The sequence below is a fragment of the Triturus cristatus genome, chromosome 4_1, assembly GCF_964204655.1.
Source record: "Triturus cristatus chromosome 4_1, aTriCri1.1, whole genome shotgun sequence".
Taxonomy (NCBI): domain Eukaryota; kingdom Metazoa; phylum Chordata; class Amphibia; order Caudata; family Salamandridae; genus Triturus; species Triturus cristatus.
Genome location: NC_140585.1, coordinates 1,019,192,834 through 1,020,333,663, shown reverse-complemented (window position 1 = coordinate 1,020,333,663; position 1,140,830 = coordinate 1,019,192,834). Strand labels below are relative to the sequence as shown.

The following is a 1,140,830-nucleotide window of genomic DNA, read 5'->3' as shown; positions in this document are numbered from 1 at the left end:
CCGAATCGAGTATATGCAGCGCATCATCGATCACTCGCAGCAGGGCTGTTTCAGTGCTGCAATTTTGAATAAAGCCAGACTGGCACACGTCAAGGAGATTATTGTCCATAATGTGTTGGGAAAGTTGTTTTGCAACACATTTTTCTGTGATCTTTGAAAGAAAAGGGAGATTGGTGATGGGGCAGAAGTTATTGAGGTTGTTCGCATCTGCGGAGGTTTTTTTTAGAAGAGGGGTAACCTGTCCTATTTTGAGGACAGCTGGGAGGGATCCTTGACTGAGGAAGGGATTAACTAGCCTGGTCCAATAAGAGAGAGTATTGGTATAGAAATCAATGGCGATGACACTATTATGGGGTCGGAAGAATGGTTGGAGGGTTTGGTTTCGAGGATGCATTTGAAGAGGTCATCTTCCGAGATGGCGGCAAAGTTCTGCCAAGTGACTAAGGATTTTCGCTCCTCAATGGGGGTGGGGTGGGTGACCTGATCCACCAGTGATTTGACCTTTTTATCAAAGAATATAGCGAATTCCGTTGCTTTCTTTGAAGCATCCTCAGGTTTGATGGTTTGGGGAGAACAGTTTGGGTTTTTGATGAGGTCGAAAAGTTTTTGGGGTCTGTTTTTAGCTGAGTCGAGGAGGGATGTGAAATGTGATGCTTTTTCATGGAAGATGTGCTTGTGGTATTTGGATCTTGCTGAATGTAAAAGAGAGAGATTGGAGGTGGATGGAGATTGTCTCCAATGTTTCTCCAAGATTCTAAGGTTTTTCCTTTCGTCATAGAGAGCTTTATTGAACCAAGGTGCTGAGGGGGTGGGTCTTTTCCTTTTGCTTTGGAGTGGAGAGACATTGTCGATTTCGACTGCAAGGATTGAGAGGCAATGGGGAGTGAGATCATTGAGATCCGCGTTAGGGTCTAGACTAGGAAGTGAACGCATAGCAGAAGCACGCAGAGTCTCAAGATCAATGTTTTTAGTGTTGCGGAACCAGGTAGAAGCCCTTTTAGGTTGGCCGAGAGTTATAATGTGCGAGAGGTGAAAACAGAAGGGAATGAGGAAATGGTCTGACCAGTCTACATGGATAGGGGGGGCAATGGTAAGCTGGTCTGGTTTAGAAATAACAAGGTCCAGAATTTAGCCCTTGGCGTGTGTATTTTCCGAGCAGTGTTGGACAAGATCTTTAGCTGAGAGAAAGGTTACAAGCTTGTTGGCAGCCGAGTCTTCCACGGAGCCCCAGTGGAGATTGAAGTCACCTAGGAAGATCTGCCTGTCACTTTGTGAATATTGGTCACTAATGAAGTCGGTGAGTTCCTCCATGAAGAAAGAGCAGTTACCGGGAGGGTGGTAGATGGCATGGAACCTGAAGGGTGAGCCGTGATGAACTTGAAGTTCTAGGGATAGGCATTCGAATGTGCGGAAGAAGATGGTGGGAAAGGCTTTGATTTGAAGGGAGTTTCTGAAGATAATCGCAACACCTCCCCGATCTTGTCTGTTCTGTCGTTTCTGGGGATAGAGTAGTCGGTAGGTATCAGAAGATCAAACAAGGTATGAGAGGAGTCATTAAACCAGGTCTCAGTGAGAAAGAGCATGTCGAGATTGTGGTGGGTGATAGTGTCAGAGATTTCCAGTTTGTGTTTGGTTGCAGATTGTTAGACCTGGCACCTTGGCGTGAGTTTCCCTTCCACTTTTTGATGATGTGCCTCGACTGTTTTGCTGGTGTTGTCCGCTCAGGGCACTGCGCCACGGCTAATCCGTGCCGCAGTGCAAGTGCTCCCTAAGTAAAGTGTACCTGTAATTGATGTTCATGATTGGTTTGTTGGATTCACTGTCAGTCCCCAGTAGAGTGCACCAGGGGTGCCAGGGCTTGTGAATGCCAATGCTGCTGGTGGGCTTGCAGCGCTGGTTGCGCCACCCCCAGAAAGCAGCCGTGTAAAATGTGTCTAGGGTCTGCCACCGCAGACCCTGTGCGCGGTCCGGGACCATCGCGCTGACTGCGCAAGTGCCCCCACTTGCCAGTCCCTAACCCTTCCCTTACCTACATATTAGCCACCCCTCTGGTAGGCCCAAGGGCAGGGTGCAATGTAGGCATAAGGTAGGACATGCCCTGATGTGTGTGGCATGTCTTAGTAGTGAATTACAGCCATTTTCGTTCTTCACTATTGAAGGCTACCTGCTCTCCATAGGCCAGAATGGGCTGCTGGGATCACGCCAACGCTGTGACCCCAGTGGACTCAGAGAGCATGGTAGAGTGTCAAGTTTAGTATGCCTGAACTCAGAATAATAAAATACTTCTTGTAGTCAAGTTTATTTTAATATCCTGGGTTTGTAAATACTACTTTTAGAAAGTTAGTATTTACTGACCTGACCATCTCAGTCCGCCTCTGCTGTGTGTGTGTGTGTGTTCTGCCTAGCAACAGTAAGGAGCAAGGTGGGGGGATCCCCAGAGACAGGTTGGCTGCCAGGTGGTGGGTAGAGAGATTACACCAGGATGGGTGGGAGGAGTACACCTTGACTCTTGAATAGACCTGTGCTCTGCCACCACAAAGCCGGCGCCGCCCCCTGTGGGGCGGCTGATGTCTCTGCCCTGCTGCTGAAAGGAAAAAGCAGAGTCACCATAACAAAGTGCTCCAGAACTGGACTGAGCCAGGCCTAGGCCCCCTGGCGCTAAAGAACAAAAGACTCATGGTATAAAAGTAGGAGCCTGGCTCCTAAGAAATCAGAATCCTGTTTTACCACAAAGAACCTCTGCCCGACTAGAAGGAGAAGAAGGCACCGGAGGAGCTGGCCTGCTGCTTGCCTTGCTGAGAAAGGAGAGGAAGAGACTACTGAAAAGACTTTGCTACTTTGTGCTTTAAACATTCTCCAAGGGCTTGATCTGAGCTTGCCCCCTGAACTGAACCCCAGGACCAGTGGGTTCTCTGTGCTTTTGCTCGTCCTCCGATTCGAGCCGTGTGTGCATCCCGCTGGAAAGAGACTGCGCCCCTCATCGCCCCTCCTAGGGCCGTGACACTCAGAAGCTTGCCTGCCTCAACCCGTGAGAGCCCCGCTCCGTCCGGAGCCGCTCTCTGTCCCCGGGCTAGGTTGCCTGCATCCCTGTCACCGCCTGCCACTGGAGCGCGCTGACCGCGCTATCACCCCTCCCGCCGGAAACCGTCCGACGACTGTGATCTACGCCGGGTCATCCAGCTGCACTGACCGTGCCCTGCGACCCCGCTTCGCTCTCCCCGGACATCTCAGGCCGCGCCGCCCCCGTTGTGGAGACCCCCCTGCACCGCCGTGCTGAGGGTCGCTGGCCGCGCCTGCCTACCTGCCCACACCCGCTGATCGAGGACCCAAGACCACTTCCCAAGCTGAGAGTCGCACCGACCTGTGCCGACTCTCCACATCACGAAAGAAGTTCCAGTATCGGGCTCGGGGCCCGCAACGCCTTATTTCCCCGTTCGCGGGAGCCGATCTCTGTGAGTACTGGAACCACAAGTAACATTTGCAAGAGACTACAAAGTGTCCATTTGAACCTACGAACAAAGAACATTTGCCTGCTTTACAACCTGGTGGCATAGCGAAAACGTTATTGGTCTTGTGATAAGTCTGCTGAGATATATATACCTATTTTTACATAAAGAAGCGTATTTTTCTACATATCCAAGTCTGGTGTCCGTTTCTGGGGGGATTGATGTATTTACTGTGTGTGTGATTGTAAGTGCTTAACCAACAACGCCTGAGGAATTGCCTTGGCTGCTCACGCCACGCACCTAGAGGGTGAGCAAGGGTCATTCAAAAGGGGTTATCCTGCGCCCTGACGTAGAGGAGAGGGTTCCTGTTTGACACGAGGGCAACCTTGCGCCAACCAGAGACCCCCAAGTCTAACATTGTTGGCAGCGGCTGGGATTTCGGATTTGCACTTGTAATTTGCATACAGTGAATTATTAATCACCAGATAGTGAGAGCAGACCAAATAACGCAGCCACAGGTTTTTAATTTTGGAACTTTGTTGAGACATCTGCCATTACTGCAACCATGCCTAGCTCACTCTCCGCTGGGAGAGCACTCTCTGTGATTTCTGGAATAGATGAGGTGGATTGGGAGAGACTGGAAGGCTACACGATGGAGCAATTGAAAGGCTACAGTGTAAAATTCAGAGTCCCCCATGCTGGATTCAAGAGGAAGACCCAGTACACCAAGGCGTTGAGAGCCTGGAAGGAGTCAAGAGACCCACGGAATGCGGGGGACATCGTTCCACCCGACAACCTTGAGGAGCCCAGCAGAGTCCGGTCGCCAGAGGAGCTGGCAGACAGGGCGCATGCAATGGAGATGGCAAAGTTGGCAGGACAAATGGAAATGGAAAAGCAGAAGTTGGCCCTGGAGGCACAACAACGCCAAATGGATCATGATATCAGATTGAAGGAGTTGGAGCTGAAGGCGAAAAGTTTGGATACCGCTCCTTCTGGTGGCAGCACTCCACCAGTGCAGGTAGAGTCCAAGGTGTACATCCCCAAAGATGTAGTAAAGGAGTATTTTAGAAAGGATGACATAGGGCAGTGGTTTAGAGCCTACGAGGTGGCCATGTCTTCACACCGGGTCCCTGAGAAAGACTGGGGAGCGGGGTTGTGGGGAAGGTTCCTTGCTGAAGGGCGTGACACACTGTTAGATTTACCCTTAGATCTCCAAGCCTCATACCCCCATATGAAGGAAGCTTTAATGAACAGGTATGGGTTAACTCCGGAGCTATATAGGCAGCGGTTCAGGGAGACGAAGAAGATCCCTGAGAGTACGTATGTGGAGTATGTGACCTTTTTCTGCAGAGCGCTGGATGGTTGGGTGAAGGGTAGCAAAGTGAATGATTATCAAGGGCTGCTTGATTTAATTGCATGGGAGCACTTGTCCAGTCAATGTTTTCCTGAGCTACGCCAGCACCTGATTGATAGCAAGCTGTCCAACCCGAGGAAGCTTGCTGAGGAGGCGGACCGCTGGCTCAGCACCAGGGTCCACAAGGGTCAAGTGGGAGACTCCGCCAAAGGTGGGCAGGGTCCCCAGCAGAAGAGTGGGGGGGACAGGGGTAAACAGAAGGGGTTCCAAAAAGGCCCCCAAAGTAATTCCCAAGGGAACCAGCAGAAGGGTTCTCAGCCTCCCCCACCCCCGCAGCAGAACGGGGCCCCGACAGGTAGACCTGTTCCAAAGGGGCCCTTCAATTGTTATAGGTGTGGTGACCCGGGTCACATTGCCTCTGATCCTAAGTGTCGCCTGTTTGGTAAGACCGCACCCACTGGTGCTCCACCCCGGCAAGTAGCTAGTGTTAACTTTGGGGAGGAGGTAGCAGTCCAGGAGGGTGGGGGTCCCGGGCAGATGACCCTAGTCTCGCTAGGAGACAGTGAGATGGTCCCTGAAACCTACTTACCCTCTAACACTAAGAAATATGGGCAAGTAGTGACCATCAATGGAAGGAAGGTTGAGGCTCTTAGAGATACAGGAGCCAGCGTGACCTCGGTGAGGCAACACCTGGTGTCTCAAGAGCAGATTGTACCCAATGCCTACTGTAGGGTTGTCAATGCTGACAACATAGAGAGTCGTTGTCCAATGGCTCAAGTTCCCTTTGAGTGGGGGGAGGTCTCTGGTACTCTACAAGTCGCTGTGAGAACTGACATGCCTGTAGACTGTCTGCTAGGGAACGACCTGGAGAGCTCCCCTTGGGAAAAGGTGGAGAAGACCACGCATCTGAGGATGGTGGGTCTACCCGACTGGGCGTGCGTGACCACCCGGTCCATGGCAGCCAGTAGGGGTGTTGAGAGGGTCCTGGAGCCTGAGGGAGAGGTCCAGGAACCGGCCTTAGGGAGAAGGCGCAGGAGGCGCGGGAAACCGGCCCCCGAAGTTCCCACGGCCCAGGAGGAAGTAGACCCTGAGGGGGATGCTCTGGAGCCTACCGGGGAACAGATTGCCGAACTGGGAGACCTGCCTGAGCTGACCCATTGGCAGCAAGAAGGAGGTCCCTCCAGGGAGGAATTCTGCAGGGAGCAGAAAGAATGCCCTTCTCTCGTGGGTATGCGGCAACAGGCTGCAGACCAGGCCAATGGTGTTCAGGCCAAAACACACTACGTGTACTGGGAGAGTGACCTCCTGTATTCCGAGCCTAAGGCTGCTGAACCTGGGTCAGCCCGTGTGCTGGTGGTACCCCAGAAGTTCAGAACCTTCCTACTGGGGCTGGCTCATGATGTGCCTTTAGCAGGACATTTGGGGATGGACAAGACCTATGACAGGCTTGTCACCCACTTTTACTGGCCCCAAATGCATAAGAATTCAGATTCCTACTGCAGAACCTGTCAGACTTGCCAGGCAAGCGGTAAGAGCGGAGGGAAGCATAAGGCTCCTCTGCAACCTTTCCCTGTGGTCGGTACGCCATTCCAACGAGTGGGTATTGATATTGTGGGGCCTCTGGACCCCAAGACAGCCCTGGGCAACAGGTTCATCCTGGTCTTGGTGGACCATGCCACCCGGTACCCTGAAGCCATCCCTCTGAGGACAGTGACGGCCCCCGTGGTGGGACGGGCACTGATGGGAATTTTCTCCCGAGTGGGATTCCCTCTAGAGGTGGTGAGCGACAGGGGGACCAATTTCATATCCACGTATATGAAATCCCTGTGGAAGGAGTGTGGGGTAACTTACAAGTTCACCACTCCTTACCACCCCCAAGGAAATGGGTTTGTTGAGAGATTCAACCGAACCCTCAAAGGCATGATCATGGGCCTGGACGGTCCAATGAGGTGTAAGTGGGACGTCCTCTTGCCATGCCTGCTCTTCGCTTACCGAGAGGTGCCACAGAAGTCTCTAGGGTTCAGCCCCTTTGAGCTTCTGTATGGTCACCCGGTAAGAGGACCTCTGAGTTTGGTGAAGGAAGGCTGGGAGCAATCTCCCAGGAAACCTCCCCAGAATGTATATAGTTACATGCTGGCCTTCCGAAACCAGACTAGGCGTTTCAGGCAACTTGCTGAGGCAAATCTGGAAGCCAGCCAGTAGGAGATGAAGCGGTGGTACGACCGGAATGCCACTCTGGTAGAGCTTCAACCTGGACAAAAGGTGTGGGTCTTGGCCCCAGTGGAGCCTTGTGCACTTCAGGATAAGTGGACAGGTCCATTTGAGGTTGTGGAGCGCAAAAGTCCTATCACCTACTTGGTGGACATGCGGTCTCCCAGGAACCCTTTGAGGGTCCTACATGTTAACCGCCTTAAGCCCCACTTAGAGAGGACCGAAGTGGGCATGCTGCTGGCCACTGATGATGGAATGGAAGAGGAGACCGAGCCTCTTCCTGACCTCTTAGTGGCCTCTGAGAAAGATGGGTCAGTGGATGGAGTTAACCTCTCACCCACCCTGACGCCCGAACAACAGGAAGATTGCCGCCACTTGCTGGGGCAGTTTCCCGATAGGTTCTCCCTGGTTCCTGGTGTCACAGATTGGTGCGTCCATGATGTGGACACAGGAGACAGCTTACCTGTGAAGCACAAGGCTTACAGGGTAACTGACAGGGTCAGAGCTTGCATCAAGGAGGAGGTCTCCAAGATGCTTGCGCTAGGGGTGGTTGAGTCCTCCAGCAGTCCTTGGTCCAGCCCCGTGGTCTTGGTCCCCAAAGCTGCTGCGCCGGGAGCCACACCTGAACTCCGGTTCTGTGTGGACTACAGAGGACTCAATTCAGTCATGAAGACTGACGCGCACCCCATCCCCAGAGCTGATGAGCTCATTGATCGGCTGGGGGCTGCCCGGTTCCTCAGCACGTTTGATTTAACGTCTGGCTACTGGCAGATCGCCTTGACCGATGGGGCCAAAGAGAGGTCAGCATTCTCTACACCAGATGGGCACTTCCAGTTCCGAGTCATGCCATTTGGGATGAAGAATGCCCCTGCCACCTTTCAGAGGTTGGTCAACCAGGTACTGGTTGGGCTGGATGCGTTCAGTGCCGCCTACCTGGATGACATCGCAGTGTTCAGTGCCACCTGGCCCGAACACCTGCGCCACCTCTGGGAAGTGTTGATGGCTCTGCGCCGAGCAGGCCTCACGATCAAGGCAAGCAAGTGCCAGATCGGGCAGGGTTCCGTGGTGTACTTGGGACACCAAGTGGGGAGTGGCAAGGTGGCACCCTTGCAACCCAAAATTGAAACCATCCTGGCTTGGGAACCCCCCAAGACGCAGACCGCAGTGAGGGCCTTCCTGGGGCTCACTGGGTACTACAGGAGGTTTGTCAAGGGCTATGGAACGATTGTTGCCCCCTTGACAGAGCTGACTTCCAAAAAGCAGCCGAGGAAAGCTGAGCGCCGCTGCTGAGGCGCTGACTGCATTATTTGCACATATTTGCTCACTATTTTTAAAATTTTAAACTGTTACTCACTCGTTGCTTGCTGCTGGAGACGCCCTGCACCCTGGTCCGTCACGGCTTGTGCCGATTGCACGGAGGGTGGACCTAGGGCCTGACTCCTCCCCCTCCCCCCACCACTTCCGGGGCATTGGGGTTTAAATTCAACGGCCTGGCGTGAGCGCTGCGGACAAAGCTGAGCGCCGCTGCTGAGGCGCTGACTGCATTATTTGCACATATTTGCTCACTATTTTTAAAATTTTAAACTGTTACTCACTCGTTGCTTGCTGCTGGAGACGCCCTGCACCCTGGTCCGTCACGGCTTGTGCCGATTGCACGGAGGGTGGACCTAGGGCCTGACTCCTCCCCCTCCCCCCACCACTTCCGGGGCATTGGGGTTTAAATTCAACGGCCTGGCGTGAGCGCTGCGGACAAAGCTGAGCGCCGCTGCTCAGGCGCTGACTGCATTATTTGCACATATTTGCTCACTATTTTTAAAATTTTAAACTGTTACTCACTCGTTGCTTGCTGCTGGAGACGCCCTGCACCCTGGTCCGTCACGGCTTGTGCCGATTGCACGGAGGGTGGACCTAGGGCCTGACTCCTCCCCCTCCCCCCACCACTTCCGGGGCATTGGGGTTTAAATTCAACGGCCTGGCGTGAGCGCTGCGGACAAAGCTGAGCACCGCTGCTGAGGCGCTGACTGCATTATTTGCACATATTTGCTAACTATTTTTAAAATTTTAAACTGTTACTCACTCGTTGCTTGCTGCTGGAGACGCCCTGCACCCTGGTCCGTCACGGCTTGTGCCGATTGCACGGAGGGCGGACCTAGGGCCTGACTCCTCCCCCTCCCCCCACCACTTCCGGGGCATTGGGGTTTAAATTCAACGGCCTGGCGTGAGCGCTGCGGACAAAGCTGAGCGCCGCTGCTGAGGCGCTGACTGCATTATTTGCACATATTTGCTCACTATTTTTAAAATTTTAAACTGTTACTCACTCGTTGCTTGCTGCTGGAGACGCCCTGCACCCTGGTCCGTCACGGCTTGTGCCGATTGCACGGAGGGTGGACCTAGGGCCTGACTCCTCCCCCTCCCCCCACCACTTCCGGGGCATTGGGGTTTAAATTCAACGGCCTGGCGTGAGCGCTGCGGACAAAGCTGAGCGCCGCTGCTGAGGCGCTGACTGCATTATTTGCACATATTTGCTCACTATTTTTAAAATTTTAAACTGTTACTCACTCGTTGCTTGCTGCTGGAGACGCCCTGCACCCTGGTCCGTCACGGCTTGTGCCGATTGCACGGAGGGTGGACCTAGGGCCTGACTCCTCCCCCTCCCCCCACCACTTCCGGGGCATTGGGGTTTAAATTCAATGGCCTGGCGAACGCGCAGCGGACGAGCGCAGCGGGCGCGCCGGCGGCGCGCCGAAGGCGCGCCAAAGGCAAGCCCGTCTGCGCCCGTCCGCGCCAGGACGCTGCCAGTGGCCAGTACCCCTACAATTGCTACCTTGGAACCTCATGTAAAGACTCCGGTACGCATAAAATATTCCAGGTCTGATCTCATAGCCATCAGAAATCAGAGCCATCAAAGGAACCCTCATAAACTTATATGTGGGTTCCCAGTTGTCCTTGATGGTCCCGTCTCCTGCAGACACTGCAGATTTCAATGCTTAACTCATAAGAGCATCGATCCGAAGATACCACCCTCCCAACCAAAGCCTCCTAATGCGATACCTAAACCTATTCTAACCTGGAATTGCTTCCTGGCCAATGTACGTTCACTACCCAAACACGCCATTAATATTTGGGATTTGTTGGCCTCTAATCACCCCCACGTGGGATTCTTAACTGAGACGTGGATGAAGCCTCATTCCAATCCTGATATTGCTATCGCTCTCCCTGAGGGCTATAGCATTCTAAGGCAAGACAGGCCCATCAGAGCAGGCGGAGGCCTAGCTCTTATATTTCAGGACCCTATTAAAATAACTATTATAGAACAGCATTGCACTAATCTGATGGAGATTATGATCTTCAGAATTGACCTACACTCACAACTCTGCTGGAAAGGCGCCTTGGTCTATCGACCACCTGGACCTTTAACTAATTTCTCTTGTCGATTATTGGAAATAATCTCTCCGCATGCAATTTCTACGAAGAATTTTCTATTACTTGGGGACTTTAATGTCCAGGGAGAAAACACGAACAATAAGGAAACTCTCTCCTTATTAGCAGACCTATCTACTCTTAGTTTGAGCATTATAAATACAAATATCACTCACCAGGCCGGGCATATGCTCGACCTTATTTTAACCAATTCCTCGGACATCCGCTACAATGCGACGACTCCTCTTGAGTGGTCTGACCATTATTTGGTGGACTTCTCAATCTTAAGCAAACATGATTTAGGAGGACATGAAATCAGACTCCCCAGAGTCTATAGACAGTGGCGCAGAGTTACTCCTCAATCTTTTCAGGACCTTTTTAACCCGCCATGCTTCAATGAGTTGGATGATATTAATGACCATGTATCAGCTCTGAATGCCAACCTCGAAGCAGCTATTAACCAATTAGCTCCATCTAAATCTCAACTGAACCCTCTTAAACGCGTGCAAGCTCCATGGTATACGCCTACTCTGAAAACAGAGAAATCCCGTTGCAGAAAGCTAGAGCGAACCTGGCGCCTCTCACACAATCAAAATGATAAAGCCGTATTCAAAAATGCTCTAACAGCCTATCACAAAAATTTGCGGCTTGCCCGTAAAATGCATATTGCGGTTGAGATTGACAATGCGGAAAATTCTTCTCGTACCCTCTACCAAATATTAAATTCGTTTACAAATCCCAAGGCTTGTAACACAAATGCTGCACCTTCACAATACCTCTGTGACAATATTGCAAATTATTTGTCTCAGAAAATTGAAAATATATATCAAAAAATTACTTCGACTAGTAGGCCCTGCCCCAGTCTGCCCTCAAACTCCATCCCCGTCAAAGAGATATTGCACACCCTTGACACCTTCCCTGCATGCACGGTACTGGAAGTTGCTGCTCTTCTAAAAAGTACCAAATCCGGCTCACCACTTGACCCTATGCCTGCCAAAATCACAGCCACTTTGTCAGATTCGCTCGCCAATCCTATTTGTGCCATCCTCAATAAGTCACTAAAGGATGGCGTTCTTGCGGCAGAGTGGAAGGCAGCCCAGGTCATTCCCATTAAGAAAAATGCGAAACTGTCACCGGAGGACTATACCAATTACAGACCCATCTCACTGCTCCCCCTTCACAGTAAACTCCTGGAAAAACACATTAACAAACATCTTTCCGCGTTTATTGAATCTTCCAAGTGCTTAGACGAATCACAATCCGGTTTCCGTCCAAAACACAGTACGGAGACCACATTAGTGGAGGTCATAGACAACATCAGAATGGCAGCAGATAAGGGTCAGGCAGTGTTATTGGTCCTGCTTGACCTATCTGCTGCCTTCGACACCATTTCTCATCAGGTCCTTACCACCAGACTTGAGGAGATGGGTGTAAGAGGTAAAGCGCTTGATTGGCTGACTGATTTTCTGACCAACAGGACGCAAACTGTCAACCTAGGTCCTTTTAGCTCGTCCACCACCAGGATCAGCAAGGGGGTTCCTCAGGGCTCTTGTTTGAGCCCTACACTGTTCAATGTTTATGTAGCCCCCTTGGCAGGACACCTTAGACGGCTTGGGTTTGACCCCATATCCTATGCCGATGACACGCAACTTTTGATGTCTTTCGACAAAACTAGTCCGCTTACCCGAGACTTGTTTTCCGAGGGCATGAAAGGAGTTGCGCAGTGGATGAGGGAAAATTATTTACAGTTAAACTCTGACAAATCAGAAATCATGCTGTTTGGAGAGGCAAAACTGAGATGGTCCCCTAGTTGGTGGCCTGAGGAATTGGGCTCTGCCCCGTCCCCCAAAGATGTTGTAAAAGATCTGGGTGTACGCCTGGATAGTGATCTTACTTTAGAAGAACATGTTAACAGTACCGCCAACACCTGCTTTCATACCCTCCGCATGTTGCGTAAGGTCTGTCCCTTCCTCCCTTTATCTACCCGTAAATCTTTGGTTCAGTCATTGATTATCAGTAGATTGGACTACTGCAATGCCCTGTTAATTGCAGCAAAAGAAAAATCTCTATGCAAACTACAAGTGGTCCAGAACACTGCTGCCCGATTAGTAAATAACGCACTTCCCATGACCCCCTCTGCTCCTTTACTCCACGACCTCCATTGGCTCCCCATAAAAAAAGAGGGTCAGATTCAAAATCTGCTGCATGGTTTTTAAATCCTTGCACAACTTGGGTCCTGGCTACTTTGCTCGGAAACTGGTCAGGTACACTCCGACTAGATTACTGAGATCCAGCCAACTTGCATATCTGCAAATCCCTCGCATAAAACTATCCCGGATGGGTGGTAAAGCGTTCTCATATCTGGCACCCCGTTACTGGAATCTCCTCCCATTACATCTTCGCCAATGTCCCAATTTGGGGGTCTTCCGGAAATTACTGAAAACGCATCTTTTCTAATCAGTCTCCCTCAGTGGCCAATCAGCAGTCTACAGCGCAGAGATACCCCGTATGGGGTGATTCGGGCGCTATACAAAACCCATAAATAAATAAATAAATAAATAAACGTGATTTGGACTGACACCAGTCAGAAAGCTTTCGACACCCTGAAGACTGCCATGTGCACGGCGCCCGTGCTCTTGGCCCCTGACTTCTCCAAGGAATTCCTAGTACAGACAGACGCTTCAGAGCATGGTGTAGGGGCTGTTCTCTCACAGATGACTGAGGAGGGCTGGGACCAACCCGTAGCCTTCATCAGTAGGAGGTTACTTCCACGGAAAAGTAGGTGGAGTGCAATTGAGCGAGAAGCATTTGCTGTGGTCTGGGCGCTGAAGAAGCTAAGACCCTACTTGTTTGGGTCTCACTTCCGGGTTCAGACGGACCACAGGCCCCTCAGATGGTTGATGCAAATGAGGGGTGAGAACCCGAAGCTGTTGAGGTGGTCCATCTCCCTACAGGGTATGGACTTTACGGTGGAACACCGTCCTGGTACAGATCACGCCAACGCTGACGGTCTGTCCAGGTATTTCCGCCTTAGTGACGAGGAACCCCCTGGGCAAGGGTAGTTCTCCCCACATTTCAGCTGGAGGGGACACGTGTTAGACCTGGCACCTTGGCGTGAGTTTCCCTTCCACTTTTTGATGATGTGCCTCGACTGTTTTGCTGGTGTTGTCCGCTCAGGGCACTGCGCCACGGCTAATCCGTGCCGCAGTGCAAGTGCTCCCTAAGTAAAGTGTACCTGTAATTGATGTTCATGATTGGTTTGTTGGATTCACTGTCAGTCCCCAGTAGAGTGCACCAGGGGTGCCAGGGCTTGTGAATGCCAATGCTGCTGGTGGGCTTGCAGCGCTGGTTGCGCCACCCCCAGAAAGCAGCCGTGTAAAATGTGTCTAGGGTCTGCCACCGCAGACCCTGTGCGCGGTCCGGGACCGTCGCGCTGACTGCGCAAGTGCCCCCACTTGCCAGTCCCTAACCCTTCCCTTACCTACATATTAGCCACCCCTCTGGTAGGCCCAAGGGCAGGGTGCAATGTAGGCATAAGGTAGGACATGCCCTGATGTGTGTGGCATGTCTTAGTAGTGAATTACAGCCATTTTCGTTCTTCACTATTGAAGGCTACCTGCTCTCCATAGGCCAGAATGGGCTGCTGGGATCACGCCAACGCTGTGACCCCAGTGGACTCAGAGAGCATGGTAGAGTGTCAAGTTTAGTATGCCTGAACTCAGAATAATAAAATACTTCTTGTAGTCAAGTTTATTTTAATATCCTGGGTTTGTAAATACTACTTTTAGAAAGTTAGTATTTACTGACCTGACCATCTCAGTCCGCCTCTGCTGTGTGTGTGTGTGTGTTCTGCCTAGCAACAGTAAGGAGCAGGGTGGGGGGATCCCCAGAGACAGGTTGGCTGCCAGGTGGTGGGTAGAGAGATTACACCAGGATGGGTGGGAGGAGTACACCTTGACTCTTGAATAGACCTGTGCTCTGCCACCACAAAGCCGGCGCCGCCCCCTGTGGGGCGGCTGATGTCTCTGCCCTGCTGCTGAAAGGAAAAAGCAGAGTCACCATAACAAAGTGCTCCAGAACTGGACTGAGCCAGGCCTAGGCCCCCTGGCGCTAAAGAACAAAAGACTCCTGGTATAAAAGTAGGAGCCTGGCTCCTAAGAAATCAGAATCCTGTTTTACCACAAAGAACCTCTGCCCGACTAGAAGGAGAAGAAGGCACCGGAGGAGCTGGCCTGCTGCTTGCCTTGCTGAGAAAGGAGAGGAAGAGACTACTGAAAAGACTTTGCTACTTTGTGCGTTAAACATTCTCCAAGGGCTTGATCTGAGCTTGCCCCCTGAACTGAACCCCAGGACCAGTGGGTTCTCTGTGCTTTTGCTCGTCCTCCGATTCGAGCCGTGTGTGCATCCCGCTGGAAAGAGACTGCGCCCCTCATCGCCCCTCCTAGGGCCGTGACACTCAGAAGCTTGCCTGCCTCAACCCCGTGAGAGCCCCGCTCCGTCCGGAGCCGCTCTCTGTCCCCGGGCTAGGTTGCCTGCATCCCTGTCACCGCCTGCCACTGGAGCGTGCTGACCGCGCTATCACCCCTCCCGCCGGAAACCGTCTGACGACTGTGATCTACGCCGGGTCATCCAGCTGCACTGACCGTGCCCTGCGACCCCGCTTCGCTATCCCCGGACATCTCAGGCCGCGCCGCCCCCGTTGTGGAGACCCCCCTGCACCGCCGTGCTGAGGGTCGCTGGCCGCGCCTGCCTACCTGCCCACACCCGCTGATCGAGGACCCAAGACCACTTCCCAAGCTGAGAGTCGCACCGACCTGTGCCGACTCTCCACATCACGAAAGAAGTTCCAGTATCGGGCTCGGGGCCCGCAACGCCTTATTTCCCCGTTCGCGGGAGCCGATCTCTGTGAGTACTGGAACCACAAGTAACATTTGCAAGAGACTACAAAGTGTCCATTTGAACCTACGAACAAAGAACATTTGCCTGCTTTACAACCTGGTGGCATAGCGAAAACGTTATTGGTCTTGTGATAAGTCTGCTGAGATATATATACCTATTTTTACATAAAGAAGCGTATTTTTCTACATATCCAAGTCTGGTGTCCGTTTCTGGGGGGATTGATGTATTTACTGTGTGTGTGATTGTAAGTGCTTAACCAACAACGCCTGAGGAATCGCCTTGGCTGCTCACGCCACGCACCTAGAGGGTGAGCAAGGGTCATTCAAAAGGGGTTATCCTGCGCCCTGACGTAGAGGAGAGGGTTCCTGCTTGACACGAGGGCAACCTTGCGCCAACCAGAGACCCCCAAGTCTAACACAGATCTGCAGTTGTGGAGCATACAATGTAGCTCTGACGCAACTGTTTTGGTGATGGGACTGTTTGGGCTGATAAGGGGGATAGGGATTAGATACTTGAATGAGGGTGGCCCTTGGGAGGGAGGCTGGTAAGTTCTGACGGAAGAGATGGTCTGAATGGTGAATTGAGTAGAGTTGTTAGGAGAGGAGAGTGGAGGGGGATTGACGTTGGTAGTCTTGTAGCTAGCCAGTAAGTTGGTGATGTTTGTGGAGGACAGACTGTGGTTGGCTTTATTGAGGCGCGGGATTAGGGAACTCCTCGGGATATTAGGGGAGGGGTATATCTTAGCACTTAAGAGTGAAATGGACGCTTCAAGCTGGGAAATGGAAGAGATGAGAGAATCAAGTTTAGTTTCCAGGGATAGGTGGGCTGAGCACAGAGTGTTGGGAGGCTCAATGGTTAAGGGAGGGAGTGGAGTAGGTGAAGGAGGACAGGGGGATATGGGGGACCGGGGAGAGTGTTGGGGTGCGAGGGTCAAAGGTGGGGGAGGGAGTGAAGTAGGCAAAGGAGGACAGGGGGATGAGGGGGACTTGGGAGAGTGTTGGGGTGTAAGGGTCGAAGGTGGGGGAGGGATTGAAGTAGGCGAAGTAGGACAGGGGGATGAGGGGGACTGGGGAGAGTGTTGGGGTGTAAGGGTCGAAGGTGGGGGAGGGATTGAAGTAGGCGAAGTAGGACAGGGGGATGAGGGGGACTGGGGAGAGTGTTGGGGTATAAGGGTCGAAGGTGGTGAAAGATGGTGGTAGAAAGGAGTGGATGGAGTTACAGTGATATTTTTACTGGTGTTGAGCAGAGGTGAAGAATAGAGATCATAAGTAGGAGGAGAAAATTGAGAAGTAGAAAGGGAGGGCGAGAGGTGGAGGGGGAGAGGAGGGGGGGTTAAGGGAAGGCCAGGGATACGGTAAGATGAGAGGAGAAGGGGCTGTACAGGGAGGGGAGTGAGGGAGGTCAATGGAAGGCCAGAGGAATGGGGAGAAGAGAGAGGGTGCAGGCCAGGTACCATGGGCTAAGAAAGGTGAATGTAGGGGGACAGGCACTAGGCAGAGTGGGGGGGGGTTGGGCTAAATGGTAGTTGTGGGAGGAGTGAGGGACTGTGAGGTCAAAGGGAGGGAAGAGGGCGGAATTACCAAGAGGGGAAACAGGGTTGTGAAGCATAGGAGGAAGGACTGTAAGGTCAGAGGGAGGGAAGAGGGTGGAATTACAAAGAGGGGAGGCAGGGATGTGAGGCATAGGAGGGGGGAGTGTAGGTTGTAGAGAGATGGGTGGTGTAAGAACAGAATTGAAGGTACGAGGGAAGGGGAAGGGCGGAAAGGGATGAGGAGAAAGGGGAGGAAAGGGGAGGAACGGGGAAGGGGAAGGCAAGTTGATCGGAAGTTCAGGTTGTAAGAAAGGTGGATTAAGTAGGGGGAAATGGGTAGGAATAGGGATGTTAGGGGGCGGGAGATGGGATTGGAGTATTGGGGAGATGCAGGGTGGGGAGGGGAAGCGGGAGGTAAAGCAGACGAGGTAAGGGGGGATCAAGTTGGGAAGGGGGCAGAATGGGAGGGGAGGGAGCAAGAGAAGGGGGAGATAAAGGGTAGACCTGTGACTCCCAGGAGAGCGGTCTTAAGGAATGTATGGGGGTCATGGGGGAGAAAGGGAGAAAGAAGACAAGCAAGAAGAAGAAGAAGAAGAATCGAGAGTGATCGTAGTCGCAGGGGTGGGACGAAGGGAGTGGAAGAGGTCGTCAAAGAGAGAGAGACAGGAGTCTGTAGCTTGGATCATGACAGTGCAATTATTATAAAGTGTAATGGTGGGAGAGCCATTAAAGTATCAGAGGGAGACATTTTTAACCGCTTCCCATGTGTGAAAGAAGAGGAGGAGGAGACGTTGAAGGAATTGAACAAGCTGGAGGACCAGGAAGCAATGTCGTGAGTGAAGAAAATTAAGTAATTTTTGATCTTCCCTAGACACCCATTATGGAATTGGTCAACAAAGAGGTAATCTGGAAATTGTTCAATGGTGTTATGCTTGAACTTTTTTGCTGCTGCTTTGGACAGATTAGGGGGATAAATTACTTTGAAGCAGTTAATTCCAGACTTAATTCGAATGGAAGCCATGATAAGGAGATGAGGTGATGGCGTGGTGTGGGGGGTAGAAAAAGGGGCCACTAGGGTAGAGATAGCGCAAAGAAGTATAATAAGAGGGGGGCGCATATTCCGGAAATCGAGTGAAAATAAACCAACAGGAGTGAGGTCAGATCAGGACCAAAAGCAGATACCTAACGAGGCTAAAAACAGGCAGGAAGGTAGAGGGGAGAAGCAGCATCTGAATATTTTAGGGGAAACCAGTGGTCAGTGGGATGTAGAAAATAGGATTAGCGTCATGATTTCTGCGAATATAGTGAGGCAGGGTGACGGGGAGTCTGTTCCCTATTACATAAACAGGGAGCTCAAAGGGTTTTGTACAAAGATGGCCGTTCAATTCTTATCTCTTGAGGTAGGGTCAAAGTCCTTCTTTGATTACCGCTGAAACCATGTAAAAGTAGAGCCAGGGTCCTTCTTTAGTTTCAAGTGGTTTTATTTGTGGTTGAGTCTTTTGTTTATTTCTCGATAGCAAAAAGGCAGAGTGAAGTTACATAGGCTCTCCAGATAATGAGCCTGCCGTCGCAATACTCATTGGAACAGCCTCCTCTGACTCCGCAGGCTCCTCCAATGCTGTTGATCTCCGTAGGTGCACTGTCAGGGTCGGCCAGTTTCCGGACCAATCTGTGGTACTCCGAAGAGGGTCGATCTCCGGCCGCCATTTTAGGTCCAGGCAGTTTTAGGTCTAGGCATTTTCATATGAGGGTCATGAAGTGGCAGAGTTAACATGGTGAAGTAATCTAAATTGCCCACCTCTTGTTGAGGCATCAAGCTGGGCTGAATGTCTATCAGCACATCACTTGGAAGGTTAAGGTCGCTGTTGTGGGGGTTGAATGCCAGCCGCCAATTTAGGTCCAGGCATTTTTCAGTGAGCGCGAACATTTTCATAACACTTAACTGTGGCACCAAGAGGTGTGAGGCAGCTAACAGTGCATCGATTACAAGACTGAGGCACTAAATGGCAATATAAACATGGATTGCATGTGAGGGTCTCTGCTGCGGGGATGATTGCCGGCTGCCATTTTAGGTCCGTTGTCTATTTTTAGTGTCTGTTGTTAAAACTGTGACATAAAAATAATAATTTTCATAGTTTTTTTTTTGTTGCAGTAATCCACATTAATGCGTTAGGTTTCCAAAGTAGTGAGATCGAGTGGTTTTGGAGGTTTGTTTTTGGTCCATTGATACCAATGGGTTGAGACTATTTCGAGGGTGTTGCATGTTTTCAGGACAGTGCAGTGGACCTAGGGGCGAGGGAGTGTTTCAGCCCTCTCTCTGTCCCACACCCCACATAACCTTAACGTTAGTTTTGAAGATTAACAGTAAAGACGCCTTTGCGTGTTGGTTTTGCAACAGTTAATGCTTTCTCCAAGATATGCCGTTAAGTGTCAGATAAAGGTCCTGGCTAGCTGTTGAAAGTTATTTTAACATAGTGTTTACTTTTTATTTTGCTGACTCAAAAGTGTGAAGGCATATTTTTTTACTTGTTCCAATTTACACTATTGCTGGAGTGCAACAGGAGAGTGTGAAAGAAGGCTGAAACATTTTACAGCAAACATGAAAAAAAAAGTTTTTGGTTTATCAACTCTACCCTTTTACAGTATTTAAAAAAATAACAGCAACATTGAACTCCATGGGGCGCATTACGAGGCCCACGGTATGGAGGAGGCAATACATAATCCAGCAAATTCAGCTGTGGTTCTGTATTTGCCAGGTGTGCTATTCTGGCAAATACAGAGATTTGAGTTCTACGTCTTGTAATGAGGGATAGCATGTTATTTACAGGGTTACATGTTTTGATGTAAACATTCAGCCAGGTCTATCCTGGCAAAGTTTGTGCTGGGGAAAAAATGCTTTCATTTTTGCGTTTTTGTATCCCAATTTAAGCCCTGATTCAAGCACAGATTTCGGGACAACAATTTTCATTTAATATTTCAGCCCATTTTTTATATAATACATTTTAAAATTAATTATTGAACTAAGCACTCTCCCAACCCCTGCACTAATAGGAACCGCCATACTGACAGTGGTGGTTTGACTGCGGTGAGCTCAGCGGTCCCACCAATGTATTACAAGTTGGGTGGATTGCGTTTCCGAAGACCGTGGCTGAACCACAGAGACTGCCAGGTCTGTAGTTTGGGCAAGGCAGCTGCCGTAAGGCAGTCCTGAAGAGCTCCACCACCGTCTTTATTACGAGTTGACTTTCTGACAAGCCAACTGTGGTGGTCTGACTGCCATCTTCGAGACGGCAGGAAAGAAGGAATTGGAGTGCATACTCACACCTCTCCTGTTCTTCTAGGCAGAGTTCGACGTGGATAAAAAATTAGCTAGCATTCGCAACAAGAATTTTCAATTCTATTAAGGACACGGAGGCGAGGATTATGCTTCTCTTTCTTTTTATTTGCCACTCACAGCAGCCAATGAAAACTTTTGTATGCAAATAAAAACTACATTTCCCATGATGCTTGGTATACATCACATCCTGCATGACCCTATAAGAGCCACCATATCCTGTTGCTGAGCCTCTTTCTTTTCTGCACACGCGGGAGATAAGTTGATAAAAAATTTTATTACAACTTGAATTGCGATTTATTTCCGCTGCCAAAGTTAATTTATGCATTCTTGTGTGATCGCACGTCACGGGCTGAGTGATTTGAATCTCCTACTGGGAGCTTTGTATGCTGCTTCTTACGCCCGCTCGGGCTTAATTGCTTTCATGCTGCCGCTGGGAGGTTTACAGGCTGGTGTGTGCACCCGTTGGGCTTCATTGATATTCACGCTCCCTCTGGGACCTTTGCATGTTGTTTGGCCGCCTGCTCGGGCTTTATTGATTTTAACGCACCCGCTGGGAGCGCAGAGTACTGCGCTGCTCTCGGCAGAGTTTGAAAGGAATGATTGATGCGCGCACATCGGGCTGACCGCGGTGGCTTTCCCGAATGTGCTGGGCAGTCTCCTTGAGAGCTTTACTCGCTCTGATGTGCGTAGCCCAATTGAGCTACTTTATAGTAACTTTTGGGCTTCACACGTCTCGCGCGTCCTCTATTCGTTCCAAGGCTTATTAGCCTCGAGGAATTTTCGTTATACTGACGCCTGATTTGGCTACAAGAGTCGTCTGGCCCTGGAGTGAGCACACACTCCATAGATCATTGAATTTGCTCTCCCTACTCCCTGTGGGTTGCAAGAATATTTATACAGCACTTGCTGAGGAGCTAGGTGCTTGGTTTCTGTTGTGTGCATTGGGTTGGCTCCCCCTTTTACTCATCTCAGTATCTATACCAGCAGTACATCATGGATGACTGGGTCAGATATGAGGAGGATGGTATATATGAAGAGGAAATGGGAAATGTAGTTTTTATTTGCATACAGAAGTTTTCATTGGCTGCTGTGAGTGGCAAATAAAAAGAAAGAGAAGCATAATCAGAAGCCTCCGGTCCTGTAATAGAATTCCTTTCACTAGGTCTCCCCTTCACAGCAGTATCTTCACACCGAAGAATACGACCCTGTTTGAAGCGATCTACAGGTGAGTCCTTTTTGTGCCATATACCCATCGCCTGGACTCCCCACATATGGACCTGACTCCAGCAGTGAGTAGGTGGTATTTTTTCACTTGTATCTTGCATATGTGTGCATTCAACACATATGCAGTTGAAATGTACACACAAGCATCTATACATATGGAAAAGTAATCCTCGAAGCCACACCACGGGCTCTGCAGTCAACTCATAATATGGCGGTCTAAAGACTGCTATCGCTGCGGGCTACTGGCGGGCGTGGATGCGATCTTTGGACCGCCAAACTCGTAATAAGCCTTTAACTATTTACTTAGCAATTGATTTTTTCATAGCCCTATGTCTTTAGAATGTTGATAGCCCTACCCGGCAACCCCACTCTCAAAACTATTCCCGCACCATTGGATGGATGACCCCTTTCAAATGCATGGTAGCTATTGTGCCCGTTTGGAAGGTGAGGAAGAGGCCAAAGTGAGGTCCGCACTGTAAATAAGGAAGAATTTTGAAAAGGACTCGTCGCAGTTCTTTCCTTCACAAATGTCTTTCTGTCAAATGAGGTACCACCAAAGCAGAAGACTTGCCGAAAAGATGGATGGGGACACCCACAGATGGATCTGGTAGTGGGTGTCCAGGTGGTCACCTTGGACGATGATGGTAGCAATAAGGAGGGGCAATTGCATCTTGAGCTTGAACAGTTGCAGGCAACAGGCACTTCACTTGAGATGCTGGAGCTGGCTCGTGTGACAGTGCAGGCCCATGCCTAGGAGGTGTGTGGGGGCCGGATGCACAGCTGGAGCAAGTTGGTGGGCATCAGAAGGTGCAGGTGAAAGCTTGACCTTTACCCATAACACCACCTCAATGTTGGTGATCTGCAGGACTTCAATTGCAATTAATTTGTATTGTTTGATTATTTAAAATCATACAATATATACTTGTTAGAAATGGGGATCTCTAGTTGGCAGAGGTAGGTACCTTTGTCCAAATAGGGACTATTCTTCCTAGTCAGGATAAGGGAGTTACACTCCTAAAATAACCCCTGCTCACCCCCTTGGTAGCTTGGCACGAGCAGTCAGGCTTATCTTAGAGGCAGTGTGTAAAGCATTTGCACATAACCAACAGTAATACAGTGTAAGTACTACAAAAGGACACCACACCAGTTTAGAAAAATATCCAATATTTTCATATATTAAAGACAAGACCAAAAATGATAAAAAATCCACAATACAGTACTAAAAAATCTTCAGTTATCAAAATATGCTTGAAAAACAGTTTCTTGATGTCGATAGCTCCGTCCAGGGCTATCATGGCGTCGTGAGCAAACAAATCCAAACAGTTCTGGCTGACCGCGCCGTCACGGGCCAGGTACGGTGTCGGGAAGACCCATAAACAGTACCTTTTGGAAATGCAGGGCGTCGGCGACCTCTCGTTGAGCTTCCAAAAGCATGGCGTCCGCAGGCGTCAGTTCCGGAGGTCAGTGCAGGAGTCGTTGGTCACGGTGCAGCATTGCGGCGGTACACCCTCTGTGGTGCCTTCAGGACACAGAGTCGGCAGCGGCGTCGTAGATGGCGTCAGGTTGCTTTTTCTTCTGTTGCAGCACAAAACACACAGTTCCCAGTGCTGAGGGCAGAAGAGCTTGACGTCTTTGCTGTTCCTGAGACTTCTTGAACAGGGGGCAAGCTCTACCTCAAGCCCTTGGAGAAACTCACAAAAGTAGATTGCAGAAAGTTCAGTCCAGTCCTTTCACTGCACAAGACAGAAGCAGCCACTGCAGGCCAACACAGCAAAGTGGTAGTTGCTCTTCACAGGTTCTCCAGCTCTTCTTCTTGGCAGTCTTCTTTGTCCAAAAGAGTTCTAAAGTTCAGGGGTCTGGGCACCAATACTTATATCCCCAAATCCTTTGATCTCTTAGGCAGAGAGTGTCTGTGCCCAGCCAAAACCAGTTCTGCCTTTTCTGGTGTGGCTTCCTGGCAGGAGGTGGAGATGGCATTGTCAGGGGTCAGACCAGACCCATTCAGGTGCAAGGAAATCTCCTTCCCCTACTCTAAATGCAGCCCAGGTCTATTCAGCTCTTTCCTGACCCACCTAGACTATCCGGAGCCACTCCTGCTCCCCAGACGGTCAATCAAGAAACCCAGCAGAGGCACACTGGATGGTTAGGCAAGAAAAGACCTACTTTCTAAAAGTGGTATTTTCAAACACAGAATGTAAAAATCACCTTCACTAAAACATGCATCTTTAAATTCTGAGTTCAGGCATACCAAACTTCATTTTCCTACGTAGTTCCCAGGGCCAGTTTGGTTTATAAAATGTTATAAACAAACTCCCCATTCTGTCCTATGGGGAACAGGTAGCCTTGCAATAGTGAAAAAAACGAAATTGGGAGCAAGTCACTATCTGGACATGCCACACACACCAGGGAATGTCCTACCTTTCACATACACTGCACCCTGCCCACAGCCCACAGGGGTACCTTGGGCCTACCTTAGGGGTGACTGACATGTAAGAAAAGGGAAGGTTAGGGCCTGGCAAGTGGGTGCACTTGCCAAGTCGACATGGCAGTACCAGACTGCACGTAGGCTCTACAATGGCAGGCCGGAGGTACATTTACGGGCTGTTTGGGTGGGTGGCACAATCCAGTGTTGCAGCCCACCAACAGCATTTGATTTACAGGCCCTGGCACACACAGTGCACTTTACTAGGGACTGACACATAAATCAAACAGGAGAACCATGGAAACACCAATCCACAACACATTTTACCACTGGAGCACTTGCACTTTACTACTGATCAGCAATGAGAAAAGTGCGCGGACACACTAAGCTAGCACAAACAGAGTCAAAACCGGGAGGTCAGAAAGCAAAAACTCAGGAAAAACACGCCAAAAGATGCCAAGTCTAACACTCTTCACTAAGGCGGAAGAACCTGGACAGACCATCTGCATTGGCGTGTTCTGTGCCAGGACGTTGTTCCACTGTAAAGTCAATTCCCTGTAGGGAGATGGACCACCTCAGCAGTTTTGGATTCTCACCCCCCATTTGTTTTAACCATCTGAGGGGCCTGTGGTCTGTCTGAACCAGGAAGTGAGTCCCAAACAGGTAGGGCCTCAGCTTCTTCAGTACCCAGACCACAGCGAAAGCTTCCCTTTCTATGGTACTCCGCCTCTGTTCCCTGGGGAGAAGTCTCCTACTAAGGAAGACTACAGGCTGGTCTAGGCCCTCTTCGTTCAGTTGTGAGAGCACTGCTCCCACACCATGCTCTGAAGCGCCAGTCTGCACGACGAATTCCTTGGAGAAGTCGGGTGCCTTGAGTATGGGTGCCGTACATATGGCAGCCTTCAGGGCATCAAAAGCCTTCTGGCAGGACTCAGTCCAGATCACCTTCTTGGGATGCTTCCTGGAAGTCAGCTCTGTCAAGGGGGCAACAATGCCATAGCCCTTAACAAACCTCCTGTAGTACCTGGTGAGACCTAAGAAGGCTCTCACCTCTGCATGGGTCTTGGGGGGCTCCCGAGCCACAATGGTGTCAATCTTGGGCTGTAGGGGTGCCACCTGGCCACTGCCCACCTGGTGTCCCAAGTACACCACAGAACCCTGCCTGATCTGGCACTTACTGGCCTTGATCGTGAGGCCTTCCCTCTGCAGTGCCCTTAACCCTTCCCGGAGGTGCTACAAGTAATCTTCCCAGCTGGAACTGAACACTGCGATGTCATCCAGGTAGGCAGCAATGAAATCCTCCAGTCCAGCCAACACCTGGTTGACCAACCTCTGAAAGGTGGCAGGGGCATTCTTCATCACAAAGGGCATCACCCGGAACTGATAATGTCCTTCTGGGGTTGAGAATGCTGACCTCTCTTTGGCCCCATCGGTTAAGGCAATCTGCTAGTACCCAGACGTTAAATCAAACGTGCTGAGGAACTTGGCAGCTCCCAACCGATCAATGAGCTCATCCACTCTGGGGATGGGGTGCACGTCAGTCCTGGTGACAGCATTGAGCCCCCGGCAGTCCACACAAAACCGCAGTTCTGGAGTGGCACCGGTTGCAGCAGCCTTTGGGACCAAGACCACTGGGCTGGCCCAAGGACTGTTGGAGGGCTCAATCACCCCTAACACCAATATCTTAGAGATCTCCTTTTTGATGCTGGCCCTGACCCGGTCAGTCAACCTGTAAATCTTGTTCTTCACAGGAGGGCTGTCACCGGTGTCCACGTTATGGGTACACCAGGTGAGTAACACCTGGGGTCAGAGAGAACAGTGGGGCAAACTGACCCAGCAACTGGGGACAGTCGATCTGCTGCTCTGGGGTCAGAGTAGGGGAGAGGATCACACCTTCCACTGACCCATCGTGCTTCTTGGTAGACAGGAGGTTCACTCTCCTCTTCCACCCCATCATCTGTCGCCAAGAGCATGCTCACTTCAGACCTCTCGAAGTGGGGCTTGAGGCGGTTTATGTGGGGGACCCTCAAAGGGTTTCTTGGAGCCTGTAAATCCACCAGGTAGGTGACATCACTTTAGCGCTCCACCACCTCAAAGGGCCTAGTCCACTTGTCCTGCAAGACACAAGGTTCCACTGGGGCCATGACCCACACTTTCTGCCCAGGTTGAAATTCGACCGGAGTGGCATTCTGGTCATACCACTTCTACATTTCTTCCTGGCTTGCTTCTAGGTTCGCCTGAGCGAGTTTCCTGAAGCGGGCAGTCTGGTTTCTGAAGGCCAGCATGTAACTGAACACATCCTGGGGAGTTTTCCTGGGAGCTGCCTCCCAACCTTCCTTCACTAAACTCACAGGTCCTCTAACAAGGTGATCATAGAGAAGCTCAAAAGGACTGAACCCAAGTGACTTCTGTGGCACCTCCGTGTACACAAAGAGAAGGCATGGCAAGAGGACGTCCCACTTACGCCTCATGGGTTTGGTTAGACCCTTACCAGACCGTTACCTTGTGGGTGGTAAGGAGTGGTGAACTTGTAGGTTACACCACATTCCTTCTAGAGCAATGTCATATACCTTGATTTGAAATTGGTCCCCCTGCCTGAAACCACCTCTCTGGGGAACCCCACGTGGGAAAAGATCCCCATTAACGCCCGACCCACCACTGGCGCCGTCGTTGTTCTGAAAGGGATTGCCTCCGGGTACCTGGTGGCATGTTCCACCAAGACCAGGATGTACCTGTTGCCCATTGCTGTTGTGGGATCCAGTGGCCCCACAATGTCCATCCCTACCCTTTCAAAGGGTGTTCCAACAATTAGAAAAGGTTGGAGAGGAGCTTTGACCTTCCTCCCACTCTTACCTCTTGCCTGGCAAGTTTGGCAAGATCTGCAATGTCCATCTGACTGCCTTCGCCTTTGGGGCCAAAAGAAGTGGGTGACAAGCCTGTCAAAGATCTTGTCCTGCCCCAAATGTCCTGCCAAAAGGCACGTCATGAACCAGACCCAGTAGGGGGGGGGGCGTGGCCATGCACCCAAGATGGCGGATGCGTCATGCTAACGCTCCGTGCTGAATCCCCTGTTTATCTTGAGCATCCCCCTTTTAATTGCCTGCAAAGATCGGCGAATCCGATATTGCCCTCCTGGGCCCTGACGACAGTCTGCGTAGGCCCTGGGCGGTGCGGCCTGTGCCTTGGAAGGGGCCTGGTTCCGACGGGGCACACAAGGCAGACACGTAACTCCTGCTGCTACCGCGACCCGCAGCGGTCCCTGTGAGGCCCTCGGGACTGTCACGCGCTACTGCCCTCCGAATCGGCGAGGACCTGGAGAGGGCAGGGCATGCTGTCGGTGGTGGCCTGAGGGGAGTCGGAGGCCGCGCCGGAGCCTGCCACGAATGGTGCCTACCGCGAAGACCCGAACTGCTGCTTAGAGGCCTGTCCCCGCCAGCTGCCTGGTGATGGTTGATGGAGCCTCGGCGGCTAAGGTAGGCCTCTGATCTGTGACTGCGGCATCTGCTCGGCACCGGGGGGCCAACGGGGGTCGGTCAGGCCTAGGGCCCCCCGCCTGGATACAGCACGAAGGCTGGCAAGTTTGGCAAGATCTGCAATGTCCATCTGACTGCCTTCGCCTTTGGGGCCAAAAGAAGTGGGTGACAAGCCTGTCAAAGATCTTGTCCTGCCCCAAATGTCCTGCCAAAAGGCACGTCATGAACCAGACCCAGTCGGGGGGGGGCATGGCCATGCACCCAAGATGGCGGATGCGTCATGCTAACGCTCCGTGCTGAATCCCCTGTTTATCTTGAGCATCCCCCTTTTAATTGGCAATTTTACCTGCCTCGATGAACGTCTACCGTGCCTGTAAAGATCGGCGAATCCGATATTGCCCTCCTGGGCCCTGACGACAGTCTGAGTAGGCCCTGGGCGGTGCGGCCTGTGCCTTGGCAGGGGCCTGGTTCCGACGGGGCACACAAGGCAGACACGTAACTCCTGCTGCTACCGCGACCCGCAGCGGTCCCTGTGAGGCCCTCGGGACTGTCACGCGCTACTGCCCTCTGAATCGGCGAGGACCTGGAGAGGGCAGGGCATGCTGTCGGCGGTGGCCTGAGGGGAGTCGGAGGCCGCGCTGGAGCCTGCCACGAATGGTGCCTACCGCGAAGACCTGAACTGCTGCTCAGAGGCCTGTCCCCGCCAGCTGCCTGGTGACGGTTGATGGAGCCTCGGCGGCTAAGGTAGGCCTCTGATCTGTGACTGCGGCATCTGCTCGGCACCGGGGGGGCAACGGGGGTCGGTCAGGCCTAGGGCCCCCCGCCTGGATACAGCACGAAGGCTGCAGCGTTGTCGCTGAGGCGTGCTCTGGGGCTGATGCTGCAGCACTTTACGGTGGGTGGCCATGGGCGTCGATCAGGCCTGGGGCCCCCGCCGGGGTGCTGCACTGGGATTGTTGGGAGCCTGTTGTGGCATGCCGCGGGCTAAGCCTGCTGCTTCTGCGCTGTGGTGGGGGGCCACGGGGGTCGGTCGGGCCTAGGGCCCCCACCTGGACTTAGTAAGAGATTTGCGGCATGGCTGCTGTGACGAGCGTATGGGCGGTGGCTGCGGCATTTGCCCTGGTGTAGGGGGCCACGGGGGTCGATCGGACCTAGGGCCCTCTACCGGGCTCTGGCCGGGGCACACCGCTCCAATTTTCGAGACTTCTGGTCTGTCTACTGCGGCCCTCCTTAGGGGCCTGGTTCTACAGGGCATCGGAGGGTGCTGGCCACGGCGCACCCAGAGTGCAGGATACCAGACTGGGGATGACCCATGCAGCGGCCAGGTCTGGCTGCGCGTGGGGCTCCTTCTCAGCATGGCGCTGATGCCCTCTCCTGAACCGCTATAGCGGGTGCCCCGGTCATTGTGGTTGCCACCTACCTGCTCCTGTTGAGGGGCCTACTGCTGTGGAGGGCCTGTGTGATGCAGCTGCGGTGTTCACTCTGTTGGTGGGGGCCACGGGGGTCGGTCGGGCCCAAGGCCCCCACTTGCTTGCAGTGGCGGTGGGCCGGCACGGCTCAGTGAGGGCCAGGCCTCCTCTCATGGTGGGGTCCCTGCGATCGTTGGCCTCCCCACCTTAGGGCCCATTCGGGAGAACGGTCTCCCCCTCTCAACCCATCGGGCGGGATATCGCCTGGGGGACGAATGCGCATTGCAGGGCTCTGCCTGAGACTTTCCTCGCTACGGCTGCGCCAACCAGTCCCCAGTTATACTTCCTGAGATCGGGACACGCGCGTCCGAGCTGCCTACCTTTGAGAGCGGGGAGCCTCCCGCCTGCGTTTCAACTGCCACTGTTTGCCGGCCCTCCGGGCCTTCAGCTGGGGAACCGTCCGGAGGCCTCGCGGGGGCTTGAGTGGGGTGCACTGGGTGGCTGTAATTCTCTGTGCTGCCTGCTGCAGAGAGGGGGTGCCCAGCTTGGGGGCTGCGCCTGCCCCATGCAATTGGTGATCGGACTGGAGAGACACTGAACCACGGGTTAAGCGACTAACATAGTCCTTGACAAAACCGCATCCAGTGCGTCTACAGTAGAGTGATCTTGCAGAGGTAGAGGGGCTCAGGGGTCGGTCGGGCCTAGGCCCCCTTATCCTCCCCCCGGCAGGGGGTGCACCAGAAGGAACTGCCTATATTTGCTGGTGTGGAGACCGGTGCAGGGGCCAATTCAGACCACAGCCCCTACCCTTGCTACCCTTGAAGTGGCCCTCTGATTGCTGCGACCACGGTAGGTCACATCGTTGATTGCAATGCTACCACCTCATGGCGGATAGGGTCCTGAGCGTGGACGCAAACACTGAGTGGGGAAATCACAGTGGTCTGACATCCTGGCCTCGCTCCCTATGAGAAGCGCTCAGCAAATCGTCATGGGCCGCCTATGTAACAACACCCCCCGCGATGTGCCCCTTGGGGGCAAGGCTGGAACAGTACTCACGACCCCCCGGATCAACAGCTGCAATGAATACGCCCGACATTGCCACCAAACTAGACTCTGTACTGGCGGCTGTTGAGCGCATCGGCAGTGCCCTGGATTTGACCCGCACCTCCTTGGAGGACTGAATGGACACTATCACCTCGGACTTCACGCTCCTCCGGGCCGATCAACACAAACTTTCAGACCGGGTTTGTGACGCAGAGGCCACACTAGCAGACCTCCAACCCCGATCCCGGAATTAGTCCTCCGCACTTCAAGGTCTACTGGACCGGGTTTGCACCCTGGAGAAGGTGGATGACACGGAGGGTCGTTCACACTGGAATAATGTGCGAGTGGTCAGACTCCCTGAAGGGGTGGAGGGACAGGATCCGGAGACCTTCACGGAAGCCTAGATGAAAGAGCTCATGCCCCCGGATCCCTCTCCCCACAATTTGTAGTGGAACGGGCCCACCGAATACCTGCTCACAGCCCACCCCCCCGGGCTCGTCCTCGCCCCTTCCTATTTCGAGTCATGAACTTCAGAGACAGAGACGCTATTCTACGGGAGCTGGGCAAACACCCCGGCCCTAAGGTACAAAATGTCACCATCTCTCTCTTTCCTGATTACACGGCTCTGGTACAAAGGAGACGAGCCACCTTCTCCACAGTAAAGAGACAGCTCCATGATCTGGACCTCTGCTACTCCTTACTCTTCCTGGCCCGCCTGCGAGTTATCAGAGATGGCAATACGAAGTACTTTGACTCCCCCGCGGAGACATGGGACTGGCTCGAGGAACAGGGGTTGGCGAAGGTATCCAAATCGTCAGATGAGTCCTGACCTCGTGAGCGCCCCCGCAGAGGTCGACGCAGGGGGAGAAAAGCCAGAAGTGTGGGACCTACAGTGGCCATCCCCAGTCCTGACCAAATCAGATTGGAATGTCAAGGGGCCCTGCGGGCAATGGCGGCTCTCCAGCCCTCCAGATCCCCGTCCCCAGTTGACTCTGCTGCCTCTCCACCCAAGTCCGGAGCTTCCGAATCCACGCCGGAATGGTCCTTAGATGCGAACTTTCCCCCACTCCGGGGTGTCACCCCACAAACTGCAGATGGCATTTTTTGACATTTAATTTGTGTTTATATCAAAACATCACATTGCTTCAGGGCATGTTTTCTTTTGATACTTTTGTGATGTTCTTTCTCCTGCTCTTTTGGGGTAATTGAAGGGGACAGTCTTTACATTGACTCCTCCCTCTCATTGGTCCAATTCCCCCCCGAAGTCCTACAACGACACTAGTTCAGTAGCCAAGATTTGGCGTAATTGTTTGGGCAGTTTCTCATGTTGGGGTTCCGCTCTTTCCCTGTTGCCTTGTTTCCTACAATTCCACCTTATTATTTTTCTCCCCCTGTATGAGTCGCCACCCCAACAGACCTGCTGCCTCTACATCCTTCCCATCCAAGGAGGTCCACCGCAAATGGGGCCCCACAGCACACGGGCAGGGCCCACTATTCTCACTTGTTCCGATGATAGACCTTAACGTCATGACCTGGAATGTCAGGGGTATCCAAACACCTTCTAAGCGATACGTCATTTACGCCTATTTGCAGCCTCACAAGACGAGTGTTGCGCTCTTACAGGAGACGCACCTGAGAGCCATTGAAGCTATCCGCTTACGCCGCCGATGGCGTGGCCAGGTATACAGTACTAACTACTCGTCCATGGCTAGAGGGGTGATGATATGGGTTAAGGCGGGGGTTCCATTGGAGGAGATGGAAGTCCTGACAGACCCGATGGGGCGCTACATCCTGATAAGTGGCGGACTTATATGCCCCCAATATAGAACAGGGTACCTTTCTGAATGAGCTCTCAGAGATACTTCTCCGGTGGAGGATGTCCCGTGGCTCCTGGGCAGTGATTTTAACGCGGTACTTGACGTCTCTCTTGACCGCTTCTTCCCTCCTCTCACTAGTACTACAGCTTCCTCTAATGCTCACCTTTTCAAAACCTGGCTGGGTAACTGAGCTCTTTTGGACATCTGGCGGGAACGTCATCCTCACTCCAGAGTATACTCATTTTATTCCTCGGTCCATAAGTTACATGTATGCCTCGACCATATACTTGCATCCGCAGCCCTCCTCCCCTTGATACAGACGACTAATTATCTTGGTCGGACACACTTGGATCATAATCCCTTGGTGATGCGCCTGGTCTTGGAGGTGCAACACCCTCCAATTCTGGCCTGGCGCCTGCAGACCGCGGCTCTGGAGGACCTCCTCTTCCGAAGCTCGCTGGAAGCAGCAATAGCTAGTTATTTTGCAATTAATACCGGTTCCATGGACTCGGTTCTCACTGAATGGGAGGCCTTTAATGTGGTAGTTAGGGGTCACTGTCTAGGACAGACTTGGAGTATTTGCAGACAATTGGACACCTCGCTGGTCCACATTGAGGGAAGGCTGCTCTTACTCGAGATGCAGGTTTCCGCCAACCCAGCGCGACAGCGGCACCTCGATGCTACCCATGCCAAACAGGACGCACTTCTGGACGGCCTGAGGTGCCATAATTATTTGCAGCATTCAATTCGCTCATACTCCACTGCGGACAAAGCCGGGAGACTACTGGCTTATTTGATCAGACAAGAACATCCCCAACGCCCCATACATTTCTTAATTGATGATCTTGGTCGGGAGCGCAGCACCCAAAGAGATATTCATGCACTGATGACTGAACACTACACTCACTTGTACGAGACCCTCCTGACGGGCAACACCCAGGACGTAGGATCCTTCCTAGACATGGTGGAGTTGCCCACCCAATCCCTAGAGCTGGACTCTCCTATAACTGAAGACGAAGTACGAGAAGCATTGCGTATCTTGTCCTCTGGTAAAACCCCGATGGCCCGACAGCCTACCTACAGAGGTTTTTAAAACCTACGTGGAATACTTGGTACCGCACCTCCACTCGATGTACCTAGAGGCAATCTTGGAGGGAACTCTGCCCCCAACCATACGTACCGCTAATGTGGTATCTTTGTTGAAGCCTGGTAAGGACCCTGCGTCTCCCGGCTGCTATCGACCGATCGCAATATTGAACTTGGATTATAAGATCCTGGCAAAGGTCTTGGCCAACCGGCTGGGTCCACTGGTCCCTGATCTCGTACACTCAGACCAGAATGGCTTTGTTCCGGAGCGTAGTACAGGCCTGAACCTAAGCTGCTACTTTCGGGTGGCAGAATATGCCCCGATCGACTGGCCGCGCTCTGGTTGCATGGTATTGGACCTTGAGAAGGCCTTCGATTCACTGGCCTGGAACTTCCTTTTTGCTGTTCTGGCTCGTTTGGGGTTGGCCCCTCCTTCCTTGGTTTGGTGCAACTACTATATCATAAACCGTCGGTTCGGGTTTGAACAGGCCCATATATTTTGAATCCGATTTGGGTGCGACGGGGAACCCGACAGGGATGCCCGTTGTCCCTGCTTCTGTTTGCATTGGCGGTGGAGCTGCTGGCGGCCGACATACGCGCACATGTTGATATGGGGATTGAGCTAGGAGATGGCATACATACCATCTCGCTTTACGCAGATGATCTGTTACTATATGCTCGGGACCTTCAAGACATTCCCCCCTCCCTTGACCGAGCCCTTAGCCATTTTGCGCGTGCCTCGGGGCTACAAGTTAACCCGACAAAATCCATACTTTCTCCGTTCTAAGGAGATACGCTTGATCCGGGCAACACGCTTGGGGGAGCGCCTGTGGCCTGGTGCATTGAACCTTTTCGCTATTTGGGGGTCCGAGTGTATCGCACCAAAGCTGACTTCTTCGACGGGAATGTCATCCGGGCTGCCACGGCAATTCGATCCCAGATGGGTTTCTGGAAGTCTCTCCCATTGGCGATATCTGGTCGAATCGCCCTTGTCAAAATGGTGGATCTTACCCCCCTTCTCTATTACTTTACCCCTAATCATCTCTCCCCCCTTCTTCAAACAATGGGAAAGGGTGGTGCGAGATTTCATATGGGGAACATCGCGTCATAGAGTGTTCATGGGAAAGCTTTATCTGCCTACTGAGCTAGGGGGCCTTGCGGTACCCAATTTCGAACATTACTACCTGGCCTCCCAGCTGCAATGGATCGCCCGATGGATGTCCTCCTGGTACTTATCGGACACGGCCTCTCTGTGGCCTCTGCTGCTACTGAAACCATTTTACAAATTTTCCACCCTTGCTCCAAGCTTAGGCCTCCCGATATTCTTCTTCTTACTGTAGCATACAAATGCTTCCGTAGGTGTCTTTTCCTCACTAGAACCACCGTCCCCTATGCGCTCGCTATCCTGCTGTTGGGAACCCCAAGGGGGGACGCCTACACGACGGCAGCGGAGTTACATCAATGGGCTTCGGAAGGGATCAAGGATATGGGGTACCTTTTTCAGGAGGGTACTCTTATTCTGTTCCAGGAACTCATAGCGGATGAGAACCTACACCCTGGGAAGTTTCTATTACACAGAACACTCATAGCTTCGCTAGCGTCCAAATGGGGTACACTCGCCCAGGAACCTCCCACACACCACACTTTGCAGTACCTTCACGTGATGGGGAAAGGGAGACACCTCACGCGCTGGTTCGCATCTTCACTTCGACAACACACGGAGATAGATTTTACCCGACTTCGACTTCATTGGGAGGAGACCCTGGGGAGGGCGTTTACTGATAGGGAGTGGTTGGCAGCCCAAGGCAGTCCGACCTGCATCCCTCGTAACCAGCGATTCAAACAGATACAATTTTTCATATTGTATCAGGCCTATCTTACCCCAGCCCAAATCAACAGGTACTTCCTCCGCATAGATGCGGCTTGCCCCCGTTACCGGCAAATAGATGCCGACATGCTTCATATGCTTTGGGGTTGTTCGGTTCTGACTGACTATTGGAGCGCAGTGACGGTCACCCTCACAACTTGCACCTCACGCACCATTCCCCCGACTTGGGGGGCCCATGTACTGCACCTCGTCAGCAGAAACAAGAAATATAGGGCTGCCACACAATTTATAGACCTGGGTCTCATAACAGCCAAGCGTTTGATCACCAAGCGGTGGAAATCTCCCCTGTCACCCCACCCGCTTGCTTGGCGCCAATCCCTGCTTAACTGGGCAAAAGTGGAGGGTGCAGCACTACGCAGGGAGGACCTACTGGGCATTCAAATGTTTCCCCTGGCACCTCAATGGGATACAATGGTCTCCAAACTCTTGGGGGTGGACACAGACACAGGTACCCCGACTACAACACAAAGAGTTGTCAATCAGGATATATCCCCCAATGGCGTGAATGCAGTCTAACACCGACACCCTCACTGCTTCAACCCCTCTGTCTCAGATCCCCACTGTCACTAAGTCTTGGCTGTTTTTGACACCCCAGCTACATTGGATGCGGCAGCAGGTCTTGAGCGACTCTCCCCTAACCTTCCTTCACTTTAGTTGTCCTCATTTGGTTGTGCCCTATGTCCCCGGTTGAATTTGAACTGCACCGCACCTGCATTATTCGCATGCTACCTGGTGCCGTGATTTGTCAGCACTGCCGTGTCCTTTTTGAGATATTGCCACACGATCTGCTGTACTCATCATACCCTGTATATCTAGTTTTCCTGTTGCTAATAGTTATTGTGCCCCGTGCCACAGGCAATCAATTTTCTTTCTTTTCCACCGATGACATGAGCGCAGTTCTGACTGTATGCTTTATTGATAATGTCCAACACAAACAGAAAAGGTTAATAAAAACGATTTAAACAAAAATGAACCAGACCCAGTAGGAAGGTCCTGAAGCACTGGGGTACCACCAGCACACAGGCTGACCCAGGCTCAGCAACCGTAGGCTCACTGTACACGAGACCATTCTCCCAGGAGATCCAATGTGATCCGAACTGATCACCAGCTGCCTGGTCTGCAGCCTGCCCCTGCAGACCCTCTAGAGAAGGGCACTCTTTCTGCTCCTTGCAGAATTCCTCCCTGGTGGCACCCCCTTCTTGCTGCCAATGGGTGAGCTCAGAGATGTCCCCCAATTCAGCTACCTGCTCCCCTGTAGGCACAGGGGCATCCCCCTCAAGGTCCGCCTCCTCCCAGTCCGTGGAAATGTCAGGGGACGGTTTCCCACGCCCCTTGCCCTTTCTCTTGGCAGGGACTTGGGCCACTGTTTCAGGCTCCAAGTCCTCTTGATCACCCCTTCTGGCCACCATTGACCGAGTGGACACGCATGCCCACTCCAAGTCAGACCTTCGCTCAACATCCTGCCAGAAGGACTGCTCCAGGTCGTTACCTAACAGACAATCTACAGGCATGGAAGGGCTCACAACCACCCTCAAGGGACCTGAGACCCCCCCCCCCACTTGAAGGGAACCTGCGCCACCATACACTGGCTCTCTGAATTGTCCACAGAAATTACTTGGTGGAATGCCCCTGGGACTACCTACCCTTCAGAGACTAGGTGACACTGGACTGAGATCACACTGGCTCCAGTATCTCCAAGAGCCTCCACACTTGTCCCATTGATGGTCACCCAGGCGCTGTATTTCTTTGTGTTAGGGGCACCTGGTTTACCGGGACCATCTCACTGTCCCCTAGTGAGACGAGGGTCATTTCTGCGGGATCCCCACCCTCTTGTGGGTTCTCCTCCTCCCCAAGCACTACACTAGCTAACACCATGGGCTGCCCAACGATGGATGGCTGTGCCCCTTAGGGAGCCTGGGTCCCCCTTCATGTGACCCACTTGGTCACATGCAAAACACTTGCTGGGGCCGGGCTCAGCAGGCTTTCCTGAAGAGACCCCTTGTTTCTTATCTCTGGGGGGATGGGAACCTTTACCCTGGGTGTTAGTTTGGGGCCTTTTAGAGAACTCCTGTGCTTTACCTTGTCCCCCCACTTTTTTGCTAGGGAACCTCCCGCCTTTGGCTGAGTCTCCCCCAAAGGCTTTCTTGTGGACCCTGGTACTCACCCAGCGGTCAGCCTCCATAGCAAGCTTCCTGGGGTCAGTCAGCTTACTATCAGCTAGGTGCTGGCACAGATCTGCAAAACATAGTCTAGATAAGGGCTCCCATGCAATCAAATTGTAGAGCCCCTGAAAATCTGTCACATTACTGCCCTTCACCCAGCCATCCAGTGACCTGCAAAACACATCTACACATTCCAACCAAGTGTTGGCATCAGACGTCTTACTGGACCTGAACTAATCCCTGTATTTTTCAGGAGTGAAACCATACTTAGTGAGAAGAGTGTCCTTCATGTCAGCGTAGGTGAGGTTATACCCCTTACCCAAAGCTTATTAAAGTATCCCTTGCTTCTTCTGGAAACAGAGGCCACAATCCTGCTCCCCAATTCTTCTCAGGGACCCCATTCATGTGTATCAATGCCTCGTAACCCTGAAACCACCTTTGTATGTCATCCCCCTTCTTGAATTCCTTGCCCACATTTTTAGGGATGTGCACAATCCTGTCTGCCTGTCCTGACGGGTTGCTGCCACCATCTGAGCTGGCTCTACTCCTCTGATCCAGCTCCTTTATCCTGATCTCATGATCTAACATCATCCTTTTCTCCTCCATGGCTAACTTCAGCTTCTCCAGTTCTACTGCAACTCTCCTTGCTTCCCGCTCGTCCTCCAGCTTCTCTGGGGACAGGCCGATGCTGCCTGTCCTGGAGGGTTCCCCCCTCCCAAAAGCACATCCACCCTAGGAGCTGGCTCCTCCGTCTCTTGACCGAGATCACCAGACTGCTCGCTGTCATGTCTGGCTGCTACCCTGGCCCTCAGTGCCTTTTGTAGCTCCTCCTTTCTAGTGAGGCCCCTGACTTGGACTTTTAGGTTTATGCAAATCGCTTTCAGTTCCCTAACACTGTAAGATTCCAACCTATCCTTCTCAAAGGCAACTTCCAGGGATACAACAGATGATGCTCTTGATTCCGGCATGATGAAGTAGCAAGTACAAACTGGCAAGATCAAAAATAGGCCAGAAAGAAAAAGAACCAGTATGTGGCACGTAATGGTCTGCGATATGGTAGTAGTGCACACCAATCAATGTAAGTCAAGTGCAAACACAAGTCCTATCCTCACCGCTGAAAACCAATGTTCTTCCTAGTCAGGATAAGGGAGTTACACTCCTAAAATCAACCCTGCTCACCCCCTTGGTAGCTTGGCACGAGCAGTCAGGCTTATCTTAGAGGCAGTGTGTAAAGCATTTGCACATAACCAACAGTAATTACAGTGTAAGCCCTACAAAAGGACACCACACAAGTTTAGAAAAATATCCAATATTTTTATATACTTAAGACAAGACCAAAAACGATAAAAATCGACAATACAGTTCTTAAAAATCTTCAGTAATCAAAATATACTTTAAAAACAGTTCCTTGGTGTCAAGAGCTCCGTCCGGGGCTATCACGGCGTCATGAGCAAACAAATCCAAACATTTCTGGCTGACCGCGGCGTCACGGGCCAGCTACGGTGTCGGTAAGACCCGCAAACAGTGTCTTTTAGAAATGCAGGGCGTCGGCGACCTCTCGTTGAGCTTCCAAAAGCATGGCGTCTGCAGGCGTCGGTTCCAGAGGTCAGTGCAGGAGTCGTCGGGGCCCTCGAAGTCACATGCGTTGCAGATCAAACTCATCTCTGTTGAAGTCAGGAGCGCTTGTGTCGGCAGGCTTCGAGTGCTGTGGTGCGAAGTGCAGCGGTGTGGCATGCGGTGCCCTCAGGTCGCGGTGCGGGCAGTGGCGGCGTCAGATGGCATCGTCGGTGAGACCGGGGCCACGGTGCGAATTGAGAGGAGTTGGTCTAACGGCTAGGGCGGTCGACCTCGAATCTGGGGAGCCGGGTCTAGTCTCTGCAATGACGCTCAACATCCTGTGATTCTGGGCAAATCACTTAATCTCCCCGTGCCTAACAAAAAAATGAATGTGTCCTTATGTAACGCAACTGGTGCTATGTAAAGTGCTCTGATACCTGATACCTGGTCAAGTTTGCGTTATATAAAACTCAGTTAAAAAACAAAAAAGAATGCAGTGCTCGTCGCGGTGCTGGTTGGTCGCGTTGCAAGCAGCGGCATAGTTGTTGCTGAAGCGCTGTCTTCGGTTGACAAACTGGAGTCTCTGGCGCCGGCGTCGGTAGGCCAAGGCTGCGGTGCGGGTTGAGGGCGGTGTGTCGTGTAACTTTACGAGCACTGCCCTCAAACCACGGTGTAAGCAGCGGCGTTGATTTTGGCATGGAGAGGCATCGTTGGGGAGACCAAGGCGTAATCGTGAAGCGAAGCGGTGTGGAGTGCGGTGCCCACAGGTCGCATTGCGAGCCACGGCTCAGTGGCGGCCTCAGCAGGCATCGTCTGTGAGACCAGGGTCATGGTGCAGCATTGCGGCTGTGCCCTCTGCGGTGCCTTCAGGACACGGAGTCGGCAGCAGCGTCGTAGATGGTGTTGGGTTGCTTTTTCTTCTGTTGCAGCACAAAACACACAGTTCCCAGTGCTGAGAGCAGAAGAGCATGAAGTCTTTGCTATTCTCTAGACTTCTTGAACTGGGGGCAAGCTCTACCTCAAGCTCTTGGAGAAACTCACAAAAGTAGATTGCAGAAAGTTCAGTTCAGTCCTTTCACTGCCCAAGACAGAAGCAGCCACTTCAGGCCAACACAGCAAAGCACACAGCAAAGTGGTAGTTGCTCCTCACAACTTCTCCAGCTCTTCTTCTTGGCAGTCTTCCTTATCCAAAAGAGTTCTAAAGTACAGGGGTCTGGGCCCCAATATTTCTATCCCAAAATCATTTGATCTCTTAGGCAGAGAGTGTATGTGTCCAGCCAAAACCAGTTCTGCCTTCTCTGGTGTGGGTTCCTGGCAGGAGGTGGAGACGGCATTGTCAGGGGCAGACCAGACCCATTCAGGTGCAAGGAAATCTCCTCACCCTACTCTAAATGCAGTCCAGATCTATTCAGCCCATTCCTGACCCACCTATACTATCCAGAGCCACTCCTGCTCCCCAGCTCCTGTCATCCACAACCAAGACAGTCAATCCACAAACTCAGCAAAGGCATACTGGCTGCTTAGGCAAGAAATTACCTACTTTCTAAAAGTGGTATTTTCAAACACAGAATGTAAAAATCACCTTCGCTAAAAGATGCATCTTTAGATTCTGAGTTCAGGTATACTAAACTTCATTTTCCTACCTAGTTCCCTGGGCTAGTTATCTTTATAAGATGTTATTAACAAACTCCCCATTCTGTCCTATGGGGAATAGGTAGCCTTGCAATAGTGAAAAACAAAATTGGCAGTAAGTCACCATAAGGACATGCCACACACACCAGGGCATGTCCTTCCTTTCACATACACTGCACCCTGCCCACAGGGGTACCTTGGACCTACCTTAGGGGTGACTGACATGTAAGAAAAGGGAAGGTTAGGGCCTGGCAAGTGGGTGCACTTGCCAAGTCGACATGGCAGTACCAGACTGCACACAGGCCCCAAAATGGCAGGCCAGAGTTACATTTACGGGCTGTTTGGGTGGGTGGCACAATCTAGTGCTGCAGCCCACCAACAGCATTTGATTTACAGGCCCTGGCACACGCAGTGCACTTTACTAGGGACTGACACATAAATCAAACAGGCCAATCTTGGAAACACCAATCCACAATACATTTTCCCACAGGAGCACATGCATTTTACCACTGATCAGCAGTGAGAAAAGTGCGCACAAAAACTAAGCCAGCACAAATAGTCAAAACCGGGAGGTCAGAAAGCAAAAACTCAGGGGAAACACGCCAAAAGATGCCAAGTCTAACAATACTTATAAAAGTAACTAGTCCATATTTAAAAAAATTGCATTTAGGGATCAAAACATATACTTATTATTTGGGTTGGAGATTCCACATTTTAAAAAGGTAACAGATCGTCACATCTCTGATTAAATCCCACTTATGAACTGTAACTTCCCTTTCACTGATACCTGGCAAGTGCAAATCTTATTATGCAATTTCACTATTATACATGTCCCATTTGTACTCTTTAATAATAGTTCTTCGAGTTTCACTGCAGTATTGCTGACGTATAATCACCGGAGTCCGATTTCTTTTTTATCATTAATATAAATTTCAGTACTATATCAGTTGATTTAAGACATCTTATTTATTTATTTATTATTTATTTAAGAGTTTTATATAGCGCTGGGTAGACCCGAAGGTATCAGACAGCTTTATAACATTTATTGTGATGCAATCGAACACAGTATTTCAATGAACAGCATTGTCTTGTGTCAAATCCTGTTCCGGGTTGGGGGGACAAGGGAGCGAGTCAAAAGGCAGGTGATGTAAATGCTTTCATAATGAAGTGTCTATATTCTGTGCTGGGCAAGATTCCTGTGACAAAGAAACTCTCTCTGGTTGGGCGGCAGCTATCCATTCAGATGAGTTTGGTTGAGGAAGAGGTCTTTGAGTTGACTTTTGAAGTTTATGAAGAAGGAGTTAGTCCTGATATGGACTGAAATGGAGTTCCAAATTTTTGGCGCATTTCCAGAGAAGGAGCGTGATAAGGTTTTTTGTTTGCGAGTTTTCGGGGAAATGAGAAGTAGAGTGTTAGTACTCCTGAGATTCCTTTTCTGGCCTGCCTTATTGAGTTTGGAAGCTAGGTAGGCAGGTTTACCAGTGTGAAGAGCTTTGTGTGTGAGACGAGCAGTTCTAAAGTTGGAACGCATTTCTATTGGGAGCCATTTTAGTTCTCTTAGGGAGGGAGATATTTGGTCGTATTTCTTTACACCAGTGACCATCCTGGCAGCTGCATTTAGAGTTGATCTAAGGGGAGTTAAGTTTAAGTGAGATTTTTGCCGTGCTTGTGAGGGTTGCATTCACGTAGTCCAATCTGGCCAGAATCAGCGATTCTGTGGCCTGTTTAAGGTCATTGGGAGGGATGAAGGGTTTTATTTTGTTGGATAGTTTTAGGTTGAAGAATGCACTCTTTGCATGTCTTATAAGTGCTTGTCTACATGATAGAATTCTGCAAGTGTTAAAATGCCTCTTAAGTGTCACTCTTCTTTCTTCCTTCAACTCTGGAAATATACAAAGCAAATGGATAATGTTTTCTTCTCCTTTTTTGTGTAATCGACAAAGCCTCGGTTCTGTTGTGCGCAGCCATGGCATTGCGTGAGATGATCCTGGGAGTAGGCCAAATCATGCTTTAAAAAAAGTATTTTTTAGTTTTGTGTACCAAGAATTTTCTAAATAGGTTTGTGGCTTGGCCATTTTGTACTCGTTCATGGTTTTCCATGCATGCAATCTTTTTGCGAGGTATTCTTTGTCTTTATGCATTAATCGTTGTTTTTTTATTTTATTGATAGTCTTTTTAAAAGATTCTGCCATTATCAGCATATCCAAAATAGCATGTGCTGGGTACTCATCTAAGGCAGCTTGTAAATACTTCCAAAATTGAGATTTCTGGTTTATTTGTATTTCAAAACCAAAGGGGCTGATGGACGGAGTGTTGAAGATTGCAAGCACTCACCCCCAGTCATCTGATCTGGGTTTAATCCATCATCATTCTTTAGCTCACTCCGCCACCTTAGTTCAGACATGGCAATATGCCAATCAGTCTGATCCTGTGCCTCATGGGAACAGTCCATCCCGAACTGCCAAGCCATGTCTTCCCTGGACCAGAAACAAGCATCCTGGGACCGGTTTCTGGCTAATCAGCCGTCATCAGCCAGGCTAGCAAAATCAAAGTGGATGATGGACGGAGTGTTGAACATTGCAAGCACTCACCCCCAGTCAACTGATCTGGGTTTAATCGTGCGTGCTGATGAAGTCGGCGATGGAGTCGCTGAACTGGGGGCGGGGTCCGGGGGGGCGGTAGACGAGGGTGCCTCTGAGAGTGGGGGTCTGTGTGGATCTGGAAGTGCATGTGTTCGGCGGTGCTGAGCGCGTCGTCGGTGGTGGTCGCGACCCTGATGCTGTTCTTGTGGACGATGGCGATTCCTCCTCCGACTCCGTTGGTGCGGTCTGTGCGGGTGATCTTGTAGCCGTCTGGGATGGCTATGGCAATGTCGGGTGCGGAGGAGTTGTTCAACCAGGTCAGGAAGGCGACGTCCGAGGATGTTGTGTCGAGCAGGTCCCAGAGCTCGATGGCGTGTTTGCGCGCGGAGCGGGTGTTCAGTAGTATGCATCGCAGCTGGGTGCGGTCATTCTTGGTGGGTGGTTCGTCGGTTCTGAGGCTGGTGTAGCTGCAGTTCCGGCAGGTGAAGGGACCGTGTGTGTGTTTCGGGGCGGCCTTGAAGCAGGTGTGGGTCCATCCGGGGTTGAGAGCGTGGAGTGTGCTGGCATCATAGCAAAAACCAAAGGAAATGATGGACGGAGTGTTGAACATTGCAAGCACTCACCCCGAGTCAACTGATCTGGGTTTAATCCATCAGCGTTCCTTAGCCCACTCTGCCACCCCAGTTCAGACATGGCCATATGCAAATCAGTCTGACCCTGTGCCTCATGGGAACAGTCCATCCCGAACTGCCAAGCCATGTCTTCCCTGGACCGGAAACAAGCTTCCTAGGACCGGTTTCTGGCATTTCAGCCGTCTTCAGCCAGGACTGCTTGAATCCAGTGGCAAAGTGAGCAAGGGACTCACGTCTGAGCATATCCTGCCAACTTATGGCGAACAAGGCAAAAACCAAAGGAAATGATGGACGGAGTGTTGAACATTGCAAGCACTCACCCCCAGTCAACTGATCTGGGTTTAATCCATCACCGTTCTTTAGCCCACTCTGCCACCCCAGTTCAGACATGGCTATATGCAAATCAGTCTGACCCCTTGCTCACTTTGCCACTGGATTCAAGCAAGCCTGGCTGAAGACGGCTGAAATGCCAGAAACCGGTCCTAGGAAGCTTGTTTCCGGTCCAGGGAAGACATGGCTTGGCAGTTCGGGCTGGACTGTTCCCATGAGGCACAGGGTCAGACTGATTTGCATATGGCCATGTCTGAACGGGGGTGGCAGAGTGGGCTAAAGAACAGTGATGGATTAAACCCAGATCAGTTGACTGGGGGTGAGTGCTTGCAATGTTCAACACTCCGTCCATCATTCCCTTGGTTTTGGCATCATAGCAGCGGCAGTCCTCGTGGTGGGAGCGGGAGCCAGGGGTTCTGGCACTGGGCGCGGTCCAGGCGCGGATGGGCGCAGATGGGCTTGCCTTAGGCGCGGCGCGGTCGTGCAGTGGCCGGCATATATGGTGAGGTGGGAGGGGGGAACAGCTGGGAGGCGGGTCAGCGAATGGGCACTGGGCAGTCAGGAGGGCGGGGCCGCAGGGGACACAGCGGTAGGAGCGGTGAGGGACGACAGAGGGAACAAAAGGAAAAAGGGCACATAATAGGACAAAAGGGCACAAAATTCAGTAGAAAACGAGTGGCACAGAAGGCAAAAAGGGGCACAAAAACGAGGGGGAACGAGTGGCACAGGAGGCAAAAGGGACACAGAATCAGTAAAACGAGTGGCACAGAAGGCAAAAGGGACACAAAAATATGGGGCAGCTGGGAAACAGAAGGCGAAGTGGGCAGAGAGGCACGGGGGCAGCGAGGGGAACAGAAGGGAAACCAAGCAGAGGGACACGGGCAGTGAGTGGTACAGAAAGTAAACCGGGCAGAGATACGAGGGTAGCGAGGGGTACAGAAGGAGAGAAACAGGCAAGGACTACGTGCAGGCAGCGGGGGAAACAGAAACAACGGTCACAGATACAACAGAGAGAATACAGGCAATACAGTGATGCAGTAGGCGGGAGATGAGCAAACTTACGATTCCTCGGCAGCAGCAGCTGGGGCGGGACACACAGGCGGAGCTGTGCGGAGGGGCAGCAACCTACCTGGAGGTGTCAAGGGTCGCTGGAGGGGTCAAGGGTCCTGTTGTAATATTGCATCATCTCTGGTTTATGGCCATAGCAGATTCATATTAAAGGCGCCCAAAAAGTAATTTCGGTATGTAGATCTTCATTCAATTGTTGTAATACAATGCTGGTAAGGTTAGAAGCCATAATCTTCCTAATTCTTGCGTCAGGATGTATATATATGTCTATAAGTAATAATAGTAATTTTTTTGCCTTCTGGTCTAATTGTACTATTAAGATATTATTGTCATTTGTGACTAATGTTCGTGCTCCAATTTTAAGTCTATTGCTATAAAAGTTGCTAGACCCCACACTGGGATGCCCATATTTGCTTAATTTAATTGCCGGTAGGAAATACCCTGCGAAAGCTTCTAACATCAGAGATTGGTTTGCCCAGGTTTCTTGCAGGAGTATAATCTGAATGTTACTTGACAGAGAAGTTAGGTGATCATTTTGTATTTTGGCTCCTACCCCATTTATATTCCAAGAACATAATCTTATTGTTTCCCTTTGAATAGATGAGTTCTCCTTAACACTCATAGGCTTTTCCTGTCAGGGTTGTATTACCCCATGAAGGGCCGCTGTCAACCATGCTGATATTTTTTCCCCAGTTTAGAAAGGTTTCATATTCATGGAGGATTAGTTCTTATAGCCTGGTAGAAGTCAATGTTACAAATGTCAGTTCTTGGTTGTTTTCTTTATTTGGTAGAAATTCAATGGCTTCTATGTTTTCACTTGTGATTTTTTCAAGCAATGGGATTGCTTTAAAAAGTCTTAAAATCTTTCCCCTATTCAGAGTTTTGTGTTATGTTATGTTATGTTAAAGGACTTTTATATAGCACAGATTCACCAACTGGTCTCTTCGCGCTTTGGAGAGGAAGATAGCGTCCTAGTACCGTGCAATAACATAAGAAAAAGTGAGGTGTTATTCTAATGACTCTCTAAACAGGGTAGTTTTAAGAAGTTTCCTGAATTTCAAAAGAACGGGCTCCTTGCGCAGGTGTTCCAGCAGGTTATTCCAGAGATGTGGAAGAAGAGTCGAACAAGCCCTGCCCCCCTTGGAGGTGAGTTTAAACCGAGGGGGGACTAAAAGACCCGCCTCCGAGGACCGCAGAATACGTCTCGGGGTATATATTTGAAAGCGCTCCTTAATGTATGCAGGTGCCTGGCCGTATAGGGCTTTATGAGTGATGCAGAGCCCTTTGAAGATGGCGCTTTGCTTCATCGGCAGCCAGTGCAGTTTGGTAAGGAGGTCAGAGGCATGCGCCCTTCTGGGCAGGCCAAAAATCAGACGGGCTGCATCATTCTGCACCACCTGCAATTTCCTGATCAAGTTTAATGGCAGGCCAATGTACAAGGCGTTGCCATAATCCAGCCTTGAAATAATGGTAGCAGACACAATCATCTGCAATGAGGTCGTAGACAGGAGGGGCACAAGTTTACGTAATTGCCTCAGGAGGCCAATGCATGTCCCCACAACTGATGTAACTTGCCTAGCCATGGTGAGATCAGAGTCTATTTTAATACCTAAACTTTTCACCACAGGGACTGGGGAGGGGGCAGACCCCAGCTCCCGTGGCCAAAAAAGTTCACACCACGGGCTTTTTTTTGGGGGGACAGTCAGGACCTCTGTCTTGTCTGGATTGATCTTAAGCGAGTTGGCAGACATCCACTTTACGGTAAACCGTAATATATTCTGAACTCTTTCCTGAGCTAGTCTCGAGTTATCAAGTTGTACCAAAAGTTGTGTATCGTCGGCGTAGTTAAAAACTTGACAATCCATGTGTGCCAGGCTCTCCACCAGTGGTTGGAGGTATAGATTGAAAAGGAGAGGGGACAAAGCAGAACCCTGAGGGACTCCGCAGGTCAGAGAGCCCTTGTCTGATATCTGTGTGCCCAGTGGACCCGCTGGGTACGCCCCGACAGAAAGGACTCCAGCCATTGGTATGCTAGTCCCTTAATACCTGCATCCGTAAGACGGGTCAGTAAAATTTTGTGGCTAACCGTATCGAATGCCGCTGATAGATCAAGTAAAATCAGGGCATTCGAAGTTTTCCTATCGGCAGCAATTCTCAGCTCATCCAGGACAGACAGCATCACCAGCTCTGTGCTGTGATGGGCTCTAAAGCCCGCCTGTCTGACCCGGAGCAGCTTATGGTCCTCTAAAAATGTTGAAAGAGTTTTGAGGACATGTTGTTCCAAAAGCTTTGATACAAAGGGGAGCTAAGAAATCGGCCTGTAGTTTTTCAGGTCAGTCACATCCGCTCCCATCTTTTTCAACAAAGGTGTAACCCTGGCTTCTTTTAGGTCAGCTGGTACATAACCTGTTTCCAGCGAGAAAGTTAGGAGACAGAGAGTCTGTTTCTCCATGCCCGTGATAGCCATACGAAAGATATCCGGGGAGCAAGGGTCTGCCGGAGAACCCGATTTTACCCTGTTTACCAAATGTTTTAAGGCTAGGGCATCAAGACAAGGGAAATGGGTGAGTTGAACACCCAGCGGAGCTGGGAGTGACTGAACTCTAACCGGCATCAGGGAGCTTCGACCGAGATCAGTCTCTTCGATCTCTAAGAGGATGTCCTTAACTTTACGAAGAAAGAACAATTGGTAAGCGTTACAATCACTGGGGGCGTCTTGGGATATACGTGTCGTTTTTTGGCTCAGCTCTTTCAGGATTCTAAACGTTTCCTTCTGTTTGTTAAGAGGCTCTGAAATCCTATTCTCATAAAACTCCGCCTTCCTTACGAGGATCGCTTGTTTATATGAGGTCAATAGCTTTTTATATGAGACAAGTTGAAAAGGATCATAGGTTTTTTCGCCATCGTTTCTCAGCCTGACGAAGATTCTGCTTACTCACTCTAAGCGCTTCATTGAACCAAGGCGCCCCCTGGCTTCTGTCTCTTACTTTGATCTTCCGCTCTGGCGCCAATTGGTCAAAGGCTTTACAAAGGGTGGCCTTAAAGAGATCATAGACTTGATCTAAGCTACCGCCAGTGGTGTTAGAAGTGGAACAGGTGAGGAGTGCCATTAACTGCGCTGTCTCTATTTTTTTCCAGTCTCGTATCCACTTCCATACCGGCGGATGCTGAAGGAATGGGCTCTCGATCGGAACCCAACAGCTAACTATTGAATGGTCCGACCAGGCACAGGGGCTAATACTGGTTAAAACTGCCAGTGGCTGTGAGGTCCAGACGAGATCTAAAATATGGCCTTTAATATGGGTAGGTTTATCAACTAATTGAACAAGATTAAAGGATTGTAATACCGCTTCTAGCTGGCTGGCAGCGGGCACTTTTTGTGACTTATCCCACTGGAAATTGAAATCACCTACCAGTAGACAACGTTTATACCTAGAGCATAAGTCTGAAACGACTTCCAAAAAAAAGTCAATAAACTTAGGGGAAGTCTGTGGGGGGTGGTAGGTTACCATTAATAGAACATACGAGTTTTTAAAGGTAACCTTAATTCCCCGTAAGTCTGCGCCCTCGATATTTTCGGCCAACACCTTAGTTACCGTTAGGTGTTTTTTGAAGAGGAGGGCCACCCCTCCTCCTCTCAAATCCCCTGTCCGATTATGCCAGAGAGCATCAAAGTCCTCAGGCAGTGCCGCAATTATATCGGGAATGTAGGAGTCATGTAGCCAGGTCTCCGTAAGGGCGAGTACATCTATATCACTCTCCTGGAAGAGGGAAAAAACTTCCAGATGATGTTTCTGGAGTGAACGGGTGTTGAGGAGTATTATTTTTAGTCTCGGTGATTTATTCGAGACTACAATGTCGTGGCCCGGGTGCGTAGAGGCCAACAAAAGGTCCGCCTTGTTTTCCCGTAGAAGATTTTCCTGATGTTATCTCTTTAAAATGTGCCTTTCTAGGGTGTGACGCCCTGTGTCAAGTGCCATCAATTCTACAGTCGAGTAGAGCTTCGAAAGACTAAGGGGACTGGCCCCTGGGCCCGGCCGGGCGAGGACGGGTGCAGACGGGCCCGCCTCTGGCGCGCCTCCGCCGCGCCATCGACGTGCCTGCTGCGCGCTCGCATCTGCAGAGTTTAATTAGCAGATGCAGGCTACAAAAACTAGAGCGCTAACAAAAATGGCGCTAGGTCTGTGTCCTCAGCAAAACTGAAGAGGGACAACCGGCGCAGAACAGCCTAAAGAACAGAGCCCAACTAAGCACAGTAAAAGACAAATAAAATGTCAGTAGCAGCAGATATTTGTTCCTTTATTTTAAAAACGATTATTTTAAGCCAAATATTTAAAAGAAAGAGGGTGCAATGTGCAAAATGCAGTGTAAGGGACAATCGGTTCCCTTCAAGATTTTAAATGCGGGTAAGTGGACAGAAAATACAGGCAAGGTAACTGACAGCAATTAAGAATGGTAACATGGAATTTCACAGCCTCAATCTCTCCTAAGTCTACCACTGGGCCGATATTCTGCTTTAAAGATAAGTTGGATCTTACCATCATTATGATTGTTGATTGTTCTCTTCCTTTCATCTACTGAGATGGTTGTATATTCTTTTTTTGACAAACTTATCTGCAGGTTTGTTGACTCTAACAGCCAAATTGGTTCCACATGTGTGTCCACTATAGTTTTCCTATAACAATGTTTTGGAATTTGTTGACCCTTAATTGGTCTTTGTATTGGGTGTTTAATAGTATATCAGTCTTTATCCTCACACTGTACCTCCTTAATTTTTTGCTGGTATTTCAATCTTTTTAGTTTATTCAATTGAATAGGTGTATCCTGATTCTTGCGGACGGCCCCATCTCGTATTGGTCTATGGGCTTTTACAACAGGGCTTTTCTCTTCAATCCACTGATGTTCATCCTTTCTGTGGCCGGTTTGAGTCTATAGCATTATATTTCGATTTTATGTTTTTCCGGTGATTCATGTACTTGTTGTTCAACTTGCGCACTCATTTCTTTGAATTCCTTGGTGGGAATATTTTCACTCTGCTCTTTGTAAAATAGTGGGTAATGCTTTTTATTATTTCCTGATCAGCAGAGCTTGATAGTGCCCCTTCTAGCATGGCTTCTGAGAGGACTTTTACCCAGCTTCAAATCATGGCAGATTTCTGTCGGACATTCGGACAGGGGTGGGCTTGCTCCCTTTTTTAGGTCTCGCCTGGCGTTAGCAGCGCGCATGCGCTGACCTCTCGTCATGCGAGGGCTTTTTGTAATCAATACGCTTTTGGACGGGGACTTGAAGCCCCGCCCATCTTTTTAATTGGGTAGCGTCATCTTCCATGCGAAACACTGGCTTCTGATTGTAAAGGAGACTTCGTAGTCCCTCCTTGTTGCCACCTTGTCCACATTTGGCCCCGCCCACCGGGACTGGATCGTTTACTTGCGGCGGTACACGCTGTCTTTTAATTCCTGGGTAAGCACTTTTTTTTTAACCATTAGTGTATGGTCTTTTAACATTGCGGTAGCTTCAATAGGCATAATGGCCGCCATGGTATTTTGTCACTTTTTTTCTTTGGCTCATTGTTCTTGTCTGATTGGCAGGTAGGATTTTGTGTTTATTTCCCCCTGAACAGAACTAGAAACAAAAGGGCGGGTCCTGCGCACCACAGGGAAGTTTGGTCTTGATCCCAATAAACAGCTCTCGCTCGTTTTCCGTTATGTTATCAGGTTAGCTGCGAGTAGTTTTCTCGGCGCTCTGTTGTTTTTTGTGTGTACCTGACCTTGGAATACCCTATTTCTAATGTGAGAGCATTACAACTGCATGTATCATAGATAGCGCAATGAATAAACACCGGACTGGAGGAACTACCCTCACCTGAGGTGGCACAACGTTTGCTCTCTGGTGTTTGTGAAGGGCCCCTGGAGGACGCATCAGGCCCTTTCTGAGCCGATGCTGGCCCGCCGCTGTAAATCTCTCACAATTTAATAAGGTTAAGGGAAGGGGGTGAGACACAGAGCAGTCTCCGAATAATGGCATTATATCACCGGGCAGGGAGCAGGGCAGAGTTTAAGGCTCTGATGAGAAAAGCGCACAGAACATAATTAATTCCAATGCCTGTGGCAGGCAGGCCCCTGCGCCGGAGTTAGAGGGGCCTCTGTGACTTTGGGCAGACTCCTCTCAAGCCCCGCTCCAGTGACTCACAAGCAGGAAAGAGCCCGCAGCCACGGTTTTAAAAGCAGTCTGGAGCACGGGCCGTAGAGACAGGATAGGAGGCAGAGAGCACCTCCTTTATCATCACATGTTTGTGGTGGGGCATAAGGGAGAGTCTCTAAAAATGCTTTTCCAAGGGGAATCTTATCTAGCATGAATTATATCGTGAACCCCTTGAAAAAGGATGTGCATCTGGTTATAGCGCTGCCTTTTATTGCCGTGTGAGACGAAGCCACTCCCACCAGGATAGTATTTTGGGGTGGTCCCAGCGTTTTTCTTTTGCCCTGGGGAGGTGGGGGCTGGGAATCTTTTGAAATGTGTGTTTTGGCTCTTGCACCATGTTGTGAGCACGATTACAGCAGAGGGAGCATTTGGTGACAAGGTGGGACCCCTCTTCCTGATGGAATTAGCAGGTCTGGGAGGCAGCAGCTGCCCCTGGGGGTGCGGAGCGAGTGCTTGACACATGGGTGTAAAAACTGTTCTGGGTGTACCCCCTTCCCCCCCTTCTGGACTGCAAGGTAGGACTGTTCTTCCCGTTTCAGTCTCGGACCCTCTACAGCTGATCGCTTTCCCACTTGTGCAGTCGTGTGGGTAAATCAGCTACCCTGTTCTGTGATGCAATGTCCGTATGTGCAGCAGTCACTGGTGTGTGTAATGTGAATGGTGCTGGTTGTATGCAGGGGCAGATATTTGGTGTTATTTGATATGTCTCTGTTCAGTGTGATCAGGGACTCTGCTGAAATGCTGCTGGCTGCACACTGATGGTTATCTCGGCGTGCCTGGGAATGCCGCTGCCCGCGTCCCACGCAGTGGGACATCAGCAGGGCAGCTCTCTAGTGGCCGCCCGTCGCAGCCTTCCCCCTTCTTCTGCCTCGCGCGCGAGGCCGCGCCCAGGGAGGAGATCTCCCAATGAGTGTGCAGGTGGAGGTGGGCCGTTAGGGGGGCGAGGCTAGCCCCCCCTACATAGGCGTCCCTCTCGCCCAGTTCCTCCTCTGCTTCCTGCGCGCCGCTCCTGCCCGGACACGCGTATTGCGCCGCTCCTCCTGGCCACGTTCCGACCTGCGACGCTCTCCGGGCCTTCGGGATCTTTTTGAACAACGCAATGGTGAGTCTTGCGCAACCCCTCCCACCCCGGCCCTGTCCCTGGGCAGTACCAGGTTGACGGGGCCCTGTGGCTCGATGTCCACGGGTGGGGGGGGCGCAAGTGGCGTGATGCGCGTCGGTAGGACGCCTTGGTCGGTTTCGTGGCGGGAGGAACAGAGCGTGGCGGGCTTGCAGGACAGCGCGATTTCTAGCGCCAGTAGACGGGACTGTGTGCTCGGAGGTTAGACGTCTGGACTCCAACATGGTGAGTCGCCGCGGAGCATAGCTCAGGGGTTAGAGCACTGGTCTAGTTACCAGCGGTCACGAGTTCAAACCGCGCTCGGCCCTGTGATATTTTCAGAAGATCGGGGGGGAGTCCCTGTGTCATGGGGTGCATTTCGTTGAAATGCGGGATGGGGATGCTTGAGAGCAACCCCCCCGACGGCGCCTGCCGCGTGGGGCCCTCGTGCGGATCGCGTGAAAACTCTCTCCACCCCTAAACGACCCCCGCCACCGATCTCGGTGGCTTTGCAAGCCCCGGTGCCCCCAGGCCTGTGTCCGGGTCTCGAAAGAAGTTAGTTTGTTTAAATGACTGCCACGCGAGAACGTACTGTTCTAAATTCGATTTTTGGGCAATTGGCATGTGGATCCTTGCGTTGCTGCCTTTAAGGCTTATGAGCAAGGCCCCCCCCTCGTGTTCGCAACACCCTCTTCCGTGGTAGGTCACGTGGTCCCCTATTCCTGGCAGCGGACACAATGGGGGCCGTCCGAAAGGAGGGGATGGGTACATGTGTACGGGCGGTCGGAGCACTGGTTTGGAAGCGTACGTGTCGATTTGGGAGTTTTGAGCCCGGGCATCCCGCCATCTTTTGCTCCGGGAACAGCATTCTATCTCCCCGTGCCTACGCAAAAGATTCTGCCCCGATTGGGTCCTTGTGCCACGCAATAGACTGTGGCTACGTGATGCTTTTGAAGCCGCAAGTTTGGTAGTTGTTGTTTCTCATCTTGCGTGAGGGGGAGTTTCGCTTGGCAAGGAAGGGCTCGATGTGCATAGCTGCCGCGGGTTTCCGGTTGAGCAGTTGCAGATTTTCGGAATTCATGGCGGTTTCGTGTGCTAGTTCACTGTCTCGCAGGGAGAATGTTCAATAATACTGTTGTTATTCTTATTGATTGGTTCTTCGCGTCAAATGATTTGTAGTCTGCTTTTACTTGATGACTATAAGTTTTGTAGTTCAGAGTGTTACTCTGGTACTTCACAAGTTGCTTATATGGACGTTATACCACATTTGAATTATATACGTGAATTAACATGAAACTATTGCAACTGAAACAAAATCGTTATGTTGTGCTTTAATGTGTTTTTTGGCTTAGACTAAACTAGGCCTCAGCTATGCCTCGTTTCCATCTTTAATAAATATGGCTGCCATTTCATAATGTTCATTGTGTGTTTATATTTCTCGCTTGGCCAGCACGCAGCAAAATGTGCATTGTTTGATAATGGTATACTGTTGAGGAAAAACTACAGAGGAAGCCTATTTGTTACTTTCATGGCTCTTCCTGCTCTTTCGCTTAGGCCCTTACAATTGTGGTTGTTTTGAACGCGATTGCCAGCGGTGTGTGATGTTGTCACGGTCCGATGTGAATCTCTGGGTTACTAACGTTGGCGCGTTTGGTGCGTCCTGGGGCGGTTCGGCGGAGTCGCGCTCTATACATGGCGGTCGGGCCCGTGTATGAATCGGGGAGGGGATGTGGAGCTCCGGCTAGCCTGCCGACTGTGGGGCTGGGTGCCGGAGTTCGAGTCTCGGGGTCGCTTCCGCTTCTTGTGATTCTGTGCTCATGTGAGGCGCTCCGCTGCCTTCGGGTCGAGTTCGCGCTGTATGGGTGCGCAGCGGTTTCGGCCGTTGAGCGCCGATGATGCCTGCTTTCGCCGCGGGCCACTGTGCTTCGGTGTGGTTAGTGCGGAGAGTGGTGTGCCTGCTGCAGAGAACGTGTGCCGAGCGGATTACAGAGTGCGTATTATGTAAATAGGTCAGCAGGTTCTTATGTTCAAAAGAGGCATCCTTTGTTACTTGCAAGGGATATCTGAAAGCCCTAATAGTCAACAGTGCGCTCGAACGCTCATCCTAGAGCTGGGAATGGGAAAGAGTCTCGGGAATGACGCTGAGCATCCTGTGATCCTGCAATTCACCCTATCTACCCCTGCCTAACACGGGCTGGCATTTGCAAGGCAATAGGTCTCGCTTTTCCCCGGAGCCGGCGGCAAATCGGCGCCTGGAGGCCCTGACGGGTGATTGTTCGCGCTTTACAGGTGTGGATTTCGTGTTTGTGCGTGGCGCCGCTACACGAGGGCAGTTTGTCTCGTTTGTTGTGCCCAGTTGTCTGCACACCGTCTCGCCGGCAGCCCCGTGGCCATAAGCCGTTGAGGGGGGGGGGGCTCACAGTCGGTGCTTGGGGCCAAAAATGAAAGGTGGCTGAACTGCCCGCATTCCCAGAACAAGGAACCTGGGCCCTACGTGCAGCAACGGATGTGTTATGCCCCTGGTCCCATCTTTGCACGAGGTTATCCCCCATGGAAATAATAGACGTTTTAGTGTTCTGGCAGCCTTGATAGGTGCAGAATGTAGACCATCCAGGAGGGAACTTTGAAATATGGGAAACTGGGTTGCAGCGATCCTCTAGGCCCCCAACCTTGGCGGCCACACAGCCTGAGGCCCAGCCTCCTTATAACTCCATTCTCCGGTCTAGACTCTGGGAGTGCGGCCAAACAGCCTATCTGCATTGGGTAAGCCCAGCACATTACTAGTGAGTTGAAGCCTACTAAGGCAGGTGTCTTGGAAATACTTGCAATTATGCACTCATATCATGAAACTTCCTACATTGATAAATATGAGTATTTAAATTGTAAGGCATTGACCTTCATGTAAACCAATTATTAGGTTTAGAATAAATAAAATCACACATAAACACCAAAGTACCAGACTGACCCAAATAATATTACAAACATAAGCAACCAATTGCAAAGCCGATATGCCTGGCTAGCATTCATTTTGTATCCTAACTACAAAACGTAAAAGGCAGAGAAAATAAAGCAATAACGATTGATCACTCTATTTGATGCATCTATGAGGAAAACAAAAGTGTGATGATTTATTGTACTTTAGAGATGTTAAGTAGTCCCTGATACTTTCAATGAAAGCATTCACTTGGAGGTGGAATAATCCACCAAGCAGCCAGTAACATGATGTGAGTAACGCTGCTCTGGGGAACCCACATTCTACCCCATTTCGATTTTAAAGCATTTGTAGCTATAATGTCTTAAGAAAAATGCCCTGTCAAGCCAGATATCAAAAGGGTAAGAACCTGGGGAGGTCAAAGAACATATTGGCCTTGAGCATATAGTATAATAAATCTACCCGCATTTATTCGTAATTTCTTCCGTGTGAACCCCTTAACATATATTTTCTCGTGTTTGGAAATAGGGGACATATTTACTTTCTAACTTTCATAACTGTCACAACTCCTACAACAAATGCCCCTTCTCAAATAAGTTCACTTACTCTAGATGTGTTTTAAACACAAGTGGCGCTTGGAAAACCCATAATATCTAATCATATATAAGCGTGTTTTCATTACGTAGGAAATGCAATCAAAACACCTCTGGTGTGATGCCTCAAGACAACTGTAGATTTACAAAAGAAGAGAGAAGTCTCAGCGCCTTATCAATATGCAATGATTCTGGGAAATTCACTTAATCTCCCCATGCCTAATAAGAAAAGAGTGTGTCCCTGGTGTAGCGTTAGTGGGTGCGCAGGTAAAGCGCGCAAACACTCGATACCTTGCTGGTCGTGCAGCACTACCATACACTTAAAATTTAACTTGAAGGCTGTTTCATTCCTGAAAGCGGTGAACCAGATGCCACCATCACTATTCACACTATCGCCCCCAAGCTTTCCTTCGATTCCGGGCTTCATGTTGAACATGCATGTCTTTGATATTTCTAACGTACCCCTTGCCAGCCACTCGCGATTTTATTAAGGAAGTAGGCCTGGCTGATGGTGAATAAGATAGTCACATGAGATCAGATATTGGTTAAATGTTTGGTTTCGGAATACGGATTTATTATTGTGAGTTCCACGCTTAGGTCAAGAGATGCTGCTGCCTTTCATCTTTAGCCTTGCTATTCGGAAACAGCTGGTGTAATGTTTCAGCTTAGTCTATACAGGACAGTCAGCAGCCTGAGCTGTTTTAAGACAAGCGGAAGGCCTGGGTTTGTGTGTCATACATACCATCCGTAAAGTTATTCTCACGAAGTGACGAAGTTATGGGTCCCGAGTGGGGCAACAGGATAAGGGAGGGTATGTATGTATATATATATATATATATATATATATATGTTATCTTGGTAGCAGGAGTACAAATGACAAAGGTATTTAGTAAGCACAAGGAGCACGGGGGGCGTTTCTAGCTCTACAAGGATAGTTGAGACAGCCAAGTTAAGTTCAGTGCAAGGCTACATCTGGTGGGGCAATTCCAGGCGTAAGCATTAAGCCAGACAGCCCTAGGAATTAGGCAGGCGTACGATGAGCTACGATTCGTTCAGACTGAGGGAGAGCATATCGACCACAATTAAATGTGGAACCAGAAAAAGCTTTACAAAGCAATGCTGTAGATTTCCGGTTGAATGCTGTAGGGATAGGCTTCAGTGATAAGGCCATGACCTTTCTGGAACGGGCATTCTTCTTCGACCTGTGTCGAACTGGGAAAGGAAGTAAGGCGGGGTCTATAACTCTTTATTCTACCTGCGTTGGCACGTCTTGCCAGGAGTTAGTGTCGAAGTTTTTGCCTTCAGCCAGCCTAGGTTACCACCCATCCACTCCAAGCTAATTGTTCATGGTGATATTGGGCCGCAGTTACACAGCCCAGTATTTAGCCCCTGGGGTTGTCAGTGTCGTGAATTACTAAATTTCACTGAAATGAAGGTATGGCCGGGGTGTTACACTAACAGAAGTTTGGGAGTGCAAGCCTCCACCTAGGGGGTGGCTGGCTGAATTTGATGAAATACTTCAAACGTTTCACATCACTGCACGTGGGAGAGTGTCAATGACCTGTGCATACTTCAACCAGACACCCCAGAATGAGTGTCAATTACCTGTGCATACTTCAACCAGACACCCGTGTATGGCATGCCCCCATCTACATGGTAATAATTGAGAGGGCAGAGAGCGACCATACCTCTTGAATTTTGCACTTAACACCCAGAGATGTGCTGCTCTCCACTGATATTTGACAGGTTAATGGGCAAGGCTAGCGGAAAAACCAGATGTATTGTCATCATTTAAGGCGGACGTGACCCAGGTATTGGCTAGATAGAGACACTGCCAACTATGAGGATATGAACGAAATCTCAACTGGGGCTCACAACAAATTATTTGATAAAATGAGAAGTTTCCTTGTCAAGCCACGATGTCGGTGCCGCGACTTACCTATAGCACAGCAACACCGGTATAACAAGGACTGTAGGCAACCTATTAACTCCTTTCAGCAGCAATAAAGTCCAAAGCTAGCTTCTATTCAACAAGCAAGGAAATTGGATACGCTGTCCCAGTGGAGAGTAAGAAAAGTTTGGGATATACAGCGGGACCAGTATAAGACTCTATCGTCCAATTTAATGTAAACTAATTTGCTACAAGAAAGGCTAAAACGAGGAGGTGTTGCTAAGATATGGGCCAGTTTGTAGTAAACAATAGGATAATACAATGTGAAAGGAAGCAAACTTAGGAAGTTAAGGGCCGAAAAAGGTAAACATGGCAGAGTTGGCAGTTTTTAGGTGGGACTGTCTCAGCGAATCACCTGCCAACAATGCTGTCTGTTGGGAACACAATTCTAAGCCAGGAAGGCCCCATATTTGGCCAATCGAAAATTCTTAACAGGATTGCAGGTCCATAAGCGCCTAGTTCACCAATGCCTTGTTACCCATGCCATATTTTCCAGCCTGAGAAACAGATTTAGGTGTTGCTCTTCTCGCTCAGCCTTTCCTTGGAGCCAGGGAGTTGGGAAACGTTCACAAATTTGGGTCCTCGTGCTGAGAGATGTATGCTTTGGCAGCTCAGTCAGTCATATTGGCTTTATCCGGAGCCTTGATAAGAGGCGTCCACACAGCAGTTACGTCCAATGTTTTGCCCTGCCGAGAAATCAGGCAATCCTCGCAGCAGCAGCAATTCGGGAACCATGACGCTAGCTATCCACATTGTAGACAAAGTAGGAAATGAGACCTTCTTCCTGCTAAGATATGAAGGGAATCGATGGAATGAGGAATTCAGCCATGTTTCTTTCTGACTCCATATGTAGGTGCTAGGTCTTCCCATGATTACGTTAGGAAGATCAGCAGTGGCATCGCTAAGAAAGTTAGGAACACCATTCACGTCCAAGCTGAACGGCAGTGGGCCAAAAGACATCCTTTGTCAGTCTGCCCTGGGCTCCTGAGTAATGTTGCAAATTAATGCCGTCAGTTACGGGTTTCAGAACAGGACCCATAATTTGGCCCACTAAAAGCTGGCTCGCAGGGGCAGGGCACCTATACCAGCGAAGGGAGAAAGGTGTTGCTCTTCTCGCTCAGCCTTTCCTGGAGCCAGGGAGTTGGGAAACATTCACATATTTGGGTCCCCGAGCTGAGAGATGTATTCTTCGGCAGCTCAGTCAGTCATATTGGGAGTCATGATATTGGCGTCCGATTAGCAGTTGCGTTAAAAAGGTTTTGCCCAGCCGAGAAATCCTGCAATCCTCGCAGTAGCCGCAGCAACTCAGGAACCATGACGCTATCAATACATCACCTTTGTAGATAGAGTGGAAATTAAAACCTTCGTGCTAGGATATGAAGGGAATCGATGGATTTAAGAATTCAGCTATGGTTCATTTCTGGCTCCATATGCAGGTGCTAGATCTTCCCATAATTACGTTAGGTTGATCTGCTGTGGCATCGCATAGAAGGTTAGGAACACCAGTCACGTCTAAGCTTACGGCAGTGGGGCCAACAGACATCCTTTGTTCGTCGGCCCTGGGCTTCTGAGTAATGTTGCAAGTTAATGCCGTCTTTTACGGGTTACAGAACAGGACCCCTAATTTAGCCCTTTATAAGCTGGCTCGCAGGGGCAGGGCACATATAACAGCAAAGGGAGGAAGGGGGGCTCTGGCAGCGACGGTAGCCTCCCCAGAGCTGTGGCGGAGTTACAGGGCGATCTGGAGGCAGACGGGTACAGTAAGGGTACCTCTGCGACAGGCGGTACAGTAAGGGTACCCCTGTCCGGCACAGTGAGGGTGCCCGAGCCAAGGTCCACGAGCCGAAGGGGGTTCTGGGAAGACCGCGACGTCGCCCCGTTAGTCCTTCGGGCGGTTGGGGGGCCTGACCAACCGGGGGTGTGCCACAACACGCTCCGCCCCTGTCAGAAGGGGCGGGAGTAGGAAACAGATCAGTTGACCCAGTGGATGATCTGAAAATAAATATGTGCCGCACTGCCGGGCATCGACCCACCGTGCGTGCCGGCTCACCAGGCGGGCGGAGCAGCGAGGGGCTGCTTGCCCTGGATCGCCCGTAAGATAACCCATTTATCGTCATACTTATGTTGTATGAAATAAACCTGCAGCAGTTCTTCACCCACAATGAAATTGTCAGTGTAATCCTTGGGTGACGTCTGTGCATGCGTGTTGAATGAAGCGGATGACGGTGTGGTCACTATGCCGCTGCCCGCGTCCCACGCAGTGGGACATCAGCAGGGCAGCTCTCTAGTGGCCGCCCGTCGCAGCTTTCCCCCTTCTTCTGCCTCGCGCGCGAGGCCGCGCCCAGTGAGGAGATCTCCCAATGAGTGTGCAGGTGGAGGTGGGCCGTTAGGGGGGCGAGGCTAGCCCCCCCTACATAGGCGTCCCTCTCGCCCAGTTCCTCCTCTGCTTCCTGCGCGCCGCTCCTGCCCGGACACGCGTATTCCCACCCTTTCCGCTTACCCTGCGTGGCAGAGACAGCGCGTTATTGGAATGTTTTAATGTTTTTCTTTTGCGTTGCAGGCGGAGTTACAGGGCGATCTGGAGGCAGACGGGTACAGTAAGGGTACCTCTGCGACAGGCGGTACAGTAAGGGTACCCCTGTCCGGCACAGTAAGGGTGCCCGAGCCAAGGTCCACGAGCCGAAGGGGGTTCTGGGAAGACCGCGACGGCGCCCCGTTAGTCCTTCGGGCGGTTGGGGGGCCTGACCAACCGGGGGTGTGCCACAACATGCTCCGCCCCTGTCAGAAGGGGCGGGAGTAGGAAACAGATCACGTGACCCAGTGGATGATCTGAAAATAAATATGTGCCGCACTGCCGGGCATCGACCCACCGTGCGTGCCGGCTCACCAGGCGGGCGGAGCAGCGAGGGGCTGCTTGCCCTGGATCGCCCGTAAGATAACCCATTTATCGTCATACTTATGTTGTATGAAATAAACCTGCAGCAGTTCTTCACCCACAATGAAATTGTCAGTGTAATCCTTGGGTGACGTCTGTGCATGCGTGTTGAATGAAGCGGATGACGGTGTGGTCACTATGCAGGCAGGAGACTGGGCTGGGAGCTGGGAGACCGGGCTGTGTAGAGGCAGGACCTGCTTTACAGTCGGGGAGACCGGACGTGTTTCTCATCCGCGTTCTCCGTGTCCGATTAAGCAGATGGGGAGACCAGGCCTCGGTTATCGGGTGTGTAGCGAGTAACCCCAACACGCTCTCAAAACAGAGGTTTTGTTTTAGGGGGGGCGTACTTTGCTATTCGCTGTTTAAGACCTATACCTAGGGGACTGCACTGGTCCCGAAAGGGTGGCTGTAAGGCCTCTATCGGGGTTTACGTTGGAAGAGACAAATTTAAAGAGTAACGGGGAGATCTGGGCTGTATGCTATGACTTGTTTAGGGGAAGAGTCGGAGAGACTACAATAGGACGAGAGGGGCATGGCTGTATTCTAAAGTCAATGCCCCCCTCTAGTCTGGAAACTGGCGGGAGCTGAAAGTAGATTTCTTTTTAAGTGGGTTTTGCTGCAGTGTTAGCTTATTGTGCTGTAAGTCTGTGCCCTAAAAGACAAATAGCCATTCTGACGTTAAGAAATTGAGGCTTTCAAGCATCTCCTGTTTCTGCCCAGTGAAGGTGCTTGAAGAAAGCACCAAACAAAGGAAAGGGTGAAAAGCCTGAGGCTTCAAGTACCCTGCGGACCCTCACAACTCCTCCACAAGGGCCTCTTTAGTACTCTGTGGTGCATCGCTCCTCGCTCGGACGTCACCCAACTCCTCACCATCCGTTTGACCCGCCCACCCCGTGCCTCTCCCTTTAGGCGCCTCTTCTATACACATCTCCCCTTTGACTCAGCCTGACTCGTCTCTGCTTGGGGGACTCTCCCTCTCTCCCCCCGTCTCTCCACCATGTGACGCTTCATAACTGCACATATGACGTTCTGCCGTTAAGTTGTACGACTCTCCCGTTCCTTTGTGAAGTTTCCCACTCGCCGACCTGCTTTTGTATCTCCATCTTTAATGTCCATAATCCATATACTCTGCTGTTTTGTCCTCCCTTTGATTGCCTGTTTGATTACCTGTTCTTCTTTCTATTTAGATCAATAGGTAACTGCCTTGTTTTTGTGCCCCTCTTTCCAACCCCTTCTACTGCAATCTCCCCATTCTCTGCTAAGCACCCCCCACCACTACCACCACCATTTTCTCTTCTCTTTCTGACTGCACTTTTTAGCTGCACGCGAGGACAATTCACCTAGCATGTAATCAGTTTACCTCGCTTGTAAGCAGCAGGCTGCTCCGTGATCTCAGCGATGCTTCTGTGTATACGTACATGACTTGCAGCCTGATATTCCACTGACCGGAGGCTCCCTTTGCACAGATGTTTCTGCGGTCTGCTTGTTCCAACGAGTGACACGCAATCTGCCTGTACACAGAACAAAAGAGAACGTGTACTTCACAACTTTGACCGATATAGGACTCACATGTGTACAAACAACTGACCTTACTGGCTGTGGAGCCTGGCCTCTGCTTCCACTTTTCTCTTCGGAGCACAACCTCTCTGCTTTCTTCCATCACACTGCTGCACAGCCTCTTTCTTACCACACTTTCAGCCTAGCTTAGCAACTTCATGCAGGCTACACAGCCCGGCACCGTGTCACACCAGCAGCGGATCGTACACTCAGTTGGGGTACTTCTACCATACTGACTTCACCGGCTGGCCTCTTGGCCTCCGCCTGTCACACTCATGGCAGAGTCTGACGTCAGGGGCCCTGCTACACCGGTTGTGCAGCCAGGTTTCTCCCATACTGACTGCCGCATAATTCAGACCTGTCACGCTGATCACGGGGCCTGGCCTCCTGTCACACTGGCTGGCTCTTAGCCTCTGCTCTGTCACACCCGACTCCCTGTGGGCCCTCATGGTCTGTCATTATTAAAGAAGCTCTGAAGCATCCTGCGTCCGTGGATATGACATAATCCCTGTATTTATAATAATGCCCAGACGCCGTCCAATTTAATAAAGAGTTGAAGACGCACCTCTTTAACACTTCACAATGCAATAACCAGCTCCTTGCCACATCTGGACTGTCCTTGCCTCTAACCCTATCCTGTTCCCCCCTGCCTACTTGGCTCAGTTCATACTATAGACTATTAACATACAAAATACTGCTACATAAGCGTGTCCTGGCACTGAGATTGAAAACAATGGTTTGGGGGTCCCAACAAATTCATTAACAAGCATTAAAAATGCAGTAGGTCTCGCCTTTCACTAAGTTAAAGCCATTTGCTTTGTTATACAATACCATTACATTACCATTAGCAAAGCAAATGGCTTTAACTTAATCAAAGGCGAGACCTATTGCATTTTCAATGCTTGTTCTTTGTTGTGAGCCTGACAGGAGACATGACAATAGTTCTGTGCAAAAGAAAGAAATAAGGGTGTATGCCAGTTGGCTGCTGCAGCACTAATCTTGCCATCCATCTAACATGGGCAAAGCCATGATACAATCGAGCTAGGTTGGGGAGCTAGAATTTCAGAGCAACCACTCTGCTGATGCTGTCCTAACACACTTCCTTGGAGTCCCTTTTGCAGTTCTGCTTGATCTACATCTGTTTTTATGCACTGAAAACCAGTTCCTGTAAAGCAGACACATCTTTGAATGTAAGGACAGGAAATACACCAGTTTGTAATGCATCCATGTTATTTCCATTAGGGAGTAATGTAGCTGCTTGCAACAGTAACGCATTTCCCTGATGCATTTCACCTGAGGGAGATTGGTGTGCAGCACATTTTACAACTGCTTTCTGCTGTGCGAGCAAGAGGGTATTTAACATTGCTTTCTCTACATCCACAGAAGCACAAAGCTGTAGCCAATTCCAAAAGCTTATCTGGAGTATGAACAGTAGCGGCCCCTCACATTGTAAAGTGGGGGTGAGGGGGAATACAAAAACCACGGAAAACAACAAATATATAAAATTGCACTTACCTGCTCCGACGGCTGCCGCCTTCCTCTCGATCCTCGCCTCTGTCCAGGAACTGCTGCACACTGCGCAGACTCCCAGGTGCCAATCCCGGTATCAGTGCCAGTACTTGTATTTCCAGCATGAGCGCAGCACTGGGATTGGTCTGAGTGCCATGGTTCGGCTATTGGGAGCCTGTGTTGGGTCTCCACCTGGCTATACAACACAGCTCGGGTTGGAGAAAGGCTAAGTGTGCAATTTAGCAGTGCAACCACCCCCCCTCCTACCTGGTGCTCCAGTGTCAGTATGGATGACCCGCCCCTCCCTCAACTCGCAGCCTGCAGGCGGAAAAATAAATTGATAATAAAAATGTTTTATTATTATTTTATTTTTCCCAGCAGGTGGGAGTCACTCTTCTGCCATAACGGTGGAGCCGTCCTGGGTTATGAATACATCATGTTCAGCCACTTCAACTAAATGGATTAGGGGTTTATGTTGGCTTTCAGCAACGCTGTGCAATGTACATGCAGCAATACCAGCTTCAAGTGTTGTGTAACTATTTGTTAGACATGAACCATCCACAAAATAGACACAATCGCAGTTGGGTATTGGTTCATTTGATCGATCGGTCTGGGGTTTTGTCAGATGGGCTGTAACCAGAAGGCGATCATGTGGCTCATTGTCTGGAGAAGTGGGCATCAAGGAAGCTAGACTAAGGGCAGGACAACAAATCAATGCACTGTGAAAAGTCAGTAGCAATAGCCTCTCATAATAGAACAATTTAGTGGTGGAAATATCCTGGGTTTCAGTGGTGAACAAAAGGGAAGCAGATAACCCGGGGGCATAGTTGTTACCCTGATAGTAACTGTACCACTGTTGAATAGCGTAATCCTATGTGCTCCTTATGGACTGAAGGTCGTAATGTAATGCTGAAATCTTGTATAACTTTGCCAAAGATGTCTAAATAATGTTTTTATTGCTGCAGTTTGTTCCTAATAAAAACATTTTTTTTTTTTTAAAGGGAAGCAAATAAATGCGGGACAGCAACGATCAGGGTAGACCCAAGCACCATGTTTTCTGATGTCTTTAATAGGTGGGTAGCCGCTGCGTCAGAGCGCAGAGAAGGAGAGAGACCCACAGACATCCGATCAAGAGAGGTAGGAATAGGTTATGTAATGGGATTTTTCTGGTTCCCATGATCCTGCACCGATGTTCCAAGAGCCTATCTATCGCATTCATGACAATACAGGATAAATGGTTTGTTACGGTTGGGAATCCCCAATGCAGGTGCAGAGCTTAACATTTGCCTCACATGCACAAAGGCTCCCTCCTTCTCCTTAGTACACTACAAGTGTTCTGGGGTAATATGCTACCTTAGTTTTTGAATGGGCGAATCATAGCATTGAGGCCTAATTCCTACAGTATACCATCATTTCAAAAAAGACGGTCATGGGACGGGGCAACGTATGGATGGCTTAAAGCCAATTGGCACACATGTGACACTCTCCAGCAGAGATTCCATGAGCTAAATATCATACTTATGGGAAACAAAATGGTAATTTCTCTATGGAACCGGTTTGTCTCTTCTTAGCGTGCTTGGTGAGCAGACACAGGGAGAATGTATCTTCCATTGTTATAAAGTGGCAGAGGCAAACAAAAGATAGTCATCATACTAAACCAGTGTAGATGTTTCTCGCAAGACCAAGATGTTCAAATCTCACTTAAGGGTTTGGTAGTGCCTGAAAGGAGAATCTATGAAACTCAGTGGTGCTAGCTCAGCTCCAACAAACTTAAAGGCAAAAAGGCGCAGACTCTCTTCAGGGATGGGGACGGAAAAGAAGTCAGAGGACAGATATGCTGCTGTGAACTATCAGACAGTGACTGGGATGCAAGAGAGGTTGGTGTCAGGGTTGGGCACTGCTAAGAAACTGGGAATCCCCACACTATGGACTGTGCAGTTGTTTTTAACAAAATCGGTGCACATTGTTCTTTACTGCTTCTTTTAACAGGATAAATGTGCATTGCAAATGTTGTTAGTAGGCTGTAGAACTTCTTTTGCGAGATCAGCAATAACAGGCCCCTTTCCAAGCCTCAGTGCATAAGTACATTTTAATGCATAATAACTTTCTCCTTGCATTAAATTTAACCTTAACTTTAACTGGTTCATTCAATATTGTGATCAATGATATACAACCACGGTTAGCATGTGAATAACACAAAGTAGAGGGCACTTATAAATTTCAGACGCTTCAGAAACACACATTCCATTTTGTTGATTTGACTCACAAAGTACGGCCACCATGTTATCCTTTTTAGGTCTCGCCTGAGACAGCGCTCTAGCGCTGCTCTCGCGCGAGCTTTTGTAAATGGGGGATCTGGAAGTGCAAACGAGTGCTTTCAGGCCTCCAAATACAGTGCATGTGCGCCGTGCACGCGCACCATTTGGCAGCCTGCACACCGTTTTCTTTCACTTTCGCGGCCGCTTTGATGTGTGATCGCGATCGCGATCACTTTCACACAGTGCATGTGCGCCGGGGGCGCGCACCATTTGGCAGCCTGCGTGTACATTTCGTGGGCGCTTTGATGTTCTCAGTGAGCCGCGCGGCTACTGCGAACATCAAAGCGTCCGCGAAATGTACACGCCATTTGCCACCCCCTCTCTTATCCCACTTCCTGCTTGTCTTGGTTGCATTGCCAGCGGCAAAGGCTGGGACAGCGCGCCTGTACCTCAATTATTCAAGACCATATTCCTGGCGGCGGCAGGGTGTTACCCTTCTACGTTGCGCCCACTTTTAAATTATGGTATTGGTCTGGTAGGGGGTAGCCTCCCTCTTGCTCCTGTCATTATCTTCGTCATGCTTATTGTCCCCACTGTCCGGTCCACCCGGGCATCTCTTTGCCTCTCGCGGGGACACCCCTGCCTTTGTCCTCCAGTATAATCCGCACTCCCTTCTCAGGTAACACCTCACCTCCCTCTTGAGAGGCGCAGCCTCACCTGGGGCTCAAGTAAGCATTCGGAAGCAACCGGAAGACAACACACAGTGACATTTAAAACACCCAGCTGTACACATTTCCTTCTTTACTAAGACAGGTGTGTATACAACTACCGAAATGAAATAAAAACTTTGAACTGTTACCTCTTTAAACACCGAGACGAGTTTGGAAAACGCAATAATCACATGATACTTTGAAGGGAAGGTCGCAATGTATGTGGACACCGCTCTCTCTATATACAGAGCATGCCTCTTTCCTGAGGAAAACCCCAACTTCTCTCCCCAAGTGTAACTGTAGCTCGCGCCCAGGTATACCTCTACCTTCTTATCTACCTGCTGAAATATAATCTTACCTTATTTCTCAGATTTACTGTCAAGTTGGACCTTTCTCTACGGTTATCCTACACCCCCCCCCCTCCCCCCCCACACACACACAAAGACTCACCACTGTCCCAAAGACTCAGCAGTGCACACACAACAGCGGCAAGCTCAGTTTAGGAATGGCCAATACCAGCACTTCGCCCGAAAATATACACACCTGTCACCTCCAAGTATATTCCTGCGGCCCGGCCTCTAAGAACACCCACAGCCCCGATACAGGCTCACATCTGCCGCGCTCATGTAAAGGACCCAATGTAGACCCCCCGCCCCCCAGTATGCTTGTCCCGGCGATTGCTCCCACATGTCCACTGTGTGTATTATCCTACTGCGCCCTCGCTGCCCCCTCAGAAAATGACACCGCGTCCCTCCACTCTTTGATTTTACATTTCCTCAGGTGTGCTCTCAACTGTCCTCTGAAGGTGTGCCCATCCCCGTGACTACTCTGAACCCTTGTTGCAGGTATACCTCTCCTTGGGTGAACGCTCATCTGTAGCCCCTCACAGGTTTATCCCTCCCCTACTGTAATCAAAGCTGCACCCACCGTCCTGCAATAGGTCTCGCAGTTACACGAGTTAAAGCTATTGGCATTGTAAATGACAATGCCAATAGGCATTGTTATTTGCAATGTCGATAGCTCAAACACGCGTAAATGCGAGACCTCTTGCATTGCAAATGCTTGTTGACTTGTGGAACATTCAGGAAGTCTCTGTCGCTGCTGCAGAAAGTGATGCTGTTATGCCTGTTAAGTAGATCTATACCTGTTAGAAATGGGGGTCTGTAATTGGCAGAAGTAGGTACCTTTGTCCAAGTAGGATCTCTTCTTCCTAGTCAGGGTAAGGGGGATATACTTCTAAAATAACCCCTGCTCACCACCTTGGTAGCTTGGCACGAGCAGACAAGCTTATCTCAAAGGCAGTATGTAAAGCATTTGTGAACACATACAGTATACAGTGAAAACACTACAAATGGACATCACACCAGTTTAGAAAAATAAGCAATCTTTATCTTAACCAAAACAAGACCAAACGACAAAAATCCACAATACAGTACTAAAAATATGATTCTTAAACAGTAGAACCAGTTCTGTTTCAAGAAAATGTTGGATGCGGCTCTTTTATACAAAGTACCTCAGATGCGTTGAAAAATGCAACCAAAAAGTGTCGCAGGGAAGGTGATGCGTCAGCTCTTTACACTCAGAGAAGGTGATGTTCGGTTCCTTGCTCCGGGGCAGGTGATGTGTCGGTTCCTTACTGCTGCGCAGGGGAGGTGATGCGTCAGTTCTTTCCCGGAGAGGAGTTGCGTCAGTTTCTTACTGCGTGGGGAGGTGATGCGTCGTTTTTTTACTGCATCCTTCAACGATGTGACAAACTTGACGCTTCGATGCGATGCGTGACAATCCAGTACGATGCGATGCGTGAAGACCCAGTATGCGCTGTGATGATTTCAACAGCGTCCCCTCGATGCGTGGGTTCTTCTCTAACAGGGCCTGCGTCAGAATCGATGCGAGGATCTCGGACGTCGGGGATCGGTGCACAAGATTCATCACAAAGCAGACACTTCAGCTGCGAGCAGGCGCTACGTCGATTCTTTGGCAGCGGCGATGCGGCGGAAAATTCTTCTTGCACCGTCTACGATGCGTCAAAAACAGGTGATGTGTCGATTTTGTAAACTCACTACACAGAGAAGTACTAAAATCAACAAAAATACTACTATTAAAAGTAAAGATTTCAAAAGTGTGGGACAATTTGCCACAACGCTCAATGGCAATTGAAAAGAAGAGGAAGAGATCTACAACAAGAAAGACAACAAATGTCTTAATACTGCCCTCACACACTTTGCAGTGTCATGCTTCATCATAGGGCCGCATCATACGTCCAGGTGCAGACCAACACACTGGACGGAGCACAACATTTTTTGTATATAAGAAGAATAGTGGTGAGGTTACAGAAAATGTGAAGAAATCATACATCCACAAAACATATAGAATAAAGAGAAGAGTGTTCTCCTTAAGTGGGACCAAAAGAGTGCAGACATATACTACTACCATCATATTGTTTTATTCTTGAGGCCCCTAGGTAGGATTAAAAACTCAAAAAGGTCAGGAAATTTAGGGGAGGTAAAGAGCTCCTATCTCCCTTCTGCCAAAACCAACATGTTTTTGCAAATCATACACGCCCAAAAGAGTCGTTCTGGCTTTCGTCAGGGTACTGGTCCCTCGTTCTCTGGTCTTGAAACCCTATTTGGGGAGTGTTACCAGTGGCGTAGCTAGAGCTTGTGGCGCCCGGGGCTATCCCTGAGATTGCCGCCCCCCCCCGGGGGGGGGGGGGGCATGCACTTCAAAGAGGTCCGAGAGACACGTAGTATAGCCGCTAATAGTTACCTTGATCATGCAAGTTACATGCACATACATGACACGGTCCAAGGCTACACAGTTAAAAACACCGGTGACTGGCAGTACAAAAGAGAACACACAGACTGCATGATCCATCTGGGGACTCAGAAAAACTGCATGTGACATCCATCAGAGAGCTGCGTGAACAATTACCTGGTAATCCCCTCAACACAATGCAAACATGCACATTCATGACACTGTTCATGTAACCTTCATCTACAGCTGACATTAAATGACCATTCATCATGGTCCCCCCCCATTAAAGCAGTGGGGACCTGCACAAACGTGATGTGCTCTGTGGACCCAAAACCAACTTAACAGTGTCGAAGCCTGTGATTCTTTATCTTTCAAAAACAGCAAATTAATTATTCACAGGAAATGACTCACTGTGTGCCCTTAAAACTAAACGCAGCACAAAGAGGTCAGTCAGCTCCACCTTGCCAACACAGACCGGATACAAAGCCAACTCTGGTGGCCCAAAGGCAACAACCAGGGGTCGCTCCCTGTCATTACTTCGAAGCAGCAGCAACCAACTCCCTGGGAATGAAAAGACATGTGCTCTTGGTACCCAAAACCAGCTTGTAATAGTGCATCTCTTCTTCACAGCAGCCTCAGCACACACATGGTGCACAGCCTGCCTGGGGGCCCAAAGCTAAAATACAGGGAGGGGCGACACATTATGATCACAATCCTTAAACACAGTTGTGGGGGCCATGGGAACTTGTTCAACTCTATCCAAGACCCGGGACAAACTGTTCCGGCGCTGCGGCACTCCTTGAATATTCAGAAGAAACCAGAAAAATAGGACCAGTAAAACTCACTCTTTTCCAAATCTCTTTCTAAATATTATCACTTTCCATGTAATGTTCCTTTGATGGGAAGAGGAGGTTTCTGAGGTGGGAGTATCAGGCAAGTGATACTACTCAGGCTCCCTCTGTGCGGGCCTTCAGGGAGAATCCCTCTTCATTACTACCTCCACCTGACCCCGGACTCGGCAACGCTCTCCCTTACAGGTTCCCTCTGTGCAAGCCTTCAGGGAGAATCCCTCTTCATTACTACCTCCACTTGACCCCGGACTCGGCAACGCTCTCCCTTACAGGGTCCCTCTGTGCGAGCCTTCAGGGAGAATCCCTCTTCATTACTACCTCCACTTGACCCCGGACTCGGCAACGCTCTCCCTTACAGGTTCCCTCTGTGCGAGCCTTCAGGGAGAATCCCTCTTCATTACTACCTCCACCTGACCCCGGACTCGGCAACGCTCTCCCTTACAGGCTTGATTATCCACTACTCCTCTCTCCAGTGCACCTTATCTCACAGCTGACCTTGGGCCCCCAGCCCCATATCAGGCCCCATCGGGCTCCACTTTGCTTTTTCCCGGTAAAAACATTAGTAAAATCACCTTCAAACTTAAAACATTGAATATAGCAGTAAATATAATTAGCATGCACTTTAAAGTATGTTCCACAGTAGCCCTTATGACCCGACTGCTAATTAAATAAACAAAAACAGAAAGGCCATAACAGGGCCGGCTTTAGCGCTGATGCGAAAGTCTTTTTTGGCGCCACACTAATAACCTCTTTCTCCATAAATACCTATACTACCACCTTCCAACAGTGCCCCTCATCCCTCCATGGCCCCCCTAGTGATCTCCTCCTCAGATTCCCTCACTGCCTCACGCCACAAGTGCCCCTCTTCTCCCCATAGCCCCTCCCCCTCATGACCTCCTCCTTGGACTCCCTCACTGCCACCATCCACCAGTGCCCCTTATCTCTCTGTAGCCTCTCCCCCTCATGACCTCCTCCTCAGACTCCCTCACTACCACCCTCCACCAGTGCTCCTCATCTCACCCTAGCTCCCCCTCCACACCATGACCTCTTCCTCGGATTCCCTCACTGTCACCCAGGGCACAAGTCCTAAAAAAAGAAGTGGGGGGACGCTGACGTCACAACAGCAAGTGATGTCACGAAAGGTGGCTTGCACCATCAGACTCATTGCCTCCCCTCGCTCACCCCTTAGATGCCATTGCATCAGAGAAGCCAGCGCGTGAGCAGCGTTCTGAATGAGCTCCGATCTCACCCCAGAGAGGCCAAAGAGTAAATGTGTGGCTCCAGTAATCGAGCTCCCGTGAAAATAAGTGAGGGGACGCCATCCACCCGCCTGGTACCCCGACTCGAGCCCTGCAGTCACCCTCCACCAGTGCCCCTCATCGCTGCACAGCCCCTCCAACTACCTCCTCCTCAGATTACCTCACTGCCACCCTCCACCTGTGCCCCTCATCGCTCCGTAGCCCCACTCTCATATGCATTTGTTGTTTAGCGCTACTCATATCAGTGTAGTGTGTCTGCACTTTACACCACGAACACATTATACAGAGACAATGAATCATACAAGTATGTAAATCAGTCTACAGGGAATGTCACATAAGCCAATGAGGATTACAAGGTGTAGGAATCTGCTGCATACGTAGAAAGAGGACACAACAACCATAAATAAAGATATTTCTCCCCGTTGTGCCTCTGGTGGGGAGGCGTACAATTCTGATACATTCCCAGGTCTACTAATGTTGGTGAATCTGGGAATGTGTCAGAATCCATGGTTAAATGTGCTGGAACACCTACTCTCCACCTGAGGCATGCCTCCCTGCTGCAGATTAACGCAAGGCAGCGATTGCGCTGCCTTGTGTTACTCTAGATTCCTCAAACCAAGGTGGCCTTGCGGGACTACATAAATCTCATTTAGGTTTTGTGACGCCGTTTTGTGCCCTTGTGACGACGCAAAACCTGATAAATATGCCCCTGTTTGTCTTTTCTTGTCTCTGCAAAGCGCTCACATTTCAATTCATCCACACCCTCTTTCATCTTGTTTCATTGCTACAGATACAATGATTTCGTTGTAATGTTAGCAAAATGGAATTAAACATGCCGAGGAGGGAAGCAAAAGTGTGATTTGTTATGAAAGGTCTCTAAAAACCTCCCCAATAAAAGATTATTCGCAGCAAAACACTCCAAGTGTTGCTTTATGTGTATGCTATTTCAACTGCACACACTCCTGCTTGCTGCAAAAACCTAATAGCATTACCGGTAGCCTTTGCTGCACTGTATTCAAAGTAGGTCCGTGTCATCCATACTGGTGGGCAGTATATTTTTAGAGGGTTTGGTCTGGGGAAACACAACCTTAGGATTTAAAAGAGTATTCCATGGGGGTCAGCTTTACTGATAAAAAATGTATCTCTGCCCAAACATACTCATTTTAGCAACATTAGAATGATGAAAGACTGAGGAAGTTCTAACTATATCACAAAACAAATCTATACCATTCACGTTTGTATGCAGCTCTTTGGTGACAGACTCAGTTCATTGGTCACTGTCCTATGTTAGGATTGTAACTTCTGAACTGCAAGTAACACAAGGATCTCTGTGGCAAAGGCAGCAACCCACTGAGCTTCCACACAAAATACAGTTCATCTGCATTTAAAAACTACTAACAGACAAATAATTGCTCTCAAGCGAATCATTAATCACCAGCGTTATTGGGGCATCTTTTATTGTCTTATTGTTGTCCTGCATCGGCCATGATAATGATAAAAACTTCAGTATCAACTATATGACTTGTTGCCCCCCTCTTTTCGCTCCATGAGATGGTATCCATTCTTTGTTCACAAGGAGTATAAAATAAACAGTACACCCCCCCCCCGTGATAGAGAATGGAGATTCCTAGCCAAACAGGCATATAAGGATAAAGTGGTCAACTGTGTCTTTCATGTGAAATGTGATGCGAGACACAAGCTGCTCATCAAGATGCTGAAAGCGCCTAGAGGCAGCCATCCCATCTGAGGCAGGTGTTTGCAGGGTCGTCCTACAAAAACATATAATTACCTGACGCCTCCTTTTCTCATGGCCTTCAGCCGATCATGCATCCCGGCCGCTTTTCCAGTACCAGGTCAATGACAGCAGGTCTTTGTGACACTGCACACTGGCATCCTGGAAATAGTAATGTGGCTGGACACAGAGCTTTATACTAAACCTAGAACTGGCAGGAACCCCGCAGGAAAAATACAGACATGACATGACGTACATCTGCAACCTCATTGACAGGGTTCGAGGTTCAGAGCGCATAGACCCAGGCACCACGTCATTGCCACAGTAAAGTTTGAACCCTTGCCTTGTTTACTCTGTAACACACAAAAGTATTTTAATACCAGGGCATGCTGAGCCAGGTAATCACTGCTTGAAAGAAGGACTATAGGGAACAACGCATCCTACCCAAGAGTAGGCTCGAGCGAGATTTCAGTTATGGTCAATTTCACTTTATACACGGAATCCTTCACAATCCTTAAGGAAACCTTCTGAACTGCAAGTAACACAAGGATCTCTGTGGCAAAGGCAGCAACCCACTGAGCATCCACACAAAATACAGTTCATCTGCATGTAAAAACTACTGACAGACAAATAATTGCTCTCAAGCGAATCATTAATCACCAGCGTTATTGGGGCATATTTTATTGTCTTGCATCGGCCATGATAATGATTAAAAACTGTTTAAATGAAGCGCACACGAAGTACGTGTCCTGCTGGACCTGCGCATATTTTGAAAAAGAAAAGAAACACACTCTCTTACCTACTACTGCAGTCTGCACTAAAACGAATTATCCACGCAGCAGGCAGACTGCCCCAGGCCACAAGGTCCTCACGAGAGTGCGTAGTGGTGAAGCGCGTGACGCGTCACCGCTACGTTCTCATCGCGAGGGCCGGGCAAAAATGTAGCCCAGGGCCGTCATTGGTAGCGCTGGCGCGCGCTCTCCAAGATTGACGGCCCTGGAGCAGGCTGGGATGGGCGGCGCCGCGGGCAAAGAGATTAACGGTCATCATGGTGGCGCACTCATAGCACTACAGGTTAGTGCGCGCTGCTTGCCCGGCCGCGGCGGACTTTATAATTTATTTAGTGACACTGTGTCCCTAAATAAATTAAAAGGCCGCCGCCGCCCTAAATATAGTGCCGCCTGGGGCGGTCCGCCCCCACCGCCCCCCCCTAGCTACGCGCCTGAGTGTTACCTTATTTCGTCAGGTCAAACTGTACCTGAACATCGCCTACTCTGGATTAATTTCCGAGTGGGAACATTTATAAGAGTTTACTAGTAATTCTCTAAACCCGGGACCTTTGTGGGACCGTGGTCTTGTAGTCACACTTACTCCAAAGTACTACCAAGTCTGTGGTTCCACACGCCAGTCGGCCGGAGTTTTCTAACAGGGAGACATGCAACTTGTCTTCAACTTTATTGTTTTAGCAAATTATTTTAGTCTGTTGGTTGGTGCAGACTCCCTTCCCCTTGGACCTTTGCCTTTACAACTGTGTTGTTCCATCCGGTGTTAGTGGTATGGGCACAAGTAAGTCTAACACTGTATTAATGGGCCATTCCGGTCTATGTGAATCAAGGTATTATTGGTGCAGTTGGCATCTCCAAGGCTGCCCTAGTAAGATGGATACTCGTTTTGAACAAGCTGTGTGAAATTGGGAGAGCTGGGTTCTGAGGGGACACCTGAGATTATGGCAGACTGTCTTTCAATCTCCCAATTGCCCAACATTGAAGCATGATCATCCTCGAGATATTTGATCACCTCTACCCCTTCCATTCAGTGAACATGCCCATTCTCCACTTTGTACCCTTTCCCCTCACTTTTATTGTTTGCTTGATTTGCTGCATCTGCAAAGACATCAATTTTTATTAATCTGATTCCTTCTGTCCTGTATGGTGAAGCCGTGGTTGGCCACTCATAAAAATGGGGGTCTCTAGTTGGCAAGGGCTTGCACCTGTGTCCAAATAGGGACCCTTCTTCCTAGTCAGGATAAGGGAGTTACACTCCTAAAATAACCCCTGCTCACCCCCTTGGTAGCTTGGCACGAGCAGTCAGGCTTATCTTAGAGGCAGTGTGTAAAGCATTTGCACATAACCAACAGTAATGCAGTGTAAGCACTACAAAAGGACACCACACCAGTTTAGAAAAATATCCAATATTTTTATATACAAGACCAAAAACGATAAAAATCCACAATACAGTACTTAAAAATCTACAGTTATCAAAAAATGCTTTAAAAACAGATCCTTGATGTCGATAGCTCCTTCCGGAGCTATCACAGCGTTGTGAGCACACAAATCCAAACAGTTCTGTCTGACCACAGCGTCGTGGGCCAGCTACGGTGTCGGAAAGACCCGCAAACAGTACCTATTAGAAATGCAGGGCGCCGGCGACCTCTCGTTGAGTTTCCGAAAACACGGCGTCCACCAGCGTCGGTTCCGGAGTTTGGTGCAGGAGTCGTCAGGGCCCTTGAAGTTACACGCGTTGCAGGTCGATCTCCTCTCTGTTGGAGTCCGGAGCGCTGGCGTAGGCAGGCGTCGGGTGCTGCGGTGCGAAGTGCAGCGGTGCAGCGTGCGGTGCCCTCAGGCCGTGGATCAAGCAGCGGCTCGGTGGCGGCGTCAGATGGCGTCATCGGTGAGACTAGGGTCGTTGTGCGAGATGAAGGCGGTGCTCGTCACGGTGCTAGCAGGTCACGGTGCAAGCAGCGGCGTCGTCATTGCTGAAGGGCTGTCGTCGGCTGACTAACTGGAGTCGATAGCACCGGCATCGGTAGGCCAAGGCTGCGGTGTGGGATGAGGGCGGTGCGTCGTGTAACTTTACGAGCAGTGCCCTTGAACCACGGTGCAAGCAGCGGTGTCGATTTCGGCGTGGAGCATCGTTAACGGGGATACCAAGGCGTCGTCGTGAAGCGAGGCGGTGCGGAGTGCGTTGCCCACAGGTCGCGGTGCAAGCAACAGCTCGGTGGCGGCATCAGCAGGCATCGTTGGTGAGACCAGGGTCGCGGTGCAGTGTTGCGGCAGTGCCCTCTGCGGTGCAAAGGCATAGGCGTGAAGTAGGGCGGTGCGGAGTGCAGTGCCCACAGTTCGCGGTGCGAGCAGCGGCTCAGTTGCCGCGTCAGCAGGTGTCGTGGGTGAGACCAAGGTCGCGGTGCGGCGATGCGATGGTGCCCTCTGCGGTGCCGTCAGGACACGGAGTCGGCAGCGGCGTCGTAGACGTCGTCGAGTTGCTTTTGCTCTGTTACAGCACAAAACACACAGTCCCCAGTGCTGCAGGCAGATGAGCTTGAAGTCTTTGTTGTTCCTGAGACTTCTTGAACGTGGGGCAAGCTCTACCTCAAGCCCTTGGAGAATCTCACTAAGCAGATTGCAGAAAGTTCAGTCCAGTCCTTTCACTGCCCAAGACAGAAGCAGCCGCTGTAGGCCAACACAGCAAAGCACACAGCAAAGTGGTAGGTCCTCCTCACAGCTTCTCCAGCTCTTGGCAGTCTTCTTGATCCAAAGGAGTTCTTAAGTTCAGGGGTCTAAGCCCCAATATTTATATCCTAAATCCTTTTATCTCTTAGACAGAGAGTGTCTGTGCCCACCCAGAACCAGGTCTGCCTTCTCTGGTGTGAATTCCTAGCAGGAGGTGGAGACGGCATTGTCAGAGACAGACCAGGCCCTTTGAGGTGCAAGGAAATCTCTTCCCCCATCGCAGCCCAGGTCTATTCAGCCCTTTCCTGACCTGCTTAGACTATCTGGAGCCACTCCTGCTCCCCAGCCTTCTGTCATCCAAAACCCAGACACGCAATCCACATTCCAACAGAGGCACACGGGACGACTGAGCAAGAAAATACCTACTTTCTAAAAGTGGTATTTTCAAACACAGAATGTAAAAATCACCTTCACTAAAAGATGCATCTTTAGATTCTGAGTTCAGGCATACTAAATTTTATTTTCCTACCTAGTTCCCAGGGCCAGTTATGTTTATAAGATACTATAAACAAACTTTCCATTCTGTCCTATGGGGAACAGGCAGCCTTACACTAGTAAAAAACGAAATGGGCTGTAATTCACTATCAGGACATGCCACACACACCAGGGCATGTCCTACCTTTCACATACACTGCACCCTGCCAACAGGGGTACCTTGGGCCTTCCTTAGGGGTGCCTGACATGTAAGAAAAGGGAAGGTTAGGGACTGGCCAGTGTGTGCACTGGCCAAGTCGACATGGCAGTTACCAATTGCTTGCAGACTCTGCAATAGCAGGTCTGAGTTACCTTTTTAAGGCTACTCACGTGGGTGGCCTAATCAGTGCTGCAGGCCCACTAGTAGCATTTGATTTACAGGCCCTGGCACACTCAGTGCATTTTACTAACATGGACTAACATGTAAATCAAATATTCAATCATGGAAACACCAATCCATAACACAATTTACCACAGAAGCACTTGCACTTTACCACTGATCAGCAGTGGGAAAAGTGCGCAGAAACACTACGCCAGCAAAACCAGAGTCAAAACTGGGAGGGCAGGAAGCAAAAACTCAGGGGAAACACGCCAAAAGATGCCAAGTCTAACAGCCACTGTGATCAGTTTGGTTAAATTCTTAGTTTGCCACCTGACACAAAGAGAACGTAATGGGTTTTGAACATTTGGGAACAACCCCTGTGCAAAGTCAACCCCACATCTTCTTGTGTAGCTTCTGTTGGACAATCTGTACCTGAATATCGCACAAATACCTCTTTCAGTCTGTCTACGAAGTCCCCTGGGGACTTCCCCTTGTCCTGTTAGCAGTTAGAGATTTGGGTCGAATCTTTCTTGACGAAACACACTTTTAGTACCCTATACAATAACCTGTCCTTTCCTGCTGCTAAAGCGCCATCATGCACAGGATCCTGCCTTGGCCACTCGCTCTGTTCTGTCAGTCCATCTCCTACTTCACTCAGCACCACCAATCTCAACACCACTTGTTATACTGAATTTTGCTAGGTTTTCACATGTGGTTTTTAATATAATTTAAACAAGCTAGGGGCCAGGGGAAGTGAATGATAATTCTACCTGTAGTGCCAGGGTAGTTAGTCCTTTGGGGGAAGAGTACTCTGAGTAGCTGTAAGAGACTCTCATCTTGAGCATCACTAGAAGGTAGGGTGGGCTGATCATCCTGGTCATGCTGATTTTGGGCTTTAGCCCTATGTTCTGCAGTGCATTTCAGATTCTCTTGAGTTATAGTTGGGCTGCTGTCCTGGTATGTTTGCACCACTTGGCGACCAAAAAACGAAAACTGGGTTGGGAGAGGAATGGTTATGTGGTAGCGCTAGTCTCTTGTTGTACGCCATACTCTAGTGGTGCATTATGTGTCGCTATGCCTGCTGTACTTGCTGAAGCCGATACGCATTATCTCTCCCTGCCCCTCTTTTTGGCTGTGTTGCTTACACTGCCCTATTTCCAGGCACTGCTGCAGATATGCCCCATCAAGTCCTGCTGGAGTGGGGAAACTCAAGAGGTACAGACCACCTATTCTGCTATTGGAGTTTCTTATGAGGAGTCAGCTTCATGCCACTGACTTCTAACTCACACTCATGTTTTTTTCTGCATCCTAATTTGAAAGTGCTGGCCCTTGTTCTACATCAGTCATATTTTTAGGGTTCTTTTAAACATTTTCTTTGATTGATCAAATGTTCTATATCAAATGTATCCAATTATGGAACGTTTTTCTTTCCATCATCTTTAGTAATTCCCTCCCACTGCTTCAAATACTTGCACATGTTTTTCCTGCACTGGTGGTACATAGTATGGTCAAGACTTCATTTAGGACTCTTCAGATTTCGTACCATCCATTGTTCTGTCACATTCACATTCCAGAACACAAGAAGGAGTCTCCAGCCCTTGTGATGTGGAGGGAGGGATGTATCTATTACACATGGTCACTGACCCCCACGCACTCACCTGATTGTCAGTTAACACTGAAAGGCGATAAAGAAGCCAGGGTGACAGAATCAATGGAGGGATGTGTCTTTTACACATGGTCACTGACCCTCATGCGCTCGGCTGATTGTCAGTTAACACTGAAAGGCGATAAAGAAGCCAGGGTGACAGAATCAGTGTGCCACTTTCACATGTACATTCGTCTTTAAAGGGCCTGTGCTAGACTCCTGCCGCTCCTGCCTCTCTTCCCCATTCCACACCTTTTCTAGGGCCTGCTTCCTCTTTCCGTGGGATGCACACACACCAGTGTTTCTGTCAGGGACTCCTCCATTATACCAACCCAACCACTTTAAACCCACTGCCTCCTGACCTGACGAATCATGCCTATTTTAGGACAGACAAAGCAACAGAAAAATTCGACTCCACCTTCTAATTCAACAGTGCTAATGCAGTCTGACCTGAATAGCAGGTCAATTGCTTCGTCACGCTCCACCACAGTTCACCTGGAGAAATCTCTCTCTTACCTTTTTGGTTGTCACGCAGAGCCTAGTACAGCTCTTTTCACATCTCAGACAAAGAGTAGGCAGTTACCTGTCCAATGCACCATCTTCTAAAATCAATATTTAGTAAGACAAAATAGTAAAACTGTCAAAATAAGCAGTCAGACAGCACTCCGCCTACAGAAATAGTGAGAACTGCAATGCTAACTCATACCACAATGTACTCTCTTTTTTTAAGTCCTAAGCTGTAATGGAAGACACACATGACAAAAGCCTAAACTCAAGACAGTGGGAATTCAGCAGGTGCCAGCCTTTATCATGAGAAGGACAGAGAAGACTTTGAAAAGATACAAATAATATACATTTATTAGTCGCTGATGTGAAAACAAGGCTGAATAAGATAGAAAAGCAAATATAGACCAGGTGCAAGTTTAATATGGACAAGCAAAAATACTAAATGGTTAGGAATAAACAGCATGAGAATATATCCATATCCATTTTAGCTTCAAGACCTTAGGTTGACATCTCTTTCTCGTGGTGCTTTTTGCAACACTTTCTGCTAATGCATGAATGTGCTATATGCCCATCTCTGGAGGGCACTGACGCCCTGTAGTCTGTACAGTTAGTTCCAAGGTTGTACCTCAAGAGCTCTATGCCAACACACAAGCTACCAATTCTTTGTTCTTCAAAAATCTATGCTTCTATAGGTAGTGATAATTTGGGAAGCAGGCCTGTTAAGACACAATTTAAAACTAAATCTGAATTAGATACCTCCAAGCAGACTCCGGAGTCTTCTAAACAATGCGGGATAAAAATAATAAAATGAAAATCAGACAACATGGAGTGGATCTCCCCAACAGGAGTTTACTGCAAAAACGCTATAAGTTATGTAATCATGACAGAATTGAATAGCCTGATAGGTATCAGTATTCTGATATATGTCCCTCTCAGGACACTTCAGAAAGACTGTCATAGAGAGTGGGACGAGGTCAATGCAGACAGGAAGAGCACATGAAACTATAAAGGGACTCACAGTGCTCCTCTGATGTCATCATAAAAAAGGAAAAGAAACTTCCACAACAAAAAACACACTTTAAAAAGCAGAAAGTGGCAGGAATTTCCGTTAAATATGCCGCAAATACTCAGGACACTTCTGAACAAGACATGGGCAAAAACACTGCTTAGACAGCGCAGCAGAGGTCACAATAGTTCACCAGATTCTTCAAGAGTTTCTGGTGGCAAGATCGAGAAGTGACTATATTCAGGTTGAAACTTCAGATCAGCTACTCAGCCCTCCTGAGAGACTTTATGATTTGTACATCCAAATTGAGGGTGATGTATCGCGTACTATTAAAGTAATATTCGGGTAGAATTTGACAAATTCATATGGCATTCTCATGACTGAATTAAATTGTCCGCCTGAGTTTGTTAGAAAAGTCCCACAAGGGGAGGAGTTAATAATATCATCCTTTTTCGTTCTTGTTCTATAGGAAGTTAAAGAAGTGTATGCCACAGAATGGGCTCTTGCACATGCCCCTGCATTATATAGCAAACAAGTAGGCTGACTCTGACCTCCATCCTGCTAAGTAAGATAACCTGTGCACTGCAACCGGCTTCCTGTCACCTAAGACCAAGGTAAGGGGGTTAGGCTATCCCAATTGATCTGGAATAGGGTACTCCTGCTATGCTCTCTTTAGTATAGTATTAGATGCAGATAGGAGTAAGCAAACACTATCAACAATTAACATGTTTTAATTATTCATATTGTTTGCCATTCTAATAAAGTGGATTACAATAGCATGTCTCATCTTCTAATAAAATCGCAGCTCATGCTCTCTTTAGAAGAATACCATCATTTCAAAAAATGTTTGAAAATGCATTGTTGTATACTTATTGTGTTTACCTTGGACATGCAAGAGTAACTAAAAAATAGGGTTAGATCTGTTTCCACTGAGAATCAGAGTGTAGTGTTCAATATTTCTGATAAAATGTTACCCTGATCAATTTGGGGGTTAGATGTGGGACTTTGAGCTAGCCGAAACCCACCAACACGTACTGATGATATATGCGGACTGAGTCCCTATATTATGAAGTTTGTGTTGGTTTTTTACATATTCCTGCAATATTTGTAGGAACCTTATGGAAAGCAGGAAAAATAACTGATTAGAACTCATTAGAAAACAGAAATTAGCAATTACTGGAATGAAGGTCACTTAAAAGACAACAACATTATTGGATGAAATAACTTTTATTTATTTTTTTAAATCAAAGGCAGGTAGTATGTTGATAAAAAAGACCTCGCTGGTCAAGGAAGTGTTTGGTAAAAAGAAAATGCATGTGTAGTCAAATCTAGCACCAAAGGAGAAGTGTTGTTGTGAATACATGAAAAATCCTTCTGTTAATGGGAATTCATTGCATGAAAAAGTCAAATTGAATGATGATCCACATGAAAATACATACTCGTGTTTCCCCAACAACGATTTATTACTGTAAGTCAAGGCAAGAAAACTTGAAAAAATGGGCAGAAAAATGCAAGAAGCATGTCCACCTCACTGTTCCTTCTTGCAGGGGACTGTAGCAGTGGATATACCAGCTGAATTAGAACTGCTTGAAGACAATGATATATAAATCCTACCAAAAAAAGGAAAACATTGTCAACATAGCAATGGAATTATTATTAGTGAACCTGATGCACACATGCAATATGAAATGGTCAAATGGGAGAGCAAATAAGGATTCTTATCAGTGGAAGTAGTAGGAGAGGAAATAAATAGTGACCACAGTTCAATATTTTGTAGTATCATTTTGAAAGCTGAAAAGAGACCAGAAACAACAAAGCAGTAGGAAGTTAACAGAACAATGAGATCTGTACAAATTTGAACACCAGCAAATATTGAACAATTTGATCCTCACTTACAGAGGCACAAACATGAAACGGATATAAGATCTGTTCATTTTTTTTTTTAACAAAGAAACGGCTAGCCAACACGTCACATGCCTCAACACTGAGAACAGGTAAGCAGCCATTACCACAAATCTTTATCCCACATACCATCACCCCACATACCATGACAACGCACATACCATAACTCCGCAATGCCATTACAATGCATGGCATTACATTTTATATGCTTTTACCATGCATGAAATTCGTTGTAAATGCATGAATGGTAAAAGCATATGTTTTTTAATGTAAGTATAAGGTAAGTATAAGGTTTGGGCTTGGGGTGTAGGGGTATATGTTATGGGGGTTCAGGGGTAATTTTAGGGTTATGTGCATGATTGGGTTTTGGGGTGCTGGGGTATTTTTAGGGTTTAGGGTGGGTTTAGATTTTGGGGTGCTGAGGTAATTTTAGGGGTCAGGGTGGGTTAGGATCTTAGGGTGCAGAGGGTAATTTTAGGGTTCAGGGTGCGTTTAGGTTTTGGGGTACTGGGGTATTTTTAGGGGTAAGGGTGGGTTAGGGTTTTGGGGTGTAGGGGGTATATTTAGGGTCCAGGGTGCGTTTAAGGTTTTGGGGTGCTAGGGTATTTTTGGGGTTCAGGGTGCGTTTAGGTTTTGGGGTGCTGGGGTAATTTTAGGGGTCAGGGTGGGTTAGGGTTTTGGGGTGTAGGGGGTACTTTTAGGGTTCAGGGTGCGTTTAGGTTTTGGGGTACTGGTGTATTTTATGGGGTCAGGGTGGGTTAGGGTTTTGGGGTGTAGGGGGAATTTTTACGGTTAAGGGTGCGTTTAATGTTTTGGGGTGCAGGGTGCGTTTAGGTTTTGGGGTGCTGGGGTTTTGTTAGGGGTAAGGGTGGGTTAGGCTTTTGGGGTGTAGGGGGAATTTTTAGGGTTCAGGGTGCGTTTAAGGTTTTGGGGTGCAGGGGTATTTTTGGGGTTCAGTGTGCGTTTAGGTTTTGGGGTGCTGGGGTAATTTATGGCGTTAGGGTGGGTTAGGGTTTTGGGGTGTAGGGGGCTAATTTTAGGGATCAGGGTGGGTTTTGTTTTTGGGGTGAATACATAAAAAAATATACATATATAAATATATATATATATATGAGGAAACACACACATATATATATATATATATATATATATTTATAGGTAAAGCACTTTTACACAGTTTATGACTTCACCACGCATGCGTTTGCGTTGTAAAGGCATGCGTGGCAAAGTGATATTAGGAGTGAAAGTTTGCGGGGTAATGATATTGCGGAGCAATTGTATTTTCGTAATGAAAAATGTGGAGTCTGGTATGCGGGATGAAAGTATGCGAGATAACATCGTATATTCCTGAGAACAATGTGATGAGCAATATAATAAATGTGCTCGCAGATAACACATTGTTAATTGATTCTTAACAAGCAATGGCCACAGCCAATACTAGTCTACAAGAAAAAGTTATAATATCTGAATGACTAATTTATTATACCTGCTGCAAATCAGTTTTTTAAAATACTAAAAAAATAAGTACAAAAGCCTTGATGAAGCAACAACTCAAATTTAATTTGTAGTAAAACATGGCCAGCTGTTTGGAAATCGTGATTTGATCCAGTTTGCATCATTCTTTCAAAATAATTTTTACAATAAAAACTTCATTTTGACTAGAAAAATGTTTTCTTAAGCCTCTAATCAGTTTTTTATGCCTAGATTGGTATAGATTGGAACGGTCTCTACATCCCTGATGCTGTTGAGCGGGTCTTGTAGGGTCTCCTTTCCCATCTGGCTTTGCACAAGACCCTCTTTATTGTGGTTTTGCCAGAGGTCCTGAAATGCACTAAGGAAGAACATGAAGCTTCCCTAGGTGTACATTTAGAGATGAAATTGATTAGGAGCTTTGAAACAATGTCTTAAAGTGATACGAGTAACAATAGAGTGATGCAGTTCTTCTCTTTTCAGTACACCAGCATTTCCATGCTACACAGCATGACCAGAAAGAGTTAGAGCTACCAAAATGATATTGGAAATCTACACATCTATGGGCACAGATTTACTTGGTGCGTGCTCACCAATCCCAACACAAACTAAAAGCTGAGATAGAGGGTACCCTAAGAGGGAGACACATCTTGGACTGAATCACCACAACTGCAACCATTGGATTTTTATCATTGATATTTAAAGGATGTGGGTGAGGAGATACCTATTCAGGGACCTTTACGCACTTGAAGGCTCCCCATATGTGTCAGCAGTCAGAGGATCGTTTTTACTGTTATCTTCGGGAGGCGGGCGATAGCTGTCACTCAGACACAGACAGCAAATCTGAAAAGAGAAGCTGCCCGATTGATTATGAGAGTAAAGAGGGTTGCTTCCGAAACAAAAAGTTTGATCAACTGCAGTCCAACTACTGTATCTCTGATCAGAGTGGTAAACTCAATAAGAAAAGTGGGTTCAAAAGGACTCACTTCACCCCAGTGAAGTGGCTGACTAGGCATTAAGAGACAGCAACATGCTCAAAAAAGAAGGGGAAGGGTGGTCCTATTGAACAGAACAGGGGCAATGGTTCTGCAATACAGTTGTTAAGGCCCCACTAGTTTGCCAGCGTTTTCAGGAGCTTCTGGCCATGACACCCACTGATGAGTACATTCAAGTTGAGACTCCTGAATAAGGGGTCTCTGTGCTGGAAGACATGATCCTTTCCAAATTGCTAAATAGAACCTTTTGATATAATTTCTCTTGACCAAATCAGGCCATTGCTGCCAGTCAAGTAGAACAAATGGTTTCTGCTTTTGGTCGATCTATGTTCTCGATTCCTGTGGGTGTAGATACAAATGATTCCAGCTGCTCAGGTGATCATAAAATACGTGAAGGTACAGGTGCAACAGCCCAGCATTCATCACAAAAGTATTTGGTATCACCATATCTGCTTTGGAATTACGGTCACTGTCCTCATACCCCTCCCATGCACAATCAAACAGGATCATCGAAAGGGGCAACAGTGTCCTCAACCAAGTTTTGTCTTAGCTACCAAGGTGATGGCTACAAAATTGTGGTGGTTCCTTGATTTATATTGTGTTTAAAAAGCATTTAGGAATATGTTGAGAGGTATCTTACAGAACTGAGGGGCACATGCATCAATCCCACATTTTGCGATTTCTAAATAGATAATTTTACCGATTCGCTATTTAGAAATCGCAAAATGCAATGCATATAGGAATCGCAAAAAAAATGTGATTCCTTGAAATAAGGATTGATTCTCATTCATTCCTATGGGCCTAGAGGCCCATAGGAATCAATAGGAATTGCATGCGTAATTTGCGAGTACTCCATAGGTACTCGCAGATTGCGCATGCAATTTCAAGGGTGCAAGGGTGGCAAAAGGATACCCTGTTGCAACCCTGAAATTCCAATTTTTACATATGTCGCCCACAAACATGCCCCAAGTGCATGTGCATTTTTCAAAGAAATCACAAATGACCATCAACTTTAGTTTGATGGTAATTTGCAGTTCCTAATAGCAAAATCGCATTGCATATAAGGAATCACAATTTGCGATTCCTTAAATGCAATAGCAATTAAGGTAATCACAATTTTAGCGATTCCTTAAGATGCGATTTTTGCAATTGGGATGATGCATCCCAAATGCAAAAATTGCAGTCGCAAAGGGGAAGGTTCTGCGAATCTGCCCCTTCGCAACCGCAAAAAGCAATGATGGATGTGCCCCTGAATGCCTTATGAAATGTCAATTGGTATTAAAATCTGTATGCAAGATCTACTTCTTTCCTATTGAGATGGAGTCACAACTTGAATCATTTGTTGATCTTTTTCAGACCCTTTAGGAAACAAAACCAAACACCACCCAGAGAGTCACTTCTGAAGCTTTCTCTGAAAATTCAGCTATTGATGGGGGAGTTTCTAGATCACAGGAACCTGATAGAGGAGAGGATCCCTGATAAAGCTTTATTTCAACCATAATTCAGCCCTCCTGTAAATGTATTGGGCAGCATTGCTACCACAATGTGATATTACCTCCACTCATGGTTCATGGAAGAATTGGCAAGTATAAATAGATCTTACCAAGCATCATCATGTGTCTTTTTCTGTTCAGCATCCTAGCACTGACTTCTCAAGGCCTCCAATTTAGTCCACAAAGTACCTGCATTATCATATTTCACTAAACTAGCTTTTTAAAACTAATTTCCTATGGTTGATACAAACGTGTTCATGACATGCATATCTTACACAGATGAAATGTATTGTATAGGCACCATTGGTTAATATATGAAGCCCCTGTCACCCTCATCATCTCTTCTTGCAAGATCCCTTTGGGTTATTCTTTACAGTGCAATTCCATTTGAGTTCACATGCCTAGTCTTGCTTGCAAATTAATGGCCACACTTTCTCTTACTTTGTCTCCTACCATAATAACATGGTATCATAGGAAATGAAAGTTGCCTTCTGAGACCAAGTTCCTCCTGCTGTGAGATGCATTAGGGTTTTTTTTGTGTTGATTAACATTAAAAATGCCTGTGAAGGGTTGTAGTGTTTTATTCATTCCATCTCCTCACAAAGCATCGGACCACCCACTGTTTATGAATGGTATCCTTGCATGTAACTTGATTATGTGGTTAAATCATTCTTATTTGAACTGAGTTATTAGCCTTAAACTTTGACGGCTTCATTTTGTTTCTTACAGACCGTCCATTTTGTAGACAAAGGTGCTCATTAGGATGGCGTAACGATTGCCACAGATCGTTACGCCATCCCAATGTGAAATACCACCCGCCATATTATGATGGCGGTGGGTATCGTGGCACACGCCAAGACCGTCCGCTGCTTTTCCGCCGGTCGGCAATCGTTACGATTGCCTGCTTGGCGGAGCTGGGCCACTAATATGGTGGCGGTGCCTAGTAGGTACCGCCAGCCATATTAGGATGTGGGTGATTTAAAGGCCTTTCCATGGCGGCGATGCCGCCATAGAAATGCTGGCGGGTATTGGCTTTGGGGGCCTGTTGTGGGCCCTCTAGGGAGGGGGTGGGGGATGCACTTGGGGGGTACCCATGGTACCCCCTGCAGTTCCCTCCACCAAGTGTCAGGCACTGCGTGGTGCCTGCCTCTTGCCTGCCACTAGGAGCAGGGAAATGCTGTGCATGCCCTTTTACCATTGCGGACGGTGCTGTAGCCAGCAGCACCGTCCGCAATAGTAAAGGCCAGGATGCACCCGCCTGTGTGGCAGAGACGATGGGACTACTGCACGTCTGGTGGTCGGTCCCATCACCGTTATGATGGCGGGCGGACATCATAATGAGCCCCAAAGTTTTCTGCTACATGAATTCTCATTATCCAGCACATTTTGAGGAATTGCTTGCTGCTGTTTTCCAGGCTTCCAACATGATTGTCATTGCTTCTGCCTTTTAAAACATTGGTTCGTGGTTTATCTTCTGTGCTTTCTTTATTGCTATACAATTATTTTGGGCTCTTCCATGTTCCACCTGTTCTCTGAAATCCTTCCTGTGATCATAATCACAGGTGCTATTTCTTCTCAACATTCAGCAATCACTCCATCAAACAAACAGCAATGTCCCAACATTCTGGCTTCATCCCACTAGTTAGATGCTCTTACAAGTATCTTTCAGAACTATATTTTTACTTTCAAAAGCTGCTGAATCTGGAGCCCACATACATTTGCTATGTCATCAATATTTTGACACTATCCTACTCAGTAGTTCTTCCATTCTCCACAGTTTAGTATTTCAGTTTTGGATTAGTTCAGCTTAAAGTTTTTAATCAACATCCCTTGGTTAATGGTACAAAATCGGATGCCTCCTTCAACCCGATTTCTGCTCATGGATCGCAGAGTCACTGCCATGCATGAGCAGGAATCACACTGTAGATCTTGACTTTTGGGGATGTCAGCTTGCCCAGGCATGGTTCAACCCACCCCCCACTTCGTGTGGTGATATATTATTTTCGGAATATTCGCTTCTTGAGGGTGGGTGCCAGGCCCCCGAGGGAAGTGCGATCAGCCACCCCATGGAAGGGGAAATGTGACATCCATTTTTTTATGTCGAAGAGCTGGGTGATTTTCTGGCACTTCCCGGGCACCAAAATGTGGCTGGGGGCAGTCCTCCTTGGCAATGGTCGACCCCTTTCAATGAAGGTACAGAATGATTGAAAGATTTTCCCTTCACTGAGGTGGCTGACTGGGCCCTTAAGGGGTGTAGCTGCCTCAGAGAAGGCTATCTGATGACCATTTTTTAGGTCTCGTGAGCCAAAGGCTCGAAGAGACATTTTATATGTGGGATTTTCAAAGTGCTACCCACAATTTTGGCTGGCCTAAACCTTGAGTGCACGATCACATGCACGTGCACAGCTGCTCCTCTGCTCATTGCATTCCCCCCTCCCTTCTCACCCAGCCCTTTGATGCTCTGCTCGATTACTTTTACTTTTGCTGCTTTGACCCTTGCATTCCCCCCTCCCTTCTCACCCAGCCCTTTGATGCTCTGCTCGCATCTCCCTCCTCCCTGGGCGTGAAGTGGAGACAGAGCCATCCTGCTTGATTAATGGCTTGTTCCCGTAGTAAACATGCCCGAGGCGCCAGCCGAGCACAAGGCTCACGGAGACATTCTCTTTACCCTCGTCCCACTTTTAATGACAGTATTGAATAATGATATTTAGCTGGAGACTAAAAGGAAACATATTCAAATACTTACGAGAGAATCTATCTATAGAGAGTATCAAGTGACTTCAATCTGCACACGGTGGCATGGAATTGCATCATTACTTTGAATCCAATCCCTGAAGTTTGGGCTAAGTGTATTTCAGAAAAGGGGTCCATTCTGTGTGTTGTTTGGGAGATTTCTGGAGTAAGACCTGGCCATAAGTTTCCAGATATGCTATTATTACATATTTTGTCTGATTCTTATATTCTTTAAAGAATCGTGACACCCTAGAGGGTATATTATATTACAATTTAACAGATACCTTCGCACAGACTCTTTTTCCCCTCAGACAATAGAGACGCGTGAGCTATATGTAGAATGCAGTTAGAATGTGTCCGGGTACCCGTTATAAATGTTTCTGTCATCACTTCACTTTCAAGTGTCACTCAGGAAGCTGTGGAGGGCCAGACCTTTACAAAAACACAAAGGAATGCTGGAGACGGACATTGCGTCACAAGGCCCGCCTCCTGCGAACAGCTCCAAGCATGGCTGAAAACCGAGAATCACGTCTATCAATGCTACGTCATTTAGTGACAGGCTGATATACGTTCTAAGAAACAGACGTAGTACGTGGAAAGACGCGGCATCGAGCCCAGCTGCCATGTCTCTTAGGGCCATCTTAAACAAACCTATTCGTAATTTTACTGCTAAATATCCTGACGTTGGGTTATATTCACTGTCCGTTAGCTTAAAATATTCATAAAAGTGCTATTCCAAAACAAACTGTGATTGCGTGCCCTTTTGAAACATATCTCATATCGTGGCTCAATTTTGCTTGTTTTCTCATGCTTTTGTTAAACACATTCACCGATGCCTTTTCAATGTTTTCGTCCCCTTCTCAGTTCTCTCCCTGACTTCAGTCTCCCTCAGGCCCCTCAGTTTACAGCTTCTCTCCAGCTCACCAACACTCGTCTTATTCTCTTTCACTAACCCCTTCATCTCTCTCTGAACTCTTTCATGGCGCTACTTTTGACTCTCCCCTAGTCCCGTCTAAATTTCCTCACTGCTCTTTCAACTAAATTTAACTCCATCAAACTCACTTCAGCGACGCCTTATTGTCAAAATTTGTGTTGCCAAAACGCGAATAAATCATTGGTATTGCATTTTCTTTGTCTAGCATTAGCTAAGAACTTTTGCTTTTAAACATGCATCTGTATACTGTACAATTGAACATACACCTGCACATTAAACATACACAGTCTTTCAGTAGACTCTCTCCATCCATTGGTCTACTGTAGTGGTATTCACATTGTGCATCGACCTATCAGAGCATACAGTGTAGACCCCCACCTCCCATTGGCTGTATGTGATGGTATTCTGCTCAGCACAATAATAGTCCCTTCAATGAGAGGGATATGGGTGCAGTGTGTGCTTATATATTTATGCAGACCGGGTTTTAGACAATGCTTTGTTTCATACGCTTGCTTGTTTTAATGCAGTGCGTGCATTAACATAAAAACTATCCACAAAAAATAGGCAATGACAAAGCCAAAAGGTCAGCAGCCCCCTTGACCTATTGGCTTTGTTAATGTTGCTTGAATCGGTTTTTATCTAAGCTACTGAGCATGTCAGACACTTTTCATAAGTCTGTTATTTTTAATGCATGTGATATCTCACAACATCTTTAGGATCTCCTGCTTGTGTTACACCTTTAAAAAATTAGCATTCTCGTGAGTAAAATTTAGAGATGTGTTCATTATGACTCTTGGGTTGTCTGCTGAAATCCACATATTTTGTCTTTTGAGGAAAAGTTTGTCTTCAGAAAAGTTTTCCAACTTCACCAAAAGAGAAGTTTTGCATAACCTTATTGTGCATTCAACATATTGGAACTCTTGCATAATTCCCGTAGCCTTTACTGCTACTCAAAGGAACCCTTTTCAGCAGCCTTAAAATAATGTCAGAATAAGAAAAAAAAATATTATTCCCTGTGATTTGCTAGGAACAGAAAGATCTCTGCAGAAGGTGCTTTATCCACATAAGCACTTAACCACGTAACTACTTACAACACAAACAGCACAGTACATAAATCACAACACATGCAGCCTTTGTAACCAATTAAGCCAGAGCAGGTTGACTCTCATTTTTAAGTCGAGCCTAGGCAGCGTGCATGCCTAGAGGGTTTCCGTCCCTTAAACCCAGGCTTCCCTCCTCTTCCAAGGATGTCTTCTGTGTAGACAGGTCCTTCCTCTTTATGAGTCTGTGGCCTACTCTCCCCTTATTTCTCTCTCTCTCACACTCTCCTTCTGCTCCACTGTCTCGAGTTTATTCAACACTTCGTGCACAAACAATCTATCCCTCTCAGTCTTCCTTTCTATCTATTCTGTGCAGCTCTCACCCCTATCTGTTCACCATGCCACATAATTCCACTACACAAACCCACTCCACACGATTCCTCCCAACACAATTCAACAACGAACAATTCCATTACAACCCACATAATTCCACTCCACACCACATATATCCACTTCACTCCAAAACAAAACACATAGGTAAAATACATTGTCATTTACAAGGGCAATAGCTCTAACGCTCCCAAAAGCGAGACCTATTGCATTGCAAATGCTTGTTATATTGATATGCTCGGGGCTTTTCTGATGCTCCACAGGCACTACAGTTTGGGGGGTCGGCCCACTTTCGCATGGGTCACACCCCCACATACGGGCACACAATATTTTAGAGCTTTTTCCATCCCTGAAGTACTGATTGTCCCCAAGGGGGACAGGGAAGGGAAAATGTTTGGATTTTTTTTATTGTGAATGTGCCTGGAGCTTATCTGATGCTCCATGGACTACAGAAATGATGCAGGGTCGGGAGAGGGATGACTGTCTGCCCCCTTGGGATGGTACAAGCCCCCCTAGTGGGCCAATTGCCCCCCTCCTCAAGGAAGGGAAAATGACATGGCAATGTTGTTTTCTAACTGCTTCTGCTCCAGGGCCTTCCAGGCCCCCACTCCCCAGACAGCAATGTCAGCCCACTTCAGGCGCTGATTATTTATTGTGCCATTCACATTTTACTTCCACCTACGACAGCATACATCATGGTGCAATGTTTGGGTCCACTTCAGCAATTGATCAGTTATTCAGCCATTCACATTTTGCTATGCCGTCAGTATTTAGGAGCCTGTGGTAGGTGGGAGCATAATGTGAATGGCTAAATAATATGTGAGTGACTGGAGAACATTCACCTATTTCCCCATAACATATTCCATGCTGGGTAGAAGTAAAATATGAATGGCACAATAAATGATCAGTGACTGAAGTGGACAAGTGCACAAGATCCCTGCCCTGTCTCAAGACTCACTACGGGGGGGGTGCAGCTCTGTGTGTGGGGACAGGCACAGCCCTTATCAGATGCAAGTGTCAGCTCCTCCCTCCCATCCTGCCCAGGATGGCTTATCAGCCTGGTGATGGCCTATCAGGATGTGGATTGCCCATAAGGCACACCTAAGCTCCCTTTGTGTGTGGCTGTGTAGAGGGAATGCACAAAGCCCAGCTGTCACCCAACCGAGACGTGTATTCATAAACAGGCAGAGGCACTGAATGGTTAAAGTAGGGAAAGGTCAACTTTCTAAAAGTGCTGCAGCAACAAATGATGGACGGTATTCTGAATAAATCAAACTTTCACCCCAGTCAAGAAATCTGAGTTAAATCCATCCTTCTTTTACTTACTATGCCACCCCCGTTTTGACCCAGCCATATGCAAATTAGCCTTGACCCTGTTCCTCATGTGAACAGTCCAGCCCGAACTGCCAAGCTGGTTTCGGGGTATCACCCCTCATCAGCGAGCCTAGCTTGAATCCAGTAGCAACTTTCTAAACGTTGCTTTTTCGGACTTACAACTTAAAATCCAGCGTACCATAAGCTGGGATTTTAAATTGTGAGTCCAGACACCAATCTCGAAATATCTATCTTTTTCCAATTGAAAATTACACTTATAAAATGCAATAAGGTAATCCCAATGTTAACCAAAGGCCTTGTAGTAGTGAAAAACAAATTAATCGTTTTTCACTACCAGGACATGTAAAACTTAAAAGTGTATGTCCAACATTTTAAATACACTGCACTTTACCCTTGGAGCTGTCCAGGGCCTAGCTTAGGGATGACTTGTATATATTGAAACAGAAGGTTTGGGCCTGGCAAGAAGGTTAACTTGCCAGGTCGAAATGACTGTTTAAAACTGCACACACAGGCTTTGCCGCGGCAGGGCTGAGACATGTTTAAAGGGCTTCTTGAGTGGGCGGCACAATCAGAGCTGCAGGCCCACTAGTAACATTTAATGTGCAGGCCCTGGGCACATTTTGTGCTCTTTACTAGGGATTTATAAGTAAATTAAATATTCCAATTGTGGATATGCCAGTGTTACCATGTTTTAGGGAAGAGCACAGGCACTGTAGCACTGGTTAGCAGTGGTAAAGTACCCAGAATACTAAGGCCAGCACAAATTGAGTCAGCAAAACAGGAGGACAGAAGGCAAAAAAGTGAGGGGAAACCACGCCAAGGATGCCTGGTCTAAAACATGTGTCCCCCCAGCTGAAAGTGGGGACAGCTACCCAACCTCTTGGGAGTTCTCTTCACTAAGGTGGAAGAACCTGGAGAGACCAACAGCATTGGCATGGTCTGTTTCAGGATGGTGTTCCACCACACTGTTTGAGATTTTCACCCCTCATCTGCATTAATGATCTAAGGTCTGTCTGAACCAGGAAGTGAGTGCTAAACGAGTATGACCACAACTTCTTCGGTGCCCAGACCACCCCATAGGCTTCTCTTTCTATTGCGCTCCACATCTGTTCCTTCGGTAGTAGCCTCCTACTGATGAAGCCTATAGGCTGATCCAGGCCCTCTACATTCAGCTGTGAGAGCACCGCCCCTACACTATGCTCTGAGGCGTCTGTCTGAACACTGAATTCTTGGGAGAAGGCATGGGCCTTGACCACAGGTGCCGTGCATATAGCCTCCTTCAGGGTGTCAAAAGCGTTCTGGCACGCTTCTGTCCAGATCACCTGACTTGGCTGCTTCCTGGAAATTACCTCTGTTGAGGGGGTAACAATGCTGCCATACCCCTTGACAAATCTCCTGTAATAATGAGTGAGACCTAAGAAGGCTCTCACTTCTGTCTGTGTCTTGGTGGGGGGTGGATCCTAAGCCAGAATGGTCTCAATTTTGGCCTGGGTGGGCTGCACCTTGCCACCTCCCACTGGGTGACCCACGTAGACCACAGAACCCTACCCTATCTGACACTTACTGGACTTGATAGTCAAGCCTGCACTCTGCAGAGCCTGAAGCACTTTCCCTGAGGTGGCACAAGTGGACCTGCCAGCTAGAGCAGAAGACCACAATGTCACCTAGATAGCCAGCCCTGAATTTCTCCAACCCGGCCTGAACCTGGTTGAAGGTGGCAGGGGCGTTCTTTAACCTAAAGGGCATGGTGTGGAGAACGCTCTACTTTGCCCCCTCTGTCAAGACAATTCGCCAGTACCCAGACATTAAATTCAACGTGCCTAGGAACTTGGGAGCTCAAATTCGATCGATGAGCTCATCAAATCTGAGGATAGATTGCATATCAGTCTTGGTGACTGAATGTCTTGCTTCACCTTTCAGATAATACAGAATCTCCCACACGGTGGCTCAAACCCACGGCGAAGCAGGAGACATAACACAACACCTTTAGAAAAGGGTTTTATTTTACAAAATGCAGAGTTTCTTTTCAGAATAATGCTTGGGGTTTTATTTTACACAATGCTCTCTAACAGAAAAGGCTTTCCCGGATGCCAAATGCAGAACATTCAAATACACAAGAAGATATATATGTTTATATGCAAGCAATAATAACACACTTGGTAAATGAAACAGTTAAATGCATGAATAATACCATGAATAAACAAGCAGCAAATAATATGAGATAAGACTCAAGCAGATATGGGACGTCCTGCAAGAGATCAGAAAGATATATACACACTAGATAAATCAAATGATTACTTTGAATGTGCACCTCACTCAGTCACAGGTCACAAAGAAAACACCTCAAATGATCAAAGCCACTGGCTACACATCACAATGACAATAATCAAAACTCAAACACCTCGAATGATCAAAGCCACTGGCCACCCATCACAATGGCAATAATCAAAGCTCAAACACCTCAAATAACCACAGCCACTGGAACCACGCATCACAATGGTACTAGTCAGAGACAAGTCACCTCCCCCGATCGTTCACTCGACATCCTTGTGAATGCATGACATTGTTCAGCATTCTGTCCATCAATTGATCTTTTTGCATTTGTCACCCCGAGTGGGTCGGGTATGCCCAGACATGGGTCCCATGCTCTCCATGCCACTGGAGTCAAGCTATCCTGGCTGATGAGGGCTGAAAGCCTGAAACCGGTCCTAGGATCCTTGTTTCCAGTGCAGGAAGGATCTGGCCTGGCAGTTCGGGCTGGACTGTTCCCATTGGGCGCAGGGTCAAGACTGATTTGCACATGACTGGGTCCAAACTGGAATGGCATGGTGGGCAAAAAAACACTGGATTTAGGCCCAGATCTCTGTACTGGGGAGAATGCATGACATTGTTTTGCATTCTGTCCATCAATTGTTCTTATTGCACTGGAAAAGAAACAAGCATCACTCTTCTTGCAAAAAATATTTTTCAAAAAGCGCATGTTTTCCTTTTTCTGTTTTGGGTCTGATGGCAAAATATTATCATTCCTGTCTGCATGGTTCTCTGCTGACTCTGGAAAATTATCTGAGAATTCTACCCACACTATGGCCTCTGAATTCTTGGTATAGGAGTGAAACTCTCCTTTTCCCTGCACAGTAAGAAGGGCTGGGGAAGTCTCCTTCCTGACTATTTTTCCACTCACTGCTGAATTTGTGCACCCTTTATCAATTGGCATAAGCCCAAGGCAATCCTTCTGCCCTGTGTGCTCTGGTAATTTTCCTTTCTTCAACTCGCCCCTTACCTTCTGTGGGACTGGTCTGCGCTCTGCATATTGACACATAAGAATCACAGTTCTAAGTAAGTCTAGGGGATATGCATCCCTTTATTCTCTGCCCACCTGTCTGTATGGTCTTTCTCTCCTAGGTCCTTGCACTTAGTCATGCACACCAAATCAGAATCGTGTGTCACCACCTCTATGTCCAAGATTTTAGCCTTTTCATCTGTAAGGGAATTAAAGGTTCTGTCTAGTGAATGTATAGGACCATGAGCATACACAGTAGCTGTGCTTTGAAGTAAAATTTGACACTTCACTTGGGAATCCTGTCTCAGACACCTCAAGCACCACCCCTGGGCTTTCTATAGGGACCTGCACCCACTGTTCATGCAAAACTGCAGTTTCAGTCTGTAGGTAACATTTGATTACATTTGTTTCCTGCCATTGCATTTGAGAAAATTTTAAAGTTAAAATCTCATTATGTCTTATTGTCATCTGCCCAGTGTTTTTCACAGTGCAAGCAAAATATTCTCCAGCATTTGAAAATGTTTCAGTCCACAAGTCTAAAAGCATACTCTTCTTTCCCTGTTTTTCACAATTACTAAAAGTAGCACACTGCTCCTGAACTGTCACACAAACTACCCTGTCTCCTTTCTGAATTGACCACACGTTTAAAACACTCTGCCCAGTCTGTTGTGCAGATGCAAAAGCACACTGCTGCATTTCTTTTTTCAAAATAGAATCTCTACAAATAAAACAAGGTTTGTCATTCACTGACATGTCTGATTTATAACTGCAACCAACGATCGCTAATTCTAACAGGCTGTTTTTTTTATTTTCCTGCACGTTTACATTTGCTCGGTTCAAATTCATTTCTGACTGAGGAACGTCCTCAAAAGAATCAATTAAAACCTCCTGTGAAACCTGCAGATCAACTGGCAGCATCTCTAAGTTCACATTTTTCATGAATGACTCACCTTGGCTATCTGAACAGCCTGGCAAACAAACGGCTTTCAAAGAGTTGAGAGTTGTTTTCAAACTGAGCGTCAGCTAACTCTCTTTTTAGTTAACACATTCTTTTTCTAATTGTTCACATTTTTGATACATGCTAAGCAATGCATTAAAAATGACACCACTATTTCTGTCTGAAATACCAAGTTGTTTTCCCTCTTTAAAAGAGGCAATCTCCCTCTCAAATAACTCAGTTGGCATCTGGGACTCTGCCTTCATTTTCCTGGAAAACATTTTTCTTTCCCTTTTTGATTTTCTTTTCGCATCCTGTTCGTGACTCCAAATGTCTTGCTTCACCTTTCAGATAATACAGAATCTCCCACATGGTAGCTCAAACCCACAGCAAAGTAGGAGACATAACACAACACCTTTAGAAAAGGGTTTTATTTTACAAATTGCAAAGACTCTCTTTCTAGAATAAGGCTTGGGGTTTTATTTTACACAATGCTCTTTAACAGAAAGGCTTTCCCAGATGCCAAATGCAGAACATTCAAATAAATTTATATATATATATAGATATGTTTGTATGCATGCAATAATAACACACTTGGTAAATGCAACAGTTAAATGCATGAATAATACTATGAATAAACAAGCAACAAATAATATGAGATAAGACTCAAGCAAATATAATATCCTGGATGTCCTGCAAGAGATCAGAAAGATATATATACACACTAGATTAGGGGTGGGTGGAATTTGCGTAGTCGCGCTACGCAAAGCTCCGCAAAACGGTAAAAAATCTCCACGAACACGCAGAAATCCTGCGAACACACGGAATTGCTTGTTCGCGATGCTTTTTTAGGTCTCGCTTAGCGGTGCAGCGCATACGAGGTATACACTATAGGTGAGGGAAACCCCGCCCACTCTCCTGCCCACTTTTTCATTGGCTTGTGGCTTTGTTTTTTCTAAATGCTGCCTTCTGATTGGTTTAGAGGCTGCTAGTCCCGCCTTATGACGGCCATGTCTCCTTCCACGGCTATTGGCCCCTTTACTGCGTGTTTGCTGAGCACTACTTTGTTCCCGTGCCACCCCTCCCACTGTCCGAGCCTTCTCTCCCGCCTCCCCACACATCTTATCGTGAGATTACCGCCACGTGCCCGGGGGATCGCCTCTGCTTCTGACTGTGTGGGAACTGTAAGGGCACTGCATGTTATCACCACCGCGGGCTTGTGTTCATGCCATTTAAACTTGCCCCGAGATCACTGCCACGGACCTGAGCTAAAGCGACACCCCAATCGCTCCTGGGATCACCGACGCCAGATCAGGAGCCTCGGGAACCCTGTGCGCAGCACCGCTGACTTCAGGGAAGATCCGCGCTGGGATTGGTGCCCGCACGGGGGTTGCCCGGCAACAAGTGGCTCGTCCCAGAGAGGAGCTGCGGTGAATTCCAGGAAGAGCAAGGCATCGCCAAGCAACACGACCTCGTCCCCCATTCAACTGCTGCCTGCCAGGAGGAACGGAAGAGACCGCACTTCCCTGGTAAACGCCCGTACCGGAGTCCAGGGAGCGGCAGTGTGTGATCGCCTGGGGTGGGGGCAAGAGTCTGGTTGAGTTGGCTCTCAGACATTGGCAGTGAGAGCCGGCTCGCAGGAGCTTGCTTTGCTTTGGGGGCATTATCTTTCAAGAGCGGGACCGCCGGGGTCTATGTGGCATTGCCCGGAACCCTTTTTTTAAAAATCCTAAGCGCCTTGCCAATCTGCATTGTTTTTATGTTACCTCGTTGGGGAACTGTCTTCCTGCCAGCCGGCTGCGGGGATTGTTGACCTGAACTTGTGCTGCTCAGGGGCATCCGGAAGCGTAATCTCCTCACCGAGCCGAGTTGGTTGCGACAGAGGGGGGCACAATTCAAACAGTATAAAAACAACGCGCATTCGGCAGTGTGAAAGTGACTTGCATTTCACCCACTACGAGCGAGGAGCCATTCTGCCTTAATGTTGTCCAACTAATAGACAGTTCCTCCCAAGCCATGGGTAACAGCCTTCCTGGAACTCGCTGAGTAAGCACAATGAACATGTGCTAGTAAAAGAAGTAAAAGTTCTTAAAAGCAAAAACAGTCCGCCCGAACTCTGTGACTGGTTTACCCTACCGCATGTAACTGCAGATTTACAGACTCACCAAGCTCATTCTTATCTCGTTGTAATCGCGTTCTCAAAAGACACATTTCTAAAAACCTCTGATTATATATGATGGATTCTTGCCGATTTTGACCTTACTGGATCTTAGATAAAAATACCTTTATTTTTATAAAGACCGGTGTAGTGTTCTTTTGTGGGTGTTTTACTGTGTTACTGCTGGTTGTTTTAGTTCCAGGTATAAGGGCTCGCTGCAGCGGCGTTCACTGTAACGAAACAGGACAGGCGGCTGCTATTATTTTAGAACCAATCGTAGGCTATAATGGACGGCCCAGAGCTCTCGCCCCACCTAGCATTGGTCACAGCCAACACAAAGTAGCTCTCTCATTGGCTATAGTGCCAATATCGGCAACCGTTATCACAGCACACATCAGTACATAATCATAATAAAACACACGACACTGAATGTAAGTGGAGAAATATTGCTGCAGGTTTATTAGCATAATAAATATGCAAACACGGTGGGTTATCTTACGGGCGATCCCAGGGCAGGCCAGCCCCATGCCGCCTGCCCGTCTGATAAGCCTAGAGTCACCATGGCAACGCCAATTGGTGTATACCAAATGTTGGGAGGGTCCCCCCCTCCCATCCGTGGACCTCCAGTCCACATGCTTCACACGCCCCCCCGTGATGGGTGGGCGGAGCATACATGGCAGCCCCCGGTTGCTCAGACCCACAACCGCCTGTCGGTTAGCGGGGCGCCGTAGGTCTTCCAGTGGACACGCTAAAGATCCCTGGGTATCCTGGCTTAGCACCACACGGTGCTGCTGCATGCTATACCCCTTGGTATGTGCAGACCCTGGATCGCCCTGTAACTCCTCCTGCAACACAAAGTGAAAATTGTTAGAAAAACCTGCCCCCCCCTTTGTCCCTCCGGATGCCGGGTAAGCGGATGGGCGGGCAAGGCGAACGAGCGGACAAGAGGGCGAGGAGGGGGCGGAGACAGAATATGTACCCCCCCTTTGCTCCTCCCCGCCGGGAGCAGCTACCTGTCTGGGGTCTCCCTTGGTCAAACCCAGGGACACGACCTCCCACCCCTGTGCCTTCCTGTGGCACTAAGGCGGCCGCCCTCAAAGGGGCGGGCCGCTGCGCAACCCCCCCCCGGGCAGCCTTACATAGTGCCAATATCGGCAACCGTTATCACAGCACATATCAGTACATAATCATAATAAAACACACGACACTGAATGTAAGTGGAGAAATATTGCTGCAGGTTTATTAGCATAATAAATATGCAAACACGGTGGGTTATCTTACGGGCGATCCCAGGGCAGGCCAGCCCCATGCCGCCTGCCCGTCTGATAAGCCTAGAGTCACCATGGCAACGCCAATTGGTGTATACCAAATGTTGGGAGGGTCCCCCCCTCCCATCCGTGGACCTCCAGTCCACATGCTTCACACGCCCCCCCGTGATGGGTGGGCGGAGCATACATGGCAGCCCCCGGTTGCTCAGACCCACAACCGCCTGTCGGTTAGCGGGGCGCCGTAGGTCTTCCAGTGGACACGCTAAAGATCCCTGGGTATCCTGGCTTAGCACCACACGGTGCTGCTGCATGCTATACCCCTTGGTATGTGCAGACCCTGGATCGCCCTGTAACTCCTCCACAGCCTTGGGAGTGGCCACCGTCACTACCAGGGCCCCCCCACCAAGGTAGCCTATTTCCTTACAACCTGCTGCAGCCAAAGCTTCCCCTCGGTCCACAGGAAAGGATCCATGCCTAAACTAGAGAGGTGCACCCCATTTCCCTCCAAACACCCTGTGGACTCGGCGTGTATAAGACCATGCCTGATGAAGCCAGAAACCACTTATTGCCGGGCTTCTCCCAGGTCCAGACAAAACAAGTCTTAACCAATACCCTGCCAGAGGCCATCATGCCCCAACACGACATGTGCCCCCATCCATTCTAAACTCCCCATGGATTTATGACCGAATATACCTGCCTAAAGATAGGCGACGGTCCAAAGATACATTTGCCTGGCTGAAGAACAAGACCTATTCCAAGCTCCTCCAGCCAGGAAGTGCCCATGCGAGTGTGGTTAAGAGTTGACAAGCCCACTCTACCTCCTCTTACCTCACATGGCTGAATCTAGCACTAGCCGGAGTACAACCATCACCTTCCGACAGTCATCACCCTAAGTGAAGCCTTGCCCTCCCAGACTTCTGCTCGCATACCAGGGAGCAGACAGGACAGCGTGACCCAGGGGGGAACCAGAGCGTAAATACCTCTCTCCGTTGAATACTGGGAATGCCCGTAGTTCTCCTGCTACTTAGTAGCCCAAACTGTTTCCCAGGAGTTTCCCCCAATCCTATGGACCAACGCCCTTGTTGGAAGGCCACTTCCACAAACTGCATAGCTGCCAGCCAGTGCTGGAGGGCGGAAGAAGTTGCCCTTTACCGTTACTCCCATCAATGGTACCTGTTTCGTCTAACTCAAGGACGCGCTGCTAAGTGGGCTTGCCAGGCTCCGCCCTTGAAATAGTGGTCAAACCCAAGCCCATCGAAGTTCTGCTGCTTCACCTGCCCGTTAACCGAATAACTGGAGCAACTGAACCACTTATCGCCGTGTACATGTCCACCTGGACAGGTGCACGGGTACCTGTCCAAGCAACCAAACGCAACCAGACAGGGTAATATCACTGATCTGGTCTGAGATATGTATGCGCTACCTCAGGGATCTATCTCAAGATTCGCCTATCTGTCAGACACCGATCACTCATCCTGTGCTTTGTGTGATCTTGGCCCACTTTGGTGTGAGCAGATCCCTGTGAAGTATTTCTTGGCTTGTAGGCCAATAATGCACAAGTGGTAGGTGAAAGATGAAACCATACTTGCCGACCCCAGGCCAAAACTGACAACCATTTTACCATCTGTCAACAGTAGAACATGCCTCAATAAGACATTGATAAGGGCCACCTGCATACCTCCTGGTGGCCAAAGGCCTTGTTGGCCAAGCAGCGAAATCTTCGCTCAAAGCAAAATACGAAAAAGACTTCTTGCGGCGCCCGCCACCCATGCGCCGGACAGGACACCGAGGATTCACCGAAAAAACCCCAGATTACCACAAGCCAAACCATTGTCAGTCGATACTTTTATTTCCATAAGGTAACTAGGCCACAATTAAAGCGACGTAACAAGCCAGGCGAGGGCCCGCCGCCTACATCCCTAGCTGCCAAGGTTTCATATTGCTATGTATGACATTTTCATAATGACCGCGCCCCTGTGGGTGACATTCCAAGACTATAAATTACACTAAAGTAGGAGGGAAATCCGTCAATGATACGGCGCATGTCCAACCTACCCATGCACATTTACTGAAACATGTTAGGGCGGCGGGACCTGTGATGCTGACTGCCGGTATAGTTCAAATTGTCTCGCTGGCTCCAGAAGTCAACCCCATCATGGGAAAGAACTCTCCCTCAGTCTGTGCCCCTAGCTGTATTTGCATTGAGTGGTCCTATAATGAAATTAATCAAATTGTGTGCTTGTGTGAGGCGTCTGCGAAGCATGGCTCATGTCGTGGCTGCTCAAACACGTGACGTAACTTGTGCTGACCTCGACACTGTGGGACTGTTGTTCAATGGACATGCTCATCTATGGCCTAATATTGGTCAAACAGTGCAGCACACGACAACGGAAATAAATTCCACTGTATCACACCACACTTACTTTAGGCAGTGCATAATTTAAAATAACTGTCAGGCCAGGGCACCCGTCAAGAACCACTCCAGCTTCCTTCACCTATTCCCAGTGCCAACGCTGCCAAGTACCTGTGTGTAAGTGCGACTATTCGAGGTCTTCAGAAACCCCCAATTAATACAAACATCATGGGCAGTGGTCAGCCCGGTAGCCACTGGACCAGTATGTGGTACCTTCAGTGAGCTAGAGCTATCATCTATCTTCAGCAACGAACCGTGACCTGCAGCGCAGAGTGGTTGAGGTTCTGCTCCGTTACTCTTTGTCAACTGTGGAAGTCTGACCTGATGAATTCTGAAATTAGTGAACTCAGCTTGGAGCAAGGCATTACGACAGAATTGGGACCTCTGTGGAAGGGAAGGGGACGTGAGACCAAACATTTGCTCTAACACTAATGCATCCCGCCTATCAACTGCACACCACATAATGCACCTACCGTCTGTGCGTTATTAAATATCGCAGTAAAGCAGAGGTACGTGTGGCTACTGTACCCAGGGCTGTAATGTGCCCGTAAATAAGAAACCATCAACGATTAATGGCCCACACCATGTCCCGGGGACCAGTTCCCGAACCTGACCTCCCTCACCATTTCTGCAAAAACTTCTCAGACATCCCCCACAGACTGCTGCAGATAGAACAATTATACTGCTGTATGACCAGTAGGCAAAGATTGGGTGCTATGCAGTAGCCGCATCAGCCAAACCTACACAGATGATCTGGGTTCAAAAACACATTGAACAAAGCAGCCAAAGTTTAGACTGCTATGTGTGACCGTCCCCTAAGTCAGTGTAATTCGTGAGAATGCACCTATGAGTGACACTTTATCACGAGCGTAATCCAAACAAGACGACGGCGAAAAAATTCTCAGCACTTGCATCAGTTTGAGAAACAAAACCCCTAGAGGATCGCACCCCTGCCGCAAGGCACCCGAAGCAGGAGGGCCCTTGGTGCGAAAAGTTTGCTGTTTGAAAGGGCAGACTGACTGTGGTATGTGATCAGCCGCATGGCACGACATTCCTTTTAGATACCATTTTAATCACACCTTTAATGAAGCTGCCACTGTAACTGGAAAATTATCCTCACAAGAGACACAAACTCCATCTCTCAATTGTGCCAGTATCGCAGCACATCTTCAAGCTCAGAATTGGGCCAACTATCCCTACGCATTATCAATACTCATCTCCTTAAACCGAATGAAAGCCGATTCTGTGTGAGACCCAGGGCATTTTCCCTTGCAGTTAGAGGCGGACACTCGTTCCCACACATACAGCAAAGTACCTCGGCTGAAATTGTTTCCTCAAATCACTCTGCCTCCCAGGCCTGCGCGGGGCCGGGCACCGGCCCGCCGAGATTAATGCAGCGTTACTTAGACTATAAAGAAGAGTTAGAAATTTTGCCAATTTATGATACTATGACAGCTTTTGCGGAACTCAAACCCTTGTCCTGTGTGGCCCGTTCCAACCACCGGTACAAGACGTACCATTGAGCAATAGCTCCTGGTAAAGCGCGAAGCCATATACCTTTGCTCGTGTTGCCAGCAAGCGCCACGCTCGATTCCCCGTAAATGCACCTCACGTGCGGGGCGGCCATTGCTGCGAACAAGCACATCCGTTGAAGGATAAAAGTAACGGGTGGCAATTTGGATCTGGTCATGCAACATAACTACCCGATTATAGGTCACAAAATTAGTTGCTTGCCAAAATCTGTCCCTAAGGGACCCCAACCTTAAGGAAGGGTACCGCACATCTGGTGGTGCGGCACCTGGGGGAGGTAATGAAAGCATGAGAAATGAGTGGCTAGGGGGGGGACGGCGCGCGCGAGGAATGGGCGGCAGGTCTACTGAAGGTGACTGGAGGATGTACGAATATTGTATGTCTCCCACTACGTCGTGCCGTCCCAACTGGCAATAAGTTCAAGAACTGCATCAACCAGGAGCTCTGCCCATGTGACTGCGCCCATACTTCGAGACCCGGGCATGAAGGACTGTGACCGCCCCAATCTCCTTGCCCTAACACCGGCCCAGCTGTGTCCAAAAGACCTCACAATTCAGCGCGTAAAGGCTTAACTCGTATAAAACTCTGTCATGGCTGACACTAGGCGGCCCATTATCTTGCGCCATACATACTCCCGCCGTGCTGCCTTTATTAAAGCACTCTACTAGCTAAACATAGTGACGTTACACTCCCAGCATGCCCTACAGGGTGTGGTAAATAAAATACCGGACTGAATTTCATACGGAATCCTAAAATAAAGTAAATAGCTCAAAATAACAAGAGGCAGAATCCGTGGTATAAGAGGTTTTCTAAATGGGCTTTATTCCATTCAAAATGGCCGACTCGAGTCGCGGCCTTCAGGTTCCGTCACCACGAGGGTTCAGGAAGTGAAGTACAATAATTTATTGACAGACATGTATTTTTATAATAAGTGCATTACAATGAAACGAATGTAGAAGGCGTAACATTTGATAAGAAAAAATGACGTGACAGTGATATAATCGAAACTAGGCGTAATAAGGAATAAAAGAAACATGATTGGTTAGGATTATCAGACATAGGTGGATCTATAAGATAATACTTGGCATAGATGCGCGCGCGGCAGCATGACGTGTAATTGACGTGCAACTAGGGGGTGAAGGGGACTTGACATTTAGCTCTACATGTGGAGACGAGAAGTCTGGGGGGTCAAGTCAACCTAATCCCAAATCATATCTAACATCCTATGTTTGGAGAACTATGTTATCCACAAGGAAGGACTCTCGGACAGAATCTATTCTATACTAACTGTGTGTGCGTGTACAAGCGTCTAAGTGTCTATATGAGATGCGAGAGGCAGAAAACTTTCCATGACAGCAGGGCTATGAATCACTTGCAGGAGGACGGAAAGGCTGAGTCCTTGCTTGTGAGCTAAGGAAATGTTTACCTAAATCACCAGACAGGAATGAATCGGCTGAAGAGCAAAATAGATAATTCGAAGGTGAAATACAACTTCTTGGCAAGCATGCGAAAACTGGCCGAGGCAGGCACCGTTAGCTGCACAGGGAGTAGGACAAAGTTCATGGATACAGATGCGAGCTCAAGCTGAAGCTGTCAGAGACAGAGAGCAGGGAAAGGCTTTGAGGACAGAATCGGGCCTACTTGCCTGAACTGTAAAAATGGAGTAACTTAGCCATATAAAGTCGGTGGCCTTTCATGCTTAGGAATCGAATATCCAGCCCATTGATGGCGGATCTGACAGAGAACATGTCGACGGTAGACACACATATGTTTGCGTCTTAGAAACTGGAACTGGAGGGAACATACATGTACTTGTAACATGCATATAGAACCGTTGGGGTCCAAGATAGGGGACATAACTGATCAGGAAAATCCACATTTCCACATTCCCTCCTTGTCCCCTTCTTGCCCTTCAAGAGATATCAATCTTCATTATTCCATCGATTTGCTCATGGAGCATCATTTCTTCTTCCTTCTTCTTCCGGTATTTTGAACGAGACCTTGGTGGTGGAATACACGATGTGGCACACAGACCACAAATCGCTGGTCCACATTGTAGACATAGACAACAACTGAAGAGCATAAGAAGGCCAATACCTAGGAAGGATAGAACTCTCCATCCCCAGGCTGATATCACACTCCAAAACCACCCGGACCATGTCCAAGTGCCTGGATTTTCGTGTATCTGGCTCACAATCTTATGAAGGCGTGTTATAGCTTTATATACAGATGGCGAATTTTCTGGTATGAATATGCAGCAGCTGGATCCGATGACCCTGCAAGCTCCGCCCCTATCGGCCAGGATGACGTCAAGGACAAGACGATTCTGGAGAACAACAATTCTCATCACTGATTGTTCCTCTGTCAGATTGCCTAGGGCGGCTATAGTCTCGTTTACTACAGCTTCAAGAGTCTTGGTTAGTCTACGTATCAGCTTACTATTTGATATTGTACCTATATAGGGAAAGATACCTTTATTGAAATCTACATACTTGTCCCATGCCGTCTCAGTATAATCGACAACTGGGAGATCTCTTCGCTCTCTATTGTGTACTAAATGAACATTTCGATAATAATCAGGGGGAGCTAGGAAAACAGGTGGCAGAAGGAATGCTATGTAACAGGTACCATCCCAATCTAGAGGCAGACGCATATATGCCGTCTGGCCACATATAAAGTAAGAATGGCGAGAAGCTCTAAATGAAGATTTACCTTGATCACGATATTCTACTGTAGCAACGCATTGGCTATGGCCCATATGTATGGAACCAACTTTTCTCACACATAATTCACCCTTAACTGGAAATACTGACATAGTGGGCAGAATTAGTTCAACTTCGGATTTGACATTCAAAATCATAAGATTAGGCGTAAAATTACCTAATTTATACACTTCATTTTCTAAATCAGTTCCTGTTCTACTGGGGTGACCCTCCTTATTAGGGTGACAGACTTTGAATAAAACTATATTCAGATTTCCCCATATCCAGTGTTGTTGATAAACTGCTGTGTCTGGGTCTATGGAATTTAATAAACTAAACCATGCTCCACAGGAGCCATTGTGTGTGAACGGATGTGGAAAGAAAGGCAGAACTCCTTTGGTATTCTGATAGGGAGGGAGTCGGCCACACACCCAACAATTGGTGGTATTACTAGTCTGATGGGAATGATGTAACATACTAATGAATGTGTTATTGCGCAGCGCAAGTCTATAAGATAATTCATGTGGGGGTAAGTCACTAAAAGAATGTTCATCAGTTATATTGAAAGCACGTTTAGAAACAGGATAATACATATGCAACAATATACTTGCAGTAACTATTAAAAAACTCAAGAAAAACAAAATTAATAAAGTCACAATACAGTGGCTACGCAGTGATTTACAATAAGCATGTCGTTTCATTATGATTCTGGACTCTACATGATTCAGACCTAAGGGACACATGTCGGGACAGATTCAACCGCTTCACCTTGGAGAGGACTTAAACAATCAAATCGTCCGACAGTTTAGATCTGGACCTGAGTTTCTGTTTATAGAGTTCGGTGCTACTGGCCTCAGCCAAAGGTAGCTTTGAGTCAATGGGGGAAGACACACGGGGAGTACTGTTTGTGTCAGGAGGAAGTCCATGAAATTTTTTGAGATGGCTGGAATGCACCCATCCTTTCCTCCCTTCGATCTTCACAGCTGTTCTGGTCGTCAGCAGGACCAACTTAGGAAGCCTCCACCTTGGCTCCAGTTGGGTTTTCCGATCAAAATTTCTGATGAGAACATAATCACCGGGAATTACGTCATGAGGTTTCACCTCGGTGTTGTCGGGAAAAGCTGCGACTACCTGTGAACGACAAGATTGTAGTGCAGACATCAAGGAAGCCAGGTAATCTGTCAGCATATTACAGTCAACATCAGTTATTTTACGGGGTATAGGCGTCCCCCACATATTCGGTGGTCTACCAAAGATCACTTCATAAGGGGATAGCCCTGTTCGAGAGTGTGCTACCATTCTCATGTAGAATAGCGCAACTGGTAAGGCTACTATCCAGTCCACACCTTTTTCCTGACATATTTTAGACAATCTGATTTTTAAAAGTTGATTATGTCGTTCCACGAGACCTGCTGCCTCGGGGTGTCGGACACAGTGGAATTTCCACTGATATCCCAACAAGAGTGAGACATGTTTCATTAATTCGGATGAAAAAGGCTGACCGTTATCTGAATATACAACACGTGGTAAACCGTACCGTGGGAAGAATTCTCGAACTAGCTGCTTGGCAGTAGTCGGGGCAGTGTAATCTGATACGGGATACGCCTCTGTCCAACGGGAGAGAGCGCAGACAACTACGAGAACATATTTGAATCCTCGACAACGTTCCATCTGAATATAATCCATCTGGAGGACTTCAAAAGGATGGTCAGGAGGCTGAAATCCACCCTGCTCTACGGGAACACTTTTTCCTGGATTAAACTGACAACATATCATACAGGTACGAACTTTTTGTTTAGCTGCTGCTCGTAAATGTTTATTGAACCAAATGTGCTGAATGCTGTCTAGCATAGCCTTCTCTCCTAAATGTGCTGGACTGTGAACTGTAGCTATAATGGCTTGAACCATGGAGTCAGGGAGAAACCATACAGATTTCTCCTTCGTCATCCATCCTTGATCTGTCTGGATCCCTCCTAGTTCAGTCCACTTCTTTATTTCTTCTGCTGTGGCATGTGTCTGTATGTCAATTACGTCAAGTGCGGGATCCTTAATTGTCATACACTGTGTTGGTGTCTGAACTATTGGCTTTGTCATGTCTAATGTGCGATTCTGAGCAGTCTGTTTAGCTGTTTTGTCAGCTAAATCATTGCCTTGAGAAATGGTATCAGTAACCTTCGTGTGTGCTTTACATTTCATAATCGATATAGCAGTGGGTAAATGTATTGCGTCTAACAAAGCATGAATGAGGGGTCCGTGCTGAATGTGGGCACCATGGGACGTTAAATAACCTCTCTCTCGCCACAGCACGCCGAAGTCGTGTACAACTCCGAATGCATAACGTGAGTCAGTGTATACATTAACTTTCTTATTTGTGGCTTGAATACAGGCTTGTGTTAGAGCAATAAGTTCTGCTGCTTGGGCTGACAAAATATCTATACAATTTGTTTCAATAACTTCAGTGTCTGTTGTGACTGCATACGCGGCCACTAAATCTCCTGTACTTGTTCTCATGCACGATCCGTCTACATACAACGTCAGGTCTGGATCTAACAATGGAACGTCTGTCAAGTCTTGTCTAGGTTTCGTCTTTATTTCAATGATTTCAACACAATCATGAGCTAGTGGGTCTGTTCCAATTACAGGTAATAGTGTAGCAGGATTCAATGTATTACACCGTCGGATCTCTATGTGTGGTTGAAACAATGTCAGTTCATAACCGGTAAGTCTTGCTATGGTCAAGTGTTGTGTTTGTGTTCGGTTCACAAGAACCTCTACTGCATGTGGTACTTGTACTGTCAATGGGTGTCCTAATACTATGGCATCGCTTTGTCTGATTGCTAAAGCTGTCGCTGCCACTGATTTCAGGCATGCAGGCAAAGCCTGAGCTACGGGATCTAATGTACTGGAAAAATAAGCACATGGCTTGCGTGATCCTGCTTGATCCTGAGTGAGTACTGACAAGGCAGTACCTTCGCGTTCTGTAACAAAGAGTGTAAAATGTTTGCTATAACATGGTGTTGCTAAAACAGGTGCTTGACATAAAGCTTCCTTTAAGCTTTCAAAAGCTTGTGTATGTTCCTGAGTCCAAGGGAGAACAGTCGATGTGGCTGCCTCCTGTGTGGTTAACTGAATGAGTGGTTTTGCTAGAAAAGCGTACTGAGGGATCCACTGCCTACAATATGAAGTGAGGCCTATGAAAGCCCGCACCTCCTTCTGTGTCTGGGGTATTGACATGTTAGCAATTAACTGGATGCGATCTGGTGTAAGCTGCCTTCCCTCCTTGGACAGCGAGTGACCAAGATAAATAACTCGCTGAACACAGAATTGCAGCTTAGAAGGAGACACCTTGTGCCCCTTGTCGGCTAGGAAATGTAAAACTGTCAGAGAAGCTTTTTCACATTCTGGCTCGCTTCTTGCGGTGATCAGCAGATCATCGACATATTGAAGCAGTGCAGTATTGACTGGCATGTGGATACTGTCAAGTTCTCGTTTCAGTGCTTGGCTGTAGATGCTGGGGCTTTCTGTAAATCCTTGGGGAGCGCGTGAGAATTTAAAGCTGCGCCCATTTAAACTGAATCCGAACAAGTATTGGCTTTCCGGATCTATTGGGACGCTGAAAAAGGCATTCTTGAGATCGATTACAGTAAAGAATGTTGCTTCGGAATCAATTGCTGTCAACAATGATGATATATCAGGGACCACAGGGAATTGTGGTACAATACACTTGTTTAGTTCACGCAAATCAATAACCAATCGGTATACTGGTGGAGCAGTAGGATCAGTTCGTTTAAGAATCGGAATTATCGGTGAATTACATACATTGGAGTCTGTTTCTACAACTACTCCCTGGGCAATCAGCTCATCAATGATTTTCAGCAAAGCCACTACAGCATCATGCGGTAACTTGTATTGTCGCATTCGTGGTAGTACCACTCCAGCTTTCAATGTGACTCGATAGGGTGTAATGTTCATGCAGCCAACATCCGTAGGGCCTTGTGCCCATAGATGTACTGGTAAAGTCTGTAGTCGGGGATCCATGTCTCTAGACACATAGTGACCTTTAAAATCACGTAAAAACAACCTTACTCCTTCCGGAGAACAACATATTATGGCTCCTAGTGCTTTCAGAGTTTTAATTCCTAACAAATTTTCTGGGCATGATTTAGTGAGCAATAAATCTGTAGTTCGTGTCAAAGGTCCTATCGTAAGTGGTAGAGGCTGTGATACTTCATTAACAATAGGTTTTCCCGAAAAACCAAGGGAAACATTTTGAGAGCCTGAGAGGGGTGCCCCTGGAACTTCACTACGTTTTATGGTTGTTCGACTTGCCCCTGTATCGAGTAAGAATTTTCTATCTTGACCTAATAATTCACTATGTACATAAGGTCCTTCTTGATCTACAGGAATCTCGATAAGCGGTAAGTCAACTTCCCTCTCTAGGCTGGTTCATGCGTAATGCTGATATTCAGGGTATTCGTACTGTGCAGTCTGGTACATTTGTCGTGTTGTTGTTTGTGTGGCAGTAGCAGGCAACGGTGGTGCAGCTGGCACAAACTGTATGGGTTGCTGTGAGGCTGGCATGGACTGTTGCTGAACTGGCATGGACTGTCCATGCTGCATAGCTCCTTGTTCATTCTGATCTTGTCTAACTAATCGTGGTCTCTCCTTTGCAATACCTGTAGCTATATTACGTTTCAGGACTGGACAATCGTGTACATAATGGCCTAGTTGTTTACAGTAATTGCAGGTTCCTTTTACAGGAACTGCAGAATCACCAGAATGTGTCACACCCTTTTTGTGACCATCTGCTGGTACTGTCTGAGAAACTAGCATTTTCATTTTTGTATCCTTCATGCGTCTATGCTCGTGTTCTTGTTCATCCCTAATTCTATTGTGATGATACTGTAACATTTGTAGCATTTGCGACGGAGTGTTACTTTGCCAGGTACTCTCGAATTTCAATATTCTATTCTTCACTGGAGGCAATGCATTTTCCACTAATTTTGTCACAAATAGATGTGGATATGAGTCACTACTTGCTTTTATACCACTATTTATACCAAAACATTTTTCAAATCGAGCATAATAATCGCTTGTGTCTTCATCTTGCTTTTGTTTGCAGGCTGTGATTGCACCCCAATCTTCCTTTTTTGTAGTTAATAAACGTGGCAGTACCTGTACTAGTAAACCTGGTAACAGTTTAACTTTATCCCCGAGCCCCGAACCTGCAGTTCGGCCCCTTTCTTCCTCTGCTAATGCTGTCCAGTCTATCTTTTGGTCACCCACTTCCCACTCTTTTTCTTTCAGTTTTTCATAAATGCCAGCAGGCAAAAGCACCTTTAATATCGTCATAATATCAGGAAAGGTGTACTCTCCCATCAGTAACATGTCTTTAATTTCTCGGTGGAAACCCGCTGGGTCTTTGTCATGACTAGGTACTACTTTCTTCATTTCTAATAATTCCATTTTTGATATGGGTGTGTAAACAAATACACGGTGAAACTCATTGTCTTCGCCTTTTATTGGGTGCACTTCTCGTAAAGGATTTTGTCTATCCATATGGTACGGTGCTCTTTCTCTGCGGGGCAGGGAGAGAGAATCCGGACTTACAAAAAGGACATACTGCTTACGTGACACTAATATCTCTTTAATTAGCTTGTTACTAGAACCTCTCCATCTGTTTGTGAGTAGTTCCGTTAATATATCAGGTAAAGGACCAGGGTCAGCATGTTGGCTCTTATATAATATGAGGAGTTGCTGAATCATATAGATTCCAGCTAAACGTTGTTCATCTGTACTGAGGTTGAGAAACGTGTGTGCTACGGTCTCATCACCGTATTTTTCAGGACTAACAATCCAGTGAACGGCTGATCTAGCTAATTCTTGCTCATCCATGGAATCGAGGAGGTGGTAACCCCTTCGTTCTCGTAGTATCTTATCTGCGGCTTGAAACGAATGTTCAGGAGACTTCAGATTTATTATAGGCGTCGGATACGTTCTGCTATTATTTGGGCATACAGAGTGTATGGGATCAGAAAAACATCTAGTATTTTCACAGGATCTTCCTCTGCCTACATAAGCTATGGTCTCTGACTGTCTTGCGGAATTCCCTGATTCGGACATTTCATCTTGCTCAAACTCGTCTGTTCCCAATCTTTCTTCATGAATACGCTCTATTTCTTTACGGATTTTTCGGCACATGGCTATTATACAATTTTGCTTATCGTGTCTCCCTTCTGATATATTCTGACTCCATCTTGTAAGAATAAGCATTGTATTCGGGTCTACCCCCGGACGATCTTGATTTCTGATCACACAGTTTATGAGGAAACGTAACAGCTCCCCCTGTATCTCTACCTTCTGGAATTCCATAGCTCTGTTAATACATCCTGGATCTCGTCCTGTTTGAACAAAATGATATATGTTGTCTAGATGCGTAGTCATCCCTGGTAACCTCGCTAAATACTGTGCGGCTCGCCTGATACGTAATGATGCCAGGACCATTTCGTCCTCTTTACCAACCACCGGGTCATATCTACAATTTACAAGGAGTTCTTTAAGCGTACGTTCACTTACGAATTTAGGTGTACGTGAATGTGCTGATTCTTGAAAGACAAGTTTATTTATTCTAGGTGGTGTAAAAGTACTGCTAGCACCTCCCGTGGCCCTATCTGGGGCGTCGGGTGTGAATGGGTTCGTTGAACGTGACACAGCAACTATGGGTGTCGATACCTCTGTAGAGTCGACTGCGGAGACAGATGCGGAACCAGATGTGCTTGCCGACGCTTGTGTCGGAACTTGCTGTTGCACGGGGACAGATACCTGATCCTGACGTTGAACCCCTCCGCCAGACGGTCTATGTGGTGCGGCGTTAGCATACTCGGGAGCTGCGTCGTCTAGATATGAGGAAAGAAAAACATCTTCTGCGGTTCTGGGATGCCCTTTTGGATGTACCTTAATTGGAAATAATGGGGGTGGCAAATCTTTTGGCATCTCTGGAGCAGCCTTAGGTAGTCCTTCGGCTAGAAGGGGATACATACCATTCATAAGAGCATTTCTTTGTCTATTTACTTGTTCTGATCTCACTCGGATACCTTCCTCAATTAATAGATTTTCTTGAACTTTATTTGAACTTTCTTTACTCCTCTCTTCTTGTCTACGTGCTTTTTCTGTTCGTCTATGAGATTCTTTACGCCATAACTCAACAGCGTCTTTCTGTGACTGTCTGACCTTTCTTTTCCATAACTCTTCCTCCACTTTCATGATGCACTCTGCATCCCAGGTTCCCGCTATGGGCCACCTTTGACTTTCCGGTAATCCCTTGGTATAATCTACCCATAGATCAAGAAACAATATGGCATCTAAGCCATGTTTATGGTACATAAAATGCCCTGGGGTGTCCCTAGGAGGAATAGGAACTGCTTCTTCAAGCACCCCTTTTCTGGTAGTAATCTGTCTTAACTTCGAGAAGAGCGGCATATTTACAACTGATCTGATACTTACTCTTGAATTTTCTTAATACGAAAAACACAATAAATGAACAGTGAACAATGAACAGTCATTCATACTACAATACTTGAACACTTTAAACATTAAACATTAAACATTGTAACAATGATCGACAATGATGACAGTCTGCCTAACTAATCACCACGCTGAATTCTTGACAATAACTGAATTCTTCGGAATACTTGATATACTGCTAAACAGTACATATACACTGCTAAACAGTGCAGACCGGATTTGTGTACCCAAATCCGTCTTGACCGGCACAACCTATGTGCGCGTCAACACGCCTCCCCGGCGATGGTACTCACCGAGTAGCTCCTTGAAACGGAAGGCCTCAGAGAATAGACAGGACTCGATGACTGCGGACAGCGGACCCTCGGGACATCGGGATTTCGGAAAACCTGGTGGGCCTCTGTATACCTCGGATCTTGCTCTCTCAGCTAGGCTCTGGTCGGGATACTTCGCACTTCTCACCGCCTCGTCTGGGTTGATCGCAGCCTCAGTCGCCCCCGCTTGACCGGAGGGAGCTTACAGGAAATCCTGCTGGTACGCGTTTATGGTCCGTCCAGCTGTGGCAGGAGACCGGGCCTGCAACGCACCGCCGGCGCGTGAGATGAGAAAGTGTCCCTGTTCGGGCGCCATTATGTGGTAAATAAAATACCGGACTGAATTTCATACGGAATCCTAAAATAAAGTAAATAGCTCAAATTAACAAGAGGCAGAATCCGTGGTATAAGAGGTTTTCTAAATGGGCTTTATTCCATTCAAAATGGCCGACTCGAGTCGCGGCCTTCAGGTTCCGTCACCACGAGGGTTCAGGAAGTGAAGTACAATAATTTATTGACAGACATGTATTTTTATAATAAGTGCATTACAATGAAACGAATGTAGAAGGCGTAACATTTGATAAGAAAAAATGACGTGACAGTGATATAATCGAAACTAGGCGTAATAAGGAATAAAAGAAACATGATTGGTTAGGATTATCAGACATAGGTGGATCTATAAGATAATACTTGGCATAGATGCGCGCGCGGCAGCATGACGTGTAATTGACGTGCAACTAGGGGGTGAAGGGGACTTGACATTTAGCTCTACATGTGGAGACGAGAAGTCTGGGGGGTCAAGTCAACCTAATCCCAAATCATATCTAACATCCTATGTTTGGAGAACTATGTTATCCACAAGGAAGGACTCTCGGACAGAATCTATTCTATACTAACTGTGTGTGCGTGTACAAGCGTCTAAGTGTCTATATGAGATGCGAGAGGCAGAAAACTTTCCATGACAGCAGGGCTATGAATCACTTGCAGGAGGACGGAAAGGCTGAGTCCTTGCTTGTGAGCTAAGGAAATGTTTACCTAAATCACCAGACAGGAATGAATCGGCTGAAGAGCAAAATAGATAATTCGAAGGTGAAATACAACTTCTTGGCAAGCATGCGAAAACTGGCCGAGGCAGGCACCGTTAGCTGCACAGGGAGTAGGACAAAGTTCATGGATACAGATGCGAGCTCAAGCTGAAGCTGTCAGAGACAGAGAGCAGGGAAAGGCTTTGAGGACAGAATCGGGCCTACTTGCCTGAACTGTAAAAATGGAGTAACTTAGCCATATAAAGTCGGTGGCCTTTCATGCTTAGGAATCGAATATCCAGCCCATTGATGGCGGATCTGACAGAGAACATGTCGACGGTAGACACACATATGTTTGCGTCTTAGAAACTGGAACTGGAGGGAACATACATGTACTTGTAACATGCATATAGAACCGTTGGGGTCCAAGATAGGGGACATAACTGATCAGGAAAATCCACATTTCCACATATAGCTACACCTAGGATGGTAGTGTCCAATGCTAGAGTGAAATGTGCAAAGATTAAGAAACGCTTAAGATATCCGTCCAGTACCGAGCGAGACCCACCGGTCTGCCGGACACCTGGCACGATCCAAGAGAGAAGCGAGAGGTTAAAACAGTTTTTTTTTTTTTTTTAAATCCGATAATGGAAAGCAGCCGCCAGCTGGCGGTGTGCACCTAGTGCTGGCAAGTGCGGGCCCGGGGAGATAGAGTGATTTGCCCAGGGACACAGCGCGAATGCGAAGGTGTTGGAGCGCTGTACAAAAGCACCATACTTACATGCATATTCGGGCACTGGGTTAAAGTGATTTGCCCAGGGACACTGCACGACTCGAACCGAAGGTGTTGGAGCGCTGTACATAAGCACCGTCTGTACATGAATATCTGCCGCGGGGAGGTAAGTGATTTGCCCTTGAGATACAGCGCGAACACGACCCGAAGATACTGGAGCGCAAAATGAGCACCAAATTCCGCACAAGTACGGGCGCAGGGAGAGAGTATACACCGCACGAACGCGACCCGAACTGAGTAGGAGCGCTGAGCCTGAGCGCCGTATTAAGTACAATTCGCGCACTGGGAGAAATTGAATCACCGCACGAACCCGCCCCGAAAGAAGTCGGAGCACTGTCCGGCAGCGAGCGAGTTCGTCTGGTACGCCTAACCCTTGGCACGATCTGGAGGGAGAAAGGAGAGGGTTGTTAACCAACAAAAGAATTTTTTTTTTTTTTTTTTTTTGAAACTTCCTTGCTTTGTAACCTGCATGCATGCCCCCAAAAACAAAACCTGCGCTGAAAGTGGATGGGGGGGGGGCGCCAGCGGTGCGGTAAGAAGGGTTGAAATTGCCAACTTGTGACCCTTAAGGCACTTGCAATTGGCCACCGACAGCCATTCATTGATTTCACATGGGGATCCCAGGGCAGGCGATTAAGAAAATTTGCCCAGAATCACAGAATGTTAGAAACATTCCTACAAACTCCCGAACCCAACGCCAGCAACAGGCTCAGGTGCACTAGCCGTTAAGTCACATCCGCTCCCCCGCTGGAGATGAACCACGGTAGAGTCTGCGGGGAGGGCGCGCACGCCGCGTAAAAGCCACCCGCGTGGCGTAAACGCCCCGAACACGAAAAGCCACGAGCCAAATGCCGGAAGAGGGGGGGGGAAACTGACTGCGAGGCTTATTTCTCCCCGGGAAGCTCACAGTGCTCGACGGGGCTAGCGCAGCCATGCGCTTGACAACCCGCACCAACAGCGCCCCTGAAGCGGAGAAGCGCACAGGAAAGGAGCATGAAATTCCCATTAATAATAATTTATTTATTAATTTTTTTTAAATTGCAGCCCCGACTCAGCATACCCTTCCCGCCCGGGGTACCCGGCTGATGCACAAAGAAAAAACCCGGACGCGAGTAGGGACATCGCGGTAGGTGCTGGCTTGCACGTTAGGCGGGGGGGGGGGGGGCAGGGGCGGCGGGGCGCCCTTGAGCGAGCGCGCACCGGGAGAATATCGAAGCCCCTCCAGGACTTGCAACCGAGGCGCGCACCCCCGTAGCTATTGCCGCCGGCAGGGAGGAAGGACAAACTACAAACTTGCTCCGGGCGTGCTTCGAACACGCAACCTGCTGAGCTAGCGTCAAACGCGATACCGTTCCGGGCCCTGGAAACCCCCGACTCAAAATACGCACTGATACGAGTCAAGGTTTTAAAGACATGTTGTTGCCATTCAGCAAGCTAGCCGGGTAACTGATCCTGTGGTTGCAGGGGCACGAGGAGTCGCTTGCTACCAAGATCACACAGTTGCGCCTTAGTTTCCAAATGCTCCATGTAAATCCTGGGGCAAGATGTTATAATGCTGAAACGAAAACGAAGCAGGCTTCTGTGAGGCCAACAGGGCCACCATGAGCATCGGAGGGTGGATACTGTACATGTCCGTGTTCATTTAAAACAAGCACTGCGAAAGCCAGTAGGTCTGGCATTGGCTTCGTGTGTCCCACATAGTTCTTGGGAACAATGGGCAGGATGCAGGATTACAGGCACAGAGGGGTCGCTGGGATCTGCCCGCAGCCGCGGCCTGATACTGACGTGAGATGTAGGTGTTCTAGAAGGAGTACGCCTTCCACTGTCTCCTAAACTGGAGCATGGCTGAGGCACACCGGGGCAACATTCCCGACTCTGGGCTCTTTAAGACTGGGGAGCGCGCGCGGCAGAGTCTGCCTGAACCTTCGTTCCAAGGCTCGAAACCGTGGGCCCGACCGCCATGCCACCCTACATAAACTCCATTTCGCAGCGAGGCCATCCTTACTTAGCTGTCCAGCCGCCTCAACGATCCCCATGACCCGCCCGAGGCCACCACTGGCCGGGAGTCAACAATGCGAAGGGTGGGGGGGGGGGTTAAACATACCTAAACACAACATACCGACGCTCAACAGCAGTGAGCAGTAAAGATTATGCCACCCCCCAACGCCGATATCCTCCGGTCCCTGCAAGTAGCGATGAGGGAGGGGGGGGGGGGGTGGCGGTGAGCGCGAGCGGGAAGCAGAGGTCGCGTACCCTTTAACGAGAGCGAAGCGAGAGATGGGCTCCCGTACCACTGAGCCACAGATTGTGGCCTTACCGTGAGCCACAGCTTGTGGCCTTACCGTGCCTAACCGCCGTGGTGTCCCGCTCACGCACCCACCAGATATGTCTACGCTGGCATTCCCCCCTTTGCTGTCGCCTCAAGTTCGCCCAGCGGCCCCTTCCCCCACCACGCACACGGTCCCGTGCCCCGCCACAACCTCGAACCCCGCGCACGGCCCGCCCCCCCGCCCGTGGTACGCCGACCACAGGGCCCCGTCTCCTGGTACTGCCCAGGGACAAGGCCGGGCGAGAGGGAAGTAACCGGCAGACTCACCACGAAAGGCTGCAGCGGCGAGCGACACGACGGAGCACGACAAACTGCTGGCAAGGCGAACGAGCGGACAAGAGGGCGAGGAGGGGGCGGAGACAGAATATGTACCCCCCCTTTGCTCCTCCCCGCCGGGAGCAGCTACCTGTCTGGGGTCTCCCTTGGTCAAACCCAGGGATACGACCTCCCACCCCTGTGCCTTCCTGTGGCACTAAGGCGGCCGCCCTCAAAGGGGCGGGCCGCTGCGCAACCCCCCCCCGGGCAGCCTTACATTGTTGCTTTCGAATAAGACAGCGAAAGAAAAGCGGAAGCAATAAGATTTTAAAGAACCTTCTTTGGAAACCGGTAGAATAGCTCCGCATTTAGAGGTTTACTCCCCCATCTGATCCTGCTTCAGACGAAGGTTGGCATGTACGCTCACTACAATACCCCTTTACTAGGAAAAGTCAGGCTCTCAGTCAGAATGTCATCATGCACTGGGGGCCCTGTCCAGAGGGGATCCTGTATTGGAGGAGTCCTGAAAGGCTTCCAGGAGAAAGAGACTGCTGAGCGGCAAAGATTAAAGGGGTTGCTGGCAGAGCAGCTCTCAGGAGACATGCTCAGGTATTTTCTTTCTCTCGTGCTCGTTGTACTAAATCAATCCTGGACAAGTCCCCCGCATGTCTTCCAGCTGTAACGTTTCATACTGAGGGTTCAGAAAGTGTTGATCCCCCAAAGGTTGTCTTTTCCATGTCTCAAAGTTTAAGTACTTTAGTTATGAGCAGTTGATGTAAAGATTAATCTAAGAACTCCTAAAAGACTGTGTGTATAGATAACTTGCACACTCAGCTCTAAGGCATCACATGCAGAAAGGACAATACACACCTAAAGGCATCTGTGCATGCCTAATCAAGCAGGTTTATCCCAAGCAACGGTTGAAGTCCATAAAGAAAATATGGGAAATATGAGGCTAAGTGCAATGGGGGCGGAGTCAAAAATGTGGTTATAACGAATAAAATATTCTGTAACTATGTTGTTGGTCTTTTATCTTTTTTGTTTCGCATGCGCGCGATACCTCTGGGGCTGCACCTGTGCGAACACACCGTATTCCATTACTTGTGAGAAGACCCGGGAGGAGAGCGTTATCAGCGCATTAGTGCAACTTAGCATAACGAGAGGAGGTGGCGAAAAACTAAGAGCGGCCAACTTGTTCCTGCTGCTGCCTGAAAGCGGCTAGTAATATTTAGAAACCATCTATTGCTGGCAAATAGCGCCGTATCCCTCCCACTTTCTGCACATTAAAAGCTGTTTGTGTGTTTCAGCTCGCTCGTATTCTCTGCTGCCTCCTCCTTTCTCCTGCTTATTAGTGCAGGGAACATACCTTTAAACCTCGAGCAGCAAATTCACACTGCTGCCGATCACTTTTCCTCTCGAATGCCTCCTTCTCCTCCAGTATGTTCCTTCAGTTTTAGCTACGTGAGAACCGATTTTATTCATGTTACATAGAAAACATCACACATCTAATGCGCCTTTTAAAAACACTTGAGCAGTGCTTGCACACAGCTGCCGCTGGCTCATCTGCTCGGGTGCCTCCTCCTCCCCCGGTATGTCCCACATACGGGAGCAACCTAGCCTGCTGGCATATAACTTGCAGCCAATAAGGGAGAGTCTTATTTTATGCACACCTATTGAGCATGCAACCGAGGAGACAAGCCAGCGGAAGTTGTGTGCAAGCACTGCTTGTGTGTTGTGAAAAGGCACGTTAGAGGAGTGATGACTTGAGGTGGTGAATAGCCACTGATAGCAGCATTAAATTCCGAAATTCATGTAACAGGTAGCACTTTACAAACCCTAACCTAGATCAATATTTTGTATTGTTTTAGCCAGGCCTGCTTTTTACAGTTGTTCAGTGTTATGTCTGCCGTTTCTGTTGATGCTGCAGCTGAAATTCAAATGTCTTGCACAGTGCAACGCTGTCACAAAACATACAAACATCTCGCCTGCAGCTGTGTGCCTCATGTGTTTGTTAGATGTGACAGACACACGTCCCATCCTGCGGCCCTCAGCCTGTTTTATCCGGATAGATTCTGAGAAGACCTGAGTGCTGTATCAAATTGACTGTTTTTAATAACAACGTGTTTTAAAGCTTGACTTCTGTCTGAGCTTCTGTTAGTCGCCCCTTAGCTTCCCCTTTGATATGCCCTTCATTTAAGTGTTCGTTTTTTTCCCTTCTAAAATATTGTCATATATGTCCATGCATGTAAAGTGCTGTTGGATAAATATTCAGGAAAAGCTAGCGGTACTGCTGATGACATTAAATTAATCGGCAACTTTAAATACATTTCCTAAAGCGCGCAATAGTACTCCTCTAAAGGGAGGAAAATGGGGATATTATTTTTAGTCTTCGTTTAATAACAATTGTTCACGAGAACAAAAGTAACTGGGAAGTGGCTTGCACAATGTCATGACTAGGGTGGAAGGAACCTGGAATGGTTTGAGTGTCTCATGGAAGTGGAGAGGATGTGGCGTAGCAACCAGAGCTGCTGAATCAAGAGCTGTGTGACACTTTCAGTCAGTCCTGTCTCTGGAGCCGTGCTGAAATTAGGGCTCATAGTTTCACTTTATCGCAGTAAAGATAAGCTAAAAAATTCCATAATGGAGCTTGCTTCTGGCATCATGCTACATGGCAATGGGTTTTAACTGAAAAATGAGTGCAGGTGGTCCCATGGATAATGTAGTGCATAGCTAAATACTTGTAAGGTCCCAAAGGCGAGACCGATTGCATTGCAAATGCTTGTTCCTGTTGGCGATCGCTGTTTGCATGCTCGGGGGGAAATATCTCGCAAACGCGAGTTTTGAGAACATGAACAAGCAAAGAATTCTGCGAAGCCGCAGAACACCGAATTTTGGGCAATTCCGCGTTCTCCGCAGAAAGCGAAATTACCCAAATTCCGCGAGTGGAACGGAATTTACCGCCCAAACCTACACTAGATACATCAAATGATCACTGTGGATGTGCACCTCACTCAGTCACACATCATAAAGAAAACACCTCAAATGATCAAAGCCACTGGCCCCACATCACAATGGCAATAATCAAAGCTCAACCATCTCAAATGACCACAGCCACTGGAACCACGCATCACAATGGCACTAGTCAGAAACAAGTCACCTCACCCGATCGTTCACTCGAAATCCTTGCCAATTCTCGCTGGGGTGCCCGTTCACAGCTGGCTTGGACTCTCGACCGGGAATCAAGTTCTGTTTGTCTTACAGCAGTACGTCTACTCTGTAACTGAGCACCCAAACTCAGCTGTCAACAAACCCTAGCTTTATAGTCTCAAAACTCGCATTAGAAGGTTCGACAAACCTTCCCCCGTGCCAAAGGAATCTTACTGGGACTGGCCGGCTTCCAAGCAAGCATTCCATGGCAGGAAGGAGTTCCCACGTTTGCCTTTATCTTGTCGAAGCTCACGAAAGCCTTCCAGGGTACATTAAACAATCTCTCACAAAAACAATCCTTGAACGTGATTACCCCAAACAACTTGCAAGCTTGGCTGTGCACGTAGATAAAGCTCAAGCCAGGCAGAGTCAGATTTCAGGATGACATGAGGCCATGTCAAAGCCAATAGTAAGAACTTAATAATACTACCAATGTACAACACAATGCACATTTGTGCCCCACTAATATAGCATCACATACTTCATCTCTCAATGTACAACACAGAGCACATTTGTGCACTACTGCTCATAACACTGCACTTCGAAACCAAAAAGTAAATTCCATACCTCACTCTCTCTCTCATGCTTTCAAATGCACATCCCACACGTTCTGTTCTTGGCAAGGCTTTTCTACTCCATGACAGCTCCCACTGAAAGACTGCAAGATTATAAGAAATAAACCTTTAAGAGAAGCAAGGCATATGCAGGACGTTGTACATTCAGGCTAGGATAAAATAACACACCAAAGTCAGTTAAAATAATGGTAGTCAAAGGTCATCACAGCATGTCAGACCACAAGAGTGCCTCTAGCACTACATTGAATTAAGCCCGCAGTAGTCCACGCTGAACCTAAGTTCAGGTGTGACACCTGAGGGGCAGCCTTGGGGACCAAACCACTGGACTGGATCTGGTTGAGTGTTCAATTACCCTTAACATTAGCATCTTGGAGACCTCCTCCTTACTGCTAGCCCTCACTTTTTCAGACAATCTGTAAGTTTGTTTTTTCACAGGTGTGCTGTCCCCAGTTTCAAGGTAATGGTTGCACCATGTATTGAGTCCTGAGGTAAGTGAGAATAGCACAGCAAAGTGCCCCAACAACTGGAGGCAGTCCCTCTGTTGATCTAGGGTCAGTGTAGGGGAGAGGCTGACACCCTCCACTGACCCATCCTGCTCCTTGGAAGATAGGCGGTCGGGGAGAGCTGCATTCTCCTCCTCCACCCCATCATCAGTCACCATTAGCATGGTAATCTCAGATCTCTCAAAGTGGGGCTTAAGGCGATTAACATGCAGGACCCTCAATGGGTTCCTAGGAGTTTTGGGGTCCACCAGGCAGGTGACATCGCTCTTACGCTGCTTCACCTCATAGTGCCCAAATCAGCGGTCTTGCAGAGCTTGGGGCTCCGCCTGACTTGCAGAGCTTGGGGCTCCATGGTCTCCATCACCCACACTTTTTGGACAGGCTGTAACTCAACCAGAGTGGCATTCTGGTCATACCAGTGTTTCATGCTATCCTGGCTAGTTTGCAGATTTTCCTGGGTGAGGTTCCAGAAGTCGGCTGTTTGGTTGTGAAGGGCCAGCAGGTTGCTGTCCATATCCTGGGGTGCTCTCCTGGGAAATTGCTCCAAGCCCTCTTTCACCAAACTCACAGGGTACCCATACAGAAGTTCAAGGGGCTGAAGCCAGTCTCCTGTGGCCGCTCACTGTATGCAAACAAAAGACACAGCAGGAGGGCGTCCCACTTACACCTCATAGATTCTGGTAGACCCATAATCATGATACCACATCCTTGGGGAAACCCACATGGGTAAAGATACCCATCATTGCCCTGGCCACAGCGGGTGCAGTCACCTTCCCCAGAGGGATAGCTTCTGGGTACCTGGTGGCATGGTCCAGCAGACCAGATAAATCTGTTGCACATGGCTGTCTTGCAGTCCAGAGGCCCTATGATGTTGATACCCACCTTCTCAAAAGGGGAGCTAATGACAGGAAAAGGTTGTAGGTGGGGCCTTACACTTCCCCCCTGTCTTGCCACTCACCTGGCAGGTAGGACAGGACCTACAGTATGCATCTGAGGCCTTCCTCATTTGAGGCCAATAAAAGTGGGTGACAAGCCGGTCAAAGGTCTTGTCTTGCCCTAAATGACCTGTGCGTGGCATATCATGAGCCAGACTAAGTAGGAAGGTCCTGCAGTAGTGGGGGACCACCAACACATCTATTGCATGAGGCACAGTAGTTTTAGGCTCGCTATACAGGAAACCAATCCCCCAGTAAATCAGGCGCTTGCCAGAAGCGTCACCAGCTGCCTGGGTCTCAGTCTGTAGCCGCAGACCCACAAGAGTAGGGCATTCCCTTTTTGCATTGCAGAATTCCTCCCTGGTGGGATGCCACCTTACTGCTGCCAGTTTAACAGCTCAGGCAGATCCCGCAGTTCGGCTACTTCCCCCTCAGGTTCAGCCTCCTACCAGACCGTGGGCATGTGAGGAGTGGGTTTCTCGTGCCCCCTTTCCTTCTTCTTTTTGGCAGGCACCTGGGACATTCTTCCAGGATCTAGGTCCTCTTGACCACCCTGTCAGGCTGCCATGGAATGTGTGGTCAGGCACATCCACTTGAGAAACCCTAAAATCTCCATGTGGTACCTGAGCTCCACCGCCTTCCAGGCAGTATGCTCCAGGTTGTTAGACCTGGCACCTTGGCGTGGGTCTCCCTTCCATTTTTGCTGTTGCCTCATGTGTTTTTGCTGGTGTTAGATGCTTTGGGCACTGTGCCACTGCTGTCCAGTGCCACAGTGCAAGTGCCCCTTACTGTAATTGGTTTGGTTTACCTGTCAGACCCTAGTACAGTGCACCAGGAGTGCCCAGGGCTGGTAATCCAAATACTGCTGGTGGGCTTGCAGCACTGGTTGTGCCACCCACAGACGCAGCCTGTAAAAGTGTGTCTAAGGCCTGCCATTGCAGAGCCTGCGTGCAGTCTGGTACTCTCATGCTGACTGGGCAAGTGCACCCACTTGCCAGTCCCTAGACCTTCCCATTTCTTCATATCAGACACCCTTATGGTAGGCCCAAGGGCAGGGTGCATTGTAAGCATAAGGTAGAACATGCCCTGGTGTGTGTGGCATGTTCTAATAGTGAATTACAGCCATATTCGTTTTTCACTATTGCAAGGCTACCTGTTGTCCATAGGCCAGAATGGGCAGTTTGATTATTACATCTTATAATCCTAACTGACTTAGGGAACATGGTAGAAATCCGAATTTATTATGCCTGAACTCAGAATGATAAAATACATCTTTTAGTGAAGTTGGTTTTAACATTCTGTGTTTGAAAATACCACTTTTAGAAAGTAAGTATTTTCTTGTCTAACCATCCAAACCTGCCTCTGCTAGGCTGTGTATTCCTTGTCTGGAGTTTAAGTGACAGGGGCTTGGGCTGTGGGATTCCAGGAAACAGGGTGAGTCAGCACAGGGCTGAATAGAGAGATCTGCATCTAGATGGGTGGGAGGAGTTGCACCTGGGACCTGAATAGGGCTGTGCCTTCCCTCCACAACTCTGGCTCCACCTCCTATGGTGTGTCTGATGTCTCTGCCCTACACTCTGAAAGGAAAGAAGGAGTCATGTAAACAAAGTGCTCCAGGACTGATCAGAACTGGTTTGGACTAGGCAAAGGCCTCTGTGCCTTCAGATAACAAAGAGAAACTTAGTATAAATAGTGGGACCCAAACCCAAGAACTTTAGATCACTTTGGGAAACAAGAAGAAACCTTTGCTGAGGAGTGGAAACAGAAGAAACTGAGGAGAGACTATCCCTAAGCTGAAGTGCTGCTTGGGGGATTGGCCTGCAGTGGTTGCCTGACTGCCAAAGAAAGGAGAAAGGACTTTGTGTGCATTTTCATTCAACTTGTGAAGGATCTCCAAGGGACAACAGACTTCACCCACCAGCTCCCCAAGAGTTCTCTTAAAGTGCCTGCAGTTGTGCTGGACTTTTTAAGGACTTGCGCATCGCAAGGAGTTGGAAGCGCGCCTCAAGAACAGGAAGCGTGTCGCCGAACTGCCGCTGCCGCTTCACAACACGAAGCACCTCGCATTGCCAGAGAAGAAGATCGACGTCGCAGCAGACTCCGCCACATCACCGGGAAGCGTGTCGCAGAAGAATCGTTGAGTCATCGCAGGTCTACCGAAGTGCCTCACATCGCCAGGAGAAGAGGATCGACGTCGCAGCAGACGCCGCCCGCCGCCGCATCACTGGGTAGCGTGTAGCAGGGCCTGTCACTGCTCATCGCAGGAGGCGAGGATCGACGTCGCAGCAGATGCCGCTGCATCACCAGGAAGAGTGTCGCAGGGCTTGTCGCGGCTCGCATCATAAGGAAACATCTCGCATTACTGGAGAAGAGGATCGTCGTTGCATCAGGCGCCGCCGCATCACCAGGAAGCGTGTTGCATCAAGAAGAAATCGCCATCTTTGTTTATTTGCACCGGATCTTCAGCGCATCACCGTCCTTGCAACACTTTAATTGCCCTGCGTGTCGCTTCTAAGGTACATTGAACTCCGAGTGTCGCATTTACCATCTTAAGAGAACTAAGCTAAATTCTACCATTTTAAAGTTAGTGTTGTGGATTTTTGTCGTTTTTTGTCTTGTGATAAATCTATATAAAGAATACTTATTTTTGATATAAAACTTGTGTGGTGTCCATCTGTAGGGTGGTCACTTGATTACTGTATGTGTTCACAAATGCTTTACACACTGCCTCTGAGATAAGCCTGTCTGCTCATGCCAAGCTACCAAGGGGTTGAGCAGGGGTTATTTTAGGAGTGTACCTCTTTACCCTGACTAGACGCAAGGGTTCCTATTTGTCACAGGTACCTACCTATGCCAACTGGAGACCCCCAAATCTAACACAGGTCATTACCCAGCAGACAATCAACAGGCAGGGATGGACTCAAGGCTACCCTCAAGGAACCTGAGACCCCCCACCCAGTCAAAGGGAACTTCACAGTCGTGAGCAGCAACCTTTTGGTGGAACACATTAGGGACTACCAGCGTGGAAGACAACAGATGACACCTGATAGGTGTCATGCTGGTTTCTGTATCTCCCAGAGCCTCCACCCTCTGCCCATTTATGGTGACCCACAGACTGTACTTTCTAGTATTGTCAGACACGTGGGTTTTCTGCATCATGTCTCCGTCACCAGGTACACTAGGGTAAACTTTACACTGTCTCCAAAACAATCTGGAACAATCTCCTCCCCAAGCATTACACTAGCCAACCCCAGTGACTGCCCACTGGTGGGGGGTGGGGGCTGTGTCTGCTTGGTACACTTGGCATCTCCCTTGAAGTGCCCATCCTACTGACAATCAAAGCACTTCAGGGATGCCTTCCCTGCAGACCTACTGTCAGGGAAAGATGCCATACGAAAATATAAAGCAGAGATCTCTAGAGCTAAAGTGGAGTACTATTCTAGCGCTATCTAGGCTGCACCCAACCACGCTAAAAGTGTATTCAAAATAATGCAAGAACTGTCTAAACAAGAGTGTATACAAAATCATGTTCCTGCCTCTCAAGATCTCTGTGACAATTTGGCAATATTTTTCATGGAAAAAATTACCAAAATTATAGATGGACTTAAAACCATCTCACCGACCCTGAGCTCGCCGGGTTGTCATGTGTTTGAAGGTGACATCCTTCCTACATGCTCCTACTTGTGATACTGCTCACTTGGGGCACATACATTTATTAGAACACTTCGAGAATTTAACAGAGGACAGCTTCAGAGATTTGGCCATGATGATATCATCTGGATCTCCTCAGGAACCTTTACTTCACCAGATCTGGAAGAAATTGGAGAGTGAACTCTTCCCACAGCAATGGCAAATTTGCTGCCAATCCTTGACGAGCGGAGTGGTTCCAACACCTTGGAAAAGATCAATAGTTACTCCGCCTTTGAAAAAGCCATCCTTAAATCACATGTCTCCAAGTAAATATAGGCCACTATCTCTTTTACCATATCTGGTGACAATCCTAGGACGCTCTGTTAGTAAAACACTCTCTCACTTTCCAGATACCAACTAATTTTGGAGAACAAGCAGTTTGGGTTCCATCCAGGTCACGGAACTGAAACTGCTCTGCTCATAGTCATGGATGAACTCAGAATTCGAGCAGATGAGGGTCACACAGTAGTGCTGGTCTTGTGAGATCTGTCTGCTGCTTTGATTGAGACAACCATGGCATCCTCCTGAGCAGGCTTTCCTCAATTGGAATCAGGGGCACGGTGGCAAAATGGCTGCATTCTTACCTGTCGGATAGACAGCAGGCTGTAGCTCTCCCTCCTTTTTTTCTGAATATAGGGACATCAAACATGGTGTCCCACAAGGGTCGTCATTTAGTCCCAAACTTTTTAACATCTATATGAGTTCATTGATCTTACTCATCAAATCGTACAAGGTTAATTTGGTTAACTACGTCGATGGTACCCAACTGATCCTGTCCTTTAAAGGAGATCAAACACTGCCATTGGACACATTTCACTAGTGTATGCAAATGATCCCAGCTTGGCTCAAGTCCAACACGTTGCAATTCAATGGAGACAAAACAGAGGTTTTATTCTGTCTAGCGTCCAAAGTCCCAACCCCTCTTCTACCCAACTTCTAGCCTGTGTCTTCGGACAAGACTCTGGTGCCCTCAGAGACGGTCCGAAATGTGGGTGTAACATTTGATAGGAAGCTCAGCTTGAAAGCTCATATCAACAAGACGGCTGGAATACGCTTTTCCCAAATCCGAGCACTGCATAAGAAACTACCTTTGCTTCCTATTTCAACTAGAGCACTAGTAGTACGCAGTGTGATTCGGAGTAGGTTGGATTATTGGAATGCCCTGCTGTTAGGAGCCCCGAATAACCTAATTAGGCGACTTCAGAGAGTCCAAATACTGGCAGCCAAACTAGGCTTGAAGAGGCAGAGCCAGCCAGGTCCTCCCTGGACCAGAAACAAGTATCCTGGGACCGGTTTCAGGGTGACTGAGGGTGAACGTTTGACTTTTTTAGCATTCCATCCATCATCTGTACTTTTAGCATTTGTTGCCATAAGAGAGATTGGTATGCCCAGACGTGGGTCCCTTGGTCCCTACTCCGCCACATTCAACCTAGCCTGGCTGATGAGGGGTGATACTCCGAGACTGGTCCCATGATGCTTGTTTCTGGTCCAGGGAGGACCTGGCCTGGCAGTTCGGGCTGAACTGTTCCCATGGGGGGGGGGGGGTCAAGACTGACTCCAAGGGCTTGCTGGCTTGCCTCCCATTCTGAAGTTTCTGAGCCATCGAAGACTTCCTTCAACCCTGCAACAGCACCTGGACTTTGCCATCTGTGACTCCTGTCCTTCCAATTGGAGAGAGGATATTGTCTGGCGGCTAAAGCGGTCAACCTCCAAACTGGGGAACTGGGTTTGAGTCTCAGCAGAGACGCACACCATCCTGTGATTTTGGGCAAATCACTTAATCTCTTTGTGCCTATCAAAAACGAATTTGTCTGTCTGTAAAACAACTGGTGCTCATGTAAAGTGCTCTAATACCTTCGGGTCGAGTTTGCACTATATAAAACTCCACCCCCCAAAAAAAGTGGTGCCAATCCAGTCCTGGGCCCTTGAAAGGTGACTTCTGCTGTGCAGAAACATCAAAATTGATGCAGTGACATCTTTGCTCTGATCGGAAGCGATGCATTGCCCTTCAATGCTGCAGGAGCTGATTGACTGCATCACTTAGACGGACTGCATAGCTCGACGAATATGGATAGCGCAGCTCGACGAGACAGTACCTGCATCATAAAGGGGTTCACCGGTGAAGCAGTCATTGCCTGCGCGGATTGGAACCGACACATTGAGTCTTTGCGTCTACGCTTGCTCCATCTAAGGTACTTTTTCAGTGGGGTATGCTCGAGTCCTGTAGCTGGCCTGCTCTCCTTCACAATCAGCCTGAACTTTGTATTTACCCCGGTCCTAGGCAATCCCAAGTAACCCCGAAGCGCTATTTGCTTCTAAGCACTATCTTTTGATTTATTCTTTAAAAATTCATAACTCCAGTTCTACTTATTAGATTTTTGTCTTTTCAGCCGTGTGTTAGACATACAAATATAGTCTATTTTTCTAACCCTGTGTGGAGTATTTTTGTGGTGTTTTCATTTTGTTACTCTGTGTGTGTGTGTGTGTTGCACAAATACTTTACACATTGCCTCTTTAGATAAGCCTGACTGTTCTGTGCCAAGCTACCAGAGGGTGGGTCGAGGTTATCTTTTAGTGTGTATCTAGCTTACCCTGACTAGACTAGTGGTTCCTGTTTGGACAGGGTGCATTCCTGTGCCACTCAAAACCCCATCTCTGATCGCAACTTTCCTCCTTAAATCCCCATGCTACCTATTTCTCCAAGGAGAAACCAGGTCTTAGAACATATACACAAGTCCATGCTGGTTCACCTTGGTGTGAACAAACCTAGACATCCTTCAGAACTGCAAAGACAATCTCCCGAACTTGTGCCTTACTCTTCCCTTTAATGCAAAAGTGGCATAAAAGCAGTGACATGTTACCCTCTACAAAGCAAAGAAATGCATACATCAGTATCCCTGCTATTTGAGTGGTTGCTACACACCTCCTCCATTAACAAACACAAAACCTGGCCTATAACCATCTAGCTCCAGATGTGACTTCCACCAGAAACGTATGGTCAGATCAGAATAGTAAGGCATATTGTGTAAATATTTAAACAATATGATCGAAACAATGAAGTGTCAAATATGGAATATTTACCGTGCAACTTTCATTCATTACCACCAGAGGGGGATCATGTCTTTCTTTAGAAATACAGCCCGTTCTCGACGTTCACGTTGTGAAACGCATCTTGAACCTCGAGTGCAAATATGTATATAGGAGCACATTGGACTTTACTTCAGACATTGTACAATGCGTTGACACATTTTACACCGGCTTGAACCTTCTAAGTATGTCTAACTATTCTATAACTTTCTGAGCACATGTGAATGCACACTTATTGTACATCATTTAATACTGTTGTTATTATTTTGTGTGTTTTCTAAACCGCAGATGCTGCTTCTAAGGGACTTTGGGTCCATATCAAAAAGCCTTTTATCGTCGTGAACATTAGACTGCATATAGCTGAATAGACGCCTGCCAGGATGCCACAAACAATACGTGTCTCATGTACATGATTTTACCGCTGAGCAGTTGTGTGCCACAACCATACAACTGCATCCTATTAGAGGGAGTTGGAGGATCAAGCCGTGGTTTGCCTTGAGAGTTTGTGGCCACCCAAAACGTGTGAGTTTGTGCCTTTCAGAAAGTCCTTTTCTCATTGTTTAAATGGTTTCAAATGTACTGCTACAAAGATCTGGAGTGACTCCCCTTCAAGGTAGGAATGTGACCGAACACCCGCAAACTTCCGGGAGGCGCAGGAGAAAAGGGTATCTGTGGGGAAAATAGTTTCCAATAAAAAAAAGCATAATACAATGTGGCTCTCCACAATGCAGAGTTACAACTCTGCTTAGGGGAAATAGCAGAAATCATAAAGTATTAGGACGCCTGGAGAGATGCAACTGGCGCAGCTTTCCATGTGTACAAATGGGAGTATTTGTGAACTGTAGGAAGTCAGGTTTACACCCGAGTGAACAGCATGAGTAAGTGGGGACATGTGCAGACATTCTGTGTGAATCAACACCTTCGTGTTTGTGGGAGAAGCGTGGGTGTGAAGAGGATCAAGGGAGATGACATTGTAGGATCCAAAGAACAAGTGATATATTCTAGGAGAGGCATATCTTTCTAGAACATTTCTCCTGTAGCTATCGGTAGGAAAACTCAGCTGACGCGTTCTGAAGAAAAAGACTTGTATGTCCCTGGATAAAGCAACGTTGGTGCGGATAGCGCAAATATCGGCATCTTGTGCCCCTTCTTGAAGAACAAAACTTGAATTTTGAGCTACAGTTTACACTAATGAATTTTTAATCCTACAGTTTCAGATTCTCCCATTGCCCTCGGGGGCACTCAAAATTAGGGCTAACACATTTTGTATTGCCCCTCACCATTGCATTTTTTATTTTGTACAACAGAGTGTGTTAGAGATGCACACATAATTTATTTATAAACATACAAGAGGTGGCAATTATTAATTTTTTTTACATCATAAAACCTCTTTTACATTGGCAACACATCTGTGATGAATCATATAATTTTAGAAGGTGCAAACATGTTAGTATCTCTGTCAATGTTTGGCTCATAGATTTATTTTTACAATGGCCTTACCCAGGACAACAGGATTTTGTATGACTCACACCTGAAACAGATGAATGCAGAACATTTTGCAACTACGCAGCTTGAATATCTGTACTGCTGCATTTATTGGGTGAGATGTCTCTTTTAGACTCTGAGAAACCTGTTGTGTATTATAACACTAAATATTTTCATACGTCTACCCCGGCAACTGTCTCTACGTTGCCAGACTCCAGAGAATCAGTGGGCAAACAGATTTAGTCTTTATCTTTCGATAGTTTCTCTTTTTGTTTTATGTTCTTTGTTAGAACTATGGGAAAGAAAGAAATAATGTACCGTCATTCATCTTTTTAAATAAGAAGTGAAATTTTTTTCATTTATCGAGTTTCGCCGAGATTTGGCAATTTGTTTCTTAGAGTTGGTGCATTACTCACCTGAAGTGATTGCCTATTCATATTCAAAGTGGGTTTCATCTTATCTCCTAGCAAATTAGCATAACAGCTACTGTTGCTACTTTCTTTCAGTACGAGTTATGTGAAATGCTAAAAGCATACAGCTTACAAAGAGGTATTTCAATGTGTAGATTTATTAGATTCCTTGAAATACAGGGAGCTACACCGCTTCACATCAAACACGCAGCAGCAGCTATACAACCCCCTTACCATACCATGACCTCGCACAAAGCATCTCATGCGACAAAGATTAAAACCTGGATTTTAGCATTAGAAATAATTTATTCTTCCAGGAAGTAATTTAAGTGTATTGTGCCTTTCTCGGAAGTTGGGTTAACAGGGTTGACCTAACTCTCTCAATGCAACAAACCAGCACGTAACCAAGCAAGCACTGTCTCTCTGAGATCACTGTGTTTGGCTCTGGTAACATTTACACAAGACAGTGGACTTTTTCCAGGGCTGGTGTACTAAGAATGCTACCAGCACCAATACGAAATTTGCATTAAGAATTCAAGTCAAGTCAAGTCAAAATTAACTTTATTCGGCTGATTTATAGCCATAAAAGTACAGATAACAAAAGAGGACAGATCAGTCTACAAACATATAATACATTGATGTAAAGTCAGTTAAGATTCCCCGTTTTGTAATCCATAAACAGACATAAAAAGTAAAAAGAATCATAGGACAATTAATGATCAGTAGAGTCCTACTCAACACGAAATTAATTATCTGCCGCTCCCGTAAGGAACAATAGAATAAAATACACGCCATCGAGTAATATGACAATTCATGCAAAAATGAGCACACCTCAGGGATCCATAACAGGGAAAATGACGACATAAATGAGAATACAGCCCACCATCACAAAATTAGGCCTGGGAGTAAGTAAATAAATAAGATAAAATTAGCCCAACTTACACTTGTTCATATTTACATTTAAAAACAAGAAATTCATATCAAATAAAACTAGCACATACCAAAAAAAGAATTTTACATAACATGATTCAAAACCGTGTCCACAGAACAGCTCATAAGTGACCTATTCCTATACCTAATTGCTCCTATTAGGAAACATGCTACCCCAAAGCAGACCATAGGTGACGCTAGCATTTGTAAGTACACCAGCACCGGCCTAACTTGTTCAAAATTACAACCTTTAAGCAAAGGGAGGATACATTTTCTGCGCAGTGAATTGTAATATGCACATAAAAATATTGAAGAGTGTCCTGGTCCCAAAAAGTTGTCACAAGGGCAGGGATTTAATGTTCCTTCTTTAAAATACCTTTTAGGGAAAGCAAGAAGCCAGGGAACCATATTCATCCTAAATCTCGTCAAAACGAAGAGATGATACAGTTTATTTATGTAAAGTAAATAAGGTTGCATCTGTTGACCCAGGCTCAGTGTGGCAAATCTTCTCACCATAGGTTTTTTCAATTCGTTCTCCTCCCTTAATACTCTTCGTCTATCTAAAAACTGCTGCTTGAAGTCTCTAATGGCCAGTTTACCCAATACTGTAGGGCTCAAGAATAAATCGGGGCAGCCCAGGGTTTCTATCTGATCCTTAATGTATCTTATCCACGGAATGTCTAACACATTTTCCAAGGTGAGACAGACTTGGATGATCAATTGGTTTAGGTTTGGAGTTGGAAGTGCCCAAATTCACAACCAACGCAGTAAAGGGGCAACCGCAATCTGATCAGAAATAAAACCTGCTCCTAATTCCTCGTGTATGTTAAAAATTGGCGTGGATGCAGGGACCGAGAGCAGTTTAAGCATAAAAATGTTTTAGGCCCCTTGGATTTCTGTGACATCTGTATAACCCCAGATGTCGCTCCCATAAGTCGCCATAGAAAGACATTTGGCATTGTAAATCTTCATAAGTGCAGGGAGTGGTTTTGATCCTATTCTTTTTGCAAATTCAAAAGTGACCCCCGATGCTCTAGCTAATACATTCTTTTTATGTGCACGCTGCGTGCACCATGAGTGATGGTCATCAAAAAGAACCCCTAAATAGGGAAAGCGGGGACTTTTACTAACTCAACTCCCTTACAATGAAATGTAACCTTCGCTGCCCTCCTTGAACCTATGGACATGGCATGCGACTTTTAAAAATTAGTTATTAAGTCCAATGACTCCATAAAATCTATAAAACAATTTAAAAGCATTTGCAGCCCCCTTGCAGTCCTGGCCACCAACACCGCATCTTCAGCGTACAAAACTGCGGGAATCATTTTAGTACCGGCTCTAGGAATGTCTTTACAACAAGAAATCAGAGAATCCCCTAACTTATTAATATAGATACACCCCTGCCGGACCCCTCTTTTTACTGCCCATGAATCACTCAGGCTACCATCTTCATTAAAACGCACTGCCGCTGTTGTATTTTCATGGATGGCTGCCAGAAACGAAATCAAGTCAGCGTCTAGCCCTATATCTTGAAGGATCAACCAGAGCTTTGACCTATTAACAAGGTCAAAAGCCGAGGTTAAATCCATAAAGGCCAGATGGAGGTCCCCACGCTTTGCAACTGTATACTTCCCTATCACCAAATGGAGATTTAGGCATTGGTCCAGCGTACCTTTCCCCTGCCTAAAACCATATTGGAGATCGGAAACTATACTTGCTTGATCGAGCCACTTTGTTACGTGTGCCAAAACAGCTTTCCCCATAATGTTGGCCGCGGAGTCAAGGAGCGAGATGGGCCTATAACAAGCCGGGTCATTCCTTGCTTCCTTTTTAAAGATCGGTATGATTATTATGAAATCTGTTTATTGACATTTTGTAAATACAAATAAATTACATGGTACAATTGAGCAACCTGATGGCTAATGATCAAGATAATTCTAATAGTACATCTCTAGTCATGAGTATAGTAACGAACAGGATCAAGTGCTACACCCGCTTTCTAGGAAAGATTAACATTATGGGCCTCTCAGCCAGCTCCATTATCTCAACATCCCCCTTTGCTTTCACGTCACTGGGAGGTTTCCCCCGAAGGAGCCACTCAGAATCCGCCCGCACTTCCCCATTGTATTCTTCTAAACAGTTCACTAAACAGCAAGGAAAGGGGGGCAGAACAACAAGTGCCCCAACCAAAACAACAGGAGCAATTCCGGCCTTCACTGTAACATCCCCATATTCTGTCCCCCAGCCCAACCCCCCCCCCCCACCAACCCTGTGTCCCCTTGTGCAGACAGCTCTATTGATAGCCTCTCCGTTCCCCGGTACCTCACCTAGACAGCTAAAGCCTTAGCGACGCTTTTCATGTCTGACTCCCAATCTGACCGTCGCCCCCCTCCTCGTCAGCAAGGGTATCCCCAGCATGCACCTCACAGGGTCTCAGGGTGTCCCCATCTAGGTGTGTCAGGATCTGCAAGAGTGTGTTCCACTGGTTCGGTATTGGTAAAGATCGGTATGATGACTGCCTTAGCCCAAGACGGGGGAAAACCAGACAGGCAGGCTGAGTTAAAAACATGAGTTAAAATCTTTGCCCATAGCTTAGAATCTGCCTTATAAAGATCAGCCGGTACTCCATCGGGACCTGGAGCTTTCCCCCCCCTGAGGTTGATGTAATCACCTTGTTGACTTCATCAATTGTAAAGACAAGCGGGTGGCATACCGAATCAATAACTGGCTTCCCTGCAAAAATCCCGGAGGTCACGTCACTATACACTTTCCCAAAATTGTTGCACCCATCTCTCAGCAGGAACTAAACAATCTTTACTGGAGTTTGGTGAATCATCAAACAATGGACTATTTACGACAGACCAGAATCTAGAACTATTGGCCAACACAAACCATCTCCCTCAATTGCCTTTTCCGACTCTCCACTGCAAGTTTATATGCCCTCCTTATGTTTTTAACCCGTAAAGCTACCCAGGGTTTTTGCTTAAGTTCCTGCATGACTTCCTTATGGGTAGTCATATAGGTTTCATCAAACCATTTTTTAAATTTTGGGGGCCTTGGTCTACAAGATATAGTTAAATTAGAGGCAACCTGCTTTACGATTCGGTCAAAGGCATTAAGAACGGATAATGGTTGGGAGTCCTGGTCTGAGCAAATCCCAAACTCCTGGGTGCAATTAGTAATTAAACTATCAATGAAACTGTCAGGTGTGATCCTTTCCCACCTCATTCTACGTGCTTGATCTATGGGTGTAATATTAACATTAGTAAGTTGGTTCATGGTCCTTCCCTTATTTACAGCATGTATATTAAGGTCCAGTGTTAGTGGATTGTGAACACTAAAGCAATTTTTTGTTGCACTTAGTGTGTCTATTGTTGACAACAACGAAGAGGAAACCAAAATCTAATCAATTTTGCTGTGACGGCCATGACCGACATATGTAGGTATGGGAACTATCCTGTCCGACTGCACGGGGCAAATCAAGTTATGGGTTGATAAAAAACTTTCTAAAAAAAGCCGGACAAGGTATGTTCAAAATGGGTTAGCCCCTGAGGGCTATAATCCTCCTCCAGCCTTGCTGAACAATTAATAGGGCAAACATGAATATTAAAATCTCCCAGGACTAATATGTCATAATGTGTTTCTGTGCTGTCACCGTAATCACCCAAAAAAGCAGTGAGAGCTCTAAGGTGCTCTAACTCATCATTTCTAGTGAAAGAATTATAAAAAATAACCACTAGAAGGGTTGGTAAATTCTTCCCTGTCAATTCTACTCCTAAAATATGGGGAGAACATGATTCAATCAACTTTACATTATAAGACAACTTAAGGTTAATCATCAATAATAGCCCCCCCCTTGCTCTGCCCATACTGGATGGTATAGCGAGTTTACAAAAAGATATAAACCCATCCAGGTGGAAGTTTTCGTTACCCTCCCATGTTTCCTGAAGGGCTATAATGTGATGTGTGGCAAGAAAAAGTTCCCAGGATGCATCACACTTTTTTGCCCTTAAACCAGCAATATTCCATGTTAAAACTTTCATTATACCTCCATCAATTGTTGTTAGGATAGTACTGGGTTCTACTATAACAACTGATGAGATCTGTTGGTTCAAGGGACAGGACGGAATAAAATTCGGTGAGCTAACCATGGGAACATGTATTACTTCATCCGGTGTTTCAACTAAATTATCTAAAATAACAGGTACTACTTTACTAACAGGTAGTCAATCTTGAGCATCTAAACCGGAAAGTGCCTGAAACCTGTTAGACAAGGAAATGTAGGGAGCCGCCGCCGACAAAGTTCTTAGAGAAGGCTTGTAAAAATATCCCAATGGCAACGTCTAGATGGAAGTGACGGACTTAGGGCAAGGATCCTGTGCTCTTAATATCGTCTGAACAACCATGGGGTTTCGGAAATTAATGACCACACAGTCCCCCTCGAAGTTTTTTGGTGATTGTCCCACCCACCCAACTCTGCGTACCATAATATTATTATTGCTCATGGGTACCCTAAAACCTTTATGTTTAGATAACCAATCTACGGTTTTATTACGAAATTGGGTCCACGATTCAGTTTGGTCTGATCTAAGCGGTAGGACAGCAGCCAGAACCAAAAAATAAGGACATGCGGCCGGGGGTAGGTCTAGTACATCTCCAGAACACTTAGCATTCAAAGGGTTCAGTACAATGGGACCATCTCTGTGATGATTACTAGCTCTAGTAATAAACTTGGCCTGGTCAATAGATAATGATCTTGGAGGTCCCACAAGCTGATCAGAAGGACAAAAAGAATTAACCATACCACCTGTCCCCAGACCTCCCAGACCCAGATGTGCGATATTCCCCCCAGGGCCGGATGCCATGCATGATGGTCAAGGTGTGGCAGGACTCACATTACCAGTGTTCACATTTACTGCTCTGTGAGACAATTCCCTATTGTTAACCCCCACAGGCCGATAACTTCTGGCATTGCCGGGGCCACAGGTGCTTTAACTGCCCCTCGTGCCACACAATGGCACCCACATGCCTCATGATTAATTGGCTCATTGCTAGATTTTAAAAAGTGTGACAATTTTTCCTCAATCGCCCCTGGTTTACATAAAAAAGGCGCTAAAAGGACAGTTATTAAAGTCTCCAGGTGCTTTCAGTGGTCAAGATCACTTCCAATGTCCACCATGGTGTGGAGGTCAGTACTTGAAAGAAGAGGCGTACCACCATTAAGTTAGGGGGTCTGATTCACGCATATCTCTAACACTTGATGTTTAGGTTTAGCGTTGGTCTTGTTCCTCAATGCCACACTTCCCCTTGTACGTTTTGCAGGCGGCTCACCATTCCCTCCCTCACCATTCCCTCCTAACCTGGATTTAGCAGAGCATGCCACGCTTTCCTTTTGCCTTGCAGCTCTTTTGGATCTAGTAGCAGGATCACCTTAGGCTACACAGGTCGTTATTGAGGTATGCGCTAGAGTTAGAACAGGGGGTGCAGGCGGATCTATTTTCTCCGCAAATAAATTAACCAGCGATTCCTGAGCTAAGCTCATTGTTGGGTTTTGAGCAAGTTCCAAAATGCTTAAATGATCCACCTCCAGTACCCCCAATTTGGAAGCTAAACAATCAACTTGGTCCCCAACAGGACTTACAACTGGTGCATCCAAGCTTAAGCGGTCCAATTTTTGCAGAGCGCCCAGCGGAGATTTGGCCAAAGTTGTAGCCCCCAGGGATGACCATTTTTGCCCTGCATAAGTGTCCAGAGAGAGCTGTTTTTCGGTGAGCTGTATTTCATGTGTCAATACTGTCTCAGCCCTTGTTAAAAGCGTATCCAATGTACCCACAACCCCCCCCACCAGCCCGCAATCCTGTAGCCTTACGTTTGGTCGTCATAACCAGTGCCTAAATATATGACACCGCCTTCTAGACAGACAGATATATCAGGGAAAATATAACAGTAAAATGACCTTATGCTTCGTCTAGAGTTCAAGGTGTCTTGCGCAGCTAAGGGGGGTGGCCCAGCCCTGCCTCCTCCTGGCACGGCCCGTGTTGCGGGAGCCCGGCAGGCCTTTTAAGTGCCTCCTGGCGCTCCAAGTCAGCGGCGTACACGCCGCGGGGGGTGCAGGGAGGCATAGTTCGCCACTCCCCCATCACTCCCCCATCCTCCACGAATGGCGTTATGGCAGCAGTGACTCTCGTGGCGGTGGCGGCCCCCAAAACCAATAGACCAGCAGGCAAGTTAATTCTTTACGAGCTCCTGCGCTGGGGGAGCCCGGCAGGCCCTTTAAGCGCCTCCTGGCGCTCCTAGTCAGCGTCAGCAGCGTGCACGCCGCGGGGGGTGCAGGGAGGCGTAGTTCATAACTCTCCCGTCCTCCATGAATGGCGTTATAGCGGCAGTGACTCTCGTGGCGGTGGCGGCACCCAAAACCAAGAGACCAGCAGGCAAGTGAATTCTTTACGAGCGATTCAATTTTTCTACTTAAAGAGCCACAGCCTCCCTCCCAGCTCTAGGCTGCCTCTTGCCCAGTCAAGCCAGAGGGCTTGGATGAGATTCGTATTCATATTCTTATTAAAACCTTTATTACTTAGTTAATGAAAACCATTACAATTAAATAAAATCAGCTAAGAAGACAGTTAAAGTATTTAAAGTGCAATATGCTTCACTAAGTCAGCTACTAAAGTAGCGAACCAACCACTAAGAACCAGGGTCTTACGGTAGCACCCGACCTGACTTGATGGGTTTCGGCCTGTTCGTATAAAAATGCCTTAAGATCCTTAGTCCCCCAAGATAAAAGTCAGTCAGAAATATTGAAAGTGCAACGTAAATAAGACCAGTGTGCAGTCGGTGATATACTAAGGGAGTTGGTAGTTAAAAATAGCGAACCAGTCAGCAGGGACAGAGTCATGCAATAGGACCCAACCTTACTTGCTGGAATGCAGCCAGTTCATGTCAAAGTGCATTACGATTGTTTTGACCCTGTTGGACCAGGCCCTTATTGCAAGTTTATCCCCTGACTTTTTGCATTTTGCCTCTTATTTTTCTGACCCTGTTTTTGTTAGCATTAGTACTCTGGGCACTTTACCACTGCTGATCAGTGCTAAAGTGCATATGCTCCCTTTGTAAATTATAATTCTCCATGATTGGAATATTTGATTTACTGGTAAGTCCATATTAAAGTTCACTTGGTGTGCCCAGGGCTTGTAAATCAAATGCTACTTGTGGGCCTGCACCACTGGTTGTGCCACCCACACGAGTAGCCCTGTAGACATGTCTCAGGACTGCCATTGCAGTGGCTGTGAGTACAGTTTTCAACTTCAATGTCGACCTGGGAAGTGTACCCACGTGCCAGGCCCAAACCTTCACTTTTAATACATGTAAGGCGCCCCTAAGGTAGGCCCAAGGCACCCTCATGGGCTGGGTGCAGTGTATGTGAAAAGTAGGGCATGTACAGCTGTGTTTTACATGTCCTATTAGTGAATTACTACCAAGTTCGTTTTTCCCTATTGCAAGGTCTGTCTCTTACATAGGTTATCATTGGAGCTGCCTTGTAACATCTTACAAGTGTAACATTTAATTGGGAAGAGATGGAGATTTGGAGTTTGGGTTCCCTGAGTACTAAATGTAAAAATACATCTTTTAGTGAAGTTGTCTTTTAAATTATTTGTTTGAAAATGCCACTTTAAGAAAGTGGTCATTTTCTTACTTTACCTTTGGGTGCCTCTGCCTGCCTATGGAATCAGCGTCTGGTTTAGACTGACAGGGGCCTGTTTATGCATTCACTCTAGACAGTCACACAAAGGGAGCTGAGGTGTGTCCTGCATATCCTGATGAGCCATCGCCACGCTGATGGGTCTTCCTGAGCTAGAATGGTGAGAGAAGCAGTCATTGACACCTGAGCATGGCTGTGTCTGTCCTCTCACAATGCTGTCTCCACCCCCTGGAATGTGTCTGTAGTCGGGCAAGACAAGAACTTGTAAACAACAAAGACTTTCTTTAGAAATATGCCTACTTCAAAGGCAAAAAGGGGAATAAATATTGGACCTAAAAACCCAGACCTTTAGAACACATCTGGATTAGAGAACCCTGCCAAGAAGAAGAGCTGCCAGGATTAGTACTGCCCCTTTGCGGTGTGTTGCTTTGCTGGGTTGGCCTGCAGCTGCTGCTTATGTCTGTGGGCAATGGAAAGGAGTGAACTTTTACTTTGCTTTGGTATCCTGCTTAAGAATATTCTCCTAGGGCTTGATGTAGGGCTTGCTTCCTGTTTTGAAATCTCAGGGACATAAAGACTTGACTTTCAGCATCCCTGAACTCCACTGATGGTAGTTCCGACCTGCCTTGTGATGCCAATTCCAGTTGTGGGCCCTTGGGGCTTGTTTTGCTGCTAAAAACCATCAAAATCAACACATCGACGTAGCGCCTTCTCCATGGCCCGAAAAACCGCAGCACACCGAGTTCAGCAAACTGACTCCGAAGTCTGAGATCACCTTCTTGCCTCTGATGCAGGCCCTGCTGTGCAACTGTCAAGAACTACACATCCTGGGACCACGGCTAAAGAAACTGAGGCAGCGCTCGTTTTTTGACGCTGTTTCGATCTCCAGTGAAGGAAAGACTACATGCCGAGTCTAAAAAATGGGCACACAAAAAGGGGGAGCTGCATGTGATAATGAAAATACGACCATAATTAATGATCGTGTTGATACTGAGTGTTAGACCTGGCATCATTGGCATGAGTCTCTCCTCCATTTTTTTCTGTTTGCCTCCTCTGTTTACGATGTTTTTGCTGGTTTATTGCTTTGGGCACTGTGCCACTGCTGATCAGTGCCACAGTGCAAGTGCTCCCTATGTTAAATTGTTACATTGATTGGTGTTACCATGATTGGCTTGGTTGACTTACTGTTCAGTCCCTAGTCTAGTGCACTGCGTGTGCCAAGGGCATGTAAGTTAACTGCTGCTGGTGGGCTTGCAGCACTGGTTGTGCCACCCACAGAAGCAGCTTGCAAAATGTGTCTCAGGCCTGCCACCGCAGCGCCTGCGTGCAGTCCCTGACTGCCATGTCGACTTGGCAAGGAAACCTACTTGCCAGTCTCTAAACCTTCACTTTGCCACATTTCAGACACCTCTATGGTAGGCCCTAGGGCAGGGTGCATTGTTGGTAAAAGGTAGGTCATGCCCTGATGTGTGTGGCATGACCTAATAGTGAATTACAGCCATTTTCGTTTTTCACTATTGAAGGGCTACCTGCCTCCAATAGGCCAGACTGGGCAGACTGATTATTAACTCCATTATAATCTATCTGACTCAGGGAGCATGGTAGCATGTCGAGTTTAGTATCCCTGAACTCAGAATTTAATAACACACCCTTTAGGATGGATGGTTTTTAGATTCTGTGTTTGAAAATAGCCCTTTTAGAAAGTGGCTATTTTCTTGTCCAACTATCCACCGGTCTCTGCTGGTTTGGTGTGTGTGTCAGGGGCTGGGTGGCTGCAGAGGTCTGAATAAGTCAGTGTGGGGTGAATGAGGCATTTACACATAGAGTGAGGGAAGAGTAGCCTGCCCTGCCTGACACAATACTGGCTCCACCTCCTGCTGGGCGACTGATAGCCCTGCTCCTGCCAGTGACAATACTGGCTCCGCCTCCTGCTGGGCGGCTGAGGACTCTGCCCTGCCCAGTGAATAGGCCAGGTGCCTCTGCCTGGCAACACCCACAACGAACCTGAGATGGGGGGAATTTCCCTGCTTGGACAAAGGGAACAAAGGAGAAATGGGGTATAAGAGAAGGACCCCTGAACCAAGAACTCAGATCACTTCTGACAAGGAAACCTGTACCAAGGACAAGAAGCCTGCTGATCTAAGGACTTGCCTCCCCTTTCTGCCAGAGTGCTGTTTTGCTGTGGAGGAACCTGAAAGCTGCTCCTTTATTTTTGCCAAGGAACAAGGAGAGAGGAACTTGGTGTGTACTCTCTGGACACTTGCTAGGAAATCTCCAAGGACTGGAAGAGTGCCAGTCTCCTGTTGAAGTCACAGGGCCAAAGGACTTCACCATCTGCTGAATTGCTGGAAAGTGGTGTTTCAAGTACACAAGGGAAAATCTGCAGTCTCGACGCCGCCGACGCCGCCGAATCCAGCTCGACATCGTGAGTAACGGCTCCAGTGTCCCGAGCCTTCGACGCCGGCCGCCGGGCCCGATCGACGCCAGCAGCAACGCTAGTGAGCAGTGGGTATCGGCCCCGGCTCCAAGTGACCCCGTCTCGACGCCGGTATCGACGCCAGTGAGGAGTGAGTATCGGCTCCACCTCCAAGCGACCCCGTCCCGACGCCGCTGCTGATCGCATCGACTCGACGTCCTTCTCGACGCCGTGAGCGCTGCTCCGGCCCGACATCCCTCGACGCCGCTGCGGATTGACCCGACTCCGAGGCACGATCGACGCCGACATCTCGACGCCGTGCCCTGCCCTTGGGGCTATCCTGGGCCTACCTTAGGAGTGCATTAAAAAGGAATATTTGGGTCTGGCAAGAAGGTTAACTTATGATCAAAAGGAGGGACGTGGAGCCAAGTTTTTGTCGAAGTCCTGCTCAGTAGGCCCCAAAGGAACAGTAAATAAAGAATGAGCAGTTCCTGGGGGTGCTATCTAGGATAGGGAAAAAGGGGAGAAGGGGAAGCACAGGTGTTTCTTCGTAATGCCCTCACACACCCCAAGGGATGTCATGCTTCATCACATGGGCATTTGCCCCTCGTCTGGCCGGCGCTGCAATGCCTGACGGGCTCCCGAAACCGGGGCTCTTTGTCGGGGATCTTTTGAAGAAGCCGTATGGGTGCGTGTGGGTGTGAGGGCGAGTAGGTGCACGAGGGGTGAGGTGGATAAAAAAGGTTAATGAGCAATCCTGCCAATTACAATTTTAATTCATGAGGTAGCTCCAACCTTGTTAAAATTGTGAAGAAGCCCTGTGTAGGAAATAATGTTCTCTAAGGGCTAAACTTAAGTGAGTGTGGTCAACATGTTTCGTGCCCCATCTGCCCCAGAAGGGGTCAATGGCACTTCGTCAGGACCGTTAGATTGAGATGAGAGTGCACCGCCGTATCGCAGAGGTTTGCTGGTACCGGCAGAAGGAGGTAAGTGAAGAAAAGGTACGTTGGGTGTACCAAAACCTGTGGGAGAAAGGACAAAAATAAAGAGGGGGGGGGGAATAAATTAAGATAAGACCAGCAGTTATGCCTGCCAACACACACTAGGTGTACAGGTACTGAGGTGCAGAACACGTTGTGAACTACAAGTGGCTAAAAAGGCTCCAACCTGACTATGTAGTGATGGTAGACTGGGTTAATGAGTCGTGAGGGAACCAGTGTTTGATAATCCTCGATTGTCGAACGGAATTAATTAGCACATATATATAAAACAAGGGGAGAAAGGCGAGTGACCAGTGTGGTGAGCGATCTAAAGTGGTTCAAGGGGACGGAGAGCTTGACTAGTTATAGCGTAAGCCAGTCACGAGCGTCTAAACAAGCCAATACATTTATCACTTGACCACAACGATAGACCGAGATTTCGCCGGATAATGAGATAAAAACAGTGAAAATAACTCGTAGTTAAAACAAGGACCGAACTGATTAACAAGAAACATGCATGGTGTGAAAACTGCTATTAAAAACGGAGACAGGCATCAGTTGGAAACTCACCCCCAATGGCCTAATTCGGGCTGACGGGGAAGTACAGAGCACTACAGTTGCTCCGGAGTCTGAGGGCAAGGTAAACAAAGGAAACAAATCCTGTCACAGTAATGTAATTGAAAGCGGTGTACAGAACAGGCTTACCGTATTTGTAGAAAGGACCATTAGTAGTACTCACGGTGGTAGACTAGCAACTTCGCCGGTGTCCTACCCTCGCTCTGGGCCCCGTAAGGAAACGCTAGCGTGGACGTGCTTAAGTAGCGTTTTCTGGTGACCGTACTTGAACGTGGCGGCCATCTTGGGATGGGCTTGTAAGGCGAAAACAACAGGGATCAGTTACCGGAAGTGTTCTCCGCAATTGTATCGCAGTGGCCATATTGGAGTGTGACAGATACGAAGTGTAACCTGTCAAGTCTCGTGTTAACCCTTAATCCTACATCTGTTAGTGTGTCAATCGTACCCAGATGTTGTTGCGATGTGGTGCGTCATGTGGTGGGAAGTTGAATGACATCAGGTGCTCGTGGAGTGTGGATTGCCTGGAGGGTCCACCTCGAGGTATGTGTTTAGCAGCTAAAAACAACCATCATGGGCATGTTATTCTGGTGAATGCAGCTAAAAGGTATAGTCTTAAAACCAGGGGGTGTCATAAAATGATAAGAGATGACATGTGGCCAGTGTAACCCTGAAATCTCTAATTATTATTTAGTTCTGCCCAGGGTATATCATCATTCAAACCCCTGAGATGAGAGCCCAATTTAAAAACCCAGCGTTGTTCTTTCCTAAACAGGGCTTCTTTCGTGATGTTTGGGAATGCCTCTAGAATAGTCCAATTTAGATCATTGGGCGTGTGGTTGTTTTCTGCAAAATGTGAACACATTTTGGTGTTGATCTTTTTGCAACGTACGTTGCTTCTGTGTTCTGTTAGTCTAGTTTTGACTTGACGGGTGGTCATCCCAATGTATTGTAGGAGACAAGGACATGTGATCAGATAGATGCAATTACGGGTGTTACAATTGGTATGTCTTTTTTGGGTCCAACTCCAGGTGTTAGTCAGTTGTATCGTTTTGGAGGCTCGAGTTAGAGGACAAACCACACATTGGCCGCACGGGTAGTGACCACAGACCGGAGGTAGGTTCCATAAGGTGGTTGGAACTGCAGGGTTTGTCTTTTTTGGTCTGGTGTTAATAAGGAGATCCTTAAGGTTTGATGTACGTTTAAAGGCAAATCTCGGTTTTGGAATATTCAATTCACCTGAGTCTAGGATACGCCAATGTTTATTGATGACCCTTTTTAGCATGTTGGATTCAGTAGTAAAAGTAGTGACACACGTGATAAGATCTGATTCAGATTTTGTTCTTGACTCCAAAAGGGTCGCTCTGTGAGTATTGCGTGCACGTTTCTGTGCATTGTCTACGATGCGGGTGGGGTATTGTCTCTGAGCTAAGCTCATACTGAGTTCAGAAGCCTGTCTCTTATAGTTTTCCATTTGGCTGCAGTTCCTGCGGACCTGCCAGGTTAACTTGCCAGGTCGAAATGGCAGTTTAAAACTGCACACACAGGCTCTGTAGTGGCAGGCCTGAGACATGTTTAAAGCGCTACTTGAGTGGGTGGCACAATCAGTGCTGCAGGCCCACTTGTAGCATTTAATTTACGAGTGCAGAGATATCCACAACCATAAATTTAAATCAAGAGGTGGGAAATGGGCTTTTCAAAGTGTGGTTTGCCTTGAAAGTTTGGGAGTTTATTGTCATTCCCAAATTACAATCTAACCTTTTCCTACCCTGCAAATGATTGGAAATGTACTGTATCACAGGGCTGGTGAAACTCTCCTGGGGTGTAAAAGGGAAAAGATCATTCCCACATTTGGTTGGGGTGCAGGGAAAGGCTTTCTGCAAAGGGAAAATATTTTCCTTTGGGAGATTATTTTTTTGTTTGTTTATAAAATTGCAAGTTTTCCTCACCAGAAAAATCTGTACTGATGGAATGGAAGCAACAGTTACGATTCATGTGATTCCCAATGAAATCTGCTCAGAAAAAAACATTATTTTGACAAGTTAATTTAAATTGACATCACACAGTAGTTATTGGCCTTCCTGAAGGCAAACAACAATTTCCATGATTGTTATTCAACTTAAACCTGCTACAGGCATGGATTTAGTGCCGACAGATGTCATGGAAGACCTGTGGCACCGATTCTACTTCTTGGAATACATACAGCAGATTAAGAATGCATCTTTAAATTTAGCAACCAATAAATTCATCTGTGAAGTCCCATAAGGTTTAGCACTAGCACTGCTCCTATTTAGCATTTCTGTTTCTCTCTGGCACGGGTCATTTTACTGATGAGATTCAGTACTATATAATACTAAAATCTACCATAGGACTTTACCCGTAAACGATCAAATAGAATCACAGAGTGACTTTGTTCCCTCTGCTTCCATCAGAAGCGCCACCTGTACCTAAGAGGTCCACACTGAAGTTATCTGGATAAACAAATAAGGACAGCTTTGCTTTTGACTGATCACAGCATCTTTGGGAGAAGCAGCAACATGAATGGTGCAACATCTAGATTTCTCATTCAACTTTAATATCACACACAAAAGGTCATCAGAGGAATGCTTGCAAACAGTCTAAACCACTATCAACTGGTCTGTGTAGCATTGCAACCTATTGTTTTCCTCCCAGGGTGCCCTCCCTTTCAGCAGAAGCTAGCTACACAGTGCATATTGGGATGGCAAATTAATTCTTACAACAGCCAATCATTACACAAGTCAAATTCAGATGAAAAAGTAAATGGGTAAAACCATCTGTTATATTTGTCATCTTTAGGGCAGTCTTCCCCCAGACCTTTTGCCTGCTTACCTCCTCTTTTTGCTGTATCTTTTTGTTGGCCTTAGGACTCTTAGCACTTTATCAATTCTGACCAGTGCTGAAGTGCATGCGCTTCTCCCCTAAACATGATGACATTGGTGTATACTCAATTGACATATTTAGTTTACTTGTAAGTCCGCTGTAAAGTGGTATACCATATACCTAGGGCATGTAATCTAAATGCTACTAGTGGGCCTGCAGCACTGATTGTGCCACCCACACAAGTCGCCTTTCAAATCTGTCTCAGGCCTGCCATTACAATGCCTGCATGTCCTGTTTACTGCCACTTTGACCTGGCATTTAAACCCACATGCCGACCTAAAATTCCCCATGTATTACACATGTCACCCCCTAGGAAGAGAGGCCCTAATTAGCCCTAAGGCAGGGTGCTGTGTAAGTAAAATGTAGGACATGTAGTCTTAAGATTCACATGTCCAGGTAGTGACCAACACCCGCATTTTGTTTTTGTGAGGGCTCCTCCTGTCATAGGCTAGCATTGGAAATTACTTCATACACTTTTAAGCTGTAATCCCTGATTAGAATGGAGTAGCTGCATCATATTTCACATCTTTGAAATGGTAATGATAAATCCTCTTTACTGGTAAAGTGGGATTTAACATTACCATTTTAGAAATGCCACTTTTAGAAAGTGGGAATTTCTCTGCCCTTACTGCTCTGTGTGCCCAGCAGCCTGTTTTCAATAGACGCCTGGGGTGGTTGACAGCTACATTTTGTGAATTTCCTCTAGACAGCCACATACACAGGAAGAGTGGGTGTGACAGAGAACTCATCTGCATTCTGATAGCTCTTCCTAGGAAGGAAGAGAGAGGGGGAGCTGACACACCTGAACAGGCAGTGTCCTGTTTTCCACACAAAGGGCTGAATACCCACTAATGATAATCTGGAGTCATGGCTGAGAAGAAAGGGGAACCTGTGCACTTCAAGGGCTTGCTTTGAAGTCACCCCCACTTCAAAGGCACAACTGGGTATAGGTACTGGGCCTCTGACCCTAACAAGAGTGTACCCTACTGGACCTGTGAAGTACTCTGCCGGCAGTAAAGAAGGCATTGCTAAAAGGATTGCCTCTCTGCTTGACTGCTGCTCTGGAATAACTGCTTTTCAGCTTTACTGTGCTGCCCTGCTGTCTGCTGATCTCTTCCCTGCTGACGACAAGGACTGGACCCATCTCACTCGAATACAGACTGACTCCAAGGGCCTGCTGGCTTGCCTCCCATTCTGAAGTCTCTGGGCCATCAAAGACTTCCTTCAACTCTGCAACAGCACCTGGACTTTGCCATCTGTGACTCCTGTCCTTCCAAGTGGAGAGAGGATATGGTCTGGCGGCTAGAGCAGTCAACCTCCAAGCTGGGAAACTGGGTTTGAGTCTCAGCAGAGACGCTCAACATCCTGTGATTTTGGGCAAATCCCTTAATCTCTTTGTGCCTATCAAAAACGAATTTGTCTGTCTGTAAAACAACTGGTGCTCATGTAAAGTGCTCTGATACCTTCGGGTCGAGTTTGCACTATATAAAACTCCACCCCCCAAAAAAAGTGGTGCCAATCCAGTTGTGGGCCCTTGAAAGGTGACTCTGCTGTGCAGAAACATCAAAATCGATGCTGTGACAACTTTGCTCCGATCGGAAGCGATGCATTGCCATTCAACGCTGCAGGAGCTGATTGACTGCATCACTTAGATGGACTGCATGGCTCGACGAATATGGATAGCGCGGCTCGACGAGACAGCGCCTGCATCATAAAGGGGTTCACCGGTGAAGCAGTCATTGCCTGCGCACATTTGAATCGACGCATTGAGTGTTTGCATCTATGTTTGCTCCATCTAAGGTACTTTTTCAGTGGGTATGCTCGAGTCCTGTAGCTGGCCTGCTCTCCTTCACAGTCAGCCTGAACTTTGGATTTACCCCGGTCCGAGGCAATCCCAAGTAACCCCGAAGCGCTATTTGCTTCAAAGCACTATCTTTTGATTTATTGTTTAAAAATTAATAACTCCAGTTCTACTTATTAGATTTTTGTCTTGTCAGCCTTGTGTTACACATACAAATATAGTCTATTTTTCTAACCCTGTGTGGAGTATTTTTTTGGTGTTTCATTGTGTTACTCTTTGTGTGTGTGTGTGTTGCACAAATACTTTACACATTGCCTCTTTAGATAAGCCTGACTGTTCTGTGCCAAGCTACCAGAGGGTGGGTCCAGGTTATCCTTTAGCGTGTATCTAGCTTACCAAGACTAGACTGGTGGTTCCTGCTTGGAAAGGGTGCATTCCTGTGCCACTCAAACCCCCATTTCTAACACCATCCAGACACAGTGGGTGTACCTTCCTTTGGAATGCCGTGAATCCTCACCTAGGTCTCTCAAGCATCTTCCCCTTCAAGTCATTATAGTAGTCACCCTCGTGGTGCCTATCTCTGGACGCAACTTTCCTCCTTAAATCCCCATGCTACCTATTTCTCCAAGGAGAAACCAGGTCTTAGAACATATACACGAGTCCATGCCAGTTCACCTTGGTGAGAACAAACCTAGACAACCTTCAGAACTGCAAAGACAATCTCCCGAACTTTTGCATTACTCTTCCCTTTATTGCAAAAGTGGCCTAAAAGCAGTGACATGTTACCCTCTACAAAGCAAAGAAATGCATACATCAGTATCCCTGCTATTTGAGTGGTTGCTACACACCTCCTCCATTAACAAACACAAAACCTGCCCTATAACCATCTAGTTCCAGATGTGACTTCCACCAGAAACGTATGGTCAGATCAGAATAGTAAGGCATATTGTGTAAATATTTAAACAATATGATCGAAACAAAGGAGTGTCAAATATGGAATATTTACCGTGCAATTTTCATTCATTACCACTAGAGGGGGATCATGTCTTTCTTTAGAAATACAGATGTTCTCGACGTTCACGTTGTGAAACGCATCTTGTACCTCGAGTGCAAATATGTATATAGGAGCACATTGGACTTTACTTCAGACATTGTACAATGCGTTGACACATTTTACACCGGCTTGAACCGTCTAAGTAGGTCTAACTATTCTATAACTTTCTGAGCACATGTGAATGCACACTTATTGTACATCATTTAATGCTGTTGTTATTATTTTGTTTGTTTTCTAAACCGCAGATGCTGCTTCTAAGGGACTTTGGGTCCATATCAAAAAGCCTTTTATCGTCGTGAACATTAGACTGCATATAGCTGAATAGACGCCTGCCAGGATGCCACAAACAATACGTGTCTCATGTACATGATTTTACCGCTGAGCAGTTGTGTGCCACAACCATACAACTGCATCCTATTAGAGGGAGTTGGAGGATCAAGCCGTGGTTTGCCTTGAGAGTTTGTGGCCACCCAAAACGTGTGAGTTTGTGCCTTTCAGAAAGTCCTTTTCTCATTGTTTAAATGGTTTCAAATGTACTGCTACAAAGATCTGGAGTGACTCCCCTTCAAGGTAGGAATGTGACCGAACACCCGCAAACTTCCGGGAGGCGCAGGAGAAAAGGGTGTCTGTGGGGAAAATAGTTTCCAATAAAAAAAAGCATAATACAATGTGGCTCTCCACAATGCAGAGTTACAACTCTGCTTAGGGGAAATAGCAGAAATCATAAAGTATTAGGACGCCTGGAGAGATGCAACTGGCGCAGCTTTCCATGTGTACAAATGGGAGTATTTGTGAACTGTAGGAAGTCAGGTTTACACCCGAGTGAACAGCATGAGTAAGTGGGGACATGTGCAGACATTCTGTGTGAATCAGCACCTTCGTGTTTGTGGGAGAAGCGTGGGTGTGAAGAGGATCAAGGGAGATGACATTGTAGGATCCAAAGAACAAGTGATATATTCTAGGAGAGGCATATCTTTCTAGAACATTTCTCCTGTAGCTATCGGTAGGAAAACTCAGCTGACGCGTTCTGAAGAAAAAGACTTGTATGTCCCTGGATAAAGCAACGTTGGTGCGGATAGCGCAAATATCGGCATCTTGTGCCCCTTCTTGAAGAACAAAACTTGAATTTTGAGCTACAGTTTACACTAATGAATTTTTAATCCTACAGTTTCAGATTCTCCCATTGCCCTCGGGGGCACTCAAAATTAGGGCTAACACATTTTGTATTGCCCCTCACCATTGCATTTTTTATTTTGTACAACAGAGTGTGTTAGAGATGCACACATAATTTATTTATAAACATACAAGAGGTGGCAATTATTAATTTTTTTTACATCATAAAACCTCTTTTACATTGGCAACACATCTGTGATGAATCATATAATTTTAGAAGGTGCAAACATGTTAGTATCTCTGTCAATGTTTGGCTCATAGATTTATTTTTACAATGGCCTTACCCAGGACAACAGGATTTTGTATGACTCACACCTGAAACAGATGAATGCAGAACATTTTGCAACTACGCAGCTTGAATATCTGTACTGCTGCATTTATTGGGTGAGATGTCTCTTTTAGACTCTGAGAAACCTGTTGTGTATTATAACACTAAATATTTTCATACGTCTACCCCGGCAACTGTCTCTACGTTGGCAGACTCCAGAGAATCAGTGGGCAAACAGATTTAGTCTTTATCTTTCGATAGTTTCTCTTTTTGTTTTATGTTCTTTGTTAGAACTATGGGAAAGAAAGAAATAATGTACCGTCATTCATCTTTTTAAATAAGAAGTGAAATATTTTTCATTTATCGAGTTTCGCCGAGATTTGGCAATTTGTTTCTTAGAGTTGGTGCATTACTCACCTGAAGTGATTGCCTATTCATATTCAAAGTGGGTTTCATCTTATCTCCTAGCAAATTAGCATAACAGCTACTGTTGCTACTTTCTTTCAGTACGAGTTATGTGAAATGCTAAAAGCATACAGCTTACAAAGAGGTATTTCAATGTGTAGATTTATTAGATTCCTTGAAATACAGGGAGCTACACCGCTTCACATCAAACACGCAGCAGCAGCTATACAACCCCCTTACCACACCATGACCTCGCACACTGCATCTCATGCGCCAAAGATTAAAACCTGGATTTTAGCATTAGAAATAATTTATTTTTCCAGGAAGTAATTTAAGTGTATTGTGCCTTTCTCGGAAGTTGGGTTAACAGGGTTGACCTAACTCTCTCAATGCAACAAACCAGCACGTAACCAAGCAAGCACTGTCTCTCTGAGATCACTGTGTTTGGCTCTGGTAACATTTACACAAGACAGTGGACTTTTTCCAGGGCTGGTGTACTAAGAATGCTACCAGCACCAATACGAAATTTGCATTAAGAATTCAAGTCAAGTCAAGTCAAAATTAACTTTATTCGGCTGATTTATAGCCATAAAAGTACAGATAACAAAAGAGGACAGATCAGTCTACAAACATATAATACATTGATGTAAAGTCAGTTAAGATTCCCCGTTTTGTAATCCATAAACAGACATAAACAGTAAAAAGAATCATAGGACAATTAATGATCAGTAGAGTCCTACTCAACACGAAATTAATTATCTGCCGCTCCCGTAAGGAACAATAGAATAAAATACACGCCATCGAGTAATATGACAATTCATGCAAAAATGAGCACACCTCAGGGATCCATAACAGGGAAAATGACGACATAAATGAGAATACAGCCCACCATCACAAAATTAGGCCTGGGAGTAAGTAAATAAATAAGATAAAATTAGCCCAACTTACACTTGTTCATATTTACATTTAAAAACAAGAAATTCATATCAAATAAAACTAGCACATACCAAAAAAAGAATTTTACATAACATGATTCAAAACCGTGTCCACAGAACAGCTCATAAGTGACCTATTCCTATACCTAATTGCTCCTATTAGGAAACATGCTACCCCAAAGCAGACCATAGGTGACGCTAGCATTTGTAAGTACACCAGCACCGGCCTAACTTGTTCAAAATTACAACCTTTAAGCAAAGGGAGGATACATTTTCTGCGCAGTGAATTGTAATATGCACATAAAAATATTGAAGAGTGTCCTGGTCCCAAAAAGTTGTCACAAGGGCAGGGATTTAATGTTCCTTCTTTAAAATACCTTTTAGGGAAAGCAAGAAGCCAGGGAACCATATTCATCCTAAATCTCGTCAAAACGAAGAGATGATACAGTTTATTTATGTAAAGTAAATAAGGTTGCATCTGTTGACCCAGGCTCAGTGTGGCAAATCTTCTCACCATAGGTTTTTTCAATTCGTTCTCCTCCCTTAATACTCTTCGTCTATCTAAAAACTGCTGCTTGAAGTCTCTAATGGCCAGTTTACCCAATACTGTAGGGCTCAAGAATAAATCGGGGCAGCCCAGGGTTTCTATCTGATCCTTAATGTATCTTATCCACGGAATGTCTAACACATTTTCCAAGGTGAGACAGACTTGGATGATCAATTGGTTTAGGTTTGGAGTTGGAAGTGCCCAAATTCACAACCAACGCAGTAAAGGGGCAACCGCAATCTGATCAGAAATAAAACCTGCTCCTAATTCCTCGTGTATGTTAAAAATTGGCGTGGATGCAGGGACCGAGAGCAGTTTAAGCATAAAAATGTTTTAGGCCCCTTGGATTTCTGTGACATCTGTATAACCCCAGATGTCGCTCCCATAAGTCGCCATAGAAAGACATTTGGCATTGTAAATCTTCATAAGTGCAGGGAGTGGTTTTGATCCTATTCTTTTTGCAAATTCAAAAGTGACCCCCGATGCTCTAGCTAATACATTCTTTTTATGTGCACGCTGCGTGCACCATGAGTGATGGTCATCAAAAAGAACCCCTAAATAGGGAAAGCGGGGACTTTTACTAACTCAACTCCCTTACAATGAAATGTAACCTTCGCTGCCCTCCTTGAACCTATGGACATGGCATGCGACTTTTAAAAATTAGTTATTAAGTCCAATGACTCCATAAAATCTATAAAACAATTTAAAAGCATTTGCAGCCCCCTTGCAGTCCTGGCCACCAACACCGCATCTTCAGCGTACAAAACTGCGGGAATCATTTTAGTACCGGCTCTAGGAATGTCTTTACAACAAGAAATCAGAGAATCCCCTAACTTATTAATATAGATACACCCCTGCCGGACCCCTCTTTTTACTGCCCATGAATCACTCAGGCTACCATCTTCATTAAAACGCACTGCCGCTGTTGTATTTTCATGGATGGCTGCCAGAAACGAAATCAAGTCAGCGTCTAGCCCTATATCTTGAAGGATCAACCAGAGCTTTGACCTATTAACAAGGTCAAAAGCCGAGGTTAAATCCATAAAGGCCAGATGGAGGTCCCCACGCTTTGCAACTGTATACTTCCCTATCACCAAATGGAGATTTAGGCATTGGTCCAGCGTACCTTTCCCCTGCCTAAAACCATATTGGAGATCGGAAACTATACTTGCTTGATCGAGCCACTTTGTTACGTGTGCCAAAACAGCTTTCCCCATAATGTTGGCCGCGGAGTCAAGGAGCGAGATGGGCCTATAACAAGCCGGGTCATTCCTTGCTTCCTTTTTAAAGATCGGTATGATTATTATGAAATCTGTTTATTGACATTTTGTAAATACAAATAAATTACATGGTACAATTGAGCAACCTGATGGCTAATGATCGAGATAATTCTAATAGTACATCTCTAGTCATGAGTATAGTAACGAACAGGATCAAGTGCTACACCCGCTTTCTAGGAAAGATTAACATTATGGGCCTCTCAGCCAGCTCCATTATCTCAACATCCCCCTTTGCTTTCACGTCACTGGGAGGTTTCCCCCGAAGGAGCCACTCAGAATCCGCCCGCACTTCCCCATTGTATTCTTCTAAACAGTTCACTAAACAGCAAGGAAAGGGGGGCAGAACAACAAGTGCCCCAACCAAAACAACAGGAGCAATTCCGGCCTTCACTGTAACATCCTCATATTCTGTCCCCCAGCCCAACCCCCCCCCCCCACCAACCCTGTGTCCCCTTGTGCAGACAGCTCTATTGATAGCCTCTCCGTTCCCCGGTACCTCACCTAGACAGCTAAAGCCTTAGCGACGCTTTTCATGTCTGACTCCCAATCTGACTGTCGCCCCCCTCCTCGTCAGCAAGGGTATCCCCAGCATGCACCTCACAGGGTCTCAGGGTGTCCCCATCTAGGTGTGTCAGGATCTGCAAGAGTGTGTTCCACTGGTTCGGTATTGGTAAAGATCGGTATGATGACCGCCTTAGCCCAAGACGGGGGAAAACCAGACAGGCAGGCTGCGTTAAAAACATGAGTTAAAATCTTTGCCCATAGCTTAGAATCTGCCTTATAAAGATCAGCCGGTACTCCATCGGGACCTGGAGCTTTCCCCCCCCTGAGGTTGATGTAATCACCTTGTTGACTTCATCAATTGTAAAGACAAGCGGGTGGCATACCGAATCAATAACTGGCTTCCCTGCAAAAATCCCGGAGGTCACGTCACTATACACTTTCCCAAAATTGTTGCACCCATCTCTCAGCAGGAACTAAACAATCTTTACTGGAGTTTGGTGAATCATCAAACAATGGACTATTTACGACAGACCAGAATCTAGAACTATTGGCCAACACAAACCATCTCCCTCAATTGCCTTTTCCGACTCTCCACTGCAAGTTTATATGCCCTCCTTATGTTTTTAACCCGTAAAGCTACCCAGGGTTTTTGCTTAAGTTCCTGCATGACTTCCTTATGGGTAGTCATATAGGTTTCATCAAACCATTTTTTAAATTTTGGGGGCCTTGGTCTACAAGATATAGTTAAATTAGAGGCAACCTGCTTTACGATTCGGTCAAAGGCATTAAGAACGGATAATGGTTGGGAGTCCTGGTCTGAGCAAATCCCAAACTCCTGGGTGCAATTAGTAATTAAACTATCAATGAAACTGTCAGGTGTGATCCTTTCCCACCTCATTCTACGTGCTTGATCTATGGGTGCAATATTAACATTAGTAAGTTGGTTCATGGTCCTTCCCTTATTTACAGCATGTCTATTAAGGTCCAGTGTTAGTGGATTGTGAACACTAAAGCAATTTTTTGTTGCACTTAATGTGTCTATTGTTGACAACAACGAAGAGGAAACCAAAATATAATCAATTATGCTGTGACGGCCATGACCGACATATGTAGGTTTGGGAACTATCCTGTCCGACTGCACGGGGCAAATCAAGTTATGGGTTGATAAAAAACTTTCTAAAAAAAGCCGGACAAGGTATGTTCAAAATGGGTTAGCCCCTGAGGGCCATAATCCTCCTCCAGCCTTGCTGAACAATTAATAGGGCAAACATGAATATTAAAATCTCCCAGGACTAATATGTCATAATGTGTTTCTGTGCTGTCACCATAATCACCCAAAAAAGCAGTGAGAGCTCTAAGGTGCTCTAACTCATCATTTCTAGTGAAAGAATTATAAAAAATAACCACTGGAAGGGTTGGTAAATTCTTCCCTGTCAATTCTACTCCTAAAATATGGGGAGAACATGATTCAATCAACTTTACATTATAAGACAACTTAAGGTTAATCATCAATAATAGCCCCCCCCCTTGCTCTGCCCATACTGGATGGTATAGCGAGTTTACAAAAAGATATAAACCCATCCAGGTGGAAGTTTTCGTTACCCTCCCATGTTTCCTGAAGGGCTATAATGTGATGTGTGGCAAGAAAAAGTTCCCAGGATGCATCACACTTTTTTGCCCTTAAACCAGCAATATTCCATGTTAAAACTTTCATTATACCTCCATCAATTGTTGTTAGGATAGTACTGGGTTCTACTATAACAACTGATGAGATCTGTTGGTTCAAGGGACAGGACGGAATAAAATTCGGTGAGTTAACCATGGGAACATGTATTACTTCATCCGGTGTTTCAACTAAATTATCTAAAATAGCAGGTACTACTTTACTAACAGGTAGTCAATCTTGAGCATCTAAACCGGAAAGTGCCTGAAACCTGTTAGACAAGGAAATGTAGGGAGCCGCCGCCGACAAAGTTCTTAGAGAAGGCTTGTAAAAATATCCCAATGGCAACGTCTAGATGGAAGTGACGGACTTAGGGCAAGGATCCTGTGCTCTTAATATCGTCTGAACAACCATGGGGTTTCGGAAATTAATGACCACACAGTCCCCCTCGAAGTTTTTTGGTGATTGTCCCACCCACCCAACTCTGCGTACCATAATAATATTATTGCTCATGGGTACCCTTAAACCTTTATGTTTAGATAACCAATCTACGGTTTTATTACGAAATTGGGTCCACGATTCAGTTTGGTCTGATCTAAGCGGTAGGACAGCAGCCAGAACCAAAAAATAAGGACATGCGGCCGGGGGTAGGTCTAGTACATCTCCAGAACACTTAGCATTCAAAGGGTTCAGTACAATGGGACCATCTCTGTGATGATTACTAGCTCTAGTAATAAACTTGGCCTGGTCAATAGATAATGATCTTGGAGGTCCCACAAGCTGATCAGAAGGACAAAAAGAATTAACCATACCACCTGTCCCCAGACCTCCCAGACCCAGATGTGCGATATTCCCCCCAGGGCCGGATGCCATGCGTGATGGTCAAGGTGTGGCAGGACTCACATTACCAGTGTTCACATTTACTGCTCTGTGAGACAATTCCCTATTGTTAACCCCCACGGGCCGATAACTTCTGGCATTGCCGGGGCCACAGGTGCTTTAACTGCCCCTCGTGCCACACAATGGCACCCACATGCCTCATGATTAATTGGCTCATTGCTAGATTTTAAAAAGTGTGACAATTTTTCCTCAATCGCCCCTGGTTTACATAAAAAAGGCGCTAAAAGGACAGTTATTAAAGTCTCCAGGTGCTTTCAGTGGTCAAGATCACTTCCAATGTCCACCATGGTGTGGGGGTCAGTACTTGAAAGAAGAGGCGTACCACCATTAAGTTTGGGGGTCTGATTCTCGCATATCTCTAACACTTGATGTTTAGGTTTAGCGTTGGTCTTGTTCCTCAATGCCACACTTCCCCTTGTACGTTTTGCAGGCGGCTCACCATTCCCTCCCTCACCATTCCCTCCTAACCTGGATTTAGCAGAGCATGCCACGCTTTCCTTTTGCCTTGCAGCTCTTTTGGATCTAGTAGCAGGATCACCTTAGGCTACACAGGTCGTTATTGAGGTATGCGCTAGAGTTAGAACAGGGGGTGCAGGCGGATTTATTTTCTCCGCAAATAAATTAACCAACGATTCCTGAGCTAAGCTCATTGTTGGGTTTTGAGCAAGTTCCAAAATGCTTAAATGATCCACCTCCAGTACCCCCAATTTGGAAGCTAAACAATCAACTTGGTCCCCAACAGGACTTACAACTGGTGCATCCAAGCTTAAGCGGTCCAATTTTTGCAGAGCGCCCAGCGGAGATTTGGCCAAAGTTGTAGCCCCCAGGGATGACCATTTTTGCCCTGCATAAGTGTCCAGAGAGAGCTGTTTTTCGGTGAGCTGTATTTCATGTGTCAATACTGTCTCAGCCCTTGTTAAAAGCGTATCCAATGTACCCACAACCCCCCCCCCCAGCCCGCAATCCTGTAGCCTTACGTTTGGTCGTCATAACCAGTGCCTAAATATATGACACCGCCTTCTAGACAGACAGATGTATCAGGGAAAATATAACAGTAAAATGACCTTATGCTTCGTCTAGAGTTCAAGGTGTCTTGCGCAGCTAAGGGGGGTGGCCCAGCCCTGCCTCCTCCTGGCACGGCCCGTGTTGCGGGAGCCCGGCAGGCCTTTTAAGTGCCTCCTGGCGCTCCAAGTCAGCGGCGTACACGCCGCGGGGGGTGCAAGGAGGCATAGTTCGCCACTCCCCCATCACTCCCCCATCCTCCACGAATGGCGTTATGGCAGCAGTGACTCTCGTGGCGGTGGCGGCCCCCAAAACCAATAGACCAGCAGGCAAGTTAATTCTTTACGAGCTCCTGCGCTGGGGGAGCCCGGCAGGCCCTTTAAGCGCCTCCTGGCGCTCCTAGTCAGCGTCAGCAGCGTGCACGCCGCGGGGGGTGCAGGGAGGCGTAGTTCATAACTCTCCCGTCCTCCATGAATGGCGTTATAGCGGCAGTGACTCTCGTGGCGGTGGCGGCACCCAAAACCAAGAGACCAGCAGGCAAGTGAATTCTTTACGAGCGATTCAATTTTTCTACTTAAAGAGCCACAGCCTCCCTCCCAGCTCTAGGCTGCCTCTTGCCCAGTCAAGCCAGAGGGCTTGGATGAGATTCGTATTCATATTCTTATTAAAACCTTTATTACTTAGTTAATGAAAACCATTACAATTAAATAAAATCAGCTAAGAAAACAGTTAAAGTATTTAAAGTGCAATACGCTTCACTAAGTCAGCTACTAAAGTAGCGAACCAACCACTAAGAACCAGGGTCTTACGGTAGCACCCGACCTGACTTGATGGGTTTCGGCCTGTTCGTATAAAAATGCCTTAAGATCCTTAGTCCCCCAAGATAAAAGTCAGTCAGAAATATTGAAAGTGCAACGTAAATAAGACCAGTGTGCAGTCGGTGATATACTAAGGGAGTTGGTAGTTAAAAATAGCGAACCAGTCAGCAGGGACAGAGTCATGCAATAGGACCCAACCTTACTTGCTGGAATGCAGCCAGTTCATGTCAAAGTGCATTACGATTGTTTTGACCCTGTTGGACCAGGCCCTTATTGCAAGTTTATCCCCTGACTTTTTGCATTTTGCCTCTTATTTTTCTGACCCTGTTTTTGTTAGCATTAGTACTCTGGGCACTTTACCACTGCTGATCAGTGCTAAAGTGCATATGCTCCCTTTGTAAATTATAATTCTCCATGATTGGAATATTTGATTTACTGGTAAGTCCATATTAAAGTTCACTTGGTGTGCACAGGGCTTGTAAATCAAATGCTACTTGTGGGCCTGCACCACTGGTTGTGCCACCCACACGAGTAGCCCTGTAGACATGTCTCAGGACTGCCATTGCAGTGGCTGTGAGTACAGTTTTCAACTTCAATGTCGACTTGGGAAGTGTACCCACGTGCCAGGCCCAAACCTTCACTTTTAATACATGTAAGGCGCCCCTAAGGTAGGCCCAAGGCACCCTCATGGGCTGGGTGCAGTGTATGTGAAAAGTAGGGCATGTACAGCTGTGTTTTACATGTCCTATTAGTGAATTACTACCAAGTTCGTTTTTCCCTATTGCAAGGTCTGTCTCTTACATAGGTTATCATTGGAGCTGCCTTGTAACATCTTACAAGTGTAACATTTAATTGGGAAGAGATGGAGATTTGGAGTTTGGGTTCCCTGTGTACTAAATGTAAAAATACATCTTTTAGTGAAGTTGTCTTTTAAATTATTTGTTTGAAAATGCCACTTTAAGAAAGTGGCCATTTTCTTACTTTACCTTTGGGTGCCTCTGCCTGCCTATGGAATCAGCGTCTGGTTTAGACTGACAGGGGCCTGTTTATGCATTCACTCTAGACAGTCACACAAAGGGAGCTGAGGTGTGTCCTGCATATCCTGATGAGCCATCGCCACGCTGATGGGTCTTCCTGAGCTAGAATGGTGAGAGAAGCAGTCATTGACACCTGAGCATGGCTGTGTCTGTCCTCTCACAATGCTGTCTCCACCCCCTGGAATGTGTCTGTAGTCGGGCAAGACAAGAACTTGTAAACAACAAAGACTTTCTTTAGAAATATGCCTACTTCAAAGGCAAAAAGGGGAATAAATATTGGACCTAAAAACCCAGACCTTTAGAACACATCTGGATTAGAGAACCCTGCCAAGAAGAAGAGCTGCCAGGATGAGTACTGCCCCTTTGCGGTGTGTTGCTTTGCTGGGTTGGCCTGCAGCTGCTGCTTATGTCTGTGGGCAATGGAAAGGAGTGAACTTTTACTTTGCTTTGGTATCCTGCTTAAGAATATTCTCCTAGGGCTTGATGTAGGGCTTACTTCCTGTTTTGAAATCTCAGGGACATAAAGACTTGCCTTGCAGCATCCCTGAACTCCACTGATGGTAGTTCCGACCTGCCTTGTGATGCCAATTCCAGTTGTGGGCCCTTGGGGCTTGTTTTACTGCTAAAAACCATCAAAATCAACACATCGACGTAGCGCCTTCTCCATGGCCCGAAAAACCGCAGCACACCGAGTTCAGCAAACTGACTCCGAAGTCTGAGATCACCTTCTTGCCTCTGATGCAGGCCCTGCTGTGCAACTGTCAAGAACTACACATCCTGGGACCACGGCTAAAGAAACTGAGGCAGCGCTCGTTTTTTGACGCTGTTTCGATCTCCAGTGAAGGAAAGACTACATGCCGAGTCTAAAAAATGGGCACACAAAAAGGGGGAGCTGCATGTGATAATGAAAATACGACCATAATTAATGATCGGGTTGATACTGAGTGTTAGACCTGGCATCATTGGCATGAGTCTCTCCTCCATTTTTTTCTGTTTGCCTCCTCTGTTTACGATGTTTTTGCTGGTTTATTGCTTTGGGCACTGTGCCACTGCTGATCAGTGCCACAGTGCAAGTGCTCCCTATGTTAAATTGTTACATTGATTGGTGTTACCATGATTGGCTTGGTTGACTTACTGTTCAGTCCCTAGTCTAGTGCACTGCGTGTGCCAAGGGCATGTAAGTTAACTGCTGCTGGTGGGCTTGCAGCACTGGTTGTGCCACCCACAGAAGCAGCTTGCAAAATGTGTCTCAGACCTGCCACCGCAGCGCCTGCGTGCAGTCCCTGACTGCCATGTCGACTTGGCAAGGAAACCTACTTGCCAGTCTCTAAACCTTCACTTTGCCACATTTCAGACACCTCTATGGTAGGCCCTAGGGCAGGGTGCATTGTTGGTAAAAGGTAGGTCATGCCCTGATGTGTGTGGCATGACCTAATAGTGAATTACAGCCATTTTCGTTTTTCACTATTGAAGGGCTACCTGCCTCCAATAGGCCAGACTGGGCAGACTGATTATTAACTCCATTATAATCTATCTGACTCAGGGAGCATGGTAGCATGTCGAGTTTAGTATCCCTGAACTCAGAATTTAATAACACACCCTTTAGGATGGATGGTTTTTAGATTCTGTGTTTGAAAATAGCCCTTTTAGAAAGTGGCTATTTTCTTGTCCAACTATCTACCGGTCTCTGCTGGTTTGGTGTGTGTGTCAGGGGCTGGGTGGCTGCAGAGGTCTGAATAAGTCAGTGTGGGGTGAATGAGGCATTTACACATAGAGTGAGGGAAGAGTAGCCTGCCCTGCCTGACACAATACTGGCTCCACCTCCTGCTGGGCGACTGATAGCCCTGCTCCTGCCAGTGACAATACTGGCTCCGCCTCCTGCTGGGCGGCTGAGGACTCTGCCCTGCCCAGTGAATAGGCCAGGTGCCTCTGCCTGGCAACACCCACAACGAACCTGAGATGGGGGGAATTTCCCTGCTTGGACAAAGGGAACAAAGGAGAAATGGGGTATAAGACAAGGACCCCTGAACCAAGAACTCAGATCACTTCTGACAAGGAAACCTGTACCAAGGACAAGAAGCCTGCTGATCTAAGGACTTGCCTTCCCTTTCTGCCAGAGTGCTGTTTTGCTGTGGAGGAACCTGAAAGCTGCTCCTTTATTTTTGCCAAGGAACAAGGAGAGAGGAACTTGGTGTGTACTCTCTGGACACTTGCTAGGAAATCTCCAAGGACTGGAAGAGTGCCAGTCTCCTGTTGAAGTCACAGGGCCAAAGGACTTCACCATCTGCTGAATTGCTGCAAAGTGTTGTTTCCAGTACACAAGGGAAAATCTGCAGTCTCGACGCCGCCGACGCCGCCGAATCCAGCTCGACATCGTGAGTAACGGCTCCAGTGTCCCGAGCCTTCGACGCCGGCCACCGGGCCCGATCGACGCCAGCAGCAACGCCAGTGAGCAGTGGGTATCGGCCCCGGCTCCAAGTGACCCCGTCTCGACGCCGGTATCGACGCCAGTGAGGAGTGAGTATCGGCTCCACCTCCAAGCGACCCCGTCCCAACACCGCTGCTGATCGCATCGACTCGACGTCCTTCTCGACGCCGTGAGCGCTGCTCCGGCCCGACATCCCTCGACGCCGCTGCGGATTGACCCGACTCCGAGGCACGATCGACGCCGACATCTCGACGCCGTGGATCATCGTTTTCTTCGTTTCTCAAGGTACTGTACTTGTGGGGTCTGTTGCAATTCCAGGCCTGACGTAGCGCTCCTCGCGGTCGACGCCGAACCTTGGGAATCTTGTAGACTCGACGTCGTGTGACTCCTGTGGGGGTTACATTGTTGCCAAAGAACTGTGCTCAGAAGAATACTTTGCTAAAGAACTATTTGCCAAGAAGAAACCTTACTTGAACTATTATTTTTCCTTCCAAAGAGTATTTATTAAGACTGTGGTATATTTTTGTCGTTATTTGGTCTTGTGCTAAGCCTTATATAAAAATACTATTTTTATAATAACTTCTGTGTCGTGTCCATCTGTAGTGTATTCACTTTATTACTGTATGTGGTCATGAATGCTTAACACACTGCCTCTGAGATAAGCCTGCCTGCTCTGCCAAGCTACCAAGGGGGTAGCAGGGGTTATCTGAGTGTGTAATCCCCTTGCCCTGACTAGAGTTGGTTGGTCCCTATTTGTCAGAAGTGTAGACCTCTGCCAACTAGAGACCGCCGGTTCAAACATTGGTGGTCAGCGGTGGGATTGAACTTTGCATTTATGACTCATGTGCAGTGATTAGTGTACGCTACATAGTGAAAGCAGACCATAACGCAGCCACAATCTGTTTTTGGTAGGATATTCTATTTTTGTTCTCCGCTTTCCTGGAACTTATTTTCTTAAACACTGCCAGTTTGACCATGGAGAATGCCAGAGCTGCTACACCTGTGGAGATTGTTGTGGGGGAATTTGATAAGGAGAAGATAGATTCCTACGTGCTAAAGGATCTAAAAGGATTTTGCAAGCAGTTTAAAGTTCCTACGACAGGTCTCACAAGGAAAGACGACTTCCTCAAAGCGCTGAAGGCCTTGTTAGAGGCCAGAAATCCCTCTGATCCGGTGGTGGTACCGGAAGAGGAAGAAGAAGAGGAAGAGGAAGAGCCCACAGGTGGGCCAGTGTCATCTCCAGGCAGTAGTGCGTCCTCTAGGAGCCTTTCCCCTGAAGAATTAGAAGACAGGGAGAGGGAGAGGGGGTACAAGTTAGAAATGGCAAAACTTAAATTAGGAGGGCAGTTGGAATTAGAAAAAGCCAAGAGCCTGAGAGAAGCTGAAATGGAGAGCAAAAGATTAGAGTTTGAGAGAGAGAAGTTAGCATTTGAACGTGAGAAGATGTTGAGGGAGATGGAACTTAAAGAAAAAAGTTTAGACTTGAATCCCTCTGGTGGCAGCGCTCCATCTGTGCCTGCAGAAAGTAGGTTTTATTTTCCTAAAGATGTGATCAAAGATTACAGTAAGAATGAAGATATTAGCCAATGGTTTAAAGCGTATGAGTTAGCATTGTTGGCCCACCGGGTCCCTGAGAAAGATTGGGGAACAGGGTTGTGGAGCCGCTTTACAAATGAAGGGAGAGATACCTTGTTGAGCATGCCTGAAGAGGAAAGGGCGTCTTATACTCATATGAAAAATGCTTTAATGCTGAGATATGGCTTAACCCCAGAAAAGTACAGACAAACCTTTAGAGAATGTAAGAAGTTGCCTGGTACTACGTGGGTTGAATATGTGTCTTTTTTTTGCAGAGCCATGGATGGTTGGATAAAGGGTAGCAAGGTTGATAGTTATGATGCTCTTTATGATTTGTTTGCTAGGGAGCACTTGTCTAATAACTGTTTTCCAGAGCTACGCCAGCACCTTGTTGATAGCAAGATATCTAACCCTAGAAAACTTGCTGAGGAGGCGGACCGCTGCGTCAGTACCAGGGTCCACAAGGGTCCAGTGGGAGACTCAGCCAAAGGTGGGCAGGGTCCCCAGCAGAAGAGTGGGGGGGGGCAGGGGTAAACAGAAGGAGTTTCAGAAAGGGCCCCAAAGTAATCCCCAAGGGAACCAAGGGAAGGGTTCCCAGCCTCCCCCTGTAAAGAAGCCAGAGGCCCCGACAGGTAAACCTGTTCCAAGGGGCCCCATGACCTGCTACGCTTGTAAGCAGGTGGGACACCGTTATTATGATCCCCAGTGTCCCATGAAGGATTCCAATGCACCACCACGTGCACCCCCTCGTCAGGTGACGAATGTAGCCCTGGGAGGGAATGAGATGGGTGCCCCCGGTGGGTGGGGTCCCACAGAAATGTCCCTGGTCTCTTTAGGAGACGTGGAAATGGTCCCTCCAACCCCTCTGCCTAATAACACTAAAAAAATATAGGCAGTGGGTGACCATTAATGGCCATAGGGTGTGACAGCTGTCAAGTGTCACTTGGTGTCCAGAGAGCAGGTGGTCCCTCATGCATTCTACCCCGTTGTAGCTGCTGACAACTCACAGAGTCAAGCTCAAGTTCCTTTTGAGTGGGGGGGGTCTCAGGTACTCTTCAGGTTGCTGTGAGGCCCGCCATGCCTGTTGATTGTCTCCTGGGCAATGATTTGGAGGACTCCCCTTGGGCTAAGGTGGAGAGAAAATCGCATCTGGAAATGTTGGGTCTGCCTGAGTGGGTGTGTGCGACCACCCGGTCCATGTCAGTTAGTAAGGGTGTTGATGGGGCCCTGGAGCCTGAAAGTATGGCCCAGGTCCCAACCGTGAAGAGAAGAGGCAGGGGGCGCGGGAAACCGTCCCCCATCGTTCCCGCGGTCCAGGAGGGAGCAGACCCTGAGGGGGATGCCCTGGAACCGACAGGAGAACAAGTGGCCGAACTGGGAGACCTGCCCGAGCTGACCCATTGGCAGCAGGATGGTGGTCCCTCCAGGGAGGAATTTTGTGCTGAGCAGAAAGTGTGCCCTTCTCTTGTGGGTATGAGGCAGCAGGCCTCAGCCCAAACGACAGGTGATCAGTCAGGATCATATTGGATCTACTGGGAGAACGACCTCCTGTATAGCGAGCCTAAGGCTGCTGAGCCTGGGTCAGCCCGTGTGCTGGTGGTACCCCAGCACTTCAGAGCCTTCCTACTGGGGTTGGCTCATGACGTTCCGTTAGCTGGACATCTGGGGCAGGACAAGACCTATGACAGGCTTGTCACCCATTTTTATTGGCCCCAGATGAGAAGGGATTCAGATATCCATTGTAGGACCTGTCAAACTTGCCAGGCAAGTGGGAAAAGTGGGCGGAAGCAGAAGGCTCCCCTCCAACCTTTTCCCGTCGTCAGTACCCCCTTTGAGCGAGTGGGAATTGACATTGTGGGGCCACTGGACCCCAAGACAGCCATGGGCAACAGGTTTATCCTGGTCTTGGTGGACCATGCCACCCGGTACCCGGAAGCCATCCCTCTCCGCACAGTGACGGCCCCCGTGGTGGGACGGGCACTGATGGGTGTTTTCTCCCGCATGGGGTTCCCCAGAGAGGTGGTGTCAGACCGGGGCACCAACTTCATTTCGAATTATATGAAGTCTCTGTGGAAGGAGTGTGGGGTAACCTACAAGTTTACCACTCCTTACCACCCTCAAGGTAATGGGCTGGTTGAGAGATTCAACCGGACCCTAAAAGGCATGATCATGGGTCTTGAAGAACCAATGAGGCGTAAATGGGACGTCCTCTTGCCATGCCTGCTGTTCGCTTACCGTGAGGTGCCACAGAAGTCTCTAGGGTTCAGCCCTCTTGAGCTTTTGTATGGTCACCCGGTAAGAGGACCTTTGAGTCTGGTTAAAGAAGGCTGGGAGCAATCTCCCAGGAAACCTCCCCAGGATGTATATAGTTACATGCTGGCCTTTAGGAACCAGACTCGGCGCTTCAGAGATCTTGCTCAGGCAAATCTGGAGGCCAGCCAGGAAGAGATGAAGCGGTGGTACGATCAGAATGCCACTCTGGTTGAGCTTCAACCTGGTCAGAAAGTTTGGGTCATGGCCCCTGTGGAACCTTGTGCCCTCAAGGACAGGTGGACTGGACCATTTGAGGTTGTGGAGAAAAAGAGCGATGTCACCTACTTGGTGGACTTGAAGTCTCCCAGGAACCCCTTAAGGGTCCTACATGTCAACCGGTTAAAGCCCCACTTAGAAAGGTCCGAAGTGGGCATGCTTCTTGCCACAGATGCTGGGATGGAGGAGGAGAGTGAGCCTCTTCCTGACCTCCTGTGTGCAAAAGAGAAAGATGGGTCAGTGGATGGTGTTGTCCTCTCTGACACACTGACCCCTGAGCAGCAGCAAGATTGTCGCCATCTGTTGGTACAATTCCCTGATCTGTTCTCCTTAATCCCTGGTGTCACTCAGTGGTGTGTCCATGATGTGGACACTGGGGACAGCACTCCTGTGAGGCACAAGGCCTACAGGGTGACTGAAAAGGTCAGAGCATATATCAAGGAGGAGGTCTCCAAGATGTTTGCCTTAGGGGTGGTTGAGTCCTCTAGCAGTCCTTGGGCCAGCCCAGTGGTCTTGGTCCCAAAGGCTGCAGCGCCTGGTGCTTCACCAGAACTTCGGTTCTGTGTGGATTACCGAGGACTCAATTCAGTCACCAAGACTGACGCGCACCCCATCCCCAGAGCTGATGAGCTCATCGATCGGTTGGGGGCTGCCCGGTACCTTAGTACGTTTGATCTAACATCGGGGTACTGGCAGATCGCCTTGACTGATGGGGCAAAAGAGAGGTCTGCATTCTCCACACCAGATGGGCACTACCAGTTCCGGGTGATGCCCTTTGGGATGAAGAATGCCCCTGCCACATTCCAGAGGTTGGTTAACCAGGTATTGGCCGGGCTGGAAGATTTCAGCGCCGCCTACCTGGACGATATAGCAGTGTTCAGCGCCAGCTGGGAGGAACACTTGCGCCACCTCCAGGAAGTGTTGTTGGCCCTGCGCAGAGCAGGCCTCACAATCAAGGCCAGTAAGTGCCAGATTGGGCAAGGTTCAGTGGTGTACTTGGGGCACCAAGTAGGGAGCGGCAAGGTGGCCCCCCTGCAACCCAAGATAGATACCATCCTGGCTTGGGAACCGCCCAAAACCCAGACTCAGGTGAGAGCCTTCTTGGGTCTCACGGGTTACTACAGGAGGTTTGTCAAGGGGTATGGCAACATTGTGCACCCCTTGACCTCGCTGACTTCCAGGAAGCAGCCGAGACTTGTGATCTTGACTGACGCCTGTCAGAACGCCTTTGACACCCTGAAAACTGCAATGTGTACAGCACCGGTCCTCCAGGCACCCGACTTTTCAAAAGAATTCATTGTCCAGACAGACGCTTCAGAGCATGGTGTGGGGGCTGTTCTAGCACAGATGAATGAGGAGGGCCGAGACTTACCTGTAGCCTTCATCAGCCGGAGGTTACTTCCCAGGGAACAGAGGTGGAGTGCGATAGAGCGTGAGGCATTTGCTGTGGTCTGGGCGCTGAAGAAGCTAAGACCCTACCTGTTTGGGACTCACTTCCGGGTTCAGACAGACCACAGGCCCCTCAGATGGTTAATGCAGATGAGGGGTGAGAACCCAAAGCTGTTGAGGTGGTCCATTTCCCTACAGGGGATGGACTTTACGGTGGAACACCGCCCTGGTACAGATCACGCCAATGCTGATGGTCTGTCCAGATTTTTCCGCCTTAGTGATGAGGACTCCCTGGGTGAAGGGTAGTTCTCCCCACATTTCAGCTGGAGGGGACACGTGTTAGACCTGGCATCATTGGCATGAGTCTCTCCTCCATTTCTTTCTGTTTGCCTCCTCTGTTTACGATGTTTTTGCTGGTTTATTGCTTTGGGCACTGTGCCACTGCTGATCAGTGCCACAGTGCAAGTGCTCCCTATGTTAAATTGTTACATTGATTGGTGTTACCATGATTGGCTTGGTTGACTTACTGTTCAGTCCCTAGTCTAGTGCACTGCGTGTGCCAAGGGCATGTAAGTTAACTGCTGCTGGTGGGCTTGCAGCACTGGTTGTGCCACCCACAGAAGCAGCTTGCAAAATGTGTCTCAGGCCTGCCACCGCAGCGCCTGCGTGCAGTCCCTGACTGCCATGTCGACTTGGCAAGGAAACCTACTTGCCAGTCTCTAAACCTTCACTTTGCCACATTTCAGACACCTCTATGGTAGGCCCTAGGGCAGGGTGCATTGTTGGTAAAAGGTAGGTCATGCCCTGATGTGTGTGGCATGACCTAATAGTGAATTACAGCCATTTTCGTTTTTCACTATTGAAGGGCTACCTGCCTCCAATAGGCCAGACTGGGCAGACTGATTATTAACTCCATTATAATCTATCTGACTCAGGGAGCATGGTAGCATGTCGAGTTTAGTATCCCTGAACTCAGAATTTAATAACACACCCTTTAGGATGGATGGTTTTTAGATTCTGTGTTTGAAAATAGCCCTTTTAGAAAGTGGCTATTTTCTTGTCCAACTATCCACCGGTCTCTGCTGGTTTGGTGTGTGTGTCAGGGGCTGGGTGGCTGCAGAGGTCTGAATGAGTCAGTGTGGGGTGAATGAGGCATTTACACATAGAGTGAGGGAAGAGTAGCCTGCCCTGCCTGACACAATACTGGCTCCACCTCCTGCTGGGTGACTGATAGCCCTGCTCCTGCCAGTGACAATACTGGCTCCGCCTCCTGCTGGGCGGCTGAGGACTCTGCCCTGCCCAGTGAATAGGCCAGGTGCCTCTGCCTGGCAACACCCACAACGAACCTGAGATGGGGGGAATTTCCCTGCTTGGACAAAGGGAACAAAGGAGAAATGGGGTATAACAGAAGGACCCCTGAACCAAGAACTCAGATCACTTCTGACAAGGAAACCTGTACCAAGGACAAGAAGCCTGCTGATCTAAGGACTTGTCTCCCATTTCTGCCAGAGTGCTGTTTTGCTTTGGAGGAACCTGAAAGCTGCTTCTTTATTTTTGCCAAGGAACAAGGAGAGAGGAACTTGGTGTGTACTCTCTGGACACTTGCTAGGAAATCTCCAAGGACTGGAAGAGTGCCAGTCTCCTGTTGAAGTCACAGGGCCAAAGGACTTCACCATCTGCTGAATTGCTGGAAAGTGTTGTTTCCAGTACACAAGGGAAAATCTGCAGTCTCGACGCCGCCGACGCCGCCGAATCCAGCTCGACATCGTGAGTAACGGCTCCAGTGTCCCGAGCCTTCGACGCCGGCTGCCGGGCCCGATCGACGCCAGCAGCAACGCCAGTGAGCAGTGGGTATCGGCCCCGGCTCCAAGTGACCCCGTCTCGACGCCGGTATCGACGCCAGTGAGGAGTGAGTATCGGCTCCACCTCCAAGCGACCCCGTCCCGACGCCGCTGCTGATCGCATCGACTCGACGTCCTTCTCGACGCCGTGAGCGCTGCTCCGGCCCGACATCCCTCGATGCCGCTGCGGATTGACCCGACTCCGAGGCACGATCGACGCCGACATCTCGACGCCGTGGATCATCGTTTTCTTCGTTTCTCAAGGTACTGTACTTGTGGGGTCTGTTGCAACTCCAGGCCTGACGTAGCGCTCCTCGCGGTCGATGCCAAACCTTGGGAACCTTGTAGACTCGACGTCGTGTGACTCCTGTGGGGGTTACATTGTTGCCAAAGAACTGTGCTCAGAAGAATACTTTGCTAAAGAACTATTTGCCAAGAAGAAACCTTACTTGAACTATTATTTTTCCTTCCAAAGAGTATTTATTAAGACTGTGGTATATTTTTGTCGTTATTTGGTCTTGTGCTAAGCCTTATATAAAAATACTATTTTTATAATAACTTCTGTGTCGTGTCCATCTGTAGTGTATTCACTTTATTACTGTATGTGGTCATAAATGCTTAACACACTGCCTCTGAGATAAGCCTGTCTGCTCTGCCAAGCTACCAAGGGGGTAGCAGGGGTTATCTGAGTGTGTAATCCCCTTGCCCTGACTAGAGTTGGTTGGTCCCTATTTGTCAGAAGTGTAGACCTCTGCCAACTAGAGACCGCCGGTTCTAACACTGAGTGTAAATGATTTTTAACCAAAGTCCAAGGATAATTGACAACGCTCAAGAAAACCATAAAAGACAGTGTCTGTTAGTGGTATTGTAGGTGTCTATATGGGCATGTAGTCTTTCCTTCACTTAGTCAGGCCTCGCTCGTTGGGACAAAATGGCACCCCCACGTGACCCCTCGCGAGAGCTCAGCGCTTCGCTCCGTTTCAACTACCCGGGCGGACCACAGTTGCGGCAATATGCAGGTGAGGACCAGACTCACGGTTACAGAGACGTGCCTGCACCCACACTAGGGTAAGTTGATTACAATTCCCTCTATCGCATTGCCATCTCCCTTCTAACCACGCCGCTACCGCGGGTAGCTGAGCCCGTGCATGTTGTTAATGTTTTTATTTCCCGCACGTCCTTTCCTGAGCGGTACCTTTTACTTCTCGCCCGTCCTTTCCTGAGCGGTACGTTTGTCTTTCAATGCACCACATGTACTTAACATAGACACCCAAATCCTGTACACCACAGGATGGTACACCCACCCTCATGCATGCCACCGAGGAACGCGTTTTTAAGTACGGAGCTTCACGCCGGGGCTGTCTTACAATATAGTACACTGTAATACGATTACCAGTTATGTCGCCCCTCATCTCGGCACTTGTCCACATCACCACGTATTTTTAATATAACCGTCCTTTACAGATACGCCCGTTCACCTCACCAGCACGGTTCTCTCTGCGCACCTCTACTACGGTATCAACCGCCGGTGACACACCTTGGAGTAGAGATGTTATCTTCTTATGAGTTTATTATAAGTTTGCAGCACCACCGTCCGAGTTAGGCTGTTAGACTGGGTGTCGTGAGGCACTAGCAAGGACTCTAGTCTCACCCACCTTGATTGCGGAACCCATACTCACTATATGTTGGTACACATCTCGGCCCACGACAACCTACATCTATGTTTAGGCGGACCTTCACATCAGTGCATGGTGCCACCCTTATTCTCCCACTGGTTGCATGCATACACATTTGTAATGTCCCTCTCCCCCTTCTCATTCAGTGGGCCCGTTCCAGTGGTCGGGTCGTCTGTTCTTCATCTCTGAGGCCTCCAGTCCTACTTTATTGAGGTAAGACCTTGCCTACTAGTCTTCCCTGACTAATCCTCTCACAGACTACGATAGGGGTATACCTCATGAGCTCTAATGGACTGTTTTATCTCTTACTCCTACATGAGTTCTAATAGACTGTTTTATCTCTTACTCTCACGTTAGTTCAGATATATATTTTTATATTTTAATTTCCCCCAACTGTCTATATACCAAACTAGAGACCTCCGCTTCTAGCATTGGCCTGAATGTTGGATAGGTTTACCTCCACCAGTTGTTGATGGTATTTCTTTGTTCCCTCTTGCCCTCTTTTCTTCTCTTTTTTGTCTCCATTTATTTAGGTGGAGAACCTCTATGAAAACCCTGAATTAGGGCTTGTATTTATTTTGGGGTAGATCCCATCCCCTAACCGACCGACAGAGGTCGTTAGACATTTAGATCTACCTTCGGTCCTGATGAAGTGTTGCTCTATCTCGGAGCAACATAGACATGAAACATGTTGACCCCAGTCAACGATAGGCTACCCAGATACCTTGACTCATTGCAGTAGCCCCACTGATTTTACTCAGTCCCAGCCCTGATACCTTTATTAAAGAATTAACAAGGTCAGGGCCTATTTCATTCACCTTCATACTTAAAACTAGGAGCCACTGACCTCCTCCACTCACAGACAAAATTCACAAACGGCGTTCTCAGATCAGAAGATCTCCGCTAAAGATGCCACCAGGCCCGTTGGACACTGCAGCGCAGGGCCGACGAGGAGCGCCCAATGATGAAGCATGACACCCTAACAGGTATGTAGGGCATTAAGATCTGAAATACAGATCCCCCCGAGTCCACAATATTACAGGCGGATAGTAATTAATTCATTGACAGAAACAAAACACTCCCTAAAATCAGCTTCTTGACTCCATAACAAATAGGCATTGACCTTGCAATGCACAAAAAGTTAAAAATGAGCTTGCCATTTAAATAGATAAAATAATATAAAACCATTTAATCCACCCCCTCAATTAGATGATACATACAATCAATCAATCTTGCTAACAAGAAGAAAAGGCCATATGATGCAGAAAGTTCATTTACCCACCTCCTTTGTAGCTTTAACCACAGCAGCAATATATCTATACATTGTGAAACACACTTGGTCAGTTTGTAGCAATTGAGAGGAATTAAAATCAGAATTCTCTGCCCTTGGTACAGTCCACAAAAAACACCATATGTGTTAGAAATGGGGGTCTCTAGTTGGCAGAAGTGGGACCCTTGCTTCTAGTCAGGGAAAGGGAAATACACACTTTAGATAACCCCTGCTCATCCCCTTAGTAGCTTGGCATGAGCAGACAGGCGTATCCCAAAGGCAATGTGTATAGTATTTGTACACTCACAGTAACACAGTGAAAACACCACAAAAGGACACAACACCAGTTTAGAAAAATAAAGTATCTTTATCTAAACTAAATAAGACAAAAACAACAAAAATCCAACATACACAGTTAAAAAATATGACTTTAAAAAGGTTTCTAGAACTTACCATAGAAAACTATGGATGCGTGACTTTTCACCAAAGTACTTGTAGATGCGTAAAAGTTCACACGCCAAACAGCCACAGAGTCGGAAAACAAAGAGATGCGACACTCCTGAGACCTTAGGGAGGCGATGCGACAGTCCCGCTGCATGCAGAGGAAGGTTTGCATCGAATCCGGTCTGTATGGGGAGTGATGCGTCGATTCTTCATGTCGGTTCCGGTCTGCAGGTGATGCGTCAGAAGAACTTGCCACACAGGTACGATGCGTGGAATTCCTTGGACGCATCAGCAATCAATGCGGAGGCGTCAAGCCGTGCCGCGTCGGTCTACTTCAGCTGTGAACCCTCAATGCGTGGATTCTTGCTGCGGCGATAGGTGCTGCGGCGGTTTCTGCAGCGGCGCAGCGATGCGTGGAAATTCTTCTCGCTTCGTGGGTCGGGAAAATAGCCGCAAGAAGAGCTATGGGTGGATTTCTGTAGTTCTTTGAGTTTCTTCTTTCCTCCAGCTCCCAAACTGCAACAGCAACCTCCAGAGGCCCAACACTGGCACAGGCACCTCTTGGCAGGCCAGAACTTACAGCAGCAGAGTTCAGGGGAGCTGGGGGAGAAATCTCTGTGTTCCTGAAACTTCAGAACAGGAGGCCAGCACACACAGGCCCTTGGAGTTCTCCTTCAAGCAGGGGACACAGCACACAGCAAGGTCCTTCTCCTTTCCTTGGCAGAAACAGCAACTGCAGGCCAACCCCACACAGCACACAGCAAAGGGGCAGTACTTTCCCTCAGTCTCTCCAGCTCTTTTCCTTGGCAAAGGGTCCTCCTGAATTCCAGGAATGATCTAAAGTCTGGGTTTGTGGGTCTGATACTTATACCCCAAAATGTCTTTGCTATCTTTGTGCAGGGGGCTCTGAGCCCAGTTCAAATCAGTTCTGCCTTCACTGGTGCAGCATGACCACAGGAGGTGGAGACAGCGTTGTGCAAGGGAGACGGGCTCCATTCAGGTGCAAGGTAAATCTCTTCCCACCAGTCTATGTGCAGCCAGGGTCTATTCAGCTCAGGGCTGAGTCATCCAGGAAGGGCCAGGCACACCTCAACCCCTACCAGAGGCTGTCTACAGGGAATGCACAGCCTCTGTCAATGTCACACTGAAATCAGACAGTCAATCCACAAACAGGCAGAGGCACACAGGATGATTGAACAGGAAAATAGCCACTTTCTAAAAGTGCTATTTTCAAACACACAAAACCATCACTACTAAAAGATGTGTTATTAAATCCTGAGTTCAGGGAAACCAAACTCCATTTTTCAATCTTATCCCTATGGGAAGATATGCTTGTAACATGTTACAAAGCATGCCCCATGCTGTCTTATGGGGCAAGATAGCCTTTCAATTATGAAAAACGAAATTGGCAGTATTTCACTATCAGGACATGTTACACACACCAGTACATGTCCTACCTTTTACATACATTGCACCCTGCCCCGGGGGGGTACCTTGGGCCTACCATAGGGGTGTCCTAAGTATAAGAAAAGGGAAGGTTAGGGCCTGGCAAGTGGGTGCACTTGCCTAGTCGACATGGCAGTTAACAAACTGTGCATAGGCACCGCAGTGGCAGGCCTGAGACACCTTTTCAGGGCTACACATGTGGGTGGCACAATCAGTGCTGCGGGCCCACTAGTAGCATTTGATTTACCAGCTCTGGCACACTCAGTGCACTTTACTAGGGACCTACTGGTAAATCAAATATGCCAATTTGGGAGAATTAATCTCAATACCAATTTACACAGGGAGCACTTGCACTTTGACACTGATCAGCAGTGGCAAAGTGGCCAAAGTATCTAAGCCAGTGTTGGACGTGGCCCTTTTTGCAGGGTCATCCCTGGACTTTTTGCCTTCCTCTTAGTATTTTGTCTGACCTGGTGTTGGTGGTTTTAGGACTCTGGACACTTTATCACTGCTGTCCAGTGTGAAGTGCATGTGCTCTCTTTGGTAAAATGTGGTAAGATTGGTCCACACCTGTTTGGCTAATTTAATTTACCTATCAGTCCCCAGTAATGTGGTATCTCATATACCCTGGGCCAGTAAATTATATGCTACTGGTGGGCCTGCAGCGCTGATTGTGCCACCCACCAAAGTAGCCTTTCAAACCTGCCTCAGGCCTCTGCCATTACAGGATCTGCGCGCACAGTTTACTGCCGCTGCGAGATGGCCCATAAAGTGGGTGCCACGTCGGTGACTCCCCTTTTACTACATATCAGTCACACCTAAGGTAGGCCCTAGCTAGCCCTATGGGAAGGGTGCATTGTAGCTAAAAGGTAGTACATGTGCCTTAACTGTATGGCATGTCCTGGTAGTGGCAAACAGCCATTTTGGTTTCTCACTACTGTGAGGCTGCCCTCTCATAGGAATGCATTGCAGATTCCCTGATAACTGTTTCAGTGGTAATTCCTGACCTGAGAGGAGTAGAATGGTCAAGTTTGGTATGTTTTGAACAGTGGTAATAAATGCTGCGTAATGGGGTGCGCAGATTTATTATCACTATTTTAGAAATGCCACTTTTAGAAGTGGGCATTTCTGTGTGCTATGTGTCTTTGTGCCTGCCTGATGTGTATTGCATGTCTGGCTCTGGAGTGACAGGGGCTGGGTGAGTCACTGCTAGGCTGAATAGGCTTCATTTGGAGTGGTGGGAGAAGTAGCACCTGGGACTGAATGGGACTGTGTCTGCGTTCCACAATGCTGGCTCCACCCCCCTGTGGTGTGTCTGGGGCCAGAGCCTACACTGACAAAGGAGGTGGTGGTGCACCTTTACAGAAAGGTGTGAGTGCCCCCAGAACTGGTTTGGACCGGGCGCAGAGCCCTGGGCAAGGGGGAGAACAAAGACATTTGAGGTATAAGTATTGGGGCTGTGACCCCATGAAGGGGTGCTGTTGTTGGACCTGCTTGGAGCTGAGGAGGAACCGCCGTGGGACCCAGCTGCTGTCTCCTGTGGGTCCCTACGTGCTGGCCTGCCTGTGCCCAGTTCTGCACCCCCTGGACTTTGGGCCTGGTAGTTTGCCCTAGCTGAGAAGTACCAGTGCAGGTTTGGCACTGTGTTGTTGCCCTCCTATCTTTGCAAAGCCGCACAGGGTGAGTGCTGGAGGTTCTGGCCCTCTGCCCTGGAGTACGTAGAACGCTGGTGGTTGCCGTGCAGCGCTTGGGCTGCATATCCTCATTGTGGCAGTTGATTCGCAAGAGGGGAGAGCTACCAGAGCAGACGGGCAGGTCCCGCTACCACAAATGTATTTTTTTTTTGGTGCAGCCAGGGCGCTGCTACACGGCCCGGACTGCTCAACGACAGAGAGAGCGCGGATTCCTGTGCCGGAAAGTCCTCTGCATTGCCTAGCAACGCCAATGTCATTGTGGGCGGGGCCCGGCAGTGAAAGGGAGACACAGCCCAGAAGGTAGGGGAGACGCCGCAGAAGCCAACCTTCAAGCGGGAGCCTACCCAGCGTCGCCGTGTCCAAAGGAGTTCCCCAAGTCTCACAGTCCGGGAGGAGCCTGTATTGGAAGGAAGTTGCGGCCTGGAAGCGGGACACGGAGCCTCTGGAAGTCAGGCAAAGCCAGCCTGACAGTGGGTGGGGCTACCCCGTGCGAGGAAGCCTGGCAGGAGCTACGCCTGGTTGTGGAGGGGGCCCCCTTGTCGACATAGGGCCGCGTGGAGAAGAGAAGGATGCTTGCTGGGATCAGAAGACCAAAAAAAAAGCCAGCACAAGAACCTCTTGGGCCCCTACGAACCGGCATCTGTGAAAGTCTGTGAGTGGGGCCTGCGAGACATACTGTGGGTGCCTAATTGTGTCACTGCTGCGCCACCAGATTGTGGGCAGCTGCAACAAGGAGGTTTTTATTTTCTCTGACGGAAACCAACAGGTGAGTTGCACCCTCGCTGTAGTACGGGCCTGTTGGGGCCATTGTTCGGTTGCATCTGCAGCTAAGGGAGGCTAAAAGAAGCCCCGTGAAGGGACACGCAGTGGGGAAAGCCCTTCCTTTGGGACAAGGGCATTTTGGGGCCAGCCCTGGATGGGCCCTCGCACAGTACTTTGGAAGCTGCCTAACATGACAGGGAGGACAGCTGCCAGATCCGCACATAGTAATATGTACACCCTGTAAGGGTTGGATAATGGTGTACTGTTGATCATGCTCAGGGTAGGTGCATAGGCACCCTGCATTCATGTGTAATGTTTTTTAGGCTGAGTTGGTAGTATGTGCACGCTACTAGTGGGTACTCAGGTGCACTGCTGAGGTATGTATGAAATATGGTACCTGTGCCCTACTGTAAAGCTTTTGCCTAATGTGAGCCCTGGAAGTGGTCTCATGTGCATGTGTGGTGCCCTTTGGAAGCGGGTACTTTGGGTGCACTATTGCTACTGATAATGTGCTATGCTGATGATTAGGATTCATGCCTAATGCTTTGCGCTAGGTGCAGTTACAGTAATGATGGGACCTGCTGATAATGTGCAGTGATGGTGCATTGGCACCCAGATGTATTGGCATAGTTTGTTATACGGTGTGATGTGGTGATTTTCATGCCCAATACTTTGCGCTAAGTGCAGTTATGATTATGCCTAGGAGGGGCATGATGTGTTATGGGTCTGATGCACTGCTAATTATATTTGATGTCTAATGCTGTTGTGATAAGTGTACCCTCACCATTAGCTACTGGTTGTTTCACTACTTGTGTAATGGTTATGACAGTGGCCCGATTGGCCTTGTAATGAATGTATATAATCCCCTGTAGAGTAATACCTAGTGCAAGGCGGCACAGTGTATATATGTGATTGCATTCTAATGTGTTTTATGAGTAATTCAAAGGCTTTTTTTAATGTAACCTTGTGTGGAGTTTCTTCTGTGGTGTGCCTAGTGTGTCGCTGCTGTGTGAGTGTGTTGTGCAAACGTTTTATACATTGCCCTCGGGATAAGCCTGATTGCCCCGGCAAGCTACCAAGGGGGTGAGCAGGGGTTATCTTTGGTGTGTAACTCCCTTGCCCTGACTAGAGGGGTGGTTTCTGCCTGGCTTAGGCGCTTGCCCTAGCCAACTAGAAATCCCATTTCTAACAGCCAGCAAAAACAAAATCCAGCACAGCATCAAAAACATAGGAGGTAGTGGCAAAACGTCAGGGAAAACCACGCTAAGGATGCCAGGACTAACACGCCTCCCCTCCAGCTGAAAGGTGGAGAGAACTACCCACCATCTTAGGAGTTCCCATCACTAAGGTGAAAGAATCTTGACAGACCATCAGCATTGGCGTGTTCTGTACCAGGGCGGTGTTCCACCGTAAAGTCCATTCCCTGAAGGGAGATGGACCACCTCAACAGTTTTGGATTCTCATCTGCATCAACCATCTGAGAAGCCTGTGGTCTGTCTGAACCTGGAAGTGAGTCCCAAACAAGTCCAATTACCTTGGAGCGCACAAGGCTCTACTGGTGCAATGACCCACACTTTCTGGCCAGGTTGAAATTCGACCAGAGTAGCATTCTGGTTGTACCATCTTTTCATTTCTCCCTGGCTAGCTTCCAGGTTTGCCTCAGCGAATTTCCTGAAGCTTTGAGTCTGGTTTCTGAAGGCCAGCATATAGCTGAACACATTTTGTGGGGTCTTACCAGGAGTTCTTTCCCACCCCTCCTTCACCAGACTCAGAGGTCCTCTCACAGGGTGACCAAACAGCAGTTCAAAGGGACTGAACCCTAAGGACTTCTGCGGTACCACCCTGTATGCAAACAACAGGCATGGCAAAAAGACATCCCACTTCCGTCTCATGGGTTCTGCAAGACCCTCTATCATGTCCTTCAGGATTCTCAAATAACCCATTCCCTTGAGGACGGGAAGGAGTGGTGAACATTTATGCCACACCGCACTCCTCCCACAAAGATGTCATGTACTTCGAAATTAAGTTTGTACCACCTCTCTGGGGAACCCCACACGGGAAAAGATCCCCATAAATGCACTGCCCACCACGGGGGCTGTGATTGTCCGGAGAGGGACAGCTTCCGGCTACCAGGTGGCATGGTCCACCAAGACCAAGATAAACTTGTGCCTAAGGCTATCTTGGGTTCCAGGGGCCCACAATGTCAATGCCCACTGCTCAAAAGGGGTGCTCACCACAGGAAATGCATGACCTACAGTGTGTACCCCCGTGCCTTCTCATTTGGGGCCAGTAAAAGTGGGTGACAAGACTCTGAAAGGTCTTGTTGCACCCCAAATTTACTGCTAGAGGCACGTCATGATCCAGACCCAGTAGGAAGGTCCTGAAGCGCTTGAGTACCACCAGCACATGGGCTGCACCGGGCTTAGCGACCTTAGGCTCACTCTACAACAATCCATCTTCCCAGTAAATCAGATGTGATCCAGACTGATCACCTGCTACCTGGTTTGCAGCCTGTTTCCGCAAACCAATAGGAGTAGGGCACTCCATCTGCGCTGTGCAGAACTCCTCTCTGGAGAGACTCCCTTCCTGCTGCCAATGGGTCAGCTCCGGTAGGTCTCTCAGTTTGGCTACCTGCTCCCAGGTGGGCTCCAGGGCATCCGCCTCAGGGTCTGCTCCTTACTGTACCACGGGAACTTCTGGGACTGGGTTATCACGCCCCCTGCCCCTCCTCTTCCTGGCTGGCACCTGGGCCACTGTTTCAGTCTCCAGGTCCTCTTGATTACCCCTACTGGCTGCCATTGACCGAGTGGTCACACAGACCCACTCAGGCAGATCCAACATCTCCAAATGAGCCTCGCGCTCCACCTCCTTCCATGGGGAGCTCTCCAGATCATTGCCAAGCAGACAGTCAACAGGCATGGTTGGACTAACAACGACCTTCAGGAACCTGAGACCCCCCCCACTCAAAGAGAACTAGCGCCTCCTTACACAGGTGCTCAGAGTTGTCTGCTGCAACTACAGGGTGAATTACATTGGGAATAACCTGCTCTTCAGACACCCATTGACACCTGACAGATGCCACACTGGCTCCTGTATCTCTAAGAGCCTCCACCCTCCTCTCATTGATGGTCACCCACTACCTGTATTTCTTTTTTTTTTTTTTTTTTTTTAATTAAAAAACTCCGTACCAGATATTACAATACAGCACAGCATGGAATCCATCAATTAATAGCAAACAAAAAACAATAAAGAGAACAACTAAGAAGATCACATATTATAAGTAAGTAGCTTCAATGATACCTCATAGAACTTTCTTTTAGATAAGGTAATCCAAACAACATGACATAACAAAATATTTACCCCATTTGATCTTTCCATCTCCATATTGGATCCCAAATTCTCAAACCAAGTTGTCTCCCCTTTCGTCCTTTCCGTTCATAAATCCCTTTTTCTAAGTTATAGACTGACAAAAGATTAGACAACCATTGATTCCTTGTGGGAGGTACCTTATCAAGCCATGCTCTTGCTATCACCAGCCGAAATACTGCCATAGCGACAAAACCAAACTCTCGATTAGTAGCCTCACTCTCTGTTGTTATTCCCAAAAGAACCACAGTAGGTGTAATTGTAATTCGGATTCCTACGTTTCTTACCAGAAATCCCTCCACCTCCCTAATCATAGTAGAGAGTTGAGGACAGGTAGCGAAAATATGAATTAAATCCGCTTGTGAGTGATTGCACCGTGGACAATTTGTCCCTAAAGTACCGCTCCATTGTGCTGTTCTCGCTGGTGTATAATACAGACAGTATAAAGTTTTATAATGCTGTGATTGTAATGGTGCCGAACATAGCACTGTACGACCCAAATCCAATGATTCCTGGAACCAAGCGGGCTCAATACCCAGCTTCATGGCCCATTTGTTACGATATTTATCAAGATCATCTTTTTTACCAGCTAAAAGGCATGCGTAGAAGCTGCGTATATTACAGTCTCCCCCCCTTCTCGATCTTATCCCATATTTCATTATTCTTACACCCTATAATCCCTCCTTGTTTAGCATTCAGGAAGCTTCTCACCTGCAAATATTTAAAGAAACTCCTACTGTCTATTTGAAATTTAGTTACTAAATCCGAAAATTGCACCATACCCTCCAACCCAAGAATATCCCCTATCCTTCTAATCCCATTGTGTTCCCAAGATGCAAAGATCGAGTCTGCAAATATGTCCCTTGGCCAAGACTTATTCTTAAACAGCCGAGTATATCTGTTATATCTACCCATCCCAGATTTTTTCAGGAAGGCTGTCCAGATATTTACGGCGGCAATAACTGTCTTAAACCTCGTTCTTTTGAAATAAGCAAAATCCGTGCAGTTTAAAAAGCAATTCTCAGCCTCTGCCCCCAAGACTATAGCATAGACCTCGGTTGACATTCTAGAAATTCTAGGATGAGCCCCGCCGCCAATTAATCCCTGCATGTATTGCAGCGCTGTAGCCAGATAGTATAACCTAAAATCGGGGGCTCCCCACCCTCCTCTTTCTCTTGGAAGAGTCATAAATCTATATGCTCTCCTAGTCTTACCATGAGCCCGTATAAATCTATTTAATAAGAGTTCCAGAGCCTGAAACCATTTTGCCTCAAAAAACAAGGGTATTGCACGAAATAAATAGAGAAATTTGGGCAGTATAATCATTTTAATAACATTTGTGCATCCTAGTAAAGTAAGATGTAGATTATTCATTCTATCAAGATCTAGTTTTACTTTCGCCATTAGAGGGGTTATGTTCTGGTCGACTACTTTCTCCAGCTCTGCCGATAATTGTATGCCTAGATATACTGCCCAACTAACTACCCTATTATCAGTGCATGCTACATATGAGTTCTTTACGATCTGTGTTTTTGTTTTATTGAGACAATAGCCTGCTACCTGACCAAAATTCTGGGCTTCCAATTCTACTGCACTCATAGCGAGGGTGGGATTGGCTGTAATAATAGCGACGTCATCCGCATATGCCTGTACCTTAATCTCCAAGTTATTAACTATTATCAGTGGGATATTAACATTACCTTCTAATCTGCGCAGAAAGGGATCCATATACAACGCGAACAAGAGGGGGGAAGATGGACACCCTTGTCTAGTCCCTCTTTCTATTTGCACCATAGCTGAATGGCCTCTGTTAACTCTAATTCTAGCCGAGGGTTTATTATATAGGGTCTGAATTGCTCTAATGTAATTCTCGCCGAAGCCGTACCACCTCAAAGCAGACCATAAGAATTCCCAGGAGACCCTATCAAACGCTTTTTCGGCGTCCAGAAGTAGCACCGCCATAGGATCTCCTGGGATCTCAACGGCGTCAAAAAGCATAAACACCTGTCTAATATGCTGCGTCGTGCCCTTACCCGGAATAAAACCATGTTGAATAGGACTAACAAGGGTCTCGATTATAGTTGCCAATCTCTTCGCAAGTATTTTAGAATAAACCTTGACGTCTGAATTCATTAGGGTGATGGGCCTATATGAGGATGCTGCCAATGGATTTTTTCCTTTTTTTCAAAATAACAACAATACCGGCTCCTCCCCCATGAATTAGGAATAGAAACCCCTTTCTGTGCCAGAAGCATAGTAAATAGCAGTTCATCACCTATTACATCCTTAAATACTTTATAAAATTCAACTGGGATCATATCCGGACCCGTAGCTTTACCAGCAGGGAGATCATTTAATGCACCCACCATTTCTTCCAAATTGAGTGGTCCTTCTAGAAGATCTCTATCCTCTTCGGAGAGAAGCATTGGCCTAATATTGTTAAGATAGTTTAAGATTTCCCCCGAGGCTAAATCCTTATCTAATCTATATAGGTCCTCGTAAAACTGTCTAAACACTTCTCTTACCCCCTCAGATTCCGTAACCATATTGCTCTGAGCATCCGTAATCTTTTTAATCTCTGCGGCTGAAGCTTTTTGTCTAGAACGAATAGCCAATATATACCCCACTCTCTCGCTCAACTCATAGGCTTCCTCTCTCTTTAATAAGTATCTGGCTGCTGCTTTACTAGCAATATTCTCACATACCCTCGCTTTTAAGCTGATTATTATTAAACTCTGCTGCTCCACAGACTTTTGAGCCTGTATTGCTAAGTATAATTCTTCCTCCGCTTTAGCTAGTTCCAAAATTGCTTCATTATGCCTTGCCCTCTCCTTTTTCTGTTTATACAATGAAAAACTCAACGTTTCACCGCGTATGCCTGCCTTAAAAGCATCCCACACCATTCCGGAATCTGCCGTCCCCCTATTCATTTCCCAGAAATTCCTAATCCAAGACTTCATATGAAGAATATATGCTTCCTCCTTTAGGAGAGTCCTTTCAAATGTCCAAACAGAATCCTTCCCCCGCAGGTGGCCCATTTTAACGGTTAGAGTCAGGGGATTATGGTCGGATACGATCCGAGGATGCTTCTCTACTTGTGATCTGTTGACCAAGGAATTAGAAATAAAAAAATAATCTAGTCTAACCAAGACCCTGTGTGGGGCAGAAAAAAATGTACTGCCATCTTTCAAAGGATAAACAGCGGCCCAAAGGTCTGTCAATGAATTGTGTTCTGTCAAGTCTGCTAATGCCCTATAGGATTTTTTTTTCCTACCAGTATATCCCGTTGCCCCAACCTGACAATGAATGTTGAAATCCCCACAGCAAATAACAGGTTCAGGCCACAAAGCTAATTCTGTATCTAAGAATTGGAGCATTTCAGGATCATCTTCAGTAGAGCCATAGACTGAGACCAGCGTGAACCTTTCCCCTCTGAATACAATTTCCAATATCACCCACCTACCCCACTGATCTTCTTTTTTTCTGATTATTATCATGTCCCTATTTTTACCCAACACTGCAACACCCCTAGTTTTAGTCCCCTGCTTAGTATTAGCCAATAAAGAAAACCCCAACTGCTCCAGCAGGAATCCTCTGGCTCCCTCTATATGTCTCTCCTGGAGACATACTAAGTCCAAATTCATTGTTTTCAATAGGACCGATACTCGTAATCTTTTATGAGCGTCATTGAGGCCACATACGTTAATTGAAGCTATTTTAGATGTCATTAGAATACACCATGTGTTAATCTTATCTTAACCACTAATGAAATAATCGAACCAAAAATAAAACAACTTATGCTGTGCTGAAAGAATCCAAATATGCTATATTTTTCGGGTGCCCTCCCCTCCCAACCCCCCACCCTCCATCCTGTCCTCCCCCTGTCCCCCCTCCCCCCCTACAGGCAAATAGGTCAGACATGACCTATGTGTGATCGCCTAGGTGTGCAGTTGTCGCCTCCTCCTCCCAGTGTGAACAATCCTGTCCTCCTGAACTAACCCCTTTTTTTTTTCCTTCCCCCTTTAGTGATCCCCCCTATCCTTGTACCCCAACACCTCTACCATATATTCTTTCGCTTTTATTTCAGAGAAAAACATTTTGATCTGGCCTTTGGTAATTATCTTTAGTTTAGCGGGATAAAGCAAGTAAGCTTCTGAGCCTAAGGCTTGTATTGGTGTTATCAACTGCCTCAACCTCCATCTTCTTTCTACAGTGACGTGACAAAAGTCAGGTCTTGCGAAAAAAGATATACCATCGAATGTGCGCTTAGAGTCTGGCTTAGCTCTATCCAAAACCTGTTGTCTTAGTAAGAAATTACCTACATATAAAAGTATAGCTCTAGGTCTAGAGTCCTGTCGTGAGTTGTAGTCTTTCCTAGTCCCTAAAGGAAACCGATGAGCTCTCTGGATTTCGGTTTCCCATTGCCATTCAGAAAGCTCTGGGAATGCGCCCTTTAGCAAATTGACGACATACATCCTGACATCTTGGCCTTCAATCCCCTCTTCCACTCCCAGAAGTCTTATATTATTACGGCGCTGTCGATTTTCATAGCCCTCCTGCTTCCACTGCATGTCCTCAGAGACTTTACTTTGCTCTTCTTTGAATCTCCGTATACTGCTTAAGTCGTCTTCGAGCCTCCCCGTTCTTTCTTCTACCTGAGTAACTCTCTCGGAAACCTCCTCGTACAGCTTATTCATTTTCCTTAACGAGTTGTGTATTTTATTCAGTCCTTGCCTCGACCTCCGAGCCTCAGTCCTTGCCTCATTCTGCATACTTTTAAGAGTGCTAAATAACAAATCCATTGAAGTTTCTTGTGATTTTGATTGAATTGGTTCCTCCCCTCCAGAAGGGATAGCCATATTTGTAGCCTCCTGGTATGACTGTGAGGTATCTGAATAGTCCCATGATAATTTTTTCGTGGGGTCAGGAGGGCTTCCTGGGGAGTTCGGCTTCCTACGTGATCTCCGTTTCTTTAAAGTACATTTTTGGGGGGCAGAACTGGTTTCTGAGGCGGAGGACTCATCAAAGCTATCCTCGCTTTGTGTTATAGGCTCTGAATCCTCATTAACCGAAAAAAATAGTCTGGTGAAACACATCCCCCAGCTGGTTCCCTAGTTAGCGAGGATACTGAGGTATTCTCCTCCAGGGATATCTCAGATTCAGAGTCAGCGCCCGCTTCCTGTCTAGTAGCTTGTTTAGCCCCCAACTCACCATGACTTTGCATTGCAGGATTCACCACTGCCTCCAGAAGCTGACTCGATTTACTATTAACCTCTGTTAATAGAGTTACAGACTCCAAGTTGGGTTTTTCCAAAGAAACAATTTCTGACTGCTCCACTTCGTTAGAGCCGCCCAGAGCAGTGCGTGTCAGCTCCAATACCGGCGCTTGGTCTAGTTGCCTAGCAACCTCCGTTTCGCGGGGATTCCGCGGCCCAACGCCACTCTCTTTGCCTCGTTTCCCGGCGTCTCCTCGCTCCAGGCGACCCGTACTTTTCACCGGGAAGCTCTCTGATACTGAGGGCTGCCTCAGAAGCATTTCTCTTCTCCCCGCCTTATTGGATCGCAGAGATCTTGAATCTCGAGGATCGCTATGAACAGATGACCCATCGGAAATCTTTTGCAGCTCGCTAGTGCAATGCACCTCGTCAGCCATTTTTCCAGTTAATCTCCTCGTGGTAAGTACGTTGCTGGCTCGCGAAGCTGCCCCAGAAGTTAGTTTTACCTCCTGTTTGTCCCGGTTAAACTGCTCTTTTGTTGTATTGTCTTTGCCTCCATCATTCCCTTTGATTATGCGGGGAGGCATTTTGTATCGCTCCAAGGCTGACGCTGTCACTGCCAAAGACTTCTCCCAGAATAGTTATGTTATGTTATGTTATGTTAATTTATTTCTTCTATAGCGCACGGCTACTCCCAGGAGCGTCCCGGCGCTTTGCTGAAGAACATTGGCAGACAAAAACAAAACATAGCGACTGCAAAAAAGAGACAGAAAAGAGACTCAGGTTATCTAGAAAAACTTAATTAGTGAAGAGCCACGTTTTAAGCTCCTTTCTAAAGGCAAGTTGAATTATCCTCCAGGGTGATCCGCTCACAACGTACTTTCTGATCAAAGCCAAAGTGTTCTTGAGATCTACTCCTCCCAAACGATACCCAACTTTCATTCCGTTATTTGGGAGGATTTATCACATCTCTGCTGCAGTCAGGAGGAGGAGTGGGATGCGACTGCTTACTGCAAACCACCAGTGGCCATCTTGCCTCCGAGCATAGGTTACAGTGGATCAGCACTAATCATACTTTCTGCTACCTGTATTTCTTAGTGTTCTCAGGCAGATAGGATCCCTGGACCATCTCTCTGTCTCCTAATGAGACACAGGTAATAACTACTGGCTCCCCCACTTCACTAGGAACCAGTTCCTCTCCCAGCGCTACACTCACTAACCCGGGAGACAGTGCACCAGTGGGTGCTGGTGGTGCGTTGGGGCTCTTGGGATCTCTTGCAATGTGGCCCACCTGACCACATGAATAACACCGAGGGGGGCCCAGTTGTCGTGCCTGCCCTCAGGGGGCCAGGCCTCTTTACGCTTGGGGGGCTGAGATTCCTTACCCTGGGAACTGTTTTGGGGTCCTTTAGAGAACTCCTTTTGGTTACCCTTGCCCTTCCACACTTATGCTGGGGACCCTGCCCACCCTTGGCTGGGTTACCCACAATCCTGTTGTGGACCCTGGTACTAGTCCAGCAGTCCGCCTCCTTCGTAAGCTCCCTGGGGTCAGTTAGCTTACTATCCAATAGATGCTGGCGCAGCTCTGGAACACACAGACTACTCAAGTGCTCCCAATCAGTCAAGTTGTACAACCCCTGATAATCACTTACCTTGCTGCCCTTTATCCAACCATCCAGTGCACTGTTATACACATTCACACATTCAACCCAAGTATGAGAATCAAGCTTCCTAAATTTCCTGAACTTCTTTCTGTACTGCTCTGGTGTGAGCCCATACCTGAGGTATAAAGCCTCCTTCATGTGGGGATAGGTCAGGTTACCCGCCTGCTCCAAAGGTGGCAGGGTGTCCCTCCCAGTGGCCTCAAAGTGTTTCCACAGACCCGCCCCCCAACACGTCTCAGTAACCTCATTCATTCTCAAGACTGCCTCATACGTCGTAAACCATGCATAAATATCTGCACCCCTCTGGTAATTCTCCACTAGGTCTTTGGGTATGTAAACCTTACCCCCTTGCACTGACTGTGCACTGCCACCATTTGACCTGGACTCCAACTGCTTAGCTTTAATGTCCAGTTCCATCATGCTCAACTCATGAGCCAGAAGCAATTTATTTTCCTCCAAGGCATGAGCATTCTTGCTCTCCTCTGCCATCTTTTCTTTCTCCATTTCCAATTGTTTCATCTTGAGCCTTGTGACTTCTAACTCATGATCTCTAACCCTTTGGTTCTCCTCCAGCTCCTTTGGGGAAAAATGTCTAGCAGAATGGTTGCTGCCAGCCCTGGAGGCTACTCTTGATACAGGCAGATCCTGTGACCTGAAACCATTCCCTAGTGCATCCTCATCCACCTCTGCATCACCTATCTCCCCAGCCTCTTTGGACTCCCACCAGGCCCTTAAGACCTTCTGTAGCTCCTCCTTCCTGGAGCTACTCTTCATGGGACATCCAAAATCTTTGCAAAATTGCTTGAGCTGATCTACTCTGTAGGTATGCAACATTTCAATATCAAACTCCAATTCTGCCATCTCACTTGCTGGTTTACCCTTCTGAGACATGATGCGTGGATACTTTAAGGGTTTCTCAAAAATAGAACCAAAAACAAAACACAGTAGGTGGTTGCGTAGTGGTCTGCACTAAACTAGTGATGCACACCAATCACTGTGGGTCAAGTACAAATACCAGTTCAAATACTCACCGCTGACCACCAATATTAGAAATGGGGGTCTCTAGTTGGCAGAGGTAGGTATCTTTGTCCAAATAGGGACCCTTGCTTCTAGTCGGGGTAAGGGGGATACACACTTTAGGTAACCCTTGCTTACCCCCTGGGTAGCTTGTCACGAGCAGACAGACTTATCCCAAAGTCAATATGTAAAGTATTTCTACTCAAAACACACAGTAATACAGTGACAACACCACAAATGAACACCACACCAGTTTAGAAAAATAAAGTATATTTATCTAAACTCAACGAGACCAAAACAACATACATATATAAGAATATGACTTTTCAAAGGTTTCAAGTAATTGGGTCCTTAGAAAACTATGGATGCGTGATTCTACACAACGGCGATTTCTTCAGTTCTTCGGTTTTCTTCCAGCTCCTAACAGCAGGAACAACCTCCAGAGGCCCAGAACTGGAACAGGCACCTCCTGGGAGGTCGGTACTCTCAGCAGCAGAGTTCAGGCGAGCTGGGGGTGAAGTCTTGGTGTCCCTAAGACTTCTGAACAGGAGGCCAGCACACACAAGCCCTTGGAGATTCTTCTTCAAGCAGGTTCATAGCAAAGTTCCAGTCTTTGTCCTTTCCTTGGCAGAAACAGCAACTGCAGGCCAACCCCACACAGCACACAGCAAAGGGGCAGTACTCCTCCTCACTGCTCTTCAGCTCTTTTACTTGGCAAAGGTTCCTTTTGAGTCCAGAAGTGATCTAAAGTTCTGGTTTTAAGGTCTACTACTCATATCTGATGTTGTCTTTGTTCTCTTTGTGCAAGAGTCCCTGAGCCCAGTCCAAACCAGTGATGTCCTCACTGGCGCATTATAATCACAGAGGGTGGAAACAGCATTGTGCAAGGGAGACAGGACCTATTGAGGTACAAGGAAATCTCCTCCTTCTACTCTAAATGCAGTCAAGACCCATTCAGCTCAGCTCTGAGTCATCCAGGAAGGGCCAGCCACACCTCACCCCCCCCCGCCAAGTGGCTGTCTACAGTGAATGCACATCCCGAGCCCCTGTCACTCTAAAACCAGACAGTCAATCCACGAACAGACAGAGGCACACAATGGTTAAACAAGAAAATGCCTACTTTGTAATAGTCTAAGAACAAGAAGTGTCCTAGCCGCCATATTTCAAATGCTGCTACATTAATTTAACAGACTATGAACCAACAATTCAATTGATATTGGCTAGAGGCATTTATTTACTGCTCATTTTTATGTACTTCACTCCACATTCGAATCATGGGTCAGAGAAGTTAGATATGTTTCAGTCTAGAACAAATTACACTTATTTATGCCACAGATCAAACAAAAACATACAAACTTTGTGGTGAAGCAGTGTGATGTAAAAAACAATACATGAACAAGTGATACACAACAACAAATTCTACAAACATTATGGGCCTGATTCACAGAACTAACTTAAGACAAAATCCTAAACTTACTACCATTTACTCATTTTGGTATTCACAGAAGGCACTTACTCATTTTGGTATTCACAGAAGGCACTTACTCATTGATAAGTAAGTGCCTTCTGTGAATACCAAAATGAGTAAGTGCCTTCTGTGAATACCAAAATGGTAGTAAGTATAGGATTTTGTCTTAAGTTAGTTCTGTGAACCGGGCCCTGAGTCACCAGTCTTAATTCACAAACAAAGCAGCTACTTAGATATCCTTTAACATCCACATTGTATAACGGAGTTAAGTAGCTGCTATCACAGGGAACAAAACAATCAAACCCACTAGTGAGACAATTCATCATTTCCACTGGGCGGAAAACTTTAATCAAATACAACAATCCCTGTGTTGTGTAATGGCGATGCGTTTCGATTCCCAGGGTGGCTTATGGGATTCTCTTCATGGCTTGGACTGGTTTATCTAAAAAACAAAGGGGGCATAAGTTGACCCTGTGAAGGGGCTCTACACTTCCAATTTACTCAAACTACAAAATAATGTTTTATAAGTACCTGATCGATTTGAGTAAGCAATTTGCATGTTGCAGGCGAAAATATGCAAGTTAAAATGTAAGTATCACAACCTAAAATAAGAAGGGCTCTACCATCAGTCACATGTTGGGTTTTAGTGGTTTTCATTATTTTATGACTGGAAGGAAAAAAGAAGGGGCACTTAATTGCGGCAATCGGGCGATACTTCTACCAATAAGGAGTATATCGCTTGTAAAATTTCGGAGAGTGACAACTCCCCCAAAACGATTTTCTCCCTTCTTAAAGTTATGAAAGGTGCAAACTTGAAAGTTAACTCACCTGTCACTTCTAACAATCAGTGCGACAAATTGGCTGGATACTTTGTACACAAGGTGGATAAAATGTATAAAAGCTTTCCCCTGGTCACTACCAATACTGACCAGAGGGAAGGGCATAAGGACAGGTGACCCATCACGGATAAAACACTGTGTTCCTTCCCCCAACTATCCCTTATTGAGACTGAGTCTCTCTGTTCGAAAATCAAATCAGCTGATTCTTGGAGACCTGCTCAATTCTGTCAATTTCATCACCCCATTTTACCAGTGGCCAGAGCACTGATTAATCTATCTCTGACCTCAGCGCTTTTACCATCAGCCTGGAAGCACGCTAAAGTGATACTTCTTTTGAAGAAAGTATTGTTAGATCCATCTGAACCAGGTAATTATCGCCCCATTTCTCGTGAGAAATGCGCATGCGTGGGCGTCCGTGCATGCGCATTTGCGTGAAGAAGTTACCGTCCAGCAAGAAGAGGGAGCCCCGGGACGCCACACTGAAGGTAAGGTGGTTTATTTACCTTTAACCTTCTTTAAATTATTTTAAAATGAGGGCTGGTGGGAGGCGGGTGGCGGGTGGCGGGCAGCTCTGCTTCGCTGCGGCGTGTGCGTAGCGCTGCCTGCTACGCCTACTTCGTAAACGGCGAAGCAGGCAGCGCTACGTGCACTCCGTGGGCGAAGTGGAGCACGACGCCCAGGGTTAGTTATTAGCCCATGTGGAAACATGGGCTAATGATAATAGCATACGCTCAAGAACCCAATGAGGCTTTAGACATGGCCGAGGAAGCAGTGCCTAAATTTAGCTTTAATGGTTAGCAAATGCACCAAGTCCATGAAGTGCTCATTACATCTGCCCTTCATGGACTTATTGTCTGCTTTTGACTCTGTAAATCGTGATAAGCCCTGAAGCATGATGAGGGGAATGGGGGTGGAGGAGCCCTTGGTTATCCTCCTTAGGAGGCTACATTAGAATACTTTGCTGAAAATCCGTTATGGCCCTTAAGGAGAAACCACTGATCCCACATGCTCAGTTCAGGTAGTACGCCAGGGGTGTATCCTGAACCCCTTTTTGTTTCTTGTATACATTAATGGATTGGAGGCTTTTTAACAGCAGAAGAAGTTAGATTGTCCTAAGGCTGGCGATTTTTTCATCTTTTCACATTTTTATGCTGATGATACCATCCTCCTAGCGAGGACAGCAAATAGCTTACAGAAAGCCCTTGACACTTTTGCAGTTTTTTTTAATCTTTAGGCTTGAAAGTAAATCTAAAAAAATAGTTTATATTGGCTTGTGGCCCAAAATCAACAAAAACAAAAACTTTCTATCTGCAAAAAACACCGTTGGACAAAGTCACAAATTTCTCTTATCTACGGATCCTTTTTAATAATTTACTGAAATGGAACCCCCTCATTTCATTAAGAGTGCAGCAAGTCAATAGGCTGATGGAAGCACTTGTTTGATTTGAAACCAAGCTGGGCCTGAAGCCCGTTAGGGAAATGTTGCCTTTATACAGAGTTCTAAGCTTCAACTTGTTGAGAATGCCTTCCTTAGGAGGCTTCTCATTGTCTCCCCAGGAATCTCATCCTTTTTCTGTCACTCTGAAATTGGCTTGCACTATGGGTCAAAGTGTGGTCTACAGATGAATTAAATTTTCTAGGCCAATTCTTCTGACTGTTTATCTACCTATAATGTTGAGAAGATCCCATGGTTAAGATATGTTAGTTGTGCAGAGAAGGAGGTCTATAAAATGCGAGGCTACCCTAAGAAATGGGATAGGAAATGGGGAGGATGGAACGCGTTTTGGGGCGATATTTGTATATCACCAACAGAAGGTATGGCAATGCGCAGAAGAACAGAACAGTAAAAACTCCCGGCTGTTCACATTATGTAGCATGTAATTATAGATACATTGTACCTCCTTGTTGATACGCACTGTGATTTTGCAATGATGACTCTGTGATTTGATTTAATAAAATGTTAATAAAATGTTAAAATAAAAAAAAAAAGATATGGTAGCTGTGCATTTAGCAATTTGGGCCTTGCTTCTTTCTTTGAAGATCCAGTTCATATTTTACCTTCAGCTAAAGCTCAAGTTAAGGAAACTTACTAGGAAAAGATCTTAGCCAGTCATTCAAGATTGGCCCCTAAGCAACTGTTACGCAATTAATTTAATGTAATTAGTTGCACTCCAGTGATGCAATTCTACTTGACACTTGTTTTAAACTCTCAGTATAGATATTATTTGTCTCGATTTCACGTTGGCACTGGGCACTTTTTAGTGGCATTTCCACTACAATGTGATTGGGTGCAAAATTTCCAGCCATGTGCTTGCAACGACACGTCAATTCAATCTACTGTACATCTTTTACTGTTTTACCCTTTATATCAATCTGTAAGATCACATTTTTGTATTCCCTTATTAAGACCAGAAAGGCCAATTTCATATCAAGATACTTTCAGGTTTTTGCACTCATTGGAATCTCTTGAAATGTGTTATGCAGTTCTCAATTTTATAAGGGGGGCAATTTCAATAAGAAAACATTATGGCTAACAGTTGTTAAAAGATTGATAAGGAAACCTGATAAAACGTCCATTGCATTTCGCAAGTTGTTAAAATGCACATCGCACCTTTTAAGGCTGCCTTTGATGATAAACATCCTGAGCTCCTAATGATAACTATTGTGATTTTAGTTGATGAATTTTAAGCAGCTCTGTCTTGTTGTATTTTTATGTATATACAGTATGCTTTTAGGATTTCTTGAAATTGAATAAAGTTTTATGACTGACTGACTGGATGGAAAAACTACTACTGCCACGTGCATAGTTCCTGTAGCTCATTCTATGTTGATAGAAGAAACCCAGCGGGACTGGCTGGATTATTTGAAAGAGTTCTTGCTGGTTCCCAAACCTCTCCAGGATAAACCCCACCATATGTGGGTCATGAAAGTTGACCACAATGCAGTCACTGTACCGTATTTTGCAAATTTCCCAGCCATTGGGCCCTCCGTACACCAATTATGCCATTTGAGATTGCATCACTACCAATGCTTTTAAGAGTTTTAGCAAACCAATGGCTCACCTTAAGTTTTCTTTGGTAGTCTAATTCCTTTAAAGACAGATCCAGAGGTGGGACATTTTTTAGAATGACTACATATGAGGAGCACTCTGGGGGAAGCTGTGCGGTTTGCAGGTTGCATCTCTTGTAAGTATTTAGCAAGCTAGGTTTAAAAGTTGTTGAGCTGTGTGAAGTTGGGGGATAGGCCTTTCACTAAATCTTATAGTGGGGGAGGGGGGTACTGCCGGGGCTTGTCTTGTGTTATTGCGATAACCTCTGGATGGACCCTTTATTCAACACCCCCAAACACTATTATGATCATTAACTCAGTTCTAGCAGACCAGATGTGTCCCTCTTTCCGTCCCATTATTTCAGGCAGTTTGGTTTTAACTTGGGCGATGACCACTTTCAGGGATTTGTCAATACCCTTCAATGGCATGGCCAAGGGGGACAGTGCTGTCTCAAGTACACCCTGGTCACAGGAATCCCCTCTGTCCTTTACTGTAGCTGTCTTTCCCACTGGCACGACTGACAACCAGGATTGGCCTTTGTTTTCAGAAGCCCCCTCCATATTAGAAGGTCTAACCAGCTCAGCGCACTTTTTCCCAATAGTGTTTATGGCACCCATGGGTGCAGGCCCGCTTTATTTCTTTTGCTGGGGGAAACAGTGTCACACGGATACAAATTGTTCTTGGCTTAAGGTAGGGGTTGAGAATACAGCGGCAGCTAGGCAGGTTCGCTGCCTGGCTGCCTCCTGGTGGGAGTATGCAGTGGGATGTCTAGATCTCGTGGTCCCCGGGGGCACCGTCAGTGCAGTCCCACACTGCGAAGGTGCCTCTCCCCTATAGTACACCACAATGGTCAAAGGATCGCTGCCTGGCTGGTATGCAGCAGGGACTTCTAGATCTCGTGGTCCCCTGGTTCACGATCAGTGCAGTGTAGTGCTAGCGTGTCCCCTATGTTATGTTATGTTATTTATGGTATTTGTAGCATGCGACTGTTACTTCAAGAAGTGTCCTGGCGCTGATGCATAAGGAGGGGTTAACCGAAGGAGAAGGAAAATAAGGACTTAGGGCCTCATGTAGGTAAATAAAAATTACTGATTCTTAAATACCGAACCGTACCGAATCGGTATTTAAGAATCAGTAAGTTATATGTAGGTAATAATTCGGTAATATTTACCGAATCGGTAACATTCGGTAATCAAGAATCGGAATTTACTGAATCGGTAAATACTGAATCGGGAAAAAAAAATCACATGACTGGATGAAACAGCCAATCCTGTGCAACCACACCCCACCCAACCAGGAAGTGGCCACACCCAGGCAGGTGCACACAATTAACAGACTCTGGAGAGGCTTGGAGTGCAGAGGAGAGGCAGGGAGCCAGTGCCTGTTTGTGCAGCACAAACACATCATGTCGACGCAGAGGACAGTGAGAGATGGAGGGGAAAGGAGGAGGAAGATGAAATTCAGCCCCAAGGAACTCCAGGTGCTGGTGGAGGAGGTGGTGAAGCAGCACCAGAAGCTGTTTGGGAGGCAGTCCCTGCAGGTGCCTGAGGCAGAAGGAGGCCAGCCAGACTGGAGGTGGAACCAACAGGGCACCTGCCCTCACCGAACTGGAGGAGCTGGTGAAGGCCACAATCGAGCAAGAGAGCGTTGTGGGCCTTGGGGATGCCGACAGCTCTGCCAGAGCCGCCACCCAACAAGGTAAGACGAATGCACAGCAATGTAGCCCCCCCTACCCCTATCCCACATCCCCCATTGTGAAATGAGTATCCCACTCCAGTCCATGTGTTAGTGCAGATAGGCAATGCATTCTGGGAGATGTAGTCAGGGAAACCCCAACCATGAAGTAAATAGCACAGGACAACAAGGCATGTTACACACATTAGCCACAAGCAGGCAGAGGACAATGTGAGAGTGTAACATGATTTTATTATGATGCTTGCAATGCAGCCCTTCAGGTACACTGAGCCGATGTTGCATTTCTGTCCACAGATGTGACATCGCGCAGGACAGGACATGCTGCAGGAGAGAGGGCACACCGGCCACACAGATCAGCTCTGGCCAGCACAAGTTCAGCCCAGGGAGCAGTGCCACAGGCAGCCGCACCACTAACACAGGCAGCCTCACCTCAACCAGAGCCAGCCTCACCTCAACCAGAGCCAGCCTCACCTCAACCAGAGCCAGCATCACCTCACCCAGAGCCAGCATCGCCACTCATGTTTGAGTCACCGGCCACATCACCGCCTGCATGTGTGAGAATGAGGAGGCATGCTGCCGCCAGGCTGCGAGCCTTAGACACCTCGTCTGACGACAGCAGGGGCCCTGAGCAAATTACTATGCCCCAGGATGGGAGCCATGCCACTGTGCCCTACACCTCACAGGCAGAACAGACGGGTGCAAGAGGGTGCCGCAGGTCGCGTGTGCAGAGTCCACCAGCAAACATTGACAGCCATGGTGTCTTCTCGGGGCTCGAGGGCAACATGTTAAAACAACAGCGCCTGCAAACAAAGGCAGTCATGTCAGTCCAGAGGCATATACGGTGCATGAAATCAACATTTGTCAACATGGACAAGAACATCAGCACAATGGCAGTGGGGATGGGTGAAATGGCAGCGGGCATTCGGGACATGTCCCAGTCAATCCAGCAGTTGTGCAGCAAATTAGATGCTGACATAGATGCACGGCGCCGGGAACGGCAGAGGAGGGACACTAACACCAGGGCACTCAACCGTCTGGCAACTGCCACTTCTCTACTCTGCCGGCGCTCTGTGTCGATGCAGGAGGGCCTGACACACTGCTGCAGCGACGTGTCTCGGGGGATGGTGCAGGTCACAAGTGCACTTGAGGTGCTATTAACAAGTCAGGCGGCCACAACTGCTGCAGGGGATGCTGCGGAGAGCATCGACTCCAGCAGCAGGAGCAGCATCACACCCCCCGTCCCAGAAGCACGCAGGAGCAGCAGGCGGCTTGGGGTTGGCAGTAGTGAGGATGCTCAATCTGTGCCATCCCACACTGCAGCGCGTGTGCGCAAACATTGATGCAGCCCTGCGTAGCCAATTCCCAATGGGTGACGTAACCCTGGACTTACCCCTTGTAAATATGCTATGTTGCCAGATTGGCTTGATCTTGTTGTAATGGCGTAGTGCCGCATTAAAACTACGTCATGACATACCACAACTGGCTGTGTCCCCTTACTTACTCAGAAATAGTTGCATGTGATCTCTGCCCGTCTCTCTCTCCCATCTATTGCAGTTGGCACTCCAGCTGCGTTGCCCTCTGGCTGGCCTGACTCATCCTCGTTGTCCTCAAAATCTGTTAGTTCCACCTCTGTACCTCTCTTCGTGGCAAGGTTGTGCAGCATTGCACAAGTCGCAATGATCTTGCAGCAGTTGATCGGTGTGTACTGGCGTGCGCCTCCGCTCTTGTGGAGGCAGCGGAACCTGCTTTTCAGTAGTCCAAACGTGCGCTCCACCACATTGCGTGTAGATTTATGTGCCACGTTATATCGTCTCTCACTCTGGGTTGATGGGTGTAGGTAGGGAGTGAGGATGAATGACCGGCAGGCATATGCACTGTCGCCTAGGTGAGTAAAAGGGAACCATCAGTCACATGCCTCTATACACTATGATTTGCAGGTTTCATGGGGCGTCACTGTTACTTACCTAGCAGGTATCCCTCTCCAAATTCTCCGGCAAGCAGTTGTGTGTAGATCCCACTGTTCTGGAAGATGTAAGAGTCGTGGGTGCTCCCAGGAAACTTCGCTACAATATCAGTGATGATGTTCCCTGCATCACAGATTACCTGCACATTGATGGAGTGGGTGGACTTTCTGTTCCTGTAGATGTGCTCAGTGTCAGCTGGTGGGCAGATTGGGATGTGTGTGCCATCAATACAGCCAATGACATGGGGGAACTGTGCCATGTGATAAAAGTCTGTTTTAGTTTTCTGCAGTTCAGCCTGTGTGTTTGGGAAGCTGATGTAGTGGTGCATTCTCTGCATCATGGCATCCAGGAACTTCCTGAAGAAACGGGACAGGCAACTCTGGGATACACCGCCCACCGCAGCTATCACCCCCTGGTAACTGCCAGATGCCAGTAGATGTAGGCTGCAGAGCACCTGCACATGTGGTGGTATGGCATGCGCCCTTCTTGTTGGCTGGTCCAGGAGTGGGTGCAGGTCCCTTATCAGGTCCATGATGGTTTGGGGGTGTAGCCTGTACCTTTCATGTATCTCTGCGTCAGTCAGTTGGAAGAGTGTGATGCGCTGTCTGTAGATGCGTTCCTCCCGTCTCCATATCCTCAGACCTGCTGCCTGTAGACGTAGGCGCCTTGCAATGACATACAGAGCGGCCATGTTGTCCAAGCTGTTGCATTTTGGGATTGCTTATATGCTCTGTTGATGGTTACCACCTGCTTTCACTCAGTGTTAATTACTGACTCTTAATTACCGAATTTCATGGATTTCTTCATTACCGAATTTTCCTACATGTCTTTTTCAGTTTTACCACTTCATATTTACCACTTCATATTTACTGATTCATATTTACCACTTCATATTTACAGATTCGGTAAATATGTATTCGGTAAATATGAATCGGTATTTTAGAATTCGGTAATTATGAATCGGTATTTACCGCTTCATATTTACCGAAAACTGGTTTTTGGCCTCCTACATCTCACTTGTCTAAATACCGGTCGGTAACGGCATATTTACCGAATTTCGGCCGTTACCGACCGGTATTTAGCTACCTACATGAGGCCCTTAGTGTTTAGTTTAAAAAAGTCACATTTTTAGGGGTTTTTTTCAGAAGGAGGGGGGTATCCTTGATGCCTCTGAGTTCCAGAGGAAGTTTATTCCAGAGAGATGAGCCCAGGACAGAGAAGGATCTGCCCCCTGACCTTGCCTTCCTAAGCCTCGGAACTTTGGCAAGACATAGGTTGACAGAGCACAGGTTTTTAGGGGGCACATAGAACTCAATTCTTGCATGCAGGTAGCATGGGCTAGTTCCGTATAATGCTTTCTAGGTAAGAAGCAAGATCTTGAAGCTGATTCTCTTCCTGATCGGAAGCCAGTGAAGGCCAAGAAGAAGCCGTGATAAGCGGGAATTACAGGGTAGCCCAAAAATCAGTTGCGCAGCTGCGTTCTGGACAAACTGTAGTCTATCAATCAGATAGTCCGGTAGGTTTAAGTAGAGTCCATTCCCGTAATCCAATCGTGCTGTGATCAGGGCTTGGACCACTTGTTGGCTTGCTACAAAGGACAGGAAATGCAGAAACCTTCGCAACATACGCAGTAAGGTGAAACTGGTGCCCACCACTGTGTTAACCCAAGCTGTCCATCAAATTTAATGCCTACGTTTTTCACTGTGGAGTTCTGAGTAAGCAGTGGTGAGGCATCAGTTGGCCCAAAAAACTGCCCAGATACCTCTGCTTCATGACCAACGAAGAGGAGCTCAGTCTTTCCAGCATTGCATTTAAGTTGGTTTAGAGAGAGACAGCAAAAAACTGCGCTATGGCAAATTCGGATTATCTCACCCAGAAACATCTCCTATTTCTTCCAGGAAAACAGCAGTTTGGTGTCATCTGCAATTAATTAAGGTCCTGACCTGGAATGTCTGTGGTCCTAAAGGTAGGCGCAAGCTGCGGCATATCGTTGCATATTTGCAGAGACTATCTGGATATTTGCTTCCTACAGGAACTGCACCTCACGGAGAGCTTGCTGGTGAGGCTACGGTTGGGATGGGTGGGGAAATGACATGCAGCTGATTACTCAAACTATGATCGCGGGGTAGCCATAGTTATTAGAAAGGGAGTGGCATGGCACCACCGTTGGGCGATATGTGACCTGCAGGGGGATTATATTCTAATATCTGGAGTCTTGCATGGTCATCCGGTTAAGCCTGTCATCGTGTATCGCCCTAACGTTGAGGACCCCCAGTTTTTTCCGGAGGATAGTCAGTTTTGTGGGCCCTGGTGCGATTCTGTGAGGGAGAGATTTCAACATGCTTTAGATCTGGTGGTGGATCGGTCTGGCGACTCCAGACACTTGCATCCTCGGGCAGCCGTGCAGCTGCGCATGCTTATGGATGACTATGAGTTGATTGACTTGTGGTGCTCAAGACACTCAAATTATCCTGAGGGAATGTGCCTTGTAAAGGTGCGTTCCTCATGACCGTGCATTGAATATTGGTTAGTGTTGCATGATGTGGACGCCTAGACCCTATGCGTCTCCCACTTGCTGCAGACGCTGTCCGATCATGCTCTGGTTTAGCTTGAACTGGCGCTCCCAGACAGTCCCTCGCGTGCCTCCGCCCAAAGGTTTCTAGCCAGTGCCTTGTGTGATCAAGTGTTCAGAGAAGAAATTAGAGCTGCTGTAGTGGAGTACTTTGAGCATAATAATAGTCCTGGCATGTTGAGATCCTCCCTCTGGGAGGCCTTCAAGTTATTTATAAGAGGTGTATGCATAGCAAAGCAGACTGGGGTGCTGCGAGCTTTGTGTGGTGAGTTGTGCAATTGTAGACGGATATCAGGGAACTAGAACTTCAGTACCATGCGGACTGGAGTACAGCCATGCTGGTGTCTATCAGGAGCAAATCGACAAAGTATGAAGAGAACTGAGCAGAGGGAGGTGAACTACCGTGGCAAGGAGACCCACGCTGGGCGATATGGGGAGGGTGAGAGAGCGGGCAGAATCTTGGACCATATGTTGCGTAGGCCCTGGGCGAGCGACTATATAGTGCAATTGCAAGATGACAATGCCAACGTATGTATGGGTACAGACGCTATCCAAAGTGCCAGGATTGATGTTTTTTTCCTCACTCAATCTGCGCATGGAGCCCCCCTCTGACTTCAACGCCTAATACGACACTGTACAATTAGTGTGGCTAGATGATGGCCAAAGAAAATACCTTGACAAACCGTTCTGTTAAGGAGGTTTTCCAGGTTAATGCTGGTATGCTAGCTGACAAGGCAGAAGGATTGGACGGCTTCACAGCTGCATTTTATAAAGAATATGCTCATTTTCTAGCCCTCCACCTTCTTGCCGTGTACGAGGAGTCTGTCTCTGCCGGTGCTCTGCCTCCTTCACTGCGAGAGGGGCTAATAGGTATGATTTTAAACCTGGCAAAACCTGCCCAGTGCTGCAAATCATATCACCCTCTATCCATGGTTAATATGGACAATAACATTTTTCCGATATTCATTGCTTCACGACTCTTGCTCCTAATGCCAATTATAGCATGGCCGGATCAATCTGGGTTTGGTTAGGGTAGATTAGCATTGCATACTTCGCGTACCTTTTTCGCTCTATGTCATACAATTGAGCCATCACTGAGCATGGCGGCAGTGTTTTTAGATGGCACTAAGGCATTTGATTCGCTTGCTTGACTTACTTATTTGCCTTGCGGATATGCCTCTGCATGAGTTCTCGGTTCTTATGCTTGATAAGGCGCTTGTAGAGTCAGCCGGTGGCCTGGTTGCGGATCAATGGTTGGATCACTGCTCCCTTTGCGGTGTTCAGGAGAACCCCTCAGGGATGCCCCTTGTCCACCCTTCCATTTGCAGTTGCTATGGAGCCGCTCATGGCTCGGCTCAGACGACATCATACACCCCAAGGTGTAGAATTTATGCACCGTAGGATTGTTGTGTTAATGTATTCAGATGATGTCACCCTATATGCCACAGACCCCCAACCAACCTAGACCCACTGATAAGGGAATTAACTGATAAGGGGGGACTGTCGGGGTTACCATTAATTGGGCAAAGTCTGTCCTGTTCCCTTTCACAACTGTAACAATGCTGTTTTCCCCAGAAATTCAGATCGAATGGGCTGACGAGCACGTCAAATAACTGGGGATTTGGCTTAGTACAGATATAGACATCTTATGGAGGGACAACTACAGGCGACTAAAGATATGGCGGAATGAACATGTGGAGAGCTGGCAGCAGCATCCACTGCCCTTAAAGGTGGGGCTAGCCATTGCGAAAATGGTGATCCTTCTTAAGTTCCTCTGTTGGTTCATTTATTTGCCACTGCCACTATTGCAGCATTTCTGCCAGCGGCTTTAGTCATGTTTGATATCCCTTGCATGGGTGAGCAGACAACTTTGGAACTCTTGAGAAAAACCTAAGTGAACAGGAGGCCTCGGGGGCCCGGATATGGAACTTTATTACTACAGTGCTCAAGCACAGTTTGCATCCCACTGGCTTTTCCCTACACATTTTCAGGCCCTTACAGCGCCTGAACATGTTTCAGTCCTCCATGCTGGCACTTCTTCTACCTCCGAGTCAGACATGTGTGCAGGTTAACACAGTGGTGTGTAAAGTTTGGGTGTGGAGGGAGCTACGGAAGTGAGCTCATCTGCAGTAAGTATTTATACGACCCATCGATGCCGCTCATAGGACACAACTTATATTCCATTTCTTCGAATACAGGTACCTGCAATAGGTTGCGCAAGATAAGACTGACTACTATGGAGTCGGTATACCCAGACGGCAATTTTATATCACCTCAACAGGCATTGCAGGTTCCTGGTGTCACACTCCTAGATACCTTGATGTACAACCAAATGTGTGCAGCTGTCCGAGCCACTCATAACTCTTTCCCAGAGGCTCCGCCCATTTGTTCTGCTTTGGAAGCAGCCTTGACCTCTCCTTCTACTCGCTGATTGATTACCCGCCTATATGCCAGAATACAGGAGACTACGCCGTTGTGCACACCCACTAGCTGCAGTATCTGGGACATGCACATAATACCTCCTCTCACAGATGATCAATGGTGGCACTGCTGTTCCCAGTCACGGGCACTTCCCCTAATTATACATTGTGTTTGATTTATTTTAAATATTTGCACATGCTATATCGCACTCCAGAGGTGAGCACATACAATGGGCCTTAATTGACGATGCACGTTGTGTGCAATGTGCAACATCCTGTAGTAATTTGTGCATTTGGCCTGGGATTGTCCTGGTGTGCAGCAATATTGCGGCAAGATATTTGACACGCTTGGAGTGATTACTGGTTATTCAATGGAACGATCCCTATGAGTGGCGCTCCTGGGATACGTGCGAAATGTGCCACCAGAGGGACACAAGTTGACTGCACTCCCGTTCCTGTTTGCGAAGCGCTGTGTGGCGATGCAATTGGGGTGGCGCATGACACCACACATGAAGGATTGGCTCAAGGATTCAGCATATTGCTAAGATCAAATGAGCGCATACTGGGAGTTGATTCAGGTGCCCGCGCATCCTATAGATATTGTTACCCACTAGAGGAGTATCTTTTGGCCCTACTGGATTCACGGGAGGCTGCATCTGCTGAAGAGGTAACGGCCCCCATAGACCCTATTGATGCAGGACGCCAAACCTCACCGGCAGCCGTGCCTACCCCCGGTGAAATATAATCGACTATCAAGTGCTCTGCAAGAGTATTAGAATGCAAGTACCACAGCTATTCCCCTTAGCTAGCTGAGGGGCCCACACTCCCCTCCACCTTCTCCTTCTTGTCCCCTTCTAGTTCTACTAGTTTGGTATGGTTCAGTGAATATTGAGTGTGTTGTGGATAATGCAAGATTGTAACTTCTATGAACCGCATTTGCTGTAACCTGTGCATTATTGTTGTGGCTGAAAATCAATAAACAAATACATTATTTTAAAACCCTGGTCTGTCCTTATTTAAAACAAAGAGTAGGGCCATAATCATGCATTGATGGGAGAAACTGATGAATCAAGTAATACTATTAACAAATTCTTAGAATAGCAGGTTTTGTTTTCATAAGTCTATCACTAGTTCATTTAAAGTAGTCCTCAAACTAGTTAAATACATAGGTTCCTGAGATTGAGAGTCACCTGTTGTGGACAGAATGGACAGTGCATGCAGGGGCAAAAAAAGCCCCTGCGGGGAAAAGTGGGGAGGCGGCACCCAGCGACTGGCAGGGAACAGGGGTGGAGGGGCAAAGTACAAAAAAAACACTTCCTTCCTCACAGCCGAGGTACTGTCTCGCAACCTTTGTCTCTCTGCTTCTCCGGTGAGTCTTGGAAGCAGGAAACACACAGGCTCCACTAAGCCAATCACAGCGCTGCAGTGCACGATTGTGATTTGTCTGAGTGCCGTGGTTCGGCACTCAGACGGTGACAGGAAGCTTGTGCATGTTCCCCACCAAGCTATGCATTACAGCCTGGTGGGGAATATGCAAAGTGCGCATGACGGTTTGGCCAGCCCAAGACGGCCGACCAAACTGTCATGCCACTAGGAGTGTGCAAACCACAACTCCCCCTGTGCTACCAGCCTCTGCCCGCCCTAACCCAGCCGAAGCCTACGAAATGATAATAACAACGTTATTTTCATTTTATTTTTCCTGCTTTGAGAGCAGTAGGGTGACGCTCCTCCACCTTAGCGGAGGAGCCACCCCTTGGGGCACCCCCTCAGAGGGCCCCCATTCAAGCCAAGGTCAATGAATATCTGTGAGGTTTACAAAACTCAGGGGCTCCTCATCACATTGTGCAGGGTACCCCCATAATTTTGCGTTGCACGACTGAGCGCAAGGCAATATAAACAATCTAAACCAAAAGATCAGAGATTATATGGACAATATTTCATCCACCAAAAGAAACATGAAATCATTTAAGTCTTAATGTCATCTTGGGAGGCAACCATATGACTGTGTGCCATGCTAAATATGCAAAATTACTTCCAGGAGAACATATTGCAGAGTAATAGATAAAACTGGAAAGTAGAACATGTAATCAGATTGGTAGTCCACCAAGACTAGAGGCTTTTGAAAAGTTTTGAGAGAACTAGAATAAAGAGTTTAATGTCTTAGTCACAGAAAAGCAGTCTGTTTCACTTTCAGACCATAGGTATAATCACGACTGGCGGATGTATTCAACGGAAGATATGCTATAGTGTATACTGGAGTGAGACCCATATATACAAACCTCAAATTATTGAAACTTGAATGTGTCGGATGAGTAATAAACAACTGAATGTAACCTCACACATTTTTTTTTTGTAATGAGGCCTCACAATGATGGCAGGGAAAACATTTTTGAGGCTATGCTTTGTTGCTGAACGTGACTTCAAAATTTGCCTTAGAATGTTGCTGTTCGAAGACCTTAAGTAATTTAAGAAGTGCAAATTCATCAAGTTATGTATCAAAACAATGATAAAGAAAAAGCAATGTTGGCAATGACAAAAATGTAAAATAGAGGATTGGGATGAAACAGTTTCAAAGACTGCTATAACATAAAGGGCCAAATTTCAATTGAGACTGAAGCAGCATTTACTTTATAAGATGTGGAAAATACTTATGTTGAAGCTAATACTTCATGCGTTTTGGTTAGTTCTTGGGCAATATATCTACAGGGAAGAAGGAAAATGGAACAAGAGTGAATGCATGGTACTTGTTTAGGGTAATTTTATGTTTTGGAGCTAACACAGCTCTCAAACCTTTCTCATGCTCACATTCGTCCTTGCCATGAATTAATATGTTGTCTTGGAAGAAGAGGACATTAGCTAAACGGTAAGCACCCAAGGGGGTCACTAAGGAGGTAAAATGTCTTGAATCTCGATGCAATTTCATCTGGTGATACGCTGATGAGAGATCCAAAACACTCAAAATGTTAACTCTCTTTAGCATGCGGATAGATTCTGAAATGTTGGGGAGCGGTTGTCTGTCTATCCAGATCCATTGATTGAGACCACACAAGTCTACACACATTCTGATAGCTTTACTCCGGTGCTTAGGTGCCAAAACCACTGGCGCCAACCACTCAAATGTCTCAATTTCCTCTATTACTTCCATGTCTAAGAGTCTTCTCAGTTCCTCTTTCAATGGTTCAATCATCATGTTAGGTACTTTCCGCACTTTATGTACACATGGTTAAGCTACACTTTTCAAGGTAATCCGGTGTTCAAAATCCGTGAGCAGACCTAACTTGTCACAAAACGCCTCAAGAAACTCTGAAAATGGGGGAGGAGCCTAGTGCGCAACCAAGATGGCCGCGTAGGCACAGGGCTCCCGCGGGCCTCCACAACTTCCCACGTCTATCCTGAATATATCCTGATTCTATCGACGGGCTTCTACAGGCGAACCTATGAGGAGGTGATACCTGTTGTCCAATTTCAAATCGGACTTCAGGAACCTGGATAGCATCGACTTCAAGTTGGCGGCCTACTCCTGACCTTGCCCCGGACTCGAGTTGGCATGGTGCCCGGGCAGAAAGTGAACAACAACGGCATGCAGGACCCGGGCCGGTGCGCACCCCATACTTTCACTTTCGGTTTCGGGTCTCCTCCCTGAAACTGACTGAGGGGCCCTGGATTGTCAGCACGCATTCATAGTGGGAAGATCGGGTATCCTGCCTGGATACTGGACACTAGTCTGGACTACCTATCGTGATCGCCGAGGCTCCCTAGATCGGCTCTCCGGGGATTGCTAATCGTGTTGGTGAACGACAACCTTGGCGACCATCAGACAATGGCGGCTAGATTGGATGGAGATAAAAAAAAATCCAAGACGACTAGGCGGGGAGCTCATACCCAAGCTAATAACATGGACCGCTATACCCAGTCAAAAGGATCCCCTAGTGGCCTGCATAAGTCACCGGAGAGATCCAAGGATGGCCCGGGAGCATCTACGGAGTTAACATTGCAGGACGTCATGGGTGCCATCGACGAGATGAAAGCAGCGGTCGGCCAGCAATTCGACACCTTGGCCCATAAATTGGACACGGTTTTGATCGACGTTAAACTAGTCAGAGCGGACCTTTCACAAACGAATGAAAAGATCAAATCCTTGGGTCTGACAACGTCGAGTCTGGTAACGGACGTGTCTGGTCTGCAAACCGAGGTCCGTAATCTGCGGACGTCTAATGATTTGTCTGTCCGTCGGCTGGAGGATTTTGAAAGTAGGGCTCGGCGGAATAATGTGCGCATAATAGGGGTACCGGAGAAATCGGAGATCCCTGCGGCTGACCTCTTCGTGGAAGACCTCGTGATCAACCATCTCGCACCCAAAGGATTGAGTAAATTCTTTGCGGTCAAGCGGGCCCAAAGAGTTCCGGGTGGTAAGCCGAAACCGGGCGCTCCCCCGCGGCCCATCATTGCCAGAATTTTTCATTTCAGGGACAGGGACGCTATCCTGCAGGCCTCGAGGGTGAGTGGGACGACGAAGTTTGAGAACACTAATATAAGTTTCTACCCGGACTTCACACAATCGGTCCAAAAGCAGCGACAGGGGTTCATGGGTGTTAAACGGCGACTGAGAGACATGGACCTGAAATATGCGATGCTCTTTCCGGCCAGGTTGCGTGTTGAGTTTGAGGATCGGACACATTTCTTCGATAGGCCGGAGGAGGTTGTAGATTGGCTTGATACCCTGCCCCAGCGACGAAGTCGAGATGGATCGACCGAGGAGAACGGAGTGGACTTGGCTGGACAGGAATAGACTTTTGGTTCCCGGTGACTGAACATTGCGATGACACTTCCATATTTTGGTTCGATGTTTCTATTCAGTGCCTTATCCTTTAATGCCCGGGGGTTGTGGGGTGCTCAGTGAGGCTCTTTCCTCCTCTGGGGTTTCTTTTTTGTAGATTAGTAAATGCTAGGGCGACAGGCACACTGCAAGTTGGGGGGGCTACATGGGCTCACGCAGGGGTGCAGGGAGGGGGGAGTTGTAACGGAAATGTTGGTGGGGAGGGGGGGAGTTGGGGAATGTTTGAATGTTCTACAAGGCAACGTAACTCTATATGACTGGTGGTCGGGGTCGTGTTCTCTGGGGGGAGGGAGTTGTGCGCGGGGTTGGGATGGGGGGTAGGGGACTGAGAGTACTCTCATGGAATGTGAATGGCTTGGGGGATAGGATTAAACGTGGAGTAGTGCTGCAGTTTTTGAAACGGCTGTCGCCGGATATTGTCTTTCTGCAGGAAACGCATCTAATTGGGAATTCTTGCCATGCTATGAATAGGCGGGGATATCGTCTCGTTGTTCATTCTGGTTTCACTTCTGGCTCGCGGGGGGTGGGCATCTTGATTAGAGCCTCTCTCCCGTTGGAGGTAGACGATCTGATTCATGATGACAGAGGGCGGTATGCTGCACTTGTAGGCCGATGGGAGGGCAGAACCGTCTCGCTCGTTTCTGTTTATGTCCCACCAGGATTGCAGACCGTAACTTTCGCTGATTTGGGGCGAATGGTCTTGGGACTCCCGGGGGGGGTTCTGGTGATGGGGGGCGATTTTAATTCTGTCGTATCCGGTAGAGCGGATCGTCACCCTCCCAGGGATCTCCCTGGGGCACAGGCCTGGCTGAGTGGGTTTATAGATACCCTTGGACTGATAGACTGCTGGAGATTAATGCACCCGGGGCAGGCGCAATACACTTTCCACTCAGGGGCTCATGGAAGTTTATCGAGACTTGATTATGTCCTCATGCCAGCGGCCCAGGCAGTGATGGTTGGGGAAGTAAGACATCTGGCCCGGGGTATTTCCGATCACTCCCCGCTACTGTTGCGCATTGAGGTCACCCCCGGGACTGAGGGGAGGGTAGCACCGATTAACCCTTGGTACCTGCGTAATCCTAAAATCCGGGCGGACCTGGTCAAGTCTCTTGTGCGCTATTTCAATGAAAATGTGGGGTCAGTATCATCTGCTGTCTCGTTATGGGAAGCTTTTAAAACAGTGATCCGTGGGCAAGCTCTTTCTCTAATTTCCCACTCCAAGAAAAGCAAGACTGAAGAGGTGGTTCGCCTTGAAAACGAAATAGCCAAGTTGGAGGGGGACCTGGAGCTGGGTGTTACGAATGATAAGTTGCATGTTCTCAGTGTCAAGCAGCTTGACTATAGAGCGTTGGTTACTGATGCTGCCAAAGTGATGAGTATAGAGCAACAAGGGCGCTTATACGATGTGGGGGATAAGGCTGGAAAATTGATTGCATGGTTGGACAAGAAAGAGAGAGCGAGTCGAGTGGTGCCGGTTATTGAGAGAACGGATGGCGTGCGTGTGACTGACCCTGTGGAAATTGTTGAATGTTTCGCGACTTACTTCCGTGAAGTATATTCCCCAGTCTCGGATTGCCTTGAGGATGACTCTCATCTGTTGCTGAGAGATATTGCGTTGCCGTCTTTGTCAGAGGCGGATAGGGTACTGATGGATGTGACGTTGTCGCCTGATGAGATTGCTTTGGCTATTCGCTCGGTCGCTTCTGGCAAGGCCATGGGTCCCAATGGCCTTCCCATCGAACTGTATAAATTGCGTCCGGACCAGATGGCGCCTCATCTCTGCGGAATGTTTCTTGAAGCACGTGACATGGGCTCCCTCTCCTATGATCAGCGTCTCGCTACAATAGTCGTGATTCACAAGGAGGGGAAGCCGCGGGATCGGTGTATTTCTTACAGGCCCATCTCACTCTTAAATGCTGAGCCCAAAATTCTGGCTAAGGTTTTAGCTAATCGTCTGGTTAGGGTTGTTGGCGACTTGATCCATCCGGACCAGTCCGGTTTCACACCTCACCGTAATACGGCTCTGAACCTGAGGCATCTTCATGGAGTGCTCGCCAGAGCGGCGTACATACGTGAACCGGCCGTTTTGGCGTCCTTGGATGCCACAATGGCGTTTGATACTCTAGAATGGCCGTATCTTTGGGCGGCGCTCGCGAAATTTGGTTTTGGCCCCGGGTTTATCGGTTGGGTGAAGTTGTTGTATGAGGCCCCGTTGGCTCAGGTAGTGGTGAATGGCAGAGTGTCGACACCCTTCGCGTTGGGAAGGGGCACGCGGCAGGGTTGTCCGTTGTCGCCCCTCCTCCTCGCACTTGCCTTGGAACCTCTGGCTGCCTGGTTACGATGGGAGCCCTCATTGCGCGGCATTAGGTGGACGCCTGAATTTGAGGACCGCATCTCTCTTTATGCGGACGACATTCTCCTGTACCTCACATCTCCCCGGCAGTCTTTAATGGTACTAGTGGACGTTCTGAACTCATTTGGTCGCAACTCCGGCTTGGTCATTAACTGGGCCAAGTCATGCGTCTATGTTCTCTCAGGGGATGCTCCTCTCCTTCCGCGTGGGTGCCCTATCCAGATTTCGCAGTCAGGGTTTAAATACCTGGGAGTATTCATAACATTAGACCCTGTGGCCCGTTATGAGCGGAACTTACTCCCCCCACTCCAACGACTGAGGGCCGACGTCTCGGGGTGGCGACGACTTCCGCTTTCGCCGCTCGGACGTGCGGCGTTGTTTAAAATGATGCCGCTACCGAGATTCCTGTATGCACTGCAAAATACACTCGACGTCATACCGGCCCGCTATTTCCGTGAGGTGGAGAGCTTGCAGAGGCAGTTGTTTTGGGACGGGCGATCGCGAATCGCTCTCACAAAATTGACACTCCCTTGGTATGATGGGGGTATTGCACTCCCCGATATCAAGGGATACTACTGGGCGTCCCAATTGGCGGCGGTGAACCACGGGATGTACGGACCGGCCCTGAACCCGGCGTTCGAGATGGATAAAATGCTATTGCCTGGGGGGACTATAATAGAGCACTCTATTCGAAGTCTCCTGGTGTGCAGTTGACAGGCCCAACGAAGATAGCGGTACGTGTGTGGCATGCTGCTAATGCTGCGATGGGTTGGAAGGACCGCCTGACTCGAGCGACTCCACTGTATGCTTCAGAAAGGCTGGGCTGTTTGTGGAAAACTAAAGGATTTGAGAAATGGGATATGATTGGCATATGTAAGGTGAGTGATCTTTGGGTGAAAGGGAAGTTTAAAACGTTTGAAACGCTGAAAGCGGAAAATAAGCTGAACGATAGGGAGTACTTCCGGTATACTCATGTCCGTCATGCGTTGTGCTCGGTTTTCCCTGATGCTACCGCTATCCCGGAAAATTCCCCACTGGAGGACAGGGTGCTCGATGGCCACATGCCTGACAGCACAATCTACTTGATCTATAAAAAGCTTATCAACGACCGGGCGGACCTGTTGACCCACTTGAGGGAGCTCTGGGTGGCTGACGGTTTGGAATTAGATGATGAGGACTGGGTCTCGGCAATAGCCTCCCAGAGGGAGGTGGCAATTCCGGCTCGCCTTCGGTTCGTACAACTAAAGATACTCCATAGAGTGTATGTCACTGGTCCCCACCTGATGCGCATGGGTTTCTCCGCGGATGGGATGTGTAAGCGTGGCTGTGGTTCGCTGGGTACTTTCCTTCACATCATATGGGAATGCCCTGAGGTGTCTCGCTTTTGGCGTCGGGTGCATGCTGTAATGGAAGAGGTCACTCATGTTGCTCTGTTTACAGAAGCTAGGAGATGTCTGCTGAACGTGTGGGAGCCAAAGGATTATAATGTGGCGCAGACGCAGTGGGTGACTTTGGGAAATATTGTGGCTAAACGCAACATCGCACAGTTATGGGGTTCCCAGAGGCCGCCCACGGTCTCGGTGTGGAAGGAGAATATGGATTGGTGCATGTTTAGAGAAAAGACGGTGTATGTGGCGAGAGGCAAGCCTAGGAAATGGACTGGGGTGTGAGGTCCGTGGAATTCTTATCGCGGAGACATCTGTGCCCCTCCTCTGGCTATTGTGTTGGATGTTCCTTTGTCCCCCTAGCTGGACATTCCTCATCTATTAGGTTATGAGTAGGTCACAGTCTGATTTTTCCTCTGTTCCCGGGTCCCCCCTCCCTTCTATGCCGCAGGTCATTGATTTCCTACCCCGGGGAGCGCGCCCTGATATTCACAATGCCTATTGCCTTGTTTGTGTGTAATGTTTATTAGTTTTAAATTGAAAGATGAAACCGTATTTAATATTGTCATTCAACTACTGCTTCTGCCTTCACTGGGAGTGCTGATGGGCTGACGGGATCCTTTGATTGACAAATCCGTAGGACGGTGAAATGACACGTCTCATACTAATTAGCGGCCGGCCCAAGGGGTTGTAGGCCCATGTCTGTAACTCTTTGAAGTCAAATAAAGGTTTCTTTTAAAAAAAAAGAAACTCTGAAAATAAAATCCCCATCACTCGAGTTGTCACTTAGTCCCTTGGATTGCAAGCACTGGGATTTAAAATGATTCTCAAATCACTTTGTTGCTTCTACCCCAAAAGATTGTCACCTCTCTCTGCTACATAAACCTTCCCAATGGTTAGTCTAGCCTTAAACTTAACCTGCATGACTACATAACCTAACCTATTGATGCGCAAACCCCCATAGATAACTGGATTATTACCAGGAGGCTCTAAGTTTCTTAACATTTCTTCATTAGTAAACTTTTCAGCCCATTGTTTGTTTCCAATCATGGTGATAGGTGAACCTGAGTCTGCAAGCACTACAAAAGTCTTTCAACCAACAGCAATTTCACATTCTAGCGTGACTATTGTTCTAGCATCCACCTCTCCATTGTCCTCACTTACACTCAGAATCACAGTTCACACATTCTCAAACACATTTTCCATGGTCTTCACCTTCTCTGCGGATCTACACACATGTGCATAATTCCCGTTGGTACCACACTTATGACACACTTTCCATCTGGCATACCAATTTGGGCTATTTGAATAGTGTGTACAACTGCCACATTTGAAACATTTGATTTTCGGCATTCCTGGGAGGTTTCTCAACTTTTTACTAGAAGACACTTTTAAAAGATTTCCACCGCTAGCCAATAACTTCATTAATGCTGCTCTGTACACAATGTTTGTTCATTGCCAAGACGTTACTCCTCATCTCCTTCACCTACCCTGATGTGTTCTCCATATCTTCCACAATAGCATTGGCTTCCTTGATTGGCGGATTCCTGGACAATAGTTTTTCCTGCCCCCAGTTGCTATTGGTGCATCTCACCAATTGATCTCCTACGAGAAATTCAGTTAACTCCCCAAAGTCACATGTACGAGTTAAAGTCTTTAAGGATGCAACATAACTTTCCACTTTCTCATTAGGCTACTGTAATCTGGTGAAGAACTTGTGGTGTTCCAACACTATATTTATACGTGGCCCAAAGTACTGTTCAAGCATTCTCATGGACATTTCAAAAACGTCTGATGGTTCTCCGTCATTACCCACAGGCAACTCATCAATGCTGTCATAAATATTGCGTCTTTCAAAACCAAGATTATGAATTAGAATGGCTTGTTTTATGTGAGCAGAAAATGTCTCCTCCACCCCCAATGGCCACTAGATAGGACACAAACAGATTTCTCCACAGTTATCAAGGTAGAAGAGGTTACCTCTTTTCTGAGGGAAAAGCTGGGGTTTGAGACATGCTAGTGCTAGTCATGGTGGCAGATGTACACATGTATTGCACAAACATTAAATTGAACTTACTAAAACCTCACTAAAATCAAGTTCCAGACTTCTCAGTGGCATAACAGGGCAGCACATCCAACGAAAATAAAATGCCACAAGGATCGCTTGTAATTTAGCATGATGATAAATGATTCCAGTCATCGGTAGTGACAATAGATGATTTGCCCAAATAAATATGGCGGTATATGTATCCGTGCATGTGACAACATATGATTCAGTACCTGCCTTGAGAACAGAGCTATGTGTGTGACCTCATCACGCTGACGGCTTGATTGCTCCCATTGCCGCTGTTCTAAGCAGCCGCTATCCACGAGAATGAAGAATTAAAAATTTGCAAACATTCGTGACAAGAATTTTCAATTCTATTAAGGACACGGAGGCGAGGATTATGCTTCTCATTTTCTTTACTGAAAATCTCAGCAGCCAATCAGAAAGTAAAAAACACAAATATGTACTACAATACCCATAAACCTAGTGGGTATCACGTGACAACCATAGAGTAGACCCCTATATAAGGAGCATAAGAGAATACTACATCCTCTTTCTTTGTGTGAAAACAGGTAAGTCAAAATATAGTCACAATCTGGAATCAGAGAAAAACTGTAAAGAATCCATTCAACCGAAGGAATCCAAAGGCCAACGGCAGCAACGAGAAAACTTGAAGTCAGCTTCAATGTAACAGCATGTCCTGGAAGACGACGAAAGAACCTTCTTTAAAGGTGAAAAAGGCAGCATACTTCACTTGAGATCAGAACCTGAAATAGAAATATAAAGCCGTAATACCACACTCCCAGGAAGAGATATAGCAAAAGGGAAGGGAAAAACATCAGCATAAATATACATTGCATTATAAAGCATTTCAAATCAGACAGTACAGAACCGATTATGGGTGGGATAATCCTCGCCTCCGTGTTCTTAATAGAATTGAAAATTCTTGTCACGAATGTTTGCAAATTTTTTATTCTATGTCAGGACCGGAGGCTCCGATTATGCTTGTTCAAAGCTGCGCCGCCACAACAGATGCAACATTTACAATAGGTTTATAATAAAAAGTTTTAAATGTTGAGTCAGAGGACCAATCAGCTGCATTCATAATGTCCAATAAACTGACTCCCATAGAAAAAGCCTTGGATGCCATAGCACCACGAGCAGAATGAGCACCAAATTTGGAGACATCAATACCAGCTTCGCTCATGAGCCAACGCACCCATCTTGCCAGTGTAGCTGGGGTCACTGGACGAAAAGGTCTCTGTAGAGCAATCAAAAATTGACCTGTCATACCTTGACGAAAACCTGAAGTACTTACCTCATAATCCCGGATACATTATACCACACACAGTTTTGGATTGTCAGGAAACGCAGGATAAGTGACAGAAGTGGTGTTACTTTTAGTGCGTCTGGTGACCAAAAAAGTAACATCCTCAGGACGGAATCTGCGACCCGCTAGATCGAGGGCGCGGATACCAAACAAAGTAGCATAGCTAGCTTGGCAGAAAGCTGTTTGCGAGACAAACCTTGATTTACAGGCCATGAATCCAAGAAACGTAAGATAATGGAGACATCCCAGAGCTCGGAATATTTAAGACACGGTGGTTTTACCAATCGGATACCCCTAAGTAATTCACACACTAAAGGATGGTCACCAAGTGGTTTGCCCTCAATGGCCACGTGACCTGCCGAGATGGCTGATCGAAAATTATTGACAGTGTGATAAGCAAGACCTGAAGCGGCTAAGGACGCTAAAAAGTTCACTACAAAGGAGACATCTGCTGCAGCGGGATCCACCTCCCATGGAGAGCACCAATCACACCATCGTTTCCATGCTGTAGCAGAACGTTTGTGTGTGTTGGGCGACCAAGCCTCATTGATAAATCTGGTAGCGTCTCTCGAAAGGCCTGGGACTTTCCAATGATCCCCGAAATTCGCCAAGCGACCAGCCGTAGTTGACCTGATGTTATTAACGGATGCGGAGATTGGACAGGGTCTAACAACAGATTCCACCGAAGGTGAAGAAGAACCGGAACCGCACATAACATTTCTAGTAGTACTGGGAACCACGCTTGAGCCCTCCAAAGGGGAGTGATCAGAATCAATTCCGAGCGATAACATTTGGTTCGGGCTAGGACCCTTGGAATCATTACAAACGGAGGGAACGCATAACAAAGCACTGGAGGCCATATTTGCAGAAAAGCATCCGTGGCTAGAGCCTCTGGATCCGGACGCCAGGTGAAGAACTCCGGAATTTGTTTGTTGAGTCTGGAGGCAAACAGATCGATCCAACAAGGGCCCCACATGTTCAACAATCGGACCATTCGAAGCCGCCAATCACTGAAATATCGGAGATGTCTGGAATTCCAATCCGCAACTTGGAAGATACTCCGCCACTACAAAGAGACTGTTCTGAAGGCAAAAGTGCCAAAAGTCTTTGGCAATCTCTGCTACAAGTCGGGACCGAGTCCCACCCAACTTGTTGACATACCGAACCGTTGTCCATGCGGAGAAGGATGCAACAATTTGTCTGACGGGGCGAGAGGCAACAAATCACAAAGGAGCCCGCCAGAAGCTCCAGGCAATTGATGTGAAGATTCAACTCCTCTGGAGACCAACGGCCGCCAGTGGACACTTGACCGCACCGGGCTCCCAACCCCACCAACTGGCATCGGATTCGATCACTACCTCCGGGGTGGTGCCGAATAGGGCTCGACCGTTCCACGACTCCATATGTTCCAGCCACCACAACATCTCCCACCTCGCCTCCTCTGAAAGAGGGATCTTATCGGAATACCTGAGGCCTTTCTGGAGATGGCGGATTTTGAGGCGTTGAAGCGCTCGGTAATGAAGGGGACCTGGAAAGATCGCTTGTATAGAAGAAGCTAACAACCCTACGACCCAGGCTACAGACCTCAAGGACACAGTCTGCTTGTTCAAAATCAACCTCAACTCTCTCTTGATAGATCTGATCTTCTGCTGGGGCAAGAGGAGTTGACAAGTGAGGGAGTTGACTAGAAAGCCCAGAAACTCCACTGATTCAGATGGAATCAACACTGATTTTTGAGGGTTGATCAAGAATCCCAGATTCTGGAAGAGATCCGTGGTCCAGGCAAGATGTTGCAAAACAAGACGAGGACACTGACCCATGATGGGACTGTCGTCCAGATAAATGATGAGGCGAACGCCTCTGGCACAAAGAAAGTCTACCACAGGCCTCAGAAGCTTTGTGAAGCACAAGGTGCTGACGAGAGGCCGAAAGGAAGGACTTTGTACTCGTACCACATTCCCTGCCATTGGAATTGAAGAAAACAACAATGAGGTCCATAAATGGGCACCGACAGATAAGCATCTTTCAGATCTAGGCGGACCATCCAGTCCCCTTCCTGAAGAAGATCATGAAGAGACAATATACAACCCATCCATTGAACTCCTTGAGATTTAAAACAAGCCTGGATCCACCCCCCTTCATCTGAACTAGGAAGACGTTGCTGACAAAGCCCTGAGGATGACGAACCGTCCGCTCTATGGCCCCTTTTTAGAGAAGCAAATCTATCTCGCTGGAAATGAAAACCTGATCCAGATGGGAAAAAACCATTGGTCGCGGGGAAAGACTCTGAGAGGGAGAATGAAGAAACTCTATTCTGTAACCCTGTACCGTATCCAGAATCCACGCATCCTGCGAGATCTCTTGCCATTTGTGGAGAAAATACTGGAGACGGCCCCCCAATTGAATCTCTAAAAAGGGAATTAAGCTCACCTGAAGGAGTGGCATCGCGTTGACCTCCATGGTTGCCTCCATAGCGTCCCTTTTTGTTGTAATTACGGGATCCACGTGTGGGGTAGAAATTGGCGGAAGAAGTGGACTCCTGATATTTTCCACGTTGGGAATCATAGCCTCGCTGGGTGCCTCTTTGGTAACCTCGGCCGAACGGCCGCCCCCTATGTCATCCGGCCCGTCCAAAAACCGGGCAAAAAGCCCGCTTTAAGGAACACTGTGCTTTATCAAGGCCACTGAAGGTTGCGACAAACTTAGTTAATTCCTTTAAAAAAGGTTGACCAAAGAGGAGACCCTGAGCCAAAGGGCCGGACTCCAAAGAAGATAACTCTGCTAACTTTGGATCGAGTTTTAAAAGAATAGAGCGGCGGCGCTCACTAGACATGGCACAGTTTGCATTGCCTAATAAACATATTGCACGTTGAGCCCAGCCAATTAAATCATCTGGATTGATAATCTGCCCTGAGGCTTTGGATATGTAACCCAAATCCAAAATCTTTGTAAGGGGGCCGGACAAATCAAGCCACTTATCCTGGCAGGATCTCCATGCACGATCTAGACCCTTCTTTGAATCCTTCGTATATTATTGTGAACATGGAAGGATCCACATCAGGAGTATCCGCCACTTTGTCCGCGAGGTCCGGACGTGGGCATTCAGAACGCAAACGCGCTCTAACATCCTTATCAAAAGGTTGACGTAAGTGGGGATGGACATAGGTCGCAACTTCAGCTGAGGGGAGCCATGAGGAAGAATTAGGATGGACAATTATAGAAGGCTCAAAGGTCAATAAAGTGGGATGTGAGGGGACATCCACAAATCGCTCTTTACGTGATTTCTTTGCGGGAGGAGGTGAAGGTTCCGACTCCGATGTCATACCAGAGGAGGTATTACCATCATCTCTGGCAGGAGAGCTAGAAGGAGTATCCTTGGACGTAGATCCATAAGAATGGTCCGACGCCAAGGTTTTTGCGAGTTTCGCAAAATCTGAAGAGTGTGGATTTTGGGAACGTTTAACACCAGATGAAGTCCGGCACGTTGAGGCTGGAAGCCAGCCTTTGCTGTAAGGCATAATTACATAAATGGCGCTTCAAGGGTTCAATAGCCCTGACCATAGCTTTGTTAACGGAGTGCTGAACTCCCACTTCTAGAGCTTCGACGAGCTCATACTCCAAAGACCCAGATGGTTCCTCCTCAAAATAGTCTGCCTCATCATAATAAAATTCAGACATTGTAGGCACTTAGCAGTGACAATATATACCCACAGGAGGAAATATTATTGGAGTTAATATGCACTGTCAGAGGTGAAACAACTTAAAGGGTAACGATAGTGATAAATAAGGGGAGTGGCTAAACCCCAGGCAAGCCAAGCAACACAGGAATGTAGCATTCCAAGTGTATAAATATGCAAATATTTAAATGTGGAGGGAGGGCTTGCCTAGCAATGTCACTTTAGGCAGAGCCTATGCAAATGATACAGCCCAAGCCCTACTGTAGACCTGGACATCACTGGGGAGGCTGGCAAGCTTGTGGGTATAGAGCCAAGAAAAAACGCTGCTCCTGCGTTCTAAAATACCGGTGAAAGCTGAGGAGAAATGCCGGTATGCAAATATGGCCGCCGCGCATGCGCGGACGACCGAAACAAACCAGAAAGAGGACAGCGCGTGCTGAGCGCCCTCACTCCCCGTCTCCCACTCCACTGAAAGGCTAGACGGGCTCAAAGCTCCCGTAACCGGGAGGCGATACGTGCTCCCACGCACGTGGTGCCCTGGAAACGGAGCGGCACCTGAAGGGAAAACAATGCGGAAAGCCCAGACTCTATAAACCAACAATGCGTGATAGAATGCGGAGCCGATATGAGCGGCAGCGCCGAAAGCGCGCACAGGGAAAAGACGACAATGCGAGCAGCGCACACAACAGTCCTACAATCAGACACTGAAACTGTAAGTAAATAACATTAAGCAAGCATGCATATAGTAGGAAAGGTGAAAAAAACACTTAACTGGCTGCGGAGCAGCAAAGAAAGAGGATGTAGTATTCTCTTATGCTCCTTATATAGGGGTCTACTCTATGGTTGTCACGTGATACACACTATGTTTATGGGTATTGTAGTACATATTTGTGTTTTTTACTTTCTGATTGGCTGCTGAGATTTTCAGTAATGAAAATGAGAAGCATAATCGGAGCCTCCGGTCCTAACATAGAATCACCCGGGCATCTGTACCCACAGCTCCTTGCAATGCTGCTTGGCAGCGGCTGTCAGCGAGGCTGGACAACTCGAGCCGATGTACAGTCACAGGAGGCTTGAGCCCAGTTAAAGGTTCAGCAAAAACAGGGGCATCCAACGTCCCAGTTCATTGCATTTGACTCACCGCAAATATACGTTTCCCGATAAGAGTGTTGGATCTTTCTTCTTTCTTGAATGTAGATTAAATATATAAAAAGTCTTCACAAAGCATTAGTTCAAAAAGGGGAGTTGGTCGTGTAGCATGCCTGTCTCCCATAAAGCGCAACTCATAGCCAGTATTTAAACGCCAGTCTTTATGTAGTGAAGGTCATTTATTGTTCTGAACTCAGCACCACCAACATCGACAGCATGCCAGTTCAGGGACAGAGAAAGGAAGATTACAACAACATCATCAGAGAATAATTGTCTACTTCCTCGAAGCCTATTTCAAAAAGCTGTTAAAAGGTAGCATCGGAATGTTTCATTTTCAATTTAGATGGAATTAGCTACCAGTAAACTGCATAGAGTATTGTATTTAACTATAAAAGATACATTAAATCCTCCAAATTTTTTCTTTGGAGTTTTATATAGCATAACCGGAAGGTATCCGAGCACTTTACATGAGCACCAGTTGCGTTACAGACGGACACGTTCATTTTTGTTAGGCACAGGGAGATTAAGTGGTCACAGGATGTTGATCTTCCCTGCCGAGACTCGAACCCAGTTCCCTAACTTCGAGGTCGATCACTCTAGCCGTTAGGCCACATCGTTTTTTTTCAAAGTATACTAATATATAGAACTGAGGTGATTTTGAGAATAGTTTGATTTTAAACAAAACAAAGTAAAGCTGCTTGACTTCATATCCTGGCTGCTTCAAGCGAACGGACCCCTTTGAGTGAGAGAAATAATTGAAGAGCATCAGTTGAACTCGTGTCCTGATGGCTGTGTCTACTTTTGCAGTGGTACACGCAAAGTCTCAATCTTGAAGCCAGTAATCCAAAACAAGTCCCGCTAATCGAAGCGGAAAAAGACAGAGAAAGTAAAGAAGGAACTGATCTGTTAGACTAAGACGAATCTCTTTTTGCAGTCAAGACTCTCTACGATCCTGGCAGTCCCCTTTTGATTTATAACGAGTGGCAACTGCGACATTTGTGTGGACATCTGTCCCATCACCTACAACCTAGGCTGTTATACACCTCCTGTGTCCTGAAGAAGACCTGATTTGACTGTTTACAACGACTGGTTGATGTAGGGTCGAAACGTTGACGGTTCCAGAGTCCTTTACCAATTGGAATTCCTTGTTTATAACAAAAAAAGATAGTACATGTGCCTTACAAGGTTTATTATATACCCATAAGGAAGTTGAGGACTTTTTCATAACAAAAAGATTTTGTATATTTTGGTTTTATTTAAGCAATACGTGCATATACTGTAAATACCTACACTTTCACTTTTTGCACTGAGTCACTTTATTCACTTTGTCACTGCGTCGTTTCTCAAAAATACTGTATATACAGCCTTTTCATTCTTTGTATAGGATTTTTGCTTATATTCGAATGAGTTGATACCTAATTGAAAAGATAAAGAATAAATTGTTTTCTCTTAAATTGTAATCCATTGTTTAATATTGATTATTTGATTGATTTACTAATGCTGTGTTTTTTGTGATTTTTTTGTGATTTTTGTTGTTTGATTTATTGCAATTGAAATTAACTGTTTCCCTATGGAACCATTGTTTATATTATGTTGACTTCATATCCTGGCAAACCGGTGTCTCAGCTGGCTTTCTGGGCAAATGAGATGGGGAGCATGTGCTTTCAAACTGTACCAAAGGAATATTTATAAGGGAATGGTTTTCAAATATTTTTTTTTAATAATGCAGATACCAAAACTGGATGTGGTGCTTGAATGACATGCCTTAAGGACAAACTAACTAAATAAATTGAGGGTTGGGCCAATATTAAAATACAGTGCTCTTATTAGCCATGGCGAGAGTTGATTAATTTGTACAAGGCATCACAACAAATGGTAATAGTTACAATGTCAGATAAATTATAATTGTGTGAGGTAGGCTATCCACTCTTAGGTCTAGGTTTTGTCAGCACAGCTATCAGACCTACTCCTAACAACATAAAAAATGGGAGCTTTAGTCTGCCCCTTTGTCAGTCACGTCTTGACTCTGCCCAGTGAAGTAGTCATCTCTCACCTGATGCTATCGGATGTTTGTGCATCCTTCTATTTAACTGTCCTCCGCTCTAGTGCTCCCATTGAGATCAGAACCCTGTGCATATGTGTTTCTATTCTAGATGTCCATTCTGACAAATATGATTGTGGATTCCAATGTGAATTATTTTTACAATTTATTTAACTATAGGATATTTTCTAGATATAAAAACTGTATTTCAGTATATGTCAAATAATGTTTTGTGGCTGTAAATAATTGTAAATAATATAATCCTCATACTTGAGATGTCTTCTTGAACTGCAGCACCTAGTGGTCTGCATGCCTGCTCCCCTGCTGCTGTGTAGTTTGTTCGTGTTATTTGCCTCAATGTCTCTCTCATTCACCCTGAGTTGTACTGTATTCTGCTGCTGTTGTTAATTTTTCTATCATCCATTTCCGTTGTGCTTAATTTTTTTTTAATTATTTGGTGAGGACTTACAAAATAAAAATTCATATACATTTCATACATAAATTAGCCTTCAGCATCCAATTAGGCGAGAGCTTATAACTCCATATTTCATATATGTTTACAATGTAGAGACAGAAAACGAAAGAATTACACACAGAGAGGAGTACATGAGAGATATATAAACAAATGATAGCAGAATCTGGAGAATAACATTTCTATACACATCAATTCCAGTCCATCTCGTGATCCGGAGACCATTACCACTTATTTTGTTTATACACTAATTTGTCTAATAATCAATTTTTCCAATGGTGCCCAAATTTCTCTACCTCGCTTGCGAGCACCCCGACCTTTGCATTTATATAAAGATTCTCCAGATGATATATAGCCAACAAACTACTAATCCGTGCTTGAAATTGAGGAGGAACTGGGTCTTTCCAATGGGTAGCAATGAGAAGTCGTATTACGGCAATAGCAATAAAAACAAATTTGCTCTTGCTGTAATCACATTGTATCTTCTCATCACACCCTAACAACATTAATGTTGTAGATATTTTAATAGGGTTCTCTACAGCTGATGTCAAGAACGTTTCTATTTGTTTTATTAGTGGATCTAATTTCACGCAACTATAAAACATATGAATTGTGTCTGCAGGTCTTTGATCACACCTAGGACATTTATCATCCTCCCTTTTCCCTCAGCGATGTAGTTTCTCAGGAGTAAAATAAAGATCATAAATTGTATAATAGTGCTGGACGTTTAAATTAGTAGCAAGAAATATCTCGTTAGATAAGGTCAGGGAACGATATATATCAGTATCCCGGTTTCCAGTTTTCATGACCCAGTTGGCTTCTACCACCTCCAAATCATCCGGAAATGTACCCATTAAAATTCTATATATGTTTTTTATTCTAGTCTGAGACTGAAAGATGATTTCTATTAGGGCATTCCTTTGCAGAGAGAATCCCTTTTTCTTCATTTTGTACAAATAACTCGTAAACTGTCTGTATTAAAAACAATGTTCTATCCAATATATCATATTTCTGCTGAAGCTCCAAAAACGACAATCTTTGTTCAAATAAAGATCCCCCACCCTCAGAATTCCCTTCTCCTCCCAGTGGATAGCCAGCTTATCATACATTGATATAGGAAAAAGGAAGGATCGCCACAATGGAGTACATCTGTTATATATAGGGATGTTCATAAGGGCCGTCATCTTTTTCCAAATTTTCCAAATTGCTATCATTATCTTAAATTTAGTTTTTTTATAATAGCTTGGCTCGATTTGCCGGAGGAGGACCCCTTGAGCATATATTCCCATGGCTAGTTCGTATATTGAAGTAAGATTCCCGGCTATATTATATTGTCTATTTCCTATACCTGCCGAAATTACAAAAGCCATCTGCTGTAAAAAACATGCATAATAATAATACCTAATATTAGGGGCGGACCATCCTCCTCAATCTTGTGGCAATGTTAGCATTTTTAGCAGTTTTGCCTGGAAATATTCCAAAATCCGGCAATCCTTTAAATTTCTATCTATTTTCTTTAGGAAATGATCCTCGATTTCCACTGGAATAGATCTAAACATATATAGAATTTTAGGAAACATAACCATTTTTAAAATGTTACAGTGCCCTATGAGTGACAAGTGAAGTCTATCTAATCGTTGAAGATCTTTACTTATCTTATTAATTATTGGTGTCATGTTTATCTTCCATATAGTTTCTATATTGCTAGTGATCTTGATACCTAAATAAGTTACCTCAGTGGATCTTCGAGGATCACTACACAGGGTTTTGGTATTACATAAAATCTGATTTTTCCCTGTGTTTAGCAGATATCCTGATTTTCGACCATATTCATCAGCCAGTTTCTGGATTTGTTTGATTGCTTTCTCTGGGTCCCCTGTTACTATTGCCAGGTCATCGGCATAAGCGAGTATTTTTGTCTCATAGTCGTTACACTTAACCGGGGTGATAATCTGATCTTGAAAAATTTGCTCTATAAAGATGTCAATATATAGAGCAAACAATATGTCTCGTCCCCCTTGCAATCTCTATAGAGATTGATTCTTGCCCCATTATATTTAATCTAGCGTATGGCCGATAGTACATTGCTTGTATAGCTATTAAAATACTGGGCCCAAAGCCTCTCTGTATCATTGTTGTCCAAAGATATTGCCATGCCATCCGATCAAACGCCTTCTCCGCATCCAGGAGGATCATAGCTATCTTCTCGCCAGTTGTCTCTGTAATATCTAATAAGGCTATAGCACGTCTAATATGGTCTGTTGTGCCTCTCGTTGGTATAAAACCATGCTGCCATGGGGAGACAAGATGAGCTATGATCCTCCCTAACCTGGTGGCTAGAATTTTTTAATACAGTTTTGTATCGGCATTCATGAGGGATATAGGTCTGTATGAAGCAGGGTTATCAGCAAGTTTCCCCTTTTTTATAAAAAAATCACGATATCCGCTCTTTGCCAGGACTCAGGCGGGGTCCCACTATACTGTATCCCCAGAAACAGATCTAACAGTATGGAAGCTATTTCTTCTTGGATTGCCTTATATAGCGCCAGTGGGATACTATCTGGGCCTGCTGCCTTCCCTAAAGCCATAGATTGAAGGGCGGAAAGAAACTCTTCCTTAGTTATTTCCTTGTCCAGTTCTTGCGGCATTTCTTCGCTGAGCCTTCGTTAATTACCGAAAATATGCTCAGTGTCATTAGCCGGCATAGGATCGATATTACCCTGCTGATATAGATCTTGATAACATTTCTCAAAGACTTTAATAATATGCTTTTTTTCTGTATATACTACCCCATCACATCCCTTAATTTCCAATATGTTGTTTCTGGCTATCTTTGGCTTGGTCCGTAGAGCAAGGACCTTACCGACGGTCTCACGGTATTCATATCCCTCAGACTTATGTGCTTGATAAATAGCTGCCCCCTTCCTGGTATAGTAATTATTTATTTCACCTTTAATAATCGCTATCTTTTGACGTAGTATTGTTTCTTCGCCGTCTTGATTTTGTTTAACTACTTCTGTATATTCTTTTTCAAGCTCTCCTAATTCGATTATCAGCATGTTAATTTCCCTCTTCTCTTGTTTTCTGGCTTTTCCCACAAAACTGATAGTTTCCCCCCGAAGACCAGATTTAAAACTATCCCAAACTACATTGCGTGAAGAGCTATATTGATTAATCTCATAGTATTCTATAACCCATTTCTTAATATATTCAATATAAACATCGTTAAGTAATAGTGATCTGTCAAACGTCCATTTTGTTTGAGGATGATCTAACTTTGAAAGTATCAGATCCATACTTAAAGGGTTGTGATCTGAAAATAGTTTGGGTAGTTTTTTTATGTCTACATTAGGAATCAAACAGGATGACACCAAAAGATAATCAAGCCTAAAAAAGTTCTTGTGGAGATTTGAATAGTATGTATAACCAGGATCTGCTGGATGTTTCATTCCCAAAACATCTCCCAAGTCATAGCTAATTCGAAAAGCCAAAAGTGCTTGATGTACACGGGGTTTTCTCCCTTGAAATTTCTGAGTGCTACCACATTCCTTCTCATAATGAATATTTAGGTCCCAGCAGAATATAAACGGGCCCGGCCATGATGCTGCCTCAACTTCTATATTATTAAAAATCTGTGGGTCGTCTGCATTTGATCCATATATTGTACAGACTGTCAATCCCATAGGGAGTTGCGCAATAGCCCATCTCCCTGATTTATCTCCCAATGCACGCATGGCTGATCCAAAATGACTTTTCAAGTGACTTGTAGTCCCTCTAATAGTTGAAGTTTGTGTAGAACAAGCTACGAGATTGTATCCTCCTATAGCAAGCATATCACGGTTCCCCCAGGGAATATGTGTCTCTTGTTGACATATTATATCGGGATTTAAACTTCTTAATATTTCCACAACTCTAATACGTTTTAGACTCTCGTTAAGCCCACCTACATTGACCGAGCAGATAGTAATCTTAGCCATTTAAACTATTTAGTTTCCTCTGCCTTGATTGCCCTTGCCACCTGTAAGCTGTAGTTTCAAATTTCTTTTCTATTGCATATCCCCCTTTTCCCATGACCCTTCCACCCTAGACCCTTTCCCCTCCCTTCCCTTACCCACCCCGCAACTGTGCCCATACACCCCCCTAATTACCCCAATCCATCCTTCCCGTATGGAAAGGCATTCAGACTGCTATCATTCTGCTTGTGATGGTTGATGCCCCCTGACTCAAAAATTAAACTAACTGGCAATTAGGACAGATAAGAATTTGAAAACATATACCATAAAAGCATAGACCTTATAGCATAATGTCCAGAAATAAACAAAGAAAAAGAGTAATTGAATAGCCTAGAGCTTAATCTCTGAATTAATCAATCTATGGTTTCTCATCCCATTTCTCCAAGTATTCTTTCACTTTAATTTCTGAGGTAAAAAAGTGAACATGTTCGCCTTTTATTATTTTTAGATGAGCTGGATGTAGTAAATATGCCTGTCCCCCTCGATCCTGCACTGGTTTTATCATTTCTCGGAGACGCCATCGTCTTTCCACCTTAAAATGGCAGAAATCCGGTTGAACAAAAAAAAATAGTCCCCACCACTGCGTTTTGTTGTTGGTTTCGCTTTATCATAAATAGCCTGTCTAAGTAAAAAATTGCCGAAATAGACAAGTATAGCGCACGGTTTTGTATCGGGCTTTACAGGCATCTTGAGATTAAAAGGGACACGATGGGCTCTTTGAACTTCCATTTCCCAATTCCATCCCTCCAGGTCTGGGAATGCCTTGGTTAGGATGTCAACCATATACTTCCAAATATTTGCCCCTTCTTTCCCTCCGGCACGCCTACTACTCGTAAATTATTTCGACGTTGCCTGTTTTCATAGTACTCAAGTTTCCACTGTATATCGATTAGCTGCGCGTCATGTGTCGTAGTGTTTGTTAGCGTAGCTGCAACATCGATTTCCAGTGCTTCAGTCCGATCTTCAAGAGTTGTAAGACATTCGTTAATAACCACACATGATTTTGCAACTTTGCTGACTGCCCCTTGAATCTTTCGCATTGTATTCTGCGCACGTTTAATGTCCTGGCGCGTTTCTTCCCGATGAGAAAGTATACATTGAACAACTGTGTCCAGCGTCGGTGGTACAGGAAGGGGTACATTCTCCCCTTTAAGTGATGACGATGCGCTTGCATTAAGCAAATCTGCTCCCAAATAGTCCCATCTCAAGCTTTTTTTTCTGTGGGCTAGGACGGATTGTCTTTCTTGCAGCTTTGCGCATTGTAGCAGTCATATCTCTTTTCCCTATATCTGAGTTTTCTTCACTAGAGTCCTCAAGTGACTCAGAGCCTGAGCCAGATATTGACCAAATGCCATCGGAAAGGGAATAGAAGTCTTGCTCGCTATGATTAGAGGATGTAGTATGTTTATGACCCATGGCCATAGCGATTCCACTGGTGTTAGTAAGAGTAATGGGGTCTGATATGGCATAATTTTCTTGAAGTCCTGGCCCTGATATTACATCTGCATCATTAAAAGCTCGTATCTCTGGTTGCAGGCGGGGGGGGGGTACTTGGTGGAGGTGGAAGTTGGATATGTAGATTAGATTTGTGTGCTTCAATGTTAACACCTGTGTTTTCAGTCCGATTTTCATCTAATGCTAGACGATTTAAACCATCCACCTCCCCAGCTCCATCCCTTCTATCCGTGTCCCCCACCTGGTACTGCTCACCTGCTGAGTTCTCTTGCTGCTGTACATGCTTCAACCCTTGTGTTGCTCGCAGCAGCTCCAAAACAGTAGGTTCGGAAGCCGGCAGTATTCCATTCAGGTTTTTCTTTTTGTCCAATTTCAGCTGGGCACTTATTGCGCTAGAACTTTACTTCTTTGTCCCTGGCTTGAGGTGAAAATCTGTAGACGTAGTCGCCTTACTGGAGACACCAGCGCTTACTCCTGAGCGCGTCTTCCCCCTTTTCCCTGTCACAACGGGAATCTTCGGGTCCATAATTGCAAAACACGCCTGATGGAAATCCGAGCACCACAAGCGATGATCCCTCTCGGCTCCGTCAGACGCGAAAACCACCAAACACGCTGAGAGAGTGGGGCCAGGACAAAATCCAAGGTATGAGAACGCTGCATCCATTCCCGTCCGCCCGCCACTTTGTTTGTTTGTTTCTCTTTCCTATTCTTCTGTTTTTTTCCGTTTTTTCCTGTAAATAGCTGCTTCCGTCTGCTATAAGCGCCATATGACTTATCCGTCCTTGTAGCTGCAATTCTACTTCTATCGATAGTTCATGGTCAGAGAGCAGCAAAGGGCCATATTAGTCAGCCGCCATCTTGCCCAGAGAGACTCTCCGTTGTGCAAGCCCGTCTGCGCCTGGACTGTGCCTAGCCAGAAACGTGACCCAAAGATACACTGCATTGAGACCCAAGTCCTGGATCCTGGACTACGCAACAACAACTGCTGCCACACCTCTCCCTGATTCATGGTCAGACCTTTCACCTGCCGGCACTGCCTCTTCTCCTGCAACACCGAGCACCAGCATGCATGGCGATCACCACCATGCCTACCACAACCACTACAGGCCATCTCCACTGCCTCCTACACAACACACAATTCCTCTGCAAGCATGCTACTGAGATTTGGGACACCATCAACTCCTTGTTCTATGGATGCTGCAGAATTAAGCACGCATAGAAAGAGGAAAAGAAATTGAAGAAATTAATACATTTCCACTTGTTGAGCCTCCCTATGCCTCTCGTAAATCTGGAAATGTGTCAGGTTCCTTGGGTGTTGCCTGGAAACACTCAGAGCAACACCCATGGAATGCCCCTTTCACGCAAAGTGCTGCATGTAAATGGGCCGCAGGGTGGCCTTTCGTGTCCTTGTAAATATGGGGCAGCAAAATGCACCGCCGGTGCGTCACTAAAAGTGATGCACTGGTGGTGCAAGGGGCTTGTAAATAAGCCCCCAAATTCTTATCACTGCTCCAGCGAAATGGACTGTTTTATGCAGAACCATATTTAATGAAAAAATGTGCGTGTCCTGGTGCAGACATCTTGTTAGCCTTAATAAGTATATATGCAACATAAATTGTAGGAAAAATATGATTCTTGTGAAAATGTAGCAAAGAGAAAAACTTTGTACATTTTGTGAAGTTGCAAAGAATTCCTTAGACCTTTGCGAACGTTGTGAAAAAAACTTTGCACACCCTGTGGCAAGTCCAGTATAAATTTGCCACAAGTTGCCATAAGGTGCTTGTCTTATGAAATTAGCAGAACTCCCCGTTTCATTCTTAAATGGCTCTGCAGTAGTTTTTAATACATTTAGAATCATACAAATATAATCATTCTGCGGAATCTAGTACCTGTGCGAAAAATACTTATAGAGGAGTGAAAATATTTCTTGCACCTTTGCCTCTCAGCAACTGTCTCCATGATCCCTCAGCGCCCCAGGTTGTCGATTCCTTTTCTTGCAGCATTTCCTCACGAGAAATATTTTACATTATGGCTTCTAGATTAAGACTGTGGGCAACGACAGTCATCAAATATACAGTGTGTGGAACTAATATGCATGAAAATGATGTACAGGTAAGCTATATTTCAGCAACTCAGGTAATTCTTTATTTTCCCAGCTATTCTGAATGCAATAGAGGACATGGTAATCTGGTCACTGAAGTTTCATTAGGTATCTATCAGTAGACAAAAGATTTATATCTATTCAAGTTAATTTCTATATTCATTATGCAAATGTTATGGCACTCTTCGTTTAACATTATTCAGCTATATATGCAAAGCCTGTGTGTGTGTGTGTGTGTGTGTGTGTGGGTGTGTGTGTGTGTGTGTGTGCGCACGCTAGGCTACGGCTTCACAGGGATTTTCCCAGGGTCAAAAAATCATTGTGTTCATTTAGCCCAACAACTTCCCAAAATTATTTTCCTTCAGCTATTCCTGTACTCTCTGTTCTACAGTCAATGGGCCACATGTATCAAGCAATTTTGAATTTGTAAACAGGCCGATTCACGGAATTTCCTATGTATCAACCCTATTTTGCAATTCATTGACCTGTTACCAAATCTCAAAATGGGTTTTGGAAGGAGCATGTTTAGGGTCCCTTCCAAATACCGAATCGTAATGGTATGTATGAATGTTTTGTGACTGTGAATGTGGTCGCAAAACATTTGCATTTTACCAACTTGAAGTTGGTGGTAACCCATTCACAAATGGGAAGGGGTCCCCAAGGGACCCCTTCCCCTTTGTGAATGTTTGCAAAAACCTTTTTTAAGGGCAGGCAATGGTGCCACAGCACAGCGGCAAATAAAGCGGCTACTGCTATTGGTTAGCTCCCAATGTAGCACGTTAGAGATTTTTGTGTCGTGGTCTCTTGGCCCACCCACACAAGTGGGGTACCATTCTTATTGAGAGACATGTGGTAAACTCAGGGTGGTAGGAAATTTGTGGCTCCCCGCAGGTTCCAGATGTTTCCAAGTAGAAATGTGTACACAATGTGTGCTTTTAATAGAATTCTGAAGTTTGCACAGGCTTCTGAGTAAAAATACCTGGTAAAAACCACACAGGTCATGCACCCCTGCACTCATCTGGCTTTCTAGTTTTTAAAAATTGGCAGGTTTTCTAGATTTGCCTAGATCCCAGCTGAGTTAGGGCTCAAAATATACAGCTACCTACTTTACCTACTTTGGATAAAAAAGTCAGTTTTGAGTCGAAAAATTTGATATATCTATGTTGCGTAATGGCCTACCCAAACAAGTGAGGTACCATTTATATCAGGAGACCTAGGGGGAATGCTAGGTGGAAGGAAGTTTGTGGGTCCCCGCAGATTCCAGAACTTTCAATCACAGTCGTGTGAGGAAAATGTGTTTTCTTGTCAAAATTTGAGGTTTGAAAGGGATTCTGGGTATAGAGAAAACCTGGTGAAAGCCATACTAGACACCCTATCCTGGATTGCCCCGGCAAGTTTGCTAGGATTCCCTGGGTGACGGGTGAGCTACGACCCAAAATCCACAGCTACCCACTTTGCAACAAAGGGTCAGTTTTGTGTGGAAAAATGTGATGTATCCATAGTGCATTGAGGGCTGTTTTTGGCTGGTTCGTGTCATGGGCAGTAGGCCTTTTCAAACAACATGAAGTATTAGTTTTGTCGCAAGACTTGGAGAAATGGTTGTGGAAGAAAGTATGTGGCTCCCCACAGATCCCAGAACTTTCCTTCATAGAAATGTGAGGAAAATGTCAAAGTTTGAGGTTCGACGGAGATTCTGGGAAAAGAAACCTGGTGAACTCCACCCTGCATTTCCCCAGGTGTCTAGTCTTCAAAAATGTGCAAGTTTGCTATGTTTGCCTAGATGCTGGTTGAGCAAAGGCCCACAACCCACAGCTACCCAATTTGCAAAAAAGGGTCAGTTTTGAGTCGGAAAATGTGATGTATTCTTGTTACATTTTGGGTTGTTTTGTTTTGAAGGCACTAGGACTACCCACACAAGTGAGGTACCATTTTTATCAGGAGACTTGGTGGTATGCTGGGTGGAAGGACGTTTGTTGCTACCCACAGATTGCAGAACTTTTCATCAGAGAAATGTGAGGAAAATGCCTTTTTTTAGTCAATGTTTGAAGTTTGCAAGGGATTATGGGTAAAACAAACTTGGAGAGCCATGCAGATCACCCCACTCTGGATTCCCCCAGGTTTCTAGCTCAAAAATGTGCATGTTTGCTAGGTTTCTTTGGGTGCCAGTTGAGCTAGGGCCCAAAATCCACAGCTGCCACTTTGCAAAAAGGATACGTTGTGAGTGGGAAAATGTGATGTATTCTTGTTATCCATGTTTCATTTTGGTTCGTTTTTTGTCGAGGGCACTAAGCCTACCCAAACTAGTGAGGCACCGTTTGTATCGGGAGACTTGGGGAATGCTGGGTAAAAGGAAGTTAGTGGCTCGCTGTAGATGTCAGAACTTGCCATCACAGATATTTGAGGAAAATGTGTGTTTTTAGACAAAGTTTGAATTTTGCAAGGGATTCTGGAAAAAAAAACTATGGCGAGAGTCATGCAAGTTACCCCATCCTGTAATCCCCTATATGTCTAGTTTAAAAAAATGTACAGGTTTGCTAGGTTTTCCCATGTGCAGGGTAAGCTAGGGTCCATAATCCACAGCAACCACATTAGAAAAAAAGGTAAGTTTTCAGTGGAATAAATTTGATGAGTCCAGGTGCGTTATGGCCTGTTTCCTGTCATAGGCAATAGGCCTATCCACACAAGTGAGGTGTCATTTTTATTGGAAGACACATGGAAGCATAGAATAGTAGAACATTTATTATTACCAACTGTAAGCCAGTGTGTAAAAACAAAACATTTAGAAAAATACCCCTTAAGCTAATAAGGGGACAAATTCAGAGATGCATAAATAACCACTGATCCTAAACCCCATATATTGTGCCAATTTCAGAAATTCATAGGTTTCCTTGATACCCATTTTTCACTCATATTTTACCAGACGAATTGGTCTATACTCGGTACACAATGACAAAATATTGTACAGTGCAGCTCAGCTGTTGGCTCCTGATATCTTGGGTTTTTAGGGAATGTACAAACCATATATAACCCCGCAACCAGTAGGTATATTGATTTTGTAAACCGGCCATAGTGACAAAAAGTTACTGATAAAAGTGTTGTCCCAAATTCCTGTTTTTTTAGACTCATTTTCAATTTCTTTTTATTTCAACAGTTAGTATCTTTGTGAAAGCCATGCGGGCTCCAGACATATGACCCCTTGCTGAATTTGCAATTGTGCTTACCTTTTAGAAATCCATAGCATTCCTGGATCACCCATGGGTTTTTCATTGGCTTCCACCACAAACTGGAACCTGGGAATAGGTTGAGAGCACCAAAAATAGGAAAAATGGGCTACCTCTTTAAAAATGCCAAAACTGTGGTGATAAATTAGGTTTTTTAATTCAACTCTGCATGTTCCTGAAAGGTGGGAAGATATTGACTTTAGTACAGGAAACCGTTCATTGATACAATTTTTAGGAGAAAGAAAACAGACACTTTTATCCGGAGCACTTTTTTCCTATTTTTCCTAGAAAAAACTAGAAATCTAGCTATATTTTGCCTATTTTTCAGGCCCCCCCTCCATGGGAATACACAAACACTCAGTACCCTTAAAATCCCCAAGAAGTTGGAAAAAGGACGCAAATTTGGCACGGATATGATATATAGAAAAAAGTTATGGAGTCCTAAGTGCAAACTACCCCAAATAGACAAAAAATCGCTCAGCACCTGTGGTGGCAAGAGGGTTTGGGGGTGGCGGGGACAGCAGTTCAGGCATTAAATGCAAACAAACCACAACAGTACTTCTGAGTATATGTAGAAAGAAAGTGGTTTATTTGTTGCATGTAATGTTGAAACAATGACATTTATAAAAGTGGTGCACGGTCATTTACCTTCATTTCATGGAATGGATTTTTCAAGCATGCACCATTTTTAAGCTATTGTAAAAATGGTCAAAAAGTGATACTATAATGCATCAGTTAGTAAATGCTTAATTACACTCACTGAAATCTCAGTATGTCACAAGATTCAGTCAGACTGAATAAAGACTGCTAACCCTTAAACAAACCTTCTAAATTACAAATACATTGTGTGGATAGACTGTGGAACATGATGTACCGGAAACCCCATTTGTCTCATTACTCATTATCACAAAAATAAGAACCATTAACAGTGTAATCCGCTCCCAAAGAAAGTCTTGCATTCTGAACATTAAATGGACACGCTCATATCTGTTTGAGACCAACATGTTTTATATATACATACACCATCAGACCATCCTGTCACTTCCCATATTGAAAGTAAAAGAGGACTATTTTCATTGGGTGAGCCACACAATTGGAAGACTGCAGAAATTAAGCTACTGATTGTGGTACTAGGAAATGTTGGACAGTAGCACAGTACACCTTTTGAAATGCACTGCTGTCACCAGCTGTGATGACTCCTCACTTGCTTTATTTTCCTATGGAACATTAAGTGAAATGTATTTAACACACTCTTCATTAAACTGGAAATAAACCCTCATCTACCTTCTGTGTAGATTATGATTGCGTATAACCTTGAGTGTTTTAAGTTGAGACTGAGTTGCTTTAGACTACTTGGGTGCAGTTTACTACGAGAAATATTGACCTTATTCTGGTTGAATCAGGAAGTACTTGCAGGGTTCTGCTCCACTGGCATAACTGTCAACTCATCTCTATTTGGCAATAAATCTATTCTCCTGCCTGAAAAATTAAATGCCTCTCTAGACGTTTTAAACCTGTATCACACTCCAAAAAAAGTGTTCATTCTCCATTCACCCTAATGGCATCACCCTCTTAGATTCCTTGCTTCACCTGCATTTTTGAGTCAAGAGGTTGGCAGGTGTGCACTGAGAGCTGGCAAACAAGGACATTTGTTGTTAATGGTTGTTCGTAGATCCTCTATATGAGACTCATAGTCAATTGAGCTGTCCGAAGCGATATTTACTAAATTGCTGTTCTTTCTTCACTGTATTGAAAAGAAAGGAACAATATTATCAGTACAAGAGCTACCATGCAGGATGAATTTTGAGATGAAGCTATTGATTGCTCTGGTAGGGTTTGTTTGGCCACTGCTCTGTCTCTGCAGAACAACTAATGCGTAAGACAGTTACCACACTTTTAAAAACATTGCACATTGCATCAAGCAGAGACTCTAACCTAACCAGCTGATCTATTATAGAGAACATTCATCTGCAGGCTGGCTAAATAATCCTAGATACAGTCTGCATACAATTTCCCCCAGTTCACTCCAATATTGCACTGATCAATTAGTACAAGAAATAACATATACATTGACTGACCGACTGATCCTCAGAGTTTTTGGACTCTCATAGAGCCATATGATAGTGAGCCGAAAACATTGAGCATTGGTATGCAATGAGTACCAGTGGCAGAATCAGCTACCTTTTTTTGACGGCACTCCTAATGCTTTTAACTATATTTAGTTTGTGGTACTTCTAGTCATAGCACCGTGAAATTAAAAAGCAAGTGCTTCCCCTTGGAAAACTGTTTCTCGCAAGCATCAAAAAGGTTTGCACAAGCAGACATATATAGAGGCAAGCAAAGAGCCAGAGCAGACGTATGGATCATAAGACTCAGTCATTAAATGTTGAACAGAAAGCCTGTGCCCTTCTTCTAGTCCCAGCTCATCTTTCCTGAACAAAGAATTGTCACACTCATTTCACAGTGAGACCTTCTTTATTAGGTACCAGGCACAATTATCTAGGGAGGAGGGATTGACGTCCAGTCTCAGATGAGCAATGTGTGATCTAAAGATAGTTGTTTTTCCCACAAGAAATTCTCCCAACTGTTGTGACTCTTTTTCTAAAATTCACATTGAAACAATTGTTTTAGTAGACCGTGGAACTAACTTGTGGCAATGCTTGGAAATCAAAGAACCAAATCAGTTCTTGAAATATCAATAAGAAACTGTCTCAACAGAACTGTGGGCCCTGGCCTAGATGCAATATCGACCAGAAAAATAACTATGCTTGACACGTATTTGAAAAGCAACAAATCAAAGTGGTGTACATCCAGGCATAAAGGTCAGGGTTACTGAAATCATGTTCTGAACAGATGCTCTTACTAACATGAATGAATTGCATACATTCTAACAACTTGAGCACTTACAAAGAACCAGAAAGCACAATTGAGTCTACAGCTGTCCTCCAAATTATGGCACAACAGTGATGCAATTACCCAATAATGGGGTAACCCAAATGACCATAGGACCTGGGTAAAGTTTAGCACAGTTTAGCACAAACAAGAAAACGGTCCAGATGGGACTGCAAAATATTTTTGAAAAGAGTAACACATTCTCCCAAGGCAAAGGAATGTTATTTATCGTATGCTGATCGCTAAGGGAAATATTAAGGGAAAACAGACAACACACAACACCAGAGCCAAAAATATGCAAAATATCACCTATATTCACATTTTTGTAGTATATACAAATTATTCAAAGCATGATAATAGTTGCTCTATTGGGTGAAAAAGTGCAAAAGAGGTGTCCGTGCAAAGTCACAAGTGATCAATATTTACAAATAAAAAGATTGAATAGAAATTGTAGTGCATGCAAACAACTGCATACAGCCTGTCTGATCTGAAAATACCTATCCTTAAAGAGGAATCTGAGTCATTAAAACATTTCTTCTGCCAAAAGGATATTAATTAGGATAGACATTTTCAGCTCAGACAAGCTGTTTACATTAGCTTGCATGCACTGCAATTCATATTACATCTTCTTATAAATATTGCTAACTTGTCACTTTGCACAAGCACCTCTTTTTCACCCAATGGAGCAACCATTATCATACTTTGAAACATTTGTATATACTACAAAAACTTGAATATAGATGATATTTTGCATATTATATTTTTGGCTCTGATGCTGTTTGTCCTGTGTTCTTTCTTTTTATTCCGCATAGAGGTCAGCATGCGATAAATGACATTCTGTGTGTTGTGAGAATTTGTTTCTCTTTTCAAAATAATTTTGTAGTCCCGTCTGGACCATTTTGTGATTTGTGCACAACCATGATGCAGGTAGATACATGTATCTATTGATGGATATAAAAAGGCAGAAAATCTTGGTGGTCAGAAGCCTGTATTTTGGCAGCTACCTCCCATGATATCCTAAATCATTTAAAAGCAGAAGAAACGTAGTATTATGGTCATGTACTACAGTTTACTACTCCTTAGTCGAATGCATTCACAGTGGTGTCTTACATTGGTCCACAGGGTTGGGTCCATGTCAGATTTTCAGGATATCCACAGAAGATCCACAGAAGATAAATTTGCACATGATTAATCTAGATGGAAATCATTTATAAAGTTGGTGTTTGTCGTCAACAACTACCAGGGATCTATCCAGCATGGTCCAACTGTAGAATATATCAAGGCAATTATGTTTTGAGAGTACATTCTTTCAAAGAGAGTAACAAATGGGTTTTGAAGAATTTGTAAGTCAAGTAACTGGAATTGCATCAATCATTTAGAATAATGGTACTTTGTGTTGTATGAGAACATCAGAGATTCAAGCCGACATCCACTGAAATAGTTTCATTTTCAAGAGACCTGTTTCAATTTCCTGAAGATCTTTTAACAAGTACAGAAAAGCTGCGGACGTCTGCTCACGGAAATCATAGATTCTGTAGACATGTAGTGAGAATTGTCAATATAATTTGGCCGATACCCTGCTCCTGTACATTGCACGGACAGTAGTGCACTGCATACATGGTAGTAAACAACTGCAATACACGACAGGTGTTTAACATCAACACCATTAGAGAACTTTACAGCCTGCTTTCAAGAGAGACCAAACCAGACAGATGTTATTGCAAGAAGGAGAAACATAGGTACCAGAATCTTTAAGTTCACTCCTCTGTCCGTTTTTTATATATATATGTATTATAAAGAAAACTTTCCAATTTACTGTTTTCTATAAGTCATCTGACATAACATAATCAAAAGCTCTTGCATGTAGAAACTGACCCTTTACCCTCATACATCTTGATGCATGTGGGAAGGATAGTCTTCTCTTCATCTTATAGCTATTGTGGAAACATGTCTTCATTAATAAATATTTTAAAAGGTGATTCAGGAACTACTTTTAGAGCAATTCATAATACTGTTCTTACATTTTCTTACTCAGAATTAATTCTGATTTGGTGAGAATTAGAACATCTTCTACATTTAGCATAAATGTATGAATTGTCATGATAACAAATTTAAAAGACTCATGGCTACAATTGCTGTGTGATGTTAATAGGGACCAAATCATATCTCAATAGAACTACAGATAATAAGTCATCTGTCAGCGCAGAGCAAAAGTTGGTCACTTGGCGTCAGGAAGGCAACTAAACAATGAAAGTTCTTTTGAAAGGAGGAGTGGGTTATGGTGCTTTCTTCTGATCAGTTGTGGATTTACTAATCTTAGTCAATACTTGGTTTCTGGTCTGTTTGGAAATTTCAATGAAAGCATAAGAAACGTTGATTAACAAAATGAATCATTATGACCCTGCCCTACTATACGCTACATACTACCTGCCAAAAACAGTGAATGAAAGAAGTTAATAATAATGAAATGATGCCAGACTATGTCTTGATTGATCACACTATTTAAGGGGATATCACATCACAGTGTGATAGCAAGAATTTAATCCATACATTTTTCCACACAGAATAGGAGCAAGAGGAAGGCTTAAATTTGGCTTCTGGTCGGTTAAATAGAAAAAGTACAACTATACAAATAATAAAGATGCAAGGTTTTAGCCCAAATTCTGGTAACTTTAGCACACAGCTTAAGATAATCAATACTAACCCCACATGCTAAAAGCAAATATTTAACATAGGAAACAGAAACCTCACATTTCAGATGAGAATTGCATTCTTCCTTCTGCTAGAAAGATAACATCTAAAGCAAAGTCTAACAGAGAGAAAGAGAAGGTAAGAGGCAGAGACTTCTGTGCTCTAGTGTCTGTCGACAGAGATCATGAAAAAAAGTTGTTCCCCAGATTTTTCTCAAAAGGGAGGACCTAGGAATTGAGATATACTTATTGACAGTTACATATTCCATGAAATCAATTGTATTAAGAAAATATTATACTATTTGAATGTTGAGAGCTCCACTGAAGGCAATCATGTGGCTTAGGGCTCATAATGGCTGGCATTGACCTTCTGTTTGAACTTTCCATTGCATATATTTTGGTTTTGCCTGTTTATTTTGGAATATTCTACTCTCAGTGGGTAAAATGTTCTAATATTATTATGGCCCATCTGCCTCAGGCTACCAGTTGTTAAAGGCCCTCTTCCTCGTTGTAACTTTGCTTTGGGCTTTTAATGACCATTACAGCCATATGTCGCTGACTATAACACTTAACTGTATTTGTATGTAAGACTTATGAAACAATAAGAAGATGGTTCTCTAAGTTTGCAAGACACGAATGTTGCCCAGTCTTTTCATTGTGAGAACGGTTAGCTGCCAGTAAGAGGGAAGTGCAGAAAGTGTCATGTGATATATTTACATATACCTAGAGCAGAAACATTATTTCTATTAAATGTTCAGAATGCTATCAATATGTTTCCTTCTGGTACTACAAACGATGTAATAGTTTTCAACTGTAGTGATAGGGATAGGAAACATCAAATCTATATAAAGGCTCACTTGCAAGCGTGTCTTTGAAGGTGACTGCATGCTTGCTGACTAGCACTGCAGATAACATTTTAAAGTTGCAATTACTTTTTTTTTGGCAGGTGGACAACACTATACATTGAGTCATAATCCGATACAGCATATGTACAAACCTTTATGATTTGCAAGGGTGAACAGGAAGCCTATTGGTACCTGCAAATGGTGAGAAGATGTTGGGAGCTGTGTTTCCAGTTATCCCAATTACAATCAACGTCATGTCTGAGAAAAGCATAAAATGTTCTTCATTGTAAAATGTTATAAAATTTCCTAAACACATTCTATTGGTATTTAAACACCACCCATAACCTAAATGCACAGGGACAGTATTTTCAGCACATAATATATCCTGACACATTTATTGACCTGAAAATGTAAATGTACAATTTTTACACACTGAGAAAAACAGAAAGGGGAGATCAGGAGATGTTCACATTAAAACAGAGAAAGAGCCTTTTTTTTATATTTGACAACCAACACTTATGATTTTACATAGTTGTTTACACACTATTAGTATTAGTACTGTTTATAATGTGCTAACACAGTCTGCCTAACTTGCTTTGTAATCACTTCCTATGCACATGTCGTAATTTAGAAATGGCTTTTGTGTAGTGATTTTTTTAACCATGTAGGATCTTGGGACTATCCTAAAATGTATTAGCCTATGCTAATATTACTGTTCTGTTTTACATTTCTGAATTAAAAGCCACTCCAGTAACAAAATGATTACCTCATCACAATGACTAAAAACCTCTCAGTCTAAACGGACAGGTTCTATAAGACACACAATTCACATAGGTCCAGTTTCTCTTGCAGATGAAATACAGTTCATCTGAAGAAGCGTTCAGATTGAGCTGCTTAAAGCAATTCATTACAATAGAACGCAAGAATTCTTAAATTACATACTTCAAAATATTCTTGGAGCTGTGCAAAATGTATAACTTTGATGGCTGGTGGGACATGCAAAAACAACAGTTGATGGACAGAATGCAGAACAATGTGTCCACCTCCACTGCCAAAATGTCTCAGTTAGTTAAACATTCACTTTTGGCATCTGATGTGGTCTGTGAGTCCCAAAGTTTAAATCCCAGAAAGATCAACCCAGCCTTTCATCCTCCTGATTTTTCAAACTGAAGATTGCGTTTTGAGTTTGTTACAACTGTTATTTACAATGCTTAGAAATGGCACAAGATTGTTATGGAGCACAACATAAAACAAAGTATTATTATCTAACTGCAATATGGTAATAATAAAACAGTTCTATACCATACTGATGCTTGTAACCCTACAGCCTGACACTTTCACTTTGGACATTTCAATTCTGATAGGACTTTTAGTAAGTTGTATTTTTTTTAGTAAGTTGTATTTTATATTGCAGTCCTGAACTGATCAAGATCTCTTTGATGAACAGTTTGTTAGCTAAATCTGAATGTTGGGATCTATTTTAATGGGAAGACCAGCAGAAAACCACTTGTTGAACTCAGTCGTGGCTTGGGCAAATATATGGTTTTAATTTTGTCAGGGTTCTCCGCTTCATTGTTTAAGTTGTGTATTCATAATCTTTACTTTTCACCTGGTCCAACATGCCAAACTTGACAAGTTAGAACTTTAGTAACCAATTCTTTTTTTCCATCGTGCTAACATATATCATATAAAATCTTTATTCTGTCTAGTTTCCCAGTCATCAGTATTTGAATGTGTGGAGATAATTCATCTACATCCCCAAATATATTCATAAGCGTTCACATTATATCAGTGTTTGGATTAGTGTGATGTGGAAGTCTATGATATGATATGTTTTATAAGTAACCACATGATTGTGGCGATGAGCCTCTCCTCTCTCCTGTCTTAATGCTTTTAGCGATATGTTTTAAGCCAGCGATACCAATTATTGGTTGTGATGGCTGTACCATATCAAATTTTCCCAGTAACTTCAGACTGAACTACATTTTCTATTGAATAAACTATGTGATGGAATTCTATATATGTACATAATATACTACATAATGATTTCTATCCATGTACATTGTATGTACATCAATGTTATGTGGATATCCTGAATGTCTGGCATGAATTTGGCATTTTTGATTTACATTGGGCAAGCCTGATCTTGGTAATGCTAAATGCTGGTTGAGAGCAAAGACATCTTTTGATATTTTGATCATGTTATAATCTATAACCTCAAAGAAATAAAAAAATAAAATCCTACCTCATTGCAGTAATTGCATTGAAGGACAGAGGAGAAAAGTGGGCATTTGTCTAAAGAACTCACTAGGTGAAGGTAGAAGACATTAGAAGAGCTAAAGCAACTCCGTTACAATGCAAAATTCCTTTGGCTTGGGTCATCATCCTGCACCAAAAATGTACATTGAAAATGACCTTCTTAGACTAATCCCTTCACCCATCACATATTGTCTGACAGCAGGTATTATCTGTCGCCATACTTTATTTTACACAAAACACCAACTAGGATCTCTTTACTAGACTAACCAAATGTAATATATCTCAAAATGTCATGACAGCCTAGTCATTACTTCATGGATGAATCTGTGCCCATATTCTTTATAGAATTCCTCATAGCTCCATGCAAACTCACTTAAAAGAAGGTTAACGTAACATGCAAAAAAATGTTGGTGATGAAATGTCTAATTGTTCACCTTCATTTCCCTTGCACAGATTCATATTTGTCATCCGTGGCTCAAAAATTCAGCATATTCTGTGACGAGTTCTGCATTACTTTAAAGATTAGAATAAGAACTTGCAACAAACTCACTACTTGGATAGTCTGCGTTTCTCTTTGCATCCTATCCTCCGTAAGAGGTACCTGTGCATCCGGTGAAATCTCAATCACTTCTGGTGAAATCTCAGTCACTTTTAGGACATCTATAAATCTTTTGGAAATGTCTGTAATAGTAGAAAACTTCTTGTGTGATTCACTGTGTTGGCATAGCACATAAAATTGACAACACGTAGTTTATACAGTATTATTCTAGACTGTGTTTATTGTGTAGATGTGTTTAAATATATAATTGGCATTAGTAATTGGCTAGTTTGTTTCTTGTACAACATAGTATTTCTTGGAATGCTACTAAACGTTTCTTTAAAAAGTGTATTTGTATAGTAGTAAAGACTTCTCCGTAGTGTATCAGTGTAATGTGTATTTCATGAAGGTTATACTTATTAACTTGGCACTTTGTAACCCATAACTCACCATTCTGAGTGTCACAATATTGTGTCATCTTATATGCCTTCCACACAGGACCGGTATTTATAACCGCAGATAGGTTTGCCCCTGGACAGGATAAACATGGGAATTGAAGAACGCTAAAAAGCTTCATTATATACATAGGAAATACTGGAAGTGCAAATGTCTTGCAATGAAATTCGCATATATAAGGTGAACACATTCAGTGTCATTACATGATAGGTAACCCTTGTTATCTTTTGAAGGTGACATAGATTCAGTCCCCTTACTACTGGCTCAGGAACAATCCTAAATGAATAGCATCACTAATGTCACAAATTTAAAGCTTCTTTTTAAAATCAATAAAAAATGAAAGTTTACAAATTTCTTGAATACACATACATATTATGCTTGGCTATTCTTCAAAGCACGTATATTAGTTTCCGTCAAACGTGCATCCTTTCAATGCCTTATTCATAGTCCATTTCTAATCAGCAGATGTTTTAACCCCTTGCGTAGTTTTGCTGAGAAAACACACACATCCAGTTTTGCACATCTTATCCATAATGTAGTTCTGAGCTCATATTCTTCATTGTTGGAAACGTGTTTCTTTTATTCGCTTCACATGATGGTGTTGTACAAAAACTGTTCCTCGTTTTGTGCTCACGCTGCAAACATTTAACTTAGCAAACCTGAAAGAAAAAAAAGGAACTGAGTGAACATCTTTCAGTGGTAGAGAAATATTTCACTTTTTATGGCGTGCCATATGTCAGAACACAAAAACACACTCTTAATGATGTCATATATGTTAATTTCTCCTGGTTTCTCCTATTACTTTCAAATGACTTGTGGAAAAAAGCATCTGTTAAACGTTGGGAACTGGCAGAAATAGTCATAAATGTATTAGCTATTAATAGTAGTTAAGATAACTAGTTTAAACTACAAGAAGGAGCAGCTGACCTGCTCAAAGTAACTTTTTACAAATCGTATTTAATGTACATTTCTGAGTGTTTTCTAAGGACGATTTACATTTACAAAAAATACATTCTGTTTTAAGGTGTTTCTAAAAAAAACTTGCAAATGTGTGCTGATCTCAACCTTCTCCTACAGGATCAATAAATGGCAATGCCAATAGACCTGGCTTTAAATGAATATTGCATGGTAATGTGAAGCATTGCATGCATAGCATATGTATTTGTGTGGAAGTAAAGAACTGCCAGATAATATTGGGCAGGTGACAGTACCACTGTAAAGCCAGACCTAAAAACCCATGCAATTAATGACTGCCCTTCTTCCATCTGTGCTGCTGCCAGAGAAAGGCAAACACCATAAATTATCTTTTTATTTAAGACACTTTTAAAGCTTTACAGTGTCATACCCGTGCCCCTGAAAGCTCAGGCTCAGTCAGCTGGATAAATAAACAAAATGAGGCAGCTGGTGGAGAGCAAGCTCTTTTTTGTATGAAACTACACAACTTCTGCCCAATCAAAGCTTCCCAATCAAAATATGTACTCCTGGCTCCCAACATGTGGACGGAGCCAATGCCCCTCTCTAGTGGTACTCACAAAAGTGTCTGGTGGCAGCTGCACTGTCTAGGCAGTAAGCCTGGATGGGGTTTGTGGAGTTCTGCTACATGGAACTCCGTGAAAAGCCAAAATGACTCTGCTGCACTACACGGAGTTCCACAAGCGGCAGAGTGCAGTGCGTCACACTGCTCATGCTGATTTTTAGTGCCAGGGGATGGTCAGCGCAAACAGCAGTATGCAGCATTCCAGATGGCGCTGCTTCTTTCTGCCGCTCAAATAGATATTCTACTCAAGCAGCAGCTTTCTCAGCGCGATCTGCAGATTTCTCAACATGAGCAGTCACTACCTACTGCAACCGCCCACGGGGAGAAATCTCGGCAGGAGGAGGTCTAGTGTGTGATTTTTCTCTCTCATCAACTTAACATTCACGAGCCGCACAAGAGAAAAAACTCCACGTCGCTTTCTGGAGTTTTTCGGAAGTCTGCGCGTAGTGGGCAAAACTCTGCAAACTCCACCGGCAGAGCAGAATTCTTCGCCCACCCCTACTAGACAGACCACTGAACTTTCTAATAAAGAAATTCTAGTTGGTCAAAGGCATGTAGGGTCTCTGAAAGAGGGCTCTGGAGACAGAGAATCAGGCCCAAAATATAAAAGAAATGTGGTACATTACGTAAACATTTAACCAATGAAGTTCGATTTGACACTAACATTAGTATCAACCAACCACTGCAGAAAAATACATATACATCGACAAGTGCAAAATTACATTTGTACAACAGTTAATAGGTGCCAAAGCTGTTTTGTTTACTCATCAACCTGTGGAAATGTTGGCATAAAATTACACTGCACAGTATAAATCACATAGACCAGGGTGCATGGTGTTAAAAAGCAGGACATGTGTATTTAAGTCTTACATGTCCTGACCGTGAAAAACTCCTAAAGGTGTTTTTCACTGTAGCAAGGCTATCTTCCATAGACTCACACAGAGTTACCTTATTACCCTTAATAAGTGATCACTTCAGTTTGGGAACAGATAAAGAAATGCTTCTTCTACTGATGTAAATTGTAATTTATAATCCTCTTTAATGGTGAAGTCAGATTTTTAGTTACTATTCTGAAAATGCCACTTTTAGAACGTTTGCATTTTTCTGCCTAAACATGCCTGTTATGTGGCTCTCCTGCAGTGTGTTGTGTATTCCTTCCAGACATCGGGATAAAAGGGGCCTTGGATGTAGAGGCAGTGGTTCTTCCAGAAAGGATGGCTGGGGAGTAGATATGCCTTGTCCTGATTACACTTCAAAGGACCCTGCATGAAGCACAGACAAATTAACCTGACATCAGGCCTGCCCTTGCCTTTTTCACCCTATACAGTTTGGAGCCAAACCCAGGGGAATAACTGACGAGAACCAGTTTAGCACTTGGTATAAATGTAGTGAAAAATATTGGGCAACCTTGTATTCCTCAGACTCTAGATTCGTAAATCTGTTATGCAAAACAGTGGATCTTACAGATGCATTTAAAAAGATACTTTCAATACTTGAAGACTACTGAAGGAGTGGAAAAAAACTCCTCCCTCTTGTATCAGTCATGTTATTTGGAAATGGACAAATTAAATTGAACAATATATTTGAGAGGGACAATATATATATCTTTAAAATATACATATTGAAAGCACCCCTTCATAGGTTCCTCCAGCAAAACATATTCTGGATTGCTTTGTGTTTGAAATCGAAGGTACAATTTTACAGATGAAAAATTGGTAGACAGGAAGTGCACATATCTTCCTAAAAGGTATAATATCCCCAATAAACTGTCTGTCACGTCTCACCGCTCTCTGTGTAAACACCGATCAGTACACTTACATCTTAACTTTGAAGGGGTGCTTTAAATTTCACCCTCATAGCATTCCAGAACTTGTTTTCCTGGTTTATATGCAGAACTGAGTAATCACTTGTCACAATGGTTCCCTTTTCGCACATGAGTTTATTCTGTGCTCAGATGTAGCATATGTTGTGCTTTTCTCCCTAGCTTTGTCAGGCATACAACGGTTAATTTCTTCTAACTGGGTTTCTTCTATTGGCCTCATAAGTTGCCACCTAATTGAGTTACTGGACTGTTTGGGCAGGCTTCCCCATTACTTGGTGCATCTTTGCCTTCATCCTGAAGAAGACTTCACAAACTCAGCTCACCACTACAGGTCGAAACATTTACTGAGTTATTTTTTTAATTTATTTTCAACACACCGTGGAGAGGAATAGCTAATCTATGTCTCAGCGGGAGAACCATCAACAGCCATCACATTGCTAGTGGATCCAAGAATCATTTTCTGCTATTCTTTATTTCACTCACTATTAGCACCCCACTTTCTTTCACTAACACTTCTTTTACGAGCATCCTGTCATCAGAAGCTATTCTTTATTAGCATGTAAAGTTGTTATATGTTGGATTATATCTATATAGATTATAAAGGTATACATATATTGTCCCTTTGAAAAACATTGATCCATTTCAGTTGTTCATTTCCAAATAGCATGACTGATATGAGCGAGAGGAGGTTTGTTTTACTCCTTCGGGAGTATTCAAGTATTGAAACTATCTTTTTGAATGTGTCTGTAAGAACCTCTCATTAGAACACTCCTGGACCTGTGGAAGATTCAGAAGAATGACTACCCTGCTGTCTGAACAAGGCAGGCTGGACCTGCCTGCCTTGAACCCAGGATCCCCAAAAGTGACCCCAAAGGTCAGTTGGCTGCTCTCCTGTCTGAGAAACAGAGACACAACAAATTTCCTGAGGCCTTCCCTGCAACGGCCCAGTTGGCCAGAACAACCTGGACCTTCCTGAGCCCTGCTGCTGGCCTCTGCTGGAGTGTGTCTTGATCCCCCATAGGTGTTCCCCAGGTCCTGGGCCCTTGGATGGCATCTGAGTGTACTCCTGTTGCCTCAAAACCAAGCTACAAGTGCAAATTAAGACTTTTGGTGCTCTTTGACCGCTAACAGACTCCTCACATCAACAATGGTCATCGCATTGCCCAGAAATGCAAAGTTCAGATAGCGACCTGCTCTTTGCACCAAATGGCTACCACCGGCGTGTCCTGCCAACACAGAGCTCCTGAAATGACTGCTCCAAACGCAAACATCAACCTCCTCGCGGTACCTGCTCGCGCGAAGATTCAGTTGAGGCTCCTTGCTTAGACTTGGACTTTGAGAAGGTAAATTTTGCACCAGGACAAAATTGTCCCTGTATCTGACACGCGCTCCATCTTGGTCAGACTGAACTTTTGACTTTGACCTGCCCCAGCGTGACCAGATATATGTGAGTGGCGCTTTGTGGCACTATTTTCACCTAAAACTTTAAAATTCATAATTCCGTTCTACTTATTGGGTTTTTGTCATTTGTGGTAGCAATTGGTGTTGCAGATGGCCTTGAGTAAGTTCAGAGAATGCACAGATGTTAACGGTAGAGGTAATATGAATGTCATTATCATGTTGTTAAAGTGGGCTCTGATGAAGTGGGTTGATGTAGTAATGTATACCCACACTACTGATTCGGTTGAGATAGGGAGAGGGAACAGGCATGCCCTACTGCTGACTACTGTTCCAATTTGTCTGTGTTTGCAGAGAAGCTTGTATGGCTGCTGCCCTTTTTTGTACCTGGCATGCTGCAGCCAGGACTCTATCTATTCTGAGCGAAGGATAGTTTACAATATTGCTTCTTAGTGCTGTTTAGGTTATGTGTTTTAGAGAAACTTGTACTACTGCTGCTTAGTGTTGATGCTCAGTGTTGTGCCTGAGTGCTACACTTGTTCTAATTGTTTGCCTAGGCTTGTACAGCTGCTGCCCAATAATCTACCAGCTCCTTGTCTTTGGTGGTAGCAAACATTACTGCTGCCTAGTGATGTAGTTGTTTTGTATGTTTGAGGGTATCCAGCTGGGCAACGTGGAAAGGTTAATGGCAGTGTTGTTTTTTTATTGTGGGAGAATATGGAATATGCCGGCTATTATTCTTAATTGAGGCAATGTGAACATGGAAATGCAATAGCAGTCTACATACTGGGCAAAAGTTGAAAAGGTGGTCCTATACCTATGGGGCCAGAGTAGAGATGTAGTGATGCAGATTTGTGCCCACAATGGTGCCTGATACATTGCTACAAAGTGGAAATGTTCATGCAATGTTTCTATACAGAATAGGGTGATGTGGAAAAATGAATTCAGTAGTGCAGTACCTACTGAGGCAATGGAGAAATGTGCATGCCAGGCATGATGCTTTATGTGCTGGGCACTATGAAAATATGGAAGTGCACTTGCTCTTTACATTTTGTAGCCAGCATGGAAAAATTCATGCTGTCATGCTTTTCACACTCAAGCTGTGTGGAAATTGACTTATAATAGTACCTGACATAAAAGGGTCAATATAGATTTAGGGTTAGAAATGTCTTCTTTACATACTTGGGTGTCATAAAGCAGAGTAATTTGCCTTTCTGTGAGAGGCACGCCCGTTTGTGAAGGTCTTTGTCTTCATGGACCCAGCAGAGCATTTCATGCAGAATTTACAAATCTGAGGATCGTTTCGATGAAAGTGCTTGTGAATACCTGGCAAGAGTCCTTCATCCAAAATTGAATGCCAGGGCCGTATCCATTTGATGGCAGCACACTCACCATTATTTTTTTTTTATAGAAACAAATTTCCAAACCAGGTTTATATACCTCTGAAATAACAGAAATATCTCTGACATTACTGGAGTTTCATACCTTGTGTTATAGCGGCCCCAGGCAGGAAAAATGAATTTAAGAAGGCCTGAGAGGCAGATATTACATGAGTCATAGGTTTACAATGGTGGAGCCTGTTGAGGCTGGCTCACCCGTCGAAAATCTTGTGTTTCCCCACCTTTAAATGAGGCAGGAGAATTGTGAGTTTGAGGGGTTGTAATCCTTGACAAATTTCAAAGGGGTACCCACTCCACCAACCTTTAAAGGACCCTAATGGTATTTGCAATCTGATCTCCTACACTAATGCCTGAGCCCAAGGAAGCACGTCGTTAATATAGATGCAAGAATATCGTTGCACATAAATATCGTCTCAACAATATCATGATGACAAGAATATCATGGGACAGAATATTGCGGGTAAGAATATCCTTTTTTAGTGTTTAATATAATTTTATTTGATATTGTTATATTTAGAATTGATGTTTAATTATTTTGTAATGTTTTATTATGTGTTATAAGTTGTTAATATTTTATTGATAGATATATTTTTTATAGTAGTGGTTTGTTTTGCTTTGGTGATATATTAAAAAAAACTATTTTTTACTTTATTTTATTTTTTTATCTATTAGTGGGTTGTTGGGTTGTAGAGAAATAGGGGGGAGTTTGCTTATATTTCATAAGTTTCTATATATTTTATTCAATTTTTAAATGAATTGGGTAAATATATTATTATGTAAATGATTTATTTGTTTTAACTGGTCAATTAATTTAAACATAGCATTTAAAAAAATATTTAGGGATCCATTAGGATGGCGGGCGGACTACAGTCCGCCCCCCACCCTCGCGGTGCTGGGACCGGCCGCCAGTGGTGCGGTGGTCCTGCACCTCCAATTAGGATGTGACCGCCACCGTGGCAGTTGCATCCCATATATAGAACATTGTGGCGGGGGGTGCTGTGAGCAGCACCCGCCACAATGTAGTAAATGCATGTTGTGCATTGGCATGCACAACGTGACAGGCAGCGCGCGGTGCCTGCCACCCTGTGTATGCCACTGTAGGGAGGTACCATGGGTACCCCCCAAGTGCATTCCCCCACACCCCTGGAGACCCACAAAGGGCCCCCAAAGGGATTCCCGCATTCCTTTCCATGGCGGAATCTCCGCCATGGAAAGGCATTAAACTGCCAACATCATAATATGTATGGCGGTGCCTGCAAGGCACCGCCACCATATTGCAGGCTTTTTCCACCCGGTAGGCAATCGTGACGATTGCCTACCGGTGGAAAAGTGGCAGACGGTCTTTCCGTCCGCCGCGGTACCACCGCCATGCTAATGTGGCAGGGGGGTAAAAGGCCGTCCGGCAGGGTGTTTTGGCGGGTGGATCGCCACCGCCTGTCGGGGGGTGGCGATCCGCCTGCCATGCTAATGGGCCCCTTAGTATTTTTATTGTAATTGTGTATATTTGTTTAGTATTATTTTAAATATTTTCTGCAGGTTGTTGGGTTTGCAAGGGTCTAGAAGGAAGTGTTTTAGATATTTTTATTGTTAATAATGGCAATAATTTTAATTAGGTTATTATATTGTTTGAGCAAATTGTTTAAGTAAATGGAATAAATATTTTTTTGTTTACAAAATGGTAAATGCTTATTTGTAAATATTATTGTAATATAATAATATAAATTATATTGTGTTTCTTATGTTTGCTACATTTTAATACTGATTTCATTTTTTAGGTAAGCAGTATTTATATAAATTTACAGTGAATTACTTTTTCATTGATTAAGCATTGTATTAATTTTGTATATTTTTTTTCAATATTTTATATTTAGTTTATGTATTTTGTTTCATTTGGTTTATTTGATCAAATATGAGGTATTTATAAATGTCATGCTGTCTTTATGCTTTGTATTGTTAATTGTTAATTAATGAAGTACTTTTTGGTTAAACGGTATATTCATCTTAATATAAAGTGTTTAAATGTTGTATATTTAGTTTATATATTTTGTTTCCTCTGATATATTTAAAAAAATATATATACTTTTATTAGAAACATTGGGCATCACCAATTCGCATGATCTATACAAAATTATCCTCTAGCAGCACCAGTACATTTTTAAAACTTGTGAAATCAGTACTTGTACATGACTCCAAGAACAATCCCAGCAACATTACAACATACCAACCCATCCAATCCTTTTATATATTTGATAAAATATGAAGTATTTGTAAATATCATGTTTTTTTTATGTTGTGTAGTGTTAGTTTGTTAATTTTATGTGTTTTTTAAAAGTTTTTTGAAATATATATTTTTATGATAATATTTGTATTTATGATATTATTTGTTAATATTTTGATTATTGCATATTTGTAAATTAATGTATATTTAACATGATATTAGTTGAAACAAATGTTTATGTATACTTTCTTTCCTATACATTTAGTTAGTGAGATTATCTTTTTTTTAGGATTGGAAAGACTAAATCCAAACCCTAGAAGTCCAACACTTTCCCTAATGTTGGTTAGGTTTTAGTAGGTATAGTAAATCTGACCTCTCCAACGTCCAACGCTTTCCCTGTTGTTGCTTAGGTTGGAGTGGAACTACTAAAGTTGACATCTTCAAAGTCCAACACTTTCCTTACTGTCAGTTAGGTTGGCGTTTAAATATTAAATATGATGCTTCCAATGTTAATCGCATTCCTTACTGTTGTTTAGGTTGGTGTTAAAATTGGAATTATTATTTAAGTTTTTTCAAATATATGTGTCTGTATACATTGTATTATTAAATAATATTATTGCTAATTACTGCTTTTCCATCATCTATATATTGTGTACAATAAAGTGATGCTTATATATTGTTTTATTATATTTTCGTTTCAATTTATTTTTACGTTTATTTCTTTTATTTCGTTAAACAATTATTCTGTGTATTTTTTTACCTATCTATACTTTACATGATATAGTTCCTAAAGTTAAATAATTGTTTTAAAGTTATTAGAATTTAAACTATCTGTAATTTTATTTTTGTCCACTGTATTTTTGTACTCAATATTATTGTTGTTTACATTGTAAGTATTTACAGTAGATCATTTTGTCTATGATATTTTTGCAACTGTATTTTTGTATTGAGATATCTGTGATCTTGAGGTTACATCATAAAAGCAGGCCTGAGTAAGTGTAATCACTAACCTGAGGGAAATGAGAAACCTATTCTAGTCCTAGCACTTTGAGGAACAGCTCTCGTGCTCTGGATTACTTCTCACTTTGATAGAGAAATTGTAACCAACTACATACCACTGCTCCTTACAAGAAGCTGCCTAATGATCCTACTCCATCTATCCGTAAAGAAATTTACAAATTAACCCAAATATGTTTGAATGAAATTTTGGCTTAGTGATAAAACACTTCAGTCAAAATACAGACAAATTGCACTAAATCTCCTGGCAGACCTATCATAGCTGGTTGTCAATCAATTGTATATCCTCTTGCTGAGCATGTTGATTTCTTTACAAAATCGTATGTTGATTTGAAAAAACTCATATACTAGAAATGGCGTGTGAATTATCTATAAGATAGAATGATTCATACTAAATAATTTGCTAGACCTACTGGTAACCTTGGGCATAGAAAGACTATACACAAGTATTTCTCAAACTAAAGCACTTACAGTTTTACACTCAATACTAGAAAATCACATTCGACCGCATGAGAGACCTATCTAATGTATTATTGACTGTCCTACGTTCACTCTCAAACAGAAATACCTCATTTTTAGTGATGCTTTTTTTGAATGGATGGATCACAGGAGTTGCAATAGAAGCCATTTGTGCCCATGAAAAACTTATATGTGGCAGCTTTAGAGGAAAGCTTATGAATCATATATAAGAAAATGTCTAAGATGTATAAGCAGTGCATTCATAATGGAGAGGCTCCTGGTCAAGTTTAGAATAGTTGCATGAGTTGCTTTAACCAGCCAGTCAGTACAGTGGTGCTTACTAGCAGCAAAATATTAATCTAGTCCTGCTTCTGTCTATTACTTGTTTGTCTCCTCTTATTGGATTTTTCGCCTTAGTGCATCTTTTTTTATTAGCCCTTATGCACATGGTTTCACTGCATACTTCTGTGATGAAGAATTTCTCTGTAGTGTCTATGATATTTGATGTTCAAATGCTCTGATTCTCGCTGTTGCTGAGCATTATTTGATGCTTGCCTAGTTAATAGGCATAGCTCATTAGATCTAGCACCTAGCGCCTCTTCCTCTAGTAGCCTGTCGATATGTCTGAAGTTGCACATATGTCTCCCAAGAGAGAGTGTTTCCATGCCTTAAATTAGGTGATAAACAGCATTTCTATATGATAAAGTTTTGAAAGAATATCTGCATATTTTGAGACAGCCTAGTACTATAATATATATTTTTGTGCCTTTTTACTGGTCTCTTTTAATGCATTGATAGCTGTACCCGTATCAAATGAATATGCGATGTTACATCACATGCGGTACAACGCATGTGATTACAATGCAGTCATTACAACAACCACGTTGTCACAACTCATACCATTACATTGCAATTCGTTTCTATGACTTGCTGTAGGGGGCGCGCTGGACATAGAAATAGTATCATTTACTATTCCAAATCCAGCCTGCGCAACAGTAGGGAAGGTGTTGGTATAGTAAATTATACTATTCCTTAGTTTAGAGTGCCCCCTACAGCAAAACGTAGAAATGACTTGCGTTGTATTGGTGCAATGAGCGCGTTGTAATCGCATGCATTGTACAGCATGCGATGTAAACACTGCAACCCGTAGTGTGTGTGTATTACCTTATTCCCACATGGCAATACATTTTTGTGACTGTCTTGTTGATATTAGCAGTATGCAAGCTTTTCAGGCAGACACGTGTTATTTGATTATCACTGACCTTACAGGACTACTGAGATTTCTGGGTCCCCTAATCCCTTTCCAAGATGGTGGATATTTTGTTTTACCACTTGTAATGGCTGAACTAGGATTGCTACCTTTTAAATTAGTCATTCTCGAGTCGGTCAGCAGAGTGGAATACTCATGTGTGGTATATAATAAGACTTCTCTATATTTTTTGATTTGTGTCACAAAACTAGCTTACTTTCCTTATAGGATTCTTGTGCCAAACACCAATTGATACATTTGCATTGGTAAGATTATTTTTGCTAATACACAAATGTACAACAGAGAGTCCCTTTTTGAGTGATTTGTAGCTGGCTGAGCTATATTGTTGTTAGGTGTTTTTACAAAATTTGGTGTGCTTCTCACTCATCCTTTAATTCAGGGACGGATTGTTCTTTATGGCAAGCAGAAGGCCGGTCTGACAAAGTCAGTAGGGCAGTAGCGTCTGCTACTGGTCTGAGCTCCATGGTTAGGCACTTAGATGGGGACAGGGAGCCTGGGCATGTTCCTCACCAGGCTGTGTAATGCAGCCTGTTGGGGAACATGCACAGTGTGCATGACTGTTTGGCCGGCCTAAGAGTGCCGGCCAAACCGTCATGAGCATGTAGGGAGTGCAAACCACTCCTCCCCCTGCTTAATCCAGCTAAAAAAAAAATGATAATAATGTTACGTTATTATCATTTTATTTTTTCTTTTGACCAGTGTAGCGACTCTCCCCGGCCTTAGCGAAGGACCTGCCAGTGCAATTGGGACAGTTTTTGGCTGTTTGGGTGCCTGTTTTACCAGCTTCTTGGCACTTTTTGTTGCTGTTCATTTCCCTTTTATTACAACATTGCCTGAAGCAAGCACAAGTGCATGTAGACTCCCGTAGCTTGTGAGACATCTATACAGCTTGTCTTTACAAGTTAAAAAATGCCCTGATTTGCTGCTGTGGGTCACTTTCTTTAGCTATCTAGTTTGCTAATGGGCACTACTATTACTTTGGAGCCTAGGACTATTTGCTCTCCCAGTCCAACCGTGCTCCAGTCGTAGACACTGACACTCACACAGACACAGCCAAGCCGGTGCATCCAGACTGCAGGTTGGATTTCTCGCCGCCAGCACAGTGCCACCAGGTAGATTTTTCAATGTTTATACCAGGTAATCCTTGTAAGAGATAGTCCTATTTTACTTAATCTTGTATTCTGTATGGATATGTTCTTTTACCAGATGAGTTTCTGTAGTTTATTTCCATTCAATATGTGGCTCTTGTAGACTTTTAGTGTGTAACTCTTGTAGACGTTTAGTGCATAAGATTTGAACTGAGTTGCTTCTGTATTTCTGTGTAAGTTCATGCTATGGGTGGTGTGCATTATGGAGCATGAATGAAAGCTCTAGGGTGAGGATTAAGGCAGTGTGAGCTTCTCACAGTGCCTGCTAGTGCTTCATTAAGGTGTTCAGATCACATGTTTATCCAATCATTGGGCTCTTTAAGGAGTGCACAGAAAGACGGTAAACCTTTTCCTTCCATTAATCCATGTCAGTGACGCACTGTCTGACTCCTGTATAGTACACACTGTGAAAAGTGCCTCTAGGTAACTGGGTAAGTTCAGGTTAAAGGTGGGTGTGCATGAAGGTGCACAATTGATTGCTCTGGAGTTGAGGCTGAAGTCATTCAAAGTTTTTCACAGGACATCTTGATGGGTCACAAAGTTGTTTCAACTACACGACTATCCAATTTGTACCCATTGTAATGACCATTTTGTGGGAAGGAAGTATACAGCTGTTGAAATACTGCTGTATTTAAAGGTGAGGCAAGAGTTTATGTGTGTATGTATGTGCATGTGCACGTGTGTGTGTGTGAGAGATATCAGTGAATGGTGTAACACAAGGAAGTAATGCAGAAAGACAGAGTGAAAAGACAGTGGAGAAGGAAAAGGAGATGACATATGAGATATCCAAATGGAACATTTCTGAAAGATGTGAGGATAAAGAGCTCATGTGGCTTATAGAGCAGGAAACTGCACATTAAAGTGGTATAAAGGAAAGAACAAGAGTGCCTTAGACACTCTGGAAGACCTATATCCTAGCCACAGTCCTAGCAGTTTTCAATTCACAGTCTAAAATTCTCAAAATTCAAAGATTTTTAACTATAATTATTCACAACACAATCATTGTTTCTAGTGATAGATCTGATACTGCTTACAAGTATTAGCACTGCCAATTGGACTGGCTAGTTTTAGGCATTTGTTAATTGCTGTGTAATGTCTCCATACAGGAGCAGAAAATTCACAGTCACTCAAATACTGGTTGTTGCTTTAATTGACTTCAGCGAAAGTGTCACTCGAATTGTCACAAATTTGACATTACATATCGGCATTGAAACCGGAGAAATGTCACAAATCAGCAATCTAAAAAATTGGCAGCTAAATGATAATGTGGCCTGCATTAGTGTGTGCTATTGCTTTTGGTCTTTTACTGATATTTCACCACCATGTATTATTTAGTGTTGAAAACTGATTGTTTGGATAAGCTGTCTATTTGTATTATTACCTACACAGAGTATGCAGTTGAATTTGCATAAGCTGACATCCATTTTGAATCCTCAATGTGTACTTAATTAACTTTTGGGATGGATTCAACTCCAGTTAATCACAAAATATTTTATTTACTCTTTCTAGTACTACTAATTAAGAAGTTTCTCACTATATTTGCAGAGTTACTTCTGCCACCGTGAGCAGGTTCATAGCACAAAGAAAAGCATTAGTGATAGTAGTTGACAGGCAGATCTATCATATTTCTTCGTCACAGATAGCTGGACTGTTAATTATCTGATTATCGTATTAATAAGCAAAAGCGGAACAAATAATAATAGCAACTTGAAACATTTCAGAAGCATTTGTATATATTTTGAGTGTGTATTTCATGTGATAGAAGCCCTCAATACTTTGTCATTAGTTTTGATGGTGTGTTGTTTTCTACTTTGGCAGTGAAAGTTTGATCTGCTGATAACTAGCATATGAATAGTGCTGGGCACTAACTCCAAGCTCAATATTTAAAACTAGTGTTATTTTGCCTCACATAGTATTTTCAGTTGTCTTGTTTTTGTGAGATACTATGCATCTAATATACATTTATTTCCCTATGGTACAATGTATTTGCCTGCTCTATGACTTTCTTCCAGACTCATACACGATTACCTGCTCTTGAGAAATAATAGTAATGTAATTTAGACCCTGGTGTGACAGAGGTCGCTTACTTCCACCCATTCAGCAGAGGAGTCATTCCATTATTAGAGATCTCCACAATGACGGCGCAGATCTCTTTGTTAGTTATTCTTTTACAACTATGTATAGAATCTCTGCATTGTACTTAGACTTATGAACAGTGTTTTATTTGTTGTTTATTTGTTGAAGCATCTGCAAAGCAATCCAATCACATACCACCAAGAATACAGGAGTGTGCACCTAATGCTAGTGGGGGAAATAAGGTGGCTGTCTTGAGTACAATAATACCAGTGAAAGGAGTGACAACAGAGAGGACGGAGGTCTTTGACCAGAATGAGAAGCCACTTTTTCTTGTTAGCAGTAAGAACTATGGCAAACTGACTAGACCACCATAGAGGTTTTGTCTAAGGCTTGAAATATTGAGAGTTTGAAAGCATTTATATACCTCTGTAACAAAACCTACTCCCATAAAAACGTAAGAACACTTTTTCTCCAAAATGGACTGACTGCTTCAATTTAGGGCAGCTTTAGCTGACTCCTGCACCGTGTAAATTTGCATTTGCTTGATTTTCAAAGGAATCCAAATAGCCAGGAGTACGTGGAATTGTCTTCCATCCTCTGTACCAGCCTTGTCCTACATGGAGCAGACTATCCGCAACTCCAGGACCATTTAGTGCTGGTTTCAAGTTGAATTTTATAGAGGGGGAACCACTTTTTTAATCAAGGCTATCTCCACTTCTTGACTCTGAAAGTCCTTTAGAACTTGATGGGATTGGCGAACCACCGCAAATAAGACACTTGCCAATACCATAAAGCTTTCAATTCCCCTACCTCTTTAGAGGTGGGGGAGCATCTGATTGACTGCTGGTGGAACCATCACCAGCTTTCCTGGTGGGCAATCAAAGGCAGCAACACATCCGTCATATGGTCACTGCCTTTTGTGCATCAGGACATCTGCCCTACTTAGGACAGTTATCTTGATGCCTTGATTCCCTCCCTTGGTCCTCCACGTGAAGCATGACTGCTCTGGCATGCAGTGAGATTTTATCTCACTGCATGGGTTTAAAACCTTCTGTTCAGGATTTACTACTTGTTTTGGATCTAGGAGGAACATCAATAAGAAAAGTCAAAAACCTTTTTTAATCCCTCGGGGAGAAATACAGTGCATCAAGACCATTTTGTTTTGTTTTTTATTAATCTCTATGAAAAAAGAACTTAGGTGGAGACCTAAGAGCATAGTGCCTACAATTAATACAAATGTTTTTTGGCCTTTTCTGAGCCACTTCCCTTTGGACCAACTTTGTTCACCTTCCATTGAAGCACCCTGTTCCATATTTCACTAAGTGGGTAGGATTACACAGCTCTCATTTTGCAGAATCAATAGTAGGGAAATCAAATAAGTATCTAGACCGCACAGAAGAAGTATTGGAAATGATGATTCAGACTTGTGAATAATATTGCAATAAAGCTGCTAACACATCTGACAAACAAAGCAAAAGAAAAATGAATAGCAAGGAGCAACTTTCCCAAAATAATGCCGATTCCCCAAAAGTTTAAAGAAAAAGGCCTCTTGACATAGATAATATAAATCAGACCTTGAAGAGTGCAGACTACATTTTTAGCAGCCCAATTAATGAATCTCTTCTAGTGAGTTAATATTTTAAAAACAATTTAGTCATATTGCACAATGTACAGCTAAATGGCCTTCCTTCCTGTATGTGGTATTAGTAAATATGTATTTATTGCTTGTCCAATTGTAAATGTCCCTTGGTACTTGGGTAAGAAACATTGGGTCAGATGCACCAAACACTGGTTTCAAAATAATGGTAGCAATTTGTGAACAGTATTTCTGCCATCAGTGTGGTGTGGAGGCTATCATAGGGATGGTGGCCTGCCAGAGTCAACAGATCACCATGCCTGTGATTGCTTTTTAATAAAGCAACGTTTTTTAATGCAGCCCATTTCCCTTAAAGAGAACAGGACTGTGTTTAAAAAGAGAAGTTTCTTTTTTTATTTTAAGGGGGGGGCGTGGCCCAATGCACCAATGCCTACTCTTAAACTTATTTTGTACAATCCCAAATGTGAAGAGGTCCCAAGGGACCCCTTTTCCTTTTGCAAATGGGTTGCAACCTTCTTTGAGTTGTCTGTAAAATATCATTGTTATGTAACCAGATTTCATTTGGAAAATATTGATACATGGCATATGCATCCGGTATTTGGAAGGGACTCCTACAACGCACCCCTTCAGAATACCGAATTGTTATCCATTTCTAAACTCATGTAACAATTCTGAAACACTTTTCTGAATGGTTATATTAGTTTAATACCTAGGAAAAAGGGTGCTAGAATTCGCAAATCCTTTGATTTACTGATTTGAAGGGTTTGCAAAACCTAAAATTTGTTGTACATTTGGACCATTATCAACAACCCAATCTGTAAAGAGCGGAGTCTTCAAAGATTTTCTGAAAATCAAGAAGTGAAGTAATAATACATAGGTTTGGATGCAACTAGTTGCAAAGAGAAGGACCCAGCATGGACAAATAAATGTCCAAGCATGCACTGTTAAATTTAGCAGCAGAAAGTAAAAGGGAGGAAAAAAGATCTTTGCGATCTTTCAGAAGTGTGGGCACAGACATGATTCTGAGTGAAAGCTGCTGAAGTGTGGTAAATAGTAGGATGAATGGCTTATGAAACATTGACATAAACACAGTCTTTTATAGGAAGTCGATGAATGGCTGAAAGAAGATGTCTGATGTGATTGAAACAGTGTCACCAGTCAAAAAGTTTGGCTTCGAAGTGAAAATAGACGATGTAACAGGTAATTAGATTGGCCCAAATAGATAGAATTAGTAAAGTCTCTTGGGGGGCAATGATGGCTCAAGCAGCAAAGCGCTTACTGTTATCATTGAAGGGAGGCACCTTCCTCAAATTCCAAAATGGAAAAAACATCTAGTAATCACACCAGAGATTTGAAGTCAAAGTTCCCTTTGCCAGTAGATGTCCAAACAAATGTATGTGCACCATATCCTCCACTATCCCCTCAGTTGACCAATGGCTGTCCATCGAAACCTGACCCACCTCATACAACTTTGGAACACGGATGTCACCACATAATATTAAATGCGCACATCACAATACCTTAATTGTATTGTATAATGCACAATTTTCCCCTACTCATTTTCAATCACCTTCTCTAAATTTCTACCCAGAAATATGGTGGAATATCTTGGATTGACATATACAGAAGAAGTGAATTCAGTCTTAGCAGGTCCTCCCCTCCCTAATGCTAGTTATATAGCACAGAATTGGCAGAGATAGAGAATTGGGATTCCTTAAGTGACTTAAAAAGAACTGTTCTCCATGGACCAAATACAAAACTGGATAATAATGACAGAATATCTACGGGCAAGTGACACACTAAGAGGTCTGCTAGCGAGCAATGAACTTTAGCTATTCCTAGATGATCTAACATCGAGAAAATATTGGACACTCATTAAATGGCACTGCATGTGATAATGGCTAATCTTAATCATAAAAACTGCTAAAAGATTGTCAGTAACCCTCCTGATGGTTATACAAACATGTGAGAATGAGTTAAAAACAACAGTTATGATCTTTCAAAAAACGATTAGAAGAAAGCATTAAGGAAATGACTGACTACAAAGATTTTCTTCACAATCGAAACTACAAAAATTACCAAATTCTTGGTAGAAAGTGTACCCCTATTCAAAAGCAGATTGAATAGTGCAAGGGATGGAGCAGCAAGGGACCAGACCAGGCAAACAATCTTCTGATGGCTGGTCTTCGGATTCAAACACATGGAGCAGCGGTAGTGGCGAGACATTAATTAACAAAATACAAGGGAGATTTAGGGGCAGACTTTGAGGACATCTGTGAGGCAATTACAATTCATCACCTCCAGTTTATCCTTTTTCCACAACGCCCCCCATAACATCAAGCACAACTGTATTTAGGGTGCATGATCCCTTTTAATAAATATGAAACATCAAGATTCAGTGCAAACGTTAGACCTTCTTTTTTAGGGCACAGTCAGGGAAAACAAAATGACAGGAATGAAAAAGAGACTCATGTTCAAGGGCAAGACAGCAGCGGCCCACAGTGAGTACTAAGAAGGAGCATGTCCAGGGATGCAACCCCAGGAGCAAGTACAACCCGACCCTAGTGGTCAACCTAACTAACATAATGTTCGGATTCCTACCAATGAGAGTCTTAAAATGGGGACTAAGCATTGTCTCAACTCCTTCCCTAAAAATTCTAAATCAAATGTGAATTGTCAGAGATCCTCAGAAAAATCAAGCTCAGGGACGTATTTAAAGAAGAAATCATACAAGATGGCATAATCAGTGATACTGGCCTCAGGAAGAAATCTTCCTTCATACCCCCTATTACATCAATACCCACAGCGATTCAAACTTTTGAACGAGCAGTCTAAATTGAGGTTGACAAACTAGAGGTGACCAAACTAAAACCATTTCACAATAGGTCCCATACTGAAAGAAGGGCCCAAGAATATTTAAAATCAGACAAAGACTTGACAATAAAACCTGCAGAAAAAGTGGGAAGTATAGTGGTACAAACAATGGCTGCCTGTAGATAAGAATCCCAATAATTGTTAGCAGATGGAAAAAACTACAGGATCCTTGATCATGACCCGACACAGGCTCTTGCAAGAAAGATTACCTTTATGACTGAAGAAATGTTAGCTTGTGGCTGGTTTTCAGAGAGGGAAGAATACTTTTTTAAAAGCACAGGACCAGTTACCCCATATTTTTATACACTTCCTAAAATTCACAAGAACAAGACCCCTCTGCCAGGGCTCCCCATTGTCTCAGGCATAGGCTCGGTTTTTTAGAACCACTCTCATAATTTTGTAAATTTTTGTTTGTCTGAGCTCCCAAGATAAAACATTAAATTCACACACAATGTAGACAAAAAAGATATCACATTCCTCTGCATTAGGATCTTTCCAGAACGTGATGGTCTGAGTGCAAAAACATACACAAAAATTGACAAAAACAACCTGTTAAGTTTTGAGAGTTCGAATCCCAGGCTCCTGAAGGAGTACCTACCCTATGGCCAGTTCTTAGGAATAAGGAAGAGGTGCACTAACCTCCAAGCCTATAATAAGCAAGCATTGACCCTAGCAAATAAATTGAGAGACAGGAGAGACCCTGAAAAAAATTACAGAAAATGCTATGAGGCAGGCAAGAAATAACAACAGAGAGGCCCTTCTGGGAAACAGAATACACAAAACTAAGTTTGAAAGATTAATTTGTTTGATGACATGCAAGCATAGCTTCCGAATGCATCAAGAAAATAATTAATAAAAACCTGGTAAATACTTACTACAGGTAGCCTTAAACTTGAAACACCTATCTTTTCCTGCAAAAGAGGCTGTTTGGGTAGCACCAGACCTCATAGGGATGAACTGAAAACCAACATCCTTAACGAGTATGTGGGGACTCCAAAGTGTGGTCAGCCACTTTCCCTATGGTAATTACAGCATATGCTCTCTTACAGAAAATAAAAAGACTTTCGACTTGGTTCTAGAAAAACATGGGATCCTACGGAAACATACCAATTGTAACTCAGAACAGGTCATATATATGATAGCCTGCACTTGTGGACTGAGATACCCTGTAATGGCTTGTTGGAAAATAAAGACACAAATATGTGGGCAACGCAATAACCTATGAAGTGTAACACCACACAAATGATAAACCACTACATTTCAAAGGAACATAGTGTAAATGATTTACATCGGGTAATCCTGGAGAAGATTAACAACACAACAAATAATGTGGAACATGTCCTGTATGAGAAGGAACAACAATGGGTTTATCAGCTAGTCAGAAATAAGATTGGACTCAATGACAACTTCCCATGAGGCCATTTTGATAATATTTGACATCATCACTCTCGCATCACACACAAAAAACTCCCCAGAACCAACATGACCATGAGATGAGTCTATTTCAGTTCGTAAGAGTGACAGGTTCCATTACAGCTTAGTATCAACTCCTTTGTCTCGACATGGTAAGGGATGTCTTTGTGCACCAGATAAACAACTTATTCATTTGAGGCATACCTTCTGATTATTCCCCACACTTGCCTTTAGCATTGAGTATTGCTGATTTCAGGTCACATACAAATGAGAAGATGCAATGGGAGAGTAAGGTGCTGGACAGGGATGCAAATGTATATGTGAAGAATAATTCAACAACCTACTCCACAGTTTTTGCAAAGATAGGGACATTAAAAAATACATGTATAGCTAACTGTATGTATAGATCTCCACTTTAATGCCAAAAATGTATCTGGCTAATTACAAAGTAAGGTTTTTAACTATATTATCGTCCTCAAACACTGCAAAGAAAATGTTTATGGACAAGAGAAACAACTTCAGACTCTCCATCTCCTTTAGAAAAACACATGAATACCCACATAATGACATGGCTAGCCACAAGAGCTAACTGCATGACGGGACACATTACATCATTACGCAGATGCCTTCATGTGACACCGGCATGACCATCAAACACTAAAGGAACCCTTCGCGATAATCCATTCACCTCCCAGGGGCTGGAGATGGTAACTAGGTGGAACAAATGGTGGGAACCTTAGACAAAGTGAGTAAAAGAATCCAGTGACTAGTTTTCTTTGTTTTATAGATTTCTTTCAACAGCATATTAATCGATCTGCTTCCATAATTTTTGGTATTTAGATAAAATATCACAAACAGAAATATAGTGGACCAAAGTATCGTGTCAAGAATATCAAGGACCCAAATGTCGTGAAGGTAAGTTTATATTTGTAAGCAATGTTTACTATATATGACTCCACATATATGTACCTTGACGATATATATATATATCTTTAGGGTACATAGATGTGAAATTAAGAATAGTAAATCTATACTCACCTATTTGCACTTACCTTCTCGATATTTTGGTCCTCGATATTTTTCAACATGATATTATGTTCACACAATGTTTCTGTTTACGATATTCTGTCAGTGATCCATCATTTCTATTGCCCTCACAGTGTGTGACTAAAAGGCATTTTCACCTCCAGTATCCTAAGGGGCAAGTTAAATATATCAATTGTGTAGACTCTACTTTCATTTATATACATGGAGAGATTGTGAAAGTGATTTGCTTCTGCCCGACTATTTGATTACTGAGTGTGTACGCAAATATTTACTATCTTTTAGAAGTATCACAAGTTATGATTATGAAGGTGTAGACAATAAGGGAAATGGGATAGGGGTGTGCAACATCCTTCTGACATGCATAATTGCCTGGTTTTGAAACTTGGAATTAATGTGCAATTCTAAAAGCAAAAAAGAAGAGAATTGTAATGAACTTACAACGTATTTGATTTTTTTATCTCCCTTTACTACCAGCAGAAATTGAGTAGTCCTCTTGGAACGGTTTGTATGAATGATCTGAATGAGTGTGATTGGGTGGAATGCTCTCTGACAAACAGATTGTAATTTACAATAATTGGAGAAGTTCAGGAGTTTAAATTGGTCCAGAGGAAAGCTGCAAGACCAGTCTTCTGGAATTGTAGGTGACTGAGACATGTAGACCAGACCAAAGATGCTTGAGTGAAAAAAAACTTAGAAAGCTTTACTTTTAGTTTATAACCTGGCCAAACATACTTACATTAAAGTCAAATACCAGGGTTAACACATAGGTAATTTAAACGTTTAGAACCCCCCCATCACATCAGTACTCCCTCAAGGGTCATGGTTAGAAGCATGCTCCAATACAGTGTTTATCGTCGAGAACTCTATGATGAAGCATGACACTATAAATACTAGTGGGTGAAAATTATTTTATAAAAGGAAAGCTTTTTCCAGGGGGATTTAAGGGGGTTCTTATCATTGGGCTAAGTGGCTCTTTTTTATATATTTCCTTATTGCCATTTTGTAATAACCAACATCCAACAACAACTAAAAGGCCAGTTGCTTCACATTGTCACATGAACTAGCTTTGCGTAAATTGATCTTGATTCAAAATGATGAAGGCCAAACCATTTAGCAGTAGTTTGCAACAGGAAAGCTACAATATATGCTTATTGAGTGGCTAATATAAGACTGAACTTTAAAAAACAAAATACAGATGTCGTAGCACATAACCAATCGAAAAACAAACCTGCTGGGTATAGGAAAGTTTAGTTTTTGGCAAGGTCACCCCCACTTTTTGTCTGTAATTCGATACAATGTTGACTGGAAGTTCACTGGGCTCTTGATAACCAGGTCCCCAGTGCCTGATCTCTTTTCTAAAAGGTACAAGTGGTTCCCCAGTTGGCCATGCATATAACTCTCTCTGTAAGCCCCCAGTAAATGGTATCCCTGGCAACTAGGGCAAGGAAGTTAAAGAGGGTCCTTAAGGGCTGCAGCATGTATTGTGCCACTCTAAGGGACCCCTCACCAAACACATACAGACTGCCACTGCAGGCTGAGTGTCTTGGTGCAGACAAAAGTGAAAACATGACATGGCACACCTCCCTGTGTGCCAAGCCCACAGACACTGCATGCAGCCTGGGTAAGTCACCCCTACAGCAGGCCTTATGCCATACTGCATTTGTGGACATATCTGTCTGAGCAGCTATGTCCCTGTGCTGGTCAGTTCCATTGCTGCCAGTAAAAGTGACCAGCGAAGCCATTTTAGGTATATGTGCTTGATATTGGTGAAAACAAGTCCTCCAGCTACATGATGGCTTTGCTGAAACCCAAGATGTTTGGTATCAAACATCACAAATTAATAAAACCACAATGATTCCAGTAATGGATTTATGAATACATGCACCAAAATGGCACCCTAGAAGTGCTCCCTGAAAACCTGCCAACTATTAGTGTACTGACTGACTCGTCCTAGACAGCCTGCCACTACAGGCGGGTTTCTGACCCCAAGGGGTGAGGGCCTTTGCTCTCAGGATGTCAGAAACAAAGCCTACATGGACAGAGGGTGTTTACACCCCCTCCCACAAGATGACCTGCAAATTAGCATTACAAGGCAGGGAGATTCAAAGAGCCCACTGTAAATCTGGATTCCCACTCAGGCGAGAATGCTGACTTCCCCCTGTCCAGGGCCCATTTGGCCCCTGGACAGGGGAGAAAATTAGTCAGATAGGTGTGTTTGCCCTCAAGCTATTTCCACCCCTAAGGTGGGATACCTGATGTGAACATGAAACTTTGGAGTCTGCCATCCTTGTAACGGCAGAATTAGAATCTCTGGGACAGGGTTATGCCCACTTTCCACAGTAAGTGGTCATTAAGGTGGCCTAATGAACCAGGGGTAAGTAGCCCTTTGGCTGCTACCCTACACTCCTCTAACACTCCTAAATCTAGTATTTAGGGGAGCCCTTGGCACCAGGAAATGAGATCCTGCTGACCTAAAAGAAGAAAAAGGACCTAAGAGCTGTGAAAAGCAAGAACTGTGGAAGAAGCAACTGACTTGGCACCAACCCTGCTGGCCTGTTCGCTGTTTCCGACAATTGCGCCAACGTTGACTCACCCTGCACGCTGCTGTGCCTCCAAAAGCCTGGGAGGACTGCCAGCACTTCTGCCAAGACTCAAGAACTCCTATGGAGCAGCAGGGCTGTTTCCCAGCATCCTGCAGGTACCAACGTAAGAACTGTGAGGACTCCAGACCGTCAAAAACCTGACACCAGAAAGCACCACTGCACCCGAGCCGCCTACCCAGAGCTGAAGTGGGCCAACCATTCAAGTGTGGCCCCCAGACACTCCAGACTAGAAGCCCAACTTGGGTTTCCCACCTGTGGACTTCCCAACGCCACCTGCAGCCCCTCTACCGCAAGTGTTTCTGGGGACGAAAACCTGATACCTCAAGACACCTTTGCACCCGTCGCCCCTTGCCCAAGCAGAAGTGGACCGAAAGTTTCCCCATGTCCCCGAGCATAATGAGGCTTGAGCCCCCATGTTGCTTCAGACTGACTGGCATCCCAGTCCAACCCTGCAGCCTCTTTGTGACCGGACCGATCCCCCATTGAATAACATTTAGCACCCGATGCTTTATTACACCACTGCACCCGGCCGTCCTAGTGCTGCTGGAGATTACCTGCTGGTGCTGCCAATGACCTTGCTCTGTAATCACCTTAAGTCCTGAGAATTTCTCTCGAAAGTCGCTGTAAAGAATTTGTATGCAGTATTTGTTTTTTCTCTATAGGAGAACATTGCCACCCATGAAAACTGCACTGTATCAACTTTTGAAAGCACTATATAATTTTCTCAAAAAATGTACTTACCTGATTGTATCGATTCTGGTGCCAAATATTCCATAAAAATATGTGTTATTTTGATAAATTGGTGTGGAACTCCTTATTGAGTCGTGTGTATCACTTATTAACTGTGTGTGTATTTGCAGATGACTAACACTCCTCTCTGATAAGCATAAGGTTGCTCAACCACACTAACCCCTAAAAGAGCTCCTTTGGATTGCTAGAGCTGGACCCTGTCTACTTATAAGGGAATACCTGGACTGTTTACACAATATACCTCTTTTTGGTATACTATATAAAGAGCCAGCTCTCTACATTGGTGGTGCAGCGGTGGGATACAAGACTTGACATTTGCTGTATCAGGTGGTTAATAGATGATTCCACTATGGAATCCAAAATTGTCTTTAACTAAAAATATTTTTTGTCTATTTCAATAATTTTTCTGAATTGTTTAAAATAACTCATAGGACCTTGCGCTAAGTCCCCCAGTCCAAACTGTTTAACATTTTAAAGTATTTCATTTAGTTATACCCTTTAGAAAGTGTATTTAGAATTGTTTGTAATTTTTAAAAATTACCCAACTAATTTAAAATCATAACTAAGGTAGCAGGAGCTCAACCTGGGCCCCTACAAAAACCTTTTGATGTCCAACCTCTGCCAAGCATGGAACCTTGCCAAGGGGCCTAGACCCACTAAAGCACATCTGCAAAAGTTGCTTACAAGAAATGCTAGGACCCTGGCGGGGGAAGGAACTTCTCATGGAGAAGGGGAGGTGGATGATGAAGTGGATGAGGAAGTAGACCATAATTCCAGCTCAATCCTACTGATAGCAACACTGGGAGTACTGATATTACCTCAGGAGACAGTAGCAGATGCAGATCTGCAAAAGCTAGCAAAAAGAAGAGAACTAGAGGCCAAACTCTTGGCCATGGAAAAAGAGAGAGCTGAGGTGGGCGTAGGACCGATCTCTGGTGGCAGCGAAGTTTTAAATAGGGAGAAGGTTTAACCATTCGACCCTAAAACCCCCACATGGATTGTCCACAAATATGTAGAGGTTGATGATATCACCAAATGGATTACAGCGTTTGAGAGGGCCTATAAAATGAGGAAACTCAGCAAAAAGTATTGGGGCTCTCTACTGTGGGAGCTTTTTCAGGAAAGTGCAGGGATAGGCTCCTGACACTGAATGAGACAGATGCTTAATCCTATGGCGTCATGAAGGGCTTTGGACTCACCAATGAGGAGTACAGGATCAGGTTCAGGGAAACTCGCAAAAGCCCAAGTCAGACCTGTTGACTTCTCAGTCAAGATACTAGGCTGGGTAAAAGGATTTATAATCTTATTATGAAAGAGCATCTGTTGAGTAACTGTGTTCCCGAAACGTTTTATCAGTACCTGGTAAACCTAGGTCCACTTTCTCCCCAGACCACTGAGTCAATGCAAACGCTATAAGATGATGGACAGAGCGCTGAAACTTTTCAAACACTCACTCCCAGTCACTATTAGATCTGGGTTAAATCCATAATCATTATTTAGCTCACTTCACCACCCCAGTTCAGACCCAGCCATATGCAAATCAGTCTTGACGTTGTTCCTCATGGGAACAGTCCAGCCCGAACTGCCAAACCAGGTCTTCCCTGGACCAGAAACAAACATCCTATGGCCACTGGGTCAAGACAAGGGTAAGCATGGAAACTTATAGTGGGGGTGACCAAAAGAAAGGGGTTGCTAAATCTAACCATGAAATCAGATTATATCTATCTAAAAGAAGAAGAAGAAGGAACAAAGAGCCCCAAAAAGGAAGAACTGGTGAAGAAGCAACTGACTTGGCACCAACCCTGCAGGCCTGTTTGCTGTTCCCGATAATTTCGCCAAAGAGGACTCACCCTGCAAGCTGCTGTTCCTCCAAGAGACTGGGAGGACTTCTGCCAAGATTCAGGAACTCCTGTGGAGCAGCAGAGCTGTTCCTCTGCATCCTGCAGGTACCAAAGAAAGAACTGTGAGGACTCCTGACTCCCAAAAACATGACACCCCGAAAGCACCACTGCACCCGAGCCACCTAGCCCAAGTTGAAATGGGTCAATGGTGTCAGAGTGGTTCCCAGACCCTCCAGACTCAACGCCAACCTAGGGTTTCCCACCTGTGCAATTCTGGATGCCACCTGCAGCTTCTATGTGCACCCCCTCTACTGTGGGTATCTCCTGTGAAGAAAACTCGATGCCTCAAGACACCTCTGTACCCGTGACCCCAGGCTCTAGTAGAAAGTCAGCCGAAGGTATCCCCAGATCCAAAAACATCATGAGGCCTGAGCCCCCCAGTTGGTTCAGACCGACTGGCCTCCCAGTCTAACTAAGCAGCCTCTTTGTGACCATGGACTAACATTGGGCACCCAACGCTGTTTTGCACCACTGCACCCGGCTGCCCTAGTGCCGCTGGAGGTGACCTGATTGTGCTGTCTTGTACCTTCCCCTTTGTTCACCTTAACTCCTGAGGATTGGCCTTGTAAGTCGCTGGTAAGAACTTGTATGCAGTATTTGTTTTTCCTCAATTGGATAACATTGCCGCCCTTGAAAATTACACTGGCAACTTTGGAAAACTCTATATAATTTTGTCTAAAAGTGTACTTACCTGAATGTATTGATTTTGGTGCCAAATATTCTATAAAAATATGTGTTCTTTTTGGAAAATTGTGTGGATCTCCTTATTGAGTTGTGTGTATCTTTTGTTGACTGTGTGTGTATTTGGAGATGTCTAACACTCCTCTCTGATAAGCCTATGGCTGGTCGACCTCACTGCCCCCTAAGAGAGCACCTTGAGATTGATAGAGCAGCCCCTGTCCACTTATAAGGTAATACCTGGACTCTTTGTACAGTATACCCCTTTTTCATATACTATATAAAGAGCCAATTTCCTAACTCTGGATTTTAGGGTGTGTTTATAGTCAAGGAGCTCCTATTGGAATTAAGAACCCTATTTAAAAGCTGAACCTGGCTGAGGTCATCAGAAGGCTTAGAATGGCTTCCACTAGATTGTGTTGCTCAGTCCAGTGAGAAGTTTTGTGGGGTCAAGAACAAAAAGCTGTTGTGGGCCTTGTCCCAAGAAACCAGCTATCCACACCCAACCACGTCCCCTTTGTACGGAGGCATCTTTAACAGACAGACACAGTGGACCCAATTCACAGAGATATTTTCAACTGAAAATACCTACAATTTGCCCGCCAAGAATTTAAAGAAGATTTTCTGACTGGTGTAAATACATTTTTAAACTGCACATCTCTACGCTGTGAGCACAGAGAAATCCGCAGTCGTACATCCCCCTCAAGGTATGCGAAGGGGAGGTTGCAAGGTCTGGTTTGCCTTATAAGTTTGTGGATGCCCACTGGGGAGACGAGTTGGCCTAACGGCTAGGGCGGTCGACCTCAAATCTGGGGAACCGGGTTTGAGTCTCGGCAAGGACGCGCAACATCCTGTGATTCTGGGCAAAATCACTTAATCTCCCCGTGCCTAACAAAAATGAATGTGCCCTCATGTAATGCAACTGGTGCTCGTGTAAAGCGCTCTGATACCCGATACCTTCGGGCCAAGTTCGCGCTATATAAAACTCCATTAAAAAAAAAGAAAACATGTACATTTGTGGACATTCTAAAACAAAACTTTGTTCCTTTCCAAACCTGGAAAGAGTTGGACAGTATCTCCCCTTCCAAAATATAGGAAGGACAGCTGAGTTATACATAGTTTTCTGTAGGTGTAAGCAGAGGGCTTTCTCCATTGAGAAACATGTTTTCCCATAGAGAAAAAAAAGTAAAAGAAAAGGTGCATTAGCAGCTCATTCAGCTGCCTTTTGTATTATGTGGAATACTCTGTAGAATTCAGCCTTAAGTAAGCCATGTGACAGGTGTACTAGTACATCTGGAATTCTCTGCTGTTGTGGCTTTCCAGGCACAATATTACACCTGTCTTGCAAATAGCAAAAACGGAGTCGTGGAACTTCACTTGCTCTTTTACTGTACTTTTCAACCTTTTTTGGCGTATCAAGCTATGTAAGTCTGTTGCGGGTGTTTATGAAGTTATTCTGCACAACATGTTTGTTCTTCCATTGAAGTAAAGAAATGAGACTCAAGATTAAATAATGTAATTATTAAAACTAATCAAGAACGCAAAGATCAATACGCTTTTGTCTTTATAAAGTGGTAATGGGACGTTTTTTCTGTGACTTTGTCATGCTAATTTGTGTTTCAAAGTTTGCTGTGACTGGCACTGGCATGTATTTTGGAATGGATGCTAGAACACTGCAATTAATCGCAGACTGGGTGTGGGAGCCTCTTCGTGGAGCTGGGCCTGGGTACGATGCCCCAGATGCCCTCACCTTGTGACGGCCGGGGGTTCGATGCATTCCGTGTTCAGTGAAAGTTTGAAGCAAACCTGGAAGCAGACGGGGCATTTGGGTTGCTGATCTGCCTGGAGGGAGCGACTAATAATCGTACTGCCCGCATGATTCCAGTTTTTAACAGTTTAATATTTCGGAAGGACTTCTGATTAAGGGCCTTATTTACCATCGATAGATGCATTTATTTCTGTTGGGATGGTAAAAAACATTACATCCACCATTTCAATGGTGCTCCAACCGGAAATGTTAGAGATGACCACTGGTCCTGGCCTCCAGGTTTTTCCTGGTGGTGACACATAGGACAAAAGGACATTAACCATCCAACCTAAAATCCTGCATATGTCGTAATGTTTTTCCTCTGACAGCCCCAAATCCAAGAACCATATGAGGAAGTAACTAAATGAGGTGGGCGGACCAGGAGTTTTTCATGCAAATTACTCCACTGCATTTGTGACAGAGTACCCTGTCCGCAAAGTCTAATTTAAGCCCTAAATTCCCAAATTCAACTCTAATCTAAAATATCCACTACTGCTGAGACTCTACTCCTCCTCCATCACTTCACTATGCTTATGCACCTGTACGTGCATTCAAATACATGATGTCTATAAACGTTTCCACTATTATTCCTTTTGTTGAAGTGCTACCAGTTGCCATATTTTTAATCAATGTCTTGATTCAGCCATCCGATTTTTGCACAGTTTAAGAATATTTCATCCTTACTCTGTCCTCTATTTTGGTAACTGACAACAGCTCCTAAACAGGAAACTGTATGAGAGGAGGCCAAGCAGTACAGTCTGCAGGTTCATTTACAGAGTAAAAGCACAAAGTAACACGCATTTGCAATGCAATAGGTCTCACATTTGTAAGGTAGAGCTATTGGGCGTGGTATGTTTTTTACGTATGTGTTTTGTTTTGGAGTGTAGTGGATGCATATGGTGTGGAGTGGAATTATGTGGGTTGTATTGGAATTGTTAGTTCTGTAATTGTGTGTTGAGTAGACCAGTTGTGGAATTATGTGGCATGGTGACTAAAAAGTAGTGAGCGCTGCAGAAGATAAAGAGAAAGGAAGAATGAGAGGGATAGGTAGTTTGTGTATAAAGTGGCTGTTGAACTTGAGACAGCAGAGCAGATATAGTGTGTGAGAAGGAAAGGGAGAGCAGGCCAAAGACGCAGAAAGAGGGAGGTTTTGTGTATGCAGAAGACACCATAAGAAGAGTAGGAGAGTGTAGAGTTGAGGGACGGTAATGTTCAAAAGTTACGGCATAGAAACTGTGCTTGAAGACCTGAAGTCAACTACATGAGAGAGGTAGGAATAGCGCATGAGAGATGGGTGAGATAGAGTTAGAGGGACAAGTGGAAGGGGCACCTAGAGGGGGGAAGGTGAGAGGTGAACTAATGCACAGTGTAAGGAGGTAAAGGAAGGTAGTATGTATGAGTAGGAAGTAGAGAGAGGACAGAGGTAGGGAGGGATGAGAGAGGATGGTGGCATTGTGAGTTGAGAGTGTATAGTTGGAGTGTGGGAGAGATGAGAGGGGAAGTGGGTTAACCAACAATCGGCCAGCCTGGGCTAAACTGCTCAAGAGTGTACCTCACGCAGATTTCTAGAATTATTAAAGCACTTTAGAGTGCCAATTCATGCAGCACTGTGTACGAAAAGGAGAAGAATGTGCCATAAGTGCCTCGTAGTCTAGCAATGGTAATGTCTGTAGACAGCACTGGGAGGTGCCATGCCCCTGCCTCCTTCCTCTTCCTGAGCTGGGTTCTCAGGCAGCTGCAATGCAATGCTGGGAGCGAGACAGCAGCAGAGACACATGGAAGATTAATAGGATTCCCTTCCTGACATTCTTTTTTTAATCAAAATAAAACCAAAAAACAGACACATGGAGAGGGGGCTGTGGGGAGGGAGGAGTGGTTTAATTAACCACATTTGTATTGTGGTGAATAATGGACTCAGTTCCACTTTTTTTTACAGCAAGGCAGCTCAGTGGAACTTTTAAGTGAGAAACAGATTTCTACATTCCAAAACCGGAGTACTTTGACCTTCCCCCAGGGAGACAACAAACTGATGCTTATTTTTATGTGAACCAAAATCGCAAAACGCACCGCATCGGAACTTGGGTTAGTGTGAATAAATAATATATTTTTGTGAAAAGGCTGTGAGAAAAAGAAAGCCAACTATATTTTGGGCTTAACATGTTTTAAAAAACCTGCAGGGAAATGTAATGTTGATTTTTGCCAGAGAGAGCACGCTTTACCTTTCACTCCTATGACCAGCACTGCGCAGTGCCAGTCTTCACTTATTCACGTAACCCTTGTGTGGCATTCTTAGCTAAATAATGATTGTGAAGAACGGCGGCATGTGGCCACTGTTACATGTTTAAATTTTAAATGCGGAATGCTATCACCGCCTATGGAACACCTTCCGTTTCCCTAGAGACAGGCCGAGGGATAAGCGACACGAAAGCTGAAGATTTCTAAAGATGGATAATGTTGATGTCTGTCTCTCACAGCACTCCTAGGTCTTCCCCGCACTCTCCTGCTCCAGGGTGAGGTCAGAGGGAACAAGCATTTGCAATGCAATAGGTCTCGCATTTACGCGGGTTTAAGCAATTGGCATTGTAAATGACAATGCGTTTTATTTATGTTTTGAAAATCAAAACATAAATAATGCGCAATGTCATTTACAATGCCAATAGCTCAAACTGCATAAATGCGAGACCTATTGCATTGCAAATGCTTGTTCAAAACTTGGGGTCGACCATCGTAGCCATTGGGCCTGTGACCTGGAGAAGCCCCATGACCAATTAACGCCAGCACTCACACCACACGCAGTTTAGAGTTTCATGAAATCACCCCCACCCACCCCTCCGACAAACCGAGTTTGACGAGCGAGCACCCAAGAGCAGCGGGAGGTACAGCGCCCAGGTCTTACGAAAAACGCACCTGGGCAGCCACCACCAGTGTGCAGCGCAGGAATCTTATGCTGGAGACGGAAGACAGGGGGGGCCTTATCCTCCTGATGAGGCTACACCCTGCGGAACATAGCAGAGAGGGACTCTGCCCCACGGGACTTCTGTAGCACTGCGAAACTGCACAAAAACTGCTAACTACACATGCCCGCATGACTTTTTGTGAAATCACTGCACAGATTTCCTGCTGAGTGTGAGAAAATCAGTAAAAAGATCGCTGCCCCGGGGTTTTCAGATGTTATGCTGTTCACCACCATGTGATGAATCACTGCCACCCCCACACACACACACCCCTCAGTCACAACAGCGGGCGGTAAACAGGTCCTCTTCAATTCTAGCAGGCACTTTACTCCTTCAGTCCGGCAGTATGTTCAGTGTGGAATATGCAATTGTAATTATACAGCACTCACTACCCCTGTTGAAGCGCTTTTTGGCGAGTTGTAAATGATTAGAGGTGAATTCTCTGTTAAAGCGAGCACATTTAATACCAGCCACATCTGCAATTGTGTCTTACTGGCCTCTAAAGTCATTCTTGACACACAAATGCACTTGTAAGTTATGTCTTTCAAACTACAAAGTACCTGAAACCCTTACGGCTCCACACACAGAAACCAGCCCCGGAAGGACTAACCGTGTGTGTCATATTTCATTATAGCCCAGGTCACTGAATAATGGACCAGAACCTGTGATGTTTTGGCAGAAAACCTGCCACGCATGTACCTTGGAAAAAGGCGCGTGGGTTCATCCATGTACCAACTTAGGACAGCGAAAACAGGAGCGCCTAAAATGCAGACTCTAGCAGGAGATTTAAGAACACCAGGGATGCCACAGAAGTCACGGAGAACAAGGGCAGTGCGCCCTGAAGCTACAGTGCCGGGACAGCTTGTGACGCAGCATTTTCTCTCTGACTTAAAAAAATTTGCAATGTGAACGTCTACTGCTCCCGAAAAACTACAGTCATGATGGGTTTTGCCTAGTCCTTTGCCTTTTACAAGTTGTACAGCATATATAATTTAAAAACAACAGGGCACATTTAGCATCTATAACAAACGGTGCAGAGAATTGAAGCGAGGAGGTGTCTCAACATATAGCGCTGCCGTCTTTGGAGCTGGAGAACAGGGTCCGAGCCTCGGGTGGGCTGTATCACGTAATCACATATAAATAAACAGAGATCTCGGAGGGGATTAGGGAGAGACAAATAAAACAAGGGTCGGTCACAAAGAGTGCATTACCACTCCATCACGCGGCTCCTTTGCCAAAGAGTGCACAACGGAGGGCTCCTCTGCAGAGCGTTGCCATTGTTCTAATACAAGAATAAAGTGCTTAGCGGCTAATTAAGAGACACCATGTCATGCCGCAAGTAAAAGATCCAGTCCAGGTGGGTGGGGCCAAAAGGAGACAGGGCGGTAACAAGGAGGGACTATAAAGCCTCACTGACAATGGATCCAGGGTTTAGCATGTACCATGACGCAAGCCAATGGAATGAAGGGGCGGAGCCTAGACTCCACTTCTGAAATTGGCTTGAGTACAAGAAGCCTCGCAGAGCGAGCAACGCATGCACGCTGCAACGCTAGGCGAGACCTAAAAGAGGAGCTGGACCAGCTGTGTGCAGCAAAGAGATTCCACAACGTCAAATTAAAGCAAGATAATTAGATAGAAAACAAGAGAAACGCGGGTCCCCCATATTACAAGATACAGCTCAGCATGCTGGGCTGCAACAATTAGTAGAAGGGGCTGAAACGCCTCCTGCGATCGGCAGCACTCCATAGAAACCTATCTCTATGTAACTGCTGATCAAAGAAGCGCAAAGCGACTCACAATACGAGCGTGAGTGTTCCAAGCATAAACAAATGTTAAAAAAGAGTGCGCTTCAAGTAGGAATTGGCCTAAAGCTAACTGACCCATGCAACAGGGCCAGTCGCCATGGGCGTGAGAAACATACCCAAAGGAGGGACAAATGACATCAATTGATCATACAAAGGAAAGGCACTTGGAAAGGCACAAAAATGAACCAATCAAAAGTGGTGGGCTTGGCCAAACCACACAGCCGGAGTACTGCATGCCTCGCAGAGCAGTGCATGCGAGCTGACTCTAGGCTGGACCTAAAAAGGGTGCATTTCCTTTAGTGCCTATCAAAAGCTTCACATGTCTCTTAATCCCACTGACTCACCCTCACAGCACTATGTTCAACAAGCCTGTCCACTGAGCCCCTCAGAGAGTGGTATGCCATGCAGTGTGTCCCCCAAATCCATTATGATTTACTACGCCTTATATCCTTGCTACCAATGCAACTCATATATTGACTAATACGACTAATGCAATTGATTCTACTACGCCTTTGTACATCTTGTTTTTACATAGCTTCATTCAACAGATTTTGCAGTTTCTAATCAATTAACCATTATTACTGTTGCACTATCCAATTGTGCCCAATTTTGCAACTTCCGAAAGATCGAAGGCTGCACTGGCTCTGTTGGAATTCGTATTTATGTCCTTCAAGGAGCCATCTTGCAGTGGTATAAAAATACTACTTGACTGGCTGGTCCTGCTGTGTCTACACTTTTACTCTGATAAGAATAGCAAAATCATCAGTACTTCCAGCATGAATATTAGTATTAGTAGTACTATATATAGCAGTCTTAGGATTGGTATTAGTAGGGCCATTTAGTATTAGTAGAACCAGTAACAGAGAAAGTAACAGGACTACAGGTACCAATGGCGGATGTAGTGCCAGTGGTATTAGTACTGGTATTCCAGAAAACAGCAAAGTACTAATAAAAGTAGCAGTACTAGTATTTAACACGTTACTCATTGGGTGTGCATGAAAGATAGTAAAGTCTTTGGTCAAACTTTATTAAAGGATTTGGACTTCATTCTTTATAAGTGATATTGACCACAATAAAGCCAGAAGCCCCATGGAATCTAACGCTGAGTCAACCAACTTGCCTATTTATCTGGTGGGCTAGCCAGCGTATATTCTACATTTAGGAATCCCCTTTGCCTTTTCTCATTTTGGAGCAGAACACCTTTGTTCATGGTTCTTCAGAAAGGTTTACATTCTCATATAAAACGTAGGGCTGTCGGTCGTTTCCATGGATAACAAAGATCCTATGCACAAGAAGACAAATAGAAACTTGACAAAACTAGCGTAGTTGCAGAGCTTATCTGCTTGTGATTCAATATTCTCAAATGTAGATTTAATTGGTAAAGTAATTTATCCGTTTTTTGCCAAGACAAAATGTGATTTGTGTACTCAAATAATAAAATAGTGTCATTGCTCTGACTGTGACCATTAAGCTCAATGCTACCTGTGCTGTCTTTTCATAATTTATCATACATCTCAAGATTGGCGACAATGAGTAGCCTGGCCCAGGCATTGTAATTACACTTAATGACCCTTGCATCTTTTTCATAACCGTAAAATTTGTGTTAATTTGTGTTAATTATCCAAATGCATGTTTCACAATACCCGGTAACCTATCTGTGATATTATACCTTGCAGCCATATTGATGTGGATTGGAGCTCTTCAGTGAAAACTGAGAGTACATTAAGGAAGGAATAAAAAATGGTGGCAGGAAAGAGAAAAAACTTTCAAAAAGCCCTGTGAGATAGAGAGCGGTAGATAAATCCCCACTCCAATACATGATATATTCTTGGGGCACCATTCCTGACTTATACAAATGGGTTTTTAAGATGGGTATTCACAAAATTATTTCAGTGTTGAATGCATCCTTAATAATCCGGTTTACTGACCTTGCCAAGCACTGGGTCATGTGTCTGTAAACATTCTGGAGTCTGAGGCCCTGATTCACAAAGAGCCTCCGCCTTCACACTGCTCTTGGCGAATCAGGGTCTGAATTTGGAAGTGATAGCCAGTTAATATTCCTTTAGGCGTTTGAACTGAGAATGATTGGTTTGTACAATGGAGGAGGCTGTATTGGTGGGAGGGGAGAGCTTGGCAGGATATTAAATAACTGTCAAACAAGGGAGGATGCTCAGGGGTGGGCCAGCTCACATTTGGTAGGTTTTGGGTACTAGATTCATGACAAGAAGTTGAATTTACGTTATGACTGCCAAATATTGTTTTTTCATCCCGTATGGGATTTTACCAGATGTATCAAAATGATGTATAATGAACATTAAATTGGAGATAATAATTATTAAAAGCAAGCTAAAAAAAAGTAAAACTAAAAAATAAGTAAAAGTGATATGGAAACATGATTATATACAAAGCTGTAGGTAACTCCAAAGTAAAAAGAGTATTACAAACTTTTTCTTCCTATGCCCATGATCTACTTCTTCAGAACTTTGATAAATGATCAATACTTTGAACATTTTTATGGCGTACCAGTATGGACTTGTATATGGTGGCTGAGAAAACAACATACACAGCCAGGGGATGTCCCAAAAAGTGTACAAAAATGTGGCATGCCATGGCTAAAATACTATAATCTAGAGATGGAGGGGACTGGGATTTATTAATGCACACCCCCACGTGCATGATCTATAAATTGTTTTTTGGACTACCTCATTTTCAAAGAATGTGTAAACGGGGAGGGCCATGTCTAATTCAGAGAGAGGGAGGGGGAGGGGCATTGGAGAATGAACTCCCATAGTGTAATCTCTGTATGCCTGAAAGTGACAATTGGGTGTAACAATGTCAAATCAAATGTGTATAAGGCTCACCTGCTGATGTTTTGGCTGATGTTTAAAAATAAAAACAGTAAAAAAAATACTTTGATTATTTTAATACACTGTGAACAAAGTAATTGCTAGTTTTATGGAAGCCTGGTCTTAGCCTTGGTCACAGCAAAATGGAGTAGGTTAACGGTGTCTTTAAATAGCCAGGAATGTATATAGTTTAAAACATTGAAACAAGTTCAAGATAAGTTTTGTATTCTAATCTTTTTTAAATCTGAGTAGTTTGGTTCTAATTGAAAGTGATAATATGCCACAGAAATGGGCTAGAGTTTTAAATACTGGAATACTCATATAGCTCAACATTTATGATGATTGCTGCTATTCCTATAACGTCCAGTTTAAGGTGTATGCATCTAAATTGTATTTTTAACAGTTTTGAATATAAAAAAAAGTATTTCCAGAAGCAGACAACATTTGGTGTTACAATGCTGAAGGTAAATTGGCTATTTATGCTTGCTTGCCACTCAGTCACTTTTACCTACCCGGTGTCCTTATCTTGCCAGTGGTATTTGCAACTTACTCAAATGTAGACTCCAAGTGGGCACCAAGGGCAGCAGCGTAGTTAGAGGGAGCGGGGCATCCGGGAAGCCTGTTTCTCCGACAGGAAGGGATATTTTCAGACATGCATTCATGAAAGGCATGTGCAGCAGTGCATGCTGCAGGCACACACACTCTGCACTTAATAAGGCAAGGGATGCCTTTGTAAGCACATTAGGTCACTTACCTTGGTCAGAACATCTTAGGAATTAACAACTGTTTTATGGAGGTGGCAAAAACGCTTAGCCTGCGGCTGCTGCTGCAATCAGAAGCCTTAAAATCCTATAAATGTTTGACTCATCTCACTGGCCTCCGGTGTTTACAGCACTGGTGCAGTTAGGGGGGATGTGCAATTGCAAAGTGAAACCCGTCTTGCATTATGTTGCTGGGATGAATAAGACAATCCGTGTGTGAGAAAGAGAGCAAGCAAGTGAAGTAGAGCGAAAGGGTAAAAGAGAGATGAAGAAAAAGAAGGCAAGCTGAGTGCAAGAAATTGTGCAAAAAGGCATAGCATCCCAGTACTATGCAAGAACTGTGGTTCAGATATACAAACGTGGTCACAAAATACTAGTCGCAAATTGCAACCAGTATTTTTGCGCCTAGTAAAGAAATTTGAAAACCGAGCTACTTACTGATAAGCTGGTTCTTAAGATTCTGAGTCGTAGTGGGTCTTAATCTGACCGACCTCATGAATATTAATTAGGAAGGAAACAAATTGCAACTCACTACGATTGGAGGACAGCAAAGGAATGGTGACCTGCTGGGGTCAGCAGACCACTATGTCTCTGATTGCTTCTAAGTGGAAGAGATGTGGTGCGGCGGCCAGGGTCCCTGACTCCGGACCACAGGGTTCACAGTTTGATCCCCGGTGTCGATGCCAGGTTAGCCCAGCACCATGTGACTCTGGGCAATAGCTGGCTTAATCTTCCCAACTGCCTCCAGCGCCGGGACATCTCTCCGGAGGTAGCTGTGCGCTTTACAAATGCTGGTATTTCATTTCAAGTAATTCCAATTTTGGGAAAATGTAACCCATTTTCCATAAATGAAATGGGCTGCATTAAAAAAAGTTTCTGTTTTTTTAAAGTTTGTGTAAGAGTTGGTAGTGGTTCATTTTTGAGGGGCCCTGCACAAAAACTTAATGGCTGACGTACATGTCAGTATGTGGCGCCATCTAGCACCATCTAGTGGTGTAAACCATGATATCTGCTATGTATACACAGGGCAGGCTTGCTTCAAATTTTGCAGAGTCCTGTGTTAGGCCTGGGAATAATGTCTTGTCTGACTTTGTCTTTTGAATAACCTGGCTGGGGAGAAGGCAGACAGGCAGATTAGGTGTTGCACTTCAACTGAAGAGTTCTCACCTCCTTCCTGACACTCCGTGTGATAGTGGATAATTTACTTGGTAGAGCCATGCTTTGTTTAGTCAATTCTTTAATAGTAGCAGTTCCACCTGGCAGGTCTACCTGCTGTCTAAGATTTAAGACTGTCAGGTTTATACATCCCGTGAGATATCCTGTGCTTTCAGGTTCAACATCACCTGAGGGATAACTCTGCAATGTGGTGCTACAAACTGTACATTAGCTTTATACATCGCCCTGCTTTCTACATCCAAAATCTTTAACTTCTGCCACCTAAAGGCTAGAAGTTCAGATTAATGCAAACGTCTGCAGGATTTGTGTAACCTGTGAGATAACCTACTGTCGAAATCTGGACCCTGTACAGCACTTTCCTGGCAGTGATACTGTTTGTCTAGTCTGAGAGGCCTGAGCATATAATGTCTGTGAAACTCGGAGTACAAATCTAAAAGCTAATGGTTTGTAGGGTATTTGTCACCAGGGGTTGTGCTGTATGATAAGTTACCCCCTACATTCTCTGTCAACTGGTGGACAGTTTTACAGTCTGAAGGTGCACTGTGAGGTGAATCTTTTGTGTGAAATGTGAGGCTCTGAACTCTTTGTCACCATATTCATCAATTGTTTGAAAATTATCTAGGTGGAGAACAAAACCCTACTTATAGCCTGATCCCCAATGAATATATTTTCTATAATTTATTGCATATTTGACCCTGCCCCCCCAATATCCCCCATTTTTGGAAATCAGGGGCTCGCCCGTGTGTAAGTGCATTATTTACCACTACACGTTTCTGGGGGAAATTCTTTTGAGAGAACCATACACAACAAACGCAATAGCGACATGCGTAACCTAATGCTCTTGCAGATGTACCATGTCCCATATTTCTCTCACACCTCCCACTCTCGTATGCCTGCTCGGCCCTTGCTGAGTACAGTGGGTGCAGCGTTACATAACTTGCATGCCTGCTCCTGACATGCAGGCAACATCAATGCAAAAAGGTAAGACAAATGTGAAGTTACATCTATATCAAGCCATTGAAATGATAACAATCCAAGCAATAGAGGCAATGTAAATGAAGTTAAGACCCACAAAGCACAGGTTAACGCCCACAAACAAGAGTCTGATACATACAAAGGCAATGTTAACACACACATAGGAGGGGATAACATCCACAAAAGAGAAGTTATCACCCACAGACCAGAGAATAACACCCACAAAGGAGAGAATAATTCCCACAAAGGAAGGGATTATACCCACAAAGGAGGGGAAAACACCCACAAAGGAGGAGATAATACCCACAAAGGAGGGGATAACACCCCCAAAGGAGGCGATAATACCCACAAAGGAGGGGATAAAACCCACAAAGGAGGAGATAATACCCACAAAGGAGGGGATAATACCCACAAAGGAGGAGATAATACCCACAAAGGAGGAGATAAAACCCACAAAGGAGGCGCTAATACCCACAAAGGAGGGGATAATACCCACAAAGGAGGGGATAACACCCACAAAAGAGGCGATAATACCCCCAAAGGAGGGGATAAAACCCACAAAGGAGGGGATAATTCCCACAAAGAAGGGAATAACACCCACACAGGAGGGGATAATGCCCACAAAGGAGGGGCTAACACCCACACAGGAGGGAAGACACAAAGATGAGGATAACACCTTCTCAGTCAAAGTGCAGTTTACATAAAATGACTATGGATATTTTTGTTCCCAAGCACATTCTCATGCACAACTTTGCATGACAAAACTTGAGATTGGAAAAGGTGGCATTTATGTCTCCGGCCCAATGTGTTATCCGTTTCATCAGGCATGCACGTCATTTCTTGAAACATGGAGGGAGAAACACCCACAAAGATGAGGATAACAGCCTTCAAAGGAGAGGTTAACACTCCCAAAGGAGAGGTTAATCCCCACAACAGAGAGGATGATTCCCACAAAGGAGGAGATAGCACCAACACAATAGGGGGTAACACCCACAAAGAAGGGGATAACACGCACAGAGGCGGGGATACCACCCACAAAGGAGAGGAAAACACCCACAAAGTTGAGGATAGCACTTACAAAGGAGAGGTTAATATCCACAAAGGAGAGTTTAACACCCACAAAAGAGCAATTCCAGCGTGAAGATTTGTTGATTTGCAAGTGTTAAAAAAAGGATAAACTCAAATTACTTATTGCTCCTCAATGCATCAAGTTCGAGTGCTCACAAGAGAAGCTGTGGTTACCTAACTCTAGTATCACATATAACAGGGACCCTTTATGTTCAAGGAAAATAAGTTAGTACGGCAAATTGTACAAAGCGTTTGCAATGGTCACACCCACGTCCTTGTCTGCGTGCACAAGAAGAGCCATGTGCAAGTTGTGAATGTGCCCTCTTTCATTCATCACAACACTTATGTGTGCATCTCAGTCAAAGAGCAGATTACATCAAATGACCGTGCACATTTTTGTTCCCAAGCACATTCTCAGACACAACTTCAGCATGACAAAACTTGAGATTGGAAAAGGTGGCATTTATGTATCTGGCCCTATGTGTTATCCGTTTAATCAGGCATGCACGTGATTTATTGAAACACTCATGTTTGTATTATCGTTATCAACTCGAAGGGTTGACCAAGTCACTGCTATGAAGGTGACATATGTGGTAACCGACCCCAAAAATGCCTTGAGGAGCAATTCCATCTAGCAGAGGACTGTCTGTAGCTATTAGATTTCACAAGCCCTTTTGCTGCGTCTTAACCACACTTTAGCCAAATTAAAACAGGTTGAGGAAAGAAAGTCAAGGTTTCTTTGCAAATCATTCATTGAACTGCCCCCGCCATTGTCTACCACAAAGGAGTCCACAAAAGGGAAGGAATGGGAAAGGATGGCGGAAAGTGACTCTAGTGAAACCAAATGCCGACATAAAACCAAATTAATCATCGTCACAACATTTAACCAATGTAATTCAGATTGATTATTCTTAGTATTTCTTTTTGTGGATTTTTGTCCAAGGAGGGGCAATAAAATCGGAAGTTAGATTTGGGGCGTACTAATGAAATGAGGAAATAATACCAAAGTGAGCAGTAACGTCAATACAACTTGACTAAGATGCAAGTGTTTGTGATGGATGAATGAGGAACAGTTGCCTTCAGGCACATTCACAAATTGCACACAGTTCACCCTGAGCACGCATAACATGACATAGGTGTGACCATTGTTAAAGTTTTGTCATATTACAATTTTCCCAAAACATCAAAGGCATGCTGTTGAATGTAATACTAGAGTCGGTTAGCCACAGCTTCTCGTTTTCACTGGTTCTCTGTGGCAGACAACTGAGTAGGCGTTCGTGTCATCTGGCCCTGTAAACTTTCAGGGTCTCTTTATGAGACTTATGTTAGGATTTTTATTTGGTGGAGATAGGTGCATCAATGGAACAGTCCAACATTTGAGTGGAGAGATGTAGGGAAAGATGATGAAGGGGTCAATGGGAGCTCAACAATCGGAGGGATACACTTTAGGGTACAGGGTGGAGCGCCTTTCTGAACATTCTGGATTCTCGTAATGGTCCTTTTGCCAAGGTGGTTTCTTGTAGAAAGATTGGTTTGTTGAGTTTGCATCTCTGTGCCTTGAATTGGAATACCTTCAGGTATAACCTCCTCTCAATCATTGAAAAGAATGATTTGCAATTACCACATGTGGATAATTTCAAAGTTATCTTGTCCTTAAATTTAACCATGGAACCTCCCCTTGCTGTGATCTTTGGACCTCATTGAGGCCATCTTGTTATTCAACTACCACAATTGAGTAGGTTGATACCTGTTTGCCTATTCAGAAGTTTTTGAGTTAATTTAATTGAGTTAAAAAACATTTTGTCGACACTTCCACTTTGCATCCTAGAGTGAATGTTATCTGGAGGCACAAGTTTCCATGTCAATGTATTATTTTTTGTCCTTACACATCCTCCTCTACCTCCACAGGCTCCCATTTACAATGTATAAATTTGCAGAGCTAAGAAGATGTAGTGGATTAGCAGACTATGGACCAGATGTAGGTAGTGATTTAGAGATCGCAAACGCTAAATTCCCACGTTTGCGATCACTAAAACCCCATGTGTAATGTAGAGGCAGAAACACCGAATAGCAAAATAAGGAATCGCTAAAACCAATGGAATGAGCCTAGCGATTCCTTATTTAGCGAATATGCCACACCGACTCACTATTTACCGAATCGCAAAATAAGGAATCGCTAAATAAACTCGCAGAACAATGTACCTAAAATCGCTGATACCGATTCCATGAAAAATCGCTAAATAAGAGTCGCTAATTACCACTAACTCAAAGCAGGTGGAAACCAGGGGCACAGCATATAAACAGCCCCAGAATACATCTACGTGAACACAATGGCGGCCCTCTATGTCATTGCAAGGCAGATACGGATACAAGCTGCAGCTCAAAGGATCTGGAGACGACAGGAACGCATATACAGACTGCGCATCACACTATTCCAACTCACAGAGGCAGAAATCCTTGAGAGGTACAGGCTTCACCCAACCAACATCCTGGACCTGATACGTGACCTGCACCCAGTCCTGGAGCACCAGACACCAAGTGCGCACGCAATACCTCCACATGTGCAGGTCCTCTGTTGCCTGCACCTACTAGCATCCGGCAGTTACCAGGGGGTAATAGCTGTGGCTGGTGGTGTTTCACAGAGTTGCCTGTCGCGTTTTGTCCACAAATTCCTGGATGCCATGATACAAAGGAGGTACCACTACATCCGGTTCCCCAGCACACAGGCGGAACTGCACAAGACAAAGATGGACTTTTATCAGAAGGCCCAGTTCCCACATGTAATAGGGTGCATTGACGGGACCCACATACCAATCTCCTCCCCCGCTCCTACAGAGTACATCTACCGTAACCGCAAATCAACCCATTCAATCAACGTACAGGTCATCTGTGATGCGTCCCACATCATAACCGACATCGTAGCAAAATTTCCAGGGAGCACGCATGATTCCTACATCTTCAGGAACAGTGGGATCTATACCCGACTAGCTGGGGGTGAATTCGGAGAAGGATACCTGCTAGGTAAATATATGTGACAAACCCTGATGTCTTCCTTTGATGTATCTATTGCTGTCTGCGAATAATCTTTCTCCCTTTAACACCTAGGTGAAAGCGCATATGCGGCGCAAGCATTCAATCTGACTCCACAACTCAACCCATCTACCCCAAGTGAAAGGCGATTCAATGTTGCACATAAATCAACAAGGAATGTGGTGGAGCGTACATTCAGACTCCTCAAAAGCAGATTCCATTGCCTGCACAAAAGTGGAGGTGCAAGGCAGTACCGCCCTGTGACCTGCTACAAAATAATAGCAACATGTGCCATGCTGCATAACCTGGCTACAAGGAAAGGGACACCCGTGGAACTGACTGAATCAGAGGAAGAGGAAGAGGATTGTCCACAGCCACAGCACAGAGCAGCAGGAGTCGCAGCAGCACCAGATGGGAGACACAGACGGGCTGAGATCACACACAACTATTTCTGAGTAAGTAATGAGACAAAGCGAGTAACTGCAATAGCGTGATGTTGTTTAATTGACCTTCAGTCAGGCAATAGGACAGCACAACGCCACACCATGATGGCCTCATAGTGCCTCAACAACCCCAACATGGCATAGATACTCCCCATGCAATGTTCACAATCCCATCATTGTGTCAGATGGGATACATCACCCATCTGCCAATGCCAGGCGATGCCTGGTGTATCTTCTGTGCCCACGTGCAGCACTGCTTCATTCACTAGGCACACTGTCCTCCCTAGCAGTCTGTTCTGCGGCTGGCCCGTGCCTCCCAGTGCACCTCCTGGACTCCTGTAATGGGGGAGTGATGCTGCTGCGGCTTGTTGCTTCCTCACTTTCACCCCCATCCCCCAATCCTGTGGCAGCGATTTGCGAGGTCTGCACCACCTCCAGGGCACTGGTGACTGTGACCAATCCCCTCATGATGTCACGGCTGCACTTGGCCATCTCCAGCTGCATGGATACCGAGCGCCTGCTGAGTACATGGGTGGCAGTGCATAGTCGGTTCACTGCCTTGGTGTACCCATCCATCCTCTGTCTGACCCTGCGCCTTGCCCCACGTTCGCTTTCCATCTTGACAGCCTCTGACATGTCCCGCATGCCCTCAGCCACAGCGTTGTTGAGGCAGTATATGGCCTCCTTCATGTTGCGCATGTGTTTGTTGTTCGCCACCATCTGACGTTGCATTGTCCTCATTGTTTTGCCTTGCAGGCTCTGCACTTTCAGCATCTTCCCCTCAAGACCTGCGAAGACACTGGACTCCTCTACCTTAAGGACTGTGTGCCCTTGGTCAGCATCTTCGGGCACCTGTGTTGCCAAGCTCCATGGGGGACTGTGTTCTTGCTGTGTGTCCATCCTTATCCTGTGGTGTCTGTTGGGCTCCCATGCTTTCTTCCTCTGAACCCTCCATCTCCTGGAGGCTAGCCACTGTGTGCCTCCTGGCTCTCGGTGGTGGTGGTGTTGGTGATGGTGGTGGTGGTGATGGTGGTGGTGGTGGTGGTGGTGATGGTGGTGGTGGTGGTGGTGATGTGACCTCAGCAGGTGACAGGACATCCTCCTACAGTGTGTTGGGCTCCCTGGTTGCCTCATCTGTCTCCCCTCCTGCAGCCTGGCACGATGACTCGCCTGTGGATACAGAATGTCCATTTACTCACTTGTGTAGCAGCATTTGACTCACAATAAATTAATGACTGCTAATCTAACTGTCTGGCCCCCGCTTGCTTATCTACTGATGTGTATGAAATGCATTTGGGTTCAGTGGACTGACTGCTATGCTATTAGTTGATTGGGACTACATCTCCTATGATGCATTGCTGGATATTGGCAAAGCATGGACTGGAGTTGGATTCTTGCAGGTTAATTGTGGATTGGGGTTAGGGAGGGGCGCACAGCATGCTGTGCATGCTTCTTACCTTGTCTGTTGGCTCCTGTAGCCAAACTGTCCACGTCTCCAATGTCACTGATGCTCTTCGGCTGGACTCCACCATTTGTTCCAAAGCAGTCGCTACAGGCTCTGTTGATGTTCCAACATCTGTTTTTCTGGCGTGTTTGAGCCTGTCAGCCACCCTCTCCGTGGCATGTTTCCTGAGATCGTACCAGCGCTTTTTAAGTTCCTCAATCGAGCGCTGGGTCACGCCGATGGCATTGATTTTCTGCTGGATCATGAGCCATATTTTCCTTTTTTGGGATTCGGGAATATGCAGTGATTTTTTCCCAAAGAGCTGGTCGTGATCCTTCACCACCTCCTCAATCAGTACCTCCAACTGCCTCTCACTGAACTTATGTTTCCTCTTCCTCTCTCCAGCATCCTTTCCCTTCTCCTGTGTGTCCATGGTCTCTTTGGTGGGTCAGCAAGGTGAGGCAGGGTCTATTTTTATCATATAGTACCCCAGGCCCGTTCTGCCCACACCTGAAGTATGAAACCCTTGGATAGGCCCTGCCAGCCTAATTTGTAGGCCGTGTTAAATTGAGCAGAGGGTCCAATTTTACTGTATAACAAATGCCCTGGGCTATCCTTGTCACTCTGCCAGTATGAACCCCTACGTAGGCCCTGCCAGCCTAATCTGTAGGCCTTTGTTAAATTGACCAGAGTTCTGCACACATTTTTCTGAACAGCAGGCTCTACGTCTGTCTGACTAAAAATCACAGCCAGCTTCTCTCTGCGAGGCCTCCTGCTCCAAACTATAGAGCCCCCACCCTACCCGTGTGTGCAGAGTTCACTGGCGCAAAGTTCACTGGCTCTCTCTACCCTGTCGACATATAGCCCACCACATCCTGGGAAGGTCTGGTTATGAGAACAGAGAAGTTCCCACTGCAACAACGTCAGACCATGGTGATGGATGTGGCAACCAAGACATTGCTATATATTTTATTCCTTACATTACATATTTTCTGCTTGCCCTATGCAATTTTACGATGAGCGCTTAGCCTGAGAATATAACCTTTCACCTAGTCTATGTTCCGTATTTAGTAGGATAGGCGCTAGTCATCTGATAAATGTGAGAACCATGGTGTAATTGACGTAGGTAGGACTGGCATGAGATGACGTTGCTGTAGGCACTTCTCACTGTCTTGAAGGGTATAAAAGGGAGGCCCAAAGGTTTCTCGTCGGACTACCTCACCCGTCTGTTGGTAGATGGCAGGCGGGTATGGGTGCTCCCCAAGAGCTCTTGTTTTTTGTTTTTAAGATACAATTTAACTTGCCAATATATTTGTTGTATATGCTATGTATGCTATTTATTCTCTAAACTGGTGTTTTCTTATTGAGAATTTAATGCTTATATTACACTTGCAAGGCTGTTTTCTTTTAGGTGTAAAACGTGAGTATGTGAAATGTATTTTGTATTCTGAGAATATTCTCCTTGGTTTAAATCATGCTTTTCATAGTGCATTATAAATGTGTCTTTTAGGTTTTTACTCTGCACATCTTATGTCAAACAATTTCAATGCTTCCATGTAAAAGTGCCTTCTGATTTGTGTGACACTCTGTGAATGCGAGGTCACTATAGATTGTATTTTGCATTTTAAATGCCTTTCTCTTGAAGTTGTGCCTTCTAAATAAATCTGTTAAACCTTTTGGCTTAGTTTCCATGACGCACACATCTGTTTCCTTCATTTGAGAGTGAGCATTCCCGTGCACCCCGGCGCAAGTTAAGGTGCCCCTTAGCCCCTAAATCTCTACCCCGCTCATTCGGTAAAGGTCCCCTGTGCCCCATAAAACGCTCCCTGTAACAAAGGTGGTTGCTGTGCAGCTCCTGGTGTTTAGCTTCAGCTCCCTGCCTCTCCCACAGCTTCAGGATCAGTGGAACTGCATGGGTGTGGCCACTTCCTGGCTGTGAGGTCATCAGGAAGCACAGGATTGGCTGATTCACAGATTTGCGATTTTTTTGAAACACCGGATTACCTATATGCCGATTTGGTAATAAGGAATCGTTAATGCAGAATCTGTAATACGGATTCGGTATTTATTTTAGCGGATATTACCGAATCGCTAACTTTTAGCGATTTTTTAGCTACATCTGTAATTGCAAATTCTTAATAGCGATTCGGTAAAATTCGCTATTAAGAAGTCGCAATTTGGGTTTCACCTACATCTGGCCCTAAGCTGTCAGGGCCATGACCAGTGTGGAGGTCTCTTCTCCTACCCCCGTAAATGGACCAGACAACTTTGTGGCTGCCACATTCAAAGGCAATAGGGAGCTAGCTGGAGTCTGGTGAGGTACGATTCTCAAAGAAGAGGATCCTGTGCTGCCTGTGTATTCTTTAGGGATCCAAGTGAACTCAGTTGCGACCCCTGGCTTGCCACTTGAGACCCCCATGCACTTCCTTTGCTTCCCATGGCCTCAGAGGTAGCAAAATCAGTGCCAAGAGAACAGTGTATTAGTGTAATAAAAAACTGAACACACTTAGCTGGAAGGAGAGCTTTGGTGACAGCTGTGATAAGCAACAATGGTTTTAAATGTTTGTTGTGTGCATGCGTGCAGGGGAGAGGGTGTATATGTGAGAGAGAGAGCGTGTGTTTGTATGTGTAAATAAGTGTGTGAGTGAAAGTGAATAAGAATCATTGACAGGTAGTGAGGGAGATTGTGTGACTATTTAAAGTATACTGCATTTTTATCTCCTCTTGTACTTGCACACTTTTGGCAGCAATGCCCCAACACACAGACCCATGCGCCATATTGCAAAGGTGTGTGTGTTCTCTAAATAATAGGCTTTGTACAGGGTGTCTCTTCAAATACAAAAATTATGCTTTAAGGCTTTCCTCACTTTGTATGTGTGCTGTACAATGCATCATACATCTAAAGTTGGACTAATGAGGGGAAAAGAAATCAATTTTCCTCATAATGCCTGCTGCGAGGAGGCATATGATTTTGGTGCATATTCCTGTCAACCAAATTTTATAGACAGGGATTTGCATCAATCCTATGGGTGGTTGCATTGGAATGTCCGTGCACCACCCAAGGAACACCCCCTTGACACAAAGTAATGCAGAGCAACGCATAGCACAACTTTGCGTTACTTTGGGATACTATACAAAGCAAGTCCTGATTTGCATTGCGTTAGACCTGTCTGCCTTAGGGAGGGTATCACACAAACTTTTGCCATACCCCTCCATTTTTGCTCATCTTATTTTTGTTGGCCTCAATACTGTGCATTTTACCACTGCTAACTAGTGCTAAAGTATGTGTGCTCTTTCCCTAAAACATGAAAAAATTGGCTTACAACCTAATGAAGAGAATTGGGAGCAGAACACCACCCCCATCCGGGTGCACAGCTTTAATTTCCATCGCATAATGTAAATGCCACGAACTTCCCCATATTTTCCGTTTTTTTTTTTTTGGGGCAATTGTAAACCAGTGTTTATCATTTCTTCAAGTTTTTCGTGTCACAAAAGAGACGCTTACATCTTCACTAAAATCTTAATGATGCAGAAATGCCAATCCAGGCCTTCTCCTGCACCACGACAGTGTACGTAAGTTCATCTACGAACGTAGTTCTCATACACCCAATGCATTTCGAGCCTAAATTCTGGCTCTTTGTCAGGGGTTAGTTTCTATAAATGCAAACTACATCTGTTAGACTTTCTGTGTAACCCAGTGACATCCATTAATTGTTACACATCCACTTCCCGGCGTTTGCCCGTACCAACGTTTTCCCGCTGAAAATGCACAACCTGATGTTGCCGTTTTTAGATAAGTACCCCTGCTTTCTACACTTCTCCCCTTGTTTACCTGGACAGATACAAATTCTCTTGCATTACACTGCCCCATCCTAATGGCACATTTAATTTGTTTGTAAGTCCCTAGTAAAATGGTACTACGTGTACCAAGGGCCTGTAACTTAAATTCTACAAATGGGCCTGCAGCCTTTTGCCAGGCCCAAACTTCCTTTTTAATACAAATACTGCCCCCAGGGTAGGCCCTAAACAGCCCTAGAAAGAAAGAAATCAGGGTCACGGGTGATATGATAGCACTTCCTATGATGTCACTAAGGTCAAAGGGTATGTGAAGTCACCTCTGCTTCCACTGGCATTTTGGTGAATCTACTTCCATGACTGAGCAGCTTCAATAAACGTCAAGAGAATCCTTTTCTGTTCATACATAAGTGGGCCTTTTGGCAAGGACTGGGGGCCCATTACCTCTACCTCCAACTGACTTGCTCTAAAATTTGAAATAATTTGTAAGCAATGAAAATGAGTTAAACAGAAAGAAATATGATGAAATAAGACTAAGACCCCAATAACCATCGCAATATTTATCTCATCGATATTTTACGACACCGCGGGGATCAGATTTTATTGATGTAATAAATAGCACCAGATTATGAATACTGTCCTCAAATATTTGAATAACAAGCAGATTTTACAGCTTAGCACATCAAAATCCGTGTGTCATGCTGTTGGCCAGGCATTTTTATCCTGGTGAATTACGGAAAATTTGACCTGCCGAAATTTACCTGGAGAAAAATAGAGTGATGTGGCGCATGTCACACAACTTGTAATTGAGATATGTGCAGTAACCGGAGTCACCACACATATCACAATTGATTGGGTGACCCATAATCAGAGTCTTAGTGGTGACATTATGTATAGGTTGAGGAATACTAGGAGGTTCACAATATTTGCAGTAAGCAGAAGTAGTGGACATGGGCTACTTGACTTTCATTCACAAAATAAAACGTCCTTCTCTACAGTCACAATCGTTCAAGCGCCATAGCTGTCAGTTTTACTCATAAACCGTCTCGAGTGAACTCTGAGGTGTATTCATCCACTCGGTCTTCATTCTGAATTTCCTATGATATTGCCATCCATTGTGAAACTGTAAAATTGCATGGATTTTGCCACAGATGCACACCATCTGCCATATCTCCATACAGGCTTTGGCCATAATGAAGTTGATTCTGATGACAGTATGGCAGATAGCAAACAGATGGCGCTCAATAATGGGTGGCCCGACCCCTCAAGCAACTACACCTTCCCACCACACGAGGCACATCCAAACAGAGGGGTGATACCTACCATCAGTGCAAAGATCAAGTAACACCCAACAGCATTTGTCCCTGCCTATTTTGGCTCACAAGGCGCATCACTAGTGCATGCGTGGCTAACCATGCCACATACCCTGAACTGCAGCTACTAAAAGAAAGTTATGATGATTCTGCAACAGGTGTACATGTTGCAAAAATGCATTTACACTTGAAAACATTTTTCTTTAAACTTGTAATAAACCCTGTAAACCCTCATCAAAATGTGAATTGTTCCCTCTATATTTCTAGTCTGTCTCGAGCAGTAGTACATTAATAATCATTTTCAGGATTCGACTCTACCTGTAAAAGTTGGTAAACACCTACAAACTCACAGGTTTTGGGTATTCACAGATATATGCAGGTGGACCTACTAAGAAACACCCATAAGCCTGCGCCCAGCAGTAGATTTGCTCACACAGAAATGCCATAATATTTAGAGTAATGGCCACGATTATATGATCTGTGAATCGGTGTCGAATTTTGTTCATCACTAATTATGTTTTTGCACCCTCAACTGTATTTAAATGTTCAAAACCATTTGTGGATTGGGACTCATAAAATCACAGGTCCCTCAAAAGAAAATAATGCCTTCAGAGAATCCACGTAGTGCTAGCATTAATGTTTAGGAAGTGACCTGAACAGTCACTCGCACACTCCCTTGCTGCCTTTTATCTCATCCTGTCACTTTCTCAGTATTGTCCCAGTGTGTAGTCTAATATAAGTGGTTGTGATGTTTTACATAGTCAAGCTCCAAGACTTTCTGGCCATTGCACATTAACTTTTTGCAAGAAGTTGTAAACCGCCTGACCAATCAATATTTTAAGGGGCAGGAATTGGCTTGCGACTTACTGTGAAAGTAGCCAATATTGGCACTAAGGCCTGCATGGTAGAGTAGATTCTATCCCAGCATACACATTTGAAATGTGACGGCATTGTGACCCCTGTCCTTTACAGGAGTTACAATGCCCAAAAAACAATGGCACATTGAGAATTTCATGCAGAGGAGTGGAAACCGTGGCCCAGAGGGCCCAATACCAAGCCCGCCAATGCCTACTGCCTGCAGCAGTCAGCAATCGTTCCATGTCCTGAGACTGCAAATGCAGACGGAATGCATTTGTGCATGCCATTGCAAGGGAACGTAATGTGTGCAGTTTGATTGATAGTGGCATAGCAGATTTGTGCAGTGCACACTGGGACTTTGTATCCACAAGGCCAGTTGCACCGGCCTTCGAAGTCTATTGTCAGTAGTGGCCGATCGCCTGCCAAATTGGTGGGAGGGCCAGAGGAGGGAGCTGGGAAGGGGCGGGGGGGATTCAGGGGCCAAAATAAATAATATATATATTTTTTTTAACTTACCTGATCGCCGCCGCCGTCCGCTGCGTCTCGTTCTTCCAGGCACCGGCTCCCAGAAAGCACTGCGGCCAATCCTGACTCTGCATGAAAGCAGCGTCAGGATTGGCCTGAGTGCTGGGACCTCGCGCTCCCAGGCAGAGTGGGAGCCTGTGGCTGCTCTCTCCAGCCCCAGCAGTGCAGCCGGGGCTGGAGAAAGCTTCACTGAGCATGACGGTTTGGCCGGCCTGAAACAGCCGGCCAAACCCTCATGTGCAGAGAAGGGACAAGGGAGTGCACTACCACACCCCCACCACAGTGTCATCTCCCTGGACCTGCCCCCAAGACTCGTCAGGAGTCCAGGGGACGGGTCCAAGGGGATTAAAATAAAAAGATAACAAAACGGGTTTAAAACCTGTTTTATTATTGTTTTATTCACAGGTAGCAGCGGGGGCGGCGCTCCTGCCCTAACGGGGGACTGCCGCTGTCGGTTATACATCAAGCGTTATGTGTTTTTAAAGCTGGGCTGTGTATTACCGCTCCTGCGCTACAGCTCCTTTCTGTCCCTCTCAGGTCTGGGATTCCCAGTCTGCTCCTGTAGGCACTATATGAATATGTTAATTCATTTTTGCAGCTTCGTTCTTAGCAAACAGACGCATGTGCTCCAAATATTAAATCACATGCAGAAGGCAGCTATAGCACTGCATAGTATAATTTGGCTGATTATTTATTTAGGTGTGAGTCTGAGAGTGCGGTGTACAAACAGCGTCTGTAAAGACATAAACTGTACCCTCCAACTACAAGATGAACAGGTTGAAAGGTCTTGATGTAATCAGAGATGCTGGGTAATACGTCTTAGACAGTAAGCTTACTTTAGAATGAAGCATGATTAAACTGTATTTGTGCCGGGATATTTCTTTATCCCTTAGCTACAGCTGTCGGCGCGGTGCTGGCAGCCACACTCTGTGAATGCCTGTGTTTTCTATAGTCCCCAAATCCCATGGCATCCCTTGACCACACCTATCAGCATTATGCCAGTGATGGGGGCCATACTTACCATGCAATGTGCATGCCTGATCCAGTCGAAAGAACATGTTGGTAGACATCTTTACCTTATTCATTGAGGTGAAGAACAATGAAACAATCTACTATATACAGGAGTAAGCGTCATTTCCAGCAGCAACAGCCTTAATTAATCTTTGGGGTCAGAAACCTCTAATGACTAGGTGTGAGAAAGCGGATTACTAGTTGGGGTGGATGGTAGGGCACCACAAGTAGTAAAGTCACTATTCCTGTTAGGTCTTGTAAGGGTTTCAGTAATTTTAACCTGAGCTCTCCCCCCACCCCCTTATCTATGGCACAGAGCAGACGGGCTTAACAAAATGTGTAAAGCATTTAGAAACACCAAAACAGTTAAACAGTAGAAAACACAGCACAATAAAAGATGAGGTTCTTCTCCGTCAGAAGTTTGACCAATTCACTTTGGGCCAGAGGCATCAAGCATTTTTCTCCTCGCAAATGGACAAATTCACAGAATTGGCCCGTTTGCAATCGCAAAAAATGCTTTTGCGATGCATCAAACCCAATTTTGAGATTCAGTAACCAGTTACCGAATCGTAAAATGTGTTTGCGATTCGCTATTTGCAATTGGGGTGTTTAGGGCGTCTCTTCCAAAAAGCGAATCCTAACAGTATGCATGAATGTTTTGTGACTGTAAATGCGGTCGCAAAACATTTGCATATTACCACCTACTTCAAGTAGGTGGTAAGACATTTGCGAATGGGAAGGGGTCCCCAAGGGACCCCTTCCTCTTTGTGAATGTTTGTAAAAGCATTTTTAAGAGCAAGCAGTCGCCCCACGGACCACTGCCTGCTCTTAAAATATGAAAAGAAAACTTCTAATTTTTCTTTTTGAAAAGCATCTCATTTTCCTTTAAGTAAAATGGGCTGCTTTACAAAAAAAAAATGATTGCTTTATTTAAAAGCAATCACAGACGTGGTGGTTTGCTGATCTCAGCAGGCCACCATCCCTGTGATTTTGGCTATTCCTAGGGGGTCGCAAATTGCGACCTACCTCATTAATATTCATGAGGTAGGTCATTTGCGACCCCTTAGGAATCGCAAAAAGTGTACTGCCAAATTCATGCATGGAGTTTCGCGATGCCCTAATTCAATCACAAAGATTCACAATTAGGGAATCGCAAAACATTTATTTGATGCATCTGGCCCTTTGTCTCTAAAATGGAAGTCAAAAAAGCTCAGTGGGGCAAGGCAGCAAACTGCAGCCGAGATAGGATCCACAAGGCTACCTAGAAATGGGATGAAGTCCCGGTTAAGCCGTTAACTTTTGTTGGGAAAGTTCAGAATTGGAGAAATTCAAAATTAGCACCCAAGGAAGGTTGCTCACTGGCCAAATACTTTTATACGGCAAGGATTTCTACCTTTGCACTGGTCAATTTTGTGGAGCTTGGATTCATCCAGCAGGGCGACTGTGAGCTGTGCCTGAACAGGGCTCCATGAGGCCAGATACCTTCTCTGTGATATCCCACTGAAAAGGATTTGCTTCTACAGAAAAGCCCTGAGCTGGGGCAATCTGAATCTTCAGCCCAGCGGAAACGCACCTACGATGGATTGACTTTGCAGGTCAGTCAGAACCTTTAGTCAGTTCTGCAAGCAACAAATCCTTAAAAAAAATGTAAGTCCCATCTTTTAGGTTTAGCCAAGAGAAGTACACTTTGACACTTAGTTAAGGGCTCCAGGACCTTAGGGACACCCCTTAGAGGTCAGGACTCACTCCAAGAGAAGCCACCAGCAGGGTCCAGAGCAGGTCCTGTTGTAACAGGTTAGCTGAGCTCCTCAGGATAGTGGGATTCTTGGAGCTTTAGGCTTAACAAAAGGTATATTTTGCTAACTTGTAATGGGTGTTTTAAAACTGCCGACCCAGGCTGCAGGGGCAGGCCTGGAGACATGCTTTGTAGTGCCCTTTTAGTGATGGCACAATATGTGCTGCAGTGCACCACTGACATTTAACTTACAAGACTTGGGTGCAATTGGTACCATATATTAGCGTGTGTAGCCAATTTCAACATAGGGGTCAGAGCACTTGAACTGGGGTCCGGTTAGCTGTGCCCCACTGTGCAGAGTCAAAAAACTATCAGCATGAGTTCAGGAAAATGGGGGTGACCATACAAAAGAGGCATTTTCTAATGGTACTGGAAGTATTTGAGAGACAAAAGAAGGGCGGGTTTTTCAACAACATAAAATGTTCAAAATTGAACCTAGATCAAAGCATTTCAAATTTCAGGTGCTGATGTGGGTCACTGTGCACTAGGCAGAGCTAGAGATGTTTTGCCCTGGATCTGCAGAACACCTCTTGGCCTTACTCGTTCATACATTTTGTAGGACATTTGCTTAAAAAAGAAATATTGGTTAAAACCAATGAGTGCAATCAGTTTTATAAAACAAAATCCAAAATCCTTGAAAGTTGTAAAAATGATCCTAGAATGTCATGAAACTTTCAGTAACAAAGTCTTACCAGACGAATTGTTACTGGAAATGCTTTAAAAACCTTACTGTACTACCTGCGAACAAATTCCGAGAATTGTGTAGACACAGACATTCAAATACATCATCCATGCATGTTTGTGATTGTTTTCGTGCCAACAAAGGTTACTTACCTGAAGTAAATATGTATGTGAAAATGTTAATTTATCCTAGATCTAACATCACTCTCTAAGACACACTCAAAGCACAATTTGATGTGTTTTAACTGTTCAAATTGATGGTAATTTTTTAAGATTCCATATATCCCTGAAAATGCATCAATCCTAGCAGAATTTTAAACTTTGTTAAAGTTGACAGTCTTGGTTCTTGTGACCGACTAGGAGTTCATGTTATGCCTATTTGGCTCATAATCGGACCTCAAGGTCTCTTGTCTCCTCCCTGCATTTGAAAAGTGATTTGAAGCTTTCTTTAGACAGAGCTAGCAATATAAGCAATATACATAAACACATAAAATAATTGAAAAAAGAATCCGTATTTTCAAGGAATGTTTGTTTTTTGTTTCGATTCCAACTGATATCAATAGTTCTCACTATGCCTGTCATAATAAGTCACGTGCATTTTCTTAAGTGTACCCGTTGTCTAAGAGAAGTTCTACAAAACTAATTTATGCTCAGTGGCTTCTAGTCCCAATATGCCTAGTTTGTAGTGAGAGGATATATACACCGTGTAAATCATAATACGAATCTTGCATTAAGCCCTTATAACACAACATGACCCTTTCTATTAAAACTTCAATTCATTTATATTCTACCTTAGGTTATATATTGTATATTTATATTTTAAAGCTATTTTAAGATTTTAAAACCTTCTAACATTTTGTGTCTGCTAATCTCTTTTGTTATTAATGTTTTCAGAAATCAGTATAGTTAAAAATGCCAATCTTGTCAGAAGCTTACACATTTTATAGCGTATTTACCATGTATTTATGGTGCACTGTTTTCATGCATCACACCTGTTACTGCACATTTGCTGGTTCAAAAACTCCTGCTTTAGAAGTTTATTATTGAAAAATAATTAAATGTGGCAAGGTTTGACGGCCAGCTGTCCATCATGTCTGACAGAGCCATTGTCAACCGTTTCCTACCCTGACAGGAACTGCCACGATGGTGGTTCCTGCCAACGTACAAAGATGTCCACAAGGCTGGCAGACATCTCTAAATTTGGTGTGTAGAGAAAAGGCAGGGTGGCTGACATGAAGTCCTTCCCAATCCTGTTTGACAAACCCTAAATCAGGCCCTGTGTTTTAGTGTGGCACAGTGGGTGAACAACAATAGTGTAGAATGCTATGTTAATTGATTGCCAGTGATTAGACCATTTGCAAGCATCTGTCCCATCATCGTCCCATAGCCTTTTGCATGTTTGATTATCCCTAGTATGCCTGGAAACCTAAGGCTGGCGCAGCTTTCCAAGCCTACTACTGCCAATGTTTGTCAAGTCCAAGCGAGTGGTACATGTGCACCAACACAAGGATTAGTGCAGATATACTACTTCTGTGGTAAACAAGACACTTTTGATATGTTTAAGCTCCTGGTCCAATAAATGAACACGTGAAAACCCCTGGTGAAATCAGGATGATGAGAAAAACTACCACAGGCATAGCAGACCCGATTCCGACCCCCCAGACCTAACTGCCATGCCAGTAATGCATTTATTAGGGGATGTTTCCCCCTCCCCCAAAAGCTATGCTCCTGACTTCCTCTTACAAGTTCTTTGCATCTAGCTTCAAACTGTTTTTGCATATCAACTCATTGCTTGCACTTAAAGAGGTTCTCTATCTCCTGGTAGTTGTATTTCACACGTTGATCTCCCAGTCCTGCATAAAACATTTCACCGTGTGAGGAGGGGGCATGACCATAAAAGGGGCAGGGCCTTGTGGCGAGAAATACCTCTGCCACAGCAGAAACATCATTGAGCAAGGCTACTAGATTTGTTCTCTCCAATATTGGATTCTTGATTCTTGATTCTTATCTAGGAGTACGTGTGACGCAGACTGTATGTGTCCCACTGCCATCTTCTGCAAACAATTCAAAGTCCAAGTGCCAAAAGACTTTGTGAATTGGGTAAAAAGAGAGGCTATCTTAAAATGATATTCCTTTCCCACCAATACCTAGAGGGTGTCAAAATCTGACCCACTGGGAGATTCATGTTTCATATGTGTAATACCACCCTCAATCCTCAGTGTAAAATTGGTAAATCAAGGAACGCCTTGAAGCTTATTGTCTTCCTCCTCTGCAACACACATGACAGCCTGTAACTCCTAAAACAAACAAATAGAATATAGAACACATGTGTGCTGGGGCTGCTGCTGCCAATGTCCTGGGGGGTTTTCACACTACAAAATGGACATCCTCTGATCAGTCCCTCCAAAAACAGCTGAAATCCACTACTGTGAAGTTGTTTCTCGCTGGTTTCCCAACCACTGTGTGATATCGGCTGCTCACTGGGTGACCGTGTGAAGGAAGCCGATATCCTGTGACACACAAGGTGCTATTGCATGAGTTGGCAGGTTTGAACTTCATAAGGTCGATGCTTTGTTGAGTGTTTTACTTTTCAGTTCTTGGAATATGCAATAGGATGGTCAATTAGGTGAGCGTAGCATGAGATAGAGTTGTGCAAAGTTGTAACTATTTTTGTAAACCACCTTTTTAAAGATTTATTTGCAGAGACATATGTGGGCTTTACAGGGAAATATCTAGGCAAAAACATTTTGTAAAACATCTCAGTTTTAAGCCTGGCATCGACAATTCTGTCTTCCATCTTTCTAAGGTGAGTGATTTGTATGCCATTAAATCAGATAATAGTAACATCTGGTATTTACAGAGTGTAATATGAAGTTGTGCTATTCAAAACAAGCTGTTACTGTTATGCTTTAGATGAGGGCGATGCCACTTAGTTTTGTTCCCATACCATAGGTTTGAATGGTGCAATAAAAAGGTTTTTCACTCCGGCTAGAGGAAACCATCATTCTACACAGACAGAGCGAACAAAACAATGCAACAGTCAATGATCACTGTGAACTAATTTTCAACAAACTTTATTTGATCCATGCATTTAGACTTAATCAATAGTATTGCCAAGTCAACACAGATTAATCAAATTATGAAATGTACAACTTTATTCAAATATTTGATCTCAACTGCTGTTACAATAATGCTAGTGGCCCATTCTACCCGATAAAAAGCCATGGTAATTCTATAATAATGAAAAACTAAACCAAATATATTGATTTATTGGTTTACAAATAAATATTACCTGGGGAAGAATACCTCGTGAAGAATATAATTTACATGTTTTTCAGAAATAACTCTTTTTTGATTCTAAAACTAATATACTTTGAAAAGAAGAACCATACTATCGCTCTCTTAAGGGCATTCCATTTTAATATTTAATCCCATGGAACTTTTAAAATTTTGTAGAATCTTTTACTCTAACTTGTTAATCCATATCAATTCAATTTTCTGACACATTTTCCTATAAGTTGCCTTTGCTGGCTTTGTTTATATAAGTGACGGAGGCAAATATATTCTCAGCAGAATGTGTTCTCTCTGAGTTTTGCTGATCTTTCCGGGAAACATCGTTTACATCGCGGTGATTACACCGCAATGCATTTAGAACGCTGCCATTACAACGCAAGCGTTACATCGACTTGCACTGGAGGGCGCTATAACCTAAGGAATAGTAAGATTTATTATTCCAACACCTTCCCTACGGTACGTAGACTGGTGTTGGAATAGTAAATCTTACTACTCCTAAGTCCAGCGCCCTCCAGCGCAAGTCGTTGTAAAAACTGCGATGTTACATACCGCGATCATTTTGATCGTGTTGTAGCATCACATATTCATCTTTCCTTATAAAATCATCCTCTGTACCTGTAGTACTTGGGAGAGCTGCAGCCAGCGTGGTTCATACTCAGTGCACAGGACAGCTGGCACACAGCACTGTTCCTCCTCATTGTGCATAGACTGGGGCTCATTTAGCATTAGGTGGTTGGATCATACCTCCCCTCTCCCGTAGTGGTACCTCAACCATACTGGAAGACAACAGTATTTTTAAGTTTGATGTGGGTCATTGGGAAACCTACCAGTGGTGTCCATTCCACAATGCCTGTCTGGCGGAGATAAATTGTCGCCATGAATGTGGATCCTGCAACGTAACCCCAGTGTGGGGAGCATTTTAGTACCCACACTAAAATGTTGCTGACACTGTACACGTTTTTCCAGACTGTCCCATAATTTTCGCCGACTCTCAGAAACATGTTTGGTGCTTTATATGGAAGATCACAACGAATTATAAACTGCTCTTTCACAGAAATGCTGATACTGAAAATCACTACTGATTAGCTACTTAAATTGGGGCAGCTGCATCAGCATGTCAAACAGCATCATTGCTATCAGATGTTGTTCCAGAGGGCAGGATAGGGGGCGGCTAAAACATCTAGAACACTGCTTCTTTACCCTTTGTTTTTAACTCTTTGATCCTTTGATTGCAGTAGTCAGTCAATGGCCGACAACCGCACTACCTCCCCAGTGCATCTGTCGGCCATTGGTTAACACTGGGGAGGTATATAAAGGCCCCTTGTTCTCTGTACCAGAGGGAGTCATTTATTTTATTTTTAGCTTGGCCCTTAGGCAAGGACTTGTGCTCCCCCCAGGATTAAACTAAAATGTCAGTCTTTCTGCCCCCCCCGGACTAATGTGGGTAGTTACCCACTAGACACCAGTGTTGGGAGCTGTCACACTATGGGCATGGCCATGTCCCAACCCCTAAAAAAATAAGGCAACCGTTTTTCTGCCCCCCATGGAGGGCAGATGAGGGTGACTGCCCTCAATCAGCCCCTGGTGGGGCAGAAAACCCAATAGACACCAAGGAATGTCCTTTTTTGAAACACATATAGGTGTGGGTGCTGCCCACCATGGGAAGGGCCACTCCCCGAACCCCAACAAGAGGACAGATAGTCTTTCTGCTCCCCAGGAGACGGATAGGGGTAGGTACTCCCAATAAGCTGCCCAGGGCCAGAAATCCACCAGACACAAGGGTGTATGAAAAAAAGAGTCGGTCTGCCCCACAGAAGGGCAGATGGGGGTGACTTCCCACAATCTGCCCCTTGTGGGGCAGAAAGCTCACTACACACAAGGAAAGGCCCTTTTTTAAAACAAATATAGGGGTGGGGTCTGCCTTCCATGAGCATGGCCGCGCCCCCATCCCAACCCCAACAGGAGGACCAACAGGCTCTCTGCACCCCTTTGGGGGCAGACAGCCCACTAGACACCAGACTCAATAAAAAGAATAATGTAGGGCTGGGGACTAACTGTGGGCATGGCAATGTCACATCCCTAAAACAAATATGTTGACAGCCTTTCTGCCCTCAAGGAGGGCAGATGGGGGTGATTGCGCCCAATGTGTCATTGTCTCTTGGCTCACCCACACAAGTGGGGCACCCTGCTTATTGGGGGACATGTGGGAAGTCAGGATAGTAGGAAATGTGTGGCTCCCAGCAGACTGCAGAACTTTTGGGCAGAGAAATGTGAGAAAAATGTGTGTTTGTTTTAACCAAAGTTTCACTTTAGCACAGGTTTATGGGTACAATTTCCAAGTGAGAGCTTAGCAAGTCATGCACCCATGAAACACCCTAGTTGTCTAGTTTTAAAAATGGGCAAGTTTGCTAGATTTCCCTAGTGGCTGGCTGAGTTGAGACCTAAAAACCACAGCTACCCACTTTGCAAAAAAAGTCAGTTTTGAGTGGAAAATATGATGTACCCATGTTGTGTTATGGGTCATTTCCTGCTGCGGGCACTAGACCTACTCACACAAGTGAGGTGCAATTTTTATCAGTAGACTTCGGGGAATGCTAGGTGGAAGAAAGTTTGTGGCTCCCAGCAGATTCCAGAACTTTTCATCACAGAAATGTGAGTAAATTATGTTTTTTTGAGTCAAACTTTGAGGTTTGCAAGGGATTATGGGTAAAAAAAACCCTGGTGAGAAACATGCAAGTCATACCACCCTGGTTTTCCCCAGGTGTCTAGTCTTCAAAAATGTGCACGTTTGCTAGGTTTCCCTAGGTGCTGCTGAGCTCAGGGCCCAAAATTTACAGGAGTGAAAATGCAAAGCTATCCACAATGGCAAAAAAGGTCAGTTGTCAATGGAAAAATGTGTTGTACATGTTATGTTGTGGGCCATTTCCTGTCACAGCCACTAGGCCTATCCATGCAAGTGAGGTACCATTTTTATTGGAACACGTTGGAGCATAACATAGTAGAAGAATTATTATTACCTATTGGATTTTGCTGCATTTACGCCTTCCAAATGTAAACCAGTGTGTAATAAAGAAGATATTTTGAATACTACCCTCTACATCATATGCTAGTAGGTGAACCCACAAATTTAGAGATGTAAAAATACCCACTGCTCCTGAACTCCATATTGTGTGCCCATTTCAGAAATACGTAGGTTTCCTTGATACTCACATTTCACTCTACATATTTCACCATATGAAATGGTCTATTTTCAGTAGAGAATGAAAACCCATTTTTGGTGCAGTTCAGTTGTTGGCTCTGGGTACCTTGGGTTCTTGGAGAACCTACAAACCCTCTATATCCCAGCAACCAGAAGGGTATAGCTGAAGTAATGGTATATTGATCTTGTAAAGCGACAATCGTGACCAAAAGTAAAATTTGGCACCATTTTACATTTTTTCCTACTCATGTTCAATATTTCTTTATTTCAACACTTAGGAGCCTATTATGATGTTGGGTGGGCGACCATAGGTTGGCGGTTCCGCACCCCCTATTACGATGCAGCCGCACTCCCATTTCTCTATGGGAGCTTGTGCTGTGGTGAAAACCGGTCGCAGCACAAGCTCCCATTGAGAAATGGGAGTTTCTGTGAATCCATGCACCGCATGGCAGGGATGGCCCCCAACCCGGAGGCCGCTGAGGGATGGGAGCCCTGCTAGGGCCCCCTAAGTCACTTTCCGACAGGCTTTTCATGTCGGAAAGCCCAACATGGTAAGCCTGTCTGAAACCGACAATATAATCCATGCCGCAAAAACGCTATTCTATAGGGATTATGAGCGGCCTGCGACTGGCCGTTGAGCTCCTTGAGCCCGTCGGAAGCCAGCCGGAATGACTGGCCGGTTTAAACTCCAACCGCCTCCTTTGTAATTAGGCGGTAAGAGTTTAAACCAAAGATGTCGGTAGAAAAGCCTCCGACTTGTGGTTGGAGGCTTTCCGACTGACATCCTAATTGGCCCCATAGTTTCTTTGAGAAACCTTTGAAGGATCTACACATTTGACACCTTGCAGAATTTGGAATTGTGTCCATCTTTTAGAAATCTATAGCTTTCCTGGATCCCCCATGGGTTTTACACTGATTCCCACCACAAACTACAAGTAGGTTGAGGGCCCAAAAAATAGGAAAAATGGGCCACCTATATATCGTTTTTTTATATACAGCTCTGCATGTTCCTGAAAGCTGGGAAGATGATGACTGTAGCACAGCAAACTATTTGTTGATGCCATTTTTAGGGAAAAAACTGACACTTTTATCCGGAGCACTTTTTTCATATTTTACCCCCAAAAATCTGAATTTAGCTATATTTTGGCTATTTTCTCGACCCTCCCCCCCCCGCCAGAGGAATCTACAAACCTTGTGTACCTTTAGAATACCCAGTATGTTGGAAAAAAGTACTTAGCTTTCACGTGGGTAGCTAATGTGGAAAAAATATTATGGAGCTCTAAGCGTGTTTTACCCCAAAAATGCCAAAAAAGGACTCAGCACTGGGGGGGGGGGGACGTTCCAGCAATTTAAGGGTTATTCAGTGTGACTAATCATAACTTACTCTGTTGCCATGATATATTGACAATCTTCTTGTGCAAAATGCTTAGTTTAATATCCAGGATGGTAGCTTTGTTAGAACAAGTAATGTGCATCAAAATTCTATATTCACTCATTTTTCTGAGAGTCTACTCTAGAAAATGTTGGAAAACAACCATCTTCTTTCAGCAAATCATAGAAGGCATCATTCGTAGTCTAGTGCAGTAGGGAAGTCCTGTGAGCTCTCAGTTTGTGTTTAGAGGTCCGTTTGCTAGCTTTGTTTTGAAGACCTTGTATTCTTGCTACCATAGTCCAGTCTGCACTCCTCTCATGGTCTGCACTCCTCTCACGGCTACGTTAGATGTAATCTATTTGCAGAGCATAAGTTGATGGTTACAGCTTTGTAATAATATGTGAAAATGTCTGACTTACCTACCAGAGTTTGGAGAGTCTGTTAGTAAGACTATGTAAATAGGATGATATACTGAATACTCTAGCCGACATTCCTCCTGTTTAATATTAGACAGTTCTGCAGTGTCCACACAAAAAGTTCTAGCCGGCACATTATTTATTGAGCGACACTTATTTTATGGTCTCTTGCCTATGCGCCTGTTAATAGAATTACCACTTGAGAGCTGTTACCATAAATGTGAAATTTTAAGTTATATATCCAAACCACCTATCCAAGGTGTCTCACTTAAATAGTGAAAAAGAGGAATATGCCCTTTCCAATGAGATTCCATAGCAGACCTCTTCAGCGGACATTGGCCCCTGCTGGTTTACATGGTTCTAGTCTAAACCATTGAAGTCAATCTGACAGCAATGGTCTAATTCGAAACACTGTCTTACCTGTAACCCCAAGCCAAGATTTTGTGTCTATAATCAAGATATTATAATTTGTAGAACCCAACGAACAAGCAGAGCTCTATACACAGTGCAGTGGCATATGGTGTTCAGAACCCCATTTACCCATAGTAAGCCCACTATTTCCCCTGAATTTTGTTGTTTATCTGTGGGCATCCTTTGCCCATGTAGAGAGGTTCCTCTAGTTCAGAGCGCCAGTCCGTTGCCGCTCAACATGTGGCCAGTTTCAGGAGAGATGCTTAAGTCCAAGGTTTAGTAATATCTCTCCAAGTCATCAAGAATACCTAAAAGTGCCACTCAGGGTTACATATCCCTGGACTCCCCCAAAACTCCCGACAGGACATTGAACATTTTCCTCCAGTAGGTCGCAATGACAGGACATGTCGAGATCATGTGGAAGAAATCTCCTTGTTCCTCTGAACAACAGAAACAGTGCTGGAAAGGGCGTGCCACAAATAGGTTGTTGTGAAGTAGAATACGTGTAAATAGTTCATCTGAATTAGCTTAAACCTGAAGGAAATAACCAGCACCATCGGGGTCATACATGCATGCCTCCAGTCACTATCACCCAAGGTTCCCACGCAACCCTCCCATTTCTCCCTCAACACCGAAACTGGTCCAACGAATGTATTATCAGGATTTTGGCTTCCAGTGGGTTATATTCGGGCTTCTAGGGAGTCACTGTGAGATCTAAGGGTATGCCGCAGTTGCAGATATGGGATTTAAGAAGAGCAAATTCCTGTTGCAACTCTGTATGAGATTGCATGAACATCCTGTACCAGAAATTTCCAAGTTTAGATATACATATATATCTCTCTATATATATGTGTGTTTATATCTATATCTCTATATCTATATCTATATAAATATATATGCATCTCTCTCTCTCTGTCTCTCTCTCTCTCTATATATATATATACATATATATATGTGTATATATATATGTGTATATGTATATATATATATATATATATATATATATATATATATTCACTGAAAAAACCATAGGTTTCACACATGTTATAGTTAGCGGAAATTTTACTGATAAAAAACCAATGAAATTGCCCCGTTATAGTTAGTGCTGGCAACTATAACTCACGCGACCGCAATCCTCTGCTGATGCTAATACTGTATTTAGACACTTATTTGCCCATGTCTTCTTCCATACATTTTTAGCTATACATATATTACAAATATTTTTTTTTATAAAGACACATATGTCATCAGCAGAAGATTGCGGTCGCGTGAGTTATAGTTGCCAGCACTAACTATAACGGGGCAATTTCATTGGTTTTTTATCAGTAAAATTTCCGCTAACTATAACATGTGTGAAACCTATGGTTTTTTCAGTGAATTTGCAAGGTTTTTTAAATGCTAATTCCTAACTATAACGTGTGTGAAACCTATGGTTTTTTCAGTGAATTTGTACGGTTTTTTAAATGCTAAGTTACTTTACGCCATTCGAGGCGTGCGCGCCCACTTAACGCAGTTCGTTCCGTGCACGGTTTTTAGCAACTTTAATAAGCCCTGTACATTTGGTGGCCTTCGGCCACCAAAAGCACAGGGGGTGGGGTCAATGTGGATAGTGTTTTTTTTATTTCGATTTTATAATTTCATGTTGCCAAAATTTAGTTTTTTTTCACAGGTCTAATAAGCCCTGTACATTTGGTGGCCAGCGGCCACCAAAAGCACAGGGGGTGGGGTAAGTGTGGATAGTGTTTTTTTTTTTTTTTTTTTAACCATACGCGTACGGTAAGCGTACGGTAAGCGTACTCGCCGAAATTGCCGAAAAAAAAAAAAAAACGTTTTTGCTCTTGGGGGATGTTTGGGGACTCCCTCAACATGACTGTGTGGGAGGGAGTTGTCAAAACAGCCCCGTAACATGTTTTTGGGCATCATGTTTGATAAATAACACTCAGTGCGAGAGACAAAATGGCGGACGCCGCTTCCTGGTTTCGGCCGATTCGAATGTTTACTAAGATCTAAGAGCCAATCAGAATCGCGCTCGCGCACGCCACCGTACGCGTACGGTAAGCGTACGGTAAGCGTACCGTAAGCGGGCTCAGATATATATATTGATTTAAAGGCTATTTTCTCAGAATCTACTGAACAGATTTACACCAAACCTACAAAAGGCACTTCCTTGACCTAGGGACTACCTCTCTGCCAAATTTCTAGTAATTCTGTTCAGCCGTTCGGGCTGTAGCTCTGTCTAAAGGTCCTATGGAAAAATGCATGGGAAAAACGCGTTTTGGGACCCCCCTTTTATCTCAGCCCCCGCTTGACGAATCCCCCCGAGACTTTCAGGGTAGGAGCGGAGCGTAGCGCCCCACCTATTTTGAGAAATTCGCGAGGATTCATCGACCGGCGCCAAAGTTATTCAAAATAGAATGTTGCGGATTTCCTATGGAAAAGGGGTCCTAACTATAACTACCTACTGGCGACCGCCAGTAGGTAATATATATATATATATATATATATATAGCCGCCGTGCTTGTATTCTACATTGTGTAAATTGTCCTATGTTTATTTCTCTTTTGGAACGTGACTAACTTTGTCAGAGTGTGATTCTGACAGCACCTCACACGTGAACAAGGCTGTTGCCGAAACGCGTCGTGTGCATTAAACTGGAGATTGGGAATTCTGTGTTTGCCTTTCCTTCCTGAGAGCGTATTTACGAGACTTTCGATTCTTTGGATTGCTTTTCCGGATCGCTCCACCGGAGCATACGCCACCCTTCGAGGGTCCCAGCGTTCCAGTAGGAGCTGTTTCTGCTTTTGTATATATATATGTATATATATATATGGTCCCAAGATCAAGATCCCCGCAGGGAGGAAGTGTGTCTCAGCCAGTTACTATGCCATAGGGGAGTTCCTTCGTAGGTCTCCTGTCCCACCCTATGCAGCGTAACACCGATTGCAATGACAACAAGATCACCATAGTCGCTTCAGGGAGGGTGCAGGGGATGGGGTACACATATAACATTCCCAGCATGGCCTCCTGGCCAAGTTGGGCCACCTACAGGCGAAAGGCCAGGTCATATCACCCTCCCATTCATCCACTCATTGACTACGAGGATCTTGGAGGATCAATAGTCAAGACGAATATATGCCATTCCTATGACGTCGTCATATAATGACTGCACACATTTGCCGAATACCATTCGGGGAGGTCTTTTGCGAATCTTCCCTGACAGGTTAGTGAACCATATCCGGGAGATGAGGAGGGGGATGCTCTGAAAGACATAGAGAAACCTGGGCAGTGTCATCATCTTGAAGTGGGCCACCCTTCCCAGGACATTAAGGGACAGTTTAGCCCATTTGAGAAGGACAACTGTTGTTTTATGCATATGGGTTGGAGGTTCAAGGCCCTGGTCAAGTGTGGGTAAAGTGCAATGTGGAGGCCCAAGAACTGAAAACTGAGATGCCGGCTCGGTATCCATGTCGGCCAGTCAGTAGTGTCTCTGTCACCTTGAAGAGAAGTCAGGAGGGATTTGGACCAATTGCCCAGACGCCTATACCATAGAAGGTGAGCATGTGAGCCAGGCAGGGCCCTGTGAGGGTAGGCTGTGAGAAACAAAGTAATATATGTCATCTGCATATAGGGCTATGCGATCCTCTGTGCCGCCCCCTCAGTTAAAGCCCCAAATCTGAGCATCGCACCAGAATCAGACTGCCAGTGGCTCAATAGCTAATGCAAATAGGAGGGGTGGACAGTGCACACCACTGTCTGATGCCCCTACCGATCTGAAAGTGAGGAGAGAGCCCCTTTAACCAGGACGTATGCCCAGGGATTGTTGTACAGAAGACTGATGTAGCTCCAGACTTTTTGCCCACATCCCATTCTTTGTAGGATGCCATCTAGGATATGACCTAACAACCTAATGCCTTCTCAAAATCAATCAGCATGAGGGCACTTTAGCCCCTCAACTGATCCACATGTGCCAGGGTCATGTGGACCCTGCAAATTAAATGTGTCCTGGGCCGAGATTGTAATCGCTGTTCCAGGTTAATTTCGCAGACTACACTTAACAAAGACACTAGTTCAAGGAGAACCTGGTTTGCTGGTACATTCTAGTTAAGCACTATTTGATGTGCAGCAGGGCAAATGGTGTAATTTGATTAGATCCATTTACCTGCAAGGGCTGATTTCCTTGTATGTTTGTTGTTGTCTGATTATTAGGCTACAATTTAGCCTGTTTCACAATGGCAGGCTTGATACAGGCATATAATTAGTCAGGTTAATTGAGAGAATGGTCTTTAATTGGTGGAATTACCAATGACTGTTTAATTTACTTGAATAATTGTCTTTCACTAAATGCAAATGGCCACAGCCCTGAGACTGTAGACAGATCCAGTGTGGTGGAGTACATATCAAGCACATTAGTGCCCAGCATGTACTTCTTTACATATTAACTGGAGTTGTGCTGCTGTTCATGCAGGAAATTCACAGGATGTGTCAAGGTGGTATTAAGCACACACAAGCATCTAGGTATGGGCATACACAGTAGCAATGAGTTGTTGACTCAAAATCATTGTGCTCACCCACAAGCCTGTCAGTGCTGGTCCTAAAGATTCTTTTAGTCTTAAGAACGGTGTCAGAGCAGTCATATCTATCCAACTCCATTTGCAGTCATAGTGATTCTGCCAGAGAGTGTAATGCAGGAAATCCCACTAAAAAGTGTAATGCAGGAAACCCCACTAAAAAGTGAGGTCAATGCAAGAAAAAGGTAGGAAGTGTTAAGAAAGGTGAACAATGCTGTTCATGAACCTGGGGTCATTGTCTCTACTTCTCATATTAAATCATTCTTTTTGCTTCACTTGGCTCAATCAGCTGTGGACAGTATGTCAGCCAGAAATTAATGTGCCAGAAGGTTGCATGGGTATTTGGCAACGTATCATATTTTATGTAAAAAATATATATATATATTATGCAATGGACCTTCTTCTTTAGAACTTACAAAAATATGTACTATTATAGATCATTAAAAACACATACAGCAATATCAACCTTGACGTAAAGGATAGTGATTGAAATGCGCTTGTTCAATAGGGTGACTACATAACTCCAGATGGCTGTAGACTCACCATTCATGATGTGGTCTGCATTCCATGTTGACAAGGTTGCAATTTCACAATGCTTTGGGGTACCTCAGTGGACAAGGGTTCCTTGATCTTTACATTTGCATCCTGGAGATATGTGGTCATCCTAACTAGGTCACGGACATGCTACCTAATGGTATGACACACAAAACCACATCATAAAGCCATGCAAAATGACTAGGCAGAAGAAGAGACACACACATCACAGCTGTCCTCACTGAGCGCCATGCATACATGATGGCTGACACTCTACATACCTCATTTACTTTAAGCATTTCCATCATCTGTAGAGAAGGCAAAAACAGTCTGGTTAAGTTGTGCTAGGCTTCTATTACCATATAAATTATCTTCACTTCTAGTCGAATGGGGTGTCAGATAAGTGTGTCAACACGTGTCGACACGCATGAAGATACAGTGTTACTGTTCATATGTTTATGTAAGAAATATAGCGATAATGGGTGACATTATTATGTGTTCACCTCCAGATCTAGACCACAATGAACCACTTCATCACCAAAAATACACCTAATGGGACACATCACCACTCCCATTCACAGTTCCCTACACATTGGAATGGAGACACTTACCAGCATTAAGGAGGCTGTAAGGAAAGCTGCGACTGAACTAGCTACCATTGTTTTGGTGATCAATCTGAATGTGCTGCAGCGGGTCTAGCTTTCGTGCAAAGTGAGCACAAGTCTATGTCACAAATGTACCTTATCATGATTGCTGCCATTTGAAACTGGCCAAAAATGTAAAGTACATTGAAGATGTTGCGATGATCACTAGAAGAGGTGTTAGGGAACAACTTAGTGGAAACATAAAGTTAAGTTGTCCATAATCGCTCTACATACATTGACATTTGAATGAATCAAGCACCTAAATGACAGCCCTGGCAAGGTCACACAATGAACATAGAAATGCCTATTTTGGGCAGTGTGTGATTAAAAATAAATACCTAAATAAATAAGTGTAGCAGCCCAAATGTACTCTAAGGAGTCAACCATGATGCTTCTAAACGCTGACATTGCTGCTGAATACCAAGGCTACCTAGTCTTGAGTCCACCACAAGCCTTATTCTATCACTACTTACACTTTCTTGCCCCTTTACCTCACTCTTGCAGGTTTTTTATGATTTTGCTTTTGCCCTTCGTCACTGTTTTGTTATCTTTTTCTGCCTCTTTTTTCCCTTTTCTGTCTATCTCCCTTTTTCTCAAAGTCTGGTGATAAGAAATAGTCCCCATTCCCAAAATCTAGTGCTGGTGTAAGCCACCTGCAAATACTTTCAAAAGGTAACCACTGATGTGGTACATATTCATGAGACCGGTGTACTATCGCCAGTTTCTTCAGTGCACAGGTGGTCTTGCAGATGTGTTGTTGGTCGTTTGCAGAAGGCACTGATGTTGCAGTAGACAGTGGGTGTCTTTTCCACATTTGGATTTATTTTTCTGCCTCATGTGTGTTTCACATTGGTCCACTACCTAAACCTTCTTGGGTTTTATAACATATTTTGCCCAGTACCTGCCATCTGTGGCAACCTTGAGAATGTTGCCACAGAAGAAAAGACGAAAATAGGGTTTCCGGCGACAGCCTTTGGCTTGAAGCCAGACAAGTTCATACACAACTCGGCTTGAGCACAAAGGGAGTCTGAAACTACATTGCACTTTTCCTCACTTCCGTATATGCTCATATGGACACCTCTGGACTATTTGCGACAGTTAAGGCTGCCTTTGACTGTCATGAAAACGTTTAATAGTATTTTTCTAGATTTTTCGTTTTGATTATGGGAATACCCCATTCCTAATAAAGCCTGTAGTTTTTCTTAGGGAACAATAACTAACACAAAATGCTTCATTATGGGTGATAAGTGGGATTTAGTCCTGTGAGGATTCCCTATCCCCTGCGGGAAACAGTGTTTTCAACGCTGCTGTTACCACGCAGGTAGCTAACAACACGGTAGTTACAACGCAAGTCATTTCTACGACTTGCGCTAGGTGGCGTGCAACACCAGGTAATGTGTTGGATTTTAAGTCCAACAGATTTCCTGCTGTTGCGCTAACTGGAGTAGGAATAGTAATTTATACTATTCCTAAGTCCAGCACGCCATCCAGCGCAAGTCGTAGAAACGAGTTGCGATGTAAAGCCACGCGTGTTAACAACGCGGTCGTTGTTACGACTGCATTGTAACCTACCGCGTAGTAATAGCTGGCGTAGTAACGTCATACATTCGTTCCTCTTCAAGAATAGGAGAATTGAGCAACATGACCTTTAGGTTCAAGCTCTATCCCTATGGAGCTTTCTGTCACTGAATATTTGCTATGTGCCAGCTTGCAATACCTTTAGAATTTCTCTTTGACTTAAGGTACTTCACACATGCTGACCATCTGCCCTCGCACCAAGGCTTCCATGCGGTTTATAAGACCAAGACCATGTTAAGATCTTATACACAGTAACGTTTTCTTCTATATTCCAGTCATGTCTGCGCCTTTCATCCTTTCTGGTGAGCTTCACTTGCTTTCCTCACTTCATATGACCTAATAGGCGTCTCCTGAAAAAACACTTTTATGTTTTAATGTAATTTGCTGGAGGAATGAAAAATGTGCTGCATTTAAAACGAGCATGCTACAGTTCTATAGGGTATTTTCATCATACATCTAACAGCATAGTTGAGAAACTGGGTAAATTCGCATAACTCGTGGTGGTGCACCAGTGCTGGTTCACACCTCTTTATCCAATTGGCTACAGAACTAATCTCTTCAGCAAAACATTCACCCTCTAAGCGTACATCCCCTGCTCCAGAAAGAGGGCTCCCCTCTCTGCTTTACTCTCTCCAATCATCCTCTCCCTGTCCCTTCACCATCCACTCTGTTCTTTATCTGTCAGTGTGACACCTGCTTGAGGACCGCGACCTTCACACAAACACCATGGGAAGCATTTTGTTGTGCTTTTTGTGATGAATCTTTATTAAGTTACTTCTGCACAAACGTAGATTTTTAGTACAAACACTAGTACTGTCAAAATGTGTGGCCAGACAAACACTATCCATAATGCACTTTTAACTTGGTATGCATGAAATTGTACTTCATGTGAAGGTCAGATTTTGCACTGTTTTCCTCTTTTGGTGTCTTTAACAGTGTAAATGTGGAACCCATGGTTTACTGTTACATTGTCATTGTTTTACCATCTAGATAACGGAATCTAAAAAGTTCTGGCCGTTGACAAGGACGGTTTTTGGTTGTGGGGGTGCGTTAAAAGTGGGGACATTTCACAAATGTTATGAAGCTTCAAAGTCTTTCAATTGGGGAATTCGTCCCCCATAAGTGTGAGATCACAGGTATGAAAATGCGCATATGTGTGTTTAGCAAGGCAGATCAACCCAGCTGAAGAATAAACCACACAAGATGCAGTTAACAGATGTTTGCATGGAGGCTGCAGGTACTTTTGGTGCATCCTCCCAGAAACCCTTTGGCATGAGAAGTGTTGGTCTTTATTGCTCTCTTGCTAGCAAAGAATAAAATGAAATAGAATTAAGAGAGAATGTAATATAAACGATTAATTTAAATTATTTGCATTCACAGAATGCTGATATTCCAGAAGTCTCAACACCTATGTGTACATGTGTTGTACATATTTAGTCCTATTTTATACAAACCTAGCTGGAAAGCAACAGAGCTATGTACATAGTAGGGGTGGGAAGACAATATGAGACCGTTTGCATAGTGGAGTGGGTACATAGACCTTTTCACCACTGATGAAACAAATATGTTTGCCATGACCATAAAACCAAACCTTGGTCAAGTCACTTTAGTCATTTAAGCATATGGCATCAGTTTAATTCTATTGACTTGCCTGATTTGCATTTGTATTACAGTTTCATGTTTCTGGTTGTATGACAGTGGTATCTGCAGCAATGCTTGCCATTAATGCTACAATAATTGCCCTATTAGTAGTAATACAAAACGATCACAATCCATTTCCTGTGCTGATAGCTCAGCCTGAGGAAAGTCATTCTTAAGCAGATGACCTAGGTCGCCCTCTTCCCTCACACAGCTGGTGCAACCACTGTACTTGGCAAGACATTTCAGAAGACAAAACTCCTTGCCCAGAACTATGTTACTGCATGAAGACAACCCCCTTGAGTCTGATGGATTTGTATGGCCTTTGCTATTGCAGTTAGTTGTTGGCAGGGACTCCACAAATGGTGTCAGCAGATGGATAGTAATGGCTCAAAATGTTAACCTTGCACTGTTTGTGTCAGTAATGTAACAGCTTTGATATTGCTTATGACACCACTTTGCTAGTGGTCCTCTCCTTTTTAGTTTTATGTGCTCATACAATTCTGTTTTACCAATTTGAGTGCTAGAGGACAGCAGTTAAAAGGAACATTTGAAATTGATAGTGTCAAATGGAGACATAAATAAAACCTGATCTTCTCGCTTGGAAGAAGCCCATCTAATTTAGAGATAAGAAAAATGTCAACCCCTGATAAGGTAACCACCTTGTGCATCACTCAATCTTTCAGGAAACCATATTTCCAATCGTGCTTTTCTGTTGCAGTATGCATTAGGTGTTCAGATGAAAGACAATGACTGGCGGTATAGTGCGTTGCTTGCTTATAGTATGATAGTAAGTCTAGGCTTAACTGCACCCTGTTCAAACTCAAGGAGATCAGTATCGTTGAAACTGACACCTTCCTAGATGTTAACAATTAATTCCATAGGCTGTATCAGAGATTGTAGGTAGGCATTAGTCAGAGGTGGACAGGCCAAGAGGCAACTCAGGATCCTTCCTGAGAGGTCTGTGCCGCATTAGGGGTCTCTGTGCAGAAGGCAAGAAACCAGATGCGGTCAGAAAGAAATCAACTCTTCCCATAGGATCTCTTTCTACAATGCAGGCAGAAGAGACAGCAACCCTCCCTGCCTGGATTTGCACCCTCGCATTGATTTTGCTGGGGAAGTGAAACTGACTAGGTGCTGCACAGCCTGGGTGTAGTATAATTGCTTTTTTTGAAAGGATAAGCTAGGCTGCCTACCCCCAGATACAATCATGGTGTCACCAATGCATGACACCACATAACTGTGAAACTGAAGTTTGGCACTCTGCTATTGATTTCAAATGTCTGGCACCTTCAGTGTTTTCCCAAATACCATGTGTGTCAGCGCCAATGATTAGGTTGTATCCCCAAACGAAATAGGCCCAACTCTCTAGCTGAGAATTTATGTCATGGGTAGAAAAGGAATGTTGGTACAAACAATAACTTCCCTAGTTTCTTTGACTTGACTGATGAACATTTTGACTGGCTGTTATACTTTTAACATTGATATTATTAAACAATTTTTTAAGAGGTACGGCAAACTAGTTTTTTCTATGCACTGAAATAATAGTTAATATTAAAATCTAACTCAATGTTACTAATTGCATCTTCCTTGCAAAAAGGAAAGACTGATTTGCCATTCCATTAATACAATCTGTGACTTATAGTTCAACTGGTGGTCACTCAACCCTAGAGCTCTTGAAACAGTTGTTGGGTTTGAATCCAAGGCAAATTATGTTTGCAATATACCTCAATTTGTAGATCAGCCAGCAGAGGATGGGGAAGTTGCTTGCTCAGAAACAGACATATTTCTGCCTCTCAACTAAGTAATATGTATGAGATCAAGAAATCATGCGGCATACATTTATTTGACGTTGTAGCTTATAAAGTATAAATATGTTTATCAGGCCTCGACTTAGAGCACTAAATGTAACCAATATTTTAGCTAATCCACCTCTCGAATTATCTTGCTCATAGCAGCATCTCACCAAATGAATATTCTCTTTGACTTGGTACCTTTCTTGTCACAGAGAACTTCCTGCCTGAACAGCCATGTTTGCACACGCGTGCAAACCTTGGGATGAATTGGCGAACCTCTCCCACAGATAATTACCGCCATGTGCGTGCTGCATTTTAGAGTTAAATCTTTGATTTGGTAAACAAAGTCACACAAACATATCAACCACCGTAAGCAATGAAAAGACATCTGAACCATCCCATACATAAATATCACAATTTCCAAGTTTACTATTAGGAACTGCCATATTTGAAATACTTCAGGGTTGAATGAAGTATGCCAGGAAGGAAAGACAAAGAGCAAAGTAGGGAAGCAAGAAAAGCTCAACAGGTCAGTGAAGGATAAAAAACAGCATCTCTGCCGCTTCCTGCAGGGAGAAGCCCCCAGCCCTTATTGAAGTTACCAAGAGTCCTTCTGCCTCCAACACCAGCCCCCACACAGCAATACTATCATGATTATTAATTTTACCCAGCACTCGGGTTCAGGCTCACTACAATTAGTAGCTTTTACTTGAATAAAGGGCATTTCTTCTCGTGGTGTGTGTCTTTCAGTCTCACAGGAAAGCTCACAAAGCTGTTAGACCCTTAGACACGAGAGATCTGGGGATCACCAGGAGTATTCTCTTTCTTGATAACATTATGTTACTCAAAACAGGATACAACGGAAGTCAACTCCGACCTAATATGACAACATTTGTGCTGTTGGCCTCATTGAGCACCTACCCATTCCCTCTACTCCATAGATTGCCATCATGGTACCCACACCTGGCTCCCCATCTCCAATGTTCTTGATGGGAAGTCTGTATACAATCTTAACCAGTCACGCATTTCCTTACATTTATGATTCGATTAGCCCCTTTAACATTCCAGTTATCCCTTAAAAAAGTGACTTCTCTGAGATAAGTGTGGTTGCTCCCTAAAACCTGAAAACGTATCCTGTCCTGCATCCTAAAGTGGCTCTCAATAGCACACTTTCAAGAGTAGGACATCCCTTGTCAGGCCTCATGAGTCTCTTTCACCTGACCCTCAAGAACCAGAACCTTGACCTTCTGGTCAGGAGGCCTTGCCCCTGCTTAATTTAGCGAACTCTGCCTGATAATGGCTCAACCCTCTCCTCGATGTCTTTCCCCAATTTCTCCACATCTCATTTTGCTGCCACACGTTTATAGATTTCTGGACTGTCATCTTGCCGGACATGAGGCTCTCAGTTTCTATCACTTCCTTTGCTATCTCTTGAGACCCCATTTTCTTTGAACCTCCATGTGACTTGAATATATCCTCCTTGCAATGTTTTTCCACAGACATGTTCATTCTTCAAAGATGCAGCCCACCAAAGGCTTTCTGCCTGCAGCAAACAGTCAAAAGCACCTCTCAGTCAGGGTCACCAGACATACGCTGCATTAGGGTAGAGCGTAAAAGACCAGCAATCCAAGGTCAAGGAGCAACATTCATTGGTATTCCGGCCCAAATAACTGCTAGGGTGATCTTCACCCACTGAGGGCTGAATATTTTTCTAGATATCACTCCATGCCATGTCGGACCTCTGCCTCTCTTAATTGTCCCAATGGGCCTTGTGACTCTCCATACTGATTGCCTTTCTCGAGCAGCCCTCGGATCTTCACACACTACAGTGGTGCTCCTATCACCTGCTGCTCCCGCTTGGGTGATGGCCCAATGGGGATCGCCATGACCGGTGACATCTGACCATGCTTGATATGCATTACTCGCAGTGGATACGGAGCAGTTCAAGTGAACCTGCAACAAAACAGTTGGAAAGGGACTGGTTGAATTTACCCCAATAGCAGCTTGGTATCGTACTTTCTGCTTATGATCGCCATTGCTGCTCAGAGAAACGCTGGCAGCTGAGAAATGGAGTCTTCACTCAGGAACTATAAAGCTCTACGACCACCTTGTGCTCCTGCCAGCCCCTATACTTCATTTTAAAGACACAGTCACTACTAATGTATTCTTTAGGCAGCCAGTACTCTTATTTTGCCTTAGCAGCTCATAGGTTATTCCCACCAAAAAGAGAATGAGAACCTGTATGGCACATTTTCATGACTTCTGCAGCATAGATGTATGACGTTATCATGTATACCTTTACCATGCTTACCATACCACGCATGTAATACAATGCGTTGACCATTATAAAGCACAAAGCACTATATGAAATTGTGGATCTTAACCACACATTTAGGTGGTAAGCTCCTTACCTCCCTTTATCCCTACCCTCCTCTGAACCCTAAAACTCCCCATCTCTGTTTACCTCTACCCAGCCAAACCCTTATATCCAGACATAGGAATCATGAAACTGAACATGTATATTTATTCTCTTAGAAAACTGCTTAAAGAGTCCCTCGTTGGTAGCATTTCACCTTCCCTCACAAAGGTTCCAATTACTCCTCTGGCTTACTATCCAATAAAAAAAATAATAATAAAGCGAGTACCGATAGCAAAAATAAATGCTTGCACCAGTCAAAAACTGAAAAAGCCCTCAGTGAAAAACAAAAAAGGAAAATATAGCAAAAAACACGCACAAAAACCTTAAATTCAGTCCACCACCAACTGACTCCTTTATGTTGTTGAATGTCTCAAAAAGGCAACCAACTGATTTAGACAACCCAAATCAACAACCACAAATCATAATTCATATAACAAGGCTTTTCAATTCAGTCAATCCTAAAAATAGGCTACCAGATCAAACTGATCCTTAGGTGTGCACTGAATTGGTAGGGTTGTCTCATGGGATATCTCTGGACAATAACTCTATACTTAGCATTGAGCTTAATTCTAAGGCAAAAGAATATACATTATTAGCTACCTATACATTTTGGTTAAGAATCACAAAGACTGGGGTTGTTGGTTGAACTATTATGAATTGGATGTGTTGGAGGATGAAAATAGGACCCATGTTGCCTAGTTTCAATGATCAGATTGATGCTCGTACTTGTACCTATCTGTTCTTTATTGCTTGCCTGCCTGTACTCAAGTCGTTACCATTGAGATTTGTACAGACTGATGTTGTGCCAATGCTCTGCCGCTCTGTTTATTGATAAGTTGTTAAAGCGTTGGTGCGCTCTTTTTGTTCTTTCATCATAATCCAAAATATTTTTTTTTAAATCACAAAGGCTACAACAATTTAAGATCCCAGCTTCTGTAGAATGCCATTAACTTTAGACTTAATTTCCATTTGACAATCAAAATATTTTTTTAACAGATAATTTGTGTTCAGTTTTTGGTAAGAAATTGCAGAATTAAAAATGGTCAATGGGATATTTTCCAAATGGAGGAGTTGATGTTATGCCAATTTCATTCCATCAAAAGGTGTTGCTCTAAATCCTCAAAGGAAATGATTTGTATGATTTATATGGCAGTAACTGTATTCCCTCTGAGGGTACAAAAGATACATTAATTTCTGTGCAGCTATGAGGAAGGTCTCTATCAATCATGCAGCAAAATTAACAATAATGTAGCTCCATCATTTTTTAGATGATCTGACACATTGGGATTGACTTGCCAGGGCTCTCCATCACAATCTAAGTTGGGTCAGATGAAAAATTCCAGAGTTTAACACAGATATATGTGGCCTCTCCTGGAATATGATAAGATATTTCACAGATACTCAAAAATGTGTTTTCTAAGATTTTTTTTTAAAGCACACATCATTTGTTTGCAAGATACTTGGCCCATAGCCATTTTATGATGATATAATAATTTTGCTCTCAGTTTTCCAGACAAAACTTACAGAATTGGACATGCCAGCAAAGGAATTGCAATTTTACTATACTTAAAGAATTTATGGCCCTCCTTTCTCTTTAATCACTCAGCATTGTGTGAAAATAACTAGAACACCACCTGATAGTTCATATAAATCTTCCTGCCTCCCAATTAATGTTTATATGGCCCCAGGTCCAAAAACCTGTATTTGATCAAATCAATACTGGTTGCTTTTTTAACTAAAATCATTGCGTTAAAAAAATTAAATTTTATACTTTTGGCTGGAGACATTAATCCTAAAGTTTCCAATCAAGCATTAAAAAACGTACCTGACAAATACAGAGAAGAAGCTCTGACTATTCCCTCATCTGTATTCCTCCAGTTTACAGGTTGATGACAATGGTTTAATAATCTTTAGATTTTTGGAGTAAACATGAATGTGTTATAATAATTGACTGACTGAAAAAATATTCCTGAAAATTACACACAATCCATTATCAGGGGTTATCTGATTTAGACTACCTAATTTCTTCATATTCTTCTTTTGGTCTTCCATCTCATCTACATGTAATAGACAACACCTAAATTGCCCATAGAATACTATATTATAGTGTCACTGTCTCATGAAATATGAAGGGTGACATTGTGTATCTTCGACAATCCAATGGATGAAACCATTGAAATGCTAATAAAATTGTGAACTTGCATTGCTTGTTACAAAAAACAACTGATGGCATAACCAATTCAACAAAAACTCTATTTGAAGAATACAAATATTACATGAGGACTTTTATAGATGTTAGACCTCAAACTTGTAAGTTATTGAAGCTCAAGATAACTTGAATGAGTAGCCAGCTTGAATGTAATCACTCCAAAGAAATCAAGACCAGTTTGAAGGCAGTTTACTTTTTTCCCCAGTTAAAGGGAGAATAATATGTGCCATGAAAAGGAGAGCAATGCATAAAACCTCTTATAAAAGACTTCAGGCACAGCATCTCTGGATTGACCTGCGTGAAGCAGCAGTCTTCAAAAATACACAAAGATACTGGAATATAATTGTGGTTCTGCATTCCGTCCATCAATTTGCTCATTAGCAACAAAGAGTGGGTGGACTATATTTCAACTTTGTATGATTCTAACACTCCCAATAACCCTGAGATTCTTTTGTCTAATAACCTCCCTCCTAATAATGAATATAGGCAAATTCAGCAAAACAAATTGAAGTTTTATTTTGAGAGCAAGATCATCCAGGGCTATGGGTCCTGATGAAATCCCATAACATTATAAAAATGGGGGCTATCCTCTGGTCCCTATTTCTTTTTCTGCTATTATCTATTGTTAGCACTCTGGAGAAATTCCACCTTCCTGGACCAGAAATATTATAAAGAGGGGCTATTACTGTCTCTCTAGTAATTATAGGCTTATAGCACTATTAGATGAAGTAGGGAAAATATTTTATAACGCCTCCAATGCTGAGCAACTGATACTAATATAATACCAATAGAGCAATCAGGTTTTAAAGTAAACAGTTCTGCATTAGATTATGTTGCTATACTACAGTCAGTTGCAATCACTTTGAAGCAGGCGTTGAAATAAGAAATACTTTTATTTCTCCTCATTTTTCCTTCTACATTCCATGTGCACTGCACCGGACAGCACACATCCAATATGGGAAAAGTTTTTTAAAGTTTATCTAGGCATAGTATTTTGCACTAAAAGGGTAACATTTAGTACAAAATCTATGCTAGACACCATGCACATACCCTTGCACAATGGTGCTAAGGTGTGTGCATGGTGCTGAGCAGCACGATTGTGAGCCAGCGAGAGAGAAGGATAGTGCCGTATCTCTGTAGCTATGGTGCTTTCCTGCTCCCACCATGTCACACAAAGCAGCGCAGCAAATTTGGGTTCTGTGCTGTATTGTGTTGACATCTTTCTAAGTCTGGGTCTACACGTTGATCATTTTTTAAACCCCCTTTCAAAAATGTTGGTAGGTGTTCTGTAGAAAGGCTCCATTATTCATTATTCCCTCAAAATGACAATATAAGTTTTAAAATGTTTAGATTTTTTATATCTTTATAGTGAAGATATTATTGTGATTGTATTGATGTAATGACTGTGTATATTCTTTTTATTTCTTGTTGATCTTTGTGGAGTTCCAGATCAAAAAATGAAAAAAATACCTGCTACTCAGTTCTTATATCAACAAGACCCTCTATTGGGCCTATTACTTTTTGTCTCAATCAAAGGCTGGAACTCCTTGCTAATTTCTATTCACTCTACCACTAATTTATATGATTTTCATTTTCATTCAGAAAGGACAGAGTTTTGTCATACTCCTTTTGTCACATGTAAACAGCTCCTCTTTTGCTTCTCACCAATTTAGGCTTCATCTGATCAATGCATATGCGCTGTCAGCAAAATTTACTGTTAACAAAAAAAAATTAAATCGGGCTTAGAGATGGGACATTACTTATCATTACTTACCATTGGTTGACTTCAACGTCACTCAAGTTTCCTTGCTTGATATTGGTTCCTCCCCATTTCTGGCTTCCTCCTGGGGCTTCATGTTTGTCCCTGCCGTGGAGCATAGACAAGTACAGTTTCCTGTATGTCTTTCCACTGGCTGCAGGCTTCTGCAGGAACTTTTTATAAACTTTTTTGCATGCATTCTTAGAGTGCATGTGTCTGCAGCCATCTCACTCGTCCCGCCCTTCTTCCCCTGTTGTTGCTCCTTCCTTCATGTTTCTTCCCCGCCCTCTTCCTGCTGCCCATTGTTTCTCCCCGTCTTCCTCTGCCCGTTGTTTCTTTTCCACCCCGCCCTCCTCCCACTGTCTGTTGTTCCTTTCCCAACCCCCATCCTCCTCCCCTTGTCTGTTGTTTCTTTCCCACCGCCCCACCCACTTCCTGTTGTCCCTTGTGTCTTTTGCCCTTTCCTTGCTTAGGTGAAACCTATTGGATTTCCAATGATTGTGGTTATCTGTGTTCAGCTCTATGGAGAAAACTCTTTACAAGTTCAATAAAAATAAACAAGCAGATGATTTTTAGTGTCCTAATCTATTTTTAGGCCTACTTTTCAACTCTTCATGGCTTATGCAAACTTGGTTGAGGTGTGAGCAGTATGATTTATCCAGTCATGTAATTTTGATAGCCTAGACGTCTGATTATTCAGGCTGTAATGATGGTTCATCTTAAATGGCATTGTTCATTTCTTTTTTTCATTTGCAGATGCAGCATTAACTATTTTAGCACACACTACCATTGACATGATTCTGCTAGTGATCTTAAATGTAATCACAATATATTTGGAAAGTGTATTGAAAAATAATGAAGCTATTGTCCAGATGGTTAGTCTGCTGCAAATATTTGGATTGCATGGCTAATAATAAACAAAATCACAAAACAATTATGTGGATGGTAATGGCATTCATCCTTAATGTGAAACTGTTGTTTAACCAACATAAATCGTACATAAAACATTATTTTCAAACTGTATCATCATTGGTATGTATTTACATTTACCTACAACAGAATAGGGAGAGATGTTTTAATGATTCCTTGTATGGTAAAGAAGAACATAACATATACCCATTGAATGCACTTGTTGCCAGCTCAGTGGCAATATCCCATCATAATTTCACATAATAATGGGGTTGAGTAAACTAGAATCCTGGTCAGTGGTTCCACATCATGTGATATAATTAAAAAACAAACTTCTCTCAAGTGTTAAAGTGTTTTCTTTTTCCTATAATTCTAACACTCACTTAAAGTTTACAAAAGCTCAGATAAGACAGACTCGACCACTACATCTGACACTGGCTAGGTGGAAGATACTAGAGCAAGAACCCAGTACTGAGATGCATCTTGCAGAGGAAGCCAATGGGTTACATCACCAACACAATGGTTTGATTAACGGGTCATAAGACCCACATAAGTACGGAGCATAGTCAAGGGAAAAAGCCTTCGCACACAGACTCTGCCAGGACTGGGCTTTGGATGCCCTCGTGGGAGACCATCCAAGGAAAAACCCACAATTGCAGGCCCTTTGTCTGCAATATCAATATTAGAAATTGGGTCTCTAGTTGGCAGAGGTATGCACCCTGTCCAAGAAGGAACCACAATCCTAGTCAGGGTAAGTCAATCACACACCATAAGTTATCCTGTGCTCACCCTTTGGTAGCTTGGAACTGAGAAGACAGGCTTAAGCTAGGAGGCAATGTATAAAGTATTTGTGAAAAACAACACAGTAACACAATGAAAACACCACAAAGAGAATCCACAACAGGTTAGAAAAATGGGGAAAAAATTATAACTAAAACAAGACCAGAAGGAGAAAAAGCCAATGAGTAGAAGTCGAGAAAATAATTTTTTGAATAAAAGTAAAAATTCAATAGGCATCTATGGGAGTTATCTGATCACGCTTGACTTGGGCAAAGTCAAGAGTTCAGGCCAACCACGATGGAGCGTGGGCCAGATACAAGAGCCACGCAGGACTGCTGAACACAGTACCTTGATCCTGGTCACCGCAACAGCAAGACGAGGAGTGCAGCCAAGCGATGTGTCTGTGTCGATCCCGCAGTTGAGGTGATGCATTGATTTTACTTTCACGCAGTGGTGGCGATGCTTCGGTTCAGAAGACGATGCGCTGAGCCTTGAGGAGCTGGTTTCGTAGATGAATCGCCGGGTTTCTTCATGCTATCAAAGGAACGCATTGATCGTCCCCTCTGCAGCGGCGGCGATGAGTTGGCTCTGATGCGTTGGCTCTTAAGCTCTGGTTTCGACTGCGATGCCCTGATCCTGCTCCCACAACAGGGCCAATGTGCCAGTTTTGCTAAATGCAGACTAGCGATTTATCCATTTCACTGGAGCAAGCACCTGGGTCCACTTCCAATGGATCAGGCAGAGGATCAGGTGATGAGACTGGGAACTGTTTTGTTTGTGAAGTGAAAGTGCTGTAAAATGGATTCAAGGCCTCTTCCCCCATGGGGTACTTAATAGTAGGGGCCTTGGTCAAGTTTAAAAACAGTGGTGGATATCTCTAAGATATTAGTAGTCTACTGTATTCGCAATCATGGTCAACATGTTTACTCAGTGCCCCTGTGGGTGAATATGGCTTTCATCAGGACCAAATGAAACAACGCATGCATGCTAAGACATGCAGAGTGAGCTTGACTTCAAACTTACAGAGGAGTGGTCACTTCTTGCGACAAATTTGGTTGTGTAGGAATTTTCCACAACATGGGTTGTTTTGAGGGGTGGACCCTGTCGTCACACTTTCATCAAAGCGTCTCACCCTCCGATTCACCTTGTACTCCTCTTCGTGAGCAACCCATGTTGTGGAGAATTCCTGCACAACCTAATCTAGAGGTAATGCAAAAAGTCAAGCTGCCACCCATCCTAGACATGTATTGGGGACAGGCTGCAGGCACACAGAGCTTTAAGAGCAAAGAAATGCCCAGTTTCTAAAAGTGGAACTTCTAAAATAGTAATGTCAAATCCAACTTTACCAGTAAAGAGGATTTGTCATTACCACTCTAAAGATATAAAACATGACAGAGCTACTTCTTTCTAATCAGGAAATACAGCTTAAAAGTGTAATAAGGAATTCGCAATGTCAATCTATGAGAGCAGCAGGCATCAGAGTAATGAAAAAATAATTTAAGGGTTTTTCACTACCAGGACATGCAACACTTTTACTGACACATCGTCCTGCCCTATGGGCTACCTAGAGCCTACCTTAGGGGTGACTTATATGTATTAAGAAGAAAGGTTTGGGCCTGGAAAAAGGGTTATCTTGCCAGGTCAAAATGGTAGTTTAGAACTGCAGACACATGCTGCAATGGCAGCCCTGTGACATATTTAATTTACAGGCCCTGGGTGAATGTAATACCACTTACTAGGGACTTATGATTAATTTAAATATACCAAATGGCTGTAAGCCAATGTAACAATGTTTAAAGGTGAGAGCTCGAGCACTTTAACACTGGTTAGGAGTGGTAGAGCGTGCAGAGTCCTAAAGCCAGGAAAAAAGAAGTTGCAAAACAGGGGCCTGGGAGGCCAAACGTTGGGGGAAATCCATGCCAAGAAATTCAGGTCCAACACCAATATATACTTCACAATATTCGGATAGCCGATAGTTTTGCATAATATTATGTCAGGTCAATATTTTTGGCCTTGTTAACAATATCAAAAGCCCATACTTGCTTCACAACATAAACAGCTTCCTATCTACGAGTGTCTTCTCTGACTGCATTTAAACTGGACAAATAAAGTCTCTTCTTAAAAATAATCTCTGAGCAGGCATTGGTGAATTCAACCATTTGATACCCATAATCATATTGCCTTTCCTAGGCAATGCATGACAAATGATAGCCAATACTCAATTGAAAGAACACAGTGGCAAAAGCAATCTGCTTTATGCCAACAAATTCAGGTCCATAAAACGATATAGCACAGAAACAATCACTCTAACGCCGACTGATAACACCCATAGGATCTTAAATAATGGTGAATCCTATATTTTGGGTCCGCCAAACTTACAGCAGCCTTTGCCATTGTCAGTTATGAGACTCTAATGAATAAAATGCGTAACAGCAAGGGACCCAGCAGTAACTTTCTAAATTGATTTCTGTTTTACTTCCATGATAAACCCAACATACTTAGGGCAATTTATCGCACTTCCGATCTCATCCTATCTCCATAATAAGTGCCGCAAGGATCTTTTTTGGTCTGACACATTTGAAGTCGTGGTAAACCACTGATTGAAGAACTAAGGGACATTGCCCTGCTCCCACACACCAAACTCCTCTGCTGGATTTGTAATCCGGGTGGGGGTCCTGCGGTGGCTGTCCCACAGCACTCATAGGAGAGACTTGAAAAGGCAGCTCTGTGGAACCACCACGGCACGTTCCAGCACTGCATGAACTGTAAAGTCCATGCCGTGAAGAAACTGGGGGTGCAGAAAGATGGGGGACACACCATGTACCCCTCTTCATGCACCCCTGTGCACTGAGGCACAAGCTAGTTTCCTCACCGCTACCCTTTTCATGGTGGGCTCACCACTATGAAATGGAGGGCGGTGAAGAAACTCATAATATGCTTGGCGGTGCAGCAGCGGTCGGGATCCGACCGGCTTGCGGCCGGCGGTTCCTCCCGGCCGATTACGATGCTTTCGAACATCATTCTGAAGGACTGCCATTGACTTTTAAGGGAGCCTGTGTTCCGACCGACAACACAGGCTACTATGGGGAAAAGGGGTGTCTGTGGAAAACCTTGCACCCTGTGACGGGCACCCCATGGTGCCTGTCACACAGTGCATGGTATTACAGGGGGGTACCTTGGGTACCCACGCGGCCCCCAACCAAAGGCCTCAGACTGAATGGGGACCTGCTAGGGGCCCCCAAAGTCAGTTTCTGACAGCCTTTTCGTGCCGGACAGACGGAGTCGGAAAGGCTGTGAGAATCTAACATCGTAATCGGTCGGTCAGAAACCCTGTCGGTAGAGCTGTACGGATCGCTTCCGACCGACTCGGATTCTCCGATTGCCGGTCGAGACTGATTTGGAATGACCAAATGGTTCCCCTTCCGACCACGAGCATCATAATCGGTTAGGCGGATTGGATTCCGATCGACTCGGTGGATGGGTTCCGTCACAGTCTATGGGAATCCAACTGTTGGTTGGAGGCTTTCCGCCCGACATCGTAATGAGGCCCTAAATCCCTGATTTTATCCTCAGTAACAAACTTTTCCTTGAAAGCCATATAAACTCATCAAAAATGTCAATTTCTTCGTACCTGAGCAAGAATTATTTACATTAGTAAATTCACTAGTATTATTGAGCACTAATTAGAGAATTGCCTCACTCACTGGATAACTTCTTAGTGTGAAAGCATTTTATGTTATTCTGATTCCATAGTAGCTGTTTAATTTATGAGGTAGGATGTATTCTTACTGCCTTTAGTGCAGGATGAATATATATTAGGGCTTTATTCTGAATGCTACTTTATGTAGTAATAAATTCACTCTCTTTTTATGTTGCTAAGAAAAATATTTAAATATATGTTTGAAAGCATCTTGAAACTGCTGCATGGTGTAAGCTAGGACACACAACTCTGAATTGCCTCATGTCTGTGGATAAGGAGTTTGATAACTCCAGTAATAAACGTTGCAATCTTTTAGCTTTGCTTTGTTGAATATCTGCACCACTATATTAAGGCGCATGTGATTCTAAGGCACAATTTATGTTTTGAGATGTTTGTAGCTCATTAGTAAGAAGCCAGCTCTTGGAAATGCCATTTAGAAGAAGAAAGGACAAAGTCCTATACTTAACCCATCAGGTTTATTTTTAATCACTATTGGTGTGAGTTTATATTTTTTAATAACATATGTATGCATACTTTGCAATATCTTTTTGCTGGTTTGTGATACATTTTTGTTTCTGGCAGCTTATTATTTTTTCAAGTTGTAGTGTTTTCTTTTCAGAAGTTCATGTAAAGAGATAGAAGTTGGAGAGGTTTTAATAATTAGTTTCTATTTTACATTTTGACACTTACTTACAGGTTTTAGTTTAAATATTTGTTTTACTTACTTGGGAAGCTGGTTGCTGAGATGTATATACATATTCTTTAAAGGTCTGGTCAGAGAATCCGGTAGAGTTTCCTCGTTTTGCAGCATTTGTCGTTTTTTAAGTAGTTAATTAGATTAATATGCCAATGTTGATCTGATTTTTTGGCTAAAGTTGTTTATAGTCTGATTTTATTGGTTAGTTTTGTTTTAGTTTGAATTTTTGGGATCATTTATGTCCTCCTATAGCAAATATTAAATTGAAGGTTTTATTTTAATATTAATTAATATTTCGGTTGTGGTTTAAATGTTTGTAGTTAATGCTATTATTTTTGGGGTTGTATTGTCATGATTTTAGTTATACATTTTATTGGGATGAATTGTTCATATTTTGGTGATGCAATATATTTATATTTAATTTAAACATGTGTATGGAAGATTTTAGGTTTATTTCAAACAATTTTTTACATAAAAAGTGTTTTTTTTAAATATTTTTTAATGATCATGACATTGTATGGCAATATATTTGTCGTCGATATTGTGTGTATCAATACTTTTGACATATTATAGGTTTATTTAAAGGTGACAATATTTTTGTTTCTGACATGTTTGTTTTCAATATAAGTAAAAATCTATATTTTTAACAATGATTATTGTATTTGTAGTTTCACTAGTTAAGTATAGGAAGCCGATATGTTTGTGAACAATATTCATTTTCGGATATTTTTGTGTTTTGATATTGTATGCATGGGTATTATGTCAGTGATTCAATCTAGGGGTCCAAAAATTATATTAGATTTAATAATTAGAACCTTTGGATGCTTCAGGTCTATCCATAGAGCTGACAAAGTTTTTTTATATGTAAAGGACCTTGTCTTCACTTGTGCAAACAGAAGAAAAATCAAGCCTCAAGTAAGAATGAAGCGAGACGGTGAGGAAATAGGGCAACCTAAAAATCTGCTTACCAAAATGTTACCAATTTTGTTTAAAAGCCAATTTTAAAATAAAGCAAGGCAGGAATTAATTGACTGAACTTCAAATACAAAGATCGTTTGGTTCTTTGTTCTATACAAAATGCATAATGCTGCATGCATGTTGATGCTTTTTGTATCACTTTAGTTGCATGATTACATCATGGGGAATGTAATCTTTGGATTACAAATGGATTTACTCTCACATGTCCAAGACGGTCCCTGTGCGCAGACAGCATGATAAGGTATTGATTTTGATAAAAACAAGTTTGAATGAAACCAATGACTGAAATTTTTAGCATGATTAAATTGTCTAAGCATGATGGATATAAACTAGGATGAACTGGATGGCATTGATGCATAGCAATTTGTGAGCAACATATTTTCTAAATTTACGTGACCCCCAATAGATCTACCTCAATGTCCTCTATTTCATTAAACATTTCTCTGAAATGTTTCCCTTAACTTGAAATGCACTGTCTTACTATCTAATACTGTATTCTGCACCCCACTGTTCTATGAAGTATTTCGAAGCATTGCACATTTTATATCTAACTCAAATGAAGTAAAAAGAGCAAATAAAGTTTGAGGCTCACTGTTTCATTAGAGGAAGTCTCTGCCAGCTAACATCTACACCAGTAAAGTTATCCTTAGGCAAAACAACTAACAAGGCTGGGTAGAAATAGTATAACCTGCACATCTTCAGGAGGGACCTCAAGACCTTGCTCTTCGACTAAGTGGAGCGGCCAACTCCCTGCCCCCCCCCCCCCCAGCACCTTGAGACCCTCACAGATGAGTAGCGCACTTTATAAACCCCTGATTGATTGATTGATTGATTGATAACTAGGGCCTGGACAGGTAATCATTCTAAAAGTGGAAAATACCTAGTTCCAGCATATTTCATATCAATGTGCATACTTTCCTCGAGTAGAAGGAAGCCTTAAAGAATGGATTTTAAAGAAAATGCACAGGCATTTACCTGCTCGAGGAGAGCTTTAGGAATTTACCTATTCCAGTCTGTACTAGCATGTAGAGAATGCATGTGATTGCAGGCATTAGACAATTTTCACTTACTGTCTGACTAAAGGTTTTCACAATCATATTCTAACATAAATTAAAAGCAATAGCATGGACGTTTGTTCATGAAACCAAGTCTCATTTACATTCAGAAAATTAAAACTGATCGGCAACAACAAGCTTATGCAAATGGCTAGGATGCTTGACTGGTGACAGGACATGTATGTGTCATGTTGCTGCCAGTAAAAGCTTTGGACGTCTCTTAGAACATCAATGGGTTTGTATCTGAGTTGCTTCAGGGAGTTATAGGAGGGTTGTTTCCCCCTTGAGGATTCAGAAACCATGTGAACCCTCTCTCCCTTAGATATGATTTAAGAGAGTTTCTGTCAGATGAATCTTTGTCAGCAGAGTCTAATCTCAGAAGTCAATTAACAAGGGATTCAAAAGCTAATGTAAGTTCGGCCTCTGAAAAAGGCTCCATAGGAGTGCTGAAAAGAGTTCGAGGCTGGAGGGTCAGAAAAGGCGTCTGGTGACTCAGTGGGCGCAATAGTGAACGTTCTACAATCCACTAAGGCTGTCACTGCTGTTGCCAAATGTGATACCTGCGTGAAGGAGCATTTAAAAATACTGCTGCCATCGAAAAATATGAAAAACAGTCTACACATGACTGTACTGTGGGAAAGTGCACACAATAAAAGTGCGCCTAAAATCCCTATGACAAGGAATTCACACAGACGATAGAAAAGGGCACAATGCAGAAAATAATCTGTGGTACCATTAGAGGGAAAGGGTTACTCATTGCCTGATATTACAGCATACATTAACAAAACCAGAACATCTGACCGGATGATGGTCCTGGTTTTCCTTAGAATAGCAGAGGAAATGCCTAGTGCTTTCTGACCTGCTACTAGTAGGGTGTGTCAAGGCAACTGTCCAGCGCCCAAACAGGTTAAAGGGATATTTGACCCCATTTAGAGTTTGGTGGATCGAAATCAGTGGTCCTCCTACCCTGCCAAACTTTTGGATGCCTTCTCTCCATTTGAGGAAGGGCTGAGGTCACACCGATGAAGCCTCATCTGGCCCTGGTAGTGCAACCCACTGATCTGACCGCTGACCACCAGGTGACAATGACGGTCATGCTGTGCTATTGAGGGTGGGCTTATTTCCGTTTCCTGTGAACATGGGCACGGGACATAAAGAATGGACCTCAAGGGCGGGGAGACAACTCCTTGCATGTCTTGGCCATTTGTTTTTTGTATTCAGAAAATAAACTCTTCTTTGGAATTTTATTTTCTCAGACCATACTTCAACTCTGGCACCCACTTGGCAAACCTTCGGTCCCATTAAGGAAGCCATCGCAGCAGTGGTGCCCTTGACAGCACACAGATCCCAGGCAGACGGGATCTCTAAGTAGGGTGGATGGTCTTCAGCCCCCGAAAAGTCAGTGGACCATTCACCAGATTGCAAATTGCCCCACAATATTTGTGCTTTAGTGCTTTCACCTAACTTTCTCAGAAAACCGTCATTGCTTTGCAACATGTGAGGGATCCCTGGTGAAACCTACTCTTCCAGGCAACTCTCTTAGCACAATGTGCAGGATTAACTGGATTTTGATATCTACCAGTTGGTATGAAGTTTATTTATCATTTAAATATTTTTGCAAACATAGCAGTACTACCGAAGAATAAATAAAACCTTTAGTGAGCCTTACAACCTAAAAGATGACCAAGGAGTGCAAGCCAAGGTCACGCGCCTTCGGAAAAAAAAAAAAGGAAATCTACACATTCTAATCCTTCTGAACAGAAACGTTATCGTCACCAAGCTACACAACCGCAAAATAACAGCAGAACGGAACTCCTACATACTCATTGTTATGCATACTTAAATTGCAAATGATTATGTGTTTATAATTGTTTACAACTATCTTCTCAAGGTTCTGTCATAACATTTCATCTCCTTTGTCGAAGAGGGCTCTACCAATGAGCTTCATGAATCCACAAGGTTAAAATTCCAACTTCCATTCATGCAATGTAGAATCAGCAATGTGGCACTCCCTGGGCTGGAGGTTTACGTGGTTCCCGCAGCATATCCCTATATCATGTCACAACACTAGGGGAGCAGTTAATAGCCAACTTAACAAGGGGAGCCACAAAGGAAATGCTAGCTCTGCTTTGCAATGGGTGAGTGATCAGTACATTAAGCTGGCAAGAACATATGTCAGTCAATGACTACACCTGAAACATGTCAGCCATTCTGGCAGCCAGTAAAAATGTACCTCACCAGCACTGACGAATCATGGTCAGTTACTGCAGATAGCAAAGCAGGACAGTTAGTAAACAGGTTTCCTAACCTGGTATGATTAAAATATATGGCCTTTCTATCACCTTTTCTTTCTTTGTTGTAGCTGTAGTCCAGTAAGAATGTATTGTCTTATTTTCTCATTGAAGCTACATTTCCACCACAAAGGCAGTACAGAATGTCAGTGTGGTGTCTTAGCTTCAAGGTGGTGGTTACAATGGCCTTGTTGGGAGTAACTAATGAAGAATGGACAACACAACGCCATTACATTAAGTATGATATCAAAGATTTTATTTTTCTAATACAAGATACAATACAGATTGCTGCATTTCGAAGTCGGGAGTTGGACTAGAGTGGTCTTTGTCAGGGGAGGCTGGTCTAGAAGGTTCTCGAGACTCAAGTGATCAGTCTCAATGACAGACTTGAATGTGGGGAATGGAGATTGAAAGTTAGCAGGAAAATTGAGGGGAGCTAGTGACTCAAAATACTTCATACTTGTGGTAGGTATCCCTGAGTCATCCCAAAAAAATGAGATTGCACCCAAACAATATACTGTTCAACCACAAGTGTGGGCTTTCCACAATGTCTCCGATGCCTTATGTGGGAAGAGACGTGCATGGATTCACCAGGGGGGATATTACCAATAAAGTGCGATAATTATCGCAAAGCGCGCCTAGCGCTTTTTTTTTATTGCCGGCTATCGCTGGATTTCATCTCGGAGATAACGCGTTATTATCAACGCTTATCTCCAAGGCGATAGAAAATCCAGCGATAGCGGCGAAACCCAGCAATAGCGCGAGAAAACCAGCGATAAATTCTACACGCTAATGAAAAGCTTGCTAATAGGCAGGTGAGGACTTAACCTTACAAGCCACCCCCCCTTCACCCCCCCCCATTGACTACAATGGTTAATTCAGGTTTTTAGCAGGTGTTAGATTCCAGCGATATTCGCGGTTAGAGTGAATTTTTTTATCGCTTCGCGACTGTTTTCAGCCGCTTTAAGTCGGGAACGCCTACTTTGCATGTCATTAGCGATATATATCATGCAAGGCGGCACCAAAACGGACGCTTTCGCCATAAAGATGTCGCTAACAGCTGTTAGCAACAACTTGCTAATAGGGCGATAAAAATATCGCTGCTTTAGCGGCAAAAAGTGCCGCTAAAGAGGCGATAAGGCCCTTGCTAATATCCCCCCAGATTTATTCTCTCAAGTATCATAAGTTTGAAAGCTAAACGGAGACTCTTGAAGTTAGGCTAAACCACTTGGCCTATCTTCAAGGGCCTTTTTTGAAATTACATTTGAAAATACAAATTTAGTATTCTCTGTTAGTTTCCTTATTCTTTGAGTTAAACAAAATCATAAGTCTTCGTGTGCCTTCGTCTAGGATCTTCTTCATCCAGCGGTTTCAGAGGATCGAAGTCAACTCTCCCACAAGCAAAAGAAGGTGGCACAAGTAACTGCTCTATCCACACTTAACTCATTTTATTCTAGGGGAAGAGAGTGAGGGGGTTCGCCCACTAATCTATAACCGTCACTAGTGCAAATCAGGTGTTTTAGCAGAAAGTCTTTTAAGTTGAGTTAGTCCCTTTATGATTTATTAACAGGCTTCATTCAAATGACAGTACATACTACAACGCACTTCAGTCTTCAAGGTTGCCGGTTCAGGTTTCTCCGCCGATACCCTCTCTCCTCCCGATCTTTCCCAGAGACGTGCGCACACCTCTGTGAGACAAGCTCCTCCTGGAGCGTGGCGCAATGACTTGTGGGTGGTTTGGTCCATTGGTGCCCTGGGACTTGGCTCTCCCCACTCTTCAGCACGGCTGCTGATTCGTCTGACCCATGCAGCTGGTTTGCGATGTCCCACGAAGACTGCCTCTTGCTTGTTGCCTCTAGCTGTCTCATTTTTCTCGGGTTCAGCGTTTTGCTCCTCTCGGCTCCCGTCATCCTGCCCTGACGAGCAGCCCCCCTCATATTGTTCGTACGGCACTGATGACATCATTGTGAAAACACGGTGACTTCTGAGGCTCTCTCTGTTTAAAGGAGCCATGCTGATCAAATATTGGAGATGGCAAAGGGAATGGATACTGTTCTCCACTACTCGTGTCTCTCAGGTTGGGCTGGAAACAAAGCAAAAGGTCGGTTTGGTGAGGTACACACCAGTACTCCCTCTCAGTTTCCCCACTTTCAGAGTCTAGAGGGGGTTCTGCTTGACACCATTCCCCATCTGGATTACCGGGTTTCTCTCTGACTCTCCTTAAGGTACACTTCTTCACACATACACAAAATAGCACACCACCTATCATCGATATCTCTTCTTCTTCCTTAGGGTCCAGTCTTTTTTGTTCAGCACTCCGTTGCTTCCTAGCTAATTTCACGCTATGCACATACCCATACATACATACAATGTTAGGATATACTTTTGATGCATTAAACAACAAGTTAATTCATATTTTTTATTTCTATCATTTAGCATTATCGCCTACAGCTTTGCCTGGTAAGCCTGCTTTGCCTGTCCTCTTCTCCCACTGATAGTCTGCTTCAAAAAATTGCACTTACATTCTCAGTTTCTGCCACCAGTGCGGAAATAAAAGTGAATGAGATGGAACAAGTCAGTACATGGGTCGCGCTTCCTCTTCTAGGTTATTGAGTTTTGCATTCACGTTAAATATCGCAGGAATCCAATTTGCCAGACGTGGCTGCTAGTGAAGTGGAATTAGTAGCCTCATGTTTATTTCTTGCAGTTGTTCCTAGTTAATGGGAATCTATTACATTCTCACTCATTTATATTTCTCACCTGTTATTTCTTTTCAATGTTTTAGTCACTGCTTGACTATTTCCTTTGTATGAGGGATTGTTGTCCCTTAATACATTCACACTTTACTTATCTGCAGATGGACCAATAGATGTCAAGTCCTCAAAATGCCTGGGGTAGTGGAAGTGACTTCACATGCTCTTTGACCACTATACGCCATCACAGGAAGTGACATTATACGACCTCTATCCTGGTGACATCATAGGATTTGACATCATGTGACATTTGACCGGGAATATTTCAGAAAGTGAGATTTCATCACCTTTGACCTGATGACTGTACAGGTAGCGGCATCATGTGACCTTTGATAACCCAGCTAACTTACGTTTGCGGGCAAACTCTGATCTAATTGCCGTAGGGCAGGTCTACAGATAGGCTGGCCTATGGCAGCGGCAAGACAGAGCAAGTGCTGTGACCATTTGTCCATTAATTGAATTCCTTCTGCTGCTGTCACTGTGTGCTCATCTCTCTGCTCCCTTGTGCTATTCTTTCCCCGTGAACCCATTTTCTTAGCCGGTAAAGCCTCTAGCATCTGCAGTGTGGGTCTGTTTTTGAACCAAGCTCTTCCAGGCTGTGGCACAAATAAACTCTTTTATTAGTGAGTGTTACCTTGTGCTACTAATTCAATGAATCATGCCAGAGCAATTTACATCACAAGCATATTATCCAGAGACAATGAGTTATACAAGTGTGTAAAACAATTCATAGGAAATGTTTCTTAAAACAATGAGGATTACAAGGTGTAGGAGCCAGGGCTGGAATTGGGACCCAAGGCAGCCCCAGCTAATTTTCTCAGACCAGACCCATTATGGTGAATAGTGAGTGAAGCGAGTAAGCCTGACCACTAAAAGGAGGGTTTGGGGGATTCTCCCTCCAAGAAAGTGTGGACAATAATGGCGCATTCTACAACATATTTTTCATTACATATTCAATTGTATTAACTTTTACAGCAGTAAATGATGACCTTACAGTGCACCAAGATTCAATAATCTTTGTTGGAGCCTTTCAATGATTCCCTTGCTATCACCCTCCACCAGTGCCCCTCATCGCTCCCCAGCCGCTCTCTCACATGTATTTCATTAGTTTTTTGTCCCTTTCATGCCAGTGTTGGGTGTCAGAGCACTTTGCATCACTCACAAATAATATAAAAATGAATCATACATGTGTCAATCAGTGTATAAAAATGTTACATATAACAAAGGGGGCTACCATGTGTACGATGCATGTCATCCATACTGGTAGGCATTTTTTAGTGCTTGATCTGGAGAAGCGCAAACCCAGGATTCAGAATGTAACACAGTGGTTAGGGTTGGCTTCACTAATAATAATTTATTTCTACTCAAACAAACCCTTTTTAGCAGCATTAGGATAATGAAAGACTCAAATAAAAAACATAACTTTCGAACCTGTATCATGAAGTTTGCATGCAGCTCTTTGATGACACTTGATAGCTCATTGGGCTAGATTATGATTGTAACATATGAACTGCACATAACACAATGGTCTCTGTGATAAAAGCAGTAACCCACTAAACTATGCGCATAAAATAAAGTTCTGTGATCTGCAGGGAACACGTCCTTTGCAGCAGGCATATTAACCCTCTGTGCTACCTAAGTTGAGTCAAAACTGCCACTAGTCAAAACTTTGATCTCTCTCCAGCAGGTTTATTAATCACCAGAGTTATCTTGACACTTTTATTGTTGCCTGAAAACTATTGGATATGCAAGGAACTCTGCAGCGGGTGTTTTGAAAATTGCTGCACTGCTACAAAAATGGCCTCCAGTAGCAAAACTAAACCTCAACCCTTCCAGCCTCCCGGGGAAATGCCCGATGCCTGGTACTGCCAGTCTGGCTTGGTAGCAGCTATACTGGTAGCCATTAAATGTTAAGAGTGCTTGGCCTTGAGAAACAAAGGAGTGATTCACTATGTTTTCACGGAGTACATTAACCACAGATGCTGTGCTGCGTTATGTGAAAAGGAGAGAGCACAACAGCACCATATCTACTTAGACCTGATGCTATTGCTCTCTCCTGTAGTGCTGACATACTGGAAGCTGCTTTGCGCCAAAGCATACACATTTGCATTGAGGTGCAACAGTATGTGCTTGATGTCAATCATAGGGTTTATACTGAAAGGGTACCCTTCCATCACAAAATTAAATGGTTTGCAAAGTTTAACACTTAACCACCTTGTAAATGTGTTCTACAGTGAATAAACACATGCAAAGTTGGAAAGGTTTGGAGAAAAGAAATCTTTTTACCAAAGTTAGTAGATAGGGATTACCATCAAAATCCATGGGTGGGTGCATGGAAATGTACATGTACCACCCAAGATGCGCTTCCGTGAAGCAAAGCAGAGCATGGAAACCCCAAAACAACACTTTGCATCTGGTTTTGTATCACATTTGTAATGCAAATCAAACACAACGTATTAGTAAATATGCACTATAAACTCAGAAAGTGAAACGCAATACAATGATTGGGGGTGTCATCCTAATAATATTGTTTTACTTCCCAAAGGAACTATTTTTAGCAATCTTAGAATTAACGAAAGATTGAGGCAAATATCAATAAGCTTAGAACCCCATACCTTGCAATTTGCATGCAGCACTTTGATACAGGTTTGTAGCTCGATGTGCTATATTAGAAGGATTGTAACTTATGAACTCCAACTAAGAAAGGACCCCTCTGACAAAAGCTGTAACCCACAGAGCTATCAACATAAAACACAAATATGTGATCTGCATGTTACATCTTGTGCTTTACAATGGAAACATTAACCCTCAATGCTAATTTATTATGAGTTCAAACTGTCTAGACAAATCACAGACCTCTTTATCAAGTACATTAACCACCAGAGATATCATGCCATTGTTATTATTCCCTGAAAAATGCAAGAAACACAAAAATGTCTGTAGGCTGCTCATATCTCACTTCAACCTGTCATGCAACGGCGTTCTTTGGAGAATTGCGGCCAGGGCAGCTGCACCGGTCGCACCTCCCTAAAGTTAGCACAGCTGCTTAACCCCTATTTAAGCAGTATTAACATACCTATAAATGTACATAAACGCTATCCATTTTCCATTAAAACTATTATTTTAATTTCGGGTCATAGTTAAACAGTGCGCTCAATCATGTCATTTAGAGACTTTTTGTCTCTTCTGTTTTTTTGAGTACCATGCAACTTGCATTACTGAAGCATACAAAAGTAGTGAGAACAGTACACAGCAGCCTAGTTGCCTCAGATGAGACGTGACACCTTTAGACAAGGCTTACATTGTAGTATAATGTAGTCCGGAATTTTTAGTTTCCTCCTGAACATCATAACCATAAGCATAAAAATGCCACCATGCACAATGCAATTGGCTAAAAAGGCTCACATGGCTCATGTTCTCGTCCATGACATGTGGCTATTTGAAGCTATTTGGGCATAATTAAGTGCACTTATGTAATACTTTATTGTAGCTCTGTATGTCAAATGTGCAGATCTTTGGCTGCTTAACTAATACATGAAGAATGTCACTCTTACTTGCTGGTAGCTTATTCATTCTCTGCCTGAACGTTCTGCTGCTTGCCTTTAGGTAATGCACTGAGTAGTGGCTAGTCATTCTTCTCAACTAGTACATTTCATATGGAAAGTGTTTCAATATCATGCGCTCCGGATCATCCAGAAATTAAGCTGTGATTCTGGAGTTTGGACCTCGCGCACCTCCCCTTCAACTATAATGGAGAAACAGCATGGATGTTGATTCACCAAAATGCCAGGGGTAGTGGAAGTGACATCACATGCCCTTTCCCCCTAGTGTCGTCACAGGAGGTGACATCATGAGACCTTTGCCTCTGGTGATGTCCAAGGAGTGATGTCATACAACCAGTGCCCCTGGTATCATAATGAAAGTCATCGACATTTTGAACAAAACTACAGTTACTGATAATGGAAAACAACTAAAGTGTACTAAAGTAGATAAAAGTGTACTTTAGTTATTAGTCACATGTTGACGGGGCTGCTATAATGATGTTTCAGGGAACAACCGTAAAAACTCATCAGCATGGACTAGGAAACAGCCATAATTTATCAGCTGCAGTCATCACCCTCTTAAACATAACTTCAAATGCTCAGGCATAGGCTCATATTCCCAAGTCTCAGCCATCGTATGCCAATCATAATGTGCCTAGGCACAACCATAACATGCCTAGACGTAGACTCAAAGACCAAAATTCTGCTTCAAAAGACCAGACGGAATCTCCACATTTGAAGGTAAATAAAGCCAGTAGATGTCTGGCATAACTGAATATGCCTGTGGAGATTCATGATAGCATAATCATTAATCAAAGGCTGACCTTTTAGGAGTCGATCTGCACACAGTTGGCATCTACTGAGCCACATGTGCACATACAAAATGGAGTCACTCTGGTCATACACAATTTCCAGACTTTTGTGTTTTTTTCCAATCACAACTGTCTTCATGCACACGAAATGTGCGTGCCTGTTATGGGAAGAATATTTCAGTATAAACACTTTTTGTGTAACATATACCTACCTTTGAATGATTAAAATGAAATTTGTTACAAACGGAGAGGCCAATATAAGTCAATATTTTCAGGATAACCAGTGATTCTGTAACTGAGTTGCACTTAGAATAATTCCATTGAAATGTATTGTATGTGGTGTTAAAAATCCAGGCTTCCTTGACCTGCTTAGGGCACCCGTGACGTCCATGAATTGTCAGCCGTGTATGTATAGTGAATCACGCTCCTCGATATTTAAGCCATGTGTTTTTCGTTATGGAACTGGTGACGGCTTTCCACATTAGCAAAATAATAAAGCAGAGTGGAATTTGAAATGAATACTGATGCTGTGTTTCGGTCCAACTTACTTTCCTGAGCAGCCGAATTTAGGCAGATCCTTAATTTGGTTGATTGCAGCTTTTTAGAGGTGGTTTTGAAACTAGAGAAAACAAATACCTTGCAGCGACATCTTCAGACAGCCCTGTTCCTTAGCCAAACACCATCTAAGTGGCATTTGTCTCACTTTGTACACATGCGCAGATGCCCTGCGTTGCCAGAAAACCAGCATGTTTGTACTCCGGGGTTGAGGATGTGCACGCCCAAGTGGGAGAAGCTTCATTGTTGCCAGTTCCTGATACAGGACTGTGGCTTCTGGCAGAACTGGCACCTGCACACAACTACAGCGAATGAAGCCTGACTCACAGTTTTAGTGTGATTAACTGGCACATGCATCAACGTAGGCTTTTGCTATTCCTTAATTGCGATTATTAAGGAATCGCAATTAAGGAATTGCAAAAGCCTATGCATGTAGGAATCGCTATAAAAATAGCGATTCCTACACATTCCTTAATTGCGAGTCGCAAATTGCGAGTCGCAATTAAGGAATGCCATCCCATTCATTCCTATGGGCCTCCTGGCCCATAGGAATGAATTGGAGATTGCATGAGCAATTTGCGAGTACCAGTAGGTACTCGCAAATAGCTCATGCAATTCAAAGGGTGTCAAAATGACACCCTATTGCACCCCTGAAATTGATCTGTGCACATATGTTGCACACACACATGCCCTAAGGGCGTGTGTGTGCGCAACATGAAACTTTGAAAAATGCACAAAAGTGCATTTTTCAAAGTTTTTGCAAATTACCATGAAGTTCAACTTCATGGTAATTTGCTCCCCCTATTAGCGAAATCGCTATTTTTTTTTACTTTAATGCATTGCATTTAAGGAATCTCAATTTGGGATTCCTTAAATGCAATTGCAATTTAAGTAATCGCAATTGAGAGATTCCTTAAATTGCGATTTTTGCATTTGGGATGATACATCCCAAATGCAAAAATACCGGTCGCAAAGGGGCAGATTCTGAGAATCTGCCCGTTTGCGACCGTTTTTTTCTTTGATGCATGTGCCTGTAAATAGCGTAATGAAGTTGTGTTTCTCTTAATCGCAGTTTCACCACGGGAACAAGGAGATTAAAGAAAGTTTGGTTTCATTAGGAAGGTAGGGGTCGCATGAAACCCTCCAGGGGTCGCAAGCTGCAGTCTGTAAGTCGCATCAGGTCCATGAGAAGCAGCAGAGAGGCTTTGCCATGACATCATTTTATTAAAATAACAATGCACAGGTATTGATTCCAGGTCTGATCATTTTGTGACAGAGAGGAATTCCACCAGCAAGACTCAAAATCAGTCTGTGGGGTTTTTCGTTTTGCTTTGTATTTTAAAAATATAAAAGGCCTCGGATGGCGCGGTAGGCTTACGCGGGCCACCCCATTGTGGCAGGGTACCCTGCTCAAGGAGACGGCAAGTTTGGCGGGCTTTCGGTATTGGGACATAATAGGGATTTCCACGCTGGGGGACGTCAGGAAGGGGGTGTCGCTCAAATCATTCCAGATGTTGCAGGCTGAATTTAAGCTGCATAAATCCCAGTTTCACAGATACCTTCAATTGCGACATGCCCTCACACCTAGCATCCAACATCTAGACACTCTGCCGGAGTTCCACCCGCTAGAAGGCAGGCTTTTGATGGGGGACCTCGGGGATCACAAAATCCGAAAGCTTTATCAGACGCTGACAACATTCATGCACACCACCCTAGATAATACCAAGGAGGCGTGGCAGCGAGATATCCCCACACTCACGGAGGATGATTGGGCGGAAGCTATTGCGGGTCCGCGATATGCGGCGGTGGCCACCAAATACCGATTTATACAATTTAAATATTTGCATAGGGCATATTACACTCGGCACCGCCTTTGGTGCATGCACTTGATTGAGTCCCCCACGTGTCTCCGATGCAGTGACGGTGACGGCACATTTATACACACGGTGTGGGATTGTGGGCGGCTGCGCCCGTTCTGGGAGGCGGTTCTGTCATGCTTGCGGGGGGTGCTGGGTTGGGAGCTACCCCCCGATCCCCGCTTAACACTGTTGCACTGTACCGAGGAAATAGGGGGCAATATCTATAAGCGACACCTCCTGTTTCTGGGTTTGACTCTGGCCAAACGAGATATTGCCCAGCATTGGAAGTCCTCTACCCCGCCCCCGGTTCAGGCCTGGAAGAAGGCGTTGGATCGTTGCATGTCCGCGGAAGAGGCGGTATTCTTGGCAAGGGGTTGTCCGAGCAAGCATGGTAAAGTCTGGAAGAGATGGGCGCGATATCGGGGCATCGTATTGTCCGTACAGGAGGGTGCAGTGACATTGGACCCCATAGAGAGACTGATTAGAGCCCCGGTGGCTTCCCCTCCGAGGCCCCATGACCGGTGAGCCGGAGGAGGGTAACCAGAATATGGAGCAATCGCTGATAGGAAATGTTGCATATCCATGTTGGACTGTGGGTTGGTGTGCTGTGCGGGAGGGGGGGAGGGTTTGTGGGTCTGATGTTCTGCAGACCAGGGGGGGGCTGAACAGGGATGCCAATTCTCACTGTTCTTCTGTCTGCATTGGTACCATGTATGGGGGCGAGTTCCCCGGTGTCCTTCAAAATGCCAATAAAGTTTGTTGTAAAAAATAAATATATAAATGGCCGTAGGTTATGGACATAAGCTTATTATGAACGGGTGGCAATCTCCGAGGCACCATATATCATTTAGCGTGGTATGTGATCAGAGCACAGATGAAGAGATTCAATAAACATGGAAAAGAAGTTGGTGACTGGAGGGAAAATTTACTGAATGTTACTAGGGAAAAATGTCAAAGTAAGAGTATACAAAATATTGACAACTAAAATGCATCTTCTCAGTGGTGATATAAGCTATTCTTCCTGCAATTGGACCCAGATCCTGCTTTCTAACAGTCCAGGCTTTCATTGTAGAAATATCAGTCAGTGGTGTTCATAGCTGGGACTGTTCAATTTTATGATTTCAGAATCCTCCTGCTATACTACCGAATCCTGCTGAGCGTTAATAGACGTGTTGGTATTTAATGGTCTCTTCATCATTTTGTTTTTCGGCCACTGTCTGCTGCTTCTGCAACTAACCCTTCATCGATTTGACGTGCCCTCTGTTGGTGTTCCTCTCAGAAATTCGTAAACTTTTTGATTGAGAACCATTTTAGGAGACAGCACATCATAATTGGAATCTCCTGCACAGCTGATAAAGCAGGCTGAGAAAAAAAGAAAAAGGACATTCAGAAAGATGTGTGCCTCCCTCCCCAATGTGAATTGTTCCCTCCAAATATGCTACCGTCAACAACTAAAGGGTGTGTATTGGACCTACTGGCACATTCTGAGGCATCTGCAAATCCCACAGAATAAATCATGAAGATGTGATAACATCACACATCGGTATTTTCTCCAGATTTAGGGTTAGCTTGGACAAGGTTTGCTTTTGCTTAAACATAGGACTCTAAATACTTTAATTATTTACCAGTAATCCCAATACTGCAATTCTATTTCCTTGACATAAGATGTGTCACACCCTGGATAAGACATCTGGCTGTCTACCTGAAAGAAAAATCCAAATGTAAAGTCTCCTACTCCAAGTGTGCCTGTAAAGGACCATGTCTACCCGAAAATGTCCTAAGCCGTCTACCAAGGCATCCCAGTAGACTGCAATTGAAACCAGGCACACAGCCAGTGTAGGCGCCTACGCTAAGGCGGAGGAGAGTCGCCCCACTGCTTTTTGCAGTGTAAAAAAAGGATAAATAAAATGATAACCCAAGGTTTTGTATCATTTTAGTTTTCGCTGTTGCTGCGTATTTGTGGGGCGAAGTTTCCCTCAGAGCAGGAGGAGGAGTGGTTTGCACTCCCCATGTGAAAATGAGTGCTTGGCCGGCCCTCTCGGGCCACCCAAAACAGTCATGCGCACATAATGTGCTCTCCATGCAGGCTGCACTACAGCCTGCATGGAGAACATGCACACCCCCCAGCCTCTGGCTGAGCGCTGTGTCATGGTGCTCAGACCAATCACAATGCCCTGGGAGCCCGCGTGCTTCCTGCTTCCTGTCTCCCTCTACCAAGAAGCCAGGAAGAGGACGTAGAAGAGGCGGCCGTCAGCCAGTGGCAGGAAAGTGATTTATTCCCCCCACCCCGCCCCACTGCTGCTAACAGGTAGCAGCAGTCGCTGTACACAGCTTGAAGGGTGACAGTCAGAGAAATAGGATTACCAGTAAGTAATCGAAGCATTACCACCTCAACACTTCGACATACCATTCCTTACATCAGGACGCTATACCAAAGCAGGCAGGGCCCGAATTGATTGCCCACCAAGATAACTATCCAGCAGGGGAAAGTCCAGAGATAAAGAAGAAATACTGAACAAAGCCCCAGCTGCCAGTGCCAAAGCAAGGAAAGAAACACATGAAGCTCAAAAGCAGAAGGCACAATGTTTGCTCCCAGAGGAGTAAGGGCTCAAATTATGAAACACCAACAATAGCGACCCACAGAAAAGCTCGAAATTATGAAAATCCTACAATATCGACCCACAGGAAGCAAAAGGAGAGGCATGGTAACTAAGCCTGTGCAGAGTTTGTGGAGTTCCACTACGCGGAACTCCGCAAATGACAAAAAAACTCTGCCTCGCTATGCAGAGCTCCGCAAGCGGCGGAGTGATTTAGAAAAAATGCAGTTTGCTGTCATTTTCAGCACGAGGTGTTCGTCCGTGCTGTGAAATTATCGCGAACGGCACCATGCACAGCGCAAGCAGGCGCTGCTTCCTTTCCTCCGCTCAAGTACATTTTCTTCTCAAGCGGCAGCTTTCTCAGCGCGAATGGACTGTTTCTCAATGTGAGCCGCATTGAGAAATCCGACTGCTCGCGTTGAGAAATCACGCCGGGAAGTTGATTTCCCTTGCTTGCCAACTTGACATAGACGACCTTGAGCTGAGTTTTTCGGAACTCCGCGAACTCCACGTAACATGGAGTGTGGAAAACTCCACAAACTCCACGAGCGGAGTGGAGTTCACTGCCCAGACTTAATTGTAACCAAAGATAGCAGCAATAACCCACAAACTGCAATGTAATGAGGAAGTCAGAAGGGACCGGAGGACACCCGCATTAAGACCCTCCCATATAGCAGGCACTGCCCAGCTCATAAAAAAAGGAAAGCCAATGGAAGCGAATGTTCCCAAATTCCCACGCTGGAGAGAGGCAGGAACAGTAAGGCTAAACAAGAAGGCCCAAATCTGAGAAAAAATTAGATAGAGGCTCCCAAAACAAACCCAACCACCCTTGAATACACTGGGGAACAATCACTTCACAACACCCAAAACAGGCACAAGCAAGTTACTAAATGCAAACCACAGGGGAGGCCAGAAGCAGTTCCAGCTGTCACCAATAAGGCAAAAGATCAGTGTCCAACACACAGATGAAAAAGACGTAGCCTACAGAAACACGCACATCAGGCTACAAAGAAAAGCACTAGAAGGCCTTAGGGAAATTATATCTTGACTAAAGACTGTGGCCAAACATGCCACTGAAGGAGATAAGCCCAGAAGACGAAACACATTTGTGCCATGCACCAATATGTGCTACCCTAACCAGAACAAATGTGAGAGCTGGCAAGTGCAGGACCTCCAGAATACAAGGCAGGCAATTGGTTGGAAACACCCCATAAAACCTGAAGCAAGAAACTGAACAGCCACAGCCAAGAAAAAATGCATTGTCTGCCCACTAGCTAACCAGGAGCACCAGGCGTGGCATGAGACTAGATCTCATACCAAAAAAGGGGGAAACCCAATAACCCAACAAGAAGGCATACAACAGTAGGTATGCCAGGCCTTGGGAATGTGGGATTATCGTCAAAAAAGGGGGATCAACCAGCAGAATTCAGAGCAAGCCAACCCAAAAAGAAATAGCACAGCAACCAGAAGTACTTCCAGGACATCCACATCTTAAGTTCAAAGATGTTACAGGCAGCCAGGCATTAGAGCCACTAGGGGATAAAAAAGGGCACATGAGAATGAGAATAACATATATTTGTAAAGCGCACGTACACCCATGGACATGTTGGTGTTGAATAACAGATGTTTGTTGTTATCCAACTCAATGGTTCTGATTTTATCAAACTCAGAGGGATGAAAGACTGAGTGGACCCACTGGGATTTAAACCTGTGACCATGAGATCAAACACGGCCCCTACCATGGACATATTAGTCCACGAAGCCACCAAACCTGGCTTATAGTAGAGCACCAAAGAAAGCCCCCCCATAGCAGCAAAGGCAAGCAAGCACCTCAGATCTACACAGGCAAGACAATCAAAGAAGGCACCCACATCACAGCATAAGGATACTGAAGTGGGCGGTCCACAAAGGTAACAAACCCTAGACAAGGGGCAAGCAAGAACCACACAATTGTTTCAAAAGAACCCAACTCGCAAGATGGAGGAAATGTTAAAGGAGCAGTAGGAAAAAGGCCACGACACAGCAGTCCCATGCATCCAGAGGCAAATAGCACAGAGAAATAGATGGGGGCCACCAAGGAGCGAGAACAAGCCATGGCATCCAAAGGGACAAAGACCTAACCTAACCTCCAGACCTGAATGTAAGGGCTCAGCACTCTAAGGGAGCAAGTATCCAAATGACAATGAAGCAAGCACCCAATGCCAAGAATGAGGACACCCAACCACAGACCCTCCTAGAGCAAGGTTAGAGACCATGCATGAACCCCACAGCAAAGACCCAGACAATGCCCTGTAAGAAAGTTAGGGTCACACAAGAAGTTTGCAAAACCCCAATTGCCACAAGGGTAGCAAATATCCTGGAGTAAAAACTGCCAAAGGGGACACAAGATCAGTCATCCAAATAAGGAGCATGGTGAAGTCAAACAATAAGAAAACGAATTCAAATGAACTAACATTGGATTTAATAATTCCCAAACTGCAAATCTTAATATTCCACATACTTTGGGAATTGGAAATCTTTTTGTACAAACCCTGTAAAACCACTTTCAGTGATTTCTTCAATGTCAAAATCTCTGTTTACACTTCACAAAATTCGATTTCTCAGGATTCGCATTTTGTAAATGATTAATCACAAATTGGGAATGTCGCATTGGAAGCGATAATAGCCATGGAGCACACTGCATGTGAAGGAGAGAGCTGAGAGATAGAAAAGTACAGGAGTAGAAGTCCGCTTGTGAATAACAATCTAGGCCCTTCATGGAAACCAGGAGTCCCAGAAAGCTGATGGAGGAAGACAAAGAAATGTTGAATTGGAGACTTTGGTGGAGGTATGTATCTTCAATAATATTACATTATTTGGTTAGTTACACAGCATACGTATGTGTAAAATGGTACAGCATGAGGTATCGTACTCAAAAACACATTGCTGCCAGGAAAAAAAGAAACAGGTAGAACAGGAGGTGGCCCTATTCCGAACCCCCTCCAAAAGCTACGGAGGTGATGGCAGAAACCACCGTGCAGCCACAGGCACTGGTAGACGTCAGTTCCATTGATACCTCATCCTAGCAAACAGTAACCATAGGCCAGTGAATACCCCCAATGCAATTTAAAAGTCAGCACTTTAGGAATCAATACAAACATTCCACCTTAATATATTAGTAAATGTATTGCTAACATGCACATCACATATACCATTCAACAATGAACTAGTACACATGAGACATTTTGAATGCATTCTGGGACATGCAGTCCATTGACTGACATGCAGTAGATAGTGAAACAAGAGCAGTGTATTTAAAGTGTTTGTACACATTTCACCCTGAGGAAGAGGAAGGTGTATGGAGTCAGAAGACAAGGAAGAAGGCATTGGAAACACCAGCGTATCTAGATCCGTGATATGCCATTCTGGCCAGTCAGCTGTACAAAATATCAGCAGCGGCTCCTCCGCTATGGCGGAGGAGCGTCAATCTCCCAAAATCAGCAGGACAGGAAAAATAAAACAATAATTTACACTTGTTTTATTTTTCCTTTCCTGCTGATTTGGGTGTGGGACCTGAGAGTAACAGGCATTAAGGGTATCGGTAGTGCACTCCCATCACTGCGCATGATGGTTTGGCTAGCCGTCTCAGGCCGGCCAAACCGTCATGCACAGTGAAAGGTCTCTCCAACCCAGCAACACAGCTGGGTTGGAGAGAGCAGGCACAGCCTCACAGGCTGTCTGGGAGCACGAATCAAGGGTGCACAGGCCAATCTTGAAGCTGCCTTCATGCGTTGTATCAGCTTCAGGATTGACCGCAAGGTATTCTGGGAGCCTGTGCCTTCCTGCCGTAATGAGGAGCAGAAGAGCGCTTTGGGATGGATGAAGAGCAGAAGAGTGCAACGGGAAGGGCTGCAGGAAAGTTTTTTTTCCGTTTTGTTCTGTTTCACCTACGACCCTTATATCCCCCTACCCCCACGACCCCAACCCTCGCCCACCCTACAACTCGTCAAGCACACCGGCCGCTACTGCCAAATATTCGTTCTTTAAAAAACAGGCCCATATTCAGTGAACAAATGCAACATCCTAGAACAACACATACACAAACACCTGTGTACAGAAATCTCTTCTGCCAGAAACAGATAAAGAGACAGGGAATTCCTATTAGGCCACAGGAGACACGTGGGGAAGATGTAGAAGGAGGTATACCAACAGCCAGAGCCTTTTCATGTGTTTTAGAAACAGCAACACCAGACCATTCCACTCTGGGGAAGATAACAGTGGACCTAAATAAAACAATCCAGTCTGGTTTTAAGGCCATGAATGAGTCACAAAACTCCCTGGTGACCCAAGCGCAGGTAATTTCCGAGGACATGACTGCACCTTGTACATGTTTTCATGATGAAACAGTCTTACAGAGACACAGATATCAGCTGATTTTGGAATATAGGGGTTCAATAGATTAGTAGTTAGGTTAGGAAATGCTACAGGATTACTCTCTTTCACACTGTTAATCTAGAAGTAGAGATGGGGCAGTATAGTTGTGATATTGCCAAGGGTCTGGCACAATTAACAACCACCTTGGAGGGGATGCATACAGCTCAAATTGCCACTGCTGGCTGAGCAGACAGCTGCTCCAGAAAGGGAAGATGTATCCAGCACAAGTAGCATCTCTATAACAGTGATACATGGAGGATGACGTACCAGGAGCCACAGTACAGGAGGAGATGGGGATGGTGAATGAACAGATGGCGAAAGATCTGGAGTAGTGAGAGGGAGAAAAAAACACATATAAATGGTTATACTTGTGTGACTACAACCTTCAATTTGCTGTAACACTTATTTGTTCTATAATACCTCTTATTTAATATTTCAACTTTGAAATTTATTGATGATTTCACAATCTTTACTTTATATCCAGTGATGATTCTATGAATAAACACAAACAAACTGTGAAAAGGAAACCGTCTATGTTTCTTTTTTTGGTATAAATAATGAACTGTATTTAATTGGAAAATGTTTTTTGTAACATATCTCTGCCATAGCCTTCATTCAGCTGCTTCTGTGGCATATGGACCTGTATGCACATGTCAAGGGGGCTATTGTCATCATCAGAGTCCTCATCCTGTGTTTCTGTTAGTAATTCACTCCATGCTGCAATGATGAGAAGTATTGCACTGCACCCTAATATCTTTCAGGAAGTACTCCTGCATTTTTTGTACAGCACTTGAAATATACTTTTCAGCAGACCAGAGGTATTGCCCACAACTGACTGTGCCTTTCTTGGGCAAGCCATACCTTCTCTCCCTTGCTGACTTTGGATGCAGGTCTGATGTCAAGATATAGGGACTGATTACAAACGAACTGTCACCTACAACACATTACTTTGCTTGCAAGCAGGTCTGTGAAGCTGACAACATTAGTGATATATGTGTGTATCAACATGCTGCTTACCTGATATCTATCCATTTCCAAGGCCACCTTTTGTAAGTCTATTCTATGATGCACTTTGTCTAAGCATGTACAAATCATGGTTAGTGCCAGAATACCTTCATATAAGGTCACCGGTGTGTTTGAGAAAGGCTGACATTTTCTGTTCATGTACAGGTATGTACCTATTGGTGGGCATATCAATATATGCCAACAAAGCCTATTAGTTGTGAGAATTATGCTATCTGATAGAAAACCACCATTATTTCCTTCAGCATTTCCTGATTTGTGGAAATGATATATGAGCATGTAGCCTACAGAAAAGTGCATCCAGGGATGAAATTAATGACCTAGAGAGTGTACTTTGGGATAGCCCACCAGGGACAGCAATTATGTCTTGGTAACTGGCTGGTGCCTGCAGTTGTAGGGAGCACAAGACCAGCACATGTGTATTAATGGCTTTGGTGTGCTGAGTTTTTTTTTTACAATAGTGGATCCAGTACATTATTCTGGTCAAATAAGGGTAACCTGCTTAATCTATATTTTGCCTGTATTATTTCTTCTTCCTGTGTGACTCGTGTGACTCACTTCATAAAAATCTGCTAATTTCTCCTTCTCTTCGCTGGGCTGACAAAATCTTCATTCTCCTCTCAATTGCATAGAATGCTGCCATTTTGAAAGAGGGTGTTTACACCATCTTACCACGTGCTTCCAGTTGTTGTTAAATTACACGTGTAAAATGCTCATTTTGTGACCAGTAGCAATCTACATATGAGTCATACTTATGATATGCAAGCTGCTATTCATGAACCGCCATTTAGTTAGTGTTTGGCAACTTTTCGGATCGATATGCAAAACATTTTTTTTTTCAGAACATTGTACTTCTTTATTTCTGAAAACATTTCACGATTAACGCAAAACGTTAGTACATTAGGCCCTGTAACTTTTATCTGCACATTATAACAAGCTACATTCAGGTAAACAAAAGAGTGTAGAAGACGCCATGTTGCATTCTAGTGGTTCATCTTATTCTTTTTATCCTCCAACGCACATTTGAGCTACAGTGCTGCATTCCCCTCATTCAAATGAAATAGTCCGAAAAAAGGGGAGTCTGTTGAACATCAGAAGCAACGTGTCAGGAACTTAACCCAGAGGTGTTGAATTTATTAAAATATCTACTTGTCAATGGGGCAGGTTGCTTCATAAATCTACTTGTCCTATAACAAAATCCAATTGTCCCTTTGGGGCCATGTAGTGCAGCGACAAATTATGGCAGCAATCTCATTATATAAGAGCTCTGATTTAGCCTCTCTGATTATGCCAGGGCTCATACCATAGTAGTGTTTGAATACTTGCAATCCCTTATGTTGCCACATTTCTGCAGATCTACATACTGGGGCTGAAGGTAGCGGTAAGCAATAGTTCCAGGGTTAGAATGCCCTTTTGAGTCTGTGCAAACCTACTAACTTGCATGTTTTAAGGGTTTCCAACAACGCTTCTCTAATCTTTTTCCATTCTGAGAAATGTTGGAAATTTACTGCTGACAACTTCTTCCAGAGTTGGGAAAAAAGTGGTTGGAGGAAAAGTGAACTTGCAAACACTCAGATGTTCGCATTAGCAAATCTACACATGCATATTTGCTCATGCTAAAATGCATTTCACAAATATTTTTTAGGAGTACTATTTCTTGTCCTACTTCCGTAAATTATTGGGAATTCTCGAAAGCCATGTAGCTGCACTTAATGCAAGGACATATACCATGGGGGCATTTTTGAGACGTTCTTTAATAATTGGGCCCCTAATTTCATCTGGCTTTGACCATGAACTTTTGCGTTTATTGAAATTCTGTCTCTCTCTCTCTGTATTGGCTGGCTTCACTGTAAGTGACAGCATTCTTCTCTTTCACAAGCTGCATAAGGCACACAAATTAGTTTTGCTCAGTGCCAGTAACTACTGTGGCAGTGTGTGCTTTTTGAGACCAAAAACAATTTTTGCTTTTGCCAATCTTTGCTATAATGGTGAGGGCCTGGAAGCTCCCACACCAATATGGCTTTACAAAAACCATGCCAAAACAAGTCACACATTGACAAAACTAAAAAGCTGACCACCAATTTCAGACATCCTGGCTTTGCCAATGCTTGTTTATTTTTGTTTCCCATAATCTTATTGAAACTGGTTACACTAATTTTCCATTATGAATACTTTTGGGAAATACTAGCACTCATCAACACATTATTAAATGATGTTGCAAAGAAATGGTACCTGACATTTTACAGTAGTTTAGCTAAATGTGTTTTTCCCTGCTTTCATTTTTTTATGAACATTTTATTTTGAAAGCAAAGAATCATCAATCTTGCTTTCAAGCTTCCACAAATATTTGCATCAAATCAGAGAGCTTTCTTGCAGCATTATACATAGCCTCATTTTGCTAAACTTTGAAAACGTGTGTACACATTTTTATACTGGAACCACTGTCAGTAGTGCAGCCAGAGCTTACAACATTTACCTAGAGCGCTCACCCTAATAATAAAGGCTTTCAATTAATGAACATAAATACAAGTTTGAAAGGCATTAACATATGGACAAAAAAATAACCTTAACTGCAGACAGTGCCCTTCTCTGATCCATAATGTGGTACTGCAAACTGGCAGCCAAAGGGTTTGTGCTGCAGGGGAGTGAGCCTACTTGTCCAAAGGACAAAATATACATGAAAAGGTGTTGTGCTTGACCCCAAACAATATGTCCTGGGTGTCAGGCGATAGGAATTCTACATCCCTATTTACCCACTTAAGGATTTCAGAAGGTTGAAAGCAGAACATGTACCAAGAGTGATATGCAGGTATTTTCTGCTGTACAAAAATTAGCTTTCAGGAACAAATGTCTGGTTGTTCTCTGATACGGGTTGGAAAGCAATTTCTAAAATTGCATTTATATCGATATTGAAGGTACATTTGAGTTCTAAATTAAAATCTCATAAGTACAAACACTAATATAATACAATATTGTATTAAGGCAGCACTCCTACTTGAAAGAGCTACAAAAATCTAATTTACAAACGATGAAAATTTGAAAACTATTCCATCATTCAATTTTTAAAGCTTCTTCAATAACGAATGAACTTTGAAAGTTGCATTAAAAGTAAGAATGAAATATTTTGAAATAAATTAAATTGGGAACTATGTCTTTAGAGTGCTTTTACCACTAGAGTTTATTCTCCCTATGGGCCAAATTTTGACAACTGATTATTAAATTATTGAACAGTAAGATGTCCTTTCATATTTTATTGGGATAAGGAAGGAGATCAAAAGCAAAAGATTTAGCTCTCAACGCATTCAGTTGGGTTGCAACAGCATGTTTGCTATAGTTATTAGCTAATCATCGATGCATTGTCTATGGGTTTGAATCTTGCATGAATACTCTATCCTAGGGATGCTGTTTTCAGAGTCCCACATAATGTCTTGTCCTCCTCAGTAACAACAAATGTGGGCACTGTGTTTCATCACAAAATTGACCAGTGTTACATTTTGTAGACAAAATTGTACAACTGACTATCGACCCCTAGAATATCATGGTACAAGAATATCAAGGACAGAATATGGAGGGGCAAAATATCGAAAGGTAGGTTCAAATAGGGAAGTATAGATTTACTATTCCTAACTCCATCTCTGCGTACCTTGAAGATGTATGTACCATGTAGGTACATATATGTGGAGTTAGGTTAAAAACGCTAGACTTATTTACCTGTCAATATTTATTTTGTTATTTTGTCCACGACACTGCGTCCCATCATTATCATGGCATCAACATTTAGGAGGCACTCCCATAGTCACATAACCTACATCTGGCTGACTATGTGTATCTCATATGGGGTACTCATTACCTGTAGTGCATTTAGACTATATTCTTGACATTACACACAGGAGTTACTTCATACTTTTGTATTATTAGGCACAGTCTCCTAAATGTTCTTGCCAAACTTATATAGAGGAAGGTGCTCGGGTGTCTGCCATTTAACTTCTGTGCTCACAGTCTTTCTCTTCATAGCCGGACTAGGTACTGCCCTTATCCAAGTGGTTACTGCTGCTACGTCTAATAATGTGGAAAGGCATATAGTGGCTGCCTGGGGCTCCTATGCAGTTGTAACAAGTGCCTGCATCTCACACAGTTGCCCTGGGATATTTTCATCTGGGTCCTGGTCTTTCCTTTTGGCAGGAGACAATGTAGTTTTGTTGAGGTGTTTACCACCAATGTCAATGTCATGAAATAAGTCTAGGAAATCCATTGAAGTGCCAAAACTCAATTTTGTTCCTGGTGTTGGGTACCATGGCCTGATGCTCTTTGGTATCTCAAAAACAAAAATGCATTGATAAAAACAAAAAACATATTGACAATAGCACAATGCAAATAAAAACAGAAAAAGTACAGTGAGAGGAGGGAGAGAGAGAGAGAGAGAGAGAGAGAGAGAGAGAGAATCAGTCATTTAATAACTACAAGTTTATTTGTGCAGACCAAGTCTCATTGTCCTTATATCTTGCGGGCTGTGCTCCCAGTGTGCTGTGCTCCCAGTTCTAGTTAGAGCCTAATCTCTGTGCACTAAATTGCTGCAAGCATCCTCAAAATGATGGGATGATACACTTTATCTTCCATAAATTCTGCTCTCAATGGAGATAGAAATAAAAACTGCAAAAGTAACTGTGAACAGAGTGTCCAATCATATGATAGATATATAATGCAGGGCGAGAAAAGATAAAGGAAGGAGCAAAATGAACGATCCCACCTTGCAATGTGTGACCCTTTTGCACGCTGTCACTGCTCCTGTAAAATTGCTTCTAGCCAACTTTCCTCATTACAGAGCACTATGATTCTTATGTCCCTATCAGTAAATAGTCACTGCTTTATTTTACTTATCAAGCCTTTTAGTCTCTCACAGAAAAGAAAGAAATAGAAAGAGAAATAGAGGGACAGACTAAAATAAATAAAAGAAAGTGTCTGAGACAGAATAAAACGTTTTCTCATTTGGGAGATTGCAGACATGTTTTGTCTGTTCTTTTTCACCACTTCATTCCTTTCCAGGCATCCCTTCCCACATTACAAAGCTGCTTGGGACTATGAGACAAAGAGTGTTGGCAATCCACATTTTCTAAGTAGTCACATTGGATATTTCACCTTTAAAAAAAAATATATTTTTATTAACATTCATCGACATAAAATACACAATTCAGAGGAATCAGTACAATCGTATTATGAAGACATCGAGCAACAGTTCTTTGCCACATTACATTATGAGGGTGAATCATGGGGTAGGGGAATCATCCTGATCAATACTACATGGTGGGCTACATATATTCCCTCGGTAGGAGTTCCACGGGCTTCAGATTCGGGACCATTTTTTGGGGCAACTCCGGGCTGCATAAACCGTCTTTTCTCTATACATGCACCAGTCGAGGTCTTTATACCAGGCCTCTGTTGCAGGTGGTTGCGCAGCTCCCCATAGTTGTGCAATATTTCTCTTTGCCAACATGAATCCCAGTGTAGCTCACTGTGTTTGGTAACTATTCAAATCAGTAGGTTCCCATATATTCAGGAGGCACCTACGAGCTTCAGGGAGAAGGGCTAAGGCAAGTACGTCACTTAGGATGTCATGCACTTTTCGCCAATAGGATTGTATATGTACTCATCCCCATATTATGTGCATGAATGTGCCTACTTGGCCGCACCGGCGCCTACATTCTCCTCCCTCAAACCTTCCTATTTGTACGAGTCGAGGCCCTGTAATATACACTCTGTGAAGAATTTTGAGTTGCACTAGCCTGAGCCGAGCAGAGATTGCCACCACCCTTGGGGAAGATACCGCCTCTTGCCATTCTTCCTCATCCAATTCAATGCCATCCCTTACCCATTTCTCCCGCAGTAACTGGAGGGGATCTGCCATATTATTGATCAATTTCTTATATGTTAATGAAATAGTTTTCTCGGGCAGATGATCTTCTAGCAATCTATCTTTATAACGGGGAGGATTTGGTGGGGGAGGAGCCTTTCAGAAGGTGGGATTGCAGTGCATGGCGGACTTGTGTGTATTGAAAGCGCTCTGTGTCTGCTAACTCATACTGTTGTTGTAGAGAAGTAAATGTCTTCACAGCTCCCTTCTCCCACATATATTTAATTTGCGAGATTCCAATGAGCTCTCACCTGTCTAACCTCTTTGACCTCCATAGATCCCCCAGCTTTTCGGAGTTGCTAACGTAAGCTTCTGTTCCCATCCTAGGGTTCTGGTGGCAGCATGCCAGATGTGAAGTGAGTGTTGCGTTGGGCCCGTCAGTGGGTATCGGTTAGGTAACGAATAGAGTGCCCTGTTATAAGTCCCTCCCGTGAGGAGCCACCTGTCCATGATATAACCATGATCGTCGGGGCGACCATAGGTACCATGATTGATGGCCGCCAGATGTGCTGCCCAGTAGTATTTTTTTATATCTGAGAGGCCAATTCCCCCATCATACCAGTTCAGTGTGAGCTTGGTCAGTGCAATGCGAGGCTTTCCATCCCATAACAAATCCTTCTGGAGGCCCTCGATTTCTTTAAAATATGTAATCGGGACTGGATCCAGTGAGTTCTACAAGGCATATAAAAGACAGGGCAGGGACATCATCTTAAAGAGGGCCGCCTTGCCTAGCAGCGAGAGAGGAAGCGTTTTCCAAATGGCTATATCTCGTTTGAGCCTTTGTAGCGGGGGGAGGAGATTGTGATTGAAACAGAGTGTTTGGTACAATGTGACAAAGATCCCCAGATATTTGAAGCCCACCAAACTAATTTGTATTGGGCAGTCTTGTGGAGGAGAGGGAGGGTCCCCCTTAAGGACATATAGAAGTGACTTGTTCCAATTGATGGAGAACCTAGAGTATCTACCAAAGCTTGTCAGGATGTCCAGGACCACTATGAGTGACTTCCTGGGGGAGGCCAAATACAAAAATATGTCATCCGATTAAAGTGAGATGCGGTCCTCCCAATCAGGGGACCAATGCACCCTCGTACTACTGGGTCTCTTCTAATCCATGCTGCCAGTGGTTCCAAAGCTAGGGCAAACAGGTGAGGGGAAAGCGGTCACCGCTGATGGGTTCCACGACTCAGTTCAAACTCATCTGATTTTTTATTGTTAACCACGACTTGCGCCATGGGTTCAAAGTACAAGAGGCGTACCCACTGAGTGAAGCCCGGACCAAACCCCATTTTTGCGAGCACCGCAAAGAGATATGGCATTCGACGGTATCAAATGCCATGGTCGCATCCAAGCATACAATCACAGCAGGTTCTTGGATCATAGCTGCTCTTCCCAGAACCCCATGGAATCTGCGCAAGTTCAGAGCTGTGTTACGGTGTGGCATGAAGCCTGACTGATCAGGGTGCACGAGACCCCCAACTATTTTGACAAGGCGTTTGGCAAGGAGCTTGGCTAGTATTTTGGGCTTCGCGTTTAGGAGTGAGATCAGTCTGTATGAGGCACAGTCAGTTTTGGGTTTACCCTCTTTATGGATAGTGCCTAGTGTAACCACCCTTTTGTCCTTTGGCAATTTTCCCAGCTCTTTGCTTTCATAACACATGGCTTTTAAATATGGGGCTAATTGTCAGGTCTGAGTTTGTACAATTCGATAGGTATGCCATTGAGACCAAGGGCCTTACCTGAGTTCAATGATCTAATGGCCTGCGCTATTTCCTCCGTCGTCAAATCACTTTCCAAAAAGTTATGGTCTTCTTCAGATAATGTTGGGAGCACTATGTTTCGGAGCAGCTAGTGGAAATCATCTTCAGTGTAAGGCGCAACGGTCGTGTACACAGTCTTGAAGTGACTGGGAAACCGGTTTGCAATATCCTGTGGGTCAGTTAAGGAAATACTATCCATATCTCTGAGTTCTGGAACCAGCCTATTCGCCCACTCCTTTTTATCCAACCAAGCGATTAGTTTCCCCGACTTGTCTCTCAGGTCGTATAGTCTACCCAGTTTTTCCCTCCGCAGAATTTTGGCCCTTTTGGTCACTAGTGCCTTATAGTCATCCTGTTTGAGTCTCAGGGAGTGTAGCGCCCCTGGTGGGATCTCAGTCTTCAATTCCCTTTCCAGCCGATAGATTTCTGCCTTAGCTTCTGAGATATCCTTCTGTCTATCTTTCTTCCGCCCAGTTATGAGGGACAGGGCTTGGCCCCGTATTACTGACTTAAAGGCTTCCCACAGAGTCTGGGAGGAGTCCACTGTCCCCTCGTTTTCCTGAAAGTAGTTATCTATGGCTTTGATTAGGTCTTTATGGATTAACGGATCCCGGAGATACCATGGACTAATGGGAGCAATTTTCCCGACCCTTACTTGGCCTTGGACTATGTGCACCCACACCGGGGAATGGTCGGAGATACCCCAGGCTAAGTGTCTGACTACTCAGATGTGAGCGATTTGCGAGGCGGGGACTAGGATATAATCTATGCGGGAAAGGCTTCGGTGGGCCCCTGAGTAGAAAGTGTGTTGGATTTTTTCTGGTTTGTATGTTCTCCACCCGTCAGCTAGCCCCAGAGCCTCAAGGAAGTCTGGCAGCCAGCAAGAGGATGGTCTTATCTCACGTCGAGGATGGCAGTCTAACGTGCCCGAGACCACCAAGTTGAAGTCGCCTCCAAGCACTAGAAGACCTTCTGGTAGTGAGAGTAAGATAGCGCCCAGGTCCTTAAACGTGGTATCCTGCAGGCCAGGAGGTACGTATACTGACATGAGCATCATCGTGTGACCTTCCCATAAACCTGTGATTTCTCTATACCTACCCCGGTCATCCGTCTATGTGAACTCACATAGAGGGGGAATGTGTTTCCCATCATAATGCCAACGCCTCACGAGCTAGTTATAAACCCCGCGTGTGCCACCATTTTGAATCCCCATCTATGCATCGCCTTACAGGAGTTTCCAACCAGGTGCGTTTCCTGAAGCATGACAATGTCAGGGGCCTGTCGTTTAATATACTGCACAACGACACTGCGTTTGATTTTGTCCCCAAGCCCATTGACATTCCAGCTCAGTAATTTAGCACTTTTGTCCCACTGTGTACTCATTAGGGCAGATTTACAAGCCCCTTGTGCCACTTTTGCGTCACTTTTCCCATGTTAAAAGTGACACAAAATGGGGCGAAAGGGGCTTGTATATCTGCCCCATTGAGTCTAGAATAAGTCTATGCATCCTCTGTATCGATGTCAATGTGTCTTGTCGATACTAAAACCATAACATTATACAACCCAAAACCCCCATCCTAACTACCTCCCTCCCTGCTTCCCTGCACTCTTGGCGTGGAACTGCCCATTTTCAAACTTGCAGAGTGCCTGTCGCCCTGTCAGTGAACTAATAGAAGAAATATATGGGGCATACTACTCCGTCCCTCTGCCCCCCCACCCGAAACTTCAATGTATTTCCTAATATGAGTCACACCCTACTGGTCTAAAGTTTAAAATACTAGGAGGAGACCCTCATCAGAGGTCGGCAATTATGAGTCCCCGGTACCTGCCCCAATGCAGTTGAGGACGCAGTTCGGTGAGAAGCGGCCCTATCTTCTTCTTAGGCCTCCTCATCCCTTTAGCGGTGAGTCTGACTTGTCTCCACGATCCCGACGATTATAGTCTTGATCTGTCTGGCTCTCCAGCCAGTCGGAGGCAGCTTCCGGTTGTTCAAAGAACCAGGCTCGTCCCTCAGCCTCCACGCGAAGATGCGCCGGGAGCAGCATTGCATATTTTAACCCTTTCTCTCTCAGCTTCTTTTTGACCGTCAGGAAAGTCCTCCTCTGCCTCTGTACCATCTGTGTGAAGTCTGGGAAAAAGGTGATTTCGGCATTATCGTAGCGGATTGGGGGAGCTGTTCTGGCGTTCTGAAGGATCACATCTCTGTCCCTGAAATTCAACACTCTTGCTAGCATCAGGCGTGGAGGGGCCCCCGGCTTTGGACGTCCTCCCGGGACCCTGGGAGTCCTTTCTACGACAAAAAATGTGCTAAGGCCTTTGGGCTGCAAATGGTTCAGGATAAGATCTTCCACAAAGAGGTCTGGTGCTTGCCCCTCTGTCCTCTCCGGCACCCCCAATATGCATATGTTACTTCGCTGAAGGCGTCCCTTATATTCATCCAGCTTATGTTCGGCGAACTAGCGGAAGGTTTGCAGGTCTTGGATATCCCCTTGAATTTCCGTCACGTCATCCACTAGGCTCACTGTAGTGATTTCTACTTGTTTGACCTTTTCATTAATTTTGGTGACGTCAGCTCGAATGAGGTTCACTTCGATCGAGAGGGAGTCCATCTTATGCTCCAAGCGAGGACTTGACCGCCGTTATCGCCTCCATGACGTCTTTCAAAGTCAGTTCCTGGCTCTCTCCTCCCGATTCGCCGAGGGATTTGACTTTGGCAGACAGCTCGAGCAAAGCGTCTTTAGAGATGGTGTAGCGGTCTAGTTTGTTGGTTTGGACAGTTTTAGAGCCCTTCATCCCTGTTGTTTTGGTCTTGTCCATAGTTGCCTCCCGTTAGGCTCAGGACGCTGCAGTGTAGCCTCTCTGACTCGCCAACTCTTCTAAAGCGCCGTGTGGTGTGGAGTCGAACCCCTACCCCTGGCAGATACAAGCATGCAGGGCAGCTGGTTGAAGGAGTGGGGGGAGAGGGAGTGTCAGCGACCAGCCCCCAGGCGCGTGCCTTTTGGTTTATGGATAGTCCAGGGCAGTGAGTGCGGTCTCTCACCGCAGGGCGATGTGGGTATAAACGGTGAGGCCTTATGGTGTCGCACCCCCGAGGGTTCCAGGTCTGGGCCACCCAGTGGGATCCAAGTCTCCCACAATCACCCACCAGGGCCTCTCAGCTGATACGGGCCCTGTCACTCTCAGGTGGGTGTCTGCATCTTGGGGGGGAGTCCGTCACCAGCTCTTTGCCGCTTTTAAATGTGGGGTTTTGTCTCGATCCCCGGCCCAGACACCGACACTTTGCCCCTCCTCACTGCCTCTCACGTTTGCCAATTCACCCGGAGGCTCAAGCACCGTCTAGCCGAGACACTGGCTCTTCTCCCTCTGTATTTGTTGGCCTGGTACAGGCCGGGCTCCACTCATGGCGCCGTCCCTGCCACTCCGCCAGCCATCTTGGCGTGTCTCGGGTCTGCCGAGTGTCACCAGCCTTGATAACGTCGCTGACGAGTGCATAGGCCAGGACCCGGGGCTCGTGTCAGATCTGGGCCGCATGCGATGGTACAGGCCTCAGGCGAACAGGACTCTTAACTCCCTTGGGTGGCGGATATGTGGGTCGGATAGACGTGGGGGATATTTCACCTTTTAATGAACCCCAATGTTGCTTGTATTGTGGCTGTGTGCACTGTGACACTGCCATTTGGCATCAGAGTGTGAGTGTTCTTTTCCTAAAACTGTATTTAAAAACAATTGTAGTCATCATATATGACATAAGATGGAAATCTAAGGTGGGAGCGACCTGAAGTGCAACAGTACCAATGATAGCTCAATCTCCTATTAAAGCCTCCTTCAAACCATTTGTGGAGGAGATTGTCTCAGTTTTTGCCAACCTCCTCAACTGTTAGAGTTTGTCCTAATCCCTGGACTGGAATTATCAGGCCCATAACCATACCGGGAGCCTACAGAGCTAGCCACCCATCATGCTGCCTTTTAACATCTCCTAAAATTTACAACTATTGGGTCCCACATTTTTATCCTTTTAGCAGAACCATTAGCGCGGTCCAGTCTACCAATGTGCTTAGCATGGACCACCCATTCAGAAATAGAGGGTACTATGGGAGAGACCCACTTTATGCATATTTCCCTTTGTGCAAATATTATCAAGAGGTTGGGGAAAGTAAATGATTGATATAGATGCTATTCAATAATTTGGTAAAGTACAGCACAAGCACTTCCTTTAGAACTGTATATAGCTCATTCGGAATGCCATCTGGACCTGCTGCTTTCCCTCTCTTTAAGTGTTTGATTGATTTTTCTACCTTCAGAGCAGTAATTTCCTGATTGAGAGATGTTTGTTGCCTCATATCTAATCTGGGGAGACTGTCCTGTTGTAGTCACTCCTTCACTTCTATCTGAGTAGATTTTATATCATCAATATACAGATTTTGAAAGAAGTCATTAAATGCCCTTCCAATACTGTGATCTTCCAAGCAATGCTCTTGAGTAGAGCCAATCTGTACCTCTTTAATCTCATTCCAGATTAGGTCTGCCGTGTTTGCCAGGCTAATAATTTCCCACATCCTTCCCCATACTCATAATGAGCCAATTTACTGGCATCCCACCTCTCCTTCACACTTCTTTCCAAAAAATCAGCTAAGCCTTCCTTGGTTTCTATCAGTTTCCTATGGAGCTCAGTTTTTAAATTAACATATTTACAGTCTGCAAGGTCCTTCTGAGCCTTACCAATTCTAAATTCATATTCTCTTAGCTTCCCTTTCCCTTTTTTCTTTTATGCGCTGCATAGCTTATTATTCTACCACGAATAGATGCCTTAAAACTATCCCATACAATGTGTGCAAGGGCAGACGTTTAATTGATCTCAAAGAAGTCTGCTGTGTCCTTTTTTAATGCAAAAGCAACAGTTGATGGACGGAATGCAGAACAATGTCATACATTCACCCCAGTACAAAGATCTGGGCCTAAATCCATCGTTTTTTTGCTCACCATGCCATTCCAGTTTGAACCCAGCCATATGCAAATCAGTCTTGACCCTGTGCCTCATGGGAACAGTCCAGCCCGAACTGCCAAGCCAGGTCCTCCCTGGACTGGAAACAAGCATCCTAGGACCGGTTTCGGAGTTTCACCCCTCTTCAGCCAGGACAGCTTGATTCCAGTGGCATAGAGAGCACGGGACTCACGTCTGAGCATACCCGTCCCACTCGGGTGAAAAATGCAAAAACAACAGTTGATGGACAGAATGCAGAACAATGTCATATATTCACCCCAGTACAAAGATCTGGGCCTAAATCCATCGTTTTTTTGCTCACCATGCCATTCCAGTTTGAACCCAGCCACATGCAAATCAGTCTTGACCCTGTGCCTCATGGAAACAGTCCAGCCCGAACTGCCATTCCAGGTCCTCCCTGGACTGGAAACAAGCATCCTAGGACCGGTTTCAGGGTTTCACCCCTCTTCAGCCAGGATAGCTTGATTCCAGTGGCATGGAGAGCACGGGACTCACGTCTGAGCATACCCGTCCCATTCAGGGTGACAAATGCAAAAACAACAGTTGATGGACAGAATGCAGAACAATGTCATACATTCACCCCAGTACAAAGATCTGGCCTAAATCCATCGTTTTTTTGCTCACTATGCCATTCCAGTTTGAACCCAGCCATATGCAAATCCGTCTTGACCCTGTGCCTCATGGGAACAGTCCAGCCCGAACTGCCAAGCCAGGTCCTCCCTGGACTGGAAACAAGCATCCTAGGACCGGTTTCGGGGTTTCACCCCTCTTCAGCCAGGATAGCTTGATTCCAGTGGCATGGAGAGCACAGGACTCACGTCTGAGCATACCCGTCCCACTCGGGGTGACAAATGCAAAAACAACAGTTGATGGACAGAATGCAGAACAATGTCATACATTCACCCCAGTACAAAGATCTGGGCCTAAATCCATCGTTTTTTTGCTCACCATGCCATTCCAGTTTGAAAGTTTTAAAGCACTTACAGCCTCTTGATTTCCTAAGAGACTTCTGTCTAGGGTCCACCTAGACTCAGTTTGGTGGCTCTCCCAGATATTAATAATTTTACTGTTGTGTGATCCGAAAGATGTCCTGGTTGTTGCAAGCCTGTCAAAATATGTTTGCTTAGCCTTATATCGACCAGGAAGAAATCTATCCTGAAGGCATGAGAGTATTTTGTATTCTGGTGGGTAAACTCTTTTCTAAGACCTGCCTTTAATCTCCAAACTTCTATTATACCCAGATTCTTGATTAGCTGCTGTGCAGCCTCCCTCATATGAGGGTGTTTACTGTTGGTCTTACCATGGATTTATCAAGAGCAGGATTCAACAATATATTGAACCCCCCCCCCCCCTATGATAATATGGTGCCTCGTGTCAACTAAGTGTTTATATAGTTCCCTAAGTGGAGACAGATCGTCTATGTTTGGACCATAATAGCCCACCAATGTGTATCCTAAGCTGTCTATTTTTACATTGCATATTACCCATCTACCCCCTATATCCACAATTGAACTTTCTAGCTTAACTTGTGCAGCTTTTTTTTAATAATATAGCTACTCCTTTCAAGTTGCACAATTGATTAGTGCATTCCAATTGCACTGTCATCTATTTGTCTTAAGAATCTTGTCCCATTCCTCGCAGAGCAGGTGCGTTTCTTGTAATATTATTATGCCATTATTGGAGAGTTTTAATAATTCCAAAATCTTCCTCCTTCTAGTATGCACCCTAAGACCATTCACATTCCAGGATAATATTCTTATTTCATGTGGGTCATGTGCCTGCCTGCTTTGTCATACTCCCTTTTTTTATTGTTCCCATCAAGGTCACCTCTTTTTAGGGCACTACCTAATGTCACATGAGAGGACCATTTTTTCCCCTAATGCTACCCACCAAGTGCTCATAATCACAGATATATGTGTGTTGCCCCACTTTCCTCCACCCACCCCAACCTCCCCTGGGGAACCCTCCATTTATTCAGATGGGGTAGTACATTTCACCACTAGAGCTCTTGCTTATATGTTCCTATAAATTCTTTTGCGCTTTAATCTTGCTAATAAAACCCTCAACCTCAGTAACCTCCTTTATATTATACATTTTGTTATTCCACATGACCCTTAATGTCGCGGGAAACTTCAGCTGTGCATTTACCCCCAGCAATTTCAAGGTTGGGATATGTTTCCCTAGCTCCCACTGGTGATCTTGGGTAATCTTCGCAATGTCTGACCTTATAGTGTAAGATCAGTCACCTTTTTGACAAATTTGTACTTTAAGAGCTGCTACGAGAATTGCTTCTTTAAGTACGAAAATTTACAAAGATTTTTCTTGGTTTATCCCTTTTTGGTTTTCTGCTAAATGGGTCCCTATGTACTCTCTGAATATCCTGTTCTAGGTCCCAGACAAGAATTTCTTTTTAAGCAAATCTATTTTGAAGCCTTTCAAATCTCCCCCTTCTACTGCCTCAGGAATATTTAAAAGCCTTAGATTATTTCTTCTGGAATCATTCTCTAATGACTCTAATTTGTCCCCAATCTCTTTTTCACCAGTTTTTATGGAATGAATTTCTATATGATTAGACTTGACCTCCTCCTGTACTACTCCAAGCAACGTTTCCATTGTTGATAATCTTGCTGTAATATCTGCCATTTTAGCTTTCAGGTTCTCACCAGTTTCCTGTTTTTTTTTTTTCAGAGATATCACATTTTTCCTTTATATCTCTTGAAAGTGAGAGCAATAAGGTACTTGTGTCTGGAACCTTCATGTTGTTGACTGAGGTTGCATCTTCAATGCAAGAAGGTGATTACGCCCGTCTCCCTTCCATGTTATCTTCAAGTAATGCAAATAATCTGTTGGAAGTGGGGAGATCTATAACTTTGACCAGCTGTGGGTGGAAGACCTGTGAAGGCTTAGTTACAGCCACCTTCTCCATAGGGGTTAAAACATTTGACAAAGGCATGTTACCCTGGAGTTCTGTCTCCCTTACTTTGAAGTAGGACCTCAGGGATGGTTGGACTTAAATTTTGCCCCCAAGAATTCCAGTAATCCTCACAGTCCCCCGCCCCGTCTCTCAGCTTGATTTGCTGACTCTATGGCGGCCTTTGTCTTTACTGATAAGGGTGGAGAAATAACTGTTGTATTTGTCCTTTGATTTGTGTTAGACTCCCCCAACCCCTGGCCTAGCAAATGCCTAAGCTCAGAATTCCTTAGAGAATATCTATTTTTACCTGCGACCGTGGGAGCTTCTACAGTAATTGTTTCAGGCAAATTCATCAGCGCCACCTTCTTCTTCCTGTGTCCACCGATCTGTCCTGGAGTAGCTGGATTCCCTGCAATGTGGGTGCTCTGCTACTTCCTGGTGCCACCCCTAGTACCTCTCTTAGGGTTCATAAGTGTGCAGGCCATATCCACTGCCTCAGTGTGCTAGAGCGTTTGAGTGTGTGCCAATACGATAGGCAAGGGACCTGCTCCTCGTGTCCCCCACTGCCTCCTCCTCACCTCCAGGCACAAGCTGTGGGTCCCGTTGACTTTAGCTAGAGCTGCCTGCCGCAGCAGCTGCCGAAACCCGGAAGCCACTACGGGCCGGTGCCCAGTGATCCAGCCGCAAATGACTTTTGCAAGAAACAATGGGGAGCCCGAAGAGCACAAAATGCCCGGAGTTGCCAGCGAAAGAATTCCGTGGTATCAATGCATGGAGCCATACACACAGGTGTGCTTTGCTGCTTTAGATTGAGGTTGAGAGTTATTCCAACAAAGAGATGCTCATGTTAAGCACCGTGAAGTTGACTAATGTGCATGCCCGGCCGACTTGCTAGCTGTCCGCCATGTTCCCCTCTCAACCCTCCATCCGCAAAACTTCCTAAAACTGTATTGTATTGTGTCAACCAACTGATTTATTTAACTCTCCAGTAAGGCCATTATAAGTTTGCTCATAAATGTCAGTGGTAGCATGGAAGTTAAATGTCATATATGGGCTGCCATATGTATTTGGACCACCTACATATATGACAAAAAGTATGGCTCCAGAAGTCACTGTTGTACTCTGGTTGCACTGCATTTTGAATGTACTGAATTGGTACATAGCAAGGAAAAGTATGTTTGCCATGTAGAAAAAGACTACTTTTATATATTAGCTAAGTCACCCTTAAAGTGTACTTTACAAGACCACAAAGCTGGCTGCTTAACATTTAAGTGTGGCATACTAGATATTGGAAAAAGTGTGCCCCCTCAGTGGTTAGCTCCATAACGCTGTTTGTTACCCCTACCCTTGTGATGAAACAGCCTTGGTAGCTGAAATTCATCTTTATTTTGCCCGGAGCTTCTGGCTAATAACTGAAGGCTTCAGTGTGAGCTGTATGTTGCAGTTGGAGTACTTAGAGATCCAAAAAGTAGACAAAGTCAGTAAAACCTTTGAGCGGTGCTTACCACTTACCTTTCTCAACCTCTGCTTCATCACGGTGCGCTGAAATCTTTCCTAGTTTATGGTCAAATGGGCACTGTAACGTCTGATTCGCGTTTTGTCTTTGCTTGGTGCTTTTTGCCTCTAAACATATATGATTTCGAATGTTTTTGAGCCCTTTTGCTCATTAAACTTTTCTTGATTTTCATAATTTCATTTGGGAATTTTATTATGTTGTTTTCTTTACTTCAGAATTGTTATGAACTGCTTGAATTTAACACACTTTTATCTTGAAAATTACCAAGGTTTGTGCCATTGCAACCATGGGTAAAGCAGGGATTTTATTTTTTTTAAACTGTGCTTTGATCTAATTAGATTGTGTTTATTAAGTGCGTTGGGGAACCCCCTTCAAGTCTTTAACCATGAAAAGCATCTGGCCCCATGGTTACTAGAAATAAAAGACATGAATATTTTTGCAACAGAGTGCAAAGAAAAGAGAGAGACATGTATGCAGCAAAGAAGTGAAAAGCAAAGAGACAGGCAAGGGCAGGGGAAAGAAAAAGGCAGTAGGTCAGAGGGAAAAAGTGTAAATAGTGAGAGTATTGAAGAGAGACTTTTAGAGAGATTGTGAAGAGAGCAAAAGGAGTTTTCATTCAGCAGTGTCTAGGTTTGATCCTGTCAGATGGTATCATCAAACGTTTGGTTAGGACACCTTGTCAAGAAGATGGCAATGTTTCTTTTCTCCCATAAACCAAGGGATCGCTGAGTTTTTCTTTTTACTTTCTGTTCCTTCCTCTAGTTCCAATGCAGTACTACTGGACAGTCACCCTCATTTATTAGAGGGAAACCTGTTCCAGTTTAGCACACATAAAATAGTGTGGAGCCCCAAACAAGTCATTCATTTGCTGGCCTCCAGTAGTATGAGCCACATTAGTCACTGTTTGTTGAACTAGGCTTTAGAATTAAATGTCAGAAAGGCGTGTTAAAGAGATGTCAGGAATTTTTCTTGTCATGTCAGAAAAATGTTCCCTCCAGCAGCACTGAAATCCAGTTACTTTTAAATACCTCTTGGCAAAAATGTGAAAGCACCATTATAAATATTCAAAAAAGGTAGGCTGGGCATGGTTTCAGCACAGCTCAAGATGGCAGTGCTACTTTGAGCTCCGGGACGAGCAGGAGTTTTATCAACAAATGGCCCTCATTGAACAGACATTGAATGTGGAAAACATCATCAGCTCCTCTAGAGAGGCTGGTGAATCACTTGGACCGCCTTCTTCCTGCCATCTCTTCCTGTTTTTTGTCTAAAACCAGCCCTGGGGATTTCCTGCTTCAATATTGATGGCTGTGCCTGGCATTTCTTTTGGCGTCTCTCGCATGCCTCTTATGAAGAGGCTTTCAACACGGACAAACCTGAAATTATCCCCACATCTTATTAATCTCTTTAATAGGCCCCGGGGACCTATTTCTTATTTATGAGAGATTGCACTCGCCTTTCTGTGAGTTGTTTTCTGCGCGTGTATCTCACAAAGGCGGAAATACATAAATACCATTAAAATCACCTCACTTGCCTCTTGTTTTTACAGCTGCCCAGTAATTAATTTCTGGCCACATAAGACTATGTCAGATATTTTACAAAGTTTCATATATGTCTTTTACTGACATTGTTTACCTCAAGCAGAATTCTTTGATGATGCTACATTTTTCCAATACATGCAGCTTAATATAAGGACTACTCTTCTTTAATATATGCGACATTCTGTGCAGCTTCCACTCCAATGTTGTCCTTTTATGCAATATATTATTACATACTAAATCTCTTGTATGTATTACTTTTTGTCTCATGCTTTACAGATATGGAACAGACTCCTTATTACTAGTTGTAGTCTGTACTTTCTGAGGTCTTACTTTTCATCACTTTTTGAATACTCCTTTGTCAGACAGTGTTATATGGGAAAAAACAGGAAAACTTAAACTTATTGGTCTGCAAGCTACCTTTCTACTCCAAGACTCAGACTGTGCTCTACAGGATAAAGAGGATACTATCATACAGAAATCTGATACTGTCACTGCAATGATTTGAAAGATCCCGGCATTCAGCAGAACACCACTAGGAACTAATAAAAGACCTAAGAAGGATTTTCCATCTCTGGTTAAATCAACTTTAATATCAATGGAAGTGACGCTTGATTAAATTTGTGCCTTAAAACCTTGTATGGAGCAAACTTATAGCATCCTACAAAATCTAGACAATAAATGATCTTCTCTGGACACATGAGTTTCAATGGTAGAACAAAGGATTGATGATCTACAAGAACACCCTCACATATAGTGTATTTGAAATCAGAGATCTCAACACTTAAAAAATACACTAAGGACCTTGAGAACCTCACCTGAAGAATAATCTGCGAATTAATGGCCTTCCCGAAGGTATTGTAGGCTCTGATCCTATCGTTAACTTCTAATCCTTTCTTCCAAAGCTTCTAGCTATACCTTCCACTACTCATTTCTACATTCAAAGACCACACAGACTTGGTCCAAGAATGTCGATGATACCAATAGGAGTTATTCTATTCTTCTTGCAACATACTGATCTTCTCAAAATAATGACTGCTGTCAAAACCAAAAAAACAAATAATATGATCAGGATGTAGGCTCTATTTCTTTCAGGATGTAGCAAAGTTGATGGCAGATAATTGAAAGCAGTTTGTGGGCATGCAACCTGCTCTGAGAGCCAGGAATGCCCAATATGGTCTTCTTCACCCCGGTTTGTTTAAGGTGACTTATAAGGATAAAAATACTACTTATGATGACCCCGCACTCTCAAGAAATTTCTTCAGCAACATCGAGGAGAAGAGATGGAGACCTCAAGATTTATATAATTGTTTATAGACTCAAATGCTTTTTCTCATAGTAACATTTTTCTATTAGCGTTTCATCAGTAGTATGTAATGAGTAGTCTCATCCTATGTGATTTATTCCACTTACATTTTCTTTTTTTTCCTAGACACGTTTTTTATCTTTTTGTCTCATTTTCCTATGGTCCTATACCATTTGGTACTCTATCCAACATCCTAGCTACCCTGTACAACTTCTGTAATAGAGTTATTGTCACCATCATCTTCTGGTTTTGCCAGACCCCTCTTCATGCTATTCGAATTTGTAGATAGGTTTCTTAGTCATCATTTGTATGATATGTAGTGTCTCTATTTCCTCTTTTTTGTGATATTCTTCTCTTTGAATAATTTCTTTTCTTATCCTACCTTCCTTTTTCCCTTTACCTTTTCACATGCCATTCTTCTTCTCTTTTTCTTCCTCCCTTCATCCAATCCTTATCTGCATAGCTGGTTGAGTCATCGTTTATTTCTATATTTCAAATCAGCTTTATCATTTGTTCTTGTAGATATATATATTGTTCATGCTTTTATTTTGCTTATACAATCCGAGTTACGTCAATATATATGAAGGGTTTTGGTAACTTGTAAGAAACAAATGGTCATATCCCATTTAGCTAAGCTTACAACAGATTTCGCACTACTTCAAGAGTCACATCTGTTTGAACTAGAAGCTAATACATTGAAAGAAAATTTGGGTTGGTAATGGATTTGTTTATGGGAAAAAAGAATGATGTTCTAATCTTATCATAAAAAGCTACAAATCTCAGTCATAAGTCAAGAACATGACCAGAAGGCAGATGGATTATAGTTAAATTGCTAATCAATAACATTCCAAATATAATTTCCAATGTGTAAGGTCCAGTGTCTGTTGAAAATGTATTCTGGACTAACATTTATAACAAACTACATCACCACAATGATAACTACATTATCCTTGGGGGTGACTGTAATCAGGTTACAGATCCTATATTAGATAGAAGCCCTAAAGTTACATTTGTCCACACCAAGATGCATACACATTTCAGGACTGCTATTGAAAGTAAATCTCTAGTTAATGTTTGGAGATTGTGTCACCCGGATCTTCATCGATACATCTTTTATCCTTCACCTCGTCATTCTCAATCTCATATAGATTATCTCTTTTTTGTGAAATTCTCATTCAACACACTTCCCATTCTGATATAGGATCCATTTTGATCTCGGAGCATGCCCCAGTGTATGCAGATTTAGATCTTCTACCTTTTTCACCACACTCAGGTAGATGGCGCATTATTATTAGATTCGAAATTTGTCTATTTGAAGAATCTGTTTCAAGAATTCTTCATTTTTAATAACATGAATGACTCTTCCTTTCCAATGAAATGTGATTCCTTAAAAGCAGCAGCCCGTGGTTTTATCATTATTTTTGTATCTCATAACTTATAGAAGCCCAATCAAAACACCTTCTAGATAAAATTAAAAAATGTAAATATACATATCACAACTCAAATAATGAGGTCTCTTTACGAGAACTAGTAGATGCTAACTAACTTTTAATTGTTTAACCACTAATGCTGCCTCTTTATATTTATTAAAAGCGAGTGCAATGTTTTATGGAGGCTAAAATAAGATGGGAAAGCTGCTTGCCAATTATTTAAAAGTCACGAAAGATAAAACAAAAATGTAATCTTTGATTAAGGATGGCAACGCCTTTTTTAAAGATAAAGATAGCTTGAATTAATTTGTTAATTTTTACACAAATTTATACACATTTATACACTCCATAACCAAATCCTTCCACATTAGATATATATATATATATTTTCTATTGAATCCGTCAAGCCTGACACGTTTACTTTACCTAGTTTGGAAAAGGATTTTTTGAAAACCGAAATCACTCAGACAGCATCTTTTATAAAGAGATGGAAAGACCCTGGACCTGATGGGTTTACAATTGAATTTTATAGTCACTTTGCAAAAATTCTTCTTGCCAATCTTCTACTTTTATTTAGTTTTTTCATCTAAAATGAAGCCTCTCAAGGCACTTTTTTTAGGAAGTGATAATTTATCTAAGTCCAAAAAAGAATAGACATCATAAATAATGTAAGAAATATTGCCCCATATCCTTAAATGACACTGATTAAAAAAGTTTTGCAAAAATACTAGTTCTATGTATTGATCCTATTTTACCAGACCTCATTGTGGCAGAGCAATCTGGTTTTGTTAGGGGTTTACTGATCTCTGATAATGCTTGTGTCTTTTTCAACGTCCTAGGCAATGCCTCTAGGCTAGACTACCCTTTGGCTGCTATTGCTTTGGAAGCTGAGAAAGTTTTTGACAGGATTGAATGGGATTTCATTTTTGAAGCACTAAAATTGGTTTTCCCCGTAAAATATGTTGGTTTATTTCTTTACTATATACTGCTTCTAAAGCTGGCATCTTTGTTAATGGTATCATATTGGACAATTTTCCTTTGTTTAGGGGAGAACTTCAAGGCTGTCCCTTATCCCTCTTTTATTTATCATTACATTGGAACCCTTTCTGACGCCAACATTTCAGAATTTCAAACTGCAGGAAAGCACATAAAAATGACTATTAATGCTGACATTTTTCTATACTGCTGTCACCCAACCAAATCTATTCCAACTTTCTCATACATGTTTCTGTTTTCTCTCAATTGTCAGGTTATTGATTAAACACTGACAAATCTGTAATACTACATTAAAATATTCCTTGTACCAAACATCTCTTTGACTCTGTAGATTGTATATTTTACTTGTCAACCTGTTAAAATAAAATCTCTTGGACCATGATTCACGGAGAGAATTAAAGATACAATCAAATAAAATGTTTGAAGGAACTGCGCCACAGCCTTCCTTGGTGCATCCCACCCACCCCTGACATAGTGCCTGGTGGCACCGGCTTTAAAATGCCATTGGTACTCTCACAGTGTGGGAAGGGAAGCACCCAGACTCCAGGCTCCAAACTGCTTTAAGGTATCCCTCCCACCCCTGATTTCACGGCCAGAGGCACAGGCTTTAAAAAGTCATTGGCGCCACCGCAGTGTGGGATGAGTGCAGGACACTCAAGCCCAAGAACAGGTGTGTTCTTGGGCCAAGACCGGGCCAGTCATTGCCCAAAAGAAGCTGGGCTCCAGTCTTTGGTTCCTATTCTGGCGGCACCCTACTTGTATTCTATAGACTTTGATTCTTTCCTTAAACATGGGCAAGCATAAAATGGATGCAGGGAAGAATACTGCACCCACTAATCCTCATACCGGTACCACACTAGATTCCTTTCTGGTCTGAGCCGTAATCGTGGTTTGAAATGAAATCGAATTGGAAGAAAGATGGCTGTTGCTTGAGTTAGGGGAAAGTCCTAGTTTTGTTACTTCAAGCCTAAGTCACCCACAGTCTGACCCCCTCAAATGCAGCTCTGCAAAGCGGCCTAAATCAATCAAACTCTGAGGCCACAAGTTATGTTCCTGCAGGGCCTGTGGAGAGGGAGATGGTCTTAGATCGGACCGGAATAGGCACCCAATCAAAGAAAATAACTACAGACAAGAATCCAGAGCAATGGCGCTGGCTAGCATCTGCTATACATGCCCCAAAGAAGGATAATGTGCTACCCCTAGTAATGTTATTCAATATGTATGCGCACCCCAATGCTCAAAGGAAGACATTAACATTCGAGAAATTAATCAATGAGCTGACGGAAATAAGATTCATGAATCCTACTTGTCACATACTAGTGACAAGTGACTTCAATACCAACCTGATAAACACACAGGATACAGACGAACATTTGGCAGCCGAAAACGCTATCTGGGTGGGCCTCCCACAGGCTAGCCAACCTCAAAAATGATGTGACTGCATCGGGAAAGATCTGGTCTCTGCCCTGGAGCATCTGAGCTTAAAGGTAGTTAATGGTAGCACTCAAGATGACAACCCTCTTAGTTTTACATATTACGGAGCAACCTCAGGATGGTAAACATTGTTTACCATGAAACCTTTTCCCCGCGGGGAACTACAATGCGGTCGTTACAATGACCTCATTGTAGCCACGCATACCATTACCCTGCAAGTTGGAACAACGACTTGCGGAGGGGGCAGAAGGTGTTGGATTTAAAATCCAACACCTTCCCTACAGTTGCACATACTGGAGTTGGAATAGTAAATTTTACTATTCCAACATCCAGTGCCTCCCCTGCAAGTCGTTGTTATGACTTGCGGGGTAATGGTATGCGTGGTTACAACGAGGTGGTTGTAACAACCGCGTTGTAATTCCCTGCGGGGAAAAAGCATGCATTAAAAAAAGGTATATAGAAAGAACTGAGACGGGCAATTAGGAAGCTCAGAAAACTCTGCGCTACAACTGTCATATGGCAGAACATGAAACATCCGAAGAAGCAATATAAAAATCAACTCTGGTCAGAGCAGAAAATGAAACCTGATGAGTTCTGGGCAAAGCTTCTTTTCAACTCTAAACAAAACAACACAAGAGCCTTTTGGGAAACCATCAACAGGATTGGTAGAGAAGCAAGAATAATAAGCAGCTCAAGTGTCTCCGAAAGCGATTGGGTAGCTGATTTGTTGAGGACCTTTTCGGAACAAAGATTTAATCTAGAGCAAGAGCAAAGCAATGATGCTGGGCAAAAGATGTAAAAGACATCGTTACACCTATAAGAAGGGTGTTGCGCCAGCCATTGGTACTAGCGAATAAATTCCATATAATGGCAAGAGTGACCATGGCAGGACCAAGTGAAGGAGCACCAGGCCCAAATGGCATCCCACAGGCAATTTATAAGTTAGATCCAGAATATTTGGACAGTCCTCTAACTGCGCTATTTAATGAGGTGAAGTCAACTCGTCTAATTCCCAGCAGCTGGAGAGGGTCTATTATGAACCTAATCTTCAAAGGAGGGGATCTATCAAACCTGCCGAACTGCAGACTCTTCGTGCTCATTGACTCAGAAGCCAAAAACAATGCTACATTAATTCTAGAGGACCTAGTCGAGTGGTCTAACAGCAACAATCTGGTTCTCCTTAACCAAACAGGGTTCTGGAAAGGTAACAGAACCACCGTCAACATATTAGGGGTAACAACAATTGCTGAAAATGCAACAGCTTAAAGAAGAAACTGCATCAATGTTTCATAGATTTTAAAGCTGCGTTTGATCGGGTGGATCGAGCTCTCCTGTGAGGAAAACTAAGATGGTGGGCCTCCATGAAAAAACACTGCGAGCCATCAAGCAATTGTATACAAATATGTGGATACAAATCAAGCCGGGAGACGGGTCAAGACTGTCCAGGAGAATACCCACAGCTATCGGCCTCGAACAAGGCTGCGTTCTGGCCCCTTACCTCTTTAACATTTTTATGGCCAATCATCTATCCCCCAGGCTCCATCAGGCCCTGAAATTAGGATCATTAATCCTTACTGACTTCTTTTACGTGGATGATATTGTTTTACTGAGCCATACAATAGTGGGCCTACAGTGATCGTTTACAGAATTAACAGAATTTGCAGCAGCTAACAAATTTGAAATTAACTCAACAAAGATGAAAACAATCTCTATTTGGAGAGGTGCTGGCTCCCCCTTAAAATCAAGTCCGGTGATGTACATCGGGAAGAAGTCAGTAACTACAAATATCTGGGTCTCTACATCAATAAGAAACTGAATTTCCTGGTGCAGAAACAGTACAAGGTTAAGAAAAGCAAATTACTGACATACGCCTTTTGTGCTCCCACCATTACTGGCTGTTATTACTGAGAAATTACTCCCATCTGTGAATTATGCAAGTGCTGTCATGCATGGGAAAGATGCACCAATCCTGCATAAACTGCAAATAAATGTTTTTAAGTGAGTTTTTGGGCTTCCATTGAGTGCCTCTCCTGCACAAGCCCGATTGGAATTCGAGCTTACGCAGCAAATCATAGGGAGAAGATAGCACACCATCAAAACATGGTATAAAATACAGACAAATCAATGTAGCCCACTGGTCAGCGCTCTATGACAGTCCTTGGAAAATGATCTCCTCGTGACTTATAGTAAATATCTGAAGTCTTCACAACAAGAAACAAATACAGCAGATTGATGGCATTTAAACTTGCTGTATTTTGCTTTCTGCAATGCCATCAATAAATCCGCTAGACTGCACTCTCTTATTGATGATAAGTATAGATTCTCTTCTCTGTACCATGCCTGGATGACAATGCAATCGTGTGACATTTTAAAACCAGCTGCACTGCTTAGCACAACATACCCAGCGCATCTACAGAGGAAATTGTAGTCCATCAGGCTAGGGGTCCTGCCATCTTTGGCTGATCAACCAGCATGGAACCTAAGGTTCTAAATCACGCAGATGATGTGGTGCCCCAAAGGAAGATATTATACATCTATTTTGCATATGCCCAGCTTTAGAGAAGCCACCGAATTTACTGCTGAAATCCATTTTCAATGAACGGGGGATCCGAATCTGTCGGCTATCATAAAGAGTCTTGATCCCTCGGACCTCAGGATCAATTGTAAACTTTTGAAATTCCTGGTACTAAATGAAAAACTAATCTGTGGAACAGTATAAAGTATGGAGGCTCTGAATGATTTCGCCAGCACAATGGCATTTTAATGATCAAGTAATCTAGATGTTTAACATATCCTGGTAGTTCAAATTTTACTAGTAGTGCAAGAGCCGATATTTAATACTTGGCATTAATTAGAAATGTTTTTGTCTTATGCATTTTCTCCTCTTAAAATTGCCCAGTTTTTCTGCTGCTAAATACTTTATTCACATGTATTTTATGAATGTCGACAATTCAACTTAAACCCGAGCATCGGTATATTTTTTTTTTTTTTTTTAATTTTCCTCACCAAAAAAATAAGCACAGTTTACCTTACATTGAATACACTTTAACAGTTGCAATATTTTCCTTAATTTCTGTTATTTAAATTCCATCTTTGAAGTATGCCACTAATAAATTCAACCAAGTTGTTTTAACACTTTGTTTAAACAATAAGGGAATCTAAAATAAACAATGAGAAAAAACAAAAAAATAACGGAAAGATAGAGCCGCCACATTCTTCCCAACCCTCCCCCTATTCGTCCTTACTTTGCTTCTCCTTCCATTTACTTAATGGCTCCCATATCCTTCTCCCCAAGCATCTTCCTCTCCTCCCTTTCCGAGCATAGATATTTTCCTCCATATTGTATGCGTACAACGTATTTGCCAACCAAGTTTGAAATTTTGGGGGATTTTTATCTAGCCAAGCCCTAGCTATTGTCAATCTATAAACAGCCATTATAACAAACAAAAATTCTGCGTACTGCTCCTGCTCCCCTTCAGCCACTCCTAACATGATCCAAGATGGTACAAGAGAGATCACTATACCCAAGGACTTTGCTAAAAACCCCTCTATCTCTTTAATCAATAATTGTAGCTGGGGACATGTTGCAAAAATGTGTATGCTATCTGCCTCTAACGCATCGCATCGGGGGCAGTTAATTCCTGAACTCCCACCCCATTTTGCTATCCTTGCAGGCGTAAAGTAAAGAAAATATATTGTTTTATAATGCTGAGACTGCAAAGGGGCTGCGCATCGGTATAAAGAGTATAGGATCATTTGCAGGTATTACAGTAGTAGCATAGCAGGCACCTTATTGCATGACGACTGCAAGCACGATAAGCACTTTGTTAACAGGTATAAAGACATGTGACCTTCAGGAGATAAAGCACGAAGGGTCTCTAATAAAGCTGGCTCCTGTGGACTTTTAATATTCAATTTGATTAATTTTACTGCTTTTGCAGGTATTATAATAGTAGCATTGCAGGCACAGGACTGCATGACGACTGCAAGCACAATAAGCACTTTACTAATAGGTATAGAGACATGTGGCCTTCAGGAGGTAAAGCGTAAAGTGACTCTAATGAAGCTGGCTCCTGTGGACACTTAATATTTATTTCAATTCATTTTTATTGCTGAGCACATCCTTAATTGTATAATTTTAATAGCTTGTCAGTCTAGGCTTCTGAGAGGGTGTTCATTTTCTTATGTGTGGAAAAATTATTCCATGTTTAAAAAGTCGATTTTATCAAATGCTCTTTAGGAAGCAATTACAACACCTTTCTCTGTTTAGTCTCACTTTAGGCCACACACCACTTACATATCACTTACTCATTCTTTCATTCAAAATCCAAGGTGAAGGTGGTTATCTTTAAATACACATACATCAAATAAACAAACTTTGAACAAAATAGAGAAAGAAACGGGTTAAAGACCAAGCAGGTGAAAGCTGCTCCATGTTTAAGCAAAGGGCGTGCAGGTCAATGGGCTGATAACATGAATGAGAGAAAGGGTCTTTTCAAGGGCTGATTGTCCAGTCTACACACAGGATACAATCTTATGTGGGTATACAATGCTGCTGTTAAAGCAATTGCAGGATTTCTACATCATTAAGGTAAAAGGATTGGGTTACTGAGCCACGTTAAAGACCTCATTGTCAAGCATTGTTGGTGAACGTGATAGGATTTGTAATTTAAAGAATGAATCACAATGAGGCTTAGAGATGCGCTTAGGGGCAAGGGAGAGTCTATTTATACCACCTGTGGCCTTGTAAAAGACTGTAGAAAATGTATCTATTTAGCTCCATGATATAGTGTGTCAAGATCCTGATCACAAGGTGGCAGAGTGCTTTGCAGAGACAAGTCATAAAATACCAGTGAGACAGAGAAAGGACATGTCATAAACAGGACATTTAAGATTTCCAAAAGATTCTGTTATCAGTGTACTGCAGGGTTTGAGAAGAGGCAATACAACTGATTATGAAAGATACAAGAAATGCTGATTGAGGTCCCTTTTGAAAGAAGGTGATTGATTGGGCCTGTCAAATGTGTGCTGGTATAGTTTTATAGATTCTGGGGGCATTTTCAGGGTATTGAATGTTTCTGAAGGTGCATCAATGAGAACAATTTACCACTGGGGTGGCTACATTCAAGGTATAAGTTGCATAATGATAAAATACCTTCTTATTATGTTTAATGGCAGATCTAATGTGCAGTCTTTTTTTAAATAAAATGATCTAAACTCAAATAAAATTGAATGCAGATAGAAGGCAGAGGCCAGAACTGCAGAAGGTATTACCTCACTTTTGCTCAGTGGCGCAGTTAGATTGCTAAGGCCCCAGTGTAAGCAAGGAAAATTGGCCTCCTAACATTTGCTGGATGACATAATTGCATTGGAGTGAGTCCCTCACACCCGGTCCCAATTTCCAATTAAACTAATGCTTCCTATGCCACAGCCCAAAGACCAGGGCACGCACATTTATTTTTACAGAATAATAGCCTGTACCACAATGAAATAAGTTAACTTTGTATGTCTGTACCCTTCAAATAAATGTTGACTTACTAAATGTTTCAATATGTATATGGAGCCAAAAAGACAAGCACAAGCAGTTGGTCCCAGAGAAAGGAACTTCCACCAAACTAAATAATACCTTGTTGTGATGCAAAAGGCACCTCTTTTTAAACAAAATAACACTCCTTTCCAATGCTCGGGGATAAACCTTTAATCAATACATCTCTTGAGACTATGAAGGTAGCTCCCTATTAAATGCATGAGGATCATCTTTCAAGAGAGAATATCTTTTTAAACTATGAAATGATCTCTTTATAGTTGAGGCTTCTTAATTCTTTAATATGGCACTGGTGTCCCCACTCTAGCTCCTGATGTGAGACCTGGAATTCTTGCTTTTAAAATATGTTAGGATAATAGAGGCTCCAGCTTCAATAAAGGAAGGGGTTTTCTGCATTTGCTTCAAAAGAACCTCTTTCCTGCCTTTCACATCACCTTTAAAAGAGAAACACAGGTGTTTGTTGCCCCTCATGAGTGATGACAATATGAACTCTTCTGAGGATGCAATGTGAGGATTCCAGTTGTATTTCTGCTAGGGCCAGTGCCCTTTTCTCCAGGTACTTTGGTGGACTCATCACATATGGCCACTCTCTATCCCAATAGTCAGCCCTTGGCAGGACTGGTATAGAGGAACTGTAAAAAGATTACTTATTCTGTGGACAGGGAGGGATGTTCATAAGACAGCCTCTGAGCTTTTTGGACTTTGTAGGTGATGATCTAACCCCTTGGGCATATACAGCTCTCATGACATGAACTGTGGGCAGCCCCCTCCATGCTAAGCTTTGCATGTAAAATATGGGTCACTAGTAGTCTCTGGTCGGGGCAGAATATAAACGCTTTAATAGAACAGGAGGAGGGCTGCAGCATCATCATTGTCCTATGCATCATGTGTATGGTGCCACCTTATTTTCAGCAAGAGTCCTATGTTTAACTTAATTTAATTTAAACCACTTGTTTACCAAGAACATGAAGTGCACAAACCGCATGAATGTGTCCCACCATAAAACCATCTCTACACTCATCCTGGTTCTCTGCACCACTCCATCTCTCCACAAGCACTGCACCTCTTCACTAACACAACCCCACAACTCAACCTCTGAATCTTTGCACTATCTGGTTTCTAGATAGAGGTATCTGCATCTCGGCACAATCACATCGCTCTTCAGCCTCTATATCTCTTTAGGGGTTAATCTTTCCACAGCATGTGCATTTCATCCCTGTCATGTCTCGCCACAACCCTTTTTCAGCCCCTCAATCACTTAACTACCACATCTCTCCATAGCCCATTCAACTCTTCTCTGTCTTGTCTCTCCAGAGTTACTGCATTTCTTTACTATGCCATCTCTGAACATCAGGCCATGCATCTTTTCACTGCCATATCCCTCAACAACCACAGCTTCTCTCCATAGTCTGCAATCATTTCCACACAGTCCCTACATCGTTTTACTGTCACATCTCTCCACAGCCTCTACATTTTATCCACTGTCCAAAACAGTGGAAATCCTACATCTCTTCATTGTCACAATGCTATATAGACCCTAAATGTCTTCTCAATGTTCTCTACAGACCTTTAATTTTCTGACCCTGTCTCATCTCATTTCTCACAGCTCCTTATCTTTCCAACCCATGGTAATCTCTTAATAACCTACTATTTTTCACAACTCCATTATCTGACATCTCCATTCGGGTTTCCCCCAACATTTTGCCTTCTATTTAATTTTCTTATAAGTACCTACTAAAGTGGTATTGCCTGTACCCTGGGCTGATAATATAAATGCTATTAGTGAGCCAGCAGCACATATTATGCCACCCACTTAATTATTCCTTTAAAACATGTGTCAGGCCTGCTAATGCAACCAATGTGTGCAGAGTAAACTGCCATTTCCACCTGGCAAAATAAACCTTTTACCAGGCCCAACCCTCAATTTATAATACTTATAAGTCACCCCTAGGGTAGGCCATAACCAGCCCATGGTGCAGAGTACAGTGTATTTAAAAAGTATGTCATGTACTTTTAAGTTTTACATGTCCTGGTAGTATAAAACTCACAAATTCGTTTTTCACTACTGTGAGGCCTACCTCTCCCATAGGATAACATTGGGTTACCGTATTACTTTTGATAATTGATAATTATCGAGTGGGAGCAGGTAGGAATGTCAAGTTTGGTAGCTACAGAATTGAAATTTCAAACCCTCTGTAATGCTCAAGTTGGATTTTAAGTCACAATTCTGAAAATGCCACTTTTAGAAAGTTGGTAGTTTTCTTGTCCCAACCATTTGGTGCCTGCAGCCTGTATCCTGGGCCCCATGACTATTTTTAGTTAGCAGTTGGTCTTAATGTATTCCACATGCGCAATGCTCTGCAACCTGGATTTAAGGTACATTAAGGTACATTTCTGAGTGGGACTAACTTGGTCCCCATATCCGGCCTACAATCCATCACAGTTGGGCTGAACATGTGACTTTGTCCTGGTCTGGCGCAACCAGATAACCACAGTTGATGCTTTGTGCTTTTAAGTACCATTTTTTCCTAAAATTTAATAACTGCATCTCTCCGGTTCTGCTAATTGGATTTTTTGGTGTTTTGATGTCAAATAATTTATTAGATTTTTCTTATGTCGTGTTTCCACTTTATTACAGTTTGAAGTGCTGCATACATACAATACACATTTCCTCTAAGTTAAGCCTGACTGCTTCTCTGCCAAGTTACCAGAGGGTTAAGCACAGGTTAGCTTGGGTTTGCTTGTTTTTCCCTCTGACAAGAACTGAGGTTGCTGCTTAAGCATGGCTTCATCCTTACATCTCACAAGCGCAAAAATAGGAGTGGAATGACATTAAGGAAAAATCTGAAAAATTATCAATTAAAAATAAAAGAGAATGTAAAAATCAAAAATCTATTTTGATTTCAGATTTACACAAATCACTGAGTGGCACTAGACAACCACAAGTCCTAAATCCCACCGTTGCCCCAATGTAAGAAATTGGAGTATTAATTAAGGTGGGGGAGAACTCATCTCAAATTATGGTCACAGTCCTTATCAGGGTGAATCATAAAAGTCACTAAATTAAGCTGTGCCCAACCCTCTGGTAGCTATGGCACAGAGTAGCTAGGCTTAACTTAAAGGCAAGGTGTAAAGTATGTAATCAGTGCTCAAAAAGTAATAAAGTGAAAATACAACACAAGAAAAATCCAAAGCCAATTTAGAAAAATGGTGAATACTTAAAAAAATTAAATAACACCAAAATGACAAAAATTCCATTAGTAGAACCAGAGTGATACATTTTTTAAGTTTGTATTTAAAAATAGTGCACCCCCTATGCTAGCATGGCACACCGGCTGGATTCCAGGGGGCTTGCTGGTTTCTATGGGACACCTGTGGGATTGGGGAAACCTGAAACAATATATATTTGCTTAACATTTGTCTCTGGGTAGGCCCTTCTGGGACCCCCCCCCCCCCAAATGGTCAAGGAGGTCAGGGTACCCCTATCTTGCCCTCTTATCCATTATTTTTATTTATTTTTATTTTCAGGACACGAAGAGAAAGTCCCCGGGCCCTGAAATCGTGTCTACTACATTCCTCTTCCTGTAGTGGCCAGCCAATCAGCGCACAAGATCCTGTGCTCGTTTGTGAGAGTCTTTCTCTCCGTGGAAGCGAGACAGTCAACAGGGAAAAAAGGCACCCTCAGCCAATCTGACTTCTCAAGTATTTGAAGATTCATGATCGCAGGATTTTCGGCAGCCTCCCATGAGCCCAACCATCTGGATATACAACGTTTTTGAACCTTAGTTTCTCAAAAACTGCTGAACGGATTTACACCAAATCACAAAAAGCATGCTTTCTGGACCAAGAGCTAGCTTTCTGACAAATTTGGTTTTATTGTTTTCAGCCATTTTTGCGGCATCAGTTTTCAATTTTCCTATGGTAAAATGAATGGGGAAATTGCATTTTGGGAGCCCCTTTTTTCTCAGTCCCTCTCCTTGACGGAACACACACCAAACATTTCCAACAAGAAGCTAATGTGAATGACTTTCCATAGTGAAGAATTATACCCTTCCAACTTCATTAATAAACACCACGAGGTCCAAGAAGTCAGGGGTGAAATAGTGGCGGATCAAGTTCTAGATAACTCACATATGCCAAGTGTACCAACCCAGCAACCAAAAATACGGCTGACATCATGGAACATAGCAGGGCTGAAAAGAAATCTAAAGGATGCCGAAAGGCAGGAATATATTGATCGTAGTGAAATATGCTTGCTGCAAGAAACTTTGGCCCTGGAAACACCTCACAAGCTTGTGTATAAAACATTTTGCGTTAATGTCATCCCCTCAGCTACAGGTAGACCGTCAGGTGGCCTTGTCCTATGGGTAAAAATTACTGTAAAGTATTGATATAACCCAGCTGGATTTTCCAACACAAGATATATTGGGGATAAAGATTTCAACATATGATAAAGCTGAAATCTAAATAGTAAACATCTATAATAGACCAAGTCCACCCAGAAAGGAATCCCCAGCAATAGATCTGTTAGACAAGTTTTTAAGCATAATTGATCCGAGGGCAATAGTAATTGTGGGGGGAGACTTTAACCGCATATTTAAACCAGTAGAGGGATTGGAAAATATCTTTGAAGAGAAGGACATTGAAAATAATATCCCTCCTCTGGACAGCAGTCCTATAGTGCCCTGTACAGTTGCAGTATCGCAACTTACTCGATTAGTTTCAGGACAGGGACTTAGGGCCTGCAATGGTCGACTGACGTCTGATAGACCGAGTGCTCCTACATTTAGCAGGGGAAGCTGCAAGAACAGTATCGATTATATATTGGTATCAATCAACTTCTGGCCAAATGTCCATGATCTAATAGTTTAAATTAGAGATGATAGTGATCATTATCCTTGGTGTTTAACATTAGCAGGCTCTCTCTTTCAACCTTTGAATCAGAGAGACAATGACAATAACTCAATTTCAATCGAATCCAGTTACTAACCACCGTAGAGCCTTGCAATGGCCATCAATAGTGGGTAAAGAGGAGGTTATGATAAGGATTTATAACACCTTTTCATATGTCATCTCTCCGTGTATCGATCTGCCTCTTACAGAGATCCCTATAGTACAGATCCACCAAATAATGGTAGGCAAATTAAAACACATCTTGAGTAGGATCCCCAGGGAGAATTCTGGGCGGGGGGTAAACAGCCGATAATATCTCAGCTAATCAGTGGCACATTAATGAGTGCCACAAAGCTAAGAGTGAGCTTATTATGGCAGCCAAATCAAATAATGTCAAGACACTAAGAGACAAAAGGTCCAAGTACAAAAGACTATTAGCACAAACCAAGGAAAATTGAGACGATGGTGTCTGGACGGAATTGATTATTGCAGCCAAAACCAAGGATCACACAGGCTTCTGGCGATTGATAGCCAAAGGTGACAAATTGGGAAGAAGTAGTAAGGAACTTTTCTTAGACTCAGGGACTTCGGTCAACAATTTTTCTAAACTGTATTCAGGGACCATAACTGATTCAATAAGTAACCAGCAAGGAAATATAACAAACCCTGCAATATCTATCAATAGGGAACAAACTGAAACCCTGTTTGTTGCCTAGAGGACACCCTAGCAGCTATCGACGCAGTAAAGCCTGGGAAAGTCCCAGGCCCAGACAAACTACCAGGCGACCTGCTGAAGCATGACAAAGCTGTTTGTTTCAATCTTCTCTGTAATGCAGTGGTGGCAGGTGCCCCAGTACCGGAATCATGGAAAGGGGCTGAAATTATTCCTATTTTTTAAAAAGGTGACCGCCAAGACCCTGCAAATTACCAGCCTATAAGTTTAATCGATATTTTACAAAAGATGTATGCTAAGCAGCTTTTAGCAAAATTAAATGACTGGATTGAGGAGAACCATATTCTATCACAATACCTGGCTGGGTTTAGAGCTAGAACCAGTACAGTTAACCAGGTTTTTAGACTCCTCTGTATGAGTTGGAAATAAACGATTTTAAAAAAAGGCCACTTGTACATAGCTTTTATGGATCTGAAGTCTGCCTTTGACCTCATCCCCAGAGATCTGCTCCAGAGTTCTTTAAAAAAATCAAGGTGTACCAGAGGATCTTCTTGTGCAAATAATAAGATTGCATGCAGATAACTATGCGAAAGTTAGATGGGGTCCGAGGGGAGAGCGTACTGAGGCAATCCCTGTAAGGAGGGGTGTAAGACAGGGCTGTCTACTGGCACTCACCCTTTTTGCACTATATGTAAATGATACCCCGAAATATCTGTTGGGGTGTACACACGACTGACCGAAGTTAGGTGGGGTGCCAGTACCAGCTCTTTTATTCATGGATGACACTATTTTAGTATCTCAAACTCTGAAGGGACTTCAATGTCTATTAGACTCCTTCAGCGATTACTGCGTGTTGAACTTGGCCCTTTTTGCAGGGTCATCCCTAAACTTTTTGCCTTTCTCCTAGCCTTTTTTCTGACATGGTGTTGGTGGTTTTAGGACTATGGGCACTTTAGCACTGCTGTTCAGTGTAAAGTGTAAAGTGTGTGTGCTCTCTGTGTTAAATATGGTAAGATTGGTCTACACCTGTTTGGCCTATTTATTTACCTGTCAGCCCCTTTGTTGGACTTGGCCCTTCTGACAAGTTCACCCCTAGAACTTTTTGCATTTATCCTAGCCTTTTCCCTATGGTGTATTAGTGGATTTAGGCCTCTAGGCGCTTTAACACTGTGTCCCAGTGTAAAGTGTGTGCGCTCTGCGTTACATTGAGTGAGACTGACCTGGCCTCCCATAGGAATGCATGGGGGATCTGAGTGACCATGTTAGTTCCTGATGCGTGGGGAGTGCAGGGCCGAGTTTGGTATGTGCGAACTCGTGAGAGTGAATGCTGCGCGATGATGTGTGCGGCGTTACTAGGGCTAGTGTAGAAGTGCCACTTCTAGACACTGGCATAAATGTGCAGTGACTGGCTGGTGTGTCTGTCTCCAGGAGTCAGGATGGGTCTGCCCTGGTGGTGGGTGGGGAGATCTGCATGTTGATGGCAGGGAGGAGTACACCTGGGACCTGAATAGGGCTGGGCTTTCCCCACACAATGCTGGCTCCACCCCATGTGGTGCGTCTAATATCCCTGGCCTGTCCTGTGAATAGGGAGAGGGGCTGAGCAAAACAAAGTGCTCAGGAACCAGTTGCATCTGGTTCGCCCCTTCCCTGCACCTTTGAAAACAAAGGATTTGGTGTATAAAAGAGGGGCTGTGACTCCATGAAAATGTTCTTGCTCTTGCTCTGACTCGAATATACCAGGGGTGTGCTGCTGCTGGGGCCAAGGGGAAGGCTTGCCTCCCTGAGCCCTGCTCAGCCCCTGGATGCCTGATGGACGTTGTGGGACCTTTTTGCTGTTTTCTTGATCTATCAAGGACTTTGTTTCTAGCGCCTGGTGAGCGCTTGAATCCTGACAGGAGGGGGCTTGCTGCTGGTGGGGCCCAGGAGGGACCGCCATAGGGGTTGCCTCTCTGCTGGAGGGCCCTGTGTGCTGGCCCCTGGGCCCCACATTGCCCCCTGGATGCTGCCAAAGCGTTGTCCAACCTTTTTGCGCCCGGAGTGCGCTGTGCTTCTCCAGGAGAGGGAGAGCCTGGGGGCTGAGCAGCGTGGCGCTGCAGCCCTGGCAGAGGGAATCCCCAGCGTAGGAATTCCTCCCTTTTTGATCAGCCTTGCGGGTGCCCACCCCGCTTATGTCCGCTTATTTTCATTATAGTGCGCGGGTGCCCACCCCGCAACTTTGCTCTACTGTAGCGGGTGCCCACCCCGCTTTGGCGTAATTTCTTCACGGGAGCCCACCCCGTATTGCCCGCAAAAGAAATCACCGCCGTGGCCCAAGCCGCATTAAAAAATCGCCGCCGCTGCCCAGCCGCGGCCGCCCGGAAGTCCGGCAATTCTGCCTGTGACGTGGGCGGGGCCAGCGGCTGGGGCGGAAGCAGCGCGAGAGTTGCAGGCCCCGGAAAACGAGTCATGGCAGGAGCCGCGAGGGGGACCGGGTGAAGCGCGGTGAGGTGTGGCTGCTTCCTTCACGGAGGGGGGGAGCCCACCCCGCCTCCGCAAGCCGACAGGTAAAAGTCCCGGGTCCCAGGAGGGGGCCCGGGTGAAGACGGCAGCGCGGGGCTCGCAGGAGTGAAAAGTCATCATCTAATGTGTTTATTATAATACAAAGGCTATTTTTATATATAACCTTGTGTGGAGTTTCCTTTGTGGTGAGCCTAGGGTGTTGTTGCTGTGTGCGTGCGCAAACGCTTTACACATTGCCTCCGGGATAAGCCTGACTGCTCGTGCCAAGCTACCAAGGGGGTGAGCAGGGGTTATCTTTGGCGTGTAACTCCCCAGCCCTGACTAGAGTGGTGGTTTCTGCCTGGCTTTGGCGCAAGCCCTAGCCCTAGCCAACCAGAAATCCCATTTCTAACACCCTTGTAAAGTGGTATCTCATATACCCAGGGCTGGTAAATTAAATGCTACTTGTGGGCTTGCAGGGCTGATTGCGCCACCCACCAAAGTAGCCTTGCAAACCTATCTCAGGCCTCTGTCATTGCAGGGCCTCTGTGCGCAGTTTTACTGCTGCTGTGACGTCGCACCTAAAGTGTGTTCCATGTCTGTGACCCCCCTTTTACTGCATGTTAGTCACCCCTAAGGTAGGCCCTAGCTAGCCCTATGGGCAGGGTGCATTGTAGCTAAAAGATAGGACACGTACCTTAAGCGTGTGATATGTCCTGGTAGTGACAAACAGCCATTTTGGTTTCTCACTACTGTGGGGCTGCCCTCCCATAAGAATGCATTTGGGATTCCCTGATAAGTGGTAATTCCTGATATGAGAGGAGCAGCATGGTCAAGTTTGGTATGTTTGAAATAGTAATAATAAATTCTACGCAATGGTGTGCACAGATTTATTATGATTATTTTAGAAATGCCACTTTTCGAAGTTGATATTTCTGTGTGCTATGTGTCTGCCTGCCTGATGTGAATTGCATGTCTGGCTTTTGAGTGACAGCGGCTGGTGAGGTGTGTGTGGCTCCAGGAGGGGCAGGGTGAGTCAGCGCTAGGCTGAATAGGACATCTGCATTTGGAGTGGTGGGAGGAGAAGTCCCTGGGCCCTGAGTAGGATTGTGCCTGCCCTTGTGAATGCTGGCTCCGCCTCCCTGTGGTGTGTCTGATGACAAGCCCCCACCTAACAATGAAGAAGAGGAGCTCTGTCAACAGAGTGCTCCAATAACCCCCTGAACCAGTTTTTGCTGGTTGCCCCAAGCCCTGTGCCAGGGCAGACAAAGAGAATATGTGTATAAATACTGGGGCTGTGACCCCATGAAAATGTGCTGTTCTTGGACTTGCTGGGGGCTTGCTGCTGCTGGGGGCCCAGGAGGAACCGCCACAAGGGCTTGCCTCCCTCACTGGAGGGCCCTGTGTGCTGGCCTCCCTGGGCCCAGCTATGCCCCTAGAACATTGTCTTGTGTTTTCCGGGACTTTTTGGACATATAGCGCCTCGTGAGCGCTGTATTTTACTTGCCCCAGGAGAGGAGCATGGCTCCCTGCTTCTGCAACGCTGAGCTGCAAATCCTCTAGAGGGAATACCCAGTGTAGGGATTCCCCCAGGCTGCTTTATGGAACGGGAGGTCACCCTGCAGTTTGCTCAGCCGAGCGGGTACCCACCCAGCTTTGTACTTTTAATTAGAGGCGGGTGCCCACCCCGCATTGTGGTGCTTAGCGGGAGCCTACCCCGTGTTAGGAGTATTCCAAGCAGCGGGTGCCCACCCCGCATCATTGCTTATTTGAACAGAGCGGGAGCCCACCCCGCTCTCATGCACCTTTCGAGCGGGTGCCCACCCTGCATTATGCTAGTATTACAAAGGCGGGTGCCCAACCCGCATTGTGCCCGAGTGAGGAGCCACCAGCTGACTCTGAAGTCAGGCTCGTCTGCCTGACTGGGGGCGGGGCCTGCCGCATGTGGCCGGACGTCAGGAATTGCCAAGCTAGGCTCCCGTGAGCTGAGGGAAGCCCCGCATACACCGCCGGTTGGAGAAGAGAGTCCTTGAGGAGTGGAGGGCTCTTCATACGCTGCTGAGCCTGCCCCCACCTCACTAAAAGAAAGAGAAAGAGGACGGATGCAGTTCATCCTTGCACCCCGTGGCAGGCACCTTTAAGTGGCTTAATGCTCACATTAAGTGGCTTAACACTGCCTTGTAAATAAGGCAAAGCCTCTATCCCCATGGAAAGGTCACAAAAAGTGACGTTCCAGTGGCGATAGGGGCTTGTACATATGTCCCATAATTTTTTCGCAAGGTGAAGTAGAATCCTTTATCAGGACAAAGCCAGAGCTTCTGTTGCATGCAATCCTAGGCAGGCCACAGAATATGGCGCAGTCCCAGGTTAACTCCCTGGGTGACACTTTTTCACTCTTTTTACATCGCGAAATGACTTACATGTACTTTATTTTTCCTATGATATCCTATGAGGCTGCTTTTCCTTTTTCAATTATGTTTGCCTATCTGGCTATAGGTGAGGGAATTTCATAGCATCACCATAAAGTGTAATCATGGCGTTTGGTCGAATTCAACGGACTCACCACTGTCAGTGCACGTTTTGACCGCCTGTAGGGAGGGAAACCGAAACCACTGCTGAAAGATGTGAGGACTAGTTTAAAAACAGAAACACCTTGATTGCAGCGTAGTTCCTACCTGCCCTGGCACACCAGCCTTTAAAAACAGCTCACAAATGTTACCTGGTATCTTGAGATATTGCACAGGTCGATAAAAAAATTAAAGTCACCTAAAACTGTAGCAGAGCAACACTTCAGCAGATTTTCTGACATAAAACCCCATCCAAAGTCAATGAGAAATTAATTCACGGGAGAATCGCTCTCTCCAACAGTTAATACAACTTTACTGTGTAAAGAGAATTAGCCCACATAGGTCCCAAGAGTGCCAGGGGTCTGACAAGCCAGGAAAGTGCATAACAGGCTTTAGTGCAATGGGCTTGTCCCACGTGCTGCTGGTTGGACCCTAACCTCCTATCAGTGATTGCCTCTGTATTTCTAAAAAGAGGAATCACCGCTTATGGGTGTTTATTTTGAATTCCTGTATAGCAGAACTATCCCAGCCTTCCTGACTGTCAGATAGGCTAGGAGAAAAGCACTGAAAGCAATTTTCTGATAACAGCTTTTTCTTTTTCCAATCAGACTTCCTTCTGAGAGTAGACACTATTCCATTCACAGTGTGTACAATGAAAGACATGGTAATAAATACGAATCAACTGATGTGACTTTTAGAAGTGAAGGTCTATAGACTCACGTGTAAGATGTATTGCAGAACTGATGATATCTGTATTAAAATCCCAATGTGACAGTGTGTGCCTACTGTTGAAAATATATTTTATAAATTGCGTGGCTTGAATAATGGACGAAGGAACTTTTTGTACTCAAGATCCTTAAGTATCCGGCATCTCAACATCAATCATATTAATTATATGGTAACAGAACATAAACTTCTAGAAATGCTGGTCTATCAGTTACTTGAGGTCCCCAATCAGTTCCACTCATATCTAATTATCGTGACATGGTTTGAATTTGTGTATTTTGTTAGAAATCGTCAACATTTTGGGTCCAGCCTGCAGTTTTTCTATCTGTCCCAAAAGGGCACGATTAAGTCTAGCAACCTCCTGCATTGAGTTGGCCACAGGGTCTGTAATGTAATGATATTACTCAGCATTGAACAATTAGACACTTATTATGAAGTGGGAGGTGGGGAAATTCTATTCTTGTGTAAATGCGAGTTTCTACAGGGATCGGATCTCAAAGCACCAGCCCCACAATTTACATAGCAAATATTAACAGTATAAACCTGAAGACATTTACCAGAGCTAATGTGAAGTTAATCTGATACATACAGAATTTGGTGCAGAAAACAGAATCTACAGGTAGCTGTTGATTTTCCAGGGAAAAACTCTGAATTGAGGTAGTTATTGCATCTGGTAAATACTGATCCCCAGATTATAAGCATTTATTGAGAGCAGTAAATACCTGAACATTTACCACCTCCCCTGAACTTGTAATCAGTACCTAAATATAATATGGAAAGTTTGTACTTGGTACATGGGTTTTTCGTTTCGTTTGGCTGATCTTGCCCGACACTTAGGTTACCACACAGGGTCAGCTGACCGTGGCGAATGCCTATGATCACAACTATGCAGGATTTCAGTTGTAATTTTATTTGAGATCCTCTAGCTGCATTGATTTTAGTAAGTCTTCTACTAACTTCATTGGGGTCTAATGTTCAAACACCCGCTCATGTAACCTTGCCATATATTAATACATACATTTTTAGGACAAATAGGAAAACGCATAATGTTAGTCTCATTGCTTGTGCTAATCCCTTTGCCTTTGATGCCAGCAATATTTTAGACTAAATCCTCATAGCTCCTTATTCCCTATTAACCATGCTCAGTCTAATCACTTTATCCTCTCACTGTAGGCAGCCTCTGTGCACTGTTGGATGATGATCATGGGATCATGAGATACAGTACTCTTTCTGGTTCCCTAGCTCCAAAGATTTTATTGAGCCACGAGAAAATCCATTGAAGGACTCACATAGTCTGGAAGGTGGCAGAGAATAATTAGTCAGGGCCAAGATTAATTTACGAGTTCCATTAATCACTTCCTGTTTCTTTTGCAGTAAGGCCCCAGGCATAATACTTTTTAAGTCCGGCTTGACAGCGCACCGAGTCAGACAAATTCTCTAAAATATACTTAGACTCAGCCAAGACTCCCCTCAGGAGGAGTATTGTTCTCTCTCTTCATCCTATTGGCTATTTTATGTATCCTTCTGCCTCCTATGGAGTGCTTGCTTTGTAATGCACTAGGGACTATTTAACATTTTAGTATTCATCTAATATTTCAATTCTAAGACGGCAGTGCTAAGTCAAACATAAACGGAACATGACAAATCTACTAGATTTCTACTTTTTAAGTAATTAGCACATACAGAAAAAATTCAATTTCAAAATGTAACATATTGTGAAAAAATTTTGCACACACCTTCTATGACATAAATGTTTGCTAACATCTTGAGCACGAATACTCAAGCAAAATATGCATCTTGTAGAGAAAAACGGAGGTCTTGTATTCCTATTCAACGTATATGATTAAGCAGAGTAATTACAGGTGCAAAATCACCCCTTTCCAAAAAACATCAGCACTCAGTCTTGGGTGTATTTTTGAACCTCATTATGATCTCAATTTTCAGCGATGGGTAATAACTTGATCAGCTGGTTTTTTAACCAGTTTTGCCTTTGTTACAGCACCTTGCACACTGTTGTTATGAGCAATTACTACGTGCTAGAAGTTGTTGTAAAATGCCTATGAAACAAATGTCTAAAAAATTGTCACAAATGTTATCTCACCCTTTCTGGCACTTACTCACTGGTATAAATGACAATTTAAGTGTGAAGCTCCTGTTCACACAGGATATTACAAATTTACCAGTGGTCTTTCTCTGTAATATATTCCTGACAGTACAAACATGTTTATCCATGCGTATAAGTGATAGAGTACCGGAAACTAAAGGGTAAGGGTGGTACAGTTGTGAGTCGAGAGTAGCACATATTTCTCAGACACACTTCTTCTCAAATCAGGAAGGATCAGGGACACTCCTACATGTTGCTTTTACAAATGGACTTTGGTGTCTTACAGTGACATGGAACACAGACAAACCCTTCTTCATTTCAATATTATGTTTGCTTCTTAGAAACATATCACTTTTCACTGCTCATACTGCCCACTTGTTAGGTCTTGCTTACAGACAACTTTAACTGTCTTTTGGCAAACAGACCTATTGTATCTAATATATACTCAAAATGAAGTTTGTGTCCCCCACTTGCTCATGATTCTTCTCTAAGTTCCCTGTTAATATTCTTGTGTTTGTACTGCCCAAGTGTCACCATATTTTAAATTAGATGAGTTGTATCCTTCCTCTTCTGTCAGAACCTTGAATTACAGTGCATTAGGTACTATTTCTTCTTCCTCTGTGTGTCTCTCCAGCCTCTTCTTCCCCTTCTTTGGGCGATTCTTTATGAATCAGTAATCCCCCCAAGATGGGCTCAATGACACACTGAGCCTTCATGCTGTCAATGCCACCTGACTGTTGTACCAGCAGGAGGAAATCTTTGAAATGGTTAAAAAACGTTCTGCGATTGGCTGCCTGGGTCTGCCCACATGCACTCATGCACAGCGGCAATTGTTGAATGTTTTTCATTTTCAGAAAAAAGCATTTCAAGATGGCCACAGCGTATCCCCATTGGACTCATCATGAAAATCTTTTTCTTTTACATTAAAAAACAAAATCATTAAAGGTAGGTCACTGAGCAATTGTGCACAAGCATGTCAGTCATCTTTGAATTGTTCCTAAAACAAATGAAAAAACATTCCAGGATGGACACATCACCTGTTTGCACATGCATGGTGGCCATCTTGGCATAAACATAAGCATAGGTGAAGCCCATAGGTATCACTGGCGATTCAAAAACATGTAAACTCATCACATTTAAAACAAACATTAGTCAGGGGTTCTGAAATGCAGTGAAGGAGTAAACAAGATATCAACTCAATTGCATTTATTTTATTGGAGCATTAGCTGTCATGTTTGGAGTTAACAGAGTTTATAAAATAAGGCATACATATTAGATAGCTCACACAGTATTATATGTTTCAATGGCATTGAGCAAGATGCATATAAAGTGCTTAATAATGTAATCATTCCACAGTAACTATTTGGACTTCACTTAAAGCTGCTTCTGGTTGCATACATGTTTCTTAAATATAAATATACATCTAAGCAAATAAGACAACAGCAGAGGTAGAATATGTTAGACATTCTTCCTCATAACTCAGCACATACAATACATCTTCTTTTGTCTCTCACCTTCTCTGCAGTAAGTGTAAACATCTCCAACTAAAATGAGCTTATCATGGTTCAACCATTGGTGGGCCTGCCCACTGGTAGAATGCAGAAACATCTCAAGTGCTAATCATGATTGTCTGTACTGTTCTACCTCACACCAAAAAGCACAAGAGACTTGAAAACATGAATGTGCATTACAACAATGCAATAATCAATGTACATATACAAAATGGACGGAGATATGACCACACAAGACTCACATGGAAATCTCAAGTTACCTGAATATTGATCTGATGCATCTTAGTATTTTAAAAGTCATTCTGTGTATTGATCGGTTTTTACTATCTGACATGTTTTTCAATAAAGGCACATCTTGTAAACATTTTGTTCAACACTGAGCCATAATTATTTCCTTCCTATAGAAATTTAATGGCAAATCTCTTATGGATTGTAATTTTAATGCTCTGAATAGGGTTGAGTAGGGAGTTATTTTTAGTTTTAGAATTTTGGTTCAATCAGGTTTGTTCCTTGTAGGAGTGTATTGTGGCATTAAAGCTTGCTAAGACAGAAAGAGGTAGGAAGATATTGCATGCACCTTATGCTGCAATGCTGATAGCGGAGAGATGTTCTAGCGAACACAAGAGCTTAAATAGCATAGTAGTCACTGATCGGAACCACTAGTGCAATACAGTTACTTCTGAGTAACAAAACCCTTTATAAGAACCATCACCCATTCCTGCAAAAAATGTACACTCATTGTGTGGTTCTGTGTCGTGGACATTCTAGGGGTGACTGTAGTTTGACATTCACCATAAAAGTTAACCTCTCCTTCAGGTGACTTTCTATTCACATAAGCATCTTGTGAAGAAATCAGTCTGTGGCCTACAATTGTGTCCAAACTTTACTAATTAGCAGAAGGAGGCTGTAGGTATCTTCTACTTCACTATGTCAAATCTAGGAGTGGGGTTACTGAATGGTTGCAGGGAACGCTATGAAGCTTCTGCTGATCATTTTCTATTAAAACGATATAGATAATTGTTTGACCCAGAAAACAAGTACAAACATTGAGCACAAAGGAGGGTCTTTGAGACCATAGCAATCCTTTCATCAGAACTAGCAACTTGTAAAAGAGGAGACACAGTTTAGTAAATCAAATATCAAGACACAAAATTATTCTCTAGCATGGAATTGATTGTGTGCAGCTTTGCTAACTTTAGGCTTCACAAGGAACACGATTTCTTGGGTGAAAGATTGTATCTCACTTTGGGATACTTTAGCAAAGAATAGAGAGCACTGTAATAAAATAATATTCATAAAGAAGAAGCATTTCACGGATTAAAGATAATCATATGTGATATTACTTGCTTTTATAAAGCATTATTTAGCATCTTATGAGTGTGAAGCAGTATCAATGGAAGAGATGAACCACGCAAGAGTACAACATTGGACAGGAGTATTAGAGTACCTAGTGGATCGCGTGGTCTTCTCCAAACACTAATATTACACCATACATATCAATAGTTTTGAGGTGTCGGGTTTAGGTGTCTGACCAGCAAATAGGAAGTAACCCTGGGTCAATTAAATAGTCAAAAACACTGTCAAATCTTGGCCATCCATGCTAAACCAATCGTGAACCAGAGAAGACCATGATTTGTCCTTCAAAATAGGGCATCAACTGCAGAACTCATTGAACCCCCACAAAATCAAAACCTCTACAGAAAAGAAACAAAAGCAGAACTGTTCTAGCTCACATTTAACTAAACTCTTCACTTTTTTGGGCAGTGACAGAATATTGGTCCAGGAGAAACTTCTTAATGACTGGACTCTAACTCCCGGATTTATATTTTATCTTACACTCTGAAGTAACTGCAAAGAGAAATGCAGTGCTACAGAAAACTCTACAAGGAGTAGAAGGAGTTACAACACCACATTCAGTAATTAACTCTACATCACAGTTTAGCCACATGTACCTACTGTCTGTTAAGTCTAAACATTTGTGGAGTGTGCTCCAAAGAAGTCAAATACACCTGTTGTTTAACTTCTTCTTCTGGAGAAAACCCCCATCCTTTTAAAATGTACAAAGGATTCAGAAGTACTCCTTGGAAGCTGCTCAGTTGCAACTTCCCTGCAGTTCTTTAGTGAATTCTAAATTCGTCCAATGTGAAGGCATTTTCATGTGTCTAAATGTAACATAAGTAAATATATAAGGCAATAGTGTCATTGAGCCATAAAACATTTTTTCTCCAATAGGAAGTTAGTTATCTCCTTGGATAAACCTCCCCAAAAAAGTCCCATTAATTTTGGGTATGATTTCTCACCATTCCTATCCTAGATACAGATTTACTAATGACCTTGGTATCTGCACAGAATATCAAAACCAAAACTATCGTGGGACACAATATAATTTCACAAATATCGAGGACAAAAATATAGTGAAGGTAAGTTTCTACAGGTAAGTAAAGTTTTACTAAATATAACTCTACATATATATGTAGATGTGGAGTTAAGAATAGTAAATCTATACTTACCTTTTGGCACTTACCTTCTAAATATTTTGGTCTTTTATATTTTTGACACAATATTCTATCCACACTATATTTTTCATTCGGATACTGTCAATTCAGTGATCCATGCCCTTGGCAGGAGTAAATCTGGCATATCTAGGGTGGAATGTGTGTTGTGAATATGAATCCCTGAAAACTCGGACATTCTTGGGTATGCAAAGAAAGAGGTTTCCCCACTGGCACAAATTTGCTCTATGAGAAAAAGAAATTAGGAAGTGAAATTGAACAGCATATTCATGTATGCATGAAACTACTCCAAATAAATTAATATGAAACTGCTTTTGCACACGTGTATCATCAAGTTTACAGAAGAATTCTAAAACTACTCCAGGGAAATTGTGAAACCTTGAGCTTCATAGGAATATGCTTGTGTTATCTGTAAATTCAAAACGATCAGAAATGTCCTCCAAACAAAGGAGTAAGTCTAAGGGAGTAACTTTCTGAATTGTGTGGGAATCAGACCTGATGTCAAATGTATTCCCTTGCTCTAAGAACATAGTATTTTCCAATATCTAAGCTACCAAGAGTACCAGTCCTATATGTTAAGCTACATTTCCCACTTATATAAGAGAGGTTTTGCAGCAAAAGGCTCTTGAGATTGGTGGTGTCAAGGTAATTCACACACATCTAGGTATAAAATGCTGAATTGCTATTGATTCACCCTCCTATCCAATGTCTTTTTGGACTCTGCCATAATGCCCTGGGGGGGGCATTCCTAGCATTGTTTGGGCTAACCCACGTTGGATGTGCCGAGGCTGTTGGTGACTGTAACTTTGGGCCCACCATCTTGATTGCCTCGACCGACTCCTGGATCACTGCTTGCCGCCAGTCCATGCCTTTGGTCGCCTACCTGTCCATTGACCCAGGATGGCCCCCTCTGGACACGCTCTCCCCCAGACATTAATGGCCACTAAGGAGGCTCCCTTTTATTTAACCCTCTCCTTGGGACCCCCCACATTGTCGAGATGACCTAACGCGGTGATTGAATTTGGCACTGGATTTAGTGACTCTGTGACCCCATCTGGGTTATGGGCCCGCCTACTCTAACTTTTTGGGCCCCCACGAGGTACTTTTCTCCCACTGCCGGTCTGCCACAACTGATCTGCTTCCCAGACCCGGTTCCACTCCCCTCGCCCATTCCCTCTATTCCTCTATTGGGGACTTGTTTTTTTGTGTTTGGCTATGCAACTGTAACTAATGTAACCATGAAAAACTGTTATTCTTGTTATTCCTGACCGCTGAGACCTGAGCAACATGGCTGATGCCCGGTGGAGCTGCTAGACAGCTATAGAGGAGATCAGCCCTGGTTCACCCCCTCGGCCGTCACCTACCCAGCCGGACATTGGGCACAGTTCTTCCCATCTACCCGCTGTGTCTCTTTCCTCCCCTCCCTCCGACGAATTACTGTAACATTGTGTTTTTTTTTGCCTGTGTTTTACTATGCTCTGGTAATGGATGTAATTTGTAACTTGGAACTCAATTGATCCTCATGTAAAGCGCTCTGATACCTATGGGTCTAGCCAGCGCTATATAAAACTCTTCAAATAAATAAATGTTAAGCAACTGTTTGGCCATTGGATATGCATCAATTCGTTTGAAGACTCTTCCATAGTGATTCTTTTGCACGTCTTGTACATATGTATTCACAGTTTTTCTACCGGTTATAATTTGCAGATTTGTGTTCTAATTTATGTGTATTGACATTGCTGTGGAAGTTTTATTTTCTTTGGTATCCGCTCCAGATTACATTATAGTCTCTATGCAGTTCCATGCTGACAATAACTGCAGGATCAATGGATAGATATTCAGTGGCAATGTCACTGCAAACCAATTAACATTGAATACCACAGAAATGCTGGAAATCCCCTCCCCCGCCACCGCGTGTGTATCAATTCCCTGTCTTGGATTTGCTAACGATCTAATATTTTAAACTATAGACGCTGTACGGACATTGGACTAGACTGTAACACGGGATCTGTGATTCTCTAAGGAGAGCTTTCATTTGGAACAACTCACCCCAAAAAATGTTTTTTTATAGTATTGATCAGCGACATCACCCACAAGCTTATAAAACTCGAGGCAACAAAAACTATTTTACAAGTGAACCCTAAGATGAGCCTGGCTATGTGAAACACATTTTAGCAAGGGAATAACCTTTAACTTCAGGGCCTGAAGTGTGTAAAACACATGCACAGTCACCTTCTGCAGCTTTGGGTCCACCATACCTTTCTCCTCATTGAAAAACGTGACCTCTGATCAGGGCCGGACTGGCCGTAGCGGGCACCGGGCAATTCCCCGGTGCGCCGCACGGGTGGGGGCCGGTTTTGGGCCCCTGGGGGCCGATTTTGTTACAGGGCAAATCGGCCCTGTAACAAAATCGGCCGAAAACCGGCCCAGGCAAAGAGCTCGGCGGCAACCCCAAACCCCCGTGGGGGGGGGGAGGGGTTTGGCCGAGCACTTTGCCAGGGCTGGTTTTGGTTCCCAGTCCAGCCCTGCCTCTGATGAAGGGAGGGACGGAGGCGTGAGATTTCGAAAGTTAATATTTTTTTTCATTTTTGAACCTGCATTGTAGGTAAAAAAAAGAGTATTTGTTCTCAAAACAAACTGAAATTACGGTGACAGATGACTTTTTTATCTGCTACCGAGAGAAGATGGTTAATGCATGATTCATTCACGGGACCCCTTGTGGGTCACAAATTCATTCTCTCCATTTTCCAATGTATGGTATTGTGGGGTTTGGGCTGATGGCCCTTATGTGTGGATTTGTTTCAGAACGAATATATTTTGGTCTTTATTTTATATGTATTAATTAATTAATTAACTAATTACCTAAATATAAAAAACAAGCAACATATAATAAAAAATAATGTCGATATTTTTTGGGGTGTTATAAGTAACATTAAATAATTGTAATATTTTATATCGTTGATACCAACCTCGAAAAACATATGTAAAGGAAGTAAAAACATCAATTCGTATGATTTACCTATTTAGGCACAGTGATGGTAGTTCGACTTCACTTTGGTCAAATGTCTTATCTGTGTATAGTTACCTACATTTATGATTTTGAAATCATGCTAAAATTCGTCGATTTACACATTAAAAATGCAAATTAAGAAATAGGAGCAACACTTATGTATTAGGAGAAAACTACAGTGAATTATTGGGAAAGTCTACAGCTGTTTAATTCTTTGCATGAGCTGTTGTAATAGGAAGAGAGACATCCTGTGTGTAGCCATCTCTTCTCCTTTCCCCTCTCAGCCCTGTTCCGCCTGTGTTAGTGGGGCTTCCACTAGGGGTGTTTGTGTGTGAGCCAAGGGGATTGCTGCTGAAACTGGTTGTGGAAGTTTCGGGAATCAGTTGGCCATTGTCTCTTAAGTCCATTAGTACTAGATCCAGTGCTCCCTGAATCGTGGTGTGTAGGGCCGTTGTACCCTGCACCAAGGACATATTGGTGTGATGCACTTTGCTGCACAACGTTTCAAGTTTATTACTACCAGCTTGAAAAGCTGTTGCCAGATTGTTAAGTGCAAAAGTCTGCTTGTTAAGGGCACTGCTTTGCTTTAGTATGCTGTTGTTTTGGATTTCGGTGGCCTTTGCCAGCTTATTAAGTATTTTATTTTGTTGTGCCAGATGTTCATTCATTTGGGTGAGCTTGTCGTCCAATAGGGTGAATTGTTGCTGTTGCAAGTTAATTATGACCTCGTCATAATCATGAGAACTCCGTTGGGCAGTATCCGCAAGCATCTCATCGCTGTTATGATGCGTTTCAGCCCCATTCTCCATCGGCCCATCCTGAGGCGGCTGTGTGTTGATTGCCACCGGCTCCACTTCAACAGCAATGACTTCTTGCCACTCGAGTGTGATGATTTCCTCAGTCTCTGGCTCTTGGTCATTGGCTGGCGATATAGACACATCTTCCCCTTCAAGGGATGTCTCATGCGTTTCTTCATCTGGTTCAGTGATGCATTCATCGGTTTCTGTAACATAAGGACATGTGCCATGTTGTCTATTTTTACATAACCAAGTTGTCACAGATTTAAGGTTCAGTTAGTTGCTGCACATTCCTATTGCATGCCAACTAATATTGTTAGGTGGAAAAACTGGAAGAAGAAGAGTTTTGAAAGCATAAGTACTGTAGAACAGTCATACTATGAATTAGGGTCATAGAGGAGAAGACCTCTATGAGGTTGGGTGTAAGTGGGGAATAGAACAAACCAGAACCTGTGCCCATGGTAAAGACGGGCAATGCACCCCGACCTGGCATAATCATTCTGGAACCATACGACGATGAGAAACAACAGGCCAAAGAGATCTTCTAGGGTCATGTCAAAACCTCCAAAGCCATATAAAATATTAGCCAAGCACAAACCAAAGCCCAGGAGAAAAGATCCGAGTGTATACACAAGAGCATTTCAAATGTTACTCCTTCAGTTTTTCAGGACCCACATACAGCTTCTCAATTCCACTCATTTCAATGTCAGTCTCAACCCTCAAAATGTCCCCGTACAGCCATCCTCCATTTCAGTTGATAACCAAAACACAACCTCCAACATTCAAGATTTTTCTTTACAATTTCATCCATGTTTTAGACACAACACAACCTACAAACAGTAAAAAGCACACATAGGCCTACATTGTAGATATGGCACACTTTAGTGGTAAGTGTCATGGCACAACGGTAAATATGTGCACCACGGGCAGCATAGAGCAGTGCACCATTTATCAGCAAATGCGCTGTTCCCAGTACAGGCACAAACCTGCACTGTTAAAAGACCATTAGTAAAAGGTGGACCAGCTGCTTGAAGTAACCATTCCACCTGTCATTGTGGAGGCAGACCCAGCTTCAGGTTTGATGAGGAAATTGCTCCCCCTGCAGATAGATGCAGTGACTGCAGCTGTCTGTAATTGGATGCCTGGGAGTCAACGGGTCCGCCTTATACCTGTCAGCAAGGGCACCCTAAGGGTTGCACTAACTGTGCCCCACCTCTATGTGGCGCACAGTCAGTGCTCCTACTGACAACTTCTTAGCCTTTGTGCCCACATCTACAATTTGGCATGGATGCATAGGAATTCCTCATTTGTATGGGGCAAAGCATGCAAATGAGAGTTAACATATCAAGACACACTATGGCTATCTCATACTCTGCCATTGTTTTCATGAAAACTGTTGTGGAATTGCAATGTATTGTACTCCCCACAGCCTATTTTTCATTTAGGCGAGATTCTATTTATAGCTAAATGCTGTCACCTATTTTATTTCCTAATTTCTATTTGCAACCCATTCTCAGATATATACAACCATCTATCATTTACTTGCTTTCAACACATCTGACATGCTAAAAATAATTATTTCTTTCTCCTCTAAACTCTTCAATACCAGATTTTGATGTGGTGATAGAGCTGACGATATATGTGGGGTTTACTTGAGGATACACTGGTATTCCTTTCTCTAAAGTAAATCTTTCTATATAATCTACTCCATGGTGCTGGGCAAAGAGGAAAGGCCCGCAGCATCCGGCACTCCCAGGCGGTCTCACAGCCAAGCAGAAACCAGGCCTGACTCTGCACCACAACGGAGAGCAGATGAGAGCAGGGGCCTCCAGGGAGGAAAAGGCTGTAATTCAGGACCCCACCAGCCATCCAGAAACTCCAGGAAACCCACCAGGACTGGCCCCGAACCACCCCACAGAGCAGCAGCAGCAGCCCGTCTTCCATACCAGCACAGCCACAGGAAATCGCGCCCTCCAACCCGGAACAGACCGGGAGGACCGGCACCCCAGGCCACAAAGTGCTGGCCACCAACCACTGCTGCTCAAGGTAAGTCCGGGAGGCCAGGAGACCGCGCAGCAGGGCGTCGAGGACAGTCTAGCAACCCTACGATGACATCCAAAGAAGACTGCAAGAAGGTAAGTGCGACCAGCAAATTCCATGTCCCATTCTGTCGAAAGACAGAAAAAAAGAACAGGTGGGATGCTAGGTTTGTATGGCTTATGTACTTCCAGTGGGATGGGGTGGAGTTAGGTGACCCAGCATTCTCCTGTTCTTTTTTTCTGCCATGGAGATGATCATCTCCACTTTGCAAGGAATGGGACAAGGACTGGAGGGACTGGGAGGCAATAGTCATTACTCTTAGTAATACTGTTCACCATAATAGTTCTTACTTGTGACTTCAGCGCATCTCAGAGACAGGAATCTCCAGCTTGAAAACTATTAATGAACATCCTGCCCAGCCTGCGTGGGTGCCCTAAAGGTGGCAGCATTCCCAGCATCCACCTGAACTATTCTAGTGAATGCCAAAGGCCAGTAACCAGAGCGCAAGTGGCCCGTTGAGACGGAGATAAGGAAGACTATGAGTAATGACGTTTACCAGAAAGAAATAAAGGTACTACTTCAACACCTCTTTTCATCGCCCCAGTCCTTACTTATGAGGAGTACCAAAGCATCCAGACAGCCTTTGGAGGATCAGAACATCATCACAGGCACCGTAAATAACATGACCTGTGATGTAAGGGAGCATCTGCAACTTTCCTTGGAAGAGCTATTGGTCATAATGAAAATCTCCCAATATACCTTATAAAGGTCCTTAGAAAATGTAGGGTACATTAAGCTTATACTTAACTGATGTTTGAACTACTTTCTACTACTTTGTATTGATGTTTATATGCTCTTGCTGCGTCTCACATTGAAGACAATACCATGTTTATTTTGAACTCAAGTCTGTCTTAACAACAATTTAATGAGACTCAACCCAATCTTGAGACAGCTATCTGTCAAGTACATCTCGCTGAAGTCTGTGATTCCAATGGTGAGTTATTGGATTGTAGTGATCTAGGAGAGGTACTGCTCCAGAGAACTATGACTGTCCTGGTGCTTCCGAGCCCAGAGTTATCAGTTCGGCAAATGCCAGACACATTAGTTCTGGGCCCAGGGACACCAGGAATGGACTTGCTAGCAGAGTTGCAGGCACTACAGGCAGCTGCTGTACCTGGCCCCCCACCTGCCTTCATACTGCATAATAGGAAGAAAAGAAAAACTCCCAGCTGGAACAAAACCTGCCCTGTCGTCCTGCCACCACAATCCTCCATACCACAGCTTAGAAAAAAGGCATGTCACACATTTACTATCTGTAAAGGTAGTAAGCGTTTGTGGATGTTGGTGCACTATGTTTCCAACCTGTTTCAAGTAGATGGGAAATGTGTGGCCTTTTTGATTAAATATTTTCCTGAGAATGGGCAAAACACATGGGATTGGAGCCCTGGTATTGCCGGATCCATGTGTTATTCCCCATTGTAGGGTAAAAGGAGAAAACCCCGTAATTCCCAGATATAGGAGCAGGGATACAAGCTAGAATCAGAGATTTTGGCCTGCATGTATTACGGCACCAGTATCCGAGGAACTCATGAGATCCAAAGAATTTATGCAGCGTACGAAGTTCTTAAATATGGCTGTTGTGATCCTTGATAATAAGTTGAGAACATATCAGTTGTGCTGCCTTTATATCTAACATCATCTATCAGATGTTGAATCGTGTAGCCAGTCTATGACACTGTTCCTGCTTAGAGGTTATAAGTACAGAGTCCTATTTCCATTTACCCTGCAAATAAAGTTGTTCTTTAGTTCCAGTAAAAAAAACCAATATAAACTTACAGACAATATTAGACTTTGTTAAGAATATCTAGTACCTTATTAAGAAATGTTAAAGAGAACACATATTTCTCTTTCCCTTATTAGTCATATGTTTTGAACAGTTCACTTGACTTAGATATTACGGCTTCTCTGATCTTCACTTAAACACTGCACATATGATTCTAAATAGGATCATGTCATTTTCAGTTGTAGCATAACTAAATCTTTTTCAAATGTGTTATTAAAGACAAGCTCGGTATTGAATGACAGCTACAGAGTCTTGCATGCCGACATGTAAGACAGAAGACTATTACTTTAAAGATAACAAAGATGGTCGGGTACCAGCTCTTTCGTCTGAAGAAAGTGGAACCGCTTCTTCCAGAAAGTGACATCAGAACGGCTGTTCAAGCCCTCTTACTCTGGATGGTGGGAACAAGTTGCTGCATGGCCTCCCATACTCCACAATGGCACCCCTTAATCATGTGCCATGCAGCAGCACTTCTAATTATTTGCTTGAAGAAATATAACCCCATCACCTGATCCTGATGGGACACTATTGTCTCCACTTACTGACCCACTCCAAACCAACTGCATCATGTACAAAGCCATTGCTACCAGCAACTTCCTCTTATCTTGCAGAGAGCCTCACCATTTCTGGTGGTTCTTGATACACCCACACCTAGGACACAATCAGACTGTAGGCTAGGAAGTGTAAAAAAGTAAACAAAAAGGCAGTAGGCCTTTTCCCTCTTTGCACCCAGAATCTAGAACACCATCCCTGTATCGAACAGGACTGCCCCAAGCGCGGCTCCAGTTTAGGAAAAAGTTGGAGAGGCACCTGTTAAAGTAAAATGCATTATCCATCCACAAACCTGCTACTTCTCCTATCCCTCATTGACTTTATGCTTGTGTTTGCTCCTGTACACTGCTCCGCTGTTGCTTTTTGGCTGGATTTGCACTACAGAAACACCACATGCATTCAACTGCGGCTCAGTTGCCTGTACAATCACATTCGTTATTCTCTCTATATTTTTAAACATCTCAATACATTTTAGAAAATCCTCCCTGTTTCCTGGTTGTATGTCTGGTATATATTATTCTCAATTCTTGGTGAATAAGCTGTCTTTATAGAATCCATGTGGTTATAACCCAGGGTATTTCTTTGTGCGTTGTTAACTAAGGGAAAGGAGCCGGTTCATTCACTTCTAACCCTGATTTTTTGCGATATGGTGCAAACCTTGTCTTAGTCACCTGTTTTACTAAACTTCCTAGCCTGTGCAGCCTCTGTAGTACAACCTATGGTGTTTGCAGTGAGCATCCTCTGCCCACATCAATAGCAGTGATGCATTTTATTTTCACGTAAATGTGTTCTTAATTGCATTTTTTTTCACTGTTTCCCCCAACATAATTTTTTCTCTGGAATGTGTTATATGATATGTCTGCTTTGAATTGAAATTTTTGTTGGGAGTGAATTTGAGAAATTCGAAATATGAAGTAGACACCACAGGTCTTACAGGGTGAGGACTGTGGAAGAAATTAATCTGGTAGATATAGAATTTCCTTCATAAATTTGAGGCTTTTCAGATAACCATCAAACTCTGAATCGGGCCCTTAAGATATATTTTGAAACTAACATTTGTCACATGACAATCTAAGCTTGGCAGTAGCTTGTTTTTGTATTTCCATGGTAAGCATGTTTTTTAAAGTTGCCATTTGTTGACTTGAAGACAAGATCAGGCCTGCTGTTATTGCTAGAAATGATGAAGGTCGTTCATCTAAGTGCTTTTCAGTGAACCAGGCTCAAAGGTAAATGGTTATTTAGAGCATTCTGCTTAAAGGTTGCCTCACACCAGTGGCCATAACATCCAGGACTCAGAGTGGTTGTACAAGTTAAGAATAGGTGAAGACCAAGTTCTTCATTTCATGTGCAGCGGGAGTGCTGTTGCATAAGTCTGTTGCTGTCCAGAAGTAAACAAGTATCTATTTGAATTGCTTCCCAGAGAAACATTTGTGACAATACTGGTAAATTAATATAAATAATTCATCATTAGTATGCTTATCATTAGTGCCTTCATGTAGAAAGCACTTAAAGCCAATTGAATGACGCAGGCACTCAATGGTGCAATTACTGATTTTTGCACCGTGATTAGTATATATACCTGTGACTACTTGACGACGTCCAAATTGTACTTGGTTAATTTGACTGGATAATCAGCAGTAGAAATGTGACAATTTTGCATCATTGCTACATGTATTAATTTTCTACAGATAAACAATACTTGGTATAGTGATCCAAGGTCATAATAAATAAGTGAAAAAGGTACCCTCAGGTTGACAATCATCCCCATGCACCTCATTATCACAATCTAAAGGCACAATTATGATGTCCGCCCGCCACCGTAACGGAATGCGGGGCCGCCCACCAGGGGTGCGGCGGTCCCACTGTGCCTATTATGATACGACCGCCACCCTGGCGGTCGGATCCCACATATTGAACATTGTGACGGCGGTGCTTCTAGCAGCACCCGCCACAATGTTCAAGGTGCATGTTGTGCGTTGGCATGCACAACGTGACAGGCACCGCGCGGTGCCTGCCACCGTGTGTATGCCAATGTAGGGGTGTACCATAGGTACCCCCCAAGTGCAACACCCCAGCCCCCCACCCCCCTGCAAGGCACCGCCACCATATTAGTTCCCTTTTCTGCCCGGTCAGCAATCCGAGTGGCGGAAAAGCGGCGGACGGTCTTTCAGTCCCTCGCGGTGTCCCTCGCCATGCTAATATGGCGGGGGGTCCAACACGGGCATTTGGCTGGCCGATCGCCACCACCAGGTCGGCGGTGGCGATCCGCCTGGAATGCTAATGACCCCCTTTGTCCTCACTCTATTAGCACACTTCCACGTTGCCCTCATCCTTTTGATTAAAACATCCAATTCACACCTTTTACACCGTTCTAATCACTGTTGCAACCCTGCATCCTCAATTCAATTAAATTCTAAACTCTAATCTAACTATGCTGTACGCAAACTTACATATTTAAAAAAATACAATTCGAGATAGCTAGATAGATAGATAGATAGATAGATAGATAGATAGATAGATAGATAGATAGATAGATAGATAGATAGATAGATAGATAGATAGATAGATAGAGATAGATAGAGATAGATAACCAGTCCATTACCACGGAGGAATAATTACACATTTTTTTTCCCTCTCTCCAAGCAATGTATTCTATAGGGCTATAACCATATCTCTGTCTTACAGCACAACTTACTTCTTGCTTTGACTGTATCCAGCACGACGTCAAAGCTTCAATGACGAGATATGAAAGTGCAAGGGGCTTTATATTTTATTCATTTTGTAGTTTTTTCTACTTCTGATGACATTCTTTTTACTAGCAAACTGCTTCAGATAGACTTAGCTGCCCTTTTTATTCTTGTTTCCCTGTTTTATTCACTCCGTCCCATTCTGATTACCCACTTCATTCATGTATGTCTCCATAGTACAATATTTATGTAACCTTATGTCTGCAGCACCCAGATCTTGCTTAGCTCTGCGTATCCATGCCTTTAATTTTTTTTAGCAGGCAATAACAAATTCAGTTAATTTACCAGGTTGTCCTCGAAAATGGGTAAAGGGGAATGAAAAAATGAACGGTAATATCAATCAGTTAAGGAAAAACTCAAAATGAATCATTTTAGTAATTCCCATCCTGTATTCATATATCGCAAGGCAGAGTCAGTGCCGGTCGTTTTACCTCTTTCACTCAATTGCCTTGACTTTTAAACTCATATAATTTCTCTTCCATTAGTTACTCAGTAAAGAGTTGCAAAATATTTGTTATTTTTTTTTATTGGCGTAGCTCATACAGTCTGATGCAATTACAAAACAGCCAGGCCACGCAGTCACGTACCACCTCGAGTGCCATATTATTCATTGTTTAATGAGTATTGTTTTTTCAATCCAACGGATCTCTATAATTATCCTACATTATGAAAACTTTCTCTATTTTTATGATCCTCAGTGGCCGTCAGACGATATATATATAATTCACCCTCCTTTCCCCAAGGCCAAGTCACAATAGTAGGAATATTTATTTCTCATGTTTAATTTTTGGTTTCAGGCTTTTTGAGTTTCTTTGTAGCACAGAAGGAAAGTAATATCTTGCTAGTTGCTGGTAAAATGACTGTAGCAAACAATGTTGCCTGTTTCTTAATGTATTAACATTATTACACTTGGAGACAGGCTGGAAGTCTCCTAAAGCAGCCAGGGAAATCATTAAAAACTCTGTTTCATAACATCAGTGGGCAATGAATGCACCTGCCTAGTCTAATAACTCAGGGGCCTGTGACCATTGTGGCGGCCATCTTGTAACCATATTGCATTTTTAACTTTCTTTCTCAGAACTGGTTTGTCCTATGTGTTTTCAATAGTTTTTTGTTCTTTCAAAACACACAATTTCAAATATAATTATTAATGTTAATAAAGTCTCCTTCACTCCGTCTTACTCTGTGTTGAGGGAGTCTATAAATCGTATCACCCGTGAGCCAATTGTGATGAAACATCACTGAAATTTCACCAAAACATTGTACTAACTAGTGAAAAACAGAATCGCCAGAATATTACTCATCACTTATGATTGCCCAAGTATCTGTTTGGTCTAGTAATCCAAACATGATCAAGATTCTCAAATAATCATTACTATCATCAAAACAGGGTGCCACATAAATCAAAGCCACTAAGGGCCTGGTTTCCATTTTGGTGGTGCGGCACTGAGTCCGAACTGCCGCTGCACCGCCAAACCCGTGGCCAGGCCGCCTGCCAAATTACAAGTGTTTCTCATGTGTGGTAAGCTATTTTGACATTCTCACGGAGGTGCCTCAGAAAATGGGCACCGCAATGGGAATGCCAAAACATTCCTGCACGGCATGGACTGTAAACTCCATGCCTTGCAGGAACTGGTGTGCATGCACACAGGCAGGCCCTTGTTTTGCCTCCCTGTGTGAGACACCTGGGGGTCCTGTAGGGCCCCCATTGCTTCCTCTCCGCCACGGTTTTCAACAGCAGTTCCCTGGCGGCTGCAGGGGGTAATGGCAGCCTGACCACCCTAATTGTAATAGGGCGGTTGGGAGACCACCCCGCGAGTCTGGCGATCCGTGGTCCGCCAGACTCGTGATCAAGCCCTAAATGTGTCTTCTCAAATGCATATTTTAATAGTCGATTGTTGTGTGAGGAGGTATTTATGCACCTTCAATAAATGTGGATGGGTAAGATAATGAGGAAACCTATACTGCTATACCTTTTAACATTAAACATCCATTTATAGCTAAGCAGATAAACATTTGTTTCTCTTTAGGGTACCCTAAATTTGAGGTGTTTACAAAGTCATTTTGATAATCCATGTCCAAGACACCAATAAATGTACCAGATTTACCTGCCCACAAACCACAATTATCATAACCTTAATACTCTACTGATTAGTTAAAAATACCACGAATGGCAGTCAAGCAGAAGACTCAAAACAAAGCATGGTCACCAGAGATAACACTTCTCCAAGAGCAAAGTCAGACAGTGTGGTTATTTGAGTGTCTAAAAGGATGTTTACTATGTATGGGGAAGGTAATTACTAGTGGTATAAAAAGGGACAGAGAGAATCTCATTCATTTTTTTTGTATAAATAATAAAAAAGATAAAATAAAAACACAACAAATGTAGGCAGGGTGAGCTTTGCAGTAGAACAAAGAGTGGGGGAACTTGAAGTGCATGTGAGGGTGGGTGAAATTGAGCTTTGTAAATTTGATACTACACAGTGGAATCCCCAATATCCTTGCATTGGATTTAAGAGCTGGCAGTCATGCAAATCATTTTTGTAACTCTAATGCTGTAGGCATTTGCCCACTTGCCCAAAAGACAAACTTGTGTATAGATTCAAAGGAGTGGTTTGGAATGCTACCCATAGTAATTGCTTGTGGTTTAGACTATTTACAAGAATGCCCGTGGTTTAGACAATTTACAAGCATTTTGTGGGCTTGATGTAACGTTCTGAGTGGCCAACACAATGTCCAGACACAAATCCTGTGCTCTCTGCGCCACAGGGCCCATGGTATACCTCCCTGACGAAACCTAACAAGACTGAAGCAGGTCTGAGGTTACTTGTGTTCCCTTCTGGAGGTTACTTGTGGTCCCATCTGTTGGTTCACGCCAAACTGTTTGCATGAGGAGCAGAGTTAATACTGATTTGCATAAGGTGGACCTATGTCTTGATTGGCAAGGTGGACAAAAAATGGATTGGAATGCTACACAGAGTGATTGCCACTTCTTTAGACTATTTGCAAGCGTTCCTTCCTTTTGTGTGTTTATGTAATACTCTGAGTTGTGAAGAGTTTGCTCAGATGTGGTCTCTTGCTCACTGTGCCACAGAATCCAAGCTATACTTCACTGATGAGATGGTACAAGGCTGTAGCCGGTTTGGGGTAACTTGTGTTCTCCTCTGGACGAAGATTTGCCTTCTGGTTTGGATGGTGTATTCTGGCCTGCCTTATGCAAAGTACCTTAACAACTTTGCATAAGGCATGTTGCTATCTAGCGAGGCACAGTGGGCAAACAAAAATGGGTAGGAATGCTACCCCCCAGAGCAAGTGTTAGTGTTTTGGATGGGTCACTGACAAAATATCAAACCTGAAAATATCATCATACAAAAATATCGTGACATAAAAATCGATGTTTATCATGTAAATAATAAACAAATTGAAAAAAATAATATCGTTCTCACTAATATCGTTGTCGAAAATATGTGTTTTAAAATATATATATAAATGTAAATAGTAAACATTAACTGTATTAAAAAATTACAATATCATAATAAAAATGTAATACATTTAATTGATTTTAAAAGAAATACTATTCTATTTATTTTCAAAAATAAAACACATATATATTAACATATATATTTATTTACATATACATATATAATTAAAAATAATAATCTAATTGAATACTATAACAAAAAAACAAAAATATATATATATATATATTTAGGAACAGAAAATCGAGTCCTGAGTGCGCGGGAAAGCTCGTAACCAGATGCGTTTCGGCGATTTAATACACCTTAATCATTGGTGTTGTTGAGACCACCCTGTTAGGGTCTGAGCCCCCCTTTTGCAGAGACCTGTGGAAGTATCGTATTTGGGGGGATGACCCGCTCGCCCCAAAACAATGAAGAAGTAATGGCTTGATACTGCAAATTGTACTTGGAGGCGAGTAAGGGATGCTAGAGGAGCATTGAACTCCTCGGGTGGAGCGCGATGGGAGGCCGCTTTTGAGACTTGCATATTTTTCCATCATGGCACACACAGAACGAGCAATACCACTAAGGACAGTTTATGGGGATTGCTACAGTATTTTGAAACTGCAAAAAAGATGATTCATGAGAATTACGAACTTTCGAACTTACCTGAACAATTGTATTGCATTATGGGAAATGTATTATATAACGGAATAGAAGACAAGTTTGTTGTAGTCCATTATTTATGTTGCTCACCAATGATTAAGGCGTATTAAATCTCCGAAACGTGTCTGGTTATGAGTGGGTTGCCATGTGTAACTAATAAAAGCAGCTTTCCCGCGCACTCAGGACTTGACTTTCTGTTCCTAAAGTTGTGTTGCAGGAGAGACTCTGCGCCTTTGTTGTTGAGACCACCCTGTTATTTATTTTATTTATTTATTATTTAATAGTATAAGGTGCACAGCTACCAAAAGGTTTGTCGGCGCTGCCAGACAGGGAAAAAGAGGAAAAAGTGATTCATTGGTTAAACAACCAGGTTATTAAGTGTTCGCGAGCAATTTATTGGTTAAACAACCAGGTTTTTAAGTGTTTGCGAAAATTACTGAAAACAGTTTCGTTCCCAAGAGGTGGAGGGAGAGAGTTCCACAGTAGAGGACCCAGGTAAGAAAAGGACCGACTACCCGTTCGTGACAGTCTGATCCTAGGAACTGAGAATTTAACCTGAGTAGAAGAGCGAAGAGAGGGTGATGGTATATAAGGATGGACAATGGCCTTTAAGTACTGAGGGGCACTACCAGACTTGATCTTGAACATATAGCTCAGGGCTTTGAATTTCAGATGATTCTCAACCCTGAGCCAATGAAGATCACGGAGAGAGCTTGAGACAGAGGCCATTCTAGGGGTCTGACAGAGCAATCTGGCCGCTGCGGTTTGCACCACTTGCAATCTGCGTATCACATCCCTATTGGCACCTAGATACAGGATGTTGCCGTAATCCAGTCTGGATGTAATAAGAGCCTGGACCACAGTTCTTTGAGTGGAACTCGGCAACATCCAGATGATTTTTCTAAGCCATTTAAGGATGGCGAAGCAGGTAGATGCCACCTTCACTGCTTGCTGCTTCATTGACAGTTGGTCGTCAATGATAATATCCAGATTGCGAACTTGAGTAGTGGGTTGAGGGAGAATTCCCATTTCAGGCGGCCAGTGCTGGGGGCCCCAAAGGTCATTGTTATTTCAGTTTTTTCGCCGTTAAGTTTGAGCGAAATGAATTGCATCCATCCAGCAATTTTCCTCAGACCAGTCTGAAGAGATGATGTCTTAGATGCCCTGTCCGCAGACAAGGAAAGAATTATTTGGGTGTCGTCGGCGTAGGAAAAAATCGACAACCCAGCTTCTTCACCAATAGTTGCCAAAGGCTCAACATAAACATTAAACAATAGTGGGCTTAGCATGGAGCCCTGTGGAACTCCATAAGGTGAAGGAAAAATTTTGGATGCAGCCTCAGAAGAGAAATCCTGGAATGTGCGATTAGTCAGAAAGTCACCATGCCAATTAAGGGCTGGGCCAACAACACCCAGTGATCGCAGGGCTTTCAGTAACACGGTATGGGACACCGTATCAAAGGCGGCACTTAAATCAAGCAGTATAAGTGTCGCAGTATCCCCAGCATCCAGATGACCACGCAGCATCTCAGTAACTCTGAGGAGTGTAGTTTCGGTTGAAAAGCCTTTCCGGAAGCCTGACTGAGATGGGTGCAGAAACTTTTGAGAATCAACACATTTGGTAAGTTGAGTATTGATATGTTTTTCTAAAATTTTGGAATACACTGAAAGCAAGGTAATCGGGCTAAAATTGGAAAATTGCGCCGGATCCGCATTGGCTTTTTTCAAAAGCGGGAGGACCATAGCATGTTTCCACTCAGCTGGAATAATTGATTCACGTAGGGTGGCATTAAGCAACTCCATAATAACTTTCAAGACAGATAGATCAATTTTCTGCATTACCGTAACAGGAAGCTGGTCTTTAGGCGAGCCAGATTTAAGGCTGTTTAAGATTTGTTTAAAAGAAGTAACATCTAATAGTGCCCAGTTTTCTAGTTTAGAACTGGATTCGGCAGGCTGACCATCCAACTGTTCAGCACGGCTTGATATTAAGGGAGTCTTAATAACTGGCTGTAAAATATTAGTCTGCTTAACATTCAGGGCTGAGTACATTTTTTCCACTTTTTCCGAAAAAGAACTCGTCCAGATCCTCACATTGTACTTCGGTAAGTGAAGGGGGGGTGGGTAAATTCCCTGCACCGGACAAATCTTTAACTACTTTGAACAGGGTCTTAGGACTATTCTAGGCATTATGTATAGTAGCGTTCACATATTCAGCTCTGGCAGTATTACAGAGAGAGTGGTAAACTCTTATGTCCATTTTATATGCGAACTTAGATTCAATTGCGAGGTCCCTCCTCCAGCGTCTTTCAAGCGCTTTACATTTACTTTTTTCCTGCTTTAAATTCTCTGAGAACCAGGGGGCAGGAGGGCGGTGACTGTTAATTTCTTCGTAGAAAGAGGGAGACACAATTCAATAGATGTTGTAATCCAACACTGAACACTTTCTAGGTCTGCTAAGGAGACCTGGTTAATATCCGGGGCATTATTGGCTAGAAGCTGATTAAAAGCTTCCATATTCAACTTCCCCCAATTCCTACATGGAACTTTACAACCCATGATAGTTGTAGGTGGGTTAGGCAGATCTTGCTTAATTCTAAAACTAGCCAGGTGGTGGTCTGACCACGTCACTGGGAGAGTTGGGGAACAAACAATCATTAAGAGATTGGAAAAAATAGGATCCAATAAATGCCCAGCCGTGTGGGTGGCACCAGAGTTGTGAGCCCCCCCTTTGCAGAGACCTGTAGAAGTATTGTATGTAGGGGGATGACCCGTTCCCCCCAAAACAATGAAGAAGGAATGGCCTGATACTACAAATTGTACTTGGAGGCGAGTAAGGGATGCTAGAGGAGCATTGAACTCCTCGGAATAGAAGACAAGTTCAATGCAGTCCATTATTTATGTTGCTCACCAATGATTAAGGCGTATTAAATCGCCGAAACACGTCTGGTTACAAGGGGGTTGCCATGTGTCACTAAGAAAAGCAGCTTTCCCGCGCACTCAGGACTCGACTTTCTGTTCCTAAAGTTGTGTTGCAGGAGAGACTCTGCGTCTGTGTTGTTGAGACCACCCTGTTTGGGTCGGAGCACCCCCCTTTGCAGAGACCTGTGGAAGTATCATATGTGGGGGGATGACCCGCTCGCCCCAAAACAATGAAGAAGGAATGGCCTGATACTGCAAATTGTACTTGGAGGCGAGTAAGGGATGCTAGAGGAGCATTGAACTCCTCGGGTGGAGCGCGATGGGAGGCTGCTTTTGAGACTTGCATATTTTTCCATCATGGCACACACAGAACAAGCAATACCACTAAGGACAGTTTATGGGGACTGCTACAGTATTTTGAAACTGCAAAAAAGAGGATTCATGAGAATTACAAACTTTCGAACTTACCTGAACAATTATACTGCATTGTGGGAAATGTAATATATAACGGAATAGAAGACAGGTTCGATGCAGTCCTTTATTTATGTTGCTCACCAATGATTAAGGCATATTAAATCGCCAAAATGTGTCTGGTTACGAGTAGGTTGCCATGTGTCACTAATAAAAGCAGCTTAACCGCGCACTCAGGACTCAACTATCTGTTCCTAAAGTTGTGTTGCAGGAGAGACCACCCTGTTAGGGTTGGAGCCCCCCCATTGCAGAGAACTGTGGAAGTACATATATATACATATATATAGATGGTGGAGAGTGGCTTGTAAATAAAATCAATCAAGCACCTATCTGGGTCCTTTCTCGCTTTGTTCCAGCGGAGCGGCATGGAGGCATAGAGCGAACGTTCATTGATATATATATATATATTACCTACTGGCGGTCGCCAGTAGGTAGTTATAGTTAGGACCACGTTTCCATAGGAAATCCGCAACATTCTATTTTGAATAACTTTGGCGCCGGTCGACGAATCCTCGCGAATTTCTCAAAATAGGTGGGGCGCTACGCTCCGCTCCTACCCTGAAAGTCTCGGGGGGATCCGTCAAGCGGGGGCTGAGATAAAAGGGGGGTCCCAAAACGCGTTTTTCCCATGCATTTTTCCATAGGACCTTTAGAACGAGCTACAGCCCGAACGGCTGAACAGAATTACTCAAAATTTGGCAGAGAGGTAGTCCCTAGGTCAAGGAAGTGCCTTTTGTAGGTTTGGTGTAAATCTGTTCAGTAGATTCTGAGAAAATAGCCTTTAAATCAATATATATATCTGAGCCCGCTTACGGTACGCTTACCGTACGCTTACGGTAAGCGTACGGTGGCGTGCGCGAGCGCGATTCTGATTGGCTCTTAGATCTTAGTAAACATTCGAATCGGTCGAAACCAGGAAGCGGCGGCCGCCATTTTGTGTATTTCACTCTGAAAATAAAGAGTGAAAACAAGGAAAGGGGGCAATGAGGAGAGTTACAGACCCCCTAACATTTGTAAGGGGGTCAAAAAGGGACAGAAAAGTACAAAAAAAACATTTATTGATTTTAAAAAAAATCACGGGGTACGCGTACGGTAAGCTTACGGTAAGCGTACGGTAAAAAAATAAAATAAATAAATAAATGAAAAGCAGATTTAAGAGTTTAGATATTAGGGAGCTCTAAAAAGAGCTGTTGTGTTTATGAAGTCATTTTTTAAGTGGTACCTACAAGTAAGTACCGATGCAGAGTCTAAGGTTCAAGAGGAAGACTCTGTTCCCTTCTTCATTGAAGTGTACACCATCTCCTCTATAAATGTCTTGCATGTCATAACGCAAGTTGTTGTGGTAAATGGCACCCATACCATAGTCACGGAGGAAAGCAGAAACAGATTTGTTGACGTGCTTTCTTGCTTTGTCAATCTGTGGACAGAAATGATTGGACCAGTTCCATTTTTGCCTTTGGCATATGTTGGAAAACACAAAGGCAGTTTTAGGGAAAAGTGTAAACAGTTGTGCAAAGGTGTCCTTCATAAGCATTTCCAGACCTACCCCAGTCAAAGTGCCTAGGTCATTGCCACCACAGTGCACTATTATGAGGTCAGGGTGTTGGATTTGAATGAAGGATTTCACCAATGGCATCAATTGGTGCCACTTTAACCCTCTCTGACCAATCCATTTAATGTCTACATTTGGCAAAGCAAGGTCTCTCACCATACCTGTTTTCTCTGCAAACTTTTCACTCCAGAAGACATAGCTGTGCCCTACAATCCACACTGTGAACATCTTCAAAGGAGAACTGGATGCACTCAGGAGGTGTCTTTCAGTAGAATGGCAATATGAAAAGAAAGACAGTTTGGAAATGGAGGCATACATATTTTTTACAAAACAAAAAGAACTGATTGGCTGTTTCATACCATTCTAGAATAAAAACTAGGCTGTATGTGTAAATTAATAGAAGCATGTTTTGTATTGGTAAAAAAAAATGTGTAACCAAAGAACAGTACTATGGATTTGCTGTTAGGTTTGAAAAGTCAAGCACTCTTGCTCTGTGGAATTGAAACATTGTTTGGCGAACTTCTGACCTAACTCAACACAGCAGTGTTCCATGAGCTGTTGCTATGGTAGCAGGCAGAAGTCAAGTTGGGGGAAGGGTACTAGGCAGAAGTCAAGTTGGGGGAAGGGTACTTTTGGAAAAGGGTTGGTTTTCAACCAATAGAAATGTGTGATTACATTTGAAAAAAAGGGGGAAGCACTGAGATTTGAAACTTACAAGTATATGTGTGGAAAAATAGAGGGAAAGTTTGCCATTATCTGGTTCTGCTGAGAGGAGAGAGGTGAACACAACAGAGATCCTGGCTCTGATAATCTGCTGTTTGAGTGTCACATTTCTTTCACAACTAACTAATTTTAAAGGTGAGTTTACAGTTTGAGAGGGGATGTATGTGGTAACTTAAGAAATGAATAATAGAAATGGAAATTGTTTTTGTTGTAGTTACACATGGTGGTTTCATAATGTGTCAGTCTGTAAAAGTGATTTTCACTTGCCCCGAAAAAAAAAGAGCAGTAAGTGTGCTTTCAAATTGGCAAAGAAATTTCGTTTTGGGACTAATGTGAAAACATGACTCTGTGTGCAGAGAGGAATTATAGGCAGAGATTTATTGCGTCTTGCTCTGGTGATTTCACAGTTGCATTAGATGGAAAGGGGGAGCGAATTTTTGGGGGAAGAAGCAGAGTCTTAGCACACACCCATGTGCTTGCCATGTATAGTCATGCACAGTATTTACAAGCGAGTGGGGTTTTCAGGTTTCAGTCTGTAATGCAAATACATTCAGCATCACTAAGGCTGGTTGCCCTTGCTGGAGTGTAGGCAGTCACCGAGAATACACATGGTGGTGGTCTGAAAAAACAGTTTGGACATGTACATTTAAATAAATAAAAAAAAAATGGTTTCATAATGTGTCAGTCTGTAAAAGTGATTTTCACTTGCACCGAAAAAAAAAAGAGCAGTAAGTGTGCTTTCAAATTGGCAAAGAAATTTCGTTTTGGGACTAATGTGAAAACATGACTCTGTGTGCAGAGAGGAATTATAGGCAGAGATTTATTGCGTCTTGCTCTGGTGATTTCACAGTTGCATTAGATGGAAAGGGGGAGCGAATTTTTGGGGGAAGAAGCAGAGTCTTAGCACACACCCATGTGCTTGCCATGTATAGTCATGCACAGTATTTACAAGCGAGTGGGGTTTTCAGGTTTCAGTCTGTAATGCAAATACATTCAGCATCACTAAGGCTGGTTGCCCTTGCTGGAGTGTAGGCAGTCACCGAGAATACACATGGTGGTGGTCTGAAAAAACAGTTTGGACATGTGCATTTAAATAAATCAAAAAAAATGGTTTCATAATGTGTCAGTCTGTAAAAGTGATTTTCACTTGCCCCGAAAAAAAAAAGAGCAGTAAGTGTGCTTTCAAATTGGCAAAGAAATTTCGTTTTGGGACTAATGTGAAAACATGACTCTGTGTGCAGAGAGGAATTATAGGCAGAGATTTATTGCGTATTGCTCTGGTGATTTCACAGTTGCATTAGATGGAAAGGGGGAGCGAATTTTTGGGGGAAGAGGCAGAGTCTTAGCACACACCCATGTGCTTGCCATGTATAGTCATGCACAGTATTTACAAGCGAGTGGGGTTTTCAGGTTTCAGTCTGTAATGCAAATACATTCAGCATCACTAAGGCTGGTTGCCCTTGCTGGAGTGTAGGCAGTCACCGAGAATACACATGGTGGTGGTCTGAAAAAACAGTTTGGACATGTGCATTTAAAAAAATCAAAAAAAGTGGTTTCATAATGTGTCAGTCTGTAAAAGTGATTTTCACTTGCCCCGAAAAAAAAAAGAGCAGTAAGTGTGCTTTCAAATTGGCAAAGAAATTTCGTTTTGGGACTAATGTGAAAACATGACTCTGTGTGTAGAGAGGAATTATAGGCAGAGATTTATTGCGTTTTGCTCTGGTGATTTCACAGTTGCATTAGATGGAAAGGGGGAGCGAATTTTTGGGGGAAGAAGCAGACTCTTAGCACACACCCATGTAAATATGTGTACTGTATTATAAAATGTTTTAAAAATATTAATACTTTTTTCTTTTTTTCCAGATAGATATAGAAAATTTTCGAAAAGTACAAACATTTTTAAAACTATTTTTAAAAAAAACAAATGAATAAATATATTTTCAGTGAGTATGGTAAGTCAATAATAATAATTGTAGTCTCTCAAGGACCTTGTAATGTGTTTATTGATTTTTAGTGTTTTTAAAAAAAAAAAAAAAAAAGTACGCGCACCGTACGCGTACGGTAAAAAAAAAATAAAAAAAAGTTTTTAAAAACATATGTAAAAAAAAGATGAAAGATAAGGTTGGCTCTTAAAAGAACCGTTGTGTTCATGCAGGGACAGAGGAAAGGAAGCATGGGAAAATTATTCAAAGCGACAAATGTGTTGATCTATTTTGTTGTTCACTAGGGAAACACTGGTCTCCCTATAGCAAATTAGATCTTGACAAAATGTGCATCGAATATCAACCTTCCGAAATCGAGGGTTGATTTCCAGAGGGCCAGCAAAAGGAGATTCTCCCCCCACAGATGAAGGGCTCACCTGACCTGCAGAAGAAGGAGTCAGCCCTGCAGATGATGGTTCAGGCTGAGCTGCTGTGGATGTACTGGCTTGTCTTTCTGAAGAGTTACCTCCAAAAAGATGACCATGTGTCCTTCTGTGTACATCCTGGAGGTGTCTCTTCATGGTGTGATTCCCAAAGGAATACTTCCTGTTAGGATTACCTCTAGAAAGTACACGCTTACACAGCTTACAAGTCACTAAGGGTGCATTTACCTTTTGCTGGCCTTCAGGAAAAGTAAAATAATCCCATACATAAGAGGGCTTTTGTTTCCTCAATCTCTGCCTCAAGACAGTGCTGCTAGTGCTAGCCTCACTCTCAGAAGAGCTCTGCTGTTCTGCCATCGTATCCCAAAGACAAACCAGCTCCTTCTCCCAAGGGATCACAAGCAGAAATGAGGGGAATGGGTGTGGTGTAGGAGAGTTCTAGAACTGAAAGTAGTTTCAACCAATCAAAAGTTGTGTTTCATGATCACATGACCTACCGTACGCTTACGGTACGCTTACGGTACGCTTACGGCAAAAGTGCGCATGCGCGTAAAAAAGACACGCGCTTGCGCGCATGCGCATAACAGTGACTCCCGGCACTTCCGCGTAACGTGCGCGTGTAGCGTACACGCGTACGCGTCCCACGCGGAGTACGCGCGGCTACGCAAATTGCGTAACTATACGCAAGCAGCGTAGGAAAATTACGGACGTTGCGTAAACCGTACGCTTACCGTGAGCTTACGGTACGCGTACTAAAAAAATTTAAAAAAAAATAGAAAAAAAGTACTGCAAATAAATTTTACATGTTTATTTTTAAAAATATATTAAAAAAAACATATTTAAGAATTTTAAATATTTAATCATAGTCTTTATAAAAGGTAAGAAAATTAAAATAAAAATATGTTAGAAAAAATAGAAGAAAAAAAAAAATTAGCATTTAAAAAACCTTGCAAATTCACTGAAAAAACCATGGGTTTCACACACGTTATAGTTAGGAATTAGCATTTAAAAAACCTTGCAAATTCACTGAAAAAACCATGGGTTTCACACACGTTATAGTTAGGAATTAGCATTTAAAAAACCTTAGAAATTCAGTGAAAAAACCATAGGTTTCACACACGTTATAGTTAGGAATTAGCATATAAAAAACCTTAGAAATTCAGTGAAAAAACCATAGGTTTCACACACTTTATAGTTAGGAATTAGCATTTAAAAAACCTTAGAAATTCAGTGAAAAAACCATAGGTTTCACACACGTTATAGTTAGGAATTAGCATTTAAAAAACCTTAGAAATTCAGTGAAAAAACCATAGGTTTCACACATGTTATAGTTAGCTGGACATTTTACTCGTAAAAAACCAATGAAATTGCCCCGTTATAGTTAGTTCAGCTAACTATAACTCGCGCGCCCGCAATGCACTGCTGATGACGTCACATATTACATCACTCATGACATGGTCAGTGACATCACTCATGACATCACTGATGACATCTCAAATGACATCACTGATGACATCACTGATGACATCATCCAGTGAATGTGGGTTTTTCTGAAAATTAAATATGTTTTATATATGTATATCTCAAGGTCGATGGAAGAATAAATGGGTATATAAGTGTCTAAATGGATGATTTGTTTTTGACAAATTGATTGTTTAACTGACTGATTAAGTGTATCATAGTGAATACATGTTTTAGTGAGTAATGTTTAAATATGTATATATCTGTATCAGTCTCTCACTTTGTGTATAAGTGGCTGCATGGGTTGGTGAGTAGCTACATGGGTGTCTATATAGGTTATTAGTTGGTTTTTTGAGTATCAGTCTGAGTGTCTGCATGGTTCGGTGGGGGGTATTACGTAGTGCACAGGTGCATGAATGAGTGACTCACTGTTTGTATGTGTTGAACAGACCATGTGTGCAGGACTGCATGGGTGGATGAGTGTGTGTATGGGTGTGTTAGTGAGTGAATGACTGTCTCAATAGTGTCTTTATGAGTAACTACATATGTTTAAAACTAGTATATGTGACTATTGGTGTATATATGTGAGTATATGCAAGGGTGAGAGATTGGAAGAGTTCCTGTATGAATAAGTATGTGTTTCTATAAGCGATTGTTTAAAAGACTAAGTATGTGTAAGTTTCCGTAGAAGTAAGTATGGTGGTGTGTGTATAACTGTATATGCAAGTAAATGTATGTTTGATTCTTTATTAGTACGAGTGACTATGTGTGTGAGTAACTCTATGGATGAGTGGCATTGTGTAACAGGATGTATAGGTGTATGAGTACATATGATGAGTGAGTACATGTATGAGTGACTGTATTGGACTGTTGGTGAATGAGTGGATGTGTATGTGGATCTTAGAATTACTGAAGAGGTTGTTGTAACTGGTATTGGTATGTCCTTTGTTTTGAAAATTTTAGTCTCTATTTTTGAATGTGTGTGTCAAAGGTTATATTAGGGTGAGAGGAGGTCTGCCACTCTATCACAAGGATGATGTCATCAGTGATGTCATCAGTGATGTCATTTGAGATGTCATCAGTGATGTCATGAGTGATGTCACTGACCATGTCATGAGTGATGTAATATGTGACGTCATCAGCAGTGCATTGCGGGCGCGCGAGTTATAGTTAGCTGAACTAACTATAACGGGGCAATTTCATTGGTTTTTTACGAGTAAAATGTCCAGCTAACTATAACATGTGTGAAACCTATGGTTTTTTCACTGAATTATATATATATTTCCCATCAAAGTGCGCTTGCGCTCGAGAGGGCACACACGGCATCCCAGCAGTTCAGCTTTTTCTTGCCTCTCTCAGCTCTCTTGCCCTTTCTTCAAACGTATAACCAAATCCCGACGCGTTTCGAGGCTGTTCCGCCTCTTCATCTGGGGACAAACACAGAAGCAGACAGGAAACTCTCCTCTTGTTTCCATTACTTTTATTGGAAATCACCGCCCTAAGTGGGCGTGGCTCGCCGTGTTCACCATCAAGCATGATGGTATATGTAGTCCCTGAGGTGAGTTGTAAGTCTCCCTATAGTAGGTTGTGTGCTTCCATGTTCAATTTCAGTCCATTTTCAAGCCTTTAGTAGGAAGGGAAGAACGGGGCAGTTGAGCTGTTCGTTAAAAACGGAACGTCGTATCCGAGGGTGATGAGCAGTTCTCCACCACGGTCTCTCTGCCAGCAGCACCGTCCTCTGCAGACAAAGCGGTGCACCTCTCCACGACCAAGGGCAGTCGTGTATATATTTCCCATCAAAGTGCGCTTGCGCTCGAGAGGGCACACACGGCATCCCAGCAGTTCAGCTTTTTCTTGCCTCTCTCAGCTCTCATGCCCTTTCTTCAAACGTATAACCAAATGGGAAATATATACACGACTGCCCTTGGTCGTGGAGAGGTGCACCGCTTTGTCTGCAGAGGACGGTGCTGCTGGCAGAGAGACCGTGGTGGAGAACTGCTCATCACCCTCGGATACGACGTTCCGTTTTTAACGAACAGCTCAACTGCCCCGTTCTTCCCTTCCTACTAAAGGCTTGAAAATGGACTGAAATTGAACATGGAAGCACACAACCTACTATAGGGAGACTTACAACTCACCTCAGGGACTACATATACCATCATGCTTGATGGTGAACACGGCGAGCCACGCCCACTTAGGGCGGTGATTTCCAATAAAAGTAATGGAAACAAGAGGAGAGTTTCCTGTCTGCTTCTGTGTTTGTCCCCAGATGAAGAGGCGGAACAGCCTCGAAACGCGTCGGGATTTGGTTATACGTTTGAAGAAAGGGCATGAGAGCTGAGAGAGGCAAGAAAAGCTGAACTGCTGGGATGCCGTGTGTGCCCTCTCGAGCGCAAGCGCACTTTGATGGGAAATATATACACGACTGCCCTTGGTCGTGGAGAGGTGCACCGCTTTGTCTGCAGAGGACGGTGCTGCTGGCAGAGAGACCGTGGTGGAGAACTGCTCATCACCCTCGGATACGACGTTCCGTTTTTAACGAACAGCTCAACTGCCCCGTTCTTCCCTTCCTACTAAAGGCTTGAAAATGGACTGAAATTGAACATGGAAGCACACAACCTACTATAGGGAGACTTACAACTCACCTCAGGGACTACATATACCATCATGCTTGATGGTGAACACGGCGAGCCACGCCCACTTAGGGCGGTGATTTCCAATAAAAGTAATGGAAACAAGAGGAGAGTTTCCTGTCTGCTTCTGTGTTTGTCCCCAGATGAAGAGGCGGAACAGCCTCGAAACGCGTCGGGATTTGGTTATACGTTTGAAGAAAGGGCATGAGAGCTGAGAGAGGCAAGAAAAGCTGAACTGCTGGGATGCCGTGTGTGCCCTCTCGAGCGCAAGCGCACTTTGATGGGAAATATATACACGACTGCCCTTGGTCGTGGAGAGGTGCACCGCTTTGTCTGCAGAGGACGGTGCTGCTGGCAGAGAGACCGTGGTGGAGAACTGCTCATCACCCTCGGATACGACGTTCCGTTTTTAACGAACAGCTCAACTGCCCCGTTCTTCCCTTCCTACTAAAGGCTTGAAAATGGACTGAAATTGAACATGGAAGCACACAACCTACTATAGGGAGACTTACAACTCTCCTCAGGGACTACATATACCATCATGCTTGATGGTGAACACGGCGAGCCACGCCCACTTAGGGCGGTGATTTCCAATAAAAGTAATGGAAACAAGAGGAGAGTTTCCTGTCTGCTTCTGTGTTTGTCCCCAGATGAAGAGGCGGAACAGCCTCGAAACGCGTCGGGATTTGGTTATACGTTTGAAGAAAGGGCATGAGAGCTGAGAGAGGCAAGAAAAGCTGAACTGCTGGGATGCCGTGTGTGCCCTCTCGAGCGCAAGCGCACTTTGATGGGAAATATATATATATATATATATATACTCCACGTTTGCCCAAGGAGAGCCACCGCCACCTGACCAGAGGGCGCAATGACGAAACCAGACCTCTTGGGCACAGTCCGAACTATTCACCACACTCCTCAAAACAAGAGAGTCGACGCCGTGTCCTCACATCAAAATATTGTTTAGTGTCAGCCGATAGTGTTAGACGCGTTTCGCCTGCCCAGCAGGCTTGCTCATTACAAATAAATAAAGTTTCATCAGCCAACACCAGTGTCACATGTGAACTACACAATAATAGAGCGCAACAACAGACTCGTAGTTTTTCCTACCAAACCCATGATTTGTGTTCCAAATCGCAATGCGATGCTACAATTCAAATCGCAAACACCAAATTCATTTCATTTGGGCAACAATAAATATAAAATACAAATTGTATAGATTGCAATCACGCACGTATTAAAGGTGGAGTGACTCATTACGCTAATGCTTGTGCATGCTAGGACATCTTTAAGAGATCAAATGGATTTCTTTTGACGCACAATATTTATACATGTTCACTCACTATTACTCAAATTATACCCAAGTGGGCGAATTACGAGCTAAGCAGTTCTAACCGAATAGAAGGTATCCAGTTACATGTATTGAACACATGGGATAGCTCATTCTTAGCTACACTATTCCTTCAATCATGCCCAAGTGGGCCGTCGTGACACTTATTGGCGTTACAATATTCACTCTAAAAAATTGCAACAAATTACAACTTGCCCAAAACTTGCAAAAGGGTACGGTCTTAAGTATCTAATTAAAAACCACATTGCTGGGAACCATAATTTATAGAATTTATCGTAAGGGTTCCTTAACCAAAATAGAGCCCAAGTGGGTTACCCATTATACTCACTGGGGTTGTGATTTATAATCTTAGTTGTTACTCACACATTATTGATTATACTTAGTCTGTTATGAAAACGAAAGTGCTTGTGTTTAATAGTGAATACAAACATCTAAAAACAGCACAGCACGGGATACAAGTACATTTACAGCAGAATGGTCTAAATTATAAGTGAGTATGCAGGTCCTCCTCAATATTGAGTCCTTCCGGGATTTTGGTGTTGAGTTTGATAATATAGTTGTACTCCAATCCCCTCAATCTTTTAACTCGACAGTGTCAACAACAAAGTACAGAAGACCCTTTGTATCTTTTCCATGATACTGCTCGAAATGACGGGCTGCGGGGTAGGATCTATCCTCATTTTTAATAGCCCTAAGATGCTTCAAAACGCGTTTATGCACAGGGAGAATTGTACTGCCCACATACCTCAGGCGACAAGGGCACTGAAGTATGTAGACAGCAAAATCTGTTTTACAGGAGAAACATCCATTGAATTTTTGTTCCTCCCTAGACAGACCAAGTGTATAGGTGGAAGTGTTTTTGCTGTGTGCACAAGCTTTACATTTTGCGCATTTTACAAATCCTTCCCTACGACTAAGCCACATTGAGGTAGGTTTCTTGTTAATAGTGGCAGGTAGGACATTGCTGACCAAGGCTTGTTTTAATGATCGGACTTTTCTAAAAGTAATCAGCGGTCGGCGCTGAACAATTTTACCCAAAACAGGATCATTGTGGATCAGATGCCAATGTTTTTGCAAGATGCTTCTCAGTCTGACATGTTGAGTGGTATAAGATGTAATCATTCTGCATGGATTATTAGATTATTTGGGAGAGGCTTGCTTTTTCTTGCTATGATTAAATAATATCTCTTCCCTAGATTTATGTTTGGCTTTCCCAACCGCTTCATCAATACAAGTCTGTGAGTAGCCCCTTGCCAAAAATCGTGTTTTCAAACATACAAGTTCATTTTCTACTTCTTTGCTGTTACTACAGTTCCTTATTGTTCTGAGGCACTCCCTATAGGAGATACTTCTAATCAAATTCCTCAGATGGAAACTGGTTGCATGAAGCAATGTATTTCCATCCGTAGGTTTGCGGTAGAGTTTGGTCTCCAATTTCCCATTTTGGACATTTGGTCCAAGAAATTCACCTCACTGGCACTTATGACACTAGTTAGTTTAAGATTTAAATCATTGACTTGTAGTTTCTTTACAAACTCCCTTGCACTTTTTTCTGTCCCTTTCCATACGACGAATAAATCGTCTATGTAACGACTCCAATGTACTACATTGTCCTGCCATTCCTTCTGCCAGACTGCCTGGACCACCTGCTCCTCCCACCAGCCTATATGCAAGTTCGCATAGCTGGGGGCGAAGCAGGTGCGCATCACAGTGCCACACACTTGATGAAAAAGTTTGTTATTAAACAAGAACAAATTATTTTCAAAACAGATTGTTATCATGCTAAGCAGCATTTGTGTGTGTTGCCAAAGTTTGACTGGCCGACTCCCTAAAGAAAATTTCGTAGCATTGAGGCCATCCTTATGCTGAATGCTCGTATACAGAGTAGTGACATCGATAGTCATTTAAAGGAAGTCACTCTCCCATGGCACATCATAGATTTTCCGCAAGAAGTCTCCCGTATCTTGGATAAATTATGGGAGCTTCCTAACTAGTGGACATAAGAAAGAATCAACATATTTTGAAGTGCTCTCAAAAGCACTCCCTATAGCCGAAATAATTGGACGTCCAGGAGGGTTTTCGATATCTTTGTGAATTTTTGGTATCAATTACAGTACCGGGGTGGTGGGGTTGCAAATCTTTAAAAAAGCCATTTCTTCATCACTAATCAACCCTGTCCAAAACCAATCCTGTAATGATATATTGTAAGCTAAATGACATTTGATCATAGCATCATCCTTGACTCTTACATAATTACATCTGTTGTTAAGCTGTTTGTATGCCTCAGCAAGATATTGTTGCCTACCCCATAGCACAACATTGCCACCTTTATCCGCATTGCGCACAATACAATCATTGTCGCTTGCTAGCTTATCAACAAGAGTATAGTAATTCTTTACTTGTTGCGGGAAAGGTTTTCTCTTTGCATTTATTGTTTTACAGAGGGTTTTTACTTCATTGACTACCAAATCATTGAATATATCAACATAGTCTCGTACTGCCATAGGGGTAAATTTAGATGTAGGTTTGAACCTGGTCAACACATCACTGCTTATATCAATGCCCTCAACATGTGCCAGTTCAACTGCCCATGCTATTGTACTAGATATGCCTTCTGGTGTATCAGTGTTGTTGTTTTCTTCATCTTGTAGCTCTCTCATTTCCAGCATTAGATTCATATTGTCAACCACTAGGTTGCTCTGTTGGTCCTGCAAAGTACATTGTTGTTGTTGTTTGTCTTTGCTTTTCTGTGATACTGCAAAGAATTTCCTTAATTTCAAAGTCCTTACGAACTTAAAGATATCAACTCGAGTTTTCACATAGTCCATATCTATTTTAGGGCAGTAAGACAGTCCTAGTTTCAAAATGTTTTCTTCGTTTTCAGATAGTACGATGTTAGTAAGATTAATGATTGTTGCTGCATTCGAATCTGCTATTTGTTCGTTTTGGATTTGGGCTTCTCGCCAATGGATATTGAGCTTTGCGCCTTTGCGCCTCTTCCGCCTCTGCCTCTTGCTCTTTGTGGTCTTGTATCTGATGTGGGCCGAGGACGGAGATTTAAACCTCTTTCCTCCCTTAAAAAACCTAATTCATCGATTACTGAAGGTATTGGTGTTCTTACACTACTGTTAGGACCTTCCTCGAGGTCAGTGGCCAATTCAGAGCTTTGTAGACTGCTGTGCTCAGATAATTGCTGCTGCCCCGGTTTACCCACGGCGCTCATCCTCTGCCTTCTTAGGTTTTCAAATTGTTTGGCAAAAGTGGAGATTTGGCCACGGTCGTAATCGATTTTGTCACACAAAAATGTTTGCGCTTTTCTTTCTTTAATGGTTGTCTCTAATTTCGCCAGACGTTCTTTCATTTCTGTCATGAATTTCATGACAGGTACTTGATCAGATTCTTTGCTCAGCACATCCATAATTTGTTCTATTTCTTGCATAATCTTTGCACGGTCGATTTCTGCGTATTTAATTAGAATGACTAGCATTCTACTTGACGATTCCTGGTTATTGTCGGCCCATTCCCATAACATATTAGGATTGGGATCCTCATGTACACATATACCCTAATAGCATATATATTTTTTCAAAACACACCAATTTAATTACAAATAAAGCGTAAACAACATAAAAAAATTACAATTTTATAAAAATATCTTACATATTAAAAACATGAATAATTGTAAATAGTACAATTTTAAATACACACACACATAATAATTGGAATTCAAGCAATATAAAATAAACTATTACATTTGACAAATAATCTATATACTATTCCCACTCCAATTTATACAACAGTAGGCAAAGTGTTGGCCTCAGGAGGGGTAAAATGTACTATTCCCACTCCATGCAGTGCAACAGTAAGTAGGGAAAGTGTTGGATTGTGGAGGGTTAAAATATACTATTCCCACTTCAGTCATTGTAACAGTAGGGAAAGTGTTGGATTGCGGATGGGCAACATTTACTATTTCCACTCCAGTCACTGCAACAGTAGGGAAAGTGTTGGATTGCAGGGAGGTAAAATGTACTATTTCCACTCCAGTCAGTGCCTGAGTAGGGAAAGTGTTGAATTGCAAAGGGGAACATTTACTACTCCCACTGCATTCTTTGAAACATTAGAAACAGACTAATTAATTTCAACAACATAAAATAATTTCAGAAACATACCAAATAACAAAAATTATACAGTCAAATATAAAAAATCAAATATAATTATAAAAAAACAATATTTATTACAATATTTAATACATATCATACATTACTATAAATATTATTGTAATTAAAATCCCAAACTATGGGCCTGATTTTGATGTTGGTCAGACTGCCACCAACAGGCCATCGATGGTGATCCAACCGAACGACAGGCCATCCGTCCAAATGCCGCATTACAATGCAGCAGCTCGGTGGAAAGACAGCCCCCTTCAACAGGATCATCTGATGGGGTGATGGTCAGAATCATACTTCCAAATGGTGGCGCTGCCAAAGCAGGCACGACCGTTGTATTGCGATTCACATTTCCGACTGAATTTGGGTGCCCCAAGCAGGGCCCCGTCTGTCATGGGTCACCGTAAAGTGGCCCAGTGGCACACAGTAAATGGAAGTGCAGCCTGTGCTGCAGCCCTTTTCCTGGGCCACAGCACAATCCGCCATGGAAAGGAGCACTTTCCGACTACCAGCACGGTGGTGCTATCCATGCTTGTCGGGCGGTATCCTGATCACTGCGATAGCAGATGCCAGTCCGACCAACTGCCACCGTAATAATCCCTTGAAATCTCAAAATAATAACAACCAATAAATGCACTCTTATTTACATTTAAAAAACACAACACAATTAACACATACAATAATAAATAATTCCCCAATGCTGGCTCCACCTCCTGCGGTGCGTCTGATGGCCCTGGCCCACACAAAGGAAGAAGACATGCCCTGGTAGAGGGCACCTAGAACTGGTTTGGACTGACTCCTGGACCCCTCACACATGTAAGAACAAAGACTTTTGGGGTATAAAAGTAAGAGCTGAAACCCCAGTAAAATTAGAATACTTTTGCCAACAAGAGGAATCCCTGCCAAAGAAGATCAGCTGAAGAGATTGGAAAGGAAGACTGTCCTTGCTGTGTGTTCTGGGGCTGACCTACAGTTTGCTGTTACTACTAAGGAAGGGGACAGGGGACTTTGCTGTGTGCTGTGTTCCCCCCACCTGCTTGAAGGAAGGACTTTGCTGTGTGCTGTGTCCAGGAATAAGTGTCTCCAAGGGCCTGGGAAGAGCTGGCCTCCTGTTAAAACTCAGGAACACAAACGCTTGCCAAAGACTTCTACAATCAAGAGGAACCTCTGCCAGAAGAAGATCAGCTGAAGGGACTAAAAAGGAAGACTGCCCTTGCTGTGTGCTCTGGGGCTGACCTGCAGTTTGCTGATTCTACTGAAGGAGAAAAAAGGGGACTTTGCTGTGTGTTGTGCTTTCCCCCACCTACTTGAAGATAAGACTTTGCTATGTGCTGTGTCTTAACCAAGTCTCCAAGGGCCTGAGAAGAGCTGGTCTCCTGTCTAGGGAACACAGGGTTACAAAAGTTCCCAGAAGAAAACTAGCCTGCTTCGTGCCGCCTGCCTGACGTGCACAATAATCCTTGTGTCGGCGTGAAGCCCTTTGTGCCGCCTGCCTGCCGTGCACGGTAATCTTTATGCCAGCGTAAAGGTTGACGGGCCGGCACCTTGTTCTCGCCAGCCCCCATCTCGCCTGAAGTATCGTGGTCAGATTGAGATCACTGCCGCCAGCCCAGGAAGCACAAGAACGCTGGAATCCCGAGAGTTCACCACTGTGGACCCAGGGTCCGCCGACGTCATTGTCTTTGCCGCGCTGGGATTGGCCCAGCGAGAGAGAGAGGTACCTGGTGACTGGAGGCTCGTCCGATGGAGCCGCGCTGGGATTGGCCCAGCAAGAGGAAGAAGTGCCTCGTGACTGGAGGCTCAGCTGGCGGAGCCGCGCTGGGATTGGCCCAGCGCACAACACTGAAATCACAGCCGGAGGCGCCAGAGGAGCTGCACCGCCCGGAACAACAACGGAGTGACGGCCTCCTTTCCCTATGTGCCCAAGGTGGGCTGGGTTTAGCCCTTTATTAGACACTCTACACTTTGACTCTATGACCCAGACGAAACGCATAGGTCATTTTTTCCTGTATGTACTTGCACTTTGCGGCTGTTTTTAAAAAAAAAATCTCTAAAGTAAACATAACTTGTTGAAATCTTCCGACTGCGTTGGTGTCATCTTCCTGAGCTTCTGTCTGGACAAAGCAGTGGCGAGTACAGAGGGCTGGCATTGGGAACTGTGAAACACAAAGATATATATATATATATATATATCGGAAGATGAGCAATTGTATTTCTCTACCCGTTCGCAGCATTTTGCACATTTTGATGTTTACATTGTTTCATGCGATTTTTGCACATGTATAATTAGAATTATAGAAATAGGCTATTAGTGGGCCTCCCAGGTAATATGGAGGAATTCCTATAGCTGGCCATGCAATTTATTGCGATATTTTTAGCCATTAATATGATCATTTTGTATTTCATGGTTTTATCAACTTTTATAAACAGGTTTTGTACTATTTATTCATGGAGTGAAATGCACTAATTTTGAATGTTACAATGATGCATTTACAATTTACAACTATTATTAAGTATGTTGTTTATAACTCCATATATGGCTTGAATCCAAGAATATGTAATACATCGTGTATTTTATGCCACGAATACCGACAGTCATCTATTGTCCAAATCAGATAGAGATATGTAACAAAAGGAAAGCAGACTTACCATTATGTAGAACGCTGTGCTAGTGTGTTGTTTATGTCTATACACCACATGATTTAGTGACACAGCATATTTAAAAAGATGGCAAATTGCGTTTTCTGATATGTGATTAAGGACAATTGGTGCCCGAAACGCGTCATATCTGAGGAATAATATATATATATATATATATATATATATATATATATATATATATATATCCACAAACACCTGCAATTCCTCAAGTCATTACTAGAGGAGTCTCTGGAGTCAGATACAAAATCTTCTAAAAAATAGTTTTCCAGAGATGCAGTTCCTCAAGATTTTACTAGAGTCAGATGCAAAAGCATTGAAATAATTATTTCATGAAACTGCAGTTCCACTAGTCGTTTCTAGGTGTCTCTCTCAAGTCGAATGCAAATGCCTTTTGTGTCTTTTGGGAGACAAGAATGACTACAACGCCCACAAAGCCTGTGAGAAGACGAGGCGGGCCCTACGATTTTTGCGCCACTTGAGGGTTTCAAAAGGTGTTGGCATCTCCTGCAGCACGGGATGCCTTTTGGTACACAGGAAGAACTATAACACCCAAAAGGCCCATGAGAAGGAGTGGAGCGCCCTGGGCTTTTTGCGACACTCAAGTGCTTGAAAAGCTGTTGACATGTCCCGCAGCATGGGAAGCATGCACGTGCCCTAGTGATCACTGGGCCAAGACGGGCCTGTATTTGTCTGTCATTGCACGGAAGAGACTCCCCTTGGGTTTTCTTTTCTGAGAGAATTATCTTTTAAATCATCAAGGTACAGATTGTTATTTAGTCATCCTGGGGATAATATCTGCCAGGTTTATGATATTTTGATTTGTAACTGTACCATTCTAAATTTGTTGTAATCTCTTTTAGCTTTCAAACACTGCAAGGACACTAACAGATAGTTAATTCCCTGCCTGTAGGCAGCCCTTTTCTCATGTACTCTAAATAACAGGTTTTAGATTAAATTATTCTTGTTTACTGTTTTTGAAAACATAATTAACTGATGCTTGATTGCTAGGAGACAAAAGCTGCCATCTTTGCACATGCTACTGTTTATCCTCGGCAGGAGAAATCTTTCTTTCTAAATACTGTAAGCTATTACTTTTATTTTATGACAAATTGGTATAACACAGCTAACATAGTACTGGGTTACAATGTCTAGCCTGAAATTGGATGTAAATAGGGTTTTGTGTTTAACTCCTCCAAGTACCAGTCATTTGTTTTTTTACTTGATTTACTACAGTCTAGACATTGCAGTGCAGTTCTGAAAAGAAAAAAAGAAAGCTGGGTGATAAATTTGTGGGAGGGACCCTTACTAAAAAGCATTCTAAACATTCCAAAAACGAGTTGACCACTTAAAAGAAGAGGTTGAGCAGATACTTAATTGGTATAATCCACCCGCACTAAACCTCCTGGTAAAGAACCATAAATTGCTAAACTATTTGAGAAACCTGTTTTCAAGGTAAGAATTCAAAATCTGACACAAAAAAACAACCCACATACCCCTGCTGCAATTCCAACAATTAAAGAATACACTAATGTACAATTGGAACCCCTTGCAACTCGCACCAATCACTTTAGCACACTTAGTGGGTTAAATCTAGTAACAGATGAGCCGCTGGGCCCCCCATGAGACTGAGACTACTTAGACGAATGATACTGTGTCGCCAACCCCCAATACTGAGGTACTGAATACTCTCTAACAGCTCGGAACTGAAATACCGGTTTTTAAAACTGTGGTCCAATTGTTAACACAAGCCACCTTGGGACCAGTTCCATTACTAGGAGGGATAACAGCTAGTCATAAGGACTATAGGCAAACAGACTGACCAGAGAACTAGGATGCCAGAGCAAGGCTGCAGTAAACCCAGTCAGAGGGAGATAGAGTTGCGTGCATCCAAGGACAGCTCCTTTGATGATACCCACAGATCTATGGTCATTTCCAGTCATTCTGTACGTCTAATAGGGACTTATAAAAATTAAATGCACAAAAAACGGAATTCCTATTAATATCACCGCCAAAGTTCCCCGCAAATGTGAAGGAATGGACTAAACTGATCACAGAGCTAAACTGCACCCCTACCCCAGTTGACTCGACCAAATCACTAGGAATCCCGCTTGATAAGACATGAAAGCCCACATCACAGCAATGGCAAAAAGTGCACGCTTTCACCTGAACTATATTAGAAAAATGAAACCAGTCATTACTACGGCGGACCTCAAACTGGCAGTTCAGTCCTTAGTTATATCAAGGATTGAATATGGATGTACAACACTAACAGGTCTACCTAAAATCTCGACAGCACCACTAAAAGCCTGTCTCAATGCGGCTGCAAGACTCGTTACAGGCTCCAGAAAATATGACCACATTTCCCCACACCTGAAAGCATTAAACTGGCTACCATACAAAAGCTAGAATTCAACTTAAACAGGCATGTATTACCCACAAAGCGCTCCACTACAAAACACCAATGTACTTAGCCCAGAAAATTGAGCTATCAGGGGGAAGCAGACCTTCCAGGAGTGCCGGAGACCTGTTGCTGAAACCGCCCATCTTTCAGAAGAAGAAAACCTATGACAGAGCATTCTCCGGAGCAGCCCCCAAAATCTGGAATTCACTCCCTCCAAACATTAGAAAAATTCCGAACATGGCAACGTTCAAGAGGGAAACGAAGATCTTCCTAATGAGCAAGTTCCTTCCCTAGACAAGACGGATCATCATCTGCATTGTGGTAAATAGACAGACGTATCACAGTCCTGTCATAGAGGGATGCATCCTACACTTAAAGACCACAAAGGACATCAATACTAACCAAAGACAAATGTAAAGATAAGATCATCAGTTGGAGGCAAAGACTTCTTAGGCTGTACAATACTACAATCAATGGATCGTGGTAGTAATGATGTTAAACATACAAAAGGACACATCGGAGCCACTGCTATACCTTTGGTAAATTAAGCTAATCCTAAACGTGTTATTGTTTAAAGTGTTAAGAAAGTAATGTTCAGGAATCATATATATATATATTAATGCTGCTATACCTACTGTTTTCTAAAATATTTACCTCATGTAACTGTTATTGTTTAAAATGTTAAGAAAGTCATGTACAGAAATCATATACATATAATAATGCTGCTTTACCTACGGTATTCTAAAATATTTCCTCATGTAACGGTGAAGCGCTCTGATACCCTTGGGTCACGTTCGCACTATATAAAACTCTATAAATAAAATAAAAATAAAATAAAAATTCCACCTACAACTAGTGTATCACAACTCTATGAACCAACAATATGTTAGCAAATCTAAGTGAAACAGGCTAACAATATTTCAGGTATTCCAACTTCAACTCATTTTAGAGGTAGAATTGAGGGAGGTCGCTACATATTAAACAATATGACACACGGAATTGTATATATGACTGCTGTCCCCAAATTAGCATGTCAGTTGAGAGGTGATAAAGACTGACTGGTTTATAAGTTGATACACATGATAAGGGGCACTTGTAAGTGCTAAAATTTTATCCGCTCAGACATTATAAATGCTACACATTTTTTACCACCCGAAGAAAATTATGATTACATCAAGTTGACTTTAAAATCAGAGGCATTAGCCTATTAGACACATGTACAATACCCCCCTTAACTCGAATATTCAGTTCAGGTCTAGTACACCAAACTCTACCAACCATAGGATCCATGAGGGGGATTATTCCCTGGTAAATATGAAATGACTAGAAATTGGGAAATTGTTACCTCATTCTACAGACATTCTATCTAATCTAGAAATTTTAGATAATGGAGTTCCCAGTGGTGGTAGTGCTAATTATATTCCACGTTCTTCTGAGCTCGCAGATACAATTACTGCAGAGCAGGGGTTCCAAAAACAGAATAATCTCTTTCTATCTGGAGAAATTAACCATCACTCCCTGGATCATTGCAGGACTAAAAGATTAAAAGGGAAGTTAAATGATCCAGATTGGTGTAATCTTATATATACTGCCGACTTTCTTATGTTCTGAGAAACTTGGAAACTTATTTTATATTCCTACTGTTGCGTCTAGAGCTGGGAGATCTTCAGGTCGCCTAGCAGCGTAGGTTAATATCATTTTGGGTTGTTACATCAAGAAACTTTCCATTAATTCACCAGAGAGGTTTAGAATTGATCTCAAATAAGGAGAAACTAATAATTATAAATGTCTATAGCTGAAGCGCCAGTAGGACAGTAGATTCAGATGTTTTAATAATACTGTCCGTTTACTTGGAAATTCTCTCAAATGGGCCTTATGTCATAGTTGGTGCTGATTTTAATACCTGTTTTGAGCCTCCAACAATTTTGAGAGCCCTCCCAAAGGATATGTGAGGGGCATTGCGATGGTAAGTAGTACCCACTTGGAACTTTCATGCAAGACCAGCATTATAATTAACTGACATTACTTTAACATTTGGGTTTACATGCCTGCAATGGGCGTACTGTTTTTGACCTCGGAAGAAAACCTACTGTTTACAGAGGGAATTATACAAGGATTATTGATTATATTTTTCTTGACATCTACCTCTGGGCTATGTTGATTGACATGGAGGTTATGGACAGGCAAGAAACTGACTATTATCCCCTGGTGTTACAGAAAATATATTCAACAATCAGTTAAACCAGCACAATCGAGGAGAGAACAAACAAGTAATCCCAAACAATAAGAGAAATGTTAAGTGGGGCAATATTGTTAGATGCCCAACAACTAATTTGTATAATTACTTAGTTATGATATTGGTCTCTCTTTGTGGATGTCATCAGTGAGGAGATTGGCCTGTAATGTTCAACTTGTGATGGGTCTGCAGAAGCTTTCCTTAACAGAGGTCTCACGATTGCATGTTTCCAGGCAGGTGGAACATAACTACTCTTCAATGAACAATTAAAAATGTTTCCAATTGCAATACTGTGCACATGCAGAAGTACAAGAAGAAATACATTTTTTGGGGAACACATATAGTGTGCACGCTTCAGGTCAGCAAAAATCCCCCCTTTAAAGATGCATATCCACTTGAGCAGAGTAACCACTCATTAGTGTATTTTTCTATTAAAGACACACTACCAGCTAATATATCCCAGAAATCGAGAAAGAGTTCAGGACTAGAATAAGTTCCCGGTGACTTTTGTCCAATCTGAGCTAACCACATGGGCACCATTTATCAACAAAGTCACTAATCCTATCAAAGCCGGAGCCCCTGTCGCCGCATTGTGGAAAGGTACAGAGATCTCTTAAAAAGGCTCTCGGTCCGATCCGAGGAATTATCCCCCAATAAGGTTGCTAGATATTGTCCAAAAATGTTTTTTATTCAGGTATACAAAATTTCCTAGGCGGAGGAAAGCACAATATTAACCTAGCTCAAAGCTGGTTTTCGACCAAATACCAGTATTATTGACTTGGTTTTCCAGTTTTTAATGATGAGATAGAAGGTGTTAATATTAACAAGGGCAGCCTTTATGTGGCATTTGTCGACCTAAAGCTGCCTTTAACACAGTGGGATGCTCTGGGGAGTTTTAAATGAAATAGGTATTCCTTTATCAATCGTAGACATAATTGTGAGCTTGCATGAGAATAATTTTGCACAAGTTCATTGGGGCCCTAAAGAAGATCTCACAGAGCAGATAGGCGTTGAAAAGGGGTAAGGCAAGGTTGTGTCTTAGTCCCTACTCTGTTTCTTCTGTTTATCAAAGGTTGTGTTAGATTTCTGCAAGATTGTTACAGAAATTCCCCAATGTTGGGTCGTGTAAAAACTCCAGTCCTTTTATTTATCGATGACACTCTATTTGTTTCTAAAACCTAAATAGGAGGGTCTATTGTTGCCAAAGAGGTTTACCCTTTTTGTGCTCAACCCATGGCCTAACAATCAACTCAAGCAAGATACATTTCATGGCAATCAACCCTCTTAAACAATTCAGGGAAACTCTATGACTGGGAAATACGAGTCTAGAAAGGGTTACTGTGCATGACAGCAAAACACACAAGATGATGGACGGAATGTTGCACATTGGCAAAACATTCACCCCCAGTCACAGATCTGGGTTTAATCCATCGTTATTTTGCTCACCACGCCACCCCAGTCCTGGCTGAAGAGGGGTGAAACCCCGAAACCGGGCCTAGGATGCTTGTTTCCAGTCCAGGGAATGTATGACATTGTTCTGCATTCTGTCCATCAACTGTTGTTTTTGCATTTGTCACCTGAGTGGGAAGGGTATGCCCAGACGTGGGTCCCTTGCTCTCCATGCCACTGGAATCAAGCTATCCTGGCTGAAGAGGGGTGAAATCCCGAAACCGGTCCTAGGATGCTTGTTTCCAGTCCAGGGAGGACCTGGCTTGGCAGTTCGGGCTGGACAGTTCCCATGAGGCACAGGGTCAAGACTGATTTGCATATGACTGGGTTCAACCTGGAACGGCATGGTGAGCAAAAAAACGATGGATTTAGGCCCAGATCTCTGTACTGGGGTGAATGTATGACATTGTTCTGCATTCTGTCCATCATCTATTGTTTTTACTGTGCATGACTACCTAGGGGTGCGACTGTCACGCTGTAACTCATGGTTTTCCCAAATATTCAAGAGTGTGGTACTGCTGAAACATAGGGAGGCTGCTATTATCAGATTTGCCGACAACACAACATTTTGCCTCCTTACCCCAGCTCTAGAGGGCCAAAGTAGTTCCTGGTGCCATCTATGGTTCAGAATTATGGCGAAATAGCAATGCTAACCCTCTGGAGGTGGCTGAAAACAATTTTAATAGAGCAATTGTAACACTCTCAAAAAACACCCCTTAATGGCCCATGAGACTGGACCTTAACTTGAAACCTACAGTAGGTATAATTAAGCTAAATCTAATCCTCTACTGGCTTCCTATTTGGTCAATGGAACGCTACAGGCTTTGTCTCAGAGATATTTTACATGCACCAGTGCATCAAGATTACCCTTGGTAAGTTACATCAGGAAATCTTTGACCAAAGTGGGTCTAAGCGATTAGTAGTCCAGCTCAGGAGCCATTACCGCCACTTCCCCACAGTGGGGAAAACTTCACCAATCCAAAGGTTTGAACACCATGACAGCCAGATTCATAGAAGTAGAATCTGATCATGGATATAAAAAATCATTGGACTATGTAATCCCTCCCTTGACTCAGTCATTGTATATCAATTTTAGACTAGGGGCTTTGCCTTTAGCATGCTTCAACAGTAGTTGGAGGGTTGTTTTCCCTAAATCAAAAATGTGCCTTGCTTGTTCTGATGCTGATAAAACAGAGCAACATGTCCTATTTGTTTGTCCATCAGATAAAGAAATTAGGGCATGTTTGGATTGTTACCCTGTGTAGGCTCATGGGAGTTCAACAACATTGAGTAGCCCTGAGAGTCTGAGGGGCCCACCTAGTATTCTCAGTTGCAATATAACTTGAGTCAATGTGGCATAGGAGATAATGGTTAATTGACTTGCCAGATTTTTATCAAAGTTAATTATTACACCCTACTAAATATAGGAGCTTTTATTCACAGGAAAGTAAAAGTGTGTTTAGGTAACTAATTTTGACTGTTTATTCTCGGGTGGGTGTTTTTATATGCATAAATTAGTGATTCTTTGATTATATGGCAATGAGTTTAAAAGAGAAGAGGAGGATGGGTGTGTGTTTTTTAAATGTGCCTCAGTGGTGTGCGAGCTAAATGACCCCCACCACTCCAATACAATATGGGAAGCAAACGTGTTTGCAAGGTTGCAGTTCCACAAGTACTTACTAGAGGTCGCTCCTAAATCAGGCACATCATTGAAATGTCAATCACAAACCTGAAGGGGTGTGGTTTTGACCTAGAAATCTTCATATATGCGCTAACAACTTGTGCTCATTTTCTGTAGGATAAATAAATATACCAAAGCTGGTTTATAATGAGGAATCAACATTGTAATTTACAGTTCATTTCTTAAGAGTTTTGGAAATAGTTGATGAAAACCTATTATGCATAGAGATAATCAGTCATTGGGAAGTGCAAGCATCTAACATGCTCTATTCTTAGGAAACTTTTTTTAGGTGTATGTGTGCATTTGCAAGGGCAAAAAGCAGTCACTCAAAGGGAAAGCATCCAATGGCTGGAGTGGACTAGTCTGTTGATCTATACCTTCTGCTGGACTGAAATTGAGTATCATTTGAATTATCAGACGGAAACACTGTGTTTTCACTGTCTGCGCCTAATTACCAATTAATAGGAAGATAACATATCCATGCACAGTCATATCTGAGGGAATTGGTTAATAGTTAATTGAATTGTGAATCAGTGCCAAGCTAATGTTGATAGGGAAAGTTTACATGTGTGTGGACATAGGGTGAGCAAGGATATCGGGCTGTTCAACCGCACACATTTTTAAAGCAACAGACACACATTACCAAACTTTTTTTTTTTAAGTTCATACAGTGTATGTGTATATTGAGTAAAAGCTCTATCGCTAAAATCACAAGACCCCGAGAGTTCGTATTAGTTTTAAAAAAAAATATCCCTCCCCAAAGTGTTGTGTTATTAAACCTAGGGGCAGAAATATCATACCGAACACATCAAATGTAATAAAGAAACGAGTTCATAAAACATATAAACTAATGCAAAATCTTAACATAAGAGGAACCAAAATAGCGTACTGTTTTTATTGTCTACATCATCATATAAAGTGGAATAGATATTGAACTTGAGGTAGTGTTTAATATGTAAAAGCAGGGCTGACTGTCCTAAAACAAATCACATTTTGCTGTGTAAATGACATGCTACGGGATGATGTGCACCAAACAAAGAAATACTGCTACCAACCATTTCCTGCACTGAACCGTGTAATGGAGTGAATGTGACAAAGGGGAATCCTTCTCACCCTTCATTTTGTTACTTGAATTAACATAATCGAAGCAGTCAAAAGAAATATATTAAATGTGGTTGTGAGCCCCCGTGGTTTTAATTTTTATAAAAAATGTCGGAGTGCACATGCAGTGTTTTTTATCTACATTTCTTTAATTAACATATGTAGTCTTTTATTTATAGTACACTACATGTTTGTTACAGTATTTTTGCTACCAATCCAAACACCTCAGTAGTAGTCTAAAATTAACCCTATAAAAAAAATATAAATGTATACATTCGTCATCGGTTATCCTTAGCGGACAACAATGGATTATTGCTGAAAGTACTTCTGACTGATGCCCAATAATTTTAATTGTTTCACACTAACGCCTAATACTGGAGCAGATATTAACGATGCAGTGGTGTTTCTCTGCTTGTTATGTTTTCATCTTTTTTACATTACTATCAAGAATTTCTGGTTTTATATCACCGACTGATCATTCTTAGACCCCGGTCATAGAGTATTTTTTGGACATTTCCGTCAGTATTTACCAATATAATACAGTCCTAATTTTATCATTTTTTATCAATATGTAGTTTGTGAGATTTTAGAAATTAAGCTGTAATTAGTATATTTCTACAATTATTTAATAGTACTTGGGTGGATGACGTATTTCAGCACTACTAGCAGCCATTTAATAATCCACTCATTGAATACTTTAGTATTGTAGTACAAAAGGTTTTCCTCCAAAGATTTTGAAGCTTCATTAGGAAAGCTTGTTATTTTAACCTCCTGGACTGCCAATCTGCACAGCCGCCACTGTCACAATCATGATCGGAGTCATACAGATTTGCTGAAATGAAAACCAGTTTTCTGTATTTAAAAAACATACAGACTTAAGTCATATTTTTTTGTGTGTGTGTAAATATCAGGAAAATACTGAAAATTGTGAGCCATAATTATAAGCTAACACATTCTGTCTAGTTTATTGGACCTTTGTATGAAATTCGTTTGTTTCTTTGGTAAAAAAAATAAATGTTGTTGCATTTTCAAATATACAACAGGATAGTGCACATAGTCAAACATTGGTAAGAGGAAACTTGCATTGTGAATACAACTCCAATGAGGTAGAAACAGGTACACCATAGATGCTGACCTACATCACTGCAACTCTATTTTATGGGAACATTTCACCCCATAGCATATCATTTAGAAATGGTTGTGTAGTTGAGAGTACCACTTTAACATTACTTTCAGGTATGATTTTGGAAAGGTAGGCAGCTATGAGATCCAGCACAGTCTGGGTTCAGAAAAGTATATCGAATAGAGTCCGCCCTCGTCATGGTACTTGATGAACGTTGGCTAGTTTTGGACATTGGTGTAATCTCTTAAAATCTCCTGACAGCCTTCAGCATATTCTGATTTTAAATTCTTCTTGGGAAGATAGACCAGGCTCTTGAGTGGTTTGTGTCCTTTGTTTTGGACAGCAACCCTGTTGTCTCTATGCTCATCTTTGCGCCTCTCCTCCATCAGCATGCAAGGTTCTGCTTCGAGCCCGAACTTTAACATATACACAGTGCCCCTGCCTTCCATTCTTTTTTACTTTTCTTCCTTTTCCTATGACAATAAAACTCAGTTTATGATACCCTTCGAAGGGGATCTGACCGTGGTCTGGCACATTTCCAAGAGTGTATGTCAGCGATTGTTAGATGGATCAGAAACATCTATCTGAAGTTTAGCTCTGACAAAACGGAGGCGCTTGTGGTTGAAAGCCCCAAACCATCTATTCTTATGACTGGTTGCCTCACAATATGTCCATCCATTCCGTGCCAACTACATTTCCAATGTAGGATTTACTTCAACACTGCCTTTTCTCTTATGCCACAAGTAAAACAAGCATTTACAATGCAAAGGTCTCAGCATTGTTAAAGTTAGAGCTAATGGCATTGCTCATTACATTATTTTTGTTTATATTTTTGTTTTTAAAACATTTAAAGAAACGGCATTGTTATTTACAATGTCAATAGATTAATCACTCTCAAATGCGAGACCTATTGCATTTGCACCCACACACAGAGCCCCACACAAAGCCACCCACATACACAGAGCCACCCATAGAGCTACTCTCATAGAGCAACCCACACACAAATAGAGCCACCCACAGAGCCACCTACACACACACACGCAGTAGCCCACTGACCTATTTACATTATATGCACTTTGTGATCTGCATGGTACATGTTCTTTGCTGCAGGCACATTAACCCTATGTGCTACCTTTCCAGGAGTCAAAACTTCCACTAGACAAAACTCCGATCTCTCTCTAGGAAGAACATTAAACACCAGAGTCATCATGACATACAGTATACTGTATTTCAGCAATCTGATACCTGATTGGATTCGGGTCAAGTTCGCGTTATATAAAATAAAACTTTCAATATAGATAATCCAGACAATACTTTTCAAATCTATACATGCATCTTGTTTTTCTTAGGGTGATAGTTTTATCATCACAATATGTTTATTTTTTTTATGGTAACGCTCTAGTACCGTGCAGCTCATTAAACTATTACAAAATGAGTTAAAAATGCCCAATCTAATAAATGGATTTCTATTGATGATGGATGATTAGATGAATAAACTGGGTATAACCTCGGCTAACTGATAGAGAAAATCAAATTACTTCCAAGTCTATAAAACCGAGTTCCCAGTCATAGCTAACATTTCCGCTGTATTTGCTGGGCCATATATAAACGTATGCAACATCACTCCAAAATATGCTAATTCAGTATGACAATACCTTACTCCTGCAGGCTCGGTGTTTATGTTGTGTCCTGCAGCCTCGAAAAACGGAGCAGTTCGCTGTGATCTCGCAAGTGAAAGTAGCTCCTGGCGTTGAACACAGACCTTAAGAAACCTAGAAATGCCTGTTATGCACATTTCTTATGAGCTGGCATTACCCCATAGACTCGTGTTTTCCAAGAGCGTTTCCATCTCTGAAATTCCTTCAGAAGTGCTTCAAATTTGCGAACATGTGATGGTTAAAAATATATATTTTTTCTTTAGTCAAATAAATGGCATCTGCCCAAAAACACGAATCCAAACTTTTTTGAGTTTCGTAACATCGGGTGGGACACGTGACCCGACTGGGAGCTGGAGAGCTTCTGACGAGCCCTGCATGCTGGACTGTCTCCAACTTTACATCGAGCAATTCTCGTGTACTGGAAATACTTCTGTGAAAACACGCCTCGCTGGCTTGAGGTAAGGGCGTGCCTCATTGTTACATTAACTAGATACCAATGCCAGATTTTTTTCCCGGTTTATTGAAAAGCTGTTTAAGGAATCGTAACGAACGGCTCAGTTTATGAGGCTGCTGAAAACAACATAAAAAGTGAGCGTACTGGAATAAGGTAATGAAATTCTATTTTGTATCGCATTTTCAGTAGTATTTTATGCACCTTGTTGAATATGTTCTTTTTTGCTTACACTTTGTAGGTGCCAGCCTGAGAGGACAGGGGGGAGGAGACCAGAGCAGCAGCTGAACACGGGAGCCGAGAGCAGGGGGAGAGGACGCCATTAACACCACCGCCTTTCTCCAAGGTGAAGCAGAAATGCCTCGGAGAAACGCAGCGGCGTTTTCGGATTCGGGGGCGTGTTTTTCTTTTCTCTCCTCTTGCCATTGCCTGGAATGTTTACATTCCAGAGGAGAGAAAGAATCGAAAAAACACGCCCCCGAATCCGAAAAAGACGGGGCTTAAACGGACAGACGCCCCTCTCCTCCAATGGCTGGCCTCCGTTTAGGAAGCCAGCCAATGGAGAAGAGGGGCGGGTTCAAGCCCCGTACTGAAATCATCAAATCTCGCGAGCGAGACTGCGCAAGCGCAGCCTTCGCTAGCCGAGAACTAATAAACCATTAGCCACACCGACTATTAAAACAATTGCGGAGACTTCAACCTAACGCCCCTTTTAAGCCCACTGTGCCTGAAACTGGAGTGTGACAGAATAGAACATGAAGGTGTGGTTTCCGAATTTCTACATTTGATGGCAACAATTGTAAATCAACCATTTAGTGTACTGCACAGACGTTTTCAAATACCGGGTGCTCGAGAGACTCTGCGTGGTCCACGTCCATGCTCTATACCTTGAACAGAGCACTTTTCCTTTGAGCTTGTACATCCCTTGCTTAGCACATAAAGGGGAGGGGGGGGTGACACACACACAAAACCTGGTTCACGTATTTTAGAAGAGAGTGGGGTGATTTTGATAGCACCTAGGACTGAATTCCCGTCAAGAGGGAAATAAGCAGTTAAATTCATTTAATGGAGCCATACGAGCTTTTGATTACAATTATCAATGGCCGTAATCGATTATTGTGGAAATAACGAAAAGAAGAAGATAACGGCAAGGAAGCAGCTCCTGAGGCAATACTCCATGGGAGTTCACTTTATAAAAAGGTGCGACGTGAACCCATTATTAGCCATTTGGAGGCTACGATTTTTAAATGAATGACATAAGTCAATCCAAAGTGGTGGAAGGAGTCAAGTCCACACGTAGATGCACTAGCACTAGATCATCCTGCAGTGCAAGCGGTGTAGGCTAGACCTACAAGATGTCAAACCCAGTGGGTCTTGAATAAGCGAAAAGTGTTGTTTTTGTTTATCCCTAAATATGAGATCTTCTTCAAATACATAAATTCAGGATGCGTTCATTTAATAAAAACTTTTATGTTTAATCTATACCTTTTTGATTCTTCTTAAATCAAGAGGCGCGCCCGTGCTTGGGGAAGTTTCGTCATAGGTGCGCGCGCTTGTCTTGCGGAAGTGACGTCACGCAAATAAACTAGTTTTTATTTATTTTCTAAACGCAGATTTAGTTTTATTTGGAGCGCTTTACATGAGCACCAGTTACGTTACACTAGGATACATACATTTTTGTTAGGCATGGAGAAATTAAGTAGTTTGCCCAGAATCACAGGATGTGGAATCGAACCGAAGGTTCCAACCATCTTTTCTCAGCTCTATAGTCGGTAGTTCTAGCCGTCAGACCACATATTAGAGCGTGCGTTGTCCCTCCCGTACACCCTCTGCGTAATGACACATTTTAACAGGGTTGATTTGAATTTATTACTGTATTATACTGTAATTTTTTATGTCTAATTCTTTTCTGAAATTTGTAACTCAGATGGTTTATATGAGCAAGATATAGCGCCATCCATCTTTTAACTTTTTTAAATCAAAAACCCGACCCGAAGTTATTGGAGCGCTACGCTTAACCACCCGTTACATTGCACAACAGCACATAAGAAAGAAAAAAAAAGCATATTAATTGTTTAGACTCTTTGAGGATAATTTGCCCAGAAACACAGAGCATTGAGACAAGGCTGAGATTAGAACCAGGCTCCTCATTTGCCCCATCATAAGCTCTGGCCGCTATCCGCATCCACTCTCCTGGAAGATCCTGCTCCGTATTCCTGTTTGGCAGTATATGCCTATGTATTCTTCCACAGTCACGTGTGATTCTGAACGTACAGCCAGTGCTAGCCCCGGGTCAGGATACAACCGCATTTCCAGGCTTTGGGTAGGCGGGGGTGGTCTTCCCAGCCCGTTCGAAGATGGCGCAGACCGACAATATCGAAACGTTGGACCCTATAGCGCCTGTGATTGGTTGTGACTTTACTTACAAAGGGGAGATAGAGGGTTAAGTGCATGGATTCTCTTTATATTACATATGAAGGAGTCTAATCACATCGTGGGTATTGAGACCACCACTGTCCTCTACTGGTTTTATTTATCTCGTTCTAAGATGGCGCCTACGTTGATGATGTGAAAATAAAAATAAACATCCATAAAATTTGGGGAAAGGGCGAGAGACTTTGTCTCACTGTAGTAGACTTCTCGTGATCTCAAAATCTCCCTAAGGCAGGATGCAGCGCTATAATTTAAAACGAGACGGCACACCACACTGAATGTGTCTGACGAATTTTGTGTAAAGTGCACTTTCCCTGGCTCGGTCTGGGGTCCGCGCCCATCCCCTCTGGCGCCAGTCCTGCTTGTGTGTATACCTCCACAGCAGTGGGTGTCCAAGCACTCCCCTATTATCCAGCCTCTGTGCCCCTGTGCCTGGCTGGACCGCAGGCAGCGCCCACGTCACCAGAAGCCACCCATCGTTTGCAGAACCCCCGTGACTTTGTTTTCAGAGCGGGCGGCCCATTCTCCGAACCATCTCTGAAACCAAGGTGACCCTCCCCATCGGGCTCTCTTCATTCATATAGCGCGAACTCGACCTGAAGGTATTAGAGCGCATACTGCATCACAGGCTGCATTCCAATTCACAACCAGTCGATGTAGAAAAGGCTTGAGGTAAGGGCGTGCCTCATTGTTACATCAAGAAACGCAGCAGCGTTTTCGGATTCGGGGGCGTGTTTTTCTTTTCTCTCCTCTTGCCATTGGCTGGAATGTTTACATTCCAGAGGAGAGAAAGCATCGAAAAAACACGCCCCCGAATCCGAAAACGGGGCTTAAACGGACAGACGCCCCTCTCCTCCAATGGCTGGCCTCCATTTAGGAAGCCAGCCAATGGAGAAGAGGGGCGGGTTCAAGCCCTGTACTGAAATCATTAAATCTCGCGAGCGAGACTGTGCAAGCGCAGCCTTCGCTAGCCGAGACCTAAAAAGGCTTCATCAGTGCAAGAATACACTAATGGTAAATGTGCCCCCTACAACTGACAAGTAAATATAACACGGGATATTATGCTCACATCAATGAATATATTTATAAAACATTTAGATGGGTCCTTTAAGGACTGTGTTCAAACTGAAAAAGCAAGAGTCAAGCAGTCATTGACAAAGCTAAGATGTCTGACCCTGTCAAGGGGTGCAATGGTTAATTGTTCTTTTAATTTTTTGCAAACACATGGGATGGGAAGGAGGGAAGGGAAGCACATGCTACAAAAAAAGAGGAGAATATAAACGCTTGCTCCTACCTAAACATGGTGGACATATGCTTGAAATAATTCACATTTAATAAAATAATAATCATTGCATATAATTTTATTGAAGCAGAGCAGGTGCTTTTGGAAAGGCAGATGTTCTTAGAACAGGCATAAAACCCCTTTTTAGTTGCAATGCACATCACAGGAAAATACGATTCTTTTTGGCATACAAAGAATACATACCATTGGCTTTGAATTACTATAACACTGAATACATCGTTTAAACACACAGGGATGACAAAAATGACACAGAATTGAAAGAAAAAAATATTGTCAAAGTAAAGTATTGACCCACCAGGCCTGGCAATTTATTATACTTTTTTGTACAGATGTGCACATATAGTCAGGCTAAAAGGCCCCCTCACAGTACAAAAATGCCAAACGCTGAAGTAGCCTGACTCATTGCTTATTCTGTATTACGTGGTGGGTGGAAGTGAAATGTGCATAATGGTAAAGTAGACCAATTAATTAAGAGGGCTGACCCAAAGCGCGCCATGTATTTATACATCTATGTATTTTTTATATATGTTTTTTTTCAATTACATGAGTCTGTTGAGACAGCTGTCTCCAGGCCAGACCTAAGAAAAATGAAGAAAAGAGCCCAATGCTTGGTATGACTTGACTTCCAAAGACTAAATAGATTAATTATCTTCAGCATTTTCAAGTGCAACTCCTGCTGCAGTGTGCTGCTTAATTTTATAAATAGACTGTGCAGCTCATTTTATATCCTAAAATGTACCTATGAGCTACACTAATATCCACCACTGATGGTAAATATACTCCTTTGTGTATCATAAATATAGTTAAGTAGAATCAATAATGCATAAGGTTGGGAATAAGGGCTTAATAGTTTCCACTGATCAATGGAAGCCTAAGTGCTTAAGAATATTACTGAAGTAAATAGATTTGCCAAAAGAACATCCTCTCTACTACTATCTACCTAGTATAGATTGTAGATTGTATTGACAAAAAACATTCTCCTCAAACCTGGATTTCCAACAATGGAGAACTCCTGCTGCTAAGAAATTATTAGGAGGGGGCTGAATGTACAAGTCCTTCAACTTAGAATGCGGGGTCAGAAAAGGGTGCATTCCGGAAGCGATTTTATTCACACTCTACATAAGATGGGCCTCAAGTGGGTAATCACCCTATTTCTTGTGTTGCTCCGCACTGATGACACGTGCCACTTATGAGGACTGCTCATGGCCCACAGCATCTTTTAGTTTCTTTCGTGTACTTTATGAACTCTTTGAAAAAAATCTAAGATAATGATAGTGGGTTCTACATTGAAAAAGTCACATACCTTTCTCATCAAGGATTCTATTATAAGTAAGGTCAATTACTTTCGTTATTTAGGTGTTACGTTTGCTACCTCTAACAACTGGTGAACCCTTGCCAGCTATAAGAAACACCCATTTTTAAAGTTCAGTTTCTGCAATCCAGGATTTTTCAAATAGATTAAGTAGCAAGCTTAATAATGAATTGCTTAAAATCTAACAGGCTAAGTGTGTTGCCATTGCAATGTATGGGTGTGACAAATGAGGTTATGTAAACACACTATTTGTACTTTTTCTGTTGCCCCATGTGGGACGGGTATGCCTAGACGTTGGTCCTGTACACACTGTGTCACTGGAACCAAGCTGTACCCGGCTGATGAGCCATAACTAAGGCAATACCGGTCCTGGGTTGCTTGTGTTCTGGTTCAGGGAGGACCTGGCTTGGCAGTTCGGATTGGACTATTCCTATTGGAGCAAGGTCAAGACTGATTTGCATATTGCTGGGTCCAAACTAGGTGACATTGTGCACAAAATAACAATGGATTGGGATGCGACCCTGAGTAATCACCAGTGGCTGAGATTAATTCAAGCATTCCTTCCAACACTGTTTTGTCTACTTATCGTGTTGTCCTAAGTGGAATGGGTATTCCCAGACGAGGATCCCTTGCACACTGTGTCACTGAAACCAAGCTGTCGCTGGCTGATGTGTCCATAGACAGGGCAAAACCGGCCATGGTTGCTTGTGTTCCGGTTCTCTGAGAACCTAGCTTAACAGTTCAGGCAGGACAGTTCCTATTCAAGCACAGTCAAGACTGATATGCATATAGCTGGCTCCAAACTGAGGTAGCATGGTGTGCAAAATAACAGTCATTTGGGATGCAGCCCAAGTGGTTACCATTGACTAAGATTATTTCAGGCATAAGTGCGACGGGTATGCCCAGACGCGGATTCCATGCACACTGTGTCAATGGAACTAATATGTACCTGGCTGATGAGGCTTAGCTAGGGCAAAACCGGTACTGGGCTGCTTGTGTTCCAGTTCGGGGAGGACCAGACTTGGCAGTACATGCTGGACTGTTCCTATTGAAGTAGGCTCAAGACTGATTTGCATGTAGCTGGGTCCAAACAGAGGTGGAATAGTGTGCTAAATAACAATGGGTTGGGATGCGGCCCGTGATTACCAGTGACTAAGATTAATTCAAGCATTACTTCCATCAATGTTTTGTATACTTATTGTGTTGCCCTAAGTGGGATGGGTATGCACAGATGTGGGTCCCATGCATACTGTCACTGGAACTAAACTTCCCCCAGCTGATGAGCCCATAACTAGGGTGAAACCGGTGCTGGGTTGTTTGTGTTCCTGTTCAGGGAGGACCTGGCTCAGCAGTTTGGGTTGGGTTGTTCGTATTGGAGCAGGGTCATGACTGGTTTGCATACAGCTGGAAACTGAGGTGGTATGAGGTGCAAAATAACAATGGATTGGGGTGTAGCCCGAGTGATTACCAGTGACTGAGATTAATTCAAGCATTCCGTCCATCACTGTTTTGCATTCTTTCAGAAAGCTGGCATTTTCTTGTCGAAATCATTTGATGCCTGTCTGTTCCTGGTTCACATGAAAAGGTGTAGTTGTCAGTTGACCTTTGTGTATTCCTCCTAGCTAGTATCACAAAGGAAGGTCTAGTTGTTGGTAGAAAAGGCCATCTCTGACTTGACAGTGGAGCGGAGCTGTCATCTACTACACTTGGACTTTAAAGGCAATTGTTCAGCTCACACACAAGAACGTCACACTAGCCCATTGTGCCCCCAGACAGAGTAGGACCAGAGCAGGGAGGCAGGAAATTCCAGACACCTCTGTACGGCAGAACTCCAGATGCTCCTCCCACTTCAAAATGGGCAGCAGGTATAAAAACGGAATCCTCAGACCCACTTTTAAGATCAATTCTGGACCCGTGGAAGACTCAGAAGATGGACGTCTCTCCTGCTCTGCTACCTGAGAAAAAAAGACAGGACCTGCATCTTGAACCCAGGGCCACAAGTGTGACTGCTAAGCTAGTTGGTTGGCCTCCTGATCAGAGCATCAGGGACAGAAAAGGCTACAACCTTCTTGATTCTGAACTTGGACTCTGTCAGTGGTGCCTTCCCAGTCCTGGACACTTGGAAGTGGGGATTAAGGCGCTCTGCCAGTGCAGCTGTAGTCCCCATCAGAACCAATGCAACGTGACGCAACCTGACACCGCCCTCACTGCTCCTCATCAGCACAGACACAGGGTGATGCAACTTGACACTGACTTCGCATTGTAGCCATCGCAGCTCCCAACTGGAACCAATGCAGCATGAAGCAACTCAATGCGGACCTCACACAGCAGCCCTTGCAGCTCCCCACCAGAACCGACGCAGTGTGACGCATCTCAACGCTGGACTTCGCATTCCCCCACTGAACGTCCGCAGCACGGCATACGCCCCGAATCAATGACATAAGGTAGAATTTTCAGTGGGCCTTGCCTGGTTCATGTATCTGGCCCGTGCTGCATCACGGTCAGCCTGAACTTGTGACTTTGTCCTGGACTGGCGAGACCAGATAACCATAGTTTGCTTCTGATGTTAGGCACTATTTGTACCTAAACCTTTAAGATTGCATATTTGTGGTTGTACTAAATGGATTTGTATCATTTTGGTATCAAATAATTTATGAAATTATACTTTATTGTTCTAAATTGTTGTGGGATTTTTCTAGAGTTGTGTTTTCTTAACACATTGCTTCTAAAATAAGCCTGACTGCTTTTGTGTCAAGCTACCAGAGAGATAAGCAGAGGCTAATTTAGCGACTTTTTGTGGTTCACTGTTAGAAATGGGGTTTCTGGTTGGCTAGGGTATACATCCTAAGCCAGGCAGAACCTACCACTCTAGTCAGTATAAGGGAGTTGCACACCCAAGATAACCCCTGCTCTTCTGCTTGGTAGCTTGGCAGAGCAGTCCGGCTTCTCCCAGAGGCAATATATGAAGCGTATGTGCAATACACACACCTACACACACCAGTGACTCACTACACACACCACAAAATAGACTCCACACCAGGTTATATACAGATAAATATCACTTATATTGTATATAAAACACAGACCACAATCACATAAATCATAAATCACTTTGCCAACTAGGCAATTGCCATGACATCACAGTAAGTGCAATAAAGTAAATACTTATAAGCTTGCACATTATTATAACAGCATCCTACACCATCACTGTACACATTATGCAGGTCCTGACATGACATCTGCTATCTTCTCATTAAAAGATAGACATGCATCACAATATCAGGGAGTGCAGTGCAGCAATTAGGTCACATATGAGTTACCAACTATCGTTGTGCATAATTTTCAAAATCCATATCACCATACCAACTTAGGATAAATCCCCTACAATTGCAGGGAGCCCATGGGGACAAAGCCCTTGCGCTTCTACTAGGATCTTTAAGGTAAACTGTGCCCCACAAGAAGGTTAACGGACCACCTGCCAGCCTACTACAGCGAGTCCCGCAGCATTAGGGAAGGTTGCCTTGCGTGACCTCTGTCGAGGGTTCCTGCCTGGTCAGCTAATTTGCAGCAAGACAAACAAAAATGCCCCCAACGGTATGTGCCACTGATAACGATGGGGAGGGCACACATGCATAGGCAATAAAGCGAGGAAACCTTTTCAGGCTCTTTCCGCAGATGGCAATACCGGATTCAGCTGCCTGCGACCCCGTGGTGCAGCTGTCAAAAGACAGGGGCAGCCTCCTTTTTCTTGCTAGGGCAATGCTGCCCTCTCCCGCAGCCGTGTCTTGCAGAGTGAACCCAGTTGCTATGGCAACGTGGGTGTGGTTACAGGGAGGGCTTCCTTCATGCTGGCCGGAAGGGAGCAGTCTTTATTCCTGCTCTGCCTCCAGGTGTCCAGGGCTTCTCCCTGAGCCTCTCCGGTGGCCTGCTCCACCTCACAGGGGTGAGGGGAGCCCAGCGCTGACCTCAGCATATCTCTGAGTGGCTCCTCCCAATCAGAGCTTCACGGTTGCAGCCAGGAGTGTTCACATGGGGAGAGGGTGGAGATTGGGCACCGCGCCCCCTCTTCTCAAGCAAGGTTTCTTCATCACAAAAGAAAAGAACAACATCATAACGAATGAAGTGCTCACTCTGCGCTATTTGCAGGCATCACCATGCGCTGCACCAGTACAATGCTCACTCCGCGCTGGTCAGAAAAATAAAGCGCTCCTCACAAGCTCAGCTTCAAATAGGTGGAGAACACAGAGCTTACCATGCGCAGTTTTGCAAATTTGTGAAAGAACAGGCCAGTCCTTTCCCTGCTCCAAAAAGGAGCAGCAACTGCAGGCCAACCCAACCCTCATGCAACAGACAGGGTAGTGCTCCTCACACAGTGTTTCACCTCTCCTTCCAGGCAGGTGACTTTGGGATCCAGCAAGGATCTTTCTTCAAGTCTTTGATTTCCCTGAGACTTCCAACAGGAGGCAAGCACACACCAGCTCTTGGAGATCCTTCAAAAGCAGGATACCACAGCAGAGCAAAAAAGTCAGTCCTTTTCTTCTGCCACAGACAGAAGCAGCAACTGCAGGCCAACCCACCCCTCACAGAAAATGCGGCATTCCTCACATAGCTCTTCAGCTCAACCTCTTAGCAGGGTCCTCTTGTTTCCAGAAGTAATCTGAAGTCCTGGGGTTTTAGGTCCAATACTTGTGCCCCATTTTCTCATTGTTCTCTGTGCTTCAGATTCTCTGAGCTCAGTACAAACTAGTTCTGTCCTCCCTGGTCCAGCTTGACCACAGGGGGTGGAGGCAGCATTGTGCAAAGGAGACACATCCTATTCAGGTGCTAGTTAAACTTCTTCCCACCTTTAAATGCAGACCAGATTTATTCAGACTAGAAATGAGTCACCCAGGCAAGGCAGGACACAACTCATCCCCACTTGTGACTGTCTAGAGTGAATGCACATCTCCAGCTCCTGTCACTCCAAAACCAGATGGTGAATACACAAACAGGTAGAGGCACACAGAATGGTAAAGCAAGAAATTGCCCACTTTCCAAAAGTGGCATTTTCAAACACACAATTTAGAAAAAAACCTTTACTAAAAGATGTGTTATTAAGTTCAGAGAGCCTAAACTCCATTTCTCTATGTTGTCCGAATGTAAAGTTACACCTGTAAGATGTTACAAGGCAGCTCCCATGTTTTTTGGGACAGACAGCCTTTCAACAGTGAAATATAAAATAGAGAGTATTTCACTATCAGGAAATACAATACACACCAGTACATGCCCTTCCTTTCACATACACTGCACCCTGCACATGGGGGTACCTTGGGCCTACCTGAGGGGTGCCTTACATGTAGACCCTTTATTAAAAGATGTGTTATTAAGTTCAGAGAGCCTAAACTCCATTTCTCTATCAAGTCCAAATGTAAAGTTACTCCTGTAAGATGTTACAAGGCAGTTCCCATGTTTTATGGGACAAATAGCCTTTCAACAGTGAAAAACAAAATAGACAGTATTTCACCATCAGGAAATGCAATACACACCAGTACATGTCCTACCTTTCACATACACCGCACCCTGCCCATGGGGGTACCTTGGGCCCTGAGGGGTGCCTTACATGTAAGAAAAGGAAAGGTTAGGGCCTGGCAGTGCACTTGCCAGGTCAACTTGGCAGTTTACAACTACACATGCAGACACTACAGTGGCAGGTCCGAGACAAATTTGCAGGGCTACTCATGTGGGTGTCACAACCAGTGGTGCAAGCTCACTATTAGCATTTGACTTACAGACCCTGGCACACTCAGCGCATTTTACTAGGGACTTACCAGTAAATCAAATAGGCCAATCATGGATAACCATTCATAATCACAATTTACACAGAAAGCATATGCACTTTAGCACTGATCCGCAGTGTTAAAGTGCCCAGAGTCCCAAAGCCTACAATAACCGGGTTAGAGGAATAGGAGGAAAAAGGTCACAAGTGTTGGGGATAAACCTGCAAAAAGGTCTAACATTCACCCTAACAAGGATTGTGGGTGCTGCTTGAGTAGGGTTTTAACCACCTAAACCAACAACCCAATTTCTGACATTCATTCTTTTCATCCTGCCAATATCTTTTCAAAACATAAACGTTGTATACTTTGATCATATTTATTTTATACAATTTAACACTCTTCCATGGAAACAACACATATACATTTAACAGACTGTCACGGCAGCTCTCATGCAGATTTTATAGCCAGTAGATCTATAAAGGTGGGTCATCCAGATGTTGATTGGCCAATAAATGCCTTGGGTGAATGTTTCCATGTATACATACTCTCTTGATGCATTTACCACCATGGCAGTCAATACTGTTTCTGATGCTTAATTTAGAGTTAGACAGTAGTTTTCCCTTGGAGTAGAAGATGTCAGGAAGTGGGGCTGGAGGCAACACTCACTGTTTGTTATTGGATGAGCACAAGGGGGTATAATCAAATCCCACTTGCACTGAATTTGTTTCAGGTAAGAAAAGGCTGTCAGTCATAGCAATGTTGCCACCTTTGGACTAAGGCTGTGTGTGTATGAGTGCACTAAGTGCACGCTGTGCAACAGCATCCCGACAATGAACTATCCTGGCAGGCTGTGAATTCTTATCGGGAAACCCAGTGGTCATCTTGGATAGCTGAATATAACTTCCCTTGTGGCCCACTGCATCTTTGCTAAGCAATCATGAAATAATATTGCTGCAGCTAGGGCCTTTGCTACAAGGATCATACATTTCCTTGCCAAGATCCATTTGCTTTCCTATGGATTTGTATTGAGGGAAATTAGGAATTCAAAGAAGTATTCAGAGAGTGATTTTGTTGATGGAAACAAAATGTACACTTTGTTTTTAACATTTAAATGAACTCTTCTAAGCCTGGGGGTTGTGACATTTTGTAATGGGCATTCTGTGATTTAATAGGAAGGATTGTTGGCCTGGATTATATTGCTCATGCTATGTATGAATGTCAATGTGTGAAATAATAAAGTTGTAGTATGTACATGCAAATTACTAAGACTAGGGAGCAACAGAATAGTATCATTGTAGTATCATTGTAGGTCATCTTGCAGATGTACAAGAGTAAAATAGAAGTTATAATTCAATTGCCACATAAAGAGCACATAGCGACAAAGCTTGAGGTAGTTATTTAAGTCATAGTGTTAGTGACTGTATATCAGAGGTGTTCATTCTTTGTTAAGTTTTCATGAACTGCAAGTTCCACATCAAAGTGCAGAGACTTGGTTACATACATATATTGCTAAGGTTTATCAATTTCCTATTACAATTGAGTACAGAACAATCCATCAGCGAGTTACTTATATTTTGCCTTTTAAATATCCACTACATCTTGCGGATATCCTTGATCAACAGAAGTGACGAGTCAAAGTGATGGAGTCCAGTGTCTCTGTTTTCTGTCTTATCCCATACCCCTTTCCCTTTTCACTCCTGTTGAATTCTGAGCAGAAGGATATAGCATCCTGACAGAAGAGTCTGATTTTCTGAGACTTAGAGAGGGGCAGGGAGAAAGTTTCATACATTGTAGCGTGCTACTATGACAGCACTAAGACAGCCACTCTTCAGGTGATGGACAACCCTCTAACTACTCCAGGTGATAGTGAAGTGTGTCTGTTGGTCCTTTTAGGTCAAGGGTATTGAACATAGATCTTAAAGGGTTAAGTCAATATCAGGTTTGCATGATAATCAATGACTATGTAATTTGTGTCCATTTAAACGTCTATGCCACACACTTATCTAATACTAATATCTTACATGTGTCCATACCTCCTGGACCTACCTTGGACACCTTTATTGTATATGTATTTTCAGCTTTGGCAAGATCAGTCACAAGAAACTCATTTACATGAGGTATACACATATGGGCATTTGAGAAAAAGCCTTTGTTTCTGTTTTCATATTTCTGCTTTGACAGGTCTTAATTGTTTTAGGTGAAATCATGAAGGACCACAGCTTTCCTAAGTGGTCTGGCATGTCCATCCATCTATATGTTGTGGACATCTAGGTATAAATCAAAGTGTTTCACAGCTAGGGGCATTCATCACACAAAGCACTGTTTCAAGGTCATGCAGCGCTCAATATCCTCAGCATTAGTATGTTGACCTCCATAACGACTGCATTTATCTTCTTATTTCATTTAATCACACATCTGCTTTTCTTGCCTTCTAATTCCCCCTAATCCAGCTGGTTTCAATTGGGACATCTCACACATTTTAACTGTTCATCATACTTCCTGACATCATGTAATTGCTGAATTGTCAATCATGTATTAAATTGGCATTCTGAAGTTCTGATCTTTTATAGGTTTTCTTGCTTGCTTATCTTCCTCCCTGAAGACCATCCTCTTTACTCTCTGGCTCATATCAGTATCCAGGAAATTCAGCTACAACGTCCTTTTGTTATTAGTACTCTATTGGATCTCCCTTAAGCCACCGATTAGAGTTTTGCTGCATAAGCTATTAAACCTCAAAGACTACCTTCTATAAATTCACTTAATTTGCTGTCATCATCCAATCTTCTTCACAAATCACCTACTTACCCATCACCTCAATTTCTATTTCTTTTTTGGGCCCGGATTCCATGCTGTGACCAATGATCTGAAAGTAGCTGGATCATCAACCTCATTCTGTCTCTCATTACTTTTTTGGCTGTGCTACAAAGTTCTGGGATCCTAAGTGCACAAACATTTCTTTAAGTTATTGTCTTTAGCTGAAACTTGACTGTGCTCATGTGGGAGTCATTATACATCCACACATCAGCATTCAAAACATAATTTATTTTCAAGAACATAAAACAATAAAAAATATGCTTTTTAATTACAAGTCTTTTGGTGACAAATTTGACATCCTTTAGCTAATAAAAGAGACTTCAAAGACATTTTAGAAGTGCACAACATGTCATGTGTTGGCTCCCTTGCTATAACATTTGTGCTTGAATTAGTGGATACTGACAGCAGTTTGAATCTCAGTCTATTTTTGAGGGCATGAATGGTGGACATGTTGGACCTCATTATCTCCCATTGCCCATAGCTTTAGGACAAGATAAAGAAATACGAATTAGGCTAGAGATAGTATCTGTCTCCGGGGGGGGACTATGTAACAAGCACTGGGGTGATCCCTTGTTGGAGCCCACAGATATTAGTGGTTCTTAAATCATGCATATGATCGACGAAGGTCATTTTTTGCCTAGAAAAGACTTCATTCCAATATTCAGTCTGCTATTATGAAAACATTAGAAATGGAAGGATTAAGAGAGACAGCATTCTGTCTGCTTCAAAAAGCAAGAAGACCTCATTTTATCACTGAGTTTGGCAGACGCAGAAGCAGCATCATTCATCATCTAAGATGATGCCACAGTTTTTGGCATGAATGTTTTTCTGAAGTGTGAATTCCACTACGTGTGGCTACAAAGAGTTCTCTTACAGGGCTTGTTCCCTTTTGGCATCAGAAAGATGCTTCTGTTTGCCTGCATTCATGTTACGTCAAGTTATTTTCACTTACTCTTCAATAAGGAACATGCCGCTGGTGAACAGTGTTGTATTGTTACCAGAGTGCTAGATTCTCTTAAGTCTGTGACTACCAGAAGGCATGGAAAATGTTTGGCTGTGATATTTTAAAAGAGTTCTGTATACCTGACCTGCACTATTAACTGTTCAAAAAAATCAAGAATTAATAATCTGACGCCACTGACCCCAGACCTAATACCAACATTTCCAAAGAATCCAATGGGAAGTATTTCAATTTAAACCAGTGGAAACACTGCGTACAGGATCTCTATCCTCAGTACATGAGGACACCAAAACCTGACATTATTTTACAGCAAGCTTTGTTCATGTGAAACAATTGGCACCATAATACATAAAAGAGTTCAGGAAATTTGAGACTATGACCTTCTGGGTCAACCTTAGTGCGTGAAGCATGCATATCTATTTGCTATGTTCTTGAATTTCACTAGTCTTCTGCACTGATTACAGCTCTCATAACTGAAAGTGTTTTAATACCTGTCAACAAATAATCTATTACTTAGGAGTCTCTGGTACACCTCCATTAACTTTCTGTTTGTATCTACATTTTAACTGAGTCCAGCCAGAACATTTTTCTTTATTGTGCCAATGACAATATCTCATTGTAAGCCTACAAAGGAGACATGTGAAGGGTCAACCAGGAGAGCCCAAACACATCTACAATGTACCAGAAGGAAACTTGCCTTTGCTGTATGGTCATCCAGGATTTTTCCTTTTTTTCTGGATCCTATTTGTTTGTGGTATTAGGGCTATGTGCACTGTGGCACTGCTGCCTAGTGCCACAGTGGATGTGGATTGACCATAAAGTTATACTGTTAAATTTGGTTTCATCCAGTTCGTCTATATAATTTTCATGATAAGGCTATGGTGAGTGGCATAAAAATGAACCAATTGCATGGAAGTTGCATGTCATACGTAGGCTGAAATGTCCACTTGTCCCAGCAGGTGAAAAATGATACAGCTGCCAAGAGTACAACTAAGCACTAACTAGGCTGCAGTTTAAAAGCAGTGACTAAGTGAGAAGAAAAGTGCCTTTGCCACATGGTAAAACCTAGTTTTATGTATTAGATGAGGATCCCCTTGACTGAGAAAAGTTTAAAGGGCTTGGTGCTTAATATACAGGAAGGTGCCACACTATTTATTAGTATTAGTGTGCCCTCACTGAGAATAAATCCCCAAATGTTCCACCTATATTTTCTATGAACAGATTAAGGTACAATTAAAATCCTTAATCCATATCTCACTTGATCAATGCTAGCAAAATCATTCAGAATTATTTACCACTCAGTTTCAAAACAATAATCTCAAAGTGAAGTTAGATTTTTGTAGTCCCTGTTTAACAATCTATTTTATATTCCTATGGAATAGTTTATACATACCTCCTTGATGTAGGCTGCATTCATTCTATTGATAACGCCATGATTATAGTGAACTACTTCTGTCTAGCCTTTGCAGAATCAGCATCATTTTTACACAACATCTCATTTTAACTGTGTTGTCCTATGATATTTTATGATCTGGAAATATACCTGACCTTGCATATCCTAAATATATGTACTTGTACGCACAACATTATTTTTAGCCTTGCAAACTCTTGTTATGCACATTTGCTCACATTGTTCAATTGTACGTTTACATTTATTTCACTGAAATTGAAGACCACTAATGTATCACCTTTCTAATAAAAGTATTGTTTTCAAATCTACCTTAATATATAGATTAAATCTGGAAATAAGTTACCATAATTACTATAAACGTTATACCCAAACTCTCAATTTAAATAATGTCAATGTCCACTATGTTTCCCACATTTTCATAAAAAATATTGAATTACTCTCTTAAGGGAGCTCTTACGTTAGAAGCAACTAACCTTAGAAAACAGTTTTGTTTCCAATGATGAACCTCAGAGTGCATATTCTGGCCAGCTCCAAGCGGCTTTTCTTACTATAGTTGTTTTTATTACTTTTAAATATAAATGTGTTATTATTTTATATATATATATATATATATATATATATATATATATATATATATATATATATATATATATATATATATATATATATATATATATAGCAATCCCACTCTCCAATACTAGAAGCAGGCACCGACACTCTGGAGGTTTGCTTTAGAAATGGAACAACACTTTGTTCCTTTCTAACTTGGCATGGATGGCACTATGCTAATCCTATGCTTAAAAACCTTGCTAGAAAAACAGACTTTTGAAGTAAGTAGATTCATGGTGCCGCTGGTTTTGTAGTGTGCTCTATATAGGAGCGGCTCTACATCTATATATATAGTATATATATATTAGACACATATGCATTGAGGTAAAGAATGCCCATTCTTGAGTTCAATTTCTTATCATTTCATCCCACCACACCTCAGACTGGTACATTACATGTGTCGCAATACCTGAAAATAATAAGGCAAAGACTGTCATAAAATATTAAGCCATACATATGCCTGCTGTTTCGGTGTAAATTTAGTAATTGTTAGAGATACAGCACTTTCTGTATACATTACCTCCTTCAATTGCAGGTCTACACCTTTCCAGTAGGTGGACAGCATTGGGCACTGGATACTGTCAAAGCACATGTGTAATTTATCTAAACTATTGTATTGAAATCCTTGGTGTGAGTACTGATGGAGAGATTTTGACATTTTCTTTGGAGTTAAATGTATGAAAGACGTTGTTTTCCAGTCAAGCTGCCAGAGAAGTGCTATCAATTAAATTAAATACAAAATTAAATGTGCCTGTTTTGAGGTCCTTTTTAGCTCCTTCTCCTATGCAGTCATACTATGTTCAGGGAAAATGTAGTAAGTGCAGTGTTTCATTGCTTGGTCACTCTCACTCAATAATTTTTGGAGTGATTAATTTCTTCTCTAAATCTCTTTTAGGCTGTTCAAGTGAATTGGTTTACCTTTGGTTGCATATATATTTGCATATATGGTGCCTACAGTCTCTTCTCCAGGTACTTATTCATCTTGTCTAGTAATACGGCTTAACTTTTGGCAAATATTCATTTTTGTTTGACCTCTTTCAATTTTCTGGTATGTACGCATTTTGTTCATAAAGGTATATGTTTGCCAATTTTTAATATATGGATAAACCTACTTATCGAATAATACAGATAATGAAAGCCCCGCAGTGGTTGATCTCAACTTCCTGAAGTATATTAGTGGCCAATAATTTATTATTGATTTATTGTTATTCATGATTTTTTTCAGTTTCTTATTACCTATTGTTGCCTAATACATTGATACAATTATTTTTGGGTGGGAAAAGGGGCTAAGCAGTATGTGTCGTCTTTTCAAACCAGTATAAATAACAAGGGGACCCGATACAGGTAGCTTTGGACCTCGGGTGATTACTTATTTTTAAACAACAAAGGTCCTTAGCTTAATGATAAATAATGAAAACATTTCAACATAGACTTTGATAAGAACTATGGACATTCTTCCAATGTCCAGCCGGACAAGGGAACATTTATTTTGGACAATACAAAAAGATTTGAACAAGATAAAGAGCACGGAAAAAATGAAACAGGGGCACAATCCTGTACCGAGTTTTAACAGAAGAAAATGAGAAGAAAGCAAAAATAGCAGGCAAAAACTTTGGGAGCAAGTAGTGGCTTACAGTACAGTAAAATCCTGAGTAAGCTCTAACCAACAGAAACCACAATGCATTTTTCACAATGGATAAATTGCGGTACTGTTTTGAAAAGTCGACGTTTCGATCCCTAGCTCCTAATACAATGGGATCATCCTCAGGGCTACACAATAAACAATTGCCTGATTTGATTTTTACGCCTTAAAAATTGGCTCATGATGTGCCAAAAACAGCAAAGGTAGCCCGTAGTATTGCGTTGAATCACCTTGAATAAGGCTTGTGGCCGTGTCTGGGAGATAGAGATCTAAATCCTGACTTCCAGCTGGGAAAGGCGTATGCAGGAGTGATCCAGGATGCCTAGCAGCAATTGATGGCTGCTGGTTTGCTCGGAGCCCAATGGAGTCTCTCTGAGCCGGGACGGGGATCGTCCGGTCTTCCGTTCCTTAGGGCATAATACCTTATTTTTGGGTGGGAAAAGGGGCTAAGCAGTATGTGTCGTCTTTTCAAACCAGCCACACAACAACACTGTTAATTAATGCTGGGCCTGACACATCATCCTTTTGAGCCTGCTTCAGATTACTTCGAGGGTCACTCTTGGGCCAGGTAAAGCTACTTATTGCAGACTGTGCTTGAATATACAAAGAAGTTAGGCATTTTATTATTTTGGGATGGATCATAATCTTCCCACATCAATGAGTTGTATTATTCAAAGCTAGAGTATTTTACACCATGTACTTAAATTAAGCCTATTTACTTTGGTTCCAGTCATGGGTCGGGTGTTACATTTCAACTGTTACCTCGCATATCTGAAATCAGAGTATCAAGGTTATTATCACACCCCCTTCTATTTTCCTGATGTACATTTCAGCAAGTCAAAAATTCTAAAAATGATCAGTGGATAGTGCCTGATAGATATTAATAGAAAACACTGATTTCTGAATGTTTTGTCCGATTTTTCGGGTTAAAAGTAAGGACAGTACTTACAGTACCCCGTGGTATCAGTATCCACCCATAGAATCAGTACATTTTATAAACTGGCATTAAATCAGTCAAAAAATGTCTTTGTAATTTGATTTCTGAACAAAGCAATCTTATTATCAACTCCTTTCCATTGTGCTTTAGTTTGATCGATCTTGTACTGTGAAATGCAAAGAGCCTTGAAGTGGGGCCCAGGACGAAGCAGGAAGCTGATGACCCTGGTCAAGAGAGAAATGTGTAAGATCCTGCCTTCCCCATACATCGCTGATGGCAGCAGCATAACTGGGCGGAAGACCCAAGGACCCTGAAGATCCGAAGTAGGCTTTCTTCACAGCAAAGTCCCGACAGCTCTGTTAACGACATCAGGCGCTATGTGGTAGACACTAACGTATGGATCACATAATAAAGATAGGAAGCCACCCTGCCAAGTAAAGGCAAAAGGGGAACCAGATTTCAGGTGAACACCAACTTCGGGGTGGTAGTGGGTGAAACCTCAATAAAGCAAGGGGGACACAAAGTGCCAAATATGGAGGGGCCATTTACCAACAACATGGTTTGAAATGTCAGCATCTTTGTCATGAAAACATAGACTGACTGAAAGATCAGGAGAACTCTGAGCATAAAAGCAGTGCTGTGTGTTAGCCAAGTGTATTATTCATGTATGATGTGTCAGCCAATCTTAGTATTCATGTACCGTGTGTCATCAATGTATAGATGGCATGTCTGCGCGTCCCACTGTTTCCTCTTCCCTGGAGGCCGCATGTGTCTTACCATCTGTTGTAGCAGAGATTTCCACTCAGATAGTAATTTAACATAACAACATAACATTTATTAAGTGATTGATACCACTGAGCCTCAGGACTAATGTAATTAATGGCCAAAACACCAAAGCTCTATGAAGTGAGCGGAGGGCCATTACTGCGGAAGCGTTTATGATAATAGCTTTGTTAATGTCAACTACCATCCTGATGTCTTGCTCTCAGGAACCATTAATGCACTCTTTGCCCTTCATGTTACTTTTTTCCTTGTAATAAAACATATGATAATGATCCAGTGAAGAATGTATGGAATCTTGATGAAGAAACCAGCCTCTTCTTGTCCCTTGCAAACCTTGACACAATTGATGCACATGGGATGCTCTCCAGGCAGCATTGCTCTGTGGTGGGTTTAAGTATCTGGAGGTTGAAATAATTCCTTAGAAGCACTCAGACGAAGCAGGATCAGACTGACAACATTTAACATTTATTGCTGTAAAATGGCAAGTGATTCCTGAACCTGCTTTTAAATAGATATTTCTATCCACATTCTAGCAGATAGGATATGACAGGGTATTAAGTTCCTGTTAAGCGCCTGTTACTTGCTGGGTTTTATGGTCATCAATCCATGGTATCGGTATAGTGTTTTTTTTTTTTGCTGAGGCTTAGTCGGAGCACTACCAGCATGAGTCGATTTACAGAGGACTGCAAATTTAACACACCAGCACTTATCACACTTCATGCATTACCACTATGTTTGACATAAATTATATTTCACTGAGAACTAACAATGGCGAATGACCATTCTACTAAAAAAAGCAAAGAGAAGCAAAAAGGTAAGAAAGAAATCAGTATCCTCCCTATGGGAGTTTTTCTCCTCAAGAGGGCAAACTATTGTTTCTTGGATTTCTGATCTGCGAATTTATAATCTATCATTCGATACATTGTCCGTAACTGGCAATCACTCGCGGCACTGTTGTATACCAAATGAATTGTCCACATACATATTCACGATTCTAAGCATGGAGTTGTATCTGGTTTCTGAACCACACTTACCTTTGTTTTCTAGCTTGAGCTCTTCTGCCATCAAGCTGTCTTGTCTGTTTCCGAGCACGAAGGCCAGGAAGGAGAGGATCATGGCGTCCAAGATGCCGATGATGGCCAGGATGTAGGCCCAGCGGATGGAGCAGGCGCCCAGGGTGTATTTGTCCGTCTTCTCCCCACACATCCGCTTCACCTCGTCTGAATCCCACCCATCGGGGAAAATGATGCAGCCCAGTACGAGACAGGCAGCTGTCAGAAGAAAAGACAGAGGTAAAAATGTTACAAGGTCTTAAAACTTTGTGCTTACATTTTGTAATGCCTCGATTTACAGCGTAGGGGTCGATAACTTTATATTTCCAGAGGTCACAAAGTGGATCCTGTTACAAAAAAAAAGAGTAAATATTCTTTTTATTTTATATATAGTATCACTTCTGACTTAAGAAAACTCAGCTTATTTCTCCCAGATTCAATTCTAAAGTCATTTGACGGAAGAAAACAACTATGTCAATCCTCACAAAGTTCAGTATTGCCTGTTACTTGATGCAGGGGTGCTGCATAAATGATGTCCCCCCCCAGCCCCCAGTATCCACGCACCAAATATCCAGCCCCTTGTGATGAGGGCCATAGCGCCAACACTTCCTAGGCCCGATGTCAAAGTCCTATGAGGTGTCCACAGCAGGCAGCGCTGTGGTGGATCCTTCCAACTCCAGGCCTCTAGGCGCTGGACTGCATGGAAATCCGCAACTGTTTGCACGATTCGTTCTAGTACTCCTGAAACGTGGCCTGACAGAGGCACTGGTGTAACACAGGCCCCTGAAGCCCCTCCGGCATGGGGGTGGAAACCCTTCAAGGGCCCCCCATTCAGCCCAAGGCCCAATTTATATCTGTGAGATATGGGAGCTCAGCGCCCGCTTGACATTCTGCAGGGGGTGTTATTTTGTGTTACACCCTGGACAGAAGTTCAGGATGGAAGCCTCTCCAACTAGAAGATGCAGTAAAATCAAAGGTCACACGTCTCTCAATTCTTTACTTTACTGTAGCGCGGTGGGGCCTGGGTGTAACTAGGCCACAGCAGCGCTATAATTAATGTACGAGACAACCACTTTCACTCTCGTGGCCGAAAGACCCAGAGCGGTCTCTGGCCGTTTATTTATCCCCTCAGGTCGAGCCCGCCCCGAGGGGTGTAGGGATGCGTGAAAACTGCAACATTGTAGTAGAGGGCCCGGGTGGCTCTCTACATTTACGACATTTACTACAGTCATTTCTGATGTGTTGTGAGTAATTCTCGAGCTCACAGTAAGTAATACCAGTCATGGGTTCCTCTGGGAACATGTAAAGGTATGCACAGTAGAACATGAGCCTATGAAAGAATTACAAATATTCACACGATGTTGGGCTCTGCAGACGCAGGGCAGAGCACTTCCTTGCAACCATTTACTTTCAGTTTTTGATGGGGGTCAATTAGTGTGGAACATGGAGGCAAAGACAGTTTCAAGCCAGTTTGCACCTGCAACTCTCCATTGCTGGCACGCAAAGCACAGACAGGAGGTAAAGCCTGCAGCGATCTGGTAGTGCCTCCTGGGTGTAGCTTCTGTGTTTAACACAGTCCTTCGGATATTTGGAGCAACAACTCCCCCAGCAACAGACGCCAAGGACTAGTTTAGGGAAATTACTATAATTTGCGAATGCATTAATACGACGGGGGCTGTTGGTATCTGAACTGCTGACTATCCTTAGCTGACTGCTGCAGAGTTTTGCCCAAATATTTTGACTTTGTGTCTTTATTTCTTTCTTTCCGTGCAAATCGTGCCAAATATTTCCCAGGCATCGTGCCAAACAATTAGAGCACTCACAATAAGTGCGGCTTTGGACCGTCACAGGAAGGAAATGTATCAACAAATGATTAAAGCTTAAAGCAAAAGGGGAGAATCTGGATCTGCACAGGAGCTCAAAAATGCAATGAAGGCCTTTAATATGAAATATGGAAGTACCTTTACCAGACATACCTTTTGCTAAAGCTACTAAGACAATGTATATAAGTTTCTTTATTCGTTTTTTTCACACACATAATAAAATCAAACAACATACATTTTGATTTCCTGTTGTCACAAATTTCCATTCTGGCAAAAATCTCTCGGTGCTATTACTGCAACATATATTAACAGTAGCGGCCCGTGGAGGGAGTGCTGTGGGGCGGTGGGGCGGGGCGGGGGAGGAGCAGGGTGGGGGTAGTAAACTACGGAATACGGCCCAATGGAGATAAGTAAACAAATAAATAAACGAATTTCGTTGCGCATGCTGCATTGCATTTGGCAATGCAGCGCACGCAATGAAATTCGTTTTATTTATGTATTTGTTTACTTACCTCCATTGGGCCGTATCCCGTAGTTTACTACCCCCCACCCTGCTCCTCCCACCCTGACTCACAGCCCCACATCACTCCCTCCACTGGCCGCTACTGTGCATTAAAAAACATTTAAATGCAAAAAGAACAATAGATGGACAGAATGCAGAATAATGTCAAACATTCAACCCAGTACACAGATCTGGGCTTAAATCCATAGTTTTTTGCTCCCCATGCCATTCCAGTTTGAACCCAGCCATATGCAAATCAGTCTTGACCCTTCACCCAATGGGAACAGTCCAGCCCAAACTGCCAGACCAGGTCCTCCCTGGACCGGAAACAAGCATCCTAGGACCAGAAGGCAGAAGGCAGGGTATGCCTGGTTGGGGGTGGGCAGGAGGGTATGCCTGGTTGGGGGCAGGTTGGTGGGCGGGTCCCGGAGGAGTGGCTTGCCCACTGTTGTGGGCCCTGACTGTTTGGTCGGCCCTCTGGGGCCGACCAAACCAGTTATGCACACGCTAAATGTTCCCTATGTAGGCTGCATGCAGCTTACATAGAGAAAATGGCCTCCCTACAGGCACCAGGCTGGGCGCTGTCCGCACCAATCACAATGCTGCCATTGCAGCAATGTGATTGGCTTAGGGGAGGGGAGGGAGGAGCCCTTTTCCTGGAAAGCAGAACGAAAACGCCAAAGGCAGACCCGGGCAGAGGCAGCGCGGGACCCGGAAAGGTAAGTTATTTTTTTTTTTAAACTGCCCCCCCACGCGAATCCCCGGGCGCCCCACCCTATCCGCGAGTCATATGAGCCGCGACTGCAGATACGAACATAGCGCGGACCGGACTGCAAGTGATGTTACAAGCACCTAGGTGATCTGAAAAGGTAGGGTTTTAAGTGTCTGTTCGTGCAATGCTTACAGTCCTTGGAAAGGTACCTTACATTACCCAGAAGATAAATCCCTCACTGAGCGGTCTCAGTACATTTTGTGCCTGCTCACGGAAGACGTCCTCACATGCCCCAGGAGCATACGGGGCTAGACTGTGTTATATGCACTGAAGCAGTTATCCTGCACCGGTTCCGGTTCATTTGGTACTGGTTCCGGGTAATTTTACATCGTTTCTGGGCATGTTTGCAATGACATTTGAAGCAAACGAGTGCAACAGTAACAATCCAACTTGCTGACCAATGCAAAAACAACATTTTGTACCATTGCAACAACGCATTTCAAACCCTACTCAGGGGGTGGGGGGGGGGGGGGCTACCCTGTTAGAAATGGTGATCTTGTATTACTCTTCTGAGTAATTTTATACTGATTCTAAAAATGTTGCCACCGAATGCAGGCACTTTTGCAGTGACATATCAAACAACAGGTGTTCAATGCAAAAAATGAGTTTCATACTAGTTATGATTCCATCACAATTCATATTGATCCTACAAGGGGGTGGGGAGCCCAGCACTACTGAAATGTCACACTTCTCATAGTATTCCCGGGGTATTAGGGATAGATGGTGTATCTTGTGTCAGTGCCAGGCAGTTTTACTGTGGTTCTGGGTACTTTTGCGCCATTTTGCAGTGATATTTGCACCGTCAAATTTTGCACTGACTACCACTACAAAAAAAATATTTTTCACCTGTGGTTAGTGCAAATGTCAGCTGAAAAATCAGTTACAAATTACTGTTCTCCGGACAAAATTGATCTTTCTGAGAGCAGAACAGCCTGGCACTGCTGTACTTTTGTGATCTGGCACAAGCAGAAGGAACATGGGTGCACTTCCAAGGGTTTTGGAGTTATTATTGCAAGATACAGTCAAGCATTGGGTCCAACCAACTGAAGCACTCTGCTTGCTCAGGCATACGCACTCTCACTTCCCGTCAGTAATGGCATGTTCCTGTTCTGCCTATTGGCACTGAGTGCTGCTGTTTGAAGCAAAACATTGGCAGCAAATCCAAAAAACGATTCTCTCTTTTAGGGTTGTAATTGCAAGGATTGTGCTCTGTAACTTTGACGATCGCCCTGATTGTTAATGATGTATGAAATTAAAAAGTCTGCCCGGTGCCCAGAGAATACCAATAATGCTGTGTCGCGCCTTTATAGGATGCCAGGTGCTGAGCCAGCAGAGAGGGCTCTCTCGCAGAATTCACTGTGGTACGACATGTGCGGCGTCTCTGCGAATGTTGCCTCGTGAATGCAGCGCCAGGCTGGAAGGGTTGTGTGCCAAGCAGTCAGGACCGACGGGGGAACCAAAAGCAACCCTGGAAAAATGGTCAAAGCAGCCTGCTCCCTTCGTCTCCTCGCGCAATCTATCTCTTCCCATCTGTCCATCCTTTCTCTTTTCTCCCTTTCTTATGGATTTCTCTCTATTTCCTCTTCCCTCCCTCTCTTGGAAGCCCTGTGTCTGCTGCAAGTAATCTGAGAGATCCCCCAGGAAAGTGACAGGCGCTCCAGGAAGTGGCCAGGGCTTTCAAATTCGCCTTCGGAGGGCGCCAGCCCTTCGGGGGGAATGCCAGGTGAAACAAGCATTTGCAATGCAAATAGGTCTCGCATTTGTGTGTTAGAGATATTGACATTGTAAATGGCAATGTTTTTTACCTACACGTTTTATTTTTGGAGTGAATGTATGTAGTGTGCAAAATCCCTTGGAAAGGTCCTGCACTTCGTGATAAATATATTGAAAAAGACACAAAGTGTGGATTGTGTCAACAATTGCTTGGCACGTACCTCATGGGTGAAGTGTCGCCACACATGCACACCGTGGTGCTTTACTAATGTGAAACTCATTAATAAAAGTAGTGTTTACATACTAACCAACGGGATTGGAGCATGTGAATCCGAATCCCGGCTTCTCTTTTATTTTCTAGACTATTTGACTCACTCTCCCCCAAAGACTGGGAGGCAATTAAGTTTGCCAAGGGGGCAGGGGGGAGGGGAGCTTCGGGGGTACATGAGAATGTATTCATTGCCTAGTTGTCAAAGGTCACCCGGTGCTATTAGTTAAAAGTGTGCAGATTTCATTAAGATATTAAGAGTAATTTACTCGCATCTATGAAATAATCCACATTAACTAAACAAAATTCCAGAATGCATGTCAGTTTTCACAGTGTTTCAGACAGTACTGGTTGCTTAGTTTCATTGCATTCATTTTTGTATCTACTCTTTTACACATCATCCAAAGTAGGTTACCTAACCCCAAAGCCCCGAGTTGTTAAATTACCCATAGAAGGGAGTGTTTTACAGTTGAGCAAATGTGTCCAAATGTAATTTTGGTAGTACCATGGAATGATCATCCAATGAGGTACTTGATGAGCAGGTATTTAACTACATGTTCAAAACGTACGATATTGTGGCTGCTGTTTGTTTGTAAACAACCACCTCTCTGAATGTGTTTATTAACACAGAGCTTCATCTACCAGACAGTGCTCACAGAGGGGCGACTAAAGCACAGAACAAAAAGTATTCATTTATCCTGAGTGTGAAGGCACCCAGAAGGCTTAGGTGCCCGCCCGGAGAGGCTAGGGATCCCAGCGCTTCTACAGACTCTGCCGTGCTCCTCTGCACCAGCAGGGCACAGCTCAGAATCTGCCGCTTCTGCTAAGAATAGGTGAGGGGGATAAGGTTGGGGCATGCAGGAGTTGCCGGCAGATTTCCAGGTTATTGAAAGTGATGATTCTGACGTGAGGCAATGGAGACTGACTTTGTCTGTTTGTCTGCACCAGTCTATTTCTCTACCATCTACCGGGCTCACTGTCATGTATCCATTCATCTCTCTTTGTTAGAGGTGCGGGGGCCAATATATTAATTAACAGGTAGAGCCAGCCAGAGACGAGCCAAGCGTATACGAGCCAGTGGGCGAGCTGTGAAAATGATCGTCATGTTAATAATACAGTAAACATGATGTAAATGTGCGATAATGTCTCTTCAGAATTCAAAAAAGTGCATTTCTTTAGCGCGTCACCTCAGTACACAAGATTATAGCACTGAATAGAGAGGGAGTTATTAAAAGTGCTTGTTTTAAGCATGAGTTAAAACACTGCCGCTCCTCCCGCCCGACAACAATGCCATTTGTGAACTAAGAGGTGTCAGTTGCCATGCATACCCCGAATTTTGCCTAGAGTCCTATTATATTTAGAGTAACATTAAAATCTAGTTCATTAAACACGAGAAGATGTTGTACAGCACGCATCTTGAACTTGCATATTTCAAGGTGTCAATAATAAAGATGAAAATGGAAGTGCCGGCAGGCAAGAAAACACGAACAGGAGTGGGGGGGGGGGGAGGGTGAGGGTGAGGGTGAGAAGTCACAGACTGAGGGAGGGTGGGGTGGGGAGACAGGGAAGAAAATAGTGTTAGGAGTAAAGGGGCCAATAACCATGGAAAGATACAAATGATGAATGAGAAGGGACTAACAAGCCTCAAACCAATCAGAAGGCAGCATTTAAGACAAAAGCCAATGGGCAGAGAGTGGGCGGAGCTTCCACGAAGCTTCCACACTACAGTATATACTGCATGTCTCGCAAAGCGATGGCAGCGCATTCGCGCCGCAATGCTAGGCGAGACCTAAAAGAAAATAGTGTCAGGAGTAAAGGGGCCAATAGCCGTGGAAGGATTCAAATGATGGATGAGGAGAAACTAACAAGTCTCAAACCAATCAGAAGGCAGCGTTTAAGACAAAAGCCAATGGGCAGAGAGTGGGCAGAGCTTTCACGAAGCTTCCACACTACAGTATATATTGCATGCCTCGCGAGACCTAAAAAGGGCCTGTCCAGTCTTGCCTGGACATCTTTGTAATGCTTCAACCACCAGCACCTCCGAAGACTGTTTTGTTTCCTAAGAAGACCCTCTACTAGGTCCAAAGACCACCTATGCCCCCTCCAGCAGTTTTTTATTTTACCTTTATCAGCTATCAAAACATTACTACGAGTTTAAAATGAAGGCCCCTGTGATCTTGAGACTGAAGCTATAAGGACCCATCCTCTGTGGCCCCTCTCAAACAGCCTCACCCAGGTACCTGGTTCTTGTTCTGAAATAGAATACATTCTAACAGTGGCCTCGGTTCATCAAAATCATTGCATTGGTGGAAATGACATCATACCTCCTTGGACACTTTGATAACATCATAGGAAATGACATCACACAAATCAATGTGTGTTTTAGACAACCTTTTATAAACTCACCAATGCATAATATTCATAAAGTGACTGGCAGCAGGCAAAGCAATTAATCAATATCACTAACTCAAGGTTAATACATGCAAATATGTAAATATAATTTTGCAGTGCCTATGAGGAGTCACTGTTTCAGCAGCAGCAATGCTGTGACATGACTTAGGGTGTCAGTATTACTTAATCTAGGCAGTATTTACAACAGAATCAAGTTGTTTACTGATTTGAAGTTGCATCTATAAGGGTATGCAGTTTGTGTCTCTGTATGACAGCAGTGTATCTGTCCTGTTGTCCTGTTGTCCAAGTACCATCTTGAGGTGAAGCCGGGAGTATGGGTCAGTTGAGAGGAGTATTGACCCATGGTGGGTTGAAGCCAGGAGTTCAAATCAGTTCTCTTAGAAGCATCCATGCAGATATGGACAGAGGTAACTCATAATTTGAAAGTTACCTTGGATATCTCTTAGACTTATCCAGAGAAATGTCCCAGATTCCTTGAGATGCAAAATGTTTTCAGGAAACCACCCTCCCTTCCTCACTAGAGTAGCTGCTGATGTCAGATGGACCCCGAGATAAACAGCGTCTCAGGTGAACTGCCAGGGTTCCACAGTTTTAGCAGCACAGAGGTAACAGAGTTTTATCCTCTTGTGTGCATCCGGTGGGAGTGACAGAAAGTGATGTATGAATGTGATTAGAATGAACCAGTCTTGGCAGCTCTGTCTGAATGGTCCATAGAAGCCCATGGCCAAGACTCAATTTAATATATGGCTGGTTCCTGTCTTTAATGGCACTGACCATCTACAACAAATTGATGGACTGGAATGCAGTCTAGAATAATAACCACCGGTTGAGATTAATTGAAGACTTCCATCCAAAATTTTGTGCTGTCAAAGTGAGTCTCCGAACGTAGGAGTGGTATGACCATCTTTTGGTCCAGAGCTCACTGTGCTTTAGGACTCAGGCTAAATCTCACTGGCGAGGACCTCTAAAAATGTAACCAGTCAGAGGTTGAGTGTGTTCTCTTTCAGTAAGAACCTGGCCTGGCAGTTCAGTCCAAGCCAATGCTAATAGGGCAGTGCCAAGACTGATTTGCATATGGCTGGTCCTTGTCTCTAATAGGACTGAACAGCTCAAAACAATGGACTGGAATGTGGCCAGAGTGATTACCAGTGGTGGAGATCAATTCAAGCTTTTGTTTATCACTTTACTGTGCTGCAGGAAAGTGATTAATGCAATCAGGTATGAGATGTCCATTTTATAGGTAGTTTCTCTACCAGATCAATAGTGGAATCTATCTGCTACAAACTATCTCATTAGGAGTCAGTGCAGTCAGAGGCCTAAGGTTTAGTTCAAATTGAAAACATGGTGAATGAAGGATCATTCAAAGGAGATGGAGCTCAGTCATAAATATGCTGAACTGATGGTATCCCACTTTATTTAGCGGTGGAGAAATCATTGGGTTACTGTTGGTGGAGCCTCGTCAGACTGTGTGATTGGGAACCCTTGAACTGACAGCCTATTCAACGCATGGCCACCAATTGTACTTCTGAATATGGACACCAACAATATCAAGATACAACAATAATGTGGACAGAATGTCGAGGGACAAAATATCAAAAGGTAAGTGCCTATAGGAAATATTTACTATTCCTAACCCCATATCTACCTACCTTGAAGATATATCTATTGCATAGGTACATATATGTGGTTATTAATAGAAAATCTAGACCCACTTTTCTTTTATTTTCAATATTCTGTCTTTGATATTATGCCCCATCGATATTGTGGTTTACATATTCTGGGTGCACGCCTTGGCCCCATCAACTTGGTAGTGCATTTAGCATTCAGCTTTGCCTAAAATGAATCCACTGCACTGGTAAATGCATTTATGCACTATAGTCCCAGCCCGGAGACAGAAATCTTTTGATATGATAGGTGGTTCTCTACCAGGCAGAGAAAGCCATGCTCTTCACTGACCAAACTCCAAATGACCCGGAAATTCTTTGAAGACAATACAAACTGAAGAATATACATAATACAACGTCTTTTGGGATTGTTAATATTTAAAAGTTACAAATATTATTGAAGAGTCAGCCTAAACTGTCTGTTAAAGTTCAATAAACAGAAAATGTTTTACTTCCAATATAGATACACATTTGTGGTGCAAGTTATGGTTTGCATGATGGAAGTCTAAGTTTGGATTGCTCGGCTAACCATAAGTAGCCAACTTCAGGGTTGTTTTTATTTTGTTTAGCTACCATAATTTAATTTGTACTGTTTTTTTCAAGTGAATTTCTAAGTTTAAAAAAAAATAATACATTAATACCTTATTAGCAAAAGAAAACATTATTATCATTAACAACGATTTTGAAGTGACTTTTTGATATTTTTTCATGGTACACTTCATTACCCTTTGTTGTGTCAAACAGCCCACTGCCAAAAACCGCACATCATGGCCTGGTTCAGTGTCCATAGTGTGCATTATAAATATCCAGGCACCACACACTCATTCTCAAACACACAGTTTACCAAGGACCGGTCAGTACTTACTGGTCATATACTGGTGCCAATAATTTATGTTATACATATCCACACACCACAGAACAATTCTATTACACACAGACAGACACACACAAACACACACTTATTTCAGAAAATATTTTTTTATCTATATTTTGATATAAAAGCTTTGTCACTACTTTCAATAAGTGAATCCGATGTACATTTCATTTTAATAACAACCAGTATAATTCACATTTTTTATCAGTAGAATCAAACATACATACACATCCTCCTTAGATTTTGATACCTAATGGATTGCAAACGCCTGCAGCCACGTCACACCCCACCTGAGAGACCTGCACTGGCTCCCCGTCAACAAGAGGATAACCTTCAAGCTCCTCACCCATGCACACAAGGCACTCCACAACATCGGACCAGCGTACCTCAACAGCCGACTCAGCTTCTACACCCCCACCCGCCAGCTCCGCTCCGCCGACCGCGCCCTCGCCACTGTCCCCCACATCCGAAGAGTGACCGCCGGCGGCAGATCATTCTCCCACCTCGCCGCCAAAACATGGAACACCCTCCCCATCCACCTACGGCAGACCAAAGACCTACTGACCTTCAGAAGACTCCTCAAGACCTGGCTTTTCGAACAGTAGCAGCATTCCCCACCCCAAGCGCCTTGAGACCCTCACGGGTAAGTAGTGCACTTTACAAATGCTATGATTGATTGCTTCTTGGGATAGGAATAAGGCTTGATGTAAACAGTTATTGGGAAAAACAAGTGGTTATTCTTAAACTGACAACCAAAGGGGTTTTAGTGTGAGGTTGTGAGTGTGGCTTCCTGTCTACTTTTTAAGCAGGAGGGTTTTTCTAAGTAGGTGTCATGTCATAAGGCGTAGAGCTGAGTGTGTGACACAACGGCAAAACTACAATATTGAAGGGCAATGAGATGGCAGGACAAAGCATTGCAAAACCAAAAATCTACAATGGAGCTGCTCTTTCCCATGCGCCCACAGTTTGCTTTACTTTTCGATATTTCTTGTTCTCGCTCTGGCCATTTGGTCCTGGTGTTCTTGTGCCGTTTGCAATTGTCTAATCCTTTATAATTGTACTTTGTACCCAGCGCTTTATGGTACACTTCTGCCGTTTCTGCACACTGTGTCTAAAAGGAATTACTATAAACCGATTGCATGGTATTCAATGTACCGGCATCAGAAGGATAGAAGGCCGACCCAGCCTTGCCTGAATTCGAACTCGTGACCCGCAGGTCACCGCATGTTTGAGCAGCAACCATTCAACTCACTGAGTCATCCTCACTTTTCCTGTGCCGCTAATGAATTGGTCCATCTGCTGCATCCCCCCTCCCCCTAGCCATTCACTTCTAGAGGGTTCTCACCTTTTATGCTTTAAGAGGGATATCCCCAAATGAGCCCCTACCCAACCATCCCCTGTTCAATTTCACTATATGATGAGACTTTTCGTTATGTTAGCTGAACGGTGCACCACAACGCGGGGCTACATGGAAACCCCGCACACTGCAGGGTGGCCCATGTCCTGCTTTGCAAAATCCACCGCAAACGCCCTTGCACTCACCCCACATCCCCTATAGCTAGCAGTACCTTCGGCATCCGTCTAAAGACAGTCAATGTGCAGCAATGGGTATCCCTCCATTTTAAACGAGGCCTGGCTGTAACCCTATTAAACGATGTCCTGATAACAGCGGGGTGCGTACCGTTGACAGGGTGTCCAGTTGGGTGGTTTGGTAGACCTACTCCTCTCTCTCACTCGCCCTCCTACTTATTAACTTGGTAGAATCGGCTCAACAACAATGGCCCCGACACGCTGAACAGCACTGGCGTTCCAGGTTGTAAATGCTGCCTGGTGTATAGCGCCCTGTACTGATCTGTCTCTGTAGCGCCAAAACCCAGAATCCGCCAAGGAAGCTGAGAGCCCGCCCACCCACACCTCTTTCTCTTTTGCATGAGTTCTCATTTCTCTCACTCTGTGGCTTCCGCAGCCCACGCAGGGGGCCACCCTAAAAGGGCGGCCCTTTGGTGCCATTTGGGACCTTCACCACCCCTTTCTAGTGCTTGGGACTCTGTAGGAGTCCTTACACTCCTTTAGAGCCTTGGTGCGCGAAGCACGTCACTTACGGCGCACCGAGGATTCGGGAAGGTTATATATGACTCCCCCGGCCACCTTGGCATCCTCTTTGCGCCGGTCACGCCGTCAGCCATCCTACCGCTTACCCCGCGTGGGGTGGCAGGCTAGGTACATGGAACATTGTGATGTTTTCTCTTGTGTTGCAGGTGGAGTTACAGGGTGATCTGAAAGAAGATTGGTATAGAAGGGTACCTCTGAGGGGCACATAGGGGTGCCAGAGTCAAATACCAGGAACCTTATGGCAGGTGCCTGGAAGAACTATGTCCGCGCCCCGCTAGTCCTTCGGGCGGTTGTGAGCCTGAACAGCCGGGGACTTGCCTTGCTACGCTCCGCCCTGAAAGGGGCGTGAGTAATAAGGGACCATTGTGTCACGTGATCCTTCAAAGAAGATGACCCCATAAGGTAGCACTGATTGGGTTCTTCCCCACAGTGCTGCTTGGCTCATCCGGCGGGCAGGGCAGCATAGGTGTATTTCTGCTGCCTGCCCTTGGATCACCTGTAAGATAACCCACCATATTGCATACTTTTGTATGGAATAAACCTGCAGCAATATTCTCCCAAACAAAAGTTGTGTTGTGTATTCATTTTATTCATGCATGATCTGTGTTGGTGTGGGTGGGGTGTGTTGCCAATAATGGCACTATTTCTGAGTCTCCCTTGGTTTTAAAATGCCTGTCTTTAGGTCTAGCTCACTTGTTTTTATGTCTTGCTTTCTTTGGTGTAAACCAAGCAGCAGGGAGGGCCCGTGTGATGCATTACGGAGGTCAGTGGTTCCTTCAAGCTCATATGCAGTAGCCTAGATGGGTGTGTACAAATATTTCTCCTAATTATCTGTCTTGTGACCCGCGATGCTGCCTGTGTACAGCAGCGTGATCAAAGACGAGCTGGACAGCCCGTGTGAAGCTGAGCAGATACAAAATCTGTATTGTAGGCAACTCCTGACAGACAATACGTCCACGGTTGTGGACGAAAGACTAATAACGCTGCAATGTTCAATTAACATATATTTTTCTGATGCTGTCTACTTCTAATTAATATGGAACATAATAAATGCATAAATGCATGTGTATATATATGTACATTATATACATGTGTATATATATATATGTGCATGTTTATTTATATGTATATATAAGTATATGAAAAATATGATCACTTTGTGTTCAAACTGAAATTCTTTCATTTCCAGAACTTCTATTTAACATTTTCAATCTTCTATTTTTTGACTCTGTAGCTTTCTTTTTCGCTCTTATGCTATCTCATCCTACACTCTGGAACCCTTCTACATACCTGATTCCTCCTCTCTTATTCTTTTTCCCTTTCATTGTGCACAAAACAACCCTTCCTCACCTCCTCACCGTGCTTAATTTGTGCTGGTGTTTGCTGGTGCTCAGCACCAGTACGCATTTTTGAACATCGACATATATTTATGAGAAACCACCACATGGTTGCACTATACTTTTTTTTAAACTAAAGTACTATTTAGCGAATTTGAAAGAAGTGATAAAACGAGCTTAAACCTACAGTTTGAAGTGAAATGTGGGTTGTGTCAGCTGCAGTGGATCCGTGTGTAATACATTGGGCTCAGGCACTTCATCTTTTTACACAAGCTAAGCACGGCACTCTCGCCGCTCAAACTTTGTATCCCCGCGTTCGTCTCCGTCTGCCCTTCTTCGCCGCGGCCTAGTCTCCACTACACAGTCTGACACTATTCCCTCTTTCTTTCAACCCTTGCACCACACTGACTCTTCCCCCACAGTGTACATCTCCATTTCCCTCCAAAACTGCCTCTTTTCCCGGACTCAAAATTAACTGACTGTCTGTCATTTAACTTCTAACTACCTGATCGAAACTTTTCTACATCTGCGACAAGTGACAACATTTACATTATGCCTTGTCCATTGGGCAATCACCTTAAATGTATAAAACTCTACTCACAAATCTATTTTCGAAACCAACGACTTCGTTTTATCTTCCGAATGACATTAGGTAACCCAGCGTCCCGTGGTACAGGTTTAATCGCGGTAGTGGCCCACATCCTCGTCAGAACGCACCAGCGCGTGCCCCCTGCTCGGAATGAGAAGATCAGCCAATGGAAGGCCTGCAGCGCCTTCTTGAAGCAGCCTCACTCTGAAGCTGTTCATTACAAGAGCAACAGCGCTTTGAACATAAATTACACGGCTGCTGCAGCGCGGCATCCCTTTGATGGCGCAGAACTACTGACTATTAAAACTGTTAAGGGAGGCTGCCATTTGGAGTCGTGCTTTGTACGTTTCATTTGAAATGCAAGATATATCGCTTTCTAAACAGAATTATTAATTTCCGAGCAATAAGGAGGACATGACACGCATGCTGGATAAAGCATACACAGCGCACCCTCTCTAGTATCCCGCCCAGCATAAAAGCCGTGAAGCAGTTATCATTTTTTAAACGTATGCCATGGGGTAGAAAGTGAAAAATTCAAGTTAATAGTTTCTCAAATATTCTGGCAGCAAATGGCAGCTTCAAGTTATGGTAATGTTTCCCTGTATAGCAGGGCACAAGTCTTAAAGAAAGAAGTGGGGAACTAACCAAGTGACATCACGATGTGAGAACGCGGTCTGACATCACAGGAAGTGTCATCACGGCCCATGACCTCACAGGAAGTGACATCACAAGAAGTGACATCAGATCTTAAGATCACCCACATATGCTTAGCAGGTCTATCCTGAGAACATATGAGTACATTACGATATTTAACAAATGAAAGCTGATCAGTACTTAAGTCTGTGACTTTAGTTCCACGCCTGAAGGAATTAACAACACAAATGTGAATGACATTTGGTAACTATCTAACTACAGTAGAAAAGCCACTATGTACTACACGCTAGGCATTCTAAACTTGGTACCAAGAATGGAATACAGTTTGTGCATTGCATTAAAATGCTATATACTATAACTGTGAGAATCAAAACTGCAAAATGTATTAACCTACCTTGCATACTACTGTTGTATTCACTGACAATTTTAGCCTACTTTGACCATTTTGAAAAAAAATGCAAGTTGAACACTGCATTTAGTATTTCAAGCATGACAAACATCATTCTCTATAAAAGATAGATAACTGAACACTGCATTTAGTATTTCAAGCATGACAAACATCATTCTCTATAAAAGCTAGATAGCAGAACTCTGTATTTGGCATTCCAAGCATAACAAATATCATCCCCTATGAAATATGTTGTTTCTCTGTCACCTCTGGAGAATCAGACTGTCGACATTTTATTTACTTGCCTACCTAACGAAAGTGTCAGCTTGGATGAACTCTAAGTTCCTTAAATTGATTGAGGATAAGACTGTAATACCGCTAGTGGGTAACCAAACTCATCTGTGGGGCCCCGTTTGTGGCATGAGGTTCTTGGTGCATCTCCAACTCCGGTACTTGTCAGAAATCTCTGAGGGGAGGTGGTAGTGCACTCGCTTCACGGCGCATGACGGTTTGGCCAGTCGTCTCAGGCCGGCTAAACCATCATGGGCAGTGAAGCTCTCTGAAACCCCAAATGAGCGCTAATCGAGGGTGCTCCGACCATTCCTGAAGCTGCTCTCATTTGAGGCAGGGCCCTCTGGGAGTCTGTGCCTGAAGAAAGGGAGTGTGACGCGCGACGCGGTCAGCAAAAAGGTAAGTTAAAAAAATATATATTATTTTTTATTTTGCCCCCCTCCCTTTGCAACCCCTGTGCCCCCCTTAAACCTCCATAACCACTCGTAACTGCTAATATGGCTAAGGAAAATACTCGGTTGTCTCCCTGTATCAGCTCAAAGAGCAGTGCTAAAGGCTTTGATCGTCTCCAGGTTGGATTATGGCAACATTCTCTACCTGGATGTTCCCAAGGTTTCGCTTCAGTGGCTTCAGATAGTTCAAAATGGGGTCCTCAGATTCCTTTTTCAACCCCCTCAATTTAGGTCTATAGCCAAGCTTCTTCATGATCTCCATTGGCTACCAGTTGAGAGGCAAATTCATTTTAAAGCACTATGTTACATGCATAAACTTTTGTCAAACACGGGTCCCCACTAACTCAGATTTTTGTGTCAGCTTAAAAGCCAAATCATCCTCTGCACTCCAGTAATTCAAATTCTGCTTCAGTACCCCGGAGTAGGGAGAACCCCACAAAGGAGTCCAGCCTTTCTCCTAACTGGGCCCCAAGCTGTGGAACTTGTTACAACCTTCCATGAGATCTTGTAGCTCTCTGTCAGGGCCTCATGTACGTAGCCGAATACCGGTCGGTAACGGCCGATTTTCAGTAATTATACCGTTACCGACCGGTATTTAGGCTTGTGACATGTAGGGGGCTCATTTCTGTATTCGGTAATTTACCGAATTGGTAAAATTACCGAATCGGTAATTTTACCGATTCGGTAAATTCCGAATACAGAAATGAGATGTAGGGGGAGTGTGTGGGTGTTGTTTGGAGTCGGTATTTACCACCAACTAATAGTTGGTGGTAAATAATGAATGGATGTGTAAAAGCAATTTATAGCGCTTAGAAGTGTGCAATGTGGCAGACATACATGCCCTTAGGGCATGTATGTGTGCCACATGTGCACACATGGCCGAATCAGGGGTGCAACAGGGTGTCAATGTGACACCCTGCCACCCTTGCATGTGCTCCCCCATTACCGAATCGGTATTTACCGATTCGGTAATGAGGCATACCTTCCCATCAATGGGAAGGTATGCCTCATTACCGAATCGGTAAATACCGATTCGGTAATTACCGAATGTTTCCGAATCGGTAATATTTACCGACTCATTACCTACATTGCATTTACCACTTCATAAATACCGAATCGGTATGATTCGGTATTTATGAAGTGGTAAATGCAAGCCCACCTACATGAGGCCCTCAGTCTTTCGTAAACTGTTAAAAACCTGTTTTTTTGTTATTCTGTGTGCTGCGCTAATGTTAGTTGAGGTGCCTGGAGGGACCTTGCATTGGGAATCCCTTTCCTGGCTAGCTATGCACTCTATAAATTAAAAATAATTATAATAAAGATACAGTTATAATGCAATCATATGCACATATATTAATTCAGACATTCTGGACCATGCTCTATTGTCACAGGATGTTTAACCTTAAGCAATAAGTAATAAGTGAGAGTTTTTACATCATTGAATCCCTAACACGTGGGTAGCAAAAGCACTTGAAAAATACCATGCATCTGGTATCTTTGTTGTGATGGGTAGTAGGATCTACCTTCCTACACTGAGTATCATCCACATGGCAATGAACAGTCAACCATCTGTTAACATCTGGCAATGGATTCTAAAGAGGAAGAGGAGGGCCCATAACCCTATGAACATTAGTGAAGATAGGCATGCAATACCAATACAGTTTTGTACAAGTGACATTATCAAGTTCATGGTGATGAAACCTATTTCACAGTCACTGGTAGTGTGTTTATTGCCCTCAAAGCTGGTTGTAGTTGTTCTATAATCCGTTTTCCAACATTGTCAATATAGTCTCTGAAACCTTCCAATAAGGGTTTATAATTAGGAGAGAAAATCAGGTCTATACACTAACACAAACACTACACACACTCACAATTACTCTATTTTTTTGTATTTTTAATTTTCTCATTAACACTTCTCATTCATTCAAGACTTTTTAAGCACAAAAAGTCTTTCCTAGACTCTAGCATATAAACCAATATCAGGAAGGTCTACTTGAGACTAAGGCTACTCTATATTCCGAATCTTATAAATTGATGAGACCTAGAGGAATCTGCAAAAGTTCACAGACTATGTTGCCTTTGTAATGTGAAGGGCGAGATTCTTGAATACATTATTTGCCTATGTCTTCAACTTTGAGATAATCATAAGAAATATATGTGACCCTCCTTCACAGCTACCAACATCAGGAAAATGAAAGAGGCTACCACCTAAAAAAAAGAAATACTCTCCTGTGCATTTGTATCAGGGGTCTTCTAGGAGGGTGTGTCTTCAGCCACTAATGTAGCCTGGGTCCTTAAGTACATGGACATCCAGCACTTGCTGTGCATGCTCCGTGTAAACATACAAAATACTTCCATGGGACTCTTTTCTAATGCAAACAATATAACTCTTTATTGATACAAGAAACATTTTACTATATTTATTCTCCCAAATAGGTAAAGTTCATCACATATACATTTTTTTAAATTAAGTGCAGACAGTGCAGGGCTCAACAGTGCAGTGGTGTGCAACATTTACAATGATACATATATACAAGCGGGATGTCTTCAAATTTTCATAGACACAAAACTGTCCGAAATGTTTTCTCTTGTTCCGGTCTTCAATTTAATTAGGTAACAGACTATCCCTTCCAAGATCTTTGATGTTTCAAAAATGTGCAAGTTTTAGCATGCAAGGAGAAGGGGTTGCTCCAAGAGGAGGGTGAGCCACTAAAAACTCGAGCCAGGCGTCAGCCCGAAGCCTGGCTCTAGCTCAGCTCGAGGTCCTGCTGGAACCTCGAGCCCATAACGAGTCTAACTTTCATGTGGCTTCTGCCTGCCTCCCTTAAAGTAGTCTGGATGTGGCATTAGGGCCAGAGCTGCTAACTTTGGAACTGAGGAACCAAGTTCAAGTCTCGGCATTAGCTCAACATCCTGTAATTCTGGGTAAATCGCTTAATCTTCCCATCCCTATTAACAATGAATGATGCCCTTATGTAATGTAACTGGTGGTCATGTGGTTCCAATACTTTCTGGTTCAGTACTCACTACATAAAAACTGCCCAACCGAGTAAAAAAAAAAAACTTAACATAAGAAAAGACAAATAGGTACCCATTTACGAGTTAACTTGTACAAAATGAAACCAAAATAACAGGATAAATCACAGCTTCCCTGTAGTGGTATAACACAAAATGAATGGGCCCCCTTACAGGGTATGATTAAGGGTGCCTCAGTCTCCTATTTGTGAAAGATATTTATTGGCCTTTGGCTGAATTTGCCCCCCCCCCCTTAAGGAGTTGGGGGGCTTCCTGGAGGGTTGGTGCCCCCCTACAGCGCAGGGGCTGCAGGGACCTGTGTTAACCCTTGCTCTCCTTCTCAAATTGTGTGATTTTAAGCAAATATTTTATTTCACCAAAACTCTTTTTTTCTTCAATTATGAACTATGAAAACACTTTCAAATATGATAGTTCAGAACACCAGTTGTACAAAAACCTAGTGTGTCTGATTTAACAGACTAATGTTGCTCTCTATTAATATTGGCCATGAACAGGGTTTACATGACAACTGTCTTGCCTTCTTAGATCACTAATGGTTTTATGTTTAAAAACTATCACTTTTAATAAGTACTTCTTTTTGCGGTACTATAATGTGATGTATTAAAAAGAAGGCTTCCACATGTTAAAGAAATTCAGCTTTTTTGAATTTTGAAGAGACTTTATCATAAATTACGGGAAGGTTGTAGTATGATTTACATAGCACATATTTTCAAGGCTCGGCTTGTGCATGGGCTCTAAGATCCGAGCCAGACCATTGGCTCATCTCTGGCTCAGCTCTTCCTGTTAAAACGTTTCCTCGCCCACCTCTAGCCACTCCTTTGCCTTTTTTAAGGAAATTAACTTCCTGTCACTTTGCACTTTAATGAGAATAAAGATAGTCTTAGCAGCAACTTAAAACATAGCGTTTTATATCTGCCCAATGCATATATATATTGTGATCTCCGCCCAACTTACGCAGCACCGTAATGTCCTTGGGGGTAGCTGTCACGCTATGCAAGTAGCCTCATTCATTCAGTGGAATTAGATAAAGTGAGATAGGTAACTCAATCAAACAATGTTACACAGCACCAATTTTCTAAACATATTATAGTCGTGACCTTGAGATGATTTGATTTAAAGTTTTCTAAAGCTTGCTAACATCCAGGAAAGTTGTGTCCTTGCCCTGTGAGAACAGAGAGGAATTCAGAAGCAGTTCTAGTTGGATGATGGCATTTGTGGCGACTAGGGGTCAGTGGATATATCCCAGCTCCATCTAGCTCTTCTGACTCTGGGTGGCCAGAGGGGGGAGAAGCAGTCACGGGCAGTGCTGGAATGATGGAGAACCAGCCAGATCCCTGATCCGGCAGCTAATATTCAGATGGATCGGTGATCCATCTGGCCCCAGTGAAATATGCTGAATTGGTCCCAGTATAATTTGCCAACACTGGGACACATTGCAGCAGCACCCACACTTTGTCTGCTCAGAGCAGCAACATGCAGGCTGTGACGTGGAGTGTTATTTTCTCTTCCAGCTTGGGCTCAAAACAAAGGGCAATTTAAAGGGCCATCAGCCCTCCTTTTGTTAGAGTAGAATCCTGGCTGGGAGCTATTTGCAGCCCAACACCTAGATGCCAACGCAATGGACAAACAAAGGTGCATAGCTTGTTATCACTTCACAAGTACTTAAGAGAAACTTAAGTATTTAAGAGATTTGGAGTCATGTTTTTGAATCTATACAACCCGCTTATATGTAAGAAACATGCATGCACTGTAAGAATGTTGGATGTATCAGTATGTATGATTATTTATACGAATAACGATTTGAAGAGCACTTGCTACTTTTTTTATTGAATACTTTTATAGCTCTTCTCATCAGGTGCAGCCGGCACAGGTAACAGCGTTGGGGCAAGGCGGACGGTGGGGTGGAGTAGACAGACGACAGGATAAGGAAATAAAAAAAAAAAAAAAAAAACTAATTACCTTGCTCTCGCCGCATCGGCGAGTTGGCATTGCGGCGAGTGCAAGGTAAGTGGATGTATTTATTTATTTATTTTACTTTCCCCATCCTGTCGTCGGTCTACTAACCCCCCACCTGCCCCGCCGTTGTTACCTGTGCCGGCCATGCCTGTTACTCATCCCATTGTAGGGTGTCAGACGGCTTCACATCACAAGCACACATTATACATTGACAATAAATTATACAACTGTCTAGTGTAAATCAATGTACAGGATGTTACATAAGACACAGGGTTTCAAGGTGTAGGAGAACATGTTTTAGCAACATCATAAAATACAATGATGGACGGAGTGTTGAAACTTTTCAAACACTCACCCCCAGTCACAGATCTGGGTTTAATCCATTGTTATTTTGCTCGCCACGTCACCCCAGTTTAGACCTAGCCATATGCAAATCAGTCTTGCCCCTGCTTCCGATGGGAACATCCAGCCTGAACTACCAGGCCAGGTCCTTCCTGGACCAGAAACAAGCATCATGGGACCAGTTTCAGGGAATCACACCTCATCAGCCAGGATAGCTTCAATCCAGTGGCTCAGCGAGCAAGGGACGCAGGTTGGGCACACCCTTACCCACTTAGGGCGCATATAGCAACATTACAAATTAAAATGATGGACAGAGTGTTGAAACTTTTCAAACAGCCCTAGTCCAGATCTGGGTTTAATCCAGCGTTATTTTGCTCACTGCGTCACCCTGATCTGTGACTGGGGGAGAAAGTTTGGCAATATTCTGCATTCCGTCCATCATCTTTTTGTGTTGAAACCTTTTTTTAGCAGCCGTATAATAACAGATTGAGAAAAATCATGTATGCATGCAGGTCCGTGATGCAGGGTTATAGCTCACTGTGCTAAATTAGAATTATTGTAATTTATGAACTGCAAGTTATAAAAGGATCTCTGTGTCAAATGCAGAGACCGACTTACCTATCTAAATAACTCATAACAAGCAGACTGGACTACGGAAACGCCCTCTATGCTGGAATCAACATATTCCTGCTACACAAACTTCAGACCATCCAGAATACCACAGTCAGACTCGTCCTTGGCACCCTATGACAAGAGCACATGACCCAACACCTGCGAGACCTTCACTGGCTCCCCGTCGAGAAGAGAGTAACCGTCAAGCTACTTACCCACGCCTACAAATCCCTCCACAACATCGGACCCAAATACCTCAATGAAAAATCTCTTTCCACGTACCCAAAAGAAACCTCCGCTCTGCCGACCTCGCCCTAGCAGAGACCTCGCGTATCCGCAGACCCAGAGCAGGTGGAAGAGCCTTCTCCCACATTGCACCCAAAGCCTGGAACAAGCTCCCAGTCAATATCAGAAGTTCCCCTACCCTGCACAACTTCAGGAAGAGCCTCAAGACCTGGCTCTTCGGCTGACCCGGAGCTGCACCCCCCACCTCCTCCCCAGCGCCTTGAGACCCTCAGGGGCGATTAGTGCACTTTAAAAGCTCCTGATTCATTGATTGATTGATTGAATCTGTCACTTACATTTTACAAGAAATGCAGGAGACATATAAAACCTCTATTCTACTTAATGGGTCATAACTGTGAGTAAACAAAACACAGATCTCTCCAGCAGGTGCTTTAGCCACCAGAGATATCTTACCATTATTATTATGCCCTAAGATTTACTGGGCAGACAAAGTTCTTTGAACACATGATTTAACCCCATAATATATTATAAAATGTAACCTTAGAAACAATTTAGCCAGAACAGATTTAACTGTTACATTTCTCATTGGTGCCAATTTCTTGATGACAGAGTTTGAAAAAAAGAAGTATAAGTTGACTATGCACAGCGATTCTGATGAGTAGCGTTCTTCCATGAGAGCCACCCGGGCAGTGAAGCCCGTAAAACTTTGCTGCCACTTGCCGGTATTCCACAGAGGGAGTGGGACAGGACTACATGTTCCAGGCTCTCCACCGGCTCCAACCAACACCGACGCTGATCCTACGTGCCCAGAGGTACCTTAAAACACCAGTAGGGCTCCCGCAGCGCGGGAAGCCCGTAAAACCTTGCTGCCACTTTCTGGTATTCCATGGAGGGAGTGGGACAGGACTACACGTCCCAGGCTCCCCAGCAGCCCTTTGATTTTTTCCATCGGACCAATCTACACTCGAGTATATTGCCTGGCTGGAGTGACTTATCAAGGGCAAGACAAAGGTACTGTGTGTGCTTCCTCTGTTTAGGGGTCCTACATCTTATTATTGTATTAGAACCCCTGCTTATAAACTTGGTCACTCTGTTTGTGTTTCTCTCTCTTCCAGAGCGCTAATAGACCTGTCGGTGTATATGCGGTATATTAAGAGTAAATTAACATAACATAACATATTGAATCAGGAAGTTACTTGTGTGCCCTCCCTTTTGACCCCTTATCCCTGAAGAGTCTGTTATCTTGTATTATAAACCCCACAGTAAAAGCATTTTCTGATCGCTAAGTTATTAGCTATGGTTAAAAGGAAACTGGCCATCAGACAAGGGGGCTCGCAAGGGATTAATGTAGTGGCTTTAGCTGAGACAATAGATTCCTTCTTAACTAAAGCAGATAATGTGATTACAAAAGAAATAGCCTTAACTGAGAAAGGCTGTCCTTGGAGTCTGAGAAATTAGCTCTAGCATCCACAAGGGACTGGGACACGACAAGTGCTACCAGGGAACTGGCAGGAGAAGGGTTTCTGCCTATATCTTGAATACCGTCCTGATAGCAGGACAAAGTGAGGAGGTGGAAACACCTATCTGAAACCCTGCACCCGCTTTGACTTTGGATGAAGACTTAGGCGGCCCGCCCACCAAAAGAAAGAGAACTGGCGGCAAGGGAGCACTGAGGAAATCAAGGCGGCCTAAAACCACTACACCTCCTGCTAACTGTAATATGGAACTGTTGTTGAACAATTTTGTAATAAGGCTAGAGAGCCTGACTAAAGATTTGTTAGCACCCATATTTTTAAAATTGGATGAGATTGAGCTGAAAATAAATTCCTTTGTTTCCCTGCCCACAATTTGCCCCTCTGGAAGCAACACTACAGCCAGGGGGAGGGGGGACTCCTGCCCGGGGTCTGGTGGTGTGATCCAAGTTCCACAGACGAGCACTTCCCAAGAAGTGAAAGCACTAGCGTTAACGAGTAAATCTAATACTAATCACATCAACTATACTTCTGGGGAACCGATCATTGCACCCCTGATGGTCCACACGGAAAGACAGGAAAATTCTAATGAGGGCCCTCGACCTATATACCCTTCTTCAGTTCCTAATATGGTCCCGGATAAAAATCCTTTTATAATAGATCTCCCCCCCCAATCAGCGCCTTTAGTCGCCGTTCTAATAGGGGTCCCCACACTTTCATCTGTCTCTAAGGAAACCTCTTTGGATCTCATTCACAAGACCACTCATTGGTGTAATAGCAACATGATTAATGGTTCTAAGATCTCATCTGATATCATCATGGCTAGAAGTGTGGGGTGGATTGGCCAAGGGACCAGGAAAACGTTGAGGGAGATTGCATTATTGTTAACTTTAAGAATCCAATGCAGGCCACAGCATTTATGGGTTGCCAATTTACAGACAACATTAGGTCCAGAATCAGAATAGTCCCCCTACAGTTCTTTTACCCTCTTAAACGGCCCTTAACAAATCCCGAATGGCAGTCCCCATTTAAGTTGGTTAAGTCCACCCAAGAAAGAAATGTGAACTTAAGCCTATCTCTGAATAATCGCTATCTACCTCTAGTCTGTCCCCTGAGCCTTGACGAAAATGATTGACCACCAACGGTGGCCGAAAAAACCCACAGTAAAATGTTATCACCGAACGCTTCTATCAAGTAATGCACATCTGCGCCTATACCCCAACCACTGCTGGACAATCTCTCTAATTCAATTTCTAGCCTGGTCAATCCAGTAGACCCCATTGTGAAAGTATTGTCCTGGAACATAGCTGGCCTTAGGTTTAAGCGGGGCAATATTTTTTGGGAACAATTTCTAGGTACACATCACATTATTGCTTTACAGGAAACATGGGAGTCTAACAATTGTTTTTATTTGGATGGTTTTACCACTTTTTGTAAACATGCAATCCCCTCGAACATGGGAAGAGCTAAGGGGGGTCTTCTTTTAATGATCTCACTTAAGCTCGCCTATAAAGCAAAACTGATTGACTGCCGGTCACCCAATGTTCTAGCAGTAGAACTGTCATGCAAGAATCTCCCTGTTAGTGGTTATTTTTTATAACCCTTTCACTAGATCTCAGGAGACTCAGGAGATCTATTAGCCTTAGAGGATCTTCTAGACAATTTTGGGGAAGGAAGTCAAGTTTATGACAATATATTAATTTTAGGGGGCTTTAATATGCATCAGTGTTGTCTCAATTGTACCCCTATACTGGAGGTGGGTGATGGCTCTGATCTGCACAATCATTTTGAGCATACACCATCGGGCATTTGTTTAGAAAGTCTCCTTTCAGCCCATAATTTGCAATGCCTACAGCAATCAGACGCTTCGGCTCAGGTTCCCACCTATGCAGGCAGCGGTAGCCGCAGTGTAATTGATTATATGATGTTATCAGCTTTATTAGTGCCGGCTGTTAATAACTTAAGTATCACTTGGCATAGTCCTAGTGATCATAATCCCCTAAAACTGGACCTCTTGCTGTCGGGCGCCATAAAAGCGGGGGTCCCGAGTCAAATTTCCAACGCAAATATCGGTACTATACAGCAGGAAAGGAGATTGAAAGGGGGAAAGGATCATCCCGGAGAGTTTTTTAGTTAATTTGTATTCTACTTGTGCCCCTGAGCTCCAAGTCTGCATGGATCCTCTCTCACACGATAGAGCCACTCTTGAAGCCTTTAATAGTATCACTAAGCAGATAGCATCTGATTGAACCTTTAAAACAAGAGCTATATGCCTAAAAGCAAAAGGTGGTTTGATAATATGTGCTTGGTTGCCCATAAGGAACTAAAACAGGCCCTTAAGCAAAATCCAAGGGACGGAACACTAATTAGGAGCCGGAGGCAGGCCTATAAACTTGTGGCCTAGAACAGGAAGAAGCAGATAAGGGAGCATGCCTGGGAAGGGCTCAACCAAGCTAGTGTCTTGGCTGACAGTACCAGATTCTGGTCGGTGGTCAACAGCCCCTTCTTCTCAGAAACCCCAAACTCTGGCAGTGATTGTACAATACCTGCTGAGCTATGGGTCCAGCATTTTGGTAACATCTATAGTGATGTAAATTTGGAATCTGCCGTGGGACAATCAGTTTTCCGCCCACCTAGCAACCTTCTCCATTTTAACATAGATGAGGTCTACAATGCTATTATCTCAACCTCGGTAGGCAAGGCACCTGGCCCAGATGGGGTACCAGCGGAACTTTATAAGGCGGATCCCAAAATCTGGGCCAAGATCTTAACTCACGTCTTTAATGGAGCCTGCACCTATGGTTTCCCCCCCTCTTGGGTTAAGGCGGTTATTATCCCCATATTTAAAAAGGGATCCCAGGCGAATCCCGCCTGCTATAGACCAATCTCCCTCTTAGATTCTGCGGCTAAAATATTGGGGAAAGTAATTCTGAATTGCCTAACAGGCTATCTTGATCAGGCTAACATCATTTCTGATCTACAATATGGCTTCAGGCAGGGGAAAGGGACCCTGGACCAGTGTCTTAACTTGCATTTAGTCATCGTGAAGTACACCATCGCCAAGAGGGGAGTCTTACATTTGGCTTTCATGGACTTAACTTCGGCGTTTGACTATGTCAACAGGTTTAAGCTTTGGCTGGTGCTACGTGATCTGAGGATAAAACCAGAGCTGGTTTCTCTTCTGCAAACTGCCCACGAATACACTACAGGAGCTGCAAAGTACAAAACACAAAAGGCAGCTTGACAAGTTCTTGGGAAGTAAAAAGGGGGTTTCGAAAGGGGTGCATTTTGGTGCCTCTGCTGTTTACATTATATATTAACAAACCAGGAGAATCCCTAACAACCTGTTGCAAAGATATACCCAGAGCTAGCTCCAAAATGATTCCAGCACTTTTGTACGCTGATGACACGGTTCTACTGGACAGAACAGCATTGGGTCTTCAACGCCTTTTAAATAGTTTTTTAAGTTTTATGGAGTCACTAGATTTAACCACAAACTTCAAGAAATCCAATACTACGATCATAGGTTCTGGAAAGGTGGCCAAGGCTAAATTTTATTGCAAGGGGGCCGATTAACTCAAGTGCCAACGTTCCCTTATTTAGGGGTAGTCTTTGATGAGCAAGGATCCTGGTGCCCGCAACTTTTACTTAAAAAGAACATCTTAGCGCGAGCCGGGGGGCCACCCTGAATTTATCTAAAAGACTTGAGTCAAATCTACTTCCCGCGCTACTTAAAGTCTATAATGCAAAATGCATCCTGATGACCACGTACGGGAGTGACATTTGGGGATATAAGGACGTGAAGGGGGTTCAGGTGGCCGAGAATAATTTTATGCGAAAACTTCTTGCGGTCCCCACTGCTACCCCTGTTTTTCATTTACATGAAGAATTGGGAGTAGGCTATATATCAGACCAGATTGCTGTTGCTCCACTGTTGCGCTGGCTCAGAGTTTGGTCAAGCCCGACCCCAAATCTAAATCAACTCATAATTACTGACTGCATTGCACTGGAAGGGGCACTATCTATTCCCTGGCTGAAATATATAATGGAACAGACCAGATGGCTCGACCACCCTGATTTGTTCCCGAGTCCAGGGGTTTTGGGCAAGTCTGCAATTAGAGAACTTAAAAAGCAGTTTCTGGATAAGCGGCAGAGTCTAAGGGAGGATGCAAAATTAACCAAACCGTCTGTGAGAAGATTTGCCATATTGAGCCTGGGCCCACAGATGCAACTCTATCTGTCTTGTGTTAACAAAGCACATCATCGCTTTGTTTTGACCAGATTTCATTTGAACCTGGTCCCCTTGCTCCTGGCATTTCCCCAAGGCTATTCCAAACCCGGTTCACTTAGACCCTGTGATAATTTTTAAGAACAGGATAAACTACATTTTATGTTCTTCTGTGCCTATTACGATTCCCAGTGCAGAAATCATATTTTACCACTGCTTAGAGACTGCCGGTTTGTCCAAGTTAGGCCGACTTTGACCTATCTTCAAATGCTATTCTCCCCCATGGTTTGCCTGGGGGTTGCAAGTTTTTTAACAGCGGCTATTAGACACAGGAAAAAATTGACGCCGCTGGAGAAGGTCTGTTCTCTTACCTAATGTGCACTTTATGAGACAATCTTCATAGCCTCTGGTTTTATACTTTGCACTATTGCACTTTATATTGTTTTTCTATTTGTAGAATTTTACATGATTGATGAAATAGTAAAGTTAGATGTCCTTTTACTGTTTTGCAAAGGCATTTTTAAAAACAAAAATCTTTTATTGGGACTCAGGTTTTTATGTATTAATGTCTTTCCATGAATTGCGTTTCCTTTTTAAAATGTTTACTTTTATGGCGCTTGGCTGCTGAATAAAATATCTTTGACTTGACTATGCGACTGCATTTAATAATTCCGTCCTTGTATCTCCATTCTCTTTTTGTTGTCCAACTGGAACCCAAATTTATGTTTTCTCAGAGTATAATGTTTTCAATTTCAGCCCTGGTCACGTGAAGAAAGCCTTGAGACTGGGTTGATCATTGCTGTGAACCTGCCTCTCATGAAAATTGCTGTGAACCTGGCAATCTAATTGGGTAAAACAGTCTGAGTAAAACCTTCCATGTTTTAGACTTTGGGTGCCTGAAACGTCAAGTTCAGGAATAACCTCCCCCATAAACAAGGACATCCCTTTTCAACACAAAGTACTGCAATGAGGATACTTGGCTTTTCTAGTAGTTAGAAGTGTTTTATTTGGAGTTTCCACTATTCTTCCCACCCAAATAACTTTTTTTCCATTTATGGGTTTGTGTAAGGTGACCTAAAAATGCTACTAGTAGAGAGCTTCACATAGTGGCAATATAACTTACATTGGAACTAGAACATCAAGTGTAGGCTAAATATATAAGACCTCTTTCCAAGTGTCAAAGGACATAGTCACAATTAGTGTTTGTGCCAAAATTCTGATTCTGAATGGTGCAAAATCACATCGCCTCCAGGTTTATTGCAGCAGAAGTTCTTCCAGGTGCAAGTTAGAGGAATGCTTGTGGGGAGCACAGGTCAGTAATGGCGAAATTGTGAGAATTTTTGGTGTAGTAAAACATCCTACAGTAAAATTGTCATGGGGAAGAAGTATAAGGTGAAGGGATCAGAGCAGATAGCTTGCGATAGATTTGGAAGCCTACTTTTTTTGTACCTGTACCCAGTGGAAAGGTACCAAAAGCAAACCCAACAGAGTGAAGTAGTTAAACGCATATTTGATCACTGATGATTGAAAACTGCGAGAGTAATCTAAATGCAGTTAATAAAAAGGATTGTTAAGTAGTTTTTAGGTCAATGCCTACTAGACAGTTCAGCTGTGTGGTTTGCACAGACATCTTGGGGACATTCTGAAAGCTTCCCCTGAGAATGCATTCTGCCCATTGTTTACCAGCGGTTTGTGGTTTGTAACTCACATTTGCTTGCTTTATATTTGCTATCTGTTTTCATCTGTCCAGCATGTATTTGGCCCTCCCATGGAGCATAGCCCATATACTGTATTTTTCCACAATGCTACCATTCTGCAAACATGCCTTTAAATTTAGTTCTTACCTTGTCACACTTGCTGCACATTCAAAGACAGAGGTAAACAATAAGGCTCTGTCTTCCAAGGGAGCTTGGTGTTTACTTTTCTTTCTCTGACTTCAAAGTGAGAAGAGGATTTATGTGACAATCTGGGCTTGTGAAAAGAAAGCCTTTTTTCTAGCACACAACAAAATGTAGCTGTCAATTAATAAACTGTGCCAATATTTCACAGTTTATCAGAATTAGGAAAGCACAAATGAAGCACATTTGTTGTACTTCTGAAGTGAGGAGGAAACAAATATTTTAATACGATCAAAACAAATCAATAGACAGGGTGATGCCATTTCCACACATCAGTTGTGCGCTGTATAAATTTGTCAGTAAAAGTGTATGTCCGTGCAAATGTGATAGTCATTTCAATTGAAAACGTGTTGTCTGTAATGGCAGAATTATTGTTTGTGCTCTATATAATTTTATAGGTAAACCTGTATGTCTGTGCAAATGTAATGGTCATTTAAATGAAAATGTGTTGTCTGTAATGGCAGTGCACTACCACACCATGCATATTCCATTCTATGCCACTCTACTCTACAAAAATCAACTCCACTCTATGCCACTCTGTGCCCCTCCACCCTATGACACTCTATGCCACTCCACACCATGCCACACCACTCCACTCTACACCACTCTATACCCTATGCCACTCTACTCTCTGACACTCTACTCTAATCCACGCCACTCTTCTAACTACCATTCTATGATACTCTACGTCACACCACTCCACGCCACTCTACTCTATGCCACTCTACGCTGCTCTACTCTAAGCCACTCTACTACACTCTGCCACTCTAATCCCCTTTACTCCACTCTAAACTACTCCTCTAAATGCCAATCCACTCTACGCCACTCTACAATACTCCACTCTATGACACTCTACACAACTCTAATCTACAACACTGTACAACACTTCACTATATGCCACTCTACAGCATCTCACTTTAGGACACTCTATACTACTCCACTCTATTCCTCTCCACACCACTCCACAACAGTTTATGCCACTCCACTCTATGGTACATTAGGACACTCTACTCTCTGACACTCTGTGCCACTCTATGACACTGTACGACATTCCACACTACGCAAATTCACTCAATGACACTTTAAACCACCCTACGTCACTCATTCTACTCCACAACACCTTACTCCACTTTGTGCTACACCAATCTACACCCCTCCACTCTACATCACTCCACTCTATGACATTCTCCTCCATTCCACTCCACTCCACTCCACTGTGCTCCACTCTATGCTTCTCTACGCCACTCTCCTTCAAGACGCTCCACTCCACTCTACAGCACTCCACTTCCCTTTAGGCCACTCTATGCCACTTAATTCTAGGCCATTCTACTCCACCTTAAGCCACTCTACTCCACTCTACTGTAGGACACTTTACGACACTCTACTCCACTTTACTCCATTTTACTTCATTCTATGCCTTCCCTTCTCTCCACTCTACTATATGCCCCTTAACTCTATGCCTGTCCACCTTACAACCCTCTACTTCACTCTATGCCACTCCACTCTACACCATGCCACTCTACGCAAATCCCTCTATGTCACTCCATGACACTTTACGCCACTCTATTCCACTCCACTCCATTCTACTCCACTCACTCAATCCCATTCTCTGACACTTTTCTTCACTCTATGGCCCTCCACTGTACACCACTCCATTCTACGACACTCCACTCTACTCCACTCCACTCCATTATACTCCACTCACTCAATTCCACTACTCCACTCTACACCACTCCATTCTCTGACACTCTTCTTCACTCTATGCCCCTCCACTGTACACCACTCCATTCTATAACACTCCACTCCACTCTACTCCGTGACACTCCACTCTACGACACTCCACTCCACTCAATGGCACTCTACCCTACAACACTCCACTCCAATTCTGCATGACACTCTACTCTATACCACGCCATTCTATGCCACTACCCAACACTCCATGCCACTCTACGCCACTCCACTCTACGACACTCTACTCCACACCACTTTATGACACTCCACTCCACACCACTCTTCTCTGAGCCACTAAGTTGTAGCCATACTGAACAGCAGTATCGCTGGTGTACAACATGGCTAAAACATATTGGCAAAGCAAAAAGCTCTTGTATAGGTGATACCTATTTGCTTTGCCCATGCTTGTTACTGAATAGTATTACCCCCTGGTTTCCAGGTTCCATTGCTTTTTTCCTATCCAAATTGAATTTTCAAGGCTTTTACGGAAATATGTTCTGAACATCATGGTTCCGACTGTTAATGTGTTAAAAGAAAGGATGGCAGTTGCGAACAGCACTAAGGGAAATTATCTGCGTGGAGCTTTAAATGCTTCTCCGGTAACTGACATAGCCTTTTCAGTATTAGTTTCAGGAAACCAAACCACACAATTTACCTGTTGGAAATGCAATATTTAATTAGAACAGTGGTAGGGCAAAGATTTATTCACACAAATCTCTCCTGTCATCAGATTGTGATACCTGATTACTGCCTAAGGCTATGTTCTTAGAGACTGCTTTCAAAGTAAGCATCACCAAGGTGTTTCTGAGATTAACACCAGTTTAGAGTTGCACTGCAAGGGTGTCCAATTCCAGAGCTCTTGTCCACAGATAGACTTATTCTTAGTGGCATTCAAAAGAATCATGGAAAAATCTTTGCGCAAGTTGAAAAGATTCAGTGTTTATAGGGCATACTCTTCATTTTGCACTTTACTTCCGCATAGAAATGTCTCCTGCACTTCGAGATTAACTCACCAACTTAAACATGCAGGCACTTCATGTTAATGTCAGACCTAAAAGGTCACACAGCAGTAGCAGACACAAGCCAAAGGGAGCTCTTCGTAATTCTGCTGCCAAGTTCTTCACTTGTGTCTTATAGAAAGGTCTATCATTCAATTACTCCGAAATTTGATCAGATCAGAGCCCTATAACTCCATTTGTTCTGAAAGTAGTAGGATCAATTTGGAGGGTACCCAAGGGAGATGTCTGAAAAAAGATTTGCAACGCAAATATTTTAGATCTGGGATGGGTCATGATCTGAATCACACTCTAATGGAGATGCTATGCCAGGTCTCCTACTTGAGACATTAATATATGATACTAGGCAGCCACACTGACAACATCTTGAGTGATTGAATCTCTGTACACATAAATGTTTCTGTAACAACACTGGGTAGTAGATAGATCTTGGTAATTTAGGTATTTCTAAGTTAGGCTTTTTGTGTATCAGTGCAGTTGGTGCTGACTCATTAATTGGAGGAGCACACACCTCACAAAACTTGGGGCAAACTGATAGGTTTGTGTTAGGACCCGGAGTCCCAGACCCACAATACTGTCACAAAATGCGCGACACGGGACTCCCCACTCAACGTTAGGCCAAGTAAGGACACCGTTTGAGATAGCCCTGCTCATCTCCTTGGTAGCTTGGCACGAGCAGCCAGGCCTATCTCCAAGGCACAAGTGTATAGTATGTGCAACCACGCCCACAGCAACCCACTAGTGACACCACAAATGGACTCCACACAAGTGTGATAAAACGAGAATAAACTTTATATCAAAAGATATATGATCAGACCACACGATACAAGAATCAAAATATAATAAAGGGTAATATTTGTCCCGGCTGGCTGGTAGGTTCAAATCCCAACCACCGCTTTTAAAATGCTATGCTGGTCGTAATGCTAGATTCACACACTTTACAATGGACAGACAATAGTGCACTGCGTAACGATACAATCCTGTGCTGAGCAAATGAGAAATACTACAATGCGTAACGATACACCCCGGTACCTTACAATGGGAGAAATAATGCAATGCGTACCGCTACAAACATGTACAGCGCAATGAAGGAATAATGCAATGCGTTACACCCCAATCACATACTTTGCAATGTAGCAATACTGCTATGTGCCCCGCTACAATCATGTACTTTGCACTTAAGGAATAATGCAATGCTTAGCTACAATCATGTACTTTGCAATGAAGAAATAATACAATGCGGGCCACTGCAATCCTGTACTTTGCAAGGGAGAAATAATGCAATGCGTTGCGCTACAATCGTGTATTTCGTTATGCAGAAATACTGTTGTGCGTCATAAGACAGTTCGGCAGTTCGTTAGCAGCTATATTGGCAATATGTATTACGGCAGTCAGCCTCTTCCATAACCGTTGCCCCCCACACGGATCAACGATGACCTAAATCACAGCTTCTCACTCTGGCCCCAGTATTTCCACTCCTTTGGTCAGTACGGACCTCACCCTGAGCCGAAGCAAAGGCTCATGTCGCCAGAAGGACTGAGAGGCCGAGAGAGTGTCCCTCTGAGCCCGCACCTCGCCCAGGTAGTGTTCCACAATACCTGGGGGCGTGACCCCACTCTCCTCTCCTCCTACAACGGACTGGGCCTGCCGTGTAGAACTTCCTCAATGGGCCTCAGCGGCTCGGCCTGGCAGCTCAGCTCTCCGGGGCTGCTGGACCAGGCCGCGTCTGTTAGGAAGGTCTCAGGTGGCCGCAGGGCACACGTACCCCACGCCCCTAAGACTGCGTTGCTCCGGGTGCACGTTCACAACCGCACCCTCCGGGTCTCTTCTGGCATGAAGCCACACACACAATGCTGATGAGTCCTTACGTTGACTCCGAGTGCACGTTCACCAGGCACTCCTTCCCGCGGTCTCAGTTGGCACTAAGACACGCACACTGCGCTGCAGAGACTCACTTTCTTCCGGTGCACATGATGATCAGCCGATCATCTCCACAGTCCCAGGTTGCACCAAAGCATGCACACTGCTTCACTGACACTTACTCCAACTCCGGTGCTCCGATATCCAGGCGCTCTTCACCAACGCCTCCAGACGCACTTCGACACGCTCACCGTGTCTGGGCCTCACTCCTCCTCCGGTGCACTAGATGACCAGACGCGCCTCACCAGCGCCTCCGGTGCACCCCAACACGCACCCTAGGCATCCGAGACTCACTCTTCCTTCGATGCAAGCGCCGACCAGGCGCTCTTTACCAGCACCTGCGGTGCACCACGACACGCACCCTGCACGTCCAAGACTCACTTCTCCTTTGATGCACGCGCCAACTAGGCGTTCCTCACCAATGCCTGCGGTGCACCACGACACGCACCCTGCGTGTCCGAGTCTCACTCCACAACTGATGCACATGCTGACCAGGCGCTCTTCACCAATGCCCGCGGTGCACCACGACAAGCGCCGAGCAGGTCTGGGACTCACTTCTCCTTCGCTGCACACGTTGACTAGGCACTCTTCACCAACACCCCCTGTGCACCTTCGACACGCACCCAGCACGTCCGAGTCTCACTTTTCCTTCCATGTGTCCAAGATCACAGGGCACACCTTCCGAAGGTCTCAAGCTGCCACAACACGCGCCCACCGCGTTGCTTGAAACTTCTCCGGAAAATGTTATGTTCCTGTGTTTCCAAACAGGGAGCCAGCTCACCTCAGGCCCTTTAGGTTACAAGACACAGCACAGAGCACAGTCTTCTTCAAGCAGGGGGACTCAGCGCAAACAGCACTGTCCCAACATCCTCTTCCTTGTTTAAAACATCAAACTGCAGCCCAGCCCCAGATCACGAAGCAAGGATTGGTCCTTCCCAGCAGTTTCTTCAGTTGTTCCTTGCTTAGCAGAGGTTCCTCTTGACCACGAAATGGGTCTAAGCCTTTTCAGTCTCAATCCATTTCTATTCCATTCCAACGTTCAGGGGTTTCAGCTCTCATAGGTATACCCCTAAATGTCTTTGAAGTTTGTTGTGCTCAGGGGCCCGGACCCCTGCCTAAATCAGTTCTGGGTGTCTCCCTCCCAGTGTCACCTTTCTCCCTTTGATACAGGGGGTTTGGATCCTTAATTACTCAGCAGGAGATGGGTCAATTGGTTTATAGCACCAGCCCAGGCCTTTTCACCTCTCAGGCTTCTCCTCCCCCTACTCTCCAGATGCAGGGCAGCCTGGTGCCATCTCAACCCCTCCCTGGGTCAAGACCTCTCCCAGCTCCTTGCACCTCTCAGATCCAGACAGTCAATCCACATTCAGCAGAGACACACAGAAATGCTTAAAGCACAAAACTCAGCCACTTTCTAAAAGAATGGCTTCTGAACACACAGTAACAAAACCACTTTCATTGAAAGCAATGTGTGTTGACACTGGGAGTTCATACATACCAAACTTCACCTCTCCATTTTAAACTTATAAGAAACTAGGCTAACAAACACAATACCCAGCCTCCCCAATTCTGTCCTATGTGCAGAATGGCCTTTCACCAGTGAAAAACGAAATGGAGTGTTTTTCACTGTCAGGACATAACACACACCTCAGTATATGTCCTGCCATTTACTTACACTACACCCTGACCAGGGGTTACCCGGGACCTACCACAGGGGTGCCTGATGTGTACGCAAAATGGAAAGTAAGGCCTGACAAGTGGTTACACTTCTCAGGACAACATGCTAACTTAGCACTCTGTGCGCAGGCCCTACACTGAAGGCCTGAGTTCCCTTCTCTGCGCACCTCTGCATTACTAGCCCTTGCACAAAGAGTGCACATCACTATGGACATTACTAGTAAGGCAAACACACCAATCATGGCTAACCAATTGCCATTGTACTTTACACAGGGATCCCTTGTACTTTGACACTGATCAGCAGTGGCAAAGTACCCAAAGCATCTGAATTAGCAACTCTATGTCAGGAAAACTTTCTAGGGGAAAAGCAAAAGGTTTAGAGAACTTTAGCAAAAAAGGCCAAGTCCTACAGTTTGTCACCACACCAATGTACTGCCCATTCTATTTAGATTAAGGCAAATGTCACACATCTTTTCTGTATAGGACTGCCATATTAGGCATGATGGTTCCAAGCAATGAAATAGAAAAACGTCCCTTTCCTACAGAACGAAACCCCAGCTTTGGAATTTCCTTCCTGCAGAATGAAAGCGAAAACTGAGTTAACCGCCTCAACATGGCAGCCCGCTCAACATTCAGCACCTACGAATGTTGCAGGCACAGAGATCCCCTCCATAGAGATGGGGATCTCCTGATACAATGAGCAGCACTCTGCTAGCATGTAGACCAAGGAAGGCAAGCGGCCTGCACACCATTCCATTCATTAGCACCTTATTTCATTCTACAATTATTTTCTACTTTAGTTTTCATTTCTTTGACTGAATACCTGATGATCAGCTTTTTCCCCATTTTTATCTGTTCCAGAATGTGAACTCAATAAAGATACTAATGCTGTTCCAGGTAAGTATTGGTTAATAGTTAAACATGTCTTTATATTGTGTTAAGGATCTACTGAACATTGTGAAGAACAGATATTACTTTCACTAACTGTAATGTCCTTCTATTGACAAACCTCAGGGCTTCCTGAGATTGAGGTGGCCTTTTCAGGATGCATTCACAGGATATCTTGATTTAATCAGATACCAGTGACATGCATTACCTCACTTGGAGATTATAGTTGTTTAGTTGCACCTTATTTTTTCGTTGTTTGTGATTTTGTCCCTTCGTAGATCCTGAGATCTCTCAAATGAATTAAAAAAAAGTAATCTGAACTTATAACTAACTGTGTAGTGATAGGCGAGGGAAGAGCTGTGAGAGGAGAGGTGCTAGCCAGCGAGCAAAGGCCCTATAACATGAATTGGCATAATTCATTAGGTGGTAGGTTCCAGACAGCCCATCTGTCTGGTTGCAAACATAGGGGGTCATTACAATCACGGAGCGACCGACACCGACAGGCTGTCGGTGGCGGTCTCACCTCCATCGTAAGGCCATTTTCTGCCCGCCAAATTAGAATGGCAGGCGGTTCCAGGGCGGTTGAAAACTCTGACCGGCACACATCTGATGGGCTCATTGAGCCCACCAGTGCAATGGAGGCCTTCCTATCCCTAAAATGGTGGCGGTGTCTACCAGGCACCACCGTAGGAATTAGGATGGTCCCTCCCCGCCAGTCTTTCCATGGAGGTTTACCCTCCAAGGAAAGGCTGGCAGGGAAGGACATTGGGGGCCCCCCATCATCCCGGGCCCTTGATTTTGGGTGTGGGGGGTACCTATGGTGCTCCCCAACATATCCCTGTACCAAGGGACTGCATGGTGCCTGTCACGTAGTACAGGGATGTGTTACACATCCCTTTTTTCCTTGCGGCGGGTGCTGCAGCCAGCAGCACCGGCAGCATTGGAAACCCCAGACAATGTGACTGCCATGGTGGTAGTTGCATTGTAATTTGTCCTGTGGGACCCCTGACACTATGTCAGGTGGTCCCCATCTCCGTTAGGTGCCCCGCCTTCCTAATGGGCCCCATATTGCGGACATTATGACAGCTTAACTAGGAATGTATTCCTCCCGTTGCTTAAACTTGGCTTTGTGTTTTGTCACCCACATGTGATTGTTTTCTATTTGCTTTGTCCTCTCTGTATTTGTTTCTTCCATGAGTGCTTGCTTTTCAGGAACTCTTTTTTCCTTTTTACTGAAACACTCCATAAGAGAGTATGTTTTAATCAACATTCTCCCTTGTATGCTTCTCTCCCACCATCCCCACCCCTTGATCCATGTCACTCCCCAGCACAATGTGCTTGAATGCAACCTCCTCGTTCCATGTTATTGTTTCTCCTGCCAGTACACTTCTGTTCCCACCACCCTCACCCCTATTACTCTCTCTCGCCCCTGTGATTCTCTATCCCTGACACACTTCATACTCCTACCTCTTTCCAGTTAAAAATGTGTTTAAAAATACTTTTTTAAATCTATTGATCCATCATAGATTGGTAAAAAAAAAACACCAGGTTCAATGATGCAGCACATTGTGTAGGCATGCTTGTGGTATACTTTGTCGTGAAAGTCTGACTGAAGACACAGCACTCTCTCTCTCGAGGGGTGGTTCACCCAGCAGCTGCCCTGATGCCCTTCTGCTGTCTGCCTTTGCAGTGAGGGGGATTTCTATGGTTGCTGCCCGGGCTGGCATCTTCATGGTTGTGTCAGCGAGGACTTACCCCAGCAGGAGCACTGGCTGCAGCTCCAGCAGCACCATGCAAGGTAACGGTCTGAAGCTGCTGCAAGGGGTGAAGCTGGCCTCTCCACCGCTTCTAAGGAGCACCACTGCCCCAGCAGAGGAGGTGGATGTCTGTGTGTGACTCAAGGAACAATTCTAGCTGTGCCACTATTGATCACTGGTAGACCTTTCAAAAATGAATTATCCTGCCCGATCTACTTGGGAAGAGAGCATTCCATGTGGACTGGTGTTGTTTTGCACAATGTAAGCGTGGATGGTTTTAAAAGAAATGGGATGTGCACAAAAATGCCTTCCTCTAACTACTGAGTCTGTCTAAAGTCAGAGCTGGCACTTCTCTTGTCAGAGGTTCCAAATATTGGTAAGAAGCTCTGGGAGAACTTGGTCCTTTTTGCGTATCATTCATGTTTATGGTCTAGCTTGACTGCACAGCTGTCAGCAGACAATTATGTAAGCATCACTAGAGAAGGGCACTTTGCTTCTGCCCACATGTTGGGAGTCAGAAGTACATGTTTTGATTGGGCAGAGATTGTGTGCTTCCACAAAAACGTGTTGGCCCTCCACACAGCTCTGATCAATTTGTTTATTTATCCAGCCTTTCCAAGGTTTAACTTTCCAGGGCACACACAGTGTCTTAGATAACAAGATAGTTTACTGTGTTTATTTTTTTTAATTTATTTTATTTTCAAAACCAAGCCTTCCCCTTCCCCCGCCATACCGCTTTACTATAGCAGCAGCCATTATTGCTTATAATAAACATAGTAGGTCGGAGTTGGCTACAGTGACAAACTAATGATAACAGCTAGAGGTCTGATTGGTTCACTAGGAAAAAATATTTCTGATGCCATCAATTGGATCTGTTTATTATGAAAAGGTATGATAAAGGCAATAGACCTGACACATTGATTGTGAAACACATATGTTGAAGTCAGTAGGTATTTAAGATGGATTCTTAATTCTCTGCATTAAAGCCTACGGGTAGGTATGTTGTTGAATGAAATGTCACATTTACTTTTGTAGGGAAGCATTTTGGTGCTGGTTACCGCCCCTAACAAGCCTTTAAGGGAGAAAATTAGCATTATAATAATTCTTGCTAGAATCTCTTCTTAGCTGTCTGCCAGGATCTTGTAAGAAAGAAAAGCATTACATAATACATGCAGTCATAAATATAAATATATAGTCAGGTAAGTACATAGAGGACCTTTGGGTCAACTCTGTTCTGCAATAGGTCTGTCTGACATTTTTCTTCCATCCATGACATCATACTCCATGGGGTAATGGAACTGTCCACATCAGTCATTAGCTCTCTTGCACTTTTTGACCACATGTGCACACCCACCTGAAAATGAGTGCACTTCAGTGACAGCACTGGATGGCCAGCCCTTTGGTTTTCAATGTTGCTCTTGTATAGATCCCCTTTCATTTCTTTGCTTCTCCTCTTTTTATTTTGATATTTCTTAAGGCAATACTACATCTCTCCGGGCAGTGCTAACTGGTCAATGGCTTGCCGTTTATTTAATTTGCAGTGCACTGCATCCCACATGGGTGCTTCCTCTAAATCAGGAGATGGGGATAGAAATCTGTTGTCAAAATGTGTCATTGTTTAACCATTCTAAGATGGCCAACAAGTTGGTTCTAAATGTGGCAACTGTACTAGAACATTAAACCATGATATACTATTTACAATACTCCTACAACAGGGACAGCTATGTTTCGTTTCGTTATAGTAAACATTGGCCCGCGGTGTTTAGACAGCAGCAGGTGTTCGTTTTTCTGCTTGTAATCTTTTAATGTATTGTGCCTATGTTGCTGAATTTGTATGTGCTTTATTATGATTGTGTCTTAGGGTAAATACAAGACTGCATCAGTGGATGGATGAATGGATACACAAGTGTAAAGATGAGTGACAGAGTGCATGTATGATGACCTATTGAGTTCCTAAACACATCAGTGACACAAGAACCACTTTAATTCATAAGCCAGACCTATTGGCATATACAAGCCTTGTTTTTTGTTCTGTTTCAATGAATGACACCCCACACCCTGTAGAAACAGCTTCAACCTGGCATCCCACGCCCCTTGGAAACAGCTTCGCTCTGGCAGTTTCAACCACTTAGACAATATTAGCCGCTAAGTTGCAGATGACATTCTAACTTGTCTACAATTATCCTTTGCTTTTAATATCATAACAATGATTTTTTTGCTTCTGCTCTTAATAAAACAGACATCAATAGGTGCAATGGCAGCTTATTGTACACCGACCATGAAGCTGTGTGTGTTTTGATAGAACCTATGGTATAAAGTCAGCCACAGCGCCTCCATGAGAACGGAGGAGCATTGCCCCTCCGCTGAGAGTGAAGGAAACATGAAAAATAAAATTGATAATAAAACAAATTCATTACCATTTTATTTTTCATGCAGGCAGCGGCCGAGTCTAAGGGCGGGCCCGGCAGCACATTTTAAAGTGTGCATATCACTTTGGCACTGAGTTAAAAAAGACAGTGGTACTGATTCACAAAAGCGTTTATGAGTACTAGAAGTACTACACAAATAGTAGATTACGTCCTCTTACATCAGCAGCACTCAATGCAGGTAAGTGCAGTGGGGTTGCGGGGCAGGGGGATGGTGACAGATGACCGAATAGGATTTATTTATTTTATTTACCCTATTCTGTCATCTGTCGAACCCCCACCCCGCCCCATCTCACCACTCTTAACTGCACCGGCTGCCGCTGTCTTACATGCCTTAATGAATGGGTACAAAACATCCAACTCCCTCTTATTGAAAGTGCAAAGCCATGCTGCTTCATCGGGGAAGCTGCACAGCTTGGTTAAAAAAATGATAAAGACAATATGTCCCAAAAACGAGACATATTGGCTTTGCCAGTGCATGTTTTTATTGGATTTGTTGGTCCAGTGTCTTGCAGAGGCATCCCAATCAGGTGGTCGGAACTGCCAAGCAGATGTTCGTCGGTCCCATTTATGAGATGGTGTCGGCAAACGCAGGTCCGCCCAACATCGTAATCAGCCCCATAACGTTAATATTGGTTAAATATTTCTAAACTACAAAATTTACATTTTCTGAGACAATGTTACTAATAATATAGATATTATGATTATTACAAACTATTAACTTAAAAATTTAATTTGTAAAAAAAAAAAAATTATTTTAAGGAATACATACATACATTTATAACATACTAACATTTTATTACAAATTAGGACAATATGTACACACAATAATCACGAATACACACAAAATGTAAATAAATGTTAATATTCTTCAATTATTTTTTATTTTAAATATTTAATAATTTAGGTATATATATGTGTGTGTGTGTTTATATATCTATATTCACTTAAAAAACCATAGGTTTCACACATGTTATAGTCAGGTGGACATTTCACTCGTAAAAAACCAATGAAATTCCCCCGTTATAGTTAGTTCAGATAACTATAACTCGCGCGCCCGCAATCCACTGCTCATGACGTCACATATTACATCGCTCATGACTTGATCAGTGGCATCACTCATGACATCACTGATGACATCATCCTTGTGATAGAGTGGCGGTCGCGCGAGTTATAGTTATCTGAACTAACTATAACGGGGGAATTTCATTGGTTTTTTACTAGTGAAATGTCCACCTAACTATAACATGTGTGAAACCTATGGTTTTTTAAGTGAGTTTGCAAGGTTTTTTAAATGCTAATTCCTAACTTTTTCAGTGAATTTGTACGGTTTTTTAAATGCTAAGTTATGTATGTATTATTATAATTTTTATATATTTATTTTACAATAAACTACGTATTAAAAAGTTTTTTGTTTTTTTTTAGGGTTTTTCACGTGCGCGCACATCACGATTTTTTGAAAAAAAATTAAATGTTTTTTTCTGCCTTCGGGGTCCTTCAGGGACCCCCTGACAATGGCTAGGGGTCAGGAACTCTCTACCCTGCCCCCTTTTCACGTTCGCCACCTTCCTTTTCCACTCTCGCACTCAAAACAAACAAAATGGTGGCCGACACTTCCTGATTTCGACCGATTCGAACGTTGGCTGACATTTAACCAACTGCATGGCCTGCTGGTAACTGTAGTGTCCTTCATCTTACTCTAGTGAGTTGCCATGCGAGTGCTGTCTCTTAATGCAAATGAAACCCCAGTGGGTTGCGATAACTTGTCCTGCCGTTCAAATTGCCTCTTACAATCCCGCAATCAGCTGACTTGTTCTTCTCGCTGCAACGCCGGTTGGCGCTGTAACTAGACCACACCGAGGCATGGCGGAGCTCCCTCAGCGACTCAGGCGGGGCCGCAATAACATCCAACACGAGTTTGCCTGTTGTAAGGGAACCACCAACAAGTCGATTTTGATAGGCTTTCTATTTATTGCATGGCAACTCACTAGAGGCAACTCACTAGAGTAAGATGAAGGACACTACAGTTACCAGCAGGCCATGCAGTTGGCCACGCCCAACCGGGCGGTGACTGCTACAAATTTCAGGTGTCTACAAATTGCCGTGACAAGTATCTGCCATTTGCCTGCAGCCCATGATGAAGTACGGACAGTACGAAACGCGTCGGCAGCATCACATTGTGCGGAACTTTTTCCTAGCTGTTTCCTTTGGTTTCCTGCAATAAATAGAAAGCCTATCAAAATCGACTTGTTGGTGGTTCCCTCGCGCGACCGCCACTCTATTACAAGGATGATGTCATCAGTGATGTCAAGAGTGATGCCACTGACCATGTCATGAGGGAGGTAATATGTGACGTCATGAGCAGTGGATTGCGGGCGCGCGAGTTATAGTTATCTGAAGTAACTATAACGGGGGAATTTCATTGGATTTTTACGAGTGAAATATCCACCTAACTATAACATGTGTGAAACCTATGTTTTTTTAAGTGAATATATATATATATTCACTGAAAAAACCATAGGTTTCACACATGTTATAGTTAGCTGGACATTTTACTGATAAAAAACCAATGAAATTCCCCCATTATAGTTACTGTAGGCAACTATAACTCACGCGACCGCAATCCTCTGCTGATGCTAATACTGTATTTAGACACTTATTTGCACATGTCTTCTTCCATTAAATTTTAGCTATACATATATTACAAATATTTTTTTTTCATAAAGACACATATGTCATCACCAGAGGATTACGGTCGCGTGAGTTATAGTTGCCTACAGTACAGCACAGTGAGCACGCGGTGCGCTTCGCGCACCGCGTGCCCACGTTACGCTTGATGGGCCATGAACGCACGATGCGCTTCGCGCACCGTGCGCACATGGAGGACATATGATGAGCATCGTTGTGACAGGTAAAATATATGTTTTGTTTAGCTCTAATATGCCATGCACAAAAGGTGCCCTACGGGCACCTTTTGCACACGGGGTGGGGAGAATGTGGATATTTTTATTTTTTTTTTAAATATTTTTTACCGTACGCGTACGGTAAGCGTAATCGGCAAAATTTTCGAAAAAATTAAAATTGCCTTTTTTCACTTGGGGGATCGTTGGGGAGTCCCTCGACATGGCTAGGTGCTTGGGAGCTGTGTAAACAGCCCCTTTACATGTTTTTGCACTTGGTTTTTCAACCCCCTGTCAGAGTGCGAGAGAGAAAATGGTGGCCGCCGCTTCCTGGTTTCGATCGATTCGAATGTTTACTAAGATGTAAGGGCCAATCAGAAAAGCGCACCGTAAGCGCACCGTAAGCTGGCTCAGATATATATATTGATTTAAAGGCTATTTTCTCAGAATCTACTGAACAAATTTACACCAAACCTACAAAAGGCACTTCCTTGACCTGAGGACTACCTCTCTGCCAAATTTCAAGTAATTCTGTTCAGCCGTTCGGGCTGTAGCTGTGTCTAAAGGTCCTATGGAAAAATGCATGGGAAAAACGCGTTTTGGGACCCCCCTTTTATCTCAGCCCCCGCTTGACGAATGCCCCCGAGACTTTCAGGGTAGGAGCGGAGCGTAGCGCCCCACCTATTTTGAAAAATTTGCGAGGATTCATCAACCGGCGCCAAAGTTATTCAAAATAGAATGTTGCGGATTTCCTATGGAAACGTGGTCCTAACTATAACTACCTACTGGCGACCGCCAGTAGGTAATATATATATATATATATATATATATATATATATATATATATATATATATATATATATATATATATATATATATATATATATATATATATATATATATAAAACTTTTAACAATTATCAAACACACAAAGAACAGTTTTCAATATTAAGGGCTTGATTAGGATGGCGGGCGGACTTGAGTCCGCCCTCCACCCTATCAAACAATGGGACTGCCCGACATGTTGTCGACAGACCCAACAACCTCATCATGATGCGACCACCACCAAGGCGGTCGCACTGCCTATCCCCTGTATTGCAGCGGGTGAGCACATGCCACAGTACAAGAAATAGACAGGGAACATATCCCTGTACTACGTGGTGCCTGCTACATGGTGCAGGGATATGTAGGGGGCACCATAGGGGATAAGGGGGGACCGCTACGGGGTGAATCGCCATGAAACGGCTGGCGGAGAAGAACATCCTAATCCCTACGACGGTGCCTGGAAGGCACCGCCCCCACTGCAGAGATTGCGAGGCCATCCGCCGTACCGGCGGGCTCAAGGTGCCCGTCAGATTTGTGGCTGTCGGTGTTTCTGACCGCAATCACACTGCACGCCATCCTAATGTGGCGGGAGTTAAAAATGGTTCCGATGGGGGTGAACCGCCACCAACAGCCTGTCGGTGGTGGTCACGCTGCCATCGTAATCGCCCCTAAATCTTCAATTTCGAAATGTACCATTTTTAAAACATAAGTTTACAAATACAACACTTACAATTAAAATCTAAAACATTGAATAAAATATAAATATAAAACTAAATACTTTAAAAACCTCCCCACCTTTTTCCTCTATACACGATAAACCCAACATCCCACTATTAAAATCTTATTACAAATGTTTAGTTTGATTTTAAATTTTCAGAAATTAAAACACATAATACAAAATGTTTACAAACACCTTAATAATTAACAAACCATAATAATATTAATAAAGTACAATCTATTAAAAGTGCAAAATAATAACGAAATAGTTTGAAGTTATTTTTTATTCTAATATGATACTTAAATAAATGTTGTTATAATACATAAATACATATTTACCATACTTGAAAGTTAATAAACATTAGCACAAAATGTATGTAAAATAACATAAACATAAAATAATGTAAAATACATTGAATTATAAATAAGTTAAAAAAAGTACATTTTTAATATATCTTTGACTTAAATTAATAAAAACAACTGAAACATCAAAACAATAAAAATAATGTTAAACTCTGAACATACAATTGTAAAATGTATGAAATATAACAAATTACTAAATAACAAAATGTAAATTGTGCCCGTACATATAAGCCAGAAAGGAGCTGTTGCCCTTGTGTTATACCCCTTGCAATCCATGCACTTTGTTCAATTTGTGGCTCCTTAAAAAATGTGCAATAATTTGGACATGAAAAACTCACCTAAAGTGTATTGGCCCCACAGTTTTTGAACATGGTTTAGTGAATTAACCAAAAAATAAGATGTGCCAGCTCACGTATTTATTGCACCATATTGTGCTCATTCTTGCTGACTTCTGTATTATTTTTTCTAGGACTCTGCTATATACAGTTTAAGTTGTCTGTTGACCTAACCTAATATTTGCAATATGAAAAGAGTGTGATTTGGGTCAGCCTCTTGCGCATAATGTAAAGGATTTGTTTTTTATCTCAGTGGTCTCCTCTTGAGTCAAAGGTTTTTTTTCCCTATCCTTGTGTTTGTCGAACCCAGGAGCAAGTAAGTCACTTAGGGCCTGATTTGGATGTTGGTCGGAAAGCCTCCGACCGATGGTCAGAGGCTTTCCAACTAACATCCATGGTTTAAATTCCAACTGCCTCATTACAAAGAAGGCGGTCAATACAACTGGCTTCCAATGGGCTCAAGGAGCTTGTCGGCTACTCGGAAACCAATCATAGTCCTTTATGGACGGCGTTTCCGCCGTCTGGATTATAATGTCATTTTCAGACAGGCTTTCCATGACGGGCTTTCCGAAATGGAAAGCCTGTTGGTAAGTGACTCTTGGGGCCCTTAGCATGGCCCTCTTCTCAACACGGCCTACGGTTGTGGGCTGGGGGCACCTATGGAGCCCCCCTGTAAATCCCTGCACCATGTGACAGGCAACACGAGGTGTCTGCCACATGGTGCAGAGATTTACACTAACTCCCATTTCTCTATGGGAGCATGTGCTGCGGACGGTATCCGACCGCCGTACAAGCTCCCATAGGGAAATGGTTGCATCGTAATTGCGGTTTTGGACTGCCGACCCAAGGCCGGTTGATTCCAAAACCACAGAGATGTGGGTCAGAGGCAACTCCGACTGACATCACAATCAGGTCCACAGTATTCTCATTGATTAACTTGTATCCTTCCACTGTTGACTTTATTTTCAGAAGACAACTTTTTTTTCCTATTAAATCCTTAATGGGAATGCATGTATTTTTTGCTCTCTCTCTTGTGGTTTCCTCCTTCACATTGCCTTGCCCTCTCCTTGCTCTCTGTGTCGCTTCCTCATGCCACGCTCACCAGCTCGTCCTTACCATGGCAGCCATGTTTAAGGCCTTCCTAATCCTTAAACAAAATTGTTTAAAGTTGACCACCACAGGTGTGTGTGTATTTTTGGTGGTTATCTAATGGAAAAAAACTGGCAAAGCCAATAGGCTTCAATGCTCCTTTTCCCATCAGTCAATAGCATGTGGTAAGTCATATCAGAGCATTCAAGGTAGCACTGTTTGCACTCACGACATCGTGGGTGCAATTGAAAAAATGACTAAACCATATTTACGTTTTTTTCCCAGAGTCCAATTAGACCGCCAGGGTAGTAGTATCAAAGGGCTATATGATTCAATCTCTTTAGTTTTGCAGGCAGTAATAGGTCTATGTATGTTGCCTACCATTCCTCATTTAAGGAAGCATGATGCTTCACTTCTGGGTTGTTTGAGCACCCTTGTGTTAGACACTTGCCTTTCAAAGTTTGCAGTGAAGTTGTGAACTCACGTATGGGGCACTTTGAATGACATGTGGCTGCCAAAATTCTTTAGAACAATACAAGTGGCGGGAATGTGTTACGCAAATGCACTCTGTATTCTCATGACATATATCAAAAGGACATATTGGGGGTACACTTTTAAGATGTATATATAAAAGTTGTTTGAGCAGTAAGAGTGTTAAGGCTTTGTAGCATTATTGTGGGTTGGGTATACTAGAACAATAAGAAGCTTTCGAAACTTCTTTGTGAACAATATAATCAACTCAGCTTCATTTTAGGGATTTTGAAACTTCCAGGCAAAATTCAGTTTTGCCCTTCAGGGTGTTAATTTTACTTTGCTACAATGCTTTTATCAGCCATTTCTTGTCATTTGGAATCCTTTTGTGGCCATTTGTTGGGGATGTCTTCATCACTTTTACTAACTTCCTGTAGGCATACAGAGACATGACATCCCAGATTTGCCCAGACCTTTTCCATTTTTAAAAGGACTGTCCTGACGCCCTGACATTTTCTGCTGAACAAATATATATATATATGTGTATGTATGTGTGTATATAGCTGTAGATATAGATAGCGCAGGGTTTTATTTTTCACTGTAGTTCTTCAGTGGTCAGTTCTATTTCAGGTGAGCCACCTTGTTTTTGGATTCAGAAAATTTGATCACCCTATCCTGACACATTCTTGATGCTTGCAGAGCACCTGCGCTTCACATCTTTCTTTTGGGAGTAAAGATTAGGCTGCTCTGGGAGATGGCATTTTCACAGTTCCCTGTTCCGCATCCCACTCTCACCTCACACCCTGTCTATTAAGCATTCTACCCTTTCTACCCTTTAGCTGCTCCACTGGTAAACATCAGTTTTTACTTTTATTTTGTTGTGCAACAGTGGCTCCTCCGCTATGTCGCCCCCCAGCCCACAGAGGAAAACGAAAAATAAAATCTTGGGAGCCGGGCCATCATGATGACAGCAGCAGGGACGAGAAGAGGAGTGGTGGTCACTGCTGTCAGTGCATGCGCATGTCGATTTGACTGGCTGTCTCAAGACGGCCAAACTGACATGCGCACTGACATCTCTCCAATCAAGCTGCTTTGCTGGGTGGGGAAAAACAGCCACGAAAGGCTACCAGCCCTCAATGGAGCGCAAAACAAGCTCACTCTGCCCAATCCTGATGCTGGTCTCATGGGAATTACCACTGTATTGGACATAGGGGAGCCTAGGAGCCCCAGCCTGGGACCAAAGAAGCAGAAGAGTGGCAAGCAGAAGAGCGGCAGGTAAGATTGTTTTTTTTGTTTGTTTTGTTACTTGCTAACCCTTGCTGCCCTACCACTTTATTCTGACTCCAGCTGCTACTGCAAGAGTGCCCGCATTTTAGCACTGATAGCAGTGGTTCATTTGAAACACTTGAAAAATAGGAAGTTCTGAAATTTTGCCTACTCTAATTGCCCATCTCGTTCTAAAAACAAACGTTATTTACTTTGTAAAGTTAAAGGAAAGCAGAAAACATCTGCAAATCCGGCTTATGTGTGGGAGAACATTTATTCAAACAAGGCTTAGCATGAAATATCACCTACAAACGTCCTGTAGCTGTGTGAGGTTAGGCAAAGTACACACACTTAAAAACGTATGCACTTTGAGCAATTCTGCAGGCAGACTTAAAACTTCATTCACCCCTATAAAAGGCTATGTCAATCTGCAGATTTCAATAACACGACTAGAACAACAGATGTTTGTAAAAATGTGACCTGGTTTCAGTGATTATATCATATTAAATAACCTCTTCACATTAGTACAAATGCAAAGTCTCTCTTTACACAAGCACACAGACACATGCTGCTTTTAGTGTCACATAAACTGTAAATAATGGCTTTAGTGAGTAATCTCTTCACTGTGTCTTTTGGGCTCTGATCCAACCAGCCTCTTGTTATTTCCCAGATACTGTATTAAAATCTCCATTAACAGCAGATAATAACTTTTTATTGAATGCATTCTAATGCTCCATCCATTGCTGTTGTGCTTTTGTTTTCTTTCAGGCCTGCCCTAGATTAACACAGTCCCAAAAGGGAATAGATCAGATGCAGCTGGCAGGAATCCATCATTGGATATTTGCATACTCATAGTCAGAATGCCCTGTGCTCTCATGCACCAGGGGCAGGCAATGTAACTGGCAGAAAAGTGAGTGTGTGTCATTGAAATGTCTTTGACAGCCGTAAAGTTCTCCATATACAGCATAGCTTTGGCTCAGCCAAGCATATTACGAGTTTCCTCACTCCCACACATATCATGGCGGTGCGACCACCATGATAAGTGTGGTAGTGAGGACACAAAGGACACCCTACAGGCCCCCTTGTGCCTCATGCCATCTGGATGCGCACAGGGCGGCACAACATGTGCCCCCCTGTGTGCATGCACCCCAGGACCTGCACGGCATGGGCTGCACCAGTCCATACCGTGCAGGTACTGCCTTTGACATTCCCATTGTGGTTCCTATCTCATAGGCACCGCCATGGGAACGCCAAAGAACCACCTATCAGAAAGGAGAAAACTCTTAATCTGGTGTGTGGTTTGTACATGGGTACGGTGGTTCTGGAGCAGGGCGGTCCTGCATCACTAAACTTATAAGAAGGCCCTTAGTCATTTCAAATTTCAGCGTCCCAAGGTTTAGGGATAGCCTGGGGAATATGGCCCTCCATGTTATTATGAACACTGTTTCCAGTTCTGCACTTTAACGAATCTTGGGGGCTATAGTCTTAATTTGTTTATATGCTGATCAGAATACATCACCTTGAAACACTTATTTGTAGTTGAAAGGTTCAGCACTGGAGATAGTGTTCCTAATGGTTTTGAGCAAATTTGTCACCCTAAGCCTAGATCAAGGTGGCCAACATTGGTCCGTTTGGGCTGGATTGATACCACGTTTTCTGTATACCCACATGGGATTGATTTACACATAAACAATCCTAACGCAAGTCATCTACATAGTCAGCGTCTATCCTGAAAATATGTCAGAGATCTGGCCCTCGTGTACCAACGTTTGACAACCGTGTCTTAAGTGATGTGCAATAACTAAGGGCACTCTGGCTGAAGTGAATAGGGTGTACCCACACTGATCCTTTTCCATCATCTTGCAGTGCGGAATATTACGATCTTGTGAATTCTGTTGGGAATGAAGTTCACTTTTTTCACTGCATGTATTCAATAAATTCATCCTTATTTATAAGAATGATACATTTACTTCTTTTGGATTCAGTCTTGCACTTGCACTTGCCTTGGCATCTATTATTGCATTTAATTCTTGATATTTTGTGTAATGTGTTTACTCAGTAATTCTGTTTGTTGATAAAACCTCAGTATTTCATTTGTCAAACTTCCACTGCAGTTGAGCAAATCTTTATATTTTAATTTTCAAAGAACGAACTGAATCACAATGCATATTTGAAGTTGTACAATCCAATTGCTACTTTGATCAATGCATTTAGTGACCTTGGGGCTTCATTAGGCTCTAATTGACATTTAATTCACCTCTAAAAACATACAAGTATGAAGTAAATTGTCGTTAAACAGCCTAACATTTTTTTAAAACATTTGAATCAGAAATATCCCTTGCTAAGATAAAAATGTCATGTGTATCATCCTTTAAGAAATTGACACATTGATCGTTTACTAAACCTTCTTGAATATATAAAGAGTTGTCAATATGAACTCACATTGTCAATTTCCAATGTGTAAATCTCTGCTCTTTGTTCCTAATGGTACAAAGCGATATAAATAAATATATATTGCTTTAACATGTTTCAAACTTCCTAAAACAATGATCTTTCGATCTACAATACCAAAAACTATCCTTCTGGTCCATAGTTTGTCATGTACCAAAATACTCATCATGGATTTCCTCATATACTCGATTTATGATACATTTCAAGTCAATGATTATTTTGTTATTTTGCTTTTCATTAGTGGGGCGGGAGGCTGGGCCGTGTTTGCATAGCCCCATCCCAAACAAATGAGGTCCCACCCGCCTGTTATCGGTTGGCGCTAGGCTGCAAGCCCAAAATTAGTGAAGAGCATGGGTCCATTATTCACCCATGGACAGACTTACTACAGAAGGGTTTCCTATGTTCATGTCTCACAAAAGCTCTTTTAGTTATCAACCAACAATGTCTCTCTCACAGACAGCTCACAGATATAGCTCATCAAGCTCCTGTGCAGACGTATGTCTTGTCTTACTTCACAGCACCTAACCTTCTCTTCCACAAATAAAATAAATTATCATTAAGTAAAGGCTTGCAAATGCTCCATATGTACCATGCATGTTCCAGACACTAACCAAGAGGCCAGGAGACCAGCACAAAATACCAGTCGGTTTTTATTATTCCCAATTAGCAAAGCACTTGACCCTCCCTATACATGGTGGCTCCTTCATGTTTGCTGTCTGCTCCACTTATTGAGTTGAACAATTCTGACAATTCTGTTAAGTTTACCATTGGAACATGTTTTTGACTTCCTACATACATGTCAACCGCTCTCTACCATCTTCTGGCACTCCACATTGTGACACATTCCTGGGCAGGGCTATGGACAAGAAGCTGTGTTTTGTTTTTAGAGTCTCTTGCTTTGTTTGCACTGGTATACACAGATAAATTGTACTCATTCTGGTCTTCATGTGCCCTATAGCTGGTACATTCTGGTGACCCCTTCGTTAGCTTGATTTTCTCTTGGCTTTATAGTGTGGCACCATAGCGTTCATGTCAATGGGTACACGGCTGCAAGCTCACAGTTTACCTCTTCAGGGGTCACCATGCTGGATCTGTGTTTTTTAAAGTAATATACCACGAATATTCTATACATAATAATTAGATTAGAGTCAGAAGAGATTACATTGGCCTGCTCTTCATATCATCACCTTCACCATGTATCTCATGGGACACATCACGCTTCATTTACAGCTAAAATCTACATCTGTGACAAAATAATAAAAGTTAATAACCTTCCCTACTACTCCTTACAACAAGCTTCACACCACCTGGACTAGGCACTGAGGGCCCGATTTACGAATGCATCGCACCATGTTTGCATCACAAAAATATATATAACTGGGTTTTTTTCAGTAAATATGTATATATTGCGGAGAGCTGGAAACTGAACATCATTGAACAATAGACCCTTTGGTCAACCTTTGCTTTGAAGGGATGAAGGCTGAGCAAGTATGGTGTTAGGTGGTCATGGAGGGGTGGATGCAGGGCATGGCCTTGGGTGAAAACTCTGCAGCCAACCTTCCGCTGTGCATAGCCTAAGGCCATGCCAAACAAAAGTTGGCCACATGTGGATGGGACAGGTTAGGCAATGCCCCCTGTATGTTGCATGCAGTGTCTGTTGTGACACCAGGCCTTGCAGATAAACTCCGCTGTGTATGTCCAAAGTCTGTGCATGGTATATATATATCCTATGCTTAAAGACTTTGATAGAAAAGCAGACATTTGGGGTGAGCAAACTTAGAGTGTCGCTGGTGTTGAGAGTGCTCTATTCTGGAGCTGCTTTCCACCTACACTTGAGAACTACCTGGAGTTCTCTGCTTCTTTTTTTGCATAATGTATGCGTTACTCTATGCCTGAAAGGGAATTGTTTTGACTTATACTGGGTACTCCATGGTGTCTGGACAGAGTGGTATCTCTCTGACGAGCTCTAATGAGAGCGAAAAACGTGTCAGGGATTGCTTTTATTCATTTCAGGTTGGCTTGGATGGTATTTGCCAATCCAGGGCTGTAGTACTGTGCCAGGAGTGGTAAAAGTCTTTGGCCATTTTACAGCTCGGCAAGGATAGCACTGTGCTAATCCTATGCTTAAAAACTTTGCTGTAGAAATGGTAAAAGACTTTGTCTCTTTCTATCTTAGCGTGGATGGCACTATCCTAATCCTACGCCTAAAGACTTTGATAGAAAAGCAGACATTTGAGGTGAGTTAACTTAGAGTGTCGCTGGTGTTGAGAGTGCTCTATTTGGGAGCTGCTTTCCACCTACACTTGAGAACTACCCAGTTCAGCTAACTATAACTCGCGCCCCCGCAATGCACTGCTGATGACGTCACATATTACATCACTCATGACATGATCATGACATGGTCAGTGACATCACTGATAACATCACTGATAACATCTCAAATGACATCACTGGTGACATCATCCAGTGACTGTGTGTTTTTGTAAAGTTTAACTATGTTTAATATATATAGGGAAAGGCATATTGAAGAATGAGTGGGTGTATAAGTGTCTGAATGGATGATTATATTAGTGAGTAACTGAGTCTATAAGTGAGTGATTAAACTTATCTTACTTAATGCATGAGTTGGTGAGTAAAGTGTGTGAATGTCTGTATCCATCTGTCTGTTGGTGTGTAAGCGGCTGCATGGGTTTGTGAATAGCTACATGAGTGTGTATATGAGTTATTGATTGGTTGTCTGAGTATCTGTATGGGTGGCTGAGTGTTTGTGTGGGTGGGGTGTGTGTGACTCTGTGCATAGATGTGTGAGTGGGTGATTCACTGGGTGCATGGTTTCAAGAGTGCATCTGTGATGGACTGCATGGGTGGGTGAGTGTGTGTATGGGTGTGTTAGTGAGTGAATGTATATCTTTAAAAGGCAGTATATATGTGTGTTAGAGTATTTAAATGGCTATAAGTGAGAGTGTGTGGTTGTATCAGTTATTGTATAAGAGCGTAAGAATGTTCTAGTATATGTATGAGTAAGTGAGCTGGTGTGTGTATAACTGTATAGGTGAGTAAATGGGTGTGTGATCATTTATTTGCATAACTGAATAGATGTGTGAGTACCTTTCTGGATGAGTGGTGGTGTGTGAGTGTCTATATAGGTGTATGAGTGCATATGATAGTCTTGTGACCATAAGTATGAGTGACTGTACGGATGAGTGAGTGGATTTGTGTGTAGACCTAAGAATCAGCGAGTGGGTATGTAGTTATTGGTGTTGGAGTGTCAATGGTTTCGAGAATGGCCGTCTGTAATTTAGAGTGGGTGTATCAAAGGTTATATTAGGGTATGAGAAGATGCATCAATTTATCACATGGATGATGTCATCAGTGATGTCATTTGAGATGTCATCAGTGATGTCATCAGTGATGTCACTGACCATGTCATGAGTGATGTAATATGTGACGTCATCAGCAGTGCATTGCGGGGGCACGAGTTATAGTTAGCTGAACTAACTATAACGGGGGAATTTCTATGGTTTTGTACGAGTGAAATGTCCAACTAACTATAACTTACCCTAAACCCTATGATTTTTTCTGTGAATTTCAAAGGTTTTTTAAATTTTAATTCCTATCTATAACGTGTCTGAAACCTATGGTTTTTTCACTGAATTTCTAAGGTTTTTTAAATGATAATTCCTAACTATAACGTGTCTGAAACCTATGTTTTTTAAGTGAATTTCAAAGGTTTTTTAAATGCTAATTTCTAACTATGCCTACAGAGGGACATGTGAAGAAAGAAGAAAAAAGTACAGAAAGAAGCAAAAGAAATGCCGAAAGAAGCAACAGAAGTCCACAAAAACGAAGAAAAGTACAGGAAGAAGGAAGACGTGCAGAAAGAACCGACAGGGGAGCAGAAAGAGGCCTTGTTGCAAAATCATCCTGTGCCCACAACCTTTTCAGACGGATACTGCTGGTAACTGACTCTGGCTAACCAGGCCTAGAGCCAGTGCTATGCCAAAAGACACTTAGAATACAGTGAAAACACCTACATACACTAGGGAACACTATGCGTTGGGGTACCCCTGTGATTAGCATGACCTCCTCTGTAAGTCCCTAGTACATAATATGGCAGGGAGATTAAAACTACCTCTTAAAACGCTCCACGGGGTGACATGTGTGCAAACACGCCCTGTGGCCGTTTTAAGTTGGGAGATTAAGTCCCCTTGAATCCTGAAGGTCCCTGGGTTCCAACTAGCCCACCAGGTACCTCCAGTAAGCACCACAGAGCTGCGTTGCACAGAGGTGTAAAAAGGGGCATGGCCTGGACCACCTCTCTGCAACGAAGCCCTGGCCCCACCCCCTCCCTTTACCACTGTGCAAAGGCGCACTGTGGCACGTTTTAAGTTGGGGGATTAAGTCCCCTTGAATCCTGAGAGTCCCTGGGTCCAACTAGCCCACCACATACCTCAGGAAAGCACCACAGAGCTGCGTTGCAGAGAGGTGGTCCAAGGCCATGCCCCATTTTACACCTCTCTGCAATGCAACTCTGTGGCACTTATTAGACGTACCTGGTGGGTTAGTTGGCCCCCAGGGACCCTCAGGATTCAAGGGGACTTAATTCTTCAACTTAAAACGCGCCACAGGGCGCGTTTGCGCACTTGTGACATCATGCCACGCCCCCTCCCTGCACCACTGCGCAAATGCACCCCCTGGTGCATTGTAAATTGGGGGATTAAGTCCCCTTGAGTCCTGAGAGTCCCTGGGGGCCAACTAGCCCACCACTTCCCTCCAGTAAGCGCCACAGAGCTATGTTGCAGAGTGGTGTAAAAAGAGGCATGGCCTGGGCCACCTCTCTGCAATGCAGTGGCGCTTGCTGGAGGTAAGTGGTGGGCTAGTTGGCCCCCAGGGACCCTCAGTATTGAATTAATTCCCCAACATAAAACGCACCACAGGGTGTGTTTGCACACATGTCACCTCAAGCACCGCGATAAAAAAAAAAAGCTTTATTTGGCCCTGGGGGTCCTACTAGGAACCCCTGAGCAGGCCTAGGGGGTTAGGGTGTTTCTACCCTGCCCCCTTTTCCTGTTTTGCGCATTTGTTTTTCTGTTTTCTTGTGCCTCGGTTCTACCGAGGCACAAGATGACTGCCAACACTTCCTGGTTTGGAGTGTTGACAGCCAATTAGCATGAAGCACGTGATCGGATGGGTGCGCGGATCCACCGCAGCCATAGATATCACTATCTGTATTTCTTATTTTCTCAAAAACTACTGAACGGAGTTACACCATTTTTTAAAAGGTCGCTTTCTGAGCCAAGCAGTACCTTTTTGCCAAATTTGGTGTAATTTTCAAAAAGTTCCGCCCCTGTGGGCGTGTACTTGCGCCATACACGGCGTTATGCAGACTGATGCATTATGGTAAAAGCAGTCAAAATCCAGAAAATAAAAACAGCAGGTGTTCAAAGTCTCATGGTTGCAGTGTGGTCAGCTTTGCTGGGCTCGTGAGCAAGGGTGGTGGCCCGAAACGCGTAGAGCCACGTATTTTGAAGAATTGGTGAAAACTGAAGATGCTGGAGCCCACGTTGGAGAAGTTCAGCCTCTGAGACGGCTTTCCTCACTGGGGCATCCTTGTGTTTGCAGTATTTGCGGCCATGCCCGGCCGCGAGGAATGCCCGCCGCATTACAGCGGATCCCGGCACCTGGGAATCTGGATGTCATTGTGGAGCAGAGGTTTCCACACGTATGGGGTTATGTAACTCAGTACACTCAGTTTCTCACCCTTCCTTCACCCACTCAGGATTTTAATTAACTTTTACTGATTGTGGACACTGGCACCGACCCGCTTGGGTAATTATATTTGGATTTTGACCGCTTTTACCATAATGCATCAGTCTGCATAACGCTGTGTATGGCGCAAGTACACGCCCACAGGGGCGGGACTTTTTGAAAATAAAAACAGCAGGTGTTCAAAGTCTCATGGTTGCAGTGCGTTCAGTTTTGCTGGGCTCGTGAGCAAGGGCGGTGGTCCAAAACGCGTAGAGCCGCGTATTTTGAGGAATTGGTGCAAACTGAAGCTGCTGGGGCCCACGTTGGAGAATTTCAGCCTCTGGGACGGCTTTCCTCACTGGGGCATCCTTGTGTTCGAAAAAAAATAAATATATATATATATATATATATATATATATATATATATATATATATATATTCACTGAAAAAAACCATAGGTTTCACACACGTTATAGTTAGCAATTAGCATTTAAAAAACCTTGCAAATTCACTTTAAAAATCATAGGTTTCACACATGTTATAGTTAGCTGGACATTTCACTCGTGAAAAACCATTGAAATTCCCCCGTTATAGTTAGTGCAGGCAACTATAACTCACGCGACCGCACCTCTGCTGATGACGTCAGATATTACATCACTGTATTTAGACACTTATTTACCCATGTCTTCTTCCAATAATTTTTAGCTATACATATATTACAAATATTTTTTTTTCAGAAAGACACATATGTCATCAGTGATGTAATATCTGACGTCATCAGCAGAGGATTGCGGTCGCGTGAGTTATAGTTGCCTGCACTAACTATAACGGGGGAATTTCAATGGTTTTTCACGAGTGAAATATCCAGCTAACTATAACATGTGTGAAACCTACGGTTTTTTAAGTGAATTTGCAAGGTTTTTTAAATGCTAATTCCTAATTATAACGTGTGTGAAACCTATGGTTTTTTCAGTGAATTTGTACGGTTTTTTAAATGCTAAGTTATGTATTTATTTATTTATTTATTTTAAGGTTTTTCACCGTGCGCGTACCGTACGCACACGGTGCGCTTCGCGCACCGTGGGCACACGTTACGCAGTTCGCGGATTTTTTCCGTTTCTACTGTACGCGCACGCTACGCGTACTCCGCGATTTTTCGCAAAAAAATTAAAGGAAATTTTGGCCCTTGGGGGTCCTTCTAGGACCCCCTGACTAAGGCTAGGGGGTCAGGAACTGTCCACCCTGCCCCCTTTTCACGTTCTCCACCTTTGTTTTTCACCCCCTCAGACTGCGAGAGTCAAAATGGTGGCCGACACTTCCTGGTTTCGACCGATTCGAATGTTTACTAAGATCTAACAAACAATCAGAATCGCGCTCGCGCACGGCAGCGTGCGCGTACGGTAAGTTTTACCGTAGGCGCACGGTGCGCGCTTATAGATATATATATGCTTTTAAATGCTATTTTCTCAGGAAATACTGAACAGATTTACACCAGACCTGCAAAAGGCACATCCCTGACCTGAGGACTACCTCTCTGCCACATATCAAGTAATTCTGTTCAGCCGTTCGGGCTGTAGCTTGGACTAAAGGTCCTATGAAAAAATGCATGGGGAAAACGCGTTTTGGGACCCCCCCTTTTTCTCAGCCCCCGCTTGACGAATCCCCCTGAGACTTTCAGGGAAGGAGCGGAGCGGAGCGCCCCACCTATTTTTAAAATTTCGCGAGGATTCGTCAATCGGCGCCGAAGTTATTCCAAATAGAATGTTGCGGATTTCCTATGGAAACACGATCCTAACTATAACTATCTACTGGCGACCGCCAGTAGATAATATATAGGTAGTTATAGTTAGGACCCTGTTTCCATAGGAAAACCGCAACATTCTATTTGGAATAACTTTGGCGCCGGTCGACGAATCCTCGCGAAATTTTCAAAACTAATGGGGCGCTACGCTCCGCTCCTACCCTGAAAGTCTCGGGGGGATTCGTCAAGCGGGGGCTGAGAAAAAAGGGGGGGTCCCAAAACGCGTTTTTCCCATGCATTTTTCCATAGGACCTTTAGACACAGCTACAGCCCGAACGGCTGAACAGAGTTACTTGAAATTTGGCAGAGAGGTAGTCTACAGGTCAAGGAAGTGCCTTTTGTAGGTCTGGTGTAAATCTGTTCAGTAGTTCCTGAGAAAATAGCATTTAAATCAATATATATATCTGTGGCAGCTTACGGTGCGCTTACCGTGCGCTTACGGTAAGCTTACCGAACGCGTACGGTGCCGTGCGCGAGCGCGATTCTGATTGGCTGTTAGATCTTAGTAAACATTCGAATCGGTCGAAACCAGGAAGCGGCGGCCGCCATTTTCTCTCTCGCACTCTGAGGGGGGGAGGAAAAACAAAGGTTGAAAACATGTAAAGGGGCAGGTTAGACAGCTCCTAACCACCTAGCCTTGATTAAGGTGTCTCAAAAGAACCCCCAAGGCAAAAAATTCAATTTTATTTTTGGAACATTTAATAGATTACCTTTCACAACGAAGCGCATAATATGTCCTCCGTGTGCGGACGGTGCGCGAAGCGCATCGTGCGTACATGGCCCACCGTGCGTGCACGGCACTAACTGCGTAAAGTGGGCGCGCGGTGCGCGAAGCACACCGTGCGCGCACGGAACGAACTGCGTTAAGTGGGCGCGCACGCCACGAACGGCGTAAAGTAACTTAGCATTTAAAAAAACGTACAAATTCACTGAAAACACCATAGGTTTCACACACGTTATAGTTAGGAATTAGCATTTAAAAAAACCTTGCAAATTCACTGAAAAAACCATAGGTTTCACACATGTTATAGTTAGCTGGACATTTTACTCATAAAAAACCAATGAAATTCCCCCGTTATAGTTAGTGCAGGCAACTATAACTCACGCGACCGCAATCCTCTGCTGATGACATATGTGTCTTTATGGAAAAAAAATATTTATAATATATGTATAGCTAAAATTTAATGGAAGAAGACATGGGCAAATAAGTGTCTAAATACAGTATTAGCATCAGCAGAGGATTGCGGTCGCGTGAGTTATAGTTGCCTGCACTAACTATAACGGGGGAATTTCATTGTTTTTTTATGAGTAAAATGTCCAGCTAACTATAACATGTGTGAAACCTATGGTTTTTTCAGTGAATATATATATATATGATAGAAAACATCAATCAGCTAGTGCAAAGCAATTCCCAGAACAATTATGACAAAAGAGATAGAAAATCATTGAATCTAACCCAAGGAGAATATAAAGCAATAAAGGAATTGAAGGAAGATTCCAATATCATTATCAAAGCCTCAGATAAAGGCGGCAACATAGTGATTCAGGACCTTGATGACTATTTAAAGGAAGCCACTAGACAGTTGAAAAATGAAGATCATTATGAAGGGCTTAAAAAAATGATCTCATGGAAACTTTAGCTCAAGAATACCATCATAAATTGCAGGAGTGGAAAGATTTGGACTTGATTGATTTTGAAGAATATATGTATCTAAGAGTTGATCATCCCATTACTCCAACTATATACATTCTGCCAAAAGTACATAAATCATTAATAAATCCACCGGGACGACCAATAGTGAGTTCAATTGGTTCCCTTTTGGAAAAAAACTTCAAGATTTATGGCCATCCTTTTAATGGACTATGTCACCACTTTACTGTCATATTTACCAGACACAATGGACTTTCTTAATAAGATTTTAAAAAATCCAATGGAAAAGGAATTATGTAATAGCAACTATAGATGTAACATCACTATAAACATCAATATTACATGAGGATGGAATATCAGCAGTACAATACTTTTTAAAAACAAGACCAATCAGTTTCTTGGAACAATCGGAAATACTAATAGAAATGTTGACATGCTGCCTAACCTATACCATCTTTCTATTTAATGGAGATTTTTTTCGACAAAAACAGGCAACCGCAATGGGTACCTCTTTCACGCCCACTTACGCTAATCTTCTAATGGGATTTGGGGAAATTAAAACTATAAGGAAAAAAGACAACAGAAATATCAAGTTTTGAACAAGATTCATTGATGATCTTTTTGTTATTTGGGAAGGCGATCAAAGCGAATTTGAGAACTTTATACATTCATTAAATGGAACCAAATACAAACTGTCCTCTACATCTTCCATTAGCAGAGAAAGCGTTATTTTCCAAGATGTAAAGGTCTTTGTAAAGAATCAGAGGCTCTGCACAAAAATGCGTAAAAAGCTTTGAGCAAAAAGGAACTGCTCAAAATCAGCAGATACTGAAAAACAATTGGAAGAAATGAGCAATCGCTTTCTTGAAATAGGTTACCCATGGAAAGTGATAGCAACTGCAAAAAAACAGAGTCAGTCAACGATCGAGAGATGAACTTTTTATATCCAGAAAAATAAATGATAAAACAGGTGATGAAAATGAAAAAATACGTTTGATTATGGATTTCAACAAGATAAATAAAGAGTTGAGAGATATTCTGCAGCGAAATTGGAAAATCCTTGCTTTAGATGAAACCTTGAAAAAAACATTAACCATCAATCCAAGCATTACATATAGAAAAGTGACTTCCTTGGGAGATATTTAAACACAAAGACATCTTACTATAAAGAAACCATCAATGTCATCTTGGCTAAAAACACCTGGCTTCTGGAAATGTTCCAAATGTCGAGCATGGGGACATGGTTAAAATACATCTTCATATAAACTTTGAAATGGAAAAACTGAAAAAATCAAACAGCACATTACTTGTGAATCTAAATTTGTAGTCTATATATTAGAATGTCCCTATGGGAAACAATACGTAGGAAGTACCATATCGGTGATGTTATCAAGGATGCCATTTGAGATGTCATTGGTGATGTCATAAATCATTCCATAGAACATATGATGAGTGATGTCATATGTGAGGTCAAAAGCAGGTCAGGGCAGGGGAGCAAGTTATAGTTAGAGCTGTCAACTATAACTGATGAATTTCTGTGTTTTTTTTAGTTCAAAACGTTAATGTTGTCACTGGCAATTTCACCTAACTATAACATTACTTTAACCTTTGGTTTTTTTTGTGAATATATATATATATATATATATATATATACATATCAGACTCAGGGTCTTTTGTACCCAGCAAAGCCCTCAGCAGTGGGCTATAATGGCACATTATTTTCTTGCTGAATATTAAAAGGTGTGTGATTTACAGACTACAGTATCATCTTCACAATCTGACATATGTCCATCTTAGTATTGTCCTTCCTACTGTTGCTGCGAAAAGCTCCTTTGCTTCTTTGTATATCTCCTTGTATATTTTTCTTCTTAAAGAAGAAGATAAATAGACAAACACCTTGCAAATGGATTTCCAGATGCGTCAGAGCTGGTAAATCAAACTGGAGCCGTCAAACCGATATTCTTATTTGCAGACAAAAAGCAATTAGGAAATAAAGGAGACAAGCTGGTGGTTGAGGAAGATGAATGTTTTAGCATATTTATGTCTTCTTACTGAGCACACTTAAGGTGTGATACTTTAGCTAGATCATCCGTCAAACATCATTATGGCTTTTCAATTCACACACTTTAGCAATGTGTTTTTTAAAACAATATTTTTCAGTTTTGAATCCTGAAGAAGTAGTCTGTCGTGTATACGGCCTAGTTAGAAGAGAAACATTACATTTTACAAAAAATATACAGAAATCAGGGATATAACAGCGTAGGCTAAGGGAGGCCAGAGCCGTACCAGATTTTTGGTGAAATCACTGACTTTGTAAATGATTCCAATTTAAGTTTATTGCACCCCATTCACAAAGACTGATGTGTTAGAAAGCGTCACTTAATCTTGCAGTACTCTTGGCTTATGCATGAATTCCATAAGTAGTGCAAGCCTAAGGCACAGCTATCTTTTTGTGAATCATTCCCACTGTATTTAAGTATATTGTGTATTCATATTCTGAAAACATGGCATCGAGCCATTGTTCCTGGCTCCAGTTGGACACCCCTTCCCTAAATCATCCCTTTTTGCAATGTGTATGCTATTAAGGTTTTGTTTGGCATTTGCTGGATGTGTTGCTGCATACACATTATTTATAAAGAGACAGGTGGTGTGCTCTACTATGAAACAATGTATTTTATTTGTGGCAGGAACTTTAGATTTGACAAAATGCTTTGCACATCATTCTTCCTAGCGTGCCACCAGGCTGCATTTAAAATTACATAACTTTATGTTCATCCAGATAAATATAGTAACGTGGAACTAGTCAATAGATAAATATTTCAGGTTTAGTGTCACATCTGCAAGAGACATCAAAAGCCACACATATTATTTTTGCTAAGTAAAGCAATAAAAAGAATGCTATAGCATCTTATATAGCAAGACCATATGGTAGGTAATTTATTGCAACATAATTTAATTACTTTGGTTACTGGGCCCATCCCCACTGGTCTTTCTGCCTAGGGAAGAAAATACCTCCCCATTCCCAATCCGTTGTCTCACTTCTCTGAGCAGTTGGCACATCTCTTTCATATCTAATTCCAGCCAATGCCAGACTGGGCAATTGCTGGCCAGCTAATGCAAATTAGCCTCCAGAAGCCTTAGTCAGGATACGGTAACTTCCTAAAAGTTACAGTCCCCATTTATTTAATAAAAGTCAGACTAATTTATCATATTGGACTTTTATTAAATATACAAACACATCTTTGAATGGAGTTTGCAGCTGGTACAAGTCAAAGGTTATAGAATAAAGTGTATAATCCATACTTTGACTTTTGTCAGCTACAGCCTGACCAGTGGCAATGTTGATCTCGGCCTAGTCATTGGAGGAACATGCCATTTCTAGTGTTCCACTCTAAACTATTACGCACTCTTCCTTGTGGGCTGCAAGGTGCAGTTAGGGTTGACTTATTCAATGTTTAAAAATCCTACATGTCAAAAGGGTGATTTTGACAGGTCTGTGCAGCAGGATTCAACCTGGTGCTGTAAGGCCACAGGGAAGGTTTGAAGCCATGTTTTCACTGCCACTGGAGTGGATGGCAACAATAGGTGGTGTAGTCCTCAAGAATTATTTAACTTTCCATGCCAGGGGTATATATATATATATTATGGCTTTATGGGAAACTTAAATGTGGCAATAAGGTTTTAAGCCAATTCTGACATGTTTTAGGGATTGCAGCATACACACAGGGTACTAGATAGCAGTGCCCCAATGTTAGATTCAAAGATTACCAGCCGGTGAGGCCTATAAAAAACGAAAAACTGATGGTTGCCCTCCAAAAATGGGGCACTTTGCAACACCATGCTTCCATAAAAGCAAATGTAGCTAGCATCAAAGAAGTTAATATTAAATTTCACGTTGTTAAACATCTGGCTGTGCAATTCTTTTTAGGCTACACGTGTAGATTTACAACAAATAAATGTACTCTTACAGTTTTGAGTAATTCTACTACTTTTGGCTAGTCACCATTTATGAGTGTAAAGTTACTCAAATTTGTAAATCTGCATGTCCACACCCACTGAAACAGAGGGGTGGAGTCAGTAAATTATCAAACATGACAATAGTTACTACTAATAGTAACTTTATGACAGTGTTTCACGTTATACACACTTGAAAGAGACCTCGACAATCAGAGCAAAGCTTTTCCTGTGGTAAACCATAGGGACAGTTAAGTGCATTTATTAAACTTTGAAAGAAATTGAGAAAATATTTTTATGGTACATATTAATGTTAAGTGTATTGGAGGGTCTTGCAGTACCAGTGGTTGGCCATATATGGTGTTGAACTTACTCCAGCTCTAAGGCTGCAGCACATTTACAACTTACTTGCATCCTTTTATGTTCTGGTTACTATAGAAGGGCAGTTTGTGAATAGCAATTGACTTACTCTTTTGTGGGTGGGTGCATGTCCCTCCCTACCCCTACCTAACCCTCCCTTAACCTCTCCTTACTTCTCCCTTAACCCCTCATCATTTAGTAGTAAGTATTCCCCATCTTCCTGCACTCTCATATCCCTCACTCAATTGGCACTTAAATGTATAGTTAAGTGTACAGTGAGCTCAGCAGTCGTGGTGGAGATCTCCACACAGAAAAACAGGAGGAGCAGAGGCATAGGTACAGATCTCTAAATGTAGGTTTATGATATATAATTTTGTAGTACATTTGTAGCACTACTTTAGTATTAATAAAGATACTGCAAAATGAAGCTTGTGAATAGGCCCATATGTTGGTATCCTGGACTTAATCCATGGGACAAGTACAGCAAACAGAATTTAGAATAGGACATTGGTAGATGCAATTGAAGCAGTATTATGTGCCAACAGAAATAGAGCATTTATTTGAAGCAAATAGGACAGAATATGTTAAGGCTAGCATATTGCTTTGTCTTTTAGAAATAAAACACACATTTTTAAAAGTCCAACCTTCCCATTAAAATTAAAATTTTGATTCTTTTGGGAGAATTAAATAAATTATTACATACTTTTTGTATTTGTCTGATGTATATTTGTTGCTCTATTTCTGTATATTGTTTTGAGATTCAAATGGCAGACATTGCTTTCAGAAGTAATTTGATGGGGGTTAGCAGAAGTCAAAATCTTTAGTACTGCTTTGTACACATACATTTAATAAGAAGAAGAATCCATAATGTCGACCATTGAACAAAACATGGTCAGCTTAATGAATACAACTGCCAAATATTTCCGTAGCACTTTAATAAAAACACCATATCTACCATTAAAATGTGATGGAGGCTATCAGCCTGTTTATCAATGTGTGTCTGATCAACATGGGAAGACACATTTTCTTCTGGCCTAATATCACAAGAAAAATTATAAAGCATGATCAATATTTTTTAAGGTGACAGTAACACAAAAACACACTGGCGGGACACTAATTCCAGCATACCTACTTATCATTCAAAGGCAGGATGTTGAACTTCAGTCTGGTAAATAAAGAGGGTGCTTTATAACAAACTATTTTAGCAAACAAGTATGTGACGTGTAAGCACTTTACATGTATTTTGGTGATCCTAATAGAACAATAGCCCTAGGCCATACACAATAGTCTTTACATTGTAACCCAATAAAACTTAAGATTTATTTTTATTTGAAACGTTTTATATAGAGCTGGCTAGACCCGGAGATATCAGAGCGCTTTACAAGAGGACGAGCATTGTTTCAGAGCATAGTTACCAGTTACATAGTTACAAGTTACAGTTTCAGAGCATAGTTACAGGTTGCTGGAGCGTAGTTACATGCGTAAAAAACATACGTAAGGGAAAAAAGCAGGCAAGGGGAGAGAGCAGTGAAGAGAGCAGGGGTGGTAGACAAAGAATGAAAGAGGGAAGAGGTGGGGGAGGGTGAAGGAAACACAACCGGGAGACGAGGAAAAACAGTGTCCAACGTCAGGTGATCCCAGTGGAAATGGTGTCATTCCCACACCTCCGCTGTGTGTGGCTCCCTTGACGCTGTGGACTCTCTCAGGGGGGTCTCCGAGACTCCAGGGTATTAATGCTGGATCCCTCCCCAACAAGGGGAGAGGGAGTGCTTTGGTAAAGGGCACACACCATGGTGGTAACATTAGGGATGATGGTGTATTGCGGGGTAAAAAACAGTTTTTGAATCCGCCCATGGGACATAGTCAGAGATCAATCACAAGATTCCATCCTCGTGGGGGAAAATTTGATTGTGTGCTCTTAAGTTCATTCCGCCTCCAACACCAGATCACATAGAGATTTGATCAAATAACTCCAAATATCCCTGAATAACTGACTATCCCACCTCACCCAGAACACAATGGGGGCCACGATAGTTTTATGAGATAATGGACAGTGAGCCACCACTGGTAAAGCAGCTATATTGCATGCTGCAGCCTGAATATGGGCATTAATAAGAAACCAAATACTGAGCTTCAGAGAAGAACCTGGTCCCGTACCGACTGATATGGACACAGATAAAATGGCTTCCCAGAGCAAGAAAAGGCCAGAGCATTAAAAAACCTAAGGTGAGCCCATTTTCTGAGAGTAATGATGTAAGCTGAACTCAGAAATGTCCATAAAGCTTTAGGTAAAGCCAGTCACTTTGTTTGTTCTGTTCCAGAAAATGCAGTGTAATGCCATCAAGCATCCTTCTTCCAAATATGCACAAATTCCCTTAGAAACTAACACTCCCAGCTGTGCAAGCCTCACACTTTTCACCTTCTCCATCAATCAAGAACACCAAGAACTTTGTGGTGTTAGAATGGCCCCAGTTTATTCACATCATCAGCTGGTACATATGTTATCACAATGGCATCGGTAATTAATATGCTCAGCTCTTGTTTAACTTGTATTTTGTGTAACGCATACAGTTATTCTCTTTGATGAGTGTCATACATCATTGTTTTTCATCTGCCGGTACAGCTCTACTTCTGTCGATTACATGGTACTTTGGGTCCCGACTTCTGGGCTTCCCTTGCTGTCAAATGTCTGGCATTCGTGGCCCTGTGGCCATGGCTGAGAAGCAAGTGCCATGTCTGCCCAGCGCTGACTATTTCTTACCCTTTTTGTTTGACTTCCAGTGTCCTTTTCATGAGGCATCCCAAAGACCTAGTTCGGGCAATTGTTCTTTATGTTCTTGTGGCAAAATATTTATTTGTGAACTTTGTGGCTCCCCGGCATACTGGCAGGGGTTTACTGACCACTGACAGCTCCCCCAAGATTATGAGACGCCTAGAAGTTCAACGTCCTCACGATGTTCAGGAGGAACATGTCGATCTCTAGGCTACACAGGTGTACCTTGTCATCTGCGTAATAACCCGGCCTCTTTAGGTTGATTTGGCCGTGCCTCATGAATTTTTCTACCCATGCCTTTGCAGAACTTGCTCATGGATATGTTTAATTTCTACCTAGATCTCGCAACTACTCATTGGCTCACTGCCCCCCTCCATTGGTATCTCATTATGTTTTCTGCCCATAGTATGTCTACTGGACGCACCAGCTGTGATATAGTTGTCACATCTGCTCAGATGGCTTCTAACAGGGCTTTCTGCCCTATTACCACGAGATCATTACCCCCAAGAAGAATTAATACCATGCCGGGGTTACCATGCGCCTGTTGTGCATCTTGTAGCACAGGGGTGAGCTGGCCTCACCTTATGCTTGTCCTGCTCAGCCATATAACCTTTGCCAGCTTCCTGGCACCAGCCCATTGCTGGGCACTTATGATGTAGAGATGTCCTACTATTCACACCATCCATTCTTTAGCTCCTTCCAGTACGATGAGAGATACAGCCTGGCGTTAGTACGATAATGGCCTATTGGTCACTTCCTTGGTTGCCTTTTAGCTATGTTTGTGGTCTTTCCCCTTTTCTCCTGATTGGGCATTTTAAATGTTCACTTGTTTTGGCCACTCCTGTGACCCCCTGTTTTGGTGTGCTTTTTTGCACCCTTTTGCTGCCATGCCCCTCCGGTGACACCCAGGGAGTAGTTAGCCACCGTCTGGTAAGGCGGAGAAGCGTTGTCCCCACTGCTCGCAGAGCAGTGCAAAAATAATTCAATTATAACAACAGAAGTTATTTCTGTTATTATCATTTTTATTTTTTTCGGCCAGATTGGGTGAGGCTGGCACTCCCGTGATGTGCAGGAGGAGAGGTTTGCACTCCTTAAGTGCGCACAACTGCTTGGTCTGCCCTTTCGGGCCGTCCAAGCCGTCATGCGCACATTGCATGTACTCCACCAGGATGCATTACACAGCCTGGTGAGGAACAAGCAAAGCCTCCCAGTCCCTGTCTGAGGGCCGATCCACAGCACTCAGACCAATCACAACGCTGGTAAGTGTTTTGATTTTATTTTGCAATAACCCTGACCCCCTCCTGCCCACCCACCCCTCCACTCTTGTTTCCTACCAGCCGATACAGCATATCTCGTTCCAAGATGTTTTTCATGGCGTCTTTTCTAATTTAGGAGTGTTTGCCACCTGAACTTGTCTGGTAATTCACAATTGGTAAAAGATTCTGAATTTCCTTTATTAATGATGAGCACAGATTATTCTTTAATTGTTTGCATATCCAAGTTGCTTACTAAGGTGAATAGTGGCACAATACATTTACTATGTCCTCAGACAACAATCTGAATATTTTAGTTCAGACTAAACTCTGCTTACAGATCTTAAAACTTTGCAATTTGAAGTTTTAGATTTATTATCATACCTCATTGTCATAATTGGCCTACTTTGACTTTTTTTAAAGAATTCTGAGCAATAACTGTAACTCTGAATGCAGATATGCATTTCAATTTCATCTGTTGGCCAGCACTATTGTACCTACTGTAGTGTTGGAGTGGCTCTTCGGTATGAGTAAATCTGATACCAAAGTATCATGCCACAAGTGTTATTTATTTCGGAAATATATTTGGCATTATCTTCAATTAAAGAATCAAAGTAATTATTTTACATCAAGAAAAAAATGATATGCTTTTAAAGTGGGGAAAAAAGGTGCACTCGAGACACTGTCACTTTCAGCTTCAGGGCACGCTCTTTGCCCCACCTTGTGCAGGGCAGGGCTTAATTTGTGAAAGAATGAGTGCCAGTGTCCACAGTTCTGCTCAAAGGCCGGCGATATTAAAATACCAACGCTGCTTAGTCTGGAATACACTTATTGCCTCTTTAATCCACTACCAGGCCCTGTATCTCACTCTTGCAGGTTCCTGCCTACTCCCTTTGTGACGGTTTTTCTTTTTTCTTTTCTTCCTTTGTCCTTTGTGTGTTAACCCGTTTCTTTATCTCGGTAAATGTTTTAGAAGGAAAAGTAAATGCTGGTCCCCAAAAATAAGTACTGATGGGCCCCACTAGCAACCACCAGCTCAAATAAGCATTGGGGCAGGAAAATAACACACTGGCATGTAGACCAGGCAGATCCAGGGACAGTACATCCCCCCTGCACTTAACTAGCAATTAGATTCAGTCCATTACATTAAAAAAGTCTTTCAGATGATACCATATGATTGCAGGTAGAGGACGACCGGCAAAGGAGAAGCTGGAGTAGATGATGAATAGTTAAAAGGTAAGAGGGACTGAGGAGCAGAGCGTGGCAAAGAAGAGTCCACAGCAGAATTGTGACCAGCTAGTCCAGTGCCATGCCTGCAAATCCCTCCACAACATCGGACCCAAATACCTCAACGAAAGAGTTTCTCTCCACGTACCCAAAAGAAACCTCCACCCTGCTGACCTCGCCCTAGCAGAAACCCCGCGCATCTGCAGAACCATAGCAGGTGGAAGGGCCTTCTCATACATTGCAGCCAAGGTCTGGAACGAGCTCCCAGGCAACATCAGACGCTCCCCCACTCTGCACACCTTCAGCAAGAGCCTCAAGACCTGGCTTTTCAGCTGAACTGGAGCTGCACCCACCCAATCCCCCCTCCAGCCCCGTGAGCAGCATGCTTAAAATCCCCTGATTGATTGATTGATTAACCGAACAGAAGTGCTGTGCAATGTCTCTCTCTTCCAGGTCTGTGACTATCTTGAAGTCATTTTGTTCATCAGATGATCACCATCACTGGAGTCACCTCAAATCACTCAAAAGTGGGAAGACATCCTTGACAAGACTATTTCTTCAGATTGTCCCTGAAATGTCACATAGATGTTGATGGTGCTTTGTGTTATCCTTGCAATTGCCAGGATCTCACACTAAACCATGATGCCTTCATGTAGAGGTGGGGATCTAGCTCCTCAATGTCTCCTGCATTTTTCCTAATTTTGTTTTCATCATGGCATCCTTAGAGCCTGACATGACATTTTCTTCTTAGATTTTTCCTGATGATGGTGGTATCTTTGTATGTAGTTTTTGGCCAAACATCAGTTTAGCAGGTGATACACATGGTGCTGTAAGGCACGTCCAAGTGATTATGTGGAGTTTGGCTTAAAGTCTCAGATATGGAAGCATGTGTACCATTTGTAATCTATGGAGACTTTTTAAGCGTGGCCACAAATCTCTCCCCAGAGCCATTTGGTGAAGGCGACAGAGGGGTTATTTTTTCATTGTCAAAACCAAGGGTTGCACATTTATTGAATTACCTACAATTAAAAGACGAATCATTGTCATATTTGACTATTGAGGGAATGCAGAAAGTGAAAGAAACTTTATTCAGCACAGATATGCCCACTTCCACTGCAATGATAGCTAATGCAATCACTTGAGAGAAACTGGACCATTCATTCATTACCACCAGCACCTACTAGCCTGTGGTACTAGGGCAAAAGAAATCAGTGGCTTCTCTGTGACCAAAAATACATTGGCAAAATAAAAAATGTTAGTGGCTCAGGTGGTACATTCTTGCGTAGTGCTTGGCAGATGTGGCACTCACCTACAATCTTCGTCACAAGGGCATCTGAGGCCAGAAATCATACCTTCTTGTCAGTCTGCATTCAGCATCATTCGCACCAAGGTGACAACCGCGGAGAAACTGACCTACTATGATCATGGGCTGATTTTTTTCCATGTAAGATAAAATGCATCTCTTCTTGAGCTTACCACACCCTTGGAAGTATTTGACACAGAACCTGAAAAAGGCCAATTTTGAGGAATGACTTCAAACTTAGGAGGCATCCTGTATTCTGCTGCTGTTGCCATACTTACAATGTCAATATTTCGACTAACCAGAAAGGTTTCTGGAGCAGCGTTTGACACAATGTCACAGATTGTCACCCAGAAATAACCTGTGAACAGAAGGCTTCCTCAGTGGTGTTGTTGCTGAAATCAGAGCACTGAACATGTCCTTTCAGGCGAGCTGCAAAAGAGTCAATGGTTTCACCAGTGTTTTGAACGATAGCATGAGAGATGTACCTTTCATACTCATTGTTCTTTTTGGGTATGACATAAGAGATCCGGCTATTCTTTAACTCGGTGTAAGACTCACATTCATCTGCATTGAATTGGAAAATAATTTCCCTCTTGTCAGGAGAAACACACTGCATTGACCGATACATCAGGCATTTGTTGTTCACTGTTTCAAGAGCACCAACGTATGTACCTAGAACTCCTCCATCCTTCTGTCGTGAACTAAACGCACAAGGGGCATCCAGGGACAATGGTCCCCAGGGCATGGGCATAGCGGGAGCATGAAGAGGCATTCCAGGAAGGCGCAATACACTTGCCTCAGTCTTCACGGTTGGCTTATCTTCACCTTCAGTTGGCATGGCCTGGATAAGAGTGGGGGGGGGCACTTTTCAGAGCATGCCACAAGTGGTATTTATGTCTGACATGTATTTGGAATTATCTTCAATTCAGAAATCAATATCATTGTTTAATTATCAGAAGAAATGTGTCTGCTTCCTAAGCGAAAGACATGAAGAGCCATCGTCAACTCAATCGTGCACCCTCTGCTCCGCCCTCTGATCTTCTATCACGTCCATCCCACGAGCGCTGGGGAAGTAAAAAGATACTCTCATTAATTAAGGCACAAACCAGGCAGATCTAAGGGCGCTACACCTATGTCCGATGACAAAACTGGCATGTCCTTTCTTTATATGAAATTATGGCACACACTGAGGATGGCAGGGCACATGGACGCCATTAAACGTATATTTTGAAAAACATTCCTTAATTATATTTGGCCAACAAGTGTGATCAGTTGTGCACATACCCATCTACAAATGCACCCCAAACATCTTCAAGCCTATCAAGATTATTGTGTGTGAAGTATCTGGACTTTTTGGAGGCCTGTCCCCAACTGTATTCCCATAGCCAATATGCTGTGCTCCAAAAAACAGATTTCTTGTGTCTCAGTCCTAATTTCTTTACTCCTAGAATCACTATACCAACTAAACTTCACTGTATCCTCAGAAACTGTGACAGTGCTGATCCCTAGACTACTTTTGCTATTTAGATGCAGATGCAATATCTGATACTCCTTTTAAAGTATCACCCCATAACTGTTGTGAATCTCTTTCAGGTCTGCTGGAACAGGCGAGAGCACATGCCTGCCAATGCCAGCGTTGTATACAATTTCATTGAAATTCAGTGTTTCCTGGATGTGATTTTTGTTGTGCTGGGAGCATGGCATAGCGGATTTTTGACGTTCATATTCAAAAACCAGCCCATTGATATCTTGCTCTAAGTCGCCCAACCATTACACTCTAATATCAGGCATTTTTGTAGCAAACTGCATGCTCGCATTCAAACATCTAGGAAACTTTGGAGCATATTAGCAACGCTTTGTGATAAATATTGCAAAGCGCGCCTAGTGTAAATTTATTTACTGCCGGCTATCGCTGGTTTTAATCGCAGAGATAGCGCGTTATTAGCAACGCGTATCTCCAAGGCGATAAAAAATCCAGCGATGTCGGTGAAATGACTGGTCATCGCTGGAAATCCAGCAATGTAATTACTGCGAGAGTGAAATCCTTGGTAATAAGCCAAGGTGGCCTCAGCCTGACAATCCACCTCCCATTTAAAAGGTGGCTAAGTCAGGATTCAGTCAGGTGTTATGAACCAGCGATAATCGCAGTTAGCGTGACTTTTTTTATCGCAACGCGGGCATTGATACTAGGGAGAAGTTGTGTTTGTGAGTGTTTCCATTTACTTTTAGTGAGGAACGCCTACTTTGCATGTCATTAGCGATAAATATCGCTGACATGCAAAGCGGCAAAACAACGGGCGCTATTGCCAGTAAACTGTCGCTAACAACTGTTAGCGACAGCTTGCTAATAGGGCGTTAAAATTTGCCGCTTCAGCGGCAAATAGTGCCGCTAAAGCATCGATATTGCCCTTGATAATATGCCCCATAGTGAATATTTTTCCAACATCATCAGGAGATTAAGCAGAACAGTTTTTACACTGTCTGCAATGGAGGATCCCAGTGATTCTATCAGATAACTATATATTGAAAGCTCTCCTTGGTCTTCAATCTCTGCTTTTATTTCAAATAATCAAATTACTTTAAGTCTCAATGACCTATGTTTTCTGTACCCTGAATATTCTGTATACCCTTCAGTCTTTACAGAATATTAGTGTGATTCCTCTGACTAAAGAGCCCTCGTGTTAATGAGTACACAAGCACATTTCACTTATTTCCCATTGATTTGATAAAGCTTTCCCATTTCTGTACTACATTTAGGATTGTTGATGGCATCGTGATCTTCTTGCAAGCATTTTTCATCTGTAGCACAATGTCAATTGAGAAAGGGGTAATATATAGTCTTGGTTTGTATGAAATGGGACTGTGAAATGATCAATCTGCAGGCCATAAGAATGAAGGTAACAAAAAGGGTCTCTACACCAGTAATTCCTCATTTCAAAAGGTGTTTCGAGGTTGCTGGTCGAGAAGCAAGGCCCAGTGATCCTTGATGTAAATCTGCTTTGGTAACCACCACAAAAGTTGCTGATTCCCTGTGCCACCAGGACAATTCTTTTTTGGTTCTTTTAGCATCATTTACATCACTTTTCTTGAGCAAGTGAATATTGTGAGTTTTCTATGGACCTGATCTACAAGTAATTTTATTGGCTGTTAGGGATCAGGCTAAGGTTGCAACCGTTCCTCCACTTGGAAAAAAAACATGAATTTAGCACGGCACGCTGAAGACCCTACATTCCACCGAGTGGTTGTAGGAGCTCCTAGACTGATGGTGCAGTAAGGTGAACTGCCCTTCCAGAGCCTTGAATCAACATACAGAAAACAGCAGTATTATGGAAGAGTAAATTGATGATTGCCTTATGGCCTTTTCTTCTCATTGGGTAAGATAAACAATAGTGCAGGTCCTGAGCTTGTCTCCTAACAAGACTTAAACTGCACCTCATGGATAAGGACCCAGGAGACTGAAATGTGCTTGGGGTTATTTGTGATCCTATTAGCAGGAGGGATGGCCTAGAAGTTGCTGCTGAACAATTCTTTTCTGAGGCAAAGCTAAAACTGACTTTCATACAGTTAATTCCTCGCTATGACAGCACAGACAAGCTAATAACCAATAGAATTGAATTATTGCAGACAGATTCATGGATTTCCGCTGATCGATGTTGTGTTGAGTTACCTAGGTGGCCCGGTCATAGAATCAAGCTTGCAGTATTACAGACAGGCATGCCGTACCTCACTGTTGAAGCACAATGAGGTTGAAACGTCTTAGAGGTATTTTAATTCCCACTCGGACAGGACATGGCCTAGTATGTCAGGTTGGACTGTCCTTTTTTGAGACGGGGTCAAGCCCTACTTGTACGCAATGTCACACTGTCTTTAAAAGGAAAGATGAGCTAATAAACATTCAAATGGAATGGGCCCTGAGTATGTACCAGTACTTTACATTGATTTAAAAGTTTCTGTCCATTACTTTTGCCTTGTCTGAATTAAAATACTGAGGGGGAGATTTTCCAAAAAGTCACGCAACGCAGCGCAGCCCCCCGTGAGGCTGCGCTGCGTTGCACGACAGGGAGGGTGCAGGAGAGCGCCATATCTTCAGAGATATGGCTCTCTCCTCCCCTTTCCCTTGCTCCGGCGCTTATTTTAGCTGCCGTATGCCATGCACACACCTTAGGGCCGCAGCGCTTGGGTATGTGCAAGAGTGTACCATAAGTTTGCACAGGAAGGGTATCCTTCCTGTACAAAATACTATGTTAGCCACGATGCAAAGCGTTTTCCACTTGACATACGTGCTGCACAGTGCAGCACGAATGGAAAATCAGAAAAGCAAGGAGAAATTATAGTATTTCTCCTGTGAGCGCCTCCTTTGAAGGGGTGTTAACTTTTGGTGCAAAACCATGTTTACAAATCTTTGTAAATACGTTTTTTGTGTCAAAAGGCATGGGAGGTTGCATGGGAACGCCCATGTACCATCCATGTAACCCCCCCTCGGCGCAAAGTAGCGCAAAGCAATGCTTCACGCTGCTTTGCGCTACTTAGAGGGTGCTGTCCATCGCAAAACAAGTTTTGAGCTGGAAAGAAAATAGCAACAAAAACATTTTGCTCTGGTTTGCATCACTTTTGTGACGCTAAACCAGCGCGAAAGGTTTGAAAATCTACCCCTGAGTCGATAAAAGGCGAGGCCGGCATCGGGCACGCCAAAAGTATGGCGGTCGAGCCAGCCCCCGACGATCCTAGAGGCGGGCCTGTCGTGACGCGACATGCGCGCCTCATGCATCATTGATCGTGGGTCCAAGGTGTGCCCCGGAAGTGATTAGAATCCGTTTAGAGTTTGTTGTCCAGTTGTGAAGTGGCTGGTCTACGTACGTTTCGGTGAAAAAGTAATTGAGATCACCTTCCTCAGGACCATCAAAAAATAAGAATAAAAAAGAGAGAAAAAGGGGGCTTTATGTTTCGTTGTTGAGGGGCAAACCTAATTTGTCTTAGTAGTGTGTTTTGATAACAATGTATTTGATGCTCACATTATTGATTACATGTATTCACTTGTTTTCAGTATATTTGTAAAGCACAAAAAAGAAAATATATAAATGAAATATGAATATATCTTTGATACAAAAAATCTTTCTGCTTGTTACTAAATAAAAAAGCAAAGAAAAAAAGCAACAATTGTGTGTAGACATTGTACTTATGGGGAATACTGATGTGTTGTTATTTTGATCTCTGAGAGTATTTACCAGTAAAAATAAGATAGGTTGGTTAAGAGGCATTAACCTTATATATTTGCTCTTTTTTCCCCCTTCTTGGACCTCAAAGCAACTGGGGAATACCTTTTTTTCCCATAATCAGGTCCGGCATTATAGCCAAGACGATCGTTGTGCGGGGGAGGTTATTGTGCTTTCTGCTCCTTCTCTTGTGGCTACAGGTTGGCGGCAGCAAAAGGAAGGCAGCGGCGACGAGGAGCGGAGAAGGCGGCGCCAAAAACAGCGGATCGGGAAGGCAGCGGCAACGAGGAGCGGTGAAGGTGGCGCCGAATCAGCTGATCGGAGAGCCGACTGGAGCGGGGTATAGTAGCGTGTAGTGCGGGGCTGCTGGATCTGCGCGGCAGGGTGCGGGTGCTGCAAAGAGGCCGTGAGTAGTGCCGGGCAGCTTGGGACGCATTAAGACAGCTGTTGGGAGCAGAGGGTGTTTGCCGGGTGAAATGCGAGCGGTGGATTGCTCATGAGAATCTCTTTGGGCTGCAGTCTACGCTAGGTGTGGGGGCGGACACAATCAGGCCTCAATTTTAACCGGCAACAGTTAAAGGGGCATATGCATGGTATTGAGCCCTACTGTGTATAATTCTGGCAAAATTTAGCCACTGTTGACAGGGACAGTCAGGAATTTACAGTTAACCTGCTGCATGTAAGGAGCATACCAAATGTCCTGGGGTGCTCCTGTGTATAATGGTAGTCACAGTTTAGGCATCAATTGCAAATGCTTTGTGTAGCATAGGGGCAGCATTGAGGTGCTTCATTTCTAAAGGGGTCTGATCAGTGGGGGGGGGGGGCTTCACGTGATCTGTTGCTTGTCGTGATTTCAGAATCAAAAGAACCGGGACAAGAACAAGGCGAGGCACATCTCCATTGGAGTATCCGGTGCAGCACACAGGAGTCGTTTAACGGGACACAGACAGGCCTGCACACTGCTTCTGTGAGCCGCACGGGCTGAGATTACTCGCCTAACCCACCGGATTAGTTGGTGTGCCGCGGCTCTGGTTGCGTGGGTGCTTACGGCCGGTTGTTTACCTCCAGCAGTATAAGGTAAGGGCCTGGACGGTGTACCAAGCCTTGAAGTTGCTGTGGGTTGTTTTCCATTGTGTGCCACTGCCAGCTTAAGCGTGCTTAAAGTGGGGGTAGCGTTGAGTATGCTGTTGTAGTACCCAGCACTGTCAAGGTAGCCCTGCAATTGGTTAGGAGCAATGTCCAGTAAAGTAAAGCGTGGCGATAAGCGCTCTCGCATGGAGTACATGATGGAGACAATGATGCGCAAGATGGTGACTCTGGATAGGAGATGGAAGAAAGTTGATAAGCTAGGGCAGAGCCTTGCTGATCTCAGATAGAGGGTAGAGGGTCAAGGGGAGGCTTTGGAGAGGCCTAGATGAACCATAGTGCCCCCCAAGCCCAAGGGAGAATTAGCCCCCTTCCTAAGCGGGCTAGGCCCAAGAAAAGGGTTACAAAAGAAAAGAGTATGCCAGAAACACCGGTGCCAGTTCCTCAGCCCAGGGGTGAAGGGGAGGTACCTGGTCCATCAGGAGTGGTTCCTCTGGGAGGTGTTCCTTCGGGTGCCCCGGTCCCGGTTGTTCCTGCAAGGGTGGTCCGTCTGGGAGGTATTCCGTCAGGTGCCCCGGCCTTGGTTGTTCCTGCAGGGGGGGACCCGGCGGGAAGCGGTGCGCAGGATCTAATGGCTACAGGGGGGGAGACCCTAAGGATGTTCCTGCGGGCTCTAACCCGGTTCCACAGGACTTAGTGGCACAGTTTGCCACAGTTCTTCCATGGTTAGGGAAGGCAGGGATGTTGTCGGCATCGGTCGGGGCAAAAGATATGGGGGAAGACCCGTTGCCAGAAGCAAGAAGGATGGTAGCTCAGTTTGTATAAACACCTGGGGGTTCATCAGATGGGGGTCTGGGTTCTCCTTCCCTTCCCAATCCAACCAGTGGGGTTCCTCCACTTGAAACCAACAAGGAAGGGCCAGCAAGCAGCCTGGCGAAGGAGAAGTCGACGGAGCCAGCTGGAGCGGCTTCAGTAGGTAAGCAGGTGACATTGCCACTGTTGGGTGTGGGTGAATCCCGTACCCCGAGGCAGCATTTGGCTAGACATGTAACACAAGAGGTGAAATAAGTTATATGGTCAGGAAGTTATGTAAGCATGTTCTCTTTGTTCCTTGATGAAAGGGAAAGGGAGGAAGCAAGGAAAAAGAAGGACTGGATGCTCCCTAGAGAATGGGCAAGTGAATTGTTGAAATTCAGGGTTGAGGAGAATTAGAATAACTGGATTAGGGGTTTCTCAGTATTCATGGCAGTGATGGCTGAACGTTTTCCTAACATACAGGCAGAGATGGCATGTTACCAGAGTAGGATTACTATGGCGCATGACAAGTATGGGGGCATTGGTTGGAAGGAGTATGATAAAGATTTTAGGAGGGCTAAGGCAGCTGACTCATCACTTTCCTGGGACCGCGTTGACACAATCTCGTGGTTAGACCAGTTTGGGGTGGGATCGCGGCCCAATAACAGGGGCCAGTCCTCATAATCCTTTCAGCCCTTTCGGCCACCTCAAAACACAGGCCACACGCCTAATTCGGGCAGCTGGGGAGGACGGAAAGGACATGTTGGGACTTTAACAGGCGGTCATGTACTAGGCGCTCAGGTACTTGCAAGTTCAAACACGCATGTTCTATCTGTGCCAACCCATCACTCCCAGAGTCCAAGTGTCTCAAGAAATAAAGAGATAAGGGAAGGGGGAAACAGGAGTGAGGAGAGGGTACAATATATGGCACACTCACCCATTGACATAATGGCTATGACTCCTTGGCTAAACAGGTGCCCTTACCATTCCACTGCTAGGACATTGCTAGAAGGTTTCATGTATGGATTTAGGATCCCTGCACCTGACTACGTGGGGGCGCCTGAATGCAAAAATCAACTCTCTGTTAGGACCAATCCTGGCGTGGCGGCCACAAAAATAGAGAAAGAACTACGCTTGGGCAGGATAGTGGGGCCATTTGACTGCATCCCCATGCACAATTTTGTATGCTCTCCTTTGGGGGTGGTGCCCAAAAAAGAGGGTGGGGAGTTCAGGTTGATACATAACCTATCAGCACCTAAGGGCAGCTCATTGAATGACGCTATCAGTGATGAGATTTGTAGTGTGAAGTATGCCTCCTTTGACCAAGCGGTGGAGATGCTCAGGGGCTTGGGCCCTGGTGAATTGCTGGCAAAATCTGATATTGAGTCTGCCTTTCACTTGTTACCTGTTCACCCATTGGATTTTCACCTGCTGGGTTTTAAATTTCAAGAGAAATTCTACATGGATATGTATATGCCCATGGGCTGTTCGGTCTCCTGTGCTTACTTTGAGAAATTCAGTTCCTTTTTGGAATGGGTTTTTAGACAGGTGACAGGGCATCAGTTTATCATGCACTATCTTGATGACTTTCTTATACTGGGGTCGGAGGGCTCCCAGAAGTGTGCATGGGCACTGCAGGTATTTTGCACACTCATGCGGGTTTTTGGGGTTCCCCTGGCGCCCGGGAAGACAGTTGAACCAACAACAACAATAGAATTCTTAGGCATTTAGTTAGATTCAGTCCAGGGATGTTTCCAGTTACCAGCAGACAAGATTAAAAAATTCAGGGCAGCATTGCAGCAATGCCTGTCAAAAGACAAGGTTACCTTGCATCAATTACAACAGACAGTGGGGCAGTTGAACTTTGCCCTGAGAGTCATACCGATGGCACAACTTTTTTCCCTCTCCATCTCCCAGGCCATGGCAGGTCTCAAGGAAAAACATCACCACTTCAGGCTGTCGTCTGAGGTTAGGCAGGACATGCGGATTTGGATGGCATTCCTGCAGGACTACAACGGCAGAGTAGTGTGGCCCAGTGGTCCACCCACTACATCTGCGGTGTTAGGTTTATGGACTGACACTGCGGGTAGTGTGGGATTTGGTGCAATACTCGGTAATGAGTGGGTGGCTCAGCCTTGGCCAGCATGGTGGGTACAGAATGGGGTGACAGCTAACATTGGTTTCTTGGAATTGTTTTCCATCTGGGTCGCATTGACTGTGTGGCCTGAAAGAATGCGCAATCAATCAGTGGTGTTTTGGTCTCATAACATGACGGTAGTCGAATGTATCAATCAACAGGCAGCGCGGTGTAAAATGATTCTCCGCCTTCTGAAAGAGATAGTGTTGTTTTGCATGAAATTGAACACGCAGTTTAGAGCTAAACATGTGCCAGGGGTGTTGAATCATGCGGCTGACGCACTCTCTCGCTTCAAGATGCAGGTTTTCAGGGCTCACCTCCCCTCTGCAGAAGCGACTCCAACATCCTTCCCAGAAGTACCTTGGCAGATTGGTGCCCCCAACTACCGAACCTCGTGGCAGCTTGCCTAGCTCCTAGGACCAGGAAAGCGTATGACGGGGCGTTCTGGTCATATTGTACTTTTTTGGGGGGGGGATTGGGCAGAGAAGTGGCATGAAAAAGGGGCACTCCTGCGGTACTTAGGCACCTTAAACAGGGAGGGACGTTCAGCGGCAGCAGCCAGGCGACATGTGGCAGCAATCGCTTTCTTTGAGCACACTAGAGACAAGGGGGACCCCACCAATAGCTTCACAGTTAGGAAAGCCTTGAAGGGATGGCAGAACATACAAGGATCAGCACCAGACACGAGACGTTCAATAGGGGTTGAGTTGGTAGCATCTCTACTGGGGGCTCTTGACATCGTTTGCACCACGACAGGGGAAGCCCGGCTTTTCAGAGCGGCCTTTTCACTAGCCTTTTATGGGGCCTTTAGAATAGGGGTATTGGTGGCCCAGAATAAACAGGATTTGCAAGGGGGTTTACAGTTTGAACATGCAAAAGTACAAGGGGATGCCTTACTGCTATCCATTAAGAAATCCAAGACTGATCAAGAGGCCCGTGGTGAGGGGGTAGTGCTGCATCGGGCACAGGGTAATCCGTGCTGCCCCATAACACACTTAGAGGCATTCTTACAGCAGAGACCTAGTAAAAAGGGGGGGATGTTGTTAATACATGCAGACGGTACCCTGCTCACGAGGTTTCAGTTTAAGAGAGTCATGGATATGGCGGTACAAAAAGCAGGTTTAGACCCCAGTTGCTTTGGAACACATTCTTTCAGAATAGGGGCTGCCACTGAAGCGACAGCGAGAGGTTTTCATAGCAGCAATGTTAAAAGGATTGGGCGGTGGTCCTCCAATTGTTATAAACGCTATGTGCGGCTGCACATGTTGTGAGTAGGACATTTGCCCGGTACTGATGCATGTTCCTTCTCTTCTTACACTTACAGTTTCTCAAGCTTGTCACGCAGGAGGGAAACTGGCGGTGGCACATCAACAGCTACTATCAACACAAGGACGTGCACATCCTCAAAAGGCAGGACAAAATATTGTTTGGATGATTGGCCATTCATATGTGAGAGGTTTGAAAGCATTTTTCTTTTCAGGGAATTACGAGTCCAGAGCAGAACAGGCTGGTTTTAGGATGTCATTTCATGGGAAAGGGAGTCTCCGCTTCAGTCAGTTCAGGGGTTTTGTAATGGACCTGTTGAGCAAGGGGGGCGCCTCTCCCTAGCATAATTATCCTGCATCTGGGAGAGAATGATCTGGTAAATCTGGGCAGAAGGAGACTGGTGGAAGCCCTAATCACTGAGGTGGGTTGGTTAGCTAAGACATGCCAGGGGTCCAGCATAGAATGGTCTCAGATGGTACCCAGATTTCAATGGCAAGGGGAGAGTCTGTGAAGGCACTGAATCACTCAGTACGGAGGATCAACAATAAGATAGAGAGGTTGTTTAGGTCTACTCATTTACAAACGATCGCCCACGGGTGTATTAGGGGGGAGCCGTGCTTCTTAAAAGACGGTGTCCACTTGTCGAAGGTAGGTAATGAAATCATCCTAGAGAATCTGCTGGCATGGTTAGGGGGTTTCAGAAGCAGGGTATGACCTCTGAGTTAGCAAATTGGGGGGGCCAGATAGTCGGTTAACTATGCTGGCAGGTGGCGGTAAGGTAATGATTGGTGAGCAGTAAATTTAAGGTCCTTAGAGGGCGACGCTATTCTAGAAAGGGGTTGCCCAAGGGGGAGGGACAAGTGGTCTCTCCTAGAACTCCAGGGGCAGTTACAGCCGGTGGTTGGATGGGTGCGGGGGAGTGGGGAGTTATGCTTTACCTAGGCTGGTTGGCCACCATGCACGTGCACAATGGCGCCAGTAAAGTGCGCAGAACTGCAAGGGCCCCTTATGGAGATAGTATACAGAGCGTACGGGGGTAACCGCGGGGGGAAAGTACCCTCACGGTGAACAGGTCCTCTGCGCATGCGCACTTCGGTGGGAGGGCGGGCTTAATTTGATAAGATCTGACACCAGTTATTGACCTTGCCGTAGGCTCAAATAGGGATACGCAGAAAAGTAACTGCTATTATGATTATTGATGATGATATGTTTAGATTCGGATAGGAATAACTTGTATTAGAGTTATGTTAAGGATAGCCATCTGACATTTGTACTTATCAATGTAATCAATGTCATTATATGTTTTCTGCGTATTTTTGTAAATATTAAGTTTGTTTTATTTATGTTAATAAATACAGCCGGGGGTTATCTACGACCCCCTTTTCCAAAGAAAAACTCTTGTTATTGATATTGTTTGGGTCTTGACAAGGGAGGAGGAGGTATAGGTAGTACCAGGCCATAGAGAAAAGGCGGGGCCGGCATCGGGCATGCCAAAAGTATGGCGGTCCAGCCGGCCCCCGACGACCCTAGAGGCGGGCCTGTCGCGGTCAACCGTGACGTGACAGGCACGCCTCAAGCATCATTGGCCGTGGGTCCAAGGCGTGCCCCGGAAGTGATTAGAATCACTTCCGGGTCACGCGCGTGGACAACGCCAGGCTGGTTAGAACTGGCCTGGCTATCGAATCCCATAAAAGGTGAGGGAGCAGAGGAATCATCCTCTTTGCTCCCCATGCCTCCAGCTCATCAACCCAGCCTCGCTTGGAGGCTGTAATTCGATATTCCCACCCACCATCTCCTAACGCAAAATGTTTGTGGTAAATGCTATGTTTTGTTTTCTTCCTTATGTCCAGGTGAAGTGTTTTCCTTTTACTGGTCATCTATCGTCGTATTTTGTACAAATTCCTTGGTCAGGCGGTAAGGTCATGATTGGTGAGCAGTAAATTTAAGGTCCTTAGAGGGTGGCGCCATTCTTGAATGGGGTCGCCCAAGGGTGAGGGACAAGTGGTCTCTCCTAGAACTCCAGGGGCAGTTACAGCCGGTGGCTGGATGGGTGCGGGGGAGTTACGCTTTACCTAGGCTGGTTGGCCACCCCGCACGTGCAAAATGGTGCCAGTAAAGGGCGCAGAACTGCAAGGGCCCCTTATGGAGATAGTATACAGAGCGTACGGGGGTAACGGGGGGGGGAGTACTCTCACGGTGAATGGGCCCTCTGCGCATGCGCACTTCGGTGGGAGGGGGGGCTTAATTTGATAAGGATCTGATACCAGTTATTGACCTTGCCGTAGGCTCAAATAGGGATACGCAGAAAAGTAACTGCTATTATGATTATTGATGATGATATGTTTAGATTCGAATAGGAATAACTTGTATTAGAGTTATGTTAAGGATAGCCATCTGACATCTGTACTTATCAATGTAATCAATGTCATTATATGTTTTCTGCGTATTTTTGTAAATATTAAGTTTGTTTTAATTATGTTAATAAATACGGCCGGGGATTTTATCTACGACCCCCTTTTCCAAAGAAAAACACTTGTTACTGATATTGTTTGGGTCTTGACAAGAGAGGAGGGGTTATAGGTAGTACCAGGCCATATTCAAATTCTGAATGAAGATTAGTAGAAGGGAGCAAGGAAAATATGAACATGGAGTTTGTTAGATGTGACCAGGAATTGAGAAACTAGAGCGGGCTGGTATGAAAGACTGAGAAGGTGACATATCGGAAGGTGAGTGGAAACATTCATCTTATGCTCTGGAAGATGTGTAGAAATACAAGCCATTCAATTTAGAGATAACGCGCCATCAATAAAGATTGGAAGGAGTGAGATGCGCAGTCATTTGCATTACAGGTCCCATGATTTAGCGTCTCAGACAAACCTAAAGCAAGGTTAAGGAGACAGTAAATCCGGAGACATACTGTGCTTTCACACTTCCAGGCCGGCAGAGTGATTGATAATCATCAGTGCCTGCTCAGTATGCAGCTGGAGAGGCAGCACTCAGTGTTTCGTCTCACTGAGGTTGTTAGTGGCAACATCCTTCATGCTCTTAAACCAGCTATAAAAGGTGGCTACATTCCGACGAGCGTTCATTTTGTTCCTGAAATTATTTTTTTTCGGTCGTCTCGCCCCTTCTTATGATGTAAGTTGGCATCAGTCAGTGTTATGTTTGCCTCGTCTCGAGATGCCCTCTCTGCAACCTTGTCCTTGGTGTGCACTCTTGAACATCTGCTAGGCGGCTTGCTTTTACGCAAATGTCTCCCACGTGTGCAGGTAGCACAGACTGCACAATGTGTAGTACCTGTGCGATAGTCTATACAACTGCATAAATCCACAACTCTGCTTCGCTCAATCAGATTTCCGATTGTCTGACTATTTTTCTTAATCCACATCATATTGATTGCACCACAGCTGGGCGGTGTTCTACCAATCTTGAACTGCCATGTGAATGGGTGACTGGGGCAAAATGTTGTTTCTGCACTAGTCAAAAGATAAAATGTACTTTTTGCACTGACCTTGGAAGTAAAGATTGCTGTAGAATTGCCCGGCAGTGGTGCAAAATTTCCCTTTACAGTTGCACTTTAACAGATCTGGACACATACCACTTTGAACATATATAAAGCTAGATTTAGCTGTCTGCCAGAGTATATGCTGTTAACACCAAAACATGCAGAGAGATGCTTTGGGTCAAAGCCTTTCAGCCATGTGGATAAGCCCCTTCAGACATCACTATAAGAAAGTGCTATTCACACTTTGGATCAGGCCAGAGGAGTATTTTAGTCTCAATATTAGATAATGACTATTAGGTGTGTTAGTCCACAAACCTATAAAGTGCTTTCTATTGCAGGCAATGGACAGTGTAGCAGTACCCATGCACTGTAGATGATCTGCATTTGTGCTCTTAAGTTAGTTTCCCCACTCTTGTTGACTCTTCAGCATGGGAGATGTTACACCCAGATGTGTTTTTCCTACAACTCGTGAGTTGTGTTCCTAAATGTGTTTCCATTTTTCTGCCAGTGATGTTTTTGCACCTTGAAAAAGAAAAGGGGTGATGGGTCCCAATCCTTTACTGGCCGTACTTAGTTGAGCAAAATGCAGTTAGGGTACTTGTCCTTGACAGGGGGAAACCCCTAACCCTCTAATTGCAAGAAAGTTCCAAAGGATAGTCAGGACAAGTCAGTATAATCGTGGTGTTCGGAAAAAATGCCAGTACGCAGAGTTCAAATTGATGCTTTTTTATAGATAGAAGTGTTGTGACTCATTACAGAGATTCTGAGTCAAATAGCCAAAGAGTGGTAATAGCCAACACGTGTTTTGCCCCTTTTACATGGCCATCCGGCCTGGGGCTTCCTCAGGGCGTCGTCAATTTATTGTTAGGGACCTGAATGATCCTGATGAAGTTCCTCTAAATCTATGATCTGGCTGGAGAATCTCAGGCATAATGCCCTGGGTTCGGTTATATTTTGTGATCGGCATCTGCTGGGAGGGGAAGGAAGAAGGCAAAAGAAGGAGCTGGGTGCATCGGGGAGAGAAGAGGAAACTAGAAGATCCAGCCACCTCCTCTCATTGGGTAACCTTATCATGGGTCAGCTGACGAGATGAAGACATTCCTTATCTTCTAACAGATGTCAGTGAGACGTGCGGTTTCCACCCCACTCTGTGATGAGGTATAACTGACTAAGAGTCAGCCCTTGGTTCTTCAGGGCTTAAACCTGAAGCGCCTCGGGCTGACTCTATTGGTGACGCTCCCCCCTTCATGAGGGGTATGTCACAGGGCTTTGCCGGGCTGATGAGGTCACTGCCCTCAGGGATATGAAATCTTCAGCCTGGCAATTCTTGGGTCAGGCTGTCAGGTGGCTTCTCATTTGAGCAGATAATGCACCTGGTTGCTTGGTGAGTGTCTGTCAGGCTGCTCTTTCCTCAGTCTTGCAGACACTCATCATGCTTCTTAATATAGAGGGGCTTGATCCCTGCCTCCCATAATGATGTGTCACCCCTGTATCAATCTCTAAAACCATTAGTGTACTTCTATATGCAACAATTCTGAAAGACTTCTGACAAAAACATCCTCAAACAATGCCTGCAAAGTGCACCATTCCATGAATATTTACATCAGTGTTCTCAGATCTGAGAACCTGAAGCAAGGTGCTTGTAACTGCTCCCAACCAGTTTTACCTGCTTGGGTATGCGTACAAGGTTAAAAAGTATTTAAAAAAAAATTAGTGCATATTTTATGAGGTTCTAAATTAAGAATATGCAAAAACAACAACACGTTTAGCACTATTTTAAAGCTCAGGTAACACTTGAAAGTTTGCTTCCAGAATAATCTCAGATGTTTCCTTACTGTAAAAATGCTCCTCAAGTAGTGCACGCTTTATAACCTGGTTGAAAGCACAGCTTTAAATTAGTAAAACAACGTTTTTTTTACCAGACGCTCAATAAGAAACAACTTCGTAAAATATACTTTAGTTATTAAATAATATAATACACCATCTGCAATTATCACAAGAGGGTGCATTAGTGCAGACTAGTGAATAGGAGTATTCATCAGAGAAACGGGGCTGAACGTGTGCACAGTGTTTTTTGCACAGGGGCACAATGTTCATGTTTAGCCTTTGGACTTCCTGTGTGGCAGTTGGACTTCCTGTGTGGACTGTAAATCGCAGCATCTACCTCTGCGCCAAAGCTAAACACTGGCAAAAGAATGTGACAACCTGGAACCCATAAATTATTCAATGTAAGTTTGTTTCTGTTTCTTGCTCTGAACTGCACCCTGGGGGTAGCAGTTGGCCTGGTGGACACTGGAAGGTCAGATTTACTGTTTTCACTCAAGCCCTAGAATATTTGGGCAAGGAGCAACTTTCCCCCAAATATTCCAAGATGCTTATTAACTATTTGAAACTCCAACCCTGGAATATTTTGAGGAAAATTATAGATTCCACAACTATTTTTAAGAAGGGCTGAAAAGTCATTTTTAGATGAGCATTCAAGACCTCTTGTATATACTTTAGTAGATACTTATAGGTGTATGTACTTTGTGGGCTCTGGAGATCAGCCCTAGGACTTGTCTGCTTCCACTTAGGTACTTTTGTTTCTGTTCAACTGCCTCTATTTAACTGTCTTGATAGAAAACGACCAGTAGAGGTCAGTAAAATATCAGAATTGCATTTTGCTGAGGGACTTTATTTTTTTGGCAACTGCCTCTATTTAACTTTCTTGATAGAAAACGACCAGCAGAGGTCAGTAAAATTCCAGAATCACTTTAGCATTCTCTAGATTCCAGTCCATAGAAATTGTCTTCCACAAGCACCCATAGTCTCAGCACTGCACTTCGGCGAGGGAGCTCCTGATAAAGTCCAGAATGGGCCCCTCCACGTACCTTGCAGGTGGGCCCCCTTAATTATCACTAAGCCACTGATGCGAGTTTGTGTCCTTCAGACAAAACACAGCTCTTCCAAGAGAAAGGTTAACTCAATGAACGATCTTACTTCCTTTTACTATTATGACACTTTGCATTGATCTCAGGGAAAAGCACATTTCTGGTGAGTGTTCTTCATTTCTGAATGATTTCACGGCAGGTTAATGATCATATTTAATCCTTCAGCCTTAAATGTGTAATCAGTCCTCACAAATAAACATTAATTTAAAAAAAGGAAACATTTTCTTTGGATCAATAGAACTACTAATATCCAATTTTAATATATTCAAAACATGTCACTCTCATGTTTTCCGTGCGGAAGGTATCAGATAATTATACATTCCATAATTGCACGTAATGCTGATTTCAGTAAAAACAACACTCATCATACGTTTTTGTCTCACTGAATGGCTCTAATCATAACCTTCCATCAAAAAATGGAGGCCTCTGGGAACAGCGTTAGACATGCACACATTGCAAAGAATCATCCAGGCAACTAATCTGAGATAGGTGGGACCATTACATTTTATCTCTGCGTAGACAGAACCCAGAAAACATTAATTACTACAGAAAAAAGGCTTGCGCAAACATAGTATTCTTCCATGCATGCTATTGAATTCCTGACCTCGCGATGGTCCCCGTTCCTGGTTTCGCTTGAAAAAACATTTATAGGTCTAGCTTGACTGCACAGCAGTCTGCAAAACCTGTTGTTGCCAATTGCTAAAAATATACATAGAGTGGGCTTTGGCTAAACCCAGAGGAATATTACTCTATGGTTCCACTTAGACTCCACTTCATACTGTTGTACATGATGTTTGGATGCCTTTGGGGACTGCTTGCACATTTTTAGGTCTGCTTGACAACACAGGTGTATTGAGAACTTATTGTTACCAGTGCTTTAAAACAAACACCGAATGAGCTTTGGCTTTACCAAGAGGAGTATTACTCGCTCACCTCGTACCGTTTGCTCACTGTTGTATCATTCAGCCTCATAAACAGGTGCCCCCCGCTCCTAGGGGAGGGGTGCCCTTAGAGGGTAGGCGGGGAGGAGGAACTGCCCTGCTGGTGGTCCTGGACTCTCCTGCCGAACCCGCAACATATGGACTGAGTAGGACCCTGGGGAGACTGCCTGTGTTCAGGTACCGGTGCACTATGCAGTGCCCTGGAGTTCAAGTAGTGCAACAGTTTACTGTAGCGCATTGGGGCCTGCTGGCATAATGTGCGCAGCAGAGTGGGTGCTTGGTGGGCCGAGATGGCCAAGATCAAGATCAAGTGGAATGTTGTGCATATTTTTTTTATTGCCCTTGACATGTTGATGCCGCTAAAGTGTGATGCTGTGAATCATTTTTATATATCCAAATAGGATACTTTTACTCCCGTATTGGTTTGTGGTTTGAATTACCTTGCTTAATGTGAATAAAAAGGCTACGCCTTGGATAACATACCCTGATTCTAAGAGTTCTTGGGCACAGCGGGAAGAAAGGTAACAGAAGTTGGGGAGGAGTGAATGTCACGTTGTGCGCGTACTATGTATTGTAGTAAAAAGCAATCCTTTAACTGTATTAGTCTTTTTTGTTTTTGTCAAAACTCAACTGCAAGCTACTAACACCACCTTTACTACCACCATAACTACCACCACCATCAACACAATACCATTTCCACTTGCATCATAACATTACTACCATTAGTACTGACCCAATTACCACCACTATTATTACCACTACCAACACCATTATCACAACGTTTGTGCATGCCTGTGTTTGCACGCTTGCGCTACCATAGGAAAGCTAGATCTATTGACTTTACAAATGCTTATTATAATTACCAATCACCAATACCTAACCTACTTCCCCCAAATTGTGAAACCTCCCAATGAGCTCCTTACCAAAATTCTCAATACCTCCATGCTTGCATTTCTATGGAAACGCCTCAGAGCCCTGTCTGTGACTCATTACAGTATCTCCACACTGACTATACAATACTTGTAAGTGCACATCACTTTAATGTACTATTGTGTTCTCATGACCCCGCCCCATCTCAGTGCAGCACTCCTTTGCTTCCCAATGCTAGGTTTCTGCTTCATAAACACCAACAACAAAAAATACTGAACAGTGCAGGACCTTGGAATATGCAATACATTTGTGGTCAGATTAAGATATCTAAGCCATTCCTTCCCTCTTTCCCCCAGTTTTTAAAATACACAACAGTAACTTTTTAACAAGAGAAAATATTCTTCAACCAACTAAATAAACATAATCAAGAAAATAGCATAATATTGGTCTAAGCAATAAAGATGCAGGAGCCCCTCCCACTCATGGTACTACTTTACCAAACAAAATGTATCTGGAACTATTGGATGCAGTATAAACATTCCCAACTCACCTTCAAGCCCCATGAGTGCATCATCCCTTAGTGATGCCAAGACCTGGTCCATCGCATAGGCTGCTCAAAACAACCAACAATTAGTGAAGGAAATGATAAGTTACTCAGTACTTTTGAATTCGACTAAGTGAAGCATTGTTCAATGTGTTTATTAAATGACTCACTTCTTAATTAGTCTCCATTAAATGCGAATCACTGTGATATATAACCATGGATTTTTTTTGTGGAATTACCCTAATTGGTGTCTGCATAACACGTAGCTTGTAGTCAATTACTGGTGATCAATCAGTGTTTATTTATTTTCTATTTGCAAGTAAATTTGAGTTGCATTAAAAATCTGGGAAGTTGCAGGACTGACATTAGTAGCATTTATGCCGGGCCACAAAATGGCACAAATCAGCCAAGGGAATATGTTTGCAATTAATATAGTCACACTTATATTCTGAAATGGTAATTAGAGCAACCACTCACAACTACTTGTCTCAACAATGCCAGGTTTTCCCCAGACTTGTAAACTACAGTTCATGAGTACATTTTACAAGAAATATCACAAAACATAAGTACCAGGTCTCTCGTCAGGAGGCCATTGCAGCTTGAACCATATATGACCACTGCCGTGCTGCCAGTGATAGTAACAACACAACTACTAACCATCCCACTCCTACAAGTGTGAAAATTCCGACTATTTTAGGCCCGCAATCTATAAGAATGGCTTGGGCAGGTAATAATCATTTTAATGCCAATTGAATTAATAATGAACTGTTGTTGTGGGCATCTCTAAATTAGCAAGAGAGCGCCCCCTTGTGGCAGACTGTCATAAGCGCTGGTGTTGACAATTAAGCGCTGTGCTGAGCACTAGAAACAACCATCTCAAATTAAGCACAGATCATATGGTTACAGATTAGTGAGCCAAAGAATATTCGACGTTTCACAAAAACGTGAGAAACTATTGCAAATCTACACTCACTAGTCTATGCAGCTAGCAGGTGCCATATCCTTCTTTGTCATTTTTGTTTTAGCAAGAAGTCATCTTTAGAACCCTTACAGTTGTGCTCGAAACTAGACTACAAGAAGACAGACATTTCAGTGAAGGAGTGGAGCAATCGAGAACCATCCTAGTATAAATTGTTCAAACACAGAGTAATAATGGATTGTGCTATACTTCACAATCTAATCTGTAGTGTGAACAAAAGGAACCCCAGTTGAATGCCAGTTTTCAATAGTACATACAGACGTTGTTCAAATAAAATTATTTTCTTTATTGGTACAATACTACTGGGGAAGCAAGCTTTAGGGTTAAGAGTCTAAATTCCTATATACAGAGGTGTGTCCATTTTTTACCACAATCTATGTCATCTAATCAAATTACATTTTTCTGACCTAATCTTCCCTCTAACCCACTAGAGTGGAATGTCTCAAGTACAACATATCAGGTCCTTTTCTCGTCATGATTAAGAAATGTTCTTATTGGGTGGCCTGGACGTCAGGGAATTAAATATAAAATATGAGAATGGGTGGCATTTCACAGTACAGACCCCTACATTATGAAATATAATGTATCAAGAATATTTCTCTACCTTTATAAGATAATTTGAAGTTTCTATGTTCACTAAGTCTGTATTCTTTTCAATTAAACCACATTTATGATAAGGTCCTATATCATGCAGTGAATATTATGTATATAATCAAACTTGCTTGCTATATAGATATTTAATTTTGATCAAATATATTGTGTTTGCTTCACCCCACACTAATAGATGATGACTTCTTTTTGTGGAACAGTTTTAATCCATGGTGTATCTAAGAATCCATAGAATAAATCAATAGGCACTATAGCAAAAATGTCAGGCTTTAACTTGATGTGTATCCCCGTCTCAATAACCTGCACTTAAAGTGGAAATTGGAGATCAGACACCAATACATTATCATATCAACTTCTAATCCTGAATTCTTGATCAGTGGTTGCAAGGGTAATTGTTTGACAACCCAGCTCCTCTACCTCTGAGAAAAAGGTCTGACTGACACATTCCCTACTGGACCACTAGTTCTCATGCTACCTTAGGGATTCTATAATTTTCTTTAGGTGTAAGCCACAATATCCCCCACTCAGTCAAGCTACAGTTTGCATGAGTTTGATGATTTGTTGGACAGTATATATGCAATACAGAGTATGAGAAAAAGTGACCTTGGGGCAAAACTGACTTAGTGCATTACTGCTGAATTTCTACCCTGATGCCTTTCTACATATTGACAAAAATCAATACATTACTCTGCATTGCTTCTCTGGAGTAACAGCTCTGATAATAGCTCCGCAATTCCTGGACAACCAGTGATTGCCGATGTAAGTCTCATGTTTGCATTTATACCTATGTGGAGCATCACAATAATTTACCCCTACGTGCATTGAGATACAATCCGCACTATCACCGCACCCTTCTATGCTCCTTCTCCAGGTGCCAAAGGTTGATAGGACACCAGGCAGCACTCACACTCTTCTATTCAGCAATATGACACAGAGGAACAACTATGGGGCCTCTTCACACAGGCATTTTGGAGATACTGGTTTACATACTACTATATATCTTTGTTATTTGGCCTCAAAACATCTAAAATGGGCCTAAAATATGAATATTCATAAACAGTTAGTAAGAATACTTTTAGTAATCGGATGTTGGATGTTTTGAGGTTCATTTACAAAGGAAGCTAAGGGTACGTAAAAGAGCACTCCTCTACTACTACTTCCCTTACTCGTAATGCATTTGCAAATTGACACCATTATCTTTAGCTAAGAGGAATAATCAATTTCCATTTTAAATATTGCAAAGCCTACGCAAGTCTGATGAAAGAATTTTAAGAGCACCAGGCAAAGTAAAAATGTTGCTACCCTATCCACAGCAACACAGTAATGTTTTAATTCTCTGAATGTACTCTGAATGTCTACCATACTGCAGTGCCAGCTATAGGCAACTGACAGTACTATATGTGAGTGCCTCCTAATCTGAAAACAGGTGTTTAGATTTTGCGCCCCCTGAACCAGATGAGAGGTTTGAGACTTCACATTGGTCGTTGATCAATCACACATTTTTCATTCAACCTGCCTGTCTTCTGGCCTACCTCTCTGTGATGAGCTAGTTTTCTATTGACAAAAAAAGATATACCCAATACTGACTACAACTAACTTCAATTTAAAGATATTACAGAATCTGCACCCCTGGGGCACCTTGGTGTTACAGAAGGTGCAGCATATGCTTGTGTGAGCCCTTCTGTAAAACAGAATGCACCAGTGCTACATGTACGCCGATGAGATCTCAAGAGGGCATGCCTTCATTTGCAGGGGGGTGTGGCCCCATGCAAATGAATGAATACTTTGTGTCAGAGCCCACACTTTATTACAAAGTCAGGTGCAGAGACAAAGGAGCTGTCCAAAGACGCACTGACTGTGCACCACAAAGAGACAGCACAACTCCAGGGTGCCCCTCCAAAGGGTGACTGTCAAAATGGTTGAAAGGGGTTCCATGGACCCCCTTGTCATCCTCCTTCCTGTGGATCCAGTTACTCACTCCACCTACCTGCTGATGCATCACTACCCCCCCCCCCCCCCCACTTTCAAAAGTATGCCAGGCATCCACCCATAGAGTGAAAGGCAGACTGGCTACGTCAAACACCACTAATTTTTCACCTCTCAGGGCAGGTATGATTTTGTGGCTGTGCTGGGGGGTCAATGCATTAACTGTAACATGGAGCACTGCCCCAGTCTGCATGCATTTAAAGTTTCATCGCAATACACTATGGACAATGCACTCTGTATACAGTGCGGGCCCATAATGCAAAACTGTTACATTGTTATGCAGTTACCTCAATGTGTCGTGGCCTCACCATGGCTCCTGCACCCAATTTGCTGGGAATGAACTAAAAATAGTAACATTTGAGGAAATGGTCATTATGATGTAATTGGCAACAACATTTACTGAGAAGCATTCATCTGAGCCGTCAAGCTTGCACTTCTGGACTCAAGGTACAACGGCCTTTCCCCATGCTTAATTTGTAAACTAATGAGTGCTGGTGTCTTGAATTTACCTCAGGTCTCTTTAATCCACTATCACACACTGCTGCCCCATTATCTCAATCTTGCTGGTTCCTGCTTTCCCCCTTGTCCCAGTTTTCTGGCTTTCTTTTCCTCCTTCTTTCCCTTTTGTATGTTTTTCTCTCTTGTGCTTCCAGTCAATATCTGATGAGGAACAATAAGTGCGGAGTGCCGGTGGACCTCGCCGGTGGACCTCACCAGCAACCACCAGCTCAAATTAAGCATTGGCTTCCCTAACACCTAATGTACAAACTCCAGTGGTTGAAGAATAAGACAGCAGGATTAGATACTGGCCACACAGTGACAGTTTCCTATCGTTCTCCTTCTTTCTTCCTTTTCTCCCTTTCTCCCGCTGGCTCTGAGTAAAATTCTGATGAAGAAAAACAAGTCCCAAAAGATTCGCTGCGCGCACCACCTGCATACACTGACACAAATTAAGCATTGGAACCCGTATCGTAAATTTTAGCATGTGGATATCAGGACTATGGTCAATAGGAGAAGTCAGATAATTTAAGTCGTGAAACTGTGACTCTTTTGTGACTCTACAAAATTCAGGGAAAATTAGAAATTCCGCCTGCAGCTCAGGATGCGCTAACATAAGCTCCAGTGGAAGCCAATTACTGTTGTCCCAGGATATTCCTCATTGGAACACAATGTGCAGCTCTTCATGATGTTCAACGTGCCTGCCAATGTAGCGAATGATGCACACATTCATCACTCAGCAAAGTGGGACTGAGGACAGGGTACAGAAAGGCCTATTTGGTGCTCACATTAATCATCTTGAAGTGTAGAATAGGAAAATATGTGAGGAAAGCAATGTAATGGAAAATGAATCATAGCTTCTATTTCTCCCATTGTAGTGCCGACAATTTCTAAACGCAAACATTTGGTTAGATAAACTAAATGTGGCAAGACATTTACACACTGACCACAAATATCACATGGATGGTCACAAAGCACACACTGTGTAACTACTCCGTCTGGGTGGATTAGCTTTGAGTCTGTTTGCGCTTTTGTTGTCTTACACCGTCATTTCCACCATGGATACTCAACATCATTGCTACACTGGGTCAAGTTTCCCCAAGGGTGTTGTAATTACCATCCTCAAATTGCCTCACTCCTATTAGGACAGCCCACATCTTTCACATTCAGCCCAGATGCATGCCTCCCACACACCTTTTGCATCAGTTGTCACTGAGGAGACTTGTTTTGGGCATGAGTCAGCAGGTTATCAAGTATCCCTAAAGCATTTTTGATGAATTTACTATTCTTCTGGATAGCTGTCCAATACCTTTGATTCTCAGGGATATGACTGTCCGTTACATCCCTGATTTCTCAAATTTATTTCCAATTACTTTGGTCCTGTTACTAAAGTATTTTTGAAAACTGATCAACTCATATCATCTACAGAGAAGGTGAAGTGTTATTTGTTCTAACACCAAACTGCTATTCTGAGCATCACCCAAACTCGTGGTTGTGTTTGATACCCTAAACTATATATGGCTTGGATTTGGGGATTACCCATTTATTGTTGAATCTTATCACTGGCTTGCAGGACTTGAATTCTCACCCAGCGTCACTCTCAATTGTCCTTCACGAGTGGTTGTTCTTCTTTCAGTACAGTTTTGACCCACTCCAGTGCATATTTTTATTAGCAAAGATCCACAAACCTATCAATTCACATATGGATGTAAATAATTGGCCCACATAGGTCCTATGTAAGCACCTGCTTCAGTAACGCTTCTTTTCAGCCAGACCTCAAAAAGTAGATCGTATCTAAAGTTGATAGCAGGACACACCACATACTTTGGGATCCGCAGCATCACAAGTTAGAAAATACTTAAGGTTGTTGTAACCTTGGAGGCGCAGCAGTATTTTTCCAACGAAGCTAGTATGCTGTAGAAGGAGTGGTCCATCGCTATCACACTTTGGCGCTCAGTGGATCTCTCTTAAACCACCAAAGATTACCTGAGCCAATGCAAGAGAGTGTTCTTGCCAACTAAAGTAACTGGGGCATCCAACACTTCTGGATTACTACAAACCTTTCAATTCCGTTCAGCCCAACAAACAAAGGAAGGGCTACCAATCAAAGTCTCAGACGATCAAAAACCCAAACATTCTCTTCTATTTGGACAGGAATCAAAAGAGACGTCTTAGCTTTCTAAGGAAAGGTACTTTGATTCAGTTAAAGACTACATTTAGCAACAAGAGAGAACAGCATTCCGCTTGACTAATTACTCAAAATAATGAAGAGTGCACATTGAAAATCAGTAACATTCTTTCCCAATTACAGATTATCAATGTATTCCTTCTAAACCTCTCACTTCTCCACGAGTTTTTTTAAAGGTCTCTTTATTTTTCTGCACAAGGGTGAACATAATGACATTTCATGAGATGGTGGTTGTCACAGAAGACAGTTAGTTCTTGTGTTAAGAATTTTTACTGGTACTATTTAATCATTGGAAAAATACAGAATATCTAGAAACATTAGAGTGACTTTTCAACTTTAACAATTTTAAAATGAATATTCAGTGAGTAGGTAATTGATTTAAATTATATTCTTCTTAATAAAGATCACATATTATTTTTCTCTTTTGTTATATAAGGCCCATACTTCAAATACAAAAGACCCTTAAATAAATCTGTCTTCAAGAAATTTCTTATAATACTGAATCAGAAGCAGCTCACTGTAGTGAATAAACACCACAAACATGTCGGTTGTAGGAGGTAAAAGGATTTATTCTCCAACAGTGGTAAGAGCGTACCCTTCTCTTGGCAAGCCCGAATCAACTGGCAAACCAACAGTCCCCCTCGTAATACAAAGACCCCTCAACATTCCACAGACTCTCACCTCTCGAGACAAGCAGGGCGTGAGACCTATGCGTACTGGGTGTGCTTGTCTCGCGTAGGTGTGAGTCAAGTATAACACAAAGACAAAATGAGTGATTTTTTATTCTGTAGGCTATCTACAGCCTATAGTCTCAAATGGAAGGCATGCATTACCTGAACCTCTACCTTTACAAGCACAAATCATCGCTATAGCCATTCAAAAGATAAGTCTGGACATTCAATCGATTGTAGCCTTTTCTGCTGCAGAAACCCTTCTGAGCATTTGCGGAAGGTTCTTAAACTTTCAGGTCACTTGATCACTTTCGCTTGGTAGTTCCAAAAGTCCTAATAGTCCAATAGTCTCTATTGGATCACAGAAATCTCTAAGTTTAGATTTTTCATCCCTTTAGTCTGCTTTGTCTTGACTAGTTCGGTACATAACCCTACTCATTTTAGTTCTTTTTCAACTCAGTGCAAGTAAGGTGGGCGGCCTGTAAGTCCACCTGTATGGAAGAGAACAGCACCCCTGCTTGTCCAGTGGAGGCCCAACTGCAGAATATACACAGCCTGCTTGGCATGTATCGTTTTGGTGGAGCAATTTCATCAAAGTATAACTGGCTTTATTTTTGTTTTACATAAAAAAAACTTCAAAGAGGAGGTTAGTTTTTGTGCAACATAAATAAATGATGGGCAGGGAGTTTTGTTCACCTGAACCACATTTCAGGTTTTTTTTAAGCATGGGCCACCATGCCATTCTTGATTGTCCCAGGCAGGAAACATGAACATCAGCTTTCCTGCTCTAACTGAGCAGGCCTTACAATGTTCATAAACAGGCTAAGTGGCCGCCAGTGGTAGAGGGGCTGCCAGTCATAGGTTTCTGACTGTGGAACCATATGAGATTCCATGGTCTGTAAACCTGGCAAATCCCCATCTCTAAATTATGAGGGGAAAAAAGCAGGATTGGTGGGCAGAATCCTCGTCCATTAGTGGTTCAATTGTTCCCATAGCTTTTGGCCAGCCTTGACATCACAGGTCACTTCTCATCAAGGACCTCCTACGTATTGCCCTGTCCCCTTTCTGCTCCTGCCCTTCATCGCAGTGCAAGTCAGGTGTACGCGGAAGCTGCTGTTGGAGGCCACTAAATAAGGTCCATGGGTCTGAGACCCTTTTTCTTTGATCACTGCAACATATTATCTTCGGAGAGGGTGGATGGGGGGCCTGAGGATACAACTCAACTCGAGAGAACGAATCTAGGCATGGGAGGTAAATTCCGTTCCGCTCGCGGAATTTGGGTAATTTGGGCGGAATTGCCAAAAATTCCACGATCCGCGGATTCGTGGAATTTTTTGCTTGTTCGCGCTTTCAAAATGCGTGTTCGCAAGATATTTCCCCCTGAGCACGCAAACAGCGTTCATGAACAGAAAAAAAGCATCGCGAACAGGCAGAACAAGCAATTCCGTGTGTTCGCAGAACTCTGCGTGCTCGCGGAGATTTTTTACCGTTTCGCGACTACGCAAATTCCGCCCACCCAACGAAGCTCTGCATACCCCACATTTTGAGATTTCCTGCACTGAAATCTACTAAAGTGGATTTGAGTAGACAGAGTTAATGCAACCACTGTGCAGTACATGAATGTGTAATATGGCACATGGACCTGCTCTCTCTGCTGGTTGATCAAAGAACTCTAAAAATATGCTTAGGCCACTGAACTTCCCTCATATCATTCCTTTTTGAAGAAGACAGGCTTGGCACGCTCTCTAAATTATAGATTGCCTTCTGAAGCCTGATAGTTTTAATACTAATATCTCTTGTTCCTCACCACACACACCAAACCATCATTCTTCACCGGGGAAATTAACTCAGGTAGTAGAAACGGCGGGAACTCTTGTCTTGTGCTTTCCCTCTTAATCTGAAATATGACTCTGAAATAATTGCTAAATCACAGATTGATTTGTAGCAGAATGGAAGAGGTCAACCAGTTCCCAACATAAATGTGATTGCCAGTGGATTTGTTCCTGGGCCTTAGAGAAAGAGTAAATAAATGTATGTCTCCTGCTGTCAACACCATAGGTGCAATAACTATAATCAGATGATTGTGCTACCTGAACCTCCTTGTTTTGCTGCCACCCAACATGTGACTATCTGCAGCAGGGCAGGTGAAGCAAATGGAGTATATCACATGCATTAGGGCCTTGCTAATTGCTCAGTAAAGTGCTTGATATTTTAATTAACACTCAGAAAATGTATCTGCTGTCATGGGGAAGAAGTGGGGAAATACTAGTCTGTTATTTGTGTAAATCAACAGATTGCTATTGTTTTTTTTGGGTGGGGGGCAACAGATCATCAGTGCCAGGCAATCCTCGTATGTCTATGTTATGTAGGGGAGAAGCAACTACTGTGGCAGGAGCAAGTCAGATATTTGCTTGTAATTCCCAAATATCCATGTTTATGGAGGCAACTCTTTGCTCCAGTGGTGTAATCAGTGCTTAATCTGTGCCAGTGGTTGCTGGTGGGGGCCACCACCGCTCATGTTTGGGGGCTAGCACTTATTTTTCCACATCAGACATTTACAGAGAGCAAGAGAGGGAAAAACACAGAAAAAAGAAAGATGGAGGTAGGGAAAGATGGTAAAATCTTCACACAGGGAGAAGGCAGGGACCTGCAAGAGTGAGAAAAAGAGGCAGGGAGTGTCTGTGAGTGAATTCAAGAAGCATGAGGCAGGTTCAAGACTTTGCAGGCATGGCAATCAGTGCTCTGTCATTTAATAGTTCAAGCCGCAGGCTTCTAAACAGAACTCTGGGCACCGGTACATATTCTTTCACAAATTAACCACTGGGTTCAATTGCCCAATTTAAATGTACTTTACACCTTCTTAAATTTCGATTCTAATTAATAGATTTAATGTGTAATTAGAACACGCTTCCTCTATTGCTTTGCTTCTGTACTTTTGTACCTCCACATTAGAGGTTCCTGGGACAGACCAGGGATGTGTGCCAGACTCATCACATGCACAAATTCATGTAGTGAGCAGATGTGTTGGACAGAGACCAACAGGATCTGTGGAGTTTTGGTTTGAATAGTTGCTCCCTGTTTCTGTGTAACTGCCCACATCCCTTGAGACTACGCAGCGCTTTAATAAACGACTGCGCAAACCTTTGTGGGGACTCTCCCCTCCAGATAATGGAGTGCGGCGAGTGCAAGGTGTGCTCCTGGATGCTCTCAGTGTGTCTCAGGCTCAGACTGCATTTGGAGGGTGACAGCGTCCCCCACGGGGTTACAGTCAGTGCATGTACTACTCCTCTGTGTGGGGTTTCCGAAGGATGCTTTCGACCCTCTTTGTCCCCTCCCAGAGAGGGAGACGTTTCAGTCCCTAGTGCCCAGTGAGTGCATGATGGCACAGCGACAGCTCAGTGAGTGTCTCACTAGTGGGAAAGTGAGACGTGGTGTGGGTAAGCATGAAGTTGCATTGGGAGAGCCTTGGGAATATTTTGTTCAATTCTTTGCTCTCTAAGACGATCCATGTGCCTGTGATTTTGAAACATTGACTGTTTACATCTCCTGGGGTCTTGGACCTGATAACCAGACATCTGTCACTTTTTGTGATCTGTATAAAATATTTTCCCCTTCACTTATCGTAAGTATGGAGCTGGCCTCACATTATTTCAGGCCAGTAAAGGCCTACAGTGAGAGGTGTCAAGAAATAATGACAAGCCCCATATACATTAACTGCTAAAGTGCACGCCACCTGGCCCAGCACCAAATTTGTTGTGTTATTTGGCTGTGGTGAAGGACAACCGTTTGCCTCAGTGAAAAGGGCTTTAATGTGCCACATAAAACCTGACAGTTCGATGCCAAGAGCTTGATTTCTCAATCGAAGTATATTTCGTCTGCATTTAAGTCAGGTCTAGAAGCAGCTATTAGTTTGAAATTGTGAAGGTTAACGTGAATTGACACAAAGTTACGAAAGACAACACTTTTAATGTTTGCACGCTAATATGAGTTAAATGCTAGCTGCAACACTGAGCTCGGGAAAAAAAATATTTAAGTAATTTGGATTGGCCTCACTCACCATTTGTGCTACTTCCGGTTAAAAGGCTTCACGAGCAAAAGAAAAATGAGAGTCGAAGCTTCTTGGATCTTTCTGCAGCCTATGAATGCAAGGCGACAAAATGGCGTCAGTCACCTGTGCTCAACCCTGAGTTCTTCATGAACCTCCTGTCTCCAGGGGAGGTCTCTGCCAGTGAGGAAAGATGAAGTATGGCTTTGTTGTGCTGGCAGGCGGGACTGGTTCCCAGAATAAAGAGTTTACCGATGTCAACAGAACTCCGAGACTTCTGCTTTAACCATCTTGACTTGAGTAGAGAGGTTTATGTGGGCTTCATCTGCAATATCAGAGATTCCCCTGAGAAGAAAAATGTACCATAATTATGACAGGATGGGAGTTGGGCATTTTAGGGACAGCTATGTATTGGTCTATGGGTAGCTGCAAGGACAATGCAGCTTATTACTTAAAAAAAAGTATGAAACACCCATTGCTCCTCAGATCAAGGATGGCCAGGAGAAGAGGATGAAGCAAACTCAGCCTTGCATGAGGAAGATGTTTTGTACTTTGCCTGCAGGAGGAAATGCAAGGAAAGTTGTTCAGGCCACTCTGCATCAAAAACGTAAACCGGGGTGGAGATGAGAGCTTCCCAAACAGAGACCCAGGATTATTTATGTGTTATCTGCTCAGTATAGAACATCCCTTGTGAAGGTTCAGGTGTTTGGTGCTGAAAGGTTCCTGGTAGAGCGGAAGCCTGGTGCTAAATTAGAGAGCTCCAGGTTAAGTAATGGAGAAACCAGCAGCTGACTTGAGAACCCTTTGCCACCTGTATTATGTCCCCTCTCATAACGTGTATGAAGGGAAACCAGACCAGAATAAACAAGAAAGAAAAGCATACTGTAAAGCCCGCAAGATCACCAATGAAAAACAGCATGCTTCAACAAAGGTACATTATTCCACCTCAGCTCTACCGCCCTCTGCCAGGAATGACACACTCAAAATGAATACCGGGGCTGCGCGGCTCCCCTCTAGTCAATATATTTGATAGCATTCAGTTATTTGTGAGGATTGTTTCACTCTGTCACGTGAACTAGTATTTCTCTGAACAAATGTTTTTCTTAATTTCTGTGCCACATGTTTAATTTAATACTGTTTTGAACATTTTAATGTTATTGTATGTTGGTGTTGTTGTCACAGCTCAAATCACCATTACTATTTCTCTCCCACAGCCATTTGTATTCCTCACAACTAATGTACACTTGGATATCATTGGCTTGCCAAATGTCCATAAGCCAAATGTAACTCACTTTATTGGGCAGATCACCTCCTTGCAGATCACTGCCACTGGCCAGGGGTGGCTCGTGTCAGGCAAAAGAGGCGGGATGGGGGAGGGGGGTCAGAGGTGGATGGTGGACGGCAGGGTCCAAAACATAAACAAGCCTTGGCATAGCCAATAGGTTTCGCCTTTGGGACCTTATAAGTGTTTGGCCATGCAACAGTTGCATAACTAAACACTTATAAGGTCCCAAAGGCGAGACCTATTGGCTATGCCAATGCTTGTTTTAACTGCTGCAATCTATTGAAGCCTTACGGAGAACATCAAAGCGGCCGTGCGGCCCCGAAAGTGATCGCGATCGCGATCAAACATCAAAGCGGCCGTGCGGCCACGAAAGTGAAAGTAATCGCGGTAAAGCGCGACGCGCACGCCCGCGCACATGCACTGTAGCTCTAGGCTTGCCTAGTAGCACTTTTTGGAGCCCTCACAAAATGTCTCGCCAGACCAGCGCATGCGCTGGGTCAGGCGAGACCTAAAAAGAACTTAGCTGCCGCCCTCCAGGATCGTGCTCTTTTGCTCCCCTCCTCTCCACTGCAGACCGGCACAGGCTCCAAGACTGCCGTGTGGCCCATCCTGAAGCTGCTCTCATGTATGAGAGCAGCTTCAGGATTGGCCTGATTGCCGATAGTTTGCACTCCCAGATAGACTGGGAGCCTGAGCCTGCTCTCTCCAACCAGGCAATGCATCTGGGTTGGAGAGAGCATCAGTGCGCCAATAGGTTTGGCCGGCCTGAAACGGACGGCCTAACTCACATGCGTAGTGAAGTCGGAACCCATCACTTCCTCTCCAGCCTGTCATCACCCTGGCCCCGACCCTAAGACTTGGCACTAGAAAAATAAAACGATAAAACGGGTTTCAAATCCATTTTATTACTGTTTCATTTTTCACTTTTTGAGAGTGCTGGCGGGGGGGGGGGGGGGGGGGGGGACACTCCTCCCCATAGCGGAGGAGCCACGGCTTCTACTGGAGCAAGTCACCTATTGGCAGTGTCACTGTAATCATGAAATGAAATTGTGCAGCTGCAGAGTTTTCTGAATATTTACGGATTTGTGACTTTTGCACATAATCCATCCTCTGCTGCATAATCTACAGAGTTTAACAAAAACAATTGTTTCTATCTCAAATGGCTCAAATGTTATTAAAAATGCAGTGACACTTGTTGCTGCAAAGAGGCAACTCTTTGGAAAGGTTGACGGTCCCCTTTCTGTTGCTTCCTGCTGTGGTCTTAAACTAGTACTGATGAGGGGAAACCTTTGCCCAAACAGTGTTCACCTGTGTAAAAATGACAAAATAAGGAAGGAATACTATCAAAAAATGTACAGAATTACACCACATATTTTACTCTTTCCTGCCACATAATTCCCCCCCTCCACATCAAATAATTTCAGTGGCCGTTCCTACTTGAGATGCACAATCATTCAAAACTTTAATGGTTATTCACACGTCAAACCATTGTTCAGCTCTGGACGGCCTGGGACAAATCAGAACCGACATGGTTCTGTCTTCAGTTATTATTCCAGGGGCGTAACAGACCCATTTACCCCACATAGTGCAGGGGGCCCAAGCTCCAGAGGCCCCCCTCAGCACAATACCCTGGCCTGAGCACTCCTGAGTTAGTCTGGAGGGGGACCCCTCCATGTACTTTGCAGGGGGCCCCCTCAAGTTTCGTTATGCCACTGCATCATTCAGTCTATCCACATACAGTTGTTACCTTGACAATCTACTGGCAGAAGACCGCACCTATGACTGGACCGCTTGTCATCAGCATTAACTGACAACTCTTCATTGCCTGATAAAGAAGGTGTGAACTTCTCCTGCGCACCCTAAATCAGCCTGACGTGACGCATATGTCTACCACCAATATGATCTGTTCAAAAAGTACGTGTTCAGATTGCAGATTACACTCATTAACAGAAGGTCTTGCACTGTTTAGTTTTTATCACCTTCTGGGGAAGAGGCATGATGTCTCAATGCTCAAATAATACAATGGATGTACATAATGTTCTGTAGGATTAAAAACTTTGGTCGAAAAAGAATCAAAGAAATATGCTAATGAGTCCTCTTCATTTTAACTTTGTGAAGGATAATGGCTGTCGCTGAGAAATACTATTCCAGGTTATGAATACCCGGCTGAGTTTAATGGTTGTATGAAATTTTTATGGGGCTTTATGAAATCCATATTTTATGTACTAAATGTCAGCTCTACTAAGAAGATCGGGTTTAAGATGCTGTAGTTACATATTAAAGAGTTTATGCTCATGTGTAATGCATATGTTTTTCTCTCTTGGGGCTGCCAAAGCTATGTGACTCTCACTTGTGTTTCAGTTGCAGGCACACGCTACTGTGATGATAAGCCTGCACAAATCAATTTCAAGAAACTCTTAACTTTCCAAATGTAAAACAGTGTACGTTTCGAGAAACCTGCAAAGTATTGGAGACATGTTTTGCAAAATGTGTTTACTGGTCTGCACTGTCAGCAAGGGGATGAAAGTTAAGAGCAGATGAATGCCTACTACTTTTCACAGGCAGATTGTGACAGTTTTAGGGCTTACAAAGTAGTTCCTGTTAATAGAAGCCATTACCTTCCCAAAGAAGGGGGCTGGAGAAAGTGGTTTTATCCGATTACAACAGAAAGTGAGTGAGAGACTAAACAGGTCCCTTTATCCAGCCTGCGCTCCATTACAATTGGCCTGAACTTGTGACTTTCATAAAAAAGATTCCAAAGATGGTTTTCCAATGACCTCAAGATCCAAAAACTGGCCTTACGCCAATTAGAGAGGCAGTGGTGTCTGAAGTATTCCCCTGAAAAAAAACTATTATATACTTCTGCCCGGAAAGACTACAAGAAAAGCATCCTCGTCGCCAAAGCTGCCCATTTCTCCACACGTATTCTTAAATCTAATACAAATTCAAAAGAAATCTTTGCCATAATTGACGAACTATCTAAGCCTGAGCGAATTCTTTTGAAGGCTATGCCCTCCCAAGCATTATGTAAGTCACTAAATGAATATTTAATTGATAAAATTATCACTATAAAGGCCAGCATCCCTCACCACCTTTCTTCACCCGACTCTTCTCTCTGTGGTACATCGAAACAACAGCACCCTTAGCTGCTTTCCCTTTATCAGTAATGAGATTTTTCAAGACCTGCTAGTGAAAATCAAATCAGGCGCCCCGTCTGACTGCTGCCCCCCTCATATACTGAAAGACTGCCTCGCAATCCTTTCTGGCCCTGCACTTGCCTTATTGAATGAATCTATTTCATCTGGCATAGTCCCCTTGGCTTTTAAGAAAGCAGTAATGGTACCCCTCTTGAAAGAATCTGGAGCTGACCCCACGCCCCTATCCAACTATCGCCCGATCTCCCTGCTACCTTTCTTGGCTAAGGTTCTAGAGGGCCATGTAGCTAAATGCCTCTCCAATTTTTTAAAAGCATCGATATATTTGGACCCTCATCAGCCTGGTTTTCGGCCAGCCCATTCTACCGAATCCGTGATCCTAGCGGTCATGGACACCTTCCGGGAAAACGCTGATAGAAACTCCCCCCAGGCTCTGGTCCTGCTGGATCTCTCCGCAGCCTTTGACACGGTCGACCATACTATCCTGGCCGACCGTGTCAGACAGGCTGGTGTTCAAGGGACGGCGGCTCGCTGGCTCACTTTCTTTTTGGAGGACCGCTCTCAGGCTGTTCGTCAGGGACAGTTCCTAGCGCCTCCACGCAATACCACCTGTGGGGTCTCTCCTCATCTGTTTAATCTTTATATGGCGCCCCTGATCCAGTCTCTTAAAGACAGGAATGTGGTGGTCTTCAACTATGCAGATGATCTGCAGCTTATTCTTAGAGTCGACAGCTCGCACAACTCTGTCACTGACTTCCAGGCCACCATGTTATACATCCAAAGCTGGATGGATCACAACCATCTCAAATTAAACCCTGGTAAGACAGAGATAGTTCTCACCGGGGATAGCCATATGTACTTGGGCCCTCATTATTGGCCACCTGAGCTTGGTTCTCCACCCCTCCCTTCCACATCGGCCAAAACCTTAGGAGTCTCTCTTGACAGCACTCTCTCCCTGAAAACTCAGGTTGGGGCGGTCGTGTCCAAGAGTTTTTTTCAAATGCGCAAAATCAGGAAAATACATCGCCTTCTCACTCATGATGCCTTGACTCAGGTCATGATATCCACGGTTCTATCTCATCTGGACTATTCCAACTCTGTGTATTTAGGCATGCCACATTACCTGCTTAAACGTCTACAGATGGTTCAGAACCACACAGCCCGACTGGTTTATCGACAACCTAAATGGCAATCAGCAACCCCCCTGTTGAAGAAATTACATTGGCTCCCCATTTCTTAGCGCTGTGCCTTTAAAACGGGGTGCCTCATTTTTAAATCCTTGCACGGCATCAGTCCTGAGTTTATTAACAGCATGATACTTAGGTATACCCCCACTCACAACTTAAAGTCTGCCCTTCTCTCACTCCTCTCTATCCCGGGGTTCAAACTGGTACGTCAAGGAGGCCGCAGCTTTGCCACCCTTGCTCCTAAATTGTGGTACTCCTTTCCGCTAGAAATACATTCATGCACAGACCTTCTGCAATTCAGGAAATCCCTGAAAACGTGGCTATTTGCACAGGGTTAGCTTCTATGTCTCTTCTGACTTCTTTCCGAGCCTTAGCGCCATGAAGCCACCCGGCGTACGTGTGCTCTATACATTTTTATTAACATTAACATTATCATCCAGTCTAGCATGACTAGATGACAGCGAGTGGCATTTTGTGCTTTGAGGCGCTATAGCTACCTAAATCTGAGAAATTGTATATCTCCAGATTGGCTTTTTATCACCACTTATCATTTTAGTTACTATAATTTACTCTATTTTCCTAAATCGTTTGGGATTTTTCTTGTGTTGTGTTTTCACTTTATTGCTGTTTGTGTGATGTATAAATACTTTATACTTTGCCTCTAAGTTAAACCTGACTGATTTGTGCCAAGCTACCAGAGGATTAAGCACAGGTTAATTTAGTGACTTTTGTGGTTCACCTTGACACGGATTATGGTTGCTGCCTAAGTGGGGCTCCCACCACCTTCATCCAATAACCCAATTTCTTACTGTTGGCTAACAAACATTATCACATTCTGCAGGGAATAGTTTTCTACTTGAAAGGGAAGGGATGGTGGATTTAGTACGAACTGTGCATACCACAATCTTTATTTATTCAAATGAGAGGTAGGTATTTAAGGAAACTTTACCGTGTGGAAGTGGGCTTGTTAGTTCCTGTGGTGATTCCACAGCAAGATAGATTTGAAGTCAGCTGATCATGATTCTTACAATGGGAAAGTAAATCCACCAGTATTAGAAATCCACTTAGAAGCAGAAGGCAAAAGAAAAGACAGATTAAATGCATGCTGTGACTGATCCCCTGGGCAGAAGGACCTCAGCAGGGTACACCAGTTTTTGTCTTCAGGGTATCCTCTGCCTCATTAAGGTTCTTATCTATTTCACACATGTTGTGTCTGCTTTGGATTGGTTCTGCTGGGCTCATGTCTGCAAAAATAGCAGCTGTGATCTCTTTAAGCATTTTTGCAGATCTTTAGGATGACAAAATAAACTCAGTTCTCGAAAGCAGCACTTCTAAGGGATCACCATGTACTGTGCAACTGGTCAAACCTCATTCCCAACCTCCTCAAAAGCCAGTTACTCTCCTCTGCAAACTTCATGCACCACAGCCTCTTGGATAGACCTCTAGGACCACGCCCGGCTTCTGTGATGCCATTACCAAATTCATCGTCCTTCTAGCTTTCAACTACAAGCACTATATCATGTTGGGTGACCTCAACTTCTACCTCGATGACCCCAACAATGCCAACTCCATCAATCTCCTGGAAAACATGAGCAACATCTGCCTCACCCAACTGGTCACCAACCCACACACAATGCAGGACACACATTGGACCCGATCTTCATAGCCAGCGACAGAGTCAAGTATAGCCATGCCAACGAACATACCTGGACCGACCATGCCATCATCCACTTCAGCATCACAGAACCCCCGGGCATTACCACCAGTCCCCTGAACTTCTCCCACCATAGCTGGAACAAAGTGATAAAAATGAAATGGATGGATGCCCTGGACACCATACAGCCTGACACCGCTCCAACATAGAACAGATCATCCAGAACGTCTCCGCCTGGATCACCAACTGCTCTAACATGGTCACCCCCATAAAGAAAAAGCCAAAACCAGCGGATTCACCAAACAAGTCAGTTGGTATCACCTAAACTCAGGACCATTAAACGCAACTGCATGTGACTAGAAAGATGATGGCGTGCCAGCAGAGACTCCACAGACTGAGCCACCTTCAAGACAGTCCTCAACAAATACCACTAGCGCCTCAAGGAAACGAAAACAGCTGACCTGACAGACCACATCGAAGCAAGCACCAACAACAGCAAGAAAGTCTTCAGCACCATCAGAGAGTTCTCAAGCCCATAGGCCACCAAGAACACAATCTGCCCTACCCAGGAACTCTGCGACACACTGACAAACTACTTTCACGACAAAATATCCACTGTCTACTGCAACTATGAACCACAACCCACTGACCTCGACAACCTCGAGGGGAGAGGAGTTGGCCTAACGGCTACGGTGGTCGACCTCAAATCTGGGGAACTGGGTTCGAGTCTCAGCAATGACCGCTGAACATCCTTTGATTCTGGGCAAATCACTTAATCTCCCCATGCCTAACAACAATGAATGTGTCCTCATGTAACGCAACTGTTGCTATGTAAAGAACTCTGATACCAGATTTGGGTCAAGTTCGCGCTATATAAAACTCTGTAAAAAAATTAATACATTTTCCTCACACCAACGGACAGCACTCACAGTCACCCACTCACCACATGGCATCAACTGACCACACAGAACTCCACAGCCATCTTTACCTCCATCCACTATGGAGCACCCACGGACCCCTGCCCCGACCACTTCTTCAACCTCAAAAGCAAGGAAATTAGCAGTGAACTCACATCCATTCTCAATGCATCCATCACCATGGCTGTCTTCCACGACGAATGGAAACATGCAGAGTTCAGACACTCCTAAAGAAACCCGCCGCCGACACCAGCGAACTCAAAAACTACTGCCATATCTCGCTGCTCCTGTTCCCCACCAAAGTCTTTGAAAAGGCCATCAACCACCAGCTCATCGAATACCTAGAAAGAAACAACCTGCTCAATGATTCCCAATCTGGCAACCACAGCACTGAGACTGCCTGATTGTCACCAGTGATGACATTAAAACCCTCCTCGACCGTGGTGAAGCATTGGCCCTGATACTCCTTGATCTCTCAGCTGTGTTCGATACATTATTCCACCACACCCTCATCAAAAGACTCCACCTTGTCGGCATACAGGGAGACACCCTCAAATGGTTTGCATCTTTCCTCACAGGTCGTACCCAGAGGATCTGCCTACCACCCTTCAGCTTGGAGTCCAAGAACATCATCTGTGGCATCCCCCAACAATCATCCCTCAGCCCCACCCTGTTCAACACCTACATGACACCCCTAGCTAACATTGTCAGAACCCATGGACTTAACATCATATCGTATGCGGACAACTCCCAGCTCATCCTCTCACTCATGGAATACCACGGCACTATCAGAACAAACTTCCACAATTCCATGATGAGTGTCATCGACTGGATGAGGATCAACTGCCTGAAGCTCAACAGGGACAAGATGGAAGTGCTGATTTTTGGGGAAAACACCTCCCCATTGGACGACACCGGGTGGCTCCCCAACTCTGCATCATCCTGGACAGCAAACTCACCATGCAGTGCCATTTCAATGCTATCTCCTCCGCAGCTTTCATACCCTCAACATACTACCGAAAATATTCAGATGGATCCCTGTCAACACCAGAAAGGCTGTCACTCAAGCCCTCGTCACCAGCCAGCTGGACTACAGAAATTCAATCTTTGCTGGACATGCTGGACTCTCCACCCAACTCCTCAAGAGACTCCAATCTATACAGAAAGCAGTGTCCAGACTCATCCTCAATCTACCCAAGTGGACCCACATCACCCCCACCCCAGGAACCTCTTCTGGCTCCCTGACCAGAAGAGATGCCAGTTCAAGATGCTGACACACGCCTACAAGGTTCTTCACGACCAGGGAGCAGCATACATCAACCACCACCTGAACTTCTACCAATCCACCAGATAGCTGTGCTCTGCCTCTCTCACACTACAGTTAAGCTACAGTGGAGGTCATTCCTTCTCCTACCTCACTGCCAAGTCCTGGAAAGACCTATTTGCATACTTCGCCGTGTCTTGCAGAATTCAGAAGGGGACTCAAGGCCTAGCTTTTTCGGCTAAGCCCAGCAAGATCCTTAAAGCCTGGATACCCTCAAGGGTGATTAACCGCACTCAAAGAATTCTGCTTGATTGATTGATTGATTGATAGTACAGCTAAGTGGCTTGAGGATTTGACTTCTCTTCTACTTCTTCCAAAGCTTTTAAGAGGTGAGCGGTTCCAGTAAGGCAAGACCAAAAGTAAATATGAGCTCTTATTGAAGGATACCCCTAAATGAATCCCAAGACAGCACACACCATCTTTAACTGCAGTCTGATGTGAACAAAAGCCAGCAAAAGATGTCTTCAAGGTAACCAGTTCTCACTGGTTCCTACCTCTCTCGCTTCATGGCAGATCATTTAGAACAAATCCTCTCTGTAGGCGCCAGTCTTTCTGCCCTATGTTAAAATCTTTTCACACCTCCCAACAAAGCTTCATGCAGGGACCCTGCAAAGGCCAGGTTATTAGTGAAACCAGCAAAGGTTTACCACCCACTAAACACTGGTTGCCATTTCGAGCGACTGTGAAAACCATAATAAGTGTTAGTTACTTAAATCTATAGTTACAATTTAGTTATGCTATTTTTTAGATTGTATTTGTGAGATGTATTCCCAAATCAATTTGCTTTTAAAATTAAGCTTCTTTCAGTTGCTACATGTCAAATGTTAGAACCTATTTGGAATATTTAAGTTTAAAGACACTTAGCTGTGGGTTGGTAAACCTCACAGGCGTATAGCTGAAAGAAAGCTACATTTGTGTCATTGAGAGGATATATGTAAAATACTACACTCATATTTCAATCCTCATACACATATACACATATGGTCATAGAGGAATGGACCTCTACATGGACAGTCAAATTACAGTAGACTGGCTATTAATATTTCACACAAACAAACAACAAAGTGATGGATGAAATGCTTGAATTATTCTAAGCCATTTGCAGTCGCTCAGGCTGCATCCCAGACCATCATTTTCTGCCTACTGTACTGCTAATGAAAGAGATTAGAAATATTTGTCTTGCTGCAACAGGAACACTTCAGCCTCAAATGCCTGTCCAGATGCCCTCTACACTGGAACACAAGCAGCCCCATACTGGTTTCAACCTACTTAGGTCTCGTCAGTGAGGTATAACTTGAGTCCTGTGGCACAATAAGCACAAGATCCATGTCTGGACCGGTCACACTGAGGGTGTCAAATAACAAGATGATGGAAGGAAGTCTAGAACTAATTTCAGTCACTGGTGAAATTATTGATCACACCTTCTAGTGAAAGACCAGTGACTTTTGGTCCCATGTTAAAAGCTGTTGCACTGACGTTGATAGGTGAGTCCCTTTTAAACAAGTACCAAGGTGCTGAGACCTCTTCAGCAGACCTCAGCCCATAGCAGAGGCCAAAAACCAGAGCTTTATAGTACAAAACAAATCCCATTGTAGATACTGAGCAGAAAGGATATTTTGTAGTGTGACTTAACCCCCATCACTTTTACATAGTATACTGGGTGGTTAACTACTGTAAATTGATTGTTACTTCCTTCTTTTTTGCATACAGAAGCATACTCATACTAATGCACAGTTAGTAAGTGCAGAGTAACTTTTTCCTACCAAACTGTTAAATATGTGGTAATCCATTGGCTCTATTACACATCTTCTTTACACAATGCAAGGATTTTCAGCGGAAGGTTTGCAGACAAGTTTCATTGAAATTATTATGGTGTACGAAAGGGTCATGAAAACAGATATCAAGAAAATAGATATACCTGATCATTCAGGTCCATATTCTAGTGCTAAAATGGGTGCAAATGCAAACTGTACCTGTTCAAGCACTAGAGACCATTAGGAGATGAGCGCAAATGTGTTCTCTTTGAGTCTCTATTTGGCAACCTGGTGGCACTTGCCCATAAAATCTTATCATCAAGCAAAAATAGAGTGTGATATTACAATTTGAGCACCTTATTCCACATTCATGTTCACATGGGTGTAAATTGTTTTCAAATGGCACTCACAACAGGTGCAAATTACATTTGCATGAAAGGAGGAAGAATATTTGCATGTGTTTTCTGCATTCATGTATAAATAGACCCAACAGTATTAGATTTTTAGGTCTCGTCTACAGACAGCTTCTAGCTGACTATTTGCAAAAGTCCTCTTGAGGACCATAAAAGTTGTCTGTAGGCAAACCACCAATTGCATACTATTGGTTAACTTTCCTGCCACTCTCATTTACTTAGTTCTCATTTGATGGCTTTCCTTCCTCTTCTTGTGTTTGTCCCTCCCCTGGAACGTAGCTTCTTTAGCACTCTTCAGATTGGATGGTTTGTATCCTTCCACTTCTCAAATTCAGGGAACTACTTTTTCCTTTAAGCACTCCTTTAGAGTGCATGTGTTTTCTTGCACCCTTTTCTTTTCTAACCTTGTGTTGTTATGCCAGTGCTGAACAAAAGGTGAGACCCATCGGCTTTGCCAATGCTTCTGAGGACATTCTGTAGACCCGAGGAGGCTGCAGGCTAAAGCGTGCCTCCATTTCGTTACCACTTTATCTTTCAGATGGAAGATGGCGGTTTTTACGCACATATCCTACAGTTTATGTGCGCTCCAATACATTAACCGGGATTATCATTCTCTGCGCTTTTTTGCATTAATTCTCAACTGACTGACCCTCTTCAATAGTGATTACTACCATGAAGGTTTGGAATATCATTAAACCCTTCTCACCGACTGCATTAACTTTCAAAGGTAATTTGATTAATTCTGCAAGGCCCTGGAAGTGGGAGATTTAACGCCTCGCGGAATTTGTGCATTATCAGAGTTTTGCAGCAACTAGATCTGAAAGATAAAATAAACCCCTGGAGATTAGCTGAGAAGGCCTGTTTGTTCCGCCAACAGATTGTGTGCAGTTTTGTTAAGCTTTAGAAAAATAGTTCTGAATATTGTATTCCCTCACACAGAAAGAGTTCACACCTCTCTGCATGCTCTAGAAACATTGATTTTTATAACTTTTTGGTGAACGATAGCATCTTTTCAAAGTCTTGCACGCGCTTGTCTAGTGAAGAAACACGTTGGCACTGATGCAAGAAAGTTACCACTGACACACTGTGGAACATCATATCTTACCTTGTGCTTTAGGCCTTTTGATGGAAGAATGCGCAATAACATGTAGTTACACCATTCGGTTAAATTTTTGAGCTTTTATTCCCTAAAATTGCCACCAGCATTTTGCTGGTGCAAAGACACAGATATGTGGTTTGCTGTGCTAAAAATGCCTTTAAACTGTTACCTCTCACCTTTGAATGCGCGCAAACGGGTAAAATGTGCTTTTCTTGAGTTACCACACATTTCTCCTGTTAATGCAAGTTACCCAAGCTCTCAAAATAAGCCTGGAAAAATTTACATTTTCGACAAAAAATTATACCTTACACAACGTAACAAACGCAAATGTATTAATTTATTACGCAACCCATTGCAGTCTTGGGGGCAGATTTACAAGCCCCTTGTGACACATTTACGCCGCCGCTGCGTCACTTCTGTGACACAGCGGCGGCGTAAACCATGCGCCATGTTGCGACTTATTTACAACGTGACGCATCTAGGGAGATGCGTCACGTTGCAGAGCCCTACGCCACATTAAAACTACGTCAGGTTTAATGTATGCAAGGGTGGGCGTTCCGTCGGAAAAAGCCTAGTTAAAGTGACGCAGTGAAATCTACAAGATTTCTCTGAGTCACTTTTCAGAGGCCGCTGTGACGAAACCTTATGCCAGCTTGAAGCAGGCGTAAGGAGTGGCGCAGCACGTTAGATATGGGCAGTCCCTGAACATTGCTGGAGTTGTGTCGCGCTTGCGACACGAGTCCAGCAATGCGCCGCCCTTACGGCATCAGATGCGACATGCATCTGTCTATCCCTGCCTCGGCGATGCATCCGTGGTGGCCCAAGGGTCGCATCGGTACTGCCTAATATGCAGGGATGCGCCAGTCCGTGTAAATCTGTCCCCTTATTTTTTAACCAACAACCGTACATAACATGTAAGAAAAAGATTTCCATCACAAGGAATACTCACTTCTGCATGTTATGTAATTTCCTAACTTCCGCTATGGATTATGGGATTGATATGCAATTAGAAAGCAGCAAATCACCCCGTGAAGATAATGCAAAAATTGTGCTTTCATTATGACGAGTTGCATTTGCCTGGCTAGGATGAATGCACGTTTGGGGCCATCAATAAGGGGAGATGGGCTACCTCAAATTTTAAAATAAATGGCCAAATGATGAAAATGTGTTCTTGCGGCATGGAAAGTGAAGGAAGTTTAGTCTCATAGGAAGTACTCTACTGGTACTCTGGCTACTCTATTGGGTAAGACATACAGGATTTCCGGATCATTTAATTCGTTGTGATATAGTAAATACTGGGGCTGTTAGGTTATGAAGCAGATTGAGCAAAATGAAGGTGACTCCAATCTTGATACACAATGGCCCTAAATAAGGTTTTGTGCAGACTCCCAATGAGATAAAGATATCACCCGCATTCCCAATAGCTATGGGTACGGTACATTCTGGGTACAATCATACCGCAGCAGTAACAGATGTCCCCTATGAACTGTTGTGCAAATTAGTGTTTCCACACTGATATCCGCATGTAAGATGTGTTTTGTAAACTTATTTGATTAGGTTTTACCTGTGAAATGCACCCTTACTAACCCCGCTTGAGGTAATTTGGCATTTGGTAATGCCACTTATCGAGGAATATAGAGTTTGGGTTTCTTGCCTCCTGTGTATTCCAGCAAACTCAAAATAGAGCCTATGTGGGATTTTAGGGCTCTTTATAATGACATCAAAACCACTGAGGCCAAAGCAATGTGGTTTGATAAGGTACCACTATTCCTATAATTCAGGAAGCACACTTATATTTTTCAGGGAAAAAACTGCTCAGAGGACCAAGGCATCCACTGCTTGGGCCTCAGATTAACTCTTTGATTACAAGTTTGAATCCTGGTGGGGCCACTCATTTCTCTGAGGTTCGTGAAAAGTGCCCCATTGAGCTGGGGATCAATAAAACAACGATGATGAACATGCTGTTTACAAGCCGTTACTTTAATAATCATAGTGGTGCATATACCAATAAACCTTGAATAGTTGCAAATCTATATTCAACTTTCTTGCTTACGTAGATCATATCTTATGGACCATCACATATCATGGCTGTTAACTACCAGCTGCAGGAGTTTCCTGAGGCTAATATCATACATGACAAGCGATAAATTATTAAACATGTGCAGTTTTACTTAGACACTAGGATGCATACAGGACATCTATTCAGACACTGGGCAATGAAGCAAAGAACAAATATCAAGATCATAAACAAGCATTGGCAAAATCAATAGATCTAGGCTGTAAAAGACTGCACTAATAGCTTTGCCAATGCTACTTTCATGGCCATTCAAATGCAATATGATGCATGTACACGCATGTGGCTGCATGGCCGAAAATCATACAACTTTTAAATTAAACTCATTGTAAGATGGTCGATGATGAACATGCATGTTTCATGACAGGTGTGAAGGCATCATAACACACATGGTGGCCGTTTTTAATTTATTGTTCTAACATGGTGGATGGTTATGTTAGAATGATAAATTAAAATAAAAAGTGAAACAAGTGTGCACCAGTTCAAAAAGGAAGCAAGTGTCTAGTAGCACTTTGCTGCTTTTGAGTGATCACTAAAACAATAAATATATAAATAAATACATACATACATATTTTAAACAAGGAGCACAAGACAGGGAGTGGGACTGGAACCACTAAGGAGAGGGGGAGGGAAGAAAAAAGAGAACATGGGGGACGTACAGAGGAACAAAAGGGGTGAGAGGAAACATATGTACTCCCATAGAGTGCTCATTGCAAAAGAAAAACAAGCATTTGCAATACATCGGTCTCGCCTTTGGGACCTTATATGCATTTAGAAATGCAGCATATTAGCCTGAGTGCTGAAACATTTACTGTTCTTTAATATGGAGGGAAAGTGAGCACCAAACTGTGTGACACTCCAGGTATGGGAACACATGGAGAGAAATATTGCCTTTTAACGGGAAATGGTATAGTCCAAAGCTATGTTTAGAATCAGGGCCTTCTTGGTCATATCACTCAAAATACAAGATTTTAAAAAAATATTGTTATTTACGGGTGCGCATGGAAGACAATTTTAATGGACCAATCTCTGTGTGGGCAGAAGGACATGGAGGAGGTAGGTAGTATGGGTGGCAGGCAGTGTGTGGAAAGCTGGACACGGGAGTCCTTAATAGCACTTAGTATGAATTAATGTACTTCGCGACATGATCCTTCTAATTGGGTACCAGCTATTGACAAAGCCAATAGTCCTGGCTTGTTGGAGGTGTAATGTTACTTGTTGTATCATATATATGGATGCTGACAGAAGCAGCAAAATAGCAGTACTGTGGCACACTATGCCAAGCACAGCTTTTTAGCTTACATGTTTTAAGCCATACCCTTTATTAGATTGGTCACACCCCTTTAAGAGACCTCCCCCCAGTTTCTCCATCTCACTAGTCAGAAGTGGGCAGAACATCTGAGCAGGAGGGTGCAGTGCCCAACACAAAAACGCAACACAGAAGTGGCCAGAACAGGGCAGCACAAAACTGGATAGAACAGAACAGCATCCCAATAGAAAAAGCCAGCACAGAAGTGGGCAGAACAGGTCAGCACAGAACAAAGCAAAATAGAGCAGGGCAGCACAGAACAGTGCAAAACAGAACAGGGCAGCACATAACTGGACAGAACAGAACATTGCAAAACAAAACAGGGCAGAACAGAACAGTGCACAGCTGAACAGAGCAGTGCAGCCCAGAAGAGGGCCAACAGAACTGAGCCCAACAGAACAGGGCAGAATGGACCAGGGCAGCACAGAATTGGTCAGAACAGAACAGGGAAGAGCAGAACATGGAAACACAGTCAAGACCAGCAGATAGCAGAGCGGAATCGAACAACCAACAAACGGCAGAGCTTACGTTTGGAACAGAAAGGAGAAGACGCACTGCATGAAGAAAGAGATGAAAAGCGAAATGGGAGAAGTGAAGGACAGAGACGGGAGAACAAAGAAGGGAGAGGAAGTGAAGGGGAATGGGGGAAGAAAGGGTATGTCGTAGAAAGGCAGAAGAGACTGGGCGGTGAAAGGGAAGGGCGCGTTCTAAAGAGATGGCCACAAAGGGGGCTCTGGAAGAGAATGGAAGAGGAGGGAAGGGAGCAAGAGGAGAAACGGAAATAGGAAGCGAAAACGTATTTGACAAGGATAAGGAGAAAGACATGAATTTGTATGTGCAGAGCTGAAAAGTCCCACCCCTTCGAGCGCCTCCTGCCTGCTCAGGCTGACATGTTACAGTCTCCGGCTTAGAGATTCGGAACTACAACGGATGTACTAAAGTTACCAAAGCCTCTCCTCCTCCCGAACCCCACCCATGAATAATGCCACAATGAAATGAGGCGTGACAGACCAGCTGCCAGGGACTGCGACAGGTGCGGGATTATTACAATACAATATCACACCAATATTGGTGCAAAGCTCTCTCGGGAAGCTGTTAAAACGGATATTTGGGTGTAAAGTGCCTAAAAGTACAACGATCGCAAGGCTACGAAACCATCACTACTAATAATAATGCGTGAAACTGTACAGCACTTAGGACTGTTGTCTTTAGTAGCGGTGCACCACACAAGAGTCAACGTTTTATTACAGTGTGCTCTGTCGAGTCTTGGGAATCCGTAAGAAGATCTGGTGCAAAAAAGCGTGTACGTATCAATTAAATCCTCGGGTGGTTTAGAAACGGTAGCGAAAAATCCAAAATTGATACTCACTGCACTGCGTTTACATGGATACTTCAAGTTCAGTCGGCATCACTGTGTCATAGGACCCATCCATTAAGAAGCACTCTCCATTGCGGGAAGGCAGCCGCTTGTTTATATTTGCATCACGCTTTCACTTTCACTTTAAGTGAAAGCGCGATGCAAAAATAAACACGTGGCTGAGTGAAAACAGATGGCCCCCTAAAGATAAGAAATTGCTTTGTGACAGCCGCGATGCAGACAATCCTGTCCGGATGGGCCAGACGAAAAGGGGAAAGGGCGGCAACAAAAAAAACTAATTTCCAATGGCAGGCCACCGTTTAGCATAAACGGTGATTCCAGCCAATGAAAAAGAGGGGAGGGGCTTCAAGCCCCCTTCTGAAATATTCTCTCTAACTATATGTCTCGCCGAGTGAGCAGCGCATGCACTGCAACGCTAGGCGAGACCTAAAAAGAGTCCCTTAAGTCAGCAGTGGAGGCATACAACTCCTCCAATCATAGAACTCTGAAATAAAATGCTACTGGGCATAACAAACACAAGAACAGACAGGAAAGCCATTGAATTAAGAGCAGACAATTGAGTTAGATAATAAAATCATCATGAGAAATGGGCTGACCCTAAGCCCACTTTATGTATATAGGGTATGTGTTGGAAACAAGAGGTCTGCCAACAAACAGCTTAACCAGTCTGTAGCCAATACCTAAAAAGGATCTGAGATGAAATTTTAAAAAATGCACTGAGGGGAAGGTTTATTTTCCTTGACTTTCCTTTTAATCGATTTAATTATAGCAGGTCATTTTAAGAGATAGTTAGGCATTTTATGGCATCTTCACTATTCCAGGACAGACAGTATTGTATTTGGTGATACATCTGGAATACCTATTCTAAAGGGCTGACATCTTTCTCTGGAGCACATCCAGAAGTGGATGATGGGTTGCCTACCCATTAAAGGTTGAGCTTAGTTCTCACTGCTTGTAGGAGAATACCCCTTGATTGGCTATCTGTGGCAAAGCTGCCCAATAATAGGTAATCAACTCCCTACGGGCAGAAACACCTCTTACCTCAGCGTGGATGAAATTCAGAAGAAAAGCAACCAGGGATTAATTATTGACACATAACTATATCAGAACTGGCAAAGAACAATACCAGGTCAAGAAATGAACCTTGTCGAAAAGACAGCAACACCTGTGATATCAATGTGCAGTAGCGGCTGGCATTGCTCATGGGTGGGGGGGCAGCCGTGAGGGGGGATTTGTAGAGGGTGTCGCGGGGGGATCGCCGAGAAATTTGAAAACAAAAATTTTAACTTACGTTTCCACCGGGTCCCGCATCTTCTCTGCTCCTACTTTCCTGCTCTCCTGCCTCCAACAGGGGCTAATGGGGTGGCCATGTTCTCCATGCAGGCTGCAATGCAGCCTGCAAGAAGAAGGGCAGAGTGCGCATGACTGGTTTGGGCGGCCCGAGCGGGCTGACCAAGCAGTCTTTGCGCAGTTAGGAGTGGGCAAACCACTCCTCCTCTGCCCTGCTCAAAGAACAGAGCAGCCCCTCCCGCCCGCAATGCGCAAAGCAAACATAAAATGGTAATAACTTATAGTTATTACCATTTTATGCTTTCTGCCACTGAAAGAAAGCAGTGGGGCGATACTTCTCCGCCTTAGTGCAGAAGCCGCCCCTGTCAATGTGATGGGAAAACCCATTGCAACACCCATGGAACACCTCCTTGACGCAGAGTAAGGCAAGGCAGTGACTTGCACTGCTTTGTCTTGCTCCATATCTATGAGGCCATGCAAAGCCACACAGAGTGTGATTGAGAGGCTTGCGCCATAGGAGCATCAACAAAAAGTGATGCTCTAGTGGTGCGAATGCAAAAACAACAGTTGATTGACAAAATGCAGAACAATGTCATACATTCACCCCAGTACAGAGATCTGGGCCTAAATCCATCGTTTTTTTGCTCCCCATGCCATTCCAGTTTGAACCCAGCCATATGCAAATCAGTTTTGACCCTGTGCCTCATGGGAACAGTCCAGCCCGAACTGCCAAGCCAGGTCCTCCCTGGACTGGAAACAAGTGGTGCAAGCCTCTCATAAGTAACCCCCTTAGTTTTATTTCTAAAGGACAAAGACAAAGCAATTTGGTAGACTCTAGGACATCACTTTGTATTTTTTTTTATTTGTTTGGTCCTAATTCAAGCTTTGTTTTATAAGAGCATACTAGTGTTTTAATTAAGGCAATCAATTGTCCACACTAGATTCCATTCGCTGTACTTGCATTGCTTCTACAAAATAAAGATTATGCACAAACTTAATTTTTAGGCTCCAATTTCAAATTCCGTCAAATTTATAGAGCATATAAATTTTGCCTTTTCTGAATAAGTACTTTATTAAATGCTAATTTGATTTCGTTTTCTAAACAGGATGTGGAACCTTCAGTAGCCATCAAGATCCCCCAGGAGTTTCGCAGACCCCAGATTAAGAACAATTGACGTAAATAATAAAAAACAAGTGATGAATTGTGAGGACTAACAGAAATAAAAAAAAAGCAAATCTCTCAGTGTCAAAAAACGTTATATCTAACGATCAGAGAATTAGGACTTGACCGTCAGCTACATTTAGATGAAGTGCAAGCATGCTAAAATAACAAATGAATAAAAGTATAAAGACAGCAAAAAATATCAGGCCACTGAGATCAATAAAAGTAATTATTAAGATTTCAATGTCTAACAATAACGTCCTAAGTGACAAATCATGTTTTGCTAAAAATAAATTGGTGGCTATTATTTTGTCTTTATTAAGTATTCGGACAGGGGAATAAATGGTTACAGGTTAGTATATTAACAGACACATGCCAGAAAGGCATCACACACACCTGCCTTGTTTGTGTAAAAGTAGCACACTCTTCTTCATGAAGTATGATCATGACTCATGGTACACTTCTCAAAGTATCAATAATGCTCTTATTGCGGAAGTGACATTCTGAAAGCACTGACTCCATTGTGATGCTCGCGGCTGAGGCTGAAATTAAAGAAGGTCAGTTTCATATGAAATTCATTGAAGCTTTCCTCGCCTTTCTCTGTGGATTGTGCTTCCTGTACAAACGGCACTTCAAGGTAAAATCAATATTTATCGTCAATCTTTGTGAAGCAGGTTTCCGGTGAGTTCTCAGCGAAGCTTGAATGGCGTCATTCCGTTTCCAATACACAATGAGAACAAGTGGTAATTCACTGGTTGTTCTTATTGTGAAAAGTGGGGCCAACATGTTTAGTTTTCTTTCCTCCATTTAACAAATTGCCTCAGGTTGCAGAGATTTTTTCTGTTGTTTGACGTGGTCCGCTCAGGGAGATCCCGAAGCAAACAGAAAATGCTGCACTTCGCGTAGCTTGTGTCTTTTATCTAGAAAGGTAATTACACATCTTTTGGTGTAACTATGATATGTAATAAAATGACAAGTGATGAGAATTCAATGTATGATAACTATCTCATCATGGATTACCCACTTATATTTACTCTTTGAAAGAGACATGGGATCCTCCGTAAAAAATATATATTTGCCTCTACTCACTGGAAATCATGTTTTATAATTATGATCTGCTTTGACGCCTACACTAGAACCTTTGATCAGGATTGTGCTGTCTTTTGTGATCTCAGCCCAGAATGGTGGCTAGCTCATGAATTTGTCACAGCGGCTCTTCCGTATGACATCATTATGGCCGCCGCCGTTGCCACGACGCATTCCAGTGCCCACACTGTGATGCGCCAGTTTACTTATGCAATTGCACCACGTCCAAAAGATATATAGGCCTTAATAGTGTAAAAATTTTAAAAACACAAAAATGGCATGCATTAGTCATATAACAGGTTTTTTTCACGATTCTGTTTCCGGTTTGTTAAAAGTAACCAAAATCCTATTTCAACATTAACATGCTTGAGTGTGTATGTTGCTTGACTCAAGCAACATACACACATAGATACAATGTAATGTTTACCTGGTTTGTCATTTCAGGCCTGCTGTGTTTACTAATGTGTAATGTACCTACCGATTTGCTTTTTCAGGATATGTATTCCTTGCAGAGCAAACAGAAATCAAATGCAAACAAAAAAGGCATGATACACTTCAATACAAATGTAAATGTCTAGCATTTTCAGTTAGTTGTTTCAGTAAAATCAATGGTGCCCATATGGGTGCGCTTCTAGGTGAAACGTCATATGGTATAAAACTCTTGGATTGTATACAAGTCATTATTCTAAGATTTGCTTCTAATACCACACTAAAAGCCCACAGGCACAACTGAGAGTAGTCACTGATCCATGATGTTCAACGAATTATCATGCAATCATTACGCCTTCCTATAGAGGCTGGAAGTGTGATTCACAGATGCCAGAGTTTTAGCTGCACAGATGGTGGTTTTTAGAGATTATTCGCTGCTCCGAACGCGCGTCACTAATCCCATAGTTAGCAACTGCATCAACACTAATGGTGTCATGACCGGATCCAAGAATAGCCCAATTTGTTGGATCCGAACAATCTTCCATTTTGGTTCTCACCAACTTATTAACTGACAACAGAGATTCGATGCCTCTGCAGCTGCTCACGCGTGCACAGAAATGTGCTAACTGGCATGGAATTGAACCACCAGATCTTGAGGTAAAGGACCGTTTGCCATTTGTGTGCTCTCTATTGCATGGTTGAAAAAAGGCATCAGAATTAAAAAGTATGTTTATAAAACTTTATCAGATGAAGGAATTTATTGGAGAATAGGGACATTCGAATTAAAAAAACAGGCATGAAATAGCACAAACAAGATAATAGGCTTTAAAACCTGTTTAGTAATACAACGTAAAATGTAAATGTAAAATACCAATCATATGTTAATTTAACTTGTGATTGTTAAATTATAAGATGCAAACAACTGACTTTCATAAAACAGTTTGGGTTGGTGTTTTGGATGGTGTATGTGTGGATGTATGATGGAACCACGCATGCCATTACCATGCATGTCTTTACCACACATCCATTACCACGCATATGCCTTTACCACACAAGTCATTACTATGCTTATGCATTTACCACTCATACCTTTAAAAAAAAAATGAATGTTTTTTCTACTGGTGCTCATGAAAAGCGCTCTGATACCTGATACTTTTGGGTCGAGTGTGCGCTATATAAAACTCAAAAATAAAAAATATCCTTACCCATCCTAAACCCTAACAATATCCTTGCCACCCATAACCTCTTACCCAACCAAACCCTAAAAATACCCTTATCACCAAATACCCTTACCCACCCCTAAATTTTAACAACACCCTTGCTACTCTATACCCTTACCCTCCCCTAAACCCTTTAAACGCCCTTACCCTAATACCCTAATTCTTTCGTAATTTTACAGCTCGGCGTGGATGGCACTATACTAATTCTATGGTTAAAGACTTTGCTGGAGAAATGGCAAAAGACTTTGTCCCTTTCTATCTTGGCATGGATGGCAATGATCTAATCTTATGCTTAAAAATTTTGATGGAAAAGCAGACATTTAAGGTAAGCAAATTCAGAGTGTTGCTGGTGTTGTAGGGTGCTCTATACAGGAGATACTTTCCACCTAAACTTGAGAACTACCCAGAGTTCTCTGCTTTTTCATAATTTATATGTCACTCTATGCCTGAAAGTATTTCTGGGTGTCTGGACTACTATCTGGGATAGATGTATGTAAGCATGTTTGCATGGGTGTATTTTACCAATTTTGTGGTTTAATTGTCATTATATTTTGAGCAAGTATCAAGCATAGAAAGATTATCTGCACCATATGGCTGGCTGTTTCCAGAACAACACCTCTGTTTAAATTATAGAATGCCAAAGAGAGCCTTTGTCTCACTTAATACTCTTAAGCAAAATGGCTGATTGTCCAGCAGTGGGCTGTTGTAACTGGCCTTTTGTAACCTGGGAATGCCATCTTGTAATTTCAAAGTTTCCCATTCGGTATTGCAAGGGTTGTGACAGGCGTTTTCCAGCAAAGCACTAGAAATAGATGGACTACTATAGTGGGATCCTGCACGTGCAAATGCAAAATGAGTACCTCTACAAGATTTTTTGTTAAATACCATATGACAAATACATTTTGGAAAGCGATGCCAAAAGTATGATCAAACTAGAATCATTATTAATTTTATTATTATGTTTGTTTTCAATTTCAAAACAGTATAAATAGGAAATAAATTCCGATAATAGCACAGATATTAATTAATTACAGAACTAGAGATTCCATAAACAATAATATCTAACCAGCTATTTAAATGTTTCAGTGACACAGGATCTGTTTCAATCAATTTATTATATTGCACAACATTATCTATTCACAGTTAATATCAATATTGCCAGCCTCCAGCAATGGTTGGAAATAGATTGATCTTGCATTGTTCATTGATTTATACAAGAACAAAATTGGTTCTAGAAATCTCACTGCGCCATGGCAAAGTCTACAGAACCTCACAAAATATGGTAGACCACACTATGCACCTTTGATTGCAAGACTTGGCATTTAGCATGAAGTAATTCTCATTGGTTTTGTACCTTTTTCCAGACATTTCAGGTGTTCATATCTATATATACAAGACAGTCCTTCATAAAAACACCAATACTTGCTATAAACCTTTTTTGATACTAGTGAGCTCAAATCAGTTTCCTGTAATGAACTTCACGGGACCTACTGACTGGTAATTTAAACATTATAAATGTGGAGGTCGGAGAAAGCTGCCAAACCCCAGGATGCATCATCCAGTCTGCACAAAAAGAATTTTATGTCTAAGAGCACTCCCTCTTAGAATTAATATATTATTTATACTTACAAAAACAATGAAGTGGGCAAGGGCCTGCTTAATATAAAAGGCCTGAATAGTATCAAAGCTAAAACCGCTGCCCAACTATTGTTTTATTTACATTGCAAGATTAGTCAGCTCTAAGTGAATGGTGTTTGTCAAGCTCAAAAGGTGTTCTCCATTATACTAAGGAAGATCATTTGATTGTAGTCTGACTCTCTTGTTTTTATGTTTTGTTTTAATTACACACAGGATTTTCAGAACTGCTGACTAATGGGTGCATAATATTTAAATTCTACTCCCAAAAATATATTATCATTATACAGTAATATGATAAATTTGCTCTTAGCATGCACACTCTGGCTCAGTTTAATTGGCTTGCCTTACCCACAACCGACGATCAGAACCCACTACTGTGCTCATTTTTGCAGCAGATGCACTTTCATGAAATTGTGGTCATAAGCTCTCTCTTCTATAATCACTGAAGTAACTTTGTAACACACAGAGCAAGAAGTACAAAGAGCCACTTATTATATTCTTGCAAGTTCCGCTGAGCATGGCATTTGCCTTTTAATGAGGTAAGCACATGCCTAGTATGACGTTTCTGCCCCTCCCCCATACCAAAGTGTACCTGAAGGTTCTATATCAGATTATCGAGGAGTCAATATCGACTCGGACAAACATTGATTCCACAATATCAACACAACATCGTCAAGGGAACTATATATGTGTATATCAGTGGAGTCTGAAACGCATTACCGCGTATTTGGCAAAATAAGCAAGATAATGAGCAGACATTTAGTGTCTGCATCAATCCTGTGGGAGGAATCACCAGTCCTGGATTGATGGTGTATATATCTATCTACATATATTTATATATATTCACTGAAAAAAACACAGTTTCAGGGATGTTATAGTTGGACATTTCAGTCGTACAAAACCAGGGAAATTCAGCCGTTATAGTTAGTTGAGCTAACTATAACTCGCGCCCCCGCAATGCACTGCTGATGACTTCACATATTACATCACTCATGAGATGGTCAGTGACATCACTGATGACATCACTGATGACATCATCCAGTGACTGTGTGTTTCTGTAAATTTTAAATCTCTTTTATATATATATATATATATGCCAAGGTGTATTGAAGAATTTGTGGGTGTATAAGTGTCTGAATGGATGATTTAGTAGGTGCGTGACTGATTGTATAAGTGAGTGACTCAACATGTCTTACTGAATGCATGGGTTAGTGAGTAAACTGAGTGAATGTCTGTTTCAGTCTCTCAGTTGGTGTGTGTTAGACCTGGCATCATTGGCATGAGTCTCTCCTCCATTTTTTTCTGTTTGCCTCCTCTGTTTACGATGTTTTTGCTGGATTATTGCTTTGGGCACTGTGCCACTGCTGATCAGTGCCACAGTGCAAGTGCTCCCTATGTTAAATTGTTACATTGATTGGTGTTACCATGATTGGCTTGGTTGACTTACTGTTCAGACCCTAGTCTAGTGCACTGCGTGTGCCAAGGGCGTGTAAGTTAATTGCTGCTGGTGGGCTTGCAGCACTGGTTGTGCCACCCACAGAAGCAGCGTGTAAAATGTGTCTCAGGCCTGCCACCGCAGCGCCTGCGTGCAGTCCCTGACTGCCATGTCGACTTGGTAAGGAAACCTACTTACCAGTCTCTAAACCTTCACTTTGCCACATTTCAGACACCTCTATGGTAGGCACTAGGGCAGGGTGCATTGTTGGTAAAAGGTAGGTCATGCCCTGATGTGTGTGGCATGACCTAATAGTGAATTACAGCCATTTTCGTTTTTCACTATTGAAGGGCTACCTGCCTCCAATAGGCCAGACTGGGCAGACTGATTATTAACTCCATTATAATCTATCTGACTCAGGGAGCATGGTAGCAAGTCGAGTTTAGTATCCCTGAACTCAGAATTTAATAACACACCCTTTAGGATGGATGGTTTTTAAATTCTATGTTTGAAAATAGCACTTTTAGAAAGTGGCTATTTTCTTGTCCAACTATCTACCGGTCTCTGCTGGTTTGGTGTGTGTGTCAGGGGCTGGGTGGCTCTAGAGGTCTGAATGAGTCAGTGTGGGGTGAATGGGGCGTTTACACATAGAGTGAGGGAAGAGTAGCCTGCCCTGCCTGACACAATACTGGCTCCGCCTCCTGCTGGGCGACTGATAGCCCTGCTCCTGCCAGTGACAATACTGGCTCCGCCTCCTGCTGGGCGGCTGAGGACTCTGCCCTGCTCAGTGAATAGGCCAGGTGCCTCTGCCTGGCAACACCCACAACAAACCTGAGATGGTGGGAATCTCCCTGCTTGGACAAAGGGAACAAAGGGAAAAAGGGGTATAAGAGAAGGACCCCTGAACCAAGAACTCAGATCACTTCTGACAAGGAAACCTGTACCAAGGACAAGAAGCCTGCTGATCTAAGGACTTGCCTCCCCTTTCTGCCAGAGTGCTGTTTTGCTGTGGAGGAACCTGAAAGCTGCTTCTTTATTTTTGCCAAGGAACAAGGCGAGAGGAACTTGGTGTGTACTCTCTGAACACTTGCTAGGAAATCTCCAAGGACTGGAAGAGTGCCAGTCTCCTGCTGAAGTCACAGGGCCAAAGGACTTCACCATTTGCTGAATTGCTGGAAAGTGTTGTTTCCAGTACACAAGGGAAAATCTGCAGTCTCGACGCCAGCAGCAACGCCAGTGAGCAGTGGGTATCGGCCCCGGCTCCAAGTGACCCCGTCCCGACGCCGGTATCAACGCCAGTGAGGAGTGAGTATCGGCTCTACCTCCAAGCGACCCCGTCCCGACGCCGCTGCTGATCGCATCGACTCGACGCCCTTCTCGACGCCGTGAGCGCTGCTCCGGCCCGACATCCCTCGACGCCGCTGCGGATTGACCCGACTCCGAGGCACGATCGACGCCGACCTCGACGCCGACATCTCGACGCCGTGGATCATCGTTTTCTTCGTTTCTCAAGGTACTGTACTTGTGGGGTCTGTTGCGACTCCAGGCTCGACGTAGCGCTCCTCGCGGTCGACGCCGAACCTTGGGAATCGTGTAGACTCGACGTCGTGTGACTCCTGGGGGGGTTACATTGTTGCCAAAGAACTGTGCTCAGAAGAATACTTTGCTAAAGAACTATTTGCCAAGAAGAAACCTTACTTGAACTATTATTTTTCCTTCCAAAGAGTATTTATTGAGACTGTGGTATATTTTTGTCGTTATTTGGTCTTGTGCTAAGCCTTATATAAAAATACTATTTTTATAATAACTTCTGTGTCGTGTCCATCTGTAGTGTATTTACTTTATTACTGTATGTGGTCATAAATGCTTAACACACTGCCTCTGAGATAAGCCTGTCTGCTCTGCCAAGCTACCAAGGGGGTAGCAGGGGTTATCTGAGTGTGTAATCCCCTTTCCCTGACTAGAGTTGGTTGGTCCCTATTTGTCAGAAGTGTATACCTCTGCCAGCTAGAGACCGCCGGTTCTAACATTGGTGGCAGCGGTGGGATTTGAACTTTGCATTTATGACTCATGTGCAGTGATTAGTGTACGCTACATAGTGAAAGCAGACCATAACGCAGCCACAATCTGTTTTGGTAGGATATCCTATTTTTGTTCTCCGCTTTCCTGGAGCTTATTTTCTTAAACACTGCCAGTTTTGACCATGGAGAATGCCGGAGCTGCTACACCTGTGGAGAATGTTGTGGGGGAATTTGATAAGGAGAAGATAGATTCCTACACGCTAAAAGATCTAAAAGGATTTTGCAAGCAGTTTAAAGTTCCTACCACAGGTGTCTCAAAGAAAGAGGGCTTCCTCAAAGCGCTGAAGGCCTGGTTAGAGGCCAGAAATCCCTCTGATCCGGTGGTGGTACCGGAAGAGGAAGAAGAAGAGGAAGAGGAAGAGGAAGAGCCCACAGGTGGGCCAGTGTCATCTCCAGGCAGTAGTGCGTCCTCTAGGAGCCTTTCCCCCGAAGAATTAGAAGACAGGGAGAAGGAGAGGGGGTACAAGTTAGAAATGGCAAAACTTAAATTAGGAGGGCAGTTGGAATTAGAGAATGCGAGAAGCAAGAGAGAAGCTGAAATGGAGAGCAAAAGATTAGATTTTGAGAGAGAAAAATTAGCGTTTGAACGTGAGAAGATGGTGAGGGAGATGGAGCTTAAAACTAAGAGTTTAGAGTTGAATCCCTCTGGTGGCAGCACTCCATCTGTGCCTGCAGAAAGTAGGTTTTATTTTCCTAAAGATGTGATCAAGGATTACAGTAAGAATGAAGATATTAGCCAATGGTTTAAAGCGTATGAGTTAGCATTGTTGGCCCACCGGGTCCCTGAGAAGGATTGGGGAACGGGGTTGTGGAGCCGCTTTACAAACGAGGGGAGAGATACCTTGTTGAGCCTTCCTGCTGAGGATAGGATGTCTTATACTCATATGAAAGATGCTTTAATGCTGAGATATGGCTTAACTCCAGAAAAGTACAGACAAACCTTTAGAGAATGTAAGAAGTTGCCTGGTACTACGTGGGTTGAATATGTGTCTTTTTTCTGCAGAACCATGGATGGTTGGATAAAGGGTAGCAAGGTTGATAGTTATGATGCTCTTTATGATTTGTTTGCTTGGGAGCACTTGTCTAATAACTGTTTTCCAGAGCTACGCCAGCACCTTGTTGATAGCAACCTATCTAACCCTAGAAAACTTGCTGAGGAGGCGGACCGCTGGGTCAGTACCAGGGTCCACAAGGGTCCAGTGGGAGACTCAGCCAAAGGTGGGCAGGGTCCCCAGCAGAAGAGTGGGGGGGACAGGGGTAAACAGAGGGAGTTTCAGAAAGGGCCCCAAAGTAGTCCCCAAGGGAACCAAGGGAAGGGTTCCCAGCCTCCCCCTGTAAAGAAGCCAGAGGCCCCGACAGGTAAACCTGTTCACAGGGGCCCCATGACCTGCTATGCCTGTAAGCAGGTGGGACACCGTTATTATGATCCCCAGTGTCCCATGAAGGATTCGAATGCACCGCCGCGTGCACCCCCTCGTCAGGTAGCGAGTGTAGCCCTGGGAGGGGAGGAGATGGGTGCCCCCGGTGGGTGGGGTCCCGCAGAAATGTCCCTGGTCTCTTTAGGAGACGTGGAAATGGTCCCTCCAACCCCTCTGCCTAGTAACACTAAGAAATATAGGCAGTGGGTGACCATTAATGGCCATAGGGTGGAAGCTCTCAGAGACACCGGAGCGAGTGTGACAGCTGTCAAGTGTCACTTGGTGTCCAGAGAGCAGGTGGTCCCTCATGCCTTCTACCCCGTTGTAGCTGCTGACAACTCACAGAGTCAGTGTGAGGTAGCTCAAGTTCCCTTTGAGTGGGGGGGGGTCTCAGGTACTCTTCAGGTTGCTGTGAGGCCCGCCATGCCTGTTGATTGTCTCTTGGGCAATGATTTGGAGGACTCCCCTTGGGCTAAGGTGGAGAGGAAAGCGCATCTGGAAATGTTGGGTCTGCCTGAGTGGGTGTGTGCGACCACCCGGTCCATGTCAGTTAGTAAGGGTGTTGATGGGGGCCCGGAGCCTGAAAGTATGGCCCAGGTCCCAACCGTGAAGAGAAGAGGCAGGGGGCGCGGGAAACCGTCCCCCATCGTTCCCGCGGTCCAGGAGGGAGCAGACCCTGAGGGGGATGCCCTGGAACCGACAGGAGAACAAGTGGCCGAACTGGGAGACCTGCCCGAGCTGACCCATTGGCAGCAGGATGGTGGTCCCTCCAGGGAGGAATTTTGTGCTGAACAGAAAGTGTGCCCTTCTCTTGTGGGTATGAGGCAGCAGGCCTCAGCCCAAACGACAGGTGATCAGTCAGGATCACATTGGGTCTACTGGGAGAACGACCTCCTGTATAGCGAGCCTAAGGCTGCTGAGCCTGGGTCAGCCCGTGTGCTGGTGGTACCCCAGCGCTTCAGAGCCTTCCTACTGGGGTTGGCTCATGACGTTCCGTTAGCTGGACATCTGGGGCAGGACAAGACCTATGACAGGCTTGTCACCCATTTTTATTGGCCTCAGATGAGAAGGGATTCAGATATCCATTGTAGGACCTGTCAAACTTGCCAGGCAAGTGGGAAAAGTGGGCGGAAGCAGAAGGCTCCCCTCCAACCTTTTCCCGTCGTCAGTACCCCCTTTGAGCGAGTGGGAATTGACATTGTGGGGCCACTGGACCCCAAGACAGCCATGGGCAACAGGTTTATCCTGGTCTTGGTGGACCATGCCACCCGGTACCCGGAAGCCATCCCTCTCCGAACAGTGACGGCCCCCGTGGTGGGGCGGGCACTGATGGGTGTTTTCTCCCGCATGGGGTTCCCCAGAGAGGTGGTGTCAGACCGGGGCACCAACTTCATTTCGAATTATATGAAGTCTCTGTGGAAGGAGTGTGGGGTAACCTACAAGTTTACCACTCCTTACCACCCTCAAGGTAATGGGCTGGTTGAGAGATTCAACCGGACCCTAAAAGGCATGATCATGGGTCTTGAAGAACCAATGAGGCGTAAATGGGACGTCCTCTTGCCATGCCTGCTGTTTGCTTACCGTGAGGTGCCACAGAAGTCTCTAGGGTTCAGCCCCTTTGAGCTTTTGTATGGTCACCCGGTAAGAGGACCTTTGAGTCTGGTCAAAGAAAGCTGGGAGCAATCTCCCAGGAAACCCCCCCAGGATGTATATAGTTACATGCTGGCCTTTAGGAACCAGACTCGGCGCTTCAGAGATCTTGCTCAGGCAAATCTGGAGGCCAGCCAGGAAGAGATGAAGCGGTGGTACGATCAGAATGCCACTCTGGTTGAGCTTCAACCTGGTCAGAAAGTTTGGGTCATGGCCCCTGTGGAACCTTGTGCGCTCAAGGACAGGTGGACTGGACCATTTGAGGTTGTGGAGAAAAAGAGCGATGTCACCTACTTGGTGGACTTGAAGTCTCCCAGGAACCCCTTAAGGGTCCTGCATATCAACCGGTTAAAGCCCCACTTAGACAGGTCCGAAGTGGGCATGCTCCTTGCCACAGATGCTGGGATGGAGGAGGAGAGTGAGCCTCTTCCTGACCTCCTGTGTGCAAAAGAAAAAGATGGGTCAGTGGATGGTGTTGTCCTCTCTGACACACTGACCCCTGAGCAGCAGCAAGATTGTCGCCATCTGTTGGTACAATTCCCTGATCTGTTCTCCTTAATCCCTGGTGTCACTCAGTGGTGTGTCCATGATGTGGACACTGGGGACAGCACTCCTGTGAGGCACAAGGCCTACAGGGTGACTGACAAGGTCAGAGCATACATCAAGGAGGAGGTCTCCAAGATGTTTGCCTTAGGGGTGGTTGAGTCCTCTAGCAGTCCTTGGGCCAGCCCAGTGGTCTTGGTCCCAAAGGCTGCAGCGCCTGGTGCTTCACCAGAACTTCGGTTCTGTGTGGATTACCGAGGGCTCAATTCGGTCACCAAGACTGACGCGCACCCCATCCCCAGAGCTGATGAGCTCATCGATCGGTTGGGGGCTGCCCGGTACCTTAGTACGTTTGATCTAACGTCTGGGTACTGGCAGATCGCCTTGACTGATGGGGCAAAAGAGAGGTCTGCATTCTCCACACCAGATGGGCACTACCAGTTCCGTGTGATGCCCTTTGGGATGAAGAATGCCCCTGCCACATTCCAGAGGTTGGTTAACCAGGTATTGGCCGGGCTGGAAGATTTCAGCGCCGCCTACCTGGACGATATAGCAGTGTTCAGCGCCAGCTGGGAGGAACACTTGCGCCACCTCCAGGAAGTGTTGTTGGCCCTGCGCAGAGCAGGCCTCACAATCAAGGCTAGTAAGTGCCAGATTGGGCAGGGTTCAGTGGTGTACTTGGGGCACCAAGTAGGGAGTGGCAAGGTGGCCCCCCTGCAACCCAAGATAGATACCATCCTGGCTTGGGAACCGCCCAAAACCCAGACTCAGGTGAGAGCCTTCTTGGGTCTCACGGGTTACTACAGGAGGTTTGTCAAGGGGTATGGCAACATTGTGCACCCCTTGACCTCGCTGACTTCCAGGAAGCAGCCAGGACTTGTGATCTGGACTGACGCCTGTCAGAACGCCTTTGACACCCTGAAAACTGCAATGTGTACCGCACCGGTCCTCCAGGCACCCGACTTTTCAAAAGAATTCATTGTCCAGACAGACGCTTCAGAGCATGGTGTGGGGGCTGTTCTAGCACAGATGAATGAGGAGGGCCGAGACTTACCTGTAGCCTTCATCAGCCGGAGGTTACTTCCCAGGGAACAAAGGTGGAGTGCGATAGAGTGTGAGGCATTTGCTGTGGTCTGGGCGCTGAAGAAGCTAAGACCCTACCTGTTTGGGACTCACTTCCGGGTTCAGACAGACCACAGGCCCCTCAGATGGTTAATGCAGATGAGGGGTGAGAACCCAAAGCTGTTGAGGTGGTCCATTTCCCTACAGGGGATGGACTTTACGGTGGAACACCGCCCTGGTACATATCACGCCAATGCTGATGGTCTGTCCAGATTTTTCCGCCTTAGTGATGAGGACTCCCTGGGTGAAGGGTAGTTCTCCCCACATTTCAGCTGGAGGGGACACGTGTTAGACCTGGCATCATTGGCATGAGTCTCTCCTCCATTTTTTTCTGTTTGCCTCCTCTGTTTACGATGTTTTTGCTGGATTATTGCTTTGGGCACTGTGCCACTGCTGATCAGTGCCACAGTGCAAGTGCTCCCTATGTTAAATTGTTACATTGATTGGTGTTACCATGATTGGCTTGGTTGACTTACTGTTCAGACCCTAGTCTAGTGCACTGCGTGTGCCAAGGGCGTGTAAGTTAATTGCTGCTGGTGGGCTTGCAGCACTGGTTGTGCCACCCACAGAAGCAGCGTGTAAAATGTGTCTCAGGCCTGCCACCGCAGCGCCTGCGTGCAGTCCCTGACTGCCATGTCGACTTGGTAAGGAAACCTACTTACCAGTCTCTAAACCTTCACTTTGCCACATTTCAGACACCTCTATGGTAGGCCCTAGGGCAGGGTGCATTGTTGGTAAAAGGTAGGTCATGCCCTGATGTGTGTGGCATGACCTAATAGTGAATTACAGCCATTTTCGTTTTTCACTATTGAAGGGCTACCTGCCTCCAATAGGCCAGACTGGGCAGACTGATTATTAACTCCATTATAATCTATCTGACTCAGGGAGCATGGTAGCAAGTCGAGTTTAGTATCCCTGAACTCAGAATTTAATAACACACCCTTTAGGATGGATGGTTTTTAAATTCTATGTTTGAAAATAGCACTTTTAGAAAGTGGCTATTTTCTTGTCCAACTATCTACCGGTCTCTGCTGGTTTGGTGTGTGTGTCAGGGGCTGGGTGGCTCTAGAGGTCTGAATGAGTCAGTGTGGGGTGAATGGGGCGTTTACACATAGAGTGAGGGAAGAGTAGCCTGCCCTGCCTGACACAATACTGGCTCCGCCTCCTGCTGGGCGACTGATAGCCCTGCTCCTGCCAGTGACAATACTGGCTCCGCCTCCTGCTGGGCGGCTGAGGACTCTGCCCTGCTCAGTGAATAGGCCAGGTGCCTCTGCCTGGCAACACCCACAACAAACCTGAGATGGTGGGAATCTCCCTGCTTGGACAAAGGGAACAAAGGGAAAAAGGGGTATAAGAGAAGGACCCCTGAACCAAGAACTCAGATCACTTCTGACAAGGAAACCTGTACCAAGGACAAGAAGCCTGCTGATCTAAGGACTTGCCTCCCCTTTCTGCCAGAGTGCTGTTTTGCTGTGGAGGAACCTGAAAGCTGCTTCTTTATTTTTGCCAAGGAACAAGGAGAGAGGAACTTGGTGTGTACTCTCTGAACACTTGCTAGGAAATCTCCAAGGACTGGAAGAGTGCCAGTCTCCTGCTGAAGTCACAGGGCCAAAGGACTTCACCATTTGCTGAATTGCTGGAAATTGTTGTTTCCAGTACACAAGGGAAAATCTGCAGTCTCGACGCCAGCAGCAACGCCAGTGAGCAGTGGGTATCGGCCCCGGCTCCAAGTGACCCCGTCCCGACGCCGGTATCAACGCCAGTGAGGAGTGAGTATCGGCTCTACCTCCAAGCGACCCCGTCCCGACGCCGCTGCTGATCGCATCGACTCGACGCCCTTCTCGACGCCGTGAGCGCTGCTCCGGCCCGACATCCCTCGACGCCGCTGCGGATTGACCCGACTCCGAGGCACGATCGACGCCGACCTCGACGCCGACATCTCGACGCCGTGGATCATCGTTTTCTTCGTTTCTCAAGGTACTGTACTTGTGGGGTCTGTTGCGACTCCAGGCTCGACGTAGCGCTCCTCGCGGTCGACGCCGAACCTTGGGAATCGTGTAGACTCGACGTCGTGTGACTCCTGGGGGGGTTACATTGTTGCCAAAGAACTGTGCTCAGAAGAATACTTTGCTAAAGAACTATTTGCCAAGAAGAAACCTTACTTGAACTATTATTTTTCCTTCCAAAGAGTATTTATTGAGACTGTGGTATATTTTTGTCGTTATTTGGTCTTGTGCTAAGCCTTATATAAAAATTCTATTTTTATAATAACTTCTGTGTCGTGTCCATCTGTAGTGTATTTACTTTATTACTGTATGTGGTCATAAATGCTTAACACACTGCCTCTGAGATAAGCCTGTCTGCTCTGCCAAGCTACCAAGGGGGTAGCAGGGGTTATCTGAGTGTGTAATCCCCTTTCCCTGACTAGAGTTGGTTGGTCCCTATTTGTCAGAAGTGTATACCTCTGCCAACTAGAGACCGCCGGTTCTAACAGTGTGTAAGCGGCTCCATGCATTGGTGAGTAGCTACATGAGTGTCTATATGGGTTATTTATTGGTTGTCTGAGTATGTGTATGGGTGCCTGAGTGTATGTGTGGGAAGGTGGTGGGTGGGTGACTCTGCACATAGATGTGTGAGTGGGTGATTCACTGGGTGTATGGGTTCAAGAGTGCATCTGTGAAGGGCTGTATTGGTGGGTGAGTGTGTGTATGGGTGTATTGGTGAGTGAATGGATGTCTCAGTGGTATATGTGTGATTAACTACATATGTGAAAAGCAGTATATGAGAGTACTGGAGTATATAACTGAGTATATGTGAGAGTGAGTGATTCTGAGAGTGACTGTATGGATGAGTGTGTGCTTGTGTTATTGATTGTATAAGAGAGTAAGTATGTGTAAGTATCTCTATGAATAAGCGAGGTGGTCTGTGTATAACTGTATATGTGAGTAAATGGGAGTATGATTGATTCTGTGCATGACTGACTAGGTGTGTGACTAACTCTATGGGTGAGTAGCAGTGTGTAAGTGTCTGAATAGGAGTATGAGTACATATGATAGTTCTGTATTGGTGGGTGACTGCATGTATGAGTGACTGTATGGGTGAATGAGTGGATGCATGTGTAGACCTAGAAATCTGTGAGTGGGTATGTAGTAACTGGTATTGGTGTGTCTATTGTTTCAAAAATGGTAGTCTGTATTTTAGAGTGAGTGTATCAAAGGTTATATTAGGGTGTGAGGAGGTGCATCAGATTTTCACGTGGATGATGTCATCAGTGATGTCATTTGAGATGTCATCAGTGATGTCATCAGTGATGTCACTGACCATGACATGAGTGATGTAATATGTGACATCATCAGCAGTGCATTGCAGGGGCGCGAGTTATAGTTAGCTCAACTAACTATAACGGCTGAATTTCTCTGGTTTTGTACGACTGAAATATCCAACTAACTATAACGTCCCTGAAACCTGTGTTTTTTTCAGTGAATTTCTAAGGTTTTTTAAATGATAATTTCTAACTATAACGTCCCTGAAACCTATGGTTTTTACCGTGAATTTCAAAGGCTTTTTAAATGCTAATTTCTAACTATGTCTACAGAGGTAGGACATGTGAAGAAAGAGGAAGAAAGGTGCAATAAGAATTGGTCCCATGGATCATTGACATACGACGGATAGAATCTACGGAATTCTGTAAGCATAAGTGGAGTGGGCAGAGCCAGAGTACACCAGTCAGGGGTGCAACTAGAGTCAAATTTCAGGGGAGGTGGAGATGCATGGGCTCTAAGAAGAGGTGAAAACACAACAAAGCCACATTTACAGGTAAATGGTCTTTTAAAGACCTGTGAATTACTCGGGTGCCGCGCTGAGAGCTGCGCACCCAGCACGTTCACACTAGGGGGCCGCGCTGAGAGTCGCACACCCAGCACGCTCACACTAGAGGGTCGCGCTGAGAGTCACGCACCCAGAGCGTTCACACTAGGGGGCCGTGCTGAGCGCCGCATTAGGTTTGCCACTCTAAACATTTCTAAAAAAAAAACAGTCCACTTCCATTAATTTATATGCGCCCCGAGGACCCCATCTCCTGGGCCATGCCCAATTCTTGAATGTTTTAATTAATCATTAGGAAGGGGGGCCGTGTGGTCCCCCTTCCATTGGCTACTTCTGGCCCTGGGGACCCCATCCCCCGGGGCCTGGCCTCTTCATTGGGGAGCGTGGGGGGAACCCGAATGCCCCCACGGTCCCGCCGACTCCCCGCCTCCTGCGGGAACCGGCATTGCTTTTGGGCAAGGGGAGCTGCTAACATACAGCTCCCCTTGCCCAAAAGCAATCCTGCTTTGCTTCATTGAAGCGAGAGCAGGTTTTCCTCCTCTCGCTTCAACAAAGCAAACCAGGGTTTGCTATGACAGGGTGGGAGACGTGCTTCCACCCTGTCATAGCAAACAGCAATGTCCCGGGGTGGGCTCCCCGGGACATTGCAGGAGCCGGCCCTGGGGGGTGGCAGTTGCCAGGGCCATCAAGGGCTCCAGGAGGGGGGCTGCACGTCCCCCCTCTCTCTATTTTCTATGGTGGTCCCCGGGGCTTCTGGGGGCCCGTGAGGCCCCCCTGTATATTTAAAGCCCCGGGGTGGTGATGCTCAGGACTTGGGGGGCTTCGGAGGCTCCCCAATAATTACAAAACAAGCCACAGGCCCCCACAATATAATTATAGGATTGCCCCCGGAACCTGGCTCACCCGGGGGCTCATTTAAATGAATTGTCCGGATTCACGCACCCAGGGACCCCCTGAGCAGGACTAGGGGGTCAGGGAGTTTCTACCCTGACCTCTTTTCTTCTTTTTTAATCTTTTTTCAGCTGTTTTCTTGTGACTCGGTTCTACCGAGTCACAAGATGGCTGCCAACACTTCCTGGTTTGGAGTGTTGGCAGCCAATCACAGTGAATCTCATGGTCGTGTCAGCCAATCACAGTGAAGCTCGTGGTTGGGAGGGTACGCAAACCCACCACTGCCCCAGATATCGAAACTTTTATTTTTTAAATTTCCCAGCAACTACTGAACGGATTTACACCATTTGTAAAACAAAAAGTAGCTTTCTGAATCAAGCACTACCTTTTTGCCAAATTTGGTGTAATTCTGTTCAGCAGTTCGGGCTGTAGCCTTGGCTTAAGTTTCCTATGCGAAATTGATTTTTTGACTTTTATTTTTTGAATTTCTCAACAGCTACTGAACGGATTTACACCATTTGAAAAAATGGTCACTTTTGGAACCAAGCTCTACCTTTTTGCCATATTTGGTGTAATTACATTCAGCAGTTCGGGCTGTAGCCTGTAATAAAATTTCCCATGGAAATTAACATGGAGAAAACATTTTTTGGGACCCCCTTTTTTCTCAGCCCCCGCTTGACGAATCACCCCCAAACGTTCAAGATAGGAGCTGACCTGAATAGACCTTTTTTTAGGAGAATTTCGCGAACATTCGTCAAACGACGCCAAAGTTATTAGCAAACCTATGGAAACTAGGTTCTAACTATAACTACCTACTGGCGACCACCAGTAGGTCAGCATAACAAATGCCCTGTTTAATTCCTTAACCTCCAAATGAAATCTCCTGCTGTGGCACTCACTCCCTATCATAGGACTTATATACTCATTTGATAAACTAATTAAACAGAACTAATTGCATTTCCAGGGGCACACAGACAACACCAAGATCCAAATATAGTTAGATTTTGGGAAAGATACTAACATCATAGTTTTAAATCCTCTCTGACAGATTACGAGGTAGAGTTTTTTCCACTTCAGTAGCACCAAATATTATATTCTCCCTCTGAAGAGAACAAAAGTTAACAATGATCCGATGTCAAGGGCCCCATTTGCAAAAGAAAACCCCCAGTTCAAAATGTCAGGATTTTCGATCTCATCTTCAATCTAGACTTATCATGGACTCTCCCAGAAAAAGCACTGTTTTAAAAGCAGACAATTTCTATCCATATCTAGAATGCTTACCCCAAACCATGTTGTAAAAAAAGGCAACTGCCATCTATATCTAAACTTCCCATCCCCAAAAAACACTATGGTACAAGAAGACAAATTCCAGCTACTCTCTTGACATCATACCACAAAAAAACACTGTAGTAAAATAAGACAACTTGCACAAATATCTAAACTCCATACACAGAACAAAACACTATTGCAAAGTAAGACAACTTCCACCTATAGGTAGACTTAATACCAATTAAATGAATATGTAAGTAAATAAAGTGGAACACATAGTCATATGACACCCTTCTTGCGAATACACATTTCCATTTCTGTTGTTGGCCATCTTAGTTTAGAATTTAATTGATGTTATTGAGAATCTTTACATAGTTGTCACAAAGCTCTACTGCTCACAGAGTTCCTCTCCATTGGATGCCCCTCCAGTCCAGACCTCACCTGGATCAGTCTGCAGCAGGACCACAGTGAAGACTTCTAATTCTCCAAGAATTACCCCTCACTGCGAGTGAAATCCAATGCAACCCTCCTGGCATCATCAAATCTGTTTGTTTACATTTACATTTTGACGCCCAAATTTACTTAAGGTGGTAAGCACAATAGTTAGCACTACTTTTACCATCATAGTAGCTTAGAAATTCTTTACCATTTCCTATTTTGATACAAAGGACCTCCACACAATAAAACTGAAGATTTTTAAACACCTTTCAGAAATTAATATATACCTTCAAAGGGCGTGAAATTAAAAATATTTGATCCGGAAGCGATTATTTAAAAAAAGTGCACTCCGTGTAGGGCAGGTTTTTCTTTACGACACAGTAAACGGCTTGGCACTACAATGCCCTCACCAACCTTTTAACTAAAGCAAGTTACGTAGCAGAAGAGATATTTAAGGAAGCATATAATGTCTGCAATAATTAAAAGTCACAAGCAATTACATGGCAACATTCATCACGGCCCTTATTACTCAGATAGAAGGCTTAATGCAAAACTGCAGATTAAATGGAGATTGTGCGGCTGAAATGAAGTGTGTGCAGCTTACATGGAGCTTGTACGGATTAAATGAAGCCTGTGCGGATTAAATGCAGGAATCATACCCTGATGGGACTCATGCAGCAGCCACTGTCCAGCCTTTTTAAAGTATCAAGGTTGTTATTAGTCAAGACATCAACAGCGACGCTGTTAAAGTGAACTCTGATTCTGAAAATGACTGTGAATGTTTGTAAATTCGACTCCGTTTATGAATACATGAACCTAAATGTCATATCAGCTCTTAAATTTGGGTGAAGTGAATTATAATTCAGCTGGTGAAATTTTACAAAAGTGCCAAACTTTTCCAACGCTATAAAGTTATAACATTTGTCTCCTTTGCAATGGTGGGCTTGGGCTTGAAAGTGTTCTTATGCTAGGAATATCCCAAATAAACTTGTTTTGCAGAATAAATATTCTTATGCTAGGAATATCCCAAATAAACTTGTTTTACAGAATCAATATTCTGCCAACACAGCTTTTGACTACTACGAGGTGCTTTTTGCTGCTTCATTCACCTGCTTTTTGAATAACATTTCACAACATTTCTGTCGTTTTCAAGCTTGGAAACAAAAATCAGATTTGGCGAAAGACAACTTTGCAATTTCGGATACACTCATCCCCACATCGCACCCACAGGTTATCAGAAGAGCAGAGCGGTGAAGTCTTGCCTGTGTAGGGAGTAAAGACATACATGGACTAACGAGCAACTGTGATGTGCCGCATAGGGGTAGCCATAATCAGACAGGCTTGAGTACACGCAAGCATATCCACTCTGCGCTTTTGCTAGGTATTTATAAACACACATACATATGATGAAAGAGCATGCCACAACCATTGATGGTCTTGGTGAGAGGACTATCTGGTAGAACGTGAGCCTCAAAGTTAGATATGTTTAAATAAAATCAGGACGGTCATGTCTCTTAAACTTTACAAATTTCTTGCAAAACAGACTACATCCACCTTAACATTCCACAAATTCTTGTGGTGCTAGTCTGCACAATCTCAGTTGTTCTTCCTAACTCTCCACTCAGCCTCAGTATGTATATTGCTTTACAGGTGAGGTGGTCACAGACGAAACCCTGGTCTCTGCATACCATATGTGTGCCTGGACTGATGTAGCCCATGGGACTGAACCCGAAACACAGTAATGACGTATTGATTTATCAGTAGCTCCCACTCCCATCTGTTTTATTTTTTTGAGGAAAATATCAAAGTACCATGAATAGTCCCATGAGCTCCAGTTTACATGATATCATCACAGGGTCATTTTCCAAATATTCAGTGCTCTACATTAACAAGGTGCTTGATTTATTTTGGAACAGTTTAATTGAAGTTGTCTCCCTAATGTCATTGGTCAGAGTCCAGCACATGGTTGTATCAATGGTCCTAATGACCGAAATACCGTTTTATGATTGATTGATTGATTGACACAAATTGGGGTTACATCAGTGCACAAAGAAGAGCTTAGCTCATAAGTGTCTTCAACGTATGCTCATTGCTCCTTTCTGGAAATAAATGCTGACGGCGGTCACTAATTAAGAATATTTACTTGACTAACCAAAGAAAGTAAAATGTGTAAATATACATGAATGTGCTTGAGCATTTCTATGTGTGTGTGTGTGCGCATGGCTGTGTTCCGGAAATACTACTACACTTTTCAAACAAGGAAGATCAGAACAGGCCAAGTCGGCTCTCGATCTGTACTGATACCTACTTTTAGGTCAATCTGTGGAGTCTTCTTTTGGTGGTGGTGTATGTTCTCCCCAAGAAACTTAATAATAGGGATTACTAGAGTGCCTTGGGGTGTAAAAAATAGTCACATGCACAGCAGGCTGGTGGGAATCCCCAGGATTCCCTAAACTCAGAAGAGGGTGAGGGGGGAAAGACCACCAGTCATGAGATGGTGGGATCCCACGCCAATACACCACTACACTATCTTTCTACAATGTAAAAACTGGCCTGCAAACACTGCAGAATGATTCTTACATTGTGGGGCTTTGCTGGGCCACTGGCGGTGGCCGAGACGAGGATACTGTCTTTTGATTGGCACTATACCCACCTCTGGCAACACCTTGTTATTGATGTCTGATTCACAGATGGCAGTATCTCGGGGGAGACAGGCTATTGTCTCCCTCAACTAGGGCATAAATGGAAGCCTTTCTGGATTTTCTTGACATTTTACATTGGATAAGGTTCACCTGTAACACACATTAAAAGGATAATACAAATTACAGACGCCAAGACGTGGGACCTGCACCAGATTGTGTTCTAGGGAATCCAGCTTAACCTTACCAAAGAGGCCCAGCAAGACTAAAAGATTTCTTGGATGAAAATTAAAAAAATGAATTGTGCATGCACATCTGCTTGTTAGAACATTAAATACAACTTTATTGGCTTTGCCAATGCCTTTTCAGTGCTTATTGCTGTGATGTCATACACAGAAAGTACACTACTTGACTTTTAGCAAACATAGCAAACAGTCTCTGTGTTGGACCGAAAATCATTTGAGTGGTCACCCCTCAGACTTTTTCCCTTTTGGTCCTCTTGTTGCTCAATTCGTTTTTGTTGGCTTTAGAACTCTGCACACTTTTTCACTACTAACCAATGCTAAAGTGCTCATGATGTCTCCCACAAAACATGATGCAATTGGTATATACCTGTTTGGCACATTTAATTTACTTGTATGTCCCTGGTAAGTAGTACTGCAGTACCCAGGGTCTGTAAATTAAATGATGCTAGTAGGCATCAGCACCTATTGTGCCACCTAAAACTTTAGCTCTAGACCTATCTCTAAGGCCTGCACTCCTGCAGCCCACAATGTAGTTTTAAAACTACTATTTCAACATGGCAGGATAAACACCTGCCCAGCCTTAACCTTCCTTTTATTATATGTAAGTCACCCCTAGAGTAGGCCATTCCAGCTCAGGGGGCAGCGTGCTGTGTAGTTAAAAAGTAAGACATATGTAAATTAAGTTTCACATGTCCTAACAGTGAATATCTCCCAATTTCGAATTTCACTGTTGCAAGGCCTGGCTCTCCCATTGACTAACACTGATTCCCTTTAGTGCAAGCCACTTAAGGCTAGAATCAGAATGGGCAAAAGACTCACAAATGATGGACGGAATGCAGAACAAATCAAACATTCACCACCAGTCAAGTGATATCAGTTAAATCCATTGTTCTTTTGCTCACCATACCACCACAGTTTAGACCCAGCCATATGCAAATCAGTCTTGACCCTGCTCCTCATGGGAACAGTCCAGCCCGAACTGCCAAACTATGTCCTCCCTGGACCAGAAACAACCACCCTGGGACTGGTTTCGGGGCATCACCCCTCATCAGCCAGGCTAGCTTGCATCCAGTGGCACAGTGAGCCCGGGACCCACGTCTGGGCCTACCCATGCGCACTTAGGGTGAGAAAGCAAAAGGCACACAAATGATAGACGGGGTGGAGAACACTCAAACATTCACCCCCAGTCAAGTGATCTGGGTGAATTTATCGTTCTTTTGTTCACCATGCCACTCCAGTTTAGACCCAGCCATATGCAATTCCGTCTTGACCCTGCTCTTCATGGGAATTGCCAAGCTAGGTCCTCCCTGACCCAGTAACATGTGGGTCAAGACTGATTTGCATATGGCTGGGTATAAAATCCACTAGGCAAACACCAATACACCCTTGCCAACCACCCACACAGGCTCTCATGCAAACACCTCCATATGACACATTGAAAAACACACAGACAGCAGTCACTTACAGTTAGCACAGTCTTTGTGGTACTCATCTCCCTGTTGTAGCCTCCCATTTGGGGCCTTGCACTACAGGACCTAGCAGCATGTGAGGACCACTGAACTGCCGGTCCATGCTGCTGCCTGGTGAATGTGTGAACTGATACTGGAGGTCGAGGGTGCCGTCAATCACACCGCTGTTCAGGGTTCCTCCTCACCAGCCAACTCTCTGGTGTACCCTCTGACACCGACTCTCCCCACCTATCCAGAGCTACTGTATCCATTACGGGGCTCCTGCACTAAGCTGTGGCATGACCTAGGCAGTGCGCTGAAGGAAGGCCCAGGCACTCAAACAAAAGGAGGTGTTACACTTCCTGTGTGAGGCCCAGGGCTAGACCTGCAACACAGAACTGCTCGGTCACGGCAAGTGCTTCCTGCTTAACTCGACACAGCCCCTAAACTGCAGATGTGGTGTAGATTATGAAGGGAACCCCCCATCTATGAGGGCCATGGCATCATTATGCTTAGGCATGGCCATTTCCAATGAGCAGATTCTCCTCACTGCCCAATGGGTTCGTGGGTAGATGATTACAACAGTCAGACTTCTAGTTGTATGTTTTCCTCTGCCTCACTAGCACTCACCCAACCTTGCACTAGCTGTAATACCTTGATTAAAAATGCTAATGGTGCTCCAACAAAGTTTCAAGGAGGTTCCAGTTTAGCTTGAGAGGGGGCTCAAGGTGTAGGGCCCACTCATTAGAAGGCAGACACAATGTGAAAGAAGTTGAAAGGAGGGGAGAACTAGGAAAGACACTGGGAGGAGTTAAAGGTGAAAGGAGTAATTAAGGGGTATGGCTAGGCGCTGGCCTGGCTGACTACTTTGCATTGTACGGACTACTTTTTTTAGTAGACACATCTTACTCATCCATGCAAAAATACAATGCAAAATGTACAACAGCTCACATCACTAGAGGATGCCCCACTCTATTTTCTTTGTATTGTCTTTTATACTATCTCATGAGCTCTGGCAGCCAGCTAAATCGGTCTCCAACCAGACCTAAAAGACAGTAATATAAACAATAAATATATCTAGAAAGACCAGGCACAATAAAACCTTTTTAATATTTAATGTTTGTTCAGTTTCGTGCAGTGCTATCTGAAATTCACCTGAAGAGTTACAGGCACCTTGATGGTGTCAGAAAAATTCTACCTCCCTAAATGAGTCATCTCCTGTGGGAAGCAACTGAGAGCTGAATAGGTTGCCAAATCACTTTATGCCTACAATTGCCTTTGCCAGCTGTCCATATCAGCCTTCTTCATCACCTCATCCAACCCCTCCGTTCCCATCCATCAAGCATGCTCTTCAGTTTATATACTGTTTGTAGGATGTCAACAGCCCCCCAAGAGGCTGCTACTGTAGCACAGCACACATTATTTCGAATTGTTATTGATTTTTTCATAAATTGTATCATATTACACTCATTCGGTAATAGTACATAAAAAGAAGATGTAAAAAAGCATAAACACAACTAAGTCATATCAATAAAATATCTTCATTTTCTGTACTTGTTGGTCCACATTTCCTCATACTATCATCTACCACTCCTTTTCTTTTTCTTTGAGGTATTATAGCATTTTATACTCATAACATTTAAATCCTGCTTTAAACTATCCTTATTGATTAGGGCAACACTGTTTTATGCCTCCTCCCCTCCCCCATCCCCAGGTCCACTATTCTGCTGTGTTTCCTTCAGTTTGTCTTTGTTATTGAGCTCTTAGTACAACACTAATGTCAAATATCAATTTAATTCTCTTTTGTGTTTCCAATTTTCTCTCACCAAGAAACAAATAAATGACTTATCCACTTGCATTGCTCATTCCCTGCATTCTCGTCTACCCATACACGTTCTAATTACCTTTATGTTAATCATTTGTGATGTCCTTCCATATGAATTATCACTACAGTGTCAGTGTTCGGGTTCATAATTCCTATTCCGTTCTTAAGAAACTTCCACAAGATTTTCTTAAACTATGTTTGTCGGTCATTTACACTATAAATTGGTTTCCCAAAGGAGGCCATATCATATATGCCTCGCAACCCTTTTTATGTGTCATTATTATTGCTATTTTCCAATTGTACAAGGTTCCCTCTTTCTCCACTGCAGCACATAGACTTCTTTAATAAGCAAGACTAGCGATGCGAGGTCTGTAGTGATGTGTAAACTCACTGTTTGGCTATGTAGTGCCCCGTTTTTGTTTCAATGTTTTACATTAATTTTTTTTTAATCGTGGGCTGGCCCACTGTTGTTTATCATGCAAATCTTAAAATAACAGCTGTTGATCGGTTATCATGTATCTATTATCATTGTAAGAACTACCATTATTTGTGTTTCATGTTTTACTGTTCATAGAACTGAGCGTTCTATGCTGCAGTTTACATCGTTTCAACTCAATTCATTATTCCTTTAAACTAATGTCCATTCAGCAAACTTTTTATATCAAATAAGTTGTCACTTATTTCAAATTCCTTAGACATTATCTCAAGAAAGGCCTGAAAATGTTCCAGAACCTCAGGCCGACACGTGAGGAAATACGTGTATCATCTACAAGACAGGATGTTCTGTCCTACTGAGCCAAGAAACTAACACCTCTGGCAGACAACACCAACCAGGAGCAAAGATACTGCAAGACTCAAAACACAGAAGTCCAGGAAAAACAAAAAAACAGGCTTTTGCATCCATGTCCCACGGATACATACCCACTGACATCAGAAATACTCCACCCTCCTCTAATTAAGAAGGAAGTGGAAGCCATGTCTCTTCAATGAGCATTGCATCTCCGCAAAGCAATGTCTACCTGCATCTTGTCAACAATATGAATTGTACACCCAATGTATAGCACTCTCTTGCTTCCTGGGTAGGCTTGTGCTATACAAATACCACTAAATACACACACATAAATCACCAACACATTATAAGACAATATGGACTTAGTTTGGAAAGGTATTCGTGGGTGTATATACAGTTCATAAGAGCGAATAATCTTTTTATGAGAGTGAAGCCACTTTTGACATTTACAAAGAGTGTGTTGACACCAAATGTGGCTGGGTGAAGCCCTACACTTCCCAACTGCTCCTCAAGGGAGCCATCAGCAAATCTAAGGGCCTGAATTCAGGTCATTGGGTTTGCTAATGACTCTGAACCACACTTTTCCTTCTACATGCAGTGTTCATGTAAAAAAGAAAACACCTGTAGATTTGCTGGAGTGATGGATGGTGCAGGAACCACTCATTGACAGAGGAGACGGAGCCCTGGAGGGATAAAGCGGAAGCTGTCAATCCTGGCATCTTCTGCATGTACTTGCTGTGACACTTTTCTTCCCAAACCAAAAGAAAGCGGAGACATGCCTACCAGGCCTTGTCACTGTCAGGTAAGGCGGAGGTGAAGAATATAGTCTATGTGTGGGGTGCAGAGTCAGGGTTGGAGAAGCTGAGGGCGGGGGGGGTCATCCTTGCCTATTAGAGATTCTACCTGGACTCTTGTGGCAACCTTTGGAGGCATGCTGTTTTTTCTGTACATAGAAATGTCTGTCAGTGACATAGCGGACGTTCTTGAGTACATGCTGTCTATCTCTACTTAATGCTGACTAATCAGTGCCATATTTATGGGCATTCATGCTAATATGCTGGCCATCTTTGCATGATACGGGATCATCAGTGACGCAGGTGTGGGAATTCTTGGTGACATTCTGGCTGCCCCTCTATCATAGAGGCCCATTAGGAACCTATTTGTGAGCATTCGAGACAACATCCTGGCTATCCCTGCAGCATAACCCATCAATGACATATAACCTAAAGCTATCTAGTGGTGCCAAGAACCTCAGAATCAAAGAAGGTCTAAGGCTAGAATGAAAAAGATTAAAGTCCTATTTTGGTGCAGCTCCATTCTTTTTGAACTCTAACCCTGATGATTTGAGTTGTCAACAAAATACTTGTCTTTTCCAAAAAGAAAACAACTCAAGACTCATTTTCAGCTTCCAGCGTAGCCTTTATTCTTCTATTTCCCAGCTCCTTCCTTTAGAACCCCACTATTAACAAATTTTATATTTTCGTCAGATTTTGAAGTTCCACTCTTTAAGACCCTCCTCTTTTTACCTTGTGTTTTTGTACTTTGCAGCACATACCTCATAAGTTCAGATGTTCCTAATGTTAGTCATGCACTTTCCATGTATTTTTTGGTGGTCTCACTGTTTTGTTAACTATGAACTGGGGTAACATTATTACTATAAAAAAAATCATTAATAAATATATATTTTGGGGTGTTCTTGAGGACATGCTGGCAAGCCCTCAATGATAATGGCGCTTCAATGACGTACTTATGGACATTTCAGACAACTATCCCAGGATAATAGAGACCCATTCATATTTGTGGTTTGTCATACTGACATTGTGGTTACTTCTGCCAACAACATATTGGTTGCCAGTCTAACCAACATCCTGGCAATTCCTGAGACTACCTTACAGCTATTTGTCACTGGGTGGCTATTACCTTTTGCAAAACACCACAAATACATATATTGTCTACTTTAGTGGTAAGTCATGACCCACCAGTCTACTGATGCATGTTCTGATTCCCCTGGATCCTCTCATCTTTAAACCCTCAGCCAGAATCTTTTCCGTGCATTTCAACCGGTTTATGAACCAGGAAACCTTCTTCACTTCCACAGCCAGCACTGCAGGATACCAAGTACATAAGCTCTGCTAAATCCAGCTCTCCCCTTTCATATGATCAAACACTACACTGCACTCTTGTTGTAAGCAAGTTAGATTCTTACAACAACCCCCAGGTTGGCATTCCTCAATATGATTCCTTCCATTGGAAAAAGTGCTAAACTTTGTAGCAAGCAGCCCTTATAACCTTCCTAAGTACACTCCCAAATCATACAATCACTATAAAATTGGCTCATCCTCAGCAAAAACATAGCAACATGGAAACTACTAATTACATTTTTTATTAAAAAGTAATCAATCAGTCAGCTATCTATTTTGAGAGGTAATAGGATCGGGGCAGCTCCTCCGTTCTGGCGGAGGAGCGTCACCCCACTGAAAAATAAATGATAATAAAACCAGGTTATTATCATTTTATTTTTCTTACCAAGCAAACTGCCAGCCTTAGGGCGGGGCCATCCTGATGGAGCGTCACTCAGATGCAGGGAGGAGGAGTGGTGGGCACTGGAAGGGCACATGTCGGTTTCGTCAGCCGTCTTAGGATGGCCAAATTGTCATGCACACTTACATTTCTCCAACCCAGCTGTGTTGCACAGCCAGGTGGAGAAATGGCACAGGCTCCCTGTGCCTGATAAAGTGCCAAGTCGACCTGCTCAGGCCAATTATGACGCTGCTCTCCTGCTGGTGTTACCAGCAGGAGAGCAGCACAGGAGAGCAGCGCCGTGATTGGCCCATGGGAGCCTGTGCTGGGTGCTCAGCATCAGGAGAGGAACACCAAGGCAGCGGCCGCAGCGGCAGGTAAGTGCTTAATTTCATTATTCCCCCCTCACCCACCCCTGACATTCATGTTGCCTCATCACTTTGACGTTAGAGCAGCCGCCACTGAGCAGGATATCAGTCTACTAGTAGCCCTCACCTAACCAACCTAAACCTTCTAGTTGCCTCTAAGTCTCTGTGCTGCTCCATGAGTCTGCTCATCCACAGGGATCCTACCTCTAGAACTGACTACAAGTTGAACTGCTCTCCTCTCTCCCTACTTTTGCACTTTCCTTGAAAGACTCACCTATGCATGCTGGAAAGTGATTATAACTCATCCTTATGTACTCGTTCTTGCACTCATACATATGTAGTACCCAAGTGTATCAACCTGTAGTGTTCACTGTAGTCCTTAGTATTCTAGCCAATGCTACTCTTTGCTCGATAAGTAAATAAACACATCGCAGTGAGCCCTGCTTGCTATAACTTTGCATTTTATACATTATGTATTTCATATCAGTGGTCCATACTTGCACTCTTTTCTCCATTCCTTACATAATTCTGGCTATCGCTGGCGTAAAGGCAGCTTATCATTGACCCAACTCCTGACTTGTGTGGAGTCATGCCATTATCTGTACTGGTAAAGTTAACATCATGCTATCACTATTGCTGTCTGGACCTGAGTGATCAGTCTAACCTCTGCGCCTTTGATCTCTATGCAACTGAGCAGCAGCATTGCTGTGCCGGCCTCTAAGGTGCCTTACTCTGCTGCATGTAGCCTGTGCGTGAGAACTGGGTGTAACATCTGCTTTGCTCATCTGGCCCCATCCATGTGGACTCTAGGCCAAATCATATAACTGGCAGTCTACTTGCAACCGGCTGGTTGGAAGAATCAAGTGAGGATAAAATGCTGTGTACATTACAAACAACTGTAGAATAATCATTTATTTGCACTAACACCAAGTCAGTTTTCCAGTGCACCCGTACACTACGCACAATAACACATGCAGAAATGCCTTGACTTGAACATGAATGGGAACTACCAAAGCGTTTCTGGTGGGACCCATGGAGAGCTATGGCTGCACCAGTCTTCAATGAGTATGTTTTTAAATTTAAAAAACATGCATTCTAAACCCCAACTTAGGAGAAAAGGGAAGGATGCAGATTTCCGATTTTTTTAAACCATTGGACTATCTCTATTTTGCATATGCATCGTGCTGTGCCATACAGACTTAGTTGTACTAGGGCACATGGAAAGTGAAATGTGTCTGCTAGACGATGAAGTTAATGTGCTGCTTTATAGGAACACTGCTCCTATGCACGGATACAATCTCTGAGGCAAAAGTGAAGCACCTGATTTCCATTTTTGCAATTCTTGCATATGCAAGGAACCCCACTTCCTAAATTCCTCCTCAGAGGATGTGACTTGCTTGCTTGTTGCACTTCAGTCTTGTATTATAAGATTGCCCACTCCTGCTCTCAGTTCCTAACCTAGCCCTGGATGGAGTAGGCAGATGGGTCTCCGGGTAGCAGAATGCCAGGATGTGGGAGTGCTTGCAGCCACTGGCAGGCCTCGCAGCGTTTGGCAGAAACAAGCAGTCTCAGCAATCTAATCTGTAGCTGGACATCAATCTGGAGACTAATGGAATGTAGTAGATGCCTGTGAACGGCCAGCATCAGGACCACATTTCCATGGTCTGTGTCCTCTACTTCGACCTTTTGTACAAGATTGATGCTAGTGTGCAGCAGGGAAACGTGTTGCAGCAAGAAGACAAAACTGCCTCACCCAACCGCTGCCTTCAGCATTGAAAATTCGAGACATATTTTATACAGAAAGCTGTGAACACCCACCGTAGGTCGCGGATAACCACACTGAACCGAGTGCACAGCACAGCATCAGGTCAATTAAATAAAATATATAAGAGCAGTGTTCATTCAAATGGTTAAAAATCCATTGAGTGCTTTAGGGGCAGTGTGAGTATAGAATGTGAGGTACAGTGACCATGGATGTCCCAGAGGAGAGAGAGGATGTGATACAGGTGCAAGTGGTGAAACAAGGGTACTCTGGCCCCTAATGAAAGCAAAGACAATTTAGTGTACTCTCCACTGCACCCCAATCCATAATTGGAGTGCAATGGGTCTCTCACACACCTGGGACTGGTGCAACTAAACCTGCTGGCCTAATGATTACCACATACATGTACATGAGTGGTGTGTAGATGTTTACCTAACAGATGATTTGTGGACATAAGCAGAAACGTTTATGACGGTAGAGGGCTGTATCTTGTGCGTAAAGGAATGATCTTGAATTGTTATTCGTCCTGTCTTAGTCTTTGTAGAAGAAACGCAACGACAAGAAAACATTTGTAATAGTCCCCAATTAAAATGATTCGATCGGGAGGATAAAAACAACAAACTTGCTTCTTTGCAAATGAAAAAACAAGTATTGTGTAATGTTTTTTCTACAAGAGTTTATTTAAAATCCTCGGTGGAGCATACAATAAAGTGAAGTGATACAATAAACATTGTTGTTTCACTTGGATACAGTTCCTCTTTAACCCTTTCCGTGCTCATGACGGAACCACTCCGTCACGAGCCACGGGTGCCGTGTGCTCATGATGGAGTGGTTCCGTCATGCTGCGGCCGTTGGCGGCCACTTCGCCCACGCGGCGCTAATTCCCCGCCTGTGCGGGCGATTAGCGCAGTGGGCGGAGACGTGACGGAACCACTCCGTCATGAGCACAGCTCACCCGTGACTCGTGACGGAGTGGTTCCGTCACGAGCACAGCGGCACCGCAACTGCCCCCAAACTCCCCCAGCACCGTGGCGGAATTCCTGCCGCGGCGAAGGGGTTAATGATGGTTGTGATGCAAGATTGTTAGAAATGGGGTTTCTGGTTGGATAACGTATGCACCCATGCTAGGCAGAACCCACCACTCTAGTCAGGGTAAGCTAGATACACACCAAAGATAACTTGTGCTTACCCTCTGGTAGCCTGAAGCAGAGCAGGCTGGCTTGTCTACAGATGCAATGTGTAAAGCGTTTGCAACACACACACACACAGTAGCACAATGAATACATCAAAAAGGGACCCCACACAGGGTTATACAAATAGATTGCTATATTGTGACCAAATCAATACCAAAATAAAATAAATACAGTGTATATTTTTTAGGTTATACAGGTTTAAAGGAAATATCACAATGATTGCATCATGTAAACATAGGGCACAGAAGCACCTATGAGCCGATCAAATTTTCTGCAGTAACTCTATAGAATCCCAATGATTAAATCACATCAGAAATGTGTCAGTTATCACATAACATGCAACAAAGAAACAACGTGATCACCAAAAAATGCATTCGCTTCTCTTAAGCTCTTTACTGGGTGGTTGGTGATAGGCAAATGCGTTTCCGCCTCGTGGGAACCACAGTGTTATTATCACCCTCCCAATCCACTCGGTAAGAGGCAGCAATCAATCATACATGTACAGGCACTCCATGACAAAAGTGCCTCACGGGTCCCACAAGACCAGTGCAGGCTAAAGCTCAGCTGCCCACGAGTGTAGCGCGGCAATACCTCTCTTGGGAGACGGTGAGGTCGAGGGCATTAGGCGTTTGCCTCAGTCCTCGCTGAGGAGGCAATAAGTGGTTCACAATACCTCTCTTGGGAGACGGTGAGGTCGAGGGCATTAGGCGTTTGCCTCAGTCCTCGCTGAGGAGGAAATAAGTGGTTCACAATCCCCTCGTCATCGTCCCACCCCCGGAGGGATGATTGTGATGCAGCATCTCTATCCAGGGCAGTGAGGCTCAGTGCCATGGGCAGACCCCGGTGGGGGAATGGATCAAGAAGTTGCTGGAGAGTTCTTGGGTTACAAAGGCAATATATCATCGGCCCTCGTTGGAGGAATGGATGAAGTCAGGCATGAGAAGCGAGTCCTGGTGTTGCCCACGCAAAGTGTTAGCCAAAAGCCGTGCTGGGAGATCTGTCCAGGGCACTGCAGTGGCAGTTACAGTAAAAGTGCATATTTCCCTTTTCACACCACCCCAAAGCGCCATTCAGGATCAAGACGAGTTGCAGGGCCCAGCTTAGAAGTCGAAGGTTCAGATACAGCACCTCAGCCAAAAAGTGGATCAGTCATGCGCTAATCATGCCAACACCCCGCTGCCAGACTCACCAGCTGCAGGGGTAGGCTGGGGTGATCTTTGGTGGTCCTGAGGTCCCAACGAGCAGGGGGTAAGCCAACAAGCCCTTGCAGAACACTTGTGGAGGCACAACAGAAGTTAGCAGGCAGCAGGCGAGCACATCAAGGGAAGTTGCAGAGTGGCAGTCCCTCCTGCAGCCCAGCCTTCAGTAGGCAGCAGGCCAACACAGCAAAGCAGTTATCAAAGTGACAGTCTCTCCTGGCAGCACAGCAGTCCTCCTGGCAATGTGCAGATGTAGAGCCAGTAACATCTGGTTACAAGTCCCAAGCAATGTCTGATTAGATGGGCTCACAGAACCAGTACTTATTCCCAAAAATGCCTTTGATGTAGGGGGTGACTTCAAAGGAGCCAACTGAAGTGAACAAGGATCCCTTTCAGCCCGGCCCTGGCTCCAGATTATAATTAGGGAGTAAAGCAGCCCTTTGTGTGAGGGCAGGACACAACCTATTCAGATGTAAGTGTGAGCCTCCTCTCCCTCTTCCTGCCCAGGAAGACTATCAGTATGCAGATGTATCCCCGTCATCCCCAGCCATTACTGTGTTGTGGCTTTCTGAAAAGTATGCATCAAGTGTAGTTTTCACCCAGCCCAGATGTGTTTTGGAGGCAGGCTGCAAAGCAGAAAGATTATTAAGCACAGATAAAGGCCCACTTTCTAAAAGTGTCATTTCTAAAATAGCAATGTAAAATCCAACTTCACTAGTAAGGAGGATTTATGACTAACATTCTAAACATACCAAACATGGCAAAGGTACTCCTTTTGATCATTAATTACCATTTAAAAGTATATAAGGGAATTCCCAATGCTAGCCTATGGGAGGAATAGGCCTCATAGCAGTGGAAACAGAAATATTTTGTTTGTCACTACTAGGACATGCTAAACATAAATGTGCATGTCCTACCTTTTACTTACACAGCGCCCTGCATATAGCCTACCTAGGGCCTCCCTTAGGGGTGACCTATGTGTAATAAAAGTGGAGTTTAAGGCTTGTCAAGTAGTTTTAAATGCCAAGTTGAAGTGACAGTAAACTGTACACACAGGCCCGGCAAAGGTAGGCCTGAGACAGGTTTGAGAGGCTACTTTTGGGGGGGAGTGGCACAATCAGTGCTGCAGGCCCACTAGTAGCATTTAATGTATAGGTCCTGGGTATATGGTATACCACTTTACAAAGGACTTACAAGTAAATCAAATATGCCAAACAGTTGTAAAACAATTATACCATGTTTAGGGGGGATAGCACATGCACTTTAGCACTGGTTAGCATTTCTAAGTGCCCAGTGTCTAAAAGCCAACAAAAAGAAGGTCAGGAAAAAAAGAAGTAGGAAGGCAAAAAGTTTGGGGAATAACCCTGCAGAAAGGGCCAGGTTCAACACAGATTAAGAAACATGTTTCATGAATGTAATAAAATAAATTGTGATTTTCCTGAAAATAGTGTATCTGGTTGGATTTCTGATCAGGTTTATCACGAGCAATAAAATAACTATCCTCAGAGGTGTGGTAGTACCAGAAACCCCCTTTGCTGAAAGTTCAAAAGCTTCACAATAGTCTACAACTTCTAAAGAATTTTCTAACTCTTGGCCAGCTGTGACTGATGAACACAATATGAGGCTCCAACTTTCAATTGACTTCTACTGTTCTGAATGGAGTTTTCCTGCTTCTTTGGATATGAGGCTCATGTCTGAACTTAAATACATATTCCTTTTTCAGAGGATAATTTACTTGGTAAGACTGAAACATTTAGAAAGCTACAGCCTGATTTGGAGTTTAGTGGACAGAGTAGTGTCCATCTAGATGACAGAGAATGTTACCTCCACTATCCCCAGGGTATTCAGCCCACCAAAGATGACCTCTGGTCCAGCAATCATCTCTGTACATTCTAAGGAACCGCTGTCACAGTCTTTGGAGAGAAGGTTTTTGGTGGGCTCTGGAGATTGCAAGGTCAATTCCCCAGATAAGTATATGAGACTTATGTGGGTATCTTTTGCTTGATGATTTAGACCACTTTGATTGAAACAGTTTTCAACAGTCTTCTTCCCTCAGACACAGATATACTGTGTGAGAGGCTTCAGGGGAGAGAAGAAGACAAGAGGTGTATCAGGTATGCTTAGATCAAGACCATACTTCTTCCCATAAGGCTGGATAGAAGACTTGCCCAGTTCATAGACAGTTTGGAAGAAGATTACTCATGATGTTTGGGTTCTGGAGACTATACAGGAGAGATAAGATTTTCAGAAAAGGAAAGGGGTTTGGTGGATAAGGAAGAGAAGGCTTTGTTTCAGGAAGGTGCAATAGTGTGAGTGATTGTACAAGTGGATTTGTCAGCAATATATTCTTGGTAGTAAAGAAGGACTAGCGCATGAGAATGGCCATAAGCTTGTGGGAGCTAAATGATTGGGTGATGTAACAACATTTCAAAAAGGATGCATACATATGTTGAGAAATTAGTTGAAGAAAGGACACTGGCAAACTTGTTTGGATGAAAAAGATGCGTATTTGATGGCTCTGGTATACTGACAACATCAAGAATATCTGAGGTTCAGATGCCAGGGAAAGGTTTGGTGATTTACCTGTCTACCCTTCGGGCTGACCTGCACTCATGGTGTTTTACAAGGTTCTGAAAATCAGTTATAACTTGGTTGGGGATTTGAGTTTTTCTTCTAGTTGTATATTTGGATGTCAAGTTGATCATAGCTCAGGACAGGGAGCGGTTGGAGGAGCATACATACCTAGTGGTTCGCATTTTAGAGGACTGGGATTTGTTGACAAGTCGACTTTGGTACCTCAACAGGAGACGAAACGTTATGCTTTGGCATAGAGATATTGGACTGAGTGTTGAGGTTACAGAAGGATAACATGAGAAAAATTCAGAGGGAGATCACGAGAGTGGTTGTGGCAAACTTGGTATTTTTGCAGAAGTTAGCGAGACTTCCACGTTTATTGTCTGCCTCGATTCAAATGATATTCCCAAGACTTCAACACTATTGGGCCTTGTAGAGATTGAAAGCTTATCATCTGAGAATGGGATCAAGGTAGTCAGAGAAGGTGTTAATGAGTACGAAGGCTGTAGAGGGGTTGCATTGTAGGTTAGACAACATTGAACCATGGAATCGCTGTGCAATATTTTGGCAAGTTCCAGAGACAGTTATAGAACCAGATGACAGCATGGAGGGCTGGGGGCAAAGTGCAGAGATGTGATGACAGGAGGGAAACGGTCAGATTTGGAACAGAAAACCCATATAAATTGCTTGGAATTGTTAGTGGGTCTGGAAAAGTTTTGAGTGAATTGTTGTATATATGAAAAAGCTACAGATATCTTTCTCAAATGCACTAGCAGAGTTGACAAAGGGAGTTCAGCATTTCTGTCTAAACAGGAATACTTTGATTCAGGCTCAGCATATCCCAGGTTTAACAAACTTGATAGCAGATTGGAACTCAAGGAATTTGAGGGGCTCAAGTGATTAGAATTTGAGCCGGGAGATGTTCATGCAGATAGAGGAGTGTTGGGATCCTTTTGCAATGGATCCGTTTGCAAGCAGATTGAACACCCATTCTGGAGACCAGAACAGGAGGCATTCACACAGATGTGGAACAAGAGCCCTCTTTAATGTTTCCTTGCATTGGTTATGAATTTGTGAGTCCTTCTTATTGTGAGGAGAAAGATATTGAGACTAGTTCTAGTGACCTATTTTTTTACTATCATAATCATGGTTTCTGGTCTGGATGTGGAGGGAGTGTTTGTTACGCTCAAGTTTTCAAGATATGTTGACAATTCCGAAAGGAGGTTGTCACAAGCTGGTTTGGGGCAGTCAGCTCTATCTAATGGCACTACTGATTTCAGGAGAGTCTGGTTGATACTAGGATATCTACTGAGGCTTCAAGTTTCATTGAAGATTCATGGAATCTAGAGAAGAGGAAGGCATATAGAGAGGCATGGAGACACTGAATCGGGTGTTTGTTAAGCTCGACTACTCACCCGTAAGGGTCTCAAGGTGCTTGGAGGTGGGGGCGGCACAGGTTGCAGTCCATCAAGGAGGGTGTGTGTCGAAGAGCCAGGTTTTGAGGTTTCTTGCGAAGATGGGGAGCGATGTTGTCTGTCTGAGGTGGAGCGGAAGGTCGTTCCAGGCTGTGGCCACGCGGAAGGAGAAGGAGCGGCCTCCCAATCAGGTCTTTCTGGTGCAGGGGACCATGGCGTAGGAGAGCTGGGCTGATCGTAGGGTCCTTTGGGGTGCGTGGTATTTGAGTCGGCTGTTCAGGTATGCTGGTCCGGTGTCGTGGAGGGCCTTGTGAGCGTGGGTTAGCACCTTGAAGGTGACTCTAGCTTCGATGGGGAGCTAGTGGAGTGTGCGCAGGTGCTGGGAGATGTGGCAGTGTCTTGGCAGGTTGAGGACCAGTCTTGCGGTGGCGTTTTGGATGTTCTGTAGCTTGCGAGTGAGGGTTTTGTTTATTCCGGTATAGAGTGCGTTGCCGTAGTCGAGCCTGCTGGTGACCAGGGCGTGAGTGACGGTCTTTCTGTGTTCGACGGGGATCCATTTGAAGGTCTTATGTAGGAGGCGGAGGGTGTGGAAGCAGGAGGACGAGACGGAGTTGATCTGGCGGTGCATTTTGAGCTCAGAGTCCAGGATGATTCCCAGGTTGCGTGAGTAGTCCGAGGGGGTAGGCGGGCTTCCAAGGGCAGGGGGCCACCAGGTGTCGTTCCAGGTGTCAGGGTTTGGGCCCATGATGAGTACTCATGGGCACTGGGCTTGATGGTGTGCTGAAAGGGTTTGGGATCCCATTTCAGCATCTGTAGTTCATATTATGAACTCTCTCACAGAGGTGTTTTCAAAAGGTTTGTAATATAGGTCTGTGAATTTATACAGTTTGGAGATTTCATCTGGTCATGATTTCAAGAATGACTTGCCTATTGGGGAGAATGACATGGTCAAAACATTGATTAGGTGTGTTCTCGTTGAAGCCCTCAGTGGATAAATATGATTTCCTATTGGATGTGAATAAGGTGCTGTGGTTGATACAAAGTTGGGGAGAGAATGAGGTATTGGATTTGAGAAGGATATCTATGACATTAGCTCTGCATCTGCGTTTTATAAAATGTAGGTGTGTTTCTGATGTTAGGACTTTGGAAGTTTCATCCAGATTTTATCAGCCAGTGGGTGTACGTTTTTACATCCGGAGAAAGACTAAGAATATGTTGAGGATTTTTTTTTACCCAAACATGGTTGACCCTAAAACTAACTGTGTGATGTCTTGCTTGAAAGAGAACGAGGTAGGGTCAGTGGTTCTGAAGAGTAGAGAGGATACGCAATTATTAGTTTTCTTCAGGCTGCCACATAAGTCTGTTTCTTCTCCTACCCAGCCTCGATGAAAGAACATAGCGAAGAGCACATTCTGTGCATGGTGTTATTTATTGTGAACAAGGGTATGTTGTGGAAGGCTGCTTGAGTGATATTTTTAAATCAGCTGACTGTTCAGGAGATTCTATGTTCAAAGTTTTTATGTTGAACATATTGAGAATGCTCTGAAAAATCTAAAAGCAAAGCTGTGTGCATGCATGATATTGTCCGCAATAAAATCTAGATTTTTCACAGCCTGTTGGTCATGCTTCTTCCCCACCCTATAATATGTTTTGTTATTGTTTGTCCCCTTGTAAGGTGTGAGAGTAAGAGGCGGAATATATGGGGAAGGCCATGGAGTGCATTCAAGGAGTTTTTGGAAGCAAGATTGATAGGCCTATTCATTTGCAGAAGAAAAAAAAAGAAAATGCCTGCATGTTTTGTGTTTTTATGGATGTTCTAGAATGTTCTGATATTGACCTTGTTATTTCCTTGTTGCTGTTGTACAAGAGTCCGATAAAGGAGGTCTGCATAATGTTTGTCACCGTCCTTTTCATATAATCACACTTTTCTTCCCACCAGGCTGTTGAAAACCTGAATTAAGTAGTAAAGATGAAAATGAAGATCCCTGAGGGACTCGACAGTGTACTTACTGGTTTCCAGTGTTTCATGTCAGAATCCGATTAACTCTAAGCTACAACAGCTTATTATCTTTCAGTCTGTTGAGTAGGTTCGAGTGATCCATGTTGTTGTCGCCTACTGAGATACTGAGAGATAATATTGAATCAGTGCTACTGGAGTGTTGACTCTCTTCCTCTTTTATTAGCCGATGGTGGTCATATGGTAGGTTGTTGGCTCTCAAATGGCATTGAAGTTGTTAAATAATTTTCCTTTCCATAAGTTTGCTTATGAACAGCAGAGTGGAGATTGGCCTGAAATTGGATAGCACTAGAGTCTGTGCATGCTTTTTTTTTTAGCAAAGATTTTTTGGGACAGGACACTGAAAAGACTGGCAAGAAGAGGCACAGAAAATTCATTCAGCTGAAGATGTAACCCTATAACTGTCATCAAAGACCGTGGCCAGCCACAACACGGTACCTCGTCCCTTTTATTTACACATTCTGTTTCGTAGCCTGCAAGAATGTCAGTGGTCTCCCAAAGAACAGCGCAGATCCCCTTTTAAACATATTTTGAAGGGGATTCAAATAGATTTTGGAGCAAGAAAAGCACAACAAGCCCCTGCTCTCATTAAATGACTATTTCCGGGACTAACAATTCAGTTGCAGTGCGGGTTTGGTAGGAAAAATTGATCGTCACAGACCGATGTAGCAATGAGATGAGGATACCAACATCCACCACCTCAGGCTGCTAACAAATGCGACAACAGGATGAGAGGGAGCAGATTTGAATTGATTTATTTTTTGGTGTTGGTCAAAGTGAAGACAGGTTTCCTGCTACAAGAAGAAAGCACTGTTAAAATAGCTCTGAGCTTATAACAAGACAAGTGATACATTTCTAGCCATTTTCGGTGAAATTTGATTATGTTCGTTTCAGTGAGTTTTAGGGCCAAAGTCAGCATGAGGCAGATTGTTAACCCGGAGCACTCCATCGAGTGCAAGGATGTGAAACATTCGAATTATGCAAAACGGAGCAAGGGAGGGAAGACAGGGAAGCGGTTATTCGAGCAGGCAGTTGAGGTATTTATAATGCAGGTGGCATCATGTCCTAGCCACATAAGTAATCAAAATTGGAGAAAAAAACCTGTCGCGCTGTGCGCGCGCCACTGTGATTCTTGCAGATGCTAATTGTCCCTGACTAACATCAAGGTCATACGCAGCATTGCAGATACCGGTGCGAAGTGATGTCATGACGCATTCGGGAAGGTAAACGAAGTTCTTCGTTTTAATCTGGTGCTTCGGGGAGACACGCTGAAGCAGTAAGAAGCACTGGGGAGGTATAAACAATCCACTGTCCTCCTAAGTAGCATATCTCTGTCTCAAATGTGGGTGTGGGTGGCTTGGGTTTTGCTGCAAATGTTTGTACAATTTGCTTTCTGGAAATACTACACATATTTGTACCTCAGAGAGTGGTGCGCTGTTCAAACAGAAGATCTGAAAGAAACACTTCACGTTTTAAAGTTGCAGGGTAGGAGCGGTTACAGCATGTTGAAATGCTGCAGGGAGAAGCACGAAAAGGGCCAGTACGAGTTCGCAGCATCCTGCATGCGAAAATGGTGGTAAAGGCTTGCTGATTGCCTGTGTGATGTGCCAATGTAGCCTCAGGTTGTTTACCAACAAAGGATGCTCAATCAGAGGCATGTCGAATGAACTAGGAGGCATTGCAAGCCTTTGTTCACTCAAAGAGTATGGTATGGCATAAGCATGAGGCATGAGGAGCAGGGAAGATTAACAGTGGTTGTAGCATATGTGCAGTTTCCCTGTAACTCCTAACTCCATTCGTTTTCTCCCTCTCTCTCTCTCTCAAAGAAAAAAGGGTGTAGTTATTTCTTAGGTACCATTGAAATGGGGAGGAAACCAACCTAAACCAATGTAATGTGAAGCATCAAGTACTGGGAAGGGTGATCTTGTCTCAAGTGCAGTAGGCCCTGAGGCCGGACCTAGATACATGACTTAGGTTTGAGGGAAAATAACTTATTTAAAAATATTCCACATTAGAGCTGCTCTGGAATGCGAGATTAAAAATCAAAAGGTGAAAAGGTCAGCAGTAGGCTGAGTTAGCCCAAATACAATTTCAAGATATCTTAACATACAAGACAGCACTTTTATTTAAATGTTTTTTGAAAGTTCTTATGTAGCAAATATAAGGCCCAAGAACATTAGATCACTTCAGAAAGGAAAGCCCATAGTCCATAAAAACATAAAGAAATTCAATAGAAATAGCTCAAAGGATATGTACAAAGAAATATGTGATCTGTCAAAACTGAGAGCACCTTGTGCATAGAACAGCCCAGTATCAGTCTCCAAGTACAAAATAATACAACAAACCTAAAGAGAATCTAAAAGATATCAATACAGAAGTATGTAACTAGACAAAGGATGAAAGGAATTGTTGATCAGGAGGAAAGTGTGTTGGTTTTCTTTAGAAAGCAGATAACAAGGTGATGGACTGGAGAGGAGGTGGAATGGGTTCCAAACTTTTGGTGCACATCAAGAGAAAGACTAGTTCAATGACCTTTTTGTGTAAAAGTCAGGGGCCTCTCTAAGAAGAGGGTCTGAGCTGTTGAGCTTCCAGAGACCTTCACCTTTTTGTCCAGAAAATTGAATGGAATGTAAAAGATTAACATGTTATAGACTCGGCAGACAAGTTTGTGAGTGGCTCTACCAGTCTACGGTGTACCGTACAGGAGTAATGTGATCAAAGCAGCAACTCCATGAGCTCTGACATAATGTTGCATGCAAGCAGGGCCAGACTGGGAACCGCAACCGGACATGGCAAACTGCTCGGCAGGACCCCCTAGGGGGGAGGAGGGGGGTGCGGCCGAGCTGTGTGCAGGGCCGTTTTCAGACGATTTTGTTACAGGGGGCTGATATTGCAGGCCCCCGGTAACAAAAACACCCCCCCAGGAGCCTCAAACCGGCCCCTAACTAGGCGGCCCACCGGGGAAATGCCCGGTGCCCGCTACGGCCAGTCTGGCCCTGCATGCAAGAAAGCCTGGTGGATTATAGGAACGTCAAATGTCCGAGAAAATTGCAACCCCTCAGTTTGGTCTGGACAGTAGTAACGTCCTGAGGGGCTTGTTGCAACAGACAAGGTTTTATCCCACAAATTAGCTGATGACTTGTGTTGCTCGCCACGTTCTTAATGTGTTTATAGAGATTAAGGGGCAGATTTACAAACCTCTTGCGCCACTTTTGCGTCACTTTTAACATGGGAACAGTGACGCAAAATTGGCGCAAGGGGCTTGTAAATCTGCCCCTAAGTCTATTAGCAAGAAAAAACCCTGAGACTTAGGGCCATATGTAGGTAACATACTATTTACCGATTCATAAATACCGAATTTTACCGATTCGGTATTTAAGAATCGGTAAATAGTATGTAGGTAAACAACCGGTAATTATTACCGATTCGGTAAATATCGGTATTTATGAATCGGTATTTACCGAATCGGTAATAATGCATCCCTTCCCATTCATTCCTATGGGCCTGGAGGCCCATAGGAATGAATGGGAAGCCATTTACTATTACCGATTCGGTAAATACCGAATCCTTAAATCATGCCTCCTACATCTCAAATGCCTAAATACCGGTCGGTAACGGGATATTTACCGAATTTCGGCCATTACCGACCGGTATTTAGCTACCTACATGAGGCCCTTAGTGCTTTCAGTAATGGTTGGGTGCAGTCTGAATTATCTGTAGAATCTAGCCATTTCTGCATTGGAGCAGAAGAAGACTAGGGCAAAATGAGTAGAGGCTTGGTTTTGTTAGCTGTGCATTTAGGGAAACTATACCGCAGTATCATTTCCCCTCTCTCCCACATTACTCCTGCCCCTTTTTGAACTTACCAGTTCTCTTGTATCATTTTCTTATCCACTTGCTCTGGTGTTTACTGTCGAATTCCTCAGTATTAATTAATATTAATTTATTTGTGTCATTGATTAGATTTAGAATACCTTCGAATCGTTAAAGACATTCTTACCTGGATTTAAGCATAATGCTAGCTTTCCTCAATTGAAATACAATAATCTCACTCCATATTATAACCTGAGCATTCCAAGAACAAAATGTGCTCCGCAGACATGCATCCAAAACCTATGTTCAAAAAAGCAGTTACACAAATAACCAGTTCAATAGACTGCCTTTTAATTCCCTTTATAACTTAAACTCAAATCAAAACAAATCAAATAGAACTTTGTGGGAGCGTGGCTGCAACGGCCAAGATGGTGGATGAGCCCCTGTGAGTTTCCAGCCCACAGGGCAATCTCCTACTGTCATCCTTGTTGCTGTCAGGTTCATCATTTTTAAATGAGGTGCCCCCAGGAGCCGGAACCAAAGCGCTGCTTCTTGTGCAAACACCAGCCAGAGAGCCCTCACCTGCACCCGAGATCAGCCTATCAGCTGATGCAGCCATGGCAGTTCATGGCCTGCCCTGAGCTTAATGGCGCAGCACGGCTGCCTCATCCTGTCGTTGCCACCCGTGCCAGACTCCCATCATCCAACCTCCAGGAGAGGGAAGAAAGATTGCCTGAAGCCACACGAGGCCTATGAGCTGCCCACCCGTGTAAAGAGTGGAGGGCGGCTGAGGTGAAAAGGCGGGCCGCAGGAGCTGGCAGGATTGTGGTAGTTTTCCTCCCATCCCACGGTGACCTACTTAACTGCCTCTGAGGCACATCGCCCTGGCACAAAACAGGAAGGCATTGCAGCAGGATGACTCGTGAAGGCCCCAGAAACTGGGGATGGGCACAAGACCCTGATAACCGGACACACCAAATCTGCTCCGCCCACTCCCACAGGACCTTACTGGATGTGCAATTTCCTGCTACTAGACACCTGCAAACCAAAGGGGCAACTGAATTGTCTATCTATATTTACATTAAATTGGATGTCATCATTCCCCCCGACTCCCTACTGCTTGCAGGGGTAACAGCAGGCCTTCAGGCAGGGCCGCCCTGCTCTTCCTATCCCGGACCACTCCTGGAGCACGGGGCAAGTGGGTCAGTGCCATCCCCTATTTCTCCACTGCAATTGCTGCACCAGGAAGACCTAAGGCCAGCGTGTTTCCATTGACTCCTGAAGCCACCCTTGCTTGGAGAGCTCAAACCCTTCTAATTGTAACAAGGTTTAAAGACATCAATAGCCTCTGTGGAACATCGATCAAAAATATTATAAAATCAATTATAAGCAAAACATCCATTCTATACCCAAAATTAATATACAGCAGCTGATACAATGTTGAGTCCAATTTTGACCACAAAACTTACACTGTAAGTGAATGGACATAAAATTCACCAAACTCCCTTTGCTCTACCCCTACTAGAGGGTATGGCCGGGATAGAAAAAGACTGATAACTGACAAGATAAACTGGTTCTGTAGACCATTCCTCTTACTACAGTATTCAATCATAGTGCCTTATGAATATTACCCAATCCGGATTTCCCAATTTTTTGGGCCATCCTGATACATTCTACATTATGAATCAAATATCAGGAATTCTCCCATGTGGAACTTTAGTTGGAATTTTTATAAAATTGGGGGCCCATCCCAAGCTACCTGAGGTACTGTGGCAGGAATTATTCCTGACCATAGTGTGTGGATGGGTCTCTATCACTTTTTGCCTCACTCCCAGATCCTTCTGAATCATTAGTTGGTCATCAATGTATACCTTCCAACTCTGCTAATGGTGCAAATGAGTTTAAAAGTGGGGTTTGTTAGATGTTCCCCGTGCCACTACAGGCAGCCACCGCTTTAATCTTGCTAGTAACGTCCTACAAACAGAATACCTATAAAAGAAGGACCTGGCTGCTGCAGGATCTCTAAAGTTGATTACCACACTGTCCCCCGTCCTCCACCTTTCTATTGTAGCTGAACCAAGTGACTCTTCTCAGCAAAATGATGTAACGATGTTATTATTTAGGTGTTGATTTGGACTCCGCCTTGAAGTAATCCAGTGGTTTGCCTTATTTTTCCAACCAAGCCACTCTTCTCTCTGGTTTGGGTCCAGCGGGTGTACATTTTTCAACACAATCACATATAATAGCCCACCACCTCCCTCCAGAGATAGTTGGCTTTTACCCAATTGGATTTAATGATCTCCTTTTATTTTTCCGGGCATTTTGTTTACTAGCAAGTTCTCCCAAGTTAGATTGTTCCAAAAAACATTCATACTCAACTTTAGGCTCGCCTCCTGTCCCCTCTTCCACCCGCAATGGCCTCTGAACCTTGTAGTCCCCACAGAATAGCATCACAGGTGGCAGGTTTCAGGTAAGTGTCCCACTCTGCAGGAAGAATCGCTGGTTTATGGGGAGCCACCTGGGTCCTCTTCCACCCGAAATAGCCTGTGGACCTTGTAGTCCTCACAGACCTGTGTCACAACTTGCAGGTAAGTGCCCCTTAAACTTAAATGGGCGGATTCACATATTGAGTACGGGAAGTAGTCGGACAGGAGAACTCTTTTATGCACTTTTATATGTCTTTGTGAATAGGCCCCAAAATATCCACCTCTCTATGAGTAAAAGTGCTAAGAGGGCACAGGCCTTTCTACATGTAGTAAATGATATAATTATTTCCAAAATATCCCCATTTTAGATGTTTTGAGGAGAATTTAAAAAGGCACCGACGTACAGAATGTACTATGTTACATACTCTAAAATGCTTGTGTGACTAGGCTGTAAGTTTTCATGTATATTTATATCCGTAGCACTTATTCACAAAAGGATTTAACACGAGGAGTTAAAATTCATTATTTAAACCTCTTACGTGAATAAAGTGAGTACCACTAGCTTGGCTGACAACCACACATAATTTTAAAAACATCAAAACACAATTCATGACTCCCACTATTACTCGAATTAACACCTGCAGATTACATTCAGAGCTCTGCACCAGACACTCAACCCACTGAGCTATCATGCCGGCAGTTTCTTTCCCAGTGAAATGTCAGTTCTAAGATCTACTCATCTGAATGTCAGTTCTAAGATGTACTGGCAGCAGCATAAAAGGCCAGGTGCATCAATCTGCAGCTCTTTGTGAGCCTTTGAAAATGACGCGTTGTATTCTGAAATAGCTGCAAACAAAAAGCTCTCTGACCTTTTGAATTACTGTTTACCAAAGCCAGGCAGTAGCTACCACATTCATGTATCCAACTGGCTTCTAAAATAATTGGAATTTCTTTGAAGCTTGAACCACGTGAAAGTTTTGAAGGGTCTACGTTTGCAGGAAGCAAGCAACATATCAGATAGGCACCAGCTGACATGGAGGATTTCAGCAAGACCACCGGGTGGCTTAGGGAGCACAATTATACAAAATGCCGTTCTCTCATTAAAATGCATTAGCGGCGCCATTTCATATGGTACACAAGGAGCCTTTATACCTTAATTGCTAGCAAACAATCAACGTGATCAGTCACATAAAAACAGATGGTGGCTTGGTATAATAAAGGAATATGGTATGGGTCCTGAAAATTGAGTAGGGAATATCATTATACCTTAATGCGGTAGCCATAATATCAAGGGCAAAACAGTGACAGATAAGTATATATAGATAGTCTATATCTAACCACACAGCTATACTTCCCTATATTCAGGGCATGAGTCGGGGGGACACAGAGGTACACGGCGTCCACCCACTATTTTCACATGGTGGCCGCCGCCCCCCCCCCCCCCCCTCTGCCAGGAAGTTGGGCCCCACAGAAATAGGTTGAACTTGTCCCAGTGTAAGACACCAGGACAGGTTCACCAGCGCCTGCACGTTGCCTGCTTTCCATTTCCAGCAGCAAAGTGCAGGCAGTAAGGGGGCTTTTTTTTTACCTCCAGGTGGGCCATAGTTAAGGGGCCATCAGGCCTCCTTTTGTTTGAATATCCTTACTGGAGCTGCCTGGAATCTCACACTTAAATGTAAATGCCACGGAGGGGAAACAAAGGCACACAGCTTGTTATCTCTTCACAGGTACTTAAGGGAGGCATGCTTTTGCCTTTGTTCTGTCCCTGTATATAGGTGCAGACACTGTAAGAATGTCAGATGAGGTGGTCTGTCCCAGTATTTAAACAAATAATTTAAATAGCACTATTTTATTTCTTTTAAAGCGCTACGTCGTGACGTCATGGCACGCGTCATGATGTCACTTGCATAGTGTCTGACTTGGTCAGTTCCCCCCCACTTCTTTTTATAGGACTTGTGCCCTGCCTATATTCACTTACACTTTGATATTTGTGTCCTCAATATTTTGGTTATGGTATTCCCTACTTTATATTCCAGACTAAAACCAGAATATCATGGTCAGAACATTGTAATGCATAATTATTGTGCCCTATCATTTGTTAAAATATCGTCCTATTGAAGTTAATAATAGAAAATCTTTACCCGATGGGACAATATTTTTTTGAACTATATATTCACTAAAAAAACCATAGGTTTCAGGCCTGATACAGTTAGGAATTAGCATTTAAAAAACCTTAGAAATTCACTGAAAAAGCAATAGGTTTTAGGGGTGTTATAGTTAACTGGACATTTCACTCGAACAAAACCATTGAAATTCCTCCGATATAGTTAGTTGTACTAACTACATCTCGCGCGCGCAATCCACTGCTGATGATGTCACATATTACATCACTCATGACATGGTCAGTGACATTACTGATGACATCTCAAATGACATCACTGATGACATCACTGATGACATCATCCAGTGAATGTGGTTTGGTTCGTTATTTAAATATGTATTATATATATATAGCAATTTGCATTGAAGAATGAGTGGCTATATAAATATAAATATCTGGATGGAGGATTTAGTAGCAGTGTGATTGACTGTTTACTTGACTAATTTATAGTGTCTCACTAAATATATTGGATAGTGACTAAACTGTGTGAATATCTGTATCACTTTGTCAGTTGTTGTGTAAACTGCTGCACCAGTTGGTTACTAGCTACGTGAAAGTCTATATCATTTATTGATTAGTTAACTGAGTATTTGTATGGGAGAGTGAATGTGTGTGTGGTACGGTGGGGTGGTGTGTGACTGCCCATAGATGTGTGAATAGTTGATTCAGTAGGTATATGAAGTTAAAACTACATGTTATATTAGTTGTTTGGGTGAGTGAATATCTTTATGGGTGTGGTGATGAGCCAATATATGTCTCAATGGTACATGTCCAGCAAACTAGGAAAATACAAGCCAGTGTATGTGTCAGTTGTTGTATATAAATAAGTTTACATAAGACTCAGTGATTGTATGAGTGACTGTATGGATAACTGTTTACTTGTAATAGTGTTTTTATAACACACTAAGTATGAGTTATTATCTATATGAATAGATGAAGTGGTGTTTTTATAAGTGTATAGCTAAGTAAAAGTAAGTATGATCCATTGTTTGCATAAGTGAGTAGGATGACTTCATAAGTGATTAGGATGTGTGCTGGTGTGTAATGTCGATATAGGTGTATAAGTATATTTGATAGTGTTCTATTGATCATTGACAGCATGTATGAGTGAATCTATAGGTAAGTGATTAGATGTGTGTATAGATCTAGGAGTCCCTGAGTGGGTGTTTAGAAACTTGTATTGGTGTGTCAATGGTTTTAAATCTGGCACTCTGTATTTTACAGTGAGTGATGAAAGGTTATACTAGTGTATGATGAGGTGTATCTGATTGTCACATGGATGATGCCATCAGTGATGTCATCAGTGATGTCATTTGAGATGTCATCAGTGATGTCACTGACCCTGTCATGAATGATGTAATATGTGACATCATCAGCAGTGGATTGCGGGCGCGCGAGATGTAGTTAGTACAACTAACTATATCGGAGGAATTTCAATGGTTTTGTTCGAGTGAAATGTCCAGCTAACTATAACACCCCTAAAACCTATTGCTTTTTCAGTGAATTTCTAAGGTTTTTTAAATGCTAATTCCTAACTATATCAGGCCTGAAACCTATGGTTTTTTCAGTGAATTTCAAAGGTTTTTTAAATCCTAATTCCTAAGCATATCAGGCCTGAAACCTATGTTTTTTTCAGTGAATTTCAAAGGTTTTTTAAATGCTAATTCCTAACTATATCAGGCCTGAAACCTATGGTTTTTTCAATGAATTTCAAAGGTTTTGTAAATGACAATTTTTAATGTATTAATTGTTATACTGAATTTTTTTATACTGATTTACTACATTTTTTAATCTATTTATTTTTAGATATATTTTTTTTAATTATATTAAATTACATTATACATTACAATACAAAATATACTTTCTCAGAATGAATCAATTTAGTTTAAATACTTTGCAAATAGGCAATAGACTTTTAAGTACAGTAGTTACAGTTGTTGCAATAGGCAACACAATTTCAAACACAATGCAACAATAAGCTCAATGTGAATTTCTAGTTAAATGCAATTAGTTACTTTATGGATTAATTTTCTAACCACAGGACTGGATCCTAGATTCAGTCCTTGGACATCTCCTGTAAACAGTTGAGTAAAAGCGTTTGATTACAGTAGTTATTTTTAAGTAATATTATTGTATTTTAAAAGTTGACACATAAAATTTTTCACATAGAATCACCAATGTTATCCTATGGCAGAAAATTCACTTAGCAGGTAAGTAGTGCTATCGTTACTTTTTCTTACTCAGTGGTGGATCCTGGATCCAACACTGGCCAATCTCCTGTAAACAGTTGAAAGAATGTGTTTAAATCATACAGACGATTTTTAAGGAATATTTTTAGTTTGTGAAAATAGACACTTAGAAACTTTTCTGGTGAAAACCATACAATGGATTCCTATGGAAGGAAATACAAGTTACTGGTAAGTACGCTTAGAATTACTTTTCAGGGTCAGTGCTGGTCTAAAAGATGCAGTCCTGGGTTCTCTCCGGATAACAGGTAAGTAAATCGGAATTCGTAGTTCGGCTGATTTTAGAGGAATATTTGTACAATGGTGTTTCTACCCTGCCCCCTTGTCGCGTTTTGCGCCTTTTTTGGGGGGGTTTCTTGTGCCTCGGTTCTACCGAGGCACAAGATGGCTGCCAACACTTCCTGATCTGAAGTGTTGACAGCCAATTAGAATACAGCTCGTGCACGGCAGGGTGCGCGCTGGGTGCGGGGAGGGTGCGCGGATCCTCCGAGGCCATAGATATATCTATCTTTTTAACTCTAATTTTCTCAGGAACTACTGAACATATTTACACCATTTAAGCAAAAGGCACGAGTCTGAACTGATGACTACCTCTTTGCCAAATTTGGTGTAATTCCGTTCAGCAATTCGGGCTGTAGCTGCGTCAACAGGTCCTATTGGAAAATGCATGGGGAAAACCCCCTTTTTTTCTCAGCCCCCGGTTGATGAAACACCGTGAAATCTTCAGGATAGGAGCGGACCGGAGCTGGTCAAAAGTTTGGAAAATTTCGCGAAGATTCGTCAATCGGCGCCAACATTATTCCAAATAGAATGTTGCAGATTTCCTACGGAAAATAGGTCCTAACTATATCTACCTACTGGCGACTGCCAGTAGGTAATATGACAAAATATGTATTTCAAGGGCTAATTGTGTTTACTATATTTAAACATAATACTCGAAAGATTTGGGATTATGTCATGAGTCAAAAGCCACTCCACAGTCTTGTAGACAGGACAAACCTAATTTCACACACTGATCTACTGTGTGCTACACTTCTAACAAAAGGACAACATTTGTGCTGTTTAAAGTTTGGTTCCTGGGATCTTCATCAGCCGTATCCCATACAACATCCAAGAATAGGTTCAGTGAACCTTCCTGAAATAGACACTCACTCTATTAATCAGTGGTCAGTGTGCCAATCAGTAAGAACCCGGACAAGGGCAATCTACTGCCAGTACGCACTTCTCCAAGATAAATTACTCAAAAGTACTCTTTATACTCTTTTAAGAAATCTCCATTAGCATAGATTTCAAATGGACTGAACTGCATGTTCCTAACCTTGTCTATACTTTTAATAGGATTCCACTGCTCTAGCCTTGTTTTTGATTTATAATTTCTGCTGTAAAATGGCATGGTTTATTTTAATTTTATAGACCAGAGACTATAAAGAACGACCTTAAAAACCTCTGGATCTTGGGCTAGTAGAAGTTTATATATCAAAATGGGTGCTCTAAGGGATTGATTAGAAGTAAATGTTTAATGCTGCAATAATGCACATATAATTACTGAGTATCACAACATGAACATCTGCGCATGTGATGATTTTCTATTTTTTGACAAACCTTAGTATTTTATGGGATTGGTGAATCACTTGGTAATTTCTTAAGAAAACATACTGCATATTTTCTTGCTCATATTTGGCTGTGCTATTAAATTACTTGTACCAATACTGTAAAATACTAAGGTCTGGCAAAAAATAGAAAATCATCACAACACAAAAGTTGACATTGCGATACCCAATAGTGACATATTTATTATTGCAGCGCTGAAAGTTAATGTCTGACCAATTGCTTAGGAAACCCATTTTGATATATAATCAATATCAATGTTATGGCATTAGCCAATGGATTTAAAATGTGCCAGAAATCCACAATTATAATTAAATAAAAGACATTTCTAAGATGTGGCAGGACAGAGCGTCAGGTTCAATCTTATGCTGTAATTTAAGGGCATGTCTGACAAGATAAAAAAGCTAGGCATTCAAAATCTGCTGCAGTAAGCGAGCTTCACCTTTCTGGGACCTAAACATAAAACTGGGAGAATGACAGATCAGGCAAGTATTTACCTTTTGTTTTTGTGTTGGCGGAATAGAAGAAGTATGCACTAGAAGTCGTTTTGGTCGTTCTGTGTAATACTTGGAACAAGTCCCTGAAAAACAGCCTCCACAGGACAGGAGTCCACAATAACCACAGTAAAGAAAAAGCAACCAAAGTTGAATATATCTATTGTGATCAAAGAAATAGAAAAAATACTGTCAGTGGAGCCGCCTTGAACAATTATTCTTTGTGCACTTCACTTCTTGACCACTGAGCACCCACAAATTTGCTTCCATTAAAATTGTCAACATTGTAAAAAACGGACCCAGAGTCTAAACAAATACTATTAGGCTATTAGCATGTCAGAGAGGGTAATCAACTGGTGTTCAATTTGTTGACTCTTGCACAATTTACCATTGTAGACCAATGGCGGCTACCGCAACCTCTTCTGTGAACTCATGGTGTTCCATGGCAACAGACTCATTTCATATGAAAAACTATCTTTCCAGTAAAAAAGGGAAAATACCCTTAGTAGAAAAATGGGATTCCATATCTCAACTGTTTTATTCTTGCACTTAGGAACAGACTATCTTCTATTTTATGTTATGTTCACGTGCTTGATTAAGAATCTTTTCTTGACTTATTGCAAAGCTGGTCTGCCACTCTGGCCTTTCCCCGTAGGCCACAGGCTACAGGGATATTTTGAGGTCAGGGCTATGAGACAGCTTTTGCTGTCTCCCCAGAGCTCTTGCATAATACACATAGAGAGGGTCTTTAGAGCAGTCTTCTACAGACATTGCTCTGCTAGAGTGTCAATCAAATGTAGATTCAGCCCATGGACGGCATAAATACAGGGAAGCAATGGATCATCCCCCTTCAGTCATTGGTCTGTTTGCAGTGTCAATCACTTTTTGGATCAGCCCGCAGGACAGGGATTGGTTTATTGGAGTGTCAGGCATCTTGAGGGACGGTATTTTTCCCCATCAACTTTTTGTTCATGGAAAAGACAAAGTAGTCCCACTACGTCCTGCAGCCTCTCCTCGTTTTACTCCCTGCACATTCTCTGTTATTAGAGATTAGGTTCACAGCGGGGTTGGTACTGTGCCACTGCTGCTGCGAGTGCTGTGCGAAAGGTCTCCATGGCGTCATTTGCACTACTCTTACCTGTCTGCTCTCCTGCCTGACAGTCTTACTGCTATCGCCTTTCACTCACCTTCCCATGAAAATACTATTCTAGGCTTTCTGCCTGCCACTCAATCATGCTCCTGGAAGCAGTGGAGGTCGCAATTTAAAGACTGACTTTACCATAGGCAACCATAGCAGCAGGATGTTCTTCAGATGCATTAAAGGTGCATCTTTAGCGCTCTTCAGGAGGAGCGCCTCCCGGCCTGTACTACCGAGGCATGTTCTACAGCACCCTCACCCTCATTCTCCTTGGGGTCATTTCTTCCTTCCATATATACCTCCTGGATCAGTGCTTTAAATGGGGAAAAAAAAGTGCAGGTACTCATCAGATCGAGCTGGGGGCGTGGCAAGGAGGCGGGGCTAGAGGTGGGACTAAGGGTCGTCTAATGAAAAACATTTGAAGTGCGCAAGATTTTTTTTCGGTTGCGAATGATGACAAATTGCTTCCCTCTGCAATTTATTGTTGATGCCCTTGCATGTATTAAGTTGCACTAGTTGACAGATTATTGAAAGGTAACTATCAGGTTTCCCTTTTTGTCAGAGGCACCTGTATATTAAACAAAGCATTAAAAGGTGCAGAGACTTGTTTTACTGAAAATTAATTAAAGGAAAAAAGACTACATCCTGAAATGCAACTCTGACTCGCATTGGATGGAAGGAAGCCATCAGTTGTCATGCTAGTGATCCTGGGAGAAGGAAGTTATCTGGGGTCTCACAACAGAGCAATAATATTTCACCCTTTCATTCACTTTCAGATACTGTGCCACCCAGCAAAACCTAGTCCAAAATTCTGAGGGGCTAGTAAAGGGATGGAGGCACATATAACCATGTACATATGAGCACGGTGTCACTGATGATGATGGTCAGCAGGCATGCTGTAGCCACTATTTCTTACATGGGAGGCACCCTGTACCCACATGTGTTTGATGCTCAAAGCTTCCCTTAGGCTTGCTCCTTCTCCGAAAGTCCAAGGCTTGGCTTCCTCCCTTGGGTGCTTTGGGTTCCCTGATGTTCCCACTCCTACTGTTTGGCTTACTTTTTTCATGAATACCAGATACAGCCAGCTGTTGTGTCAACTGGTGATGACCAGTCTGGTGCACCTCATAGTGCAGTGGAACCCTCCAGATTTCTAAGCTGCTGTAGTGAAAATTGGGAGGGGCAGACTATTGGTACTTCTCGTTCATATCTCTGTACTGCTCACAGCCGCACACTTATGGATGCCTCCACAGCATTGTCCTGGAAAGACATACCTGCGATTCCCCGGCTAACCATGATCCTTCCTGTTTTTTTACTTCTCTGCCTGCTCCCTCCTTCCATTGCGGGGATATGTGTCCTGGCCTGTAGTGGTGTGGGTGGTTCTTAAGTTCCATGCCTAAGGGCTCTAGCCCTCTGGCCACATCTGAAATGACAATTACATTCTTGGGACAATATTTACAGTAGTCTGTGTACCACTTTGCCAAATCACTAATTTTACATGGATGGAAATCCATTTTCATATTATACTTTTGTCACAACACAGTAGTGGCACTCTGTGGGTGCAGAACTCCCAAGCTGGAGTGTTGGGTGTGCATCCAGAAGAAGGCAGCAAATGAAAGATAAACCAAACCTAAAATAGATGGTTATACTTTATTTAGCTGAAAACTGCAGTTATTTTCCCCAGAAAGTTATGTGAATTTGCATCAATTTGCTGTAAAAGGAGGTGAAGGGCTGGCTGTAAGTGTCCCTTCCCCGAGGCAGACAGTCTTTGACATGCAGAAATAAAACTGAATTTCCCTGTTTGCGATTATTGTAGGATGTCAGTAACATTCACTGTTTGGGGAATCTAGTCATTTCTGCATCTGTGGCAGGTAACTGGATATGGGCCTGTCCCAGTATTGTAAGAGCTCTACCTCCAGACATCCTTCCTTCTAGATGTCCATGTCAGTCGAAGCCCTGGTCCTCACCCACCTGAATGGAGGCAACTCTCTGCACATTAGCCTCCTTAACAATATTCAGACACCCATGAAGCACATTAACCACTGTAACACTTCCCATCATGGGCTTGTAGAAGTTAGCTGCCACACGGGTGGGGGGTTGAAGCCCTTTGAGTCCAATGGGCGTTGCCCGCCTGAGTCACACGTTGCTCTGCCTTGGCGCCATGGCGTCACAGCCCTCCTTGTGAAATCACCAATATGTGAGCATGTGTCGCAGTGTAGAAATGTGATGCATGCTCACATGTCTATGTGTGACAGTGAGTACCGGTAACCTATTTGGTAACAGAAAAGAGCCGGTACTCTTGGGGGGGTAAAAAAAGAAGTGCCGGTACTCAGTACCGGTGAGTACCGGCCCATTTAAAGCACTGTCCTGGAGTCTCTGCTCTATTAAATGCTGACTGTTCTCCACTGAAAATAATGTCATGAGAGATCCGCGATAACAAGATAGAGCGGTACTTGTGGGAAACCACTTCCTGGGTAGACGTGCAGGGCCGACTCTAGGGCGGTGCGACTGGTGCCACCGCACCGTGTGCTGGCTTCCTGGGGGCGCCATATTTGCAAGTTCAATCTGTTTTTAAAGCACCTGCTGCAGCGTTCCTTTCCTTCAGCAATTACCAGGCCTCACAAAAATGTCAAGATAACTCCTGTGATTAATGTTCTTCCTGGAGAGAGATAAGAGTTTTGTATAGTTGATGATTTGACTTATGTGAAGGTAGTGCAGAGGGTTAATATGCCTGCTGCAAAGAACGTGTACCAAGTAGATTACAGAGTCCATATAATGTAAACAGATCAACAGGTTACTGCTTTTAAAAGAGACATCCTTTTGTTACTTGCAATGTATAACTTAAAGTCCTAATATAGAACAGTGAGCTATGAACTTTCATCATAGAACTGCATACACACTGCAAAGTATACCTTAGAACATTGATTAATGTTGCAAAAAGGGTTAATTTGGCTAGAAATTGATTCTTATTATTAAAGAAAACTCTCAACTATGCTGTTTCTTTTTCGACTCTGAGTTTGTGCTTCTCCACACCAAGCACTCTTACACTATACTGCCTACCGGTATGGATGACATGTGACGCCTACACTTTTAGTCCTTTGGCTTATGTAACATTTCCTATACACTGATTTACACAGGTATGATTGATTGTCTCTGTGTAATGTGTGTGTGATGCAAAGTGCTCTGACATCCTTTACTGGTATGAGTGGCGCTATATAACTAATTCAATGCATCTGAGAAAGAGTGGTTATGGAGACTTGGGGGGCACTGTTAATGGGTGCTAGTGAGAGAATCCTTGGTGGAGGTGGTCATTAGGGGCGCCAACCAGGGCCGGACTGGCTACCGGGCATTATGGCATGCTGCCGAGCTGGGGGGCGGTGTCACTGAGGTGGGGGCTAATTTCGTTGATGGAGACCTGCGTGTGCTTCGAAATAAACAAGGCAAAACGAATTTCGTTCAGCACACGCAGGTCCCCATCAACGAAATCAGCCCCCAGCTCGGCAGCATGCCAAAATGCCCGGTAGCCAGTCCGGCCCTGGCGCCAACTAACATTGTCGCACTGGGCGCCACCAGCGCTAAAGCCGTCCCTGTAGACGTGCGTCCAATCATAGCATGGAGGGGCAGCACGCGGCAGACTCCGCTGCTCTTTCGTAACCTGCAGACCCGCCTGTGGGCACAATCGATCCTCCGAAGAGGGACAGCCGCGCGCGTTACCTGCGCAGTGTCTCCACCAGCTGCTGCTTCAGGGCGTGGGATGGCACAGGTTCATACAGAGTCTCTTGCGAGCTCAGAGAGGACAGAGCTGGTTAACAGGACTGAACTGTTTGTCTGTTTTTGTACTTTTAGATCGCTTGGTTCCGGTGTTACAAGCACCTATTACGCGGTCTATATCAGGAAGACGTGCTGTTGGTTGGTGTTCATTTCTTTTCTTTGTTTCCTCTTAAAACCTGTTGTGTCTAAAGGGGGCGAGGGAGTCACCGAGGAGGCCTCTGTCACAACAGCAGGCACCCTCAGGTTCTTGTTATTACTCTTAGTCATACAGGACATGAGCACCTGTGATCTTCCATCAGTGTTAGTGAGCCCTCTCGCCAATAAAATGCACCTACCTGTAGGCACCTCTCAGCTCAAGAGTACAGTAAATGAGTTAGGTGTTTACAAAGAGGATGGAGACGGCTTAATGGTGAATGTGCCATGCTCATTTTCTTAGTGGCCTGGTCCACTGCACCAATGTCATCTTTAACAAAGTGCAGCCATTCTGAGAATAAACACTGTCGTAGACAAATAACAAGAGGGGTCTGGCGGCTTAGTGGACTATTGCATCCACTGTAAGGCCTGTGTTTGACCTCATGGACACAAGTTGAAATCCCAGTGGGTCCACTCTGCCTTTCATTCTTCTGAGGTTGAAAAAATGAGTACCACTGAATTGGGAAGCACTAAACATTTGTTGTTCAGTGCCAATTTACAAATACACTTTATGTTATGTAAAGACGTATTTCTCTGTGGACTCCCTAGCTGTTTTCTTCAGTTTAAACCATTCAGTTCTGCCATGTGAAGCACACAGTAGAGCCTCTATCAAGAAAGTAAATTAACTCATTTTCTTGAGGCTACATTAAAAAGCTGCACCACAGGCAAAGAGCGTGGACAGGCAACACGCGTGGTTTGTTTACCCCGGCAACCTTATGCGACTTTATGTTTTGAGAAATACTTGTTAATATGTTAACTGTAGTGGTGAAGACTGCCTTTAAAAAGTATTCATTTCTTAAAGGGGTCCATACTTTTTCTGTGCTCATCCGTCATATAAAATATTGCCCCAGTGTCTTCCAAATTGCATTGTAAGAATAAAGAGTTGCAATTCTGCAGTGCATTCTAGTGATTTGAAATGAGTGTGTACTGTTCATGCTAAAACACTAGTTGGATGCTTAACTTTGGTAACAGCACTTGTAACGCTCTCTGAATTGAAAGGGATAACTGTATGTGGAAAACCTTCTTGAATGAGCAACACAGAGCTTTGAATACAAAAGTGGGCACCAATGGTATGGTACTAAATAGGTCTTCAAGTGTAAGCCTGTGAGATGTTGTCAGAGACAGCAAAAGGCACCAAAGCAGTGTATCTTGCCTTTAATGTTCACCACTGGCAGAATAACACAAACAGCGCCAGGGCCGGCTTTAGCACTGATGGCGCCCGGTGCGACAATCATTTTTGGCGCCCCCACAACCCAATATCGCCTCCCCAGATTCTCTCACTACAACCAGGCAAAAGTGCCCCTCATCTCTCCAATCATAAATTATTGCTAAACACAGTGTCCCCCACTGAGGTCAGCGCCCCCTCCACAGGTCAGCGCCCAGTGCGGCCGCACCGGTCGCACTGCCCTAAAGCCAGCCCTGAACAGCGCTCAGGCGGTATCATGATGTCACTTACATGACTAGTATCCATAATCGTCCCCTCCTTAGCAAGTAATAACCTGTATTTACCATGCCTGTACCTTGTTACCTTGAATAGGATCATATTATCCCAAACTTCTGGCTTTTAGTCTTAAGGTACTATATATCTTACTGAGTTGATAGAGTAGCATGTCAGAACGTGGCATTACAAAGTAGCTGTTATAACACCAGTGAAGGCAGAAAGTAGCCTCAAATTAGATCAAACTGAGAACAGAATGGCATTCCTTATCTGTTCAAGGATTTCTCTGTCATAGAGCTACACTTTTTACATAAATCAACCTTTTATTTATTTGTTTTTAGTTCTTGATAAGAAATGGTAAACTGGAGTGCAAAGCAGGTAAACAGAAGACATGGCACTTTGCTCAAGAAGGGCATGGCATGCAGACTAAACTAACCGCACTTTCAGGCATCTCATGAAAGTCACTACGCTAGAAAAACTCGACTACACATATTTCCCTCGCGGTAAAGCTTTCTGTAAAAAAAAAATCATATAAATAAATAAACTATTAACACAATGCTATGAATGAAGAACACCCCGTAAACTGAATCAGTCTTTTTAACAAAACATTCCACATGGCAAAAACCAAAGACAGCTTGTCAGAATGGCATGTAGGCCCTGGGTAGCAATCACTCGGCAAAAGGCAGGCAGGCAGGGAGGCGGGCTCCATCCTGAAACTAACCGTAACAAGCATTGGCATAGCCAATAGGTCTCGCCTTTGGGACCTTATAAGTGTTTAGCCATGCAACAGTTGCATAACTAAATACTTATAAGGTCCCAAAAGCGAGACCTATTGGCTATGCCAATACTTGTTTCTGTTTATTACTGCTCTGTAGTAATGGCGGCACCCGTGCTTTAGCTTAAACATCTTAAGCTAAAGTCGGGTGTCAAGATTGCTTCAAAAGTAAAGAATTGTCTATTTCTTTACTTTTGAAGCAATCTCAGCACCCGACTTTAGCCTAAGATGTTTAAGGTAAAGCACGGGTGCCACCATTACTACATAGAAGTAATAAACAGAATAGCTCACAGAGAACATCAAAGCGGCACGCGCGCCCGCGCACATGCACTGTAGCTCTAGGCTGGCCATGGTAGCACGTTTTGGAGCCCTCACAAAAAGTCTCGCCAGACCAGCGCATGCGCTGGGTCAGGTGAGACCTAAAAAGGAGAGTGTGCGCGAGACAACACTAGTGGCAGGAACTGATGTGTAAGTGACGGGTAAATTAACTTGAATAAACAACAAGCTGTAAAACTTCCCACATCCTTTATTGTTCAGAACCCAGAACATCCAGAGACAGTAGATGATCCACATGACCAAACACAAATATCTTAATATGCGGCACCACTCTGAAATGTGTACCCACAGCAACAGCTAATAACATAGCTCTGTGGGATAAGGATTTAGCTAACATAAAGCTACTAAAGCATGTGCACACCAAATAGCCCAGACCGATTGGCGTTGCCAATGCTTGTTAAAGAAGGGCTTTCATGAACCAGCCATGCTCCCCTGGCCCAATCCTAGCCATGGTCTCCTACTGTGTGGGGCTGCTTTAAACTGTAGCCAGGGTTGATTCTGGTTTCCATGCACTCAGCACATGCTTGCTAATTTATGGATCTCTTTTGCTCTTTTTCTACTTAGTTATGTTTACGATGGATCGCCCTTATTTACTAATAATTGTATGAGCAGTATCAAGTGTGCAAAAATGTTAAAAATGAAAGATGCATAGTCCTTAGAGGTAAAGGTATAACTTCTCTCTCACCTTTATTTTGGGCATCATTGTGTCTGCACTTAAGAATACACTGTGGGGACTCAAACTAAAAGTATCCCAAATCCGCTGAACTGTATAGATGATGACCCCTGCGGTAAAATATCAAAATATGATCATTTGAAAATGCCAATCTCGCTGGCCTTCGCTGTTGATCTAATAGCCAGCAAACAGACATGTGAGATGGTGAAAACAGGACCCTGGGAGGGCCAACAGTAAATTAGATTTGTGAGTAGCTTCTTCAAGTGTGGACACGGAAATTTCAATTTCCTAACAAAGATGCTAAGAGTAGCGAGGTAAGCATTTTTATGCAGCTATCTTACTGGTAAAAGTTAATCTTTCCTCTTGTAACCTAGGCATCAAGAACAAAAGCCAATAAGCTTGCACTGATCACATGATTACGTTCCACTAGCATAAAATGCAAGGCTACAGGTCAAAGTCATCTACTGATGAACCAGACAACCCGCATGCTAATCCTGATTGGACCTGATTGGCACACTGCATGATGCTTGCCGATTCCTTTTTCACTGGGTGGCTCCATCCCCGTAGCTGTTTTTGAAATAAGCACTAAACTGAAACCAATGTATTTATATTGACCAGCCCTAGGCAAGATTCACCCATAGTTAGGTCTCGCCTGACCCAGCGCATGCGCTGGTCTGGCGAGACTTATTGAGAGGGCTCCAAAAAGTGCTACCAGGCCAGCCTAGAGCTACAGTGCATGTGCGCCGGCGTGCGCGCCGCTCTTTCCGCTATTACTTTCACTTTCGCGGCCGCTTTGATGTTTGATCGTGATTGCGATTGCAATCACTTTCACTTTCGCGGCCTCACGGCCGCTTGGCATAGCCAATAGGTCTCGCTTTTGGGACCTGATAAGTGTTTAGTTATGCAACTGTTGCATGGCTAAACACTTATAAGGTCCCAAAGGCGAGACCTATTGGCTATGCCAATGCTTGTTTTTATTTCCCATCACTTTCTACTTGAGAACACGCTGAAATGGTTGGATTTTAACTGTTCACGTGCACACTGAATATCGACCCCAGAATACCAATGGGACACAATACCCAGGACAAATATCGAAAACCAACATTGACAGGTAAGTAAGCCTAGATTTTCCATACCTAACTCCACAGATATGTACCTACACGGTCTTCAAGATACGTAGACGAGAAGTTATAAATAGTAAATCTATACTTCCCTAAATGTACTTACCTTTCGATTCTTTACTATTCAGTTGTACGATCAGACAGTTTGGAGGCCCCTGCGGGACTGTGAAAGACGTCTGACAGCAGAAGCATGTAGGGTCTGCCTATTCCCCATTCAGCCTTATTGTCAAAACATGAAACAACTCTAAATGAAAGGTTTCATTGCGATCGATGGTATCCCCATGGTTCATTTTTCAGAGATGCATTTTTAGAAGAAAGCGCTGCTTACCTCTTCCGCTTCAGATACAGGAATCAATGCAAATCCAGTTACTTTGTCATTCTGTTTATGCCTAGGAAAGTATAATGTGATTTCCTTTCCCGCTATATTTCAGATCATTGGCAGCCATCAAATGTGAGTCATATTTTTTGTATGCTCTCTTGCGATGGAAATAAGAGTTTGTTTTAGGATCAGTGCCTTTAGTTTTCAAACGTTCGATCTAATCCTAACAGTTTAAATCTGTGTAATCTCTTTAATATCGAAATCCCAAATTGTTGGTGATAAATAAACGGTGACATTTTTTACAGTTATTTTCCCCCATCTATTCAGCTGAGAGCCGAATTCACCTCTATTTCCTGAAGCTGTCCATTGGCGCTGTCAATTTCCCAAAATCTTTGAATCCAAAACCTGCTCTGTGGTGTGCACCACAATAATGCAATGCAATACACCTTGAATGGCAGCCCACATTGCCTTAGTTCCTTACACAGCAGTGGCCGATACCCCACATCAGGTAGTACCCGGATTAAATTCATTAAGCACCTAATCCTCATTGCACCGGGTGTCCTCTTTTCCTGACTCCAAAATTGGAAGCATCAAAGTATAGAAACACAAACATCCAAAGACTCATCCAGGTCGTGATGGTACCCAGGAAAGGGAAGGGAGCCTCCACCAAGCACCCGTTCGATTGAGTCCGTATTACAATGAGGATTTGTTCAATGACCAAAGAAGGCAGCACTACCAACCTGCCCAATCGCCAAGAACAAAAGAGGAAAACTGTCCACCCGAGTCCATCCTGCATGTAAAGTCATTGCACTGTAACTGTCCATGCTGGAATTCCCGTTCTCTTCTTCTCAGCACCTAGATAAATGATCTCCCATCTAGGTGGAGGACCAAACATGACTGACACTCAAGTAAGAAAACAAGCTACACTGGAAGATAATCCCTGATAATGATAATCTGAATCCTGACTTCAAGCTAGTGCATGATCACTTCAACCAAGATGGACTGGCTCAATAGAATGAGCCACTGCTGGTGCAGGGATAATATCCAGGATTCCAGAAATCCATTTAGAAGATATGGACTGCTTAAAACCCCTTACCTACAAACCACTTTCAGCCTAAATTCAGTCGACAAGACTACAGAACTCCATTCATTCGTAAAACAACAACAGGGAAAATAGGTCCTTCAATCTCCTTTTTATCCAGTAAATTGGGTTTCAACATCACAAGACATTTTGAAAACACACTTGTTTTTGACACTATTTTAGGATGAATTTTAATCAGCACAACTTAAATCAACATACCTGGACCATGTGTTGACTGAACTCATACTGTCCTGTAGATGCTGAGACGTTTACACAAAGGATTATTAAAGCACTCTGAAAATGTAACAAGCAGACCATTAGGAGAATAACAAATGTCCATGAAGTACCATAAAACCTTCATCTGTGGGTACAAAGTCACCCCCACAATCCTAAAACCCTTAGACCTCACACACAAATAACTATGGATTCAGAGCGTCTTACCCAATCACTTCTTTCCAGTGAGCATACATGGCAGACCCATGGCTGGACTGGCTTTTTACCTCACCAGACATTTGCCAGGCAGCCTCCACCATGCACTCCTTTACCACGCAGATGCCTTTACTACTTAGCAAATATAATTATGGTAAGTAAAACACAAATATATATATATATACACAAATACATATATATATGAAGATATATATGCAGTCCAGTCTTTTGCAGATCCCAAAGAATTGCACATGCTCTAAAAACGTAGTAGCATCCCGATTTTTAATGTGCTGGCAGTGAAACACTAAATGCGTTTCGAGAACACAAGTTCTCTTGGTCATGAGTAACCCTCATTCAGTTAAAGCACCATACATATACTTTCACCAGTATAATATATTTACGTTTATTTACATGTTACTGTGTTAGTGAAAATCTTACATACTACAGTCTTCTATCACACATTATTTGCACTTCAACAAGATTGCCACATACTTCACTTTACAAAATCCTCTCCCTTTGCAGTCAGAAAATGTAAAGTAAACACCAATCTCCATGTTAAACAAATGAGCAGCAATTTGTTAGCAGACATAGCCTGACATTGACCTCTGGCCTTGAACTCACAGAAAATATAAAAATATTGTTAGAAATGGGAGTCTCTAGTTGGCAGAGGTAGGTACCTTTGACCAAATAGGGACCCTTGCTTCTAGTCAGGGTAAGGGGGAAACATATTCAAGATAACCCCTGCTCACCCCCTTGGTAGCTTGGCACGAGCAGACAGGCTTATCCCAAAGGCAATGTGTAAAGTATTTGTACCAACACTCACAATAACACGGTGATAACACCACAAATGGACACCACACAGGTTTGGAAGAATAAAGGATCTTTATCTAAATCTGACAAGACCAAAACGACAAAAATCTAACATATGCGTATTCAGTGTAAACGACTTTGTTATCAAAAATAACTCATATGTTCTGTATTCTGTTGGGCAATAAAACAAAATGTCACAAGCTCAGTTCTCTTCGGCACTGGTACACGGGGCGACTGTGGTTATGGGTGTTCCACCACGACTGCTGACTCCGCTGTCAGCGTTTGCAAAGGTTATGCCCCCAAAATGCTTGGAAACCAAGATACTAGCAGAATACGGGCCCCGGTAATGTTGCTCCTCTCGGGCAAGTACGGGCTGCTGGAATCACTCACGCGGAGGCTCTGCTGTGAAGCGGAGCGGGGAGCAGTCGCGCTCAGACACGCAAGACGCCCCATGTGGCGACACACGCAGCGGCTCTGGACTTCAGTCTGAGCCATACCTGGGGGTTGCTTTCTCTCTCTCTTCCTCGCGGCTCGACGTCCCGCTGGCAGCTCCGGCGGCAACAGCTGGTCCTCACTGGGGAATCCTGATTCCTGGGCGACGTCTCACAGATGATCGGGTTACGTCACTTCTTCTCCTCGCGTGCGTGTAGTTCTTGTGCAATTGACTCGGGCCGGCGGCAGTGACGGCTCGCAGTCCCTCTTTGCAAGTCACAGCTCGGGCTGGCAGCGGTGACACATACACAGCTCCTTACAGATAACGGCTCGGGCCAGTGGCAGTGATGGTTGGAGCGCTTCGTTGGTCACGCTGCAGGTCATAGTGCGGTCACGGTTGTGCTCAGACACACGGGCACAACGCAGGCTTCATGACTGTCTCGGTTGCAGATGGGGCACATGCACACAGCGTTGCTGATACAAGGTTGGAACCTTTGATACTCCTGAGATTTCAAAACAGGAGGCAAGCTCTTCTAAGGCCCTTGGAGCCTTTCTCTTCAGGACACAGCACACAGCAAAGTCCTTTTACAAGCAGGGGGGACACAGCACACAGCAAAGTCCCTTGTCCTCTCCTTCAGTAGAAACAGCAAATTGCAGGCCAGTCCCAGGCACACAGCAAGGGCAGTACTCCTGGTCAGTCTCTTCAGCTGTCCTCTTTGGCAAATGTCCCTATTGATCACGAAGTAGTCTAAATTACAGGGGTTTCAGCTCACATATTTATACCCCAAATGTCTTTGTTCTCTAGGTGTAAGGGATCCTGATCCCAGTCGAAACCAATTCTGGGTGCACTCTGCCAGTGCCCAACTTCTTCCTTTGTCAATGTGGGCCAGGGTCTTCAGACGCACCGCAGGAGGTGGAGCCAGTCCTTTGTGGAAGGCAGACACAGCCCTAGTCAGGGACAGGTACTACTCCTCCCACCATTCTAAATGCAGACTGGCCTATTCAGCCCAGGCTGACTCACCCAGACTCCTGGAGCCACCCCAGCCCCTGTCACTCCAAAGCCAGACAGTCAATCCACAACCAGGCAGAGGCACAGAAAGGTTGAACAAGAAAATACCCACCTTCTAAAAGTGTTATTTTCAAACACAGAGTTTAAAAACCATCCTTCCTAAAATATGTGTTATTAAATTCTGAGTTCAGGGATACCAGACTCCAATTTCCTATCTCACTCCTGTGGGAAGATATGCTTGTAAAATGTTACACAGCATTCCCCATTCTGTCCTATGGGCAAGATGGCCTTTCAATAGTGAAAAACGAAATTGGCAATATTTCACTAACATGACATGGTACACACACCAGTACTTGTCCTACCTATTACATACACTGCACCCTGCCCAGGGGGGTACCTTGGGCCTACCATAGGTGTGGCCTATGTGTAAGAAAAGGGAAGGGTAAAGCCTGGCAAGTGGATACACTGGCCAGGTCAAAATGTCAGTTAGAAAAATGCGCGCAGGCACTGCGGTGGCAGGCCTGAGACATCTCTTTGGGGCTACTCATTTGGGTGGCACAATCAGTGCTGCAGCCCACTAGTAGCATTTGAATTACCAGCCCTGGCACAGGTAGTGAACTTTACTAGGGACCTACTGGTAAACAAATATGCCAATCAGGGAGAACCAATCACAGTATCATTTTATTCAGGGAGCACTTGCACTTTGACACTGATCATCAGTGGAAAAGTGCCCAAAGCCTCTAAACCATCAAAAACGAAATCCAGCACACCATCAAAAACACAGGAGGTAGAGGCAAAAAGTCAGGGAAAAGCACGCCAAGGATGCCCTGTCTAACAAAGATAAAGACAACATTTCAAGGCATCTTCACTGCTCATTCACCTTTTGAACTCCAGCATGGTTATTTCTGGTGGTGCTGTAGCACCGCTACCCCTACTTCCAGCGCCTATGCTCAGTGGTGAAGCCCCTGTTTGTACCCAGAGAAGGGCTAGCCAACCAGGAGAATAGCGCAAACCTTCCAGTCCTACTCAACTTGTGAGATGTTTTAGGCGAATCCATAGGGCTGTCCAGAAGCGGATGGTGGCAGGGCAGGGGTGAGGGTGTAAAGGGGGTGTAAAAAACAAAACGTACCTTCTCATTGCGCCTCTAATCTATCGTCCTACAGTCGCCTCTCCCGGCCGGTGTTCAAGGAACAGGATGCACCTAGGCAAAGACTCCTCTGAGCCAATCACAACACTGCAATGCAGCATTGTGATTGCCAGGGAATGGGATCTTGGGCATGTTCTCCACCCAGGCTGTAATGCAGTCTGGCTGGAGAACATGCAAAGTGTGCATGAATGTTTGGACAGCCCAAGACGGCTGGCAAAACATTCATGCGCACTTAGGGAGTGCAAACCACTCCTCCGCCGCTCTGTCAGCAAACAGCAGCAGCAGGAAAAAAAGTTAATGATAATAACCTCAAGTTATTTTCATTTTATTTTTCCTTTATTTCACTGCTGCAAAGCAGTGGCGTGACACTTCTCCGCCTTAGCAGAGGAGCCACCACTGGGGCTATCCTGAGACCCATCATCTGACCACAGGTAGCATATGTGGGTCTGGCCGGCAGTTACATTTCTGCACCCTTCTGTTGCGCACCTATGAAACATATTTTCTGTCCCTAAGGTCGGAGGATGCTGCTTGGAAGGCAGCCCAACTCTTTCATGTTCTGTCTCCTAAAGTCGTTCTTCAAAGCCACAGGCCTATCCTGAGTTGTTAACCACTTTCAAGCTTGTTGTGTTGCTTCAGTGCCTGACACTCTGTTTCAGATAAGAAAACCCCATAAAAGGCCAAGAATAGGTCAGGTCTACTGAGAAGAGGTGGGATGAAAGTGATAAATGACTGAATGGCGTGCCTTTACTCTCTTCTGAAGGTTTAACTTTACCTCAGAATCAAATTCTCTAAAAAGAAAGGACGAGACAAGAATCAAATTCTATAACAGAAAAGGAAGAGGCGAGCTTAATAAAATGTGTATATTATGATTCGGTCGGCTAGCCCCATTGGCATTGCTTTTAAAACAAACACTGGCAAAGCCAATCGGTCTGGGCTTGGTAAACCTTACGTTTTTTTAATGTATTATGTATTTATACATACATATGAAGTAGGCTTTAGAAATGTGAAAGTATTACAAGTTATAACGTTTACCTCTAAAGGTAGTGCGCATATGTTTGTAAACAAAAAAAATAATTACTCGTCCCTAAAATACATTTTGAAAAGAAGTTTAAAACAGAATAAAAACAGAGTAGGTCCTCTAGCTCTGGCACTGAGGTGGACAACTCTTTAGGTGGATGTCCGCATGCACAGAAACAAGATGCCAGCAGTCACAGTAAAGAGAACCAACAGCTGAAGGGGGCGGATCTATTGCCCTGTGCGGTATACAGCGTGGACAGAAGCAAAATGTCAATGACACATGTACAGACCAATGGATGAAGTGAGCTGACTGATAGTCCCTGTATGTATATATTTTTATCCAAACAACGCTTTTTTAAAACATTTTTATTATGATTTTTTTGTAAAACATGATGCTGGTGAGCAAAATGAACAAGTAGTTTGAAACTGAAGAAACATCTCTGGAATCGTATGTCGGAAAGATATGAGTGTGCCTGGTGGCAGCAGGCTAGCGAGCAGGAGCTAGTTAGCAAGGTGGCGGGAAAAAACTTTAAAGTTGATCCATAAAGATAGCAAGGAATTATTGGGACAAGTCATCTGGTCAGTTTTCGCTTCAGTCTTTTATGTATACACTTTTGTGGACCATTTGTAGGGCAACTTACATCCACAATAGGCTCTTTTTGGTGTAGATATAGAAATTTCAAAACCATCTGATATGTTTACAAAAATGCTGTAGAGCTTCGTTTATCTCCAAATTATCCACTGCGAACTGACGTGAGCCATCTAGTAGGCGAATTTCTGACCATAAGCACATTTGTAAGACGTTGGCACCTCACGCTAATGTGATGTAGCGCGCCCTTAAAAGCGATTCCTCCTCCAGTGGCTGAAATGTAAAAAAAAAAACGTAATTCTGCTGAAACCCTGCACATTTGTCCTAATACTAAAAGTGTCAAGAAAGCTAAAAGAATGAATAGGAAATCGGCTCTCGCTTCCCTTCTAAGGCCGAGAAATGAATAGGTCTGCTTTCATCATAATAAAACCTGGTAATGCGCATTTTGGGGGCTTTATAATCCCATTTCTCCTTCCTGCTGTTCCTATGGTTACCATTCTGCAGACTTTCAGCAAGCGCCGCCAGAAGTAAAGGCCGCAAAAACTACACTGGGCTATTAACGGCAGGGAACAGCATCAAGAAAGCACAGCTTTCAGAGGGGCCAACAAAATACCAGGGTTTCGGAGCCGAGAGCAACAGACACCATTGATGCACTTACCGTAAAGACTCAAAACACTGTAAATATGTTGTGAGGTACAACAAAAAGCAGCCTGGGGTGTATACCATCTCAGCATGATGCATGTTCCATTCTTAGTGCATTTACAGCCCGTAAAATCGGTGTCTATTGGTACCAGCAAAAAGCTGATGCTACCTCTGCACCTCCTTAATGTGGAAGTAAGCAGAGAGCCCATCCACACATGTTATTCCCCATTTAGCTGTGCATTTGTGGTAATATTATGATGACTGGTTGCAGTAACTCAGTCCTGGAATCATGATATTGCCAGAAGTGGATCAACAAACTTCCCATGAGGGCAATTATGTTAATGTATTTGTTGATCACAGTTTTGACTGCCTGGATCTTGGAACTATATTTGAAATATGGGGCTATAGGAGACCCAGGCTATAGAACTAGAATGGCCACCAAAGATGTTTTCGTTTTTTGTAAGCAGTAATGAAGATTTAGAGGTTGAAGTGAATTGTGCCTATGGTTCTGCATTCACGCTTGCCGGACAATTTAACCTGTAGGCAACTGTGGCTGCTTAATGGGATGAATGTAGACAAATCCCATTAAAACTGGTGCAAATATGATATACACCTATTATTCCCATTTCTGTATTTTTGTATTTATTTTTTATTAATCTTTTTATTGTGCAGCTTGTAACAGCAAGATACAATGCCCCAGCGGGACTTAGCAAGTCAATGACAAGAAATAGGCAATACAAGCGTTTTTAACATGAAATCCAATGCCCAACCGTAAAACAACCCCCCACCTTCCCCACCCTAGCACCCGGCACTGTTTTGAGTTTCATGAACCTCACTTTATAAATTACCTGTAGACCCAGAGCGGCCCACTAAAAGACATCCCAATCCCGTCATTATGAATAGGCAGTCCGTCATTTGGACCGTCTATGACAGATGTGGGTTGCTGAGTAGGTACACTGTCAATGGGGCCCAAACATCCTTGGGCCTCGAAGGCCTCAGGCAGCTCCTCCGCATAGATCCCCAATTGATCCCTACAATACAGCAGATCACGCATCCATTCTTTCACTGTGGGGAGAGTTTTAGCCCCCCCAACATTGCGCAATCGCCCACTTGGCAAAGAGAGTGGAGATAGCCACCAGTCTCACATTGCACGTCTTTAGGCCCTGTACCCACCCTAAGAGGCAAACATCCGGCGCACATACCACATTTTCAAGCACCATGTCTGTGAGCACACCTGTGACATGAGTCGAAAAACCATGTGTACCAGCACAGTGCCATGCAAGGTGCATAATGTCCACGTCCTCCTGCCCACACCGCACACAGCAAGCATTCTCCCTGGGTCCAAACCAACGCAGTTGAAGAGGGGTGTAGTATAGCTGATGAAGATACATGAAATGGATGATGTGGAGGTTACAGTTTGTACGTCCTGTTAGTGTGCAGCAAAACTTCCAGGCATCTTGGGACAGAGGGACCCCCAGCGCCACTGCCCATTTTGTATAAGAAGGGTTGTCAATGGAATCATGCTCTCTCAGGGAGGCATTATATAATTTTGTTATTAATCCCCTTCGTGAGTTGCTAACCAGCACCGCCTGCAGCGCTGATAGCGGTCTCGGCTTGTCAGGATAGTTGGGTTATAGAGCACGAATAGCCTGCCTCACTCGCACATAAGTGAACCCCAGCATCATGTCCCAATCCCGCCCCTCCTGTATATCTGACAGCGGTCAAAACCGGCCCTGCGTATAGAGATCCCCCAGCCCAGCAATCCCGGCGTTTCCTAATGTGCGTATCGCGGCACGCTCTTGTGTTGTAGAGATGCCCAGGTGTGCAGCAAGCAGTAGTGCAGGGGCGTAGAGGTAATCTAGGTGTGCCCTTTTTGCCAAGGACTTCCATGCCCACGCAGTGCAATGGGCCGGTTTGATTTCAATTTGTGGCTCGCTGTGCCCTTCCAGCAGTGCAGCCGCCACTAGTGGCACAGGAAGCACCAAGTCTGCTTCCACTGCAAGGTGCGGCTGGAATCGCTGCGGGTGGTACCAAAAATGATCAAACTGCGCTTGCGCGCAAAGGTAATATAGCCTAATGCAGGGGGCTTCAAATCCGCCACATTCAAACAGCTGCACCAGCACATCCCAGCTGCAGCGAGGCTTCCCATTTTTGTAAATTGGGTACAAAAAGTGGATAACTCCTGCCATATAGTTTGCAGTCGGGTGAATTTTCTGCCTATGTTTTTGATGGGTCCCTGAGAGAGTAAGAGCCACCATACTGAGCGAGAAGCCATATCAGCTCTCTTTAGTCAAAGGAAGTCTCTTTTCAGGAAATTGGACTGGGCTGACAGGTTCAGAAAAGTGCAGTCTCAGCCAAAAGTCTTTTTCACCATCCAGAGGGCCTCAGAGTTTAGATGAAAATTATTAGATTACGCACTGGTAACCTTCAAGACATTGAGCCCTACTTTTCCCCGTCACAGTCCTCATTTACAGTGATAACCCATCTTGTAACTCCAGCTCTAATTTCCATCAATGCAACCACAACCACCATATGCAAGATTGCGAGGAAGAAGAGTAGGACTTCGTATGAGGAAGATTACCAGTGAGTAATCACGCCATTACTACTTCATTCCTCTTCCTCGTCACTGTCTTTATCAATGAGGAAATAGGCAGCAGAAAAGCACTGGTTCAAATGCTCTGACAGTAAACCCACAAAAAAGGTAATGGAGGCAGAGCAAGGAAACCAGTCAAATAGCCTCAGCCTCATGGACCAGAAATCAAAAGGATTACCCCACCGACAGGAACGTAAATGAAACACAAAGGCATGACAACCCTTTAGGATGACAGATAAGCAATGAGAAAGAATCGTCAAGCCCCCTCTACACGAGGTACTTGACTCGTCTATCCTCAGCCGAGGGATGCAGAGACTGCAACGGTGACAACATAGCGCAGAAACTCAAGGCAGACAACCAAAAGGAGGAAGAAAGGATGAAGAGGCAAAAGGACTGCAGCACAGAGAAGGCTGCATCAACACAGCAATGCCTTATATAAAGATTGCACTCACTGGCCAAACCCAAGGGGATTGACTGTACAGCCGTATTCCGCTGCCCAGTGAAGGACTGAGGAAACAGACCCCAACACAACAGGGTCCTCTCAGAATAGGGGGGAGAGAAGGAAACAGCATAAGGGTATAACAGCCCCCAGCAGAAGGGACACGCCCAGGCAGGAGCCCATGCAAAGGGCCTGTCTCAACAAAGAGGCTGGAAAAACAGGGCTTCCCGTAGGAGGCTAGCCTCCTACTCTCCTTGCACTAAGTGAGGAGAAGCAACACTAACACTAAAAATCTGTGGTTTGGGTCTCAGCGTGTAAGTCGTCCTCATAGATGAGGACCGTGATGAGGAAGAGGGACGAAGTGGTAATGAAAATCATCCAATTTCAGGAGGAAACTTTAAACACGGAGTAGCGTCCTCCAGATAAGCTTCCTCCACAATACTATTCCCATGGTGGAGGCAATTCAGATGATGTATTCTCCTCGGCGCTTAGAGCTCCTCGCAGAAACTGAAGGATTTTCAGTTACCTCTAAACTCTAAAGGATGCCCGAAGTCTTCATGCAAAGCTGTGGCTGAGCTCCAGAGCTGCTATGTGAACATTTGGAATGCACAGGCATCCATTTTGTAATAGTAGCCGATTTGTTATGTAGCTCTTTCTACTACACTTCTGCTCTGTCACAGCACTATGAGTAACAGGTGATAGTACTCAATTACCTGAATTCAGAAGGATGAGAGGTGCAGTCTGCATTGCCGGGATATAATCTTGTGACCTGTATATCACTGCATTTATCAGAAGTAGGCATTTACCTAACTGAGCTACCCACGCAGGTTTATTAAGAAAAAGTGTGATCCTGAAGCAGGTATAGCAGGTGATGGTCCTTGAAATGCATTGCATTGAGATGATAGACCATGTGAAGATCATAGTGTTTCGAACAGGGACCGTGCTTCTTAAGTGCTCGCTACTGCGTCCGTCTCCCACTAAAATAATATAATGCTCACATGATGCTTAGTATCAGGAAACTGCCATTTGTAAGTACTGTGAATATCAGGTGTTCCTATTGTTTGATGTAATGATACTTCATTTATCAGCTTCAGAAGAATGTAATACTGTTTTCACACTGCTGGGTTTCCAATGATGACCTCAAATCACACCAGATGTTGGTTGTAAATTCTTGATGCTTAACGCGTTGAGTCATCTCGCTAGCTATAGAGTGTGTGTGTGACAGACTCCTTGGAGATCACATATGGGCGCTATCGAAGTCAGTGGTTACAAAACCATTCACTATCCAAATGCATGGAAATAGGGAAGCAACTCTGTTCAACACTTTGGTCTGGTAAAAACAAGAGAAGGGCTTGTTTTTCTACCACCCCTATATATATCCCCTATCACCATATGTTCTCCTATGTTTTAAGTCTGTTTTTTAGTGTGGCACTGGGGGACCGATGGTCCTAGTGTGTTTGCATGCCGAGCTATAGCTTGGTTTCTTGTGGTCAATCGACTTCTCAAATTATGTTTGCATGACAATATTTAAAACTCGATATTCTGGCCACATACTACACTGAAATGTCAAATGGAGAACACCTGTTTCCTAGTAACATTTGTATCAAGGATTCAGGGACTACAACATTTTATTCACAAACCTAGATAGGGAGCCAACTGCCTCCACTTCTCCTATCCTTTATGGGTGGAAATCTCGGACCGATTAATGATATCTCATAACACGAAAGCCTGCAATTTCATAGCAGATTGTGGTGGCCCAGGAGAGTGGCTAGAAAATGGGAATTGCTTACTACTAAATGGGAGGCATTTAGGGAGGGGTAAGTAGTGGTTAGGGGAGGGTTAGGAATGGGGATTAAGGAGGCACAAACACCAATCCACAAAAAGAGTAAGGCAATTGTTAATCATAAGCAGCACTTTTAAAGTTACTACGGCCCAAAGAAAGTCTCCCCAAAATCATAAATGTACTCCAGCTCAGACTTGGAGTAAGTCCAGCACTACACATGTCCAACTACTGCAATTACAACACCTTTCCATAGCAAAAAGGGGAGGGACATAACATGAAACTCCATAGGAAATAATGTTAAAATAAATTAACTTATTACAGTTTTGAAAAATAAATATAAAATTGATTTAATTGTAAAATATCATATATATTATTAATATATATATATATTAATTACTCTTTATACTTACTATTTACACTTGAAAATGTGTCTCCACCCCCTGGTTTCTGGGGGTGAGGACATGTAAGTCTACACTATCGAGTAACAATACACTCAAAAAGCCAAAAGTAGTAAAGTGCAAAAGTAAATTTACAGATGAGTAAATCTACATGTGTAGCTTTAACTTTACGAATAGGGACCCTACTTGTTAGTATCTATTAGAATATAAGTTTCAAAACATACACAAATGGGTTTTCCCCATTTTTCAAAGCATTAATAGGTCCTGGACACCCTTTTCATCTGCATTTATCGGGCATCGGTAACTGCCAGTGTAAAAATACAAAATGCGTAATTCTCAATTCAGAGGACCTAGTGTTGGAAAGGCTTTTTTTTTTTTTTTTTTTAAAGCTAAGGTGTAGGCTTAAATAACCAAAACAACTTGAAACAAAACAGTGAAGACCTGGGATTCTTTGCAATAAGGCAATTGCATTCTAGAATTGCATTCTAGGATGAGGGACATGCTACAGAAATGAAGCACAGGTGCAAAATGTGGAAAATACATTTGATACTATTTTTGCTGCGTGTCTAATAGTAAAAAGCAATTAACCGAGTTTGCTCCAGTCCATTCTAGAGAAAAGTGTTTGGCCCAGGGTAAACAATGAGAAAAAGGATTGTAGGACCGTTGCTATCCATATATATTATGTGTGCTGCTTATAAATCTATTCACATGAGCAACAGAAATTGAACTCAAAGAAATCCTACACCAGAAATAACCTCACTTTACTTGCCCCTTATATGATAGGAATATAAAAAACACATTTCACCTCACATGCAGTTCCACCTTTAATACTTGAAAAGTGAATTATGTTTATTTTCTCCATATATTATTAGACGTGCATACAATGGCAGCCAGTAATGTGCCTGAGAAAAGGTTGCTAGTGGGCCACACGAGCACATACACTTATCTCTACGCACTCACACCCATCCATTCACATGTGAGCATTGAAATAAATTGGGTTACTGGTTGAGGGAGGGTGACACCCTATTCGAGTAAGAACAACAATACTTGTCAGGGTGAAGTCTTAAGCAACACTAAATGAATAAATTAACCTGTGCTCAACCCTCGGGTAGCTTGGCACAGAGTAGTCATGCTTAACTCAGAGGCAATAGGTAAAGTATTTGTCCACACTTCAAACAATAACACTGAAAAGACTCCACAAAAGGATCACACACCAGATTTAGATAAATTGAGTAGGTTTTAATAAATAAAACAAGACCAAAACAATAAAAATCAATCAGTAAAACCAGAGGTATGCAGGTTTTAACATTTCAGTAAACATAGAGCCAAAAAGCACAAAGCACCAACTGCGGATATCTTGTGGTGCCAAACCGGGACAACGTCACAAATTCAGGCAGAGGGCGATGGAGCACAGGCCGGCTACAGGGACCCAGTTAGGCCTACTAAACGTGAGTTCCTTAAGTCCTGGTTGTGGGGGGTTGCGAGGTCCTGTGCAGAGAATGTGCAGTACAGTTGAGGTGGTGCATCAGTTCCAAGGTGCTGCGATGTGAGGTCCTGGATCAACGTTGCACAGTCAAAGTGATGTGTAGGTTCTAAGGAGCTGTTAGGCTTCGATGCCAGACCCTGCGTCATCATCAAGGCTCCCATCAAGGCTCCCACCAGGAAAGCTTCACACAGGCAGCTGTTTCGATGTGGTCTGCAAGGTCGATTCGGGGTCCTTGCATCGAAAGAACCCAGACAGCAACGGAGATGCTTTGGTTCTGCTCAGAGTTTCACGGCAGAGCAGAGGAGATGCACCAGTTCTGCTAGATCCACAGTGGACTGGAAGAACAACTTTCAGCCCATTTCCAAAGGTCTAGGAATGGGGTGTTACCACTTGACAGGGTAGGACTCTCAGATGGCAGAGTATAGGGGCTGGGTTCAAGGTTGTTGGAGCCTTTTGTCTAGGCTCTAGTCTGGAGGTCAGCCAACTAGCCCTTGGAGTCGCATTGGAGTCCTGCTTTGCAGGTACAGCAAGGAAGCAAGGAAGCAGGTCAACACACAAGGCAGTAGTCCAGTAGGACAGCAGTGTAGCAGATCTGGGTAAAATCCATTGTTTTGTTGCTCACCATGCCACCCCAGTTTGAACCCAGCCATATGCAAATCACTCTTGACCTTGCTCCCCATGGGAACAGTCCAGCTTGAACTGCCAGGCCAGGTCCTCAATGGACCAGAAAAAAAAGCATCCTGGGACTGGTTTCGGGGTTTACCCATCATCAGCTATGCTAGCCTGAATCCAGTGGCATAGGGAGCACAGGACCCACGTCTGGGCATACCCTTCCCACTTAGGGCAACTACAGCAACTAAAATAAATGATGGATGAAATGTTGAACATTGTCAAACATTCACCCCCAGTCACAGATCTGGGTAAAATCCATAATTTGTTTGCTTATTCACCATGCCACCCCAGTTTGGACCCAGCCATATGCAAACCAGTCTTGACTCATGGAAACTGCCCAGCCCGAACTGCCAGGTCAGATCCTCCCTCGACAGGAAAGCAAGCATTCTTGGACCAGTTTTGGAGTATGGCAGTTCAAGCTAGACTGTTCTCTATACTGGGGGTGAGTGTTTGAAATTGTTCAGCATTCCGTCCATCAATTGTTGTTTTTCAGAACTTTCTAAAAGTGGCATTTTCAAAATTGTAATTTAAAATCTAACTTCACCATGAGAGAAAATTTGTCATTACAAGTCCAAAGACACCAAACATTAACTGATACCTGCTCCTATTTGGAAGTTACAGCTTATTAATTGTAATGCGGTAACTCCAGTGTTATCATATGGAAGTGGTAGGCCTACAGTAGTGAAAAACGACTTTAGAAGTTTTTTTTACTACCAGGGCTTGTAAAACTTAAAATTACATGTCCAAATGTTTAAATATACGGCATCCTGCCCTCTGCGCTGTCCAGGGCCTAACCTACTGGTGACTTATATATATATATATCAAAAAGGAAAGTTTGGGCCTGGGAAAAGGGCTATTTTGCCAGGTCGAAATGGCAGTTTAAGACTTCACACACAGCCGGCAATGGCAGACCTGAGACGTGTTTAAAGGGCTACTTCAGTGGGTGGCCCAATCAGTGTTGCTGATATACTAGTAGATTTTAATTTACATGCCCTGGATACATGTAATACCACTTTAATAGGGACTTATATGTACATTATATATGCCAGTAGGGGATAAAACAATGTTTCCATGTTTTAAGGAGTGAGCACATGCATTTTAGCACTGGCCAGCAGTAGTAATGTGCCCAGAGTCCTCAGGCCAACAAAAATAAGGTCAGCAAAAAAGACTGCCAGTTCTAAATAGCACATACACACCAATCATTCACAATTACATCTATGTGCGCACATCTATTAGCAGCACGCACAAATACACATACATTCACTTACAAACACATGCATCCAATATAAAAATATAAAAAATAAAAACTACTGGGCCATGGCGGTGACATGGGGTGGTGGAAGGGAAGGGTCAGTGGTTACTGGAGGCGTCAGGAAAGATACTGCTGGAAGATCCCACCACCTCGCCTCACTGGCTGACCTTGTCAAGGGTCGGCCATTGAAAAGAGGACCTTCCTTTGCTTGTCACAGAGTGGGATGGGGTCAGTAAAACTTGTTGACCCCACCCCACTCTGTGACGAGGAGTCACTGATAGACAGTTGGCCATGGGCACTTCAGGGCTTAAAACTGAAGCCCCCAGGTCCGTGTATATCGGTGACATGCCTCCACATCATGAGCGGGAGGACCAAACATCACTTTGAGGGGCTGAGGAGGTCACGCCCACATGGCTGTGAAATCTTCAGCCTGGCAAAGTTCGGCTCAGGAAGCCAGGTGCCTACAAATTTACTGCATGTACAGCGTCTGGCTTCCTGACCCGAACATGAAGATTTGTCTGTCAGGCTGATCTTTGCTCAACCTGACAGACACTCTTCATGCTTTGAAAAAAGAAGAGGGGCGGGGCCCCTCCACCCTTAACGACAGGTCATAAATGGCATACATCACATCTAGTGTTAAATCAGTTTGCTCTAAGATCCGTGCAGCAAAACATTGAGTTGGATAAAATGCAATGCAGCCCATTCTCTATCACACAAGCAGCAAAAATGGTGTCAGTGAGTTTGCCTTTTTTAAGCAAAGCAGCTGTGTGTAATATGACCTATAGCCCTGCACAAAAGCATTGCTTACACATCAAAGAGAATAGATCTGCCCTGTATGTATACAGGGAGTAATTTTCTGTTTCCCAATACTAAAAATGTATTTCAAGGGTAGCTGTATGCCCTTGAGAACTATTATAAAGAAAACATACAGCAAGTTTTTCTGGAACAAAAACAATACCTTGTGTTTAGGAAAAAATCCTGAGGGACTTTTTATTTGCACCATACAACCATTCCTAGCTATCAGATATAAGAACTTCTTGTTCCACCATTTTTCATGTAATTTATTTTATATGTCTTGTGTAATATAAACACAAACAGTCAAGCTTGTGAGGTGGAAAGGACACCTTTTTGCTTGCTGTTCAGTGCCATATCCTTCTCTACGTGTTAAAACTTTATTTGTGATAAACTACCTACAATTTATTACTCATTTGCATTCTCCCTATTGTTTGCAACAAATATAGCTCTTGTGAGAAAAATATTTGTTTCACGAGAATTTTGCATGATAGGCTCAGTTAACAACTTGTATATAATTTGCATCATCCGCGTTCATCTCATGAGAACTGTACTTCAATTCTGAGTCCAGAGAAAAGGACATAGGTGGTGTGTGCATTATTACATTTGCACCCATGGCACCTCTTTTTCGTACACTTCTTCCACAAATATCTTACTTTTGTTCAGATGGACCACATTATGGCTGCCTATGTTGTTCTAACGACTAAGTGGTGGACACAATCACATTGAATCCCTTTGACAGACTTCAGGAGTGAGCGTATGGAATAATTTTAGAGTCATGTCTGTACGGCAAATATGTACATGAAATAACTCCCCTGCACCTTCAGGAAAAGAGTGAAGAGTTTGGCTCTGAAAGTACTGAAGCCAAGATTAAAAAATAAAAACGAACATTCACTTTCAGTTACATAAAACCTGAATGCCTTGAATTAAGAACATTCACTCTAGGAAGAGTGTCCATTTGCACGAGGCCTTCTTCCAGCCCTGAATAATAGCAGTTGATCCACCAAAAGCACAAACGAGTGAACTGATATAAAACTTCCTTTGTGTCTGTCAGTACATGTTCTGGACATTTCACAACTTTGTCAGGAGTTCCTCCTTAGTGTCTAGATACATGCTGATGCAATAGATGATTTCTTACATATAATATAAGACAATGTCAACAATAAATAATCATGATTTTGCAAGTCACTGAGGAGGTTTGGGAACACTGAACAACAGAGGCACAAAGCTTTAAGTGAAGTGATTGTGTAAGGTGGCAGAACCCAAAGGTTATTTTCCATTTAGCAAACTATTCTGAATTCAGGTGTTTATTTGGGCTATACTATCCTACGTGTTAACGTGAAATTTTGTGGAGAATGAGGTGCTGTCAAGATCTACCAAGGATCAAAGAGGTACAAACAAATACACTGCCAGAAATTCTCCACCTGGTGGTTGTCCTGAAGCCCTCACCATCTAAACCAATGAAAATCAACATCATCCAGGAGGGGCTAAATGCACGGCTCGAAGAGCAATATATAAACCAGATAGTCACTCCGCTCACAGAGTCCACATGCCACATGATAAATATATATGTGTGTATGTATGTATGTATAGATAGATAGATAGATAGATAGATAGATAGATAGATAGATAGATAGATAGATAGATAGATAGATAGATAGATAGATAGATAGATAGATAGATAGATAGATAGATAGATAGATAGATGTGTATTAGCACATTAACGGGCTACTTGAGACACTATATGACTGCAAAGGCGACTCCCCAAAACTTATTGAGCAAAGGATCACTGACTTACTTTTCGCAGATGATACCCTACTAATTTCAAAAACTCCTATGAAATTACAGAACTTATTGAATCGGTTCTCATCCTCCTGCGAGAAGTATGGCCTGGAAACTAATGTTTTCACAGAGAAATTCAAGACTTTTCACCCACACAGGACATTTAAAGGGAAACTGAAGTTAGGAGCACAGTACCATGGACACCCCAAATAGCTAAGAGTTAGTTGACTCTACAGCATGTTGGTTCAACAGTCGTGAAGAAATTAAACAATTCTAACATTAGACTATATCACCTGACCTTGAAATTTATTGTGCAAGAGGGCTTGGTGTGGCATTATATGGAGCTGAGATTTGGGGTATTGACCAAAATGGAGGGGTTAGAGAACACTGAAAACAGATTCCTAAGATCTATACTTATGTTGCATCAAAATGCCCCTCTAACACCAATGTGCTTAGACCTTCATATAAAGAACATAAAGCATGTTTCAACCCTTAAACCCCTGATCTACTGGTTTAGGATTTGGACAGGTAAATCCCAGATTCCCCTCAGACAAGTACTATCAGAGGTGAAAACTCATGATAAGTCTGGGTTAATACTCTGGCTTAGACATATTAAGACCTAGATGTACAGGTTGGGGTTACATAACGCCTAGGATGAACCAGAGCGGATAAATGAGGGAATGGTAGGCCTGGTGAAGACAAGATGCTGGAACTACATCCAAGAAAGCTGGTAGTCGAAACCAGATATTGGTGTATTAACAGGGACGTTACTTGATTTAAAGCATAACCCAAGATTCAAATTGTTCCTGGATAGAATTGAACCACCCCTAGCTAGTTGTTTTTAAAGTCTAGGTATGGAATCCTACCTGTAAACAAATACAGAAGCCGGTGGCGGGAAGGCTCTGTCTTGACTTCATGTCCGATATGCAAGGCAAGCACTGAGTCTAAAGAGCATTTGTTGTTCTTCTGTCCCTGCTATATCAAATTGAGGAAGACTTGGATCATTCCTATTTGTCACACCCAGTCCATGGCACATCTTACAGATGCTCTGTGAATACTTAAATATGAAAGTACAGAATGGGTTGTGTTTGTAGTGTCCAGATATGTACTGTATGCTTGGAGTGAAAGATGCAAAATGTTTAAAGCTCGTTAGTATCTTTTTATAGTAGATCAAAAGAGAATTTATATTTTATTGTTTCTATTGTTATTTAAAGAAATGGAGGATTGATGTATTGTATTTGCTTATTTTAAACCATGATGTTGGTATTTGTGATCTTATGCATATTTTATGGAGTTTTATCCCCAAAGTAAATATATACATAGCACTTTCTACCCCATACGAGGCATTGAAGTTCTTTGTAGTATATAGTACGCTACTGCGAGACCCAAGGTTGGAGGTAATCAATTATTAGGTTAGTAATCTTTGCTTCCTTCTACTAGTAGAATTAGTTGTGTTAAGTTATGTTAGTTGTGTTAAGGTAGTTAAAATTGTGCATTTGCGATCTCATGCATTTGCTCCAGTGTTCTGAATGGGGTAGATTAACTGAAGTTGATTATTAAAGGAAAGATGTGAGATGTTATTGGGGGTGCTGCGCATGTGTGCCCTCTAGTGGGATGGATTGAATGGAAAGAGGTTAGAGTCCAAAAGCACAGCCCATAGTACATATATATCCACATATACATAAATGTAATAAAATGGCCAAACATACACATGCATTTTGTGCATAAATATGCATCTTTTGTTATTGTATATCCTTATAAACGGAAGTATAACCCCATAACCTTAACCACATGTTTATATAGAGAACCTCATCTACAAAACCACATATATATTTTGTCAGGTAAGAATATAAATGGATTTTTTTATATTACATTATTATTTTTAATTGGTTAATATCTAAATATATTATAAAATTTAGAGCAACCTCATCCACCTAACCAGAATATTTACAGATATTTCGTTTTTGCTATTTATTTCTTTTTTTATCTCTAAATATATTGTATTACCCTTAGAGAAAGCATAATAATCAATATCCATGGCTACAGGTACCGACCCTTCAGAGACATATTAACATATATGTTGGTTATAGGCATATTTTTCCATGCATAAATATGTTAAGCATACATTTACATTTATTGTTGCATGCATAACTTTTTTGTTTATTGTTTTTTTATGCATATATAAATCTTACATTCTTATAGAATGCACAATCTCAATTACATATCTATATCTCATCTACATGCACAAAGTCATATTTACATAGGCAGACATGAATGTCTATCTAATGCATACACATGTCTGGATTCTCCTGATCATATATGTGTTTTTTATTACAACTATGTATTCAAACACATTGATTGTTTTTATATATGTACATACACACACAAGCAGGTACTTTCTTACACAGGGTCTAAAGCCATATTAATGTACACATGTATATGGACACAACAATAGTTATGTATAAAGAGATATATTAGCATATGTGTCATATAGTGAGTAGATGTCATGCTGTCAACAACAAAGACCCCTTAAAGATAACATTGCTTACATAGGAAAAAACCAGATGATTAATAAACCAAAACCAGCATCTTTGTCAATCTATGTAGTTTTGTCTTTTCTGATTTACCTCAATCCGTTTGTGCCTCGCCTAAAGCCAGAACAAGTACGGGGGAACTAGTCACCTATTATCAGTAAACCTTCTGTGAATCCCACAGTTACACCCAGCTCTATGTAGATATTCAACTAATGTCCTGCAGTACTCGAGGTAGAGTGAGTTATCATTGTTAAAGTAGTACAGTCCAACATTCTGAGTCTGGCATGTTGTTGAAAGTTTTGACTAAACCTGCAAAGCCAAGCATAGACAGGAAATTTCGCTACAACGATGTGCATGATTTTTCCTGACTTTGATGAGATGTAGTTAATCCACTCCCTTGCCCTTGGATGCCAGGAAATGCCAAAGGCAGTTACTGAAATTCCTCTCTACAGACGCAATAGGTGTGCAGAGAGGGAAGCGGATGATGGTGGCAATGGCAGTGTGGAGTGCTATAATGATGGTATCCATGAGAAGGAATGAACATTGCAGAGGGTTGGGGTGGATCTTCAGACTTCACTTGCATGAGTAGGAAACTACCTTCAAGCAGCTGCAGTCTACCTGTTGCCTTGCATCACCTTTGCTGCAGTGGGAACAGTTTTCTACTGCACCAAAGAATGCCTGAAGCTGCCTTTTTTATAAGCCCCGCCATCTGGTATGGTCTAGCAATGATGTTTTGTCTAAAAGCAAAAATATTAAAACTAAATTACCTAGTGGGGGTCACCATTGGGTAGTTAGCGTTAGGACCCTGCTTTCAATAGGAAACTGAGTTTTTGGTTTGCTAAAAGGTCTGGGACCTTTCGAAAAATGTTAACAAAAAAGAGTCATTTATCTCAGCTTCTATTTGGAAAACTTGGGGTGAGCCCTTAAGCAGAGGCCGAGAAAAACTGAGGCTCCTAACATGTTCTCCCATGCAATTTTCCATAGGATACCGCAAAAACCACTGAATCAAAATTTGACAGAAAGCTAGATCTTGCTCCAGAAAGTGTGCTTTTTGTGATTTGATGTATATCCGTTCAGTAGTTTTTGAGAAAATAAGTTCCAAAATGTATGGATGTATCACACTGCGTAGGATCACTGGACCCGACAGATCAAAAGATAAGTTATGATTGGCTACCACAACATCAAGAAAGTTGCTGCAGCAGCCATTTTAGAACTCAGGGACTCAGCTGCCTGTCCTGAAAAAAGATTTAAAAAAACATATTTGGGGGCATAGGTGGGATACCCTGACCCTCTTGACCTAGTGCGACCAAAACATAATATTTATTTTTGCAGTGCTGCAGATCTATGTTACAAACAAATGACGTCCTTTTTCATTTTATCCTCCCCCGGGTGGACAAGGGAGGATTGCCACATCCTAGGTGCAGCAGGAGCCACTTGCATTGGTTTGCCCCCACCCAGTGGAAGCAGCTTGACTTTCTGCTCCCACCAGGCGAGATCAAACATATGTTTGCTGCCCAGGAGACTGTGGGCAAGGTGTTGGATTGTTGTTCCTGTCTAAAGTCTATCAGGCAGGGAGCAACTCAGTGTCCCAGGGAATGGGGTCCTCAGGACACTGCTGCCATTGAGCCCCAGTGAATGGGGTACCTGGGCCTTTTACGTCTGGGGAAAGGGGATCCTGAGCGCCCCTCTCCAAATGAAAAATGCTTAAGCCCCAGGAGATGGGCCTTTAAAAAAAACAGCAACTCACAGAAAACAACAAAAATTACTAAAAACCAAAGGTAACTATAACTCACACCCTCGCCATGCACTGTTTATACCCGGATATATTACATCACTTATAACATCTTAATTGACTGTATTGATAACATCCTTAATGAGATCTGAAATTACATCACTGATAACAATACTGCACATGACAGGTCCACAAGTTATAGTTACTTTAAAGCACGAGTTTTAGTTATTTGAGATTACTATAACTGGTGGATTTAAGTGTTATTTTTAGTTTAAATCGTTACCTTGTCACTTGCACTTTAACCTAACTATAATGTCACTTTAACCTGTGATTTTTTTCAGTGAATCCATACACACATAGAAGAGCTGTCGCTCAGTCCAGTAGATCAATTGGTCAGTTCAAGTATCACGCATGTTTAGCTTCCACCCACCTCAGTATTTAGCATGAGGCTATAGGTCAGTCCATTTCAGCCCCTGGCTGTCTTGCTCTGAGAGTGATAGCATTTTTCCTGGTCACAAGTGCACAGATGCATATAAAGGACTGCACTTTATTGTGCATATCGTGCACCTGCTCTCACCAATTCTTTCTCCTCTTTCATTCCTCTCACTCATGTTCTCTCATTTTACCATCTCATCTGTGTTTCAGACCCACCCATCCAGCAGATCCTGTGACATCCTGAAGCAGTTGGATATTCCAGGCTACAGGCTCTCTATTTTTTAGTTTATCTTTTTCTTTGCTTGATTTTCAGGTTTTTTTTCAGAGCTTGCCAGCGATCACTCAAATCAGCTATTCAGATTGACTGAACTGAGCTTCGGTGGGGCAGTTCAGGCCAGAGATTGTGGCGTCACTGATGAAACCCTGCACAAGCATTACTGAACTGTCCACCAGGATGTACGTTGTTTGCCTTCTGCAGCCAAGCACCAAGCTTCAATTCTGTGTGACCAACGTGGCAGAGCATCAGCCTTGAAGCTGGAGCCAGGATTCTGGTTGCGTTCAGCTGCATACCACAGCAGGGGTGGTGCTCTGTTAAACTTTGAAGCAGTTACGTCTGACACGAGACAGACACTTATTAACCACTTGAGACACTACAGCTTTGCTTAGCCGTAAAGCAGTTCGATCGGACTCAAGTGACACCTAGTAACCACCTGAAATACTGCAGCTTTTTAACTAGCGGCTCACCAAATTTAGCATTTCTAAAATAAAATGACCTTTCCTTTTATTTAAGGTCTGGTTTTGAGACAGCATTAGCTTTTTTCCCCAAAAACATTCAAACATACTATACATGCAAAGAGGGGCTTTGAATCTGAAACCTTCATCCATTGGTCTTGGAAATAGTCATTCACAGTTCCAACACACCATACTGCATGAAGAAATGGGTCATCCCACTTTTCCCATTGGTCCCCTTCACTTTGAATGGCTGCACAAAGACTGTGCACCACGTGTTCAAACCCACCTAAAAAAAGTTCCTTTCTATTCAGGTCTAAAGTATAATGTTTTTTATTTTATTTGTTTTTTATATTAACATTAAATACATGCTATTTATTTTGCCTGCACTTTGGGACCCAGTTAGATGGTGATTTATATTTCAGCGTTTTTTAAAAAGTTGTCAAGTGCTCAATTTACATTGAAGGTGCGTGTGATTTCAGTGCTTAGTTATGTGGTAATTTATAGTGAATCCCCTTCACAACTAAAAATAATATAATACATGAGATTCTGCAATCCCTGTGTAAACCCCGTCTCTAATTTCTTTATATTCGGTGACTTTCAATGCACTCAGTCGCTGATTATAAAGAAAATATGTCAGAAGTCAAATGTAATAAGTTATTACAGTTGAGTTCTGACATTAGAATGCCTGCAGCCAAAGCCAGCAGCCGAGGTGAAAGGCAGGTGAGGTCTTGGAGCACCTGTTTAAAGCAATGAAAATAAAACATTGCTTTTCCTGCTTCTGCTCTATTTTTCTAGCTTACAGTGACATGCAGTAAGAATATATTTGTTGCACTCCTTAGATATTGAGTGAAAAGTTTGAATCTTTCTGCATGTTTCTACACATTCCGAGCTACTGCATCTTTCCATTTTTTAAAACTGACGTGTATTGAAATATTTCTTAGATATTTTTGCAACAAATATTCAAAAGTTTTGTGATGTGTTTAATTTTGCACTAGATGTTCTATTTTATTACTTCATATTCGCAATCATGCTTTCTCGTTCATACGAAAGCGTTATGCACCAAGGTTTTATATGGTTTGTGTGAAAGGTGATGGTGTGACCAAGTATTATAAGGGATAAAGTATCTCCTACCTCAGAGTTCCATAACCTTATAAAGGAACTCAGCTTTGGGCCTCATTCCCGTATAAGTTTATGATCTCATCACTGACTTGCCATATCCTTATAATCTACAACAGGGGGTACTTTATGCCTTATAAAATTGATTGCACAACATAAGGCATATTTTATCTTTTAAATCACTGTTACACTGGCCACAACAGTGATTGTTTCTTAAAAGGTTTAAATGCAGACACATGGCTACAACATTTAGGTAGCCACTTGCTTTCATTTTTCCTTTATGTTGTAGCATATGCTTGCAATGGAAAATAGATCAACTGTTGCACAGCCTGCCAAGGCCAGACAAACTGGCTTTGTCAATAAATGTTTCTAGTCATTCTTATGCATTTCGATTGTATCTTTCAGTTACAGTAATTCAAAGATATAGTATTGTTTCTGTGTGGCAATGAAAATCACATTTTACTGTGAAGTGCATGAATACAAAAAAAACTGATTCTTATCACTGTTCTAGGTACACCTGCCTGCTAAAAAAGCACCTGTATAGTTATATTAAACTTATTTACAATGAGTTTATATATGTAATTTTTATCGCAAGCACATGGTAGCTAAACTTGTTTAAAAAACATTATTTGCCAAGGCCAGAACTATTGGTGTTGTTAATGTTTGTTAAACTTTGCATGCTTCGTACTTCACAAAGTTTGCAAAATGAAAAAATGCAAAGGTCTGAGTGACCAAGCTGCATACAGTTGTACATAACTGAGATAGATCTCCAGTGCACAACTTCACTTATCACTTGTCATCAGATTGCATTAGCTTCTTCTCATGTTTCGTCCCTTGATTTGATTTAGCCTTCATATTAATGACTATTCAAAGTCAAAATCTCAACACCCTAAACTGTTCATGTTGCCATCAATTTATTAAAGGTGTTTCTGATCTGACAAAGTAAGTTATGTATTTTCTGATACTGTTGATGGTTCACATTGTGCTACCCTGTGAACTGGACACTTTACAGATCATTCCAAATGAAATTCAGCTGAGAACACAGGGTACTCTTGACACGCAAAGGTAAAGATGTTGATTGGCCTGACAATCAAGAAATTTGGACAATGGTAGGATCAGCATCGTAAAAAAGCAGACTGGATTTTCATAGAGGCGAGTTAGTAGATTCTCACATTGTCAAATGTATCACCTCTCCATGTAAAATTCAGGCAGTAATTCTTCCATTAATTTTGCTGAGCAATTTTAAGAAGTCTAAGACTTGATTTCTGGAAAAGGCTGCAGAGAATTTTACTTAAAATCACTGGATCGTCTTTACCAGTAATTTGGGAAAGAGGCGTTTTTAAGAATTAGGGTTTTGCAGAAGCCCAAAACAAATCAATTAGAAATTATTCCATAACTTAATTATTATCACCATACAGATAATTACATCAATTTCTCCTGACTTTAAAAGAATGATAGAATAACATACTCCTAAATCATAGCTTGGAACAATATATTGCTAGAAATTCTATAAATGCTGTTGAACTATTGAAAGGTAGCCTCCAATGTTTACAGTTCAGTTAGACTAGTGGATGAGGTACTCAAACATTCACAACCCTTGAGAGATTTTCCTCTTTGTGGTCAGTGCTCTGCTGCTCCCTAGCTATACATATATATAAACGTCTTTGCCACAGCTTACTGATTAATATTAAATGAGCGTTTCTATAGAAGTTACTTCATCAATGTGGTGTGCAAACCCTTAACTGCTGAGGTCATTCATCCTTTCCCTCTTATTTTTAATGTTATTTCTCTCTTGAGGTTTCTGGTGTGTTTGTGGTGAGGGATATGTTTTTCAGTTTTAGTTTTGCTTATTATTTTTAAGTATTAAGTAGTTGAATATGTGTTACGTTTTCTTTTAACTTAGTTTGTTGGGTAACTTGTTTGGTTGTTGTGCCATACTATTTTTATTAAAAAGCATTTCAATTTAAAATTTAACATTCTCTTACATTGCTCATGTTTATAAGCTAATCTTATCAATAAAACATACTTTTTAAGCTTAATTCTTAGGTGGAACATTTGTCAGTCAGTGTACTGAAGTAAATATATAGAATAACATTTGTCAAACAAAACAATTGATAATTGGACTATACTAGTATTTCTGAAAAACATACAACAATTCTTATATCAGCAAACCTCTTAAGCTCACTATTCAGAACTCAAAAAGTTTATTGCACTCAAAATCTTGTTGATTTGCTGGACATTCGAATATATTTTGTGTAGATTAAATAAAACAAATGTTGTTTAGCTGGCAAAAAAGAAATAAAATAATGTTTTATTTGTTTTTGTGCAGAGCACATTGCTAGAGGATCCATGCAAGATAACCCAAGGCATTGCCATTCAGTGTCTTATTATAGCTTCCAAGTTTTCTAGATCCATGTGACTAGTTAGACCAGTCCCAATTTTCTCTAAGAAATCTGTGCGTGTAGTCTTAATTAACCCAGCACACAACCAGGACTAAAACTCCCAGAATTCTATGAAAAATGGGACTGGACTACCACGTCACATATGGACCTGGGAAACTTGGCAGCTATGCCTTAACCCCTTGTGTGCCCCGCCCTTTCCCCGCCCTGTGCCGGGCGTTGAATTAGCGGGCGGGGTTCATGACGAGATAGTCTCGTCATGGGCACAGCGCAACCGCGGCCCATGACGAGACCATCTCGTCATGGGCACTCAAGGGGTTAAGGACCAAACACAGTGTCTTCAGCTGGAATTATTCTTTAGGAGGCAGCCAAGTTAGTGCTGTGAAGGCAAACAGGATGTCATCTTGGTGCCATTAATTATTGATAAGGTGGGGATATGGATTTGGGCCACGGGAAGATCTTCTTTATGCTATCTTGCAGAGATGACCCATTCAATAGAATAGTAAAGAATTTTTCAATGAAGAGGGGAGCAGATCCATGCCAATGTTTCAAGACTGCCACTGCAGCTGGTCAAACAACAGGTTTCTTTAGACCCGGTACTTCTACTTTTTTGATACTAAGTGATTACTAAAGTTGACAGAGTTGTTTAAAGCAGAACAAACACTTGACTGATGGCAGATGATATATAAAATGATGGGTGGGGTAGAGGAAGTGTGACTGGCAGGCTAGGGGATTGAAAAGGCATTTTATCACTAGACTAATCACAGTCAGACCACATTTCAAATATTGCGTACTATTGTGTGTCCTCTATGTGAAACAGACAAAAAATTAAAGGGACAAAAAAAGGCACCCATTGAATTAAAGGAACAGCATACTTGGATTGTTACGTCTATTCATCCAATTTGTGTTGTTTTTGTTGGGAGAAAGGATATGCAGATGGTGAACTGATCTTTCTTGATTTTGGAGCTCGCTTGTTCCTCTCAGAAAATCCTAGAGAGATTAATAAAGCAGAAATGGTGTAGGTTCAGTCCAACTCTTAGGAAGAACTGCTTCTCTAATCCATAAATCTATGGTTTATGCTTCGCTGCACATAGTGCTAACTACCACGGTGAACATTGCTTTAAACAAGCTGACAGGTTTGATAATGGCTGACAGATATTAAGCGTGGATAAATATTATTAGTAAAGAATGATTCTGGGTTTGTTCTGATTGATAGTTCCATTGGTGGAAAAGCTTTCAAGTTGTGCTTCTATGGATAAGAATAGATTAATGTTTTATGGATGTTTTGCAATGTATCCAAAATCGTTGATGTATCCTAAATCAGGAGAAAGTTCGGTTTGATAAACAAGGAGTCACACTTCTACCACACTCTATACCTATATATGATCAAGGGAGCATTTGTAATGAATAACAAGCTGGTACATAAAACATATGTTACCACAAACTGAGTGCAAGGGGTGATGCCCAAAGATTCTAAGTTCCTATTCCGCCACAATTTTTTAATGGACTCTTCTTAGCAATGGTGGCCCTGTTATGTCATAAATCTCCACCCAGGTTAAGTTGAAGTCTACTTTATTAGGTTAAAGAGCAGGCAGGTAGATTTTTATGAGGATACACAAGGCCTTCATCTATAAACATGTCTGTGAAAACTCAAAGCAGTTTCTTGACCACCATCTATCTGCTTAGGGTTTTTTTCTAGCAAATGTGTCTCACGTGCATTTGCGACTTGGGGGTAATATTTTCTAAGGCTATGGCACAGTGAAGGATGTTTAGTGATTTTGGGATAGTGCAAAGTGGCCCTCTAAGTGAAATGTTTCTGTTGTAGATTTTTACATTAACAGAGCTAGAATTTATCTAACACCATCCTACTCGCTCATTTTTTATTATATTGATTATTATATAATATTATTTATATTATTCAAGTTACATACCTCATTGTTGCATTTGACAAAATACGATTAGATTTACCCCTGCCCTCTTTTCTTCCTTCTCATTGCAGATGCTATTAGACTGTACAGATGCTTTCTGGATTAATCGACAAAGTAGGTGAAACCTAACACCATCAAGAGTTTTCGACTTGTGCTCAAGAGTCCTCGACTTATGCCTAGAGGAGGCCTTACCACATTCCATAGCAATTAGGGCACTATAGTTATCATCACAGGCAATACAGACAGTTTCTCTGAGCAGTGGCAAAGAGAGAATAAAAAAAGCTACACTGCTGGTCGTAAATATAGCGCTCTGAAACTATATTTGGAATTCAAGAAATGTGCATTTTATGGCATCTTGAGTTTTTTACCAGGAAGTAAATAATTGGCGTTCTGCTAACTGAGCAAAGGCTCTGCTAATTTTATGCTGTGAAATGCCCACTGACTGAGTTTGTGACAGGGAGCCCAACTGTTATTAAAGCTCCAGAAATATTTTGACAGGAATGTCATGTGGCGTAGGTGCTTGTTACCACACAAGCTGAAGTATTTTTACAGAGTGGTGCACCTCCCACACCCCCAAATCTAAATGAATATTCTATGACGAAAATAGCCACATATTCTAAAAAGTGCAAGCCACATTTAGTGGTGATAGTCACATGGTGTTGGATCAAGGTCATATTGAGCCATACCGCCTATAATTGTCCAGTGCTTTGTTTCATATTGTATTCTTGTGCTCTGGACTCCACCAAGTCTACTGACTGCTTTGTGGTCAAGCGCTTGACAAAATTAACTTCCACCTGGCAAGGTTCAAGTGGTATCGGGGTACAACTAATAGGTGAATCCTATTCTATAGGGATATCCATCATAGATCTATGTGGGGCGGATTCATGTAAGATGTTCAGTATATTCACTCAAGTTACATTTATTTACAATTATTCTTGACTGACATTGTTTGCACTTTCTCTGGTAATAAATATAGCTCTCCATCACCTACATTGCCCAAATCTCTATCCAATGATGTTCAGTCTCATTTTTCCACATATATATAACCAACTGAGAGACCACCAGATTTTTACACACACACGCACAATTAAAATCTATCCAACTGAGATGGCCTAATTTGTACCAATCATATGAGAACAAGTACCTCCAATGATGGACAATAAGTGTATAGTGAGTCAGTAAGGAGTTCCTCAGATGGAGTGTTTCCATGAGATTGTAGAGCTCAATGGACTCATGCATTATTCTCAGTGTGTACAGTTGGGAGTACTGTCTTGTTGATGCAGATTTTACACTGTTATCAGTAGCAAGAAACATAGAGAATCCTTCTGTGTCAAAATGTCTGTAAAAGCATTAATTACAATAGTCAGTGTGTAATGCTGCAGAAAGCAGAGTTCAAACCCTTGAGAAAAATAGTCTACAAAGGCCACCTGGAAATGCTGGCCGGGTACTGGAACTTTAAACAGGCCAATAAAATCATTTGTGTCTTGGCAAAGAGTTGCCAAGACACAAATGCTAAAGTAACACAGATCCTGGGAGATATGTGCTTCATTTATATGAGGCACACATAACCTCCAGTATTTATCTAGCTGACCATCATATGCAATGTGTACACGAAAGTTTTCACCCCTATTAAGGGCATATACTTAGAGCTTCTCAAACCCACTCTATGTTCAACAAACAATTTGCCAGCCACCTTCTTGTATTACTGAATCTGAAATGTGCACATTGGGCAACCATCTTCAATGAACTTGAACACGTGCCACAGCATTCCTGTTCTGTGCTCTCCATTAAGATGTGTTTGGCACACATACCTTCACATATGACACTGAACCCACCACAACCATTAAGCAGTCATCTGCTTCATTATCTCCTAATTCACAAAAAGGAAAAAAATAAGAAGCCATAAACCCCAGTATTATGCCCACCTAAAAAGTGATTGAAATCCAATTGAATCACTTGCAATTTCAATGACAGGCAAGTTAATCGAACAGTTGTTTTTCTTGTGTCTTCACTGATGAGCACAAACACAAAAGGTTTATAGCCAGTCTGGATAGTAAAATGTTGACCTAATAAAATGATCGACAGACCATGAGAAGTCTAACGTGTTTTCAATTGCAGATCTACCAGAAAAATGTGTGTTATGCAAGCAGCAGGGTGAGGGGCATCTCTCAAAGCATGAAACTACCTTAATTTGGTTAGATCCCATCCTTTGATACCACATGACTAAATAATGAGCCTCACTACGTGAAAAAGTTTTTATCTTGAGTAAGTTCATTACACATTCTCTCAGATCAAAAGTACACTGCTCATTAGTATGTTGTCTTCAAAATTATAATTTACTTTAATGAGGATATCATCTTGAAATGTAATAAGGCCATCCACACAACTAAATAACTGATGCATGATGTGATAGAACATGACAGAGTTGAAAACAAGGCCAAAAGGCATGCACCATAAATAAAGTACTTCTTGTGGAGTGATGAATGTTGTAATTACAGGACAAACCTTATAAAGCTTAACCTGGTGGCACATTAGCTTGATGCTGAGAGTGAAAAAAGAGTCACTGAATGTCAATTCCAACTCACTGATCTTTGGTAAGGGGTGACAATCCACCTATGTGTTGCTTTGTAAGCTTCAAAGATTAAGGCACTGCCTTTGTTTGCTACTTCTTCTTGGCCATAACAGAACTTTTGAATTCATATATCCTCTTCAAAACGGTCAAAACGTCCCGTTATCTGTGCTGCCAAGTTTCCTAGGACCATGCATGATGACTTGCTCCAGTTCAGGTTTTTTCTTTGAGTTCTGTGAATTGCAGTCTTGTTTAGTCCATTATAAAATAGGACTACAAAATTTGGACTAGAGCAGTACATCACGCATGGACCTGGGAAACTTGGCAACTATGTGTTACAAAGATGGGTTTGCCTCTTACTTTGCCTTACAGGACAATCGTTATCCTTTATTTTATTATTGTGTTTGAATCCAAATAATGTTTTCAGTTTAATTTCAAACATGTTGAGATTGTGCTAAGACACCAAGAACAACTCCATGCTCCTTGATCACCGACATAGATAGCTCAGCAACAGACTTCAGAACAAAGATGGGTTCGGCTTGATTCTGCCAACCCAATAATAATCCACACCCCTTCTTCAAGCTTACCCTCTTTTCTTTGCCACTTAAGCTCAACCCTCACCCAGAATAATTTAGCTAAGTAATGCTCCAACTATTGGAATTGGAAGGGGTGATGCCCAAAGATTCTAAGCTCCTATTCCGCCACAATTTTTGTAATGAACTCTTCTTAGCATTGGTGGCCCTGTTATGTCATACATCTCCACCCAGGTTAAGTTGAAGTCTACTTTATTAGGTTAAAGAGCAGGCAGGTACATAACCAACAATGTCTCCTTGGTTCTCCACCAACCATCACCTCCAGAGCCCCAAGTATCTATACATTCTACGTTCTGTCCCTACCTCACACAATCCTACCTACATCATCGTTTTCTACTGCATCATGTTCTATAGACATTACAGCCCCCTGCTCTAGAATAGATTATAGAGATAACGCTCTGTCCATCAATCAGAATGATGCAATAGGGAACTCTTTTACCTTTTTCCTGTCTTACCTTGTGCTCCATCTGCAGCAAATCCTCCCAATGCTTGATGCGCTACTTCAGGAGTTCTAATAACAAGGATGGAACTACAGCCATTGAAAACACTGCCAAAGTGGTCAGACATGCTCTTGTCCACATCTCTAGGCTGCTGGCCCGCGTTAGTATCACAAATCTAGTCTTTTTCATTACTAGACGCTGCACATGCAGACTTCTCTGCATGCACTTTACTTACAACAATGTTCTATACTGTTTGCTATGGGCATTGGTTGAGCCAGGGAAAAACTACAGCAACATAGCAATCTTTTTTTGCACATTATTGTCATGGCACTAAACAACTGGCTGAAGGCACAAATCAGTGTTGGGAGAACCCCAAAGTCACACTTTGCTGCTAGAATGTGTAAGGCTCTGCAACAACCTTCAACACACTCATGGGCTTAGTTAGCAACTGAGGACCTTATGTTGCTTCAGCACTGCTATAATGAGAGAACCATGATGCAACTCTGAACTATTTACAGTTCTTAAAACTTCGTCTAACTGTTCGGCTACTTTCAGCAAATTGTCAAATACATCTGTTATGGGTTATTATGGATAACACCATTGACCTATGGTGTCTGATCTATGTCCTTTGGTTGGGGAACATAACGTGAGTTTTTTATTGTTCCTTTACATTATGATGGAAGTTATTATTGTTAGTGTTTTTCTGTAGCAATAATATATGTGTAGGTCAGTATTATGCCTTACATGTGTGTAATTCTCAAGCTGCAATAGTGGGATTGCGTGTAACGTTTTCATGCCATATTGCCATGAGTACTTTGAGAAACAAAAAATGACTACTAAAAATGTATTTATTCAGTGAAAGACAATAATAACACCTTGTTGCCGCTGTATGTTGGTTAGGACTGTTCTATGCCAGAAAGACTCTGAAGGGTCCACAATGGTAATGCCCAAGGACGGGGATGCCTGACAAAATGAGGGCTGCACTTCTTTCAGTCCAGCAAGAGGAAATATATGCATAGATTTACACATTCCACAATTCACCAGTAAATACAATGCAGGATCTGTTAGCCTGGTTATAATATGTAAAGTTTATTTTGTGCAAATAGAGCCAAATATACTATCAATATACTTCAACTGAAAACACTCCAAACTGAAGCGTAAAACTGCAAAAATATATTCATCCAGTGTACAAAAATCCCATTTTAGAGTCGGTAAAGTTTTACTGACTCTTGAAATGGCATTGTAATTGGATAATGATTCAGTATATGAAAGGGGCATGTTTTGGGTGTTCCTTTCAAATACCGAATCGGTATCCACCGTATCAATAGTTTTTGACCAACATTTCAGTTGCAAACCATTGAAAGATTATTGATCTCAAGTTGGGGTGGTAACACATTTGCAAAAGTGGAAGGGAACCCCTTTTGACCCCCCTTTGGGAATTTTTGTAAACCTTTAGGGAGCACTAAGCAGTAGCACAGGAGACTAATGTCAACTCTCAATAAAACTTTTTTTTTTATATATATATAAGTGGTTCCATTTCCTTTAAGAAAATTTGGCTGCATTTAAAAAAAAAAAAACGTTTACTCAATTTAAAATAATTACAGAAAAGGTGGTCCACTAGCCCTTAGAGGCCACTACCCCTGTGATTTTCTTCAATCAGTGTGAGTCACAATTTGAGACTTACCACAGGGTTATTAATGAGGAAGGTCAGTGCAACCTACCCTGATCCAGAATTTTACAAACTAACCTACATAGCGAGACTTTTTTCTTTACTTTTTGTGGTTTGAGTTTGATGTCAAAGCAGTTTATGCAAGTTCATATACCAAGGCTTTAGTCTGTCAATCAAAGGTGGTTTGTTCTGTGAATCTCCAAATTGGAGTGGTTAGTGTCCGTTTCCTGTTTTCTTCCTGGCCTTATTTCTATTTCTATAACCAAGCTTGGTCTGTTATGATTTTCTATTACTACCACAATAATATTTGGCGGCGGGTTAATCACAACTAGGATGGTAATGTGGGAGGTAAGTGTGTTTTCTGTGCTTCGACATGGTGCCTACCAGGCTCACAATCTGGTATGAAATGAAAACATAAACCTCAAAAACAGAAACGACAGTAGAAAAGAGTAACTATGCCAGATTGCAAAAAAGATTATTAATTGTATTTACTTATGAAAGAGATCGCCATATAATTGGTCAAAAATTGGTGTCCCAAGGTTTAGTGACTGAAGTTAGATTAGTATTTTACTGCTATTTTTTTAAGAAAAGTGTTTGCCTGGGATTGAGAATTTTTAACACATCAATATTTTATAGACATGCATTATTGCTTGTTCATTCTTTTTTCATTTTGCAATATCCACTGCTCTCCCTACATTTTTGCGATAGGTCTACATTTTCACTTTGAAGAACCAGTTCGGTGACACGCGGTTCAAGGCTGCTGGTGTTATAGTTCTGCTTATCTGAGCGGGCGTGCTATTCCTATTTATATTGCAAAGAAGTGCTGGCTGATGGAGCAGGGGAAAAACAAAATAAGTCGAGGCAAGATCGCGTCAACCGAAAACCAGGAATGAAACGGATCAACGACCCTTCAGAGTCACACCAGACTTTGGATGTCGCTTCAGTCTGAATGTAGAGCAGTCAATACGCATAATTGACTGCTCCTGTCAAACCGCACATGAACACCAGTCAAAGTTCCCAGTCGAGGGATTCCAAGCAAGCCTCTGGCGCCATGTTTCTGTCTCACTGAGCCTGGTCTCCAGGACAATCAGGCATTAGCTATTAACAACGCGTGCACTTAGGTAGGTGAAAGATTTAGCTTAATTCTAATGAAGATAAATTGTCATTCTCTTAATTAAAAATCCCTCAGAATATCAATATACAAAGCAATTTTGATTTAACCATGTCCAATGACCCGCAAGGACACATAGCAGACTACCACCTTAGAAACTCTGAACTGAACACCTATTTCATAGCAGAGGAGAACCAAAAAGCATATCTAGTTTGACAAAGCAATTGCTTACTCTTATCAACTCATGGCCTACTTCACCTCTGACGTACTACGTGTGTGTGGTTTCTCACTGGTTTATTGTGGCCTAAAGACAATATCTGTTAGCTCCCCAAAGCCTAGTTTTTGGCACATAGACACTGATCCACCAAAATGGTAGGTCTAGTGAAAGAGATGTCACACACCCTTTGGCCCGAATGACATTGCCACATTGACTCTCTGCCCACCAGTAGCCTCTCAACAGCCTCTTACTTGCTGCTGTATGTAGGGAAGGGCAAGGAATGTAACCTGCTGAAGTAAGCATTTCAGAGCCCTAGCTTCTAGTCCCCTGAGATTCAGGGTGGCTGTAGCAGTGTCAGGGATACTAAGGAGGTAGTCAGGGGTAGCAGCTGCATTCTCTAGCACCGCAAATTGATGTCCATGATTTAGCAATATACAGCAGGTTTGCTTGTGCCATTGTTTGTGCTCCCCCAGAGTAGTGCTCATAGGAGTCAAGACCAGTAGAGTCTGGTGGCCTATCCCTTAATTCAGTGCCAAGGGGCTTATGTACGTATTCATGTTATTGCTTTTGCACTGCCATACATGCCAGTAATGGCCACTGACGGAAGCTTTAATCGGAAAAATATGGTGGAGTTCATGAAAGGTACGTTTCCAAATCTAAGGGTGGCAGCCTACTTTCATGACAGTCCAAGTAAAGCTTAGAACTACTGCTGGGACAGCCTTTTATATTCAATGTTGGCAGCTTGTGTCTGCTGACACATGGACAGATCTAGTTCTATGAGTAGGGGCATCAGCTAAAGACCAGGTCAAAGTTACCTCATAGCCCAGTGGCTGCTCTCAAGGTAATCCTATGTTTAGGAGCAGGCCTGGCAGCTGACACTGATATAATGGACCAACCTATGCTTTTGGCTGGAGATAAAGTGCTCGTGAGATCATTCTTTCTCTTGCGTTTGAGTTGATGACATGCTAGTAGTTCTCTTTTTCTATGATTAAAGCTTGTATGTGCTGGTGAGTTGCAGTCATCTTAGTTTTGAAAAGACTGATTATGGAAGTCTTTCTGCTCTCTTGATGGTGGTACGTAGGCGTTTTTAAACAAGCAGCTTTCAATGTTTTATGGTTGCCAGTATGTTTTTTCCCAAATGTAATTGTGTCTGATATCTCTTGCTGGGGAAACAACCTTTACAACGCAAGTATTACATCGCACTACACTTACAACGCAGGCATTACAATGCAACATCATTTACAACGCATGACACTACAACGCATACCATTACAACGCATACCATTACAATGCAGACACTACATCGCATGTCACTACAACGCAGGCATTACAACACATACCATTACAACGCATACCATTACTATGCAATTACAACGCATACCATTACAATGCATACCATCCAACACTTACCCTACTGTTGCACCCCCTGGAGTTAGAATAGTAATTTTTACCCCTATACTATCCAACACTTACCCTACTGTTGCACCCCCTGGAGTTAGAATAGTAATTTTTACCCCTATACTATCCAACACTTACCCTACTGTTGCAACCCCTGGAGTTAGAATAGTAATGTTTACCCCTATACTATCCAACACTTACCCTACTGTTGCACCCCCTGGAGTTAGAATAGTAATTCTTACCCCTATACTATCCAACACTTACCCTACTGTTGCACCCTCTGGAGTTAGAATAGTAATTTTTACCCCTATACTATCCAACACTTACCCTACTGTTGCACCCCCTGGAGTTAGAATAGTAATTTTTACCCCTATACTATCCAACACTTACCCTACTGTTGCACCCCCTGGAGTTAGAATAGTAATTTTTACCCCTATACTATCCAACACTTACCCTACTGTTGCACCCCCTGGAGTTAGAATAGTAATTTTTACCCCTATACTATCCAACACTTACCCTACTGTTGCACCCCCTGGAGTAAGAATAGTAATTTTTACCCCTATACTATCCAACACTTACCCTACTGTTGCACCCTCTGGAGTAAGAATAGTAATTTTTACCCCTATACTATCCAATACTTACCTTAAATGCAATTTAACATTATGCGTTGTAATGGTATGCGTTGTAAAGGTAGTATGCGATGTAATGGAATGTGTTGTAAAGGTAGTTTTTAAAAATGCGTTGTAGCGTCATGCGTTGTAATGGAATGCGTTGTAGTGGATGTTGCGTTGTAAAAAGTGCGTTGTAAGTGCATGCGTTGTAAAAGTATGCGTTGTAACGTCATACATCCCTCTTGCTGAACTGGCGCCAAAAGTAAGCGAGGAGAGTGAATGTAGTTTCTACTTTTTTTCAAATGAAACACTGAGGTCAACTGATTCACAGATTTTTGTTTATGTACAAGTCAGACTTTTGTCTGGAAAAAGTTGTGATGTACAAAGCAAACATTACATGAGCTTCGGAAAGCTGAACATGTGTAATGTACATATATTCATGCTTGAATTATGCAGGCACAAATGTGAACTTTTATGATAGAAGTGGGTGGTCCTTGCATCGTGTGACATGCGAGGCCACTGCACTGCAGTACAAATTAGGTTATCACCAACAAAGTTGTGAGTTTTGATAATTCAGTCATAAATAAAAACACTCTCTGCTACTGAAGCATCACCATCCAAATATTTTAGGGTTCAGTGGAGCTTAAATTATGTGAAAGTGCATAAGAACGTATAGTTCTCACAGCATGTATACTGAAAGGGTTTCAACGTATATTTAACATGTGTACAGTGCAGCACCGAAAAAAGTACGCAGAGAAGCATGAACAACATTTCAAACGGTAATAACAAAAATGCACTATTGTAGTCTGGGGGCAGGGACTACATACAGGAGTCAGAAAGCAGTGAGGTAGAAGGTAAATTCTTCATACAGTCACCACAGGTCGGCAAGTTACTGCTTCATTCTTACTTCAAATATAATTCACTTCCAGGCTGCACCCCACACAGACACCAACATTGCATGCATCATCACATTATCACAACATCCACACTCCACATAAGCTTGCCAAACCAACATGACCACATGCTAGAATGAACAACACACCTAAATGTGCACCCAGCAACATACCTTCTGGAAAGTGAACAAATGTCAGAAGGAAAGTATCCTTCTTGTAATGATGACAGCCTCTAGTATGCGTAGTTTGAAACTTCTAAAAACACAACATTCAAACACCGGTTAGTGTCTAGTATACACATTTACACACACAAGACAATCATATACCCTTCCTGCAATAACACGCAGCTATCAAATACTCCCATTTATAAAATGCATTTATCATGGTTCCTAGAGCATATAGGAAGAAACCACATATACAATAAAAATACACAATGCACCCTGTCTCTAGCCCCACGCACCTGTCGACGCTTCTCATTTGTACACAGTGACGACTGGTTACATAGTACGCTGAAGCAGAACTTGTGCCTTGCGTCTACACTTCCCCATGTACCCTCTCATGACAGGGTACCGCTCTTCCCCACTTTCACACAACAGAGGGTACTCTTCCAAGCAAACACACACGACAGGATACTACTCATCCACGGTTTGACACACTGTGTGGTACTACACCATGCTTCCTCATGCAACAGTGTACCACTCTTCCTCACTTTCGCATCTTCATACTCAAGTGTGTACTACACTTTTGTCTCTTGCAACACGTTTGGTACATCTCTTCCCCACCCATCTTCGCAGCACCAAAACGGAGGTACTCCTCTTCCAGCATTTGCTACAGGTGACCCCTCACTCCTCCCATACCAACATGGCCTCTTGAGGACCGTACACACAACAGCACACCTGTAATCGCTCGCCAAATACTCTCACACCTTACAGTATTACAGCATTCATATAATTCTGCACCTTGTCATCCAACTCTGGGACAACCCAGCACAACAAAACATACTCCTTACCATACCAGCTGCAGCAACGCCATTTTGCAATTAGGAAAATGAAATCATAAGCAGCAAGTCACTATTCTCCACTTTTCTCCAAAATGCAATAAAAATAAATGATGTCCTCAAAAAATATTTCATGGATAACAAATAAGAAATAAAAGTCATATTTTCTGTTATGTTCGGAAAAGTGCCATATTCTTTAGTATTCACCCAGCACACAAATGAAAAAAATGCACATTGCACACTGTATTCGGATCCTAAGTTGAATTTATATAAACTGCACTCACACATTTCTTACACACCTCGAAGAACACATTCCACTCGAGCGTAGCAGCAGCAGGCTGTCTACAATAATGTTTCTTCCATGCGGTTTGCCAGCACGAGCTCACTATCTAGAAATGTCAGCACCTTTAAAACGAATAACCATTTAAAGACCGCATTACACTTCTGATTAAAGACAGTGATCACAGAGCCACAGAAAATAGAGAGGAACCCCAAGCTCCACTCATCTCTGTACAACACCCACTTAATTTATCATCTTTATCAGATGCACACCTGCCAGGTTCTTGCTAAGTAAAATGCCATTCAGAACACTACAAGGCTGTTTGTATCTTGAACAAGGCTGGTGAAGCAAGGCGATGTCCATCTTCTCTTTTACTTGCCTCGCTGAAGAAGACCAAGACAACGAAAGTCCCTTTTCTTTTACTACTATTAACAATATAGGCACAGGGCCAGGCTGGCAGTAGCGGACATCGGGCGTTTCCCCAGGAGGCTGGAGGGGTGGGGGATGGTTTTGCAGCGGTGGGGGGCGATTTTATTACTGGGGGGTCAGATTTGCAGCAGTGTTGTAACATAGGGCCCCCAATATTAAAAGCAGCAGTACTTCACACTTGCACCCACCCTGTGAGCTGGTCCGACCAAATTGTCAGGGCTGGTTTGAGTTCCCAATCCGGCTGTGTATAGTCATCAGAACAGTGGTATAAAAAGTATGGTTCTCTGGCATTGTTCCTTACCCCACTGTAATTCCAAGAAACGTCTAAACCAGGGGTCTTCAAACTGTGTGGCGCAGCCCCCGGGGGGCGTGGAGTGATGCAAAGGGGGTCGCGCATTCCCAAGCACACTTCTGCCGAGGCCCAAGGGATTCAGCCCCCCTCTTCCTCCATCCTGTGTCTCAGCCCGGGCTGCTACAGTGCAACTCGAGCTGCTGGAGGCTTAGCTGGGCAGTGTCTGGAGTCTTATCTCCGGCACGCCCGTCCGAGTTTTTCACAGGTCTTTAAAGACCATTTGCATATATGCATGCCTTTGTGAACCGGTTACAAAGGCTTAGTGCCCCCCCCCCCCCCATTCCAGTACCCCCTGGGTCCTCACTCTGCCTATTCCTTACATTTGTATTTTAGATTTACTGCTGTAGTGTGAGAATGCGTTTTATAAAAAGGAATATAAAGTAGGGTTGCCAAAACAAAAATGCAAGCCATGTGTTATTTAAAGTGACTACAAAGACCTTCTCTTGACACCAAATAGACTTATAAATAAAAAAGTATGTATTCATTCGTTCTGTGACTTTTCTGTCTTTGTTCTCTTTAATTATCAGTCATGGAGCATTGCGGCAGCCCTAGAACACAATTAAAAGTGCTTTCTACTTATATTTGCTGTTCAAAGTATGCACAGATACGTACTTAAAATACTGTTTTAGGTGATTGCATATTTTTGTACCAACTGGGCCATCAAAATAATCTGCTGGCTACCCTAACCATAGGACTGGAAGTTTGTTGCAGGATCAGCACATTATTTATTTCCTCCACCCTCAATCCCAGATTGATGCCATAATAGCAATAGTTTAACTTAGATCTCAAACCCTATGCTGCCTCCAATAACATGCTGAGTTACTTCAAGTGCCTGGGAATAAACCCTGTATTCAGACAACTCACTCATCATTCTCGCCCTTCTCTTTCACGCTTACCCTGCACTCACAGCATTCACAATGCACTCACACTGATTACCATGCACTCACAGCATTCACCTGCTCACCCTGCACTCACAGTGATCACTTTGCACTCACAAGGCACTTGCGCTGTTCACCCTATACCTCACCCTGCAGTCACACAAGCACACTACTCACCCTGCACTCATGTGACACTTCACTCACCTGTCCCCCTCACTGCTCAATATGCAACTCACTCAAACAAGCCCATCAGTAATCATACATTCATTCGTCCCATTCTGAACTTGCATCCACACTCAAATTTGTACGGCCACCTCACTCACCCTGCAGTCACTTCTCTCACCCTACTCTCACACTGTTGCATCTCTCACCATGCACTCACATGTGCACTCTTGTCACCCACACAGTGCAGAGGGTTAATGTGCCTGCTACAAAGAATATGTACCATGCCGATCACAAAAATGAGTGTGACTAAAGTATGAGTAGCGCTATAAAAAATGAAATGTTTGTCAGAAAGCTGCTATAGAGAGATGAAGTGCATTGTTGGTGAGTGGTAGTGAGGGAACTCATGGAGAAGAAGGAAACGGGGGTGGGGCACCACAAAAGACTGTTGCACAGTGTGTAACCAGTGTTAGGGCCAGCCGTGGTTAGGAGTGTTAGTCCCCACCCCCCGAAGTTCTGGTCTAGTGGCTCCCCTGCTTCTCCCTATTATTATTATTTACATTTGTAATGCGCTACTGTTACCAAAAGATGTCCTGCGGCTAATAACCATCTGCTGCCGGAAGGACAATGAGAAACACAGAAGGAGAAGGAGAACCAGCCAAATGGGGTGACCTACAGAGCATAGAGCCAGGTTTTTATATCTTCCTAAAGGATAATAGATTCTTGGTTGAGCGAAGCAAAGGAGGGTGCAAGTTCCATAACTGCGCGGCCTGCACCAAAACAGTGCGACAGACAATTCATGCCTTCTTGAATTAGGGAACAAAAAGCAGATTGGCACAGGCCAAGAGGAGCATACGGCCCGACCCGTATGCTTGGTGAGGAGCGATGAGAGAGGACAGCAAGGGAGTGAGAGTGTTAGATTGAAGAGGTCAGGGATGAGGAGAAATGTGAGGTGCCGAAGAGAAGTGTGGACACGCAAAAAGTGAGTGTGAGCCAAAGGTGAGTGCTTCTGTTAGAACAAAGGGTAGATGTGAAAGATGAATGGGGGGACTGGAGAGGTGTAAGATACAAATAGACAAAAATTTGAATGAAGAGACGAGGTGAATGAGAAGTGCTGAGGGGCACGGGAGGTGACGGGGCCAGAGAGGCCATGAGATAAATGCGAGAGACTGTTCGATTTGAGGGCAGTGAAAAGACAGAATGGCAAAGGCAATTAAAGGTGAAGTGAGAGGTTGAGTGGGGAGAGTTCAGAAGTTGTAAAAAGGGGTGAAAGAAAATGGCCTGCAAAGTGAGAGAGGGATCCGGGTTTGGGAGAGGAGAGAGGGATGGAAGGAAGGGAGTGAGTGAGTGAGAGGAAAGCTGCATGGATAAACTGCCTAACTCTGCACAAAACCGCCAGGGTTTTAAGGGACCCCTGCTTCTCCGTGCCCGGGCCAGGTGAGCTTCTAATGTGGCAGCACGTATTCCTGCAGAGTGGAAGCCCCTTCACAAAGGTTGACTAGAAATCTTTCTGATGTTAATTGCTGTATTTTGGTTATAAACAGGTACTGATGGGGTGGAATCTTTCCTCTGTGTTACTGTGTGCAAAAAATTAATTTCATAATAATGAAGCAATGCTATCCCAAAATACGCTGCATCACATAACATCCTTTACATTTTCTTCCCACACAATTTAGTCAAGCCTGTCGCATAATTTGGTCCTCACCTGCCTCATAATTCCAGTAGTCCTGCCTACAGGTTTAGACATTTTTGTCAGGAGGGGGTCCTTACACCTCAAAATGTTGACAAGGGGGTCTCGGCATCCAAAAGTTTGAAGACCTCTGGTCTAAACCCTTAGTACCACTGTGTATTTGCGGGAAATAAATCCTATTTTTATTTTATTCAACTAAGACCAAAATTGGCCCTGGCAAAGTGCTCGTCTACACCCCCCCCACCCCCCCCCCCCCCCCCGCCCCACCGCTATGCTGCAAAAACGGCCCTGTAACAAAAACGGCCACAGGGGCCCAAAACCGGCCCACACCCGTGCGGCGGACCAGGGGATTGCCCGGTGCCCGCTACGGCCAGTCTGGCCCTGACTAAGACACTTGTAACATGGCCACTGCAGAAATAAATTGGCCAGACTCGCACTGAGAATTCAAATATACGTTATCTTATTAACTATTGAATTTCAGACCGTCAGAGCTTTAAGCTTGACTGTAAATTGCCTCTATTGGCCTTTACCCACCAAACTTATTAAATCCTGTTGCAGTGGTTTTGTCTTTCTGCAACACTAAAGTAATGCTTGTTACAAGAGTTTGAAAACCATCGAATCAAAGGTGTCATAAGATGTTGACAATCAGGCAGCAGTCCAGAAACTTTGCACATGTGAAAAAACTGCACTATTTTGCTGCTGGTGTGGTGTAAAATGGAGAGAATAAGTTTTGTTTCAGTCCCTGTGACAGAAAGGATGTTGCTCCAAAGCACAAATGGAAACAATGGATAGTGAGGCGTTTTCTAATTATAACTAATACATTTTATTGTTCAGGGATCATTTTACTTATGGTGTGAAGATTGTGGAGATTTTTCCAAAGCAGTCCTAATCCACAAATTACATTTTTAAAAGAAATTGATTTGCTTTGTGATTGCTTCTAATATAATAAAAATGGACGCGGATTTCCCTCCAGCTTAGTGACAAGTTTAACATCTTAATAGAGGAGAAAATGTATTTTCTTAGTTTTTAAATAACAAAAATAGCGAACAGAGCATGACATCTGTTAGAGCAATATTTTGCCACGCTGCAAAAACAGTTTGGCTAGTGTGTAATACACAAACTGCAAATATGATGCAAATCTATTTAATCTGTTTTTAAGCCAGTGGAAAGTGTCTTTGATACAGCCCCAGAAATCAATTCTGATCTATTACACCCTAGCGACTAGGGTAAGCAGAGACACAAATTTTCTTCCAGACAGAAAGCAATCCAGGGGTCTATTTTCATGTAGGCCTTTAATGGCAACTCCCTCAAGATCAGCTAAGAACATACACTCTGAACTTCACTACAATAAACTGTCATCTCATGTTGCTGCATTCTGTATACTTCCCAGTGTCATATGCATAAAACCTTCTATAAAGGAATGCATCGTCTAATGACAGGTTTGGATGAAGAAACCTAAACTGTCTGACCATGTACTCACATCTCTAATTCTGTATAGCAGACAGTCTGCATGCTGACAGTTTATTCCTTTCTACTGCACAATATACCAGACAAGCCCAACATTAGTCCACGAAGTCCAGATCTAAAGAGATTTTCAGGCTCTCAATAAGAAGCCAATTTACATATAATAATGTGTGGGGGCTGATTACAAGTAAGGGTGCAGGGTGGCCACAATTTCCAAGGGCAGATCCTCCACTTCTGGTCGGTAATAGCTCCTCTGCAGAGCGCTATTCCAAGCGCCTGGACCCAGAATGGGAACCAAAATGTCCAGACCGGAAATACCAGTCTGTTTCCTGTATGCAGAGTTCCAATTCTGAGCCTTTCGCAGGACAGGAATTCCTACTGCTTAAAACAGAAGGATTTTTTTGTGGCAAGATAGCAATAGACACATCATGTGCATGTCCATACCCATTGCACTCTAAACCAGACACGGAGGTATCCCACCGGGATAACTCTTCACCCAATTCGGATTTGGCCCCTTAAGCCCTCAGTAGCTATTATGAAAATGTGGTGCGCATAAGATCCTTCTGTTTCAACTTTACCACCAACTCCAAATTACACTGTTGACACTGAATTGCAAATTTCCCACAGCAAACCTTTTAGAAAGGATGATGTGCTTTAATATATGTAAGAAGGATATTATTTTTGAAAACATTTTTCCAGCTGCAGAATACTCTTCTTCAGCAACGATTGGGCTGATGTGCAAAGCCATTTTGTAGCTGCAAACCCTGCGTTTCACAAAATCATATGTCTGCAACTGCAAAATAGATTTTTGGTATGTAAAAAAAATCATTTTCTTATCAGAAAAGCATTTCCAACTCCTGAAATAGGTTTACCAACCCAAACGAATCGCAGTTAGGAAGGGGCATGAAAAGGTTGTTACTTCCTAATTGTAATTTGGTATTGCATTTGTCAATGTTTGCGACCACTGCTGTTGACACAAACCATTGATTATTTACTGACATTTCAAAGTAGGTAATAAATGATTCACAAAGGGGATGCTGAACACATCTTTTTGTTTGTAAGCTTTGATTTGGCACTAAAAACAAGTTTGAAACACTGCACGGAAAACTCTTTATTCACTCAGAGAGCAGGATCATTGCTATTTTGCATGCAGAGTTTTTATTCATGAGTGTGGCAGTTCTGTGACCTACAACAACAACGTAGAGGGTGGAGGATCTAAGGGAAAGTTTTTAAGACCACTGCATGGACATATTCCCCAAGTACAATATAGCAAAAAACAAAACGTCCATGGGTCTACTCGGGCACGGAGATCATGCTCGGTACAACTGGCACAACAAGTAGGCAAAGAAAAGAGGAGGAGACAGACCATATAGTGTAGTGGAGAGGTGTGGGGCAGCGGCCCGGGCAGCTGACTTCAGAGCACAGGGTTCACAGTTCAGTCCCCAGCTCCAGCAGCAGCCCAGCTCAGCACCATGTGACTCTGGGCAATAGCTCACTTCATTTCCACAACGGCCCCCAGCACCTTGAGACCCGTAAGGGTGAGGAGTTTGCGCTTTACAAATACGGATTTACATTTTTAGTGTAGTCTATGGAGATCCTTTTAAAAGGACGGAGCCCCATCACTCACCGCGGTGACATGCTTCATCATCTGGGATCTCCTCCTGATTGCAACCTAGTGCGACCAAGGGCTACAACCCCCTCACTGAGAGAGAGGAGCTCAGGGGTCTGTCTCCTCCTCTCACTTTGTCTATTTGTTGTGCCAGTTGTACTGAGCATGATCTCTGTGCCCGAGTAGACCCATGGACGTTTAGTTTTTTGTTATGTAGTTCTGTGACCCATGCACATTTTTCAAAGTTCATAAGTGACACACAGTCGAGGTATATTGGGACTTCCTTGGTGAGGCTCAGGAGGGGTAATTAAATGTAACGCAAAAGAGGTGAACACTCAGTGTTATAACTAGGTGAGTACTCATAAACACGTGCAATTTCTTTGCCAAACATATCTGTACTGATAAACTTACACTTACATTGACCATGAATTGCCATCTTTGGTAAAAGGATGGAAACATTTTCCAAGGTCTGTGGGAGGAGAAACTATCACATTGAATTTTCTTCCATGTGTAGGGAATCCATGAAAATGCAGCTATTTTTGACATTCCATACATGTTAGACTTGTCACCCATTAAGTGGTTTGCCCCCAAACATTTTGCCTGTTTATCTCTTCTCTTTGCTGTATCCTTTTGTTGGCTTTAGGAGTCTGTGCATGTGCTTTTCCCCTAAACATGGTGACATTGGTGTATACCCAATTGGCGTATTTAGTTTACTTATAAGTCCCTTGTACAGTGGTATACCATATATTAAGGGCCTGTAATCTAAATAGTACTGGTGGGATGCAGCACTGGTTGTGCTACCCACACATTTTAATTTTCAAACCTGCCTTGGCCTGTGTGTGCAGTTTGCTGCCACTTTGACATGGCATTTAAAATCACTTGCCAAGTTTTAAACACTCCTTTACGTTACCCCTAAGGTAAGCCCTAGGTTACCCCTAAGGTAAGCCCTAGGTTACCTCTAAGGTAAGCCTTAGGTAGCCCTAAGGGTAGGGTGCTGTGTAACTTAAAGGTAAAAAATGTACTTTTATTTTTTACATGTCCTGGAAGTGACAAATACCCACATTTGTTTTTCACTACTGAGGCCTACTCCTCTCATTGGCTAGCATTGAAAAATCCTTAATATACTTTAAAGATGTAATTCCTGATCAATAAGGAGTAGCTGCATCATGTTTTATATCTTTGGAGTGGTGATGACAAATCCTCTTTAATGGTGAAACTGGAATTAACATTATTATTCTAGAAATGCCACTTTCAGAAAGTAGGCATTACTCTGCTTTTACTACTCTGTGTACCTTGAAACCTGTCTCCAATACACATCTTTGGTGGGTGACAGCTACATTTTGTGCTTTCCCTCTAGGCAGTCAAAAACACAGGAAGGATATGTGTAACAAAGAACTCATTTGCATCTATCTGCATTCTGCTAGCTGTTCCTGGGCAGGAAGAGAGAGGGGGAGCTGACAATTATACCTGATTAGTCAGTGTCCTGTTCCCAAGCAAAGGGCTGAATACCCCCTACTGATAATCTGGAGCCAGGTCTGGGATGAAAGGGGGACCTGTGCACTTCTTGGACCTGATTTGAGGTTATGGAGAAGGAGGGCAACTGAGGAGATAGAGTGAATGGGGAGAGCTTGTTAATAGAAGAGAGAGACTGTTTTTCGTATGTTAGAAGTTCGGGATACGAATGAGGAGGTTAGTTAAGGCGGTGAGTATAACAAGGAGGACTCACGAGTAAAACAATGTGCTTTTTGGTGAAAAGGATGGTACAAAGTTTTGCATGGTTTAAAAACATTGTGGGCAGTCACAGCTATGGGTGGCACTGGGAGTCCTATTGGGTAACAACTAGAAATATCTGAATCATGTTTAAACTGAATATTATTTGGTTATTGAGTTTGTTATATATACCTGGTGGTTTTAATATCTAAACATCGACTACAAGTGTACTTAAACTGTTTATTATATTCGTTCTAGTAACTCCTGACGAAGAGCCGAGATGGCTTGAAATGCATTGGGTATCAATAAAGTGTGGCAACTCCATAATGTGACTGACGTGGATGTAACTCTGTATAAAGCCTGGATCGGCGTACAATTGGTATTTAAAGATGTTAATAAACACGACAATTTTGATCACACTGCCTCCGTTGCGATGATAAAAATAAGAGTACGGATCTAATATTGGACAACACAATGGTAGAATTATAACGAGATTAGATTGGAATACCGGGATTAACATATACATTGGAGGGGACAATTCCCATTTCATGCTGTGTGACAGTGGGAGCGCAAGAGGAGTGCTCTTTTTTCTAATACACGTGTATTGGCTGTGGTGGGGCGATCCACGGACACTGGACGCACGCATTCACAAAGAAGTCTTGAAGTTTTGGTGTAACTTAAAGGGAAGGAGTGCAATCTCTTCACCACATGTATCTGCTTTGCAATTTATCGCCCTCAAGAGTTTTTGCACCATACAGTTATAACGGATGGAATAAGAATGAAAAACGATATAAGTAATGAACTTGTCACAACGGAGACAGAAATTATGAAGTTAAATCACAGAACACTTTTGGACGTTTAATACAACTATTTAAGTCGAGCAATATGGTAGTCATATACCAGGATTTTTAACGTTTTTTCATGTTTATTTGGGTTTGAAATGTGTTATTTATAATATATGCACGTATTGTTTAAGTGTATTATTGAAGTTTATATCACACATTTAGATCAATAACCAGGATTGGCACCTAAATCTGTTGGAAAGGGGATGTTTGGGTTAATTAAATGAGCACGTATAAGTTTATTATATACGAGTGTAAAAGATTTGCACATTCGACAGAGAGGTGGATTATGGGAAGTGGCAGTTCAGCAGTAGAGTTACGGAGGTGCGGAAGGCGGCGCCAGGGAATGGGGTCACATGATGTTAGCTAGTAAAAAAGCGCGAAGGAATACAGCTGAAAGTTTGCATTACGGATTGGAAAAAGGGAGGAACAGTATGTTGACTGAGCCCAGGAAGAAGGGTTAGAGTCCTGATTGTGAACACCATTTGTAAGGTAAATATCTGGGTTATGGAGAAGGAGGGCAACTGAGGAGTTGGAGTGAATGGGGAGAGCTTGTTAATAGAATAGAGAGACTGTTTTTCGTATGTTAGAAGTTCGGGATACGAATGAGGAGGTTAGTTAAGGCGGTGAGTATAACAAGGAGGACTCACGAGTAAAACAATGTGCTTTTTGGTGAAAAGGATGGTACAAAGTTTTGCATGGTTTAAAAACATTGTGGGCAGTCACAGTTATGGGTGGCACTGGGAGTCCTATTGGGTAACAACTAGAAATATCTGAATCATGTTTAAACTGAATATTATTTGGTTATTGAGTTTGTTATATATACCTGGTGGTTTTAATATCTAAACATCGACTACAAGTGTACTTAAACTGTTTATTATATTCGTTCTAGTAACCCCTGACGAAGAGCCGAGATGGCTTGAAATGCATTGGGTATCAATAAAGTGTGGCAACTCCATAATGTGACTGACGTGGATGTACCTCTGTATAAAGCCTGGATCGGCGTACAATTGGTATTTAAAGATGTTACTAAACACGACAATTTTGATCACACTGCCTCCGTTGCGATGATAAAAATAAGAGTACGGATCTAATATTGGACAACACAATGGTAGAATTATAACGAGATTAAACTGGAATACCGGGATTAACATATACATTGGAGGGGACAATTCCCATTTCATGCTGTGCGACAGTGGGAGCGCAAGAGGAGTGCCCTTTTTTCTAATACACTTTCAGAAAGTAGGCATTACTCTGCTTTTACTACTCTGTGTACCTTGAAACCTGTCTCCAATACACATCTTTGGTGGGTGACAGCTACATTTTGTGCTTTCCCTCTAGGCAGTCACAAACACAGGAAGGATATGTGTAACAAAGAACTCATTTGCATCTATCTGCATTCTGCTAGCTGTTCCTGGGCAGGAAGAGAGAGGGGGAGCTGACAATTATACCTGATTAGGCAGTGTCCTGTTCCCAAGCAAAGGGCTGAATACCCCCTACTGATAATCTGGAGCCAGGTCTGGGATGAAAGGGGGACCTGTGCACTTCTTGGACCTGATTTGAAGTCATCTCCACTTCAAAGGCACAACTCGGTATAAGTACTGAGCCTTTGACCCTACGAAGGCAGTACACTAATAGACCTGTGAGGAACTCTGCCAGGAGTAGACTGCTGTTCTACAAGCATTACTACTCTGCTTGACTGCTGCTCAGAAAGAACTGATTTTTTGCTTTGCTGTGCTGTCCTCCTGATATCTGCTCTGCTGAGGACAAGGACGGACCCATCTTCCTTGAACCCAGAGTGACTCCAAGGGCTTGCTGGCTTGCCCCATGCTCTGAAGTCTCTGGGCATTCTAAGACTTCCTTCAACTCTACAACAGCACCTGGACTCTGCCATCTGTCTTCCGGCCCTGCCAAGTGGTGCCAATCCAGTCCTGGGCCCTTGAAAGGTGATTTCTGCTGTCCAGAACCATCAAAACCTGCGCAGTGCTGACTTTGCACCATTTGGAACTTACGCATTGCCCTTCGATGGCGACGAGGAGTCCATCAACAACATTACTTCGATGGACAGCATGGCTTGACTGCAATGGACAGCGTGGCTCGACTACAATGCATTTCCTGCACCGTTAAGGGGTTCGTCTACCAAGTCTTCATCGCCTGCGTGGATCAGAACTGATGCATCGAGTATTCAATTACGACGCTTGCTCTATCCAAGATATTTTTTCAGCAGGACCTGCATGAGTCCTGTAGCGGCCTACTCTCCATGGCGGTCCGTCTAAACTACGGATTTACCCAGGTCTAGCACGACCTCAAGTAACCCCTAAGTGCTATTTAATTCTAAGCACTAGATTTTGATTTAATCTTTAAAAATTCATAACTGCGGTTCTACTCATTGGCTCTTTGCTGTTTTTGCCTTGGTTTACTCATAAAATTACTGTCTATTTTCCTAAACCTGTGTGGAGTATTTTTAGTGTTTTCATTGTGTTACTGTGTGTGTATGTATTGCACAAATACTCTACATGTTGCCTCTTTATATAACCCTGACTGCTCTGTACAAGCTATCAAAGGGTAAGCGCAGGTTATTTTTTAGGTGTATCTAGCCGTCCTCCTTCCGGGTCCTTCTGCATCACAAACCCCTATTCCTCACTCAGACTGTTAAAAAATATTTGAAGTTCAGCTGGTTTGAAGACAGATATTCTGAGTCTTTGAAAAACAGCACAGAATACTTCTGTGTCATCTGGAATGCTTCTCTGCAACAGGTTGTGCCAGAATGGGTCCGAACCAGAGCTACTGATGGAGTTCACCTTCAAATGATTTCTTTCAAGTGGCTTTCACGTGTGGGTCGAGTTACGCAGATGGTTGTAAAGTTGCAGTTCGGTTGCTACTCCACACTTTAACTAGGACCCAAGTGGCATCACTAGTTAGCATGCTTAACTAGTACAGTAAGTCCTGTTACCTGAAATGAACAGATATGTAAAACCTTGCTCTTTGAAATCAGTAAATGAATTTCAGCTAAGGTTTTCGACTTCAAAAAGAATGATTAGAGGGCATAAAAATCTCTCTTACAACAAATTGAAGAAAAAACTGCTACAAGAAATCCGACGACATCCAAATAGTTTATGTTTTTAGAAATGCCTCGAGCAATTGTGCCTTGTATGATGTGACAAGGAATAGCATGCGTAAACAACCGCCTTCCATTTTCACATCAGCTCCTTTTTTTTCTTTTATTTTGATGTTATTTTTTTTCTTTGTGATTTTACCTCTTTGTTCAAAATCAATATATTGCTTTTTCATGTACTTGCCTCAGGCAAAAGTGCTGCGAATGTGGCTTCTGCCATTATATAGCAGGCTATATATTATTCAAAAAGCGATACATTCAAATAATTATATTGAGTGTGTTGTACAACTCTTAAATTGTTATTGCTTATGTTCTACAGTTCCCCTGAAGCATATAGAGATTGAGCACGAAGTCGAAGATGTCAGCTTGTAAAATCTGCAAACTTTGCATGGATTTTGTATTTGACAAAAAACACTTTAGCCGAGGATTGAAAGAGTTAGTGTTTAATAAAATGGAAGAAATAGCAAATAAAAGCAGCCATCATTCTTCGTGTACTGCATGAAAAATATAATGGCCAGGCACCATGCATCCAGATTGATAGCATGCCACTGCTCAATGACAGAGAATGCCCATATCTCACCAGTTCATATTTGTTTCCGAAATTAGATGTAGCAGACAGGTAATAGCAGATGAAATTATGAACCATGAAGGTTAATGTTTATCAGAAAGGACAGATAAGCTGCCGTTTAGAGCATGTCAAGCAGCTTCTACAATACTTGTCATGGTAAAGAAAAATATCTAAAGACCAAAATAAAAAAAATCATTGCATTGTGTATTCTGCATATCTTTTCGTTTATTCCTGACTATGATAAGTTGACCTTACTTTTTTTTATAATAATTTTTTTAAACGAGATATTCAATTGATTAAAGCGTGATATCAACACAAAGAAGTACCCTCATTCATAATAAGGTTAATAATATCCCGCAATCCACCTTGGACCTGCCTTAGACGATCAGTCATGCTTTCCAGCTGAAATTAGAGGCAAAATAAAATGCAGCTGTCAACTTGCAAGTCTAAATGATTCTGAAATAAGTTATTTTGCAATTTACACAGAAAAGCTGTTGTGCCCATTAGCACAGGAAATCCCCAATCGTGCAAACTACACTTACACACAGCATAAAACAATTGTGACCAACAGAAATATGTGCATTTCTTTTAAATTGTTCAACGGGACAGCACAATTCTTTGCTTCCAAGATCGTCTTAAATACTCCCTGAAAAGCAATCAAGGTCACATTGTACAAATGTCTCAGCTCCTAATAGTAAAGCTATAGCTTTCCTTAAGGACTGTGATTGCAAAGGTCATTTAGCAGGATGAGACAACGTAGTGCCTTCTAGCAAGAAGAGATTAGTCCCTCTCCCCGCTTTATAGGTGAAGAAAAAACTGAGGGGGTAATTTGGAGATTGGTGGATGGGAGCACCGGTCAAAAAAAATGTGGATGTTCCGTCAGCCAAACTCACAGTTCCTCCCCCCCAGTTTAGTTCATTCAGTTCATACAAGTTTATTTGGGATAGTTCCTAATCCATTCGACATATGTAAATGCTAGTGCAAAGATTCATAAAACATACACAACCATATTACAATATGTCTTATACAAGAAATATTAAATAGATTACTTAATAAATAAATTATCTTGTTCCAAACTAACAGCGCCAGTCACTCTAAGACACACTTTTCAGGAAGCTGCTCCAAAGACAACAATTTTTATTGCAATTATCAACTGACATTGGGAAGACTCCTGGTCTGAGTGCTGTCGTCTTACTGGGTGCTGAGTTCTGCCCCTCTGGTGAACCTGAACCTGGAGGGCAGCTGCCATGCCGAGAGCAAAGATTTAGAGACAGAAAGGACAGCTGGGCATAAGAATTTGAATGTTATAGCCTTAAAGCTGCCTTGCAATGCTAAATACCAATGATCTTGAACCAGTGTAGTAAAATGTTTACTGAGGTTTTTTATGCAATGGACAGCAAAATAGAAAACGGTTCTTAGTCTCACTAAGCAAGAGAGAAAAAAAGGGCAATGTCCTGCTGAACCACCCGCTGCTGTCCAGGACTTGGTAAGGTCGGCCACAGGTAATGTACACAACTGTCATTTCCGGCTCAGTTGCTTTGCGATTTGGGGTTCTAAATAATCTTAAATATTGCCAAAAACGGGGCTTGAACTGAACAAAAAAGATATTGGTCACAGAACCGACCCATATTACTGCTTGTTAAGATTATCTGCTCATACCATGAGCTATATAGGTAAAGTTTACAATTTTGACTACCCCCCCTATTTGTTTCATTTGGATTTCTCCAGAAATGAATCATCCGTATCGAATGTAACAGTAAATTTATTTAAGCCATAAAATGTCGCCATCACCCTTGAAAGAAATTACTTCCTTGAGGGCCATGCTCTAGCATCGAAATATTCACAACTCCACAGATGGACTTGGTAGGGCAGAGGCATGAAGCAAATGCTTGACTTAAACGGTACTAACCCTGGTTCAAAGTGGAGTGGAACATCGGGTGCACGCTGAGGTAACCCCACCAAGGCGTCTAGAAATCTATTTTCATGAACAGAAAATATATGAGTGTTTGTGCATCCCAAGGTCTCAAATCAATAGCCACACACGTGGCAGGTGACAGAACACCCCAGCACCACCAGACTTTCTAGCAAAACAAACAATGACACCTCCCCTCTGCTAAAGAATGGCATTAGTCTTCTGAAACTGACAATCACACTTACTGCCCGAACCTGATGCCCAAATAGTCAAAATCATTAGCACATTTGTGACAAATATTATTCAAAATTAAGTTGTTTCCAAAGGACGTATGTGGGATAAGTGCTATCAGATTGATTAATTATAAATCAATTCATATTACAGTTAATCTGGAAACTGTTTAATAGGTTCTACATTCCCATCGGGGAACAGGAAACATCTCAAGTGTCATCAGCAAATAATAATATAGTGACCTTCGATCCTCCCAAAGAGGAAGCATCTTTTAAACGTTTATTGAGCCAAGTCAAAACTATTGATAAAAAAAATAAAAATGTAGATTTTAGGAAGCACCCTTGCTGAACTACTTGCTTAACTGGCAACAAGTTAGTCAGTGTCCCTCCCTGACCACTGCATATTCTAGCGTAGTTGTCCTTATGTAACCATGTTAGCATTTTAAGTAGGTCAGCTGGCATCCCACGTTTTTTCAGGAGAGCCCAAAATCATTCTCAGAGGATGAGGATGCAATCTAAGATCATTTTGGGTCCACAAAGCCCACATGCAAAGATTGCTTTTTTAAGTTCCACATACTTTTCAATCAGCAGGTGTAACCCAAATGCCCAGTCTATAGTAAATATCCCCTTCCAAAAACCTGTTTGCACTGGAAAAGTATGTTGTTGATGGTCATGCATTCCTCAAATTTGGTTTTAAATATGACCAAATATTTTCTGAGTGTTCTATACAAGATTGATCAGTCTACAGTTTGCAGTGTCATTCCCACATCCCTTCTTAAAAATTGGAACTCTTTCTGCACCCAGCCACGTAGATGGAACTACATCACTTTGGACAACTTCACTGGCTGAGGTGGTTAAATAGTGGACCCAGATTGTCAGTTCTGTGTTAAACAAGTCTACAGGAACTCAATCACATCCCTGATTTTGCACACTCAGACCGCAGCGGTCTTCTTTAATGTGAAGGGTGAAAAGAAAGTAAACTGGCAAGGTTCATTTCCGGCTAGCGTAAACTAAATGCTACTATATCCTATTTTGTTCTTTTCCTATTATTAGATAAAAGCGGAGGAGGACTATTCATTTCCTAAGTTGCTTGCTCATCAGAAGGATTTATCTTGAATTTAGGGTTAAAAAAAAGTGGTGGTCACACTCTGTCCTAATGTCTACAACCATATCCGTGTTTTCGTTGCTGCCGCTGCTCCCACCGCTGTTTGGTTGAGGTCTGCACTGCGTTTGGCTCAGCTCGGCAACCTCGCTTACCTAAGGCCCCCGGTCCGGACCCCTCGTAACTGCCCCAAGGTGCTTACTCTGGCGGATAGGCTGGTGATTGTGCCCTGGTTGTGGTGGCAGGAAGCGGAGGACTGAAGCTTTTTGCAGTGGCGAAAACCAGCATTCTGATCCCGGACTGGTGGAGGCAGCTGAGAGGTGTACTCGAGGTAACGAAGGGGCTGAGGGAGGGAACTGCCTTGCTTTCTGAGCACTCCCTCCCGAGATCTTTGTCTCCGATTTCTGGGTTCTCCCGGCAGAAATCGCTAGGTTATGTTGGAAGGTGACAGCTGACAGCTGAGTAACTCTCGGTGTTGAACAGTGGAACAGAGCGAGCAGCCGGAAAAAAGCTGGGAGGAAACCGGGAAAGCTGCGGGCAGCGGACTTTAAGCCCCGGTCTTGTTCCCGCTTCGCTCCGGCTACTACTACTGCCTGCACTACCTCCCAGGAGGGGAGAGCGTGGGAGTCACTCACCCGGCTCCCACTTGATCGAGGTGAGGTGAGGGGGTGTGACTTTTCTAAAACCTTGCTGAAGCTGTCCCACAGCCTACCTGCTCCTTGTGCCACGCTGTCCCTGTATCACCGGAGGACGCCCACACAAGCGCACCTTAGCGTTTCCCTGCCGCTGCCGTATTCACCACCCACACGGCCGCTGTGCGCAGGGAAACTACTGCTCCCAGCAACTCTTGCGGGACGAACCCGCCCACGTCATCAGAAGCGCGCTTGAAGGCGCATAAAGCCAGCGGGAGCCCCGGCAGAGCGGGGGTGACTTTTTTTAACCTTGCTGAAGCTGTCCCACAGCCTACCTGCTCCTTGTGCCACGCTGTCCCTGTATCACCGGAGGACGCCCACACAAGCGCACCTTAGCGTTTCCCTGCCGCTGCCGTATTCACCACCCACACGGCCGCTGTGCGCAGGGAAACTACTGCTCCCAGCAACTCTTGCGGGACGAACCCGCCCACGTCATCAGTAGCGCGCTTGAAGGCGCATAAAGCCAGCGGGAGCCCCCGCGACGCGGGATCGCGCGCGGGTCGGCGCCGGGAGAAGCCCGGGACAAGGGCGGGCCCTTTGTGGCCTGAGGAGTCTGGGCTGGGCACTACCCCTGGCCGATCAGCCACCCATTGATAAGTATATTTGCAATGGCCCCCACGGAGTCCAAGCTTACCGCTAAGAACTCGGTTAAAAAAACACCTATCCATACACGCTCAGTTACAAGGAATACTGCTCAAACTAAAACACCGCTACCAACGCTAACTGCAATTGACCGCATGCTTCAACAAACAATTGTGGTGGTAGCAAACGCCATTGAAAATACCGAGAGACGATTGTCGTTACCACCCAGTACCTGTCTAGTTCAGCAGATATTACAACCTGCTGATTGTAATGAACATAATATAAATGTAACATCATTATCAAATGATTCTATACTAATGCAATCGTATACAGGTCTCCCTGGGGCTGTGCCAACCCACGCGGCAGACCCACCCTCGCTCCCTGCAGTGTTTCAAGATAGGGATAGTCGGTTGTCCCTAAGTCCTAATTTGCAGATTATTGCGATATCATCAGAGGAACCAGAGCCTAGTAAGGCGCCTGAGACCAGTACAATCTTGATTCCCTGCGATAATGATGACCCTGTCCCCCCAATAGGTTCACCAAATAATAGTTGTGTCGATAGTACAACCGATCACGGCTTTGTTCACCGTAGACCTAGACGCATGCATAATAGAAAATTATTGGCCCCTAGTAGGGGGAGTGCTAAACAAAGGGGTAGAAGAAAGAAGGTAACTCTGCCATCATTTGAACAGACCAATGGAAGAGAACCACCACAGTCAAGCTCAAAACTGGGTCTCAGTGGCAATGGGGAGCCTACAATGGGCCACATTATGGATGCTATGAAGCTCCTTATTGCCCCCCTACATGACAAACTTGAGCAGATATGTAAAAAAGTGGAAAATCTGGAGAAATTGGGTTTAGCTAAATTAGATATCCTTGAACATCTGGGTCCTCAAGTTACCCCAACCCCTTTGCATGTACCCACTGTGAATAAGGTTATTATGACTGCCACAAATACAACTAAATCACAGTTCCCTTCTATTAGAAATGTGACCCCCACGGCAGCTCCCGACAAGCCCACCAACTTACATACCCATACCTTAGGTAATACCACAAGTGGCCCTTCCTCCTCCTCTTCCTCTTTCTCTGGGGTAAGAGGAGGAGTGCCAACGGGCCATACTACAGTAAGTGGGAATTCACCAGCACGCAGCCATTATAATAATATCATCCCTGCAGTGATTAATCTCCCGCCAGAAAGTAGACCATATGTGGCAATTCTTGCCAATGTCCCAAAACTTAAACCCTCCCAATATGAAAACAGCGAAGCACTCAAAAATAAAATCTTGTACTGGCTTACCCATAATTGTGGATTCCCCTTAAGTGGGGCTAGCCAGATCCTCTCAACCCAAAGGGTAGGGTGGGTGGGCCCCAAAAGGAAATTAGTGGGGACTGCGTAATCATTAATTTCAAAACCATTGAATGGGCAAGAGATTCCATCTTGAACGCGCCCATCCCCTCAGACAATGATTACAATACCACCTTGTTCCCATTGGACTACTTTTACAGAAACCTGGTGGGATTTAAGATTCCCATGCAGAACTTTAAACACCCCAGAGTAACTAATACGCCGTATCCACTAGCACAGCAGGCATTAGTGCAATCAGTTGGGTACCCTTTGTCCTTTTATGACCCAAATAACCAGTATGCTCCGCAGCAAACACCAAACTTATTTAGATTGCCAAACCCTAACTATTTTAATAACCATAACGTCCCTGGGCCGGGAACTAACATTTATGGTCAATATGCAGTCCCAACATCGAATAGATTTCAGATATTCAATTCCTTAGACGAAAATGACTGACTCGGGGATACCCGTGTCGAAGAACCATCTGTAACTGAGGACCCCAGGCTGATGGCTGTTAATACAGTTGAGGAATCCTCAATAGACATTACTATAAGAAGTTCTAATGATCCAACTGTGTTAGATACCACCATATGTACTGCTGAAATATGCATGATAAACCCAATAATACCATCAGCCACAATAGTTACCAACCCACCCCAAATAGCCTTAGAAGAGAACCTGAGGGCTATTACGTGGAATATAGCTGGGCTAGCCTCTAAGGTAAACACCCCTATATGGGCTGACTTTATTAAACAGGGTTATGATATTATTTGCCTGCAAGAAACTTGGGATAGGGCTGAAGTACACGTTGAGGGCTATACTTCCTTTAACGTGCAGGCTGTGGCATCCCAAGCTGGTCGAGCCAAGGGTGGACTCGTGACCTTGATATCCACTGCACTGACTGAGTTCTGTGCTAGTGATCATGTAGTTCTAGGTGAACATGCCTCTGTTCTGCGTATGGCCCATAGCGGATACAGAGACTTAATAATAGTGAACTTTTATAATAACATTGCCGGGCATAAACAGGGAAAGTTTATTTCTGACATAGAGCAGGCCATTGATGCCATCTTATTGAGTACACCCAAACCTGCTGCCATTATATGGGTAGGAGATTTTAACATTAAATCATGTACCTATGCACTCAAGGGGGCATGTGGCCATAGGGAGGAGTACTCGGGAAGGGAAACAACATGTGTATATAATCATTTCCCGCATAACAACTATGGTAGTGCTCTGAATAACCTATTGGCCAAATATGACCTGGACCTCCTAGAATGTAATAAGAATACAAACAATGTTAGATGTCCGACATTCCATGGGAGGAACAGCCAATCATTTATTGATCATATTATGATATCTTGCTCTGTAGCTTATATCAATGTTTGGGTGATTGAACAAAAGGTCAGTGATCACAACAGTGTAACCGTTGAACTATTGGGTTGGGGAATCAAAAGGAATACCTTTGGTCAACCAATTCAGGACATTGCTGCAGAAAGACCGAATGGGATGAGGGTGAAATGGACAAAAGTTGACCCCACTAAACTTGTTGCCAACGTGATCACAAATTGTTGTGGAGAGGTCGAGTATTGCTTATCACCGGACCCATGCCCACGAATTCTGTTATCCAAATTCCTAACTATTACAAAAACCATTGAGAAATCCCTGACACACAAACCTCGGAAATCAAGGAAAGTTAAGGCGGTGTGGTTTGATGACCATTGTGCCCAGTCATTAAAAAGGTTAAAAACTTCACTTGATGCTACACCAAGAGACGTTTGTAAGATCAGGGAAGAGCGCCATAATTACAAAATTGCACTTTCCATTAGGAAGAAGGAATTGCAGGATGCGGCATGGGAAAAGTTAGATCTGGCTGCAGATACCAAAGATCATAAACTTTTTTGGGACACTGTAAATAGTCCATTCTTGAAGAACGACAACATCCCTGAACTAACCTCGCATGTTAGTTGTCAGGCCTGGATAGCTCACTTCACTGGGATTTTTAATTCTGTTTTTATCTCTGATTTTACTTCTGTTTTTAATTCTAATGTTTTAACTGATACACCAACCTGTTTTAAATGGGAGAAATTACTGTTCTCGGTGACATTAAGCGAGGTGACTGAGGCAATTGAAAAGAGTAAGGGGGGGAAAGCCCCGGGTCCAGACGGGGTCCCCGTGGACTTTTTCAAATCTGAGATTGTTCTATGGGCCCCCATTTTAACCCATTATTTTAATGCTGCAATCGAGGACAAGTTACCAACCTCATGGGGTCAATCCATCTTAGTACCACTTTTTAAAAAAGGTTCTAGGGCCGAAGCACGAAATTATCGCCCAATATCACTTTTAGACTCGTCGTTAAAGATTTTGAGTCGTATACTTTTGGTGAGACTAGAGACCTGGGCCGAAGACAATAATGTTCTTTCGCCTATTCAGTTTGGGTTCCGAAGGGGTCTAGGAACTATGGAGCAGTGCGTGAACCTTGAACTTATCATCGGCAAGTACACTAAAGCCAAGGAGGGGAATTTGTTTATGTGCTTTGCCGATCTAAGTTCTGCATTTGATCTAGTGGAACACGCACTGCTCTGGCCAGTACTACTTGACATGGGCGCACCACCAGAAATCATCCACCTCTTGGCTAGAATGTATAGTAATCTTTCAAGTAAGGTTAGATTCGGAACAAATGGTGAATGCACCCCCCTTTTTAAAATTGGTAGAGGGATCCGACAAGGGTGCGTGCTTGCTCCCCTTTTATTCTCCCTTTTTATAAATCAGGTTGATCAATTTTTACAATAATTTTATGCTGATGCTCCCATCATCAATGGAAAGCAAATACCCGTCCTATTATATGCGGACGACGCGGTCCTGATTTCCAGGACCGCGAATGGGTTGCAAAAGTTAATTGAGAAGTTTCATATATTTATTCAGGGCAGAAAGCTTAAAATTAACAAGGGTAAGACTATGACTATGACTTGTGGTAAGAAAATAAAGAAAAACAAGTCATTCTTTTTAGATGGGGATAAACTTGAGGCTGTCCAACATTTCTGCTACCTAGGTATCACCTTTTCAGGTGATGGGAGATGGGTAAATGAGCAATCCTGTGTTGGTCTGAAGATGACCAGAAATACAAATTGCATCTTCAGATTCGCCTCCAAATTGGGGGGTCGTAGAATCCGAGAGATGATTTCCATCTATAATTCAAGGTGCATGTCCTCTGCCCTGTATGGAGCAGGGATATGGGGATATAATCGTCAGATTGCCCTGTCCATCCAGCAAGAGGAAAATAAGTACCTGAAACGACTATTATGCCTCCCCGCTTCTGCCTCAAACGAGATTACCCACAGAGAGCTAGGCATAAATTATGTCACAGACTTGATTGCATTGCGTCCCTTGTCCCTATGGCGGTCCATATGGGCCAAAGAAGAAACCAGGTTTACCCAGGAAGTAATTTTGGACTGTATCAAACTTGATCGGCATTCGAAAATCCCCTGGCTAAAACACATTCACTCCTGGTATAAGATTCTCTTTGGTCAGGATATTTTTAAAGATATTTTATCAACATCGGTTTTAACAAAGCGTAACCTCAAAACCACCTACTTGGACCATGCAAAAGGGACCAGAATGAAGGAGTATGCAATGCAAAGTACGTTCAAATTATATTTGGAGTACAACCTTAGCACAAGACTCCCATCCTATCTTACATTTGTTAGCATTAATTCTCATCGCTTCGTTCTAGCACGCCTGAGGCTGGGAATAGCCCACCATTTGGTGGCTTTCCCAACCGTAAAAAAACCCGGGTTATGTCTGTGCCCATGCGATGGGAAATCTAAACAGAGCATCTGCCACTTTTTACTCTTTTGTAATTTTTATACTGGTTTTAGAAAGTTTTATTTGAAGCAACTATTTTTAGAATATAAGACATACAATACAAGAGCCGCAATACAATTGTTGTTTGATTTGGCTTCCCCGAATGTGTGCTATCGTGTGGCCACCTACATTTTAAAATGTATCTGGCACAGGAAATCAATTATTATATGATTCCCTCCTTTCGTTATCCCCGTTCTCCCGTTGGCTGTTACATTTTATGACTATTGGTGATTTACTGTCGAGTTACATTGTTTGTTGTGTATTTATTTTTGCACTGGCATTTGTACAAACCCTTATTATAAACAAACTGCTGCCAAAATGTCAAAACTGAATTAACTCCCCCCTTAACAACTACTGCTAAAATGTATTTAATGATCAAATTTAACTCTGTACACAAAGTGATATACTTTATTGATTTAACAATATTGGCATGGATAGTGATGTAATTTTAAATGTTTCATTATTTAACTTTCATAAATTTGAATCTTAACTGTCTTGATGTATGTTGCTATATGGTTGTACTTGTACAAACCGAATAAAGCATTTCTGACTGACAACCATATCATGTAACAAGTTCCAGTTATGCTGGTTAAAAAAAACACAATCAATAAATGTACAGTCCCTGCCTGAATCAAACACTGACCTAGGTACCAAGTCAGAGGGTGTTCTCCTATTTGTGGCTTTTAGGCTCTGCATTATTGTCAGCAGAGCTAATTTTTGGTTGGTTTACTATAGGTAAGTAGGGGACATCCAGAATTGCAACTTATTCCACAGTTATGCCAGTGATACCTATCAGGGGATCAAAAGCAGTACTGAAATCTCCCCCTACTATCAATATTAAATTATTGTTCGGAGCACCCACTTCCTAATCTGGTAGGGGGTTTTCCAGCAAACCCAAACTGGGAGGAGTTCAGTTTTGTTCTATTTGTGGTTATACCTCGATTATACACATTAGAAATCATCAAATGTTAACCAGATGGGACAATCAAAATGACCTGTTGGACATTACCTGAGAGTGTGTATACATTTGATGTTACAATTTAATCCCACATTCACCCAAGTAGCCCTCCAGAAACCCTACCCTTCTGTCAAGTAAGAGCTTATATTAATAAAACTTTGCATGCAAACTGTGTCTACAGGCCATGTATTATGCTCATACCACAATTGAGCAAAGTCAGGGCCACTGGAATTATGTGATGCTGCGACTGTCGCATTTTCTGCATTATTACGGATTTGCCGCTTTTGCCACATACGCCATTATCTGCTGTATGATGTACAGATTTTGACAACAAAATTGTTTCCAGCTGAAACGGATCAAAGGTTACTAAAAATGCAGCAACATGTGCTGCAGTGCAGTGGCGGCCCCTTTCCAAAGGGTGACTGGTCCTCTTTCTGTTGTTTAATTGCCTTATATGGGTGTTAAACTGGTACTAATGAGGTGAACCCTTTGCCCAGATAATGATAACTTATGTAAAATGACAAAATAACAAAGGAATACTGTTAGACCTGGCATCCTTAATGTGTTATTCCCCCAAACTGTTTGCCTTAAACAGGCTTGTTTTTCTGAATTTGTTTTTGTTGGCATTATGGCTCTGTGCACTTTACCTAACCAGTGTGAAAGTGTATGCACTATCTCCCTAAAACATAGTAAAATTGGCCTACACCTGATTGGCACATTTAACGTACTTATAAGTCCCTAGTAAATGTACTAAATGTACTCAGGGCCAGTAAATTAAATGTTACTAGTAGGTCTGCAGCACTCATTGTGCCACCCAATAAAGTAGCACTTTAAATATGTCACAGGCCTGACTTGCAGCCTGTAGTGAAGTTCTCAACTGCCAAATTAACCTGGCAAAATACCTCTGCAAGGCCTAAACTACCATTTTTAATACATATAAATCACCCCGAACGTAGGCACAAAAGGCTCATAGGGATGGTGCCCTGTATTTAAAAAGTAGAACATGTGGGTTTCAGTTTGACATGTCCAGGTAGTGAAAAACTCCTAAAGTCGTTTTTCACTACTCCCATTGACTCACACTGGGTTACCTTATTACATGTAATAAGTGCTAGTTGTGAATATGGAGCATGGAGAGATATCATGTTTAGACTCAAATTAACTGGAATTTTAAATCCTCTTTAATGGTAAACTCTGCTTTTAAGTAACACTTCTAAAAATGCCACTTTTAGAAACTTGCCATTTTCTTCTACTAACCAATTTTTGCCTCTGCCAGTGTTCTGGGTCACATGACTGACAATAGCTCTGTTGATGGGCTTTGTGTGTTCCTCCAAGACAGTGACACAAAAGGAGACTAGATGTGGCAGGATGGGCCATGTGGACCATCCTGCCAGGATGGCTGTGGGTGGAACTGTTCCCTGCCCCACTTACACTTTAAAGGGCTTGCCTCCAGCACACACAAAGGAACCTGACACTAGCTTTTTCACTTCAGATGTCCTGGAGTCTTGAAAGGGGAAAGAAAGAACTCTCCAGAACCTGATGTGAGGGTAGGACAGGGTGTTCCCCGTACACAAAGGCTGGCACCAGGTATAAATATTGGACCCTCCGAACTTACAAGTTCTCTACACCCTATCATCCCCAGAACAATTTTCATGTTGAAAGATTCACCAAGACCCTTAAGGTCATGATCACTGACCTGTCAGAGCCCTGGAGGTGGAAGTGGGACTTCTTCTTGCCATGTCTGTTTTTTCCATAGAGGGAGGTGCCACAGAGGAGAGTTATAGTCAGTCTCGTTGAACTCCTGTATGGTCACCCTGTCAGAGGGCCTCTCAGTCTTGTGAAGGAATGAGTGGGATCAACCTCCCAATAAACACCCCCTAAGATGTAGTCAGTTGCATGTTGACTCTCCGGACGCAGATGAAGTGCTCACAGAAGAAGGCCAAAGGGCACTCTGGTTGAGTTTCATCCTGGCCAGATAGTGTGAGTGATGGAGCCAATGAAACCCCATGTCCTGCAGCCTGGTGCTCTAGACCCTTTGAGGTTAAGAAGCACAAGGGAGAGGTCATCTACCTGGTAGACCTCAATACTCCCCGGAACCAAAAGTTACTAAAAATGCAGCGACACGTGTGGAAGGCTCTTTGCAAACATTGACTGGTTCCTTTTCTGTTGCTTATTACTGTATTTGGATATTAAACTGGTGCCAATGAGGGGAAACCGTTGTCTAGACAGTGATAATGTGTGCAGAAATGACAAAATAATAAAGTAATGCTAGCACAAAATGTGATACAACAGATAACTTGCCTTTTGTTGCTGCATAATTTAGTGAACCCTGCCACATAATTTGCATAATTCCAGTGGCTCTGATGAAAGCACTTAGATGCCAGCCATTCAATGTTCCAGGAAAGTACAGATAACTTTTAGAGGTGAGGGATCTGTTGGGCCATTAACAAGGGAATCTCATCTGGTTCCATCGTAAAAGATTCTTGATTCAGCAGTCGATCCACCACTAGGCCGTTGGTTCACAGTGACCGTTGCCCCACCCTATTTACGGCAAGGCCACCAACACTGATTCTGACTGACTTGTTAAACATACACAGCATGTTGGACTTGAGCAGAAAAAAAGAATGTCCCCACATGCAGAGAGGGATCATTCTGTGCGTTAGGGACAGTGATTTTATTTTTTCCCCAAACAAACACCTGCTTCGGACGTTTTTCAGGAAAAATAAAAAGAATGGCAAGCAGGTGAAAAAACAGGTGCAGGTCAGCATTTTGCTTTGCCTTCAGTGCATCCGCCACAGCGGTGGATTAGCGGATGCCACAAATATCCCTATTAAGCAGGAGGGGGATCTCTAGATATCTCAGGTTGTCTCCTGCCAGGAGTAAGGAGGTCACGGCCTCTACAGATTTGGTGAGATGGCAGGCTGCTTGAGGAGTTCAAATGACACTCTAAGACTATATTTAAACACAGTAAAAACAAATTCACTCTAATTCTGAACATAAAAAAGAATAATTTTGCTAAAAGGGAAATGCCTCCCTTACCTAGTTGTCCAGCTTCACTGAAAAACTGATCTTCTAGTCTTTTGCACAGGGTGACAATTCACTTGGATCCTACTCATGCAACACCATGTCAATAGACCATTTGTGCTTTGGTCTCCTGGTATATCTACTAGTATTATGACAGTGATGCCGAAGCATTCATTTTGAATGGAAAATAGAGCACGTGCTCTTTTAACAAAAATTTGCAAAAGCTGACAGTTCTTTTCTGCCGCCCTCGCAGGGGAATTTATTAATGAGGAAGAGCTACCAAGGAATGAATTCCTGTGGGGTTCAAGGCTATAATAACACTAGATGTGAACAGATGTACATAGGGGTTGGGATCTCCAGGGGGACTAACGCTGAATTAGCTCAATATAGCATTTTCACATTAAATACTCCTAGAATAACCTGTACAGTGCTTTCTTCCTTGGGTGACAGGAAACGATCACAGGTCTGCGGCAAACAGAGCTGAACTATATACACTTATATTCGGGATGCACAAAGATATATAGTAGAGGGAGGGGTGGAATTAGAACAGGATTTACCTACATTTCATTAGTGGTGGGATGATAGATATTTATTTAATTATTTAGCCATGTATTTATTTACTTATTCATTATTTAATAAATAGTTAAAAAAGCAAGATTTATCTCCTTTCAGTTGCTGACCGGAAGACGCCCAGTCTGGGGGCGGGATGGAATTATTTGACTATCGGTTGCAGGGTCATACCCGAACCAATACACTGCAGTGACTAGTTTGGTGCTGTGTTTGGTTGAAGGCAGAATTGAAGAGTTCTGTTTTCAAGAGTTTCCGGAGCTTCATATAGCTAGGTTAAGCACGCATGATCGGGTTATGAAGGGCATCCCAGCATCCCGTCCCTGGAACCCCTAGTCATCTGTCCATGTGTCTTTCTCCAGTAGGATTGTTGACTGATCAGGTGAATACATAAGGAGTGAAGGCTTCTGCTAGAGATGTAGTGAGAGGTCAGTTTCTGCAGGTATTCAAGATATTTTACCTCAAAAGCTTTATGGATGGACCGTAGGACTCTAATTTTAATCCAGGCATCCACTGGAGCATGAGGAGTGTTTTAAGGGTGGCATATGTTGAGGTTTAAAAATACACGGGGCCACAAGCGGTACCAAAGCAAAAGAAACTAAGCTGAAGTTCTAATCTGTACAGAGTATTCATCTTCTAATGTAATTTTCTTTTAGGATAGTAACTAAACGTAACAAAGGCGTGCATATACATTATGCACACTCTCAGAAAATGGATGGAATCATACCTATGTTCTTACTAGCACGTATTTTCCATAAGTTTGCTGAAGGAAAGGAACTCCTACAGTGTAGCCATAAATAGCAAAGCAACATAGCTCATCATGCTGTAAATCTTGTGTAAAGGCACAAGAGCAGCAGACCACTCCCGCCCACATTATGACTGATCATAAGACCTCACTAAAAGTGACACATTTTATATTTCACTAAGTTTACAGATCTGGTCTGTCTCTGTGCTGAGCAACATGTCATTTGAGCAAGTAAGTCATGGCATAGCTTTTCGTGTGTCTAAATATATTGAGCTATTAATAATTTACGACTTTGCCCAATCTCAAACAAGGTCATATTGGCCTACAGCTGTAGGGCTAGTCTGAGAGGTCAGTGAGTGGGTGTAATACTCAATGCTCTTCATTAAAAACGTAAGCTATCCGCTCTGCGCTTATACAAATGGCACCTCTGTGAGCCTTGCCCTCTGCCCCGGGCCGTCTTTCCTAAGCCCGCTTCAAAATGCAACCGCAGCCCAGGCTGCTCGCTCACCTCTACTGGTGTGTCTGTTGTAAAGTAGATTATGCAGGAACAGGACACTTCCATTAAGTTACAAGAGTAGTTTTATTTAGGAGCACAGCTGAGCCAACACCTCGCCAGCTGACCAGACCATCATCTGACAAGAGTGGAACACTCAAGTACAAGCTAGAATACTCACAGGTATGGGGAAGTGGGAACACAAAGAAAGGCCTAATGACTACAGGTAGCCATGTTGCAAGAAGCACAAATAAACAACACATCTTCCTCCTTTACAGAGAAAAGGAAATAAAGAAAACAAAACACAAAAAATGAAGCTTAATGTATAGGAGACTAACAACAATAGTCATTCAGATAGGCAGGAAGTCTGCGACATCTTGAGCTTCTGATTCGCAAGGGCATAGAAGCATTTTGGGGGTCAAGGGTGAAGTGAGGAACATCACCAAAACGACAGGCACCACCAACACCTACCCCCCTTCGACTGACAAAAACAGGAAGGGAAGGTCTCTTTCTTCAACCTGTCCTTGTCCACCACTGCTTTCCGCTCCAGGTTGTAGATGAACTGCGCATCAAAAGCCTCCATGCTTTAGTTTACAAATTTCTGTAATGTTCCGGATCCAATAGTTGAAAAGGGGCTGAAGATTCACGATTATGTGAATTAAGCTTTGCTGAAGGGAGAGACGGCGTAATTTTGTCTGGGCGTCAAGATTTTCAAAGTTGTGAGGTCCGTTGAGCTCCAACAGCAGACACCACAGTCCTGTGTAGTCTTCGAGATTTACAGGTGCAATGCCGCTTGTGATGTTTGCTTGAAGTGCTTCGGACTGTCATATGATCACAACGTCCTTTATAATCATTTTTTTTTAGGTTCTCAGTAGTTTGTACAGTTATTTCTGTGCTTCATTACTGAGTGACATTTCATACTTGAGTTCTCCTGTCGATTTGAATTGTATGCGTGTAGGGTGACTTTTGTTTCTACTCTGTCAGAAACCAGTTTTTTGTTGTTGTTGGAGAACCTCTATTTTCCACTATTTCTCACCGGTTCTGGCTCTCCTTTGCAGGTTCTGGGCCCTGTGCCCCGTTTCTGGGCAGTTATCTTTCTTCGAGTCTGGACTCTCTGTCCTAGTTGTCGGTCGCTTTGTCCCGGTTCTGGTTCTCTTTCTCTAGTTCTGGGAGTTCTGGGCCTCTTTCACTGGTTTTGGGCCTCTTACGCTGCTTCTGGACTCTCTGTCTCAGGTTTTTTTTTTTAAGTTCTTGGTAGTGGCACTCTGCACGGTCTTGCTTTTTTTTATTTTTACTTTCTTTGGTTCTAGGGTCTATGTCCAAGTTCTGGGTTCTTTGCCGTGGGCCTAGTTTTGTCTTTCACAGGTTCTGGGCTCTTAGACCCGGTTCTAGTTCTGGGCTTTTGTCTCCGTTCTGGACTCTCTGTCCTAGTTCTGGGACCTTTGTCTCCGTTCGGACCTGGTTCTGGACTCTCCGCCCTAGTCCGGGGAACTTTGTCCCCGTTTTGACCCGGTCCTGGACTCTCCGTCCTCGTTTTGGGTCCTTGACCCGGTTCTAGGACTCGGACGTTTGTCATTGTTTTAGACTCTCAGCCCCGGTTTTGGTTCCTTTGGGACCTTTGTCCCCGTTTTGACCCGATTCTGGACCCGCAGTCCTTGTTCTGGGACCTTTGTCTCCGTTCTGGGCTCTTTGACACGGTTCTAGTTCTGGGACCTTTGTCCCCGTTTTGGGCTCTCAGTCCCGGTTCTGGTTCCTTTGGTTCTAGTTCTGGGACCTTTGTCCCCATATTGACCCAGTTCTGTGTCCTGGTTCAGGTTCCTTTGGATCTTTGACCCTAGTTTTGGGCTCTTTGCCCCCGTTCTGGGCTGTCCGTCATGTTTCTGGTTTTATTTCCCTTGTACTGGGTCTCTCCGTCTCGTTTCTGGTTTTGTTTCCCTGGTACTGGGTCACTCCGTCTTGTTTCTGGTTTTGTTTCCCTGGTACTGGGTCACTCCGTCACCCTTGTGACCTCTGCTGTTACTAAGAGAAGAGTTTAGAGGCTTGGTAAAGTGAATCGGCAGGCTAGAGACTTGTTGGTCTGCTGGACCTGGGCAATGTTGCTCTGGTGGGCTGGACAACCACTTTTCCATGTACTGCATTATCGGCATCATTGAGCCCCTTTAATGCGTGTTTCCAAACGTGCTGGCTTCTCAACGCTGCTCCTATGCTGCTTCACCATTGGCAGCTTACAAGATGTGCCGAGTTCACTTCACTTCACTTAGTGCTCAGCACAGAGTTGATTCCAGGACAGCGCTTACCTTATTGACTGACACAAAGGCAATATTCAGTAACGTTGCGGCAAAGGTTGATGAAAACAGATAGTCATGAAAACATAGCAGCAAAGCAGTGTAGAGACGTGGCGGCAAAGTGAACAAAACACTCAAGGTGGCAGCTCTACGTTGCGCGATGACACGCCATGAGGAGGCTGCAGCGCTAACACAAAGCTCCCTGTCAACAACAAAAAGCTTCTTAGTGACGGCGCTTCCTGGCAACGCACTGCGTGTGTGTAGAAGTGACGCATTCGGGGAGAGATACGCGTAGCCCTGCAACTGACTCACGGTTGAGGCGAGTGACGTCAGATGTACTTATGAGTGGTTTCTTCTTATCGATTTTTCTTTTTCGTTTTTTCTAGTTTTCTCTTGCTTCTCTCATATCTCTGGGTTTTTTTCCTCTCATTTCTGGCACCAGTTGGATGGACCGCCAGGGGTTCTTGGTGCGAGGTGTTGCTCGAGGATGTGCAGGGATGGCTTCCTTTCTGGTCTGGTCAGCCAAATCGTCGCCAAATTGTTGTAAAGTAGATTATGCAGGAACAGGACACTTCCATTAAGTTACAAGAGTAGTGTTATTTAAGAGCACAGCTGAACCAACACCTCGCCAGCTGACCAGACCATCAACTGACAAGAGTGGAACACTCAAGTATAAGCTAGAATACTCAGAGGTATTCTGGAAGATAGGGTAAAAGGGAACACAAAGAAACAGTGTCCTGCATGAGCTCCATGCTCAAGCCTAAGCCTCCTGCTGTTCACACTCACTACCGCATCTGCCTTCTCCCAGGAGGACAGCGATCTTTTTTTTTTCTCTGCAATTACCTTTATTTGAAGTGCAAGTCTACACAAGTCAAGCTCGTCCTGGGGCATAGCGTCACCTATCACAGGCTTCAGTTTTCTGGAGGATTAGTTCTACAACTCAGCTTGCTGTTCACTACAGCGCCACCTGCTGGTCACACTCTCGCTTTATAATACCTGGGAAATTCATCTGAAACAGTGTAAACTTTTAGTTACATTTGTGCAATTGGGAATGTGGTTTATTATCATTGCATTTTCCATCATGCGTATAAATCAATCTATTGTGATGCCCCCTGCATTTGTAATATGACCTGGAGATCCCCCAATTGAGTGGGAAGATTGGATAGACAATTTTGAGAACTATTTGAATGTTCTTGATGGTTCGGATTTCTCTCCAGTCAGAAAAAAATGCACTTCTTTTTGGCTCATTGGGTAAAGAGGGTCAACATGTTTTTAAGTATCTACCGCCTGAGCTGGATTATCTTGGAAATGAAATGGAGGATGCGAATAAGGAAGCCAAATTACGATTGCAAACCAGCTTTGCCAAAACAGTGAGCATTGTAATCTGGCTTTACAAATTTTACACCCAATCGCAAAAACCTTTTGAGTCAATGGATTATTTTGTAACTAGACGGTGTGAATTAGCAGCAAAATGTCAATTTGGTCAAATGACTGAGGAGTTGATCAGGGATCAATTGATTATGCAATGCATTAGTAAGAAGTATGCGAGAAAGACTGCTGGCGGCCAGTAATCACACACCGCAGGATGCAATAAATATAGCTAAGGTGGTGGAGGAATCAGAGAGATGTATGAGGGAAATGCAGAGAACAGAAGGTAAAAGTGAGTCTGAAGTGACCAAGGTAGATGTCGACTCTGATATGGTCAATGCCGTAAAGAAAAAACTTTCTATAGCAAATGGGAGCAGTAACAGTGGCAACAATATGAGAACTATGGGAGCATCAAACTAAGCAGGAAAGGTGTCAGCTCAATCATGTCACAGATGCAGTAGCAATTTTTAATGGGAGATTCAAAAGATTGTTTTGCCATTGGAAAGTACTGCCATAAATTTGGCAAAAAAGATATTTTGTTAGTGTGTGCAAATCTTCAACAAACGATGTCTTTATGATTGATGATGCTTGTGAGGAATCAAAACACAGAGTGCACATGGTGGATGATGAGCCCTCCAATGGGGGAGATGATAATTTTAAGGGGAAAATATGTCCCAAGGCTGATTTTGTCATATATGGGAAGGTTATATCATTGATTGTGGATTCAGGGTCATTGTACACCATAATACCCAAATGGTTATTCGATGTTACATGGCCGGAAGGGGTCCACTTATGTAATTTTGAAAGGTTATCTAGGAGTTGATATTGGCGTAATGGGTTACATTCCAGTGAAGATAAACTTTGAAAGTCAGGAGACCTGTGCTAACGTGTACATGGCTGAAGAGGGTCCAACCATTTTGGGGTGGTTAAATCAATGTGACTTACATTTAAAAGTGAAGCCTAGGGCTGTCAACCAAGTGATGGTTGCTGAAGATGATGGTCTGTATGGAATGCTGAAGCAATTTGAATCGGTCTTTGAGGAACAATTGGGAGTAGCCAAGGTATTTGCACAGGATTACATTGGGGGAGAACATACTGCTGATGAGACATTGTGAGGAAAGTTCCTGAGGCTATAAGGTCAGAAATAAAAATTAATCTTGAACACATGATTAAGGATGGAGTCATAGAGCTGGTAGAGGCCAGAGTGATGGCAACCTGTAATAATAGCTCAGGTTTGGTGTTGACCTTCACACCGGAATGAGACCTTCGTCACAGATTGTTGCAAAATATTTACAAACTGATTTTGTTATTGCTGGGGGGAGGTATTTTTCAAAGCTTGACCTAAGGAAGGCATACCGTTAGGTGAAGCTTCATCCAGATTCTAAGCATTTAATAGCTTTTATCATAACTGAGTGTATATTTCGATTTACCAGGTTATCTTTTGGTTTGTCATCCTCAGCAAGTCCAAAGGCTAATTTCTACTGTAGTGGCAGGTGTCAAAAATCTTGTTTTCTTTCAGGACGATATATTGGTCTTTGTAAGAGGAGTTATCTTGCATTGCCAGGCTGGATTTACTTTATGAAAAGAGAAATATACATATCTGGTGCAGGAGGTTGAGTATTTGGGCTACCTTATCACAGGGAAAGATGTAAAATTAATTTTGGACCTGGTTAGTGCCATGGTCTATGCGAAGGTACCCAACGAAAAGGACAAGGTTCGATCTTTTATGGGTTTGGTGGTATACTACTAGAAATGTATACAAAACTTTGCTTACAAAACATAGGCTTTGAGGGTGTTGTTGAGAAAAGGGAAGACGTTTACTTGGGAAGAGGAGCAACATTCTGCATTTGTACAGATTAAGACATTGTTGGTGATGGCATATTGGTTCCATTTCAGGTGGGGTGAAAACGGTTCTTAGAGTTTATGCAGGTGCAGTTGGTATTCTGGCCGTACTCTCACAGATGCATGGGAGAATGGAAAAGACTGTCGCCCTAACTTCTTGTCCGTAGTCGAGTGAAGAAAGGAATTACTTGGTCATCAACTGAGAAGCTTTGGCCTCTGTGTGGGTGACCAACTACTTCCGCACTTTCAATTGGAGGAGTAGAGTGGTTTTAAGGACTGACCAAAAACCATTGCTGAATGATTTGGGCCCGCGGGTGCAAAGAATTGCTCCGGACAATTGGCGCGGCTGGCTGTAAAATTCCAAGATTATGATTGAATTGTTGAGTATGGAAGAACAAAGTTGTTGTTTGTTTGCCGAGGCTTCCTGATAGAGTGGCAGAGGTGTGTGATTTGCATACTGAGGAGGTGGTGGCGAGTGTGAAAGATGCCACAGAAGGTTTGAAGAGTTGTGTCTTGAGGGATGATTGGGAGAGTTCTATGGTGAGTGATAATACACTCAAGGCAGTGGTTGATATAACTAAAGGGTGTGTGTGAAGAAAGAGTACACGTCCAGAGACAGTCAAACCATTTCATAAAGTGGCAGATGAATTATCTTTGCATGGTAGCTATCTTATAATGAGGAGCAGTAAGTTTGTGCCGCCCAAAGTGATAAGGCCTAAGTTGATACATTTAGAGCATATGGGGCATTTGGGACAAACGTTGACACTCAAAAGGCTGAGAGAAAGGTTTTTGAGGCGTCTCATGGATGGGCAAGTGAAGAAGTAGGTGGAAGAGTGTGAGTGGTGTAAGGATTTGGAGAACTGCATAAGTGTGGGCTTAGGTGTCTTGGAGGAAAGACAGCATGTGTCTGTAGTGAGTGAGGGTTGGGAAAAAGCATGTTTGGACTTCATAGGTTCGTTTGGTTTTCTACCTGAGCAGAAGATTGATGCTGTGTTGATGGATGCTAAATCTAAGTTGGTGGAGGTGGTTTTCATGAAGCATACCAGCATGAGGTCTACCATACTGGTTCTAGGAGTAGTTTTATGGAGGGAAAGGGATCCTTCAATGTTGGTAATGGATAATGGCACACAACTTACTTCTGTGGAGATTAAGCAAGTTTTTAGAAAAACTGGTGGAAAACATTTGTATACTTCCTTGTACAATACACAAGAAAATGGCCTTTTGCAAAGGATCAACAGGTTGGTTAAGGGTACCATGGAGTTGTCGGAAAATGCGGGTTTAGTTGTTCATGATGACATTAAGGTTATGTTGTGGGCTCATTGCACCATAGTGAATGTCACCCTGGGAGGACACCTTTTGAAATGATGCATGGTAGATGACCAGGAACAAAGCTTATACCTTCAAGGATGCAGAATGCGGATTCCAAACTGTTGGGTAAGGGGACGCAAGTAGATCACAAGAGGTGAGTTGCCAATGCGGGTGATTCGGTTAAGGTCAGACCTGGTGTGGGGTGTGGTTTGTCCAAGTTTGAGGTCTCTCCAAAGTTAAAGCTGAGGGGGGTAATTGGGTAAAGTTGGAGAATGGACAAACCTGGAATCTGAGGAGAGTTGCTTTTTTCAAAAGGAAGGTAAGGAGGAAGTGCAGCCAGTGAGTGGGGTGGAGTATTCAGGTTGGTTGTTAATACAAGATAATACATTTTGCAGGGGAGCTGAAGGTACAAGCGTTGCGGAGTTGCATGACGGTGGCGATGCTGGGAGTTCCGGTCAGGGTCTGCTGTTGAATGGGTGGTGAGGTCTCGCAGACTTTGGTCTTCTATCTGTGTTGGTGTGTTGTTTTGTAGTGTTGTTGTTATGTTAGTGTTGAATTATTAGTTGTGTTTTATGTGGTAGTGTTAGTTTGTTTTCTGTATTAGGTACATTTGGTAGTTTGGAAGGAAGGGGGATGTATAATACTCAATGCTGTTCCAGGGGAATGTTTACTATGTAATGTAACTATGACATTATTGTGTTCTGGGGTTATTTTCCAAGATAGCTGAGATGTTTTGCAGTTGATTATTGTGCCTTGCTTGGTGATGTCACAGGATTTCTGCTGACGAATAAACATATACATCATTCATGATCTCCAGTGTCTGCAGTGGTACTACTATAGTGGCCCGTTTTTTTGGCTGTTTTTGAGCCTGTTTATGATCTGCTGGGCCGGTTTTTTATGTTAATATCCTGGATATTAAAACACACATTGCTTGCAACAAGCTGAAATCCACACAGTCTTCTATACCTTGCAAAAGACTTATACAGTGTTTCTTTTACAAATTCAAAACTGCACCGATTTTCAACCATGGCCAGTTGTTTAGCTATCTAAGTCACAAGTCACATTCATTATGTTGCCCTTGTCTATTTTCTGTCACAGTCAACATGACCTCAAAGGTCTTCACAGGTGCTAAGACAAAGGGTGCACATATCAGCTTTTGCATTACCAATAGATAAGAATACCTGCAGTGCTGACTCTCTCTTAAAGGCTTTAAAATCCCTTAGACTGTGGCCACATGTATTAATGTATTAAAAAATCAGAAGACATCCAAGTCCTACATATAAAGACAAACAGCAAATGTGTTCATTCATAATGTCCTCGTAACTATTGCTTTACTTTTATTCTGACACTGTACACTGTCTTTCAACATATTTTACTATAATTTATCAATGATGATTTGCTTCTTTTTGCTTCTTTTGTCAATGTATGTTCATCACCCAAGTTTAACTTATAATAAAACATGTGGATGTATGGAGTTTAGAAATTTTGTAAATATTGCCTCAACATATTTGAATATATGAGCTAACCATTGTTAGATCTTTGAGCCTTGGGGTGGTCTTTCCCCAACTCTTTGCCATCCTCCTCCACTTTTTCTGACCTTGTTTTTGCTTGTATAGTGCACTTTACCATTGCTAACCAGTGCTTAAGTGTTTGTACTCTTCCCTCTTTCCATGGTAATATTGGCCTATCCCCAATTGGCATATTTAATTTACTTATAAGTCCCCAGTAAGTTGGCACTACCTATGCTCAGTGCCTGTAAATTAAATGCTACGAGTGGGTCTGCAGCACTGATTGAACTGCCCACTTAAGTAGCCCTTTAAGCATTTCTCAGGCAGCCATTGCAGAGACTTGTGTGTGCAGTTCTAAACAGCTATTTAGACCAGGCAAAATAAACCTTTTGCCAGGCCCAAACCTTCTTTTTAATACATATAAGTCACCCCTAGGAAAGGCCCCAGACAGCCCAGAGGGCAGGGTGCAATGCATTTCAAAAGTAGGACATGTACTTTTAAGTTTAAATGTCCTGGTAGTGAAATACTCCTAATTTCATGTTTCACTACTGTAAGGCCTATCGCTCCCATAGGATAACATTTAGGTTGCCTTATTACATTTTATAAGTGTAATTTCCAAATGGTAAGAGTTGACAGGCTCATGTTTGGTGTCTCTGGAATCACAATTTAAAATTGTAACGTAAGGGTAAGTCAGATTTTAAATTTCAATTCTGAAAGTGCCACTTTTAGAAAGTTGCCATTTTCATGCCTTAGCCGTTTGGTGCTTGCAGTCTCTCTCTGGTCACATTACTGGGTGCAATTGGCAGTTAGGATTAGTGTATTCCTCCTAGACAGCCAAACACAATGGGAGCATAGGGGAGACTGGATGGTCCATAACTGACAGGATGGGAGGGAGGATCTGGGCCCAGCCTCATTTACAAGTGAATAGGCTGTGTCCCGTCTCCAAACAATGGGCCTAACAACTCTGCATTGTCACTTCAGCCAGCTTGGAGCAAGGGCAGGGAGGCAGGGAATTCCTTACCCTTCAAAGCCACTGTCAAGAAGCTTCTCCCACCTTCCAGAACCAAGGCACCAGGGTACAAAAGATGAACCTCAGACACCACCACTTCAGTAGACTTCTGGACCTGTGGATACTCTGCAAGGAAGAAGGACTGCTGTGCTGCTGCTGACCTGCTGACCTGCCATCAGCTGCCCTCCTGATTGGGTGAAAAGGACTGGACCTGCATCTATTGAACCCAGAATGACTCCAAGAGCTAGTTCGCTGGCCTCCTGATCCGAAGCCCCAGGGACACAACAGGCTTCCAACAACCTTGCCTCTGCACCTGGACTTTGCCATATGTGAGTTTATAAAATCACACACACACACACACGCACACACACATATGTGTGTGTGTGTGATTTTATAGCACCCACCTAACAACAAAATAACCAACGCAGAAGAGGTATTTAGCAGCAGGTAGTACAGAGGGAAGGTGACATACATGTATATATATATATATATATATATATATATATATATATATATATATACATATATATATATATATATATATATATATATATATATATATATATATATATATATTCACTGAACAAACCATAGGTTTCACACATGTTATAGTTAGCTGGAGATTTTACTCATAAAAAACCAATGAAATTCCCCCGTTATAGTTAGTGCAGGCAACTATAACTCACGCGACCGCAATCCTCTGCTGATGCTAATACTGTATTTAGACACTTATTTGCCCATGTCTTCTTCCATTAAATTTTAGCTATACATATATTACAAATATTTTTTTTTCATAAAGACACATATGTCATCAGCAGAGGATTGCGGTCGCGTGAGTTATAGTTGCCTGCACTAACTATAACGGGGGAATTTCATTAGTTTTTTATGAGTAAAATCTCCAGCTAACTATAACATGTGTGAAACCTATGGTTTTTTCAGTGAATTTGCAAGGTTTTTTAAATGCTAATTCCTAACTATAACGTGTGTGAAACCTATGGTTTTTTCAGTGAATTTGTACGGTTTTTTAAATGCTAAGTTACTTTACGCCGTTCGTGGCGTGCGCGCCCACTTAACGCAGTTACTAAGATCTAATAGCCAATCAGAATCGCGCTCGCGCTCGCGCACGGCACCGTACGCGTACGGTAAGCTTACCGTAAGCGCACGGTAAGCGCACCGTAAGCTGCCACAGATATATATATTGATTTAAATGCTATTTTCTCAGGAACTACTGAACAGATTTACACCAGACCTACAAAAGGCACTTCCTTGACCTGTAGACTACCTCTCTGCCAAATTTCAAGTAACTCTGTTCAGCCGTTCGGGCTGTAGCTGTGTCTAAAGGTCCTAAGGAAAAATGCATGGGAAAAACACGTTTTGGGACCCCCCTTTTTCCTCAGCCCCCGCTTGACGAATCCCCCCGAGACTTTCAGGGTAGGAGCGGAGCGTAGCGCCCCATTAGTTTTGAAAATTTCGCGAGGATTCGTCGACCGGCGCCAAAGTTATTCCAAATAGAATGTTGCGGTTTTCCTATGGAAACAGGGTCCTAACTATAACTACCTACTGGCGACCGCCAGTAGGTAATATTGATATATATTCACTGAAAAAAACATAGGTTTTAGGGAAAGTTATAATTAGTTGGACATTTCACTCGTACAAAACCATAGAAATTCCCCCGTTATAGTTAGTTGAGCTAACTATAACCTGCGCCCCGCCATACACTGCTGATGAAGTCACATATTACATCACTCATGACATGATCAGTGACATCACTGATGACATCTCAAATGACATCACTGATGACATCATCCAGTGACTGTGTGTTTCTGTAAAGTTTAAATATGTTTAATATATATAGGGAAAGGCATATTGAAGCATGAGTGAGTGTATAAGTGTCTGAATGGATGATTTACGAGGTGTGTGACTGACTCTATAAGTGAGTGATTAAACATATCTTACTGAATGCATGGGTTAGTGACTAAACTGTGTGAATGTCTGTATCTGTCTGTCTGTTGGTGTGTAAGTGGCTGCATGGGTTTGTGAATAACTACATAAGTGTCTATATGAGTTATTGATTGGTTGTCTGAGTATCTGTATGGGTGCCTGAGTGTTTGTGTGGGTGGGGTGTGTGTGACTGTATATCTCAGTGGTACATGTGTGAGTAACTATATATATGAAAGGCAGTATATATGTATGTTATAGTATATAAATGGCTATAAGTGAGAGTGTGTGATTGTGAGAGTGGCTGTATGGATGAGTGTTTGCTTCTATCAGTGATTGTATAAGAGCGTAACAATGTGCTAGTATTTGTATGAGTAAGTGAGCTGGTGTGTGTATAACTGTAGAGGTGAGTAAATGGGAGTGTGATTAATTATTTGCATGACTGACTAGGTGTGTGAGTACCTCTATGGATGAGTGGCGGTGTGTGAGTGTCTATATAGGTGTATGAGTGCATATGATAGTCCTGTACTGAGTGATCATAAGTATGAGTGACTGTACGGGTGAGTACGTGGATGTGTGTGTAGACCTAAGAATCAGTGAGTGGGTATGTACTTATTGGTGTTGGAGTGTCTATGTTTTGAGAATGGCAGTCTGTAATTTAGAGTGGGTGTATCTAAAATTATATTAGGGTGTGAGAAGATGCATGAAATTATCACATGGATGATGTCAGCAGTGATGTCATTTAAGATGTCATCAGTGATGTCACTGACCATGTCCATGAGTGATGTAATGTGACGTCATTAGCAGTGCATTGCGGGGGCGCAAGTTATAGTTCACTGAACTAACTATAACAGGGGAATTTCTTTGGTTTTGTACGAGTGAAATGTCCAACTAACTATAACTAAAATGTTTTTTTCAGTGGGCACCCCGGGACACTGCAGGAGCCGTCCCTGAAGGGTGGCGGTCCCCAGGGCCATCAAGGGCTCCTGAAGGGGGGCCGCGTGGCCCCCCTCCCTACATCTGCACAGCCCCGGGGAAGTGGTGGTCCCTGGGGCTCGGGGGTCCGTTATGGGCTGTAGTCGTGTCTAAAGTTTCTTATGGGAAATAACATGGAGAAAACAAGTTTTGGGACCCCCCCTTTTTTCTCGGCCCCCGCTTGGAAATTACCCCGAAACTTTCAGCATAGGAGCACACACACATATATATATATATATATATATATATATATATATATTTATATATATATATATATATATATATATATAATCTCTTATAAATGTGCTTAGAAGCACTGGTCATAAAACCTAGAGGTAGATTATTGCTTGGGTGTCTCAGGTCTGCCAACAATATTCGCCAAACTATAGGCACAGAGAATATTGCTGAAACTCACGTTCTAAGTGTGTTGTGTGTGTGTGCAACTACCCACACACATCGGTGTCCAGAAGGAAACCACTTAAATGGCATTATGGCATTGACATTTTTATTTAGAAATAAGGTATGAGGTAAGGCTCCAAAATGTAAGGATATAGCCTCACCTTTATATTTTAATCACAATGTATAATGCTTTGAAACGGGCTAGATCTATATCATGGACATGAGTAAAGAATCTATTGTCATTACGAATGATAAAATTCAAATGTGCGACAGATTAAAAGGAACACAGAGTGCTGCGAGAGGAGACGCAAACACGTATTGCAGGTTTCACCTCGATTTATTGCTTTGAAGCCAGACTACATTGCACAGTGCCAAGATCAGAGTGGTTTGCAATCTATAAAAAGAACAAGAGAGCAGAGCGGCCAACATAATTCAAAGCTGCATTTTCGAACACCAGTCCTGCTGCCCTTCATAAGACATCACTTGTAATAAACTGTGTTTTTTGTCTCTCTAATACCTATAATTTCAGCTTTTTTCCAATACTCTCTCTGTCAAACAGGTACAACCTAACTAGTAATTTGACTAGCAACGGATTCTTTTCCTATTAATGAATCAATACTTAACAATGAATTCCAGCAATGACTGGGTTTACCATCCCACCCCAGGGATGAAGATTTCTTCTAAAAAAATTCAAGAGATAGTGAAAATAAACCACAAAAATAGCGGTTAGATTTTCAGAGCAAAATGATGCATTTTGAAGCACTTTATGAAGCATTCCAATGTAATGAAGTTTCAGTGTCCTCGAAATCAGGGGCGGAAATTCAAGATCTGAATATTAGCGCTAGCATAACCAAAACTAAAAGTGAGGGGAGCGCTCCAGTTAGAATGTCAAGGAAATGTTCAAGAAAAAATCAGAAGGTAACCCTTTAATAATAAATCTGTTTTCAAACTGCCCTACAGCCTCTTAACACATACTGACACCCTCACACCCCAGCATAATCTGGCAGCCCAGACTGTATGTAGATTACTCAGGCTTTGGGGATGAAAATGGCCTCATGCCTGATTGAAACTGGTGAACTAGAAATAGAGTTTAAAAAATAAAAATTGAGAAACCAAAATACCTTTGGAGGGTGCCACGTGTACATTTGAGAAGGCAATGCAGAAGGGTGTACCTAAAAAAAAGCATTCAAAACAACAATTCCGATGGGATTGGCTAATACGACCATGGACATACCCATTTTGATACTCTGGGAAAGGCATAAATCTAATAGGCAACCCACTGGTCTAAAAAGAGTATGCTACAAACAGCGAAAAATATTATTCCCTACTATCTGACCAATCAGAGGACCTGGACCATCCTGGCATAGTTACGGTGAGTGTTGTTACAACACGGACCAGGGCTGAGTTTTGAGTGGAGATGAAATCCTTCCTTCTTAGACTACCTCTAACGGTACTCCATTTAATAAAAATGTGACATAAATGCCTTGGTTAGAAATGAATCAAACTAAACTGTTAAAGCACCATAATACTTTTATATTTATTGTAAATGATGACCAGTAAGGGAGTTTGTCATGTGTGCTTTTTTCACTTCTGAAATGTTTATTCTACACACTAAAAGTACTCTCTAGGAGAATCATAAATACAAGAAGGGGAAGGGTCCCCACTTGTAAGGTACTATCAACTTTAGAGCCAGAAAGATGTGTGCCCTAATTGTAGGGGAAGATGGTATAAGGCCATTCTTAGGATGAGAACCCTCTCTCGCCCAAGGGTGAAATGCTTCATCATAGGGTTCCCTCCTTACGCCAGGGCTACAACTCTTCTAGGCTAGAAGAGGAGCTGAAGTGTTTTTTTATTGGGAAGGGACTGAAGATGGGGTAAGTGTGGGGCAGAGTGCGAAAAAAATATTTTAGAATAAAACTGGCTCTGGGGGACCAAATGTCTTTATTATGCGGTCTCCGAGTGAAAAATAGCCCTCTACAAATCCACCTTACATTGCATTACTTGTGGTAAAAGTGCAGGATCTCACAGCAGGCTACAGGGCCGGACTGGAAACCAAAACTGGCTCTGGCAAAGTGCTCGGCCATCCCCCGGGGTGTTGAGGGTGGGGCTGAGCTGTTTGCCAGGGCCGGTTTTGGCCGATTCTGTTACAGGGGCCTATATTGCAGCTATACTGCAAAAACGGCCCTGTAACAAAAATGGCCCCAGAGGGGCCCTAAAGTGGCCCTCACCCTGTCAGCCCACTGGGGAAATGCCCGGTGCCTGCTCCGGCCAGTCTGGCCCTGGCAGTCTAGTTGGATAAATAAGATAACTATACTGACAAATATTGTTTGAAACAATTATTGAAATACATATTACTAATGCAGATCAACCCTCCTGTAGTGACAGAAATTCCTAAAATAATTATATCAATGTATCTTTATTGGATTATAAACCAAAGAACAGTAAGAAATCTAATTGTTTAGTGAATTAGTTCTTTTTGCAGATTTGTGTAGCGCAAACTCGACCTGAAGGAATTGGAGTGTTTTACATAACACAAGGACACATTCATTTTTAATGCACTGGGATATTAAGTAATTTCCCCAGAGTTACAGGGTGTTGAGCCGACACCCAAACACCAACTAGACTCCCCAGTTCCAAAGTGGGAAGCACTGGCCCTGACACCACTTCCTCTCCCCCAGTAGATGTGAGCATATTCTTAGCACCGAAGGATTTTTTATGTCCCCACTACAATGAAATATGTTGACAATGATTCAGTTTAGCAGTTAATAAAACATTTCTCCATACATAAGTGATAAATTAGAATCATTAACCCAATACAAAACTCCAAAATACAATACAAAAAAAATCACCATTTAAACGTAGTTCTCAAAATTTCACATCTGTTTCCAAGCTAAAACAACTTGTCACCTCATTCCAATACACACACACACACAAACAGTCACACACACTCATAGTCACCCACACGGCATTAATACAATTTCACCTTGATCCAAAATCCCGCCTTCCATGAACTGCGAGCCACAATAATAATGCAGAGGGCCAGAGGTTATCATAAATAGGCGATTTTGCATATCCATGTCCTGCCCTGCAAAACATGTTACTGCTCAATCAGATGACAGGATAGGGCTGGAAGAAGGGCCCCCTTCTCTACCCTGGCTTCTAATAGGATTTGGGTATGAAGAGTGACAGGTCTCACCGAAGCTTCATTTACAGACATGCTGAACTGCTCAAGGTCAGTGTGTCATGTCAGCTATCTACTGTGAATGTGTGTGGTGGGCTGAAGCCACCGCCTGACACTTGTGTAGTTCCAAAGGGACAGTGGAGTTCCCTTTGTTGCTGGCAGGATGCTTCACTTTCATTTGAAAACAATCGTTTTCATGAAAAAGTGTAGCACCATGTCAGCAGCTGCTTGAAGTGAACACAGGCCTGGGCCATGTGTTGGTAGGTGGACACCCTTGCGCCCCCTATGGGTGAGCCGTGACTGTAGAGGCACCAATGATATAATGCTAGTGTGGGCATAGGAAAGGATATTTTTGCACCACCTCAAAGCCACTGGGATCACTCAGTGGGCACTAGACTGGTTTACCTTCTTTCTTTCCAGCAGGACCCAATTCCCTCTACCAATATTTGTCTGCCATGTGGGGTATCACAAGGTTCTGCTTAGTTGGTTATACTGGTTAATATATACATCAAACCCCTATGTGGCTTGATTAGATCCTTTAGGTTCACCACTCTGGGGGCTCCCAGATGACACACAACTTCTACTGACATTCGACCAGTCCAACTTGATTGGGCAACTACAGACCTATCCGGTTGGGATTCAAGGATTGATGTCTTGCAGTGCTCTTAAAATGAAAAGCTACAAGACCAAGGCACTCATCATTGGTAGGGAGGGGAGGGCTCTGATACCTGGTGAATTGAATGTTAGCCCCTACAGCTTGGCTCTTCCCCTCTCCCTGTAAAGTTGGTGGAGAATTTGGAGGGAGTTTTGATAAACATCTATCCTCTGTACTCCAGATCCATAAAGTCAGGCCTTCATACTTTGCTCAATTCAAGCTCCTTAGAAAAATCTGTCCCTTCATTTCTACTGAAAAGTATGATCTAGTGGTTGGACTATGTGTCCTGCATCACCTTGGCTATTGTAAGTCACTCTACCTTGGCCTTCCTGAGTGTATCATCTTCAAGCTCCAGAGGCTCCAAAACATAGCCATTATACTTGACTTGCGTCTCTAAAATTTGACAATGTCTCTCTAGCCAGGGACTTCCTAAATTATCTTTTACTCAAACATAGGAGTCTTTTTAAAATCCCCTGATCCATTCAAAAGGCTTTGCACCAATATGGCTCGATTTTTCTAATTCATTTAATATCTCACTAACATCCTTTCTGAATGCTGCATTGCAGTATCACTAATCTGCTTTGTGTGCCACATTATAAACAGCCACAACGCAGAGGAGGAGGCTTATATACTCTGGCACTCAAACTTTGGAACACTCTTCCCCAGAAAAAAGCAGTTTATTTCTAATTTTATTTTATCTTTTAAGCATTCAGAGGAAGTTTTCTTCTTTGTCCAGGTTTAATTCTCCCACTGTTTATTCTGTGCTTTATGCCCTTTTCCTTCCTTGTTTGCTTTTCATTCTTAGCGCAAAGATGCTTTGGTGGATGCTGCACTCGAAATAAAAACTATATTATGGGCTACCCATGCAAAATTCTGGTGTTTGTCATACTGTAGGTATTCGTTGGCATATGGGGCATCCTTTGCAAAATGCTGGCACTGTCATATTGGAGGTCAATTGTAGCATAAGGGGCACCCACAGCAAAATTCTGGTACTGGCACATTACATGTAATTTCTAGCTTATGAGATACCTGTGACAAAGTTCTGAAACGGCCATATTGGAGGTGTTAGAAATGGGGGTCTCTAGTTGGCAATGGTTTGCAACATGTCCAAATAGGGACCCTTCCTTCTAGTCAGGATAAGGGAGTGATACTCCTAAAATAACCCCTGCTCACCCCCTTGGTAGCTTGTCACGAGCAGTCAGGCTTATCGTAGAGGCAGTGTGTAAAACATTTGCACATAACCAACAGTAATACAGTGTAAGCACCACAAAAGAACACCACACCAGTTTAGAAAAATATCTAATATTTTTATATACTTAAGACAAGACCAAAAACGACAAAAATCCACAATACAGTACTTAGAAATCTTCAGTTATCAAAATAACCTTGAAAAACAGTTCCTTGAAGTCGATAGCTACCTCTGGGGCTGTCACAGCGTCATGAATAAACAAATCCAAAAAGTTTTGGCTGACCGCGGTGTTACGGGCCAGCTACGGTGTCGGTAAGACCCGAAAACAGTACCTTTAGAAATGGAAGGCGTCCGTGGCCTCTCGTTGAGCTTCTGAAAGCACTGCGTCCGCAGGCGTCGGTTCCGGAGATCGGTTCCGGAGTCGTCGGGCCCTTGAAGTTGCACGCGTTGCAGATCGAAGTCCTCGCAGTTGAAGTCAGGGGCGCTGGCGTCGGCAGGCGTCGGGTGCTGCGGTGCGAAGTGCAGTGGTGCGGTGTGTGATGCCCTCAGGTCCAGTGCGAACAGTGGCATGGTGGCGGCATCAGATGGCGTGGTCGGTGAGACCAGGGCCACGGTGCAAAGTGATGCGTTGCTCGTCGCGGTGCTGGCAGGTCACGGTGCAAGCAGCGGCATGGTCGTTGCTGAAGCACTGTTTTTTCTGCCAAACTGGAGTCGATGGCGCCGGAGTCGGTAGGCCAAGCCGGCGCTGCGGGATGAGGGCGGTGCGTCGTGTAACTTTACGAGCGGTGCCCTCGAACCACGGTGCAATCAGCGGCGTCGATTTCAGTGTGGAGAAGCGTTGTTGGGCATACCAAGGCGGTGGCACAAGGCGATGCGGAGTGCGGTGCCCACAGGTCACGGTGCAAGCAGCGACTCAGTGGCGGCATCAGCAGGCGTCGTCGGTGAGACCGGGATCGCGGTGCGGCGCTGCGGCGTTGCAGCGGTGGCCTCTGCGGTGCCTTCAGGACACGGAGTCGGCAGAGGCGTCATAGACTGTGTCGGGTTGCTTTCTTTTCTCTTGCAGCACAAAACACAGTCCCCAGTGCTGATGGCAGAAGAACTTGAAGTCTTTGCTGTTCCTGAGACTTCTTGAACAGGGTGCAAGCTCTACCTCAGGCCCTTGGAGCTACTCAGATAAAGAAGTGGCAGAAAGTTCAGTCCAGTCCTTTCACTGCCCAAGACAGAAGCAGCCACTGCAGGCCAACACAGCAAAGCACTTAGTAAAGTGGTAGTTCCTACTCACAGCTTGTACAGCTCTTCTTCTTGGCAGCCTTCTTGGTTCAAAAGAGTTCTAAAGTTCAGGGGTTTGTGCCCCACTTTTTATAGCCCTTTGTCCTCTCAGGCGGAGAGTTTCTGTGCCCAGCTAGACCCAGTTCTGCCCTCTCTGGTGTGGCTTCCTGGCAGGGGGTGGAGACGGCATTGTCAGAGGCAGACCAGGCCCATTCAGGTGAAAGGAAATCTACTCCCCCTACTCCAAATGCAGCCCAGATCTATTCAGCCCTTTCCTGATCCACCTAGACTATCTGGAGCCACTGCTACTTCCCAGCCCCTGTCATCCAAAACCAAGACAGTAACTCCACAACCCCAGCAGAGGACTACTGGATGGCTGAGCAAGAAAATACCTACTTTCTAAAAGTGGTACTTTCAAACACAGAATGTAAAAATCAACTTCACTAAAAGATGCATCTTTAGATTCTGAGTTCAGGCATACTAAACTTTATTTTTCCATCTAGTTCCTAGGGCCAGTTATGTTCAGAAGATGTTATAAACAAACTCCCTATTCTGTCCTATGGGAACAGGTTGCCTTGCACTAGTGAAAAACGAAATTGGCAGTAATTCACTATCAGGACATGCCACACACATCAGGGCATGCCCTATGTTTCACATACACTGCACCCTGCCCACAGCGGTACCATGGGCCTACTGTAGGGGTGACTGACATGTAAGAAAAGGGAAGGTTAGGGCCTGGCAAGTGAGTACACTTTGCCAAGTCTACGTGGCAGTCACAAACTGCACACAGGGTCTGCAATGGCAGGCCAGAGTTGCATTTACAGGCTGTTTGCGTGGGTGGCACAATCCAGTGCTGCAGTCCACTAACAGCATTTGATTTACAGGCCCTGGCACACTAGGGACTACCAAGTAAATCAAATATGCCAATTATGGAAACACCAATCCATAACACAGTTTACAACAGGAGCACTTGCACTTTAACACTGATCAGCAGTGAGAAAGTGCACAGAGACACTAAGCCGGCAAAACCTGGAGCCAGAAAGCAAAAAACTCAGGGAAAATACGCCAAAAGATGCCAAAACTAACAGGAGGCAGTTCTTGGCATAAGGGAACACTGATGGCAAAATACTGGTATGGGGAAACTGAAGGTAATTTTTCAACTATGTTACATGGGCAGCATCAATGGAAAATTCTGGCACTGGCATATTGTGTAATTCTTGGAATATTAGGGACTCCTATTACAAAATGCTGGCCGTGGCACAATGGAGGTAATTTGTGACATGGAGGGGGAGAGACACCCATTGTACATTTTTAAAACAAATGGCTTGGCAGACCATAAAAGTGCTTAAAAATGTAATGAGAACACTTTCAGAGTTAGTGGCTTTTAGCAAATTCAGTCGAAAATGTTGTTTATTAATGCATTATTTAGCCCCATTATTTCCCAAATAGTCATGAGCAGGTGAGCGAACACCCCTTTCAACATTCCTATAAAAATGTAGACTCGCATGCTGGAATTCAGGGCAAGTATTATGTCACCTGTAAAAAAAATGGGTTACTGGTTGGGTGGAGGTGGGAGCCCCACTTAGGCATCAACCACAATACTTGTCAGTGTCAACCACGAAAAGTCACTAAATTTAACCTGTGCTTAAACTTCTGGTAGCTTGGCACGAATCAGTCAGGCTTAACCTAAAGGAAATATGTTAAGTATTTGTGCAGCACACCAAAAGAAAATAAAGTGAAAACTCCAACACAAGAAAAATCCACCTATTTGAGTGGCACCTTGCAAAACGTAATCTGAAGGCGAATAGCACCTCAGTGCAGTATAGCAACACACGTGTAATTGGAGTATTACAGTCACGTTTCTGCTATTGCTTCTTGAAAAATGTAATCATAATATAAAATTAAGGTAGTTGCATCTCAACGACGTGCAACTAAGCTGTAAATGGCACCCATTCTCGTTTCTGTCTTACTGCTGCAACGATAAAATCACAACATTTCATAGCATGTACCATTTGGTGATGGAATATGGCACAGCTAAACATGGATTAACCAAGTTAGCATATCTAATGATCGACTGGCGAAGGAGAAAACATTTGCAACTCTCAAATGCTCCTTTAGCCTTTAGAATGGAATATGGAGAACATGAAAAGCGGGTGTGTCTGATGTTTTCTCCAAATTACAGAACATGTGCATATACTGGAATGTCCGTTTTTTACATAAACGTTGTACACTAAAGGAGAATATTTTCATACGATGTCACCACATAGGCATGTTGAAAGACTTTATTTCTAACTATCACATTGTCTATGACCAGATGAGGTTAACATGACCACGAGGAATGCAAGTAGATCACACTGTAACATAGGCTTGTCACCATCACGTCAATGACCTTCATAACTTCTGCGCCGGCGCCTTGCCTCCAATTAACACTTCAAGGTTTCAAGCTGTTTCCTGCAACGACACCAGTGCCTATTTTAAGAGACGGAAACCTCCGACAACGCAAGACTGTGCCTATAGTGTGTAAATAAAGTGTTTAATTAGGTTAAACCTCACTAAACGCCATGTACGTTTGCGTTCAGTTAATTAAATGATGAGTTATCCGTGTTGTACGTCCTCTTTCTACCGCAGTAATCTGTTGCAACTGTAAATCACCCATGCTAACTGCGAATACCCTGAATGAAATGTAAATCACCCGTGCTAATTCTGAATACCATGTCCTGACTTCATATCACCCCTGCTGGGTATACTACGTGATAAATGCCAATCACCAATGACTGGGAATACAACCACCGACTTCTCAACCGTGCTAACAATACCCCGTAAATGCAAATCACCCATGCTAACTATAAATACCATACTCTGTTAATACCTCGCAGTAACTGTGTATACGCTGTGCTAATTTAAAATAACCAGCGCAAACTGTATATCAGCCGTACTAACTATGATTACCCCATCATAGGACCGTCTCGTCCCAGTCCCTACAATAGTGATGATCTCACAAGCCAAAACACCAAGAGAAAGCAGGACACCAAGGATCGATGCTGAATACAAAACAAAGTTTAACAAAACAAAGTTTAAAACAAAGCTGTCTCCACAACTCCAACAGCAAAATTGTCCAGAGGCATGCAAAACATTGAGGCGATAATGTTTGATAAAAGTATGATGCGACTGCCAGGTAGCCGCCCTACAAATCTCTGGGATAGAGACATCAGGCGCCTCAGCTCAGGAAGTGGACACAGAGCGAGTGGATCGCCTGTTGAACTGACTCGGAGGAACTAGACCCACTGACTTATAGGATTGGCAAACTGCCAAGTTCACCCACTGACTGATGGTGGATGTAGACACCTTCTTTCCCTTAGCCACACCCCCACAGGACACAAACAAAGCAAGGGAAAGACGAAAGCCCTGGGTACGCTGGAGGTGAATCTGAAGGGCCCTCCTAACATCAAATACAGAAGGAACCAGAGCACCCTCATCCCCAGAAAAATCAGGAAGAACAACATCCTGCCTCAAATGGAATTTTGAGGCGACTTTAGGGGCGAAAGGCTGGGTCCAACCTAAACACCACCTTGTCTGGCAGGAACTGCAAATGGGGAAGAGAAATAAGCAAGGCCCCTAATTCACCCAACCTCCGATCCCAGGTAATGGCAAATAAGAAGGCCAATTTAGCAGACAACCACAGCAAATCGGCTTCCAATAAAGGATCAGATGGGGACAGTTGGAGACCATGCAGAACAGTCAGCAGATGCCAGGAGGGCACACTCACCAGCGTGAATGGACGACATAGCATAAATCTCCATAGGAGTCGAACCACCAAAGGAGCAACAGTGTCCAACGCAGCTCTTGAACCCCTACATGTCCAGATAGCAGCCCACTGTGCAGCCAAAGTGTGGGAGGGGGTGACATTTTCTAAAAGAACATCTCTGAGAAACTCAAGCATTGTTGCCGTCTCTCCAACAGAATCCACCCAATGAGAGGCACACCACTTGACAAAAGAGCCCCAATGCTTATTGTAACACCTAAGGGTAGAAGGCTTATGGGAATGTTGAAGATCCATTGCCACCAAAGAAGAACAACCCAAAGACGCCAACGTCAAATGTTCAAGAGCCATACGGACAGTTTCAATTGACGGAGACGAGGCAATGACAGGAGTGGAAACTGAAGCGGGATGGGATCACTTGAAGCTGGGCAAACCTGCCTTCGGATAGCCTCATCAACAGTGGGTACCAAAGGCTGCGAGGCCAAAAAGGAGCAATCAGGAGAACAGACACCCTCTCCACCCAACTCTTCTGCAGCTCCCTCGAGACAAGGGGAATCAGAGGGAAGGCATACAGAAGGCCAAAGCGCCAGGGAATCGACAGGGCATCGACTGTCCATGACTGAGGACAAACCACTTTATAACAGAACAGAGGAAGAAGGGCATTGTGAGGAGATGCAAAGAGGTCCACCAAAGGTCCCTTGAACCGAAGACATATGTCCCTGAACAGGTGTACGATATGGTACAGTACTGAAGAAGGCAGGTTGCGGCTCAGGCTGTCTGCATGAAAGTTCATGTGACCCTGAAAGTAAACAGCACTCAAGGCCATGTGGTGTGATTCTGCCTATGAACAAATCAGTGAAGACAGATGATTCAGAGACAACACCTCATCCCCGCTGGGTGATTCAAGTAACAGCAAACCACCTGACTATCAGTGCGAACCAACAGTTCCCCCCCTGTAGGTGCACCTGAAAGAACTGCATCACCTGCCAAATGGCTGCCAACTCGTGCCAATTTGAGGAGCGGGTTCTATTTGCCTGATTCCACTGACCCTAGGCCTCAAAGGACCCCAACATGGCTCCCGAACTCCAAAGACTGGCATCAGTCGTTAACAACAGAGGAGGAGGAAGCTGGAAACTGACCCCTTTTCAAGGCTGGGAGTGTAGAGCCACCAGCCTAATATCTGTTCCAGAAGAGGGGTGCAAGGAACCAGAGAATCGTAATTCGCGCTGGAGGGGTCCAATCGAGACAACAGATGACTCACCAGAGGCTTGATGTGCAGGCAAGCGCTGGGAACTACAGCCGTGGTGGCAGTCATCAACTCCTGGACCCGCAACCAAGTACGAGCCGGAGCCAACTGCTGAGCCAGGAGAGCCAACAGAAGACGCTGCAGGGTAGTAATGTGAGCAGAAGGGAGGAACACCGACCCCAATGAGTGTCGAAAAGATCCCCAATAAACTGCAATCTCTGAATTGGGACCCGCTGAGACTTTGCCGGATTCAACATGAAGCCCAGACATTGGAAAATGTTCATGGTTGCTTCCACTGGCAGTAGAGCCTTAGGAAGAGAGGAAGCAGAAATCAAACAATCATCAATATAGGGAAATACAGAGAAACCCTGAAGCTGCAAAAACCCCACAGCCGGAGTCAATAACCTGGTGAAAGTCTGAGGAGTAGTGGAGAGTCTGAAGGGCAACACCTGAAACTGCTAATGAGCACGGTCCACAGCAAACCGCAGGAGCTGTTGGCTTTCGTGATGGATAGGCACAAGAACATATGGCATCATCTAATTCCAGGGAAGTCAGAAAGTCATCCAGTTGGATGAGGGGAATAAAGGACTGCAGTGTGGTCATCCAAAATCGATCCAGCTTTCCCATCCTGTTCAGAGCCTTGACATTCAGAATTGGGAGGTAAGAACCATCTTGTTTTGGGATCAAGAAGAGTGTTGATTAGAAGCCCATGCCCAGTATCAGTTCTGGCACCTTGAGAATAGCGCCCTTCGTGAGTAACTTTCCCACTACAGAAAACATAGCAGTCCTCTTCACTGTGTCTTTTAACAATGGGATAACCATAAAGTGAGACTGAGGAGGAGGACACCGGAATGGAATCCGGTACCCAGACGTATGACTGATAGAACCCACTAGTCGAAAACCAGGCCCGATCATTGATCCTGGAACAAGCGAGCCACTACTCCGGCTTAGTCACTTCTGACCAGCTCCCTGGGGCTGCTGATGCTGAGGTCAGGACTTGTTGTTGAACGCAGTCCCCCGAGCATCGCCTGTCCACGAAAGGGCTGAGAAGAGGAGAGAACTCTCTTAAAGTTCTGCTAAAGAAAAAACGATGTATTCTTCTGCACAGCCTGGATTGGCTTCAGCAATTTATTCTCCTCTACCGAACGCTGCACCATTGTGTTTAATTCGTACCCAGAAGGTCTCGGATCTTCAAAAGGCAGCTTATGAATTAAGGCCTTCTGTACCGCTTCCAGGTGCTCTAGTTTTGTCCACAGTGACCGTCTACCAGCTACCGCTGCCCTGACTGATGAGGAGATGGCCCACAGGGCATCAAAGTGACATCGAACAGAAATTGTGTCAACACCTCCATCTGCGTCAAGATAGGAGAGGGATCACTTTCATCCTGCAGACAATCAAATAACTTTTCAAAATCCTAAGTAAGGACTTGGGAGGCATATGCGGTATAAGTGCTTGCTCTTGTTCCAAAATGAGATGCGGAGTATGCCCGCTTCAATGCAGCCTCCACCTTCCTCTCAACAGGATAAGAGAAGAAAGCCTCCTCAAGAGACAAGGAAGAAGTGGAAGCCATTGAGGACAAAATTGAGTTGACCTTAGGGACTTGTGGAAACTGGGCCTCAAACTGTGCAAAGTGATACCTCTTTCCCAGAAAGCAAGGAATCCCCTGCTTGTCGAGATCGTGACATTCCTTTGCAAGAATCTCCTTAACCCCTTCGGTGCTCATGACGGAACGGTTCCGTCATGAGCCACGGTTGAGCTGTGCTCATGACGGAACCGTTCCGTCATGACCACGCCCGCGCAAGATTCCGTCAGCACAGCGGCGGAATTTGCGCAGCATGGAAGGGGTTAATGATATCATGCACGGGCAAATCATCCACCACCGAGGCACCATACTGGGAATAGAAGCCATCATCTACCAAAGATTTTGGTTCAAACCCCAGCACGTCCCGAATATGGGCCAACATGTCCAAAAAAACTTTACCCTGGACATATTTGCCTTTGGGGAATTGTCATCATCCCCTTTCAACTTTTTTGCAGAAGGCTCATACAATGCAGCCTCAACCACAGAATCAATTAAGTCCTGTAAGTCTGCCCTGAAGATCTGCAACAGCTCATCTTCCTGCAGCTCCTGAATGTTCACAACAGGATCAGAAAGTCAATGAGGAAGTGAGCAAGAACTATTTCCTATTTACATCTGCCTCCTAACAACCAAGACTCTAATCCCATGATACTTGGAAAGCCACAAGACAGCCCTGCCACCTCCCTCGCAGCCACATACACTAATGCATTGTCTGTGGGAGCCAGGTTCTTCTGGGACCACCATAGCACCCGAACGGCCTGCCCGTGACCGCATAGAACACTCACCCCCCCCCCCAAAGCCAAGCACATGCGCAGGGAGTGCAGCACAAGCAGAGCAAGGACGCGACTTTCCAAATCTATGGTTAAGGTCAGTGCACGTCATACAAGCGCACCCGTGGAAATACCCAAAAATGCACAAATACTGCACAAGGGACATAACAAAAAAATCCACTGACTGGAACGATTGCAACACATGTCGCGTTATGACAACCTTTCTAGTGACAGGAAAAAAAAAGGCATGGCAGAGGTTGGCAGGGGTTTAAATAGTAAAAATTAAAAGGACTACATGGCCTGTCGGGAGGCGGGATTGCCTCACTATTGTAAGGACTGGGACGAGGAGGCCTATGAGGGGGTAATAATGAGCACTGTCTGCTTGAATAACAAACTAGCTGTGATTACTGTCAATCATCTGTGATGGCTGTGAATACTCCATGCTACCTGTAAATCAGTATTGATAGCTGGGGATACTCATAGCTAACTTTAAATCACCCGGCCTAACTGTAAATACTGTGAGTTACCTGCAAATCAACTCTGCTACCTGCAAGTACACTGTGATAACAGTAAATAAGCATGTAGGGAATCACAAGCAATTACTGTGAGTACTCCCTGCTAATTATAAAGGACCACTGATAACAGTGAATACTCATTGCAAACTGTAAATCACCAGTGACAAGTGTAAATCACTAATAAAGTCTGCGAATACCACGTGTTAACTGTAAATCACTCATACCATGTGAAATGAAATGAAATGAAATGAAAATAGGATGCGTTAAACTCGCATTTACCCGGAGGTGTCAAGGCACTGCCTCAAAAGATGGAAGAACTGCTGACCAAGGAGAAGAAAAGTGAGGTACTGGTTGAAAAGCCAGGCTTTAAGGGCTTTGAGAGATCTGTATTTATTTTTATTTCTAGAGGGACAGAGTTCCAGAGTCATGATACGTGTGAATACCTCGTGCCAACTGTAAATCACCTGGGCTAACTGAAAATCCCCCACGATAATTGACTCTCCCTTACTTGGTGTAAACCACTTTTGCTCTCTGTGAATGAGGCTTGTAAGCTGGAAATCTCCCGTGCTGTGGGTACCACGTCCAACTCCGCCTCGCTCGTGCTGTAAACTTGCAAATCGCATCCTTCTTCTTCCAGTCTATCCATCACAGGGGGTCGGCGACTATTTACCAAAATGAGTTGGTTCGTGGTACTGTTTACTAATGGATTCGAGATATGAACCCACAGTGGCCTAAATTTAAAACAGAATGAAAAACGTTCCTTCTCGGATTAACATGCCCCGGTTTCCTGCCTTTTCAGGAATTTCTGAAGGCATCCTCCTTGAAACTCGGCTTAATAAACCTCATACACACAACAACAACATGGACAGCCGTCAGTTGCTTTTTGACTGCAGGTTTACGTTCAATAAAATGCCCAATAACAAAACAAAAAAATAACAAAAAAATGGACCTTATCTGGGAAGGTCAGCGATCATTCGATGGCATTTTAATTAACTGTACATCAGTGAAAGTCGACACTGATAATTGCTTGCCACTCAGCACGTTTCTACAGCAGCCGCCCCCTCTCCCCACCCCCACAACCATACAATCACGCAACACACCAGTACAGCGCAGCATTTCAACCTGTTCAGATCATTTAATGAGTTTTTTTTATTTTTCACTAGTTGCGCCTGCTGCCCTTTTGTAGTCTTTCCTCATTTAAACAGCGCATACATAGATACTATACGGGCCTGCGGAGTTTAGTGAAGACATGTAGGACAGCTGGCTCGGTGATAACTCGCAGAAAAAACACATTGTATGCTTTTTTGTCGCACGCTTTTATTGTTTATATAGCGTCTGTCATTTTTTCGAACATTCAGTGGATTAAAAACGACAACCAGAAGTACGTCTAAGCAGATGTTTCCGAGAGCAATATACTGAGAAATAATGAGGACCGATATATCTATAGGTAGAAATTGCCCGAAGGACGCCAATGCTAGGAGAGCAGACCAGGGAAGTAAATCCTTTAAGGACTGTACCTAAGGGTAAGGGATTGAACCTAGGAAGTCGTGCAGCAAAGAGACCACAGTGTCATCACACCATTCGACTAATGGAACAACGATCCTCCATCGACCCCAGCTTCACATTTAGTAATACAGTTTCACAATCGGTATTAGCTCCACAATCGGTATTACAGCTTTACAATTAGGTATTACAGCTTCACAATTGGTATTACACCTTCACAATCGGTATTACAGCGTCACAATCGGTATTACAGCTTTACAATTAGGTATTACAGCTTCACAATTGGTATTACAGCTTCACAACCGGTATTACAGCTTCACAATTGGTATTACACCTTTACAATCGGTATTACAGCTTCACACTTAGAATTACTGTTGTCCTGACTAGCACTCTATTTGATCACTCTTAATCATGAGCAAAAACCGTGATGAATTAAGTGGGCGTGGTAGCGGCTGGTGACAAAAAGCAAGTGAGCCAGCATTAGTTTCTAAAGATGCCTCCAGTAGGTATGCAGTTATCAGAACGCATTTCTTAGAACTAGGCCAGAGAGCGAATTGGGAGTCATCGCGCGCATTGGATTATTTTTAAAACTAAATACAACTCTATTGGAATAGAGATTTTAAATTTGCTGCTACGCTGCTTTGCCGCTGGGGGAGACAGTCAGGCTTACCTGCACATTAAAATTGTTCTATCACCCGCATTTGGCGGGACTCAGTTAGCGGGGGCTCCGGTTTAGCGGTGCTTGATCGCCATCTTTGAGTGGGTGAGTGAGGCTTGGGACATTGTAGGCGCCATATTGGGTGGGTCAGTCGCCTACGAGGCGGTACCCGCGCGGCGTAATACTATTAATTGAATGGAGGTACGGTCGCGCAGCGTTCGCGCGCAGCGGGCGCGCCATGGGCGCGCCGGAGGTGCGCCAGAGGTAAGCCCGTTTGCGCCCGTTCGCGTCCCGGTTGCTCCTGGCTCTATAGAACCGATGAGGACACACTTAGTATATTCCCGAGAAGAACTGTGTGTTCTGAACCACCACTCGGCCTCAAACAAAGGATCTAACTCGCGGCCAGCGACCCCGCCCTCCATTTCCTGTGGCCTTCTTAATGTCCGCTCCCTTGTAAAGCATTTTGCCGAAATCTCTCTGTTAAGTTGAGTCAGCTAAATTGGATATTTTGTTCCTAACAGAGACTTGGACTACATCAGATAGTGGAGCGGAGTTGGCCTGGGCATGTCCCCCAGGATACTTTATTAGACATATTCCTCGAATTACGAGAAGGGGTGGCGGAGTGGGGTTTATTTGTAAAGATACACTCTCCCTTTCACAGTTTACAGTCAAACAGGTGGTAGGCTTTGAACTCTTGGGCTTCTCTCTGATGGCTCAAGGTGGCATAGTTTTGGCAGGTCTTTTGTGTTACAGACCGCCCTCTAGAATGGCCTCTTCTTTCCAGCAATTCATTGACCTTGTTTATGACTTATCCAACTCACACTCCAACTTTATAGTGCTGGGTGATTTTAATTTACGACCGTCAGGCCCACAAGAACTAGCCTATAGAGAAATCTGCCAAGCATGCAACAACATACAGTTGGAACAGCTTGTGCAATGTTCCACGCATGTGAAGGGGAACATCTTGGACTTGGTCTTTGCGGATAAAAAGTTGGTTGCTATTAATGAGGTCTTGGATCAATGCTGGACAGACCATGCTTTGGTTCTCATGTCTATTTTTATGTCAGGAGAGCAGCGTAGTGATGATAGCTCGGTTGGGCATAAATTTAGTAGACAGTGGTCCCGTCTGTTAAGGGGGTCAAGTTTACCTTCATTGTTGCCTACAACCTTTGCGGTGCAGGAAACCGTGGATAAAAGCTATGCTGCCCTTAGTAAACAAATTTTAACATCACTGGATGAACTGATCCCTCTAAAAAGGGTGAAGAACAAGCCTCGGAGAGCCAACGCCTGGTTCACTGGCGATCTTAGCCAACAGAAACTCCGCTGTAAACAGGCGGAGCGTGCTTGGAGGAGAGGGTACGCGGATTCGAATCGCGCAGAGTATAGACAGGCTCTGCGGGAATATAAAGGCCACTTAAAGATGGCTAAGGCGAAGTTTCTGGAAGAGTCTCTGGCCAAAGCCACCAATAAATCACAGGCCCTTTTTAAGTTGGTCAATAATTTGGCAAACCCTGCCTGCGCAGTACCAGTCACCATAGCATCTCAGGAGCTGTGCAACTCCTTGGCCTCTGCATTTGAGGAAAAAATCAGGCTTATTTTGAGTGGCCTCTCGACCTCGAGCCATTTGGTCTCGATAGAGTCATCTCCACTGAAACCTCCTCACCCCCTGGGTGATGAGGAGGTTAAGGGGGAACAACAGCAATTATCCTGCTTTCCTATCCCTTCCTTGGAGGAATTCTATACAGTGGCTAATGGTGTGTCGTCGGGTTCCCCACTTGACCCTTTGCCACATAGGATATGGAAGGCCTTCCAGACAGAACTGCTACCTCCGCTGTATACCATCTGCTGCCAGTCATTGGCTTCAGCTTCGGTTCCTGATAGCTGGAAGCTTGCAATAGTAACACCTTTGCTAAAAAAGGCCTCACTGTCCAGCCAGCTATAGGCCTATCTCGTTGCTTCCATTCCCTATAAAAATTCTAGAGAAGTTGGTTACAAGATCTTTATCAAACTTTTTGGAATCTAACGCTTGTCTGGACGCAGTCCAGTTTGGATTCAGGCCAGCACATGGGACTGAGACCGCCTTGATCACCGTGTTGGACGATCTGCGAACGCGTGTCGACACAGGTAAGGCAGTATTTTTAGTGCTGCTGGACATGTCGGCCGCGTTCGACACGGTGGATCATGCTGTCCTGCTGGATCGTCTCCAGAAAGCGGGCGTGGCTGGTCTGGCGCTGGGTTGGCTTAAATCCTATCTGGACAATAGGCAACAAGCAGTTGCATTACCACCGTTTCGCTCAGATATACGCCAGGTGAAGCAGGGTGTGCCACAGGGGACCGCGATTAGTCCGATCCTTTTCAACCTCTACCTCCGACCCCTAATCAGTTTGATAAAATCCTTCGGCATCTCAGTTATTAATTATGCCGATGATACACAACTGATTTTTTCCTTTGAGGGTAAGGAGGCGGTCTCGAGGGATATTTTCCATCAGTGTATGTCGGAAACAGCAGAGTGGCTTCGCCTCAATTCACTCCAATTTAATGGGGCAAAGACCGAGGTGCTTCATTGCTCCTTGGATCAGCCCTCTCGCCCGTTGCCAGAAGATTTCTGGCCGGCATCCATCATGGGTACTGTGACAGCTGCTGAGTCGGCCCGTAACTTGGGGATCATGTTTGAGCCTAGTCTGCAGCTGGATGCCTCGGTAAATAAGACTATAGCAACGTGCATGGGCCTACTTCGAGCCCTACGTAAAATCTTGCCATTGCTTCCCCTAGAAGCTCGAGCAGAGGTGGTGCGCAGTACTATACTCAGTAGACTAGACTACTGCAACGCACTACTTCTGGGGGCACCTAAGTCTTTGGTATCTAGGCTGCAGAGGGTTCAGAACATGGCAGCCAAGTTGGCATTGGCTCGACCACGCTCCGCGTCATCCTCAGAAGCATTATCTGATCTTCACTGGCTGCCTGTCCAGCAGCGTATTCTTTTTAAAGCTGCCTGCATTGTGTTTAGAGCGCTGCATGGTCTGGGTCCTCTGCCACTCCAACATCTCTTTTCCTGGTACCAGGCTGCTAGACCCTTAAGATCCTCCTCGGCTTTTTTGATTATAGTCCCTAAATTTGCCAGAGTGAGGATGGGCGGACGTGCTTTTGGTTTTGCAGCAGCTAAGCTGTGGAATACTCTTCCTCTGTTGCTAAGGAGTAAGCAAGAATTAATCTCCTTTAAAAAAGAGTTGAAGACCTATCTCTTTCCAAGAGCAATGTAGTGTATTTGATCTGATGACTTACGTAAGGTCAAGCGCCAGGATACCCTTGGGGTGGCAGAAGCGCTCAATAAGAATTTAATACATACATACATACATACATACATACATTGGGAACCACCATGCCGTTTCTTGATCCCAACATTTCCAACCCAGTTTGCTGGTTACTGGATGGGTTATTGTGTACAGTTTGTAAAGTACCATTTGGAATGCACCCTGCTACCTGCCTATCCATGACCACCAATGCAGTCCCAGAAAATACCAAGGATCTGCTTATTACCAATGATAAGAGCAAGGCTCAGCTACATTACCAGGGCGGTAGCTTATGCTACACTCTTTGTCTTTTTAACTCAGTTCTTTGTCTCTGGTTTTGGAGACACCTACATAGTGCGCTTTGCAAGAATCCGTTTAAACCCTGTCTAGTTGTACCATGTCAAAAGTTATTCTAAACCACAGAGCCTGTAATGCAAGTGTTGGAATGGGTGAATACGATGTCAATGAATACCATGATATGTGCAGGCCCGAGAATGGCAAATACCAATAAATGCAATATCAATATATGCCATAACATCTGCCCGCATGACCATGCCAAAATATTTTTTTTATAAACTTTTATTTGGTACATTACTCATATCATATCAGTAGCCATCACTTAGACCTTTACAGATTATACATTCTTATACAATATTACTTTACAGCCGTAACTCTGCATTTTCAGTACATGTGATAATGACATGGTTATAGTATTTGCCGCTCCTTAGCACATTAACTGTCCTCCAGGGATGACTCCAGTGTGGGTATGGTGCATATGTCACCTCTAAAAGCATTTCACTTTCCCCATACTCGTTCCCATTTTTTGGGGCACCCTCTATGTATGTACACCGCCCTTTCGGCCACCATAGCCATATCCATGGCGTTGCACCAATCTGTAATAGTGGGAGTGTTTTGTGCACCCCAGTGTCTGGCAATATTTCTCTTAGCTATTATCATACCTAGTGTCGCCCAGGTTTGTGCTGCTGTATTGAGGTCTGTTGCTTCCCATATATTGAGCAGACAACGTTTAGGTTCTGGTGGTACAGAGGCCCCACTCAATCTTGTTATTGTGGACATAACCGCCCCCCAATAGGTCGTTATTTCTGAGCATTCCCACAGCGTGTGGATAAATGTACCCACTGCTCCACACTGCCACAAGCAGAGTTCATTGTCGTTTTGTTCTATTTTACATAGTGTTACTCTGGTGTAATAAATCCTATGGAGTACTTTTAGTTGTACGAGATGCTACTTAGAGGAGATCGCCACTTCCCTCGGGGATTCTAAGGCTTCCTGCCAGTCCGTCTCATCTAGTTCTCCTACATCTTTCTGCCATTTATCCCGGAGGAGTTGTGTGGGGTCAGGGAGGTTGTTAGTAATTTTGTGATATGTTAGGGATGTGGCTTTTTTGAGCATATGGTCTGTTAGGAGTCTGTCTTCTAAGGGAGAGGGCTCAGGGAGGACTGTGTCAGGTAGGATGACAGCTTACAATGCATGCTTGATCTGGAGATATCAAAACTTTTCCATGGGTGCCATTTTGTATTGGTCTTGAAGTTGAGTGAAGGCGATTACTTTCCCTTTAGCCCAGAGATCTCCCACCTTTGATATTCCTATGACGTCCCATTGCCTGAACCCTTTTCTGTTGAATAATGTACCTAGCTTGCCGGTTTCCCAGAGGGGTGTTGACTGCGTGATCTTATTGTCCCAACCTAGCTTTCGAAGCACTGTTTGCCAGATGCGGACTGTCTGTTTTCTTGGCCCTAGGCAAGCCGCTTTCTGTGTCTTGTTGTATAGTGCTCGGTTTACCACTCCCGGTCCCAGCGCAAGTCTATCTAGGCGGTAAGCCGGGTCCGCATGAGAGACATGGAGCCACTGGCTAATTACTGTCAGTTAGGATGCCCAATAATACGTTTGTATATTTGGGAGCACGATGCCACCATCGTACCAGACGTCAATGCAATATTAATGTATGTCATAACCTGTACCTGCTCAGTAGCGCCATCACCAGCGATGACATTATCAAAGTATGTCATAATCCATGCACAAATGGCGATACTGTTACTAGTAAAAACAATGTTGATATATGTTATGACCTAAGCAAACTTAACCGTGTCAATACCGGTAAGAACAATGTCAATGTATGCCATGACAACTGTATGCACAATGTTAAGGATGTCGATAAAAATGGTACCAGTGACTGCCATATTATTTTCAGGAGTTCTAATGAACTCACATCATTGCTGTCAGATTCACATATGTTGACCTCCCCATCAATCCAGAGTCAGAAATACGTGTTCAAACAAGTCCTATGACGCACACCCACACCAATCGCATACCAGGTCACAGGTGGGATCTCTCTTAACCGTAAGACATACGCGCTCCCAAGGAAAACCCTGATCGATCCTACAGATAGACAGTTGAGTCACAAACAGGTCTGAGGAAATTGGCCCCAATAAAGCACGTTTGGCCAAAGGCTCGTGTTCCCCAAAATGCCAAAAGGTACATACCACATGTAGATAGAAACACTCAACCAATCAGGACACGACATGCACACCACACATGGTGAACAAGCGCTCCTCATGCCGGACATCTGGACACATACGCACTGGCTGAGACTAGCTCTTCCCGAGGTCAAGAGCCATCTGTGTCCTTATCAGATGCCTGCATTTATGGATTTATGACTGAGATGCTTTTTTGGAATGTAGAAAATTGCTTTATTGTACCTCATGAACTGTATATAACAGCGGCCAAAACTTTGTAACAAGAGTCTTTGAGCAGACGCTCTCTGTCAAGGCTCTCCCGGCAGCAGCATTTAATTAAACCAACTTGTTCTTGTTTTGCCAAACGCCTCTTGTCTTTTCATTTATTTAAGGTAAGCTCATATCGAGCAACACAAGTATCAAGAGTTCAATACACAACTATATCAAACTCACCTTACCAAGAGATCCTGACACTCAAACATGTCAAAACTTGGTCCTAAAAGAACTAGGTCTGTTTAGTGTCTAATATTGTAGGTGACACACAAGAATGTCTCAGCGTAAAGACTCAAAGCAAATATCCAGTCAATAGAAAGAGAAGAAAAGGGGAGCAATGTTGACTAGGATAAATAATATCAACCAAATTCAACCTGAATGACAAGAAAAAGAATAGCCTATGAGAATTTGGCTGGAATCCTTTTACTCCATTTTTGGGGTCATGCCTACTAGCCAGATTTCAGTTTTACTAGGGCTGAGATTTAATGCAATATTAATTACCTATTGATCAGTTTCCAAAATGAAGTCTGAGCCATGGTTCACATGGTTTGGTTTTCATTTGACTTTATACCAAAGTGTGTGAATCTTGAGCATTCTAAACGTATGATTGTTAAGTTTCATAATTCGAAAATAATTAGGAGGGGGCTAAAGCTAAAGTTTGGGGACACCACATCATCTTCAGGACTGTCGCTGGAAAAGATGGGATTTGCATTATCTGTTATAGTTCATTCCAATAGATTATAGCCATTCCAGGACTTGCCCATGAAGGCCTACTTCAAGCAGCCTTTTTAGACCAATATGCTGAGAAAAGGTACATGCTTTTAGAACCAGAGAAATTACTCCCACAATTAATTTAGGATTCTACTAGGAATAGAGAAATATGTAGAATTTAACCATGACATGCAATGCAAATGCAGAAAAATACAGTGTTGTAGTTGCCTAGTAGTTTAGAAAACTGAGAATTCTTTTGGTTACTTGGGAAGCATGTTACCTTCAAGGATAAGGATAATGGAGTGCAGATGATACAAACATGTACCTGTAATCAATATAAAAAGGGCTACTGAACATTTTAATGTAACTTTCACCAAGGTGCCTCAATAGAACACCTGAGAGATTTCAAGCAAGGGATGTTCACAACTGACTAGAAAACACATCTATGAACTACTGAGGAGGAACAGACAACCATGAGAAGTGTTGCTCATATAGCATTAGAAACAGTTCAGAGAAGGAGTTAATCAAAACCCCCACCTCATCATTCATGATTCTCAACTTATTGCAACATCAGATTTACAAAAAAACCTGCATTTTACAAAACATGCCCCACAAAATTTGTGTTCTGCATTCCCCACTTCCAATGCAGGTGATGTTATTTGTGTGCTTTTTTTTGTTACAAGGTGCTTTGAGCTTGCTGCAGAGAGTGGCTCAGCACACTGACAACGTCTGTTTGTGTGTAGCTGAAACAATCAGAACTGCTGGCAGGAGAGCTGCACCGGGCAAGGGAACTGCACCATTCGTCTTCTGATTCCCAAAGGCAGCACACACGTGCAGCTTGGCCCATGGATACCAGCCAGGTATGTACTTCCCTCACCCAGAGATAACAAGTAGCCAAATGTGATATTTGGGTATGTATTTGAGGGAGATGGTCGATTCAAGGTTTTAGGCCCTGGGGACTATCTGTGAGGGTGTGGAGAGACAAGACAGCAGACACTGGGGGTGTGTGTTTTTAGGACTGGAGAGCTGGTAAGATGCCATGTATGGGATGTGTATTTTGGGTCTGGAAGAAACTGTAGGTGAGTTGAGGGTTGGTCAAGTTGATCAAGCTGATGTGTGAGGTACATGGTTTTTGGACATGAACATCTTTTGCATGGTGTACCCTCAGATGTTTGCTTTGACTGTTGTTGCTGGCTGTAGAACTCAGTCTAAGCAGTGGTAAAGTGCCTGTGCTCTTCCTTTTAAGACAATGAAATTGGCATATACCTAATTGTCATATTTAACATACCTATAAGTCCCTAGCTTATGGTAGAAAGTGTACCCAGGTCCTGTAAGATAAATATCACCAGTAAGCTGCAGCACCCATTGAGCCACGTACCACAGTGACAGTGCAAACATGGCTACAGGCCTACCATTTGAAGCCCTACTGATCAGTTTTAAATCTGCAAATTCAACCTATCACAATGTAAATGTAGTGCATTTATATAGCGCTCCACACCCCCCCGAAAGGGTCTCTCAGGCGCTGTGCACATACCGCTGTGGAACCCTTCCTGGCCTTTCCCTGTGAAGTGCCCACTCCTGGGTACCCCCAAGGTGAAGCCAGGCATCCTAGCGCTTTTGGGCCTTTGTGGAGATTAAGCAAGCTATTGCCCAGAGTTGCAGAGTGGGACCCATGATTAGAATAGGCACCGAGGCGAGAATTATCGGGTCCGGGGAAATTGAGCCCAAGACCCGCCGAGGCGGGAATTGAACCCTGGTCCGGGCCAGACCTCTGCATCAGGGTCTGCCGCTCTAACCATTGAGCCACACTTCTCCACAATAATCCCTTTTGACATGCCTAAATCTTTCTTTTAAATATTAATAAGTCGCCTTAAGTAGGTTTTACTGCTTACAAGTCAAGGTGTGTGGTATTTAAAAGTAGGACATGTTAAAGGTTAATATAAAACATGTCCTTACAGTGGCAATAGCGCAGCAGTGTTGGCTGTTCCATAGGAAAGCAATGGGATACAATATTTACTGGAATAAAGTTATCTCTGGCTAGGAAACAGCTATACAGTTAATTCTTGGACTTTTTAAAACATTTATCATAAGCTCAATTAACTGGTGAAGTTGGATTTGTAATACATATTTTGGAAAAGGTACTTTAAGAAAGTTACCTTTTCTATGCCTAAAGCCTCTGGAGGCCCATTTGCATGAGCTTCAACTGTCACCTGGCAGCTGAATAGGCCCCTTGATAAGGTGTGAATACTGCTCCCAGAGCAGGACAAAATCTTTTGTGTGGTGAGGTGTTATCTGTTCTTCTGGCTGTGCCCAGGAACTTGATTATCCTCAAGGAGGCCTACCCTATCACAGGCAAATATAAGTTGAGACCCGCACAGGGCCCTTACTTCTCCCTCCAGCCAGGCAGGCATCAATCCCAATGGGAAAGGAGCTTCCCCCAGAACTGGTTTAGAGTGACCAGAGAGGAGGGGCTGCTCATTTCCCTGGCCACACCTCTGGGGTGGGCACAGGAGCTCTGCAAAGGGGAAGAAAGATTCTAATACATTGGTTTTAGGTAGCGAGGGGCACTGTGGGATTGTTTGCAGTAGGGCACTGTTAGAAATGGGGTCTCTAGTTGGCAGTGGTTTGCACTTTGTCAAGTAGGGACCCTCACTCTAGTCAGGGTAAGGGAGTCACACAGCTATGGCACCCCCTGCTTATCCCCTTGGTAGCTTGGCACAAGCAGTCAGGCTTATCTCAGTGGCAATGTATAAAGCATTTTTACATACACACCCAGTAACACTGTGAAAACACTACAAATGGACACCACACCAGTTTAGAAAGATAGCCAAAATTTATCTGAGTAAAACAAGACCAACATGACAAAAATCCAGCATGCACAAGTTTAGATATCACTCTTAAAAGGTTCAAACAGTTCAGTTCATAGGAATCTATGGATGTGTCATTTTAGCACAAAGTACTTGGGGATGAGTCAAAATCAAAGACAAAAACAGGCGCAGGGGAGGTGAGGCACCAGAAAAGCAAAGCGATGCGTTGGTTCCTTACTCCCAGGGGAGGTGATCTTTCTGCCTCACGGCAGGTGCTACGACGATTCTTCGGCCACACAGTGGCAATACATAGGTTTTTCAACTGCACGGCGGTGCTGTGTTGGGAAAAATGGGCACTAAGAGTTGATGCGTGGATTCTCTTCTGATATTTAGCAGATTCTACTTCCAAGGGCCCAGGAACTGCATTAGGCATCCCTTGAAAAGTCAGTAGGTGAAGTCTCTGATGGCCCTGAGACTTCTTAACAGGAGACAAGCACGCACAAGCCCATGGAGGACCTTGGAAAACAGGATGTAGAAAACAAAGTCCAGTCCTTTCACTCCCAAGATAGAAGCAGCAAGAAGCAGGCCAGCACAATAAAGCAACAAGCAGAGTGTCAGTTCTCCCTACAGCATCCAGCTCTTCTTCTTGGCAGAATGGCCTCTTAGTCCAGAAGTATTTTGAAGTTATGGTCTCATCGCTCTAATACTTATACCAGTTTTAACCTTTGAAGTGAGCAAACTTCAAAGGAAAGTATCTGTAGTGTACAAGACCGTGCCTTTCCCTGACCTGGCTCCAGACACACTACAGTGGGGTGGAGACATCTTTGTGTGAGGACAGTCACAGTCCTATTCAGGAGTCAGTGATTACTCCTCCCACCACTCTAGCTCAGGAAGACCCATCAGCCTGGTGATGGGCCATCAGGATATATGCAGGGCCCACCTCAGTTTCCTTTGTGTGACTGTCTAGAGTAAATTAACAAAAGCCCAATTGTCACCCTCCCTCTGACGTGGAATCCACAGGCAGGTAGAAGCACAGAATGGCAGCTTTCTAAAAGTGGGATTTTCAAACACGCAATTTAAAAACCAACTTCACTAAAAGATGTATTTTTAAATTGTGAGTCCAGGGACCCCAAACTCCAAATCTCCATCTCTTCCAGACTGGAAGCTACACTTGTAAGAGGTGACAAGGCATCTCCAATGATAATTTACGGGAGAGATAATCCTTGCAATAGTGAAAAATTAAATTAGCAGTCTTTCGCTACCAGGACATGTAAAGCACAACAGCACATGTCTCCCTTTTAAATACACTGCACCCTGCCCATGGCGTTACCTTGGGCCTACCTTAGGGGTGCTTTACATGTTGTTAAAGGGAGGGTTTAGGCCTGGCAAGTGGTTGCACTTGCCAGGTCGACATGGCAGTTTAAAACTGCACCCACTGACACTTCAGTAGCAGGTCTGAGACATGTTTGCAGGGCCACTCAAGTGTGTGGCACAGTCAGTGCTACAGGCCCACTAGTAGCATTTGATTTACAGGCCGTGTGCACACCTGGTACACTTTACTAGTGACTTATTAGTAAATCAAATAGACCAATCATGGATAAACCAATGACAGATACATGTTACATACGCAGCACTTGCACGTTAGCACTGGTCAGTAGTGGTAAAGGGCCCAGATTCCTAAAACCAACGAAAATGAAATGCAGAACACAGTCCAAAACAGGAGGTCTGTAGCAAACAAGATAGGAGAAACACACACCAAAGATGTCAGGTCTAACAGGCACACAAGAAATGCTGTAAATGTGAGGACCCCTGGAAACGTTTACCCCCTTGGTTATGGAGGGGTCAGGAGTTCCCCCACCCACAGACTGGAATGAATGGGATATCCCAACTACCCTTCTCAAAATATTTTATGAACCTGTAGAAGAACAGAAGAGAACTGGACCTGAGAAAAGCCTTGAAGACTGGACCTGCTCTCCCTCGTATACCCAGGACAAAGAAGTGAACTCCAAGGGTCAGAAGACTGCCCCCTGTTCAAGCTAAATGAACACAATGAGCTACACAAGGCCTTTTCTTCAACCTCCCAGCTGACCAGTTCTAACTGGACCCACCCTGGTCCCAGCAGCTGGCCTTTGCTGGTGTCTTGCACCTGAATCCCCCCCCCCCCCCCCCATTGCTGTCCCCAAAGTCCTGGACCCTTTGGCTGGTATCAAAGTTTACTCCTAACTTTTCATGAGACCTGAGACATAGAAACTTTTTCTCTCCAAAGATCTCTAGAGGATCTGGACCAACCTGCCAGGCTTATCTGACAAAGGTGTGTTGCCGATGGGCCTAAGATTCAGGTTGCTCCCCCTCTGAGCTTTTCCACAACAGCAAATCAGATTCCGCTGACCTCATGGAGAAGGTACCCAGCCTCGTTGAGCCCTCCTGGCCAACAGCCACCAGTCTTGTCCCACTGGACAAATCGGATCTTCAAAAAAGGTAGAAATCTTCACCGGGAGACATTGCCAAATGAGTCCAGCTGGCGAGGGATCTTCCTTGGGCATGAAATTCAAATTTTTCCTCCTCGCAGCTTTCCCACCGAAAGTCAACAACTTGGCGAAAGCTCGTCTAGCAGCTAATCGATGGCATGGATGCCTTTTGGCCACAGTCTGTTGAATTGTCCCGCTGATGATTTTTGGCTTTCATTTCAGTGATAAGTCTGAAGGTAAAATGTACAGCCTGGTCGAACCTAGTTTCTGTAGCTGACCCATGCTGCATCACGGTTTGCCCTAACTTGTGTCTAGGTGCTGGGCAATGGCACCCAGCTAGCCTTGCTAATGAGGGGTGTTACCCCAAAACTGGTCCCAGGATGCTTGTTTTCGGTCCAAGGGAGACCTGGCTTGGCAGTTCAGGCTGGACTGTTCCCATTAGGAACAGAGTCACGGCTGATTTGCATATGGCTTGGTCTGAACTGGGGTGGCGAAGTGAGCTAAAGAACGATGATGGATTCAACCCAGATATGTGATTGGGGGTGAATGTCTGAAAAGTTTCAGCGCTCCATCCATTTTCTCCTTGTGTTTGCTTTGTTTGCCCTAAGTTGGCAGGGTGTGCCCAGACATGGGTCCCTTGCTCACTTTGCCACTGGGTTCAAGCTAGCCTGGCTGATGAGGGGTGTCACCCCGAAACCAGTCCCAGGATGCTTGTTTCCAGTCCGGGGAAGACCTGGCTTGGCAGTTCGAGCTGGACTGTTTCCATAAGGAACAGGGTCAAGACTGATTTGCATATGGCTGGGTCAGAACTGGGGTGGCGAAGTGAGCTAAAGAATGATCATGGATCCAACCCAGACCTGTAACTGGGGTTGAGTGTCTGAAAAATGTCAGCGCTCCGTCCATCATCTCCTTGTGTTTGCTTTACTGTCTAAATGTGGCATTTTCAAAATTGCAATTTAAAACCTGACTTCACCATAAGTTAGGATTTTAAATTGTGATTCCAGAGACTCCAAAATGAATTCAACATCTCTTCACTTTTGGAAATTACACTTATATATTATAATAAGGCAACTCCAGTGTTATCCTATGGAAGAGATAGGCCTTGCAGTAGTGAAAAACGAATTTGAGAGTTTTTCACTACCAGGACATGCAAAACCTAAAAGTACATGTCCTACTTTTTAAATACATTGCACCCTGCCCTTTGAGCTGTCCCTGAGCCATGCTAGGGGCAACTTACATGTATTAAAAAGAAAGGGTTGGGCCTGGCAAAAGGTTCCTTTTGCCAGGTCGAAATGGCAGTTTAAAACTGCAAACACAGGCTTTGCAATGGCAGGCCTTAGAAATGTTTAAAGGGCTACTTATTTGACTGGCACAATCAGTGCTGCAGCCACACTAGTCGCATGTAGTACCACTTTACTAGCGATGTATAAGTAAATTAAATGTGCAAATTGGGGATAAGCCAATATTACCATGTTTAGAGGAGTGAGTACATGCACTTTAGCACTGGTTAACAGCAGTAACGTGTGCAGATTCCTAATGCCAGCAAAACCAAGATCATGAAAATTGGAGAAGGAAGGCAAAAGGCTGATTGGAAGGTCACTCTAAGGCGGACAGGTCTAACAGGGGTGTTGTGGTTCTCAAAGTGAACATTGCGTTGTGATTTGGAAAGCGAGAGAGGCAGGCATACCACAGTTCCATTAGATTTAAAAAGTGGATGCATGCAGTGGTTCTGGAAGTAGTAAATGAACAAGTCATATGATTGAGTTAATAGAAGTGCAAATAATTGCAATTGTGAGTGCTAAAATTTACCTTTTCATGCTGCAAATTCCTGGGCAGGTCTGAGGAAGATACTGAAATGAGAGAATAAAATGAGTTGTCTCTTACAGTGAATCTTGATAATTAATACTTGCCTATATTTAAAATAAATCAAAATATGAAGGGAGAGAATTGAAAATGTAAAATTGATTTTAAAAGTAATAAGAAGTCAAGGTAAGTCAAAGAAGATAGAGCTTTAAACAAATTTTAAAAGTGGAAGATGAAATTTCATTGTTTAGGTCCGAGGTGACAGAAAAGTGAGCTGAGGCCTTGGAAGATAAAGGTATCATATGTGGAAGACGGCATGAAGATCCAGAAGTTTGACAATTTAAGAGGAAACAGTGAAAATAAAGAAACAGGTGCATATAAGGAAAGTAAGGGAGCACGCACATGGGAGAGTTTAAAAACGACGGAATTTAACATTATTTCATATGTGAGAGAATATGATAGATGATTAACAAAGTCATAAGAAAATCATTCAACAAATGGAAAATAAATGAGGATTTCTATGCAGTTTTTAGAGGATCAGAAAGTAAGAAGAGGACACTTTAGCAATAGTTAATTGGAAAAAGTCTGCTCAAAAATAGAAAAGCCCAAACTGAATGTGACGGTGAAAAGGTCAAAGAGAAAGATCCATTTACATTGTAGTTTAAGTAAATTGAATGGAAGGAAGAAAGTACATCTGAAAGGGAATCAAGGAAATAGAGAAGATAGCAGAACTATCAATAATGAACATTTTGTATAAAAGTTGAGGTGTAGTTAGTCTGATATCATCTGTGCACTGACTACAAGGAGGCGGGTAATCTGGCGAAGTCTGATGAAAAGAAAATATATTTGTAAGAGAATGGCAAAAAAACCACCACATACTTCTACGCCTCCCACATCCACTCCCCATTCCAGTCCACCCTTCCCTGATCTGGAGAGGGAACTAGACAGGACGCCCCAATATAATCTTGAAGGTGTGCCCCCCTCTTACCACCCACGGGATGCAAACATACCTCTGACACCAATATCACATCTGCCTATATCGCTCCCACCCGCATCAGACCCTAGACTTGATGAGATCATACTCTTGCTACGTCAAATCAAAGAGTACATACAAGATTTATCCGATGTCCTTCTGAATCAACCTTGGAACAACAGATTTGCACGACAGACTAAATCAAACGTTCACCTGACCCACTCAGTAGTTACGTCAAAATTCTCGACCCCAAGATGGAAATCAGTTCCTTTCCACAATAAATCATCCCGCCCAATCTGCATGACTAATCCCCTATCTGAGAAAGATGTACTCTCTCTATTGCATTCCTACGAACTCCCACTCCGGAATCACAACACTATACACCCAGAATACACACCCAAAATGGATCTCATCCCAACCATTCCCACTAATGCTCACAGGCTACCCACTAAACAAAACCCTAGGGGCATCATCAAAAAAAACCTTAGACAAGTCCCCCTCATCCAGGAACTCAACACATCCCATCCTACGCCTCGTCTTAAGTGTATACTACTAAATTCTCCTCAAGACACGCAGCAGACATAGCTGACCTCATTCTCACACAAGAACCGGATTTAATAATCTTAACAGAAACTTGGCTAAAGGAATCCTCTACACCCATCATCGACGTACTAGCACCCCCAAAATATGACATAATCAGGCTAGATAGAATTGATAAGATAGGGGGGGGGTATTGCATGCATACATCGGAACAATATCTCAGTAAACAGATCCATGTCCCCTGAATTCCCTTCTTGTGAATACATCTGCCTTGACATCACTAGCAATGGCAAACCAATTTGCACTCTACAATCCTTCTATCATCCACCAGGTGACAACCTCACCTTTACCGAACATTTTATGGACCTAGTCTCCACTAATGCCGGTCATCATAACGCCCAAATATTTCTCGGAGACCTCAATCTCCATTGGAATGATCCCAACAATGCAGTTGTCAATAGTCTCAAAAACTTCCTAGTTGATCTCGACCTCACCCAATTTTGAAACAGTTCTACACATGAGAAAGGATCCATCCTTGATTTAGTAATCGCTAAAGTTGACTCCATTCAGCTAGAAACAATCCTTCCATGTGACTGGTCTGATCATCCTATTATCACCTTCTTCATCAATGAAACAGTGTTACTTAACCTGGGTCAACCCACAAGGCCTAAAGTATGGTAGAGGGATCTGAAAAACATTGACCCTAAGGCAATCATAACTACAAACTACAACGTACTTCTTCCCCACGAAGAGATATCCGATGTCCATGATCTCACCAACCACTACTTCAATTCCATGAGCATGTTACTAAACGAGATAGCCCCCCTCCAACTAAAGTGAGTCTCCACAAAAGATTCTAAGCTTTGGTACGATGGAAGACTCAATGAGGACAGAAGATCCCTAAGGTTATTTAAACGCAGATGGAGATCAGCTCCATCCGCTAATCACCTCAAGATACTAAGAAAGAAAAGAAACGCAAACTATAGAAAGATCAAACGTGCTAAAGCAGACTTCTTTAGCCACCAATTAGACCAGGCAAAAAACCATACCCAAAAACGTTTTGAGTTAATCAAAACTCAATCTAAGGATGCACCGCACCGACCTCAAGATAAATTAGGACCACGACCTAACGGTGATAAATTTGCTTCCTTCTTCACTCAGAAGACCGAGACCATAAAGAAGGAGCTTCTCAACAATCTTATCACACACTCTGCTGCACATACGAACCCCTCATCTTCCCCTCTAAATTCCACACATCGAACCTCTCCAAAGTTCGACCTAAATATAACGCATCGTGGTCATCCTTCACTACCTACAGCGAGGAATCAATTCTCAAAATGCTTTCTACCTTAAATCCTGCCAATCACTCGTTGATCCTCTTCCTGCAAACCTTGTAAAAGACTTCACCCCACTGCTACTGCCTCTCTGGACCAAGATCATAAATAACTCCTTACGCCAAGGTTGCATCCCTGACACCCTCAAGGCTGGGCAGGTATCTCCCATTTTAAAGAAACCTACGGCTGACAATGCAGACTTAAATAACTTCCGTCCTATATCCAATATCCCTACCCTAGCCAAACTCCTAGAAAAATGTGTTCACCGCCAGCTGATAAGACATATTGATCAGTTTAACCTACTCAACAAATACCAATCAGGTTTCCAAGCAGGTCACAGCACTGAAACGGCCATGACCCACATAATTGACGATGCCCTACAAATCCTAGATCAAAATGGAGCATGTCTACTCATCTCGCTAGACCTGTCCTCGGCCTTTGATACAGTCAAACACGAAAACCTGATTGACCTTCTGAAACACAGAATGGGATTAGCCGGTTCAGTTCTAAGCTGGTTTACTTAATTCCTCCAAGACAGATCACAATGAATCAAGGTCAATCCCTCCCTGTCCAAACCCGTCCCAGTCACTTTAGGAGTCCCTCAGGGATCGGCATTATCTCCTACACTGTTCAATCATTTCATGGAACCCCTCACTGAAATTCTCTACTCGTCTAACGTGCAGTATCACATGTACGCAGACGACACACAATTATATCTCAAGATCCACATCCTTGAAGACATCAAATCGCTCAACACCACACTTTCGAAAACTCAAACATGGCTGGCAGAAAATCATCTAAAACTGAATGCCCTTAAAACCGAATTCCTCCTCATCGCTCCCCCCGCCCAAGTACCCATATTGCAAGACTGGATCAAACATCTTACCGCACTCAATTGTCAACCTCTCATCGTTGATTCAGTAAAATCGTTGGGAATATCACTGGACAGTCAGCTCAATATGCAAAAACACATCAGCAACGCAACAAAGGGAGCAAACTTTCAGATAAATACTTTGAGAAAACTGAAACCCTTCCTGCCGGAAAAGGACTTCAAGCTGGCAGTACAAGCACTAGTCATCCCAAGAGTGGATTACGGAAGTGTTGCTCTCTGTGGCCTACCCAGAGCTGCAACGGCTCCTCTGAGAGCCTCAATCAACACTGCAGCGAGACTTATCACTGGCTCCAAAAGAAGCTCCCATATATCCCCTGACCTAAAATCTCTTAATTGGCTACCCTTTGAAGCCAGAATTAATCTGTAAATAGCTTGTATGACCCATAAAGCCATTCCTCACAATACACCCAGTTATCTGGCACAGAAACTGGTGCCCTCTTGTGGTGTCAGATCCTCAAGAAGCTCTATCAACCTTCTATTGAAACCGCAAAGATTCAACAAGAAGAAAACATACAATCGAACCTTTTCAGGGATGGCGCCCAGAATTTGGAATGCTCTACCCCCAGAAACCAGACTTAATCCCTCTACTTCATCTTTCAAAAAAGAAGTGAGGGCGCTTCTCATGGCTAAATTCACTTGAACAGGGACTACTGTTACTCTGCGACCCAATGTATCCTCTACTCGGAACTCTACAATGTCCTCTGCCCAGCCAGAGACTCTAGATAATTATCTATATTATGCTTGAATCTCATTGAATGTTTTTGTTATGTATTTTATACCGTGTGTCAACGACAGGATGATTATACTTGCACTTTCTATCTATAATCTCTATGCTATTTACCTTGTGTCTCTGTAACTAAGAATCTACCCTGTAAAGCGCTCTGATACACCCAAGGGTCTGGTTCGAGCTGTACAAAACTCTCAAAATAAAATAAAAAATAAAATAAAAATCAACTAAGAATGGAAAATGAAGCATATCGTTGTTCCGAATGATACAATCACTACAAGACGAGAAAAGGATCAATCTGACACCTCTAAAGAATTAAAAATAGTTGAGGCGAGAAAATACCTTAGTCCATCTGGAGTACAAAATTAAAAGGAGAAGTAAGATTGAAGCCACCACAGAGAATCTTAATAGACAAACTCAAGTCAATCAAAAAGTGTAGGACTATTAACAGTGGACAAATCACAAGAAAGACCCAAAAGATCAAGAATAAGAGAGAATCTGGAAGGATGTCTGTGTACAAGCGAGTTTATAAGAAACACATAACTGTGATGTAGGTTTAGAAAAAGCATACCGAAAATTTTAATCAGAAAGAATTAAGAAAGCAACAGAGTTGGAGTATATGACAGAATAAATGTTCGCTCCGTGTACCTATTGATACTTACAGAGTGTGTAGGACATGATGGATGGAATGTCCATTCTCAGAGATGTTTTACATGCAAGCCGCTCTTCTGATCATGGTAGCTGGTGACTTGGCAGTCGCTGTGGGATGAGCTTTAGTTCTAGTGACATTTGGGACACGCATGATAGGGTTCTGAAGTTAGCAGGTGCTCAGTGTGACATCGAGGCTGTTGTATTTCCAACCATTAGGAGAAGGCCCAGAAAAAGTAAGATTGGGCATGCAAAAAATGCCGTACTCCTTCAAGCACATGCATCAGGGATGAAACAAGCAATGTGCATGCCACTACTAGGGACCCTTGTATGCGCAAATCAGATTAATACTAAAAACTAGTGCTATCTACTTTGTGTTTTTTATATTCCAGTCCATTTTCACAGTTGAAGTGTACTTTTTCTGTAGAATTGCTGCTCCTTTGTATAAAAAGTATTGCTTGCCCATTATCAAGGATTTATTTTAGATTGGTTTTGGCCTCACATGTCCACCTAATTACAGATCTTACTTTGCTTCGGTGAATCTGAGGAAAAGGGGGTTACTTTTTGTGGCAGATGAGAGACTTACGTGGAGTTACTGATGATTGGCCAATGGCGAGATAGGGGGATTAATGAGGAGCCCTGGGAGGGGAGATATGTGGCTGATGGGTTTCGGTGAGCGCGCTTCATTTTTCAATAAAAACGCTGCTAAGCCAGTAAAAAGTAATATTCTAATAATGAAATGGTCCAAATCGAAATGCCTGTAACTCTTTATGAGAAACATAATAGTTTAGCATGAGTGTCAACTAAAAAGATAAGTACCCGTTGCAAAAAAAGAAGCAATATACTTCGAGGAAGAGCCCATCTGAACACTGAAATTGATATATGACACTGTACATTACCGCAAGTCTATCCTCTTGTAATGTGTAGCGAAAACTAATTCAGAAACATGTTAATCGCAAGAAACCGATTTTAGCCAAAATACCACATTGACATTTAAAAAAAGAAAGTCATAAGAATGCTTTGAAGCACGTCTTTTAATGGATTTATATATTCTAATGTGCATTAATACAATGTATGGTAGGCCATTATGGATTTTACATCTTTCTCATTTTAGTAATGCGCTACCATTAAGAGCCTTAATGGCCGTATTTAAGCAGCAATCCCATCTGACCCCTTAATGTGGAGAGTTGAGGAGACGCTGTCTACAGAGGAATGATTAGGAACGCGTTCAATATCAGGGCATTATCCCAGATACATCAATTCTAAGTGCAATCCATTCAAAGCCAGTTGGGCATTCCAGGGAGGAGCCTCACTCAATCAGGCACATGCATCAATGTAAAAACCGGTCGCAAACAGGCAGATTCTCAGAATCTGCCCCTTTGCGACCGGTATTTTTGCATTTGGGATGCATCATCCCAAATGCAAAAATCGCAATTTAAAGAATCTCTAAATTGCGATTCCTTAAATTGCGATTGCATTTAAGGAATCCCAAATTGAGATTCCTTAAATGCAATGCATGAGAGTGAAAAAAGTAGCGATTTCGCTAATAGGGGGAGCAAATTACCATGAAGTTGAACTTCATGGTAATTTGCAAAAACTTTGAAAAATGCACTTTTGTGCATTTTTCAAAGTTTCATGTTGCGCACACACATGCCCTTAGAGCATGTGTGTGTGCAACATATGTGCATAGATCAATTTCAGGGGTGCAATAGGGTGTCATTTTGACACCCTTGCACCCTTGAAATTGCATGAGCAATTTGCAAGTACCTACTGGTACTCGCAAATTGCTCATGCAATCTCCAATTCATTCCTATGGGCCTGGAGGCCCATAGGAATGAATGGGACGGCATTCCTCAATTGCGACTCGCAATTTGCGAGTCGCAATTAAGGAATTTGTAGGAATCGCTATTTTTATAGCGATTCCTACATGCATAGGCTTTTGCAATTCCTTAATTGCGATTCCTTAAAAATCGCAATTAAGGAATCGCAAAAGTCTTTGTTGATGCATGTGCCAGAATATGACTTACGAGAGGCGCGTGGCTACACGTCTTTGATTTTAGGGGCCCAGGAGTTTTGGAACTGCAAGCAACGTTCTTAAAAACAATCCACCCTCAAACACTATTTTGGGAGTCTTGAAGAGACAAATAACTCATCCTATAGAATGCATTCACTTGAAAATCCAACATGTGTCCCCAAGACATCTTTACCACAGAACTCTTTCAACTCTAAACTTTTATTTTCTCGCAAAATCACAGCAAGTGCTGACAAAAGTAATAGGAGTGGCTTGAATGTTCTAGCCCAAGCAGGGGCGTAGCTTTAGGGGCAGGGGAGTTGTTTGGGGTGTTACACCCCCCCTAATAAATGTATTTTGTAATAAATAGTTGGGTGCAGGTGCTCTCAGTCGTGAATGGTAAGGTGTCTGTCAGATTTCACCTGGGAGTTTTACATACACGTAGACAAAAGTCTTGTCTGTTTTGCAGATCTTAAAACATGTTGGTCATTTCACAAAGTAATTGATTTATGTACCCCTAGCAATCCCCAATCCTCTCCCTTTCCACGAAGACTAAAGCCCCCCTCATGCCTTGCTCCTGATATCATTTATTTTAAATTATTGTAAAATCTAAAGTTCACAACCCACCTAATTTTGCTGGCGAAGTTAGGCCCCTGAGCCCATGCAGACAACATGCATGAATGCCTGTGTTTACATTGGTCAGCACGTTTAAGCCAGAACTACTTGTCCTCGGTTGTTTGATTTGTAGAATAGTTTCAACTTTTACTTTTAATCTTCTCCCATGAAAGAAAGCCAAGGGGAAGCTTCAAGAGACTAGCAGCATGATGCCCACTGCACAAATTCACCAACATGTGTCAATTACAGTAAAGCTAAGCATTGTGCATCATATGCCACTTTCATTTAAGAGGAGTGGCTGGAAGCAGACCAGTGTGCAGGGCATTCCAGCTAGCTGCAGTCACCCGCCTTGCACCTGGTGGCATTTCTAAAAAACACTAAACTGGAAGAAGCCGCAATAGTTGACCTGGCATCGAGCTCGATTCCTAGAAAAAGGAAACGGATTACTCATAATTAGGCATGCACAATAAAGCTACAACATTAAAAAAATATTTCAACAATCACTTCATAAAAGGCTAAAATGTTTACAAATTCCAGAAGAGCAGGTTGATGCGATTGGTGTGTTAGTTAGTCGGAACACTGATATAACATATTCAATGATCCATTGTTCGAAACTATTTAATCTGTGATTGAGAGTCGATAAACCTGCTCTCAAAGTGCCATCAGGTTAATAACTAAAGGGCATGTTGAAATTGTTCATGAAAACAGGTGCTGCCACGATTGTGTGGCTGATGTTATCTTGGGAAAAATGTAGAAATGCGTTTTAAAACGCTTTGACCCTTTAATTTGCATTAACATGAATGTGGATAGTAAATTAGATACTTGCTTCAGATGGATGCTCACCCGTTCGATTCTCGGCAAGGGTAACTTTGCCCTCCACCCTTGTGTGGTAGGAACATTAAACACTATTTAAATGGCTTCTAACAACACGTGTTATCTGAAGCTCTTACGAAATGCAGGAGTGGCATATGACGTGTGATATAAACACAAATTGTTAATTTTATGTATATTAGCTAGTAGCTTATTTATTTGCAAATTGTATGAAAATATTTCACCTTGATCGTCCTTGTGATAGTGTTAAAGAAAACATTTCTGATAGAGGGATGACTGTGCCAGGCCTACACAAGTTGTGGGACATGTCCCAGGAAAACCTTCTTCTAACAACTGGAGCATCAATCTACCTTTTGATACATATGTCCATCTGTAGAGAAGGATAATTACTATATTTATCTAGAACTCGAAATTCGCCACAATGCAAATCAGTTCAGGCTATTTTCTGTTGTTTCAGATTGTTTAATAAGAACATATTCCATGAAAAAGCATTTAGGTGGCAGTTGTCTTCTTCTCTAGTATAACACCTCGAGCCATCCATGCCAAAAATATATTCTTGCAGAGGAAAACATTCAGCCTGCGTCACAAAGCAGGTGTTTAGTCACACTATACATTTTTGGTTGCCATTCCACACTGCCTCCAGAACATACAAAAGGTTGAAGGTCATTTAATCACATGCGTGGCTACCTATCACGACTCTCCTTATTAAAACCAGGATTGTCATTTTGCTCCTGGTGAACCTGAGATGAGCCGGTTAGACAAACAAGGCATGAAAAATGTATTGTAAAAATTAAGCTGATAAGGGCTTGTACCCAAGTGCTTCCGGTGAGCAGCAGTGAAGGGGTGGCCTGAGACCCCCAGATCTATGCTCTCGGAGCGATGCTCTGACTCCCTTCAGCCCTAAAAAGCCATTTAGCAGAAATAACTTGGCTACTGCACTGTGGGGGCTCTGGTGGCAAGAAAAAGACGCACAATGTAGTACGCCCGGAGAAGCCAGGACAGGCCTCTTTTGAAGACTACATACAGCACAGGAATAGTGTGAAAGGGTCAGGGGGGGGGTGGGTTTTAGTGAAGCTCGCAAGGGACAATTATGTTTTTTACCTGCCTGCAGAAAATGTTAACATCTGCGAAATGCCATGAGCGGACATGCAAACATCACAAACACCCCAAGGAGGGTATCCCTGCATGAGACACACAAGCCAATGGCTGAATGTAGCTGACCTAAAGAACAATCTTTGTACATTGTATGTTGCGTTGACATGATCTTCGGCAGGGGGCAAATGGTGTCTGTAACTGTTAGACCTGGCATCATTGGCATGAGTCTCTCCTCCATTTTTTCTGTTTGCCTCCTCTGTTTACGATGTTTTTGCTGGTTTATTGCTTTGGGCACTGTGCCACTGCTGATCAGTGCCACAGTGCAAGTGCTCCCTATGTTAAATTGTTACGTTGATTGGTGTTACCATGATTGGCTTGGTTGACTTACTGTTCAGACCCTAGTCTAGTGCACTGCGTGTGCCAAGGGCGTGTAAGTTAACTGCTGCTGGTGGGCTTGCAGCACTGGTTGTGCCACCCACAGAAGCAGCGTGCAAAATGTGTCTCAGGCCTGCCACCGCGGCGCCTGCGTGCAGTCCCTGACTGCCATGTCGACTTGGTAAGGAAACCTACTTACCAGTCTCTAAACCTTCCCTTTGCCACATTTCAGACACCTCTATGGTAGGCCCTAGGGCAGGGTGCATTGTTGGTAAAAGGTAGGTCATGCCCTGATGTGTGTGGCATGACCTAATAGTGAATTACAGCCATTTTCGTTTTTCACTATTGAAGGGCTACCTGCCTCCAATAGGCCAGACTGGGCAGACTGATTATTAACTCCATTATAATCTATCTGACTCAGGGAGCATGGTAGCAAGTCGAGTTTAGTATCCCTGAACTCAGAATTTAATAACACACCCTTTAGGCTGGATGGTTTTTAAATTCTATGTTTGAAAATAGCACTTTTTAGAAAGTGGCTATTTTCTTGTCCAACTATCTACCGGTCTCTGCTGGTTTGGTGTGTGTGTCAGGGGCTGAGTGGCTCCAGAGGTCTGAGTGAGTCAGTGTGGGGTGAATGGGGCGTTTACACGTAGAGTGAGGGAAGAGTAGCCTGCCCTGCCTGACACAATACTGGCCCCGCCTCCTGCTGGGCGACTGATAGCCCTGCTCCTACCAGTGACAATACTGGCTCCGCCTCCTGCTGGGCGGCTGAGGACTCTGCCCTGCCCAGTGAATAGGCCAGGTGCCTCTGCCTGGCAACACCCACAACAAACCTGAGATGGTGGGAATCGCCCTGCTTGGACAAAGGGAACAAAGGGAAAAAGGGGTATAAGAGAAGGACCCCTGAACCAAGAACTCAGATCACTTCTGACAAGGAAACCTGTACCAAGGACAAGAAGCCTGCTGATCTAAGGACTTGCCTCCCCTTTCTGCCAGAGTGCTGTTTTGCTGTGGAGGAACCTGAAAGCTGCTTCTTTATTTTTGCCAAGGAACAAGGAGAGAGGAACTTGGTGTGTACTCTCTGAACACTTGCTAGAAAATCTCCAAGGACTGGAAGAGTGCCAGTCTCCTGTTGAAGTCACAGGGCCAAAGGACTTCACCATCTACTGAATTGCTGAATTGCTGGAAAGTGTTGTTTCCAGTACGCAAGGGAAAATCTGCAGTCTCGACGCCGCCGGGCCTGATCGACGCCAGCAGCAACGCCAGTGAGCAGTGGGTATCGGCCCCGGCTCCAAGTGACCCCGTCTCGACGCCGGTATCGACGCCAGTGAGGAGTGAGTATCGGCTCTGCCTCCAAGCGACCCCGTCCCGACGCCGCTGCTGATCGCATCGACTCGACGCCCTTCTCGACGCCGTGAGCGCTGCTCCGGCCCGACATCCCTCGACGCCGCTGCGGATTGGCCCGACTCCGAGGCACGATCGACGCCGACCTCGACGCCGACATCTCGACGCCGTGGATCCTCGTTTTCTTCGTTTCTCAAGGTACTGTACTTGTGGGGTCTGTTGCGACTCCAGGCTCGACGTAGCGCTCCTCGCGGTCGACGCCGAACCTTGGGAATCTTGTAGACTCGACGTCGTGTGACTCCTGTGGGGGTTACATTGTTGCCAAAGAACTGTGCTCAGAAGAATACTTTGCTAACGAACTATTTGCCAAGAAGAAACCTTACTTGAACTATTATTTTTCCTTCCAAAGAGTATTTATTAAGACTGTGGTATATTTTTGTCGTTATTTGGTCTTGTGCTAAGCCTTATATAAAAATACTATTTTTATAATAACTTCTGTGTCGTGTCCATCTGTAGTGTATTCACTTTATTACTGTATGTGGTCATAAATGCTTAACACACTGCCTCTGAGATAAGCCTGTCTGCTCTGCCAAGCTACCAAGGGGGTAGCAGGGGTTATCTGAGTGTGTAATCCCCTTTCCCTGACTAGAGTTGGTTGGTCCCTATTTGTCAGAAGTGTATACCTCTGCCAACTAGAGACCGCCGGTTCTAACAGTAACCAAAACTAACAGCACAGAAAAAGTTCCCCATATTTAAGGGTGGACTGTGCCAAAAGAAAATACTTTAAGTGCACTGCTCTGACCAAAAGAGACTTTTGGGTTTTGAATAGAAACAAAGATGACAAGAATGACCACACTCTGCTTTAAACTTTATGCTAAAGCTGAAGTGAGTCTATGAACTGCTAATTTCAGGAAGGTGTCTTTAAAAGTGGACCAACTTAGGACACTTCATGAAGTTCGTGCATTTTGTTTCCTAACAAATCAGGTGATGATTGCTGCCAAATGTAGATCTTCGGGGAGAAAGGTGCTAAAATGTTTCTTATTCCTGGAAAGTCTTTGCAAAATGTATTTGCAGGATATAAATCCATTGCAAAGGCCTTTTTTGTTCAAATATTCCCAGACAAAATTATGCAAAGTCGCCAACTTTTACGGAGTCCGCCAGCAATAAAAAAAATTCATATACCTTTATTTAAAATATCTCGTTTGCCTTTCTCCCGTGATGTTTTATCTGCTATCACAATTAGTCCAGACTAAACAAAGCACAGAAACCAGCAGTAAGCATGATAGAATTATTACTTACTCAGGGTTCGACTTTAACATTACCTTGTGAAACACGCCATACCCGACACCTTTCAAGGCATACTTACCTCAATTAATCAGCCTTGTCATGTAGCCAGTAAATGGCTTTTTTTTTATCAGTGCTGGATGGATTAGGGAAGGAAATTATGCATGTATCACTAACAGATATGGGAACAGAATATAATTTAGACCTGCATATAAAAAAGTATGCTTCCTGCTTCTCCCTTCTGTTTGCTCACTTGTATTGCCTGCTTTTCTGTTTTAATTGGCCCTTTTCATAGGTAGACCAAGTCAATATGTTGTTGTAGACATGCCCATAATATTGGGGTGTTGGAAATGGCCCTTTTTTCAGGGTTATCCTGAAACATTTTGCTTCTTCCTCTAATTTTTCCTGATCTGTTTTTGTTGGCTATAGGACTTTGGGCACTTTACCAATGCTAATCAGTGCTCAAGTGAATATGCTCTCTGTGTAAATTGTGCACATAACTGGGTATCTCTGAATGGCGTATCTGATTTGCTGTTAAGCCCCTAGTATGATGCACTGAGTGTGCCAGGGCCTGTAAATCAAATGCTACTAGAGGGCCTGCAGCACTGAGTGTGCCACTCACATCAGTAGCCCTGTAAATGCAACTCAGACCTGCCACTGCAGTATTTGCAGGCAGTTTTAAACTGCCATGTGGACCTGGTAAGTGCATCCATTAGCCAGGCCCTAAACGTCCCTTTTCTAACATGTAAGACACTCCTCAGGTATACCTAAAGTACCCCCATGGACAGGGTGCAGTGTATGTGAAAGGTAAGACTATATACTGGTGTGTGTGACCTGTCATGATAGTAAAATACTGCTAATTTATTTTTTCACAATTGAAAGACCATCTGTCCCATAGGACAGCATGGGAGATACTTTGTAACACCTTACAAGTATAACTTTCCATTGGGACAAGATGGAGGTACGAAGTTTAGGCTCTCTGAACTCTCAATTTGGTAACACATCTTTTAATAAAGATGTTTATTAAATTGTGTGCTTGAAAATGCCACTTTTAGAAAGCAGGCATATTCTTGTCTAACCATTCTGTGTGTCTCTGCCTGTTTGTGGATTGACTGTCTAGCTTTGGAGTGACAGGGGCTGGGGATGTGCATTCACTGTAGACAGCCACTGGGGGGGGGGTTGAGGTGTGCCTGGCCCTTCCTGGATGACTCAGAGCTGAGCTTAATAGACCGTGGCTGCATATAGAGTAGTGGGAGGAGTTTTCCTTGCACCTTAATAGGGCCTGCCTCTTTTGCACAATGCTGTCTCCACCCCCTGTGGTCATACTGCACCAATGAGGACAGAACTGGTTTGGACTGGGCTCAGAGACCCTGGTACAAAGAAGAACAAAGACAAAATGGGGTATAAGTAGTGGACCTTAAACCCCAGAGCTTTAGATAACTTCTGGACTCAAGAGGAACGTTTGCCAAGGAGAAGAGCTGCAGAGCTGTGAGGAGGAGTGCTGCCCCTTTGCTGTATGTTGTGTGGGGTTGACCTGCCGTTGCTGCTTCTGCCAAGGAAAGGGCAAAGACTGGAACGTTGCTGAGAAACCTGCTTGAAGAAGAATATGAAAGGGCTTGTGTGTGCTGGCCTCCTATTCTGAAGTCTCAGGGACACAAATACTTCACCACCAGCTCCCCTGAACTCTTCTGTTGAGAGTTCTGACCTGCCAGGAGGTGCCTGTTCCAGTTTTGGGCCTGTGGAGGTTGTTTCTGCTGTTGGGATCTGGAAGACATCTAAGAGAAGCAAGAACAAAAATATTTAGCGCAGTCAGCAATGCCGCCGTGACCTGCACCAAGGCCAAGGGCACCTCTCGCAAAGTGGACGACTCACCACTCTGCCTGTGGACGCCTGTTGACGGCTGCAGTTATCAGCCTTCCCAATGCCAGTGCTCGCACCGACTCTGTCACCGCCAGCACCTGCATCCATTTATCGAGGGTGACTCCACGAACGCACTGACTTCACATTGCCTCACCGGAACCGACGCCTCACTACCTACGCACCCGATTTCCCCTATCCTGGATTCAACACATCACCTCCTCGCGGACACAATGCCTCGCCTCCTCCATGGCAGCCAGGGAGCCATCCTCGAACTCAGCGTTGACGCCTCACCTCCTCAACGCCGTTCATCATCAAAGACTTCTTTTTCCATGGTACTGTTTATTTGGGGGTCCATGTGACTCCGTGTCCGGCATCGCGCACCTCGTGGTCAGTGCCGTACTTTAGATTTATTGCTGTCACTACGTCGTGATAGCCCCGGATGGATCAAATGTTTTCCACAAGTGCTATCTTTGAGATAACTGGTTTTAAGTTGTATTTTATACCTGTATGTTGGATTTTTGTTGTTTTGCTTTTGTTTGGTTTAGGTAAACATAATTTATTTTTCTAAACTGGTGTGGTGTACATTTGTGGAATTTTCACTGTATTACTTTGTGTTTTGAGTACAAATACTTTACACTTTGCCTTTGGGATACAAATGTCTGATCATGCCAAGCTACCAAGGGGGTGAGCAAGGGTTATCGTGAGTGTGTATCCCGCTTACCCTGACTAGAAGCAAGGGTCCCTACTTGGACAAAGGTATCTTCTACCTCTCCTTTAGTAAGTTACAAACAATATACTTATTGCAAACAACTAAGCAGTTTATATGCAGATCAGAGCAAATGTTAAATAGACCCAATCACATTTCATCACACATCCCTAGTTTGTTAATTCTATTCCCTTAATTAATTAATATTGCCTAATGTTGTCAGTCACCCTGCTTTTATGGTCATATGAGTTTGTTTTCTGGACATAAAATATGTCATCCTTTGTAGTATATTCCTGCATACTTTATTCAGACATCTGGTCAGCAATCGGAATTCATCTCTCTAGGATCTTTCCTCAGCAATCGGTGTATGTGTCTATCCTTCAAAGTAAACACAAGAAGATGATGGATGGAGCGCTGAAACTTTCCAGACACTCACCCCGAGTCACAGATCTGGTTTGAACCCATCATAGTTCTTTAGCTCACTTCCCCACCTCAGTTCAGATCCAGCTATATGCAAATTAGTCTTGACCTTGCGCCTCATGGGAACAGTCCAGCCCGAACTGCCAAGCCAGGAGACAAGCATCCTGGGACCGGTTTCAGGGTAACACCTCATATCAGCCAGGCTAGCTTGAATCCAGTGGCAAAGTGAGCAAGGACCCACGTCTGGGCATACCCTGCCAACTTGGGGCAAACAAAGCAAACACAAGGAGACAACGGACGGAGCGCTGAAACTTTTCAGACCGTGTCTGTCTCTGTGCCACTTTGTTGTTTCTGTCTCTTTTGTGCCTGTGTCTGTCTCTGTGCCTTTTTCTGTTTCTTTTGTGCCCGTGTCTGTCTCTGTGCCTTTCTCTGTTTATTTTGTCCCCCTCGTGCCCGTTTCTGCCTCCTCTGTGTCCGTCCCGCCGCTGCTGCCCTCGTGGCCCCTCCTTCCCTGCAGGTTCCCGCTTCCCATCTCCCAGCTGCACTTCCCTCCCCCTCCCCTACTTAATGGTGACTGCAGTGGGGGTGCGCCAGAGGCAAGCCCGTCTGCGCCCGTCCTCGACCCGACTGCGGCCAGCGCCAGGGACCCTGGTTCTCCGGCCATGCACCGCTACAAGTCAGCTGCCCTCCTCGCACTCAACCCCATTAGAAACAACTGCCAGAGATCGACGCCAAACACCACCTACGGCCAGTTCTCCTGCCGACACTGCTTACAATCCTTCACCATCAACAGCCTCCCCACGACCGCTGAACCCATGACGGACGCCGGCACCACCGAAGCCCAGACTTGCATATTCCTCAATGTGCGCTCCCTCCACAGACATGCCACAGAGATCTGAGACCTGCTCGACACCTTCTCGCCAGACGTCACATTCTTCACGGAAACATGGACCAAGGTCACCTCCCCCGTCATCGCCACTGCCATCCCCAACGGATACAAGATCCAAAGAAAGGACTGCCCCCCTCTGCCCAGGAGGAAAACTCGCCATCGCACACAAGAGCTCCCTCCGACTTTCCACCTCCAGCACGAGCAACCCCCTCTCCAACACAGAGCACCAGAACCACACTGTGTGGGACCCTTGTCTACAGACCCCCCCAGGCCTCATGCCTCTTCCGCTACCACCATTGCTGACCTTGTCGCACCCCACGCCATCGCCTCCACAGACTACATTCTCATCGGAGACCTGAAATGTCACCTCCACAGCAGCAGCGACCCTGACTCTACCACCCTCCTTGACAACCTCGCCAACCTCGGACTGAAGCAGCTCATCACCACCCCCACCCACAGAGCCGGACACACCCTTGACCCCATCTTCGCAGGAGGGACAAATATCCACTTCAGCCACACCAAGCAGTCCCTCTGGAACGACCACCACTGCGTACACTTCACCTTCAGCATCACCACAGCAACCAAACCCGCCACAAAGGAACTGGAGCAAGATCACAGAGGAACACCTCAACACCACCCTCCTCCACAACCCCCCTCCACCACGACCGACGCCAACTACGCCACTAAAGAACTACACTGCTGGATCTCTGGCTGCGCTGACAAGCTTTCACCCCTCCGCAACCACGTCAAACAACGTCCACTGAAGGTAGCCTGGTTCACCACCGCCCTCCAAGAAGCCAGGCATTCCTGCAGACGTCTCAGCGAAGCCACGGACATCCCACCATCCCAAGACCTCTGCAACAAGCTCATCTCCTACTTCCACCTGAAAATCAAGGCCCTCTACGACAACTTCAGCGAACAGACTCCGGACACCACCCCCCTCTCTACCACTGACAACCAGCCGACCATCACCACCTGGAAACCTGCTACCACTGAAGACACCACCACGACTATGAAGAACACCCACTCAGCAGCCCCCAGGCACCCCTGCCCATCACATATCTACCACAGAGCCACCGCCGCCATAGCACCCAAACTAGGCCGGACCATCAACGTCTCCCTCGAATCCGATATCTTCCCTGACGACTGGAAGTGGGCACAGGTCAAGCCCCTCCTCAAGCAACCCTCGGCCGGCCCGACGGACCTGAAAAACTACCAGCCCATCTCTCTCCTTCCCTTCGCAGCCAAAGTCACCAAGAGATTCATAAACGCCCAGCTGACCACCTTCATCGTAGAGAATGCCATCCTCGACTCCTCCATGTCCGGATTTCGCAGCAACCACAGCACCGAGACCGCCCTCCTTGCCACCACCGATGACATCCACATGCTACTCGACCAGGGCCACACTGCAGCCCTTATCCTACTAGGCCTCTGAGCCTTCAACACCGTCTCACACCGCACTCTCGCAGCCAGACTCCACGATACCGGTATACAAGGAACTGTCCTCGACTGGATCCGCCCCTTTCTCTCCAGCAGAACCCAAAGGATCAGACTCCCTCCCTTCCTCTCCAAACCTACAGAGATCAACTGCAGAGTACCCCAAGGCTCCTCGCTCAGCCACACGCTCTTCAACATCTACATGCCCCCTTGCCGTCATCGTCAGACAGCATGGGCTCAGCATAGTATCTTACGCTGACGACACCCAGCTCATCCTCTCTTTCACGAAGAACCCTGAAGACATCAGACTCAGCTTCCAAGAAGGAATGAAAGACGTTGCAGTCTGGATGAGCAACAGCAGCCTAAAACTGAACTCGGAGACGACAGAGGTCCTCGTCCGTGTACCCTCCCCACTGCGTGGGACAGCTCCTGGTGGCCCCCTGCCATCGGAAACCCACCAACCCCGATGGACCACACCCGGAACCCCTGCATCATTCTAGACTTCTCACTCACATTGACCCGCAAGGCCAACTCCGTCGCCTCCACCTTCTTCAACTCCCTCCGAATTCTCTGCAAGACCTTCAAGTGAATCCCCCCTGAATGCAGAAAGACCGTCACCCATGCACTTATAACCAGCAGACTGGACTACGGTAACGCCCTCTATGCCGGAATCAACAAAACCCTGCTACACAAGCTCCAAACCATCCAGAACACCGCAGCCAGACTCGTCATTGGAACCCCACGACACGAGCACATGACCCAGCACCTACGAGACCTCCACTGGCTCCCCATTGAGAAGAGAGTAACCTTCAAGCTACTCACCCACCCCTACAAATCCCTCCACAACATAGGACCCAAATACCTCAACGAAAGAGTCTACTTTAACGTACCCAAAAGGAACCTCTGCTCTGCCGACCTCGCCCTGGCAGAGACCCCACGCATCTGCAGAACCAGAGCAGGCAGAAGAGCCTTCTCCTACATCGCAGCAAAGACCTGGAACGAGCTCCCAGTCAACATCAGACACTCCCCCACTCTGCACACCTTCAGGAAGAGCCTCAAGACCTGGCTCTTTGACTGAGCCGAAGCTGCACCCCCCACCCCCCAGTGCCTTCAGACCCTCACAGGTGAGTAGCGCGCTCACCCGTGAGGGTCTCTTGATTCACCCCCAGTCACAGATCTGGGTTTAATCCACCTCAGTTCACACCCAGCTATATGCATATCAGTCTTGACCCTGTGCCTCATGGAAACAGTCCAGCTCAAACTACCAAGCCAGGACTTCCCTGACCTTGAAATAAGCATCCTGGGACCAGTTTCGGGGTAGCACCACTTATCAGCCAGGCTAGCTTGAATCCAGTGGCAAAGTGAGCAAGGGACCCACGTCTGTGAATATCCTGGCAACTTAGGGAGAACAAAGCAAACACAAGGAGATGATTGACGGAGCTCTGAAACTTTTCAGACACTCACCCACAGTCATAGATCTGGGTTGAATCCATCATTGTTCTTTAGCTCACTTCGCCAACTCAGTTCAGACCCAGCTATATGCAAATCAGTCTTGACTCTGTGCCTCATGGGAACAGTTGACCACAAGAAGCTGCTCCTAGAGTGATGTGACCCTACTACAGTTGTAAAGTTGTTGTGAGTATGGACATCTCACAAAAAGTGACGGACTGGCCTCACACACCACCTGGTGTCATGCTTCATCATCGGCCAGTCCTCGCCCTCCAAAACCTTCGTTTGATGGAGGGCGGGCATACACCTGGAGACAGGGATGCACTTCTAAGCTAAAGAGTGGGGGCCCATGGGGTAGAACGTGAAGTTAAAAATCATTATAGTTACCAAGATATTTTTAATGTGATCAGTAACTATATGATACTAAAAACAAAGTGGCGGCAGGTGGGGTATTTAGGTGTCCCCTAGCCGTCTAGTATAAGGTCGACATGTTTCTGCCTTGTTGGCCCGAGCGGGTCCAGGGCATTCATCAGGACCTAGAGTTACAAAAGGAGGGCTCCGTTCTTACCAACTGGTAGCAAGAGAATACCACTGCGCGGGTGTGGCGTGGGCCACACTCCACTACCTAGATGGCTTCCAACTGTCAAGCCCTAGTTAGACAAACTACTTGCCACATGGGGGGAAGGGAGGAGACACTTCTGTTCAGTTGTCTGAGGCAGAGTGTCCCGTATTCAGCCTAAGGTGTTGCTCCTCGTCCGCCCTCATGGGAACAGTCCAGCCCGAACTGCCAAGCCAGGTCTTCCCTGAAATGGAAAAATGCTTCCTGGGAATGATTTTGGGGTAACACCCCTCATCAGCTAGGCTAGCTTGAATCCAGTGGCAAAGTGAGCAAGGGACCCACCTCTGGGCATACCCTGCCAACTTGGGGCAAACAAAGCAAACACAAGGAGATGATGGACGGATCGCTGAATACACATTTAGGTAATATTGCCCTCCCACCCCACCAGTAAGTGAATGTTTCACAAAAGAACTACAAGAAACTTGCTTTAATACAGTTGAGAACTAAATTTCATTAGGCACTTCAAATGCGTTGCCTTTTTGAAGTAAGTAGAACTGTAAACAATGGAAAGTGGAGTTTTACAGGATACCTATCCAAGACGATGAAGGGCGGTCGACCTCGAAGCTGGGGAACTGGGTTCGAGTCTCAGCAGGGACGCCTAACATCCTGTGATTCTTGGCAAATCAATTAATCTTAACCTAACAAAAATGAATGTGTCCGTCTGTAAAGCAACTGGTGCTCATGTTAAGTGCTCTGATACTTTCGGGTCCAGTTCGCGCTATATAAAACTCCCCCCCAAAAAATGAGCGTAACAACCAAAGTCAGTGTTACGCTCCCTGTTTAGCTTTCACCTTTTACTTCATGTTGCATGATATATGGTACCTGTCCCTATTCATTCATGGTATTTCATTTTTTCAAGTTATATTTCTGCATTTTGTTTTTCGTGCAACATATGTCTTGTGTAGTATACTACAACCTGAGTCACCTCAGTGTTCGGGTGACTTCATGGTGAGAATGGGTGTTCATGATGGTCACAATTGCTTTTAATTGGAGGATGAAAACAGTGAGATTTCCTCACAATGCATGTCACTAGGTCATAAATGTGCTCAGGTTTCATGTTCAACCATTCTTTGGCTCTCTGCGGAGAACACAGAGCAATGATCACATATGTACCATTTGTAATTACGATTCTGTGGGGATGTGTGTGAAAGAGTTCCCAGCTCTTGAAAGATTAACAGCATCTAAGGAAAAAAAATCTTTTAGGTGTATGTGCTCTTTGTCATGATGGCCATGTGTTCTGTGATGCATCGGGGTGCACTAACAGAAAACACACAGAGAGGTACCCTAAACACTGGTCAGTTGGCACGCTGTGTCAAGCACAGGATTCCAGTGCACATGTCAGGCATGCACATAATTACACAGTCCATTCCTCCTAAATAGCGATGCTTGTTACACCTTTGTGGCCATGCCGTTTTAGGACTCCCACCTTTCTCATTCCACTTAAAGCACTGATTAGACCACTAATCTCTCACACATCACATAGCATCTTATGTTTCCATCAAAATTACATGCAGCATTCTAATGCACTATAAGACTGGATGTTATTATGAAAAGCAGAAGGTGGCAAGGCTGCTGAAGTCTCAAAACCTTGCACTTTTGCAAACACCTCAATCAATCCATTTGCTGATCTCCCCAAAACCCCAGCTTTTTTCTTTCCCAACTCTTTATTGCAAGGACATTTTCACTGGCATGCTGTCTATGCTTTGTTAACCTGCATTGGTCTGCACCACTACCAAAAGCAAATAGATACATACATACAACACTGGTTTTGCTCAAGAAAAAACATCTGCTCTCTAAAGTACTTATTTATGAGAGGCATGCGCAGCAAGAGCATCACTTTTTTGGACCATATCTATGAGGCCACGCATAGCCCCTTTGTGTGGCTTTGCATGGCCTCCTACATATGGAATGAGACAAAGAATCGCAAGTTGCTGCGTTGCCTTACTCTGTGCCAGGAGGCATTCCATGGGCGTTGCGATGGGTTCTCCCATGCAACACCCATGGATTTTAATGGTGACCCAGATTTAATAAATCAAGAAAACCTGAGGCAGACCCAAAACCTTACGCTTCCCCAGAGCAGGAGTAATGAGGAGAAATATTTTAAATTCTCCTCAGTTATTCTTCCTTCTGTGTGTGCTGCATTCTGAAGCACACATAAAAAGAGGAAACGCCTCTCGGGATTGTTTTTGTGGAGGAAGGTGCCCCTTCATGCACAAAAAACAATTCTCAAATGCAACACAGACACCCTTGCACCATGGTGTAAAGGTATCTGCATTGGCGCTAGATAGCAAATTGTTTGCCAGCGCAGGGGAAGGGACAGGAATTCACTGTATCTCATAAATACGATGCATTACTGCCCTTTCACATTGGGGAAGAGCATCGCTGCAAGAAGCCTTGCAGAGCTGCCCTATGCCAATTCCCCATAAATGAGGGCCCGAGTTTATTGAAACAGTTGATGTCTAGTATGTTACTGCTTAATACATTTCTTTTAGAAAGAAGCATGGGAAATAACACTCTTTGGTAACTTGAAATAACAAAGCACTAGCAAATCTCTTTATTTTTTAATGCTGCAATTCTCCCGATGTGCTCATGCTGACGCTTCCGGTGCAAGCGTTCTTGGAAACATTAATGGGATACCTAGGGACAGAGAGGAAGGGCAGTGTCAGCCGATTGTGAGGCAAGACACAGATCAGCAGATTCCTGCACCATACCTTCGAGTGCTTGACAAGGACTCCTGATGTAAGCTGGACCACAACCCTCAAATTATGTTTCAATGTAGGTGCTAATTTCTTGGCTGTTCAGTAAATCGGATCATATGGCTGCTGTTAGACGCTGATGGTAAAGACACAATATCTCCACAACATAGTTAATTCAAGTAATTTCTCAAACAATATGTTCATGTGCTATGCATACTTTGCTAAACTTTGTTGGGTGTAAAAGGATGTTTTTTCCTACAGAAGAAAAAATTCCAGCAGTCAATGTTAAATCCATCCAGATTTACACCAAAAGTGAGGTACAATCTAAGAAGACTTTTAGAAAATTTACAAGCTTAATACTATGCATATTTCTGCAGGAGTCCCACTGACCTACCCGTTTTGTAGTGACTAATTACCATCAGTAACCATGATGGTGTTGATCATTGAGTCTTGGAGGAATAAGTAAATAATTTGTATTGTAACACTCGTACTTCAGACAACATAGTGAAGGATGTGAATAAAACTGTATGAATTTCATTGTTTTTGGCTCTGACAACCCCCATTTTTTACTGTTACTGGTGGTAACTGACTTTGACTGTGTCCTGGATCTCTGGTACCCAGGCCCAGGGCCAGTGCTCTGAAGTCGCACCCAAGGTCTCCCCTAGGAGCCCCAGGGCTGGAGTGCCTTGTAACTATAGGCAGGGTCATTATAAAAGATGTTTCATAAGCCCTGGTGAGGGAAAAACTGACAATGTAACCCCCCCATTGTAGATTATTAGCTCCATGCACTAACATAGGAATATGATATTTAAGTATAACTATTGCTAGGAAGTTGCTCAAAATCTTGTCCAAAGACTTAAAAGATCGGCAATGATAAATTTATCATAACTAATACAGAAAAGAAGTTATAGAACTTTTTTTCTGTGAGCCAAAATACAGTCTTCAAGTAGTCTCTCCTGATTGGTTAGCCTTAACAGGCTTAGCCAGGCTGCTTTGATGAGGTGATATGTGACTGCATAGAGCAGAGGTCATCTGCTGGGGAGAGTTCTGCAGCTGCAAATATGAGTCAGACAGGGGTAAGTAAAACTGGGCTTCAAAAAATGACCAGGACAGTAGGGAATGCCAGGCCTACCACCCCCGCTTCCTGTAACCCAAGCCAGAAGGCAGGCCCGGGAATGGAATTTGCAGGAGATGAAGGCGGAGTGTTAATGGAAATTAGCTACCCCAGTGGGTTAGTTTAGCCAGCTCTTACTCCAAAAGAAGAAAAAACCTCAATCTTGAATTTTAAAGTGCAGCTCTTTGTGGGGCAAGAATATGCCACACTGTGGAGGAAGCTGTCATGCTTTTGGGTGGCATCCAACACCTCATTGGACAGGGGTGCCCCCCTTGCTTGTTGCCCTATATCATTGAATAAATATTTGAGAGCTGCAAAGCAACTCCGTTTTTTGAATTTGGATTAGAATTTACTGCCTGAAACTACAAGAAGGACTGCCCTGCTGGAATCCTTGTCTGCACCACACAGGATTGCTCCCTGGAGGACCGTTCCTGTTGCACACTTGGAACTACTGCTCTGAGGACTTTGCCGTGCTTCAAAAGGGGTTAAGAAGTTGACTCCCTGAAAGCAACAGGTTAACAGAGCTTCCTTGCACTATCTCCCTCAAGAAGTCTCCAGCCAGGAGTACGTCGAGTAGATTTTTAAGGATTTGGCCAGGTGCATTGTGGGAACATAGGCCAGACTTCCAAGGACCATCTCAGAGCATCTACACCCTTGGATTTGTGTTTTGGACACACCCTCAAGAGGCAATTCAGGAAGAAGTTCCAGAAGTTTTGAGGAACTTTTGAAAAAAGCTCCATAAGTGGACCGGCCACGGATAGTCAAGCCAACTAACTTCAACTGTGACCCAGCTAGATTTGAGGTTCATCCAGCTGAAAGCTCTGGAGCTCCAGACTTCCAGGATTTGACCAGGGCCTCGTGGAAAATCAATCCAACGATGTTGCATTGAAATCGGCCTGCTGGAGGGGACCAAACAACATCGAGCAAAAATCCTCCAGAAAAGTCCAAAGGTAAAATTTTGTGTATTCAACCAGGGCCCTATCACGGTTGGCTTCAAACTTTGTCCCGGTCAATCGCAAAAAAGTTATTCCAGGTTGGAGGTATATGTTTTAAGCACTATAAAGGGGTTAGTCTTTAAAAATTAATATCTCTGGTTCTCTAGATTTGATTTTTGTCGTTTTGGTGTCTTTTTAAAGATAATAATATTACACATTTTAATAATTTGGTGTGGGATTTGTATTGTGTGTTGTGTCTTACTTGTTTGATGTATTGGTGTTTTTAAATGCTTTACATACCTGTCTCCTGAGTTAAACCTGCCTGCTCGCACCCAGCTATCAAGAGTTGAGCCAGGGGGTAATGTATTGAGACCTTGTCTTGACCTTATATCGCAGGGTAGCCATTTTGCCAGTGGTAGGTAAATACGTGCCGCTACCAATAACCCATCCTCCAACAGGAACTATTTGCTTGGAAGCGGTATGCAGGATTGGCAGTTAAGAATGCTTTTCTCTAACTTTAAAAAAGATCTGAAACATAGCCAGGTAAAAGTGGTATTCACTTTCATTTAATATCCAAGCTCACAATAGTAAGAATAAAACTAAGAGTTACTGAAGACATACCACACAACATGGGGTCATTTAACAAATTTAGACTACTGGTGGATGACGGTCAGTTAGCACGGTGATGGTGCCTGCAAAGGCCGGTGTGTCAAGTCTCCTTGACTATGGTTAGTAGTTCCTTGCCTTTTGAAGAAGCCCATGTGCTTGTAAACTGTCATCAATATCCAGAGAACTGGAACATTGGAGTGGGTAGTCAGCACCGGGCGGGTCATCTTGAATCGCCTACAACTATGGGCCGCTGAGTCCAACATTTTATCACCGGTTCAATACGGTTTTCGCAAGGGCTGCGGTACCGTGGAACAGGTTCTTAATTTTACATCATTATTTGGTAAATATACCCAGGCCAAGGAAGGTAAACTCTTTGTAGTGTTTGTCGACCTAAGTGCTGCTTTCGATTGTGTCATCCACAATCGACTGTGGCAGATCTTGAGCGACATGAAGGTAGACGAAGTACTTATTTCCTTCCTAAGACAGTTGTATGCCGGCGCAAGGGCGAAGGTTAGGTACGGTATAAATGGTGAATGCACTAAGCCTTTTCATGTAAAAAGGGGAGTGAGACAAGAGTGTGTACTCGCCCCACTCCTGTTTAACCTGTATACTAACGATCTAGAAAATGTTTTAGTTGCTGCAGTACGCGACTCCCCTCAGGTTAATCAGCACCAAATCGCGTCCCTCCTATACGCTGATGATGCAGTGATCATGTCCCGGACCCAAAGAGGTCTCCAAACTGCTCTGGACACTTACTTAAACTTCATGGACAACAGGGGGTTAAAACTCAATGTTTCTAAATCATTTGTAATGTCCTGTGGTAGTCGTAAGAAAAGAGTGTGCCGCCTGTTTGCTGGGAAGGAGGAACTTGCCCCAACCAAAATATTCTCTTATCTGGGCATAGTCCTCGAGGAAAAGGGGTCCTGGGGGCCAGCGATCAGAAATAGGACATTGTCATTCAAGAAAGCCACCGCTGCACTTATGACTTTCTCGAAAAAGTTGGGGAAGAGATCACCTGCGATTCTGTTAAAAAATTATCAAGCTAAGTGCATCAGTATAGCCATATACGGGGCAGGTATTTGGGGGATATATAACAATTCTTCCTCTATACAAAAGGTAGAGAATGCATTTTTGAGATTCATTCTGGCAACCCCTGTTAGCTCCCCTGTTTTTAACTGCCATGCAGAGTTAGGTATGCGTTATGTGAGTGACCTGATTAGCATACAACCAGTTTTGCTTTGGTATAGGGTATGGACCTCGCCGGACCTAACGTTAAATAGAGAAATCCTCAAGGATTGCATGGGATTGGATAAGGCCCTCAGGATACCCTGGTTGAAGTATATTTGTCAATTCACAAGGGATCTTGGTAGACCCGAGTTTTATCATCAACCAGAGTCTCTGTGCGGGATAACAAGAAAGGATCTGAAGGAGCTATGTTGGTCTCACGTTGAATCACTTAGACTAGGCGTTGAATTTAACAAGAATCTTGTTTTGCAACATCAACGCATACTGGTCTCCTATAACATTCAGCCTTATTTAACATGGTGTCAGGTGGGCTTTGACCGTTTCTTACTAACTAGGCTAAGGTTCGACGTTTTCTTCCGACTAGTTTCCTTTCCCGCAGTTAATGATTGGGCGAGAAAACTTTGTAATTGCCCGTGTGATAATCTGTCTACCCAATCAACCTTGCACGTAATTTGTTTCTGTTAATTTTACTCGATGGAAAGATCCAGATGGATCAAGCCATTTTTAAAAAAACATGGTTCATGGAGACATTGTCGCCCCGCTTTATTGTTTTTAGTTTCTTTACAGGATGAATATTGTGTGTCAATAATGCTGGGCTTTTTAAAAAGTATTTTAAGGAAAAGGAAAAGGAAAAGTTTAATCAATTTTTAGGTAATCTTTGTATGTCCTATTTAAACAAAACTTTTACTGTGGTTTACTTTTGTCCATGTATGAACCTGTTGCTTTTATGATTTCATGAATATTGAATTCGAATAAAGTATTAACTAACTAACTAGTCAGCAGTCCCTGTTGACTTTCAGCCCTCACATCTCCAACTCACATCTTGAGCTGGAACTTTGATGTCCAGGTCATATATGTACACATTGGAACTTCTCTGGCTCTCCAAGGTTGCAACTATGCTTGCGCTCTGCAGTACCAGTGTTCGGGTGCAGAGAGCAAAATCTGTGATTTGTCCCATGCAGCAGCACCCAGCATATGTTAAAAGGGGACCAAAAATCCATGTTTTGATAGTGATAAAAAGCACCATATTAGAGTGTATAGCTTCCAAACATCTGACAAACGAAATAGAGTGAATTTCTACTGGCTGAAACAAGGCTTTTTTTAAGAAGGGCGTTCTGTTTGCGAAAATTAAGCAGAGACTGAGGATATATAGGCTGTTTGTCTGCTTACTGCTGATGTTTAGTCAAGAAGTAAAAAGCCAGGTATAAGTAATTTGAAAGGGAAACTGCTTGGTTGCTGGTTGCCAGCAGACATCCTCTCAGGCCCAGGATTAATAGCAGGGCGTTTAAGGGTAAAAGAATAGGACATATGAAAGAAATAAGAATGGTACCCTTTTAGGGTAGATGTGACAACTGCAGAGTAAAATAAAGACACACACTAAAGAACTGATTAAACATGTTCTTAATTGTGTTTGTAAAGCCACAGGTTATATGCTATTTTTGCATTGTAAGCAAAAAAGGATTTATTCCAAACGCAGTGAAATTTATTTTCAATGGTTTGAGAAAAGCAAACATATGTACCCGGATATTGAGATGAGAAACACCAACCCTTGGCACTTAGCTCTGTTTCAGTGGCACAGTGTACACGGGTCCCACTGAGCAGGGTCAAGAGTGATTTGCATATGCCTGGATCTAAACTGCGATGGCATGGTGGGCAAAAAGATGGACTGGGATGCAGTCCTCAGTGATTGCCAGTGGCTGAGAATAATTCAAGCGTTCCATCCATCAACTTGTTGTTGTTGTTGCAGTTGTCCAAAGTGCGACGGGCATGCCGAGATGTGAGTCCTGAATTCACTGTGCCACTGGAACTAAGTTGTATCTGGCTTATGAGCCCTATTCATGGCAAAACCGATCCTAGGTTGATTGTCTTTCAGCTCAGGGATGAGGCTTAATTGCTTGAAGCTTAATGTAGCAAGACAGAAGTGTTGGTTCTGGGTAATCAACCCCTGCTATGGGGATCTCACTGTTGGCCTGAGAAATTAGGCAATTGGCTGGATGGCAAATAAACTATGAAACAGCAAATTATTAAGGTTGCTGTCTGCTGCTTTGGCCTGCTAAGATGCCTGAGAAAGATACTATCCGTTCAAATCTCAAAAAACGATCATGCAGGCCTTGGTAATTTCCAGGGTGGATTACAGCAACATGCACTATTTGGGAGCGACGAATATCCGTTTAAGGCATTTACAAACTGTTCAAAATGTGGCAGCACATCTACTCTGCCATATTCCTGGCCGAGACTCAGTTGCTCAATAACTTCATTGCTTGCATTGGCTTCCAATAACAAAACGCATAACATTTAAAGCTTTATTTTATGTTTATGAAGCTTTACACTAAGCCGGGCCAGCATGCATTCGTGCTCTGATTTACCCTTATATTGGCAAGTGACTGCTTCAATCTAGTGAGCTGAATCTTGCCTTTATTCCGAAAGTCAGACTGTCTAGACAGGGCCGAAGGTCCTTTAGGTTGTTAAGATGAAAGCTATGAAACTCTCTACCCCTCCATCTTTGCCTCTGCAGCTCCTCCGAAACATTCAGGAAGATGCTTAAGACCTGGCTTTTTTAAGCCTTTGAGTTTTGTCTTTTCTCTTTACCGCCAGCCCTGGGAAATCGGGTTGGAGTAGCCATGCACTCTATAAATTGATTGATTGGTTGACCTGGTCTGGCAGTTCAGACGAAGTTTCTCACTGGAGCAAAGTCAAGACTGATTTGCATATGGATGGGTCTAAATTGAGGTTGCTTGGTGGGCAAAAAATGATGGACTAGGATGTGATTCTGAGCGACTGCCAGTGGCGGAGATTAATTCAAGCATTCCATCCATCACCTTGTTGTTGTTGCAGTTGCCCCATCAGTGCAACGGGTATGCCCAGACGTGGGTCCCAGGCTCACTGTACTACTGTAACCAAGCTATATAGTTGGTTGATAAGCCTTAATCAGGGCAACACCGGTCATAGGTTGCTTGTGTTCCAGTTCAGGGAGGACCTGCTCTGGCAGTTTGAGTTCAACTGCTCCCATTGGAGCAGTGTCAAGACTGATTTGCATATGGCTGGGTCCAAACTGAGGTGGCATGGTGGGCGGACAATGATGGACAGGGATGCGGCCCTGAGCGAATTCCAGTGGCTAAGATTAATTCAAGCATTCCATTTATAACCTTGTTGAACTTTTAGAAAGTTGTCATTTTCTTGTCTGAAGCATTTGGTGCCCGCAGCCTGTGTCCTGGGTCAAATGACTGTTAATAGTTGGCAGTTGGTCTATGTGTATTCCTCCAAGACAGTGAGACAAGGGAGACTAGGTAATGGCATGATGGGCCATCCTGCCAGAATGGGTGGGACGGAGCTGTCCCCTGCCCTCCTTCATTTCAAAGGGGCTACCTCCACACACTCACAAAGGACTCTTGACAACGGCCTTTTGCCACTCTAGACCACTTGGAGCCTGGGCAAGGGAAGGAAGGACAATTCCAGAACTAGGTGTGGGGCAGCTTAAAAGTTTTTCCCAATTTAAAGCATGGCACCAGGTATAACTATTACACCCTCAGACCAACTCTTCAGTACACTCTTGGACCTGCGGATATTACAGAAGAAGTACTGCCTTGTTCCCCAGAGGACTGCCTGCTGCTTGAGGCCTTCCTTGTTCCTCGGATGACTGCCCTGCTGCTATCGGAGTACTGCCCTGCTGCTTGAGGCCTGCCCTGCTCTTTGAGATGGAAGACTGGACCTGCTTCCTTCATCTCAGGCTCCCTGGCTGACCTTCTGTACTCAGCTACAGGGACTTAAAAACTGCATATCTCTAATTCTACTGTTTGGATTTTCGTTGTTCTGGGCTCATTGTATTTATTAAAATGTATCTTATTTTTCTAAATAGTTTTTATTTTTTTCCTTGAGTAGTATTTTCACATTATTATAGCAGTGCCTCTAAGGTATGCCTGCCAGCTTTTTTCCAAGCTACCAGAGAGTTAAGCACAGGTTAATTTAGTGACTTTTATGGTTCACCCTGACAAGGATTATGGTTGTTGCTTGAGTTGGGTTTACACACCCTCAACCAATAGCCCAGTTGCTTACAATGGGTGTTTACCAATCCCACTCCAATCCCTTCCTACACTGGAAATGGTTGGAAATGCGCTCATAAGAAGGACAGGAGTTGGACTTTTTTAAGGATGGCAAAAAGGGTGTAGGGAGAACGAATTTGCAGCCACTTAGTAGATTTTGCTTGAGCAAATATGCACGTCTATTAGCCCATACAAAAATGGAATTCACAAAAATTTGCTAGGAGTATAGTTTTCAGTGCTATGACTGTAAACACTTGTGAAATCCCGAAAGTCATACATCTGCACCAGTGCAAAGGCAAATATATGCGGATGCACTTTTTGTACCTTCTTTATGAATTTTCATGTTGACCATTATGGCTCTATGTTCAAGTACTAGGGGTGCATCAAGCACAGTTTAATAAGTGATGCCATAGAGAAATGGTATTTAAAACTGCACAATAGTTTAGCAAATTGTTTTCTTCAAGTTGCAAATTTGTTGTGCATGCTTTATTTTGAAAGCAAACAAGCACCAATACTGTTTTCACGTTTTTGCATGTATTTGCATAAATTGGGGGACATTATAATTAGCTCAAATTATTACATTTTCCACTACTGGAACCACTGTCATTAGTGAACTTTGAGCTCACTGCAATTCCTTAGATTGCCCGCCCTGGTATGCATTAGTGAATCAAATATACAAGTTTGAATAACATATATGTAGATATAAATCTTGCCTTAGTGGAAATCAATAATTTGTCAAAGATTCAAACTGGATATTATGAACTGGCAGCCAAATGGTTTGTGCTGCAGAGGGTTGGGCCTACTTGACCCATTGACATCATAAACAGTAAAACTTGTCCTCGACCCCAAACAACATGACCTGGTCGGGCAATAGAAATCCCATACCCCTTTAGAGTACCTACACAAAATACGGATAAACAGATACAACATCCATTAGCATAAAAAACTGCGTAAATAAATAGCAGTGTGAATGAAGGAAAATTTATAACGCGCAGACTAAGCCCAAAGGCATCAAGGCGCCTTTGGTGTGATATTGAAATTAAACTTGTGTGTAAATGTGTTCAAAAATGCCATTGAAAAGGCAGTACTAAAAAGAACATAAATATAGCAGACAGAGAGGGCCACAAAGAACTGACATACATCTGGCGAAGATCTGTTTTTCAAAGTCAACAAGAGAAAGTGTTCTTGAATTTGGAATCCATACTCCAACGAAGCCCTGCATACCTCTTGAAAACGGTCTTTGATCAACCTTTTGTATCCAAAGTATTCATGAATTATATTATTTGAGTGATGGCCTTTAAGGAGATTCTAAGATAAAAAATGCGTTTATTAAGAGTACAAAGCTTCTGTTACCCCTAAAGGTATGCATTCAAGATGAACAACATTACAATTGAAAAAGATCAAACATAAAGATGAATTTGTGAATAATTGCAACATATTCAGGTTCAGGTACTACTGCCTTAAATGTTACGCAACCACCTTGAAAACTAAAATACTTGAACAGGTGTAAAATGTAATATGTGAAGGCTTTCTAGGCAGCAAATAGTTAGGTCATCATTAAGAACAGCTTTTTAATTCCAAACAGCAGTTACCGACAACATTGGACTTTTAAGATCTATATCTCTCCATTTTCACATATTTTATTTATCTCCATGCGAAAATGCAAGAATAAATAAGAAATGCCAAGGTAACTGGATCCGGAATCACCAATTTCCCCCATAATTCTTCATTACTAATGGTACCCCAAGGACCCCACTTGTAATCCCTCAGTAACCCTGGCCCTATAAAATTACTTGATCCGCCAGTATCGTTAATTCTAGGGGCTGGAGTTACCTGAGGGATTAACAGGTGACTAAATTATTGAAATCTAAAAATGTTCTCTCCCACCAGAAAAAATAAAACAATGAGTACATCCTGGCATTAGTAGGGGGTTGCGCATAATCTGTGATAATAGTCGGAATTTACACCAATCATAAGTTACAAATGTATCTTCCTATGTGTTATCTATTTTGGGTATTTACTAAGGTTTCCTTTCCCAAGTGATTCAGGGTTGCTGCAAGGTACAGGCTTACTAAAGCAATATATATATATATATATATATATATATATATATATATATATATATATATATATATATATATATATATGTTCGTGTTCCTAGCCCTATCATTGCATATTTTATGTATTGTGTAAATTACGTCATTGTGAGGTTGGAAAATTAGGCTTACCTTTTACTTAACATCAGAAACGCTTTAGCCTCTTAAAAATATTTCTCTTATATGCTCTTTCTTTTTTCACCTGTCATTATATGTGCATCTTTACACACTTTCTGCAGCATTCCCACCTCAGCCTTTCAGATGTAGACAAGTCTTGGAAGTGTATTCACATATGCACGCTCATGTCTTCTATTTCACACCTGAGTAGTTGCTTGTCACAATTGCTTAGGATTTCCCCGACCACAGATGTTCCTCAGAACATCCAGGAGAAAAGTACAAATGCTACATTTATGCACACATTTGTCCATTAACCACTTGTAATTTTACAGACCTACACATATTTCTATGACTTCGTAAATGTGTAGTCATACACTCCTAAGTCAATGGGATCCTTAATGTTCCAGATATTTCACTTTAGGTGGAAAACAGCATATGGGATGAGTTCCCAATTACGAAGCTTACACAAGGCAGCCATGCCTGAGCTGTTCAGAGTACAGATATAATACAAACTGACATAACTATTATGTCCTAAATTTTGTTACCAAAAATATAACCCCATTGGAGATACTAACAAAAACTACATTCAGTGTGATGATAGTTTTCAAAAAGAGGTAAAGGACAACAATATCAATATATCAGACAATATTCTGACTTTGACACGTTCTGACTTACAACAATCACAAGAAACGTGTGTAGTGAAAATTGTGCTCACAGCATAGTGTAAACATTTCCCTCAATATTCACTTGGTTACAAAGAAATTACCTACTCATTGTTCACTAGGTCTTGCTTGACAGCGCACTTATCTGCAAGAAGTTTTGTCACTACTCTTCATCAAAAAATACATACAGGGAGCCTTATCTATCATTCCATGTTTTTGCTTTTTTTGTGTATCATTCTGCCTTCTGTGAAGTGCATTTGTTACAGTGCATGACAGGCCTTTGTACATCTCAAATCTACAATAACTTTTTCTTATATGAAATCCTTTGAATCACACATGGATTCTAAAGAGAGACCAGTCTGTTTTTAAATAGCAGCATATGTAGGCTGTCTGGTTTTAGGTTTAAAACTATAATAGCTGATAAAACACCACCCAAAAAAAAATAGCCATCAGCAGTGTAAACATATAAACTCTGAAAAAACACATTCACAACCACAAACTAAGTTCCATTCAAAGAAAGGAAAAGATGAGTGAAAGATTCATTTTTATTTCTTCTTGAAGGGGTCTTTGGGAATGTCACTAAAATATTGTTTCTTCTTCCATCTGCTTTTTTCAGTTTTGTGGTCTTTGGTCTAAAGATGCAGTGTTTAGAAGCATGTTTTAGGTCTTTAGGTCTTATTTAGTTATTTTATAAACTGTAGAGAATTAGGAAATATCAAAATCATATTTAATATTTTGGCTACATTTGATTTCACTGACAGGTAAAATGGCTGGTTTCATAAGAATCTTTCCCAATAAATACCATCACATTTACCCACAGACAGAGAATGGGTGAAATCCTTTGATACATCAGCCCACTTTTGTAGCAAGTCTTTATTGATTGTAGATGAATTGCCAAACACTCGAGGCTTTAAACATTCAATGCAAGGTGCAGTGACAGGTGTATGTGAAAACAGTGTTGTCACCAAGCATCTGAGATAGTGGCGAAAACATGACACCAGAAGTTTGGTAAACATGGAAAGCAGTGTAACTTGAAATGCTGCTGCAAAAATGTTCCTACCAAGTTCAATAAAGATTGGAGTGATATTGTTTGTATTTGCAGTAGTTCAGCTACATATATGAAAAAGTTGTATGATGACCTGTCAAAATCAATACCTGAGCTGAAGTGCTTCCCTGTAAGAGATCCTTGTTACTTGCTAGATGGTATGCTGAAAGCATCTTTACAATCTTCACAGTTAATGAAGAATGCCATTGACTTTGTAGTCCAATATGGTGCACTGTTTCGGTATGCCCAGGAACTAAAATGCCAATATTTCTCATTTTGTGCTATGTTGGCATCAAAGGAAGAGTCATCCTAACTGTCATTTAGCCGGTGGTTCTCAGTCCTAGAGGCTGTGAATTCTATATTAGCCATGTGGCAGCCGTTTACAGAATTAGTAATGATGCCAAAGGCAAGAAATGTGATGATCTTTGGTCACATATTGATAGTGATGTGAAAACGTACAGTCTACTGCATGCTTAGGTTTTTACAGGAATACATGACTGATGCAGTGGACATAATAAAAATACTACAGTCTGAAAACACCTTTGTCTATCAAGCGTTCAGCATAATTGGTGGAGATCTGAAACATCTCCTTGAGATACTTTTAGTGACTTTGGCACTGCAACATGCTGCATGTTAGAATTCTTGCCACTTGGTAAGCAAAGAAATGTGGAGGAGCAATTCAGGAAATGTTATTTTACAGTCTATGGGAAATGGCTTGCGATGATGCATAGAAATGTCCCTTCACCAACCATGGCATTTGAAGTTAATGAAGCCTCACTGAGGTACTCTGCACAAGTTCTAGATCCCTTCTGAATTTTGTCCAGACTTCAATAACTGAGGGCATATGCACCCAATTCAATGCATATGTTGCAGAACATGTCCTAGAGAATCACAATCTTCAGGTGCACTAGAACTGGCATGGAAATCTATGTCATTGGCCAGAGTTAGCAAATTGTGTACTGGATGTTTTGGCGTTGCCCGTCTCAAGTGCCAATGTTGAGAGGGCCTTTTCACAGATAAACATTTACATAGAAAGTGAAGCGCGAGCGCGCATGACCACAGACTCACTAAAGAAGTATTGTATGTTGCACTACAATACGTTTGATTTGTAAAAATGTATTTGGATCTCATATACCCTGAACACACGCTGTCTATACACATGCACTATCAGTGCAGATAGCAAGCAATAATTAAAAGCAAAACATTCCATAAATACCAGAAAAACACTGTTTCTATTGTTTTTAATGGCGCAAAAATGTGTAACCACTGATAACCACTGTTTTTTAAGGTATTGAAAACACACAAAAAATGCCAGAATTTACCAATAATAGAAACTAAACACAGGAAAGCTTAAGCATATGAAATGGAGACTTCTGTACATATTATAAGACATACTCAAACATAAACTTATGAGCACATAGCATTCCACCAAATAGCAATAATGAAGCCTTCTTGCGGTCTTGGAGCTACTTATATATATGAAGGACCACTGGACTTCCGAGACTGGAGAGGGCCAAATTAAGTGGCAGAGTTGAGTAAATTATGTGGCAAGAAAAGACGCACTATGCTGCATTATGCGGCTCATTATGTGATTGTATTACTTTACTATTTTGTAATTTTAAAACTTGTTGACACTGTCAGGGTATTAGTTGCCCCTCTTTAGTACCAGTTTAACATCCAAATATAGAAATAAGCTACAGCTAGTTGTCCAGTCAAAGATTGAAGATTTACTTCCACTGCATGGCAACATGTTGCCACGTTTTTAGTAACTTTTGAAATGTTCAAGTCAGAAACAAAATTGTTTTTTTGTTAAAATTTGCAGATAATGCAGCAGATGGATTGTGCGGCAAATGCAGGAAATCTATAATTATGCGAAAATTGCCGCGGCCAATCAATCACATCTTTCATGTGACCCTGTATGCATGAAGCCAGCTGCACATGTGACACACATAGTATTACTAAAGCAAATGGGTCAGGTTTTAATGTGTTAGCGCATGCAGCCACTAGCACGTTAAAGCCAGGCCTGTTAGCTATGGCTTTGCTTCCTTTTGCTTTGCTTTGACTGTAGGGCTCACAGTTCAAAAAGGTTATTGTACAACAAAAAAAACACAAATCTTTCCAGTCATTCCTGGACCTGAACTAGAGTGAGTTCTAGCCCCTAAGTGTTGTTACTGAGGTCTTTGAAGGCTGGCCTTGAAAATAACCAAGAGGAGCTGTTCAGAAACTCTTAAAAGTTGGGACATATATAATATTTTGACTTTAAGACCTCTGGAGTTTCTGAAGGACCTCACTGCAATAGTGGTTGATTTCAGGAGGACTTTGACACACACAGCTGAGCGCTTGCCCTGGTAGAGGATTTTGAACTCTACAAAAAAGGTTAAGGCCCTGATTTATTGTTTGGCTGATAGAGTAAAGGCTATCAAGGTGGTGGGTGACTTTAAATCTGACACCCTGCCTTTACTCTTCTGCCAACTTTGCAGTTCACCACTGGCCCTCCGGTGAACTCTATGGGTTTGTATGGACTGCTATCACAGAGGTTTATACAAAGCCATTTAAAAAGTTGGTGTGCGCCCATCAAAGGTAAATGACACTCACAGCAAATTTTTTAAAGCATTTACTTTTCTAAAAAGAAACTCCCAAAGCGGGAGTTTGTTGTGGAAAAGTAAAAACTAACAGACCAAGGGAGTTTTCTACCATTGTGGTGGGGGAGGTCATTCTTTTATTTTTTCTGTCCTCACTGCCAGGATATTCGTGGCTGTGACAGACAGTAAAAAAAAACATCAGACCGCCTGCTCTAAATGGGGTGGATAGTCGGATAGCTTACCTCTGACAGCCCATAGTCCCTTGGGCCATTGGAGGAAGGTTTACAGAAATGGAGTACATTTTACTCTGTCACTGTAGAGTTTGTGGTCCACCTAACTCAAAATTGGATGGGTAGCCCGAGAGTTTGGCAGACAGGGTACTCTGTTGGTGTTGAAGAAATATTACATTTTTCACTTTCATAGCTTTTCCCACCAAAACAGCTTCAGCACAAGAGCTTTTCCCACCAAAACAACTTCAGCACAACTTCATTCAACAGCTAGCCAGCTTCCAAAGGACTTCGGTGGACAGAGCCAACAACTTTGCCCCACTGGAGTATTTCAACTTTGAATTTAAAAACTAAGTTTAAGGTAAAATCTTTGACTGGGACAAACTCCTTTGGTGTATCCAACCCATGCTGCATTGTTGCTGGCCTGAAATTGCACCTAGGTCCTGGTCAATGGCTAATAATGACTAAAGATTGGCGCTTTTCTTTTTCTAGGCACTTTTTACCATAAAGATTTGAAATTTCATATCTCTGGCTCCCCTCACTGGACTTTTTTCTCTATAGTTGTAAACTGGTTGTGGATTTTTTACTGTGTTGTGTTTTTGACTTTTTAACCATTTTGTTACTGCTAAATATTTTAAAAATTTTCCCAAGTAAAGCCTGCCTGCTCTGTGCTGTACTGTAGCTACCAGGGGGTTGAGCCTAGGCTTAAATTATTGAAACAGAGTTTAACCTTAACAGGTTTGAGCCTTATTCCTTATGGTGGGCTCACACACACCCCAATTGATAATCCACTCTCTTACACTGGTGTTCCACGGTGGGATCCAGAACTTGTGTTTCTCAGCAGCACGCAGTTTTGGAGATCAAAATTATAACTCCCTACGCTAAGCTAACAGTAAATATTGATTTAGGAGTTTTAATTGGCATGAGGTCTATGATTATGATTGGGTCATTTTTTTATATTTTTTCCCCAATTAATTTCTAATTCCAACTTTTACATCTTAACTTTTTAGGGACAACATGGTGGATCTATTTACCATGGAAAGCCTTATCATGGCAGAGCTGAGGAGCATGTGCAAGCAGAGAGGGTGGACGTTTAGCAGGAAATCCAAGAAAGAGAATTTCCACAACCCACTCATGATCTGCGAAGAGGTATGTCAGCTACAGACCACCTAACAGAAGAATGAGGAAGCTCAAAATGAAGAGGAAGCAAAGGCTAACCTGTCTCAAAAAATGACTCACTACTGCACATTTCAGGACTGGGAGTGATGCAAGCTACAATAGCCTCAGCTTAACTGAGCTGTTGGTCCACAATATGGTATCCAACTATAAGCTTTGCTGCAAAGCCCAGGGAGAGAATAAACTGGTATTGGAGGGAAAGAAGACCAGATTGGGACTTGTGCAGTCCAATGAAGATGTGGTGGCAGAGGTGAGGTGTCTACAGGAGAGCGCAAGGTTTCACCCCGCCCCACTTGTCTAAAGGTATGCTGCCTTAATTTGTGGAAGTGGGGTGACACAGAGGACTTATGAGAGTGCATTGAGGATATACAGGATAGAAAAACAGCACTAGGGAGACTTGTTGTGGGTTGGGATGTGGTTCCTACACGTAGAGAGATACACTTCTGACTCTAGAAAAGGAGGTAGCAGATTCATACACCCACATGAAGGATGCGTTAGTGCGGACGTTTGGTCTCACTTCAGAAGAGCAGAGACACACACAAGAGTCACATAAATCATGGGTTGATTTTGTAGACATCTCATTAAAAGCACTGAAAGGTTGGGTGAGGGGAAATGCGTTGAAAACTTATGATTAGATACATAATATGGCAATGAAGGAGCATTATTGAGCAATGTTTCATCAGAGTTTCACCAGCATCTAGTGGATTCCAGGCTAACTTGCTCCAGACAGCTAGGTAGGAAGCTGATGTGTGGGTAAGCTCTAGGGTGTCTAAAAAGTCCCATGAAGAGATTTTAAGAAAGAGGGGTCAAGCCCTTATCAGGAAAGGATGGGAGCAGCAAGGATAAAAGAAGCAGTTCTCTCAAGGGCCCCAAAAGTCTGAAAAAGAAGGGAAGTCACTAATCACTCCCAAAAAGAAGTGAGGTGCGGGTATGGAGAAAAAGCCCTTTGATCCCACAAAGGAGTTTGTGGACTGTCATCAGCCTATGCACTAGAAAGACTGCTTACTCCAAGAACCCTCCCTTGGGGGGCAGTCGCAAGGGATTGCATGTGTTTGGTTTGTAATGTAAGTTGGCTCAGGAGAAACCAAGCATTAGACTAAAGCCACATTAGTCTCCAGAGGTGGATGGATGCTGAAAACCTGCCCACCCCGCGGAGACAAAATCAGGCACAGCAACTGTCCCATAGCCGTTGTTGAAGCTGTCCTGGGGAGCTTTGTGAACTGCACCATATACTGTGGAGCTGCCTCAACCTTCGACCTTACTGGACAACAGAAAGAGTAATGGGTGTAGGAAACTAGCCTCAAAACTTTCCAAGGCCCAGAAGGAGTCTGACCCGCAAGATGAGGACCTGGAACCTAAGGAGGAAAAATAAACTGTTCTGGGAGACCAGGCTGAATGCTCAGAGCTTCAAGCGACAGGAGGACCCTTTCAAGAAGAGTTCTGCATAGCACAGGCAGGGCCCTACTAGTGAATGCCTTTGGAGCCAGGCTGTAGCACAAAACAAGGGGATATCAGTGGGAGACACACGTTATACCGGGAAGATAGTGTCCTGTACAGTGAGGCTAAAGACCCTAAACAGGGACAGACAGGAGGCTGATAGTTTCTCGGTGCTATATGGTCTTCTCACTGGAACTGTGCCATGACGTCCCCTTAGCTGGGCCTCTGAGGCAGACCAAGACTGGTGAGAGCTTGGTTAACCATTTCTATTGGCTCCAGATGTACAAGAAGGTAAAGAACCAAGCCAAAGGCAAGAAAGGAAGACAGCCCAAAGCTCGTCTTTTAACACATCAAGTGGTGAGTACACCTTTTGAAGGGGTGGAAACTGACACTGTTGGGCATCTATACACCAAACAGCTCCGGGGAACCAGTTTATCCTTGAGGGAATGGACCATGTCTCTAGGTAATTTTAGACCATACCTCTGAGGACGGAAACTGCACCCAAGTTAACACTGTGTGGTATCTTTACAAGAACGGGGTTCTCCAAGGAGGTCATTTCAGACAGGGTGACAAACTTCTTGTCAGCACACTCCTTATAACCCCAAAACAAATGGGCCTGTTGAAAGATTCAATAAGACCGTAAAAGATAATAATGGATTTAACTAAAAAAACTCAGGGGGAAGTTGGACATTTTATTACCATGCCTTCCGTTTGCCTACAGGTACTAGAGATGGGATTGGGCTTCAGCGGTGGGTTCCAGTTGTGAATGGGGATGGGATTGGGCTTCAGCAGTGGGTTCCAGTTGTGAATGGGGGTCCACAGAAGTCTAAAGGTTAAGAGCGACTTACATAAACAATGCAAAATCCTTTGTAGAAATATGACAGTCTAAGATTAATCCTTAGGGAAAAGAGGGTAGGATTTTTATGTACGCAGTAGCATTAGACCTATTTTTTTGTGAAGCACTTGTCCCTGCAGTTTATTCACAGAAAACATGCTCGCCTCACTCAAAAACATCCTGTTGTATCATAGAAGTGTGAAATGGTGAGTCATGCCTCTCGCAAACCTCTATCTGCTACCGTGATATTTGCCATATCTTGTGAAAGTTGCCATACGTCTCATTTCCTACTTAGTGCAGTTTTCTTCAAAAGAAACGTTGTCAAATTTACAATCCTCGTGAAGGTGACAACATTTTAAAGGAGTGGAGTTGAAAAAACTCCTAAAAAGGTTTTAAAAAAAAGGACTGTAAACAGCTACTTTCACTGATAACAACTTCTGCAAAAAAGGAGCATGCAGAGGCAAAATAGTTCAAAATACAAAAACATCCTTAAAGTGAAAACTTTCAGAAATCTCCTTAAATTTGCTAGTGAAATGTTAATTAATGCACCTGGGATCATTCTGGTAAGTTTGGGAATCTGGGACAGCTTTGGCACTGTTTGGTTGTTTCTTTTTAAAGCGGGGTATGTACCATTCTAGGAAAAGCAGTAACTGAGAACTGTTATGAAACACGCAAAGCAGAGCACTATGTCTGAAATACTAATAAAAATAACTTCACAAAAGAATAATGTTAATGTAACTGATGATAAATGGATCGTCTTCACAAATATGCTTTTTTTCTCATCTACTGCAACATAAACAAAGAGAACTATGAACTTTTAAATATATATTAGTTCTGCCTAAATAAATATACAAACACAGGCAGCACAACAGAATGACTTTAAAGTGAGAGAATTGTTCAAATTCTACTGAAAATAGACAGTGATATTGTTGTTTGTTACTTGACGTTTATGTTCTCCGATGCGTATCTTCTATTACTATGCATTTTTATTCGGTGCCATTAACTTCAGTTTTATGGCAAAGCATTCACTGCAATCAGAATCCTGAGTGGTGAGAGGACGAGAGGATATACATGAACTAAAGTTGAGTTTGCAGGAAATAAGTGGGGTTTATTATTAATTAGTTGGTGGTGATTATTTTCATTTGTTCAGCCATTTGAAATGTTGCATGGTGTATCCTAAAATGGCCTCCCCACTCCTTTAGGAGGAATCTTTACTAAATGTCTATATGCAGCTTTCCAGGTTTAAAGGGTTTACGGGTAGAAAATCATCCAGGTGGCACGTAGAGGTCTCTCTCTGACAATTCCTATACTTGAGCCATGTTCTCATAAATATCTGATCTTTCAACATGTACTCCTGTGCATACACTAAGAGGGAGCTCAAACCTGCTACATAATTTGGTTATTGCTGCTTTAATTATCACTCGGAAGATATGTAGAAGGATGTATGACATTACAACGCAAACTATTGCAACGCATACCTTTACAGCACTGTCAATACAACGCAGCTGCCATTACAATGCATGCCATTACAATGCAAGCCATTACAACGCATATTCCATTACAATGAAAATTACTATTCTAACACCGCCAAGTGCTTACCTAAGGGAAGTTGCTGGTCAGTGATGGATATGTGTTGTAATGGCATGCGTTGTAACGGCATACGTTGTAATGGATCTTGAGTTGTATTGACCACGTTGTAAAGGCATTGCGTTGTAATGCCTGCATTGTAATGGATGTTTTTCATGTAGAGTGCATCAATGCCTTTCATTAATTCCAGGCTGAGCAAAATGCTCCATTTTTATATACTTATTTATCGTGGATCCGTGTCATTACTAAGAACACCTTTAGAGATAAACCATTAGGGATACAAGTTTTTACTGTGAAGAACATTAATACAAAAATCACTATGGGGAATCCTTAACAATTTCGGTATTCAACGTTAAAAGGGCCCTAAAACAAAACTGCTACAAGGGTTGTTTTGCAACGAAAATGTAGGTCGTCCATCTTCTGGTAAACTTGCCTTAACATTAAGACTAAACCATCTATAAACTGAACTCTAATAACATAACCCTAAAAACCCTAATATTAATCCAAACTCTCACTCTACATGTTGCCGCTACCCTAGGCCACAATCCTAGCTGTAATCCATATTCTAACCTTTGCCCTATACATTTGCCACTTCTCTAACCCCATAAATAAATGTTTCTTTTTGTTAACGCATCTTAAGGTAAATATTTTTCATGCTTTTTTTCTTCGGTTGCAGCAATATAAAATTACTGTACTTTGTGAGATCTTTACTCAGCTGTGGTTTTCCTCTAAGAGTGTTTCTCTTCAGCTTTCGCTGTAATCTCATAATCCTTTTACCTTGACTGCTAGGCATTCTTAAGTACTCTCAATTTGGACAAATTAGATAACAGACGCACAAGGGTATAAATTGGGTCATCCGAATCACACGATTGGGTGAAAGAAAGCCAAGATTAGAATCAAGATCTGTATTTGAAATTGACAACATAGGCACTAGATCACATCTGCTACCCTTTAACCCATGTATGCAGTGTTGACAGATAGACCAGACACCATATAGAAGAAATTACTGATGAAGCGCTTCTCATGAATGTCTCAAACTCCTTATGTTAATAACTACTTTATACTAACAATTACATTTACTCCATAACGTTGTCGCTGTTGTAGATGCAAACATAGTTGATAAGAATGGACGTGCTTACTACATTTGCTAATCATTTCATAACAGGATAAATGATACCAGCATTGGTAAAAAAAGAAAAGCAACAGTTACACATTAGAATGTTGAGAATGTACTTTATAGGTAATACATGTCTAACTCATTAACTCTTTAAATTCATTTATTTGGTCGTGAACCCCCTCCAGGTATCACACGGATGACCACTGATGCTCCCAATTCTGTCAAAGCGTAATTCACACACAACAGGCACTGCTGCATGCACCCAAAGGACACACAACTGATCAATAACCGATGAACCTTATGGAACCCTAGCCCTCTAGCCTCACCTATTGGCTGAACGACCGTTCATGGCTAAAAACACTGAAGCAATATTTATTGTGGTGATGAGAAAATGCCTTCATCAGGCTTGTTCAGCAGTCAAGCGCATAATGAAAGGTAATGTTTTTACACAACCTCCTCTCCAAACCCCGTAGAGTTTAGCAAAGCCATAATAATAAGAAACCTCGAAAAGCTTTCATATGAGAATGTTATTACAACCATGCATAGGATGGCCATGGTCTCGAGATGAAATAGCCTTTATACAAATTGTAAATAAATCACTTAAAGGCAAATAAATCACTTAAAGGCAGCAAGAGCAGAATCCTCTTCTAATGGCCTGAATTAACTGGAAGATGAGCCATGACAGGATCACGGCGGGCCAATCAAACTAGACGTGGTCTCATCCATTTCCAATAAAATATATTATACTGCCTGACTTTAAGGTAAGTGGCAGCAACACTAAAACATACTGACGCATTTCCCTCCGAATACGCTTTTCTCACTGGGCATTGGTGCTGATGGTAGTGGTCTAGGAAATGCATGTGAAGAGTTACAGGGATGAAATTCAGGTCAGGCTTAGCATTACACGTGGTGTGCGCTCTTCACAAAGACTACATCTAAGACAAATGTTAAACATGAAGCAATGGAAAGAGTACGACAGACCCAGGACCTGCTGACCTTCAGGAGACTCCTCAAGACCTGGCTGTTTGATCAGTAGCTGCTCCCCCCCCACTCCTCAGCACCTTGAGACCCTCATGGTGAGTAGCACGCTCTAGGTTTGATTGATTGATTGACTAACACGCTGGAGTCTACTGCTTCACCTCCGCGGGGCTACACCAAGGTACTCTACCTCTGAACCTTCTCCCGAAGAAATGGCCCAGTGTCTCCAAGACCAGCCATGAGCCAACCCCTGCTCCCTCTCTGCGGCGCGGTGCTCCAATGCTCCCTCTTCCTTTGTGTCCCATAGCCATACGAACAGCCAAAAACAACCCAAGAATAGAGCACCAAGGCATCCTAAAGAAGGCTGGCTGCAGCTACCCATCTCTAGAAACACAGGCTACCAAAGAACGCTTAGAGGTCTAACAAATAAAGGAGATTATTGCCTGAAAACCAAGCATTATGGGTCTTCCTGTTCATAACAGTCCACTGCGGGTGCTAATGTTAACTTCCAATATGTGAAGGAACTGAGCTCAGACACACTTCCACTGACATCTTTTCCAGGAACATCACAAGGACATTTCATGCAAAAGATTAAGAGGGGCAATAAAATGCAACACCATTGAAGGCGTATGTGGAGCCCATCCCACAGTAATCAAACAAAGACAGAGACAACAGCCGCAACAGAGACTAGGACCACACCTACGGAATATATCCAGGAGGACCTCTTCAGTACCCATCAAATGGTTTAAAACTGTTAAAAGTTGAGTGGCCGGGGTATAGAAGTGATGTAATAAAGAATCAACGCATTGAGCATTCATAAAACAAGAAGAATGTATTTCCAGCACTTTATATATTTATTTATGTGGTTTTATATTATCTTTGATGAAGAGAAGGACAGTCATCGAGTGGTGAAATCACTAAGGATATAGCTATTCATTTTCGTTTATACTGATGAATTCACCAGGTCTCCTGGAGCTATCGTTATTTGACCCAATCTTACAAGACTGCTGCAAAGGCATTGTCGCAAAAAAACAATGGTAGACATGCTGGCCTGTCCTGCATTTAAATAATTATCATTTGCTGCCCCCTCTTGTTTGCAATATGATTCTTAAGCAGGAGGAGCCTCAGTCTATGTGAAAAGAAGGCTGGTCCAGAATTTGCGACAGGTCAAAGGAAATGAAGATGACACAGAAGAGCACCAGTAGTGGATTCCGGAGTACAAGTTGAAGATTATATCCTGCTTTTTTCTAGCCCACCTGATGCTCCTAAAATGTTTGTAAGCTCTCGAGAGGCAGTCACTGTTGTGTTTGTACGGTATAATTATCCTGAAATCTTAAATTCCTTAAGACCCAAAACAACAAATCCAGGCTCTCTAGTGCTTCACTCAACAGTTATGGATCCCTCTATCTGACAAATCGGACATTATCCTGGGTTCCTTATCTTCAACGAGGCACCACCAGCAACCTTGTTCAGAGATTCACTGCTAGAAGACCAACAACAACTCTTGTCTCCACTTCTCCCTACTCACTAGTTCTGCAGGCGGGTAAATGGGATTCCATTGGTGACTCATGAAGTGCATTCCTACTTTAGGGTGACGCTGAACTTCAGAAACCCTCTAAAAATACTTTAATAAACAAATGTACAGAAGATTTGAGAATAAATTTTAAGACTTAGTAAAATAACACTTTTGAATGTGTCCATCTTGTTCTGTGTATCTGATCAGCACAAGCAGGGTTTTCTGTTCTAAGGTGTGTTTTTTGCATGCATTCACTTCTGACGCTTTTTTTTACAGGTTTTCCCTTCCGGATAGGACGTGCTTGCTTGGACGTCCACAACTGTTTTCTATTCTAGCACATCAATCTGCTTCTCAACTCTTCTCGCTTGATTCCAGATCTTTCCTTCTCTTCTGTTTATCATTCTGTTTGCCGCTCACCTTTTTCTTTGAAAAATGTGATAAGGATGTGCATGCAAACATGCGCACTCCCACATGTTCACACAGCATTATCCTCTAAGAAAGTGTTAACTGTGTTGGATTATTATTGGACAATCATTCATTAGTCCTCAATTCCTCCATCCCTCACAATACTCTGTGGAGCACAATGTAAGTTAGTGTCAAAGCAACCCTTACTATCATGGACTACAACGACCCCGTGTAACAGAATATGCTAAATGTTTGCAGCCAAACTTATCTTAACGAGACAGCCACCGTTTGCTACTTCTTTCCTTGATACGAGACCTCCCTAATACACCTGTTCCTTTACTTATGGGGGAGCTTGTCCTTGGTCATGCCGTCAGTGCTTAATTTTTAAAATGAGTAAATAAGTCCAGGCAATCAATGTTTTTCTTAGGAGACCGCCGCTAGGACAATCGAATCCTAGGATTGTTGAATACCAGGCAGGGGCGGCTCCCCCGTTTGAGCAGAGGAGCGTCGCCCCACAGGTTAAAATGCCCCTCCATGCCCCTGAATTGAAAAATAAAATGGTAATAAAGTTGGTTTTAATACCATTTTATTTTTCAATATAACCCCGTCCTGGCACTCGTGTCAGGACGAGGGCGGGGTTGCTGCTGAGTGGCAGCAGGTAAGAGGGTGGGCTGCCTCAGCATTTTTCAAAGTGCACATGTGTTTATGGCCGGCCGTCTTGCTATGACCAGCCAGACATGCACGCTTTGAAACCTCTAGCCCAGCTGTCTTAAGACATCTGGGTTGGGAGCGACGATTGAGACTCACAGCATGAGAGCTGCACCAGGATTGGTTAAGGCACTTCTCAAGGACTTGAGCTGCAGGGGGAAGACGTGCAGTGAGAAAGGGGGTCGGAGTCCGATGTGTCACAGGTGAGTGTTTTATATTTTTACCCACCACCCATTTGCCCACTAACCCACTCCCCAGAGATGCCAGCTGCCACTGATACCTAGGCTCCATGGTTTTGATTCCATTTTATACCTCTCTCGTCTCCCACCCTGCAACTTCTGGCTCTTTATCTCACTCTTACAAGTTCGTTTTCGTGCCTTTGGCACGGTTTTCCCATCTTTTGCTTCTGCCTTCTCTCTTTTCTGCCTTTTTTCCATTGTTCTGGGCCAAAATTAGATGGATCTATGTGTCTCAAAAGTGAATGTCAGCTCCCACCACCTGCAATCACCAGCACAAATTAAGCACCCCATGCCTCCTGTTCTTATTCCAATTCACCACTAGTCAGCATAGTTCACATGATGGGTTGTCTGCCACTTCCGATGGGGGGAGATTACATACACACTTCATCGTGAAGTGCTGCAAATACTACGTTGTGACGTTTTTGTTGCTTGCTTGAATTGGAAAGGAACAAACAATCCACGCTGCATTCATTTTTTTTTAACCCGGGTATAAAAAGAGAAACCTGACTGGGAAACAAATGCAAAAAGAATGTGATACATGTTCGGATTATAAATCATTTTGAATAAGCAAAACATGTTTTAACCAAGAAAAAGACTGTTTTGTGCATATTCTTTGCTTAGATAAAATAAGCGAATCTTGCTGCATGTTTGTTCTTTTTATGAGAAATGAAGCAAAATGATTTCACCCAAACCTAGTTCAAACTTTCTCACTTCAAAGGGAACGAAAATATGAAACATATATCTATTGCATTGTTTTTGAGGTGGACACAACAAAAATACCTCAACAGATTCAGTGTGCCCCATTTTTATCTTGGAGCAGATATTGTATGTAATATGTACCGGAACAACCCCTGAGATTATGTATAGCACAATGACACAAAGAGCAATTGCTCTCTTTTGCACCAGCATAAAATGTAGACTATATGGATAATTACCCGCATAGTTCTCATGACTCGCAGAGACAGTATCACCTGTGAAATAACATATTTCTGGTTGATTACAATAAACAAACTCTTCGTTACGTGCTATCCGACGTGATTGGCTAGATGTGAAATATGTGTAATTTGCAATACAAGAAAAAAAAAACTAATCTCAGCACCTGCCTATTCCCACCACCCCTTCCAAGGAATGAACCAGCGTTTCCTCCATGAAGAATGAGGACGTGAAATTCTTTAATGTTATACTATCTCTAAACTGACACTGGCCACACACGAGGACAGCTTGCCATCCTTTTAGGGGTGATGGTAAGATGTTCTCAAACAAGCACCGCTGGCATCGTGTGAGGAGACTTTGCATCAGCCATCCCATGGCCACGAGGGGATAGTCTTGGAAATAATGAGTACAGAATGATAGTGTGGAGAATGAATCACTTCATCATGACAGTTTCCTTCTGCCATTAACTAGGGACGATCGACAGCCGCCCTGACAACACCACTAGGTGTGCTGAAAGTTGTCCTTTCACTTCTCCAGTTACAACGGTGGGCCTAGATGTCCAGCAACCCAGGATCCTGGTTGAGACCCAGAAACGGCAGTGGCTTCCCTTATGACAGTGAGAAAGGCAACCATGCTGCAACGGACACAAGGCGATGCCTCCTGCGCAACTAGATAATCCCAACCCTGGTGTCTGCTTGGTTTCTAAGTGTCAGTCCACAGCAGGGCGATGCTTCAGATGCATGCATTGGGAGGGCTGCAGCGCGACTCCATGCCACTTAGAATGGTGCTTCACTTCAGTGACACCCACTTATCAATTATAGACAACAACAAAAAGTCCCTAGAAACGAATGAATAGAGAAGGCAATCAATAAGGACCCAATCAGTGCTTATTTTTAAAGACTTGTCCAGCCGGACAGTGGTCATAAATTTTACTGATATAGTAATGAGGCATCAATAACAAAGAAATTCTCAAAGTGGGACACAAGACTGTGTCCCGTACAAGTAATAGAGAGAAAAACAAAAACAACAAAAAGGTTCAGGCAAAAAATGTTTGTTACAAATGGCAGAAATAGAGAGTGAACTTAACAAACATTACATGGGACACCCTTATGTATCATACTTAGTATTGCTAAGAACATATAGGGTGTTTACAAGTGTCGACGGCGTTTCGATCCTACAACCGAAATATTAGGATCATCATCAGGACAACATTGGTTATGCCTGTACAGTTAACCTGAGTAGCTTAAAGGAAGAAGGGGGAGGAAGAGAGAAAGCAAGATAAAAGTTAGAAAGTAACGGTTCCATAAACATGATTAAAAGATTAAAAAGTCTGAACAACCACAATACTGTACGTCTAGCGCACTGTCGCGGACTATATCTAGCCCCCCTGACGACCCAAGACCCTGCTATCCTTACAACCGCGGCCATTGCCGTCATTACGGACCACGCACCCAGCAATTTTCGGATATGGGTGAATTTCCACGACTCCGGTGAGCCCTCCCGTTCTCCCGACCCCACTCTATCATTACTCTTTTTGACTGGCTCCTAATTCTCTTCTCTTCTCTCCTTAGTCCTCCTGACGATTCCCTTACTCGGGGCTCCCACTGCCTCCAATTCCAGCTACGGATTCATTCTCACCTATGCTCTTGGTGAGTCTGCCTCCCCTGTCAATCCTTACTCTCCTATTTCGCACAAAGCACTCCACATTGGTACCGCTTTCCGCATTCGCCGTATTTACTAGAAGCCGCTCAAGTTCCATCACTACTCGGTTCTCGCCACCTTCGTTCACCGCCCGTCCTCACCGTCTGGATTAGTCACGCATTACCGGCCGCACGTCCTGGCTAATTCCTTGTCACATAGTTTATCTTAACCTTATTCACTCGCACTCCCTCCACTTGGCATGGTTAATTACGTACATCCCTCCATTCCGACTTGCCACAATTCTTCGAAATTACCGGGTTGTTACCACGCTTTAGAACCCTAAGTAAGGTCTTATGATGATCTTCTTCTTCCAAACGCATGGTTATCTTGGACACCGATCCCGTATAGACCTCGTTGGATTCTTGACTTCTTGCACATTCTCTATTATGTTAGTATATCCACCTCCTTCTGCACCTTCACCTGCTTTTGCTTTTTCTTTACTCCTTGCTCCTCGATATAAGGTGACGTGCAGTATTGTTGTTTGCTCAGACTTCTGCTCCTTGATACAAGGAGACGTACAGTATTGTGGTTATTCAGACTTTTTAATCTTTTAATCATGTTTATGGAACCATTACTTTCTAACTTTTATCTTGCTTTCTCTCTTCCTCCTTCTTCTTCCTTTAAGCTACTCAGGTTAACTGTACAGGCATAACCTATGTTGTCCTGATGATGATCCTAATATTTCGGTTGTAGGATCGAAACGCCGTCGACACTTGTAAACACCCTATATGTTCTTAGCAATACTAAGTATGATACATAAGGGTGTCCCATGTAATGTTGGTTAAGTTCACTCTCTATTTCTGCCATTTGTAACAAACATTTTTTGACTGAACCTTTTTGTTGTTTTTGTTTTTCTCTATATTACTTGTACGGGACACAGGCTTGTGTCCCACTTTGAGAATTTCTTTGTTATTGATGTCTCATTACTATATCAGTAAAATTTATGACCACTGTCCGGCTGGACAAGTCTTTAAAAATAAGCACTGATTGGGTCCTTATTGATTGCCTTCTCTATTCATTCGTTTATAGGGACTTTTTTTGTTGTCTATAATTACATCATTCCCAGGGTCCCTGGTCGACCTTATATGGGTGCTCTTGTTGTTATTTAAATATATAAATACCCACTTATCAATGGCACACTCATGCTATGGAGTCTTCAGGTGACCACTGACTACAAGTGACACAGATGCATCAGACATGTGATCAGTGCACTATGTTAGAGTGCAATGAACTACGAGGAATCCAGCAAATAAATCTGAAACCACCCCAGAGCAGTGGGCATCATTTCAGAAACACTCATTTCTAATAAAACATCAGCATATATCGATCGCAACCAATGCATGATCATATACAAGTGCATAAAGACAAATGGATTCTCTTCAGAGCAAACATCTATACCAATCATCGTCAATGCATGAACATACACTGATCAAAACTAATGAATAAACATATTCCGATAACACCCAATTATTGCAAGTATACTTAGAGCCCTCAATGGATGAGCATAAACGATGCCAGTCAAGGCATGAACACCCACTGATCACAACCAATGCCTCATCATGCAGCGACTGCAACCTATATAAGGACATAGACAAATTGCCATCACTGCATAAATGAATACTGATTGAAATTTAAGTATATGCAAAACCAATCGCAACCAATGCATGAACATATACCGATCGCAGCCAATGCATGAACATATACCGATCACAGCCAATGCATGAACATATACTGATTGCAACCAATGCATGAACACAGCCAATGCAAGAGCATATACCGATCGCAACTAATGCATGAGCATATACCGATTGCACCCAATGCATGAACATATACCGATCGCAGCCAATGCATGAACATATACCAATCGCAATCAATACATGAGCATATACCGATCGCAACCAATGCATGAACATATACCGATTGCAACCAATGCATGAGCATATACCGATCGCAACCAATGCATGAACATATACAGATTGCAGCCACTGCATGATCATATACTGATCGCAATCAATGCATGAACATATACCAATCGCAACCAATGCATGTACATATAATGATCGCAACCAATGCATAAGCATATACCGATCGCAACCAATGCATGAACATATACAGATCGCAGCCAATGCATGAGCATATACCGATGGCAACCAATGCATGAGCATATACCGATCACAACCAATGCATGAACATATACAGATTGCAGCCACTGCATGATCATATACTGATCGCAACCAATGCATGAACATATATGAATTGCAGCCACTGCATAATCATATACTGATCGCAACCAATGCATGAGCATACACTGATCGCAACCAAGGCATGACCATATACCAATTGAAACCAATGCATGAACATATACTGATCTCAACCAATGCATGAACATATACCGATAGCCACCAATGCATATACCGATCACAGCCAATGCATGAACATATACCGATCGCAACCAATGCATGAACATATATCGATCGCAACCAATGCATGTACATATACTGATCACCATTAACACATGAACATACACTGAGCAAAACTAATTAATAAACATATGCCGATGGCACCCAATTAATGAAAATATACTTACAGCCCTCAATGTATGAAGAGAAACTATGCCAGTCAATGCATAAACACCCACTAATCACAGCCAATGCGTCATCATGCAGCGACAGCAACCAATTCAAGGACATAGACACATTGCCATCACTGCACAAATGAATACTGATGGCAAGCAATACATCTGCAAGTGCTGACAGCAACTAATGCAAGAACATATACTGTTTGCCACCAATGCACGAAAATACACTGATCACAACCAATCTATGAGCGAATACTGATCGCCACGCATCGGTAGACATACACTTGTGACAAACCAATATATGAGCATATATTCATTGCAATTAAGGCATGAACGTATATTAATCATAACCATTGATCGAGCGTATAGTAATTGTCATCAATGTAAAAATATATACCTAATGAAGATCAACAGGTTTCAAATTTGTACCCTTGGGGAAATCAATGTGATTCTTATGGAACTGGTAATTACATAACGTTTAAAAAATATTGACATCATATTTACAAAGAATGCTTGTGCACACACTAACTTCCTTCCATCTGGAGCACATAACCACTGCCACGTCTGTTTCAGAACCCAAGCAACAAATGCCTCAAATTCTCTGCTTTGTGAAACACACAAGATGTTTCAATGAAGCAGAAACAATGAAAAGACATGTCTTCATAAGCTCTGTTACCAAATACAGCACGAGCGAGGGAAAACATAAGAGGGTGTTGGTGATCGCAGACCGGAACTAAGCAAAGAGGGACATTGTATTTTTGTACCACGATACAGAGGCCGGTGATGCTTCTACGTGAACCCGTCGCAGCTCCCAGCCTATAGCAATGACGCAACAGGCAGCAGCAGACAGATTATTCTGATGCTGAGACAGCCAGGTTTGCCTGACCCGACCTGTCCAAGGCCTTGAGCCCTTCACTCCTGCCCTGCTCGTCCCTGGAGCAGAGCCTGAAGCCCTGCTCTACCCGAACCAAAGGACAGAACCTCCCAATTCTGCAGCAAACCCTGGAGCTCCCCAGCCCTGCCATGCACGAGGGTCTAGGGCCTCCGCCCCCTGCCCTGTGCCACAGCTTTCAACCCTCCCTCCGCCTTTTGCCTTGCAGCACAGCATGAACCCTCCAGTGTATCCTCTGCTGTGGATTAAAGCCCGGAGCCTGTCTGGCTGTCCTCTCCGTGGAGCGCTGTAATACAGCACAGCCTGGGGCCCTTCTGGAGTACAGACTGCAGTGTTCCAAGCCCTGCCCTGCAGCACAGACTGGAGTCCCCAAATGCATTCCGTGCCCGCATGTCCCAGCCCCGCGCGACACCCTGAATCCCTGCACTGCCTGTCTTGCAGCACAACCTGGCGCCCGCCTGCCCGGGCCCTGCGGCAGAGCCTAGAACCCTCGATCAGGCAGGAGAGTCTGGAAGTCTCTTGCATATCACAGAGTCCTCGTCACCGGCGGCACTTCCTGGATCCCTCCCTTCTGCCTCTGCCGTGCAGCACAGCCTCAAAGCCCTCCAGCCCCGGCCGCCCGCCTCTTTCTAGAGTCCTACTTTGCCAGTCCTGGAACCTGCGAACCCGTAGGCCCCGTGGTCCGGCAGAGCAGCAAGACTTTGAGCCTATGGTGGAACCTGGACGTGTATCACAGCCTGACATTCTCGGCCTGCAGCACAACACGAAGCATGGTGCTGCAGCCAAGCCTGCAACCACTGCCCTGCAGCACGCCCAGCAGGCTGATGCTGCTGTGCAGCTTGAAGACCTCGCCCTGTTAGAAGCCTGGTCTTGCAGCACAGCTCGGGCCCTTGCAAAACAGCACAGCATCGAGGCAAGGTCCTGCCGCACAACCTGAGGCCCTCGCCCCGGGGCACACTTGGAGGCCCTTGTCCTCGGGCACACTTTAGAGGCTTTTGCCCTGCGGCGGCACTGCATGGAAAGTGAAACTCAATCCTGGGTCATGGTTAAGGTTGGTCACAAGTTCGATTCGGAGCTCGACGGGGAAAGTTTACAGTAAGGGCAGGGAACAAACTCCTGGCAAGGAGGCGCTGTGATATAAAGAGTCTTTGCAGCAGGAGCAAATAGTCAATGTACGGACACACCAAGGGTCGGACTGGCCTTTATCAGTTAGTGGCTGGTAGGCTGGCCTAGCAGATTAGAGCGTGGGGCAGTTCGTTTTTTAGTGGTTTGTGGGCCTGTTTTAAGGCCAAGTGGGCAGGCTTTTGCTGTTGATTACCCAAATATTACCCCAAGCATTACCTGCAGCAAACACAGATGTATTGCAGCCTGCCATCCCTTGCAAAATACCCACACGGTGTGTCTTTTCAAGTTCAAAAGTGGCTTGATTTACAAACGTGGGACACTTTTTTAACTATCTGGTTCACTAATGGGGGTCCCTTTCATTTTGGTGCCCGGGCCCATTTTTTGTCACAGTCCGAACCTGACACCACCTCGCCTACGGGAGCACAGCAGATCGCGAGGCAGCCGAAAGGCCAGTCTGAGCACAGTGAACACGAGCAGCGGAGCGGCCCGGGACAGGCACCGTGACAGGAGAGGGCGCGGGACACTGAATAGCACCAGGGGAGAGGCTGTGCGATCGGCGGGACAGAGCACGTGCAGGGCGGGGGGCGCGTTTCAGGAGCAGGCGTGCTGGACAGCAGCAGGAGGCTGCCAAGAGTACGATGGATGAGAGACCTGCTGCGGCTGCGGCTGATGAAAGGCGCAGGCAGCACTTCTGGGGAGCTTGGCCGAGCCGAGCTAGGAAGGGCGAATTCGTGGTGCAAGTAGAAGACGACATTGAAGTCATGAAGGAAACGTGGAAGGAGAGTGCATCACTGGGCTGGGGAGGAGTGCGAACGAAGTAGTCTTAGTCACTGAACGAAGGCCAGGTGACGGTGTAGGGCACAGGCAGCGTCACATGGCTGAGACGGGGAGGGTTCTGGAAGGGCAGACGTAGGAATCAGAGTCTAGCTCTGATGGATGCATTGTGTGGGTTAGAAGGAGGTTTAAGTGTTCTGGGTACAGTAGGGGTGCCTGTGGTGGGGACGCTAGATAGCCTACCTCGTCGAGCAGCGCTCTGTGTGCAATGCACACTGCAGGCAGAACGAATGCTACGGTCTATGGTGGACAGGAGGGATGAAGTTAGTGGCTGAACATCCCCGGATGTGCGTACAGGCAGCATACACTCTATAGATGACTGGGCAGATGAGGATAGTGCAGATGAGTAGTCCGGGTTCTCTGATCAGCATCAGATATGCAGGGCAGGCTGCAGAGTGAGCGCTATGAAGGACTGGGTTGATGAGAATGGTGGTGTAGGTGCACACAGCAGCGCGCGCCCCGTGGGTGGCTGGGTGATGGGGATTGTGTGGAAACAATGTTGACAGCCCCAGGTTTGCAGCAACCTGCGTAGCGTGGGTGATGAGGATGGTGTGGACACAAGACCCAGGTACGCTGGCAGCCCCCGCCGTGCGGCTGTACACATATCACGCGCCCTACAGATGACTGGGATAGAGAGGATGGGGAGAACGGAGGGTCCGGGCCCGGCAGCCCCGCACTCACCGGAGGTGAGCTGCATCCAGGCGCAGATCTTGTACACGGTGGCCGTGTTGCAGAAGAAGAAGAGAATGAAGGAGACGATGCAGGAGATGATGAGCATCATAGAGAGGCCGATGAAGAAGGAGGCGGCTTTGAAGGCAGCTGACGGGATGCTGGCGAAGTCGGTGAAGCTGCCCGTGCAGCTCAGCTCGCCGAGCAGGCCGCTGCGGATGCAGTAGTGGAAGAGGCCGAAGTAGCCAGCCTGCGGGGTGTCCACGCCGTCGCCGATCCAGTACGGCTCGATGAAGCACACCACGTTCACGATGGCGAACAGAATGGTGAAGATCGCCCAGAGCACGCCGATGGCCCGCGAGTTCCGCACGTAGTTGGTGTGATAGATCTTGGCCGCCTCCTGAGCGGGGGACAGGGCCGGTGGTCCCCCCGGCATATTGGCGGCCGAGGCGGGGCCCTGTAGCTTCAGCGGGCACCGAGCAGAGCGCCCCGCGCTCGGCTTTCACCTGAGCACCGGCGCGCTTATCTCCGGGCCTCCGCCGACCTTTCCCCGGCTCCCTCCATCCGCTCTCTGGAGCCCGCTTGCAGCCCCGGCGCGCGTGGGGGACGAACCGCAGCGCGAGGGTAGTCAGCAGCAGCCACTGGAGCTCGTGCCGCTCTCATCAGCAGCAGCAGCGCTCAGCCAGCCACACGCACGATGCGGCGTGCGCACGTCACCAGGGAGCAAGCGCGGCCCCGCGACCAGGCAGAGGGGAGAGTGGGCGAAGTGGGCTATACTGGGACGTCTGCTCGCAGGGAGTCCGGGAGGCTGTCATTTATTGACCAACCCCCCAGTGACAGAACCAGGGTAAGTTTCTGAACACTCTTCAGCAGAACTAAAGCACGTCCTGGAAATACAAGTCACATAGTGCCAAGGCAGAGCCGGAGAGAAACTGTCACTGGTTTCTGTCCCGGTGTGGCAGCGCAAGAGAAAGACTCTGCACAGCTAACCGCATGAGTGAAGGTCCTGGAAATGTAGTCAGCTTAATAACGCACGGAGTCCTGTCACGAGGACAGTGGCGTAGTGCAACATGTTGCCATCCTCCTTGCAGTGAGACGAGGGCCCCTTGAGTCTCATATATCACAGCTATTGATTGGCTTTGGGCTGACTGTGGCATCTCAAATGGACCGACGCCTTCTGAAGGGCTGAGGTCTCCTCTTAAAGGGCTGAGGGGGGATTGAGTTTTGCACTCCTGCATTAGGTAACTTTATTCAGTTTTCACAACAACTAGAGCACATCCAGAAAAACGTCTGCAGGCCGCTGCTAAACATCATAATCCTCTCAACAATCCATAAGACGTACCAACGACACAACGAGCAGGGATGGACAGGAAGGGAAAATAGGGGCATAGGACAATAAAGGCAATCATTTATCCTTCAATAATACAATAGGAAATCATGGAATAGTGCCAGGGCACAAGTCCTAAAAAATGAAGTGGAGGGACTAACCAAGTTAGGCAGTATGCAAGTGACATCATGGTGTGTAATATCACAGCATGGTCTGGCATCACAGGAACTGACCAGAGGAGGTGACCACAGGAAGTGACCACAGGAGGTGGCATCACAACCCATGTCCTCACAGGAAGTGACATCAGATCTTAACGCCTCACACTTATGTTTCACAGGTCTATTAGGAGTACATTTGAATGCATCACAAGATTTAACAAATTAGATTTTGCGCCGAAGTTGTGCCAAAAAAATTATGCAACCCAGACGCAAAATCTGGGCCTCAACTTATAGGTTTCTTTTTTAAAAGCTCTGGCACAAGAAATTGGCAACATGGAGAAACGTGGCAGTAAACCTACTCTACATAATTGGTTGTAAATCTGCATTTTAAAATATCTTATGGGGTCAAGGCACCTGCTGCAGGGATCTTTGAGTGCTCAGTAAATCAGAGGGAACAATAATAATGGTAGGATAACTTTGGAGGCTCATGCATTTGCTGGCGAGATCTGTGTTTTGTCTAGTCCTAAGTTCGAATGAAAGTAGTGAAAGAGCCAGGCCCATAAGTTCTGGACCTATTCTAGAAACACAATTCGATTGTTCGTTTCGCAGCATGAAAGCATTGACGGGAGAAAATTAGTTTGGAAGCCAATCAATAATCCTCTTGAATGCATAGCTACCACAGACACTTATGTAAGGTTATTATGATTTATTACAAAGCCAAAAACAACTGAACATAAATACACCTCAATACGAGAGTGTAGCAATACATCAGAATCAGCATAAAGCCAAATCTGCATATCCCATTAAGATGATGTAGCATAAATAATACAATTAGTTCAAGAAGCAGAATGCATAGGATCAGAAAGCTAGAGTCCAAATTTCCCTGCATCGGGGTTTGATGAATATAAAACATTAATCTATCCCTACACTAACACTAAAGTGGCATCCCTACTTAAGCATCTTCAGGAGAAAGAATGAAAGGTGTCAACATGTGGAGTCTTCCTAAGAAGTCTCTCCACAATCAATGGGTCATGTAGCATAAAGCTACCAATATTGAGCTTTCTCTCAGATTAAGCTTTACAAATTTGCATGGAAAATAAGGCACTTTCAATTAATGCATTTACCTACATGTAAAACAACACAATTAATAAACACATTTAATGCATGAATAATTGTCAGTTTCACAACATGAGTTCCTCTCTGTAAGACCTGGGGTCACCAAGCCCTAAGGGGGTAACGTGACTCCAGCGGCTGGGCACCCAAAGGCTTTCGTGTAAAGCGACCATACAACACACACCTCCTCTGAAGCAGGGAACACACACAATAAGGGACGCCACACTGTAGGGTTTATGCAAACAACTCAAGTTTATCTAAGCAGATAGGCATAAAAACAGTTCATTATACGTAAATGCAATTCATTAGATGTAAATGCAATTCATTAGATGTAAATGCAGTTCATTAGATGTAAACGCAGTTCATTACATAGGTTAGCATCTGTTGCACCACTCGTACATAACGGTGCTGTAGGCAGTACCTGGTGACCTCAGCGCTATATTCACCAACAATTCCCTCTGAGGCCCTAGGCCACACTCGTATACCTTAACATCCGTTGTACGGACTGGGAATCGTAGCGCCACACCTGGGGTCTAGTGGGGGGCTCAGGGCCAACTTCGCGGGCTTCCCACCCCTCTGGTACCCTTAGCGCCTCAGTGGGCGGTTACCGCGCTACTCGCAATAATTGCACTGTGAATCCTTGTGAACAGAGCCTGTGAACGTAGCATTACTCGTAATAATTGAGCATCGAACACTTCAGAGCAAAGCCTACCAACACAGCGTTACTCGTAATAATGGAGCATTGAACACTTTAGAGCAAAGCCTACCAACACAGCGTTACTCGTAATAATGGAGCATTGAACACTTTAGAGCAAAGCCTACCAACACAGCGTTACTCGTAATAATGGAGCATTGAACACATTGGAGCAAAGCCTGCGAACATAGCGTTACTCGTAATAATTAAGCATTGAACACTTCGGAGCAGAGCCTGCGAACACAGCGTTACTCGTAATAATTAAGCATTGAACGCTTCAGAGCCAAGCCTGCAAACATAGCGCTACTCGTACTAATCAAGCTTCAAGTACTTCTGTGCAGTTCGTGGGGCACAATGCTGCTCGACAGTCTCGGAGGAGAGGGGCAATCCCTCGGCGGGGTGTCACAGTCTTGGGTGAATGGGGGGAACTCCCTCGGAGGGGGAATCCGGGTGTCGGGATGCGGTGCCACTCCCGGTCTGTAGGGGGCGCTCCGGGTCCGTCCCAAGCCTCCCGGCTTACCTTGATCTCGACGTCTGGAGGCGTCCGACCCAGCTCCGGACTCCGCAGTAGGTCCTTCCGCGACGGGGGCAGGCCACGGCCTTACACGCCTCCGCATGCAACTGCCACGGCAGCGACGGGGCCCGGGCTTCTCCGCGGGCCACGCTGGGGTGATGATGCACACTTCAGGCTTCCGGGCCGCAGCGGTGAGCGCGCTCTGGTCCCCGCACACACAGGGGGGGGGGGCAAATTAAGCGGGAGAGCTCCGCACTCAACGGGGATTGATGCAGGGGATCCCAGGCCAGGTCAGGGAGCGCAGGGGTCTCAGCGCTAGTACCTGGTTGATCCCCGGTCATTCCGCAATCAGCTTTAGCGTAAAGTTTCAGTGTTCAGGTTTGACATGAAGTCTCAGCATTCAGGTTCAGCATGCAGTCGTGACATGAAGTCTCAGCATTCAGTGTCAGCATTCAGGTTCAGCATGCAGTTGTGACACGAGGTCTCAGCATTCAGTTTCAGCATTCAGGGGTGACCTGAAGTCTTGATGGCGCAGATATTTCCGGCGCCCTTGGGGGGTTCTGTTCCTGGGGGGTAGGGATTGAGTTGGCGACTAGGTCCTTCCTAGTCAGGTAGGCAGAGGGTCCCTGGGTCCTCCTACTGCTGGGCAAGATCAGTGGGCTTTACAGGATCCCTCACTCACTTAAGAGGCAGCACCTAAATCCTGTCACTCTCAGAGGCATAAGTCCCTGGCTAGGCCCTACCGCCTAAAACTCCTGCGTGGATTCTCCAGCTCTGCTCTACCCCACTGGCCAACTGACTAGAAAAAGTCCCCTCCCTCTGTTAGGTATCCCTAGGTCAGGTGACCTCTATCCAAGGCGGCAAAAGTAAAAACCACACCTCCCTTCTAGAAGGTTCCAGCACATTCCAGGAACTTCCCCATTCTACCTATGGGACAAAAAAGGCAGGCTGGTATCGCAACATTGTTGTGGGGTCCCAGCCAGCTCCTGGCAGCTAGGGTGCTACTAATGAAGACCACTCTGCAGTAGCAGGGGCCTGTGGCAGCCATCTTGGAAGAAGGGAGCACCTGCACCTTAACACTGATTGGCAATGAAAAGGCGCCCGCAGACCTAAGTCCAACATAAAAATGAGGGTGGAAAAAATGAGGCACGATCAAAAATAGATGGGGAGACCACCCTAGGGCTGACAGGTCCAACACGCGTCCCCCCCAGCCAAAAGAGGGGAGAGCTACCCAACCTCTAGGGAGTTCTCATCGCTAAGGCGGAAAAACCTGGAGAGACCGTCAGCATTGGCGTGGTCAACTTCGGGCCAATGTTCCACCCGAAAGTCCATCCCCTGTAGGGAAATGGACCACCTCAACAACTTGGGGTTTTCGCCTCTCATCTTTATTTCAGAACTTCGATATCTGTGTTTGAGGCACGTATTCTAATGATCCACCAGTATTGCTTTGCAGATGCTATATCTCATCTTTGCTACCCCATAAGCAAACTCCATTATTGAAGCCCTCCCTCTGGGATGGATAGACTATTACTTCATTGTTTTTGCGAACCCAGACTATCACAAATATGTCAGGTAAATTGTCCCTAGTACTAAAGTGTAAATATAGGGAATGGAGGGCTTCAATTTGGAAGTTGCCATAGCAAACTTGTAAATGTTTAGTTTTGCCAAGAGTGACTGAGTGGAAGAGCATGCTATGAATTAGCGTAGTGATATAATAGTCAGACTGGCTATACCATATACACCCCCAACTCCCACTCCATGCACTCCGCAACCTCATCGACGGGCCCGTGCCATTCGCTAGTTTAACCCAGAATGCAGAGCCCTCGGCTTAGCCACAAGACAGGCACAGAGAAGGTGGTGGCATGACTACTCCCCTGAAAATGCTTGACTCAATAACCTGCCTTCAAGAGGCCAAATTCAAATAAAAATATTGCATTAGAAATGGCATTCCATTATTCAACGGGGCCAAGTAATTTCGGGTGCGTCAATGCAATACATTCAATATCACCACCTCAGCTTCCCTGTGCAAGGAGGAGGCTGCCTTTTTTGTCAACAAAACAGCTGACATTTACATTGATATCAATTTCTTAAGTATTTGCGACTGTAGCTTAGGCCACACAGGCACTCAAAATTACATCCTTCCTCTTATGACTTGTGAAGGGGTGAAGGTGATTGACAGCAGGCGTACTTCGGGATCCATTCTAGACCCAGTACTAGTATCCATCATGAAAAAATTGTGCCTGTTTTTGCCTCTCTCTTATGTGAGGCCATCAATGACTTTCTGAGCACAAGCATCCTACTAGACTTTTGCAAGTTAGAAATGAGCCACCCCTGCTAAAGGAAACTCACTTTGATCCCACTGTGATGAAAAACTATTGTCTCTCACAGTTCTCCCTGCATTCACAAAAGTAATGGAACAACACCTGTTTATTTTGGTTGGCAAAATGGCTGGTGCAATATCTGTAAACCACAAAGGCAGTTGATTGGCCAAAGGCAGGTTGTCGAGCAGGAAACAGTCTGGGCACAGTGTTAGTTGTGGACCTAGAATAACAGTATAAGTCCAGAAAGGAAAAGAAAGGGTGGACCTCTTGCTATTACACCTGTCTGCTGCCTTTGATATTGTAAGAAATTGGGTTAGTGGTAGAAGACCCACTTGGGCAACAACCACAATCCTTGTCAGGGTGAACCACCAAAGTAGCTAAGTTAGACCGTACCTATGCCTCTGCTACCTTGGCCCTAAAGTAGCCAGGTTCAGCTTAGAGGCAATGTGTAAAGTATTTATGCAGCACACAAACAGTAATACAATGAAACACAGCACAAGAAAAATCCCAAACCAATTAAGTAAAATAGAGCACATTTTAATAAATAAATGATACCAAAATGACAACAATCCAATTAGTACAACTGGAGATATGTAATTTCAGGGTTTCCAGTATATATAGCACCTAAAAGCACAAAGTGCCACCCATTTGGTCGTACTAGACCAGTGCACAGTCACAAGTTCAGGCCAGCCGCAATGGAGTGTGGGTCAGATACATGCAACAGGTTAGTCCTGCTGAGAAGTTACCTTCTAAGTCCAGTGTGATGATTTCCATTCGCATTGGAGGAGGCCGTGAGGAGGAAGCGGAGCATCACAGACTGTCATCACAGCGAAGAGCCGGTCAGTCATCGTGGAGGGTCATTGCTGCAGCTTTTTTTGCCAGTCTTAAACCTTCCTGCTTAATACATATAAGCCACCCCTAGGGTAGGCCCTAAACACCCCACAGGGAAGGGTGGAGTGTATTTATAAAGGGGGCCATTTCCTTTAAGTTTTACATGTCCTGATAGTGATAAACTCTTACATTTGTTTTTCACTACTGCAAGGCCTGCCTCTCCCATAGGATAACATTAGGTTACCTTACTACATTTAATAAGTGATAACTTTCAATTGAGAGCAAGTAGGAATATGAGTTTGGTCAGTAAAGAATTGTAATTTAAAACCCTCTTTAATTCTTAAAGTTGGATTTTAAGTCACAATTTTGAAAATGCCACTTTTAGAAAGTGGCCATTTTCTTGTACCAACCGTTCGGTGCCTGCAGCCTGTATCCTGGGTTCCATGACATGGGGTAGCTGACAGTTGGTCTTTCTGTATTACTACCAGACAGGGAGACAAAGAGGAAATAGGTATAGGCAGGAAGGGCCATCCCTGATTTGATAGGGGGTAGGAGGTGTTACCTACCACACCTACAGATCACAAAGGCTCTTACTCAGCACACTCCCTAAGGGTTTCACACTAGTCTTTTGTGCCCTCAGACAGGTTGGGCAGGGAGGAGCTAAATTTCAAACACCTCTGGGGGTGGAACCCTCTAGAAACATCTCTTATTTCAAAGCTGGGACCAAGGATAACTAGCATACCCACAGACCCAACTCTTCAATGCACCTCTAAACCTGTTAAAGACTCAGAAGGACTGTAGTGCTGCTCTGCTGCAAGGAGGGCTGCCACGCTGCTGCCCTGCTACTATGCTGCCTGAGTGAGAAGGACTGGAACTTCATCTTGAACCCAGGACTACCAGAGTGACTCCATGGGGGAGAGGATGTGGCCTAACGGCTAGATCGGTCGACCTCGAAGCTGGGGAACCAGGTTCGAGTCTTGGTAGGGACACTGAATATCCTGTGATTCTGGGCAAATCACTTAATCTCCCAGTGCTCAACAAAATGAATGTGTCCATCTGTAACGCAACTGGTGCTCATGTAAAGCGATCTGATACCTTTGGGTCAAGTTCGCGCTATATAAAACGCTGAAAATAAATTGCTGTACTTCCTGATCAGAGTTTCAGGGACATTAAAAGCTCCAACCACCTAGAACTCTGCAACTGGACTCTTCTGCTTTGAGTCTTGTCCCCCAAGTGGTACCAACCAGGGCTTTAAGTGGGGTGAAAAAACTTGGGAGTCCCTCAAAGGGGCGTGGCCGATGTACTTATGTGCGAGGCTTAAAAACACATTAATTGAAAATCTGTGCTTAGCATAGTGTGTTGCCTGACAGGTATTTTGCTACTTGTTTCACTGCATCCAGATATATAATACAATTAACATTACACTTACAACAAGCCAGGGTTACTAGCTTTGCCAATGGTTGTTAGTTGCAAAAGATATATAAGCAACAACTATGGCTTTGTTGTATAGCTTATTGAATGCTTCAGTTCTGAAATGATGAGACTGAAAGAACTATAACGAGTCACTTTGAAGTTACATCAAAGGCAGTGAAGAGTGGTACTGCTGCAGAGTTAAGATTTAATTTTTTCACCGAGTGTGATGGCAAAAATGAAGAGCCCAATAGGGACCCGTCTCAGCACCTGCTTTTTGGAACTGCCGGTGCTCAGCACCGGCAGGACCTGGCCCACTTAAAGCCCTTGTGCCACCCCAGTTTGGGACCCTTGTGTTACATTTCTAGTTATATTGCTGTACTCTCTTTATATAATGTGTCCCTGCCCCTTTAATGTCCTTGTTTACCTTTGTCTTTTGCACCTGCCTTTGCTGTTAGTGGTGATTAAAGTTAGAACTGGAATCTCCATTCATTCTGCTCCTGGACTTGGACTAAGGAGTACTGTGCCCTATTATTAAACAGCTTCTACCTTCTACTGGATTTCTGCTTATATTTTTCATAGAACTTTACATTGGCGACAAGTACCTGCTACTATCTGGGGCATAGGAGCGGTACAACTTTCTTTGGGATTTTCAATTTTTAAATATTGCTAGAGCATTTCACTCATTGTGGAACATTTGGATTTATGTGTCTATTATCCATTTTATCTACCACCACCGTTTTTTTCCCCGACTTTCCAGAGACTTTATTCTACAAGGTACGAATTTTAAACAATTTTGGAATATTTATACACTTTGGCATCTTTTGAATATCTTGCCGTTATACTACCCACGCGATCTTGATTGGAATTTACCTCATTATCAAGGCCAGGACTGTGGTGACATCCGCAAGATTCTTTGTGTGCTGCGTGCTTCTTCTTCATTACCGCTTGACACAGGTTGCCTGGAGACTAGAAGACGCTGTGACGCAGAACCACATTTGCCGTTCGCTGTTACATGGAAGATGCAAGGAGACGTGAAGACGCTACTACGTCATTGCGCTACGTGCGAGTCGCTGTTACATGGAAGCTGCAAGGAGACGTGAAGACGCTACTACGTAATTGCGCTACGTGCGAGTCGCTGTTACATGGAAGTTGCAAAGAGACGTGAAAACGCTACTACTTCATTGCGCTACGTGGAAGTGACGTTCCTACGTAACAACACCACGTGACGCCATTTTGGATTCCAATATTCATCGTCGATGTGCACGACTGTGTGCATATAATTAGGAGTGTGTATCCTTGTCAGCGTCGATGTGCACAACAGTACATCAAATTATTTGGCAACAATTAAGATCCTTGTCAGCGTCTATGCGCACAACAGCGCATCAAATTATTTGGCAATAATTACATCGATGTGCAAGACATTTGGAAATACTTAATCAATCAATCAAAGCATTTGTATAGCGCGCTACTTACCCGTGAGGGTCTCAAGGCGCTAGAGGGGGTGGGGATGACGCAGCTACTGATCGAATAGCCAGGTTTTTAGAAGTCTCCTGAAGGTCAGCAGGTCCTGGGTCTGTACAGGTGGATGGGGAGGGTGTTCCATGTCTTGGCGGCGAGGTGGGAGAATGACCTGCCGCCGGTGGTCATTCGGCGGATGCATGAGACGATGGTGAGGGCGAGGTCAGCGGAGCGAAGCTGGCGGTTCAGGGTATAGAAGGTGAGTCGTTCTTTGTGGTAGGCTGGTCCGGCATTGTGGAGAGCTTTGTGAGCGTGGGTGAGGAGCTTGAAGGTGATTCTCTTGTTGACCTGGAGCCAGTGTAGGTCTCTCAGGTGGGCGGTGATGTGGCTGTGGCGAGGGATTCCGAGGATGAGGCATGCGGAGGCGTTTTGTATGTGTTGGAGTAGTTTCTGGAGTTTGACTGTGGTTCCTGCGTAGAGGGTGTTTCCGTAGTCCAGCCTGCTGATGACGAGGGCTTGGGTGACCGTCCTTCTGGTTTCGGTGGGGATCAATCTGTAGATCTTGCGGAGCATGAGGAGGGTCTTGAAGCAGGAGGAGGAGACAGTGTTGACTTGCAGGGTCATAGAGAGCGTTGAGTCCAGGATGAACCCCAGGTTGCATGCGTGGTTGGTGGGTGTTGGGGCAACTCCCAACATGGTCGGCCACCAGGAGTCGTCCCAAGCGCAGAGGGTGGAGCCGAGGATGAGGACCTCCGTTTTGTCAGAGTTCAGTTTCAGACGGCTGGTCTTCACCCACTCTGCAACGGCCTTTATTCCCTCGTGAATGTTGGATTTGGCGGTGGCTGGGTCTTTGGTGAGGGAGAGGATCAGCTGGGTGTCATCGGCATATGAGATGATGTTGAGGTGGTGCACTCAGACGATGTTGGCCAGCGGTGTCATGTAGATGTTGAAAAGGGTCGGGCTGAGGGATGATCCTTGGGGGATGCCGCATCAGAATGGGGGGAGGCGGACTCTCTGGGTTCTGTCGGTGAGGAAGGAGGTGATCCAGTTCAGGGTTTTGTCACGGATCCCTGCATCGTGGAGGCATGTGCGCAGGGTGTGGTGGCAGATGGTGTCGAAGGCGGCTGAGAGGTCCAGGAGGATGACGGATGCTGTTTTGCCATTGTCCAGCAGGTTCCTGATATGGTCGGTGACGGCGACGAGGGCGGTTTCGGTGCTGTGGTTGCTGCGGAAACTGGATTGGGAGGAGTCCAGGATGTCGTTCTCCTCCAGGAAGTGGGTCAGTTGTCGGTTTGCGGTCTTCTCAATGACTTTCGACGGGAACGGGATCAGGGAGATGGGTCGAAAGTTCTTGAGGTCCCTTGGGTCCGGTTTGGACTTTTTGAGTAGGGCGTTGATTTCGGCGTGTTTCCAGCTCTCCGGGAAGGTGGCGGTTTCAAAGAGCTGTTGATGATCTTTCGGAGTTGGGGTGTGATGATGGAGCTTGCTTTGTTGAAGATGTGGTGGGGGCAGGGGTCGGAGGGTGAGCCGGAATGGATGGTGTTTATGATTTTGATGGTGTCTTCGTCGTTGACATTTTTCCAGGAGAACAGGATGTCAGTGTGTTTGGAGGGTGTTGAGTCGGGGGTGTCTGTGACTGTCGTCGGTGTCTGGGTGTCGAAGCTGTCGTAGATGTCTGCGATCTTGCAGGGGAAGAAGGTGGCCAAGGAGTTGCAGAGTTCTTGTGACGGCGGGATGTCGTTGGAGCTGGAGTTGGGGGAGGCGAGTTCTTTCACGATACTGAAGAGCTCTTTGCTGTTGTGTGCGTTGTTGTCGATGCGTTCCTTGAAGGAGGTCCTTCTGGCGATTCGGATGAGTTGGTGGTGCTTGCGTCTGGGGTATTTGAGGGCCGTGTGGTTGTCTGGTGTCTGGTCTTGGCGCCACTGCTACTCAAGTCTTCGGCAGGTTTGCTTGGAAGTCTGGAGGTCGGCATTGAACCAGATGGCTCTTGTGTCAGTGCGCTTGTTTGATGTCTTCCTGAACGGGACGAGGGTGTTGGCGCAGTTGTCGATCCATTGTCTGAAGTTGTGGGCCACTGCGCTGGTGTCCGTGTGCTCGGATGTAGGGTCTCGGGCGAGGGTGGTGAGGAACTGGTCTTCGGTGACTTTGTTCCAGCTGCGGTGTGGGATTCGTTGTGGTTGGCTGTGCGCGGTGTGTTTCTCGAAGGAGAAGTGGATGCAGTGGTGGTCGGTCCAGTGGAGTTCGGTGGTGTGGCTGAAGGTGACGTGATTGCTGGCGGAGAAGATGGGGTCGAGCGTGTGTCAGGCGGAGTGGGTGGGAGTTGTGACGAGCTGTTTGAGTCCGAGGTTGACAATTATTTATGATTTCAGTGATCTCACTCTTGTGCACCACTTACCAAAAGTACTGTTGACTTTATTACATTATTGTACACCAGTTTATATTTATATTTCGTTTGCACACCACGCTGATGTGCACAGCTTTTCATACTCATCTTAATTTTATTCTTGATAATTATTACAGTAAATATTTGGTACTGTTATTGTAATATTTCCTGCATTTGCATACCTTGAGTGTCAATATCCACTTTTAACATGCAGTTTGAAGCCCCTGCCAAGTTTCTTCAATGTAAAGGCGAGCCTCCTATATCTTGGTCCAGATGGAAGGAGGAGTTTTTAACTTATATGAAAGCTATTGGTGGTAACAGAATGGGTAATGAAAGAAACAAAATATTCTCCTTCATTGTTTAGGGTCGGAAGGTCAAGCCATTTTCAGAACTCTTCCAGTGGTGCAAGGTGAACTCAGTACTTTTGATGAAGCTTTATTACGCATAGAAACACGATTTAAGCCCACCACCAGCATAGCTTTAAATAGATATACATTTTATACTAGGTCACAAAGGGATTCTGAATCTTTTGATGATTTTTTAACAGCCCTGAGAACATTAGTATTTTCATGTAATTTTGGAGTTATTGCAGATGAAATGATTATAGATCAGATAATTGTGAATGTTAGAAGCAAAAAAACGCAAGAGCAATTGTGGGTTCTAGGAAATCCTAACCTACATGACACCATAGCCACTGCGATGCGTTTGAACAATGCGAAAGTGGATGAAAACTATTGAGGATGTTAATGCCAAGGGTGATAAGAGCAACAAAACTGTTGATGAAGTTTGTGCCATGAATAACTCTGGTGGCAACTCAGTTAAACATCCCCTGGCAGCTAAAAGCGGTGACAGGAGTCTAATATGTTATAGGTGTGGTAGTACCAACCATGTAGCTTCATTTATATTTTGTCCCGCCATTGGTAAGGAATGCAGTAAGTGTGGCAGGTTTGGACATTTTGCCAGAGCTTGTAGGGATGAGAAGAAGGGAACCGTTAACAAAAGTAGAAGTTTTCCCACTAAAAGTAGTGAGGTTTCTTGTGTAACATGTACTCCTTCTGTCAATGAAGACCAAATAGTTGAGAGAGCTATTGTAGTTTCTTTACTCAATATATGTGCCCTCGAAGGGGAGAGTTTGAGTTCACCCAAATGTGTTGTTCAATTTTTAAATGAAAAATTGGAATTTATGGCAGATTCTGGGTCTCCTTGGTCGATAATTATGGAAAATGTTTTCATTTATAAATTTGGTAGCACCATGTCTGCTAAGAGTCTATGTCCCCCTGACATAGTAGCTCAAGGTTGTGATGGGTCCAGCATTGATTTTATGGGGTATGTTGCTTCTGACATTAGGTTTAAGGAAAGATCTGCTTTCATTAAGTTGTATGTGGCCAAGAAAGGAGTTAAGGTATTGGGCTGGAGGGTCCAATACAAACTAGGGATCATTCTCAATCCCCGCAACAAAGAGCCTGTCATGGTGGTAGAAGATAGTGTTGATCCTTGTGTCAATGAAAAAGAATTTCCAGAGGTATTTTCTGAAACCTTAGGAAAGTTAAAAGGCTTTACTCATTTAATTAAGCTTAAGCAAGGAGCGTCTCCTGTTAGATAGAAATTCTGAAATGTTCCTATTAATGTGAGGGAAGAGCTGGGAAAAGCGTTAAAGAACATGTTAGATGAGGGAGTTATTGAAGAAGTTGAATCTTCTGAATGGGTTTCCCGGATTGTGTTGGCACGAAAACCTGCCAAATCTTTGAGGCTATGCATTGACTTTAGAGTCTTAAATGCCAATATTCTGGTCAATTGTCACCAGTTGCCTTTAAAGTAATGAGGTGGTAAGCATGCTTGGAGGTGCCACTATATTCTCTACTCTGGACCTCAGGTCTGCGTACCACCAAATTGAACTTGCTGAGGAGTCACGCCACATGACTGCCTTCATCACACCCCAAGGTCTTTTCCAATTCAAAAGGATGCCGTTTGGATTGGCATCAGCGGCCTCTGTGTTCCAGAGGTCCATGTGTCATCTTTTTAAGAACATGTAATCGTGTGTGTAGTGCTTATAGGATGGCATCCTTATTTATTCCCCGGACGTCAGTACACACATGGAACATCTCAAGAATGTATGCATTATCCTCAAAGAAGATGGATTAACTCTTAAGAAGAGTAAATGCAAACTGTATCAATAGTCTGTTCAATATCTTGGACAAATAAGAACAAAAAGAGAGCGAGGAAAAAGAGAGAAAACTTGTCCTCTTCCCCAATAACTGTAGCAAAACAAAATGGACAAGTTTTTTGGTGATTTAGAGCAAACGTTTTTCGCTATCACCTTATGGGAAACTTGAAAGGAGAGTACACAACTGTTGTAGAAAAACCCCTCACCCACCTACCTAGTAGGTGGCATGCTTCATCATTGGGGCCCAACTGGGTTGCCTAGTACAACCCAGCTGTGCTACGACGCCTGAGTTACAGCGGAGCTGGATTTTTGTAGTTGAACAGAAAGTGACGTGCTATGTGAGGTGTAGCTATGGGTTAAAAATGTCTCTAAGGAATGCCCTTTTAGAAAAAGTTTTATTAGAAGGGTCCCAGGACAAGTGTTAAAAATTATTCGGGATCTCTAATAAGGAATATTATTTTCCTTGGTATCCCTTGTAAATAAGGTCTACTAGTTTCAGACTGCTAGATGGTTCTGGAGGCTTTCGTCAGGACCTTTAGGATCAGGCCAGAGAGGACGCGGAAGATGTCCACGGAGAGGACAAGTACACTGGGAGGACAACGAGAACCCGAGTGCCAACACACGCAGCAGGACAAAGGAACCGCAACCGGGAACAAGCACAAGCAGAGTCTAATAACTAATCTTTCAGACCACATTCTCATTACAGCAGAAGAAGAGGTACTGAATAGAGGACTTGCTTTCTCACCCACAGCAAGACTCGACAAATTCAAACTGTATTGCGAATTATCGGAATTTTTCCGTAAACTCAAACTCAAAGCATTTTTTGAAAATTTACCACCAAATGATACTCAAAAAGAAGAAATGGGCGACACCACCCTTAAACTAAAATCAACATTCATTCCTCCACCCCACACAACACCAGCGGAACTCATTGCCTTCGAACAAGCAATTTACAAAGGTATAGAAAATACCCATGAGAATCAAGTGTTCAACAACACTACAGCTCAACAGTTTAACGCCATAAGAAGTCTCAAAAACAACAAAGATATCATCATCAAACCAGCGGATAAAGGCGGAGGTATAGTTATTCAAAACCAGAATGCTTACCATTTGGAATGCACACGCCTCCTAGACGACCCAAAGAACTACAAAATACTGGAAGAAGATCCTACTGACAAACTAAAGACCAAAATCGGCATCTTGGTACATGAAGCAGAATCCAATGGTGATATCAGCAAACAAGAAGCATCCTTCCTTACCTCTGGTGGCACTACTACTCCATACTTCTACACTATTCCAAAAATTCATAAAAACAAAATACCACCTCCTGGCAGACCGATTGTTTCTGGAATAGGCTCGCTTCTCGAACCCCTTTCCCGCTTTTGTGACTTCTATCTGCAACCATTGGTTCAATCAACACCTGCCTACTTAAGAGATACCAAAAACCTTCTGAACCAAATCAACAATCTTGAGTTCAACCCTACTACATCCATCCTAGTAAGCCTGGACATAGAAAGCCTTTATACCAGCCTACCTCAAGACGACACCCTCGAGGTCATCCGCACCTCCCTTGACAAAACGACTTGGGATTACAATACTCATAAATCCTTCATAATGGAATGTGCAGAAATAGCTCTTAAAGACAATTTCTTTGAATATGAAGGCACCCTCTTTCTCCAACAATACGGTACATCTATGGGGAGCACCTTCGCTCCCAGTGTAGCGGGTCTGTATGTGTCTAATTTTGAAGATCTACATATCCTTAACCATCAATCACCATATATCCAGGACATCACTTTCTACAAGAGGTATATCGATGATGTATTCCTGATATGGACAAATGAAAGCCAAAGACTCAGTGAATTTCTAAACTGGATAAATACACTCGATCCTAACTTACGATTCACTCACACAACAAGTCGTACCAACATCACTTTTCTGGACCTGGAGATTGAAGCACGAAATGGGGTGCTCTCGACAAAAACCCATTTCAAACCAACGGCCAAAAATTCCCTTCTACATTTCCAGAGTTTTCACCCAAGGCCACTGAGGGACAATTTACCGTTTGGTCAATACCTTAGATTACGCCGAAATTGCAGTGAAATAAAAGAGTTCAAAACACAATCAGAAGAATTGACAAAAAAACTACAAAACCGTGGATACCCCAACAAAATCATCCAAAGAGCGCAAAAAAGAGCAAGGAACCAAAACCGAGACAGTCTATTGGAACCCAAAGTCGACACGCCAACTACTATACCGCTCACATGCGTAACTACCTTTAATTCCATCTCAAACAAAGTAGCCAAACTCATTCAAAGTAATTGGAAAATGGTAACTTCAGGTAAACTACAATGGGACAAACCACTATTTTCCTACAAAAGGTCTCATAATCTTAGAGACAGTCTTGTATCTACCAGACCTAAAAAAGTCCTCAACACCCCCAATACAGTACGGAATGCATGGGGTCTACCAGAAGTGACAGGCCACTACCCATGTGGTAACTGCAGTATCCGCCATCTTACTCAAACAACTAAAACCTTCCATCTTGAACAAGGCAAAATCTGGACCATCATGAAACATACCAACTGCAATTCGGCAAATGTAATCTACCTCATTACATGCCCTTGTAAATTACGGTATGTCGGGATGACCAGCAGAAAAATCAAAATCAGAATCTGTGAACATCGCAGCAACATCCGTTGCAAACGCAGCACTACGAAACTCACAGAACATTATCTAGCTCAGGGACATACCACCAACGACATGTCCTGAGTCATAATTGAACAACTTTTTTTTTTTTTTTTTTTTTTTTTTCAAAACCTTTATTCAGCATGAATACGAAATACACAGCCCCACGCCTACAACCATCCTGTGGCCGGCGGCTTGGTGCAAGGATGAAAATGAGTGTTAAACACAGCTGCCTGCCTACAACCCTCCAGGGGCCGGCTGCGGCATAAGAAGCAGGATAATTGGCGTGCCAGAATGAAAAACCATCACCCATCACCCCCGAAACACTTTGCATTGAAACATTCGACCCCCAGTAACATGCAGCAGTGGTATAAAGGCGCCTGGCAATCGTGCACAATGACCGTCTCAACTCTCATCCCCATGTGCTGTCTGGCCAAGGGGCAGAAGGTGGATCACTACCGCAGGAGCGATGTCTAGGAAGGTTTAAGGGGAAAGCGGGATGAAGGCCCGCTATGTCTGTGGGTGTGACAACAGATATGCCTGTAGGGGACCCCAGATGTCAGTCGGCCTTGAAGCGGAAGGCAGGAGTTCAGCATATCGAAGTAAAGTATCCTGACAGTGTACCATATCACCGATCCAATCCTTAAACTTGGGAGCTCTGCCTCGTCCCCATCTACAGGCTATCAGACGTTTCGCCATGAGAAAGGCGATAGTGGCAAATCTGCGGACCGGTTTTCGAATAGTTCTTGTATAGCCCAGGAGTGCCTGTGTCGGAGAGGGTGCCAGTGAGACATCTATCATTTCGGAAATGCCGGAAAACACTTGTTGCCAATAGTCGGCAATTTCCCGGCATCCCCACGTCATGTGAAGAAAATCCGTCCCCGGAGCGTGACAGCGCCAGCATAGATCATCCTCTCGAAGGCCCACCCTATGCATATGTGCTGGAGTACAATAGAGCCTATGTAAGAACCTATAATGAATCACCCTGAACCTGCTACTGGAGGAGATCTGTTCGGTTTGTAAGCAGCAATAGCTCCAGAGTTCGTCATCTATGGGCAGTCCTAGGTCTTCCTCCCATTTTGTACGTGCCTTGCAAGGCAAGAAGTCTAGGGTGGTGCGTAGCGAGTGGTATAGGGTAGAGACTGAATGAGCCGGAGTGGTAGCCTTAAGTAAACGATGCAAGGGTTCCAGCGTGGGTGGCTCACTGGGAAAGTCCCCCGTCAATGCACGAATACCACTACGAAGCCTGGTATATAGGAAGGTGTCCATAAAAGTGGGTGCAGAGTGAGCGAACATGTGAGATTGGGAACGGAATTGTCCATTATGATAGAGGTCCCCCCATGTTGTAATGTGGAATTTGGCCCTAAAGTTTTTGAATAGTTGCTCCTGTAAAAGGGGCAGCCGGGGATGGTATGCCAGAGGAAGCAGTGGGGAATAAAGCAGCGGTGCGCATGTTATCTTCGCAATGTATCGCCACGCTAGAATGGAGCTCGAGATCGTGGTGCGGTACGCCGTATGTGTCTCTGGTGTACTGAGTATCGCTCCCTCAAGTGGAATAGGCTCTGCCAGCCAATGTTCCACAGCCGTCTGCGGCAGGAAGGGCGTGGGGCGAATCCAGTGATGAATGTAGTGGGCCTGCGTGCTGTGATAATACATCTCAAAGTCTGGGAGGTCGAGCCCTCCCTGCGTGAATGGACGAGTCAACACCTCCCAACGAAGACGCGGCCTCCTCCCTCCCCAGACCAGGCGAATGAGCTCAGACCTCAAAAGACGAAAGAAGGACTTGCCAGGGTAATATGGGATGTTCATGAAAAGGTACAGGAGTTTCGGAAGAACCACCATCTTGATTAAGGATGCGCGGCCCGCAAATGAGAGGGGCAGCGTGATCCATCTAGACACGCATGCCTGGATATAGTCAAACGTGCGGCCATAGTTCATCCGCATTAGCTCCTCTCGGTCATGGGAGAGGAGTATGCCCAGGTAGCGGACCTCATCCATTTCCCAACGTAGAGGGTAGTCCAGAGGGAAAGGCTGGGCCGCCGCAGTCAGGGGAAAGATAGTGGACTTTCCCCAATTGATATGGATACCAGACATACCCGCAAAGCGAATAAACTCACGGAGGATAGGGTTGAGGTTGGCAGCGGGGTCACGTATATAAAGCGTGATGTCATCCGCGTATAGGGAGATGAGGACCTCTCGCTGAAGACAGCGCAGAGCCTTGGCTCGGTGATGTTGGCGGAGCCGGGCCGCCAGAGGTTCCATCGCCACCGCAAACAGCAGCGGAGATAGTGGGCAACCCTGCCGGGTACCTCGCGACACCACAAAGGGGTCCGATATGCGCCCGTTCAACCCCACCCTAGCGACTGGTCGGTCATACAGGAGATCAATCCAGCGCGTAAAGCCCAACGGCATGCCCATATTGCGCAAAATACAGTGGAGATAGTCCCATTCCAGAGAGTCGAAGGCCTTGGTGGCGTCCAAAAAAACGGCTACCAATGGTAAATCCGGATCTACATTATGCATGATGGAAAATAGCGTCCGGAGATTATTGGAGGTGGCCCTACCAGGGACAAAACCCGCTTGATCAGATAACACCAGGCCTCCCAGTAACAACTGCAGCTGGTTTGCTAGTATTTTAGTCAGGATTTTGGCGTCGCAATTAATTAGCGAGAGTGGGCGGTACGAGTCGCAACACTGAGGCGGCTTCCCAGGTTTCAACAAGGAGGTAATCAGTGCCTCCTGCATCGACGGAGGAAGCGTGCCCGATTCATGAGCTTCCATGAAGACCTCACGGAGCACCGGAGCAAGGATATCCATATACGCCTTGTAAAAGTCCATAGGTAACCCGTCCAGGCCTGGGGTCTTTCCCGGAGCCATCTGTTTGATCGCATCTCTAACCTCCTCCAGGCCAACCGGCTCTGCCAGGAACTCCCGGTGACGGTCAGAGAGCCATCCCAGTGTTAGCTCCCTAAGGTAGTCGTCCATGTCCAGTGTACCGACCCTGGTAGTAGAGTATAGCGTGGAATAGTGTGTAGTGAAGGCCGCCAGAAGCGAGTGCGTGTCCCGTAAAGGAGTCCCATCCTCCCCCTCCAGCTCCAGCACAAAATTAGAGTCTCGCAGTGGGTGGACCGCCCCCGCCAAAGATTTACCGGGTCGTTCCCCTTCCCCGTACGTGCGAGCTCTGAAGTATTTGCCACGGAAATTTACCTCTCTTTCAGCAGTGGACATGTAGTCCGATAGCATTTCGCGGTACTTTGCCTGTGCATCTGTATTGGTGGTGTAGTCTGGGCTATGTTCTAGGGTGTGGAGTGTGGCTTCCAGTTTGCGCAACGTATCTCGCAAGGTCCGTAGTACCCCAGAGCTCTTGGAAATGCAGAAGCCCCGTATTGTGACCTTTAGCGCCTCCCAGAGAGTGGCCACCCGGTCCACCGTTCCCTTGTTACGGGATATGAAATCTTCTAGCTCTTGACCCAATTCGGTGCGAAATAGTTCATCAAGTAGGATGGTGGGTTGGAGCCTCCAAGTCTGAGGTCTGCCCATGATGTCGGGTAGACGGAACTCGGCCAGTACCGGGGAGTGATCGGAGTATGTACGGCCCAGATGTCGCACCCCCACCAAGGAAGGGGCTAGGGCCCTATCCACCATGATGTAATCTAGTCTGGCCCAAGTTGCATGTGCATGATTCCAATGTGTGCCTTCCATAGAAGTCGGGTGTAAGTGTCGCCAGGTATCCACGATCTCATGAGTGTCGCATATGTCCCTTAGGTATCTGTGTGTATTAGTGTAGTGGTGCGTGGAAGGGTTCGACCTGTCCAAAGCGGGGTCTAAAACAGCGTTGAAATCTCCCCCCCAGATGAGGTGTGTGGATACCACTTCTCTGACCTTGTTCCAGAGAGCAATGAAACTGCTCGGATTATCGCAGTTGGGGCCATAAGAGCAGGCGAGGGTGATGGTCTCGACCCCTATCCTACCCCACGCTATGCAATAACGACCCTCCCGATCCTTGGCGGTGCCAATGGGAACGTAGGGAACTCCCCTTTTAACTAAGATAGTAACGCCTCTTGCATAAGACGAGTAAGGCGCATGAAGTGAATGGGCAGCCCACCTGGCAGCAAAGGTGGCATTGCGAAGAGGGTCCATGTGAGTCTCCTGAAGAAATACAACCTGAGCATGCAACCTGTCTAGGGCACCCAAGATTCGCCTACGTTTCCTGGGATCCCCCAGGCCACGAACATTCCAGGTGATAGCAGTGAGCAATCCCCCCCCCCCTAGCTCAGCGCGTGTGGCGCGGGTCATGTGTGCCGAGAAGTGAATTATGGGTTAAGTGGTGCAACTGGCCGCAAGGCCATAAATGTATTGGTAGAAGAAGGGTGGCACATTGTGCTATTTCAACAAGTATATTCGCAGTATTCATGCTGAAGATCAACAACAACCCCAAAACAGTCCCTGGAACTCCCACCCCCTCGCCCATTTCAACATCCCAATCATGTCGAGCATCCCCAAATCCCATCCCACCCCCTCCCACCACTGCAGCCCAATCCTGCCGGAATTCAGACCCCCTCCCAACCTTTACTACAAACATATATGCAAAAGTGGGGTATACCCTATAGGGGACTCGCCGGTGTGCCGGGCCTGCCCTTCCCAATCCCTTTGTTTCACCCACCACACCATCACCCCATTGGGAGAGGATATCAGGTGGGACAGGGGGGGAGTGCCAGGGCGAATCTAGTCGTCAATGTCCAGACCAGTACCCTGTTAACAGTAGGCGATAGCATATACAGGGCCCCAGACCGTAATGACTGTTCATCCCTTACATCTTAGTGAGAGGGCGAAAGGTAAATGTAGTCCCGCATTGGGCTATCGGAAACGGTCCCTCCCAAAAGAAAAACAGGATCCTCCCAAGTTCCACGGTCAGAGTAAACGTCTCTCAAAGAGAAGAATCAAGTGCGAGGGGGGAGCCAACAGTGCCAAGGAAGAAGGAAAGGCACATGAAGGGGTAAAGAGACAAAACATAAACCAAAACAGCGGTACTCATCAGTCTGGTGCAGACGTCGGGGAGCTGGAGCCCGATCCCGTTACAGGACTGCGTCGCCGAGGGGCCGCAGAAGATTGTTCCTTCAGAAAGTCCTCCACCTGTTGCGGATTGCCAAAGAAAAGGGGCTTGCCATGATGTGTAACCTTGAGCTTGGCTGGATATTGCATGGAGTAAGGAATGTCTCGTTGCTGTAGTTTCTTCTTTACTCCTGTAAACTTTCGCCGGGCCTCTTGCACTGCCTGGGTAAAATCCGGGTAGAATGAAATGGTGACGTTTTCATGCAGGATCGGTTGTTTCTCCCTGGCCAGGCGCAATACGGTGTCACGATCCCTGTAATTCAAAAATTTGATGATAACAGGGCGTGGTGGGGCCCCAGGAACTGGACGAGGCCCCAAGGAGCGGTGGGCTCGCTCCACTACCAGTTGCGGCGAGAAAGAGTCCCTTCCAAATTTATCGATCAGCAGCCGCTCAATGAAATCCTCCATACGGCCCCCACCGCTGGACTCCGCAAGGCCAATCAGGCGAACGTTGTTCCGCCGGGAGCGTGCCTCTAAATCTTCATTTTTGTCGGCAATGACCTTGAGCAGCCGGTCCATCTGTGTCAACTTAGTCGCACCGGCCACTGCGCCATCCTCCAGCTCCGATATTCGCCCCTCTGCCTCTTTCAGGCGCTCTCCGTGTTGGTCCAGCCGATGCACCACCGCCTCCAGGCGTGTGTTCATGTTGTCGATTTTGGTGTCAATGGACGTTAAGCTCTTCTGCATGCCGAGGAGGATAGACTTCCAGTCCACTTCCTCCTCCTCGCTGGGACCTAACTCGCCACTCTCCGCAGGCAGCGCTCGTGTTTTCTTTTTTGGGGGGTTGAATTGTAGAGTCGCTTGTTTTGCGTCCGCTTTGCCCATGGCTGCTTCAGACGAGAGCCCAGGCCTTAGATAGGTAGTCTGCCAGGTAAGTGTAATATCGTGGGTGATTGCGTGAGCACCAAGTCGAGGGGTCCGCCACACTCCGCAGTGCCAACACCAGCTCGCCAGATGAGCAGATCCCTCTAGACGCCGGGAGCCTGCAGGTCAGCTTGGCCTTAAGGTGCTACGTGCAGCCACAGCACCTCCTCAACCCCCGCAAGTACAGGGCCACGCACCTCCGCCCCGTAGGCCACGAGGTCCAGACCAGAAGAGACGTCCGTCGGGCAAGGGCCGCCGCTACTCCGCAACGCCAGCGGAGGGGCTCCACCGACAGCCCCCCCCTCGAGGCAGCCCCCAGTGTCTCCGGCTACGGCACCCCCGCGGCCCCCGGGCGCAGAGGCGCGCACCCCGGCCTCAGTGCGAGTTGGCTGGGCGGGCAGGGCACCGACACGTACCACGTCTGCAGCCTCGATGTAGCGAAGTCCTCTCCACGTTCCCAGCACGCACAGCCCCGTAGTTGGGTATCGGCAGTCGCGATGCAGTGAAGGGGATGACCAGGCTCACCGTGGCCGTCCAGCAGAGCGTCCTTCGCGCCAGCCACAGTCCACGACTCCCTCGCGGCCCGCAGGGTCCGATGAATCCCCGGTCTCGCGTTGTTGGGAGCCTCCGCTTCCAAGGTCCGCTTCTCTCGCTGCTCCGTCCGCGGCAGGTAATATCTGCAACCGTCAAGGCGCCCACAGACTCGAAACTTGCACCGAGTGGACCCGCGACCTTCAGCTGTCCATCGGTATCGATTAAATATCGGTAACTGGCCTGTAGGATGTAGTTGCAGGGTTTATTGTCGCCCGGCTGGCGAGAGCCTCACTAAAGCGCGGCCATGACGGTCCAGCGCCACCTAGCGCCCCCCATAATTGAACAACTTGAGTCTAATCAGACCAATATCCAGGAACGATTGTTCGAAAAAAAACAACGATGGGTATACAGACTCTCAACCCACATCTCAGGGCTAAACGATAATGTACCTTGGAATAGCATACATCGCTCATGATCAAATTCTAGAACCAATGTATGTAACGGACTTAATCACGGTTTCAACTGCACGTTCCCTAACAGACTCGAGGATAATTGCAGTATGATTATCATCATAGACATATGCCCCCTCTTAATTACACTGGCTTATTTGACACCCTGCTATTGGCACCCCAACCTCTATTCTCAGGACCCCATGTAAACGTCATTACGTCACACGTGTCTTCGTAGCATTGCCAGTCTCAATAAAAGTACATACACTACAAATAAGTCCATGTAATTAACAGTTCACACATCTGCGACCTCTCTCTCTCTCATTGTCCGTCCGCTACACTGGGACTTTGTTGCTCACACAACCTGTGTGTAGTCACTCCCTTCTAAGTTGTATTCACAACTCTAATACAGATAACAGGATTTTATCTACTAGACTTTGTATTCCCCATTCGGATGCCTTGTACCAATTGGTAACGCTATCACACCACATATGACCATTTGTATTATAGCCATTCCCATAACTTTATTGAGACACCCGAGCACACTTTTCCAACAGGATGGCATACTTTTATTCCTTTTATGCCCATCCCGCTCGTGTTTCTTCACCAGGCGATCCCCGGCAATGCAGCAGAACGAGATACAAAAACGATGATCCACAGTCATCATGCACTGGATCTATCGTGTAACCTTAGTGACAGCTTCCCACTTCCATTCACATCGCGCTCACGCATGCGCTGTTTCCACCTTTCTCAGTCACTACGCTCTAGTCTTCCAGGGCCGCCCACGTGACATCCCGCGTCCCTTCCGCTTCCTTCTTAGCCCCCACCCAACCATCAGTACGGGGCTTACCAAGCGGACCCGATCGACGTTCTAGGTACTGCGGACCTTACTTTCCCTGACAAACGTGAGTACTAGGCTCCAGCACGGAGCACGCCGGCATACTAATTGTCCTTCCTTAAATAGCCCCTTACACAGGCTCAGACGAGTTCCACACATAATGAATGCCGCCTACACGCACAGTGTTAAATACCCCACGTAGCCTCATGCTGTTCAACCCTCCGTCCTATACATCGCCATTACCTCTCTATCCCATTAGGGTCAAGAGGGGAGTTTATACGTCGATCGGATACCAGAGGCATAACCACCTCGATACCCAAGTGAGAACACCTTACCAGCCTTGATGTTGTCTGTCTTAAATGTTGTTGTCTGTGCGATAGCCGTCACGCTATTTTTATAGCAAGATACAAAGCGCCACAATCAAATTAACGTTGTATGTTATTCACACGTATGTCTCCAATATACCGTGATAGCCATTATGAGTGTTACCATATGTCACAAAATAATAGAGTGTGTCTCATGTAAGAAAAAATTGCACCAAGCACGCATACATTACCAATAGACGATAGAGATTATGAGCAGTATGTGCCCTAGTATATTACGCTTTTGACTCACTTTATGTCTATCCACTGATGGATTTCCCGTGTATTTCTACACCATTGGGGCACATTGTAGCCACGCAAGTCCTTTCTAGTGGTCGTGCATGCCCACCATGCAACAGGCATTATACCACCGGCTATAAGTTTAAAGGAGCATGCATTCAATAGAGATGCATGTAAACAACTGTTTTATGTTTCCTTACTAATTAACCTTTTATTTACAGGTACTCTCAAACGGAGATATTGTGAGTAAATCGCCACTACACTCACAGCACACTTTAGGGTGTGTGCTGATATTTACACTTCACCTGGCCTTGACTATGTTTTTGCGGCCATTCACCATTCTTTCGGTCCTGACGAAAGCCTCCAGAACCATCTAGCAGGCTGAAACTAGTAGACCTTATTTACAAGGGATACCAAGGAAAATAATATTCCTTATTAGAGATCCCGAATAATTTTTAACACTTGTCCTGGGACCCTTCTAATAAAACTTTTTCTAAAAGGGCATTCCTTAGAGACATTTTTAACCCATAGCTACACCTCACATAGCACGTCACTTTCTGTTCAACTACAAAAATCCAGCTCCGCTGTAACTCAGGCGTCGTAGCACAGCTGGGTTGTACTAGGCAACCCAGTTGGGCCCCAATGATGAAGCATATCACCTACTAGGTAGGTGGGTGAGGGGTTTTTCTACAATATCTTGGACATACACTGTCCAAAGAGGGAGTAGTTCCTAAGAAATCCCTCGCTGATGCAATTTTAAAGGCACCAGCACCAGATTTCAAAGACAAACTTCTTTCCTTTTCAGGTCTCTGTGAATATTATAGCAAATTCATTATGAATTTTGCATCCAAAATGGAGCCCTTAAGAGAACTAACGAGGAAAAATGCTGAATTTCTTTGGGGGGAAAGGCAACAAGAAGCTTTTGATAGAATCAAAAGAGAAATAATAGCTTCTCCTACTCTAAAACCTTATTGTATAGGGAAAACTTGTATTATCACTGTTGACGTCAGCCTATATGGTCTGGGATGTGTATTATCTCAGCGTGCAGGAATAGATGAGTGGAATGTTGCATTTGCCTCTCGTACACTTAACGTTACTGAGAGCCGTTACGCTGTAATTGAGAGAGAACTGTTGGCGTGTGACTGAGTTGTGGAACATTTTCGGAATTACATTTGGGGTGCGCGATTTGTCTTAAGGACAGATCACAAGCCTTTAGTTTCCATTTTGTCCCCTGGAGGGGGTTCTAATGCCACTACTCACATAGCCAGGTTGATGTCCAGATTACAAAAATACAGTTTTGCTGTTGAGTATGTTCCAAGGAAAATTAATGTTACTGTAGACTCTTTGTCTAGACTTCCCTGCAATAGTGATGATGTATGTGGAGATGAAGAAGTTGTTGCTGACATTTCTGAGGTCCTATCCTGCAAATTGAATTCCATTTCTGAGTAGATGTGGAAAAAAGCTATGAATGAAGATGACCTTTTACGTGAAGTCATTAATTATACTAGAAATAGATGGCCCTCGAAAAATGAAGTTTCAGTTGATCTCTTTCCTTTTTGGAAAGTCTCCGATGACCTAATCATGGAGGGTGACCTGATTTTTCGACAAGGTAAGTGCATTCCACCCTTGTCTCTTCGCAGTCACATTTTGTCTGTAAGCCATGAGAGCCATTTGGGAATGTCTTCGATGAAAAGGCTTATCAGGCCCATTCTTTGGTGGCCTGGTATGGACAGATATGTTGACAGGATAGTGAGAGAGTGTCCTGAGTGTGTGAGCAGTGAAAAAATGCTTAAATGTGATCCAGCTCCCCTCATTCCCATTCAATCGCCAGATTATCCATGGCAAAAAGTGGGTTTACCTTCACTGTTAGAATCAACTGTCAGATTCCATCAGGCTGCACTGCCTTATTACACCTTGGGTTTAAATCCCAATGGATCAATTTCTTATATTTATTTTCTTCACCTTTATCTTTGTTTAAACGTACAATTGTCACCATTTACTCTCATTTTATCTTCAATTCATTTTATTTAAACGAAGGTATCTCACAAAATCTCAGGAGTCAGGCGTGGGTCCCCTCAAGCCGTGACATTTATTAAAACCGCCCACTGCATTTCGGGAAGTTAGTTCCCTTCAGGGGAATCTATAATGTACAAAAATAGAACTGCATCAAAAAGTGGGTTTAGACATTGCGGGTCCTTTCAATGTTTTGCCCCAGGACTGTAGGTTCGCCTTACTTATTGTGGATTACCACTCCAAGTGGCCTGAGGTGAAACTTGTTCCTCATGCTACTTCTGAGAGTGTCATTTTGTTCTTAAAATAAGTTTTTGCCCATGAAAGTTACCCAGAAGTTCTAATTTCTGATAATGGGGTTCAACTGAAGTCTTGTGATATGACTGCTTTTCTTTCATTTTTCAATATTTGTTATGTTACGACAGCTTTGTATGAACCTCAAGAGAATGGCCAAGTGGAAAGATACAACAGAGTTCTCAAGCAAGACATTTTATGGGCACGCAATTTTGGTTCTCAGTGGAAGGATAAATTGAGGGAGAAGTTGTGGTTGTACTGGATAATTCCCCATTCAACTACTGAGGTTTCTCCTTTCCACTTACTTAAGGGAAAGGAACCAGTTTCAAAGCTGTGTCCTTGGTGGTTTAAAAAAGCCTTCGTGAGTCATAATTCAGAAATCAATCAGAAGAATATTGCCCACAAAGTGGCGGAGAAGCAGCAGAGAGGTAAAATTATTATGACCTCCGCATGAAAGTTAAAGTACCTCATTTTGAAGTTGGAGAATGGGTGAGAATATGAAAACCTGGTGTTTTACTCAAGGGTGAGATGAAATTTGGTAAACCCATTAATGTTGTCAAAGTAAATCGTAACAGTATTGCTACTCAAGTTGGAAAAGTTTGGAATGTCAAACGTGTTTCTAAATGTATTGATTTATCTATGTAATTTCCCTAAGGGGAGAAATGTGTTACATTTCGAGTTATATTGATGTACTCTCTTTATATTATGTGTCCCTGCCCCTTTAATGTCCTTGTATACCTTGGACTTTTGCACCTGCCTTTGCTGTTAGTGGTGATAACAGTTAGAACTGGAATCTCCATTCATTCTGCACCTGGACTTGGACTGAGGAGTACTGTGCTGTTATTAAACAGCTTCTACCTTCTACTGGATTTCTGCTTTTATTTTTCATTGAGTTTTACACCTTGGAAGTGGACCTGAAGGTGTTCTGCCAGCCCAGCTGTGGCCTTTTGGACAGAACTGACGCAGTGCTCCTCATCTCCTTGCAACTCGGCATCAGAACTGCTGCTGTGCGATTCATCCTCAATGCAGACCTCGCATCCCAGCCCTGCAGCTTCACGGAACCACCGTTTCAGGACACATCCTGGATGCAGGCCCTTACATCACAGCCGCAGCTCATCGGAATGGCTGCTGTTTGACTCACCCTTAACGAGGGATTTCGCAAGGCTCGACAACCAGGATTAAAATTACTTTATTCAGTGGGCCTAACATGATCCCTGTATCTAGCCCACATTCCATCGAGTTTACCCTGAACTTGTGCCTTTGTCCTGGTCCCGTACACCAGATAACCACTGTTGGTGTTTTGCGCTTTCAAGCACTATTTTACCAAAATCTTTATTTTGCATATCTCCGGTTCTACTGATTAGATTTTTGTGATTTTGGTATCAAATAATGTATGTAATTTTACTCTGTCTTTCTAAGTTGGTGTTGGATCTTTCTTATGTTGTTTGTTCATGTTATTGCTGGTTGTGTGCTGCATAAATACTTTACACACTGCCTCTAAGCTAAACCTGACTGCTTCTGTGCCAAGCTACCAGACGGGTGAGCACATGTTAATTTAGGGTTTGCTTGTGTTTCACCCTAACAGGAATGTGGTTGCTGCTTGAGTAGGGTTTCACTCCCCTCAACCAGTAACCCAATTTCCCACAATTACAAAACAAGAATGTATATGCCAGAGTGAACTAAGTTTTATCAGGCATGAAAGGTGAAAGAAAAAGCTAAAGGTGCTGTTGATTTTGCCAATAACAAATGAGGGTCTAAGAACAGTATTGTCAAATAGTCTTCTGAAATGTATTTAAAGATTGTGGTGAATGGTTTGTCAGAAATTGTACCACAAACCACGCTAGTGACTGGAATTAGATTGTTCAACTTTTAATTAACCTCTCACTAACATTATGAGGATAAAATCCATATTTCATAGGAACCAGTGCAATATTTTCCATATTTCACAGGTACCTGTGAACTGTTGTATGCACTGGGGATTCGCTGCATGGGCTTGCCACCAACCAGGCCCTGAGTCCAACATGCTACCACCTATCAATCCAAGCTGCATACCAACAAAGGCAGCGGGAGTTGGTGGCAAGATTTGTCTCTAGACAAGGCCCTGCCCCATCCCTTCATCATCAGCCAATACCTGTTGTGCATGGCCAAAGGCTGAATGCAAAGGGGGTTGGCCATTCTCCCAACCACCAGCACAGGCCTCCACTCAAACTCCAGTTAATGGTAAAGTCAGCTGCAAACATCCATTCACTGTGCGCAGGGGGTATGAGCAAAGGTTGTGCCCTCCCTCAGCAGGCACCTGAAATACGACCAGGCTCTGTGCCCAACTCTCTGTGCAATGGAACCACTGCTTCTCACCAGGGTTGCCTGTTGAGGCTGGCCTTAGACATCCAGTCAGGGAGTTTTTCTATGATTGGTTATTGTGGCATCTCAGTGAGGAATTTGTTAATCCCATTTTAGAATATGCCACTTAGAATGTTGCAGACTGTTCTAGTTTAGACAGTTGGCTGTTGGCAGGCAGTGGATAATGTGTACCTGTAGAAACGTACTGTTTCTTCTACCTACAATGCTCATGCATTAATTTCTATACTGGTGACAAGTTTGGAGTACCTTAAAATGTCTGGAACACTTACACCTAGATATGAGAGTGTGTTTGCAGATAGTGTCAATGTCTTTTCATTGTGGCAGACAACTCTACTTGGTCTTGTGGGTACCATGGATATAACTCACAACCTGTTGTCAATCAGGAGGAGACAAGACGAGGCATCATTGAACTTGAAACCGTTGTCAAGTGAGTTGTGTTATATCAGTGAGAAGCAAAGGTCAAGCAAAAGGAACGCAGGATTTGTGACCTCCCATATGGTCTGATGTGTCACTCTCTTCTGCAGAGAAGGAAGTATTCATTGGAGCATGTCAACATCATTGACCGGAAAATCGCATAATCAGGCAAGGTCTGTGCATTTTGATCCGTAATGATGCAACTACACCCTGGGCTACGCAGTGTCTTGCCGGAACAGGACGATGTCACAATGGCAGCACGCTAGGGTGCAAATCTCTGCCTGGCCATTGCACTGTCAAACTATTGGAACAAGGTACTTATCACTTATACAGAGCATTGTGCATGGAGTGATAGTGAAGCTGAAAGGGTCATTGAATGTAGTTCTTAAGCTGTGGATGTTATATTATTGTTTCAAAAAGTTATGATAACTGTATTTCTGGTCTACCCACCAGAAGAGCAGGAGGCTTTTTTTGCCTTTGGTTTGTTTTGCTTTTTGGTTATGGACACACCTTTCCCATTCTATGTTGAGTATACAACTGACTTTTAGGAAACTCTAGAAGTGCAGGAAGTATTAGAAACATTGCCAGATTTAGATTAGACCAGGAGGCAGCTAGAGGTCTTAATAAATATTACATTTGTTTTAAAAAACGGACATTCATTACTAATATTTTGTAAGTACCATTTCAGAAAGGTACCATTTCGGAAGATTAATAAGAGAGGGAGAAACAGAAGAGGAATATATATATTTTTAATGCATTCTTAATATAAATTACTTTTTTATTGATATTTAAATCTATTTTTATATTTATTATTTTAATTTTAATGATTTGTTTCATTTGATTTATTAATTTGTTGTTACATGTTTGAGTATTAATATTTGGAAAATGTAGGTATTTTTTAAGTGTGTTTAATTTAAGAGATATTTTCATTCAAATATTTCTTAATTTGTTTGGGGGTGGTTGTTTTTTGGGTTGTAGGAGGGGAAGTGAATTTAATTTAAAATAATTTATTTTTATTTAGTTATATTGTGTGAATTTTTTAAATAAAATATGATTTAAAAATGTATTGTTGTTAGGTATTATAATGTTATCTAGAAAATAATTATGAGTTGGCATGGTAAATGTAATCCCTATGAAGTTCAATACTTTCCTTACTGTTGCATACATTGGAGTGGGAATAGTAAATGTAAGCCCTCTGAAGTGAACACTTTCCATAATATTGTTTAAAGGGGATTTATATTATTTTTTTCACATTGTTGTTACATTTTATTTGGTGTTTTCTAGTATTTTGTCTTTTTTAATTTAATTTAGAAAAATTGTGTTTAATTATTTTTTATATTTATTATGTTATTTTCATTAATAGTATTGTTGCATCTAAACTTTTTTAATGTATTTTGTGTTTCTAGTAATATTATTCTTGTACATTTTTAAATGGTTAAAATATTACGTTTTTAAAAATGTATATGTATAAATTGTTTCTATATTTAATGTACAGCATTAAATAAAACTATTGTTTTATATTTTTCATGTGTGTGTTAATATTTAAATTAGATTATGTATTTTTGTTGGGTGTATATATGTTCTTTAAATTTACTTTATTTTACAGTTAATATTTAATCATACATATATTTGAAACATTGTTGATTTATTTTTGCTGTATTTTTAAGTATTTTAACATATCTATATATGTCTATATATACTTTAAATGTATGTATACACATATGTATAATTAAATACAATTATTGAAACTATTTGTTCCACATGATATTATTTTTTAAGTAATTAACTATTTTAAATAAGTTACTTTAAAGGTTATATTCGTATCTGTTTTTTGTTGATATACTCTTCCACGACATTTTTGACACAATATTTTGGTTGTTTCCGTTATACGTATAGAAATTACAATACTATGGTAGATTATATTGTTGGCTCAATATTTGTTTCTCTCGATATTTTTGTTCACAATATTCTGTCAGACAACCAAATATTACTGAAAACCTGCTTACCTTAAGGACTATATTTCAAATTGAATATTTATCTTTTCCGCTGTTATTAAAAGTGTCTTTTAGACGTTAATCAATACTAACAGGACTTCAAAATTGTCCTATTTATTTAGAAATCCTTTCTTGTGTATTTAGTTTTTCCTTTCCACCTGCGTTTAAGATTACCAGTTGGGTATCTTCCCTTTTGGTTGATGGGACTACCTGTATTTTTGTTGTGCTAATATTACTTTCATTTAATCTGTATTTTTGAGTTGTAGAAAAAAGAAAGAAGTGTGACATCCATTGATGCACTTGTTGGTCTCACTTAAGAATTGGCTGATGAGAATGTTTCTGACTGTTCTGATTTAGGATATCGGCTCTTGGTAGCCTGTAGATGGGTTGCGCTTAACAAAGCTTATGTTTAATCCACCTACAATCCTCCCGCCTTTGTTGGTATTATTAGATATAACTCCTTAATAAATAATACATATTATTAAACTTATTTTCAACTGTGCACCTTAAACAGTGGGCATATGTGTAGCCATCAGTCGTGTGGCACCACTTTTTGCTCTCTCTAATGCAGAAGTTAGCATATACCAACAAACATTGCCCAGAGTAGGACATCATTAAAAGCATCATTGTCAAGTGAACCTGTCTTCAGGGACCCCAACAAACTGGTTTAGGGGATTGGTTGAACGTCAGAAACTTAAATACAATTCATAAGCAGGATAGTTCTTTGAGAGTGAGTTTTATTCAGCTGAGTGACATGGGAGCTTCTGGAGGTCCAGCAGAAAATCTGACACAAAAAACTCTAAGCACAGGTACTTAGACCCTGCCCATCAATGGAACTTTACTCAAAGGTTCAGTTCTCAGGAATACCAAACAGATGTGAATTTATTATGTTTATAACAACTTATACCTGATACATTGATAACATTGTTAAACAGTATGCTCTTCCCATCGAAGCTTGAGTGTTACTTGCAAATGCTAGAATAAGAAAATCATATCTCACTCCCCAGTCCTCCAATGTCATCTGGAGCTGAGCTCTACAAAATAACATTAATTGTTACTTGCTGAAGCTCACACATGTATTAGTGCCATACGAATGCATTCACTCGACACAAGCAAGATGGAGTCCGTTTTGTTTCTGCATTTGTGGCTTAAGCGCCCACAAGTGCACCCTTTCATCAGACTAGCAGAGAAGCACAACTCCTAACGTAGACCTGGTTATATCTGCCCAAAACGACATTTGAAGCTTGACAGTGATTGGTAATAATGAACAAAAAAAGCTTTGCCTATGTTCTTGCTTTCCTTTTCTTAGCTAATAGTCAATAAGCATGAGTTTGGCCTAATGCAGTATAGTTATGTTATATTGCATAAGTGTTAAATGAACAGGCCTATCAAGGTGTTCACAATAACAGCATTCCCTTGCAATCTAGTAAAGCCCCCTTTATGATCCCCAGTTCTTGTCCTGCATTTTCTGTAACTACTATAGGTACAGGCCATGGCATCATCTATTCTTTGTTGTCTGTGTATAGAATCTTTGTTGTCTGTGTATATACTCTTTTTTGTATGTGTATAGACTCTTTGTTGTCTGTGTATAGACTCTTTGTTGTCTGTGTATAGTCTCTTTGTTGTCTGTGTATAAACTCTTTTTTTGTCTGTGTATAGACTCTTTGTTGTCTGTGTATAGACTCTTTGTTGTCTGTGTATAGTCTCTTTGTTGTCTCTGTATAGACTCTTTGTTGTCTGTGTATAGACTTTGTTGTCTCTGTATAGACTCTGCTGTCTGTGTACAGGTATGTATTCTTTGGAGAGATTCCCAAATAAATGAACCCATGCCAGGCTCTGGAGACTACCTATAGAAGTCTTACACTCCGGTTTCTTAACTTCTTCTTTCAGTCATCCCAATGCTGCAGTAGGGGATTCTATTATTATGCTAAATATTTCCCTGGCATCACTTGGTAGGTGGAGCAAGCATTCCCTGATGGGCTTGTAACTGTGTTTGTGCACCGTTTTCCTTGCTGGTGGGAGATGCATTCCACCACTAATTAGAGAACTGCATCCGGTCCAGTATCAATGAAATTTGTGCCATAGAAATTCATGCTGCAGCTCACATGCAAGGCCCAAATAGGCTGAAACAGGTCCGGCGTTACTTCTTACCTGTTTATGGGCTACCTGGTCTGGCAATTCAGGATGGACTATTCCTGTTGGGAGTACAACCAAACCTGATTTGCACTAACGTAGTCTTTGGAGTGGCGCAATGGGCAACAAAAATGATGGATTGGAATGTGGCTCAAAGTAATTACCAGTGGCTGAGATTAACTAAATAAAACATTTCACCCGTCACCTTTTTGTTTTCCCAATGGAACATGAGGCACCAACCTTTTATTCTACACTACTTTTTGACACCCAAGAACCGTTATTAGTGTTTGTCCCCACCGCATTAGCTTGTGTAAGAGCTAAAACGCTATTCATCCTTACCTAAAAAGTGTCACAATCCGTGGCCCAAGCAGAGGATTCCGAAGTCGATGCCTCCTCCTCCTCTTAGATCTGTAAATGTCCTAAAATCAAGGAGGGCGTGAAGACTCTGACAGGGGAAGAGATGAGGAAGAGAGAGAAAAGCACTGTCTCCCGCAGGTGTTTTGTAGGAAAACCTGCACTGGAACAGCTGACGCTGGACTGGTGGCCCTGATGCTGCTTGGAAGAACAGAGTTCACCTGTGGCGTTTCTAACAAATAGGTACCCAAAATGATTATGCAGTTCCTATGCGATAAACACAAATGTTGGCCTCCCCCACCTCTTCCCCCTAGATGTATGTCACTTATCCACATGTCAACATCCCAAAAGTGTTCTCCCAGTGAACCACATGCTCCTCGCGGTGAGGGCCAGGTGGGCATGAGACCTGCACTCAAATGGAGCTCAAGCTCACAATCATCGTGGTCCGTATTTAGGTAATGCTTAGATTGTGTTGCAAAGGCAGACATCTCTTTACCTGTACAGTACCACTGTCTAATTCTCTTCAAAGAGGAGGAGGAGCCAAGCTTGATATGTCAGACAATGTGTCAAAGCATGTGTGGCACGTGCCGTTTTACATTAGTATGCAAACACCTTTTTGTTTAGTGATCTGCAGATAAAAAGACTGCAAGTGGTCTGCACGGTGCAGGTCTCTGGCATCACTCAGCTAGTCGTTGCCATGGCACGCCAACATTTTGAAACTGATTACAGACCATGAATTGAATTTTCCTTGTGCGGTTACCACTAAAACAGCTTCCAAATAGCTGTTATCTGTGAAGTGGCAATTCGTTGTGAGGTTTGAAGCGAAGTGTATATAACAATGTCTCGTTAGCGTCATGTTATAAGACTCAGATATCAGAGCCACTCCTGACATTATTGTCCTATGTCGCGTCCTACTTCTTTGACTGTGAACTGTTGCACTTTTTTGGGTCTGGACAGAGACTGCTTTACTCGTCTGCCAGAGCTCATATCAACACATCATACAATATGCAGAGACTGCCCTGGGCCAGCCACCTTCAGCAATGCCTTTTTTAGGTGAGCCCATCAGGTACCTGTTCAGTGCCGTGTCCCTCACATTTTGCAGTAGCCCACAGCATTTTGTGCACCGTTACATTTGCTGTGTTTACATGTTGTAGCGGTGATTGGACATAAAATTGTGCTCAAAGTTAGTGAGTCACGTCAACACATGTAGTAGCTCCTGCCTGCAAACCTACTCTCGTTCCAGGAGGGGTTCTGCAAGGTACACCTCTGCATGCATCACAGGCCCCGGAAGTAGAGGTGCAGGGGGGCGGGGGGTGGTGCTGCACCACCCCCAAAATAACTATGCTGGTGTTCAGAAAGTGAATGAGCAATACATATGCTCTTTCCAAAGAAGTCAAGAATCAGGCTCTGATTTCTGAAAAATTGCTGCAAATTTTTTTAACAGGGAGATTGGTGTTTAGTTTTATTTCTCTGACTGCAAAGTGAGAGGATTTTGTAATGTGAACTGCTTGATAATCTTGCAGAGTATGAAAGGAAAGACTGCAGGATGTTATTTTTTTCTGACACAGCAAAACTTGAACTGTACAAATATTTCGAAATATATCAGCAGTTAGGAAGTAGCAAATGAATCACTTTCGTTTGTAATCCTGCAGTGCAATGGAAAGAAATATTTTAATAGAATCAGCACACTTTACTTTGCGACGCACAAATGATAAATATTCACTGAAACCGGTTTGCCCACATTGTCTTTAGTGCGCTGCATGGTATGAAGGGCAAATTTAGTGTACATTTCAATGGAAAATGTGCTATCTGGAAGTGGCAGTGTGCTACCACACCATGCTTTAGTAATATATTTGTGACAGTGTGCTCCTAAATGCAAAACAGGCTACATACTACACCCTTGCCACTCTCCTGCTGAATGGGCATGGCTCATTTGCTACACTTGTGGACTTAACACTGATGGCGGCACCACCGCTCTGAAGATTGTTCAAGAACCACTGCTCTGCAGTGTGTCATATTATACCTCTTCCTTGCTACCAGTGGTATAGATGCAACTGCCTCCAAGGCAGGTTGCTGTCAGCTACTACGTAAAACACTGTAACCCTAATCATTAAAATAAAAATGTCCCGTAAAGCGATCCGATACCCTCGGGTCTAGCAAGCATTATATAAAACTCTCAAATAAATAAAATTAAGAAATAAAAATGAAAAAACGGTCTGACTGGCAAATCCTGTAAGGGCAAGATGCAATAAATGTGCCGAACCTCATACATTGCAGTTCAACTCATGCCTTCAGTGTGCTGAAGTGTGTGCTCTGTCTTCAAGTTTTTGTTTGGTATCTTCCATGTAGTCAACATTTCAATTTTAAAATACACACATATGAAGGGGGGCCAAAGGTGTAGGGTAATTTGCTTTGGGTATATGCACTGCATGTAGTGTGCCCACAGGCAGCATCAGTCTCACAAATATAGGCCATCTTGCGGCTGTTTGCCAAGCTTCACCTTTACAAGATCTGAGCAGGTAAGGGCCCCTGTGCTTGTTATGAGCTTTATTACAGGATAACCTATATCTAGCTCAACCGGATAATGTTAATACATGGCATAAACCCATGTGTCTAGATTTATACGCTCTGATAAAGGATACTTTTTTGTTATATAAAACCTTAAAGCAAGAAGGGGTTAACGAGACAAAGCTAAGGATAATTAGTGACATCTCAAAAAGTTGCTACAAATGTGCAAAATTAACATCAATTACTAATACATATAACTTCACATTAAATGCCGTGTCTGAAATACACAGCATCTCTTAAGTGACATGATGAAATGAAAAGAAACAGTATAAAAACTTTGGCATACAATGAAGAAAACTTATTGAAAATGGATAAATTGGTTGGAAATCTGTTATAATGTTGGCATTGCTGTGCGTCTGGTATAGGGGTGTCAGGCCGCTCCTACCTTTGATGAAGTGTCTGAAATAGGTACATCTTCTCTAAAAATACACTCAAATATTGAAATTGCTCCATAGTCTCCCCACAATTAGCATTACATTCACAAGTGATGGCTAATTTCATATGGTGTGCGATAGGATTGTACATGATGACCTCTACATTCTTTGTCATCGTCCCAGCCACTACTTTTGAGGAGAATCCACCTCCAAGACAAGAACAACCCGGAGATCCTGAAAATGAAAGCCCCACACACTCCACGGGGTGCCAAAAAGGGGTTGGCATTCCCAGAATCCTCTTGTTTTGTGTCCTGTCTCTCAGGCAAGGACGCAGGAGATTGAGGCAGGTCTTCTGCTGGGCTGAAGATCATGTTCGGGGATGGTTTCTTTGTCTTCTGTGTTCGCAATGATCTTTCCAGCATAGTGGGAGCAAAATAAATCATAGAGAAATCAGATTTCCTAATGTCAACACGACCAGCCCTGTGCACTTACCGCTTTGGGGGTCAGTTTATCCTATGTGGGCTCGCCCCCTCCTTCCTGCTCTGTGCCGGCCAGTGAGATGAAGGGTCGTGGGGGATCTGCACATGCACCTCCTTTCATTTTCGAGCACGAGAGAGCGCACGCTTTCCGTTCAAAAATTATGCCTGCTGTACATCAGGTAGACTTTTATTTGAAATCTACCTGTATTACTATTGCTGATTTTCTAACATTCTTTCATGATGGTAGCAAAGGGAAGGGAAAACATTTCCAAAAGAAGATGCATATCTCCCCCACTTGTTTCTCGTTGCTTCATTCCTCCCTGCCATCTGGTTTGTCTTCCTCATCTCCCCAAAATCAAAGGAGTAGTGGGAAAGAGGAGGATGAGGAGAAGATCAGAAGGATTGCGAAGGAGACATTTGCATCTTTTAGAAAAGACAATGGCAAAGCTGATATGGACATGGCCGTGAGGAATCCTTACCTGACAGAGTCGGAAAATGAAAATGTATTTCTAAGGATATGTTGCAGGATGTGTTTGCCCATGCAAAGGGGATTACAGGTTTTCAACCTTCAGACATGCCTAGTACCTCTAAAGACTCTGAGTTCATGGAATTGAAGAGACCTTTAAAAGCAAGCCCGCCTATTCATCAATTTGTGCTGGAAGCAGAGATGGAAGGATCCTGACAGGATATCACTTCCAAGATTTATGTCGAAGCTGTATTCTTTCAATGATATAGACTCCGAGTTACCTGGCATGCCGTCTCTGCGGTTGCCAGCCTTGTAGACAGATCCTGTATGGCTGAGGAGAATATTCTATAGGATCCCGCTAACAAGAATACTAATTTCTCCCTCAACAAAGTTTTCTCAGGGACCTATGTAGTTATGAGAGCCGAAGTTAATGTTCTACTACTTACCGGTAATCTTCATTACTCCAGGTCCCGTTGTCCTCGTCCCATTCATTTACATATTGGAGATAACCATCTCCCGACAGAAAAAAAGAACAGAGGCATGCTGGGAACCTAATACTGCCCCTCCCACTGGGAGTACATAAGCAGTACTTACCCAGCATACCGTCTGTACAACCAAGCCCAGACAGGAAGGCCGGCCGCCCGGGAGGGAGGGAGGGGCGCATGAATGGGACGAGGACAACGGGACCTGGAGTAATGAAGATTACCGGTAAGTAATAGAACATTACCCCCAGGTCCCTTATGTCCTCGTCCCATTCATTTACATATTGGAGAATACCAAAGCAGAAAACCGGCCTTCCGCACCCACAAGCAACCCAGGAAACCACACCAAAAGCAGCAACCCAAGGGAGCACCGGGAAGGAGGGAACCGCAGGAAACAACCGGCCCGCAACCCAGAACAGGACAGCAGGGCCAAATCAGGGCCAAAGCAAGGACCGGAGACAACCCAGAAAAACAGAAGGCCAGAGCCCCAACAAGGAGGCCACCAACCAGAGAAACCGGAGACAGGGCAACCGGAACCAAGACCCAAAGGACACGGCCAAGCAACCCACCGGACGAGGCCGCCCAGCCCAGAACCACCGGGAAGGCTAGAGCAGGGGCCGAACAGGAGCAAGACCCCAATCAAACAGAAACACAGGCAAGGGAAAGAAAACCGAAAACCCCAGGAGGCTAAAAAAAAACACCGGGAAGGAGGCCACCAGCCAAAACAGGAAGGACACCAAACCAAGAACAGCAGGGAAGAGAAGGGTAACCCAAACACCACAGGCCAGAGACGCCCCCCAGAAAGAACCAGCCGACAGCCAACCAGCAAGGAGAGGCCAACAAGACCAGAAACCAACAACGAACAAGAGCCAACAAGGGCGGGGAAAGAGCCACCGACCACAAGCCCCAGAAAATCCCCAACCCCAAAAGGGATGGAAAACAGGACATGAAGGAAGGCCAGAGCAACCAGGAACACCCAACTGAACCACAGAGGGAAGACAAAAAGAGGCGCCAACACAGAAGAGGACCGCACAGCAACCCACAACCAGGCCAAGCATGCAGCAAGGCCAGGAGCAGCCGAAAAAGGAAACGGCCCCAGGGAGCACAGCACCCAGACCAAAAGGCCATAAAGACCAACTCCAGCAACACCGGAAAGGAGCCAAGAAAACAGCACAAACCAGGGCAACAAATGCCCAAAAGGAGCCAGGAAGCCAGGACCAGAGCCAAGCAACCCGACGACACAGGAGGACCCGCAGGCCCAACCAAACCCTGGAAGGAGCCCACACAGCGCCAAGGCCAAAGCAAAGGGCAGAGAGGAACAGAAAAACCCCCAGCACACCACCGCCGGACCACAAAAAAACCGGACAAAAGCGGAAACCGCAGAGAAGGCAGAGGGCCAAGCAGCAGGAAAACCCCAGACAACCCGCAGCCAGGAGGGAGGACCCCACAGGGGCAAGAGCACTACAGAACCGCACCCAAACCAGAGAGAGGCGGGAGGACACCCAAACAGACACACCTTGGGAAGAAAGACAGGGGAAGCAAGGGAGAAGCGAGCCAGGACACCAGAACCAGGAAAGAACCAGGAACGCCCAGCAAAACACACCCCAGAGCAGACCGAAAATGACAGCACAGCCACAAAGCCAAGGAGGCACAGCACGAGGCCACCTCGAACCAGCGGGAAGCCGGCAAACCCGGAGACACAGGACCCCATACAGGCCTCAACACAGGCGAAACAAGCCTGGGAACAGAACCGCCAGCAGGCGAAGGCCCGAAAGGACCGACCAGGACGCGGCCACAACCGCACAGCGCCCAACAGGACACAAAAGAGAGCCCAGGCAAGGACGCAGAGCCCAAAAAGGCGACCCATAGCCACAAAAAACCCCGCAGGAGCGGAAAAGACCCAGCAGAGACTCAGCCAGGCACCCACAATGGACAGAACAGAAGAGGGGAAACAGGCGCCATGCCAAGGACACGGGAGCAGCGAAAGACAGCCAGGCCCAAACAGCAGCGGCACAAACCCCAGGGACCAAAAGGCGAACCGCCACCGGAAACACAACCCGGGGGGGATGCCAAAGAAAGGAAGAGCAGATTCCCAACCACACCAGACAGAGAAGCCCCAAAGCGAGCCAAAGGCAAGCACAGGGAGAGCCAGGGCAGGAGAAAACAAAAACAGAAGCAGCCAGACCCCAGAAGTAACCCAAGCACACAGAAGGCCCTGGGACAAACAGCCAAATTCTCAGACCGGAGCAAAGGAGAACACAACAGCCGCATGCACGGCAGCACGAGCCACCCAGGCGCAGGCAGAGAGCCCCAGAGAGCCCCAGGCACGACACCAGGAAGCCAGGTGCAGCCCAAGGGACGGGGGAACCAGGAGCCCCCACTCACCAAACACCAACCAACCACGCAGAAGCCAGGAAGCGAAGGTGATCACCCAGAACCCAAAGCGGAGCAGAGGCCACCACACAACAGCCAGCCCGCAGCGGAGGCAAGGCCATCCAAAAAGGGGTGGACAGACATACGGACCCAACACCCAAGGCGAGGCCACGACACCCGCACCCGAGACACGCCAAAAAGCAGGGCATCAGATGGGCAGCAAGAAAAGTGGGAAAACCCCAGGCAGGACCAACAGGAACCCAGGGGAGCCAACAGAACCCCCCCCACACAGTGGACCAGAAGCGCACCCCAACAGGCCACCGCCGAGGAAGCGAAAGGCGACCCCGACACAAGAGCAGCAGAGGACAAGGCGCAAGCAAGCAGGCAGGGAACCCCAGGAGCAAGCACAGACAGAGCTAGCAAAAAAAGGAACAAGCCCCCACAGAGGCGACAGGAACCCATGCCAACCCGAGGCAGGCCACCAAACAGATGAGCGAATGCCAACAGCCCAGAGAAGCAGCAAAAGAACTCAACTGAGAAGAGAATCCCCCAACAAGGCCCGAAAGAAAACGCAGAAGCACGCGTGGCGAGGAGCAGGGGCACCACCCAAAGGCAGCGACTCAAAGGGAGAAGGCCCGCGGCGGAAACAGAAAACACCCACCACGCAGACCACGGGAGAGGAGCAGAGAAGCAAAGCCGGAGAAGAGGAAAAGGCCACGGCGGGCCACACTATGCAAGACACCCGACTGAGGGCCGCCAGCAACCAGGGAAAAAACCGCGACCACCCCCACCAGACCCCACACCGCAGGCAGGGAGCGGAGGCCACAGCCCAGAGCAACCGGTCGCACAGGGAAGCACAGCCCCAACCAGTGGACGCACCCGAACCGGGCAGAGCACGCCAGGAGTAGCGCGAGGGAAATGAGCCTGCGAACCAAGAAGGAGCAGGAGAGCAGCCCTGACAGGACACTCCCCGAGAGGAGCGGCATAAGCAGAACGTGCACCCCCAGAAGCACAGCCCACACCAATGCGCAATCGACCAGGGCAGCAGACGCCGAAGCCTGGAGACCACAGCAAGCCACACATGAGGAGCAGACCAGCTCCAGCAGGACGCACCCCAAGCGGAGCCGGCAGAAGGCACAGAAAGCCAACGCCAGACCCAAACCCGGAAAGCCAGCAATAAAAGAGGCAGCCAAGTGGCAAGGCAACAGCCCCACTCCAAAGAAACCAGTAGAAAGAGCGCCCCACCGCCGTAGGCACAAACCCCGGCAGCAGGAAACCTGGCAGAAGGTGGAGCAATGAGCCACCCACCCCAACACCACTGGAGCAGGGCATCCCAAGCCAAGAGCATACCAGCATTACAGTGCCAGCACGCAGGCAAGCTGGGAGTGTGCCGACCGGGATGTAGCTCAGAGGCAGAACGCATGCATCGCAAGCATGAGGTCCCGGGTTCAAACCCCGGCATCCCCAGGAGCCTCCCGCAGCCCAACAACCTAAAGTACCAGGAAGAACGCCACAATGCAACACCACCGTTGTCACTGTCGGACAGGGACCTGCAAGGAAAATGGCCCAGCTTAAAGACAAGGAAACGAAGGAGCCGGTGGCGGGACCCAAACCCATGCATCGCCACACCAAAGCCACAGAACATTCCTTTTGTCACCCAGAGGCCAACTCTGCAAACATGTGATGGCTGGTCCAGAAGGCAACGCCACTCTAGCCATCGGACAACAACCGGTCAAACTCTGAATGAGGCAGTTAAGTCATTAAAAGATCCCACAACCGGATACCTGTGAACCATAAGCCCCAGCACTGCAACGTTGTGAGCCCACATTATCAACATGCCACCAACAGCGGGAAAAGAAAAGAACGCCCAACTACACACAAGGTCGTTTGTATGTACTTCCAGCATCTGCAGAAGCAAAAGAAACTTCTACGCTGGACTTACCCGGAAGGGAGGCCGGGCCACACACGTCACACTGCAAGGGCCCCCCCCCTTCACACCAGCCCAAGGCGCACCACAGGAACCACACCAGGGTCGGGCAGACAGCCAGGAGCAAATACAGCACGTCTTCCTCGCAGCCAGGATCCAGGAAGACGCGCACCTTGACCAGGAAGAGACCCGGAGGCCGGCGCACCAGCCGCAAACGGCCGGCCAGCACCCAAGAGTCCACAATCCAGGAAGAATACCAGCCTCCCAGCAAGCCCGGCAGGCCAGGAGGCAGGACAGCCGACACCCCGACCGAACAGCCAGGCAGCCGGACGGGGAGTACCAAGAGAGGTAAGCCACTCAAGCCCAGCAGGAGCAGCACCAGCAACCACCGCAAACTTCTGTCGACAGACAGAAAAAAAGAACAGACGGGATGCTGGGTAAGTACTGCTTATGTTCTCCCAGTGAGAGGGGCAGTATTAGGGTCCCAGCATGCTTCTGCTCTTTTTTTCTGTCGGGAGATGGTTATCTCCAATATGTAAATGAATGGGACGAGGACATAAGGGACCTGGGGGTAATGCATAGCTCAATCTTTGATTTTGAAATAAAATCCGTTTTTAACGTTAACCAGGAGGGTATAGATTATTCAGAGTCATTGGAAGTCATGGAATCACAGGTCGAGCTGTCGTTAGATATATCTTTTGGTGTCTTCAGATCAGTGGCGCTGACAAGTGGGGCTTATAATGCGGCCTGGCATAACCTTTACTTAAATGACCGAAACACAGACTCAGCGCAGAAAACTACAGCCATAAAGATGCCCTTTAAATGTTTGTCAGAACTCCGTTCGGAGAGCCTCTGGGCAAGCGGGAGCCACTTGGCCCAACCGTGGTTTTTAAGGCCTTTTGCTGTGGATGTCCGGAGGGGGGAACAGCCATTTCAACGTGGTTTTTACCACGCGTTGCAATTACATCGCATGCGTTACAACGCATTCGATGTTACAACGCGTGGTAAAAACCATGCATACCATTACATCACATGCGCTTTTACAACGCATGCGATGTAATGGCTATCCACGTCATTGTGAGGAAACTGAGGCTGTTTCCTCACAACGACGTGGACCTCTGTCGACGCAGGAAGCAGGAACCTGGAGCAGAGACGGCGACGCTGGAACCACGAGGAAAGAGGTAAGGCTGATTGTGCTTAGGGTGGGGGTAGTGGTTTAGGGTAGGGTAGTGTAGTGTAGGGGTGGGAGTAGTGGGGGTAGTGTAGTAGTGTTTTAGGGTTTAGGGTAGTGTAAGGGTGGGAGTAGTGTGGGTAGTGTTGTAGTGTAGTAGTGTTTTAGGGTTTAGGGTAGTGTAGGGGTGGTTGTAGGTTGGCTAGTGTAGTAGTGCTTTAGGGTTTAGGGTAGTGTAGGGGTGGTTGTATGTTGGCTAGTGTAGTAGTGTTTTAGGGTTTAGGGTAGTGTAGGGGTGGGAGTAGTGTGGGTAGTGTAGTAGTGTTTTAGGGTTTAGGGTAGTGTAGGTTTGGAAGTAGTGTGGGTAGTATTGTAGTGTAGTAGTGTTTTACGGTTTAGGGTAGTGTAGGGGTGGGAGTAGTGTGGGTAATGTTGTAGTGTAGTAGTGTTTTAGGGTAGTGTAGGGGTGGGAGTAGTGTGGGTAGTGTTGTAGTGTAGTATTGTTTTAGGGTTTAGGGTAGTGTAGGGGTAGGAGTAGAGTGGGTAGTGTAGTAGTGTTTTAGGGTTAGGGGTAGTGTAGGAGTGGGAGTAGTGTGTTGTGTAGGTGTAGGGGTAGGGTTGTCACTTACCTTGCATACTTTTACCACAAGTATAGCTTTACCACGCATGCCTTTGCGTTGTAATGGCATGCGTGGTAAAGGCATACTCGTGGTAAAAGTATGCAATGTAATGGCATGCGATGTCATTGACATCGCGTTGTAATACCTGCGTTGTAATGGCACGCGTGGTATTAGTATGCAATGTAATTACATACATCCGTCCGGAGGTCCAACCTACTAAAGAGTCTGAGCAACTGGACCATACCCATTCAGCACTTTACTCTCTGTGGTAGCATGTGTCAAGCAGTGCAAGGCTTCTCAGGGGAGGTAATCATGGGGGTAAACACAGGCTTACAATTCAAAATACATTCAAATACTTACTTTTATGAAAAAAGGAGTATTTATATCCCAACACCAAGAAAACCACAGCTTTCACAAACAATACCCACAGTCCCCCAAGGTCAGGGTTTAGTGTTTCAGTAGGAGGACTCCTGAGTCCCACTCCCCTCTTGCTAGTGGTTATTCCCCATTCACTATAGGTGAAATTCAGGTTAAGCGCCACTAGTAGTCCCAGTCTCTCGAGATCCATCCCAACTTCAATTAAAGTTAAAAGTGTTCAGGGCCGAAGCGCTAAACGGCAGGTAAGTTCTCCTGGGACCTACCAGCCCGTCAATCAGTCTTAGCTGAGATAGCAGGACCTGCATGACTGGAGTCTCTGAGAGCGCCACCCTCGCAGGCGTGGAGACTGCAGCAGCTGTTTCCAGTGAGTATTGCATAGGCGGCTTTGCAGGGACAGGTATCGGGTATCCTCATACGCGGTCCTAATGGGACAGCGGCAGTTGTTCTCACACTCCTACAATGCTGATAAGTTTCCTTGGATCCTCCCCACAGGTGTGGGGAATTTAACACTCCTGGTACAGACCCTCAGTCAGAGCTCAGGTCTGCATGGGTTACCCTGGTGCCTTCTTCCTCTTGACAACAGTCTAGACCAGAGTATGTTCCTTTCCTTTTTTTCGGTGGCCCCTGCTGCCACACAGGGTCATTGTCCTCATTCCACACATGGGCAACAGCCCAGTTGGCATGGCAACAATCTTCACGGCAACCCCACCTGGCATACGGGGTTGCCAACTTCACTCTGTACACGTGCTGCAGACTGATCGGCACATCAGCCCCACCTGGCATACAGGGCCACTGACTTCACTCCGCACATGGGTTACTGCCCAATTGGCATAGCAATAATCTTCATGGCGGCCACATCTGGCATACTTGGTCACTCACTTCCATCTGCACACAGGTTATAACCCAATCGGTGCAGAAGCCGCCTACTCACACCTCGCTTCAGAGATCCAATCACTAGGATTTCCCATTGGATCTCGCTCCCCCCAGCGTTCTCCTCTTGCCCACAGGGAATGCTGGTCTTGGCAAGCAGGCAGGCACTGGTGCTCCAGGCTCCAGTGGCAGGTGGTCTTCGATTCCTTAAATAATGTTCCCTCACCCCTCTGGGAGACTGGCAGGCCTTATCCTCCAGTCCCGGTCACAGGCAGAAGTCTTGCAGAGCTTCTCCTCCCATAGCCCAACTGGCTGCTTGACAGTTGACAGTTTTGGGGGCCTTGAGCTCCCCGTCTTAAAATTAATTTCATTACAAGACCGGAGGCTACCATTATGCATATTCTTTTAATGCAACTTCAAGCACAGCCATTTTAAAATTACATCATGAAGCAAAGCTCTAGAATGTACAAATGTCATGTTGGCAACAGCAACACAAAGATCTGCCTCTTTTAAATGCAGCTTCAAGACAGTTAAGTTGTGTTCTTCCTATGCTACTGTCATTGTACTGTCGTTTCTATGCTAACCTTCTTTGAATTAGTCGCTATGTTACTGTTTTTTTCCTTTGTGCCTTTACTTGTTACTGTTTGCTCCCTGACTTTGGTGACAATTGTCTTAACCTTTTACCCCTCTTCGTCAATCCATCGCCATTTCCATGCGCGAGCTCACTTTATTATTGAGCCCTCTGTGGCTCATGTTCTATCCCGTCATCTGTAGCAAAAAAAACACTTTCCGCACTTCACTAGGCTGCCGCTTTCTGCATTGACTGCCCTCCGTGCCATAATTTAACACTCTTAACGTTTTCCCACACTTGGCCTCATGGCCCATTACCATTCGTGCCGCTCCTGCCGCCTTCCCGCTTCTACCGGAGATGCCTCTTCCCTTCCCCTTGTCGCCATGTGGTCCGAGCCTCAGCTTCACCCACGTTCAGGGTGCAACGTGGCCGTGCCTCACAGCTCCAATTTACGGAGTGCGGTCAGCGGCGCGCCCCCCTGTCGTGCCATCGGGTTACCCTTGCTGGTGCATTACTAATAAAAAAGGAGCAAAGCAAGAAATCAACTAAGGGCTCTCTCCTGCATTTGAGGTGAGGCCCTTAGCACCCACACCTAAACGCTACGTATGTCAAGTCAATGCATATCTAGGCTCGTCAAGGTTGCCTAGCAATGCGTACCTTCAACAGCTGATCGCCCGACGTTTGGCAGCTCGTTAGGATTTCATCTCTCTGGCTCCAATTTGTAGCTTTTAAGTAGCAGATTCCTGGCTCCATCCATCACCTTATTATTTATTCCTTGCCCACAAAAAAATAAAAAAATACCTCTCTCTCTCTTAACCCCAATTATAACTTGGGCTGACACCCACACACCCCCCTTCTTTCTTCCACTAATTTAACCTATTTAATGCCCATCATGTATGATGCTGAGTCCGATGACTCTCAGACCCAGGTACCCGCTCCTAATGCCAACGAGGAGCTCATTAAGAAGGTAATACTCAAGAAGTTACATTCCTGCATGAGGGAGACCACAAGTAAAATTGTTGCCAGTAAGAGACCTCTTTCCGATTCCATTAACCTCCACAGAGGGCACATTGATGAGCTGAACAAAGTGGGGGTAAAAAACTAAGGAAATGCAACAATTTAGAAAATGAAAGCACTACGGGAGGTTCAAGCACATCAAATGCATTGGGAGGTTTACGCACCTCAAGAACTGAAGGAGGACTAAGCTCCTCAAATTATACGGGAGGCCTATGCGCCCCAAAAAGACCACATGCCCAAAACGGCACATCTCATTTGGATGCCCTAAGCGGATCACAATATCAAAGTGCTACTATGGATCCCCTCTTATCCAACGAATTGGATACTTCTAATGAGTCCTTAGACGAATACATTTTTGATCTGGATCAAATTGATAATGATATCAATCTCGATCTCTCGGAAGAGGATCTCCCCTCCTCCTCAAAGGAGATTATTTTGACCCCCTAGGTGGGGAAATGTTCTCACCTGATAATATCCAGCACCCTGGGAGTTCCCAGTGGTGGCTCCAAAAACACGTGGCCAAGTTTATTAAAAGATGGGTCAAGAACCCCCTTGAAAGAGAAGCAAGGAACATCCTGAAGGCAGAATGCCCACATCCTGTTATCAAAGATAAATACTGCCTTACACCTAACTTGGATCCTGAACTCATCAAGTTCCTATTCAAACTTGGCAGGGATACCAGGAAAGGTATGGAACGCTCCCTTAAAAGCTGTCAGGATCGCATGCTCGACATGCTCGGCCCATTATGCCGTATGATTGATTTAATTAAGGAGAACTATATCAATGGTTTGCAACCCAACATTGACCTCCTACGAGGATGGAGCCAGAGGACACTAATCCTCCTCGGTAACACCAACTCTTCTTTAAATACTGAGAGAAGGAAAGAGGTTTTGTCCAAAATTGATCCCAAACTCTGCGACATGGCAGAAAAGGAATCTTCATCCAACCCTAATGGCCTCCTCTTTGGGGAGGATATGATTAAAGGTTTAGGAAAGTACGTAGCAACCTGTACAGCTCTGGACAAAGCACAAGCAAACATGTGCAGTCTTCAACCCAAGTGTTTTTGCCAGGTCCGTCAGAAGGGGTTGGTCTGCCGGCTGCCTCTTCTAGAGACCCTTCTCCAGGCAAAGAGGTTTGGGTCGTCCGATCCAGCCTAACCCTTCATTCTACCCTCAACGAGGTCAATCCTCTAGCTAAAGAGGCTTTGGGACCAGAGGCACCAACCCCTCCAACACCTCAAGTAAGTACCCTTCCTCCTCTTTTTTCCTCTTTAACACAGAGAGTAGGGGGTCGCCTAAAACACTTTCTACACGTTTGGAAACTAATTACACAGGACCCTTGGGTTTTAGAAACTGTTCAGGGTTTCAGAGTAGATTTCACAGAAAAGCCCATACAAGTATTAACTCCCAAAGTTTTAAACCTGACACTAGAGCAACAATCTATTGTAGCAGAGGAGGTAAACTCAATGTTAAAGAAGGGCGTGATCATAGAAGTTCCATGGGAACGAAAAAAAAATGTGAGCAATATTTTCCTGGTGGAAAAAAGGACAAGGGATGGAGACCAGTTATAAACCTAAGAGAAATGAACCAATATCTCATTTACAATCACTTCAAAATGGAAGGTATCCATCTCCTCAGGGACATGCTTTTAGAAAATGACTGGCTATTGAAGCTAGATTTAAAGGATGCCTACTTCACAATTCCAATGGCAGAAGAATCGCAACCCTTTCTTCAATTTGCGTGGAACGATCACCTTTATCAGTTCCAAGCTCTTCCCTTCTGTCTATCTTTGGCCCCTTGGTTCTTCACCAAAGTAATGAAGGCCATTAGCACGGTCCTGAGAGAAGGGGGTCTCCGCCTCATAATCTTTTTAGACAATATACTCATCATGTCTCAAGACCATTATCAAATTCTGAAAGACTTGAACACTACTGTGGATTTAATAGAGAGTACAGGTTTTATCATAAATAGGGAGAAATCCATCATGACTACCTCGAGGTCCCTAGAGTTCCTGGGTTTCACGGTAGACACCGTGAAGTCTATGCTCTTTCTTCCAGCAAAGAAGATATCCAAGATTTGGAAAGAGATACGTCATGTTCTGAAACTAGATCTTGTAACCTTAAGGGAACTAGCCAGACTTCTGGGCCTCCTATCATCATCTATTCAAGCTATCTTCCCGGGCCTTCTTCATTATCGAGCCCTTCAAACACTGAAGGGCAGGGCCCTCCGTTCTGGCCTTTGGTATGGAAACACAATCCATCTAGACACAGAAGCCAAGACAGAAATGACTTAGTGGTAAGAAAACCTGGATGCATGGAACAGCAAAGCCATTTTTGGGACTTCCCCGGACTACGTATTGGAATCGGATGCCAGCCTTCTTGGCTGGGGTGCTTGTTTCCAGAATCAGAACACGGAAGGTTTGTGGTCCTATTCGAAGAGTTTACACCACATAAACCTTCTTGAGTTAACCACCGGGCTTTATGCCCTAATGAGTTTCAAACAATCTCTTCAAGGGAGGTCAGTCGTCCTCAAGATGGACAACATGTCAGCTGCTGCCTACATAAATCGTCTAGGGGGTACGAGGTCACCAGACCTCTCCAACCTAACCAAAAAACTGTGGATGTTCTGCTTGGAACAACAAATTTCGTTAAGAGCAGAATACCTTCCGGGTCTAAAGAATGTTTGCGCGGATTGGAATTCAAGGTTCCCCATAGATCACACCGATTGGAAAGTAAACGCAAACGTATTCAAGAGTCTAGAATATCTTTGGGGTCCCCTAGAAGTAGACCTCTTCACGAGCAGACTCACGTCCCAACTTCCCACTTACTTCAGCTGGATGCCAGACCCGGGTGCTCTGGCAGTGAACGCCTTCCTCCAACATTGGAAAGGAATTCGGGGTTATGCTTTTCCCCCCTTGCAATGATCCAGCACGTTCTTCAGAAATTGAGGACAGAAGAATCTTCAATAGTCCTAATAACTCCCTTTTGGCCATCCCAAACCTGGTTCCCAACGACCTTGGAATTAGCTTAGGAAATACCTTTTCTGCTCCCAGCTTCACCAGGCCTTCTAAGAGACATAGACGGCTTGGATCATCCGCTTCTTTTGAAAGGGACTTTGAACCCTCTTGCCTGGAAAGTGTCAAGCGAGTCAATTAAATCTCCGGGATTTCGGCACAAGCTTCTTCTCTCCTCCAAGAATCTTGGGCCCCCGGTACACACTATAGATACAACGGCATCTGGAAAAGGTGGTTTCGTTGGTGCCTGGAAAGAAACCTGGATTCAGTGGAGGCTCCTATTGTGCATGTAGCCAATTTTCTTGTTGAACAATTTGAAAGAGGTCTTTCCTATAGGTCAAATAACTATTATAGATCAGCCATTTCTGTGGGTCACTCCCTTTTAAATGGTAGAACTATCAGGAAGAACCCTATAATTTGCCAAATTAGGAAAAGCATCAGGCTTAAAAGACCTCCTAAACCTAAATATGACACCCTATGAGAGGTTAAATTGCTACTTGACATTTTTTGTAAAATGCTGAATAATAACTTATTAGATAATAAAAGACTCTCAATCAAACTAGCTTCTCTTCTATTTCTAATATCCTGCCGTAGAGTTTCGGACGTTAAAGCATTGGAAATATCCAACAGATCTTATGATGCCTTCCGTGTCAGATTTGAAATTATCAAGAGAACCAAAACGATGTCTGATATGATTTTTTACTCTAGGTTTGACACTTGTAAAAAATTATGTGTGTTAGATTGCATGAAGGAATATGATTCTAGGATGGACCTTCATCGCACCCCTGGTGTAAACCAACTCCTTATATCCTTTATGAAGCCCTTCAAACCTGTCTCTTCTTCTTCCATAGCTAGATGGGTTAAACTGGCTATGCAATTGGCAGGCATTGATCTCCATAGGTTTGAGGCACACTCTTTAATAAGGGCTATAGCTAGCCAGTCCTTTTGGAAAGGAGGTAAGTTGGATGATATTTTCAAAGCAGCAGACTGGTCAAGTTCTTATACCTTTGCAAAACATTACTGCAAACCTGTCGAACACATGTCTGGTGTGGTTTTACTTGACTACCAACATGCATAATGGTAGCCTCCGGTCTTGTAATGAAATTGCGATTCTCCTATTACCATGACCAGAGAATCTGGATTTCATTAAAGACACGGAGGCTAACATTATCCCAACCCTCCCTCCCGGTAGTAGATTTTACTGTCTCTTTGATTTACTGCACTATTGTTCTAACAACTTTTTAAGTGTAATGTTTTGTTTAAAATAGAATATAACTTACTTTTGCCTTAATATGTGTATTATCAATTACCACCGTTTCTCTTTTTCCCTCCGTTAAATAGGGTGTAAGTACAATTCCTAACATTTTGTCCTTTTTCAGATAATTCAACTTGATTGGCTCCTCAACTCGATTCGTTGCAAGCAACTCTCGACTTCTCGATTTCTTCTGATTGGAGTCCCTCTCTGTTTCAAGGAGAGGCCTTTCCTTCATGATGCCATCTCTTGGACTTTGGTGCCTTTAGAAGAACTTCACCTTGTTGCTCTCATTACATTTAAAAGAGGCAGATCTATGTGTTGCTGTTGCCAACATTACATTTGTACATTCTAGAGCTTTGCTTTATGATGTAACTTTAAAATGGCTGTGCTTGAAGTTGCATTAAAAGAATATGCATAATGTTAGCCTCCGTGTCTTTAATGAAATCCAGATTCTCTGGTCATGGTAATAGGAGAATCGCAATTTCCAGACACCAAGTGTGATTTAGAGTCTGAGTCTTTGAAGTTTGTGCTGGGGGTCTGCTTCCTTTTGAAGTGCTTTTTCTTCTGCCCTGTCCTTACTCCAGAAAGCAGTCTGTCATAGCAGGAGTGTTGGAACTGGTATTTTGTGATTGGCTGAGGCGGTGCTCAAGCCAGGCATTACCTACCACTCCTGTCGGGGTTAGGTGATTACACTCACTATATAACCAGAGCTCACCCTTAAAAAATAGCTTAGCATTGAGCAGTAAGGCTTATCACAGAGGCAATGTGCAAAGCATTGGCACAGCACTCTAACACATTAAATACGCTGAGCGTCACAAAAGAGACTTCACACATGGTGTATGTAAATAAAGATTGTATTCAACACACACATTAATTAACACAACATGAACATCGTGTATTTCTGGGCATAAATCACACTCTGAAATATTACTAGCAGAACTAGGCCCAGCAGTGTTAAAATGACATTAATATGCACACCTGGTGAAAAATCCTATTTTACCCCAGCACCCTTATATGTTGTCAGAATTGGGCCCACCCTGGCAAATAACACAGGTAAAATCCACACATTTCTAGGGTGCACCCCAGGTCACAACAATATCAGGAAGGCTTACACACAAGAATTTATAACACTTTTCAGCAGCACCGTGGGCCAAGGCCAAATAGATAAAACCAATGTCAAAACGAAGTATTCATTAGGTAATTAAACAAACACGTGAAACAATGCCGCAGTATGGCGCAACTACATGCAGCACCCTCTCACACAGCACCACAACGCGGTGCAAAGGATATCGGCAAGTCTGTATAAAGCACACTCGCACACACATGCACTCAGCACTTTAACTCGGTGCAAATTATATCTGGCAGGTCAGTTGATAATATGAATGCTGACCCCTTTGCGCAATCTCTCCCACACCTCTCAGTTGCCCCCTACTACTTTGCCCACAGGTTAGAGTAAAAAACAAAAAACTCTTTACTATACCAGTTTAAGGCCGGAGTCACACTTAGTCAGGGGCCCAGGGAAGAAGGCTGCAGTAACTATCAGGGTAACCAGGCAACAGTAGACAATTGGGGTTGGCCACCACTCGGTAAGTTCACCCACTTTATGCGGAGCAGAAACGGCTAGAGGCTGTCCCAGTTCAATTAAGAGGTCCCTCAGTTTGCCTTTCGGCACCAGGCCCAGTTCTGCGATGCACTGGGGGGATCACGCAGTCTTTCGACCCGCTTCCGATCGCTCACGGAAGTGTACCTCAGCCCAGTCACTTACTCTCACCACCCAGGCCCAATCCGGGTGATACTACCTAGCAACACAAAGTCATCAGGCCAGTTGACGAGGGGGAAGTTGATTTGCTGCACTGAGGGCAAGACGGAACACACAGTAAATGGGGGGGGCTGTCTCCGGCAGCCGATGGGAAGGGATACACAGTGTCTGGTGTGCGTTGATCTAAATCTCACCAGACAATCTGGTCACAATGAACCATCGGTCGGGTTCTCCGTACCTCCCTGGAAATGAGGTACAACGTCCAGTTCGCAATGATACAAGTTGCACCAGACATTCTGGTCACGATGAACCAAAAGTTGGGTTTGCTGTACCTCCCTGGAAATAAGGCACAACCTCTGGTGCATGATGATTCAAGTCGCAATAGACAATACAGTCACAATCAACCCACAGTCGGGTTCTCTGTACCTCCCTGGATTGAGGCACAACATCTGGTGAGCGATGATACGAGTCACACCAGACAATCCAGTTACAATCAACCCACAGTCAGGATCGCCGTACCTCCCTGGAATGAGGCACAACATCTGGTGAGCAATGATACGAGTTGTCCCAGACAATCCGGTCACACACACAGTTGCATGTTCAGTAGTACCACACGAGGTAGAATGAGGCACTACCACGGATGCACCCTCCCTCCGAGGGTCGCAACCTGTGAATCGCACACTGCACTCAATGAGCATGCAGTCGGGGCGTCACATGAGAGAGATGCGGCATGGACAACGAATGGGCAAAGCTGAGTCCCGCAACTGGTGAATCCGCTCACCACCAATGAGACGCTTGTGCCTGCTGAGGCCACACAATGAAGGGGCCTCACTTCTTAGATGCGGGCATGGTTCGGGGGCTCTGCACAAGGTAACCCGGTCTCCAGGCACAAAACTTAGTTCCACGCTCACGCTGTGCTACAGTCAGGATCCAGCAGATGAAGTAGGCACTTGAGAGAGCATCACTCTCCTGGTGAAACATGTAGACGATGTAGGTCCCTCACGGGAGGTCTTTGATGTCCCTGAGACCTCCACAAAGAACAGAGGGCAAACCAACAAGCCCTTGGAGAGAACACTTCCGGGCACAAAACAGCAGCACATAGTTAGCCCAGGCCAGCAACTATTCAGGCAGGGTGCACGGTCCCTTCCAATGACAGTCTCCTCCTTGTGCACAACAGATTCTTCAGGCAGTGTGCCCCACACAGTCCAGGATGTCTGGTCCCACATCCCCACAAGTGTATCTCTGCCCTGATGAAGTATGGCACTAATAGGTATACTGCAGTGTGCCTTTGAAGTTGAGGGTGCTTCGGAGGGTTCCCCTTTGAAGCACAGATGTCTCCCTTAATTTCAGTCCTGTCTGCCATGAGGCCTTGGAATGCAAATCTTAATCTTTAGTGGGGCCATGATCTGGCTTCCCAAAGGTCATGTTTCAAAACCTCTCCCCCACTCTATCCAGCCAAGTCCTCAAAAGGCAGAGGTCTGTCATTCCAGTTGCATACCCAGTGTTTATGGCTGTATCTGGGGAATGCTCAGATGTGCTCCCCTAGCTTCAAGTATGGACTAGGGTCAAACTAAAAGGCACACAAAAGAGTTTAACGCACTTTCTAGAAGTGGCATTTCTAAGCTATTAATGATAAATCCACCTTTACCACAAGGGAAGACTTGTCATTGTGAATCCAATGATAGTAAACAACATGAGGCAGCTCCACTGTTAACCACCACTGCGGCTCAAAGTAATCTCAGCCATTCCCCCATGTTAAACTATGGAGAGAGAAAACCTCATAGGTAGTGAAAACACACATGGGGGTTCTTCACTACTTGGGCAGGGAACACACGTGCATCTGCTCACCTTGCACCTATCACTTGTTCTACACCCCCCCCCCCCTCCAAATGCCCCCCCGGCTCACCCTAGGGGTGCTCTAGTGTTAGCAAAAGGCACCCTCAGCATTGGCAAATGCTTTTGAAAGGCCAACCTCAGCATAAGTGCAGATGCACACACCCAGGCCTGCAATGGCAGGCTTGAGACATGTTTGAAAACACCATGAGGCTACTCCCTGCTGTAAACTAAAACTGTAGTTTTGAAGTCATTCATCGATTCTCCCATGTTGACCCATGGGAGAAGCAGAACTCCTAGATAGGGAAAACCCACATGCCGTTTATTCACCTGGGCAGGCAAGACACATATGCACCTGCCATGCCTTTCCCCTACACCTTGCCCCACCCCTAAGGGTTTACCCTAGGGGTGTCCTAGTGGTAGTGAACATTGGCTAATGGTTTAGAAATGCCAACCTGAGGGTAAGTGTAAATGTGCACACCCAGGCCTGCAATGGCAGGCTTGAAACATGTTTTTTAAGGCTATTCTTGTAGGTGGCATCACCAGTCCTGTGGCCCACCAGTAGCCAGTGCAGTACCTGACCCAGGTATGTAGTATACCTCTTTACAGGGTACTCACAGGTATAGGAAATAAACCAATCAGGTAAGCACCACTTCCTAGCATGTGTAGGAACGGTGTGCGTGCTTTCAGACTGCATTACAGTGAGCAAGTGCCCAGAGTCCTAAAGCCACAAAAAGAGAATCAGCAAAAACTCAGGAGGAAAAAGTCCAAATGTTTTGGGGGTCATGTTCAACAAGGAGCAACTCCAAATATGATAGTCCTACAACACAGGTCATAGGAGTGGCTAGATGTTCACACCTCGATGTCAATTACAGTGATATATGTATCAAAAGGTTACCCACAGAGCCTCAGCTCTACTCTTTATGAATCTCTTATTAGCACCATCTCCTTCATGAGATATGCCTAGGCCCCTTTCCAGTTACCTATTTCTGAACCAAGAGCACCCTTTGAAGTATACTTAAGATCCTGGCTCTCCCTTTCTCCAGTGTGTCCCACCCAGCTCACAAGAATGCAACAATCCACAAATCTGTCTGTACCTCCTCATTCCCCTCCAGTCAGCCCTGGGGCTTCCAAAATGGAGCCCAGAATCTTTCATATATTGTACCATTCACAGGCACACATACAACCAGCACATGTATATAACACACATGCACTGCATACTACTGCATCCTCCATGTATTGTACCATTCACAGGTACACACAGGGGAGTAACACAGGCCCCCACAGCCCCCGTGGTGCGGGGGGCCCACAAGCTGCAGGGGGCACCCTCAGCACAATACTTGGGCCCAAGAGCTCCAGATTAGATCCGGAGTGGGGCCCTTCCGTGTACGTGGCAGGGGGGCCCCCTCAACTTTTGTTACGCCACTGGGTACACATACACCCAGCACATGCATATAACACATACACACTGCACAGAAATACATACTAACCTAATGTAGCTAAGGATGAGTTAAGCACAAAGCAGCAGAACTTTACATGAGTGAGCCTGTAGGCCTCACCCAAGTCATACAGGTAAAAGGCCTGTTCACTTCTATTGATCACTACATGGTGCTACCACTGCACTTTTTCTGCTTAACTCCTAGCAATGGCAGTAGCCTTTCACCACTATGAGGGTAGCTTTTTAAGTGCCCCTCCCTTGTCCACAAAGACCTAAATCCATGAGACAGGCCTATGTCATGGTGCACATGCATGATTCCTGTTCACCCATGACAACAAAAAATCAGCACCAGGGATCCAGACGTCATTGCAATTGGAGGCACTCAGGACAGGGGTACATATTCATCACCATGTGAGGGACATTTCTGTCCCAACAAGGATCCTGGCTGTTTGGGTCATGCCCTGAAGATAAGCTACTTCGTATTTTTAAGGAAAGGAAACATTCTTGATCCTTTAGAGGCAAGTCTTCAAAATCATCAAAATCTTCTAAATGGAAATCTTCCTTCAGGTAGTCTTTCAGAATACAACCAGGTTATGATCAACCCTACTGGAACCAGGGAAAATCCCCATCTTTTCATTACTTAAAGATGCAGAGGCACAATATAATCATGAAGAATCAGCGCTCCTGCCTATGCCACAGTGTGAAGAGGAGTGTGAAGAGGTGATTGCCAATCATTCAGACTTGGAGGACAGAAACATCAGTTCTTTTCAGAGTGGAAGGCAATTACCATAGGGAAGAAGGTTCTTCAGATGGTCAAATAGGGTACTAAATAGAGCATCTGATAGCGAATTCTAGCTGCAAATCCCTTACCTTAGAATCAGACTGGATCCAGATATTTTTGAGCAGTTCCCCTTGTGCACCATTAGATGTTGTTGTTCAGCTCCAGTTGGCATCGGTGGCATAGTCTGCACCAGAAGTGACGTGTGCGGTGACTATACAGGCGCCACCCCAGTGCGCCAACCTCAGTTACTTATTTTCCGCACAGTCAGCACGGATCCAGAATGAGCTCCTCCTAGTCATTTTTTGAATGACTTTGACCTTTCTGCCGATTACTGGTGTGCTGTTTTTGGGCTCTTTCGACAATGTCTCCAAAGAAACCCACTGGGTTCAAGCCTTGTGGAGTCTGTCATAAACAGATGTCAGTGTCAGAACCCCACGTGGCCTGTTTGTGGTGCCTTGAAAAGGACTATGACTCTGCGTTGTGTGCAGAGTGCAGAACCTGAACCCATAGGCCATCCGAGAGCAGTCACTAAAGCTTTTGGCCGCTTGTCATGCGACTCCGAGCCACTCCAGGTTCCATTCATGTGGGAGATCTCAAGATCACTCCCGGAGTTGAATGAGTCAGTGATTGTCCTGCTCTAGGACTTCTTCTCGTAAGTCCAACAAGAGGAAGTTGAAGAAGTTGAAGCGCTCTTTGACATCTTTGCGTCGCTCCCACTCTTTGGATGACGCAAGGGAAGAATGACAACCCTGCTTGCAGGTGGTCCCTGTGTAGCTGGCATTGGATACTGGGTCCGCTCTGTACTTCCCTGAATATATTATCCAACTCTGTGAATTTAATGAGGCCATGCGGCTTATTTTTGCGCAATCAAAGCCTTCTGGAGCACCTTCGGGTCTTACGGGTTAGGGAGGATCTTCAGCTGGAGCTCCGCTGGCGGGTCCGCTTTCGGCGCCAGTTAACCCTTTAGGATCTGTTAGTGTATTTGGATCTGTCCTGGTCGCAACCATGTAACCTCCTCCAGGAACCATTCCAGTGGCTTTGTTTCCAGCATCGCCAATGGCCACCAGTGGCGCCAAACCCATTGTGATTCTCGACTCTGAAACAGAGCCAGACTGGCAGCGCATGACGTCAGCTCTGGAGCTGACCAGGCCCACATGATCAAGTTGAAGACACAGCCCTATTATACTGAATGGCTCACTGAGGACCACAAATGGAGGGGATCTAGGCATCCCCTAGAAGAGTCTCTAGCAGATGAAAAGTGATATGAGGACCTGACACATGCTAGTGGTCTGGATACCTCATCAGACAGTGGCTTCCTCTCCCCTGCCACAGTGGCTATGGAGGAAGGGGTTTCCTTCACCATGGTCGTCCGGACGGCAGCTGAGGGGCTTAGCCTACAGCTGCCCCGGGTTACAAGTCAATACAAATGTTCTGATGCGGGTGCTTCAACTGGGGGTGTTCCCATCAGAACCCTAGCTACTCTTCAACAAAGCCCTCACTGATGTCCTGCTCAGAGCCTGGGCCAAGTGTTACACAGGTACTCTTGTGCACAGGACCATTGCTCACTGACAGTGCCCCGCTCCCAGGGATCCACCCTTCCACTCACATTGCCCTAACCCCTGAGAGTCTGATAGTCCAGGCCTCAACTTTTCGAGGCAATCCTGGTGTGTTTCCTACCGCACCACGGCCTCAACATTGTATCCTACGCCGACGACACCCAGCTCATCCTCTCCCTCACCAAAGACCCCACCACTTCCAAACTCACCTTCCAGAAAGGAATGCAAGACGTCTCAGTCTATATGAGCAACAGCTGCCTGAAGCTCAACACTGAAAAGACAGAAGTCCTTGTTCTTGGTACCACCCCTTCTGCATGGGACAGCACCTGGTGGCCGACTGCCCTCAGAAACCCACCTACCCCCTCGGACCACGCCACGATCCTCGGAATTGTACTCAACTCATCACTCACCATGAACCGACAGGTCAATGCCGTCACCTCCAGCTGCTTCAACACCCTCTGCATCCTCCGCAAGACCTTCAAGTGGATCCCCCCCGAGTCAAGGAAGACAGTCACCCACGCACTCTTCACCAGCAGACTGGACTATGGAAACACACTCTACGCCGGCATCAACAAGTCCCTACTCCGCAAACTCCAGACAATACAGAACACCGCCGCCAAACTCGTCCTCGGCATCCCCCGACACAAACACATCAGCCAACGCCTACGAAGTCTCCACTGGCTCCCCGTGGAGAAAAGAGTCACTTTCAAAATCCTCCCTCACGACTACAAATGCCTACACAACATCGGACCCAAATACCTCAACAACAGAACCAACTTCCACGGACCCAAAAGAAACCTCTGATCCTCCACCCCACGCATCCACAGAGCCAGAGCAGGAGGAAGATCCTTCTCTCACATTGCAGCCAAGACCTGGAACGAGCTACCGGCAGACATCAGACGCGCCCCCCCCAGAACACTTTCAGGGAGACCCTCAACACCTGGCTCTTCGGCTAAACAGATCTGCCGACCCCCAGCCTCAGCGCCTTGAGACCCTCACGGGTGAGTAGCGCACTTACAATTCTCTGATTGATTGATTGATTGATAGAGAATCCAAGACACTGAATACCTTTGGAAAGAGGCTTTTTTCTTCCACCAGCCCAGCACTGTGTTCCGTGAACACCACATGCTTATTGGGCTGATATTCCCATACTATATGGGATTTGGTTGCGCAACTGCTGCCTATGGTCAAAAGAGACCCAGGACATACTTTCCTAAGCTATTGCTCATGCACGAGATGCAGCAATGCTCACAATAAGATGTGAATTGGATACGACCGACTCACTAAATAGAGCCATTGCTTCTTTGGTGGTGCTCAAACATCACGCCTGGTTGAGGAATATTACCTTTTCAGCGGATATCTAAGCCTTGCTCATGGACATACCCTTTGGTGAAAGCCGTTTCTTAGGAGACAAGGTGGATTCGGCCTCGGAAAAGTTTAAGGATTTTAGGGCCACTGCTAGGTCGTCGGGGCTCACCGTAGCCCCGAACAGACACATTCTGCCTTGTGCCCCTTCCATGGCTACGGTAGGGGCTATCTGTTGTATCCTTTCTCACCAAGCAACTATGGCCAGCAGGCTCAGTCCTTTCCTGGCAGAAAATCCAACTCCCACAAACCTTGTGGGGCCCACAGCCTGAGGTCGGCCCACTCCGCTCCCCCCGGATGCTCCACAGTTAAAGCCTCTTAAGTTTGCCCTCTACCCAACATGGGCATCTGGTTGGCAGCAGAGTCCGGCACCATCTGCACCAGTGGAGGGAGATAACAACACGGAAATGGGTGCCTCATATTGTCCAACTACTCCCTCCCATTCCATTCTATTATCCCAAGAGCCGCTGATGGAGAACCACCATGCACTCTTCCCACAGAAAGTACTGGCCCTTGTGGCCAAAGGAGCCATTGAGAGTGTGCTAGCATCAGAAGTAGGTCCTGGTTGCTATTCTCATTACTTTCTGTTGCCAAAGAAGGATGGGGGCGTCGGTTCAATCCTAGATCTCCACTTTCTCAGCTACTTTTTGAAAAAGGAAAAATTCAAGATGCTCACACCGGCTTAGGTCGTATCTGTCCTCGCCCCTGAAGACTGGATGCTAGAGTTGGACTTGCAGGACACTTATTTTCACATCCCTGTCCTGCCTGCCCACAGACATTGCTTGCAGGTCCAGTCGGGCCAGTAGCATTATCAGTTTGCTGTAGTCCCCTTCAGCCTTAGCAGTGCCCCTCAGGTGTTTACTAAGGTGATGGCAGTGGCTGAAGCACATCTGCAAAGGTTGGAGGTAGAAGGCTGTAGAAGGTAGCTCGCCCCCAGTAGTCATTTACCACCTCAGGACTACAGCAAACCTCCTACATTTGCCAGGGTTCACTATTAATGTGCCAAAGGTGCGCCTGACTCCCTCTCAGATACTCCCTTTCATCAGAGCTGTTCTTGATACAGTGCAGTTTCCGGCTTGTCCTCCGGGACAGCGAGTCCAGATTATTCAGACTAGGATTCTCATGTTTCAGCCTCCATCCTGGATTATGGTGAGTGTAGAACTTGGCCTTTTTGGCTAAGGTTCCCTAAACTTTTAGCTTTCCCCCTAGACCGTTTTCCTGATATAGAGATGCCAATTTAGATGCATGGGGTACTTTGCCACTGCTGATCAGTGTCAAAGTACAAGTGTTCCCTATATAAAATGTAATGGTGATTGGTTGGCCATGATTGGTATGTTTGCCTTACTAGTAAAGTCCCTAGTGATGTGCACTGTGTGTGCCAGGGCTAGTAATGCAAAGGCGCGTGGAGAAGGGAACTCAGGCCTGCAGTGTAAGGCCTGCGCGCAGAGTGCTAAGTTAGCATGTTGTCCTGACAAGTGCAACCACTTGTCAGGCCTGACTTTCCCTTTTACATACACATTGGGCACCCCTGTGGTAGGTCCCAGGTCGCCCCTGGGCAGGGTGCAGTGTAAGTATAAGACAGAACATATACTGAGGTGTGTGCTATGTTCTGACAGTGAAAAACACCCCATTTCGTTTTTCACTGCTGAAAGGCCATCCTGCCCATAGGACAGAATGGGGGAAGCTGGGTGTTGTGTCTGTTAGCCTAGTTTCCTGTCAGTTTATAATGGAGAGGTGAAGTTTAGTGTCATAACACATCTTTCTGTGAAGGTGGTTTTGTCACTATGTGTTCAGAAACCACTCTTTTAGAAAGTGGCTGAGATTTGTGCTCTAAGCATGTCTGTGTGTCTCTGCTGAAATATGGATTTTCTGTCTGGAACTGAAAGGTGAGAGGAGCTGGGAGAGGTCTTGACCCAGGGAGGGGTTGAGATGGCACCAGGTAGCCCTGCATCTTGAGAGCAGGGGGAGGAGAAGCCTGGGAGGTGAACAGGCATGGGCTGGTGGTATAAACCAATTGACCCATCTCCTGCTGAGTGATTAAGGATCCAGACCCCAAGTATCAAAGGGAGAGAGGTGACACTGGGAGGGAGACATCCAGAACTGATTTAGGGAGGCGTCAGGGACCCCTGAGCACAAACGAACTTCAAAGACATTAAGGGGGATAACTATGAGAGCTGAAGCCCCTGAACGTTGGAATGAAACAGATATGGATTGAGACTGAAAGGCTTGGACCCATTCTGTGGTCAAGAGGAACCTCTGCTAAAGAAGGAGCAACTGAAGAGACTGCTGTGGAAAGACCAATCCTTGCTTCGTGAAAAGACCAATCCTTGCTTCGTGATCTGGGGCTGGTCTGCAGTTTGCTGTTCTAACTTAGGGAGAGGCTGTTGCGAGTGTGCTTGGAGGTGCTGGATCCCCCTGCTTGAAGAAGACTGTGCTTTGTACTGTGACTTGTAACCCCAAGGGCCTGAGGTGAGCTGGCTCCCTGTTTGTAAATACAGGATCATAAAAGTAGTCCAGAGAAGTCCCAAGCAACGCAGTGTGTGCGTGCTTTTGCAGCTTGAGACCCTCAGTTGTGCCTTGTGATCGTGGGCCCGCAGGAGTAAGCTGAGTCTCAGAGGCGCAGAGTGCGTGTCGTGGTGCAGGCCAGGGCGTTGGTGAAGGGCACCTGGACATTGTGTGCACCGAAAGAAGAAGTGAGTCTTGGACGCGCAGAGTGCGTTTCGTGGTTCAGCCAGGGTGTTGGTGAAGAGCGCCTGGACATCGTGTGCACCGAAATAAGAAGAGCGCCTGGACATCGTGTGCACCGAAAGAAGAAGTGAGTCTTGGACGCGCAGAGTGAGTTTCGTGGTGCAGCCAGGGCATTGGTGAAGAGCGCCTGGACATTGTGTGCACCGAAAGAAGAAGTGAGTCTCGGACACGCAGAGTGCATTTCGTGGTGCAGCCAGGGTGTTGGTGAAGAGCGCCTGGACATCGTGTGCACCGAAAGAAGAGGTGAGACTCGGACCCGCAGAGTGCGTGTTGTGGTGTAGCCAGGGTGCTGGTGAAGAGCACCTGGACATCGTGTGCACCAGGAGAAGAGAGACTCGGACGCGCAGGGTGTTTGTCGAGGTGCAAGCGGGGCATTGGTGAAGAGCGCCGGGTCGTCTTGAGCACCAGAGAACAGGTGAGTCTCAGATGCGTGGTGTGCGGGTCGAAGTGCAACCCAAGGCGCTGGTGAGGAGGTCCTGGGTAGGGTGTGCACCGACTTTGAAGTAAAGTCTCCACAGTGTTGAGGGTGGATCTCGGTGCTGACTGAGACCGCCGGAAGGAGGGCCAAGCCATTGGGCCCTCGGTGTAAACCAGCAGCAGCCCGGACCGGCAGCCCCGGAGGAGCTGAGCCACCAGCCCGAGTCCGCCGCACCCCGTGATGGAGTTCTAGATCAAGGCCCAAGTCGCTGACATCGGAGAGGAGAGTGGGGTCGCACCCCCCAGGTAATGTGGATCACCACCTGGGGTGAGGTGTGGGCCCGGAGGGACACTCTCTCGGCCTCTCGCTACTGTGAGCTGCGCAAGCCGTTGCTTCGGCTCGGATCTCGACCCGTGCTGACCCAAGGAGGGGAAGTACTGGGGCCGGAGTGGGAAGCAGTATTTTTGTGTCATCATTTGATCCATAACGGGGGCACTGTTAACGGAGCACCTAGAACTTTCATATTACACTTTGCATTATTGCTGCTAACGTCGTATGACGCCTGACCTCATTTGTGCCTGACGAACTACATGCTTGGTGCGCTACGCACTGCGTTATTTTTCCCTTGCAGGTTACCTGATTGTAATATGGCGCATTGCACTATTTCTTCAGTGCACAGTATCTGATTATAATATAGCGCAGTGTATTATTTCTTCAATGCACCGTACAGGATTGTAGCATGACGCATTGCTTTGTTTCTTCCTGGTACAGGGCATGCTGGTGGTGATACGCATTGCATTATTCCTTCAATTGCAAAAGTACATGATTGTGGCGCTACTTATGGCATTGTTTCTCTGTTGCACAGTACAAGAGAACATCGTTACGCATTGCAGTATTTGTTTTATTTTGCAACGTGTGTGATTCTAGCAATACAACTTGTCTAACCTTTTGGGAAACGGTTAGAAGTGAGCTTATCTGTTGGTTAGAAGTGGTGGTTGGGATTAGAACCTACCAACCAACTGGAAAGAATACTACCCAATCTTATATGTTGATTTTTTATCGTGCTGCCGTTTCGTATAATTTCTTATATAAAGATTATACTCATTTTATCAAAACTCGTGTGGAGTCTATTTGTGGTGACATCATTGGGTTACTGTGAGCGTGGTTGCACATACTGTACACTCGTGCCTTGGAGATAAGCCTGGCTGCTTGTGCCAAGATACTAAGGGGGTGAGCAGGGCTATCTCAGACGGTGTCCTTACTTAGCCTAATGTTGAAGCGAGGGGTTGGGGACTCCCGCCTCCAGCATTTGGTGGCGGCAGTAAGCGATAAGGACCGCCCCGTCTAACGGTGAGACGCAGGGGCATATGTATGAAACACATTTTTTATTCGCAAACGCTGCGAATCGCAAAAAACAGTGTTTGCGAATAAAAAATAGCTATTTGATATGTATGACACACATTCCCAGTGCAAATTAAGAAATCGCAAAATTTGCGATTTCTTAATCTGCGAAACCAAAAATCTGCGATTATCCTTGCAAATTCCTAAATTGCGATATTCTCAGTTTGCGAAATTCGCAAACAGAATATCACAAACTAAGAAATCGCAAGTGCATGTATGAAAAAATCGCAAATTGCGAAATTGTGTTTAATTCGCAAATTAGGAAATCGCAATTAACACCAAATGCATGCAGGTGGTAACCAGGTGCAAGGTACTTAAACCACCCCACAATGCAACAGATTCTTCCACAATGGCAGCACTGTTTGTGATACCCAGGAGGCTGCGTATTCGGGCTCTTGCACAGAGGAGAATGAGACAGGAACGTATCTTCAGGCTGCGCATCACTCTGTTCCAGCAGACTGAAGAGGACATCCATGACAAGTACAGGCTGCACCCACAGACCATATTGGACCTGATTGAGGAGCTGAAACCCTATTTGGAACACCCTACACGCAGGACGCAAACAATTCCCACACATGTGCAGGTCCTGTGCTCCCTGCACCTCCTGGCCTCAGGGAGTTTTCAAGGGGTCATAGCGGAGGTTGGCGGGGAGTCACAGAGTACCCTGTCGCGCTTTTTCCATGCCTTTCTAGATGCAATGCTACAGAGGCTATCACATCACATATACTTCCCCACCACCCAACAGGCATTACAGCAAACGGAACTTGACTTCTACCAGATTGCACGTTTCCCCCACGTCATTGGCTGCATCGATGGGACCCATGTGGCCATCACACCCCCATCAGCAACAGAATATGTCTACAGAAACCGTAAATGCTACCCTTCCCTGAATATACAGATTGTGTGCAATGCTCATTATATCATCAATGACATTGTACCCAAATACCCTGGCAGTACACATGACTCTTTCATCTTTAGACATAGTGGGATACACAGACGTCTGAGTGCTGGAGAGTTTGGCGAGGGATACCTGCTAGGTAAATACATGGCACACATCCATACATCCACTACATCTCCTGAGGAAGGGGGGGGACATTGGATCCAGCCAATGCAAGTGAGAGGAGATACAACAGGGTACACAGATCTACACGCTGCGTCATTGAGCGTACGTTTGGAATCCTAAAGAGCCGGTTCCGGCGCCTGCATAAAAGTGGAGGTGCACTGCAATACAGCCCTGAGACCTGCTGTAAAATCGTGGCAAGCTGTGCAATGCTCCATAACATGGCTATGAGGAAAGGCACCACAATTGATGTGACCGATACAGACACATCGGATGACGATTGCCCTGCTCCCCCTGGCAGACAAGCATCAGGAGTCGGGGCAGCTGCCGGACGCCAGAGACGGACTGAGATCACGCAAAACTACTTCTAGGTGAGTAATGATGACATGAGCCAAGAAAATGATTGTAACTGTGCTGTGTTTATTCACACTTCAAAAACATTCACTGTTGCTGTACCCAGCACATGTTATGCAGACAGTGCAGGTACTTCACAAGAAAGTGTTCAATATGCATTGCTGGGTTGCATCACCCATTGATGCAAATTTGTCACTGTACAGTTCACCTCCTTCGGTGACGGATTGGTGCAGTTTGGGATCCAGGCTGAGTGCCCTCCGTGGGGTTCCTAGGTACTGCACCCTGTCTGGCACTGCGCCTTCTTGCTTCAGGCAATGTAGGTGTGATGCTACTCCTACTTGAGGTCTCCTCACTCTCCCCAGAGACCATGAGAACGGTGCCACCTGAGTTGGCCATCTGCATTTGCTCCACTGCACTGGTGACCTGTTCCAGTCCTCTTGCAATGTCCTGACAGCAGTGTGACATTTCCAACTGCATGGTAATGCTGCGACGTGTCCGATTGCTGGTGGTGGTGCAGAGGCGGTTCACGGCCTTTGTGTAGTTGTGCAGCCGTGCGTTGGCACGTCGGGCAGCCCTGTCACTGGCGTCTTGGTTTTGTCGCAGGGTGTCACAGAGGTCAAGTATGGCACCTGCCATGGCCATGATGCCCTCCCCCATGTAGCGCTGATTTTTGTTGAGAGTGCATAGCTGCCTATTGATGGAGCAAAATGATTTATATTGCAGGCGCTGTACCTGCAGCATGCTGTTTTCAAGACCTGCAAATACTGTGTGGTCCTCATCAGTGGCAGTGCTGCTCCTGGGCCTTGACCTGCGTCTTTCCAGTGCTGGCATGCTCATCCGTGGTGTTTCCTGCCTCCGCATGTGTGACACACCCTGCCTTTCCTCTCTTCGATCACTCTCCTACCCTGTGGACTGTATGTCATCCTCCAATGGAGGCAGTGGGGGCACATGTGTGCGCTTCCTGCGCATGATTGTTGTGTGCTCTGTATCCTCACTTGAGTCCCCTTCATCATGCTGGTCCTCAGGATTTGCAATGTCATCTCCCTCTGCACTGTCATCAAGTGCCCTGGATTGTGCTGTGGATGTAAAGGGGAATACATGAGTTTGTGTCATTGTCTGCATTTTGCACTCAATAAAGTTTCTACAGTTTGTCTTGGCTAACTTCTGACACTGTGTTATTCCCTTATCACCGACCCACATGTTGCATTTGATTTCCTATGTGTCATGGACACACTGCCATACATCTTACTACAACTTCCATGATGCATTGCTGGGTGTGCTGTAAGAATTGGACTGGAATGACATATGTTGTGTATATTTTGCGCATTTGGGGAAGTGTGCATGGCATGGGGATCAGGGCAGATATATTTTGCATGCATCTTACCTTGGCTGCTGGATGCAGGGTCGGAGCTGTCAATGTCAGCCACACCACTGACGGTCTCAGGCAGGACGGTGGACTCCACAAGCTCCACATGGAGTGTTGGCTCTGCTGATGTGGATGGTCCGCCCCCGGTCTTGTTTGCCTCCTTGAGTCTGGCTGCCACCCTCTCCTTAGACCTTTGCCGCATGTCATACCATCGCTTGCGCAATTCTTCGACAGTGCGATGAGTAACACCCACAGCATTTACTTTCTCTTGTATCTCCAGCCAGATCTTTCTTTTTCTTCATTCTGGGACTCTCAGTGCCTTTTTGCCAAAGAGGAGCTCATGGCTGCAAACCATCTTCTCTATGAGGACCTCCTGCTCCTTGTCAGAGAATTTGTGTTTTCTCTTCCTCTTTTCACCCTCCTTGCCATCATGTTGCTTCTGGGACTCTATTGGGGTTTGTTTTCTCCTGGGCTGACTCCTCACACTCTCCAAACAGCCTCTGACTGTGGCTCAGGTAATCAGGTGCAGCAAATCACTCCCACTTCCTGGTTGTGATGTCATCAGACTGCACCAGTATAGCAGATTCCCGCTTTTGCGTTTCTTAATTTGCAAATTTTGCAATTTAGGAATCGCAAAGCATGTTTCTGAGAATTTTTTGCGATTTTTTAAATACATCCCGATTTGCAAATCTCAAACTGCAAATCGCTAAACATCGCAATTTGAGATTCGCAATTCAGGAGTTTCAGTTCAGTTCAGTTCAAAAGCTTTATTTCGACAGTTAGTCATAAAAGCACAACAATACAACACATATCGCACAATAAATAAGACATAATACAATACAGTTACAAGATAAAATGATTATTAAATTCCATATACTGTCGGATATCTAAAAGTTTAAAAAAAGGATATTACTGTAACAGCTGTTTCCTTGCAGATCTTATCCTCCAAGCCCAACCCAAAAATTTAGCTAAACAGCAGGCAAAGAAGGGACGAGCGTCAGAGTGCAATATGCGTAAAGCTTCCAAGTATGATCTTGTACCTAGGCTCCTACATACAGGCTTCAGCCATCTCGACCTAGGCACAGAATAAGCAGGACACTCGAACAACAGATGAGCTATGGACTCGACCCTTAAATTACAAAAGGGACAGTAAGGGACAGTTTGGTATGGAGGTTTCCAGGTAGACGTAAAAAGACCTAGAGGAAGAACACCCACCCTGAATTTAAAGTATAATGCTCTATCACCTGGGTTGGAGATTGCATCCAAATAAGGTTCTCTGAAAGGGATCTCCTTGACTAACAAAAACTGGGCGACAGATTTACAATGATTGGGGTTACACAACCTCTCATTATCCACCCAGAGCCAATAGATCTTTTTGAGCAATTGTTTTGAGGGTGCTGTTCTATTGACCCAAGCATCTCCTAAACCCAGGTCATAGAGAAGTCGCTTAACCTCCCTGAGCCAGATTACCCTATGCCAACCGGATGAGGATAAGATTTCGCTCAGGGCATCTGCGTAACTACTCAATTCAGGGACATTCCATATCCTGGCCCATAATAAAAGGGGACGTAGCCTGGCTTGCTCGCTGATTGAGCGTGTGCCTGCGTCAAACAGGAGGGGAATTGTGGGGGTACTGTGGGGTAATTTCATAAGGTCTTTATGAAAGTTGTTTTCAAGGTGTGTCAAAATGTCAACTCTTTGTATACCCCACAATTCCGCACCATACAGAGCTGCACTCACCACCCTTGCCCTGTATATATCAAGAAGTGCCCCAATAGGTTTTAAAGCTGAGGCACGTTGTTCCTTGAGCAGGGCCCCTGTGACCCTCTTGTGGGTCAAGAACACCTTTTGGTGATGCGCCTTCCAGCTCATATTGGCACATAGACGGATACCTAGATAGTCAAATTCGTTGACTCTATCAAGGGGAACAGAGTCCAGGGAAGGAGGAACAGCCGCTTTCCTGGGAGGGTTGAGAACAAGGAATTTGGTCTTGCTTATATTTATGGACAGGCCCTTGGTATCACAAAAGGCCTTAAAGCTAGAAATCAACTTTTGGATACCTGCTGGTGACTTTGAAATTAGGAGGGTATCATCCGCAAAGAGGAGCGTAGGTACTTTTCTGCCAGCCAAGGATGGTGCGTCTGACGGCTGTTGGAGCAGATGTTCCACCACTCCGTTAACATAAAGAGAAAACAGAGTGGGGGCAAGCACACATCCCTGGCGGACGCCCCTATCTACGGAGATACGAGATGTTTTCTCCCCCTGGGTACCCCACCTAATCTGGGCAAAGTTGCTTTCGTGAAACTTTATAAGCAAGGCCAACAAATAGGGAGGTAAACCCAACCTACCTAAGACATTCCACAGTTGGACTCGTGGGACCAGGTCGAAGGCAGTTCGCAAGTCTATAAAGACTAAATACAAGCTGCCCCCACCCAGCACAACCACTTTCCAATATATCATTAGAAGGCGAAACGTCTGCTCGATGGTACCCATCCCTGCTCTAAAACCAGCCTGGAAGTCTGACAGAACCTGATTTTCTTCAATCCACTGCAGAATCCTACCTAGCACCACTTTGCCCGCAACCTTTTGTGTAGAATCAAGCAAGCTAATAGGACGATAATTAGCTGGGTCGTCCCGACAACCTTTTTTGAAAATAGGGACGACCTCAGCACCCCTCCATGAGTCAGGGAGAGAACCTCCCGACACAACCTCATTCAATAGTGATGCAATTAACCTACTCCAGGGTAATGGGTATTTCTTCAGCAAGTCACCCGGGATTCCGTCCGGTCCGGCAGCCTTGTTAGAAACAATACAACTAATTGCCCTTGCAACTTCCTCAGTGCTGAACGGGCAGGGATTAATGGAGGTCTCAGCTGATAAGCTGGCGAGAAGGCCCATGTTAGGATGGAGTACCCCACTTTGGGCAGAGTAGAGTTTAGAGAAGTGGGCAAACCAAAGATCGCCAGGAATATTGCAGGTAAGCAGGGAATCAAAAGGTTTGTCCCTAGCTCTCAGCAGCTCCCAGAACCCCTTGGTGTCTTTCCTGGAGCTTGCCTCCACTAAATCCCACCAAAAACTATAATCATGGGCCTCCTTTGCCTCAGCCATAACTTTTTTATAGCGTTTCCTCGCCCATCTAATGCTGCCTGCATCCTTACTTTTCACTGCAGAAATAAGTTCCCCCTTTGCGGCCCGACATTTAGAGGAATACCACTTGTTTCTTGCCCTAGGAGCACTTTTCGCAGAAACATTCGCGCTGGGTTGGGGTATAATAAACAAATCACTTAACAGCGCAATGGTTTCTGTGAATAATGATGAAACAGATTGGCTGGTGGTACCCAGGGCTTCAAGGCGCGTGCCCGATGCTGCCATAGTGGTCCCTGCCTGTGCCATCCTTTCCTCATCCGCTGCTACTTTAGCCCACTTTAGGCGCCTGCCACAGCGCGAAGGAGCAAGCTCATGGGAGGTTTTCCACTTGTAGGGGAACTCAGCTATGTTCCCAGCCTGCCAGGGGGAAATCAATGTTAAGGAGAGAGGATTATGGTCGCTATCGCAAGACGCAATAACCTCCATATCGTAATGGAGTGGCCACAAGTTATAATTCAACAGAAAATAATCTATTCTAGAAGTGTGTCCCATCCTGTTATAGGTGTGCGCACCCAAAAGATCCGATTTGGATCGACCATTAGTTGATCTTAGGTCAAATTCCATACAGAGAGCATTGATGTCTACCGCGCTCTGGGACCATTTAGGGATCGGGTCTAGGGTCAGGGTGGGAATGCCTCTCCTTATATCCTCATCCCAGGTATCCAAAATATCCTCCCTGGCCAATGGCTCGAAACAGCAATTAAAGTCGCCTGCGAGAAGAATATAAGAATCAATACAGCAGGCGGAAAGATCGTTACTTAATCCTGTGGAGGATAGAGTAGAAGACCCGCCCCTAGCCCCCCTTAAGTAGAGGTTAAAGACCTCCAACTTCCTGCCCCCTGGGCAAAGGATGGATATCCTCTGGAGATCAGGAGAATGCGTCGGCTTTTGGGTTACACTTAAACCTAAAGCAATATTAACCCATATAAGAAGGCCACCCGACGGGCGGCCTTTACGTCCATATTGAAGGGAGGCTGGAACAAAGTAGGTCGTAAAGCCCACTCTGTGCTTAGGTTCAAGGCACCACGTTTCCTGCAAAAGACAGATGTTATAAGGGTCCAAAAAGGCATTCCATTCAGGGATTTCAAAGTTACGGGCGAGCCCTGCTACATTCCAACTTATAATCTTTAGCAAAGGGACGTCAGGGGTAATCTCCCTTGGAGGATTATCTAGTGTGGCCAGAATGGACGCAGGTCCTACCCCCTCCGCAGTAGATCTGTTTAGCCTAGGTAGTGGCTCAAACTGGTGGTAATAGGGTGCTATTGCTACATCAGACAACCTTCTGATTGATGAAACATTTTGAATTGGCAAAACATCCTGAATTGGAGGCAAGGGGATAGTACAAGATGGATTCAGTTGATCCCCTACTACTTGGGAGTCGGAAATACATGGCGTATACAAACTCTCCTCTATAGGTAAAACAGAAAACGTTCCCTCTAGACTAAGGGAGCTAACAACCGAAGGAACAGACACTACAAGAGAAGAGTCGTTGTGCCCCAAGGCCTGTAATAAGGGGACCTGGGGAACCGGTTGGCATACGAGTCAATCTACCTCCTCAAGCCCAGCAAACCGATTCGAGGTGGAGAAACCATACCAATTTATACATGAATCTTGAACTTTTTTGGGATGGCTCCTCCAGTTATGGTGGTGTACAACCGACCAATTCTCTTCCCGTGTGTAACTAGGACACGGAGGGTAAAAAAAGGGCAATGGCCTTGGTGTAACAAGAGAACCTTCACCAGTAGGCCAGGAGCAGATGTAATGTGCCGTGTGAGGGTCCTCAAAGGTCACCACTATACAGTCCCCGGGACTAGATTTCTTTGAGGGGCCCACCCAGGGGGTTCTGCGTACCATCAAGATTCTACTTCTCTGTCCAATAGGGATTGGTCTATTCACGTTAAGCCAATGAACTGTCTTGTTCTTCAGAGACTCATAGATCTCATGATGGCCACTTCCTAACTCAGGGACACCCGTCAGCACAACCACATGATCATTGGCCTCTGGAGGGAGATCAATGTAACCCCCTCTAAAGTTGTTCTTAGCAGGAGGGCTCTTAGATGAATGTAACGCCACTTCGCTAGGAGGGGGCCTACGCGGTGCACCAACTTTGGATTTAGCTAATAGTTGGGGGGTAGGACGCTTTAGAGCCTTAGGTATGGAGGCGGTGTTAGTAGGATCCACACCCACAGTCCCTGATGTAGGAATCAAACGTGCAGTGGCAGGGACAGGAAGGGAGGTTTGCGGGACTTGAGGTGTTAAACCATGGGGGGGTGGCTCAACAGCAGGAAAACCCTGGTTTTCTAGACTTCTCAGGCCGAGAGTGGCCAGAGCAATGATGCTCTTTTCCATCTCGAGCAGATTAATCTCAATGCGTGAGAGTCTAAGATCGAGAGGAGTAAGAAGTTTTTTGAGGGTTTCCCAAACTAAACCTATGAATTCTCCTTCATTACTTTCCCCATTCTCTACATGTAGGCCCTCAACCTCACCCTCTGACTCCGTGACCGTAGAAGCAGTCAAGGGAGCAGAGACTGGACCCTCTTTAGCTCCCACATGATGTGGTTGATCCCTGGGCGCACGCCCTTCTATGGAATTTAATGCCGGAGCACTAGTCAAATTCGGGTATTGTGCAACCACAATTTTAGCCTTCTTGCGACCGTAAGCAGACCGGGAGGTGCATCTTTTTTTGGGTTGATATTTTTTGTTAATAGAGCGCCTGAGTGGAAACATAGCAGGGATAGAATTATTAGAACTAACATCCTGCTTAAAAGGCGTAGTAAGAGAATTCATTGCACTATCCTGGGTCAGTGGCTCTAAAGTGGGGGGTAATGTGGGGAGAACCGGGGTGTGATGAACATCAACCTGTGCAACTACACAGTGGGGGATAGGTGGGCGCACCGGGGTAACCACAGTAGCTATATGGCCTAGGGAAGATTTTTTTGACTGATCAATTACCTGGGACAATCTCCTAGGTGATGCCAGTTCCAGGGAAACTCGAGTCTGGAGTTTAGAAATCTCATAGTCTATGGCTGTGTTAGTACGAGTAATAAAATCGTCCATAGGACCAATGATTGAGGGGCCGCCATTTGCGGCCTTGCTCCGTGTTTGCCTTGTAGACATAGCTTGGTAAACAACAACGGCAACCCCCTGGCTAGACTGTGGGTACGAAATAGTAACTAATCAACAAATAAGGAGCAACAGAACTGTTAAAATGATATAGAAAAGAGGGTAGCCCCGACCTGACCTCGCTGACCTCGAACGGCCTCAAACGGCCCGCTCTTTGCCCGGTCTTCGCCCCGGGCTGCGTCCCGCGCGCGTCCCGCTAGCGCGAGTAGGCAGGGAGACGTTCATATAATGGAGGGCAACAGTATTGGGGGAGGAGTCAGGAAGAGGACCAGGTGCGGCTGATCTGCTTCGTGCACAGCACCCTGGTCCTCGCAGTCCTGAATACGCCGGTTCTTGCAGGGTCAGTGTCAGCACACCAGCAACAATTCCCCAAGTGAGTGCAGCAGAGTCCCGGTCCCTCGAGCGGCTCCCGCGAAGCGGGGGCCGCGAGGCGCGGTGTTGATTTCAAAAGAGCTGGGATGAAAGTCCAAGAAGACCCTCCGATGGGCAGCAGCACCAGCCGAGATCACAGATGGAGCCCACGATCAGGGGGCTGCACCACCTGTTTAAGGTGTTGGGGGAGGAGTCAGGAAGAGGACCAGGTGCGGCTGATCTGCTTCGTGCACAGCACCCTGGTCCTCGCAGTCCTGAATACGCCGGTTCTTGCAGGGTCAGTGTCAGCACACCAGCAACAATTCCCCAAGTGACTGCAGCAGAGTCCCGGTCCCTCGAGTGGCACCCGCGAAGCGGGGGCCGTGAGGCGCGGTGTTGATTTCAAAAGAGCTGGGATGAAAGTCCAAGAAGTCCCTCCGATGGGCAGCAGCACCAGCCGAGATCACAGATGGAGCCCACGATCAGGGGGCTGCACCGCCTGTTTAAGGTGTTGGGGGAGGAGTCAGGAAGAGGACCAGGTGCGGCTGATCTGCTTCGTGCACAGCACCCTGGTCCTCGCAGTCCTGAATACGCTGGTTCTTGCAGGGTCAGTGTCAGCACACCAGCAACAATTCCCCAAGTGACTGCAGCAGAGTCCGGTCCCTCGAGCGGCTCCCGCGAAGCGGGGGCGGCGAGGCGCGGTGTTGATTTCAAAAGAGCTGGGATGAAAGTCCAAGAAGACCCTCCGATGGGCAGCAGCACCAGCCGAGATCACAGATGGAGCCCACGATCAGGGGGCTGCACCGCCTGTTTAAGGTGTTGGGGGAGGAGTCAGGAAGAGGACCAGGTGCGGCTGATCTGCTTCGTGCACAGCACCCTGGTCCTCGCAGTCCTGAATACGCCGGTTCTTGCAGGGTCAGTGTCAGCACACCAGCAACAATTCCCCAAGTGACTGCAGCAGAGTCCCGGTCCCTCGAGCGGCTCCCGCGAAGCGGGTGCCGCGAGGCGCGGTGTGGATTTCAAAAGAGCTGGGATGAAAGTCCAAGAAGACCCTCCGATGGGCAGCAGCACCAGCCGAGATCACAGATGGAGCCCAGGAGTTTCATACATATGCCCCTGAATCTGCAGCTGATGGGTATCATAACCTCCTACATCTTGTTGGTGAAAAATGCTTGTTGGCACATGCAAGCTCTTTAGTGGGACTTGAAGACTCAGTGGGTATAGCATCAGGGAAATCTCTCGGACCTGACCCAGATCTCAGAGGGAACTGCAAAAGACCTGCAGTGGTGGATCAAGGACATCGATTGGGTCAGCGGCAGACCTCTCTCTCTTCCCCATCCAGAGCTTACAGTAGTACAGATGCATCACTTCTGGGTTCGGGCAGCCACCTGGGAGAGGTGGAGATCATAGGCCTCTGGTCTCCAGCAGAGTATCAGCTCCACAGCAATCTGTTGGAACTAAGAGCAATACTTATGGCATTGAAAGCCTTTCTTCCTTCCATCAAGGAAAGACTAGTTCAGATGTTCAGAGACAACACTATCACCATGTGGTTTTGCAACAAACAGGGCTGGGGGTCGTGGACCCTATGTCAAGAGGCTCTACGTCTCTGGACATGGCTGGAATGTCAGGACATATTCCTGGTGGTTCAACATCTGGCGGGCACTAAAGCAGACAAACACAGTCATCAATACTTAGAGGATCATGAATGGCATCTTCATCCGGAGGTGGTGCAAGGTTTATTCAAAGATCAGGGAGAACCTAGGTTAGGTCTGTTCGCCACTGCCATCAACATGCAATGTCAGCACTTCTGCATGCTGGATTTTCCAAGGCAGCTCTCGCTCAAAGACACATTTCATTTTGAGGGGAGCGCAGGACTCCTATACACCTTTCTGCCAATCCCACTCCTGCCCACAGTTCCCAGGAAGATCTAGAACGACCAGGCCCATGGTATCCTAGTGGCTATGTACTGGGAACTGAGAGTATGGTATACCGAACTCCTGAGCATGAACATTTGTACAGCAAAACACACAAGATGATGGACGGAATGTTGCACATTGGCAAAACATTCACCCTCAGTCACAGATCTGGGTTTAATCCATCGTTAATTTGCTCCCCACGCCACCCCAGTTCAGACATGGCCATGTGCAAATCAGTCTTGACCCTGTGCCTCATGGGAACAGTCCAGCCCGAACTGCCAAGCCATGTCTTCCCTGGACCGGAATCAAGCATCCTAGGACCGGTTTCGGGGTTTCAGCCAGGATAGCTTGACTTCAGTGGCGTACATGAACATTTGTATGCCAGTCAGGCTGCCCCTTCAGGAGGATCTTCTGTCCCAGCAACAGGGCACGGTGCTGAATTCAAACTTGTCTACCCTCTGCTTCATGTGTGGAGATTAAGCGGCGACAGTTGAGGGTGTTTGATTTCCCTCCTGAAGTATGTGATGTCATTCTGGCAGCCAGGCGTTCTTCTACAAAAAACATCTCCGCCCACCAATAGGACAGATTTGGGTCGTGGTGTGCATCTAAGTCTGTTGATCTGCTGTCTACTTCCTTGTCTGAAGTCCTGTTCCTTTTATCCCTGGCCCGGCAAGGCTTTGTTCTGGACACAGTGAAAGGATATCATTCCGCCATTTCTGATTTTCTACGGCTGCTGGATCAACCTTCCCTATTTAAGTGACCAGTTGTGACTAGATTCCTTAAAGGCCCTTCATTATGCTCCAATGGTCTTGAATTTAGTTCTTACCTTTCTCATGTGTTCACCTTTTGAGCCAATGGATAGCTGCCTTCACTTTGAAATCTGTTTTTCGCCTGGCAATAACATCTGCCAGGAGGGTTAGTGAGTTACGAGCATGCTCCGTTAACCCTTGCTACACTTCTTTTTATCCAGATAATCTGGTTCTAAGGATTAGGGCATCCTTTTTACCATCGGTAGGAACACCTTTTCACATTGGACAGAACAACACCCTGCCTACTTTCTTCCCCCTCCTCATCCTTCTGGAGAAGAGGAAGAGAAAATTTGCTTTATCGTTTTCTATTGATCTTACCAAAGATTTCTGATGCACGATCAACTCTTTGTTGAATTTTCAGAGGCAAAGAAAGGGAAGGCAATTCCATCTCCCAATTGATCATTCCCTGCATTAAGATCTGTAATGCAATTGCCGAGAAACAGCCCCCTGGGGGTTTAAGAGCTCATTCCATCAGAGCTATGGCTGCGGCCACTGTGTTAGCTAGATGAATCCCAGTCTTGGACATCTGTCAGGCAGCTATGTGGGCATCACTGCACACATTTGCTAAACACTAGAACCTCTACAGTCAGGTCTGTCAAGATTCTCACCTTCCCAATTTGGTCCTCCAAGACTCCTTAGTCTGAAACAATCTGCAGACCCACCTCCGGGGAGAGATATTGCTTTGGTATCTATTCCAAAGTAAGGAATCAGCATCTAGAAGTCTCTATCAGTTACTTACCTTCAGTAATGCTTTATCTGGTAGAGACTCTATCTAGCAGCAGATTCCATACCGACCCTCGCATCCTCCCTCTTCTGTGGACTGTCTTCTCTAACTTAGGAGATCATTTTGGACCTCACTTTTGGCACACCAGTCACTCTTCTTCAGCTTGGCTCGGTGCTTCTGGTGCAGAATAAATAGTCCTGCACTGAGGTCAGTGCGCTGGGGCGGCACCTATATAGGCATCGCGCATTTCACTTCTGGCGCAGATGAAGCCATTGACGCCACACGGACCTTTAATGATGCTACCTGCCGATGCGCAAAGGGAATTGCTCAAAAACTTCTGGATCCGATCTGACGCCTGGGAATATTCTGAGGTAAGGAATCTGCAGATAGATAAAGTATATGCCAGATAAAGCTTTACTGAAGGCAAGTAACTTGTTCTTCAGGCATTGGCTTAATGTTCAGGGACCATTCCTATGCTCCTCCCCAGAAATTGAGAAAAATGAATAAGCACTTTTGGATGGAATAACAGCCCTAATAGAAAAAGTAACACTACCTCTTGTTCTGAAGAAAGAGAGTCTGTTTAGAAATCTACTCCATTGTGTTCCTGGTTCAGAACACTTTTGTTCAGATATTCAATTCAAGATGGAGACCCTTCTAAGGATCATTCATTTGATTCCTTCAAATCATTCATGAATATTGTAGAACTCATGGATGCTTTCATGCGCATTCTGACTGTGAAGCAGCATTGTAAATATCTAAGGTTTTATATAAGGAGTCAAAACTAGCAGCTTGTGGTTCTTCCGTTTGGACTGAAAGCTTCCAGAGGGTCTTTACAAAGGTCATAGGCCCAGTGAGCAGTTACTTCTCATCTGAAGAAAGAGAGAGGTTTAGGAACCTACTCCACTGTGTTCCTGGTTCTGAACATATTTGTTCATGACATTCAGTTCAACATGGAGACCCTTCAAAAGATCATTCCTTTGATCCCTTTAAATCATTCATGAATTATTCCACGACTTATGGATGTCTTCCTGCACATTCTGATTGTGAAGACGTATTGCAAATATCTGAAGGGTTTTGTATGGGGAATGAAAATTGGAAGTATGTGGTTCTTCCATTTGGCCTAAAATCTGTTCAAGAGTCTGTACAAAGGTCATAGCCCCAGTGATTGCTCATCTCCATTTCCAAGGAATTTCAGTTTTTACGCATCTGGATAAATGGTTACTTCATGCACAATACAGGTAACAGGCTATTTGCATTTTACATCAGTCAATGGTTGTGATCAATCAAATGGGGTTACTACTAAACATACCACAGTGCCAGCTTCAACCTTCAAGACTCCTCAAATTTATTGGAGCAAGATTCTGAACTGGCTTGGGGAAGGTCTTGACTTCAGAATCTAATTAGAGAGGTATTGAGAAAACAAGAAGCAACAGACATAACCTGGATGGGGATTCAAGGTCATATAGCACCCTGTATATTAACAGTTCAGTAGTCCAAAACACATATCTGTCCATTCGTGTGGCACCTACCCAGGTTTTGGTCTCTCACTATATAGTCACTGAAAAAGCTAGTTCTCTTTTCAGTCACAATCATTCAGGAGTTGAACTGATGGTTGGATTTAATGAACTTAACCAAAGGGTTGATAATGCACCCTCCGCCACTTTTGATCCCAATGCAGGATGACAGCCCACCTGCTTGGGTAGCCACTGTCAATCAAAATTCATGCAGGTTCAAATGGTCTGCAGTAGAGAAAAGAAGATCATCGAACTGGAGGGTAGTGACAGCGATCTTTAGGACCCTTACAAATTCCAAAACCATTGTGTAGCAGAAAAATATTCTGGTCAGGATGGACAGTACAGCATCAGTGGCCTACATCAACCATCAGGGAGCACTTGAGCCAAGACTCTGAATCAAGTAGTGACTCTCCTAGGGTCATGGCAAGGAAATAATCTGTTATGCTTGTCAGCTATCCACAGCGAGGGTCGAAACAACACCCATTATTGAGCAGAGCATCCCATCTTCAAGAAACATGTAATAAATCCTACAAGAGGTTCAAGACTTCTTATCTAGAACTTTTTACTTCTAGGAACAATGCCCTACTTTTCAGATTCTGCTCCAGTTTCACGGAGAAGGGAGACTTGCGAGTGGATGCATTCCTGTTGAGGCTGCCCAGGGGTTTAGCTTATGCATGCCCTCCATTTCCTTTTATTCCAAAAGTTCTACGCAAAATGCAGCAGGAGAATGTGGAAGTAATCTTGGTTGTTCCTTATTGGCCATGGTGATCCTGGTTCCCTGTGCATTAAGCTCTTACGCTTACAGGGTACTACCTCTCTTCTCTTCTCCTCTGAAACAATCAACTCTGCCTCTTCCTCTCAAACTAACTCTCTCGGTCTGGATGTTGAAAGGTTACGTTTGTTAAGCAAACGTCTTCCAATTCAATTGGCTGAAACTATTCAGAATTTAATGAGACCTTCTACCTCAAAATAATATTTAGAAACACTGAGTGTTTTATTGATAGGTGGTGTTTTTCTCATTCATTTGATCTCCATTCTGTCGGATTTCTTCAGTTTTTACCTATTTATTAGATGGATTCAACTTAAATTTTTCACTACTCACTTTGAAATCATAATGGTTTGCTATCAAGGCATACAGTGAGTTTCTGGAACCCCATAACCAAATCTACGCATTGGTGTCAAGAATGTTCAAAAGTTTTTCAATCATGAAACCTATTTCATGAGTGTCTTCTTCTCCTTCTTGGGACTTTCCTTCAGCATCCAGATGTTTACAAGGTCCTCCCTTTGAGCCTTTATATGGAGTGGCTCTTAAATTCCTATGTTTACAAGGTGTCATTTTTGGTTGCAATGACGTTTGCCCATAGGATTGAGGAGATTTCTACCTTATTGTGTTGTCTTCCTTTTTTGATATTTTTTGATGAGGAGGATTTTTTACACCTGACCCATCTTTCATACCTAAGCTTTACTTTTCTTTTCATTTGTCACAAGAGGTGCTTCTGCCTTCTTTCTGTGCCGCTCTTCCTTCTACGGAGTAAGAACATCTGTCATATAACTTTGATGGTAAAAGAGCACTACTGATTTATCTTAGCAGATCTTGCCAGTTCAGCAAATCTGGTCACTACTTTGTGAGTTGAGGGCAAACAGGGAATGGTAAGAAGGCGACAAAGATGTCTTTGAGCAGATGGATAAAGGCGACAATCATCCAGGTGAACAAAGTTATGTGAGTTTGGTGCAGGTCAGACCCACAAGAGGAATGGATACCTTTTCAGCTGTAATGTAGGATTTTTCTGCATAGCTGCAACCTGGAATTCAGTCAACTACGTTTGTAAAACATTACCGATTGAACCATGTCATTGACTCAGAAACTAATTTTGGTGTTGGAGTTCTGAAATAAATGATGACTTAAATGATGACATTTCTGCCTCATTGCTAATGTTGTAGAGTGCCACTTTACTGTTTCTTAGAATGTGTTAAAAGCTCGTGGGTGTGAATACTTATAGTTTAAATGGTAATTAGTAAGGAGCATTATTTGTCAAAGGCCTTCATTACTTTGATATACCTCAAAAGTAATGACAGGGACAAGGGACGTAGAGGAAATACCCTGATTAATTCCCAGTAATCTTCATTACTCTTCGCACAATAAATCACCAACCACCACTTACTTGTTAGCAAAAAAGGCCACTTTATTAAGACAGGTGCCAAATCATAATTTTCTGCAATGCAATAACTTTCCAAAGTTTGTCTTCAAATCACCCCAAACCTAACCCCCAATGTAAAACCCCACCCCTAAACAGAATCCCGACCCCTGTGTGCATTTTCCCCTACTTCTCATTTCCTGATCACGTGACTGCTCCCCCCCCTCCCCTGTTGGAGGATAGGCTAACCCGCTCAAGGCTGCCCACCCCCCCAGCAAAACCCCGCCTAAACAGGACACTATCAAGCCGTAAAAACAAAAAACCAGAAAACCTGTCTTATCGTGGCAAAAGGAAAAAGAACGTCGGTGTAATGCCAACACCAGGAAAAAATGGGGAAGAAAAACAATGCTATGAAAAAGAGGGTGGGTGGGTGGGACAAAAAGAGTAAACCAGCCCCTCCTCCCCGCTCCCGAGGGCCCAGTGATTTTCCCGCCCCTGCCTCCCTCTACTTATGACCTTCGGCGCGCCTCGCGCCCCTAATCAGACCCCCTACCCTGCACCTGGGTGGCCGCTCCATTGTGCGAAGCCACCCAGGGGGAGACCTGGCTCGCGCCCTGCACCCCCTGGGTCCCCCCTCACACAATAAATCACCAACCACCACTTACTTGTTAGCAAAAAAGGCCACTTAATTAAGACAGGTGCCAAATCATAATTTTCTTCAATGCAATAACTTTCCAAAGTTTGTCTTCAAATCACCCCAAACCTAACCCCCAATGTAAAACCCCACCCCTAAACAGAATCCCGACCCCTGTGTGCATTTTCCCCTACTTCTCATTTCCTGATCACGTGACTGCTCCCCCCCCTCCCCCGTTGGAGGATAGGCTAACCCGCTCAAGGCTGCCCACCCCCCCAGCAAAACCCCGCCACCCAGGAAAACCACCAGAGTTTTCCTGCCCCACCCATCAACTTGGTGGTATTGCACAAACCCTTTTTCAAGCGCACCATATCTGTTCCTTCCAAATTTGCGCAATCAAATCCCGCAACTCCAGCAGGTAATATGCTTGCCCCATTGTAGATAAATGTACCCCATCCTCACGAAACATATACCCTTCGGTGCATTTAATGTTGGGATGAGCTAGGACCCGCACCCCATGACCTTCACAAAAATGTCTCATAGTGCGGTTAACCTTTCGTCTCGCTTTTTCCATCGCTGCATGATGCCGTGCTCCTCTCCAGTGCAACCTTGTAATGAACTCTGTCCAGATCAACTGGGTGTTCTCCCAAGTAGCCCGGAGGACCTCCAAATCATGTTTCATCAACTTTATTAATGACAGCCCTGACAAATCAACGAGGTCATTTTCACCCAAATGAATAATGAGCAACTGTGGCGGTCCCCTTCCAGAGCACATCGTGGCCAGCACCGGAAACAAACCCTCCCAACGCATTCCCCCTTTGCCTTTCCATACCACCTCGTGGCTGGCACTGCGCAGTCCAAGGGAACGCCCACACATCTGTTGGTCGGCATAGACTGCAGCCCATTTAACGAAGGAGTGTCCTACTATCCAGGTCGATTTTTTCGAACTTACGGGCCCCGGTGCCAGACCTAGACAGAAAAACAATGATTAACCAAAGAAAAACGAGGAGCTATGCAGAGACTTTCCGAACATATTTCTCACAACATTTGGACTTCCATCTCCCAATACGGCGTATGTCTGCCCAGGACCACCCCAACCTGGCCGCCTCTGTGGCTGCCCCGATCCGAAAAGAGTGTGTCCCAAAACATAAAGGGTTTTCTCCCAAAAGAAGAAGTACCTTCCTCATTACCGCCAGCAACTGAGCCACCGAAATAGGTTGCCCCGAGGCGTGACAAAATACAAGACCCAAAGCAAAACCCCTAGAAGCCTTGAAACTTTCCCATTCCCCTACAGGGCAGCACAAACCGTCCTCACTTCTGTTTAAGAAAACCCATTTACCCCTGCCCAGCTAGTCCGTCTTTGACATTCTCAACCACAGGCTCAACCTGTGCCCCTCAATAAATACCTCATCACTGCGGATACCTGGCCTATGACGCAGCCCAAGCAGTTCCGAGGCTCTGAAAGCTCCAAAAAACAACCATAAGAAACATAATGTAAACAGCCTGCACTCAGACTCATCATAACATACCAAAGGTATCTGCCGCAGCATTCTTTGCAGCAAATCATAAGTCACCGCCCTGCGTAACTGTTTCGTCCCTGCCTGCACCCTGCTTAAACCTTTAAGGACCCTTTTCACCAAAACCCCCTGAACCAGATCCCTCCCCCACCACAATTGCCCGTAAAAGGAAATCCCCGCCAACTTGCCAGAAATAGTAGTATGTGTGAGGCCTTTGTCAATCAAGTGTAACACAAAACCTAGCACCAGATGATCATCAGTCCAACTCCCCCTATTCTCAGCACACAGTTTACCATAGCTCAAGAACTCTCTCCACGCCTGCTGATAGCTCCGTCGTGTAGAAGCCGCTATGGAGTTTTCCACAAAAGCGGCAAGTCTCAATCCCCCCACTCCCAGACACACTGCGGGATTGGCGTCTTGGTGTGTTCCGCCCCAGGGGCCAGCCTGCGAAATCTCGCCCACTGTAAACGAGACAGAGAGTCCGCTATACTGTTATGCACTCCCGGGATATGACGCGCCTTAAACACAACATTGAGCTGTAAACATTTGAGCATAAAAGCGCGCAGCAAGCGTAAAACTCTCAAATCCCTGGCTTTCTGCTTGTTAATCAACTGCACCACCGTTAAATTGTCAACGTGGAAAAGCACTGAACGATTCTGAAACTCGTCGCCCCACACATATAGGGCAACCAAAAGTGGAAAAAACTCAAGAAAAGCAATACTGCGACCTTGCAACATCCAATGACGTGGCCAACTCTCAGCGCACCAGCGGCCCTCCCAAAATACTCCAAATCCATGCGCACCAGAGGCATCCGAGTAGATCTGCACTTGCCAAATCATGTCTTCGTCCGCAAAAAACAAAGACACACCATTAAATTCTGCTAGAAATGTCAACCATATAGCCAAATCAGCCCGTGTAGCCGCTGAAATACGCACTCTGTGGTGAGGAAGAAAAGCCCCAGACATGGCCATGCCCAACCTCCTGCAAAATGTTCTCCCAGCCCGGACCACCCTGCATGCAAAGTTAAGATAACCCAACAGCTTCTGCACCTTCCGGAGCTCCAACTTGCGCTCTTCAATCACAGAGGACAAAAATGCAGTGATTTCCTGAACTTTCCCAGCTGGCAACCTTGCTATCATCGCAATGGTGTCTATTTCAATACCCAAAAACACCATCGTCGTACTGGGACCCTCTGTCTTATCCGGGGCCAAGGGCACACCCAGCTCCTGCGCCAACGTCTGAAAAGCCAGCAAAGCCTTCTGGCATTGACCTGTGCCCTGAACTCCAATGAAAAGAAAATCATCCAAATAATGACAAATGAGGGCATGACCAGTAACCTGAGTGAAGCGCCACTGCAAAAATGAGCTGAAAAGTTCAAAGAGGGCACAAGAGATAGAGCAGCCCATAGGAAGCATATGATCTACGTAAAAAGCTCCCTGCATCTGCATTCCCAAAAGTTCAAAGTCAGAAGGATGAATGGGTAACAGCCGAAAAGCAGATTGGATATCACTTTTGGCCAATTGAGCCTCCCTCCCTGCAGATCTAACCAAACGCAATGCATCATCCACAGAAGCGTATGACACACAGGCATCGTCGGGCGAGATGAAATCATTAATGGAGGAGCCCTCAGGCCAAGACAGGTGGTGTATCATACGAAACTCCCCTGCTTTCTTTTTAGGGACCACCCCCAGTGGAGATACAATCAAATTGGGCATAGGACAGCTGTAAAAAGGACCCACAACTCTTCCGGCCTCCACTTCACCCTGCAACTTCAGCTGAACCACCTGGGGCAACTCCTTAGCTGACTTCAAATTATCGGACCACCTACCCAGTCTAGGCCCCTGGTAACCTATTTTGAAGCCGTCCTTGAAACCCCAAAAAAGCCGACTGGCGGCCTCAACATCAGGATACTCCTGCAACCATTGCCCCAAGACCTCCAACTTAACCGGAGTAGGACCCCTTTCCTGCAAACTGGAAAGCATTGCCCCTTCCCCTCTGCCCCCTACCCATGTCACCGAACCGCTGGCCGGCGAAACATTGCGTGAGGGGATGCCTTCCCCCACACTGGGAACACTCATGCTTATATCGGCAAAACTGCCTATTGCAGAAACCCCTGTTGAAATTCCAACAGGCTCCAAAAATAGGGGTCTGACCTCTGCCCCCAAACCCCGCCCCAGGCTGGGCGGGACGAGCGGGAAAGGGCCGATAAGATATAGGTAAACCACTAGCCGTGTGCGTAGTAGCAGGCGGCTGAGAAGACGCCATCCATTGAAGCCACAGCTCGGAATCCACATCACCCCAAGGTCTGTCCTGAGACACACTCAGACGGGCTCTAAACTCCTCGTCATATGACAGCCACGCAAAACCCCCAAAGTAACTCTGAGCCTTCCGAATAATATCCATGTATTTGAAAATCGCTACCGCCCTATCTGGGTATTTTTCACAATATACACTGGCATATATCAGGAAAGCAGAAGACCAGTTCTCAATAGTCTTAGGCACCCTAGGACGCCTCGCCAGCTCCCACTCCTCCTCCTTGGAGCCCTCCTTTGCCTGAATGTCACGGTGCAACAATTTGAAAACATCCACAAACTCATGGCGCCAAATCCTGCTTTTTGTCTTGTCAGATAAATGGGAGCCCAACGGCATAGCAATCCCCATATAAGGCAATTTTTTGTGTATATTTTTATCTTCCTCCACTACCTCCGGGGCCCCTTTACCTTGATCCAGAAAAGGCTGAGACCCAGGGACGGGGGCAACCCCCCCCCCTCCCCACACCCAAGGAGGAACCTTGCTGCTCAGACACTGCCTTGTCCCCCAAAGTATCTCCCCCAGTGCCAATAGACCTGGTCGCTTTTGACGGTTGACCCCCTTGTTGCCAAACCGACCACCACCCCGTAGTACCTGAAGGCAAAGGAGCTGGTCGAAGAGTGCTGACGGGCCATGCTGCTTGCTTGCGACTGGTAGCTTCCAGAACCTGTTCCGTTGCATTGTCCGCACTAGACGTCTGCAAAAAACCAAGCACATTTGGTTGCCCCACCAAACCCCTCTTCCCCCTCACAGATTTCCCCCGGTGTTCCCCACAAGCCCCATCCCCGTCCCTCAATTCCCCTTCCTCCAATTCATCACTGTCCAAATCCAATCGCCCCACAACACCAAGATCACCAACAGGTGCCCCATTGTCCCCCATCCCCTCCAATAAACCCCCTCTCCCAAACCCCAAAAGCTGCTGACCAGTCCCCCTAGTGGAGGGGTGACCCCGCTGGGGAAGGCAATCCGCTCCAGATCGCCCCCCCTCAGTAGGCCCCCCAAACAGAGCCGCAGCGTGCTCCATCCGCCGTGTGCGCTTGCCGGCCGCAAACCGTGTGGCTAAAACCGGTATATCTTCCTGTAAGCCGCTCAAACCAAAACGTTCCTTCTCAAGCGTCGCAAACCCCTGACCCCCCAAACTGCCACCCCTCCCAACGCCCGAGGCATCTGCCCCGTGCACCCAGATCCACTGTCCATCCCGTGGCGCCTGTAACCCCCTAGTGGGAAATCCCTCCAAGCTGGAAAACTGTGCCGCGTGCCCCAACGTGGAGCTCGTGCCCTGAAAAGCTGCATGGCCAGTAGATTCGCCAGTGGGAACAAGGGGGGATGCGCCAATTAGCTCAGGGGGACTGGCAGTCAATGACGTAAAAACCGGCCCCTCCGTCGCACTCTGCCGCCCCAAAGCGCCGTCTCCCACATGAACTGGACCCGACTCCACTGCGCCCAGGGCACCCGACACCCTCCTGGGTGGCACAACCACTGAAGTCCTCATTAATGGGCATTCCTTAGGCACCTCCGGGGGAAAAACACCAGGCAATGTCGTCGCGGGGCTCAACAGAAACGTCTGCCCATTCAACTGCACCAGCTGTGGGCTGTTATGCCAAGACAACTCAACGGACCCTGTAACTGGGGGAGTGGCTTGCCTCTGAACCGGCCCGGGGACCTGCAAAACTTCCATACTCCTTCCCCGTCCCTCACTCCTGGCACGCCCAGCCTGACAACCAGCCCTGCAAACGGCTCTCCTCCCACGCAGACCGGCCTTCGAGAGGGACCGCCCCCTCCTTCCCCCCACCGTAGCAGGCCTAGGGCCCACAACCAGTCGGGCAGGAGCACATACCTGCGCCTCTTCGGCCGCCTCCTCCGACGGGCCGGCCTGCGCCTCATGTTCCGCGAACTGGGCCGGTTCCGGCGCCACTACCGGACACACCGCGACCTTCTCCACCGCGTCGGGCCCCGGGGATTGGCAGGCTGCCACCGCTCGAGCGACGCCCCTCCTGGCCTTACGAGGTGCAAGGGCAAGGCCCACCCATGCCTGGCCAGCAACGCCGGGCTTCAAAAGGTCACTTCTGCCGGCTTCGTGCAGCACCCGTACCGCCTCCTGTACCGCCTCCTGTGACGCCATGACGCCTGTGCACAACTAAGGAAAGCGCGATGTGACAAAAAGAGTAAACCAGCCCCTCCTCCCCGCTCCCGAGGGCCCAGTGATTTTCCCGCCCCTGCCTCCCTCTACTTATGACCTTCGGCGCGCCTCGCGCCCCTAATCAGACCCCCTACCCTGCACCTGGGTGGCCGCTCCATTGTGCGAAGCCACCCAGGGGGAGACCTGGCTCGCGCCCTGCACCCCCTGGGTCCCCCCTAGACCAACTTATTGTCCTCACAGCTACTACAATCCTTAGGCCTTTGACATGGCTCTGGCATTTATAGGAGGATTCTGGGAATGACAGCCGCTTGCACCAATTAGGGTGGGTGGGGCTGTCGTTTTCAGAATCTCTTGGGTTGTTCCTACCTTCGAGGAAGATCCGCCTCAAAGGTAATAATGACTGTGACAATGATAAGTTAGACTAAGAGAAATGAAGTTTGTTGGTAAGTAAACGGGGCATTCATTTTGATTTTATTGGCAATGCATTCAGGCAGTTTCAAGTAGAAATGTGCAAAAATATAGCCCCAGCATGTACACACATCATCAAATTATCGACCCAGCTTATTAAAAACACAAACGACGGTTGCAACTCAGAGAATGTTATAATAGGTTAAATAGAATAGGTAAAACATGTCTGCTCTGGACTGACGATAGCTGCTGTACAAAGGATGCCTGATCAACACAGACATAGGCAGACATGTTGATGGCAACTCATAGTATGTTGTAATAGGTAAACAATGTCTGCCCTGGAGTGGCAAAAGCTACCCGCAGAAAGACTGTCTCTGAATTGCAGTCATCTTTTCTATTTTTATCTAGTTGATGTATACTCCAGGTAGATAGAAGGTAAGCTGACCAGATGATAAGGGCCTAAATAGACGGATTCTTATCTGGCATGAACAGCAGTGTACACTGCACAGTGATGTTTGGAGAATGATCGCCCTTTCGGACTACACCTATCTTTTGGAAGAAACACAGACTGCACTTACAGGATTACACATATCATTAAAGGGCAAACCCGAATGAAATTCAAAGTTTTGGGTGTGTCAATTGGTGTTTGAGTGGGAAAAAACAGTAACTGAAGGTATCTGCTATTTCCCTATTGCAGGTGTGAGTTGCTGGCACATAGCAGAGAATGTGCTGAAATCAAGCTCAGAAGAGGTATCCGTTGAAACTGTTGTTTTTTGACATGCAGTAGGCTTATTTTTTACATGACTTCAGCATTTTCTTGCAGCAACGTCTTATCTATATGAATTAGCATGGATGCCTAAATGTCAGGGCAGCACATGTGACGTAGCACACCCTATGACAAAGCGACATCGAAGGGTAGCCCATTGTCTTGCCCAGTGCTTAATTTGTAAAAAAACAAAACTGGCCCTCATCAGGTGGCTTGCAGCACCATTTGACTGTGCCATCCCTCTCAATGATAGTACCAATGCAGATACTAACCATCATGCTCGTACAAGTCTGACAATTCAGACTATTCCAGGCTCAAAGCTGTAGGGATGGCTTAGGCCAGGGTACTCCAAAGTCAGTCCTGGAAGGCCGGATCCATGCCAGATGTTTAGCATATCCACATTAAGATAAATGTAGTTATCTTTAAAATCTGGCATGGATCCAGCCCTTCAGGGCCGCCTTTGGAGAATCCTGGCTTAAGGGACAGATATTAGTCCTTTCTATTGTATATTGTGTTCATAAACAACTGTTGAGCTCATCTCTAAATTAGACAAGCAGCGCCCCCATATGGCATACTGTCATATGTGTGGTCTTTTTTTTTTTCAGTCCTCATGAGCCTCTTTAGTGGAAAGAAGAAAAAAAAAAAAAAGGACAATGACGTTCTTCCACTTACACATCTTGGCGAGCATCTAAATGCCTGTGCTCTCATATGCCTTATATCAGATCGGGTAGGTATGAATAGAGAGGGAGGTCGAGATTTCCAATAGCCCTTGGACTCAATACTCTGTCACCCCTCTTGTCTGTTTGTCTGCTTTCTCGCTCACACTATCCAACCAGCAGACAGAAGACTAGAAGGACCCAAACCCAAGTGTCTGGTGAGGCTGGTAAGGCATAATCATCGGACCTCAAAAAAAGAGAGAAAAAAAAACTAGCTAAAATTGTTTAAAGTATCACACCATTCCAAGAAGGGAAGCCAAAAATTAACATCTCTCGAACTCTTCCTATATATAGTGGCTATCTTTTTAATTGGGACCAACAAATTGTGCAAACTAGGAGAAAGTGGGGACACCCATAGCTTGCAAATTTTCCTGCACGCCAACAGTAGAACGTAAAAGATTAATTTTGCCTGACCTTTAGTAGGCTTTATCTCAGTCTCCAACTGACCACAAATGATAAGTAAAACGCTTACCTTTACATGCAGCGTAAGCATTTGAGACAGAGCCTTTCTCACTTCGCTCCAGTAGGTTTGCAAATTTGTACATTCTAAAAACATGTGGACGTCATCAGCATTCGTGTTTCCACACTTTGGGCAGGGGACTTCACCTCTTCTCCCAAACTTTGACAGCTTCAAAGGTGACTAATAAGCCCTATGGATGGAAAAGAGATGATTTCTCCTCAAATGCGCGGGTTTAACTGATTTAAAAAGCGTAGACATAGATACTTTTGAGTATTTTTCCAGTGATGATTTGGTCTTGACAATTAAGTGTCGGTGCTGAGCACAGGAAGCCACCAGCTCAAGGTGAACACTGCCCATGCCCCAAAGCCTCTATTAGCCTCCATTTATTGCTGAGGGGCTAAGGATAGGTAAGGAGTGGAAGCTATGGAAAGTAATAAGGGCTCATAGAGCTCTTTATACTTACTATTTATTTGGCTTATTTCACTATCCCTGAGATTAAGCTGCCACAAAGGAGGGCCAAGGGTACAAAAGGGCTAGCAAGGGATAGCAGCTGCTACCCCTAATTGACATCCATGTGTCCCAGCCATCTAAATGGCAGAACAATATTGCAATGCCCTGGTGTTGTGGTCTGTTATAGACCAGTGGACTGCAGGATGCGCTGCAGGTGTACTGGCAAAGCTGTCTGTGTGTGCATTGTGCTCAATACTACCCCTCTCTGCTGCAAAGTACACTGAGGTGCACTCGAAGAGCTGTAGGTGTGGGGTGTGTCTTCTGTTCTAATCCAGTTTGCGGATGACTTGACTGAGGTGCACAGAAAGAACAGTGAACTGAGTTTGAGTTCTGCACCACTGTACTTCAGGCTGGAGCTACAGTGCACTGACTGGTGTGGGTGTGATTTCCGTTCTGTTATAATCCGAAGTGATTTAGGTCTGGACAATCCAGTTCCATGGAGGTCTATTAACCATATTGCTAGGGGCAGAGAAAATAGCATTGCACACCTTTTGACCCCAGAGCACATCTCACGGTTGACTGGCCCAACCCTTGGCTTTGAACTGCTTCCTATTTATGGATGAGGGCAGGGTCGGACTGGACCTGAAAATAGGCCCCGGAACCAAAACAAAAGTGTCCTGTGTAGTGCATTAGATAGCTAAAAAAGTGCCCCATGAATGTGGGCTTGCTGCGGGCAAGATTTGTTTTAATAACAGGGGAAATATCATTAAAAACCCACCCTGCAGACCATTAAACAGGCCAGCAAGCACCCAAAAAACAGCCTATACACTGATTTGTAAGACCGGCTCTACCGACACTGTCTGATAGGCCATTCCGACCCTGGATGAGGGCCTTAGGAAGGGGTGAGCACAATGGGATCACCACCCTGAACCGCAGCTTTGCAATTGTTTCTTAAATCCTGAAGTACACCACCCTTGGTTGTTGCCAACCATAAGCCTCTTCTGGCTGCTCTCTTAGTGCCCTTCCAAGTATGCCAGGCCAAGGCTGAAGAGCACTCGCAGAAACATGTATGACGATCTTGTTCTTTACTATCATGGTATGCTGCAAGATTGCTTGAGGAGCACTGGCAGAACTGACCCATGAGTGGAGCATATAGATTCACAAGTGAACTATCTCTGATGACCAATGGGTAAATAACCAAGGTCTCTGCACCGAATAGTACACGTTACAACGCACGCATTTACAGCGCGTGCCATAACAACGTATTTTTTCCAATGCAAAATCCAATACAACGCATGTCAGTTCAACGCAAACCATTACAACGCATAATCCATTGCAAAGCAAATTACTATTCTAACTCCACCGGGCCATTCCTTTGGGGAATGCGTTGTAATGGCATGCGTTGTAATGACTTGCGTTGTCATGGATTATGCGTTGTAAAAATTGTGTTGTAATGGCACTCGTTGTAACGCGTGCATTTTAAACAATGTCTCCCCTCTGCACCGCCTGCATTGTCCCTAGAAGAACCCCAGCTGCATGAGGTTTGTACCATGTTATAGATTGTGTATCATTAGAAAACAACTTGAATATTTCACTACTACCTGATGCAATTCAGAAACGTCATATGCATTAAACAGCTGTGTGAAAAATTGGGGGGCATATTTACAAGATACCGCAGCATGGCACAGCAAGCCATCTTGCTACGCTGAGCTGCGTCATTAGGAAAGTGAGGGATCCATCGTATTTACAACTATACAACGCATCCCTGTGCTTTCCTCGGCACTGGCACAATAGGCTGCCTAACGCCAACGCAGGCACCCTTCCACTATTGTGCAAGGGTGCCTGCGTTGCACGGATGATTGTTTTTGTGCAGGAAGGTACATCATCTGCACAAAAACAATCATTGATGGTGTTTCCTCCTTCTATGTGTGCTACAGAATGCAGCACACTTAGAAAGAGCCAACAATTAGGAGAATTAAAGGGATTTCTCCTCGTTGTGCCACTTTTCTGCCTCCCCTGGGGAGGCGCTAGAATCTGATGCATTCCCAAGTTTACAAAACCTTGTAAATCTGGGAATGCTTCAGAATCCATGGATGTTGCATGGGAACACCCACAGCATCATCAATGGAATGCCCCTTTCACGCAGAGTAATGTGTGAAAAGGTGCTATATTTACAAGGCCATGAAAAGCCATGCAGGGTGGCTTTGCGTGGCCTTGTAAATATGGGCCAGCACACTGCGCCATCAGAGCATCAAAAAAAGGTGGTGCTTCAGTGGTGCAAAGATCTTGTAAAATGCCCCTGCGTTATTAGTTGTGCTGGATGAGAGGTCTGCGCAAGTAATAGGTTCACAATTTTCCCTTACTGTAAACCAAGCACCACGTTGTAGTGCTCAACTCTACCAGGGTAGCAAAGCAGAGCAATTCAAGACCTACTTAGGGGAGCTAGTGTGTGCTGGTAATGATCTTTCGCTGGCACACAAAAATAACACCCAATAAATGGTTGTCCAGTCAGTGCTTTTCGTTTAGAAAAGAAAAAGCACAATTATTACACACACTGCTGAATACAACTCATTAATTTACAAATATATGCAAAAGGCAGATTACAAATACCTTAGATTACATCATGAAATCACATTTGGCCCCTAATGGGTCATGACTCTTAAAATCAAAAGCTATTCTAGAGAGGCATCTCAATATAGGGGGGATCACTTTAAATAAAATACGCCTATTGACTTCATCAATGGTCATCACAACATATAAGGTATGCTTATTGTTTTTTATCAAAGGTGCACCATGTAAAAGACCAAACAAACCACATGTAAAAAAATGAACATTTCACAAAACCTTTTAATCATGTCTGAATGCAGTCCTTAATGTCAATAAAGCACTATGGGCCAGATGTACGACCGGTCGCAAAGAGGTTTTAACCCTGTTTGCGACCGCAAAAAACGCGTGGCCAATGTACTAACCCTATTTTGCAAGTTGCTAATCAATTAGCGACTCGCAAAATAGGGTTAGTGACTCGCTATTAGGAAGGGGCGTTTCCAGAGCGTCCCTTCCTAATAGCGAGTCAATAACTCATGTATGAATGTTTTACGACCTCAATTGCGGTTGCAAAACACTCTTCTCAGAAGGATGGTAAGGCACTTGCAAACGGGAAGGGGTCCCCAAGGGACCCCTTACCCTTTGGGAATGCATGCACAAATATTTTTTAAGAGCAGGCAGTGGTCTTAATCCCTTAAATCTGTACTTGTTCCCAGTCCGTAGAAGTCCATTACAGTACCTACTAAATATTCTTTTAATACAATAACCAGCAGTGTTTAAAAGTTTAAATTACTGAGTTTATGTAGATGGTTAGTGAATAACATATATTCATCGGAGAAACTTTTTGCTGTTTTCTATCATCTATCATTTATCAGTGCATATTGTCGAGTATGATAATCGGCATGGTACAATAGTTGAAATTACTCAGTCCATGCAGATGTATCTCATGTCATCCTGAAAAATATACATGTTTTGGAGACAAAATGTTGTTTTTGGATTATTATCTTTGATATAATAAACAAAATGACATCCCTTATATCACAATATATATCTTCTGTTGTGTTTCAGGAAACCCTTTTCCCTTATTCTGTGAAGGAGATTTAAATATGTCATTTGACTTGTAAGTATCCACTATTCGAAGTGTCCGTAAATAAAACAACACCGTATATATCAAAACACTTATTGATATCTGAACCTTATTTTCAGATTCGTTTCTGATATTTGAGATTCTACATACTAAAGTAGCCTTCAAAGAGATTCTGTGTTGACCAGTATGTCAATGGTCCTTTTGATACCAGAAAAATCAATTATAATTAACCAATTAAAATGGTTTGATTATTTAACTTTATTTTCTCTTATTTTTAATTCATCTTATCTTTACCTTTGGTCACGTTTCTTTTCAATCATCTAATACTGATTTAGTCCACTTGCACCGGGTGTTAATGTCTCTATGTTTTTCTATAAGACTAAGCTGATCCTTATTTCTTTTGAAATAGAGGGGCCAAGAACTCTGACCAGAATTTACTATGTCCTGAAGATGGTCTCATAGATTTGTTTCAGCGAAGACCCAAACGTCGACGACGATTCCATTCTCCTTAGAAATTGTTAACATTTATTTTCTCTTGGGTATTTGTCCTCTTGTCTAGGACAGACTCATTTTTTATCTGTGGAGATGGATTCACTCATTGAGAACTAAGATATTTTTCGCGTATTTAATGCATAAATGTTCTGTTGTCAATGTGATTTCAGTTTTGTCACTGTATATCTCTGTACCCCTTTGTATTAGTCCTGTGTACTTTATGACGTGTGTTATTTTATAACTTTTGAAATATATTTTTGGATCACATATAACCCGGTTGCTGGAATTAATTTACCAATTCAATTGAAAATAATTTTTTGATTTACTCTTTCTAGTGTTATCAGTTATCACTTTATAGCAATATTTACTGAATTCCTTCAATTTAGTTCTTTAATAAATCCCTTGTAGGCAACTTTACCTGACAGCTTTTCTACGACTGGGTTGCCCAATTACCTATCATACTTTCTAAAAGGGGCATTTTCAAACACAAATTTAAAAACCATCTTCCTAAACAGATGTGTTAGTAAGTTCTGAGTTCAGAGAGCCTAAACCCAATTTCTCTATTTTGTCCCAATGGAAAGTTATACTTGTAAGATGTTACAAAGCAACTCCCATGTTATCCTACGGGACAGATAGCCTTTCAATAGTGAAAAACGAAATAGGCAGTATTTCACTACCAGCACATGTTCTACCTTTTACTTACACTGCACCCTGCCCATGGAGGTACCTTTGGCCTGCCTGAGGTTTGCCTTACACATGGAAAAGGGAAGGTGGGGGCCTGGCAAGTGGGTTCACTTGCCAGATCAACATGGCTGTTAAAAACCACATGCGTAGACACTGCAGTGGCAGGTCTGAGTCACATTTGAAAAGGCTACTTGTGTGGGTGGCACATTCAGTGCTGTAGGCCCACTAGTTGCATTTGATTTACAGACCCTGGGCACACACAGTGCTCTGTACTAGGGACTTACCTAGTAAATCAAATATGCCAATCATAGATAACCAATCACAATAACACACATATACAGGGAGCACTTGCACTTAGACACTGATCAGCAGTAACAAAGTGGCCAAAGCATCTAAGCCAGCATTACCGTCAAAAATACAGGAGGTAGAGGCAAAAAGTCAGGGGAAACCACTCCAAGGAAGCCAAGTCTAACAACAGTAAACCATACTGACTTTACCTATGAGTGCCCACTAATATCCTATCCTAGGTCACCACCTAATCTTGCAGAGTCCCCCCAATGCCAGGCTACATGTGAGCAATTAGCAGGCTGTACACAATGGTAGTCTCACATGCTCAGCCCTTAAACTTGTGCACAATCATGTGCATATGTGTTCACATGTAACCAGCCAAGTAGCCCTTACCCTGGCTGTGTTGCAGCGACCTTATCTTAAATAGCGAACACTAGCGGTAAACAGGAGCAGTCCATCTACCATATGATTACCACAGGTGAGACACAGGTAATGAGACTCTCCCCCATTATAAAGTAAAAAAATCCGATGTTTCGGAAGAATAAATAGTTTATACTGAATAACCACAGTTGGATTTAGGAAAGCAAAACGGTTTACTAGTTATATTTATAAGAGAAATATATTGTGCCAATTTCCATGTAGACTTTTCCAGGCAGCACTTAAAACAGGGAGTGCAAGAGAAAGAGAGAGTGTGTGCATGCATGTGTTGGAAACAATCCGTAAACTACAATCATAAGTAACAATATTCTATTTTACACCTAGAAACAATAGAATTTGGCAAATGGGAGCTCAGCACCAGTGCAAATAATGGAACAAAATTACATCTGAAAGAAAGCATCCTACGGCACTGTTAATACTCACACTAAGCACGGTAATGAGAACTGTTATATCACTATGTAGACAGAATCCCCAGACATTACAGTCTGCATAATTAACTTTTTTGAGAAAATGCACACAACCCTTATCTTACAAGAAATTAGGCTGCTTCCCCTTACATCTCAAATGCTTGTCTAATTTCCACATTTGTTTGAAACAAAATTCTGCCATACTCGTATGCCTCAAATTTCAGTCATAAATGTGTAACAACATGGCCTATTTCATCTGCAGAAGGCATGCACAGAGACACCTCTGGCCATATTTCCTAAAGTACCTCCCAGACCCAACAGTCATGTGTGCCCATTCTCTGAGCCCCAGCACACTTTGGTATTACAGAAGGGAAAGCAGCCGCATGTGCTGCTCCTTCTGTAAATAAATCGTGCATGTACACATATAGCACTGACACAGTCCCAAGAGGGCGATGCCTAATTAGCAAGGGTGCATGGCCCCATGCTAAGGAGCGATGCACTTTGCTTCAGCGCCTGCGTCAAATTAAGAGTGTTGCTGTAAAGAAGCAAGATGGCGGCTGCTTGACCACTGCGAGAGGTGCTCTGGTGCCTTAGCCCTAACAAGTAGAAAGATGGTGAGATAATATGAAGAAAGATACTCACCTTATAGACCCTGTATGGCTCTAGAAGCAGAGCGGGCTTCAATTACGAGGGTTGAGAGGCTTGTTTACAGCAGCTTTGTGGGAAGTCAGGTCGGTGATTGGTATTTTGCGAAGGTGGTTCATGGAGTTTCTCCCATCGGAAATGGCCCCTAAGATTAACAAGGCAGTGAAGGTGGCCGCTACAACCGGAGCTGCAGCAGGGCGAGTGTTGAGCCAGCCCCGGCGTGGCATCTCTGCCAAGAAACGGGAGGATGCCGCCGCTCAGGCAGCAAAGGAAATCGAGTTAGACACTCACAAAACAGCGGAAAGTCAGCACAGATTCGGGTGGCTCTAAGCAACCATTGATAGCAGAGGCCTTTCTGTTGGCTACCGCAGAATCGAAGATACTTCTAGTGAGGCTACGGCAGGGAACGCCTCCTCTGAATCTGTGCAAACGGGTGTGGTGGGTGGGGCTCAGATGAACTCCCTGCCTGTAGATACAATGTTGCCACAGAAAGGAGTTGGGTTACCTGGAGACAGGACCAGCGGATTAATCACTCAAGGTAAGATCTCAAGTCTCAGGACTCCCAGAAGGAAGGGAGCTTTCCAAGGGAATACGGGTAAGCATAGGCAACACTCTGTTAGCTTTACTCCTTGATACTGATACGTTTGGGACTGTTTTGCTGGGACCTTTCTTAAAGAACCTGCTGGGATCTCCAAAGCTAGAGGAGAAATTATTTTAATTAACAGACGACTCTGAGTTGTCACCCTCTAGTGTGGTGCTCGTGGAGGAAGATTCTTGGACTGATGGCTCATTGGCTAGCCCTGAGGGTAATTTTGATAAAATGGCTACTCAGAAACAAAACAAAGAATGAAGACCAAAACAAACCAATGAGGTCAAGACACGGATATCAGTCCTGCTGACAAATTTGGATGAGACTGTTCTGCCACTACTCAGGTTTACAGTGTAGACGGTGGAGGAAAAAGTCTAACGCAAGACGACCCCAGTAACCTTTTGGGCCCCACAGACCACCCCTCTATTGATCTTGTTTATTTGACTCTTAAACAAACGCAAGGGGAAACCCGGTTGGAAAATCACAGGGCCCACGAGGCTACAAAAAACCTCAAGGGTCAATTCGGAGGATCAGTAAAATCTGCTCAGAAATGAAGGAGAGAGTGACCCTCGTCCAGGAAAGGGCTGGAGCTTTAGATGGGGAAGTCGGGAAACTTCAAAAGCATAAAGAGGCACAGGATATGCAAATGACAGACATAATGTGGAAGCTCGAGGAATTTGAGAAACAACAGCGTCAAAATAATCTCAGGTTTTTGGGTCTACCTGGAAACATTGAAGAGAGTGATATGAGATCCTTTATGGTTGGACTTCTGAAGGGAGCTTTCCCCGATCTACCACAGTGGAACTGGGGTGCAGAGGTACAGCGAACGCACCTTTTTCCAATGATGCTAAAGAAAAACAATGTGGCAGGACAAACTGAGCAGCCTTAGGCAGTTTTAGTCTTCTTCAGTAACTTCCTCCTTCGGCAGGGCATATTTTACAAGGCAAGACCAGAAGCTAAATGCACTCATGAGAGTCATAGGTTCTTTGTCCGCCCGGATTTCTGCCAAATCAATGTGGAAAGGCAGTGACAATTACGCCAGCTGATCTCACCCTTTCAGGGATTAGGTAGCGAGGCATACTTATTAAACCAGGCCCAACTTAAAGTCATTTTCAATGGGAAGGTGTGGATTTTTACATCCGAAATTGAGTTCTTGAAGGAGATTAAGGGAGGCACTGGGCTGTCAGGACCAAAATGAAAAGCTTTCCTTAAAGCTAACCTTGGAGGATGTCGGTAGCTACAGTATATCGATTCTAGAAGGGGGTTTCTTTCACTTGCGGCTTACTCGCATAGGTTTTCTTATCACCGAATTGTTCTTTTATTTTTGTTTATTGTCTTTTCCACTCTTTACATGAGGGTTGGAGCCCAGGGGCACTTCGGGGCAGGTGGAGTGGGTGGCATCGCCAGGGTCAGATCTGACCTATTTGCTTGTCTGTGGGGGAGATGGTTAGGGAGTAGGAACAGTAGGATGGGCTGGGTAGGGGTTTGGGTGGGGTAGGTCTACGGGAGCTCTCTCAAGTTGACGGGGACAGCCATACACAAGTGGTGACGAGAAGGTGTGAATTAAAAATGTTAGACAAGACAATGTTTTTTTTTATTTATTACGAATGAGTAATCTGCGAATTGCAACCATCAATATCTGCCGGCTAAATGATCCCATAAAAAGGCATAGGGTTGCCCTTGATATTCCTAATCTCAAGGCAGATATAATATGTATGCAAGAGACACACATTGAGGGGTCCAGGAAAGCACTGTTAGAGTCTCTGGGGTATCAAGTGGTAGGTATTACTTTACAAGGGGCACACACATGAGGGGTGGCAATTCCGGCAGGGATAGGGGGTCTTGTTCCTTAGGGTACTTGGAGATAAATACAGACTATTGGTCATCGCTGAGTGGAAGTTCCCCAATGGGGGGTTTACACTTTGTTCTGTTTATGGGTCAGTCTTAGATGACCCAGCGGTGTTTGAATGGCTAAACTCAGAATTATCTTTATGGCCACTCCCTCTCATTATGTGTTGGGACTTTAATATCAACTTGAACGTAGAATTGGTAGGCATGGGGGCTAGAATAAAGTATAAAGGCTGTAAACCTAAGGTTCTTAGGTACCTGTTGGACCGAGGCTCCACTCATGGTCTGAGGGACGCTTGGAGAGAGAAATTCCCCCTAGATCCAGGTTTTACATATTACTCGCCACCACACAAAGTTTATGAAAGGCAAGATTATTTTTTTTATCTCCCAAGATATTTTACAGGGATCCTGAATAGAGAAATATCCCATGGTCATGTGAGATCACACTCCATTGGTATTGGAGGTTCCTCATTTGGACAAGCTGCACCAGCCGGAGTGCTGGTGTTTTGAACGGGCTCTTCCATTCACTTGAATCACACAACACTGACCCAACATGTCCGCCGTCTATTCACTTCGGTTAATCACATCCCAGCGCAGCCGGCACTTCCTATCACATGACCTATGCTTGGCTGTCACGTGTTTCCTGTGGCTTTCTTATACCAACAAGCCGAGGCAGGCACTACCAACTGGCGATCGTGCAATTCCCCCTTGACACTGGTAAGTGCTCTAGCTGTTTAGTTTTGTTGTCCTCGACCCTGTTACTTTCACTCCTAATTCCCACGCTACGTCTTTCCACAGGCGGACCTTGGATTCTCAGGCCGTTATGTTGGGTAGTTGGTCGTGCTATTAATTCCCACAACAAGCTGGAGCCCACAATTGGTGAGTCCCTTCCCTCCCCTCCTTCCGCCCCTCCCGCATTGGGGAGCCCCGGTTAATACCTTTTCCCGTTCTTAGTTTTCAGCGTAACAGCCATGGTTTAATTCTGGCCGATTGATCCGCGTAACCACTGGAACTGTGTGTACTTGCTCTAGAGGCGATTCGTCTCCCGAATTGGGTTAGTTTCGTGCCTTCTTTTGCTTTTTAGTCACGACGTTACCGGCTCACCGTAGTCCTCACGTCCGATTGACTGTTCGGTTAAACTCGATCATGCACTAGCTCACCGAACAACGAATTCTTCGCATGGCTTACCACACGCCCCATTAAGGACCCTTGCTAGTCATTCGCTCGCACTTTTGCAACTTACAGTCTGAATGCGCTGTCTCGCAATTTTCATTCAGGTAAATTCACCAGTTAAATCCACATGTACAACTTCCTTCGCGCCAATAACCAAGCACTTGTTGTGTTCCTCACGTATGGCATGCCGTGCATGGTAACTGGCACCATTGATTCTTCTCAGTGATAATATTTTTTCCTTCTCCCTTTCTTCCTTTTCCATTCTCACAGGAATTGTAAAATCAGGCTTTTTAATCCTTCTAGTCCTGATGATGATCTATGTAATTTTTGAATAGATCGAAACGTCGTCGACCCCATGTACAAACATGCATTTTAAACGCATTTGTTAAAAACTGTGCATGACTTTGTACCTTAAAGAAAGCTTGCCTTGTATCTCGAATTGGCAAAAAGCTTCATTCTTCAGCCTGATGTATGTTTCTCTTGTTTGACTGTCTGTACCTTTTTGTTCAGTTGTTAAGGACACAGGACTGTGTCCCACTCTTCAATCTATTATATTGCGGCTTACTCGCATAGGTTTTCTTATCACCAAATTGTTCTTTTATTTTTGTTTATTGTCTTTTCCACTCTTTACATGAGGGTTGGAGCCCAGGGGCACTTCGGGGCAGGTGGAGTGGGTGGCATCGCCAGGGTCAGATCTGACCTATTTGCTTGTCTGTGGGGGAGATGGTTAGGGAGTAGGAACAGTAGGATGGGCTGGGTAGGGGTTTGGGTGGGGTAGGTCTACGGGAGCTCTCTCAAGTTGACGGGGACAGCCATACACAAGTGGTGACGAGAAGGTGTGAATTAAAAATGTTAGACAAGACAATGTTTTTTTTAATTTATTACGAATGAGTAATCTGCGAATTGCAACCATCAATATCTGCCGGCTAAATGATCCCATAAAAAGGCATAGGGTTGCCCTTGATATTCCTAATCTCAAGGCAGATATAATATGTATGCAAGAGACACACATTGAGGGGTCCAGGAAAGCACTGTTAGAGTCTCTGGGGTATCAAGTGGTAGGTATTACTTTACAAGGGGCACACACATGAGGGGTGGCAATTCCGGCAGGGATAGGGGGGGCTTGTTCCTTAGGGTACTTGGAGATAAATACAGACTATTGGTCATCGCTGAGTGGAAGTTCCCCAATGGGGGGTTTACACTTTGTGCTGTTTATGGGTCAGTCTTAGATGACCCAGCGGTGTTTGAATGGCTAAACTCAGAATTATCTTTATGGCCACTCCCTCTCATTATGTGTTGGGACTTTAATATCAACTTGAACGTAGAATTGGAAGGCATGGGGGCTAGAATAAAGTATAAAGGCTGTAAACCTAAGGTTCTTAGGTACCTGTTGGACCGAGGCTCCACTCATGGTCTGAGGGACGCTTGGAGAGAGAAATTCCCCCTAGATCCAGGTTTTACATATTACTCGCCACCACACAAAGTTTATGAAAGGCAAGATTATTTTTTTTATCTCCCAAGATATTTTACAGGGATCCTGAATAGAGAAATATCCCATGGTCATGTGAGATCACAATCCATTGGTATTGGAGGTTCCTCATTTGGACAAGCTGCACCAGCCGGAGTGCTGGTGTTTTGAACGGGCTCTTCCATTCACTTGAATCACACAACACTGACCCAACATGTCCGCCGTCTATTCACTTCGGTTAATCACATCCCAGCGCAGCCGGCACTTCCTATCACATGACCTATGCTTGGCTGTCACGTGTTTCCTGTGGCTTTCTTATACCAACAAGCCGAGGCAGGCACTACCAACTGGCGATCGTGCAATTCCCCCTTGACACTGGTAAGTGCTCTAGCTGTTTAGTTTTGTTGTCCTCGACCCTGTTACTTTCACTCCTAATTCCCACGCTACGTCTTTCCACAGGCGGACCTTGGATTCTCAGGCCGTTATGTTGGGTAGTTGGTCGTGCTATTAATTCCCACAACAAGCTGGAGCCCACAATTGGTGAGTCCCTTCCCTCCCCTCCTTCCGCCCCTCCCGCATTGGGGAGCCCCGGTTAATACCTTTTCCCGTTCTTAGTTTTCAGCGTAACAGCCATGGTTTAATTCTGGCCGATTGATCCGCGTAACCACTGGAACTGTGTGTACTTGCTCTAGAGGCGATTCGTCTCCCGAATTGGGTTAGTTTCGTGCCTTCTTTTGCTTTTTAGTCACGACGTTACCGGCTCACCGTAGTCCTCACGTCCGATTGACTGTTCGGTTAAACTCGATCATGCACTAGCTCACCGAACAACGAATTCTTCGCATGGCTTACCACACGCCCCATTAAGGACCCTTGCTAGTCATTCGCTCGCACTTTTGCAACTTACAGTCTGAATGCGCTGTCTCGCAATTTTCATTCAGGTAAATTCACCAGTTAAATCCACATGTACAACTTCCTTCGCGCCAATAACCAACCACTTGTTGTGTTCCTCACGTATGGCATGCCGTGCATGGTAACTGGCACCATTGATTCTTCTCAGTGATAATATTTTTTCCTTCTCCCTTTCTTCCTTTTCCATTCTCACAGGAATTGTAAAATCAGGCTTTTTAATCCTTCTAGTCCTGATGATGATCTATGTAATTTTTGAATAGATCGAAACGTCGTCGACCCCATGTACAAACATGCATTTTAAACGCATTTGTTAAAAACTGTGCATGACTTTGTACCTTAAAGAAAGCTTGCCTTGTATCTCGAATTGGCAAAAAGCTTCATTCTTCAGCCTGATGTATGTTTCTCTTGTTTGACTGTCTGTACCTTTTTGTTCAGTTGTTAAGGACACAGGACTGTGTCCCACTCTTCAATCTATTATATGTCAGAAAATAATTCTATTGATTATTAAAACTTCAATGCCCGGCTGGGCATTGTACGAGCAATATAGAGCCGATTCTGGTCTATATTTATTGCATGTTGTATTGTTTTTGAAGGACCTTTTGTTTTTTAAATAAGTACGTACCCTGGGTCCTTCCTACCTTACGGGTTTCCCCTTGTCAAGCACTAATACTGTTATTAGATGAGGCAGACCTTAATCATATGCTAGAATGGATTTCAGTTTTTATGTTAGAAAACACAGGTAGTGCTCCCGAAGGGATAATTGGGATGCCTTTAAGGCTAGGGTTCGAGGCGAGACTGCCCGGTTTAGTTGGGCTAGCCAAAAAAAGAAAGGCTTCATTTGGGTGATCTGTATAACAGCTTGTCCGGCACAGAGGCTATGGTGATGGAAGCAGTTGCCTTGGGAATGGAGACAGAGAGAGTAGCAGTGACTAAGGTCGAGATAGTGAGCCTCTCGACAAAAAAGGCCACAGACAAATTTCTGGCACAGAAACATAAATTTTTTTAATATAGATTTTAGCAACGGTTATACACAGAGGATCGGGGAGAGGAGGATGAGAATATGGTTAGATATTTGAATTCAGTGGCAATGGATAATAGATGAGATGAAGACCAGGAATATATAGGTCAAGCATTCACTGTAGAGGAACTTAAGTTAGCAATCTCCTCCCTTGCAACAGGGAAGGCAGTTAGTACAAATCTCATCCGCGGATAGTTCAATAAGATTATGTACCCTTGTCTCAAGAAGTATTTGTTGGAACTTTTTCTGACAGTGCATGGAGAGGAAGAGTCACTTGGGTCCTGGGCTTTAGAAAATATAGTAGTGTTCCCAAAAAAAGGGAAGTCTCCATCAAAATTAGGATCTTACCAGCCAATCACCCTGATGAACAGTGATTCACGCTTTTTGATGCAATTGCAGTGATGGGAGACCCTATGGCTTTAATACTTTTGGATGCCAAAAAAGCATTTGATAGGGTCTCCTTGCCCTATCTTTATTTTTTGATTGGTCGGATTACGGCCTAGGTTTTGTATGGCTCTGAAAGCACTGTACCTGCAGACCAGGGCTAGGGTCTCTCTGATGGGGGGACCACTTGGATCCTATTAAATACAATGAGGTACTTTACAGGGATGCCCTTGCTCCCCTCTATTTATCGCCCTATATATTGATCCTCTGATAAGGAGGATAGTAAGTATCAAGTGAATTCACCCTATTATGTCACAAGAATGAATGAATGAATTCATGAATGAGGGATTTATGGAGAGCAGGACTCACCCCTACAGGGGTATCTCCGCGCTAACATTGCAGCATAGTCACGAGAAGGCGAAGAGCTAGCCAGGCTAGAAAAGTTCAGTTTTCAATAATTTTCTGAATATGGACAAATCCGGACACGTCCGTAACTCCATAGGGAGTTTGTTGCAAAGCCGGGGAGCTACATAGGCAAAGGCTTTGCCATCAGTGCGTAGCTTGTTGACCCAGGGTATCACAAGCAGAGCCTTACCACTAGAGCGTTACTGTCTGTTGGATGGTAGGGGACAAGACTATCGGTCATATATCTGGGACTGCTTTCATTAAGGGTTTTGTGAATCAGACAACAAATTTTGAACTTGATTTGAATTTGAATAGGCAGCCAGAGTAAGCTTTTTAATAATGGCAGCGAGGGAGTTCTAGATGGTTTATCCAGAGCCAATTGGGCTGCTGTATTCTGCACTACCTGGAGCCTATTCAGTGTCCCCTCATTCACAGCACCCAGAAGTGCATTGCAGTAGTCTAGTCTACTTACCACCAAGGCTTGGAGCAGGGTCTTGCATGCGAATAGGGGGAGAAGATCGAACAAACTCAGCAGGAGTTTTAGTAAACCAAAACAGATACCTGAAACGGCTGCTACCTGCTCCTTTATAGCAAGAGAAAGGTCCAGATACACTCCTAAGTTTTTTGCCTTTTTTGGTAGGCACAGGAACGGGGCCTAATTCTGTCAGCCACCACTCTGGGGACCAAAGAAGTTGAGCTTTGCCAAAGAGAAGGACTTCAGTCTTGTTGGCATTCAACTGGAGGAAGTTTTTGACATTCAGTTGAGAATTTGCATGCATGTCTTCTGCACACTTTTGTTTAGTATCATCTGAGTTGTTATCAAATGAGAACAGAAGTTGCTTGTCATCAGCATACGGAAAAGGGACAAAGTTGTGGTCTCTGATGATCCTTGCAAGGGGTGCCACATATATGTTAAATAATGTGGGGCTTAAGCACGATCCCTGGGGCACCCCTGTATTCAGTAATTTTGCTCCAAGGTGAAAGTTCCCTAGGTACACCGTTTGGGTACATTGTTCCAAAAAACACATGATTGGGAAACAAAAATATTGGCCTATGCTGACGATTTAGCAATAGCCAATACAGAGCCCAGGGAAGCACTAAGAGAAATAGAGGAAGAGGCTAAACAGTTTGGTAAATTTTCGAGATATCTATTAAACTAGGATAAGACCCAAATTGTCAAAAATACAGAGGTGAAATATGAGGATTGGCATGTGGTAGAGGGGGCTACTTATCTGGGGGTAACAATTGCAGCAGACGTAGATAAAAGTATACAAATAAACTTAGACCCTTTATTAAAAAGTACAAAAGTGGAACTGTGCAGAATAAACAATTTACAAATGACATTAATAGGAAGAACTAATCTGATCAAGATGGTATTCCTTCACAAAATACTCTACTTTTTTAGAGCCCTCCCTCTTGAAGTAGGGAACCAATGGTTTAAGACTATTGATGGGTTGATCTCTAGATTTTTGTGGGCATACACTAGGCCTAATTGGGCGTTGGGATATCTGACCCTTCCGAGAGATCGGGGGGTGCTGGCGGTACCTAACATAAGAATCTATTATTGGGATGCTGCCCTGCAACAGATGTCAATCTTGTTGGGGACAAAACGAGAGTCTCTTCGAAATCCCACATCGTATGAGCTCTTGATTGGAGAGGAGGTTTGTGGAATATTGTGGTGACAGCATGAGTACGGGTATTATAAATGAGTTAGATTCAAGACCCTCCGCTGCTTGTGTAAAGTAAGGGTAACGGTTCGGAAGAAAGCAGGGCTGGGCCACCTGAATTTTTATTCTCCATTACATAAATATCCTATTCTTCCGGGAATTTTTCGGGACGCCTATATGAATCGGTGGTAAGAGGGAGGCCCAGTCAAAGTAGGAGATGTCTTTTATGGAGATAGTTATCTTGTTTGAGACCCTATGGCATAAGTTTAAGCTAGGACATCACAAGTTTTTCAAATATCTCCAGATCTGTGATTTTTTATTGAAAAAAGTGGGAGGGGCTGAAGGTTTCTCTAGGATTGAATTGGTTGATAGAGCTCCGAGAAGAAAAACCCCCATTGGGAAAAGTGGTAGGAAGAGGAGGATCAGTCAGGAACAGATGTCCTCTTGGAGTCCAGAAATCTGGCACAGACTATCTTAATCTCCGCCTCTCTGCAAGTAAAGCATTTTAAAACCTACTACAAGGTGTACTAGACCCCTGGGAAATTAGCTAAATGGGGGGAACTAGAAACGTGCACTGTCCCAGATGCCATGTATACAGAGTGGATCTGATAGACATGTTTGCAACCTGCCTGGCATTAAGTTGTCTGATTGGAGACATCACTGAGTTTCTGGAGGGAAGATTGGGACTAAGCATAGCACTCAGCCCGCAACGTATACTACTGAGGGCTAGTAATGTTTCAATATTTCGCCAGGCACATGCATTTGTGTTTATTGCAATGGCAGATCTTCGGCTATGCCTGGCTACGACATGGCAGGACCCTTTCTCCACCATCAGTTCAAAAATGGGTCGCTCGTCTAATGGCCATTTACCACATGGAGACAGCGGTATATGCAAACAAGCATTGGCATTGCCAATAGGTCTCGCCTTTGGGACCTTACAAGTGTGTAGCATTACAACACATTATCCTGCGTGATTCAAGTATAGTTTGATTTCTGAATATGTGTAAGGTGTATCAAGCCACAATTGGAACCTGTGGAAGCTTGTGACATTAGGAGCAGTGTCGGGTAGCTTGCAGTGGTGTAGGGGAAGCCAAGGAAAGCTCGCAGAAATGAGGAACATGAAAAAGCTTGCGTCATTGGGAACAGTGTCGGGTAGCTTGCAGTGAGGTTGGGGTAGCTAAGGGCAGCTTGCATTAGTGAGTCCCTGTAAGCAAAAATACAAAATCATTCCCAAAAAGAAAATAAAAAATACGATTCCAGATAGAGTTCACCACACAGTCCCCCTTGTGTTCCTCCGATTAAGTGTTTTCCTCCTCATGTGTTTCTAAGACAGAGGTGGGCACAAAAGAGCTGCCTTCTCCCACCAGGGAGCTTCTTTGACACCTCTTTAGATAGGTACATGAAAAAGAACAAAGGCAGCAGGTAGTGCCGCATTTCACTTCAGGCCGTGCCAGGCTGGAGAAGCAGAGTGAAGAGGGTGGGAGGGACTGAGCACCGGAGCCAGGCTACCTTGCAGCAGTCCCCAAATAGCCACACTGAAAAAGAAAAATATTTTGTTTTGTTTTTGGGACAGTCAGTTGGAAAAAGTTGTAATCAGCATGCCCATGTAGGAAGACCACCCCCAGTCGTCCGACTTGAATTTCATTTTGCAGGAGATGAAGAAAAAGGGAGATTGAGTAAATAATTATTTTTCTATTCTGTTCCCAAAAACAACCTCTCAAAAAATTGCATGTGTAACAAATGCCCCTCCGTCACTTCCTGTAGCGAATGAAAGCAGTTCCCTGTTTTTTTGCTTTTACTTGCACTGCGTTGAGTACACGGTTGGATCGCTCAAGGAAACAAAAGGGAGGAAGGGGTTAAGGGTGGGCGTATAGAGGGAGGGTAACTAAATCAGGGAAACATACACAACAACTCACAAAAAAGGTGTTTGTGAGAGATGTTGTTGCATAATAGCATTAGCTGAGGACTTTGGAACTGAGGAAGTGGGTGCCCGTTTTGCTGTTATTCATTTCATATATAATAACTCCCTAAGTGGCTCCTACAAAGTTATGCACAGTTGGACACCGCTGCATTGACACAGGAAATCTATTTGTATTTGATTGCATTTTATAGCAGTGGGAAGCAGGTGAGCAACACCCATTGGGCTGAACGAGCTTCAGCCCCCCCATCGTGAGTCAGCCCGGCAGAGACAGCTTCCCGGGCACACATTCAGCAGCACCCGAGTACATCACAGGTCTTTAAAAGACTGTTTACTTGCTAATGAGGATTTGTTGTTATTTCACCCCTTCTTAGAGCCCCTGCATCTCCACTCTGACTATCGCTGGAAGAATTAGCCCCCCCCCAAGTTTTAGTAGCCCCCCGAAATGTGGCCCTCGTTGCGCCTCTTGTGGGAGGTACTCGTTCACGCCCGTCCCGTAAATCCTAACCCCCAATTCAGCCCAATATGAGAAGTTGGTAACACTCTTTACCTGTGCACTCTGCACCCGTCTCCATGCTTCAGAGAAGCCTTGTGCACCCCCAATGACAACACTGACTGACCCAGCACCCTAAACAATTTCCAGCATTCACCTGTTAGGAAGCCTGGCAGGCTTGCAGTGCAACTCTCCAAGCTTCTGTGCATTCAGAGAAGGAAGTGAGCAAGAGGCAAGATGTGTCTCGTCGTTGGCTCAACATCCTGTGATTCTGGGCAAATCACTTAATTTCCCTGTGCATACCAAATATGAATGAGTTCTTGTGTAAAGTAACTAGTGCTCATATAAAGCACATCAAAACCTTCGGGTCAGAACTCTGAAACACAAACAAAATAGCTAAATAAACCTTCCATTCTCTGCATGTAAGGGCAAGAATGCCAGTAAATCAATGCAGTGAAGTGATCTGAGTAATCCTCATATGAATGTCCACGTTAACTAGATGCGAGTGAGAATTTAAATGCCAGGTGAATGATTGAAAATGATGTACCACTAGCAAAGCCAAGTGTATCTTACATCGTGTATGAGTGGACCATAATCAAGTGCTGACAAAATAACATTAAACAAGCTCGCGCGGCAGCAGGGGGGAGGAGGGGGCCTGCGCAATTCACTTGCGGGAGCGATAATTGCTACCATATGGTGGCGCTCGCTCCCGCAAGTGAATTTCCACACGTGCACGCGTTGCCATTGAAGGCAATGGAACGCGTGCACGGTTGTGGGTGAAAAAGGGGACTGATGGCTAAAGGTCTCCTCCTATGCAGTGCATGCACCCTGCGTAGGCGAGACCTAAAAAAGTAATGGGGCCAGAAGGAAAGGGCCTAGCGTCTGGGCACCTCTGTCGAACTGGGTGGCTGCATTCGAGGAATATTCTGTATAAGATGCAGCGATGTGGGTTAATGGGGTGATGCTCTGTGCCCCTACCTTTTTCTTTTTTTCTTTTCGCAAGTGTATTCAATTGGGGAATGAGAGGAATACACATACAAATGTTTGAGACCTAAAAAAGGAATGGGGCCAGAAGGAAAGGGCCTAGCGTCTGGGCACCTCTGTCGAGCTGGGTGGCTGCATTCGAGGAATATTCTGTATAAGATGCAGCAATGTGGGTTAATGGGGTGGTGCTCTGTGTCCTTACCTTTTTATTTTTTTCTTTTCGCAAGTGTATTCTATTGGGGAATGAGAGGAATACACATACAAATGTTTATTTGGTGTACTGATGTGACACAAATTTATTTTTAAATATGGATCTGTCCACTTGAGGGGGTTGGAATTATATGTGACATATATAATGTGTAATAAAGATCAGTTTAAGAAAAAAATAGTTTTGCTGTAGAGGCAAAGGGGCATTCAGGGGGTGCTTACTCCTACTACCTACTGTGCGCCCGAAGAGGTGCCGCTTGATCAATGGTGGGCACCTCTGAAAGAGGGCAGAAGGGGTCCCATGGATCACCTGGACATCCACCTGCAGATTGTTGGAGTTACTCACTACACATGCCTGCAGGGGGATCTCTGTCCCCCTTTGTAAGGCAGACCATGTGTCATCGTCAGTGTGGAAGGCGGAGCGGCGGCTTCAAAGAGCTCGTTCACCTTTCACTAATGTGCTGCCCTTAAGGCAGCCACGAGTTCGCAACCTGGCGCACATAGGGAACATTACAGTCCCAACAATGTCTGTAGGCAGCCCCGTTCACAGAGAGACCAACAACACAAAAAGGCTCATGCAGATGAAAAAGAGCACTGAAATTTTAAAGCAGCTGGCAAGCTATTTTTAGATAGCAGTCTCTGCTATTTTCCAGATCACTTAACATTGTTCATCTGACCCTGCTTGTACAGGAATGTGTTTGCATGTGTTGGCACATTTAAACTGGACCTATGCGCCGTGCAAATGATTGTTGTGTTTGGAAACTTGGTCTTGTAGTGCCAGTACTTCTGATTTAGTTAGGGGACTGGATTTTTGAAGCCAAAACATTGTTTTGTTTTACCTTTCTGCTAGCTAAAAACTCCTCTGCTTCAGTGCAATCTAATGGGAAACTGCTAAAGGTCCTAGTTTTCCGGTCTGAAAGTTTTAATGTAACAATTCATGACTCACAAGGTGATGATTATACATGTTTCTTTGTACTACCTTTTATTAGCAGCTCCTTACCAACATGATAACAAACTGCAAGAACCATGAACAATAAGAGAAAAACTACAAATCAATTTTCATCATTGCCTACAAGGAAAATACCACAATGTAAAATACTAATTTTATCAACATACTATCAAAGTTCGATAATCATAAATCACAATATACATATGAAGGGTGGGAATAAAATCCAAAATTATACCTATATATTGTAACCATATTAAAGATAACAATGACGGAAACTGTGTCCGATTAATCCTCATTCCCTTGTCCTTAATAGAGTTAAAACTTTCAGATATGAAAACTAGGAAATGTGTATGCTATGGTAGTCCCGCAGGTGAGGCTTTTATCAGTTCAAAGCTTAGTTACAACTTGTAATGCATGCACTACAAACTAGCTTGAAATATAAAATCTTCAAGGTTTATTCATTCTGCCAGTCAGTTGTTTTCAGAATTATATCCAAGATGGCTCCTTCTAAACGCTGATTTCGAGGCCAATGTCTCTTAACAGAATGGAGGGGGCAGAGGGCAGGAAGGGGATATTGAGCTACAACCGTGGTGGATGGGCTCATTTGCCTCTGGTCCTGTGGTCCATCCTTGGTTGTGCAAACTCAGCCAAGTATACCATTTCTGCACTTGACCCTCAGGGTATTGAAGCAAGCAGTCAAAGGCTTCTCAGGGAAGTCAAGTGGGGGCAGAGATTCAGAAGTCAAACATTCAAAAAACAGACACATGAATTTACTGTCCATCCCAGTGCTTGTCTTAAAAAAAGAGAAATACATTAATATGACGTCAAAATGCAACTCTACACAGAGTAATCGGAATTCCCTATAGGGTTCTATTATTACATCTATGGGGCTACGGGACTTTAACCAAAGACAACATTCCTGACACTCTCTATTGTGATCTAACACAATGACTATGGTGTTCTTCAATAACTACAGGGAGGGAGTAAAATTCTTTATTGTATATGTTTAATAAAACAACGCACAATAAAACATCCTAATGTGCTATAAAAATGCTTAAATACAATTATTCCCTCTCAGTGAGTGTAAAATCTATTTTTCTCTAAATGTATTCACAAGCACACTATTCAAGATAATTCAAGAAATGTCATAGTGTGACCAATTATTTTCAGGGAAGGACAAATAAAACAGAATAAGCATGACTCATTAACAGTTCTTATGTCTCCTAATCAAAAATCGGTTTCGAGTATTTTCTCAGGTCAATCAGTCTTGGAAACAAATAAAGTATGTGCTCAGTAATCTCGCCCTGTAAACTACAAAACCAACAAAGAGTATAATTCTTATCTGGCTTTATCCAAGAACCATCAACATGAGAAAATGGAAGATAAAACCTTACATGTTACTACTCTAGACAAGCTTATGGGAATTCATTTTGTTTTTGCTGCTACTGGAGATGGCTCCATAGCCCCTCCTTCAAATTCCATTGCAAAGCTTTTAATAGCTCCAGTAGCATTAAAATGTTTTGCTAACAAATTGTTTGAAGAGCATATTTCAATATAAATTCCTATCTAATACTGCTACAAGATCTGTTTAATGTGACATATGATTAATTCTTTTATTGACCATGACCAAACTGAACTTAGGTTTGGTGTACCCAGCGTATATTCTTTTTGTTTTTGGATGGTTTATCTGCAATTTATTTTTAGTGTTATAAATATGCAATTTATTCAGTTGGCATTGTAGACCATTCAGTGTGGACGCAAGAATAACTAAATCATCAGCATATGGTAAATGGGATATTGGTGAATTAGGTAACTTGAAAGCATCTCTGCTGCTATGGTTCACCTCTTCTGGTGAGTCAGCTAAGTAACGATGGAAGAGTGTTGCCGGGTATTCTCCAGCCGGAACAGGCGGGGTTTGTCCCTGGTCGTAATCTGTCTCAGAATCTGAGAACTCTGTTTGGTGTTGTACAGAACTTGAATCCTGACATCAAGGCAGCGGCAATAGTCCTCAATGCTGAGAAGGCATTTGACTCCGTGGAGTGGAGTTTTATGTTCACGGTACTACAAAAGATAGGAGTTGGAGATATATTCCTTCGTTTAGTGGCAGTATTATACACATTACCCACAGCTAGGGTGAGGATCGGGGACATGGTTTTCCAATCATTTGACATTACGCTGGGAACAAGTCAGGGCTACCCCCTGTCCCCTTTATTGTATGCGATAGTGCTGCAGATCGGCGCATATAAAATCTCCCTGCTTCCACGGACAGAGTAAATCTACAGTCACACGCACATACATACATCATACGCTAGGGCCCATCACACTAAATTCACACTATTACTCTATCCACACTGAATATAGGAGAGAAACCTAAACCAATCTGCATCTACAATGAGGTCAATGCGACCTTAACGACATTGTCTTGAGTCATGATTTTAAACATAGGTAATACATCTGAAACTCAATAAATGACAAGGAATAAACACCCGACACTGGAATTCAAACAAATGCTTGTTTATCTAAATTAATTCAAATGGAAATTGGAAATCAATCATTAGCAAAATTATTATTCTCATAGTTACCTATTCTAGCTAAAAGGGTCAGGACAGGTCTCTCGGTAAAGTCTCTCGAGCTGCCGTCCTCAGCATAGGTTCAGGAAGAAGTCCAAACGCGATGAACCTCAAGGAACGCAATGGAAGTAATGAGCGCAATGGAACAGCAATGAACACGGACCCTCTCTAGTCTAACATTTTATAGAGAAAATATCGGATAAAAAGTTACAAACAAATGTTGAATATCCGTTGAGCCGCTGAGCAGAGCGAGCAGGAAAGGATGTCACTCAGTTACATTTAAAAAAACCTACGCTCAGGAAAAATCACAAAAATAAAAAGACGGAAGAAGGAAACTCGAGTTTGCAAATGTTACTTTCGTAAATGTTCTTCCTTGATATCTTAGCAGAGCCACCGCAGACTGGTCATTGTTCATTGTGGCTTTATCCTTGTCCAAGGACAGTTGGATTCGTTCCCGGAGCTGCTGTCCTCACGGAAAACTTTCTAACCAGGCAAAGGCTGTGGTCAGGTGACTCTCGACCATGTTCAGCAAGGCCTCTCGTCAAAATTCAATCACTCGAGTGCAGGCTGTAAATGGCAGCCATCTTGTTTTAGGCCAAAACAGACCATCTTAATTAAAAGAAACACAAAACAACGTTACCACAGCATAATGATTAAACAGTGTTAATCCCCACTAATACCCTTATGTGTATGTAGTTATCTAGCCTTCTGCAACACAATAAAGCATTAGTACACGTTATTTTAAAAAGCGTTTGTGCTTTAAACAAATAGCACTTTACAACATTCATCTAATTAGAACCGCACATTATTATTAAGCAACATATATGCATTCCCACGTGTAATTTTCTCTCATTAGTAATGTTGGTTAGTCTGACTTTAACAAGACAATCTATTAATTAGTGTTTTTAAACTAGTATTTTTAATCAAAACATATAGACAAAACTGGAGCTTAAAGCTCGATAAATTTTCAACAGAAAACTCTGCTCCAGCAATAGTCGCCGAACCATTGGCTTGTGCCATTTGTGAATATCACGCGCACAGAGGGCTGAGGTTCCCTGAATACACATAAAATATATCGGCCTACGCAGATGACACCTTACTCTACATTTACAACCTAGAAGTGAACCTTTACCCAACACTGTGAGAGGTGGTTCAATTTGGTGGTTACTCTGGGTTGCAAATAAATTGGGATAAATCTATAATTTCCCTCTCACCCCCAACACCACGAAGCCGACTATGGAGTTTCCGCTGCACTGGACCATGGATGCGGTTTGGTACTTGGGCATTCAATTCCACACAGACCCTGCAGTAGTGATGCAGGATAGTTATGGTAGGGCTACTCAGCGGCTAACCGAAAATATAGATAAATAGGTTAAGCTTCCGCTCTCATTGATGGGGACACTTTCTCACACTTTATCTCATGAGAATGGTGATCCTTGTAGGAGAGTAGGATCTGCTTCTTATGGTTACCCCCACTTTTTGCTGCTGTAACACTGTTTTTCGACTTTAGTCTGGCTGGGACCCTGCTATCCAGGACCCCAGCCTAGCTGCTTCCTCTCTAAATTGATTCCTAGTACCTTAAGTACACAACAGATTGGATTCTGAGGTGCCCTTATAAGTCTCTGGTATATGGTATACTATGTACCCAGGGCATAGGTACCCCAGAGGTCTACCAGGGGCTGAAGCATGTATTATGCCACCCCTGGGAAGCCCTCCAAAATGACACCACAGGTCTGCTACTGCGGCCTGGGTAAGGTGGTGCATGCACCTCTTACTGAGATATAGGTTCACTATAACTCACCTATCACTGCACATAGAAACCTATCAGTCACCCCTATGGCAGGCCTTATCAATCCTGAAGGTAGGGTGCTTGGTTTGTGTGAGAGGGTGCCCATGTATGAGCAGAGCCCCTCTGCAACCTTCGGAATCTCTTCTCCGGGGTTGTCTGTGAAGCAGCCTGACCATATACACTTAAGTGCATTATAACCAAATGGTAAATGCTAACTTTGGATTGGCAGCACGGAAACATGTCGTGCTTGGTGTCAAACACCTTGGAATCATACCCCCACACCAGTAACTGGTGTGGGTGTATGATCCCACCCTTCTAGAGGGAGAGACATGACAAAACCGGTGTACCTGGTACCAACTTAAAAGAGCCCTGGCATCACAAAATGGATGCTGAAGTCACAGACACGAGTCTGGCCTCCTGCTGTTGACCAAAACTCCGGAAGGGGAGGCCTGGACAATAGGTTTCCTGTCACAGGGAGGTGTCACCACCTCCCAGGAAGGCTTTAGTGTATTGGGGCTGGGTGGGTGCACTCTGAGAGTGCTTTGAAGTCCTGCACTGGGGGCACATTTGGTGTCCCTGTGCATAGTCCAGCTCAAACCGGTTCAGGGGCTACCAGCCCCTGCTCTGGCGCGAAACTGGACAAAGGAAATGGGTGTAGCCACCCCTCTTTCCAAACCCTTCCATAGGTGGGTCCCCAGAGTTAGTCCAACCCCTTCCTTGGGTATAAAGAAGGAACCTCTGTAACCAGAACTTTAGATATCCCTGGATGAAACTCTGAAACTGAATCCTGGAACTTCGACAATCTGTTCAATGCCAGATGACTGAAGAATCTCCCTTGGAGTAAAGGAGTTACTCCCCTGCTTGGCAGGCACCAAAGATGCATCTGTCCGGTCTGCATGTCCGAAGCTCCCATTGGACGCTGAAGATTTTGCAACACCAGAGGTAGATTTCCAGACTTCCCAGAGGCTGTACCGAGGCCCCAGCAAAGCTGAGACCCGTAGCCCTCGTGGGTACCGTGGAACCGGAACCCCTGGACAGGTGCACATTTGCAAGTGCATCAGCTTCTCGACGTCTTCTGAGGCTGTGCATTGGGTTACTTGTAGCCCAGAGGACGTGCAGAGAATCCACTGAAGATTGTTGGCCTAGTCACCCCGAGTGACCAGTGGGCCGCCATTTTGTGATTCGTCTCGAGGTCCCTTCGCGATCCCTGGTCCTTCAACTTGTGGGTCCCTGTGAAGGTAACTCTGACTTATTTGGGCTTCCCTGGTTGCTCCAGTTGTGCCCTCACTCCTCCTTGCTGGGGGAGTCCCTCGGATCTTACTGGTCCGCACCGGAGCATCTTTCTCCTTTCTGCATGGGTTGCTGTTGCCAAGGCTTGTTGTGCCCAAGCTGGGCACCAATCCTGCAGTACTCAACATCCTTTCTGGGTCAGATCGAATCCAGCTCCTGGTTGTCCTTGACACCTCATGGTCCTCGTGGCTGAAGAGTCAAGCGTCACCTTCTCCACCTGAAACACCCGACATTGGTGGGCATTTGTCTATCGTGCCCCTGGTAACTGGCAAGTGACCCAGACTCTGTCCCCTCTGCTTTCAGGTTCTTCACATCTTCAATCCAGGCTTGGATCTCTTCGGACACTTCGCATCTTCCCGGCAGCAGCACTTCTTCGCCAGCTTCCATTGAAAACGACGACGCGACCCGACACCATTTGACACCTACGCACCCGGCTTCCCTGGGTGAGGTAACTCGAGTACTCTGGTGCTCCCGTGGGTGTTGACCCTAGAACTGTCTAAGTCCAAGATGGTTTGGTCCTAGTCCATCGCTAAGTGTCCTTTATCTTTAAAACTCTAACCGCGACTTTCCCCATAGAAGCTAACGGGAGCTCGCGGCTGTGTTCTCACACTGCACACGGCCTCCGTGGGTCCCCTGTGTCACTACCTTGGGTGTTCCTTGGGGTCCCAGCAATTCTACAGGCTCTAGGCCTTGCGTCTAGTTAAGTCGTGGTTCTCATACCACTATTTTAGTATATGGTTTGGCTCGCCCCTAGGGCCTAACGTGTATTTGTGCTACTTTACTGTAATATTTGAAGTGTAACTTATGTGCTTTCACCTCTAGCCTGATAAAGAGACTAGAGGGGTGTGTTTAGTAATAAATAAATATATTTTATATATATACCTGGTGTGGTCTCTTTTCATTTAGCCACTCAAGAGATTATAATTATAGACTGGTAAAACAAGCTGCTTTACATTCCTTCAAGACTTAGCCTGAAGGCTACTCTCCATAACTACCACTAGGATAGCTTTCAATAAAGGTTGTCTTTAACCTATCATCAATAAGGGGTTGTTTGGATTGGTGCAAGGTGCCCACTATAGCTAGTGGACAGCATATACCAGGCCAACTTCTCACAATCCTGTCACGATTTCTCTTCCTATTCCAAAATATACCCATTCCTCTGCCGAAACATCTATTCAAAGGCTGACGTACACAGCTGATACATCTTGCCTGGGCTGGCAAACACCCTCGCATTCGGTGGGAGTCACTCACTCTGCTATACGAGTTGGGCGGGCTGGGGGCTCCGGATTTGGAGAAGTATTATAGAGCTGCGAATGGCACATTTGCTCACTACTGGATACATGGCCAACAAGACACACCCTTTTTATACCTGGAGAGAAATGCAGTGGCATCTCTCTCACTGCCCCAAATGCTCACACAACCAGCTTCCTGGAAACTGCAAGTCTTTGACTCTATAGCTGTCACTACACAAGACTGGCAAACATTAATATATAGGCAGCCCGGTGCCTTATTATACTCTCCAGAAATGCCCCTGCAGTGGTGCTTGTGGTTTCCGCTTGGCCAAGAGGTTGGAGCGAGACAGGCACTGCAAACCATAGGTATTAACATTATGGGGGATTTCTTCAAACATGGTGTGTTGGTAACCTGGGAAGCGTTACAACAGCAAGACGGCAGCCGGCGAGTGCAGCGTTATTCCTTTTTTTTAGAGCTAGGCACACATGGCACGCCCTTATCTTCAATGATTTTCTGGAGCCGCAGACTATGGCGGCACTTACCTCCCTTATTAAGGTGGAAAAACCTTTTAAACTAACTACTAAATTCTACACTAACCTGTAAGACATGCGCAAACCTCAAGTTCTAAGAGTTAGGTTGGAGTGGCAGCGTGATCTGGGCGCTCCCCTTAGCGACAAGGAGTGGCAGTATTGCTGCGCCCGTACCCGATCGGTCTCTCTAAATGGGAGGCATAGACTCATCCATTTAAAGTTTTTGCACAGAGCTTACTGTACCCCTGAGCGTCAGTTGCGGTACGGATTGGTGGAAAATTCCTGTTGCCCCAGATGCGGAGTGGGAGATGCTGGATTCTGGCACTTCCAGGAGTTGGGAACCATTATAAGTGTAGATTTGGAACCAGACCCCATGATGGCGCTTCTCGGTGGGATCTTCCTATTGATAAGCAGGTATGCCCGTTGGTGGCTGTTGGGCTCTTACTAGCTAAGCGCCGGATGGCTCTCCGCTGGCCCACTTCCACAGATTAAAGAATGGCACGCAGACATGCTGTACTGCAATACGCAGTCTGACATGTATAGTGAGCTACTTCCTCCCAGAAGTCGTCCCAGGGATTATTGGGGGCCATACAAAACATACCTCTTAAACAGACCTGGTAACGCAAACTCAGATCCGCAGACTACGGCCATTGAGGCATTGTCACAGGATACAGGAACTCAGTCAGATGCGGGGTTGATAGGAAGATGTGAGGCTATACCAGTGAGGTCGATGAGTGGGGAGTAGAACTAATATGAGACATTGATCCATAGAGAGACATGATAACACCCCATGGGATGCCATACTAATCTAAGAAGCAATTGTATTCTTGAAACTCCCTGCATACCTAATTTATGTTTTTTGAGAATTCCTATTTTTTTTTGTCCTGATGTGATCTGTTGTACTGATGCACCTTCCTGCAATGTGACTGTGTACTTAGGTACATGTATTTATTTTTATTTTTTTCGTTTGACAAAACCAGAAAATAAAATAATAATTAAAAAAAGTAATGATGGAAGAGAAGAGGGGCTAAAATACAACTTTATTTCAACCCATCATGAGGGCACAAAACCCTCTGAACCTGTGTTTAGCAATGTAGCTCAACTTTTAAGCCTACTTAAATAGTAGCAATGCCCCATGATGATAGTTTGACCAGAGTCTTTGCCTATTCGCTTTGCTGAGTGTAGTACAATAGTCAATATAGCATAGAAATAGTTTTTTTTTTTTTTTTAGAAGTGCATGCTTTATGTGCCAGATTGGCTAATGCAGAAATAGTATCTACTGTATAACATTTGGACCTGAATCCCTTCTGGTAAAATGCTATTATTTTTTATTCTTCTATTCATTTTGGCAGAAAAGATAAGTGTTTTGCAAAAAATTTTCCTTCAGCGTCTAATACTGCTATGAGAATGTAGCTATTAGGAGTATTTTTCTGTCCTCTTATTTTTGTACTATCAAACATTTCCATTAAGGGATTATTTGACTAATGTTTATTACAGAATTAGAAAGAGACGTCAAAAACCAACTCCAGTTTTTCAGATTTAGTTTCATGATAGGAATTGAGCCTCTGTTAGGGCCTGATGAACGTGTTGCGTTGCTGCTTTCTTATTATCCGGACAGTGTCATCTTTTGTAATTTTATATCAATTTGAGAACCAGTTATATTTTGGTTTAGTTGGTTACAATTTATCTGTTCCATATACATTTAATACAAATGTTTTGCAAACCCCACAGGAAATATTATAGTCTCCTCTAGTTTTGTAATTGTTTGAACCAAAACTGACTAAGGACCAACTTTTTCGAGTGTTTTTAGACAATATAGAGGACTGTGAATATTGGTCTATTGAATATGTATTCTAGTTATAAGGATTTCATTCTTTAGATTACTTTATGATTGTTTAATTTTTATTGCCTTAATATCATTGGTACCAGTTTAAACAATTTTTTTTTCTGAACAATTGGCGGATGGAGATAGTTCCTTGACTTTATAATTTGTGATGGAAACATTTAGGCCTATCAACTGTTGAAGCTAAATATACAATCAAAAAGTTTCATCTGTTGACTTATCTTTATACTTGATTAGTAAGTCTGACCTTTCATTACGTTTTTCAATTTGTTGATGAATCTTTGTTCCCATAGTTTCAAAATATTTCAGTACAAACAGTACAATACCAGACGATTCTTTTTACAGCAATTACATATAGTTTCCTATGACACAAGCAAATTAGCAGTGTTCAACCTGTGGATTGTTCAGTGTCAAGGTATATGCTGTGGTAGATGGTCACTTTTAGTGCTATTATTTATTTTATAGTTCATGCATTTAGAAGAATGTGAAACATGGCCAAATATGTAATCTGTGACTAATTTCAGGTCCATAGCTTGCAAGGTCAGTTGAGTATAGCAGTCATTGTCGCGCTTACCATTCAAATGTCAAAATCCTAAATCAAAAAGCAATGTTCTGATGGTCTTTCCCGACCACTTACACTTGAGGCTATATACATTGACACGGGGATTGAATAGAAGCAATCTTTATAATTATTATTTGAAATAAAACCCTAGTTATTAATACAATGAAATGTCATACTAATTCAATTAGGGATTCTACTTTCCTTATAGAATATTTTTATTTCATAATTTGATGTGTGTATGTCTAAATTATATTATAAATATTCACTGAAAAAAACAAAGGTTTCAAGAACGTTATACTTAGACTACAAACCCCGTGAAAGTCAGCAGTTATAGTTACCTGAGCTAACTATAACTTATGCCCCCGCAATGCACTGCTTATGACCTCACATATTACATCACTCATGACATGGTCAGTGACATCACTGATAACCTCACTGATGACATCTCAAATGGCATCACTGATTACATCATTATGGACATCATCCCATGAGATTAAGTGTTTCATAAACGTTTCTGAGACTTAAAGATATATACTAAGCTACAGCAGAAGTGGCATTTCTATTCTTTCTGTACTAGTAATTAGTCATACTATTTCTAACCTATCTCATCTGAGTGGCAGTGTGACTGTCTGTATGAATGTGTGAGTAGATGACTGAGTGGCTGTTTGGGTGTGTGAGTGGCTGTATGAATGTGTTAGTAGGTATGTGAATAGCTGTATGGGTGAGTGAGTGGCTGTATTGGATAGCGAGTAGGTGTGTGAGTGGCTGTATGGGTGAGTTAGTGGCTGTGTGAGTGACTGCATAGGTGTGTGAGAGGCTGTATGGGTGACTGAGTGGCTGTGAGAGTAGCTGTATGGGTGAAAGAGTCGGTATGTGAGAGGCAGTATGGGTGAGTGAGAAGCTGTTTGTGTATGTGTATAGGTAAGTAAGTGGGTGTGAATGGCTATATTAGAGAGTGAATGTGTGAGTGGCTGTAAGGGTGAGTGAGTGGGCGTGTGAGTGGTTGTATGGATGTGTGAATGGGTATGTAAGTGTTTTTGTGGGTGTGTGAGTGGTTGTATGGGTGAGTGAGTGTGTGTGTAGCTGTATTGGTGAGTGACTGGCAGTGTGAGTAGCTGTATGGATGAGTGTATGGGTGTGTGAGTACCTGTATGGGTGAGGGAGTGGTGGTTTGAGTTTCTGTATGGGTGATTGAGTGGGTGTGTGAGTGGCTGTAAGGGTATATGAATGGGTGTGTAAGTGTCTTTATGTCTGTATGACTGGATGTGTGAATGGCTGTTTTGGTGAGTGAGTGGGTGCATGAGTGGCTGTATGGGTGTGTTAATGGGTATGTGAGTGAAAGTATGAGTGAGTGGATATGTGAGTGAGTCTATGGATAAGTGGTTGGTTGTGTGAGTACCCATATGGGTCTGTGAATGTGTATCTGAGGGGTTGTGTGGGAGTGGGAGTGGGTGTATGAGATGTTTTATGTGGATGTGAGAGGGTGTGTGAGTGGTTCTGTGGATGATGTCATCAGTGATGTCATTTGAGATGTCATCAGTGATGTCACTGACCATGTCATGAGTGATGAAATATGTGAAGTCATAAGCAGTGCATTGCAGGGGTGTATGTTATAGTTAGCTCAGGTAACTAAAACTGATGAATTTCACTGGTTTTGTATGAATGGAATCTGATCCTGACTATCACATCCCTGTAGCCTATGTTTTTTTTCAGTGAATTTCAAAGGTTTTGTTTAATTCTATTTCCGAACTATAACGTCCCTATAACTTTTGGTTTTTTGGTCAATTTCTATGTTTTATTAATGTTATTTCCTAACTGTAACATCACTGTCACCTTTTGTTTTTTAAGTGAATTTTTAAGGTTTTTTAAATTTTATTTCCTAACTGTAGCCAGAAACCTTTGTCAGTGAGTGTGTGAGTGAGTGCATGAGTGTCTCAGTGGCTGTGTGAGTGGGCATTAGAGTTTCTGAGTGGGTCTGTCAGTGGGTGTATGAGTGTCTCAGTGGGTCTGGGAGAGGCTGTATAAGTGTCTCACTGGGTGTGTGAGTTGGTATGTGAATCTCTGAGTAGATCTGTGAGTGGGTACATAAGCCTGAGTAGATGTGTGAGTGGATGCATGAGTGTGTGAGTCAGTCTGTGAGCAAGTGAGTGCCTGAGTGGGTCTCTAAGTGTGTGTGTGAGTGTGAGTGGGTTTGTGAGTGAGTGTGCAAGTCTCTGAGTGGGTCTATGAGTGGGTGTGTAAGTCTGGGTAGGTGTGTGCATCTAAGTGTGGGTCTGTGAGGGAGTGTCTAAGTGGGTCTGTGAGTGGGTGCATGAGTGAGTGGGTTAGTGAGTGGGTGTATGTGTGTCTTGTATCTGTGAGTGGGTGCATGAATCTGAGTTGGTCTGTGAGTGGGTACCTGAGCCTCTGAGTAGGTATCTGTGTGGGTTCACAAGTCACTGAGTGGGACTTTGAGTGAGTGCATGAGTCTCTCAGTGGGTCTATGAATGAGTTCATGAGTCTCTCAGTGGGTCTGTGAGTGAGTGTGTGAGTCTCTCAGTGGATCTGTGAGTGGGTGTTTGAGTCTGAGTGGGTCTGTGAGTGCAAGATGAGTCTTTGAGTGGGTCTATGAGTGGGTGCATGAGTGTCTAAGTGGGTCTGTGAGTGGGTGCATGACTGTGAGTGGGGCTGTATGTGGGTGTATGAGTGTCTCAGTGGTTGATGAGTGGCTGCATGAGTCTCTGAGTGGGTCTGTGGTGGGTGCATGAGTCTCTGAGGGGGTCTGTGAGTGGGTGTGAGAGGGTCTGAGTGGGTCTTTGAGTGGATGCATGAGTCTCTTAGTGGATCTGTGAGTGGGTGCATGAGAGTCTGAATGGTTCTGTGAGTGAGTGCATGAGTGTCTGAGTGGGTCTGTGAATGGGTATGTGAGTGTCTGAGTGGGTCTGTGAGTGGATAACTGAGTGTTTACGTGGGTTTGTGAGTGGGTGCATGAGTGTCTGAGTGGGTCTGTAAGTGGGTGTATGAATGTCTCAGTGGGTCAGTGAGTGGGTGTGTGAGTCTCTCAGTGGATATGTGAGTGGATACATGAGTTTCTGAGTGGGTCTGTGAGTGGGTACATGAGTCTCTTAGTGGGTCTGTGAGTGGGTGCATGAGTGTCTGAGTGGGTCTGTGAGTGGGTACATGAGTCTGAGTAGGTCTGTGAGTGGGTGTGTGAGTATCTGAGTGGTTCTGTGAGTGGGTGTATGAGTCTGAGTGGGTCTATGAGTGGGTGCATGATTATCTGAGTGTGTCTGTGAGTGGGTGTATGAGTGACTAAGTGAGTCTGTGAGTGGGTGCATGAGTGTCTGAGTGGGTCTGTAAGTGGGCGTAAGAGTGTTTCAGTGGGTTGGTGAGTGGGTGCATGAGTCTACGAGTGGGTCTGTGGGTGCATGTGTATGTCTGGAGGCAGGGAAGAGATCAAACTTATGCTTCCAGCAGGCAGGAGCACTTTGACAGTTTGCGCTGGCTGGAGCAAAAGCAAACAGTTACATCCCAGGGTGGGCACCCTGCAACATAGCAGGAGCCGGCCCTGGGGGGTGGTGGTCCCCAGGGTCATGTTGTGGAAATTTAGCGTGCAAACTGAACATTATCTGCGCCATCTTGCCTCTCCCCAGCGCCACGCACGGCGAATGCACGGCCGCCATTTTAGGCACCCCACTCTCTCCCCGCTCACTCTCGACCGCCAGCGCTTTCCCCTGGCGCTGCAAGCATCCCCCGCGCGCCGGCCACCCCCGCTCTCTCATACAGGCCATAAACCCTCTCCTTCTGCGCGACCCTGCTACGGAACCACTCCCAACCGACAACCCATACATGGTCATGCCTCTCCTTTGATAACCCCCCTTCCTCTGCGCCCCATTGTCTGAACTGGTCCCAGGCCATCACCTAGCCCTGCGGATGCAGTTTACTGCCCCTACTGTAAGGGAAACACCCCACATCAAAGGGATTACAGTAGATCAAAGCCCCTACCCCCTGAGACCCGGCCAGTTGCACACACCCCCGGGAATTAGCGGAATTCCCTGCTGCGCGATAGCCATCTCCCACTGCGGGTAGGGTGGGAACTTCTACTGTATCTATGTGTGGGATCGGATCTGAGCCGGGGCTTCAGGGGATGTTCTTTCAGGCATCAAGGGAATCTCAAGAATGTACTATGTGTAATAAAGCAATAAACCAGTGTATAAGAGACCAGGTCTCAGAGATGCAGTTAGAGCACCTCGTGACGATACCTTGCTGTCTGATCTGATGTGTTCTGCTCCGACGGAATAAAACTTTGTTTCCTGCCTTCCAGTCTCCGGCGCCTGCCTCTTTTATTGGTAAATCATCGAGTGGTATGAGAGGCGATTACCGCCGGGCAAATACTTGAAAGATTATCGACTGAAACTGCCGCTACCATTTAACAATTGGCGTCCCAAACGTGGGGCCCATCAGCGACACGTGGATCCAGTGGGAGAGGTCCCGACGACAGAGTGAACGACTGCAACGATCGGGAGAGCTCCTGCCCAATAGACCCTCGTCTGGCAGCCGATCATCCGAACTTCACTGGTTCCGAGCAGACCTCTCTCGAGTGATCTACGGTCCTGACTGGGAACCATCAGGAGTGCCGCGGCAAATACGGAGAGTAGAGGACGATCGGGCGCTGGAGGCGGAAGACGAGAAACTGTCCACGCGGTCCGGGTAAGGTCGTGAAATACGACAAAAGTGCGAAATAATTGATTGATTGTTTGAATACTAGTATTGCTCATTGATTGTGCTCATTGATTGTTCTCTTTGAGATATTCGCTGTCTACAAACGGGGAGGAGTAGAAATACTCTCTCTCTCTCCCTTTGCAGATGGTGAAGGGTAGGTAACGCAGACTTTTGTCCCCGTTGAAACCCGTCGTGCCTATCTTTATCTCCCCATTGATTGATTGTCCGAACATTGATTGTTTTGAAGAATAGTGCTTTTGAGATATTCTCTGTTTGCAAATAACGTAGAATAGGAATATTCTGTCTAGTCTTTGCAAATAGTGAAGGGTAGGTAACGCAGACTTTTGTCCCCGTTGAAACCCGTCGTGCCTATCTTTATCTCCCCATTGATTGATTGATTGATTGTCCGAACACTAGTTGTTCGATATTGGTTCTTTGGAGGTATTCTCTGCTTACAAATAACGAAGAATAGAGATATTCTGTCTAGTCTTTGCAAGCAGTGAAAAGATAGGTAGTGCTGACTTTTGTCCCCGTTGAAACCCGTCATGCCTATCTTCTCCCCACTGATTGGTAGTTGGTTCTGCCCGGACCGCTTATTAGAGGTGAACCATCCGGCTCCACTGGAAGGCACCCCTAATAAGGACATGTTCACTAAATATGGACTAGTCGCCGTAGCTTATAGCAAGCTGTGGCATAAATATACCAAAAGGGACCCCGAAAGTCAGTGGCCACTGATGGGATCCTTCGACGACCGCAAGATAGAAGCGCTAGAAGTAGCTCTGCGTAGCAATAAGACGACGCCTACTATGCTTGACAGTATTGGCATGTGGCGCAAAGAAGCGACGCAACGGAAAAAGAGGGAAGAAGTAAAAGCAGAAAAGGAATTACGAAAGGCAGCTCACCTTGCCGCTAAAAAGTTAGAAGAAGACATAAAGGAGAGAAGGGAAACTAAACTAAGACAGGAGCCCGAAACCTCAGGCCAGTACGCTGTTAGGACCCCTTCTTTGCTCTACCCTGAGTTGTCCTCCAAGCAGCGAACGAATGACGAATTACTGTTAGGTCCCCCGATCATTTACATGCCCCCTCCGTATGCACCCTCCCAATCGGTAGTGCAACACCCACAACCCCCGAACACGAACGAACGCAGTACAGGGGCCTCGGCCCTCGCGGCCTCCGCGCCGGCTGAGCCTCTTGTACTGAACCTAACGTCGACTACAACGCTAGACGACCATGAGATAGGAAAGAAAGAGTCCATCAGAATGAATCGGTTAACTAAAGATGAACGAGCAGGAATTGACAAGATAGTAGGGACGCTGGTGGAGCGAAAAGAAAGTGAGGAGTATATAACGGACGTGTATAAATCGTATGCCGACAGCCGCAGACGACACTTCGTCGTACGGCTCTGTTATCACACCCTGAATACATATGAGGATAGGTACCACGATAAAGGTCCCGAAGGCCTAGCGGCCCTATATAGGAAGGTAGACATTGGGGAAGAAAGAGAGGGCGATGTAACGAACCTCTTCACTCGTACACTCGAGGTCTACCGACACCTTAAAGAACATGGACAGACCACCAAAACGGAAACCCCCATAGCAACTAAGCCCCAGGGAGGAAGGGCCGATGCCATGATGCCCATTAAAGAAGCTGCCCCCTACTGGGTCCCCCCACGGGGTCAGGGAACACACGACGACATCAACCACCAAGATGCGAAGGGAAGGGTTGTATATAACTGGGTCTACCAGCCGTGGGACCGGCAAGATATTTTGACCTTTAGAAAGACCCTACCCGACTTGAGAAAGAACCCGACTGCCTTCTACACTGAATTAGGCACAGCCTTAGGCTCAACGATAATGACGTTAGCAGATATCGACTTGTTCTTTGGGCTATGCCTGCCGGCTGATGTGTGGAAACAAATCCGGAAAGTTGACCACGCTGAGCCGTTCGGATATACCTGGGTACAACTCGATACCATAGATAAACAGCGAGAGCCAGGACAGAAACCCCCGAAAGCCATCTTAGAGCTCCCAGACAAGATTGTACAAAAGCTGAAGACTCTAATCCCAGAAAGAAAGGTAGACTGGTCGATAGTGACGGCTTGCCGCCAGAAACCCCAGGAAGATGTGTCTGAATACTTCTCCCGATTCGAGACTGTGTTTTCCGATTACAGTGGCCAAGACATGACCACCGCAACCGGACACCACCTCTTTGTCCAGAATTATGTAAAGGGTCTGTCGCCAGAAGTTTCCCAGAAGTTACAGACCAGCGAGAGTAGTTGGGCAGCCTCCAAACCCGCAGCAATTCTCCAGATGGCCCAATACTACGAAAACCAGAAGAACGAGAACGATAGGGCGTCAGAGAAGAAGAAAAAGGAATTAAAGGAGAGGGTGATGATAGCACAGTTGCAAGGGGTGACCATAGGAAGGGAACCCCCAAAAGAGAATTACCAACCAACCGCCCCTAGAAAGCTACCCCCTAGAGACCATACACCTACGCCCTACAACGGACGGAGAGACTTAGATGGGAATCAATGTGCGTTCTGTAGAGGGTTCGGACACTGGAAATCCCAGTGCCCGGTCCTTTTGGAACTGAACAAAAATAGGGACCCCAATAAACACAACCGGAAGTTTGTTGATACCCACCATCAACGTCACCACACTTGATCAGGATCACGTGCCATCGAACAACGCCATTTTCCGAATACGCTAACTAGATCGCTGATACGTACAATGCTCCTACAAAATAGTGTGGTCAAACATTTTTAATAACTTATAAGTAAAACAACATTCCGACAAGATGAACAGGTTAAAACATGTTTTGAACCACTATTTACATGACAGTCTGCTGCGACCTGCATCCCAAAGCATTTACGTCCACGTGACACCATCCTCGCCTCTCCTTCCTCGTAGTTGCAACATTGACCTGTTTTGGGCGGTCCCTTTTAGTTGACTTTGGGCTATAAAAGCCATGCAAAAATCCCTTGACATCAGTGGCGGACGACTGTGCGAATAGGCCGGAGGCTATACGAAGCGCCGAAGTTCTGGCAACACCAAGGCGGAGTCCGCCGCGCCGTGCGGATCTTCCCATTTGCTTCTTTCTTCAATAATGGAGGGTGCCCTGGCGGGGGGAGGCGACGCGGACGGACCTCCCCCACCTCCCCAGGTGGAGGCTTGCCAGGCACCCCAACCGCCCTTTACTCGCCGGCCAGCTAAGCTGCACCCAACAGTCCTTTACTCGCCGGCCAGCTAAGCTGCACCCAGCCATCTTTTTCATCGGCCTGCTGAATTTCACCCTGGCACGCCGTGCGGATCTTCCCATTTGCTTCTTCTTTCTTTAATGAGGGCTGGTGCCCTGGCAGGGGGAGGCGACGCGGACGGGCCTCCCCCACCTCCCCAGGTGGAGGCTCACCAGCAGACGAGGGCACCCCCAACCGCATCTTTCATACGTCGGCCAGCTGAGTTGCGTCCTGCCACTTCATTCGCCGTTCGGCTGAGCCGGCACCCCTGCACGCGACCGCCAGGCAACCACCCAGGCACAGGGTTCACCAAGACTGCCGCTAGCACCCGACGCGGGGAGTGGGCCCCCGCAGCCAAGTAAGTAGGGGCCCACTCCGATGGTGATACCATCCGAACTGCTGTTGTCGCTGCTACTGGAACCACTCCGGTGGCAATACCATCTGAACTGCCGCTGTAGCTGCTGTTGGCCCCTCTCCGATAGCCGTACCGAAGAGCTGCTGCTACTGCTGCCATTGAACTCCGGCGGTTGACCCCTCCGGTCCCAGGCCTGGCCCACCGTGAGACAATTCTGGACTCGAAAGCTTGTTTGCTAGGGCATGGGCCCCACTCTTGACAGAACGCTCCCCTCAGCCTTGCAGAATTGGTTGGAGCCATTTGACGTCCGACTCCTGCGGACTTCCGGTAAGGACAAAACCACCACCATTGCTCTTTTTGCCCCCGGGCGGCAGCCACCTTGCCTCCGCTTGATACAGTGAGACAGTAAAGCGTCGGCGGAAGAACCCGCCTGCTGCCCCGCCCTAAGAACAAACCGTGGCATTGCTACAAGGTTGCAGTGACGCAAAGTTGACGCTAACGAAAGTTCTCGAACTACCGAAAGGGATTCTGGTTCAACTGCTAATTCATGGAAAGACTTAGACTGTGCACTGGCCCGAACCCGCCCTAAGATGGCGCTGATGTAGGAGTGGCCTACAACTCCTTGTGGCGTTCCAGTCACGTGACATTCGTGTTAAAAAGAGATATATATACATGTATGCGATGCTTTCACACATGGCGGTGGGGGAGAGGGGGGAACCGATTTTTATGTTAATCCAGTGTTGCTCATGTTGCTCGACGCCTCTCACACCGTGGCCGGTCTATGGCGGCTGTAGGCCCGTACTTCCATACTGACATTGTTTTAAATAAAGGGCTTCTTAAAAAGGAATTACGAAATCAGTGTCATGACTAATCATCTAGGTTGTTGAAGGTTTTTCTTTTGAATAAATGATTGTTACTCCTAAGCGAAAGCATACAGATAATACAGACACACTTTGCCTAAAAATCTTTTTGTTTAACGGAATTTGTACCCATCACGCCTGCCCTTTTTCCAAGAATTGTCAAATCAATAATGAACTGTAACTTAAGGTATATGTCGCATGCAAGGTATGGTATCCTGCACCATAATACACGACCAATTGAGAAATACATGCACGACCAGGGAACGCGAATTTAGGAGATGAATGAACTAGAGCATCTTTGCCTCGAACTAAAGAATAATGGGTCAGTGGTATTACCCAACCCTGCGACTAGCCTGGTACATGGTAGGTAGAACCTTTCGTGTCTGCGCGCGCTGGGGTATTTTGAATACTGCACCTCCCCTCCCCTCTTATTTCCCCTCTATAGGTCACGACGAAGTTCCGACTGAAGAGTGGAGTGGACATGGACCGCACCAAGTTCAATATCAGGGAAAACATAGACAAACGTTGTGAGATAGTGTGTAAAATTACAGACCACCATTGAGAACATGAAAAACTGTATGATATGATTGTGCGTGTGTACTACGATTATACGATATGAATGTGTATGCATTTCATGTTCGGATCACTTGAAGAGAGCGTCATTGTATGATTGAAGTGTGCGTCCACCGATCAAAGGGAGGAGAATAAAAGGGTCAGACAACCCATAAGATAAACTACAAAATACTAAAGGTACGCAGCGTGCATAGGAATAGAGGACAGGAAAGGAGAGGTCCCCGTGCTCGACGCAACCCTGAGTCTCCGTCTTGTTGCATGTACTGTCATACCCTATCCGGCATTTGTGTGTACATGATCACCGAATTTATGTCTTTTCCCCGCTTGTGTTTTCTTACATGGAACAGACCCATGCTACTCCATGTTGTGTGTGCACCAAGTAGCCTATTATCTTACCCATCTCTCTCTCTCTCTCTCTCTCTCTCTCTCTCTCTCTCTCTCTCTCTCTCCCTCTCTCTCTCTCTCTCTCTCTCTCTCACTCTCTCTCCCCCTCCCTCGCAAAAGGCTCTTTCTTGTCCTCTTTCTTCTTGAATAAATTAACGACATACACCTCTTTGGTAAGTGTATAATTGGCCCAAACACGGTGGTGTTCGAACAAAATTGACAGAAACAAAAACGACCATACTTTACCACGATTACTACCTCTCCTTTCTGCGAACGTTAAGCCTAATCGGCTGAGAAGGAAAGGACAGGTAAGACGACTGATGTCTCCCAATCTGACCCTCAACACGGGGACTATATGTCAGTGGTTTTTGTTCTTAAAGGACACCATCTCCACCACCCAGAATTACCCCTGACCAATTAGCCCGAAATAGAATGTCTAAAGCACCCTGTTCTCCCAGAGATAACTCCAGCCCTATACTAACCCGTCTCAGAGTATCCCGAACGAAACAACTGATGGCCCTGTTTTAAACTAATAAAGGGTCACCTACTGTATGAAAAGGATACTCATGAACGCATGACAGTAGCACCTCGCACTTACGGGTACTACCAAACCTTGTATTATAAGGCGCAGAAACCGACACCTAGAAGGCCAGACGATGGACAGGGACACCCACAGAACCCTGCACCACAGCAGTAATTAATAGATTAGTAACACGCACAGTAACATCAGAGTTAATAGGCACCAATCATGTAGTAACAGATAAAAGCATTTCCGCAACTACTCAGTGGTTGGGAGAGAGAATGAAGTATGTAAATGTCTTCCCTGCCAAGATCTCTAAGACTTTCGTTTCTTGTAACCTATTCAAGGATAACCTGCAGCCATCGGAAGAGAGGGGTCGGACGTGACGCACAGTCTGGCTGAGGATCATAAAACATCTATGGCATCGACCAAGGGGGAAGCGACGAAGCAACAAGAGTGTGAGATGAGGCACCATTATCAGAACGATGAGCGCGAAGGGCTACATCGAGGCCCCTGCTCACTGACCAGCGTGCCTGAAGTCTCAACCCGTCGGGCCCGATTGATGGGCCCAGTGCTGAAAAGATTCTGCCCCCCCCCCTTGGTCCGCATTTTTGATCTGATCCCATGCCACCCCATTCTCTCTTCCTCTTTCATTTGGACTATGACTTTGACCTACTACCGAGGAACAAAAGGCCGGCACCCTGTCTCAAAAGTACCTGTGGTGAACTGTGTTAAGGAACAGGACTGTGATCAAAGAACAGTGAGTGGTCGCACCCTGCCACGTGAAGAAATCGGATTTGAGCTGGACCTTAGTTCCACCGCCGGTGCTCAACGGTGCCAACGAAAGAAGAACAACAATGAGAGCTTACCAGTGATAGCTCTTTATAAAACAAGGACACTGGAAAGAAGAACACATGTCAAAGTTGAAAATACTCTCCCAACCACCTTATTATATTAACTATCTTCTTATCAAGTTTTCATGATGTTGCATCGATCACTTCCGACTGTACACTGAGAAGTTAAGAAAATGTAACTTTGTATAGTAACACCAGCCATGTACACGACTATACTGCAACTTTGAATGCACTTCCTCCTCGCCTACTTTATCAAACTGTATGAGACAATGTACAAATGTGTCAGATTACTCTAGCCTACCCTAACGATTCTGTATTTTTTTTTTAAATGTGCGACGAACATTGACGATGCTGTAACTGAAAGGCTAACAAAGGTGAATATTGGCCGGACAAGCTGGCGAGATATGTTAAAAGGGAGGACTGTGGAAATTTAGCGTGCAAACTGAACATTATCTGCGCCATCTTGCCTCTCCCCAGCGCCACGCACGGCGAATGCACGGCCGCCATTTTAGGCACCCCACTCTCTCCCCGCTCACTCTCGACCGCCAGCGCTTTCCCCTGGCGCTGCAAGCATCCCCCGCGCGCCGGCCACCCCCGCTCTCTCATACAGGCCATAAACCCTCTCCTTCTGCGCGACCCTGCTACGGAACCACTCCCAACCGACAACCCATACATGGTCATGCCTCTCCTTTGATAACCCCCCTTCCTCTGCGCCCCATTGTCTGAACTGGTCCCAGGCCATCACCTAGCCCTGCGGATGCAGTTTACTGCCCCTACTGTAAGGGAAACACCCCACATCAAAGGGATTACAGTAGATCAAAGCCCCTACCCCCTGAGACCCGGCCAGTTGCACACACCCCCGGGAATTAGCGGAATTCCCTGCTGCGCGATAGCCATCTCCCACTGCGGGTAGGGTGGGAACTTCTACTGTATCTATGTGTGGGATCGGATCTGAGCCGGGGCTTCAGGGGATGTTCTTTCAGGCATCAAGGGAATCTCAAGAATGTACTATGTGTAATAAAGCAATAAACCAGTGTATAAGAGACCAGGTCTCAGAGATGCAGTTAGAGCACCTCGTGACGATACCTTGCTGTCTGATCTGATGTGTTCTGCTCCGACGGAATAAAACTTTGTTTCCTGCCTTCCAGTCTCCGGCGCCTGCCTCTTTTATTGGTAAATCATCGAGTGGTATGAGAGGCGATTACCGCCGGGCAAATACTTGAAAGATTATCGACTGAAACTGCCGCTACCATTTAACAATGTATGGCTCTAGGAGGGGAGCCACATGGCCTCCCTCTTTTCTTGTCCCCGAACCACCTGAGGAGGTGGTGTTACCCGGGGTCTCTGTGGCCTCAGGAGGGGGCCTCGCTGCCCTTCTCCCACTCTTAAAAAAAAATGAGCCCCAGGGAGGTGGTGGTCTCCAGGGCCCGGGATCTGAGAAGCCCCCAATTAGGTCTTATTGAGCCCCGGGGAGGTGGTGGTCCACGCTGCCCACCATCAATGCTTCTTTAGCCCCAGGAAGGTGGTGCTCCCCGGGGTTTATAAAACCTCAGGATGGCAGCCTGTGGCTCCCCCTCCTTTTGTTTAAGTAAAGCCCCAGGGAGGTGGTGTCCTCGGGACTCAATGAGTGTCAGGATGGAGCCCCATGTGCCCCCTCCTTTTTTAGGAAAATGCCCCTGGGAGCTGGCACACCTGGGGGCTCTATTCAAAACAAGCATGGGAGCCCGCGCTTGTTTTTAAAAAACAAATTGTCACGGCTTTGCAGCTCCCTAGCGTTTCCACAGGCTTTTTTGCCTTCTGGGACCCCATGACCGGAGCTAAGTGGTCAGGGTATACCTACCCTGCCCCCTTTTCTTTTTTTAATTCATTTTTTGTAGGACTCAGCTGAGCTGACTCCCAAGATGGCTGCCAACACTTCCTGGCTCAAGTGGTGGCAGCCTATCACATTTCAGCACGGGGACTGTCGGATCCTTAGCGCATCCACGTCCGTATATATACAAATTTGGATTTTTTTATTAATATGTGAAAAACCTAGTGAACGTATCTACACCAAATAATAAAAAGGGTTCTTTTTGGACCAAGTGCTACCTTTCTGCCAATTTTGGTGTAATTCCGTCCAGAGGTCCGTGCTGTAGTCGTGTCTAAAATCTCTATAGCAGCCCCTGCTTGATGGATTACCCCAAAACTTTCCATGCGCAACAAGAATCACGGGGCACTTTAAAAAAAAATTACATTAAGATTCGTCAAACTGCACTAAAGTTATGGGCAAATCAAAAAACCCTTTTACTATGGAAACATGGTCCTAACTATACCTACCTACAGGCGACCGCTATATATATACCAGAGGCAGTCGCCACTGTGTAGTTATGGTTAGGTCAGTGCTCCTATAGAAAGTGCATTTTTGTGTTGCTAATAACTTGGGCACAATTTGACGAATCTTTACAAAACGTTCCAAAAAGTGCTCTTTTTTGTCTAGTTTGTGCATAGAAACATTTGTGGTGATCCGTCAAGCAGGGGTGGTAAGAAACAAGGGGGGTCCTGAAACGCAAAATCCCCATGCATTTTCCATACACTTCTTTAAGAAGCACTACCTCAAAACTGTTGAACAGAATTATATCAAATTTGGCATAAAGCTAGATCTTGGTCCGCAGATTGTGTATATCTGGAATATTGGGTCTGAAGGACTCTAGCAATGGTCCCTTGAAAAAAAGAGTGTTCTGATTGGCCCAGGGAGCTTTTTATCCCTTGGGCCAATTCTCTTCCGTATAATTAAGACTCCTACTGGAGTGAGCATCTGACTGGCTGCCAGCAACATGAGAAAAATATTGCAGGCAGCCATTACATGACTTGAGGAGACAGTACCCTGTCCTGAAGAGTTTTCTAAAAAAAAGTATAAGAGGCAGAGTAGGGATACCCTGCTCCCTGGCCTCATGGGAGCGACCCAAAGAAACACCCTGGGGCCAATATTGAAATATAATTGGCAATTTATGCAGCAATCGAGCAGGACTCCTGCAGCATCACGGCAAACAAAAAAGGCAGACTAGGGCTGCATTCTTCAATTAAAGGACAGGGTGCGCGGGCCCTCTACTCGAGTCATTATAGACCCTTGGAAGCCCATCCCCCAGGGCTGAAATGTCCAAAAAAGTGGAAGGGACCACATGGCGCCTCCCTAAGCCTTCAAAGTCCAAGGGGACCCCATCTCCCATGGCTGAATTTTTTAATTAAGAGGAAGGGGTCATGTTGCCCTCCACTCCGACCTATTAGAGACCCAGAGGAACCCATCCCACAATGTGCAATAAAAGGGAGGGGAGCCACGCTTGCACCCTCGCCATGGACCTCCCTTCCCCCCTCAATTTGTTTTTTCATCTCAACTCCTTCCTGGAAAGTTTTGGGATGATCCATGAAGCAGGGACCAACAAAATGGGGAGGGTTCCCAAAACACGTTTTCCCCATTCATTTTTCCATAGGAACTTTAGACACAGCTACAGTCCAAACCGCTGAACGCATTTAGACCAAATTTGTCAGAAAGCTAGACCTTGGTCTAGAGAGAGTGTTTTTTTGTTATTTGGTGTAAATCTGTGCGGTAGTTTTTGAGCACTTAATGCTAAAAAAAACATTGTATATTTCATGCCATGGAGGATCTGTGAAGCCAACATATTTCATGGTGAGATCTTATTGGCTGTCACCACATCAACAATGATGTAGCAGCAGTCATCTTAGTACTGGGGACTCAATCCTGAGTCTTAAGTAAAACTTTTTTTTTAAACATATGGGGGCAGGGTAGGGATGCCCTGACCCCTAAGGCCTGGATGGGGGATTCCACAGGGAACATGCCTTAGGCCAAAACCTTTTTTTAAAAAATATTGCCACTACTTTGCTGAGGATTCGCTAATCTGAGGTAAAAATTTAAAAAAATAAAAATAGAGCAGGCTTCTTCCCAATAAAAAGAATATCCCTGGGATGGGTGAGGGCCCAGGGGGGTGGGTACTTTTGTAATTTATGGGGAGAGGGGCACATGGCCTTCCTTCCCAAGCCTCTAAGAGGCCCCTGGCACCCCATACACTAGGGTTGATATTTTAATGAATGGGAGAGGGTCTAGAGGGCCCTCTCCCCGAGCTTTCAAAGGTCCCCGGCACTTCATCCCCATGGTCCATAAAACAATTTAGTGGAGGGGATACACGGCCCCCATCCCTGAGCCTATAAAGGCCCTGGGGACCACATCGTTCTGGACTGTGTTTTTAATAAAGAGGCAGGACCCATTTGGCTCCCCACCCTGAGGCCCCGGGGACCCCAGCCCCCAGGGCTGCAAATCAATTCGATGGGAAGGGGGCACCTCCCAATCCATACAATGAGGACCCTGGGGCTGGCTCAGTGACGGTGTACCAGAGTCCCCAACCCCAGGACACCATCTATTTCCTTGCCCACGGGCAAGGAAAGTGCAATGTTCTCCCACCGGGTGGGATCAGCTTTGTGTGGGAGAACAAAACATTACCTTCCCATACCCTCAGGCAGGGAAATACTGTGAATTTCTCCCACCCTCTGGGTGCAAAAGAAAACCTGTTCCTACCAGGTGTGAGCAATGTCGGCTCCCACTGCACCCGAGATGGGTGGAAGCAGCAGAGTAGCTGTGGTGTACCGCGGGTGGGACACTTAATTTGAAAAAAACAATAAATTAAATATATGGCCGGGTCCTTGAAGGGAGCCAGTGGAGCTGTAAGGACCCTGGTGCTCCCCCCACGGCCCCAAAGAACATTAATTTTATGGGGTGCCCAGATTGGGCACCGGGGTATCCCTTACATTAAATAAATGCCAGTTTCTGCATGGGCCCGAGTAATGGGGCCACTTGCAGGGAGCCAGCAGGGCTGCAAGGGCCCTGGGGCTCCCTCCACAGCCTCCTAGTGAAAGAAAGTGGGGTTGGGGACCAGGACAGCCAGGAAAATTGTAAGAAATTCAAATTGTGAATAATTATTGAGCGCCCTCATTTGTTATTCACTGCTCTTTCAAGCAGCTCCCCATAATGACTTACAAGGGTTATTTGCATATTTTCTTGATTTTGGGGATGTCCCTAAAAGGGGCTGGGTCCCCACCATTTTTTATGTTGTGGGGGTCGGCGAGGAGTTCTGCAGCCCCCAGCAACAATAGAAAGACAAACAATTAAGGGCCTATTTACGATGTCGGTCAGAGTTGCCTCCGACTGACACCGTTTCAGGAAAGGAACCGCCCGACCATAGGTCACAAACTTCCATTTTTCAATGGAAGCTTGTGCTGTGGGCAGAAAGCACCCACCACACAAGCTCCTATTGAAAATGGAAGTTTGTAAACATCCCTGCACTGTGTGGCAGGCACCATGAGTTGCCTGCCACATGGTGCAGGGATGTTTAGGAGGCACCTATGCCCCCCTAGCCCAAATGCAGAGGCCAGGGGAACCTGAGAGAAACTGACTTTGGAGTCACAAGATGGCTGCCAACAATTCCTGGTTTGAAGTGTTGCCAGCCAATCAGATCTCAGCACAAGATAAGGAGGGGTTGCGGATCATCCTCATCCCTAGATATACAAATGGAAATTTCTTTAAATAACTCCGCAAGTACTGAACAGATTTACACCAAATCACAAAAAGGCACCTCCCTGAACCAACATTTAGCTTACTGACAAATTTGGTGTAATTCCGTTCAGTAGTTCGGGCTCTAGCCGTGTCTAAAGTTCCTATGGAAATTAACATGGGGAAAATGCGTTTTGGGGCCCCCCTTTTTCTTGGCCCCTGCTTGACGGATCACACTGAAACACTCAAGATAGCAGCTAAATTGAGTGTCAAACAAGTTTAGAAAGTTTTGCGAGGATTCATCCACCTTCTCCAAAGTTATTGCCAAAATAAAAGACGTCTTCCCATCTTCCTATGGAAACTACAGCCTAACTACAATTGCCTACTGTGACTGCAAAAAGGTTATATATATATATATAACCTATATAATAAATATTTTTTGACATGCCTATATCTTTGACGCTGTTCGACGAATCTTCACCAAACTGTCCTAGGGGGGAACAACCTTTACAACGCAACTTTTACAACGCACTACCATTACAACGCATTTTTTACAACGCATAATCCATTACAACGCATGACATTATAACGCATGACACTACAACGCATTTTTAAAAACTACCTTTACAACGCATTCCATTACAACGCATACTACCATTACAACGCATACCATTACAACGCATAATATTACACTATACTATCCAACACTTACCCTACTGATGCACCCCCTGGAGTTAGAATAGTAATTTTTACCCCTACACTATCCAACACTTACCCTACTGATGCACCCCCTGGAGTTAGAATAGTAATTTTTACCCCTACACTATCCAACACTTACCCTACTGTTGCACCCCCTGGAGTTAGAATAGTAATTTTTACCCCTACACTATCCAACACTTACCCTACTGTTGCACCCCCTGGAGTTAGAATAGTAATTTTTACCCCTACACTATCCAACACTTACCCTACTGTTGCACCCCCTGGAGTTAGAATAGTAATTTTTACCCCTACACTATCCAACACTTACCCTACTGATGCACCCCCTGGAGTTAGAATAGTAATTTTTACCCCTATACTATCCAACACTTACCCTACTGATGCATCCCCTGGAGTTAGAATAGTAATTTTTACCCCTATACTATCCAACACTTACCCTACTGATGCACCCCCTGGAGTTAGAATAGTAATTTTTACCCCTATACTATCCAACACTTACCCTACTGATGCACCCCCTGGAGTTAGAATAGTAATTTTTACCCCTATACTATCCAACACTTACCCTACTGATGCACCCCCTGGAGTTAGAATAGTAATTTTTACCCCTATACTATCCAACACTTACCCTACTGATGCACCCCCTGGAGTTAGAATAGTAATTTTTACCCCTATACTATCCAACACTTACCCTACTGATGCACCCCCTGGAGTTAGAATAGTAATTTTTACCCCTATACTATCCAACACTTACCCTACTGATGCACCCCCTGGAGTTAGAATAGTAATTTTTACCCCTATACTATCCAACACTTACCCTACTGATGCACCCCCTGGAGTTAGAATAGTAATTTTTACCCCTACACTATCCAACACTTACCCTACTGTTGCACCCCCTGGAGTTAGAATAGTAATTTTTACCCCTACACTATCCAACACTTACCCTACTGTTGCACCCCCTGGAGTTAGAATAGTAATTTTTACCCCTATACTATCTAATACTTACCTTAAATGTAATTTAATATTATGCGTTGTAATGGTATGCGTTGTAAAGGTAGTATGCGTTGTAATGGTAATGCGTTGTAAAGGTATTTTTTAAAAATGCGTTGTAGTGTCCTGCGTTGTAATGTCATGCGTTGTAATGGATTATGCGTTGTAAAAAATGCGTTGTAAGTGCATGCGTTGTAAAAGTGTGCGTTGTTACGTCATACATCCGTCCTAGGCTGTCTAATTGTGCATGGAACGTTTCGGCTGATTCGTCAAGCGGAGGCCAAGAAAAAGAGGGTTTAAAATAAAGTGCATTTCCCATGTTAATTCCCATATGGGTTTTAGACGCAACTACAGCCCAAACCGCTGAACAGAATTACACCAAATTTGGCAGAAAGGTAGGTCTTGGTTCAGAAAACTACCTTTTAGTTATTTGGTGTAAATCCACTCAGTACATGTGTACGTATAGGGACGCAACCCCTCTGCGAATCCTCCCGATCTCATGCAGAAATCTGATTGGCAGCCATCTTGGGACTCTGCCTCATCTGAGTCCCAAACAAAAAGATTTTCAAAAAAAGAAAAGACCCCTGACCCTGTAGCCATGGTGCTGGGGTCCCTCAGGGATCCCGTCAGGGTAAAAAAGCACTATTGTAAACATGTTTGCCGAAAATCACGATGCATTCCCAAATTCAGCAAAAAATTAAAGGAATAAACACAAGCGCAGTTTCCTGCGCTTGTTCATAATATAGCCTCCGGGTCAGTCAAGTCCCAGGGGAATGCAGCTTTTTTAATATAAAGGAGGGTGGTGCATGGGTCCCCGTTCTAAGGCTCTATAGAGCCCTGGGAACCACCACCTCCTGGGGCTTTGTAATTATAATGGGGGGGACTGCACAGACTACCATCCACAGGCGAAGGGAGCCCGGGGACCACCACCTCCCCAGGGCCAGTAATTAAAATAGATGTGGGAAACATTACCCGGTGGTTTTTACACAGCTATAGTGTAGAATATGCACAAGACATTTACCCAACGAGGTAGCACATACTAATTAACCAAACGAAAATACTCCAGTTGGGCAGACATTTTCGGAAAAATTGGGGACTCTTCTTGGAAACAATGAGGTTCGATTCTGGCCCTGGTACTGATTTCACAGAAATAAACCTCAATAGGAAGCAATTACAAATATAAACATATTAGGTGCCCCAGTTGAAGCTTTACTTTAGTAAAGCACAAATGATCCTAAATTCTTGGGCTTGGTGAAGGCAAAGTAAGTGCGTTTACTCTCGTATTCCACATTGAAAAATAATATGAAATCCTTAATGGAGGTGAATTCATTGTTGATCTTTTGGAGCACAATCTGACGTGTAATGACTGTGATGAAAGCAGAGTCCATCGTTCTCCCATTTTAATACTAAGTATGCAAATACCCAAATTCCATAGTATGACTCACACACTGACTCAAAGACATACACAGGCACTCACACACCTACTAACATACCCATACAGGCACTCACAGGCCCACTCATACACCCACACAGGCACTTACACACCCATTCATTCACACAGGCACTCACAGACCCACACTGCCACTCACACACTAACTTTCAAAGGTGACAGGTACAGTTAGGGTAAAAAAGTTTAAAAACCATAGAAATTCACTGAAAAAGATAAAGGTTACAGGGATGTTATAGCTAGACTCAGATTTCACTCATACAAAACTATTGAAATTCAGCAGTTATAGTTACCTCAGCTAACTATAACTTAAGCCCCTGCAATGCACTGCTTATGACCTCACATATTATATCACTCATGACATGGTCAGTGTATATGTGATATAAATGTGGAATTGTGGTATTGGAACAGGTCTTAGGCACATTGGGTACTGACACGGAGACACCAAGTGGCAGCAGCTTTAAACCTAAGTGACGGCTAATCCTGACATTGCCACATGATAATCTGGATGTCTTCCATGAGATAATGAATAAGGAACTATTCCCCCTGAGAGACTGGGGTGGGAAGACATACAATAATTTGACACTTGCCCAAAGAGTAACCTTAGAAACATTGAAAAGCGACACCTCCATAGAAATCAAACCAATGTTAAAGTGACAGTGTGCAAGTGCAAATATTTCACAAAAAAGCAGCTAAAAACGGGCAGATCCTTAAATCACAGAGAGGTTACAGTTAGCAGCAATAAATGAAGGTGCAAGTGTGCATAGTACAAAATATAAATACAAACAGTACAAAATCCAGAAATGTGTATTGTACAGCCTAATCCAGCAGTCATTAATTCATAGAAAGACATGAACGAATGGCCATTTTCAAGAAAGTACACACTCGGTATGTTATATCATCATCTTTATGCTGGAGAATAATTTTGTATGCAGCCTTAAAATCTGTTGTGCCCTTTGCCCTGAAAAACGGTATCAATAACTGCAAACTATATTTTTGGTAAAAAGAACAAAAGAACAAAAAGTGTAGCGTAGACTGTTTCCCTTATCACATGGGCAGACCAAGTTCTCAATATTAGGTTGGTAACCCGTGGGGAAGCACAACAGATACTTTATTGAGCCCGATCTGAGACGAAAAAAAAGACTTCGCTCCCAACGAGTAATATCTCTTAAGAGATAACTAATAGGAGAGCATAATGGGGGTCCACCCTCGCCTGTCATTAAAATATATTGTTTCACAGATACTTTGGCGGATTCCAGGGCATATCTCGCATCCCCATAATGTTGATATAAAACTGTACGAATAATCTTTCCATCAATACCATCTAATTGTTCAGGGTTCTTCAAAATATGCTCTAGATTGACCGCAGTCAAATTTGCCCGTACTTGAGCCAGCCAGGGAATGTCACCACCCTTATCACATTTTAGACAATCTGCTAAAATCTCCCTTGTTAATAGGGCTGCAGGGTTTTTCCAAACCTTTAGACAGAATAAAACAGGGCGTGACCTAATGTAATCTTCCAAGTATGGGATTCTTAACTCGTTATGGCATACAAAGGTGGATGATGAAATTGGTATGCCCAAAAGCCTCCTACAGAATCTATTTTCTTCGGCCTGGACGCTTTTCAAGTTTGTGTGGCCCCAAATTTCAGCCCCATAGGTCACGATTGGTACACATTGTGTCCTATAGATTTTAAGTAGGGACAGTACCACCTCAAATCTTTTCGGTTGGGGGAGATTTATTACTGAATTTATGGCTCTTGAAAATTTAGACAATCTATAGGCCAAATGTGGTGTCCAGGACCCATTGTCAGAAAATGTTATACCCAAATAAGGGAAAGTGCGAGTGCATGTCAAAGAATCGGGACCCAGAGTAATAGTATTGATAAAACGTTTCTTAGGGCCACAACTCATTAAAAAAGATTTTTTTAAATTTGTGAAAAGATCCAAATTATTCATAAAAGCTGCCAATCCCCTAACTAAAATTCTCAAGGCATTGGGTGTTCTGCCCATTAAAACAGCGTCATCTGCATATAGTAAGGTGGGCAGTTTGTTACCATTAATTATAGGGACATCAGTGGTTTGGTTAGATAGGGTGTTATGAAGTTCATTAATATATAAAATAAACAAAAGTGGGGCGAGAACGCACCCTTGTCTAACGCCTCTCCCAACCACTATGTCTCCAAACACTGCCCCGTCCATGCTTATCCTTACCTGGGCCCTTAGTTCCCTATGGAGATAAGCTAAAAAGTGCACCAGATCTTTGTCTAACCCATAATTTAAAAGGCATTGCCAGAGCCTAGATCTATTAACAAAATCAAAAGCGGACGAAAGGTCCATAAATGCCAGATAAAGAGGGCTCTGCCGGGCGATGGTGTATTTCCGTATGATTAAGTTAAGACTCAGACACTGTTCCACAGTGCCAAGGTGACTACGGAACCCCAACTGACATTTATTTATTATATTTTCATCCTCTGCCCAAGTTCTGATCTTGTTAAATAGAACTCTCCCCAATATTTTAAGGGTGTTATCAATTAGGGAAATAGGTATATAGCAGCTTGGGTTTGATCTATCTCTTTTTTTTTAAATAGGAATAATTAAAGATGTGGACCATGTGTTTGGGATTTTTGTTGTGGTTAAATTGTTATAAACGTTGAGTAGCAGAGGAGCCCAGAACTCTGGCCTTGATTTTATAAGATCAATAGGCAGCCCGTCCGGGCCTGGGGCTTTATTTCCCGCACTTTGGAATATTGCCTCCTCGACCTCAATCAAGGAGATTTGAATTTGGGTAGGCGTAAGATTTTCCAAAGTATTTTCGCATTCGGGCGGGGTGGCATATATTTTCGTGAAGTGAGCAACCCACACCTCACTAATTATATTACAGCTTAGGGGGGTAGATATATTCCCAAAAAGTCAAACATAAAGAGATGATGAACAGAGCGCTGAAACTTTTCAGACACTTACCCCAAGTCACAGATCTGGATTGAATCCATCATCATTCTTTAGTTCACTTTGCCACCCCAGTTCAGACCCAGCCATATGCAAATCAGTCTTTGCCCTGTTTCACATGGGAACAGTCCAGCCTGAGCTGCCAAGCCAGGTGTTCCCATGACCGGAAACAAGCTTCTTGGGACCGGTTTCAGGGTAACACCCCTCATCATCCAGGCTAGCTTGAATCCAGTGGCAAAGTGAGCAAGGGTCCCATGTCTGGGCATACCATGCCAACTTACGGAAAACAAAGCAAACACAAAGAGATGATGGACGGAGCGCTGAAACTTTTCAGGACTCACCCTCAGTGACAGATCTGGGTTGAATCCATCATCGTTGTTTAGCCCACTTTGCCAACCCAGTTCAGTCCCAGCCATATGCAAATCAGTCTTGGCCCTGTTTCACATGGGAACAGTCCAGCCTGAGCTGCCAAGCCAGGTGTTCCCATGACCGGAAACAAGCTTCTTGGGACCGGTTTCAGGGTAACACCCCTCATCATCCAGGCTAGCTTGAATCCAGTGGCAAAGTGAGCAAGGGACCCATGTCTGGGTATACCATGCCAACTTACGGAAAACAAAGCAAACACAAAGAGATGATGGACGGAGCGCTGAAACTTTTCAGGACTCACCCTCAGTGACAGATCTGGGTTGAATCCATCATCGTTGCTTAGCCCACTTTGCCAACCCAGTTCAGTCCCAGCCATATGCAAATCAGTCTTGGCCCTGTTTCACATGGGAACAGTCCAGCTCCAGCTGCCAAGCCAGGTGTTACCTTGACCGGAAACAAGCATCTTGGGACCGGTTTCGGGGTAACACCCCTCATCATCCAGACTAGCTTGAATCCAGTGGCAAAGTGAGCAAGGGACCCACGTCTGGGCATTCCCTGCCAACTTAAGGAGAACAAAGCAAACACAAAGAGATGATGGACGGAGCACTGAAACTTTTCAGGACTCACCCTCAGTGACAAATCTGGGTTGAATCCATCATCGTTCTTTAGCCCACTTTGCCACCCCAGTTCAGACCCAACCGTATGCAAATCAGTCTTGACCCTGTCCACAGGGGAACAATACAGCCTGAACTGCCAAGCCAGGTCTTCCCTCGACCAGAAACAAGCATCCTGGGACAGTTCCAGTGTAATATCCCTCATCAGGCAGGTTAGCTTGAATGCAGTGGCAATGTGAGTAAGAGACCCACATCTGAGCATACCCTGCCAACTTAGGGCGAAAAAAAGCAAACACAAGGAGATGATGGATGGAGCACTGAAACTTTTCAGACACTCACCCCAAGTCACAGATCTGGGTTTAATCCATCATCATTCTTTAGCTCACTTCCCCACACCAGTTCAGACCCAGCCATATGCAAATTAGTCTTGACCCTGTGCCTCATGGGAGCAGTCCAGCCCGAGCTGCCAAACCAGGTCTTCCCTCGACCTCAAACAAGCATCCTGGGACCGGTTTCGTGGTATCACCCTTCATCAGTCAGGCTAGCTTGAATCCAGAGGCAAAGTGAGCAAGGGTCCCACTTCTGGGCATACCCTGCTAACTTAGTGCAAACAAAGCAAATACAAAGAGATAAAGGACGGAGCACTGAAACTTTTTCAGACACTCATCCCCAGTCACAGATCTGTGTTGAATCCATCAGTGTACTTTAGCTCACTTTGCCACACTAGTTCAGACCCAGCCATATGCAAATCAGTCTTGACCCTGTTCCACATAGGAACAGTCCAGCCCGAGCTGCCAAGCCTTGTCTTCTCTGGACCGGAAACAATCATCATGGGACCGGTTTCGGGGTAACACCCCTCATCAGCCAGGCTAGCTTGAATCCAGTAGCAAAGTGAGCAAGGGGCCCACGTCTGGGCATACCCTAATAACTTAGGGCGAACAAAGCAAACACTAAGAGATGATGGACGGAGCGCTGAAACTTTTCAGACACTCATTCCCAATCACAGATCTGGGTTTAATCCATCATCAGTCTCTAGCTTACTTCGCCCACCCCAGTTCAGACCCAGCCAAATGCAAAAATCATTCTTGACCCTGTGCCTCATGGGAACATTCCAGCCCGAACTGCCAAGCCAGGTCTTCCCTGGACCGGAAACAAGCATCCTGGGACCGGTTTTGGGCTAACACCCCTCATCAGCCAGGCTAGCTTGAATCCAGTTGCAAAGTGAGCAAGGGACCCACGTCTGCCAACTTAAGGCGAACAAAGCAAACACAAGGAGATGATGGACGGAGCTCTGAAATGTTTCAGCCACTTACCCCCAGTCACAGATCCAGCTTGAATACATATCTCTTATCAAGTCTGAAAACGGATGTGCAAACATTGGACTATCCTGAAAAACGATAATGTAGTTGGCCCAGAATCACCTTCAGTACCCTCTATCTACTATAGAAGAAGCAGGTCGTTGGGGGATGAAGTGATACACAGCTATTATACTAGGGAGCACACAATGGATACCTGGCTGACTAAACCTAAGGAGTTTTACTAAAGCAGTCATTGAAAAGCCTGTAGATTCATCTCTAAAACTGTGGGGTATGCTATATCTGGTGGACACAAGAGAAAGATAGGCCTCTTTTACAACTATGGCTCTGATCACTGCATATGTGTTCTAGTATGTCCCTGTCCACTCATGTATGTGGGCAGTCCTATCTTTCCACTCCAAAAACATATAGTGGAGCACCAACGTGCAATCAGGAATGCCGTTTTCACATGCCCCGTTGCAAGAAACTTTCATGAGCCACATAACAGTGATGTGGCCAAACTGTTGTTCTTTGCAATAGATAGAATTGCAAGTAACTTGAGAGGTGGCAATAGGGTGAGGCAATTAAACTCCTGGAGTCCAGGTACATCTTGGACCGTCACACAAAATCCCCAGCAGGACTAAAAAGGATAAGAAAATGGAAGTATGAGTGGGCTAAATAGTTCAGGTGGTATCCTGATATTTTCCCCAGGGTGTAGATGGTTCTGTTTATGTTTCATGCTTATGTTAAATACTTGTTAAGGATGGCTTTTTCCATGATACTATGGGCTTTGGCGCTACAGGCTTATGTTGCCAACAGGCTGTTAATGTGTTCTAGGGCACTGGCCCGGTAAGTCGACTACCTCTGTTTTTAAATCACAGGGCTCAGAGGTATTATTGAGAGGTGTGATTTTTGCCCTGCATCACTAGGTGGGCATTGGCCTGGGATATATTTATGCCTAGGGATCGACAATACCCCAATTAAGTGGAGACAGTTGGAATACATGTGCCCCTTTTAAAAATGAAAGGAATTATATCAGTTATTGCCACTACCCGTAACTGGTTGAAGTGGGGTCATTAACATTGGTAATGTAACAGGTTATCCAGTGACAAGACACTGCCTCCAGGCTCACCAGCTGAGTTCCATTTGAGAATATTTTTTTCTCATAGAAAACTTCTTGCATATGGTAATGCATGTGGGACGTCAATCAAACGCAATTGCGGCCGGCATGACTCACGGTTTGGAGGGTGGGGAGTCACGCAGGGAGGGGGTCATGCGAGGGGCTAATTTAATTTGTTTTTAACTTTCTAAAAAACATACCTCCGGTCCCGTACTCCCGCGCCGCATCTCCTGCTCTCTCTCTGCTCACAGGAAGCAGAAGCAGGCAGCCTCCCTCTCCTCCCCTAAGCAAATAACAACGCTGCAATGGCAGCGGTGTGATTGGATAGGCCGAAGTCCATACAGGCATCATTGGGGAGGCCGTTTTCTCTATGGAGGCTGCATGCAGCCTAAATGGAGAAAACGGGAGAGTGCTCATGACTGGTTTGGTCGGCCCTGGGGCCGACCTAACAGTCCGCGCCCATAATATTGGGCTAGCCACTCCTTCTCAACACGCCCACCTGCCCGTCCCCGACCTGGCATACCCTTATTCTGTTTTCTCGCAGTGCGAGAAGCAGAAACGTAAAATGGTATTTATGCCAATTTACTTTTCCGCTTTTCGCACTGCGGGAAAGCGGTGGAAATGCCACTCCTGATCAGTCGAGGATATAATGAATTTGTAAAGTATTCTGGTGATTCTGGCATTTCTGATTTAATATTATTATACTCTGTTTCTGATGAATACGTTTATTCAGGAATGTATCGTACCAATCATGATTCTGATTTAGACCTATTTTGTTTGTCTTTCTAAAAATGTGTCCATTGACATTGTTATTTGTTTTTGTGGACATTTAATGTTTATAGATTGAGTTGTCCACATTTCTGTTATACAGAAATAGGTATAGAGAAGTATGTCTTCTATGTCAATGCAGACCAGTGTATATGTGTTCTTGTAAGGTGATGGGGCTCATTCACTTTGAGAAAGGCTTGTTCAAGCCGAAATACATCAGAGTGGTTGAAATCTTCTGAATAAAAGATCATTTCTACACGCTACCTGGAGTGCCTGCTTTTCTTCGGCTTGCCGATTAGTTTTAAAAAATATATATATATATATATATACATTACCTACTGGCGGTCGCCAGTAGGTAGTTAAAGTTAGGACCACGTTTCCATAGGAAATCCGCAACATTCTATTTTGAATAACTTTTGCGCCGGTCGACGAATCCTTGCGAATTTTTCAAAATAGGTGGGGCGCTACGCTCCGCTCCTACCCTGAAAGTCTCTGGGGGATTCGTCAAGCGGGGGCTGAGATAAAATGGGGGTCCCAAAACGCGTTTTTCCCATGCATTTTTCCATAGGCCCTTTAGACACAGCTACAGCCCGAACGGCTGAACAGAATTACTTGAAATTTGGCAGAGAGGTAGTCCTCAGGTCAAGGAAGTGCCTTTTGTAGGTTTGGTGTAAATCTGTTCAGTAGATTCTGAGAAAATAGCCTTTAAATCAATATATATATCTGAGCCAGCTTACGGTGCGCTTACGGTGCGCTTACCGTACGCGTATGGTGGCGTGCGCGAGCGCGATTCTGATTGGCCCTTAGATCTTAGTAAACATTCGAATCGGTCGAAACCAGGAAGCGGCGGCCGCCATTTTCTCTCTCGCACTCTGAGGGTGGAGCTGATAAACAAATGCCAAAAACATATAAAGGGGCTGTTTAGACAGCGCCCATGCACATAACCATGTTAGTTGAGTCTTCAAAGATCCCCCAAGGCAAAAAACGGTAATTTTTTATTTTTCGAAAATTTCGCCGATTACGCTTACTGTACGCTTACCGTACGCGTACGGTAAATAATTATTTAAAAAAAAAAACCCCACTCTCTCCACCCCGTGTGCAAAGGGTGGCTCTAGGCCACCATTTGTGCATGGCATATAAGAGCACAGCATTTCCCCAAAAAATTTCAACAGATTACCTATCACAAGGAAGCGCATAATATGTCCTCCATGTGCGCACGGTGCGCGAAGCGCATCGTGCGTACATGGCCCATCTAACGTAACGTGGGCACGCGGGGCGCGTAGCGCACCGCGTGCCCACCGTGCGTGCACGGCACTAACTGCGTAAAGTGGGCGCGCGGTGCGCGAAGCGCACCGCGTGCTCACTGTGCGCGCACGGTGCGCGAAGCGCACCGTGCGCGCACGGAACGAACTGCGTTAAGTGGGCGCGCACGCCACGAATGGCGTAAAGTAACTTAGCATTTAAAAAACCGTACAAATTCACTGAAAAAACCATAGGTTACACACACGTTATAGTTAGGAATTAGCATTTAAAAAACCTTGCAAATTCACTGAAAAAACCATAGGTTTCACACATGTTATAGTTAGTGGAAATTTTACTGATAAAAAACCAATGAAATTCCCCCGTTATAGTTAGTGCAGGAAACTATAACTCACGCGACCGCAATCTTCTGCTGATGACATATGTGTCTTTATGAAAAAAAAATATTTGTAATATATATATAGCTAAAAATTTATGGAAGAAGACATGGGCAAATAAGTGTCTAAATACAGTATTAGCATCAGCAGAGGATTGCGGTCGCGTGAGTTATAGTTTCCTGCACTAACTATAACAGGGGAATTTCATTGGTTTTTTATCAGTAAAATTTCCACTAACTATAACATGTGTGAAACCTATGGTTTTTTCAGTGAATATATATATATTACCTACTGGCAGTCGCCAGTAGGTAGTTATAGTCAGGACCTAGTTTCCATAGGAAAAGCGTTTTTTGTTTTCCCAATAACTTTGGTGCCGGTTGATGAATCTTTGGGAAATTTTTAAAACTAGTGGGGCGCTCCGTTCAGCTCCTGTCTTGAAAGTTTTGGGGAGATTCGGCAAGCGGGAACCAAGAAAAATATATATATGTGTATATATGTATATATTCACACAAAAAACTAAAGGTTAAAGGGACGTTATGGTTTGGTGAAAATATCAGTTAAAACACAACACTGTAACTAACAAAAGTACTGAAATTCACCAGTTATAGTTGTCTCAAGTAACTTGACTCATGTCCTAAAAGGACTATAACGCACCCACGCCATGCACAGTGTTGTCATCAATTATGTCATTTCAGAAGTGATTAAAGATTTTATGAATGCAGTCATTGAACATGTCAAGAGTATTATTTGAGGGTACAAGAAGTGCATGCAAGAGCAAGTTATAGTTACTTTATGGAATAAGTTATAGTTATGCCCAAACCTTTTTTCTTGCTGTGATTCAGCAGGTGGGCTGCGCTAAGCCTTGCAGTGGATCCACGTATCCCAGAAATCGCAAAAAAAGTATTTTGACATTTGACCCCAAAGGGGTCCATCTGGGATTCCAACCCTATGAGGCCCAGGAGATCAGGGTAACCGTACCCTGCCCCCTTATATCACATTTGATTTCATTTTATAAAACTCTGGGACTAGACCACGAGTCCTAAGAACTTTTCCTTCAGGCTGTGGCGCAGTTGGCCTCACTGATTCACTGCAGTTAGTTGTAGGCAGCCATTCAGAGTGTGGCAAAGATCTAAGGATCCTCTGTGAAAGATCCAATGTGGATTGCCGTCTTAATCTATAGATACATTTTGAACCTTAATTTCTCAAAACCTACTGAATATATTTACACCAAATCAAAAAAGGCAAACTTTCTGGATCAAGATCTAGCTATCTGCCAAATGTGGTATAATTTGGTTGAACCATTTTGCGGTGTGACTGTTGGCTTTTCCTGGGTAGTTATAAATAGAACCTAGTTTCCATAGGAAAAGCATTTGGTGTTTTGCCAATAACTTTGGCGCAGTTTGATAAATCTTCACAAAAGTTTCAAAATTGGTACAATGGTCAGTTCAGATGCTGTGTTGAAAGTTTCAGGGTGATTTGTCAAGCGGGGCTGACAAAAAAGGGTGGGTCCAAAAATGCTTTTCCCCCCATGCAATTTAGACAAGACTACAGCCCGAACTGCTGGATAGAATTACATCAAATTAGACAAAAGGCTAGCTCTTGGTCCAGAAAGAGCCCTTTTTCTTATTTGGTGTAAATCTGTTCAGTGGTTTTGGAGATATAAAGGAGAACCAAATTTGTATTACTAGAGGTACGGACCATTCACTAATCTTACCAATCTCGTACAGAGATCTGATTGGCTGCCAATACTTCAACCAGGAAGTGTTGGCAGTCATCTTGGGACTCGGACTCAGCCGAGTCCCAAGGAAAAATGTTTATAAAAAATAGTAGGGGGCTGGGTATGAATACCTTGACCCCCTAGACCTGGTGGTGGGGTCTCCTAGGGACCTCACCAGTTACAAAAAGCTTTTTTTTTAAATTTCAGAGGGTAAATTGCAAAAATGTATGAATACCTGAGAAATGAAAAAAAAGCAGTCTCCCATGCTTGTTTAAACATCGGGCCCCGGGTGTATCAGGTCCCGGGGGCTTATTTGTATCGATAATATGGGGAGGGGGATCATGTGGCCCCCCTCCCCATTGGTGATATGGGGCCCAGGGACCACCAACTCCCGGGGGCCAGGACAAACGTAAAATGTTTTGAGCATGGAAAATCTGAGCTTAATTATAACCGTCCCTGTAACCTTTGGTTTTTTGAGTAAATTTCTAAGTTTTTTTAAATTCTATTTCCTAACTATAACATCCCTGTAACCTTTGGAAGTTTAAGTAGAAGGCTGCGTACCGAAACGCATACACAGTCCATTTGCTTGCACTATTTGCACTACAAAAATATAAAAATATAACAAAGATTAAATAAAGAAAATTTATACTGCAGCAGAGTCTAGAGTGCCGTGGTTTCTCGCTGCGTACTCTGCGCTGCGTAGGTAGCAGTGGGAGGTGGCTCAAACAGTCTTGGTCCGCTGGGAAATCCTCTGAGTGAACCAACCACAGGGCATGTATTCAGAAACCACACAGTGAAAATCAAGTGGATCGGCTCTCACCACATTAATAAACGGTGAAAGCAAAAGGAACACACACTAATTAAGAAGGGCATATCTCCGGTTCCCAGTTGTTTACAATAATTGAGGAAAAGCAGAATCAATCTTTGTAATAAACTGCAGACCTTAAAAATGAAAGGGTGCATTGTGCAATCAGACAAAGAGGAAATTTCTTGGAAAACATGGCAGAAAAAGGCAGGAGCAAAGCCCACAGGGCGAATGAGTTACTTAACGATATTGCGACACAATTCACTCAGAGTGTAGTGGAACAGGAAGAAGGAAGAAATCAGACAATCAAAGCCATCATGAGAGACCTAGAACACAATCGGATAATGGAGATTAACAAATGGTGGGAGATCACGACACTCCAGAAATATATTGAATATAAAAGAGTACCGAGAGGCCTGAGAATATTGATAATGCCAACTTTAAATGACTTGAATGGAGACCTAATCAAACAGTAGCAAACTGATACCAACGAGTGCTCTTTTAGATTGATGAAAACTCTCATAATACATGCCGAAAGAAAATTGGAGAAAGTCATTGCAAGTATTAAAGAATTTTAGCAGGAATTGGAAAAGCATACTGTAAATGATTAAATCAAAGCAGCTCTGGAAGCAATGGAAAAGAAAATCAAATAGCATGAAATGGATGTAGAGAAGAGGAAGGCAAGTAAATTTAGGAGAGATCGAATTGATTACACAAATGGTCAAAATTATACATTCGCAAGAAAATGTGATGCTCTCAGAAATTGGGTTGTGATGGATAAATTAACAGGCTATGAGACAGCAGAAACAGTGGATAGCTCAGACATCAGTTCTTCAAATGAGGATTCCAGTATTTCCAACTTGGATTTTTCTGGGGAGATGTATCTATTTGAAATGACGACGAGACAAAGAGGAAGAGGAAGAGGGACCATTTCGGGGAGAGGACAAACCAAATTAAAACCAGAAGCTGCAGAAGAAGAAGGAAAAAACGAAATAGGAAGAGGAAGGAAAAACCAAATCTAAAAAAAAGCGATTAACAAGAGAATTTAGTTATTAATATATCATCAAAAACCGTAAGGCTGGATCAAATAAAATTACTAAATAAAGGATTATCATTTTGCCTGGACACAGACAGAAATTTACCAAACTTATGTACTGACTTATACAAGTTTTGTCATAAACTCAAATAAAAAAAACATTTTAAGAATGATCCATCAAGTAATTGGAGGGAAGTAACAACTCCAGTAGAAACTTCCACTTTAACAAGGAATGACTTATCGTTGAAAACATTGGAATCCTTGGAAAAAGTATCAGAAATAGACAGGGAAAAGATGACACAACATAAACTCTCAGACAAACAATTTTGCAAAGACATGGGCCTCGTAACATGCAAAGGAGGAAGCAGTGGATTGAAAACACAATCAACTTTTTGTCTGCAACTACCCCAGGGAATATAATCGACCTCTTCCTAGAGATAATGATGGAGGACATCAATCATCTTAGAAAAAGTCCACCCACACAAAAACCCAAGAATCTAACTAATGGGGAATTTAAAGCTATGAAGGACCTAAAAGAAGATCCAACCTTCATCAAAAACATTGAAATTCATAACTCAGAATTCTGCTACAGATCAACCATGTGTACCCCTGTGTCCATATGTTCTCATCTCTAATCTAATAACACATAACATATCAGTTAATAGAATACCTAAAATATAATTGGGGATGGGACCATATGGAAGAGGAAACACTCATGAAGTAAAAGAGTGGCTCTTGTCTATTTACCTTTTTGTGCATGAATGGGCCGAACATCTGTCTTAGAAACCTGTGAGTGTGAACTTCTGTTCATATCTAACCAGTGGTCGAAGTGGGGGAGAAAAAGTAGGGGAACTGTGGGCGGAGAATCAGAGGGCGGGAATAACCCAAGGATTGGATCAGTGGGCGGAGCCAGAGGTGTGGCCAGAATGCGCAAACATCCCAATTTTTAGTATTTGTTTGGCATTTCACTGCCCAGTTTAATCAGCCAATGGATATACATGAATATTTAAGGTTATAATGAGTTATTGACATTAAAACACATTCACAAAGTGGGATATGCTTCTAATCACAGAATGTCCCAAATACGATAAAATGTGGAAGCACAAGCCATTTGTCGCAGAGCCATGGAGTTTGTCATCAGCACTTCTCCCTTTTTCCACAACAGCAGTTCAAACATGAATGGCAAAATATCCTAGTTTGCAAATGTTATCTATATAATTATGGCTCTTCCATAGTTGCCTCATAACGCAAGATCAGCTGCATGATCTGACCATTTCAACTAATAAATTGTTTATACCTCAAACGTATCAAAAGTTCATTAAAAATGTGACTTGTGGGGGAGGAGCCTAGCGCGCAACCAAGATGGCCGCGTAGGTGCGAGGCTCCCGAGGACCTCCGCGACCTCCTACGTTTATCCTGTCTTTATCCTGAATCGGTTGAGGGGACTGTGTCGGTGAACCTGAGCCGAGGTGGTACCCGTTTTCCGTTTTTGAATCGGACCCCGTGTGCCGTGATGAGCATCGACTGAAGTTTGCGGCCTGCTCCTCTCCTGACCCCGGACTTGAGTTGGGGGGTGATCCAGTGGAGAAGTGAATAACAACGGCGGGACGAGCCTGGCGAGTCGCGTACCCCACACTTTCACTTTCGCTTTTGAGTCCCCTTGCCACCATCGCGAGTGGGATCACGGCGTTTCTTTGTGTGGTGGTTGCCTCGCTGGGGGATCCTGCCTGCCTGCGGGGGCCTGCTCCGCCTTCCTGAGGTGACCTCTGGGGTCCTCGGCCTCGATTGTTCGTTCTCCGCTGCATGACTCGTGGGGGTACGAGATACAGGATGATGGCCACGAAGCAGGATGGAGATCGGCTGAAGGCCAAATCGACCCGGCGTGGCGCCGCACTTCTAGTCAACATTATGGATCGCTACACCCTACCGAAAGGTTCTCCTGGCGGGTCGCATAAGTCTCCTGAGTGCCCCGCGGATGCCCCGGATTTGCCGACGGATCTGACTTTGCAGGACGTCATGGGCGCCATAGCGGAGATGAAAACCTCGGTGGGTCAACAATTTGACACCCTGGCGCACAAACTCAACGCGGTTCTCATCGATGTCAACCTTGTTAGAGCAGATCTCTCCAAGACAAATGATCGGGTTGACTCTTTGGCCCATACCGCGTCGGGCCTCACGACTGAGGTGGCGGCCCTCCAGACGGAGGTACGTCGGCTCCGGCAAGCCAGTGCGCTCACGGATCGGCGACTGGAGGACTCCAAGAGTAGGGCCCAGAGGAATAATGTTCGCATTACCGGGGTGCCTGAGGGACTGGAGGATTCGGCAGCGGATCTCTTTGTGGAGGATCTGATCTCTAATCATCTGCAGCCTCGAGGACTGAGTAAATTCTTTGCGGTGGAGAGGGCCCATAGAGTTCCTGGCGGCAAGCCGAAGGTCGGAGCTCCCCCGCGGCCTCTTATTGCCCGTATCTTCAACTTTCGGGACAGGGATGCGATTTTACAAGCTTCTAGACTGCAGGGGCCGCTTAAGCTGGAGAACATGGAGGTGAACTTCTATCCTGATTTCACGCAGGCGGTCCAGAAGCAGAGACTGGGTTTCATGGGCGTCAAGCGGCGGCTTCGAGATAAGAACTTGAAATACGCCATGCTTTTCCCGGCCAGGCTGCGTGTGGAGTCTGAAGGTCGCACTCATTTCTTTGACCGGCCAGAGACGGCCGGGGACTGGTTGGACACTTTGCCTAGGGGACATGATCGAGAGGGGATGGGGGCAGCGGGAGGAGAGTGCCCACCGGACCGGGTCTGAGGTATTGACACTGGGGCTAATTCCTGATGATGCCACTTTTCGGCCGCGCTCAGGGTTTCTTGACTGTCGTGTCTTGTTCCCCCTCCGTTGGAGGTTGTGGTGTGTCTCGAGGGGGTTCTCTTTCCTCCTCTAGGGGGTCTTTGTAGTTTAGTTCATGCAGGGGCGACAGGCACACTGCAAGTTGGGGGGGCTGTTTGGGCTCATGCAGGGGTGCAGGGAGGGGGGAGTTTTGTTTGGGATGTTGGGTTGGGGTTGGGTATTATTTGTTTGTACCACAAGGCAGAAGTATTGTTGTGCTATATCTAAAGTGCTCTCTGGGGGGAGACTGATTGGTTTTTGCTGTGATGGGGGGTAGGGGATTGAGACTTCTTTCCTGGAATGTTAACGGGCTGGGGGACAGGATAAAACGGGGGGTGGTCCTGCAGTTTTTAAAACGGATTTCACCTGATATTGTATTTTTGCAGGAAACACACCTTATTGGTAATTCCTTCCATGCTATGAACAGGCGGGGCTATCGCCTTGTAGCTCATTCGGGCTTCACCTCTGGTTCGAGGGGTGTGGGCATTATGGTTAGAACCTCGCTCCCGTTGGAGGTTGATGAGGTGCTCCATGATGATAGGGGGCGGTATACGGCTCTGGTGGGTAGATGGGAGGGTAAAGTGGTTGTTTTGGTTTCTGTTTATGTCCCGCCGGGGTTGCAGACGACTACTTTTGCTGATTTGGGGCGCCTTCTTCTTGGGCTGCCGGAGGGGATTCTAGTGGTTGGGGGGGATTTTAACGCTGTAGTCTCCGGAACTGAGGATCGTCACCCACCCAGGGATCTCCCCCGAGCCCAAACTTGGTTGACTGGCTTCTTGGATACCCTGGGACTGGTGGATTGTTGGCGGCTGAAACACCCTGCGCAGGTACAATACACCTTTCATTCCGGGGCTCATGGTAGTCTTTCGAGGCTTGATTATGTTCTGATGCCAGCGGCACAGGCGGGGAGGGTCGGGGAGGTGCGACATCTTGCTCGGGGTATTTCAGACCACTCCCCGCTCTTGTTACACTTCGATATTGTCCCGAGGGGGGAGGGGAGGGTGGTCCCGATCAACCCCTGGTACCTGCGCAACCCCGCAATTCGCGCAGATTTGATTAAATCCCTTGAGCAATATTTTGGAGATAATGTGGGATCTGTGTCGTCTGCTGTTTCTCTGTGGGAGGCGTTCAAGACGGTAATCCGGGGGGAGGCCCTGTCCCTCATTTCCCATTCCAAGAGGTGCGAGCGGGAGGAGGTGACCCGTCTCGAATCTGAGATAATTGAGTTGGAGGGTGATCTGGATTGTGGTGTCACGGACGACAAACTGCATGCTCTCAGACTCAAACAAGCGGACTACAAGGCCCTAGTCACCGAGGCGGCCAGGGGCCTGAGTAGGGAGCAACAGGGGCGACTGTATGATGTGGGTGATAAGGCTGGAAAACTGATTGCGTGGCTGGATAAAAAGGAGAGAGCGAGTCGAGTTGTCCCGTCGGTTGAGGGACTGGATGGTGTGTGTGTCACTGAGCCGGAGGAAATTGTTGATTGCTTCGCAGAGTATTTCCGCGGGGTGTATTCCCCGGTATCTTCTCGCTCGGAAGAGGATTCCCACGACCTGCTTAAAGATATTGCGTTGCCTTCCCTTTCGGAGGAGGATAAATTGTTGATGGACGCGGCTCCGACATCTGAGGAGATTGCCCTCGCCATACGTTCAGTCGCCTCTGGCAAGGCCATGGGTCCTAATGGCCTTCCCATCGAATTGTACAAATTGCGGCCGGATACATTGGCTCCGCATCTCCGTGATATGTTCCTCGCGGCCCGTTCGGCGGGTTCCCTCCCGCTGGACCAGCGTCTAGCCACTATTGTGGTTATTCACAAGGAGGGGAGGCCGCGGGATCGGGACACGTCTTACAGGCCCATTTTGCTGTTGAATGCGGAGCCGAAAATTCTGGCTAAGGTGCTGGCTAATCGGCTGGTCAGCGTGGTGTGCGATCTGATCCATCAGGACCAGTCCGGTTTTATCCCTCATCGCAACACCGCGCTTAACCTGCGGCGTCTGCATGGGGTGCTCTCGAGGGTCCCGTTCATACATGAGCCAGCCATTTTGGCGTCCTTGGACGCCACTATGGAGTTCGACACGCTCGAGTGGCCATATATCTGGGCGACGCTGGCGAAATTTGGGTTTGGCCCGGGATTCATTGGCTGGGTGAAATTGTTGTATTCCGGACCGCTGGCGCAGGTGGTGGTGAATGGTAGAGTATCGGCTCCTTTTGAATTGGGCAGGGGCACTCGGCAGGGTTGCCCGCTGTCGCCGCTCCTCTTTGCGCTCGCCTTGGAGCCCCTGGCGGAGTGGCTGCGGTAGCACCCTTCGATTCGTGGTCTCCGATGGACTCCTGAGTATGAGGATCGAGTCTCCCTTTACGCGGACGATATTCTTTTGTATCTTGCTTCCCCGCGTGAATCGTTGATTGTGTTAGTGGATGTACTGTGTTCTTTTGGCCGTAACTCCGGCCTAGTTATCAACTGGGCTAAATCCTGTGTATATGTCCTCTCAGGGGAGGCTCCTATCCTCCCGCGGGGTTGTCCTATCCAGGTTGCTCAACAGGGATTTAAGTATCTGGGTATCTTTATTACCCTGGACTCTGCGGCCCGATATAAACGGAACCTACTCCCCCCCCTCCAGCGTTTGAAGGCGGATGTGGCGCGTTGGAGGCGCTTGCCGCTCTCGCCGCTCGGCCGGGCGGCGCTGTTTAAGATGATGTCGTTGCCACGGTTCTTATACGCTTTACAAAACACGATGGACGTCGTCCCGGTTCGTTACTTTCGGGAGGTGGAGGGTCTGCAGCGCCAACTGTTTTGGGATGGGAGGCCGCGTATCGCCCTCGCGAAGCTGACGCTCCCGTGGTACGACGGGGGGGTCGCCCTCCCAGACATCAAACGTTATTACTGGGCCTCCCAGCTGGCTGCGATAAACCACGGGCTTTATGGGCCCGCCCTGAACCCGGCTTTTGAAATGGACAAATTGTTGTTGCCGGGTGGCGACTACAATCGTGCGCTCTACTCTAGATCGCTCGACGCACGTTTGACGGGTCCCACACGGGTCGCGGTGCGGGTGTGGCACGCGGCAAACTTGGCGATGGGGTGGAAGGATCGGTTGACCCGGGCGACGCCATTGTATGCATCTGAGCGACTGGGTTGCTTGTGGACTACGAAAGGCTTCGAGAAGTGGGACACGATTGGCATCAGCAGGGTGGGCGATCTTTGGACGAGGGGGGGATTTAAAACGTTTGATGTGCTGCAAACGGAATACCAGTTGCAGGACAGGGAGTACTTCCGGTATGTACAGGTTCGTCACGCGTCGTGTTCCGTATTTCCGGATGTTGCGTCCATCCCGGAGTGCTCCCCTCTGGAAGATAGAGTGCTAGACGGGCATGTACCGGATGGCACTATCTCACTGATTTATAAAAAGCTCATCAACAATCGATCGGGACTGCTGGCCGGCCTTCGTGAGGCATGGGTTGCCGACGGATTGGAGCTGGATGACGAGGATTGGGTATCTGCGGTGGCCTCCCCGAAAGAGGTGGCCATACCGGCCCGCCTTCGTTTCGTCCAGCTCAAAATACTCCACAGGGTCTACGTTACGGGACCGGGTCTGATGCGTATGGGATATGCCGTGGATGGGATGTGTAAGCGTGGGTGTGGTTTGTTAGGGACCTTCTTCCACATTTTGTGGGAATGTCCGGAGGTGGCTCGATTCTGGCGTGGTGTACATGCGGTGTTGCAAGCGGTCACGCATGTGACGCTATTCCCCGAGGCTAGGAGATGTTTGTTGAATGTGTGGGAGCCGACTGATTACACGGTGACGCAAACATGGTGGGTGACACTGGGATATATGGTGGCCAAGCGTGACATAGCACAATTGTGGGGCTCCCAGAGGTCTCCAACGATTTCGGTATGGAAGGACAATATGGATTGGTGTATGTTTCGGGAAAAGGTAGTGTATGTGGCGAGAGGTAAGCCTGGGAAATGGGTGAAAGTGTGGGGCCCCTGGAACTCCTATCGTGGCGGTATTTGTACCCCGCCACTGACGCCTGACTTGGCGGCGGCCCAGTCTCCCTAGTCTGCTCGTTCCCTTGATTCTGTGTCATCGTGCCCAATTTGTCTCTGTCCCTGCCCGTCCCCCCTCCTATTCCTGTAGGTTGGTAGGGTCCTCCCGAGGGGAGCACATAATGTTGCTTAGACTTTTGCCGCCTTGTGGGTTTGTTTTTTCGTTTTTCATTTAAAAGGGAACCGCCATTTGGGAGGTTTGGGCAGTGTGGCCGCAAATGCTTTTTTTGATTTATGGGACTTTTACCGCTTGCCGCTTGTGTTTTATAACTGCGTTTTATGATCTCACTGTTTGCTAGCGGCCGGCCTGAAGGTTGTAGGCCCATACTTGTATATCTCTTGCATCTTGTAATAAAGGTTTAAAAAAAAAAAAAAAATGTGACTTGTTTTGTTGCGGAGTGGATGCCTTATTGCAAAGGTTGACTGATCACCTTTCTCACTGCTGCATTTGTATGTTACACTGGTACTAATGAGGCAAAATCTTTCCATGTGTACACATGTCAAAATAATAAAATATCAGAAAATATACTGCATCACGCTGCAGCCTTTTTTTAATGCATGATTTAGTCAACACTGCAGCATACCCCAGAGGCCTGCCAGGGGCTGCAGCATGTATTGTGCCACCCCTGGGAAGCCTTCCAAAATGGCACCACAGGTCTGCTACAGCAGCATGGGTAAGATGGTGCATGCACCCCTTACTGAGATATAGGTTCACTATATCTCTCTCTATCACTGCACATATAAACCTATCAGTCACCCCTATGGCAGGCCTTACCAATCCTGAAGGCAGGGTGCTGGGTTTTATGTGAGAGGGTGCCCATGCATGAGCAGAGCCCTCTCTGCAGCCTTCGGAACCTTTATTCCGGGGTTGTTTGTGATGCAGCCAAACCATATACTCGTAAGTGCATTATAACCAAACGGTCAAGGCTAACTTTGGGATGGCTGCACGGAAACATGTTGTGTTTGGTGTCAAACACCTTGGAATCATACCCCCACACCAGTAACTAGTGTGGGAGTATGATCCCACCCATCTAGAGGGAGAGACATGACAGCACCGGTATACCTGGTACCAGCTAACAGAGCACTGGCGTCACAAAATGGATGCTGTCAGCCACAGACACGAGTCTGCCCTCCTGCTGCTGGATGAACCTCCGGCACGGGAGGCCTGGACAATAGGTTTCCTGTCACAGGGAGGTGTCATCGCCTCCCAGACAGGCTTTAGTGTATTGGGGCTGGGTGGGTGCACTCCAAGAGTGCTTTGAAGTTCAGCACTGGGAGCACATTTGGTGTCCCTGTGCACAGTCCAGCTCAAACCGGTTGCAGGGGCTACCAGCCCCTGCTCTGGTGCGAAACTGGACAAAGGAAATGGATGTAGCCACCCCTCTTTCCTGACCCTCCCATAGGTGGGTTACTAGAGTTTGTCCCACCCCTTCCTTGGGTATAAGAAAGGAACCCCTGGCTACAGGACTTTAGATTACACCTGGACGAAACTCTGATACTAAATCCTGGAACTTCGACGATCTACTTTGAACTAGGTGACTGAAGAATCTCCCTTGGAGTAAAGGAGTTACTCCCCTGCAAGGCAGTCACCAAAGATGCCTCTGACCGGTTTGCTTCTCCGAAGCTCCCGCCGGACTCCGAATAATTTTGCAATGCAGGAGGTGGGTTTCTGCGATCTTAGACGTTGATCTGTGCCCAAAGCAAGTCTTCGGCCCGTATTCCTTGTGGCAACTGTGCAACCCAAACCCCTAGACACCGTGTCACTTTGCAGAAGCATCAGCTTTTCAACGACTCCTGCAGCTGAGCTTTGGGTTACTTGTAGCTCTGACCCCGAGCAGTATTTGCAGAGAAGATTGCCCGCCTACACTCCACGAGTGTTCCATGAGCTGGCCCTTTGTGTTTTCTCTCGAGGTCCCTTCGCGATCCCTAGTCCGTCGACTGGTGGGTCCCTGTGAAAGCAACTTTACTTCTAAATGGGCTTACCTGGTTGCTCCAGATTTGCCCTGACTCTCCATTGCATGGGGAATCCCCAGGACCTTGCTGGTTCGCACCGAACCATCTTTTCTCTTCCTGCATGGGTTGCTGTTGCCAAGGCTTGTTGTGTTCAATCTGAGCACCGACACCGCAGCACTCGACATTCTTTGTGGGACAGTTCAAATCCAGCTCCTGGTTGTCGTTGACACCCCCTGGTCCTCGTGGCTGCAGGGTCAAGCTTCACCTCTTCGCACCTGAATCACCCGACATCGGTGGGCATTCGTCTATCATGCCCCTGGTCACTGGCAAGTGACCCAGACTCTGTCCCCTCTGCTTTCCGGTTCTTCTGATCTTCGATCCAGGCTTGGATCACACTGGACACTTTTCTCTTTCCCGGCAGCAGCACTTTGCAGCAGATCGCCATTGAAATCAACGACGATTCCCGACACCATTTGACACCTATGCACCCGGCTTCCCTGGGTGAGGTAACTCGAGTACTCCGGTGCGCCCGTGGGTGCTGGCCCTAGAACCCCCCCAAGTCTAAAGGGGTTTGCTCAAAGTCCTCTCCTAAGTGTCCTTAACTTCTAAAATTCCAACCACGACTTTCCCATAGAATAGAACGGGGCTCGCGCCTGTGTTCTCACACTGCACGTGTTCCTCGTGGGTCTCCTGTGTCACTACCTTGGGTGGTTCCTTGGGGTCCCAGCAATTCTACGTGCTCTAGGCACTGTGTCTAGTCAAGTTGTGGTTCTTATACCACTTTCTTAATATATGGTTTGTTCTGCCCCTAGGGCCCATTGTATATTGTGCTATTTACTGTCATTTTAGAACTGTATTATTGTGTATCTTGGACTCTAATCTCATAAAGAGATTAGTAGTGAGTGTTTAGAAATAAATACATATATGTTCTATATACCTTGTGTGGATCTCCTTTCATTTAGTAATTCAAGAGGTTATAACCTGGTAAACCAAGCTGCTTTACACTCCTTCAAGACTTAGACTGAAGGCTGCTCTCCATAGCTACCACTAGGATAGCTTTCAATAAAGGTTGTCTTTAAACCTATCATCAGTAAGGGTTGTTTGTACCGGTACAAGGTGCCCACTATAACTAGTGGACAGCATAAACCAGGCCAACTTCTCACAATCTGCATGGTACATGTTCTTTGCAGCAGGCACATTAACCCTCTGAGCTACCTTTCCATGAATCAAAACTTCCACTAGACAAAATGATCTCTCTCTAGGAAGAACATTAAACACCAGAGTCATCATGATATTTTATTGTTGTTGAAAATTGCTGGAGGCCAGGAAGGAGGCAGCAAGCGCTTTTAAAACCTTAATATACTTGCAAACATAATGTCTCCACCGAAAGTCAGCACCTGGTGCGGTCACACCGGTTGAACTGCCCTAGAGCTGGCCCTTCTAAAGGGTCCTGTGACCACAGTGACAGAGTCACTGTTGTTCAAGGCTGTGCTGCTTCATAGGCCTGTCTGCAAGACTGGAGGTGAACTTCAGTATGGATTGTGGTGGACAAGCCTTGAAGGTTAAACTACACGTGTCATGCTAGAGCCTACCTGCTGGTGCTAAGACACCAGCGCTTCTAAGGTCTTGCGCAGCCTTCTAAGGTCTAGCATAGGAATGTGCTCCCTCAGGGGAGTGGTCTAGGGGAGTGGTCTGGTGGACTGGTTATTAAGGCTAAACCTGGTTCTCCAGTTCCAAATTCAGTAGCTCTGGCCATAGTACCACATCCTCTCCCCCACTGAACACCATACTGCCCCACTGAGAAAAACTCACACTGCCTTCAACTACAACCCAATTGTTGCTGGCACATGGATGCGGCTCAATTTAAATTACGCACTAGACAAGAGCAATATGCGGCCTACAAAAAAAAGTAACAACATCCTGGAATAAGCAAACACTCATAGGGAATGCTAAATTTAGCAAAACATGTGAAATATAAGCAGGAACAACATGGTTACCTTAATGCTTTTACACTCACTATTCAGAAATCAGTGAGTGCTTTTGCCTGAAAAGTTAAGGACATGACTACAGGGCCCTGAATGGACCCATTTCAATGTCCGTTGCTTATATCCTTACAAAACTTAAGCAGTATGGTAAAAAGACCACATTCCTGGACGCAGAGCTGCAGTACACATTTTATTTTCCAATCCTCACTTTGCAGTACCTCCAGGATTGGTGCACTAGTTGCAAGCCCAGGGAAAACAAAGACAAGAAAACAACAATAGCGCTTCACTGACAAACTCTGTAAAAGTGGCGCTAATGTGTTTGGGTGCGAATAAAATCAATCTGGCCAGTTTGCTACCACTCTGTCTTACTTTATTTAGTTATTTTTCATATTTTTAACCTTTTATTCCAGATGCTGCACTTTGGAATTAAAATACAACATTTCCAGCAACAATGTTTTTCTTTTTTGGATCCACTTCACAGGGGAGCAAATAAAAGAAAGGAGAGGAAAGAGAGTGAAAACCCCGTCTTGAAGACTGGGTTTTCAGTAAGAGAAGAACTGCTAGACAGAAAGAGACAGAAAGAGAGGGACGAAGGAAAGAGTGGGGGGGGCGGGGGCAGCTGAAGCGGCAGAGCAGAAGTGAACACTGCATTTTTCTTCTCTGGGCAAGAAGGAAAAGACAGAGTCCTGTTACTTCTGTGCCTTCCCGCCCGTCACGAACACCAGGAACCCCGAGCTTTATTTATAGGCGGTGGCGAATTCTTGCGTCCTAGGACGCATTTTCAAAATAAAAAAGTAGGGGAACGGACTCCTTGGAATTGAAGAAGTAGGGGTACGCCGTGCCCTGCCATTCCCGCCCACTTCGACCACTGTATCTAACTCTTCCTTTTACCTTCCCTGCCGCTCTCTCTCCCATGTCCTACCCTTCCCTCCCCGCCTTCTCCGAAAATAAACTGAGTTAGGTATTTGCATTTCATTTGAAAATCACTGGGAGTGAGAATGCACAGAATATGTCTAGATTCATCAAAATGAGAAAAATGTGAGAAAAAACATTATACATTGAAGGTACGCAGGAGGAACAATTTTGAATATTAGATCAACTTTAGGGCCTAGTCGTCAGACACTGGACATAGAGAATTACTTAACTGTATATAGGATCCTATAATTAGCACAATAGACTACTTAAGTATGAAGAGCATCAGGTTTTATATACTAAGAATGATCAATCACTTATCTGGTTGTCCCACTATTGAGTATCCCTATGTGTACTTCTCTAAAGTAATATTCTTTTAAAAAATCAACATTGAGCATACAGGAATAAGAAAAATGTATATATTATTTTAAAGTTATCAAGCACTCATACTTTCTATGACTAATGTAACTCTTTTAAATGGATTTAGGAATGAATGTACATTGTAGCCATATAATCACCGCTCTGACTTAAAAACTTTAATATTTAAGTGAAATGTAAAAAAATGTTGTCTGAAAAATACTCTGCTTATATGAGATGTGTGTACTTTACATGAACTAAAGATGGCAAGCTGAAGTTGCCACTAAGCAGAGTCATGAGCAACCGTCTAGTTGTTTTTTCTTTCTAATGAATAGCTCAAGAGCACTTTAAATTGATGATCTAGACAAAGGAACTCTTTAGTCCAGTAGAAAAACCGTGTATGAACTTAACAAGGTTATGTTTCGAAGTTGCTAAGAAAGCGATTTGGATATTTATAAAAAATGGGTTTTTTTTGTCTCTAATGTAGCTTTTTTATATTGTTTACCCAGATTTTTAAATGATCTATTGTCCTGAAGAAGGTGACACACCTTATCACCGAAATGCAGCGTCGACAGTTTGTTCTTTTTTAAGAATGTATTTCATTTTGAAAATTGATTAATGTTTTTCAACAGATGTATTAACAGTGGGATTTAATGAATCATTTATAGTGAATTTTGTGATACTATTGTACAACAAAAATGTTTTTTAATAAAAATTGTTTTTTAAATAGCATTCCTTTTCACATTGAATGATTTGTTTTTTATGTATTAATTTTAACATTGTGTCCTCCTCCTATAATCATGTACTTTAGCAACCTGGAAATTTAAGTAATTTTTCTTTAATCACGGATTTATTGTATCTGGTCTGCTAGTTTGGTTACAGCATCAGCGTTCTTATTTTAATTTGGGAAAAGGGATTTTTTTTATATATATACACATCCCTTTTCCGAGGATCAGGGTACCTCCCTTACATTGTGACATTGTTACACACACGTACCACTGAGACATCCATTCACTCACTAATACACCTATACACACACTCACCCACCCATACAGCCTTTCACAGATGCACTGTTGAACCCATACACCCAGTGAATCACCCACTCACACATCTATGCACGGAGGCACACCTCACCCACACAGACACTCAGGCACCGATACAGATACACACACAACCAATTAATAACCCATATAGACAGTTATGTTGCTACCTAGTAACCCATGCATCCGCTCATACACCAACTGACAGACTGATACAGACATTCACACAGTTTAGTCACTAACCCATGCATTCAGTAAGACACGTTTAATCACTTACACACCTACTAAATCATTCATACAGACACTCATACACCCATTCATTCATTCTTCAATACACCTTGACATATATATATATATATATAGTGGAACTGAGGCTAACCTAGAAGTACCCAGACTAATTACTACTTTTAGTCAACAGCAAAGACAAGTAAAGGCCATTATTGTGAAAAACTGGCCTATTTTACTTACTGACGCTGTATTGGCACCAAGTTTACCCAAAAAAACAACCCTTACTTTTAGAAGGGCTAAATCTATGAGGACGGAACTGGTCAAGAATAGTCCTGAAATTCTAACCAACACAACATGGTTAAAGCCTCAATCAGGTTTCTATAAATGCTCAACATGTAGAGCCTGTAAATTTGGTAAGAATACTACTCATTTTACGGTTCCTTTTAGTCCCTATAAAAGAGAAATAAGAGGACATTTTACATGTCGCACTGATTTCGCTGTTTATGTCCTTACCTGTACCTGCAATTTAAAATACATAGGCAGTACCAAATTACCAGTTCATATGCGTATTCTGCAGCACCTCCGTGCTATAGTTAACAATGACACAAATTATCCTGTAGCACGCCATTTTAAGACAGCACATCAGAATGACCTTAACTGTCTTAAGTACTATGTGGTAGCAGCGGTCCCTGTCCCAACAAGAGGAGGTGACAGGGAACTTATGCTGAGAAAACTTGAAACGCATATGATAATGGAGTTTGATAGTAAGTCGCCCAATGGACTTAATACAACAGAAGATCTGCACTATTATTTATAATCAATTTCCGTTCGTAACATTTTTTCCATCACCATCAGGTATTATACTACGATTATAAATACAGTATATCCTTGGATAGGCATAGTTATTATTGTCTATGTACTTGGCCGTATCTCTGGAGGTTTCTTTTTACACTCGCTAGCCCCAGTTTTTCCCAGCAATATTACCATCTAACGGTCACATACACGATTTTAAAAATAATAATAAGAAAATTATCCCATAAAAAATAAACTTAGTCAACATATATTTTAGAGTGTTTAGATGTGTTTTTAGATAAGGGTTTTACTATATTTGGTATTTATTAAGCACTAGATAAGCATTTTCTGATTAGTAATTAGGTGTGTTTAGGCGATATTTGCACAATTTTTTTTGTTAAGAAATACTGGTATTTTAATCTAGATCTGACAATACGACCATGGGAATCTATCAACATTGATCATTATCAATATAAGTGTCTGTAATGAAGTTTCAAGAAAGGTACATGTGAGATTTTACTGTGGGTTTGCAACAACTGGATTTTAGTATTAAAGGGTGTACCCCATTGCTGGTTGGAACTCTATGCATTTGAGCAAAGTATTCAAGCATATGATCATGCGGACAAACCTTTGTTTTGTAAAATATTATTTTCTTAACCACAGCAATGAAATGGTATCCACACACACATTTATGTGTTTTATTTTGCATATATGAATACAAAATCCAGCCCACAATGTTATGTACTTTACCAAACTCCATATCTTGATTTCCATTGGTCTAGATGTATTATTTATGGATTTATCCAATTAATATTGGTGAGATTGTTTTAAATAATGTATTTATTATTGTTACCTATTTATTATAATATTAGCGTTATTTTGCACATGTGAAAGAAAAAAACACTTTCATAGTATGTTTTCTATGTCCTTTGGGAGCACTTGACACTAGTAGGTGGTATTTAAAAAAGCTATGGTATACGCATTTCTCCATGTGATCAAGGCTGCTGCGTCAGTCGAAACACGTAATGACATATTGAGTGAGCAATAAACATCCTGTCATTCCAACTAAGAGGAGTTCGTGCTGGTTCTTTTCATCGCCCGTGGGGAAGTTGGAAGGCAGCAATTCAGTCATATATATATATATATATATATATATATATATATATATATATATATATTTAAACTTTACAGAAACACACAGTCACTGGATAATGTCATCAGTGATATAATTTGAGATGTCATCAGTGATTTCACTGACCATGTCATGAGTGATGTAATATGTGACATCATCAGCAGTGCATTGCAGGGGACTTATAGTTAGCTCAACTAACTATAACAGCCAAATTTCTCTGGTTTTGTACGAGTGAAATGTCCAACTAACTACAACGTCAGTGAAACCTGTGTTTTTTTTCAGTGAATTTCAAAGGTTTTTTAAATGAAAATTTCTAACTATAACGTCCCTGAAACCTATGGTTTTTTCAGTAAATTTCAAAGGTATTTTAAATGATAATTTCTAACTATAACGTCCCTGAAACCTATGTTTTTTTCAGTGAATTTCAAAGGATTTTTAAATGAAAATGTTTTCCTATAGCGTCCCTGAACCTGTGTTTTTTTCCCATGAATTGCTAAGGTGTTTTTGAAATGCTAATCCCTAACCATAACTTCCTTGAAACCTCTGTTTTTTTCAGTGAATTACTAAGGTTTTTTAAATGCTAATTTCTAACTATGCCTACATGGGTAGGACATGTGCAGAAAGTGGAAGAAAGGCGCAGAAAGAAGAAAGAGAAGTGCAGAAAGAGGCAACAGAGGTGCAGAAAGAGGAAGAAAGGTGCAGAAAGAAGCAAGAGATGTGTAGAAAGAATCAACAGTGGTGCAGAAAGAGGCCTACTTTGACTGTACCTTACAACAGACTCATACAAAGTAGCCTAATCACTAATCTGTCTCCCAAGATGTCATAAACCTCACTCTTCTCTTGAAGGTTCAATATTCATCGACTGCTCAGAATGTTAGGCCTACCAAATGTAAAACAGCAATCCTAATCATATCACTGTTGTAAGTCTGACCAAGTTTGTGAATGCATGCATGCGTGTGTCTCTGCTTTTACCTAGTGAAATGTTACATAAAAATAAACATACAAATACTTGAATACCTGTGTTTCAAACAGTATACTCTGTAAATTTGTGTACAAAAAGGTAGAAGCAAGAGAAGTGCAGAAAGAAGAAACAGATGTGCAGAAGAGGCATGGGGGTGCAGAAAAAAGCAAGAGAAGTGCACAAAGAACTAACGGAGGTGCAGCAAGAGGAGTGCCGAAAGAGGAAAGAGAAGTGAAGAAAAAGGCAAGAGAGATGCACAAAGAGGGAAGAAGGCTACAGAAAGAGGAAAGGGGGGTGCAGAAAGAAACAAGAGAAGTACAGAATGAAGCAACCAGGTTTCAGAAAGAGGCAAGAGGGGTGCAGAAAGAGGCAAGAGAACTTCACAAATAGGCAAGAGAGACAAAAGAGGCGCAGAAAGAGGGAACAGGAGTGCAGACAGAGGCAAGAGAATTGCAGAAAGAGGGAAGAGGGGTTCAGAAAGAGGCAAGAGAGGTGCAGAGACAAGCAAGAGCAGTGCCGAAAGAAGCAACAGAGGTGCCAGAGAGAGGCAAGAGGGATGCAGAAAGAGGAGAGAGAAGTGCAGAAAGAAGCAAAAAAGATGCAGAAAGAGGCAAGGGAGGTACATAAAAAGGCAAGAGATGTGTAGAAGAAAACAAAGAAGGGTGCAGAAAGAAGCAAGAGAAGTGCAGAAAGAGGCAAGTGAGGTTCAGAAGGAGGCAAGAGATCTGAAGAAAGAGGCAAGAGATTTGCAGAAACAGGCAAAGGGGTACAGAAAGAGGTAAGAGGGATGCAGAAATTTGCAACAGAGGTACAGAAAGAACCAAGAACAGTGCAGAAAGAAGCAAAATAGGTGAGGAAAGAGGCAAGCGAACTGCAGAAAAAGGCAATTGAGGTACAGAAAGAGACAGGAACGGTGCCCAAAGAGGCAAACGGAGTACAGAAAGAAGCAACAGAGGTGCCGAAAGAGGCAAGAGAGGTACGGAAACAGGCAAGAAAGGTGCAGAATGAAGCAAGAGAAGTGCAGAAAGAAACAAGAGAGATGGAGAAATAGGGAAGAGGGGTGGAGAGAGAGGCAAGAAGGATGCAGAAATTTGCAAAAGAGGTGCAGACAGAAGCAAGAGCAGTGCAGAAAGAACAAACAGATGTGCAAAAAGAGGCAAGAGGGGTGCAGAAAGAGGTAGGAGAGGTGCACAAAGAGGCAAGAGGGATACAGAAAGAGGCAGGAGGAGTCTAGAAAGAAGGAAGAGAAGTGCAGAAAGAAGCAACAGAGGTGCTTGAAGAGGCGCGAAGGGTGCAGAAAGAGGCAAGACAGTGCAGAAAGAAGCAACAGAGGTACAGAAAGAGGCAAGACAGGTGCAGAAACAGGCAGGAAAGGTACAGGAAGAGGGACAGGGGTGCAGAAAGAGGTAAGAGGGGTGCTGAAAGAGGCAAGTGAGGTGGAGAAAGACTCAACAGAGGTGCAGAAAGATGCAAGAGACGTGCAGCAAACATGAGAAGTGCAGAAAAGAGGCAAAAGAATTGCTGAAAGAAGCAACAAGGGTATAGAAAGTAGCAAGAGAAGTGCTGAAAGAGGCAGGAGATGTGCAGAAAATTGCAAGAGAACTGCAGAAAGAGGCAAGAGGGATGCAAAAAAGGGAAGAAGGGTGCAGAAAGAAGCAAGAGAGGTGCAGAAAGAAGTGAGAGAAGTGCAGAAAGAAGCAACAGAGGTGCAGAAAGAGGGAAGACGAGTGCAGAAAGAGACAACAGGGGTGCAGAAAGAAGCAACTGAGGTGCAGAAAGAAGCAAGAAGGGTGCAGATAGAGGAGAGAGAAGTGCAGAAAGAAGCAAAAGAGGTGCAGAAAGAGGCAAGAGGGATGCAGAAAGAGGCAAGAGCAGTGCAGAAAGAACTAAGAGATGTGCAGAAAGAGGTAAGAGAGGTGTAGAACGAGGCAAGAGATGTGCAGAAAAAGGTAAGAAGGGTGCAGAAAGAAGCAAGAGAAGTGCAGAAAGATGCAAGAGAGGTGCAGAAGGAGGCAAGAGAATTGCAGAACCAGGCAAGATGGTTGCAGAAACTGGCACAAAGGGGGCAGAAAAGGGAACAGATGTGCAGACAGAGGCAAGAGAGGTACAGAAAGAGAGAAGACGTGTACAGCAGGAGGCAAGAGAGATGCAGAAATGTGCAACAGGGGTGCAGTAAGAAGCAAGAGCAGTGTAGAAAGAACAAACAGAGGTGCAGAAAGAGGCAAGAGTGGTACAGAAAGAGGCAAGAAAAATGCAGAAAGAAGCAAAAGAGGTGCAGAAAGAAGCAACGGATGTGCTGAAAAAGGCAAGAGGGGTGCATAAAGAGGCAAGAGAAGTATAGAAAGAAGCAACAGAGGTGCTGAAACAAGCAAGAGAGGCGCAGAAACAGGCAAGAAAGGTGCAGAAAGAGGGAACAGGGGTGCAGGAAGAGGTAAGAGGGATACAGAAATTTACAAGAGAGGTGCAGAAAGAAGCAAGAGCAGTGCAGAAAAGAGAAAGAGAAGTACAGAAAGAAGAAGGAGAGGTGCAGAAAGAGGCAGTAGAGGTACTCAAAGAGGCAAAAGGGGTACAGAAAGAGGCAAGAGGGGTGCAGAAAGAGGCAAGAGAAGTGCAGAAAGTAGCAATAGAAGTGCCGAAAGAGGCAAGAATGGTGCAGAAACAGGCAAGAAAGGTGCAGAAAAAGGGAACAGGGGTGCAGAAAGAGGTAAGAGGGATACAGAAATTTGCAAGAGGTACAGAAAGAAGTAAGAGCAGTGCAGAAAGAAGCAAGAGAAGTGCAGAAAGAAGCAAGAGAGGTGGAGAAATAGGGAAGAGGGGTGCAGAAAGAGGAAAGCGGGATTAAGAAATATGCAAGAGAGGTGCAGAAAGAAGCAAGAGCAGTGCAGAAAGAACTAACAGAGGTGTGAAAAGAGACAAGAGGGGTGCAGAATGAGGTAGGAGATGTGTACAAAGTGGCAAGAAGGGTACAGAAAGAGGCAGAAGGGTGCAGAAAGAATGAAGAGAAGTATAGAAAGAAGGTACAAAGGTGCTGAAAGAGGTGCGAAGGATGCAGAAAGAGGCAACAGAGGTACACAAAGAGGCAACAGAGGTGCATAAACAGGCAGGAAAGGTGCAGAAAGAGGGAACAGGGGTGCAAAATGAGGCAAGAGAGGTGCTGAAAGAAGCAAAAGAGGTGCAGAAAGAGGGGTGCAGACAGAGGCAAGAGGGGTGCAGAAAGAGGCAAGCGAATTGCTGAAAGAAGCAACAGAGGTGTAGAAAGAAGTAAGAGAAGTGCAGACAGAGACAAGTGAGGTGTAGAAAGAGGCAAGAGAGGTGCAGAAAATGGCAAGAGAACTGCAGAAAGAGCAAGAGGGATGCAAAAAAGGTAAGAAGGGTGTAGAAAGATGCAAGAGAGGTACAGAAAAAAGCAAGAGAGGTGCAGAAAGAGGGAAGATGAGTGCAGAAAGAGACAACAGGGGTGCAGAAAGAAGCAAGAGCGGTGCAGAAAGAGTCAAAAGAAGTGCATAAAGAAGCAACAAAGGTGCAGAAGGAGGCATGAAAACTGCAGAAAGAGGCAAGAAAGTTGCAGAAACAGGCAAAAGAGGTGCAGAAAGAGGGAACAGGGGTGCAGACAGAGGCAAGAGATGTGCAGAAAGTGGGAAGAGGGGCACAGAAAGAAGCAAGAGCAGTGCAAAAGACCCAACAGAAGAGCAGAAAGAGGAGAGAGGGTGTAGAAGGTGGCAAGAGAAGTACAGAAAGAAGGAACAGAGGTGCAGAAAGAGGCACGATTGGTGCAGAACCAGGCAAGAAATGTGCAGAAAGAGGGAACAGGGGTGCCGAAAGAGGTTACAGGGATACAAAAATTTGTAAAAGGTGCAGAAAGAAGCAAGAGCAGTACAGAAAGAAGCAAGAGAAGTGCAGAAAGAAGCAGGAGGGGTGGAGAAATAGGGAAGAGGGGTACAGAAAGAGGAAAGAGGGATGGAGAAATGTGCAAAAGAGATGCAGAAAGAAGCAAGAGCAGTGCAAAAAGAACCAACAGAGGTGCAAAAAGAGACAAAAGGGTGCAGAAAGAAGTAGGAGAGGTGCACAAAGTGGTAAGAGGGGTAAAGAAAGAGGCAGGAGGGGTGCAGAAAGAAGGAAGAGAAGTGCAGAAAAAAGCAACAGAGGTACACAAAGAGGGAAGAGAGGTGCAAAAACATGCAGGAAAGGTGCAGAAAGAGGGAACAGGGGTGCAGAAAGAGGCAAGCGAGGTGCGGAAAGAGGCAAAAGAGGTGCAGAAAGAGGGGTGCAGAAATAAGCAAGAGGGGTGCAGAAAGAAGCAAGTGAGGTGCAGAAAGAGGCAACAGAGGTGCAGAAAGACGCAGGAGAGGTGTGGAAGCAAGAGAAGTGCAGAAAGAGGCAAGCAAATTGCTGAAAGAAGCACCAGAGGTGTTTGAAAGAAGCAAGAGAAGTACAGAGTGAGGCAAGTGAGGTACAGAGAGAGGCAAGAGAGGTACAGAAAATGGCAAGAGAACTGCAGAAAGAGGCAAGAGGGATGCAAAAAAGGGAAGAATGGTGCAGAAAGAAGCGTGAGAGGTATAGAAAGAAGCAAGAGAAGTGTAGAAAGAAGCAAGAGAGGTGCAGAAAGAGGGAAGATGAGTGCAGAAAGAGACAACAGGGGTGCAGAAAGAAGCAATAGAGGTGCAGAAAGAGGCAAAAGAAGTGCAGAAAGAGGCAAGAAAGTTACAGAAACAGACAAAAGAGGTGCATAAAGTGGGGACAGGGGTGAAGACATAGGCAAGAAAGGTGCAGAAAGTAGGAAGAGGGATGCAGAAAGAAGCAAGAGCCGTGCAAAAGACCCAACAGAAGAGCAGAAAGAGGCAAGAGGGTGTAGAAAGAGGCACGAGAAGTATAGAAAGAAGGAACAGAGGTGCACAAAGAGGCAAGAGGGTGTAGAAAGAGGCAAGAGAGTTGCAGAAAGAGGGAAGAGGGGTGCAGAAAGAGACAAGAGGGTGCAGAAAGAAGCAACAGAGATGCAGTAAGAAGCAAGAGAAGTGCAGAAAGAAGCAACAGAGGTGCAGAAAGAGGCAAGAGGGTTGCAGAAAGAGGCAAGAGAAGTGCAGAAAGAGGAAACATGGGTACAGAAAGAGGCAAAAGAGGTGCAGAAAGAGGGAAGAAGGGTGCAGAAAGTGGAAGAGATGAGCAGAAAGAGGCAAAAGAAGTGCAGAAGTCACATGATGGCTACCAACACTTCTTGGCTTGGAGTGCTGCTTCTTGGTCTACTTATAATAAAAGTTTGTTGTGAATCATATGGACTATTGTTGAACATATGAAAAGGATAAGATCAAATGCTGATTTGTGGTTTATGATTGTTTTATAACTTTGCATTTACTGATTTGCACTTTTTGCTATATATGTGATTTTAGATTGTGAATCCAGTTAGATAGTGAGAAAAACATTTTTTAAACTCTTGTATTAAACAACCTAAATAAGAAAGAAAGTTTTTAACTAAATGAATAAAGATTTTCATATTGGGTTTTTTAGTTACTGTGATACCAACCAGGTGGTAATTGAATGTGTTGTGTACTGTGGCATTGTTATGGTATGCAATTAAATTATCTCAAAGGGAAATTATTTTAGACCTAGTGTCATTTTGGTGTCCTGTCCCTTTGGTGAGTTGGACCCCTCTCTCTTTTTCAGAGTTTTGGAGTGTTGATAGCCAATCCAAATGAAGCTCATGCTCGGGAGGGTTTATGATTCCTCCTCAGCCATCAGATATCAATATTTTTTATTGTTTTTATTTCTCAGGAACTACTGAATGGATTTACACCATTTAAAAAGAGAACGCTTTCTGATGCAAGACCTACCCTTTAACCAAATTTGATATAATTCCGTTCAGCAGTATGTGCTGTCGCTTTGTCTAAAGTTTCCTATGGAGAAAATGCGTTTTGGAACCCCCCCTTTTGTCTCGGCCCCTGCTCGACGAATCGCCCTGAAACTTTCAAGAAAGGAGCTGACCTGAGCAAACCATTCATTTTGAAAATGTTGCGAAGATTCTTCAAACGGCGCCAAAGATATTGGCAAAAGAAAAAACGCTTTTTGAATAGAAACGAGGTCCTAACTATAACTACCTACTGGCGATACTGTATATATATATACATAAATAGCACATGCAGTTTCTCTGTTACGGGAGCCATGGGCCCTGCAGGGTAGCCTCAACAAGTAGGAACAGAGTGCCCATGACATAATTCAGAACAAAGATGCTGAGGCAAAATCTTTGGAATTACTCCATCTAATACACTCTATATAATGTGGCACAATGCATCTTTCCCAATATAGTCCTTATGAATTTCAGTTCCTTACATGAGCCTTGATCACAGGTGACTGGGATTACCAAGGAAAGTAATCACATGCTCTTTATGAAAATTTCAATGTGCGCAGTAGTATATATATACTGATAATATAAATATATATATAATATATATATATTTATATTATCAGTATTATGCGCATATTAACAGCAGTTGGATGCATCTCGATGTGCTCTATCATTTTATGATGTAGATAGCCATCTGGTATATACCTTAAATGAAATGCAATTTCAGGTACTAGTCCACCAATGTTAAGTGATTAACTAACTTTAGTTGTTAGGAACTCTTTTATGTCTATGAGTATGCCAAAGTATAAAGGCAACCATCAAGATGGCGCTAATTAGATTGAGGAAGGCTACTCCATCAGCTGAAATGCGTCTCTCTTTGCTGGGTCGGAGGAGGCACATTTACCTGAATAGCCCTCGAGTGCATGCTCTTTTCCTGAAGGGGAGCAGAGGTTTTTGGTTTGACATATATAAATATACATATATATATATGGCCCCAAGCTAAAAAGGAATAAAAAGAATCTTACTTTTCATGTTTGAGACTGCAGTGCTGTCATTCCGGTGCAGGAGTTGGAGCACTGGATTCATTTGTTGATATATATATATATATTCAGTGAAAAAACCATAGGTTTCACACACGTTATAGTTAGCTAGACATTTCACTCGTAAAAAACCAATGAAATTCCCCCGTTATAGTTAGTTAAGCTAACTATAACTCGCGCACCCGCAATCCACTGCTGATGACGTCACATATTACATCACTCATGACATGGTCAGTGACATCACTGATGACATCACTGATGACATCACTGATGACATCATCCAGTGAATGTGTGTTTTTCTGAAAATTAAATATGTTTTATACATGTACATCCCAAGGTCGATGGAAGAATAAATGGGTATATAAGTGTCTAAATGGATGATTTGTTTTTGAAAAACTGATTGTATAACTGACTGATTAAGTGTATCATAGTGAATACATGGCTTACTGAGTAATGTTTAAATATGTAATTATCTGTATCAGTCTCTCACTTTGTGTATAAGTGGCTGCATGGGTTGGTGAGTAGCTACATGGGTGTTTATATAGGATATTAGGTGGTTTTTTGAGTATCAGTCTGAGTGTCTGCATGGTTCGGTGGGGGGTATTACGTAGTGCATAGGTGCATGAATGAGTGACTCACTGGTTGTATGTGTTGAAGACAGCATGTGTGCAGGACTGTATGGGTGGATGAGCGTGTGTATGGGTGTGTTAGTGAGTGAATGACTGTCTCAATAGTGTCTTTATGAGTAACTACATATGTTTTAAACTAGTATATGTGACTATTGGTGTATATAAGTGAGTATATGTGAGAGAGAGAGATTGAAAGAGTTCCTGTATGAATAAGTATGTGTTTCTATAAGTGATTGTTTAAAAGACTAAGTATGTGTAAGTTTCCGTAGAAGTAAGTGTGGTGGTGTGTGTATAACTGTATATGCAAATAAATCTATGTTTGATTCTTTATTTTCATGAGTGAGTTTGTGTGTCAGTAACTCTGTGGATGAGTGGCATTGTGTAGCAGGGTGTATAGGTGTATGAGTACATATGATGAGTGAGTACATGTATGAGTGACTGTACAGGACTGTTGGTGAATGAGTGGATGTGTATGTGGATCTTAGAATTACTCAAGAGGTTGTTGTAACTGGTATTGGTATGTCCATTTTTTTGATAATTTTAGTCTCTATTTTTGAATGTGTGTTTCAAAGGTTATATTAGGGTGAGAGGAGGTCTGCCACTCTTTCACAAGAATGATGCCATCAGTGATGTCATTTGAGATGTCATCAGTGATGTCATGAGTGATGTCACTGACCATGTCATGAGTTATGTAATATGTGACGTCATCAGCAGTGGATTGCGGGTGCGCCAGTTATAGTTAGCTTAACTAACTATAACGGGGGAATTTCATTGGTTTTTTACGAGTGAAATGTCCAGCTAACTATAACGTGTGTGAAACCTATGGTTTCTTCACTGAATTTGCAAGGTTTTTTAAATGCTAATTCCTAACTATAACGTGTATGAAACCCATGTTTTTTTCACTGAATTTGCAAGGTTTTTTAAATGCTAATTCCTAACTATAACGTGTGTGAAACCCATGGTTTTTTCACTGAATTTGCAAGGTTTTTTAAATGCTAATTCCTAACTATAACGTGTGTGAAACCCATGGTTTTTTCAGTGAATTTGCAAGGTTTTTTAAATGCTAATTCTTACCTATAACGTGTGTGAAACCCATGGTTTTTTCAGTGATTTTGTATGGTTTTTTAAATACAAACTCTTATATTAAACGTGTGATTTTTTTTTTTTTTTTGCAAGGTTTTTTACATCTTTTTATTTTTACTTTATATTCTCTTTAAACACTATGCTTAAATTTTAAACATTTTGCAATATATTATTTTTTCACATTTTTTTTTACCAAACAGGTAAGATATATTAGTAGAACATAGTGATTCTTTTTTTCCAATTTTTTTTTTTTTTTTTTACGTGCGCGTACGGTAAGCTTACGGTAAGCGTACGTTTTGCGTAATGTACGTAATATTTCTACTCTTTTTGCGTATGGTTACGCAATTTACGTAGACGTGTGTACTGCGTACGCGGCGCGTAACCGCATACGTTACACGCGCACGTTACGCGGAAGTGTTGGGGCGTGCCTGTTATGCGCATGCGCGCGTGCGCGTGTCTTTTTTACGCGCATGCGTACTTTTACTGTAAGCGCTCCGTAAGCGCTCCGTAAGCGTAACGTACGCGCACGGTGGGTCATGTGATCAAGAAACAACACTTTTGATTGGTTTAAAGTACTTTCAGTTCTAGAACTCTCCTACTCCACACCCATTCCCCTCATTTCTGCTTGTGATCCCTTAGGAGAAGGAGCTGAGTTGTCTTTGGGATACGATGGCAGACCAGCAATCCTCTTCTGAGAGTGAGGCTAGCAGCACCACCATCAGGCAGAGAAGGAGGAAACAGAAGAGCTCTTTTATATGGGAGTATTTTACGTTTCCTGAGGGCGAGAAAAAAGTAAATGCTGCTTTAGTGACTTGCAAGCTTTGCCAGCGTGTACTTTCTAGAGGTAATCCTAACAAGAAGTATTCCTTCGGGAATCACACTATGTTAAGACACCTTGAGGATGTACACCCTAGGACAAATGCTCGACATACTAGAGGAAACCCTTCAGTAAGTCGACCGAGCACATCCACAGCAGCTCAGCCGAGTCCATCTTCGGCAGCTCAGCTGAGCCCTTCATCTGTGGGGGGAGATTCACCTTTTTCTGGTCCTCTGGAAACTAACCATCGATTTGCGAGGGTTACAATGCGGTGCTCAAATTGCCATGGTCTAATTGTTTGTGGGGAGACCAGTGTACCCCTAATTAACAACAGAATAGACCAGCACATTTGTCCTACCAGCTAATATTCCCATTCTTCCTTTCCTCTGTCCCTGCATGAACACAACGGCTCTTTTAAGAGCCAACCTTACCTTTCAACTTTTTTAAATTTTTTCTTTAAAACTTTTTTTTTTTTTTTTACCGTACGCGTACGGTAAGCGTATTTTTTTTTTTAAAAAAAAACACAAAAAAACAATTACCAAATTACAAGGTCCTGCCATTATTTTAGGCACATAACACAGGCTGCCCCTTTCCTGGGACTGCATTTCTTACTGAACAACATCTTCACAAATTAAATCTCTGCCCACAATTCCTGTGTGCACACAGACTCATGTGTTGGTAGGCACAAAACACAGGCTGCCCCTTTCCTGGGTTATCAATTCTTACAGAACTAATGCTTTTTTCAAATGTGCTGCCATTTTCCTCTCTTTTCTTTCAAAGTGATTTCTGCTTAATGCTAACCATCACAATTAAAAAGAAGCTGTCCTTTTCTTTCAACTGCAAGTCTTACTTTTCAACAGCAACACAAATTAAATCTCTGTCAACAATTCTTCTCTGCACACAGACTCATGGTTTGATGGTAGGCACAAAACAGTATTCCTCATTGTTACCAGTACACATTAACTTATGGTGAAAACATACACCATAATATTTTACATATTCAAAACAGTTAAATATCTCCCAAAACAGAAAATGTAAATCACAACTTTAAACAAATAATCACAATTCTTTTTTTTATATCTAAATTAACCACAAACACCCCCTCTCAAACTCATAACTCACCTTTAAAATGAGTTAGTTGTGAAAGAAATGTGGCACTCAAACAGCAGATTATCAGAGCCAGGATCTCTGTTCTGTACACCTCTCTCCTCTCAGCAGAACCAGATAATGGCAATGTTTCCCTCTCTTTTTCCACACATATACATGTTAATTTAAAATCTCAGTGCTTCCCCCTTTTTTTCAAATGTAATCACACATTTCTATTGGTTGAAAACCAACCCTTTTCCAAAAGTACCCTTCCCCCAACTTGACTTCTGCCTGCTACCATAGCAACAGCTCATGGAACACTGCTGTGTGGAGTCAGGTCAGAAGTTCACCACACAATGTTTCATTTCCAAACAGCAAGAGTGCTTGACTTTTCTAACCTAACAGCAAATCCATAGTAATGTTCTTTGGTAACACATTTTTCTGTACCAATACAAAACATGCTTTTATAAATTTACACATACAGCCTAGTTTTTAGTGTAGAATGGTATGAAACAGCCAATGAGTTATTTTTAATTTAAAAAAATATGTATGCCTCCATTTCCAAACTGTCTTTCATTTCTTTTTCACAACCCTTTTTCAAAAGTACCCTTCCCCCAACTTGACTTCTGCCTGCTACCATAGCAACAGCTCATGGAACACTGCTGTGTGGAGTCAGGTTAGAAGTTCACCACACAATGTTTCATTTCCAAACAGCAAGAGTGCTTGACTTTTCTAACCTAACAGCAAATCCATAGTAATGTTCTTTGGTAACACATTTTTCTGTACCAATACAAAACATGCTTCTATAAATTTACACATGCAGCCTAGTTTTTAGTGTAGAATGGTATGAAACAGCCAATGAGTTCTTTTTAATTTAAATAAATATGTATGCCTCCATTTCCAAACTGTCTTTCATTTCTTTTTCCCATTCTACTGAAATACACCTCCTGAGTGCATCCAGATCTCCTTGAAAGATGTTCACAGTGTGGATTGTAGGGCACAGCTATGTCTTCTGGAGTGAAAAGTATGCAGAGAAAACAGGTATGGTGAGAGACCTTGCTTTGCCAAATGTAGACATTAAATGGATTGGTCAGAGAGGGTTAAAGTGGCACCAATTGATGCCATTGGTGAAATCCTTCATGCAAATCCAACACCCTGACCTCATAATTGTGCACTGTGGTGGCAATGACCTAGGCACTTTGACTGGGGTAGGTCTGGAAATGCTTATGAAGGACACCTTTGTGCAATTGATGTCACTTTTTCCTCAATCTGCCTTTGTATATTCTAACATATGCCAAAGGCAAAAATGGAACTGGTCCAATCAATTTTGTCCACAGATTGACAAAGCAAGAAAGCACGTCAACAAATCTGTTTCTGCTTTCCTCTGAGACTATGGTATGGGTTCCATTTACCACAACAACTTGCGTTACAACATGCAAGACATTTATAGAGGAGATGGTGTACACTTCACTGATGAAGGGAACAGAGTCTTCCTCTTGAACCTTAGACTCTGCATCGGTACTTACTTGTAGGTACCACTAAAAAATCACTTCATAAACACAACGGCTCTTTTTAGAGCCCCCTAATATCTAAACACTTAAATCTGAATTTTCTTTTTTTTTTTAATTTTATTTTTTACCGTACGCGTACGGTAAGCTTACCGTACGCGTACTCCGCGATTTTTTTAAAAATTAAATTTTTTTTTTTTCGTACTTTTGTGTCCTTCTTTGACCCCCTTTCAAATGTTAGGGGGTCTGTAACTCTCTTCCTTGCCCCCTTTTCACGTTATCTCCCTTTTTTTTTCTGTGTGAAACACATGAAATGGCGGCCGACACTTCCTGATTTCGTCCGATTCGAATGTTTACAGTCATGTGACAACCAATCAGATTTGAGCTCGCGCACGGCACCGTACGCGTACGGTAAACTTACCGTAAGCGCACGGAGCGCGCTTACAGATATATATATTGATTTAAATGCTATTTTCTCAGGAACTACTGAACAGATTTACACCAGACCTACAAAAGGCACATCCTTGACCTGAGGACTAACTCTCTGCCAAATTACAAGTAATTCTGTTCAGCCGTTCGGGCTGTAGCTCGGACTAAAGGTCCTATGGAAAAATGCATGGGGAAAACGCGTTTTTGGAACCCCCTTTTTTCTCAGCCCCCGCTTGACGAATCCCCCCGAGACTTTCAGGGTAGGAGCGGAGCGTAGCGCCCCATTAGTTTTGAAAAATTCGCGAGGATTCGTCAACCGGCGCCAAAGTTATTCCAAATAGAATGTTGCGGATTTCCTATGGAAACACGGTCCTAACTATAACTACCTACTGGCGACCGCCAGTAGGTAATATATACATACATATATATATATATATATATTCACTGAAAAAAACATAGGTTTCAGAGATGTTATAGTTAGTAATTAGCATTTAAAAAACCTTTGAAATTCACTGAAAAAAACATAGGTTTTAGAGAAAGTTATAGTTAGCTGAACATTTCACTCGTACAAAACCATTGAAATTCCCCCGTTATAGTTAGTTTAGCTAACTATAACTCGCGCCCCCGCAATGCACTGCTGATGACGTCATATATTACATCACTCATGACATCTCAAATGTCATGAGTGATGCAAAATTTGGTGTAATTCCATTCAGCAGTTCGGGCCGTGTCTAAAATGTATTTTGGGAAATAACATGGGGACAATGTGTATTGGGACCCCCCCTTTTCTCGGCTCCCGCTTGACGAATCACCCCCAAACTTTCCGGATAGGAGCTGACCGGAACGGGCCATTAGTTTTGAAAATTTCACGAAGATTCGTCAATCAGTGCCAAAGTTATTGGGAATAGAATGTTACAACTTTCCAATGGATAATAGGTCCTAACTATAACTGCCTACTGGCGACTGCCAGTAGGTAATATATATATATATATATATATGTAGGTATATATATATATATATATATATATATATATATATATATATATATATATATATATATATATATATATATATATATATATATTACCTACTGGCGGTCGCCAGTAGGTAGTTATAGTTAGGACCACGTTTCCATAGGAAAACCTCAACATTCTATTTTGAATAACTTTGGCGCCGGTCGACGAATCCTCGCGAATTTCTCAAAATAGGTGGGGCGCTACGCTCCGCTCCTACCCTGAAAGTCTCGGGGGGATTCGTCAAGCGGGGGCTGAGATAAAAGGGGGGTCCCAAAACGCGTTTTTCCCATGCATTTTTCCATAGGACCTTTAGAACGAGCTACAGCCCGAACGGCTGAACAGAATTACTAGAAATTTGGCAGAGAGGTAGTCCCTAGGTCAAGGAAGTGCCTTTTGTAGGTTTGGTGTAAATCTGTTCAGTAGATTCTGAGAAAATAGCCTTTAAATCAATATATATATCTGAGCCCGCTTACGGTACGCTTACCGTACGCTTACCGTACGCTTACCGTAAGCTTACGGTGGCGTGCGCGAGCGCGATTCTGATTGGCTCTTAGATCTTAGTAAACATTCGAATCGGCCGAAACCAGGAAGCGGCGTCCGCCATTTTGTCTCTCGCACTGAGTGTTGTTTATCAAACATGATGGCCAAAAACATGTTACGGGGCTGTTTTGACAACTCCCTCCCACATAGTCATGTTGAGGGAGTCCCCAAACATCCCCCAAGAGCAAAAACGGTTTTATTTTTTTTTCGGCAATTTCGCGGGGTACGCTTACCGTACGCTTACCGTACGCTTACCGTAAGCTTACCGTACGCTTACGGTAAAAAAATAAAAATAAAAAAAACACTATCCACACTTACCCCACCCCCTGTGCTTTTGGTGGCCGCAGGCCACCAAATGTGCAGGGCTTATTAATAGAGAAAAAAAACGTAATTTTGGCAACATGAAATTATAAAATCGAAATAAAAAAAACACTATCCACATTGACCTCACCCCCTGTGCTTTTGGTGGCCGAAGGCCACCAAATGTACAGGGCTTATTAAAGTTGATAAAAACCGTGCACGGAACGAACTGCGTTAAGTGGGCGCGCACGCCACAAATGGCGTAAAGTAACTTAGCATTTAAAAAACCGTACAAATTCACTGAAAAAACCATAGGTTTCACACACGTTATAGTTAGGAAATAGCATTTAAAAAACCTTGCTAATTCACTGAAAAAACCATAGGTTTCACACATGTTATAGTTAGCTGGACATTTTACTGATAAAAAACCAATGAAATTCCCCCGTTATAGTTACTGTAGGCAACTATAACTCACGCGACCGTAATCCTCTGCTGATGACATATGTGTCTTTATGAAAAAAAAATATTTGTAATATATGTATAGCTAAAATTTAATGGAAGAAGATATGGGCAAATAGGTGTCTAAATACAGTATTAGCATCAGCAGAGGATTACGGTCGCGTGAGTTATAGTTGCCTACAGTAACTATAACGGGGGAATTTCATTGGTTTTTTATCAGTAAAATGTCCAGCTAACTATAACATGTGTGAAACCTATGGTTTTTTCAGTGAATTAGCAAGGTTTTTTAAATGCTATTTCCTAACTATAACGTGTGTGAAACCTATGGTTTTTTCAGTGAATATATATATATATATATATATATATATGTAGAAAAGCGATAGTATCCCTGCACCTCCACAGCAATGGCGAACAGAGACGCGGACCCAGCGAAATTAGGTTAGATGGAGTTTATTATTCTTAAACCTCGAACCTGACGCGTTTCGGGCTACGAAAGCCCTTGCTCACAAGTCAGTTTGAAGCATGCTCATCATTATTTTTAAATACTTCACAGTGATTAGAGTGCTGACATCACATGACGTGTAAACATAGAAGACACACTGCAAAACGTAACTGTTGTCTTTAGTCTGTTTTCTAACATGGACTGCTTAAATGCTTGAATGCTTATTTTGGAGTCAATTCCTTATATAACACAATCGTACAGTACTAATAATGTATATAAATAGTTCTAAAACCTATAAATTATACTAATAAATGCCTCTATCCTACGTGGTGTGTGCTAAGCCGTCATTTTACCTGCCTGTACTGAGAAGGACTGCTGTCCCTGCAGATCGTCTCCCTCTTGCCGCCGCTCCCGCCATCTCATCGCGGACGCTGCAAGGAGAGGAAACTACACCTCCCAGCAACCTCTGCGGCGGAAGTGGAAGCCACCTGTGTACTTTCGCGCCCGGAGGCGCTATAAACAGCTGCTGGGATTCTGGCAGAGCGGGTGCCTCTATCCTACGTGGTGTGTGCTAAGCCGTCATTTTACCTGCCTGTACTGAGAAGGACTGCTGTCCCTGCAGATCGTCTCCCTCTTGCCGCCGCTCCCGCCATCTCATCGCGGACGCTGCAAGGAGAGGAAACTACACCTCCCAGCAACCTCTGCGGCGGAAGTGGAAGCCGCCTGTGTACTTTCACGCCCGGAGGCGCTATAAACAGCTGCTGGGATTCTGGCAGAGCGGGTGCCTCTATCCTACGTGGTGTGTGCTAAGCCGTCATTTTACCTGCCTGTACCGAGAAGGACTGCTGTCCCTGCAGATCGTCTCCCTCTTGCCGCCGCTCCCGCCATCTCATCGCGGACGCTGCAAGGAGAGGAAACTACACCTCCCAGCAACCTCTGCGGCGGAAGTGGAAGCCGCCTGTGTACTTTCGCGCCCGGAGGCGCTATAAACAGCTGCTGGGATCCCGCCTCGCGGGACGCGCGCGGGCGGCGCCGGGCTAAGCCCGGGCAAAGGGCGGGCCCTCTGTAGCCCTCAGGAGTCGAAGGAGGCCGGGCCGGGCTCACCCCCTTAACATTTGCTGGTACTGTTCACAAACCATTTCGTCTTGTATGACAGTGTTGGACTGTGATTTATCCTCTTTTTTATCGCTGCATATGTCCACATAGTGGTGTTTTTTAATAAGTTACATCGACATGGCTGATTGCGCTAACAGGGGTACACTTGATGGTTACTTATTGAAAGTTCCCACGGGCTCAGATCGTGAAGCAACACTTGCTGAATTAAGAGCGAGGCGTCGTAATTCTATTGAATTGATCAAAAGCACGCCTTCACTCACGAGCCCACAGCATGTGGTAACTACTCCAGTTGTAAGTGGGTATTCTCCTAAAGATACTCCACTCCCTTCTGGTAAAAATGATTCCATCGTACTACCCCAAAATGTATGTGTTGTTGAGACATTGATTGATTTATCCCCAACTGTTTTACATACATCCCCTAGCCAAATTGCCGAGCCAGTAGTTTTTAACGGGTCATCATCACAAGCCAGTAAGACCCCATCCCACAAGGCTAATCCATCTAGGCAATCTAAATCAATGGGTCCTCTGCCTAACAAACGGAGAAAGATAGATCCTGATTTGTCAAAGAATAGAAAGACAAAACGTAGCCGCAATTCTGGTATGGCACTCATTGACAAAGATCTTACTCATTGGGCAGTCAATTTACCTTCTCCTGGTAAGCTTACATCCTGTCTCTCAAATAACATAAATGTTAAAGAGTTAATGGGTAATATAGACCAGTTATTGAAATCCCTGTTGTTACCCGTCGTTGATAGCTTAAAAGCAATTGAAAAAAGGCTGGAGAAAGTGGAATTCTTAATGAATAGTAAAATGGAATCAATTGTGGGTTCTTGTACATCGCGTACAGTACCTTCTGTTGGGTCAGGTTCTGTTGAAATAGCTTACATTGTTCCACTTCCGGAGACCACTTTCCAAACCCAGTCGAGTACCAGTAAGATAACCTGCACAAATGCAGATGGTAATATAATGCAACCCACTACTTCAAATAATATCAGTGATTACTTGGGAGATAATGCTCTGCCACTAAATGGGCCAACGATTGACAGGAAAGGTTATAAGCTAGCTCCTATTATCAAACCACATCGAGCTTCCTTTATTAACCTGCCACCAGAAGCTGTCCCCCTTGTGGTAGTTCTTGCGGGGGTTCCTACCCTAAAAAATGGCACAACAGAGGGATATTCTCAGTTAAAGAATAAGGTGATTCACTGGCTTGCCCAGAACCGCCCTCTTCCATCATATATTAATGGGGAAATTCTTTATGTACGGCGCTTACCCTGGCTGGGAAATACACAAAAAAAGATAGATGGAGATATTATTCTAATTAACTTCAGGGACCCTAGAGCTGTCAGTCATATTCTTAATTGGCATATTAATTACACGAGATCTTCTATTACTACTTGGGAACTGATTTTTTTCTATCCAAGAAGTGAGATAGTTCCCAATATTAACTTTGAGGCTCCACTTCTTAACCAATTCAACCCTCCTATCCCGCTCAGAAATCGTTATGAGGCACTAGCAAGTCTCGAAGATGTGGACTGACTTGACAGCCCTAAAGCTCCCCCTTTGGCCCTTGAACAGCCATCCTCTGATACACTTCTAGCTTCTAGTGACCCAAGTAAGCCAGTATTACAAGCAAGCTCAGATACTTTTAATGGCTATCCCCCTGCCCCAGATATTTTACCACCTGTTGATAGTTTGGTTGGTATCAAGACTATCACGGGGATGTTATTCTCCTGGAACATTGCTGGTTTATCCTCTAAAATGGATTCTGAGGATTGGATAGTTTTTGTTAATCGTTATGACTTGTGCATATTCCAGGAGACTTGGCTTTGTGAACCTCTTTTTGTGCAGGGATACCTGAATTATTCGGTGCCCGCACTAAAAGGACCCAGGGGAAGACCAATGGGGGCATTAACTATATGGGTCCGCCAGATTCTAAAATTAACTATTAAAGTTGTAGAAACTAATAATCGAGATATTCAACTAATTAAAGTGAACCTAGAAAATTTAGGTATGTTGGATATTTATAACATTTATGTTAGGAGTAATAGGGGGGGGAGCTTAGAGACTCTAGCAGTCTTGAGCAGCCTTCTTGACACCCACTCTTCAAACAATAACATTGTCATTGCGGGCGATTTTAACAGAACATTTGAGCCATTGATCAATGAAGACAACCTTTTTGGGGAGGAAGAGGATTGTCAATGGGGAGTCCCTAAACTAGAGCTCAAACCGGTTGTGCGTTGGACCAATGATGTTATAGCCCTAAATTCCATCTGCTATGAGAAGGGCTTAAGAGCTCTGAACGGAAGGTCTAACAGTGACAGGAACGGAGCCAACACATTTGACAATGGGCGTTACAGTAGTCGAATTGACTACGTTTTATGTAGCCTTAGTTTGTGGTCCTCAATATGCGATATGGAGGTTGTTGGGAGAATTGAGAGTGACCATAATCCTTTGTGCATTACACATAAATGGTGGTCCCCTACCAACCGGCTTGCTGGTTTTTCTGAGCTGGTTCCTCCCCTGATTGTTTCAACTAATGATCTACGTAGATTAAAGTGGGAAAAGATAGCAACTAATTGTCAAGTTATTGCTGATATATCTGACCAGGTTGATCAAGCAATGCTGGCAATTGAGCTCTCTAACTCACTTGACACCGGCTTAGATAAGGTAGAAGGAATACATAATACCCTCTTCTCCACAATTAAAGATTATTTTCTCAAACCTGCAAAAAATATCAGAGCTAGAATCTTCAAGCCCGCCAAGTGGTATAACAAACAATGTAGAGAAGCACGTCTAGCCTTGGGTAATGCTATTAAAGGTGGTCAACCCCTAGTAATTCAATCAGCTAGAAGGGATTATAAAACTAGCATATCAAAGGCTAAGAAAGCATGGGACGAACACCATTGGTCTGAGTTACTGGCAGCCAGTAACAAACGGGACTCCCGGTTGTTCTGGCACATTTTCAGGTGGGGAAAATCTGGTTTTCCAGAAACCCCATACAATAATGTGCCTGAGGAAGAATGGGTGACATTCTTTAGAGCACAGTATGCCAACCCAAATAGTCTTAGCTTGGGGCCAGAAACTAGAGTAGAACAATTCCAAGAAACTTTTTTTAGTGTCTCTGAGATTATGATGGCCCTTGGTTCAGTGGCAAGTGGGCGTGCCCCTGGTCTTGATGGAGTGCCAGCGGATTTATTTATTAATGATAAAGAACGCTGGAGTAAGTACATCCACCTACTCTTGAATACCATTGCTCTGGGCGCATCGGTACCCACTTCCTGGCAAGGCGCAGTAATCATTCCTATTTTTAAAAAAGGCGACAGGTCCAAGCCAGGTAACTATAGGCCAATAAGCCTTATAGACACTATACAAAAAGTTGTGGGACGAGTTATCGTCAATAGGCTCCTGGATTGGGCGGAGGAGTTTAATGCTCTTTCACCCTTTCAGGCAGGTTTCCGTCGCTCCACCAGTACAGTCGATCAGGTTTTCCGATTCACACTGTTACAGTGGAAAACCGTATTGTTGGGCAAGGGAAGTCTGTACGCGGCTTTTGTTGATCTAAGGGCCGCTTTCGACCTTGTCCCTCGTTCTACGTTATGGTTGGTACTTAAGAAACAGGGACTCCCAAATGAATTATTATCCCTCATAATGAGACTTCACGAATCCAATTATGCTAGAATCCAATGGGGGGGGGATGGGTTCGGTGACTGCGGACTTTCCAGTTGAAAGGGGAGTTCGTCAGGGTTGTTCGATGGCTCCTGTGCTTTTTACATTATATATCAATGACGTTGTGGGCCGCATGCTCTCAGCCCAAGTGGATGCCCCTTTTTTAGCAGGGACCAAAATCCCTATTTTAATGTTTGCAGATGACACGCTCATCCTATCGAAAACTCCTAGCGGTCTACAGCATGCCTTGTCTATTTTTGATCAATTTTGCGGGGAGTATGGCTTAGAGGTTAACACTGCCAAAACTAAGCTTATGATTTTTAACCCCCATCGAAGTTTTAAATCTAAAATTACTTTGAACAATCGTCCGCTAGAGGTAGTGAAAACTTTTACATACCTAGGAATACATATATCTAAAGAGAAGACCTGGCGGCACCATATTGATCTTGCAACACTTAGGCATAGGCAATTGTCTGGTGCTATCTGCGCAGAGCACAGAAAATCCTTAACTAAACCTCTTAAACCCGCCCTGCAGATTTATGAAGCAAAGGCTATAGGCTCTGCGCTATACGGCGCCGAGCTTTGGGGTTTTGAAAAGGTGGCTGCACTTCAATCCTCGGAGAATAAATTTCTCAGGGCTATAACCGGTGTTCCTAAAAGCACCCCACTATTGCCCCTAAAATATGATTTGGGTAGAAGAGCAGTCACAGATTTAGTTAAGTTACGTCCGATTATTTATTGGCATAGGTTGTGGACCACCCCTGCACTTAAACATTATGCCGAGGGTTTTTTAGACATTATGAGTTCTGATGTATACCACAAAATTGGATGGCTGAAATCATTAAAGACATCCCTTATCGAGCTTGGTATGTGCCCACTTTGGGAAGATCCTACGAGAGCAATCTTCCCTTCCAAAAGTATTTTAAAGAGTGCTTACTGGGAGATGGTTGCCTCCCGACATTGGAGAAGCTCTAGTGCTGGTTCAATGTCTGGTGAATTTTTGGAGGCAAAAATGTATCCCTGTCTAGAATCGTACTGGGACACTATTACCAGGCCTGGAGATAGGAAGCTCCTCTTCCAACTTCGAGCAGGTGCACTCCCCCTTAAATTTCTGACTGCTAAGTGGAATGGTGGATCTTGTGACACCTGCCCTGTTTGTGGTATTACTAAAGAAACCATCGGCCATTTTTTATTCTCTTGTAAATCCTATGCGGTACCAAGGCGTATTTGGTTGTCCCCAATGTGCAAAAATTTTGGGACAGATAGCAGTACTGTGGCCCTGCGTATCATATGCACCAGCACTACGACATGGGTCTCAGTAGCCACCGCAAAGTACTTAGGTTGGGCGTGGTCAATTAGAAGGAGATTGCTAGGTACTTAACTACTCTCCTAACTATTGCAGAGACTGCTAGCTATTTGACTATTCTCTGTTATGTTTTATCTTCGTGTTTTTATCAGCCATTTTATAACTATCTTAACTTATGCTTTTTAATCATCTTTTTCTTATTAACACAAGTAGAACAGTACATGCATATAGGATTAATAATCTTAGTTAAAAATTCTCTTCTTCTTGAAGTGTGCTTTGCATTTGATGCCAATGATTGAAGTTTAATCTTGTTTTAAAATGTATGTATTTGTATTTGTTTTTATTGTATTTTGTTTTTGCTTTTATGAATGAAATTCGAATAAAGCATACTCTGACTGACTGACTGACTAATAAATAGAGTTTTTATAAAATGTCTATATAAAAAAACTTTTAGTAATGATTGTATATATAGTGTTTTAAACCAAAGGATTTGTAAAATCAATGCAACAATTCAATTGGTTAGAACTAAGTTTCGTATTGGAAAATATCCTCATGACTCCATGTTTTACATAACTGCTTCAATGCTGTATATTTATTGCCTATTCAATTTATCTGTCAACAGATCAATCGTAGCAGTGTCACTTATACGGATAAAGAGTGCTAATAAACTGATCCAAAGTGGATCATCATAAAGTGCTAGTGCAAATAGGAATGTGCAAAATACATAATCAATAATATGTGTAAGCAACCCTAAAAAACATCAAGGTAAAAGACAGTAAAAACCCACATTTGACAAAGTTAAAAACCGGGCTAAAATCTGACTAAAACCAGCTGATGCTTCCAATAATACATACGAAATGGAAAAAACAATCACATTTGGCTATATTGAAAGAACTATACATTGTCTAAAAAAGATAAATACCGACATTGTACACACATAGATAACTCAGTCCTTAAATAGATAAATAAATAAATAAGGGACTAAACAACTCACTGTGTGCTTAAAATCCGTTGTCAAGACACCTGTAGCTATCGTAAGACCCAATGTTAGTTACAGAAAGTGGTACATTTCATCTGTATTGTTTAATCCATTGGGAGTCTTACTGTCTAATTCTATGATCATTTTAGATTCCAGTTGTCTTAATCTCTTCTCCCTATTGCCTCCACGTCGTAACTTGGGTACACTCGCCACTACAAAATATTTTAGACAGTTTAAATCATTGTTGTGCACCAACTTAAAATGCCTAGCCACTGGGTAAGATGAATCGTTGTTGACTATGGCACGTAGGTGTTGTAGGATTATGACGTGCACCTGCAGCTTCGTACTTCCCACATATCTGAGACCACAGGTGCACGTCAGAACATACACAGCAAATTCTGTTTTGCAGTTGAATCTACCCAAAATTTTAGTAGTGTGAGGGCTAAAAGGAGTAGAGTATGTGTCGGTATTCACTCCAAATCTACATGCTCTACACGAAGAACAATTAACAAACCCTTGCTTGGGTTGTAACCAATGCTTTGCATATATATGTGTGTGTATATATATATATATATATATATATATATATATATATATATATATATATATATATATATATATATATATATATATATATATTTTCCAAAGAGTTCAGCGTTTCTTCTGATCTCGTCCACCAAATGGGGCTGGTGCAGACAGGCGGGCGCTGCAACCCGCTGACATATGTGAAGAGCTTACGCTGCACACAACGCAAGAACCAGTTGCACTCAGGATATATATTCAGCAAAGGTATTTATTGACTTTGACGCGTTTCGACAACCGTCTTTGTCAAAAGAGCTCCGAGAATCACTTGATAAGTTGCCAAACAAGGAAGAAATCACGAACTTTATAAAAGAAATGGAGATCAGACTAACAAAATACGAGGATGGAATCAAGGCCAGAAAGCGGTGGAAATTCATCAGAGATAGAAATGATTATGCGCAAGGACGCATTTTGACCTTCAGTAAAAAATATGATGCAATCAGGAAGGACTACAAGAGAATGGAAACGATTCAAGTTCTTGAATCAGAAACATCAGGTTCGAGCTCCGCCGCTCCATCCGATGACGAGGACAGGAGTTCCACAGCAATGGCACAAAGAGGACCATTTACTTCCCTGGAGGAGTACCGTTTTATGCAACTAAGCCTCAGCGCCGCCAAGAAACCCACACGGGGAAGAGGAAAAGGAGGAGGCAGAGGAAGAGACAAAGGAGAAGAGACAGGAGAGGGGGCGAAGGCCAGCGACAATTCAACGCCACGTGGGAGAGGCATCAGGCGATCGAAGAGGAACAAGTGATGGGTAAGCAACCACTATCCAATTTCACTATTATCAATCTCTCGCAACATATCCTGACCCCGCATGAAAGATCGGTTTTGGAATTAGGCCTTTCTTTCTGCCCCACTGCAAACTTTGACTTTGCTCGAACACGCATTGACTTATTTTTATTTCTACGAAAATTGAAATTATTGAAGTTATATACTTCTAAACAGAATGTCACTTTCTCCAATATAAAACCTCAAATGTCTCAGATTCCCCCACCGACCACCTTAGCCTTACGGGATATTGATACTCTAGCTGGCATGAGGGAAATACAAATGGGTACGAAAGATTGGGACTCGGATCGGGACCTCCTAATCAGTTTGGATATGGAGATCAGTAAAAGATCAAGAAATGACTTTAAACCCAATTCTAAGTTTAACCCAGTTACACTACATGATGGATTAGACACATTCCATGAGGCTGTTTTGCTTGACTTACTGTCTCTGTGGAAAAAGGAGGGCAACAACTTTGCCAAAAACCTGACAGCTGCAGAAAGAGTTGGGTTGCAGTCTCTGAGGAATGCCACTGACTTTGTTATCAAACCCTCTGACAAGGGGGGTAACGTGGTCCTTTGGGACATTAATAAATACAGAACAGAGGCCAGGAGGCAACTGGAATTCTCAGGTTGCTATCTTAGATCTAGCCAGGCGAGATACAATAAAACAATTGTGGAGTATCATAGACTCCTTGATGGCTGGCGCGAGAATGACATGTTGAGTCAAAACGAATATCTATTTTTGTTGGTTAAGAAACCTGTAACTCCGGTTTTCTATATGCTGCCGAAGGTTCATAAGCATCCAACAGATCCCCCTGGGAGACCTATTATCTCAGCCAAACAGAGTCTCCTCGAAAACACCTCCATCTATCTTGATTTTTTTCTTTGTCCTTATGTCCTTAATTTACCATCCTACTGTAGGGACACCATGGATTTTTTAAGTAAAGTTCAGGAAATTCCATGGAAGGAAACATATATCCTAGCGACAATTGATGTGGTGGGACTATACACCTGCATTGAACATGATTTGGGCATACAAGCATGCAAATATTATCTCAGGGACAGACCCATCACTATGTATGATCACACTGAAATTTTACTGCTGATGCTACAATTTTGCCTGTATAATAACTGTTTCCTCTTTGAAGACAATTGGTATGAACAGTATACAGGTACTGCGATGGGAAGTTGCTTTGCTCCATCGTATGCATGTCTATTTATGGGGTGGTGGGAGGCGGAACATCTGTGGAATGACAATAATGTGCAGTATATGGACAATCTCATAATGTGGACCCGATATATAGATGACATCTTTCTAATTTGGGACGGGCCACAAGAGTCTTTAGATCTTTTCATCCAAAGCTTATCGGCTAACAAATTAAATCTACAGTTTACCAGTAAGACTGACCGTACCAAAATTGAATTCCTTGATATTCTTGTGGAGGTCGGGCATGAAACATTGAACACGAGCCTCTTTAGGAAGCCCACATCCAGTAACAGCATTTTGCATGCACATAGCCACCATCCAACAGGACTTAAGAATAGTATCCCCTACGGGGAACTATTAAGAGCTAAGCGCAATTGTAGTACCAACAATGCATATCAGCGAGAAGCACAACACATGAGGGCTCGTTTTAAGAACAGAGGATACTCAGGAGGGACTATCAGACTCGCAACCAGTAAAGCAGAGAAAGTAAACAGGAACAGCTTATTGTTACCTAAAGAGAAAAATAGCGAGAAGCGTGAGATAAGATTTATCACCACCTTTAATCATGCTTCACAAGAGATTCACAAAATAGTCAAGAAGCACTGGCACATAGTCAGGAATGACATGGTCATAGGGAAAAAGGTGAGCCCCATGCCACATATAACATACAGGAAATGCCAGTCGCTGAAAGACATTTTGGTACATAGCCATCTTACTACTAAATCAAGGCCCAGTGGAACCTGGTTAAAAGAACTTCCAGGTTTCCACAAATGTGGCAGATGTAAAGCTTGTAACAGCAGCACAAATGTCAAGACATTTACTCTGGCAAATGGTAAAACAACAAAAATTGGCTGTTTTATTAACTGCAATACAGACTTTGTTGTTTATGTCCTAGTGTGTATCTGTGGGCTTCGCTATGTGGGAAGCACAATCTTCCCGGTGAAAAAGCGTGTTTTAGAACATCTGCGCGCAATCAAGAATGGTGATTTGTCTTATGCTATTGCCAAACATTGTGATCAGCTACATCCCAATGTCAAAGATATAAGCACTAAGATCTCATTTTTTGGCATTGACAGAGTTGTGCCATCAACGAGAGGAGGAGACCGGGAACGTCACTTGCGACGCCTGGAGTCAGAATACATAATAAAACTACAGAGCAAGATCCCGGGAGGCCTTAACCATGAGGAAGATCTCCATGTTCATCTGGGTTAAATAAGAAATTTTCTCCCCTCTCTTGAATGTTTGTAAATTGGAGTATGTGCTATCCGGTATTCTATATGACATTAGGATGCTATTGTCCGTTAACCTTTCACGGCTAAGTACAATATACATGCACTTGCACAGAGAACACTAGGGTCTGACTATGCCTATTATTTAGGCTTATGATTTTCTTTCCTTTGGTGTTATTTTGATTGGCCCGGTTCTTCAGCTTTCAAGCTTTTTCCGTAATTGATCATTTATAAGTTTTTTTCAATTAAAAATGTATCAATGGCATTCTTTGGATGCAGGTCTTTTGATGTTTGGCATTCCTTATGGGCACTGGCCGGATTGTAATTGATTTATAAGACATATGCCACTTGGCATTTTTTCTTAACACAAATCATGTACGTATTTTTGTATATACGAATTATTTTTGGAGATTATCAATGACACAATTATCATTCAATACATTTATGAATTTGAATATATTTTATTAAGTAAATGAATTGTGTTTGCATTCAATATTGTGAACGATAAAGTTTTGTTGTTAGATTTAAATATAGTCTTTCTTTCAACGAATGTTCACGATAGACCTACATGTTTTGAAAACATGTTTTCTATGTCTATGATTTGTAACCCGGAAATGCATCTTTAAAAAGACATGACTGCCATTGTTCCAATGTATGACTTTTTGACAAAGACGGTTGTCGAAACGCGTCAAAGTCAATAAATACCTTTGCTGAATATATATCCTGAGTGCAACTGGTTCTTGCGTTGTGTGCAGCGTAAGCTCTTCACATATATATATATATATATATATATATATATATATATATATATATATATATATATATATCTCACCCAAAAATGCCCCTGCATTCAAGACGCACTCCTCCAGTTGGTAGGTGTCACCTTTATTTTTCCAAACCGAACAAGGTTACAGCTCCGTTCATTCTGTCCATTTGTTGTGCCTTACGCGTTTCAGTGCATTCTCGCACTTTCATCAGAGGCAAAAGTTCAGAGTGCACCAGCTTCAGGCTCCCACAGCTTCCCTTCGTGCTTCTCTCATTGTTATGGGCCTCAGGTGTGCCGTTTTTTTTATCTCTTCCAAGGCACGCTGGGAACTGTAGTCATATTTCTGCCAAATTAAAACCTCCAGTGGTTGTGTGTCTCTGAAACAATTTCCATGGACCATTTAACAGCCCTCCAGTGGGCCACAGGGCTGTAAACTTGTTCCTACAGTACATGGAACCATCTGCGCCGTCCTTTTGGAACCTGATTATTCAGGTCCGACGAGCCCTTGCGTTGCTTTCAGGGCGGTGCGAACTTGTACGGCTGGACTCGCCGCATATTAATCTCACCCAAAAATGCCCCTGCATTCAAGACGCACTCCTCCAGTTGGTAGGTGTCACCTTTATTTTTCCAAACCGAACAAGGTTACAGCTCCGTTCATTCTGTCCATTTGTTGTGCCTTACGCGTTTCAGTGCATTCTCGCACTTTCATCAGAGGCAAAAGTTCAGAGTGCACCAGCTTCAGGCTCCCACAGCTTCCCTTCGTGCTTCTCTCATTGTTATGGGCCTCAGGTGTGCCGTTTTTTTTATCTCTTCCAAGGCACGCTGGGAACTGTAGTCATATTTCTGCCAAATTAAAACCTCCAGTGGTTGTGTGCCTGAAAGCAACGCAAGGGCTCGTCGGACCTGAATAATCAGGTTCCAAAAGGACGGCGCAGATGGTTCCATGTACTGTAGGAACAAGTTTACAGCCCTGTGGCCCACTGGAGGGCTGTTAAATGGTCCATGGAAATTGTTTCAGAGACACACAACCACTGGAGGTTTTAATTTGGCAGAAATATGACTACAGTTCCCAGCGTGCCTTGGAAGAGATATAAAAAAAACGGCACACCTGAGGCCCATAACAATGAGAGAAGCACGAAGGGAAGCTGTGGGAGCCTGAAGCTGGTGCACTCTGAACTTTTGCCTCTGATGAAAGTGCGAGAATGCACTGAAACGCGTAAGGCACAACAAATGGACAGAATGAACGGAGCTGTAACCTTGTTTGGTTTGGAAAAATAAAGGTGACACCTACCAACTGGAGGAGTGCGTCTTGAATGCAGGGGCATTTTTGGGTGAGATTAATATGCGGCGAGTCCAGCCGTACAAGTTCGCACCGCCCTGAAAGCAACGCAAGGGCTCGTCGGACCTGAATAATCAGGTTCCAAAAGGACGGCGCAGATGGTTCCATGTACTGTAGGAACAAGTTTACAGCCCTGTGGCCCACTGGAGGGCTGTTAAATGGTCCATGGAAATTGTTTCAGAGACACACAACCACTGGAGGTTTTAATTTGGCAGAAATATGACTACAGTTCCCAGCGTGCCTTGGAAGAGATAAAAAAAACGGCACACCTGAGGCCCATAACAATGAGAGAAGCACGAAGGGAAGCTGTGGGAGCCTGAAGCTGGTGCACTCTGAACTTTTGCCTCTGATGAAAGTGCGAGAATGCACTGAAACGCGTAAGGCACAACAAATGGACAGAATGAACGGAGCTGTAACCTTGTTCGGTTTGGAAAAATAAAGGTGACACCTACCAACTGGAGGAGTGCGTCTTGAATGCAGGGGCATTTTTGGGTGAGATTAATATGCGGCGAGTCCAGCCGTACAAGTTCGCACCGCCCTGAAAGCAACGCAAGGGCTCGTCGGACCTGAATAATCAGGTTCCAAAAGGACGGCGCAGATGGTTCCATGTACTGTAGGAACAAGTTTACAGCCCTGTGGCCCACTGGAGGGCTGTTAAATGGTCCATGGAAATTGTTTCAGAGACACACAACCACTGGAGGTTTTAATTTGGCAGAAATATGACTACAGTTCCCAGCGTGCCTTGGAAGAGATAAAAAAAACGGCACACCTGAGGCCCATAACAATGAGAGAAGCACGAAGGGAAGCTGTGGGAGCCTGAAGCTGGTGCACTCTGAACTTTTGCCTCTGATGAAAGTGCGAGAATGCACTGAAACGCGTAAGGCACAACAAATGGACAGAATGAACGGAGCTGTAACCTTGTTCGGTTTGGAAAAATAAAGGTGACACCTACCAACTGGAGGAGTGCGTCTTGAATGCAGGGGCATTTTTGGGTGAGATTAATATGCGGCGAGTCCAGCCGTACAAGTTCGCACCGCCCTGAAAGCAACGCAAGGGCTCGTCGGACCTGAATAATCAGGTTCCAAAAGGACGGCGCAGATGGTTCCATGTACTGTAGGAACAAGTTTACAGCCCTGTGGCCCACTGGAGGGCTGTTAAATGGTCCATGGAAATTGTTTCAGAGACACACAACCACTGGAGGTTTTAATTTGGCAGAAATATGACTACAGTTCCCAGCGTGCCTTGGAAGAGATAAAAAAAACGGCACACCTGAGGCCCATAACAATGAGAGAAGCACGAAGGGAAGCTGTGGGAGCCTGAAGCTGGTGCACTCTGAACTTTTGCCTCTGATGAAAGTGCGAGAATGCACTGAAACGCGTAAGGCACAACAAATGGACAGAATGAACGGAGCTGTAACCTTGTTCGGTTTGGAAAAATAAAGGTGACACCTACCAACTGGAGGAGTGCGTCTTGAATGCAGGGGCATTTTTGGGTGAGATATATATATATATATATATATATATATATATATATATATATATATATATATGAGAATTTCGCGAGGATTCGTCAATCGGCGCCAAAGTTATTCCAAATAGAATGTTGCGGATTTCCTATGGAAACACGGTCCTAACTATAACTATCTACTGGCGACCGCCAGTAGATAATATATATATATATATATATATATATCTTCAAAGCAACTCAGCAGTGTCCCCCACCAGAGTATCCACAGCACAGCAAGGTAGTTCAATTTGTGTCTTCGTCAAAGATGAACAAATACAGACTACGATTCACCGCAAATCAACTGCTACTAACAGCATTCTTCATGGCAAAAGTTTTCATCCATCAAACCTAATCAAAAGTATTCCGTATGGTGAATTCATTAGAATAAGAAGAAACTGTTCTACCAATGAAACTGTTGAAAACAATTTCCATGACAGTTGTGAACGATTCATGCACAGAGGATACAAACACAGAGATGTGATACAAGGTCTGAACAAAGTTAGAAATACATCTCGAGAAGAAACCTTGATCAATAAAAACAAAAAACTACCAGACGACTCCATCAGACTCATCACTACATATAGTAGAGAAAGCTTTAAGATCAGAAAAATACTGCAAAAATACTGGAATATTCTACAAAAAGATCTTGATATTGGCAATTCAATTGGAGATGGACCGAATATAACCTTTCGCAAAGCCACATCTCTGAAGGACAAACTGGTAAACAGCCACTTTACAACCACACAGCAAGCTACATGGTTGGCTGCTAAACAAAAGGGATTCATCCATTGTGGCAAATGTAAAGCGTGCAAAATTGGGAAATCAATTTCAAGTATTGAAGACTTCAGGGGCAAGACGTTTTACATCACGGATAGAATCACATGTGAAACAACGTATGTGGTATACATGATCGAATGTATATGCGGAATGAGATACATTGGAAGCACGATATGTCCATTAAAAAAAAGAATATTGGAACATCTACGAGCCATCCACAACAAAGATCTGACATATGCGATCTCCAAACATCTCCACATAAAACGAATTGGGAAAATATCCGCTATTTTGGCATAGCTACAGTGCCCATGAACGAAAGAGGAGGAAATCGAACACTGAAATTGAGACAACTGGAATCACGCCTCATCATTCGTTTCAGAACAAAGACCCCATTTGGTCTTAATGGGGATGAAGAACTGCATATACATCTTTAATTCCAATGGCTTAAAAAACATGGGGTACTATACCCATAATAACATAGGTCTGTTTATCTTTACACTGTAATTAATAATGGTACTATATCCATTAACAATACAATTACTCTACTTTAGAATCATTAAATCTAGGATGAGAGACACAAATCGTTCCATTGAGAACTGCATCGTGAACTTGCAAAAAATCTTAAAACTGAAACAAACTTTGATTTTGAAAACTACAGATCCCATAATGCCCAGTGTGGCAATGAACACTATTTAAGGGTGAAATAGAAAAAGGACTCACTTAACCGTGATAAAGAGCATTTCTTGCTCGAAACGTTGGTGGTGGTGTTTGGCAACGATTATATGCTTAAATAAATAAGCTTCACTAAACCTGCTGTGTCCTGGAGTGCGGTGTAAATCCTTGGTGTGACAGAGATGCTCGAGGTTCGTCTGACCTCGACACCGGCACCCGCTAGTAACGAGCGCGCAAGCTGCAGACAGTTTGTTGAAAAAAAAATATATATATATATATATATATATACATGTATAACCTGGCGGTCGCCAGTAGGTATTTATAGTTAGGACCTCTTATCCATAGGAAATCCGCAACATTCTATATGGAATAACTTTGGCTCCGGTTGACGAATCTTCGCGAACTTTTCAAAACTGGTGGGGCGCTCCGGTCCACTCCTATCCTGAAAGTCTTGGGGTGATCCATCAAGCAGGGGCCGAGAAAAAAGGGGGGTCCAAAACGTGTTTTCCCCATGCAATTTTCCATAGGAACCTTTAATCGCACCTACAGCCCGAACTGCTGAACGGAATTACACCAAATTTGGCAAAAGGGTAGCCCTTGGTTCAGAGTCATGCCTTTTGGTTAAATGCTGTAAATCTGTTCAGTAGTTCCTGAGAAAATCAAAAGAAAAATCACATATATATCTGGGCGGAGCCTAACCACACATCTCATCGTGAGATCTGATTGGCTGTCATCACTTCATCCAAGAAGTGTTGGCAGCCATCTTGGAACCAATATACATTATAGCATCTCATTAAAAAGCATTGCAGTTAATAGAAGGTTTTAAGACTTTAGTTACATTATAAATCATCTGTTGATGGTACCATACTCATTTTAGGAATTGTGGTGTGTTCTAAGGTGATTTTACCATGTGAAAAAGCCCTCTGCTGGGATATCATGAATCATGTTTGAGAGAAAACTATTTTCTCATGCTTTTCCCACAGAGGTTTGGAAGGTGATCTATAAGCTAAACTGAGAGCATATTTTCTGTAAATTCACATTATCTTTCTCAGAGATTTAAGAATGAAGTCTGACATTCTCAGTAAAACATGTACATCCAACAAGGGCAGAGACTGTCAGTTGATTCCTTTGAGTTCTACTGCAGCTTCCCAGAGTGTTCTAAAGAACAACTAGAGTGCTAACAGTCTTACTTAAGACAAACGTATGGCACACCTGAAGCCATCTTGATTGGAATAAAGTGGTAACACTTAAAACATTTAATTTGCAAAGGAACAAAATGAGGGGGTTGATTTTGCCATTGAAATTATGATTAGTGCTGCAGAAAGAAAAATTAGGGCACATTTTGACTTCTGAAATCCACTTCTATTTCATTAAAAAACTTCTGACATGCAGACTGAAACATGCACTTCAATACCAGCAGCAGACTTCCCTGGTGAGCAGTAGCTTTACTACAGTGTTCTAATGAGCAACTAGAGTGCTAACATCCAGAATTTATGGCAAAGGTGTGACACATCTGAATGCTTTCTTGATGGAACCAAAGTAAAAAACTGAAAGCATTTCCTAATGAGGAGACTGCAGTAAATGAGGAAATTAGGAAACTTCATAACAAATAAGTCTCCCAAGATTGCGACCAGAGACAAAAGAGCACAAATGCAGCATAAATATCACCCAGCTGTAGCCCAAGTATAGCCCAATGACAGAATGTCCCAGAGTGTTCTTAAGAACAACTAGAGCGCTAACTGTCTTACTTATGACAAAAGTATGGCACACCTGAAGCCATCTTGATCTTTCTCAGAGATGTGGGAATGAAGTCTGACATTCTCAGTAAAACATGTACATCCAACAAGGGCAGAGACTGTCAGTTGATTCCTTTGTGTTCTACTGCAGCTTCCCAGAGTGTTCTAAAGAACAACTAGAGCACTAACAGTCCTACTTATGACAAACGTATTACACACCTGAAGCCATCTTGATTGGAATAAAGTGGTAACTCTTAAAACATTTAATTAAAAGGGAACAAAATGAGGGGGTTCATTTTGCCATAGAAAGTATGATTAGTGCTGCAGAAAGAAAAATTAGGGCACATTTTGAGTGACTTCTCAAATCCTCTTCTATTTCATTAAAAAATTCTGACAAGCAGACTGAAACATGCACTTTTAATACCAGCAGCAGACTTCCGTGGTGAGCAGTAGCTTTACTACAGTGATCTAATGAGCAGAGAGTGCTAACATTCAGAATTTATGGCAAATGTGTGACATATCTGAATACCTTCTTGATGGAATCAAAGTAAAAAACTGAAAGCATTTCCTACTGAGGAGACTGCAGTAAATGAGGAAATTAGGAAACTTCATAACAAATAAATCTCCCACGATGGCCATTAGAGACAAAAGAGCACAAATGCAGCACAAATATCACCCAGATGTAGCCCACATGTAGCCCAATTACAGACATGTGCAAAACACTTTTTATTTTGTGTGTTTTTGCAGTTTTATATAGTGCAGACTTGTCAGGTATTTAAGTGCTTTACATGAGCATTGGTTACATCACATAAGAACAAATTCATTTTGGTTGTAGACATGGGGAGATTAAGTGATTTGAACAGAATCACAGAATGTCGAGCTGAAGCAGAAACTCCAACCTGGTTCCCCAGTTGCAAAGTCTGCAGCTCTGGAAGTAACACCACATTCTCTCCCCTAAGTGCAACATTTAATCAAGTGGTCAACTTGATAAAAAAAACATAAAGATAACAAATAATTTAAAAGTTCTTTGTCGCTATTCGAAAACTCAGAAAATATGTCCTCATTTTAGTTTTTTAGAGCACTAACCATAATTTTGATGCAAATAAGACCCTCTCATATATGTAATTTCTAAAGGAAATGCTCTAGGTATTACAGTTTTGATTACATCAAGATGACGTCAGGCGTTCCACACTTTTGTAATAAATATAGAATGTTAGCAATCTAGTTGTTCATTACGATACTGTTCAGAGGCAGAGGCCAGGGGCGCGGACTCTGAAAATTGAAGGCAGGTAGGAGGGTGCAGAGGCAACAATTTGACCACACTGGGCAGGCAGGAAGGACAGTGGCAGCACAACAGACTATGGAGGGCAGTGAAAAGGGGGGCAGGGGCAACAAATCAACAATATAGGACTGGCAAGAGAGGCTGTGGCAATATAATAGACCATTGTGGGCAGAAGGAAGAGGCAGTGGTAGTACAACCATACATGCCAACAGACCCGATTCAGCCAGGAAACGTCCAATGTTTTTAAGCTCAAATGGGCTTTATTTGATCTGTCTCCTGTCTACAATCTCCTCTTTTTCAATGTAACTCAAAGGGGAAAATCAATACCCCAGTTTTTTTTCAAAATCTCCCTCTTACCAAGTTCAAAATGTTTGCAAGTATGGTACATTGGATCATAGAAGCCAGGAGGAATTGGGGTAGGGACATGGACTTGGATAACAGAGGACAGGAGGGACATGGAGAGGTGCACCAAACCGACCCTACAGGGCAGGCATCAGGGTTTGCAGCAGCACAATACACCACACAGGGCATGCGGGATGGGAGTGCAGCACAGCAATCCATAGAAAGCAATAGGGAGGGGACAGGACCATGCACATGGACAACAGAGAACAGAGGGGAAAGAGGCAATGGTAGCTTGCTGACCATAATGGACAGACAGGAGAGAAAGCTGCAGCATAACTGCCCATAAAGGGCAGGAGAAACGGATCACGGGCATTACAATGGAACAGACAAGCCAGGAGGGAGGGAATAGGGGTATGCACATAAAAACAGAGGGCTGGGGGCAAGGGGGCAGGGCAGGAGCAGCAAGATGACCATGGAGGTCAGGCAGGATGGGCACTAGAAGCAAGACACATCATGGAGAGCAACAGTGAGACTATGATGGCATACACACAGACCATGGAGGGAAGGTGGGAGGGGGTCAGGGGCAGCTAGCTGACCACACAGGGAAGGTGGGAGGGGCCATGGCAGCACAGAAGACCATGCATGGCAAGCACAATGGCTATGATGGGCAAGAAGGAGGGTGCAGGGGCATGCACAAAGGACCATGGAGGATAGAAGGGAGGGTAAGGACCTGGGCACAGTCAAGAGAATTCAGGGGAAGGGGCCTCACAACAGGCCATGCGGGGCAGGCAGGAGGAGCACTTGCAGCACAACAGACCAGGGAGGGCAGAAGGGTTTGGCAGTAAAATGGACCATGGAGGACAGGAGGAAGGGGATAAGGGCATGGAATGTGGACAGGCAGGGTGGAGGTGGCAGGGACAGGTTACAGTCATCTGACAATGCTAGGTAGGTGGGAGGGGAGTGGCAGCTCAACAGAACACTCAGAGTAGATAAGAGTGGCAGGTCCATGGAACATGGTGGGCAAAAAGGATGGAGCAGGGGCATGCACAAAGACATCAGAGGGCAGGGGGAAGGAGAATAGGGGCAGCAAGCTAAGCACAGAGGCTAAGCAGGAGGTCAATGATGGGGCATAGAATTGGGCAATGGAGGGCAGGAGGAGTGGACTGGTACATCATGCTAAATGGAGGGCAGTGGCAGCACATCAGACCATGCATGGCAGGAGAGAGGAGGCTAGTCCATGGATTCAGACAACAGAGCAAAGGGAGGAGGTGGATGGGGCAGCAAGCTAACTGTTCAGAGAAGGCGGGTATTAGGAACTTTATTGTTTTTAAAATGTGTGTCTGTGCGAACTACTTAAAATATGAAGAAGTATGCAGCATAATCTCACTTTTATTCAGGAAGAAGAGGACGTTTGTGACTGTGACTCCGGGCTCACTTGGCAGAAACACCTCCTGACCCTCCACCCCATCGCAAAATGTAATGCCCGTGAAAAGGGTAGGTGAACGCAGTGTTATATAGAATATAGTCCTGAGAGCACGATTGAAAATGAAAACTAGATATAGTGTATGGTATAAACTATGCACCAAAAAGTGTGATATAAGATGAACCGGGGCATGAAATATAATATGCAATACATTGTGCTCAATGACAGATTCATTGGAGAGCGGGAGATAGCACAGGCACTAGCACGTGCTATGCGATATGCACCTTGGAGTGTAATATTCACAGGGCAGTATTGTGTAACCTAACTAGTCTCTAAAGTTGTAATATAAAATATGTTCTGGGGAGTGTAACGTTGCATATGCACTGTGACAAAGATATGGATCCCAGATTGTAATATGTATGGCATAGCCCTCTGCGTTATAACATAGGCATCGAGGAAGGCACGTTAGATGGGGCAATATAACCCGTGCGAAGGCAAGTGTGGCATGACATATTCACGGGCTGGTGTTACAGTGCACATGGGCTAGAGAGTGTCATAGCATACGCACTAGCTGGTGGAATACAACACAGAGGTGTGTGGCACTCAGCGGGCACTGGTGGGTGTAACACAGCATTGGGCTCAGCCAGGAGCGCGCTGTGACTCTCAAGTGAGGTTCATCTCCTTTCCATAGAGTAAAATAAAAAGTATTAGACATCCTGTGGTGTATGTGTGTTTTATTAACCGTGAGGGGTGTTTCTTGCATAGTTTTGTCGAATTTTTGTCAAATCCCCTTTGAATGACTTGGTGTGCGTGTGTATTAAATGTGCCCATCAATAGCTACCCATGTTTGTATAAATAAGTGACAAGGGTGTCTACTTGGAGAGTACCCACCGGCGGGGGTGCCGAGATTAGGCACGGTAGGGTGTCAGACACGTCAGAGCTTCACTAGCGGTGTAAATACATTCCACATGGATTCATTGTATGCATAGTCGCCTTTTAATAAATATCACGCAAATCATCATGGTGATAGGTACGTACGGTTTGTCCAGCATGTCCTAGGTGTTTCTATAAATATATTAAAAAAAATAATAATAAAAAACAAAGGCCGGCCCCGGGGGATTGGGTCCCCGGGGCCATAAGTGGCTTGAGGAGGGGGGCAACGCAGCCCCCCTCCTAAAGAGTTTTTTTAAAAAGGCCATGCCCCGCGGGTTGGGTTCCCCGGGGCCGATTAAGGCCCCCTTCCAAATTTTTTTTTTCTTAAAAAAATTAGGAGGCAGGCCCTGGGGGATGGGGTCCCCAGGGCCAATAAATTAGAAAAAGAAGGGGGACCACACAGCCCCCGTCTTAAAAAAGAAAAAAAATGGCATTGCGCCAGAGGCCACGCCCCCTCCTTGCAGAACTGTGCAAACGCGCCCTCTGGTGAGTTGTGAAATTAATTCCCCTTCAATACTGAGGGGCCCTGAGGGCTAACTGGCCCAACAGGTATCTCCAGTATGCGCCAGGGAGCTGTGTTGCAGACAGGTGTTCTGAGGCCACGCCCCTTTTTACACCTCTCTGCAACGCAGCTCTGTGGCGCTTACTGGAGGTACGTAGTGGGCTAGTTTGACCCTAGGGACCCTTACGATTCAAGGGGACTTAATCTCTCAGGGAAGGGAAGTGAAGGGAGGGGACGGGGCCTGAGGTGACGTGTGCAAACACACCCTGTGGTGCGTTTTAAGTTGGGGAAATAATTCCCTTTCAATCCTGAGGGACCCTGGGGGTCAACTAGCCCACCAGGTGCTTCCAGTAAGCGCCACTATATACACCAATAGTCACATATACTAGTTTAAAACATATGTAGTTACTCATAAAGACACTATTGAGAGGCATTCACTCCCTAACACACCCATACACACACTCATCCACCCATACAGTCCTGCACACATGCTGTCTTCAACACATACAAACAGTGAGTCACTCATTCATGCATCTATGCACTACATAATACCCCCCACCGAACCATACAGACACTCCGACACTCATACTGATACTCAAAAAACCAACTAATAACCTATATAGACACTCATGTAGCTACTCACCAACCCATGCAGCCACTTATACACAAAGTGAGAGACTGATACAGATATTTACATATTTAAACATTACTCACTAAGCCATGTATTCACAAAGAAACACTTAATCAGTCAGTTATACAATCAATTTTCCAAAAACAAATCATCCATTTAGACACTTATATACCCATTTATTCTTCCATCGACCTTGAGATATACATATATAAAACATATTTAATTTTCAGAAAAACACACAGTCACTGGATGATGTCATCAGTGATGTCATCAGTGATGTCATTTGAGATGTCATCAGTGATGTCATCAGTGATGTCACTGACCATGTCATGAATGATGTAATATGTGACGTCATCAGTAGTGCATTGCGGGTGCACGAGTTATAGGTAGCTGAACAAACTATAACGGGGGAATTTCAAGGGTTTTGTACGAGTGAAAAGTCCAGCTAACTTTAACGTCCCTGAAACCTATGGTTTTTTTCAGTGAATTTCTAAGGTTTTTTAAATGCTAATTCCTAACTATAACGTGCCTAAAACCTATGTTTTTTTCAGTGACTATATATATATATATATATATATATTATCTACTGGCGGTCGCCAGTAGATAGTTATAGTTAGGACCGAGTTTCCATAGGAAATCTGAAAATTCTATTTTGAATAACTTTGGCGCCGGTTGACGAATCCTCGCGAAATTTTCAAAACTAATGGGGCGCTCCGTTCAGCTCCTACCCTGAAAGTCTCGGGGTGATTCGTCAAGCGCGGGCCGAGAAAAAAGGGGGGTCCCAAAACACGTTTTCCCCATGCATTTTTCCATAGGACCTTTAGTCGAAGGTACAGCCCGAACGGCTGAACAGAATTACTTGGCAGAGAGGTAGTCCTCAGGTCAGGGAAGTGCCTTTTGCAGGTCTGGTGTCAATCTGTTCAGTAGTTCCTGAGAAAATAGCATTTAAAAGCATATAAATATCTATAAGCGCGCACCGTGCGCGCACCATGCGCGCACCGTGCGAGCACCATGCGCGCACCGTGCGAGCACCTTAACGTGCGCGAGCGTAATTCTGATTGGTGGTTACATGTTAGTCAAGGTTCGAATCGGTCAAAATCAGGAAGTGTCAGCCGCCATTTTGTTTGTTTTCAGTGCGAGAGTGAAAAAGGAAAGTGGCGAACGTGAAAAGGGGGCAGGGTAGAGAGTTCCTGACCCCCTAACCTTTGTCAGGGGGTCCCTGAAGGACCCCGAAGGCAGAATTTTTTTTTTATTCTTTTTTTAAAAAAAGATTAAGGACCCTTACGATTCAAGGGGACTTAATCTCTCAGGGAAGGGAAGTGAAGGGAGGGGACGGGGCCTGAGGTGACGTGTGCAAACACACCCTGTGGTGCGTTTTAAGTTGGGGAAATAATTCCCTTTCAATCCTGAGGGACCCTGGGGGTCAACTAGCCCACCAGGTGCTTCCAGTAAGCGCCACTATATACACCAATAGTCACATATACTAGTTTAAAACATATGTAGTTACTCATAAAGACACTATTGAGAGGCATTCACTCACTAACACACCCATACACACACTCATCCACCCATACAGTCCTGCACACATGCTGTCTTCAACACATACAAACAGTGAGTCACTCATTCATGCATCTATGCACTACATAATACCCCCCACCGAACCATACAGACACTCCGACACTCATACTGATACTCAAAAAACCAACTAATAACCTATATAGACACTCATGTAGCTACTCACCAACCCATGCAGCCACTTATACACAAAGTGAGAGACTGATACAGATATTTACATATTTAAACATTACTCACTAAGCCATGTATTCACAAAGAAACACTTAATCAGTCAGTTATACAATCAATTTTCCAAAAACAAATCATCCATTTAGACACTTATATACCCATTTATTCTTCCATCGACCTTGAGATATACATATATAAAACATATTTAATTTTCAGAAAAACACACAGTCACTGGATGATGTCATCAGTGATGTCATCAGTGATGTCATTTGAGATGTCATCAGTGATGTCATCAGTGATGTCACTGACCATGTCATGAATGATGTAATATGTGACGTCATCAGTAGTGCATTGCGGGTGCACGAGTTATAGGTAGCTGAACAAACTATAACGGGGGAATTTCAAGGGTTTTGTACGAGTGAAAAGTCCAGCTAACTTTAACGTCCCTGAAACCTATGGTTTTTTTCAGTGAATTTCTAAGGTTTTTTAAATGCTAATTCCTAACTATAACGTGCCTAAAACCTATGTTTTTTTCAGTGACTATATATATATATATATATATATATTATCTACTGGCGGTCGCCAGTAGATAGTTATAGTTAGGACCGAGTTTCCATAGGAAATCTGAAAATTCTATTTTGAATAACTTTGGCGCCGGTTGACGAATCCTCGCGAAATTTTCAAAACTAATGGGGCGCTCCGTTCAGCTCCTACCCTGAAAGTCTCGGGGTGATTCGTCAAGCGCGGGCCGAGAAAAAAGGGGGGTCCCAAAACACGTTTTCCCCATGCATTTTTCCATAGGACCTTTAGTCGAAGGTACAGCCCGAACGGCTGAACAGAATTACTTGGCAGAGAGGTAGTCCTCAGGTCAGGGAAGTGCCTTTTGCAGGTCTGGTGTCAATCTGTTCAGTAGTTCCTGAGAAAATAGCATTTAAAAGCATATAAATATCTATAAGCGCGCACCGTGCGCGCACCATGCGCGCACCGTGCGAGCACCATGCGCGCACCGTGCGAGCACCTTAACGTGCGCGAGCGTAATTCTGATTGGTGGTTACATGTTAGTCAAGGTTCGAATCGGTCAAAATCAGGAAGTGTCAGCCGCCATTTTGTTTGTTTTCAGTGCGAGAGTGAAAAAGGAAGGTGGCGAACGTGAAAAGGGGGCAGGGTAGAGAGTTCCTGACCCCCTAACCTTTGTCAGGGGGTCCCTGAAGGACCCCGAAGGCAGAATTTTTTTTTTATTCTTTTTTTAAAAAATCGCGGGGTGAAAAACCAACAAAAAAAATACGTAGTTTATTGTAAAATAAAAATATAAAAAAAATAATAATACATAAATAAATTAGCATTTAAAAAACCGTATAAATTCTCTGAAAAAACCATAGGTTTCACACACGTTATAGTTAGGAATTAGCATTTAAAAAACCTTGCAAATTCACTTAAAAAACCATAGGTTTCACACATGTTATAGTTAGGTGGTTATAGTTAGGTGGTTATTTCACTCGTAAAAAACCAATGAAATTCCACCGTTATAGTTAGTTCAGATAACTATAACTCGCGCGACCGCCACTCTATCACAAGGATGATGTCATGAGTGATGCCACTGACCATGTCATGAGTGATGTAATATGTGACATCATGAGCAGTGGATTGCGGGCGCGCGAGTTATAGTTATCTGAACTAACTATAACGGGGGAATTTGATTGGTTTTTTACGAGTGAAATATCCACCTAACTATAACATGTGTGAAACCTATGGTTTTTTAAGTGAATTTTTCACAACCGTGGTTTATTTGAAATCATTTATATCAATCGGTCTATTGTGGCAATGGTTTAGCCCACTTGGGCTGTCCTTACAATGATATTAGTGTACTGTCCATGGTTTGAATCCTGTCATTTCATCAATTTTTATTTACAATTGTGATTTGTTTGCCTTAAATTTTGAAATTGGTACATCAATGACCTTATATAATTTATAGGTGTTCTTGAGGCATGAAACTGTCAGGATAATACATTAACTGTCTATAAATGTAACCATGAGAGCCGATACACGAGATAATTTCATAAAGAACTACCAGTCTGTTTTCACTATTTATGATTTTGTAGTTCGTCATGTATCACGTAATCACTGTTTTGTTTAAAAATGGCCGATAACTTTATGCGAATCGTTAGTGAACAAGCCTGTTTCACAGGCGAAACGCGTCTAACGTTTGTGCTGACATTAAATCTACTGTGCGCAACAGACAAGGCGTCGACTTTCCTTTTTCCCAAAAAGAACCCTTTTGTTGAGATTTTCGGGCCGGGCTTTGGCGGTCCGCTCATCGACGCGCCCTCTGTTCTGGCCGCCACCACCCCATCCGAAGAGCCGGGACTGTGTGGATACACTCCGGAACCCAAGAGCAAGACGCGCTGTCCTCCGAGGTTGAAGCAAGATTCGCCGAGTCGAAGGACCTGAGGAACGTGACTGACCTTCGGAGGTAAGCGAGCGCTGGAAGCGGATGGGAAGAGGGAAAGCCAGTAAAAGTTACTAAAGTTACTAAAGTCCCAATTATTGTGAAAAGCGGACGCTGGCGGTTCTGTGCGCTGGGATTACCCCAATTCCATTCTTTTGAATACACAATGTCAGCTGTAGAATTGCAAGAAAGGGAAGAGGCGGCGCTCTCGATATTTGCTGATGCAATAACTGTCGCTCATACGAGTTCTGCTTCAATGGGCAGTGCCATAATATCTGATGTAACTGTGCGCCTGAGGAGACTGGAGAAGCTGAAGCGCGCAGAATTGTCTAAATGGTGGGAAGCCAAATCATTACAGCGTTATCTTGAAGTCAAGAGGATTCCGAGAGGACTTAGGATTCTGGTGGCACCCACCTATGAGGACCCCAATCCTGACATGCTAAGGGAATGGGCGAACAACAACCAAGAAGCTTCCAGCAGAATGTTAGCTATCCTTGTCAAATACGCAGAAATTTATCGCGCCAAGATGCTGGAAGAAATCAGCCAGATCCTGCTAATATTGGACAAAGAAACAGATCAGGACGCGATCACCGAATTTATGGAGGGAATGAAAGATCGCTTGTCCAAATTGGAAAATACAATCAAAGAAAGGAAGGCGCTAAAATTTCGGCGTGATAAAATGGATTACGATCGAGGGCAGATTTATACCTTTGCAAGGAAGTTCGACAACTTGCGCAAACAAAATCTCAGTGCTGCCAGTGGCAATAAGAATCAACAATCTGATCTGAGCAGTTTGCAGAGTTCTGAATTGGACACCGACCTGGAAGAAGGGCCGAGCTGTGGAGCACAAATTCCTTCAGTCATCGACGAATTTGATTTTTTAAGAGAGGAAAGACGGTTCAATTTGCGCCCGCGGCCACTGCCATCTGCAAGACCCCCATGGGGAAGGGGAAGAGGAAGAGGCAGAGGCAGCGACGGCGCAAAGGCGCAAAACAATTCAAACGGTGGCAACAAGAAATCAATGAAAACCAACAAGTAGAGTTGAACAAGGTCGCCACAGTTATTAACCTCACAGACATTGTACTATCTGACAAGGAACAAGATATTTTAAAATTGGGTCTGTCCTATTGTCCAAGAGCTGATATCAATTATGTACAGACTAGAGTGGACATTTTTAAGTTTACAAGAACGCTAAAGCTTAAAAAATTCTTTGCAGTGGCACCTAAACGCCCGGCTGGGCAAAAGGATGGATCACTAGCGGAGGCACCAGCCGAATTAGCAGTGGATGATATGAATCTGATGCTGGCAATGGCAGACTTGGACAATGATAGTGGTCAGGATGCACCTATAGCGCAAGAAGTGCCCAGTACACTGCAGCAGGCACTTAACCTAACGCATAATGAAAATCTGGACATTGATCAAAGGGCTTCCACTAGTTTTATGCTAAAATCCAAATTTACCCCAATGACCAGCAGGGACTCTGTAGATGTGTACAATGATCTAGTGGTTAATGATGTCAAAAACCTATGTTGCACATTAAAAGCAAAAAAACATGCATTTACCCAACGTGATAAAGAGTACCATGCTTTAGTGAAAAAACTAACTAATAACGACGCATGCATCGTCCGTGATGCGGACAAAGGGGGCAATGTGGTCCTATGGGGAAAAGATCAATACCTTAAAGAAGCGTACAAGCAACTAAACAATAAATTAAACTATGTAAAAGTTAGCAAAAGTACGATGAATGCCAGCCATGAAAAATACAATGATCTATTGTTGGATTGGTTTAAGCATGGTTTGATCAGCAATGATGAAATGTTATTTTTAAAAATCAATAACCCAACAACACCGGTATTGTATCTAATACCCAAAGTGCATAAGAACATGGAAAACCCCCCTGGCAGGCCGATTATTTCGGCAATTGCAAGTGCCCTTGAAAATACCTCTAAGTATGTTGATTTCTTCTTAGCCCCCATGGTGAAGAAGCTCCCGTCCTTTATCCAGGACACGGGCGACTTCCTGCGCAAAATTTATGACATACCGTGGGAACCGGACAACCTATTGATGACAATTGATGCTACAACTCTGTACACGAGCATTAGGCATGTAGACGGCCTCAATGCCGTGAAACACTATTTTGGAGAAAGGCCGTTACAGCTATGGCACCACACCCAGATGCTGCTAACAATGATCTCTACTTGCCTAAGTAACAACTATTTTCTTTTTAATGGTGAATTGTTTCACCAGATATGCGGGACTGCGATGGGCACCTGCTTCGCCCCCAGCTATGCGAATTTGCATATGGGCTGGTGGGAGGAGCAGGTGGTCCAAACGCAGTTTTCCAAAGAATGACAAGACAATGTGATTTTTTGGTGTCGTTACATCGACGATTTATTTGTTGTTTGGAGGGGATGCCAAGAGAGTGCCAGAAATTTTGTCAATGGTCTACAGGTTAATGATTTGAACCTAAAATTAACATATGACATCAGTAAGATCAGCGTTATTTTCCTGGACGTGACTGTCTTTATTGCGAATGACAAGTTGGAGACAAAACTATATCGTAAAGCCACAGATGGCAATACCTTGCTGCATACCTCTAGCTTCCACCCGAAGAACTTGGTGAGAAGCATCCCCTATGGCGAATGCCTTAGGGCTATGAGGAATTGCAGCAATACTCAAGATCTAAATGTAGAATTAGGATGCTTGAGGGAACGCTTCTCAGCAAGAGGTTATCCCCGGGCATGGGTTGATACAGCAATTGTGAAAGCACAAAAGAAATCAAGGGAAGAAATACTCTTTAGCCGGGAGCAGCAGCCGGACATGCGAGTCACTGTGAATGAAGACCAGTGTAGATTAATCACTAACTATAACATCCAAGAGGGCAGCTTGCGTAAGATTCTACAAAAGCATTGGCACATCATTGCAAATGACCCTATACTAAAGAAACTAGTGGGGCGTAAACCTCTAATAACTTTCAGAAAAGCCAAATCTCTGAAACAATCACTGGTCTCTAATATGTTACCAACGACACAGGCGCAGGCACCCAAAACTTGGCTCAAAAGAAAGGATGGTTTTGTAAAATGTGCAAAATGTAAGGCCTGTATCCACGGTAAGAATACATCTACTTTTTCAGGAGGCCTATTGCCTCATGAAAATAAGATCAGGGGCCAATACTCCTGTAGGACCGATTTTGCTGTCTATGTGCTGCGGTGCCCATGTGGCCTGCAGTACGTGGGCAGCACAATCCTGCCTGTTCACAAGCGTATCCTTCAGCACCTAAGGGCCATCAAGAATGGAGATAAAACTTACCCCGTGGCAAGGCACTTTGATCAATACCACAATAGAAATACTGTGGGTTTTGAGTACTCTGTAATTGATGCAGTTCCTATGAGCGTAAGGGGAGGTGATCGAGTGAAAAGATTGAGACAATTAGAGTCAAGTTACATCATTCGTCTCAATACAAAAATTCCTGAAGGTCTCAATATTGAAGAAGACTTCCACACACATCTATAAACTCATTCCCGCCTCTTTCCCTAGCCTGATTTTTAATTTATTGTAAAGATTAAATCTGGTGAACTTTAAAACCTATTTAAATTTTAGCACAAGCACTTTATACAGACTAATGTTAATCAGAGGTGGTTTTAATGAATTTGCCCATGTTTCAGAACAGTGCCAAGTCTGCCCACTTGGGCTTGATTTTTTCACAACCGTGGTTTATTTGAAATCATTTATATCAATCGGTCTATTGTGGCAATGGTTTAGCCCACTGGGGCTGTCCTTACAATGATATTAGTGTACTGTCCATGGTTTGAATCCTGTCATTTCATCAATTTTTATTTAAAATTGTGATTTGTTTGCCTTAAATTTTGAAATTGGTACATCAATGACCTTATATAATTTATAGGTGTTCTTGAGGCATGAAACTGTCAGGATAATACATTAACTGTCTATAAATGTAACCATGAGAGCCGATACACGAGATAATTTCGTAAAGAACTACCAGTCTGTTTTCAGTATTTATGATTTTGTAGTTCGTCATGTATCACGTAATCACTGTTTTGTTTAAAAATGGCCGATAACTTTATGCGAATCGTTAGTGAACAAGCCTGTTTAACAGGCGAAACGTGTCTAACGTTTGTGCTGACATTAAATCTACTGTGCGCAACAGACAAGGCGTTGACTTTCCTTTTTCCCAAAAGGAACCCTTTTGTTGAGATTTTCGGGCCGGGCTTTGGCGGTCCGCTCGTCGACGCGCCCTCTGTTCTGGAGGTGGTGGGCATACCGGAGCACCTGGGAAGGAAATATATATATATATATATATATATATATATGAACACTCCATCCAGCTGCCACAGAAAACTCCAACGAAGAAGGCACGGACATGAGGCTGTATGGATACGGCATCAATTTAATCGTTCAGGACACCCTCAACCCACGAGGTAAAAGAAGAGACGCGTTTCGCCTGCCCAGCAGACTTTATCAATCTACTTGCCGCCATTATGCATACTCATTTTATGCTCCCTCCCTCTTGGAAAGATAGTAAACATAAAAGACATACTGTCAGGTGAGTTCACACAATGCATGGCAAACAATGTAAACTGCTCAAAAAATCACCAAAGCACATGCTCACAATATCAGTGAAGCACATGCTAGATATTATATGATGTGCACAGTGCATATCTTAATCAACTCCTAAGTGTTACCATTATCCTGGCAGAAATAACAAACATTGTGCGTTTGAACATTCAAGTGGGAATATTTTAAATAAAAATGTATATGCGGCACCACTGCAATTTCTCTCATAACGCCTGAACTTGTAAAATGAAGTAACAAAAATTAAAATTAAAACCAAACTGCTGCAAGTCATTTACTAGTTCCATAGAGGCAGTCCCAACCTCACACTAAAGGCCACCATTAATCAAAGCGTTGCCTCAGGACGCCCTTTGACCTCCATATTACATGCCGGATAGACTACTGAAAACACTGTCAACAGGAGAGCACTCAAGGGGAATTCTGCAGGGAAATAGTTTAATTTGTGAAACCTCCTCCGCACCAACAGACGCGTTTCGGCGTTGCCACCTTCCTCGATGTCGGTGAACATATCTAAAAACCGCCATTTTAAAGTGGATAGTGATGACGTTAAAATCAATTTCAAGAACAGCGGAGATGGCCTAAACAAACTCATTTACCCGTGATTGGTATCTACAATGGCGACCATCTTCGAGCATGTCTCCGGCAATGGTACTAATATATTCAAATCTATTTACAAATATACATTCATCGTAAGGCAGGTAATTGAATGGCTTACCAACTATGTAAAGCAATTGGAAACAAATACACGTATATTTAAACCAGATGTCATCTTTTGAATTTACATTGATCATGCATTCGAATATTTGTATTTTCTCCTCTATTTACAACTGATACCATGCCTTACTATTTGTGAACATAAATAAAGTCCTGGATGGGCGAATTCTAAGCTTGGCAACTAATACTGTGCCTTACTATTTGTGAACATCAATTAAGCCCTGGATGGGCAAATTTTAAGCTTGGCAAATGGGCTATGGGCTGACATAGGCTGCAACATAAGTAAAATCAATCTCCTTGATTAGTCAATTGGCAAGATTGCTAAATGTTGCCTCAAAGGAATGGGCTGGGTCAGGGAGGGATGATAGATCGCCCTCAACTCAAAAAGAAGAAAGGCTTTGAAAGAAAGATCAGTACGTAGTGACAGGATTGTTAATCTAGGTGAACCCAAAGTTCTTCTGCGATGTTTAACCCTGTAGGTGCCATGGTGTTGAGATCGATGATATATCTCGACTCCATTATTCGTAGGTTTCTGACTCTGTCACCACCTCTCTCATGCTTGGGGACTGATCTATACAGAAGAATTTTAGTAGATCACGGTTACTGTTGTGTGCAATCTCGAAATGACGTGCAACTGGATAAGTTGCATCTTTTTTCGAAATTGCACGCATGTGCTCTAGAATGCGTTTCTTAGCAGGATGGATAGTGCTGCCTATATACCATTTAGGGCATGGGCACTTCAGGCAGTATACCATGAATTCCGAGTTTCAATTTAGCAATCAGTTGATTTTTCTCCTGACTTTTGGTCCACATTTGGAGGTGACGTAACTATTGACTTTCTGACTATGTTTGCAAGCCTTACACTTCATGCAAGGACAAAAGCTGGTGACACTATCTTTCTTTTGTGTGGGTGTGCGATAGTGACTGGAGACCAAATGATCGTTTAAGGACTTACAGTGTTTGTATGTAATTAGGGGTTGAGCAGGAATGACACTTTTCAAGATTGAATCTGTCTGGAGGATATGCCAATTGTTTTTGAAAATTTGTATCACTTGAGGGGTCTTAGAATTGTATCGGGTAATCATTCTAGCAGGCTTGGTCTCACTACTAAGAGTTGCTGTATGTGATGTTTTGGGTATTAGTAGTTGTGATCTGGTGATTGTATCGGCCCTCTTTTCAGCTGTACTTGGGATGTGATGTGAATAGCCCCTGATTTTAAAATGCCTAAATGCTTCATCTTTGGCTAGGAGATATTCTTCGGTTTGGTGCAGTTGCATTTCAGTCGTAGGAGCTTCCCATAAAGGATGTTGTTGATCATGCTCCTTGGGTGAAAGCTTATGGCGTGCAAGACAGAGTTGCCCACTGTAGGTTTCCAATACAGCCGGGTCAAAATATGTTTGTCTGCGACGCAAACCTCCAGAACTAAATAGACCACACTAGTATTACTGATGTGCCTGCTGAATTTCAGGTTCGAGTCGTTGGTATTGAGAAAAGTTATATATTCCTCTGCCGAGGAATGACTTCCATGCCACACGATGAATAAATCATCAATGTAGCGGGCCCACAATATCACGTTCTCAAACTAATTATTTGGTGTATCCGTCGCAGTCCCCCGTTGCTGCCTGTAAAGCTGGTCTGAAAAGTTAAAATATTACTCTCAAGGCATAATTGAACCATCCCCAAGAGCATGGTATTGTGCTGTCGAAATCTAAGGGGACGCTTGTCCATGAACCATTTAGCTGCTTTATACCCTGTTGATGTTTAATACAGGTGTATAGGCTTGGGATTTCCAATGTGATAAGAAGCATGTCCTCCTCCTACATGATCCCCTTTATCTGTCTCAGGAAATCCTGCGTATCTTTGATGTATGAGCTGAGGCTTCTTACCCATGGTGCTAAAAATGAATCAATATAGATGGAGCAATATTCTAGAAGACTATTTATTGATGCAACTATAGGTCTCCCAGGGGGTTTCATCTCGTCCTTGTGCACCTTGGGAAGGCGGGAGAACTGAGTACTCACAGAGCAGAAAATTGTACTCATCAGTATCTAACATTCCATCATCCCTCCAGGCTGCTAGACGTTGATGAAACATAGAAATACTGTTCACATATTCTGCTCTGGTTATTGGTAAATAGCACTCTTTGTCATTTAGTTGATTCATTGTTTCCTTGAGGTAGTGCTCCCTGGAAAACAAGACAATATTCCCCCCCTTGTCCGAGGGCTTTATCAGCATTGAGTCATCGTTTTTCAAAGACTGTAGAGCTTGCCACTGTGCCAAGGGGATATTGTACTGTGTAGTAGCTGTTGTTCTCTAGGTGTTTGAGATTAGCAGTGACCGTGTCATTGAAGACATCAATAGTGTCGTAGGGGAGGAGGAGCTTCGCGCGCATCCAAGATGGTCGCGTGAGCACAGGGCTCCCCGGACCCTTGCCGCTCCTCGCAACTTATCCTGACATTATCCTGGATTTGTGGACGGATTCTGGAAGATGAACCTTGGCTGAATCCATAACTCTTTTCAGAACGTAAATCGGACCTGGGAGACCTGAAATACAGCGTCTTGCATTTTGGAGGCCCACCTGGAAGCTGTGCCCGGTGCTTTGGTGAACTGTGGGGCCGGGGAGTAGTTGAACAACAACGGCATCGGAGCCTTGCCAATGACCGCGCCCCCACTTTCAGTTTCGCTTTTGCACTTCTGCATGGCCTGATCGAGGAGCAACTTCGCGCGGCTGGGGCGTCCTCCGGCCTTTGTACTGGACTGATTTGTGCCTTTTTCTCAACTCTTCCGAGCGGGCTCTCGGACAGTCTGTGTCTGATCTGCTGGTGCCCCTTTGCTATCGGTCCGGGCAGACCCCTCCGGTGAGCATCGCTCAACATGGCGGGCAAGGGGGATCCCGAGAAACGGAGGACCAAGACATCCCAGCGTGGGGGACCAGTCCAGAGTAACATCATGGATCGTTATACCCAGGGTAAAGGATCCCCCGGGCCAGCAAGTGCCGTCGTGGAGGACTCCGGTGGTGGCCCGTCCGTCCCCACGGAATTGTCGCTGCAGGACGTTATGGGCGCCATCAACGGCATAAGGGAGACCATCGCCCAGCAGTACGAGGCTCTGGCCCATAAAATTGACACGGTTGCCATTGATGTTACGCTAATTCGGGCAGATCTCTCTAAGACTAACGAGAGGGTTCAGTCGCTGGACTTGAGGACATCCACTCTTGTTACGGATGTATCAGACCTCCAGGCAACTCTTGGCGATCTAAAGTCGGCAAACGACACGATGTCCCGGCGGCTGGAGGATTTCGAAGGTCGGGCACGACGCAACAATATCCGCGTCATAGGTGTACCGGAGACTTTCGACAATCGTCCGGTGGACCTCATGGTCGAAGATCTCATCCTCAATCATCTTGCTCCTTCCGGCCTGAGCAAGTTCTTCGCCGTGGAGCGTGCCCATCGTGTCCCGGGCGGTAGGCCTCGACCAGGAGCTCCCCCGAGGCCTATCATTGCAAAACTTTTTCATTACAGAGACCGGGATGCGATCCTGCAGGCCACGAGGGTGCACGGCCCAGTTAAATATGAGAATTCCTCCGTTAACTTCTTTCCGGACTTCACCCAACTCGTTCAGAAACAGAGAATGGGCTTTCAGGGGGTGAAGCGCCGTCTTCGAGATCTGGAACTCAAATACTCTATGCTTTTCCCTGCCAGGCTTCGTGTGGAATATGAAGATCGGACTATCTTTTTTGAACGCCCTGACACCGTGAGTGAATGGTTGGATTACCTGCAGGACCGGGGCGAACGACCTGGGCGTACTGGCGGTGCCGAGGGCAGAGGGCCTCTGCAGGAATGATTCTTGGTCCTCCACTTTGACATTTCCTTCTGCGCCCAGCCAGGTTCTACTTCAATTGTATATTTGGTCTATTAATGTTTCGTTTGGGTGCGGGCGGGGACGGGTCCCTTTCCTCCTCTAGGGTCTTTTTGTAGCATGGGATTGTTAGGGCGACAGGCACACTGCAAGTTGGGGGGGCTGTATAGTCCGCAGGGGTGCAGGGTGGGGGGAGTTGCAATGGTGTGGGGGTGGGAGGGTGGCAGTGGTTGTTGGGTTGTGTGTTTTTTCTTTTCAAGGCGGTGTGTTTGTTCCCTTTCAGTTTCAGGTGTCTGGCTGCGTGCCCGGGGACTCCAGCTTCTTGTGTTGGGATGGGGGGGGACGGGTTGAAACTGATGTCTTGGAACGTCAACGGATTGGGGGACCGTATCAAACGTGGGGTTGTGTTGCAATATTTGCGCCGATTGGCCCCTGATGTGGTATTTCTTCAAGAGACGCACTTGGTGGGCAATGTATGTCATGCTATGAACAGGGGGGGCTACCGACTGGTTGCACATTCTGGCTTCACCACTGGATCCAGAGGGGTGGGCATCTTGCTGCGATCTTCCCTCCCGCTTGAGATTGACAAAGTCACTCTTGATGATAGAGGGCGCTATGTGTCCTTGACTGGACGGTGGGAGGGGCAGACTCTTTCATTGGTTTCGGTCTATGTTCCCCCGGGCCTCCAGACCTCCACTTTCTCTGATGTGGGTCGTATGTTACTTGAACTTCCTGATAGTCTCTTGCTTGTGGGTGGGGATTTTAATTCCGTGATTTCTGGCGAGTTGGATCGTTACCCTCCCAGAGCCCTCTCTGCCGCCCAGGCGTGGCTCGGCGGGTTCTTGGACACTTTCGGTCTAGTGGACTGCTGGAGGTTGATACATCCGACACAGAGTCAGTACACATTCCACTCCGGGGCCCACGGGAGTCTCTCCAGACTAGATTATTTCTTATGCCCGCGGCCCAGACCACCCGGGTCCGGGAGGTTAAGCACCTGGCCCGGGGCATTTCCGATCATTCCCCATTGTGGCTCCTCTTCGATACCGGGATGCGATCCGCCGGGCGGATCGCCCCCATTAACCCCTGGTACCTGCGTAACCCCAAGATTCGCAAGGGTCTCATTAAGTCGCTTGATCAGTATTTTCTTGAGAATGAGGGGTCCGTCTTGTCCTCAGTGTCCTTGTGGGAGGCTTTCAAAACGGTTCTCCGAGGACACGCCCTATCCCTGATCGTGGAGGCCAAGAAAGCTAAGAACGGGGAGGTGGTTGCGTTGGAGGCTGAGATATCGGGGTTGGAGGCTGCCTTGGAGACGGGTGTCACTCAGGACGGGCTCCACGCCCTCAGCCTGAAGCAGTTCGAATATAAGTCCCTTGTTACGGATGCTGCTCGGACAATGTATAGGGAACAGCAGGGTAGACTGTATGATGCTGGGGATAAGGCGGGTAAATTGATTGCTTGGCTTGATAAGAAGGAGAGAGTGAATCGAGTGGTCCCCGTGCTTCAGACGTCGGAGGGAGTAAGTGTGACTGACCCTGGTGAGATTGTCGAGTGTTTTGCTGACTACTTCTGTGCTGTGTACTCCCCGGTGTCTGCTAGAGATGAGGCTGACTCTCGTCACTTGTTGAAGGATATTGCTTTGCCCTGCCTGTCGGTGGATGAGCGTGAGCAGATAGATGCCCCATTATCGGTCGACGAGATTGCTACCGCAATTCGTTCCCTTCGCTCAGGCAAGGCTATGGGCCCCAACGGACTCCCGATTGAACTCTATAAACTGCAACCGGATAAAATTGCGCCATTTCTCCGTCGTATGTTTTCGGAGTCGCTTGAACTTGGTTCTCTCCCTGATGACCAACGTCTGGCCACTATAGTCGTGATTCCCAAGGACGGTAAGCCTCGGGACCGTTGCGCCTCGTACAGGCCTATTTCTCTGTTGAACGCCGAGCCGAAAATCCTTGCCAAGGTTCTTGCTAACCGCCTGCTTACTGTTATTTGTGATCTGGTGCATCCGGACCAATCCGGTTTTATCCCGCACCGGAATACGGCCCTTAACTTGCGGCGCCTACATGGCGTACTTGCAAGGGCGGAATATCTTTCAGAGCCGGCCATCTTGGTTTCCTTGGACGCCACGATGGCCTTTGATACGATAGAATGGCCGTATCTTTGGGCCACCCTGGCAAAGTTTGGCTTCGGGGCGGGATTTATTAGTTGGGTTAAACTCTTATACGCTGCTCCGTTGGCACAGGTTGTCGTTAATGGGAGGGTTTCCCGACCTTTCGTTCTTGGGAGGGGCACTAGGCAGGGGTGTCCATTGTCTCCCCTGCTCTTCGCTTTTGGCTTTGGAACCGTCGATAAGAGAGATCCAGTGGGCCCCTGGCTTTGAGGATCGTGTTTCGTTGTACGCGGACGACATTCTTTTGTACCTCACCTCACCACGTAAGTCACTCAATGTGCTCTTTGACATCCTCACTTCCTTCGGCAAGAACTCTGGTTTGATCATTAACTGGTCCAAATCTTGTGTCTATGCTATATCCGGTGGCTTTCCTCTCTTGCCTTCTCGTTTTCCCATTAAGGCGTCCCACTCCGGCTTTACTTACCTGGGGGTGTACGTCTCATTGGACCCGGCTGTCCGCTACGAGCATAATCTCCTCTCTCCACTTCGGAGATTGAGGTTAGATGTGGCCCGTTGGCGTAAGCTTCCCTTGTCTCCCCTCGGTCGTGCGGCACTTTTTAAAATGATGTCTTTTCCCCGATTCCTTTACGCACTTCAGAACTCCTTTGATATTATTCCGGTGGCCTACTTCCGGGAAGTGGAGAGCTTACAAAGGAGACTTGTTTGGGACGGTCGTGCACGTATTGCTCTTGCAAAACTGACTCTCCCCTGGTATGACGGGGGCATTGCGCTCCCGGACATCAGGAGGTACTATTGGGCTTCCCAGCTATCTGCTATTAACCATGCAACGTACGCACCTGGTCCGAATCCGGCTTTCGAAATGGATAGATTTTTGTTGCCTGGCGGCAACTTTAACAGAGCACTTTACTCTCGATCGGCTGGGAGGAACTTAACCGGTCCCACTAAGATTGCAGTACGCTTCTGGAAGGCTGCGAATGTGGCCATGGGCTGGAATGATCGCTTGACAGGTGCGACCCCTTTGTTTGCGTCTGAAAGATTGGGAAGCCTCTGGACGACGAAGGGCTTTGAGCGTTGGGACACGATTGACATCAGCAGAGTAGGTGACCTCTGGGTGAAGGGTGCGGTTAAATCCTTTGCTGCGCTGCAGAGTGAGTACGAATTGAGTGAGAGGGAGTTCTTTCGGTACGTTCAGGTTCGGCACGCCTTGCTCTCGGTCTTCGGGGCTGAGACTGCAGTCCCTGTGTCTTCGCCACTCGAGGACCTTATACTTGACGGTCACTTGCCCGACAGTACTGTTTCCCTTATCTATAAAAAACTAATAAACATTCGGGCGGATCTCCTCGTGCGTCTTCGGGAGGCGTGGATCGGGGATTGGGTGGAACTGGACGATGAGGATTGGCAGTCTGCGCTGTCCTCCCCTAAGGAGGTGGCCATACCCGCGCGTCTCCGTCTTGTCCAGCTTAAAATTCTCCACCGTGTCTACGTGACGGGCCCTCGGTTAGTTTTGATGGGTTTTTCTGAAGACGGGCTCTGTAGGCGCGGCTGTGGGCTCAGCGCCACTTTTCTCCATGTTCTCTGGGAGTGCTGTGAGGTGGCGGAGTATTGGCGCCGGGTGCATGCTGTCATGGAATGTGTCACTGGGGTCGCTCTGTTGCCTGAGGTTCGCCGATGTTTGCTGAACGTGTGGGAGCCTAATGACTATAATGCGGCTCAGACTCGGTGGGGGGCCCTTGGGAACATGATTGCTAAGAGGGACATCGCACAGCTTTGGGGTTCCCGGCGGCCTCCCACCGTGTCAGTATGGAAGGAGAACATGGATTGGTGCATGTGCAGAGAGAAGACTGTGTATGTGGCTCGGGGTAAGCCGGGGGCGTGGGGTAGAATCTGGGGTCAGTGGAACGCGTACCGAGGGAACATCTGCACACCCCCCCTCGTGGACACATCTGATGCTGCCTTGTCCCCCTGATCCTGAGGTTCCCGGACTATTACATTTTACCTGTAGATGGTTGTGGCTCTCCCGTCGCCCCCACCTCCCCCTTGATCATCCTCATTGACCACCCGAGGGTGGAGTATGTATTGTGTGGTCCCCCGGCTGTGGTTAGACGCCCTTTTTCGATGGTTTCCGCCTTGCTTTTTGGTGTTATTTTATTTTTCTTTCTTTGTTTGTATTTCTAAAATTTATGTATCCTGATAACCTCTGAGGTGCACTCAGTAATTTGTTAATTCGGCTGAGCCCCAGGGGGCCTGTTGCTGCCTTGATGTTGTTGAACATGTATATATTAGCGGCCGGCCCTGGTGGTTGTAGGCCCATGTTTGTATTGAGTTTTTATGTACAATAAAGGTTTTCGCAAAAAAAAAAAAAAAAAATTGTGTTGTAGGGTATTTATGGAACAGTTATTGATTTATTTTTAAACCCGCTTCTGCCACTTGACTGCTTTATTCCTGCTGCCTCTAATTCGGCCTTGGCCCAGTTAGGCCCCTTAGATCTGGTGATGGATAGAAAGCCGCATCACCCATGAGACCACAACCTTCCCCAGACCCTGCTCCAGTGACATCACTCCTTTTGCAGTAGACGCCATTCTTATACCCAACGACGACAGGGAGCCGGATGGGAGTTACCCGATGCCGACTGGTACTATGCCTTCTGAGTCGAGGCCAGTGCCTTCATCTTTTTACAGGCCTGGAGAGGGACATCGATTGGGCGAGGTCATCATCGTAAAACCCTTATGATTGCCACCACCTTCTGGATGATACAGAGGACAACAGGCACAAGGTAGATGACAGGGGTTTGGACACCTCACCAGACACCGGCTTGGTCTCTATCCATACCGTGGCTATGGAGGAGGGTACCTCATTTGCAATGGTGGTGCAGAGGGCAGCTGAAGTCTTGGACCTTCAGCTGCCAACAGTGACAGTCAGAACGAACATCTTGATAGAATTTCTTCAGTCGGGAGTCTGAACCTTTACTCCCATAAAATGAAGCCCTTACACATGTCCTCCTTAGGGCCTGGTCTAAGCCCTGCATAGGGGCCCATGTACACAAGGCAATTGTCTGGTACCATCGCCCCACTCCCAGGGACCCAAATATCCTCACCCAGCACCCACCCTGGAGAGCTTGGTGGTCCAAGCCTCAACTTCCAAGATCAATACCGGGGCGGCCCATATCACTCCACCAGCTAGGGAATCAAAAAGGCTGGATACCTTCGGTATAAGGATTTTCTCTTCCTCCAGCCAGGCCATGTTACAATTAATTTTACAGTGGCACTTAATGTGCATTTTATAGGTTTTTTCATTTTAAAATGTGCTGATATATTAGATTCACTAATCGATGCCACAAATGTGTGCAGCAAAATTTGTTATCATCCGCTCATAGGAGTTGTACTTTTTTTGTTTGCATTTCTTAATTAACGTTATATCAAGTGGAAAAAACTGAACATTTGGGCCATGCCCGCAAACAAAGCATACATGCTGGGGGAGTACTATAATACGAGCACTGTATTAGCAAAGTATTGGAAACAATATCCCAGTCAGTTTACAAGCATCAAGACATTTTATGCACAACATATTCCCAATTGTGATCCACATAAAAACAGTGACACAATGGCTTTCAGCGCACAGTTAGTTCACACTCTAAGCGTTCAAAAGGGGAGGAGGAGTTGTAATTTAGGTGTGAAATCTTCAGTAAATTTGCTTGATTCAATAGTCTCCACTTGACATCCAAGGACAGAAAGATCTCTTAGGATCATATGGCTGGTCCCCTGGGTGGCTACAGGAACATAACAAAGCTGAAGAGGACATTGCCGTACAGATCCCCAGTTGAACAATGACAAGTGAGACTGGACTGGACTTTATGTTATGTTATGTTATGTTATGTTATGTTATGTTATGTTATGTTATATAGAATTTCTATAGCGCACGGCTACTCCGACAGAGTGTCCCGGCGCTTTTCACTTGCAGCTCAGCAAGAATAACATAACAACATGGAAACAAAACGGAAAAAGTCAGAAGAAAAAAACCTAAAGATTAAAAAGCCAGGTCTTAAGGCTCTTCCTAAACAGAAGCAAATTAGACGTGCTCCGTAGAAACAGAGGCAGCGAGTTCCAAAGCTGGGGGGCTTTCAAACTAAAAGAACGCCCCCCAGTACGGGCTTTCCTTACACGTGGCACCAAGGCCAGGTATAGAGCTTCTGATCGTAGAGAGCGGGCTGGGCGATAAAAAGTCAACCTCCGCTGCAAGTACTTTGCCCCTGTGCCAAACAGAGCTTTACTGTTGTCCTCTGCCTGACAATCAGAGAGCGTCTAAATTCTGCCTCTGAGGTTCTGGCATTGGAAGCGTACTCCCTTGGTTGGTTGGGCACCAAAAGAAATTTGGAAAAATGTTCAGTACATTTTTCTCCAGCACTTCAAGGGGATTGACAGCAGAGCATATCCAGCTGGCAGTTCCACTGTATCAGCTGAACTTCAGGTTTGTCCCACAAGGAGAAGAGTTTTCCTCTGAAAAACAACAAAGTCCTTTTTCAGCTTGAAGCTTAGGGCCAGATGTATAAAGCCTTTTTCTGGTCGCCAATGGCCCGATTTGCAGAATCAGGTCATGCAAAACATGATTCAGTAACTTTTTACCGTATTGCAATTTTCATTTCTGATTCAGTATTTGGAAGGGGCGTGTTTTGACCGTCGCTTCTAAATATCAAATCACTATGGTATGTATTACAGTTTTGCGACCAAAACAGTGTTACTTCACCACCATTTTAAAAGTGGTGGTAATCCATTTGCAAATGGAAAGGAGCAGGTAGCGGTCTCATGGACCACTACCTATTCATGCAAAATGAAGTTTCAAGGTTTCATTTTTTTCTTTTTAAACACATTCCGTTTTCCTTTTCCTTCCAATTACAGACATGGTGGTCTGCTGACCTCAAAAGTCCACCATCCCTGTGATGGCTGCAATTCCTCATGGGTCGCAAATTGCAACCTACCTCATTAATATTCATAAGGTTGGTTGACTTGTGACCTACTAGGAATCGCTATTTGGAAATAAAAAGGTTCATACATTAGGAATACTGATTTCCTAATTGCGATTGCGATAATCATAATTAGAAAATCGGTATTTCTAATGTTAGCACATCTGACCCATAGAAACTTTTTCAAACTTTCCTAGTTCCAGTCCTTAGTGAAGGCAATCCAATTAGTGTATCTGACCCACGCTTCACCACGGTCGTCTCTAATCGCATGTAGAGCTCTTTATACCACAACCTTTGACAACCATTGAAGTTTGTATTTTTTGATGCTATTTTCTCCTAATTCTTTTTTAAAAACTACATATCTCCAGGTCCCTTTATTGTTTCTTTGTCATTTTTGTCATTTTGTTCATTAAATGTCACTCTATTTTTATAAAAGGGCATAGTAGTAGGTGTGAACCCCAGCCCTGAGTGCCCAAGCTGCGGTAATATTTGGATCCTTGGTAAAGATTTTTGAAAATGAGCAAACACATATCTTGTGAGTGCACCCTGACCTAGGCCTTTCTCATGGATTGTGATCTGATTTGACTGGTGGAGGGCTACAACCCTCAGCAGAAGCAATTGAGCACGAGTGTGATTGTGGCAGCATTCCATTTTTATAGTGAGAGATCAAATAACATGGCAAGGCCTTCTGACCTGTGGCAGGGGAGTTGGCCCTATTGGTCCACTAATAGATATACCAATTTCGCTGGGGGAAATGTGATGTCTCCATATCGCGTTTTGTGGTGTTTTGTGTTACAAGCACTAGGCCCAGCCACAGAAGTGGGGTACCATTTTTTTTCAGGCGTGTGGAACACAGTTTAGTAAAACATTTATTATTACCTACTTGATTTCTATGTATTTTTGACTTCAAAATATAAGTCAGAGTGGAAGCAAAGATGTTTTGCAAAATGCCCTCTGAATCGCACAATAGTATGGGTAACCCCAAATTTAGAGACGTACAAATAACCACTGTTCCTAAACTCCGTATCTTGTGCACATGTTAGAAATACATAGGCTTTCTTCATACGCATTTTTATTCATTTCATTTTACCATATGAATTGCTGCATGGTTGGTACACAATGAAAAATCATCAGCGCAGTTGCTGGCTTTGGGTATTGCATGTCTTTAGAAAATCTACAAACAATATATATCCTTGTGACCAAAAGAGTCTGATGGACATAACAGTATATTGCTTTTGTAGCTTGGCTATCATGACAAAAAATTACAGAAGAAAACATTGTTACCAGCTGCTTATTTCATTCTTTTTTTATGTCAACTATTAATGTCTTTGGGAAAGCATTCAGGGACCTACACAAATGATCCCTTGCTGAATATAGAATTTTGTCTACTTTTCAGAAATGTATGGCTTTCCAGTATCACTCATGCTTTTCACACCTGTTTCTACCTCAAACTGCAAGTAGGGTGAAACCACAAACTGTAGTGGAGATGGAGTTCCATGTACACACATTGCTATGTTAGCATAAGCGTCTTAGATGTAAAACGCCATCTTGTCACTTTTTGCTGCTTTTGCACACGACACTGCAGGTAGCTGTTGTTATATTATTATAAGAAAAACTGCTTGCTTGCTTTTTCCTCACATAAGAACGGTCTGTTGTTCACATCCCTAGACGTGCACCACAACTTTAGTCTGAACACTGTGTGCAGAAGCCGTCAAGGCCAAATAACAATGTATGCTTTTGAATTCATGTTGATCGGCCCACGCTCTAGCCATATCACGCACACATCTGCAATTATCTGAAACTCTGGTGCCTTTAATATTGCATTTTGCATGCATGATTAGAACACTTTAGAGAAAACCTTTTCCACACACAGAGCAGAGCTGATCCTGTGATGTGATTCACTTAAGCTGATATTTACGGTATGGGGTTCCCCATTCAAACCTAGAGACCTTCTATTAGTTTCATAATACTAGCTTACTTGTGAAGGGAGGGTGGCTTTATTCCATTATCATTTATAACATGATTTCTCCCTTCATTTTCTATGGTATTTTAACAATGCTGATGGTTTTGTTTTAATCGTGTCTGCTTATGTTAGCCAAAGTACTGCATCTTAGGGCACGTAGTTAAAAATAAGCATTTTAAACTTTACCGTGTCACTGATTACTCTTGTTGTGGACTGATATGAGGATAAAAACAAAAAGGTGTTTCTGATTCCCACCATTCCTGAGAGTACTCTAAGTCGCTTGTTCTGGGTTGTCATTGGTAGCTTCGAGATGATACGGAGAACGAATGAGACACTGATGCTAGTCGGATAGGGGTTCTGGGTACTGAGGTGAGTTTTGGGTACACCACCATTCACTGAGGTCCTGGTTTCCTGCGCATAGTTCTGTGCATGAGCAGAATCCCTGCACAAATTGTGGGAAAACAAATTTTCCTTTGATACAACTATGTTTGTTTTTCGGAAAGGTGGGAAGATGGTCACCCAGCACAGTAAATCTTTTGATTACCACATTTTAAGAAAAAATACACTTTCTTACGCAGTACTTTTTCCCATTTTTCCAGAAAAATAACCCGAACTATAACTATATTTTGGCTATTTTCTCAATCCACTCCTGGGGGATCCTCTAACCCTGGGTACCTTTATAATCCACAGGACGTTGAGGAAAAACAGGATGCAAACTTGGCATGGACATCTGTCAGTAGCAGGTAAGTATGATTTCACAAGAAAAGTAATTTCAATTAGATTTCATTTAGTCAAGATCAATTCTATAATGTATATTTCTTCATATAACATCCAGATTTCATCTGTAAGTTTCTTTATTTTCTTCCCTCTTCTTCTTTTTAGGGTCTTTTCCAATTTCCTGGAGAAAATGTGGCTCAGCTTCCCGATGCCCTCAGGAAAAGAAAATAAATGTTGGTGTAAGTTACTTCACGTTACCCGTTTTCTATTTCTTAATGGATAGACTAACCACCCAAAAAATATATAACTAAAGATAGACCACCGTGGGATTTTCTATACAAACTAAATGTGAGTTTAGGAAGAGAGATCTTAATATGTATCCAAGTTAAAGCAAGTAAGTAATGTGGTATGACAGAATTACACACCCTTCTCTCTAAGAGTGTTATTAGGGCTTTAAGATATAGGAAGCCAAAGAAACATATAAGGAGGTTGAACAGGTAAGAGGATATATCCTTCCTTCCTGTTCTCCTTCCCCGGAGTCAGCCCAATACCAGACTGAGGCAAGTTTGTCCTGAAACATGGCAGGGCGACTCGACTTGTTGGGCACAGCTTCTTCTGACTTCACTCTGCTCGGCACACCCACAGGACTTCGATGTATCTAAGTGTTCCTGCTGACGGGATGAGGACTTCATGTCGTGTCATCAACTCCCCCGGATCAGAACGATGCTCAAAAATGCCCACCTCTCGACAGCTTCAAGTCTGTATGCTGTTATAGCACAGATCAGTGAAGTGATCGAGCGAGGGAAGGAAAGGGTGGGGACAGCAGGGAAGGAGACCTGAAATGACACCAAAGGACAATCCTATTAGTAACAGTTAGGGGTGATGTCTATTATGTGTATTACCAATACCCAGCAATCGAGTACCTGTAAAGAAAAACAAACGTGATCATTTCTGATGAGCCCTTGTTGTTCTTGTTCCTATTACTCTGCATAGAGCCATGACCATAAACCTTTTTGTAAGGACCCACTATTGACAATGCATGGGGACACAAAAAATGTGTGCAAACATTATCACCACAACCTTTTTATTGAGTTATATACGTACTAACAATAATAGGTTTCTAACTTAATCCAGACCTACCCAGTTATCACCAGACCTGGCATCACAGGGTAGTAAGAGATAGTGACAATGGCTCTTCTACTGGTTCCCTGCTATTTGCATGCAGCCTGAACACAGAGGAAAACATATTAATCATATATGCTTAAATGTAAGTCATACTTCACTTGCAATTCAGTGAAATATACTATAAGGATATTTTGCGCCTGTTATACACTGTTAACACCCAAATGCACCGTGTTATGCTGCACCTTTTCAGAATAACAAGGAACTCACAATGTACGAACAAACATGAAAACATAAAATGTAGACAAGTGCCTCTTTCTAGTCCAGGCACATGACGTGCCAATGAGATAAGGTAAGTGCTCCAAGAAATGCCAGTATCCCTACCACCTGAACGAGATGACATACGTGTCTCTCACCAACAGGAAGGGACACCTTAATATATAAATGAGATGCAATGCAGCGCAAGGTTCCTTTGGTAGCGTGGCAAAGTTCAATCAATCAATCAATCAGGGAATTTGTATAGCGCACTACTTACCCGTGAGGGTCTCAAGGCGCTGAAGGGAGGGGGGAACTACTACTGCTCGAAGAGCCAGGTCTTGAGATGTCTTCTGAAGGTGAGCAGGTCCTGGGTCTGCCGTAGGTGGGTGGGGAGGGTGTTCCATGTCTTGGCAGCGAGGTAGGAGAATGATCTGCCGCCGGTGGTCTTTCGTTGGATGCGGGGGACAGCAGCGAGGGCGAGGTTTGCTGAGCGGAGCTGGCGGGTGGAGGTGTATAAGTTGAGTCTGTCGTTCAGGTAGGCTGGTCCGGTGTTGTGAAGTGCTTTGTGTGCGTGGGTGAGGAGTTTGAAGGTGATCCTCTTGTCGACAGGGAGCCAGTGCAGGTCTTTCAGATGGGGATGATGTGGCTGCGTCGGGGTACGTCGAGGATCAGACGTGCAGAAGCGTTTTGGATGCGTTGTAGTCGATGCAGGTGTTTGGCTGGGATTCCTGCGTAGAATGCGTTGCCGTAGTCCAGCCTGCTGCTGACGAGGGCCTGTGTAACAGTTCTCCTTGTTTCGGACGGGATCCACTTGTAGATCCTGCAGAGAATGCGGAGGGTGTTGTAGCAGGAGGAGGAGACGGCGTTGATCTGCTTTGACATGGAGAGGGAGGAGTTGAGGACGAATCCGAGGTTGCGTGCATGGTTGGTAGGTGTGGGTGCCATTCCCAGCGTTGCAGGCCACCACGAGTCGTCCCAGGCCGAGGGGGTGGAACCGAGGATGAGGACCTCCGTCTTGTCCGAGTTCAGTTTCAGACGGCTGCTCTGCATCCATTCGGCGACGGCCTTCATCCCCTCGTGGAGGTTCGTTTTGGCGGTGTGCGGGTCCTTGGTGAGGGAGAGGATGAGCTGGGTGTCGTCGGCGTTGGAGATGATGTTGAGGTTGTGCTGGCAGGTTACTTGTGCGAGGGGGGCCATGTAGATGTTGAACAGCGTCGGGCTGAGTGATGATCCCTGGGGTACGCCGCAGATGATGTTGGTGGCTTCGGATAGGAAGGGTGGGAGTCGGACTCTCTGGGTTCTGTCGGAGAGGAAGGATGTGGTCCAGCTGAGGGCTTTCTCATGGATCCCGGCTTCTTGAAGGCGTGTTTTTAGGGTGCGATGGCAGACCGTGTCGAAGGCGGCCGAAAGGTCCAGGAGGATGAGCTCTGAAGTTACGCTTACTTGTCTAACCAAGTCTCAAGAAACAGAATAGGTGGTGCTTCGACACCCTTACCGGACACCACAACGATAATGGAAGGAGCGGCTCACAAAAACGTCAGAAGCTTCCTCCGTGTAAGCTCCAGAATAATCGCCAGCGCTGCAGGGAGGTGGACGTGCTCAAAACTCCTTCCGCTCTCCCTGACGGCAGCGCGCCCACAGCAAGACATCACAGGAATTGTGGTTTTGTCCCACAATAGTTATGGGACATTGTTGAGGACGCCTGGACAGCGTTCAACTCATCTCAAGGTGAGACAGGGTTCAGGAAGAACCGGGAGGGGGGAATATGACCCTTCCTCTGTTCGTCGTAGGCTTGGTGCAGAACACCAAAGCCACTGCTCCGGCCTCCCCGCCAATCTCGAGACAAGAACCAAGCTGGTTTTGGGTCTTGACTTCCTCTTAAAGGTCTGTGAAGACGTTCGTCCGGGGCTGAGGCAGACTCCTCTTCTTCCTCTTCCGGCCAACCAACACGAGTTTCCTGTGGAGCGGCCTAAAGAGGGCCAGTCTGTTCCCTGATTGGTTCCCTGCTTATCCAGTGACTGTTGCCGTGCGGTTCACAGCATGGCAATTCTTCCAGGTCGGAGGAGGAGGATGAACGGGGTGGGGAAGAAGAGAAGATCACACAGGTAAGTCAACAGCCCATAGTGTCGCCCAAGGAATATCGTAGGAGAAAAATGTGAATGACACAACCACAGACAAATGGATGGCGTGGTTTAAAACCCCCATAAGTAACTAAGTAACTATGTCATACACATAATTGAAAGTCAAAAAGATGGAATGAAGGAAAAAAGGAAGGCAAGAGAGAATTAAAGAAGGAAACAAACAAACAAAAAGAAGGAAAGAAATAAACAAAGGAAGAAGGAAAGGAACAATGAAACAAAGGAAGAATAAAAGAAATAAAAAAGTGTTACAAATTATAAAGTGAAAACAAAACATTGGCACTGAAGAGAACTACCTACCTTGTATGCAGATGTGCTCATTGTGAAAGAGCAAAATGCAGTCACTCAAAGTGAATATAACCAGTGGCTGAAGTAGGCTGACCCATTGCCCCATGCTGTATGCTGTATTATGTGCAAGCAAAATCAAAAGTTCTTGTATAACGTCAGATCTAACAAGCATTGGCACAGCCAATAGGTCTTGCCTATTTGAGATCTATTGGCTTTGCCAATGTTTTTTAGGTATGTTGTAGAATGGTATGATATGGTATGGTGTGTTATTGAACAGTATGGTATGGTATGCCTTGTCATTATATGGTATGTTATTGTATGGCCTGCCATTGTATTGTAAGGTATGATATGGCCTGTCATTGTACAATATGGTATGGTGTGTCATTGTTGTGTCATTGTATAGTATGATATGATACTGTATGGTATTGTATAGTATGGGATGGTTTGGCCTGTCATGGCATTGTATGGTTTGTCATTGTATCATAAGTAGGGCTCCCGGTTTTATGGTATTTATTTTTTTCACATTTCCGTCTGTATTTATCCATATTTATTTTTTGGTCATTTTATCTGTATTTATCCACATTTATTTTTGACGCAAGAAAAAAACCGCTAAAGCTAGTATTTTTCCACATTTATTTAAGTTGGCATGCACACTTGCACTAGGTTGTTATAGCTGTTTTTTTTAAATGGAGCCTATGCTAAGTGCACTTTACATATTGGGAGAAAATTTCTTCCCTGTCCTCTAAGAAAAGCTGCGTGAATTAGTGATTGTGAGTAGGTCTCATTTGCGCAGCTGTCTTGCAAAATGTCAACGCATTACTACCTCTTTTACTCACATTTAATCAGTCATCACAGAGAGTGTCTGCTCGAATATCAGATCATTCTTAGTGTGCATTAGAAGACGACCTACCCCACAAGGCATTGTAAATCGCCCAAATATCTAAAGAATCCTGCATCTTCATCTGTACAGAATAGTGCTTTGATATGGACACTATGGAGAAAATGTAGAGGTGGTGCAACAGTCATTTCTGTTCTTGTTTTTATTTTTATTTAAGTAGCACTTTAATAAACATTAAATGGAAAAATGAAGTCATGCTAACTGACTTTCTCACCACTCACTCAGCCTCATTGCCCAACAGCGTGCACAGTCACTGAGAGATGCAGCTAATAGTTGTTGGAGGCATTTCTGCCCCTGTGCCCTGCCACATAAACCTCATTCACCCTCCCATACAACAACAGGCATTTACAATGCAATAGGTCTCGCAATGACATTATTTTGAGCTATTGGCATTGTAAATGTCATTGGTTTTTTTCCCTTCGTGAAGCATTAATCAAATGGTGTAATGCAAAATGGCAATAGCTCACTTTGTTGTAATTGTGAAATCTATTGCATTTGTACTAGTGTGAGTTTTGTATTGTAAATGGTACTGTCTTTTATTAATGTTTTTTACACCACCAACACCCCCCATACATCACACTAGACTGCCCCACTGTGGCTAATAGCCGGACACAAGGGAGCATTCACAGTGGAAGTAAAGACACATCCACTTTTGATGCCACTACTGTAAAACAGTATTCACTGAGCGGTCACCAAAGGCAGCACATTCTGTTTTTTACAGAGTCAGTGCTTTAAATGGGCCGGTACTGTCCGGTACTGAATACCAGAACTCTTTTTATTTTGAGGAAGAGTACCTGCACTTCAAAAAAAAAAAAAGTAATACTTATAATTGAAGAGTACCAGCACTTCTCAGAAACAAGCAGGTACTCTGTTGCAGAGTACCTGCACTTCCATTTTTCCATTTCAAACACTGGGTATGCTCCACTCCGTGCAGATGTCTTTTTCAAAGCATATTCTACCTGTTACAACTCTCTTTTGCAGTTCCAATTTTATATCGGGCAATTCTCTCCCTCTGTGTACATAATACAACAAAACTGTCTCCCAAGATACATTACCACTGCACCTGTCACAAGGCACATCAGCCATGCACCTCTCTTAAGGATCACCAGCCATTTAGCTATCTTTCCAGGCACAGATCTGAATCACAACTTTTTCTAAGGGCATCACTCATTTTCTCCAGCCTTCCCTCTTAAGGCACATCCCACTACTTTTGGGTATCTATCTAGGGTATGTCACAGCCTACAGATATGATTCTCCCACTAAGGATGCATCTCCAAGCTCAGAGTTTTCTTAGAGAGCACCAACGCCTGCAGCTCTCTCTCCCAGGTCACGCCTTGCCTCCTGCGTCTTTCGTTTCTAGCGCATGCGCAGCTCGCACCATTCAGCTCTCGCTCCCAGGTTGTCTCACCCCTGGAGCTCTCACGCAAAGCACATCAACATTGCAGAATTGTATCTCATGGATGTGCCCACATCTCTTCGGGCCTCTCTCTCTCTCCATGGCACCGCACATCCTCTGCAGCTGTTTCACTTTTGGAACAACACTCCCTGAAGCTTTCTCTACCATTGCACTTCACCCACTGCACCTCTCTCTCCCAAAACACATCATTGCTTGCAACAAACCCAGCCTCCGGGGACATTCTAGCCAGCAGATGTCTCTACCAAGTCACCTCATACTTGCAGTTCTCTATCTCTGCCCAAATACCAGCAAGCATGTCTCACTCCTCCACTGAGCACAACACCGCCTGCAGCTTTCTCCCATACCAGCCCCTCCACCCTCCCTCAAGGAGCAAATTGCTGTCTCTGAACGACCCCCTCAAACCTATCACTGCTGTTAGCGCTCGCTCTTGTGTCATATTCACCTTGTACAACTCTCTCCAACTATTTAGCACAACAGTGCATATTTCCCAAGACATATTTTGCAAATTGCTCCCAGTGCACATTGCAGTTCCTAAGAATCTCTTTCGTACGGCATATGTAAACCCCTGTTGATTTTTCTCCCTTGGCACATCACCCCGTGCAGCTCTAGCTCCCAATCTCTGCGTCAAACAGCGATGACCTAACTTTGCTCTTCCCTGCCTCTAGTTCCTATGTGCCACGACACTTCGCTTATGTCCCCAGGCCTCTGTTTACACGTGATCCTCCTTTCTTATGTTTAAAAGCAGTGCCCCTCCCTAGGTTCAGTTTAGATCACATCGACTACACCCACGGCCACCTCTTTCAAAAAATGTCCTGCCATTCATTAAGCAACCCACCCTTCTCACCGGCCCACTCCGATTTGTGGCAAAACAAAAGGTTGCTGGAGCTGCAGCCGATGTCCTGGGGTGTTTTCACACCTCTTAATGGACATCTGCTGCTGCCACTGCTCCAACAATTATCTTGCGTGAACTACTACTTTGAGGGGGTGCTGGAGTGTCTCTGCAGACATGGAGCTCCCAGTCCCCCCCACCCCATCTCTGGCGCAGTTTCAGGGCAGCAGTTTCCCCTTTCTTTTGGACGCCCCTGTGCACCTCTGACTCGGATTTTACAGAGGAGCACAGAGGCAGGAGGAGCATTGGTTTTGTTAGTATTTTCCCGTTTTTATATATAAATACAGACAAACGCTAAAAAGCTTTCCGTCTGTATTTATATGTAAAAATCCGTTTAAACGGAAAACCGGGAGCCTTAATCATAAGTTATTATATGGTATGTAAATATATAATATGGTATGATATGGCCTGTTATTGTACAGTATGATATGGCATAGTCTGTCATTGCATAGTATGGCATATTCTGTCACTGTACAGTATGGTATGGTTTGAGAAAATGAGAACAGCTGCTATGTTCACACTAGTGTTGGAAATATAATTGCACAGGTTGCATACAATTGCACTGCAGACCAAATTTGCACAAACATTTGCACCGCCTGACCAGAGCACAAATGTGTAATTTTGCATGGTGTAAATCCACTGGTCGGTCAGTGCAAACGCTGATGCAAAGCTGCTGTGTATGCTCGAAACTTCAAATAAAAAAGCAAGGATCTAGGGAAATATTCATGCAGATTTGTTAAGTGTGCCAGAATAGTTCGCGATTACGAGGAATCATCACATTTCTTTAATGAATATCAGGGTTTGAGCAGACCCGTGGGGGTTAGAAAAGGCTAAATGATTTACATCTGGCAATCTCATATTGCTCCATTGTCAGGTGTGAGTTGCCCACTGACCCTTGCCTCTTTAATATCACATCACCTTGTACTGAAGGATTTGCAGGTGTCCTTTTTCCTTCATAAATCCATACCCACAAAAAATGAAGTGTAAAAGCAATGATCTGCCTTGGGGAACAGCTAACACATACAGGGAACAACGTGCACGCCCTGTGCCACAGATTAATGATCTACCAAAAACTGGGATCCTTAGATTAAGGTTAAACCAGAGAGTTCAATCTTTTCCATTTGATGTGCCAATAACTCACCACCCCAGATTTATTCTTCTGATTATGTGATTTCTGATAAAAAAAATACTAAAAATACCAGAATGCAGCTGGGTTGTTGATTTTGGAACCTGCCCACCTTGGTTGCCGGTGTAGCATCGTGCTACAAATAATAACAGACGCCCTTTAAGGTTTCTCAGGAGCTTTATTCTCTACTTCGTATCTATACCTCGTCCCTACTCTAACTGCCCTTTCTCCCCGTGACTCCTCCCCTTCCTCTGACCTCTTGGATCCGCCCTCCTTAGCCACTAGACTGCTGGCTATCTTACATCTCCCCTTTTCTTCATAAAATAACAGAGCAACAGCGCTCTAGTCCATCTCTTCGATGAGTCTCCGGGGTGGCCGGATCTCCCGACGTGGCCGCAGTGACGGGGTCCCGGTGGACGCACTCGCCACTGGCTCACTTTGCTGACCTTGGTCCCCAGCAGTGATAAGGTCATGTTCTTCACCTGCCGGTGAGAGAGTCATGTCTTTCCCTGATCCGTTTGTGTCCTGCAGACACTTCTTGAAATGGGAAACATTTCTTGTTATTCTGCGGTGCTCAGATTCTGCGGTCAACATGGTGCCCTTCTGGCGGGTAACCACCAGTGGTTCATCACGGAACCGGGAGTCAGTTTTCTTCCGCTGTTCTTGTTTGACGAGAACAAGATCCCCTTCATGCAAAGACGGAGACCTCGCCCTTCGTTTTGCATCAGCATACGATTTCATTTTGTCTTTATGGTGCTTGTCCGTCGCTACTATTTCCTGATGGAGGAGGCCTGGTGACACAGCTTGCAAAGCGCCTTCCCATGTTGGGATGCGGTTCCTCATTGGGCGCCCTAGCATGAGGGTGGCAGGGCATTGTCCAGTAGTCGAGTGTGGTGTTGTCCTGTATGCTCTGAGAACTTCCGTCAGAGCGACCTGGAGTTCTTTCTTCTCGGCGGATGCCTGCTGAAATGTCCTTTTAATCGTGGCCATGAACCTCTCAACAGTGCCATTTGCTTGGGGCCAGAGCGGCGTGACTTTCCGATGTTTGAAGTCCATGTGCTTTGCAAAAGCGCTGAATTCCTGTCCATTGAACGGGGGCCCATTGTCTGTTTTGACCTCTCTGGGGACACCCCATGTTGCAAATACATCGTCTAGTACTTTTAGAGTACAAGAGGCGCTGGTAGATGAAATCATTTGAGCTATGGGAAAACGCGAGTATTCATCAATTATGACGATCACATATTGGCCAGACTGCAGTGGCCCATAGAAGTCCATGGCGATCTCTTGCCATACTCCGCTGGGTAAGGTGGTCATTTGCAGCGGTGCCGGTGGATTGCATTGGCTGGTTAACTGACAGAGATGACAGTCTTTTAGCGTGGATTCTACCATCTGATCCAGGAAAGGGAACCAGACACGTTCCCTTAAGGCTCTCTTCGTGGACATCACCCCTCTATGTCCTTCATGAGCCAAGTCGATGACTCCCTGTCGCAGCTGCCTGGGGATGACGAGTCGGTGACTTCTTAGAATGATTCCTTCCGTGGTGACTGAGAGTTCCTCACATACATGCCGGAATGCCTGCATCTCCTTCCGGATGGTCGCGTCGGCGTCTTCCTCTGGTGTCATGTGTCTCCATTTATTCATGCGGATCCGGTGTACCACTGATTGCAGAATGTCGTCCTGAGCAGTGGCCTCCCGAATGGCTTCCATGGGGATGGCCGGTGGCAGTGCTCGATCAGTCACGAAGTGAATATATTCCTCGGCAATCGATGGACTCGATTCCACAGATGGTTGAGGGTGACGAGACATATAGTCAGCCGGGTTCTCCGCCTTCCCTGGTTTATGAATAATTGTGAACGTGTACTCCTGAAGCCGGAGACCCCATCTCTCAATTCTCGGCGGCATCTTGGACTTGGGGTTGCCGTATATGGTGAGAAGCGCCTGATGATCCGTAATCAGGGTGAAGTGCTTGCCATAAATGAAAACGTGGAAATGTTCGCACGCCCACACTACAGCAAGACTTTCCTTCTCCGGCTGTGAGTACTTCTTCTCAGGATCCGACAGGCTGCGGCTGGCATATGCAACGATCCTCCTCTGGTCAGCGTCGTCATCATATTGGGCCAGAATGGCACCCAAGCCAACAGGGCTGGCATCGACAGTGATTTCTGTTTTCCGTCGTGGATTGAAATAGGACAGGCTGTCGGCCGACTCCACCGCCTGTTTTATCTCCTTGAACGCCCTCTCACACTCAGGTGTCCAGTCAAACGGCTGACCGAGCTTGGTCAGGACTCGAAGTGGGTGACTGATGGTCGCGTAGTCCCGGATGTAGCGGGCACAATAGCTGGCCATTCCTAGAAAGGAACGCAAATCATTGACGTCCTGCGGGCTGTTGGTGTTATTCAATGTCGCAATCTTATCCGGGTCAGGCTTCATGCCCTCATCAGAGAAGATATGACCGAAGAACTTCAGGGTGGCCTTGTGAAATTCACACTTCTCTTTGTTCAGCGTCAGATTTGCGCCCAGCAGGGCATGGCAAACACGATCAAGAGCGATGTCATGCTCAGTCACGTCCGTTCCATAGACCAGGATGTCATCGCTGTAGTTCAGCGTGTTCGGAATGTGGTGAATGACTTGGCGGATAGCTTCCTGAAAAATCTGCGCGGCGGACGAGACACCAAAGCTCAGCCGTTTGTACCGGAACAGCCCTAGGTGCGTGGCAAATGTGGTGATGTAGCGAGACTTGACATTCAGTTCCAACTGGTGATAACCTTTGTTCAGGTCCAGCTTTGAAAACACCCTTGCGCCATTTAGAGCAGCGATCATATCGCTCAGGTGACGTCCGGGGTGTCGTTCACGTTCAATTGCGGTATTTGGCAATCGCATGTCGACGCACAGTCTCACTTTGTTGGGGGTCCCTTTTTTCGGCACGATGACCACTGGGGATACCCATGGCGTCGGTCCCTCAGTGCGCTCGATGATGTCTGCTGCGAGCAGGTCCTGAAGTTCCTCTTCAACCGCCTGTTGTAGATGATAGGGAACCCGTCGCGGGTGCTGCGCAATAGGCTTGACTTGTTCATTGATGTGCAGCCGAACCTGGCAACCTCTCAGCTTGCCCAGACCCTGAAAGAGTTCAGGAAACTTGGTGACATAGTCCTGTGTGTTGTTGATGTTGAAAAGAATCTCCACCAAACGAAGTCGTTCGGCCGTGGGGAGGCTGAGGAGGCAGTCGGCTTCAGGCCCTTCGATGACGTGTATGACCGCCTGTATGGTAATGGTGCCGTGCGTGAGTGTTGTGTGAAATTTGCCCAGGCAAGGAAGTGGTTTGTCAGACATCCACGTGAACACGCGGACCGGTGCAAACGTCAGTGGAGGCTTCGGGGCCATTTTGTCGTGCTCGGTAACTGGAATGTAGTTCAGTGACGCACCGCTATCCATGACAAATTTAGTGTTGTGATTCCCCACCTTGATGTCTAGTCGCGGATATTTCTTCAGCTGATCGGGATCTGCAATCATGTTCAGATACTCCACTGTGTATGCGGAGTCTCGGGAGGATGATGAGGAGCTCGAGTCCCGGGACGGAGATCGTCGATCCCAGCACGACCGGCGTGATTCCCGGCTGGAGTGAGATGAGCCGGGGGACCGCACAGTTTCTCCTTGAACAGCCCGTATGTGATGTTTTCGGGTGCCTGATCGGGACGACCTCGTCTGCTCGCTTCGCTTGTTTCGGTGATAGTCCCCACACATTGCCTCAAAGTGATTTGACAGCCCACATTTCCTGCACCGCTGACCCATGGCCGGACAGGTGCCCACATGAGGATAGTCACGACCACACCGGTAACACCGCTTAATCCTTTCAGTCTTCCTGTCTCTTCGCCGGGCGTCCCGTCTTCCATACTCCGGACGCCGTTGGTGAGATGATGTGCTGGACCTCCAGTTGTTCTCGGGGGAGTATTTCCTTCTGTCACTCGGGCGTGCCTGAACACGATGCGCTTGCTCATGGCTGACAACGTGACCTGTTTCAATGGTGGCAGCGTGTTCCTCCGCCTGATCGTAGATGCGAGTCATCTCTTCAATCTCTTCTAGATCATGAGGCTTCCTCAATAGCCGTCGCCGAAGTGTCTCTGAGTGGCAACCTGTAATAATTTGCGATTTGATGGCCGCCTCCGGCGAGAACCTTTCGAACTCGCAGTATCTCGACAGCCGTCGCAGTCTCATGATGAACGCACACATCGCCTCCTCCTTTCCTTGGCGTGCTTGATGGAATGCATGGCGCTCGTAATCGACATTTCTTTTGTGAAGGAATTTTTTGTTCAGTGCGTTCCGCACATCGTCATATGTCCCTGTTTCAGCCGGCGGGAGGTCCTTTATTATTCTGCTTATTTCTCGGCCTGCGAGATTGCGAAGGGCAATGAGCTTCTCTTCGTCTTCCGTCACCTTGGATCCCTCAATGTAGTCCTCGAAATCCTCTAACCACTCCTGCCACTTGGGGCCCATGCTCCCTCCTGTGGTCACAGTCAGGTATTCCGGGGCTCGCAGGTGCGATCCTCCCACAGCCAGGGGCTTCCGTCGTGGTGATGTTGCCATTTCCTCGACGTCTTTCTCCTACCTCCTTAATGAATCTCGTTTTGGGCTGTGTTCTCGCCAATGCTTGTTTGTTTATTCGTGCCAACGCTTCTTTATTTCGTTTTTTTTTTTTATCAGTGTTCGTTCGTTTGCATTTACCAGTGCTTACTTGCTCTTGTCAATGCTTGTTTGCATTTACCAGTGCTTACTTGCTCTTGCTTTTTGCTGGGTGCCTGACTTCAAAATGGCCGCTCTTCAATATTCAAGGGAGTGTCCCGAAAGCTGCCTGATTTCAAGATGGCCGCCGTCCCTGCACACACGCGCGAGGCTCTCTCCCGGCTCATTCAGTCTACTGCAAGTTGGACTCACCGGCGGGCATCTTCAGGGGTGGCACCCTCCAGTCCCTGCTCATTCACGGCGGCGACAGCTACCAGGTGAGGTCGGGGTGGGCTCCCGCCTTGTTCTGCAGCTTCCCGCTCTTCTTGCGCGCCGACCCTGCCAAAGCTCACGCATCGGGCGTGAGATTAGCCGGCAGCGAGGGATTTTCAGTCTTCGTTTTTAGCGCGCTCAACAGCGCTTGCAGGCAGGCTTTTGGAGACAGCGTCTCCAGCGTCAGGCACCTTCTCCTTCACTCTGGGGGTACGAGGCAGGGTCGGGGTAGGCTCCCGACTTCTGTAGTCACTGGTGGCATCCAGAGGTGCTCAATCGCCTCAGGCAGGTCCGGTTCTTCACCACGCTCCAGGGCTCTGTGACTGGTGTGGGCTTGCTCATCCCACCCTCGTCGCCAGTTGTAGCATCGTGCTACAAATAATAACAGACGCCCTTTAAGGTTTCTCAGGAGCTTTATTCTCTACTTCGTATCTATACCTCGTCCCTACTCTAACTGCCCTTTCTCCCCGTGACTCCTCCCCTTCCTCTGACCTCTTGGATCCGCCCTCCTTAGCCACTAGACTGCTGGCTATCTTACAGCCGGCACATGTTCAACAAGCAGGGATGGTGTCAGTACAATATCCTGTGATTCTGGGCAAATCACTTAATCTCCCCATTCTTAAAAAACAATGAATGTTAACTTGTGTAATGTGACTGGTGCTCATGTAAAAGGCTCCAATACCTTTGGGTCAGGTCGAGATTGCACTATATAAAAATGCCAAAAAAGGAAGAAATAGTACCTCGGCCACAGTGCGAGCAGCGTAAGGACGCTAATTATGATAAACCAATCTGTACTTGGTCCATGCACCACAGAAAGAAAAGGAAAGGATGCAGGAAATGACGCCTGGCACACGTTGCCGAATTAGAAGGCAGCAAAGATGAGTGGCAATGATGGCAATGAAAGGTATGTAATGGGCGGGCTAAAAGCCCATTCTATAGCTTTTTTTTTTTAACACCATGCGACAGTGCATGCACGCTGCCTGCAGACTCAATCTGAAAAGGCCTCAAAAACATTGCACTGCAAATATACACAAGGTTAAAACAGCATGAAAACCAGGAATCGGCAGAAGATATGCAAGGGTTCTCTGCGAAGGATGGGCGCTTTGAAGAAGCATGCAGCTGAATGATCTCGGTTCATCAATGCCCCGCTACATCAAATGATTTGCACCCAAAATGTCTTGCACTCAAAAAAAGCAGTGTGCTCGCCAACACTCCAGAGTGGATTTTGGCAATTCGGTTGCCTGCCTTTTTGTGAAAAGAAGTCAAAATGCTAAAACTGTTCATGGAATGAATGGATTTTTTATTTCAGAGATAGATAATACAGTCAGGAGAACCGCTTTGCTTTGTGATAAAGAGAAATAGAACATATTTGTCTCAAGTTATTCATTAAAATTATACAGAAAACCTTAGGGTATGAACTTGCCAACAAATGCGGTTTACTGTTATATTACTGTGATTAGCCAATACGAATTTAGCAAAGGACAAAGCACTTTATTCCACATGCACTTTCTATGTAAAATTGATAAACTATCTCCAATGCCCGACTTCCCCGTATGGGGTTGTGCTCTGGGGAGCTTAATATATATAGTTATCGTATTCCACTTGCATACATTTTATACATTGTATTTTATTAAGATTTTTACTTTGTGATTGGAAGATGCACTTTATTTTTATTCTTTTTTCTCTTCTTGCTTTCTTCCACTTCAATATGAACTGGATCACGCCTGAAGAGTAAAACCATGTAAACAGAGGAAGCCCGAGTGTCAGCACGCACCCACTCCAGGAGACAGAAATAAACTCAGAATGGATGAGAGGTTGTTTACACCCTGTGGAAGCACACACTGTCCAGTGCACAGAGTCCCCTTCACACCACCTGTCCCTGGCAAAGGCAACCACATAAGTAAGCTGAGCCTCTGTCAAGAAGCTAATGTGTTAGACATGTCAGCGTTAGGGTGGTCTTCCCCAAACAATTTTGGCTTATTTTTCCATATTTTTTTATCTTGTTTTTGTTGGCCTTAGGACTGCTCACCATACCACTGCTTACCAGCTCTAAAGTGCATGCGCTTAATCCTTTAAACGTGGTAACATTGGTTTCTCCCTGATTGACAAATTTAATTTACTTATAAGTCCCTAGTAAAGTGGTACTTCCTGAGCCGAGGGCCTGTAAATTAAATGTTCCTGTTCCAGCAGAAGGCCGGGGATTAACACTTCACAGTCAACAGAAAATTCAAATGGGCCCATATACACATTCAAGTTTCCTGGCTTTTCTGCTGGGGGTCAAGTTTTATATTCACTTCATCAGTTGAGTAGTTAATGGTGATATTAACAATTAACTAACTTACGGATCTTCATGAAATAACCACAGACTCTGGGTAAGATTCACTGAATTTGATCTAAATCTCAGTCAAAAGTGAACGCTGATTTGTACAAATTCACAGTGCAAACTCCATCAACTTTCATGGGAGAGAAAAATTCATTTATCAAATACATTCAATTCACAGACTCATTCAACAATTCAATGCATTAGGAGAGGATGGATGAAGAGACAAAAGGCATAATAAATCATTCATTTGCAAAAGATATGCAAATTCAAAGGCAGAATAATAATTACCCAATAGTGAAGCAGGAAAACCAACCCTCTGGCCAAAGGACTGGTAGAGGTCTCCCGATTAAGAATCAGGAGACAAAGACTATAGGACAGGCTCAAGACAGGGTAATACTTACAAAACTTCTCTACACCCCAGACGCACCGGAACGCATCCCTCTCTTACACTCCCTCCCTCCTCGATTATCTTCCGGAATCTTCAATCTAATCGGGCTGTCTTTCAGGAATGAATCTTCCCAGTCTGTTCTCTTCTTTTCATCAGCAACTCTCGCCTACACCTCACTCAGCATCAACGTCCACTATCAGCTTGAATTGCCCCTTAATCTCTCTACCCACCCTAGTTATAGTCTTCATTTCCGCATGTCCCACCCTTAATAGTTGCAAATATCAGTGGATCATGGACTGTGATTGGGCAGGAGAGTTGTCATCACCTCATGCTGTCGTGTTCAATTTCTTAACTAATTCTTTGTTGAACAAACTCTTCCCCTTAGCTCATTTATTATTCTGCCTAATGTATTTTCACATGCATCTAGTGCATCAATTTAAAATAATTTTTCAATAGGATTCTACAGTTGAGGAACGCGTTCACACAGCAGCTTGTCCTTGGCTCTTGGCAGCCTGTCAATGATGTGGTCAGTGGGTTACCTCTTTATCACACTGTGCATGTCCTAGCTGGCATCCATCTTCACCCCCATCTTTTTCATTGGCTTATCACATTAGGCCCAAATGTACACTATTAATAAAGGAATCATAAACAGATGTTAATTTCTCAAATGTGTGATTGTCACTGTTCACCACCCACTTCTACTCTATCCCATGATAAATTCTCTTTCTTTAAGCAAAAGCATTAGCAGCAACAGCTTCTTTTAAAGTTCAGGCAAGCGTATGCCAGGCACGCGGTGCCTCAAGCCCTAGGTTAGTAACTCTTGCGCATGCGTGAGAGTTTTCCCTCTCACACGGGTTAGTCAAGTGGTCATCTCCGTAGTTCTGGTTTGTACGTGCGCAAAAGTGTTTTTCGGTTCAATCGGGATTTGGTCGCGTTGCAAATTATTCTTTGTTATTCAAGCATGCATAAAGCTCTTTTCCCCATATGTGAATGTCGTGCGCATGTTATTTTTCTCTAATTAAATTTTTCTAGTGATTAGTACTTGTTGATGAGAGATTGTTCCGAGATAAGTTTCATTTTCTTGAATCCATGCTCCATCACTACTACTTGGAACTCAAAGCCATAGACATCATTGTATCTCTGTGTGTTATTGCTCGATATTATCCCTCTTGAAAGGGACTTCTGTTCCTGTAAAATATACTAGCACTTATTGTACCACCCACTTAAGTAGCCCTTTACACAGGTCTCGACTTGGCAAAATAAACCTTTTCCTAGGCCCAAACCTTCCTTTTTAACACATATAAGTCACCCCTAGGGTAAGCCCCAAACAGCCCACAAGGCAGGGTGCAATATGTTTAAAAATTAGGACATGTACTTTTGAGTTTTACATGTCCTGGTAGTGAAAAACTCTTAAATTTGATTTTCACTATTGCAAAGCCTACCTCTTCCTTAGGATAACATTGAAATTACCTTATCACATTTAATAAGGATATCTTGCAAACGGGAGCAGGTAAACAGTTTTTGTTTAGTGTCTTTGGAATTGTAATGAAAATCCTCTTTTATGGTAAAGTCCGATTTTGAATTACAATTTTGAAACTGGCAGTTTTAGAAAGTTGGCATTTCTTGCCTTAAGTAATAATAAACTGTTCCCTTTGGTATGATGTCCCTGTTCCTACACATTCATTCAATCATATATACACAAATCTATAAGGAGAAAATTATAAAAAATATAAATGAATTTCCTTGCCAGTAGTATGAAAATATTTCCTGCTTTATTAAAAGATTTTTTTCACAAATGTATTACACCGTTCTCCACAGTATTTAAAACAAAATGCAATTTAAAAAAACAGAGTTAAAAGAATATGCCTATGGCATGGACAAAGAAGACACAACTTGATCTATTATCCCCTTCTGTGTCTGCAATCTTAGATAACGGATTTTACATCACATTTCTCTGTATATCATTTCATTTAAGCTTTATCCAATCATCAGTCATATACATACACAATAACATATGACCATGCAATTCCAGAGAGAAACACAATCTTTAATGAAAACAATACTCAAATTACAAAAGTTTTTAGAAACATTTGTCGATGTGACGTTTCGGTGGGAAAAGCTGGTTTACACCACCTTCTTCGGGACAGATTAAAAAAAAGTATTGTCGATTCTAAACTAAAAGTTCATGCGCAGTCTTGTTCTATCTTCATCTTGATGTGATGAGTGGATTGATATCTAAGTGCTGTTGATTGCACCTTTCAGTTAAAAATTGTATATTTACTTGGAGTTTTATCAATTTCTCAACGATAATTTTCAAATTCAATTATTCGCTTATATTTACGTCCCTGGCGTTTGTCCTTTTCAAAATTCACTCCCCAGTCACCTATCATGAAATGGGGTCCTTTATTTGTGAGTATGAAGTTTTATTTCCCCTCTTTCTACCGTGTTATTCTTAGCGGTGCCTCTTATTTTGGCGTATTATTTCAAGATCACTCGTCTGGCAGCCAGGACATCTTTCAGCGGTGAAAAATGTCTTGCCTTAGCCATTTAGTGCTGTAGCCTGTCTCTGGGTCAGATGACTGGGTGTAGTTGGCTGTTGGTCTTTGTGTATTCTTCCTAGACCACCACACACAGTAGAGAGCTTAGGGGTGCCTGGATTGGCCATCACCGACAGGATGGGCGAGCGGAGCTAGACACAGTCCCACTTACACCAGAAAACGCTGTGACCTGCCTTCACACAAATAACTGCATACCCCCTGTAATTATTCAGGAGCCAGGGCAGGGGAGCAAGGAAACCTAAGCACTTCAAAAGGAATCCTCAGGAAGTTTCTTCCACTTCAAAGAAGGCACCACGTATAAATGATGGACATCAGACACCAACTCTTCAGTACTCTTCTGGGCCTATGGAAGACTCTGCCAGAAAGAAGGACTGCTGTGCTGCTGAAATGACTGCCACTCTGATGGACAGCTATCCTGAAGGACTGCTGCCTGCTGTATGAACCTGCTGCCCTCTTGCCTATATGAGAAGGATTGAACCTGCAACCTGTACCCAGCACCACCAGAGTGACTCCAAGGGTTAGTCCCGTGTATCCAGGACCTGTACTCTGTAACTCTGAACCTTTACCTGCCAAGTGGTGCTACTCCAGTCCTGGACACTTGGAAGTGTGTCTGAAGGTGCTCTGCCAGTCCATCTGTGGATCCACCAGAACCACCACATCTCCTCTGATAGGCGGTGCAACGCCTAGCAGAATCGATGCATTGCCTCTGCTGCATAGACTTTCCTGTCACCAGGAATGCGCATCACAGCCTCATTGGAACCACCGCTGCGTGATGCATCCTTGACGTAGGCCCTCGCATATCAAGCCTCGATGACAACTCAAGACTTCCCATCGCAAGTCTGCAACTTCTTTGGAACCAGCCAATGTGCAACGCATCCTCCACATAGGCCCTCACATTGCAAGCTCCTTGTCAACATCCTCCTCGACAACGATGCAGGACCCTGCATCACAGCCTTGCAGATCCCCAGAAACCGGCACTGCGTGACACATCTTCGACCTGGACCTAGCATCGACTCGACTGTGCGACGCATCCTTGACGTGGGAACATGTATCGCTCCGCAACCAGGATTTGAGGTACTCTTGTTCAGGGGGCCCAAGATCCCTACAGCTCCATCGCGGTCAGCCTGAACTTGTGACTTTGTCCTGGTCTGGTACGACCAGATAACCACAGTTGGCACTTTGTGCTTTTTGGTGCTATATTCACTTAAATCTTTTAACTTGCAAATCTGCGGTTCTACTGATTGGATTTTTGTTTTTTTGGTGTTGTTTTATTTATTAAAATATACTCTATTTTTTAAAATCTTTTTGTGTTGTGTTTTCATTTTGTTACTGTTTGAAGTCTTGTATAAATACTTTACATATTGACTCTAAGTTAAGCCTGACTGCTCTGTGCCAGGCTACCAGAGGGTTGAGCATAGGTTAATTTGAGGTTTGCTTGTGACATCACCATGACAAGTATTGTGGTTCTGCTTGAGTAGGGTTTCATCCCCCCTCCCCAATCAACATAATTTCTTACACAATGCATAAGCAAGGTCAGCTGAGAAGGCGTGCAGGAAGTGACATGTCGAGGGCTGCTGAATTACACAGCAGTAAAGAAGAGGGCTAATGATGCAAATGTGAGGTAAGTAATGGGCGGGCTAAAAGCCCTTTTTTAGAGTTTTTTTTTTTAAACACACTATATCGTCAAGCGACAGCACATGCATGCTGCTTACAGGCTTGACTTAGAAAGGGCTCAGCACTAGGGGTGGAAAGTCTCAGCAGTTTAGAGGTTACAAACAATATGTAACACTGACATAAAATTAATTTCCTCCGATTGACACGCTTTTGTAGTTTTAACACATTTATGGTTCTAAACATGTTTGTGTACGGTGAACAAGTACATTTTTAGGTCTCGCCGGCAACAGCGCATAAGCTGCATGCGCTCTCGTTTGCGAAAGATACTGTATATTCCAAGGCGCTTGCGCCTTGCCCATTGCTTAACATTCATTGGCTTCATTGTCATTCTTATTCGCTGTCTTATAATTGGCCAGTGTGTGCTAGCTTCACCTCATCTTCTTTCGGTTGCAGCATGGAATTATTGATTGGTTCAGCTTGATGGCTGTCCTTCTGCTGATTTTCTTTTTTCCCCATCCTCCTTGTTGATCTCTTGCCATTTGTAACTATGTTTTACTATGCCACACACACTTTAAGGAAGACTTTTTCTTCTTTAAAATTTTATTTTGTGATAACAGACATTAAAAGATTTTATTGTGACAACAGATGCTATCTGCTTCCAAATGTAATTTCACTAAGACATGGACATGGGCACAATTGCTCTGTTTATGACAGGATTTTTTGCCAAATGTCATGGTCTTTTTTCTTTTTCATGCATGGGGAGATTAACTTCTTTGCTCAGAATCACGGGGTTGTTCTGCCAAGACATAACAAGCATTGACAAAGCCAACAGGTTTCACCTTTGAGACTAATGGCTCTGCTATTGCCTGTTCTTCATGCTGTAAAACATGGGCATTGCCGACTTTGGCAATGATTTGTAGCCATGTGATATAGCAGCATGACAGTTGTGCAGCATGGTGACAAATATTAATAAAAATATAACAGACCATGATGAATCCAACACTAATGCATTTTTAATAAAAATGCTTTATGGGCAACTGCAGTATGAAGACTGAGTACACATCTGTAGGAAAGTAGTATCTGCTTCTTATGGTTACCCCCACTTTTTGCTTATGTCACACTGTGTTTGGCCTAGTCTGAATTGGATCCTGCTATTCAGGACCCCAGTCTATCTGCTTTTTCCCTTAAATTGAGATACATGTACTTTAGGTACACTCCAGATTGGATTCTGGGGTACCCTCATCAGTCCCTAGTATATGGTACACCATGTACCCAGGGCATAGGTACCCCAGAGGCCTCCCATGGGCTGCAGCATGTATTACGCCACCCCTGAGAGGCCATCCAAATTGACACGATCAGCTTGCTACAGCAGACTGTGTAAGCTGGTGTTTGCACCACTTACTTAAGATATAGGTTCACTATATCTATTTAAATCACTACACTTAAATACCAATCAGTCACCCCTATGGCAGGCCTTAACAATCCTGAAGGCAGGGTGCTGGGTTTTATGTGAGAGGGTGCCCCTGCACGAGCAGAGCCCCTCTGCAGCCTTCGGAGACCATTCTCCGGGGTTGTCTGTGATGCAGCCAGACAGATATGTTTAAGTGCATTATAACCTCGTGGTAAATGCAAACTGAAAAACGTCTGCAAAGAACATGTTGTGTTTGGTGTCAAACACCTTGGAATCATACCTCCACACCAGGAACTGGTGTGGGAGATATTAATCCACCCTTCCAAAGGGACGTATGTGGGTCACCTGTTTACCCGGTACCAGCTTTCTCGACCTGGGCAGCACAAAATGGATGCTGCCAGCCACAGACACGATTCTGCTCTCTTGCTGCTGAGCCAAGCTCACGCAGAGGAAGGCATGACAATAGGCATCCTGTCACAGGGAGGTGTAACAACCTCCCAGACAGGATTTAGTGTATTGGGGCTGGGTGGGTAACTCCTTTACCGCGGTGCAAATTCCGCTGCGGTGCGGGAGTTCTATTAGGTGGGCGTGACCACGTCGGCCAACGGACATGCGCAGCACTAGCGAGGTAGTGCTCGCGACATCCGTTGGCCGACGGGTGCGCTTAACGGGTTAAATGAACAAGTAAAATAAAATGCAGTATATACACAAATAGAAAACAGTAGACAATGTATACAAAATGGTTAGGAACACCTCCCCGATTGAATTTGCATCATCCTTACCAACTCAAGCTGGGAAGCCCTTCAACAGCCTAGGAAGGAATTTCCATCAGGACTCAAGTTCCGTCACCTCCACAGCAATACATCTATTCTGTGGTGAACTTCCATCTGGTCCCGCAGGTTCCCAGCTTTAATACTATTACTCGGTAGCCATTACAAAAATGGGGTAACCCAAAAAGTCAAGGACCTGGGTGCAATGTAGTACAAAAAACAATGGTCCTGGACCTTAAATCAGAGATAGGTTATAGTTCCTTACTTAGTCATATCACTCAGATATTCTGAGCTAAAAAAGGATCAATTTGGGTAGCTCTCAGTATCCAATACAATATTTATCCTAAAATCAACCATGCAACAAACCAGCATCAAAAGTTCATATTTTATTCTTTTTATAATTTTTCTTTTGACAATTCTTTTCATCAAGGTTGCTCCAAGAGGAACGTGCAAATAGTAAGGGTGTTCGGGTATGAAGAAGTGAAAAGAGAGAAAAAGTATTCAAGAGATTGTGACATAAAATACTTAAAAGAATTAAACACTGGACTGGTTGTCAATCACCGTCCAAATGAAAGACCTGGTCACGTTTATCAATTTATGCAAAAAATGACTTAAACAATTACAAATTTAATTAGAAACCAATTCTAATATAGCACGTGGGTAAATGAACGTATCCCAAGCTCATGTATATAGGGCGTCACTCAACATGAGGCGAAGCTTCTAGAAAACCTCATTCCCTTCTCATTAGAAAAAAATAAGCTGGCTGTACCAGTCTGCGTCAAGGCCAAGACGGAGGCTGGCCAAGCTCCCGTATTTTGACTCTGAGGCAGAGTTGTACATTCCACAGACCCTTCCCACAACATATTCCAGTTCACTCTGGTCAGTGAGGAGCGAAAAACAGGTGAAGAGCACAAACCTGCCCTCCTCACTTTGCAGCTACGTGCGAGCAGCAGGGCAAAGCCAGTCATGAGGCCATGTCAAAGCCAATAGTCAAAGTCAGAAAACAAGATGACATGAGGCCATGTCAAAGCCAATGGTCAAAGTCAGAAAACAAGATGACATGAGGCCATGTCAGAGCAAATGGTCAAAGTCAGAAAACAAGATGACAAGAGGCCATGCCAGAGCCAATAGTCAAAGTCAGAAAACAAGATGACATGAGGCCATGTCAAAGTCAGAAAACAAGATGACATGAGGCCATATCAAAGCCAATAGTAAGAGCTCATAATTCTCACCAAGCACGTGTGCCCCACCGACCAAAAAGTACATTCCACACCTCTCTCTCCCTCTCACGCTTTCAAATGCACATCCCACATCTTCTATTCTTGGCAGACTGTTCTACTCCATGACAGCTCCCACTGAACGACAGCAAGATTACAAGAAAGAAGAGAAGCAGGTATATGCAGGACCGTCTCATATATCCAGGCTGAGGTAAAATAACACACTAAAGTCAGTTAAAATGATGATAGTTGGAGGTCATCATAGGGTGCCAAACCACACGAGTGGCTCTTTCATTACAAGGAGTTATTTTCCCAGGACTGTCAGTGACTCTGTTGGTAAGTCAAAGAGAACGTGGAGTTTAGCGTTACTGCTCTAGAGAGATCGTAGTTTTGTATAGTGCAAGTGTTGGCTCACCAGTAGCACACAGGGTTAATGTGCCTGCTGCAAAGGACGTGAATTGTGCATATGAATGTGAATCATTCATATCACAGAACATAATGGTGTAAAAGGGGTTAGTTTGGGTAGAAATGCATAGTGCCATTATTGGCAACGCACCCCACCCACACAACAACAGAGCATGCATGATGAATAAATAAATACACAACACAACTTTTGTTTGGGAAAATATTGCTGCAGGTTTATTCGATACAAAAGTATGCAATTTGGTGGGTTATCTTACAGGCGATCCAAGGGCAGGCAGCTGTAACCAACCTATGCTGCCCTGCCTGCCTGATGAGCCAAGCACTGTGGAGAACCCAATCAGTGCAACACCTTATGGGGTGATCCTCTTTCTGGATCACGTGACACATTGGTCCCCTGTTACTAACGCCCCTTTCAGGGCAGAGCGTAGCAAGGCAAGCCCCCGGTTGTTCAGGCCCACAGCCGCTCGAAGGGCTAACGGGGCGCCGACACGGTTTTCCAGGAACCTGCCATGAGGCTCCTGGGATTTGGCTCTGGCACCCCTATCGTGCTCCTGCAGAGGTACCCTTCTGTACCCATCTGCTTCCAGATCGCCCTGTAACTCCGCCAGCAACACAAAAGAAAACATGACAACATTCTATGTACCTTGCCTGCCACCCCACGCCGGGTAAGCGGTAAGGTGGGAGACGGCGTACCCGGCGCAACAGAGGACACCAGGATGGCCAGGGGAGGCATAAATACCCTCCCCACCTCCTCGGCACGCCAGAAGTGACGTGCCTAGTGCGCCGAAGGCAAGGGGGACTCCTCCCTGAGTTCCGGTGTTGTGTAATATCAGGTATCCCCTTGGGATCGTGTATCCCCTGACTTCGGGAGACTTCGGAGGTCTCACCTATTGGACAGCTCAGACAGGCCCACGAGCAGCCCCTCCCACCCCCGGAGAGGTAGCCTCGGCTCTAGCAGGCAGAAGTAGCAGCGCACCGAGCCGAGCAACTGTCATTAAAGCACACTTCTCTGTTAAGAGCTTACAGGGGCACGCAGGTCACGAAATTGAGCACGAGCTGGGCTGTCACGTGACAGCAGTATTTTGCAAGCGTTCTGTACTCAAGTGTAATTAGTTTTGAATCACCCACAAAGGGAAAATACATACGGAGGGGATGTGGTCCGTCGGCTACGCTGCCGACTTTGGTGCAGGAAACCAGGGTTCGAGCCGCGAGATTCTGGGCAAATCAATGCATGAATATGTAATGTAAATGTCTGAATATGTAATGTAAATACGTGCTTGTCGCGTCGCGTCTCTGCAATCACCACCACGTAGCCAGGTCAGTTTCTATTATTTATTGCATGCATATGTATCTGCAGCCAGCATGCTGCACGTCCTGCCTCGTCCCCCGCTTCCTGTGTATGCCGCCCCTCACCCCTTGACCGGAACTGGTGTCCGGTGACCTCTCCTGCCCTCTGCCCTCCTCGGGGTCCTAGTGCCTCATTTCTCAGGACACTACATCTCCCCCCTTTGTCACAAAGGCATTACGACAGTAGCATTCGTTGGTAGTAAAATGGGACAGTCCCTTTTGTAGTCAGTTGCAGGATGTGAACTGTCGACTGATGTGACCCGTGAGATGCTGCCTAGAGCGGCATTTCACATTTCCTCTATTAGTCTCTTCGGTCTCACAATGTCTCTTCTTGGCCTCTCCACCTGTCCTTGGCCCTCCTTTGGCCTTGTTGCTTCTGCGACACCTGCTCCATTGCATTCCTTCGTTGTTGTTATCCCTTCGGTGCCTGTCACGTGTTCTTCCTCTTTTTCTTCTTTCAAGCCTTTGAAGTGTGAGCTGTTCCTTGTGATTCGCCTGCTGTCTGACTCTGCTGTTATCATTGTTCCTTTCACTTGTGTTATCGTCAATGGGTCGTGGGCGAATGCACTGTCTGACTTCCGTTGTTGTCTCTGTCGTACAATGACAGTGTCTCCTTCATGGAGGTGTGATTCGGTGGCATGTCGTCTTCCATCAGCATATTCCTTCATTCTCTTCTTGGCTGCCTCATCTTTTGCTGCCACGCCTTCGTGCCCCGGCGCGGCCAGTCCTTCTATCTGCGGCAGCCTTGTTCTGCTTGTCCTCCCTAGTACTAGCTCCGCCGGGCATTTCCCTGTAGATCCATGAGGCGTGTTTCTGTAATCCCTCAGCATTTGGCACAGTGCTTGTCCTAGGGAAATCTGCGACAGTTTCGCCCTCTGAACTGCCTTCTTGATGTTTCCCATAAATCTTTCGACCATGCCGTTTGCTTGCGGCCATAGTGGTGTTACCTTTCTGTGCTGTATTCCGAGGTAAGCCATGAACCTTCGGAACTCCTCTCCTGAGAACGGAGGGCCATTATCCGTTTTCAACGTCTCCGGGGAGCCCCATGCTGCGAATATGTCGTCCAGAACAGGTAGCGTTGCGGCTGCTGACGTTGAGGAGACTGATCGCACAATCGGGAATCTGGAGTATTCATCTATTATGACCAGTAGGTAAGTTCCCGCGTCTAGAGGTCCAAAGAAATCAGCGGCCATTGTTGTCCATACTGCTCTTGGTAGTTCCGACATTTGCAGTGGTTCTTGTCTTGCAGGCGGACCCGTCGTTTGACAGAGGTGACAGGCCGCTATCGTATCTTCGACTAGACGATCTAACCCCGGGAACCAAACCTTTTCTCTCAGCAGTTTTTTTGTCGCCACAATGCCCCTGTGTGACTCGTGTGCAATGCTGACCACTTGGCGTCGTAGTGAACGTGGAATGACTATCCTGGTGCCCCTCATTACGATTCCGCTGTTTGTCTCCGAGAGTTCCCCACTTATTTTCTGTAGAGCCAGCATCTCCTCCTTTTGTACTCCTCCCTTCCATGTGCAGTTGTTGTTTATATGTCTCCATCTTTGCTGTCTCGTCGTTTCTCGGGCCGCTCGCAGTGTGTCATCTTTTTCCGTTTCTCTCTCTATCTCTGTTAGAGTTACTGGTGCCGGCGTGCTTTGCTTTAGCACGAAGTTTAAGTATTCTTCGGCCATTGAGGCCTTTTTTTCTGCATGTGGCAGCGGATGCCGTGACATGTAGTCGGCTGGATTATGCTCTTTCCCAGGTTTGTGGACAATTTTGAAGTCGTAGTCCATTAGTCTGATGCCCCAGCGCTCAATGCGGGGCGGCATCTTTGCTGCTGGGTTGCCGTAAATTGTTACTAGTGCTTGGTGGTCCGTGATGATGGTGAACTGCTTTCCGTACACAAACATGTGGTAATGCTCGCATGCCCATACCACCGCCAAGCTTTCTTTCTCTGGCTGGGAGTACGCCTTCTCAATGTCTGTCAAGCTTTTGCTGGCATATGAGACAATCTTCCTTGGTGACTCCTTTCCCGGCAGGTGTCGTGCTAATATTGCACCCAACCCCACTGGGCTGGCGTCAACCGTCAGCTCGGTGCAGAGCCGAGGGTCGAAGTATGCGAGGTGCTCCGCCGTCATCACAGCCTTCCTGATCTCTTCGAACGACTCATTGCACTCTTGAGACCAGACAAATTTCTGGCCCTGTTTTGTTAGCTCTCTCAGCGGCGTGCTCACTGTGGCAAAGTCTTGTATGTATCGGGCACAGTAGCTTGCCAGGCCTAGGAATGACCTTATTTCTGCCACATCTGACGGTGGCTTTGTCTTCTTTAGCGTTTCCACTTTGCTGGGATCAGGCCTCATCCCTTTTTCCGAGAATATGTGTCCGAAGAAAATCAGTTCTGTTCTCCCTAGCTCGCACTTCTCTCCATTTAGTGTTAGTCCAGCCTGCTTTAGATGTTTGCACACTTGCCTTAAGGCGCTGTCATGTTCTCCGTCTGATTTCCCAAACACTAGGATGTCGTCACTGTAATTGAAACTGTTGTGTACTGGTCGTATCACCTGTCTTATTGTCTCCTGAAATATTTCGGCCGCTGACGAGATACCAAAACTGAGCCGTTTGTATCTGAATAGTCCTAGGTGTGTGGAAAATGTTGTTATGTACCTCGACTGTGGGTCCAGCTCTAGTTGGTGATACCCTTTGTATAGATCTAGCTTTGAGAATCGGCACGCCCCTGTCAGCCTGCTGATCATGTCGTTCAGATGAGGTCCTGGATGACGTTCCCTCGATATTGCAGTGTTCGGTAGTCTCATGTCCACACAGATCCTTATTTTGGACGTATTTTTCTTCGGGACTGCCACAATCGGTGATACCCACGGTGTTGGCCCGTCTGCCGGCTCAATTATGTCTTGCTGCAGTAAGTTATTTATTTCTTCCTCCACTTGCGGTTGTAGGTGGATCGGCACTCTCCTGTGATGCTGTGCCACTGGTCTCACCGCTTCATTTATGTGTAGGGTGACCTGTTTGTCTTTTAGCTTCCCCAGTCCCTGCAGTATTTCTTGATATTCTTGCAGTATGTTTTCTTTTTCTGTCATGTGGTACGTCATCGCCAACAGCCCCATGACTTGTGCCGTGACGTTACTCAGCAGGCAGGGCGCTGGGATGTCCCCTTTCAGCACATGTATTTCTTCCTGACGCGTCACGTCCTGATATGTTAGCGTCTCAGTGAACTTGCCCATGTTCTCTACTGGTGTCTTTGATCCCCACGTGAACACATCTACTGTTGATGGCGATAGCGTTGGCCTTGTTCTCATTTTCATGTACTCGGACATGCACATTATGTTGCATGTGGCACCACTGTCTAGCACAAACGTTGTTCTGTGGCGCCCGACGTCGATGTCTACTGTGGCCGTCTTTTTTATTTGCTGTTTCTCCACCAGCTGGATGTGTTCCTGTTGTCTTCCTTCTTTGGGTGTGTCGGACATGAGGTATAGCCGTGCTTCTCTCCCAACCGTCGTCTGTTCATCCGACTCTTCCGACGAGCCTCTCTCTGCTGTCTCCATATGTCTGGCGTGTCTGGTGCCTGTTGTCCCTTGTCTTGCTGTTCGCCCCCTCTCGTTCCTAAATTGCCTGCTCATGCAGGTGCTTGCGAAGTGATTGTCCCTATTGCATTTTCTGCATTTCTGGCCCATTGCTGGGCAGGTGCCAACGTGTGGGAAGTCAAAGCCGCATCTGTAGCATGGGACCGCTTGTTTCCTGTGATGTTGTTGCTCCCTGTTGTCGTTCTTTTTGAAATGTTCCGTCATCCGATGTGCCATCGCTTCTCCCAATTCTTTTCCAATTTGTATTTGTTTGGCATGCTGCGTGGCCCGTGCTTCTGTGCGGGCCATCGTCAGTATTTTCTCAAGTGTTGTTGGTTCTTTTAGGATGCGTGCTCTGAACTCTACTGATAAACACCCTACGATGAGGCGCGTTCGTATTGCTTCTTCGTTGTCAAATTTATCGAATTCGCAGTATGTCACCAGCTTCCGCAACCTTGTCGCGAAGTCATCCATGCTTTCTTCTGGTTGCTGGCATGCTGTGTGGAACGTGTACCTTTCAAAATCGATGTTGCGTTGGGGGTCGAACTTCTCTGTGAGGCACGCTTTCGCGCCTTTGTAATCCGCCGTCTTTTCACTTGGTAGTGTCATCATTAAGTCTTCTATTTCGTCTCCGGCAAGGTTGACCAGCAGATCTAATTGTTTGCTCTCTGCAACGTCCGTCGCGCGCATGTATCGTTCAAATTGTCGTAGCCATCTCTCCCATCTGATGCCTGCTTGCGGTTCCGACATGTTGAATGGCAGCGGCCTGCGGAACACAGCTTGTGTGCTCCTTGTTTCTTCGTCACCCATATTCTTCCTTTCTTTGTTTTTATTTATGTACTTCTTGCCTTCTTTCTCCTTACTTCTTGTTCCTCTGGTGCTATTTCCTTTCTTTGGCACCTTTTTCTTGTCGTTTTCTCCTTATTTGGACCTTTTTCGTCTATTTTCCTTTTTTGCCTGACTCTAAAATGGCCTCCCGGCCTTCCTGTGCTCCTATTGGCCCAAATTGCCTGACTCCAAGATGGCCGCCGCACTCTCGCGCGATTTCGCGCTGTTCGGGACTTTGCCTGACCTTTTAAAATGGCCGCCGTCTATCTTGGGCGCTGATTGGCTCAATTCGCCTGACTTTAAGATGGCCGCCTCCTCTCGCGAGAGTTCGTTGAAGCTCACGCACGGGAGGGATCTTAATCTTTCCTTCAGTTTCACTCTCGCGCTGCTCTTACTTCTGTTAGCAGCGCCGGGGTGGGCTCCCGCAACGATGTTTTCTTCTGCTGGCGCTTCGGACCAGGGTGGGCTCCTGGCTCCGAATTTTGTTCCGCGACCGGGTGGGCTCCGACAGTCGCCGCGACGCGTGGATTTCGATCCCGCCTCGTCGCCAGTTGTCGCGTCGCGTCTCTGCAATCACCACCACGTAGCCAGGTCAGTTTCTATTATTTATTGCATGCATATGTATCTGCAGCCAGCATGCTGCACGTCCTGCCTCGTCCCCCGCTTCCTGTGTATGCCGCCCCTCACCCCTTGACCGGAACTGGTGTCCGGTGACCTCTCCTGCCCTCTGCCCTCCTCGGGGTCCTAGTGCCTCATTTCTCAGGACACTACAGTGCTCATGTACAGCGCTCCAATACCTTCGGGTCGAGTTCGCGCTATATAAAAGATGCATAAAAAAAATAAGGTATGGAGTAACGTATTAGCATCAGTGGGCGGGATCGGCAGGGCACGGCGTGCCCCTACGTCTTTAAGTCCAAAGATACCGTTCCCCTATTTTTTTTTATATTCAACACGCATTCCAGGACAGCATGAATAGCCAAGGCCTACAGATATGGCTCGGCGTTTGTGACTGTTAGGTGACGGCCAGACGGGCAGAGAAGGAAAAGGACTCTGTTTTTTCCTTCTTTGCCCAGAAAAGACCAGGACAGTGTCCCTTCAGCTGCCCCCTCCTCTCTTTCCTCCTCTTATTCCCTCTCTTTCTGCCTCGCTCCTCCTCACTTTCTGAAAACCGTGACTTCAAGTAACGGTTCTCATCCTCTCTGTTCTCCTTTCTTTTATTTGTTCCCTTGTGAAATGGATCCAAAAAACGAGAAAAACACTTGCGCTGGAAATGTCTTCTTTTTTATATTTTTATATTCCAAAGAGCAGCCTAGAGAATACAAGGTTCAAAATATGGAAAATAAATAACTAAATAACGCAAGAAAGAGTGGTTACAAAATGTCCAGATTTGTTTTCTTTCCTCCCAATCACATTTGCGCCACTTCACAGAGTTTGCCAGTGAAGGACCTAATTGATGGACGGATCGGAAAACAAAATGTGTACCGCGGCTTTGTGTTCACGGATGTGGTGTTTTTCAACCATAGTGCTTACGTTTTGTCACAATATAAGCACTGGACTGGACATTGAAATGGGTCCCTTCAGGGCCCTGTAGTTATGTCCTTAACTTTTCAGGCAAAACCTTACACTGATTTCAGAATAGCGAGTGTAAAAGCGTTAAGGTAGCCATGTTGTTCCAGCATACATTTTACATGCTTTACATAATTCTCTATGGGTGTTCGCTATTTCCAGGATGTTGTTACCTTTTGTTTTACGCAGCATTTTACTCTCGTCTAATGCGTAATTTGAATTGAGTCGCATCCAAGTGTTTATAGTGGGGCACAATTGGGTGGTAGTTGAAGGCAGTGCAAGTTTCTCTTAGTGGGGCAGTATGGTGTTCAGTGGGGGAGAGTATGTGGCACTATGGTCAGAGCTGCCAATTTGGGAACTGGGTTCAGCCTTCATGACCAGTCCCCCAGACCACTCTCCTGAGGGAGCACATTCCCATGCTAGACCTTAGAATGCCCCGCAACACCTTAGAAGCCCTGGTATATTAGCACCAGGAGGTGGACCCTAGTGGGGGCAAGTATGGGATAACCTTGAAGGCCTGTCCACCACAAATCCATACTGAAGTTCACCTCCATTCTTGCGGGAAGGCCTATGAACCAGCACACCCTAGAGTGACAGTGACTCCATCACTGAGGTGACAGGACCCTTTAGAACGGCCGGCTTTAGGGCAGTGCGACCATTGTGACTGCACTGGGCGCTGACTTTGGGTGGGGGCGACAGCAACAATAAAAATGTAAAAATAACTCCAGTGATTAATGTTCTTCCTAGAGAAAGATCTAAGTTTTGTCTAGTGGAAGTTTTGGCTCATAGAAAGGTAGCGCAGAGGGTTGATGTGCCTGCTGCAAAGAACATCTACCATGCCAATCACAAAGTGCACATATTGTAAATAGGTCTGTGGGTTACTGCTTTTGTAAGAGAGATCCTTTTGTTTCTTGCAGTCTATAAGTCAAAATCCTAACATAGCACAGTGAGCTATTAACTGTCATCTTAGAGTTGCACGCAAACTGCAAGGTATAAATTAGAGCGTTGTTTTTTTTCCCCCAGTCTTAGATTATCCTAATGTTGCAAAAAGTGTTAATTTGGAAAGAAATCAATTCTGATTATTAAAGAGAACCCCCAACCATGTAGCCCTTAGTCTTATGTAACCTTTCCTAATAGTGATTTACACATGTCTAATTGATTGTCTCAATGTATTGTGTGGCGGCTCCTCTGCTAAGGACGAGGAGCGTCGCCCCACTGCCTTTCAACACGGCAAAAAAGGAAAATTAAAATGATAATTACACAATGTTATTATCATTTTATTTTTCTGTCTTGGCCAGTTTTGTGGGGCAGTCTCAGGAAAGATTTTGCCTCATTAGTACCAGTGTAACATACAAATGCAGCAGTGAGAAAAGTGATCAGTCAACCTTTGCAAAGAGCCCTCCATGTCACAGCAACAAATGTCACATTTTTTAGTAACTTTTGATCCGTTTGAGCTACAAATAGTTTATTAGTTAAAATTGTCAGATTAATGTAGCATGTGTATCCATTGGTTGAATTAAATAACATAATAAGCTGTAACTGAGCAGTGAAATGCTAAACAAATACTAAAAATTGATATGTTTTGTGCATTCTGGTCACACCTCTGACTCCGCCCCCTGACTCCATCCTCGGGTTAGTCCCTCCCTCTTAGTCTCCACCCACAGTTCCCCTACTTTTTTTTCCCCACTTCGACCACTGATTAGCATCCACACCCCAGCAGAGCCTGAAAATACTTTAAAGGAACGATTCAATAGTATAGAGGTGAGTCACTCTGGGTCAGTGGACGCTCAGCCATTCCACACGTCGCACCAGTAGGTAACACACTTTACAGTGTGTGCTGTGACTTTCCCTTTTGTGTGTTTTCTTCTCCCTTAGGTAGAGAATGGTACAAAACTGCCTGGTGCGAGTGAAGGGGGCCTGCAATGGTTGGAGGATGGGGCCTGATGATGCTGTATGTACAATTTCTCCTGCTGTAGAGGGTTTGGGTTCTGGGTGAGCAGATACTCTTGCTGTGCTGATAGACTGCTGTGACTGAAGGGGTTGAGGGTGCTGTGGAGAGGACACCCGCTTTACCTGGTGTGAGATACCCCGCTGTGAAGAGCTTGAGAGGGTGCACCTTTCATGTTGAGCCGACAAATTGGTGTAAATGAAAGTGATGAGCTGGGGGTTTTGAGTACGCCGGCTTCAAGTTGTGCAACACACCACGCTGTGAAGAGGTTCAGCTTCAGCTTGAGGAGATAGACTCTTCATGTTATTTTGACATACTGGAGTAAATGTAGGGGTTGAGCTTAGGGTTCAGAGGTCACCCACTTCATGTTGTGCGACATACGCAACAGGTTGAACCTCAGGTTGAAAAGGTCTTTATGGTGGCATGACATAGGTGGAAATGTAGGGATTGAGCTTGGGGTTGAGAGAACACCCTGGGGCAGATTTACAAAAAAGATGCGCCACTTTCCCTGCGCCACCCTTCGAAACTCTTGCGCCACCATGGATTCGCCGTATTTACAATACAGTGCACCATGGCGTAAGGATTGACAGATGTGTCAGAAATTTTGATGCATCTGTTGGTGCAAAAGTCACGCATTGCTGGAGTCGTGTCACAAGCACGATGCAACTCCAGCAATGCATGGGGAGGTCTATCCTCATTGTGCTGCGTCACTCCTTACGCCTGCTCCAAGCAGGCATTTGGTTTTGACTCAGTGGCGTCCTAGAAGTGGCGCAGTGAAATCTTGGAGATTTCATTGCATCACTTCTACGAGACTTTTTTGCATGGGAACGCCCACCCTGCATACATTATACCTGACGCACGTATAAAGTGACACAGGGCTTTACAACGTGACGCATCTCCCTAGATGCATCGCGTTGTAAATGGGTCACAATGCTACATGGGGAACCGACCCCCATCCCACGTTATACAACCACCGGAAGACCAACGTGTAAAAGCCCACTCCCCTGCAGAGACGTCCATTTAATAGGTGTTCTGCCAAATGAACACTAATCCGCTACGGTCACCATAGTTTTAAAGTTGAGAGTGGCTGGAAATGTAATAGGGAACACATGATCCTCCTAAACTCCTAGCGGTTCTCGAGGATTATGGAGCCTTGTGGTACTCTGCTGAACTGTATATAAGGGAGACGTGAACTGCTGCACCACCGGGCTCTCTTGCGTGTTGTTGCTGGATCTGCGGCACCTGCTCTGCCGGAGCTTGGGGTCTGGTGTTTCTCTAGCCCCAGAACGGTCAATACTAATAATAAGTATACCTCCTTCAGCCACAGTTATTCTATTTTCTACTTGTACACAGACATTAATGGCAGCGTGGCACTGGAGCTAGGGCCCGGATTGGCACACTATACTTATACCATACTTGGGAAGACCCCTCTGACGACCAAAGCTGGCCCCTGCTATGGTTGGGTGTTGTCCGCGCTTCTCCGCCTCCAGGGTCCTCAGCTGCAATAAATATGGGCAAAGACAGGCCACAAAGAGGAGTACAGCAAACAAAGATGGACCAGTTCATTGCACAGGGAGGGCCCTCAAACCCTGATCCTCCAAGGGAGGCCCCCACCTCAGAGCATGTAAACACACAGCCAGGCCCCTCGGGACCCAAATCCTTGCGGCCATTGAGTCCTCCAGCACAGCGGTCCAGACAAAAATTGATGCCATGTCCCTGGACATAGGCTTACTACGAGTCGAACTCCGTATGGTTGCAGAGAGATCCCTGGCCACAAACAAAACGTGACTTAACTGGAAAATGAAGTCTTCACATAAAAACAACACTAGCAGACTTAGTTTCCAAAACGACTACCCTGTAACAAAGAGCGGAAGATGCCAAAGGACCATCACAGAGAAGCGCCTTAGGTTTGTGGGATTTCCAAAAGGCGCCAAAGGTAATGCCCCTGAACAGATTCTAGTATGATGGATCAAAGACACGTGTCCCGCAGCACAACTGTCTACTATTTTTGTGATCAAAAGAGCGCATCGAGCTCTTATAGAAAAACCGCCTGCAGGCGCGCCTCTAAAGACCCTTATTGCCAAAGTGCTCAATTACAGAGACAGGGACTGTATACTAAGAGCAGCGCGACTGGAGGGTGACCCTACTTATGAGAACAATGTAATTTGTATTTTCCCAGACTAAACACGCGTAGTTCAGCGGCAAAGGGCATCCTTTGGTGGGGTAAAGCAAAATCTCAGGGCAATGGGCCTACAGTATGCACTCCTGTCCCCCGCTAAACTAAAAGTGATACATAATGAGCGGGTGCATTTTTTCACTTCACCTGAGGATGCCTGGGACTGATTGTAGGTGCGGGGTGAAGCCAGATCAGTCTACAAGGGGAAGGAGAGGGAGGAGGTCCAGAAAGTCATCGAGCTCGACCCATCGAGTGGTGGTTCGCCAAGATGGATCCCGGGACTTGGAGCACGAAGACATGGGCAGAAAGGGCCAGAGTGAATCCAGTGTGGATCCTCACCTACAACAAACTGAACGGGAGGCTGCGAGAGCCTTGGTGGAGGTGGTTACAGCGTCCAACTCAGACAGCAGCATGGGAGACGCGATAGAGGATACACAACTAGATGAACATTGAACTGACCCAAAGCGGGACAAACAGAAGTACCAGGAGTGGGAAGCTAGTATGTGTGGGATAACTGAATATGAGCCATGCGCTTAGTCCAAATGTGAAAGACGAGCATTAGCGGTGATATGAGATATATGTTGGTGGATGTGAGTGATTGGCTGGACTAAATTGAAAAACGGGTGGAGCTGCACACACTCCCATCTTATCTTACCTTATCTTATCTCCTCTTCTCCTCCTATCTAATCTATCCTTCTATTTTTTTTCTCACTGAGCTGCACTTTAATTCACTTAGTTTATATTTCTTTCTTTTTTATTCATTGTGCCCTAAGTAACGTGTTGAGAGTGAGTGTGTGGAATGAATGGATAGATAGGAGACAAGTGAGCGAGTTGTTGAATGTATGGAGGCCAAGAGTTGGGATGAGATAGCTGAGTGGTTCACTGGTGTGGATTGGCACATTTCATTACACTCTTGCTCCGTATATAGTTTTGGATGACTTTGTGTATTAAGTATAAGTAACTTGGATTGAGTGTGAATCAGTGTTATAGTTGTAAATGAGATTTGATTGGTCCACAACAGATTTGGTTAAGAGCATGACCTACACGCATAATGACACTGATGTCATGTTAGTTTTAATGGATTTGAGGCTGTCTGGGGACTGGAAAATGGGGAGGGTTGCAAGGGATTAATAGGATTGGGAATGCATGAATTGTTGAAATAGTGTTTACGCAAGGGGGTGGGAAAAGTTGAATGTTGTGGTAAATGTACTAGTTATAGGAAAGCAGTGCAAGTGATGGAACAAAGAAATAATAGGGAAGAGCCATGTGTAGATGCAGAGAGATATGGGACAATTTTAGATGATAACTTGGAATGTGAGGGGTCTCTATTCATTTACAAAGCGGTACAGAGTACACTCCTACCTGCACAGACAAGGGACACAATTGGTGATGCTGCAGGAAACCCACCTACTACACTCTGAAATTGAAAAGCTGCACAAGAAATGGAGAGGACAGCTATATGCCTCTACATATTCCACATATGCAAGGGGGGTATTAGGATGGGTGGCCCCACAAGTTTGTTTCCAGATGCACAATTATACAGCGGATATTGAGGGTAGATATATAGTAATTCATGGCACACTAGATGGGATTCAGGTCTGTCTGGTAAACACATATGCCCCAAACGCAGACGATGGAGATTATTTCTTGGAACTGGAAAAACTGCTCATTCCACATGCTGGAATTCCTCTTATATGGGAGGGGGTCTTTAATTTTGTAATTGATGGCAATTTTGACAGGCACCCCTCAAAAATGCACACCAAACCTAACATTACCTCAGCTCTTTAAGAAGTGATGCGCCGCTTGCTATGTGTAGATATCTGGCGGGAGACCCACCTGAGCTTGCAGGAATACATGTGTTACATGCCAGCTCAGCACGTTTCTAGAAGACTAGATTGATTCCTTCTCTTAGGAGAGGCCATAACAGCCGCTGTGCAGACCCACATACTCACACAATTCCTATCAGACCACGCCCCTGTCATACTCAAGTGGGGTCCACAATTGGGAGCTTAGGGGGTAAAAAAGAACAGGTCGCCCCCCACTCATTAACTTCACCTCAACAATAGACCTGTTCCGTCTTATTGTGTGAACGAATATCAACCTTCACCATATACTTTTAAAGAAGACACACAACTTTGTGTGTCACAGCAGAGAATCCAAATTTTACTTCTGCCAGACAGTGACCAAAATCACTATTTGTAACTGTGGTATATGCTGTCTACTTGTACATGGTCTCCCACCAATGTGAGGGTGAACGAGAAGAAGAAACAAGTTGAGGAAAAAAGTTGAGGAAAAAAGTGAGGAAAAGTTGGCACACAGCAGGGGTGTCCTCTCTCCCCGTTGCTATTTACTTTGGCTATGGAAGCTCTGGCCATTAGATTGCGGCGAAATATGGAGGGGTGGGGTATCACTGTTGACGGGCGAACACACGTGATCTCACTGTACGCAGACAATGCGCTTCTGTATATCTGTTCTCCAGAAGAAGCTATACCGGCCCTGCTAGAAGTACTTTATTTGTTTGGAAAAGTATCAGGGCTCCATATTAACCGCCGGAAGACCCGTCATCTTTGCATTAGCCGCCTTAGCACGGGAAGAAATGTAAGGCCTTCCTAAGGTAGAGTTCAGCTGGGAAACAAACCATTTCAGATACCTTGGCATGCAGGTGACACATAGTCCCCGAGACCAATATGCACTAAATATTGGTGCAGTTATTGCAAATCTGAAAGAGTCAATCCGCCTTTCGAACAGACTCCCCATTTCTATTATGGTATGAGTTGCACTTGCCAGAATGGTCATGCTACCTCGGTGTCTATATGCGCTACAAAATACATTCTGAAATATCCCGACCTCTACGTTTACCACATTAAATAAATTACTGGTATCGCTAGTATGGGCTGACGGCTGGAGCAGGGTGAAATTAGATGTGCTTAAACTGGACATGCAGATGGGGGCATTGGGACATTCACTATTACAGTACGTCGCACAGTGGTGTATGGAGGGGCACAATATAGAAAAAGCGCTCCAAGCAGACAAACATAGAGGCTCAGACCTCCCGTGGTACCTAATGATGGGCATGCAGGTTCCTAATACATGTCCATATATAATCAGGCGGGTGGCGGCGTTCTGGGAGCGCGCGGTCACTCTGGTTATTCGCAGAGCACCATACCCAAACTCGTTCCCTATACAATGGTTGCAGGGATTCTCTCAAATCAAATCTGTCATGGATATATCCAAATGGTGCGAGGGGGATTGCACGTCGGCTGGAGGCTTATATGCAAATGGGACATTTTTGACATTTGATGAAGCAAGAGAATGGTATCAAATCCCTGAGTGTCAGTTTCTTCAATATACCAAAATATCTTGCACAGTTCACAAAATATGGCCTTCTTTCCCAGAGGAGCCAATAGAGTCACATACACTGGCATTGATGCTCAACCCAGGATCCACTAAAGGCCTAATCTCCCGTTGCTATAAGGCCCTCAAAGAAGACCGCATGGTTGATACATTAATAAAAGGCTGATGGTGAGAGGACCTTCCGGTCCCCCTTACGGAAGGAGAATGGAGAAAAGTATTTGTGCATGTGGGGAGATGCCCAGTAATGCCAGATTTAAACATATTCAATTTCACTATATGCAACGCACTTACTTGACTCCTCGAGACTTGCCAGTTTTAATATGGAACGCCACTCCAACCGTCCCCGATGTAGTATAGACCCAGCAACTTTCTTACATATGATCTGCTTGTGTATTCGTCTGCAGCAGTATTAGCACCAGGTAATCCAGATATTACGCACTGTCACAGCCATTAATATAGAAGCATCCATTAAGCATTGCCTGTTGGGGGTAAGCCCGACCCCAAAGAGAAGAACGCGTACAAGATGCAAATTCGCACTGCTAGGCCTAGTTTTAGCAAAGCAGCGTATTGCAATAGATTGGACTTAAACTCTCCCCCCCAAGATTGGACAAATGGTTATCGGACATGCGAGAGTGGGGTGTGGCGGAAGAACGCCATCTAAAAACAGTGTGCACAGACGAGAATGCAGAACAAGCTATTAAAAACTGGGGGTACATGCTGGAGGGGTTGCAAAGACCTAACACCCTTTCACTTTGAATTGTGGACAGACTCCAGCTCCAAATAAATGCACTAAAGATATGGTAAAAATACTTTGAAAAGAAATACCGTCACTTGACACTGCTGCAAATTGTTGTTTTTCTTTGTTGCAATAGTTATGTTTTCAGCAATTCATATTCTGATAACATTGTATGATGATGCACACATCCATGGTCTGGGTGAGTAAACCCAGATACATCACATATGTCGAAATGCAGTCTTGATGGAAACCCGTTGGCCAGATCAGGAGAATTGTAAACTGCATGAGGTGCAAATTGTTGTGTCAAATAACGCAGTACTATAATAAAAAATAAGTTTAAAAAAAAAGTACAAACAAAAGCCGCATTGCTGAATTCGATTAACTAGATGGTTTCAATTGCGGGTTCGGGAGCCGGGTGCACACATGTGAAGGTCAGGGAGTGTGATCTGAGCTGATGGCTTTAGAGCAACATTCAGTTGTACCAAGACAGGTAAACTGCTTTCCAAAAGTGGTCTTATAATGTGTTATATTTTCAGCCAGTTCTGACATTTCTTATCCAATATAAAGTTGCACTCGGGGACACGTAGTGTAACTTTTCTGTGCACTTTTGACTAAAAAGCCAGACCTTACTGAAGATGTTTGATACAACAGATCGAGCAGTGATAATTAAAAGTTGCTTTAAAGACAAGAAGACATGGAATATAATTGAAACATGATGCTTCACACTTTGTGCACTCATCAGAGAGAGCCCATTTGTACATGTTCCTGACACCATGCATTCAAGCTAAATCTTTGATTCCTTAAAGCATATGCATCCGTTGTTCTCAAAAAGAATTCACTCAGCATGTGATTGCTCGTGCATGGACCCTTATTACCTACTTATCTCCTGCTAGGTCTCCATGTTATTAATTGGAGTACGCCGTTCTCCCTTCTGCACATGTAACATCACAGATATGTCATGTGGGTGCAACTGCTTGCAACCCTTGCTACATCTGTGGCATCTCTCACCTTTCTAGGGGTTGCACGGGGATTCTGGTGTTGGGGGCCTACAGATACGCATGGACTGGTCCCGAGTTCTGCTGGAAGCTTTAGTCAGGGGGAGCCAGGCTGCGGGGATCCAGTCCTCCACAGTGGCGGTTCTCGCCTCTCGGAGGTGAGCAAGGGTTTCTCTAGACCACCGAATGGCACCAGACTAGGTTACAGAATCATGCACTCTGCCCTGACAGCACCTACTCTGATGGAATGAAGAGGTGCTACATTACACCAGAGATTCGGAAGCAGAGGTTGCACGCACTGCGCCCCCTCCAAGGGATCTCTTGTCACTGACTCCTCCTTCTTCTTCTATTTGACTCACCCACAAGGCCTCTCAGTTTATTGTGACAGCACAGTGATCAAAAACAATCAATCAATCAGGGGTTTGTGAAGCACACTACTCACCCGCGAGGGTCTCAAGGCACAGGGGGTGGGTATTCGCTCAGCTTTGTCTCATCCAAAGATACAGGGCTGGAGGCTCTTCCTGAAAGCTTGCAGTGTGGGGGCTTGTCTGATGCTGAGTGGGAGTTTGTTCCAGGTCTTGGCTGCGATGTAGGAGAAGGATCACCTCCCCCCATTCTGGCTCTGCGAATGCGTGGTATTTCGGCGAGGGCAAGATCGGCGGATCAGAGGCTTCTCTTGGGTGCGTAGAAGGAGATTCTTTCATTGAGGTATTGGAGTCCGATGTTGTGGAGGGATTTGTAGGCATGAGTGAGGAGCTTGAAGGTCACTCTCTTTTGGACGTGGAGCCAGTGAAGTTCTCATAGGTGTTGGGTGGTGTGATCTTGTCGCAGGATGCTGAGGACAAGTCTAGCTGTGGCGTTCCTGATTTTCTGGAGTTCGAGGAGTAGAGATTTGTTTATTCTGGCATAGAGTGCGTTCCCATAGTCAAGTCTGCTGGTTATGAGTGCGTGGGTGACGATCCTTCTGGATTCGGGTGGGATCCATTTGAAGGTCTTGTGGAGGATGCAGAGGGTGTTGAAGTATGTGGAGGATATGGCGTTGATCTGTTGGTGCATGGTGCAAGAGGAGTCGAGTATGATGCCGAGGTTGCGAGCGTGGTCTGTGGGTGTGGGGGTTTCGCCAAGGGTGGTGGGCCACCAGGTGTTGTCTCATGCTGAGGGGGTGGACCCGAGGATGAGGACTTCTGTTTTCTCTAAGTTGAGCTTTAGTCAGCTGTTGCTCATCCAGGAAGCAACGTCTTTTATGCTGTCCTGGAATCTGTGTCTGGTGATGCCGGGTTTTTTGGAGAGGGAGAAGATGAGCTGGGTGTCATCAGGGTAGGAGACTTTGCTGAGTCCGTGTTTTCTGACGATGGTAGAGAGGGGGGCCATGTAGATATTGAAGAGTGTGGGGCTGAATGAGGATCCTTGGGGTACTCCACAGCTGATCTATTTGGGTTTGGAGTGAAAGGGTCGGAGTCTGATTCTTTGGGTTCGTCCGGTGAGGAAGGAGAGGTCTAGTAGGATGAGGGCTGCCGTGTGGCCCCGGTCAAGGAGGGTAAGATGTCGTCGGTGGTGGCTAGGAGGGCGGTCTCAGTGCTGTGGTTGCTGTGGAATCCGGATTGGGAAGAATCAAGCATCGAGTTGGCTTCTATGAAGTTAGTGAGCTGGTTGTTGAAGATCTTCTCCGTAACTTTGGCTGTGATGGGGAGGAGAGAGGTTCTTGAGGTCCGTTGGGTCTGCGATGGGCACATGAGGAGGGGCTTGACCTCTGTGTGTTTCCAGTCGTCAGGGAAAGTGCCTGTTTCGAGAGAGCAGTTGATGGTATGTCGTAGTTCTGGTGCAATGGTGGAGGCGGCTCTGTGGAAGATGTGGGGTTAGGCATGGGTTGGTGGGTGCTCCTGTGTGTATACTTCTCATGGTCTTCGCGGTGTCTTCTGTGGTGACCTGGGTCCAGGCGGTGATGGTGGGCTAGGTTGCGGTGTTGGTTGGAGGAGTAGGGTCAGTGTCTAGGGTTTGCTCGTCGAAGTTGCTGTCGAGAGTTTTCATATGAAAGTAGGAGCTGAGTTTATTGCAAAGGTCCAGGGAGGGAGGGGCGTTAGAGGATTCGCTGTGGGGTTTGGATTCTTGGATGATGCTGAAGAGTTCATTAGTGTTGGGGAAGTTGGTGACTATTTTGTTCTGGATGAAGTTCCTCTTTATGGTTCCGATGAGTTGGTGGTTTTCTGTCATAGCGGTTTCGTAGGCGGAGCGTGCTTTGGGGGTTTTGCTGTTCCTCCAAGCTTTCTCAAGTCATCAGCACATGCGCTTGGATTCTCGGAGGTCAGTGGTGAACCAGGTGGCTTTCGTGGTGTATTGTCTGTGGGAGTTCCGAAGGGAAGCAAGAGTTTATTTATTTAATGCATTTTTATAAAGCGTGGACTTTACCCGAAGGTGTCAGAGCGCTGTACAATAGAACCAGTTACGTTACATGAGAGAAATGTTACAAAATAGAACATTACAAAAATAGCAGGACACATTGAGTGTCCTGCTATTTGGACTGTCTGCACAGTTCTGTGATCCAGCTGTGGAGTGCGTCGTCTGCAGAGTTGGCGTCGGTTGTGGTGGGAGAGGAGCGTGGTTGAGGGCAGAGTTGAGTTGCTCCTCGGTGATCTTGCGCCAGTTCCTGCACGAGGGGCGAGGTATAGGCCTGTATGTGGTGGGCTTGGAGAAGGAGAAGTGGATGCAACGGTGGTCCCTCCACATGGGTTTTGTGGTGTGGCTGAAGCGAGAGTTGTGTCCTCCTGTGAAAATGTGGTCAAGGGTATGTCCTGCCTTGTAGGTGTGTGTGGTAACAAGATGTCTCAGTCCGATGTTGTTGAGGTTGTACAGGAGGGCGGTGGAGTTGGGGTCTCTGGGGTTGTCGAGGTGGAAGTTCGGGTCTCCGAGGAATACGTAGCCTGTGGATGCGATGGTGTGGGGTGCAATGAGGTCTGCGATGCTAGTGGAGAATATAGAGCGTGATCCGGGAGGTCTGTAGGTGAGGGTGCCGCATAGAGTCATTCTGGGGTTGATCTGGAAATGCATGTGTCCATGGGGAATGTAGAGCCATTCGTGCTGGATGTGGTGAGTCGGAGAAAGTTCATGTGTACGATGGCCAGTCCACCTCCAGGGCGGTTGGGGTAGTCCTTCCTCTGGATCTTGTATCCGTTGGGGATGGCTGTGGGGTGCGGAGCTGGCGTTGGCCCAAGTTCCTGTGAAGAAGACGACGACGGTCGAGAGGGTTCTGAGGAGGGTCCCAAATTTCTACTGCGTGTCTGTTCAGGCAGCGAATGTTGAGGAGGATGCAGCTTAGGGGTTTGGGTGCGCTGGCGTACGGTGGGTTGGTGGTGGCTGTGGGCATCTGGAGGTGGTTGAAGGAGCAGCGGCAGTGTCGGAAGGAGAACTAGTTTTGGGCGGTGTTCAGTGTTGACAGCTGGCAGTTGTTGTTTCTTCCGGGGTTGAGTGCGCGGAGTGTTGCTGAGTCATAGCACTGGTGGCCGGAGAACCAGGGTTCCTGGCACTGGTCACGGGCGGGTCGCCGACAGGCACAGACGGGCTTGCCTTTGGCATGCCTTCGGTGTGCTAGTAGCGTGCCCGCTGCGCAGCCGCACAGCAGCCGCCATTAAGTAGGGGTAGGGGAAGGGCAGGAACAGCTGGGAGGCAGGAGTGGGAGGGGCCACGGGAAGCAGAAAAAAATGGAAAGGGAAGCTGCAGGAGCGGCGAAAATAGGCACAGTGAAAAGTAGTAACAAAGAATGAGGGCAAAGGCTTGACAAAAGTACAATACGAAGAAAAAAGAAAGTAGGCAAAAGTGAGGTGAGATGCCTGACGACAAAGTCAAAGGTAGAAAGGGGAATCCTGGGGACTCGAACCGTGCTCTCCTGCGTGATAGGCAGGGGCACTAGCAGGTAGAGCTGAGGCGGAGCTGCGTGCTGGGAGAGCAGAGCCCATCACATCAGGGAGCCTTGCCCAAAAGAATCGGTAGCTTTATTAAAGACACAGGACCTCATACCTTGATATCAGAGAAAGAGATGTGAATTACGAAAGGAATTACATTACAGAAAGCTGCCAGGCTTTGAAGCTGTGAAAATCACTAACCTGGGGGCCAGGCTGCAGTGCTAAGGCACCAGGCCACTTCTCCGGTGGCCGCCACAAGTCAGCTGGGATTCGGTCCCGGTGATCATTACGCTCCTAAGTCCCATCTGGCTTGCGAGACATAATGCGGTGGGAGTTTCAGCAGTGGAGGCAGGCTCCCAGCTGTGAGGCAGGCTTCCAAAGATAAACTATAGCGCGCATGAAGCCTATAGGTGTGCTTCCCGCGCAGTGTTCCCTGCAAGGCTGTCTCAGCAGGCTGTCTCAGCAGAGGGATTGGGCAACTATGCTTGTGACGTCCTGAGTTAATCAGAGGTGCTGCGCTAAAGTGTCGGGTAAATATCTTGTTATTCGAAAAGCCTCCAAATGTTTCCTGAAACCCCATTTTTTACATAGAGGAATAATCCACTTTCTCCTAGATGCTATGTATAGGGGACAAAAAAGGATTACATGGAGATCATTTTCGGGCTGGTCAGTGCATAGAGGGCAGTTAACAGTAGTTGGAGGGTGCCATCTATTCGTAAGAGCACGGACAGGAAGGGAATTGTATCTCCATTGGAGATATAGTTTTCTAAGGGTAGAGGGATAAATATCGTTCAGGACTATCTCAAATTTATAATAATCTTTTATTAAGATGAATGAGCTTGTCATGGAACCCAAATTATCAGAAGTCAGCCAAACCGACCGGTTGCTTTCATAGTACATTATAGCCAAAGCTTTACGCGATATGGCCTTAGATGCTTGTTCTGGAGAGCTCCACAAAGAAGGGCAACCCATCCTGTCAAATTCAGCCTTGATATATTTTATCCAAGGAAGGTTTTGTATAGTTTGAGACTTCAATAGATCCAAAAATTCTAATCTATAGGTGTTAAGTTCAGGGGTTGCCCAAAGACGCCTCCAAAAGTTTAAGGGCTTTAGGGCTAGTTCCTCCTTGATGGATCTAATTCCTAAGTCTAGCCTAAGGGGAAGAAGAGGAGTACTGGAGGGAAGTGATGATAATTGTCGCAAAAATGTATTTTCAGTGGCCATAAATGCTTGCAGGCAATTGTGGCCCCACAGTTCCGCCCCATAAATTACTGCCCCTCTAGCCTGTATCTTGTAAATTTCTAAGGGTGGGCCAATGGGTTTTATATAGGAATTTTTCCAAAGTTTAATAATCCCCCCAATTTTCTGCGTTAGTTTTAGTTGGGATTTAGTTTGGTGTTGAGTCCAAAGGAAGTTTTCATTTATAGTCACTCCCAGGTACTCAAACACCCGAACTCTCTCCAAACTAACACCGTCGATGGTTGGATTTGGGCGGGATTTTTTAGGAGGATTCAGAATCATAAACTTTGTTTTTGTCGTATTAATTTCCAACCCCCTATCCTGACAAAAAGAGACGAAACCATCCAGAACTCGCTGGATGCCCATGGGGGACTTGGCGAGTAGCAAGGTGTCATCAGCAAACATAATCGCCGAAATCCCCAACCCAGCGAGCTTTGGTGCGTCTCTATTAGGCACCAAACTTAAATAGGGGATAACCCCGTTTACATAAAGGCAAAAAAGGGTAGGAGCCAGGACACAGCCCTGGCGAACACCCCTATTGACAGGGAAGCTAGATGATAAATTTCCCTCTCTCCCACATCTAACCTTGGCGTAATTGTCGGTGTGGAGTCAGATTATAATGTCAAGAAGGGGGGGTGGAATTCCTAAGTCACGAAGAACAGCCCATAGCTTGGTACGTGGGACCAAGTCAAAGGCTGATCTGAGATCTACAAAAACAGTATATAGGGATCCACCCTCAACCATGACAGTTTTCCAAAAGAGCATATTAAACCTAAAGATCTGGTCAATGGTGGATACACATTTCCTAAACCCAGCCTGGTAATGGCTCAAGATCTCATACTCATCAATCCATTCCAATAGGCGATTAATAATCAGCCTAGCAAAAAGTTTTTGAGCTACATCAATAAGGCTGATAGGCCGATAATTAACTGGGAGAAGAGGCGATCCCTTCTTAAAGATTGGGACCACCTCTGCACCCAGCCAAGTAGAAGGTATCTTCATACCCCTAGCGATTCCATTAAATACAATTAAAAGATAGGGAGCCCAGACTCTTGGTTCATGTTTATAAAGGTCACCGGGCACCTTATCTAGACCAGGGGCCTTTCCCGCAGGGAGTGCGGAGATAGCAGTCTGGACTTCGAGAAGAGTAAAACTAATTGGGTCAAGGACACAATTGTTACTCAACGGCAATTCAGATAAGGAAGAGACTATACTAGAGGAGTGGCTGTTATATAAAAGACTAAAATGCTCCTCCCAGACTTGGGAAGCAATATTCGGGGTAATTGCAAATTCAGTGTCCAATGAACCAGTGGTCACGATCTTCCAAAATCTACAGGAGTCTCGATCCGCCAAAGCAGATGTTAAATATGCCCAGTTCTGAGTGGCCCACTCAAGCTTAGCATGGTGGATCAAATAACGATAAGTACTTCGTTTAAAGTTAATAAGATCTCGAGTATCATTTGCCCTTAGTGCAGTCATTAATTCAGCTTTTGCCAGTCTACAGGCCCTATTATACGATGAATGCTTCCTAGATTGATATTTCTTCAAGGAAGCTAGGGGATTCAAAATATTTTCTAAGCTTGCATAAAGTGCATCATTAAGTGCAGCAATCTCCCTATTGGTGTCTGGGACTAATTCAGAATCAATAAGGCCGACCATTCCATCCAGGGTTGAACTGACATTCACATAAACTCTAGAAATGTCCTCAGGATTACTAGCCAGTTTGGACCATTTCACCCTCCTTCTATTATGTGAGAGGGCAAGAGTATCTGTTCTATCTGAGTGCAACAAAGGTTCAGTCCGACCCAAACCTGATAAAGCAAAATCCAAGATCAAGGGATTGTGGTCACTTTCACTCCTTGGAAGCACCACAAAATCCTGGACTCGCTTCCATTCTTTGCACTGGACAAAGATATAGTCAAGGTGAGCCTCTCTGCCAGATACGTTAAAGGTAGTCTTTGGTGGATTATCAGATTTGGACCGCCCATTACATGCTCTAATGGAGTGAGCCAACGATAAGGAGGTGATTTGAAGAGCCAATGGGGTCCAAGATCTTACAGCAGGGCCAACCACCTGTGTAATTTCCCAAGAGTCATCCTCCTCTTGGTTTATGGCATCTAATAATCCCTCTAAGGGTTCAAAATGGGAATTGAAATCCCCACTCACCACTAAAAGAATACCCTCTGGTAAATCTGACAATACCGTGGATAAGACATCCACAGCCCTTGATTCTGCCGATAAACTAATCGGTCTAGAATAGATATTAATCAAGGCCAATTGTGTCTTAGCCTGCCATTTCAATATTAAGGCTTGAACATCATCAGATCCTGTATTCAGGACAGTGGCGGTGCAGCCCAAATGTGTTGCCACCCAGATGGAGAGGCCACCAGACGGTCGGCCCTTACCTCCCCAAGTTGCTGGAAGAAAAAAGGAAGCAAAGCCCACTCGATGATACTCAATCCTAGCGCATGTTTCCTGAAAATAACATATATCATGTTGATCTATAAAAGAGCCCTATTCGGGACAGTTAAGCTTATTGTGGAGGCCCGCAATGTTCCAGGAAAGGATCTTTAAAAGAGAACGGGCACAGGATGTGTCAGTAGATATAACAACATTATCTGGAATGGACATATGGTCATTATAAATGATGTCATTTAATGAAGTCGCCACAGTCTGTACTAGAACAGGGGATTCACACTTATCTCCATTGGGTATGATTTCAACTCGCAGTCAATGCACCTCTTCAAGAGGACTAAACCTGTTTTGGCATGAAAAGTCATGCACAACAGGCTGGTTGAACCAAGAATTATCGCGGTTCCGACTGCGAGAAGAAGAAGAACCCACCCTTGTCCAGCCATCTACATTCTTGGCATATACATAGTTATTTGAAGGGGGATAGAAAAAGGAGAGTGGTAGAGATTTGATACAAGTCTCTCGCTGTTTCCCCCTCCAGGCAAGAATATATGAAACAATATTAGGATCTCTAAAATTCACCACGACACAGTCACCCTTATAATGTTTAGTTGAGTTACCCAGCCAATTAATCCTCCTAACCATCAAAATGCCCGCAGTTACACATGGTGGAAGTGGCCTGTGGGTATTTAACCAACTGGTGACTTTATTTTTGAGAGAGTCATAAGTTTCTAGGTCAGGATTAGTGCACTTGGGGATTCCGGCCAAAACTATTACATAAGGGGCCGCCTCAGGGGGTAAGTTCACTACATCCTTCCAGCTTAACTTCCCCTGATTATTAGTGTTGATTTCCCCATCAATACTCTGAATATTCGGTTCACCAGCATTATCCATATGCCTAAATTGGACAGATGGACGGTTCTGTATTGACTGAGGAAGATCAACAATGGTCTGTGGTGAATTCAAAGATTGTAGCAAGTCCTCTATCTCAATTGCCTCCCTTGCTCTTACAAGTTTAGGGGTAGCACCTAAATTAACAGCAGACAAGGACGAAGGGTCTGGAAGTTGTATTTGGTGCACATTATCAGTTTTAGGAATAGAGCTACCTTTGTTTATTAGGGAGTTAGTAATAAGCCCTGTAGCTTTTTCTATTTCTTTGAGTGTATCATTAATAGAGTCAAATCTAGCCAAAAGAGGATCAAATAAGATCTTTAGCGCATTTACTAAAGAGCTAATTAACAAATCTGTCTCTCGGGCTGGTCCAGCAGCACTACTAGGGGGGAAGGGTGTTGGGATATTTGGTCACAGCTTAGGGTAGGTAATAAAGTGTGAGTTTCAATGGTGCCAGGTAATACCTCAGAGGTAACGTCAAATCTGGCCTTTTTCCCACCCTTCATCTTCCTCACACTTTTCCTTTTAGTTGTCGCCCCCTCCCGTGAACCGTAAGCTGGTTTCAAGGCTATATCCTTCCCCAGCTCCGAAGCAACAACGGATGCCACAGCAGTAGAGGTCTCTGGAATAGGTTGGAGGGAATCACGGCGAGAAGTTATACTAGCTCTTAAGTCCTGGAGAACTGAGTCGATCGTTTGGTCAATACTATTCATTAAGGCAGTGTGGGAATTGTTCAATCTCTCCGGAGATCTTGCTGATGCGAGTAAACCAAGAGACGATCTCCTGGTACTTTCAATGCCTTCTGAAAGTCGCTGTTCTAACATAAACAGCTCATTGTTGACTACCGAATTGGCCCTGATAAGAAAATTATCCAATGTACCTGGAAGCATCTGGTTTGATGGCTGTATTTTCGACCGTGTAGCCATTTTTTCCCTATATGAGCTGAGAGGCAAAAAGGGGGGGCCCGGTCCGGTCTTGTCCGTGCTTGAACGGGCTTAAACGGGCCCGCCCTTTGCCCCGGTCTGCGCCCCGCACGCGTCCCGCTCACGTGTTAGTTGGCGTAAATTAAATAGCGGAAGAGGGAGTGGCTGGGAAGAGGACCAGGTGCGGCGGACAACCGCATGGCAAGGCACCCTGGGCCTCGCAGTCCCAGCAACAACAACAACCTCCTGAGATATCAGCGCCAATCACAGTTCCCCCACAGTTCCACAGCAATCTCCTCAAGGGAAAGGCAGGTAAAATGCTTTTAAAAATGACGAAGTCCGTGCCTACGAGCGGCTCCCGCAAAGCGGGGGCCGCAAGGCGTTTTGTAGTGAGGCAGTGGGAGGTGTGGCCGGGAAGAGGACCAGGTGCGGCGGACAACCGCAAGGCAAGGCACCCTGGGCCTCGCAGTCCCAGCAACAACAACAACCTCCTGAGATATCAGTGCCAATCACAGTTCCCCCACAGTTCCACAGCAATCTCCTCAAGGGAAAGGCAGGTAAAATGCTTTTAAAAATGACGAAGTCCGTGCCTACGAGCGGCTCCCGCGAAACGGGGGCCGCGAGGCGTTTTGTAGTGAGGCAGTGGGAGGTGTGGCCGGGAAGAGGACCAGGTGCGGCGGACAACCGCAAGGCAAGGCACCCTGGGCCTCGCAGTCCCAGCAACAACAACAACCTCCTGAGATATCAGCGCCAATCACAGTTCCCCCACAGTTCCACAGCAATCTCCTCAAGGGAAAGGCAGGTAAAATGCTTTTAAAAATGACGAAGTCCGTGCCTACGAGCGGCTCCTGTTATACTTTGTAGGCAGCTGAGCGAGTTGACTCAGCCTTCAAGCCTGCTGCAAGCAGTGCAGACGCGCTGCTGTCAGCTAAAAGCCTTTACTCTGTCAGTGTGGTTTAATTAGCAGCGCTCGGCTCCAGCTTGCTCTGGAGGTGCTATAAATGTGTGACAATGTATTTCAGTGCGGTGATGCAGGCCACCACTCTAAAATGCGTCAGTCTAACGCCTGATGCATGGTTCTTGGATGGGCTGGTCATGTGACTGCGATTAGCTTAGCTGTTGGGCTTTGTGTATTCTTCCCAGTGAGACAAAAAGGGATTAGATGTTGGCAGACTTGGCTGTTCCCTGCCCACCTACAGTTCAAAGGGCTGCCTCCAGCACACAAACCAGGGAACCTGGCACCGACCTTTTTCCACCCCAGACTTCTTGGAAGGTTAAGGGAAGAACTTTCCAGAACCAGATGTGACGGTAGCATGGGAAATTCCCCAGCTTCAAAGGCTGGCTCTAGGTATAAATATTGCACCTCCAGAACACCTTTTTATTATACTTCTGAACTTGTGGAAGACTTCTTGGACCCCTAGAGGACCGCCCTGCTGCTTGAAACCTGCCTTTTTTATTTTTTTAGTTTTATATAGCATGAACTAGACCCACAGGTATCAGACTTCTTACATGAGCACTAGTTGCCTTACAGAAAGACACATTCATTTTTGTTAGGCACAGGGAGATTAAGTGATTTGCCCAGAATCACAGGATGTTGAGCATCCCTGCTGAGGCTCGAACCCGGTTATCCAACTCTGAGGTCAACCGATCTAGCTGTTAGGCCACATCCTCTCTCCGGTTCCTAGAGGTCTGTTCTGCTGCTACCAGAGGACTGCCCTGCTGCTTGAGGAATGCCTTGCTCACCAGAGGACTTCCCTGCTTCGAGAGGCCTGCCTTGATGCTTCTAGGAGACACCGGCTGAAACCCGCACACGTCCGTGGTGGCCCGGCGATACTTGTTCCCTGGATTTTCTTGGATTCATTTCCTCGCTCTGAACGCCCCACCGAGGACTCCTCCCGGTTCCTGTGCAGCGGATCGGGGCTCCGACCCTGCAGCGAATATTCAATTTCCAAACAACCCCTCACTCCTCCACTGGATGATTTCACTCGTACGATCAGCCCTACACAGCTGACGTCCTACGACGCCTTCCTGGCATCCTAAATCGGCCCTTCTTCCCGCGTGCACTGATCTCTTCATGCCACAGCACTCATCAATTGGCTACCCGGTCCTGATGATGATCCTAACTTGAAAGGATCGAAACGCCATCGACCCTCCCACATCAGCAAAAATCTTTTGGCGCACACCATACTTTGGTTCTCGGAATCGCTGAAAATCATAGCCTATCTTTACGAAATAATCATGATGTGAACCAATAATTCTGTATATATGATATTTTACTCTTCACCTTGCGCCCTGCGCTGTGTTTTTCTCACGTTCTCACTTGCGCTGTCATGTTCTATCACGAGCACAATGTGCACTTCCTTTGGGTTGCCACTGCATACATGCTTAACAGTGCTGTCATAACTGTTATGTATATTCCAATCTTCTAAATATATGATACCTAAGAGCACATTCAGCAAATAATTTGGAGTCTCTCACCTTTGTTCTTCTATTGTAATGTCTTGCACATACAAGCCTAATTATTTTCAATGAATCTGGTTGAGATATTGTTGTATATTTGTAAGGTGAAGGAGAACTGGACTATCTTCATGAACACAGGACCACCAGACATGAGTCCAAGGGATAGTTGGCTGCCCTTCTGTGTGAACTACAGGGGCATAAAAAGCTCCAGAGACCTTGAACTCAGCACCTCTTCTTTGCTGGAGTGAATTTTAGTCCCCCCCCCACCAAGTGGTGGCTTCCAGGTCCTGTACTCTTGAAAGTGGTGTTAGAGATCATAGAATGTACCAGAAGAACTGAAGAAGACAAAGAGCTACCTGACAGTCGATCCACCCAAGGTGCATTGCCAGTTGGTTTGACATTGCAGTAGCTCCTGCTACATTATTCTACGCTAGGAACAAAAATAGGTGTGGCTCCCGTCAGCAAGGCTGAGCCAATAGACATATAAAACTAAAGAGAATGCCAATGCTGACAAATATTTATACTGTTTGACTGTAGAAGAAAGGTGAAACAACTACGTCCATACTAATTAATAGTATTTTATTAAGACTTGATTTGTTTTTATCATACAAAATGAATTATTTTATGAAGATATTCTGATCTGGATACACAATCATGATTAAGCAAGATGAACAAAGGGAGAAAAGAATTATATTCACAAACAGCGATTGATATACTCACGACAAAGACAAAAAATGAACACTAGGACTCTACTGCCCGAATGGCAGAGAAGCAAATCTAATATTCAATCATACACCACTCCTCATTCATACAGAACACTCACACAACCTACTAAACTAAATATGCCTTTGGTTGTGATTGGAAACTACCAAAGGGGGTCTCCGCACACGTACACTTTGAACAGCAGTACCGCTGTGGGGGTATACAGAAAATGTATTCAATTTGTCATCAACTTGTAACAAAAATACACAAGAAGCCCCAACGGACTAAAGATAAACATGGCTGGAGAGACCAGAAAGAAGGTCTACGCGTTTCGAACCCCGTTGATTTTAGATACTGGGGTTGTCTTCAGGACCATAACACTGCAAGGAGAAGAAAAACAAGGATAGATATAAATCTGGACAATGTAAGAGTGCAAACCATACAAGTCGCCTACTCAATGTGACTAGACTTACCCAGAGGGAAGTGCTTGGCAAATGCCCTTTTAGTATTTCAAAGAAGGGTACACTAAAAAGAACAAACAAGAGTCTGACATTAGTCGAGGGTAATCCGGGCAGGGGCATGAATACCGAAAGATCAAAAGCGGCTAAAAAAGCCGCAGGAGCCCGATAGCGGCCATTACCTTGTACGTAAATGAGGCCCAGAGGCAGCGCAGGGAAATTTGGCTGAAAGTATGTCGACCATTTTTTAAAACCTTTTATAGTCGAGGTGCAGTCTTACCTCCAAGATACCACGGACTTCATAAATAAACTACAGGAAGTCAGCTTTACAGCAGACAAAGATCTTATGGTCACATTGGATGTTTGTTCGTTATATACTCAAATCCCACAGGATGATGCCATAGCTGTCCTTTCACACTTCTTGGACAAAAGACCTAGACCGTTTAGGGTACCTACGGAATTCATAGTGGAGTTGGCAAGTTTTGCCCTCAAAAAGAATTTCTTTTCATTTGGCAGCGAATTCTTTTTTCAGATCAAAGGTGTAGCGATGGGTTGTCCCTTTGCCCCCGAATTGGCAGTCCTATACATGTCAATGTACGAACAAAAATTTATTTACAATGATAATCCATTTAAACATTGGATAACATCTTGGCTACGGTTTATAGACGATGTCTTTATGACATGGTCTGGCAGTTCTAACCAGTTGACACAGTTTTTTGAATGGCTCAATCAGAGATCCCCGGACATTAAATTCAGCATCAATTCTTCTAAACTGAAAATACAATTTCTAGACGTTGAAGTGTTTCCTGCTGAGGGTCGTCTAGTGACCTCTTTGTACACCAAGCCGACGGACAGGAATAAAGCTTTGCTATTTTCAAGCAACCATCCTAGAAGTCTCAAAGTAAACCTTCCGTACGGACAATTTCTCAGAATAAGAAGGAATTGCTTCTTTAAAGAGGATTACAATGCCCATGCTAATAATCTCATTTCAAAACTCAGAGATAGGGGCTACCCAAAAAAATTGGTTAAGACTGCCATGAAGAGAGCATGGTGGACACCGAGGGAAACATTACTAATGAAGAAAGAGAAATTACCAATGAAACACCAAGTTTTCGTCACCACCTTCTGTCCAAATTCCAACCAACTAAAAAAAGCAGTTTATCAAAACTGGCATCTCATTCAAAATCTTGACCCATCTCTAGAAATTTCTCCTATGTTCGCATTTAAAAGAGAAAGAAACGTGGCCAATCATATAGTCAGGGCATCACTGAAAACCGCAATTAAACCATCACTAAGAGAAATGATGGGTTTGACACCCATAAAAGGCCATCATAAATGTGGAACATGCTCATGCTGCGACCAACTGGTTGAGGGTTCATTGTTCTCACATAAAGGGATTTTCTGGAAACATGACACGTTCTCTAACTGTAAAACTAAATACGTTATTTACGGAATTTTGTGCCCGTGCTCATTATTGTACATTGGAAAAACCAATCAAGAGATTAGACAAAGAATAATACAACATAAATCTCGGATTAGAAAAATTTTTGAAACCGCACCTCTGGTCAATCATTGGCGGCAAATGACGCATGGAGAACAAGATCTCCGTTGGACAGTAATTTCCAAAATAGAACGTGACTCGAGAGGTGGAGACATGGAACTCAGGCTGGCTCAACGCGAAGCAATGCTAATTGCCAAGTTTGACACTGCAATCTCGGGTCTTAATGAACTATCAGAAATCTTTAGACTATGAGGACTTACCACCTAGATTTCCTGTATGCCACATAGGACCTGGTGTAATCGCTAATTCCTCTTAAAGTCACTTGGCTTTTTCAGCAATTTTATGACACAGTTACAGCTATGGACAATTCTATTTCGATTCCAATCGGCGGGCATATTTAGCTGGACTATTCCTAAGCTTTTGCGTAACCGTGACAATAAGGGACTACAATTCCCAGAAACCCAGCTGCATGTCAGAAAGCGATTTAGTACCAAACAGGAAGAGCGGATACTGAAGCTTCCTTCTCCGGATGGGTTCGAAGACGCCGGTTCACAGCCACGAATTAGGTAACTGTTCTCCCCCCGTTCCCCTTTAACTTCTACCGCGTTGTCAGATCAAGCGGTTTGCCAAACCCTTTTGACTAATGCCGATCTTTATCCATTCTTTCAGTTTCGTCGCTCGAGGCTTGCTACATAGATTGCTGCACGCCCTTCCCGTATACTGCGTGTGAAAGACCATCCTACTTTGCATTGAGGTATGCTCCGCCCTCAGTTTCATTAATACGGATTGCGTTAGTTGACGACAAAAAACCTCGTTTCTTCTTCTACTCTAATACTATTCTAAATTTAATTTTTTCCCTCTTCAGCGCGGACTGTCCCGCTCTGACTGGATTTCATTACGACGGATTGATTCCTCATTTTCAGACAAATTTCCCTGCGCTGCCTCTGGGCCTCATTTACGTACAAGGTAATGGCCGCTATCGGGCTCCTGCGGCTTGTTTAGCCGCTTTTGATCTTTCAGTATTTATGCCCCTGCCCGGATTACCCTCGACTAATGTCAGACTCTTGTTTGTTCTTTTTAGTGTACCCTTCTTTGAAATACTAAAAGGGCATTTGCCAAGCACTTCCCTCTGGGTAAGTCTAGTCACATTGAGTAGGCTACTTGTATGGTTTGCACTCTTACATTGTCCAGATTTATATCTATCCTTGTTTTTCTTCTCCTTGCAGTGTTATGGTCCTGAAGAGAACCCCAGTATCTAAAATCAACGGGGTTCGAAACGCGTAGACCTTCTTTCTGTTCTCTCCAGCCATGTTTATCTTTAGTCCGTTGGGGCTTCTTGTGTAATTTTGTTACAAGTTGATGACAAATTGAATACATTTTCTGTATATCCCCACAGCGGTACTACTGTTCAAAGTGTACGTGTGCGGAGACCCCCTTTGGTAGTTTCCAATCATAACCAAAGGCATATTTAGTTTAGTAGGTTGTGTGAGTGTTCTGTATGAATGAGGAGTGGTGTATGATTGAATATTAGATTTGCTTCTCTGCCATTCGGGCAGTAGAGTCCTAGTGTTCATTTTTTGTCTTTGTCGTGAGTATATCAATCGCTGTTTGTGAATATAATTCTTTTTCTCCCTTTGTTCATCTTGCTTAATCATGATTGTGTATCCAGATCAGAATATCTTCATAAAATAATTCATTTTGTATGATAAAAACAAATCAAGTCTTAATAAAATACTATTAATTAGTATGGACGTAGTTGTTTCACCTTTCTTCTACAGTCAAACAGTATAAATATTTGTCAGCATTGGCATTCTCTTTAGTTTTATATATACATTATTCTACGCAGCAGCAAATCCTGTTCACCAAGATCTCTCAGTGACAGTGTCTGGCTTCATGGAGCCCTCTTCTGCTACAGCTTGGAGCTGTGTCCCGCTGGAGGTTTTTGGCTGTTAAAAAGTTGCTGAAGTTTGAAGGTAAAAACCTTTACCGGGCTCGATGGTGACCAGCTCCCCATTGATAACGACAAACTCCTCAGCCTGGAAATCCTTCTATATCTGCTCAGAGCTTTTTCATGCTGTTGTCAATGGCTTCACTGAGACTTCATCCAGTGCTTCCCGGTGATGATGACTCCTCTTTGGATGCAGCCTGCTGCCTTGCCCCGCTGCACTCTACCTTCTCCTGGACTTTTTCTTCAAAAATTTACCTCAGTCCGAAGTTCAGCCAAGACCAGGCCCAATCCACCTTGTGTATCTGACTTGTGCTCCATTGTGGTCAACCTTAACTTTTGACTCTGTCACGGTCTCACGCAACCAGATACACACAGTTGACATTTTGATCTTTTAGGTGCTAGATTTCACTAAACACTTAAAAAGAATCTGGGTATAGTGATAGGATTTCATTTGTTTTGGTGTTATTTTATTATGGTTTGTGATATGTCGGATGCTGGAGGAAGTGCAAGGTTGTTGAGGCGTTAGCATCCGGGGACGATGTGTTGCGCAAAGGAGGTGATGCATCAGTTGGATGTGCGAGGCTTTGGTTTCCGAAGGCGGTGCAGTAACAGTGATATGTCAATGTCAAGAGCGAGGTGTGCATCAATTTAGTTGTGTCGTAGTCGAACCGCTGGGCTGAAGTGAAGGTGATGCATTTGTCGAAAGACTTGCAGAGCCTGGAATGGGTCAGAGTCGGGATGGTACACTACGAATGTCGGTATGCGGTGTCCGAGACTCGTGCAGCAGTGGTTCATCGGAGGTGCTGCGGCATAGTCGGGCTTAGTTGAAAGTTGAGGTTGTGACATCGTGCACTGGGTGAACGGTGTCCACGACTTTGGTGCACGCAGTGGCGATGCGTCAGTTTTGCAGGGATGCACCGGTTCCATAATGACAGTTTGGAGTCGACACATCGGTTTCCTGGTTGTGGCACAAAAACTCACTTCTAAGGTCCCAGGACTGGATTTGGCACCACTTGGCAGAGCAAGGCCCACAGCAGAGGGACTCAAGCAGGGCCGTAGCCATGGGGGGGCGGATGGGTGAGTGGGGCCCTGCCAGGGCCATAATGTGCTCTGGCCCTCCAACTGAAAGCCCCGACCTTTCAGTTTCTGTTATTTAATAAATATATGGATAAGCTTGACATTTGAGACGGTGCAAATGATATGCGGCCTCAACTCTGCCAGCATTACCAATACTGAAACTGAAAGAACCGTATCTGTCTCCAGAGTAAGAGACTGAGGCAGAGGGATAGACAGAAGTAAGGGGGGGCTGGGCTGAGGCTGTCGTGCACACCCGGGTGCACTGAATGATAGTAATATTGACTTATGAACCATAAGAACTACCTCTCCTGGAGCCTCACTACCACTGGTGAGGGCACTGTATGCAGGCAGCATAATGACATGCAGCGTGAACACACTGCTTCTGGGCCTCTCTTATCTGTCCAGCAAAGACTGGGATAGTTGAGGAGTCATTTATGTTTTAAAGCATAGTCAAAATGGGCCATTAACAAGAGCCCACAAAGAGGGGGCCACCTAATATGTGGTTAGGGCAGTCCCACTGCATCAGATTTCTATGTAACAGCTGTGTTTTTTGTTTTTTTAAATAGCACATCTAAAACCAAACAAATAAAAGAAAATGCTGTCACTGACCCTCTGTTGTGAAACCATTGAAAGTGTTGGCATGTTTAAGTTGGGCTGTGTATGTGCACTATGTTTCTATTAAAGGTGCAAGACATGTGCACATCGCATTTCAGCCTGTAGACAGTTTCATTAAAGAGCCAGAACTACAAGACAATGATGGAAGGAGAGTGTATGTGTACACATGCCTTATGAAACCCTCACTCACTGCACTGATCTCATGTAAATAGTATACTTCAACCAGCTCTGCCATAAAACAGTCAGGCAGGCATCTTAGACAGCAAGAGGATCCCAGTCAGGCTGGTGGGTTGGGGTCTGGGCCGTAGCTCAATATGTTATGCCAGCTTGAGCAAGAGCCACGCCTGACATCTTTTAATTTTACTTTCCTATCCCGCAAGAAACCTCCGTACAACTAGCTCTAGAGACTCCAGATATAGACACTTACACACAGAAAAATATGGACAACCACGCACACAGATATAAAGACCCCTGTATGGACAGAATCAGTATGTATAGTCATGAATACCCCCATGCAGACAGACTAACAGATACAGGCCCTATGCACACCTGCCAACAGTCTAATCAATGTGTGCCCATGTGGCTGTATGTAGACTCCCTCTGGTAGCAATTTCTTCTGGAGCTGGAAGTGGTATTTAAAAACCTTCAATAGTCATTGTTTCTAAAGGATGGAGCCGTTGTTTTGAAAGAATGAAATACTGGTAAAGGGTAGTGTTGGTTTAAAGTTAGAGGTCCCTCTGTCCATCTATGAATTTAGATCTTGTTAGACTTGGGGGTCCCTAGTTGGCACAGGTATGCACTTGTGACAAATAGGGACCCTCTCCTCTAGTCAGTGTAAGGGGGTACACTCCTAAAATAACCCCTGCTCACCCCCTTGGTAGCTTGGCACGAGCAGACAGGCTTATCTCAGAGGCAGTGTGTAAAGCATTTGTGAACACATACAGTAACCAAGTGACAACACTACAAATGGACACCACACAGGTTTTATATTAAAAATAAGTATTCTTTATATAGATTTATCACAAGACCAGTAAACGACAAAAACACACAATACTGTTACTTTAGATGGTAGGATTTTGCTTAATTCTCTTAAGTTCTTAAATGCGACACTTTAAGTCAATGTACCTTTTAGATGCGACACGCAGGGCAACGAAAGTGTTGCAATGATGTTGATGCAATGAAGATTTTGGTGCAAATAAATAAAGACGTGAAGATCTTCCCGATGCGGCACGCTTCTCCGATGTTGCGAGAAGACTCGACTCGATGCTTCAGCTGCAGCGGCAACACACTTTACACAATGCAACGACAGCGGCCTTGGCAGCGGCACTCTTCTCCGACGTTTGCGAGACGCTTCCGCTCGATGCGGTGCTGCAGTGGCAAAAACCCCTTTACGCAATGTGACGACAACAGCTCCGACGGCGGCACGCTTCTCCGTGGATGCAAGACACTTTTCTTGATGCGGTGCAATGCGACAACCACGCTGGCTGTGATGGTGACACGCTTCTTCCTCGATGCGAGACTCTTCTCTTGATGCGGTGCAATGCATCAACTACGATGGCGACACGCTTCTTCGGCGTTGCGAGACACTTCCTGGATGATGCAAGACGCTTCCGCTCGATGCGATGCTGATGCGGCGACACACTTTACGAGATGCGACGACAACAGCTCCGACATCGGCATGCTTCTCCTTCTCGAGTCGCGCTTCCAGCTCCTTGCGACAAGCAGTCCCTCAGAAGGCCCAACAACAGCAGCAGGCACTTCCATAGACCTCTGGGGAGCTGAGGGGTGAAGTCTGTTGTTCCTGAGACTTCAGCAGGAGGCAAGCTCTTTTCCAAGTCCTTGGAGATCCTTCACAAGTTGTCCAAAAGTACACACAAAGTTCCTTTCTCCTCTCTTTGGCAGTAAGGAAACCACTGCAGGCCAATCCCCCAGGTCAGGGATAGTTTCCTCCTCAGCTTCTTCTGGTTCTTCCCTCAGCAGAGGTTCTTCTTGTTTTCCCAAAGTGATCTAATTTCTTGGGATCAGGGTCCCAATATTTATTCCCAGAAATCCTTTGTCCTCTGACGGCAGAGGGGCCTTTGCCCAGTCCAAACCAGTTCCTGAGCACTCTGTTTACCAGACTTCTCCTTTCCTTTCACAGTGCAGGGCAGAAACATTAGACGCCCCACAGGAGGTGGAGCCAGCATTGTGGAAGGCAAGTACGGCTCTGGAGCACTTTGTTGACAGGATTCCTTCTCTTCATTCACTGTGTAGGGCAGAGACATCAGCCGCTCCCCAGGAGGTGGAGCCAGCATTGTGGAAGGCAGGCACAGCCCTATTCAGGTCCCAGGTGCAACTCCTCCCACCCATCTGGATACAGATCTCTCTATTCACCACTGGGACACCTCACCCTGTCTCCTGGAATTCCCCAGCCCTGTCACTCAAACTCCAGACAAAGGAATACACAAAGCCTAGCAGAGGCAGGTTTGAATGGTTAGACAAGAAAATGCCTACTTTCTAAAAGTGGCATTTTCAAACACAGAATGTTAAAACCAACTTCACTAAAAGATGTATTTTATTATCCTGAGTTCAGGCATACTAAATTCGAATTTCTACCATGCTCTCTGAGTCAGTTAGGATTATAAAATGTAATAACCAAACTGCCCATTCTAGCCTATGGAGAACAGGTAGCCTTGCAATAGTGAAAAACTAAAATGGCTGTAATTCACTATTAGAACACGCCACACACATCAGGGCATGTCCTACCTTATCCTTACAATGCACCCTGCCATTGGGCCTACCATAGGGGTGTCTGATATGAAGAAAAGGGAAGGTTTAGGGACTGGCAAGTGGGTGCACTTGCCCAGTCAGCATGACAGTACCAGACTGCACGCAGGCTCTGCAATGGCAGACCTTAGACACATGTTTACAGGCTGCTTCTGTGGGTGGCACAACCAGTGCTGCAAGCCCACCAGCAGTATTTGGATTACAAGCCCTGGGCACTCTTGGTGCACTGTACTAGGGTCTGACAAGTAAACCAAACCAACCAATCATGGAATCACAAATTATACATGAATTTACAATAGGGAGCACTTGCACTGTGGCACTGGACAGCAGTGAAACAGTGCCCTGAGCTACTAACACCAGCAAAAAATACATGAGGCACAGCGAAAAATGGAAGGGAGACTCATGTCAATGTGCCAGGTCTAACAGATCTTACAAACACCTAAAGCTAAAATCTCTTCTCTGTTAAAATCTAATAAATGTCATGGATGGCGGGGAGTCTTTCCTGTCAATGAGAGAAGGTTATCATGCATGCTGCTGATCAACATATATATATAGATACTCATGCACACAAGCATGCACACAGGCTCCATGTTCACAGACCAACACCCATGTATTTTGTTCTGCAGAAGGCTCTGATATCACCACATGCTCATCTACCAGTGGACGATAAGCATGTGCACATCAGCATGTGCTCACTGCTCCACATCACCCTATGTCCTCCAATGTATATCCGTCTGTGCCCCTTACTGCCATTCACCCCGTCCTTCCAGATACACAACATTCATTGCTCCCAATGTACATCAGCTTGCACTTCCCTGAACTGAAGCAAGTTATCCTGCTCTTCCATCTTGCAGAATACAAGGGAGTCCCTTGCTACACATAATCTTTGAACATTTGTTGCACACTACACTGTGCTCCCCTGAGACATATAGCCTTTGCCCCTTGCTCTTGGGTTCACTCATGTTCTTCCATATCTTTATGTGAGAAATTGCCCCAGTTCTTATCTTTCTTGGATTTCTGGTGCTTGTTGCAGTGCTGTTGTAAGGCATGGGCAAATAGGGCGATTGCCCAAGATCTCCAACATCCAAAGGGCCCCCTGGTAAAGTGATCAAGATAGCCAGAAGAACAGATTTTGTTTGTCTGATGAGCATGCACACTTCAGAGAATGTTAAACTGCATAACCACCTACCACACCTTAACCCTCATGCTCTCAGGGATTTTGTGGTAATCGAGTTAAAGAATAAACTTTCTGTCTTATGGCTCTCTTTCCATCATCACATCACCTCTTCTATCTTATCTTTCTCTCTTTACCTCTTTACCAAACTCTACATTATGTACCTATCACAGTTCTCACTCTATTTGAAATCTCTCCCTCACCTAGATTTACTCAACCTCACTATCAATATACCTCTCTCACACCCACATCTTTCTACCTCTCTCACTACCTCACCTCTTTCTCTCAACCTCAATCACCTCTATCACTCTCTATCTCAACTCTGTCTCTCTCTCAGTCTTTCCATACAAACTCACTGCTTCACTGAATCAAAGAACACCTTTTGAAGAGTATATTTAGTGCCTACCTCTCCTCTCCCAGGTGTGTCCCACCAAGCTCACAGAAATGCAGCAATACACAAATCTGTCTGGTAAGATTCCTCTAACGCCTCATGTCTTTACCATGCAGGCCTGGGTATTCCAAAAGGGAACCTAAATTCCTCCTTTACAGGCAAACTTGCACTCAGTGCACGTACACAGCCACAGTACACACACTGTCCAGAACTGTTACCTCTGTGTATTGTAGTGAGGATAAGGATACACCTACAGACATTGCTAAGTTAGCATAAGTTGGACGTAATTTTGCCGCTTTTGCTCACGTTACTACATGGCGCATTCCGGGTAAACACTTTGCTTGCTCGCTTTCACATGGGAACTGTCTGTATTTCATGTATTCAGTTGAACACTCTGCTCCTCGTCTGCACAGCGTGTTCAAGGTAAAAAAACAATGAGCTCTGTTGAATTGCTTTGGTCAGTCTCATGTCCCTAGCCATAACATAGAACACAGCTGCAACCCTGGAAATCTGGTGCTTTTATTATTGCTGGGCATGCATGTTAACACACTTGGAGAAAACGCTTTCCAGGATAGAAGAGCTGGGCTTGTCCGGAGATGTAAATTCCTGAATCTAAACTCAGAGGTATGGGGTCCCCTGACAAAGCCTACAGGCCTTCTATAATTATAATAAACTAGCCTCTAGCAAGGGGAGGGTGGCAAGGCGCTGTAGTCCTGTTTCCACTATCATTGTAATATGATTTCTCCTATTGTTCTATATGGAATTGTAACTATGCTGATTTGTTTGATCCTATGAATTTTGCTGCTAGTACTGAAACGTGTATTGCATTATAGAGCACGTTAGTTACAATAAACATTTTAAACTATACTTTGACTCTATTTAGTCATGTTGTGGACAAGTACGAGACTTTGAATGAAAGAGTGTTCTTGTTCCCACGTATCCACGTAGAGGAGGGAGTAACATGTTCTAGGATGTCTAATCATTGGTAGCTTCGCTGTAGCACAGAGAACATATGAGACACTGTAGCTAGTCGGTTAGGGGCTCTGGGCACCGAGGTGGGTATTTTGGGACACCACTACACACTTAGGTCCTGGTTTCCTGCGCATAGTTCTGCATATGTGCAGAATCCCTGCAACAGTATTGTGCCACCACAGGGACCCATACACCGGGCACACACAATCACCATGTACACACTGCACAACACTATCTCTTTCATGTACTGTACTCCTTATTGGTACACATACACCCAGTACATGCATTCACGATGCATGCACTACAGCACTACATCCTTCATGTACTGTTCTCCTCACAGGTACACAAACACTCAGCACATACACTCACCATGTATGCACTGCTCAGCACTGCCCTATCCCTATATTGTACCCTTCCCAGGCACACATATACCCAGTGCGGAGTCACCACTCTGATGTAGAGTAAGCATGAGTTAAACACACAGCTGCAAAACTTTTAAAAAGGTGCTTGAACCTGTGACAGGGTAAAATGTACCTGTTCACCACTACTGCCACTACCACGCTTGCACTGCTTAACTCCTGGTGAAGGCGGTAGCCTTCCAACACAATGAGGGTAGCTCTTTGGGCACCCCAAGTCCAACAAGACCCCAATCAGTGAGACTGGCCTATGTCATGGCACGCACGTATGATCAGTGTTTGCGTATGACAACAAAAATCAGCAGTAGGGATCCAGACAAACAGTACAGTTGGGCACAAGTTCATTACCATGCAGAGGACTTTGAACTTTTCCGTCCCAACAGTTTTCTTTTCAGAAATTATGCAAAATGCTGAGGCGGCATTTTGTGCTATTTTTAGCATGAAATACTTCTTTACATTCATTTTGAGGGCCCATTTGACACTAAAAAAGAAAAGTGAAACACTGCATGTGACATGAACAGCTACTCATGTTCTATTAATTCACATTGATATCGTGCTCACACAATCACATTTTTAAATAAATGAAAACCGAATAAGCAACATGGTGTAATACTGTAATTTTGGCATTTTGTGGAACAAGTCTGATGTGAAATGCAGGACAGTTTGTGAAATTATGCCATTGTAAACTAACTTTTGCCCTTGCTTATCTTTTTCCTAAGTCGATAAAATGAGTACCCCTGAGTTAATTAACAATACACCTTGCCATCAGTATCAAAAGATCACTTTGGGAGTCGTTGGGCACTTTACAAAGTATATATTTCCACAGTGACTTTGTTGAGATACTCCAGCCGCATGCTCTAAAACCGAGATGACTCACTTCATGGGGGTTCATGCAGTGAATCATTAGACTTGTTCCAGTTTTACTCTAATAGTCTGAGGTTGAGCAGAACTGCTTTAGCACCACAGTATGCACTATTTGTGTTGTATACATTGCTAACACACTTGCACTCTGTTATTGATCAGGGGTCTGAAATCATAGCCTGCAGCTTGCTGTATGCCAGCGATTGAAAGCAAATTATAGTCCCTGTATCACACTTACAATGTCATTACACAACCAATCACCATGCAGCTCAAGCCACATACTAGTTTACTGTTTTATACACCCTGGCATTGTCAATCACTCTTTAAAGGATACAGGGCCTCCCATATGGTGGCAAGAGAAACCCAGGGGCATATTTACAAGGGGATCACCACCAGAATGTCACTTTTAGCGATGTTCTGTTGGTGATATGCCCTTCTCCATATTTACAACGTGGCATCAAGCCACTTTTTATGGCGTAGCACTGCCTTGTAAATAAGGCCCCTTTACACGCATCACTTCGTGTGAAAGGGGTGTGCAAAGGGTGTTGCCGTGGGTGTTCCACTCCAACACCCATTGCTTTTGATGCTGTCCGAGATTTACAAGGAGGTGTAAATCTGAGGCAGCGCCAAAAACTATAGCCATCCAAGGGCATGATGTGAATGACAAAACGGGGAGAAATGAATGAACAAATCTGTATTTCTTAAGCGCATGGTTACCCGTAGGCATCCCAGCGCTGCTAGCAGTGCTCTCAAAAACTTCAAGCAGTGTTAGGGAAACAGAAAGGTTTTAATTTGTTTTCGAAAGGTCAGATAATTAGCCTCAAGACGAATCTGGGGAGGAAGGCAGTTCCATAATTTAGCAACATTATAAGAAAAAAAAGATGCCCTCCACTACTTGATCTTTTATTTCTCCTTGTTTTTGCTTTTTCTATGTGTGCTGCATTCTGCAGAACACATAGAAAGAGAAATGCTGTTAATGATTGTTTATGTGCAGGAAGGTGTCTCTTCCTGCCCATAAACAATCATTAAATAATGATGATTTGCTACTTCTATGTGTGCTGCATTAAGCAGTGCACAAAGAAGTTACAAATCAGGAGGGCGTGGCTAACCTTCAAGCAGGGCAGACGTGGTTTAGATGAGCTGCGAGCCGGGCCCTGAATCCTATCTGCTACTCTGCCAATGCTTGGACATCTGCACTCAAAACTAGCTGAAGCTGACTCCTGTGCTACTGGGCTACATAGCGGAAGGGAAAGAAAATCGACCTTTGTGTGGGCTCCGGAGGAATATGCTGTGGCCTATACCACAAGGATAACGGACACCATAAGGATCGCACCCTGGACCCGGAGGAGTCATTGCGAGGCCGGAGAAAGTGCTGCATACCTGCGGGAGCGGGTCCGGACAGTCATCGGCTTCTAAGGTGCCTGAAAACAGCGGACCGGCGAGACCGGTGGCCATTGCCTGCAAACTCAAGGTACAGGGATACGGGAGCAACAGAAACTAGTGTGGCGGGCTGTGGGGGCAATGGAGGCCGAGAATTGAATGCCTGGCAAGCTGCAGTGTAACCGAAGAGCCAAACTACGCACAATACCCCTGCGGTAGTGGCGCCTGACACACCGGGAAGCTATTGGCTTCTGAAATGCCTGAAAAGTAGCGGGCTGCATATAACGGCTGTTGCGGCAGACTCACGGTATCGGACTGAGAATCGGGGCATCAGACGTGGGGCGGCCCTGAAATCAGTTATAACTGACTGTGTACTAGTATACCGTGGAGGGAAATGCGCAGCAATATTGAGAGCGGAAGACTCACCGCGTAACGACATGGGAGCGGTGGGGTGAAGCACCCGATGCGAGTAATGATGGCAGCGCTGTGCCGAGGCCCGGTCTGAAAGCAGAGACCATTGGTTCCGCCGCCAACAATGTTGCTCCACAGAAAGGGGGCAAACATAGATAGGACGATACAACTCGGAATCGGTGCATAGCATTGGTGCATGGGCCCTCTCCCCCCAGCTGAGAGACATCACCAGGAAAGTGCTGGGACATAAGATCCCTTATGCTGCCACGTTGGGCCCCAAAAGCAGCGCAGAACATTTACATTCAGAGTACATCGCAGCGTGGGCTTTGCTAGTCGCTGAATGAAGGTGAGGACTGGCCATAATCGCATGTTGCAAGCAGGAAACACAGAGTGATGGGACCAGTAGGGTGCGGTGGAAATCCACGCTAGAGACAGTGCGTAGTTACTAGCGCGTAGTGTGTTACGAGTCGGCCCAGTGCAAGAACAGATTGAAGCTTGTGCTGCGCTGGGGGATGGGACGCACCAGAGGAAAACAAATGGAACCCCTCACTTCTGGAGGGAGTGACAACACTATGCAGAATGACCTATTACAAGCCCCTAGCCCGGATTTTGTCCCGCCAACAGCGCCTGGGAATCCAGTGGACAAACTGGATTTGATTCTCAAGGAAGTGCGTGACTCTGAGGCAGCAATTGAACAACAGGTGAGGGCGCTAGCCAAAAGCTTCACGCTATTGAAAGCGGATCAGACCAAAATGGCAGAAACAGTGAAAAGTAACAAAATTGCTGCTAGAAGAGATATTGCCACAACACAAGGCCCATATGACACAACTTGAACAGCTACGGCGTCAACTTGCAGGATTGCAGGACAGAGTGGACGACACCGAGGGGCGGTCTCGGCGCAATAATGTGCGGATACTAGGCATACCAGAACGCAGCGAAGGCTCGAACCCTACCCAATTCATAGAACAATGGTTGCGCAACAATATTGCACCGGAAGGCCTTGCGGATTTAAACAGTGTAGAGAGAGCGCACAGAAAACATCTTGACCACCTGTTCCCGGCGTGCCGCCCAGACCCATCATAGCGCGTATCTTGAACTATAAGGACCGTGACACGCTGTTATGCGCTGCCAGAGAAAAAGCTCCAATTCACTTTGAAAATAAAAGCATCTCACTATATCCGGACTTCACAGTGGCAGTCCAACGACTGAGAGACAAATTTTAGGATGTTAAAAAAACACTCAAGGCTCATAATTTGAAATACGCTCTATTGTTTCCCACCCGCTTGAAGGTTCTTTATGAACAGAAGGCCCACTTTTTCGATAGCCCGGAAGAAGCGACGGAATTGGCGGAGGTCACGCTGTCGCTGGATGCATCACAAGGTTCATCGCAAATGCGGCAGCAGAAGCCGTATAAAACTCAGAGGTCTGGGAGAAACAGACTAGGCAGAGGTCGGAAGGCTTGTCCTGCTACCAAAACAAACTCCTCTCCAGAGCAGAAGTTAGAGAGCCAGCAATCAGCAATACTAGCGGCGGCGGTGTTGGACGACCAAGATGCGATATCAGTAGCTGACTCGATTGACTCGTCAGAAGACATGAACCTACGCCCAGACTCTGAGAACAGTATGGTTCTATTCCCCTCAATTAGCCCACCGACTGCAATCGACTATGTGGGCTGAAAGAGCAGGGTTATTATCAGCATGTCCCTCGTCGTACAGATGAGTATAATTGATATAACATATGTATGTGGATGGTCGCAGTGTAGATTGTAATTGTACAATGATAGGTCCTGAGCTTGGCCACTGGAGTTGTTATCAGGTGTATTGCACCAATACACATCCAGTAAATGATGGTAGCCACCTCCCCCATGGCAACTGCACAATGTTATAAGATACGAAGTGTTCAAGTTGAACTTGTTTTTCTTGTTTGGTCCTCTATCGTTTTATGGGTGAACCTTGTATTGGGAGTTATTAGGGGACATGTATGGGCAGACTCATTCATAGTTGTATCCTTAACCAGTCAGCACACAGATATGGGAATGTTCCGAATATCACATCACCCAACGCCACATGGCTATGACTGGTAAATATTTGTGCGTGACCTCGAACGTTAGAGGAATAGGGTCTGTGCACAAGAGACAAAGAATATATGCCCAACTCAATAGGAGGAAAACCCAAATTGTCTTTCTCCAAGAGACACATCTTACCAATTCTGAGGCCGTTAAATTAAAGAAGAAATGGGAAGGGCTGTTATTCTACATGTCTCCCTCTGCATTTGCCCGTGGAACTGCAATATGGATTAGGAATGGCACCCCTTTTGTAGTTCTCAAACAGAGAATTAACACAAATGGCAGGTACGTGTTGCTCCATGGTACATTAAACGGGGAGCACGTAGTACTGGGTAGTATTTATGCCCCGAACACAGAACAAGACAAATTTCTAGGGACACTTAACACAGCGGTGGTGGGGTGGGATGGGTACCCCTGGATCATTGGAGGGGACTTCAATGCAGTACTGGATGTGGAATTGGACTGCTCCCACCCACCATTACAGGGCGCCAGTTGTAAGAAACTGGCAAAGATATTAAAAGGATGGGCGGAGGGGTGGACCATGTGTGATGCATGGTGTGCACGCAATACTGATAGCGAGGAGTACACATTCTATTCAACTCCCCACATGTTGCATACTCATATAGATAGAGTGTTCTGCTCATTGCATTTACTTGCTACCGTGGACAATACTACATATCTAGGGAAAACATTGTCTGATCACAACCCACTGGAGATTACATTCTCCTGGGGGAAAATTTCCACACGAGTTCCCACATGGAGACTACAGCCTTTACTCCTAGAAGATTCTGTTATTCCACAGCCCACTGTCCACAGCCATCACTAATTATTTCGTTGAAAACGCAGATACCGCTAGCTCATGGCAGATGGAGTGGGAGGCCTTTAAAACGGTAATACGTGGGGTGCCTATTAGTACGAAAGTGGGTGCCCGTTGTGCTCTGGGAAAAGAACTACGGGACTTGGAAGACGGTCTGGGTAATCTCGAGCGGGACGTAGCATTGAATGACACACGCAAAGCAGCTCTACAGGAGGCACATATATGCCATGCAGAGCTCCTTGAACAACTACGCATCATTGACTATCGCTCATACACACAGAAGCAGCATGCCGAAGCGGACTGGGCGGGTTCCCTACTAGCTAGTATCATAAGGGAGAGTCCGCTAACAGCCCACATAACAGAGGTGATTACTTTAGAGGGCACAACGGCAACCACGCAGCTAGATATTAACGCAGCCTTCAGGAGATATTCTGAGACACTGTATGCACCACCGGCTGAACTTCAAGAGGAGGATTATGTATCCTTTCTTCAAGGGCTACAATTTCTCCAACTGACAGGCGACCATAAAAAAGAATTAGCAAAACCCATCACAAAAACAGAAATTAGAGCAGCCATTAAAGATCTCCCCCGCAACAAAACACCAGGCCAGGATGATTGCCGGTGGAGTTTTATAAGGCATATTCAAACCTTCTGGTCCCTCACTTGGAACGACTGTACCAAGCAGCAATGGAAACGGGTTCCCTCCCACCTTGGTTGCATCCCTCCCGAAACCTGGCAAGGACCCCAAAGATATGGCAGGATACTGCCCACTCTCGCTATTGAATACTGACTATAACATTTTGAGTAAGATATTAGCAAACAGAGTTCTCCAGTACAGTCCAAAACTGATACACCCGGACCAGTGCGGTTTTGTGCCTGGGTGGAGAACCGCACTCAACATCAGACAGCTGCATCAAGTGCTGACACAGGCGGAGGTAGATAGTGCCACAATGAGGTGTGTGTCCCTGGACCTGAGACAGGCATTTGACTCTTTACATTGAAGTTTCAATCTGAGAACCCTAACGAGATTTGGAATTCCGGACGAATATGTAAAATGGGTAAGCTTACTGTACACAAATCTGACAGCGCGTGCTCACATTTCACAACAATACAGAGTGGCAAGAGGTACCCGACAAGGATGTCCGTTTTTGCCCTTGCTCTTTATACTAGTGCTTGAACCACTGGCCATCAAGCTCCAGGCAGCTGCAGAAGATAAGGGAATTAGAATTGAGACTGACACATGTATTATTTCTGCCTATGCAGATGACATAATGCTGTATCTCAAAAATCATAAAGGTGATCACGAGCCTATTCCCACAGTATTTCACAACTTTCAAGTACTGTCAGGATTATCCATTAATGAAACCAAATCATATGCATACTTCTTTACTGACGTAAAGGCACCAGTCACTTTCAGATACCTCGATATTCACATCTACAGGGAGGGGCAGGATTTATTGGATGGTAATTTGACCCGGGCTGATACAGCATTAAAAGCCCAGGTGACATTCTGACCCTTTTTGCCACTATCGGTGGCAGGACGAGTGGCCATCTCTAAAATGGTAATGCTTTCCAGATTATTATATTTCTTTGCAAATCTACCAATACTAATCCCGACACACGTGTTCAAAATGAGAAATACATTATTAGTAGAAATGATCTGGGGAACGGGGTGTAGAAGAATAGGATTGTTCAAACTCCAGTAAGACACAGACAAAGGAGGACTGGGAGTCACGGACTTTAAAGCATATTGTTACGCCAGCCAATTACAATGGCTATCGTATTGAATTGCGGGCCACCAGCTGCAAGAAATAGGTATGTCAAAACACATGTGGGAGAGAGGAGCGCTCCACACACTGTTATTACCTAAAAGCAGCCCGACAACAGCACCTCCTCTATTAAAAGTGGCTTTAGCGTACTGGAGGGAAGCGATCCGCTACACTAAGGGGGTACTCCCATATGCCCCTAACATTCCACTGCTGGGGCTCCCCACACCATCTAGAATAACCACCTTGAAATGTATCTCCAAATGGTCAGATGAGGGAGTGAATATGGTTGGGATGTTGCTTGCTGATAATATGCTAATGAATCATGATACATTTGTAAGGGAGCAAAGAGTCCCCAACAACTTATACTTTCTCCACGCTAGCATTAGCAGGTACTTTAAGCATACCTTGGCTCTAGCGGAAAGGAACCCAGACGGATGAGCTAGTGCACATGCAATACCTAATGGGGAACGGGAGACACTTGACCAAATGGTTGTATAGTTGTACATGGACTCATGCTGCAACCTCATTACAGGAGCTCAGAGATAAATGGAATGGGGACATAGGCTGTGAACTAACGGACAAAGAATGGGGGGTGATACTAGAGTACCCAAAGAAGGTATCTGGAAACCCCAAGTTTAAACTTATACAATACATGGTGGCACATAGAGCTTACCTGATTCCCTATGGGGTGAATAGAATGTTCCTAGATATGGCAGACACTTGTCCTAGGTGCCATGCACCACAAGTGGACTTGGTGCACATGTTGTGGACTTGTCTGCGATTCATACACTTCTGGACAAAAGTGAAAAAAATACTAAGTGAAGTAGCGCCAGTGGTAGGAGGAGATATGCTTGAATATTGCATATTGGGGCTAGGCCCTAAACACAAGAAGAAGGGACCACAGAATAGGTTTGCCAATATGGCATTGATTCTGGTCAAACGGCCAATCACGATGAGATGGAAAGCTGCAAGAGCACGACAGTAATAGGATGGTAGGATGAGGTCGTTAGATGGGGCAGAGCTGAAAGTATGTAAATAAAAAGGGAAGAAAATAGAGGACTGAGAAAGAATCCCATCTCGCTGGAATGGAATACAATGCTGGAGGGGTTTATTGACACGGAACTACCAGTACATGAAAATGAATAACTTAACACACTGAACGGTGCACTTAACTGGATAGTCATGGGGCAGCCCTGATCACGCCCAATAGTGACAGATAGTACAGGAACAATGAATCTTCCAAAAGAACTGATGCATAAAATAGGATTGGAACTCTGGCTAAAGACCTAGGTGTATTATTGAATGAGTCTGAGGGAGAGGGGTAGGGGGTGGGACACTACTGTTATGTTAGTAGCTGTGGGTGATGGGTGGGTTGTCTTTCATTGGCTCATACTGTATCACGTTGTATGTACAGGCATTATAATTGCTGTTGTTGCTTACGTACTGTAAATCGCATCCGAATGTCACTGAGTATATATTGTACTGACACTGGCAAATATTGACGTGTCAATCGTGCCGTACCTGTGAATGCCTTCTATACTGGATGTCGTTGTATTAAGAAAACTAATAAAATATGTTATTAAAAAAAAGTAACAAATCACCATTATGATTGTTTATGTGCAGGAAGGGACACCTTCCTACACATAAACAATCATTCCCTGCAACGCAGGGACCCTTGCACTATGGTGCAAACTTGCCTGCATTGGCATTAGGCAGCTAAATTTAGCACGAGCTCTAGGGAAAACACAGGGGTGCAACGTATTTTTGTGAATACGGCACATTCCTGTGTTTTGAAAATGTCAAAGCATGGCGCTGCCAAATTTGGGGCAGCTCCGCACTCCGACATTGTCTCGTAAATAAGCCCCCCAAGTGAGAACCTAGAGGCAACCAGAGCATATGTATATATATATATTACCTACTGGCGGTCGCTACTCGGTAGTTATAGTTAGGACCTTGTTTCTTTCAAAAAGTGTTTTTTCTTTTGCCGTCGTTTGACGAATTTTCGCACACTAATGACGAGCTCATGTCAGCTCCTGTCTTGAAAGTTTGGGGGTGATTCATCAGGTGGGGTCTGAGAAAAAAGGGAGGTCCCAAAACACGTTTTCCCCATGTTAATTTCCATAGGATTTTATGGAACAGGCTACAGCCCGAACTGCTGAACGGAATTACACCAAATTTGGCAAAATGGTAGCTCTTGCTTCAGACAGCGACCTTTTTTTTCCAAATGGTGTAAATACGCTCAGTAGTTCCTGAGAAATTAAAAAAATAAAAATATTGATTTCTGAATGCCGAGGAGGAGCCGTGAACCCTCCCAAGCACGAGCTTCATTCTGATTGGCTGCCAATATTCCAAACCAGAATGTGTTGGCAGCCATCTTGTGACTCGCTCACCGAGTCACAACAAAACAGTTAAGAAATGATAAAAAACAAGAAAAAGTGGTAGGGTAGAAACACCCTGACCCCCTAGGCCTGCTCAGGGGGTACCACAAGGACCCCCAGGCACACAAATAGCATTGTTTTTTTTAAATTGACAGAATTTGTGATGGGTGCACAAATCCTGCCCAAAATTTAAAAAGTACAAAGCGCGGGCTCCCGCACTTCGTTAGTTTTAAGTCCCTGGGTGGGCCAGGTCCCGGGGGCAATTTATAATTATGGTGTGGGTCCAATGGTGGGCCCCACAGCCCCAGAGACCACCACCTCCCCGGGGCCTTGCTCACAATTTGCGGGGCACGTGGCCCCCTCGCAGCTCCAGGGACTGCCACCTCCCCGGGGCTTTTTTCAAAAAAATGCATGGGGGCTCCTGTCCCCACCATGCTGCCTCGGGGACCACCACCTCCCCAGGGCTCCAATCTAATAAAAGGAGTGGGGGGCTCCTGCCCCCTCACACTGCCCCGGGGACCGCCACCTCCCCGGGGCACTGATTATTTAAATACAGGGGTCCACCACCTCCCCTGGGCTTTAAATAGTTGGGAGGGGGATTAAGTCCCCTTAATTCTTGAGGGTCTCTGGGGGCCAACTAGTCCACCAGGTACCTCCAGTAAGCCCCACAAAGTGTCCTGAGGATCTCAGGACACAACTGTACTTCATCCCCCGAGCAGCAGTGTGCCAGGAGCCGCGTTTGCAGAGTGGTGTACAAAGGGGCATGGCCTTTGAGCACTCTCAGCAAACCAGCTGTATGGGGCTTACTGGAGGTAACAGGAGGGCTAGTTGGCCACCAGGGACCCTCAGGAGGAAAGGGGACTTCATCCCCCAACCAAGACCACGCCAGGAGGTGCATTTGCAGAGTGGTGGAGAAAGTGGGCATGGCCTGTACCCACCTCTCAGCAATCCCACTGTGTGGGGCTTACTGGAGGTAAGAGGTAGGCTAGTTGGCCCCAAAGGACCCCCAGCAGTGAAGGGGACTTCAATTCCCATCCAAGAGCGCACCAAGGAGTGCGTTTGCAGAGTGGTGGGCAAATGGAAGGGGGCGTGGCCTGTTATGAGAACTTAGCAATCCTGCTGTGTGGGACTTACTGGAGGTAATAGGAGGGGTAGTTGGCCCCCAAGGATGTCCTTGGGGGCAACTACCCCTCTTGTTACCTCCAGTAAGTCCCACACAGTGGGATTGCTAGCACGTCTTCGGAGGTCACGCCCCCTTTCTCCACCACTCTGCAAACAAGCTTCCTGGCAGACTACCATGTGGTGTCCCACAGGGATTCGGCCTTCTCCCCTACACTATTTAATTTATATGTCAGACCTCTGGCACAAGTAATTAAAGAACATGGCATTATGTTGGTGTCGTACGCCGACGACACTCAACTAGTGGTATCAGTGACACAAAGTGTGGGGATAACAGCGGAAAGGTTTCGTAACTGCCTCACAGATGTGATGGCATGGATGAATGCGAACTTTTTAAAGATCAATACCGAAAAAACCGAGGTCCTAGAGTTTGGTCAATTATCATCAGTATGGAGCCAGGCCTGGTGGCCTCCTGAAACTGGCAGTTGTCCAGTCCCTGTGCCCAAGGCCAGGAACCTTGGATTTGTGCTTGACAAGGACCTCAAACTTGCCTTGCAAATAAATCAAGTTTCCTCTGCATGCTTTTTTACATTAAAAGTCCTGCGGAAAATCTTGCCATTCATCCCTCTATCACTTAGGAAAACAGTGGCTGGAGCTTTAGTCCTGTCCAGAGTCGATTATTGTAACACCCTGTTCTTACGGGTTGATAAGGGACAGATCACAAAACTTCAATCACGTCAGAATGCAGCGGCCCGAGTTCTGCTTGGGTTACCTAAACACCACCCCACGTCAGCGGTGATCAAGCATTACATTGGCTCCCAGTCCATCAGAGAGTGAATTTTAAAGCCCTGTGCTTATCGCATAAGACCATATACGGAGGAGGGGCTGTGGACATTTAAACCCTGTTTTCTGTATATCAGCCCCAACGCTGTCTTAGGTCAGCCAACACAGGATTGCTATGTGTTCCTAGAATAAAAAGAGGTAGATGGGGAGGAAAGGGTTTCTCTTACCAAGCATCCGTCTTATGGAACTCCCTTCCCGTAACTATCAGGTTAGAATCCAACAGCACATTATTCAGGAAACTGATAAAAACCTGGCTCTTTACAAGGTCTTAAGATCCATCAGCTGCCGGCATCATACTCACCCAGCGCCAAGACGCCTTGGCAAAAGTGCGCTTTATAAGTTCTTCAGTCAGTCAGATTATGGGATGGGGGATGAAGTCCACATTACTACAGAGTGGCTTTGGGGGCTTAGAAGCTCTCCTGGTACAGATCTGGTATAGAGGACAAGTCTGGGATAGTAGTCTGAAGGGCATGTCGAATTTGCAGATACCGAAAAACCTCGCTTGGAGCAAGATCATGTTTCGTATGCAGTTCTTTAAATGTGAGGAGTTTCCCTCGATTTACCAAATGGCCAATAGTTGTGATACCGATCATGTCCCATTTATCAAAGCCCATATGATGGCAGAGTAGCCCCAGTTTCTGCGTGGACCAGAGCGCTGTAGCTTTCGTGAGCTTATCTGCCCAGCCTAGATGTTTGATGGCTTGATGCCAGACGGCCACCGTCAATGACATGGGTCCAAGATATCGGACCCTCCAAGCCTTACTATACAGGGCACCTAGATAGCCTTCCCTCCCCATCTGATACCTCTCCAGATGAAAGGCTGGATTCGATGGGGAGCCGTGAATCTAGTAGTTTGAGGCCACCAGTTGCGAGGCCCAATAGTATAGGCGAAGGTCAGGGAGAGCGATGCCCCCATCATACCACCCCTGCGTCAGCTTGCGGAGGGCAATTCGAGGTGCCCTGCCGTCCCATAATAGAGTCCAGATCTCTCCCTCTATGGCAGCAAAATACGAGTCAGCTATGGGGAAAGGGCAGTTCTGGAGGGCATACAAAAATCTAGGTAATGCAAGCATTTTAAATAAGGCTGCTCTTCCCAGGAGGGATAGGGGCAGCGGCCTCCAATGCTGCACATCATCCTGCAACTTTCAAAGGGGGCAAAGAAGATTACGATCATAGAATGTTTTGGGGTCGGTGGTAATATAAATCCCCAAATATTTAAAACCGTTGGTGACCACGGCGACGTCATATCCGCATGGCAGCCGAGGCGGGGGGCCATGAAGAACATATTGTACCGACTTTGACCAATTAATAGTATATCCTACATATTTACCAAAGTTAGTGATGACGTGGAATAGGCTATTAAGTGAAGCCTGTGGAGATGCCATATAAATTAAGATATCATCCGCGTACAATATTTTATCCTCTACATCCTCCTCCATCGCAGGCCACGTATGGAAGCATCTTTACGAATCCAGTGTGCAAGCGGCTCCAGAGTCAATGCGAACAAGAGAGGGGACAGGGGGCATCCCTGCCTTGTCCCCCTCTGCAGTGCAAACACCCGCGAACTGCAGTTGTTGACTCGAACCTGGGCCAATAGAGCGGTATACAATAGCGTGATCCATTGTTGGAATCGAGGACCGAATCTGAACCTGGTCAGGACCTTGAATAGGTAGGGCCACTCAATCGAGTCAAACGCCATTCCGGCATCCAATGATAGCATTACCGCATCTTCTTGCAAGTATGGTTGCATGCCCAGGATGTTATGGACTTGGCAAATATTGAGGGCCGTGTTGCGGCTTGGTATAAATCCATACTGGTCCTCATGGACCAGGGAGAGGAGAACCGTCAGCAAGCGTGAAGCGAGGAGTTTAGCCAGGACCTTGGCCTCTGAACTAATTAAAGAAATGGGCCTGTCTGAACTACAAGTTGTCGCTGGCTTACCGGGTTTGTGAATAACGACGATCGATGCCAGTCTTTGGTCCAAGGGGAGATCACCCCGCTCTAAGCTTTCATCATACAGGTTTTTTAAATGTGGAGCTATTTTGGGGGCCATACCCTTGAGGGATTCAATTGGAATTCCGTTGGGCCCCATGACTTTCCCAGATTTAATAGCAAATATCGCCTTATCGCCTTACTGATTTCTTCTGAGGTTATTGACGAGAGTTGCCGGCGGAGACAACCGTTTTTGAAGAATATATTAGCTCCAGATGGTCGGCAAATGAATCTGCCACCTCCTGCCCATGGAATTACAACTTTCCACACCCCAACTAGGCAGAGTGCCTGTCGCCTGCCCCATCCTTGAGAGGGTGTCTGGACAGCCGCCATCACCCCTCGAATTATCAGAGATAATATGTTTCTCAGCGTGTATTAGATCCTCACTTAGTAAACTGATCTGTAACCGAACAAATTTTGAACGAAGACAGATTACAAACATGTTACTAGCCCAACCACTGTGTCGTGGTTGCAAATTTGATCCATTACATCACCTCATTATTAACCGTAGAATATTACGTAGTGACCACAGATAAGTCTGAGAATGCAATCCAAGGGTACAAGAGGGCCCCCAGCCAAGTCCGCAGAGGAGAAGACGAGTTCAGTGCAAAGGGTCAGTGTCAACCCAAGGGGTCATCCCCCAGGCTTCGTTCCTGGGACAGCGGCGTGGCACGTTGACAATGTCTGGGATCTTTTTTGTTGTTACCGTCCGGCGATCTCCCCACTCGCAACCATCCATCAAGCCATTCCCAGGCTTCGTTCGGAGAAAAGAAGAACCATGATTTCCCTTCGGATTCCACCCTGAGTTTGGCTGGGAACAGCATAGAGTACTTAATCTCTTTGTCCCTGAAGGATTTTTTCACCGCCATAAAGCTGCATCTCTGGGCCTGAACCTTAACTGTGAAGTCCGGAAAGAAGGTGATAGTTGCATTGTCAACCTTGATCGGAGGGCCTGTTCTCGCTGCTTGGAGGATGATGTTTCTATCCAGAAAGTTAAAGACCCTCGCGATTATAGGTCTTGGGGGGGGGGGCAGGTTTTGGGCACCCGCCCGGGACTCTCTGGGCTCGCTCGATGGAGAAATAACTAGAGAGGCGCTTTGGTTGGAGTTTCTTGAGCACAAGTCCTCCACATAGAGATCTACAGCCGGTCCTTCTGATTTTTCCGGGACCCCCAGGATACGAATGTTGTTCCGCCTCGCCCTCCCTTCATAGTCGTCCAGGAGCTCTTCCATCTTCTTCTGTTGGTCCTGAAGCTGGGACACCTGGCCCTGCAGAGTGTAGGTGTCCGATACCAGAGTTTTCGTGGTGACTTCTACATCTTTTACTCTTGAGTCCATTTTCTTCAGGTCTGCACACAGGAGAGTGACTTCTACGTTCACAGAGTCAATGCGAGTTTCCAATGAAGTGCGCACCCCAGTGATGGCCTCCATGACATCCTCTAGAGCAGAGGTCTTCAAACTTTTTTACTCTGAGCCCCCCCTAAGCAAAATGTTTTGAGGTCAGGCCCGCCTCCAAAACTTAATGACAAGGATTGGGGGAGCGGGAGGGACATGGCTGCGTGCAGAGAGCGGGTCTTATGAGATGATTTCAGGAATACTTTTTCTATAGCTTATGAACTGCACCAAATCTGAGACTTATAAAACAGCAAATGCATGAAACAAAAACAGATATCCCAAACAAACTGCTCCCCATAATTGGGGTGTTGTGAGCCCGTCACACTCTTTGACCCCAGTGCAACTATACCTGCTGCATTAATGATAACTGCAGTCCTGAGTAGCAGGCTATCTCCTTTGCCTTTTTTACCTCTTCCCCTCCATGATGGATCATCACCTCTGTCCTAATGCTTGAAAGGACAATAAGCTCTGATGCCCCTTTTTTTTAAAGGTAGACGGTCATAATTGTGATGCAGTGGGCCTCCCAAAATCCATGGGCCCCAGTCCTGCTGCATCTGCTCCTTTATGATGACCAGCAGTGGCCACTTACACACTTGGCAGCAGTACCAGCTTCACTAATAAATGTCCCTTTAAAAAAAAAACACTTATATTGTCCTCTTCTTTGGGGTATCTCGCTGAAGAAGCGGTCTCTGGCCATTTGTAAACATAAAAATGAGTCCCCATACAGTGCTCCCTATTCTGGGCCTTCTCTTTGACAATATCTATGAATCTCGCTCCTTTCCTCTGTCTCTTAGACCATTACTGTGAGGCCCCCAGGGATTGAGTAGATTAGGGCTCTGCATCTGATTGCAACCCTGCTGGCCTTCTGCCTGCTACTCCATGGACTCAGATTTCACAAAAAAACTGCCCCTGAATGGTTAATACTGACTTTGAGATGCCTCTGCCTGAAATTGAAGTGCGGGTGGTAGTGCAGAAAGTTAAAAAAGAAACCATGGAATTATGAGTTTCTGAAGCAGCGTTTTCCACATAATTATCAGTGTATTGCATTTGCTACATAATCTGCAGATTTCAACAAAAAAAACTTGATTCTAGCTCAAACGGAACAAAAGTTACTTAAAGCGTGACAAAGTGTTCTGGAGCAGTGGAAGGCCCTTTGCAAAGATTCACTGGTAATCTTGTGGTTGCTTACTGCTGTATTTGGGTGCTACACTGGTACTAATGAGGTGAAATATTTCCCCTGGCAGTGTTACCGTGAGTTAAAATGACAAAATAATGAAGTAATGCTAACCACAAAATGTGGCGCATTGTGCCGCATAATTTACCTTTTCTTGCTGCATAATTTAGTCAAACCTGCCGCATAATGTTGTCCTCTTCTGCTGAATACTTCCAGTGGATCTGCTTAGAGCTTTATGGTGGCAAAGATCTATTCTTTGCCACCATAGGAGTTATCAGCTGGGATCTTGACTAGTGGAGACACTTACAAAAATGTCTGCATTTGATACAGTTTGATTACTTATTACTAAAAAGTATGTTTTGTAAGAACTTGTTTTATCTCAATCACTGCATCATGTTGCCGCTGCCTAGCTTAGAGTATGTAAATACTGTTTTAAAATAATGACTTACATATTCACAGTGCTTTCTGCCACAGGCTGGGACCTCATAGCACTATATTATTATTATTATGTGTTCTTATATAGCGCTCAACTTACCCTTGGGCATCTTGGCGCTTGCATTGGGAACCCGTCCTGGTTTTTCCCTGTGAGATAACCTGTACTGGGCATCCCCAAGGTGAAAGCCAGGCATCCCGCCACGGGGGGGCCGTTGTGGAGATTAAGCAAGCTTGTTGCCCAGAGCTGCATAGTGTGAACTCGTGCTTAGAGTGGGTACCGAAGCGAGAATTATCGAGTCCGTGGACAATTGGGCTCCAGACCCTGCCGCGTCGGGAATTGAACCCTGGTCCCGGGTCTGACCTCTGCTTCAGGGTATGCCTCCTCTAACCAGTGAGCTACAGGACCATTGGAATTATGCAGCAGGAGAAGACCAAATTATGCAGCATGGTTGACTAAATTCTGCAGCAAGCAAAGGGAAATTATGCTGCATATTTTGTGATAGCATTACTGCACTACTTTGCTATTTTTACACTTGTTAACATGGTCCTGGCCTTTATTGCCCCTCATAAGTACCACATTAACACCCAATATATAGCAATAAGCAACAGAAAGGTGACCAGTCAACATTTAGAAAGGGCCTTCCACTGTGAGGTAACATGTGTTGCTGCATTTTTCAATCTGCAAATTATACAGCAGATGATGGATTGTGTGGCAAATGAGGGAAAACCATAACTATGCGCTGTGAGTGCAGGGTGAGTGTGAAAGTGAAGGGTGAGAATGAGGAGTGAGTTGTCTGAATGCAGGGTGAATTCCCAGACACTTGAAGTTAATCAGCATGTTATTGACAGGGCGTAGGGTTTCAGATATAAATTAAACTATTGCTACTATGGAATTAAATCAGGGAATCGAAGGTGAAGGAAATAAATAATGTGCTGATCCTGCAACAAACTTCCAGTCTTATGATCAGAGTTGCCAGCTCATTATTTTGATGTTGCAGACGGTACAAAAATAAACAGTCACCTAAAGCCCTATTTTCAGCACTTATCTGTGCATACTTCGAAAAGCAAATATAAAGCACCTTTAAATGTGTTCTAAGGCTGCCTGAATGTTTCATGACTGAAAATAAAAGGAACAGACCGAAAGTCAAATTACAAATGAATACATACTTTTTTATTTAAGACCCTATGTAGTGTCAAAGCAAGGTCTTTGCAGGCTCTTTAAACATACATGGCTGGCATTTTCTTCTATTGGCAACCCTTTTTTATATTCCTTTTCTTGAAATACATTTTCACACTACAGCAGTATATGTAAAATACAAATGTAAGGAGGAATAGGCTGAGTCGGGGCCCAGGGGGTACTGGAAAAAGGAAAAAAAAACAGCCTCCGTAACCAGTTTCCAAAGGTATGCAAACGGTCTTTAAAGACCTGTGAAAAACCGGGGCATGCTGGAGTCTTAATAAGACTCCAGACACTGCCCAGCCGAGCCCCCAGCAGCACACCCACTGACCTCTGACCCCACGGCACTCTGAGGGCTTCGGAGTAAATGAAGACAGCCTGGAAATGCAGCAAATAAACTTCGCTGCACTTCCAGGCGTCTTCATTTACATGTGCTTGCAGAGGCCTTCGCGCCCCCCCTGGGAACCCCAGGGGGGCGCGCCCCACAGTTTGAAGAACTGTGCTCTAGAGTGAGAGTTTTGGATGAGGAATGGGGCTATAGGGTCTTGGGGTCCTCGCCTGGCGTAGTTTCAGTCTCCTCCCCCTGCCGAGACCAAGCAAACTTGGCAAGCTGTTTCTGCATCTGAGACTTCAGCCCCCTATTCGTAGCCATGGTTGTAGAGGGGAAACAAGGGAGTCCAGAAAACTCCAAGGTTGCTCTCGGAGGTTAGTTGGACCCACCTGTAATATCCGCCGCCAGCATGAGGGAAAAGCAAGCCCCCCGTCGGCCTGTTGGTGTTCCAGGTAAGTCAGCCGGGGGGGGGGGAGACGTGCAGTTTTTTATCTGGTAATTTAGCAGAAGACCCCTGTCAACTCCACCGCCTCTGGGGGATGGTACCTTCTCCGGCGCGGGGAGGGTTGTGGTATGGAGCAGCCCCTAAGTTACAGAGTGAGGCGAGAGCATATAACACCCCTCTGTGGTTGGGGGAAGCCAGACAAGTCGGGCTGCACCCCCCGTGCACAAGGACTGTCCTCCGCTTATTGCTTGTGTTTCGGTGTGGCAGCGACACCCAGCTCTGCCGCCGTGGATCAGCAGGTAGGGTCTTGTGGACGCATTCAAGCAGTGTCCCCCCCGAGGTCAGCGTCAGCCCAGATTGCAGAGATATCAGTAGGCCCTACCGCCCCGCCCGCACTCGCAGGTCAATGAGATGGCCCCTTCCTCCTCCGTCAGTACCGCAGTCCAGGGCCCACCTACACAACACACAGCTCGCCACTATGGCCTCAGGTGAGTCTCTTATGGCCAGGGTGATGTGGACACAGGCCCCTTCGTGACAGCTTCTGTGTGCAGGGCAGCCGTCCCAGTGGTGAGCCGAGTAGGCCTGGAGCCTCAATTTGGCAGAGGGCCGCACCTCTCCAGGCAGGCAGTTACCGGCAGCAGGGTGGGCAGTGCGTCGCTTTCCGCCCCGCTAGGAGCAATGAGGGCATTATGGAGTTCGCGCCCGGGGGGGGGCCTCTATAATGTTTCCCCTCTTCCGGAGTATATGGGCGTTGCAGCGGGAGGGCCTCTAAGCCGGGGAACTCGCACCACGGGGCAGCCGATCTCCACCGTGCCTGCGCGGCCCGCCCCGCTCGCTCTCACCTCTGGCTCCAGTGGTGATGGTTCGGCGTCTGCTCAGCGCCGGAGCAGCAAGGCCCCGTGCTCGCACAGCGGCCGTGGGCTGGCGCCACTTCGTTGCCAGCGAGGAGGCAGCAATCTTCCCCACCTAGCAGAAGCCGATCGCCATCTTGGGAGGCTCCCGGTCGCTCCGCCGGAGGTCGTTTCCGCCGTACATCAGCCGAGGAATCTTGTCGTCATCCAGCTATTATCTGCCAGACCGGTTCAGATAGCGGTTCCCCTGGAACAGGGGGAATCTGTCGTGCTGTAAGCGGATATTTGCCGGAAGTTCTAGGCGAGGGCTGCGGAGCTGTTTCAAGGAGCAACCATTCCTGTCGGCCGCTAGCCACGCCCCCGTGAAAATTTCTTGAGGTTGGTAGTAAAACACCTCAAATAATAGTCCAGTCTCACACTGAGGCTATTACTACAGGTATGCCGACCATTTTTCTGCCAATGAACTAGCCTTTATGGAAATTGTCAAGTTTAAGTCAGATGATGCATCAGCCCTTTCCACATCAAATTGAGCAGTAATGTGTTGCCCACCAATAAGATTTGGGAGCTGTTGTTACCTTGAGAAAGTTTATGATGATCAAAGAAACTGAGGGCCTAATTCACAAAGGTTAAATTACACTTTTGTGTATATGTACTCTTTTTGTATTTAAAAACTATGGGCCCGATTCACAGAACTAACTTAAGACAAAATCCTAAACTTACTACCATTTTGGTATTCACAGAAGGCACTTACTCATTTTGGTATTCACAGAAGGCACTTACTCATTTCGGTATTCACAGAAGTTAGGAGTCCTAACTTTAAGACTCCTAAATGCCTTCTGTGAATACCGAAAGCCTTAAAATTAGGATTTTTCTCAGTTTAGGAGTCCTAAGGTTAGGACTCCTAACTTTACAACTACTAAACTGAGAAAAATCCTAATTTTAAGGCTTTCGGCATTCACAGAAGGCATTTAGGAGTCCTAAAGTTAGGAGTCCTAAACTTAGGACTACTAAATTGAGAAAAATCCTAATTTTAAGACTTTCGGTATTCACAGAAGGCATTTAGGAGTCCTAAAGTTAGGAGTCCTAACTATACTACTACTAAACTGAGAAAAATCCTAATTTTAAGACTTTCGGTATTCACAGAAGGCATTTAGGAGTCCTAAAGTTAGGACTCCTAACTTCTGTGAATACCGAAATGAGTAAGTGCCTTCTGTGAATACCAAAATGAGTAAGTGCCTTCTGTGAATACCAAAATGGTAGTAAGTTTAGGATTTTGTCTTAAGTTAGTTCTGTGAATCGGGCCCAATGATTTTATAGTAACTTTATGACTGGGGAGAATCTGCAGTCGTAAAGTAAACTCTGCATATAAAAAGATAAGCCTGTCCTATCTTTTTATTAGGCCCTCAGAGAATCCCACTAGCACACCAGTTCTGTCTGAAATATGGTATGAGTAAATGTCTCAAATAGGTACCAGTGAAAAAATGGGAGAAAGAAAAGACACTGGAGACAGAGGTTAAGGATAGGTACTGGATATTGGTTCAGGACCATCTGGGAACCACTTCTTAGTAGTCTTTAGAAAAAGGGCACATTACAGACAAATCAGTATTCTCTCAACACAAATATTATATAGATATGTTTTTACTCAGTAATACATTTACACAGTTCATGGCACAGATAAGCACTGTATCTGATTGGAGCCCAGAAGCGAAGCCCCAGGACATTGAGAGAGGGTAACTAAGCTTAACTTAAGTCACAGGCAGGTAAGAATCATCATGCAGCATAGGTCCATTAAGACAGCGGTTAATGCAAAGGACAAATTAAAGGAAGAGGTAATCAGAAAAAGTTCAATGACTAGTCAGTTATGAACGAAGCAGCAGAAAATTAGCTGAAACAACAAGGGATTAATTTATAAATTGTTATTAAAAGAAAAATCATACTTGTTTCTAAGATTAATACCAGTGCTGTGATGCTCTCAGTATACATTTTTAAAATGCAGAGTAAAAATGGAAATACTATTCAATACTGCAAGGGAGTGCTGAGATAAACCAATTAGCAAGAACGCTTTTGCATTGCTCAGTAGGGTTGTGAGAAAGTGTATTATTAGTTGGATTGGATGGTAGTCCACTACATCTAATAATGCCAGATAACCTTCCCATGATCTGGGGTTGGCATGGATTTGCTGCTCCAGAAAAGGTCTGAGTTGGAGCAACCTGAATCTTTGGCCCAGCGGCAATTCACCTTTTTTAGATTGACTTGGCAGGTTTGTCCTCCAAAGGTACTTGTAACATAAAGTCCAAGGTTTCTCAGTATGTTAGGCAGAATACACTTTGACACTGCCAAGGGTCCCAGAAACTCAGGAACAGCACTTGAGGGGGCAAGACTCACTCTGGCAGGAGCTAACAGATGGGTCCAGGGCAGGTCCAGTTGGGAGTAGTCAGCTGGGATCTTCAGGAAAAGGCCTTCCTGTAGCTTGTTTTGTCCCTGTAGGTTATTAGGAGGTCAGCCAACTGATGATTGGAGTCCCTTTCTTAGTCCTGGTTACAAGTGGGAGCAGGTCCAGCCTTTCAGGTCCCCCAACAGGTCTCAAGAACCAGTTCAGTCCTTCTTCTGTCTTTCACAGTGTTTCTAAGAGGGTTTCCTTGGGCGTCACATTTATGCCTGCCACTAGCCAGTGGGTAAGGGTGACCCCTGGAACCATCCTTAGCCAATAGGAAAATGTTCCTAGCAGTGCCTAATTTGAACCAGTGGTTTCTGGTGCTCAGCACCAGCACTTAATCATCAACACCAGCGCCTGGGCACCAGTTAAGGACACATTCATTTTTGGTGGATACGGGGAGATTAAGTGTGTCGCCCACAATCGCAGGATGTTGAGCCGACGCCAAGACTTGAATCTGGTTCCCCAGCTCCAAAGTTGGCAGCTCCGGCCAATTTACCACATCCCCTCCCCACTTGCAGGGTTTGTTGCTTCTGCGTATGGCAGAGCTAACAGGAGAAATGGGCTGCATGAAGCGGACGAGAGCCCTGGCACTTCTGTTTTTTACAAATTGGTTCCTAGGGGTAGCCCTACACACTTTTTCAGCAACTCATTTGTGCCCTTAAGCAAGCAATCCCACATTGCCCCACTCTTCAAACCACAAACCACAAACCACAAAGAAGGACCCTGCCAAAGTGTGAGCTAATATTTGCCTGTGGCAGGATAGGCCTCTTTGAGTTAATCAAATTCCTGGGCAGTGCTCATATGGTCATCCTGCTGGAGGAAGAGAACACCTTACCACACCCAAGACCCTTGTACCAGCTCTGGGAGCAAGTTCACACCTCATTAAGATAGCTATTCCGCTACTCAGTGACAGTTGGCACTGTGCAAACGTGCCTTCTGAGGCTTTATGCAGGAAAAAAGTAACTTTCTAAAATGTAATTTTACCAGTGAATTGAGTTTGTAACACATTGTATTATAAGTCCAAGTATTATATTTATAGGTGTTTCCTAGCTGATCAAATTATTAATATTACATGTAATACTGTATCCGAATCATTTCCTATGGAACATCTAAATCTGCTAGAGTGAAAATAGCATTTGGGGCCTATTGACTGTAAGGATATGTTTTACATTAAATGTTTACATGTCTTACTTTTAAATACCATCCACCCTGCCTTTTGGGCTGAAGGCCTACTTACGGGTGATTTAGTAATATTTAAAAAGAAGGTTTAGGCCTGTCGAAATGGGTTATTGTGATATGTCGAATTAGCAGTTTTAAAACTGCTTAGCCAGACTACAATGGGAGGCCAGGAGTCATGCTTGCATGGCCACTGTAGTGGTTGGGATAATGGGAGATGCAGTCCGTTAGGGACATTTAATTTACAGGTCTTGGATGCATTTTGTACCTTACACTAGGGACTTATAGGTATGTTAAATATGCCAATTAGGAGAATAGCTAAATACTACGGGCCTCATTTATGAGGCCCCTTGCGCCGCCGGAACGTCACATTTTGTGACGTTCCCATGGCACAGGAGCCTTCTCCATATTTACGTGGCAGCACTAAGGGCCTTATGTAGGTAAATTACATTTACCGATTCTTAAATACTGAATTTCACCGATTCGGTATTTATGAATCGGTAAATGTAATGTAGGTAAAAAAATACCGATTCGGTAAGTGTCGGTATTTTAGAATCGGTATTTACCGATTCGGTAATGGTAACTTGTTTCCCATTGATTCCTATGGGCCAGGAGGCCCATAGGAATCAATGGGAAGCCAGTTACCATTACCGAATCGGTAAATACCGATTCGGTAATGGGGGGAGGCATCATCATGGGTGGCAGGGTGTCACATTGACACCCTGTTGCACCCCTGATTCGTCCATGTGTGCACATGTGGCGCACATACATGCCCTAGGGGCATGTATGTCTGCCACATTGCACACTTCACAGTGCACAAAAATGCATTTTTACACCTATTCGTCATTTACCACCAACTTTTAGTTGGTGGTAAATAACGAATCCCCACACCCACCACACACTACCCCTACATCTCATTTCTGTATTCGGTATTTACCGAATCGGTAAAATTACCGATTCGGTAATTTTACCGATTCGGTAAATTACCGAATACAGAAATGATCCCCCTACATAGCAAAAGCCTAAATACCGGTCGGTAACGGTATATTTACCGAAAATCGGCCGTTACCGACCGGTATTGGGCTACCGACATATGGCCCTAAGTCACTGTTTTTGGCTTAATGCTGCCTCGTAAATATGGCTCCCTTTAACTCAGTTTTCTGCATTAAAGGGGTGTACAATGGGTGTTGCTGGAGGCCTTCCAGCAACATCCATGGCTTTTGGATACTGCTCCAAATTTAATGAAGTCTTAAATCATAGGCAGCGCCAAAAACGTACGCCTCCCCAGGGGAGGCGTAAGGGAGGTACAACAAGGAGAAATATCGTTATTTCTCCTAGTTTTTCCTTTTTCTATGTGTGCTGCATTCTGCAGCATACATAGAAAGAGGAAAAAGCCTCTTCTGATGGTTTCTGTGCAGGAAGGTTTGCCTTCCTGCACAGAAGTAATCACCCCGCAATGCAGGCACCCTTGCACCATAGTGCAAAGGTGCCTGCGTTTGCGCATGGCAGCCCATTGTGCGCCGGCACAGGGGAAAAAGAAAGGAATGCACCATATCCTTTCCTTTTACCATAGGGCAGTGCAGCACGAAGGCCTGCGGCGCTGCCCTACAGTAAAACATCATAAATTAGGCCCTATTTGTTTTAGGCATCAGAGTACAAGCAACAGGGCCTGACTAGCAGAATCCCTGTGCACAGAGTCAAATTACCAGCAGCATCAGTCCAAAACAAATGGGGAGATCATCCACATCCAAAAAGATGCATTTTCTTACAAAGGTGTAGTGTAAAATGTGCAATTTGTTATTGCAAGAACATGATTCTTTGTGCTGCTGATAATAAAGTGTTGTGTAAGGTATTGAAATGTCCCATAAGACCAGCAATCAAAAATGTCAAAAGTAGAGAGCAGTGATATGAGAGGGTACACGCCAAAGACTCCATCATAGTTATCTGCGTGCCCAATGGTTCATTGCAGAGAAAAAGAGCATGCTTGGTTTGGAGGTCATGGACCAGGCAATAAAACAAGAAGTCACTGGTGTCTGGATGGTGCAAGTGCCACATATCGAACATGCTATTGTTAAACATCCTGTCCAGAAAGTATTGTGGCACCCTGATACACATTACAACAAACAAATGATGGACGGAATGCTGACAATGCATACATTCTCCCCCAGTCAAGAGATCTGGGTTAAATCCATCGTTCTTTTGCCCACTACACCACCCCAGTTTAGACATGGCCATATGCAAATCAGTCTTGACCCTGTGCCTCATGGGAACAGTCCAGCCCGAACTGCCA

General features: G+C 44.5%; 1 protein-coding gene across 2 annotated transcripts; it reads right to left on the bottom strand.

The window, feature by feature from the left end:
* Positions 1–237,968: 237,968 nt before the first annotated feature.
* Positions 237,969–819,929, bottom strand: LHFPL3 (LHFPL tetraspan subfamily member 3). Of its 2 annotated transcripts, XM_085653961.1 has the most exons (4): positions 819,274–819,929; positions 468,622–468,858; positions 313,579–313,605; positions 237,969–244,667 (listed from the first exon to the last, which is right to left on the bottom strand). In XM_085653961.1, the coding sequence occupies exons 1-3, from the start codon at positions 819,695–819,697 to the stop codon at positions 313,589–313,591; spliced, it is 678 nt and encodes a 225-aa protein (XP_085510087.1). In that variant the 5' UTR covers positions 819,698–819,929; the 3' UTR covers positions 237,969–244,667; positions 313,579–313,588. The 2 variants fall into 2 exon arrangements, with proteins under 2 accessions (XP_085510087.1, XP_085510088.1); XM_085653962.1 differs by lacking the exon at positions 313,579–313,605.
* Between the last annotated feature and the right edge of the window lie 320,901 nt (positions 819,930–1,140,830).

What these genes read in the sequence shown, in the direction of transcription:
- LHFPL3 (XM_085653961.1), bottom strand. Translation starts at nt 819,697, where the DNA reads ATGCCGGGGGGACCACCGGCCCTGTCCCCCGCTCAGGAGGCGGCCAAG. An exon ending in CTGGATGCAGCTCACCTCCG is followed by an intron (nt 468,859 to 819,273) that starts GTGAGTGCGGGG and finishes TTCTTCTGACAG; the next exon opens with CTGCCTGTCTCGTACTGGGC.